This window comes from Candoia aspera, chromosome 4 (assembly GCF_035149785.1).
Source record: "Candoia aspera isolate rCanAsp1 chromosome 4, rCanAsp1.hap2, whole genome shotgun sequence".
NCBI lineage: Eukaryota > Metazoa > Chordata > Lepidosauria > Squamata > Boidae > Candoia > Candoia aspera.
Window position 1 is genome coordinate 53,703,608 of NC_086156.1, and position 1,070,583 is coordinate 54,774,190.

Genomic DNA, 1,070,583 nt, shown 5'->3' on the forward strand with positions numbered 1-1,070,583 from the left:
ATATATTTGAACCTGGCACAAAAGTACAAGTGGCATTCATAATGACTGTATCAAATAAGTGAAGGTTGGGGTTGCAAAGGTCACACCTTCAGATCAGATTTCAACCTGCCCTGGGAAAGAAGTCAAGTTTTTCCTCCTTTCTAACATCTGTCAGTAGCACTGGGAAATGGTATTTCTTGATGCTTCTGTCACCTGCCTTGGAGATTTGCATATACTGGAGGCAGGAAATGAAGAAAGCAAGTTCCTTCCCTATCTCCATCCCATTGTTGCCACTGAGTTTATACTCTTTTCTGGACCTTTCTAAAGCTCTTACTTAGGCAGGGTCTTCCAGAAGCCAGGCCAGGCACGATCACAGCAATTTAACTATGAACGATATCATGGTTCTGCTTTAGGAGTCTCTGTATAATTGACCAGCTTTGCTCTTTAATACATCTCATTCACTGCCCTTTTGTAGCTGGGAGCTGCACTTAATTTTGCGGGAGCACAAGACAGGGCAAGATATTGTGACATATCCTGTAGCAAATTGGTAGAAGTTCCTACACCCATATCATAGCACCAATAATCACATCAATAAAGTATCATCATGCAGTAGGAAAGGACTCCAGGAACTAAAAGAAGTGGAAGAGGAAAATTTGGGGACTGCCTGGGGCTACCAGTTGCCCACCCCTAGTTTATGCACTGCCTTAGATGTGAAGGTTTTGGGTTTTTTTTAATAGCAAGTACAGTGCAAATGGAACTACTGTGCAAGAAAAGAATTTAACCTGCTTTCCCTATGTGACAATCCTATTGAAAATGCCTCCAGCTACTATTGGTCCAATGAAAGAAGCTGTTGTAGATGTCAAAAGCAGCTTATCTGATGGAGCAAATACTTTGAGAAGCAATATACATTGCAGTAAGGGGCCAAGTTTGCATCTTTCTACTGGGACATAGTCTGTAATTGGATCACCCCCAAACAGTGCTATTTATATCATACAGATCAGTATTAGTATATCTGCAAATGTAACTAATATGGATATAACATAAAGTTTAATTAAGTTGCTAAACAATTGTGTTTTGATAGGCTTCACAATTTTATAAGGTGCTTTGGGAAAAATACTTCAGAAGTGAATTAGCCATACTGTATGAGTAATTATCGAAAATATTTCATCTGTATTCTTACTATATTCCTATTGATATTTGTAATGGTAGATTCCCAGAAAGATAAAGGTTCTGGAGACAGTGATGTAAACAGCCAGCTGCAAGTTTCTCTGTTAACACTGAAGAGACCCACCTCTTTGGCAGATTATGTGAAGGCTACTGCAAAGAAAATCAAAGTCTCCACCTCAACTTGCATGTGGATAAATGGTTTCTTAATGCAAAATAGATCAGTTCCTGGGATTCTTGTAAACTGATCCCATTCTTCTTAATAAATCTTGCTAAAGAGAACTTTATGAGAATCACAATTGGAGAGAATCACAGACATTTTAGGTAGCTGCCAAAGAGCTGGACAATATGACCAATTCACTTCCACTGGTTTCTGCTGAGCCTTGCTTGGATTCCATGGGAAATAAGTAAAAATAGGGAATGGCTAATATTTCCCAAAAGTTATTCATATAATTTTATTTGGCATCACTTAAGAAAGGCTAATAATGGATCCTTCTCTATGGCAGCCTAAAGGCTTTCAACTTTCTTCCCAGCAATCCATCCAACACTACCTTAAGAGCATAAATCCCTAATGTCTCAAGTCAGGTTTCACCTCTGGATTCCAGAAACAAAAAGTTCAGAAGAATATAAAGCAAGCTACAGTCCCACTTCAGGGGCTGCGTATGGAGTGTCATAAAACCTTTATCGCTGATTGCCTTTGTCAGCTCAAAGGAGATAACATTTTAAGCCATTTCAGGGAATAGAATGCTGCCATTTCTAGTACATTTGCAATAAGATTCCCCTCCTCCTGTACTCTCATCATTAATGTGGATAAATTCTGGAGATGTAAAATGCTGTTGACATTTCAGACACCCTCCTTCTAAGATTTCCAGATGACATACAATTTTGAGAACTCTGAAAATAAAGTTTTGGAGTATTGTGATTATTTCTTCTCAGTTGTATATGATTTCATATGTAATTGCTTTGATTTGCAAGCTGATCTTGATAAATAAATATATGAAAAGAGGATGGAAGGAATCCATGTTAGCTTACAATAGAAAGTTTAATAATAGCAGTCCCATTTGAGATTCTTATAATCCCGTTTGATAATAATCCCATTTGAGATTCTTATGTATTATTTCCCTGCTTTACAATGATTCACAATTTATTTCTCCTGCCTGTTTCTTGTTCTTTCACCAGTTACTAGGCCATAAAAATAGCTTAATTAAACTGGTGATCTCTAGATGTGTATTTTTTTTAAAAGAATTTTATTAAGTTTCAAGACAAGGATAAAAGCTACAAAAAACCCAAAAAACTACAAAAAAGAAAAAAAGGACTAAAATGGTGTGAAAACACAAGAGAATTTTTTTTTCAAAATTACAGAAAGATGTGACTTCCAACTTTTAACAGCAAGGATATACAAAGATTTCCATACTCAATCTCTTACTCTATATTAAACCAAAACCATATTATTTCTGTAAATCATTCCCCTTTAGCACATTATAAAAATCACTAAGTACAGTTACTCCCCCCCTTATATTAAAATAAACAAAAAAAATTCATATAGGCCTTCTAAACAACTCCCCCCGCAAAAGATAACAATTATTTAATTGCTCTCTTTCTACTACTATTCTATACATTTCTGTCTACTATAATAATAATAAAACTAAAAAGCACATAAATTGTCTGCCATTATACTTAATAGTCCAATAGTTTTAATAATCTTAATCTTAAGAAATAAAACAAAAACAATTCAAAACAGTAGCCTTAAATCAAATCCTTAAAACCATACAATAAACCTTTTTATACCCTAATAATCTTAATCCAAATTCTTACAAGCAAATAACATCAGTCCAGCCCTTAAAGCAATCCAAATAAACATTCTTTAACACTTATCCTACTTCAAAAGAAACATTTACATATCCCCACAATGAGCATTTACATATCCCCACAATGTGCACAAAGCTTTTCTCTTGAAAAAAATCAAACAGCCCCCTTCAAAAATTCCAGCTTCTCTTCAAAAAACCTCCCATGCATAATGACCCCTTCTTTTTCATGGCATTTCACCGAAAAGTCCATTTCACTTATTGCTTGCAGATCTCTCTCTGTCTCTTAAATTTCTCCAGCTCCACTGTCCGATCTTCATCCAGCATCTCAATAGAAATCCCAATCTCACTCTTAGAAGAAACATTTCTATCACTGTAATGATTGCCTATTCCAATAAAAGGAGTCTCATCAGTAGTTACTAGAGAAAACTAATTTATTGAATGAATAGTATGCAAAGTACGAAGAAAGCTGAGAATGAGCAAAAGCGCGCCAAATACAAACTAAATACCCTCGCTTCAAACCCAATCCCGCCCCTCACCCCACCATAGCAACCACCCCCTCCCAGGTGTTGGCAACCGTCACACATCGGCCTGGGAAAGTAACCTTGAAGACATGTCATAACCCAAACATACATTCCTGCAGAACAGCAAGGAGATTACAGCCTGGCACGGCTGAAATTCCCCTCCCCGCAAATGACAGACACGGAACAGGAGAGTGACATGTGAAACGTTACGATGTATTCAAACCATTGGAACGATGAACATGACATATCGCCCCCCTTAAAGAAACTAAACTAAGCAGCAAGTTCATGCAGCTAGGCAGAATAAAGACGGGCGAAGTGATTTTACAGTGTGGGACATGCATCAGCACCTATACATAGGAAGACACGCATCAAAGAATCCACATGTGAAACGCTCCCATTCATCTCTACACAAGATCTAAGCATTGGCATGAAAATATTAGCGATGCAGATATTAGCATTGAACATTGCGATCATGACAAAACGCAAGGAACAGGTTACAGTGGTTAAACAGCATATAAATGCAAAAGGCTAAACAGCATGATAATGCTAAAGCAAACCACAGAGCCCCGCCCCTCCACTCAGTCCGGAGGGACATGCTTCCAGCAAACAAAGCCCTGAAACCCACCCCTATCTCACCCGAAATCCAGGATTTCTCACTGATCGCCAGCCTCGCTCAGTGGGTCCACCTCCTCCGCCCTCAGTGCGATGAATGCGTCGCCTTCTTCCTCGGGCCCCAAGGCGGGCTGTCTCACCTCGGCCTCTCCGCTGCATCCCGCCCGGCCGCCGCCGCTCTCCACGCAGCCCAGGCCCCTCGAGGCCACACCCTTCTTGGCGCTGACGCAGGCAGGAACGATGGCTCTCTCTCGCCACGCTTGCATCCCGTGGAGCAGCGCCATCTCCAGCCACAGGAAGTTCCTCATCCAGTCCCGCTGCGCCTCCGAGCGCTCGCACCGCAGCTCAGCTTCGGTCAGCAGGAACACCCACCACTCCAACGAAAATGCCGACGTGCCGCCCTCCTTCGCCGGAACCATGCAGCCACGCCGCGTCCCAGCCCGGGCCATCAAGGATGCCAGCCACTCCGGGGACCACACCGGGGCGCCGCTCTCCACCTCCAAACCCATCCCCGACTCCGGAACATCGCTACCGGCCACCGCGCTGAGGTCACTTCCCCGCGACTCTGCCCGTTGCGGCCTGACCCGCCGATCAGCGAATTCCACCTCCGGAAACGTGGGGTATTGGGGTCTCCAGGTGGCATGAGCTAGCCCTGACCGAGCTTCCGCCACGCCGTCCCCGCTGGAGCGCTGTTGGGCCCCGATTCCTCCATCCATTGTTAAAGTCATCGCTAGCTCTCCCCTTCACCAAAGGCTTGGATGGGGGCTAGCGGAAAATTTCATTATGATTCTCAGCTTTATGTAATGATTGCCTATTCCAATAAAAGGAGTCTCATCAGTAGTTACTAGAGAAAACTAATTTATTGAATGAATAGTATGCAAAGTACGAAGAAAGCTGAGAATGAGCAAAAGCGCGCCAAATACAAACTAAATACCCTCGCTTCAAACCCAATCCCGCCCCTCGCCCCACCATAGCAACCACCCCCTCCCAGGTGTTAGCAACCGTCACACATCGGCCTGGGAAAGTAACCTTGAAGACATGTCATAACCCAAACATACATTCCTGCAGAACAGCAAGGAGATTACAGCCTGGCACGGCTGAAATTCCCCTCCCCGCAAATGACAGACACGGAACAGGAGAGTGACATGTGAAACGTTACAATGTATTCAAACCATTGGAACGATGAACATGACAATCACTGTTGAATTCCTCAGTTTCATCCACCACATCCCCAAACTGAAGGCACATTTTAGGCCTTATATTTTCCATGATGTCCTGAATATCTTACATGAAAGCTTGGTAGAAGTCAGAAAAAAATCTGTTTAAAACCTTCCACGTCTCACACAGTAGATTATAACACCCCCTAGGAGCTTAACCAGCGGAAGTCAAAGATATGGGAAAGTTCTGGAATGTATTTACACAAGCAAGAGTGAGATAGGCAGACAGTTCTCAAGGGAAAACAGAAACAGAAAGCTGAAGGTTCAAATCAGCCAATTCAATGTGTAGGAAAATGCTTATATCTTCACATTTAATGCAAAAATACTAACAAGCAAACAATTGTTTACTCTCAATCCTCCTTTATATTTGGAAAGAAAATGAAGTCCAAAACTTTAAAAAGATTTTTTTAAAAAAGTAAGCCCAAACATAAAATAAGCACCAAGAGAGCCAGCTTCTCCTTGCTGTAGAAAGCTTCTCTTAGGTTATGTGTACTTAAAAAAACTCCATATATTTGGTGATTTAGAAATGGGGTGGCTGGTCTTGGTGTCCCTTTAAGGCTACAGTGTGGCTTGGAAAATGATAGCCCCACCTCCCAGCTAGCTCTTACCAGTCGAATGTCCTGTTCAGACTATGCAACCAGGCAGAGTAATATCAAAATACTCTTTATTAATTAACTATTTACAATAAATAAGTCCTTGATATATGAAGACTTGGTTTCAACAAGCCCAACTGGGCCACAACAAGGCAGTGGAACAGGACTTTTAACTGGAACTGTAGGCTGGATGAGACTGGGATGCAATGTGCTGATGAAGCTGAAGGCAACAGGTCTCGAACTGGAACATTGAAGCAGGACTAGGAACTGGGAACAAGGCTGGACTTGACTGGAAACTCTAGACTGGGTCAAAGACTTGAAGCAAGACTGGAACTCAGAGCAAGGCTAGATTCAGTTGAGAGCTCTGGACTAGGCTGGATCCTCTGGACTAGAGACTTGGAGCAAGGCTGGAAACTGGGAACAAGACTGGATTCTGCTGAAAGCCCCAGACTGGGCTGGAACTCAGATCCTGAACAAGATAGGTGTGAAATTCCCAAATGCAGCTGAGCATACAAAGCGCGGTTGCACAGGACCAAGGACAAATGGTGGCACTGGAGTTTCAAGGCACGGCTACACTGCTGGGAAGATTGCAGAGTTTCAAGGCTGGATGCAATACAGAGGCTACTGGGCGCGGCTGACACAGATTCCTCGGTGGCAGCAGAAGCAGATTTCAATCCCTGCTCGGAGTGGAGCAAAGGTACTGATTCCTCTTCGGTAACAGATGCTGTCTCTGATGCAGGTAAGCATTCTTCTTCTGAAGCTTCAGGCTTGGCAGATCGGTTGTCTCTGGCAGCTTGCCCTTTGCACGGCTGCCTTTTATTCTGATCTTTGGCGCACTTGGACTCTTCTGTAGCCAATTGGGCTGCCTTCTCCTTCACATGCTTTTCAGCTCGTTGTTGGCGCACACCGATTGGGGGATTCAAATCCTCCTCCAAATATTGGCCAATCAGCGCCTGGGGTTCTTCCCGCACTGCTGACTCATCTTGGAGTTTCGTTTTCCCAGTTTCAGACTGGTAAGTTTCCAATTCCTCCTCTGACTCAAAAAGAGCTTTACTTTCCAAGTCAGAGGCAGGCTTGGTTCTAACATCGAACACGAAATGCTGTTTGCAATCTTCTGGCTGCAAGCAGCCATCTGGATGACAGATGGGATAGTTCCAGGTGTTCTCCTTTATCTGCAGAACATTCTGGGCTTCAGGAAAACCTGCCTGAGCTCAAAAAAAAATTGCCGCATTCTCAGCTCTGCCCGCTAAGCCCACAGGCACAGCTGCTCAGTCTGCCACTTCCCCACTGGAAGTCTTCATCTCTAGATGTGTATTGAAATTATAGCTGCTAGAAATTTTAGTCATGCAGTGGCCATGATGGTTTGGATTTCTGAGACTTGTCATCTCTGGGCTACATATCTAGAAGATAAAAGCTTAAAGAAGACATCCTCTTATCCTTTGATTACCAAGTTTACTAAGGGACATTAGGTGAAGGATATTTTTCCAGAATGATTTGAAATTTTGAGTCCCTGTCTCCTGGGTCATTCAAACTTGTTGACACTTTCAAGGTATCCCAAGGTGTTGATGAGATCATGGCAGCTTTTCCTTAATAGCATGACAGAGAAAGCATGGCCATATTCGCTAAAAATGGTATCCAAATACTGGCCATGCCTTCAATGTGAAAAATAGCCTGGAGATAAAATAGGTTAAGCCAACCTGTAAAAGAAGTCTGGCTTCCAATTCCAATTACTATAAAAATGCAGAATGGTGGCTACTCAAGGTCAGAGGATATGTGAGCCTAAGCCTGTGGTTAAAAAGTTGGTGGTAATGGGAAGGAAGGTGGAAAAAATGGCAGTGCATATACCCCCACAAACCAGGTTTTGTGGCTTGATATTCCTGCAAATATTTCCAGAGAATGATGCAGAAATCTGAAAAGACCATTAAAATTATCAAAAACGCTGCTTGTCTTCCTCCGACAGGGAAAAGTTAAGAGACCAGGGTTGTTTAGATTTTTTTTAAGGGCATCTTAAAATAATATCTTTTTGTTTATTTGTTTTGTATACTTTTACCATATTGAATATATATATACAGTATATGATATATATATATATACACACACACACATACTGTATACACTGTATATACTGTATATTCAATTTTTAAGGACAATAATAGAGGTTTAGAATGTTAACAATTAGAAATTTTTCTCCTTTTAATATTATTATAACTTGGTAATTTGGCAGTCTGTATAATTAATGCCTCTGTGCTTTGGATGGCCAGTGATTTAACATTTTCTAAGCAATTGTCTTCTTTCTTTGTAATAGCTTGTGGCTTTTCCTTTCTCTAGATATCCATCAGCAACAGGATGATGTAGCAGTTGAAGTATCATAATATTCAAAGACCTGCATTCAAATCTCCCCTCAGCTATGACACTATATGACCCTGGGCCAGTTATTGGCTATCACCCTCCCAAGCTCTCATGGATGGAGGTAGGGAGAAAACCTTACATGCTGCCTTCACTTTCTTGGTGAAAAGTCAAGATAAAGGAATGTAAGAAATTACCTGAAATAAGGATCGTGCTCTGTCAGGAAAATGCCCTTCTGTATAGGCTGGCATTTGATACCAATGGTTAATCAGTATTCTTTCATTCTAAAACTTCATGATTTCTAGGAAAGGGAATAATAATTGTGGGACTTCTGTCCTCAGATCCTGGCTGATGAATGCCTGGACTGAAGACTCCTCACTGCATTAGATGGCTGACCCAGGCAGACATTTCTTTGATGCACAGCTCTATTACCATTGTGTGCATTTTAACCATTTGAAATCCTTAGAAAACATCCATAATTTGACAGATCCTTTAAGATCAAAGAGAGTTGATTTGGAAATATCTTCAAAAAAGCAGAGCAACTTGTCTGATTTTACTTCCTTGACAACAAATGCCTGCTATTGTCTTTGATATGCTGGCAGCTGCAGAAGTTTGAAGTTTTCTATTAAGACAAGCACTGTTTACTTCTGTGGCACTTAAACATAATAGAGCACTTTTGACTTCTATAAAGTGTATGTTATTAAAGCACTTTGCTAATGTTCCCAGGCTCTTGCACAAAACGAGGCAAGATAGAAGCAATCCCTTTTCAAATGTCTTTGGGAAATGAAATGAAAATAGGGGGGAAGGGGGGAATTTAAGGGTGCAAAGCAGTTATTTAACAATAAGCTGTCTTAAAGTGCTGCAATGCATGATTAAAGCCATAACCTTTATACTTGGAAGTACTTTCATAAACATTTGTAACAATTTAAGCATACTCTGCTATTCTATACTTTCCATTCAAGGGTTCTTCATGTTAATGGCAGCATTTTGGATGAAGCTAAAGAGGAAGGATAGAGAAGAGTAAACTTACTCAGCAGCCTTTATGAGCTTTCTGACAGAAGAACAATGGTGTCATCAGAAAGATAGTAATGACATTGTTTTTGTTCCCAGGTAACTCTTATGGTTTGAAGATTGAGGGTTACAAATTGCATCACACTTCTGTTGCCTGTATATCCCTTTGAAATTAAATGTATTGGCACTGACAAGATAATTGCACAGAAACTGGAACTCTAGAATAAGGGTAGACAGGATCCACTGGCAGAATTCCGGGTAGATATGTTGAAACTATGAGATGGACTTTCATGGACCAGGATGCAGTCTTTTCCCAGCCTTGAGCCACTGAGCTATGGAGCTTCTCCACACATCCAGTTCAGGTGCCTCCCATTTTTGGGGGGCCTGACCTGGTTTTAAGCTCTAATGTGTGCTATCTTCTACAGAAGGCAAACTCACATGGAAAGACAATATGAAGATAAATCAAGTTGTTTCTGTGATTCACACTGTTGCCATTGAAAGAAAAAAGAAATGTGCGGAGTCTTTCTGCTGTAGAAATTTGTGCATCTCATGGCATGTGCTCTTGTCTGTTATTACTTATCCTACAATAGAAGTGTTAGTCTTTAAGGCAATTCAGGGTTCTTACTTATTTTTATTAGTTGCTTTTGTAACAATCAGCTTCATATAGCTGTCTTTCTGGAGTTGGACTCAAGCAATTTCCAGCATGGAAGTAGTCAGGTATTCAAGTAATCAGATCACAGGAGTTGTCCTCTTTTGTCCTTCTCTCGCAACTAACTTTGCTACCCTCAGGACATCCAAGCTTATAGTTCAGACATCTGCTGGCAGAGAATCTTCACTTGCACCATGGTAAGCAATCAATTGCTTATACATGATAAAGACTTTGTATTATCAGAGCACAATTGTACCAAGAAAGGATTTCTCCTCCAGGCATCATTGTGCTAAGTCCAGGAGGAGGCTCATTTGAGTGAGAAGATCTGATCTGAAAAAGAGATCTTCCTTCTCTTCTTGAATGCCTTGAGGAAAAAAGACAACTACCTCTGAATCATTAAGCAGTCAAAAACTTCATTAAAAGGCACATCTTGGCAGGACAACTAAACTAAAGGCCTCTATTAAGAGAGGTCAGACAACATCTTTCTATCTCTGAAAAATAAACATTCTTTTTATAGAAAAGAAGCTCTCTACTCCACTTCACTGCTTTTCTTTTCTACCCTGCACTGAAAGCTGCTGTTTTGAATGAGCTCTGTAATGCAGCATAGGCCTTTGCAGGTTTATTCAGTGGTCTCACTGAGCTTGACAGAACTTACTTCTAGTTAAGTATGCGTATGACTAGAGAGCAGGGTTCAAATGGTCTTCAGTCATGATGCTCATACCCTTGGTCACACAGGATGGTAGTAGGATAAAAATACTGTAGGCAAATTCCTACACAAGTTGCTCAGTTTACTACATGAAATAAATCCCTGATGGGTGCTCTTCAAGGTCTCAGGATGGCCCCATTATATGAAATCGTTTGTCTAGAGATCTATAACCACTTATATCTGCTTCATTACCGAGTTGCCCTTCTCCTTATGACTAGAAGGTTTTTCTTTTTTCCTTTTGGCTATAAATAAAAAACATTCTTCTTTAAAATGCCCTCCACAGTGAAGTAGGCTTGCCATAAGGGCTTCACCGATTCACAGGACTTGCTCCAATTCACAGCAACAGCATGCCTTTTTGTATTTTTTTTCTCTTTTTGTTACCAAAGCAAGGCAAGTTTTTAATTTCACTTTCCTGTATGAAAGCATATTGGGCAATATTTAATTACAGCAGCTAATGAATACCTGATTAAGCCAGATTCTCTCATTTTCTTGCCTTCGTCATCTGCCTTTCTGATAAGCAGTAGTAAAGCAATCAGTGAAAGACTTGATTTATGGGCAGCTGGTCAAACATTTTAAATTTAACTATCTCTCAACAGGGTATGTCTGAGCCTACAGCCTAAATGTGTCTATTCATACTTGTAGCTTCCTTAGAATAAAGTAAGAGGTAATTATGTATGGCTGGCATTCTCTCTTTCGGGCTGATAGAACATAGTCTCCACCTCCTCTTTTCTTTAGCTTCCCATAGGGGCTGTCTGTGATAAGTAGAACTGTCCCATGTTGCCTCCTCTTCTTCCTTCAGTGGGTCTCCTCTGGACCCCCACCCAGCTCTGCTTGTCTTGGCCTGGGGGTTCTCTTGGAACCAACAAACCTTCAACGGCTAATGCTGTCTAGGATCTATTTTTGGTTTGCATTCCCCCTTCCTCTTCCCAGAAGTCTCTCTCCAGTTCTCTCCTCCTCTTGCCAGTGCAGCAAGACATACCCCCTTCTTTTTTCCTATGGGAACGTTACTGTCTATGAGAAATTATGCCATCTTTCCTATTCTCCATTCTGCTATCAGGTAAAAAGAATAGGCAGTATGTTTGCAAACTCACATGACAGGATGGCAGATAGCCCTGGGCTACTCCATGCTGTCACAATGCTGAACTTCATCTCTCTTTTTAGTTGGCAAGGAAGAACATTTATTTTCAATCATGCTTCTGGGTGGTTAGTGTCTATCAGATGCTATGTTTCTTAAATTTAATTTTGACATGTTGGCTGTATTATTGCTATTTAGATTTTATATATTTTCAGTATTATTAATGGTTCCATGAATGCTGCCTTGGCATTGGAACAATGTAGTTTCAATAAACTATCTGTGTAAAATAGGCGTATTTGTCTCTTCTGCAAATCCAAGATGGATTTTAAAGGCCAAAATGTTGATTATTGTACGGGCTTCTGTTGGCAAGAGCTTCCTTCATCTGTGACAGATACATTTGGAAGTAGTTTTTATTAGGACAGAAATGTTGATTATGTCAACAACCTGCTGCTACCTAGCACCTTGTGTAGAGAGTAAGAAAGATGACCTTGATGGAGATATGCAAGATCTGTTACCAAAGTGATAAAGGGTGAAACATCTTAAGTGTCATGTTCGCCGTTTCAATGTCTTTGATGCATCGTAACGTTTCGCATGTCATTAATTGGATGCGTGTTTCATCTCTCTGGGGAGGATGGGAACAGTTATCTTTTGGCTTTGCTTTGGAATGTATTTGTATTATCTACTGCGCTCAAGGTTACTTTCCCAGGCTAGCAACTCTGACGATTGCTAGCACCTGTGCCGGGCGGGGCTGTTACGAGGGAGGCGGGATACGTTTGCACCAAGGGTTTAAGTTTGTATTTGGCGCGCTTTTGCTCATTCTCAGCTTTCTCTGTATTTGTCTTTAGTTCCCTAATAAATCAGATTTCATTTAGCAGCCTCTTGTGAGTCTGAGTATTTGGGCTAGGGCAATCATTACATAAAGCTGAGAATCTAAGATCCTAACTCCGCTGGCCCCTGTCCAGGAAAGACAAGTGTCTAACCCTGTGAGGGAGAGAGCCCGCGATGACCGAACCCGACATCATGATGATGGACGAAGGGGAACCGGACTCGACCGTGAGGCAGTCCGGCCGACCGTCCCAAGGTGGGGAGCTGTCAGCCATCCGAGAAGAGGCGAGCTCCGAGTCGGAGAGTGAAGCCGGGAGGCTGAAAACCGCCCCGGAGACCACCGTAACTTCTCCGGGCGAGCTGCTCACCTGGGATGAGACCCAAGGAGATGCCACGGTAGCGGGGGGCCCATCCTGGAGGCAGAGATACCCATTATCCCCCAACGTGGTGCAGGTGCAGCCAACGGAGGGCTCCCCCACTCCGGATCGGATCCGAGTGCTGGAGTCCAAAATGGATTCGTTGGAGGCTATACTGAAACAGCTGAGCTTGGATGTGACCTCGTTGCGAGAGGTCCGGGAAGAATCAAGCCAGCGGCATTCAACCCCTTCTTCCCAAGGGCTGTCCCCGGAACGGCGACGGGCGGTGCGGAGGCGCGAAGGGGACCAGTCGGTCCAGATGGAAATCGCAGCATCGCCAGGGCGATCGCCCCGGGGCCCCGTGCCGCCCCGAGCCAGGGAAGCACAAGCCGCGGCAGCACCGGTGGTGGGGCGCAGCCCGGCGGGAGGCGGCATGCGAGACTTCCCTGTCAAGTTTGATGGGGACCCGACCAAACTCTCGTTCTTCCTGACGAATGCGAAAGCTTACATGGAAGAATGGGGGGCATTTTTCCAATCGGAAAAGGCAAGGATCATCACCATTGCCACCAAACTGAAGGGGAAGGCGGCAGACTGGTATGTCCAGATGTGCCAGTCGGAAGCGCCTGAACTGGAAAGTTTCGATGAGTTCCTCTGGGCGTTGAAACAACACTTCGAGGACCCCTTAGCAAAAGAGAGAGCAAAGCGAGCCTGAAGGAACTCAAGCAGGGGTTCCGATCAGTGGCAGATTATGCTTTGGAGTTCAAAGCGCTAGCTGGGAAGGTGGATGACTGGTCCCAAGCAACCATTATCGAGCTATTCAAGGATGGCTTGAATACAGAGGTGCTGCGCTGGTCCCTGGGGAGGGACGACCCATATACGCTGTACGAATGGATCCTGCTGGCGGGGAGGGCTGAACATGCCCATGAGATCTTTGCCCAGCGGAAGACCGCCAAATCGGGGCGGGAGGTGAAACCCAGCCGCCCATCAAGCACCGGGGGGAAACCGGGACAACGACCCTGGGACGAGGAGCGGGAGAAGCGGTACGCAAAAGGCTTGTGTTTGAGATGTGGTAAGGAGGGGCATCGAGTGGCAGCATGCCCGAAGGCAAAGGGAGAGGAACGGCCCGGAAAACCGTCGGCGAAGTCCCCTGCATTGCCGAGGAAGCAGAAAGCCGCGGTGGCTGAAACCGAGGGAGACGATGTGATGTTCTACGACATGGAAGGGGAGACCGAAATCCTGCAGCCGGCGGGAAATGCCAGCCACCTGCTCTAAAGGGCGCCGCTGGGCAGGTGGTAGAGGAAGGGCGCGAGCCTTCATCGGTGAGTGGCAGTTACCGCATTCTCACGGTGAAATTGAAATTGGGCTCCCAATCCAAGACTGTAGAAGTATGGGCCATGATTGATTCGGGGTGTTCCCGGTGTCTTATGCACCCCGACGTGGTAGCGGCTTTGGAGCTACCCACTTTCCCTTTACAACGACCCATCGCTTTTACACAGCTGGATGGGTCCATGGCAGGGGGCAAACCGGTCACCCATTTTACAGGGCGCGTAGCCTTGCAACTGGGCAGCCACCAGGAAGGATTGTCTTTTGTCGTGGCTCCTGTGGGGGGACCCTTGGTGGTGTTGGGGGTGCCCTGGTTGGTGCAGCAAAACCCCCAAATAAATTGGGTTTACCGAACTATCACGTTTAGGGATGGGTTCTATCAAGCGGCCGAGGGGAAGGGTGCCCCAGAGGAGATGGTGGGGGTTGCGGCAGCTGCGACTCCGCCTTACCCGGCCCCTCCTCTGGAAGGCTTGCCGGCCGAGTACAGGATGTTTGCTGATGTATTCGGTGAAAAGGAAGCCGACCAGTTGCCCCCCCATCGAAAGACGGACTGTGCCATAGAACTCCTGCCCAACACCCAATTGCCCAAGCCAAAGATCTATTCCATGACACAAAAGGAACTGACTCTGTTGAGAGACTTTGTGGACAAAAATCTGGCGCGCGGATTCATTGAGCCGGCGAATTCACCGGTGGGGGCGCCGGTTCTTTTTCGCCCAAAAAAGGATGGGACATTGAGACTTTGTACCGATTTCCGCGGATTAAATGCCGTCTCAATTTCCAACAAATATCCCTTGCCATTGATCAAGGACATGTTGTCACATCTGGCCAAGGGAAAGATCTTCTCTAAGCTTGATTTAAGAGAAGCCTACTATCGTGTACGAATCAAGGAGGGGGATGAGTGGAAAACTGCATTCAATTGCCCGTTGGGAGCTTTCCAGTATAAGGTGTTACCGTTTGGTTTGGCTGGGGCCCCTGGGGTATTTATGCAATTAATCAATGAGGTACTGCATGAACATCTGTTTAAAGGGGTACTGGTGTATTTGGATGATGTATTGATTTATACTGAAACCATGGAAGAGCATGTGGCTCTGGTAAGGAAAGTATTGTGTAAACTCAGATCAGCTGAATTGTATGCCAAACTGTCTAAATGTGCCTTTCATCAGACCCAAATTGACTACTTGGGGTATAGAATTTCAGATAAAGGCATAGAAATGGACCCTGCCAAGGTGCAGGCTATCATGGACTGGGAGAGTCCCCGCACCCGCAGGCAACTTCAAAGTTTCCTGGGGTTCAGCAACTACTACAGATTATTCATAAGGGGATTCGCTGAGATTGCCTTGCCACTAACTGAACTGCTTCGAACAAAAGGGGTGGGAGATACTCGGAGAGTCAGGAATCCCGGGGCGCTGTTGCGGTGGACGCCTGCTTGTCAAACGGCGTTTGAGCGGCTAAAAGCAGCTTTTGTCAAAGAGCCCATTTTACAGCATCCTGATCCCTCAAAGCCTTTTGTAGTACAGGCAGATGCCTCCGATTATTCCATTGGGGCATTGTTGATGCAACAAGACGGGACAGGATGCCTCAAGCCCTGTGCCTACTTGTCCCGCAAATTCTCCGAGACTGAGAGACGTTGGCATGTCTGGGAGAAGGAGGCATTTGCAGTAAAAGCCGCATTAGAAGCTTGGCGGCATCTGTTAGAGGGGGCAAATCATCCCTTTGAAGTATGGACTGATCATAAAAACTTGGAGGCTCTTAGTACCCCTCGAAAACTGAGCCCCAAACAGGTCCGTTGGGCTCAATTTTTCAATCGATTCAATTTTCAATTGAAATTTATTCCGGGGAAAAAGAACTTGGCTGATGCCTTGTCAAGGCAACCTCAGGACTCCGGGGCAGCGCCAGAAGTGGTTAGCACCCTATGGACGGCGCCCCAATTGGGCATGCAGGCTGTGACGCGAAGCCAGACACGCGCGCAGCAGCCGCCCACCACGGACGCTGCCCAGCCAAGCGCTTTGTCAATTCCCTCCCAGTTGCAACAAAAGTTTCTAAAAGAACTGAAAACGGATACTTGGTTGCTGGCGAATAAAGACAGTGTTACTTTTGACAGAGGCTTCGCTTGGAAATCCAACCGCCTCTATGTTCCTGAAAGCCTCAGAAAAGATGTGTTACTACGTTCACACGATGACAAACTCGCAGGTCACTTCGGGTTTGTAAAAACCTTGCACCTGGTTCGGAGGCAGTTCTGGTGGCCCACATTACGTAAAGATGTCAAAGACTACATTGCCTCCTGCACTGTTTGTGCAATGTCTAAACGCAAGATGGGCAAGCCCCAGGGCCTTCTGCAGCCGGTGGCCGCCCCTTCTTCCCCTTGGGAGGAAATCTCCATGGACTTTATTGTAGAGCTACCACCCAGCCAACGCAAAACGGTCATTTGGGTGGTCAAAGACTATTTCTCCAAGCAGGCTCACTTCATCCCTTGCGTGTCCATTCCGTCGGCACGTCAATTGGCTCACCTATTTCTTGTACACGTGTACAGGCTACACGGATGTCCCTCCCGCTTGATTTCGGACAGAGGTACACAATTTACCTCACAATTTTGGCGGGCGTTCCTCAAACTGTTAGGCACGAAGCAAGCCCTGTCCACGGCTTGGCATCCTCAGACGGACGGGGCCACTGAGGCTGTAAATTCTACTCTGGAGCAGTACCTTCGAGCTTTTGTGAATTATCAGCAGGACAATTGGGTAGACCTCCTACCGTTTGCTGAAGTGGCTTACAACAATGCAGTGCATCAAAGCACTGGCCAAACCCCATTTCGGGTCGCCCAGGGTAAAGACTTTGTACCTATCCCTGATCTACCGCAACCTCCTACAGGCTCAGCCACTCCAGATGATTGGACAACACAACTGGCAGACTCCTGGCCAATGATTCAACAGGCATTAGCTGATGCACAATCGGATTATAAACTGTATGCTGATCGGAAGCGGGCCCCCCAGCCTGCATTCCAAGTCGGGGACTCGGTTTACCTTTCCACCAAGTTTCTCAAGTCCTCACAACCTTCAAAGAAACTTGCGCCTAAATTTGTGGGTCCTTTCCCGATTACCGCTCAGATTAACCCTGTGACTTTTAAACTTGACTTGCCTCATAACCTCAAATGCTTACACCCTGTTTTTCATTGCAGTTTGCTCAAACCGACTATTCCTTCTGACCGCTGGCATCGCCAACCTCCACCTCTAACCCCCATCATGATTGACGGTCAGCAACACTTTGAAGTTAAAGAAATTTTGGACTCTAGACGCCTTCGCAATACTTTACAATATTTAGTTCGTTGGAAACATTTCCCTCATCCAGAGTGGGTCGCTGCACCAGATGTGGCTTCCCCTGTCCTGGTGGCCCGTTTCCACTCTGCTTATCCCACTAAGCCGGGTCCCTAGGTGTGTTTTTAGGGAGGCGGTATGTCATGTTCGCCGTTTCAATGTCTTTGATGCATCATAACGTTTCGCATGTCATTAATTGGATGCGTGTTTCATCTCTCTGGGGAGGATGGGAACAGTTATCTTTTGGCTTTGCTTTGGAATGTATTTGTATTATCTACTGCGCTCAAGGTTACTTTCCCAGGCTAGCAACTCTGACGATTGCTAGCACCTGTGCCGGGCGGGGCTGTTACGAGGGAGGCGGGATACGTTTGCACCAAGGGTTTAAGTTTGTATTTGGCGCGCTTTTGCTCATTCTCAGCTTTCTCTGTATTTGTCTTTAGTTCCCTAATAAATCAGATTTCATTTAGCAGCCTCTTGTGAGTCTGAGTATTTGGGCTAGGGCAATCATTACATTAAGTGCACAACAGACAGAAAATATGCAGAAGAGGCTCAGATAGACACCTTCCTAATTCACAGAAGTACAAGAAGGGGGAGGAGATAGATCACAATCAGATTTCCAAGATTCTCTTACAATACTCCACGGGAAAGTCTTAGCTTTCCTGTGGAGTTGATTTCCTGGTTGAGTCTACCTGGTGGGGCTGACACCATGATTGATAAATGCAAGTTTATGTTAAGCCATGACAAAGTTGGGAAAAAAAACCTTTGGATTTAAACTACAGAGAGTAGAAGAAGGGATTGCACCCTCATGATGCAGAAGGCAATCAATTTCTTTAAGTAGCTGTATTATACTATGCAATGATGATTCTCATATACTGTAGCTATGCTGTGTCAAGTGTCCAGTAGTTTCTACTCAGTCCAGGTTGGGAAGACTAATTTCATCAATACTATATGAAAAACAATCTTTTTGGAATTGCTGTACAAAGCAGTATAGGGGTGGGTGGTGGGGATATGGATTATTCTTGAAGTTATATGATGTTTGAATCAATATAAATATTTGAATTAATACCAAGTATAATAAATAAAAAAGAAAGAATATTAGTTTGCACCAACTGAGATGTCTCAATTAAACCTTCATTTTATTTATTTATTTATTTATTGTTTTATTTTTATCCTGCCTTTGTTATTTTTATAAATAACTCAAGGCGGCGAACATACCTAGTACTCCTTCCTCCTGCTATTTTCCCCACAACAACAACCTTGTGAGGTGAGTTGGGCTGAGAGAGAGTGACTGGCCCAAGGTCACCCAGCTGGCTTTCATGCCTAAAGCGGGACTAGAATTTATAATAATTACTTTGTTCCTCTAAATATATGCTGCATTTAATGTTATTCTTGGGGTGGGAATATGGTGGGATGTAAACCATAACAGGAAAGTACTGTGCCTCAGGACACTATATGCTTACTCAACAGGTATATTTAATTCTTTAAGTTTCAGATATTCATACTCACTTAATCTTCCCTCTATTTTTTTATGCCTGCCTTCTTGGAGGTTATATCTTAGTGAAGAATAAGAGAGACATCATTCTACCTATTAGTATTGTTAGTCGAGTATTTTTGACACTTTCTTCCATGTTGGATTATAATCAAACTACATGGAGCAGAATCTTGCTTAGTATACAGTATTTATCCTGACATCTCTGGCAGTTTATCTAGGAGAATCTATCTGAACCAACCAGTTCTAATATTGATGAAAATATTGATGAAAAAATGATGAAACACAATGCAGATACTATCTGTTGCAGCTACCTGTTAGGTACCATTATCTGTATGACTTCCTTGCCTTTCTAAGGTACCAGGGAGCCTTCCAACACTCACAGAGGAAAGATTGGGGCAGGCACTCCACAAGTGAAGACTATAGCAGCAGCAATAATCCTGGGAAATCAGCTAAGCTATATTGGAAAAGCTGAGTTTTCTTTTGGGGGCTCCTGATGTCTTTCAAAGTTCGTAATAGACTGAAAGAAAATGTAGTCATGATGGAAACAGCTCCTGCTTCCCATGCAGCTTTCAGGAAAACAGACTACCTTCAGGAACAACAAAGTTAGTAGCTCCATTTACCAGCAGCATCTGCAGGGGGGTCAAACAGGCAAGATAGAGGTTGTGGCACTTACTTTTTTCTATGTACATGCAGTGTTGACACATACACAGACAGGATGGGCTTGATTATGGTTGCCACAGCTGCCATCTTGCCCATTTTGAGACACACAGATACACACCATGCAGATGCCACTCCCACTTATATGTGATTCTGCCAGAATCCATTTGCAACTGACACTGTGCTTCTGTTCTTAACCATCACTTCAGTAGGTATTATGGAGGAAAAGATGACCATATGCAATACATTCCTAAGCACTTCCATTCAAAATTAAATCTAGGTAATTTTTCAGTAAGCATGTTCAGAGGGACAGCTTTAATCTCACATATCTGCATGTTCCACCTGCACTTATTCCAGTTGAAATCTCATATTGTTTGTGCTCAGTGCATAAACATAGTCTTAAGTCAAAGTTCACTGATTTAATGTATATATTGTTACCTCTTCAAGGTAAGCCACATCAGGAAACATATATCACAAGAAATACCAGAACTCTACCTTAGTGATACCTGACAATGTTTCCCCTTCCCTCAATGCGAGACAATCTTTAGTTTCTTTCTAATTCTTTCCTGTTTTCCCAAGTTGAGCTCATGTTTTACTGATGTTTTCTCCAAGGTCATCCATGTACTCCGCTACATATATTGATACAATAACCCAGCCTTTCTCAACCTTCTGACCCTGGAGGAACCCCTGAAATATTTTTCAGGCCTCGGGGAACCCCTGCACATTCAGGCTCAAATGTAGGCCAGAAGTTACAAAATTATTATATTTGTTTCATGTGTAGGCCTGTATATATGCATTAACAGTGTTCTTAAACTAAAAATAAGGAATGAAACTTACCTCTTTAATGTGAAGCTGCCCGAACTTGAAATATTTTTTTTCAATAAATTGTGATCTCCCAGAGAACCCCTAGATTAAAAGAGTGAGAACACTATCAACTGGAATTCATAATAATCATGCAGCTTTGCAAATATAGAGCTAGTGTCTGTGTGTGTGTGTATACACAATCAGTCAATTCCTTGCACAAGAATACATGCGAATGGACTCTGTTGGCGTATTCACACAAGCAGGCAAGGCACCCATTTGGAGCAACAGCCCTGAAAAGACAGATATGTGAACCAGGTGTCTCGTCGTTCTGCTTTAATCAGCAACAGTGGGAGGAAATGGCAAAATGCTTCCCCCACCTTGTGAGCAACGACACTGTTTAGATAGTTTCTTTCTATTGTTTTCCCCCTCCCTCCCAAGTTAAAAACAGAACAGACCGTAAAAGTTCCTTCTGTGAGTTGCCAAGGTGCTCCCAGACCATTGTGCAGAATCATTGTCAGGTTAAATTAGAGAGTACAGACTCTATGAGTGTAAAAAAATCAATACTTGATGGAAGATTGCTCCCTGGAAAATCTGTTTTGATTTCAGGATTAATTCGCAACCAAAGGCTTCTGCAAAATGACATGCCATTAGTCAGAAAATGAACACATTCTACTTTTGAAATTGGATGGAAATATGTCAGGTGATTGACCCATTCATTCTGTTTGCTCCCCGGGCAGAAAAAGTAGGTGTGGTAACCAAAAATTAGGCTGGTGCACCAGGTCCATTTTCCAAGCAGTAATTAATATATATTAAAAATAACTGCAATGTGAAGTGCAAGTATTCTCTAGGCCATTGTCATAAAACAACTGCAGATGCATTCAGTCAAGGTAAATGCATTTGTCTGGAAGGCCTGATTCTCTTGTGTTTTCTGAATCTCAGAAAAAAGCATATGGGGGGAAAAATCTTAAAACCAGAGGGAGGGCATTGGCAGAGTTGGGGGGGAAAATGTAAGAGGGCTTGCAATATTAATGATCTAAAGTAACACTATACCTGCCAGCCTATACCTGGGCATACTAGTGTGTGAGTGTGAATGTGTGTATATATCCTTCACAAATGCTTTTAAGGGGAAAACACAAGTATTTCAGCTTTTTTGAACGATGACACAATTGTGGCAGTATTTTCAGGAACAGCTTCACCTACATAAGTGATGTTTGTATTGGATTTTTTCCCCCAGAACTGTCTTTGCACCCATGTTTTTCAGCTAAGGTGCTGATCTCTTGGGACAAACAGGGGCATTTTAATTTCCATCTTTCTATATCCTGGGAATGAATTCTGGCTGCTCAGAGTATAGGAACATGCCAAATATGCAGAACAGGAGGGTCATGACATTAGATATTTGTCCACAGAGAATTACCAAGGTAAATCTAATCTCTTGGTGGTTAGGCTTTTTCAAGAAATCCAGAGGGAAAGAGAGAGAGAGAGGGAGGGGGAGAGAGAGAGATTTTAGGCCAGATTCCAGGAGATTGAAGCAGACTGCAACAAGACTCCAAGTAAGCTGGTCTTGCTCCATTTTCTGCTGTTCCCATTGGTGTTGCCAGGCAGGTAACATGATCCTGGAAGAAGGATTCCAATCTTAAAAGGCAAGAAGGCTCCCATCATAAAAGTTCAGACATTACACGCCAGCCTCTGTTCACAACATAGTTTGGATACATATGCTTATGTTTAATACTTCGATGATTGATTCTTTTTCCCCCCTCTTTCCAGATAATTAGTCCTCAGCATTATACCAATGGAAATGAATCTGAGTAAGCCATACAACGTATCTTTTGTTTCAGCTTAATGCACTGTATGAACCCAGCCATTGTAATTTGGAAAACTATGGTTTATTCAACAAATCATGGCAAGTCAAACCATGGTTTATCTGCTAAGGGCAATGTGTAGAGCTAATGTGTTTTTCCCCCCAACAGCCTGCTACCGAATTTTAGTTAAAAATGTTATTTATCTGAAACTAATGCAAATTATGTAATGGATGGACCTCCCAGATTTACCCTAAACGATCATTTGTTTAGATTAGTTGACTTTGTTGATCATGCGTATAGTACAAGCTTCCTTCTATCTGGCCTTAAGCTCTATTTCTAGGGCCAGATCCCAGTGTTCTTTTTTCACTTATTTTCTTGCCTTGCTATCCAGAAAGAACATTGAAGCTTAAAGAATGCTTTCAAATGTGCTGAATTTATTGGCATGACTTGGCTGACAGACTCCTTTGTCCCTTTTTGGTGTCAGGGAGAAAGCACAGTATGAATGTCTGACTTTGCAATCAGTGATTAGGTAAGCAACCTCTAACTGATGACATACTACTTGCTAAGATCTAAGACAAATTATACTATTGTCTATATTCAATCTGTTTTTAAAACTCCATTGTTGTTGGGGTTGGTCCTTGCTGACATTTTTAATCCCATTTGATGTTTGATCATCTTGGCAATATTACTTTTGTTATAATCCATGTTCATCTGTACAAGTGTCAACCTTGACCACCACTTTTTTCATATCAAGTTTCTTCTGTTACTTGAAATTGTTTTTTTTCTTTTCAAATTGTTTAACTCTACATTACTTTTCCATCAGTATCTTCTATTATTTTCTCCTGTCTATAACTTTACGGGGTGGAACATTTTCTGAACAAAGTTAAATTAGGCAGCCAGAAGAAATACAATATTAATCGGATCTAAAATCAAACATCAAAACAATTTTTTCAGTTAAACATTTTCAGGTGATTTATGGGCAAAGGAGATATTTTAAGATTTTTAATATCAAGTTTTTTTAACATTTTCATGTATTTTTCCTTTAAGCAGCTATTCTAAATACATAATTCTGGTTCACACAATATGCTAAGAAGTGGCAAAGTTTTTGTATTGAAATCCAAAGAATATTCTTAAAAAGCTAGTATTGGAATGTGAAGAAAGTAGAAGAAAGAAGAAAGAAAAACAAGATGATACAAAAAAGGACTACTGCATTTAAATTAAAAAAGAATACTATAGTGAAAAAAAGAAAAAGTGGATTACATCCTCCTCTCCCCTTTTGTTTGTATCCCAAATCATGGGCCATAGTTAAGTTATTTGAATTTTACATCAAACCTTAGTAATTGTTGTTAGTTTCTGTTTAAAAACTATATTTCAGATATCTAAATCTGCTTTGTTCTGTGATACACTGTATGTAAAGGAGCAAAACTCCATTGTCCCTATTCATAGGTTTTAAAAAACAAATTATAATGGTGCCAATTCAATTATTCAATTATTATCCCTTGTAATAACTTTGTGGTCTATATAACACATTTTATATATGATATTTTACTCTTTTTATCACTCCTTTTAATATTTTATATATATTTTTATAGACACTTATACCTGATAGAATATTAGTCATGATAATGCAAATTAATAAGATGGTTTTTAAACTTGATTAAGGGGCTCACTTACATTGTGATCCAAATGTATTTTAACACCTAATTGGAACTTGTAAACTAAAATTTAAAATTATTTTAATTTAGATGGCTCATATTTTATGGCTAATGGCTAATGTGCATATTTTTATAGAATTGTATCTTGTACTGGTCAGTGACCGTAATAAAATCAATTGAACTGGTGCCAAGGTGACATGCTTGTCCCCTGAAAAAGTGAGGTTTGGGGAAAGGAGTGGAGGATTGCTTGGGCTTGTTGTGGGGCATTTAGATGGAGTATTTTCAGTGATATTTTGCTTTTTTAAACAATTCAAGCTTTCTTAAATTTTCAAGATAAAAAGATAAAAACTAACAAAAAATTGAGAAAGAAGGATAGAAGAACAGAACGGAAAGGAAGAAAATGAAAAGTGGAGAAAAAGAAAAAGAAAAAAGAAGGTACAAAAAAGAATGACTCCCGACTATCTTTGCCACAGATACATTTACATTAAATTCTTATTCTAAGTTTGCAACATAACTTGCATTATTTCTCTTGTCCATTATTATTTCTAATCATCAAATCCAAATATCATGACTTCATTTTTTACTGTTTCACACAAAAAGTCCAAAAGGGGGTTGTTCAGTGTTGTTTTGCAATGATGAGGGTCAAAGTGGTAAGAAGTGTCTCTGTGGAGGTTGGAGGGATGCTGCCTGGTTGGGTACCAAATGTGGCAAAGGATGAGAGTTGCAACAGGAAGTCATGGGTTGGGAAGAAGCAATAGCAGCTGTGTGATTTTGGATGGACAGATAGACTGGGAAGAAACAGAAACAGTAGACAGGTATGAGGCTTGGAAAGATGAAACTGGGGTGAAGTCAGCAGTACAGATATAGCTGGAAGGAAGTATTTGGAAAAGAAAGTGCTTAGAGAAGTGAGAAATTGTTGCCAGTAAGATCTGGTCTGGTTATGTGGCAGGTTCTGGACATAAAGTAGAAGACATCAAAGATCTGGCTGACTCAGATGTATCAGACTTTCTCCTTTATAGCTAAGCAAGAAGCAATTGAAAAACAAGAAACAAGCTTCTATGAAGCCTCATAGGGATGCATTAATTCCATGAGAAGCTAGGGCTTATCTCATATAGGCAGTCACACATTAGAGCTCATTTTTCATTGGAGCAGTTGGCTTGGTATCTGAAGACAGAAGACATTGTTATTAATTCTTTTCCATGGTTGGATTACTTCCTGATTCAGCTGAGACTCATCACCTCTAATGACCTACCCAAGGCAGGGCGACCAATTAAGGTCACAGGCACCTGATGGATTTGGATGACTTCTGGTGATCTAGAAGGCACTTTCACTGAATGCTTGGTCAAATCCTGGAATGTGGAGGTGGCCAAAGTACTGGATGTGAGTAACTCCAAGCAGCCTATTTCTGCTTGCTTATCCTGAGAAGTGACTTGGTTATTGAGGTGGTCTGGGAAATGAAGTGATGGAAGTAATGCCTGGAATGCCAGTGAAGGAACAGTGGAAGTGGATCTGAGTGAACACAGGTGACAGCTCAGGCTCAAGCTATGGTGGTGAATCAAACTTCACTGCAACTGCCATTTCAAGCCAGCAAAATGTAGGGGGAGGTGAGGGAGAGGTGCGTTATTTCTAATCAATGGATTATGTTCACACAAGCTCTTTTTCCTAGAATGGGTTCCATGGCTCTATGCACATATTGGCCTTAAATTCAAGAGTATTCAGAAGTCTTTTCAACTTGCTGTGAACAAATTGGAAATGAAGTTTCTTCCATTCCTTCTTCTCTGGGCAGATAATTATTAATCCTGCACTATATTGTCAATTTCTAATTTTTATCAATTTTTTCTGCTCATTTTCTGTTTTCTCCAACAATGGAGCTTCCCTTTGCCCATTCAGTTATCCAGCCCATGATATTCCTTTAGTGACATTTGCCCATCCACACTTGGTTAACAGTTTTCTTTCTTCTGTCTTTAGATTAGTACCTCTAACATGCCCAATATACTAAAGATTGGGCTCCCCAAACAAACCATATTCTCTACTACAGAAGTTAATAATTGTTTTACCTCCTCTGCATATGTAAAATAAATGGTTAGTCAGTCTGAATGTTAAAATTTACCTGAACTAATTCTTAAATATAATATGAGAATGCCAGTGACTATTCAGCTGTTTGTTTTTCCATTGTTTGTCGCTTCTAAGTGCAAATTAAGTTCATTTTTTTCTGAATTAGTGATTCAGAAATAGCCAGTTTTACAAATAACAAATGTGTGCACACCCTGCTTTAGCCAAGAGTTTCTTTAGACTGGTTCCTATCTGTATGGATATACAACTTTGTTAATCCAACAACACACACATTTTTGTACACATGGGAAACCAATAATTAATGCTCTGGATCAAGTATATAATCTAAACTCAAACTCACGTTATCCAGGAAAAAAACCAAAAGGCATGTGATTCTGGGTTTTATTTCAGTGCGGTTTGAAAATACTTACCTTTCCCTGGCTTAGTATTTAAATGATGTTGAAGGAGGTCAAGTACTGTAGATCTTATCTACCCAGATGCTCAGCAAGTTTCATGCTACAAAACTGGTCTTATCATATCAAAACAGGCCCCAAAGCCAACAATCAGTAAAAGACTACAAATCTCACAGCAAGTGATTGTAGCTTTTCGGCACAATTAACTAGGTGTGTACACCATTCAAACAGGTTTCTCTTACAGGGCTTAATTTTTGACAGCTTTTTCTTTAAACAGAAGTGAAATTTCTGTGGCTCTCTCCACCATGGTTTGTAGCTAGTTCCTAAGTTGGTTGATATTTTTCTTCTCTCCAGTTTCACGCAAAAGGACATGCTCAAAGAATTTATCCATAGCATGATGTCTCTGGTCAATACCTCTCTGTTTGCTCTGTCAATGCCATCAAAATATTGTTTAATAATTTAGAAGCAACCATGTCATTTTCCTTCCAAGCAGTAGCAAATTAGGCACTTACTAAATAATTGAAAAAAATACTTAATTCTAGGGATGTCTTGAAGAATGTGCTATTATTAGCTGATGGTTTTTTAAAAAAAACTTTTCTTTGGATGTATATTTTATTTTCCAATTTTTTTTTTAATCAAACAGGACTCAGGACATCTCATGTCATGTTCACTGTTTCAATGTGCACTGTACATCGTAACGTTTCACATGCCATGGTGCTGATGCGCGTTTCTGTTTGGGAGGGAGCTGCTGTGAAACCTTGTACCAAGCTCTGTATCTATGTTCATTACAATGGAATGTGTTTGGGTTATGTGCTCTGCTCAAGGACTTTTCCCGTGGACCATCAGAAGCTGTTAGGAGCACCTGGGATTGTGAGCTTGGGAAGATTCTACGGGGGGAGGGATCTCATTTGCACTGAGGGTTTTTAGTTTGCATTTGGCGCGCTTTTATCATTCTCAGCTTTGTGATCCTGCATACTATTCTTTAATAAATCAGATATCTTTGAATTCCTGCTCATGAGTCTGAGAGTGTTTTAGAATAGGCAATCCTTACATCTCATAGCTCAGAATCCTTACTTTTTAATTACTTTTCTCCATCTGTAACACAAAATTTGTTAATATCTATACTTGCTCACTGTAATAGCTAAGCTATTTAAGCCTAGAGATTATAAAAATCTGCAAAATGAAAAATTATAACATAGTATTGATATCTATTAATTGACAATTAGGTATTTAGTAGGTGAGAAAGCATGACCTGGGCTCTCAGATGCTTCCAGAAATGCAAGATATATCCAACTATGGATTATATCTCCAAAGCTCAGAAAATGTAACTCACTTTTCTGGACATCTTTATATGATTCTAATCATATTATTCTCATTGTCTGATACCTTACTATATTCTTAATGGAAAATAACAGTTGGAAAGAGGGCAAAATGATCATGGAAGGTTAACACACTGTCCTGTATTTCATTCAATTTTCACACTTATTTTCACCTGTTGTCCCTGGGCCCCATTCTAAAAAGGAAGCTTTGCTGCCTTAAAAGCTTCCTTTTAAATTTTATATATTTCTTTCAATTCATTTCAGCCAATCATGGACCTGATTATGCTTCCATCCAATGAGATTTGGAGGTTTGCTAACATTATTGTACGCAAATTAAGCTTTCCTCTAGCTTTCATTTTGACTGCAAGATGGGCTAGGGGTTAGGTTCCTATTACCAAGTAAGAGTTGGATACATTGTGCCTTGCTGTGTTCTGCTGGTAGTTTCTTTCACTTTTTTCGGATTTTTATGCCTATTTGGCTATAATTGTACATAATTGTGCATAGTTAGGCTAGACCAGATGGGACAGACATTTGTATCCCATTGAAAATGCATGAATAACATCTGAAATAAAATGCACATCTAGACAGAAATCATCCATCCACATGACATGTTTTTACAGCAGGTACATTTTGCCTCGGCTGGTCAGCTACCTGCTCCTGGGTCAGAGCATCTTAGCAGCTGTTTGAGGGCCATCAGAAAAGTGGTATAAAGATGCTTCCTTGACCCAATTCTAAAATCTTTCACTAACAAGGATGGCAAATTAGGAGGGGTGAAATATTGGTGTGCACACCCTTACTTAGGTCCAGCAGTAATTGTTTCTTCTGTTTGTGAAAACAATCCCTAAGAATACTTTTGGAGTTCCAGGAGATCAATGGTGAATGTCTGCAAGGACAGTCCAGGAGCAGATTCCTCAGGAATACTTGCACATAAACAGAGTTTTGGTCTTCCTGCTAATAAATGTTTGGAGCAGTACATGCAAAAGGAGGACAGACATATGAAAAGCACAGTTTAACAAGCCTGAATGGCCAATGGAATGATCAAAAGCCACTTTGGTATTTTCTTAGAAGGGGCTCTTCAGTGATCCAGGAAAAGTGCAACTGCAGACACACAAAAGATCAAAATATGGATAAGGAGATGTGACTTAAGAGAAAGAGGGATTTGAGGGCAGGGAGGAGGAAAAAAAACCCCAAACACTGCAGAAATAGCACAGTTGCTTTGTTGGAAATTATTCATCCAATTTAACTCCTAATACACAGTCCATATATGCAGCAATCATAACAACCACAACACAACACTATTCATGCAATGGGAAGGACAAAGCTCATATTTTGTTTCCTTGAAAAATAGAACATTAAAGTGTAACTGGGATTTGAGAACAAAATGGCAGGCTTCTGGAAAGATTCAAGTCCCAGTGGCTAATATCTGAATTCCAAAGAGAATCTTTCAATTCTTGCTTTATTCTCACCATTACAGCATGGAATTTATGAATATCTGAACCAGACTATTGTTGTAACATGGGAAAAAATAAATTCTGAGACTGCTCTTTGCAAGCAGCTTGTGAGATCTTCACAGCATGATCATCCACATTGGATTCTCCCTTTACCCCCTACAACACATATTCCTTGTTCTAGCAATCATTTTGTAGTGAAATTCCAGGCAGAACAACTAATAGAGTCACAGCAGTCTACCTGTATTATAACAGGAGGGAGCAAAGGACACCAGAGGTGAAGTTAAACAACTCAAGATTAACTGATACACTGACTATTCCAGTGTGTGCCAAAAGATCTCTGTGGATCTCAGCATTCTGGGTTTGAAACAATTTGCAATCAGATGAGTCCCTCTATTGCTCTTTCTTGGTAAAAGAGCAATGAGTGGAGCTTACTTGAAAAAATATGCACAGCACAGCACACCCCACTTAACAGATTCAGCATATTGCAATACCAACTCACTGCTTTGTAGAACCATAGCAGTATCGGCATGACTTTGGTTATATTGTTGTTGACTGCATGAGGCAGAATAAGCAATTGAAAAATCAGGTGGATAGCAGCAGCACCCAGTGATTCTAGTTACTTCATAAGATGTTAGTTTATTCCACTACCACATCAGTGATCTTTCTTTGCCTATCAGCATCCCAAATCAAGGACAGTGTTTTATGTTTAATGTAGAATTGCCTCTTATATTTAGCTTTATTGGGTTCAATAATTTGTAAATGCAATTCAGGCAATGGCACAGAATTATATTATCCAAAGCTCTGGAATGCAATCTAGAAGTTAGATGCACCTAAGCCTTACTGAATTCAGTGATACTCTGCTTATTTACTTATGCTGCATACATGCAGTGTAACCAACCAAGCAAAATAGAGACATGTACTCAATAATACAATTTTTTTTTCAGTCCCAGGCAGGCATCAAAATCATGAAGCTGACAAGGCCTCCAGTGGGTTGCCATACTGTATGTGACTGGTATGGCTGGTACGTGGCTCTATTTTACTTTATAGGCCACAAGTCATGCAAATTTCATTTATGAATTTGAGTTGACTTCATTTGGATTTGGATCTCCTTAATTCAGCTCACTATGCTGTGCTAACGTATACAAGGTTCAACCCCCGCATCCCCTACTGCTAGCGTGATACTGAAAGTTAAGGGATCCTGCTAATAGAAAATTGTCCAATGGAGAAAGGAGGCTCACTAATGTTTGGATGGAAGCATCTTATCACAATTTACCCCCATTCAGCTGGGCTTCCTGGCTGTTAGTGTCACGTTCTCAGGAGGGGACTCAGCAGGGAAGTCTGCTTACACCAAGGCTGGCTTGATCCAAATCAATAAAATCAATTGTACAGTTATCCATGCTAAGGCATTATTCATTTGAATGAAAGTAAAACATGATTTATTCTAGATAAAACTATTGATTGCAATGAAACTAAGCACAGTGTTCTTTGGCTGAAATTAGAGGGACTGTATTGTTAAAATGCATGTTTACCTGGGAGTTCTGAGTACATATGCAAATATTACAAAGTGGTTAGTTTGACTGGATATTGGAAATGCCCTTTATTAGTCATTATCCATAATGGCTTTCCATACTATATCTTTCAAACTGACTTCCAGCTGTAACAAAATCACCAATTTATAGTTAGAAAAGGAAGTAAGAATGACATTGGTGAAAGTCAACAGTAGCCTAAAATTGTATGATCATAGAAACACTATATATATATCAACACAACACACAGTAGATCATGAATGTGAGTGGTTTATACGTCAACAAACATTTAAGCTCACCTACAAATGAGTAACTTCTAAAATGGCTTTATTAGGATTGTTATATCTTTTTGTCTCATAAACCCAAACCATGGAGCAGACATGTAAAACCATACATAACCTATGTTTGTGCAAGGCCCTCTTTTCAGGCTAAATGAAATCAATTTGGAACTGAAGATATAAATTGTCCCCAACTGGTTGGTTTTTAGATCTATGGGACTCCAATTCCCATAATCTCATTACTCTAATGGCTACAGATTATGGAAACTGAAGTCCAGCACATTTGGAAACATCAATTTCGGGAAGGTTGGATTAGAAATTAATCCATAAATACAGAGTTTTAATTTAATTTATTAAATTTGGATACTGCCCAACTCTAAAATGCCTCTGGGTGGTTTACAATAAACCCAAACAAAATACAGAGGATAAAATATAGAAAAAGTATGGAAATAAAGAACAAGAACAGATAGTGAGAATCTCTTTATTATAGATGTTTGATGTTTCTTAGGAAGAGGGTGAAGCTTGAATGACAATTGATGCCCAGCAATGATGCCATTACCATAGTTGCCTCCACTTGCTTTGTCTCAGAAAAACCTCAGTGTTACCAGGTTTGATTAATTTCCAAAGCTACTTTGTGCTGGCACATGCCGGCTGAAAGAAGACACAGCAACCACAGGCCCAGACCTCTGAATATTACAGATCCTGGTATAGCTAACTCCAAAGTAGAAGGAAAGGTGAAAATGGAATTAGAGAGAGAAAGTCTGTTGCACAAATAGATATTGATTTGTGCCTTTGCCTGGTCAAAGGATTATGCAACTAGTGTTTTTCTCTTATCCTATGAAAGCAGGATTCGGAGGGAGGCAGAGAAAATTTATGCCCATTTACTCCAGCCATTTGCAAAAACGACCTGGAAAAGCAGAACTAGAGCTGACTGCACCAGAGTGCACATATTAATAAGAATATTTACGCATGTGTCCTTGGGACAAAGGAAGACATGAAGATTTATTGAGATACCAATCTGACAGCAATTTTTAACCAGTCAGTAAGAAGACATGCAGTCTGCCTATTCTGGAAAGGATTGCAGGCTTCTCATCTGTCCAATGATATAAGTTACCAATTCTACTGTGATGATTAGGTCAGTGGCCATCTTTTTGTTCTCTTCACAGCTCAGCAAAAGAACAAGAGGCAGACAATTTTGACCTGATCACTTGAAAAAAAAAAATGGTATCGATTCTCTTTCTTAGGACTTTTTGCTTAGAGTGTACTATTGTGAACATATTGCCAAGTGTGTGTTTTGTTCATGAGTGTAACCATTTTGCATTTTAATTGTTTTGGATTAAGGCGGTGGAGGGAGGAATGCCAAGATGTAAAATAGGCAAGTGTCTGGTCAGCAAGTAGTTTCGGTGGGGAGGGAGCAACCTTTGAAGAGAAGAGCGTGAGCTGCCACCTTATGGCAGAATATGTCTAATATTTCTTCTCAGGCAGAGAAAAACCAGGCGGCAGTGGCCGTAGCTTCTAAGTGAGTGGGTGACAGTCACTGCTCCATACTGCTGTTACCACCCACCAGCAACCACTAACACTCAGAAGGAGCAGCACCCACTGCTTCCTTGCCTGCCTGGTTTCTATTGGCAGCTGCTGTTCCATTGTTACCTGGAGTACAGGCCTCTGAGCAATGCTGCCCACCAGTTCTTCTCCAGATGTCTCTTTTCCTGCTGTCTCTCCATGTGGAGAAGAACTGGTGGGCAGCATTGCTCAGAGGCCTGTACTAGAGCAAGGTTCAAACCCTCGCTTTGTGATAAAGCTGGCTGGGTGATCTTAGGATGAGTGCTTTGTCTCAGACAAATTGGGTGGATTTGCTGCCAGGATAAAAAGACAGATATATCATTCTTGTTGGAAGAATGATATACAGGTAGTCCTCGTTTAGGAACCACAATTGGGACCAGCAACTGGGTCATTAAGTGAAGCAATCGCTAAGTGAAACTGTGACTGTGCTTTCAATCTTACTTCAGCTTTCCTTTGCTTTACAGACCTGCAACAGTTGTAAATGTGACGATTGGTCACAAAGGTACTTTTTCCTTAGTGTTGTAACAGCCAATGGTTGCTAAATGAGGCAGTCACTAAATGAAGACTACTGTACCTGTAATTGAAATGTAAGACCTATATGTATTGCAAGGAAACAAAAAAAGAGCAGGCAGGCATGTGTGGGTCCAGGTAGAGAGCTGGAACTCCAACACCATGTAAGGATAACAGTTCTGCTTTTATTTATTCACAGTCTTAATATTTGGCATAAGACTTTTACAGTGGCACTGCAGCTTTAAGCTTCAGCAGCAATGTTAGGGTTGCAGGACCAATAAGTGAAGAGGAACTGGAAAGCAACACAAGACTTTTCTTCTTCATGTCTAACAAGTTCTCAAGTGTCTGTTGTGTATATAATTGTTGAGACTGCCTCTGAATTAAATAGAAGAAATAGGGTTACAGTGATGCTCTCTCTGTATAATGTTGCTTCCCACTGTTAACTTAATTCTTCCAATATTAAAACTGATTGCTACAAGTGATAGTAATCATATGTAAGCTGTATGACAATTCATTAATAAAGCTGATTATTTGTTCTTTGGAAAACGAGCTGACTGTCAAACATCTGGCTGACAATAATATATAGCTGGGCCTCATGATGGGCCATTAGTTGCATAGGACACCAGTTGTAGGTCACAAAATTAATTAATCAGTTTTCTGCATTCATACAATATAATGGACCATAAAGCAACCAAATGATTGGGTTTGTTCAACATCTACCAAAAAAAAATTCCTGGGGAATTCTGGAATTGGAGTCCACACATCTTAAAATGGCCAAGGTTGAGAAACCCTGGGCTAGGGGACTACGTCTGGGGAAGTACCCGAGAGCACTACTATGCCAGGTGCTCCGGGCTGTGTGGGAAATTGAAAATGGCAACTTCCAAGCTGCTAACCCTGCTGCCTGACAAGCCCAAGGCCAAGCAACACCAAAACATAAAGAAGCAGGCCAACTCTGGAGCCAGCCCTGTGCTTCACATGTCATTTTGATCAGAACTTACTTTATAATAAAGGAGAACAAGCCATTGTTTGGGGCATTTTCTTAACTTTATCTAACATGATTTAATATTTTATTCCATTTTTTGTAGAAATAGCTTCAATTTTTTAAAAAAGCAGTTGAAGGCAATACACAGGATTGTACTCTTCCCCAGCGACCTTGGTGATGATGATCAAGCCCAGTTGTCACTGATGAAACCCAAGAACATGCTCCTACATTGATTCTCTCATGGAATCTCAGACTAAGTTGAGTGACTTAATGAAAATACCCACCACAGGGATTGACACCTTTTTGGTGTCTGCAGGCTGTACTTAACCATTTACAGGGAGACAATGGCTGCAACAGATGGAACTGATGAGCCATCTTCCCACTCCAACCTTTTCCCCCCAGGTCTTGGATGGATTTAGGGCCGTTTTTTTTCCAATGGCACCAAAGTGGTGGAGATGAAGGGAACTTCAGGGCTAAAAACAGAGTTTGAATCCAGATGGAGCCTTCAAGTCATGGAGTACTATCCTACATTTCCCCCACCCAGCAAACTGCATAAAACAATGACTACCTGCCAATTCTTACAAATCAAAGAGTTGTTACATACACTGCTACAAGAGGCTGTCAAAAGCAGAAACCCTTAATTAAAACCACTGCACATCTGGACATTTTCTACAATGGCCTTCCTCTAATAATGACTACAAGAACCTTCTTCATTGGGGTATCCACAGGGTGTGTCAAAATCTGCCTGACGGGAAGCACAGTGCTATGATCCCCCATACTTTTTGTACGTGCATAAAAAGGGCTTTGATTGCAACACAGTGTCTGCCATTTTGACACCCCCCTCCCTGCACCAGTGGATGTCCCTGCCCAGGTAATAACATTATAGTAAACTCTGAAATTCAGATACTACTTACACCTTGAGTTCAAACCTGCCAGATTTGCATCTGTATGTTGCATCTGCAAAAGAAACTGTCTTACTACGTTGAGAGCATTTCTTCCTGATTGATGATAGGAGTTCATTAAAATAAAGCAAAACAGATCAGATTCAAAATTCTTCCAATAACTGAAACAAAGTTTATAAATTTTCTGTAATTGAAAAGAACATACTGATAGGGTTGTGGACTCAGTAAAATATTCAAGGTCCTGCAGCACCATCTGGTGTTCACAGCCATGATCTTTTCTCAGCTGGAATCTTGGTCTACAAAGTTAAAAGTCAGGAGGAAAGTTTTTGGATCATGCCATGCAGCATACAGACATGCATGCTTTTTTGTGCATGTTCAGAGCACAGACTGACATCGTGAATTGTGGAGGAAGGAGGAAGTTGGATGTGGGACCCATGCCAATTTCTGAACAAAACTATGAAACTATATTTCACAATCATGTTTCAGTGCTCTACATATTTTTTTTCTGAAATAAGTCCTAGTGATTTTGACAAGGTTCTAAAAAGCATGTTTGGGATATAATGAACTTATTTTAAATGTCCAGGATATTATTCATTATAATTTGTGTGTGCAAAGTGGCTTTTGGTAAAATAACTACAGAAACCCAGCAAATGAGAAAGATAGGAAGAACTACCTGCTAGGGGGGCTTATTTCCTGAGCCCTATCCCTTTCTGGCTCTCTAGATGACCAGTCTAGGTTCATATGCATCTTTTAGACTGGATTCCAAATTCCAAGTACAAAAATGTCTTCCATCTCTGCTTAAAATACAGCCCAAAATACCTTCAGGAAATGAACTCTTGACTCCACCCAGCTTTTCCTCAATGTTAGCCAAAGTTTATCACCCTCACAAATGTATTAAAACAGGAACTCCCAAGGTTAGGGGAGCTAGGCGCATCCCTGGAATTCAAGCTCCAGTTGCAAAAGTTCCACTTCCGGTGAAAAAGTAGAGAAATATACAGTTAAGCTAACCAGCTGGAAGGTTGGCTACCTCTGTTTCGGTCAGTCGGTGAGGCATTGTCTGAGTTCCCATGCAATGTTAAGTTTAGGATTTGGCATAGTATGAACCCAGTCATTGTGGTTTTGTAAACCATGGCTTAGTGCAATATATGAATATTACGCGTGAATAGAGCATATTGGAAAGTACCCAGGGACTCTAAAAACATGAAATATTTTTACGGAAAATTCAGCTTTCCACTAGAATTTCAAGGGTTTCCAGCCATTGGAAAGCTTTTCTTAGTAAAGCCTATACTGGAAAATATTTCTACAGGTAATCCCTTCTCTTTTTTTCTTCTGTCAGCACCAGCAGGCAGAAACGGCAGTGCTTCTGCTTGCCTAGAGAAAGATAAGAAACCCAGATTTGAACCAATCTCTGCGATATGCAGCTGGCTGTTCTTGCAGCAGCTTTGTCTCGTTGACAGTTGCTATTGCTAGCATTAATTATTTAAAGTCACAAATACCATAACCACCTGAATAATTTAAAATATGATCTTCCCCATCTGCCTTTAGTGCTAAAACTCAACTGGGCTCCCAATTTCTCCAGTACACCAATATTTGCCACAAGGAATTTCTGTTTGGGCAAAAGGACAAGCACAAACTCTCCAGAGTTCCCTCACCCAAGACCTGATAAGAAGAAAATAACAAATAGAGATGTGGTTGAAGTCGTGGTGTTGTCTTCCTAACTAACCAATGAAATGTGAGATTCTCAAGTCCACCAAAATACAATGCCTGAGAACCATGGGGTTGGAATTCTGTCCAAATAAATATTCTGTAGAAGAATGGAGACATCATTAAGCTGAGGAAAATTTTTAAATAAATAACTATTTGTGAGAAGATCTTGAGAAACCCTTTCCTCCTAAAACAAGTGTGTGTTGGTATGGATATTTCTATATCAATCAAATTCTATGCATATAAATAATGCATAATAACTAAGCTACAAGGCTTAGTTATAAGAATTTCATGAAGTTTAATCTCTTAAAAATCTTCTAAATAATCTTGTGGGTATCTTATGGGCTTTCTTCCTTAAAGCTTTCCATACAGAATTGGCTAGATTATTAGGAATGTGAAGCTGTGCTGATTGAAATGCCAATAGTTTATCTCTCTGTGCCTTTGAAATTTATGATTACAATGAAATGGAAATGTTCTCCTTGAATACAGAATTGGTTGTGGAGATCATCCATTGAGAACTAATGCCCAAAGAGTACCAGATTTATCAGCTCCTATGCTGGTAATACTTGCAATCCTTTTCAGCTGTCTGGGGGCAAGAACAGGCTTTCAGGTGTTGTTCTCAGTACCCCTCACCATGGGCTCTGCTTACTGGAGATGTTTGATATTGTAATTCAGTGAAAGCCTGTGTCATATAAATAAATCCTTTAAAAATGGTTAGCAGGAAATATTTCTGTCCCAGTCAGTGGGATGTGAGGATGAGCCCTAAGTCACACAAAGAGCCATCTTACCCCAAGAGATCTTATAATCAAGTTTGGAGGCATACCTGAAGCAATATGGATTGTGTGAATCCAGAGTAGCCACATAGATCAGTTTATCTCCATGCTGGAAACATTTCCAAAAGTTTTGTATGTTTTAAGCCCCTGGATTGCAGCCTATAAAATGTGATACCCCTAGAATATTGGCAAAGTTCTTCTCACACCACACTAAGTCAACATGGTCTTTTTGATTTAGCTTAGCATGTTGTATGGATCAAGCCAATTGTGTTTTATTCCAAGTTCCTGTATCTTTAAATTTCTTGCACTTAAGAGCAACTCATTTGGGGCACTGAAAGCTTGTTAGGCAATTGTGAAAAAATCTGCACTTAATATTCTTTTCCTAATTAAGTATAGGTCTTGTTAGCAATTGTCTATTGATCTGGCAGATAAACTATAACGAATAAAATACAACACAGCAGAAAAAGAGCGGGCTTTTCCTAAATTCAGTTAATTTGCAGAAATAGAATTTGCACACAGTCAAGAGAGAAAGGAAATATATGGATCAGCTCTGTGAATGAAAGAATGTATTATCTGGCTTAATTTCTATGGGACAGTTTGCAATTAGAGAAACGGAGCAGGGCCACTGTTTTAAAAGACAGCAGCAATGCCAGACATAAAATACTGCCCCATTGTAACCCTTGATGTCTTTAAGAATCCTGTACGTTCAAGAACGGGATATCTGTCTCAGATGTTGTCCCTGTTATCCTTAGATAGTGAGAGGAAATGAGAAAATAGTGATGTCAGTACTTCATCATTTAAAAGAAGAGGTTATTAAAGTGCTTCTAGTTGTATACTAGCTTCTGATAGTTGTATAGCTATTTCTTAAAAAAAATATGGGTAATCAAGTTGTTAACTGGAAGGGGGCTGTTCCAAGGATATCTGCTATTTAGGTCCTTATGGAGTAATTTGAAAGGCCTGAGTGGGTTAATTGGGGTGTGGGCAGTGTAGAACAATCACACATTTTTGTTCAGTGTTGTTTCCATAAAGAAAATGTCATTAAAACTATTAATAGGAGAATAATTCCTGGGGGATATTCTAGAGATTGAGAAATTAGGGGTTGGTAACCTAGGACCAACATATTGTGGGGAAAGATTGCTGCCAAATTCTGAAATCTAGCTGTATGTTTTTCTTCTCCGTAGTTGTTATTAGTCTGTATATATTTTACAAGTAAAGAAGAAAATAATTTCAGTATTTCTCTCCCCCCCCCCACCTTTAATAAACCTCCTTCATATTGAACTTGGTTGTTGGTAACTATAAGGGCACATCTATATTTTCCTGCCAACAGTATGGAAACTATTTATTGCTGTCTTCTTCTAAGATATTTTTTGGACTTTACTGTTTAACTTTCAGCTCTAGGATTTCTTAGTAGTCTCCCATCCAAGGCCAATTCTGCTGATTTTTTTTAAGATCATCCAAAGCTGGCTAAGTGTAGAATTTATCAATTGGAACCAGAGAGAGAAGGAAATGAATGAGTGCTATTAATAGCATGGGAAAGGAGGAAAAATGCTGGCATTACCTGTAGGCTGCATCAGATAAATGTTTTTTGATGTCCTGAGATGGCAGCAAAGATTACTTAATTTATTACTGTTGTTGTTCTTGCTGTATATTTATTGCTAGAGGAAGAAACAAAAGTTTCTATTTCAAATGCCAAAATAACTTGTCTGACAAGGGGTGCCCCATAATTTGACTTGGGCAGAAAGAGACGTTTGATGTTCTGCCTCAGGCAGGAAGAGGACCCACTAACAGTAGTTTACATTAAGTGTTTCATGCAAATATCTAGAACTGACACTGTTGGGAGTTTCTCTAAAGAAATGAGAATATTAGCTTCTAAGCCCAATGAAAGCAGTAGTTTACCATTTCTTGGCTTTGTGTGTCGACTTCAGATTTCTAGGGCTAATTCTATTTTTTTTTAATAAGCTTAAGTTCCATCAGGAAGAGTCAAGTGCAAAATTGTTGCTAAAGTTATAAACCAATTTTGACAGCAAGCTGCCTCTGAAATGTATGGTTACTGCAAGAATATGCTTTCACATAGGAGAAATCCATCCTAGTTTCTTTCCCTCATCAGTGGTTTATTTAATTTTTTTAAACCACCCAACTCCCATGATATGTGGATGGTCAAGTCAAAGTTGGATGGAAAGAGAATCAGAAATTTTTGCCAGGTTATTACAGATTGCTTGGAAATCTACCAGTACCTCCCAATTTGTCTTCTGCTCCCCCCATTCTCCACTGAACATCATCTTGGATGGATTTGGTTTCCCTACCTAAACTAAGTGTGTAATTTCTATGTAAAGCTTGAGTGATATGTAAAGCAGACAGTACTGATGTAGTACAGAACATCAAATGCCCTACAGGTTTTAGCTGTGCATATCAATTTTGCTTTGGACCCTGCCTTTTCTATCTATAGGGCATTTAAGGTAGGTGAGAGTCTAAAAATATAAATAATTAAAAACCAGTAAAAACAACTACAATTATCTTTAAGCCCTCAAACATGCTTCTGAAACATATTGGCTTTAAGTTTTACATTCAACTAGATTTGTACCTGATTAAGGATATTTAACATATAATAAATTGAAATATAAATACCAAAGGTGCTTATCGGAAACAAATAAGATCCTTAAATACTACTGGGCTCCAGTTTATAAACTAGAAAATAGAATTGCAGATTTTAAGCCAATTAATATGCATATTGTAGCCTAGTTCATGGGTTACTTTATCTGAAATGCCCCCATTTGGTACTACTGTAAGTGGATCAATTAGAACTACTTTGTTGCTATAGTTTGGGATGTGCTGAAGTCATGAGATAACTGGATTCATACATTGTACTAGGCTCTAATGTGGTTTGTCTCAATGCAATCTATGAGTCCAGTCTTATAAACCATTATTTGATTTAACCATTATTTATCAGACCTAAACCAGGCTTGTTTGACAAGCCATGGTTAAAAGAAGTTATGACAGAATGTAATATGTGAACCCATCTGTTACTTAGCTTTAACAACGTTTCATAACTCTTCCAGATCATCTGAATCGTAATTCTGCAAATGTGATAATGGAAAAATTGAATCAAAAATTCTCAGAGACCCTGGAATGAAACAATGAAATGTGTTTGTTTTTGCATGGTAAGGAAGCCTGTTCTATTCAGGATTAGTAGTGAGGAAAAATTAAGTTTAAGAAAAGTTGTGAGTTTGTCCACTCATACATGCACACACACACATGTGGGGAAGGAGAGGAAGAGTGAGTGAGCACACACAGATCTGTCAACAAAGATTTCTAAAAAAAAAAAAAGAATATTGACTAAATATTTTAAAAATTTATAATGTGGTCTAACTTTAATTTAAAGCTTTGAACAATAGCTGAGATAATGTATTTTCTGCTCAACTAAATCTCTCTCTCTCTCTCTCTTTTCAGGACAAACTGCATCAGATTACTTTTGCCAGATCATCACATACTCCTGTGTCTGTCTGCCTTAAAAAAATGCAAAGAACCTTAAATGGTAAGCCATTCAAATATTTCCCAAGATTCATACATGTGCGTTCTATACCGTATATTTCTGCTTAAGGTGATTATGCAAGGCAGACAGCTAACAATTTTAAAAAATTGAAATTAAATGCTTCAAGAAAGAGAGATATATTGACAAATTCTCTAAGTGCCTAGAGCAGAGTTTCTCAACCTTGCCAACTTTGAGATGTGTGGACTTCAAGTCTCAGAATTCCTCAGCCAGCATTGGTGCAAAGTGGGAGTATATTACATACCTTGGAAGCAGTGCAGGAGAAGGCCTCTCACACACTGACAACAAAGGTCTGCATAGTTAAAGCAATGGTGTTCCCCGTAGTAACATATGGCTGTGAGAGATGGACCATAAGGAAGGCTGAGAGAAGGAAGATAGATGCTTTGAAACTGTGGTGTTGGAGGAAAATCCTGAGAGTGCCTTGGACTGCAAGAAGATCAAACCAGTCCATACTCCAGGAAATAAAGCCAGACTGCTCACTTGAGGGAATGATATTAAAGGCAAAACTGAAATACTTTGGCCACATCATGAGAAGACAGGACACCCTGGAGAAGATGCTGATGCTAGGGAGAGTGGAAGGCAAAAGGAAGAGGGGCTGACCAAGGGCAAGATGGATGGATGATATTCTAGAGGTGACAGACTCATCCCTGGGGGAGCTGGGGGTGTTGACGACTGACAGGAAGCTCTGGCGTGGGCTGGTCCATGAAGTCACGAAGAGTCGGAAGCGACTAAACGAATAAACAACAACAAGCCTCTGACTGCATGTTCAGAAAGGTGTTTTCTTCAGCTCTTAATGCCCAGCTAAGTTTGTAATAAGAGGAACGTCTTTGGAGCATCCAGATCCAAAGGCAGTTAAGGCTTTAAATGTAACAAGAACATGCTAACTTGATCCAGAAAGCAATTGGCAACCAATGCAGATCTTTCAATGCAGTCATGAGGTGACCCATAGATCTTGAACTGGTCAGCAGCAGTGTAAGCCTGGCAGTGATGTAATTTCAATATACTTTTAAGAGTAACCCCACAGAGATACTTTGCATTTCAACTATGTTTGATTTATGGAAGAGATTTAGCTTCTGTCCAAGGGTTATTGTTTTATATAGTGAATACATAAGGATTTGCTGCTTTTAAAAGTATGGTGAATAGACATGGTTGTTTTGTCTGAATTTATTTAATACAATGTTTTTTTAAATCTTGTATATATAGGAGCTTTGAATATCGTGATGAACAGACTCAAAATTTTATCTAATCAAAAGGGGTAAGTAGGCTATGCCTAATGATGAGGCTGTGTGAACCACATTACCCTTTGAAATCCTTGATGCTCAGTGCATCAAGGCACCCCATTGTCTCAAAGGTCCCCCACAGCATCTTGGTATTCCACTGTGATTGCCACTCAAGCAAATGTGTTGAACAGCCTTACTTTACAGTCATTCCATGTTATATGTTCTCCACTTTGCAAGAGTGGGATGTTCCTAAGACTTTTCTTAATTAGCCTGAATTCTTCTGGAAGGTAGATCAGATAGATCAAGACAGTGGAGGTCTAGGATGCCTCTTACACATTTCTGTCAGCCCCTTCCCTCAGCTAAGAGGAAGACAAATTGATTTAAAATGGAAGCTGTTCTATTGCCTAAACGGATAGAGGCTTTCCAGATGTTCAAGAAGGAGTATGTCTAGCTCTTCTTGGAGAATACCAAAGATTTGAGCCCACAATGCTCAATCCCTACACCTCTGACTTACATCCTGTCAGCTGCAGAAAGTTTATATGTAACTGAACCATAGCTGTTTGGACAAGTTAATAATAGTATCAGAGATCCTCTAGGTGAAGCAAGCTAAAGAAACAGTCAGCTATCTGTGCAAATTTGTAACTTTTAAATAATCAAAGAATACATTTTTCCCTTTGTTATTCTCCAGGCTTAACTATCATATTAGCCCCAGTGGGGCAGTTTGCTATATAATATCTGAATCATTCTACATAGAGATTCATCTGGAGATAGATGGGGCAGTAATGGATGTAAAGCTGGCTCATCCTGTAAAATTTTATCTGGTAATGTTTCTAAGTCTTTAAATGTATGAGAATAACTATCATAGATCATTTTGAATAAGGAAAAAAAAATCTGATCTTGATAGCAAAGGGGCTGCAAAGGCTACCTTCAATCTAGCAACAACTTCTTAATTCAAGCTTTATGGTGGGATATACTAGGTGTCTGAAATAAAAGATTACTAATAGTACTCAATACATGTTCAGTGGCACTCCGTTCTTAAAATATTCCAGGGCTCTATTTGAGGGAATGGTCAAAATTCTGAGCACTGATAAAAAGCAGCCACAGTAACAAGCAGGTTACATCTTAGCAGCTATGTTGTCAAGTTTTTCTTCCAATTACTATATGGTAGTGGGAAAACTGTCCTATGACATATTTTAAAAAACCCACAAAACTTGGCCATGTTGACCCACAAAAGAAAAATCCAAAAGGCCCAATGGAGTAGTACCTTTATTAAGATGAACAAAAATGAGCAAGCTTTCAAGTGCTTGAGAACACTTCATCAATCAGTTATAAAAGGTAAGAAAGAAGAAAATCCAAAAATTACTCCAGGTATTACAGCCATGAGTTCTGCAGTTTGCAATCAGTCTTGAGATGGGAGTTGCTTGAATCACAAACCTCTTAGCTGTAACACCTGAACTTTATTGAGTCTTTACCACTTCTCCATCCCCTATTTTTTATTATTTTATCTTGCCTGATGGGTTCTGGAAAGTCCTAATTAAAGATAGTACTCATACTAGATTTTCAATTTAGATCAAAGCTCTGATTGATATGGAGAGTAATGTAGTCAGTTGCCTAATCACACGCTTAGTTCTGCCTTTTCATATGCTTCATTTCTACACAGTACATGCATGTAGTAAAGGTTGTGGGTCTCCCATGAATGTTTCTTTGCCAATGCTTGGAGACTTATAGTAGATTCAAAAGAGATTCTCACCATAACAAAATGAGAGGCAATCAGTCTCATGGTGGTCAGTTCTCCATGTCAGCACTGAAATTAGGGTGTTTTTTTTCCATTATGTAATCATTATTGCACAAAGAAGCCATACATTTGATGAAATATAATACCTACGCTATAAAAATGCTTTTAGGAGGTATTGCTGTGCATGTAGAATTTAAAACTTTCTGATTATACTTACAAGGAAAGTCAAAGTGTAAAGCAGGCATTCTCAAACTGTGGGTCAGAATCCCTCCCATGGGTCATAATTTTTAAAATGGTCTGGAATGAGGTAATCTACAAATTCAATAAATAAACCTGATCAGGTTTGTGTGGGCAAAGTGTGAATGCTGTCAAAACTCACTCTAGCTTTGCTCCTCATTTTGCCTGTGGACGCATGTAACTGCTGTACCACAAAATTTGAGAACCCTTGTGATAGACAGATTAACATTAATAATTAAAATGGTATATTTTTATATTAGCTTTATTCCTGTGGGGGTCACACAAATTCATCATTTTTAGAGTATTGCAGTGCTGCAGAGTTTGAGAACTACTGGTGTAAGGGCTTCTTTGCATGACTGCCTATCCCAAGATAGCAGAAGTCACACAGGCATGAGGTAAAGCAGAAGCTAGCTCCAGCAGGAAAAGTCCCTAATTCTCCAGCCAACCAAAAAAATTTAGTTAGTGGGATTTCCTCCAATGGAAAGAAGGAAAAGATCGGTCTGTATAGTCACAGGGCAGTAAAACCCAGGTATACTGTACCTGTGCTATAAAGAAGTGGTTGTGTGATGGGTACCTTCAGGAGAATTATGTCAATCAGCCCAGTCACTTTTTGCATCATCCAAGCAGTGTCCTTAGCTGAGCTGACCTGAATTAATGAACTTTGCTGAGGCTAGAGCTTTCAGCTGAAGTAAAATAAATCTTATTTATTTATTGAATAAATAAGACTCCTGGCTCCTAAATGACTCTGGATGGCTTACAACTAAAAAGCCAACATAAAACACACACAGTTGACCAGAAGAGCAAAATTCCAAAGCAAAACCAAAACAAATCAGACCAAAATAAAACAAAGCAGAACAAGAAGGAACTCCACAATCACTATGTACCCAGGGCCTGGAAGGATAATGGGGTCTTCAATAATTTCCTGGGCAACATAAGGGTGGGAGTCACACAAATCCCTGGGAGGAGATCATTCTGGAGGGCAGGAACAACAGAGTAGGCACATTTCCAGGGTCCTGCAAGATGGCATTCTTTAATTAATGGGACTAGACCACACCTGCCCTGCAGGATCAAATTGGATGGGCACAGAAACTGGAGATAAGCAGCCCCTCAGGCAGCAAGGCCCCATGCCCTGAAGGGCTTTAAAGGTGATAACACCTTGTATTGCACTTGGAAGCCAACTGGCAACCAGGGCAGCTTGCAGAGCAGCGGGGTCACATGCACATAATGCAGTGGGTTCATCACTGCCCACACCATCACGTTCTGGATCAGCTTTACCTTCTGGATTGTTTTTAAGGGCATTACTGTGTTATCAAATCGTAAGGTGATTAGGTCATGAGTGACTGACTGAAGGGCATCCCAGGAAACGTTGCAACTGGCACATGCTAAACTTAGACAACGGCCCCCTTGGTCACAGCTTCCACCAGCTCTACAAGCAGGTACAGCAATGCTGTCATGGTTAGAGTAACTTCACTGGATAAATCTCATGCCAACAATAACTCTTGGTCATTTTATCAAGCAAGTAACAGGTGGGATCCATCACAGAATGCCCGGTGTGTGGGAAACATGGCTCCAGACTAAGTCTTTATATTGCAGAATTTTTCTGACACTTGGTTTTTATTTGGGTGGCATGGTTTCCAAACTATATCTCCAAGCTAAAATTGGCAAAATTTAGGTAATGGGCATTGAGAGTGGCTAATCTTTTATGCCTTCTTCTCTTTCAGACAACAGGAACTTTGCTTGGGGAGGGGAGAAGATCTCTTGGGTAACTCACTCAAGTTTTAGCTAACTTGCTCTTCTTTGAGGCAGTTACTAGCTGTCCATTGGTGTCCTTTAGCATACCAATTTGATATTGGTACATCCTTCCAAGTTCAGAGATTTTTAGGAGAGTTTTCCTTGTTTTTCCATGTCTGTTTGCCTCCTTGATGTCTTTACAATCTTGTTATAATAGTGCTTCTTGTCTGTTCTAATAGCTCTCTGAAATCCTTTGTTAAGGTCCTTCCTGAAATCTTTGTCTTTCTTGGCTTTGGCCTCTTTTCTCTTTTTGTAAATTTCCACTGTTTGTTCTGACATCCAGTTTGCTGTTTCTTTATCTTTGGCAGTCTCCTTAACAACTTCAAGTTCATTCCACAGTTCCTCTGATTTTCTATCAATAAGGTTTATTTGTTTTATTTAAATAATTTATATGGCAACCTATCTCACAACAGTGACTCGGGGCAGTGCACAAACAATAACTCGGGATGCCTGGGGTAAACAATACATCCCAATCATGAAACCACAACCACAGCAGAAGTTGCCTGACTTCCTGGCCCAAACGCCTGGAGAAACAGCCAGGTCTTCAAAGCTTCATAAAAGGCTAACAGGGTTGAGGCCATCTGGATCACCAGTGGGATGCTGTTCCATAAGGCAGGCACTGCCAAAGAGAAGGATGGATTCCTGGTCCAACAAGATGACATTGTCTAATAGAGGGGACCCAAAGGGCATACTCTTTCTACTAGATCTGGTGGGGCAGATGGAACCACCCCCTCCCATAGGAAAGCATTTCTGGACCCAACTGTCTGTCACATCTCAGGAGACCTTAATCAGCCAGGTGGGACATGGATCTAAAGCACAGGTGGCTGAACTCACAGTACCAAACACCCTTTCCACCAAGGACCCTGTTCCATCAGGGCTGACAGGCTCGAACTCTTCCCAGATAACTTGGCCAGACTGAGCCTCAGGCAACCTCAAAGGACTTGTATGGCCAGATTCCAATTTGAGTGAATTTGAGCAACTTTATCTGGCAGTTGCCTAGAATAGTCCTACAGCAGCCCTGCAAATATTCCTGTAGCCCCTCCTTACCCTGGGTTACCCTGAACAGGGTCACCAGTTGACAGTCCACAAATACAATCAAGGGGCAACCAAGGCCCCAGTCAAACTGCATACCAGAGCTCCAGGAACAACCCCAGGCAATTTGCAAATGCATCAACTTTGATAGATTTATATTTTACGCTATTGAACTTCATTCAGGAATGTCCTTAATCCCACCCACTTTAAAGTCAATGGAAGTAACGTGTTTAAATTTAATCCTGGATTATGGCACAGTTTTATACTGGAGTTAACACATGTAATAGGCCAGCTATGGTTAGTTGACTATATAGAGACTAGTAACAGCTCTCCTGAATATATATTTTAATGAGTTATTTCATACAGTATATGTCAGCAAAGGAACAAGCAGGTTTGGAACAATGTATTAGAATATGACTTCAGAGTGGAAATTTAGACAGCTCTATTTTGCAATGATAGTAAATTTGCCTTGAATGTCCTCTCCTTTTATTTTGGCAATGAAGAAGCATGTTGTGCTGAATGCTATTCCAAGGGCACTTGTCATTGGAAAGTGTCTGCTGCACTTGCAGGTTTAAGGGAGGTGGGAGATGTCTATGATCTTTATTACCAAGCTGTGGCAGAACCAGATATTGATGTCGCTGCTGCTACTGAATGCAGACCCCTTGTAGTGCGAGCACTTCAGAAACCTTAGGGGACCTTGAGGGATTCATCACGCACTCAGTGGGCAAATAGTGGGCACCAACCACATTTTGCTTCAGAAAAATTCTGTGGCCCTTCAGAATTAAGCATAGGTTTTTAAGAAGCTTGAATTCTCTAATCACTATGTATTCTTTAAAAAAAAAAAAGAAGACCAAACATGAACAGAGTCACTGAAATACTTTGTGGAAAAATAGGCTATCTGAAACCAAGTACTGGCGGTAAAATTTTCTTTCTCCTTCAAATTAAGTAGATGTTTGTGAGAACATTGACTATCACAATCAGAATTTGAGATAAAATGGGTGTGTGTGTGTTTGGGTTATGTTTCCTAACCAGCAATGCTGCAAACAGATGTGTACTATGGTCATCTTTGACCAAAGATAACTTTGGGCAAAATAAGCATATACAGTTTTTCTCTCTCTCTCCCCCACTCCCTCCCTCTCCCCCTTCTCGTTAGCTTTGAAAATGAAAGAGAAATAAGAACTTTAGGTCTTTAGGGAAATCTAAGTAGCAGCTTTGACTGGTAGATTGGGATAGATGACATCCCTCACTCAGAGCACTTGAAGGTGCCCAGCTCTTTTAACTGGGATGCTGCCTGTAGCAACAGCTATAAGATAATTGGCCAGTGGGTGAGTGATGGTTTAGGAGAAATTTCATAAATTTTCTCAGGGGTTCATTTAAAACAGGCAACAGTTATACCATTCTATTGAAGCATAAATTGTTTATTGTGATACCAGAAGCAGCCAAAACAAACCTTAAAAGGGGCAGAGATGCAACCTGTATATACAGTTATGAAAATAAGAGTATAAATATTACTGACCAATATGCTTGGTTAAATATACAGTACATGTAATTGGTGCATTGGTTGGTGTAGTCAGTTGAACAGTAGAATCTATGAGGTAATGGGGTGGAACCACAAAAACAATGGTATATTGAGAGAACAAAGGGATACCCATGAACTTGGTGGTGGAATTGCCAGTGCGCCTGGCTGTAGAGTGCTGCTGGTAAACACCAGATTATCTACAATAAGACCATTGTGATTTGGTAGTGGATAAACAGTTGGACCTGGCATGTATTACCAAGACTTGGCTAGGTGAGGGTGGCAATGCTGCTCTCTCTGAAGCTGGCTCAGCCCAGTTTGGGTCCTGTATCAGCCACGAGGCCAGGGCTGGGAAAGGTTGTAGCAGTGTTCTATCAGGAGACCTCATCTATGATCAGGGTTCCTGAATCTAAAAGTGGCAGGGTATGAATGTTTATGTTCCAGGTTTGCCAATAGAAAAAATTAGGGACCATCTTGGTGTACCAGCCATTCTCCTGCCCAGCAGGGTCCCTTCTTGGGTTTCTGTATCAGGTTGCTGGACTGATGGTGAGGACTTTGCCTTTTGGGGGTTGAGGGATTTTATTCTCCATGTTAAGGGCACCACGTTGAGTTGGGCTTAGATTTTCATGGCCCACATGGCAACCATGGGCTTGTCTCAGGTGATCTCTTGCCTGACACACATGGATGGTCACACTTAGGACCTTGCCTTTGTTTCAGAGCAGTTGCTATATGACCTGGATGTGGAGAGTATGGCTTTCACCCTTTGAAATGATCACATCACTTTCTGGTCCAGACAAGTGACTGCTACCTAGGATCTCCATAGGGCCAGACATATTTGAATGGTCTGCCCCATGTATCTCACGGATCCACATGGCTTCCAGTGGGCACTTGGGGGAGTTTCCTGACAATGTGGCATGTGAATCTGTTGAGGGCCTGGTTCACTATTAGCATTATAAAGTGATCTGGGTCCTTAAAATAATCTGTAAGTGGCCTCTCTCTTTGTGGGCAAATCTCACCAAGAGCCTTAGTGATGGAAGCAACACCTAGACTTCCAATGGAGAAAATCATGATCATTTTTCTCTTTTTTCAGTAAAAAGTCCATAAGAGGTTTCCAGTCACTGATAAATGTAGTTGTTGATCTTTCTCTAATCAAACAAATTACTTTTGCCATCTCTCCTAGTTCTGTCATCTTCACCAATCATTCCTCTGTTGTGGGTATTTCAGAGTCTTTCCATTTTTGCACATGTAATAGCATGTATTTTTATTATATATTGTTTCTTATATATTTTATCTTGTAAATCACCAACAGTCCTTATGGATTCAGCAATCTACAAATCATATTAATAACTAATATTCTTGTCCAATGCACATAAATATTTGTAAGATATACTGTATAAGTAGATTCTCATAATGTGCTACTCCATAGCTAGTTTACCTCTGATTATTGCCTATCCTGGTTGGAGCATAAACATGGATTATAAATTACAAGGGCGGAGTTCATACAGCAGCTGAGGTCAAAACCCACATTATGGCTTGGTGCAATGTGTGAACCCAGCCTAGTAAAAGATTTCAAGAAAAAAATAATTAATGAAGAGACTTTGAGAATTGGTCCAATATCAACATAATGTTCTAAAGAAGATTTTTGGACAAAGATTAAAATCAATCTTTCTTGCTACTTACCAGACTTGTCTATGTTCACTGGTCCTAAATGACCCTTTGGTGGCATATTGGTGCTCCCTGCTCTGTTTGTTTAATTCCTTTGAATACCTTATTTTCAGGACATTTGTAGCCCATTTCACAATTAAACTGTAGCTGTGTAATGCAGTTGTAATTCTGTGATGCATCCCACTATCTATCAAATGGGGAAAATGCAAACTAGAGTATATAAATCTGAATGTATAGATGCCTGTTGTGTGGATGATTAGCCCACGATAATTGCCTAGGGCTGCAGTTCCCAAACTGTGCATCACAGCACCCTAGGGTGCTGCTGGAAACTCACAGGGGCACTGTGGGATATTTTAAATTTTTTACACTGCACAAACTACTAGCTGAAAATAGTTCATAGTTCTAAGGGTGCCATGAAAAAAGTGAGACACTAAGGGTGCTATGATTGGGAACCTCTGATCTAGGAGCTTGTGTGCTACATCTAGATCTAATTTTTAGAGTCATTTTATCACCTTTTTTAGTTCTCCTAACACAAACAACATATACCCTCTTGTCAAATCAGTATGAATTATACAGCATTTAATTGTTACCCTCATCTTTTACAGGTGTCCCTATGAGTATTGAATTTTATGTCTCCCAGTATCAAATTTTGGAAGAACAACTCAACCCAGGTAATAGCAAGTAATTCTAACAGAAAACCATTTATTTTTGCTGAAAAACAGATGAATGATGACATGAAAGTGGGAATTAAAAATCAACTAGAAAACACTGATATTGTTATACTACCTACAGCAAATAGTGTTCTGCTTCAAGTGAATACATTAGACTTGCAACATTATGAGCTCACCTTTGTGTTGTGTAACTGCTTTTCCATGGAACTGCGTGGGACAAATTCCTGATAGCAACTTCTTCACTGCAGCTTCCAGTGAGGAATGCATATTCCTTTTTTTTTTTTGGTAAATCAACACTAAATTAATTTTGCACTGTAGTTTTCTGTGTATTCTCAGCATCTGACCTTTAGGAGTTTAAGTTCCAGTGCATAGCAGAAATCAGCTTGCATGACATTTCATTCCACCGACTGTGCTTGTGATTTTATTAGTGACAATAAAATGTGTATATTTCCGAAGTAGCAACATATTAAAAATGAGCACAAAATTCTCCATCTACATTCTGTTAAAAATAAAAGACATGTGATTTTAAAATCAGCCATGTAATGATGTTTTATACTTGAAGCACTCAAATATGTGTAAAAATCAATCTGTGCATTTTCATAAAATTGTTGTGTGGGGAGGGAGTGAACAAAGGCAGGTGGAGATGGGAAGACATATATATTAGACCCCACCCCCCAGTACATCCTGTTAAAGTTTGCCTACTTATGCAGACAGAATACTTTGAAATAATATGCAGAATGCTTTTCCTAGTGATATACTTCTTATTGGTACTCAGTAGCCAGCAAAGACATTTTTATTTGATCAGGCTTTTATGTATATTAAGATGTTAATTTAAAATGAATATGATACTTTTCAATATCTTGCTGCTTTTGTTTATTTTATGGTGTACTTTAATTATTAGTTAGAATGTTATCTTGTCACATGAATGCCTTGGAATCTGCCCTGTGAAAACTTGGTTTTGAATGATGACATACAACTGGTAGGGATAAATGCAATGTAATCAAACTGAGTTGCATGGACAACACATCCTAGTTCCAAAAGCTGCAACAGCAACAAAGGTAAAAGCAGGAGGGGATTGCAAAAGAAGACTGTTGCCTGTAGGCAATCCTAGAGTCATTTAATTGGGTATTTTTTTTAAAGAAAAGAATAAGGCTCAGATTCAAAACATTCAGGATTACTGCTTCAACCTAGGCACAAGTCTGCCATTCCTCTTTGTTTTGCTGGGTTTTTTTTCCTCTATCAGGCCTGCAAATAGATGACTGGAAGGTCTCTGTGACAATGCAGATGACTGATACAAATCACAGGCTTCCTCTCAGCCCCTTAATTGTGGATCCCTTTATTGGTGAAGATGAGTAAGACACACAGGCATTATTACCACAATAAATTTAACTCACAATAAAATTAAAGCTGGCAAGGTCCTGTTGGAGAGATTAGACTGGAAGGGAAATCAGTGGTGGAAAGAAGAGGGCTAGAAAAAATAGAAAAAAGGAGGAAGTGACTGAAAGGAATGCAGATTTGACCGTGATGTTCAGATGGAGGAAAAAAATGGAATTAGGGCTAAGTTACATGGGGAAGACAAAATCTGGAAAAAGGGGGGGGGGGAGAGGAGGAGGGAAGTGGAGATGGAGGAAGGATGGTTTTTCTCTATTCCAATTTTGAGGCCACCTGACTCCTTGGTGACTCTGAGCAGTTTACAAATAAAAGAAAAACAAACAATACATATAGCCTTTCCATTTTCTGCCACATTGTGTTCCTTTTCTTTCCTATTGTCTAGGAAAGTACACATATGTATATACAACCAGGAGTCAAACACAACTCATAGTTGCCTTCACCTTTTTATTGCTTTATTTCCCATGCTTTTTTTTAAAAAAAAAAAATGGTTTTCTGAATATTCTTTAGAAGTTTAGAAGATTGCATAACCATATCAAGCCAGCTTCCTTTTTACTGATGTTAACTTTAAAATCTGTTCTCCAGCACCCCTAACTTCTTACCTCTGACAGAAGAGGTATCTGCAACTTTATCAGCATGCTCTTTCCTAATGTTTCCTCAGCCTTTTCCTGTATCATCATCCAATATCCATGAATTACAGAAACTTACAGGCATGTTTATCTTTAACAAGAGGTTGTTGAATATTTAAAATAATTTTCTACCTGTCCTACTTATATGTTACTTTTGTAATACACTCTAAGGTATTTGGTTCAATGGTTCTACATGAACTTACCAGCTTTGGGCAGCAGACCTAAGTAAAGGTGATGAACATCCCAGTTATGTTCAGATTTAGATGTACTAAGTCTACCTTGGATTGGATTTAAAATGTGTCTTATGATAATAAGTAGCCCAAGAACATGTGGACATTATTCCAGCCAGTAAAATGAAAGCCTTTTTCCATGCTATGTGTAGAGTTTGAAGTCATGGTTATGCACACGATCTTAAAACCAGCCTTGGAAAATGAGCAAGATGTCTCAAAGCACAACTTCATCACTTTCAGCCTAAACCTAATTGTGCTTTTATATATATGTATAAATAAGATCCTATCATTTCTATGTTCTTTGCTGCAGTCTCAAGCATTGGAAGCAAGTCCCCACAGGAAAATTCTCCCAGATAAATGTTCTTAGCATTAGAATTGGACAGTACTTTCCCAAGTAATGTTCATATATATGGGTATAGGACATCTAAGTCCTCTTGATTTTGTGAGCTATACCTCCAAATAGTGTACATGAGACTGCAGCCTAGCCTCCAAGAAGTATCTTTTCCACAGACAGAAGTGAGAATCATTTGCACATTCTGTTCACTGGCTTTTTATTTCCTGATCCGAATAAGGTTAAAATGCAGTATTTGATGTCATTTTGGATAAAACATTTAGATTCATGATGGAAGAAACAAAAGTTTAAATACATTTAATTTTTAAATGTTAAAGAAGCTACCTACTCTTTTTTACATTTGAAACAATGGACAATTAATATTGGATTGCAAAGTATACGTTGATATGATGTCTCAGATTTTCTGGTCTGCTCTTTTGCTTGGTGATGCTTAAAATATTTCTTGAGTATGTCAGGTTATAGCACTGGCAGGTGCACTTTTCTTATCATGTCCTGGGCCCTTAGGAAATAATTTACTACTTGGGTTGGAAAAGGCCAGATAAGATATAGGTAGTCTTCCATGGCCTTCCTTCCATGGCCTTTGAATAGAGCTATTGCAGTTCTACCTGCAAATATACGGCCAGACTTCGTCCCGATCCCGGAGTTGCCACAACCAGAGGCCCCGCCTTGTTCTCCAGATGACTGGGCGGCTCAGCTAGCTAACGTTTGGCCAATCATTCAGCTGGCTCTATCCGAAGCCCAAGAAACATACAAGAGGTATGCAGACAACCACAGGGCTGCGCAGCCAGACTTCAAAGTGGGAGATAAGGTCTACCTCTCCACTAAATTCATTAAGTCCCCGCAGCCCTCAAAGAAATTAGCCCCCAAGTTCATTGGACCATTTCCAATAGTGGAAATAATCAACCCGGTAACTTTCAAGTTAGAATTGCCACACAACTTGAAACGCATACACCCGGTGTTCCATTGTGCTTTACTGAAGCCGGTTACCTCATCAAGGTGGCATAACGACCCCCCCCGCCTCCTCCCATCATGATCGATGGACAACAGCATTTTGAAGTAAAGGAGGTTCTAGATTCCCGAAGGCTATGGGGCACCCTCCAGTACCTGGTCCGCTGGAGACATTTCCCCCACCCGGAGTGGGTGCAGGCTCAGGATGTCTCAGCGCAGCGGCTTGTCAAACGCTTCCATGAAGCGTATCCTGCCAAACCGGCGCCTTGAAGTTTTTTGGGGGGAGGCAGTATGTCATGTCCCCCGTTGCAATGCAATCATGCATCACAATGGGGAACATGCCTTTCCAGAAAAGGGGAGGAAGGAGGAAGGAATAATACTAATCCTTTAAACAGTCAGATGCAAAACCAAATAAAGGACAAAGGAGACATATCTTTGCCCTGACCAGAGAAGCCATCATCATATCTCCTGGACATCTCTGCCTTACCCCGGGGGACATGGGAAGAAGACAGGTGATCAGCGCTAATCCTCCTGATCGCCCATCAAGACTCTGGATCCAGACTGTGGGACAATGGGGGGTGGAGAAGGGCCAGGTCCGCACCGCGGGTATTTACGGGCTACCCCGCACGCCATGTGCTCATTCCCGTCTTTCTTTGTGTATGCATTCTATTCCCAATAAACCAGAAATCCTTAGCCTGGCTAGTGAGTCCGTGTCTTATTGGAATAAGGGCAACCATCACAACTCCTTTGTCCAGTATGTTAGCTTGATTAAAAACCTTCATTAAACAACTTGTTATATGGTACAAAGGTACCCAGAATTGGAATTTGAAACAAAATATTAAAACATGGATTACTCCAGAATAAATCATTGCATTATTGTTTCTGATTTCCCATTGTCTCACCACCAATAAGGTCATCATGTCACAGCCACTTAGCTTGTTCCATCATCACTGACTATCCCTGAGTTTTCTCCATTTAGGGTTGCCCCGCTTCCCTATGAAACCTTCTATTGCATTTCTACTAAACTTGGGGTTCCTTTAAACTTTCTGATACCTCCCTCTTGGGCAGATTGTGCCGGATGACCTACATTAGGACAAACACTCAGAACCGAAATTGTTCTTAATAGACATGGTGGTGGAATAAATTCTCTTCTCCAAGTTAGCCTTTCTCAACCATTGTACCCTAGAGGTACCCTGGAGGAACCCTTGAAATAGTTTTCAGGTCTCAGGGTTTCAGGGAACCCTTGTATAAAAACTATACAATGTATAATTACAAATGTGTAAAAAGTTCCCACCACTGCAAGACTAACATTGCATGGCACATGAATTTTAAAAAATGCTAGTTTTTTTTTCAATCATGCTGTCTTGAGGAACTTCTGGTGATTTCTCATGTAACCACAGGGCTTCATGGAACCCCAATTGAGAAAAGCTGCTTTAAGTATACTTTAAATTAGAATATCATGTTCTTTGTACAATATGCTTTGTTCCTGAAAGGACAGTCTCTTTTTAATATTTCCACAGGTTAGTTCAACATTTTTCAAAGATTGTGTTTATTTTGGTGGAGAGGGGGGGATGGCTGATTTTAAATTTAGGAAGAACTTACTGCTTTATGGCTTTTCCATTATCAAAACATGTACTTTCTATTCAGTCTCTTCCAGATTGCCCAAAACACAGCTATCTCATAAATAAAGATACAGAAAATCCTGATTTTACTGGGGCAATGGTTGGGGAAATCGCATTCACACATCCAAAATATGTTCCTGATATGATTGAAATTCTCCGGCATCAAGCAGCATATAACACCCTCATTAGCAGTTATGTATCTGAGAACACAAAATGTGAAGTAATGTTTTTGCAGCCTTTTCACTTGTCTCCTTTTGAATAGGATAATCTTCAGCTGTGTTTCTATTAATGCTTATGGCAGAAAAGCTTATCTTTATCCATTTACTGTAAAGTTTGTAGATAATAATTGGGGCCATGTTTATGTTCAAAATATACTTCCATTATCTACTCTTTCACATCACTTTGTAGATAATAATTGGGGCCATGTTTATGTTCAAAATATACTTCCATTATCTACTCTTTCACATCACTTTGTAGGCAAAACTAGATCTCTCAATGCCTGAAGATTGAAATTATTTTATTTTCTAGCTCCCTGGTATTATAACTATTTCAGCCGTGTATCTTAACTTGATATCAAGTTTCTTTTCTGAGGTGACAGATATTAATAGCTATATAGCATATTAGTATATTGTGGTTGTTACAGTTTTTTTCAAACAGAATTAGAAGGGGGATCAAGTCCAAATCCTGCTCCTTGCAGTAAACCAAAATTAAAACATCCCTGATAGATGCTGTAGCATCCACTAGAATATATCTAGTGAAGGGAAGCCCATCACCTCTCTGAAATGATCTTACTGTTAGGACTTCTTTTTTCTAACATTAAGTTGGAATCTGCTTTCCCATAATGTAAGTCTGTTATTCCATATATAGCACTCCTGGATGACAGACAAGATTTTGACTGCATGATACCCTTTAAGATATTTGAAGAATGCTACCATTATTCCCCCACCCCTCCTCAGTCTTCTCAAAGCTAAGCATTCTTAGTGCCTTTGAACATCTTTTCACAGACTTTCCTGCAATAAACTATACTGTATCTTGGAAGAATAACAACTTTCATGCATAAGACTAAACTATTACCAAATATCTTTTTATACCTGGACTTGACAAACCTTGTACTTTAACAAAGTGCAGAAGGGTAAAGCTATTTTTTAAAATTTGAATTATATTCTTGATATAATATTCTGCTTGCACTCTTTCATTACTTATATGGATCAGACAGAACTTAAGTACTTGAAAGGCTGCTTGGGCAGACAAGGACTCTTCAGAACCTTTTTTACCACAGCATTCCTCATGTCCCCAGAAAGCCAATAGTGGTAAACCATCTGATAGAACAAGGAAGAAAATAGATGAAGTCCCATGTCTATAGAGGTAGACATTGAATTCCAGCTGATGCTAGTGCTTAAATTTCCACCTTGGAGAAAGAGGGAAAATGGAAATGCCATTTCAGGAAATCATCTGCAGTTCCATTAAACACACAATTAAAAAACATGCTTACTGAGCAAAGATTCTTGATACTTACTTGGTTTAACTGTCCTCTGCTTCAAACCCTTGCCCTTCAGGTGTTTCAAACACCTTATGGTCGTACCTTGGACTTATCCTATCCTATCCTATCTTATCTTATAGGGATTATGAAGTTACATGTTAGAATACTCTTGCTACATTATCCATTTAGCAATACATATAGCATAAACAATTTCAATCAGTACAGAAGTATAGATTTATAACAGATGATCTGAATCTAATCATAAAATAATTCATTCCTTCCAGATTCATCTGATCTGCTTTATTTTGAAAATTCTCAGCAAAAAGCTGCTAGCTTTTCTGTAACATTCCAGCATCCTTTAGATTAAAATTTAGTCTGTGGTATGTCTTGAAAACAAAGGGGTGCATTGGAAAATGTAAATAGACTAATAATGCACTACGGAATTCTGTGTGAATATTGTGCTATATAATAGTGTTCAAGTTCATGTATATTTTTGGGGAGTGCAAATAGGTTGAGTTCTCAGGAGAATGTGAGCCCAACTTATTTCTCTTCTATTCCTAGTTGCCATATAATCTGAATATATTGTGTGGTTGAAATTCTTTCTTAGCACAGAAAGGGCAGTTACTTATTTAGGATGCTATTTATATTCAATAGGCAATCTTCTCATTGAACTCAGCCGTGGGAGGACTTCTTATGAAAAGGTGACCATAACGCATATTGACATAAGAACTGTTTAGTTTTTTTTAAAAAACCCACCCCATTTTTCTTTCTTATAGCAGGATACTGCCCAGCTCCAATAGTTCTTATAATCCTTCTGTGAGGCTATAGAAATAGTGAAGAGCCCCACTAATATGCCAGTCCCATCTACTAGAGCTATTGCAGTCAATCTGCATAGACTTTATCTATAGCCTCAGTTTCACAATGCCACATGGCTGTAGTAGAGAAAAGCTGGATAAGACGTGCATCCAATATCAACATATACATATTACTTGATCTGAAAAACAGATTTTTCAGGGTTCCTGATCCACTGTATATGAAAGGAGACTTAATGCACATTAACAATATTAACAAATTAGATGTTGTCCACATTCTGTCTTAAACATGTGTTGTCAATTGTTAAGAAACATTCTCTCTTAAAACTGCACCATATCTATTTAGCTTTTATGGACATTCCTCAGCCTGGTGCATTGAGCTTTGGCTTCCTAATTATTAGCTAGTAGAGCATAAAGTCATTACTTGCAATCTTACTTCTTTTTTCTTCCAAAGTTTCATGCTCAAATATATTGGAATTTGATCATCAGCCTTTTATATTGTCTCAAATAGATTCAATGGTGTGAGGATTTTGCTGTATAATAAGATTGTAACAAGTTGTTGAAGATTGGTTGCTTGATGTGCATCACAAAACATACTGATATGTTTATGTATGTTCTTTGTCCCACACATTTTGTGCATTTTTGGACTGAACTGATAATGATACAGCTTGGGGTCAATTCACAACAGGCATTTTGTGCTTGTGTATGAAAATTGATTCTTTTTGAAAGACACATTTAAACTGCATCAGGTGACATAGAACTTTGGTCTGTAGTAATTTGAAGTAGTTCACTTAAACAGTCATATGAATAATGAGGTTATTTTTTTTTTCTTCAGTGAGCATCAATGTCTTGAACTCAAAGGAAATTCAATGTACACTTTGTTCAACTTCTGAAGCTGTGCCTTTAACCTTCAACAGTGATTATCTTACAAGAGTTGTGAAGCGGTAGGTGTGCTTGTAATTAATACCAGTATTTTTCCTATTCCCATCTTTTTTTTCATGCTGTATTATTCCATTATAAGTCTGCAGGCAAAAACTGTCTTTTTCTATCTATTTATTTAATAAACTATTTCTAAAGCCCCTATAAACAGTTAAGAGGTTAATAATGATTACAAACAGATTTCCTATTCAACAGCATATTTTCTTCAAATCTGAATAATGGGGGAAAACTCCATGCCTTGAACTTTGTAAATGGGAATGAAACATCCTTCAGTAATTTTAAACAAAGGCTACCATAAATTTCAGAAGGAACATGCATTTGGCCTATTATATTATATTCAGTGTAGAAATTTAACTGTTTTCATAATTCTGAATAAAAATTGCCAGTTGCGATACAATATTTTAATTGGTAGGTTAAAACAGCTGTAGCACTACAGATTAATTTATTTTAGAAGTACTTAAATATTAAGTAAGAAATATTTCAACAATCACATCATTTTCACAAGGCATATTGCCATTTCACATATGTCATGAATATTCTAGAATACTATCAGACCAAAGCAAGTTACTTCAGAGCAAGGGACAAAGTTAGACTGCTCCTTAGGTTTTGAATCTATTTCAGAAAGTTAGTGGATAGAGATAGTTGGACAGCCTGATTTTAAAAATTAGTTAGATTTCCACTTCAGGCTGCACATAACAAGGAACAGGGAGCAGGGGGGAAAGGACAGGGGACAGTCTTGAGATCAGTACTGATCAACTAAAAAATTTACAAAGCTTTTTTTTTTTTTAGTCAGAATGCTTTTGAGGTTAGTGCAGAAGGAATTTATTAACTGCCATCAATGGAACCAGAACCCCAAAAGTACAAACTCTTTTCTGACTGTAACTCCCTCAAATTGTAACCTCTTCATTGGAAATTGGTTTATTAAATTAGAAACACCTAGCCAATTTCTTGAGCAACTTATAAAAACTATTTTGTGGTGCTGCCATAACAGGTTATATGATCTCTAAAATGTGCCTACTAGGCAAAAAAATCCCAACTTTGAAAAATATTAGTCTGGAATAAACAATCCAAAAGGATATAGATATCCTTTTACAATTCTTCTCTTTCCTTATGTTTCTCTGGGTAGCAAAAAGATGTAGGAACTACCAAGCAGAATGAAAGAATGATATTGGGGCAGGACCTTAATCGTTCAAGCCGATCTTCACTCCTTTTCACTAGAAAACGTAAAATAAGAAAGTGTTACAGGAATTGCAATTTTGCTTTCATCTACCAGAGAATCTTGAGGATTTCTTGAATATCATAAACATATGTAGACATTTTGAATATGTTTAGTTTATTTGAAATTGATAGTAAATGCTGGAAATCATAAGGGCATTTTATTAGTGAATTATAAATTATTCAGAATTTTACTTCTAATCCCTCTCTCCACAGATGCATGTCTGTCCCAGTTCTCATGAGAGCAATTTTCAAGAAAGCAGCAAAAAAAAGCTAATGGAGCAATGGAGAACACAGAATCTGTGAAGAACACTAAAGACATACAAGCTGAGAAAAGCCTACAGCATTAAAATTGGATTTATAAAATGTTGGGAGTTTTGTTGAGGGACGCGGTGGCGCTGCGGGTTAAACCGCTGAGCTGTTGATCGGAAGGTCGGCGGTTCGAAACCGCGCGGCGGGGTGAGCTCCCGTTGTTAATCCCAGCTCCTGCTCACCTAGCAGTTCGAAAACATGCAAATGTGAGTAGATCAATAGGTACCGCTTCGGCGGGAAGGTAACAGCGTTCCGAGTCGTCATGCTGGCCACATGACCCGGAAGTGTCTATGACAACGCCGGCTCCAAGGCTTAGAAACGGAGATGAGCACCGCCCCCTAGAGTCGGATTCGACTGGACTTTACGTCAAGGGAAACCTTTACCTTTACCTTGGGAGTTTTGTTAGAAACCTTTTGAGTAATGCAGAATATTCTTTCATTTGCTTTATTAGAAGAAAAAGTCACAGAATAGACTGGTCACAGAATAGACTGTAGCTAATCTTAAAATGTAGATGACATAAAAGAAGTTACAGTTATAGAGTAATGGGATGCAGATCTCAGTGAAGTAAGATAGCTGACAATTAGATACTGCTTTTGCAAAATATATAATGGATTCCTTGTAATAATGAAAATAATTTGTCCCTCATTGCATGGATGTATAGACGGTATTCATTAATCTTTTAATCCTATGCTGTGATAATCAGTTGTTCTAGCCATATACTGGTCAAGGTAATGAAGTCTATTTTTATTGTTTTTCTCTGAATTTTGTTATTTTTTTTATGTATGGAGAAACTTGCTCATTTTCATTGGAGCAGTAGACTAAAAAAAAGTTAGCATTGATTTGTTTTTGAAATTAGTGGCTTTCCAAGATGTATCTTAGCTCCTAAAAGATAGACAGAGAATTTTGAGCTTCTATCTATAATATGTGTATCTCGGCAAGTTTCTCCTTACAAACCAGTACTCTTGAAAGTGACCTATAGGTTAAATATTCATAGCAAAACAGACAGTTTTTTGTAAGAATAAGGTTTTAAAATTTCCTAACTTAACAGGCTATTGAAGTCTTCAATATATTTTAAAATTGAATTATGCTTGTGGACTCATTAAATGTGAGAATTATACTAACACTTCCTATGCTGTCAACTCAGCTATCAAGACAGAACATGCAGGGGGGGGCAGTTTGAGAGAACTGCCCATGCTGTATTTTCAATATTGAGTATTCCACTTTTCTTCCCACAGGCACAAATAAAATAAATATGCCATCTCCATGGCTGGCATATTTAACCTTTCAAGAGATATATCAGAAAGATGTGAGGGGCTCTAAATGCAGTAAATCTAAGTCTTCCCATCCTGTACCCTCTTCTGCTGAAACAATACATACAGCTAGTCCTTGCCTACCAACTACCTAGTGCAGCGACCATTTGAAATTATGACGGTGAAAAAAAAATCAACTTTATGACCAATCCTTTCATTTATGACCATCACAGAGTCCTGCGGTCACATGATTACCATTTACATGCTTCACAACTGGCTTGTGACAAGCAAAGTTAATAGAGAAGGTGGAAGCAGAATTGTAAGTCATGATCACGTGATGTTTCACTTACTGACTGGTGCTTCACTTAACAACTGAAAGGGAAGTAAGGCCTATTGTGATCACATGATTTTCTGCTTAGCAACCACGGTGCTTAGCAATGGAGTCCCAATTGTGGTCGCTAAGCAAGGACTACTTGTAGTAGATTTTTCCATCCACAGTGCAGTATTTCTGTAAAGTCATACACCTTTGGCCAATTATTACTTTTCTATGAAGAAAAATGGGAGTAGAGGTGAGAAAGTGGCATTTCCACGAAGCTGAAGTAATATTAAATATGCCAGTAAGACCTATGCCAAATAGATCCTGTTTAGTAACAAGCAAAGTTGCTTGCATGCTTGTCTAGAAAACAATTCAGGTTTAACTTATCAACAGTATGACAAAATGGAGCACACTTCTCTAGCTATTAAGAAACGGGAGGGATATTCAAAATTATTCTAAGAATGAACATGGGGAGTTCACAAAATATAATTCAGTTTCTCTGGGCACCCTTCAGATTAACTTTCAAATAATGTTGCATACTTGTTCTCATCAGTCAGTATCTCCTCCATTTGGGGTAAGTATTCCACAAAGCTTATTTTTAACATGAGGTCAGTAACAATGTTAAAATGCATCTTATTTTCAATTTGACTAATACACTTGCTGTGATAATTCAATCATCCTTAAAGGCTACATCAAAGGTATGTAATTGGACTCTGCCAACTACATACAGAAAAAACATTCTTGGAAGAAAAGATACAGGAAAAGGATATTACAAATAAATACAATTTGAAGTAACACATTTATTTTGCAAGAACTATGTATGTTCAACTATGTCTCGAGACAAACCAAATTGTTCCATCATATTGGCAGTTTTTTCTTTTAGCCAAGAAAGGGTTGTCCTTTCAGAATCTTTGTGACCTCCTGTCCTTCCACAACATTCACCATGAAATGAATCTGTTCCATTATCTCTGCAACAGTTTGTACTAAATTCAGCACAGGTTCCATTACGTTGTTCAACAGGAAAGCATTCATGACCAAGATCCATGTCATTAAGAGTATCTAGCAAGTCTCCAACATGGGTTTGATGATTTACACAATTTAAATTCTTAAGCACATATTCTTCATATTTTCTTAATTGATTCAGCAGATCAGTCATCTCACTCAGCACTTCAGGGCTGTGTTTATTCTGATGACACCAAGACAGAAGAGCACTACAATGTGGATATTTGAAACAACAAAACAAAATGTTCACTTTTAAAATGCAAAAATAGAGTGTGAATCTAAAAATCACCATTGTATCAAACATTTCAGAATGGAATCTGCTTTCTAGAAAATGAGTGAACAATTTAGGCTATAGTGAACAAAAGCCCTAGTATCCATCATGGTAAGGAAACCCTTAATATGATCTAATGGTTCCGATTTACTACATTTTCCACCTCCCACCCTGCAAACTAGAGAGGCATGTCTTAGAGTGACCTTGCCAAAGATTGGTTCCAAGTTATTCAGGCCATGAAAAGATAATTAGTTGTGCATTTAATGAAATCCATTGTGAAGCAGGTGTTCTATGGGGGCTTATCTTTATTTTTACAACATACCTTATAGTTCCTTTGAGTTGGCCACACTCAAACATCATCCTTACTGCTTCTTTATAACCCTGATTGAAGCCTTGTTGAAGTTTTAGCACTTTCCCAGCTTCAACACCTTCCCTATAACCCTCCTTTAAGCAGAAAAGATAAAATACAATTTATTAGCATTTGTCTGTATTACTTAAATACTGCACCAACCAAAATATAAATAGCTAAACAAAAATGTATACTTCCAAATGATTACAAAAAAAGGAGAGAGAAAATGAATCTTAACTTCAGGGTCTGATTCACAGCACTTCATTTTTAAAACGGCTCAACCATGTGGTAATGGCTATGTAACTATTCTTGCTGATTACAAGATCAGTTTTGTTCTATACAGGCATTACCAGCATGATCACAGAATACATCTCCAAAATTCAATTCTACCAAGGTAAAGTAAATCTTAGCCACCAAGCAGCTAATTTTTTTAAAGAAGAACCTCTCTAAAGAGAGAACAAAGAACTGCAAGTCAGGACTCTCCCAGTTCCCACCAGGAATTACCACCAGCACTCTATTTGCATCCAAGTTAATACCAGAGATTCAGAGAAGTTGCAAATCACGTCAGCCAATACTAAAAAGGCACCCTGCCTACAATTACCTTGACTCGTTTCTCCATTGCACTCTTCCATTCTTTCTGGGCTATCTCCATCTCATCGGCATTTTCATCAAATACATCTTCATTGCACTGGCTGATTACAGACTGTAGCCATGACATTTTGTTTGTGCTACTGACACAAAAGGGGCTACGGATCAAAGCAGCTGAAATCTAGCATGGCAGGAACGCCGAACAAACGGACTAAACCCTGCAGGGAAGCAAGAATGATTTGAGAGGCACTGGAAACGTTAAGTTCTGCTGACAAGTTAGGTCGAATCAGAAAGAAAACAGTATCAAATTCACTCCTGGCAACTAGCGAACGAGGAAGGCAAAGCAACAAATCGGGGCTGAGTCTGTTCTACAAAACAAATAAGGACGAGCTTCTTTCTAGTGAGATAACTTATTTTTCCCTCCTACACTTCAACCGCGGACAGGACCAAGGCATGGCAACCGCCACCCCTTAAACGCTCTTTGTCCCTCTGACAAGACGGGGAAGCAGCCCAACAACAATCCGAAGATCTTACTGTTTCCGGGGTCGCAGAGGAAGTAGTGAAACGCGAGAAAGCGACTTCCGGGGCAGAAACGAGGGTAAGAGTTGCGCCTGCGAGTTGATCCAATCCCCCTCCTTGTGTTCGAGGGTCGGGAATATGATACCGGTGGGTTTGTAGATGTTGTGAGCGGGAGAAGAGAAAACGTGCCCCCCGCCCCGAAATAGCTTGTAGGCAAAACTCCGTATCAGGTTAGCAAACGTTCAGCTGTTGAATGGTCATATCGCCAAAAGAGAAGGTCGAAGTTGCCATCAATATGTGATGGCAAAATATAAGGGCTCCGTGGGATCGAGTTCGATTTCCGCTGATTATGCGTATGTCCGTTTACCTTTCTGGTAAACGGTAGAGGAGTCCTGTGATATTTGCCGCCGCCTATTTTCAACAGTTAAAGTTGACAGTAGTTACTCCAAAGAGTAACGAAGTCCGAATTTCGTTAGGTTTTTTAAAATCGGCCGGGTGTTCGCACCCTTAACCGGCTACTGGGTAAAGATTTTTGCAGAATAAATGCTGTGTCTTCCTCAATTGACAGCGGGTTACCGGGGAGGGGGGGAATGGACTCATGAAATGTGTTGTTTTTATCATTTTAGCCCCATTGTTTATGTCCCTCCACCCTATACCCCACTCTGTGTGGGATAAATGCAGCTCATTCATTATTCTCTCATCCAGGAAAACATATGCTTCAATAAAATTGTTATTCCCTAAAAAAGTGTCACTTGCAGTATGTATAGCCCTGAAATTGTCCCCAAATGTATGTAGGAAAGACTTCTTTACATTTTCAAAATGTTATCCTTTGTTCCTTTCTCATACATATCTAGACAGGTCCGGTGGGATGGAAATGGTGTTGCTTTGGAATAGAAATGGTGTTGCTTAACAGGAAATCCAGTCACAAATGTCACTGGTTGACTGCCAGTCATTCTCTTTCAGCCCAATCTATCTTTCAGGATTGTTGCTGTTGGAAAAACAGGAGGGAATGCTATCTCTGCTGTCTTGAAGTCCTAAATGAAAGGTGACATATAAAGATGAAGAGAATCTACAAATACTTGAGCAAAATAAATTTGGTGATTCAAAATCTCTTGCCAACCAGAGCTTAAATTTTAAAGTTAGGAATGAAAGAGTTCAGGAACTTTCAGACCAACCATATACATGTTTAATAAATCATAATTAAATTTAATGAACTTTCTATGTATATATCCACAAAAAGCAACCCTTTAATAAAAAATATAGGACTGAGCTAGAATTCCACCAACAGGATTAGAATTCTTGCTTTCTAGCTAGACCATTAACTTCATAAATAGGCACAAATCAGAGGACTTTAGAGATCACAAAGTCATCAGTCCGAAGCAGTAGTTACTAAGGGGTGTATATGGTATGTTCTAAATTACTATTTTTTAAAACTGGTTTGCTGGCCAGAGCACAATGGGCTAGATTCATACACGTGTTCATTCCCAAACGGCCTCTCTAGTTAAAGCTCTAGTTTTCAGATAATAAATGGGAAGTGTCCTTTGCAAGATCCAGCAAGTTATGGCCATATAATGTTGACAAGACTAAGATTTTCTGACTGGTTTCTTGAATATAATGTAATTGGCTGGATTCAAATATTACACTAAGCCATAAATCAGATTTTACAATACAGTGTGGTTAATTTACACATTGTGCTAAACCAGAGCCATCTGTATCACATTTTGGCTTGTTACAATGTAAGAATTCATAATGGGATCATTCCTTATACTCTTATATGGGATTTGAGTCCATTAAATAAGAGTTTAGTACTTAAATTAGAATCAAATCACACTATTAAATAATTCTTTTTTATTATATGCTTGAATATACTAGCTGTAATACAGTTCTGTGAAAAAGTACTCACCGCCTTTTGGATTTTCTGAACATTTTCATATCTTTGCCACTGAATATTATCAGAGTTTTATGGAGGTCCTACTGATATATAAAGAAAGGCTGAATGACCACGTAACACCAAAAGTTGGTGCTTGTTTATTTAGGTAATTGGCAGCTGCATGCTGGATGACTCTGTTGATGAAATACCAAGAGGTTAGTGTTTCCTGGGAATAAGTTAAAGCAGCTGTATTGGTACTGATTTTTTGGTGACAATTACATAATCTTAATTATTTATCTTAAAAAAAATCTATGCTGAAGTATACAAAGGGCTGAAAACAGTAATCAACTGCTAAAAAGCCTGTTGCTTCTATAGTTTTATCTGTCAATGAATTCATAGAGTCTTGTACATATCTGTGCAAAAGTAAGGTACACTGGGCATATCCATGTAACATATTATGAAAGGTTATTTAAAGATCTAATACGTCATTCAAACCAGGCCTTAGGACAAAATATTATCAAGGTGGAGCACTTTAATTACACTTTGTGTTCAGAGTTGGTCCTAAGGTAATTTACCTGAATCAAGTTTTCCACTTCCTGGAAGACAGGGCTTCTTTGAAAATAATCCTCTTTTTGGGCATCCAGGCAAAGAGATGGGAGATTAAAACATCTACAAAATGGTGCTACTTGAGATGCACCACCCTTTCCCATCTTTTTCTTTCAAAGCTCAGATATAGTGACTCAGTTATTTTTCTCCCTGTTTTTTTTTCTAAAGAAAATGGTTGCAAAGGTGGCTGGAATATCAGTGAAGATAGCTGCTTCTGTGGCAGAGAGAGTTCCTTTCAGTTTCTTTGACTGCTCTACAGCAGATTACTGGATGAATCAATTGTATGAATAACATGAGACTAAGCTAGACTAAAGAGATTAGGGAAGACCCACAGATCAGCTAGATATGAGCTCACTAATATTCCTAAGGAATATGCAGTAGAGGTGAAGAATAGATTTAAGGGACTGGACTTAGTAGATAGGGTCCCGGAAGAACTATGGACAGAAGTTCGCAGCATTGTTCAGGAGGCGGCAACAAAATACATCCCAAAGAAAAGGAAGACCAAGAAGGCAAAATGGCTGTCTGCTGAGACACTAGAAGTAGCCCAAGAAAGAAGGCAAGCAAAAGGCAACAGTGATAGGGGGAGATATGCCCAATTAAATGCAAAATTCCAGAGGTTAGCCAGAAGAGATAAGGAATTATTTTTAAACAAGCAATGCGTGGAAGTGGAAGAAGACAATAGAACAGGAAGGACAAGAGACCTCTTCCAGAAAATTAGAAACATCGGAGGTAAATTCCAGGCCAAAATGGGTATGATCAAAAACAAAGATGGCAAGGACCTAACAGAAGAAGAAGAGATCAAGAAAAGGTGGCAAGAATATACAGAAGATCTGTATAGGAAAGATAATATCAGGGATAGCTTTGATGGTGTGGTCAGTGAGCTAGAGCCAGACATCCTGAAGAGTGAGGTTGAATGGGCCTTAAGAAGCATTGCTAATAACAAGGCAGCAGGAGACGACGGTATCCCAGCTGAGCTGTTTAATCTTGCAAGATGATGCTGTCAAGGTGATGCATGCCATATGCCAGCAAATTTGAAAAACATAAGAATGGCCATCAGATTGGAAAAAATCAACTTATATCCCCATACCAAAAAAGGGAAACACTAAAGAATGCTCAAACTATCAAACTGGCACTTATTTCACATGCCAGTAAGGTGATGCTCAAGATCCTGCAAGGTAGACTCCAGCAATTCATGGAGCGAGAATTGCAAGATGTACAAGCTGGGTTTAGAAAAGGCAGAGGAGCTAGGGACCAAATTGCCAATATCCGCTGGATAATGGAAAAAGCCAGGGAGTTTCAGAAAAAACATCTATTTCTGTTTTATTGACTATTCTAAAGCCTTTGTCTGTGTGGACCGTAACAAATTGTGGCAAGTTCTTAGTGGTATGGGGATACCAAGTCATCTTGTCCGCCTCCTGAGGAATCTGTATGATGACCAAGTAGCAATGGTAAGAACAGACCACGGAACAACGGACTGGTTTAAGATTGGGAAAGGAGTACGGCAGGGCTGTATACTCTCACCCTACCTATTCAACTGTATGCAGAACACATCATGTGACGTGCTGGGCTTGAGGAATCCAAGGCTGGAGTTAAGATAGCTGGAAGAAACAATAACAATCTCAGATATGCAGATGACACCACTTTGATGGCTGAAAGCAAAGAGGAACTGAGGAGCCTCATGAAGAAGGTGAAAGAAGAATGTGCAAAAGCTGGGTTGCAGTTAAACCTCAAAGAAACCAAGATTATGGCAACCAGCTTGATTGATAACTGGCAAATGGAGGGAGAAAACGTAGAGGCAGTGACGGACTTTGTATTTCTAGGCGCAAAGATTACTGCAGATGCTGACTGCAGTCAGGAAATCAGAAGATGTTTAATTCTTGGGAGGAGAGCAATGACAAATCTTCATAAAATAGTTAAGAGTAGAGACGTCACACTGACAACAAAGGTCCGCATAGTTAAAGCAGTGGTGTTCCCCGTAGTAACATATGGCTGCAAGAGCTGGACCATAAGGAAAGCTAAGCAAAATAAGGTAGATGCTTTTGAACTGTGGTGTTGGAGGAAAATTCTGAGACTGCCTTGGACTGCAAGAAGATCAAACCAGTTGATACTCCAGGAAATAAAGCCAGACTGCTCACTTGAGGGAATGATATTAAAGGCAAAACTGAAATACTTTGGCCACATCATGAGAAGACAGGACACCCTGGAGAAGATGCTGATGCTAGGGAGAGTGGAAGGCAAAAGGAAGAGGGGCCAACCAAGGGCAGGGTGGATGGATGATATTCTAGAGGTGACTGACTTGTCCTTGGGGGAGCTCGGGGTGCTGACGACCGACAGGAAGCTCTGGCGTGGGCTGGTCCATGAAGTCACAAAGAGTTGGAAGCGACTGAATGAATAAACAACAACACAGCTAGACATGTCATGAATATATGTCCACTGTAATTTGGAGGGCATATATCCAAAAAATATTACTGTTCTGATATGATACATTTTCAAACTGGGCTCTTCCTGTAAACTTGCCAGGAGCAGCTTCATGGGACTGGAGCTTTTTCTACTTCTCTTGGCATCTCTTTCAGTCTTATCAGATGATCTTCAGGGGGTGGGTTAACAAGAGAGATGGAAGGGCTACTTTTAAACATGGATTTTAAACATGGATTTAGTTTAAGAAGAGCATGAATAACAGCTGATAGAATTGGGGTTGGGTGGGAATGGAAAAGATCCTGCTTCACCACAGGTTCCCATCCCCCAAGCCTGTCAGTTCTTTTTTGGCAACTTTTAAACACAGGTTTGGTGCACTTTCATACAAGCACTAAACCTGTATTTCAAAATAACTCCAAAAACAACTCCCCCTAGCAGATTCAGAGGAGTGAGGGTTTCAATTGGAATAGAGCTTCCACACTGCATAAAGCAACTGCATTCTCCTCCCAATGTCAAATATCTTTGGAGACTTTCTAAACATAGAAGGAATGTCAAATAGATGTTTAGAAGTAATCCCTCTCCCCCTTGCAGGCCCTGGAAGGACATGAGCTGAAGTCAGATTTTCTGTCTGTCAGCTCCTGTTTGAGTTGGCTGACAGGGACTGAGCAGCCTCAGCAACCCCATGGTTCATCTGTGAGATGGATGGAGGTTCTGTTGTAAAGAAGCAGAGGAGAACCTCCCTTCCATTACCAGAAAACCCCCAACCATCCCATGGATCAATTGTATTGGCTCCAGGCCAAGGTAGGGAGGTCAACTGGAATATGTTTTCCCCCTGTCGCAGGTAATGCTTGAACCAGGGAAATCCACTAATTGTTTTCCTTAACTTATCCTAATTAAATCTGTGAAGACAGCAACAGTTGCCAACCTCATCACCAAGGCAGAATAGGGTTCAAAGCCAGGGCAGATCAGCTTCTGCTGATAAAAGGACTGCAGGAATGCTTATCTAGCTTGAATAAGACTTTTATCTAAAAAGCCTACTCACATATGTATCAGTCTTGCAAGGGTTGGTAATTGTGATGATTCTGGTGATGATGACTTCATTCTGATGCTTGCAGATGTCATGATGCCAACACCTGCCATATGGAGGTTGTATAGGGCTCTGCTTTGAAGGCTTTCAGGCTTTCTGAAATTAGGATCTAACAGCATAGCCTGCCCAACTAAGCTTCTCCTCTACCATTTCTTCTGACTTCTTTCCCCCAACCTGACCTTTTTTCCTTTGGTCAATTCTAAAGTGCAATGAAACGAAATTCTACTCTTTCTAACTTCAGCCACTGTGTCCAAACTCAGGACATTTTCATCCAGACAGTTTCTAAAGCTAAGAGCTATAGAGAAAAGCTACAACTGGAGGGGTAAATCAATTCATTTCACATATATAATTTTATAAATTCTTTTAATTTTCTGGGGGGTGGGAGAGAAAAACCAATTTATTGTAAGTGGAAGAATCAACTTTTAAAATAAGAAATTATTAAGTCATTTTAACTGTGGAGAAGGTGAGTTGGGGTCAGAACCGGTTTATTTTTTACTCAAGTATCTTTTAATTCTTCAACTCAGACTCATTTCTCTTTACCTCATCCAAAAAATAATTGTGGAAAATCTGAATCTGAGGAGTGTTATCCCCAACATCTGCAGACTCAGCATATTTTTTGAGTTATATTTCCACAATCTAGCAGCATGTGCACATAATCATACAAATGCCACCATTATGTACTTAAATTCTGTTGTGTGGCACAAGTATGTAGGTTGCAGCATTTTGTCAATATTCTATCATTTGCTTCCCTACTTTCTCAACCCATAGATACTCAGGGCACAAAGCTTCCCCAGTTTCTCAAGTGTAACAAATAAATGTATTACATATACATATGCATATTAATATGGCAATATTAACATATTGGATCCTGGAAAAAATCTATGTCATTGCTAAGAGTTGACACCCATTTGATGGCATATAACCAACATATTAGAAGGATAGGTTTCACAAGGAAAGGCGACCCTTACAGCTGACCCTGATCCTTGTATCACCTGAGAAAGTGGTACAATTGTGATACAACTGCATCAAGTTCCTTTTGGAACTTCCCCAGGGAAGCTAGATGTGCTTGAAATCCTGTGCTGCAGCAGAGAAATGGGCAATTAACTGACCAAGCTGAATCTGTATTCTGCAGCTGCCTTGGTGGAATTAATATATCCGCATGGGATGCTCTGAAGCAACACTGTTCTACTTTGAACAATAGTTTCCAGATTAGAGGAAGCAATCTATCCATATATTCTTGCATTGGTCAGAGCCTATGCTGCATATTGTGTTCAGTGCCAAGCATCTTTTTTCTTCCATTTCAAATCACAGTATTTAAAATCTGAAGCTTCCCAAGGTCACATTTCCTTAGAAAATGTTCTCCTTCACATAAACTATAATATTTATCCAGTGAGCTATAATTTCATTTCAGCATTTTGATCATGCAAATGAAAGACAACTGGAAAAAAAAATTATCTGTGCAGGAACTTCTCCCATTTATTCCCTATTTCCTCTTTTTGTCGTAGATAGTGGCAATGTAAGCACACACTTGTTCTAAAAGGAAGTGAATAAGACATATGCTTTCTGTAGTACACAGGAAAACAAAACATTAAGGGATGAAAATAGATGGAATAACAGTCATGGACATTTTGGTAGGCTCCATTTGACACTGGAGGAGGAGCTCTGATCTCAGATTAGAAAATTTGATGTTTGATTCCCTTTCCCTGATGCCCTTGAAAAGCCCCATTTCCTGACAAGCAGACTTTCAGGGTCAGAAAGCCTAAAAAATGTGGAAGGGGGAAGTTTGTAAAGTCATGCTAATTGGGAATACTGAGAACTATAGCTAAACATATCCAGAAAGCATCAAGGTGTGACTTGCAAGGCCTACTTAAATAGGGATGAATATGCCAAGAGTAGCAGGGACTATCAAAAAAGTGAAGAAAGAAAGGAAACCCAAGGAAACAAGTATCAATAGTCCCCCATGTGGACATTCCTTTAGATACTGATTCTGTTATCCCAGATTTCTAATTACTGGGACACTTTGCAGAGCATCTGAGAAGGCAGCAATTCAAAAGGCAGTCTGGATTGAAGATGCTAGAAGTCACATGATGTCAGCACCTGATCATTCGAGCATTCACACAATCACAGTCAAGAGGCTGGGATTCCTTTCACTATTTTAATGAAGCATAATGAACGGTACAGAAGGCAAGCTGCGAATAAAGATTTCCCGCTCAAATCTAACGTAAAAACTACATTCTCTTAGTTAGTCCCCTTTCCCACGAAACCATGTCACCCCCCCCCATCCAGATGGTATTCCTGGCATATCTGAACCCCGTGTCGTTGATGTCCTCCATAGCCATAATAAACCACTTCACACTCCAACTTCACACCCCCTCCTGTCTGGCGACACGGAGTCCATTCCTTGGAGAAGGAAATGATGGTAGATGCTCCGATAAGGGTTTCTGTGAAACCTTTGCTTGGGAGGATCTGATACATGAGGTAAGAATTGCATACGTGATTCTAGTTTTTCACATTCTCTACCTTTATATGACCATATCTATACTTTCTATGAAAAAAATTCCCATAATTCTCTGGATACATCTCCCAGCATTTAATTGCAATGAATGATCTTGGGTGCTAGAGAGGAAGATATTAGAGTTGACCTTAGCCAAGAGACTGAGAAGCAAGAGAGGAAGAAAACTTGCCATCCACTTTTGGTACACCATAAAGTTGTATATCTCTATTGTTTCTTTTTTATTTACTTCAAGGTGCTAAACTATGGTTTATTTAATCCATGGCTTGTTGAAAAGCCACAATGGCCTGATTCACAAACAAAACCAGGGCATAATGATACAAACTGTTCTCGTTGATGACACAATGATGCTAAGCCATAATCAAACAAACAGTATTAGGATTTAGCATGACATGTGAAGTCAGAGATAACAGTTTGTATCATTATGGCCCAATTTGTTTTGTGAATGTATGAATCGGTAATTTTTTTTAATCAAGTGATTTGCTCTAGCCGTTAGTTAATTTTGGCTTTCTTTTCCTGCACCTTTTCTAAATCTATAATACCCTTTTCTGAAAGGCAGCTGTACACAGATTCTAGACTGTAAATAGGATTCTAAGTGTGGCCACATCATAGATTTGTATAAGGAATTTACTATATTGCAATTATATATTATTTTTATTTATTACCACCATTTATGTGTCACCTACTCAAAGGACTTTCAGTCCTCTTTCTATTGATCAAGTCTTTTTTATTGCAGCTGCATACTGAGTAAACTTCTTTCACTAAGTTATCTATGACTTCTCTAATAACCTTTCCCTGCTATTTAGTTAAGTGATGTAATTAAACTGGCATCAAATGGCAAGTTTAATGCACTCTTCCCCTGAGTTTTGCAGGAAACTGGCATTCAATTGTTTGCACACATTTCTTCATTTATTACAGAACAAAAGAAGGTGGATACTGAGCAAAGTCCAAGAAATGAATAAAGCATCCTGCAGTTGATGGGACACAACAGGAAATATTTGTGGTATCGCCTGCTGCCTTTAATCCAGCAGTCTTGATCTCATCATAGTGGGTCTGGTGCTAGAGAGAGAAGTGGACCCAGGCTGTGTAGCTGCCATCTTCTTTCTCCCATTGTAAGTGGGCCTCACCCATTCTCAGCAGGTGAGTGTTCCCTTCCCTTCAATCTTGCTCCAGTGAGTTTTAAGCTGGTTGGGTGTGAACTGTGAGACAAGAGGCTTGCCAGCCAGGGTATCTCAGCAAGATACGATGGGAATAAAGGAACCTAAATGGTCACCTATTTGGTATGTTTTGCTTCTGAGGAGGCCAAAGAAGGTCTTCCCGCTTTCTTCTTTCCAGCTGTCTCCCTCTCTTTGTTCTCTTGTCCTTGCTCTTTCTCCTCTGAATGGGCTGCTCTGATACTCCCTCTTCTTGTGTCTGGAATGTGATGGCAGGGGACTGTGATGCTTGTGTAAGTGGCTGGTTAGGGCAAGTGTGTAAACAGAAAAGCCAGTTCACTAGATCAGACTATAGATCTGTTTACAAGTAGCACGATCCAATGATTCTGGTCTACTAACTGCCAGAGTGTTTTGTTTTTCTGCGAAGAAAGTCTTACCTAGGTAATTTGTAGGAAAACAATCCTCTTGCTTCAGTCGTCATTTGTAGTATGGCTGAAACCCAGCTGGTACACTATTTTCAAAATAATTGGGTGTTAGGCACAGGATAGTAGCAATACTTTATGATGGCCTCCTCTGCAAATATACATTCTCTGTACATGTTCCCTCTGGATATAAGACTAGTGTGTGTGTGTGTGTGTGTATACATACATACATATGCACATGCACACATACATACACACAGACACACACACACACACATATATATATAGAGAGAGAGTTTACTGGTTGACTTAAGATATGCAATTTATCAGAGTAGCAATTTGTCTCCAGGAAGGCAATTTTGTATTCTTTATAGATATTGGAATCTAGGAAGTTAGTGTACTTTGATTAATTATGCAAAGGCTTTTGACCTTTTTATCATAAGAAGCTGCCTAACTCCTTCAGTACACTCTGCCTGATTTCTCTCTCATTTTGTTAAATTCTTTATTTGCATGTGTGTGTGTGTGTGTGTGTGTGTGTCTGGCTGTATATGACAGCCATAATGCCAACGATGTACTCTCAACTTCTAATTCTGTGCCTGAGTTAGTTCGAGTTGTTAACCAGGAAACATTTTTGTCTGAGGAACTGCTATCTCAACAGGAAAGTCAATTTTCCTGATATTCAGAATGTAGGTTGGTTTGGAGCTGTGTGATATCAGAAGGTCAGATTCTAATACTAAACTAATGCTTCCTGTTTTAACAGTTAGTGGTTTGATAATAAGATGTTTGAAGTGCTCAAGTGAGAGGAGAACAGGAATGGAAGAGAGTGTATCTGTATTCTTAAATGACTGTGTATAAAAATATTACTTCTAGAGCACTGTTTGCTTCATTACTAACACCGTGTGGTGGCATTTGCTGCTTTAGTGTTATGCTTAGAGAGATTTATCTTGCCACCATCAGCCTGGTCAGTGATAACTTATCCTCTTCTGTCATTGCTAATACTTTGGGATAGTGTTGTGTTGCAGTTTAGGAACTGAACTCAAGAAGTTTCTGATTGAAAGCTTATCTTTCCAAGAAACCTTCAAGGTGTCATTTGTTAAATCGCTGACTCAAACTCCATTTCATAAGATTGTTGTAAGGATTACAACAAGGAAAGATAGTCATAGTTATTGATGCAGTCATGGAGACTTTCTGTGGTTGAATAAAACTATAAATAGAGCATAACTTTAAAAAAATGTATTACTGACTGGATGAAACTGTTTGTGATAATTCTACAGTACAGAACTGTATTCTAGGATTATTTACCAAATTTGTAACCAACATATGCAATGCTTTCTCTGTTAGCCTCAATTATCTTTTATGTAAAAGATATGGAGCTTATTATAAACTACTTATGATAGGGATTTGGGAATTTATTACATGGATGTCGTGTGAAGTGTTCTGGACCGGAAATTTGAAGATTATGTGGTGTAAGTATGCAGTTTATTGTTGTCTGGTAAGGTTCATATGGAGAGCCAGTTTGGTGCAGGAGTTAAGGCACCAAGCTAGGAAACAGAAGACTGTGAGTTTTAGTCCTGCCTGCTAGGTGACCTTTGGCCAGACACTCTTTCTCAATCCTAGGAAGAAGGCAATGGCAAACCCCTTCTGAAAATCTTGCCAAGAAAACTGCAAGGACTAGTCTAGGTAATTGCCAGGAGTCAACACAGACTCAAAGCTATTCCCCTCCCCGCAAAATATATAATTCTAGAGCTGATTCTATCTTACAATATTATGGTACAGTAGAAATACAAATGTACACTTTTGGCTAATGGAAAATGCAAACACAAAATCTTTACCTTCCTTATTCTAATGTGTTAAATAAGATTTAGATAGTGGAAACTTTGATCTTAAATTTGATTTATTCTAAAAATGGGTATTTCAGCTCTTTCTGGAAGGTGTAAATTTTTTCTTTAGTGCTGCAGCAGTTAGTCTACTGTACCCAGATTGCATTTCTCCCCACCTCTGAACTGATTTTGTATACTTATGAGTCATACAACATGATATCACCTCTTGTGCAAGGATTGCTCTGTTCTTATCTAATTTGTTTTATTTATGGGCAGAGTAGAAAGGAGATTGAGATTTCCTGTTAGATCACCTGGTGTGTTGTAACAAATTTGCAAAAGTCCAACTATAAAAAGTCTCCTCACTTCTAAACTTGACTGATGATATGAATAACCTGGAGTGCACTATTATCAGAAAGACCTGTGAAATCAGTCCAGCTGTTGAAATCAAGATACTGTTTTAAGTCACATGTTCAGAAGAACTCTGTTTCATATAGCTACCAGTTGTAGCTTAAGGCATCTCCTTGCACTTGAGCCCAATTAATTTTCTAGTTTTTTTTTAAAGTGTAACTCAAAGGATTGAAGTCTGTCCACCATCTTGCACAGTGCCATTTCAAACTTCAAAATGCCTCCAATTGCAGATCCAGAAGTTACTTTGTTTATTTCATTTGGAGTCCATGAGGTTGTTGCTGTGATTTATTGTAGATTGGTTTTTACCTTGGCTGGCATTACAGGATCTCTCTCTCTCTCTTTCCCCCCGCAACTCTGAGTTTCTACAATGAGGTGGGTAGCCGTACAGAGTTCATATCTATTTGCCAAACACCACTGAGAGCAGCCCCCTCCTTTTTCTAAGCATGTAGAGTTGTGTACCTCTGTGTGTGTGCTTTCTGCAACCCTGCCCACTCCATTTTATGGCTGATTTTTCTGTCTAGCTAATTACTCCCCCATTTCTTTGAACCCTTTCTCCCTTAAACTGCTCATCACACTGGCTTTCCCAATCCATTGCTGCTGCCCTTTCTACTTAACCCAAATGATTAAGTTCCTGGTGTGGAAACGTTTTTGTTGTTTTTTCTCCAGTTGTAAACTACAGGTATAGCAAATGTGGTTTAGATAGCATTGGATTAAAATCTCTTTCTCCCCAGAGATGGAACAACACAATGTCACGTTATTTGGTTTTTGCAAGCTAATGGTACATATCTGTGAGGGATCTTGTGGTACAAATATAATTAACCTGTTGTGACAGTCAGTTATTAACCTGTTGTGACAGTCAGTTATCTAATGGTCACAGGTCTGTGTGATCAGGGGTTACAAAATATTGCTTAACTTTACAGTACTATCATATTATCAGCAGAAAACTGCACCAGCGTTTCACAAGATAAATCCAAATCATCATACTAGAATTCAGTATCAGGCATCATGGAATTAACCTACAGTACAAAATCATCATCATCATCATCATCATCATCATCATCTGTCCGAGGATGGGGAAAAAAGGACGGAAACTTTCCAGGCATGCTCACACAGTTCTTCTCCATTTACCTTGATCTTTAATATTAATAATAACATAAATGTATAGGCCACCTGACTCACAGCCCATAGCTTAATAAACCATACATACATAGTTCTATTCTATTCTGTTTCGTTCCCTCTCTACAGAAGGCATAGGGCCTTGAAGGACAGGAGGAAGAGCCATTACAAGGGCAACAGTCAGATAAGCAGGGCTTGAGCCCCAGCCAAGAAACTGATTTGGGAAAACATTTCAGATGAGCCCTTCTGTCATGAGTACTGATGGTGAGCAGGAAGGGGCACTTATCCAGGGGGGAAAACGCATGCGTAGTTTAGAGACTTTGAACTGTCATTCAAAGAAACCCAGAACAGACCCTCCTTGACTTTTGAGGTTTATCTGTCTGGGTTTTCCCATGCTTCTTAGTTTGGTAGGATTTTCTGTCTACAATAGCAGTAATAAAACATTAGAGACTTTCTCCTCGTCTCGGCATGGTCTTTGCTTAGTCAGGACAAAATCCTACCAAACTGAAGAAGTGTGGGAAAAACCAGACAGATAAACCCCAAAACTCAAGGCGGGTCTGTTCTGGGTTTCTTTGAATGACAGCTCAAAGTCTCTAAACTACGCATGCATTTTTCCCCCTGGATAGGGCCCCCTCCTGCTCACCATCAGTACTCATGACACCTTCCCTTGTTCACACAAAGACTGACGGAGGGAGGGAGGGGGAAGCACATTCAGCCTGGCAAGATTCTTTTACTACACGTGACCGCACTGCTTAGTGATGGCAATTGCAGCAGTCCCGGTTGTCCTCGTTAAGCAAATCACCAGGGGTCATTAAGCGCAACATCACATGGTTGCCATTTGTGACTTCCTGCTGGCTTCCGCATTGGCTTTGCTTTTTGGAAACCAGGAAAGAAGGTTTCAAATCCTGGCTTTCTTAGCACCCCTTCAGGAGCCAAATACAATTCATAGGTACACAGACTGTTAAGGGGGAGACTTGTTTCTGCTGCCTTGCTGCTGGAACTTGCGTAAAGTGACAAAGAGGCAAAAGCAGGGAAGCCTCAATTAACCACAGATAAGAACTTAGCTGGGCAAAGACGAAATTCCAGTTCAAGCAGTCCAAAGTCAAGCCGAAGATTTATGAAGCCACACCGAGGGGGACATGAGGTCTTAGGCAATTAACAAGCTGGAGTCGTAAATAACTGGATTCCAAACAAGAGTGCCAGTACATGAAGCCAGATGCCTAAGTTGCTTCCAGCAAGAGAAGGCTGTTTCTGAGAAGTTAAATCCTGCCCCCCCCCAAAGTGTGCACAGCCAATCTTTAAGTTTTGCTGGTTAGTTCAGCATCTTGCTGCTTGCTTGTAAATTGCACACTTTGATGGGGTGCAGAGATTCCCAGAGGAATTGCCACAGGGTCCAAATAAGTGCCTGAAGCAGTCTGCGCTGTGCTGAATCTGACCTTGAGGGCATGACAGAAGGTCACAAACGGCAATCATGTGACCGTGGGGACTCTGCAACAGCTGGAACTCTGAAGACCGGTCATAAGTGCCACTTGCTCAGCGCCCTCACAAGTTTGAAAGGTCGCTGAATGAGCGGTTGCATAGCTGTTACAATAAAAGTAGTCCTGGTTTCTTAGTTTGGTCTACCTTGTAGGGCTGACCTTCCCTCCCTTCCTCCCATGCAGCTTCTTTCTGGGCTTTCACTTCTGGGCTGCTTGTATTCCAGCACCTTTGTCAAGCTGTTCTTGTTGAGACCTGGTCTGTTCTCTGAAAAGTGCCAGGCTTTCCACCAGCACATCTCTCTCTCTCGGGTCCTGCAAGCTCCTGCTGGGTCTCCAAATACAGATTCCTCCTCCTTGGCACACACTATCATCAGTTCAAGCCATACAGAAATAACCTTAGGAGTGCCCAACAACCTTTTCATCCATTAATTAATGCTTGGGTCTTTTTACAGCTATAAGGCAGGTGTTTTACTGAGGTCAAAACTTCTCAATTGTGTCAGTCTTGCGGAGTAGTCCAGACAAGAAGTACAACCAGGAGTACTAGCTCTATCTTTATTGTAAGATTGTGTTAACAGAATCTTGCAAGTCTGAAAGTACCCCTCCCTTCGTTCCACTTTTACTCTTCTGAAAACTAGCGAGGGTCCTTTCTGAGACAATTTCAGCACCTCTCCTCCTTTAGACTCAAATTTCATTTATCAGACCATTGTCTAGGCTGCGGCTCTTCCTCCTTTTTCCCAAGGTCCTTCTCACATGACACTCAGGCTGATTTTGGTCCACAAGGAGGGGAAAAAACAACCCTTTAACCTCAAGGTCATTGCATCATCCCAAGGCCATCAGGGTAACTCATCCTAATGGACTTGGACTCACATGTCCAAAAAATGATGTAGGGGTCTAGGATCAAAAGCTATCACAGATATTATTTAAATTTATTGATATGCAGCACTATGTTCTTAAAAGGACAAAGAATCAATCTGCCCTATTGCACTGAAAGCATCCTCAATCTTGAGAGTTGTATCAGTTTTTTTGCCATGGCATTTACAGACCTGAGAATGTTTGTAATTAGCAAGGGTCAGGCTTCATGTCTGCACTGAGGTTCTTTCTGGTAAATCTTACTGAATTTCATGATTCAGCACACCAGCTATGATAAGTGAATATTCTTCTCCTAAACAGAAATAATTCCTGCCATGAAACATGTTTCTCTTTGCAAATTCAGCATTTTATTTTTGTATTAATTAACTGGGAAAGTACAAGGAATGGAGCAAGGTGTATATGTGTTTTTTGCCCCATCATTGGCTGTCTAGTTATTTGAGTTATTGCATTGAAATGAACTTGTTATGAATATGTTAAGCCCTTATTAATGCAAGAAATCATTCTTGTTCTAGGTTCTTCCTTTGTGTGAAATACCTGCACTTCAAAAATGGATGTAGATAATCTAAACTATCTCAATGGTGAAAATTCTTTGTCTCTGCATAAAGTGATTATGGTAGGCATTGGAGGAGTAGGGAAATCTGCATTGACTTTACAATTCATATATGATGAGGTAAGAATTCATAATATTTTCTCTTTAAATTTTATGTTCGTTCTCAAGGTATATGAGAGCAGACAATTGAAGCACTATTTCTTTGCTGAAAATGTATTCAGTTATGTCACTGACTAAAATGACTTAGATACAGTTCAGGAAAGACTAACTTGGTAAATAATTGAGCATACATGAGCAAATGAAATTCATTATTTCAGTTAGGTAAAATAAATTGTTTCTGATACATTCTTTGTCTTTGAATGCTACATATAAATGAAAAGCCCTGGTGATAAAGAATTATTTCAGGAGACACTTGTACTCCTGTTGAGAACAAAAGACTGAAATACAATTATAGTAAATTTTGCCCTGATAGTTATTAAATATGTTTAAGTCCTGTAAGAGACTTATCATACTTATTTCTCAGTGAACAAGGCTGTCAGTATATTTTTATTCACAAGAGTTTTAATTTACACAACTTGGGTACAATTATACACACACATACAAACACACTTCTGTTAGCTGGTACAATTTCTTCTATTGAAACATAATGGAGCAATTTCCCTGCCTCTCTCCCCCCTCCCACCCCCAAATCTTTCCAGACACCTTTATAATTTACTTTGGTGGTTGCTTGGGGAAGAAGCTGAAGAATAAGAATTTCAGGTTAAGTGTTTACATGGTAATTTTTACACCATTTACCCTTGTGAACAAGGGACGCGGTGGCGCTGCGGGTTAAACCGCTGAGCTGCCGATCGGAAGGTCGGCAGTTCGAAACCGCGCGGCGGGGTGAGCTCCCATTGCTCGTCCCAGCTCCTGCACACCAAGCAGTTCGAAAACATGCAAATGTGAGTAGATTAATTGGTACCGCTTCGGCGGGAAGGTAACGGCATTCCGTGAGTCATGCCAGCCACATGACCACGGACGGGTCCTTAGGGACAACGCCGGCTCCAAGGCTTAGAAACGGAGATGAGCACCGCCCCCTAGAGTCGGACACGACTGGACTTTACGTCAAGGGAAACCTTTACCTTTACCTACCCTTGTGAACACAGTAAACACACCCTTACTCATTTTCTGAAAACTGTAAACTGAGAGCAAGGCCCACTCCCCTCTTCGCACTGAAGATGTTGCCTATTCTGGCAATGAAATGTCTGCAAGAAAACAACAAGGCTCAGAGAGCACCAAGGACTCCACAGTTCAACCCTGAGCTACAAATATTCGCTTCGGTTGGGAAATCCTACAAGTGGCTGGAAAGGGCTGGATTAAAAGACAGTGCTGGGGCACTGATCATAGCAGCACAAGAACAGGCACTAAGCACCCGATCCATAGAAGCAGGGGTCTACCACACTAGACAGGACCCAAGGTGCAGACTGTGCAGAGATGCCTCAGAGACAATCCAACACATAGTGACAGGGTATAAAATGCGGCAGGAACAGCATACACAACGGCATTGTGTACAGGAACATCTGCACAGTGTATGGGCTTGACCCTCCCAAGTCCAGATGGGAGATTCTGCAGAAGGTTGTGGAGAATGACAGGGCTAAGATCCTGTGGGTCTTCCAGATCCAGACAAACAGGCAGGTACTGGCCAATCAACCAGACATCGTGGTAGTAGACAAGGACCAGAAGACAGTGGTGGTGATAGATGTAGCAATGCTGAGTGACAGCAACATCAGGAAGGAGTATGAGAAGCTGGAGAAGTACCAGAGTCTGAAGGAGGAACTAGAGAGGATGTGGAAAGTGAAGGCCAAAGTGGTCCCAGTGGTGGTAGGAGCACTTGGGGCTGTGACCCCCAAGGTGGGAGAGTGGCTCCAACAGATCCCAGGAACAACATCAGAGCTTTCTGTCCAGAAGAGTGCAGTGCTAGGAACAGCTAAGATACTGTACAGAACCCTCAAACTCCCAGGCCTCTAGTAGAGGACCCGAGGTTGAGGAAGACACATACCACCCATAGGGGTGAGAAGGGAATTTTATGTGTGTGTGTGTGTGTGTGTATAATACAATTATAAAACCAGCGTGCATTTCCCTAAACTACTATATTTATTCAAAGTGAGTCCCATATTTCATTATACTTATCCACACAAAGTCCACATCTATAGGCAATCCTCTTATAGATAGCAAGTATAATCAGGTCTTCAATCCATTGAGTAAATGTCTTAACAGTTATTGGAAGATTTACGGTGACATAATCCATGCCCAATATTTTGAATTTATGAAAGCAGTACAAAAGTACTATTGCTGGTTCATTATAATTATATAATAATGTTTGAAATACTAATGAAAGTTTGTTGTTCAAGATGGGATTGATTATTTCATTTTGTAATAGTTCGTAGAAGATTATGAACCTAACAAAGCAGATCACTACAGAACAAGAGTGGTCCTGGATGGAGAAAATGTTGAGATCAATGTATTGGATACAGTAGGACAGCAAGACTATGGTGCAATTCAAGACTACTACATTCAAAATTCAGAAGGCTTTCTCTGTGTATTTTCAATTACAGATCTTGAATCTTTTGAAGCTACAGCTGATTATAGGTAATTGAATGAGTGGGAGAGTCCATTTTCTTTAATCATTTTTAAATGGTTTTTGTTGTTGTCATTTTGAATTATTGTACTTTTTGTTTTACACTTTTCATGCCTTTAATTCTACCTTGAATGACTTGGAGATGGATTACAACTGAAGGAGATAAGTGAAGGTAGATGAACAACTCTAAGACAAAATGTCATTCTTTAAATTTAGCCTTTTATGAGGAATAGGCAAATCAACCTTAATCTGAAAGTGACAAGATAGACCTGAATTTGTGATTCAATTGGAACCACCAATTAGAAGCTTCATGTAGCCTTACTTCGTACTGCTTCACTTTCTCATTTTTATAAGAGTACATCTACAAACTTGCAATTAAACTGATAAAATCGTTCAAGAAAGAGCAATTACACATAAATGAAGCATCTGATTAATGCTCCAGATAACCATGTTTTTTTATTTTTATTATTCTAAAAAATTTATACGCATACAATTAACAAAACCATCTTCAAACTAAAAAAAAACCTTTAAAACAATTATAAAAAAAGAAAACCCAAACAAACTAAAAATATAAGAAGAAAAGAACAAGAGAAAAGAAAATCTACCTTATATTTATACTTATTAAAAGTCACTGGTTTAGTAATAAATACAGTACTATAATACAATCTGTATAAAATATTATTTTTAAATATCATAAAATCTCTGCCAAAGGAACACATATTGTTGCATCCTTTGATCAGTAGAAAATATTGCTTTTTCCAAAACAGATAGATTACACATTTGTGAACTATTCCTTGACATCTGGAACCCTAATATCACATTTCCAATTTCTCAATATGATTCTTCTAGCCAGCCAAGGTTGACATAACAACTGTGACCAAAACAAAAAATCCCCATGGAGATACCTTTCTGGAAACTTTGGGGAAATGAAACTTTAAGTATGTTAAGTTGAAAAAATGCTGCTGCAGCTGCCAAATTTCCTCATTTGCTTGGTGACTAGATACAGTAGTTGAACTAGAACCAAGCAAACCAGACTGAAAAGTTGTTTTCTTGTTTTTGTTTCTTTTTACTGTTGGGGGAGAGGTGCTAAATAGCATATGATGATTCCCCTATATAAAATACCATATGATGGCCACACTTAGTATGAACTGTTTCCTCAGTGATTAAATGTTTGGTAGTGGAAGTATCAGTATTTTTTGTATCTCCAAACTTCTCACTTCACATACCCTTAATGCAAATCATAAATGGCAGACTATTTCCTATCAAAGAGAAAGGGTTCTTAGTTGACTTTATAGCATAGGAAGTCAGGTGACAGTTCCTGGCTTAGGTATGTAAAGATTTAACTGAATTAAGTAAGACATTGTAATCTTTGGTAAAATAATGGACAAGGTTTTAGAGATTAGAGAAATAGGGTAACTGTGTAGAGTTAGATATTTTACCATTAATCTGATTAAATGTGAAGCCTTTCCATACAATAGTGGAAAAACCTGCCTTGACACCACTTTATAAATAGTCTAGTTTTTCTATTTGAAAAAAAATGTCAGGATACTGTATTAGTTTTATTTATTTATTCTGAATATAACTATCTCCACTATATTTTCTATCTAGCACTGTTCTAACATTTTCTGTATCAGTGACAAAAATTACATTTAATTCCTCTTTCATTATTACCTTGTCTCCAATTTTCTCCAGTTTTCTCCATAAGCTCTTAGTAGGCTGTTTATAAATTTTTCCCATCTTGTCTGATGTTATTTTCATGCCAGATTTGTATCTATTATACTTGACTTCCTTTTTACAGTACCCTATTCTGCTATTCCTTGATCATAATATTCTTCTCAGTTATAACTAATTTTTCATAATTTTACATAATTTACCAGTTTTTTTTCCAGTGCTGTTATTTATGTTGGTTTCACAATTGTTTTAGCTAATTACCATGGAACTTATTTATTCTGTATGTTTAGTTCCAAATGCTGTCACAGATAAGTAGCAGTAAAAACATATTTTTAGTAGTTAACAAATCATCTAATTTTTGGATTGATTAGAATATTCAGTTGCATGCTTTTAAAATGTCTATGATTTTTTCTTCTCCAGAGAGCAAATTTTAAGAGTAAAGGAAAATGAAAATGTGCCGTTTCTACTTGTTGGCAACAAATTGGATTTAGAAGATGAAAGACAGGTTTCTGTAGAAGCAGCCAAAAACAGAGCCTATCAGTGGAATGTTAACTATGTGGAAACATCTGCTAAAACAAAAGCTCATGTTGACAAGGTAAAAACTATTTCCTGTTTCATTTTTATAGTTGATCTTTGCTTTTCATATATGATTTGCCAATACAATACATAGAAAAAATACTTTTATGTATTGTACAGTATAATAGATAAAAGGTGCTACTGCTTCAGTGGTATAGCAATAGTAAAGGAAAGGGCTCCTGGCTATCTCTTTTTCTATTTGTTTTGCTTATGCTTTCTCTGGAATTCTATTGTAGAATTCTATTTAAAAATTTTAAAAATAGTTTCAAACTTCTGTAATTTTTGTTCAAAGTGGAAATGGAATTGAGGAGGCTCCTTAGCTTCATAACTAAATAAACAATATGAATCAGAATTGAATCCATGTCATATTAAGTATTCATTCATATTCCTTCTAGGTATTTCTTGATTTATTGAGAGAAATCAAAGCAAGAAAGATGGAAGACAAAATTGAATTGTTCGAGTAGATGGTGTTAGCCCCACTAGGTAGACCAGACCAGGAAATCAACTCCACGGGAAAGTTAACACTACTTTTATTGAAATCAAGTAGAATAACAGAATCCTGCAAGTTTGATTAATTCAGTGAATTAAGGAGGCATCTGAATGGGCGGCTTCTGAATGTTATCTGGACATTCTGGACTTAAAAAAATGTTTTACCCCTTGTTATCTTGACAACAGAGCTTGCATATCTCTGCCATGGTCATCTTCCTTACTCTCTGCACATGGTGAATTCAGTCTTCATCTATGTCTGGGGGGGAGGGGAGTTTTTTTGTCCTTGATGTTTTTAATTCCCAAATTGTTTTTCAATTTTGAATCAGTTATAACAAAGGAAGACAACACTATTCTACTTGAACAAAAAAAGCTACTGCAAATAAATGTAGGATTAATAGCTCAGTTATCTCTCAAACTCAATCAGTAAGTGATTACTCAATCAGCAGATTTTAATCAGTACATGTATCTTAATCAGTAAATGTATTTCTTGAATACTATAATTTACAGTAGTTGGTGTTAAAGAAGGTTGATTGCTGGATGCCCATGTCACAGCACGTCTTCTTCAACAATCCAGGATTGGCCCTGGTACTTAGCATTGGAAATATTGACAAAATAAACTGAAGAGAATAAACTGTTCGTTTGTTAGTGCCAATAGTTTCACATTGTCATTGCCATGTCCCTTTTGAACAGATCCAAGTCTTTACATCGTTTTTACCCTCTTCTCCTGAAACAGTACATTGTAGGGTTCCTCTTCTCTGCCAATGGCATATTTCTATTCAACTTTGTCCAATTGTTTTCTATGAAGAATGGGGATAAAAATAAGAAAGTGCAACTGACACCAGTTTAAAGCATCAACAACTCCTATGATGAATGGATTCTGTTTAGTGATAATAATTAAGCTGAAAAACTTTAAAGCGCTGGGATAGTAGGAGACTGTGGTGCAGAAATTTCTACTTCCTAATCCCTGCCAAATCAGCTAGCAAGAAAGAACATGGGCGGGGGAAATACCTTTTGTGCTGTATATGCCATACTGTTTCATTTTCCTTCTCACTGACATAAACAGAATAAAAATGTATGCCAACTCCAAGGCTAGCATAACTCTTTAGCCTTTTTACAGACACAGCAGAGAGATACAAGGGGCTCTTGATGCAACAGATCCAAGTCATGACATCTTTTTTACCCAATTCTGTTAAACATATAGTTGGGCATTTCTTCAGCAGCAGCACAGCATTTCTATAAAGCCACACAGTTTTGGCAAGTTATTTCTTTCTATAAGAAAAATGGTACAGATGAAGTGAAACTGCCACCCAAATTAAAGCAGTGTTAAATAAAACCTGTGCTGAATAGTGACAAACATACATGCTAATCCTAACAAACTTCTTGCATGCTTGGTCAGAAAATACGAGAAGTCAAACTTATCATGAATCATATGCTGAAACTGAGCACACTGCTCCAGGTATCCAAGAATTGGGAAATACTCTATATTACGCTAGGAATGAATGTGTATAGTTCACTGTATAATTCAGTCACTCTGGGCACCCTTTTGCCTAATCTTCAACAATAGTATACTTTGGTTTCCATTGTCAGTGCCAACTACATTCAAGGTGTGGTTTGGAATGTACACTAAGGCAAATTATTTTGAACAGAGCTTTAGGGCCAAGATGTTAAAATGCAGCTTTTTATCACACTTGTATACACTTAGGTGATAATTTTATTATCTTTGAAGTTGTATATCCACTGCCCTGGAACTGTATTGGGTGACTTTGGGCCCATCACTCTCAGCTCAATCCATCTCATAAGATGGTTGTTGTGAAGAAATTGGGAAGATGAAACATCACATATACTGCCTTGAGTTCCTGCATGAACCGCAGGATACACATGTGAAATTTAAAGTAAGTAAATAAAGTCAGATGGGCCAACGTTGAACAGAATGTATGTCCATAGTACTGTGCCAACCACATCCAGGAAAACAGAATTTTAGTCTGGGAAAATATCCTGTATTGTTCCTACAGAAGAATGTTGTCTACAAATACAGTATAATTTCATTCAAAGCATTTATTTTTTAAGAACTGTGTATGTTGTTTTGCCTGGATACAAGCCACGTTGCTTCATCAGACAGGTAGTTCCTTCTTTTAGACAAGTAAGAGGTCTGCAACCTTCTGTCCTTCCACAGCATTCACCTTGACATGAATTGGCTGTTATAATCTCTGTAAATTTGTACTAAATTCACTATTTCCAGGATGTCCTCCAGAGCTGGATTCAACGGGTGAGAATTCATGAGCAGGATCGGGACCAAGATGCAGAGTATCTAGCAAGTCTCCAACGTGAGACTGGATTTGCACAATTAAGATTTTCAACCACCTGTTCTTCCTATTTCTTGAGTCAGCACTTTCAGCCCTGCAAAACTGTTTTGTGATGATACCAAGTCAGGAAAACACTGCAGTGTGAGTGTTTGAAAACGTTATTCACATTTAAAGTGCTAGAACAGAGTATGAATCTAGAAATCATCACCGTGTCAATAGATATGATTTTAGAATGGTATCTAAATGGAATAAAGACTGCAGGGAAGCAAGAACGGTTTGAGAGCACGTATGCACTGAAAAATCTTATAAAGAAGCTCTGCCCAAAAGTTTGGCTAAATCGGAGGGAAACCCCCAGAAAATTAACTCCTGACACTTGTGAGCGAGGCTGGCTGGGTCTATTCCATAGTTTAAAAAAAGAAAAAATCGAGCCTCCTTCTCAGTGAGAATGAACGCTGCCGCTAACTTATATTTCCCTCCTTCCGTTCAGCCGCTCACAGATTCACAGCAAACTCGCCAGCATCTTCAAAACGTTCTCTCGCTACGCGGGCAGAAAGAAAAGCAATTAGGGAGGAGCGTTCTGCGTTGCAGCGGAAGTAGAGGAACCCGAGAAAGTTACTTCCGGGGCAGTTCGGAGGGCGTGGGAATTGCGCCTGGGCATTGACTCCATCACCCCTCCCAGTTTTGGGTTCGGGGGCTGGAAATACCGTACGATGGTACGTTTGTACGTTTTGTGGGTGGGATCGAAGAGGAGTGTTGCAGTTTGTTTTTTCCATGGAAGTACAGTTGCTCGTAGGTAGGAGTCCGGGTGTGTCAGCATCATGTTAGCAACTTTCTTCAGCTGTTTTGCTTTCAGCCATTGTCGACCAGGTGTTTCCACCCTTATCTGGCTTTTGTGGCCCTCATTTTCACAGGGTTGTACAAAGAAAGCTTGGTGCTTGATTCACTCATTTCGTAAACTAAGTCAACGAACATGCAGTGTTCAAGCATTCGGTGTTGATGTTATTTGTTCACTTAAACTCCCTTTACAGGCACTAGGATCAGATGAAGTTCTGATAACATTCAACAGCAGTAAAAAAAAAAACAAACTTCCAAGAGGGGGAATTACTTTTTCACAAAGTTGTATATACTTTGTTTTTTAATGTAGAATACATTTTTGCTTCCATGCAAATGGATTTTTCTATCTGTGCATGTCTGTATATGGTGCAACTCTGAATATATTTTCTTAAAAGGAAGCTGTACAGAATTCAGTGGGCTTTATTTTCAGGCGCACACATTTAGAAGTGGAATGTGGGATTCACAAAACCCTTAAATAACAATCAACATCACATGAAGTAAGGAATACTGAGAGGGGTGTAGTTTATTCAGTGCAAAATTCCAAACAGCAGTAATAGATTCATGTGTGTACAGGTAGTCTTCAGTTAACTACCGTAATTGGGACTGGGAACTCCGTTACTAAGCAATGCAGTGGTAAAGTGAAAAGTCATGTGACCATACCGACTTATGACGACGGTTCCAGTTGCGGTCATTAAGTGAATTGTGCATGGTCATTAAGCATGACATCACATGACCACAACTTGTGACTTCCTGCCAGCTTCTGCACTGACTTTGCTTGTTAGAAGCTGGCAGTGAAGGTTGTGAATAGCAATCATGTGGCTGCAAGGATGCTGCAGCTTTGAGGACCAGCCGTAAGTCTCTTCGTTCAGCACCATTGTAACTTTGAATGGTTGCTGAATGAGTAGTTGCTAAACAAGGACTACCTGTATTCACCTTAATCCTTTCCTAATAAATGCATCCTAACAGAACAATGATTTTCAACAGCTGTGAGATCTATGACTAACCTTGAAAGCATTTCCATAAAAGGTGTTCATAAAATATATTATTAGAAAGCATATACATAGTGCTTAGCGTTGTGCAGTGCTTTGAATCCAAAGGTGATTTGGTGTAGGCATACATGCTGCCTTCTTTTTTTTAGTCGTTTTTTAATTTATTACAGTTTTAAAATACAAAGATAAAACACTAATATGAACTACAAGAAATATAAAAAGTAAAGAAAAAGAAATAAAAAGAGATAGACAAAGTGAAAAAAAAAGACCAATATATAAAAGATGACTCCCCCCTCCCTCCAGACGTGTATAGACAAGCACCATACCTTCTCTAGTAATTCAATACAAAAAGCAAAAAAAAAACTCTTCTTCCTATATCTCATCTTTTAACAATAATCAAATTATAAAAACTCATCTTTCAATCTTAATCAGCAAAAGTCTCTTAAGAGCTATCATATTTTTAGCTTAAACAAAAAAAATCATTTGCCTAAACCAACTTATCACTTACTCAAAAAAGTAAAACAAAAGACATCTCTCCCCAATATTCAAATCCTTAAGACCTCATCATTCAGTCCTGATCAAAGAAAAGTCCCATTAATGACTAGCAGAAACCACAACATATATATTTTAAGCCTGGTCAAATAAGTTCACTTTATAAATCTGTTTACTTTTAAAAAGCTTGTTCTTTAATCCTGTCAAGGAAGGACCCACAGATTGATTTCCTGTCATGCTCTCTATTTCCTTTCAGGAACAACTCCAATACTTTCTCTTTATCTCCTCTCAGAAACATCTTCATTGATTTAAGATAGTCCTTTTGTAAATCCAAAATAGAGAGGCTTTCCAAGTCAGTCTTCAGGTTTATTATTTGCATGTCCTTTTGATTATTAAGATATCAGCTGGTATCTTTTATAAGTCCATTTTGGCATCTTTTTCCAACTCATTCTGGGATTCTAGCATTTTTAACTCAATTTTCAGATCAACAACGTTCAAATCAGGTTCAGGTTGCAAATCCAAGTTAGCATCCTTTCTAGTATCTCACTTGTCACCTGGTATCTTTAAATCCACTTTCAAATCCACAGCGTCGTCCTCTGTTTTATTCAATAAAAACTCTCCCCAGACAATCTTAAAAGTAAATCCTGTGTACACTTTTCCCAGACAGCTTTGAGTTCTTCTATAGTCCCTCTTAGTGCCTTCTTGAAGAAGCTGCATCTTTTCCTGGGCTCACATGGTGTAGAGAGTAAAGAAGATGACCTTGATGGAGATAAGCCAGCTCTGTTCCCAGAGCAACAAGGTAAAAAGTGCAGCTCAAGCCCAAAACAGTCTGAGGGGAGGGGGGAATGACTCAGACAGACACCTCCTTAGTTTCACAGGAATATAAGAAGGTGGGGAGAAGTAAAGCACAAACAAACTTGCAAGATTCTCTTACGATAGTCATCTTAAAAAAAGTAGTTTTAGATTCTCCTGGAGACTGTTTCCTGGTTTGATCCACATTGTGGGGCTAACACATGGCAGCTGTGCAATCCAAGCAAAATACAATAGCATGCCTGTGCCTGCTTGGAAACACCTTGTTGCATCCTGTGGTACCTCCTTAATTAAAACACACATTTTCCTGGGATTGCATAGCTGCTGCGCAAGTCCAGGAAACAGTGCAACTTCTTTAATTAGGTGCTGACAAGTGTGGCCTGCACATCCATGCCCATTTCAGAGCATCTTTTTCATTCTGGATTCAAATCCAAAGCACCATACTGTATATCCTTAACAGAGTTATTAATATATTAGATGATAATAAGATATATATTCTGGCTTTGTACACAAATGGGTATGCATGCTTCTTATTACGCAGCAACTTCTTTGTGCTGCTGTGAGTGGCTTAACTACCACGCAAGATGTAACTAATGAAAGTAGTGAAGGAACCAACAGTTGCCAGGCAAGACAGAACCATTATGTTAGCATTAAGCAGATTCTTCTCAGCTTCACAGTGGTGAAGAGTATGGCTACATATGTGCAGACTCAAAAGGATGGGACAGAACAGCCTGAAATTTAAATATTGGAGAAGAGATATGAATATAGATTGATTTCTTTGTGCTGCAGTAGGCAGATCTTCTGCTGTAAGCAAATCCTTGAGTGTCTGAGAGTCATGTCTTTTATTCCTTATAGTAAATGATTTAAAATAAATGAATTCTGATTTGAAACAAATACACAAAGACTTGCAACCAGAAAAAGAGCCACAAGCAAACATGACCAAATCATGTGAGTCAGAGAGTCCTCAAATTACTTGCTATGCCAATATATTTCTTATGGTGGCATTAGGGATACGTCTAAGTAATATAGCACAAGAGTAGTAAGAACATTGCTGGATGTGATATAACTCTTGCAGATTTCCTTAAAGAGAACGGTGCCAGCCTGTAAGGTGTTACACATCAACTGATAAGTTTTAATCTACAATTTTTTACTTAAAAATGGAACTTGCTTCCTTCCTTTTGTAGCCCAATATTTCTCTTGTGCTTTAGGTATCTATGTAATTAGTGCAACAGAGCTCTAAGGTGATCTAGAATGCAATTTTATACAAACTTATTTGGGAATAAGTCCCTCTGGGTTTAGTGAGATTTGTTTCTGAATATAATACTGTACACATTCAAGCCTCATTAAAATGTTAATGGTCTTCTTGCTTCTGAGTCCTAAAGGGCCCTTCAGTTGTGGGGGTGGGGATGTTGCCATTAAAAATTCATCATTTGTTTAAAATTAGAATATGCTAATTAAAATCTATGTGTATTACAATAAGGAAAATAGCAGTCATCTGGTACCTAGCTTTCTGTTTGTGGTTACAGAAAGTGAAGTAAAAAAACATCTTAGAAAAATCCAAACCAAACAAATATATAATAGGAACAGTATATTGAAAAAAGCGGTGGGAACAGTTTTAGTAGAAATATGAAAACTGGTGGGAGAAAGTTACAATTCAGTGTTCGGCTGCAATCTTATATGCTTCAAAATTACTTGGAAATAAGGCCCATTAAACTCAGTGGATCTGAGTAGTAAGATTGTATTATAAATGAGTGTCCCACATATCTAATAATCTTTATAAAGTTATACTACTTTACCTGTCTAGTTCATAATTTTTGTCAGAAGTCAGTCCTTTATTGAAGAATTAAGTCTGTTTTTCTTTTCTGATTTGTATTTATATATTAACATAAGGTTTTGTTTAGCTTTGTGTTATTAAAAATGCCAAACCCATTAAGCTTCCTTATGATAAATCAGTATGAATTGGAAGTTAAGTAGGCCTGGAGAAAATCACTGACATCACTAATTAATATAATTGGGGTAGTCCTTAAGGTGACTTCCTCTTGGTTCAGTATTATTGTTATAGATGAAACAGTCTCTTATACTCAGCTAAGCACAGCAGAGTGGAAAAATAGTGCTCTCTTCAATATGTTGTAGTTGCACCAATTTATTAAGATCTTTTCCCTTCAATAACAAGAGATTACAGGAGCATCCAAAACCCTGAGTCTACCAAGTACATTAGTGTTTCCTAGCAACAAGTTAAGGACATCTATATTGGTATCAATCTTTTGAGGACAATTACATTTTTGATATTTCTTTTCTTCAAATACTGTCTTGGGGTATTTTTTTCCCCTCAACCATTAAAAAAAAGGATTTCTGAATCTATAGCTACTGCCTTCTCTGCAGTAGCTCCCACCCTTTGGAACATCCTTCTCCCAGAGGTGAGACAGGCCACCTTGGAAAAAGATTAAAGACCTGGTTTTGCCAGCAGGCTTGGAACAGGAAGAGGAATAGCCACTCCTGGGGATGGCTAGTGCCCTAGAGTGACTTCTGATGGACCTACTATACTCACAGTCTGATAAAGAACTCTTGCTCATCTAGATTCCATCTCATTCTTACTTTTATTGTATTTACTGTGTTTATAACTGTTTTGGTTTTAATTCCATTTTATTGTAAACCGCCCAGAGTCCCTTCTTGGGAGGAAGATGGGCGGTGATAAAGTTTGATAAATAAATAAATAAAATAAATAAAAGGTAGCTTGGATACTAGCCAAGATGACCGCTCTTAATCCTGTGGGAGGTTAATTGATTAGTTAACTAATACCCTGCCTTTATTTTTGTCCAAGTGACATATATAATGCTCCCACCTCTTATTTTCCCCATAATAACAACCCTGTGAAGTTGGTTGGGCTGCCTTCAGTTTCTTTGGTTATCCTGTACCAGATTGTCTACAGGTAACATAAGATTATGATAGCCATGTCATGCAGAGATGCCCACTGTATTCAGGAGGGTTTGGTCCCAAGAAACTATCATAGTTCTAGTGTGATAAATGCAGAGGACAAAATTGGCTAAAATTTCTTACTACCTTAGGATCAAGAAATTCAATGCAGTTTGATATGCTGAAGGGACCACTAAGGTACCAAAGAAAATTCTGGGTATATATTGTTTTTTAATAGGCATCAAAAGCAACAGAAAATTCTAGGCTTCTACACTGCAGTTTCCATGGTGAAGGACCACTTGTTTAATTGTGCTAACTCCAAGATGTGTGTGTATGTATGTTTGTGTGTGTATGTATGTCTGTGTGTATGTATGTGTGTGTGTGTGTATACATACATACATACATACATACATACTGTTAAACCAATTCTATTAATGCCAAATACATCTGACTCTTAACCACACTGCTATGTGTCTAAGCAGCCATTTCTTCTTTCTAGATAAGAAAAAGATTCTGATCAGTTTCCTTACTCATCTTACTGAGGGGAATTTTGCACAGAACAGAGATTGGTTTTTGGTTTTGTTTTTCTATAATGCAATTACAGAAATTTTAGGCTGTTAAGACACATTCTGTAGGACTTCAGTCTTAAATGGTCTGTTCAGATGTTCTTTTCCCACCCTGCTTTTGGAAGAATATGTTGGTTGGTTTTCTGCAGCAATTTCATTACTTGCAATTAAATGTTTTAAAATATTTCAAGTCAGTAAAGGTGAAGAGGGTAGACAACCTCCTAATGAAACTTAAAGATGCCTCTGTAATTGTTTTGAAAGGACATAGCCTCACGATACTGCTTTCATCTAATCACAATATTGCTTTCATCTAATTCCCAGATCACTGCAAATGCAGTGCATGATTCATATTTAACCATCTCGTTTTAAAGTAGAGTTTTCCCTTTTCTCCTGATATAAGTCTTGCTGTGGACATGATCTATGGATATTGCTGGTGATGATACAGCTAGAGGCTGGTATCTGCCTGTCTCTAACAGGCTACTTTAGGTTGCTCTGAGCATATCTCCTTCACCATAGTCCCTGGCAACTGTTTTTCAGGGCCATTCTGCTTTTGGCACCAGGAGCGTCTCATTTTTTCAAACTGGTCTCTCCCCTTGCACTGTGACGGTTCCTATCTGGTGGCAAAAGAGCTCTCTCCACTTATCTGGCCACTGCTCCAACCTTTTCCATGTGACCCTTAGGCTTATAGGGCTGGGAGGAGTGGCAAGAGAGGTATGTGTCTAGGGGTGCTGACCCTCTTCTTCTAGGTCTCTAATTGCACAACGCTCATCCATGAGGCCAGAGACCTGGCAGCAAAGGTGTCATCTCTCTGCAGATCTCCTGAAACCAGTTCTAGTTGGCAGATGATCCACAAGCTGGCATGACTGGGATGGGTGGCAAGAGAACTGAGAGAGCTATTTTTAAATATGGGGTTAGTAGTCTTGTTTAAAAGCAGCCTGAATAACAACTGATAGGATTGGGAGGCTAGTGAGATGAGGCAGGAGAGATCCTACTTCAGCACACAACCCCTGTTTGGGGAGCTGCTTTTAAACACAGGCTTAATACTCTTTCAGACATGCATTAAACCTGTGTTTAAAACAACTTGAAGTGGAATGGAGGATACAAGGTAAAACGGGATGTGCCCCCTCTCCCCATTGAAGGTTTTCACATATGGCTAAACTCATGAGGTCTAGCCATCTGTCAAAACTCATCTCCTCCTTTAACCCCAGTCCAAGTTAGAGATACTGGTACATATTTTTCCCACCAGCAGGTAAAGCTTAAGCCAGAGAACTTCACCAGTTGCTTTCCTTAACATGTCCAAATTAATCCTGTTGCCAACTCCATCACTGACATAGAGAGTTCACAGCCGGGGCAGAGCAAGTTGTGCCAGCTCAAAGACTGCACAAATGCTTGTTAATCTGGCTACTGGGTTGAGGTTTATCTGAGACACCTACTCCTGTACAAATCAGTATGCAGAGCTTTCTAAGTCTGAATACAGGCCCCTTTGCTTCCAAACTCAGAAAACTCATTCTTCATCCAGATAGTTTCTGAAGACTAAAACTATAGAGAGAAGCTACAGCTGGGGTAGTAAATCAATTCATTTCATATGTGGTATAGAAAATAATCTTATTTTATAGGGGGAAGAAGAATTCAATTTATTTTAAGAGGGAGAATAAACTTTATAAATAAATAATTATTAATTTCTTTTACCCTTGGAGAAAGTGGTGGAAAATAATATGTTTATTAGCAAGCAAGCATCTTTTAATTGTCAGAATGGTAGTTTAATATTTCAGAAGGTTAGAAGGGGAAATAAATAATTCATGAAATTAATCAACTGAATTCTGTATTCAAGTTATTATTTATGGAACGTTACCTCTGGCCCATAAAACAGCATATCCATGGGCTTGGTCAGTATTGTTTGTCATGGTTTCCCTGCTGTCTTCGTTTCTCCTTTGTGGAAAACACTGCGATTCAGATTTAGAATACAGTTTCTCCTTCCAGGACAAATCATTCATGGCACCAATTGAAAGCTGCCCCAATCTCTCACATTTTGCAAGCTTATTAGAAATGTAGGCATATTAGAAACTTAAGTCTCACAAGGAAAGATTGATTTTACAGCGGAACTTGGCCCTTGTATCATTTGAGAAGGTGGCAAACAGTGGTATACTGGTGCATATTATGGGCATTTCTCTAGGGACGCTAGATGTGCTTTGAGACCTGTGCTGTAGCAGAGAAGTGGACAGTTAATTGACCCAAGACTGAGTTTGTATTCTACAGCTACCTTGGTGGAATTAATATGTCAACATGAGATGCTCTGAAGCAACACTGTTCTCTCTCTCTCTCAGTACTGTTTCCAGATCATGGGATGCAATCTTGCAATTGTATTCTTGCATTAGTCATATACTTCATTGACTATTTATTATGCTCAGTTCTGGGCACCCTTTTCTTCTATTTCAAATCACAATGTTTAACATCTGAATTCTTGCAAGGCATGTCTCTTTTGAAAAAATTCTCCTTCCTAAACTACAACATTTATCCAATGAGTATGTAATTCCACTTCAGCATTCTGACTGTGTAAATGAAGAACAAGTGGAAAAATTTATCTGAGCAGGAACTGCTCCCATTTATTCACCATTTCCTCTTTTTGATGAAGAGCATGGCAGCACATAGATGTACGTGTTCTAAAAGAGTGTGAATAAATGTAGACGTCAGCTGCTTTCTGTAGGGGGAAGAGGCATTTCCATTTAATAGTGCAACTAAAATGCTTGGAATGGCAGCATTTTGTTGAGCTACGATTCCTTTTTTAAGAATAGCACACAACTCTGTATAAACAAAAATGTGAACCTTCTAGAAGCCATCCAAATAACTGCACAGTTTTTAAGGTAAACATAAAGACATCTCATGGCTGTCAAAACATTGGTGATGAAAATAGATTAAATAATAATCATGGCACCTAGGCAATGCTTCTAAGAATGGAAAGTGGCCACTGATCTCAGAATAGGAAAAGTAATGTCTGATTCCCTTTCCCTGCTGCCCTTAAAAATTCCATTTCTTAAAACCAATCTTTCAGGGTCAGGAAAGCCTAAAAAAGGATTGGGAATTATGGGAACTGTAGCAAAAACATCAAGAGTTTAGTAGCACCTTTTCCAACAAAATATATTAAAAAGCGTAAGCTTTCATCAGTTGCAGTTGTAGCTAAACATACCTAGAAAGTATCAAGTTGTGACTTGCTATGCTTACTTAAAACATGGACTAGTATGCCAACAGTAGCAGGGATTATAAAAAAAAAGTGAAGGAAGAAAAAAACCCCAAGGAAATCATTAGTCATTGGTCCCCCATATGGACATTCCTTTAGATCTCAATCCTATTATTCCAGATTTCTGCTTACTGGGTCACTTCCCAAAGCAGCTGAAATAGAATTTAGACAGTGATTTAGATGGCTGTCTGGATCGAAAAAGCTGGAGAAGGAATGACACATGAGTTAGGAATTATGTATTTTGATGCCAGCCTACATTCACAAAACCGATGACTGGGAATACATTTTCCTTTTTCAGGCAGAATAAACATTGGGAAAGGCATGATCTCTGCCACATAAAGCAAAACCATGTACCCCCAATTCCCTGCACCCCTTTGCTGTATTTAGGAGATTTGAAACATTTTAAAGATAGAATTCCAAAGAAAGAAAACAAGAAGCTGCTATATTTGAGCTGGAAAAATAAGGGGGTGTACTATCTCCCCAGCAGCTCTAATAAGCAGCTGGAATTACCCAAGAAACTAGGGATGTTTGGGGGAAATAAATAGAGGACTTTGCCTCAAGATTCAGGTTGTTTCTGTAGAAACAGGTAAATGTTTTAGCCAAGAATCTGTTTTAAACCTTTATTTTTTATGGTGTGTGCTAGTGTTCTGTCTCTGGTGCTTGTACCCTGTATCATCTGAGACTGACTGATCGCTACTGTAACTGAGTCTATCCACCTTGCTGCTGATTGTTTTTTTCCTCTCTTTCCTTCCACCTTTCCCAGCATTAGGGCCTTCTCCAGAGAGCTAGGCCTTCACTTAATATGTCCAAAGTAGGATAATTTCAGCCTTTCATTTGTGCCTTGAGTGGGAACTTTGGGTTGATTTGTTTGCTTTTTTGACTGTCCATGGTATTCTCAGGAGTCTTCTCCAACATCAAAGTTCAATTGATGCTTGTCAATACTCTTCCTAACCTGCTTCTTCAATTCCAACTTTTTCTTCCATAGACTGTCACAGGGAATACCATGGCTTCCACGATTCTTATTCTGATCACCTGAGAACTGTATATAATTTTCATATTTATATTTTGGGTTATGTTCATGAGTATATCTTTACAGTCTTTAAGTCATTGTTTTTCTTAATAAGCTTGGAGGTTGGTAAGGTCATGAAACAAGTAGTAAATGTACAATTGGTTTTACTGCCATTGTAGAGAGTTGAATTAGATGTTTTTTGTGGTCCCTTCCAAATGTACAGTTCTGGTATTCTATGAATTTGTAGTGGACCTTCATCTTTGGACAGCATAGTATACTGCTTTGTATGACTGGAATGTAGCATCTTTCAGACTTTATTTTTTACTCATTTGGAATTAATTTTTTTGAGGAAGCTCTGCTTTTCTCTCCTTTAATAGAGAATAATTTTTTAGTAGTATGGAGAGAATTGACTGCACTTCACAATTTCATTTTATAGCTTATAGTGTGCTGATCATAGTTCCTCATATTTATGCTTTACTTAGAGCTTAATATATTCAGTTATTCGTAATCAATTAGTGATATACTGGCAAATTATAATCTCTATGACATTTGTAAATCCCTTGTTTACTCATTTGTATCCTACTCTTTTGTTCTTTTCTAATGTTCTTTTTCCTTATTTATATCTAATATATTTAAAAATTATTGTAAGTTAATATGCAGAGTTAAAAAGGGAGTTATATATTTGATCTTTTGTCATTTTAATGAAGTTTGATTTTGTTTATCTTTTCTGATTCCCCCAAAATGGAGAAAGAAAAATTGCCTCCCCAAACTAATACCTCAGCACAATAACAGCTAGGTGGTGGTGCTATGGAAATTCCATTTTTTTTTCCATTTTTATCTCTTATTCACAGAAGGGCATGCAGATTGTAGGAGCCCTCTCTCTTACAGTTCAGAGGTAGCCAGAGGATGCCAGATGAGGCACCTTCTGAAAGATAGGTGGTGGCAGCAGTAAGTTCCAAGCAACTACACCAAGATAGGAAGATGGGGCCAGGATGCATAAACCCAAATAGCTTCTGGCAAAGGTTTGAGACCTCTAGGCTCCACTATATCACCACAATATGATAGCTAATGTTCTATATTTTCTGGTATTCTGTGACCATAATTATGTTTTTGTAAGTAAGTTTTCCATCATTCAGGTGCAATGGTTTATCTCAAGTGTAATATTTTGAGATTAAAAAAAAACTTGCTATTCACTTCTACACCGCATATAAATGTACATACAGTATCTTTGTCATGTTCCTCTCATACTTTTTGGTGCTAAAATATGATTTGTTTCAAACATAGTTTGTTGAAAAGCCATAGTGAGCTGATTTGTAAACAAATCTAGGCCTTAGTAATACAGTCCATACTCACTGACATCCCAATTTACACTGGGGTAACTAACCAAAATGTTAACCAAACAAATAACTATGGTTTAGTATAGTGTGTGAATCTTGGTAATTCTTCTAATGGAGTGATTTGCTCTATTCTCTAGATAATTTTGGCTTCCCTTTTCTGTACCTTTTCCAGATCTATAATACCATTTCTGAGGTGTAGCAATTTGACTATACATTCTAATTCTAAGTGTGGATACTGTTGGAATTATCAGGGGTCAACTCAGCATTGTCTCACAAGCATAGTAAGGGGGTTTCTCTGGTGGACATATCTCTGTTGTGCTTGTATGATGTTACGTGGGTCACCTGACTTCCTCCTCCTCCTCCTTGGGCTTGGGGATTAACAGTCTCCATTACCTCATGGGCAGACATGCAAGCAGGAGGTGCTGCAGGAATGCAGCCCTCCCCCAACCATCCTCTGCTACCAAGAACCAGTGATGATTAAGTGCTTTCTACTGTGAATGTACTTGTATCCAGATCTACTGAATAAAAGTAAGCTATCTCTATTTTTCTTCATCTAACTACTATGTGAAGACTGACTTTATTTCTGAACATAATTAAGCTTAATGTGCAAGTTCCTTTTTTGGTTCACACTTCTAGTCTGCAAGATTGCTGTTAGCTGCTTGGAGTTCTTTTATTAACCTTTAAAAACTCCATCAGATACATCATAGATTGATACACAATAAAACCTTTATGACATTGTAGTTGTTTTTTGTTGTTGCCTATGTAATGACTTTTCTTAATGATCAAAGAGCTTATGTTTTTCATAGCAGCTGTATCCCGAGTCAGTGTTTCCACTGAGTTATCTGTGATTTCTCTATCTTTTTTTCTGATACTTAACTAGGTGGAGTTACATAGAAATAAATGCACATAAAGTAGCAAATTTAATGCACTCCTCCCTTGGGTTTGGCAGAAAACTGGTATTTGTTATTCCTGTTTTATTGTGTCCGGGTATGTGTTTACAGAACAAAGTCTGTACAAAGAAAATAGGGTGAGAGGAAAGTCTTAGGCCAAATCCACCCAGCAGCAGTCATATGGTGCTGGTGCCTGATGGAGCAGAAGACATCTGATTTTCACATGTCTATACAGTATATTTACGCTTGATACGAACAGAGCATGAGCTCAGTGTCCCTGTCCAACACACCATTCCTCAAATCAGGCTGCCAGGCACTGTCCATTGTGTGATAGTCCCATTCAGAAGATTACCGGATAGTTACCACTGTGGCCTCCTGTGTAGGATCGTAATGTGTAGGGTTCTACCACATGATGTAGTGGTGTCAGTGTGACAGTATTCACTCCAAAACACAGCATGACCTCTCAGACCTGCATATGCTGGTGACTGGATGAGGTGGGTGTGGTTCATCTTCCTTCCTCTTCAGTGTGTTGTTGTGTTGTCTAGAGAGGAAGGGCTATGAGCACCCTGGCCTGTAGGTGCAAACTAAATTCAGGAGGGTCAGGGGTGATTTCTATAGGCTCTGCCTTGCCCAACAGGCCCCCTGATCCCCAAACATGAGAAGGTTATGGCTTATGTGGGTGACTATTGACTGGCCATGCTGAGCAGACTACTAGGCTGCAGCTATGTATGCCTGCACATGGCACTGAGTTGCAGCTCAATGGGACAGTGGTGCCACCTTGCATGTATAGTCTTAGTGCTGCATACCACAAGCTATGTAAGCCTCTGTTCCCCAATTGTAGTATCCTGTGCAAATTCTCCAGAGGCTGTTTCTATGTAAGTTGATACTGTTTGTGTTATTCCTTAATCTGTGGAATTTATCTGGCTATTCTACAGGACCAGGATGGTAAGCATGCATAGAGACAGAGGACTCTGAAGATTTTTGAGCTGGGGATGCTGCTCACTTCCATCTTTCCCCTCTCAGGGTACATGGAGGATGCTGGCCTGCATTTACTGACACTGGAGGAAGAGCGAGCTGTTTAGCAGACAGCAGATTTGTGCGGGAGGACTGTTTTGTTAGTTTAGTGGTCCTCTATGTTGCCCTATTTGCCAACATATTGATTGCCCACTTGCATCTTTTTTCCCCTGCATGCTCCCCGCCCTTACCTGTATGCTTCCCTTCTGTGCAGTTTTGGCCATACCATCAGCAGAGAGTAACACTACCTTGCATTAGGAACAGACAAGTTGATGCCAGAACACAGTCTGTAGCTGAGGCTCAACTCTCACTGGCACACCCAGGTTCACATTTTGCTTATGCACCTGAGTCAGTGGGGAGGCTTGCAAAACACCACACTGGGCCCATGATGAGTCACAGGCATATCCAATGACCTTGCAGCAAACCTCCAAGGTGCATCATGGGGGGAGGAGCTAATTGCTTGACTGCTTGTGCTTTCCTTCCACATGCCATAGGTGAAGCAGAGTTGCTTACTGTAACCACAATGAGGCTTGAGCTCTATGGGAAAATGTAAGCCATAACCAAGCAGGTCATACCTCTGGGTAAGAGGCTGCTACTCTTACTCTTGCCATACCAAATGCCCAGCACAAATGGTTGCTGCCATGGATTGGTACATCACCAAGACTACAGTTTCCAATTTTCCACAGCAAATGAACTTCCCTGGGCTGCAGGTCCTGGTGACAAGAATAATTGCCCTCTAAGTCATAACAGCCCACATTTATGCCATGGAGGAGCATGTTGAAGTGTGGAGGGGGAACATCAACACGAAATTAGAGGATTGCCCCTGACCAGACCCATCTTTCTGTTGCCTTCCCGTTCATATTCTACCCTTTTCCTAGTATTGTTTCACTGTGTTGACTCTTAATTAAGTAGGCAGTATGCTACACTGTGGCTAGTTTGAGGGTCTGGGTTTGGGCTGTTCAAGAGGGAGAAACAGAATTATGCACTGAACTTCAGAACGGGGAAGGACCATTTGGACATTTCCTGCTGGAGTTGGCATATGTGAAAGGAGACTGCCTCTGATCATGTGATTTTTCTCTTTAAAGCTTCCTCCATTGGTTCTTGTCCTATCTTTTGGCACTACAGAGAAAAAAATCCATATCATTTTCCCTGTGACATCCTTTCAAGTTTGGAAGACTGCTATCATGCCTCCCTTTAGCCTTCTCTTGTTTAGGCTAAACGTACCCAGTTCTTTTAACCAGATTTTAGCCTTCAAGCCCCTTACTATCTTGGCTATTTAATTTATTAAACTTATATGCTGCTGGACTGTGAATGACTCTGATTGCTCTTCTTTACACTCTTTACAGTTCTTCAGCATGATTTCTGTATTGTGGTAACCAAAACTGGACACAGTATTTCAGGTGCACTCTGACCAGTGTGGCATATAATGGAAATATCACTTCCCATGATCTTGACATTGTATCTCTGTTGGGGCAGCCTAAGATTGCATTGGCTGTTTTAGCAGCTGCAGCACACTGCTGGTTCATGCCTAATCAGTAGTCCTCCAGCACACCCAGATGCTTCTTACAAGTACTACTGTTGAGTCAAGTACTACCTGTGTTAGATCTGACATTTGATTGTTTCCTACTTAAGTGCAGAATCCTACATTTCTCAACAACTACATTTTGTTGGAAAGCCCCCCCCCCATTTTTTTCAGTTTATATGGCCCCCCCATCTCAAATACATAACCCTGGGCAGCTTACAATTAAAAAAAAAAACCTACAGGTACTCCTCAACTTATGACCATTTGTTTAGTGACTGTTCAAAGTTATGACGGCACTGGAAAAAGTGACTTGCGACTGGTCCTTGCACTTATGACCCTCACAGCATCCCTGTGGTTACATGATCAAAATTCAGGCACTTGGCAACCGGCTTGCACTTACGACAGCTGCAGCATTCTGGGGTCACATGATCACCATTTGCAATCTTCCCCACCGGCTTCCAACAAGCAAAGTCAAGGGGGAGCCAGATTCACTTAATGACCATGGTGATTTGCTTAACAACCACAGCAAAAAAGGTTGTAAAATCAAGTGTGACTCGCTTAACAACTGCCTCACTTAGCAATGGAAGTTCCAGTCTTAATTGTAGTCATAAGTCAAGGACTACCTGTATATAAAAGAACAGAGAACAATATAAAAACCATACAACAGAATCAGCAGCCATGGTACAGTGTTCAACTCTATCAAAGTCCTTTTGAATTTTGAGCTTGTCTTTTGAAGTTTTAGTGATTCCTCCAGCTTTGTGTTTTTTGCAAATTTACTGAGCATCTCTTCTAGCCCTTTGTCAAATTCATTTATAATAATGTTGACGAACACCAGGCCCAGGACAGAACCCTGAGGTGCCTCACTACATACCTTTTTCCATGTAGACATAGGTTCATTAAGGACCACACTCTGGGTATGGTGGTTCAACCATCTGTGCCTCCATCTGGTAGTGGGACCATCCATCCCCACATAATTTGGTTTTATCAAGGAGAAGACTATGGTCAATTTTATCAAATGCCTTACTAAAGTCTAGGTCTTGATCTAGATCATACTGAAGTCTAGGTCTTACTGAAACCTAAGTTTATAGTCACAACATTCTCTTGATCTACACTGTCAGAAAAAGCAATAAAATATGTCTAGCACAACCTATTTTGAACAAAAACCCATGCTAGCTTCTAGTAATCACCTTGTTCCTTGCTTGCAAACCCACTGCTTGATTATCTTTTCTAAGATTTTTCCAGGTATTAATGTCAAGCTGATTGGTCTGTAGGTTCCTGGGGCCACTTTCCCCCCTTTTTAAAAGATTGGAACAACATTAGCTCTTCTCCAATCTTCTGGCATATTCCTCTTCCAGGAGTTCTCAAAGATTACAGTTAGTGGTTCTGAGAGCACATCCGCCAGTTATTTTAGCATCCTGGAATGTAACCATCCAGCCCCTACAACTCGAATTCATTCAGAGCAGCTAGTTGTTCTCTCCCTACTTCTTTGCTTATATTGCCCTGCATTTCTCTTCTGTCCCCCATGGTGCAGTTTCCAATGGGTTGGACTACTTCTTTGTATTAGACTATTTTTGAAAAATAATAATTCAGCTTTCTCCCTGCTTTCTGTCACCATTTTGCCAACTTCTCCAACCAGCTGGCCAACCATTTCCTTAACTTGCTTCTTGTTTCACACATACTCAAAGAACCTTTTTGTGTTGTTTTTGGCATTTACTGCAAGCCTCAGTTCATTCTGAACCTTAGCCTTTCTGATCCCTTGCCATTCTGACAGATTCAGGCAATTTCCTGAATTGTTTTTCCTTCAGGAGTTTTATCCAGAGAAGTCTCCCTACTTCTTCCACTACCTTGTATTATCATTCTTGACACCATCACTTGAACCAACAGTTCACTTCCAGAGTCCTTTGTTCCTGCCTCAGGCCATGACCTTCAGTTGGAAGTACGGAGAAAAGCACCGCCTGTGTTCCAAACTTATTTGCCTTCCTGCCTAGCTCATTGTAGCTGCCAATTTGAAATGACAGTCGCGATTGTACTCTGTGTTCTTTGCATTATTTACAAATACAGTTATTCCTGTTCTATTCACATGTGTTTGTGCATGGGCCGGGGAGGGTTGGGTAGGTTGGGGAACAAGGATGTTCAAAATATACCATGCAAACTGACTACATCTTCTAATAGCACAATCTCTGATTGTGAGTTTACTGAGAGGTAAACCTTGCAAAGTTCAGTGGGATTTATCCTAGGCAGGTGTAAATATTGCGGCATGCTAAACCTAACAGTTTCTCTGTAATGGGAATGTGCTTTTAATGTTCACTTATAAAAGACCAGAATTTAAAAGACAAACACTGGGGTAATCCAACAACACAATCTTATAATAAGGCTTTTAAGGTAAATCAGTTGTTAAGCCTTATTGCCTTGATAGCATCTCTAAAATTCCAGATTGTAGGAAGTGTGGAAATGCATGTCTGTCCTGAAAGGGCAAAATGTCAATATTCTGCATTTCATCATGTGCCTTGTAGTTCAAGTTGTTCCCACGCAGGATTTTGAATGGTTATCATGGACAATGATCTAACTGGGAAATTAGGAGCTATGGGGTATGCCTTGTGGTTGGGGATATCTAACAGTCCAAATTTTATCTCAGTAAGTGCTATCTTTCCTGTTTATATAAATGTGGTATGCCTAATTCTTCTAACTCATAAGCACACTACTGTTGTATTTCTCAACTGGTTATTAGGGAACACGTGCAAGTGGAATTAGTTCCACCCCTCTGCCAAGTAGATGGCAGGCCTTGTGCTGAAAGGACTTTTTTTGTTGTTTATTCATTCAGTCGCTTCTGATTCTTCGTGACTTCAAGGAGCAGCCCATGTCAGAGCTTCCTGTCGGTCGTCAACACCCCCAGCTCCCCCAGGGATGAGTCTGTCACCTCTAGAATGTCATCTATCCATCTTGCCCTTGGTCGGCCCCTCTTCCTTTTGCCTTCCACTCTCCCTAGCATCAGCATCTTCTCCAGGGTGTCCTGTCTTCTAATTATGTGGCCAAAGTATTTCAGTTTTGCCTTTAATATCATTCCCTCAAGTGAGCAGTCTGGCTTTATTTCCTGGAGTATGGGCGGGTTTGATCTTCTTGCAGTCCAAGTCACTCTCAGAATTTCCCTCCAACACCACAGTTCCAAGCTGAAAGGACTACCAGGGCACAAAACTGCATTGTCTTATGAGGCCATCACTCACCCACCCAGACATAACCAGCAAGAGGTCTCCTGTAGGTACGTAGCCAGTTGTTTCCAACTCACAGACTATTGCATTGATGATGATGCACCTGGCTTCCATTGCCACTCTATAGTTGCCCTGCCCCTAGAATAGAACAGATTGCAACATGGGGCATCTGCCGTGGCTTCAGGGAGAGAAAACCATGTGAACATTGCTTGTGGCCACCAAGTGTGGTTTGTGGGCCTTTTTTATGGGAGGCTTAGTGGGGCATGCTGTGGTCAAAACTTTTACAGTGCCTTGGCTTGATGTGAGCCAGGACACAGCATATCCACTGAGTAGTTTGCAAGGAAGGTTGAGTTGTGCGTGGATGACTGTGAGCACAAGTGTGGCAGTGTCATGGAGAGCTGTATGCAGGTGCATGCAAAGCACATTTTGGGCATCATGTGCGAGGTCAGTTCTTATGCCATGGTTGATTGGGGCCCAGAACCCACTGTGAAGACACTTTATGAGTATAACAGACCATATGTTGCATTTTGACAGATGGATATTTATTGGAAACAGGATTGCATTTCCCTGGTGCAGTAGACAACTTTGCATGCTGCATGTAAAGACAGTTACAGCATGAAACTGTCAAAGATCTAAGCTAAAGGGCATCCTTGGCTCTGATGTTCCTCTGTGGCCTGGCTTGCACTCTGAAAGTCTTCTGGGAGCAGTGCTGCTCTTATGAATATAGTAATATAAATCAGAGCAGGTGCTGGATAAGTCCTACAGAGTAGAAGCAGAGGCCCCTTTCTAGAAACAACTCCTCAGTGATGATACCTGGCTGTTCATACAAGTGGTTCTGTAGCTGTAGCAGCTATTTCCAGGATATGACTCCGTAGTAATGAAGGTATAATCTCCACTTACAATAACTGTAGAAGGAGCCATTTTTTTGCACAGCAAAGGTTATGCTACTCCCAACTGGGCCAAGTCAAAAGTTCCTGCACAAGGTTCCTTTGTGAGTGCAGTGGAGTTGATGTGGCTATGAGGTCATCCTTTGATGATGGAAGGGAATGTGTGATGGAGATGGATTTTGATGGCCTTGGATGCCCAGAATTAGGTCTGCATGTGGACTGTAGTCCACCAGAATAAGAGGATGATTGGGGGGTTGCCATCCCACAAGTTTATGTCACTCATAATCTTGATGGCCTCTATGTGTGCAGGGGGATTGTTCGTTCCCCTCCCCCGCCAAAATAAATAATGCAATAGGTACTGTAGAGTCCTTGGTGCTCTCTGAGCCTTGTTGTTTTCATGCAGATGTTTCATTGCCAGACTAGGCAACATCTTCAGTGTGAACAGGGAGAGGGCCTTGCTCTCTGTTTATATATGTTTATACACTGTGGCTTGCCCTGCTTGTGTTGGTGGGGGTGTTGTTCTCTCCTTGGGAGTTCTTTGATTGGGCTGTAGTTTGCTGCTTGGTTGATTGCATGAGTTAATAGTTCCTTGATTTCGGTGTATTGTGCTGTTTGGTTGTTCATCTGGTGTTAATCCTAGTGTTGATTTTTGCATGGTGTTGATTGCTGGTGAGGAGGTATACTGGTCTTCTGACTTTTCTATTGTCTCTTCTGAATGGTATGTAAATGTTGTTTACCTCTATGTGTCTGTTGATGGCTGCTTTGTCTGAGTGGGACAAAGGACTCCACAGTTCAACCCTGAGCTACGAATATTCGCTTCGATTGGCAATAGGTACTGTTTGGTAGGTTGTGTGTCTAATCCCAGTTGGTAGCTGCTTGATTACAATAATATGCAGCAAGTTCCTAGTGACAGCTTGTGAGCTGGGACTGTATTGAAGGCATCTGGGGTAACATTATGGCTACATTTCCTGAAGGAGCGGGAGTTGATTCTTGAGGATCTCAGCACTCCTTATATTTTGCTGGTGCTTCCTAAAGTTCTGTGGTGACCCTGCTGAGCCTTTACACAAATATTTCCATCTTTGTGGTACAGCATAGTTTAAAGCAGGGGTCAGCAACCTTCAATGTGAGAATCAGAGACCATGCAGCTGCCATTTCCAGGGGACTTGTTTCTCTGCCCGTGCTGAGGTGGCTGGTGAAGCCATCACCAAAATGGCTGCCTGAGGAGACAGCAAGCAGCTTTTTCCCCCTCTTTGTGGGCTGAGTGAATATATTTCTTTTTGGGACCATAGGCCAGGTGATTTTGGATAGCGGCCCACATCAGGCCCATGGGCTGTAGGTTGCTGACCCATGGTTTAGAGCTTGGTACCATCTCATTAATTTCTGGCTAAAGTTTTTTTTCCCAGTTGGTCTCACCCCGTTAGTCTCAGACACCAATTTAAATCAACTTAACTAAAAAGAGCTACTAGCAAACTCCAGTCTTGCTGCCTGCCTTGTCCCACAGCTGCTGAATGAAACGTGCAGTGTTTCTTCGCTCAGTGGCAATCTCTTATGGGAGGTCAGCCATCATCTGCTCTGACCAGTGCAGAAGGGCCTCAACAAGACATTTTGTCCATGGCAGGCACCTCTTCCCTAAATGAAGCAGAACAAGCTGGGATCTCTACCTTCTATTCCTCAGGGTCCAGGTTCTGCTCAGTGGCCATCAGCAACTGATCATAGCTTTAATGCAAGCCATATTCTGTTAGGATGTGGGCGCTGGTACATGGGGCAAAGAGATGCTGCCTAGGGAATGGTCAGATAAGAGACAGCATAGCCTGCAGTTGGAAAAATGTGTGGGGCAAGAGGCTCAGAGGGCCCCCCCAGCGCTCATTTTGGCACCCCACCAGTGCAGCGCCCGGGGCACATGCCCCGGTTGCCCCGCCCTAGTTGCAGCCCTGAGCCCAATGACAGACCAGTTGGAGGCACCAGCACTGGTACCTAGCAACCAGCCCACCATGCTGCACAAGGAACACAAGCTATAACTAGTTTCAGTGGAAGTCACAGTATGACAGAAAACTTTGGCAGAAGAGTAAATTCCTAGAACTCCCAAGGAGAGGGTGGCTGTAGGATATGAGTGGTGGCATTTGGCTGTGCATTGTGGTACTGGTTGTCGGTGTGTCCCCACACCTGGGGCAGTGGAGCATGGGTAGCTGTGAGGATGAGCCTTTAGTGCAGTCTTTATGGGTATTAAATGGAATTGGTTGCTAGTAATTCTGATCTTAAGATCGTGTCTGTGTGTTACTTGCTGCCTTGATTTAGAGACTATTTTGAACATCTCAGGGGCATTTTGCTCGTCTCAGGTGGGAACACACAAATGAATCCTCATCCGACTAACCCCCGAAACTCCTCTTGCGCCGCTCCTCTGTAGAGCGTAGGGCTTTCACCATAGAGTTGACGGAGATAGAATGACATCACCGTGTCCTCTGGATGTATAACCAATGGAGGCTCCAGAGCTTCAAACCATTCGGCGTAGCCTCCTAAGTCCGCTCGTTCGGTGGAGGAGCGTGGCCTGCCTTCGCGCAGCACCACGCCCTTCCACATTCGCTCCCTGGATCCTCCTCCCTCTTTCTCCTCTCCCGAGGCTCCCTTCGGGAGACATGTGAGGCACATTGCAGGCCCCGCCCCGTCCACCTCCCTTCCCCCTCATCTTCTTTCTCCTCGGGGAGGAGGAGCCGACTGGCTGATGAGACGCGTCTGCCCGCCAGCGGTTGTGGTGTCGCCGTCGCCCTTAATCCAGCCGTCCCGGTCTCGCCCTAGCGGGTCTGGAGCTAGAGAGAGAAGCGGATACAGGCTGTGCAAGCCCCGCGCTTCCTTCTCCCACCCTAAGTGGGCCTGACCCATCCCCAGCAGGCAAGTAAGTGCTCCCTTCCTCGCCACGGTCAGTTGGAAGCTGATCGGAGCTGGGCGGGTGTGACCTGATGAGCCTTTCAGCATCTGAGTGGGAACGGGGACTTTCAAGCCCAGGGCAGCTGTGAGGGGCTGTGAGGGGAAGAAGGGGGCCTAGTGGAAGTGTGGCGGGGATGTGCCTTGCGCCTTGGGAGGCCGCCGGCGGAGCCCTCGCCGCTTTAGGAAGGCAGTTTTCCTTTTTCCGGATCGCCTGCCTTTCCTTGCTGCTCACTTGTCCTTGCTCTTTCCCTCCTGAACGGGCCGCTGTGGCACTCCCTTTCCCCATGCCCTGAACGCAATTGGGCGCGACCACGCTGCATGTGTGGGTGGCTGGATAAGGAGACTTCAGGGCTGCTTTGCTCTTCGTTATACCGAGGCGTATCATAGACAAAGGTGCTGGAAGATTTTCCGTTTGCAAGGCACTCGTTTTCTCCCTGCATTGCTGAACTTCTTAAACGAGGGAGGTGCTGGGCCTACCTGGGACTCCATCATACTGCTTGAGTCCAGACAGACTTGTGGTGGGCCCTAACTGGGAAGGGGTGGCAGTTCCCACAAAGAGAAAAGGAAGCTTGTTTGGTCATACCATGGCTCTGTTGAGGTGAAGCACTAGCTGATCATTCTGGGACACTGACCTCCAGGTTTATGAAGTCAACAGCTTTCTTCTGTTGTTCTCTGTTAGATGTGCTGCCTCTAAATGAGGTGCTGTTATAATACATATTGCTAGACCTATTCTCCACTCAACAACCAGTTTGATATAGAGGTAAGGCACCAGGCTAGAAACTGGGAGACCCTGAGTTTTTGTCCTGCCTTAAGCTCAAAACCAGCTAGGTGACTGGACCAGTCCTCCTCTGTTTAGAAAGAAGACAGTAGCAAATAACTTACGAAATTTTGCCAAGAAAACTGCAGGGACTAGTTCTGGCAATCACCAGGAGTGAAAGACTGACTTGAAGGTGCACATACCCGCACAAAATTCTCCACTTAATTATTTTAAGGGTTAGTTATGTTATTTACACATTATATTCAGGAGTTAAAATCCAGTAACAGAAAGTTACAAGACAGCTTCTGTTTTTCTAACTGAGAATAAGTCTGACCTATCTAATTCATGAAAAAAAGTTCCTTTTGTTTCAGTTTACACTTTTGGTATTGCTGAAACTCAGGCTTTTACTCTGTTTTTTTCAATAACTGGCTAATTGACTATTAAACATAGGGTGGTGGCAGTACTTTATGATGGCCTCCTCTGTGAATATGTGTTCTTTGTGTTCTTTCTAGATATAACATTTCTGAAGAATCTCAGTTTATTGTTCTGTTTGTTTTAGACTGCTTTTTCAAACCAAAGGTATTACAAGAACAAAATGACTGAGAACTAACTACAACTATTTCCAGGTTTATAGAGTTCATTCATACACGCACTATAGTCTACTGGTTGACTTAAGACATGTAATTCATCAGAGAGTACCAGTTTATCTTCAGGAAGGTTGTCTTGTGTTCCTTATAGACTCTGGAATCCAGAAAGTTAGTGTACTTTGTTTTACTAACCATGTAACAGCTTTCAATGTTTTTATTTTAAGAAGCTGCCCTTCTGCTAACTTGATTTTTCTTTTTATGCTTCATATGAATTTCTTGTTTGATAATTGAACGTGTCACTGTGGCAGTCAAATTGATGAACTGCCAACTCTCCCCCTTTCCAGATGACAGCCACAATGCCATCAATGTACTCTCAAAATTCAAATTTCTCTAATGTCCAGAAAAAATGTTTTTTGTCTCATGAAAGCCAGCTGGGTGACTTTGGGCCAAGCCACTCTTTCTCAGGCCAACCCACCTCACAGGATTGTTGTGGGGAAAATAGGAGGCAGGAGTATTAGGTATGTTTGCTGCCTTGATTTGACCATACATAAGGCGGGATAATATAATAATAATAATCCTTCTAAGGTAGTTCAGACAGCCTCCCTGATATGTAAAAAAGTGGTAGAAAGAAGCCCTACGTGATGTTCATACAAGTTAGTAGAATTCCTCCATGCAAAAAGACCAACCACAAGTCTCTTGAGGAAGAGCATGGATGTGCATGGAGCTCCTTCTCATGGTTGTTAAATTTATGGTGGAGTTGGGTCCACAGCCCTCTTAAGCAAACTATTATTGTGTGAAGGCATTTATCTGCACATTCACCTTGGTGTAAGTTACTTCCTTGACAACTGCAGTGGATACTAACTTTTTACTACTGGGTTTTGTATGTGTGCTGTTTGAAAAAAGTGAAAACATGTTTATTTTGTTGAATTGGAGAAGCATTAGGAAATGTGGTTTCTTAAATGTTTTGATTCCATAGCTTCTTTAGTTTATAATGCTTTTTGGTTCATTACCAATGGGAATTCTCTGTAACCCAGTTAATGTGAAATACAGTATTGTAAAGGAGGGAGCTTTGATGCAGAAGTATGGAAAGCTGCATTTCTAAAGAAATCAGATAGAACAAGGGTGCTTGATGCAGACCAGTAGTTGTCTAAATCATTGTGATTCTAAGTTGTTAATTCTGACTTCACAATTAAGGCCCTATCAACAAACTGTTCATGAGTCTTATTTGTGTAGTTCCTATCCATCTTTCTTTATATAGGCAGAGTGGTTCCTGAAACAGAGTAACTCTGTGAAATTGATATTTAAAAGTGTTTTAATGTAGCTGGGAGAAACTTCAAAGGACAGTTTAAAATATTATGGACTTTAGAGTAAGGTTGTAAACATAATCTCAAAAGGAAGTTATATCTAGAATAAGGGATAAGTTGGCAATAAATTATCTCTGCCACAAAATATCTTTAGTATTAAAAATATTTTATGGATTTTTTTGTAAACTACAAGTAGTTAGCTATAGTTTTTAAACTTACACCAACTGTGGTATTAAAAGTAAATCAGAAGATACACTATTTCTTTATGGAATAGACCAAAATTTACATTATCAAGCTAGTAATAGTAAATATTCAGTGCGAACTTTTTTTAAAAAAATATGATTTCTTATAATCCATTTGCAGTTTATCAACATGCAGCTAAGCCTTGGGTGTATATTCCTTTCAGATTAAAATATTATAAGTTTGCCATAATTTTTACATGGCAGCAATAACTTAAAGAAATTGTGTAAGTTTTTAGCAATTTTACTGCATATTCTAAACTTGGACTTCAAGTATAGTAAACATGTGAAGACCAAGAAACACAGTACATAGTCTGCTTAAATATGCACTATTCAAAATTATTTTGTGCAAAATAAAGGTTTCTTTTTAAATTGCATTTGATAAATGGAATGTTATTTTCTTCTATCAAAGTTTGTCAACTTTCCTTAAACAGCAGGAATATTTTTAATATTGTGAAAACATTCTAATAGCAAATACAAACTAACAGGATAAAAAACTGTAGACTTAATAGCTGCTTAGGCTTTAACCTAGAGACATCAGGTTACTGTAACAAAATGCATAGTGTAAAATGGGAGTGGGTGATCTGAGTGTGGCCCTAAATCAAAACATCTCCAAAATTTTGTGGCAAAACTGCCAATTTTTTTTATTTTTTTTTGTTGCAAAATTAAGGAGCAAGATAAATTAAGCCACATAAGGCTTAATATATTTATTATGCAACATGTGATCACCTAATATGTAGATATTAACCCCCCCAAAAGCTGTATTTTGACCCTACCCACAGTGACATTATTACTGTGCCCTACATAACCATCAAAGGCCAAAATAATTTTAAAAAGGAAAATGCTGTTTCTGATTGGCAGAAATGTTGCTCACATTGTTCATTAAAAAAAACAACAAAAAAAAAGATGACATTTATTAGGAGCTGGAGGTACCTGGTTAGAGGTGCAAGGATGATTTGATAATCCAAATGAGATATATCAATTCCCCTTACATTCATTTAAAAATTATTTCATTTGAAGCAACTTTTAGATCTAATAGAGGCAAGCAATATAATATTCTCCCTGTGATTGAATTTTAACTCCCATTAAACCCTGCTAGCATGGCTGGCTATCAAGAATTATGGGTATGGTAATACAAAATAGGAAAAGAATGAATGGTTGTCTACACTTGAATATAGATTTTGAAAGTCATAATGAACTGATGTTAAGGTATACTAATATTTTATACAAATTTGAGGATACCCAGTTCAGACCACAAATCAGTTTGAAGCTACATGACATGAAGACAGTGTTCTACTCCTAAACAAATGCTTCCTGTAGTTTTTAACCTAACATTTATTACCAAACCACTAAGATGGTTGAAGTGCTGAAGCAAGAGGAGAGCAGGAATGTAAGAAAACATATCTGTATTCCTAAATAACTATACATGAGAATACTATTTTTAGAGTAGAGTTTGCTTCATTATTGGCCAGCATGGTGGCATTTGCTACTTTAGTGTTCTGCTTAAAGAGTTTATCTTGCCACCATCTATGTGGTCAGTTATTTTAGTCAATGAGGAATTCCCCATTCACTCAAAAATCAGCTGTGCATAGGTCAGGCAGGCAAGTCACCCACCACGTTCCCTCATCTCAAATGGCTAAGACACAAATCAGACAGAGAATCAACTCCTTTGCTTCCCCCAAAAGGCATGTAAATAGGGGAATGGTTTTTTTTTTAATCTTCCCTTTTGGCTCCTCCAAAAGTTTTGTTTTGGAATTCTAGCCTCACAGAAGGAGGAGGAAAAGTGAGGCTTACCTGGACAAGCCCAAAGGAAGTTTCCCCTATCTCCAGCCTTTCTGTTTAAAATGCCTTGTCATGTGATATGAAGAGAGAGATTGATTGCTGGAAGAGAGCATGGAGAATGGAGGTGAGGGAGGGAGCTCTAGATCAGGACCACAGAAAGCCTTTAGGAAATAATTAGAGAAAGACACAGCTTTGAAAAGTGAAGAGCAGTTCCTCCTTTCTTTCATTTTTCATCCGTTTGGATAGTATTAGTGTTTTGGTTTAGATACCAAACTACTGCTCAAAATGTTTTAATTGTAATCTCACCTTTCCTATAAATTTTCAGGGTGTCCTTTGTAAAAGCACTGATTCCAATTCCATTTTATAAATAGAGTACAAGAGAGAACAGTAGTTATAATTATTGATGCTGTATTCTTAACATCTGAAGAAATGGGCATTTTCTATTCTTGCATACAGCTCTCACTGAATCATAGCATTAAAAAAAATCTTGTTAAACTGGAGTAACTGATAATTCTACCACGTAGGACTATATTTTAATACTATTGACAAAATTTGTAATAAGTTTTCTCCTGTACATGTGAAGCAACATATGTGATGCTTTCTTTGTTTGCTTTAACTATCTTTTAGGTGAGAGATAAAGATGAAGTTTTTTTGAGTGGAAATTTGAACTGGGATTTCCTATGTCAAATATCAACTTACTGCATAATGGTGATGCGTATATGCAGTATATTGTTGCCATGCATCACTACCTCTAGTATTGGACCCAATAAAGTTCACATATAATTCTTGATACGATTCTAATTTGGATAATGGAAAGCTTTGTGTTTCTTAGGTTTAATCTATTTATAGAAATGAATATGCTAGCTTTTTCAAGAGGATGTAAATGTCTTCTTTAATACTACAGCAGTTAGTCTGCTTTTCCTAGATTGTATTTCTCCCCATCTCTGAACTGGTCTTGTATACTTATGAGTCATATAGCATGATATCACCTCTTGTGCAAGGATGACTCTATTCTTATCTAGTTCTTATTTATGGGCAGAAAAGAAAGGGGACTGAAATTTTCTTTTAGATCACCTGGAAATTCTCCCCACTTATAAATTAGACTACTGATATGATAATAGTATTAAGAGGTGGTTAGAAGTGCACTGATTTGAAAGATCCTGAGCTTAGTTCAGTTACTGAAATCAAGTTATGTCCTGAATCATATTTTCAGAAGAACTTTGTTTTGCAGATCTACAACTTTTATGTTTAAAACATGGTTTTTAAAAAGTCCTTAACCTTGCTTTTCTAGGTCATACGAGATCTTAAACTTTTTCCAGACTGGTTAAGATATCTGGACAGTGGTAGTGTGTTAACCCTAATTTACCTGCATAAGGTGAGTAGAGTTTACTAATATTCTAAATGGCAAGCTTATTCTTTGAGAAGTTTGTCAGCTGTTTTAACTGTGATCTAAATGTTTACTTATTTGAGTTACTGTTTTGTGGAATTGCTCATAATTGTATTTGATTTTGAAATCTGTGGGTAAAGTGTGGCTCATTAGAAATATTCTCTAAAGACAGTTTTCTGGAAAAAAAGTGTTGCTGTGGTAACAGGTTATACAGAATGCAGAATTTATTTCTTTTTTAATAGTAATTTTATTAAAGATTACAATTTACAATAATAAAAACTAACACAAACTAAAAAAATAAAAGAATAAAAAGAAGAGAAGGAGCATAAAAAATAGAAAGAAAAATAGAAAAGAAAGAAAAAATAAGAATATAGTGAAGAAAAAGAAAATAAAGAAGTGACTTCCCCCTCCATCACAAGTATAAACAATTTTAGTAACTTATTATTTTCACTTAAAATACAACAAATGATATCTTCTTCCCATATCCCATCCCTTATTTATAAACAAATCCATAAAACCTTGACATTTCGGTCCTGATGTCAGCAAAAGTCCATTAAGGGTTACCAGAGATAACAACATACCTATTTTAACCTTGATCAAATAAACCAACTTTATATTCCTTCCTTTTACTTCTAACAATCTTGATCTTTAGTCCTTTCAAATAATGTCCTAGAACTTGATTTCTTTTCATTTTTTCTTTGTCCCTTCTCACAAAATTCTTCAAAGCTTTAACAAGCCTCCTTTGTAAATCCAGTATAGGAAGATTGTCCAGGTCACTCTTTTGGTTTGTTATTTGTATATCCCTTTTAGTTATTAAGACATCAGCCGGCTTCTTTTGTATGTCCAGTGTAGGATCTTTTTCCATATCATTCTTGTAGCCTGTCATTTTTAAATCCACTTTCAAATCAGTCTCAATCTTGTCAGGTAAAACTTGTTCCTCTTCCATAACGTTTTTTAAATCAGTCTATCTATAGAGGCAGACACTCTTAAAATTAACTTCTGGGTCCATTGGACTTATTGAAGGATATTTTTGAACAACGTAAAATAATTTGCTTCATTCTGTATTTGTAAGTCAATTTTTTTTAGATTTTTAAATTCCACCTTTATTGTTTTTTAAAAATAACTCAAGGTGGGGAACATACCTAATACTCCTTCTTCCTCCTATTTTCCCCACAACAGCAACCCTGTGCGGTGAGTTGGGCTGAGTGAGAGGGACTGGCCCAAGGTCACCCAGCTGGTTTTCATGCCTAAGGCAGGACTAGAGCTCACTGGTTTCTAGCCTGGAGCCTTAACGACTAGACCAAACTGGCTCTCTTTTAATTTAAGTTTTTAAGTGTTCTTCTCCCTTAACTGTAATCTTTAGTTCCTTCTAGTTCCCTCTAATGTCCAACCTTCAAAGTCCTATCCTATCATGTTTTTTTTTAAATAATTCGAAACAAAAGCATTTCCACATGGGAAGGATTCTTATAATTAATTTCAAAAGTCTTATTTCAAATCCATCTGGTCCCTTAGTCCATTTGTAACTTTCCAAAATCCAAGTTTTAATCACCCTTTTGCTGTTTATTCCAGATTTTTTTTAAGTCCTTAAAATTGAATTGAAAACTTCTTTTGCTAAGGATTGAAGGAAACTCGTCCAGTGTTTTCAGACTTGTTGATCTAAAGGTTCCTAATAGCTGAAAAGCAGTTAACAAGCAATTTCTGAAAGTGATTAGAAAAGGAAGTATGCAAACCCAGTGCCCCTTTAAAGGCGCCAACCGCGGTTTGAGCAAGATGGCTATTCCCTTGTCTCCCAGAGCTCTAAACCTGCTGGAGACTGCTGTCTTGTGGATTCCTCCCAGGAAGCAGCTGTCTGGAGCATGTATAGGTGATCTCAAGTCCTCTCCTTGTCTTTGGCTCTGCTTTACACAGAGCCATCTTCAGTTCACTATTTCTTTTCTGCAAGTCCCAGAATTTGTCTATTTCAAAGGATATTCAGTTCTTATACAATGTGAAATCAAGTTCTATCCCCAAAATAGTGAAATTCTACTCATCACCGTCTGACTTATATCTCACACGCATTGTACATTCATGACTTCTGAACCAGTTTATCATAACAGCTAGAAATCTGCCCTCTGATTCTCAGTTTGCTGAACCATGTGCCCAGAAATCACTTGTCCCAAAAGTGTGCCACTTCTTAATTTTGTGCTGCTATCTATTTAATGTTGTGTTTGGTTCTCCAAATCCATGTTGCTAATTTTCGTTTACAATTTTTGTTTTTTGGGAGTGGAGAGCTTCTGATGGTTTTAAAAACATCTTGGTACATGAATGCCTGCATTCTGAAAATATACATAAGTGCATGTTTACTCTTCATAGTGACACTTCAGTTCTGTCAATCTGTTAGTCATTTGGCAACCATCTGGGCAAACTCAAGGGCCTCTTATTTCAAATGATCAAGAAGCACATGGAAGCAGCTAAGTGGAGAAAAGCATGGTATTGGTTATATTCTTTCCTGCACAATCCTTTTCAAGCAGTAAGGAATGAGCTAATTTAGATGTTGATGTTGAATATTAGATGTACGGTATTTTTTATTTGATTACATGCTTCTGTTCCATGATGGTATGAGCCATGCATAATTCACTATTTAAAATGTTACTGTTTCTTTGCAGTTCTTCTTTCAGTCACCTGAATCCTCTTTATTCTAGATGGAGAACTTCATTCATTTGTTATGTGTTTACTTTATTCCAGTGGATAAGGATATGATACACAGTAACATTTTAAATATATGTGGCTCATACCATAATGGAACAGAAGCATCTAATTGAATTAAAAAAACCTGTACATCTAGTATTCAACATCTAGGATCACAAAGAAACCCTTTAACTGCATCTCATAGAAACTGCAGTAAAATCTTAAATAGTATTAAGTTATAATGTTCAGGTCAAAGATAAACATAATCTAAAATAGATGGTATGCAGAAGATATATAATTGGATCTCTGAAGCATATTTTCAGTAAACTAAACTAAGAGTTTATAACCCCCTTTTTTTAACTAGAACTAGTTCTGAGCTTTGAACTCTTTGGGACTATAAATACATGAACAGTTTTGAAGAGGCAAGCTGCTGAAAGTGAGGTTCATATTCAGTCAGCAAACACTGAGAGTAACCCTTTCCATGTACATTTGTAGACTTATGTGTGTGCTTTCTGTCCCATCCCCTAGCTTTAGGCTAATTTTTCTCTCTGATTATTACTCCATCTCTTTGAACTCTTTCTTGCTTAACATGCCTATCATGCTAGCTTTCTCAGTCCCTTGGGGCTGCCCTTCCTACTTATGCCTTTTTTTTTTTGCCTTTCAGTTTGACTAGTTATCAAGCAGCAGTGGCCAGCAGATGCTTTGCCATATTTTCCTTAGAGCTGGAAATTTGCATCCCTCCATATGTTATTAAATTAAACTCCCAGCAGACCCAGCCAGCATGACCAGTGGTAAGAAATGCTGGGAGTAGTAGTTCAGAAACAACTGAAGTGTAACCTGTGTCCATATCCCTGCCTTTGATAAATGATCTGGAACACTACTTGCTAGAGCTTTCCTGCTTGGAAGCCAAGCAAGATTTTTGAGGGGAGGTTTAAGAAAATTTAAGAAAAAGAATTTGGACAGCGTAAGTCCATCAATTCTTCCTAAGCCAGCTAGGACCACCAGGCATGAAGGTCCTCCCTTCAGGTGAAGTTCACTGCCAGTATCTTTTTTTCTTCTCTTCATCTAGGCTTATAGAAGCAAAGCTAAAATAAGGAAAATTCAGTTAAGTAAGAAATTCAAGGGCACTTTAATCTGTAGTCAGTTGGAAGAGATTTAGGCTATCTGATACACATTATCAGATTAGAAGCCCCTAAGAACAAACTGGCAATAAAAATATCTTTTAAAATAGTATTTAAGGTTTATTAGAAAGCATAAGTTTATTTGGAATTTAGAGAAAAGGATTAGATATCAGGAGAGACACAAGGGACAAAGGGTAGGCCCACTGAAGATGGAGATTAGCCTGCATCAAAAAATAGCTTTGAAGGAAGACTGAAGGAAACCCTTAGTTTGCCTTGAGTACATGCAATATAATCTTAACTAACCCTACTCTTAAGAATCGCTGGGAATCTGGTGAAATATAAATTTAATAAATGAGTATGATGATATATTCACTGCACATAGTGTGACTTTTTTTCCTTAATTGATAAAATCTGATAGCATTTGTTCTTCAAACCAGAGATTCTGATTCTAGTTTGAAAGGAATAGTCAGGTTGCTACTGAACAAGATAGAGAAAAGAAGACCAACTGCATATGTGACTAGAACAAGGAAATATCAGAATCCATTGCAACCCTCCTAAAGAGAGGATTGTCTGAAATGAGTCTTTAAAATAGAGGAGGTTGTCCTAAATGTATTCACTCACTGATCCATATACAATATTTCTAATTGTTCATTCTGTTGAATAATCTAATAAATAAATTTAAACTACCTTGCTTTAATGAACTTTGGTTACAAGTTTTAATGAGGCGTCTTGTTTCATAAGCTTTATATAGAAAACTTGCAGCCAAATTACTGATTATGTACTGCATTGTTCTGCTATTCAATGAATTTGTTAATTCACCATTTGCTAGTTTTGGGGGCTCAATCTGGAATTGAGATCCTGGTATGCAGACCGGAAGACTTTACCTTTTTACTTAAGCTTTGATTCTGATATCAGTTGAAACTCCCCTGGCTTCACCAGCTTGTATAGTAAAAGAAAGCTATGTTTTTATATTTATATTCTGAATTTCCTTTAAAATGTAAACAATATTTTTAAACACTTCATTTGGGACTGTAGCAGGTGCAGTGATCCATCCATTGCATCCAAAGATTGGATTATTTAAGTAAGCCTTTGCATGCTAATGGTAGATGTTGATGAGAGATCTTGTGGTACATCATATTTTAACCTGGTACGGCAGTTATCTTGTTTAATGGTCTCAGTGCTGCATGATTTGGTGTTATGAAATATTGGTTAACTTCCCTATCCTTTTTATACTATAAATCCAAATCAGCATATTCAAGAATAACATATCCAGCATGGAATGAATTTATGGTACATAATAGAAAAGAAATATCCAATATATGTTCTAAATGTAAACCATTATTTTTAATAGGTTTCTGGGAGCAAAGGCTATCACAGATGTTATTTAGATTTATTGTTACTAGGTTTTATCAAAGAGGACAAAAACCCAATCTGTCCTATTGCTTTAAAAAGCATCCTTGACTTTGAGTTGTATCACATTTTTTTCCTGTCTTATCTACAGATAAGAGAATATTTGTGACTTCTAAGAGTCAAGCTTCATATCTGTACTGTATTGAGATTATTTCTAAGTCTCACTGATTAATGATTCATCCAGAGAATATTACTTCATGCACTAGCTATAATGGATATTTTTCTTCCAAACAAAATTATTCTTGTTCAGAAAAGTGTTTTAATTTGTTTGTGTATACAACATTTACCATTTTACTAACTAGGAAGTTGATATAAGAAATGGAGTGGGGTATGTGGTTCTTTTGTGTCTGTCTATTCTGTTTGAGTCATTGAACAGAAATAAACTCTCTGTGAATATTTTAAATCCTTATTAATACAAACAACTGTTCTTGTTCTAGGTCTTACCTTTGTGTGAAATATCTGCACATAAAAATGGCAGCAAATAAGCTCAAAAGTCAAAATTCTTTGGCTCTGCATAAAGTAATTATGGTAGGCAGTGGGGGAGTAGGAAAATCTGCATTGACTTTACAATTCATGTATGATGAGGTAAGAATTCAAAATGTTTTTCTTTAAATTTCTATGTATATTTTCAAGATGTATGTGAGGAGGCAATTGAAGCAGTATTTCAGTACATTACATTCAGATATGTCAGTGGCTGAAACAGTATTCAGTACAATACATTACATCCAGCATTCAGTACATTACATTCAGTACATTATGGCAGTGGCTGAAACAGTTCAGATACAGTCTGAGGAAAACATGACTTGCTAAGTGATTAAAGGTAGCTAAGAGGGTTGTTTCAGTTATAATTTTGTTTGGAAAAGTCAGAATTTAAAACAAAGCTTCTGATACTTTCCTTGTTTCTGGTTGATGGATTTAAACAGAAAGCAGTGTGATTAAAATTGTTTTCCTGCATAAGGCAATTGTATACTTGGTGGGAGCTGAAGACTTAAGTTGAAGTAAAATGATAAGATGTTTACTGTTATTAAATGTGTTAAAGAACTATAAGAGACTTATAACGATCACTTGTTTCTCAGGGGACAAGGCTTTCAGTATATATTTGTATATATTTATTCACAACAGTTATAATTCACACAGTTACAATCTATCTATATATTTCTGTTGGCTTTTTCCCCAGATGTCTGGGCCAGGAGGTTAAGTAAGTTCTGTTGTGGATTGGATTATTAGGATTGCAGCATATTACTTACCTCTAGTGTCATAGGTTACTGTTTTTAACTGTTGGGTTTTTAATACTTGTACACCACCCAGAGTCACTTCTATGAGATAAGTGGCCATGTAAATTGTATTTATTTATATACATACGCTTAACAAATACCCATGTAATCTCCTGCCAGTGTTAGGATAGGGATGAGCAAGAAATAAATAATAGTGCTTGAAATCACAACTAAAATCTTGTTTAGTATAGGAATGACTATTTTGTTTCTTAACAGTTTGTAGAAGATTATGAACCTACCAAAGCAGATAGCTACAGAAAAAGAGTGGTCCTGGATGGAGAAGAAGTTCAGATTGATATATTGGATACAGCAGGACAGGAAGACTATGCTGCAATTCGTGACAACTATTTTCGAAGTGGAGAAGGTTTTCTCTGTGTATTTTCAATTACAGAGCTTGAATCTTTTGCTGCTACAGCTGACTTTAGGTAATTGGATGAATGTGAGAAACCATTTTGTTTAATTATTTTAGTATTTTAAATGGTGTTATTTTTTGTTTCATAAGTTCCTTGACTTTTTTAAAATTCTCCCTTGAATGGCTTGGAGATAGGTTACAGCTTGTCATTTCTGCTACCCAAATGTACTCTGTATTCTTTGTTTCTTTTGCTGAAATATTTTCTGTCTGGAAAAATACCCTGGATTGCTATGAGTAGAAAAACAATATTACTGTGTGCAAGAGGGTTTTGGCAGAATCCTTGCTAAAAAAAAAAATCAAAGATTTCCTGGAACCTATGTTGTGAAACATCTAGTCATACTATGAATAGGCACACTGCCATACTTATGAATTGGCATGTGTGCAAAAATTTTTCTTGAGACAGTGTGCGTAGATTATATTATATATCCTTCCCTTTATCCAGTAAGTTTATGATAGCATATATGGCTTTTTCAACATTTGGCTTCATTAGAGAAAAAGCAACTGATCTGGGATCGTCCAATAACATTAAGAATCTGAACTTGGGTGTTACTGATCAAGAGACATATCTACTATCTTGTTTTAAAGTACAATAATTGTGCATCAGAAATCCTGAGCTTTACTTGTTTGATACCCAAAAATGCTGAAGGTGTTTTCTTCTATATTAATGTTATAAATTAATCTTTAATACAGCTGGAAGGTGTGGGTGAGTGGAGAATGAGCAACTCTAAGCAAAACATTATCCCTCAAATTTAGTCTCTTACTAGGAGGTGGGAGTCAGCCATGACCTGAGTAAAAGTGGGAAGATTAAACTTGAATTTGTGATTCAGTTGAAACCACCAATTTAAAGTTCCATGTAGTCTTACTTACTACTGCCTTCACTTTCTCATCTTTATAACAGTGATTCTACAAACATCCACTTAAGCTGATAAAATGGTACAAGAAAGAGATACACATAACTGAAGCATCTGGTTAATGCTCCAGATAACCATGTGTTACATACCTTCTATATCACTTCACAGGTCTGGGGAGGAAAGGTAACATCAGAAACAGAAGGGAACGATGGGGGGCATTATGATTTTGGAAACCAAATGAGGAATCCAAAAGGAGTTCTTCCCTAAGCAGATTTTGTCCCATTAAGTTCATGTTTCTGTATCATATTATAGAAAGCAAACACTGGCTCCCATATATCTCCAATTACAGTTTCTGCAGTTTCAACATTATGTTCACTTAATACCTTCTCTCTTGTAAGTTTAGGCTGGTTCCATATTTAATTTTCAGCCTCTTTTTAGTTTATTATTGTATTATTTTGCTAATCATGGGTATTTTTTCTTCCTTGAAGATGAGATCAAGCTTGAAATGTACTAATCCAGTTATTGGGGAGTCTGAAATATAAAATGAATATTTTGTGCTTTGTTCCAAATGGTAATGTTCACTATGTGGAATTAATTCTGAAACGAAGTCATAAGTTCAAACCTTGCATTGTGTAGTTTGTTTGGATTATGATGGATCTTCTCACTGTGAACTGAAGTTTTTAGATTAATTGCAAAGTACACAAATTTAGCTAAATGTTACTAAATTATTGAAACAGATTATTATTTTCAGTTTATTTGTGACTTAAGACTGAGTATCTCATGATGACAAAGCTTGCCCCACTTGGAAATTCCACAGAGCTAGAGAAGAGCAGAAGAATGCCTCAAATGCTGTAATATAAACAAGCCCATTGCATGGAGAGAGTGACAGTTGTGATATTGCAGCCAGCAGACCATTCAGCTTCTTCTCTCTTTTTAGCATGTTTAGACAAGGTTACATCGGGACGCGGTGGCGCTGCGGGTTAAACCGCTGAGCTGTCGATCGGAAGGTCGGCGGTTCGAAACCGCGCGGCGGGGTGAGCTCCCGTTGTTAATCCCAGCTCCTGCACACCAAGCAGTTCGAAAACATGCAAATGTGAGTAGATTAATTGGTACCGCTTCGGCGGGAAGGTAACGGCGTTCCGTGAGTCATGCTGGCCACATGACCCGGAAGTGTCCTATGGACAACGCTGGCTCCAAGGCTTAGAAACGGAGATGAGCACCGCCCCCTAGAGTCGGACTCGACTGGACTTTACGTCAAGGGAAACCTTTACCTTTACCTTTAGACAAGGTTAACCTATTTTATAGTTATCAGTTGTATGGGGAATTTTTAAAGAAGAAAACAAATAGAATTCTGAATGAGTTTATGTAGATAAGAACTCATTCTATTGGGGCTATAAGAATGGGATCAAGGCACAGGCCTGAATAAGGGTGTATATTATATACCAGCTTGCGGGCAGTACTATAAAGAAATAAGAGAGGACAGAAAGCAAGGAAAAAGCGGGTTTTATTTATACCCGTTCAAATAATGAGATTCTCACTGCTTTACAGTAATTAAAAGCAAGCTAAGCATTGAAATAAAACATCCATGGCCAGAGCCAAAATATATAAAAACAGTAAAAAAGCTGTCCAATAATTCACTATAGGCCCTCTGAAACAACTCAGTTTCTAGAAGGCCAGGGGCATACTGCTGACTTAATTTCGGGGGGTGGGGGGCGGGCTTGAAAAGCAGCACCTATGAGCTTCCACTTGAGGGAATGGTACAATTTCTCCTAGATGTATGAGTTAGGTAGGTCGATTCTGTTTGGAGAAGGTGGTTCTGCAAGTATCTTGGTGCCAAGACATGTAGGGCTTTATAGATGTGGACAAGAATTTAAAATTGGACCTGGAAGCTAATAGGAAGACAATATAGAGCCTGGAGCACAAATGTATGTTCACAGTGATAAATGCCAGATGATAGCTGGACTATTACATTCTTGATTAATTGAAGTTTTCAAGCTGTCTTTAGAGGCAGCCCCACATACTATATAGCATATTGCAGTAATCCAAGCAACTGGTGATGAAGTCTTAAATGAGGACTTCGTTCCATTCAGTGTGACACAATCTATCCAGTTTTTTATGGCTATAATTTATAAAGTTTTTTATTAGCTGATGAATTTCTTGGGTCATAAAATTTCTTGAAATTCAATAGTTATTGCCCTTGCATGAACCTGAAATCTAGCAGCAATACTATTGTTTTTGTTTCTCATGACCACTGTGCAGCAGTTGCCTGACAAATGTCGATATCCTTCCTAAAATTCTAAATGGCAACCTGAGGATGTCACTGCCCAGGAATCCATTGGTGACTGACTTTGGTCTACTACCAATCTCCATAGTCTGGGACAGAGAGTACAAGGAGTCACATAGGATGAGGGTTCAAACTGAGGCAGAGGTCAAGAGTTCTTTGTAGAAGAAAGCTGAGTGAATGGTTCTGAGTGCAGAGAAGTAGAGAAGATGAAGAGAGAGAGTACATGTTGATAGGACAGAAGTGTAGAAAGAAGACTGGGAGTGGAAGCCAAAGAAATAAGGGAAATCAAATGAAGAACATTAGAAACAAGGATAGAGTGAAAGCATGCAGCAGAGAAATTGTGAGAATGTCTGAGGAGAGAGATGAAGATTCAAATGGACGATTGCTTTGTGTGAGACTAAAGGACACAATGGAGAGTGCATGAACTGGATGAGTGGAATAACGAAATTAGTGGAAAGCGGCAACCTCTTGAATTATTGTCGGTCCAGGGCAAGGAAGGCCTAGAATTAGAGAAGAAGGAAAGAAGACTTGACATAATTAATGAAGAGGCATTTTGGATTCATTAGCATGATAGCTTGAGAGATGCTGCTACTGCTGCCACCACTATTGCCAGCAATTTACTGTGCAGCAGCTGCTAAATGTCAACGCTATATTGGTGAGAGATTGTAGAACCTGGCATGAGTGATCACTTCTGGCAGCCCCCTGGTTCCTTCCAGAAACATATTTAACAAAGAAAGTTAATGAAGGAATTAGATTGAGGGCTCCCTGTTTTCCAGAATTGGAGGCAATAACTGAGTAGTGAATTAGAACTGGCTTTAGAGTTTGCTTATGATCTGAAGAAATTGTTTTGGGGAGGAAAAAGTGAAAAATTGAGGAGCTTGAACTAGCTAGACTGGAGGGATTAGTGGAGGGAAGTTGGGGAAATGCTGGTGTTATGAGCCTCCCCTTGGCTAAAAAAGCTGTCTTTAGAGTAGTAAAGTGTTTTCCCTCACAGTGATAGTCCTGAGGGAATCTACCCTTATTTGACTTGGATGGGGAAGGTTAGAGGATTGTGAGAGGTAGAAATTGAATGGTAGCTGTTTGATGACCTTGTCAAGCAGCCATTGGGTGAGAGTGTAGTGGGATTACCACACCAATTACCTTTGATTGGGGGGGGTGGAGACGGAAGGCGGTGAAATGTGGAAGCGTGGGGGTGGTTATTCTTCAGACTACCAGTTTGTGACAAAGTTCTGCTCTCTGTGAGAATGGGTCCTGCCTGGTAGCTAGGTGCATAGGTTGGAAATGGAAGTGAATGTTTGGATTGCCTGCAGGAACTGGATGTAGTTTCTGAATACTGGTCAGAAACAGCTTCCTCAGTGCACCTGTGAGCTGGAAGGTAGGTTGTGCGGAGTTGACAGAAATATCTGGGTATGTTGTGGTCCAAGGCCTGGTGTGGGCTTTCAGGAATTGGGGGATTGAGGCTAATAGAAGCAGGTGGATGGGCAGATAGGAACATTGTAGTGATGGGCATTGGGCGATATGGCAGGATAGACTGTTCTCAGGGAAGGCCAATTCTATATATTATATTAGTTTGGCTTTCTACCTCCCCCACCCCCTGGACTTATCCCAAATCTCAGGTCATCAGAGCCGCAGAGTCTCCATCCCATAAATTGAATGAATGGATGGGTGAGTGGATGATAGATAAATAAACCTGATCATTTTTAAGGGTAAATGGTTAGATGTATAAATAAACCAGATCCTTTTTAGGGGTAAAAACCTAATATGAACAGTCCATGTGACCAGAGACTCTAAGGCTACAGAATTTTCATTGACAGTTTTGAATGGGAGGTGGATGCACAGGATGCACACTCCCTTAGATCTAAGGGAGAATTTAAACTTCTTGCCAGTGAACTATTCCCTCTTCATTCAGAGTGAATCTGAATAAAATAAATGGTGTGGTTTGGGATGAAAGGTTGATGGAACAAATGTCAACAGAGCAAAAGATCACTGAGAAGATATCTTTCTGGAAACTTTTATTTAAGTGCAAAAGATTTTAAGTGCAAAAGATGCTCTAGCAGCTGCAATTCCTTTGTGATGTTTGTCAAATGTGTTCACTGGACTGGAAACAAGCAAATCAAAGTGAAAAGGTGTTGCTTTTTTGTAATATTGAGGGAGAGGTTGCTAAATAGCCTATGATGGTCACACTGGTCTAAACTGCTTCTTCAGTGATTTAATGTTTGGTGGGCATGGAAACCGGCTGGCTCTCAGCCCAACCCACATCCCAAGGTGGTTGTTATGGGTAAAATAGCAGGAGGGAGAATTATGTATGCCAGCTTGAGTTGTAAAAAATAAAAGGATATAAAATCAAATCAATAACAGTAAATTTTTTAGGTCCCAACTTTTCATACTTTTTGGGGGAAATGGGTGGTGATGGAAATTGAAAATATAAATAAATACTTCTCTCTCTCTTAATGCAAACCGTAAGTTGCAGGCTGCATTTCCTAGTAAGTAGAGAGATTCTTCGTTGACTGTATGGCATAGGAGGTTAGGTAAAAGTTCCTAGCTTAGGTATATAAGGGTCCAATGGACAGGACTGGTAGATTAGAGAAACAGGGTAGTGTGGATAGTGTATCATTATTCTGATTAAGTTAAACTTGAAGGCTAAAATGAAAACCCTATCTTAGTGCCATTATTAAATAGTCTACTTTTTTCCAATTGAAGAATAAGGTACAAGGTCTTTTCACTTAGTTATTCTGAAAAATAAGTATCTCTGCTGTGTTTCTTGTTTAGCACTGTTAGACATTTTCTCTATCAAGGGCAACATTTGCATTTAGTTCCTCTTTCATTATTACCTTGTTTCTAGTCATCCCAATAAGCTCATAGTATCTGTAAATTCTTCCCATCCTATCTCGTGTTGTCTATTATGTCACATTTTTATCTTAACTTATTTTCTTTTTAGAGTGCCTACCCTGTTGTTCTTGGATCACCATATCCTTTTCTTATAACTAATTGTTCATAATTTAAACTATACAGATTACCAGCTTTTGTTCAGTACTATTATTTCTGTTGATCTTATAATTACTTTGGCTATTATATCTCTTATAATATTTTACCATGGAACTTAAATATTCTGTATATTTAATTCCAAATGCTATCACAGATAAGTAGTAATAAAATGTATTTTACATTACTGCATAGGTCTAAAGTGTGTGTGATTTTTTTTTGTTCTCCAGAGAGCAGATTTTAAGAGTAAAAGAAGATGAAAATGTGCCATTTTTGCTTGTTGGCAATAAATCGGATTTAGAAGATAAAAGACAGGTTTCTGTAGAAGAAGCAAAAAATAGAGCTGATCAGTGGAATGTTAACTATGTGGAGACATCTGCTAAAACACGAGCTAATGTTGACAAGGTAAAAGCTATTTCCATATAATCCTGCTTTTCATATAGGATTTGCCACCGTAATTATGTCTATTTAAGTAATTGCATCCACATGCTATCGCTGGAGAAACTCCTTGTACTGTTTAGAAAACTTAAAATCTGAAAAGATATGTCAAAAAAAGAGAAGTGGGTAGAGATAATGAAAATAAGTGTACTATGATTTCAGTTTTCAATACTACATTCTGTTTTATTTTCTGCTGCAACTGCTTCCTTCCCGAGCATCCACAAGCAGAGTTCAGGAAATAAAAAGCAACTTTGACATGGAGGAAAATAAAACCAAGTGGTGCAGGCAGCCCATTCTCCTCCTCGTGCTTGGATCACCATTTTTTTTCCACATCTGACTTCCCGAGTTACTGTGTTCCTCATCGTCCTGTGCTCTGCAATCAGTTGCAAAGCAGCTTCTCTCCTATGCTTTCATGAAAGAGAAGGGAAGATTGGAAGTGAGAGATGGAAGGATACAGCCCTTTCTCTTCCTGGCAGCATGAGGCAGAAGCCCATCCTTTTTTTCTTTCTTTTTTTTTTTTTTTGGTTATCAGCTTTTTAATGCAAGGAGAACAGAAAAAGAAATCCAGGAGAGGAGCAGCAAAAGAAGGAAGGGGCAAAGCCTTCCTATAAGCAAGGGAGAGTGTGGCTTACATAGAAACTTGACTGCATAACGAAGAATTCCATTTAAAAAAACCTCGGGTATTAGAAGCAAATGTAATTTGGTTTGTTTGCTCTAAAAAGTGCAGTACTGAACACTTGTGTATGTGATGGCCAAGGAGTTCCTTGAAAGTTTATTGACTCCTAAACTGAAAGACTAGTTCTGTAGCCTTCAGTGGTATTTCTCATGTGTTAAGTTTTAACGTAACTTGCGACAGACCCATTGTCAATTTTGCAAGAGGATCTTTGTTTGCTGCAGTTGAGATGCAGCAAAACAGAATTTTCTAGGTTTGGACATGTAATTTTCCTGCCTCGTATGACTTAATACATGCTTTACATTTTTAGTTACTGTGCTTTCTGTACCTATTGTGTTTTTAACATCACCTCTGAAGAAATGCACCTACACTAAGCTAATAACAGAGGAGCCCTTGGACTACAGTAGGTTCAAAGAAGAGTTCCAACAAGAGCTGCTGTTTCAGTAATACGGCAAAAATGAAGAAAGGGGGATCTGGATGTTTGTTTGTTTCGCTTACGGCTTCTTTGGAATTCTGTTACAGAGGAATCTTAAAAATAGTTTCAAGCTTCTGTAATTTCTGCTCAGGGTGGAGGTGAAATTGAAGATACCTCTTGGCTTAACAACTAAATGAAATAGTATGCATGTTATATTTAAGTATGCAATCAAATGTATTAATACTAATATTTCCCCTAGGTATTTTTTGACTTAATGAGAGAAATCAGAGCAAGAAAGATGGAAGAGAGCAAAGAAAAGAATGGAAAAAAGAAAAGGAAAAGTCTAGCCAAGAGGATCAGAGAAAGATGTTGCATTTTATAATCAAAGTTTCAAACTCTTTTCATACTTTGACCACAATAAAATCCATTAACATAGAGCATGCCATTTGGAGGCTGTTACGACTGAAATCACTCTTAATAGTTTGGGAATTCTAATATACCACTTAAAACATGAATTGGGACAACACTGAAGTCTTTCACCGGAAAAAAAAATCTAATGTAGCTTCAAGAGAAGCAGAATTCAATCCATGTTGTAACTCGCCTCCTTTTACCATGGTTCTTCTGAATGTAGAAGGTTTTTTCCCCCCGTGGGCAGTTTCTTGAACTGTGAACGAAAAAGCATTACTTTCTATGTTTCTCTTAAAAGCATATACTTTTATATCATCAAATTTTCACTTTATCTCTTACTGCCTTGAAAACTATAGTGGTGGTGAAAACTAAACAAAGGTAGTATATAAGCTTTTCTTTTTGCTGTTTAAAAATTATGCAAATTAGAGAAGAGAAACTAGCTATGTTCTCTGCTTCTATTGGGAGTCATTTATACATGGACTTAGCTTAGATTAATGGTATAAACTTATGAGAATATTTGAATATGCCTTAATTTAAAGAAAAAACTGAGGAGTTAATGTAGTTAAGGGTATATCTTCCTTGCAACACACTAAAGTATATGTGTGCATCATTGTGAAATGATATCTTGTAGTGTGAAGTGCAGTTTTTGTGAGCAGTTTTGCTAGCTAACTAGCAGTACATTTGATCAGAAAAGTGTGCCATACGCTGGATCTTGAATTATCCAGAATATATTGTTTCCTTGCTTTAGTGAAAATTGCTTTAGTGAAAAAGCGAATTGATACATCTGAGATTAAATTTAAAAATGAAGAGGGTGCAGCACATTTCAATTAGAAGTGTTCACTTACTCCTTAATTCACAGATACTGACATTTACTTCTGTAAGTACTTCATGTCTATATATTTGTGAAGGATATTTTCCTCAGGTAGGGGAGCACTATGGATTTCAAAAGCACAAATAAGGTCCCACTCTGAAGGCTATCTAAAAATACATAAAAGTTGTCTGGTTTTTTTTTCCTCCATTCTAACTTTAGGAACATTTACTGTATATTGTTTAAAGGAAACATCTTCTGGTTTATATCAGTCAACTGACTACCTTCCTTTGCAATATCAAAATACTGATGGTATGCTTCCAAAATCCTCATTAATGTATTAAAAATGGATTGTCTTCAGTTCTTCATTGTAAGGAATACTACCACAATGTTAATATGTGGAACTGAGCTAAAGATAAACCACCATCTCTGAGGCTTTTAAGAATCTTGAGTTTCAGTATAAAAGTTAGATGACTTCCAAAATGCTCTTTTAATATATCTGTGTAAGCCTATGTCTGAGCAAAATAGACAACACATGTATCTAACATGCTAACTGATAGACCTTAGTGATGTGGCTGTTTAGAGAACATTTGTTCATCAAGAAATGTTGTGTGTACATCCTGCAGTAGATGTTATCATGTGCAGAATTAGTTCTTGATGTGGCTGACAAAGCAGATTGGTCCTCATTGTGTATTTGTTTTCAGTCTGACTAACCAAGGGAGTTCAACCACTAGCATTATGATGTTTGTGTAATGGGAACCAAGGTGTTATGAAGCCAATGGACACATATAATAACAATTGTCATAGGCTGATGCCTTACCAAACTCTTTTTATTTGCTATTTGAGCCATTGACTATGAATAAAGTTCCATTTTTTTAAAAAAATGTTGTAGAATGTTAATTATAAAACACATTCTTGCAGAGTAATGATCATTATTAAACTTTCCATAGACATGTCTGGATACTGTACAAAGATTTCCTGATATATCCCTGGGTGATTTGTAGTAAGGGTTTTAATTCCCAATTATTTAGTGAAAACAGTTAATGAAAGCTCCCCTCCCCAAACAGGATGCTGTAGAGAAATCTTGTAGGAAGCTTACAAATGGAATTGATGTAAAAGTGCTCTGAATGCTGATATTGAAACAAAAATGTTATTTTGAAATGGACACTCAGATATTCTGAGCTCTTACTGTGTACCCAACTCCAATTTATTCATTTCAGATTCTAAATCCATCTTCTAATTCTGACAATTTTCGACCTTTCCCATAAAATCAACTGTTTTTGCGTACTTATAATATATGATGCAATCCCAGACACTTTTACAAATGGAAGCTTTCAATCTATTGCAAAATATGTAGGTAATGTTTGTATGAAAATGGCCTTTACTAATAACATTTCTGATTAATAACATTGGCATCATGCCTGCATAACTCGCTATTTGCCCATTCATGCCTCAAACTTGACCTCTTTCCATCGATCCATCCCTCATAGCCCTTGCCAAAATTGCATCTAGGTAAGTAGAGTAGGAAAAAAAGAGCAAATTAATAAACACATGAATGAACTAATCAACCATTTTAAAAGGACAATTCAGTATTGCTATAATCATTTATGGTTAAACACAGTGTTTAATTTAGTCTTGGATTATGTTCTTAGTAGCTGAGTCAGGCCATTCATAATTCCTGTGTTTTCCTCTTTAGCCATGCTCCATACTGTAGAGTTGTTATTGCCCCGACAGAGTAAAGCTTCTACAAATATTTTTCTCCATAATAACCTAAGTATTCTATACAGTATAGCATTCATTGCCTGAATATTCCTGTGAGAACTGATTTGGTTAAGTTAAAATCTGGAGAGGTTCAAGTCCAATCTCAGCAAAGAAAAGTCACTGGATTATTCTGGCCAGTTATACCCTCTCAATCTTACACTTGCTCTGGATAAAATAGATTCCCACGTAGGAAGTGTTGAAAGATATAAATTCAACAAATAATTACACTTTTTTTTTTTTTACTAAGATCCTGATATGTCTACATCTACAAAGATACAAGGAGTGAGTGAGTAAAGTGCTAAAACAAATACATGGAGAATCCCTTGATGTTAAAAGTAAAAAAAAAAAAAACCTTCAGGGAAGTTATTACAAATGGAAGAGATTTTACAGTTCTTTCTGTGATAGCCCCCACTTGATGAAATACTCTGCCAGAAGATTATGCAGTCCCCATTTTGCTGCAATTCTGTAAATGGGTTAATACTGTTAGAGTATTACAACTTGTTTTTGATCCCGGTTGACTGTAGCTAATCTTGGATTTATTTAGGCTTTTATCTTTGCTTCCTGTGGTTATTTTTTGTTTTTAATATTCCGATTATGTCTGGTTTTGTTTGATGATGTACACTGCCCAGAGTCTTTGGGGCTGGGGCGGCTTATTATGTACAATAAATGAATAGATAAAAATAATATGGACTAGGTGCATTCCTATAAAAGGACATGGTATGTGGGGAAACTATATATCTCAACATTATATGCACATTTTAACATGTAACCTTGTCATGAGCGGGCCATTTTTCTAGTTCTGCTAATATATTCGTGTGTTCCAGTTACTGTAGATATGGAAAGGAGATACTTCTTTGATGCAAATAAAGATGCCTAAACAGCTTGTTTATGGGATACTGTTCAACCTATTCTGGTTAGGGGCAATAGTTTGGGTCCACTCATTAAATCCTTTTGTCAGCTTTCTGATTTTGGAATTTGCTAAAAATAGGGGAAAAAAAGCATTTGAGTAAGAACAAAAACACTAAAGAAACTTCTTTAAAAACTTCATTTTGCATTTTCACTGCCTTTATTGCATCTAATCTAAACCCTCTTCTTTCACTCTACCTGATGTAACGCATTTCTATCATTTCTTTAAATTTGAACTTAAATAATAATGCTTTTGTTGGTAATACATATTATACCCAAATAGTGGCAAATAACAGTACAGGAAAAAATAAAGAAAATATACTTTAAAGTCTGATCTAGTTTCAGCAGCTGGAAGCAGAAAAGAGAATATTTTATAAAACATCACTGGTTCACACTTGAGCTGATCAGGAGACATACACTTCATGTGGAAGGCATATTTGCAGTTGTGGCTATGCCAATTGCATGACAAGCGTATTTGGACTTTGAGAAGATTTAATATGGAGTGCAACTCTGATGTGCAAAGAAAAAAAAAGCAACCCTGAAAAATGCTGTTTGAATCAGCTTTTCAATCTGTGTAACATGGAAGAGCCAATGAAGTGAAAGGCGATAGATTTCAAACCTTTCCCAGAATACCACTGGATCAACTCATCCTGGCCCTCCTGTGTTGGTGTAGCTATTTGGTAGTTACTGGTGCTATTATTAACTTCTTGGAGGTGCCTCACCTAGTGTTCTCCCCTTAACCCCACTGTGTAAAATAGAATTACAGTTTAAAAGCTATAAAGAGGGATTCATAAACATATCCCATAGTATATAATAACACTGGGGATTATACACTTCTCCCCAATTTGTACAGAGTCATAAGTGCAAGAGATAACAGGAAAACAGGAAATTTCAGTAGAGAAAATAGTATTTAGTGAAGCAAAAACTCCCCAAACACTCAGAAATCAGCGATTAATATTGAATAATCCTATAACGGAATTGGAAATTTTAGAAGCTATAAAGAAACTTAAGATAGGAAAAACACCAGGACCAGATGAATTCTCTGCAAAGTATTATGTTTCAGTGAACAGATTATTGGACCCTTTAAGGAACTAATGAATTCAATTCTTTCGGGATGGTCTATACCAGATACATGGAAAGAAGCAAATACTAGTCTTATACTAAAAGAAGGACAGGACCCTCTTCGATTAAGAATTATAGACTAATATCATTGTTAAATAGTGATTACAAGATATTTGCATCGGTACTAGCAGAAAGGTTGAAAATAATTTTGCAGGACGTTATTCACCAGGACCAATGTGGATTTCTACCCGAAAGACAAATAAAAGACAATGTAAGAATCGTATTGGACACTATAGAATACCTACAATATCATAATGAGTGCCAAATGGCCCTTATATTTTTAGATGCTGAGAAAGCATTTGATAATTTAAATTGTATCTTTATGTTTAAAGTTTTGGAGAATATGGAATTCGGAGCATCTTTTATTAAGGGAATTAGATCAATCTATATGACACAAAGGGCAACTATAATTGTGAATGAGGAAATGGCAGAAGCCTGTAAAACTGAAAAAAGAAACCAGACAAGGATGTCCATTATCACCTCTACTCTTTTAGTTTTGGAGGTTTTTAATAGGGATATCAGAGGCGATGAGCAAATAAAAGGGTTGAAAATTAAAAAGGAGGTGTTTAAGCTAAAGGCCTTTGCTGACGATTTAGTTTTATTAATACAGGATCCAGTGGAATATTTAATGAGAAAATTAAAAGAGTATGGATCTTTAGCAGGATTTAAAGTGAACAAAAAATGAAAATGTTGACCAAGAATATGACACTTAATAATCAAGATTTACTGATGAGAAAAACTGGGTGTAAAATTGAGAAAAAAATAAAATATTTGGGTGTAGTTCTGACTACTAAAAATATCAAATTGTTTCAAAATAACTATAATAGGATCTGGAATGAAGTGAAAAGACTTATAAGATGGAAGAACTTAAATTTATCCCTTTTGGGAAGGATTTCTGTAATTAAAATGAATGTACTACTTATTTCTTTTTCAAACAATACCAATTATTACTGCAGATGTGATATTTAAACAATGGCAAAAGGATATCTCAAATTTTACTTGGCAAGGTAAAAAGCATAGAATTAAATTTAAACTACTACAGGATGCAAAGGAGGCTTAGGGCTACCTGGCCTTGTGTTATACTTTGAAGCATGTTGTTTTATGTGGATCAGAGATTGGATATCGTTGGAAAAAAAAAAAATGTTACAATTGGAGGGACATGAGTTAAGACTTGGATGGCATGCATATCTATGCTACGATAAAGCCAAGATAAATAAGGATTTTAAGAATCATTATATTAGAAAGGCATTATTAAGGGTCTGGGATAAATATAAGCTTCGGTTGGAACCCAACGTTCCCATGTGGTTATCACCTCAAGTGGCATTTGCAAGAGGAGATAGTACGAGCGAAGGAAAGTGGCTAAGGTATAAAGACCTAGTAATTTTTGAGGAAGGAAAACCAGTACTGAAAACAAGAGAGAAACTGGAGACAGAGGGATATATATGTCACTGGTTCAGTTATAGCCAATTGTTTGAACGTTTGAAACTAGACAAAAAGAATTTTAGATTTTTAAATGAAATATCAATTCTGGAAAAAACAATTATGTACGAATAATCAACACATGATCACTAAAATGTATAAGTTGTTATTACAAATGAACCAGGAAGATGAACAAGTTAAGGAATGCATGGTAAAATGGGCCAGAAATTTTGGTTATATTAAGTTGAATCAATGGGAAAGAATGTGGTCAAAAGGATTAAAATTTACGTTAAGTTATAATTTAAAAGAAAATTTCTATAAAATGATGTTCCGCTGGTACTTAACACCCGATAAATTGTCAAAATTTTTCAAAAATGTACCAAATCTTTGCTGGAAATGCTCTCAAGGGGTGGGAACATTTTACCACCTTTGGTGGATGTGTGGGAAGGCGAAAAAAAAATTGGAATCAGATTCATATTATAATCCAGAAAATATTAAAAATTAGAATAATAAAGAAACCAGAACTGTTTCTACTAGGTATTATGAAGAATTGGAAAAAAATCATGGAAATCTGCTTCTATACATGACTATGGCCGCTAGAATGCTATATGCTCAATATTGGAAAGATCCACGAATACCATCAGAAGAGGAATGGATAATTAAACTGTTGGACTTAGCCCAAATGGCAAAATTAATGGACTTGATGAGAGACAAGAACACTGTCAGTTTTATGGAATCATGGCAACCATTTGTGGACAATTTGCTAGACTGAAAAAGATTAATGATTATGGGATTTTCATAATAAGGATGTTATGGAATAGAAATAATGGAGATCTCTCTCTCTATATACAGTCAGTAGCAAGAGAATAAGGTATTATAATCTAGATGTTTCTATAACTCGGTTAGGCGGATGTCACTTTTCTTTTTTTTTTTTACTTCTGGTTTGTATGTATCAATGTGTAAGTTGTATGTACATGTGTTGTTATTCTTTTCTTTTTCTTTTCTTTTTTTTAGCGTTTCCTTAAGTTTGGGGTATTTGTTATTAATGTTGGTTATTATTGTGTTGACTGGTCTGTATTTAGAAATTTGTGGCCATTACTTTTTGTTTTAGTTTTTGAAAACAATAAAGTTTATAAAAAAATAAGTGCAAGAGATAATAAAGGTTAACTAGCACCACATAGCAAACTAAATAAAAAATCTAACATTCCTGGCTAAAGCATCTATTTCTACAGAACTAAAGAGTTTTGAAACAGGTGCTCCCCTTGCTTTCCCTTACCTGGATTCTCATTTGTCCTAGTAAAGAGGAAGGAGCACAAAATATCCTGTTCTGTATGTGACCCAGAACATACATCTGCCTCTCATGAAGAAGGAAGTTCTGCATCTGATATATTAAATGTGTATCCTGAATTTGGCCTTAGGGGCTGGTATCCTGTAATATTGGTGAATGCTAGCTGGCCAACAGTTCGGTTTATTTATTTCAGTTTGTACAGTGCCTGACTACCAAGAACTCTGGGCAGTTCACAAGAAACTATAAAACTAGAATTATGTATGACAAAAAAGAATTTATTCTAAATAAACTGACACAATCTGTGCTACCAGTTAGCAGGGAAAGAAATGTTTTAACTACAGGCACTTCCTCTTTTTCTTATAGCACATGGCTTAAAAAGTTTTTGAATATTACATTAAGCTTCTATATGTTTAATATGGCACTTCCGATATAATAGTAATATAGCAACCCAGTCCATCAAAAATGAGTACTGAAGAACAGAAACCGACTACCATCGAATTTCCTTACTCAGTGATCATATATGCAGTAGGTATTGTAATATGTGATATTAACAATTCAAAACTTACCAATTTTAGAATAAGAAAGTTTTTTTCTCTTAAAATAATTAATGGTAAATCAGTGCAGCATACAAACTGCTGTATACATAAATAAATGTACTCCACCTGCTGGCCAGGAACATTTATATTAGTGGAGTTCTATCTTTACGGAATGTTAGGATTATAAAATCTGAACAGTGCTGAACCATTGTCTGGATGCAATAAAGGGCTGATGAGTTCTAATAAACTCTGGCTAAATTGTTACAAATGGAACAACTGCAGTCAAGTGGTTCTCAAGTCCAGAATACTAATATTCAACCAATTCTTGCTGGGGTTGTACTTTATAAAAAAAAACATGTATACAACTTCATTCTTGATGAAGAATTGTTACTAATTGGTACTTAAGATAGGTATATGAATGACCAAATGAATAAACTTTTTTTTAAAAATAAGGTATGATATGTGTATGAAGTATTTTCTGCAGTTTGGGCTAACTTGCCAACTATACCTATTCCTGGTTTGTGATAGCTTGGCTTAGGTGATTTCCATTGAATCAGTGTAATGCACCTCAGGTAGAGCTATCCTTGAAGATAAGCTTAGAATTCAGCAGTTATAATTTTGATTGGCTTAGCTAAATGGAGCCATATTACAATTCTGAGATAATTGTATTAAATATCTATTAGCCCAATGAAGATGCTTTTACCTTTAAAGCAATAAATAGCTTAGGAAACATCTCAAGAAGCACCTCTTGCCCTGCCATCCTGCATGTGCATCAGCAACTTCAGCTTCTCAGGGTATCATCAGTTGTAGGCTATATATTAGGCTACTGCCTGGTGCAGTGGTTCTTGAGCTGGGGGTAATTTGGGCATATCCTGGGGGCATTAGGCAGTTTGTAACTGCTTATGAGTTGAAGATCCAGTTTGGGAATACTGCTGCTGAGCTGCTTTTTTCTGCTGTATTGGGAACACTCCACCTAAAGATAATCTAATATTTTTAATGCTAAATTACAGCAATGTATTTGTCCAGGCATTTCAAGTATTGTTTCGGTCTTTCTTAATAACTTTAATTTTTTTTAAAAAAAATTGATTACATTTCAGAAAAAGATAAAAGATACAGAAAAACAAAAAACTACAAAAAAAGAACTAAAAAAGTGAGAAAACACAAGAGAAAAATTTTAAATAGATTACAAAAAGAAGTGACTTCCGACTTTAAACATTAAGGATATAGAGCAATTTCCCATAATCAATCCCTTACTCTATATTAAACCAAAATCACATTATTTCTACACGTCAACCCCTTAGCACGTTATAAAAATCACTAAATACCATTGCTCCCTCCCCTTATATTAAAAGAAAAGAAAAAGTATAAATCACCTAATCAACTCCCCCCCAAATAACAATTACTTAATTATTCCCTTTCTACTACTATTCTATACATTCCTGTCTACTATAATAAAAATCAAAAATAATGAAGCATGTAAATTGTCTGCCATTATAATTAATAATATAATCAACATGAATTAATGTTAATTAAAAAAACCCTTAATAATCCCAATCCCAATAATTAACGTTAAGTAAAAGCATCCAAAGCCAAAAGACCATCCAGATAAATGTTTTGGTCCCTTAACCCACTTCAAAATAAACCAAAACATTTACATATCCCCATAATAAACACAGAGCTATTTTCTTAAAGAAATCAAACAGCCCAACTGCTCCCCTCACAAACACAGACTTCTCTTCAGAAAACCTCCCATACATAATAACCCCTTCTTTTCCATAACATTCCATCAGAAAGTCAAATTCACTCATGTCTTGCAGCTCAATTTCTCCCTTTAAGTTCTTCAATTCAGCATTGTCAATTTCATGCAGGATTTCAAGAGAAGCTGGAATCTCTTGGGAGAGACATTTCCATTGCTGTTAGATTCTTCAGATTCATCCACAACATCCCCAAACAGATGGCACATTTTAGACCACATATTTTCCACAATGGACTGAATGTCTTGCATAATAACTTGGCAGGAATCAGAAAAAATCTGCTTAATATCTGCTTTGATATCCTGGTGAAAGTCAGAGAAAGCCTGGTTAAGATCCTCCATGTCTGAGGCAGTAAGTTATGGCACCCCCTAGGTATTTAACCAGCAGAAGTGAAAGGTAATGGAAAATTTCCGAACTGCGTTAAGGTCACAGATAGTTCCCAGAGAAAGTAGCGGCAGGAAAGTAAAAGTTCAGAACGCAGATTCAATGTGTAGGAAAAATGCTAAAACTTCAAAATTATCACAAAAAATAATAACAGGGAGACAATAACATACTCTCAACCCTCCTTAGTATTGGATGGAAAGCAAAATCCAAAGCTTAATTTTTTTTAATCACAAAAATAACGATAAGCACCAAGAGATATTGTTTCTCAATGTAGAAAGCCTCTCTCAGGGTAAAAATACTTTAAATAAAATAAATCGGGTGCTTTAGAAATGGGGTGGCTGGAATAAATGTCCCTTTAAGGCTGCAGCGTGGCTTGGAAATGCTGACATCCCAGACTCCCAGCAAAGTCTTACCCATCGATTGTGAACACTGTTTACGATCTCATGGCTGCAACTCGCTGTCCAGAGAACAAATGGGTCATTTCCAAGTGTTTTCCTTGGTCTGGAAAATTGCTCCTGGGCTTCAGGAGAAACCAGCCTGAGCCCGAAAAATCTGCCACAATGCCAGTTCTGCCCGCGGAGCTGTTCAGTCCATATTCCCACCAGAAGTCTGCTTAATAACTTTAATTTTGTTGAGTTCTGTTATTGTTATTTAAAGTTTGACATGCTCTATTATTTGCACTATTGTACTTACAGTATGTTACCTTGGTAATCAGGATGAAGGCATATTAGATATTTTTGAAATAAATAGACAATAGCTACTGTATTTTTAGAAAACAGATTTGCAAATAGTTATTCATTTAGTCACTAAGACAACTAAATCTTAGTGCCAAAAAAAGACAAAGGATTTGCATATTAAGCCATAATGTAGTTTGCTTAGTTTTGGATTAGCTTGTTTTATGAACTTAGCCACTGCAGTATTTTATTGTAGTACAATATAATATATAAAATATATATAAAATCAAACATCTACGTTTAATTAAAGTGAACCTAGGTCAGATAAAGCAGTAATCTGCCCTTTTTTCACTATGACGTTTCATTCCAATAACAGAGTAATTTTTGTCTTTTGTTTTTTTTTTTAGCGGGAGGGAGATTTTCAATAGGAAACTGGATTTTAGTAATGAGTATAAAGAGGTAAGACTTTCAGTCTGGTTGAAACAGTTTGCCTTTCCAAAGATGCAGTTATCTTGGGATTTGATCATTAACTGCAGAAATTAAACTGGCAGTTTACAGAAGCATATTGTCCCTATAATTTGCTTTATATCACAGGATTTTATATTTTTCATTGTATGCAACTTTCTGTATTTTAACTTTGTTATCAAAGCCAACAACCATCTCCCTTACATGCACTTCAAAGAGCAATACATTTGTAAATGATTAAGTTATCTTTAACCTACAGCATTCTAAGTACAACCCACAAGATTGGGCAAGACAAAAGGTGTTCCTATTGTGAAACGTTATTCACACAACAGTAGCAGCAGTAACGATGGTAATAGTTACTATTTGCCAGTCTCATAATCTAGGAGTCTTCAGGCACCTTCTTGAACATTATTGGCTTCATGACAAAGAGACTCCTGCAGCAAGTTACAGCATGGATATGCTGCCACTACAGATTTTAGTTAGTTAGTTCAGTCTTTGTTAAGCAAAACAGCAGTTTTATTGGATTACTGACTCTGTTTTCACTGTTTCCTCTGGACTAAGAAGGACCTGGCGCATGCACAGTCAGAGAGAGTCCATGCTAGGGCTACAAGATCTGGGCAGCAAAACTCCAGAGGCCCAGGTGATGTGGCTGCAAAGAGATACAGAAAAATCTGTTATTTTGTGGTTATCCAGTTGCAGCGTAGATATGGCAGACCTAATCTAGGGTATATGACAAGGCTCAACTTTGGGCAAGCCTTTTAAAATTATTCATGTGTGTGTGCAAAACGTCTCTAAATGATGTACATTTTTAATCTCTGACAAAAAATCCAGATTGAATAGTGAGCAATGGTGTGGACATGGAGCACACACTCTGAGCAGAAGCACAGTGAACAGATAGCAGACAAACAAAAAGCTTGGTATGAGTAACAAGGGTTTTAGCTTGTCCTTCTCAGAGCGTAAGTTATATCTGAAAGAAAGCTAGGCAACAGTGCATTCCTTATCCAGAGTCTGGAGGAGCAGTTAGTATGATTTGGGGAATGTCAAATGGAGCAGGATGCAAAGGAGTTGGGAGGGAGGAAATGTATGTGTCCAGTACCCAGCCACTATCTAATTTTAATGCAGAAAGTATTAAAAAGCATTCCTTCATTATAATGTATATGTCCCCCTTGTTCTTCCTTTTTTACCCTTTTGCTGTTCAAATGGTCACTGTTGGATAAATATGAACCTAAAGGAATGGGGGATTTTGATCCAAACTCTGACTTCCCTATTTCTGCTTGCTTTTGTGGAAGAAGAATCTTTGCTTTAGCCTCCCTTCACCTTTAATCTTTGAGGCATGGGTGCTGCAAGAAACCATTATGAATTGCTTCTGTATTCCACTAAGCGATATGTGTCCTTTAGTATGACAATGCATACTATAATGCCTTTATATTTTCCCATATCCAACAGCCCACTGACATCCTCAATTTCCCTCGCTACTTTTGAACTAGAAATTTGTGCAGTCCTGTATGTCTTATGGAGAGGCAAGTCCCATTGCACTGGATTACAACTTGCAATGCTAGCTGGAATAACAACATTGAAAAAATATCAGGATCTGTGGGTTCTATTTTCTATTTGTTGTACTCTTTTAAGTATTCTTTAAAGAGTTTTTTTTAGACAGGATTTCACTCCTGAAGAATTCTAAAAACAGTTGATGCTGAACTGAAAAAAATGTGGATGGCTAAAAAAAATGTGGTAAAAAGAAATGTTCTATGAAGTGTTTATATTGGTAGATATGCAGTAAAGGATGTCTGTCCATCCATCCATCCATCCATCCTGTCAGACTCCCCGCTCAGATATTCACAGAACACCTTATTGGATCGCATCCATCTTCACTGCATCTGTGTCAGCAGACTGAGAGTCGCCAGCAGGGAGGGGGAGCCAGACTGGAGTGTGAACCATGTTGTTTAGGCTAAACCTTTATTGTACAAGGTCATCCGGCCATATACCATCCAAACTATCTGCTGGAGCAGGGAGGGGTACATACCTTTGAGGGTGAAAAGGGGTTTTTTGAGTTTAAACTGTAGAAGGCGCAGGAAAAAGCTCCTTCGCAACTTTGAATGTAGATCGGATGCTTCGCTTCATTTAAAGAGTTAAAAGAGCCCAAGCCTCTAGACTGTCACTGTGTATATGCTTGAGCGCCTACGTCCTTACACAGGCTACATATTTAGTATCTGGAACTTCTATTATGGGGTAAATTTCAGATAATTATTCCAATGAGATGTTAGCAATAATACAATCCCCTTTCGTGAGTTATTGACATGAATGGATACCTGTTATACAGGGGCATCACGGGTTGAACTGTTCAACATTTTCCAGTCATGCAAGTAATCTTCACTTATTATATACATTTGTGTAGTGAAGGTATATTTATACAATATACTAATATTGAGTATTATAAGCAGGATGGTAGACTATCTAGTTGCTAAACAAGCAACTGGATTTACTGAATTAAATTAACTGTCTAGATTTGACCAACACATTGAGCACAAACTAGCCAAGTATTGCTCAAACTAAGCCTATCTGGTTAGGTCTCTGTGCATGCAGGTTTCACTAATATCTATAATTCTGTGCTATTAACCACAGTGGAAATTTCATCTACACAATTGTCCAGATGGATAATTAATCTGTAGACCTTGGGGGGTGATGAGATCTGTGATATGAACCTGTATGACTGTATGGAAGCTCTTCATATGTAACCAATAAACAAGTTAGTAGCTTCATGTGGAAAATAAAGAAATTATACATATTAATGAATCTGCAACTTTTAAAAAGTGGTTAAACTACAATGGCAAAAAGAATGAAATATGCTAAAATAAGAGAAACATGTATGTATCCAGTCTTTTTCAAATGATAAAGTCATTCAATTTTCTCAAAGAAATATGCTCATACAGACTTTGAACTATATATATAATGTAATGGTGGATTTTTTATCTAAAATCCAACGTTTGTTTTGTTACTAGATGCATATCAGAAATAAAGAATAAACAAATTAATGAAAAGATTGAATAGGCATTATTAAACTTCAGAAACGTATATGCAACTGCTTTTCCAATGTCCACACCCCCCTGCCTGAAATAGGGCCTACTATTATATTTTGCATTTTCCTACAATACTGTATTTAAAACTTGAAATGGTAATAAGACATGTTGATATGGTAGTCAAAAACTGAAAGATGGATTTGGGCTCTCAATGTATACATAGCCCATTTCATGTAGTGGTAAGATGTTAGACCGGAAGCTAGGAGATTATGAGTTCTTGTCCTCCCACAAGAACTGGATGGTGTGAAAACTGGATGGGTGACTTTGAGCCAGTCATACTCTCTCTCAGGCCTGATAAGCTCATAAGGTGGTGGTTGTGGGGAAAGTGGGAAGCATTATATATGCTGTTTTGAGTTCTACAAAATATAGGTGGGATATAAATGCAGTAAGTAAAAATGAACTGTGTACTTCCTTCTCAGATTTGTAATCTGCCTTGAAACTCTAGATTAAAATTGGTATTTAACATTTCAAAATACAGTAACATTTAATTCTCATATATAATCCTGAAAAAGTTTTAATTCTGATAGCTCAGCCTCAGGATGGTTGCTGTATTATCATCAAGCTTATGTTAAGAGAAGCATTTGCTCATTTTACTACTTAAGCATTAGAAGTAACAGTTAAAGAAGTGCACACTTGGCCACGCAATGAGAAAGAGGCCTTTTCAAGTTTTTAAAAGACAGGCGGATGGATACTGTCCTGTCAGAAGCCTACAAAGGTCCAGTAGGGCCTATGATAAAATATATTTGATATTGCAGGTATTTTTCTGTACCTTTTAGAGTTTAAAACTTTGCCAAACAAGCAGAAATTATACAAGTGGGGCCTTCCTAGCTTCCTGTAACAGCGAAGGGTTATATTTTTAACTCGGTAATTTTCCACTTCTGGGTTGGAGGAGGGCTGGTATTTAAAGCAAGCTGAAACTCTTCGCCGCCGTCTCCAAATTACTACGCATCCGTACGCTAATTCTTCCCATCTAAGTAGTAGCTTTCTCGCGAGCAAGCAAGGTCACCTGAGCTTCTGCTTAATGCAGCAAAGAATAACAAAGGTCCGCCCCATTCAGCATCCTTTATAACTTGAAATGACTGCATTTTATCTGACTGGCTCTTCAGTCCTACTTAATACCGACACTCTTCCCCCGCACATGGAGGATTCGACTGACATCAATGCAAAACCGGAAGACTCACGAGATTACCACTTAGGACTGTTGTAGCTCTGAGCTCGAGAAGCAAGGATACTTTCCGAAGTTGCCTGCCAAATGTTCCGGTACTGATGGGCGGGAGAAGAGAGAGACGGAAAGTCTCGCGAGCTCTTGTTGACTGGGTTTGGAAAAGGAACAAACCGAACACTCCAGCTTAGAGATAGGCTCATTGCTTCTTACTTCAGAGCAGTCGCGCACGCGCAGTTGTGCTGGCTGCGCCGGCCGTCTCCCTTCTGTCTCTTTCTGTGTGCGCGCGAGTGGGAGAGAAGCGAACAGAGAGGACGACGGAGACTATTGGGCAATTGCTCCTTCTCTTCCCTCCCTCGCCCTCCCGGGGACGGAGCGAGCCGACGAGCCGTGGGCAGCAGAAGGAGCGGCAGGACACGAAGCGTTCGGGGAAAGACTTGAGCCGTTTGCGGCATAAGCACCGAAGGAAGAGGCGCGCAGGCCTCACTCGGGGCCCAGCCGGGAAATGGGGCCGGTTTGTGTCAGGCGAAGCGGAGGCCGCCAGCGCTGGTTTTAGGAGCTCGTGGAAGCGACAGCTGACGGCCCAGCGGGCGACTCGTAAGGAATTGGCCTTCCATGTGAGGAGGCGGAGGCCGGCAGGAGAGACTCGTCCTACGGAGCCGAACCTGGCAAGGGGGCCCAATGGCGGCTGCTTCTTTCTCCTCCTCGTGGGCGTCTTGACGGATTCTTGTTTGCCGGAGTGATCCCGATGCCGAGTACCTCGGAGGCGGCGACGTCCGGAGGCGGGAGCGGTGTCCGGGCCTGGGCCGGCGGCGGCGGCTCTGAATCGCCCGTGGCAGAAAAAAAGCGTTTGCATCACCGGCGGCGGAAGCGCTACGCTTCGGCGCAGCAGCCGCCCCCGTTGCCTCCGTCACCTGTGGCGGGTCCGCCGGCCCCTTCGCTGCTGTTCCCGCTGCTGCAGCCCTCGCTCCTGCAGCCACCGCTGCCGCCGCAGTCCCTGCTGTTCCTGGCGGCCACTGGCGGCGCCGCCTCCTCCTGCTGTGGGGAAGGGGGGGAGCGGAAGCGGCCGCGAGGCAAGCGGCGCTCGGGGTCTCGGCACAAACGGCGGCGCGGCAGGTTAGGGGGCGCTGGTGGAGGTGGCGCAGGGGCGGGCCTCGCAGCCTCGGAGCGGCGCGGGAGTGGGGCGGGCTTGGGGCCGCTGGTGGAGGCGGCGGCCGAAGAATACGACGACGTAAGCTCCCAGTCGGAGGGGCCGGTGGGAGGCGGGACGGCCGGGGCAGGGAGCGGCGGGGGGAGTCCGGCGTCCTCCGGTGGCGGCGGGGGCAACCAACAACGCTTGAGCCGCGCTGAGGCCGATCGGAGCAGCCGGCGACCGCGCAGGGAGCACCGAAGCAGCAGCGGGCGTCGCTCTCGGGAGCGGCACCGGGAGCACCGCAGGCGGGGGGAGGACAAGGACAAGGCGCCGTTGCAGCAGGAGGGGGCGGCCGCGGCTGCGGCTGCCAGGGGGGGAGCCGAGGCTTCCTCTTCCTCCTCCAAGTCCCGCAGCCGCCACAACCACAGCGGTGGCCAGGACCGAGAGGGCTCCCGGAGCGGCGGCGGCGGCGGCAGCGACGGCCGCAGGAAGGGCTCAGCTACGTCGCCTAGCAGCAGTCGGAAAGACCGGGAAAGTAAAAGCCACCGGAGCCGGACGAAAGCAGGCAAAGAGCCTCCTTCAGCTTACAAGGAACCGCCTAAAGCCTACCGGGAGGATAAGGCAGAACCCAGGGCCTACAGGCGACAACGATCGTCTCCCAGTCCTTACCGAGATGACAGCCCAACTAGCCACAGAGCTTCACAAAGCCAACGGAACCGCAAATCCCCCAGTCCCCGTTCTTCTCTTAGCCCTTACTGGCGTCGGTCACCCAGCTACAGCCGGCACAGTTCTTTCGAGTGCGGTGGAGATGTATCACCGAGTCCTTACAGACGCCGCTCACGCAGCCCTTATAGTCCCGCCGTCAGGTAATAAATGGGTTGAAGAGTCTTAAAAAACGCGGTATTTCAGGCTATTCTTTCAAAATATTAGGATAACACAATAATAGTAAGTGTATGTCCTCCAGCTGATTAATCAAAGATAACTCTGGTTGAAATACTGAGGGTGAGATGGGCTAAAGATAAAATGATGTATCTTTGGGAGCTGGGCAACTTTTAAAACTTTAGGGGAAAAAGCCTGAGTTTAGCATAGACAAATACAACTGCCCAAATGTTTTAAACATATGAAGCATCAACTACAAAGATACTAGAAATGGGTATTTTTTAAAAAATAGTTCTTATACTTGCATTAGCTACTGCAGCTAGAAATGGAAAATCTACTTTGGCATTAGACAGTATTTGAGGAAATACTGCTGTTAAGGGAGATGATCTGGTGTAAAACTCTTTTTTGCACTTAAATCTCTTCTTGACCCAATTACTGGTTAATGACATAAATATACGTATGTGGAAGCAAAATTTTCAGGTAAACTGAGTTCTGAATAATCAGGCTTGTTTGTTAGATTTGACTGAGGAATATTCACAATCTGTCAGTTGATTTTACTTCATGATGTACCTGATAATACAGGTTTGAGAATTGTTTCCTAACTGCTGGATATTTCTGTGTTTGTGTGTGTGAGAGAGAAAGAGACAGAGGGAGGGAGGGCCAACCACACATGCAGATATACACACACACAAATACTCTGACGTAAACCTCATTAGGCTCAATGGGATTTCTAGATAAAACAGTGGATCTCCTAACATGTCTTTGTATGCAACTCTCCAAGTTGGCTTTCATCAAATGAACAAATGATACAGCAGTTACTGTATCACTAGATAAACAGGCAGTTAATGAAACATTGAATGAAAATAAGCTGACCTCAACCAACAGTTTAGCTGTAAAAAGAAAGGAGGGAAAAGCTTAAGATAAAATGGAAAATAATTATTTACAAGGAGAACTAGACCTCCATTTCTCAAAGGTAATATGGGTTTGTCCGTAATTAGCCTACAAAATAGTTTTTCCCTAGTTCTTTATGTTGATGAAAGGCAGCTCTTTTTCTCCTTTCTCATGTGGGATACTAAGATAGTTGGTCTTTTCCCAAGCTTCAGACAGTAACAATCCTCTGTTATATAAAGTTTTATAGTCTGTATGTTTTAGTTCTGTTTAAGGCTGTCATCTTTTAGGGTGGTGGGTAGAAGTGAAATAGGTGAAAATACTTAGTTTCTTTAAGGTATTTTTTTCTATGCTGATTAGAGTTTTGGTCTTTATTATATATTCTTTTCATAACTAGTACTGTATTTGAAAATTGTATAAAGGGAATGTTTGTGAGTGAGTGAGATCACTTTTGAAACAATATACACACTTTTTATCCTTAGGTTACATGCACCTGCTCCATTGAATTTCATACATATAACTTCATCCTCTCAACTACTGACTGGATGAAATCTTCATACATGCTGAAGATCTTTTTGCCTTATGGGTAGGAGGAATGTATTATAAACTATAGCCACAACCTTTTCCAGTGTTGTTTATGACATGGTGTCTGATCCACACTGATTAAACAGATAGGTCTTGTTAGAAAGCAACTTCATGGTTGGTAATGTTCACATTTTGTTGCGTATCTCTCTACTATTTTAACCATGTGCCTCTTCTCTATTATGTCAGAGAAGTTAGTGATTAAAAGCATATATAAAACATAAATTATTCTGAAACAGTGTTTCTCTTGAAACTGTGTTTCTCTCGCAACAATAATTCTGTTGGAATGAACAACTTCAGTTTTAAATCTTATTTTTCTTTACAAATGTACTCATGATACAGTTGTTTGTTTAATTTCTCAAAGTCTGTCTCTAAGTCTAAACTTAATCGTATTTAGAGTGAATACATATATAACCACAACAATTGTTCCATTTCTAAAAAAATGCAGTTGATTTTAGGGACTCTATTAAATATGGTAATGTAGACCCTAGCAAATAATGGGCACTACTAAGTAGTTTACATTCTGTCTTCCTTCTGCCTTTGAAATGTGTAAATCAGTTCGCTAAAGCTTTTCTTTGGTCAGATTTTGTCACTGGATTTTAAGGAGTGGAATATTCTAGCTTCAATTTTGATTTTATTTATGTGATCTTTGCTTTGTGTAATTATTTTTATAGAAATGTGTTGGAAGCTGAAGTAGGCAAAAACAAGATAGAAAAAAATTATCCATAATAATCTGTAATTGCATATTAAATACCAAAATTTTTGTTTGAGTATCTGTGTAAGATGCTAATGAAAACAGATTAAAAGGTGATCTTTTTCTTGTTATTGACCTGATTATCCTTAAAATGCCGTGGGAATGATTTAATACCAGATTTGACCATTCTTTGCTAAGAAGGTCAAGTGATTTTGTGTTGTTCTTGAACTGTGCCTTGGGAATATTTCTGGGCTTTACATTTTATTTTGCTGAATAGGGACTTGATTGCTTTTGATACTGTTCTCTAAGGGATAGTTCAGAAGACTTTCTGTGAAGAATGTAGTATCAAGGCAACAGTAACTTTGGTATGAATGAGCATATACTGATAGAAATTTTGGGTTGTAGTGTTTTGTATTTATGCTCAAAATATGGTTTGATTAGTTCTGTCTCGTTCTGGTGAATGCTGTCACCGTTAAGTAATATGGCGGTAATATATCTCAGTGTATGCTGCACCTAGCTAACCCTGTCCGAGTGTGGAAATTCAGCAGGTCAGGCGTCGTTAGTACTTGGATAGGAGACCACCAGGGAATTCAAGATTGTTTGTTAGTTACCAGAAGTTGCTTGACTTGTGGGCAGCTTTACCTTTATAATGTAGTATACTCTATTCAGTGTTATTGAAGAATTGAACGAAGTATATTGTTTTGTCTCTTAACAGATATGTTAGATACGTTTTTCTAGCAAGGTGAGGAATGATAGATATTCCTGATTTGTCAGTTTGGTTTTCTGCAGTGCTGAGAGTTGAAAGGTATAATTAGATGTTTAGAGATTTATTTTAAACTCTTTAACCTCTTAAGTTTAGCTTCCCATTGAAGGAATAGGTGAAAATGGGTTATAAATGTGTTACACCATTGATAATTTCTTAAAGCTCGGGATGCCCAGTTACCATTCCTTCTAATATTTAGGATTCTAGCTACTTCTGTATGGTCACATAAGTAGCCCCAAAATACAGGCATTCTTGAACAACATAATTTAAATAGTAGTGGATTTATAGTTAAATCTATAAAATTAAAGTCTCCATAGACATTTCATATAATTTTTGATTAGGGGCATATGTTTTACTCTGTCAAAATGAGTTTAGTATATTGGTATTTGTTTTCAGGACAGGCATTTAGGGGAATTTTAATTTTGTTTTGGTGTAAAGTTGGGATGGTCTATGTGTTGTTGAAATGGGAAGAAACAAATAGGGGAAAAAAACCACAAGAAAATGCAAGTTATGCGACTTTTTCCTGATGATTTTTTATATCTGTTTTTGACTGTTACCTTTCAAGAGATTTTCTGAGGTTCGTAACAGGAGTCCTCAGTGGGTAGGAATAGGCAAAAAATTCCCCCCGAGAATATCCTCTACTCTTGTAGACTCAGAGTCTAAACTTACCTACATGCATAAAGTTGAAGTTATTTTCTTCAGAGATTCAGTACAATTAGTTTTTGGAACCATTGTAGTTTTGTATCTTCTAACTTTCCATTTGTGCTATTTCCCCCCCCCCCCCATAATTAGGGCAGTTTAGCATTTTAAGTTTACAATTGTTTTGAGAAAGCAAGTTAGAATTGCCTCTGAGTCTTTGAGATGTGCTATATAGCAATTTAGAACTGTTCAGGAATTTTCACTTTGGGCATTCATGCAATTGATATGTTTCCATGCATAATCACTGTTTTAATTCACATGCTTTACTGTAAATATTTCATACCTGAATTGAATAGGTAGTACAATTTCAAATTGTATACTGGGGTATTTGATTGTAATACTGACTGTGGAAAAATTAGAATATATAAACTGTACAGTATAAGATTAAAAAACACAATAACAAGAAAAAGCAGCAACTGAAGATTAAAAAATCGCAGTGGTGTTATTATTAGAAAAACTTGGGAGAATAAAAATGTGACTGGTGCCAAAAATAAAATAAAGATATGTGCAAGTGCATCTCATTGAGGAGGACATTCCATAGTTGGAAGGCAGCTGAAAGTTCCTGCTGCCATATAGCAACCTGTCATATCGCTCCATGGGAGGACATCTGGAACATCTGATGATTAGACTGGGATTCAGATAGGAATATAGGAAGAAGCCCACATTGTGAACGCTTTATAAGTTAAAATCAGCAACTTGAATTGAGACCAGAAATTAATGGCTGGTCACTGAAGATTGTATGCTTAGTTCTAGACAGTACTCTTGCTGCAGCATTTGTTACTAACTGAATCTTCTGAATTATCTAACTGAATCTTCAAACAAAGCCCCACATATAAAATACTGCAATAATCTAAGTGAGAAGTTGCCAGGGCATGGATTATCAATGCAAGACCATTGCTGTCTAAGGAGGGCCATAGTTCAAGATGATGAGAAGTGTCTTGCTTGACAGAGGCCTCTTGTGCCTCTAATGCCAAAGCTGGATTCAAAAGTACCCCTAAACTTAATGAGGGATGCCACACCATCTAGAATAGGTTAAATCCAATGGTGTCAAGGAAAAATGTCTCCGCATGGATAGATCTGGTCACCAAGATATGAATGTAACAGCTTTAAAGTTGTTCCACCATACCTAGCAGGACACCTTCTCTAGAAGAATATTATGCTGATGATATTGCTGCGAAAGCCAGGAGAATTGACAAGGTTGCATTCCCGATGTCTCTTGCAGGAAAGATAATCCGAATTGGCAATTCCATGCCAAATCCAGCCCTAATCCCTGCTTGAGGCACATCTACAATAGGGGTTGCAAACATATTTTTTTGTGCAGTCCAGGATGGCTTACCTATCAGGTCCTGCTGTCTCATCTTTTCTGTCCTCACTGTGCATTTGTTCTAGATTTTTGAGCCCTGGGTAATCTCTTCCTACGTCCTTCACCTCTGCTGAGCTGTCTTCTCTCCTGTGGCACCAGCTTGCGCAATGCTGGCTTTACTTCTCCCCACAGCACTGGCTTATGCAGTGCTGCTGTGGAGGAGATGCTAGCACTAGGTGGGAGAAACAACACCTGTGCTGTTCAAGTTGTAATATGGGGAAGAAGGTGGTAGCTGTCCAGGGACTTCACAATGGAGGTAATAGGAAAGAGTGCCTGATGCTGCCTTTACTTCTCCCCTGCAATGCTAGCTTGCACCCTTTCTGCTTCATCTGAGTCAGCTAGTTCATCCATCTGCCAATGATGTGAAGAACCAAAGCAAGAACTGCCAGAGGTGCTACAGGGATAGGAGGTGAGGTCAGGGGCAAACAAGAGGAGAAAATATACATACATACACACAGACTATGATGTTATGGTATAAGCATTTTAGAATCCCCTATCACTCTCAAAAGTATCTCAGTTTGGACAATAAATTATATAGTCATCGACCACATGGAATCATAGCTGACTGCAGCAGCAGAAACATGATGTTGAATACACAAATGCGACGTTTGGTGGGCCACAGATGCAAAATGCAAGAAATACTGAAAATGAGTTGAAACCAATTTATTTATTTGGAATACATTGGTTGATAGGTTATATATTATATTTTATATCATATCATATCAACCAATGTATTCCAGATAAATTGGTTTCAACTCATTTTCAATATTAGTTGCATTTTGTGTCTGTATGAATGTGGCCCACTGGTTGTTGCACTTGTGTATGCATTGGTGCATTTGTGTGTGTAATGTGGCCTCCATATTCATTTGAGATTGAGACTACTGATCTAGAAAATCTGTTTCATCCAAGATTGCCTGGATCTCATCAGTACCACATTCTTGGGCCCCTTGGCCAGGAGGTAGATGTTGGCCACTGGCCTATAATTATTTATATCTTCTGGTTCCAGTAATCTTTTTCTTTCTTTTCCTTTCCTTTCCCTTCCCTTGAGAACTTTTATTATAGCCTCTTTAAATAAGGATGGGACCAGTCCTTGTTAAGTTTTGATAATGTATGCTAATTTGAGTATCCTACTAGATGTAATAAGCATTAAGGGTAAAGATTCAAGAAGATCCAGTAATGCAGTTCGCTGAATTCACCCAAGCACCAGACATCATCAGGCCTTAAAACCTGAAACTCATCCAAAGAAGTCTGACCTGATGGAGCCATGAATGTTTTACAGGTTGAATTGCTGAAACTGTAGTGTTGGTCATGATGAATTTGATTGATTTTGAGGTGGTCAGCTGTTTAACAATATAAAATGAAATAGTAATTTAAAAAGGTAATGAACACAAAAAACATAAGCTTTATAAAACCATATTCAAAATAAAAAGGGGATGGCCTGGTTCAAAGAAGAAAGAAAAATAGCACCGGTTAAGCATTTTAAATCCAAGATAGTTCAGTGGAAAAGTTACTTTTATTGTTGGTAGTAGTTTATCTTGTTGAAGTGAACCAGATGCATGGAAAAAGGCCTTAGAAAATGATGACAGTGTATGTCAGGTTCATTTGGGGAGATGTTTCTTCATATAGTTATGCTTTAAGCTGTATGCAGTTTTACTTTAAATGTATCAGCACTTTGAATTGTGTTCAGGTAAACCAGGAGCCAGGAATCAGGTAAACCAGGAGCCAGGGAAACTGTTAGGTGATCTTAGTAGCAGAGTAATAGTTTTTAAAGGTGAAACTAGGGTAGTTGAACCTGGATTTCATTACAGGATAGGTGAAAGGTATTCTGCTGCAGATGTTATGTGGGCCTCCAATGATAAATCTGAATCTACGAAGTATTATAATAATCTCTAATTCACTTGAATCACTAATTCTGAAAATTATTCAGATAGGATTATTTCTGCTTAACGAAAGAGCATTACTGATCTTAAGTAAAGTGGACTTGACTTAAATTACTAGTCAAAAAGATTCTATAATTTCTATTTTTGGCATACAATATTTTTTATGTTTAATCTGAACCCATATTTTTCAGCACTTGGATATTTTCATTTTTAGATGGTACCTGTGATGTAAAGCAATTTATTACTCTGTTTTTTTCCAGATTAATTTTTAATTTAAAAAATGGATGTATTAATAACTATCATCAGTTCAGTTAACTGATAACGGACATTTTGAGAACATTTTGCGATGTCCATCACCACCTTTTAAACTGAACTAATGAACTTATTTAAGGAAATTATCCCAAACAAATAAAATAGTTTATTAACAGAACATATGCACATGATAATTTGTTTCTTAAAAATAGCCAAGTTAACCCATAAAACTTAATTTTTGTTATAGCTAGTGAATTAAATCTTTGTCTATGCCTTTTTTCAGAGCCTTTTCTGCTTTTTCAATTCCCAAATTGTTTTTTCAGTTTTGAACTAGTCATACCAAATGAGGAAAACATTCTTTTTCTACATCAACAGAAGAAACTGCTGCTGTTAATAGTTAGATTAGTATTTCAATGAACCTCAGCTGAAATTAGTGACTTCTACCAATTCACTTCCTTTAATGTTAACAAATGTATATTGTTTGAATAGATTCACTCTTTGTGCTGCAGTTTATGAAGTTGGTATTATGGAAGGATGATCACTGGATGCCCATGTCACAGTAAGCCCTCTTTAACAATCCAGCAATGACCCTGCTACTCAATATTGACAAGGAAATAAGCTGGAGCGGGTTTCTATTAGTTTTTAGTGCATATAATTTAATTGTCATTGTCTATTTCTTTTCAAGGTTATATTCAGCTCCTCCCAAACTTGAACAGAAGCAGAAAGAAAATGGTTACTTCTTTGAGCTTTTTTGAAGGCCATAGAAATAGATATTGGAATAATTACAAAATACTCGTATTTAATTTTTTTTTGATCCTGTACTGAGAATTTTGGCCCTGACATTTTCATTTATTTCTTCATGATTTTGTTCACAAATTGCCATCAGAGTAGTCCAGTTTTTGATACAGCGGTCCAAATTGACCACTAATACATTCTATCAGTCATCTTCTGGAAGAGTTAATAAGTTCCCACTGCTTTTGTCAGAGCAAAACAGTTACTACAGAAATACTTTGCATTATCTCCTATATCTCCTATATATCGTTTTGGATTACCAAAGACTTTTGTTAGGGTGCACATTACATGAGCATTCTAAGTAACTATTAGTTTAGGACTTTGTTTTTTTCTTCAAAATTTCTCCTAATCTTGGATAAATTTCTGCATTAGCCACAGTGAAGCTGAGTGCTAGGCATTTGAAGTTCTTTTGGCAGTTTGTTACAGCTTTTACTGTTGCTACTTTTAAATATTTAGCAATATGAGCATTTCCCGATATGTCAGTTGGTTCAGTAAAGAATTAACATGCAAACATGTATGATAGAATCACTGTGAACATTATTATAACTATCAAGATAATTTTGCTTTTCTTCTAAATGATTGATACAGTTCTTCTCCCCCCCCCTTTCAATGCACATTACATGCACATTTTCCATTTGGTAGACTGTTGGGTAAACTTCGAAATGACTGAATCATACTGATGAAGTATGAATTCTCCACCATACAGAAAGGATAGTTTATTTCATAAGTGGAAAAAAAGAGTTTTCCATACATTGCTTATTGCTATAATCTATTCCTTTTTATTATAAATTTACCTATGAGTTTTTCTGCATGATGGGATTTCTGTTTGTTTTTTTTTCTTTTGCTACTTGTGATATACTAGATCTTTGAAGCATTTATGATGTTGCTGGAATACTACAGTGATGTATCATAGACAGTGATGATGCCATTAAGATGGTACAAATGACATCCTTCACAAATGTGTAGTACAGATACTACTAACACATTTTGATAAATGTGAAACAGTAAAAGGAGTATATACCTATTTTATTCAACTGCATTACATGGCTGTAATATTATAACAACTACATATTTCTTGATTGTGAAAAGTCCACTATAACTTCAGAAACCCATCCATAAATTGTATATGGGTTTGGGAACGTTAAATCATATGTGGAATCCTTGGTGCTCTCTGAGCTTGGTTGTTCACTTGCAGACATTTCATTACCTGACTAGGTAACATCATCAGTGCTACTGAGTGTGGGGTTTGCTTCCTCTTTATATACAGTAGCTTGCCCTGCCAGTGTTGGTGGGGGTGTGGTTTTCTCCTTGGTAGTTCCTTGATCAGGTTATTGTGTTATGCTTGATTGTTTGTCTGGTATTCATCAGACAAACAATCACCACTCCTGTTTTTTCTTCTTGGGCTACTGTGTCTTTTGGTTTACTTAAGATGTTTTTGAAGGCTTTAGTTGGTTTGTGTGCTGTGGTGATGCCTTGTGGTTGTAATAGTCTGTTGGTTGTTTCTGAGATGTTTTTGATGTATGGCAGTGTTATCCTTTTCATAGCTTGTGTTGGTTGTGTTGTAGTGGGTTCAGCGGTCAGGCACTTTGATTAAATTGTGTGGGTATCCATTTTGTAGGAAGCTGTTATATAGATTTCCTTTTTTTGGTGTTCTGGGTTGCTGCAGTGCATTTGTACCTGTCTGAATAATGTTCTTATACAGTTCTTCTTGTGGGAGGTTGGATTGTTACTTTGGTAATGGAGCACTTGGTTAGTGTGGGTTGTTTTTTGATAGACTTGCATTTCTAATTTGCTGTCCTTTCCTCTGCTGATGAGGATATCCAGGAAGGGTAGTGTGTTATTGTTTTCTTTCTCCCTTGTGAATTTTATTCCTTTGAAGATGTTGTTAATTGTTTCATGTGTTTTCTCTAGTTCATTTTTTATTATGACGAAGGTATCATCTACATACTGGATCCATACTTTTGGTTGTGTGTATGGGAGTGCTATAGTTTCTAGGCACTGCATTATGTCTCTGCTGTGAGTCCTGAGAGTGATGATGCCATTGATGCTCTTCTGATTTGTTGGTATATTTGTCCATCAAACTGAAAGTAGATAGTGAGGCAGAGGTTGATGAGGTCCACAATTCTAGGTATTTTGATCTTAGCATATTTGGTTACATCGGGTTTGTTGTGTGGTACTGCTGCCATGGATTCTTTTGCTAGTTCTTGGTCTATGGACGTAAAGGGTACTGTGACATCGAATGAAACCAAAGTGTATTTGGCTAGATCGGGTGTGTTGTGTAGTACTGCTGTCATGGATTCTTTCGCTAGTTCTGGATCTATAGACATAAAGAGTGCTGTGACATCAAACGAAACCATAATTTCATCTTCTATTTTTAGGCTTTTGATTTTCTGCAGACACTGTAGTGGGGAGCCGCTATGTAGGATGGACAGGCAGAAGACTAGCAGAGCACATCCACGAACACCAACTAGCAGTCAGAATACATGACAAAAACTCCTTAATCTCACAACACATGGACAGACTCAACCATAGTTTCAACTGGGAAATTGTGAGCGTCCTAGACCAAGCTAAATCCAAAAAAGCTAGGGAATTCCTGGAAGCTTGGCATTCAGACAAATCAGCCATCAATAGACACATAGAGATAAACCACATTTACAGACCATTCAAAAGAGACAATAAAAAGCTAAGAATGAAACAAAAAGACCAGAACACATCCTCTCCAGCAGCCAACACCCTGATAAGCAGGGATTAACATCAGTCAAACAAACAGAAAACAAAACCCTAATCAAGGAACTACCAAGGAGAAAACCACACCGCCACCAACATGGCAGGGCAAACTACTGTATATAAAGAGGGAGCAAATCCCACACTCACTAGCACTGATGATGTTACCTAGTCAGGCAATGAAATGTCTCGAAGCAAACAAGCTCAGAGAGCACCAAGGATTCCACAGTTCAACCCTGAGCTACATATATTTTCTTCTATTGGAACATTAAATCATAGTTATCCATAAGATATATGCAGCCTAATTTTATACATCTTCTCAAATCCATTAAATTATTATGTAATCTATGTTGTTTTATTTGCACATTTATTACCTCAGTGATTGAAGCATGAAATTAATAAAATGATAAAATGATACAAATTTTCATTTCTAAACTATCATGTGCCTTCCCCAGTTGGTATCAGGTTGGGCTAGTTTGATAAAACACATGTAGAAGAGTTATAAAGGTGATCTGAGCAGAAACATTCTGCTGTAGTACTGACTTCAGACATTCAAGGCATTTGCTCAGTAATACTGTGCATAAACTTATTTCAGAGAATAAAAACACTTGTGGGGAAGAATGTAAACAAGTAGGAGAATCCATACATCCTAAAAATCAGTATGTCTTTGATTTTGTTCTTTCAATTAGACTTTTATCCCAAGCAAGGATAATGCTGACAAATTGTGTGTGTGTGTTGTAGCTGAATGTAATGATAATTTCAGTTGCTCATACTGGTTAGATACAGAGAACATTGTGTAACACTGTAGATGCTGTTGGATGTGCACTTCCTTGTATTTTGGAGATCTACCTGAAGTTTCTGGAATCTTCTACCTTAACTCCCAAGACTCCACAGCCCATCTAATTTCTTGTCCTTTAAGGAAGCCTTTTTTGGAAGAAAAGTGGTGCAAATGTGTTTTGAAATTCTTGTAAGATATAGAATATTGTAGTTAATCCTCTATTTAGAAATCTATAATTCTAGAATTGTTAGATAGGTATAATACCATTCTATTTGTGTATGGCCAAATCCTCACTGCATAATAAGTATATTTAGAAGATGAACAATTAAATTATAATGGATTGATACAATGAATTAATGACAGATTATTTTGAACCTAATTCTGTGTTCTAAATATTTTTTTTTTATTATGAATTTTATTAAGAGCCTAGTGTGTCGCAGAGTGGTAGGCGGCAGTATTGCAACCAAAACTCTTCCCACGACCCAAGTTCAATTCCAGCGGAAGCTGGATTCTTGGGTAGCCGGCTCAGGTTGACTCAGTCGTCCATCCTTCTGAGCTTGATAAAATGAGTAGCCAACTTGCTGGGGAAGATGATGACTGGGGAAGGCAATGGCAAACCACCCCGCTATAGTCTGCCAAGAAAATATCACGAAAGCGGCATCCCCCCAAAGGGTCAGACATGACCCAGTGCTTGCACAGGGGACCTTTCACTTTCACATGAATTTTATTAAGTTTCAAGAGAAAGATAAAAGCTATGAAAAAACAAAAAACTACAAAAAAGAAGAAAAACTTAAAAGGTGTGAGAACACAAGAGATTTTTTTTTTGTCAACATGATAGAAGGATGTAACTTCCGACTTTTAACAGCAAGGATATACAAAAATTTTCCATAATCAATATCTTACTCTATATTAAACAAAAGCCACATTATTTCTATAAATCATTCCCCTTTAGCACATTATAAAAATCACTAAGTACACTTACTCCCTCCCCTTATATTAAAATAAAAAAAAAATCATATAAGCCTCCTAAACAACTCACCCCCAAAATAACACTTATTTAATTATTCCCCTCCTACTACTACTTTATACATTTCTGTCTACTATAATAAAAATCAAACTAAAAAGCATATAAATTGTCTGCCATTATACTAAATAATACAACAGTTTTAATAATCTTAATAAACCCAAAAAAGAAAATTCAAAACAATGACCTTAAATCAAATTCTTAAAACCATCCAAATAAACATGTTTATACCCTAATAATCTTATTCCATATCCTTAAAAACAAATAACATCAATCAAAACCTAAGAGCAATCCAGATAAATATTCTTTAACCCTTATCCCATTTCAGAATAAACCTAAGCATTTACATATCCCCACAATGTGCACAGAGCTTTTCTCTTGAAAAAAATCAAACAGCCCAACTGCCCCCCTCAAAAATTCCAACTTCTCTTCAGAAAACCTCCCATACATAATGACCCCTTCTGTTTCATGGCATTTCACCAAAAAGTCAATTTTACTTACTGTTTGCTGTTCCCTCTGTCCGTTAAATTTCTCCAGCTCCACTGTCAGATCTTCATCCAGCATCTCAACAGAAATCCCAATCTCATTCTTAGAAGAAACATTTCTATCACTGTTGAATTCCTCAGTTTCATCCACTACATCCCCAACCAGATGACATATTTTACAGCTCATATTTTCCACAATGTCATGAATGTCTTGTATAAAAACTTGATGAAGAGTCAGAAAAGATATGTTTAAAATCTTGATGGAAGTCGGAAAAAATCTGTTTAAAATCCTCCATGCCTCACACAGTAGATTATGGTGCCCCCTAGGAGCTTAACCAGCAAAAGTTGAAGAAATGGAAAAACATATCTGAAATATGTTTACACAAAGTGAAAGTGAGATAAGCGGACAGTTCCCAAGGGAAAGTGGAAACAGAAAGTTGAAAGTTTAAATCAGCTGATACAATGTGTAGGAAAATGCTAATATCTTCAAATTTAATACTAAAATAGTAACAGGAAGACAATTGTTGGCTCTCAATCCTCCTTTATATTTGGAAGGAAAACAAATTCCAAAACTTAAAAAAGAATTTTTTTAAAAAATAGTCCCAAAAATAATGATAAGCACCAAGACAGCCAGCTTCTCCTTGCTGTAAAAGCATCTTAGGGTATGCATACTTAAAAGAAAAATATAAATTTGGTGATTTAGAGATGGGGTGGCTGGTCTTAGTGTCCCTTTAAGGCTACAGTGTGGCTTGGAAAATGATGACATCCCAGCCAGCTAGCTCTTACCAGTCGAACACGAAACACTGTTTGCAATCTTCTGGCTGCAGGCAGCTGTCTGGAGGACAGATGGGGTGATTCCTGGTGTTTTCCTTTATCCAGAGAACACTTCTGGGCTTTAGGAAAACCTGCCTGAGCCTGAAAAAAATTGCCACGTTGTCAGTTCTGCCCGCTAAGCCCGCGGGCCCAGCTCCTCAGTCTGCGATGTCCCCACCGGAAGTCCTGTTTTAAATATTTTCTAAAGAAAACCTTTGTATTCAAACTGGTTGAAAGTTGATAACTAAGTAGAGCTTTAAGTTGGTTACAGTGATTCAATTAAACACATTAGAATATGACACATGATCTTGAATCTCTTTCAACTCTACTCCAATTATGCTTTGCCAGTCCTGTTTTTACAGTATTATATGTAATATAATAACAAGGTTATGATTGAGTTCAGATAGTTTACTTGTATGTTTGTTTATTTGTCCTGTGTGCGTGTGTGTGTATAGGTAGGCTTTAGTCAATATTAATCATATTTGGGATTATGAATTGGTCTAAGATCTTTGTTTTAAATGTTCTATCAGATGCAGATTTAATTTTAAAACATTATTTTTAAATTACTATATTTTTGCAATTTTAATAGAGGACTCAAAATGATTTTTAAAAATCTGATATCACAGAATGTTTCTATGGATCTATCAAAAGGTTTACAGCTGTTATTATAGAAGGCTTTGTATGTTTTAATGATTAGGCTGAGGTTTTCAGATGCATTTCTTTAAAAGCTTGCTTTTTAAATTAGAAGTGAAATCTTTAAACTGTAAGTCATTCCAAAGCTCATTTTAATTTGGGGGATGAAATCTTAACCTTGCGGGATATTGTAATTAATAACTATTTAGATCTACACAAAATTCAGTTGGAAGTATTCTTAAATACAAACAGTTGAGATTTAAACATTTAAATTTTTTTAGGTAACATAGCAACCTCTTGTCACTGAAGATTTTTGACAAAAAAAGCTAGCTATTCAGCAAACATGTTAACGGGATGGCTATAAAAGTTGTTCATTATAGTACAAAAATATAACAATAGTTACTCACTAAAACTTTACTTTTGTAAGCAGAAAATCAGCAAAATCCAGAAGCAGAAGTCCTTACTCATCAAGACACTCAAGATCTCGTAGTAGGCACAGATTGTCAAGATCCAGAAGTCGGCAGTCGAGTATTTCACCTAGTACTCTGACTCTAAAAAGTAGCCTGGGGGCAGAGCTGAACAAGAACAAAAAAGCAAGAGCAGCAGAGGCAGCCAAAGCCAATGCAAAAGTTTCAAACACCTCTACCCCTACTAAGGGAAACACTGACACAGGAGTCACTGTACAACAAGTGAACAATGTAAAGGAAGTAAAAAAGATAAAAACAGAAAGTATTTCTTCCCCTTCAAGTAGTTCAACCTTGAAAAATGACAAGACAAAGACAAAAGTTTCTGTCCAGGAAACTAAAGTGGAAAACAATGTGATTGTAGAGAAAGTGGCTAAGCAAAAAGTTTTAGTGGTGAAAGAGAATAAATCAGCCCTTGTGAAGCCATCACCACAACCTGTTACAGTAAAAGAGAAGAGTAAGCCTCATGTCCCAACTGCAGTATTTAAGGAGAAGGACTGTAGTATTACGCTAATCACTTCCACTCTGCCACCCCTGCCTCTTCCTCCTATGCTGCCTGAAGATAAAGATACAGATTGGTGAGTTGAGATTTTTTTTAAAGGTATAATTTTAAACTGCAAATGCCAGATGGGTTTTATTGAACTGTAAATACTTCTTGCTATACTAGCTTCTTGCTATACATTAACTTCTATAGTTAAATCTCACATATGCTTAAAAAAAGTGTTCAACACATTTTTGCGGGCAAAATGTTCACCAGTCCATTTTGATATTACTTAACTAAGGTATATAAACTACATGGACTAGTACTGAGGTTTACTGCCTCGTTTGTATATTAAACCAAACTCTTGAGTTTAACTCTTGTCCCTTCTGTTTATATTAGTCTGGTTTTGGAACGGCGTATTAGAACCTGATGCCATTGTTTTGTTTAGAAATTTGCCTTTTATGACCTAAAAAGTCTTTTTATTTCACTACAGTTTGCAAGGTAGCATTTCAGTAAAAGCAGTGAAAAAAGAAGTGGAGAAGAAATTACGCCATTTGCTTGCAGACTTGCCATTGCCACCTGAGTTGCCTGGAGGAGATGATATATCCCAAAGCCCTGAAGAGAAAACGATGGTAGTGCAGTCACATCATAAAAAGAGACCGAAGTATGTATATGTCTTTTTTTATATATAGTTCATAATAAATACGAAATGCAAACATCATTTTAAAATCCCTGTTTCAATCATTGGGTATTGGAGGAATTGTAACTGACACACTGTAGAATTCTATTAAGATTGCCTTTAGTATTTTGTGTATGAACAAATAGAGGAATTAGATTTTAAATACTCAGTGGAATTGTACTTCAGTAGATAAGTCCTTTGTACTCTATTTGTCTTTGTCTTGCATCTAGAATTATAGTCTCGGGGCAGAAATATCCCTCTCCATAGACAAATCAGCTGTTTTGAGTGCTGTGGCTAAATAAATAAATATTTACATATATGAGTGCTGTGGTAAATTTTATTTATTTATTATTCTCTATCCTGCCTTTATTATTTTTATAAATAACTCAAGGCAGTGAACATACCTAATGCTCCTTCCTCCTATTTTCCCTACAACAGCAACCCTGTGAGGTGAGTTGGGTTGAGAGAGTGACTGGCCCAGGGTCACCCAGCTGGCTTTCATGCCGAAGGCGGGACTAGAATTCTCAGTCTCCTGGTTTCTAGCCTACATATATTTATATGCTAAAGGCAGGTTGTAAAATAGAGTAGTTTAAGAACAGTATTTGGATTCAGAAAACTAGGTATATCTATACGTTTCTGGTTGGTATTACATACCATCCTACTTCTCTGTTTTGTTCTACCCATTAAAAAAAGACCACGTACAGTCTTCATTTAGTTTGTGCTGTGGGAACAGACAATTCTCACAGTATATTATAATCCATTTTTTAAAAAACCCATGCATTAAAAAAAAACAAAAGAAAAAGCGATTGATGGAGATTGATAACATGAACCCAGAGTCACCAAATATGTATGGAAATGGTTGCATAAGATTTCTAGCATAGCACATAACAGAAGGAAGATATAAAAGTAATAATTCACTGAATGAGTGACTGATATGTTAAAAATAATTTAATATGTAATAGCATATTTACAGAGAAGTATATTTTTAGACAGAAATATAAACATATTCTTGTGGAACAAAATCTTACTAATTGTTTGGTTAGGATATGTGGACCACGTCATGGTGAAACAAAGCAGAAAGAAATTGACTGGGGGAAACGGTGTGTGGATAAGTTTGATATCATTGGCATTATTGGAGAAGGCACATACGGGCAAGTTTACAAAGCAAGAGATAAAGATACAGGTAAGTTTAAAATTATGATTCACAACAAAAATGCTAATGCTATTCCCGATTGCTTGCAGTTTCTGCTGGCGCCTTTGTCAGAACACATACTTACTATGAGTTATGCTACAGATCTTCAATAAGTAAATGTTTGGGAATCTAGTAATAGAGATTTTATGGTTTCTTCATGTGTTCCATTTTCTGTTGGGAAGAGTAATCTGCATGTACAGTAGGAGGTATTAAACTGAGTATTTGTGCTATCAAAAAGCTGAGACAATTGATACGACAATGCATATATAAATGATTATATTCTGGAATTACAGTTCCAGCTATATATGGAGGCATGAAAGAGGAATTGAAAGCTGGCTTAAGATGCCTTCAAGTCAGTGCTGACTCCTGGCATCTGCCTGGACTAGTCCCTGCAACTTTCTTGGCAAGATTTTGGAAGTGGTTTGCCATTGCCTCCTTCCTAGGGCTGAGAGAGAGTGACTGGCCCAAGATCACCCAGTTGGCTTTATGTTTAAGGTGGGACTAAAACTCACAGTCCCCCAATTCCTAGCCTGTTGCCTTAACTGGTATACCAAGCTAGCTTTCCAGTCTTTAAAGTTAACTCAATCCTGATTGAGATCATTGACAAAATACTTGATTTGCTGGATCAAATGAAAGCCCTTGGTGAACTTTACATTTTTAATATACAAATATAAATCTTGCAGAGATTTTTAATTCAAAATAATCTATTACATAACCGCAAAGCAATTTTTTCTACTTGCTAGGCAAATTTCAGAATTCTATTTATGTGGCGAGTTGTTTATGGATCATCTTTTTCTCTGTTATGTTCTAGACAGTGATTTTGAGATTAATTTATAAACTAATGTGTATGTAATTGTAATACTGAAATTGTTTTCTGGATATGCCAATAAATCAGTTGTATCTTTTCATTTTTAAAAATTATGTGTTAACTTAATAACATGCAATCTAATAAAAGTTTGACTATTTTTTTTCCTAGGGGAAATGGTGGCATTAAAGAAAGTACGGTTGGATAATGAGAAAGAAGGTTTTCCTATTACAGCTATTAGGGAAATAAAGATTCTTCGACAACTAAATCACCAAAGTATAATCAATATGAAAGAGATAGTGACAGATAAGGAAGATGCTTTAGATTTCAAGAAAGATAAAGGTATGTTCATAAACACTGTTTTGTCAGTAAATAATTTTAAAGTAATTTAATTGTTTCCAGAAAAAGATGACTGAATTTAAACATGCATGTATTGAATTGTAATGTGTCCATTCCTTGTATATAAAAGTAATATGTTAAAAGAAATGCTATTAGCCCTTGCCTGCATTAATTCTGTTTTTACTGTAATACTTTATATCTATTACCTAGTTACATTTCATTCTTTTGGCCCTATTTGTTATACATTTTATTGAAATATTTTTATCCCACTTTTCTGTCTGGTAAAGGTATTTTAAGAAAAGAAAAAGAATCACAGATACAACAAAGCTCCAAAAAATACAAGTTATAATAATAACTCATAGCATAAAAAAATAACAGAAGAATTTCAGGACAGAGCATAATGGTAAAAAGTAGATGTATGAAGAAAAATCGATTAACTCATAGTTCATAAGGTATTTTTGCTGCAGTAAAAATGTGTTTTAATATTTAAAGGAAGAATTACTAATAACATTCACACCAATACTGGATTTGGGACAATCCTTTCTAATTGTTTGTTTTTTCTTTTTACATGAAGTTATGAATGGCAAGATCTTGCGCTGCTATGCTGTCATTCAATAACTGCAAGTGGAGGTTTAGGTACAAGTGTAGTGATAGAACCTTTTGTTCTTTATCTTACATACAGCTGCCATAGGATGGTGGGACAGTCAGACAAATGGATATATACTTAAATTGACATTAAAATCTTTATGGACTTCCTCATAACATGCAAAGAGGCTGTAGAGTTACACAAATGTCATGACTCTGTCCTTGTTTGGTGTTTATCATTACTATAATTCTGCTTAACTGCGGTTCACCCTAGAAGTATAGAAATGCAGTAATGATGATATGGAAACAAATTCTAGCTTGTGAATGCCATTTATGCTGTTATTTCAGTGCTAGGACTTTTATTCTTAATTCTCTGGATTGGAAAATGGCTAGTTTAGATTGCAAGAGTAATAAATGGCTGTGTAAGAATTAACCATAACTGAAGATATAATGGTATGCTTAATGGATCTCGTTTCTTGCATTGTTACTTTTTACCATATACATTTGTCTTTCTGATGTAATCCAGAAGTAGGTTAAACAGATTTTTATCTTAGGTCTATAAACTAGGCTGGGTTTAGATTTAGCAGGGCTAAGTTGAAAACACATCTCAGAAGAAAATGGCAAACCACTTCTGTACTGTTGTCAGAAAAAACCTATGTGGAGTATCCATGTAATAATATTTAATGGAGAATTCCCCTTTATCTTTCACAATATATTCCCAAAAGGAAAATAAGACTGAATTTTAAATAATCTCCCCAGAGAAAAAGTAGAAATGAAAAAAATTAATATAGGTATCAAATAGATTTACAACCTTACCTTGATTTTGGAGAAAAACCTAACCTTCCTTTTGAGGTGGAAAATGTTATACAAGTTCTGTGAACAGCTCAAGAAAGAGCAGATTGAAAATGGCTTAAGTATTTCAGTGGTTGAATTGGAATTATTTGATCAGTGCTAATAAATAAGGAGCTTTGAAAGCTTTGAAAGTCTCAAAAGTTATGCCTTCAAAAACCATTGTCAGTTTCCTATTAATAGCTCTGTGGATGTGGAAAAGTGGAATCCCCTCGCTATTATGGCCAATATATAAATACAAGCTTCGAGTCCTCAATGGAAGTTTGTTCTGTTTTTTTGTAAATTGTTGGAGATAAGGTGCTCTCTGTTAATCTTTCTCCAGTCTTTCTTGTTAGATATGTAGTGCATGTAGTTGTCCATCTATGTTTAGTACATAACCCGAATGGTCTGTCGGAGGAATGATGGATCAATTTATCCCTGCTTTGCCTATCACAGGATTCCTGCTTGCTTGTGACAGTGAAATATTTAAATATGTATATTTCATTAAACATGAGATAATTAACTATTGCAATAAAAAAATTCCCCTGAAAAATATTGGCATGCACATTTGTGTGATACCATTATGTCAGTGTTTTCCCCTTGCAACCATGGCTAATGATTTTTTTTTAGCTTTTCATATTCTCCCTTACCACAAAAAGGTTTAAATGCTTTAAAATAATTCAAGGAAAATAACAAAACTGACAAAAACTAAGGCTCTTTTTTAAAAAAAATAAAGTAATAAATTGTGATAGAAACCCATGTATTTAGTAACCCTTGTTATAGTCTCTGAAATCATATGGAGAAATTAAGAGTTAATCAAACTGTGGTGGTTCGGTTTATTTTTGTTCAAAGCAGTGAAATTAAGCATTCGGTAAGTTTAATATGTCCAGCTTGCATAAAACAAAAAATCTATACCCCAAACTGCTTCCAAAATGGAAAATGTGAGAGAAAATTTCAGCCATGCCTCTGTTAGTGACACTTCTGCTGTGCACCTAACCAACCCCCAACTGAAGATATAAAAACATAATCAAGTGCTGTCCGTGGCCACAAAAAGGTTTTCCAGCTCTGCAATAAATGGATCCATTAATATACAGTATATGCTGTTAAAAGTGCACTCCAGATTCTGTCAAGCTAATAGATACAAATTCCAGCGGCTTAAGTTTCTAAACAGTTTCAAGGTACGTAGAGTGCAGCAGTCCATACAAGAGATAATATTCAAGCAATACCTAAGGAAGGAATATATGCAGCACATACACGGAAGAAAGGCAAAAGCACTCCTGGCCACAGGAACAGTATTAGATCCAAGAACACCCTGTTCTGTGAACCTCTTTCTTCAGTTAGAGCACTGATCCATTCACAATATTTGCTTGTCTTCTGAACCACAGTCTCTCTAGATGGCACCCTAGTTGGTTTACTCATATCTGGTCCATCACTTATCTAGGTTTTTAATATTCAGTGCTATCGTTTTCTTGTATTCATATAAAAGAATCATTTGGCTGAAATGAAGCAAAAATGTAACAGTAAACTTCTTTATTTCACTTTAAAAAAATCTTCCTTTTCTACTATGAAAGCATAAACATAGTATTTATTTACTTGAACAAGCTAATACTATTTTTTTAGAAATTACAGATTAAGATTGGAATAATATGTGCTTAGCCGTCGGAACCCAAACCAAAAAATAGTATCAGTGGTTTTGCTCTTGGAAGGGTTTTGAGCCTTTGCTATGTCAATTAAACTGAAATGTCATTCTGGTAATTCTTACTGCTTTTAGTAGTAACTGTCAGACTTCTCTCCTTGAAGTCTTGACTGGAAACAATGAATCAAAGAAATGAGGATCTAAGAGGTCTGATTAATAGTATTGATTAGAATGGAGATTAAGGTTACAATACAAAAATCCAGCAAGTACTCTAATTTCAAATGAGACACATATATATTAGCAGTTGAGCGTGGCAAAACTGTTGTCCATTTCCTTGGCCTTTTTCAGTGTAAGAGATGGGAGACTTGCCTTTTTTGGTCTGCATCTGTTTCCTGTTTTGATAACTTCCAGACCTTTTATTAGTGTGTGAAGAAACTCACAGTAATTTGAAGATACTCTATGATATTGCTGCAATCTTGCAGTTTGGAATTTTCACTGACAGTAGTCAATTAACCATCAGAGAAAGTTTTGCTGTGATGTTATTTTTCTGTTTTCATCCTATATGAATTCTTTTATACAATCCTCTCAGAACTAATAGGTTAAGAATGGGTAAATCTGTTGAAACTGATGATTGGCTATTCATTATCCAAGATGACTGCTTTTATTTCACTAGTTCTTTTTATACTTAAGTGGATGGAATTAGAGAAAAAACAGTTATCATGAAACTGCATTTATTTAGATTTTTCCTAGCTTCTGTTAAAGAAATTGTGAATTATCAATTACATAGATATAAAATTATGACAACCTTTTGCCTGTGACATTTTAATAATGTATTTCAGTAGGTCATATTTAATTTCTTTGTCATTCCAAACTCTTAATTGATTGGATCTTGAATATTTTTAGCATGAGAAAACACTCATAAATTTATGACTTTCCTTACTTTTCCATTACTTCTGATTGCATTTCCAATATCCTGGAATTGTCTTTTTTTTCTTTTCCTAATTAAGGACACTCAGTAAGCTATGAAATTAAAAGGTATGTTAAAAATTGGAAAGGAGTTGGAAACCAAAGGTACTCTTTGTTAAAAAAAATACTTTTTATTAGAGGTGTTAATAATAGAAAAGATAAAACAAGTGAAAAGTGCATAAAGAAAAAGAAAAAGAAAACAAAAAAATATTTATAGAAGTGACTTCCGATCTTTACAACTATAAGCAAACTTATATTTCTCTACCCCCTTTGATAGTATATTACATAAACCACTTCTTCCCATATCCCAACCCTTATCCATCCACAAATCCAAAAATCATTAAATGTTTCTGCCCAGCCAAAAGCCCATAAAGGGCACCCAGAACTTTATAAAAGTATTTATTTTAACCCTGAACAAAAAGGTTAACTTTATATTCCTTTCTTTTGCTTCTAACAATCTTATCTTTACTTCATTAAGAAACTGTCATAGGATTTAATCTCCATCCAAATTTTCTTTCTGCCATCTCCAGAGTTTCTTCATGGCCTTAACAGCCCTCTTTTGTAAATCCAATAATGAGTCATTACCCAGGTCATTTTTCATCTCTTGGCTTATCGTTTGTATTTCCACTTTAGTTTTCATTTCTGTCTTATAGTCCACGACTTCTATTCTATTTTCCAGTATTTCTGCATGGGTTAGAATTTGTTTTACCTCTTCATCCTGTCAGTCTGTAAATTCTTCCAAATTATTATCCTTTGCATCTTTTATTTCTTCTTTAAAACCTTTTTTGAATAACACATTCAGATATTCAGATATTGTTGCTGTCATTGTAGCTGAGAGCTTCTTTTCCATTTCTTCAAAAATCCTTTGAAGTGTCTCCAATGTAATATCTTTATCTGTCATTTTTACAAGTGTCACTGCTAATCATTGCTCTGTATGTGTCTGTGTGTATAGACACACACAAAAACTTCATCCTATTTGATATTAACCTACAGTACTTTACCTGTTACTTTAACTCATTTTTCTTTTTTTAATCCATCTCACAAATACACATTTCCCTTTTTTTAAATTTGATCATTTTACTGTGATTTTTAAACCCTCAAATTAATATATTTTGGATTTTTTCCCTTAGTATTTGAAGATGATAGTTGAGATAAAGATATTTAAACTTGAAATGTCCTACCTACAAAGTGTTCAGGGGAATTACGTTGTGTATATATTAAACACATGTAACAATATGTGTATGAACTTTGTTAACTAAGCAAGATTTACTGCTATAAGCAATGACATTCTTTAAAATGAAGCTAGATATAAAGTTATCTTAATTTCCTCCAGGTGCTTTCTATCTTGTATTTGAATATATGGATCATGATCTAATGGGGCTTCTGGAGTCTGGCTTGGTTCATTTTGATGAAAATCATATTAAATCTTTCATGAGGCAGTTGATGGAAGGCTTAGATTACTGCCATAAGAAGAATTTCTTACATCGAGATATTAAATGTTCTAACATCTTACTAAACAACAGGTATGTATCCAGTTTTATAGACATTATATTTGCAAAATTTAGAAATAGAAACAATATTTGATAAAGTCATTTCTAAATTCATCTTCAGATGATAACATTTTTATTGACACAGGTAGTGCACTTTGTTAAACCTGCCGGAGATAATGAAAATTATTTTTTCAAGACTGGCCTCAATATTTCATTTATTTGAATGCATAGCTAATACAAATCTAGAGTTTGTTCCAGGCTTACTTATGTTTGGAATAGACATACTGAAAGCAACAGGACTTAAGTATGTCATGACTAAAGTTCCAGTTATTTTAATCAGAGTACTTTTAGGCTAAATGTAACCCTTAAGTCTTCTGTGGAGATCCTATGCTATAATTTTAAGATTAGAGATGTATGTATCTCCCATAGAATTAATAAATTACGACAAAAAATAAGGCTTCTCCTCCATGTCCTGGATCTATGCATTTGAGTAGTAGGACTGTGTTTTCCATTCCCCAAAGAGCCTTTTTTTCAGCTGTACATAATGGTACATACACACACAGCTAGATTAATGACATACTATATGGTTGTGTTTATTGAGAACAACTTGCAGTCCCCCAGTGCTGATACTAGGAGTGAGGAACATAGGCTAAAAGTACCATTCCTGGTATTGCTCACCAACACCTATCATGGTTGAGGCTGCTGGGTGTTGGTTTGATTAGTCCACCATCTATGATTTATACAATAAGACTTTTACAGTAATTCATGGAAAATTAACTCTTTTCCTGCTCTACTGCAATTATTTATTTTATTTGTATTTGTATATATGCTTTTAAAATATTGTTTTAGTTACATAGCAGTTTGAGAATCAAGTTGAAATGTGGCATGTAGGTGTTAGAAATATTGGCAACTGCAGCATTATGTTGTAGAAGTCAGTAATCTCATTTGTTATGTTAATTAATCTTATAACAGTAAAATGTTTATAAGGATTAAAATGATTCGTTACTAGGTTTTTTTAATGCTTGGTTTATTTTTCTGATTTCTTTTTTTTAAAGAACTTTATTAATTTTCAGAGTATAGTAAAATACAAAATGTAGAATATTGGAAAGATAGAGTAGAAAAAAGAGAAACTATAAAAGTGCAAAGTTAGGAAGAAAACAGAAACAGAAAGTGACTTCTGACCTTCTCCAATACAGATATAAATGCATTTACAAATATAATATCTTACCATTAGTTAAACCTTAGTAACATTATTTCTTTCAAATCAAACCATCAAAACCCAAAATGGAAACTTCATTTTTTTCTGACACAAGCGAATAGTCTAAATGTGGTTGCCAAATAGAGACAAATCCAGACATGGTATTTTCTCTTAACAACGCTGTTAACTTGGCCATTTGGGCCAGTTCCATCAGTTTAATCATTCATTCCTCCACTATAGGAGTTTGTGGATCTTTCCATTATTTTGCATATAAAAGTCTTTCTGATGTAATCATATATAAAAGCAAGTCCCATGTTGTTTCTCGAGCTGCTTCTCCATCAGTCCCAAGAGAAACAGTTCTGGTTTTTTTTGTCAGTCCACTTAAGGATCTTTTGAATATTAACACATATTTGATCCCAGAATTTTTTGGCCGTCTCACAAGTCCACCACAGATGATTTTTTTCTGATTTCTTGACTGCATGTTTGCAACATTTAAATAATGAGTACACAACTTTTTATGGAGGAAGAATAAAACTTAGGCTTTGAACTTTATGCATGAAGACTGCACTACCAAGAGTTTTGGGTGGGTCTAAGGCAAAAAAAGTTTAAAATTAAAATTGAATTAAACATAGTTGTTATGAATATTCTTCAATTGTACATTGAGTCAAAATTTACTGTTTCCACTAGAGGGCAGATCAAGCTTGCAGATTTTGGACTTGCTCGTCTCTACAGCTCTGAAGAGAGGTAAGTTTAATATTAATCTAAAACTATGTGTCTCTTTCTTGGAAGTATTCTGAAAATACCTCATTAACAAAACTTTAAAATGTAATAAAAGACACTGAATTTTTTAAAAGATTTCTTCTGTGACTTTAAAGGCTTTGGTTGTACTTGTTATTTTAAAGTTTTATAGTCTGAATTAAAGTTGAAAGCATTTTTTTATTCTAAGTTGATTTACACTAGGTTAGCTTCAGACTTAGTTATACTTAAGGTAGCTGATTGAAATCAATGGGGTTTAAATTAGCTAAGATTAATCCATAGACTTAGTCCTTTTTTTTTACATGAATATATATATATAATATAACACCTTTACTTATTCAATCGTATTTAAAGTGTGTTGTACAATCTTGTTTAATTTATTATAATGGACTTTGGACTATAAGTTAAAAATATATCATTTTTTGTAACGGTACTTCAGGTGCAGCATAAAAGTCTGAATACAACTGGAAGCATTAATTGTTGTAAAATCTTTGATTCCTGTAGAATATAAATGGAGATACACTGTAATTATTTTGTAGTACCAGTGCATTAACTCAGTGGCCTACTTCTCATGAAGATACAGGTAGTCCTTGTTTAGTGACTGCCTTGGACAGTGACCATTCGCAGTTACAACGGTGATGAAAAAGTAACTTTGTGAACAGTGTCTGCATTTACGACCTTCTCAGGGTCTTTCTCAATCACGCTTGCCATTACAGCCAGTTAGTACATGTTGTCCTATGCCTGACCCATTTTTTTTCTTTTTCCTACCCTCCCAAAGTGGGGAGATTACCTAAACAAGCTATCTCTTCCTGGGCTGCTTTTCTCTGCAGTGAGTGCGTCCCTAAAAGTGCTAATGGCAAGTTAACAAGTTCAATTCTGTGACCTCAATTGGTGGATTAGAACCTTCTGGCTGGCAGGCAGCTGCTGTCTGAAATTGACAAGACCATAATCAGTTTCACACCAAAGGCTTTTTTAAATAAGAACTTTATTAATTTTCAAAGTATAGCTAAAATACAAAATAGAGAATATAGAAAAGCTGGAAAAAAGAACTAAAGAAAAAAAAAACTATAAAAGTACAAAAAGACAGAAAACAGAAACAAAGTGACTTCTGACTTTCTCCATTACAGATATAGATAAGTTTACAAATATAATCTCTTACCATGAATTAAACCTTAGTAACATTTCTATCAAAACAAAACATTTAATTACTAAAACCCAAAATCAAAACTTCATATTTTTCTAACACAAGCAAGTAATCTAAAAGTGGTTGCTAAGTAGAAATAAATCCAGAAAGAGTATTTTCTCTTATTAATGCTGTTAACTTAGCCATTTGGGCCAAATCCATTAATTTAATAATCCAATCTTCCACTGTAGGTATTTGTGAATCTTTCCATCACTGTACATATAAAAGCCTTATTGCTGTAATCATATATAGAAGCAAAGTTCCATATTGTTTCTCAAGTTCCTTCTCCATCAGACCCAAGAGTCCTGGTTTTTTTTTTATAAATCCACTTTAAGGATCTTTTGAATAATAATATATATTTGGACCCAATTTTTTTTGCCTTCTCACAAGTCCACCGAAGATGATAGAAAGTTCCTTCACCCTGGAAACATTTCCAACAAACATTTGTTACACCATTATACATTTTTGACAACTTATCAGGGGTTAGATACCAACAATACATCATTCTATAAAAATTCTCTTTTAGATTATAATTCAAAGTAAATTTCAAACCTTCGTTTCACATGTTTTCCCATTGCTCCAACATAATATTACATCCAAAATTCTTAGCCCATTTAATCATACATTCTCTAACATGTTCATCTTCTAAATTCATATGTAACAGCAATTTATACATCCTTGTAATAACATGTTCATCATTTATACAGAGTTCCATTTCAAATTGAGTTATTTCATTAACAAATTTAAAATTCTTATTATCCACTTTAAAACATTCTGACAATTGCACATATGTAAACCAATGACAGGTAAAACCTTCCAACTCTAACAGTTCCCTTGTTTTAAGCCCTCTTCGAAATTCAACAGATCTTTATAATTTAACCAATGTATTCCTTCCACATTTTCCCTTCTAACAAATGCTTCATGAGGTGACAGCCATAATGGTACATTAGGAGACAATCTTGCTTTATATTTGTTCCAAACCCTCAATATGGCACTCCTAACAAAGTGATTTTTAAAATCCTTGTTAACTCTAACATTATCATACCACAAATAGGAGTGTCACCCAAATCTCAATTTGTGTCCTTCAAGTTGTAACAGTTTCTTGTTCTTCAGAGTTATCCATTCCTTCCACCAAAGGAAATAACAAGCATCAAAATACAATTTTAGATCAGGCAAACCCAAACCTCCTCGTTCTTTGGCATCTTGTAACAATTTATATTTAATTCTTGGTTTCTTGCCTTGCAAAATGAACTTTGAAATATCTCTCTGCCATTGTTTAAATGGTAAATCTGTTGTCAAGCTTGGTATAGTCTGAAAGAGAAACATCCTAGGCAAAACATCCATCTAAATCACAGATTCTCCCCATAAGAGATAGTTGCGATTTTTCCCATCTTAACAAGTCCTTTTTCACATCAGTCCAAACGTTAACATAATTATTCTGATACAACATACTGTTCTTAGTTGATAAAATCACCCCCAAATATAACTGTTTTTTCAATCTTAAAGCCAGTCTTACCCATCAACAATTCTTGATTGGACAAGGTCATATTTTTAGTTAACATTTTTGTTTTTTGTTTATTCACTTTAAGACCTGCCAGTAAAGTAACCCAAATTCATTCAATTTCTTCATCAGCTGCTCTGCCCTATCCAAAGGATCCTGTAAAATCAAAACTAAGTCATCAGCAAAAATCCTCAGTTTAAAAACTTCCTTTTAAATCTTTAATCCCTTTATTTGTTCATCTCTTCTAATATCTCTATTAAAAACTTCCAACACCAGAATGAAGAGCAAAGGTGACAGGGGGCAGCCTTGCCTTGTTCCTTTTTTGTATATGACACGGTTCAGTTGACTCATTATTCACAGTGATATTTGCCTTTTGTGGTATATAGATTGACTTAATCCCTTGGATAATATATTCTCCAAAGTTCATAATTTTCAAGACTTTAAATGTAAAATTCCAGTTCAAATTATCAAAGGCTTTCTCTGCATCTAAGAAGATTAGAGCCGCCTGACACTCATTATGATATTGTAGATATTCTAAAATGTCCAAAACAACTTTTACATTATCTTTTAATTGTCATTTGGGTAAGAACCCACATTGGTCATGATGAATAAATTCCTGTAAAAAAATTTTCAGTCTTTTGGCCAGTATTGAAGCAAATATTTTATAATCATTGTTCAACAATGAAATTGGTCTATAATTCTTAATTAAAGAAGGGTCTTGTCCTTCCTTTGGTAAAAGTGCCTTCTAAGGCAAACAACCCGCATTAGTGCATTCCTTTCAGTGTGTATTCCCCATTGAGTGTCTGCGTACTCTCTTGTAGTCCCTTTCTTTCCACTGAATGTAAATAACAAACATTTTTAGGTTTAAATTAGGTTTAAATCTGCTTAGCTTTATCAAAAGAGAATCCCTCTTTTGGGGGAGATGGGCGGTAATTAAATTTGAATAATAAACAAAGAAACATTAATTTTCTTCTTGCTAATTATCCCAGTGCCGGGGTGAGCATTCCAAAGGGTGGGGGAGTGGGGAAAAAGGTCTATATGATTTGCCCTTTTACCCAGCTTCTTTGTGAGTCAAGTTCCAGAAACCTTCCCTGCCATTTGGGCTCACCTGGCTGTTTGGGTTTGTATCCTTCTGACTCTGTAAAGCAAAGGAAAGCTGAAGTAAAATCATAAGCACAGTCATGTGATTTTTCACTTAGCAGCTGCTTTGCTTAATGACCGAGTTGTGGGTCCCAATTGTGGTTGCTAAACGAGGACTACCAGTAGTAAAAATCTTTCTGTACTGTAGCACTGTACTGCATGGGGAGATCTGTGCGATAGAATATTTTTCTACAGATTGTAACAGAAAGCTATTCAGGCTGCAAGCCTCTACATAAAACACCATGTGCTAAGAGAGGAACAGTGGTGAACCTTGGAGAATAGGGGCTGAGTATAGTACAGTGCAGCCCCCTCTGTATTTCCTAAACTAGGCTGTTCATCTCAGTGGTGACAGGCTATCCTAGAGCCAGTGTTGAAGTAAGATTTGACTACCAGTCTGACTGATTTTGTACATAGCATTTGAATAGGCAGGGATGCCACATTGAGATTTACTCTGAGCAGCAAAAGATGGATTCAGCCCTGATCTTGGTTTGAAAGGAAACCTGCCCAAGAGCAGTGGCATCCAGTGACATACTAGACATTATTTTCTGAGATTAAAATTACTCTTCCATAGAAACTGATTCAGGAAGTAATGCCAGAACTAGCAGTCACAGAGCAATTACTTTGTGTAAAAACGTGTAACTGCATTTGAAGAACAGCACTTCTCTTATAACTTGGTTATCAATCTAGTATTATCTGTATGATGACTGGCAGACTTTGGCTTAGATGTTAATGTGCCATATATGAGTGGGCCAGAGTGATTAAGTGAGTTTGGATGTTAAATTTGGGTTTTCCCAGCAGTACAGCACTTCAACTGTAAGTCTTTTCTAGAACTTATGGAAGGATATTTATTTGTTTAATCATTTCTTTAAACTACCCCAGTCCTAAAGGGTAGTATATAAGCATAAAAACTAAACTATAAAACAAAAATAGAAATGTTATAGTAAATCCACAATATAGGGGCCACTGCTCAATCAACAGGGGCCAAAACCATACTCTTATTGAAACACTTAAGCTTTTAAGTTGGTTCTGCAAGGCTAATAGAGTAGAGGTTGCACATACTTCCAGGGATATCTAGCCACTGAAATTAGGTTCAAATCTGCTTAGCTTTATCAAAAATGTTGCATTATATGCTCTGGGATATTTAGGATTATAAGTCAATTTGGACTCTTGAAAAAAAGAATTCTTTGGCATCTCTAGATAGGGTAATCGGCCGGAAATCCTGGTGGATTATTTCCAGTCTTTGTTGACAATGCAGAGCTAGAACGACCAGGATCTGACTCAGTTTAAGGCATATTCCATGTTTTCATTGGTTATGATGGTTTAGAGCAGAGGGGGCAACTTCTCTTCTATTTTAATGTTATTTGCCTATGTTGGCTGGGATGAAAAGACATAATGGGAACTCAGAGGCAAAAGTGAGTTGAACATCTTTCCTTCCCCAAGTAATGGGGGTTAAGATTGATTGCTTTTGCAAGAGTTCTGAATTGTTTTCTTGCAGCAGGTGGCCCACCCTTGTATCAATACAATAAATTTTATTATGGTCACTGACCAATATAAAAAGAAGAAAGAAGACATTCTGAGACAGCAGATAAAATAATAATAATAAAACTGAATAAATATAAAATTGAAGTGCTAGAAATGCTTAATTTTTCTAACTCATCAAATAGCATAAAGTCTTGCTGTGGTTCTACTATAAATGTTAGCAATAGTTGTGTCCAGCAGTATGTTTATATCAGTTGCCAGTTAAAATATACATTGTTTCAATTTAATTGGTGTGTTTATACCATTAATAATGAATTGTAGAATATTATTTTCTTTCCAAGAAAAAGGGATCTTATAGGGCTTGTTTACGTTAGAATGCTCGGGGTTATGTAAGAGGAGGTAACAGGCAGAAAAATATAATTGTGATGATGATGATGTCAATTTATTAATTTATTAAATTTCATGTTACGATTTTATATAAATTTTACTACATTTATTAAATGTATATGCCACCCACCTCCCAGCAAGTCAGTAGCAATTCAGGAAGACAAATTATGGGAAAGAAATCTGTGATTGCATTGAAAAGTGCAGAAGACCTATGGGATGGTTTAATTCATTTTGATAATATGACAAAGACACAAAAATATTCTTTTTTTTTTCCAGTCGACCATACACCAACAAGGTTATCACTTTATGGTACCGTCCCCCTGAACTTCTGCTAGGAGAGGAGCGATATACACCTGCCATTGATGTCTGGAGCTGTGGGTAAGGCATTTTTTTGCTAACAAACGTTATGCAACTTAGTAATTTTAGAAAAGGTACTGATTATGCGGTAGAATATTTTAAGGGTACATTTGAACTGAGATCAGGACACGTTACACTGAAGCACACGTTGGTTTGTTGACAGCATTGGAGGCAAAGACAGCCTAAAGAGGGGTGCAGTTACAGTCCCTCTTTAAACTTACGTGAATTAGAATATACATGTGATTGGATATAACAGCCAGGCATTTCATTGGATATAACATATCATGGACCTAATGGTGTTAGTGAGGCCATTAGAGTGTACTTATGAGGTAATGGGACAGGACTACAAAGACAGTTGGGTTTTCAAAGATTTCGAAGTATTTTGTGGACATAGTTTTTTTCTAGGGAGTTGCTTTTTCCTGTTTTTCCAGAGCTTTTCAGCATTCCTTGGCCTTCTAAATGTTTTAAGCTGAGAGTGTAGTTTTTCTGGGAAACTGTTTTTTAATGGGGAAGTTGCACAATTTGATACCATAAAGCTGAGCCAATGCTTTGTTTTCCCTGGGAAATTGTATTTGGGTTAGAGACTTTTAGTTTGGCCCCCAAAGTCTCTTATAATTGTTTGCTCTCTTTTTGTAGATGTATCCTGGGTGAACTTTTTACTAAAAAGCCAATATTTCAAGCAAATCAGGAACTTGCTCAGCTGGAACTGATAAGGTCAGTATATCCTGGGTCTCTGAAAAATTTACTTTTCAGCAAATGGTCACCAATTATTTCTCCTCATCCTAAGTAAAGCATATTACTTGCCAATATTTGAAACTATGAGACTGAAGATTTAATCTGTTAAAGGAAATTTGCCATATAATGAACCCATTTAGCATTAACCTTTTACAGTGCAAGAAAGCCGGCTGGCTGACCTTGGGTCAGTCACACACTCTCAGCCCAACCCACCTCACAGGATGGTTGTTATGGGGAAAAATAGGAGGCAGCAGTATTAGATATGTTCATTGCCTCAAGTTATATATATATAAAAAAAAGGGAAATAATAATAATAATAATAATAATAATAATAATAATAATATGAAAATCAGCAGACAGGAAGCTTGAATTCCACATTACAGGGAGAATCTCTAATTTCAGTTGAATCAGAAACATTTCTACCAATCATTCAATGGAGAGACTGCGATGAACCAGCCAGCACCTGACAAAGAAGAAACAGTGCAGTTCTGCATGCAGCTCTGGGACAACCCAAAGAAAAACAACAAGAATTCAGCTTGGATAAAAGAGGTAGAGAAGGAAAAAAGAAGAAGCTGAAATGAAAGAACTTGTAATAGCAGCAGAACTGGTGGAGAAAAGGGCAAGGAAGATAAAAAATTGGTCAGCACGAACTGCATGGTTTTTGGTTGAAACATCTGACTGGTCTGCACCCACTCATCACCAAGCAGTTTAACAACATACTGCAAGGAGGTGAAATTGAAGATAGGTTAACATCTGGCAAAACCTACCTGATAATGAACGATCCAACACAAGAGACAGCACCAGGCAACTACAGGCCAATTACCTGCTTACCAACAACTTTCAAATTCCTAATTAGTGCAGTAGCTGATGCAGTCCAACAGCATATAGTTGAAAACAAGCTCTTTCCATCTGAGCAGAAAGGAAACTCCCCAAGCAGCAGAAGGACAAAAGAACAGCTCCTGACAAGATGATTTTGGAAAATTGTAAAAGAAAGAAGACCAACTTGAATTTAGCTTGGATTGATTACAAGAAGGCATTTGACTCCCTGCCACATGACTAGATAATCAAGTGCCTAGAAATAACAGGAGTCAGCAGAAACATCAGAAGCTTTGTGCAAAGATCAATGGCACAATGGAAGACACAGTCAATGGTGATAGACTGGGAGAGGTTAACATCAAGAGAGGAATCTTTCAAGGAGATTCGCTATCACCACTACTGTTTGTCATTGCATTGATTCCTCTGTCAACAATACTGAACAAGTCAGGCCATGGCTATCAAACATCAAAAACATCTACCAAGCTATCCCACCTCCTTTACGTGGACAATCTGAAGCTGTATGGAGAAACACCATCTCAATTGGAATTGCTGCTCAGCACTGTCCAAATACATAGCCAAAATATTGCAGTGGAGTTTGGACTGGACAAATGTGGCACCCTTACCATCAACAGGGGAAAAATAGAGAAAAATGAAGGAATCAAGATGCACTATGGAAATGACATCAATAATCTAGATGAAGATCACTACAAACACCTGGGCATCCTTCAGGCTGACAACATCAAGCACACTGAAGTCAAGAAGAAGGTTAGTAGTGAATACATCAGAAAAGCGAAGAAGATCTTAAAGTCCAAACTTAGTGGCAGAAATATCATCAAGGCGATTAACACCTGGGCAGTCATTAGATATACAGCTGGAATAACGGACTGGACTCAAGCTGAATTAGAAGCCCTGGATAGGAAGACCAGAAAAATAATGATAATGAATCATGTCCTTCATCCATGCAGTGATGTTGACAGACTCTGTTTACTAAGGAGCATAGGTGGGTGTATAATGTTGCAAGTACACCAGACAGTTGAAGAAGAAGAAAAGGCATTGGAAAAATATCTGAAGGACAGAAGATGCACTGAAGCTAGTATACTATGAAGGCTTACTGAATACCAACGAGACCAAACTGGCCTATAAGAAAGACCAGACGAATAGAAAAGAGACATGGCAAGGCAAAGTATTACATGGCCAGTACATTAAAAAAAAAAATCTAGCGAGCAAAGCAGATAACAACAAGACCTGGCAATGGCCAAGAGCAGGAAAGTTGAAGAAAGAGACAGAGGGGCTAATTCTGGCTGCACAAGACCAAGCCTTAAGAACAAATGCTTATAAAGCCAGAATTGAGAAGACAGTAACAGACAGCAAATGCCATCTCTGCAAAGAAGCTGCAAGAAGACTGCACAGACTGATTACAAACAATGGCATGGCAACATAGCAACAACGGTGCATTGGAATATCTGCAAGAAATACCACTTGCCTGCAAGCAAAAACTGGTGGGACCACAAAATGGACAAAGTAATAGAAAATGAAGAAGCTGAAGTGCTCTGGGACTTTAGAATTCAAACAGACAAGCATCTGCCACACAACACCCCAGACTTAACATGTTGTTAGAAAGACAAAAAAGTTTGGAGAGTGAACAATGCAATAGCTGGAAACTGCAGAATAGAAGAGAAAGAACTGAAGAAAATCACAAAATATAAAGACCTGCAAATAGAAGTAAAATGACTGTGGCAAAAGAAACCAAAGATAGTGCCAAGAGTAATAGGAACCTTGGGTGCAGTTCCAAAACATCTGGAGCACCACTTGAACACGTTTGGCATTGACAAAATCACCTTCAGTCAGTTGCAAAAAGCAGCTTTACTTGGAACACCTTACATCCTGCAACGATACCTTTAATATTATTAAACAACAGCATCTGCCTATTCCAGGTCCTTGGGAAGAACTCGATAGGTGGACAAAAATGCCAAATCCAGTCTAAACATCTGGCTGACTATGCGATCAACAACAACAACAATAACAAATAGTTTTAGAAATCTTTTGGCTTAGAAGAAACTTTTAATTTGACTACAACCAGGCACTTTTCTCCCTTCAATGGAGAGGGGAAGACAGTAATTTTCCCCTATCATATACTAATACATATTTTGGAAGTAGCATAATTTATTTATTTTTTACTCACATTTCTATATACTGCAGCTTCTGAATTATTTTACTATTTTTTAGTAGCAATAAAATGAATTCCAATTATAAAATTCCATCCATTAGAAACTTTCCTAGGCTTCCCAGCTCATAAGAAACTGAGTAAAATGTTCTGTGACAAGAGATGAAATTAGTCTTTTTGTGCAATAATGATTTTTTTCTATTGTCACTTTACAGTATTAAAATGAAGTTCTCATAGAATGTTTTAACTAGATGGCAGTAAAACAAGTCCTAGAATTGGGGCAGAACAGACTTGTCTCTTGTCTATTTCAAAAACAAAAACAAAAACAGTTGTGTCTGCTCTGATTTGATTCACATGACTGTGAATGTGACAGCTTGCTGTGGTCACATTTAGAAGTCCTCTAGTATTAAAAAATCCAAAAGAAATACAAAAATTGGCCTTTTCCTTCTGTAGTATAGATCTGCCTATTGCTCATTAGGCTTGCCTTGTCAAAATATTTCTTTTTGTATTCTGTTCCTAAACATATATCTTTGAAGTAAACTTGACTAGTGTGGTGGATTTCGGCAGAGCCGCTGGTTCTCAGGAAGGAGGGAGCACCTTCCAAGGAGGTGGAGGAGATAAGAGGAGGCACAGTCTGGGAGGCAATAGTGGGAAAACAAAGAGGTTCGGGATAGCCCCGCCCTAGAGTCTCCCAGGTTATTTCCCCTTAGGTTAGGTAGGGTAGCTTTAGTCTGGCAAGATTCTGTCTATATGGTGTGAACAAATAAAGAACTGGAGTTTGAATGGACTGACTCTTTGTTGTTCTTGGGCTGAGCCTGACAACTGGCATGTTTTCAGTTACAGAAAAGGAAGATAGTATATACAAGTAAGCTTGTGTATGAAATGAAAACTCTGTTTAGTTTTAAATTCAGAACAAAACAGCCTCATGAAAAATGTTCTGTTGGAACAATTTGAGATGGCTGAATTCCAGTGGAGCAAGACTTAAAATGGCTCATGTATTCAGATGTAACGACACTGAATTTTTTTTAGTGATCTTGCCATTGGAAACAATGGAAACCAAAAATAAGTCCTTTGTTTCTTTGTTTTCTTCTCTACTGCTATAAAAATAATTGGGATTGGCAGACAGTACTTTTATGTATTGTCAACACACAAATAATTGTCCCAAAAATGATTTCTAGTATTTTTGAAAAATCCTCAGTGGAAACAAAATTAAAGAATAATCTCTGTGGCCAATTATTTGCAGTTTGGATAGTGTATAACAACCAGTATAGACCAGAGTTCCCAAATATTCTTGGTTCACAGTTCGTGGTACCCTTAGGGTCTCAGTAACGTTTTCATGGCGCCCCTTGGCCAAAGCAGTGAAATACAATCCTGCAGGGCCCCTGGGAGTTTGCTGTAGTGCCTTGAGGTGCTGTGGCACAGTTTAGGTATTACAGATATAGATTGTCAGTCCAACAAAACAGGATATTTGAGTAACAATTTGGGATACTTCATTTTGTAGCTTGCCTACCTAAGAAACACAAATCCAGCAAATTTTAGTTGCAATCCCACTGGACTTGAGTTGAAAAAAAGACTGCTTCTTACTAACTCTTCCACACGTAATATTAACATCTCAGCATATAGATGTTACTACCAGTAGAACTACTACATTTGCAGTTTCTAGGTTTTACAAACTTGCATTTAAACCCACAATGTAAACTCAGCATGAGCAAGACTCACAGGGATATATTGAACTCATCCAAACAGCCAAACCAATATAAAGTTGCTTCATTTTTAAATGCATTCTGAAGCTTAACATTAGTAAGGTGCCAGTATGCAGATGGTGCATGCTACGCCAAAGCTCAACAACCAACCAAACCAACACAGTATAAGTAGTTTTTGCATTTACAATTTACATAATCCTAACAGCATTAGCAACACTTGTGTGTGCATGCATATAGCCCTTTTCATTTATTTTTTTAACCTACCTATAAATGAAGCACAATGAAGAACGTACATGCGGCCCTCTCAGATGAACTCTTAACTTCCTCCTAGCAAAGGATTTTTTGAAAATTAAGAACTTCTTAACACGTATGTTTTGGATTATATTTTTATTTAAAAATATTGTTTCATTGCATTTTAATGATTATTTCTTGTTTTATTATAAACCTCCCAGAGTCACTCTTTGAGTGAGATGGGCGGTGACTAAATTTGAAATATAAATAAAGAATAAAGAAACAAATAGCAGTAACTTACTAAGATTGAGACAAGACCAGAGCCCAGAATGACTCTTTAGGTCTGAGCTATGGGCTTTCCCCATCAATCATCTGCTCCGATCACCTTATCTAATCTAAGATAACGGTAGCAGGGACATTCCTGCCCCTGGGTGCTATGCTGGAATGTTTGTGAATACAAAAATAATCACAACTGCAAAAAAAAAAGTCTAATCACAGTGCTCAGAACAGCCTTGAATATGCAGAACAGCACTTTTGAAAACAATCACATTGTATTCCAAGTACAAAACAAATGGATATGCTTTGTTTTCAAACTCGGGGGGGTGGGGAACCTTTCAGGATGCAGAAGTTTTATTTTGACGTCAGACTCTTTTGCTAACTCCTGTATATAAAGGTAATACGTTATTTAAACAAATAGAAAAACTTAGATGTTTTTTTTTCTCCTCTCCAAAACTCAGATACTTTTATTTATCCATTTTCAAACAGACATACATAAAATAATGCAAAATAAAAATAACCGATTTTTACAAAAACAAAAGGAAAGTTTACACAAGAAAATACATAAGAACATTTTTTTCTTTTTATGTTTATTTTTTCTTTTTTGTCCGTTTAAAAAGTGAGTAACTAGTGTTGCAATAAACTCTAATTACAGATTCCAACTCAGATGATTTGATGCTGCTGTTTAAATACTTCTTATAATTTTTGTCTTCCTTATGTAGTATTTTTTAATGAAGAGAAAATATTGTAGCCAACAAGCTGCAGCCTTATTAGGGAAAACAGTAGAGTCTTCTACTTATGGGAAATTCTTGTAATTTAAGTTTAGTTTTTTTTTTAAGTATCTCTAATTAGGTAGATTTGAGTAGCATTGTTTTAATCAAATCCATGTTGATTCATAACCTTTGTGGTACTTGTTAATTTTAAGATATGTATTAATTAATTGTTTTTATATAGCCGCATATGTGGGAGTCCTTGTCCTGCAGTATGGCCTGATGTTATAAAATTGGCATATTTCAACACCATGAAACCAAAGAAGCAATATCGTCGAAGACTGAGGGAAGAGTTTGCTTTGTAAGAATTGAGCTATTTAAATATATTATCTCCCCCATTCATGAATTTATTCTATTCTTCTTTATGATCTTCATATTCTGTATCTATGTAACAGTTTTGGAGAGAAGCAGAATTTATAGCTAACGAAAGGTACTCCTGTCCCTTATTGTAAGCCCTACAAGGTAGACCAGATCAGGAAACCGACTACAGAAAGAGTAGAACTAAATTTTATTGCGCTCAGCTGTAGTAATAGAATCTTGCAAGTCTGCTTGTCTTGTACATTCCCTTCCTCTTATACCCCATTGAGTCAGTGAGAAGCCAGCCTGAGTTTGTTCCTAATACTGTCGCCTTTCCTAGGGCTTAAGGAATACTTCTGCCCTTACTTATGTAGGCTTCTGAATATTCACTGCAAGCTATCTCCATGACTGTCTAAACATAGCTTTCTTTGTATGATTCAAACTTGCAGCAGTTTTCAGCAGTTTTAAACAGTGGTCTTTATTTAGTTACGTTGATATTCTCTATATATTAAGAGAAAGAAATAATGCACATGAAAGCACTTTTCAGGGTTGAATTAAAAATAATGCCTCCACTTCCATAACTTTAGTTCAGGTAAGGTCCTTTCAATAAATGTAACAGGAAACTAATCCTTGAAATGAGCTCTTTTGTTATCTATTTACTTTTCCACATAATCACTGTCATTTCTGCCAATGATGGATGAGCTTCTTAAAGCCATCACAAAAGAACTTCACACCTCTCTCCAACTACGTCCAGATAGTCCTTTCTACCTCTTCAAATAAAAAGATGCTCATAAACGTATTCCTTCAATATTGAGAAAAAATGGAATTTGCAGTTGCTTCTTGGGTGGCTCATGAGGTGGGAGGCAAAATATTGCACCAAAATTTCGTTCTTGTGCCTCTGAACTCTGTTTAATTGTTGTTTTGGGTGTTGCATAGTAGTGCTCTAAGTTGATGGTGGTGCCAAGTTCCAAGAAATCCATGTGAATAATACCATCTACATCCCCAAAACTGTAACCATGAATTTTCTGGTCCAAGCCTGGGTTTTGAATTTTTTTCCTGTGGTTAAGTTCTGTAATTATATTGCTTTGACTGACACCTTGTTTCTGGGTTGTAATTATGAACCCATGTTTTGTCAGCTGTTACAGTGCTGTAAAGAAATTCCTTACCTTCATTCTCATAGTGTGGTAACAATTGGTGGCAAATTTCAGTTCTTAACAGCATTCATCTCTACCACCAAACATGCAAGGAATCTATCTTGCACAACTTTCTGATACTGAAGAAATCAATAACATGACCCACGTGTTCCTGTGAAATGTCCAGTTTGACAGCAATATCTCTTTGAGTGATTTGCTGATTGTCCTTTATTGGTTGATCAACATTTCTCATATGAAATTCATTAGCTGTTGTAATCAAGTTGTGCTACTGATCACGCAAATCAGCTTTGCCTCGTTTACCATATTTACATTTTTTTGGTCCAGCAATGCACAGAACTCAAGCCACCACTGTCACCACCATAAGCAACCTGCATTTGGAATTGAATTTCAGTTGGAGGAACTTCTTTAATAGTCAAACATTCAATAAAGGCATGTTGCTTGAAATACTCTGACAAATGCTCACTTGCAGGCTTCCACTTCACAAACAATAACAACATAACCTTTTTTCATAGCAATTTCCACCAACTGAAGGGAAAGAACAGATGCTAAAGAATTTGTCAGAGTTTCTAGTGTGTCAGTACTGCCCTCTGTTGGCACCTTACAACATTGGAGGCATTACTTTTTATTCAACCCTCAGATAGTTTTACATTTGACATATATACAATATTATCTTTAGCATATTGACATTGTATAGGCAATCTGTGTGGTAGATTTAAATTGAATATTAGTTTATGTGAAAAAGAAGTCAATCATCTGAGCAATCACCTCTAGTTCAGGAGGTACATTTGTTTTTCAAGTATTAATGAAAATCAAGTATAAATCTCTTTAAATGCTATGTCTAAAAGGGAAGAAAGATTTTGAATTTATTACAGGCTGTGAAGTCTTTGAATGAACATTACTTTGTTTTCTTGATTTCATTTTATCTATTTTCTTACAGTATTCCTGCAGCTGCACTAGATCTCTTTGATTATATGCTTGCTCTCGATCCCAGCAAACGTTGCACAGCAGAACAGGCGCTTCAATGTGAATTTCTGAGAGATGTGGACCCTTCAAAGATGCCTCCACCAGAGTAAGTGTCTCTTAGTTGAGTTTATTTGCTACAAAACAAAACTGTAGTACTCTGATTCTATCAGCAGAAGCCAGATGCTACATTTGTATTCATTTTTGTTGCATATGGGATCTGGTTAAATACATAATATACGGTAAATATGTTATATGAGCATACTGTTGAAATTGCATTCAGGTATTTCATAAAGACGTACAGTACCAACAACCATAGAACTGAGCCTGGTGAAGAAGCAAGCAACTCAATAGATTCACCTCAACGTATCACATGAACATGGCAGCAAAAATATACTTTTTGTTTTTGCGCACATATTTTACTTAACTGAAAATGATGGAACCAAGATCAGCTCCACTTGTCTCCAAATTTGGTTTTGAGTGGTGGAATTTGTTTCCTGCGTTTTGTTGCTGTCAAGTATTACACAACTAGACCTATGGTTTTAGGAGTCCCTCTTATAGGCAAGCACTTTCCTTTTTCTCTAAATTTTGAGGATGCACTGCAGCTTCTCCCATTTACTTTGATCAACTGCTTAGTGACAGTGACTGGGTCTTGTAGGAACTAATTTTGCACAGTTGAGCTAAAGAAGATGGGATTTTATGATGAGATAACATGCACACACAATTCAGTAAAACTCCTTTCCCTACATTCCCAAAGGCAGTAGGTAGAAGAGCAGCTAGAATCTTTCAGCAAGTTAGGAGCACATGGTGTCTTGTAGGTTACCACACCTTATTGAAAAAGAACATCCTTTGCCCTCACTATCACACACACATCATTCCTCCTTTCACTCACCTAGCTCTTGCAGCTCAGATTTCGCCAAACACAAGATAGAGAAGCTCCAATGAAATCTTTTGTTGCAGGTTCCTTATAGTCTTGCCAGTAGCTGGGCGAATTGCCTTGCACCACTTGATTTATATGCTGTCCCTTTAAATGTTTACCTGTCCATCCAACATCCTCATTCTGCTTCTTTAATCCCCAGTTTGTTTTCCTGTATCTAGGATTTTGGTCTGGCAACTACCTGATATGTTGACATGCCTCTCTTGCTTCAAAATAATGGCTTCTTGAGCTCTCTTTCATAGATACTAGCTCTAGCTCTTTTGTGGCCTTTTTAAATTTTGTCACACAAGACCCTTGTGGTAAGCATTTTGTGCTGAATAACTGTATTCTCTTTCCTACAGCCTTCCTTTATGGCAGGATTGCCATGAACTGTGGAGTAAGAAACGTAGAAGGCAAAAGCAAATGGGCATGACTGATGATGCAACTAAAATTCCAAGAAAGGATTTATCTTTGGGGATGGATGATAGTAGAGCCAACACCCCTCAGGGCCTGCAGACTTCTTCACACCTGAAAATGCAGGGCAACTCTAACATAGCACTTGGTAATTTTTCATTTCTTCTTTACGAAATACAACTTCAGGGTGCCCATTATTTTTTCCAGGAGAGGTCATTCAGACCAAAAGAAGCACTGGAAAAGAAATTAATTAGCATAAAGTACAAAATGACCCAAAGATCTGGCTTTCAAAACTGGAAGGTGTTTAACGATTAGCCTAAAGATTCGTTGATGTATGCTATAATAGATTTGCCGGGTTAATTTAATGTTTTTTGTAATAGGAATCCTATTTTCTGTAAAACCCCTAAACTGGATTTTTTTTCTTTTCTTTCTTTTCCTGCTATTTTATAGCAGAGGAAGGGGGAGGAGTATGTGTGTTTTGTGGGTAACAGTGGGAGAGAAAGATTGGTTGATATGATAGGATGAATTGTTTAAATGGGTATTTTATTTTAGAAGCAAGTAATATTAAACACTAGTTACTAATTCAGTTACTTTACCTTTTTTTTTGTCCTTGCTCCTTTGCTGGCATAACTCAACCAGTCCGCCCATTCCTTCCTTGGTCTTTCTAGTGTCTTTCTTCCCTTTTTATTAATATTATAGTATTTTTTCCACTTTGTTTTATTTATATTTTTTTTCAAATGAAATTTGCAAAATTATTTCACCTTGTTGCCTCTGAATGCTGGAAAATATAGTCTGCCTGATAGATATATAAAATCACTTTATTTGTATTTTAGTTGATTGTGAACAAGGACAATGAACTTTCATGTGAAGGGGAGGATAGTGAAAGCTGGTCTCATTTTAAAATAAACTTTAGTTCCCAGTCTTACCTTGGAAAACAAAACTGTGGTTCTAAAGTGAAAGCAAAATGTTCATTCTTCCATGCTAAGGAAAAGGCAAGAAATTTCTTCCTATCTAACCACTGTTTAGGTAGTCATCAGAAGTGGGACATAGTCAAATAAATTTTGCTTTGGACCTTCAATATGAACATACTAAGTCCCTCCTTTCTGTTTTTCTTGCTATTTTCAGTGAAAGCAGGTAGTGGTCAGCCGCTAAACCAAAATGAAGTGGCAATTCTCCTAAACCTGCTCCAGTCTAAAACTAGTATTAATATGGCACAATTTGCTCAAGTGCTGAACATTAAAATGAATCCTGAGACTGAGCAACAGCTGAATAAAATAAACCTTCCAGCAGGCATTTTGGATGCAGCAGAAAAACAGCCTGAACAACAGCAGCAGCTGCAGCAGCCACAGCCGCAACAGCAGCCGCCACCGCCACCACCACCTAAGCCACCACTGCCTCCCTCACCAGACCAGGAGCCTTTAAAACAAACAGCAACACCACAGCTTTCTGTGCAAGCCGCTCCATTGACCCAAACTAAAGTTGACACAGAAGTTACCCAAGCAGCTGTGCAGAGCGCATTTACAGTTTTGTTATCTCAGTTATTAAAGGCTCAACAAGTGAAGCAGAAAGAAAACTTCCTAGAAGAAAAGGAGAATGGGTCAGGAAATGACATGTCATTACAGCCCAGGCAGCCTCCAGAGCCCAGTACACCTGCATCTGGCAATTGGGAAGACGCAGAATCACCAGCATCTATTTATCCCCACCTTATTAAATCATTATATGCATGTGCAGGTATGAGTTTTGGTATTGGGAAAATTATATCTAGACAGGTGGGGGATATATATGATTGAGAATGTCAGGCTTACTATTGCTTCTATCAAACAATTAGAGGTAGATATTACTTATTGGGTGATTTACTTAAGCTTACAGGCTGCTTCAGTTGCTAATGACTAAGTGGCATACTAAAGTATCATATTCGGTAATGAAGATTAACTTACATTTCAATAACTCCTGAGATAACAAATGAAAAATACGTTAAGAATTTATAGAATTCCCTTATTTTTGCTTCATTGATAATATATACTATCCTACTAGTTATAGTTGTTTGTGATCATCTTACAGATATGTTTTCTAGATACTGTGGATAGAAGATTGATGCATTTCTGTGATCAGACTTCTGTAATTGGCTGTAGAGAAAATTGAGCAGAATGGTATTCATACACCTCAACTTTCCTGATTCCTCCCCTCAACTCCCATGTGTCTTTCCAGCTGCTTGTGAAGTCTAGAGTCTCATGAAGAATGTGAGATAGGGTAGAAAGGGCTGCGAAACAGAAAGTTGGAGGAATTTGGCAGGGGTGTTTCCTATGTATATTTATTTATTAAATTTATAAGGCTGCCAGCCTCCATTGAGACTCTGGGCAGAATACAATATTAAAACAATTTAAAAATGCAAATTAAAGAACCACAGGCATCTGGAAACATTCCCAGCCTCCCTTTCTTCAACTCTAAAAATAGCCATATAATAGCCACTTTAGTCCAAGGCCAGGGGATAGAGCCAGATTTTTTTTTTTAAACAAGGTCAGGGTGGTACCAAACAAAGCCTTGGGAGGATGTTGTTTTGGAAGGCAGGTGCTGTGACAGAGAAGCACACTTCTAGAAGTAATTTTGCTTACACAAGACCTCTCTGGATCCAAACCTTTAACATTTAATAAATATTCTATATTGTTAGAGTAATTAATTCTAGTTGCAGATTTCATTCTAAATTATTTCAAAATTAATTTAGGGCAAGATGACTTGGCGAGACCACCTGAAATGAGACCTCAAACACCAGAAGAACGACCTCGTATCTTGCCTCCAGATCAACGACCCCCTGAACCACCAGAACCACCACCAGTTACTGAAGAAGACCTTGATTATCGGACAGCGAACCAACACTTACCTTCAGTTAGTAGCTCTTCAGGGATGGATCCTCATGCTGGAGTGAAAGCAGCTCTTTTACAACTGCTTGCTCATCACCAGGCCCAAACATCTGAGAAACCAGCAACATCTAATGTGGAGTTTCAGTCAAGAGACTCCTTTGTAGCAGGTCCAGACTATAAAGATAGTTTTGGATCGTCTACATTCTCTTCTGCCCATTACAGTAGTAGTGATGGAATAGGAAGTGTATCAGCTGGGACATTAGAAAGGGCAAATTTTGTTGGAAATTCAGATGTTCAACCCTTGGAGAACTATAATACTGCTTCATCTCATTCAAGTGGTGCCCTTCCACCTCCTGCCTTTTCAGAACCATTTCATAGCTCAGTAACTGGTTATGGAGACATTTACCTCAACACTGGTCCCATGCTATTTAGTGGTGATAAGGATCATAGATTTGAATATAGCCATGGTCCCATCACAGTACTGGGAAACAGTGGTGATACAGTTGGAAGGTCTGGGTCTGAAAGTACTCATTCTCATTCTTTGTCTTCGAAGATGCAGAACTATAGCTATGGAAGTAATTTACAAGAACCTCCTGCCAGTGCAAGCCACATGCATGGACAAACTTGGACTTCTCCTGCCCAAGGACCTGGATATTCACAAGGATACAGGGGACATATTAGTACATCAGCAGTCAGAGGTCGAGGCAGAGGATTGCCATATTGAGCATCTGTCCCCCCTCCCCCCGCCTCAGGCACATCATTTTTATCTGGAAGAACTTTGTAGCTGTGATTTCAAACAGCAATCCAACAGACTTGAATAATGTTAATTCAACAGCTTTATTTTTATGCAGAAAAGGGTCTTGCATACAATAGGAAATTGCTTACAATTCATGCTGTTCTGAAAATCCAGATAATTGATTGTACATCTTTCAAATTCTAGCTATAAATTTTATATTTTGGCAGTTTTAAGTCAATGCTAAATTTAGGGACATCAGCTTTTTAAGGCACACTACTAAGATCTGAACTATGCACACACTTTGTGCTTTTTTTTGTAAGTTTGGACCAACTTTTATGTAAAAATTTTACAAAAATCAAAGCAGGGCACTGATTTATTTGGTATTTCTTTTTACAAAACTACCTTTAGTCAAGAAGTCTCTATCAGTCTTTGCACTGCTTTCAGTGTTATCTGTGGAAGGTGTTTGTGCTCATTTCAGACAATAAAATACAGTCTCTTGATACTGTTTTATAGATATTTTGACATTGATTTGATTCACGTTCAGAGTTGTTTGTCTAGTAAAATATCCAGTCCATCTTCCCGGCATTTGTATAAATATCTGTTTTACTTGAATGGTAAGTGCCTTAACGATGTAATCTTAAGGTCTGAAGAACATTTCATTAAATTCATAAGCCTGTTTGAAGGTAATTTGTAGTTTGATACAAAGCGTTAATATTTACAGTACATTGATGCTAATTTAAGGACAAATGGGATAGATGGTGTCTTAGGAATTTACATATCCTATTAGGTGAAACACTTACCTTTTGTTTTTCCGAAATTACAACCATCCCCATCTTGAATTAAATGAAGTTACATGAGAATGTATGAGCAGTAATGAAGAAAGGTAGGTTTCCTTCAATTTTCTGTAAGACCTTTTATTTTAACTACTTTACCAAATAAAACTTAGTGTCCTGTTTTATTCAAAACAGTCTTTTTATTAAAAATAGATAGCATTTTGTTACTGTCTTATAATGAGTACTTTTGTGCTGCTTTTTAAACGTAGCTGCTGTAGAATGTAACTTTGATTACATAAACAGCAATTAATGCAACTGAAGCTTAAAACAGTTTAAATTTATAGAAATTGGAATGGTGTCAACCAATTCTGTATTAAATTATTCTAGTAGCCTATTCATTTAATTTGAATAGGTTTCAAATCCATTATATGTTGAATTGCAAAGGAGGGGAAAACAAGGTTCCCAGAAAATCTCATTCTGGCTTCCAAAGATGCTTTCTGGCATTATATATTTGTTCCTTGAGAAGGAGACAAGCCTCTCCCTGAAAAGACAGGCCACTGGCTATGTTTTCTCTGTATTAAAATGTTTTTAAATGACCATATTGGAAAAAAAAACTTTCCAACTGATTATCCAGTTGACAGGCTAGTGCATATATGTAGCTATTTTCTAAAAATGTAATTACATGTACATTTACATGTATTGTCAGCTGTGACTTGAATCTATTAGAAGCAATTCTACCATTGCTTCAATTTTTTTTTATTTGAGTATTGCATTTGTACAGTGTCAAATATGTCCAAACTCCCCTGTAAATACAACAGTGGTCATCCTCAGTAGAGACTCCTGATTGAAAATAAAAACAGCTAAACTGGAATAAAATATTTTGTAATCTTAGCAGTTAATGTTGACATTTCAGATAAAAGAATGCTGGCCTGGAATGGATGTTCCTGAGTAAACTTGTTTAGTAAAGGCCAACATCAACATCAACATCTCTTTGATAAACATCTCTTTGGTTTTCAGATTTCTGATTGAATTCCTAAAGTTCCTTTTGATTGTTTATTGGTTCTCACATAACTATCCTTAATTACAAGGGCTGTGTTAAGAAAATACTTCAGAGATTCCAATCTAGATGAAATCTGCTTGTTTTGTTGTTTATACAGTATTGATCCTTCATGATACTGCAATGGTAACGGGAAATTTAGAAGTTCTAATATATCTGCAAGTACACTTTTTAAAATCCAGCAAACTTGACTACGACCAATTTTTCTGACAAAGCATTAAATGGACTACTTCCATTCTTTAGTGCCCTGTTATATACTCGTTGGAAACAAGGTCAGCTCCCTACTCATCTATTTATACAACAATTAAGTTGAGTGAACAAATACACTATTTTATACAAGGAAATACAAAGAAAATAGTTTTTACCTCTTACTGATCAGATCACTTGGCTTCCTATTTCAGTATCTTTTAAAAGTTTCAAAATCTGAAGAAAGGTAAGTGCAAAAGAATGCAAGGGAAAAAGTGCTAAATGCCTCTAATAAAGCTGTTTTCTGTGTTCAAGATGAAGTGTTTAAGATATCCATGATCATGTAGACAATTGGAACCATTAGGGAACAGCCTGCCAGTAACTTGTGATTTTCCAGTGTTGTGTTTTAGTCACTTCTCTTACTAGAATCTGTTTCACATAGTTGGTCAGTCAAATTCCGAACCTAATTTCCATTATATTCAATGGGTCCATTCTAAATAACACTGTAAGATTAAATATGCAAGTTAGAATTTAAGAACTTCCTCTAGCAGACAACCACCTTATAGAAAAGTGTTCCAAAATCATTTCCTCCTCCTCCTGCAAACATCAGGGCTCTCTGAAAAACTTTTAAGACCCTTTAGAAAACCAAGGGGCCTAGTTTTGTAAACAATAACTCCTTCCTTCTGCAAAGTCCTAGGCTTGGCACATATATCCACTGCTAGGTGAAAAGCTAGATCTGTCCTATAATCTTTGGGATTCATTATTTTAACTTGATGGGAAAGCAGCTGTTTGCAATATACTGTTTTTAAGTCGAAAAATACAAAATGACAAAATACTGCTTTATCTGGTTTTTTTAAACAGATCTTTATGCTTATTTCACTAAAGGCTCACATATTTAGTAGAAAACACTCTTGGCAATCATTCTATTTTACTGAAGAAAATTACTGTATTTTGTTTAATGGGACTGGAGATTAAGGACTGAATCTCATATTTTGTCTACAAAGGTCATGTACCATGCAATCATACGCATTTATTTAGAAGAATTAATGCATTAAATAGACTGCTAAATAGGAAAGTCTTAAAGGCCCCAGCCTTCTGTGTTCTCTTATCTTTTACACGTATCTAGCGCTGGACTTTCCCATATAGTGATTGTGGTTACAGAGACCTAACTTAGCTGCTCTTAACCTCCCTTTTTTTTTTTAAACGAGCAGTTGGCATGTTGTAATTGCAAACCACTCGTTTTCATTTTTATTCCCAAAAACGCTTCTGAGTCTTAAAAAATTGACTACAGTATAGCCAGCTGTGTTACTTTTAAGTAAATACAGCAGACTATAGGGAGAAAAAACCTAGGTGATGATAAGAGAATATATAGAACTTGGATCCTCGAAGACACATCCCTTGGTGTAACCAGATTCCATTTTTGGGCTTTTTCAGTGAAAAGAAGGAAGCTAGTATTTTTATTTCCAGGAATATTTCTAGGGCCTCATACACTGCAAAAGTTTTAGGAAAAAAAATGATGGCAGCTATAATCCAGTGCTTTGCTTGGTACTGTGCTTGACTAACAGAAAAAAAGACTAAGGTCAGCTGAGATACAACAATCATAATGAGGTAAGATTGGATGAAAGTGATTTGCCACAATAATAGTCTTAAAATACTTTTCTTGTAAGCTTGGCACTAAATCCCATTATCCTCAGAACTAGTCCAGTGGAAACTATAGGCTTTGATAAGTTTATTTTTAAACCTAGCTACACAAACAGCTATAATTTTGGATCCACTAACCACAGGATGGCACTAGTGACTGGATGTGCTACAAGCTGCTATGTGATTGGCTTTTCTGTGATCTCTCTGAGATTTTTTTTTTTAATAGAAGAAACAAATGCAACTGCTGAAATATAGGAAAGTGGTACAGGTCGACACAGAGACTGTTCAAAACTTCAGTATCTTAAGTTTATTTTATTTATTTATTTAATATCATCTATAGGCTGCCTGACTCTGGGTGACTTACAACTCAAAACCAACATCTAAAAGAATGCAAATGATAGATACCAAAATACCAAAACAAAACCAAGGCAGACCAAACCAAACCAGAAGAAAAAACATGAAGATGCCTACAACTTCAGATAATACATGCACCTGTCACCCAAAGCTGCCATTGATCTATAGTTTTTAATGTTACAACATAAAAAATAACAAAATACATGGAGTAATATTAACAATTTAATTTGAATTAAAACAATTGTACCTCTGTTACGCCTGTGCCCACTGTTTATAGTTCAACCCTTGGCATGAAAAAGGTTGCTGGCTGAACATTTGTCAGGCATGATACTACAGCTTTCCAATATTAACTGCAGGTTTGAAAGTAGGTTTAGTTCCAGCTATGAATAAAGATAAATATATTTGCAAGAGTGTGTGTTGTCCAACATTGCCACATAATGTGAAAAGCAAGTTTCAATTCCAAGAGTATGTTTATTAGAAAACTATTTGAAATACTAAGAAATCAGTTGCTCCTAAACTGGTTTTTATACTAAAGATTTAGATGATCTGAAGAGAAACCAGAATACTGATTTTCAGAGACTTTCAAAAGAGTAACTTTGAGAGTCATAGTTTTAATTTTGGGAGAGAAATATGGGCTGTGGAGTATTTTCAACAACATATTCTCAAAATTATTTGAGAATCTGTATCTGAACCAGACAAAAACATTCCTGGATGTATGCATCCACAGCTGGATAATAACCTTGTAGTTTTTTTTTAGATTTCTAGTCGATACATTCAATTCCTTCATTAGGAATAAATCAGCAAAACACAAAATGCCTGCTTTACATTACTGTCACAGATATATCTAGCGCTTAAAATAAAATAACAAAAGAATAAGCCAAATCGTTGACAAATTCATTATGATGTCTTTTTTAGTAAGCTGAGATTTGAACAGAAAGAGTAAAAGTCATTTTATATGCCCAAACAATACTTAATGCTGTAAATATTTTTAAACAGAAAAATTGAGTGAGAAACTTAGTTTGTATTTCTCATTAAGAACTTGGTTCACATTTTGAAATGAACAAAACCATACTGATAGTTCATCATTAATCCCTTAAACAGTTTTAACTGATGTTTCTATCCAATATGAACGCGCATGTACTACTATTGAGCAGCCACCAGTTTTATACTTCATTTTTAAAATTCAGTTTTTTCTATGCAGTTTCAACCTGAGTACTTTATATAAGGTATTTTGCTATAAAATTAGCATTTTTTTCAATATCAATATGGATCATATTCTTGCTAACATTGTTAGAATTGTTTAACTGTACAATGCTATACCTTACTACAAGTATTTCAAAAAATCCCCATGGTATTTTAGATCAATTTCCTAATAGGTTTTAGCATAAACAGTAAAATACTTGTAAATAATATAAAATATTATTTCAAAGCAGGTAGGAAAACCTTTGATGTTTGAAGATGTGTGGAAATTGTGGTTAAGAACTAGAACAGCGGTTCTCAGTGTTTTGGGGACCCCTGAGCTCCCCAATACCTTTTCAGGGGGTCGTGAAGCCAAATATTTTAATGTTTCTCGGGTTTAATTTCTAATACAGCAAATGTCAACAGAATACATATAAACGAAAGCTATTTGGGATCCTCAATCATTTTTAGGAATGTAAAGGGGTCATGGGACCAAAACATTTGAGAACTACTGAACTACAACATTGCCTATCATTGTTGAAATAAGTGAAGCGAAATGGGCATGGGGACTCTGTTGGGATTCTTGTTTTGTAGAAGTTATCAGAGCTGTATTTTATTAAAACTGTAGATTATGAATGAGGGTGGGTAGTTGGGGGTGTGTTTATTTGATTTGGTTGTTGAGATGGTTGGATAGGTTGAAAATAGTTTTATCTGGCGGATTTTTCAGTTTCTCTCAGTGTTTACAGAGGAATGGTCACCTGACTGACAGCTCCTGTAGTATGGAGAAGTTCAATAGGTCTGATGCTCTCTGTCTGGCCCAGTCATCAGCAAAGGGGAGCTGGGGAGGCTGATTAGCAAGCCTCTTATTTCTTCTCTTTTCCTAATCAATGCCTGCTGCTGCTAAGATGCACCTCCTAGGTTACTTGATCCAGGCCAGTGAGTTGAACTGGTTTGTGTGACTGAGACCTGACTGGGGGAATTGGGTGAAGTCTTCTGAGCTAAACTCTCCTACCAGGTTTCTGTGGGAAAGAATAAAATCATATAAAGTTTTGGAGTGTGGTTATCAGGACTTGGAGGGTCAGACAGGATGGGGTATCTGCTGGTATACCCGAACCTGTCTGACCCTCATGTCCAAAAGTGTATCTGCCTGAGTTGGCAAAATTGGTCTTGGAAGTGGTGTGGAGTGTTCCAAAACTTGTCATTTATGCTGAGGCTGGTCTTTCATGACTATTATGGGTCTGTCTCATAGTATCTGCCTTTACTCATCAGGCAGGACATACTGTCAACCTGGCCTTTTTGTATCAAAAATGATTGTAAGCGATTAGAGGAGCCAGAATTGAGTGTTTTGTCAATGGCAGATGACTACTTGGTCACATTCCCGTGGTTGGCTTGCCCTTGCCTGCAAAGGGACTGAGCCAGGTCAGATGATCCATCCTTACTTATCATTCTTTGTATCTGATAGAATTCTAGAACTCACTTGGACGGAGGTTTACTGATAGCCCTAATCTTTCAATCCAAGTCTTGGTAACTGGAATGATTGCTGGCTAGGCTTTCTATTGTTAGACTTCTATACAAAGCGAAGGTTTCCTTCGTTTACTGGAGATCTGCAGATGATGATACATGCAGGGAGACAGATTGTTGATGGCCTAAGTCTAAAGTGTATTTATTCAATTTCTATAGCCAAAATATGGCTGATTACAGCTTACAATTCATTGGAAAGCCTACTTGTTGGCAGTCAAGTGTTTACGCTTTATCTGATCATCGCTGAAGGGACCCATTCTGAGTGGAGTGGGGGCTGTCACAATCTGATTAGGCTCTGAAAGGTCACCTAGTACCTTCGGCAGTGAACTCTGAAAGCTTCATGGATTCTTTTCAGGTAATGTTGCTCGTGTCCACTGCTGAATTGACATTCCTTTCAGCGATAATGCCAAGAATGATGGTAGCACACTTGCTTATCCTGTGCTGTTGGATCAGTTTCAATCTGTGTGCCTTCAGTATGTGGATAAGATGCTTGGACAAGTTTGGGCTCAGCTCTCTCTTGACTGACACTGGCTAGGAAGGATGTGTTAAGCTTGATCAACAATGCCTCCCTCAATAGGTGGGAAATGCCATCTGCATTAAGGGAGGCAGGGGATATATCTCCTCCTGAAAAAAACAGTAGATTCCCCCACCCCAAAAAATTAAAACAGCTTTAGGCTAGTAGTGAAGGGACGCGGTGGCGCTGCGGGTTAAACCGCTGAGCTGTCGATCGGAAGGTCGGCGGTTCGAAACCGCGTGGCGGGGTGAGCTCCCGTTGCTCGTCCCAGCTCCTGCACACCAAGCAGTTCGAAAACATGCAAATGTGAGTAGATTGGTACCGCTTCGGCGGGAAGGTAACGGCGTTCCGTGAGTCATGCTGGCCACATGACCCGGAAGTGTCTATGACAACGCCGGCTCCAAGGCTTAGAAACGGAGATGAGCACCGCCCCCTAGAGTCGGATTCGACTGGACTTTACGTCAAGGGAAACCTTTACCTTTACCTTTTAGGCTAGTAGTGAATTGTGAATTTATCATTCCTCATCAAGATGGTCTAAAGAATGGCGGCAGATCAACCCCAAGTGTTCCTGAATGTAACTAATTTTCTAAAGCTGTTCAATCTGATTTCAGGCCAGGTCATGGTATGGAGATGGCTTTGATTGCCAGTACTGAGGGAACAGGATAGAGTCTTTGCTTAAAGTCCTTGATCTCAGCTTTTGACTGAGACCACCAACTATAGAATTCCCTAGATCATCCTAAGGAGCTAGCTGGGAGGCAGGACCACAGCCCTGTTGTGGCTTTGGTCCTACCTTGAAGATAGGTTCCAAAAGGAGAGAGGGATTACTTTTCCATCTTGCAGCCCAAGCTGGGGGATGCCATAGAATTCTGTTCTATTCCCCCCGATACTCAACATCTATGTTTTGAGGGAAGGGACATCAGTGATTGTAGGGCTAGGTGCTACATTTATATGGATGACACTCAAGACTACCATTATTTTTTATCAGTGTCAAAATCCTTGACTGATTCCTGCTTGGACCAGATTGCATACTAGATGAGGTAAAGATGAAACTGAATCCAGACAAGTCAAAGGGATTGATGACTAGGGATGCCTCAACCAACTGGAAGGGGATTTTCCTGCCCTGAATGGGGCCTTTTTTCCAAAAGGATTAGGTGCCTAGTTTGGGGGTGTATTTTGATCCTCTGTTGTCCTTGATTGCTTAGGGCAGCACACTGGCAATTGAACATGATTTATCAGTTGTATCTCTTCTTTGGGCCTTTCTATTTGAAGGGACAGATTTCTCCATATATACCAGGAGTTGTATTCACCAGAATACCTTTTGCATATATCACCCCAAAACAGATTTATGTACAGTCTACTAAGACCAAGGTGTTTTGGTGGTGGTTCCAATGCTGTGGAATTCTCTCCATTAACAATTTGATTCGACTGTTCTGTGGGGTCTTGGAAAAATTTAAAAACCTGCCTCTTTTTATAGTTCATGCTGTTTGTTTTAATCTGCTGTCCTGAACTTTTAATATTAACGCTTTTTTTTCCTTCTGATTGTATTATGTTACTATGCTTTATGACACTTGCTATAGTGTATTTTCAGATCTATTATTAGTGGGTGGTGTTATAGACCACTATGGGCTGGCTTTGTTGGGAGAATGCAGTGTACAAATATGTTAAATAAATAATTCATAACCTACAATATCTGCAAAAAAACCAAACCAAACCAAAGGATTTTAATTACATTGGCTGAAGTATGATTTAACAAAAAGTACTAAAATATTTGTGATACAAAATATCTACTTTATTTTAAAACTCTCCTTGTTCTGAAAGTATTCAAATGTAAAAGGATGTCATTTCCTCAAGAAGCTTATAATCATGAACAATATGCCAAGGAAGAATCTTGGAAACAGTCTCAGATGAATTCAGTGATGGCTAAAGAGTGTGTTCTTAGTATTTCTCTTCTATACATCCAGAAGTTTAAAGAATTTTGTAACTTCTTTCTTCCAGTATAAAAATATTCAATTTGTCAAAATGGCAGAATAAAAGTATGGGAAATTAAAAACATACCCAAGTACTTGCATAATGGTCATCTTAAGGAAGGTGATTCTATTTCAGTTCCTCACAAACATGTTATTTAACTGGTAGGTTCTTTAACTGAAATATCTCCCTTTTTTACCACAATGTGTTGTTTGTTCAATGCTGAATTGCTGGTTAACATCAGTAACAGACACTGGTTCTAGGCCTGCCCATGGGTCCTCAAGCATTGAAGGTTTATAATAGTTCTCCACATTATCATTAGATGGTGTTTTCTCTTTGCCATGTGATGTACCAAATGGAGTCGATATCCTGGGTGATCCCTTTGAGAAAAGCCATGAGGCAAAAGAAGAGTAAAGAATCTAGTTAAAATGTACATTTTTACTTTCTGCATTTAGGATCTGCTATATTTTAAGTTCTTCAATACCTCTACCCACCCTAAAAGAATGTAATTTGTGCACTTTAGTTACTAGCTGATTCTCTGTATTCTCACTTGAAAGTTATAAGCAAAGAAAAATGCTGGGATGATGAAGGTCTAAAGAACTATATTGAAACAAGTACAGAAAGTTGTAAATAGCTGTATTTTCAAAATCTCAAAACAAATTAGTTGATACAAAAATGTATAGATCTTTCTGGTTCCTTTTTCCCAGTGCAGCATGTGACACACTCAGGGCCAGTGAGGTATAATTATTAAGACTTTGGGTGAATGCCTATGGGATTATTGTTTTGTGGATAAAATGTTGTGAGATCCTTATGTAAGGTCCTTGAGCTCCTAGAGCAGTGTTCCTCAAAGTGTGGCTTGAGGATCTCCAGGGGTCCCCCAAGACCCTCTCAGGGAAAGCAAAATCAAAATTATTTGCCAGCCTATGTTGAAAAATAATGCAATATTAAATCCCATCAAAAAATTGTGACAAGTGGTAGTGGCAGTGAATGTGTCAATTTTAATTTTTAATAAGGTAAATATTGATAAATATAACCCATACAAACAAAAGGTCTTTTGGGTCCTCCATAATTTTTAAAAGTGGGAAAGGATCATGACAGAAATTTTTTTTAAGAAACTCTGTACTAAAGGAAATGTAGAATTCAAGTCTTAAAAAAAAGACTGCTCCAAGAGTACTCTTAACTTTTGGGGGAGACACAAGGATCTGCAAAAAGAAGGCAGATGTGGAAATCACTGAGTTATGGGAATGTTAAAGGCATCCTTATGGATCCTGATCACTTATGGTAGACCTTAAGAAATATATTTAGTAATCCAGGCTTCTAAGAACCACCTGCATAGTCAACTTCAGTAAGAACTGTCTCCATATAACCTAAAGTTCCTTCATCAAGGTTAGATTCTATTTCTGAAATGGGTAACAAAAACAGCTCTGCATTTCAACTATACATTAAAAATGGCAACATTTGGTCTCCGACCTTTTGCCCTTTCAAGCTGAGGATTATGGTGGAACACTGTAAAGTAATTTTTATTCACTCCTCTTCTGATGACTGGAAAATGAGAACAATAGCAGCTGCGAGGCACTGGCACCAGAGTAGTATCCTTGCTTTCCTTTTCTTTCCTAACCCTTTCTGTCTGTGTGTGTCTGTGTATGTACGTATACAAATTAAACTTAAACATTTAAGCATGAGAACTGAGCATGCATACCTGCAAGCTAGCCTCTGACCCTTTCAGGCTAAAGAGAGGATTTTAAATAAAATGGACTGTACTGTATACTCTGCAGCTTTTCTCCTAGGAAGGGCTAACTTTCAGACAACAGTGCTGGTTTGAGCAACACAATACTTCAGAGAACATGCAGAAAGTAGGTATTAACTAGCAATGTCACAATGGAAAAAAATATTTAATTTTTATCCCGCCTTTATTATTTTTATAAATAACTCAAGGCGGCAAACATACCTAAGACTCCTTCCTCCTATTTTCCCCACAACAACAACCCTGTGAAGTGAGTTGGGCTGAGAGTGTGTGACTGGCCCAGGGTCACCCAGCCGGCTTTCATGCCTAAGTCGGGACTAGAACTCACAGCCTCCTGGTTTCTAGCCCGTTGCCTTAACCACTAGATAAAACTTGCTCCTTTGCAATCCTGCAAATTGCTACATTTCTGTAGAAAATGTCCCAATTTGTATTGTTGCATAAAGTTAATACATCTGGAATAGCTATAATGCCATTTTTTTTTAATTTGACAACCTGTTCACAGACTTCAGCCATATTAAAATTAGGGACCTAAGAATTCTCAGTGCATTTCTTTTCTTAAATCCTAACTAACAGAAGGGAAATTTCTATTATTTGTCTCTGAAACCCCTGTCAAAAATGATTTCTTCTTTTCCCACCAGCCTACTTGAATGGGAACCTCACAGGGTTGCTGTAGTGGGGAAAATAGGAGGAGGAAGGAGTATTAGGTATGTTTGCCGCCTTGAGTTATTTATAAAAATAATAAAGACACGATAAAAATTAAATAAATAAATAAAAGACGGGAGAGGAAAAAGAGTGGTTCTACCCATTTTTGGCTCTGGCGCTGTCCAGCTATTGACAAATTATCACCCAAGGAAATGCAGCCCTTGACAGAATTTTTTTCCCATTATACAACATTAATCTCAAAAATATGGAGTCAAACAGACAGAATCACTGTTACTTTGCTCTCTCCAGCCCTCCGGTGACTAGAACACAAAGCTAGAGCTGTGTGAAATGCTGTGGCAGGTTAGCCACACTTTCTCCATCCTCAACAATACTTGTGGTGGTAGGAACAGAATCAGACATATGGTAGGGAAGCTGATCAGAAAATTAATCATCTCCTACATTTTAATTTTTTTGCTGTGGTATTCATCTATAGAAAAAAAGTAAATGCTGACTGGATTCATATAGCATTCTAAACTATGCAGTCACTCCTCCTTTAGCAGCTACCTTGTTTAGTGACTGTTCGCAAATAAAGCGGTAATTACAAAAAATCTGACCAATGCATGCATTTACGAAAAAAAACTATGCGCCTCACACTGGAGAGAGAGTAACCCTGGCTTAGCTGTATGAGAGAACTTTATCTAAATGGGACAGCAGCAACCAGTGATCTTCACAGCAACTCTCTCTGTCACATGTTCGCTTAGCGACCATTTTGCTTCTGATTTAAGGAATTGTCACTAAATGAGAGGGTGTAATTCAGTCTGTATGGTTTTAGTTTAGTGTGTTCTGTGAATCCAGTCATTAGTTGGAATAACACACCACTTTTTTGGCTGTAGACAATGTTTCAGCTCAGACATGTTTATAAGTCATAGTTTATGGCTAATAATGACATGGTAACCTAGTCACTAAATAACAGAAGAGGTACTAAGTTTAATTCAAGAAATTATGGTAACACTGGCACACAGTCCATATGATTTCTTCACTCAAAATTACAAGACAAACTAGATCTATGACTAGTTTCTAGTCTATGATTTATGTAGTTTAAGATTAAATGAGTACAAAGGTACCATAGTTCAAAGATACCTACTCTGCATGCAAAGACCTATATTCAGCCCTTGCTAGATACAGCACAAAATACTTTTATGAGATCTTGGGTGCTGTCATACAATACAGAGCTAAGTATACTTATGTATGAGTTGATGTAAAATTATTTCCTGTATTTCTCCTCTAAATCTGCATTCTTACAAAATTTAAGCAAAACAATCACTTTTCTAGGCAGAGGACTCAGTCTTTGTTGCCTTTCAAGGACAATGATCCTATTCACAATTACAGAGAATAAAGTTTTAAATAAATCAGTGGAAAAATGGCTTTGGCTTAAAGTTTATTTTTATTAATCATTAAAAGATGTGTGCACTAAAATATGAGACGTATGTCTTGTGCATACGTACTAGATTCACAATTCTAGATTTCAAGTATCAACAACCTAATAAGAAGTACCTTATTTGCTTTGCATTCTGTTGTGTAATACCACTGCCAAGGCATTTGAGATCTGGTTATGAAATGAACAGTGGTGGAATGAAGTTTTTGAACCCTTTAGAGTTATTACAGTCCTGCAGTACTGTGACCTAGAACGTGATGAGAGCTTCATAGAAGTCTTATCTGCACTGTATCTAAACTTGGGGCACACTTCACAAGACTGATGACCAATGAATTAAAATGTAATCTTACATCACGAAGTAATGATTAAACACCCTTTCAGGTAAATATTCTTAAAATAACTTGGGTAAGCCACATATTATATTCTAGTATAGAAGGTCTCTCTCTATATTCTGTATGTCTCTCAAACAACCTTTTTGTATTTAAAAAAATAACAACTTTAAGGAAGTAATGGGCGTATAAAATTTAGAATGTAAATAAAAACCTGGAAGGTTTTTTTTTAAATCACTCTAAGAGGAAATATGTTATAAAGTAATTACTAAATTAAGATACGGTATGTCATAAAAATCACCATATAGATAATCTAATTTATTTTCAAGTTGAAACACAGGTTTACTGCCAACCTGCCTTTGTACTGGTTGTTATACTGAGTTAGAAAAACTTTTTGTAACTTTAATATACTGCAAGAAAAATAATGGCAAGCAAATATATCAATCTCTGTTAATTTTTAGACTGGTGAACAATGTGTAATTAATTAAATCATCTCTACCAATAGGACAGACAAAAAGGAGAAGGACTCCTGTGGTTCTCTCAATGTAGTTTTCCTCATTATTGGTCACTGTAGTACTAGCAACGTATGCTTTAAAATGACCTAAGGTAGAGAAGCAATAATGGGTTGATTTCAGTAACATCTGATTCAAGTAAACATGTGGTTTCTGGGAACAGTTAATGAGAGGGAGCTGTCACTACAGTATTCTATAATAAAGTATTATGGCCTTACTGTCAACTGATTCTTCTGTCTTATTTTCGTTAACAGCTGCCTGAGTCATTTTAACAATATAGATAAATAGTCATAATAAAAGAGTATCTGTAGTTCCGGGTTGAACTGTGTAATGCTTGGTGTTCTCTGAGCTTGGTTGTTTGCTTGCAGATGTTTCATTACCCAAATGAAATGTCTGCAAGCAAACAACCGAGCTCAGAGAGCACCAAGAACTCCATGGATAAAAAATAGTTACTATAATGGGACTCTAACTTTTAGTTTAAACTATAATCATCCCTTACATATTCTTTTTCTTTATACAGTACATCACCATATCTTTTCTGGATAAATTAAATGCATTTTTTCCCATGGATTTTTAGCATTAGAATTGTTCTATACTTTAGGTAAGTAATTTTACTATTCTATTGTTCTAAATTATGAGCCTTGTGTGGTGCAGAGTGGTAGGTGGCAGTATTGCAACCGAAAACTCTCCCCACGACCCAAGTTCGATCCCAGCGGAAGCTGGATTCTCGGGTAGCCGGCTCAAGTCGACTCGGCCTTCCATCCTTTCGAGGTCAGTAAAATGAGCACCCACCTTGCTGGGGAAGGTGACGACTGGGGAAGGCAATGGCAAACCACCCTGCTATAGTCTGCTAAGAAAACGTCATGAAAGTGGCATCCCCCCAAAGGGTCAGACATGACTTGGTGCTTGCACAGGGGACCTTTCACCTTCATTATTCTAAATAATCATTTAATTGCCTTATCCAAATTGCATAATGTCTCACTATATTTTTATGCCCAAAAATCTTAAACTTATAATTTTAGATGTATTGCTATATGTTTTATAGTTTGTTTTATTCTAGTCAATTTCTGAGGTGTCTAGGCTACACTGTTACTTGGTGAGGTAAATGTGACTGTTTTTTAAAAGATCTCTTCTGCTGGTCAATGACCAAAATAAAATGACAGACTTAATGAGAGGGATAAGTTTTACACATAATTTTAAGCTGTTCTATGGCAATCAGCTACTGTACCGGTATGTGGGAATGACCTTGGGAGAGGAAGGGAGAAATACTTTTAATCTTGCAAGTTTCTGTTAATATAACGTTATAATAAACTAGGATTAGTTCAAATCCCTCTTTTTAGTCTCTGGAAACTAGGGAGGGTCCCTTCTGAAACACTCCCCATGCTATTCCCCCACCTATGGACTGAGCTGCCTCTTATCAGACCATTGCCTAGGCTGCAGATCTTCCTCCTGTCTCCCAAGGTCATTTCCACATACCATTACAGGTATTTACTATGGATTTGCAAAACTGGTCCAACATCTTATTTTTCTGCTAGCAATACAGTGGAGTGTAAATTTAGAGCTGAAATCTTTAAACTAATTACGTACAAGTTTATTCATAAGTTAGAGGCTTCCATGTCCAATAGGGCTCATTCTTATATGAGTATAAAAATAACTGAACTTTAATAAATCAATATTGTACATATTGATGCTGAAATCCCATTAAACCCAAAGAATTCACAAGTTTGTATAAATTGCAGCCTAAATTTCCAATTCCAGACCAAACTTCTTAAATTTCAGAGTGTGAAAGGCATATGCCTCAATTTAAATATACGAAGTCTGAAGATTTTAAATAGAGACAAATGAAGAAAAAAAAAACCCTCTGCTGTTATGTTGAAAGATAGGAGGTGAATATTCCCTTCACTTTCAAAAAGGGATTCTTTTCTGATTTTCTCAAAGGAATTAGCTATTCCAAGAACTGTGTCAAAGATACTGTATGGTATATCTTAACAAATCTGGCTGTTAGGATTTCATGGAATAGAAATTGCCCAGGTTTGTTCTACATATCTAGTGGTCGGATTCTCCAAGTTTTGGGAGATCAATAACAGCACCAAGGTCCTTATCAGCTTTTTTGCAGATGTTTCCCTGAGAGCCTAACAAAAACCTGTTTATTCGTAAAGAAGGCTCACTAAGTTTCAGATTTACTCCGAAGTAAAGGTACTTAGAATATCAGCAGGTGGGGCAAGTGTGAACCCATGTTAAGGAGCGTCACTGAATGTAACGTGTCTGCTGACTGGCTACCAAACGGGCGTGCAAAAAGGGCACACTTAATTCTATGCGCACTTAACTATACTTCGGATGGGCAGGCCCCGGCGCGCAGAGGCCTGTATTACTGCACCGTGAACGGCCCCGATTACGGCTAACCCTACCCGCGCAAATACCTGGCTGTATCTCTGGTAACCCCCCGAAGGCGGCTGCTTGAAGGCTTGCTGCTGGTGAAACGCTCCTCCGGGGGACCTGCCGCCACTGTAGGGAGTCAAATACCTGGGGCTGGCACTGTGGGGCCTACCCGGCGTGTGCGCAGCCGCCGGGCCTCCAAACCAGCCCCGACCATCCCCACACGGCTGGAAGCGGGGAGAGCGCGGGGAAATGTCGTAAGGCCGCGAGCTGTATCCGTAAGGCGGCGTCTGAGTCGGGCTTCGGTAGCCTTGTGGAGAGGCTCCTCCAGAGGCAGGGCTCAGAAACCCGGAGCCGCCCGAAGACGGCGGGGTGGGAGGCCGGAAGCTCTGCCGATACATGGCGACTTTCGGAAGGCGGCGGCGAGCGGCGGTTCCCCACACCTAGTAACCCCCGGAGGAGGAGGAGCTCCGGGGTCAGTTGGTTTGCAGCCCTCCTTCGAAACTGCTCCGCCGAGCGCCTTCCGTTCCGCAGCCTGGCTGCAGGCGTGGCGTCTGGCCCGTTCCGCGTGAACTGGAGAGCGGTTCCAGACAATCCGAGACCTTTGTCTTGCACGTTCTTACGATTCTGTAATATGTAGGGTGCATTATTCGAATCTAGATGGGTTTGAGTTTATCCAGTTGAAATCCTCAGTACGGGGGTGCGATAGAAATCTAAGGCTCCAATACAGTTGGAATGCCAGTTGCAAACTCCACCTGGTATTTATTCTACTATATTTGGGGTTTCTCTTCCAGCGTATTTGGAAGTTCGGTATTGGCTTCTTGCTACGTTTGTAAGTAGTATCTCACTTGCTAGGGTGTGTTCTCGCGTGGAATTTCCCTTTAAATAAAGTGCGCAATATTTGCACCTCGGACAATCAACCTGCGAACCCGGCTTCGGAGCGAAAGTGTGGCTGATTTTGGAAGGACGAGCTTCCGAGTTGCCGTGCGTGGGTGGGCTGCCAGGCTAAACTAGTAAGGTCCGATGTTGTGTTTCCATTGAAAACTCCACTTCCATGTTTTGCAGAATCTGGGGAGAAGGGGGCTGCAAAACTGCAGCCTTATTTTTCTATATTTCCTCTTCTCTCCTTCCAAGTTCCCCGTTATGCGTCGCCGTGGGTGATGGGGGTTAGGAGCCGATTTTTCCCGGTCATGGGGAAAGTTGATGGAGGAAGCTCACCTGTTTTGCTTTATTATTCTGCTTTGGCATGCAGTTGCCTCTAGGAAAAAGCGGCATTCTTACTCACGCTGGCAGGCCATCCCATCCTAACGACACCTAGAACGGATAGATCTTTAGCGATCCTCTGAAAAAGGAGAGAGGCGGCACCTACTTCTTAACTGACAGCCTCGAGGACATAGTCTCAAAGCTTGCGCTTGCGTATTCTCTCACTCCCCCCCCCCGCGTGGCGCGCTTAGCCCAGCGGAGGCAGAACTAAGGTGTTCACCGCGTCTGCGCAGTGCACGTCTCTGAAGACTTGGTCGAAGAGTCCAAAGTTTCCTAAAGCGACTGATGTCCGCTGCCCAGTAGCTTTGCTGGTCGGCTTCAGCTGTGACCACTGTCAGCAGCAGGCATGCTGGGGGCTGAGGTGGGAAGAAGCAGCCGCAGCATGTACCGTCTGAGGAAGGGTCTGTGCCTGGCTCTGGCCAGCGGCGTCGGCTCCTCTCTCGGTCCCCTGGGCTGCCCTCAGCTCATTCGACTACCCTCCTGCCCTGGCAGCTTCAGGGGGCTGCAGCAGGGAAACTGCGCCCTTCCAGGTAGCCGCTTTTAACATTCTTCATTCAGCCAGGCCGCTGCCGAAGGTTGTAAGTTGGGAGACGCGATCGTGCGGAGCTGTACACCGCAGCAGAGGAGAGCTTAGGGAGGGCGTTCAGGAGAAATTTCATTTCGGAACCTTTCAGTTGCAACAGAGTATAAATAGAAGCGATTCATGGAGAAAATCTGTGGTCGCCAGCAGTCGAAAACGACTTGATGGCGCATAACCAATCAATCTAATGGAAGCGATATCACAATTGTTGCAGATTTGGGGGAAGTTCTGCCAATCTTGCATTTAAAAAAAAACCCGACTGAATCAAAGTTTCCAAAGAGACGGCCGGGCTAGTCTTCTGTCAGCACAAGAAACCGCAAGGCATCTTGAAGAAAAGCCAGGGTTCTTGTTGCTTACTGTGTCACCTCTGTTTCCATCCATGAGATGGTTTTATCAAATGAAAAGTGTGTTAAGTGTAACTAGATATATTCCATAGAAAATACGCTCACAGTTGCTACCTAATAAATAACCTGCTTCCACTGGAGAATTATTTCCAAGTAAACTACAGTGTTTTTACAAATTACATTAAATGGTGTTTAGAGTGACTTAAATATTCATTGCAAGAAAATAATTAATTGGTTGTTTTAACACAAATTTATTGCCCAGTTAAATCTTGGCTAATTTCAAAAAGCTAAGCAGAATTCAGACCTGGCTATACTTGGCTGGAAGACCATCATGAGATCTCAAGGCTGTATACTAGACTGGGAAGTTGAAAAAAAAAAATCCGGAAAGAAGGCAGTGGCAAACCACTTTTGTACTTTTGCAGGATGTGTCCATGGATTTATGTGTCCATGAAGTCATCAGGAGCTGAATTTGGCTTGTGGGAGTCTTTATAGTACCTCATAATGCAGATTGACATTTTCAACATATCTTGTTTATTAATTTTATTATTTATTTATTTAATTAATTTCGACCCCCACTTTTCCTCCAGGAGTTCAAGCAGTTTACCCATGGCTCTCCATTTTAACTCTCCCCCCAACAACTGAGGCTGAGGCTTTAGCCCTTCTCTTTTGGAGAAGCAGGGGATGCTTGATATGAATTTAAGTGGTTATCAATGCTATCGTTAGATGATTTCTTCATGATTTCCCGCAGGTGCAGGGTCCACTCTTTGGATCAGTGGGCACCATTATATGTGGCTGTTGATCCATTTGTTGCAACAGTAATTGACCAACAGGCTTGTCTCCCAAGCCTGACATCGGTTGGTCTATGTTCAGCTCAGCACCACCCTTGTGGGAGGGCAGTTTCCACTGGCACCAATGAGGAGGAATGGACCTCACTGCCAATGCTATGATTAGATTGATTCGTTTAAATTAATCAGAATACATGAAGTTGCCTTGTTGAGTCAGACTACTAGTTTATCTAAACTGGTATTCTCAAGGTGAATCAGAAAGGCTGTGCAAGGCCTATGGCAGAGGTCTTTACTAGCTCTCCTACATACTATCCTTTTCACATAAAACTGCATAGTCTAAGGCCTCCAGGCTGCATGTAGCCCCAAGAAGTGTTAGGTCTTTCCCTGGAGTTTCCTTCAAGAGTTTCACTGAATTGAGATTTTCCAAATGGAGTAAGATGTGGAGACTTATGAAATACAGGGAGAATAATCATATTAACTATATTTAACTTTAATTACATTTAAATGAAAATCAAATTAAATCACAATTGATTCTTTTTCTTGCCCCAGTCAGTTGTTTGCTGTGGTCTTGCTCCCTTAGATTATAGGGCCAAGCATATAACTCAAAAGCTAAATGTATCTCTTGGCTTCAAAAGAGTGGCTGATCCATATTTTAACAGTGGATACAGATTGAACCATTCCTCTGTAAGGCCCATTCTCCCAATTTCCAGTGCAAGGACAGACCACTTACCATTTTGGAAAGGCAGGAATGGATGATATTTTCCTTAGCCTTAGCCTGCCCTTACGCTGCAGGGAAGGTGACCACCACTGGAACTTGCTTGCTCACCCTCAAAAGTGTTTCAACTCTTTCCACTGTACAGATGCCTCCAATTGCCCACCCTACCCCTGTCCCTGCTCTGTGCCCTGAGTAGCCATTTTGTACTGAGCTGTTGGCTTGCCTACCATGAAAGGCTGGACTTTTTTTTTTTTAAGTTGTTTGGTTTGGTGAAATGCTGGTCATTTCTTTGTATATTTATTTTTTTAAGAAGTACAGTGGAACTTTGAAATGCCAGCTGTTTTCTTTTGGTTTAAGCTGGTGAAATCAACAAGAGTTCTGCCAAGTTTGGACTATTGTCCTTTTCTTTTTCACCAGTCCTCCAAAGATCTGTCCAAAAAAGGGAAAGCAGTTGGCACTTGCTTTCTTGGCGTGGGAGGGAGAAAAAGTAGGAGAGTCCATCACATGGGGCTGTGTTAACCGTGGTCTAGACACACCACCTTGCCACCACTAAGGCCCAAGTGAAGGAAGGAGTTGCAATCCAGAAAGGGATTTCTTAAGCTGTTTCATTTCCAGCTGTTTTCTGCATGGAAGACTAGCAGTTCAAAGCTAGTGTGGAAAAGCTTTAAGGCTGCTAATGGAACTATAAAGGATGAAGTCAAGAAAGTAGTCTACAGTCAGCTGATTCTATGCCTCTTCATTCTTCTTTGTCATTTTTTTTTTTTGCCTTCATTTCCTTTCTGTGTCTTGGCCTTGTCAGTTCAAGGCTTTGCTGAATCTGTTTTTCTGTTTTTTCTTCTGTTTTTCTTCAGGTTGAGAGAATGGTTCAGCTTCACTTAATAAGAAGCCTGGAAAATATCTTGCAGTTTTCAAAACTGTTTTTTTTCTAACTTGGAGGAAAATTAGTTTGAAGAAAACCATGTTAAAAAGCTAAGGCAGTCATGAGTTTAAGAAAAATCTATATGAGAGCAGTATCTATAGATCAGCTCAAGGTCACAAAAATGTGCAAGCTTTCAAGGCTTTCAGATTTCTTCATCAGACAGAATGTTACAAAAAGCAGGTGGGGAAGCAGAGGAAAGGGGAAAAGATAAATGTGGCCATGATGTTTGCAGGGTTTGGATTTCACAATGGAAATTATGTGAATTGGAGTTAAGGGGAAAATGCAGATTTTTCCAATGGGCTGTATGATAGAATAATTGAACTAAAGTTAAGTTGTACCTCATTCTGTAAGGATTTCAGGTAGCATCTAGAACTGCCTCTGGATTACTAAAATGAGCAAGTATCCTTGGGTTTTATCAAAGTTAGGGAAAAGAACTGTGCAGTGGTTCAGTTTCCAGGAGAAAAATGTGCTTTGCAGCTGCAACACAATTTCCCCAAAATACATGTTTGGTTTAAGAAGTTGTTGATATGCATGCTCATAACACATTCCAAAGCATCTTTTTTCCTTGAGATTTACAACCCTGCAAAGCCCTGTTCCCTAACTTAGATCAAATCCACTTGTATTTGAACTCATCTCCATCCTTAGGTGAAAGACATGGTTTTAGATCATATGCTAGGTTACAAAAATAAATTAAAAGCCTATACTTCTACCCCCAAATAAGGCTACCCCATTGCAGCTACTCTTGGTTTTCTTCTGCCTACCAAAAAATCTCTCACTTTCGTCTAACAATGGATGTGGGTCTGAGCACAGTTAGATGTTTACTCACTGATACACAAATGCTTAAATGTAATTTAAGAAAATTCTGATTCCTAAATCATAAAGTCTCATTGTCTCTTTCCAGAGGCAATGTTATTTCCAGAGAATGTTATCAAGTATTATCTTTCTCTTAAAAGTCTTTGACGGAGTAGCAGACTTACAGACTTACACTCTTGTGGCAGGAAAACAGTTTTGTCTCCCCTCATAAAATTTGGGAGGTGCTCAAAATATTTAAACAAAGGAAAGCCTGACTGTAGAGTTAATGTAAGCATGTGTAACAAAAGCATCTTTCCAAAGGATGGCAGGATTGGATTAAAAAACAAGATCTTTCTCCAAAAGAAGAAAGGAAGTTTTTCAGTACAAGAGACAATTGTGGTCAAGATTTTTAATACTAATCATCGCTAGAAGTTATCTCCGCTTCTGGTCTTGTACCCGCTGAGGAAATTTGACCTTTATGATCTGTGTTTAGGAGTTCTAAATCATGTTAATTAAGGTGAACAGTAAAATTTTCTAAAATGTGACATCAGCCTGATAATGAACTGTTGATTATAATAACATTTCTCTACCAGGTGCTGATACAGTGAAGCCACTCAACGGTGTGAGAATTCTTGATCTAACAAGGTTTGTGCTTCTTTTTGCTGTAGTTCAGAGAATTATTTAAAATTCCTCATGGAAAGTCTTTGACAAAAATGATGATAATTTTGGAGGAGGGACAATAAGATTGTAATTATCTGTTGAAAAGAAGGTTGGAAGTCATGTTTTTCTTTTTTGTTTCTTGCTCTTTTTGTTTCTTTCCTTTTTTTCCCTCTAGATTGGTCTTTTATTGTATGAGAACATTCTTAATAAATATACATGAATAAATAAATAAAATTGATAATATTTTTGTTACTTATGGGACTGCCTCTCCCTGAGGGTATCTCCCCATCCCACTAGGTTACATAGGGTGGACATGCTCCAGGTCCCCTCCCTTAAATGTTGCTTCCTGATGGGACCTTGGAGTTGTGCCTTCTTGGTGGCCACCCCAAGCCTTTGGAACAAACTCCCCCCTGAGATCCAAGGGATCCCTACCGCTTTAGCCTTCCAGAGGGCTGCGAAGACCTGACTCTTCCCCCAAGCATTGGGCTAAGATGTGCTGGGAGGATGTTTGGTCTGGCACCTGGAGGGAAGGGTACTTTTGTTTTTAGCTCTGTTTTACGGATTGTTTTATGCTGCCTAGAATCATTATATGATCTGGGTGGACATATAAGTCCTGCAAACAAACAAACAAACAAACAAATAAATTTTATTATTAAATGTTGCAGAGTACTTGCAGGACCTTTTGCCACTATGAACCTGGGAGATCTTGGAGCTGAAGTAATTAAAGTGGAAAAACCAGGTAAAAGAGATTTATTTTTAATATGAAAGACACATTTATTATGGGATGACATTTTTTTTTAGTCTCTAGGCTACTTTAGTTTCTCAAGAGAAGCATATTAAAAATGCACTGATGGTTAGAGGAGGAAGGAAAAGTAAAAGTAAAATTATGATGATAATATGTTATGAAAATAAGGTAAGTGATGCGGTGGCTGCCCTTTCTCAGTGCCTGGGGGCTGTGGGGGTCTGGATGGGGAACAACAGGCTTCAGCTGAACCCTGATAAGACAGAGTGGCTGTGGGTTGATGGCTTCTCGGTATCCAGGAAGTTGTCATCTTTAGTTCTGGATGGGTGGCACTGCCCCACTCAGAAACGGTGCGGAACTTGGGGGTCCTCCTGGACTCATAACACCTGCTCGAAGAGCAGATGGCAGTTGTTGCCAGGAGGATCTTTGCACAACTTCATATTGTGTGCCAGTTATGCCCTTTCCTGGATCGAGATGTCCTCTGGACAGTCATGCCCTGGCAGTGATGAGTGCCCGAAGATCAGCACATGTGACACCACTGCTGTGCGAGCTGCACTGGGTGTCAGTTTGCTTTCACATCCAATTTAAGGTGTTGGTTATGACCTTTAAAGCCCTTCATGGCATCGGGCCAGGTTACCTGTGGGACCATCTCATTTCCATAACATCGACCCGTCCCACCCAGTCATGCAGAGAGGGCATGCTATGGACTCCTTGGCAAGGGAGTTTCACTTGGTGGGGTCCAGGAGTCGAGGCTTCTCTGCAGTGGCGCCCACCCTTTGGAACATTCTGCCCCCCAAGGTGAGGCAGGCCCCTTTGCTCCTGACCTTCCGGAAGGGTTTGAAGACCTGGTTCTGCTGCTTTGCCTGGGATGGGAAGGGGAACAGCTCTTCCTAGGGGTGGCTGGTGGCGTAGAGGTCTCCCTACCAAATGTAAATTCTCCCAGCTGGATTTTATATTTATTTCTTATTTTAGTATTACGGATGTTGACTTTATATCCTGAGGTTTTAAGGGATAATTTTATTGTAAACTGCCCGTAGTCCCCCTTTTTTGGGGGAGATGGGCGGTAATAGAAATTTGAATAATAAACAAACAAACAAAAAATATGAATAGAGGTTTTTCTTCCTGTCTCAAAGTATGAAAACATGGGATTATCCACTAAAATTAAATTCAGGTAATAATTTAAGTGTGGGATTTGTTGCCATTGGATGTGGCTACTTGTTGTGATGGATGTTTGCTACTTTTTGAAGCACAGGTTGCATACCTTAAATCATAGTTGTTTGGGAAATCAACACTGAACGAGGGCTATTGTTTTGATCTTTTGGGTTGCATTTGGGCTGGCTGTTCTTAATAAATTTCTGCTCACTGTTTTTGCAGTAAAATCAGTATTTATAATTTCTTGGTTTATTATTGGCCACACTGAGGCCAGTGCTAGAGTATTCCAAGAAGGGAATATTTCCGTACTGATTTTTTAACTTTACTATTTTTTTACTTGTGTCCATTTATTTGTTCCTTATTTTTCCTTTGGGCAGTTGAGCACAAATTGTGGCATTTATCACAGTGGAAGACAAGCAGAAATATGAAACTCTGATGTCCTGAGTGATATTATTAGACCCTTAGTAGTCAGGATAAATATGGGGTAAATTGCCATCTGTTTCCAATTAAGTGCATTTTATGCCAAGTCTTTTTGGCTTTGTAAGATCAGTCTAAAAGCAGAAATTTATCTCATACAGTGGCCACAATCCCACATAGAGTAAAAACATATTTAAGACATTTTATCTCAAGGGCTTTAACTATGCTTGGCTATGCCAATAGTTTTTTCACAAGAGTGTGTACTTTGGTGTAGCCTGCTGTACAATAACTAGATATACAAAACATTGATAATTGAAATGAAACCAAATAAAGAGAAAAAATAAACACATCTATCTTCAGTTTCTTAAAATACAGAGCATTCCTTTTAGAATACTAAAGCATTTTTATTTTGCCCTCCTAATTCAAGACAGCTTAAAATATCTGCTTCAAGTAGGAATTAAATTTTGGTAATAATTTAAAAATTGAACTATCATTTTTTTTTGTATAAGAGTTTTTATTAGATTTAAAACAAAGATAAAAACTACAAAAAAGCAAAAAACTAAAATAGTGAAAACACAAAAAGAGAAATTTTTTTTTAAAGGACACATAAAGAGGTGACTTCTGACTTTTAACAGCAAGAATATACAATTTTCCATAATCAATCCCTTACTCTATATTAAAGCAAAATCACATTATTTCTATAAATCATTCTATTAGCACATTATAAAAATCACTAAATACATTTGCTCCTTCCCCTTATATTAAAAGAGAAGAAAGAATATAAACCTCCTAATCAACTCCCCCCCCATAACATTTATTTAATTATTTCCTTCCTACTACTATTCTATACCTTTCTGTCTGCTCTAATAGAGATCAAACTAAAAAGCATATAAATTGTCTGCGATTATAGTTAATAATACAACAGTTATAATAACCTTAATCATATTAAGCCTAAAACCAAGCATTTATTATTATATCTTATTAAACTTAATCTAGATCAGTAAAGAGAAATGAAGTCAAACAAGCCTTAAAAGCAACCCAGGTAATTATTCTTAAATTCTTACCCCACTTCAAAATAAACCAGAGCATTTACATATCTCCACAATACACCAAAGCACTTTTCATAGAAATCAAACAGCCCAACTGCCCCCTTTAAAGACTCTGACTTCTCAGCAAAAAACCTTCCATAGATAATAATCCCTCCTTTTCCATATTGTTCCATCAGAAAGTCAATCTCACTTATGACTTGCAAATCTTCTGTCCCTTTAATTTCTTCAAGTTGACTACCCAGTGGTCGTCTGGCATTTCAACAGAAGCCTCAGTCTCGCTGTTAGTAGAAACATTTCTATTGTTGTTAAGCGCTTCAATTTCTTCCACGACATCCCCAACCAGATAACACATTTTAGAACTGATGTTCTCTACAATGTCCCAAGTATCGTGCATAATAACTTGACAGGAATCGAAAAGAATCTGTTTAAGCTCACAATGGAAATCTGAGAAAGTCTGCTTGAAGTCCTCCATGTCTCAGGCAGTAGATTATGGCGCCCCCTAAGTACTTAACTAGCGAAAGTAGGAGTTAATGGAAAATTTCTGAAAAATGTTTACACAAGTGAAAGTACAATAATAGGCAGTTCCCCGGAGAAAATAGCAGCAGAGAGCTAAAAGTTCAGAACAGCAGATTCAACGTGTAGGAAAATAGTAAAATCTTCAAATTTAATGCAAAAATAATAACAGGGAGATGATTACATGTTCTCAGCCCTCCTCCTGTCCTGACTAAGCAAGGACCACACCGAGACGAGGAAGAAGTCTCTAGTGTTTTATTACTGCTATTATAGACAGAAAATCCTACCAAACTGAAGAAGCGTGGGAAAACCCAGACAGATAAACCCGAAAAGTCAAGGCGGGTCTCTTCTAGGTTTCTTTGAATGACAGCTCAAAGTCTCTAAACTACGCATGTGTTTTCCCCTGTGGATAGGGGCCCCCTCCTGCTCACCATCAGTACTCATGACACCTCAATATTTGGATGGAAAGCAAAATCCAAAACTTAATTTAAAACAAAATTAATCCCAAGTATAACAATAAGCACCAAGCAAGCTTGCTTCTCCTTGCTGTAAAAAGCCTCTCTTAGGGTACATAAACTTAAAAAGAAATAAGTTGGGTGATTTAGAAATGGGGTGGCTGGTCTTAGTGTCTCTTTAAGGCTACAGTGAGGCTTGGAAATGGTGATGTCCCAGCCTCCCAGCGGCTCTTACCAGATTAATGTGAACCCTGTTTGCGATCCTCTGGCTGCAAGTCGCTGTTCAGGAGGACAGATGGGATGATTCTAAGCATTTTCTTTGTCCATGAAAATGTTCCTGGGCTCAGGAAAAATCTGCCTGAGCCCAAACAAACTGCCGCATTGTCAGTTCTGTCCACAGAGCCCACGGATACAGCTGTTCAAGTCCACTACATCCCCACCGGAAGTCCGAACTATCATTATTAACACCTCTATAATCATGCTTTTCATCTGAAGTGACTGCTGAAAATAAATGTGATCTATTGGTTGGAGTACCTGATAAAGATCTACAAGTGACCCAGTTGTCGCTCAGCATGATCTCAGTTATTGTGAGGTTATGAAAAGCAATGAGGAGAAGGATGTGGACAGTATGTGCTTCTTCTGGTGTTATTGGTTATCATGGATCATATTGAAAAGAGTTGATGGGAATTGGCATTTAGTAACATCTGGAAAGCCATATGTTGCTCATCATGGTGAAGGTGAAATGAAATATACCCTTATCTACAGATTTCATAGATGCTGTTTGTAGAATTGATTATAAACTTTCCCCTGATTCTGTTTGCTGAACTCTGTATGCATCGTCCTACTTTTCAAAAAATGGTTGAATACAAGTAACATCTAATTTGGTTTTCTTTAAAATAGATTATAAATATATGCACTTTCAACATGTTATATATTTATCTGTAAGCTATAATCTACATAGTGTGCTAAAAATTATTACAAATAACTTTAGATAGTTGTCAGCATTGTTCTGCAAATTTGCCTGAAGTAACTACAGATATAAAATTAGTTACAAATGTTAGGTTAGAAAAACATAACAGAACCAATGATGTCACTGATAAAGGATGTTATTGTTGCTGTTAAGTCTTATGAGTTGATAGCCCTTAATTTGTGCTCTCTTGTACCAAAAACATTTCTATGCACTGTTTCCTAGTCTTGCTTCCCAGGCAATAGATGACTGTACAAACACTCATCTAACCTCTGGAAAGGGAACACAGCACCTGTTTTTAGTTTTTGCATCTGTCTTTGATGTAATGAAGACTCTTGCTCTGGCATGATAACTATGCACATGTTGCTTATCGAAGCTCCAGATGTTGAAGTAGTTGCTATAGGTGTTTATATCATGTATATCTGTTATTGCAAGAGATTCTTCGCAATATATATTATAGTATGTTATGTTATATTATATTATATTAGCAGCTGGATAGCGCAGTGGTTAGAGCACCGCCCTTTGACATGAGAGACTGGGGTTCAAATCCTGGCTGGTACCTACCTTACCAGTAGGGGTCCTTGGGCAAAGACCCCCTAACACTTTACCTGCCTACCTCAGACATGAGAATGACATGGACTAAGAAAGTCATGCCAGCTTGGATGTTGCCCAGATTAACAAGGTCCACATCAGATGTTGGGGAACCGGGACAATCTGACGATAAGTGGGCTACTGGATCAAACCATACACATATGAGACAAGAGAACTTGGAATTGATGGAATGCTACTACAACAGTAGACCTAATGAGAGGGGATATATGAAATGTATGAGGGAACTATGGATGGACTGAAGACCTGCACCCACACTAACTGAGAAACAGCTAGCTACCCATCGCTTCAACGTAGTGAAGAGGAAGCTGCTCTCACAACTTGAGATAGACCAACTACACATTATATCCCAGACTTAAGAAGACCCAGAAGAACAACTGGAGGTCCAGCCAACACCTGAAGCTGGAATGTCACTGCCACCCCCTCCATTACAGAGCACAGCAGCTGAGATGAGGCACAAGATCATGAATAAATTAGCTACAGTCAGCCCTTGAGACCAATTACCAAGGCTCAGTGGAGAAGTACCATCAGATCATATGCTAGAAGATGCCAGTAGAGCTCTCATGACAATCCCTGCTACCACCATAACTCAAACCAATGAACTTGTATATGCTATAGCTGCTGTAATCCTGGAGATGCTTGGCTACATGATCAAGAAGAACAGTACATTATCCCCCTGGAAAATGAGGTTGGAGACTAAGATCAAGGTAACTTGGAGAGAAGTTAGTCAGCTGGTGGAACTACAGAAGGGTGTGGAGATTAAGGATAAAACTCAGCTATTGAAAAAATACAGGGGCCTGACTCCATCTGAAGCCCTAGAGACTGCTAAACAAAGGTTCACATCACTGGCTACCAGGCTAAGGAGATACACTGGACACACAGAGGCCAAGAAGATAAATGTCCTGTTCTCCAAAGAACCATCCAAGGTGTACTCCCAACTACAGTGCAACAACACAGTAACAGCAGAGCCACCAACAGCAGAAACTGAACAGGACTGGAAGAACATATGGGAGAAAGAGAAGATATATAACATCAGTGCAAAGTGGCTGCAGGACCCAAGAGCAGACCACAACAATCTCCCAGAACAGGAACCAGTCACCATCATAGTAGCAGACATCCAACAGTGGGTCAAGAACATGAAGAGCTTGATGGCACCTGGCCTGGACATAATCCACACCTACTGGCTAAAGAAACTCACAGCAGTGCATGAGTGCCTAGCAGCACAGATGAACCAGCTGCTAGCAGCAGGCTCCCATCCAGACTGGCTAAGACAAGGAAGGGCAGTGCTGATTGTGAATGACTGCCGCAAGGGAACAGCACTGTCCAACTACTAGCCAATAACCTGCCTCCCCACAACATGGAAAATCCTATCAGGCATCATAGCCACCAAGCTACAGGACTATATGCACCAGTACATGAATACTGCTCAGAATGGCATTGGGAACAACCCCAGAGGCTCAAATCACCAGTTGCTCATAGATAGCAGTCACCCAATGAGCACAGCCTGGATTGACTACAGGAAAGCCGATGCCTCAGTGCCACACACATGGATCTGTGAATGCCTGGCATTACACAAAGTCAACAGGACACTAAGGACCTTCCTCAAGAACTCAATGGAACTGTGGAATACAACACTGGAAGTCAACACAAGACAGCTCACAAAAGTGGTCATCATGTGTGGCATATACCAAGGTGATGCACTGTCCCCACTGCTGTTCTGCATAGGCTTGAACCCCCTCAGCCAGAAAATCACAAGAACTGGATATGGATACAAGTTCAAGAATGGAACTACCATCAGCCACCTCCTCTACATGGATGACATCAAGCTGTATGCTAAGAGTGAATGAGACATCAACTCACTGATCCACCTGACACGGATCTACAGTGAGGACATTGGGATGTTATTCGGACTGGAGAAGTGTGGTCAGATGGTAAAGTGTAAATGGAGGGAAGGTAGTTAAGACTGATGGGTTGGAACTACCAGCAGATGTACAGACCAGCTACAGTGTCCCACAGTCAAATGGGAACCACAATGGGGAGGCAAGGAAGACAGCAACATCCACGTACCACCAAAGGATAAGACAGGCCCTGAAGAGCTAGCTTGATGGGAAGAGGAGGATCCACACCATCAACATGTGTGCCCTGACAGTCATCAGATACCTTGCTGGTATAGTGAGCTGGCCAAAGGAGAATATTGAGGCTGCTGATGTTGAGATGTGGAAGCTCCTCACAACGTACGGCGGCTTCCACCCCAAGTCCAACTTCTAGAGACTGTACACCAGTTGGAAAAAGGTTGGGTGGGGTCTGGTGAGTGTCAAAGCCACTGTCCTGGATAAAACCCAGAATATCCAGGAGTACATCAGTAAGATGGCACCCAAAGATGAGCTGCTGAAAGAATGCCTGAGGCAGCAGCAGAGATGGATGGAAGATCAAGCAGCAGAATGCCATGGCAAGACAAGACCCTGCATGGGATGTACCATCAACAGATAGCTGAGGTGGCTGACCTTGGGAAATACTACCAGTGGCTGGAAAGGGCTGGACTAAAAGACAGCACTGAGGCACTGATCATAGCAGCACTAGAACAGGCACTAAGCACCAGATCCATAGAAGCAGGGGTCTACCACACTAGACAGGACCCGAGGTGCAGACTGTGCAGAGGCCTCAGAGACAATCCAATACATAGTGGCAGGGTGTAAGATGCAGTCAGGAACAGCATACACTGAACGGCACAACCAAGTCGCTGTCATTGTGTACAGGAACATCTGCACAGTGTATGGGCTAGATCCTCTCAAGTCCAGATGGGAGATTCCACAGAAGGTTGTGGAGGATAACAGGGCTAAGATCCTGTAGAACTTCCAGATCCAGATGAACAGGCAGGTACTGGCGAATCAACCAGACATTGTGGTAATAGACAAGGACCAGAAGACAGTGGTGGTGATAGATGTAGCAGTAACAAGTGACAGCAACATCAGGAAGATGGAGTATAAGAAGCTGGGGAAGTACCAGGGCCTGAAGGAGGTACTAGAGAGGATGTGGAAAGTGAAGGCCAAAGTGGTCGCAGTGGTGATAGGAGCACTCAGGTCTGTGACTCCTAAGCTGAAAGAGTGGTTCCAACAGATCCTGGGAGCAACATCAGAGCTCTCTGTCCAGAAGAGTGCATGCTAGGAAAAGCTAAGATACTGCACAGAACCCCAGTAGAGGACCCAAGAGGACTGAGGAAGACACATACCACCCATAGGGGTGAGAAGGGAGGGAGGGAGGGAGGGGGAGAGAGAGAGAGAGAGAGACAGAGATTGTGTGTGTGTGTTGTCTGTATGTGTGGTTCTCTGTGTATATATGTGTTTCTGCATAGCACATCATTTCCCAGGTACAAATTGTTAATGTTTTCTACTACAGATTAAAGTTACTATGGTAACTAATCATTTTGGCAGGGTGAAGAGGTTGAATTCAACTGTCCCCTTTTCGAATGTTAATTTTTGCACCTGGAAAAAAAAAACTTGCCTGGACTTGTTTTAGTTTCTGTTTCCCTTCTGTGTAGGCATGTAGAGAATTTTTAGCAGCTCTCACTGAGAGCCTGTAGAATGCAGAAGCTTTTAAATATGTTTTGCTTTCTGTAAATAAAATTATTTTTATAGAAATGCCTGGTGTGTGACTTTTCTGATCTCTCCTGGGCCAAAGGCTTTCCTAGCAATCTGCCAACACAAATCTAAGGATTCTCCTATGTATCTTTGGGAATAAGGAATATAATAGGGACCTTTTAAAACTTAGCATTTCAGAAACATGAATGATTTCCTACATCAGAACTTCATGGTTACTAGAAAGTTAGCATATCAGAGAAGGTATTTTATCAAGTTTGATTTTTGTATTGCACAGAGGAATTTTGTGTGGGCCTGGAGAACTTGGAAATGTGTAGTCATGAGCTGTGTTTTGAAGTGTAATCCTTGGGGACTTGAATCATAAGATAGTGTGAATGCAGAAATCCTTTCTTACCTAGTTACATGCTTTCCTAGAGAGGTTGACAGAGGTTACACTACTTTTGGTATTATAGTAGTAATATATCTTCATCCATGTATCAAATTAATTGGATTGAATCTTATCCAGCCATAGTCTTCAGTGCTAAAACTTTGGACATTTGAAAATGAAAAGATAATTTTTGTAGGCAATTAAAGTGTTTGAAGGCTATAATTCAATTTGGAACTTGGGATAGGAATGTGATCTGTGATCACACAAGTGTACGGGATATTGCTGAAAACTTATTAATGTTAGTCATTGTTACTTTTAGGATCTGGGGATGATACACGATCTTGGGGACCACCATTCGTTGGAACTGAAAGTGTTTATTTTCTCAGTGTAAACAGAAATAAAAAGGTAACAAAAATGTCCTCCTTGTAATGCTAAATATTTTGAGCAAAATCATTTTTTCTACTAAGGTCGTTCCTGTTGCATATGCATATATACAGTATTGTCAAAAGGAGAAACAGCTATTAGATGCAACTGACTCATTCTTTAAGTAAAGTTCAAAGTAGATTTTTTCAATAATGTTCAAAGTGGATAACTGAATGTAGTAATGTTATTAAGAGAATTACGTTTTTCCTCTTTTACTAGAGTATAGCTGTTAATATGAAGAAGCCCAAGGGAGCAAAGATAATTAAAGAGGTGAGTTTAAACTGAAAAATAAATTGTTTATAAAATAAATCCTTGTTACGAGGAAATGGCATTCATGTTGCAAAATATGCAATAGATATTTTGAGGGACAGGTCGTCATTTAATAGCAGAACATAGAGTTTGCTAATTAATGGTCATCATTCAATCTGTGTCAACTCCAGGGTCTAAAGTGCTGAAGTGCTTCTGCCAGTCACTGTAGATATTCTTAAACTAGATAGATTAATGGTTTGTCTGGATTTAAGCTGTTTCCTAATATTTTATATCAGGGGTGGATAATCTGTACTCTTTTGTGCTCAGAAATAAGTTCCACTGCGTTGAATTGGGCTTACTCCCAGGTAAAAATATCTAGCACTGTGGCCTAATATTAGGAAGGTGATTCCTCCTCAGTCTTCAAGAAAGATCTCTAGTTACTGCTGTTTTCTCAGTCAATTATAATAATAGGCAGTCATGGTTGAACAGCAAGAAAGCTTTTGTTTTGTTGTTCTAACCACTGATATCTGCACGCTAATCTACATATTTATCAGAATAATGGAGTGCTATTTTTTGTATTTGTTTAATTGCCTGATGTAATAAAGACTCTCTTGGATTGAGCTCAGTACTCGAAGATTCCATGGACATGTACAGTAATTCTATTAAAAATAATATGGAAGTGGTTTACCATTGTCTTTTCTGACATTTTTATGTTTACTTCCTGATCTAGCCCTGTGGTTTCCTGGTGGTTTCCCATCTAACTAACCAGGTCTAACCCTGCTTAGCTTTTTTGAGATCAGCCAGAGTTAGCCAATGGTTAGAGCTGGTTCAAATCCAATTTTACTTTGTTTGCTAAATAAAAATGAAAAATGGTTTCAGAGAATTTGAGCCCTGGTGAGAAGAACTAAAACTAGAAAAGAAGGAAGCAGAAGGGATAGTTTAATTTTGGTTTCACACCCATAGGGATTAAAGAATGCTTAGGGCATCCATCTACCAGAAAAGAATAGGTCAAGAGCCACAAATATATTTACTTTTTTGAAGTTAGCTTCCTATTTATCTGCCAAGCTCTTTACTCTTCAACTAATGGGAAATGTCCTGCTTTGAATGAAACTAGTAGGAGCTTCCAGAACTTGTCAAATACAGCATATGACTAATTCTCTTGTTGATTATTCCTGGCTACTTATGATGTAGCATAAATGTATATAGAGAAAGCCCTCAGCCAAATATTTTCCACTGTATCAAAAGGTATAGTTCAGTATATATACAACTATATCCATCTAATGTCTTAGAGGTTGACTTATTAAATACAGATTTCCCAAAATGAAGAAAGCTATAGCTTCTTAGAAAGTAGTCAAATATTAATTTACACCTCATACTTGCTTTCTATGAGTCTATCCACCTTTTTCTCCTTAACATCTTAGCCTTTCAGTAAGTTTGGCATGTAGAAATGAGTGAATTAAGTACAATTTTCAAAATGATGTTTTGGAGTTTTCTACCACAGTGGTAGCAATAGGAGTAACAGTAAACTATCATTATTTAATGTCTTCATATGTCATTTTTCCATCAAGTGTAAATTGAATCATTAAACTGTTCTCTGGCTCCATTTAGCACTTGCTGGATGTAGTATACTGTATATCTCTTAGTGATTAGATTATTCATAAAGTGCATGCATCTGTTGTTTTGAGTTTTTGCTGACCTGAGATTTTTTTTGTGTAAGTGTGTTTTAGACTTAAGTATAATAAATAATCCACAAAAGCAGTAATGCTTGTTATTGCTGATATGATGACACCAGTTTATTAAACCCATTCCAGTGTTTTCTTACTAATCAGCTAAATATATGTTTCAGAAAATGATTTCTTGGCCAATTTAAAGTATTTTTAAACAGGTCACTTCTAAACAAAATCTCATTGGAACATAGGTACATACATTTGTACATTCCCATCTGTATATATGTGGTGTGAAAAGGAAGAATTATTTGGGAATAAGGAAACATAAAATAACCCTACAGTGATGAAATAGTTGAGTATTTGGGGGGAATATGAGTTGTGTTCCCAGAGTAATGAGAAATTGTATCTTGCTCTTGCTTGATCCAGATAAATGGAGAAACATTCATTATTGCAGAATGGCCGCATACTTGACTATTTAAGATCTTACAAACACTAAATCTGAATGGGATGCAGTATTAGCTCTCTCATCCTCCCATCTGAGGCTGACATAATTCTTTTGCCTGTTGCAGCTCCTGATGACCAGCAATACAACTATATAACTTTATTGTATATTGAGAGGAGGGGAAGCAAAGCAAAACTATATATTTTTCTTGAATTTCTAAATATACTGTATATTTTACTATCACTGGGATAGGGCCATACATGTCCCTCCTGAATTAACAATTGGGTTCTGCTTTTTTTTTTTTTTATCGTATGGCATAGCAGTTCAGTGTTCATGCTGCTTTTTCTTGCTGGGAAATCCTTGTGAGGTCCAGCAGCCAGATGTGTAGACTATTTAGCCATGATAAGTCCCATTGCCCAGGGTGCACCACAAGGAGGCTAGTCTACCTTGCACCGAACCTAAACAACACAGTACAGTATAAGAAGCAGCTTTTCATGGAACAGGACTTCTTGGTTGATGTTTCAGTATAATTGTATGTAAATTTGTATAAAGTACTTCTCTGTAGTTCATCCTCATTTATTGATGAGGTATAGAGATCTTACATATTGGGTATGCTTTTGGTAAATGAAGAGAGCCACAGTTGCATGGAATGATAAATGAAGGCATGCAGTGTTTACTACCCTCATGAATCTAGTTCCCTCTAGATGGAATATTACAGCTTTCTTCATTTTGGAGCCATCAATACATGTTGAGAAATAGGCTCAGTGTGTATGGAACTATCAAAACCAGCTGTGATTGTGGGGTACCCAAGGAGGACCAAGCATGCTAAAACACACAAAAAAAACAACACACCAGCTCCTCCATACTAACAGACCACCCTCCTGGATGCCATCTTGGATTTCAGTTGGATTTAACAACTGACTTGCAAAATTCCTGAAAATTTATCAATTGGCTCTTGCAAGCTGGTACGAGCCAACTCCAGCACACTACCAGTTATAAAAACTGAGATCCTATAACATCTGTGGGAGGATCCTAGGATAGGGAAGACTACCATAGAAGATAGGTATAATATTTTGATGCTACAAGTTTAGAACTTCAGATACAATCCAGAAAAAGTTTTGAAAATCTGTGAACTGTGGATTATTGATATGTAAATGCTATTATGTTTATTTTAGTGCTGTGCATATTTACTTGGAAATAAGTTTCCAGAATTCCATGAATTCTATACATATTTTCTTGGGAATACAGTTCGTGGCACTCATTCCAAGTATACATGCTTAGGATTGATTAGCCTGATGCTAGAGTTACTTTTGGAGGAAGTAAGACTACAGTATGCACTGAAAGCTGCTGCTTTAATTTTGTATCTGAGCACAATAAATAAAACTTAAGCAGGATTACTTTCCTCCATCAGTGCTCAAATTAATTCTGAAGGACTGTGTATAGGTTTTTATTTCAGAAGTTGTGAATGTTTACTCTGATAGTTCTGTTGTATAAAAGATTACATTTACTTCAATGAGCTGACTCCTTAAACAGCCCCAATCTTTTCTTATGCTTGCATAGAACCTTGAGAAAAAGTGGGCTGCTTTAGTGAATGGCAGAGAGATCCTGTGCTTGCATGAATCTGAGGCATTCTTCAGAATCATTTTTAAAAGCATGCTCAGCCATAAGAAGGTTACAATGAGCAATTTGATGCTTTGCCTGAAGTGCTGCTGGTGGGCAGGTTTCAAATTACAGTGAAATCTCAGTTTAATGGACCAATTGAGGGGGCAGGGTTAATGTCTTTTAAATTGCAAATAATGTTCATGTCAATGGATGTTATTTGCATAAATGATGTCATCATACAAATTCACAATTGCTGTGAATGATATAAAATTAATGTAAATTTTACTGTCTTAACCTGAATACTTCAGACTTCCCTCTTGGGGGCGGGGAATCCAGATAGCAATTTGGTCCATTGTATCTGGGATCCATTAAATTGTATTCCTTTTGCTTTTTGTAATTATCCCTGTAAGATTGGAGAAATAAAGGTTATGGGCCATGTTCTTCTGTGAACCCCCTTTACAAGAATATTTATTGTAACTTTGTAGTACTCATTTTATTGAACAAGGTAGGTAAGGTGGTTGAATTTTATATACTTTACCTTTTACCACATCAGTATCCAGTCATTCTTAGTAGAGTAGCCAATTTTTGTGCCATTGTCTGTGTTGTTGTTAGTTGCCGTCGAGTCGTTTACGACTCATGACGACCCTAAGTATAAAAGAACAAAATGCTGTTTGGTCTTGTGCCATATGCCTGACTGTTCCAATGTTTGCATCCATTGTTGCTGTAATTGTATCAATCCATCGCATTGAAGGTCTCCCTCTTTTCTGCTGGCCCTCGACTTTACCAAAAATGATGTCCTTTTCAAGCGATCCGTCTTTCCTGATGATGTGCCCAAAGTATGAGAGTCTAAGCCTAGTTATCTTCGCCTCTAGGGAACATTCTGGTTGTATTTCTTCTAAAACTGATTTGTTTGTTCTGGCAGTCCATGGTATTTTCAATAATCTTCATCAACACCACAATTCGAATGCATCAATTCTTCTTCTATCTTCCTTTTTAATGTCCAACTTTCACAGGCATATGTGGCAATTGAGAAGACCATGGCGTGCGTCAGACACACCCTTGTTTTTAAACTGACATCTGATTGTCTGTGTTACAAGATAGCAATTAATTAAATCTGAAGAGTCAGTTCTCTAAGTTGCTATGGTAAATGATAAATATCAAGAAATTTGCATATAACACATATTACTGGAAGGATATGTTCTTGTTTTAGGTATTATCTTTGAACGTTCTGTATTAGTCTAACTGACTACAATAATCTAGTGTAAAAATGAAGAAGGTATTTGTAAAACAAACAGGTTTGTGCCTAATGAGAAAGTTAAGACATGTCTGGATATAACAGAGAGAAAATCAAGTATTTTTTAGCTCATTGCTATATAAAGGTCTAACTCAGCAGTGGGAAGTTAGTTATGGAAAGCAGTCGATCACTAAGTATATTGTGCCTGTCCAAAACTTTGTGAAGTTCTCATGCTGCTATTCAGACATTGAAGGAAAAACAAAGGTTGTCTGTCTGTCTGTCTGTCTGTCTGTCTGTCTGTCTGTCTATCTATCTATCTATCTATCTATCTATCTATCTATCTATCTATCTATCTATCAAATTTATAACCGCCCATCTCCCCCTGAGGAGGGACTCTGGGCGGTTTACAATAAAAACGGAATTAAAACAGTACAATATAGAACTATACAATAAATATAGATACACAATAAAATATAAATATGATAAAAACCAAATGGCTAAAGGTTCTCCATTAATCCGCAAATAGAACAGGGTCCTTCTAGGGAGCTAGCCATCCCCAAGAGTGACTGTTCTTCTTCCTGCCCCAGGCAAGATGGCAAAACCAGGTTTTCAATTGCTTGTGGAAGTCCAGGAATGAAGGGGCCTGTCTCAACTCTGGGGGAAAAATATTCCAAAGGTCAGGCACTACTGCAGAGAAGGCACACTTCCAGGACCCCAGCAGATGGAATTCTCTGGGGTCTGTAGCATGCCCTTTTTGCCTGCCCGGGTGGGATGGGTTGATATAATGGGGATGAGACGGTCCCTCAGGTAACCTGGTCCTATGCCATGTAGGGCTTTAAAGGTCATAACCAACACCTTGAATTGGACCTGGAAACAAACTGGAAACCAGTGCAGCTCGCGCAGCAAAGGTGTCACATGTGCCACCCTTGGGGCACCAAAGAATGCTCGCGCGGCCTCATTCTGGGCCAGCTGTACCTTCCGGGTACTCTTCAAGGGTAGCCCCATGTAAAGCACATTGCAGTAGTCTATATGGGAGATAACCAGGGCATGAGTGACCATTTGAAGGGCCTCTCATTCCAGGAAGGGGCATAACTGGTGCACAACACAAAGTTGAGCAAAGGCCACGACTGCCACCTCCTCTTCGAGCAGGAATTGTGAGTCCAAGAGGAGCCCCAAGTTACGCAACTGTTCTGTACAGGGCAATGCAACTCCATCCAGAACTAAAGTTGATAATTTCCCAGATACCGAGGAGCCATTAATCAACAGCCACTCTGTCTTACCAGGGTTCAGTCAAAGCCTGATGTTCCCTGTCCAAGCCCCAACAGCCCTCAGAAACTTGGAAAGGGTGGTCACGGCAACACTTACTTTACTTGGGATGGAGATGTGTATTTGAGTATCATCAGCATATTGATGATACCTCATCCCACGGTGATGGATGATCTCGCCTAGTGGTTTCATGTAAATGTTAAAAGGAGTGGAGAGGTTGCCGAGCCCTGCGGCACCCCACAAAGTAGGGGCTGCAGGCTGGATCTCTCACTCCCTATCACCACTGTCTGGACCAGCCCTGAAGAAAGGAGGTGAACCAGTGCAGAACCACGCTGCCCACCCCCATTTCCCTGAGTTGGTCCAGAAGGATACCATGGTTGATGGTATTGAAAGCCGCTGAGAGGTCAAGAAGAGCAAGGATGGATGCACTGCCTCCATCCCACTCCCACCAGAGATCATCCATAAGTGCGACCAGTGCCGTTTTCATCCCATGACTGGGCCTGAAACCTGACTGAAAGGGGTCTAGATAATCTGTTTCATCCAGAATCCTCTGGAGCTGCAATGCCACCACTTTCTCAACCACCTTCCTCAAAAAGGAGAGGTGGGAGACTGGATGAAAATTGTCCAATATGGTAGGGTCCAGTGATGGTTTCTTGAGGAGAGGGCACACCAGTGCTTCCTTGAAAGCTACTGGAAACACCCCTCTCTTAAAGATGTATTTACCATTGCCTGGACTCAGCTACGTGTTGCCTCCTGAGCTGTTTTCACCAGCAGGAGGGACATGGGTCTAATTGGCAAGTGGTGGCATTTACAGTCCAGAGGATCCTGTCCACTTCCTTGGGTTCAACAGTGTCAAACTGTTCCCAGATAACATGGTAAATTCATTCTCTGGGTATCCCACCAGACTCTGTCTCATGCTCGGAGTCCAAATGGAAAAGGATCAGAGCGATTTTATCCTGCAGATGCTCAGAAAATTCCTCAGCATGGCCCTGTAGATGGATTTCTGAATTCCGTTTCCCCAAAAGGGATTGGGTAATTCAGTTCAATTTTATTACAGTCACAGATTGGGTAATTTTAAACAGGGCTGCCGGGCAGCATTCTGCAGATGCAGTAAGAATGGAGAAATACTGATGTTTCTCCGCTCTTACCACCACAAGCTAGGCCTTAATAGCAGCTCTAGCTTGTGTTTGGTTGGACTTGGTCTTTGTCTTCCTCCAGAGGCACCCGAGGCTTCTCTTAACCCTCTTCAAGATTCTCAACCCCTCCATGAGCCACGGGGAGTGTTGGGTTTGAGCGGGCAAGAGAGGCTGCACAGGTGCGATCCTGTCCAAGGCCCCAGCCACCGCTGCATTCCAGGTGGCAGCTAGAGCCTCCGCTGGACCCAGCAGCAGATCCTCAGGTATACCCCCCAGCTCCCTCTGGAACCCTACTGGGTCCATCAGTCTCCAAGGGTGGACCAATCAAATGGGTCCTGCCTCCCTGCGGATGGGGGTGGCATAGGAGATCTCAAGTTCACCAGGGCATGATCTGACCTTGACAAAGGGGAAAGATGTAACTCTTCCCTCAGATTACATTGCCACTGCTCTGACAAGAAATTTAAATCTGGAGTGAGGCCACTGTCTCGAGTCGGGTCCTGAATAATCTGAGACAGGCCCATGGCCACCATGGTGGCCATGAGCTCCCAAGCTTCTTCCGAGGCCCGTCCCAGGGAAGGCAAGTTAAAGTCTCCCAGAACCATAAGTCTGGGGAACTCCACCACCAAACCTGAGATGGCCTCCATCAGCTCAGGCAGGGAGGTTGCTATGCTGCAGGGAGGCTGGTACAATAGCAACACTCGAAACTTGAAGAAAGGGTCTCACAGCCAGCCACTTGTGGAGCAGAGGCCCTGACAGCCACTAGGGATTCTCGGATACCAACAACCACCCCTCCTCCCCTGCCCTGAGGTCTCAGCTGGTGTCAGACTTGAAACCCGGCCAGGCATATCTCCAAAAGAGCAACACTTCATTCTGGGCCCAGCCAGATCTCGGTAATACACACCAGGTCTGCCCCCTCCTCTGTGATCAAATCACATATGAGGGGGGCCTTGTTAATTGACCTGACATTACAAAGCAGCAGCCAAAAGTCAGGGCCACCACAAGTCTGCTGTCCAGGACCTGGGTTTGAGCATGGAGGGCTGGAACACGCCAAAGGTAACAAACACCGGGGGCGTCTTCCTCTAAGATGACCCATCCTCCGACTCCTGTCATATTGTCCCCTGTCCATCACCACCCCAATAGCCTGCCCCACCCTACAACCTCCAGAGTCTCGAAATCCATTAGTCTCCACTCCTGGACCTCCCAAGATCACTGGTTAAAAATAGGGATCCTTCCATTCATACATACAACCTCACTCCCTCTCACTCAATTACAAGGTGATGGTGCCCCCCCCCCCAGTGCACCAGCTCACACTCTCAGCACTGACAGCCCAACCACTGCCCATGCATGCACTCACTGTGCCCCCCCTTGACTTCTCTCACTGGTCGGCGGGGGGGCAACCCATCCGCTACTCCCCACCTCCTGTCTCTCACTCAGGAGGTGGGTGTTCTCACACTCACCATCCAAACCTGCGATGCCTCTCATGCCTCTCACACCTGGGAGGGAACACACCATTCACGAGAAAGGAACCCCCAATTGTCATGTTCACTAATTCAATGTAGTTTATACATCGTAACGTTTCACATGCCATGGCGCTGATGCACGTTTCTGTTTGGGAGGGAGCTGCTGTGAGACCTTGTACCAAGCTCTGTATGTGAAATCAGTACAATGGAATGTGTTTGGGTTATTTTCTCTTCTCAAGGACTTTTCCCGCAGACCATCAGAAACCATTAGGAGTACCTGGGATTGTGAACTTAAGAAGATTCTATGGGGGGAGGAATTTCATTTGCACCGAGGGTTTTTAGTTTGAATTTGGCGCGCTTTCATCATTCTCAGCTTTCTCTGTGATCCTGCATACTATTCTTTAATAAATCAGATATCTTTGAATTCCTACTCATGAGTCTGATGGTGTTTTTGAATAGGCAACCATTACATAAAGCTGAGAATCCCCAAAGTTGTATCATTAGCTCCTCCCAAGATCACTCTCTTGTGAGGGAAAATAGTTAACAATGGCTGAGTCAAAATCCATGACCGGGGGACTCGAGGAGACGGCTAGCTTGATGCCTGAGTTGACGGTCAAGAGCGGAGAACTGAATCTCACCACAGAACCTTCAGAATCCCGAGACTTGTCAAGGGATGAATCGAATTCCAATCCTGATTCAGAGGAATCTGACAATGGGGAAGAGCAAAAGCAACCGGCACCCAGCGAATTGCTCGCAGAGTTGATCATCTTGGATGAAGTGGGGGAACCCCAACCAGGGATGTCGGGGACGTCCTGGAAGTATCGGTTCCTGCTAACCTCAGAAAAAGAATCTACTATGGTGTCAACTGAGAGGAAACCGGGCACGCGAAGGAGAGGGGACTCTCGAACCCCTGAGAGACTAAGAGTGGTGGAAGCCAAAATAGAATCAATGGAGTACATGTTGAAAAACCTGTCTTTGTCACTGGAGGGGCAGGGGAGACGCGGAGGAGATCCCAGCTTCCTGCAACCATCCCCCATCCTCCCATCCAGACTTCCGGTGGAGCGGGGCCGGAGACGGCTCTGGGATGAATCTCCACCCTGCAGAGCCCAGCCATCAGTAACCCCACCCTGTAAAGGGAAAGCTACTGTAACCTGGGGCCAAACCACTCAAGCACCTGCTGGTTCCACTCCAACCGGAGGCGGAGTGAGAGACTTTTCTGTCAAATTTGACGGGGATCCAACAAAGTTAACTTTCTTTTTAACTAATGCTAAAAGTTATATGAGGCAGTTTGGGGCATGCTTCCCTTCCAAAGAGGCTAAAATAACTGCCATTGCCACCAAGTTGAAGGGTTGAGCGGCTGACTGGTATGTTCAATTAAGTGATGCTGACTCCCCTGCACTTGATTATTTCGATGATTTCATGTGGGTGTTAAAGCTGCATTTTGAGGATCCTCTGGCCAAGGCAAGAGCTAAGAAGGCACTGAAGGATCTTACCCAGGGCCAAATGTCAGTAGCTGATTACGCCCTAGAGTTTAAAGTTCTGGCTGGGAAAATCACTGACTGGTCTGAGTCAATTCTAATAGAGCGTTTTAAAGAGGGACTCAACTGGGACGTCCTGCGTTGGGCATTGTGTAGAGATGACCCCAAGTCATTGTACGACTGGATCTGTCTGGCAAGAAAGGCTGAGCATGCTCAGCATACCTTCATGCAAACTAGAAAATCTGAAAAACCACCCGCCACCATGAGAGGACCCCGAAGTGCTGCGACTGCTGCCTGGCCAAGCTATAGACCTTGGGATGAGGAGAGAGATCGGTGCTACGCGAGGGGTCAGTGTCTCCGATGCAGAAAGGAGGGCCATCGAGCAGCTGATTGCCCCAAAGCCAAGGCTGGAGATCGAGCGGGGAAGCTGCCGGCCAAATCGCACCCCCCCCTCGCTGCGAATGACAGCAGCCAAAGGGACAGCCGACGCTGAAGAAGTAAACTACTTCTCAGGAGAGGCTGAAGACGACTCTAAGGAGCCGGCGGGAAACGCCAGCCACCTGCCATGAAGGGCGCCAGCGGGCAGGTGGAAGAGGATGGGCGCGAAGATGCTATAGTGAGTGCTGACTGTCCCACTTTAGCAGTAAAAGTGAAATTGGGTTCCCGCACAAAAACTACAGAGGTATGGGCTTTAGTTGACTCTGGGTGTTCCAGGTGTTTAATTCACCCTGATCTGGTTGCTGCTTTGGAACTGCCTAGTTTCCCCCTCCAGCATCCTTTGATCTTCACACAGTTGGATGGTTCAACAGTGGGGGGGGGGGCAGCAACCCATTTCACTGGAACTGTGGCAATGCAAATGGGCAGCCACCGTGAGACTTTGAAATTCGTTGTAGCACCTGTTGGCAATCCCTTGGTAATCCTGGGGATCCCCTGGTTGACCTATCGAAGCCCCTATATAAACTGGGAGCACAGAACTGTGACTTTTAAAGATGGATTTTACCAAGCTCCTACAGCGGAGATAGTTGCACGTGTGGGGGTTGGAAGGGCAGCGATCGCCATGCCGCGCCCTGACTTTCTACATTTAGAAGGCTTGTGTCCTAACAGCCAGGAACCACGCTGAGACAAGGAACTGGTCTCTAATGTTTTATTGCTTGTACATAACAGGAATCCTAACAAACTGAAGAAGCGTGGGAAAAACCCAGACATATAAACCCCAAAGGTTAAGGCGGTCCCGATCTGTGTCTGTTTGAATGGCTGCCCAATTCCTCAGTGCTACGCATGCGCTTAACAGTCTGGATGGGAGCCCCCTGCTCACCATCCTTACTCATGACAGCTTGCCTGCTCAATACCAAGAATTTGCAGACGTCTTTGGGGAGATGGAAGCAGATCAGTTACCCCCCCACTGGAAAACTGACTGTGCAATAGAGTTGGTCCCCAATGCTCAATTGCCCAAGCCAAAAATTTATCCGATGACTCAGAAGGAGCTCGAGGCATTACGGGACTTCATTGACAAAAATCTGTCAAGAGGGTTTATTGAACCTGCTAATTCCCCAGTTGGGGCTCCTGTGTTATTCCGGGAAAAGAAAGATGGCACGCTTCGACTCTGTACGGACTATCGAGGGTTAAATTCCATCTCTATTGTCAACAAGTACCCTCTGTCCCTCATGAAGGACATGTTAGCTCATTTGTCAAAGGGCAAGATGTTCTCCAAGCTTGATCTTCGCAAAGCCTACTTCTGCATTCGCATAAAAGCTGGGGATGAGTGGAAGACTGCTTTTAATTGCCCACTAGGATTGTTTCAATACAAAGTCCTCCCTTTTGGGTTGACAGGGGCGCCCGGAATCTTCATGCAATTGATTAATGAAGTATTACATGATCATTTGTTTAAAGGGGTCCTGGTTTATTTAGATGAAGTTCTCATTTACACTGAAACCGAGGAGGAACACGAACGCCTTCCCAGACAGGTGTTACGCAAACTTAGAGATGCCAAACTCTATGCCAAACTTTCCAAATGTGAGTTTCATGAAACCCAACTTGATTATCTGGGCTATCGAGTGTCTGACCGGTGTATAGAAATGGACCCTGCAAAAATTCAGGCGATTCTAAGTGGGGAATGTCCCCGCACCCGGAGGCAATTACAAAATTTCCTAGGGTTCAGTAATTTCTATCGGCAATTTATCTAGGGGTTCGCTGAGATTGCTCTGCCCCTCACTGATTTACTCCATACCAAGGGCTTGGGGGAGACATGCAAAGTAAAAAACCCTGGGGCAGTGCTGAATTGGACGCCTGAATGCCAGGCATCATTTGAGAAATTAAAAACTCTTTTCACTGCTGAGCCTATTCTACAGCACCCTGATCCTGAGCGCCCCTTTGTGGTCCAAGTTGATGCTTCTGACTCCTCAGTTGGGGCTATATTGTTACAGAGAGATTCTGAAAATCACTTAAAACCCTGCGCTTATCTGTCCCGGAAATTTTCTGAAACAGAACGCTGTTGGCATGTTTGGGAAAAGGAGGCGTTTGCTGTAAAAGCAGCTTTAGAAACCTGGCGCCATCTCCTTGAAAGCGCTAAATGCCCTTTCGAGGTTTGGACCAATCACAGGAATTTGGAAGCCCTCCACACCCCACAACATCTCAGCCCTAAACAAATTCGCTGGGCTTAGTTTTTCAGTCGCTTTAACTTCCAGTTAAAATTTATTCCGGGAAAGAAAAACTTTCTGGCTGATGCTTTGTCACAGTTACCTCAGGATCTTGACCAGGTGGCAGATGTGGTTGGGACTGTTCTCACTGAACCACAACTGGGCTTGGTTGCTGTCACTCGGAGCCAGACCCGTGCGCAGGCAACCCCGCCCCCAGCACAGCTTGGGAAGTGGAAAGTGCAAGTTCCTTGTTACAGAAGGACTTTCTCCAGGCACTGAAATCTGACACTTGGCTGCTAGCTAATAGAGACAATGTTTCTTTTGAAAACGGTCTGGCGTGGGTGGAACACCGCCTTTATGTGCTTGAAACTTTAAGAGCTGATGTTTTGCAGCATTCCCATGATGATAAACTTGCTGGACACGTTGGTTTTGTCAAAACCTTGCATTTGGTTCGCCGTCAATTTTGGTGGCCAACCTTAAGATGTGACGTAAAAGACTATGTTGCTTCCTGTCCTGTTTGTGCCATGTCAAAACGAAAAAGGGGGAAACCACTGGGGCTTCTACAGCCAGTGGCCAGCCCATCCTGCCCCTGGGACGTGATTTCTATGGATTTCATTGTGGACCTACCTCCCAGTCAGAAGAAAACTGTCATTTGGGTTGTAAAGGATTTTTTCTCTAAACAAGCTCATTTCATTCCATGTGCGTCCATCCGGTCAGCCCCACAATTCGCGTGCCTATTTCTCCACATCTACTGCCTCCACGGTAGCCCCTCCCATTTAATTTTTGACCGCGGCACATAGTTTACTTCCCAATTTTGGAAATCATTTTTAAAATTGGCACTAAACAAGCACTGTCCACATTGTCCCATCCACAGACTGACGATTCTACTGAGATTTTAAATGCCACTCTTGAACAGTTTCTTAGAGCATACATTAACTACCATCAGGACGATTGGGTGGAGTTGTTACCTTTTGCTGAAGTTGCTTACAACAATGCTGTCCATCAAAGTACCGGACAAACCCCTTTTCGCGTAATTTCTGGTCACAACTTTGTTTCCATCCCTGAACTGCCACAGCCCCCTTCCCAAACATGTTCTGCGTCTGACTGGGCTGTTAAACTGTCTGATTCCTGGCCAGTAATCCAACAAGCTTTGGCTGATGCCCAGGCTGCTTACACGTCTCAAGCTGATAAGCATCGTTCTTTCCAACACGACTTCAAAGTTGGGGATCAGGTGTATCTATCTACTAAATTTATCAGATCACCTCAGCCCTCTAAAAAACTTGCTCCCAAATTCATTGGTCCTTTTCCTGCTGTTCATCGTGTCAACCCAGTTACTGTTAAATTGGAACTGCCTCACAATTTGAAACGCTTGCACCCTGTTTTCCATTGCAGCTTGCTTAAGCCTGTGCACCACTTACCTCGTTGGCACCCTCAACCTCCTCCTCCTGCTCCAATTATGATTGATGGCCAACAACACTTTGAAGTCCAGGACATCGTTGATTCTCGCAAGCTTCGAGGCACCCTGCGGTATCTCGTCCGATGGAAACACTTTCCTCATCCTGAATGGGTGTCTGCCCACCATGTTAACGCTCCTGATTTAGTTAACCGTTTCCACCTTGCTTATCCTTTGAAGCCTGCTGCTTAATGTATTCTTCATTTTGGGGGGGCAGTATGTCATGTTCACTGATTCAATGTAGTTTATACATCGTAACGTTTCACATGCCATAGCGCTGACGTGCGTTTCTGTTTGGGAGGGAGCTGCTGTGAGACCTTGTACCAAGCTCTGTATGTGAAATCAGTACAATGGAATGTGTTTGGGTTATGTTCTCTGTTCAAGGACTTTTCCCGCAGACCATCAGAAACTGTTAGGAGCATCTGGGATTATGAACTTGAGAAGATTCTATGGGGGGAGGGATTTCATTTGCACCGAGGATTTTTAGTTTGAATTTGGTGCGCTTTAATCATTCTCGGCTTTCTCTGTGATCCTGCACAGTATTCTTTAATAAATCAGATATCTTTGAATTCCTACTCATGAGTCTGATGGTGTTTTAGAATAGGCAACATTACACAATAGCCCGATAGTATTTTGGGACAGTTAGGGAGGGATGACCAGTTTAGATTTTGCTGCGGTCTCTGTCCAACTGTTCTAAAGTCAATCAGATGGAGGTAACAAGACCCTCGGGGGGTACCTGGGTCGGGGGTCCCCAAAGAGTCCCCAAGAGTTCGTTCCACCACTCAGGTTGCCACTCCATTGAGGTCACATTCTTAAATCTCTCCCAAGTCCAAGATATCATCCAAATCCATTGCCTTTAGTACATCCTGGGTGGCTAGCCAACTAACTACAACATTCACAATAATGTCTATATAGGTTTTCTTTTCCACCCTTAAATATACCAGGAAAAATAATAGCCATCATAATTGTGGGTATAGTCGATTCTTTAAAACGTGGGATGAGGATAATATAAGACACTTTTTGAAATCACTGAACATTTCTCTCTATTACATTCTTTAAGCATCTCCTCCAACATTGTCCTTTTTGGGGAAAGAAAATATTTGTTTTTGTGGCAAACAAAAATGCTTCTTTATTACTGGCTGGACAGAAAACCACAACTAAATTTGAAACTGAAAAGAAGAGCAGATATTTTTTGGCCCAATAACTGATTGACTTGGAGGAAGAATATTTGTGTACATGGCCACAACCAGTAGTGAGCAGAACATCCTAATTTTGAGATGCAATCCCCGATACATTTTCCCATTGCTGCACAACACACATTATTCATTCCTCTCCTCTCCCCTAATCTCCCACATGCAAAGAAAAATAATAGTTAGAAACAGATTCAGTTCATGTTAATAGACTGATTTTAGCTGGTGTGTGTGTGTGTGTACACATATGTGATATTTTTCTGCAATATTGTGAAATAAAAGATTAGCTCTCCTCCTTTTCCCAATAGCAAACTGTTCTTGAAGATGCCTTGCACTGACATCAATGGAGGCTATTTTCAGGCACCATGGAATTAGAGAAATGTTCTTAACTCTGATCAACTGCTGCATACTCCTTGATCTATGGACTAAAAGTTCTATATGCATTGATTCAGTAATCATAAATTAAATGTGATTATGAAAAAGCAAAGAATATTTTGAATGAGCAAAAAAGACATATTTGTTAGGCTCTTCCTGTTCATGAGTTTCAGTTTCAGAACTGATATTTTAAGAATTGGTTGCTGTGTTTTATCCCTTCCCTTCCGTTCCCTCCCCTCCCCTCCCCTTCCCCTGTCATGTTATCTTTGTCATCTTTTTTTTTCTTATTCTTTTCTTTGTTATGTTTTAAATTGTGGGCAGGGATTATGTTTTAAAATCAAATGTGCGAAAGATCCTTTGGGAATATTTGTGACTAGTGGGAAAAATGTTTTTGAATAAATAATAAATAAAAATCAATTCTCAAAGAGAGATTTTTCATTTTTGCTAGCGTTGAAATTCAGATACTTTCTGATCTACCTAAATCACTCTGGTTTATCCAGATCTATTTTCTACTGCTGAAAAGTGGCTACTACTGTCATTTCACTGTGAGTAATGAACAAGTGACCAATTGGAGACTTTACCAGATAATCCATCTCTAAAGCACTTGCCATATCTGCTATATAATTGGACTCTATGGAATATAATTTTTAATTAAGCAAGACACATTTGTTCTATTACCTATAGACCACAGCAATGCCAAAACTGTCTTGTTTACTGAGATTTTAAATCACATTTATGGAGTGGTAGTGTTGAACTCTTGGAAATTCATTAAGAGTCTGACTCATCTCCACTTATGATTTCAGCTTGCAGCTGTCTGTGATGTCCTTGTGGAAAACTATGTCCCTGGAAAACTAGCTGGAATGGGCCTGGGTTATGAAGACGTTAACAAAGTTGCACCTCACATTGTTTACTGCTCAATAACAGGTATTTTAACTTCAGTGGTACAGTATTCTGTCACTTGCTTCATTTTCTTTGGTATTTCATATGCTTCTTTTATTTTTCATTGTTATTCTGAAACTGAGATGATATTCTGTTCCCCACTCCCAGAATGTCGAATGCAGGGAAGGGTGGGGAAATATAGATAAGTTTTAAACTATGATTTTAGGCCATGGTTCAAAGCCTAATCATATTGTTGTAATGCTAGTTTTAGATACTTAGCATCCTGCTTCCTGCAAGCCTTGAAGGCTATCTGGTACACAGTTACTATATGTTACTGTTTCAGTCTGTAGGACTGATGCTATAATGGAAGAATCCTTGTTCATACAAACCACATCTCTCACACATGGCTCAGGAGAGTCTTACAGCCTCAGTTTGGCTTGCAACCTGACAGCATTCATGCTAAGGCATTATTGGGGTGACAAATGGCCTCCATGTGAGGCCTACAGTGCTTCACTTTGTGTGACTTGGACTTGAACTGTTGTTCTGCTTAACATTTTTCATGTAAATGATTATTCTCTTGTTTGTGGAAGGAATTCTTAAAATTCCAAAGAAATAAAACACATGTTGCAAAGGAATTTACTTGTTTATAAAGAAAGAGGAATCATTTTAAACTGCAAATATACTAATTCATGAACAATTTTGATTACCATTTTTTTCCTTTTTGGCCCAGACACTTAAGTATTTGTGTAAACTTAGTTTGTGAATCTATGCATTTCCACTGACCCTGGGGAATCTAAAGGAGCTAAAATTAAACCCATCTGTAAGTTTTACTGCTTGTCGCTTCTCTAGTTTTTGGGCTCAGTGTCTCCTTAAGGACCTCGGCTTTGCTGATCTCTGGGGGGAAATGGGCAGTGGCAAAATTTGATAAACAAACAAACAAATATAACATCATGACATCAGAGCCCTGTGGTGACTGAACAAAGCTAGGATATTGCTCACTGTTGTTGTTTTTTTACTTGCCCCCATTAACTTTGATTTCTTATGTGTTTTATGTTAAATTCCCGTGTTTTTCATGTGGACTGCTTTGGTGCTTTATAAAGCTTGGTGCCAGCCAAAAGAACTCATCTTTATCTGAAAATGTATTTGTTTTTTTGTCTTAACACAAATGTATAATTTCTGACACATATATTATGGTCTGGCTGCTTGTATTTACTGTTTCAGCTACAAAGACTGCTTGTCTTGAGCAGTCTGTTTGAGAAAAAAATGGGTACCAAAAAGTCTAGCCTAGCTGCTGCATACATGTCTCAAATATTGTGGTTATTCCAGGAGCTTATGCCAGCCTGAATGATTTTTCTATTTGAAAAACAGGATTCATTGCATAAGTGCAAGAAGATCTGAGCAATTTTACAACAGGAAAAAATGCAACACACATGCCCACATATAATAAATCACATTGCCACACATTTATCTGTAGCCTGTTTACATGTCCGAAGAAGGTATCCCTTTGGATTTTTTTTTTTAATCTGTTCAGTCATGTCTGATTCTCAGAGGCTGCCTAGACAAGACCCTGCAGTTTTCTTGGCAAGGGGTTTCGGAAGTGGTATGCTATTGGCTTCTCCCTAGGGCTGAGAGAAAGCAACTGGCCCAAGGTCACCCAGCTAGCTTTGTGCCTAAGGCAGGACTAAACTCACAGTCTCTCAGTTTCTAGCCCAGCGCCTTAATGACTACACCAAACCGGTTCTCATCTTTTTGGATAATCTACACTATACCGTATTCCAATAGAAGAGAATATCTGTAGTTCAGGGTTAAACTGTGGAGTCCTTGGTGCTCTCTTCCCTGCTTATCTTCTGGGAAACTGTGAACATCCTAGACCAAGCTAAATCTAAAAATGCTAGGAAATTCCTGGACAAATCAGCCATAGAGATAAACCACATTTGCACAGTATTCAAAAGAGACAATAAAAAAAGCTAAGAAGGAAACGAAAACACCAGAACACCTTGTCTTGAGCAGCCAACCCAGATAAGCAGGGTTTAACATCAGACAAGCAATCAAGCAGAACACAATATCCTAATCAAGGAACTACCAAGGAGGAAACCATACCCCCACCAACACTGGCAGGGCAAACTACAGTATATAAAGAAGGTGCAAACCCCACACTCACTTGCACTGATGATGTTACCTAGTCAGGTAATGAAATGTCTGCAAGCAACCAACCAAGCTCAGTGAGCACCAAGGACTCCACAGTATGGCATATTATTGGGAAAAATACTTATTTCTAATTTAGGAAAAGGTACATTACTCTTTTAAAGGAACACAGAGAAGTATTTTGTGTCTATATTAGTTGAATGCCTATGACAGCTAATAGTTTATTGTGATAAAAAGAGGATTTCAGGATATATGGATGTGAAGGCAATCTGGCTGTGACATCTGTCACCCCACCCCAGGGTTGATTTGGCTGATCTGGCTGGCTGGGCAGGTGTCCCCTTCCTCCCTTACTGCTCCATGTGCATCCCTCCTGAAGCTGTGCGCTCGGTGAAAGAGGATGACTGTTCCGGATAGAAGGAGTGTACCAATCTTTGGTCAAGGATATATGATAGCTGCGCTCCTCTGCTAGAACCTCCAAACAAGCTCAAGGCTATATAGTGAACAGCAAATGGAACAGGAAAGAAAGAACAGGGGAAGGGATTCAGTACCAAGACAAAATGAGACCTTGAAATAAGAGAAATAAAAGTTTACAGGGATAGTTTAAAATGTCATGATGAAAGAGCTGGGCAGGTATTTGTGACTTGGGCACATAATTGATAAAGGAAGGAATGGAGAGGGAAATGTAAGATTTCTCACTGCACCAGAATAGAGCTGGGCAGCCTGGGGCTGCATACAACCCCAGTCCCATTTTTTCAATAATCTGCTGGGATCCAATAGATTTCTTAGGATTCAGAGGCAAGAGGCTCAAACCACACTGAAATGCCCAAAAAAGTTTTTATTGAATAAATACTAAGAAAATTACGGGGAAAAAGAAAAGTTATACCAGTCAACATGCCTTCAGCTTGCCCAGAACCTGAAAGAAATGACAATGGATGGACCCCCTGGAGGAGCCGTTTGCATAGCACCCTTTCTTTTTCTTTAGGTCTATGCTGAGATTTAAAATGCCTGGGAGTTTTGGCACCTTTTTATACATTTTTCTTAAGGGGCAGAGTATAAACAATAACACTTGTAGATGGCTTGGTAGCACATCTTATCAGGGACTAGGTCACAACTTCAGATAGTAGACCCTCTGCCAGAGATATTTTAAATAAGATATCAACTCTAACAGTCAACACCTTGAGTGATCTGATGCTATATTGTGTCCATAAGTAGGGCAGTCAGACTGTTGGCCTTGCTGACTCTGTGCTAAGAATATTTTTATGGGAAACATTTCTAGTATGCAGCCTCTTGCCCCCTCTCTTCCTGGCAAGTGCTAGATTAGGGAACTCATGTGTCCTCTTTATCTTAATTGATACAAGTAAGAATACAGATAAAAGGCTCAAAGGTGAGAGTGATTTACAATACAGTGATGAATGTTCCTCATTAAGTATAATTAATAATAATAATTGATAATTAATCTAAGTAAGAATAATTGCACACAAATTGCCTCAGCTGGCTAAGTAACCCTTTTAACATAGGTATATTTTATATGTGGAAAGAGAAAAAATGGACCATACTTCTGTCCTTGCCAGTTTTCTGTAGTGCCACTATATGCTCCAAAAATGCTTTGTTGAAGATTAGTGGCAAATCACTAATTTCCAGTAATGGAATTTCAAGAATTTAAAAATATAAAATATAACATGAAATCAATGTCTTAAGGCTCCACTACTCCTGCTGAACTGGAGCAGCATATATAAGCCCCAGTAAATTAAAAAGAAGGAAGAAAGAACATGGTTGTTTTGCTTTTTAAAACATAGCTCTCCTTTCAGATGATGTAAACAGAGGTCAAATATTTGGGCTCTGTAACCCGCCCCCTTCCTTGTTGGCATCTTTGCATTGTCACTAACCATCACCACCCTGTGACTCTCAGAGGGTATTTAAAGATAGTTTTTTTGAAGAAAGCCTTTCTCTGCTGTAGAAAAATAACACTGAGGACAAAAATTAAGAAAAAAATGAGAGATGATTCTTTTCAAATCCTGGTTTATATTGTTGTTCATATTGACTTCCACAACCCATTTCTGCTTTATAACATCTGGGAAAAGGATGAGGAGCATTACAGTGGCATTGGCTATAAATCTAGGAAGCCAATTTGAGGTACCAGGGCTGGACGTGTTCCCCAAATCCCTGTTTTGCAACTCCGGCAATCTACCTCAATCACAGTGGTTGAAAATCAGATGTGTCCTTTCTTGCAGTTTTGAAATGGGAAAGAGATAAAAATTGTAACGGAAGAAGCTTTAAGAAAAAGGCGAAGGTGCCCTTGAATTGAGCGCAGCTCCTAGTGACTACATGGACATGGACACATCCATGCAATTTCCTTGGCAATAGTACTGAAGCGTCTTGCCATTGCCATCTTACGAGATGTTTGCTAAACATAATTTTAAAAAACTGAGTTCCCATCTCCCAGATCCCATTGAAAAGCAATGAAAAACAAAATTCTGAACTTGCCCATGTATGTGACATGGTCCAGCCTGTTTTGCATCATTGACTAAACCTTTGTGATACTCCAAAGATATTGTACAGCCCCCAAAATATTGTGCATCACATAGATTAGGGAAGGTGAAATGCTGAAGAAATGCAATACTTAAATTAGTAGTAAAAACGGCAGTCTTTGTCAAGATTCAGGCAATTATTATATGTAAAATAGTTATCCAAATATGAACCAGTTACATTAATTTCAGTAATTTCTTTCCAAGTATTTGGGACCAGAGTCAAAGCAGAGATATTCTTTTTTCATTTATTCCAGTAGGGTTAAGGTGTTAATTGTTGACAACCATATGGTAAGTGACATTTCAGAAAGTCATGTATGTGAAAATAATTAATGCATGTTTAACCAATTATGAATTCCCCTGGGAAAATTTAATTACTCAGCTTGGATTCTTTTTCGAGACAAATCAGATTCAATCTACATAGCTCTTTTCACTGGTGATTACTCTTGATGCTCAAATTGCCTAGATCCAATGTAACATTCTTGCTGTTTTGTGAATGGTTTCAATGCTCTGTCTTCCTGTTTTTGCTCACAAGTTGGCTCAGGAAATGAAGAGTGTAAACTTAGAAGTAGTATTACTATAATCTTTTTTATGTTTATTATGTTCAGTTTAAGAAAAACACAGATGGTCACTGAGAAATGAACTTTTATTGATGCCTGATTTGATCTGGTTTAATTAGAGAGTGAACAAAGAAAATGGGTCTGCCTACTTTAAGGAGCAGCCTTTGTATGAACAACAGCTGATAATGTTCCCAGTGATCCAGTATTCTGAAGAAAATGGAGATGACATCTGCTCAGATTTTACAGAGTTGAGGAAGCTCTAGAGGTTTTGTGGTATCACATGGTGAGGACCAACACAAGGGGATAACTTTAGATGTTTTATGATTCCTAGCTCATAGTGCTAGCACAAATAGGGGAACAAGATAAACTGCAGTCCGAAAACACTAAATCTAAAGGCCTTTACAGAAACAAATTAGCTTTAAGCAAACTAGTCTCTTAGTTTTGCAAAAAGGTGAAAGACATACATATCGAGCTACTCATAACAGCTTTCTAAGTAATTAAGTAACTAGAATTTACTAACTAGGATATATGTGATGGTGCTTAACCCTTGTAGCTGGGTGACACACTGCACCTTAGAGTTTAACTCATAGCTTGCAGACTTAGTATGAATTGATATCCCCCCCCCCCCCGCTGTTCACCCTTAGAGCAGGAGTAAACAACCAGGAGCTCTTCAAGAGTTTTGTGTTAAGAGTTTTTAATCCCAAAGTCAGAAAATTCTATACTGATGGTACTTAACCCCATGCTGATGGATGACCTCACTCAGCAGTTTCATGCAGATGTTAAATAGGAGTGGGGAGAGAGTTAATCCCTGCAGTACCCCACATAGCAGGCACCTATGGCTGGACTTCTCTCCCCCTACCAACACCTACTGGAACCTACTGGAACTAACTTTGACGGAAGAAGGAGAACCACAGGAAAACAGTGCCTCCCACTTGCAACCCCCTCAGCCAGCCCTGGTATCAGAAGGATACCATGATTGATGGTATTGAAAATTGCTGAGAAATCAAGTAGGGTCAGAATGGATACATTACCATCCTAGGCCTATCAGAGGTTATCGAAAAGCACAATCAATGCTATCTCAGTGACTGTAATCTGCTTCCTCAAGAGCCCTTTGAAGCTGTAGGCCTAGCATCTTCTCAGCAACCTTCCCCAGAAGAGATGATAGCCTCTTGATGAGGGGATGGACCACTACCTCCTTCACAAGGCAGGTAGAACTGTCCCTTCCCACAGAGAAGCATTCACCGCTCCCTGGATCCAGCTAGATGTCTTCTCTGGGAGGCCGTGACCAGCTGGGAGGGGCAAAGGACTAACACACAGATGACAGAACTCAACAATCCAAGCATCCTGTCCACTTCCTTGCGAGTAATCAGATAAAATTATGACCAGATAAGTAGACAAAACCCAGCCCCATTCACCTCCACAGGATCAGCACAGCTAGATTTAAAGTCTGAGCAGATCTGAGCGACTTTATCCAACTAATGCTTTGCATAATCCTCACAGCAGCCTGCCAAGGGTTCCTCTGATCCCTCCTTACCAAGAAGATACTGAGTCACTCAAAACAGGGTCGCTGGGTTGCTATCTACAGATGCAATAAAGGCAGAGAAATAAGTACACTTTACCATCCTTATCGCCACAGGGTAGTCCTTAATACAGGCTTGTACCCTGCTTGGTTAGACTTGTTCTTTATCTTTCTCCAGCAGCAGAATTATTAGGTTATATTGTAGGAAGCAATCTAATTTTCAATTAATTAAATATTTTTATTTATTTAAAGAGATTTCCCAGAACTGCAGGTATCTGTACTGTGGAATTAAACTTCCATATCTGTGGGCTCAGTTAGACAGATTATATGATACTTTTCAGCCTGCAGTGAAGTTATAATGGAATAATGTATTTGAATGGAAAGATGCAAAAAAATTAGCTACCTTGAAGAATTCTGGGGCATTTTACTTTAAATAAACAATGTGCAGTTTGTTTTCATTGCAAGCAAATAGGACAGCATGGGAATTGAGTTGAATGCACTTTATTATTCATATTCAACTGCTTTTGTTCCTTGTATTGATTTGCTCCTTTTCATTGTTAAATGAAAGAGTACATCTGGTAATGTATATTGGCAGAGGGAGATAAACAACATTCCTGTGCTGCTGAAGAGCCAACTTTCTTGACATGCAGCAGTGGATTTCGGTATAGTTGTTCTTTCTTAGGATTACTAGAAACCAAATGTGCTTTGATATTTCTGATAATAAGCAGAATCAGTTTCTGATGCATGTGTATCAGGGCTGATCTGAGAAGCAGCTGAGAATCATACTTTCAATTTTTATTACGCTTTCAGGAGTTGTACTGATACATTTTCAATTCTAACCAAAAGTTGCAAACAGTGTTGATTAAAGAACTCAGTTGAAATCACAAAGCTATTATTTGACTTATGTCCACACAAAATGGGTGTCCTTTGTGAGAGTGAAGAAGCCAGTTTCTGAATCCTATTTTATTTATTTCTGAAGACCTTTACATTAAAAACTTCATATGCATTTTTTGACAGAAAAATACAAAACTATGTAAATCTTCTCCCACTGAACCACCGCCGCTGTACGCTCAACTTACTGTATTCTGCTAGGAATAAATGGAGGAAAGAATCTTCATCTTTTCTGTTTAATTTTTAATAAAGGTACATGAACGAATGAGGGATGTGGTGGCACTGTGGGTTAAACCGCTGAGCTGCTGGTCTTGCCGATCGGAAGGTTGGCGGTTTGAATCCGCGTGACAGGGTGAGCTCCCATTACTAGTCCCAGCTCCTGCCAACCTAGCAGTTCGAAAACATGCAAATGTGAGTAGATCAATAGGTACTGCTTCGGCGGGCAGGTAACGGCGTTCCGTTCAGTCATGCCGGCCACGTGACCACGGGAGTGTCTACGGACAAATGCCGGCTCTTCGGCTTTGAAAAGGAGATGAGCGCCATCCCCTAGAGTCAGACACGACTGGACTTAATGTCAAGGGGAACCTTTACTTTACATGAATGAAAAACTTTCTTTCCAAAATATTGGGTGTCCAGAATTATTCCAAATACATATTAAAATTATGATGTAATTTTAATTATATGTAGCAATTTAATAGCTCACATTGTGTTTTTGAGTGTCCTTTTTTAAAGATGAAAAATGGAATGCAAATATTTTAAGTAAAGAACTTGATACTGCAATTAAGATATGGTAATTTTTCAATACTAATTTTTTCTGTGCGTTTCAAGGATGTACACATTTACCAAAATTCATGGCTAAAGCAGTGGCATATTATGAGACCTCATGGAAAATGAAACAGAAGAGCTGTGTCATGAGTCCTTTGGATAAGGCAAAGCCTCAGGAGTTTGATAAACCAGCCTTGCCTGGAGTCATTCCTTGCATCAGGAGAAGTGACATCTGACTCCAGCCAAGAAGCAGAAGCTTTGATAAGTCACTAGAAACCCAACAACATAGAATTGTAGACTCAAAAATTGGCAGATGTAGCAGTGGTCACTTGCAGGGGAGGCTTATGTAAAGTGACAGGTCTAGTCCAGAGTAGGTTTTCGTTCCCAAATAACCTATTTTGCTGGCTAATGCTTGATAGCCACAGTTGGGGCTGGAGCTGGTTGTGGAAGAAGGAACATAAACATTCTCAGATCATTGCAAGAACAACATCTAGTATCAACCCTGCCACTCTGCAATCACTGAATAACTCAGATTCTGCCTGTTGAACTTCATATTTAAACTCCTGGATCTCTCGAGTTATATTTTTGCCATCAGCCTAGTATAGATTGCCTGTTTACTATCCTCTTTTGATTGCTGATCCTTGGACTCTCGCGCGTGCTATTCCACTGCCTCAGACCGATTTATTATACACTTTACCTAACAGGCTCTGGATTGTGGCAGGCTGTTTGCCCATCCAAAAGATTTTAGAACGGGACAGGGCCTATTTAGATAGAAACAGAATTTCTTGTCATGGTATAGAAAGGTAATCGCTTCAGAAGAGGGGTGGGAAGTAAAAAGCAATAGATGGCTAGGCCAAAGTTCAAGGCCAAGGTTGGGAGAGGGGAAAGAGGGAATGTTCTTGTAGATTGTGTGGAATGCACAAGGCAATTCATGAGAAAAAGGAATGGTCTGATTATATGCAGATCATTGGTTGGAAGGTAAGATGGAATTCATGTTACAAAGAATGCAACAAGTCTCTGAATGAGGCCTGGCATTGAAAATATATTCAGCACAAATTCAAACTAAGTTCAAACCGATTATATAAATTTTGCGACAGTCCATTTAGATTTCTGCCTATCCAGGGCTTACTGTTATACAAAGAACAGTAAGCCCTGGATAGGCAGAAATCTAAATGGACTGTCGCAAAATTTATATAATCGGTCTGAATGTAAAAGATTTTCTAGAGGAAGTTTTTCACCTTAGCATATTTGGCAGCTCTTTTCCTACAGTGCCCTACTTTACATTCGGTTTTTTTGATCATCAACTATTAGTCATTTTTCTTTGCTTATTCCATTAATCTTTATTTTCAAAAGATGTTGCTTATTCATAACGGATAAATATGATATTTGGCAGAACAACGAGACTAAAAGTGTTTTTTATTAGTCTGTCATTATGGGTGATTTCCAGTTTTCTGAATTCAATCTGTGATGATACCCAGCCCTATATAGAAATATCTTCACCAGTTATTCTTATATGCACTCTGTTGGACATTTTACAGAATAAGGATGGTTCCTTACACAATGTCTTGGGCTTGATAGATATTCTGCACTGCACTTCAGTTGTGAAGGATGTCTTTGTTATTTGCTATTTTTACCTTTTAAATGTATAGAAGCAGCAACTTGGGAGTGGGCAAACTGAATTCTTAGGTTTGTGTATTTCCAAACACGTAAAGAATACATGCTTGCACTATTGATTAGTTTTTTACTTATATCTAAGAAGAGAAATATTTTAGGAGGAAAAAAACACCCAAAATCCAACTAAGATATGATAAAGCTTGCAGAAAACAGCTTACACTGATGCATTGTGTCTTTAGAGACTAAGTTCTAGTAATATAAGGAACATTTCTGTTCCTTGCTGTAAATGTTGGTGGAGGACTCACTCATCCCCTGTCCCATGTGTATATGAAATGGAAGATCTGATAGCAAAGTGAATTGACAGTACAAAAAAACATGTGGCATGCTGAGGGATAATGACATCTGGATCTCTTTTTCAGTTGATTGAGCAGTCATTTGACATTTTGTGGAGCAAGGAATAGTGCTTATGTACAGTATACTTCCTATTCTTTATCAATAAAAGATATGCTATATTTTCACTTCTCAGGGTGGGGTTGCAGAGTGATCACATTTGTCTAGGAAAACAGACATAATTGTTTTATGATCTTGTGTATATACAGCTCTGTGCATTCATTCAGTGGCCATGAAATAATTAAAAGGCAGCTGTTGGGATGTAGTGGTGAAATTCACATGATTTTCAGATGTTTCCTATTTATCCCAGACCTTACCTATGGCCCATCGTTCCTCTATTTTGCTGTATTCACTGAATGCTTTACAGATGAAATGATGTACAGATCTAGTGTACATTCTGCTTAGGTCAATACAGAAGAAAAAAAGCATGTGGTTTATATAGCCTAAGGATTTATAATACTTTGAGATAGCATAATGGTTCTATTTAGTTGCAGAAAAGTTGGCTGCTATGAGTCTTTACATTCTATCTCAGTTAGTTTTCTTTCATTTTTAAGGCTATGGTCAGACTGGTCCAAAATTTCAACGAGCGGGTTATGACTCAGTTGCAGCTGCTGTTTCTGGACTCTTGCATATCACAGGGCCTGAGGTATGTTACTGCAAATTTATTTATTTGTTTGTTTGTTTGTTTGTTTGTTTAATTTGTCCCCGCCCATCTCCTCCCATCGGGGGACTCTGGGTAGTTTACAATAATTAATTAAAACAACAACCATACAATAAATAAAATATACAAATATAAAATTACTCTAATAGATATAAATAAGAGTAAAAAAGTAAATAAAGTAAAATCCTGTTGTTGAAATTGAAAACTTCACTGGTACATATGATAAGTCATATAGTAATGAACAGAATTAATGAAGTTTAGGAAATAAAAATCAGTGGAAATAACATATGGTAAATCTGTAAGTACAAATGATCTTAGCATGTTTCAATTATATGAGAAATTGTAAATGTTGCACTGCTTTCCGATTATCAACAATCTGTAAGATTTTGATGCTAGGGAAAAGTGCTCTCTCAGCCATGAGAATTATTGCCAACTTGTACCTGTAATCATTTGATTCCTGTATTTGCTCACATATACAGAGCAAACTATATTTGATAACCAGTTTGATATATATTTACAGTATGTCACTACATCTTCACTACCCTATTTCAAACAGAAGAAAAAATTGTCAGAGAATAAGAACATGAGACAGTAAAAACAATACACTTATAAATGCTTCCCAGGTTCATCATCTGCTCCAAAAGCCTATTGGAATAGGATGATCTTAGCTGCCAAATGCAAGCAAGGTGGGAGCTTCTAATACATCTAGGGGCAAAATATTTCATAATATAGGGCTTCCACAGAAAAAAGTGCACCTCTGAGCTCCCTCAAATTTTATTTCACATGAGGTGGAGACATGAAACAGTCTGTCTTGGGACAGACTCACAGGGTGGGTTGATTCTGGTCAAGAGGGATGATCTTGCAAGGAGATAGATGTCATGCTCCTTAGGAATTTAAGATTAAAATCAGTACCTTGAATTGAGCCTATCAGCTTATTGGCCACCAATGTAATGATTTCAGCATAACATTATGATGCCTACTTCCTCCTGTTAGTAGTAGAGTGCTATATTTTTAGCTAAATAATTCCATCTTTCTTATCTTCAAGTGTAGCTCCCATTGTAAAGCATGTTGCAGTAGTCTAACAAGGAGTAATGAGGACATGAATCTGTTTTTTCCTTTTCTTTCAATTACTGTGAATAATTACTGTCACTAAAATGGGATGGATCAGAGGCTGCTGCAGGCACCAGCATAAATATTTGGGAGCACCAGAGTGCCTGTAGGTCCTGTATTGGAGCTCCAAAAGCCAGAGGATAGTTGTGACTAATTATATAAGCTAAATTTGTATTTCTCTTTACCCGGAAGTTCATTCTTAAGTAAGCCGTACCTCTCAGTCTCAGTTTTCCATTTGCAGGATAATCTCATCAGCTGATCTTTATTTTTAAAAAGGAAGATACTTGTAAGAAGCTGCTTTTATATGTCATGATCAGATATTCTGATTATTCTAATTTTGTCTTTTTCTTTCTCTGATTTGGTTGCAAATAGCTTGATAAATATTTTTTCAAAGCTACTTATTTCTGTTTTGGGGATAATTTGAGCTTTGGAGTGTGATACAGAATGCCAGACAAGAGAAAACGTTAACTTTCTGTTTTCAGGAAAACATATGAAAATCCATTCAGTGTTTTATAAATTGGAAAATATTAAGAAGAGCAAAGAAAAGCATGATAAAATATTGTCTAGTATCAGAATGGAGACCTAGAATTCTCAGATATTTTTGAACTCTCTCATTGTTGGCCTTACTGATTGGAGCTTCCAGAACATGTAATTCAGCAACAACTGAAGGACCACGTATTCATTATACCTAGACTAACAAAAAAATATCATTAAAAACCATATGTGAAAACAACATATAAGACAACACTATGTTTCTTTTAATTTCTAAGTATATTATGCATTGAAATTATAAACTTTCCAGTATGGGGATTTTTTTCCAAATGATTAATAATCTTTGGCCACTATGAAAATGTTTCAATCCATATTCAGCTAGATCATTCTCCAAGGTGAAGTTATGGGCAACAATATGTTGACTTACAGTTCAGTCTCTCAACTAGAGATGCTAGTTTACATAGTACAGAATAGCACAAGCATACATAGGTCAAAACTCATTGTATTTGTGGCATACTGGCCAAAATGTACAAAATGTCCTTACCATTATTAGGGAATTCTGCCTGTGGCAGAGGTATGACCAAGGCTGTACCTTAGCCCATAACTTCCCTAACCTAATAAAAAGTCTTACTGGCCAAATCCTTGATAGCTAGTGGAGATCACTATTTGTGAGTCTGCTGATGACTGTGGCGTAAGGGAGGTTGCAACTTACAGTGTAAATGAGTAAATTGTAAAAAGTATGAATGAATGAAATGAAAGTAAAATAGATAATGTGTATCTATGAAAGTAAAGGAAGTAATAGATCTGAATGAAGATGTCTTGATCTTGCAGATTGGAGTTGATGAATTCATGTGGGGAACTGAAGGTGAGATTCAGATATGAGTAAAAGGGCTAAAACACATGTCAGAAGGTATGAATTAGTGGCAACTAGGTTATCTTGGGGATGCATGAAAGTAGGAATTCATAGGTTGGTTACAGTTGCATGGAAATAATGGAAGAACCAGATATTAGTTTGGGGGAAAATTAAGCTATGTTTTGAACAATATGATCCACAGGAAAAATATATATGAGGTAGTCCTCATGCAACGACCACAGTTGGGACCAGCAACTCTGTTCTTAAGCGATGTAGTCATTAATGAAACATCATGTGAATGTGCCTGACATAGGTCAGTTCCACTGCATTAAATGAATCACCTGCACTTGTTGAGTGTGATGTCACATGACCATGACTTGTGACTTAAAACTTACTGCCGGCTTCCCCATTAACTTTGCTCATTGGAAGCCAGCTGTGAAGGTTTCAAATGATGATAATGTGACTGCGGGATGCTGTGACCATCATAAATGAACATTGGTTGCCAAGCGCCTGAATTGTGATCACGTGACTATGGGGACGCTGCAATGGCTGGAAGTTCAAAAAAACAGTTGTAAATCTACTTTTTCAGCACTGTTGTAAGTTTGAATGGTAGCTGAATGAAGCAGTCATTAACTGAGGACTACCTGTAGTCAATTAGGTGACATGAATGGATGGGTGGGAAAGAGCTGAGATTATTAAATAAATGACTGGACCATTCAGACTTTCAAGAATAAATGAGAATAATGACGTGTTTATAAAGAAGTCTATTTGTTTCACATAAGCAGTTAAAGGATAAGCCTATCTACAGCTGGTAGAAGAATGAGTACAAATCTAAATGCATGATAGATTTGATTGTTTACGATTAAAGTTTGAGAGAAATATTGACGAATACCAGAGTGATGAGTCTTCTCAATGTAGGAATATCAGGTTTTGGTAATGCAAAGATTGGATCTTGGGAAAAAATGGAAGAAAAGAAAAGAAGGGAAATAAGTTAGGGAGAAAGTAGAGTAAGTACAGGAAGAGAAAGTATGAGTCCTATATGAAAAATAGTATGACTAGAAAGTGAATATAAAGAAAAGTGGTTGTGGAAACTGCTTGGAACAGAGTGAAAACAATTATGTTACAGAATGCTGCAGAAATATGTGGAATTATGCTAATGAAAAATATAATAAAAAGGATGCTTGGTAGAATGATGAATGATGAAGTAAAATAGGTGGTAGGAGAGCAAGATGTGTACTTTTGTACTCAGATGACACTGTTTTGAGTTGTGACCCAAGGATTAGGAGCAAATGTTAGTTAGATTGTATGATGCTGTGAGGAGAATAGACACGTATCGAAGATCAAGATAATTCTATTTGATAAGGAAAATAGAGTGAACACTTGTGAGCAAATAAATGAATGTGTGTAAGAATCTGACACTTTGGATCCCAATAATAGTCCGACTCATGCACAAGTAAAATATGCAGAATTCAGTTTTATTGAGAATGTGTACAGATCAAGGAAAAAGCTGTGATTGAAGATTCCTGCCTAAACCACCTGATTAAAAGCAAGCTATTACCTTACTCCCCCACTTTCTACTGTTCCCACCTAATCCAGCGGCCATGCATGCCAAGCACAGATGTCTTCTGATGGTACAACCTTGATTTTCCCAATTAGCCCAAACAGCATAGTTTCACACTCCTTGATGTTTCCCCCTCCCCACTGGTTCTCAACACGCGTTGACTCATCATGGCAGATGAACACAGTCAAATGATTCATCAATGATTTGTTCGTGGATTCTGACAATGTGTATATTTTAGTAGAATGTTTAATGCGGTAGGGTGTAGTAAAATAGAATGAGAAATTTTAAGGTGTGTAAATGCTGATAGAAAGATAGATAGTATCTGGCCTATTGTGGGAATGAATGTTTGTCAAGAGAGTTGAAAATGGCTGCATATAAGAGTGGACTTTTGCCCACTTAATTATATGGAAGTGAGCATTAGTTATGTTAGGAAAAACATAAAAGTAAGTTGAATTCAGTGGAAATGAAGTAAAGTATGTGCAGTAAAGGAAGGGATGGGGTCAAGTGTTATTGGGTGCTGAATGAATGTTAACTGAAAACAAAAATGAGCAACCAGTACAAAAAAGTATATTGAGGTTGTTTGATCAGATAGAATAAATGAGGATTGCAAAACAAATATATCAAATAACAGTGTTGAGAAGAAGGGCAAAATGAAGAAGGTTGTGGTTGGATGGAGCTTATAAGATCTTTGAAAAGAAAGGTGAGAAGTTTACAAAAGAAAAGGAAGTGTATTAAGCAGTAGATGGATGTGAACAGTAAATCCTGGCACAATCCTGGAGTGTGGAAATAGGACATTCTCTTTCAGATGCAGTAGAGACATAGAAGAGAATGCAGGCTTAATCTTTCCTGATCCTTCCTCATTCATGTCCTGAAATGACTAAAAATATGGATGGTTTTCTTTCCTGCAAATATCCAGCCAGAGAAGGAATACTGTGTAACACTGAAGGTTGCTTTTGGAATCTTAAAACATGAATAAGATAATGCATGCATTTCTTTGCCTAAAATGATTTACTGATGTTGTTGTTTATCTGAAGAAAGATACCATCTCAACAGCTGGTGCAAGCATACTGAGAATTACCTTTCATAATACAATGGCTTATTCAGGATGTTACATCACAGAGCAAGTGGATTGCTTCATCTTCTTTCTACTGAAGCAGTTCTTCTGGAATGCTTAAACAGCTAGCTTATTTTATTTTTTTGTTTATTTAGCAAATTTATATAGCCGCTATCTCACTGAATGTGCAACTTGCTTCTGAAGAAGTTTCATAGTTGTATGTGTAAGCAGTGTTGTCTGTTTTGTAGCTTAAAGAAGAAAATATTTTGGGAAATATTTTGGCCCAGGTATGATACGTCAACTCTGTCTTTGTGATACTTTCTTTCTAGGACGGTGAGCCAGTTAGGCCAGGAGTAGCTATGACTGACCTGGCCACAGGACTATATGCATATGGAGCAATTATGGCTGCACTTCTTCAACGACATAAAACAGGGAAAGGAATGCACTTGGACTGCAATCTGCTTTCCTCTCAGGTAAAGATTTACTTAATGATTTGGATAATAATAAACATATTTTGAATAGTTTTTGTTGTGAATTTCACTCAAGCTTAAAGCTTATTGTATGTATAGTACTTATTCCAAAGAAGAAGAATGCTGCCTCCACAGGAATGAAAGCTTTATGGGGTTAATAGCTCTAAATGTTCGTAAACTCATCAAAATGACCGTATATGAGAATTTGGGTCCTAATGATTATCAGTCTGTTCTTCAAAATAATAGCGTTTAGGTATCTTCATCTCTGTGGTAAGGAGTCTAATTGAGTTCTGATAAATAGAACCCAAAAAGAACCTTTAAGATTAAGGAAGGTTGAGAATAGGAGGACAGAGAACTGGGACTTGTAAAATCTTTGGATGAAGGATTGGTGTACCCTCCACCCAGCTCCCTATATCTTTTTTACTCTTATGAGTTCATGATAAAAGTCTGAAAAGAGCTGGCTTAATCCTGTGCTTTCGCAAAAGTAAGTTCTATTGAGTTCATTGGAGCTTTCTTCCAGAATCTAACAAGTGCCTCCATTTATGAATACTGTAAATAATTGTGTACCTGTCCTTTCTCTGCTTACAAACTCATGCATTTTAAAGATGTCATGTCCATTTTGATACTTTTTCCAAACCTATAAGGGTAGACAACATTGTGGTCATAGAGCTATAGTATTTATCCTCCAAAATGAAGATTAAAGTAACTTTTTAAAAATTGCATGAGATTTGGGTTCTAACATGAGAACTTGGGGTGAGATCACCAAAATCTTGCAACATTTTTTTTTTAATTTTGTGAAGTTAAAAGTAATTTACAGGGAGAGCATTTTGGATCTGAAAAGGTTATTAATCCATGAGTTATGATTTTTGTTTTTTAAAAATCTCAGATAAAGCAAGCAAATAAAAACAAAGTCTTACATTTTAATATGTTCTTCTGGGCTTTGCATCTGAAGCTGTAATAACAATTTGAATTTAATGTTTCTTGTTTTAAAGCCAATAGACAACATACACATGTAAAATCTCCAGCATTTTTAATTTTCTCAGAGCACCCTGTTCGATACTTTCAAAAGAGAAGCAACATTGCACAATTTTCATAGCAGGTTCACACACTGCATTGAGTGATAAAGTGGTTTGTTTCATTTTGGCTTCACATAAAGTATGAATCCAAGCTCTGTGGTTTAACATTATGTATGAAACCAGGCCACTAAGGCTTGTAAAACAAACTACAACTTTGCACAAAGCACAAATGTTGCTTATATCTCTTAATACTAAAATATAAACAGAATAAAGTATTATAGAAGTAGAATCCAAAATGTTACAATTCAGACTGCTACGATTGAGGGTTTGAAACACTCTGTTCCAGACATTACTCAGCTTTTCATGACTATTAACTAAGCTCAGATATCCTTGGACTGTTTGGTTCCTTCCTGTCCTTTGTTATTCCCCCAACTCTGCTGATATTTTCAGGGAGCTGAAGTGTGTGATAATATAGCTTCAATTTTTATAGTTGTTTAAAAATATCAGTCCATGGTGACCTGGATTCTTTAGCTTTGGTAAATCAGTCAGCAACATAATAATTAGTAGTCACTAGCTAAAGGCAGTGCCTTATCTGCAAGAAAATGAAATCAAGATCTCTCCTGAAGATGGATCTAAGTTAATGGATGCTGGAATCCAGCGTGAACTTGCATCCGATTGTTCTTTGTCTATGAACTTTTTACCCTTGATATAAAATGTCTTTGAACCTTTTCCTCATTTACATGATTTATAATTGTCAATTCCAGTCTTTTTAGCATCAACATCTAAACAATAGTTTTGGATGATAGTAAATAAAAAGGAAGTGGTTTCTGGACTTGTTTCCAATTATGAAACTGATCTGTGTCTTCTGTTGTGGCTTGAAAATATTTCTTGGAAGTTTTTAATATCATTCCCGCCTCTAATTGTAGCCAGTTGAGAACAAACAAACAACAAGAAACTCAGACCATTCCAAATTCTGCAGGCTGACATTAAGCAAGAAACCTTACACTTCAGCAATTTTTATTACACATTTTTCTCTTTCCCCAAACAAAGATTTTTGCTTTGATCAAGAGATTTACGTGAGTAATCTTTGAAAGCCCATTCTTTCTTATTCTACTGCTACTCTGCTGGGGGAGCTGCTTATGAACTGAGAGAAGAACTTCAGGTTTGCTTTGTAATATGGGACCCTGCCATAAATATATACACACATATGCACATATACAGCCTTCCTGAATACACATCTGCATTCTGTGTGTCTAAAGAAAGTCTTGGATTGTGTGCTGTGCTCAGCATTCTTTATATTGCATGCTTGGTGGTAAGTTTGTTCTCTGCTTTTGATTATCTAATTTACAGTTTGTAATATCCAGCATTTCAAACAAAGCAGCAACTATGGTAAAGAGTTTATACCACTCTGTATATGCAAATATCATGGCTGCAACCTTGAAGCTAGTGGTATAAATATAGTCAAGGTAGAGTGGCAGCCACCTATAGGTCTGCTGGCACAGGGGGCCCAAGCCAGGCCTTCAAACTTGTAAAAAACATGAAACCTGATTGTGTCCTGCTGTAGGGCTAATAGATACCCATTAAGGAAGAAAGGCATTTACCGTGATGAGTCGGGGTGGAGTAGCCAGCAGATGCAGGCTGTTGGTAAGCACAGCAAACGTCAGTGTGTATTGACTATGGTGACCACTAGATGGCAGCGGAGAGATGGAGAAAAATGCTGTCTCATTGTCTGTATTTTGCTGACTATCCTTGAAGTCTAGTATTAATGCAAATGCTGTTGCTCTTGCTTCCATTGCTTCCCAAGAGAGGGTTGTGTTGGCAGGTCTGCTCCCTCAAATGTCAGAAGTGTCCCTCAACTGATAGGATTTGGGGCTCTATCTAAAAGCATTGTCTTGGGCCCCAAGAGTTCCACGTAGGCCCCTATTTGTGGCCCCTAGATCTTGGAGGAAATCTGGTGTTAGAAAACTCAAGTTTTCCTCAACTGTGAATTGAAACCCCACTTCTTTGTATGTGCATAAAACCCTAGCTTAGGTTCAGTACTGTTTCAAAGCTTTAGCAAGTGGCTCTAGGCAAGACTGAGAAGTTGAAAAAGCATTCCAGAAGAAAGCAATGGGAAAGCAGTTTTGGGCTGTTGCCAGGAAAACTGTGTGGATATGCAATGAAGTGAGCAAGAACTGAATGTGATTGGAAGAGGCATTTTGAAAAAGAGAAAGAAAAATATCCAAATACCTCTCAGACTGAGACAAAAAGGAGAAACGTTCATTCCCACCCAATAACTCAGTGCTTCCCAGACCTGGGTAAATTACCCCAAAGTGGGTAAAAGCTTTTCTTTGGGTAACGATACACGGACCCATTACCCAATCACAACATTGAGAAAGTGTTTTACCTACATTGGGTAAAAAGTACTTTCTGATAAGCAGTTTGGGGTAATGAAGGAAAACATTTGGGAAGCACTGCAATAACTGAAAGGGCATTGACCACATCCCATTCCCCAGCTTACTGTGGCCCAAAAACATAATGTGTATCCCGGGTCCAAAATGTTGCACCTTCTGCTGTTAACCAGTAAGGTTGTTTCCATGCAACCCATTCTCAGCTATTTCACTGTAAATCATTGTCTATGTACAATGGCATATAAATCTATTTTCTATGCCTATACTGTATTCAACTGTGTACATCCACAGCATTACTTTAGATTTGGCTGAGCATATTTAGGATGACCAGATTTTTAGCTGAGTAGAAGAGGGAATGTTTACAAATGAAAGCTAGTCATGTGAGATGAGAAAGAAAGAAGAGTTGTTGAAATATCCTCTTTGAAGCAGCTGCTAAATGAATTGAAGTTTTTATCAGCCATTAAGTTTTGCAGATATTGTGAAAACCAAAACAAGCCATGAAATTGCCATCAAACGAGTTAAGATAGGGTGAAAAGACAGACAATTTTACACGCGTTTCTCTTTTAAAAGGGTTCTTTGCTCTGTTAGTTTATTCATATCACTATTAATTCCATCCCATTAGTAAGGGGAAAAAAAGATGGAGATATGTTTCTCCAAGTTCTACACTGGATTCTGATTGTAGGTAAATCTGGATACAAGACTATGTTTAACGTTTTGTTCATTTTGTTCATCTGCATTAGCAGTTCCTAGCAGGCATAACACAGATATGTTTTATTTGTGCTTGAGAGTTCCTGAAGTTTGTTGATAATACTGACTTAGGTAAGATTGATATGGAGCTTCCCCACCCCATCCGCATTTTAAAAAGATAACGAGCAGAATCTTAATATATAATAATATTTGTTCAAACAGCCTTGAAAATACATAGCATAGCAACTGAGGAGGCCACTGATTTGCATAATGGCCCTGGAGTTATTTCCTCCCCTCCAACAAATGTGCAGAATACTGAGCTTTATTCTGGAATGTATGTCATAAAACTTGCGTGCAAAAATTCATTAGGTAAAAAGATGACAAATTTGATGATATGTTGTCTTGCTACTTGTTTCACACTGTAGACACAATTGAGAGCTCTTGTTTGAGCACCAGTGTATGTTGAAAGGTCTGTGTTCAATTATTTACTAAGCATGAGGGAAAATGTATAATTCACCCAGTACAACAGTGTGTAGAAAGCATTGCTATGTGTGCATATCTTTGTGCCAATAGTTATGATCGACAGTTTGGAAGAAAAGACTATTTGGAATGAATCAAATTTTTAAAAGACATTTGGAGATTCCATTTGTACTCCTGTGCACAAGTAATTATGAAAAAGAAAGTGGTGTGAATGAAATCATTTCCCCATCTTCCCATGGATCTTTTACAACACATGTCTCTCTGGAAGCTTACACCTACATTATATTGACAAAGTTAGTCAAGTTACAGTAATAATACTTAAAAGTTTAAAAAGCCCCTTGAAACACTGCTCCATCTTTGCTGTCTGGTCTTCCCCTCTGGCATTCAATATAGGGTTTCAGCCAAGCAGAAGTTTAACAACACTGTATGGAATTTAATTTATTTCATATGTAAAACTGAATATGTGACCTGACCATACTTTATGATTTAAACACAGAAGAATTCAAGTTGTGTGTTCTCTTCTGTTATTTGAGAAAAAGTGTTAGGGAAATGTAGACAGACATAATGATGTATATTTACAGTAGGTAGATTTTCTGTGCAAGTGAATGAATGCTGAGATTGTATTTTTGGAACATCTGCTTTAATGCCTAAAGGCCATTAGTATTGATTTCTTTCTTAACCTGGAAAGAAAATATTCCCAGTAAACTTAAAGATCTGAATAGTGTTTGATAGTGAGTTGTATTATTTTGTCTTCCTGCTTGAAAGGTTGCAAAATATTTGGAAGTCCTGGTGCATTGGGGGTGTTTCAGTGTGCTGCTTCCAAAAGGGTAAGAGGCAGCTGCTCCAGCACTGGATTCTCTCATTTAGTCCCAAAGAAAACATTTGTTAAAACAAATTGCAAATTTTACTTCCACATATAAATTTGTCATAGAAAATACCATACAAGTAATTAGTTTGGGAACAATATGAAATAGGGAAGCACTTGAAGAGAGTTCTGGAATTTTAGTTTCCCACAACTGAATTCAAAAAATGTTTTCTATATGGGTCTACATTCTAGAAAATGCTCACATTAAAGAATATTCAGGCTTAATTTAATTTATACTCGCAAACCTAAATGTTGGCTCATGTCAGATGGGAGCATATTCAAGCATTTTTCCAACTCTCCTTTGTGACTATACTGCAGAGAGAATTTTGATAATCACAGACAACCTGTTTTTTCAAAGCTTAGCTGTCATTGTCAGTTCTTTTCATGGAGAAATACTGAAAACTTCTCATGAACTGTGTAAAATCAGTAATTAAAAGTAACAGTGATTAAAAGTATAATTATACTTTAATATGAATAAACAGATACACAGGTTTTCTTCACTTAATTAACAAACCAAGATTTGATTTTGCAGCCATGGGTCATGGTTACTCATAGATTTCCTCAGTTCCTAGCTCAAGCAAATTGCTATTATATTGTAGTTAGACAAATGATACCTCCCCCCCCCCTTTTTTTTAATGGTCCTGGTACATGCATTACCCAAAATCATGTTTGCTTAGCCATAGTTCAGTAAATACAGCACAAATCAGCTGGTTTCATATAATTGTTCTACATCATAATTTACAAACCAGACTGATTGGTTTGCATAACATGCTAAACCACAAATGAGTGAATCACATTTTGGCTTATTGTGATGTGTGAACTCAGACATGGAAATCCGAGTTTGGTGGAACATCAGTTAATCATGTCTTAGTGCTAAAAATAGTTTAGATCTTTTGAATATTTATGTAATGGACACCAGAAAATAGAGCAGATTTATACAACAACAGTTCAGTTAAGGTTTCTAGATTTGACTTGCTGCAGCCACTTACGAATGTCACAGAATTACCTATAACTGTTTTGATAATTCTTAGACTTTGGGCAACAGAAAATAAGGGCAAAGAGGTTGCTTCTCTTACTGGAGTTGATAACAACAGAATACTATACTTAGGCATCACCCTTCATAAGTCCCTTACGTGGAAAACACTCTTAACTACCACTTTAGCAACTGCCCAATGTACAGTGAGTGCTATTCTGAAGTTTTTTTCAGGGTAGCTTGTAGCCTCTGCATTTAAAATATTCCAAGGCAAGTTGATAGCCCAGATACTATATGGGGCTGAGATCTGGGGATGGGATAAGAAATTTATTGCCCAATTGGACAATAAAATTCTAACTTCATAAGGAAGATTTTGAGACTATCACAGGGCACCCCTGCTGCTCTAAGGATGGAGGTAGGATTATCTTCCATCACCATTAAAGTACATCTTGCATTGTTGGGTCACTATAAGAAACTGGAAAACTTTCAAGAATCCCTCCTTGCCAAACTTTATTTTCTTCATTACATAGCTGGAAATCAATGGACCAAACACTTGTTGCCTGTCGTACAAATGTATTCCTTACCCCTCTGGGGGAACTTGCCTCTTGAAACAGAGAAAATACTAGAGATAAGCTTTTTGAAAGTGATGCCAATAAAGATGCAACTGCAATAGTCATCCAAATTTTCATCTTGGTTGAAAACAGAGAAGCCTCTCCTAGTATCTAGTTAATATTACCAGTGTCCCACTGAGAAAGACTTTTACATCCCTTTACTTGCAGACCATGCCTTTGGTATACCTTGAAGGAAGATTCTGTAAGTGCCCTGCTGAACAGCATCTCTGTCCTTGTGTCAGTCAAGTGGAGGACATTATTCACTATGTCTTCCCCATTTACGATGAGATCAGATCACCAAACTATTGATGATAGGCGAATTCAAGGGCTTGGACAATAGAATTGTTTTCTATGCTCTGGGTCCAGTCAGCAAGAGAGTATCATCTGTTGGGACCCAGGAGGAGAGCCTTTTCTGCCATGGTGCCTGCCCTCTGGAACATCATCCCCCCAGAAATTAGACTTGCCCTGACCCTGCTGGCATTTTGCAAGGCATGAAAAACCTAGCTTTGCCATTGAGCCTGGGGCCCTGATGCCATGGTTGAGCCCATATCATGGCTTGTTTGAACATTTATGAGTCTTCTTATTTGTATGTCAATTTTGTTGTTTTAACTCTCTTTTTTAACTTTTTTATTGTTTTAATTGTAGCCACCCAGAGTCATGTATATGAGATGGGTGGCCTATAAATTTACTAAATAAATAAAATGTTTTAAAATACCAATATTTCAGTATCTTTCTTACGGGTAATCTATTTTTTTGTACTGTTCTTTAGCACAATAAACTTACCTGGTAATGAATTAAGCAAATCTTGAGGACTGTTGCTAGATGAGATTAGATTTTGTTTGCATTATTTTGCCATTGTCTACCTACATACCTGCCAAATATGAAAGTTCTGATTTACAATATAGATAGCTAAATTCCTGCTGAAAAGCCCAGAATGCCAAACATATAGAACTGGATTAGCAGTAAAATAGAGAGTGGGACAGATCCAGACTTGGTCTCTGGTTCTGGAGGATCCTCAGTCACAAATTGCTTTGGACATCAGACTGAAGCCTGGGCCTGATTCCTTCACCATATCAGCAAGAAAAAGAGCATGAGAGTGGGCAGGGATGGTAGATCACATGTTCTCTCCTGCTCTTGAAAGCATTGGAGAATTGGTCTCCAGGCCAAGACACAAGCAATGGCCAGATCAAAGCCTGATTTAAGAAAGAAATCAAAGAGACTTGAGGAAACACCGAAGGAATAACAGAGAAGCAAGGGAAAGGAGAAGTAATTAATCTGGGTGGCTAAATGGAAAACAAGCCAAGAAGAAAGAAAAATGCACAGTAGTATCGGTGTTGTCCTGTTAAAGTGATAGGGTTTGACTTAATGGTATTTATAGCAGGCAACATCAGGAGCAACAAAACGATTTCCTGGGGAGAGGAGCCATGTTGAGGCCTAGAAGAACAACGATTCCCCTTTCCCCTCTCTTTGCAACTTCCATGGTTTGGTTTTGTTGTCTGGGTTCTAGCTGATCCTCTGAATACAAATGGGAATTCTGGTTGGGACTTTGGTGAAAGCATATTGACTGACTGTTATGAAAGGTTTGGGCAAGGATCTAATTTTACTTTGATTGTATGATGGATCATTAAGCTACCAGCTGTATATGTTTTTCCTTTTATTCTGTAAAAGAGAAGGAATGTTTTGATGCAATGCTTTTTTATTTGAAACATCAATGCACACATACAAATTTATTCAATCAATGATAGAACAGTAAAACTGGACAGCAAAATTACCTTACAATAATATAGCATAATAAAAACTTACTTAAAACCATATGTAGAATTCCAATGAATAGCATATAACATAACTAATCCTAGGCCTAATATTTTTTCTTTGTTACAGCAGATCTAATTCTGTAGTAATTTGTGTAATAGCTGTGACACAAAATTTAGCTACATTATATGTAATGTTAGGCTTATTGTCTGAAAAGAGAAAAGCAAGGTAAAACTATCTGATCATCCTGGCATATGTTCTAACAAAAAAAAAAGATGGCAGATTGATGGCTACCTTGATAATACTGTATGAGTAGTACAACAAAACATGTTGGGTGGTTTTGAATTTGAATCACAGGGGCAAGTGCTTCTGGAAAAAGGAATTTTGGCTAATCTACAACAGGTAAAAACATGATGTCAGACTCTTAAAAATGCTCGCTGCTAACTAGGGGATATCAGCATGGTTAAATATTTCCTTGAGAGCCAGTTTGGTGTAAGGGTCAGGGACAGGAGTGATTGCCTACAGAAATTGCTTGGTTTTTTTTTCTCCCCCCCTCCTCGCAGAGCAGAGAGATTGAAGAGGGAGGGATTATAAGAGAGTAAGCAGGCACACAATGGGGGATATACCAGGCTGTTTGTTCAGCATGCTTGGGGCTGCCAGCACCAGCGCTTTGCTTTCAATGTGTCTTCCCCATTGTGTGCCTGCTTACTCTCTTATAACCCCTTCCTCTCCAATGAATGTAAATACAAACATTAATTCCCGTTTTGCTAATTATCCCGGTGCCGGGGTGAGCATTCCAAAGGGCGGAGGAGTGGGGAAAAGGAAAGCACAGTCGCATTCATGTGATTTCCACTTAGCGACTGCTTCACTTAACACCAGAGCTGCTGGTCCTGACTGTGGTTGCTAAATGAGGACTACCTGTATTTGGGCCATAACCTTTGCCTCAAATAACTTCAATGCTGCAGAAATTCATTCCTTGTCTTGGGCATGAAAAAAACTTAATATTACTTTGAATTCTTTAGTGCTAATTGTTCCATGTAATCTATATGAGTTTTCCAAGAGCCAGTAGCATGGAGGACTATCCCCACATATTTGAAGCTCTTAACTTACTCAATTTCATTCCCTGCAATGGTCCACCTATGTTTTTTATGCTTTTTAGCAAAGACCATCACTTTAGTTTTCTGGTAATTAATTCCTATTGTACTTTACAATAGCCAGCCAAGATTCTAAGAGACTGTTTAAGGCCAACTGAGGTTTGTGAGATAATAGATGCAGTTTTGAATTAATAATGCTAAGTAGGCTGAATATACTGTATATTTAGATATCTGTAATCTCAGAATGTGACATTTGTGCTGCTTCTAATCTTTTCAGGTTGCCTGCCTTACCTATATAGCAAGCAATTTCCTAAACTGCAGAACAGAATCCAGACGATGGGGCACTGCGCATGGAAGTATTGTGCCGTATCAGGTGAGCTAATGGTTGAATAAGTGGATTTTTCTCATTCTGTCTTTATGTTACACTTTGAAATCAGTTTCAGTCACCTCTGATTCTCTGAGATTGTCCCTCATCTAGTTCTACATATTGTAGTTTATGCATGTAAGCATACGCACACACTCTAGTAGTAAGTTATTAAGAAGAACATGAATTTGAATGGCTTGAAATGGTTAGCTGTGGTGAGATGAGGTTTATAGTCTTTGAGATTTGATGCTTTTATGCCTGTGTAAAATAGCCATGTTTTATATCTTATTTCAGTAGTGATTTCCATTCCATAGACTTAACAAATAGAAAAGTTAGCTTTATTCATAAAGATTTTGAGTCTTATCAAGGGTTTGTATTGAACCATTTAAGGGTGCTGACTGTGTATTGTAAAATGTTTTTGGGAGGGGACCAAAATGAATGGCATCTTACTTAAAAACCACATTTTAAAGGAACAAAACTGCAAGATTTATATCTTTATATAAAAAATATCAGTAGTCTTCAAAGAATCTTATTCTAATTAATATATCATATTAACGACCGATGTTGACGACCGACAGGAAGCTCTGGCGTGGGCTGGTCCATGAAGTCACGAAGAGTCGGAAGCGACTAAACGAATAAACAACAACAACAATTTCTGATAAAACTATATTCCCATCTCTATAACGTTCTGCATTCATTATTTCCCCTCTCTTTTTCTCTCTCTCTCTGCGTCATACCCTTTCCCTCCCACTCCTGTGAGGAAAGTGCATGACAAAAAATAAATCTAAATTGTCCCCTGATGATATACAGATGAAAATCCTGCATTTAATTAAATTGCTTTTAATTGTAATTTCAATTTAATTGTAAACACACCAGGGAATAGACAATTGGGTGTCATCCAGAAACTTCCACAGTCCCTTGTCATTGACCTTGATGGCTGGAGCTGGTTGAGCTGAAGTCCCAAAGTTTTGGAAGACATCAACTTGACCTATTCCTGAAATACTTTGACCTAAGAATGTGGCGTGTAAATAGTTAGAAGTATTATGAGGTACAGGCATAATGATGCAAATGCTTAAAAGAAAGACTTACCTGATGGTTATTGAGTTAGCTGATTTATAACTAAATATATGCTTAAGTTTACCTCCACCTATTCCTGTGGAGGTAAACTCAGTCACAGCAGGTGGCAGCACTTAGCACCTTGGTTCATCTTGAAAACTTAAGCAGGATTGTATCTGATTAGTATTTGAATGGGGAACTCTAGGAAATCCTAAGGATGTAAATTAGACTGGAAAGTTGAAAAAAGTTCATGGGAGGAGGCATTGGCAAACCACTTTAGTATCATTGTCAAAAAACCCAACATGGATATGTTCATAAAGTCATCAAACGTTGAACTCATAGCTTTAAGGTGATAGTTGCGATTTTAAGTTAACTTGCTAGAACTGGCAGTTAGTTCTCCATAAAATACCTTATTTGTTTTGAAAGTTTTTGCTTAATTCCTCTACTTTTTAAAAAAAATCTGTTCAGTCATGTCTGACTCTCAGAGACTGCCTGGACAAGTCCCTGCAGTTTTCTTGGCAAGGTTTTTCAGAAGTGGTTTGCCATTGCCTCCTTCCTAGGACTGAGAGAAAGTGACTGGCTGAAAGTCATCCAGCTGACTTTGTATCTAAGGCGGAACTAGAACTCACTATCTCCCAGTTTCTAGACCAAACTGGCTCTCTCCTGTAATTTAACTTAAATACAAAATTTATTGGTAGGAAATTGAAATAGGACATAATAGGTACAACGTTTTGAGTTTTCCACCATTCTTCATCAGATGTGATGATCAAAAAGGAAGGACATAGAAAGGGGAGGGAAATTTTTAAAAATCAGGCCAAATGAGGTTTCATTTGGTCATGAAGTTTGTAAATCTCTGTGGTCTCTTTATTTTTGGAACTGTGGAAATGAGGACCAACCATTATTCTCTGTCTCTTAGTGCTATCTATAATCTGGTTCCTATACTGCCAGTAGCATTCATCCTACAATCTCCATCTTGAGATTGATTCCAGAATAAAATACAGGAATTGAAATGCATTTTTTGAACCAAGAGAGACATCTGAAATCTGAAGGATGACTGTTTTCTGATTTACACCTTAATTGGGGGAGGTGCAGATTGGGTCAGTATGCACTGGAATTGGTAAAGGTAAAACCTCACTGCATTATTTCAACAGATGGTTTATCCAAGGTTGAGTGAGTTTGTGACCAGGCAAAGTACAAGCGAATCTGATGTCTTTTGGAGTATAATCCAAATATGCTTGAGCTATAATCCCCAAAGATATAATTCATTACCTTTTTGCTTCTTGAAATATGATATAATGAGAAAATAGTTTATTCTCCTTTGTTGTTGTTGTTTATTCGTTTAGTCGCTTCCGACTCTTCGTGACTTCATGGACCACCCCACGCCAGAGCTTCCTGTCGGTCGTCAACACCCCCAGCTCCCTCAGGGACGAGTCCGTCACCTCTAGAATATCATCCATCCACCTTGCCCTTGGTCGGCCCCTCTTCCTTTTGCCCTCCACTCTCCCGAGCATCAGCATCTTCTCCAGGGTGTCCTGTCTTCTCATTATGTGGCCAAAGTATTTCAGTTTGGCCTTTAATATCATTCCCTCAAGTGAGCAGTCTGGCTTTATTTCCTGGAGGATGGACTGGTTTGATCTTCGTGCAGTCCAAGGCACTCTCAGAATTTTCCTCCAACACCACAGTTCAAAAGCATCGATCTTCCTTCACTCAGCCTTCCTTATGGTCCAGCTCTCGCAGCCATATGTTACTACGGGGAACACCATTGCTTTAACTATGCGGGCCTTTGTTGTCAGTGTGATGTCTCTGCTCTTAACTATTTTATCGAGATTTGTCATTGCTCTTCTTCCAAGGATTAAGCGTCTTCTGATTTCCTGACTGCAGTCAGCATCTGCAGTAATCTTTGCACCTAGGAATACAAAGTCTTTCACTGCTTCTACATTTTCTCCCTCTATTTGCCAGTTATCAATCAAGCTGGTTGCCATAATCTTGGTTTTTTTGAGGTTTAGCTGCAAACCAGCTTTTGCACTTTCTTCTTTCACCTTCATCATAAGGCTCCTCAGTTCCTCTTCGCTTTCAGCCATCAAAGTGGTATCATCTGCATATCTGAGATTGTTAATGTTTCTTCCAGAGATTTTAACTCCAGCCTTGGATTCCTCAAGGCCAGCTTGTCGCATGATGTGTTCTGCATACAAGTTGAATAGGTAGGGTGAGAGTATACAGCCCTGCCGTACTCCTTTCCCAATCGTAAACCAGTCTGTTGTTCCGTGATCTGTTTTTACTGTTGCTACTTGGTCGTTATACAGATTCTTCAGGAGGCATACAAGATGACTTGGTATCCCCATACCATTAAGAACTTGCCACAATTTGTTATGGTCCACACAGTCAAAGGCTTTAGAATAGTCAATAAAACAGAAATAGATGTTTTTCTGAAACTCCCTGGCTTTTTCCATTATCCAGCGGATATTGGCAATTTGGTCTCTAGTTCCTCTGCCTTTTCTAAACCCAGCTTGTACATCTGGCAATTCTCGCTCCATGAACTGCTGAAGTCTACCTTGCAGGATCTTGAGCATTACCTTACTGGCATGTGAAATGAGTGCCACTGTTCGATAGTTTGAACATTCTTTAGTGTTTCCCTTTTTTGGTATGGGGATATAAGTTGATTTTTTCCAGTCTGATGGCCATTCTTGTGTTTTCCAAATTTACTGGCATATAGCATGCATTACTTTGACAGCATCATCTTGCAAGATTTTGAACAGTTCAGCTGGGATGCCGTCGTCTCCTGTTGCCTTGTTATTAGCAATGCTTCTTAAGGCCCACTCAACCTCACTCTTCAGGATGTCTGGCTCTAGCTCACTGACCACACCGTCAAAGCTATCCCCGATATTGTTATCCTTCCTATACAGGTCTTCTGTATATTCTTGCCACCTTTTCTTGATCTCTTCTTCTTCTGTTAGGTCCTTGCCATCTTTGTTTTTGATCATACCCATTTTTGCTTGGAATTTACCTCCAATGTTTCTAATTTTCTGGAAGAGGTCTCTTGTCCTTCCTATTCTATTGTCTTCTTCCACTTCCGCGCATTGCTTGTTTAAAAATAATTCCTTATCTCTTCTGGCTAACCTCTGGAATTTTGCATTTAATTGGGCATATCTCCCCCTATCACTGTTGCCTTTTGCTTTCCTTCTTTCTTGGGCTACTTCTAGTGTCTCAGCAGACAGCCATTTTGGCTTCTTGGTTTTCTCTTTCTTTGGGATGTATTTTGTTGCTGCCTCCTGAACAATGCTGCCAACTTCTGTCCAGAGTTCTTCCGGGACCCTATCTACTAAGTCCAGTCCCTTAAATCTATTCTTCACCTCCACTGCATATTCCTTAGGAATATTAGTGAGCTCATATCTAGCTGATCTGTGGGTCTTCCCTAATCTCTTTAGTCTGATCCTAAATTGTGCAAGAAGAAGTTCATGATCTGAACTACAGTCAGCTCCAGGCCTTGTTTTTACCGACTGTACAGATGTCCGCCACCTTTGGCTGCAAAGGATGTAATCAATCTGATTTCGGTGTTGTCCATCTGGTGAAGTCCATGTATAAAGCCGTCTCTTAGGTTGTTGGAAGAGAGTGTTTGTTATGCAGAGTGAATTGTCTTGGCAAAATTCTATCAGCCTATGTCCTGCTTCATTTTGTTCTCCCAGGCCATACTTACCTGTAATTCGAGGTGTCATTTGACTGCCCACCTTAGCATTCCAGTCTCCTGTGATGAAAATAACATCTCTTTTAGGCGTGTTGTCCAGTAGGTGCTGCAGATCCTCATAGAACTGCTCTACTTCAGCTTCTTCAGCATTTGTGGTTGGGGCGTATATTTGGATCACTGTGATGTTAGATGGCTTGCCCTGAATTCGAATTGAGATCATTCTGTCGTTTTTTGGGTTGTACCCAAGCACTGCTTTAGCCACTTTACTATTAATTATGAAGGCTACTCCATTTCTTCTGTGGTCCTCTTGTCCACAGTAGTAGATCTGGTGGTCATTTGATGTGAAGTGGCCCATTCCAGTCCATTTCAGTTCACTGACGTTATTCTCCTTTACAGTCATTTATTTCCCAACATTTTGCAGTGCTTCAGTATAGCTTAAAATAAAATTATTTAAATCACTTCATATCAAAATTCCTTTTGGATCTTAGAAATGCAGAAGAGAATTAAACTATTGTTTTTGTCTGGATTTATAATAACAATTGGCAAGATGTGCATTCTGAGAAGCTTTAAATATCCATTATGAAAGTTACAGATTTTGCAATGATACTTCAAGAATGTCAGAATATCATTAAATCACAGAGGACTAAGAAACCTTTGGGAATTTTTTAAACAGATGTTGGGAGTAGTAAGAAAACCAATATTTACAACATCTATGCATGGCAGTGCTCAAAAGTGTCATACAAGAAAAGTGACCAATATGGTCTCCCTTTGTCTCCTTTTTAAGATATGTTTCCAGTTGACAAATGTGTTTTTTTCTAATTATTCTTAATCTTACTGGATACATTTGTTTTATCCAGAAAATGTTCTCTTAAATCCAGTTTCACTGAAATGGAAAAAGTTTACTGGAAAACTATATGGTTTTGTTGCTGGTGAGTTGCTTTTTTACCTAGGATTTACAGTGCCATCCTATACATTTGTATATTATTTTAATAGTGTTTCCTCCCTAAGGTAACTTTGTGCGGTACTGCAGCCATAGTTATTCAGTGGTGCAGTTGTAGATATTCTGAACCATTCTTTGGACTCATCGATTTTCTAATTAGGAGGCTGAAATTAATTAAATCTAAACAAAACTCTCTTGATGAAAGGCAAGGTTCTCCCATATTTGGCTGTTCCTCGGCATTGGATGGAACTGTATTCCTCTAAATGTGTGAATGTGCCACTCAGCTGTCTTTCTTACTGTGGCTGCAATGCATCTGGGACATTCCTTCATTTTCAACTGCTGCACCAGTGGCTAGAATATTCTTTGTTTCATCTTGTTTAGATTGTGGGACACTGTCTGCATTGTGATGCCTTGGAATCAATGCCTTCAGACATTGTGGTTGGTTCAGAATATGTTAGCTAGGTTTTGACTGGCTCTAAAAGGTCACAGCATAAAACAACACTTATATTCCAGCTATATTTATAGCATTGTATTTATTAGACTTATATCCCACTCCTCCTTCAAAAGCAGAAGACAGCATACATAGTGCTCCCTTTCCCCACAATAGTGCTATGAGGTACGTTGGGCTGAGAGACAGTCACCCAATGAGTTTTCATGGCTGAGGGTGAATTAGAACCTGGCCCAATGCCTTAACCTCTACATAGTGGCTACCAGTTTACTTCCATGTATGATTCAAAGTTTGGTCTTTAAAGCCCCAAATTGTTTGTGACTAAAATATCTACAACCACCTGCTCCCACATTAACCATCCTGATCTAAGGGTAAGAATAGCTGGAAACTCTCCCTCTGCAGCAGACTTGCATCCATATAAAAGTAGCCTTTTCCAAAGCTGCTGCCATTTTGTGGAGTTCCTTGCTGTCCACCGCTGAACTCTCTCTTTTCAGGGATAAAGAGGATACCTGGCTGCTCCCACATGCTTCTGGTTTCAGTTGATTTTCTGATTGGCTATCATCTTTCTGCATGGATGTTTTAAGTGGGTGTTTGTGTTATATAGACACATACCCCGTGATGATTTTTTAGTCTTGATTTTAATGCATTTTTAAACAATCTTTATTTTCTTCTGTTCATCCACCTAATTAACCATGTTAATGTTGCACTACCTCTCCTGTAGAACTACATTTTTTGGCTGGCCCACTTTGCACAGTACTCTATGTGCAATGCAACCGATATTAAAAGTTAAAGGATTCTCTGGAATATGCCTAAACTTATCTCACCGGCAGTCTCACTCTGAAGAGAACTGGGGATTTCCATTGGAAGGTCTCAGTTACAAGTGCTTGCCCTGTTTTGTCAGGAGATAATCTCACTCCACGTATTTCTGTAATTAGCTTTTCAAATATTCCCTGGAGAATAGACCCCTCTATCCTTTTTCCACTTTAGACCCAAAGTACTGCATGCTCCTTTTATTACAGAAACTAGGAAGAAGGTCTTGGGATAGCTGATATGAATGTGAGTCAGGTAGAGACTTGGGTTGCCAGATATGGTGAAAAGTACAGCTGGTTTTAATTTATCTGACAGTTAGGTCTTCCTGAACCATTGTTCAAGAGTCAACCCAACTTCACTTGCCTTTTACAAGAGAGAAACTTTTCCCTTGTTACATAAGAACCCATTCATAAGCAAGTTTTTTCCTTTTTTGCCATATGATTTGTTCCTCCTCTACACATTTGTAGGGGGAAGATGATACTTGCAATCCTACATTCCTTCATCATTATTAGCAATGAATTAATCTTTTATGATACTGGATTCTTTTTTTGTGGTCAAGTAGTTGGATAAACAGCAAGGAGAATAGTAAATAAAACTGGACACCACATAGTTATCCTTATGTGGAGAAGTGGAAGGATGCAAAAAATAATAACACGTGTCATGAGCACTGATGGTGAGCAGGAGGGGGCCCCTATCCAGGGGGGAAAATGCATGCGTAGTAGAGAGAGTTTGAGCTGTCATTCAAAGAGACACAGAACAGACCTGCCTTGACTTTTGGGGTTTATCTGTCTGGGTTTTCCCACGCTTCTTCAGTTTGGTAGGATTTTCTGTCTACTGTTGTCATGAGTGAGGATGGCGAGCAGGGGGCTCCCATCCAGGCTGTAAAGTGCATGCATAGTACTGAGGAATTAGGTGGCCATTCAAAGAGACACAGATCGGGCCCACCTTAGTCTTTGGGGTTTATATGTCTGGGTTTTTCCCACGCTTCTTCAGTTTGTTAGGATTCTCTGTTATGTAGCAGTAATAAAACACTAGAGACCTACTCCTTGTCTCAGCGTGGTTCCTGGCTGCTAGGACAACTGTAGCAGTAATAAAGCACTATAGACCTATTCCTCATCTCAGCGTGGTTCCTGCTTGTCAGGACATCAATCCTACCAAACTCCTACTTCCATTGTAAGAGGGAGGAAAGAAAAGAATTTTTTTTTTTTGGCAAAATGTCTTTGGAAAACCAGGGACTACGACAAGCGATACAACAACTGGCAGCAGCCTTGCAGCAACACAAGCAGCAAGTAGATCTCCAGGTCAACACATTACAGGCGGCTATGCTTCAACAGTTACAACAACCAGCTCCGATCATCCCACAGCCGGTGCCAGCAGCAGCAGCAGTTCTGCCAGTAGTCTTGAGATCCCAGGGCAGCTTATCGGAGAAATTTGGGGGAGAAGCAGGACAGTTGAGAGCCTTTCTTACCCAGTGCACAATGTTTTTCGACAGCAGACCGGCCAAATTCCCAACAGACCGAACCAGAGTCACCTTTATTTTAAGTCTGCTAAAGGGTCCAGCAGCCAAATGGGCTATTCCCATGGTAGAGAACAACGACCCAATTCTTGATAACTACCAGAATTTTCTGGCAAGGTTCTGAGCACACTTTAACCACCCGATCAGAGAGGTCACTGCCAGCTGGGAAATTCGGAAGCTCAAGCAAGGCAACAAGAGAGTGGGAATTTACATTACTGATTTCAAGCTGTTAGCAGGGGATCTGCACTGGAATGAGAGTGCTTTGAAAGACCAATTCAAACAGGGACTGGATGAGGAGATAAAAAATGAATTGGTGCACCAGGGAACACCAGCTACTTTAGAAGATTTATATTAGCTGTCTGTGGTCATGGACGCCAGACTAGAAGAGCTCAGGCAGCTGCAGCCAGGGAGAGGCAGGGGCTTCAGAGTGCTTCCAGGATTTCCAGCTCTCTCTGCAGCATCTCTCTACTCAGGACCAGAGGAGCCGATGCAGATCGGGGCGAGCAGGAGGCTTACTTCCGAGGCTGAGAGACAGAGAAGGAGAGAGACAGTGCTCTGTTTCTACTGCAGAGCCCCAGGGTATATGGTGAGAGCTTGCCAGCGAGAAACCAAGCAAATTCTGTAAGAGCCCCAGGGCAAGCAGCAGAACCAAGATCCATCCCCGCCTCTACTTCCAACCAGGGAAACTCCGTTGGTTTCCCTCCACAGAGCTCAGCAGGGAGACCATCAATCAGTTAAGGAGGGCTCATTCCGAGGATTCCAGGCAATCCTTTTTCTACTTACCAGTCACAATGCATGTAAACCCAGAGCACCAGATCAAGTTAGAGGCTCTCGTTGATTCCGGAGCTTCCACCAGTTTTATTTATGTACAGACAGTACAAGACCTGAACATACCTACTAGGGAATTGCCATGTCCCATAGAAGTCGAGACCATTGACAGCCAGCCCCTCAAGGCCGGGCCAATTCGAAGATCCACAGAACCTTTACAGCTAACAATGGGAGACCACACTGAGTGGATTCAACTTTATGTTACTGCATCACTTAATGTACCTATAATCCTGGGCATGCCTTGGCTGAAGCTCCACAATCCATTGTTGGATTAGGCTACGGGAGCGATCTCCTTCCCAGCTAAGGAATGCCGGCACCATAAGATTCAAGCCACCCTTCTCTCTCCAGCAACCAACACAGTCATCGAAGCGGTGGGGTGCAGCTGCCAGCCAAGTATGCAGATTTCACAGACGTTTTCAGCGAACAAGAGGCCACAGTACTACCCCCCCCAATAGGGACTGTGATTGTTCTATTGAGTTGATACCAGGAGCTAAGATTCCAGCAAAAAAAACAATATCCCATGTCACCCAAGGAACTAGTCACATTGAAAGATTACTTGGATACTAATCTCCAAAAGGGGTTCATCTGACCTTCTACTTCCCCAGCATCTACTTCTACATTCTTCGTACCAAAGAAGCCTGACCTGTTGGCACCAGCAGCTCAGGAGGCACCCTTGGGAGTTGTTCATGATTTCAGCTCCCTCAATAAAATCATGGTCAAAGAAAGTTACCCGCTTCCCTTATCTGACCTGCTGGATCGTTTACAGAAAGCATGCATTTTTACTAGGCTGGACCTCAGGAATGCGTACAATCTGATCCGGATGAAAGAGGGGCATGAATATCTGACTGCCTTCGATACCAGGTATGGAAAATTTGAGTATCTTGTGGTCCCTTTTGGATTAGCTAATGCTGCAGCCATATTTATGAATCAAATTTTGTCTGATTTACTAGATAAGTATCTGGTCATTTATCTAGATGACATTAATATTCTCTGAGGATGCTACAACTCATGTAACCCATGTACGTAATGTCTTACAAAGACAGAGAGAACAAGCTGTTCACCAAACTAGAGAAGTGTGCCTTCGATTTAACGGAATTACATTTCCTGGGCTATAAAATATCAACAGAAGGCATATCCATGGATCCTTCAAAGGTCCAGGCAATTCTCTCTTGGCAACCCCCCCGCAATGTGAAAGATATACAAAAATGCCTAGGATTCGCCAATTTTTATAGAAAATTTATACATAAATTTAGTGACAGGGCCAAGCCTCTCACACAGCTTTTGAAGAAAGGATCCAAATTCCTTTGGGGGGAGAGGGAGCAAGCAGCCTTCCAAGAATTTAAGCAACTCTTTGCATCCCAGCCACTTTTAAAGCATCCTGATACCACAAAGCAATTCATAATACATTCAGATGCTTCAGATTTTGCTATTGCTGCTGTTTTATTGCAATATACTGACAAAGTAGGGAAGACATTGCTTCCTTGTGCCTTTTTCTCTTGCACGCTCTCGCCGGCAGAGAGAAACTATGATGTTTTTAACAAGGAGTTGCTGGCAATTAAAGCAGCATTTCAAGAGTGGAGGCATTGGCTAGAAGGTGCAACCTTTCCTGTGAAAGTTTGCACTGATCACAAGAATTTACAGCTTCTATAAAACACCAGATTGCTCACCCCACGCCAAATCAGATGGAGCCAGTTTTTCTCCTGTTTCAATTTTGTTATCTCTTATGTTCCCGGGGCGCAGAACTGTTTGGCAGATGCCTTGTCTCGATCCATTCAGGCAATCCCCGCTACTCACCAGGAGGTCCAGGCTACTATATTACAACCTCACAACTTTGATCAGTCTATGGGGGGAACCAGTCAGAGATTTTAGCAGCAGGTCGACAAGCAGAGGACCTCTTTGCAAGGGTCAAAGCTCAGCAGCAACAGGACCTGTATGCCAGGGCCAGGATGGATGACCTCCAGAGGGGTCTACAAGACACCGCATCCCCATTCAATGTGGAAGCAGGAATCCTCTGGCATAGTGGGAAATTATACATTCCCCCCTCATTGAGGGAAGAAGTACTGAGACTTTGCCATGACCATAAAACGGCCGGGCACGGAGGTGTTTTCAAAACTCTCCATAGTGCTCTGAGAGACTACTGGTGGCCGAAGATGACTGCAGACATTAAGGGTTACGTTGCTTCTTGTCATACCTGTAGACGAGCCAAGCCTCTCCCAGGGAAGCCCGCAGGACTGTTGCAGCCCCTCCCCACCCCCAGTGGGCTTTGGGATACAGTTTCCATGGACTTCATCACTGATTTACCCCCGGTCCAGGGACTGCCTTCCATGCTAGTGGTGGTGGACCTTTTCACTAAAATGGCTCATTTTATTCCTTGCGCCACAGCACAGTTGTTTATAGACCATGTTTTTAGATATAGAGGCATGATAAATCACTTGGTGAGTGACAGAAGCCCTCAGTTAACTTCCAGGTTCTGGAGGGCCCTTTTCCGGTCATTAGGGTCCAGATCCACCTATCCTCATTGCATCCTCCTCCTTGTAACGGAGAAGCTGAGAAAATTAACCAATAGTTGCAACAGTATCTCAGGTGTTACACCACTTATTGGCAAGACAATTGGCCAGCCCTGCTCCCCGTGGCAGAATTTACTTACAACAACTCTGTGCAATCCTCTACCAAGATGTCTCCTTTCCAAGCACTCTACGGGGTTAGCCCTCCGGTGTTGCCCACCTCCTCCCAGCAGGGAACTGTTCCAGCAGCGGCTGATTTTCTTAAAGAGCTACAAGTTGCACAGAAGTTGTTAAAGGTTCAGCTGAACAGGGCAAAGAGTGCTTACAAGAGAGCTGCAGTTGCACACAGACAAGAAGGGCCAGCGATTGCTGTAGGAGACAAGGTGTGGCTCTCTACCATGTTTTTGACTTCTACCAGGCCTTCCAAGAAGTTGGACTCTAAGTTTGTGGGCCTTTCACTGTGGTGCAGCAGATAAATCCAGTGGCTTATCATTTACAGCTGTCAGCATCCATGAAAGTCCATCCTGTGTTTCACAGATCCTTGCTAGCCAAAAACCCTCCCCCAAGTACCGGAGAGTTGGAAAAATGCTTGAATATGCCCCCCCGCACCTCCAGTAATTGTGGATGGGGAGGAGGAATATGAAGTTGAGGAGATTCTGGACTCTAGGAGGAGGGGAAGGGGCATCCAATATTTAATACACTAGAAAGTGTACCCTGAGGAAGAGCGCACATGGGAAAATGCCAGAGATGTGCATGCACCAGCACTGGTTCAATGATTCCATCAGCTTTTCCCTCACAAACCCAAGCCTCACACTCTCCCAGAGATTCCTCACCTGGCCGAGCAAGCAGAGGAATCCCAAGCAGAGGAGTTCGTAAGTTGGCAACCTCCACCCCCTCCAGAGGCTTGGAGACCAGAGCGAGAGGAGGAGGGGGAGCCGCAGCCCTCTACCTCAGGCTTCATTTCCCAAGGGGGGAGGGGGAGGAATCTTCTAATCATCTAGCTATTTTCCAGAAGCAGCCACCTGGGCCAGAAGTGTTATGAGAACTGGAGAGCAGCAGTGATTCGTCCTTGGAGGAGTTTTCCTTTGAAGAATTTCCATTGTTGCCAAGTTCCCATGGGACCTTGGAGGAGGAGGAGATGGACTCTCATGAGACTTTGGAGGGAGGAGGGAACTCTGGAAAGCAGGGGGCTGAAATGGAATGTGAATCTGGAGGGGAGGGTGATGTCATGAGTACTGATGGTGAGCAGGAGGGGGCCCCTATCCAGGGGGGAAAACGCATGCGTATAGAGAGAGTTTGAGCTGTCATTCAAAGAGAACCCTTGACTTTTGGGGTTTATCTGTCTGGGTTTTCCCACGCTTCTTCAGTTTGGTAGGATTTTCTGTCTACTGTAGCAGTAACAAACACTAGAGACTCATTCCTCATCTCGGTGTGGTTCCTGCTTGTCAGGACAACACGTTTAAAATTGTGAATGTAAGAAAATACTTTTTGCACCAGATCAAAGGTGTTTCTGGACCAGATCAGAAGTCCTTCTGGTCCAGCATCCTGTTTCAACGATAACCAGTCAGATTCAAAGAAGCCCAGGAGTTTGCCATGCAGAAAATAGCTCTCTCATTTGGTTGTTTCTCTCTCCCCCCCCCCCACCATCTTATTAAAAGATAAGCTTTCCAGTTAATTGATATCTCTGGCAAATAGAGGTTGTTTTAATATCTAGAATATAGAAGTGAGATTTGATGGCATTGGGATTCTAGCACAAGTTAAACCTTCAATGTTAATATCTCTACTGTATATTAGGTACAGGTATTAATTCCCTACTGCTGTAGAATATATGATAAAACTGGTAAAATTATTAATCAGAGTCTACAAAAAAGAGAAGGTGAGGATATTTTGGTATTATAACATCACTGAAATGAACAAGTCCAGAATCTTTACTAATGCTGGAATAGTCAAAAATAAATGCTTAAAGTACACCCTGAATATTCCGCCTTTGGGATGAGAAAGTAAAATACAATTTTGTTATGAGAGGTGATAAAAGTGATGCAGAATAAGGTGAAAGAAACTACTTTCAAATAAAAATCCACCCCTTATAATTAAAACCTGAAAATCTTTTTAAAGCAAATTTTCTGAAATAAAGTGGTATCTTTATTCTGTCTGTAAGCAGTTAATCCACTAAAAACAATGTAAAATTGCTGGTTTGAAATTAAGTTAACTGAGACTGAGACAGATTGTGCTGATAAATTGTAATTGATAACATTATTTGAATTATAATCAGGTTTCAAGAGACTCTTATTTCAGTCACTGCAAAGACAGGTTATTGAAAGATGTTCCAAAGTATTTTCAGATAGCATTGTTCTCTTTACTGGAGTTAGATCCAACCATGTGTAACATCACAGTAGAATCTCTTTTCCTATTTGCACTCAAATTTATTTCCATCTATATCTCAGTTATCAATGGAATGGCAATAATATCTTTCCATATCGACTAGTTTATTTATGTCAGTTATTTTGAAGAGAAATATCCGGAACCTAAATTCTAAATCAATTTTTGGTTTTCGAACTCAAGCTCATGTGTTCTGAAACAGTATCTTGTCAATAAATTAGTTTATTTCCATTTATTTGTTAAGACCTTTAGAACATTTAAACTCAATAGAGTTATATGAGAGATTGCAATTCCTTAGTTTGTTTGCAATTAATCCTGAATTAGATCTCACTGATTGCTATTATTACCAAAAATTGGTAATACTGTTTATTTTTCCCCAAGGCAGATTCAACAAAGAGCAGAAAATAACAGAGTAATTCTTTATTCCTATTTGGTCAGTTACTTTTCTCCAAAAGGATAAATCTTATTCATGATGCCTTATTATTGGTTATAAGAAGTTGTCCATTCTATTGGGGGGTTTTCGGGCCGGTAGAGGGGAGAGGGTTAACAACCTATACCTCATCTGCTGCATGATAATAGCTACAATGCCCTGTTTGTCACATGTGCATATATAACTCAGATTTTTTTCTCCATTTTTTTTTCTGATGATGGTATTAATTCAGGGAGTGGGGAGAGATGGGATTGTGGTGTTAACAATAAAGACCAGATGCATAAGTGAAATCTCTTACCCAGGATACCAGTAGCTTTACAAGATTACAGTTTATGCCTAAACTGCTGCTGTTTCCTCTTAATTATACCTCTTTTTGCAAATATCTTAACCAGAAACAGATTGTCATGTCAGCATATTTTGAAGGCAAGAGAGAATTTACCAGGTGCTGTAAAGGAGGCAGTTCTCTCAAAGGGACTGGCATTTCTGGCTTTATATTTTCCCTTCCTTTTCATTGGATTGTTTTCTCAGTCTACTCTCCTATTTCTGGCTGCTTACTCTGCTTACTTCAGATGCTGGATGAAATACCTTCAAAGCTGGGAGAAAGAATTGCTCATGAAATCACACTGATCCATCACAGGTGACAAATTATATAGCTCAAAACAAGAGTGTATGCTTGTATTTATTTAAAGCATATCTGCCCTACCCTTCAATCTGAAAAATTTCCAGAGCATCTTGTATAATAATAATGATAAGTTGATGATGATGATAATGATGATGATGGTAATAATAATAATAATAATACCAGACAGTCCTTGCACTCAGACTTGCAGCCTAAAAAAGCATGGCACAGAGGAAACTGGGATGAGAAGGGAAGGGAAAAACAGTAAGGCAAACATCTATGTGATTGCTAAGAGTTGGCAACGACTTGATGGCACATAATCAGTCATGTCTGTATTGGCATAGAGACATAAGGCCAGAACAACCCCCCTAGCACCCCCCCCCCCAGCTGCTGGTTCTCCCCGCCCCCCTCTCTGCCCCCATGGAGCAGTTTGTCCTGATGGCCTTTGTAAGAAGGAAAGATGAGTTGGGGACAGTAGTAGTGAAGGAAGATTGCAGTTCCATAAGGTTCATTGTCATCACTAATTGAGGATTAAGGAGGCACCTTTCCTGTTCAAGGGGAAATGAATAGGAGGAACTCTGCACCATTTAATTGGATTTTCAATGTAATCTGTAAACAGTTTGTCATTGTGAATGGAAACATTATTGAAGGACTGGGGTGTCATGAAACAATGTGCCCACTGGATGTCACTCTTGTAATCTAGTAATGTTAACACCATTCAAAATCATTCGAAGTTGATTTTCCCTAAAAAAAAAAAAGTGAGGGCAAAGTCAGCTTGATTTTCTAAACAACACACAAACATATATTTACGGTTTGAAATGGTATATCTTCAGCAAATATAGTTCTTTCCCATTTTCTTAATATCAGTGCTAGGATGTTGAGTATCTGTACTTGTTCTGTAAGTGAACTATAGTAGTTTTAATAGTGCTGAAATTTTACCCATAGGGTAACTATTAAGATTTGAGTTTGAAGATTTCACTTTTGATGCTTACAGGAAGGACTCAGTAGCTTAAACAGTGGAAGATGGATGCAGAATCAACTTAAAATGACTACTTCAGTGATTTAGTAAACAAGCTGTTTAGCTTAAAGACAGAAGTACTGTGTGGTTAATCAAAACCTCACTAACAACTAAATGCAGTGAAATTCTTTTAAACATAAGGCACTGTATTTTGATCCCAACATTGTGGGTGCCAGCAAAATCAGTGTCTTGATATGGAAAGTATTAAGCTAAAAATACCCCACAGATACATTCTGGAATCATTGGAAACTTTATTGGATTGTCAGTCTTGAGTAAAGCTGCTCTTTAGAAATGTTGGGGATAACAGTTACCACTTCTTATGTTAATTCTCAAGGTTGGAGTCTGGAAATCCAATGTAAAGAAATAAATGCAAGTCCACTGAACCTAATATAAAGGAACTCGCAAGAATAGGTGCTTTTTTTGTGGGGGGGTGTGCTTTGGACTACTGAACAGCAGATTGTAGACTCTCACAAAAAGCTAGTTTTTGTTTTTGTGTTTTTTAGCTTAACTGTCAAAATTGTGAGGGAATTTATGAATGAGTAATTCTGGTACAGTAGGAACAAGCTGGATACAAATTGGCCTATACATCTCTAGAAATTACTCCGTGCTCTGTCTCATGGTCTGTTAACATGGCTGCCATCGTTCAGTTCCCCTCATTTTCTTTTTAGTAAGCAGTGAGATTGATTGCCTTTTTCTTTTAACTGTATCAGTGAGAATTAAAGATTACTCTGGTCAATTTTTTTTTAATGGAAAACCCGTTTCTGTCCAGTATTGTAGGAGGATGGAAAGGAATACAGTAGATGATTTGGGATTAGTGAGTTAGAGCTTCTTGAAAAAGCTGTGAGCCCAGGTCTAGCCTCTTTGAACTAGAATAGCTTCTCCTTCTGATCCTACTTTTTAACTATGGCACCAGTGTAAAAGTTCGTACCAGGTTACAAAAGTCATTTGCTACAAGGATATACAAGAGATCCTGCTCTCTTTGTATCTCCTTTCACCATGTTTTATTAAGTACTTAGAAATTGGCCAAAGGATGTTTCAGCTGAAACATAGGTTAGAACATGTGTAAGGAGCCTGTATTTGATCTACATCTTCCATCATCCCTCACCATTACTTGCCCTGGCTGAGGCTGCTAGAAACCATTCAGCTGCATTGATTCCTCCTCCCTTCCACTTTTTTTTTTTTGACAAATCTGGGAGGAAATGTTGGTTGCATTTTCTGATGGTAATTTTTAAAGTGTATTTAAAACAGAGAGTTGATTTCCACCTTGAGCATCCCTTTATTTCTGCAGAATATATCAGTTCACTCCAGTCATGCCATCTTTACTTCCATTCCTTTAAAGCATCAGTCTTGAAATTTTAAAGATAGAAAGACCTTCCTGTTTTGCAAAAGCTGGTAAAACTCAGGTGGCACCATGGGTTTGTGTTGCGGGGGTGCACTACATGGCACAGTTTACCGTAGAATAGCTGTTAATTGTGCTTAGAAGCTGTCTGTGTGAGAACCATAGGGAGCTTGTGTGTACTTTCACTCACATTAGCCGCAGGGAATTATTTAACATATCCTGCAAAAGTCTCTATTATGTTCACGATTTTTAAAAAAATGCTTTAGTGGGCAATGGTTGTGAAGGGCTAGCCTAGAATGGGCTCTCCAAATAGAATGTATTCCAACATCACTTTCTTGCTGAAATTGTAGTAAATGAAAAGAAAAAAAAAGCAGGAAGGGCTGAGCTTTACTGAGAAGCTCATTTTTGATTAAAATCTTAACATCTGATAATCCTAAACCAAGCAGATGGTATTTTAAAAATTAACACCACTACTCCCAGAGCTGCATTGATTGCCAGTTTGCTTCTGGGTGCAGTTCAAAGTGCTGGCTGTCACCTTTAAAGCTCTTCATGGTTTAGGACCAGGTTACTTGATGGAGTGTCTCTCCCCAGTTGTTTCTACCTGTCTGATCCAGTCAGGCAGAATGGGCATGGTTCAGGTCCTGTTGGCTAAAGAATGCCTGTTGATGGGGCCTAGAATATATGCCTTTTCTGCTATAGCACCCACCTTATGGGATGTTTTCCCTCCAGAGATCAGGATGGCCCTCTTTGACATCTCAGCCTAGCCTGCTGGCCCTGATATTTGGTGGCAGTCTCCTGTCCAGGTACAAAGCAGGTCTAATCCTGTTTAGCTTCTGAGCCCAGTCAAGTTCAGCTAAGTGCTGCCACTTGCTGAAGTGCTTGAAGTTGAATTTAGGAGACTGAATTCTATATATGTAATGGTATGTGGGAAAGACCTTGGGAGACAGGGCGAAGAGATGCTGCTTAGGGAATGGTCAGATAATAGCAGAGACTGCAGCAAGAGGCTCAGAAGGGACCCTGTTCTAACAGTCAGGAACCATGCTGAGACGAGGAATAAGTCTCTAGTGTTTTATTACTGCTACGTTAGACAGAAAATCCTAACAAACTGAAGAAGTGTGAGAAAACCCATACAGATAAACCCCAAAAGTCAAGGCAGGTTTGTTGTGTCTCTTTGAATGACTGCTCAACTCCTCACTACTACGCATGCGTTTTCCCCCCTGGATAGGGGTCCCCTCCTGCTCACCATCAGTGCTCATGACAGACCCTCCCTAGCTCCTTGGGCTGTAAAGGAGATGGCAAGAGATTTCTACTTTCAGACTTGCAAGATTCTGTTAACGTAGTCTTACAATAAAGTAGAATTAGCTCACCTGGTCGTGTTTCCTGTTTGGTCTATCTGGGAAGGCTGACAATATATTCTGCCAAGGGATTTTAACTTTGTGAACCCAAAGTGTAGAGAGATAGTTTAAATGTCCTAAAGTTAAGTGGTGTCCAAAGTTCACCCAGAGTCTGCCTCATGGGCTTTTCATTGTGGGAAAAAAAATAGAGACTAAAATGGAGCATGTACTATAGGTAGTTGCTGCTTTGAGCTCCTGGAAGAAAGGTGGGTAATGATCATCATGTTATAATTTAAACATGAAAATATAATTTGATATTTTTAAAAGTATTATGTGACTTTTGTGATAAAATAATAAGCTGGTGCAATCCACAAAACATTTTGATGATCTGTGTTAGCCACATGTGGGTTAATGTTTTACTATTTTCAGGGACTTAACACTGTTTTAAAAATATTTTGAAGTTGAAGGGTAGGACCACATGTCAAAACATATTGTGGACAGCTGCATTCAGATCCTTCCTTTGCTAAGAATCATCACAGCAGAAATTATAGGATCATAAATTAAGTATGACTTTTTAAAACTTTGATGAGCAGTATTTGTTGATCACTGAATAGAAAAATGGAAAACCCAGGTGTGTTTACAGTATTTGCTCGAGTTTTATAAGAGTTCCTAGAATCATTTTAGATGGTTTAATTTTTGTTGTTGTTCCTGTTGTTATTTGCTTAGTTATGAAGTTCTGACAATTCTGTTACACACCGAAGTTTAGAAGCAGATTTTATATGTATATGTACTGTATATACTGAACATTGAAAATGCATAGTTGAAGCATCATCTATTTCCTTTAATGAGGCATGTTGATGAATAATATTTGACAAAGGAATTGGGAAGAAGGAATTGTGCTTTTCTGAAACCCTAGGCTCAGTAAGAGATTAACAGCTGATACAGAGGCATTAAATACTCTGCCACTTCTTTTCTGCAGACTTTAATTCTACTATTATTATTATTATTATTATTATTATTATTATTATTATTATTATTATATCAAGCAATGTTCCCATGCAGTTATAGTACAGTTTAGCACTAGCAAGTGTTAGAACTACAGAATACTGCCGTGGAATCATTATGTAATCAGAGAGTCATGGAAAGTTTTTCAGGATCTCAAACTGAGAAGAGGATCTGCCTAACTGCACATAGTTGCTTGAAGCAATGAGAACTGCTTTTGATTCTCCAAATGTTTGTGAATGGCTATAAGTTAAATATCCTGATTTCATTTGTTATATTTGGTAGTACAGAGTTTAGGGCTCTGTCGTGTTTTCACTGACTTCTGTTATAGGGACAGAAGCATGAGCATGTAGCTGAGTGAAGGCGTGCATAGTAAAAAACAGATAAAATGGGATCCCGGGTATGTAAATCATATCCAGTGGCAGGATAGTACTGCGATTCCAAGGCCCTTGTAGTGGGGTGGAGACAACCAGATAAATCTGATGTCACACTCACAACCAAAGGCAAAACCATGAAACTCTGTACTTCCTGTGCTGGCATTGTGAGATCAACAAAATAGTTGGAAAGACTATGCTTACTTATAAGCTCTGGGGAAAATTGCATTATCTTGAGATACACTGATAAGGCTGTAGGCCGTAGGTTGAAAGGTTATATATTCACATCCATTTGAAGCAGGACCTTTTCCTGGGTGATTCTATCTCTGTTGGATTCTTGGTGGTTCTCTGAGCTTGGCTTTCTTCTTGCAGATGTTTCATTTCCAATCTAAGTAACATCATGACTGCTCTGACCTGACAAAGTGAGATTTATTGGCTGTTTATATATAGTTTGTCCTATTAGCCTTGTGTGATTGGGTGTATTGTTTCTTTGATTGGCATGCTATTGTGTGATGCTTATTGTGGTGATTAGGTGCTGATTCTTGCTCATCTGAATGTTGGTTAATAAATATGCAGTAAGGAAGGATGTGCTCAAGGCTGTTTGCCACTTTTTTTGACTGTTGGTTGTTCTTGAATGATTCATAAATTATTATTATTATTATCCCATCTTTATAAATAAACTCTACATAAAAGGGGTTTATTTCTATATGTTTTGGTTTCTTCCGTTCATATCATGATGGACTCCAGGCAGTGAATCAGGATTCCATAGCATCTCTGTCTCAACGTGGGGTAGCAATATATTATTGGATATCATCAGCATATTGGTGATACCTTACCTTAAACCAGCAGATAACCTCTCCCAGTGGCTGCATGTGAACATTAACATAGCGGACACCACTGAGACCAGGGGAATCCCACCGTGCAGCTCCCAAGAGCTTGATTGCTGCTCCCCCAGCATCACTAGTTGGACCTGTCTGCTGAGGTAGGAATAGAACCACTGAAGAACAACACCCCCAACTTCCAACCATTGTAGGCAGTCCAGAGCAGTACCATAGTCAGTTGTGTCAAATGCTGCTGAAAGGTTTATAAGAACCTAGATGGATGCATTCTCCCCGTTCTGGTCCTGATGAAAAGAGAAGCCAATGCTGTTTCTGCTCTTTGACTGCACCTGAAATCTGACTGGAAAAGATCAAGAAAAGTTGAACCACTGCCACCACATTTTCTACTACCTTCCCCAAAAAAGGGATGGGTGAAAATTGTCAAAAATGTCTGGGTTCAAGAGAGGGTACACTACTGTCTCCTTCAAGGCAGGCAGCATCACACCATCCCTCAAAAAGGGATTAACAGTCCCCCAGATTCAGCCGCACAGATTCTGCTGGATGTCCAGAAGAGCTTACAGGAAAGGCTTGGATCAGGCCTACAGGTGGTAGCATTCAAACCACAGAGTACCTTGTCCACTTTCTCAGTTTGTACAACCTCAAAAGAATCCCAGATAATTCTACAGATTTTGCCCTGCTCACCACTGTAGATTTTGTCCATTGGCATCCAAGCCAGAGCAGACACAAGTGACTTTTATCTGCTAAGAAACCTGCAACTAAATCCAGTGTGCCCTTGGAGCTGTGATTCTCCCATTCTTTCCCAGAAGGGTCCAATTTAAATAAAATAAGGCTGCTGGTTGGGAGTCTGCAGATGCAATAAGCATGGATAAGAACTGACAATTTGCCACTCTTACCATCACTGTGTAGGCTTGAATTTTTGCTCTCACGAGTCCTCAATCATGCTCACTTTTAGCTTTACACCAATGGCTCCTCATTAAACCAAGGAGCTGGCTGAGATTGGAGGACCATTAACAAAGTTTTCATTGCTTTTGAATATTTTGGTACTAGCTGGTTGCTGCACAGTGAATTGGTATTTTCAATAGCAATGCTTTATTGCTATTATCTAATTCTGATCTAATCTGAAGCCTTCCTGGTTTAGAAGCTCAATTCCTCACTTGCTGAATTGTACTTTTGGAGCCAGGAATGAGTGATTAGATCATATGTTCACTTTTCATCATTCACCTTGGCTTTCATAGCCTGGTTCAATTAAACAGCTGTTAAATGTTTTGTCCATTATGGGGACTACAATTTACAAGTTAATTTAAGATCCTGCTTAATAAATTTACTCTAGCCAGTTTCCTCTTTTGGACTTAATGATTATTATAGTATAAGTACCAAGAAGATGAAAGATGTGAACGGAGTACCCTCTCCCATTGCTCATTATTGGCTGCATAACACCAGGGTTTGAATTAGGCAAATGTGTCTGTAAAGTGAGGTGTATGTATAGTTATATTTTTCTACCTCATGTAAGGTAGCCCTACTCAGCAGGGTAGTAAAAACCAATGTGCTTGGATGATGGTGCATAGAAGTAGAAGGACGTCTTGTGCTCTCAAGTCATAATTATATCTGTACCACCTGAGATATCAGCCTTTTAATCTATAAAACTGAGAATACCAGTTTACAATTCAGGATTTTTTTTTCCCCCTGAAGGCTACTGGCCTGATATCTAAATCTCTGTAGTCAGAAGCTACAAGGGGAACTAAAAACAAGACTGAATGTCAAACTAGAATGTGGTTTTAAATCAAGGCTGCCTTGGGCTGCCCAAGGTCCTTGAATACTGTATGTCCATAATCTGTAACTTGATGTTTTAATATAAACTCTGGTGTAATTCACCTCTCTCCTGGGCACCTTATTGTATGTAAGAAATAGGCTGAGAAGGGACACTAAAATATTATACTTTCAGGCTCTAAAGCTTAACTCCATTTTCTCTTCCCCCCTGCTTTCTCTCTCTACCTCCTCTTTTCCCTTCCATTTTATACACTGGTCAAAACATAGAAGTTAATTGGTTAGATCAGGTAAAGGCATCTAGGGAGAGAACCCAAAATCCATGTAACATTTAACATAATGTTAACATAGACAAAAGTCTATATACTTTACATTTGATAAAACAAATAATAATAGTTTATATTATTATATATCAGTACTTAAATTTTGGGGATGTTGTCAGAATATTGCAGATTGCTTGACAACATTTTGGAGAAATCCCAGACAAAGCCTTGAGAACCATTACCTGCAAATTTTCTAAATATACTTTCAACTGTTTAGGTCTTCTATGAGCATTGTCCTCCTCCCCTTCAGTCCCCCTTCCAGTTTCCTAATTGTCTGAATGAAGATAAGAACTCCCAAAATTTTATCATTATGTAAAATGATTTAACAACCAAATCTACCATATTTCCTGTGCTAAAGGAAATGGAGAATCTTCAGATCACTTTGTTCTTTCTTTGAAAATTACATTTTCAGAGAAACAGTCATAATTGTTTTAAGTAAACAGGAAAGTGATTATTTGCTTGGGGGTGCATGTTTATAGCAATACAAGCTAAGGGAATAGATGTGTGTTCATAAAAGGGGATCCTGCAGTTATGAAAAATATGGTTTGAATAAAAATGTCTGTGTCTGTGTATGATGGTCTTACTACTTTGGGGTTTTATTGTAATTTAAATTTAAGTACTTTTAGAAATCTTTTAGCATTTTTTCTCCAAGTATATTAAATGAACACATCCACCTTGGCAGTGATTATCATTCTAAAGAGAGGGTGAAGAGTAAGATAGAGAGCTAGCCTTAGGGGCTGATCATGAGAACGAAACTGAGAGATGGCAATTGTCAAAGATAATATGATACCATCCTTGAATAAGCTACTCTGTTTTGACTTTTCCTATAAACCTTGAGTCTTTATTCTTCGTTCCTCACTCATGTAAGAAAATTTATTAGAAACATGTATTTCTTTCCACATTTTCCCTGTGCTGAAAATAGCTACTATATATTTGACATACTTCAGTTTTAAGTAAAGACACCTACTAGTGTAAAATGTTCATCTGCCTCCTGATGGATATAGAGAAGGCATGAAATATTTGAGCAGGACTTTTCAAAAGAAGAGATTTCAGGAGAATTTGTGTAATGGACAAAGAAGCATCTTTTAAGAATGGAGTACCACAGAGCTCCATAACAAGAAAAGGAAATGGATGACTAGTATTAAAATAGTATAAAGCAAAAAGTCTGGGTAATTTTCTTCATTTTTATATTAGATAAAGAAACTTGGAAAAGGTGCCAGTAAAATGAGAACAGCAAAATGTCAGTAATATATTAACTTAGAACATTGTTTCAAATGGGTTCCATGCAGCGGTGTGCTGGTAAATTTTTAACAATTGGCTCTCCCAAAAGAAATTAACACATACATATACGTGCATAAATTTATTATAAATTGTATTCATATAAAGGAAGTATAGAATACAAGTTAAAAATAACAATAAAATATACAATTCTCTTTATTGTAAATTCCATATAGCCAATTGATTTAATTTCATTTGACTTACCTACAATTACGATTGTAATCCTTGGCACACAAACCTGAATGTGCAGTATTTGTAAATCTCCACATGCTGATTTCAGTATTTAGTTTTAGTCAAGCACATATGTGATTATACGCTCAAAATTGTAGACAAGAAAATATGCCAAGTTAGGAAGCTAAACAAAGTTCTCAAAAACTGGCAGTCAGACAAAAGCCACCCACATCTGTTGAGCTGCCCTCAGCCTTCCAGATGGCATTGGAGGTCCCAGGTGACAAGAAGACCCAATGCCCTCCAGCCCATACTGACTGACACCACCCCAACCCCCACTTTCCCTCCAAAGCAGTCTCCTGGGCCCTTCAAGCAAGCCCAGAGCTAGCTAGGAAAAAAACTTGGCCAGCCTGCCCACCACAGTCCCATGTCCAGGAGAGCTGCATATAGTAAAAAAAGAACAGGCAGAAAAGGGAGACCTGTGTAATCTCACACTACATCAGCCACATCCTAGTCAGTTCCAGACACCAGTGACTTCTGGGTTGCTTTTCTACTGCCAACTCCAATGGCACCATCAACATTGTCCATATCATGAGTAAGGATGGTGAGCAGGGGGCTCCCATCCAGGCTGTAAAGCGTATGCGTAGTACTGAGGAATTAGGTAGCCATTCAAAGAGACACAGATCGGGCCCGCCTTAGCCTTTGGGGTTTATATGTCTGGGTTTTTCCCACGCTTCTTCAGTTTGTTAGGATTTTCTGTTATGTAGCAGTAATAAAACACTAGAGACCTATTCCTTGTCTCAGCGTGGTTCCTGGCTGTTAGGACAGTCCACCTCACCTCCAGCTGCCTCACCTCCAATCTCTGTCCTCCCAAAACTGGCACCTAAGCTCTTGGGCCTCCACGAGCTCCATGATCAATGGCACCTGCAACCACAGTAGAGCTACCATCAGGGTCTCTGCCAATCTCTGCAGGCCCCATGGTCTCCATTTAGGCTCTGTAACTTCCACAGCCTCTGTGGCCTCCATAGCCTCTTAACGTGAGCCACATGGCCATCAATAGTGCAGGTATCATCAGGGCTTCATGGAAGATCAGGGCTCCAGAATGTTAAGTCCAACCTCCCCCCCTTAATGTCAGAGGGGTAACTGCCCAACCACTGTGGTTGTGGGGCACCCAAGGAGGACCAAGCATGCAAAAAACAAACAAACCCTAAACAAGCTCCTCTGCACTAACAGACCACCCTCCCAGATGCCATCTTGGATTTCAATTGGATTTAACAACTGGTTTGCAAATTTAACAATCAGCTTTTGCGAGCCAGTATGAGCCAGCTCCACCACACCACTGGTTGGATCCATAGTTGGATCCATCCAGCTGTTTTGGCAAGCAGTTGAATTGCCAAAACTGGATTGGCATTTCTTCTCAGTGGCAGTGCCTCCAGCATTCAAAAGATGTACTGTACATTGATGGTTAGGAGGCTTTGTTGAATGTGGTAAGTCATAGATCAGGGAGTACATTCTGAACTAGATGAGAGTTACCTACTAATGGTGCTTCATTCATAAAAAGTCATCTTCCTGACTTGCAGAGATGCCTTAAGCCTGTGCACTACGATCAGTTCTCTCCTGCATTCAGCAGAATTTCTGGAAAATGTTAAATAGCAGGAAAAAAAATGCCATGAAAGGAAACAAAATATTATTTTTCTATCCTTGCAGTATATCCTGATTTTGCTGGTTTAGACTGGCTAACTAGTTTAGCTGTTGGTGTTAAATCACAGCATAAATAGAATATCTTTGAAAGTAGGTTAGAAACATACCTGCCTTTTACTAAAATTATCATTTGGTAAGGGTGTTGAGATCTGTGTACCTCATAGATCTGTAATTCCTGTACATTGTACAAAAATGTGTCTAAATGAAGCAGTTGTATAATATTCCAGTACACACACACACACACACATCCCACCCCACATACTTTGCTGGTTGGTTGAATGGTGCTTGTTTCTGAATATAGAAGTGACACATAACTTATTTCTGTATTTCTGGATAAGTTTTTTTTTATCAAAACTTCAGCTACTTTTCCCTTTTTCTTTTCTGTTCTTCCCTCTTTGCCAGGGTCAAAATCAGGAGTATTAATTGCCACTTCTCTTGCTGGCAAATAACTTCTGATTTTCTTTCTCACAGAATATTATTTTAATTAAATCAGTGTAGTATAAATGTTGATGCACAAAATGATAGGGGTATGATATAGCTGAAAGACAATAATCAGCAATCCAGTTACAGTCCTAAAAGCCCCAAGTGGGGGTCACCTGGGAAAAGAGAAGAGAGGAGGCAGTCTGTTTTTCCACAGCCTACCAAAATGGAAGCAACAATCTCACCCTGTTTTTGCTACAAATACATCTAGAAGTACTAAAGCATGTGCAGTTTTCCCATCTTGTTGCTCTGAAGGACGATCTGTACTGCCTATTATTTTGGTGGACTGTACTGAGGTGCTGTTGTTGGCTTGGGTGTGACTATTCCCTCTTTCCAAATAAATAATGTGTAAATAAAACACAACTACTTTAATTTTTTTGTGAGTAGCAACCAGGGCATTTTCCCTACAATAAGGGGCAAGAGCCCTGACACCTGAAGCTTCCTTGTTAGGAGAGGAAATAGCTGTGAAGTTTGTATATGGTAGAAATGAAATAGGTCTATTGACTAATGATGGTACGCTGATGGCACTGTGCTCTTGATAAGACTTGCGCCAGTGAATTTATATAGTTGTTGAAAAGAGGAAGTGCCAAAATACACCTATACCTTTATGGGTAGATATAGGGGTGATGTGTAGAGGGTATCTTTGAGAGCTGCCTTTGAGAACCACAGATTCTAAAAAGTAGTTCATTGTGTTATTTTAATGAGGCTTCATAATTTGAGCAAGAAGATGTTGGTCAGTGGGAGAGGCAAATAATTTTTCCATAGCTTGTTTCTGGGTATCAACTCACTACCTTCAGGTTTATGAAGGCAACATACAGTAGTAGTCTTTTGATATTTTCCTCTTGTCATGCACTGGAGTGTTCGCACTTATAATACAGCCCTTATCTAACTCTTGTTCCCAAATACAAGATTAAGGTATAAACATGCATAGTTACCTTCCAAGCTTGATTAATACAGATTTGGTGAAACTTAAAAGAAATACAGGCTCATTAATATTAATGCCATTTTTCTTCTAAAACCTTTATTTATTTATTTATCCAATTTGTCCCCGCCCATCTCCTCCCATATAAATTGTTTATATATTTGATAGCAATTAGACATAATAAAATTTGCTGCTTCCTGTTGTAGCATTTAAATCTTAATTGATTCATTGCTGTGACCCACCAAACATTTATCTTTCTAAACTGCTATCCTTTAAAAATTTACCAGGTTAATTTTTCATACGTAGCTGTAAGTTAAGCATTCTTTGCTCTTTGTTGCTAATTGTGAATGCACTTGTGTGTTATAGAACAGCAGAAATGCCCTTGGATTAATAAACATTTTCCAGTGTATTTTTTAAAAAAATGATTCAAATTCTTCTCCCAACACACAGTGATATAGTAAAAACCAGAGATAACGATGCTATAGTAAGATGTCTGTTTCTTGTCAGCCTCATATAATTTCCTTATGTTTTCTATAATAATTCCCTTTTTTCCCTCCACATAAAGTAAGACCTTGTGTAACATTCTAGCATGAGCATGAGAATGCACAGCAACTGGAGGTTTTGTCAGATGACTCTTTCAAAGTCACAATGAGAGGTCTGCCCCTTATATAAATTTCTGCGACCTCATGATGCAGGTACAAAAGAGGCGGAGTTTATGATGCACATTTTGTCATTAGTCTCCCCTTGCCTTCCTGCCAATGTCTACAAGCATGAGATTTAATGGAAGAACTTTCTAACAAAAGTAGCCTTTCCCTCGACAGCTGGGCACTGTTACCTTTTCTCCTCCCAAATCTATTCTGGGGGACAGGCATTTTTGCGGAGGACATTTCTTTACCAAACCCAAGAAAGATTTGCAATCTAGAGGAAACCCCATCCCTGTTCAAATTCCAATGCCATCTACTACCATCAAGTCAAACATCTAAAGGAAGAATTTTGTAAGAGCAGAGGCTTTTTTTCCCCCTTCCCTTCCCTTCCCTTCCCTTCCCTTCCCTTAGCATTTAGTGTTATTGGCAGAAAAAGTGTCCTAACAGCCAGGAACCACGCTGAGACAAGGAATAGGTCTCTAGTGTTTTATTACTGCTACATAACAGAGAATCCTAACAAACTGAAGAAGCGTGGGAAAACCCAGACATATAAACCCCAAAGACTAAGGCGGGCCCGATCTGTGTCTCTTTGAATGGCCACCTAATTCCTCAGTACTACGCATGCGCTTTACAGCCTGGATGGGAGCCCATGCTCGCCATCCTCACTCATGACAAAAAGAATAGCAAACGTTGATACTCTTTCATATTTATTAAAAAATTAGGGATGTTTAATATGGCAACATTTTTTTTTCTCTTTGGAAAGTGAAAATAATCAGCCTTCTTGAGACATTGCTATTATTGTTCTCATATGCATACAGTTGTTTCATTGCAAAGAAAGCAAAACATTGAAAGAGAATATATAAAGATTTGATTGATATATTGTGCAATGTGAAGTTGTAGCTTTCAGTTTGAAACTCATTTTACCTAGACCTGTAAACATAGGTTCCTTTTGATCTTCAATAGAAGCTGGAAATTTTGCTAACTCCGATTTTTTCTTTGGAAAATGTGAACATTTATGTGAACATTTGACTTTTCAAATCCTGTCTGCTAGCATTGTTCCCCAATGTTATGTTGCTTTAGTAGGATTTCCCAGCCTTCCTCTGCTGCTGCTTCTGCTTCCTACCTCCTGGATGATCACATGGATGGCTCAGTCAGTTAGGGCTGTGAAAAGAGAATGAATGTAAATGATCAGATTTGACGATATGATGACATCCTTGAGAGCCAAATTAGGGCAACCAGATGATCACAGCAGTTAAACCTTACCTAAGAACCTTTAAAGGAAGGAATGTTGTCTAGTTGCTGAGCCAAATTGGTCATGCAGATTAAGAGTGTTAGTAAGTGAATCTCAAGTGGTTTAATAATAAATGAGACAGCTAGCCTGTTGTCCTGAAAAATAATCCAAAATAATTTTCCACCCAACCGTAGTTGTAGTTTTAGCTGAGCCCTATGTTTTATTCCTTGGTATTAAGGCATGAATCCATTTGTTCTTCCAGGAACGGCTCCCACTGAACTCAATGGGATTTATTTTGGAGTAAAAATGTTTAGGATTTCATCATTTCAAAGTAATCCTCAGTTGGTGACTTCAAACTTTGTATGCCAGAACTGTTAGAATATATTATTCTTAGAAGTAAACATAACAAATATGGAACATAATGGATGGGTGGGAAAAGAAGAAAATAACTTATTTCCTTGTAATATATTCATTTATGCTTATTGATGCACAAAAATTATATTCATGCAGGAAAATATTTACAAATTATTTATAAAAGAAGTGCTCACAGTATGGGAAATACAAATGGTACTACAACTATTTTATCATGAACAGCTGCACGTCTTTGTGTCTTAACATCTATTTATCTTTCCCTGTTGATTAGCAATATCAATTAAACAGTGAAACATGCTGACTAATTTTCATTCAAAGTTTAAAAAATAATTATTTGGCTACATCAGAATCTTCTATCTAATGCCAAATTATTCTTGCATGTGGTAGTCCCCTTGGCTTGCAGCAATGGAATATGTATCTGAGAAGAGAACAAAACATTATTTAAGTAAGGAACATGAAACTGCAGAATTTGGAACCCAAAATGATTAATGTAAGATGAACTAGTTATTATAATATGTGGCATTTTAAAAATTATTAGATTCGGCTGACCTTGGAAACAGGTGCTTATGCAAGTTCTATTGGCTAAAAAAGAAGAGGTAAAAGATACTGAAATCAGTAATTATTTGTGAATGAATAGATTGTGTGCTTTCTATGCTAATTTTTGGCAAATAGGGTAAATGTGTTCCAGGTTGTCTCGTGTCATAGATTTAATTATTTGTCTCTGTAAAATGTGGCAAATGCATTGTGCAGTACTGGATCTAATAAATCACAAGTAGGTAATTTGTTTCTCGTGGACACTTCCTTTTGAACCTATTAGTCTCCCTACCCCACCTAACAATCTCTGTCATCTTAATTTTCTGTAAAGTATTGAACAAGAAGCTGGGATGGTATAAAGCAAAGTACCAGTCTCAACATCTTTCATACAAGAATGCTTCTGGGGTCTGCATAGGCCTACTGGTATTCTTACAAAATAAACATGGAGGAAAACAAACAAACAAACCCACAGCCCAGTCATTTGTTGGAAATATTTCCACAAGCCTATAAAAAGACAAGGTATGCTTGAAGGGGAGTATCCTAGGAGACTAAAGAGGGAACAGGGAAAATCCTCACTGGTTAAAATTTGCTCCTTAGAGCAGCTTGTAGCATGCTCTCAAAATTTCATATTTGTTGTTATTTCATCCCATGAATATATTAATGTTTTGTTTTTTATTTGCCTTATAGTCTATGGATTGGTTCACCAATGGCTTTGATTGCATGAAGTTATTTAGTTTGTGCTCTTTTTATAGCATTTGTGCTTTATATACCCGGCAGTTGTCGATAGCAAGACTTGTCTGATACAAACGCCATAAAAGAGTCTTGGTTTCCATTACTGAAATATTAATCAGATATATAAGCATTGTAAACAAGTAAATAGAACAGTGCCTGAAGGAGAATGTGAAAAAAACAGGTTCATATAGGAGGTCCATTGGACAGTATAGAACCGGGCCATGAGATTTTGAGATATGCATCTGTTTAGATATCAAGCTAGGGAGACACAGCGATTGGGTATAAAGAAAAACATGACTTTGTAGGATGCAAATAGGGCCTAGCTTCACCATAACATGTGATAAACCACTTCTTTCTATATATATCACATGGAAGTGGCTTTAGCAGGGGTAGGGAAAAAAACTGTCAGAGATATGGTACAGTTCAGTACAGACTATATTGTGCTTGAAGGACAAATGGTGAAGTCTGGTTTTCTGGTCCAGTTCTCTTTCTTTTGGTCCACAGTACTTTTCATCTACTTGGACTTACAGAAATGTTAAGAGGCAACCCCATGTGCTTTGTGTTTTGTTTGAAAAAGAAGCAAACATATTGCTGTATTACGTAACAAATGTAGAATCTTACCAAGACATAGAATCTTACCAACACGTTCCAGCACATAAGAAATTGAGTTTGTTGGTAAGAAAGCTTACCAACAAACTCAATTTCTTACGTTCCCAGAAAAGATTCAATAGCGTGAGGGCAATTTTCTCATACAAGTTCAAAAATGTTTGAACAGATAGTAAACCAAAGATACCAGGGTTCAAAGAAAAAAAAATCTCATAATAGGCCAAGGCATAAATTATAATTAATTTTGTTTAGCCAATTAGTTAAAAGAACTTCGATTTCAAGGGTTCTTCAATGAGATGGTTGTAGAGAACAGATCAATTTTCCCAAAGCTGCTATCCCACTATAGCTTATTTCCTTTGAAGCCAGAGTAAAATACTATTTGTATTCTAGCACGCACTTGCATTTTACTGGAGGTACAAGTGAGTCTAACCCCAGTTAATATCTCAGAACATGTGTGAGTTATTTTAACAGAAAAGATGTGAATTTATTATAGAAAAGTGGAATGTTTAAAAACTCTTTTGTCATGCAGCATTGTAATCCTCTAGCTCCCCCCCTCCAAGATTTATTTCCCATGTTATAACTTCTAAAAAAATCGAATTAAAGCCAAATATATGTTTGTTTTGAAAGGAGCCTATAGTGGATGATGATGATGGTGATGGTGATGATGATTTTTGTGGCTGACCTGTGGATTTCTGAAAAGTATGGTCAGTGATAAATAATTGTCTTCTACAAAATGATTGTGATAGAATCTTTAAAAAGTATGCCATCTGTTTGTGTATCTAATTAACAATATATAACATATTTCTGTGGGATTGGCCATTACTAACTAATAGTGAGGAACACAGCAGTTGTGGTAGTAGTACTGGTATGGTCAATATCAGAAGAATGTCAATTAATAATTCATATCAAGCATAATATTATTAGATTTGTGGTTATTAAAATATGACTGCAGGCTTTGACTGTCACGTTTCCCCACAAGCCAGATTTGGAAAATTTAGGATATATGCTTATAAAATACCCTTCTCTTTCCCACAGATACAATACTTTGTGCCTGCTGTGGAAAAGGAGGTCTTAGCAGGGCACTCATATGCAAAGCAGTCAGGTTATCCACAATATAATATACATAGGTCTAGTTTAAAATGCTGCTGCATTTTCTTCTCAAGTAGTGGAGTGCTGCTAAATCCTAACTTCATGAGATCCACTTGTAAAGTCTCTGGTGGAGGGGGTAAGGAGGGAATGAAGATGAATAGTGGCACCTTCCATTCCCAGCTGAACTCTGCCTCAATCTTGAACAAGGCAGGTTGTACATGTCCCTGGACTGCCATCATATTTGTCAAACAAGAGGTAATTATTTGGTATTGGAGTGCTGTGGCTGCTGGAGCTGCTCTGGCAATGGCTTGCAGTTTCTTAAGCTGGGACTGGTACAGGGGCTGCCAGTTGTGGTAGATTTTGTTCTGTCTGCTGGGCTTGCTGGTTCATTGTCTAGGCTAATTGGCCTATTTGGTTCACAGTATGATTCCAATATTGGAGCACTGTATCGGCGACTTTATTGATGGTGAATAGGGTTACAAGAAGGCTTGTATTCGGTATTTAATCTTTGTCTTGAATGCAGACTTACCTGTCATAGGGTTAGAAAAAAGGGGAAGTCTGTCCTGCCTGTCATACTTTACATCAGATATGGAAATAAATCTCAACTCTTCAGACCATCTGCAGGAATTTGCTCATAGCAAAAGCTTACAGATGTGACCTGGGTTTATTTCAGAGAAGAATGAAGCCATGATACCGAGAAGAGCTGTCTACTGAAGTACACAGAAAATCAGAGGCATGTATCTGTCTGTGCTCTAGGGCTGGAAATCTAAATCTTTTCTACATCTTTTTCTCCCAAATTTTCAAGTCATTCTGTACTCTTCATGGCCTTGATAATAGGAAGCATCTGTTAAATGTTGACATAATTGTTTTGTCTGGTTTGGGAACTGCTATATCCTGTCCTGCCAGTTTTATTCCTTACACCACTAATGAAAAGGAAGAAACCTGGAAGAAGGCAGTAGCATACTACTTCTGTACTGTCACCAATGCCCCCCTATATGGACATTTTATCCTTTAAAAGAGTTTGGGTGTCAAGTGATGGTACCTGTAGATCAGAAGGCAATCTTTAATTTTATTGGGGAAAAACATCCAATTTTCAAAAGTAGATCTGGAGGTAATGATATTGATTTGTTTGTTTGTTTGTTTGCCACCTCATTGAGATAACTCTCAGTAGCTCATGTACTAGGGTTAGAACAATCATAAAAGAGTAAAGGTAACAAAAACAGGTAATAAATAATACATATAGGGAGGATAGCCAACTCAAGCTGGCTATCAAAACAAACTACTAGGAGGATAACTCAGTATATCTTACCCCAGCTCTGCTGGAACAGCTAAGTTTTCAGTCTTTTAAAAGCCTAACAGGGTCAGAGACAAGTTAACAAAACTGAATTTGGAGAAAAAGAATGGTTTAGAATTGGGCTGGGAATGATACAGTAATGAATATTGTCCCTCTATTTATCTAACTTATACTTCAGATATAAGAATGACAAGATTGGAGGAAATGATAGCTGGAATCAAAGTAGTAAATATGCAGATGATACCACTTTGTAAGCTGAAAGGATTTCATTTTGAAAGTAAAGCATGGAAAGTGATAAATCTGAGTTAATGTTGAATGTGAAGAAAACAATGGTAATGGCAACCTATATGCCTAGAGAACTCATAGTTGATAAGCAAAATAATGAAGGTAGTATAATTTTGTTTTTTTAAGTTCAAGAATAGATATAGATCAACAGTGTGTTGAAAAGAAAAAGATTAATCCAAGGGAGTTGAGCAATCACAAACTGATGACAAGATGATGAAGTATAAAGATATTTCTGTGGCAACGAGGATTAGGAAAGTGCTATTTTTTCCAGAGGTAATCTAACAGCTGTGAAAGCTGAACAGAGAAAGAGGAACAGGATAGATGCCTTCGAATTGTGAATTTGGAGTTAGTTACTAAGAGTTTTATGGATTGCAAGAAGAATCAATCAGTTGGCCCTGGACCAAATAAAGATTGGCTACTCCCCTGAGGCAGTGATCACTAAATTAAAGCTCAAGTAAATTGGAGATATAATGCAAGCAGATGATAGGCTAGATAAAGATTCAGCTTGGAAAGATAGGAAGTACAAGAAAAGGAAGACAATAAGGTGGGTGGGTAAGAGTAGGAAAGACATTGGAACGTCCTTGTAAGGCCTTGTAGCTACTGATCATTGCCAAGGATAGATCAAGATGATGGGTACTGGTCTATACAATCATCAGATTTTGTGTCAGACTTACATGGAACTGACAAACTATTTTCATTTTAGCCTGGCATAAATGGAAAACAGCTATGCAGTTATTAACATTTACAAAATTAAATTACAAGTTTAGTTCAGACTGAAGTATTATCCATATAGACAGAAAATTAACTGGGTTTACCTTATTTTATGTTGTTTCCATAAGATATTACAACCACATGCTAAAATCATATGCTCCAATCCCCAATAGCTTCTTATTGTGCCTAGAGATCATGGGGTAACTCCTTCCTTCCTTCCTTCCTTCCTTCCTTCCATCCATCCATCCATCCATCCATCCATCCATATCAGTTCTTAGTTCTTGTAATGTTACAGTAGAGTTAACAGGATGCTTTCTGTTTGTCTAGTGCTATTGATAATTTGGTTCCTCCTCTATTTTCCACTTGGATATCTCTGAAATAGTTAGTAATTGATGGAGTGGTATACATGAATAAGGAGATAAAATAATGAAATAAGGGTTTCAGTGAAATATGTAAGTAAATAAGGAATATTTCACTGAATTTATTTATGGTTATAGACTGAAGTTTCATACCATTCAGATACAGCAAAACATGTTAATAAAGCTATAATATTAAAATTGAAAAATCATAGCTAATAGCCTTCTAGCATGAAAGTGATCAATCAAATTCTCTTTAAACACAGAGTTTTCTTACAGCCATTAGGATTGAACAACATTTTGCAATCTTTTTAGAACTTTCTGAGAAATTAACCCAATAGCCTCTTCTTGTGCCTAGAGATCATAGGGTAACCCCTTCCTTCCTTCCTTCCTTCCATCCGTCCTTCCTTCTCTCTTTTTCATATGCTGGAGATAAACTTCAGATCTATTTAAGAAAAACTGGGAATTTCTATTTGCCTATAATTTGGATATAGGCAAATAGAAATTCCCAGTTGTTGTTGTTGTTGATATATATATATATATATATATATATACACACAAACAGATAATTGGATATAGAGCCTCGTGTGGTGCAGAGTGGTAGGTGGCAGTATTGCAGCCGAAACTCTCCCCACGACCCAAGTTCGATTCCAGTGGAAGCTGGATTCTTGGGTAGCCGGCTCAGGTCGACTCAGCCTTCCATCCTTCCAAGCTCAGTAAAATGAGTACCCAGCTTGCTGGGGAAGGTGATGACTGGGGAAGGCAATGGCAAACCACCCCACCATAGTCTGCCAAGAAAACATCACGAAAGTGGCGTCCCCCCCAAAGGGTCAGACATGACTCAGTGCTTGCACAGGGGAACTTTCACCTTCATTATTCTAAATAATCATTTCACATAATTGGATATAATGATATCTAACCATTCCATATCAATAAGAGTGGCCAATAGCATCAAGGGAAAAGCAGACAAATTCATTGCTTCAGTAATAGGAAGTGCTTGGACCATGGATTTCCCTAGGAGGAAGAAGACCCAGCTGGCTGCTTCTTGAAATGAGTCAGTTCCAGGAGGCCAGAACTGTTACATTCTATCTCCCTTTTCCAGACTTGTAACAGATGGAGTAGAAGTTGGCAGAAGTATCTGCTGCATTAAATCCTGAGTGTCACCTTCAGCAGTATGAAAAGCAAAATGTTGAACACAATGGAAAAAGGAAAAAAATAACATCAAGGCAATCCTTTGTTAAACCAATGACTTATTTTAGGTAGAGAATGGTATTAGGTTGTTCTTAATATGCTCTCTGTACTTTCTCGGGTACCAAGTCATCTTGTCTGCCTCCTGAAGAATCTGTATAACGACCAAGTAGCAACAGTAAGAACACACCACGGAACAACGGACTGGTTTAAGATTGGGAAAGGAGTATGGCAGGGCTGTATACTCTCACCCTACCTATTCAACTTGTACGCAGAACACATCATGCGACATGCTGGGCTTGAGGAATCCAAGGCTGGAGTTAAAATCGCTGGAAGAAACATTAACAATCTCAGATATGCAGATGATACCACTTTGATGGCTGAAAGTGAAGAGGAACTGAGGAGCCTTATGATGAAGGTGAAAGAAGAAAGTGCAAAAGCTGGCTTGCAGCTAAACCTCAAAAAAACCAAGATTATGGCAACCAGCTTGATTGATAACTGGCAAATAGAGGGAGAAAATGTAGAAACAGTGAAAGACTTGGTATTTCTAGGTGTGAAGATTACTGCAGATGCTGACTGCAGTCAGGAAATCAGAAGACGCTTAATCCTTGAGAGAAGAGCAATGACAAATCTCGATAAAATAGTTAAGAGCAGAGACATCACACTGACAACAAAGGCCCGCATAGTTAAAGCAATGGTGTTCCTCGTAGTAACATATGGCTGCGATAGCTGGACCATAAGGAAGGCTGAGAGAAGGAAGATAGATGCTTTTGAACTGTGGTGTTGGAGGAAAGTTCTGAGAGTGCCTTGGACTGCCAGAAGATCCAACCAGTCCATCCTCCAGGAAATAAAGCCAGACTGCTCACTTGAGGGAATGATATTAAAGGCAAAACTGAAATACTTTGGCCACATAATGAGAAAACAGGACACCCTGGAGAAGATGCTGATGCTAGGGCGAGTGGAAGGCAAAAGGAAGAGGGGCTGACCAAGGGCAAGGTGGATGGATGATATTCTAGAGGTGACGGATTCGTCCCTGGGGGAGCTGGGGGTGTTGACGACCGACAGGAAGCTCTGGCGTGGGCTGGTCCATGAAGTCACAAAGAGTCGGAAGCGACTAAATGAATAAACAACAAACTTTCTCGGGAGATGGAAGCAAGCAAATATTGAAGCTGTTGAGTGAGAAAGAGTTTCCTGTGCCATTGCTGAAGTAAATTATCTGACGATTTGAAAAGAGGACAAAATTTGGCTCCTTCTCAGGTCACCATCTTATCTCTCAGAAATAGCAATAATACTGTCTTAAGGGATACTGTAGTGATGTGGTCATTTACTTCTGTATCATTTACAGTTTTTCATGTTACAAGAGCATTGAACAGAGCATATGTAAAGATAACATCCAACATGGCTATTATAGTTACAGTTCTACGATCTTGGTCCACAGTGAAGTTCAATGTGTGAAGTATACCCTTTAACTTTTATATTTTAACACTCTGGATCTTTTTCAGGGTGTTAATGTTTTTATACTCTCTACACAAAACATGTTGGGAAACATGATGCTTTGTTTTGAATAAATTGCATCTGTTTGCAACATTTAAAAGGGGCTGGAATAACCTATCATTTTGATTTGCAATTTTTGCTTTGTATTTGTTATCCATTTAATAACAAACACTTTCACATTATGGTTTTCATTACTTAGACTAAGCACATTCTGTACATTTTGCTTGCCAATAGGAATTAACTTCCTTTGATGCTGTTTTTATGGCTAATATTTGGAATAATAGAACACATCATTTTAAGAATAATTTCTGTGGGTTGTTTTTTTTTTAATTTGAGGGGGGGGGGTTGCATTTCATAGGCCAAACCTCAAGAAAGCAACCTTAATATGTTGAGAGACTTCTATAGATTAAACATAATTTGATTTACATTACTGTATGGGAAAGTTATATATGTAAAAGTTCTTTTGCTTTAAAGAAGTTGCTTTTTTGTGAAATAATAGTAATAAAAAAATAACCATAAGGCTTAATTCCAAAGGTGAGAGATACTGATACATTGATTGATTTATTATTATTGATAATAATTTTTATTGATTGTTGAACGTTCTTAATAATTTTTCATTTGTTCATGACACTTTGAATTGAATAAATTTATATAAAAACATGTTTTATTGCCCAGTAGAAAGTATGTAAGAATATTTGGAAACTAAGCTTTATCTGTTTTCCCTTAGGCTTTGTTGATAACAATTGCTGAAAAGATACAAAATTCAGATTGCACAATATTTTAATATGTTAATATTTTGTTCCAACCAATATTTGCATAGTAGCCTTCAAGCAACCTGGTAAGCATAAATAGGCAATGAAATTCTATTACATTATACATAATCACGACAAGTTTAAAACTCTATCAGAGACTCTAAATGCAATTATTAGTGCCAGCCACCAGTATGATCTATCAAAAATGCAATGTTCCTCAATCAAAAGGTCTTCACCATTCAAAAGCTGGCATCGGCTGGCCTCATGTTTCTTTGTGGAAAGCAGCACTACTTCTGAAAAGTCTTTAACCTTGAGCTTGTTTGCTAGACCCGTAACTTCAGAGAAAGATGGAACCAGGCCTTTTGGGAAGCTCTTAAAGGACTTGGAGCAATAGCATTAATAACTTAAACTAGACACCTTCCAAGTTGTTTAGCACTTAATTTGGCTGGACATTTATCAAGTGAAAGCTAGAATTTTATCACAATCTAGAGAATTCTATGGGCTTTCTATAGTCCCGTGGATTTTATTATTCTTTGAATAGCCATGTGCTATGATATGTACATTCTTTTTTAATACTTCCGAATTATGCTTTGAGGTGTTTTTCTCCCAAATTCCAATTTCTCATTAAATTATGAAGAGCATCAATTGACAGCATTGAAGGCCATCTGGAAGTCATAACTGGTCTGTTGCTAAATGGCTCAGGTGACCTTTTAGCACATAGATGCTTAATCCAGATTGGCAAAATATGGATAATGAATTGAAAACTAGTTCCAAAAGGTACAGAAGTGTGAATAAGCATTGAAAGCTTTTTCATATGTGAAACTATCATTGCTGGTAAATGTCTCACTTACTGTTCATTGGAAAGCTGCAGAACAAGAGGGTTTTTGCAATGTAAACAAGTACTGCAGCTAAGTGTTAATAACACTTTACAAAGCAAATGAGACTGAAGCTTACTCCTGTAACTACAGTTGTGCTGTGTACCAAAACTCAAGATACCATCAATTTGTAAAAGCTAAAAAGATAAAAAATTTCATTTGAACGTGACCATGGCTCAATAACAAATGATTAACTAATTATTATTAACAGTAATAATAGAACAAGTAACTAATAGTTTTAATATATAAACAATAATAATTAAGTTATACTATTAAGCCCTGAGTCGTTTAGAGTGGGTGGCTATGGAAATAAAATAACTCATGGAGTAAATAAGATACAGTTATCATATGCTCTGTTCTTCATGAATGGTAAAAAGTTCCAGAGATAGCTTTACTACTTAAAAATTCCTTCTTCACCCAGCACAAATTATGGAATTTAGTACAATAAGTAGGTTGTCAGCTTGTAGGGCTTTGGAAGAAGATTAGATAAATTTGTGGAGAATTGGGATATCTAATATAGCTAATAGGCTTCTAGCATGAAAGTGATCAATCAAATTCTATTTAAACACAGAATTTTCTTACAGCCATTAGGACTGAACAACATTTTGCAATCTTTTTAGAACTTTCTGAGAAATTAACTGCTAACAAAAAAGAGCACATTGTCTTCCACAGAGCAGCCTGAGTGATTAACAAGAAGGGGGATATTAATACATAGTGAAATGTATGGTATAATGGGCAGCTCAACAAATATGTGGTATATATTCCATTACGCCACATGCATAGGCAGATTCCATATGCAAAGGCAGAAATGATCTGAAAGGGGATGTTGTCATGCTTTTCTTCCAGAACCACCAATAGTAAAGCATTAAGGCTAGTGAGTATAAATGGTCTTCTGTGGGGAACAGAGAAGATGTTGTGTAAGTAATCAGGGATAGAAAAAGGTATATTCCAAAGGCTACTGTTACAGCGATGAGGGATCCTTCTCTAGTCCTTCTCACACAGACACCATTGGGTTATGATTAACTGAAGGTCTGCCTGCATTCTTACAAGCCTGCTATCAGACCAATCATTAAGGGGGTCTTAAATTAAGATAGTAGAGGTCCTACATTTATGCACTTCGTTTTCCCAGTCCTCCAAAATCCATGATGAGCAGGGTTTATTCTGAATAATTCTGAAATGTTTTATGTGTTGCTGTTCTTGGATTTTAGTATTGATTAAATTGGGATAAATAGGCAGTTCATACAGTATAATTAGTACAAATAGGTCTAACCTTTTCCATTTACCCAACTCCCACTAGCAACCTGTACAGCACATTAAAATGCAAGGTCAGCTTTCTCCCCATGGAATTCCAGTTTGTGAATCAGCTAAAGCTGACAAAGAGTTCTACTGGCACCTCTATCAGGAGACCATTTTATTTAAAATAAATGTGAGGGTGTTGAGTATTCTTCCATTCTACCATCTGACGCATAGAAATATTAATACAATTCCTCCTGTCCCTAACAAACTGAAAAGAAAACATCATTTTTCTTCTTCTAAGTCAGCTATCTGGTTTGATTTTGTGGTAGGAAGCATTAGTTTACTGACTTTGGCAGCAATATAAGGATACTATTGTTCATGCAGACCTCCTCTCCCCAAATTCAAAGCCCCTCCTTAGATAGCAGGGATGGGCAACTTTTCCTAGACCAAGAGTCACACTTGGCTGTTGAGTGGTATCCCAAGGGCCTCACTCCAAAAAGTAGTGACTGGGCCAAGATAAAAATGAAATGTTATTTTATTTATATATAATTGAAACTAAATCTAGGTAATATTCTTAATCTTCACTCATTTTTCCTTTTTATCACGCTGTTATGTAAAGAGGATTGCATTTGTTTATGCAGAGTAATGAAGCATGGAAAAAGTATGGGTTTATATATTGTAAGCCTAGTAATAGTTTCTCTTCCATTAGGAATTGTGTTTTCATGTTCCAGATTCTTGACCCTTATGAATAGGCAGACATCACACACACACACACACACACACACACACACATGCACACGCACGCGCACACACACACACCTAAGTAGGAAAAACATATGTGGTTTATTAATTACTGCTTAAATGGATGTGGAAATTAGAGTAGCAGAGCTGGAAATAAAAGTCTATTAAAAATGCCTGTAAAATTCTTCACATTGAGTCAGCCTTATTCAACAGGATGCACCCTCTTCAGGGTGAAAGGAAGTTCAATTTCTATATAGCTTAAATGCTGTCTCTTTTGAGCAACAACTGCCAACTTTGTAAATTATGTGTGGTTTTAGTGACAATGTCTACCGTTTTTTAATGACTGAGGTGCAAATATCAATGTTTGCACCAGAGACTTCAGATTAACTCCAACCATTACCCCATAACTCAGAGGAAACTATATTGCAAAAGCTGTCACACAACCAATAAATGAGTTCACAAAACTCATTTTTTCCATATATCTATGTAACTCAGAATTATTATTTTTTCCAATGTGCTTTTTTACTCTTTCAATGACTGCATTTTTATACCTAGATTTCCATTTCCCTTTGGGCTATGCTACATTCACAGAGTATATTTTTCAGGCATTAATTTTCTCTTTGCTGTCATTTTCCAATCTTTATTATATTTTGAAAAAATAAGTGTAAGTTGCTGTAGCCATTAGCCTGGCAGAAAATAGAAGATGAAGATAAGCCAACAGTGTTAAACCTTTCTTGTCCAAAACTAAAGAACCCCCTACAAGTTTTATTCAGTAATAAATAAAGTCATGTCATGTTAGTTTGAATGAAGTCTATGTGTAAACCTTTATCTGGCACAGGTTTGTGGTTAAAAATTTATGAGTGATGCTCACTTATCATCTTATACTGTTGAGGAAGTAAAACATGCAAAGGACGGAGATAATGGGGATAATCTGAATTATCAGATTAACATTTAGAATGGACTGCTGTATTACTCTAATGAATTAAATAGTCTGCTTCTTAACCTGAAGAGGTATTTTGATTAAGGTCCTGGGACTTAGACTTAAAGGTAAGTATTCTGGAAAGATATCTGGAAACAAACACTGTTGATTTAATACTTTGATACTTAACCCGGCTGGGTGGGGCATCTGTTTATCAGATCTTTTTCTTGAGAATCAGTCTGCAAAAGGAACATGAGAGGAGAAATAAACTACACCCTGATTTTCTGATCAACTGCCAAATTGTTTTACATACTGAATTATTCTTCCACCCACTTTGTGGTATAAAACTGTTTATGCATAGGTTTATTTATTATCTTGTATATGCAGCCTGGAAATGGAAAGGGAACAGAAAAGACACTTAAAATGGAATTAACTAAAATTCAAAGTGACTCTTCTCTATAGAGTTTCTCCTTGTTCTTTATAAACTCTGCTGTAATCTAACCTCTCATTTGTGTCTATAGAAAATAATGAAAAGATGGATTTTGGTGGGAAGTGATATGACCAATCAGAAACAAAAAGGTTTCATGGAGTTGAACTTACTTTAAAAGGTTGATAGTTTGGTGTTTAAAAATTATTTTAAAAATATCCTTGCAATGCAAATTGCAATATAAAACTGTTCTTATTCCTGTATAGCAGGTTAGAGGAACATAAAAAGTTGGTAAACAAGCAAATGCAAGGAGTGGCTGCATCAAAAATATTTTTGGGAAAATTGCATATAAAATTACATATGTTACGAAAAGTTGCCTAAAGTTTTGTGGGAAATTGTATGTTGAGGAAGTTATACATGGAAGCAAATGTGGATTTTTTAATGTTTTAACAAAAACAAAGTGCAGAAAATTTGACAGAAAAGAATGCAAAGTGAATGAAATGAATAATGACATTAGCATACTTCAGATTTAAATTGTTCTGCATATGTAAAAAGAATTCCTCTGTAGTTCTTTCCAGGAGCAATTTTGGGAATTTTGCTGCAGCTGATCTGTTATAAAGTATGGAGTTTTAATTTAAAATATGAATGAAAATTTGATGGATTGAACTCTGTTTCTACAAATGGGCAAACCACCAATATCTGGTCAAGACGTGACGTAAGCTGAGGAAGAGGAAGGCGGCTTGACGTGAAACATTCACTTAGCCCTCCCCTGCATTAAAATGTGTATGAATGGACACAAAGTCATGCTGTGCAACCACCCCCCAAATTGGTTCCACATTCAAGCCTATGAAGAGGCTTGAAAAATAAGAAATAAGAAATATTACTTTCAGTCAAGCTCAATTCCTGGTGATATCAGGGACTTATTCCATTCTCCTGGGATGTTTGTTCAACTTTCTGGGTGAAAAAAAGACAGTCCTTGTAGTTCCTCGCCATTTGTATATCCACTCAGATTCTGTGTGTGAAGGGGAATCCTGATTGGCTGTCAGGTGTTTGTATACATAATTTGCATGCCTATCAGACAGCTTCACCTGTGAAGCTTTGAGATTTTCCCCAATCACATTTTTAAAACAGTTTTCTATGTTGTTAGAGAGCTGTCGTTAAAAAGACAACATCACCTGTATTATCAAACTGAACTTTAGCAAGATGTGATTTTTAAATATATATATATATATATTTCTAGAATCTCTCTCATGGCTTGATGATTCTTAGTTTATTCTACAGCTTGCATTCCAATTCTGAGTTTTTCTGCTAAAGTTGTTTATTGCCAGTCATCGACCCTAAGCACTTCTAACATGATACCAGGAAGAATTGTGAAGGGTTCCATGGCTTTGAGCTGATTAACTATGAAAAAGAAAATAAATAGAAATGGTTTCTTTTCTTAATCTTTTTTCTGTCACGTAAAAGGGCAAAGGAGGAGGATGGGGGGAAATACCTATTGCTGAACATTTTTTAAAATAATCTCTGGTTGAGCACTACTCCTTTCCTTGACCTGCTTTGCTTTACAGAATTCTGTCAAACACTGCTACATCTATCCTTCCCTACCCATATTCTTAATTTTGGACAGTGTGTCTATACACGTGGCTTTACCCTAGTTACACCCTCCACTGTGGAGCTGCTTATTTGGTAACTCCAAAAAGTTTCTTCAGAAAATAGAACTGAAGCACAAAAAACATTGCTAAGTCAGACCAAGTGTCTCCGAAATTGAATGTTTTATTTCCAACATTGACTGGCCACAAACCTCAAGAAAGGCCACAAGCAGTGTATAAAGTGCTTAACCCAGACTACTGTTCTGCCTCTGACTGTTTGCTTGACTGCTGTTCCATTTCAATATCCTTCCCCAAGAGTATGGGACAAAGCAGTACAAATAAAAGTAAATGAACGCTGATGCTTATGTTGCAAGGAATATTCTTTGCTCAGTTATAATTCTGTTGCCTTAAGAAGTAAAACACAATAATGTTGTATAATTTCAGTCTCTCTCAACATCATCTCAATTGCAACTCAGCATCATAAACTGATCATACTTAGTGTGGGCTCAGTGTCATACATTTGAAAGCAAGGAATCATATGGAAAGTAAAGAAGAAACAATTAGCTTCAAGCCATCAGCAGAGAAGATATGAGGAATAGGATAAGAAATAATTTCCTTCCTCATTCCCCTTAAAAAATTGGTATTGGGGATAGGACAGGGACACACTCCCTAACCTTCATGTCTTCCCTTAATCCAGAATATTAGTAAAAGCTCTGCTCTATTTGTAAATGGTATGCGTTTACAGTCACTATAGGAAAGACTCATTAGGAACAGAGCAAAAGAGGAAACATTCCTTCTGACTTTTGTAAACCTCACCTGTAGGATTCTCTTGGCTGTAATGGGATAAAAGCCTGCAGCTTCATGGACTAAGAAGTGGGAACATAACACTGTTAATTTAGAGGCAGGATTTTTTGATGTATATATACATTCAATCATGTCCAGTTCTCAGAGACTGCCTGGACAAGTCCCTGCAGTTTTCTTGGCAAGGTTTTTCAGAAGTGGTTTGCCATTGCCTTCTTCCTAGGGCTGAGAGAGAGTGACTGGCCCAAGGTTACCCAGCTGAGCTTTATGCCTAAGGCAGGACTAGAACTCACAGTCTCCAGTTTCTAGCCTGATGCCTTAACCACTACACCAAACTGGCTCTCTAGAGGCAGGATTAGCAACTGTTTATTATTTAGGATATGTTTTTCCCAACCCATTTTTCATTTTACTCCTTTCCCAACTGATATTTGTCTTTAATATTCCATGCCTTCTGAAGAGTACTGAACATGTTCAAACCTAATCATGACTTATTTTTATTGTGCAAGCTAATGAATAGAGAGAGAAAAAGAGAGGATAAATAAAAGGTAGCATGTTTGAATGAGACCTTGGATTTAATGGTATTTAATCTCTCTACTGTTTAAAAATGTAGCTATTCTTTTATTGGAGTTTGTTTCATTTTCCCAGAAAAATGATTATTGAAAAATAATCCTTTTCCCAGCCACCACAATGTGATTTAGCCACCACATTATTGGAAATAATGTCTTAGAAAAAAGTGTGCAGGAAGCTAATAGGAATAATTGCAGGAAAGATCTACATAGAGAGATCAAGTTTGAATGTATTATAAACTGGTTTGGAGCAGCTGTGGTCAGTTTATTTTACTTTTAGGTTGAGCAATTATGATTCCTTTTAATATCCAACTGTCCAGCACACATTCAAAGAGGGATAAGAAAAGTGAGCAAGAGCTTGCACATTTTTTTCCCCAAGCTAATGTGTAAATCAGGGAAGGCCTCAAACTCTGTACACTTGTGTAATGAACAAAGAGTACGAAACACTCAGCTGGGCTTACCACACCCTAAGAAAATCATTTAAAAATTGAGGGGGGACAAAAAAAACCTGACTAAAGGCAATTATTACATAGGAACAATTGACATACAACTGGATGAAACACAGATTCCATTTCTTAATTAGATCAGAACTTCCTCCATGTGAAACACATACTGTGTTTTTGAATCGGGAGATTAGCAACTGCTGCCGCCAGGAACAACTGACTCAGTGTTTTTCATAATTAATACAACTAAAGGCACAAATCTGTTTGATTCAGTACTTGTCCTTTAGGCAGCATAAACAGGTCCCTATGATGGAGTGGACCTCTGCTGTGTTTTCTTCACTATGGCCATATAAGTTGAAAAAATGCTGCTGTGATGACTGTATTACTCGGCTTGCCATTAAATTCGATTCATACGTAGTTAGAATAGAAATCTCTTTAATGGAGTGTAGTGTGCAGTACAGTGAAAAAGTTGCGAATAAAGGTTCTCGCGTTTTCTCCAAATTAAACAGCCCAATGAACTCAACCCCCTTCCCCCTTTTTCGGTATGCAGCCCCCCTTTTCATGCCAGTCCATTCAGTTCTGTGCAGATGTCTCCCACAGCCTGGCAGCTTGACCTTGGATGTCAGAGATAGTCCAAACAAGATGCTTACACACACCTGGCGTGGCCCCCTCCCACTTTTACTGACCCACAAGTCCCGACACGTTGACTTCATTCATGCATGCGAATCCGACCAGATGTTCTGGGAACGTTTGATCTGGGAGTGTGACAGCTGCACAGGATGAAGTTGGATTCCATGAATCTCAGGCAGGGTATATAAAACAGCGATTGCACATTTTTGTCTAGAGGTTCAGTGCAGCTTGCTCCACTGCCTAGTTCTTACAGCTAGGACTTTTTTTCCAATAACATGTATTCCCCAAATATAATAACTTGTCTCCATGGAGGATAAAGTTATCAGTAGCTACTATTCATGATGGCTGTATATTTTTCCAGCATTGGAGGCAATATGCTTGTCAATGCTAGTTACTTAAATATATGATCAGGAGGTTCCCAGAAGTATCCGGTTCCCCAGCATGAATACAAGAATGCTAAACTAGAAAGGTCTTGAGTAGCAGGGCAATCTTTTCTTATTTTTATTCTGAATTTTTAAGAGGTATACATTGGACATTACTAATTCCCAGCATTTATTATATTTCATGAACCAATTGCTAATATGAGTCCTGTGAGGCTTAAAAATTAAGAGAACTAAAATGGATTCTGACTTTGATACTTATGCTGTGTTTAAGGGACTCTGACATCTCAGCAGATGCAAACTAGTATTGTACATCTAAGACCAATGAAATAATACCAGTTTTTAATGTAACTGACATTTTGTCCTATTGCCAGATATTAAAGAGATTGGCTTCCAAAGGAGTATTTAGGCATCTCCAGTATTCATGAATATTGGACATGCTAAAAGCATGTGCATTTTTCTAAAAGGGTAGTTTGAATGGTTATCTGGGTGTGGAAAGCATATCTTTGTCATTTTTTAAAAAAAAGCATAAATAAAACAAAATGGAAATGACTTCTTTCCTTAGGTATTTTCCCTTCATCCTGACCACCGATCTATTCATTCAATAGAATGAATTTCAGGCGTCCCTGCCAGTTCTTTTTTAACTACCACATGTAACATTGGTCATGCCTGTTAGGAATAATGACTGAACAAAGCTTTTTCCTGAAGTGGCTTTTAGGAAGAGAGGCTGTGTTAGATTAGAAATGATTGGCAAGATGTTGATCACGCTTTTACAGAAATCTTTTCTTTGTTTAATTTGTTTTGAAAGGGTGTGTGGGAAAACAGCCGTATCAAATTACAGCATTTTGGGGCATGGCATGGGTAGGATTTGATACAAATGTTTATATAAAATTTGATTGTGCTAAATACAAAACCAAGAGAGTGTGGTGAGATGTTTTAGGGCTTCAACACTAAACCTAGGTCACATTATAGCTTCTCTGAAATCTGATTAACATCTGATGTATATATAAATATTTGAATGACCCAGGGTGGATAATGCCTTCTAATTGCTTTAACAATATCTTTAAAGGGAATTCGGTTGGGTTAGGAAATATGGAAAAGTAAGTGTTGTTCTTTGATGCTTCTTTGGATGTATAAGACCCTTAAGAATGCTCCATTTCTACAAGTCTACTTACTGGCATGTATGCTCTTAGAGTCTGAAGATAATCCAAAACTATTAATTTGCAGGTATATTCCAAGTTAAGTCTTTTGTGCCATTTACTCTAAAATATTAAAATGCTATCAGAAATATACATCATGGAAATTATGAACCAGTATGATATGGTGGATAGATTTCTGTGTTTGGATGTAAGAATCTTTGGTTCGTGTCCCATCATTTTTTCTTTTATCATATGTCAGCCTTTGAGTTTATGCTGAAGAATATCTGATATATTTATGAATATATTAGGAAGAATCACTAAGTGTCCTAAGGGCCAAACATTGCCTCTGAACCAAGTCCAGAAGCAGAATGATTATTGGATAAAAATGCCCTGCTTACTTCTTGGAAAAGTTAAGCAATAAATAATGAGAGCATTTTTATTATAATTCTATCTTCTATTCATTTAAATATTCATACATTCCTATATGTTTACATATAGGAATGTGCAATGCCTGTGTGTGGCAACTATGGCAAACACCTTATTTTTATTGAGAAAGGAATATTACTAGCATAATCATGGAAGAATTTAAATACTAGAACATGATTTGAAGAATTTTAATCAATCATCTGTAGATTGTTAAATAAGACCTGTCCAGTAGCACTATTTGTGAACGTACTATAAAATCAAGGTATGAAACTGTGGTGCATGAACCAAATGGCTCAGCTACAAAGATGGCTCAATCCAGCTTACTTCCACAGCCTTGTAGAACCAGAATTAAAATGGGTTTTCCCTGTTATAGTCCTATATAAGCAATTTACTAATCTCTATTAATTGAACAGTCTTGTTTAGCAAAGATTCATTTCTTTTTTGGCTTTTCACATTTTTGTTCAAACATTTTTTGTAATTAGGTGTGTTTAAAGCAGCACCTGTATGTGAAATAGCTAAATAAAAAGCAAATACTAAAATAATATGGTGCATCATATAATAGCTAATTAAAAGGCCACTAGCAAGAAAAATAATAGCAGCTCTTTTAAGTTTGAAAAAAATCACAGTAAATGAGTTTTGAGTAATCAGTAATCTGCACTGTCGGTATATATTGTGTATACTGGTATATTATTGTGTTCTCTTTTTTTACAAGCTTATATTGTGTGCAGCCCTTTGGTAGGTGGCCATGGTAAATTAGGTGCAAATCGATATACCCATCAAACCTGTGCAACTGATTCAAAATAGATGTGTCACAATATGAAGAAATACATATGGAGCAGCTCTCTTTGAATCAATGAAGCAGTTGCATCTTTTTTTAGACTCTCATGGTTGCTTCACAAACTGTTCCCAGACATACTGTATCTCCATATGTCATGTACATGCACACCTACCTTGCTTTGCATTTTTCCTGGATGCATATTGTGAAGTACCTCTTTTGAAGAAGTTGTATGGCTGCAATACCCATAAAGTTAGAATTCAGCATTAAGAGCAGTTATGTATTATCTTATGCTCTTCAGTTTCTAAATAAATATCTTTATATTTCCCTTCCAGCCTTGAATGAAGTTAACAGAGTCAGAAATCACAGTGCACTTAGAAAACTAGCAAATGTTAATTCAAAACAGTAAAACCATAGGAATTCCAATAAAATATATTAACATGTTACATCTTCAGTGGTAGTAAAATACGAACAAAACCCAAAACCTGCTAGTTCTAAACTTCTAAACTTTGTACAGAATAAATTCACTTAGTAATGCCTTTGGAAAATAAGTTCAAATGGGTGTTAATGCACTTTAAACTCAGCATGTGCAAAATTTATTTCTGTTAAGTAAGAGTTTGGTGTTCCCAAATCAAATTAACTTGGTAAACATAGAAGAACTGACCACTATACTGTCCAGTATCCAAAGCCAATGTGATGGTGGTGGGAGCCCTGATTAGGACTCTATTCATTGTTGTAAATAACTTTGCTTAGCTTTCCATTGTTGAGTCATTTCTTTGTTCCAAGTAGATGCATTTCTTGTTCATTAATCTGGTTTTAGCTTCATAGGAAGAAGGGACATTGACAAGAATAAGGAACTTGATCCCTCATCCATCATATTTGCTTTGGAAATAATATAGATATTACATTTAATACTATGTAAGGAATACAGTATAAGAAAGACAAACTTTATACTGCTATACAGTATCTACCATTCAGTTAATGATGTGCTAGCATTCACCTCATTAAATTTTATTTTCAGGAGCCTACAATTTGGCGGCAAATGTGAAACTAGGTATGCCTCAAGGAAAAAGTCATTCTGTGCTCACATTCCACCTGCCAGAGTTATTGAAAGAAAAGTTGTTATATTTTACTGTTAGTTTTAGCCTCTTCATTAATGTTTAATATATTCTTTTCAGCTCCAATTTGCAGGGGGGTGGATTTCTTACCTATTTAATTTTGTGTCCTAGCACATCTCCAAATGGCAGTTCTATTACTGTGGTTACATTACATTCTGCATTCTGCATTACATTCCACATGAACACAGCTTTTTTGGGGGGTGGGCAGGGGGAGAAGCAAAAGGGGAAAAGCCTTAATAGGTGCAATGAGACATTATGAGTTATATGAGAATGCCATTAAAAAACAGTGAGGCTGCATATGATGTACAACATGTTCTACACATTTAGGAATACTCAGGATATGACATGGTGTTGCTGCAAACTGAGTTCTTTTGCCATTCACAGAAATGCTATTCTTTCAAGCAACAAGATCTAAATTATTCAAAGGCAAAGAAGAAAAAGAACTTTAAAGTGTGATACATCTATTTCTATAACCTTGGCAGGAAAGAAATGGACCTAGATGTCTGCCTCATTGAGCCCTCCCCAGTTTCATATTCATATCCAAATACAGAGCTTAGAAAATAAAATTTAATGAGGTAAATGTTAACAAACCATTAACTATATGACTGATTTCATGGCTACCACAATAATATTTCTCCTTTTAGGTATATCATGCATTAAATAAAAATAAAACTCTGATACCACATGTTGGGAGTGTCCTTAAATGTTATGCCAGAAAGAAGCATGGAGCTACCATTTGCAATATGATCTCCATTTCTGCTGTGATGTGATTAATTCTGTTAATCCTGTCCATTGTCCTGGCAGTAGATGTATAATTTATAAATTATTGTTAAGAAGCCTGGACACTGGAACTAGCTTGAAAAAACCACAACTATGCCATTATATTTTTACTGTCTTGTCCAATAATCTGAAGATTTAAATGTAGGTCAGTGTTGATGTTATTTTAATATAGCCAGTTGTTCCTATATCTGCAGTCATAATCAAAACAATGATAATGCCAAGTAAGATCTATTCATTTTGTTTGGTTGCTTGATTTATAGTATATCCCACCTTTCTTCCAGGAGTTCAGTACAGTTTACATGGGGTGGTGGTGGTGGTGTCTCCCTTCATTTTACCCACCAACACCAACACCCAGTTACTGTAAGTTTTTAAAGTTAAACACTCCACCAACAGAACCATATTTATTTAAATTTGCTATAGTTGCCCAGAGTCTATTGAAGTGGGTGGCTATAACAAATTTAAAATAACAAAAACAAAAACAGAAAAGGAGCACATTTCCCAATAAGTAGGAGAAACTATAGCATTATAAAACTAATGTGCCAGCCTGTCATTTAAGTCATGTGGGCAGTTGAAACAGAAACAGAAGTTGCCACTTGAGACTTTCAGCTATTCTTGCTCATTTATCCTCCTAAGTAGTTCTGTCCTCCTCCTGAGAGCTGACCATGTTGTTCCCTGAAGAGATCTTCTCTGCTATGCTTGGTATGGTAGCAGCCATAATGAGTTAGGAAGCTGTGAAAGGGCAAAATAAGTGGATAGCTGTTCTATGGCCATTTATTCTCAATATCCAATAGTTGAAGGAGCAGCAGTGGTGTTCAAAGTGTTGCCAGATGAGATGAAACAACTGGGGACTGGAGGAAGTACCTGGGGTTTGGAAGAAACTACCAGGGGATCTGGTCATTGGGAGGGGACTGTAGCTGCACCAGGAGCCCTTCTATATATTTGTCCTTGGACTTAGGGTAAGGGGTGAACCGCCCAGAGTCCCTCCTTTTGGGGGAGATGGGTGGTAATAAATTTGATAAATAAATAAAAATAAAGGGGTGAAAATGGAGGCAGTGGTAGCCAGGTGGAGGCTCAAGCATCAAGGGAACCCATCCTGAATAAAGTTCTTCTTGCTGATGCCACAATAGAAGACAGTACAGGCACTAACAAAAGGCAACAGCAAATTTGGAGAGGGCTCTGAAAGGGCTCTGATTTTGTCTGTCCTGTTGTTTATAATCTTTGTTGCATGCGACTCAGAACTGGAATAGAGTGGCACAGAAATGTTAGAAACAACAAGTAAATATTCATTATTAACAGGAAAAAGTCTCTAGCTGAGAATGTGGAATGAACTGGAATCTGGAGTGAACTGAGGAGCTGTGTACTACATGTCAATGAATGCATCTTGAGACATGCTACATCCTATCCATGATCAATGTCAAACTAGATTATGTTAAGTCTAAGTTTCTATTGCCATTTTAAAAAAAATGTCTGTGTGTCAGGCTAAACGAGACATTAATTTTTTTCTGTGAATTTTCTAAGGGAGCCTCCCCCCCCAATTTGTGTCAATATCAGTTTTGGAAAGGTAGTTGTAAATTTAAAACTATACATATAATTAATTAGAGATATAAGTGGCTTTATTTGGATAATATAGCAATATTTGAATAATATAGCAATATTATTGACCACATCATCTGCTTTGCTGAGCAACTGATGTATTAGCATGCACCAACAGTACATAATCTCAATTTATTCAATCACATAGGCAGCAACCATTTATGAATCCTCTCAGCCACTACAAAGGAGGCAGAGAGATTGTTACCTCTTTTTTTTCCTCCTCATTAGAATGATTAATCCCACAGCAGCATCATTGGAGTCCTTACCAGCCCCATTTTATTCCCCTTTCATCTTGCTCATGAGGGATAAAAAGAAGATGGATAGGCTCCATTTTCACATGGCTACTCTAGGACTTCCTTTTTATCTTGGAAGTGAGAAGGGAGAGTTAGCCCTCTTTCCACCCAATAATCAATTTTCATGACATGGTTGATAGTGATGGTTAGTTTAGTTTAGTCTCTAATGGTCCTGTATTAGGATGTTCATGCTATAACTCTCCTTTGACCCTGATATTCAATCAGCCATTGACAAAGGGGCGGCACCCAGAACAATGACTGAATATCTTTACACTGACATTTTAATAAAAAGGTTAAGAGGAAAAGTTATTTACTTGAAACAAGGACTGGAAATAAAAATGGTATCATTGCATAAGTGTATTTTTGTAATACCTGTTCAGTCATGAACTACAAATAGAGCAAGAATTTCCTAAGTCCAGCACAGTGTTATCTTAATTGCAGAAATTTACCTTAGAAGCCCCATTGTCATCTTCAGATTCTAACATTCTTGTTCAGTTTAGATTGTTAAGCTTAAACAATCACAGGATGAAACATTCCTGATGAATAGCCCATTGGATCTGGGGACCTGTGGCCCCCAGATATTGCTGACTACAAATCTCAGCCTGGGTATCTGCATGAAGGGGATAGGGGGGTGCAAAGAACAAAAATATATGAAGACAACATCTTGCAAATGCAGTGCCTTGTGTTTTTGTGTAAGACTTGCAAGTATGTTATGGTCCCATTTGTGTGATGATGTTGCCATGTGCATGTTTGTCATTATTGTGGTTTGCTGTAATTGCCACTGACTCTGAGGGATGCTGTGAGTGGTGGTTCAATAATATCCAGGAAGGCCACATATTTCCCACTTGTGCTAAAATGCTTCTACTCAAGAAGAGTTTACCTCTTGAAGCAAGTACTTAATCCTTAGAAGGTTTCTCCTGCCATTTAGCCAATATTTGTTTCCGTTCAATTTCCATCCATTTCTTCTAATCCTGCCTTCTAGAGCAGTGTAGGGTAATTTTATTTCTACCTGAGATTTCTATAGGTTTTGAAACTCCCTGGAATTTGATAGTTCTCTTTAGTATTCCTAAGGGAATACCTATTATTAACCTAGGTCAATGTGCTAAAAAAAGTCTTAAGAGACCTTCCTTTTTTTGATGCGGTCAATGTAAGAATAACAGAACAATATACACAAAGCTTTTATGCAGCATCTTGTGATATAGCCGGTTGACAGCAGCATAAGACATATTTTAAAAAGGAGGAGGTAGGAAGAACTCTTTCTTACTGTGGAGTTTTGTGTTGCCATTCCATATAAAACTTTGATTATTCAGCTTAGAATGATATCATAGCATGTGTGTTAAGCAGATGGAATTAGTTGATGACTTGTTATTTAGTCCCATCACTCGGTGCTGCACAGTGCTGTGTAAACAGTTAAAGAAAAGCCCAAAGAAATTCACTGAAGGCAAGATTAAAACAATTGTTCTCTGGCTTAAGATCATAAAGGAAAGAAAATTCAAAGCAAAAAATAAATAAATAAACAAACCCAAACCTCAAATATCTAAATACTTTCTCATGCCAACCTTAATTTTATACAACTGCACCCTATTGTGAGTTGATATTGGAGCTCTAATTCTGAAATTTGGAATTTTATTGCTTTTAACGCTTGAGCCAGAACAGTAATTCTATTCAATGATCAGTTTGCTTGGTTAATGAGTGCTTTCAGAATTATTTTAATTGTTCCTTTTTACTTATAATGAAGTCTATTCCTATTAAATGACACAGCATGATTTTGCCATACTGCTAGTGGGAAATTTGTGGAGACTAGCCATGGTAAAAATTGTTTAGAAGTTTAATGTACAAACAAGTTTGGTGCTCCAAAAGATCAGTGGTTGGCAAATTGAGACATTTGAACTCCTTCAAATGTAAGTTAATAGAAACGTCACAAGTGTTTCACAAAAATAATTATTCTGTTGACATCTTACCCAATTCTTACTTAAACTGCTGAGACTGAAAAATGGAATGACAACAGTGGAAGCAATACATCTATCACTGTGTTAGCTTCGAGAACCAAAGTGCTGGTTACTTAACATGTATTGAAGACTGTATCCTGAGGTCGTTGAAGCAAAGATTCTCAAACAAAGAGTTGGCAGCAATTTCACTACAGCCAAGTCCCAGGGCAAATTAGAGAAGGATGTCTGCTCCTTGATGCTGACCTGTAGATCCTGTTTACAGAAATATGGGATAATACAACAGTGTCTCAACTGCCCCATAAAAGTCAGGATTTTGAAGTCTTTGATGTTAAGGTAACTTTTCTTGGTATTATTTGCATATGAGAGTGGCATAAGAAGTATTTTTTTTAATTGTGTCTTGGATCAACATTTTATTTTTCATTTGCTTCTTTTCACTCAATTTAATTTAAAAATCAAAAGAAATAATTAACATTAACAACTTCAAAGAAATATTTGCATAGTCACACTGTTCCTTAAACAGGGAGACTGATAAATCTCATCTGGCAGGAAGGTTAACCATGTGCTTGGTAATCGTCAATTTTCTAGATTTATCTCTGAATGACATCTGTTGGGAAATGTAATCTCTGGGAAAGCAATGTTACGGAGGGGCTAAGCAAGCAGTGAGAAGTCCAGACATCTTGCATTCTTTCATACTTTGCCCACTTTCCATGTATAATTTGGGGGGAGATGAGCAGTGATAAAATTTGATAAATAATTTTCTGAAGACGTAGTTTTATTCTCCTCCTCTCCCTTATAGACACTTGCATATGGCATAGATGCCCAAAAGAGTTTCTTAACTCCTGTTTTTTTTTTTTTTTTAATCATATGGCATAGCAGTTTGGTGTTCATGCTGCCTTTTCTTGCTGGGAAATCCTTGTGAGGTCCAACAGCCAGATGTGTAGACTATTTAGCCGTGACAAGTCACGTTGCCCAGGGTGCACCACAAGGAGACTAGTCTACATCGCATCAAGTTGGGCTGAGAGAGAGTGACTGGCCCAAGGTCACCCAGCCGGCTTTCATGCCTAAGGTGGGACTAGAACTCACAGACGCCTGGTTTCTAGCCCAGAACCTTAACCACTAGACCAAACTGGCTCTCTTTACTCCTGTTTATCTATCTTAGAAAGTAGAGAATCCAAACATGCTTTGGTGACTTCTGAGTATGCTGGGCGGTGATACTTACTTTGTTCTGAAGATGGATAGGATTCTTTAGCTGGCGAAGAGTCAGATTTACAAGTTCAGCTTTACTGTTTAGGAGAATATTGAGTGCTGTGAATCTGTATGGAAAAAGACTATAAGATTTTAACCTGAAGTAGTCTTCTAATATGACTGCACTGAAGGCACATAATTTATTTACATACTTTATATTCTAATTGACAGCCTTGAGATAGGGTCATTATTTTTAAATAATTTAAATTGTTTTTCCCCCAAAATAATGTTATCTAAAACTGACCTTCAGCAGGGTGAACTTATAACCTGGAGGGAAAGAGGAACAATTAAAACCTATCAGGGGAAACAAAAACCCCTTACTTATCAAGCTTCAGCATGTGGTATGAGCATGGGTAGGAAAGAATGAAACATTTTCTATAGCCTTCTCATCACTATGGACCAATAACAACATCTCTTATAGGAAAGAAATAACTGAGAGGCAAAGTGGAGGGATTCTAACCTTCAATTATATTATTTCTAGAATCTGGATATTACATATCCCAAACAGATATTCATTCATTCATTCATTCATTCATTCATTCATTCATTCATTCATTCATTCATTCATTCAATTTATAAAGCTGCCCATCTCAAACCAGTGACTCTGGGCAGCTAACAATAATAAAAACAATCAACAATAAAAACAATACAAAAAATTAAATATAAATACAGCGGAGAGATCTTAAAAACCATTGGTGTTAGCACAACCATGAAACGGGGCTCTTCGCACACTCGGGTCCCCAGGCTCAGGCACAAAGCCATGTCTTCAAGGCCTTCCAAAAAGCCAAAAGGGTCAGGGCCATCCTAATCTCAGCAGGGAGGATGTTCCAGAGGGCAGGCGCCACAGCAGAAAAGGCACATCTCCTGGTCCCTGCCAGCCAACATTCCTTGGCTAACGGGACCCAGAGATGCCCATCCTGCTGGACTGGATTGGATGGGTAGAAACAACTTGGAAAAGACAGTCCCTAAGATAACCTGGTCCCAAGCCATGAAGGGCTTTAAAGCTGACAGTCAGCACCTTGAATTGCACCTGGAAACATGCTGGCAACCAATGCAGCTCCTGAAGCAGTGGTGTTACATCTGCTGAGTAGCTGACACTATTTACAACCTGGGCAGCTGGATTCTGTATCAGCTGCAGCTTCTGAATGCTCTTCAAGGGCAGCCCCATGTAGAGTGTGTTGCAATAGTTCAAACAGGAGGTCACGAGGACATGAGTGAAAGTAAGTAGTGCCTCCTGGTCCAGGAATGGGCACAACTGGCGCACAATCCAAAGGTGTGCAAAGGCCCTCTTAGCCATGGCTGCTACCTGCTCTTCCAGCAGGAGCCGTGAACCCAAGAGGACCCCCAAATTGCGCACTGGGTCGGTCTGGGGCAGTGCCACCCCATCCAGGACCAAAGATGGAAAAACCTTGGTACTGGGAGGGCCAAGCACCCAAAACCACTCAGTCTTGCTTGGGTTGAGCCAGAGCCCATTGCGCCCCATCCAGGCCCCTGAAGCCTCCAGGCACTGAGATGGGATATCCATGGCACTCAGACAGCCTGGGGAGGAGTTGTAAAGCCCGTAGCCCCTACTGGCCTTGCATCAAGGCTGGAGTTCAGCATACTGATGATACCTCACCCCAAACCATCAGATCACCTCACCCAGCGGCCTCATATAGATGTTAAATAAGAGGGGCGAGATTACCGAGCCCTGTTGCACCCCACACAGTAGGGGCCATGGACTGGACCTCTCCCCTCCCACCAACACTGACTGGAACCGGCCCCGGAGGAAGGAGGAGAACCAGTGCAACACAGTGCTGCCCACCCCGAACTCCCGAAGCCGGTCCAGAAGGATACCATGATTGATGGTATCGAAGGCCACGAGAGGTCAAGAGCAAGGATGGTTGCACTGCCCCCATCCCACTCCCGCCAGAGGTCATCCAAGAGTGCGATCAATGCCATCTCAGTCCCATATCCCGGCCTAAATCCTGACTGAAAGGGGTCCAGATAATCTGCTTCATCCAGAGCCCTTTGAAGCTGCCATGCGTCCACTTTCTCAACAACCTTCCCTAGAAAGGAGAGGTTGGAGACTGGACGGAAACTATCCAGATCGGTTGGGTCAAGCGATGGACCCTTCAGGAGGGGGTGCACCACCTCCTCCTTAAGAGCCGGTGGAACCACCCCCTCCCTCAAAGAGGAATTAACCACTGCCGAGACCCAATCACGTGTCCTCTGCCAGGCAGCCTTGACTAGCCAGGAGGAGCACGGATCTAACACAGAAGTGGCCAGACTAACAGCTACAAGAACCCTGTCCACTTCCTCAGGTTCAACGGGCTCGAACTCCTCCCGGATAACCATGCAAGACTCAGTCCCTGTAGCCCCTACTGGCCTTGCATCAAGGCTGGAGTTCAACACATAGTGGATGAGAGCGACTTTACCTGCCAGATGCTCAGCATATTCCTCACAACGGCCCTGAAGGTAGACCCACAAATTACTCCCTCCAAGGAGAGTCCAGGTCACCCGAAACAGGGTGCTTTTATGTGATGGCACATAATCAATCAATAGTTTGCTAAAAATATGAGAATCAGAAATTTGCAGTATAATAGCCTCTTGAGTGCTGCATTACTATAGAAAAATCTCTGACCCAGTACTCTGAAATTAAGTCATAGAAAAAGAGAAAAGATATGTTTAGTGATAAATCTTTTACACTACAGCCTGACCAAAGGTGTCAGTAAAATATTTATTCCTAGTATTTTAAAGTCAGGATTTGTTTAAATATTTTTGATATGCCTATGGGTACATGAAAACTGAAAGAAGGTTGTGGTAGGACAAAAGTACATTTTCCAGAAGATCTGCTTTCTCTAGATTGAGACCTGGCCATATTAGATAGTTTCCTAACTGAAGAGAGTATTTGCAGCTCAGGGTTGAACTGTGGAGCCCTTGGTGCTCTCTGAGCCTTGTTGTTTTCTTGCAAACGTTTCATTGCCAGACTAGGCAACATCTTCAGTCCCATGAAAATAACAAGGCTCAGAGAGCACCAAGGACTCCACAATTTCCTAAATTTTTGTAACTTTTGTTGTTGTTTCAAATGCTGTTATTTGAAGCAGTCTATTCTATGAAGCATAATTCCAGGTGGCAATTCCAGTGTCATGGAATTACTATTACTATAATAGCAAAGCCCACAAAGCCAGTTCTGCTGTGAAACAGGATGAGGTAGGTTATGGCAAGAGGCAGATTTTTCTGAGCAATAAGTCCTTGTGGATAGTCAGAAAGTACATTTGATTTTTTTTTTTAACAAAGTAGTGTAGCAGCATTGGTGGGGGCAGGGACTGGAATAGAGAAAATTAAATCTGCCGCCTTTCAGTTTCAGTCCCACAACAATTGTAGATCTGTATTACCTATTACATATAATGTAAGATTTTAAAAGCTGTATTTTGTTAGTTATTAGAAATGACTAGTTCCTATGCTGATACCTTCATAAGAATCAACCTCCTCAACCCACATCATCCTGAGAGCGGAAGTAAGATGAAGCATGCAGCGCAGGTGTGGTTATGGTATATAAGTCAGTCCTGTCCCCCACTATAAGGTAATTGCCCTAATCTGCACAAAACTACATAAATGCATGGTAAAAACCATTAGAATCAGGTGATTTACATTTATAGAGTTTCTCAGGGCAGAAAAAAAATATTTGCCCTTGAGAGAAAGTATGCATTTGTGTCCAAGTTTTTTCAGCTATTTTCACTAGCCAAACCACAAACAAACCACTTCTTAAACTTCCTCAAGTATAGAAAGAAATTTGGCAAGGAGAGTTGCTGAAGGAAACACATTCACACACATACACCCCAGAAAATGAAATAAGGAGAAAGTCCAGGTGCTTCCATCCACATACACCACTTGGGGATTGTGGCCATTGTGCATGTCAACACACAAAATTAATTGCAATGACCAAGTAACCCAAACTTAATAATGCATGATGTAAGTCCAAATATATAGGATAAGAGGCCCTGATATACCATAGTTACAGAAGAGCACTGTTTCAGGGCCAAAAGCCTTGTTTGTTTTTTATAAAATTATTTCCTAAGTCTATTATATTCTGCCCTGATTAATTTAAAATAAGCAAATGAATCATCTCAACCAGCCAGCAATAAAACATCAATAAATAACAGCAAAATCACTAAATCAGCAATGCAGAAAAGAAAGCACATCATAGGAGTTCCCACTACATTATGTTATAATGACCCAACTGCTACTCAAATGCTGGAATATTAATTACCTTGACAATTATGATTTCTTCTTTCATGTGGACCATCCTGGAGATGGTCCATAATTCATGGGATCCTGCTTTCTCTAATTCATTACTTTCATCATAGAAAATCAAAACACTGTTCTCATTCTCTCACCAAGTCAGCCATAGATGGACACCAGGGATGTAACCAAGCAGAAGTTCCTATAGAACACTTTTGTTGACAGTGATTTAAATAGGCTATAAGGCAGTAGCAGGGGACTCTGATCTGTCAGCTGAAAGAATACCACATTCACTTTCTCTTAAAGCTTTGAGTTAATCTAAAAACAAAAAACAGAAAAGGACAGCTCAGCCTTATAGGAAGAATTACTTTTAACTGTACCCAGATTCACGGGCATTAATATTTGAACATCCTTCAGATTTCAGTAGTGATATTTATAATGGAAAATAGACAGTAGGAGCATTTTGAAAGAGGTAAAGAGAAAATCATAGTGCAGTGACAAGGCAAGAGATTCAGTCAAAAGGATGATGGCAAGGAAACACATTGATTTTTAGCAGAGGGAGTTTCATAGATTCTGTTACCACATTTTCATATAACAAACTCCTTATAGCCAAAGTTAAAGAATTCCTTTTTATGCAAAAGATTAGAATTTAGAAAATACATAATTCAGAAATAGTGATGGGATGTTGTAGATCTCAGTTTTAGTATGATTTCTCCAGAATACTTAAGTGAGGAACATGACCAAGCAATAATTACTAAGTGTTTCCACCTGAGCCATTAAAAAAAAGGCAAGAGAAATTAGAATTATAAACAAAACCTTACGATCTCACTATTGAATCTCACATCTTATCAAGATATGTTACCTCCATGATCAAGGAAATAATAAAGTATGGATTCAAGGAAAGCTAATAACAAAAATTATATAGATTGCACTGCATATATTTCACATAAATTTGCTTAAAAAGTATTTGCTGGTGAGGGAACCCAGTGGATAAGGTAGAATTCTTATGGGTTATGGACATTAACATAGCCCTGATTACCTTTGCTGTGGTGTCCCTGGACCAAACTTCTAGACAGGAACAATTATTCCAGCAGAGAATTTAGTTCCTGGCACAGTTAGATTCTAGTAATTAGAGTAAAAAGAGTAATTAAATCCTCTTGTATTTGTTGTCTTCAAGAAGCCTATAAGATGCAAGTTTTTAAGATCCTATTCCTTTTGGGTAGTTCTTTAAAGTAGCGATACTTTTGTCTGAATTTGAACAGAATCTTGAAGTTCACTGGAATTACTACGATGTTAGGATGTCATTTATTCTTCTGAAATTGTATTCATACTGACTCTTTAGAATAGATGGTTGGCAATGATTTCAGTGGTAAACAAAAAACCTATGACCCAAGAAAAATACAAGGAATATAAAGATTCATCAAATATGAATTCATATGAATGTAAAAATTCATGTCAATGTGCCTTGAGACAGAATGTCCTGTGGTACTAAAGTGTGACCAGCCAAATTAAACTATAAATGTCAGCAAAGCTCAATAATTTTTTAGGATTTTTATGGCATGTATCCTCTGGCTCACAAGACTGGGGACTTATTTCCTAGTAAGACTATTCCACAGCTGTTTGCTTTTTTTTTTTTTTTTTTAGTTCTTTCAAAGTAACATGAACATAATGCCAGCAGTCTCAAACCACAAGACGTGTTACATTAATACAGTGTCTACTGTGTAGAGATAAAAGGATAATGAAACACTGTTTGGTTTCATACTTTCAGTGCATACTTATGAATATTGAGGGGTGGTGGAATGCTTTAAAATAGTTTAGTGGTACCCTTTAAAACCCATAAACTTTTACTGTTGCCTCCTCTATAAGTAACAAATTGTTGATTTATATGCATATGCTTTTCTTCTGAAAAATTGCATACTGTTTGCTTCATTTTTCAGTGGAACTGAATTCTTATGATCTGTTCATAAACTTCCTGAGCACAGTGACCTACATGGAAACACTGACATAACCTTAATTACATTGGCTCCAGCAAAATATTGTGATTAAAGCTTGTTTATTTTGCACAGGAGTACGTATGTGTCTCTGCAAGTAATTTTATTGTTGAGAAAACTAATGGAAAAGCGATGTGGCAATGGATAATATGCTTCTGTGTGTATGCTTTACTTTCTTGCTGCACCACTCTGGATAGAGGTTTTCAGTGTCAAAAAACTTCTTTTTTCCACATGAAGGAAAAACATACATTAATACATAAATGCATCCATCCCACCATTTCCTTTAGGGGTAAGCAACACAATGCATAGTAAGCCAAACTATTAAAAGTTTGAGATAAGAAAAAGAAACAGCTGAAACTAGTTTACACCACTACTTCTCCATACCTTTCTCTCCATATAAACCATCATTGTTTCCATCTTATCGATGTACCATTTCATTTTGTTCCGTAGGCTTTGTACCTGTTTTTAGGATCTTATCAACTCCATTCAGCCACACTTTCTTGGTCTACCCTTCCTCTAAACCTATTCACTCTTCCTTGTAGAGTATTGGTTTTACTATTTGATCTTCACTTCTATATGAACAAACTACCTCATGTATTTTTTTGTGTACTTTTTTGGTATTTCAATCCACATTAATTCATTATCCATTCATTCTTGACCATATCCCTTCCATGCACACACTTAAGTACCTCATTACAACTGCATTCAACATTTATTAATTTGTATCTTCTGACATCTCCAATTCTCACTTCTATATTACACAGTAATCAGAAGCACATTCTTATTCACTTATTTCCACTTATATTAATTCCTTCCAAAAGACCACATACTGTTCACTACTTTTCTACCAGCATTTCTCCTTCTATTTTCCCATCTTTAGATATACAACTTCATCTAATTGCTCTAAGGTTGGATTTTTTTTTTTGCTATTTAAGTATAACTGTAAATGTATATATACAATTTGCAACTTACATATAACTTTCAATAGTTCACTCCATTTTCCCTGTAAATGCAATTATCTTAGTCTTTGATATATTTATTTTCAGATCCACTTTCCTTATACAATCTGTCTAACATCCTTCAGCTTTTCAGCCAACAAAACAACATCATTTGCATACAAAAGTACATGCACATTTATATCCCCGATCAAGATACCTCTAATATCACAGCAAGCATTCCTTGTACATTTTTCCATAAATACATTGAACAATTGTGTAGTTTTTGTTTATCTTAGTCTTAATTCCAGCTCAGTGTTCAACCATTTGCTAAGCAGTCTATTTCTTCTCATGCATGCCTTACTTCCATCATATACTGCCTTATCACACCAAACAACCAACCATCAACTAAATAGTTGCTCAAAAAGTCTGTAATTCATGTTATGCTACACTTTTTCTAAATCAATACATTCCTTTCTCACATTCCAACATTTCCCAGTAACAACCTGAAAAGCAAAAATCTGGTCCATGCTTGGCATAGAGGTACATTGTGCTTCCCAAATTTTGTTCATTTTTACCTGTCATATCCTTTTAATCAGAATTCCGCCAAACACCTTTCCAGGTACACTTAACAAACCAAATTTCCCCTATTTTTCCTGCAGTCATACTTGTTACCTTTCCTTTTGTCTAGAGGAAGAATAATGGTGTTCTTCCAGTCAGGCACAGAAGCAATCTTCACATACTGTAAATGCTAAACAAGTAACAAAACACTTTATAACAGTGTTTCCTCCCTTGGGGAGGTACAGACAGATTCCAGGGGAGGTGTAAAGAACCTTTTAGTTACATTGTTACAATAAATCCACCTTTCCCAAAGTTTCATTGTATTGTTTTAACCGTTCATTTGTGTTCATTTTGGTATTTGGATTTTTAGGGGAGGTGTGTACATTAAAATTACACTAAATGGAGGTGTGATGGCAAAAAGTTAGAAACCCCTGATCAATGAGCAGTCCACATCCAGATTTTAGCATTTCTCCAGTTATACCGTCTACACCTGCAGCCTTACCATTTTTCAACCTTTTCATCACTTTTTCTTGTACATGTTTATGATAGTCATTTTACTCACTGTCAGTCCCGCACTAATTTCTAAAAACTTTACAGCATTTCCTCACTTCTGGTTCATCCCAAATCATTTATTTTTCATTCCATTCAGAGCAGTATACTTGTATGAAAGTGTTTATAATTTATATGAAATTGTGATAGATGTCTGTGGCTGTATCATGTCATATTAAAGTCTGTGGGATAATTTTGACATCATTGGACTATTTACTCATTATGTACAGTATGTTCGTCTTCGTATGCTTATCCAATCATAGGATATAGGTGATATAAATAAAAACAGAAAAGATTAAATTAAAGAACCAATGTAAAATAGCCTTTAACATAATAAACAATGGTCACCCACACAACAATTATACTATGAACTGTTGGAATAAAATGAATCTTCAAGGCCTTACTAAATCAAAGGAGAGTAGCAGCTACCTGCACTTCTGGTGGTGAAGAATTACTGATTGTGGAGGCTGTTACTGAAAAGGCCTTTAATCCTGACTCAGCTAGGATCTCTCAGGGATTCTCTATGGGCTCCTCTTGTGTGGATGGCAAAATCATATTTGGTAAGGGATTCCCTGATACGTACTGGCACACTCCATTAAAGGGCTTCTAGAAATAATGATCATCACTCTGACTGAACTGGGCCATAGTCTATTAATACTCAGTACAGGCAATGTAACAGAGGTTAAGCCTGCATACTGTGCTAGTCTGACAATACTGTGGTCTTCTGTCTTAGCTAAGACTAGAATGTGCCTCTGCAGTCCTTGACAATGTGGTTCTGAGTCACTGTTAAGTGCATCTGTGTAGACTGTGCTTGCAGTAGCATGTGGTGATCAGTGCATGAGGTTACTGAATGCCAAGTCAGTAGAGGCTAAAAGGGGTCTGAGGCACAGAGAAGAGGGACAGGAAGGAGCTGGAGAAGACGTCAGACAAGCCTTCTGAGTTCAAAGAGTAAGGAGGAGAAGGGAAGCTCCTGAGTGCTAGCAGATTCAGGTTAGGAGAAGGAGAAGCATTACTACTGCAAGATTCTGTTACTAAGCTGTTATTCTACAGTCATTATGTATCTGGTCTAGTTTGTAAGGCTTAGTTTGTAAGGCTGACAGCCCACAAGCCAGACCTGGGCAAAGACCTCTGGCCATGGCTTCATTAGTCGGAAGGACTCCTAAGTCACAGACCAGCTCCTTCAAAAAAGAGTGCCATGCCAATGCATCAGATATGCCACTGGGCTAATATTCCTGGACACTTACTAATGAACAACACTCTTTAATCTGGGCTTTTTCTTTCCATCAGACCTTGCAGCTTTCAGACAGAGATACAAGATATATCAGAATACCAGCTCCACAGTCCATTTGTCCAGAGTTCACAGGGACTATTAAGCTCAGAGAGGTATTGACAGCTGCTCTTATCACTACTTAATAGGCTCATACCAGCGTTCAGTTGCATTCATTTTTGGTTTTTGCCAGCATTACTCTAGGCATCTTTTCAGACATTTTGTTTTCATTTCCTGCAATTCCTTGAGAAACCAGGGAGCTTCTTGGGATCAGTGGCTGTAGAGATGTGCCACCAGGGAATCTTATTCAGTATGCTGGTTGTTTGCATATTCAAGAGATCAACCAACTGTGACACAAAGTTGCCTGTGAATTTTTCAGGAAAATTCCCAAGTGACCTCTGGAGGATTCTCAGGTTCCTGAAGTAGGTCATTGTAATGGGTCCTCTGTCCTTGCAGGCACAAGCAACAGTTTGAGTAGGAAGTACTCTGACCATGGCAAAGGACAGGTGTAAATGTCTTTCTTGGTGTTCTTCCAGGGTTTTTTTTAATTCAGTTTCATCTGTAGCTCTGTTCAGGAGGGTCCACTGGGTATAGCCAAAAGAGTCAAGGTGATGGCCACAATGGTGTAATCAAAGTTTATAGGAAAAGTTCTAGAAAGGTTTGTCAATCCAGCATTCTTGAGTGAACCAAAAGCATGTAAGAGATCTGCATGCAGACTATAATGGCAATAGCTCTGTTGCTGCCTCTGATGCTTGAAGAAATATCACAAGTAGTTATGGTTAGCATTCTCCACCTTCTTCATGATTATTTTTCTCTTTTACAATCATCTAAACTGGGGCCACTGTGTGCTGTGGGAAAGATTTCCTTATATGGGTCCCAAATCTTCTCTTAGCTTCTGCAGTCATGAGGAGGGGAAAATGTTGTTAGCCAGTTTTTCATATCATTCACAATTTTTTTTAGACTTTTTTATCCCGCCTTAATTATTTTTCATAAATAACTCAAGATGGCGAGCATACCTAATACTCCTTCCTCCTCCTGTTTTCCTCACAACAACAACCCTGTGAGGTGAGTTGGGCTGAGAGAGTGTGACTGGTCCAAGGTCACCCAGCCCGCTTTCATGCCTGAGGCGGGACTAGAACCCTCAGTCTCCTGGTTTCTAGCCACTAGACCAAACTGGCATCTCATTTCACATCCCATTTCTTATAATTTTGTGTTCTGTCCTCATAGGGAATTAGTGTTACCCCTTGATCAATTGCCAATTACTTTTCTTATTTTTCTATCATTTCTGAAGTGTAGTAACCAGTAGTTAATATTTAAAATGTGCCTGCACAATGTGCTTGTTTAAAAGTATTATAATTCCTTTTCCTAATGCCTCCCCATCTCTGCCTCTCTTTCTCTCTCTCTCTCTCTCTCACAAACACACACACCACACATTTTAGGTACATGGTAGTATGTTGTTGTTTACTCATTCAGTCACTTACGACTCTTCGTGACTTCATGGACCAGCCCACGCCAGAACTTCCTGTCGGTCGTCAGCACCCCCAGCTCCCCCAAGGACGGGTCCGTCACCTCTAGAATATCATCCATCCACCTTGCCCTTGGTCGGCCCCTCTTCCTTTTGCCTTCCACTCTCCCTAACATCAACATCTTCTCCAGGGTGTCCTGTCTTCTCATTATGTGGCCCAAGTATTTCAGTTTTGCCTTTAATATCGTTCCCTCAAGTGAGCAGTCTGGCTTTATTTCCTGGAGTATGGACTGGTTTGATCTTCTTGCAGTCCAAGGCACTCTCAGAATTCTCCTCCAACACCACAGTTCCAAAGCATCTATCTTCCTTCTCTCAGCCTTCCTTATGGTCCAGCTCTCGCAGCCATATGTTACTACAGGGAACACAATTGCTTTAACTGTGCAGCCCTTTGTTGTCGGTGTGATGTCTCTGCTCTTAACTATTTTATTGAGATTTGTCATTGCTCTTCTCCCAAGGATTAAGCGTCTTCTGATTTCCTGACTGCAGCCAGCATCCGCAGTAATCTTTGTGCCTAGAAATACAAAGTCTGTCACTGCCTCTACGTTTTCTCCCTCTGTTTGCCAGTGATCAGTCAAGCTGGTTTCCATCATCTTGGGTTTTTTTTATGCATACTACTATTTCTGGCAACAGTTTTCTTCTGTGGCATCACTTCCTGTAATATAATATAAATCTAAGCACTATAAAAAGTTATGGTTTGTTTAATTACAAGGTGGGCATTCATTTTTATTAAAGAAATTGAAACTTAAGCACTGCAATTGCTCAAAGGAATAACATTCCACAGGTCTTTTAAAAGAGTTGTATTGGATAGACAGTGATAAAAGATGTATTTCTTTCCTTCAGTAATTCAGAATAATATTCTGCAATTCTCTATAAATTGAAAGAGTATGACAGAGGGCTGTATCCAGAGAAAAACCTGCGGAAATGAGTGGAAGAAAGGTGATTGTGTCCTGTCTTCTGTCTGGTGGCCCATTCCCTTCCCAATAGTCCCCTAAAAAGTGGGATCATGGCAAATGAACTAAGCTATGGTAAAAGAGGAAAGAAGCTTTTTCCCAAGCTGAAAGAATAGTAGAAAAATGGACTTGATAAGCCAATTACAACATTAAAAATAATGTAGTATATCTTACAGCAAGAATCTCTATCTGTGTGCTATCATCCAGACTGTAAAACACAAGCTGATGTTGGAGCATATGTTACCAAACTCAGTGGGATTGTTTCATTTCCCACCTCTGCTTTTTCTTGGCAGCAGTTTGTCTCGATGGCACCACATTTCATCTCTCTCACTGCTGAAGATATATTTCAGTTCAAAATCCCAAGACAAAAAATCTTCAGCCTTTGGGATTGTCCAGATGTGATTCAGGTCCAGCTGTGAAATTAACATGCAGAACAAGCACTGGTAGTATGATCGTTTTAATGCAGTGGCTGAACTGCACCTCTAGTGTGTTGTGTTTGCATTAGTTGTATTTGCAAATTTTACTTCTATTGAAAGTGCTGTGGTTAGGAGAATCTGCTAATTGTGGACTTGCTGAAATATTACAGTGTTAGTTTTCTGTGCTTGGAATTGTCTGTTTTACATTGTTAGAAACAGTGAAGTCTCAGAGAAGACTTCACTGTGGGAAGACAGCCAAGGTTTTATATAGTACTTCTTTTTTTAAAATACTTTGATTCTGTCTTAAATTTTTAATTTTTTAAAACCCCATATTTATTATTGCGTAAGCACCTATGTAGGTAAAACTGCATAGGTGTAAGCACCTACATAGGTAAAACAGGAAATGCTGTTGGAAGGTCTTTAAAGTTACAGTGCTGTAATCCTGGTTCCGTGGATACCATTCATGGCCTCAGGATTTACTATAGACGTTTGTTGTCACTGACCTTAAATAAAAGACATTTTACATTCAGCACCTGCTCCTTGACTGTTTTAAACATTTCCTTCATAATACATGTTGGATAGATATTGTTTTCAGAGTACTTTTACATTTTATAGTATGTACTTTCTCAAGATGGGAATCTTGAAGTCTAGACTCAAAACAATTTACGGTGAATTTTCCTCTAAAGGAAAACAGAGGAGTTCTCTGTTGTTTTGGCTAATTGCCAGGTGCAAGAGTCTGTGCTTTGGAAATCAAGATAGGGCTGAAATAGACAGGTAAATATCCCAAAGATCTGGTGCTATGTAATTATATCTGAAAGATAGATCATTGGAAGTCTCCAAATAAGAAGTCATGCGCTATGTGGTCTTTTTGAAGTGATAATAGTAGGAAGGAGTTGGACATCTCATCTTGTGAAAAACCCCATCATTGCATTCTGTATGCCAAGCAAATAGAACATAAATACATTTCCTAGTTTGAATAAGTTGGTAGATGAGAGGAAAGTTTTAATCCATCCTAGTGGTACTACTTTGACTTCAACTGTCTAAGGCAAAAGTTGTTCAGATACATTGTTACTTTTAATATTCCTGAAGTTGGACAGGCTTAGTCTCAGTGCTGCTTTTAATTTCAAAATCCTCCACCTCCAGCAGTGAGTTTACCATAAGACACACATACAAAAGACACGTTTAATGGTGCTATTGAGCAATAATGATGTTGAAGTAGGCAATGGTTTCCCTCCATAAAATGATTCATATTTGGAGTAGAAAGGCATTTCAGTGGAAAGGAAGCATAGGCATCTCACATCAGCTTTATCTTTCAGGTGGTATGTGGTACAGATACTATCTGAAAACATAGTTGGAGGATAAAACTGTATTGGATGTAGAGTAACTTAGCTAAACTCAGTGGGACAAGTTAATCATGACAATTTGCATCTTGTTGAGATAAATGGAAACTAATTTCAGCAAACTTCATTGGTTTAATCCAATAAATGTGAGGCATTATTGTATTAAATGGGACTTCTGTACTAATCATGAACAGGGTTTTAAAATGAAAACTACACAAAAAAGGACTTCTTGGCTTATATGAAGAAATATCAGTGCATTAAGTTAAAATGCTTCATTGTGATTGGTAGCAATTTATTGAATTCATTAAAATCCACTGGCACATTGTCCTCATTTCCTTTATACAATGAGGTTTCTGTAACCAGAGGATCATCTGTGTGGCCTGCAGGCTGTGTGTACATCCATAGGCCATGAATGAAAGTATTGGTGATGGCTCTAAATATTACCAGCGCTATGCCAGTAAAGTTTGCAAATTTCTGCTTTATTAGCAACAATAATTGGCAAATAGCCATCTTGTTGTTGTTTTAATTTGTTAACTTGTTTTGTGCTGGGTAGCCCAGAATGGCTTTTTGGTGCAGAAGACACCTGCTTATCTACTTCTTCTGATAGTCTTGCTGACTACAGCTCACACAGCAGTTGCATCTATCACAGTTTAGAATTTAGCCATTTAAACCTGTACTTGTCCCAAAATCACCAAAGCAGGAAAACCCTTAAATATTAATGACAACAGCACTGGTAGCATAAAAATCTAATCATAAGCTGAATGCTGCTGTTTTGTCTGCCCAGTAATTACAAAGTAATTGCCATAAGTAAACAATTGTACATTTGCTTTAATGAGATAGTAGAGGTTGTGCATAAAGAATGTCAGCAATACATGTTTTCAGTACGTCTCATTCAGGAAACAGGTTTTGGAAAAACAAGATATTTGAAGGTGATGTGAAAGAAGGGTTGCTCCTCCAATGTGTCCACTCATCACCACTTACTATCTATTTTATTAAGCAGGTATTTGTATTTGTTTTAAACTTCTCAAAACACCTGCGTGATCACTAGTGACAGTACAACGAAAGAAATCTGTGTAGATAAAGTGAGATCACTTATATTGTCTGATAGCTGTTCAGCCCTATTATGTGTCTTAAGTTCAAAGACTCTTCCAATTTAAAGATCTCGCTTAAAAGATCTCATGACACAGTACTGAATGACTTGCATGAACAGAACCACTTAAATTCATTATATTTAATGCAGTATTAAGTGATATGAAAACTCTTCCTGATTGTGATGGCTCATTCATAGACAAACAAATTATCACAGTTTCATCACAGTGGTCTGGTTATCAAGTGATGCATGTGCGTATGTGGACCATCTTCTAGTTGCTTTCTGCCTTACGACTTCATCAATCTAAATTTCAGTATATTCACATATCTGCATAATTTGTAGTTCTGATGAAAATCTCTAAAACCCAAGTTGCATAATCTTATTGGCATATAAAATAATAAATTTGTTTAATTTTTTGTTTGTTTGTAGGAGCTAAATCAAAAAAGTTGTTTAAACAATTGAGATGTATTTGAAGGAATGCTTTAGTAATGATTTCACAAAACAGTAAACCAGGACATAAAATTTCATTTACACTTTGTATTCAGACTATTGGATTTGGAAAATGTTGATGTATCTGCAGCAATGTGAGTTTTGAATGAAAGTGGTATGCCTGATGGTGCAGGAAAAGGAAAAATAAAAGATTATTAATGTAATGCTTGTGTTGATTACAGTTTGATCTGCCTTCCCATTTTCTAGGCTTTCAGAACAAAAGATGGATATATCGTGGTGGGAGCAGGAAATGATCAACAGTTTGCCACTGTTTGCAAGGTATGGTATTCAGAGAACAAATAAAATAACTGGCTTTTAAATAAGCGGTTTCTCTGACTTGATAGCAAGTTGTTCAAAAAGAGACAACAGGTCAAATGCAGTGGTTTGAAAGGTACTGTGCTATGAAGTTCTCTGGAAGAAATCACATGAAAATCTGCTAGTGATTGTAATTGCATTATTTTATATTAAAAGTTCACCTGGAAGTCTACCTAAATCCCATCATTTGAAGGAGAAAGTGGCTGATTTCAGGTTGATTGGGAACAAGTGATTAACATCTGCAGTACAAAGAATGATTGGCAATCACAAAATCTGCATAGGTTAGACAGTTAATCATGTATTGTAAATAGTGACGAGACTATTTACAGTATGAACAGGAAACATTGTTTTGGGTCATGTACACTTAGTTTGATAAACCTATAAAATCCTACCCACGTGTATGGTACTTGAGGACTTACTCATGGGCTTCATTGCAGTGTGCCAGGCTCATTGAGTGCTATGCTGTCTAGAGGGTTTCCCTTCCTTGGCTTAATACTGGTATATTTTCAGTTTTTTGTAGCAACCTTATTTAGACAAAATGATCAGCCAGGATTTTGAGGAATCCTTGGTTATGGTGAACTTGTTTGTGTCCTGACAGTTCCTGCTAGCTCCTGCAAATGTTACATTAATCAGGAGCAGTTTATTTAGCAATCTGTCATTTTAAGTAGAGCTCTCAGGTTGCTGCTTTCAACCTAAGATTTTCATTTCTTTTTCCCATTACAAATTCTGCTTTATCTGGAAGCAAGAAAGCAGAATCTGCTGTTTGGTTCATTTAGCAGCTGTCTGAATGGCTATCCAAGTGGCAAATTGGCTTCATGCACCAATAACGTTTTTCATTTCTTCAGAAACATGGCCTTTTGTTCCATGAAACACTTCTAATGTAGGCTGAAGTGGTATCACTTAAAACCCTTACTAGAATAAAAACATAGTAATTCAAAATTATCAGCACAGTAGCATATATAATTAATATTGTTATATACACATTTTTCTTCAGCAAAGGAAAATCGTTACCTTGTCGTGGTGCTGGAGCTTGAGCACCTCAATGATACCATGAGCTAAACCGTGAAGGGCCACCCAAGACGGGAAGGTCATGACAGAGAGGTCAGACTAAATGCGATCCCTGGGGAAGGTAATGGCAACCCACCCCAGTATTCTTGCCGTGAAAACTAAATGGATCAGTACAACCAGAGATATGTCGGTATACCATCAGAAGATGAGACCCCCAGGTCAGAAGATGGTCAAAATGCTACTGGGGAGGAACAGAGGATGAGTTCAACTAGCCCCAGACGTGATGACGCAGCTAGCTCAAAGCCGAAAGGACGGCTAGCAGCCGACAGTGCTGGTGGTGAACGGCGAATCCGATGTTCTAAGGATCAACACACCATTGGAACCTGGAATGTAAGATCTATGAGCCAGGGCAAATTGGATGTGGTTATTGGTGAGATGTCAAGATTAAAGATAGACATTTTGGGTGTCAGTGAACTGCAATGGACTGGAATGGGCCACTTCACATCAAATGACCACCAGATCTACTACTGTGGACAAGAGGACCACAGAAGAAATGGAGTAGCCTTCCTAATTAATAGTCAAGTGGCTAAAGCAGTGCTTGGATACAATCCAAAAAACGACAGAATGATCTCAATTTGAATTCAGGGCAAGCCATCTAACATCACAGTGATCCAAATATATGCCCCAACCACAGATGCTGAAGAAGCTGAAGTAGAGCAGTTCTATGAGGATCTGCAGCACCTACTGGACAACACGCCTAAAAGAGATGTTATTTTCATCACGGGAGACTGGAATGCTAAGGTGGGCAGTCAAATGACACCTGGAATTACAGGTAAGTATGGCCTGGGAGAACAAAACGAAGCAGGACACAGGCTGATAGAATTTTGCCAAGACAACTCAGTCTGCATAACAAACACTCTCTTCCAACAACCTAAGAGATGGCTTTATACATGGACTTCACCAGATGGACAACACCGAAATCAGATTGACTACATCCTTTGCCTTCAGCAAAGGATCGTTACCTTGTCATGGTGCTGGAGCTTGAGCACCTCAATGATGCCATGAGCTAAACCGTGAAGGGCCACCCAAGACGGGAAGGTCATGACAGAGAGGTCAGACTAAATGCGATCCCTGGGGAAGGTAATGGCAACCCACCCCAGTATTCTTGCCATGAAAACTAAATGGATCAGTACAACCAGAGATATGTCGGTATACCATCGGAAGATGAGACCCCCAGGTCGGAAGATGGTCAAAATGCTACTGGGGAGGAACAGAGGATGAGCTCAACTAGCCCCAGACGTGATGACGCAGCTAGCTCAAAGCCGAAAGGACGGCTAGCGGCCGACAGTGCTGGTGGTGAACGGCGAATCCGATGTTCTAAGGATCAACACACCATTGGAATCTGGAATGTAAGATCTATGAGCCAGGGCAAATTGAATGTGGTTATTGGTGAGATGTCAAGATTAAAGATAGACATTCTGGGCATCAGTGAACTGAAATGGACTGGAATGGGCCACTTCACATCAAATGACCACCAGATCTACTACTGTGGACAAGAGGACCACAGAAGAAATGGAGTAGCCTTCATAATTAATAGTAAAGTGGCTAAAGCAGTGCTTGGATACAACCCCAAAAATGACAGAATGATCTCAATTCGAATTCAGGGCAAGCCATCTAACATCACAGTGATCCAAATATACGCCCCAACCACAGATGCTGAAGAAGCTGAAGTAGAGCAGTTCTATGAGGATCTGCAGCACCTACTGGACAACACGCCTAAAAGAGATGTTATTTTCATCACAGGAAACTGGAATGCTAAGGTGGGCAGTCAAATGACACCTGGAATTACAGGTAAGTATGGCCTGGGAGAACAAAACGAAGCAGGACATAGGCTGATAGAATTTTGCCAAGACAATTCACTCTGCATAACAAACACTCTCTTCCAACAACCTAAGAGACAGCTTTATACATGGACTTCACCAGATGGACAACACCAAAATCAGATTGATTACATCCTTTGCAGCCAAAGGTGGTGGACATCTGTACAGTCGGTAAAAACAAGGCCTGGAGCTGACTGTAGTTCAGATCACGAACTTCTTCTTGCACAATTTAGGATCAGACTAAAGAGATTAGGGAAGACCCAAAGATCAGCTAGATATGAGCTCACTAATATTCCTAAGGAATATGCAGTGGAGGTGAAGAATAGATTTAAGGGACTGGACTTGGTAGATAGGGTCCCGGAAGAACTCTGGACAGAAGTTGGCAGCATTGTTCAGGAGGCGGCAACAAAATACATCCCAAAGAATGAGAAAACCAAGAAGGCAAAATGGCTGTCTGCTGAGACACTAGAAGTAGCCCAAGAAAGAAGGAAAGCAAAAGGCAACAGTGATAGGGGGAGATATGCCCAATTAAATGCAAAATTCCAGAGGTTAGCCAGAAGAGATAAGGGATTATTTTTAAACAAGCAATGCGTGGAAGTGGAAGAAGACAATAGAATAGGAAGGACAAGAGACCTCTTCCAGAAAATTAGAAACATTGGAGGTAAATTCCAGGCAAAAATGGGCATGATCAAAAACAAAGATGGCAAGGACCTAACAGAAGAAGAAGAGATCAAGAAAAGGTGGCAAGAATATACAGAAGACCTGTATAGGAAAGATAACAATATTGGGGATAGCTTTGACGGTGTGGTCAGTGAGCTAGAGCCAGACATCCTGAAGAGTGAGGTTGAGTGGGCCTTAAGAAGCATTGCTAATAACAAGGCAGCAGGAGACGACGGCATGCCAGCTGAACTGTTCAAAATCTTGCAAGATGATGCTGTCATGGCATGCTATATGCCAGCAAATTTGGAAAACACAAGAATGGCCATCAGATTGGAAAAAATCAACTTATATCCCCATACCAAAAAAGGGAAACGCTAAAGAATGTTCAAACTATCGAACAGTGGCACTCATTTCACATGCCAGTAAGGTAATGCTCAAGATCCTGCAAGGTAGACTTCAGCAGTTCATGGAGCGAGAGTTGCCAGATGTACAAGCTGGGTTTAGAAAAGGCAGAGGAACTAGGGACCAAATTGCCAATATCTGCTGGATAATGGAAAAAGCCAGGGAGTTTCAGAAAAACATCTATTTCTGTTTTATTGACTATTCTAAAGCCTTTGACTGTGTGGACCATAACAAATTGTGGCAAGTTCTTAGTGGTATGGGGATACCAAGTCATCTTGTATGCCTCCTGAAGAATCTGTATAACGACCAAGTAGCAACAGTAAGAACAGACCACGGAACAACGGACTGGTTTAAGATTGGGAAAGGAGTACGGCAGGGCTGTATACTCTCACCCTACCTATTCAACTTATACGCAGAACACATCATGCGACAAGCTGGGCTTGAGGAATCCAAGGCTGGAGTTAAAATCTCTGGAAGAAACATTAACAATCTCAGATATGCAGATGATACCACTTTGATGGCTGAAAGTGAAGAGGAACTGAGGAGCCTTATGATGAAGGTGAAAGAAGAAAGTGCAAAAGCTGGTTTGCAGCTAAACCTCAAAAAAACCAAGATTATGGCAACCAGCTTGATTGATAACTGGCAAATAGAGGGAGAAAATGTAGAAGCAGTGAAAGACTTTGTATTCCTAGGTGCAAAGATTACTGCAGATGCTGACTGCAGTCAGGAAATCAGAAGACGCTTAATTCTTGGGAGAAGAGCAATGACAAATCTCGATAAAATAGTTAAGAGCAGAGACATCACACTGACAACAAAGGCCCGCATAGTTAAAGCAATGGTGTTCCCTGTAGTAACATATGGCTGCGAGAGCTGGACCATAAGGAAGGCTGAGCGAAGGAAGATAGATGCTTTTGAACTGTGGTGTTGGGGGAAAATTCTGAGAGTGCCTTGGACTGCAAGAAGATCCAACCAGTCCATCCTCCAGGAAATAAAGCCAGACTGCTCACTTGAGGGAACGATATTAAAGGCAAAACTGAAATACTTTGGCCACATAATGAGAAGACAGGACAGCCTGGAGAAGATGCTGATGCTAGGGAGAGTGGACGGCAAAAGGAAGAGGGGCCGACCAAGGGCAAGATGGATGGATGATATTCTAGAGGTGACGGACTTGTCCCTGGGGGAGCTGGGGGTGTTGACGACCGACAGGAAGCTCTGGCGTGGGCTGGTCCATGAAGTCACGAAGAGTCGGAAGCGACTAAATGAATAAACAACAACGCATTTTTAGGATTATTTTGTCGGATTTGTAGAAACGGCTTTGTAAATGCAGAGTGAAAAGTCATGGTAGAAATATTTGAAATAAATAAATGAATGAAATAAAGCTGTGATATTTGGAATAACCATACATACAGTATAAACGTTTTATACAGCGTGTTGTTTTATTTATTAAAACAAAATTATGTTCAAGGCATGAATAATCCTCTTACCTTAAAGACTAATGCATAGAACTTTCTCTGGCATTATGTGCCTGAATGTATTTTGTCTCATTTGATTTAGATCCTCGGTTTGCCTGAAATCATTCATGACCCTAAATACAAAAACAACCAGCAGCGAGTGGTAAATAGGAAGGAACTTATTGGAATTTTGTCAGCCAGGTATGTCCTCAACATTCAATACTGAAATGTTTATTTTGCAAATTTATTTCCCAGCTTAATCATTCTGGGATTTCTGCATGTATGTATACACGTGTAGTTGAATGATGTCATGTAAAGAATGTTTAAGCTTTTTTGACATGAGCTAGTATTAATGGCAGGGCAATGTATACTTAATAAAAGCATCAGATATCAAATGTTTCTTCAAAGCAATGTCACTAAATTAATCTTGTCTTGGGCAAGACTGCATATAGGCATAATAGTAAAAAAATTAAAATGATAAAAATAGAAAGGGGAAGAAAAGAAAGAACATAAACAACAAACCAACAACAAACCTGGGAGCGCTTACACACACACATACATACACAGCTTAAAGAAGAAATATGAATTCCACTATACTACCCCAAAGGTGGATAAATAGAGATACTCTGTGAGAATTTTTTTTGTTAAAATGGCTAAGAAATAAACATGTAAATAAAACTATCCTTAATTATAAGCTTCTTATAAATCTCTTCTATAAGTGACTTAGTTTCATTTTTCAGCCAGTGCAACTTTCCATCCATTTAAATTACATTAATCCAAAGGAAGATGTAATTTAACCTTGTAATTTTTGCAATCATATATCTAACAGATAACTTTAAAAACATGGATTAATTTCTTAGGATTGCTCCAATTTGGGGAAGTATGAGCAGTAATCAGTGGTTGGATTAATTACTAAAAATTGCTAATTTTTCCAAGTTCATCTAAAAAAAAATTAACCAAAATGAGTAACTAAATGAACATTGCCAGTAAAGATGGCAATATGTACAAGTTTGATTACAACCTTTCCAAATGAAGCTGAACAGAGCTGTTCACAACTACAGCAGCTATAACTCCAGAAAATAAATAAATCTAGAAAGTTCACAGTTAGTGTAATTGTAAATATAGAGGAGTGTAGTGCCATTTATCATTATGGTCAATTAATGATGATTTTCTGAAATAGATGTAAAAGGAACTCAATTACCTCAGGGCACCCCAGTTAATTTGAGTTCAGATCCAAATCGTTCCAACCTTTTTAATATTTTTGTTTGATACAAAAGTTTTATATTTTAAGATTCTCTGCATTTGGCTCTAACAATAGTAGAAGAAACCCATCTATTTCTCATCAGTTTCACATTTCCATGTTTTCCTGTACGTAATTCCATTCAGTTTCTGTATTTCTTACAAATAGAGAATCTCTCTCTCTCCCTCTCTCTCTGTATGTGTGTACATATTTTGAAATAGTTAAGAACAGTGTTTCAGATATTCCATGGAAAACTAAGTCCAGTTTCCCATGTTCCATATTCATCTGAAAGCTATCAGCCATCCAGTTTAGAAATTAGTAAGCTTGGACTCCTCAAAGTTCATTCAGTGTAGTTGCCAAAAAGCAATAATTCTGGCTTTTCATGATGTGCAAACTGGCCCCTCTGATCCTAAAATACTACTGGAAAAGACTGCTTTACAGTGTAACCTTATATGAGTATATTCCTTTAAATTCAGTGGCATTGACTTGCAGGACTGCAGCCGTAATATTTCTTTATATTTGTGTTTGTTCAGAACGGTGCATGAATTGCTACTACCAGTAACTGTCTTGCAAGGATGAAGTCACATTGTACTAAGAAAAACAGGATATGTGTATTTACCAATGTGAATATGATAATAAAGTATAATTATGTAAGTGGTCCTGAGAAGGCAATCCAATAAAACAGTGGAATTTTGGTTCACATTTGGATAAGGATAATGTATCTGATCCACAACCGGATGACCTTGGGACAAATATTACAGTCATACAACTTATAAACATGTAATCAATATTGTTATCTGACCAACAATTGTGGTTCTTAATTGGGACATGTGTTTCAGATGTAGCAGAGGAGAAGACTTTGTGAGACTTTGAATTGGATCATTGTGTTTAAAAATAGAACAGTTTTTCATGTATGTGGCTCTTAACCACATCACATCTATCTCTTTTTGTTGTTGTTGTGAAAAACTAAAAACATGAAATAAAAATGTGAAGCTCATTACTGTAATTAAGAATGGGAGGAAATATACTGGCTTATATTTGAAACTTCTGATAATTTTGGTTTGCATCACTGCTGGCTTGCATCAGAAAATCAGATAGGATTGTAAGTCAGTCTAACCATGATTTTTGCCTCAAGGCTTGGTTTTCTCCATTTCTGAGGAACATGTGCAGAACATTTTTACTGCATTATTGACTGCTTGGGTAGTAGCTATTTTTTTTTTTTTTAAAAAACCAACAACTGCATTTTCCCTTTTTTTTTCCTATTTATTCCTAGGTTCTTGGAAGAAGAGACCTCCAAATGGCTAGACCTCTTTGAAGGCAGTGGAGTTCCATATGGTCCAATCAACAGCATGAAGCAGGTGTTCTCAGATCCTCAGGTCAGTTACCTTGGAAACACCTTTACATACATTATTTAAAATGTGCAATTTACCCAATGTTATTTCAATTACTATCACTGCTACTATTAATTATGTAATCACTTTCATATATATCCCATCGTTTCTCTGAGAACTCAACCTACTTTTACTCCCTCAACAACCCTTTGAGATAGGTTGGGCTGAAAGCAAGTGACTATTCTAAAGTCACCAAATCATCTTTGTGGTTGAGCAGAGACATGAATTGTGGTCTCCCCAGTCCAAATCCAACATCACTTTAGTGTTAAGGACAGTAAATAAATAACTTATTATAGGCATTGTGAATGCTGACTTTTATTTTGTATCATAGTCTGTTAGATCTTAAACCACATTCTGATGTTTTATTTAGGTCTATGCATTATAAACATTAGGTTGAATGGTCTTTTTCAAGTGTAGGCTTGCTATTCTAAATCCAATAATGCAGTCCAGAGTGTTCAAATTTGCTGGTTGTTGGCTCCTATGATTCATAATGCTAAACATGTAAAATGTAGTTGCTTTTGCAGTTAACTCTATCTGAAAAGCTCAAGTTTAAATATATTAATGTATTTATAATGGACAAAAGTAAGATCTTTATCCATGGAGATCTCACAAATAGGAGTAATGAAACAGTGATTCTCTTTAATACTTTCATTTTATCTAAAATTCTATTGATAAATATACTTTCATACTTGAAAAGCTCAGTCTTTTTTCTTGATGAGTTTCATTTGATGTTGCTGTTAATTTTTAATTTTTAATGATATCTTTAAATATTAAATGGACAAAAATCTATCTTTTTCTGTTATTCCATCCCTCAGTTGTTAACATTGTTTCATATTAATAAGGCATTGATACAATATTTTCTCTTCTATATCTTGAGAAGTAAGCCATACTACTAAGAATATCCCACAAAACCTGTTGGATGTGTTGTTCAGAAACCAGGAACTTTGTTAACTATGTTGTCCTGAAATTACTCAGATCTATATTTAGTAGCAGATTGATTCTTAATGTGACTATTTTATTGATAACTTACCAGCCACAGTAAATAGTGAGAACTAAAGCAAAAAATAGAAGTGTTTTTAAGCCAAATAAAAACTCCTCTGTCTGCATTCAGAACAAAACAAAGAAATGCATAATGGAACTATAGAAAAAAGCCAGTCAGTAATACATTAGAACTGTTGTGGAAGAAGGATTCCACAGCCAATAAATAGAAGATGCTAATAATTAAAGAGAAAAAAAGATTATTAGCTACTGTATTGTAGAGCTTGCCACACAAGACAGGTGGCAGTGATTAAAAGTTACAGTGTTTGTAACTTCAAAGACAAGCATAACTTGATGCTTCTCTTTAATTGGCTACATGTATGCTATTGCCTTATATGGCAAAGCATTACCTTGTTGCAACCCTTACACTCCCCAAATAGTCATGAAGAAACTGAATTCTTGTAGTAAAAATGCTGAATTGTCATTCCCCCCCCCCCCAATTTTGAAGCCTCCTGGAAATGTGTACTGAATTTGTAGCAGTTGTTTTTGTGTATGTGACTTCCTTGTCTGGAGGTAATGGTGGAGGGCCTTCAATGGTTATAATTTATTTCTATAGAATGGAAGTATTGATAGATACTGCATCATCATTTATGGGAAGAGAGAGTACAGTGGGAACATTGCCTACGTCAATAAGAAAGCCAATTTTCCCACACTATAACTTCCCAGATATTTAAGCCTCAGGTTTTGAATGCTGATATGCAGGTAATTTTACAAATGTTTATATCTACAGTTATGCTAAGGCAGTGATTAATTATGTGTGCAACATGCTGAAAAGGTGAATATTTGTAACTTTGTGAAAGGTGAAATTTAAAAATTATACTGGGAGTAAGGCAGCTTCTTTCAGGGACTCTTATACTGTAACAGTAACATACTTTCTGTACTGGCTTTACACGGTTATTACTCACTCAACTTCTATATTTATGTTAGCCCTGAATTCCTTCCATATTTCCAATCTACCCTCTCTCTTCCTTTCCACCACTTGATCTCCCCATCATTAGGCCTTTTTCACATCCTAATATATTCTGGGATTCATCATATGATAACAGATTCATCATCTGTTCACTGAGAGAAGAAAACATGTGCCCACCAGATTGTCTAAATGAAATAACCACATTTGTATGGATTGTAATTTGAAGTAAAATTGTCTCTTTATGTCATATAACAGACACATTGTAACGGTTGCCTAATCCCAAATACTCAGTCTCACAAGCTCGGGCTTAAAGATAACTGATTTATTAAAGGAATAGTATGCAAATACAGAGAAAGCTGAGAATGAGCAAAAGCGCGCCAAATACAAACTAAATACCCTCGCTTCAAACCCAATCCCGCCCCTCGCCCCACCATAGCAACCACCCCCTCCCAGGTGTTGGCAACCGTCACACATCGGCCTGGGAAAGTAACCTTGAAGACATGTCATAACCCAAACATACATTCCTGCAGAACAGCAAGGAGATTACAGCCTGGCACGGCTGAAATTCCCCTCCCCGCAAATGACAGACACGGAACAGGAGAGTGACATGTGAAACGTTACGATGTATTCAAACCATTGGAACGATGAACATGACACACATACACACATATGCCTGCCCAGTGGGAAAACTGTCCTATGGTAATTAAACTGTATAACATGAAATACAACAAAAATAAAATTAAAAATCCACAAATAAACATAGTTAACGATTTAAGCAGTCATAGAAAAAGAGAAACCAAATTACTGACAGTGAGTTTCCAGAAGATGGAAAAGACAGGACTAAATTTTTCTACCATGGGAGAGTGGAGTAATGTGTGGTTACTACCTGACATAAGTAACCATCTACAATAACCACTTCAGGTAGCAGGACAGAGACAAAATGCTTTAGTCACGGAGAGATGGGTGGTGTTAAAAAATATGAATGAATGAATGAATGAATGAATGAATGAATGAATTCTGTGGGGTGCATCCAGATTGAGTTAGCTATGCTTTGGTGAGAAAGAAGTAAAATTTAGTAGAGTAGGCTTTCTTCCAATCCATTTTTTTAAATTAAGAAGTGTCATATAGAAGTTGCTATAGGTTTCTGTTGAGATCACATACTCAAAAAGCATTGATCTTGCTTTCAGATGAGCTTAGGAATTCAAAGTGAAGCTGCCACATTTTAATGGCAAATTTGATTAAGCAGAAAGTAATTGATTATATTTAAATATTTAAAGTACTTGGTTTTCTGACAGATGTTTAGGTTTCTTGATTGACAATAGCAAAACAATGAAAAAATGAATGGATCTGGAACATATGCAAAATGTGATTCCATTGCATGCTATTAACTGATACATCTACATATACTTGATTTATTGGTATAAGGCATGATTTCCTAGCCCATTTGATTTCTCACCATTTAAAAGAGAAATCTCCCTTGAGTTGAGTTGCATTCCTGATATTTATGTCATTACTGGGTTTAATTTTGGAAGGGATTTGGGAAATGATTGCAAGTCTTAAAGAGGTAGAATAATGACACTTACTGTTTCTTAGTTCAGTTCTTAGTTACTAGGACTCTCCCTTGAGTCTGCTTGAATGTTTCCCTTTTTGCTCCATTTCTGTCTTTTGTCTCTGCAACTAAGTTTACTATCAGAAGGTAGCACACTTAAATCCAAGAACAATATTTTGTTTATTGTTTATGCTTGTTTTAGAGCTCTGTGTTAGCCCAGGTTTTAATTTTTCTTTTTTGAAGCTTGGAGAGAAGCAAAATTCTCAGTGTTTATTTTAAAAAAAGCAATACTTTCTGTTTTATCATCTCGGAATGTGACAGAGATAGAGAAACAACTAGTGAGAGAATCACAAAGGGCATAATGTTGCTTACATCATCATGACATTACTTCTTTCCTGTTGAACTTTTACGGGAAAAAAGGACTTTGTGGTTGTGAAAATGTCAGCTATAAATTGTCTTTTTGTATATGCAAGAGATAATTGAAAACTCAAGAAAAACTAAAGAACCAGAGAACTGGCTCTGATCATTCTTGCACATGAAAGCAAAAAAGAAAAAAAATCCAAATATCAGTTTATCCTTACAGATGGAAAGCTGAATGAAAAGGAGGTAGATTTATGCTTTTCTCCTTGAAGCACTGGAATTTCATGTAATGGTATTTTCCATGTAGTGATGATCCATATATACAGTACCCAACCTCCATCCTAAAGTAGTGCAGTACTACACACACACACACACACACACACATTATATTCAGAGTATTTACTTTTAGTGTGGATATTCAGGATTTTATCAATTGTGTCTGGTTATCATGGCATAGACATTGTTGGTGGATTGGATTCTTTCTTTCTATTAAATGCTATGCATTTTCAAAATCTGTTCCATGATTTTAGGAGACTCTTTCAAACAGTTTTGGAAGTTGTACAAAAGTGAAAGGAGGAGCACAAGAAAAAAAAAAGGGAATGATAGCTCTGAATATTTTAATGTGGGGTTGAATGTAGTCCTCAGTTGCGGAAAGAAATTATGAACATATTAAACAAAGGCAATTTAACAATTTTATATGTTTGGTTAATATATAAGACAGATATTATGTAGAACATTTTTCAATTAAGTAAATTACAATGATGCTGGCTCTTTTCATGCAGTTTTTTATAGCCAGGCATTTCAGTTTTTTAAACATCCCTTTAATCAGCCCAAGATTTGTGCATAGCATTAAAGGAATTCCCAACAATCTTTAAATCAGATTTTCTCAATCTGGAGCTTTCCAGATGTGTAGGGACTACAACTGCCAGAATCCCCTGCCAGCATGACTTTGCTGGCTAGAAGTAGTTGTAGTCCTAACACATCTGGAGGGTATTGGGTAGGAAAATGCTGGTTTAAACATTCACTTGCTGATCTCAGTGTGGTCTACCTATTCATGGGAACTTGTGCTGGAATTCAGGATTTGGGTACATAAACTGTGATGTATTTTTTTTTTTTAATTTGGTTTAAAGTAGACCCTATTCTTCTTTCTATCTTCCCTCCCCTCCCCTCCCTCCCCTCCCCTCCTGTCCCCTCCCCCCCATAAGAAGACAAGCAAGCAAGGCAGTCATTAGTTCAATGCTGCAGCATCAAAATGATTTCTTTTAATATCCATGGAATTGCAGGCAGATACCGTAAACTTCACAAACATGGCTTTTTTTACATACCAATTTATAATCACAAGTATTTTGGAAGAGCCCATGGAAAATTAATTTAGAAAGCAACCCATGGTAGATTGACAGGATCTAGTTCTTGATGCAGCTATCACAACAGTTTAGACTGCATGTTTTTAGACAGCCATTGCCAGCTGACTATTGCAAGTGCCTTTTATTTCCCCCTTTTTTAGCATAAAATGGGAAGACTTTCTGTAACTATGTAGTTAGACATGCCACACAAGTAGAGGATATCAGGTGTAAGACATCATCACACTGCATCACTTCTGAGAAATATTGGGAGGGGAATAGCAGATCTGAACTATCACAGCTGTCCTTGTTTCCCTGCATGTGCCAAACACCTGCAGACTCTAAAAGGATACCAAAACAAAACCCCACCCTGTGGCAGGCAGCCAGATTTAATAACACTTCTCCAACTTTACTTTGCCATAAAAATTAATTCTACCGTTTTTTACAATACAGGAACCTTTTCTTCCTCTCCCAGAAGCCCAGTTCAGTTCCTCCTATCTTTTCTTCCAAACTACGCTGCAGAAAGAAGCACACAGCTGAAATAGTGAAATGTTTGGTTGGAAAAAAAAAGTATGTCCTTTGGATTTGGATTATTCCTGGGAAGTTATGAAGTTAGCTGGCTTTGCTAATGTCCCTGACTCACCTGTTCCTTTGTCAGGGCACATCTGTATGGCAGCTGCCCATACAGATGTGAAACGTGGGATGTAGCTATGGAAAAAGAATGCCGCTTCTCTCCCTCTTTTTGTCCCCATCTTGCCATGGGAAAGCTTGTACAACCTTTGCTGATCCAACAATTGCTTTCACTGGCTGTGTGAATGAGCTGGCTCATGTGGAGTGCACATGTTGACTGTAGTTGCACAGGCATTGGCAGCCATAGACATGGTTGCCCTGCAGACCAAAATCAAAATCTCTCTCATGGACACATGGATATTGCCCAGACTAACTAGGTTATTTTTCCTCAAGATAAAAAGGCTCAAATATCTGCCCAAGTCCAGCAGCTGCTTTGCATGTTGTAGAAAGTCCAAAATGTAACTGGATGTTTCCAACCAAAATGAACTTGGGAAGCAAGATTGGAAGAGATCCTTGCCAGTCTTGGCTAGGTCAGAAGTGCAGCTGGAAGGCCACACCAAGTTTTGCATAACGTGTTGAGCACTGCCCTGTAAAAGTAGCAGGGCCAAGATCTGCTTTTGAGGGTGGTTCCATGGTTCCAAGATATGAAATGAGTGTTTTAAGGCTGTTCAGCACTTGGAGTACCCATTTTGCCTTTTAAGCCCCTTCCAAAATGCCAATACCTGCAAAAAGAAAAGGACCAATGTTTTTTTATCCCATCAACTTTGGTGATTGCAGATGGGATGCTGGCAAGCCCCAAATGGCTCCTGGGCTGCACTTTCTGTAGCAATGGACCAGATGGATGAAGATTCTGTCTGCATATATATGAGTTGTTGATGTTTGTAAGTGCATTTGCTTCTGTATTATGTAGGTCTGTTCAGTATCATTTACTTTGAACAAATCCAGGTTAACTAGTCTCGGCACCATATTTTAACTTATGTTTGAAACAGACAAAACGATGATCCAGTTACTCTCATACTTTTTACAAACTACGCTTCATTCTGATTAGTAATCTTATCTAAGTCTATTGAAGTTATCTTATGCTCTTAAACCTTGCCAGGAATCTTTGGCATGTAATGTTTCCAAAAATGGAAAGACACAGGTTGTAATAATTTCCAATTCAGTTTATTTAGTCTGGATGTAAAATTAAGGGGAAAATAATAAAAACAGAGAAATAAGAACATAAAAATAGTCTTACAGGATCAAGCCAATGCCCATCTTAGTCCAGACTGTCACCAGACAGTTTCTCATAGTGACCAGACAAGATGGAGACATATCCTCTTCCACCCTTGTTCCCCTGCAACTGATGTTTGAAGGCACATTAACAACCAAATAAATGAGCACTACCACATTTCGTGACAGTGAATTCCACTGATTATATCCTGTGTGAAGTACTTTTCTCTGTTCTAAATATTCCTTCAATCAATTTTATTGGGTGACCTCTGACTTAGTGTTTTGAGGGAGGGAGAAAAACTTCTCTTTGTCTATTTTCTCTTTGTCTTACATGATTTTAAATATTTCTGTCACCTTTTTTTTCCAAGCTAGAAAGTTAAACATTTGAACCTTCTCTCAAACAGAAGTTGTCTAAATCCCTTGATTATTCTGGTTGCCTTGTCCAGTACTTTTCCCAGCTGCTTCAGAGAGAGAATTTGCCTTTTTTTACAATTGCCACACAGTGAGTTGAGACCTACCCCTATGACCCAAGAACTTTGTCCCAAGGTTCAATTCTCCCAGTACCTGTCTGATAGCACTCAGAGAGATAACAATAAAACCATTACAGGGCAGGACGTTGGGCTCTCATCTCCCTCAAAAGCTTTAATGGTCTATTTTGTCAAAACCAGTGAGAGATCCAGGAGTATCAGCATGATCACATTTCCCCTATTTGTGTACAGATCATACACCAGTGCTGTCTGTGTGCCATAGCCATGTCTGGCCCAGGCAGCAAGGGGTCTAAGTAATTTGTTTCCTCTAAGAGTTTCTGAAGCTGCTCTTCTACTGTCTTCTTCATCAGCTTAGCTAAATATGGAATATTGGACACTGGCCTATGGTTACTGAATTGACCTTACAGGCATCTTTTGGATGTGTCAGTATAACTAAAGACACATACCATGTCTTTAGAGAATTATGTTACAGATAACATAACAGTTATGATAATGAGAAGTATGAAAAAAATGTTTGGTGGAATGATCAAAAGAAAGAGGATATGGATAAAAAACAAAATGCATTGAGAGCACGTTGCAAAAATGAGGATGAAAGAAACGTATTGAATAATGCGCATATAGAGAAAAAGACAGTTGCAAAGAATGCAATCAAGACAAGAAGACTAAAAGAGGGAGAGAAAATACTGGCTGGTTCTGATGGAAATATATATATATATATATTGGAATGGATGAAGAAAGCTAAACAAGGACCCTCCAGCAGTGGGGAATCACATTAAAATTTATTTATTTTATTTTTGTAATTTTTCTCTTGCCTCAGTTCAAGTGAAATCTGTGCAGTGTATAGATATTCATGATAAAAGCAGTGATATAAAGATAATCAATACAATACAATAATGACAAAATTAATGAAAGTGATGGAATGATTTGAGATGAAACTGAAGTGAGAGGAGGCTGAAGAATATTTTTGTATTTTAAAACTTTGAATGATAGTAATATGTTGAAGAGTGTTGTCCCAAGTGCTATAAATGTTGGTATCAAAGAAAAAAAAATGAAACAGAACTCATAAATGCCTTGAGAATGTTGAAACGTGGTGGAATGATTTATATGAGGCAGGGACTGTACAGACCAGTTTTTAACTTTTTAGGAAGTCACTGAGAATTGTATGAATGTGAAGAAGAAAGTTCATTGTATATTTGTTAATTGATTAAGTGAATAAGTTTCAATTATAGAATGTTTTGCACCAATATGGGCTTGAATGTTGGTTTCTGAATTAGGTAAAAGCAATATACAATGGTAATAAAGCAAGCGTGAGAATGAATTTGGTGCTTAACATACAGTTCATCACTGAGCAGGGATTAAATCAAATTTGTGTCAAGTCTCCTTTGACTGTTTAATGTATTTAGGGATAAATGTATAAGAAATCCTTGTAATAACTTTAGAGGAATGTTGATTGTGCATGTAAAGGTATGTGTACTTTTGTATGCACATACTGCTAAGTTTTTGCACGACGACCCAAATGATTTGCAGCAAATGTTGGATAGTTTATAGATGCAGTGAAAAGTATGGATCTGAAAACTGATCAAAGACCAAAATATGTTTGACAGGGAATGGAATGAACAGTAGCATGTTATACATAAATGAAAAATTAGTAGATGAGTTTGTGAACCTTGGTATAGTGTTCACTAAAGAAGCATAAATGGATATATATATATATATATGTATGTATGTATGTATGTATGTATGTATGTATATATATATATATAAATATAAAAGATATTCAAATGATGATACAATGTAGGAGGTAATGTTTGGGCAGTTTGAAGGAATGAAAGTCAAAAGTAGTAAAAATTACTTTGCATAAGGACTTGCTTCTCGTCATTTTTTAAATATAGAATTGAAAGTTAAGGATATCAGAAAAACATAAAAATAAATCGACCGCAATTGAAATGTGCTTTGTGAGATTGTGTGGGATAAATCAAAAAGAGATAATACCAAGAATGAATGGGTGCTGAATAACTGTGCACCGAATTAAAAAAAAAGTATTGTTTGCTATACAGAAAGAATTAATGAGGATCAAACTGCAAAACAAATATATGAAGGGATGAGTGACTGGGTTAAAATGGTGGGGAAGACCTAGAAAGTCATGGTTGGATAGAATTGATCAGATTCTGAAAAAGAGAGTTGTGAGAAGTTTAAAGAACAAAAGGTAATGTATAAAGCAGCATTTTAGTATGGTGGAAGCAAGGTATGGCGAAGTGTAGTGAATGGTGTAGAGGTAAACTAGATTTTATTGTGTTTACTTTCTTTCTCTTATCTTACACTTTTAATTTGTTTGGCTTACTATTCCTCATTCTTTTCTGTGCTCTGCATAACATGATGGGTATTTATGTATGTAATCAGATCCAGGGATGACTCTGATTCCTTTAATGTGGCAGAGTCCTCTACGTGCTATAGAGAAGTGTTAATAATTTCACTACCAATTTGCAGAACAGAATCCTTAGGGACCATTATAAACTGAGCAGGGAAGGAATCTAAGAGACAAGCAGTTGCAAATAACTGCAACTATATGCTCCATTTCCTCGGAAGATAAACGAATTGATCTAGGCAGATGATACGCTGAACCTCAGTGGTAAGGTATTGCTCAGCATGGCATCAAGCCCAGCAGAAATCTGAGTGATTCACTCACTCACCCCAAACTGCTCATAAAGCAGGACCAGCAGGAATCAGCAAGGTCCATGTCATCAGCTGACAACTCTTGAAGCTCCATTGGTTGGTTCTCTGCCAAAAATAATAGAAAGGAAAAACATTGTTTTCCTCCCTGATTACCATGACATAGGCCTCATGATGTTGGCTATACTGTGTCCAATCAGATTCCCCACAGCAAGTCTTGGTGGTCTTTTTGAAAGATCAGGCCAAGTACATAGTAGATTTCTCACTAAGTATATGCTGAATGAGGCCCTGTGCATTACAAAATAGTTTTTTGTTGCTTCCTTTTTCTTTTCATTGTTTTTCTCCTCCGTTTTCTTATGTGTATATATGTTGTCCAGACCCATTTCTAGCATATTCATACTAGCTTTTCATGAGACATTACTGGAAATTTGGCTAGTTTGCACATGCTGGTTAATGTTTGTTTTTTGATTGTGCTTGTGTTTTGTATATACAGGCAACTATCCTCAAGTATTTTATTGTGGGGTTTGAACAGAAGACTAAATGTTATTGATAGAGTGAGTATGAGGAGGTGGTCTTGTCTCATTTCAAAGGTTTTTCCTTTGGTCTCATTACCCACCAAAGAGGCAGTTGCCATGGAATTGAATAAGGGGATGATTATTTATATTGTTTATTTAGAGTCCAGAAATCATCACATTTTCCCAAATAGCGCTTCTGCAAATATGCCACTACTGATTTTACAACTGCCTGTAAAATCAGTAACAAGCAGAATCTTCTCCAATAAAATATATAATAAGGAAAGTTGCTTCAGAGAAGAAACCAAGGATGAGGCATGTATAGTGGTATCATCAATGGTGAAAATACCTACGGAATCAATCCTCTTCTCTATTTGGGGGATAGTGGGGTGGTATGATTATGGAGGAACTAACACCATATCCAAGAACTTGCTGGGTTTCTGCTGTCTGGGTAGGATATCAAGGTTGACTGTTCCATGTGGAAGAACAAGAACACTGCTACTAAAGCTACTAAAAAACATTAAAATACCAAAATTGCTTGCAATGGGACTGCAGCCTTAATTTCCTTATTTTTCCGTACTTTATTTTGTTGATGCCAACATTGATGAGTTTGTATGTTTATGGCATAGGTGGACGTGGATGCTTTCTCCAAGGTCAGAATGACATACCTGCGGTTTGCTCGTTTTGTCCTCACAAAGCCCTGTACAATACATTAGTTTGCCATTTAACTCTGGGTCAACTAATCTGTTTCAGGCTGAACAACTATTTCAACCAAAGATTCCTAGTCCTCATATGGCGTTATTATTTATAAACATCTCTTGCATCTTTTTCCTGTATACATTGATGTAACTCACAAAGACATTTCTGATGAGTGGGCTGTAAAAATATTAATTGGCTCTTTCAAAAATACATATTATATGAATTGAAAGGCCACAAAGGTTTATGCTTGTATGACTATTGTATAAGCATGCAAATGCACGAACACACAGATGGTTACACAAAATAATATCTATGGCATTATCTGTACTTCACTGCTATCAGGTCAGTTGTCTAAGTCCACAATCTAGTGTCCTATTTCAATATTTCCTAATATGCTGCCCTTTAAATTTGCTATCCTTAAAGTCAGGTTTGATATCGTGGGACTTGAAGTCCAGGGATTTGGAGGACGTGTGGTTGGGGAAGGAGGTCTTGCTCTGAACTCTTCGTTGAATTCAGTAGGATTTAGATGCTGGGTTGCTAGTTACATTTTAAAACATTCATGTTTGTGTTTTCAATTATATTACTACTTGTCATAGCTCACAAAATGAAAGCTGAAGTTGGGAAGTAACATCCTTTGAAGTGAATGGATAGTTAATAAACAGCATTGCATAACATACCTCTCTTTAAAAATGGCTTTTAAATGTTTTTAAAATAACATTTGAAATATTTATCCCACTTCTCTGAGGGGATACCAAAGACATTTTGGATTAGCAGCATTTGAAAGGAAAAATGTTATCTGCCAGGAAGCTTTCAAAAGTTTGCATGACAAGTCTATCTCTCTTGGATGAGAGTGAACAGCTTCTAAATGATCTTTTAAAAAATCTTGTTATTATTTCATTTGGGCCATTGGGGGTAGAAAGTTGAACACAGTTTTTCAGAGCTGGTAGAAACATGCTTTGGATATATGTCTGTATCTTTTATTCTCTACTGTTGAGAAATCACAGTTTTAATTTCGGCCTAGAATATATTGAAAAAAACTGGTGGATTTGGATTTTGAAGACTTGTGTTCAATTCAAGCTGGATTTGAAATTTCATGTCTTGCATTATGGAGATACCATGTAATCCTAAATTCTTTGGAAGATTGTTAATGGAACTGAAGATGCAGTAAATAATACTGGTGAAATTAATTGAGGTTAAACATATTTAAGAAATTAAATTTTAAGAAGTTCTCAGAGATGAGGAACCTACAGTTCTCCCAACAAGTCCTAGCCAGCATTGCCAAGGAAACAGGGACACAATTTCTCCATTATTATTCATAGCCAAGAGACAGCCTTCCCTTCCCTTCCCTTCCCTTCCCAGACAATTCATTCAACAAAATAAGCTGGGAAAGCAGTTTGTGCCAGTTGCTTTGAAGGAGGCAGTGGTATGATTGCTCTTGGTCCAGCCATATTAAATAACTTTTGTCAAGTCTCCAACCTTCTGCTTAATGGAAGCCATCAGTTGCAGGAGATCATAAATGAGGTGGATTATCTGGACTTTTTTCTGTCAGGTTTCAGGCCTGCCTGTGGAGTTGAAATTATATTAGTTGCTTGGCTGGATGACTTGAGATGGGACCTGGACTGAGGAGTGACTCCCGTCTGGCCATGTTCGATCTCGCAGCAGCATCCAATACTATCAATATGTTATTTTTCTCCATTATGAACAAGATTGTAGGAAAGCAGGGGACAAAGAGGTTTACTGAGAAGAGGAAACACAGTTCAGATGTGAGAGACATGGGAAGAAAATTTATATAGCTCACTATAAGTTCTCAAGATTCTGTTTTTACTCCTGGCTTCATTAAAGTTATTTTTCTGAAATCTGTCTTGTTCCTGCTTCCTTGGTTTTGCCAGCTACCTGGGGCTTGCAGACTCTCTTCAAGGGTTGAGAGCAGCTGGTACTTTTTGCAGTGTTTCTACTCCTTCCTGAAGTGGTGGTTTCAGTCAGGAGTGTATGGGGATGAAGTTCTTCAAGTTGAATCTACCAACTGAGTATGCTCATCACAGGAAGAGGAGCTTCAGGCTCCCTCTTTCTCCAAGAGATGGCTGAAGGAAGAATCAAGGCAGACTTTCTCAATTGTGACCCACAGTTGATAATTGTGACCAATTATTGTGATAATTGTGATCAATTATTGTGAAATAATTACGTTTCGCCACCCTTACTGCCGCAAGGTAGGCTCTAATAGCAGCTCTAGCTCATGTTTGTCTTTACAGTTTGTCATTTGCCAGTGGCGCTCTGCATCTTTTCACCCTCTTCATCTCCCTCAACTCATCCATAAATCATGGAGAGTATTGAGATCCATTGATCCGGCAAGGCCACTTAGGCACAATCTGGTCCAAAGCAGCAGCTGCTCTCCCATTCCAAGTAGCTATGAAGGCTTTGGCCAGACTGTATAGCAGATCTTCTGGAACAACTCCAAGCTCCCTCTGGAACCCAATTGGGTCCATCAGTCGTCTGCGGCAGACTGATCTACTGGCCCACTAATAGATATTAGGATAAGTTCTTCTCTAAAAGCCTGTGACTAAGACAGAAAGCCAGAGGCTTTGCTAAGTTATGTTGCAAAAAACAAAGAGACTTCTACCCTCTTGTAGCCTTCTATATGAAGAATAATTTTTAGTCTGAAAATTGAAAAGAGATTTGATTCCTATGTTTTAAGAATTCTTCAGTGATTAATGAGACCTTTGAGATAGCCCAGATTAATTTCACATATTTAGAGATGACACAGGAGATGGAAAAGGAGGAGGACATTGGCCAGGTGTTGTGGTTTTCTATATGTATTTGCACTGCTTGCAGTGATCATACAAGGGAATGAGCATGAACCACAACCTACTCAAGATAAAAATGTAACAGCCCATGCAGTCATTAGAGAGAATATAAAATAACCATCTCCAGCTTGGCACTTTCTTGATATCTCCATTTTGCAACTCCCAGAATTCCTAACTACAGTGGGAACACTTTCCAGTTGTTTCAGGCTTTACACCTCCAACCTGAAAACACCAGGTTGGAGAAGGCTGGGCTAAAGAATAGCATTCAGCTTTATAATTACAAATTTATGGGGTTAGTAATTTCTCATCTAGGCATATTCTAGTATTGCTTCCAAACTTGCAGCTAATTAAAGATAAAAGGCTGGTAGAACTTTGCTCACTTGATTGAAGAGAAAATGATAGTTCAATAATAGAGCGTATGCTTTGCATTAAAAAAACAGTTTGGCCCTTGACATCTCCAAATGCCTACCTGCCTGCCTGCCATTATCAGATTTCACACACCGACCATAGAATAAATCACTACTCTCCAGATATTCAGTCTCACATTTAGTTCTTAATAGCTGAAGCTTCACAAACTCAACATACTACATAACCTACTTTATTTTAGATAAGAAACTATCAATGTTAAAGATCTGCCTACAGCAAAACATAGGAATCAAGCCCTATTTATATGTCAGCCCCGGGGTTTAAATCCTAGGTTTTTTTCTCCTCCCCTTTTGGGGCAACAGATGTTTGGCCATTCTTTCCCAACCTTAAAAGTTGGAGACAACAGCTGAATGTTTATATAATTATTCCATACAACATACTAGACTAAGCTAAGATGCATTTGGGCAGTTTGTGGTTTAGCATGTTATGGGAACCCACCATTGTCTTAGCCTATTGTGGGAAACACATATTAAGCTATAAAATGATTTCTTTGGGTGTAGCATGTTATGTGAACACATCAATTGTGCTTTATTAAATTGGGTTTAGGGTTTAGAACATTGTGTGAAGCTAGGCAATATAAGGAGTTTGTAACAGTTGCCTGTGGGTGTGGACTCTGGTCAGGCAGCATTTTTTTTTTGACAAATAAACATCTAAGCTAGGTAGTCACATGTATATGCTACAGGCAGAGAGCAATAGGAGTGAAATTTTGGAACAATTCAGCAGTGCTGGTTGGTTTTTATAGGTGAAGCTGGTGGGGAGGACAGCCCTAGAAGAGACATTTCCCTCTTTGCTTGTGGACATAAATGGCATGCGTCAACTCAAGTTATAACCATGAATGTGCTCTAATATAACCTCAGAAACAACTGGCCATACCACCATGTGCAAAAGTATGTGTGTCTTTAAAATCTCACCTTTGGGCCCTTGCTCATGCAATGCTTTGGTGGGGTGAGTAGAGGAAGAGGGAAAATATATGATTTGGGGATAAGAAGGCCCATCCTCAAATTAAAGATACTTTTGCAGTCACTTACACCAATCACAGTTTTTTGGATGGGTGATGACAAAGGTTAATATACATTCATCTGTCACTGCAGACACACTAATTGTTGCCAAGACCTCTGAGGCAGTGTTCTTTTTTTGTCCTCAGTTCCACTGTTAAAAAACTTCTTCATTCCGATTCTTGTTTGATCTTCTTTCCATTTATTGGTTTAACCAACTGTCTATTCCTACCCTTCCAATCCCATCCATTCTCTTCCTTCCTTTTTTCACAATGTATTTTGATCCTTTATTTTGTTTAAAGACTATAGTTTTCACTTGTACTATTTGGGGGGACTCATTTAGTCCTCTACAAACCATTTATTATTAGCTTCTATTCCTTTTCGTTGCATGAATAATTGCAAACAATATATTGTTTTGTGTATGTGCCTTCTTCCCCTTTACTGTCTTTGCAAATAGTATTTTCCAGATCCCATTTCGACTCTACTGATGTATGTGTTCGTGTGTGTGTTAGTCTATTAAATACTGTCACTGGAGAAAATGAGAGTGGTTGTTTGCATGTCTGGTAGTGAGCTGGCAAAGAATAACTGCAAATACTGTGAAAGTGGTCAAAGCAAACAATCACTAAGATCAAAGACTAAACAATTTGAAAACTCTGCAGTTTTATACAAAATTTAGCATGCTTGATCCTTTCCTATGTTTTGTATATGCATCATTCTGTTCTGCTAAAAGTAAAAATTTAATGGACGCTTTGATAATCAAAACTAAAAAGGAGCAGTTTGAAAATCAGTTTTCGTAAAATGGCAGAGTCATTCCCTGGTAATGGTTTACCTTTCTTGCAACTTCTTTTTTGATAACAGAACAAGCATAGGTCCATTTATGTGGGAATGTTTTCCCATGTCAGTAAATGGGAGGGGTGAGTTCTGTTTTTCTTCATGCTTGAGCATTGGAAATGAGCCAGGATGAGCTGCTCCCTGGACTGAAGAAGGCATTTCAAGCAGATTTTCAAACTGATGATTTAGGTAAGGTGGTGCTTACGTATAGCTCTACTGAAAACTGCATCAAAAAATTTAGAGAAGACTATTTTGATTCAAATGCTCCTGCAACAGGTGCCAGTCAGGTCAAAATTAATAGTTCCCTAAGCAACCCAGCCCCCAGGAACTAGACTGAAGATGCAGCTTATTAGAAAACTATGAAGAAAAGAATGGAGGCTGGTGGTGTTGACAAGGATTATTGGAATTGAAGTTAAATATCTGGAGCCATTGGGTTGAAGAGGCTGTCCTAATGATTGCACAAAAAACAAAGACAAAAAAACCCCAAAACCCCTCCAAGAGACCAAAGAGTGTTTGGTGCTACTTTGGGATGGCAGTTTGAAACCAACAATTAAATAACAAAAAAGAGAAAGTTGTGGGCATATTTTGGAATCTGCTTGGGAAATACTCTCTTTATTGTGATAATGCAGTGGGATATGCATAGGTGCTCTGTTTTGATGTACATAACAGATGGTACACTTAAGCCCATTGGCTCCTTCAACTACCTGTTCTTCACACAGTCTTTCAAATACCTAGTAATTAATCTAAGCTAAAATGGTGTCACTTATACAAACACCTGAAATGAATTAAAGAGCCATAACACTCAGCTGCCATGCTGTGCAAGTCTAAAATACTTGGTTCATAGTATAATAATCACTCATTCCTTTGGCTCATAAATAAACTCTCTTCAAGGTATGAAAAGGGAAGGAAAGCTCCCTGTGTGATCAAGTAAATTGAGATCCTCTAATTGTGAGTCAAAGGCCGGCAATAACAAGCAACTTGTAATGAAGAAAATGTGTTGCTCTGTCACTTGGGCATTTTAAAAAAAGAGGGGCAAATTGCTGATTCTTTGAGAAGGAGCTTCCCATCACCATGCTCTTCATCTTTGCAGTAGAGTCAGTTGTGTTGTTGTACTGCAGCTAAACACAGACACTCTTACTTTCATTGTGCAGAGATTGCCTACCTCTCATTATAGGCAGCTGATGGAAAAACAAACACTGACTAGAGCATATGGGGATGGTTTATTTCTTTACAAGTTTACTAGGAGACAATGTTGGGTGGATTTCACCAAACCAGATACTGCTGTCATTTCACAATCCAGGAAATTTGGAAAAAGCATTGCAGCTGTTTTAAATAACATTTAGTTCTTACAATGGCAGTTGTGGGTAAAATCCTCTGACAAAATGGGAGGAAAGCAGCTCATTGTAGCTAAAGTTAATTGAACTTCATTGAACACTTTGGATCTGTGTGAATAGTATATGTTCCATCTTGTCATATTTCTTTTTTGCCAGTCTATGCAAATATATAAATTACTTCATTATAATCTAGCTCAGATGAATATTTTGGGGTACCCAGTATTGCCATAACACAGTCATCTACCCTATTCTCTTGTCTGCCTTGGGAGTTTGCATGACGGTGAAAGCCAGTGCCAGGAAGTGGCATGTGTTCCATTTCAGGTAACATAATCTCATGGATGGCATTAAATCTCAGAATGGCAGGTTGCTTTTTCAGAGCAGTATGGGTCATTCCCCCAGTGTTCAGAGAGATGGTGAAAATATGTATGTTTTAACTGTTTGTTATGCTTGGTTTTAATTTCATTTTAATACACTGAGAAGGAGAGAGGGAAGAAAGGAAGTGTAAATGAATAAAGGATCTACAAATGGCATATAAACACATTTGGGGGGTCAGTATCATATTCATGGGAGGAAAAGATTAAGAAGTGTGTTTTTGCCATAGTGCTGTACAAATTCTGAGCATTTGTAGTGATAATCTAATTAAGGCTACTCATTTTACTATCAGCTTTTTATAACAGAGCAAACCTTAATTTGTCTCTAAAAAAGGCTAAACGAAGCACACCACATCAGGCTAGGCTAGAATATGGTTTGTTTGGATTTGACTTAGAATGTTGTGAGAACCCAGCCGTTGTAGCTTTGTAAACCATGGTGCTTAATTCCAAGGATGAACCCAGCCAAAGTCTTTCTTAAGAAAAAAGCTTATGTTGAATTTAGTTTTAAAAAAGACCCAGCTAGACTTACATTATCAGGATTACAGGACACATCAGATCTTAACAAATGATGGATAAAAAAAATAATTATAGATATAACCATAGAAAAGAGAAAGAAATATAAATAATTATTCTCGGCATCAAAAAGATATGGGAAACTTGCGCCTTACTGTAGTTTCACTGAAGAATTTTCTATTCAGGTATTCTTAAATTGTAGCTGCATTAGCTGTTGCCATCATTTATTTATTTTATTTATTTATTCTTTAAACTTCTATTACTGCCCATCTCCACCAAGAAAGGGGGTCTCTGGGCGGTTTACAATAAAACCAAGATTAAAATAGTAAAATATAAGTTAGAATAAATATACCAATAAATAAGAATAAGATAAATACCAAACCCAAGGGGCAACGTTCTTATTCAGTGGGAAAGATCTATGGTGCTAGCCACCCACAAGATGAGCTATTACCTCTCCCACCCCAAGTGAGGCAGCAGAACCAGGTTTTCAAGTTCTTCCAGAAGGCTGGGAGCACAGGGGTCTGCCTTACCTCCAGGGGCAGAATATTCCACAGGGAGGGTGGCACTGCAGAGAAGGCATGCCTCCTGGACCCCGCCAGGTGGAATTCTCTAACTGGCAGGATTCCCAGCTTGCCCTCTCTGCATGACCGGATAGGACGGGTCGATGTTAAGGGGATGAGATCATTCCAAACTGCATTGCCTGATAATGTGCTCATGATTTTATAATAACTTGAATTCTGAGATTTGAGTGAGCATTGCTGTCTCTCTCTCCATACCCACCATCTGTATTTTGTTCCTCAGGAAAACATATCACCTGGAGAATGAGAAGGGCCTCTTGGAACTAGTACCTCAATTTTGTAGTATCCCCAGAGGCAAAACTAATGCAGATATTGGTTCCATTGAGGTATCTTTGGGTCTTAATTATCATAGCTGGGTCTTAATTATCATTCCAGGTTGATTGTAGAGTCTAATGTAACTTTGCTTTTAGCATTTTATTTGTTGCTTCATTGAAAAGATCTTGCTCTGAGATCCACTCATAGAACCTAGAACCGTTGACAGCATAAAGAAGGGGAAGATTTCTGGAATCTGATGATTTCTATTATGAACCCCCAAAGCTGCAACAAAACAGTAGATATTGCTAGGGACATGGATGATGGCATTATGCCACATGAATGTAGGGAGCTTCTGTATGTACAGTATGTAGTGAAGTTGATTGCATCCTTGAATCCTTCAGAACTGAGAACATAGGAACTTTATCAATGGAGCTACAGCTTCAGTCACTCAAAACTGGTACTGTGATGCAGGACTTTAAAATCCAGCAGTGTCTGGGGAGTAGGAGAAGAGGGGCAGAGTGATGCAAGCAGTATTGTAGCATCACAATGTAAACCATACCCCTTTTCTATATACATTGTAATGTCACATGCTCCAAAAGGGCAGAGCTTGTGAAAGAACAACATGATGCTGCTTTTGTCATTCTGTTGAAAGCAATGACATCCTGCAGACACTGTCAGTGAAATCCACTTCTATTGTTTTGTGGAGCAAAAAGTTCTCTGATGAATTTTTAGTATATATCTTGAATAAAGACTTTTTTAAAAAAAAAAAAGTAAGCATAGAAAATAATTAATTTAAAGGGAGGATGCACATTTTTCCAAAGAGTTTTGGGTACAATGTAATAGTAAAAATGAATGTTCCTTTATTTTAATTTGGCAGCCAGGGATGCATTTGTACAATATCCTGAGGTTTCAAGTATTCAGTACACTCTGATTTCAATTCCAGAACTGAAAGCTTTCTGATAGAAGGATAAAAAGTTACATTATAATTTACAGACAGAAGGCTTCTCTGCTAGAAAACCTTATTTATTAATCACTTCATATTGCTTCTTGTATTAAGCATAATTGATATCCTCATTGTTAATATATTCTGTTGCAAGTATAATTTTATTATAGCTTATTATTACTATTTCATCAAACAGAAAAATTCCATGTGCGTAGGAAGCACACAAAAAGAAACCAAGTTGAAGAAGGAAGAGAAAATATTCAGGGACTAAGAGGAGAAATTCAGGCACTAATTCCTGATATTACAAATACATACTGCTTGGTTGGGGTAGGAACAATTCTCTACAGTTAAATGGATCTTGAAATCATCCAGCAACTGAGCCTTTCTAAAACTGGCTGTAATGTAGCTGAAAGTTGCTGGCATAATAGGGTGCGGTTCTGGCTCTCTAGTCTTCGGGCTGACATCATGGCATCCTGTGCAGATGGTTCTGCTGTTCTTCCTCACAAGGCCATTGGTTTCAAAGCTGGTCTAAATGGGAATTTTCTCTACCACCAGTAGTTTATGTAATTCCTCTTGGCCATAGTTAAAGGGATCAAAACACAAAAACAGGCCATGTATAGTTCCTTTGCCCCACTGAAGCAAAAGTGCCATAATATGCTCAGTATTTCAGATTTTGTTTATGATCCCTATGTCACATCAGCTGTATTTCAGTGCAACATGGCAAACTTCAGTTTATTTCAGTTTAGAAGAAAGGATTTGGAAGGCCATATTTTAATTTCTTTCTGTAAGCAATTAGAATAATATAAAAGGGCTTTGAAAAGCTGCTTGGTGCCAAATGGATGAATGTACTTTTGTTGGAAGATGAAAACCTCCCAGCACATGACACTTGAGCAAACAAATACAAAACAGGAATGTACTCAATCTTTTCTTCATGGAGAGTCTTGCACTCGCAAGCCCTTTTCCACTGGAGATGACGGTTCACAGATTTGGTTGGGGAAGAGAGAAGAGAATTCTAGTTCCATTCTCTTAAGGACCCTGGTGAACATTCCATTCTTTGCAGCCCTAATTGCATCTTTTCTTTTCATTAGTTCCATGTTCCACTGCATATTCCAGCAGTGGTGGCAATAACTGTGCTTTGAAGGTCTAAAATATAGCTGTAATTTTATAGGCTGTTCACGAAATGTATCTTCCAAACATTCTCATTGTGCTATGCTTAACCATGGGAAAGCATAATTAATGTCAACTTGTTCAAGATGCTGAATTGTTACTTCCCTCTGAAAAAAAGCTCTGGAATCTTCTCAAATATTTTGGAGAATCTGCCTATAAATTGAATGGAACAATGCATATGAGTAAAAGAATAATCTGTTGAGGGATTAGAGAACAGTTCTCAGAGGAACCAAAAGAAGACGATCCGACCAAAGATGATAACAGAACAAAAAGGGAGGAATCCACCCTGCACTGTGAAATCCATAGATTCTGAGTGATTTCTTTTACTGTTTTAATTCGGGTCTAGTCAAATCTGTCAGCTTTCTCACAGCAGTGTCCTCTAAGGTTGAATGCTCAAGTACAGCATTTCAAAAACCAGCAAATACTTTGCTGACTGCCATTAAAATGAGTGCCTTAATTTAAAGTCTGCAAAGTTTAAATGCAAGTTTCCATCTCCTGGCAATTTCCAGGGCAAAACGTAAGCATGACTTCAGTATGCATTGGATTCTTCAAATTCCTGTGGGGCTGTAACACAAGGGAAAAAGGTGAGTTCTCTGGTGCTGCAGATTTGATTAAGATTCAGAGGGAAATACATTAGAAACAAATGAGATGTACCAGAAGTTTGCGGTGTGAAGGTGTTCTGGATGGGATTCCATCTGCCTCCCTAAGACTGAGTGCTTATTGAACATGGACAGTCTTTATTGCTGGCTGTTTCCTCCCTTCCTCTCTCCCTTCCCAAAAAGTCATATCTCCCTGTTCTGCATAGGTAATGCTATTTTTGTTACATGAGAATATTCATTTGGAGAATAAGTTTTTAATGTCTGTGTTTATGTATTATTGATTGGTCTGTCTGTTGATCTATAAGCTCATTACCATGAGGTAACAATTATAGATCTAATTATTACAGCAATACAGTGGAATAGGATTATTAAAGTATCACAAAAATACTACATTTACAGTACAGAAAAGCAATCATCAATATGGATATAATTTCCAAAACTAAATCTATCTTGATTCTTTTTATCTGCCAGTTTTTAATTCACCAGATTTACTTTATTTGGCAACAGTGCTTAATTGCACAATGCGTCTAGTTTCTTCTTTTTCTTTTAATAAAAAGGAAACCTCAGATTTGCTTCAGTATTTAGAATTTAGGAATTAAAAATTATTCACTGTGTATTTTATATAAATTTAGGGCAACTGGCAGATAATAGAAAGTGGCACTAGCTCTACCACTGGTTGATCTCCAGCTCATCTCTGTTAGCTTGCTGTTCATTATGTTCATATACAGCCAGTATCTGGATATGCCTTCTATCTTGAAATTAAGATAACTAACATCAACGTGCTCATGGAAATGAATTGTTTTAAAGGTCTTAACTCTTTTTCTTTGCTGTTTAATATCAAAGCTATAATCATTTGTTGGTTTTTTTACAAACAAATTAAGGCAAAATTCAGTGTTTCTCCCGCTAAAGCTGAATTCCATTTAGTTTTGCTAATTTCTGTACTGTCATCTTCTTATTCTTTAACATATTCCCCTTGCATAGTTCTTTAATTATTAATGGTTGTTGAATTATTGTTTGCAATCCCTTGTTGTTTGTAAGATTTGTCAAATTCAAATTATAAGCACTAGATTCCAAGGAGAATCTTTACATTTAAAGGGAGAAAATATGTTGAAAAAACAATTTGCACTTTATCAAAAGGACTGGTTCAGGGTATTTAAAATTCACAAAGTCTCTAGTTTCCAAACTTAGCAAAATAAACATATGACAACAATATGCTCTGTTGTCTTACTAAAAGCTTTAGTATCCATTTGTACATTTTGAGTACATTCAGAATTCTTTTAACTTGAGCTAGGCAAAATTGATTGCTTCTCTGGTTAAAACTTTGTGATTGTTAAAAACAAGTGAGATTGTGGGGTCTATGTTTTATAAATAGAGAAAAGAAAGGCCATCTGGGTATCATTTACACTGCTTCTGAAATTCTCTGTGCAGGCTATGTTGAAGACTGTAAAAAAGGCATATCCGCCATTGCTCACCCTTTTTATTAGTCTCCCCTCTGTCTCTCTCTTCACTTATACAACAGTAAATAAACTTGCATGCTGAAATGCAGTTTGTAGCTTGATCTTTCTTTCACATGAGTTCCATTCTGAAAGATATTTTTCAATGTGCATTGTCTCAAGACATCTGATATGGTTAAAGCAAAGCTAATCTTTGGTTCCATGATAAAAAAAACCCCAGATAATTGGATAACTAATATGTCATCAAATTAATGCACAGTTAACATTTCAAATGCAGTAGTATTAAATATATTGTGAGATTCTTAGGGAGAAGTTGGTGGAAGTACAATTATTGGCAACCTGGAGCCTAAGCTACAGCATTATCATCTCACATATGGTTACCAGTTAGTTTTGAATAATCTTTTATGTAGTTGGAAATGTGCAAACTGCTGGCAGTTTTTTGAGATCTTTATGGACTGCATGGTCAGCAGCAAGAAGGTGTGTGAAAGGTTGTGTGTGTGTGTGTGTGTGTGTGTTTGAAGATTTCCTTTTAAGAAACACACGGAGACACAGACACACAAATACACACTGTGACCCAGACTAAAGAGGGATCTGCTTCGCACAATGCTGGCTGCAAGGGATTTTCCACATGTCTTTCATTATGGCAAAGATGCAAGTGGTGACAAGCTCCACATTTAAGTAGCTACCTCTTCAAAGCTGTTATATTTTTTTCTCCCTGTAAGAAAAGTGACATAATTCTGAGTTACTTGGATAAACAAACTCAGCCAACTGCATGATGCATTCTGATTGGAGATGATCCTCCCTGTGTCCATTTCAGATTCCTTCCAGACATATGGCTCTGTCATGATTTAGGGACAAGTGCATTCACATTAGCTAAATTAGTAGCAACCATTTTCACTAGGGAAACAAATCAAGTACTCTTCTAGAAATGTTGGGGGAGGGGAAAGGAAGTGTTGGAAGGTGTTCATGTTGTGGGGGAGAGAAAAACATAAATGTTCAGATGCATGAGATGGGGAAAAAACAGATGGACCTCATTATCTGTATAAGCAGGAGACATGGCTTATTTTCTCTTAGGAATGATGCTTACAACATACACAGCAAAAACAAAACCCCTATACTATAACTATGCCATGCTTTCTGGCTCTGCATGTATGTGAAGAGTATACACAAATGCATGTGGCTATAGTCCCTTGAGGTGTAAAATGTTGATTGCACTAACATCAGCTGTAAACAAGCCTGCAAGCTAACTTGGCTGGAGTTGGGAATGCACAGGAAGAATTACATGCTTCAGGAAACCCTTTTAAGTGATTTTAAATTGTTCTTCTTTTTCTTATCTTTCAATTGCCAGCACTCATAAATACAAAAATACAAAATAGTGACATGTCATTAGAATGAATAACATAACTGCATCTTTCTGTAATTATACTGATTATTCTTAAACAGAAGCTTTGTTCTGAGTAGTGTTTGCTTGTCCTAAACACGTGCAGCCTGCAAGGCTTTGAACAGAAAGAAATCTTGGCTGTCTTTTTGTTGTTTGCTATAGAATATATATTTTGTGTATATTTTTCAGTTCCACAGGCGAATCCTTAGTTTAAAGAGTATATATATGATGCCATCATGAAGTCCTTGATAATTTTCTTGTAGCTACCTTTTATTTTATTCACCCAAGCATTTCTAGTCAGTCTTCCATTCATGGATCTCAGGGTAGGATATAAACAATAAACTAACATTAAAAAGCTATATGTTAAACCACCAACTAAGTTAGGTTAATAGAACCTGGACAGAGTCCATAAGCCTAAAGACTAGCATGAATATGCAGCTCTTCACTGAGTGCTAGAATTAAGTTAAAGTGGATGTCAGCCACATCTCTAGGAAAGGACTTTCCATTATTAGGGCACCTTAGTTGAGAAAACCTTCTCTTCTGGTTTTTACAAAAAGCACCACTCCCGGTTCTGAAGTCCAAAATGTTTAAGACCCTATGCCTCATTATTGACACATTGAACTTCAACTGGGAGCATATTGGAAGCCAATGCAGTTCTGTAAAATCAAGTGATATGATTTGTATTGCTGTTATGGATAAGAACCTAGGTGGTGCATTCCATATTGGTCTGAATCTCCTTTTGAAAGACAGCCCCTTGAAAAGTCAAGACTAGTTTGTAATAGTCTAGATCTAAAGATAAGAGAGAATGAATGCATTCCAAGCCACTGAGGCTGCTGTAGTGACAAAATTTCTCCCAAGCTACTCATTACCTGCTTTTTCATGGGAACACAGTATCATCCACAGTGACTAACTTATTCAGTTCCAAGTCCTGGAAACAGATGATCTACAGAACCTTCTTCTTGTGATTCAATGTTAGTTTCTTGGGCCATAATGAGCCTGCTACTTCTCCATCTAGATTTTAGTCCAGTTCCTCCAAGGCCTTACCAAATTTTGATGACCCATACAGCCATTCTTTTTCTGCTATAACAAGCCAGTCAAGAATTAGACTGTAAGATCAACTCATTCAAGCATCTTCTCAACTTTTTCAAGTTGTACAACTAATACACGTACTCCTTTTTTAATTCCGCACTGCTCAAGAAAAATACCTGAAATATATCTTAATGTTTGTTTTCTACTTTGCAGTCTACATCATATTCTGCATGGCCTATCAGTCTTATCTGTTGCTTGAAGGTCACTTCTCTTCATAAAATCTTAGGATTATAAGAGTCAAGGGGTTGGAAGGAGTCGTTAATGCCATCAACTCCATCACCTCCCAGTGCAGGAATCCAATTTAAAACATCCTCCAAAGATGACTAGTCTCCATTTAAACACATTCAGTGAAAGGAAGTCCACCACTTCCTTGGGTAATTTGTTTCACTTCTGGTAACTTATATCCATTGTTCCACACCCTGGAATGATGGAGAATAGTTCTTGACCTTTTGTGTAACATCCTTTCAAATATTCGAACAGTCCTACCACATTCCCCTCTTTCCACCTCTATCTTCTCATATATGATGCCTTCCTGTAAGTAATGCTGTCAGGCTAAACATTCTCAATTCTTCCGTTTCTTTTTAGATGACTTAAGGGCTAGTTCCCTGACCTTTCTTGCCATTGAATAGTTTTCAGTTTGCCTGAATCCTTTTGAAAGTGTTGTGCCCAGTACAGAACATAGGGTCTGACCAATGCAGAATAAACTGGAAATGCTACTTCCTTAATTTAGAAACCATACTTCTACTGATATAACTTAAAATTGCAGCCACATCGTGCCGCTGACTCATACTCATTTTTTATCAGCCCTTCAGACAAGTAGACCTTAGAACAGCCTCTATCAGCAACAGTGGATGCAGTTTTAAAATCTGATTGCAGGAAGGGATTCTTGGGGGTTGCAGCATTGGGAAAGGGTTTGGGAAAATGATAGTTTTCATCTCCCGCAGCAGCAATTCTCCCCTTTCCCCCCATTTCTGCTGCATAACTAGGTTGTATAGCATCTTCCAATAACAACAATGGAAGCTGTTTTAAAGCCTACTTGCAGCTCCCCAGAAATTACTGTCCCCTATCTCTTTCCATAGCAATTTAAATAACCTCCACTGATTTCAAAGAAAACTTTAAAAAAAAAACTTTGAGGATGGGAGAAAACTCTCATTTCCATTCAATTGTTTTCCTCTATTTCCTTCAAGAGTGGGGGAAGGCCTGAGGAGAAGAGATGGGGCAGACGTTGGGTTTTGGAAGAAACTTTCAAAGGTGGAAAGCCTGTGGGCATATTTAAGCTGAGGCTAGTAGTTCCCCACTCCTTTGGAAACAAGTTTGTTTGAAAATCTGAGCCATCAGAGGGAGATGTGGCTCTTATGCTCTGTCACCCTTGCCTCTGTAGGGTTATGTAGGTAAAAATGCATTTGAATTAAGACTGGAGGTAGGCTGGTATCTACTGCAATTGTAGGAACACATGTCTTCTCTATTATTTCAGAAAGTGCCATGGATTGAACTATAATAAGCTACAACATTTTGTCTGTTGTTGTTTTTTTGCCCTGATGAATTGCTAACCAGTTGATAAATGTAATTCTTTTATCTCTTTTCTTTGAGCAGAGAATGTGGAAGGGAGGAGTAGCACTGGAAAAGCCAGCACTTGGTCTTTTGATAGCACATCATGCTACAGAGTGATGACACTCTTACCCAGATGGAAGTGTTCAGTTTGTTGGTAATTCATCATACTTAGAATTTTCATGGAGGCTTTTATGCTTGCTTAATTTATCCCTGTTGTCAGTATGCCTGAATGATTCAAACAGTGATAATATGCACAAAGAATCACCTAGAACTTAACCTTTACTTATTGGCCCAGGGTGAATTCCTGCTCTGCTGAAGCTTCAGAATGCCAAATAACATTCCTTGGGTAGAGTTTCAGTTGCTTTGCCTTTGCAGTATACCCTTCTTGGCTTCTCCCACTCGAATATTCTTCTAAAGAGATAAAAATTAGAAGTCTTTGCTTTGCTTTCAGACATTGTCTCACTGATAAAATTTATGCTGCTTAGCATGTCTCCCACATCTCTACCCCAGGACATCAAGATGATGTTATGTTCCTTTTGTAGCTTCATGTGTTAACTGTTTGCATCTGCCATAGTTCTTCCAAGCTTATTCTGCCAATGGTTTAATTCAAACTTTTCTAAGTGCCAGTCACTTGATGATTTATTTAACCAGTTTGATGAACTCCTATCTAATCCTGCATTCATTTTCCCATAGTGTCCACCCAGATAACTGGAAGGCTTTACAACAGGAGATAATATCCCCCTTCCCCTCTTCTTTCCCAGCAATTAATGTTCAAAATAGAACATAGTTATGTGATGAGTAGCTATAAGTAGTCTCATCCTCCAGAATATTTAGAGGAGTTGATACTTACATAAAGAACAAAACTTCAGTAAATCCAGCTGTTATGAGCTGAGAACTAGCTATAGGAAAAAGAGAGTAAGAAGGCAGAAAAAATATTTTAGAATGTATGATAAATGTACAAATGTGCTAGAGGAATACTAGTAAATGTGCAGCCCAGTGATCCATCTGGATCAACAGACTCTGCTCCAAAGGTTCTTCTCAATGTGGTTCATAAATCCGGTGGTCCCTGAGACAATCTTCAGAACTCTAGTTTGGCCTTCCTGGTGATCTCCAAATGTGTTGGACTCACAATTCCTGAATTCCCCTGGAACATCACCTATGTGAGATGGGCAGCTATAAAATTTTAATACATACATACATACATGCATACATATCCACGCTGGGTAAACACTAGTTTAAGCCATGCTGCATTTCAACTGTTGGAAAAGCTGTGATCTGTGGAGCTGTTGCAGCTGCTTCTGGGAGGAGAATAAGGATGTAGAAAGCTACTTTATAGTGGTAGACAACTAATCTGTCCATTTCAGAAGTGTGTATATTGGTAGAAGCTTTTTGGTCTTTCCCACTGTCCTAGGCACTGTCCTTTCCCACAACTTGCAGAGTGCCATACCACTGCATGCTTCAGGTAACATAGCATTATGGCACTTCATTAGGGGGAAATGCAATGACAATTGTTATAGCAGTGTTATTGATCGTTGAACTGGATGTGTGCTATGTGGTCTCCTGGTTCTTCGAGTATGGCTGGCTTGCTATGATTAAACTGACTGGACTGTGGAACATCAATGTATTGCCACACATACAGCTGAGTTGAATTTCCAATAATACCATACATATTTTGGAGGCTCAGACAGTCTGCTTTCTGTTATTCAAAAATTAAATAAAAGGCACAGTGACTCAATTGTTTGGATCGAGCACTCTTACTGGGCTTACAGCTCTAAGGTTGTCAGTCTCTTTGCCGCAACTGTCCTGGTTGAAGGAACATAACAGTTTGTTAAAACATTTGGGTGGAATGGATGTCTTTGTTCCCAGGTTCTGTTTGCTGTATCTCCACTTAAAAGATCTGAGGTTAGCATAAGCCTTGGAAACCTAAAGCCAGAGCTGAGCTATATATCTATCACTCATTTGATTTGGAATGTCAGCTTCCTATGTTATATTAAGTACAAAGAAAAATCTATCCACCACTGAATTAATAAGTTTTATATTAAGTCACCCAAAATGGTGGCATTTACTGCATTTGTCTATGTTTTAGGAAGTCTTTTGTTACCAACTGCTTCTGGGCAATTAAGGAGCAGCAAAGTGGTATTTGGAATGCTCTCTAATATCAAACCATAATCCAGTTAAAAGGAGAAGATAAACACATGTAAATAAGGAATTGATTAGAGTTTGTGGAAATTGTTTAGATTTTGGAGGAATCTGCTATAATCTGATAATGGCAACAAGTGATGTTGAATTTCTGATGCCAAAATGATGACTAGATAAGGGGAAAAAAGCAATTTACTTCATCTTCCTTGTATTATTTGTGATTTCTTCAAAGCACTCCTTATAGGTCCTCTTTGTCTGAATTTGCAGGCAGTTTGATTTGCTGCCAGATGCTCCATCTTCTTAAGCTCACACCTCTCTATTGAGCTCTAATGTTCTCCCCAAAGCATCTTTTCTCTTTCCACCTTTAAAAACACCAATTTAGATCTCACAGTTTGAATAATAATGCCAATTTAATGTTGGGAGAGTAAATAAGGCTTTAAAACATCAATTGTTTTGCCTTTCAGTTGCTGTATTATGCAGCTGCTTGAGCATTCTTAGACTATTGTAGTAGAAATCAGATTGGATTGCATCTGTTAAAGTTGCATGTGGGTTAGGTTGGTGTCATGAGTACTGATGGCGAGCAGGAAGGGGCCTCTATCCAGGGGGGAAAACGCATGCGTAGTACTGAGGAATTAAGCAGCCATTCAAAGAGACACAGATCAGACCCACCTTAACTTTTGGGGTTTATATGTCTGGGTTTTCCCACGCTTCTTCAGTTTGTTAGGATTTTCTGTCTTATGTAGCAGTAATAAACACTAGAGACCTATTCCTCATCTCAGCGTGATTCCTGACTATTAGGACAGTTGGGTTGGGTTGTTGTTCCTTTTTTTGTGGTGGAAAAATGGGAAGTTACTGTTTAGCCTGAAGAAGAATAATCCAACTTGATGACTTGTGAGACCAAAGCAACATTCTGTCTGTCAGGCCAGCTAAGATTGATCTATCTATCTATCTATCTATCTATCTATCTATCTATCTATCTATCTATCTATCTATCTAATTTTTATTTGGCCAGCTAAATTCTAACATTGTGAACTTAGACAGCTAGTTTGGACCAGGGTCTCAAGAAGAAAAACCTATGTGTTGTGGGAAAGCAAATTCAATATGCTAGAGATGACTGTTCTGTCTCCCACAGGCAATAAATGAGGTATCTATCTATCTATCTATCTATCTATCTATCTATCTATCTATCTATCTATCATATTTCTTCACCGCCCACCTTGTATTGTGATGACTCTGGGCAGTTAAAGTGAATAAAAGAATAAAGGAATAAAAGATTTATTATAAAATATAAATATACATAAATATAAGAATATAAATATAAAATATAAAGTATAAAATATAAAATAGAGAGTATAAAATCTAAGATGGTCTTAGTAAAAATTTTCCGGGGCCACATCAAGGTATAGGGCTTACATTTAAAAAAAACAAAACCCAATGTGCATTGAGTTGAATCCTTGCAATTAGAAATATCACAGCTGAACCTTAGACCTTCCACATACAAAACTGATACTCTACTAATGACCTCTGATTCCTCTTCAGTGTGCAAAACTACAATAAGAGTAATAATGTTGCTGATTTGTAAGTGGAAGCTTACATGTTCATAATTTTCAACTCTATAATAAACCCTGACTTGATATAAAGGTATTTTGTTGTGTCAGCCAGATATCTATGAGTGCTAGACTGGGGAAGATTAGAAGTAGAGGACCTGAGACTAAACTAGTTCATTAGAATAACAATGCACAAGGATCAACCACATTTGTCACCCAAAAATGAATGGCCTCAGCTGTTATGTGGCACGTGTGGAAGGAAGAAATGTAAGGTAGGATCAGATAGGTAAGTAGGTAGATGGGACTGGCAGATAGTAGGCAAATAGGCAGATAGATAGCTGCCTGAGTCTCACACTGTGCAGTTGCTGATTTTGTGCTAACAGCTTTCTAAGTCTCTGTGATAAAATTATAGATCGAAACTCAATATACTTTTCCCAATCAACACCATCAGTTCAGATCTCATCAATTTATACTGTATGCAAATTTATGTTCTCCCCACCAACATTATATTTTTTGTAGTTTATTCGTTTAGTCGCTTCCGACTATTCGTGACTTCATGGACCAGCCCACGGCAGAACTTCCTGTCGGTCGTCAACACCCCCAGCTCCCCCAGGGACGAGTCCGTCACCTCTAGAATATCATCCATCCATCTTGCCCTTGGTCGGCCCCTCTTCTTTTTGCCTTCCACTCTCTCTAGCATCAGCATCTTCTCCAGGGTGTCCTGTCTTCTCATTATGTGGTCAGAGTATTTCAGTTTTGCCTTTAATATCATTCCCTCAAGTGAGCAGTCTGGCTTTATTTCCTGGAGGATGGACTGGTTTGATCTTCTTGCAGTCCAAGGCACTCTCAGAACTTTCCTCCAACACCACAGTTCCAAAGCATCTATCTTCCTTCCCTCAGCCTTCCTTATGGTCCAGCTCTCACAGCCATATGTTACTACTGGGAACACCATTGCTTTAACTATGTGGGCCTTTGTTGTCAGTGTGATGTCTCTGCTCTTAACTATTTTATCGAGATTAAGCGTCTTCTGATTTCCTGACTGCAGTCAGCATCTGCAGTAATCTTTGCACCTAGAAATACAAAGTCTTTCAGTGCCTCTACGTTTTCTCCCTCTATTTGCCAGTTATCAATCAAGCTGGTTGCCATAATCTTGGTTTATTTGAGGTTTAGTTGCAAGCCAGCTTTTGCACTTCCTTCTTTCACCTTCATCATAAGGCTCCTCAGTTCCTCTTCGCTTTCAGCCATCAAAGTGGTATCATCTGCATATCTGAGATTGTTAATGTTTCTTCCAGTGATTTTAACTTCAGCCTTGGATTCTTCAAGCCCAGCATGTCGCATGATGTGTTCTGCATACAAGTTGAATAGGTAGGGTGAGAGTATACAGCCCTGCCGTACTCCTTTCCCAATCTTAAACCAGTCCATTGTTCCGTGGTGTGTTCTTACTGTTGCTACTTGGTCGTTATACAGATTCTTCAGGAGGCATACAAGATGACTTGGTATCCCCATACCACTAAGAACTTGCCACAATTTGTTATGATCCACACAGTCAAAGGCTTTAGAATAGTCAATAAAACAGAAATAGATGTTTTTCTGAAACTCCCTGGCTTTTTCCATTATCCAGCGGATATTGGCAATTTGGTCCCTAGTTCCTCTGCCTTTTCTAAACCCAGCTTGTACATCTGGCAATTCTCGCTCCATGAATTGCTGAAGTCTACCTTGCAGGATCTTGAGCATTACCTTACTGGCATGTGAAATGAGTGCCACTGTTTGATAGTTTGAACATTCTTTAGTGTTTCCCTTTTTTGGTATGGGGATATAAGTTGATTTTTTCCAGTGTGGTGGCCATTCTTGTGTTTTCCAAATTTGCTGGCATATAGCATGCATTACCTTGACAGCATCATCTCGCAAGATTTTGAACAGTTCATCTGGGATGCCGTCGTCTCCTGCTGCCTTGTTATTAGCAACGCTTCTTAAGGCCCATTCAACCTCACTCTTCAGGATGTCTGGCTCTAGCTCACTGACCACACCGTCAAAGCTATCCCCGATATTGTTATCCTTCCTATCCAGGTCTTCTGTATATTCTTTTCTTGATCTTTTCTTCTTCTGTTAGGTCCTTGCCATCTTTGTTTTTGATCATGCCCATTTTTGCCTGGAATTTACCTCCGAAGTTTCTAATTTTCTGGAAGAGGTCTCTTGTCCTTCCTATTCTATTGTCTTCTTCCACTTCCGCGCATTGCTTGTTTAAAAATAATTCCTTATCTCTTCTGGCTAACCTCTGGAATTTTGCATTTAATTGGGCATATCTCCCCCTATCACTGTTGCCTTTTGCTTTCCTTCTTTCTTGGGCTACTTCTAGCGTCTCAGCAGACAGCCATTTTGCCTTCTTGGTTTTCTCTTTCTTTGGGATGTATTTTGTAGCCGCCTCCTGAACAATGCTGCAAACCTCTGTCCATACTTCTTCCGGGACCCTATCTACTAAGTCCAGTCCCTTACATCGATTCTTCACCTCCACTGCATATTCCTTAGGAATATTAGTGAGCTCATATCTAGCTGATCTGTGGGTCTTCCCTAATCTCTTTAGTCTGATCCTAAATTGTGCAATAAACATTATATTTACTAACTCTTAATTATATTTTATGTTGCTATTGTTGTTGTTCCAGTTGTAGAGAATATTTTGGAGCTTTTTGCTATCATTTTTTGTTTTAACTACCGTAAATTCCAACCTTAAAACAAAACTTTTGGACTCTAGGCATTTTGTTTCAAGTTTGGAATACTCAAAATGGCTAATCTGAGCTCAAAACGTTTCACGGTCCAAATTTGTTCACGTCTCAAGGCAACATCAGGTTTAGGCTTAGAAGCCTGGCCTAAGAGTGTGATAGTCATGCTGACGTCTATTACCTTTAAAGTATACAAACATTACTACATTGTTGGTGTTTAGAAGTTGATGATTCACATAACCAGTGTAATATAGCTGTGTAGCTATGAATTCATCCTGATCTTCTGATACTAGAACCGTAGCCTTTTGATGAGTTATAATTCTCTGGAGCAAACATTCTGGCTTCAGACTGGGTGGGAGCTCTGTGATTTTGCAGTTGTTCCTTTGAGATCCTGCCTCTCTTGTTACATTGCTTCTGGTATGTAAGAATCAGCACCATGATAAGCAGAGGATTAAAGAGCCAGTGGTAAGAATAAATTGAAAGATGCAAGATTGTAGGTAGTTTGGAAATCTGCAGGAGAAGGCTATCATCATCATCTGCATTTTAGAAATCTCCAGCACATAAGAGATGTAACAGATGTAACATTAAACTATAACTAAGTTTTAGAGGAACAAACTTAGCTGTGTTCCCCCTGCCCTATCTGTCCCAGTGTGATTGCAAGGAGAAATTGAGAAGCGTTCATGTCTGAACTATATTGAAGCTTAACTATATTTGATGGAAGCCAACCAAATCACTCTTTATGAAACGTGTTAGTTTTATTAAGCACACCTAAAATTTACCACAGTTTAGTGTTTGACTAACCTAAAATGGAAACCTAAGTATCTGATCTCACAGAAAAGGAGCAACATGTGCATCAGAGGAAAAACTCGAAACTAATATTAAGCCATCGTTTGGCATTGGCATTAAATGTAGCTTTTATGGAGATCAATTGCTTGATCATCATATATATATCTGGGAAAGGAATTGGATCTTTTTGCAGACTTCTATCACAAACTTGTTTTTCTGTGTACACGTTGACAGGTGTCCCCAGTGAACCAGAGTAGTATTTGCTTGGCCATTGTAAGTTCCCATTTGCATTCCCTGTTTATGGATTTTTTAAGGTATGATGTGACTTTGCAGTTATTTGGATGGGCCTGTAGTTTCTCCAGCTAATGTGCTTATGTAACACCCTTCAGTCTAATCAAACAACATTTGTTAAATAAAATGTGCAACAACAAAAAAGTACATAATTTTTAAAAAACCCAGTTAGCCAGAGGGAACAAATTTGTGTATTATTAAACACATTCCAAAAGTGCCTTTGAAACTATTGTGTGCTTTGTGAAAATATTTGATAATGTGCTAAAGGCAAACAAGTAATAATTCTAGTTGATGATGTATTATTTACACAGAGTTGTTTGCCTGAATTTTCAGAATATCCAAGTTTGTTCTTTTGCCACACACCTTCCCTTTCTCTTTTCTCCCCTTTTTTTGAAAACTCAGTCAATAGTTATAAAAGTAGTCGTAACTATTTTATTTGGCTTTGAGCATCAAATATTTGTTCCTTTATATGTCTTACATTATATACAGTATATGCAAGGAATATCTATTAGAGCTTTTTCAGCATGCACCTTTATACACATGTGGAATATAAAGCCATTGATATTTAGGATGAAAAGTTCAGAATTCATTAGATTTCATCCTCTGCAGACTGTTGGTCATAGGATATCACATCCTGCATCCTCCATTCACTGCACTGAAGGTTTGATTCTGAAGCTTTGGAATTGTTATGATATCTCTTGATTCTGGTGGTACAGGCCTGAACCTAAAGTATAAGCACATGCATGAAATAGTACAGATCCACAATGGCGCACACTGGAGCATCTGCCAAGAAATATGAGTGTAACTACCACATTTTATCTTTTAAAGCATCTAAGCTTCCACTCCTTATTAGCAGGATTTTCATTGGAATAGAGAGGTTGTTCTTCTCTTTGCTGTAATACTTTGTAACCTAATCTTTCTGCTCTTTGACGCTAGTCAAAGGTACAAGGAAATTTGGAATGCTAATTCATACTTGAATTCCACTATGTTATATATTCTCCCATGACAGATATTTGTTAGTAAATTTCACAAGTATTGCAGCTTTCAACATTTGTGGTATCCCTACGTCTTTTTCCCCTCTCCAATCATGAAGGCAGACCTGCTCCTAAAGATCTCCTGATTCTCTCTGCTTCGTATTTCTCATAGTCTGCCTACCCTTAGCTCCCGAATATTCATTGCTTTGCCTTTGCAGATAGAGAAGGAAAAATGAAACAAGCACTTGCTCTCAAAACGATCAAGTAGCGGCACTGATTCATTCACATCAAGGTTTTATCGCTCCAGAAGACTTTTTGTTAGAACCTGTGGCTTAGCTTTTTTATACTCCATGAAAACTACAGGAGCCATAAAGAAAAGAAAGGTCTGCAGTACAGTATTTTATGTTGAAATCTCTCATTAAGGACTATGTATGTTGTACTGTTTCACTTTTCAGGTCTTCTCTTGGATCTTCCCCATCCTCTGGCAACAAAATGGATTTCACAAAAGTCTGGTCTGGGGTCATTTTCTCTTCCAAGTGATGTTACAAATCTTAAGGGCCTCTCGCTCTAAATAAGGAAGAGAGGTGGTGGTGGTGGGGGGGGGGGAGTGTTGAGATACTCCTCCTGTAAATTAACTCATTCCCTTAACCAAAGGCAGATGAAACCTGGGAAGGCCATTGGTAGTTCCCTTCCTAGCCTTTGGGAGGAGTCCTCTTTGGCTTATCTTAGAAAGGGGAGCAGGGATATGTCTTCTGGAGGAGACTACTGAGAGGAAATTAGCTGCAGAGCTCCTGTTTCAATAGGGAGATTTGCAGTTTACTCTATTTTTAGTCTGCTGATTTGTCCACATCTGGAAAAGCTTTGCACACATAAATAATCTCATCTGCTGCAATGAAACGTGACTAGCCAAAGGCTGCTGCAATTGTCTTTAGAATAAAATTAATTGATATATGAAGATTGGACAGTTGATCTGAATTGTGACCTCTGATGGGACACTCACGATTCAGAGTGCAGGCATGGCTATTGCCAAGAATATCAATGCCACTTGCAAGATGGCTTCTTTCAGTGGAGTCCAGAGGGAGGCCATCAAACCTGAGGTATGGACCACCACGAATCTTCAGTGAATATGAAGCAGCCTTTCAGTGTCAGACTCGCAGTGCTTCCCAGTCACTCAAACCTGTGCGACTGAATAAGCTATTGCAACACATAAATAATTGCTTTCTTTGCTTTTTTAAAAATTACTGGCTGTTTCAGCACTTCTGTATAAGATTTTTAAATGTTGAGGGCTTCTGAATTCCCTAAAGGTAGACCAGAAGAATTACTTCTGCAGGAAGGAATTATTTTTACTTCATGGTGCCCCTTGCAGGACCTTTGGCCAGTGCTTTTTTTTCTCCTAATCAGCCAATCCTCTAGCCAGACACTATAATAAATGCCAGTACTCTGGCCCAGACCCTGTTGAGTATTAGGCTGCCTTTGACTTGCACTTTCTTGCAGGATAGACATGTGCTGTCATCCAGATAACCAGTTAGCACTTGGTACTTATTTATATGGGAAGGATTTGTGTGTGTGTGTGTGTGTGTCTTTTTTATCAGAATGTTCTCAAGAGTGATATGTATAACAACACTGAGAAACCATATGAAAATATTTACAGGCTCTGCTAGGAGGCCATTTGTATTTGAGTCCTGTATACCTTCTAGTTTTCAGAACTCTCATTGGAGGAAGATTGTGATGGAGCTGAAAGGACCACAGTGCTAAAAAACCTTCCTAATACATGTACTTACATTGCCTCATGCAATTCATAGCCACAAAGGTGTCCTTCCAGGGGTTGGTTTAGAAGAGGGCAAACCGAGCAACTGCTGATGACCCTGTATTTGAGAGGATATTTGTGTAATATCAGTAAATCAAAAAAGGAAGCCTAACATGCAGAGTTCACTAGCTTCCTCCCCTTAGCCAGGTAGTTAACTGCTCCAATTTAGATGTGTGATGATATTTGATACAGCCAATTTTTAATAGATTAACCTTCAACACCCAGGTGGCAACATATCATTATCAGTGTGGGACAACAAATAGGAAAGTAGAATGCAAGAAAGTCAGAGGCAAACAAGTAGTAAGGTCTTTTAGAGAAAAAAAATATTAATATCATTGGTACTCAGAAGGGGAAAAAAATGAGTCTTATGTGTGGGTCCCCAATGATGCTTATGTCCAGGGCCCAAACACTCCAAGGCATGTCTTATTGTCCTAAATGTATATCACGAACAGTAGGTGGAAGTAATGCAGGACGCTACTATCCAAAGAGAGCATGGATCTCCCCTAACTTGGGTTAGGGGTAGGGCCAACTCCTAACTCTCTTGTTCCCATTTGCTTCCAGGAACACACCATTATTTTCCAGGTCTGGCTTTTAATATTCATCTCTTGCATCTATAGTGGCACATTAGGAAATCCCAAACAGCAGCTTCTCTCAGTATAATTGGCCTTTAGACTCTTCAGTCCCCAGCATCTCGTCAGAAGGGCTAGGCGGTAAATTTCTCCTCTTGAAAGACTAAAGAAAATCTGTCTGCGCTGTCCCCACAGCTCCGCAATTGGAACCTTATTGGTTAAGCCTGGCATTCAATTGTGGAAAACCAAATCTTTCAAAAGGGCATGAAAGCATCAGCCAGTGTTCTGCTTTCCTTCTTTTATGTTTCTCAGATTTGGACAAATAAGGCCTTAAATCTTTTATTAGCAAAGCATCAAAAGTGAAACACACTGTTAGTAATATCCCTCTTGCAGGTGACTTACCCTTTTCCACTGGCAGGCTCCGTTTGGCTTTGGGGGTGGGGAAGAATGTGATTGCTGCTCATAAAAGATAGCTTTAATTCATATTTATGTCATGAGAGGCCCTGGTGCTTGTGTCAAGCTGCATGCCTCCAAGTTATATGACTTTATGTTTTTTAGCACTCCCTGAACAACAGTATTGGGAAACTGCTAAAGATGTTTGCTGTTTTTTCTGGGTTTTAAAGATATATTGTTGTCATTTTGAAATGCTGGCACTGTTGAATAGGAACAAAAAGTTTTATAACATTATCCCTTCCTGCCAAACACCAACTCTACCCCTTTCCTCCAGATTTAAAAAAGCCACAGCTAAGAAAGATCACAAAGGGAAATACACAATTCAGATAATCGCTTTGCTATACCTAAGATTAACATGGACGCAGATGTTTCAGTTTATAGTTTGATCTCGCATAATATATACATTCAACAAAATCCTGTTTTGTATTGCTCCTATAAACATTGAAGTCTGATAAAAGCCTATTGGCTTTTCTGTCATCTCCTTAAATCGAAAGGGTTTGAATCAGTGTTCAGTGGGGAGAGTTATTTATTTATTTAGAACAGAAGATCTCAGTGAATTCCTTGTACTCTAGAACTTGTTACTTTTCCCCAGCAAATGTATAGGCAGTCTCCCGTTTTTAGTTTAAATTGACAGAGAAAGGAAATAATTATTGGACATTTTTATTTTATTTTATTTATTTTACAATATTTATAGCCTTCCCCATTCTTAACAGACCCTGGATGGGGTGCAAGTCTAAAAAAGTCTTTAAAATGCATTAAAGACATATATAAGAATCAGAAATTAACAGTGAAAAAACTACTATATTAAAGGCACCGTTCATTTACTGCCTGCTGGAAGAGTATTGTTTTGCCTTGTTTTCAGAATACTTGTAGAAGAGAAAGATCCATGGCTCGGAGAGGGGAGAGGCGTGTTCCATAAAATGGAATACTCCGTGAAATTTGTAAATGATCAAATGGACAGATTTGATTTTAGCAAGGTGTTGCCTGTTAAATCCTGGTGCTATGCTGTAAAAGGTTTTGAAAAGAGATAACCTGCATTTTGAACTGGGCCCAGAAACCTATAGGTAACCAGTACAGTGGCTTCAAATAGGTGTTTTTGAACACTATTCAAAACACCGTGGGCTGGTTGACCTATTGGGCTATAGCACCGCCTAAATGTAAAGTTGAAATTTTACAGTGTTGTTTGTTACTGCTCCTTTCCTGACTATGCTGAAATGATTAGACTTCCAAAATACTACCTATGAAAGCAGAAAAGTTTTAAATCCAAAGTATTTTTTCTTAAGTTGTAGCCCTCCAAATATTTCAGCATGGATTTTGATCCTTTTCAATTTGCCTGTCAATTGTAGTGGCTTAATAACTGTATAAAAACTGTATTTTTATATATTCTTTGAAATGAGGCCTTTAATAACAAATGGTCTGCACATTTAGGAACTGAGATTGGAGAAAACTCTGTGACTCACGTACAAGGTATTATTTCAGCGGATAGCCTGGTCCAGATATAATTCTAAACTGTAAAGTGTGTGCAAGTGGGTGGGGGGTGGCTTAGAATGATACCTAATTTAATCATTAGGTTCCAAAAGTCTCATTAACTTTAAGGAGTCTGAAGCACATGCAACTTTTCAGGCTTGTATGGAAGTCTAAGAAAAGACAAGCTGCTTTACTGAATAGCAGGGAAATATGCTTGCAATTATGGAAGATCCAAAGCATTTCTGCCTATTTCCATAAGTGTGCAGAGCCCTATTAATCACTATATCCAGACTAAGACTATGGCTTGTTCAATTAACCATGTTTAAAATCATTCTGGCTTAACATGTGTGAATTTAGCTATTCAGCCAAGGTTTTGTAAACCATAGTTTAATAACCCAGAAAAAATATAGCAGAACTGAGCACTTTTATCTTTCCCCCCTCCTTTTGATCCACACTGACAGACTTGTATCTAAGTTCTCTTGTTTAATGTTGATTTAAAAAATTAAAATAAGTTAGATCATGCTGAGTCTTGTTTATAACTAAATATCCCTTCAAATAGAACATTTGTGATTGAGCATGTAAACCATTTATTGTTTGGCTGTCAGTGAGTCCATGTTAACTTTTTAAATCCTCAACAAGTAACAACAACAAATCCCACACTGGTACCCATTGCTAAATTAACTGTAGCCTAAGACCAAACGGCGTTCCGTGAGTCATACTGGCCACATGACCCGGAAGTGTCCTATGGACAACGCCGGCTCCAAGGCTTTGAAACGGAGATGAGCACCGCCCCCTAGAGTCGGACATGACTGGACTTTACGTCAAGGGAAACCTTTACCTTTACTAAGACCAAACAATCTCTGCTTGTTAATTAATGTGGAGAAACTATATATCAGAATAGCACTTGCTAGTGTTGACCTAGACCATAGTTTTCATGAATTCTGGAAAATAGAATAGATTGTAAATGGTCTTCCTCAGTATGATATATTTATACCATCACTGTTAAAAATTGAGCCAGGTGCTCAATTTGTTTTCTTAAATAAGATTGAGTCCTGTTACTTGGGAACATTGTCCCAGGACTTAAGACAATGATTGCATGCCAGATCTGGCACCCTCAAGTTTCAAAGAAGTCCAGTTCCTGGGTACCTTCAGAGAACCAGGTGTTTTTGTTGTGGTTCTCCCTTATGTTTTCTTGCCGTGCTACCTTCTTCTGTCTTCTCATAGGTGTAGACCATATGGATCCATGCCATGAAGCTCTTTCTTTCCCTAAATGTTCTGAAAAGCCTCCAAGCACCAAAAATTAGTCCCACCACTCCTTCCAAAACAACCAATATTTTCATAGACCTGCTCAGAGAGAAATCACAGCACACTGTTAAATGCAGTTGGAGGGTATCATCCATTAACATAATGCAGCAGAAAAAGTGTTGGTTTTACAATGTCTTAGATGTTCCTCAAATTAATGGGTTGTGGATTGGCACAGCTCATTAACAGTACAATTAATGTAATCATGTCAATGAAGTATAGCACACTTCCATCTCCTGACATGCAATGGATACACTCATACTCAGTTATGTGAAACTAAACTCTACAAGATGTATGCTTTGTATCTGAGTTTCAAGACACAGGTTTTATTACAATATTACCTTAAACTTGTTTAACAGTGAAAACTCAGAACAAAACCTCTCCCTTTTAATGGCAAATAGTCTGCCATGTAGAGCCAGCTAAGCTCTCTCAAAGGAGGGACTAACTCCCATTCAATGCATAGGTCTGCTAAGTGCAAATATAGGAAAGTGTTTCATATATGACAAAATGGAAAGCAATGTGAGGAATGTTCAGTGGAAGGAGCATTTACTTGTAAAGTTATAAAGCCCTGATACAAGCAAGAATTCATAACCACCTCAAAATTGAACAGTAAGTGTTAGATAATATCCTTGGATGCTTCTGCATCTACTTCCTTTGTTGCTGAGATCCAAAGTCTGTTTCTTTTCTTGTTGTTGATATTAAATGCTCTAATTTTTAACAATCCCCTTAGTATTCCTTGTAATTGATAGAACAGTCACATTAGCTAAAATACACCTAGGGGCCTTTTTGAATTGTCATCATGCTGCAGCACTCAGGCAGCATTTTGAATAAAAGCCAAAAAGAGCTTTGAATAAGTTTGTGCTCGATAATGAGCTCTGCAGACATCTCAGATACTGTTTTCAGCCTATAAGCAGGTAGACCTGTTGTTTAGTATATTTTCCCCATAAGTAATTTGATCTTCAGTATAAAACTCAATATATTTTTAGACATTACATTTCCAAAAGGATTGGAAATTAGAATTTTGCAACAACAATATTTTTTGAATGATGGTGATTTCTGCCTAGTCTTCCATTAAAAACAGTTAGAATAAACCAGGAATCACTTTTGTTTCTATGTTCTTTGAGCTGTTTAATTCTTTCTCAATGAGGTGGAGGGATTATTACATGGATTATTCTCAAAAGTTGTATTTGGTAGGAACGAGAGGACAAATAATCTGTGCTTAATTTAGAGCAAAAATCTTTGATGCTGCACACAAAATATTTTATGGCAATTATATCCCTAACTCTTCCATACAGCAGCATTTCATAGATGTCTACTTAGGAATAAGTTCCATCCAGTTCTGTGGGACTTACTTAAAGGTCCATGGTTATAAGCTTCCCTTTCTCAGCAGAGATTTGGTCAGCTCCAAATTTGGTCAGCTTTTCATCATTCCAATTCAAGCAGTGAGATTCTGTAGATGTCACTGAATTCTATATAACTTTATAAAAGTCATAGTGATCCAGTGAATGATACCAATTTCCTAAGTTACTTAAGGTGTATATGTATGGATGTCTGTGTACTGTATTGTGCTGAATCGTTATATCGCTGTCTTGATGAAAGGTGAAACATGGATGAAGACAGATCTTTGAATTATTTCCCAATAAGTTTAATAGAAGATGTTGTCTATCTCAGAAGATACAATCTTTATATTTGGCATCATTAATACTCCTAGGACTCATATTATTCTGCTTTTCCATGTCCCTTACCAACTGAGATGTCCTGATCTCTAGGTTCTGCATTTGACATTTGTCCCTGGGATAAAGAACAGGAGATCAATCATAAAAGGAAGTGAGTCAAACAGAATTGAGGCTAGAGGGCTACCCATCAGGGTGGATCCCAGTTATCCCCCTGGGAAACAGAAGAACAAATGATATGCTTTCATAGTCCCTATTAATAGTCTATCCATAGATTATAGAAGTTCAGGAACATAAAACCATAATATGCACTACAAGATTTATGAGGGAAGGTTAAAAATATTTTACACAGCTGACTTGGTTTAATAAGAATAACAACGTTAAGTACTAAAGCTTTATAAGAATAATTTAATGGCCAACAGCAAATATTGTAACTGTTTGGGTTTTACCTCTCTCTCCTCTTTTAATAAGTAATTTATTAAAACAATCAAATATATTTCAAATACATTTAATTTATTCTCCTGTTTTAAAATAACTGTTTAAAATAGGATTCAACCTGTTCCAGTATGTTTTATGCTGAATAGCAAATGGTTTAATAGCCTAGTAGAGTCTGTCTGGAATGAATAAATTTACACCTCAAATAAATGTCTCAGGACAAAAACAAATCATCTCTAAAATTGTTATTTTTTTGTGTAATTCAGGTCAAATTGGGATGTTGTAGTCAAGTGCAGTTATGATTCTTCTCAACTCCCTAGTAAAATAATTTCTTCTCACTAATGTGAGAGTAATTTTTCTAATATTTATCACTGGCCAAACCAAATTTAAAAAGGTAAGATTTTGAAAAGTTGATCATGTAGTTGTGTATGGGTTTTGAAGTTGCTCCTTTATAACAACAATATACCTTACTGGCCTGTTTGACTTATGTTTTAAATGAGTTTAATTTATTGACAGTGAAATGGAGCAATTTCACCTCCCCACCTTTTTTTTTCTTTTACCATGGAAACATTATCTTGGTTTTATCTTAACTAAAGTACAAGTGGATTAAACTTCAATTCTTGCATTTATTGTTTCAGGAAAGACATTAAAAATCAACTGTTCCAGAAAAAATAATTCTCTTGAGTACAGCTGTCAACAAACCCAAAAACGTGTTTTGTTTCATGCATAGTAAAACAACAACAACAACAACAACACTTTGTGACTTACAGGTTTGTCTCAACCAGCTTGGGTGGGACCTGAACATTTTGGTTATTTTAGATTTCAGTCAAGACAAAATCCACAGGAGGTTTACAGGGGGAACAGCACAAAACTAGTGGGCCTTTCCCATCTAACCCTGCACTGCCTGTGCCCGAGCCCATCTACCAATCCTCCCAGTCTCTCCCTTCCTATTTACCACTGTTGTTACACTTGAATTCAAGGATGGCATCACCCACTCCTGGCTCACCCACTCCTTTCCCTGACCTTTCCTGCACTTTTATTTCCCTTAGCTAGCTCCCTTTAACCATCCCAGCTGTGCCCCACCACTGTAATAGCCCTGCTTTTCTCCTCTATCTCCCACCTCTGCCTGGAATATGCATGTTCTGGGCCTGGGCCTGGGCCAAACATTGATGTTCTGGATCTGTTCTCAGACCAGAACACAAAGCACAGACCACCCCACAGCAGTATTTTGGACATTCCTTTTCTCAGGCATATGGGATCTAGAAACTGATCCTGAATTCCTGTATATATATTTCATGTACTTGCCCACAACAATAAAAAAGCTCTTCTAGAACTTGTTTTATATGGCAAAATGGAGGAAGATTCTTAATGCAAAGTACCAATGTTCAAACTATGAAAAGCCCAGTGACTTCCTGAACAAGACTGAGATATTAGCCCAAAGGTGACTGAGAGCAAATCTCATTGCTACAGCTGATTTTTAAGAGGAAAATCCTCTCCTGATTCACTCCCTTTCTTACACACCTGGCTAGTTATACAATAGTGACCAATGAACAGCTGCTAACAATGAGAAAACTGCTTTGTAAAAAGTTCAGGATCTGTTTACTACTCTCTTGAGAGGCTTTGAAGTGGGAGGGACTTCTTTCTTGCCAGGATGTTTTTCTTTCACTTGAAATTACTGTCTTTCTGTTTAACTCCAACACTTCTGTCTCCTTCATTTTTTCCCTAAAGCTTTGAGGAGCTTTGGGTTTCATACATCTGGGAGCATTAAAACTTCTATAGCAGATTTCTCTGACCTGATGCCCTCTGGATGAGTTGGGCCACATCTGCCCATTATCCCTAGCAAGCATGATGGGAGTTCTGGTCCAATAAATGTCGAGGGCATCAGATCAAACTATTTGAGAATTTGGACACATAGTTGTATTTCTAGTAATTTGTCCATATTTAGGTGTCACGTGTGCATGAAAAAAATTGGTTCACATCTATTCTAGAAAGTTTGGTTACAAATGTTGTAAAAAGTGTATTTTAGAGGCACTTGCACTTACTGAATGCCCTTCTGCAAACATCTTGTAGTACTTTACAAAAAAATGTGAAAAATTAAACCAAACAGGATATGAAAATGCAATGCCAAAGGAATGAGTCCTTAGGCGTGATCAAAATTTAGCTAATAACATAAAGAGTTTAATCCATGAAAGGAACTAAGTTCCCCAGGTTAAAGGAAAATAAGCAGGAACTGCTAAACCGCAATCCACAAATCACTTAAAAATCAAGCTGTCCTGAAGTCTTCCCTTGGATTACACTGAAAATGTTTTCTAAAATGTAGCCTCTAATAAATTCAAGCACCATCTATTCGCCTTCTGCTTTATTCTCCTAAGAAATTTTCATCCTTGAATAAAAAAAAAACTATAAATACATGTAGGCAGGTCAGATTAAGCTAAATATTGAAAGTAATCTCACTGGTTGTTTCTAATAACAATAAACTGAAAGAAACATTCTCATAGGAACTTAAGTTCTCTAACCTGATAACTAGTTCAACAATGACAGTTTATTTGAAAAATCCTATGTTGCTGTTACTTAAATGAGTGCTTGAATGTCATCATTGCCAACGTTATCAAGATAGTATTTAAATGCCTAAGCTTTTGTTTCAAAGATTTACATTGTGAAATAGAGCAGAGAGGGAGTGAAGAGCATCTTTGCAACATACAGTACAATCCTAGGACTTGAAAGAAAAGTACTTGCATCTCATCTGCATTCCCAACATAAAAGATTGTATCTTTTGATGACCTCATGACACCTGCTATGAGTAGGAGTATTCCATCTGACCATTCATTTATACAGTTACCTTTGCATTACTACCCAGAAAGCTAACTCAGTTATAATGCCAACTACAACTTTTAAAAAATCCAGTCCTATGCAAACTGTAGTCTTACCTGTGTAACTTCTCCTTTGGTGTATTGAAATATAATTTAGATTAACTATCTAGACTGTTTTGACCTTCTGTGAAAGAGGAGAACATTTGTAACCTAGCTTTTTATTCCATATGATTCTCAGTGTATTCGAAAATCAAATGGCTAAACCCAGATGAGGTTTATGAGTTTTTTAATTGGTATTTTAAAGCTTCTAGTAGATGCATGGGACTGCACTGTCAGTTGATAATACGAGATCTGTAATAATCAAACTATGCTTTCTGTATGCAACTTATCCTCAGCATACAAATATTATAAATTCTAGCTTTCTTGTAACTCTTCTAACTCATTTTAAACACGAATATTTGGAGATAGTAATAAATAAAATAAAATGTATAAACTATCTTTATAGTTTCTAAATTTAATTCAAAAGTTAAATACTAAAACAGTTAATAGATTAATTTCCTGATTTTACATATTGCAGAATTCATAATATTTCTGAGCTTTTAGGATGGAAAACATACATAGACATACATGCACAAACTTGCAATCACCGATGTGTGTCCAAGACAACTTTATTGAAGAACAATTCAGCAGCAGAGACAGACCACTACCTGATCACATGGCAATATTGTTATGAAACTAAAATAACATTCTAAGGCACTATTAGTTTAACTAAAAACCATAAGAAAAAACCAAATTGCATTGGCCAAACTCTAAATGTTCAGTATGTCCAATACTGTTTGAATCCCATTCATTAAATCCCAAGTTTCATTTAATTCAAAATCAGAGTCTTTTCTGATAAAATTATAAATTCATATGATTTTAGTTTAACAAGCAGATGTGTTTTTCAAATAAGATATTTTTCCAAGTTTCATCAATCATATTCATATTAATCAAGGAAACCGACATGTCTGTGAATTACTTGCAGTATGTTGCATATAGGCCATCTTATTTTATCTATTTTTTAGATTTTTGAATTGCTTTTCTAAATGCTGGTCATAGGTTGAATTTTCTAAAAAACTTAGTAGTTTAAGAATATTTTCTTTAGATTACAATATTTTTATTGTATATCAAAATATATCAGTAAAAACAAATAGTTGTTGTATGCTGAACCTTACCAATAAAAAAGAGGTTTTTTAATCTCATGTATTTGCATCCCAAATATGCAAACCCATGTACAAACCAGTTATGTATTTTGGCTCATAAGAATCTTGTTCATGGTCATTGTTGATGGGCTGCATCTGGCATGGTTAGCTTGTAATGTATCACAATATATAGTCTTTACATCATTTTAAGAAGTAATCAGAGGAGAGGCTGGAAGAGCAGTTCAGTAACAATAGTTACTCATGCTATGGTTAGATCTAGATTTACATCCCACCTTTTCTCTTGGAATTCATGGCTGTGTAGAGCAGTAATCCCTCCCTAAATTTTTCCACAATAGTGAACCTTTGGGGCAGGTTGGACTGAGTAGGAATAAATTTCTGATTTCATTCTCCAGTATAGAGTCTTAATGTTTCTCTACGATTCAAAGAAAAAAAATTCTGGTTAGCAAACTTTATTAAAATTAAGGAAAGAATCCTCAGCACTTTATTCAATGCTTTATTCACTTTTTCCTTTCTGATGTGGAACAACAAAAGCCACAGATTCCTGCCACTACAAAATGTAAATATGTTCTCATGGAATCTATTTTATTTTTTAAACAGACACGCACACACACACACAAATGCACATATTTATGTGAACAACAGCTAAAGTAAAATAGGCATCTATACTTGAATAGAAAGTTACTGTATGTTTGAGGGAAACAAACTGAAATATCTGTTCTAATCCTCTGTAGTCTGTAAGAGTTTTATGTACTTCTTTTAAATGCTTTCATATAGCACTATTTGTAACCACGGGCTGAAAGTTAGAAAGGGGTTTTCAGTTCTGAAGTAACAGAGTGCTGGAATGAACTGCCAAGAGATACTTTAGATTCCCTTTCCTTAGAGGATTTTAAGAAAAGATTGGACATGGATCTGTGAAGGGATGTACTCTATATGGTATAGAATGTCTTCTCTCTCTCTGGCTAGGAGATTTGGAGAACACAGTTCTCTGTGTTCTTTCCAGCTCTGTTTTTTTTTTTGTTAATATAGTTTCAATAATTAGTCCACAACGTTTTCCCTTTCTCTTCTCACAGCAGAATTTAATATTTTCCTTTTCCTTTCTTCTTTGAACTATATAACTGTGACAATTCTCGTGAGAGGAAACACAGTACGTTAGCATTACAAATACTTTTTTTTTAACACTGGAAAACCCAGAATCCCAATGGAGAGGTTTCAGCTGTGTTCCTTTCCTAAGAGTGTGATACATATCTGGTCATCATCACTTCTATTATTGTACAAACTAAAGAAAGAAATGGTCAAAAGTTCCTGTGTGACCTCTTTGACAGCTTCCCGGGCTAGAAGCAAGTTTGGCAGGCTAAAACACATTCTGTTTTAAAATAATGGATTTTTTTAAAGGATATATAATGTTGATTACATATTAGTTCATTTTGGGTTATATCTGTCAACAGTGACTAATTTGGTGAAGGAGATATTTAAAATGTTTGGCTGCCCATCCTGTAGCAAGGAGGGAAAAAGTCATTCCTCTGAGCTGAATGAAGCACCAATTTGTTTGGATGAAATTTTATTTCAATTTTTTTTTCTAGCACCTAAAAAGTAATTTAGATGAAAATCTCAAATTCTGAAAATTCTGCAGTCTGATTTATGTAGAATTCTACAACTTACTTAGCTTCCATGTGAGGGGGAAAAAAACTGGGCCAATTAGCCGGCACATTTGAACCAATAATGCTGAATAAAGAGGCTATAAAATAAGATATAATATTAATAATAATAATAATAATATATTAAAATTGTATGGTGCCCGACTCTCTGGGCATATATTCATATATAAATGTATGTGCCTACATTTGCATAAACAATGATTTTTCTAAACTTTCTTTTGATCTCAGTGAGAACTGTTGGGCATCTGATTTTTTCCTGCATGTTTATGAATTTTCTAGAATACTATACGTTTATAATGCATCAAAACCACATCAGATGAAACATTCTGTTGTTTAAAATTGAACAGAAGTTATGTTCTTCCACTATATAGGAGATAGGTAAAGGTAAAGGTTTCCCTTGACATTAAGTCCACTCGTGTCTGACTCTAGGGGGCGGTGCTCATCTCCGTTTCAAAGCCGAAGAGCCAGCATTTGTCCGTAGACACTTCCATGGTCATGTGGCCAGCATGACTAAACGGAACGCTGTTACCTGCCCGCCGAAGCGGTACCTATTAATCTACTCACATTTGCATGTTTTCGAACTGCTAGGTTGGCAGGAGCTGGGACTAGCAACGGGAGCTCACCCCGTCACACAGATTTGAACCGCTGACCTTCTGATCGGCAGGCGCAGCAGCTCAGCGGTTTAACCCGCAGCGCCTCCTTATATAGGAGATAAGCACAACAAATTATTAAGGAAGAATTCTAGAACTGGTATCAGGAGGATATCCTGAATGAGAGATTTGTCTTGACTTTAATCTAGATCTATGCATAGATTCTTTACAACTTCAGGGTCATCCCGAACTTAGGTGTACATTGTTATCCATGTTATTGCCTTGATTTCTACCCTGCTTGACTTCTTAGGAGATCCCGTATTTTATTCTACCCTATTACACACACACATAAAACCTAAGTACAGTGACCGATACAAGGTCTCTGAGTGCATTTAATTAATTAACATTTAATTCTTGACAGCACCAGTCTAACATTTTTAAAGCACTCCATTTTTTCCTGGTTATTATTTTTAAAATTACTTTCTTGCATCTGTCTTTTCAGGTATTTATCTATGATGCTTTTCAAAATGCTAATTGGAAACAATACAGCAAAAACAACACAAATAGATTTGTATCAAAACTGTGCAATAAGATACAGTAATATATAAACAGCTCTGCAAAGAACACACATCTCTTTATAAAATTTGTTAATTAAGCATAGATAAAATTTGCTAGCCTTTTATTAAAGAAATGAATAAATAGTTCTCCTCTTACTTGCATTTGAAACTACCTGTTCAAATTCAAATCATAGTGCTGTCTTCCTGATAATAACAAATAAAATTATGCACATCCATTGCTTTATAGGAGGATATTTTTATAGAGTTCTACTTTGCAGCAGCGCTCTTGTTGCAATTAAAATATTAATAAAATATTAATTTGACTTGTGAGGACTTTCATACTATTCAATAAAACTGTTACTAGTGTTAAAACAATGGGCTGATTCAGAGTTAATCATCTTTAGAATCAACCCATTGACATTCAGTGGAGTATTCTAAGTGTGACAGAATTTGGAGCCAATCCACTAGGTATCCTATACTGTCTGCATCATTGTCTCTCAGGAAACAAAAACCCTTGTTCCTTGTTCAAGACTACTAAAAGTGGACAATTTGAAAAACCAACAGCTCATACCTGTTAGAGCTGCATTTTAAAAAATTCAGTCAGAAAGAAATGCCAGCAAAACAGATGTTTTAACGTTTGTTTTGTTTTTTAAGAGCTACATTCATAGATTTAGATGTTCTTAATACTTAACAAAGTATGTTACTCCTGGTTTAGTACATGGGGTGAGGGGAGAAAAATATTTTGGACAACTGTCTGAACCCAATAGGAAGGATAAACTTAACACTAAAACTGTTGGATGATGGGTACATCAGGGATAAAAAGCAGTGCATGATCTGGAAGGTGGGCCAACTGGCTAGCTCAGCCTGGTAGGAAGGTGGACTTGTGCTTCCCTGTGCTTTGTGCAACAATGTCCTTGCTATGAAGGGAACAAAAACTGTGCTGCCACCTGTCGTCTTTGAGTATAAAAGCACACTCACCCCAAAGGTCAATTGTTTCTTTTGTTCTTGCCAATCCGTAGGCAGTGTTGGTACCAGAGCTTGTATTGGCATAGTTAGGTGATGATTTTCCATGGATAATCCCCTAACACAGGATACTTCCAGGTAAATTAAACCTGCTGATAAGGATGCATTATTGACCCAACTGTATAATGCAGGTGTGTTCCAACTGCGTGCTTAGAAATGAAAGAACTAACCTATAAAGTGCATAAAATATTACTTCAGAACACTTTTTGGGGAAGCCTCTTGTAAGATCAGTTTAACCATATCATTAGGCACTGGATAGCCACACAGTTATACCCACAACTCTATCTTTCTCTTTTCCTCCCTTGGTCTTTATTTATTTATTGATCGATAGATAGCCAGCCAGCCAGCCAGCCAGCCAGCCAGCCTGGAGTGAAAGAAATGTTTTGCCACATACTGTTTTTGTGTCTCTTCACATCTATGATCACTCAGAAGTTTAATTGGGGCAATTAAACCCTTGCTTTATAGATAGATAGATCCTAAACATAACTGAATCAGCTTAGGATTCATCAGAAGCAAATCAGACCTTTGGTATTTTAAATGGTGTTCAGCTACCTCAAGAGACACAGCCATGCCAGAATTTGGGAATATACTGCCATATTTTTAAAAGCTGGCAAAAATGTAAAGTCTGCCAAGCTGAGTATCTACAAGATTCATATTTGATCATTCAGACTTGTAGTTACAGTTTCTGTAGCTTTCACACCGTAAAACTGGCCGATTGCTCATTGTCCGTTTGCTGCTATTTCGCCTCCAAAACTCCTTGATGCTGAAACTGCAATCTCTCATCATGTCATTGAGTCACTGCAGATGTGGAAAATTAAAACTTGAGCCAAGTTACAGGTAAGCTGAAATAACAGATTTGTTATCCTCTTCTTTTACTGTGGCTCAAAAAATTTAGAAAAATGCTTAGGAATATTAGGGCAAGAGAAGGTTGACTATGGCAAGGCACTGCGTTGCAGATAAAGCTGTGAAGCAAAATATTACAAGTGACAGATACCCTGCTAAGTATTTCTGATAAGAGGTTGGACATGGATATATTCTGCCCTTAATTCCCTTCCTTAATTTAAATAATTACAGAGGCACTAAAAATTATTTTTTACAAAGTGGAGAAGGCTGAGGCTGCTAAAGCTGGACACAAGGAGCCTGACACTAGACAGGTCCATTATCAAACACAGTCCAGGCGCTTCCACATTGAAGGCTGAGAAATGAACAGCAAGAAGTCCATTACTGTGTAAGAGCAGAAGAAAGAAAAAGATTTAAAGCCTACTCTGTTATATATAGGGGACTGGATAGCTAGATTCTTCAGTAGCTACGCTCCTTTGTAATTAGGTCTTTAATGACTACCATAAAAATAACTTAAGTACCCTAGCCTTATTCTTGACTCTTCCTCCTAAGAGTCAATCACTTTGAGAAGTGATTGAATTTCTAGAGAGAGGTCAACCCCTGGCCAAATATGTGACACACTGAACTTCGTACACTATGGTATTATGCTGCTTTTGCCTCTTTAGTTTTCAAGCAACACAAGCCTGCAAAAGTAAATATATCTCACCAAGTATCCCCTGTGCTACTATGCAGGGCTGCAACTGGGGGGGTGGGGGCAACCGGGGCATGTGCCCTGGGCACTGTGCTGGGGGGGCACCAAAATGAGCGCTGGGGGACACCAAAATGAGTGCGGGGGGTGCCAAAATGGGCACAGAATCCATATTTGCCCCAGGTGACACAGACCCTTGTTGCAGGCCTGCTACTATGGTCATTTAAAAGGTTTTGTTAGGTATGCTAGGAACCGATAGATTATCTTAAAAGAAGTGAATTAAGCTTCCAACCCCACCCTTCCATCATAGTAGCCACACACTCTTGCTGAACTGGAGGAAAATAATGTTCTAAAATTGACATGACAAACACTTGGAAGCCAACTAAAACCTTATTGAATACTGGAATCCCACAATAAAGGAAAAGTAGATTGGAAAACAGAAAGAAAGGCAGTACAATGCAATGTAGTGACCCAGATTAATTTATTGAACAAGTACAACAGGTCCAGCCAGGTTTTCTTACTCTGGAAAGACATGTGTGGTAGAGATCAGTGACCATACTCCTATTGTAAAGGATAGTGTCTAAGATTTTCTGCTGGGAGACAGTGACCTGATCTTTTGGCATTCAATAACTGCTCTATGACGTGGAAACAGAGTAATGGAACTTTCAGAACAGGCCTGATTCTGATGCTCTTTGTTTCTTATATCTTTGCTCCTATGAATATAATTATAAAATAAAGTTCCTACTGGTGAAAAGAGTGGAATAACAATCAAAATTTGGGGGAATTTTCCTGAAATCATTGGAATTTGGCAAGAAAGATTCTCCTTCTCCTAAAATCGGGTTCATAAAGTTTACAGGTAGATGAAAGAAAAACTTTCAATTGTTTTATAAGGATTTCCAGGTTTTCAGTAGCACAGTAGTCTCTTTCAAAAGTCTAATGTGGACATGTGTTTAGTGATGTAACTGCTCTTACATTTAAAAGACAAATTTAGAAGAGATTTTCTTGATATAGATGGAAAGTTTGACACCGTGCAGTAGAACAAGAAGCATCTATCTTCAGACATTTGTAAAATAATGTATTTCCTGGCAGGGACTGTACCGCTATATAACTGTTTAATCTTCAGTAATGCTGTTTGCAGTCACAGCAGTCTAGCCAATGGTAAAAATTCTATCACACAAATGCATTCAATGAACCATTTGCTGCTGATAAATAAGATTTCAGTTTATTGTTTATTGATTAGTCAAATGACCACATCAAATCATAACACTTCATAATGATAAATGAGCAAAGAAATAAGGGGATTGTATGTTTCAGTGTTGTGCCATGAGACAAATCAAGCCTTTCCTGTATTTGGAAAAATAACAATTCATATAGTCCAGTAAAATGTGACCATATGTGCAGCATAAACTGATCCTAAAAGGATACCAGGCTTTGTTGTCTTCAGTACTACTTCCTGCAAGATATTTATAACTTTTTATGCTTACTTATATCTACCTATTTGTCGCTTTGGAATATAATTCAAGTATTGATGGGCTAAACCGCTTCCAATAGATTTGATAATTCCACAGGTTTCTCATGCCAAATGTTATAAAGTAAGTCCCATCAGACTGTTAAAATGCCACTAATGAAGCAATCCCCAATAACTCCAATTAACTTTAACATTTAACATTGCTCCAATAACTGTCAAGCTGAAACGAATGACTTAAAATTTACATTAGTTTAATAATAACTACTTTTCCAGACTTAGAAAAGCTCAAAAAAAATATGCTATGTATTATAACCATTTATTTTAATCCTTATTTGAATATTACTGCAGACCTCTGTAAACATTCTGCTCTACACATCTTTTTAGGAATTCCGTAGATTGCAAGTAAAGTTTTATGAGTAGTGTATAATTAGGAATGCTCATGTTTTGAAACAAAATATTTTTTCTTCAAGGTTATGCAAACTAAGACTATTTTAAATGAATATCAGAAAATAGACTTTTTAGCTTTTTGTTCCAAGTTATAATGGGTTAATATTTCTTAGCAAATTCTGTTTTCTTTCAAGAGATTGTTTATATGCCTACATGGTGTTATAATGATAAGTTGTGTTATATTTGGGAATGGTATTGCAAGAATGCTGCTATCTTATATCTTTGACCCTGGGAAGAAAAGAAAAAAGCTTCAGAATGTACAGTATTCTCTGATTTATCATAAGCTACAAATATAACCAATTTCTGCAACAAAAAATATTTTTAAAAATTAGCATTGCTCCCATCTAGAAAAATCCCATCATGGCTTTCATACATTTATCTCATAATATCTGAATATGCAAGTGGAAAGAAATGATGCAAGGAAATCCAGAGATAGTAGAATTACCTTTGTTAAATATTGATTGTTTTATAGTTGATACTTTAAAATATTATTTATTACAAAGATTTGTGTACCAGCCCCACCCCCTAATTCTGTTGTTTAACCAGTTCAGTCTGGTTCATAAGAACCAGTTATGACATTTTCTCACACTGTAGTCTCATATTTTTCCTCCTTGTCCAGGCAGGGTGGGAAGAAGCCCCAGAGCACATCTGACAAAGACTGGGATGTGCATCCATAGGCAAACCCACAACCCTGACAGGAGTGTGCTCCAGACTTTCTGGGCAGCCATCTTGTTTAGACAAAGAAGGAAGAACTGAAGTTTTTGCCTCAGTTGTTCTAATTATATTGAAAGTATGGGGACTTAAGCACCTAATAAAATATTTAACTTCTGATGATTCCTTTTTTACAAAAAAAATGTGCATAATTATGCTTTATTGCTAAAAAAAATTCTCCTGGTGTTGGGGTATATGCATCCCTACATAGTTCAGTAGTATTTTGAACATATAATTGTATTTCATCAATTGAGTTTGAAGCAGAAATATGGCCATTGAGTTTAGGATTCATCTGATGCCCCTGAAATAGTACACACACACACACACACACACACACACATACACTTATTTATTTATTTATTTATTTACTATTCCGCCTTTATTATTTTTATAAATAACTCAAGGCGGGGAACATACTTATTACTCTGTCCTCTTCCTATTTTCCCCACAACAACAACCCTGTGAGGTGAGTTGGGCTGAGAGAGAGAGACTGGCCCAAGGTCACCCAGCTGGCTTTCATGCCCAAGGTGGGACTAGAACTCACAGTCTCCTGGTTTCTAGCCTGTTGCCTTAACCACTAGACCAAACTGGCTCGCTCTCAGATTATTATCTCTCAGATAATCAGATTATCTGTCTCAGATTATCTCTCTCAGATTACCAGATTATCTCTCTCAGATAATTATTTTAAATATGTGCAATATTAAAATGCAAAATAAGCAAAAGTTAAATTAGCACTCATTTTTAACCATCCACAACAAATTTTCTAACTTTTGTTATCAAGAAATGCGATCCAGTTCAAAAGAAATTCTTTATATGGAAGATATTTTTCTGTTAGTCTTACATTCAAAAACCTGCATTTCTCAAGGCTTGCAAATTTACTTTAGTTACATTGTATTATTTAGAGCAGATTCCTGAATTTCTGATATCAAGATGAAGAGAAAGGTCAATCCTATTTGAAATACTGAAAGAGAAAGGTCAATCCTATTTGAAATGTTAATGGTTCAAGTCACAGCAAAATTTGGAGGCCTGTGTCTTATTGACACTGTTGTGACTTGCAGTCGCAACTTTTTTTTAAACCTTTTCAGTAGGAGCCATCTCATTAGTAATAAAGGATCCAGCTTATTTCAGATCAGACTATTTATTTATTTATTTATCAAATTTATCACCGCCCATCTCCCCCACAAGGAGGGACTCTGGGCAGTTCACAATAAAAACACAATATAATATAAATAATATACAATAATATCAATAACATAAAATATAAATATATTAAAATATAATAAAATCCAGATGGCTAAGTCTCTCTGTCCACAAGCAAACAGGGCAATTCTATGGAGCTAACCATCCTCAAGAGGAACTATTCTCTTTCCCACCCCAGACATGTTGACAAAGCTAGGTTTTTAATTTTTTTCAGAAGTCCAGGAGTGAGGAGACCTGCCTCAACTCCAGGAGGAGAATGTTCCAAAGGGCAGGTGCTATTGCAGAGAAGGCACGTTTCCGCGATCCTGCCAGATGAAACTCCTTAACAGATGGAATCCATAGCATGCCTTCTCTGCATGCCTGGGTGGGACGGGTTGATGTAATAGGGATGAGACAGTCCCTCAGGTCGCCTGGCCCCATGCCATGTAGGGCTTTAAAGGCCATAACCAACACCTTGAATTGGACGCAGAAGCAAACTGGAACCCAGTGCAGCTCACCCAGTAAAGGTGTTACACATGCCACCCTAGGGGCACATAAACTTTCCCACGCTGCTGGATTCTGGACCAGCTGTAGCTTCCAGATACTTTTCAAGGGTAGCCCCATGTAGAACATATTACAGTAATCTATATGAGAGATAAGCAGGACATGAGTGACTGTTTGAAGGGCCTCTCGTTCCAGGAAGGGGCGTAACTGGTGCACAACACGAAGCTGTGCAAAGGCCCTCCTGGTCACAACTGCCACCTGCTCTTCAATCAGGAGTCATGAGTCCAGGAGGACCCCCAAGTTACGGATCTTTCTGGGGCAGTGCAACCCCATCCAGATCTAAAGATGACAAATTCCCAGAAGCTGAGGGACCATTAATCCACAGCCACTCCATCTTACCAGGGTTCAGTTGAAGCTTGTTGTTCCCCATCCAGGCCCCCACAGCCCCCAGACACTCAGAGAGGGTGAACACGGCATCACTTACTTCATCTGGGATGGAGATGTATAATTGAGTATCTTCCACATATTGATGATACCTCATCCCATGGTGACGGATGATCTCGCCCAGTGGTTTCATGTAAATGTTAAAGAGGAGTGGAGAGAGAACCAAGCCCTGCGGCACCCCACAAAGTAGGGGCCGCGGGGTGGATCTCTCGCTCCCTAGCAACACCGACTGAGACCAATCCTGGAGAAAGGCAAACCAGCATAAAACCACACCACCCGCCCCCAACTCCCTGAGTCAGTCCAGAAGGATACCACAGTTGATGGTATCGAGAGTCACTGAGAGGTCAAGGAGAGCGAGGATGGATGCACTGCCTCCATCCTGCTCCCACCACAGATCATCCATAAATGCAACTTATGTCGTTTCCATCCCATAACTGGGTCTGAAACCTGACTGGAAGGGGTCTAGATAATCTGTCTCATCCAGAATCCTCTGGAGCTGCAGTGCCACCACTTTCTCAACCACCTTCCCCAAAAAGGGGAGGTGGGAGACTGGACGAAAATTGTCCAGTACCAGGGTCCAGCAATGGTTTCTTAAGGATGGAGCACATCAGCGCTTCCTTGAAGGCTGCTGGGAACACCCCCTCTCTCAAGGATGAATTCACCATCGCCTGGACCCAGCCACATGTCACCACCTGGGCTGCTTTCACCAGCCAGGAGGGACATGGATCTAATTGGCAAGTGGTGGCATTTACAGACCAAAGGATCCTGTCCACTTCTTCAGGTTCAACAGGATCAAACTGTTCCCAGATTACACGGTAAGTATGTTCCCTGGGTATCTCGCCAGACTCTGTCTCACGCTTGGAGTCCAACTTGGAATGGATCCGAGCGATTTTATCCTGCAGATGCCCAGCAAATTCCTCAGCATGGCCCTGGAGATGGAGTTCTGAATCCCCTCTCCCCAGAAGGGATTGGGTAATCTTAAACAGGGCCGTCGGGCGGCATTCTGCAGATGCAATAAGAGCAGAGAAATATTGATGTTTTGCCACTCTTACCACCACAAAGTAGGCCTTAACCGCGGCTCTAGCTTGTGTTTGGTTGGATTCGGTCTTTGTATTTGTCTTCCTCCAGCGGCGCTCTAGGTGTCTCTTAACCCGCTTCAGAACCCTCAGCTCCTCTGTAAACCACGGGGAGTATCGGGTTCAAATGGACAAGAGAGCCATTTAGCTATTTAAGTATTTAGCCATTTAATTTGCTCTTGTCTTCTCCAGTTCCCCCCAACCTGGTGCTTCCTAGATGTGATAATTCCTGTAATTTCCAATGGTCTTTTCCATGCTTTTCCAAACTGATCCTTTTAACCGAATGTGCAAGGATTGAATTATTTTGGATATGCAATACCTGTGTTCTTAAACTGTGTTGCATGATTCCTCCCATAATTTTACCAAATCTTTTAATATCCCCCTTTATGTGAAAATGATGTATTTACCATTCCAAGGAAGGTGCTTACACTCATCCATCAGTGAACCTGCTAGAAATACAATTGACTTTTGTGAGTGGGCCACAGGGTTACCTAAATAAGACACAGGTACAGTATTTCTGAGAAATGGTCATGTTAGTCCTTGAAAAACAACCGCCCAGAGTCCCTCTTCTGGGGGAGATGGGCGGTGGCTAAATATGAGAAATAAATAAATAAATAAATAAATAAAAATGAGAGCTATCATTTGAGAATGGTTCAAAAATATGTTCTCTTTCTCTCTCTCTTTTTGGTAAAGATAATGCAAACTTCACTCCTTTCCCAAGAAATGGGGATTCTCTACAGCAAGAAGAGTTCAGAATCTGATCATGCTGATGCTGTTTTTACAAACAGTTGCCATATAGTAGGCAATAGGCATGTTTTGTTATGGCTGTCAGACCACTTCAGTACTCTTGGAATGGTTGAGGTGGGGGTAGCCCATTGGGATCTCCAGATCTGCAGAACTGTTTGCCGCCTCAAAGCACCGAGCATCTGTGGCCTTTGGAAGGTTATGTTGCTTTTATGTGGGTGCATGTATGCAACCAATAATTCTGTGAAAGCAGCTATGCCTAGACATACATATGGAATCAGTCTGGGATAGCCTTCCAAACAGCCATGCAGAGACTTCTGGAGAACCCAGCTGCCTCAGCATTTCAAGGAAAGCCACTGTGTTCGTGCAAAGCACTTCAGAACTTTTGCACAACCCTACTCTGTCGTAAGTCCCATTGAGTTTACTATCTTGTACTCCCATGTAAGTGTGCATAAGTTGTTGCTATACTGTTTAGGTCTGTTTACTCCATGCAAGTTGGGATAGTAACTGGGGAAAAAGATCTTAGGTGGATTGAATTATTTCTTTCTTCTCCATGCAAAAAGGAAACAGAAAAATGTTTTGTGCTAGGCTGCAAGTAAATCTATGCATGCTTAATCAGGAGTAAGTCCCATTGAATTCAGTGGTTCTTAGTTCACTTAAGTATGTGTTTAGGGGTTCTTCTATTAGTGAATATGGTATGGACTGGAATAGCAGTGAAACTGAAAAGGGAAAATGTTGATCCCCAAAGTGATGGAAGAAACGCATATTTAGTGAATAATATGAGCAGATATAACATAAGGACATCATTATTTCCTAGTAGTGGAATTGTGGAATATGAATACAGTGCATCTTCTAGGTGTATGGTAAAATATGTAGTCATGAAATAAGTGACTTTATGGGATTATTATATTTCATATGGAGATAATCTATTTTCAAATAGTTTGCATCTGTCAAGCTTTGATCACAAAACAAATAGACTTAGGTAACAGTATTCTAGGGAAACAGCATCATTCATTGAGGCAAGATCTGTGAGTGGCCAAATGTTCTCACATTGCATTTTTCATGAGATTTAGCAAGTACAAAAAGGAACATAGAAGCCAAATCTTGGTTAATATTTCTCAGTACGTTCCCTCTCTCAGTCATAAGCTATTAGGGCTGGAACTTTTTGTGAAGCCATACTTTTTTTATATATAAATTTCCCTAAAAGCTTTACAGAGAACATAAAAACTAACACAAACCACTAAAGAGTAGAAGAAGCAAAGAGAGAAATAAAAAAATGAAAGTGCAGAAAGAAAGAAAGAAAGAATAAAAAGAATTAGAAAGAACTCTTGGTGAAGCCATACTTAATGACTTCAGTACTGGATTTTTGGGGTGGGGGTACAACAGATTTTCTGTTTTCTTAGTAGAGTATTTATAAATGCAAAATGATAAAATAGTGGAAGGTTGGAGTTTGCCAATTTTAGCACTTTTTAAAACATTGTTTGATTTATATGCTGCCTTTTCTCTGGGAGTCCAAATAAGCGCACGCAGCACTCTTCCCTCCAGTTATTCCCACAACAACTTGCTTTGGTGGATTGGGCTTTAGAGACAGTGACTAGTCCAAAGCCACCCAGTGAATTTCCACTGCAGAAGAACTTCAGCCTGGGTCTACTCTTGCACCTCAACACTACAAACAGCTGGCTTTCTTTTGAAAGTTGCTTTGCATTGTTTTCTTAAGGATCTTATTACTCAACACAATTGCTAGATGAGGAAATCAGTACATTTGGGGGGAGGGAGGGAGGGGAAGGCCTTAGTATTTTCTCTTTTGCTGCATATTATGAGTGAATTTTTAACAGTTATGGAGAACAAGTGCCAAATACTGTAACCCTATGATTTATTTCTTTTCAGCCATCAATATTTCTGTTTAAAGTTTTTATAAAAGCTCGTGATTGGCTTTTCCATGTACTTATTTATTTATTTGTATTCAAAAGTGGTGCAGAGAAAGAACAGCTCCATTATTTTTCTTTTATCTCAATATGAGTGCTGGCCAAAATGAGCAAACAGTAATCTATACCAGGTTTTACGAGCTGGTCAGTATTTGATGGATTTAAGACTTCTTGAGAATGTACAGTATATAAATTGGGGGCAGTACTGCTATGCATAATAGAGAAGGCTGAATCCTGGTTCATGTTATCAGAACATATTCTTTAGCTAGATCCTTCCCAGCTCTGTTTGTGTTTTAGTGAAAAGTTAGGTATTGTGTCAAGAACTGTGAGGTTTCAGACTCCTTCCATTTTACTCCCAGATGCTGGTAACAGATTATTTATGGTCTGGGCCCTGTTCCAATGAGGATAGTAGTGTGTCCCATTGATCTCTCAAATTAGCCAGCAGTGTGAAATCTTCAGATTACCTTGATTTGATGTAAAAATACACAAAGGATCATTCTGACATTGCTTTGTCAGTCAATCAGTGTTCCCTGCATTTTGCATATTAGATTCATTGAAGCCCTAATGAACTCCATTGCAAGCCTAAAACTCTCTTGTGATGGTAACCACTGAGACCATGGAGGTATCTGTCTGTGCTTGAGCCATTTGATGATTTCACTGATGCTAGCCCAGAGAGGTCTGAGCTTGAAATGGAACTCATCTGGGCTTCATTGAATTTGATATGCATAGTTCAGGCATTTATCCTTATCCAGAGAGCAGCATTCTTATGCCCTATCATAAAAGGCTTTTAAAGTTCCTCTGGCTTCAGAAACAGCTTGCTTTATAGTGCTCGTATAGTGTCACTGCAGTGGTTTGCAACACAGTGTAGGTGTGTAGCTGCAGACTAGGTTTGCTTTCCCTATCACAGAATATACGTTTTTAATGGATTTTTATAAACAAAAATACTTTCACACACTAAGTCTGCTGAGGTAATAGCCAAAATATGCAGCCTTCTCTGGGAAATATATTTCACAGAGGCATCTTTGCATCAACCAGATAAGAAGTGCTATTGCTTTGTGGCCTTGTGAGATATGAGTAGTTAGGACAATATCACCAAAGCTTGATACTAACACAGCTGATTTTTTTTTTTTGTATGAAGAACATGTTGTTTCAGTAATGCTCTATATGTTTTAATATAACGTGCCATATTCTGCAGAGTTTCAAAGCTTATTCAAATAAAAGTTGCTTTCCAGTATATTGTCAAACCTAAAATATACCCCATATCAACAAGTGGGTGAGAAATGAGGTGAGTGGGGAGTTATTAAGAAAGTGACCAACTCTCTTAACATTGATAGGGATGGACTGAAACAAGAACTTGCCGAGCAGCAATGACTCCCTGTCCTTCATTCTCTATTGGAAAAAGACTGAAACCTCCTTTATTCCAATCAATTGAGAAGGGGAGAGAACCTGCAAAGAGCAAATACATAAGAACGCCTTCAAGGAAAAGGGAGTGGTGATGGTGAATGCAAACCAGAACAGAAGACTAGGTGGGAAGGGGATAAAAAGGGAACAATCATTTGAAGACAGCTAATTAGTTCATCCAGATGAATGCTAGCAAAGCTTTTTTGAACATTCCAGATAGTAACAAGTGCTAGAAACTGTATCATTCTTCAGAATTTAGCATGAGAGAGAGACTTTACAGAAGTTGTGCTATCATGGGCCTCTTCTCAGTTGTCTGGGAACAGAAGACAAACTTGAAGATAACAACCACAGCAGTTATTAAAATATGTTCCTGTAAAAGCTGCTGTCTAGTCATGTAATCCTGAGGACAGTGACATTGGAGGACATGGTTTTTGGATAAATTGTCAAACAGGTATTGGAAAATAAAACATTCTGCAGTGCAAGACACAGAATAATGGATTTAAGTTATAGCAATGAAAAAACATTCTTGTAGACTGTTAGGAAAAACTTCCTAGCAGTAACATTTCAAGAATGAAACCAATTACCTAGAGAGATTATAGGCTCCCTTTACTGTTCAGGCAAATGCTTAATAACCATCTGTTGTAGATGCTGGATTTGGATTCATGCACTGAGAAGGATGTGGGACTCAGTGGCCTAAATTGTTCCATCCAGCTCTAGGATTCTCTGATATACATGGCATGCTTCTTTGTACCAAGTAAACAGAATATATATATTTTTTTCCTATGTGAGAAAAATCTTTAACTCTAAAATTCTGCTTTAGATTTTCTTGAAACAGGTCGATTATATATGTTATGTCATCATCTAATGAATAGATTAAGAATGTATTACTAATTATCACCACAAGTGGCTATACCTGAATAATAGCAGGATAATATAAGTAAGGGTGATCAATAAGTAGGAAAGAAAAGATTGTTGAAGCTTTTGATGAACGTTTGCAGAGATCATCCATCAGATCCAAAACATGAATAATTTGCAAGAAATAGCTTTGTAATATGAACCATACCTCTGCAACCCCAACCTTTTTTTTGGTTTATAAAAAAAAAGTGGAGGGGAGGCGGTCAAACAAAAGATTCCTATAAATGTGACATTATGTAATTGGATTTGACCTAGTTTTGCACATATATGTCTGACAATAATTCTGGCATGTTTTGCACATACATGTCTGACAGATAATTCTGCTCATTTCCATTAAGATTGGAAATTTCTTAATGGCTGAAATCTCAGCTGAGCAGTTAAGTCAAATGACTGCAAATAAGCTATGTGTCCTGGTGAGAGGCAAATACATTTCACCTGAACTATTGAAAATAATCATTCTGTGGTTTAGCAGTGGGGTGACTATGTTCTCAACCCAGTACTCATAATCTGAGGTGCTTTCAAGAGTCTTCCAGTCATGGTGAGGAGTCACATTGTCAAACTGGGTATACATTCCTGGGATTGATATTGTCTCATGAAAGGAAGGTTTTGAGTTTATCCATCTTAGCATGCAGGCCATCTATCAGCCAAATCTATTATTTTCTTAAACAAAAGGTTTTGATTGGCTGCTGCATTGGTATATTGTGATTTTTAGTTTCAGCTGTCTTGAGAGGCCTTCTATAAAACTGCAGGTGTTCAGTTTTAGCAAATAGTTGTTATTATATAGCTCAACTCTTGGCATCTAGTAGTGATGTTTCCTGAAATTGAAAAATGATTTTCTACCTTAAGGAGTGGTTTTACATTACTAGAATGCTGAAAGGGGTGGGGGGAAGAGAGGAAGAAAGAGAATAAAACTGAAGTCCTCTCATCAAGACATGCTGGGTTTGTTTTTGTTCGTTGTATATATTTCCCACTTTTGTATATTTTATTGTACAGTGTATTCTTTTCTCTTGAGTGATGTGGTTAGGCATGAACTTTTTGCCAGAGCAGCTCAAACTATGGTGAATGAAAGAAGCATCAAGAATAGATTACCCTCTCCACCCCCCCACCCATCCTATTTTAACAGAGATCTGGTAATTGTGGTTTGCTCATTGCTGGTTTAAGCAGCACAGGCAATGCATATCTTGTACTATGTTTTGTAGCTTTAGGTTTTGCAGCATTCTTTCAGTGTCATAGACCTTATTGTGTTGCTTTTTTAAAAAACTGTATTTTTAAAAACTTTTCTGTATTGCTCTGAGAGATACAGATGACTAATTCATCAACTCAGATTACTATGATGCTGTTCAAATGATGGTGATGATTACTATTATTGTTATTCTGAATATGTTTTCGCAAAAAGCACATCCAGAGACATTCAGAAGTGTAATAAGCCCTTAACATGTTTTATATCACATGGAATGAAGATTCTGGTACCATGTTCTAAGTTGTATATAGGAGACAGTTCTTAAGAATGTAAGTTTTCCTAGATCAGACTAAAGGCTTATCTAGCATCTTATCTGAAAGGTGTATTCATAACGGTTTGCCTGTTAGATTTCCCTGACCATGACACGAGTGCAATAAACTTGTCTCACAAGTTTATTCACTATTTGTCATTATCATTTCTCATGTTTAAATATTCACATTTTTTGGCAGACATAAACATTGCAAACTTTTTTGAAACTTAACAGCAAACTTAAGCCCTGTGCAAGCATCTTTGTTTGAGGATGGGAAGAAGTTTCCCCTCCTGACATGACTGCAAGGTTCATAGTTGTCTTCATGTAGCGTTTTTCTCTAATTCAGTGTTTTTCAACCTCAGCAACTTTAAGCTGTGTGGACTTCAACTCCCAGAAATGCTGCTGGGGGAATTCTGGGAGTTGAGGTCCCACAGGTTAAAGTTGCTGAGGTTGAGAAACACTGCTCTAATAAATGGATACTGAGCATATAGAAATGTGTTGTGATTGTGACCCCAAGCAGCATCCTGTTAGGCTGAGGACACAATTATAATCTAAAAAGCAAATCCATAACTGGTAGATCTCACTGTGTAGATAAACTTTAGTTATATAATATACCTCTTACACACTAAAGCAGAACCATTTTGGTGCAAGACTAGGAGCAGGGAAATCTGAGTTCTAGTCCTGTCTTATGTGTGGAAGCCAGCTGGATGATTTTGGACCAGTCACTCTCTCTCAGCCCTAGGAAGAAGGCAGTGGCATGCATGCATGAATAAATAAATAAATCCTAATAATATCAGGTTTGAAATGATATGAAATACCATTGTACCCCAATTTGTCACTCAGTGAGCTCTCTTCTGTGACTCCCAACTGTAGCAACTGATGCCATTCAGTCATAAAGTGATAATATCTCTCCCAAATAATAAAAACAAATTAACACCACGGTGACACTCAATTTCATATTTTTAAAAGAGAAATTCAAGAAAGAACATCAACAATTAACAGTTAAAATGTTAACTGCTTTTTGTCTGGCAAATATGAGGGCATTTGGGGGAGCCAGCTTTTCCAGGAACAAGAAGAGACTAAGTGCTCCTAAAGATCACTATCAACTTATTTGATGTTAATTCTTGCTCTCTAAAAGATGCAAATTGCAGTTGATGGTACAGAAATATTCACTGCAGAAATTTCCTTTAATCTCCTCATCTAGCCATTTCTCACTCCCATTTGAAAAGAGCTTTCCAGGTTTGCTCCATCACTCAAATGTATCACTTTCAAAGAGTTAGCTTTTCACATTGATGTCAGTCTAACCGATTAAAATGTGACATGAAACCCAGGTTGCATAGTTCCTTTAAACCTGAGCCAGTAGCCCAGCAAAATGTTGGGGATTCCAGTCTTTCATCTTTCAGAACAAAACACTTTGTAGCAAAAAGTTTGATTAAGAAATTCTGTTTCCATTCTACACAGGTCACTTGTGACAAATGTACAAAACTATTTACTTTGTTGGGGGGGGGGGACCCAGAGGGGGAAGTATTTAATTTAATTTTAATCAATATATTGCTTTTTTTCCCTCTCAAATGCCAAGGATTTCCTATACTCTGAAAAAGGGATATAAAAGGACAGACATCAAACTATAGATTAATCAACATTTGCCTGTCTAGGAGCCCTACAATCCTACATCAGGTTTCATATTCTTAAAAGTGGGTATTTATTATAATGGAAATTGTACCACTCTGCTTTGGGAGGAATAGTTTTGCAGTCTGTTTCTTAAAAAACAGAAATGGTGATATAATAGAGCTTCTAGGTTGATAATAAATGGTGAGATTAATTGTGTTTTTATAAATTATTTGGGCAAGCAAACCTGTTAAATCCCAGGAACTCTCATGGGTCAATAATCTCACTGAGTTTAAAACACTGTGTTATCTTTGGCTGATAAACTATGAAGTCCCTTAGAACAGGGCTTAAGAATTTTCCCCCCTTCCAAATTGATTAGTTGCTTTAGAAAATCTCTTTCCACATGTGTACAATCCATTCCATTTTCTTCTTCTCTTTTTATTTTCTGTTATTTCTCCTTTTCCTACTCTCCTCTCTCTCCTTACCCATTTACATCCTTCTCCAGTCCTATTTCCTACTGCAATTAAGCATAAGAAAAAGTCTCCCTAAAGTTCAGCTTGATTCGTGGTCACTTCATGAGCATGTCCATGTCATTCTTTTGGCAACAATATGAAAGTGGCTTAATACTGCCTTTCCTAAAACTGTTCTTACATGTCACAATCTATAGCCCTGTGATTTCCTGGTGGTCTCCTATCCAACTATTCAACAGAGCAAACCTTGCTTGGCTTTTGAGATCAACTAAGATCATGTACTTGGGGCTACCTGCTGTGACTACTAAAAAAAAACCATCAATACCAGTAGTCATTTATACCTAAAAGAAACTGTATGGCTAATTTGGGGAGGAGTTCTTCTCTGGGAAGAGAAGGTTATCTTTTCACTGTCCTCCATAGCTGCCAACTCATGTAAATTTTTGTTCCACTCTGCCTTTAGTCTTGGGAACTAGGTACCAACAGAAGATTTTCTGCCTATGCCTAGTAGAAGGGGCAAGGCTGAAAAGTGTGGCTGTAGATGAGATCCAACAATACAAGAGGCCAGCCATAAATTCACTATGAACAACCATGTAAGTCTTATAAGTACATCAATACCAACTTGAAGTAGGCATATTTATTTTATTACTTTTATTAGTCCCTCTTTTGGGGGAGATGGGTGGTAATTAAATTTGAATAATAAATAAATAAATACCAACTTGAAGTAGACATATGTAAAGTATTTCAAGTATACTGATATATGCCTATTTGAAAAGATTGTTTAAAATTATTCATGTACTTCAAACATTTAAAACTAAACCCCTTCCTTACACAATTGGACCCTACCAGAATAAAAGGGCAAGTAAATTTTAGTTACCTAGAATCTCCCCAAATAAGATCACAACCAGCACTGACTGAACAGGATGATGTGCTATTATACTATACATATTTTCTGCAGATGGTTTTCTCCTTAGTTAATTTTTGTTGGAGCAGTAAAAGTCATTTCTTTTCTTATTTTTTCTATCTATAATGTGATCTGCTAAAGACAATGAAGCTTCTGTTAATTCCTTGATGAAAAGGCCAATAATACCAGAAAGGTTTTCTTGAAAGATAATTTGACCAATGATCTGATTATCAGTCTTCTCCTTCTAGGCATAGCTGCAAGACATTATAAGGGTGGAGCTCTTAGTTTCAGAGTTGCTAAACTAGATGCAATTGAAAAGGTTTCTCAGTAGTTGGTAGGTCCTTATGTAACTATTTAATATAGAAGGAATTTGTTGAACATAGGATGTGTAAAAACTCACGAATGTTGATATATTTATTGTTCACTATGCTAACTCTTAGTCAAAATGCTGAGAAGGCTTTTATTAGGATTAGGTTATTTAAGTAAGGTTAGTTTAACAAATGTCATTGTTTTTACAGATCTTAGATTTGTAGACTTGCCTATTTATAGTTCTTAGTTTTATAGATTTTAGCCTTGTAGTTATTTTATAGTGTCATATAAATTAAGAATTTATAGATTTTAGATTGGTAGATTTTTATTTACTTCTAGTTTTTAATTTATAGATCTTAATGTAATAGGAATTTTACAATAAATATATTTATAATAAATAAATAACTTTTATTTGCAGTAATCAGTTTGTAGATGGTAATCTCAAAGGATGCCTTTATTTTACAGAAATATTTTATAATGTGATTAATTCTGTGTTCTTTATTCTATACTTCATGCTGGTCAAAGACTGGAATAAAACTGATTGATAGAACCTAATTTTTTCCTTTAAATGTTAGTGAAAATGGAGCCCACCATCAGGTGGAAACCTGTAATGTTTCAAGTAGTATCCCTTTGTCAATGTCATTTGTACTCCAAGTTAGAACTGTATGGGGTGAGGGGGGGGCTTGAGGGAGTGTTGAATATACTATTTACCCATGATGAAGGTAAATATATCATGTACAGTAATCTGGCTCCAAATCAAAGTTAGGTTCTTTATTCTTGTGCTGTCTGCTAAATAAGTGTTTTTCTTTTCTCTTTGTCATTAATATAGAGTCATCTGCTTTGAACTTTTATTTGTTAAGATTCATCTGCTTCTTCTTTTATTCCTTTGTCTGAACTTCTAATCCTTCATCACTCATAATTAGTTGCTGTGGAAATATTCTCACAAACATAAACAGTTGGCACAACTGCCAACAAAACAAAGATTGTTTTCATGTAAGTGGACTAAAACACCCAACAATTAGAATAATACTTTCAGCAGTGCCTTTTCATCTTTCAAAGTGTGGCATCACAAATATTAATACATTTACTCTAGAACTGCTTTGAAAAGTAACTCTGTAATAGTAGTTTGTTTTCTAGTAGATTTGAGATGAAAATATATAAACACATACACACACTGCATCACATCACATCACATCACATCACAGTTATTGATAGAAATACAGATTATTCCTTGAACTTGTACTGTGCAGCCTGCTGCTTAGTCTGGATGAAAGAGTGGGTTCTGTGGAGAAATAAGAGGATCTTAGAATTAGAAGGGCATGATCTGAGGTTCGGATGGTACGGTTTTTTATAGTATGGTACAGTTAAGATTAATGTAGATTTTAAGAATCATTATGTTAGAAGTGCCATATTGAGAATATGGAACAGATATAAACCCAGACTGTGCCCAAAAATGCCTTTATGGGTCTTAGCACAAGAAGCAGTTTATAGGAAAGAAACAGCAGGTAAAGAGAAATGGTTAGCTTATCAAGATTTGTTAGAGCAGGAACATGGAGAATAGAATATGAAATCAGGAGAGCAATTGACTGCAGAGGAATTGAGTTTTCAATGGTTTTTGTATGCACAGTTAAGAGAAAGATTTAAGGTAGATAATAGGACATTTGAATTGAGCAGAAGAAGACAGAACTTGCACTATGTACAAATGATGAACATGTAATTGATCAAATGTATGAACTTTTATTGATTTTTGAAATAGAAGAAGAACAAGTGAAAGATTGTATGATAAAATGGGCTAATGTCATGTTCACCGTTCCGATGTTTCTGCATCGTAACGGTTTGCTTGCCATGGTGCTGATACGTGTCCTGGCTGGGAGGGTGCTGCTGCGAGCCTTGTACTGAAGACATGCTGATCTGTGCCAGGAGGAATGTGTTTAGACTATCTCTGAAATGTCAAGGTCTCTTTGCCCGTTGAGCAGCAGAGCTCGTTAGGAGCACCTGGGAACGTGGGGTGAACTGTATGTGAGGGAGGGGCTGGGCTGCTGTTTGTAAAGATGCTATTTAGTTTGAGTTTAGGCGCGCTTTTCTCATTCTCAGCTTTTTACCTGTTTGCACCCTTTTCTAAATAAACTCAGAACCTGAATTGTCATTTTGAGTCTGAGCGTTTTATTGGAATTAAGGCAACCATCACAGCTAAGAACTTTGGACACAATATACTGGCGGAACAGTGGGAAAATACATGATGAAAAGATTGAAATTTACATTATAACTTAAAAGAGATTTTTTATAAAATTATGTACCGTTGGAATGTGACTCCATAAAAATTGTCTAGAATGTATAAAGGTACTTCAAATTTATGCTGGAAATGTGGAGAACATGAAGGGTCATTTTATCAGGCTTGTAAAACAGCCAGAAGTTTCTGGGTTCAGGTACATGTCGTTTATTCGTTTAGTCGCTTCTGACTCTGTGACTTCATGGACCAGCCCACGCCAGAGCTTCCTGTCAGTCGTCAACACCCCCAGCTCCCCCAGGGACGAGTCCGTCACCTCTAGAATATCATCCATCCACCTTGCCCTTGGTCAGCCCCTCTTCCTTTTGCCTTCCACTTTCCCTAGCATCAGCATCTTCTCCAGGGTGTCCTGCCTTCTCATTATGTGGCCAAAGTATTTCAGTTTTGCCTTTAATGTCATTCCCTCAAGTGAGCAGTCTGGCTTTATTTCCTGGAGGATGGACTGGTTTGATCTTCTTGCAGTCCAAGGCACTCTCAGAATTTTCCTCCAACACCACAGTTCCAAAGCATCGATCTTCCTTCTCTCAGCCTTCCTTATGGTCCAGCTCTCGCAGCCATATGTTACTACGGGGAACACCATTGCTTTAACTATGCAGACCTTTGTTGTCAGTGTGATGTTCTGCTCTTAACTATTTTATCGAGATTTGTCATTGCTCTTCTCCCAAGGATTAAGCGTCTTCTGATTTCCTGACTGCAGTCAGCATCTGCAGTAATCTTCACACCTAGAAATACCAAGTCTTTCACTGCTTCTACATTTTCTCCCTCTATTTGCCAGTTATCAATCAAGCTGGTTGCCATAATCTTGGTTTTTTTGAGGTTTAGCTGCAAACCAGCTTTTGCACTTTCTTCTTTCACCTTCATCATAAGGCTCCTCAGTTCCTCTTCGCTTTCAGCCATCAAGGTGGTATCATCTGCATATCTGAGATTGTTAATGTTTCTTCCAGCGATTTTAACTCCAGCCTTGGATTCCTCAAGCCCAGCATGTTGCATGATATGTTCTGCGTACAGGTTGAATAGGTAGGGTGAGAGTATACAGCCCTGCCGTACTCCTTTCCCAATCTTAAACCAGTCTGTTGTTCCGTGGTCTGTTCTTACTGTTGCTACTTGGTCGTTATACAGATTCTTCAGGAGGCAGACAAGATGACTTGGTATCCCCATACCACTAAGAACTTGCCACAATTTGTTATGGTCCACACAGTCAAAGGCTTTAGAATAGTCAATAAAACAGAAATAGATGTTTTTCTGAAACTCCCTGGCTTTTTCCATTACCCAGCGGATATTGGCAATTTGGTCCCGAGTTCCTCTGCCTTTTCCAAACCCAGCTTGTACATCTGGCAATTCTCGCTCCATGAATTGCTGAAGTCTACCTTGCAGGATCTTGAGCATTGCCTTACTGGCAATGAGTGAATGAAATGAGTGCCACTGTTCGATAGTTTGAACATTCTTTAGTGTTTCCCTTTTTTGGTATGGGGATATAAGTTGATTTTTTCCAGTGTGGTGGCCATTCTTGTGTTTTCCAAATTTGCTGGCATATAGCATGCCTTACCTTGACAGCATCATCTTACAAGATTTTGAACAGTTCATCTGGGATGCCGTCATCTCCTGCTGCCTTGTTATTAGCAATGCTTCTTAAGGCCCACTCAACCTCACTCTTCAGGATGTCTGGCTCTAGCTCACTGACCACACTGTCAAAGCTATCCCCGATATTGTTATCCTTCCTATACAGGTCTTCTGTATATTCTTGCCACTTTTTCTTGATTTCGTCTTCTTCTGTTAGGTCCTTGCCATCTTTGTTTTTGATCATGCCCATTTTTGCCTGGAATTTACCTCCGAAGTTTCTAATTTTCTGGAAGAGGTCTCTTGTCCTTCCTATTCTATTGTCTTCTTCCACTTCCACGCATTGTTTGTTTAAAAATAATTCCTTATCTCTTCTGACTAACCTCTAGAATTTTGCATTTAATTGGGCATATCTCCCCCTATCGCTGTTGCCTTTTGCTTTCCTTCTTTCTTGGGCTACTTCTAGTGTCTCAGCAGACAGCCATTTTGCCTTCTTGGTTTTCTCTTTCTTTGGGATGTATTTTGTTGCCACCTCCTGAACAATGTTGCAAACTTCTGTCCAGAGTTCTTCCGGGACCCTATCTACTAAGTCCAGTCCCTTAAATCTATTCTTCACCTCCACTGCATATTCCTTAGGAATATTAGTGAGCTCATATCTAGCTGATCTCTTGGTCTTCCCTAATCTCTTTAGTCTGATCCTAAATTGTGCAAGAAGAAGTTTGTGATCGGAACTACAGTCAGCTCCAGGTCTTGTTTTTACCGACTGTATAGATGTGCACCACCTTTGGCTGCAAAGGATGTAGTCAGTCTGATTTTGGTGTTGTCCATCTGGAGAAGTCCATGTATAAAGCCGTCTCTTAGGTTGTTGGAAGAGAGTGTTTGTTATGCAGAGTGAGTTGTCTTGGCAAAATTCTATCAGCCTATGTCCTGCTTCGTTTTGTTCTCCCAGGCCATGCTTACCTGTAATTCCAGGTGTCAACTGACTGCCCACCTTAGCATTCCAGTCTCCTGTGATGAAAATAACATCTCTTTTAGGCGTGTTGTCCAGTAGGTGCTGCAGACCCTCATAGAACTGCTCTACTTCAGCTTCTTCAGCATCTGTGGTTGGGGTGTATATTTGGATCACTGTAATGTTAGATGGCTTGCCCTGAATTCGAATTGAGATCATTCTGTTGTTTTTTGGATTGTATCCAAGCACTGCTTTAGCCACTTTACTATTAATTATGAAGGCTACTCCATTTCTTCTGTGGTCCTCTTGTCCATAGTAGTAGATCTGGTGGTCATTTGATGTGAAGTGGCCCATTCCAGTCCATTGCAGTTCACTGACGCCCAAAATGTCTATCTTTAATCTTGACATCTCACCAATAACCACATCCAATTTGCCCTGGCTCATAGATCTTACATTCCAGGTTCCAATGGTGTGTTGATCCTTAGAACATCAAATTCGCCGTTCACCACCAGCACCGTCGGCTGCTAGCCGTCCTTTCGGCTTTGAGCTAGCTGCGTCATCACGTCTGGGCCTAGTTGAACTCATCCTCTGTTCCTCCTCAGTAGCATTTTGACCATCTTCCGACCTGGGGGTCTCATCTTCCGATATACCGACATATCTCTGGTTGTACTGATCCATTTAGTTTTCACAGCAAGAATACTGGGGTGGGTTGCCATTACCTTCCCCAGGGATCGCATTTAGTCTGACCTCTCTGTCATGACCTTCCCGTCTTGGGTGGCCCTTCACCGTTTAGCTCATGGCATCATTGAGGTGCTCAAGCTCCAGCACCACAACAAGGTAACGATCCTTTGCTGAAGGTACATATAATGATACAAAGAATTTTAAAGATCAACATTCAACTTAAACCAGAACTTTTCTTATTGGGATTAATGGACAGTCAATTAAAAAAGATCCATGGAAGATTATTTTTATATATGATTACTGCTGCAAGACTATTATATGCACAGAAATGGAGGAATGGGTGGTGAAGATGACAGAACTAGCAGAGATGGCAAAATTAACTTGTTTGATTAGAGAAAGATCAACAACTCCATTTATCAGTGACTGGAAACCCCTTATTGACTTTTTGCTGCAAAAAGAGAAAAATGAACTTGTGATTTATGGGTTTGAAGATTAGAAAGTGTAGCTTATGGAAAGAAGGAAATTATGATGTAACTTTAGAGAGAGAGGGTAAAGTATTTATAACTGCTGTCAAAAAGATTGGAAGCCGCTTCTTTATAATCTAATCTTTTCCTTTTCCTTTTTCCTTCTTTTTCCTTTTTCCTTTTTCCTTTTCCTTTTTTCCTTTTTCTTTCTTTTTCTACTTTCTTTCTTTCTTATATGCTTTGTTTCTTTTCTAATATTTGTATTGTTTTTATCCTGTTAAAAATTTCTTCAATAAAATTATATTAAAAAATATAACTGGTAGCATCCTACCAATCATATCTGAAACTTCTGAAAATAGAGTAGATGTTGCTTCTGTACGTGCAAAAAAAAAGGTTCTTTGAATGTGCACAATATTGAAGGAATAGTGGGATATCTTTCTGCTTTATTTGTTTATTGAACACCTTGTACCTTCCATATTTTTGCACAATATGTCATCGACTCGGTGCCTGAGGTAACCTTCTGCTGCTGGAATATCTAATTCAGAATGTGACATTTAGTGAATCCTGTGATAGACCAGAATCCACTCTGAATCAGAGCTTAAATATATAGTGAATGGTCAAATGGATAGGAGGAATCTTTTTTCCTTCTTCTCTCAAGTGAGCTGTCAAAGAGCACAGATTGTCCCATTGGAATATATTGCAATGTTAACATTTGGGGCAAAAATTCTGGTTTCTTTACTTACTAGCAATCATTGGCAAATGCCTATTCATAAAATCAGCTTCTTGATTGCCAAAACTACTTATATTTGTTTATTAGATTTGTAGCCTGCTTTTCCATCAGAAACGTGACCCCATATGTAGTGACTTCCCCTACACTAACAATTCTCCGAGTGAGGTAAGGCTGACAGACTGGCCCAAAGTCACCCAGTGAGCTTCCCTGGCTGAATATGGAGAAGGACTTTGGTCTCCCCACTCCTAGTTCAGCACCTTAATTACCAACCTTTGGAACGTCATCCCCCCCAGAGATCAGATTGGCCCCATCTCTACTGCTTTTCATAAGGCTTTAAAGACGTTGCTTTGCCACAAGGCTTGGGGATCTGAGCGTGTAGCAGAACCTGTTCAGGTGCTGTGTTGAGTCTTGCTAATTGTTTTGTCCCTCAGCTGCTGATTATATTGTTTGGTAATGGGTAGTTACGTATATGTTTGTTAGATCTGGTAACCTTTTTTTTCCTCAACTCAGTTGTGATTTCACGTGTGGTGATCTTTGTAATCAAGGTGGCAGCCTTGTTTTGTAATGAAAATCTGATACCTACTGTTATAAAGAAACATCCTTTTTTTAGTCTAGGCTAAATTGATGAATTCCCTAGTATCTTTCAAGTGTGACATCTTCAGCTGTTCACACCTGCCTTTGGAACTGTGCTATACAGTAGTATATTTTTCATTTTTTCATCAAGGTGCACCCATGACAAGCTTATAAAAGTTAGATGAGCACAAGGATACATTAAGCATAGCAAAAGCTTGTGCATAGTTTTTTTTTTTATTATTATTATTATTATTCACACAGCTGGAATGTTTATAGTCAGAACAGAGTGTAACAAGAGCAAATCCTGAACCACATCAAGCAGTTCCCATGTTGTGTGTGTCATTTAAGTATCAATTCTATAAGGGCGTTTGCTATGTTCTTCACACACAGAAAGACCACAACTAAGTGCCTAAAAATATCCCAAGAGTTTTTAAAAATGTGGACAAACAACCCTTTCCTTTTGATAATTGAACTGTATTGTTTTGCTTGAATGGCTCTGTAACATCTGGTGTCCCAGAAAGCATTTTAAAATGTCATCTCTCGTTTCTTTTGCTGTTCACCCTTTTGAGTGCACTTTTTTTGGTGATGCTTGAAATATGTCATGTGCTGAAGAAACATATTCAAAACACAGAATGAAGGACACATGAATAGCTTTTTTTTTCTGTGAATTTTATAAAGGAAGGAGTTGATGTCTGCAAAGAAGTGCAAGTGTGATACTAAAGCACTTTATAAAAACTACTGCTCAGTGTCTCAAGTATGAACTCCATTCATATTAGATCCTCAGCTAAAAATAACAAACTCCAAAAAACTACTTTTAATTTAAACATGGACTAATCAAATAAATAAATAAATAAACTAATCAAATAAAAATCTACTATATTTGTATGGCCACCAAATTCCAAAGTATTTTGAGATGCAGTGGTTCCTATTGCCTTCTCTCTCTTTTTTTTTAATGCTACTTTTCAGGCATGCCACCTATTAAAAGGTGATCCTGTTTGGAATTTATTAGGAATTTAGTTTTAAAAAGTAAGTCCTTGTGCCTTATGAAGTAGACTTTCACCTTTTCTTCTTCTGAGAGGGAAAAGGCAGAATGTGAGAATTTCTCCAAGTCACATTTCTAGAGAAGAACACACAGGTCTGTAATGCTTGCTTTGCATTTCAGGTCAGAAGTGCCTTAACCATTTGGGAAACAAGGATTCTTATTCTCATGCTTGAAATAGATTCCTTCTTTGATCCAAGCCTATATTCCAAAATGCCTTAACCTAATCACAGGCTTCTCCACCCCAGAACCTATAGTAGGAAAGAGAAGATTGAAGATCTGCCCATTTTTGTGGTTATATGCATGAAAGGAAAATGAAGATTAAATTCTTACCCAGACTATTATTATTATCATTATAATTATTCCCAGCTCTGACTATAGGTAGTCCTTGACTTATGACCACAATTGGGACCAAAATTTCCTTCACTAAACCAGGCAATCATTAAGTGAGTCACACCTGATTTTATGACCTTTTTTGCTGTTGTCGTTAAGTGAATCACCATGGTTATTAAGTGAATCACATGGTCATTAAGCAAATCCTGCTTACCCAATTGACTTTGCTTGTCAGAAGCTGGCTGGGAAGGTGTCATGGGGGGCTCAGGCTCGGAGTCAGAGTCAGATGAGGACAGGCGGCCAGCCTCTGGCGTAGAGTTGGAGGGCGAGCAGACAGCTCTAGTTAAATGGTCACCTGAGCAGTTGGAGGAGACGGGGCTGGTCAGCGAGCAGCAGGCACAGGTGCCGCTGATTAGTGAGGACAAAGACTTGGAGCTGCCGCCCCCTCCCAGTGCTCGGGAAAGGAGAGTGGAAGGGAGGGAGGAACAGCAGAGGCTGGCGAGGCTATGCACAAGAAAGTAGCCCTGCCCTCCTAAATAAGCTCCACCCGGGTCTGCCTCTATAAAAAGGGAGCTGCAAGCCCAGATCGATCGTTGGAGACAACCGTCTGCTTACCAGACTCCATGTGCCTTGCCTCCTGATCAGAAACCTCGTGACCTGACTCTTGACTCTTGGACTCGCTTGACTAATCTGGTTTTGAACATGAAACTCTCTTAAGGCAAGCTCGCAGGACTTTTGGGGCTTGTTTCTGTAGAGTGTGTGTATTTGTGCTTGTGAGGCCTGCTTCTGACTCCAAAAACGAAACTTATCCAGAGTCAGAAGCGGAAAACAAAACTTATCAGGAAGGACTTGGAGAATTAAAACCGAGAAGTGGCTCAGTAGAGCAGGAGAAATCGCAGACGCTGATTGGACAAACTCTGGAGGGAGATTGAAGCCTCCAATCAGTGCTTGAGAGAGGAGAGCAGAGAAGTGCATGAAAGAAAAAGAAATATGATTGGCTGCTAAAGGAAAATGGTGTGAAAAGGAGCGAATAAAAATGTGGAAGAGTCCTTACCAGCATCAGAAGCCTTGCCTGTAGCCAGCATGGAACCAGAGCCAGCGCCGTCTGCCATCACGGACCTGCTTTCTGCACAAGTGGCTCCAGTCAAGCCTCTCCTTGCCGTCCCTGCTGACCACAGCCTTGCGTCCAGCTCCAAGCCTTGCCGCGTCCCTTCATGTGATCCATGTGTGCCTCTAGATTCAAGCCTTGCCTAGATGCTCCAGTCCAGTCCAGCTTTGTCTCCAGATCCGAGCCTTGCCTAGACACTCCAGTCCAGTCCAGCCTTGTCTCCAGATCTGAGCCTTGCTTAGACATTCTAGCCCACTCGTCTTGTCTCCAGATCCAAGCCTCGCCTAGACATTCCAGCCAAGTCCAGTCTTGTCTCTAGATCCAAGCCTCGCCTAGTCATTCCAGCCAAGTCCAGTCTTGCCTACAGAACCAAACCTTGCCCAGATACTCCAGCCCAGCCTTGTCTAGCCTCTATGTACCAGCTTGGTCCAACCTGGGCGCAAATCTGATTGTCCAGCCTCTCCTTTGCCACGCACTCTAGCTCCTTCCAGTCTTGCAGCTTTAATTAGAGGATTGGCCGAGTTCTGCCTTGCTGTCTTGCCACGGTCTGACCCTCCAGTGTTGCCTGAGTGTCCTTTGCTACCTGGGTAGACTTGATTAATTTACACGGTCTAATCTATTGCAAAGACTTTTGCTATTGTAAATAGTTAATTCAATAAAGAATTTTATTAGTAATTCTGCCTGGCCATCTCATAGTCTGAACAGGCTCTCACTTCTTTGCCGCCTGTTCATTACCTCACAAGGCTACTTCACGAGTTTCTCAGTAAAGTTTTACAACTGCCTCCCTGGTGTATTGCGTGTGATTGGGCTGAGAAAGGACAGAAGGTCGCAAATGGTGATCACGTGACCCTGGGATGCTACAACCATTGTAAATATATGCCAGTTGCCAAGCACCTGAAGTCTGATCACATGACCGCAGGGACACTGCAGTGGTCTAAGTGTAGGTGGTAAGTCACTTTTTTCAGTGCCGTCATAACTTTGTATGGTTGCTAAATGAATGGTCGTAAGTCAAGGACTACCTGTATGCAATACTCACTGTTAGGAAGTTTATAAGGCCAAGCATAAAAACAAGTTGAAAGTGGGCTTAGCCATTCATATTCAACATCAGCAATGCCCACGTGTTTGGAGATGTCAAGAAAATGGTATGCAACAAAGCAAATGACATCTTCTAATCATACTTATAGACAACTTCTGTTTTCAAAAAAGTAAATTGAATGCAGAATAAAAGGGGGATGTTAGCATAAGTTAACACAGAACATTTTCATTTTTTCTCAGGTTTGGAGTCTAAGGAAAAAGAAAGGCAAGACCCAGCAAAATGTTACTGGGATTAGCTTGTCCAAAGGTTTAGTGAACTTTTGCTTGCTGTAATACAGGCTATGTGAAATGTTGACACTTGGAAAATCTTGGGTAATTTGTTCTTTTCAAAGGGTACCCAATTTCTGACTGTGTGTGTTCTCAACATCTTTTGAGTCCCAGGAGTTCCTTCTTGCATAGCAATTTCACTGTGAATTTTTCCAAGGTGTAGGTAATTAATACCTAAAGCTCAACTTTGCAAACTGGAAACCCTATTCATGTGCACTCCATGTTCTTTTAACAGACCATTTTGTAAGGATTGCCTACCCTAATAGACTCAGACTCACAGGCAGGAACTTAATGATATCTGATTTATTAAAGAATAGTATGCAAATACAGAGAAAGCTGAGAATGAGCAAAAGCGTGCCAAATACAAACTAAAAACCCTCGGCACAAACGTAATCCCTCCCCTCGCCCGGCCGTTGCAAACTCCCCCCCCCCCCCAGGTGCTGGTAACCGTTTCTGCTGATGTCCTGGGAAAGAAACCTTGAACACACGAGATAACCCAAACACATTCCAATCCAGCTGCCAACATTTAACAATCCCACGAGATAGAATCCTCCTCCCCTCCCAAACGAAACACGCATCAGCCAAATGACATGTGAAACGTTACGATGCAGCGGTAACATTGGAATGATGAACATGACATACCGCCCCCCCCCAAAAAAACAAAACATTAAGGAGCAGGTTTCAAAGGATAAGCCAGATGAAAGCGTCTAACTAAAACAGGGGATTGAACATCACGGGCAGACACCCACTCAGGGTGGGGGAAGTGCTTCCAACAAATTAGGTATTGCAGGGAGCCACGATGCCTGCGAGAATCAAGGACCTCCTTCACCTCAAAATGTTGCTGTCCGTCAATCATGATCGGAGCAGGAGGGGGAGGCTGCAGGTGCCTGTGATCGGAGTGGGTGACAGGCTTGAGCAAGCTGCAATGAAAAACAGGATGCAAACGTTTCAGGTTGTGAGGCAAATCCAGTTTAAACGTGACAGGGTTTACGATGCCCACAATGGGAAAAGGACCCACAAACTTAGGAGCCAACTTTTTGGAGGGCTGTGAACTTGGTGGAAAGGTAGACCTGATCCCCAACTTTATGAACTTGGTGGAAAGGTAGACCTGATCCCCAACTTTAAAATCAAGTTGAAGGGCACGCTGCTTATCGGCGTGCAGCTTATAAGCAGACTGGGCATCAGCCAAAGCCTGCTGAATTACTGGCCAAGGATCAGCTAGCTGAGCAGCCCAATCAGAAGGAGAGCAGGGCTGTGTGGGGGGTTGGGGCAACTCAGGGATGGGGACAAAATCCGGTCCAAAAATAACATGAAAAGGGGTGTGCCCTGTGCTCTGATGAACGGCATTGTTATAAGCCACCTCAGCAAAAGGTAGCAGATCAACCCAATTATCCTGTTGATAATTGACAAATCCCCTCAAAAACTGCTCCAGGGTTGAATTGAGAACCTCCGTAGATCCGTCAGTCTCCAGATGCGACGCAGTGGACAACGCCTGCTTGGTGCCCACCAGCTTCAAAAATGACTTCCAAAATTGGGAAGTGAACTGTGTCCCGTGGTCCGTGACCAAGCGAGAGGGGCTACCGTGGATCCGGTAGATATGGATTAGAAAAAGGCGGGCCAACTGCTGAGCAGACGGAATAGAAGCACATGGAATGAAATGGGCTTGCTTGGAAAAATAGTCCTTTACCACCCAAATGACAGTTTTTCTCTGACTAGGAGGCAAATCCACAATGAAATCCATAGAAACCTCCTCCCAAGGACGGGAGGGGCTGGCCACCGGCTGCAGCAGCCCATGCGGTTTCCCCCCTTTCCGTTTTGACATGGCACAGACAGGACAAGAAGCAACATAACTTTTTACATCACATCTTAAGGTGGGCCACCAAAACTGGCGCCGTACCAGATGCAACGTTTTGACATACCCAAAATGACCAGCCAGCTTATCATCATGACATCTATTTAAAATTTCCCTTCACAAATTGTCAGGTACATAGAGGCGGTTTTGCTTCCAAGCTAACCCTTTGTCAAATGTGACATTGTCTCTATTCGCCTGCAACCAAGTATCAGATTTCACCTCTTGCAGAAACTGTTGTTGCAATTGAGAGGGAACTGGAGTCCTCCCCCCAGCCGGTGAAACTGATGCAGGAGGCAGCTGCGCACGAGTTTGACTGCGTGTGACAGCCTGCAAACCCATTTGGGGTTCTGTCCACACCGTACCCACAATGTCAGGTATCTGGACTGCATCCTGGGGTAGGCGGGAAAGCACATCAGCCAGGAAGTTTTTCTTGCCCGGAATGAATTTCAATTTAAAGTCAAAGTGACTAAAAAATTGCGCCCAGCAGATCTGTTTAGGACTAAGCTTCCAGGGTGCGCTGAGCGCTTCCAAATTTTTATGGTCAGTCCAAACCTCAAAAGGACATTTAGCCCCCTCTAAAAGGTGGTGCCATGCCTCCAAAGCCGCCTTGACAGCAAAAGCTTCCTTTTCCCAAACATGCCACCGTCTTTCCGTCTTGGAAAATTTCCGGGACAGATATGCACACAGTTTCAGGTGGTTGTCAGCATCCGCTTGCAGCAAGAGCGCTCCAATTGAAAAATCAGAAGCATCCACTTGAACCACAAAGGGTTTAGTGGGATCAGGGTGTTGAAGAATGGGTTCAGCAGTGAACAGGCTTTTGAGTTTGTCAAAAGCCACCTGGCAGTCAGTTGTCCAATTTAGCAATGCCCCCGGGTTCTTTACCTTGCATGTGTCCCCCAACCCCTTGGTACGTAACAAGTCAGTAAGAGGCAATGCAATTTCTGTGAATCCCTGGATGAATTGGCAGTAATAGTTGGAAAATCCAAGGAAACTTTGGAGCTGCCTACAGGTATGCGGGCGCTCCCACCCCAAAATGGCTTGAATCTTCGCAGGATCCATCTCAATGCCCTTATCAGAGATCCTGTACCCCAGGTAGTCAAGCTGAGTCTTATGAAATTCACACTTAGAAAGCTTAGCATAGAGCTCAGCCTTTCTCAGTTTGCTAAGCACCTGTTTCACCAAGCGCTCATGTTCCTCTTCCGTTTCAGTATAAATCAAAACATCATCCAAATAGACCAGTACACCCTTGAACAAATGTTCATGTAACACTTCATTGATCAACTGCATGAACACCCCTGGTGCCCCCGCCAACCCAAAAGGCAGAACTTTATACTGAAAAGAACCCAGTGGACAATTAAAAGCAGTCTTCCATTCATCCCCCTCCCGTATGCGGATGCGGAAATAGGCTTCCCGCAAATCCAGCTTAGAGAAGATTCTCCCCTTAGCCAGATGTGCTAACATGTCTTTTATTAACGGCAGAGGATATTTATTTAATATCGAGACCACATTCAATCCGCGGTAATCTGTACAAAGTCTCAATGTCCCATCCTTCTTTCCCCGAAACAAGACGGGGGCACCTACTGACAAATTCGCTGGTTCAATAAAACCCCTGGCCAAGTTCTTGTCCACAAACTCCCTCAACACTGCCAGTTCCTTCTGAGTCATGGCATAAATTTTCGGCTTGGGCAATTGAGCGTCGGGGACCAACTCTATCGCACAGTCAGTTTTTCGATGGGGTGGGAGTTGGTCCGCTTCTTTCTCACCAAACACATCCGCAAAGCCTTGGTATTGCTCCGGCAAGCCCTCCAGTGGTGTGACAGCGAAATGCGGGGTTGCTGCCACCGCCCTCCCCACTGCAGCCTCCGGAGCGTCTTCCTCCCCAGGGGCTTGATAGAAAGTCCTGTGCACCCAATTTATATAGGGGTTTTGTTGGACCAACCAAGGAATCCCCAGAATGACTAGGGGGTGCCCCACAGGCGCCACCACAAACTGCAGCCCCTCACGGTGGCTGCCCAATTGTAACGCCACCATTCCCGTGAAATGGGTGACTGGTTTCCCTCCCGCAGTAGAACCATCCAGCTGGGTGAAAATCATGGGATGCTGCAGTGGAAAGCTGGGTAACTCCAGAGCAGCCATCACATCAGGGTGCATCAAGCAACGCAAACACCCCGAATCGATCAGTGCCCAAACTTCAACGGTCCTCGTGCGGGAGCCTAACTTCACTTTCACGTTCAGCGTGGGACAGTTGGCACTCACCGAAACATCTTCATGCCCGTCCTCCACCACCTGCCCACAGGTGCTCTTTAGAGCAGGTGGCTGGTGTTTCCCGCCGGCTGGTGTAGATAGAGCTCCCCCTCGCACCTGAAGTAAGGAACCTCCTCCACTTCAGTTTCTGCCTTGGCTGCCTTCATTTTCCTGGGTAGGGAGGTTGATTTCCCCCCCGGCTTCCCCGAACAATCATCGGTCTTGCCCTTCGGGCACGCCGCCACTCGGTGATCCTCCTTTCCACATCGGAGACACTGGCCTTTCGCATAATGGCGCTCCCTCTCCTCCTCCCAGGCACGTTGACTGGACTTTCCAGTAGGCGCAGCAAGTGAGAACCCTTGCTGAGCCTGGAATGTCTCATCAGCTTATTGTGAGCGAAGGTCTCATGGGCATGTTCAGCCTTCCCTGCCAACTGTATCCATTCATACAGGGTATCTGACTCGTCCCTATCCAGCGACCACCTCAGGGCCTCCGTGTTCAGACCGTCCTTAAATAGCTCTATTAAGGTAGATTGGGACCAATCCTCAACCTTCCCAGCCAGAGCCTTAAATTCTAGAGCATAGTCCGCTACAGATCATGGCCCCTGGCTAAGCTCCCTCAGCGCCCGTTTTGCCCTTTCTTTAGCTAACGGGTCTTCAAAGTGTAACTTTAATGCCCACAGGAATTCTTCAAACTCCTCCAGCTCAGGGCATCCAATTGACATAACTGCACAAACCAATCGGCAGCCCGCCCCTTCAGCTTAGTGGCAATGGCATTAATCTTGGCTCTTTCTGAACGAAAATACGGTCCCCATTCATCCATATAACTCCTTCCATTAGTACGGAAGAATGACAACTTAGTTGGATCTCCGTCAAATTTAACTGTAAAGTCCTTAACCCCCAATCCTGGTGGTCCCTTCACCACATCTGGGCAGTCGGACTTTCTTTTCGCTCCCAGGGATCTCCGCTCTCGAGGAGGGGACTTTGAAATTCGCACCCTCGGCGCCCTTGCCTCCTGTCTGTGCCGGGTCCTACTCCTTTCCTCCGAAGAAGGGGGGGCGAAGAAGGGGATGAATGCCTATTACTAGACTCCCCTCTCCTCTCCCGAGGACCCCAGTCCATTGATATTTCTGAAGCATGAATTCTATTGACTCCAATTTGGCCTCCACCAGTCTTATACGGTCAAGGGTTTGGGAATTCTTTCCCTCCTGCCTCACCACGGTTGGGGACATTGGGTATCGCTGCTTCCAAGACGTTTTGGATGTCCCTGGTAGGAGTCCCTGTGTTTCGTCCCAGGTGACCAGCTCGCCAGGCGACTCGCCGGTCGGTTCAGGGGCTCTTTTACCTCCAACCTCCTCTTCTCCCAGGCTGGAGCTCGACATCTCCTGAATTTCTGAGAGCTCCCGAGTAGGGACCCTCTCTGTTCTTATCACCGTGGAGTCGGGTTCCCCCTCGCTCGATTCCTCACTTTCCACGGTTTGGGGATTTGGTTTGCTCATCGCTAGCACTTCTCCCTCACAAAATAAATCTGGAAAGGGGCTAACGGTAAATTTTTTGGGATTCTCAGCTTTATGTAAGGATTGCCTACCCTAATAGACTCAGACTCACAAGCAGGAACTTAATGATATCTGATTTATTAAAGAATAGTATGCAAATACAGAGAAAGCTGAGAATGAGCAAAAGCGTGCCAAATATAAACTAAAAACCCTCGGCACAAACGTAATCCCTCCCCTCGCCCGGCCGTTGCAAACTCCCCCCCCCCCCAGGTGCTGGTAACCGTTTCTGCTGATGTCCTGGGAAAGAAACCTTGAACACACGAGATAACCCAAACACATTCCAATCCAGCTGCCAACATTTAACAATCCCACGAGATAGAATCCTCCTCCCCTCCCAAACGAAACACGCATCAGCCAAATGACATGCGAAACGTTACGATGCAGCAGTAACATTGGAACGATGAACATGACACATTTCTTTGGATAAAACAGAGCATTTCTTTGAGAACAAATAGCATGATCTCATAGACAACAAACACATTACTGCCTCTTTTTCCTGTCTCTTTGCATATTCTAGTCCCTCTTCTGTACCTAACTCTTGGTTAGGATTGTCTTGGCTAGTTCCCATTTTTTTCCTTGTCAGCTTTTTTACATACATCATTCTGCAAAGCACTTTTGACAGATATCCACTGCCTTTATCACAGAAGAACTGAGGCAAATATGCCTGCAGTTTAAAGATCTGAACTGGAGGAATATCCTAAAGAGAGAGGAATTATTCCATTGATGTATGTGATTGAACATGCTGCTAGTTTTGTATTACTTTCATTTCACATCCAAACACATAAGCACATACTCAAAACAGACACTTGGCATCTACCTCTAATATAAGGCCACAAGATGTTAAAAAGAATTCATATGAATTATGAGTGAAAGTCCACAAGTCTTGCCTGATGGTTACTTCAAATAATTGAAACTCACAGTCTTGAGCAGAAAGGGGAATGTTGATTCTTTTTACTCCTCAAACCCCTAAGAAAATTGCTGTTTTCCTTCTGCAAAACCAGCGACCTCTTTCCACAATACAGCTTATTGCATTGGAAAATCAGCAATCTTGAGCTGGAAGGGAGTGGGAAGGGGGATGATCCTGCTCAATATCATTTGATGTTAAGAAGAGGACTAGGATTCCCACCTACTCATGCTAACCTCAAGCTGCAAACAAAGTCACATGGGAAGAAAAATTCATTGTTGCCCCCAGCCTTCTGGCAACCCAGCTGAGGATCATGAGATGGGATTGAGATGAAGGTGTACATGATGTGCATGTGTGTCTGTAAAAGACTGAGTGAATAAATGCGCAGTCCTAGATCTGGCAATCTGCATGACTCTTGTAACCAAAAAGGTTGCCCAACTCTGAGCATTCTCTTCATCCAAACTTATCCCATACAAAATCTTACTAAATTAGTCTTACTAAATTTAAGCCTTACTAAATTAAACCTAGATGTTTATCCATTTATTGAAGTTGGGGGTGCTTAGGCCAACAGTGGCATTCCTAAGGGTACAGTTGGGAATGTATAGATGTTAGGTGTTTAGGTGTAACCAATATGTGCTACATGGCACTGTCAGTGACAATGTTTATCCTTAAGGCCAACATTATGGTACTGTGGCTCCTATGAAATGATTAATTGATTTATGAGACCATCTCCATGAATAAAACTGTCACAGTATGCTCTGTCAGGGCTCCTGGAAAAAACAACCATCAGCTTACCCATGCAGAGCAGAAGCAGACTTGCTGCCCCAAAGCTGGATTCTTGTCAGAACTTGTATACAAGACATCTGGGCTCCAGCTTTGGATGTGGTGGAGCCCTGTCAGACTGTTCTCCTGCTATAGTCAGCTTGTGCACCTGCTCTGCCTGGATAAGCCAGCTGCCAGCATGTCCAGGCAGAGTACAAATCCTTTCTGATATCAGGAGCCTTGTCAGAGTGCATTCTGACAGTTTTGTTAATAGAGGCAATCATATAATTCATTGTTATTTGGACTAGAGTGGCAAGGATGGACTCCCTCCTTTTCCTGTTTCTCAAATTAGTTTTTCAGCCCTTAGGATGCATTTGAATTGTGGTGTTGGCGAAGATTATTGAAAATACCATGGACTGCCAGAAGAACAAACAAATCAGTTTTAGAAGAAATACAACCAGAATGTTCCCTAGAGGCAAAGATAACTAGGCTTAGACTCTCATACTTCGGGCACATTGTCAGGAAAGACCGATCGCTTGAAAAGGACATATTTGGTAAAGTTGAGGGCCAGTGGAAAAGAGGAAGACCTTCAGTGTGATGGATTGATACAATTACAGCAACAATGGATGCAAACATTGGAACAGTCAGGCATATGATGCAAGACCGAACAGCATTTTGTTCTGTTATACTTAGGGTGGTCATGAGTCGTAAACAACTCAACGGCAACTAACAACAACAACAACAGGGTAGATTAAGCCAGTAAGAAACGTCATAATCAGGCCTAGTACCTGTCCCAAGTTCTGGTAAACTTTGCATAACTGAACCAGCTGACTGGGAGAGATGGCATTGAGCTCTCCCTGGCATAGGGCAGTTTTGCCCAGGCAGCCTCTGGTTCTGGCTTGGGCACTAGAGCAATGGGCATGTGAACCTCTCTAGATGGCGTTGTGCCCTCCTTTGCAGCAGGAGGAACTTTCCCTTCTTAGCCAAGCTTGGCTGAGGAACGCCATTGCCACGGCTTCCCTCTGCTGCCTTCCTTTCCCAAAGTGGCCATTTCCTTGCGTCCTGGCTGAGTAATAGAGTAAAAAGAGGCTTCAAACATTGCTGACCTCACCTTACTCTGCTATCTTACTCCTTTCTGGGTAAATTGAACAGAGGAAAGCTGCTGGGAGGGAATATAAAGGCATCGGGTGAAAGAAACTAGATGACAACAGGAACACCGGCAAGGGTGGATAGCAGCCAGGCAATAAAGAGCAAAATAGTCTCTTCAAAGCAGCGGTGCCCAAGTTTTTCCACTCCCAAATTCTGAGAGCTTTGGGTGTGCAAGCCTAGCTTGAAAAGCCCAACCAGCTCCCACCAGACTGTGCTATCCCTCAGCTTGAGCAAGCCAACCTCCACCAAATTTGCTTTGAGAAACCCCACCTTAACAAACTGCACATTTTTGAAAACAGAAGGTAATCTTCTGCATTCTTAGAACAAATCTTTCATGTAACTAATAGTGGATTTGGAAGAGTCAAGCTCTTTCTTCCTGGAAGAAAAAAATTTTTTTTTTCTGGTAATAGTATATATTTTGCATCAAGCAGATATAGGAAACAATTATCATATAGATATAGTGATACCTTTAAAGAAGAGTTGTCCTCAAAATGTGTGCCTGCAGGATTACTGTTGGATAAGCCCTTTGCAGTTACCTGCTATATTGTATTTCTGTTATGCTCTTCGCTATTTTAGGTATTGATTTTCTAATAGTTAATTGTGCATTAAGCAATTACCAATAATCTGTTGATTTGAAAAAGATAAAATGGTTGGCTATTTTGCCAAACTCAAAATAAAGTATTCCTGCCATAGGTTATAACGCATCATGCATTTTAAGAGATGTGTTTCTCCTCCTCCTCCTCCTCTTCCTCTTCCTTTTCCTCCTCCTCCTATAATATCTGCAGAGTAGGTAATTACAACCTCTTATTACAAACCTAACTATGAGTATCCACAGCATGTATCCTGCGATGAGAGGTCCTTTCTGACTAGTTGATCTTTTCAAACAATATATTTTTTCAAGGAACAAATGCCACTGAATTTTATTTGTATAATATTTAATTTAATTTAAAATGTAATTATTTTAATTATAATTGTAACTTAAAAATATTTTTTTTAAATTTTGATGGAATTTTAGTTTTAAAAAATTAGTTTTCAAAGTTTGATTGAAATCATAAGTCAGGCTTCCAAATTTGACTTTCGATTATCTACTCTATTTCTGGATATACTGTATGTATTTGTGTATGCACTAGTATAAGGCAGACAGAAATTCCAAAAATTTTACTCAAGAAGATCTGTGTCTAAAAATTAATCTTTTGGCCAAAGAGACTTACTCTAGTTAACAGTGAAAGTCAGATGGCTTTATAGTGTATCTACATCATGCATCTTTCTATGTCAGTAACTGATATTGTAGGCTGTCTGACAAGCATCATCCCCTTATGAGTCATATATATTTTTAAAAAAATACATTTCAAATTAAAATGTGCACATTTATTATGTGACACATGAGTGCAAATGACACCTGTGAATAAAATATTCATTGTATTTGCAAGCTGCACTTTACCCACAAATCCTTTAAGACAGTTATGCAATGTACACTTTGTATATATAATGTTTTCTAATGCCAAAAATCACAAAACACTTTGGCCCTGTGCTAAAGAAAATAGGACAGTTTTAAGGGACATAGCAGCACATGTGTGAGAGTGACATCCAACTGTGGAAGACACATGGAGCATGTGGAGAGGAGATATAGACAGGTAAGACAGAAGAAGTACTATGAAGCTACAGAGAAAGGGTGGAGTGTGTCCTTGGACTCTTTGGGAAAAGAAAGATAGCAAAGTAGGGTTGCTGTTCATTCTGTGGCAACAGTGTCTGGCTGTCTTGCCAAGAAAACTGCAGGGACTAGTCCAGGCAGATGGTCTGTCTGTCTGTCTGTCGAACAGAATGTAGTATCACCTCCATTGCTAAGCTAGAAGTAAAGGAAAGAGTATAAGTAGATACCTTCAGCAAACGCATAGCTTCTATGCCATAAAGCTTTTGTGGACTGGGACCCAGCTGCAGAAATGGATTTAAGTTATATTTCTATTTCAAATATTGTGAAATTCCATTTGTATTCATTTTTCACTGTGTTTCTTATATAGACCATTGTTGGGCAGCAAAGATTATACCAAGTACAAAAATTATGCCTCCCACAGAACGACCAATTCTTTAAAAAACAGATGTATTGAACGGAATTCTTCCTTTTACCAAATGAAATATAATCCATGTTTATATGTTGTAGAACAAAGACTTGATTTAATAGAATTAAGCATTACATTGGATTATTTGTGGAGAATTCAGTATTACAATTACATTTTTAAAATCCTGCAGGGTATTTTTTAGAATAAAAGTAGAAACTAACCAAAATGATATAAAGTGATAATTATAACAATTATTTTTGGCAAAGGAACTCATTAAAAAGGTAGTCTTAAAGGCAGATCTATTTTTCTCATGGAATCTGTTTTATGTGTTTGGCAACCAAGAAAGGGGGAAATTTCCTTTTTATTTTATATGCTGACATACAAATTCAGGTTTTATTTAAAGCTCATTGTGAGATTTTGTGAAGGCCATGAACTGTTTTAATACATATTCCATCAAGCTGTGATGCATTTTTGTCCTTGGTTGTATTCATGTTCAACATACAAAATGATTGAAAATCCAGTTCCAGGAATATAAGGTTCATTACTGGAAGTAGAAGTTCAGATGTTTATTTGAATAGCAAATAGTTGTTTCAAAAACATCCAGCTCTGCTGGTAGGTTGTGCAGGGCAAAATAACTAGATGAAATAATTATTTCTTATAACTGTTTTGTATGTCCATTTTAGCACAGAAACATAAATTTCATACAGTAGTAAATGGCATTTTTAGTACCCTTCTAAGACATAAAAAGAATAGCTTAGGTGGAAGGAAGGTCCAGGGACAGAATAGCATATTATGACAAAAATAATACTGGAGTGCCAGTAAATGAAAATCTGAGGGTTTTTTTCACCCACCTGGTCCCACATTACAATATTAACTATAAGATGACCAGTAGGTAAGATAACTTAAAACATAAAGCGATGAGTTAATGGCAAATAAGGTATTAGTGCCTGATAGTCTTAATGGCTCCATGGTGACTCTAGGTTCAGAAGCAGTATGCTTCTTTACCAATTCCCACAGAATAATTCTAAATGGAGGCTCTTCCTTCTATGTCTGATTTATGGGCTTCCTATTAGATTAATGAGTGGAGTAGGTAGAGAAGGATTTGGGCTAACCTAGAAGAACATGACTCTTCTTATGTTTGGCTAGCAGAGTAAAAAACATGGTGATACTAAGGAATAGAGAATTGTACTTTAAACCACAGAAGGTAGGTCTCATAAAGAATTTGCCATTTTCAGCAGTAGACCCATATTTCTTTTAATGTGTAGCTTTGCTACACAAAAATATTCATTGCTCCATGGAAAAGCATAATTCTCTTGACAGCATAAGTGGGGGGGAGGGTCACTTTTTCTCTAATTATCAGCTCTGTAAATCCTATTATTTCCCCCCTCCAATTATCCTTAGTTTTGATTTAAAGGGGGGGGGGACCAGAGTTCTTAAATGTTTAAAATTTGCTGTGCAGATCAGTTTTCTTAGGAATATAGCATTTGTGTGTGTTGTACGATACCACCCTCACTATTTATACTACAAATAGGTCCCATGGAAACATTGGGACTTACTTTTAGAGAAATAGGCATAGGATTGCAAAGTTTTCAAAGATCAGCAATAAAATGGAAAGTGTTCCAGCAGAAAAGGAAATGAATATTTTGTTCTCTGTTGGGAAAAGGAAAATGAGGCTGAAATAGAAATTGTGCATATAATCACTGTTCCTACCTATGTGTTTCTACTTTTTTCCTTTCTTTCTTTTTAAATAATGGGTCTACCAATTTGCTTGCTTAGGATAGGTTCTGAAAAGAGCAATAATATCTAATTCTTTACTTTTGAATATACTGAAAGACAGAAGTAAAAAAAAAAGAAAGCCTTCTACATCTTGGCACAGAATATTGGCTAACTAGTTCCATGGAATAGCTCCTTCTTGGCAATTCTTGCTATATTTTATTTTAATATCATCCTGCCTTTCCACACTGTATTCCCCTGTATACCATACTTTCTTCACTGTGGTCCCTGTGAATAATAAATATAGATATATGCACCTCTTCCTTTATAGAAAGGGATTATGAATATGATACGTCTTCATCCTTCAGTCAGAAAGACTGATCAGCAGTCACCAGATGCAAAAGTAATGATCAAGCACTGCCTTCACCAAAAAAAAAAAAGTGTTTTATATGGATCTGATAATATGCGTCTCTGGCCTCTGAGGCCAAGATAACTGAACAGCCATTCGAGGATCATGTGTTTAGTACTATTTGGGATACTGCCAATCTCAGTGATGCTAGCTGTCAGACTTCCTTTGACAAGCTAGGCAAGAAACTGCAAGAATAAGGTTTCAAGGACATAAACGTTCTGGATATATTATAGAAAACATGATGAAGGGACTGCAGAAAAATTCTAGAGATGCTGTGTATGAAAAGCAAGCTCTATTTATAATAAAATATAGGTTCAAATTCTTGTGCCTGTTTCTCTTATCTGTGCAGCTAAAGTCCTATTTAGAAAGAAACTGGAGGAAAAGTAAAAATTCAGAGCTGGACATGTAAGAATAAGAGGCTAAATGACCATTTCTTTTGGGCAGGATGGACAGTTTCCATCTGTTTCTTGCTTTGGTATAGACTAGTCTGGTGTTGGTTGTTTGTCCAGGTGGCTCTCATACTGGCATTCCTCAAAATAGCAACGGACTCATGGACTAAACCATCCTCCATGCAACCAAAGTCTCAGTGCAGTGAAACCCTTTTATGTGACCTTCTATTTTTAATGCATAATTGTGGAGACGTATCAGTCTTGAGAAAAGCCAGTTGTGGACAAGAAGGGATGAAAACTTGACATCATGGGATGAAGGCTAACTTCTCAATGATAACCCTCAAAATATCTAATGATCAGGCTCTTCCTGGTAGCAGCACTTCCTAGAAGTAGCTCCCCTCATAGTTTATATACTTGAGTACCTGCAGAAGATACCCTGTATCTATTTGGCTGATGAGCAAGTTAATTCTACCAAGCACAATGGAGAATATGGAATGAAAGCAGTGATTGTAACAGTTGCATTCTGAAAATATTAAAAGAAGTAGATGAAGCAGAATGGCCAAAATTTGACCCTAGAGAAGAATGCAGAAGCAAGTAAACTAAACTAGATAAGGAAATCAACTCTGAAATCAGGCAGGGACCAGCAACCAGAGGTAAGAATGTTAACAGTTAACTGCCATGCACCAAGGCATGTTTTACCTAACAACCTAACAGGTCAATGAAAGGACAGCTAAGGTGTGATAAAATGTTGACGGAATGCAGCTGTCAAAGGATTAAAAGACAAGCTGTCCAGGTCTTTGTTGGAAGGTTTTCATTTGGGCATGCTGTCATCAACATCTGTTAAGTGCTCCTGCTGTCCCCAACTCCCATGTATCATAGCATTGTAGCAGAGCAAATGAGTATGAATGAGTATGTCTACGTGTAACACTTAACAATTACAATTCTAACAAAACCTAAAACAAAAGCTATAAAGCTTTTGTAGGTTAACAGAAACTCTGTGGCCATGTGTTCCTTGAGCATTTCATTACTGCATGAGATTCCAAAGTTCAAATCTTTTACAGACTTGGCTCAGAAACTGGTTCCAAATCAGAAAGCTGGGTCCAACAGTGGACTTGCAGATCCCAGTTTTGAAATGGGACTCCAGGGCACATCATTCTTTTCCAAGATACCAGTGGGTATTTATACCATCTCAGACTCCAAGATGATCCCTTTCAGCAGTTCACAGACCTGATGCCAAACCCTGCAGCAACCATTCCCTACCCACAGTCCATATTTCCTGTTGTGAATCCAATACAGTAGCCCAATTTAAGGACTTCTTCACCCACTATTTAATGAACTGAGTTTTCATCACCAAAAAACTCATGGCTACTTTTTATTGTGAATCAGCATGAGAATTCCTTGAAATGTTGCACTTTCTGTCCACACAGATACTCAGTTCCAGCTTTTGCCTTGCTTCAAGAGGAAACTCCTTCCTCTCTATAGAACTAAGCCTATCTTTTGAGATCAATTCTAGGTTTTATTCTAATTATTCTAAAAATATCAGGGGGATTGGTCTGATAGAAATCAGTTCCTACCTTTCCCATTTTAGATTCATGATTGTCACTATTCAAGCTGTCCTATTATTGCTGTAGTTTGCACCCATAGATATACAGGATTGCATTTTCCCCCATATCACCTACAGTATTTACTCTTCCATATAGATTCTACCAACTTCCAATCCAAGTGTTATCCTCAACTTTCCAACAGTGCAAGAATTTTTACTAAATGTATGGTGGTCATTGTGGTGCACTGTTGTTAAGGAGATTACAGTTTATTCTTATCTGTATGATCACATCCAGGGATCACACTGAACATGGCATCACCTTCATTTTGTTAGCACTAAAATAGTCAGGTCTGCTCATTAACACTAAAAATACTATCTCCTTTAATCTGAGGTGATACCATTAATTAGCATTCATCTAAATATAACAGACTGATTGATTATGTCCCATCAGTTTGGTGTCATCTCTTAGCAACCACATAGCTAGACCTTCTCCAGGATAATTTGTCCCAACCTGACCCTTCAGGTGTTCTAATGGTTCACCCATTACCAATGTAATTGAGTTCATCCATCTTGCTGATGGTTGTCCCCTTTTCTTTCCTTCCATTATTCCCAGCATTCTGAGCTTCTCAAGGGAGATGGGTCTTTCCATAATTTGTCTAAAATATGATAATTTGAGACTGGTCATTTGTGACTCAAGTGAAAACTCTGGTGTAATTTGTTCTACGATTCATTTTTCCCCCTTGGCTCTTGATATTCTCAGGAGTTTTCTGCAATACCAAAGTTCAAAAGCATCAATACTTTTTCTAACCTGCTTCTTCAGAGTCCAACTCTTGCTTCCATAGTGAAAATCATTGCCTGGACGATTCTGATCTATGTAGGCATTGACACATCTTCAGCAAACAGCAAGTTATTTTTTTTTCTGAAGTCTCATTATTTTATATATTATGAATGACCAATACATTCTAATGTAATCTCAACATTTATCCAGATGAGCAATAATTTCAGTCAACCTAAACTATCAGATAATTAACTTTCCACCAACATAGAACATTTATAGGCCTTCCAAGGAGCTATCTCTATTTTGTCTCTGTACTTGGAAAAGTTCCATTGCAAGAACTGTGCAGAGTGGCAGCCTGGCCCAAGCATCCATCCACCTTCTTACAAGCTTGCTTCAGATGGGATGCTGCATTCATTAGAGCAGCATTGGCTATCTTGGCTTTGTGTGTACCTGAATTCATCTTTAAGGTTGTAAGTTTATTATTCACCGACATATGTTTCACGGATGATTTTAAGTATAGGTTACTTACTTGTAACTTTGGCCCTTCAAGTGTATAAATTCACACAACCCATCAAACTCTCCATGCAGGCAGGTTCTATTTACCTATTGGTTCCCTAGCCTGTTATGGTGATGGAAGGAACTGAGGGAAATGATGGCAGACATGCCATATGTGTGGGTGTTTGTATAAGTGTGTGCATTCTGTGTGTGTCACATTGGAATACGGATCCCACCAAAGTCTTGTAGCTTTTCATTGTTCTAAGGAGGATAGTGCACAGGTACAGGTAATATTACTGTATATATGAAGTCACAGATAATTATTTCTGATAAGGATCAATGTGAAGCTTTTGTTTATTTTTCCCTCCTTTGATTATACCAAGTGGGGAAGGATTATCATTTACTTCCGTTCATTTGCTAAAACCTCTTTCCTGTAATACATGTTGCCAGTGTTAAGCTTCATTGATGGGTTCTTCCTTCAGCTGGAAGAATTCAATCAGTCCCACTGTGACAGACCATAAATCACCTGGCTGCCAGGTAATAAATTAGGTCTTCAGAGCAGGGTAGTAGCCAGAAAAGGGGTGGGGGAAGGTGTTTGTGTAGAGGAGAGAAAATCCAGGTATGATGTCCCAGAGAGGGATAAATACAGGTTGACACTGCCGCTTTAGGAGATCAATTATTCTTATCCAGTCCTGGAAAGAAAGGCTGAAACTAAAAGCTTGGATTTATGGCCAAATTTGCAAGAGCTCAGTATGTGCTACTAACCTTGCCAGCACCATTTTGCCTGGCCTCATAATGACTACTTGAAAAAGCACAGTTAGAAATATATTATGAGATTTTTCCTCCTACAATGCACATATAAATAACAAGATGTTTTTTTTCACAATAAGAGAGAGATCTGATTGTTTGTGTACAGAAGTAGGAAGTAATTTTTAAGCATAGGAATTTGCTTTGCCATTGTTTTATTGTGCCCTACAAGTTATTGTCTTCCTCCCTAGATCATAATTTGCATGGGCCTTTTGTTTATTTAACTATCTTATTTTTATTGATGCTTTTATTTTTTAAATGTTTATAAATTACGTTAATAAATAATCTATCAATATCCCACCTTTTCTATGACTTAGTGATTCTTGTTTTGCTAAGGGTATTCTTGAATATTTATTTAAAATAATCATTCCCTTTCCAGTTCTATAGCAATAGCTTTGAATTCCTGGGAATTATTTTCTAAAGATTTGAGACATTTCAACATTGTTTCAACATTGTTAATAAGGTATACATTACATAATTAATAAATTCAGACTTTGTTAATCTATCATGGGTGATCTACTTTTGGTTATTAGGTCAGTGTTGAGAAATATCTTTTTTGCCTAATAGTTGGTTAAAATCTTTAATAAAATCTATTTATTGCATAACTACAATTAATGCTCCTAGTTTTCTTACAAGTGAATGATTGCCATATGATTACTCTTTAAGTAATTGATTTATTTTATTCCATTTATTTTTATGTTTTTTGCATCTCATATAAAACTCTCAGGCATATCCATGTTGTACAGCATGTGAGCATCAATAGACAGAAATAGACTTGGTTCAGGGCCTTTACTGATTAAAAATTGCCCATTGTATCTCTTCTGTGACGATAAAACAGGTGGCACTTTTGATCAAGAGGCACCCAAACACACTTGGCACATCAGCAGAAGCTGACAAATTTGAATTATACAAGATAGTAAAAAGCTGGTTTATTTCATGTGGAAAAATGGATAGCAATATTTCAGTAGTTTATTATTTATTTATTTATTTATTATTCAAATTTAATTCAGTTGTTCTTGATGCTATATTGGGTTGAAATTATTCATTTGACTCACTCATCCTACATACTGTATGTGTTGAGTGAGTCATTGACCCCACCCCTTTGCTCTATCAGAGAAAGTGTCTAATTAACATTGAGAGGAAGTCTTCTCTTTTCTTTTTGAAATTTGTCTTAATTAAAAATTCCACATTAAAAAAGAAACTTATGGAAACAGGCACAGCCAGAGTACCTGACTAATAATCTGTACCCTCTGTGCTGTTTCTGAAATTGCACAGTTGATCTTGCAACTGTTATAGAAAAAAATGTTTCCATTGGGGTAATAAGATTTTTATGTCAAAGAAATCACAGCACTACATTTTCAGTTCCTCTAAATAGCAGAATACAAATGAGGTACTTGAGGCTTTAAACTAATCACCTGGACCCTATGATCCAGCAAGCTTAACAAGATTGTCATTGTCTTCAAGTTCTTTGAGTATGGCTTTACAATCCTCCTAGAATTCAGAGTAACGTTTGATACTCAGCACTTGCTGGCATAAACAGTGCAGAGGAGGCTTGTTAGATGTGTATATACAGGGAGGGCTTGAACTTCCCTATCAGTTAATACTAAGGAAGCAGGGTTATAAAAATGAATATCTGGTCCAGTCTACAGTTATTTATTCATTTAATTTGACTCAGATGCTGCCCACCTCCTACTGACTCTTTTCAATCTGTTCTCTCTAACTTCCACATTGTTTGATTATTTGCCATCAAGGTGTTGTTGACTCTTATTTAAATCCACACACAGAGTAATACTTTATTTCATGTGCAACTTTACCAGCTAGGAGGAAAACCCCTCCTAGCCATTGTGACGAAGCTGTAGGGAACCTTTCTAGAAATTATATTCAAGTGTAACATATTGTGTCCACTCTCTGTTCCTGTTTTTGAAACCAGAAATTAGAATAAAGTCAGGGACTGTCATGTTTTGATTGTTCTATAAGCCTGGGTGTTTTTCACATTATAATTATAGTAGTATTAGTACTGTTATGAGCATCAATAGAGTAATACCATGTACTATATAATTTTAGACCCTTTTATTCTACACACGTGTGCCCAATATACAAGTTGGGACTGCTTTGTTAGGAGAAACAATTGTGTGAACCAGCCAGCCCTTTCTGATGCATAATGCTGTGCTTGGAATTATTTAATCATTATTTATGGAATTATATTGCATTATGAGCCATTATTCATTGGGGGAAGAGGAGAGGAGGAGATAGTGAAAGGATAAGATATAAAAACACATAAAACAAAGAAATAAATAATAAATGAAATGTATTCTCCAGGCAGGTTTTAGCTTTGATAATGCAGGAAAAAACACATTTAATTTGAAAGTGTTTACAAGTACTAATACCCATTCAGCATTCTGGAGATTTTCTGTTAATACAGTCACTCATTTTCTGTCTTCCTGTGTGTAGTGCATCCCTTCTCTTTAATTGCAAGAAAAATATTTAACATTTCAACCTTAATTTTTTAGCATGCCTCAAGGACTGTTTCTGAAAACTTATACTACAGGGGCTAGAGTACCATCTCTCACTCAAAACATAAAGAACTAAAAGTTTATTCATAATGTTTTCCATGATCTGTTTCCCAGACTCAGTTTTGCAAATAGTTTCCTTTAAACACACACACACACAAACACACACACACCCACACCCTACCTTGCTGTCTTGCATTTCAATTTCCTGTAGCGCCAGTTATATTGAAAATCACAGTTGCTGTATTATCTAAAAAATTCTGGATTGTATTGTGCACACTAAGCTGGAAGGGGTAAGGGAAAAAAAGGAGAAAGTTTCTTCCATTCTGAAAAGTAACCGTTGTGATGGATATTGCAGTTACCTGTCTAGGACTGGAAAACCTCTAGCTCCGGGAAGCCTACACTGTCAACACTTCATTTCTCTTTCCAATGACGGTAGGCTGAGCAACAGCTAAAATGAGAACTGATTAAATTCTGTCAGGTTGCAATATAAGTAGTTTGATTTCACAATAGTAAGACATTGTTGATTGACTTACTCCTGCTATTGCTCCAGTGCCCCAAGGGAGCTTTCATCAACCAGAGCTCTCCAGAGAAATTGTATTTCTCTCCCATAATACCCAGACAACATGGACAAAAATTGGGATTGTGTTAATTGAAGTCCACTTCTCGAGGGGGATCACTTGGGAAAGACATACCACCCAGTGTGTATTTTGGCTGGTTGGCCTTAGGCAATGGAATCATTGTGTAAATGGAGGCCAAGGGGTTTCGAACAATATTTTGTAAACCCAGAGTATGTCAATTAATGCTAATTAAATTGCTTTATTTTCTTGTAGGCCTGTTCTATGATCCAGTATAGCTTTTCTTGTGTTCTTATGATTGGCAATGGGTCTTCAGCATTTTAAGCACAGGTCTTTCTCAGCTCTACCAGTGAATGCCATGGATGGCATGCAAGTCACATGCTTTTCCCGGATGATAATAGCTAGTGTTTCCTTTGTCACCATGAATGTGAAATCTTACGTTTCACACCAGATCTGGAAGTTGTCAATTGTCAATAATTAGAAGGCCAATTCATATTATTTGAGTTTAGTGTGTATTTAATTATTAGATGAAAACACAGCCTTGGCCATGAGTGAAATACAATTTCAGAAATACAATTTCTCTGGAGAGCTCTGGTTGATGAAAGCTCCCTTGAGGCACTGGAGCAATAGCAGGAGTAAGTCAATCAACAATGTCTTACTATTGTGAAATCAAACTACTTATATTGCAACCTGACAGAATTTAATCAGTTCTCATTTTAGCTGTTGCTCAGCCTACCGTCATTGGAAAGAGAAATGAAGTGTTGACAGTGTAGGCTTCCCGGAGCTAGAGGTTTTCCAGTCCTAGACAGGTAACTGCAATATCCATCACAACGGTACATGCCTTCTGTTAGCATAAGATAACCTTCATGGAACTACTGATCTTCTGTTTTTCTCGAGAAAAAATGTTACGGAAAAAAGATGATAATTCTGAGAAGCTTGCTTTTCTAACATGGAAAAAGAAGAAAAAGTTTATCACATTTCACTAACAGCAAAGAAAAATAAACCTAAAATTACCCTGGTTGCCTGAAGCTTAGTAAGGAAGAATGAGCATATAATTATCAATTAGTTAAAAGGACTTAGGGATGATTAATTGAAAGATAGTTTCTGAATATATTTCTTGAAAAATGCGCCATGTTAAATGGTTTAGGACTGGAGTTTACAGATGGGTAAGAAATTGATCTGGAGTACTAATCAGTTTATGTTGTTGTTTATTCGTTTAGTCGCTTCCGACTCTTCGTGACTTCATGGACCAGCCCATGCCAGAGCTTCCTGTCGGTCGTCAACACCCCCAGCTCCCCCAGGGACAAGTCCATAACCTCCAGAATATCATCCATCCACCTTGCCCTTGGTCGGCCCCTCTTCCTTTTGCCCTCCACTCTCCCTAGCATCAGCATCTTCTCCAGGGTGTCCTGTCTTCTCATAATGTGGCCAAAGTATTTCAGTTTTGCCTTGAATATCATTCCCTCAAGTGAGCAGTCTGGCTTTATTTCCTGGAGGATGGACTGGTTTGATCTTCTTGCAGTCTGAGGCACTCTCAGAATTTTCCTCCAACACCACAGTTCCAAAGCATCTATCTTCCTTCTCTCAGCCTTCCTTATGGTCCAGCTCTCGCAGCCATATGTTACTACGGGGAACACCATTGCTTTAACAATACGGACCTTTGTTGTCAGTGTGATGTCTCTGCTCTTAACTATTTTATCGAGATTTGTCATTGCTCTTTTCCCAAGGATTAAGCGTCTTCTGATTTCCTGACTGCAGTCAGCATCTGCAGTAATCTTCGCACCTAGAAATACAAAGTCTTTCAGTGCTTCTACGTTTTCTCCCTCTATTTGCCAGTTATCAATCAAGCTGGTTGCCATAATCTTGGGTTTTTTTGAGGTTTAGCTGCAAGCCAGCTTTTGCACTTTCTTCTTTCACCTTCATCATAAGGCTCCTCAGTTCCTCTTCGCTTTCAGCCATCAAAGTGGTATCATTTGCATATCTGAGATTGTTAATGTTTCTTCCAGCGATTTTAACTCCAGCCTTGGATTCCTCAAGAACAGCATGTCGCATGATGTGTTCTGCATACAAGTTGAATAGGTAGGGTGAGAGTATACAGCCCTGCCGTACTCCTTTCCCAATCTTAAACCAGTCCGTTGTTCCGTGGTGTGTTCTTACTGTTGCTACTTGGTCGTTATACAGATTCTTCAGGAGGCAGACAAGATGACTTGGTATCCCCATACCACTAAGAACTTGCCACAATTTGTTATGGTCCACACAGTCAAAGGCTTTAGAATAGTCAATAAAACAGAAATAGATGTTTTTCTGAAACTCCCTGGCTTTTTCCATTATCCATCGGATATTGGCAATTTGGTCCCTAGTTCCTCTGCCTTTTCTAAACCCAGCTTGTACATCTGGCAATTCTCGCTCCATGAATTGCTGAAGTCTACCTTGCAGGATCTTGAGCATTACCTTACTGGCATGTGAAATGAGTTCCACTGTTTGATAGTTTGAACATTCTTTAATGTTTCCCTTTTTTGGTATGGGAATATAAGTTGATTTTTTCCAGTGTGGTGGCCATTCTTGTGTTTTCCAAATTTGCTGGCATATAGCATGCATTACCTTGACAGCATCATCTCGCAAGATTTTGAACAGTTCATCTGGGATGCCGTCGTCTCCTGCTGCCTTGTTATTAGCAATGCTTCTTAAGGCCCACTCAACCTCACTCTTCAGGATGTCTGGCTCTAGCTCACTGACCACACCATGAAAGCTATGCCCGATATTGTTATCCTTCCTATACAGGTCTTCTGTATATTCTTGGCACCTTTTCTTGATCTCTTCTTCTTCTGTTAGGTCCTTGCCATCTTTGTTTTTGATCATACCCATTTTTGCCTGGAATTTACCTCCAATGTTTCTAATTTTCTGGAAGAGGTCTCTTGTCCTTCCTATTCTATTGTCTTCTTCCACTTCCACGCATTGTTTGTTTAAAAATAATTCCTTATCTCTTCTGGCTAACCTCTGGAATTTTGCATTTAATTGGGCATATCTCCCCCTATCACTGTTGTCTTTTGCTTTCCTTCTTTCTTGGGCTACTTCTAGTGTCTCAGCAGACAGCCATTTTGCCTTCTTGGTTTTCTCTTTCTTTGGGATGTATTTTGTTGCCGCCTCCTGAACAATGTTGCGAACTTCTGTCCATAGTTCTTCCGGGTCCCTATCTACTAAGTCCAGTCCCTTAAATCGATTCTTCACCTCCACTGCATATTCCTTAGGAATATTAGTGAGCTCATATCTAGCTGATCTGTGGATCTTCCCTAATCTCTTTAGTCTGATCCTAAATTGTGCTATAAGAAGTTCGTGATCTGAACTACAGTCAGCTCCAGGTCTTGTTTTTACCGACTGTATAGATGTGCGCCACCTTTGGCTGCAAAGGATGTAGTCAATCTGATTTCGGTGTTGTCCATCTGGTGAAGTCCATGTATAAAGCCGTCTCTTAGGTTGTTGGAAGAGAGTGTTTGTTATGCAGAGTGAGTTGTCTTGGCAAAATTCTATCAGCCTATGTCCTGCTTTGTCTTGTTCTCCCAGGCCATGCTTACCTGTAATTCCAGGTGTCATTTGACTGCCCACCTTAGCATTCCAGTCTCCCGTGATGAAAATAACATCTCTTTTAGGCGTGTTGTCCAGTAGGTGCTGCAGATCCTCATAGAACTGCTCTACTTCAGCTTCTTCAGCATTTGTGGTTGGGGCGTATATTTGAATCACTGTGATGTTAGATGGCTTGCCCTGAATTCGAATGGAGATCATTCTATCATTTTTTGGATTGTATCCGAGCACTGCTTTAGCCACTTTACTATTAATTATGAAGGCTACTCCATTTCTTCTGTGGTCCTCTTGTCCACAGTAGTAGATCTGGTGGTCATTTGATGTGAAATGGCCCATTCCAGTCCATTTCAGTTCACTGACGCCCAAAATGTCTATCTTTAATCTTGACATCTCACCAATAACCACATCCAATTTGCCCTGGCTCATAGATCTTACATTCCAGGTTCCAATGGTGTGTTGATCCTTAGAACATCGGATTCGCCGTTCACCACCAGCACCGTCGGCCGCTAGCCGTCCTTTCGGCTTTGAGCTAGCTGCGTCATCACGTCTAGGGCTAGTTGAACTCATCCTCTGTTCCTCCCCAGTAGCATTTTGACCATCTTCCGACCTGGGGGTCTCATCTTCCGATGGTATACCAACATATCTCTGGTTGTACTGATCCATTTAGTTTTCACGGCAAGAATACTGGGGTGGGTGCCATTACCTTCCCCAGGGATCGCATTTAGTCTGACCTCTCTGTCATGACCTTCCTGTCTTGGGTGGCCCTTCACCGTTTAGCTCATGGCATCATTGAGGTGCTCAAGCTCCAGCACCACGACAAGGTAACGATCCTTTGCTGAAGAATCAGTTTATAGAATAGATTAAAATCTATTTCTGAACAGATATTTCTGAAAATTATTGAAGAAATTATTTGAGAGGAGTGAGAGATGTTCATATGATTAAAAAAGTATTAAAAATGGTTGAAAGTATATTACCTCCGCATAAAGTAGTCTCTCATCTCCAGTTGCTTTACATTTTTAAAAAGGTTATACTTTTTAAATACCTTCTCTTATTGTTTATTTGTAACCGGCCCTGATTTCATATATCTATGTTAGACACTGCAGAGTATGAACTCCCCTGTTGTTCCCTAAGATAAACTGCCTGGATTTGGGGCAGGGAAAGTGAAGGTGGTAGCAGATGCCCTCGAAGTTTTTGTGAGCATGCATCCTGAATATTTGTGAAAGGTTCAGCATTTTAGAGCATTCCACAGACTCTGAAAGGTAGAGCAGAAGATTTTGTAATCGGCGTATTATATGTGTGTAATGTGCATTAGCTTATATAGAATCTCTCAGAATGGTATATACAGTCCACCTTCCCTTAAACTCTCAGAGAGATATATAGATGTTATATTATGTCATGTCCCAAGTATATATAGTATATTGTATAATATACCATACAGTATAGAATACATACCACAGTATACAGCATGTACCAAAAGTCAGGCCCCATAGACCAATTGCAATTAATTTTATTAATTTTTTTTTTCATAGTAAATGTTACTGTGGAACTCAGGAGTGTTCAAAGGTCATGTGTCAAATGAGTAAGGAACTCATTAGAAGATGAGTAAGGAACTGTTTAAAAGAAAATGGCAACCAATTTGAACATTTAATGTAATTTGTATAATAAACTGTCTATAGGGCTTGACTTTTGGTACACTCTATATATGCCATATACAGCAGTACTGTATACCATATACTGTACTATATAGTACAGTATATAGTATACATTTTAATAACTTTCCCCAACTTGGTGCTTTCCAGACGATACACTGGATTTTAACCTCTAGAATGATCAGCCAGCATGTTGTGACAGTGCATTGTTCTGCACATGTAGATTGCATCGTATGCAAACGTTTTATCAGCATACCAGATTATGCGTGGAACCGGCAAGGGAGGGTGGAATTCCTTAGCCTACATTCGTATTCCTTTGTGTTTCTGGAAGAAATCTCGGCTAGAGATAATTATAGTGAGTATTGTCTACAGTAAGGGATCTCTTTTTATAATGAGACCTAATATTTATTCTTTTCTTGGAATAGGCTTTTTCTCTTCTAATCATGTTACAGTTACATCCCTCTAACTAGCAGTATAAAGGTACAGGAAGAAATGTTAGAGATTTCCAAAACTCTTGAACCCTCTAATAATATAATAGAAGAAAAATAAATGTTTCCAGGGTGGATGAGGGAAGAATCTTGTGGAAAATTTAACACTTAAGAATCTTAGAATAAAGGGTTCAGAGGGAACTTTATTCAGAGTTGCTAAGTACTTAGCAGACTTCAGAAACAGACTATTTAGAAGTCTAAATATAGAACTTATATTCCTTCTGCTCCAAACCTTGATTCAGCTGATTTAGAGCCACATTTAATTACCACTTAAGCCAATAAATCTGTTAATAGACTTTGTGAAGAATTGGGCCCAAGTCTTAATCAAAATGTAATAAGTTTTTGTCTCTCTAGGTAACAAAACTGCAGCCAGCATAGTCTTCTGTTCCTAATCAAAGTAAATTTGCTCTCTCTCTCTTTCTCCAAGCTTCGGTGTATAAGAAAAAGAAAATGCATACAATTGATTGCGTGGAATGCAGATTTTTTGAGGCTGCTTGCTCATCATTATGCTGAGATTCTTTTGTAATCTATATTTGAACAATGTACACAAACAAAATTAGAAAGCATATGGCAAGATATTTACAGTCATACAGAAAAATCAATTACTTGCAAGGAAGAATTTTAAGATGGTGTGCCAATAATAACATCAGGTACATTTTTTGTTGTTTTTATATAGGTCTTGGATACGATGCAGGCTTGACTTCAGGGCTCAGGATGGGGACTCTGTGGTTAGCCCGTGCCAACCACTTCAGCATATTTGCCCTTCTTTACAAGGAAATGGTGCCATTCTGTAGCTCGCCCCTTCATGTTTGCAAATCAGCTAAGGTGTTTACCAAGTACTCCAATAATATGAGAGTCAAGTAGCCCCCAGGCTCTAACTAGCAACTGGTGGTTGCTATATTTTGTCACCCACAAGGCTGTGGGAAATAAAACCATAAGCAGGCTCAGAGCAAAACAAAAATACCCCGTGGTCCTTGAGCCATTCCAATGGAACTCCTAAGTAGGTCTATAAATGGGACAGCAATATCACCATCACTAAGGCTGCAGGGGCAAACACGCTGGCCCATTGAACTATGTGTGGTCTGGTCATTATTCTAGTATGCCTAAGGCTGTTTTCAATAAAACATGCAGCTAACTCTAATGCCCATCAAAGAGCTTCATTTACATAGGAGCTACTCTGTTCATTTAGGGATGTGTACTATATGAAATGTTTTTAAGAAAGTCAGCAAATGTCCCTCCAAGCTATATGGTGCTTAAGATTAGATACCATGAATAAATATAATACTGATGGGAACGCATCACAGCAGTTTGTTAACAGAATAGAATGCCATAGAATATATGGTTAATTACTTCTAATATGGATGCCTCTAAAGGAATTACGGCCCTTGAATTCCTATTTCATAATTTTAGCATATGCTACTAAGCTCAGGAACCAGACACAGACTTCCACAACATATGGTGTCATGAGCTTACCCATGGTCCATCCTCTTCCTGACTTCCAACATTGGGACTATATAACGCCAATTTTGCAGGCTCTGCATTGGTTACTGATAGGTCTCGAAGTACAATTTACAATTTGGAATTGACCTATAAAACCATTCATGGCTTGGCACTTGGGTAACTTCTTCCAACTACATCACCCCAACCTATTAAATCTTGTAGGGAACATTTGCTAGTGGTTCCATAGTTCTGGGAGATGAAGGTAGCTGAGGCTAGATGGAGCTGCTTCTATATGGTGGCACCACAGCCACCATATGGAATGGCCTCCATTGGAGATCAGACATGTCTCCTTCTTACTAGCCTTTGGGAAACCGTTAGAAACCAAATTATTCTGGACAGCATTTTCATTATTTTGTTGACTTAATTTATTGCACCATTTTTAATTATTTCATTCTCTTTTATTTATTGTTGGTATTTTGCATAGATGTTTAAATTGTCCTTTTGTGGTATTCACTGTAAACCACCAAAAGTTGATTGATTACATCAGAGGAAGGAAGGAAGGAAGGAAGGAAGGAGGTAGGTAGGTAGGTAGGTAGGTAGGTTAATATATGCAAAATAGGAAGACATAGAAATAATTATTCTGTAATTTTCTTTACTTCCATGGCTGGAAGCTAAAAGAAATAGGAACTGTTTTGATTATCAGTGAGCCCTTCCACCATAGTCAGTAAAAGTTAAATGGAACAATATGAGGAAAATCCTCTAGATGTATAAAAGCAAGGCACATCATAAAACATACTTCTGTTGCTGATATTGTAAAACATGCTTCCATTGCTGACAGAATTTAATTAATCATTGTTATGTTGAAAGGTCTTCTCAGAGAATCTAGAAAGATGGCATTGCATTGCGTGAATTCTGCATTGTTGCCAAAGAAAACAACACTGATGTATTTCTATACTCACCTAGAGGAAAGGTGAACTCTTAAGGTGTCTTTGCCTTTTTGAGCACTATAAGGGCTTATTTTCCATAAAATTGTGATACTCCAAATCATACCTCTTCAGACAAAGATGTTTCAAAATATGAATTAAACATGTTGTCACAGTCACAAGTAGAATTTTCTGTGTGCCAAGTTTTAGCTATATTCAGAGAACTTTGAAGATGGTCTTCCTATGACAAATGGCATCCCTTGATTATTGGGATGTCATTCCTATGACAAATGAAATCCCTTTTGATTATTGTATTTGATTATTGTATGTTGAGAATCTGTCACCAGGGTATCAAGAGTGGCTGAACCATACTGCTGTTGGATGCTCAGAAGATGGCAGTATTTAACTATTGGAAAAGGTTGTAACGTTTTGTTTACTGGGTAATTCTTTCCTTTTAAAGAAATTCAGCATAGCTAAAACCTAGATTTTCTTGTGATAATATTCAAAATTGTATAAAAAGAATATAATATTTTTCTGTTGGCAGAAAATAGTTTATTTATTTATTTGTTCGTTTGTTTGTTTGTTAATCGGATTTATCACTGCCCATCTCCCAAAAGGGACTGTGGGCGGCTTACAATAAAACATAAATAAGAAAATATAAAACTGTAAAATACTATAATACATAATAAAATAAATATGATAAAAACCCCAATGGTTAGAAGTTCTCTGTGATGTGCAAGCAGAGCAGGGTCCTTCTAAGAAACTAACCTTCCCCAGGAATGACTACTCTCTCTTCCACCCCAGGCATGATAACAAAACCAGGTCTTTAGTTGTTTCCTAAAGTCCAGGAGGGAGGGAGCCAATCTCACCTCCGGGGGAAGGATATTCCAAAGGGCAGGGGCTGTTGCAGAGAAGACTCACCTCCTGGACCCCGCCAGATGGAATTCTCTTACAGACAGGGTCCGTAGCATGCCCTCTCTGCATGACTGGGAGGGACAGTTTGATATAATGGGGAGGAGATGGTCCCTTGGACCTGTGCCATGTAGGGCTTTAAAGGTGATAACCAACACCTTGAATTGGACCTGGAAGCATACTGGCAACCAATGCAGCTCATGGAGCAAAGGGGTGAAATGTGCTGATCTTGGGAAACCGAAGATCACCCGTGTGGCTGCATTTTGCACCAGCTGTAGCTTCCAGATACTCTTCAAGGGTAGCCCCATGTAGACCGCATTGCAGTAGACTATATGGGAGATAACCAGGGCATGAGTGACCGTTCGAAGGGCCTCTCGCTCCAGGAAGGGGCGTAACTGGCGCACAACACAAAGTTGCACAAAGGCCCTCCTAGCCATGGCTGCCACCTGCTCTTCGATCAGGAGCCATGAATCCAGGAGGACCCCCAAGTTACGCACAGGGTCTGTCTGGGGCAGTGCAACCCCATCCAGAACTAAAGATGACAATTTCCCAGAAATTGAGGAGCCATTAACCTACAGCCACTTGGACTTACCAGGGTTCAGTTGAAGCCTGTTGTTCCCCATCCAGGTCCCCACAGCCCCCAGGCACTCGGAAAGGGTGGCCATGGCATCACTTACTTCACCCAGGATGGAGATGTATAATTGGGTATCATCTGCATATTGATGACACCTCACCCCGTAGTGACAGATGATCTCACCCAGTGGTTTCATGTGGATGTTAAAAAGGAGCGGAGAGAGTACCGAACCCTGCGGCACCCCCACAAAGTAGGGGCCATGGGCTCAATCTCTCGCTCCCTATCAACACCGACTGGGACCGACCCTGGAGGAAGGAGGTAAACCAGCGCAGAACTACACCACCCACCCCCAACTCCCTAAGTCGGTCCAGAAGGATACCATGATCAATGGCATTGAAAGCCTCTGAGAGGTCAAGAAGAGCAAGGATGGATGCACTGCCTCCATCCCGCTCCCGCCAGAGGTCATCCATAAGTGCGACCAATGCCATTTCCATCCCATAACCAGGTCTGAAACCTGACTGAAAGTGGTCTAGATAATCCATTTCATCCAGAATCCTCTGGAGCTGCAAAGCCACCACTTTCTCAACCACCTTCTCCAAAAAGGGGAGATGGGAGACTGGGCGAAAATTGTCCAGTACCAGGGTCCAGCAATGGTTTCTTGAGGAGGGTGAACACCAGTGCTTCCTTAAAGTCTGCTGGGAATACCCCCTCTCTCAAGGACGTATTTACCATCGCCTGGACCCAGCCACATGTCACCTCCCGAGCTGCTTTCACCAGCCAGAGAGGGGCATCGGTCTAGTTGGCAAGTGGTAGCATTTACAGTCCAGAGGATCCTGTCCACTTCCTCAGGTGCAACAGGATCGAACTGGTCCAAGATAACCTGGTAAGTACATTCCCTGGGTACCTCCTCCAACAATGTCTCACACTGGGAGTCCAACTCGGTCCGGATCCAAGCGATTTTATCCTGCAGGTGCCCCGAAAATTCCTCAGCATGGCCCTGTAGATGGATTTCTGACTCTCCTTTCCCCAAAAGGGATCGGGTAATCTTAAACAGGGCTGCAGGGTGGCATTCTGCAGACACAATTAGAGCGGAGAAGTACTGGCACTTTGCTGCTCTAATCACCACAAGGTAGGCCTTAATCGTGGCTCTCGCTTGTGTTCGGTCGGGTTTGGTTTTTGTCTTCCTCCAATGGCGCTCTAGGTGTCTCTTAACCCTCTTCAAAACCCTCAGCTTCTCCATAAACCACGGGGAGTACCGGGTTTGGGTGAGCAAGAGAGGCCACACAGGTGCGATCCTGTCCAAGGCTCCAGCACTTCCCTATTCCAGGCAGCAGCCAGGGCCTCCACTGGACCATGCAGGAGAGACTCGGGTATAACCCCCAGCTCCCTCTGAAACCCAGCTGGGTGCATCAGTCACTGGGGGAGGACCAATCGAATGGGTCCTGCCTCCCTGTGGAGGGTAGCAGCACGAAAGAATCTCAAGGCCACCAGGGCATGATCTGACTATGACAAAGGGTCAGATCACCTTGCCACTGCTTCGACAAGAAAACTAGGTCCAGGGTGAGGCCACTGTCTTGAGTCAGGTGAATAAACTGGGACAGGTAGCCATGAACTCCTGGGCTGCTTCCAAGGCCCTCCCCAGGGATGGCAGATTGAAGTCCCCCAGGACCATAAGCCTGGGGAACTCCACTGCCAAACCTGAGACAGCCTCCATCAGCTCAGGCAGGGAGGTTGCTATGCAGCAGGGAGGCTGGCATAGCAGCAACACTCCCAACCGTTCTCAGGAACCCAGCTTGAAGACCCAGCTGGGTCTCACACCCAGCCACTTGTGGAGCAGGACCCCTGACGGCCACTAGAGATTCTCGGATGACAACAGCCACTCCTCTTCCCCTGCCCTGAGGTCGCGGCTGATGCCAGACTCGAAACCCAGCTGGACATATCTCCGAAAGAGCAACACCTCCTTCCACGCCCAGCCAGGTTGCAGTAATACACACCAGGTCTGCCCCCTTTCCTGTGATCAAGTCACATATGAGGGGGTCCTTGTTGTTTATCGACCTGGCGTTACAAAGCAGCAGCCAAAAGTCAGGGCCACCACGAGTCTGCTGTCCAGGACCCAGGTTCGAGCACAGAGGGCCAGAACACGCCAGGTAACAAGCACCAGGGGCCTCTTGCTCTATGATGACCCAGCCTCTGGCTCCCATCATAACATCCCCTACCCATCACTACCTCAATCACCTGTTCCACCCTACAACCCCCAGAATCTCGAGATACATTAGCCCCCACTCCTGGACTCCTGAGATCACTGGTTAAGAATAGGGACCCCTCCATTCGTTCACACAACCACACTTCAACTCAATCACAGGGTGATGGAGGGCCCCCCCAGTGCACCAGCTCACACTCTCGGCACTAGTAGAGCCCAACCACTGCCCACACTCACACACTCTGCCCCCCCTTGGCTTCTCTCATTAGTCAGCAGGGGGGCAACCCAACCACTACTCCTCACCTCTTGCCTCTCACTCAAGGAGGTGAGTGTTCTCACACTACCCATCCAAACCTGGGCACCCTCTCACATCTCTCACACCTGAGGGGGCCCACCATTCACCATTTAGGGATCCCTAATAGCCTAATTATATCTTGGGACGGTTAGGAAGGGATGGTCAGTTAATTTGCTATAGTCTCTATCCTGATGTTCTCAAATCCAGTTGTTCTCAAATCCAGTTGTTCTAAAATTGGGCAAAGCAATATTAGAAGCCTTAGGCTGCTCCCACATCTGAGTGCCCTAACAGAACTCCAGGGTCCGCTGTGCCACTCAGACTGCCACTCCCCTAAAGTCCTGTCTTTAAGTCTCCACCAAATCCACCTTCCAAGTCCTTGTGGCACTATACCAGTCCTCCTGCTCAGAGACTGCCTGGCTTGCTTGGTCGTGCTGCAGTTCATTGGTGCCTCAAACCCCCAGTCCGCCATGTTCTCACTTTCCAGTCTCTTGTCCATCATCTTGTGCCCCAAGCCACATTGCCAAGGCTGGCCCAATGCCCCCGGCCAACTGAGATGCTGAAGTTAGTCTACCGCTGCCAGATTCTTCCGGCCTCCAAGGTCTGCTGCACCGCCTGGTTCTGCTGCCCCGCCAAGGCCAGATTCGCAACCTGGGTTTGCTGCTTCGCCATAGTTCATTATTTTATGGCCTCTTTTTCTTTCTTTAGTTTCTTTATGTTTAATTTATTAGATTTCATGGCATACATTGATCTGCTATTTAATCAATTCAGGGAAAGCATTAAAGTTCTGTTCAAAGTTTGTGATACGTTATTTTTCAGGCTGAAGTTGTATATTATGCTGCATGTACCATTACAAAATAAAATAAAATTTTGTAATGGTAAAATATCGTATCTTGTGTTTGTCACATTTTTGCTAGTAAGCCTTATAACTATTTGCCATTGTTATGAAGGTGCTTTAAATTTGCTTTTGGTTTACTTTAAATTTAAAAAGAGAGGTTAAGTCTTTAATTATTTTCATAAGTAACAGTGGGTTTTGTTTTGTTTTACTTTGATGATGGGAAACTGTGTGGTATTTTTAGCAACTTTGTTGTAATTCTCATATACAAGATTTGTTGTATATGTGCTTTTTTGTTTTTAGGCTAAAGCTGTAGAAATTGATTTTTAGTAGAGGGTAGGAATCGGGTATAGGCATGGGGAAAAGGAAGGTAGCAAGAACAGAATTCTCTGAAAGATAACTTTTAAAAGAAAATTATCCTACTATGCTTTGGCTATACACGAGCATATATAGCAGTACAAATAACAGTATAGTCTGTATATATATATAAGAATAGTATTCTTATATATATAAGTATTCCTATATATATAAGAATTTTATTAAGTTTCAAGCAAAGGTAACAGCTACAGAAAAACAAAAAACTACAAAGAAAGAAAGAAAAAACTAAAGTGTAGAAACACAAGAGAAAAATTTTCAAAATTACAAAAAGAGGTGACTTTTAACAGCAAGGATATACAACAATGTTCCATAATCAATCCCTTACTCTATATTAAACCAAAATCACATTAGTTCTATAAATCATTCCATTGGCATATTATAAAAATCACTAAATACAGTTGCTCCCTCCCCTTATATTAAAAGAAAAGAAAAAATATAAACCTCCTAATCAAATCCCCCCCCCCAAATATAACCTTTATTTAATTATTTCCTTCCTACTATTCTGTACAAGTATTAGGTATGTTCCCCACCTTGAGTTATTTGTAAAATAATAAAGGCAGGATAATTAATCAATAAATAATAAAAAAATCTTAATCCAAATCATTAAAGATAAATGAAATCAGCCAAACCCTAAAAGCAATCCAGATAAATATTCTTTAACCCTTATCCCACTTCAAAATAAACCAGAGCATTTACATATCCCCACAATGCGTACATAGCTTTTTTCTTTAAAAAATCAAACAGCTCAACTGCCCCCCTCAAAAACTCCAACTACCTTCCCTACATAATAACCCCTTCTTTTCCATGGTGTTCCATCAGAAGATCAATTTCACTTATGACTTGCAACTCGATCTTTCCCTTTAATTTCTTCAACTCAACTATCCAATCTTCATCCAGCATTTCAACAGAAGTCCTGATCTCACTCTTAGAAGAGACATTTTTGTTACTGTTAAAATTCCTCAGTTTCATCCACGACATCAACAAACAAAAAGACTTTTCCCGTTGTGGTTAGGCAATGATAATTTGAACAGAGTTGGTCTTAATAAACTGAAAAATGAAGCAGCCTTGTGGTCCAGCATATAGTTCTTCCCATTGCATGGATACATTTATTAGTTGCTTAGTCCCAAACTGATTATATTTTCTGTTACTTGCAGACCTATCCATATAGGCAAGACATAAAGCCATGGTTAAAGTTGGCTTAATATCTTAGCTTATTTAGAGCTCATCTAATGTTCCAGTCTGGACAAAAAGGGAAACCTTAGTTAACTGACATTTTATGTCTTGTTTGCCAGCTCAAAAGAAAAGAAGTGAGGGCCTAAGCGTAATTCCTTTTTCTGATTATTAAGATGAGATATGATCATCTAAATGGGGTTTGTATTTGAGAATTTAGCTTCAGTAAGAATTGAAGACATGGTGGTTGTTTTGTAGTTATATTTTTAATAACTGAAATTAATGGATGAGCTGTACTGTGCTTTTTGATTCATGGGTTTTATTTATTTTGTGAAAGGTTTCTGCTTCCCCCTTAGTGAATTTTCTTGAATTGCTTGCTAAAGGCATTAATGTCAATTTCATTACACATTTTTTTAGATGCATGCTTCTTGTCTTCATTAGGCAAGGATTGTTAAATTGTTACGATGATTTGGGGGGACATTTTAAATTGTTATACAGCTAAAATGGGGAAAAGACAGAACAGGTACACACTGTAATTTTCCAGTAATAACATATGGTTTTATGTCTTCTTTTCAATTCATCTGAAAGTTTTGGCATTAATTAACATGAAGGAAAAAAAACATCCGTTGAAAGTCACTGCAAGCACAGAGGAGTAACATGAGACTGATGTATTAGTGTATGTTTTGTTTCCCTGTATAAACATATACATTTTCAAAATACAGTTATAGCATTTCTCCAAATTACAATCCATCAAAAATGATATGTTTTTTCCCCCTTCTGAGAAATGAACTGTTAACATTTCTGGCTTGCTTCCCGAGACTGAATTAAGGGAAGAGACTGGTGCTTCAGGTTATCTAGCTAGGTCTGAGCTGTTGTCACTTGTTTAAAAAATAGTCACAACACTCCTGTATATATATTACCTGAGCCTTGGAACTAAACCCATTTGACATCTTGATCAGGATCTTTCTTTTTCTTCCTAATCTCTCAAGATGCATTTGCTATTTACAGAGCTTGAAGGATGAATTTGTGCTAGCCATTACTTGGGGAGTCAAATGTATATCATATGATCATCAACATGCACTCATTTTCATTGATTACATTGCAGATGCTATATGATAGGTCTGCATTATGCTAAATCAGCAGCAGATAGATAGTACTTCTTTTCCCTGAAAAATTGTATCTCACTATTCCTCCTATACTGGACTTCCTAAGATTCCAAACATGTATATGAAGTTGCAGTATCAATGTAAACCCATTAAGCATTCTTTTGGAAGCAAGTATGCCATAGATTTGTCTGGAAGCCCATAGGTACTTCGGGACAAATGCCTTCTAGTACTCCTGTTCACAAGTCATTGTGCAATAGTCCATTTCTTTCCTTTCTTTTTAACGTAAGGAATAGTCAGTTGGAAAGTACCAGGCAGTTCTGAATGGTAGATGTTATTGGAGTAGGATGATTGTGAAGTAAAAACTATTTTTTAAAACTTTTTAACTAAAACCACTTAAATTTGTTATCAGTCATTTTCAGCCCAACCTTAACAATTATATTTTGTGTGTTCTGGGTTCCTTCGACTAAGTAGTGCCATCTATTGGGACCTAGGAGTATGTCTTTTCTGTCATGGCACCTACTTTCTGGAATGAGGTTCCCCTTGAAATCTGGGTGACTCTCACCCTGATGGTGTTCCAGAGGGTCTTAAAGACCTGGCTCTTCTCTCAAACTCCAGGCTTGGGTGGTTGGAGCCCCTTCTTGGGGGGGTGTTACATATTTTGTTGTTGTTGGCCAGATTCACCATCTTGTTTCACATTTAAGGTTTTTATTCCAATTGTGTGTGTGTGTGTGTGTGTGTGTGTGTGTGTGTATTTAATGTGGTGAGTCATGCAGAGTCAATTTGGAGGCAGGCAGTGATTAAAATGAATAAATCAAATTGAACTAAGTTGAATACATTTCACTTTCACATACCTGGAACAGTAAGCCCATCCTTGCCATCTTCACCTGTCCAATGCAAAACAGCTGCTAACCACAATAACACTACATACCACAGTAATACAGACACAGAAACAAACATTATGGTAGATCCAAATGCCAATTCTGTCCATATATACTCTTGACTACTATATTCTGGGCCCTAAAATCATTTCAATGACTTGAGTCTTCAAAACAGGTTTCCTCCACAGCTGAGGCCTAAATTTGCACCAATTGAAGAGAATATCCATAGCTCAGGGTTGAACTGTGGAGTCCTTGTGCTCCAGGGATTCCTGTATCCTTCTGGTCGACCAATTTTACAGAAAGTTGGATGCTGTCAAGAATGAGGGACAATGAAATGGGTCTGCCTATTATCCCATTTTGTATTATCCTGTAATATAAGGATCCTGCTCTTTATTATTATAGGTAGCGATAGCAAGTTCAAAAACTTCCATAAGTTAAGATTCCGTTCTAGCATCTCAAGAGCTTAATGTATCCGTAAACCTCTACCATGCCTGATAGTCTCTTATAACAGGATTTCCTGCAAAGAGTCTCATAATTTCTTTAAAATATGGTGCAGCCAACTGTTCAAATAAACTTGGGTACAGAAGAAATCCATGGAATGAATCCAACCCATTTTTTTCTAACTGTGTGAGGATTCTGAGCAGAATTTGGTTCTCCCTCATTTACATCTAAACACTAAATGCAAAAAAGGTTTTCAGAAATGTGCCCACAAGAGACTAATGTGCTATGCTTAATATATCATGGAAAAGGGAAGCATTTACTGATATTTCATTCTTTTTCCACTCCAACGTATTACCCTACCTCTTTCTTATACTCTCATGCATCAAACTAAATATTTCCTCTCTACCTGGTTGCTGACAGCTATTAAATATATCTAAACTGCAGTTTCTCTTATTCTTGCCACTTAACCAGAAATCTATATATAAAACATTCCCTTTTTTTTTCCTTTTTCCATAAATCTTTGAGTGTAATTTTACATGAGTGCCTGGAATTTTGTCTTTTCAATCAAGGCCATGAACATGAATTCTGTCTGTATAGGGAAAAAATGAAACAAAATATCAACTACATTTTACACCAAATCATTTATGCTCTTGCCAGGTTAAGTCCATTTTGCTTTGCTCCAATGTCTTTAAAAAATGCTTTGTGAGAACAGCATTTCCCAGTGTTGTATTAAATGTGTCAGTGAAGCTTTGTTTCTTAAAAGCTGGTTAAAAATCCAGGAAAAGTATCACATGTTAAGAGAAGAAATTTTACCTCATGCAAACACTTGACAGAAATGTACATGTATGTGTGTGTGTGTATGTGTGTGTGTGTGTGTGTGTGTATGGATATTATTTATATAGTATAACTGAGTTTAAAAATTAAAATGAAATTTGGCAATATCTGGAGAGGAAAAACCTGAATTATCAAGCTAATACTACAGTTCTTCCTGCCATCATCCATTAACAAGTTGACAGTGAGTGTTCTTAATTTTGTCTTCCTCTCTTCTGGAATAATTTTCATGTCTTCCTGATAATGTGAATTCTTGCTGACATTTTGTTGGCTATATCTCATGATAAATTAATTGGTATAAATAAAATAAACATGGTGAACCTATGCTAAATTCATTTGCTTTGTGACAAGTCAAATTCTTCGTGCAGGAATTTTTAAATATTTATTTCTTCCATAGCTGGGGTTTATTGTGGTCTAGTATAGCAACTGCAATGGGGCATGACAATTTTGGTCCTAATCTCACTGAAATTAGTGATATTGTCTCTATGTTAATATAACGTTGTTTTTTTAGCAAGAGTTAAGTATCTGGTGTGGTGATTGACCTTTGACAGAGATTTGTTGCAACAAAGTGCTTTTTTGGAACAGTGTGTAATGTTCACTTTTGGAAAGATTGTAACCAGCAAAATTCTGCATGAATCAACCTGTTATACCCTCAACATTTATGTCTATAGACAAATTTGTAGGTTGAGTGTAGCACTTCAGGCTTTACGACCTATACAGTTTTTTTTATTTCTACTGAGGAAAAAATGGATTGGAAGAGTAGTAAGAATTGTTTAGGACAGTTGAATAAAATATATGAGCTTTCAGATGTAAAATACATCATGCTGTGAGACATGAATATAGATCCCACAGTAATGTTCCTATAGAGTGGTCCCATATGGGAGACGAAATAGATTAAATCTCAGTTATTCAAGATCACATGTTTTCCAACTGTTGCAAGTTAAAAGCTTGTAAACTTAACTACCTATTTCTATATGTTTATATTATTCATTAAATAGAGAAAGGCATGTCTTTCTGCAAACATCTAACTACTACAAATGAATAATATTTATCAACTAGTAATTTCTTATGAAGATGGCCATAACCAAACTCTGATTTTCCAAACAAGAAAGGGAAGCAAGATTTTGGTGATGGCAGGGCATGATTTTTCTAAGTAGTCATAGAAGAATCCCAGACAAAGGTGAATGGGTAGTCTAATAAAATGAATGAATGAATGTCACAGTGTGACTGCGTTCTTTTAGAACTGGAAGTGTATTTTGGTTTGCAAAGATGGCAACTGACACAGAGAACCGAGATAGCAGAGGCTTTCACACTTTTTTACTGTATACAGTGAAACTATTTACAGCCAGTATTTACAACAGGTATATACCACACAATCCTGGCTTTTACCTGGTGTCAGGTTTACTCCTAAGTCTCTTTCTCAGAGACTGTTCCCCTCTCGCTTTCCTGCTAACTGCTTCACTCCTAACTCCTCACCTTTCATTCTGTCTCCCTCCCCCGTTTCTGGGTTTATCAAGTGAGAGTGAAAAGAAAGGAATGTGTGGGATTTATGGCTAGTGTGCTTGGTGCCGATGGCCTTCTTTTCCTGGATCTGCTCAGTCAAACCACCTGTGTCTCCTTCATTGGGGGCAGAACTTCTGTCAAGGACTTCTGCCCACCTTCCCCAGAGACCAGGGCTTCATCAAGGACAGCTGTTTTCCTCCTTCCCTTTTTGGGCCTTGGGTGAAAATGTCATCTCTCTTTGACTTCACTTCTCTTCTTCTAGGGAAGCTACCCATGGACTTTTCTTCTCCCTTTCTGATCTGAAACTGACTTTACTCTCCAGCCACTCTGTTTGAGACAGTCTTTTTCTCTCTTCTCCTTCTCTTCCTCTCCAAGTTTGGGTCAGACCGGCAGCATGTCCCCCAGCAACTGAGGAGGTGGGTGTCCCCACGGGCTGTAGTCCATAACACCTATATACCAGGCTGGGCCAATGGGGCTGGTCTCCCCACAACAGCCCTGGTACAGCTCCCCACAACAGCCCTGGCTAGCAGCCAGGCCAGCTCATCAGCCTGTGTGACAGCACAGCTACCCTTCAAGGCTAGAATTGAATTTCTTCTCCCCCTTTTCTCTCTCCATTTGCTGACTCTCACTAGCACAAAAGCAGCCATACCACACTAAAAACCGTATTCCAGAATGAATGAATGAATGAATGCTTAGTTACATACATACATACATACATACATACATACATAAATGTAGTTATTGACCATTTTATTCAGGGTTTTTTCTATTATATACTGTTTTGTTGCAACATTTTTCTGATTTCATGAACTGCTTTCAAAATGGCAAAGTATATGATTGAAGTTGGATCTAATTATATGTACGTAGTGATTTCATTCAGTTAAATTTAAGTATGAATTATTATAGCTACCATCATCATTGTCATCATCATATAAACATTTGTGAGCAAATAAAGGATCCTTCATAATTGCTGTACGTCCATGTCAATTCAAATTTTAAAAAACTTAAATTAATTAAATAGCTTCATCAATGGCATACATCTACAAGTGTTGAATTTGCAAAAACAGTTTAGTATTCACAGTATTTAGAAGTGAAGTATCCAGGATTCAAGTTCTACTTTTAAGACCGGATTTAATGCTTTCAAAATGAAATGACAATAATTTTCAATAAATTTAGCATGTTCAGTGATTATTAATAAAAATTCAAAAGATTCACCTTGAAAAGACTGTTATATATTTTCAAGCTAAAAAACATGTTAATAAAAGTGTGTTGTTTCTACCAGAGGGTAGTAAAATGAATAATTAGTTACATTCATAACAAACTAATATACTGAGACTTTGAGTCCAACTTCCTCTAGGTTTTTTAACTGATAATGTAAATTTCTCAAGAACCTTTTTTTAAAAATACAAATTATTCTGTATTTTATTCCTTGAGCAGATTTTGAGCTTTTTATTACAGTAGTATACTGCTGTTTTATTCTAAAATATAACTACCATTAGCATGCTGCTTTCAATAGTGTACTTTTTTTCTGATACTTTTTTCAGATGATTGATCTAGAAAGATGAATGCTATTCAAACTGCTAAATTCAATGTTTGTATCACTAATGAAGACTTAATACCCTTGAGTTCATCATTATAAAATATAAGTAGACAAAATGATATATTGCCATCTCCTAACAGGAATAATTATGTTTTATTATTTTTCAAATATGTTTATAGTTTGTAAGAATGTTACACTTCTGCTTTAGAAAAATGAAAACAAAATACAATATAAGTTGAAGAAGACAGGGCTTATCTGTTTACTCAAAGCACTGGGGCCAGAACAATAGAAAGAAGCAAGTAAGTATGAAGAACAGCTATGGTCAAAAGGCCCTTATTCCCATGAAGGTACCTAAGTGATTTAACTATGTATTATGGCCACATACAATTGAAGTAAAGGGAATCTCTTCAGTTGGTCTGAAGACTTTCTGCTGTGACTTTTCAGGTATATGACAGTTCATAAAATCTGATGTTGCCTGAAAGTTACAGCCTGTGATCACTGTATTCAGTGATACCTCCGTAGGTTTCTTTAGACTTCCCTTCTGCACCATGCATAATGGGTTTCTTAAAACTGATAAACAAGCTTCAGTGCAATTATAAATTATATAGACACAAACCACACTTACTTGGCAGGTAGAGATAGATGGAGTACTTAAAGAAGGTCTCATGGAAACATATTATGATATGCAGCATGATCATACACATTTTGCATGGCAAAATAAATGAAGGCTCTATCGACTGCAAGATTCAGTGAAATATGAATACTAATAATACCATCCTATTGCTTTTGGTCCTTTTATTTATTAGGTTAGGCATTAAGTTGATACATGTTCAGGAGACTATTGAGATTTGCATTACTTTGAAGGATGGTGTGTTTATTGAAAATGTACTTACAATATACATACACAACAGAAATTTATAATAGCAGATTTTCAGCCAGGCTTATTCTATGCAAAGGGAAAAGGCTTTAGACTTCTGTGTTGTAGCTTGGATGGATGTTTTTTTTCAGAGCATTAATATATTTAAATGAGAATAACATTCTTTGACCAAACCCATAAATGGACTAATTATAAAAAATGAACAAAAAACATCTAGGAGGGTAGCTACTACTGAAATGAAATTTCACCTGCTCATCTTTGAACAATAGTGGAAAATCTGTTGTAAACCCAATAACTTTACAATTATCAATGTGCATGGAGAATACAGACTATATATTTAGGAAGTCCTATATCCATTGTGTGGAATTTTCAGTTAAAAGAATCAATTAACTTTCGCTGAGCAAGACTTTTGCCCAAGGCCTTTGAACGCTATTGCCAAATAGAGTAGACAATATTGGATTAAATGGATCCAGTGGATTAACAGGATCACTGCCTGCATTCATTAGGGGTGCTTTTGAAATTCTCTTCATGCAGATTAAAGCAGCTGCATCATTTCTTATGATCCTGTAGCCTCCCTCTACACCCCCAGTGTTGAGCCCAGGAAAAGATGCTTTTGAGTTAAGGAGTTCCAGAGAGGTGCTATGTGAATATCCACACACTCCCCAAAGCAGTATCTTTTGGTTTTGGTTTTTGGTTTTGGTTTTTTTTTTCTTCAATCCAAAGCACTGCACAGCCCTATTAAACACTGCAACTTTGATCTCCCATGGTCATAGTATTACTTGAGTTAAGCTTTAGCAAAATCATTACATTTTTCCTATTTTAATTCATATAAAACCAGCTGTATATTAACAAATATAGCATTTGAAAATCTAGCTTTTAAAAATGAGCATCATGCCATGATTTCTTGAGAAACACACCTGGCTTCTCAAAAGCTTAACTATATAGAGTCAAACAGTCAAGCCTTACTCTTTTTGAACTCTGATTTGCTAGTCATGAATAAAGTACAACCTCTTAATCTGCATCCACTGTTATACACATAGCACATTCTCTATAAAGCATAATAAATTCATCCGGCAGAAAAAAATAAAAATGGGTTTCCTTGTATGTTAGGGTTGTTAAATATTTTTTAAAAAACATCAGACTACAATTAATCACTGATCCAAGTGTATCCTTAAGAGATATTATCATATTCCTGCATATGTCTGTACCAGAACTATAAAATGAACAATCCCAAGTGAAAGAACATTACCCAGTAATCATACACTAGTGTTAATACACAGATCAATTCTTTTCTGATAGTTGTTTTTGAAGAAAATTGATTTTGCAAAGACAAAGAAAATGACAACTTTAAACAATATGTTTCCTCCCTCTCTAAAGTGAGCTTCCTTTGGTCCTAATACCAAATGTAGTGCTCTTTTAACCATACAGTCCTTAACTTTGTCATGATGAAACAGTTGTTAACATGAATGGTAAAACATATAAATTTTCTCTTTGTACTTTACTTAAACAAAATGTAAGGCTGACAGAAATAATTATTGTATAGAGTAGATTGCCTATAAACATTAGGAAATGTATTACTTGCTATAAATTAATTACTGACCTCTTTGCTTGGGGAAAAAGACCAGAAACCAAGAAAGCATGCAATGTCACTTGGGAAGAGTCTTAAATATATTAGAATTTTTTTTTAGATTTGAAACATACTTGAATAGTCATTATGCATACAAAAATCAGGAAATGGGGTGGCAGCTAGCTCTGCACCCCTCAGAGTTCATTTGCGTGACTTACAGACTTTGACTGACAGGGCATCACATTGAGAACTCTGGCTTAATAGCACCTTTCCTCTCCTCTATGTCAGTCATCTGCAACTCTGGTGCAGTTTTGTATCTGAAATCCAAGAAGGTCCAGAATGCCTTACTTAATATATTAGGTGTCTGTGAATGTATAAAAAAAAAGTCATGAAAGATACAACAGATTCCTGCATTATTCAGATATATAGTGCCAATGTATTGCAGTCTCAAATGAACACTTCCTTTTGTTCAAATTAGTGTGGCATACAGTTGTAGCCTTGGCCATGGATAAAGAGGGACCAGACTCCCTCTCACTCATAGTGACTTCACCCAAATATGAATGCAAAAAGAGCCATGTGTACCACAGATACACCTTGGAAGAAAGGTGGTATAAAAAGCAGGAGGGCAAGTGACGTCATGCATCAGTTACTTATTTCTCTGTATATAGCCTCTCACCTACCAAAAGGGACCCTGGGTGGCAAACAACTATGACATCCACATAATAACATGACTGACACAAATTACACATGGGTATGTAATTCACATAAGGATTTGTATAGTGATTGTTTCTACTACCAGACGCTTGTGGCTGAAATGTTTAAATAAAAGTGTTTATTAAAAACTTCTATGTTTTATTACACAGCTGTTGTTTTATTTTCAGACATACTTTTTATCCTTGCTCATTTCCAAATATTGCTAGGGCACTATAGAAGTAGACTACATAAAAATGTTATTTCAAGACTGCTATGGAAGAAATACTTAAAAACTAAATTAAACGAACTTGACTGGAAAATGATTCCTTTTGGGAATAATTTATATAGACTGATAGATATGACTAACTGAAAAAGTCCTGCCAGCTCATCTAGAAGCAATTGCATCAAAGTAATGCATGATAATAAGTAGTCAAGTGCAGCAGTAAATGAGATGCTGTTTCACATTATTTCTTTTCATACTTAATTTATCTTTTGAGAAGGAGTAGGAGAAATATCACCCAATAGTTTGGCAAGAAATTCAGGCATCCAATGAGATGAGTTTATATTTAAATAGTTTGAAGTCCTAGGTGGAAAAAGAGTGATTTCATGAATGTAATGTTTAAAATAATTAATTGCTGGTATTTCTATACAGCTATAGTCAATGATCTATTAATTCTTGAAACTCCATATATTTTGGGCAAATAAAAGTAAAACATGCAATAGTAAACAAGAAGAGAAAAGTGTACTGTATATCAGTAAAAACAAACTGAATTCTTTATATAGATGCCAGACAAAGTTTTAGTTTAATAATAGTTTGAACAAAAATGGATTCCATTTAGAACATAGTAAAAGCAGTATTTCACGAAGAAAGGAGAACATTAATATCAGCAATGAAAATTTCAGAATAAAGTGAGAAAATATTTCATCTGAGTACAGAATAATGGGGAGCTGATTAGATTTTTTTAAATTCAGAAGTTGGCTTGATGAAAATCACAGTTTTTTCTCAGCTACAGGTAATAATAAACCAATGGAAACATATTTATCTAGCAATCATTAGAATATGTGTATGTTTGATGCAGTGGAACATCTGTCTGACAGCTGTTTAATATTTTAGTATGAAACTAGAGAGATTGCTGAAATGGTTCTTGAAGTGAAAAAGGAATGCATATGCAGGGTTCATTGTACTGTTATATGGTTTTATAGGGATGGGTAGTAATTCAGATCTGAAGTATTTGGAGCACATGAGCCTAAGAAAAGATACAAAGTCTTTAAAGAAATGGAAGCACATGCTCTGTATGCATCCAAGCAAGCTCTGAATTGCCTTTTCTCCTTCAGATCTGGATCACTGCACAGCCTGAATTTTTTCTAGTATGCTGTAGCAATGTTATTGAAGAGGCCAGTCATTGTCTCATCTCCTTTTGCTTGTAAATAAAAAAGATTTACATCTGTCCCATGCATATCTGGAACATATGCTAGTCAGTTGAATTACCTATAACATTATTTGCGATATGGACAGGATCTAAAGGGGGCAGTTGTTTCTCCATGGCACAAAAAAATGCCAATTTGTTATTTTATTAAAGGTCAGCCCCAGCCTAGTTTGGCATTCAATACAGGAATGCAAATCAGCTGTTCAGGGAAGTCATGAATTGGCAAAACACAGATATGTGGCTGTTTGAATCTTGGAATATGTGAGTTTTGGGGAAATAACAAATATCTTGTGGTCTGTCTTGTTAGAGTCACCCACTTTCTCTAAACTATACCCCTGCTAAGTCAATTTTATGTTCTTCGTAAAAATGTTTGAAATAACTGGTTGAGAAATTTGAAATGCTTTCCTTCCAGAATCCTGTAACCATTATATTTCACTGGAATATAATAATCCACCAATACAACAACAGTTCAAATATCTGTCGCTTTCTCTTTAGCCTGGTTATAATTTTTATAGATACTAATTTCTTGGGAATGTTTTCTTGCCCAGTAGAAGGCATTTAAAAGAAAGTTCTGTATAAACAATAAAAAAGAAATATAGCAATAGAAAACAGGTTTAGAGCTTTTTACTCAGGTATGTAAAACTAAATACAGGATTCATATTTGTTAAATATAATTAATGCTATACAAAACTAAGAGGAAAACTGCTTACACAATGCAAACACTTCAGAATTCTTCAGTTGTTTTGTGTGTGTGTGTGTGTGTGCGCGCACGCACACCTTTGAGTCAATCTTGAGTCCTGGCAACTGCTTGGACAAGTCCCTGCAGTTTTCTGGGCAAGATTTTGGAAGTGGTTTGACATTGCCTGCTTCCCAGGGTTGAGAGAGAGTGACTGGCCCAAAGTCACTCAGCTGGCTTTGTGCCCAAGGTAAGACTAGAACTCACAGTCTCCCACTTTCTAGTCTGATGCCTTAACCAATACACCAAACTGTTCCTCTACTGTTCAGTTGTTTAGAGCTACATTATTCATATTCTGGAAGTAAGGACATAGTAGATGAATCAAGTAATCCATCTTCAAAGTATTGGAAAACTAATTACTCCCCATAAGATGCATTCTTTCCTCTTTCTTTACTGATACTGAATTATTCTTCATCTTTGTAATTATGGTTTTCTATATCATTGGCTCTAAGATGTTTTTAAAATCATCCTCATTATGCTATTTTTATTTATTATGTTTTAGGTTCTGCACAATGGACTTATGATGGAGATGGAGCATCCAACAGTAGGGAAGATAACTGTTCCAGGTTGGCATATTTCCTTAAGATTCATCAGAGTAAAGCATTTTTGGAAGTACTTCATGCATGGGCTTCAATGAGAATTGTACATACACAAAACTCCATGGCTGAGTTTGCACAATATATTAAACTATGAATCAACAAATCTGATTGGGCTTGCAATACACTAAGTGACAACAAGTTTCACCAAGATTAAACTTAGCAAGTTTTGCATAGTGAGTGAATGAAGCTGCTGGGTCTTTAACATATATGATTAAGCACATTGCATGAGCCCAGTTTATGTATGTAATTTCCAAAGTTAAGTATCCAACCAGCACTCAGACTTCAAAACAGAGACATCATCAGCATCTGCTGGGGGTGGAGGTGTTGTTGTGTCAAAACAGGCAAGATAGAAGTCACAACAGTGCAATCAAAGCCCCATCCCTTCAAATGAGCTGCTGGACTGCCATCTTGTATGTGTTTACAAACACAGACAGTACAAACAATACTGAGTGGGATGTAAAATTGGATTCATTCCGTATTCTACAAAAAAATGAGTTTCCCATCCTAAATGCAGTTCTCTTTCAAAACAGTTAATTGATCTTGTCAAAGAACTCATGCTGACCAATGTAGGGGAGAGTGTTGAATCCCATGGCAGCCCACAAAATAAAGGCCTACATCTTTCCATAATATGATCACCAACTGGAACCAGCCCTGAAGGAGAACCACTGCAACACTGTGCCTCCCACTCCCAATCCCTTGACCTCTCCAGAAGGATATCATGAAAGACCAGGATGAAGGCACCCTCCCCATTCCTGTCCCATTGTAGGCCACCAAGAAGCATGAGCAATGCCATCTTAATACTGAAACCTGACTGAAAGGAGTGCAGATAATCTGCTTCCTCCACAACCCTGAAGCTTCTCTCCAGCCATGAAGTTGGAGACCAGACAAACATTGTCCAGAATGGTTGGGTCCAACAAGGGTTTCTTGAGGAGAGAACAGACCACCAGCAATAAAGGGCAGGTGTGACCACTTCCTTACTCAAAGATAACTTCACCACTACTTGGACCCAACCACATCCTAATACAAAGCCAGCCATGGCCACAGCTCAAATAATTATTTCCAGTTCCTCAGAAGCCACAGGCTTGAACTCTTCCCAGATAACCAAGCCAACCTCACCTCAGTCACCCCAACAGGATCTGCACAGCCAGAATTAGAGCAAATTCAAACAATTTTATCCATCAGAGGCCTAGAATAATCCTCACAGTGACTGTTAATTTGTCCCTCCAGCCCATCTGGCTCTAATAAGGGCTGGGTCACCCTAAACAGTGGCTAGCAATCCACAGATGAAATAAGAGCAGAACAATAGGTATCACCACAATATAGTCCTTAATACATGCTCTGTCAGCTATGCCGCTAGACTTCCTCCAATGTATTGTGCTTTTGACAATCTGGATTAGGTTCATTGTTGCCATGATGCTCCACACCCTATCTACGGTGTTGAATTGCATTCTGGCAGAGAGGCTGTACATGGGTGGGTGCATGATGGGTGCATGATGGTACAGCAGCAATGCTCCAATCTGCTCCCTAGATACCACCTCACAAATAACTTCTCACAGAGCAGTACCTCTGAAAGCAAAGTTCTTCCAAATGACAGGAGCCACTCCATCAGCTCTTTCCTGGGATGACAGCTGGTGCTACATTTGAAACCCAGGTGGGCACATCTCCAAAAGGGGCACACATTCCACAGTGCCCATCCAGATCTTGGTTATATTAGTCACCGTGGCAATTAGTGTTAAGGTCAGTTATCAATTATTTTTACCCAAAGATCACTTTAAAGAGAATGTAAGCTAAGGTATGCAGATAGTAACAGTGATCCCCATTAGAGTGTTCCTACTATTCAGGGCTTGGCTGTTTCTGAATGAGCAAAGCTCCAAGTAAAGGGACCTTCTGTATGCTTTGATTATCCTGGGTGACCCATGGTAACATGGACAGTTGTTGGTGATTTGAAAGGGGTCTGTGTTTGAAATGACTGGAACTCTGCATGGAAGGCTAATAAGCTTTGCACTCCCTGAAAGCATCAGGAGAATGCTGTATGTAAAGCATCAGAAGGACATTAAAGTAGTTGTATTACTTCCATAGCCTTCCTTTCATTTGAGTGCATGGTATTCTGTATCTACTGTCTCTGATTTCTGGGGACAAGAGTGAAGATGCCTTCACATCTGACTTCTTGGCTTGGATAAAGAATGGGCTCCCTTGGATAAAGAATGGGCACCCTTATCTTGAAAAAACAGTCTTAAGCATAGGTTTGATGAAAAGTTCATTTTTGTTTTTACAAATGTTTCTGTTAAACCATCTATGAATGGCAGTCCTCAAATCACGTATTCTACAGTAATCCCTTTGAAGTTAATTGCTTACCCTGCAGTCAGTTGGACTAATGGGGGGTGGGGGAGCAATGTAGATTTGGACATCTGTGTTTGTTTTAGGTTTACCTTGAGCCTTACATAAATTGTGGCCTTATGTGTTTGTATGAAACGGTAAAAAATGGCTGAATCAGAAGGACAATATTTTCCCCCTTCTATAGGAAGAAAGGAAGTCTCTTGAAAATAGTAGTTTTGTTTATGTATTGTAACTTTGTGAGATGATTTAGAGAGATACAGAAAGTTAATACGTAATGCAGAGCAGAAGTGAGGAAACAATGAACTCCTAAAGTGTCTCACCTTCTACTAGCTTTTGTTCTGTAATCAAGTTACATTACTAGTTTAAGCCCACTAAGGGAAGGAAAGCAGGAAGGGAAGAGAAGGAAAAGAAGATAGCACTGCTAAGAGGAATAGGTCTCTCCCAGGAAGATATATTAACAGGCAGAAGTTCTGTTTTAAATCTTTTGAGGGAGGTGGTGTACTATTCTTGTCCTTTAAGTAGAATCCAATTAATCAGAAATATGTTTGTAATCTTGTAATATCTAAGCTAGATGGCTACAGTATGTTATAAATGGCTGCAGTTGAAGACAATGCAAGCTTTAGTTACTTTAGAAGAAAGCCCCACTGATTCCTGTGGGACCTGGAACACAAAAGAGCCCTGCTGGATCAGCCCATGACCCTCTTGAACGCTGCATTCTGCATCACATGGTGGCCAGCCGTATGATCTCAGAGGGCTCTCTTCCAATATTGCTCAGCTTGCCACTGGGGTTAGAGCAGGCCAACTGAGTTTCAAAACAAAGGATTCTAGATGTAGACGGCCACTTGGATTACGCCTGTGATGTATTTATTAACAACCGGTTTCCAAATTTTAAATCAGCCGGTTACTTGGACAAGATCACTGAAATTTAGAAGAGCCATATCCTTGGCTGGTTTTAACACTCTCCCTACAGCAACATTGGAAGGGAAATATAGGAAAATCCCCTTTGCTAAACAACAGTGTCCCTGAGATGCAGGTATGATAGAAACTACAGCCCATGTTTTGTTAACCTGCCAGTTTTACAGGAACTCTTATTTGCAGTTGATTTTCCTTCTCCTTTCTAATTCCCAGAGCATTCTGATTCATTTTACTTACATTACTTATTAGACAACAATGACAATTCCGTGTCCTTAAGTGTTGGCTTGGTTTTGTTACACTGCGTGTAAACTCAGCCCTTCTATGAGCTGTAATTGTTAATGGTTATGTTACATTGGTGGGTTTTTCCTTTTGTTCTATGACTGTAATAAATTTCCCACTCTCCCCCAACCCCTCTCTGTAGCAGCAGATATTTAAGGCATTCTGGCTATGATTTAGGGAAGTGGATATAGAGCCATCAGGACAAGTAAGTCCTGACATCTAATCCTGTATGAATTTGCCCAGTTCCCCTTTAAAATCAATCTAAATTGGTGGCTGTCATCAGATCTGATGGGAACAATATGTGTAAGGAAGTTCTTTTATTGATTCTGAATCTCTCTAGAGTGGATAATCCCAGGTTTTAACATAGTAGGAATGGGGAGGAAAAAACCTTATCTCTATCTATATTGTCCAGACTGTGGAATTTTATATACTTCTTTTACGTCTTTCTTCACTAATCCTCACCTTAAGCAAAAAAACTCCAAACTTTATAGTTATTCCTTGTGGAGGAACACCTCCAGTCCTCTCATCATTTATTTCCCCCTTTGTCCCCTTTCAGTTCTACAATATACTTTTTGAGATGTGGTAATCAGAAATGTATACAGTATTCCAGGGGTTGTATATAAAAGCATTAGGATTGGCAGTTTTATTTTTAATTCCATTCCAGATAATTCCACATACAGATTTTCCCTTTTTATAGCACATTGTGTTGACATTTTTGTTTAACTGTACACCAGGGCTTCCAGTTTGGATCTTATTAATGTATAAGCAACATTTGGATTCTTAGAACAACACGTGTCACTTTGCATTTCGTTATGTTGAACTGCATTTGCCATCTCAGGGCCTATTTAGTTTTGTCTACCTCAAAGTCTTTTTTTTTTTTTTTTTTTGCTTCTTTTATTGAGTGCCTACATTTCTTTTGCCAAAGTTCCTTTTTCTTTTTTTACATTTGGGCAAGATTTCAGTTTTTAAAGAAAGACTTCTTGATTGTTATAGCTCCTCTGACTCTGCTGATTAACTATTCAGGAGTTCTCTTGGACTTGATGGCACCTTTTCTGATCTATGCATTCCAGCTAAGCTTCTATTATTTTAATTTTTATAAATGTCAAGCACTTGAGAGATTTTACCTACTAGATGCTCTCTTTCAATCTTCTTTTCATCAGTCTTCATTTGGGGGAAAATTTGCTCCTTTGAAGTCAAGCAGGTATAGAAGTACAGCATTAATGCAAAATTATTCACTGTAATGGGCTGTTTGAAACATATCTCACTAATGCTAAAATTTCTTTGCTGGCTTCTGGCATGTTCCCAGATAAAAATGTTGATGTTAACTTTGTAAAGTCTTAAACATTTGGCATTGGGGATTGTGAAGGATCAGCTGATTTGTATAGCTGTGTAAAGTTGTTCTCTGGCCAACCTTGATTTGTAGATCACTACTGGAAATAATGTGTATTTTGTGGTGGTATCCAAGTATGGCGGACTTTCCTTAATGGCATTAGTCTTATTTCTACTCTAGGAGAAATAACAAGTATTTTATATGTGGGTTTTAATGCTGTTTTAATCTTTTTTTCCCCATGCAGTCACATGTAAAACAGTTGTAAACTGGAGGCTACAATTCTATCCACACTTTTCTGGGAAAATAATCCTAATACGTTTTTAGAAAATTGCTTCTGAGTAAAAGTGCATAGGATTGTTTCTGTGCAATCTTTTATTGTCACCTTTTAAAGTTGCCATTTTAATTACATAAAAAGGAGAAGCAGACTAGAACATAAAGTTCAATTCTTTTTGACAAAAATATTGGACAGAAATAACTTGCAGATGGCAAAGGGAAAAATACATCAAGTTTTCAGGTTGTGTACAACTCACAGTCTATCTTCGTGAAAGAAAATACTCCTTCAGGGACAAGGTTAAACTGCAAAGAAAAGAAAGGGATAAAAAAAAAATTCTGATTGCTGTCAACAGAGGAGATCAGGCAACAAATGGAGTTTTTAACATAGGTAATGTCCATTCATGTCCAAACTTTAGCTGTTTAAACTTTATTAAAACTCAGAGTCTGTGAGAGTACAGTAAAACTAAAATAAATCATTTTATTCTCTGAAGATTTACATTTGAGATGGGCTTCTACAAAAGCCTTCTTGTACTGAAGTAGATAGCTGAAGGGTCCATTTGGAGAATGGAACAAGGAAAGTACAAACATTTTCTTTCCTGGCTGAGAATGGATGAATAAGCATGAATGCCATGTAAGCAGAGCCATATAAAATATATGTTTGTGTTATGAGTGGATGCTATATTTCATGTAGTGTTATCCATAATTCTTATGTGAAACTCATGTCCACAACCTGAATCAAGTATTCAGATTCAAAGTAGCTGATACTTTACATGGATATCTTTTGACACACTGCTAAATCTGGAAATACTTTTCATTATTATATCATTTGGACCAAGATTCACTTCATTAAAGAAAGTGTTTGGGTAGCCAAAAGAAGGCACATTATGTTTTTTTTTTTTGTCTATCTGAAATTAATTCATTGTTCTGCCATTAGCAACACTGCAGATTTACTGTTTTCTAAAGCAGGAATAGATAGGAGGAAGAGAATATTTTTTAACTCCAGTGACCAGTTTACAAAAGAAGGTAGAACCTGGAAGAGTAACGTACCAGAGTAACATGGTATGTTTTGAATCAAGCCAAACTAAACTAGAGCAGGCAAACTACTGTATTTTCAGTGAGCCTCGTTTGCTCACCTTTTCTGCCCAACAGACCTTTTGAAGTATAGATTGGTGTTCAGAGCTATAACAAGGTGACTCATGGCTGCAATAGAAATCTTGTTTATTGCAAATTGTTCTGTGGGAAGGACCCCTGAAGTGAAAAGCAGGAAGACTGGCAACAATAACCCCAGATGTTTGTTTTGTTCAATTCATTCTTGCCCTTGTGGATTATAACCAAAACATGGGAAGAACCCTAGAGATTTATTGGTAGGTATTTAATGAATTGTTATTTATAATAGTCTCTATTGATTGTAAGCTGCTTTGGGGGTGTTATTATCTTAAAAGGTGGAATATAATACTTAGACTAAAGAAATAATAAATAAAAGAGTAGAGAGCTCCAGGAGCTTAGAAACCATAGAAGCAAAGCAACTTCAGAAATATCCTTGGTATACCTTATTTATTCCAATGGAGTTTGTGTAGTAGATTCTCTTTCTAATTGGCACTTCTCATATGAATCTTCTGGTTGGGATTGATGGGATCCAAAAGGAATTTTGAAGGACAATGTGAAAGAAAGCAATTTCCTACAACTTTCTCCTGTGCTAAGTCTTACTGAGAATTCAAAAAATAATAAACTTTCAGGCCAGTTGGAATAGCAATGAAAATGTTTGTGGGGGAAAAAAGCAGAAAAAGGGGATCCTACTACAGTTGCTGTCACTTTGTGATGTGAACTATTCTTACCTCTTCTGAAGCACAGTATTCACTGCTACCATATTTTTTCTCAAGGTAGGAAATCTGTGTGTTGGAATTAAAGATGACACAATCAGAGACAGCCCTTAAATGGTTCAGGTAAATAACGTTATTGGTAAAGTGTGAGATGTGTGGCCATATAAATTGAATGAATGAATGAATGAATGAATGAATGAATGAATGAATAAATAAATAAATAAATAAATAAATAACAGAGAGGTAAAGAACCTGCTTAGTTATTGTTAAACATATTGCCGTTGGGAAAGAGAAGAGTAATTTGAGATGTGCCGTTCCCCACTTAAAATACAAGGAATATATGTATTTTTTCTCCCTCAGTCTCTCCAAAATCAACTTTTCTTAAAAGAAACGATTGTCTATTCCCCAACTTACATTCATCCAAGGGATAACATATGCAGATTTCTTGGTCCACTGATTCCTTCCTCTCAGGTATATGTCAGTTGTTGCCTCCCATCTCATTATTGCATCAGACACTCCTCTGCAATGGCTTATCAGAATTCTGAGCCAGCTCAGTGTTGTTCCCAAACCACATTGCTTCCCCCTTGCTGACTATTATTAAACATGCTTTGATAACTATTTTCCTTTTAGGATTGGTTCTTTTTGCTTATGAATTTGTTTTGTCTTCTACATATTCTGCTGGTGTGTTTTCAATTATCTCACTTGATTGTCTACCAGTTGTCTTAATTGATGCCCCTTTTATTTAGTGTTGGCTCAGTGTTCATTTTCTGGGATATCTCCCATTGTTTAAAAACTAGAATTTACATAAGATGTCAGCACAAACTCTTCGGCTAGTACATTCTCTTCTCAGCATCAGTTCATGGTGATTGATGTTAGAATCAGACACTGCATTATATGCCACGCTTCCTTAAGAAAGTAGGGGGAAATCCTTTCTGAAATTTCAACATGAACTTTACAAATGTCAGATGAAAGTACCACCATACTCTTTTGTTTTCTTCTCTTCGTTAACTCCTTTTGTTTGTTAATTGAAATGGATCCACGTTTTAAAAAATAATAGGGCAACAGTGCTGACCACACTGGTGGCATGCTCATCATGTACCTGAGTCTGAAAACTTTGTGCATGCAAATCTCCATGAAATCTGATAGTCATGCCAGTAACTTATAATTTATTTAAAGCAGGTATATTCTGCTTTTTAGCTGAAAAAGTTCCTGGAATGGCTTCCAGATCATTGAAAGCACACTAACCCCTGCCTTCAGGCTTGCAATAAAAAAAGACAGAGATGATGCAAAAGGAATGGCTGGGAAAACAAGGAAATGAAACATCACTTCTTCTTGTTGTATAGTTCTTATATATCCCTTAATGATGGAAACCAGCTTCTGACTGTTCAAATGTAGGGTTGTAGCATGCCTCCTGGAAAGAATCTGGTGGATTTCTCCAAGATGGCTATAACATAATTGGCAGTCCATACTCTTATATAGTGAGGCATTGCTGGAATCTACTAGCTTCATGTCACTCTAATTCTCACTACTGCGGGTAAGACTTCCCAGTCCTTAAATGGAGAATTTAAGAACTGTCAAATGATGTCATCATACAAAATATGGATTATGCAGGCCCATAGACGTATAATCAGATATTCATGTTCATCATATAGATGACAGAATGTAGCCTGGCTGGGGAGCTTTATTAGCTCAAAGAGATTGTTAGTGATGCATTGTCAATGGCCACTTTATTGAATCAACCACTGCATTTCTCTCTTGCAAGATGATGCTGTCAAGGTAATGCATGCTATATGCCAGCAAATTTGGAAAACACAAGAATGGCCATCAGATTGGAAAAAAATCAACTTATATCCCCATACCAAAAGAGGGAAACACTAAAGACTGTTCAAACTATCGAACAGTGGCACTCATTTCACATGCCAGTAAGGTAATGCTCAAGATCCTGCAAGGTAGATTTCAGCAGTTCATGGAGCGAGAATTGCCAGATGTACAAGCTGGGTTTAGAAAAGGCAGAGGAACTAGGGACCAAATTGCCAATATCCTCTGGATAATGGAAAAAGCCAGAGAGTTTCAGAAAAACATCTATTTCTGTTTGATTGACTATTCTAAAGCCTTTGACTGTGTGGACCATAACAAATTGTGGCAAGTTCTTAGTGGTATGGGGATACCAACTCATCTTGTCTGCCTCCTGAAGAATCTGTATAATGACCAAGTAGCAACAGTAAGAACAGACCACGGAACAACGGACTGGTTTAAGATTGGGAAAGGAGTACGGCAGGGCTGTATACTCTCACCCTACCTATCAACTTGTATGCAGAACACATCATGCGACAAGCTGGCCTTGAGGAATCCAAGGCTGGAGTTAAAATTGCTGGAAGAAACATTAACAATCTCAGATATGCAGATGATACCACTTTGATGGCTGAAAGCGAAGAGGAACTGAGGAGCCTTATGATGAAGGTGAAAGAAGAAAGTGCAAAAGCTGGCTTGCAGCTAAACCTAAAAAAAACCAAGATTATGGCAACCAGCTTGATTGATAACTGGCAAATAGAGGGAGAAAATGTAGAAGCAGTGAAAGACTTTGTATTCCTAGGTGCGAAGATTACTGCAGATGCTGACTGCAGTCAGGAAATCAGAAGACGCTTAATCCTTGGGAAAAGAGCAATGACAAATCTCGATAAAATAGTTAAGAGCAGAGACATCACACTGACAACAAAGGTCCGCATAGTTAAAGCAATGGTGTTCCCCGTAGTAACATATGGCTGCGAGAGCTGGACCATAAGGAAGGCTGAGAGAAGGAAGATCGATGCTTTGGAACTGTGGTGCTGGAGGAAAATTCTGAGAGTGCCTTGGACTGCAAGAAGATCAAACCAGTCCATCCTCCAGGAAATAAAGCCAGACTGCTCACTTGAGGGAATGGTATTAAAGGCAAAACTGAAATACTTTGGTCACATAATGAGAAGACAGGACACCCTGGAGAAGTTGCTGATGCTAGGGAGAGTGGAAGGCAAAAGGAAGAGGGGCCGACCAAGGGCAAGGTGGATGGATGATATTCTAGAGGTGACGGACTCGTCCCTGGGGGAGCTGGGGATGTTGACGACCGACAGGAAGCTCTGGCGTGGGCTGGTTCATGAAGTCACGAAGAGTCGGAAGCGACTAAACGAATAAACAACAACAACAACAACTGCATTTCTCTGAACAAATTCTGGAAGGTGATGTTTCCACAGATCAAGATAATGGTTGGTAAGCAACTTTTGCACAGAAAATTCTCATGTACAAGTCTTCTGTAAAGGAATGATCGTTTCATTTAATTCAAATAAAAACTGAGGAAGTTCAGGTTCATTAGGTGATTCATTTGTTTAGGTTGATTAGTTTTAAACTTGTTTTTATTCTAAATTATACTGAATTTTAATTTTTGTGTCATTTGCCCCAAGCACTTTTGTTTTCTGATAGAATGAAAATATAATAGACAAAATATTATTTTTAAACTGCTTGCATTCCCAATAGGGTTTAGCGTACTAACAGACATTTTATACTTATTCATCTGGATACAATGTTTGTGCAGAGTGAAGTTCTTACTATTCATTTAATCCAGGGGTATAAAGCAGGGCATATTGACCATATGCAACCCATATGCAACAATCTACACATGGAGAAACAGCAGATGGCTTTCACAGTGGTAGATATTTCATGGTCTCTTGCTTAAGTCTCTTGTTAATCCAGTGTCAGTTCTTCTGTAATCCTCTTCATAATTTAAATAGGACTGAGTGCTATTTAATTGTCAGTAATTTACTTTATATTTCTAATCCCATGAAAATTGTGTAACTGTGGAGTTTCTGGTTGATTCGAAGAGTGATTATATATTTATAGCCAAGGAAAAAGCTAAAATTATAAATAATTATGAAGTAGCTTGTAATTTACCTTCATCCTTACAATTTTATCCCAGAAGATTAATCTTTTCAGTTCTTGAATAGTAATATTTATTTTTCAGCCTTGTGTTTGCTTTTGTTTTAACATTTTGGTTAGGATTGCATTAACAACAGATTATGGATTGTAGAATAGAAAGAAGAGTTGTTTTTACTTCACCATGTTCTAAATTTTAATATAACCAAAGAACCAGAATTTATTTAACCAATCTCTGAGATATACTCTAACATGTTCTACAGAACTGTTTATCTTCAATTATCCAGTTCTTGTAGAAGTAAACATTTTTTAATAGGCCATCATCTTGATTCTAAAGATTTATGCTGGTATTGCTGTCAGTGATGTTAATTGCTGACACTTGGAATTTTATTGTGTGCTATTAAGGAAGGGCATTACCAACATTCCCAGCACAACTATATGGTACACCAACATAGATAGCCATTACATCTCCTCTGAGTTCCTAATTTGCTATGACTTTGTGTTTCTAAAACTTCATCAGACACTTTCCTTTTTTGTAACAAACTTAGCCAGGTGCTTGAACAATGCTTGGTCAGTTGTTGTAAAGCATGAATGTGGGTCTCATGTGCATTATAAAATAACCAAATTCTTTCAACACACATAGACTTCAAATATTGTTATGATCTTTCATAATTAGTGGATAGGAAAAACATTTCCACTGGCTACAAATGAAGCTCTGTTCTTCCATTAAAAGTAAGGACATGTTTTCAATATTTAGATAATTTCACTTAGGCATTAAAGACACTAGAGGTTGGGTACATGCATTCTTTCATGCATTCTTCACATTTCTTCCTAATAGAGCCCAACTCAGTCTCTTATTTTCCTAAGGAGAATCACCCACTGTAATTTACAATACATACATATTTATGCATCTGCAAAATTTTGCACTGGTTTCCAGTTGTATTCTCACCCTTTTTTTCTTTATTCATTTTCAAGATATAAGCAAAAGTGAAATATAGCCCAAATGTATGCTATTCAATGCCTTAAAATTAATCCTGAAGTCAACCTATTTCCCTTAAAGCAGTTCAGCCCCTCCAAAATTACACATCACATGAGCATACATACACACATACAGCAAAGAACAATGTCAACAAGAGCTGAGGCATTCAGTTTCACAGAACAGTTAAACAGCAGTCAAGCCATGTGTCTCATTTACTTCGTAGTTTCTATGCTGAAAAACATTGCCACTTACATACTATACAGAACATGAGAATATTTAAATCCTAATGTATGTTATTGTATACCACCCTGTAAAATAGGTCATCATTATTCATTATTGGTGGTCAGACTACAAAAGAATTAAAGCCACAGTGTGCAGCTGCAGTTACCGTAACGTTTGAAGCAAAGACCTCATAGCTTTCACTCTCCACAGCATTATGTGATGATCTGATTTGCCTAAGTCAATTAGCTGTAAATGTAAGGAATAACAGATTCAGTCATCCATATCCAGTTTATTAAGGCAGGAAGTATGTCAGTAGAAAGAAGAAAAAACTGGCACCTACCAGTTACTACTACACAGAGGAAGTCACCTCCATTGGGCTGTAATGTAATCAGTGAAACATTATGGCTCTAGGGTGGGTAACAGGAAACCCTGCAGATTATCTCTTCCTTGAGGTTAGAAGGTAGATCTGTCAGTTGTTTGAGTCCATTTTCTTCCTCTGTTCCTCTGGCAGAAAATTTGAAGCCATGTTGCTCTTCTTGAACATGTAGCCTCAAAAAGCTAGAATTGTTCCTAAAAGATCCAGGTTTGATTTTAATTATTTTCTAGGGGTTCCATTTTCTAGGAGTCATTCTGGATCACCTTGCTTCAACTCTGAATTTGGTGTTTGGCTGAATACGAGGCATGCTTCTAGTTTCAACACAGAAGTAGATGCTGGAGGAAGAAGTGGGAGGTGGGGTGCATAAGCCCACATAACTAGCTTTTATCTGCCCTTCCCCCACCATAAGTAGCAACTGCTGCCTGATGCTCAGCAAGGATCCACATCTCCTTTCCATGAGTCAGCCAACATTCCTTCAATCAGTGAGGAAATGTTAAAAACAGAAGCTACTGGGTGTCATGCCTCCTTCTAACATCACCTCATTTGCTTTTCAGAGGGAGGGAAAAATTGAAAGACCCAACACCGATTCTCTAAACCCAGGAATTGGGCAGGGAACTGAAAAACAGCCCCTCAGAGCAGCCACAAAGCCATAGGAAATGGCAGCCTGCTTCAGAAAGGGAGTGGGAATCCCTGAATCTAAGAGGCAGGATGACACAGGAGTTCCCATAAGTGGTAAAACACCTCTAGAGGAAATTTCACCAAACTGTCCTGTTCTTCTTCAACAAGAGCTCAGAAAAAGCTCAAAAGCCCTGTGACATGATGGAATATGTAGCAGTGCTGCTTGCCTGTGGAAAGGTTTCCATGCTGAGCATGACTTAGTATTGGAACCAGAATTATCCACCGGTAAAGTTAGTATGCTAATTCTTCCTCCAACTTAATCCATTTTCCCAGGCTACTGTGCAGATATCAACCTCATTATCAAACTGCTTTTGCTCAAAATATACAAAAGTACATTATTTTGAGAAAAATATGGTTGGAAAGATTAATTTTGAAGAAAGTACACATAGTGTTTTAAAATACTCATTTATTTTGGAGCAGATTATTTTTAAATGAAAAAGTAAGGTGGAAGTAGGACATAATGCACTGATGGTACATGTGAAAGCAATGTGGACTGCAATTTGTCCATCCCTACTCTGTATTCCATTTATAGACTAAATAAATACAGATATATCAGTGATCGTGACAGGAGATTGACTAGCATATTTTAGACTCTTAGTTTCTAAATGTGTGTGTAATCACACCCATTCCTGTCCCCTGGAAACATTTGGACTCAATAAGTTTGAAAATGAATAGATTCTGGCAAGCATTCAGATTTCTATGTTTGCGACCACTCCTGGGAAGCTAAGGATGAGACATCTGATGTACCAATGGTAATAGATTTACTTTTGTAATTTCCCAAGCTTGCTAGTCAAAGTTCAATGGCTTAATTCCTGAAAGAGAATTTCTAACCTCCTGGCTTTCATTTGCTTCACAAATTAAAGTCCATATAACAATCTGCTATAGGATCCATTTGCCATATTTTAAACAAGGAAAAATGTTTTTAATAGATAGCTGTTCAGGTTCTTCTTAGGATTCCCTGAAAGCAAATATGTGACTTTCCAAGAATTACTGTCTTTTTGGTTGCCTGAGTATGTCTATTGCTCAGGTTGACTTTACATTTTACACGTATCAAGAACCCTTGAAGAGAAATATTCTGTCCTAAATAGCTTGAGCAGTGTATTTGGCAATTAACAATGAACACTGTCTATTTTGCATTGAAATGATATTTTAAATTAACCTGTCACACTATCAGAGTCAGGTATTTATATTTAAAGCTATGGTTATTTCTGTAGAGACAAATATAATTAGTGTACTATTTAAACAGCCTTTGAAAGATGTATGAGTTCTAATTATGTGCTGGTTTATTCCACCAGTCTCAGGTTTCCTGCCTTTTCTAAATAAAGTAACTGTGAAATGGAATATGTTGGCATAAAACAGAGATTTTTCCTAACTTCCAGATACAGTGGTTATATGGTTTTTCTGCTGACAGTACTCTCACACTTGGCTACATTAGCTTTTAGCAGTACACATACATTCATGAAAGTTCATGAAAAAAGATTGCTGAACATACACACATTATACACACACATGTGAACATACTCTTAAACATACAGGTGTGCGTGTGCACACATGAACAAAGGCTTGTGTCATGGGGGGCTCGAGTCAGATGAGGACGGGCGGCCAGCCTCTGGCGTAGAGTTGGAGGATGAGCAGACAGCTCTAGATAAATGGTCGCCTGAGCAGTCAGAGGAGGCGGGGCTGGTCAGCTAGCAGCAGGCACAGGTGCCGCTGATTAGTGAGGACAAAGACTTGGAGCTGCCGCCCCCTCCCAGTGTTCAAGAAAGGAGAGTGGAAGGGAGGGAGGAACAGTGGAGGCTGGCGAGGCTATGCACGAGAAAGTAGCCCCGCCCTCCTAAATAAGCTCCACCCGGGTCTGCCTCTATAAAAAGGGAGCTGCAAGCCCTGACCAATCATTGGAGACAACCGTCTGCTTACCAGACTCCACGTGCCTTGCCTCCTGATCGGAAACCTCGTGACCTGACTCTTGACTCTTGGACTTGCTTGACTAATCTGGTTTTGAACAGGAAACTCCCTTAAGGCAAGCTCGCAGGACTTTTGGGGCTTGTTTCTGTAGTGTGTGTGTTTGCGCTCTCACTTCTTTGCAGCCTGTTCATTACCTCACAAGTTTACCTCACAAGTTTCTCAGTAAAGTTTTACAACTGCCTCCCTGGTGTATTGCATGTGATTGGGTTGGGACAGGACAGCTTGAGTAGTTCTTAATTGGTGAGAAAGATAAGTTAGCGGGGTCACCATCAAACTTTACCGGGAAGTCCCGGGGAGTTCCTCCAACATGTAAGACCCCCCGATTCACGACTTGGGGCCCCCACAACGGGAGTGGATCCCCGCAGACCTGATGGAAAGTCCCGTGGTTGGCTCCTTCTTTCTGCAGCCTGTGACAGGGAAGGCGGGAGGCTGGGCGGCCCCATCGCTTCGGGACCTCGGACTATTTTTACGAGGTCCCCAAAGGCAGCCGACATGGAGCGCAGCACGTGTTCCATAGACTCGAACTTGGATTCCAGGACCCTGATCCTGTCCGGGGTGGCAGAGTCCTCCAGCCCCGGTCCCTCAGGTAGCAGGCTCCCCGGCACGTCTGGGCGCACCTCCCTCGGAGTGTCTGGCCAGCACAGCTTCCACGTGGAGCGGGACGTGCCGGGCCGGGGGTCCGTCAGGGCATCCCACAAAAATTGTTCCTGCCCCATCATGTCGTCCGTCGGTGGTTTCTTTGATCCCGGGCTAGAGCTGGAGTCCCCCGACTGGGGTGTGGGGTGGGTTGGGACGGGGCTCGGGTCCCTGCTCGGGAACGTCGACTCTGGAGGTTGTCCCGTCTCCTCCTCGAACCCCGTAGGAACCTTCCCCCCTTCTGCCATCACTAGTTCCCCTTTCGCAAGAAAAATTTTCCGGTAAAGAGTAGCGAGATTCTCAGCTTTATGTAATGATTGCCTTAATCCAAATAAAACTCTCAGACTCAAAATCACAATTCAGGTTCTGGGTTTATTTAGAATAGTGTGCAAACAGGTAAAAAGCTGAGAATGAGAAAAGCAGGCCTAAACTCAAACTAAATAGCATTATTTCAAACATCAGCCCACCCCCTCCTTCCCATGCAGTACAACCCCACATTCCCAGGTGCTCCTAACGAGCTCTGCTGATCAACGGGTAAAAAGACCTTGACATTTAAGAGATAGCCGAAACACATTCCTCCCTGGCACAGTCCAGCACGTCTCCTGTACAAGGTCTCTCAGCAGCACCCTCCCAGCCAGCGACACGTATCAGCACTTTGGCAAGTGAACCGTTACGATGTAGAAACACCGCAACGGTGAACATGACAGACAAGATGTAGATGTTGTTGATCAGTAGGAATCCAGAGGCCATTTTATCATTTGGGGAATTGTAACGGTCCTATAGATTCCCAGCGTTAAACTATCTGTCAGACAGGATGGAGCCAATTAAAGCCAAGAAGAAAAGAGAAGCCAAAGTCAAGAAAGACAAAAATCTCAGAAAAGAACGAAGAGTTTCAGAGAGCTGAACTTCTGAGACAAAATCAGTATAACAACATCTATAAAGATACTGAGGATGGAAACAGACATGGAAAAACAAGAAAAGTCTTTGAAAAGATCTCTGAACTCAGAAGGAGGTTCCAACCTCTAATTGGTATGCTAAAGGACTCCAGTGGACAGACAGTAACTGATTCGAAGGAGATTTAATAAAGGAGGAGGGAATATACTGAAATACTGTATAGTAGAGATGTCAACATCCAAGATACCTTAGAAGATATTCTCTACTTACAAGTACCTCTATTACTAGAAGACGAAATTAGATCAGCACTTCAGTCATTACCAAGTTGGAAGGCTTTAAGAGCTACCATTGAAATATGGCCAGCAACAGAAGAAGAATCAGTAAAGGCTTTAAGGTCAGTCTACAGTCCAATAACAAAAAAAGGGGACTTAACAGAGTGTGTAAACTATCATACAATATCCTTAATTTCACATACTAGCAAAAAAATGCTAAGAATCATCCAGCACAGATTAGAGCCCTACATGGAAAAAGAGATGCCAGAGGTTCAACCTGGCTTTAGAAGAGGCTGAGAGACTTTATTGCTGATGCACACTGGATAATTGAGAAAGTCAAAGAATATCAAAAAGAAGTCACTATGTGCTTCATTGATTATAGAAAGGCCTTTGATTGTGTTGATCATGTCAAGCTGTGGAAAGTGCTCAGAAAAATGGGAATCCCAGAACATCTCATTGTCCTCGTGAGAAACATATATACCCGTCAGAAAGCCACAATACAGACAGAACATGGTGAAACAAAATGGCTCCAGGTTGGCAAAGGAGTGCAGCAAGGCTGTATACTCTTCCCTTATTTATTCAACCTGGGAAGCTGGATTAAAAGAAGATGAACATGGTTTTAAAATTGGAAGTAGAAACACCAATAACCTGTACTGTGCTGATAACACTACCCTGATAGCTGAAAATGCAAAGGAACTGCAAGGCCTAGTATTAAAGTGAAGGAGTACAGTGAAAAATTGGGACTAAAATTTAGTATAGAGAAGAACAAACTAATGACAACAGGCATAACAACCCAACTAAGAATTGACAGTAAACATATCAAAGTAGTAGATAGCTTCTGTCTAGGATCAGTCATCAATAGTAAAGGAACAAGCAGTCAAGAAATACGCCACAGACTAGCACTTGGTAGAGCAGCCATGAAGACCTTGGAAAAGATATTCAAATGTCATGATGTGTCTATACCTACAAAGATCAGAATTGTACAAGCCATGGGATTCCCTGTGACACTCTATGGAAGTGGAAGTTGGACTTTGAAGAGGCAAGATAGGAAGAGGATTCACACTTTCGAACTTAGGTGTTGAAGAAGAGTCCTGAGAATACCATGGACAGCCAAGAAAACAAACAAATGGATCATTGAACAAATCAACCCAGAGTTCTCAATCAAGGCTCAAATTATCCTACTTCAGACACATTATGCAAAGACTTAGCTCTCTGGAGAAGGCTCTGATGCTGGGAGAGGGAGAAGGAAAGAGAAGATGACCAGCAGCAAGGTGAATAGACTCAGTTATAGTAGTGATAGTTGCACCTTTGGAAGAGTTGAAGGACTAGCTTAGGGACAGATCATCATAGAGAAAATCTATCTATGTGGTTGGTAAGAGTCAACAACAACTTGATGGCACATCAATCAATCAATCAATCATCCAGTCTGAACAGTCAACCCAAAACGCAGGTAGGAAAGGAAAAGCATTGGAGAGAGAAATCAAAGTTTTTTTTCATTGAGTGCCTGCTCAGAGCTTAGAGGTAGTCTCCAAAGTCTTTTAGGAGAATCTCTCTCTCTCTACAAACAGCTTCATAGTCTTTATAGGTAATATCAAAGTCTGACCTCTTTGCTCCTCCTGTGAAATCAGGGGACAAAGGGAGATTTGGTTTGCTTGGATCAAAGCCATCTTCTCCCACACTTTTTATAGGGTGTGTCAAGGATGCCACTTGGTAGCTAAATGGTCTGTTGCAGCACAAAAACTATTGCCCATGTAGGACTAGTTTCAGAAAAGAAACCTCAGTGTATCATTATATCTAAACCCACTAACAAATTCAGAATGAACTTGCCTTTTCATAAAACAATTTACCCCCCACCCCATCCCCCCAAATCAGCAGATTATGAAACTCAACAAGACCAAGGCTATATAATATAGCTGTGAGTTGAGTAAATCACATACTGGTGCCAAGTAAACGTTGGAAATTATTCTCCTTTGCTGACAGTGCCCTCATTACTGATTGTGCAAAATAATTTATCAGACATTTCTTAAAATAAACTATTCATTTATGCTAATAGAACTTGGCAAAGAGGAAAAATTGGCTAGAAGTTCACAGTGTTCACAGTGTTTTGCTTTTAAAAACAAAAACTTTTAATAATTCTAAGCATCTTAAGGAAAATGCTCTCAAATGAAGCACCAACTAATTGTATAATTTAAAAATGGGAGGATGGGATATAATTTATCCAATAAATTTACAAAGCAAATAGCTTGCCAGAATATTTGAATAGATTCAAATATTGAATAAAGGATTTACTCAGCCTTTAAATATTAATAATTCAGACTTAACATCTGCATTGTGATATTTATCTCTTTCTGCATAGCATCTAATTTTATACATGCTTCATTCATGTGAGATTTTTCTCTATATTATCTGTTTCAGACTTGATCACGCAAATATTTACAGAGTAATGACCTGCAGAATAGTAGTGTCTGAAAACAAATTACATAAGTAAATTACAATTTTAACTGTGTAATTGTTCAGATATGTAATTTGAAAATGATCTGTTTAATAATCCCTAGATCCCTGAATATATTGTGCTGGATCTTGTAGACCATGAAAAATAATGCAACTAAAGTTACTCATGATTAACTTTAGTATCAGTGGGTCTATACTGAATCTGGACTTATATTTTTTTTTAAACCTCCACCCCTCCTCACCCAGTTCCAGTAAGATCAGGCAGGACATGTTTAGGTACTTTGGCTCTAACCCCTTCAGTCCCCCCAAAAGAACTAATGGCCACTATAGCTAACAGAATATTCGTGTCACACAATCATATTGACCAGTCCAAATTAGGAACCTAGCAGTTGTAATTTGGAGACCCCGAAATTTCCAGATCATCTTCAAAGGTACACCATGGAGAAAGAGGGAGGGAAGGAGAATATATTGCTGTGATTTATCCAGAGGATATATAAAGAATGTCAGGTTATTCCTGTCTGGATAAGTAGGCTGCTAGTATGCAAGCCTGAGCTGGCTGATATAGCTGAAATAGGAACACTGAGTTCAAGTATTGCATCCTTTACTGAATAAATATTTCTATTAAATTTTTGGAGGAAAAATAACTGTTAATTTGTGCCTATACTCTTAACAAACTACATGCAGTGGGATTTTTGTCATATTTCTTTTGAACTTAGAATTATTGGACTGGAGCTAATTAAACTACTCTGTGAAGGAATCCACAGTTAGAGCACCCCCAGAAAGTGGCTATTCAGCCTTTGGCTGAAGATTGTCCAGGGAGAGAGATCACGCCACCTCTTTAAGAGATTAAGTCACTTGTTTATGAAGTTGCTCCTAATGTGAAGAAGTTTATCCCAAAAGTCAGATTCTGTCCTCATATAAGGATCAAGGCAGTTTTGCTCTTTCCATGATGATTTGTCTGTTATCTCCAGCACTGAAACTGGAGTGAAACTTTCCTCTAGCACTATGCTAAATATTTCTCAGCTTCCATTTTTCTATTAGGTAAAAGCCAGTATTTCCTCCAAGTTGAGAGAACTTATCTTGTAGCTTTCTGGATCTATGCCATTCTTCATAAAATAGTCTAGGGAATAGAATTCCATAAAATAAATTTATTTCAGTAAGCTACTAGCTATGGCTTTTTAAGAAGGTAGGGAAAGGTGGTATATGATTGAAACACAAGCCCTTGCACAATCAGGTGCCAACCATAAAAACAGTTGATAATTGAGAAAGAGCCATATAAGCACATGCAGATGTGAGGTTTCAGCCAGCTTCTGACTCAGAAAACATAACTCTGAGTCAGAAGGGGAAATAGAAACTTACGAGGCAGAAACCAGGAAAGCAAAACCCAGAAGTGACTCAGCAGCATGGGAGAAGTTACAGATGCTGATTGGCCAGTCTTTAGAGGAGGATTTGAATCCTCCAATCAGCACAAGGCGTGCAGAAAAGCATGCGAAGGAGAAGGCAGCCCAGTTGGCTGCAGAGGGGAATAGGAGCGCAAGGGATTGGCATAAAAGGCAGATGCACAAAGAGCAAGCTGCCAGAAACAACCGATCCTTCGAGCTCACAGCCCCAGCAGAGGAGTCCTTACCTGCATCGGAAACCTCACCAGTAACCGGAGGGGAATCGGTGCCTGCGTTTTCTATTGTAGAGGGATACATATCCTGCACATGCTGCCACAGAAGATCTTCTCCCTGTCAAATCCAGCAACCTCAGCCTTGCGTCCAGCTTTGGGCCTTGCTGCCACCATTCAGTGCGTTCCAAGTGCACTTCCAGCCTTGTTCCTAGCTCTCAGCCTTGCCCAGGATCTCCAGTCCAGTTTCATCGTGCTCCAAGCTCCCAGCCCTGCCCAGGATCTCCAGTCCAGTTTCATTGTGCTTCCAGCTTCTAGCCTTGCCCAGAAACTCCAGTCCTGTTTCATCGTGCTTCTAGCTTTCAGCCTTGCCCAGGATCTCCAGTCCAGTCTAGCCAAGGTTTGATTGCCCAGCCTTGTTCAGGAACTTCAGACCAGTCTTGTTTTGCTCTGGGTTCTCAACCTTGTCCAGGATCTGCAGTCCAGTCCAGTTGTGGTCCAAGCTCCCAGCCTAGTCAAGAGTCTCCAGTCCAACCTAGTCATGTGCCAAACTCCCAGTCTAGCCCGGAATCTCCAGCCAAGTCCAGCCTTGTTTCAAGTTATCAGCCTTGTCCTAAGTCTTCAGTCCAGTGTACCCAGTCCAGCCTGGATTGTCCAGTTCAGTCCAGTCCTGCCTCCAGAGCCAAGCCTTGCCTGGTGGTTACAGTTTGGTCTCGCCTAGCTTCCAGGTGCCAGCCTAGTTCAGGTGGTGTTTCAGATCACGGACACTCGCCTCCAGTTCCAGTTTTGCTATGTACCTTATCCTCTTCCAGTTTCCCAGCTCTGGTCAGTGAATCCTGCCTAGCTGTTTTGTCGCAGTCTCCTCCTGCAACCTTGCCGGTTCTCCCATTGTTGCCTGGGTGGTCTTGATTGGAACCAGCCTACCTTATTGATGACAAGGACTTATTATTGTAAATAGTTGTATTAATAAAGAGTGGTTTTGATAATAACCCTGTCTGGCCGCCTCATAGTCTGAACAGAACAGCAGAATACATGAAAAATTTGTGAAGAGCAAACTCAACTATGATGAGCCCTGAGTACACAAAGGCTTAATCACCTTTGTTTGTATGAGAATCATCTAGATATTTATGTTTCTTGCTACACTCCTACTGACAGACAAACTCAGCCATCTCCAGGACCCAAGAGATTGGAGTGAAAAACAAGTCAAACCCATCATGCTAAAATAATCCAACTTTTTTTATTTCAGCTCCTCTACCCACTCTTTCCTCTTCTCTCAGAGCAGGGGCAGTGCTGTCCTGAAAAGGGAAAGGCAGCTTTGTTATTCTGGAAGCCCGGTAGGGAGACATATACTAGGAAGGCCCAGGGCCTAATACCATTGGGAAGATCATTTTACTTTAATATCAAGGTTTAAATTAAGAATTCAAGGACCCAGTAATGCTCTTTTTTTTGAGGGAACCACGACTAGCACTGGACCAAGGCTCAGAATTCTCACTGATATTTCAGTTAAACATCTGAAATGGCAACATGGGTCTGTGAGGGTTCTTTGCTTTCCAAGGACTGGACACACCACAGTGTAGCAAGTCTGCACGTGACGCTTTATTGTAGCACACACCTTCCCCAACAACAGACTATTGTTCTCCACCCTTCTAGGACTTGCATGGTGATGTTGCCACGTAAATATGTCTTTAATACTCAGTCCTTATTTAAGCAAAGGTCTCTAAATCTGTAAAGTGGCATACTGTACAACCTTCACCTCCCTCCAAACTTGCTTACTCTAGTTGGGATGGGGTGCTGCTTCAGTATGGTTCTTCTTCTTCTAGTTGCTACAGAGCTCCCAGCAAAGCTTTGAGCTTCAAGCAGGACTCCCACCAGGATATGCTGCTCACCATAACTTGTGTTCCTGACAGTTGACTGATAGTCCTCTTGCCTGATTGTAATAACTGCCAATCTCCAGACCTTGCCTCCCATTCCCTGTCCATATGCTGTTTGCTTATCACCTTTCCTCTTCCACACAGCTCCCCGTTTTATCTTAGCAATTGTTTTTGTAAGCTAATGGCCTGGGTGGGGTGAGCAGGTCCTTGAAAATGCCAGGGTGTGGCTCAATTATCACAGGCAGCTGGAACGCTGGTTTGGATGCTTGTGAGTAAAGTTGTGAGTTAATGAATGAACGTATGATGGAAATGGGGTGAGAAGCGTTTCTGCCTGGCTGCAGGTACTTTTCCCAACTTCATTCCTTCACAGGTTCACATTTTTATAGGTATAGCAACACAGATAGGGAAGGTCCTAAACTTCCCTATTTTATCTCCTGTACTGACTCATTTTCAGTATAAAAAATTGGGATAGGGAAAAAAATATTTGCAGAGACAAAAATATGGAGAGAAAGAGCAAGACAGTTTTCAACTTGCTTCATTGGCAGATCATTTAGAAGGTTTGGAACAGATATATTAGGAATATTCTTCATGAGATAACATTATTCAAGTATTTGCAAAGGAGAGTGTTTATGGCAGATCACAATTTCAAGCAGCTGTATTGAGACAGAGATGTTCCCCTGAATATCATGGATGAAGCAAGTGGACAACTGGTTGAATCAACCAGAAGAATATTGGCAGCCAAATGATTGTTTAAAATTCAGTGATAGATAGTTTCTAAAGGTTGTTCCTGAAGTACATTTCACCTACTGGAAAGGAACCACACTAAAAAAGGCCATACTTGAGCCATACAAAACTCAAAGCTGCATATGTAGATTTCCCATATTGGACTGGGAATCATATACATAGTCCAATTATTCACTGCTATAAATTTTTAAAACATTGTTCCTCTGAAAAAGTAGTCACCATAGAGTGTGGCAGTATGTGGGGATATCCATTTATATGTTTGGGCTGGAGCTTGTATTTTTCAGCAACTAAATGACCACAACGGTCCATGAGTATCCTGTTGATGGGCAGTATGGTTAATCCTCTTTGTCAACACATGCACAGTTTGAATTTCTTTATGTGAAAATCTAAATGCAGAGCAACAGTGGCTTTCAGGTTGGATACTAGCTTTAAATTGCTAAAAAAATAAGTCCATGTGTTGTAATTTTTTTTAATCAATAGCTAGAAATAGAAGTCAACCTAAACAATAACAACACATGGTTCCCTTTCCCTCCCTTCCATGGCATTCTGATATAGCATTCAAAAACTATTTTCCTCCTTTCTTACTGCAATTATTTTTAAAATCATATTCTGTTTATGATTTTGTGCAGTGGCACTGGTTTTTCTAAATTTTCTTCCTCCTCCAAATAATGTTTTGAATGGCCTTGACATCTAGAAAATTACTGTTCCTCATTTTCTCCCAGCTGTGAACAATATGAGTAAAATGCACACGTGCAACCATGCACACACACACACACACAGCCCTCTGTTATTTTGTGGTCAAATAGCATTAGAAATGATGAGAGGTACAGAGATACTTCATTCTCATGTGTTCTAGCTGAAACTTGACTGTTCACAAATGAGGGAGAGAGTACGCATTCAGAAGGCATAATATAAGTACTCTGTAAATCTTTTTGAAAGAAATATAGCATGGAGTCAGAGTTTATGCTCACTATGAATATCCAGTATAGAAAAGAATCTGGGCTAAATCAAAGGTGGTCAACTCTTTGGTGGCCAAAGGTTGCACATATCAGAGGACTTACAGTATCTTTTTCTTCTGCCCCCTAAAAACAAATGTCATAAAATTGTGCTGTTGGATCTCAGCAGTTATGGTTAGAGGAGCTCTGAGCATGGCAGAAAGACGACTTGAGGACTGCATGCAGCTCTGGGAATAAAATCTCAGTCCTGGCAGGGGTCAGTTCAAATTAGATGACTTGACTTGGGTTTCTGAAGCTATGCTGTTTTGTGGTCAACTGTGGTCATAAATGACTGTGGTCATCGCCTACTCACACTTCACTATTTGGTTCACATGTAGAATATAATTGTTTGTATCTGAGATTCAGTTACAAAACTGTATAATGGGAATATAAAGTTATTGGGTTGCCAGATAGGTATAAATACCATTAGATTGGCTTTCACCCTTGTCTGGTCAGCAAAGAAGTTCTTTCCACATGCAAGGCCACCTAGATATTTTACAGAGGCTTTCACTAAGTGATCCCCTTCAAATAATGTAGACAGCCCTTCTAATTTTGTTTCTTAGCAGGGCTTACTTGATGGTGATTATGGTAGCAAACATCTATTTAAGTTTCTCCGGTGGCTTCAGCAGACAGTGCTGTAGATATCATGGAAAAATTACAGTGGTTGCTCATCACTAACACTGAGAAAAATAAGTAGGAAAGTCCGTGATGGACATCAGCCAATGAATCCTGTTATAATACTGGGTCTTCAAGAGTTATTGAGAAAGTCCTGTTGTGGTACTGAAACTCCAAAAGTTGTGGAGTTCTTGGTGCTCTCTGAGCTTGGTTGTTTGCTTGAAGATGTTTTATTACCCAACTAGGTAACATCAGTACAAGTGAGTGTGGGGCTTGTTTATTTATTTATTTTATTTTCTATCCCGCCTTTATTATTTTTATCAATAACTCAAGGTGGCGAACATACCTAACAAGGGTGACAAGGGTGTTTTTTTTTTTTTTACACTGCACTATTTTGTTGCAGATCCTAGTTGGTATCCATTCTTAGACCTCGGGGCAATACTGAACATTCCTACTACTTAAATCAGAGCAGACATGATTTGCTTAAGGTGACAAAGAAATCTGCAGCAAAACTGGAAATAGGAAACAGATCTTGTCCCACTCAGCCTTTCCCTGACTCTGATTTCAAGTCAGTGTAATTAGAAGAGTGCCCAGTGAATATCTTGTAAACATTTGCTTTTTCCCTTCTTCGGTGGCATTAAAATGCATTTCCTCAAAAAAGGCAATTCTCTTCTGATATATGAAACTCTTCACTATTTGGGAGATATTTGGGATATTTGAGAAAAGAGGAAATGGCTTTTAAGTTTGGAACATTTGAATTTGTCTCTGAAACATTACGCTAGGAAGATTGTAAAGAAAAAGAAATGATAGATCTCCTGATAGATAAGACCCATACATGGGGTTATGGAATTCTGCATCCCATAGTTTGCGAACTAAAACAGTGAGTACTAGAATAATACCTTAATAATCATAGGATATCCTTCTGCGAAGCATCCCTCTCTGCTTTCATTTTAAAATGTGCAGTGGAAATATTTGGTAGGAAATGGAGACAGTATATCTACATTAAGAAGTCATCCGCTCAGAATGATTCCTCAAAATCATGTCACAAAAGCCATTGATGTTGCTTCCTTTACATTCAACAGTTACACTTGATGTCTCTTTGGATGAGGAGGGGATTCTCAGCCTGTATATTGAAACAGATGGAAGCAACTTCCCTTCAAGTGTTTCCATGGTACCAGCACATACTGTACCTAGCGTTGCTCACTTGATACCTGTACAAATGTAATACAGGAGGGGAAAGGTGCAATGCGGGAGAAAAGGTTTTTTACTAGTTGTAACCACTTCCTCATGTGAGTGAAAGGTTATATTTACAGAGCCAAACTGCAAGAGATGTTGGTCTAGACAATTCCATGCACTCCCAGATTTTCTAACCTTTATAAGAAATTAAACTAATTAAAAGTATTTATTTACATAACCGTATAATCTCTGATCATTGTTCTCTATTGGCTTCAATGGGAGAAATTTAAGGAAGGGACTTACTCTCCCATTAATGTAATGGGATTGATTGCTTTAGCTAGATCATGACCAGTGCTTCGTTCAAAAGCAGATTTCCTTTTTTATGGATTAATTTTACATGGATTTCAAATATTGGCCATATGCTTTATGATTCCATCTTTTTCTTGCAATTTCTTGACTTTGACCCTGAGCAAAAGAATAGCAAATCCTTAACATTAAACAGAAGTCCCTATTTATGGTATGTTATATTTTTCTTATTTAGACAGGAAGTTCTTAGATTCTTCAGAAGAAAACTATGAGGGATTTCAACAGGAGATCAGAACTTTCAAGTTTAGAACTACTTAAAATCTGGGTAACAATAGGTCTGTTCCTAGTAGTTACCATCTGAGAGTATATGACACACAGATCTGAATTATTTGCACAACTCTCCAAACAACTTGCCATTTTTTTTAAGTATCAAATGTCATAACTGAACTAAAAGCATAATTTTCATTTTCAGTGATGATGGGTAGTTTGGACACAGTATTAGTCCATGTTTTAATGATGTAGGAATAGCTTTTTCCTGTACTCCCTCAGTCCTTTCTTCTCTGGAGAAGCCTAAGAAATTTAGTTTTTATATCCGTTCCGATTAACCCTATTTTGTTCTGTTATTTTATTTCAGGACAGCCATCATTGAGCATTCAGAAAATATTTCCTCTTCAGAGTTGCCCCAGAAAAAGAGAGGAGAAGGGGCAGCCCAATGTCTGAGATGCTAGGCTTACTTCCATTACACTAAGCTGTTGTTTGGCATTGCATCCAAACTGGACCAGCATTCTTTTGGACTTTAGATGTCATATAGTAAACCTTAGTTACTATCAGTAGACTGAAAATTGTGTGAAATGTGAAATTCTGCCCCAACGTGACAATTCTCCCGTTAAATTGCAAATATAAGCCTGTATGTGCTATATCCGAGTACTTTTTTGGCTTCGTATGGAAGTGATTTGCCATTCTTTCTTGGATTTTTCTGCTTCCTAGTCTAGTCTATTGCACTGAATTTCCCAGATGGCCTTCCATCCAGGTACTAACTGGGCCTGACACTTTTTAGATCAGCCAAGGCTGGCTAAGTGCTACCACTGGTTGAGGGTTAATATTAGACTTCCATTTCCTTGTAGCCAAGTAAAAATAATGTACTTCCCTTCATTTGTATAAGACTACAGCAACTAGTTGCAAATAAATTCTATAGGTGTGAAAAAACTGGTCTCAATCATTATTAAAAATGTGAGTGTTTTCCATTTCTCAGTTCAGATTTGCTTTTACTTTTTTTGTGTGGTCAACCTGGAACATCTCTCCAGAAAAGCATGCTTTAGAATTTTAGCTGGCATAGTAACTTCTATCTTGAATTCAGATTCCTTTGACACTTTCATGGGTCACCAGTTTTTAACTGAATTTGTTCCTGCTTGTTTTTAAATATTTGGATTACCTCTTTGGCCTTTCTTTCCTAATGCAGGATCTGGTGTGAATACTAGGAACTCATCTTCCTTTCTGTTTATGATTAACCACAGTTTCCTATAGAAATTTCCACACCTATTGCTACCTAGTAGTGAAGTGAAGATCAGTTCTGTTCAGTATTGGTTATCTTTGGCCTTGGCATATAACTTTCAGGAAAAATGGACTATCTTTGGGGACAGTGCCCTGCTAGTCCATGCTTCTAGTCAAATGTTTTGAAAGAAATTGGGAAAATTAACTTACAGTCTTTCATGATGAATCCTGCAGTTAGTTTACTTTTGGTATTTCCTAATGTAGCATAAGAAATAGACTCAGCCTTATTGTTAACAGCTAGGTTTATTACTGCAAAGCACTGGAAAACTAAAGAGCACCTTTCATTATATCAGTGATATTTAAAAATGGTGCAAATTGTTTTGACTGAATAATTCATATAACAACACAAAACTGTGAAACATTCTAAGAAGGAGAAATGCAGTTGTTTTGGTCATCACATTGGCTATACTGATGTTTTTTTTCCTAACAGATTGTCCTCATCTGTACAAATGTTTGGAAAGAAATACAGAATGAGCATGTTTAAAATGTTTGTGTTTCTCCTCAAGTTCTGTTATGGAATGTGTCCCTGAAGAGGGGGTGATGTGGTGGATTTCGGCTCTGCCCCTGGAATGTGCTCCTGGAAGAAGGGGGCACATTCCAGGGAGATAAGAGGAGGCACAGTTCGGGAGGCAATGGTGGGAAAACGAAGCGGTTCGGGATAGCCCCACCCTAGAGTTTCCTAGGTTATTTCCCCTTAGGTTTGTTAGAGTAGCTGTAGTCTGGCAAGATTCTGTCTGTATGGTGAGAGCAAATAAAGAACTGGAATTCTGAATGCACTGACTTGTCAGTGTTCTTGGGCTGGGCCTGACAAAATCTCATTTTTATGTGTTGCATTAACATATATACATACACATACACATACAGACGTAGACATAGACAGACATAGACATACACATACACATACATATACATATACACATACACATACACAAGAGAGCCAGTTTGGTGTAGTGGTTAAGGCACCAGCTAGAAACTGGGAGACCGTGAGTTCTAGTCTTGCCTCAGGCATGAGGCCAGCTGGGTGACCTTGGGCCAGTCACTTTCTCTCAGCCCTAGGAAGAAGGCAACGGCAAGCAACTTCTGAAAAACCTTGCCAAGAAAACTGCAAGGACTTGTCCAGGCAATCTCCAAGAATCGGACACGATTGAACTGATTAAAAAAATAGCATTCCTTATTTTAATTTGTTCTTAGTTTTATTTTGCCTTACTTTTTTCTTTTCAATTCTGCATTAATTATTGTCATCAGCAATAACATATTTTAGCATATTTTTTTCATTTTGACAAAATCATAAAATTAAAAGAAAAACTAACAGTGAAACAGTATAGACAAGATTATATCCCCATAAATGACAAAATAATGTCATATAGTGTATTTTACCTCTGGAACTTGTTACCACATTTTCAGATGGTCCTTATAGTTAAGGAACACATTTTCTATTATACAAGCTTTACTATTATCATTTGTGGAACTTATAGTTCATTGGGTTTTATAATAACTATGTCTGCAAGAATGCATTTTGAGGAAATGTGCTTATAAATATGTGTATGTATAAAAGGGAACAACAGATAACAAGAGAGCTGTAATAAATATTTGAAGCTTTAAATATTTAGTAATGTTTAATTACTATAAATTTATATGTAATAAAGCTTTAGAATATTTAGTAAAAAACATCTATTTGGCAGCAGTTTCCATTTATTTATTTATTTATTCGTGTCAGAAGCATCACAATTAAAATAAGGCATACTGTAAAACATAGAATTTAAAATATAAAATATAGAAGTTAAAATATATAAAAGTTAAACAGATCTTGCCCAGGAACTGGCAACATTAATTGCATTCTGTCGCAATGTCATGAGGACCACCCAGGCAACAATGGAAGAACAGGCAAGGCTGCAGGATCACACTGCAGCAGAACCGCAGGGCAGGATTCGTTGACCGAAGCTGTGGGACTGGATGATTCTTGGAAGCGTGGCAAGACTGGAACTGAAGGCAAGAGTCCACAATCTGGAACACTGACTGAACTGGACTGGCACATGGAGGCTAGGCAAGACCGAACTGGAACCTCTTGACAAGGCTTAGTTCTGGAGGCTAGGCTGGGCTGAACTAGAGACTCAAGGCAAGGCTGGGAACCTGAAACCAGAATTGTGTGGGCTAGAGATTCTGAAGAAGATGGAGAACTAGGTGCAAGACTGGACTAGACTGGAAATTCTGGACTAGGCTGAGAGCTTGGAGCACAACCAGACTGGACTGGAGATCCTGGGCAAGGCTGAGAAGCCAGAGCATGACAAGACTGGACTGGAGTCCCTGGACAAGGCTGGATGCTTGGCGCACAACTAGACTGGACTGGAGATCCTGGGCAAGGCTGGAAACTTGGAGCATGAAACTTAGAGCAAGACGAAACTGGACTGGAGATCCTGGGCAAGGCTGGAAGCTTAGAGCATGACTAGACTGGACTGGAGATCCTGGATTAGGCTGAGAGCTAGGAACAAGGCTGGGAACGTTCTTGGAATGCACTGAATGGCAGCGGCGAGATCTGGAACTGGACGTGAGGCTGAGATTGCAAGGATCAGCAGGAAGAAGATCTTCTATGGCAGCTTGCACAGCAGGTAGGTCCTCAACGACAGGAAACGCAGGCTCTGATTCTCCTCTGGCTACAAACAAGGTTTCTGACACAGGTAGGGACTCTTCTGCTGGGGCTGCAACCTTGAAGGATCGGTTGTCTCTGGCAGCTTGCTCTTCACGTGTCTGCTTTTTATGCCAATCCTTCACGCACCTCTTTCCATCTGCAGCCAATTGGGCTGCCTTCTCCTTCGCCTACTTTTCTGCACATCTTTCCTGTGCGCTGATTGGAGGATTCAAATCCTCCGAAGACTGGCCAATCAGCTGCTGTAACTTCTCCTGCGCTGCTGAGTCACTTCAGGGTTTTACTTTCCTGGTTTCTGCCTGGTAAGTTTCTGTTTCCCCTTCTGACTCAGAATGAGTTTTGTTTTCTGAGTCAGAAGCCAGCTGAAACCTCACAATACCAAACTGGACAGGCGTATTTGCCTGCCAAGTAGCAAAGGGTTAATGCTGTTGTTTTAAGGACCTTTGGTTTGGCACCCCAAGTAGAACTCGTTAATTTCCTGAGAATGTTATTTCTTCCACTGACCTTCAATTTAGTATTGATACAGTGCTTTTTATATGTTAGGGCCCTATCTAAAGTAACCCCTAAGTATTTAGGGTTGTAACAATGCTCCAATAACACTCCTTTCCATGTAATTTGCAGCTTCCTAGCAGCCTGCTTATTGCGAACATGGAAGGCACATACCTCGGTTTTTGCTCGGTTTGGCCTTAGCTGGTTATCAAAATAGTATTGATCCAGCTCTTCCAGAGCTTCAGTTAGGCATTGTTCTATCTCCTCAAATGTTTTTCCCTGTATAGCCATTGCTTGATCATCAGAATATATATAGTTGTTAGTGCCTGCAGGAAGCAGCTGATCATTGGTATAAATATTGAAAAGGGTTGGGGCCAATACACTACCCTGTGGTAAGCCATTCCTCTGATTCCTCCACCTACTTCATCTTCCCTGGAACTCCACGAAAAACATATGGTTCTGAATATAAATAGTATGTATTAAAAATGCAAATAAATATGCAAATAAACTTTCAGATGTACAAGCTGCAAACTGATGTGAAAATTAGATAAAATAATTTAAGACTGGTGAAAATGGGAAACCAAAATTGACAGCCTGATCAAGCAGGGAATTATTAAACAATAAAAAATTCCCATAGGAGCAATAAACTTTCCAACTAAAACCGTAATAAATGGAAAGGCGTTTGCAAAATGTTCCATTTTCTAGTCAAACACCATCAAAATAGAGTTCTCAGAGGCTCCATTCTTATATAGAGTTTTACTGGGAGGCAAAAGATAGAGAGAATCAGAAAATAGATCTCCAGCTTCTGCATAATTTCTAGTCAACCATCTATTTCATGAACTGTGCACTGATTAACACTGGAAACAATCTGTCTCTCAGAAGAATTTGGTTTGTTTTTTTGCAAATTTTGATCCAAGTTGACATGCAATTTTGGAACCATTTGCAAATATTCTGCAAATTTTGCAATTCTCCACATTTTTGTACATGCTCAAAAATATACCAACATGTGTATAATAATACACATTTAAGGATAAAACAAGGAAATGATTGATTGATTGATTGATTGATTGATTGATGCAAGGATCGAGCATGTGAAAAAGACATGGGTCATCCGTTCTTAATTACTGAGAGAGAGAGAGATGATAGATTATTTCATTCCAATATGTTATTATTACTATTATTAACATTTTATGCTTCTTAGAGCCAGACTACATTGTATGTTTAAAATATGTTTGTTTTAATATTTTAACATTAATATGTTTTAGTAGTTTTAGAATTGAAAGGAGCCATATTGGTGCCTAGATCAGGTTCACAATGGGACTCTGACAAATAGCACTTTCTATCACTTAAAAAAAAATGGAGCAGATTGCAGAGTATGTGATTGGTCTTGTTGCATGTGACTCTAAACACATACATTAAATGCAACAAGCAGTCTGACACTGAAATCTCATAGAAAGGTTTTTAAATCCTTAAGGGCTTTTAAAGGTAGTTTTCTATCCCACTGCCACCTCCCCTTTTTGTGGATTGGATCCTGAATTTTTCATTTAACTTCAACATCTCCAAAGTGATAGGAATAATATAAAGCAACCTTTACAACATTTTAAATATATATTGTACAGATATAGAAGAATAGAACTATAGGTGTTAACTTTGCAGATAGATTTAAGTACTTCTCAGGCATAAGAACCAGTCTCTTTTTTAGCATTTTTTCTGAAACAAATACCCTTGTGGTTTTTACTAGGAAATAAAATAACAGCTGGTTTAAAAATTAATTTTCAAATGAATATATTTTACAATAGGTCCATATATTTGAAATGAAGTAATTCTTGGCATTACTTGATTGGTGCAGTATCTGAAAATCTAGGAGGTAATACATTTGAATTCAGGAACTCCATTCAGAATTTTTCATTTATATTTTCCCTGTTCAAGTGAATGAGCAAGTATTACTTGTGAGTAAGTATTACTTGTGAAAGTAATATCAAGGGAAAATATCCCAAGAGGATGTCGTACTCAGTATGCCCAGGCTCTGACTGATGATGCCAAGCCTCTGCTGGATAGGTATCAGGTGCTTTACAACCAGGACCCATTTTGGGAGGATACAGACGAAGCAGGGGAAAAGCTGATGCAAGCACTAGCTGAAAGTTGAAACTTGTGCTGGTGTGCATTAGTCGAGAATCCTTGACATGAAGCAGAACAGTAGATGAGCCTGGAAACTACTTAAAACCTTAGGCGATTGTGCATCTCAACTACAGAATAAGTATATTGGTGTAACAGCAGACCAAGTAGCCAGCCAGCTGCTGAAGAACAGGAAAACACAAAGAAAAAAGATAAGGGAACAAGTCATTCGAGCAGGGGAACAAAGAGAGGGATTGTTAAATACCCCATTTGTGATATCTGAATTGGAGCAAGCCATAAGGAATATGAAACTAAATAAAGCAGCAGGTATAGATGAAATAAGAACAGAGCAGATAAAACAGTTTGACCCTCGTAGACTGGAGTGGCTTTTACAATTGATGAATAATTGTATTGATGAGTTTAAGATCCCCAAACAGTGGAGGCGGGCTAGAGTTGCTGCTTTACTGAAACCTGGTAAAGACCCGGATGACCCGAAAAATTATTGACTGGTGTCACTCCTTTGCCATCTCTACAAGGTGTTGGAACGGATGATCCTTAACCGAATTGTGGATATTATTGATAGAAAAATCATGAAGGAACAAGCAGGTTTCAGACAGGGGAAGTCATGCTGCGGCCAAATACTTAATCTTATGCAATATATTGAAGACGGCAATGAGCAAAAGATGATTACTGGAGTGGCTTTTATTGACTTAACTGCAGCATATGATACCGTTAATCGTAGGATATTGCTACGCAAGATAAATAGTCTCACCGGAGATAGTAAACTCACTAGGGTTATTGGCAGTCTACTACAGAATTGGAGATTCTATGTGACTTTGAATGGAAAGAACAGTAGATGCAGGTTACAGAAGACTGGACTGCCATAAGGGAGCATACTATCCCTGATATTATATAATATATATACAAATGATCAACCAGTTCCTGACAATGCACAACTGTTTATCTACGCAGATGATACAGCAGTGGCTACACAAGGATCAAGTTTTGATGAGATAGCTGGAAGACTCACTGTAGCCCTTGAAAAATTAGGACAATATTACACTACTAATCATTTGAGGCCTAATCCAAGTAAGACCCAAGTGTGTGCTTTCCATCTTTGAAATCAAGATGCCAGGGCTCAACTGAATGTTATATGGCAAGGGAACTGATTACAGAATTCTCCTACACCAAAGTATCTCGGTGTGACACTTGATCGAACGCTTTCCTTTAAACAGCACTGCCTAAATATTAAGGCCAAGGTTAGTGCGAGGAATAACATTATTAGGAAATAATAATAAGCCCGGCCATCCACATTACAAACATCAGCTTTGGCCTTGAGTGTCGCTGCAGCAGAGTATGCCGCTCCAGTATGGAGTGCGTCTACAAATGCAAAACAAGTTGACATCGCTGTAAATGAAGCAGTACAAATAGTGACAGGATGTCTTAAACCTACACCAATTGAGAAAATATGCCCCCTTGTTGGTATTGCACCACCCAAGATCAGGAGACAAGTAGCAGCAGATGTTGAGAGAACAAAACAAGAGAATGATCCCCGGCACCCTCTGTATGGGTACGAGCCTCAAACTCATCAACTAAAATATAGGAAGAGTTTCATGGCAAAAACAAATACTCTTGAGGGCACACAAGAGCAAAACCAAAGTGGAATATGGAGGGGAGAAGTCACTGACCAAGGAAGAGTCCCAGAGGAGAACATGGCTGAGGGATTTGACCTCCCTTTGGAGGTTATTTGGAGGACTCTGAATAGGTTGAGGGTTGGAGTGCCTAAGTGTAAGACTGATATGCTCAAGTGGTGATTGCTGACAGATAATCAGCTGTGTGAATGTGGAGAGATGCAGAATCTGGCCCACCTGCTGACTTGCTGATTATTACCAATAGTATGCACTGAAAATGACTTGTTTTTGGCCAATGATAAAGCCAAGAAGGTGGTGTCATATTGGCAGCTTAAGGTTTGATCTGGATACGAAAGAAGAAGAAGTAAGTATTACAAACTTGCCTTCCACCTGTAAGATCCTGTTATATGACAGGTAACCAGGGAACAGTCAGTGCATTAAAATGAAAACTGCATATTAAATCTGGCAGAGAAGAGCTGATGCAGAAATCAGCATGAGAATCATTACAATCTGAGGAAGATATTCAAGCTCATATTAAATATTTTGTATGCTTGTTAGACAGAAGAGTGTTTCTGAACATGGCACATTTTAATATAGGTGAAAGTTCTCTCTCTCACACATGATGTGCATGATCACGCACAGAATACTTTCTGGAAGCAGTCATTCATATTCAAAGATACTAAGTGAAACAGTTAATAGAAGGACTAAATTTGTATACTAGGAGTGCTACTGTTTCAATTTCCACATTTGGTTAGACTGAAAGGGTGTGTATCCAATGCTGGCAAGGCTGATCCTGCACAGCTGATTGTGAAAGTAATTCTAGCAGAGATTAAGTGTCAATTGCAAGAGCAGATCAATGGGCAGGCTTTCCTTATCTATTCAAAGGTGAAGGAGGTGGAATTGGAAACTAGAGTGGTCAGAAACAGGTCCTTCAGAACCCTGGACAGGTCCCAGAGACCAGGCCACTTTTTCAGATTTGGGCTTGGTATTCATTGAGTCCTTTTATACTCCCTGGCCCCAATTATAGTTCCCAGATATGAGCAAGTACCAATCTTCAAGGAGTCCTTTTTGGGCCTAGAGCCTGACCATCCTCTGTTGTGTATGTATGTTTCCTGGGATGGTCAGGAGTCTCAAAGGAACATGGAGCTTTTGGCTTCTTGAGGTGTAGACAATGATCTGTAGACTCAGTTAAGGCAGGTCCTCTTTTGCTGGACTGTAATGGCCTTGCTGAGATTTATGTATAAGTGAGTGTCTTTTCTCTGAAGTGAGTACAGCCTTTTTAAATAAGACATTATATTAATTTCCTTGTGGTTTGCTTCAAATGTTCCCCAAAGCTGGCAGGGCTGGACTTGAGATTTTTTCAGGCACATCCCAGTAAGAAAAAAAAAAAACTATTTGTGTGTCCTTCAGACCAAGAAGGGAAAGGAGGATCGACTATGCAGAATGAAGTTGCAGATCATCTGCTGCTTGGATTCATGCAAGCCAGGTGGGAAAAACATTAGTTTGAAACTGTAAGTGAAAATGTGCCATTTATTTCTTGATGTCAGGCAGGATGTAGCAGGACTAATAAAGAGAAGCACAGCTGATGGGTCCAACTGCTCAGTAGAAACTTTCTGTAGTGAAAAACATGTGAAGATAGTGGTAAGTGGGACTAATCTAGAAGTGTTTAAGACCCATTATTGATCTTTGGTGTATGCTGGTCAGAGACATGTTAGTGCTAAGACACTTTCTGACATAACATAAGGAATAGACATTTGTTTCTTTAAATGAGGGAGCTTCTTGTACCTCTTCCCACTGATTTCAAATCAATGACATTTGCCCATTTTATGACCATTTTCAGTCAGTTGAATCCAGGAACATATTAATACAGAGAACGATACCATGTGTTGTAACACATCCATAGACATACTGTAGTTGCAGCTACCTGTACCAAATGTGATTGCATAAATTGAAAAATACCCTTCTCTGACTCCAGAAATCATTTTCAGATGTATGTGGCTAATTCTGGGTCATGCATTACTTCCTCCATTAGAAAGAAGTATCAAATTTTTGAAATCTCAGCTGATTTTCAGTTAAAAGATTTTGGGCCATTAGGAAAGACAAATATTATTTCTAAAACAAAGATGGGAAGATTTAAATCTTTTAATCTTTTGCTAGAATGCAGAACCTTTTGCTAGAATAAAGCAGCCAAAGCCTCTGCACCATGTATTTAGAACTGAAGAATTGTGAGCAAGGTACTTACTCTAAGAGCTAATAGTCCTTCCATACAACAGTCAACATGTAAATACTCCAAGCTTCAGATGCAACAGATTAATTTAGAAGGAGAGGTAATTTTACTGCTGTGATTTTTAAACAGCTGATAGTCAGAAATAATTGCTGAGATACCACTCAAGAGACCTCTCAGTAATGTGTGCGTGTGTATCATGACTATGCAGTTTACATGATTGCCACAACTAATCAATGTTGTTATCTTTCAGCATTGTTACTGTCATCTTTTTTATATAAAATCATTTTGCGTTATACCTTCAGTACTTTTTTATCTAAAGTTTAGATATGAAACTCTGTTGAAGTAGCAACAAATGCTGATTTTTGTTCTTCTCATTAGTATTTGATTTATTTATTTATTTATTTATTTATTTATTACTATGCATAACTTCTAAGTACTTTTGAGGGTTTTTTTATATGCCCACCACATGTGGTAGAATATTCCTTCTGTTTCATGGCATTTCCAACATTTATTACTATGTGATTTATCTATTTTGAAGATTATTGATGGAGTTGTGTAGCATCTGTAAAACATTTTGTACCAATTTTCTTTTAGACTGTAGCTTGAAGTAAATTTTATGGATTTGATTCATAATTCTTTCCACTGTTTCTTTAAAATTTGCATCCAGTTTATCATACAGTTTTTTATTTGTTCTATCTCTGTGTCATATCTAAGTAGGAGTTTGTATGTGCACCCTATTAGATGGTACTGGTTTTGTATAAGGGTTTCAAATTCTGTCATTTTTCTTAATGTTCCTCCCTTGTTCTTAAGATCAGATTTTATCCTTCAAACAATCTGTAAATTATTTTATTTATTTATTTATTTATTTTCTATCCCACCTTTATTATTTTTTATAAATAACTCAAGGCGGGGAACATACCTATTACTCCTTCCTCCTCCTATTTTCCCCACAACAACAACCCTGTGAGGTGAGTTGGGCTGGGAGAGAGTGACTGGCCGAAGGTCACCCAGCCGGCTTCCATACCTAAGGCAGGACTAGAACTCACAATCTCCTGGTTTCTAGCCCATTTCCTTAACCACTAGACCATGCTGGCTTATCTATGTGTTGTCTTTGAAATATATAAGAATACTGCATATAATTGTAGAGAGGCACAATACAGCATACACAGCCATACCCTCAAAAATAGTATTCCCCTGTCAAATGATTCCATTCTGTGTGGTATGACTTTGCCTGTGTTATCAATAGATCGTAGTTAGACTTCCTCAACTCTCAGTCCACATCACTGGCTACAGTGATGGCCTGAAGCAATTCAATCACAAGGTAAGCAGCATGCGACATTATGTGAAGGGCAGAAACCTGACACTGGAATGCTGTTTGGATCCTTTACATTGATGCACCATGAGGGTCTGTTATTTAAGCCAGCAAATATTTGTCATGTCCTTGAAGGTAATGGATTCCAACCATTTTTACTATGGTTAAGGTGCTGGGCTAGAAACCAGGAGACTGTGAGTTCTAGTCCCACCTTAGGCATGGAAGCCATCTGGGTGACCTTGGGCCAGTCACTCTCTCTCAGCCCAACTCACCTCACAGGGTTGTTGTTGTGGGGAAAATAGCAGGAGGAAGGAGTCTTAGGTATGTCCGCCACCTTGAGTTATTTATAAAAATAATAAAGGCAGAATAAAAATTAAATAAATAAATCTATAGAAGTAAAAGCCTAAATCCAGCCATCCTGGCAAAAGGAACATGCATTAGCTGACGGGTAGAAAGCAGTGCAGGGGAAAAAAGACATTATGGAAAGAAGAAAAAATAGATGCAAAAGCCACAAGTGCAAATGGCACAGGATCAGAGGTGATGGAATATGTGGGAGGAAGACAGTGTCGATCTCCCAGACAGTCATGATGGAAACATTGTATTTTCAAAAAAGCACCTGCTGCTTACGATTAGAACTTCAAAACTGCTAACCCAAGGAAGTTAAGGCATTTTCCTCCAGCAGTTAAAAGGAATAAAAAAGGAACTAGTCCAAAGCATCAGGAGGTGGAAAAAGTCAGGGACAGTGGGGAATTGCTTTAATGAAATTGATCTGTGCACATTTGCGATGGAATATTGCTTACGCATGGCTGGTTCCAATCTGATTCTAATTTATATCCTCAGGCTTTTTAGTTGTCTTCTTGGAATTGTCCCATCTCTCTCACACAACTCATAAGGGGGCAGGGAAAATAAGAAAAAGGGGGGTTGGAAAACTTCCTAGCCTTATACTTCATTCCTCTTCATGGGTGTGTCCAATTCTTCTATTTCACTTTCTCAGTGATTCCTGATCTGGTTTTGGGGGGTGGGACAGGAGTTGGCCTTCATGGAACAGAATGGAAATCTCTAATACAGACTACTGAAAATTACAACCACAATAGCTTAAGAAGCAGGCCACTCTACTTTGCTCACACAGGCACACCCAAGCAACATAAACTAAAGGCTGCCTGCCTGCTTTAAGAAATTCAGATGGTCCATATTGCTTTGATATTTCCCAGCTCAGTTGAGCTGAATATCACATGACAAGCATTGGCAACAGACAATGGAAAGCCAACACAATTGCTTGCCCTTCATACTGAGTTGGTATTGATCAAATTGTCAGTTTGTAAATTTGTCTGAATAGGGTCCAAATGTGGAATTTGCTCTTCCTTAACTCCTACTCAAATCCTAATGCTGAGTATTCTTCAAAGAATTTAAAATAAAACAGATGCTTGCTTGAAATGGGAGGCAGCAGGAGAAAGTACAGCAGTTTGACAGCTGGGCAGCCCAGTCCTGTGATGGCACTTCAGTTGTCCCATTTGCAAAGAGGTGCTTGCACTAGAGCGGCTACAGTTGCATTGGGTACAAAATAAATAAGGGCACAGCCATGCACCATTGCCCAGTTCAGCATATAAATGTCTGCTGAATTCCCATAGAAAGCTCCTGCACACAACTTCATAATAATTCAAAACAATGAGCATGTCCCAATATCAGCTAGATGAGTAGGGGACGTTCTTCAGTTATTTCCTTGAGCTGGAAACCCACTGTTATTTCTCCAGTATGTTTGCATGTCACAGAATCAACTCTGATCTCCAGAGACATTATCTACTGTGCAGGATGATTTTTGTGGTGCTGGCGATGGTGAGCATATTTGTGAAAGCATATTGCCAGAGCTCTTATGAATTTGTTTATTTCAGGTAGACAAAGCATTTCAGAAAAATAATACTGGCTGCTTATATTATATTCATTTCCTCAGAGTTTTATAATCATCTTTGAAAAAAATACCATGAAGTGGATTATTGTTAGGGGTCATTAAAACACCCTACCAACTGAGTAGAGCATAACATTATGGGGGTTCTGCCTCTGAACTTCTTGCAGTTCACCAAAATTTTCAGTTGACTCTGTTTTTTTTTCCTTTCTCCATATGTTCATTCTTAATCTGGTGTCCTTAATGTTTATGCCCTTGGTGATTTCATTTCATAAATGCAAGCACTTCCTCTCTCAGATTGGCATTTGGTACATGAAAAACAAGGAAGGAAGCAATCAACTTCCTTGCTTTTGATTTTCAGTCCAACTTCAGGACTGGTGCATATAAAAGAGAATATTTTAGTGGAGATCCATAAGACAGAGAAGCAGGAGTTCCTAGATGTCAAGCTCCATGTAGCTGACAAGACAAGGAGGTGAGAACAACACAGAAGGTACCTTTAACCATTGCTGATATTGATATGATTGTGTAAATACATAATCTTGAAAACTGTAAGAGGAATTTTTCAGTCTCAGTTATACTGAGTTAATTGAGGGGGCAGGGTCTCTGTGAAACACCTTTCTTCATGTCTCTCAGCAGTTGGACTGACGCCTTCTGAAATAAACATTCAAACCCCTTGTCCTTTGCTTTCCCACGGTCTCTCACAGTAGAGGACTGAGTTGTATCCTGTCAATCTCTCACAAACAGTGGTGTATTGAAAAGCTTTTGCAACTCTTTTTCAAGTATATATTTAGGAAGTATTTGGCTTCCTAAATATATACTTCTTCATCTCCCGGTTGAACTACCAGATACAGCTGAACTCCCAGTTGAACTACCAGGTACAGTGGTCTGACTCTCTGTAAGTTTTTTGAGCTCAGGCAAGGTCAGAGAGGTGCTAGTACTTTAACATCAATTAGAGGATTTCAGCCTTACAGTTGTCTCAGCAGGTGGCAGCACCTAGCCAAACTTGGCTGAACTTAGAAGCCAAGCTAGATCAGCCCTGATTAATATTTGGATATGGAACCACCTAGGAATTCCAGGGCTGCTGGCTAGATTGGAAAGCTGAATATACCAGAGGAAGCCAATGATACCCCCACCCTCCATTCTTAACCCTGCCAAGAAAACTTCACGGATACAATTACCAGGACTTGAACTCAGCTTAAGGGTATTTCTTTTTTACTACTGCTGGCACTATTATTTTAGCCTTACAGTCAAAAAACCTTACTATTATTATTACTTGTCCATGTTTAGGCAGAAGTTATCCCTTCTTGCTTAATAAGCTCTGAAAAACTCTTGAAAGTTTTTAGCTAACATATAGTACAATTCTAAACATGTCTGCTCAGAAATGATTCTTACTTAGTTCAGCAAGACTTGTAGGTAAATGAGGTAAATGTGCTTAGGACTACATTAATCTCACATTTTAACATAATTCCTTCTTGCTCTGATGGATTCTGGTGCAAGGCTTCCTTCTAGCACATTTTTCATATTTCTATATCCAAGTTTTCTCCGTGCTTGTAGGTAAATCCTTTGAGCCAATGGCATCCTGTCCTCTGCAGCTACTGAATCAAAACATAGATCTCCTTATAACAATAATTTCAGCCAGAAAAGAGTAGCAGACTGGATCTTAGGACAGGCACACATTATTCGTCTGTACATTTACTCTGTACATTACTGGAAAGATGAGAACAACAGAATTCTAAATGGTTAATGCAATTTATAGGAAACCATTGTCATTGGGAAAAATATAAAGAAACAGTGGCTCTTAAGAGATACATCTGAAAGGTTTACCCCTTAAGGATGGTAGGCTTGGATTCCAGTGAAGAAAGTACCCAGGAATTATTATAATGCATCTATGTATTTTTGAGAGGGATGTTGTCAGGAATTAGTAGAGTAGGATCAAATGGGTCTTTGGTGCCCCACCATTTAGTGAAAACTTTAGAGAACAGCAAGATGAGTTGGCTGAATTATATATTTCTCTTTTTCCCATCATGGCCAGCTCTCACTGGAAACACTGGGAAAAACAAAACAGTAGTGTATGTACCATATATCCCATCACTATTTTGTCAGAGCTTCATACTGATCAAAATGCAACACAAAAACACCTAAACAATGCCAGAGGAAGAAAGAAAGAAAAAAAACCCTGAATATTACTATCTACAGAGGCCAACACAATAGCCTTTTTACTTCATTTTTAAGACACTCCTCTGTTGTGTCTTCTAAACTGCCCACTCTCTAGTTGCTAGACTCATTAAAAAGTTAATGAATAAGTTGAATGATAAAGCTCAGAGTAACAGTAAAAATAATAAATCAGAGTTCTAATGAGTCTCCTATTCATCATTAGCCTTACCTGCCCCTCCTCCCTAAAATGGACTTAGTTATGTGAGTGTGCATGCATCTGCTCACATGAATACTCATGCAGACCTGGGTTCATTAGGTAGTCAAGGTAGCTCTTGGTGTTGAGTACATCTCCCTGTTTCTGTCTGTCACCTTTTCCATCTTAGAAATCCTGCATAAAAATTCCTAGACTCTGACACTTTAAGACAAAATAGCTGTTTCATCCTTTGAGGACCTTACATAACAAAATGTTGCTTCCACTGTTTTATCTGTTTATGTTGTTGTTTTAATATCTTATGTTTTAATGTGTCCTGCATCTTTTATATCTTTGGTGCTTGGAATATTATGGCAGACAGGCACAAAATAAACAAAATTTATGACGGCAATGTGGAGTTCGACTGTTACAGTGACAGTTTGGTATTATTAAGTGTAACTGATATAATGTTTATTTTATTCCCTTTGAGACCTTGATGAAGAAGCAGTATCTGGAGTATATATCTTAACAACTTGCACAATAAGTCATAATAGATACATTGGGGAATAATTCTTTAATTTTATTCTTATGACATGGGATTGTGTAGAAATCTTCCAGCATCCCTTTTTAGGGTTGGCTGTCCTAGGGTAGAACCATTGCAGAACATTTCCATCCACATCTGACTCAGACAATCTTTATAGAAGGATTTCATAGTTGATGATGTCAAAAATTGCTAAGAGATCCAGAAGACTCTGGAGAGTTGAATTCCCCTACCTTTGTCCTAGAAAAGATCATCCTAGAATGCAATCAAAACAGTTTCATTGCCAAAACTAGGCTGAAACTGGATTATTGTGACTCCACGGGGTCCTGAAAATGATCAAGAAGGTGCCAATTGTGCAGAACACAATCCTGATTTTTAAGTCAGTAGCTAAATGGGATAATATATTTTAATTATTGTATTTATTGTTTTAGAGGATTGTTGGTCTTCTTATGCTGGCTTTGTTTAAAACTCTGGGCTCTTCCCTGTGAAAGACTGGTGTAGAAATAAAATAAAAAATAAAACTTGAAAGTCAGTTTCATCTTCTGGGGAAAAAAATGTTTCAAATAGTAAATACAAAACTAGCTTCCAAGATATTGTCTGGTGAATAGATTAAGTGTTTTGGCCTTTTTGCCTCCTTATGTAATAGAGGCACAGATTCCATTCTTCTGAAGAGGATTAAGGGTGAGTTTATTATGCCATATTCCTGAGAGACCCCATATTCTGGAAAGTATCCTGGAACAGTTGGAAAAGATCAGCTCTGTGCCCTCAGGGTTGGAGTCCTCTATATGTTTTCTCCAAGCAAGAAAAAGCAGGTTTAGTAAAACCAAAGAATGCAGCTTATGTTCTGAACAGAAGAATTATTCAATTTCAGTGTAGTTTAATTGAAGAGGCAATGTGAAGCTAGAATGCAGGCAGATGCCATGCTTGGAAAGCATCTCATGTGACCTAAAACAGGTTTCTTAAATTGAAAGTGAAGATAGGATGAAGTCAAAGCACAGCTGATTTTTCATGAACCAGGAGCCACAGTTTGGCCTTTCCTATACTCTAAAATTCGCCTTTCTATCCATCATGCCTCTTCCTGTAATGTGTAATAATCATACTGTGCTTAATAGTCATACTAATGTGTATGAATAGGACTGAAAGAACTGGGCAGGTTGAACCTGCAAAAGTTTAAAAGTAGTATGAAGAACTATCATGGAAAATTGATTCTGACTGCTTCAGAGACAAGAGCTGACCCAATGAGTTTGCGTTGCAAAAAAAAAAAAGTATGTCTTCTGAATTTTAGGAATCACATCCTGACAATACAAGTTTTTCAACAATGGGATAGACAGCTTTGGAAAGTGGTGGGTTCTCATTTTTTAGATATACAGTCTTTGAAGCTTTTTTCGTGGATCAATAGAAAGTAGGAAATGCTGTGCGAGGTTTCTTCTTTTATAAAGGAGATTAAATATGCTGGTACTCTGTATAAATATATTTGTGCTTCATACTTTGATTTTCATTTCTACTGTATTCTGGAAAAGGCAGCAAAGCCCAGGCTTGAAAATAGCCAGGAAATTGTCTATTTCTTATATTAAGCAATAGTGTTTGTAACAACCACTTTCTATGGTTGGATATTGCATACAAAATTAATAATATATTTCATATTTCTCTTTCAACAGGACCGGCTGTAAGGTACAGCGAGTTTGAAGTATCAGATCCTAAACCACCACCTCTTGTTGGACAGCATACACTAGATGTGTTAAAGAATACATTGGGGTATAAGGATCATGCTATACAGGAACTGTTTGACGCTGGAGTAATAGCTCAGCATGAATTCAAGTGAATTGATTTGACTTCCATTGCTGATGTGGATGAAGGTTTTGTGAACCAGAATGGATATCTTCAGTTTTCACAGTCTATTAATTGAAGTGTGATTGAATTCTTCACATTATTTTTATAATCATCTGAAATTCATATAGCACCAAAACATCAACCTTGCACATTTTTTTAAAGAATCTGGTTTACCATCAGGAAATATGGGTATTTATTTTTGTAAAGTTCAGAGGCCATCTCAGTATGGCTCATCACTCCCCAGAGGTTTTCATTGTAGGTATTCTCAAGTTTACTATAATTATAATAATGATGAGTGATATCCACAAAGGGACATTAAAAAAAAATGTAACACTTGAATGTTGAGTTTCTTCTGAAAATATTTTAACATAAAATCACAATTTTGAGCAAATACAGTAGGTGGTTTCATTATTCATTTAAAACAGGAGCCTAAGCAGCTTGCCAATTTCTTACATGAGCCCTAATGAAAGAGGCTCTTACAAAGTTAAGTTAGCTATATTTAAATTAAATTTACCAGGTTTGCTCTGGTAACTATTTGCTTTCCATCACATTACTATTGAATAGCAGCTGCATTGCAACTTAAAAGTTACTCTGTTACATATCCCTTGGTCTGCAAAGACATATTTAAATCAGCTGAGTATTAAACAGTGAATGAATAATGCTAGTGATTTTGTTCTGGAGAGCTCTTACATTTTGCTAAATTTATTGGAGGTGAATTTCCAGAATAAGAGCAGCAGTCCTTTCCCAGAAACATTATTTCTGCAAGCATTTGAAATACTTTTTTGAGTTCTCTTAATAAGGAAATGAAAATTACAAGCTGACTTCTGCTGCAATCCTGAATTTCCAGTTGCAGGAATAAAAATTAACGGGAAATAGAAACTTTTTTTTTTTTTTTGCTTTCTAAATGTAAAAAACAGCCAAAAGATCTCTCTCATCCTCCTTTAACATTTAGAATGTCTGGCAAAGTTATAGCAGTGCTGGGTTCCTTCTAGTGCTTCCTGAAATGACCATATGATCATCCTTTAAGTTTTATTTCAATCATCTTTTGCATTTTAGGAAGTAAACCCAAGCCTTGTCCATTCTGGAGATTAGAGGAAGGGAAAGGATGATCCATCTCATTACGGATTTATAAAAAGTTAAATACTGAAATTCACTCAAAGCAAGATCTCTGGTGAAATTCTCTGTAATTACTATTACTGAGTTTTATATTAATTGAGCTAAATCAAGTTTGATTCAATTTGGTTAAAATTGATGTATTTAAATGTCATGATGTAATCAGGGGTAAGAACCAAATTCCTTATTTATTATGATCAGGATGCCTGGGGAATCACATTTCCAGAGCTTCCAAAATCAACAGATTGAATCAGGAGGCATATGGAGCTGCAAATCCAAGGGTGTTCAGCAACAGGAGAGGAATGTCCATGCCTTGCCTGAAGTTAGACATAAAGAAGTTCATTTCCCTTTCTTCATCCAAGAAAGCCTATCAACTGACTACCACAAAATGTATTTACAAAGCAAGTATAAGCCTTAAGCACATCATGGTTACTGATATTGCAAAATAAAATCCACAATCTTCCTGTCACCATGTTTTCAGTAGTGCCCTTCCCTGGGAATTCATTGATGAATTTAGAATATCTAGCTTCTATGCCAAGAGCAACTAATTGCATGAGTAAATCTAGTAGAATCTAGACCATAATTAACAGCACGCGATACATGAAAGCAAAACCACTTCTTGTATACAAAGCAATGTGGCATTTCTCCAAAAGCAAAGGGTGGGAGGAGGGCATCACTGTTCAATCTTGCAGGCATATAATTTAGATCAAACGTAAATCCTGAATAAGAAGATTCCATGGGTTTGTGTGTGTGTGTGTGTGTGTACTAAAATGAGCCATTGCCCTCTTTCCCCTAAAACTAAATAAAACTAACCCAAACTGACATTCAGCAAATAATGACCATATTTCATTCAAAGGATCGGAAACAGGCCTGCTTTTATAAGTGGCCTGTCAGTTTGTTTCTAGTTTAACAAGCAACATCCTCCGCGCTAGAGTTGAACTTCACAACTATATGTTGCTTTACAGAAAAAAATGAAAGCAAGAATATTATTATACAATTAAATGGAACTGCACTTATGTTTGAAGTTCTGTGGCAGGGGCTTCCTTTGTTTGCTTAAATTGTGTATCATTATCCTCTCTTATTTTTAGATTTCCTACTAATCTTTTTTCCTTTCTCCTTTGTGTGCATAAGCTTACTTGTGTTGTTGCAGTCTCAGTATCAGAGTAAATCATTTGTCCATATGCTAAATCCATTATGAGATTCTTGATGCAGAAATATTTGTAACTATCAAACATTTGGAGCAAGTGCCAGAGAGAGTGAGCAGGGTAAAAAGTAGGTTTCAGGGATGGAACTGGAATTACATAATTCACCTTTAATTCAAGAAGAACAGCCAAGGTTAATGAAAGAAAATGCCAGGAAGTCATTTTTAGATAAAATCATCTGTTCCTAAACTGGCAATTGTAGTAACTGATTCTTATATTTACAAATAGACACAATGATTTCACTTAGTGAAGGCCATCTCTTCTTCATTTCCAAGAATAAAATATTTAAATCAGAGTCAGCAGAACCATATTCAGCTTTGTTCAAGACATCTGAAAATAAACCATCTTTGGCTTAGGTCAAGGCTTCTGAAAGGAACTTTTCAGAAGTTTCTCCAGCCCTACTGACTTAATTTTCACTTGGCTCAGTGCAGTTATTAAAAACACGCATGCAAATACAATATCCACAATTTGCTTCTGAAAATATAGATGTAAGTCTACGGATAGGCTTGTTTGAACTGCAAGAACTTTCTATCTAGTTTCCTCAAAAGCAAGTCATAGCTTGATTAAAGTTGCAAGAATGACTTGGATTTTTTTTTTCTTCTGAATATTATCTGAATTCTGGACTTACTGTTTGCTTACAGATTCTGTTAATTTTGCCGTGTTCAAGCCTAGCAGTCTGGGATCTTCCATAGTAGCTGCCATTTTACTATTTCCATGTCATCAAGAGGTGATATTTCCATTCTTTGATAACATGGAAACAACCCAAATCAGCAACCATTGAGAGAGGTTGCTGGATTGCAAGGATTTAACTCTACTAATATTATACGACTATAATATGGACATATTATATGACTATAATATGGACATGGTTTTCCATGGCTTTCTTCTTTATATTATATAGGGAGATACTATATAATTAAGGCATCTGAAGATCAGATTCACATGCACTGTATTGAAATCTCTTAGTACTGGAGGCTTGACATATACAGAAGCAAAATAGTAATGAAGAGGAGAAAGTATATAATAAAAAGTAACTCAAAGCTGGGAGAAAGTTCATGTTCCATTCTATAAAACAATTTGGTTATTCATCAAACCCACTAGATAATCTGTAGAACATAATGTTGTAATGTATTTAAATGTAACGGGAGGAATAATATGCCATGGGCATCTGCCTTAAGTGCTATTGAATAGCCAGCAGAACATCTTATGTATGGGAGTTTTTCTTTTTAAGTGTACAGTGATATCAAATGTTTACTTCTATTTTACAGTCAACAAAAGAAGACCAAAGATTTGGCTTTTGAAAAAAAAAGTTGTTGTAAGTGCTGCTGTGATCCTTGGATGGTATAGAATAACACTGTAAAATTGACCTCAAAGAAAGCATTACATTATTTTAAAAAATTGGTATTGACACACAAAAGTGATGCATTCTCAGATTGCAGATTATTGTGTAACATGTGCCCAATCTAATTATCTAAGTCCCAAACGTCAGAAACCACATTTTCCAAACCCTCCATTTACTGAAGCTGAGCATAACCTTCTCAGTTGCCACATTGTGAAAGACTTCCAGAAATTGTATCCCAAAAGTATTACTAAAGGCACTTAAAATACTTCCCAGCTTTCTATTGCAATGCTACACCCAAATATCCAATCTTTGGAAGAAAATTAAACATACAGGATATTTCTGTTTATTTGTGTGTAAAATATATTTGTCAATTTTACACAGTACTTGTATTCCTGTTCTGATTACTCAAACCTGAAGCTGGCTTGGCGACCACCATAAAGTTATTGTGAAGTAGAAACAAGCTAGCCTAGTGTTGAAAGAAAGCCAGATTGCGTTGAGGCAAGATTATGATTGTCAACCAGACTAGAAACAGAATTTACTTAATTCCATAAGTAACTTAAGTGTGAATTATAATAGTTCCCAATTCATGAGTGATTCACAAACCAAAATTATTTGCTGATTCTACAAATAACCTAAGATAATGAATACAGTAGAGAAGTCTATGACCTGACCTAATGAGTTCTCAAGGATGAAGAGCCAAAAAGGTAAAACTGGCTGGATATATATGTTATTAATTGCTCACCTAGCTGTGCTGTATACTTGCAGGGCTCTTTTACAGATAATGTTTCAAAACAATTTACAATAAATTTATTTCAAAAATTTTACAGGACTGTGTCAGATGTTCAAAGAACAGTGGAAACACTGATTAAGATAGTTGATGTTGTTTATTCGTTTAGTCGCTTCCGACTTCGTGACTTCATGGACCAGCCCATGCCAGAGCTTCCTGTCGGTCGTCAACACCCCCAGCTCCCCCAGGGCGAGTCCGTCACCTCTAGAATATCCATCCATCTTGCCCTTGGTCGGCCCCTCTTCTTTTTGCCTTCCACTCTCCCTAGCATCAGCATCTTCTCCAGGGTGTCCTGTCTTCTCATGATGTGGCCAAAGTATTTCAGTTTTGCCTTTAATATCATTCCCTCAAGTGAGCAGTCTGGCTTTATTTCCTGGAGGATGGACTGGTTTGATCTTCTTGCAGTCCAAGGCACTCTCAGAATTTTCCTCCAACACCACAGTTCCAAAGCATCGATCTTCCTTTTCTCAGCCTTCCTTATGGTCCAGCTCTCGCAGCCATATGTTAGTACGGGGAACACCATTGCTTTAACTATGCGGGCCTTTGTTGTCAGTGTGATGTCTCTGCTCTTAACTATTTTATTGAGATTTGTCATTGCTCTTCTCCCAAGGATTAAGCGTCTTCTGATTTCCTGACTGCAGTCAGCATCTGCAGTAATCTTCGCACCTAGAAATACCAAGTCTTTCACTGCTTCTACATTTTCTCCCTCTATTTGCCAGTTATCAATCAAGCTGGTTGCCATAATCTTGGGTTTTTTTGAGGTTTAACTGCAAGCCAGCTTTTGCACTTTCTTCTTTCACCTTCATCATAAGGCTCCTCAGTTCCTCTTTGCTTTCAGCCATCAAAGTGGTATCATCTGCATATCTGAGATTGTTAATGTTTCTTCCAGCGATTTTAACTCCAGCCTTGGATTCCTCAAGAACCGCATGTCGCATGATGTGTTCTGCATACAAGTTGAATAGGTAGGGTGAGAGTATACAGCCCTGCCGTACTCCTTTCCCAATCTTAAACCAGTCCGTTGTTCCGTGGTCTGTTCTTACTGTTGCTACTTGGTCGTTATACAGATTCTTCAGGAGGCAGACAAGATGACTTGGTATCCCCATACCACTAAGAACTTGCCACAATTTGTTATGGTCCACACAGTCAAAGGCTTTAGAATAGTCAATCAAACAGAAATAGATGTTTTTCTGAAACTCCCTGGCTTTTTCCATTATCCATCGGATATTGGCAATTTGGTCCCTAGTTCCTCTGCCTTTTCTAAACTCAGCTTGTCCATCTGGCAATTCTCGCTCCATGAATTGCTGAAGTCTACCTTGCAGGATCTTGAGCATTACCTTACTGGCATGTGAAATGAGTGCCACTGTTCAATAGTTTGAACATTCTTTAGTGTTTCCCTTTTTTGGTATGGGGATATAAGTTGATTTTGTCCAGTGTAGTGGCCATTCTTGTGTTTTCCAAATTTGCTGGCATATAGCATTCATTACCTTGACAGCATCATCTTGCAAGAAAGATAATTAATAGTTATGATGAATTCAAACTTCCATAAACAAGATGGATTCAATATTACTTCTGAACCAGCTGTTACAGTTATACATTCTACTTTGACTTCTGCTGGCAAGGTAGATCAAGGATATAACATCTCACCTACCTTGTTCAATTAACCAGCAATGAAAAGACAGCACCTCAATTCATATGCATTGGTAGAAGAATGAGAGACACTTCTCTGTAATTTCTTTTCATGCCATTCTAATATGGTGGAAAGAATATTTTACCAGTTTCCAGCATTTGACTGTTTCACATGTTACAAGAGAAACCATGACATATTAATCAGCTGAATAAGAGGAGACAAGGTTAAGAAAGTGGGGGAAATGTTAATGTATCTCCTCTGGGTGTTATTTCTTTCATTCATTCATTCCTGGCAATGAGATGAAGGAAAAAGGATGTTAAGAGGGCCAATATGAATTACTTAAAATTACTTACTTGAACCAAGTAATCTAGATGAGTTTAGTGAGACTGAATTAACTTGATTTGTACTACTTTATGAAATAAACCATAGAAACTGTCTTAATCTCAGATATGTGAGAATGTAGCTATAGTATCTACATTGATAGAGCACTTTTCTAGGGTTACAGGTCCAAAGTGAAGATGTTACATTTGCTAAAACTTTTTGTTAAGGTGATTTCTCAACATTCCACATCCGTCTAAGAGTTCATGTTCTTACCCTAATTCATGTTCAGACTGTTCATGTATTCCTTTGTAGTGTTTGAGAAGGAACTTGTTACTTATCTATAGCTATAGTTCTTTGAGTGGCCTGTGCCCAGAACCCTATTTGGGATCTTCTAAAGCCTTACAGAAGTGTTTAGCAGAAGCCTTAAACATGTGATCCATGCAGCTAGATATGGCTGCCACTGACCACCTTCGGTTTCTTCGGATCAACACAATGGGATTAAAGGGCCAAGGGTTCAGCAGCAAAAAAGCGGAGTAAGAGAGTGGGTTATGTTAACTCACAGATGGCCACTTGGAAAATGTAATGTTACAAAGAAGTAATGAGTTTTCATTGTGGCCTTTGTAACCACAAAATGGGTGATTAACAAGCTTCTTACATGGAGGAGAACCTGGTTATCATATGACTGACAACAGGACAGCCTCTCAAAGGTTGCATCCTTATGGAGCAAAGGTCCAATGTTTAATGATAGGGAAAAGTAAAGGGCTAAGCAGCTGCTGCTGCTACTGCCATTGCTCTTGTGGAATGAACATGGATCAGAGGAGGAGATGACTCTTTGGCCAGTCTTCTAACAGAGTTTGATCGTTGTGACTACCCATTTGGAAAAATGATGAGGAAAATCCCTACAGCCTTTAGAGGGGCTTTCCTGTTAGAATGATGCCATACAGTCAAGTACTAACCAGCTCAGCCTCTGCTTTTTCAAGATCATCTGAGGTCAGCCAGATGCTGCTACTAAATATCCAGTAATTAGTGCACTGGTAAGAAAGAAACCCTCTTTTCAATCACTCCTCATCCTTTTACTGCTAACCGTTGCATAGTTTTTAGTGTATTTCTTTTGGCCAGCAGGATGGGTTGGTGGTGGTTCTAAGAATTCTATTGCAACAGTCTCTGCCACTATCAGTCACTAATTAAAGTCATAAGCTGCCTATTCCTGGTAATGTGAGCAGGGTTTTTTTTTTAATTCTTTGATGAGCAATTGAAATTTACTAAACAAACAGGTACGGAGTGCACTTTTCCTTAACAACTGGAAACTATTTTGAAACTTTCTGGCTCTCCCCTTCTGTGTTAGTAATTAGAACTACATAAGATTCTGATTTGCAGCAAGCAGTAACAAGGGAGTCAGGGGAGACTGAGAGGTTCAGGTCATTTCCCATTAGCAATTTACAGTGTCTTCTAGAGTCATCCAAGCATTGTCATGCCAAAATAACAGTGATGAGGAAAGGCTTTACATCACTGCAACACTGGTTGAGTGATACTGTGAAGTCACTGTAAGTCACCGGTCAGGAAATGGCTTGAGTTTCAGGGACATACGGTAAGTTTCAAGAAATTTAAAGTTCTCATGATGTATCCTTTGGGGCATCTTCCAACACTAGCAGTTTTAAAAAGAAGCTAATTGCCCAAGAGTTCTTTGCATTTTCTACATGACATTTATGAAAGGGACTGATAGCTGTTTCTTCAAGACAAGTGTGATTGTTCATTTGGAAGACTATGGAAATAAACAGCACATTGCCTCCAGACCCATGCTTCTTAAAAGGAAACACGCATGGAAATGGGCTAATTTTTCTCAAAACACATTTATTTTTCTACTTGGTTGGGGGTCTTTTCCCACCCCTACCTGCAAAGACAGAGATGAAATACAGAATGCCATTTATTACTGTGAATGCAGATCCACTGTGCATGCATTTACCAAAGGTCAGTAACAGGAGAGAGAGAGACACTGTTTGATCTTTTGATCAGAGGCCTTTGCAGGATCCACTGGATTCCTCAGAATGACAAAGTGAGCATCATGCCATTCTAGTGTAAGGCTTGCTGCTTTTCTATATGCATGCAACATCATGTTGCAAGCTGTTAAGGGGTAGAGCTCTGTTACAAGTCTGATGCTTTGTCATTTGACCCCCTTTAATCCTGGATGTGTCTGCTTCTAATGGAGGGCAAACTGTTTTTTTCTCACTAAAAATGAGGTCTAGATAAGCTAGTCATACTAATGCTGAACAAAAATATTTCTGCCATTAAAAGTTGGCATTGATTATCTTTCATGGTCCTGGTAACCTCCTTCATGCATTCATGGTGATTCTGTGCCAATTTGAGAGCTGCTCTAGGCTATGGTGGCCTCAGCATTGCTTTTATTGGGCAGTTGGGCCAATTTCTGGCTCAGCCGTGACATAAGAGGAGTTTTTCACTCATAGGAGCTTCTGTCTTGCCCTGCTTTCAGCCTTTTACACTAGGAACTCTCTGGTAGATTTCACAGATAAGCTTATCTGGCAACCAGATCTTAATCTCTCCAGTCTGTTTCTCAATTCCTAGAGAAAAAAGCTAGATTTCTCCAGTAACATACAGTAAGCAAACCCATCCTTAATCCTTCCATCTAGTTATAATTGCTCTAATAACATCCCCCCTTGATTTATTCTTTTTGTTTAAGGACCAAATTCTTGTGTATAATCCTGGTTCAACTGTTGGAAGAAGCACTTGGCTGCTAAACATCACTGTCAGTGCCATCAGTACTGTTTTAAACTGAAATTTACATGCAGAAGGAATTATGTCTTCATAGCAGATATAGCATGGAAAATAGCAATGGGAGAGATGGCATTCTTCTCTCTTCTGGATAAATAAAAGTGAGGGGATTTTTGTTACCTCAGGAGCTGCCATAGCTCAGACAGGTGGAACACTCATAACTTTTTGCAGTGTCCTATTGGTCAGCTTGAGGGAGCCCTGACTGGGTCATACTATATCCTGCCTCTTCTCTGTGTTTCAAGGAAACTGATTGCAGAGCCATCTTCAAAACATTTTGGAGAAACTGGAAAGCAAAAATAGCACCATGGGGAAGTACCTCACAAAGAGTTGTAATTACTTCCCCACATTCTCATCAGTAACAGGTATGTTGAAAGAGGAAGGGAGAAATGGTTAGAATACACATCCCTGCCACACATTTTTTTTTCTTGCACTCGAGGCAGACAGTTTAAGGTAACCATTTAGTATTTCTACAATTTTAAAACACCTTTTGCTAAATGAGGAAGCCCATGAAGAGGCCTTGTATTTGTCTTCGAGCTTGTGGTTTCAGCTCCTGAAAGGAACATCTGAGAGAAGGCTGCTTTATTTTGTGTTATGTTTGAATTTAATTTTTTTACAAGTAAACCAGTCAGAGTGCCTTGACATGAAGGAGTTCTATTATTACTAGATCAGTAATAATGATAATAATTAGGGTATATTTTATTTTTCAATCATATTTCTCATGGCTCACACCAGCTCTGAAAAATCAGATCAGACACAGTGTAGAATGGGGACCCTATAATCAGATCCATGGGAAAGTTGCAAAGGGATAGATGAAAAAAGAAGGATAAATTTGACGTCCTGGCCTGACAATTCAACTCCACCCAGATCTAAAAGAGATTCAAAGGAAGCTGTCATTTTATGTATCTTTTCCATTTCATATAACTATTTAAATACCTAAACTTATACTCAGGTTTACTTGCCCCACTTTTGCTTTAATAGAATTCCACCCTTCAAAGTTTTGTTGCTGGAGTAAATTTGATGATTTGAAAGGGTTTACAGTGGAGCATATTTTATGGTTATTGTTTTTGAGATGTATCCAACATAAACCACTTCAAAAAAGCTGTTTTCTGCAGCTTAAATTCACTTTTGCAGAATAGATGCTTTCCGACTGGCTGAGCTGGATTGTCTGTGAGGAATGTTGTTTAACTTAGTCTGTGTTGTATTTATTACAATTTTTCCTTCCCTCCTTTTAGAAGTACTTTGGAATGTACGTAGGTCCACCAATGCTACTTATTTTATCCCTACAACCATCCTGTGAGGTGTTGGTTAAGAGATCATGACCTATGCCATCAATAGAGTGAAGCTTCTCTTGAGAAAGGGAAAGATTCCAACCAGATCTTAACTGTGGGAACTTCTTGTGGTGCAGATAGGACTGGACTGCCCTCTAAGGTCCTTCAAACCATGCTCCTCTCAAATGATCTCCCAGTGATCAGGGGGTGATGGGGAGGGCAAGGGCAAAGAAACCAAGCCTGGGCCAGTGTGAGCAGGCCAGAACAAACAGGCTGGCTCTGCTTTAGCTTTTTTCCTTTAGGAGCATAAGGACAAAGTGAGTTTAAAATACAAAATGGCACCTTGTCAGAATATCTCTCTGCAGAAGTGTGAAAAGAAGCATTAGCTATGTAGCTCATAACAGAAGTAATGTACTTGGCCATTGAAAAATGCTTTTTCTGAATTCTTAAATTACCTAACTGTACTACTGACCTCATTGTCCAATTGCAGCCATAAAAAACTTCTCATTACAGCAGCTCAGACTTACATACAGAGAAGAAAATTACTGAAAGTAATCCTGAACCTGGGAATAGGTGCCAGGTGGTTTTTAAAAAACCACTAGTTTGTATGCTACAATGCTATAATCACACATTGATTATTCTTGATTCAAAAAATAGGCAACAAAATTGACATTAATTTTTTCCTGGTTATCGTATTCATTCTTTTTTTTAATGTACAATTTATCTTATGAAGTAATAATAATATATAATATAGATATCAAGAAATTCATAATAATATAGTCCTACCTTTTAAAATTACATAACCTTGTCTTTTAAAAATATTGTATATTTATGTATCTTGCTAATCACAAAAATTGGGATAAATATAAGCTATACAAAAATGCCACGGGGTAAATGTAATTAGGACTATCAAATCTGGGCTGAAAATATCCAGATAACCACTAGATGGCAGCAAAGAGATACTGAAAACTTTAACTATTACTGCCATCTAGTGGTCATCTGGATATAGTAGCTCTACTGTAATCAAGATTCAATTGTGTTGGCTTTTGAGAGCTGCTCAAGAGTGCCTAGATTTTCTATCATTTCACATTAGCTTGTATTTTCCTACTTCTATCACTAATTGGATCAGGGATGAAATAAACAGAAAGCAGGGCACCCCTGAGACACCATAAATCTCTTCTTTAAAATGTGGGAGAAATTGTGTGTTTCATTGAAGCAAGCAGCAGAACAGAATAACTAAGGGAAATCTCTCAAATGTGGGTAGGCTTGGATCATGACCCACATCTTAAAGTGATGCAAAAAGACATAAGGTAGTTGATTTCAATGAAGTGTTAATCCAGTTCCATCTGGCAGAAGCTTCCAGGTTGAGTTGTTCTCTTCTTGCCCAGGCAATCTTTGCCGAGACGGTTACTGCTGCCTTGCGCTGATGACATTACATTCCCACTGTTTGCTTCCCTATGGTGATCGCTGAAGAATGCTGAGCAACTACTGGGGTGTGTGCCAGCTTGACCATGCACAGTTACCCTTAACCTCTCCTCTTTTGTTTCCAGGCGTTCCTCTGGCAGCAGTCATCCTAGGAATTAACTTTTCATCCAAAAAGAGGGCATTTGTTTTCTGTAGCAATGCCGCAACCAAATCCAAGTGCAAGCAACTGGGAATTTAACCAGAAATACAGCTCCTCTGCATGAGAAATTAGGCCTCAAACACAACCCTGATTGTTCATTGACACTTGTTAAATGACCACAGGAAAGAGGCCAATATATGTGGGATCCATGACTCAGGATATTGCTGCAATCCTGGGGAGTTGTCATACTTTTACCATGCAGGAAGTTTAGGAAAGGAAGTTATTGCTAATAACCTAGAACCAGGGTAGGGCCAGTGGTGAAAGCCAGCTCTGAAAGCGACTGAATGGTTCAGTTCTCACAGGCTTTTCATTTGCTCCTTGAATAAATGTTGCAAATATTTCCTTTGCTGCTGTTCATCAGATGTATGGCCAGCATCTTTTATTCTTATCATTATGCCCTTACTGGTCCATTACTCTGTGACTTCAGAACATTTGAAAACAAGCATTGAAAGAAGCTGTAAAAGTAGGCAAAGAGGTCTAGTTCTTCATGTTTCAGAAAGTCTCCATTCATGATGAATGGAGCCTTAAAATGAATGCACATTTCTCCAATCAAAGTTCGAATGAGACAAACCTCTTGGTCAGTAACATAACCCTATGCCTTCCCCAGCTGCCCACTTTCAGTTCTATCAGACAAAACTCTAAAGATAGACTACAACATGGTGTATATTCATAATGTCCTTAGTTCACTCAGTGATTCATGTCATTTGTTTTGTATAGATTAAACACTATTTGCATAGTGTTAGTGTTAGTTGTAATTAACAGTGATTTGTCTAAAACAAAAGACAAGGTGTCTAAACTTTCATGGCTGTTCTGGCTGGGGCAGTTGGGGGGGGAATAAGTAATTTCACAATCTAATTATGAATTAGATTATGTGCAAATAAGCCAATCTAATTTTAAGAAAATTAACTCCCCCACCCCTGTCAGGTTATACAATTTTTAGTTTTAATGTATCATTATTAATTAAAGGCAGAAAAGGCCCTAGAACCTTTTAGTACACTCAGTTTTTCCAATTCCCTGAGGTGAGGCTGAGAAATGATTTACTGGAGAAAGGAGTGGGAACTCTCGTTTGCCCAAAAGGTGACTTCTGAATAGTTCATGAGATTGTCTACTGCCAGAATCAGTGATAAGGAGATTTGAATGGGATAGTGGCTGATTGGCTACACAAGTTGTGGAAATAGGACCTGTTGTAGTGTCCATGTAGCAGTCTTTTCCAATCTGATATCCTCCAAATATAATGTCCATAATTTCAATCTGAGCAGGCTTATTGCAGAGTTTCTTTAGTTTTCCTATCACAATATTGTTGATGACTCTACAACACACCCCTTATATAGCTAGCTCTTACTGTCATATTTGTCTGCAAAACATCCGTATACTCATGTCTTTTTTCCCCATATACAAATGACTGAGCTTTGTTAATGCCTAGCATGAGAATTAATGCTATACATTTGATGTAATCAAATAAATACTGGAATACAGCAGCCCTGGATTAACCATAAAGTAAAATTAGCATGTGTTTAGGACGCCAAGGGAAGGGGGGCACCACAGAGTTTTTTCTCCTAGCTGTCATGTCTTTAACTCTTTTACTTCCACACTCAAGTTTAGTTATCAGCACTTATTGTGTCTTAATGTCTTGTCAGTTAACCAATGGAAGAACCGAGGGCCACCATTGCTGGGTTGTGCTTAGGGAATCAGTTGGCCTTAATCTGGCTCTGGAATACAGTGCAAGGTTTAGCTGTTTCAGAAGATATAACTGATGTTTGAAACTTCCCCTTGCCTCTAGATAAATGGACATCCAGTTTTATCGTTCTGTCTCATTGTAGATAGAAATTTACTCTGTTAGTTATTACAGTTACTTAGTACATCTAGAAAATTCATACATCTGTCTTGAAAGGTCATGGCATTTTACATCTAACAACATCATAATGCAATACTTTACCTTTTTCTTCCTCTTTTCTTCCTCTTTCCTCTTCGGTGAAAGATGCAGCTTGTACAGTAGAACCTCTATCTATTCAGCTGCTTAAAGTATTAAATAGTTTAAACTGACTAACTCCTTCCTTTCAGCAAATGGCAGATCTGTTTTCAGTTGGATTTTGCAAGTTTTTTAAAAAAATGTAACTTAAAAGAAAGTGTTTGTTTTATATCCCTGTAAGTCTTTCTGGTGCCCTCATTCTGAAAATCTTTGGATGCTGCTACGCTCAGACATTGACATGCTATTGGCTTATCTACCCTCCACATGTTTCCTTCAAGGAGTTTAAGTGAAACACATGGTTTTCATACCCCTTTTTAACCTTCATAAGAACCCTGTGAAGTAGTGCGTATCATTAAAAGTGTTGTTTTTAACAGAGCAGAATTTTGATCCAATGGGGTATGGGTGGGGGAGGCTAAAAAGTCTTGTAAAATGTTCCATAACCATTTATGTACATATCACCTTCTAAGAAATGGAGACTTTGTAGACATCTTTATCTAAGTAATGAAGTTTTTAGCATAAGCAGATCAGGAAAATCAACAAATAATCTGGTTTTCATTCTTTGGCATGTCTATTGCCCCGATATAAGGTTCTTTAATGCATGTTTTTCTGATTTTTTTTTTTAATGTTACTATCACTATCGTAAATGGTCTTCTTTTCAGACCACATTTGTGGATTTTTAAAGAGGGAGAGTTTTTGTTTTTGTTTTGTTTTTATTCTAATACCTTTGCTGCTTTGAAGTCCATTAAAAACAGAATGCTCAAATTTATCCCAAGGGAATCTATGGTAAAAATCTTAGTGTGTGGCAGGCCCGGAGTTGTTAAGTCAGGATTTGAACCTAGAGGTTCATTCTTCTAATCCACCACTTTAATTCCTATAACATTCTGGATCCCTGTTATAGCATTTGGCATTCATTTCATTATTAAATGTGGGGATTTATAGCCCCTTTATTCTAAGATTTCAAGATAAATAACAAAATGATATTTATTCTAACCTGTTCCTCCCCCATTTTGATCTTTAAAAACATCTTTGCTTCCAGGACTCATGCAGACTCTGACTAGAATTCCTGGAAAGACTTACGAAGTTTCCCTTCTCAATTAAGCTACTTGCAGCTCATGGTATTCTTTTATTGCTGTTTGTTTATTTGTAGCTTCTGCTATTTCCTGCGTGTTTGCCTGTCCTCCTTTTCCTGCAAGATAAGAGCCTAAAAACATGTTATGAGAAGCATAATGGAAAGTATCTGCATGGAGAGATTATTTCTACAATGAAACGAAACCTTTCTCCTGGGTGGTTTCTAGATTTTCCACACAGAACCTTTACCATGATATTGTATCAGCTTGCCCAGGGTAAGTGGTTGTGCTGAAGATCTTTGCTCGGTGTGTACTGGACTGGGTGATGGCACAAGGTCATTTATTGGCTGGTATGTAATTTGAGGGTCCTCCTAGATTCACAACTCCTGCTTGAAGAGCAGGTGGCAGTCGTGGCCAGGAGAGCCTTTGCTCAACTTTGTGTTGTGCACCAGCTCCGCCTCTGCCTGGATCAGGAGTCCCTTCGAAGGTCACTCATGCCCTGGTCACCTCCCACATAGACTACTGTAATGCGCTCTACATGGGGCCACACTTGAAGAGTATCCAGAAGCTGAAGCTGGTCCAGAATATGGCTGCAAGGGCAGTTTTGGCAGGGTCCAGGAGGAGGCCTTCTCTGCTGTGGCACCTGCCCTGTGGAACTGCTTACCCCCAGAGATAAGGCAGGCCACTACTCTCTTGGCCTTCCAGAAGAGGGTGAAATCATGTCTATGCCACCTTGCTTAGGATGGGAAGGGGATATCCATTCTTGGGGGTGGCTGGTACAGTGATTGTGCCAAGTACAAAATCCAATTCCCATCTTGAATTTCACATTTTATATCTGATATTTTTATAGTTTTATTGCTATTTAGGTGTATTTACATGATATTGATTTTATATTAGATTGTTTTTTACTGACGTTATTTTATTTGTAAGCCGTCCAGAGTCGTCATGTACGAGATAGGCCGCAGAGAAATTTGGCAAATAAATAAATAAATAAATAACCCCCCCCCACACACACACACAAAAATCATATCTCACCACAGCACCACATCATCCCACCAACTCTACATCTGTTGGGCTTCCATCCCAACCCAATGCCTGGGTTAAAAGCATTCTTCAAGAGTAACTTCATGTAGAGTTCGTTATAGTAATCCAACTGAGAGGTGACAAAGGTGTGAGTGACTGTGAGCAAGGCCTCTCAGTCTAAGAAAAAGCGCAATTGGTGCACAAGATGAACTTGTGCAAAGATCCCATAGCCATGGCTGCCACCTGCTCTTTGGGTAAGATTCAGAAGTTCAGGAGGACCTCCAAATTGCGTACCAAATCTGGGAGAGTGCTATCCTATTGGGAATCAAAGATGATCTATGGGGCCAAACCCCTCAAGCCAACTCCATTTTGCTGGTGTTGAAGCCAGTTCTTCCCCAGACCCTTTTAGCCTCCAGGCACTGAATAAGTACTTGAATGACATCAACTCCCCAGCATGGGGCAGAGATGTATAAATGATGATACCACATCCCATGCTGTCAAATGACCTCACCCAGTGGTCTCATGTAGATGTTAAATAGGACAGGCAAGAGACCCAGAACACGGAGGCACCTCACATAAGAGAGGCCTAAAGATGAACTTTTCTCCCTCTACTAACCTGACTGGAACTGGTGTGGAAGAAGGAAGAGAAACAGTGCAAAGCAGTGCCTCCCACTCCCAGCCCCCAGAGCCAGTCCAGAAGGATACCATGGATGATGTTAATCCACCAAGAGGCCCAAGAGGTCCAGGATGGCCATACCACCCCATTCTGAGCCCTCCAAAGGTCATCCACAAGTGCAACTAATCAAATGCCCTAATCTAGTGCTTGGGGGAAAAATCACATTTTTAAAGCCTTATGGAAGGCCAGCAGGCTTGGGGCCATCCAATTCTGGGGGGATATGCTGTACCAAAGGGTAGGTCCCACAACAAAGAAGGCACACCATTGGTGCCACTGGGTGGCATTGTTTTCATGCAGGGAACCTTAAGCATGCCCATTCCATCAGACCTCTGGGATGATATAATTGGAGATAGGCAGTCCTGCAAATCATATCCTATTTCCTAAGCTATGGAGGGCTTTATAGGTGATAACCAGCACTTTGTGTTACATTCAGAAGTCTATAGGAAGCTAGTGCAGATCACTCATAACTACCTGCACTGCTGCATTCTGGACTAACTGTAGCTTCCAGATGGTCTTCCAGGGCAGCCCCATGTAGAAAGTGTTGCAATCGCCTATGCAGGAGGTGAGCAAGGCATGAGTGATGGTGAGCAGAGCCTCCAGTCCAGGAACAACTGCAATTGGTACACAAGATGGAGTTGTGTAAAGGCAGGAGCTGTGAGTCCAAGAAGACCTCCAAATTGCACATCAATTGTCTGGTGGAATACAATTCCATCAAGAGCTAAAGATTCAGTCAGTCACTCATACCCTAGTCATCTCCTGTATAGACTATTGCAATGTGCTCTACATGGGTCTACCCTTGAAGAGCATCCGGAAGCTACAGCTGGTCCAGAATGCGGCTGCATGAGCAGTTTTAGGAGCCCCAAAGACAGCCCATATAACACCTCTGCTGCATGAGCTGCATTGGATGCCAATCTGCTTCTGGGTTCAATTCAAGATATTGGTTATCACCTTTAAAGCCCTACATGGCATGGGTCCAGGTTACCTGAAGGACCACTTCATGCCCATCACATTGACCCATCACATCAGTCAGGCAGAGAGGGCATGTTACAGACCCTGTCCATGAGGGTTGCCAATTGGCAGGGTCCAGGAGGAGGGCTGGAACAGAGCTGCTGGCTAGCTATCTGTGGACAGAATAACAGCAGAGAAATAATAATATTTCATCACTCTTAAGTAATCCTTAATGAAGCCTCTTACTTATGCTCAATCAGAATTGCTCTTCGTTTTCCTCCAGCAGTGCTCTATCATCTTTTCTGCTACTTTATCTCCCAGAGTACCTCTGAAAACTAGAGAGCTTTCTAGGATTCATGAGAAGAGGCAGTCCACACAGTCACGATATGATTCAAGTGTAATGATTGCCCAGCCCAAATACTCAGACTCACAAGAGGCTGCTAAATGAAATCTGATTTATTAGGGAACTTATGGCAAATACAGAGAAAGCTGAGAATGAGCAAAAGCACGCCAAATACAAACTTAAAACCCTCGGTGCGAACGTATCCCGCCTCCCTGGCAACAGCCCCGCCCGTCCCAGGTGCTAGCAATCGTCAGACCTGCTAGCCTGGGAAAGTAACCTTGAACATAGCAGATAAAGCAAACACATTCCAAAGCACAGCCAAGAGATAACTACTCCCATCCTCCCGTGAAAGATGAAACACGTATCCAGCTAATGACATGCGAAACGTTACGATGTATCAAACACATTGAAACGGTGAACATGACATACCGCCTCCCCAAAAACACACTTAGGGACCTGGCTTAGCGGGATAAGCAGAGTGAAAACGGGCAACCAGGATAGGGGAAGCCACATCCGTTGCGGCGACCCATTCTGGATGAGGGAAATGCTTCCAACGGACTAAGTACTGCAGAGTATTGCGAAGGCGTCTAGAATCTAAAATTTCTTTAACTTCAAAGTGTTGTTGACCGTCAATCATGATGGGGGTTGGAGGTGGAGGTTGGTCATGCCAGCGGTCAGAACGAATAGTCGGTTTGAGCAAACTGCAATGAAAAACAGGGTGTAAGCGTTTTAGATTATGTGGCAGATCAAGTTTAAAAGTCACAGGGTTAATTTGAGCGATAATGGGGAAAGGACCCACAAACTTAGGTGCCAACTTCTTAGAAGGCTGTGATGACTTAATGAACTTAGTAGAGAGGTAAACCAAGTCACCAACTTGAAATGCAGGCTGAGGAGCACGTTTCTGATCAGCATAATGTTTGTAATCCAATTGGGCATCAGCCAATGCTTTTTGAATCATGGGCCAGGAATCTGCTAGTTGTGTCGCCCAATCGCCCGGTGAGGTCAGGCCGCCCGGAGGTTGTGGTAAATCTGGGATGGGTACAAAGTCTCTGCCTTGAGTAACACGGAATGGAGTTTGACCAATACTTTGATGGACCGCATTGTTGTAAGCAACTTCAGCAAAAGGGAGGAGGTCCACCCAGTCATCTTGCTGGTAATTCACAAAAGCCCGAAGGTACTGCTCCAGAGTAGAATTTAAAGCCTCTGTGGCCCCATCCATCTGTGGATGCCACGCGGTGGACAGGGCTTGCTTCGTGCCTAGCAGTTTGAGGAATGCCCGCCAAAATTGCGAGGTAAATTGTGTGCCCCTGTCCGAAATTAAATGAGAGGGACATCCGTGTAGCCTGTACACGTGTACTAGAAACAGGCGGGCCAATTGATGTGCCGAAGGGATTGACACGCAAGGGATGAAATGGGCTTGCTTCGAGAAATAGTCTTTGACCACCCAAATGACAGTTTTGCGTTGACTGGGTGGTAATTCAACAATGAAGTCCATGGAAATTTCATCCCAAGGGCAAGCTGGGGTGGCGACCGGCTGCAGCAGCCCCTGAGGTTTACCCACCTTGCGCTTAGACATCGCGCATACAGTGCAAGAGGCGACATACTTTTTGACATCTTTGCGTAAGGTGGGCCACCAAAATTGCCTCCGAACCAGGTGCAAAGTTTTCACAAACCCAAAATGTCCCGCTACTTTGTCATCGTGTGAACGGAGCAACACCTCTTTTCTTAACCTCTCCAGAATGTAGAGGCGGTTGGATTTCCAAGCAAAGCCTCGGTCAAAAGTAACATTGTCTTTGTTTGCAAGCAACCAAGTATCAGTTTTCAGCTCTTTCAGAAACTTTTGTTGCAACTGGGAGGGAATTGACAAAGCAGTCAGCTGCCCTGGGTCCGCAGAGGGTGGCTGCTGCGTGCGCGTTTGGCTGCACGTCACAGCCTGCATACCCAATTGGGGCGCCGTCCACAGGGTGCTAACCACCTCTGGCGCTGTACCAGAGTCCTGAGGTTGTTGTGACAATGCATCAGCCAGGAAATTCTTTTTCCCCGGAATAAACTTCAATTGGAAATTGAAACGATTGAAGAATTGAGCCCAACGGACTTGCTTTGGACTCAGTTTCCTCGGGGTGCTAAGAGCCTCCAAGTTTTTATGGTCTGTCCACACCTCAAAAGGGTGATTTGCCCCCTCCAGCAAATGCCGCCAAGCTTCTAACGCAGCTTTCACTGCAAATGCCTCTTTCTCCCATACATGCCATCGCCTCTCAGTCTCCGAGAATTTGCGGGACAAGTAGGCACACGGTTTGAGGCATCCTGCCCCGTCAGCTTGCATCAACAATGCCCCAATGGAATAATCGGAGGCATCAGCCTGCACCACAAAAGGCTTAGAGGGGTCAGGATGTTGCAAAATTGGTTCTTTGGTAAAAGCCGCTTTGAGCCGCTCGAACGCCGCTTGGCAGGCAGGCGTCCAGCGCAATAGTGCCCCTGGATTCTTTACTCTTTGAGTATCACCAAGTCCCTTGGTTCGAAGTAATTCCGTTAGTGGCAAAGCAATTTCAGCGAACCCTCTTATGAATAATCTGTAGTAATTACTGAACCCCAGGAAACTTTGAAGTTGCCTGCGGGTGCGAGGGCTTTCTCAGTCCACAATAGCTTGCACCTTAGCAGGGTCCATTTCAATGCCCTTATCTGAAATTCTATACCCCAAGTAGTCAATTTGCGTCTGGTGAAAGGCACATTTAGACAGTTTGGCATACAATTGTGCTGTTCTGAGTTTGCTAAGCACCCTTTTTACCAGAGAGACATGTTCTTCCATGGTTTCAGTATAAATCAGTACATCATCCAAATAGACCAATACCCCTTTAAACAGATGCTCATGAAGTACTTCATTGATCAATTGCATAAATACCCCAGGAGCCCCAGCCAAACCAAAAGGTAACACCTTATACTGGAAAGCACCCAACGGGCAATTAAATGCCGTTTTCCACTCATCGCCCTCTTTGATGCGTACACGGTAATATGCTTCTCTCAAATCGAGTTTAGAGAAGATTTTACCCTTCGCCAGATGTGACAACATGTCCTTGATCAATGGCAAAGGATATTTATTGGAAATTGAGACGGCATTTAACCCACGGAAATCGGTACAGAGTCTTAATGTCCCGTCCCTTTTTGGGCGGAAGAGGACTGGTGCCCCCACCAGTGAATTCGCTGGCTCAATGAATCCCCACGCCAAGTTTTTGTCCACAAAGTCCCTCAGCAAAGTTAGTTCCTTTTGCGTCATGGAATAAATCTTTGGCTTGGGCAATTGGGTATTGGGCACCAGCTCAATGGCACAATCCGTTTTCCGATGAGGGGGCAATTGATCCGCTTCCTTTTCGCCGAACACATCAGCAAACATCTGATACTCAAGCAGCAAGCCTTCCAGAGGAGGGGCCGGGCAAGGCGGAGTCGCAGCTGCCGCTACCCCCACCATCTCCTCTGGGGTACCCTTCCCGTCTGGTGCTTGGTAAAATCCATCCCTAAAAGTGACAGTCCGGTAAACCCAGTTTATTTGGGGATTCTGCTGAACCAACCAGGGCACCCCCAAAACCACCAAGGGACCTCCCACTGGAGCCACGACAAAGGACAAACCTTCGTGATGGCTGCCCAGCTGCAAGGCTACTCGCCCTGTGAAATGGGTGACTGGTTTGCCCCCTGCCATGGACCCATCCAGCTGTGTAAAGGCGATGGGTCGCTGCAAGGGGAACGTGGGTAGCTCCAGAGCCGCTACCACATCGGGGTGCATCAAACACCTGGAACACCCCGAATCGATCATGGCCCATACTTCTACAGTCTTGGATCGGGAGCCCAACTTCAATTTCACCGTGAGAATGCGGTAACTGCCACTCACCGATGAAGGCTCGCGCCCTTCTTCCACCACCTGCCCAGCGGCGCCCTTTAAAGCAGGTGGCTGCCGTTTCCCGCCGGCTGCACTAGTTCGGGCTCCCCCTCCCCCTCGTAGAATGGCACACCGTCTCCCTCGCTTTCAGCCACCGCCGCTTTCTGCTTCCTCAGCAGGGAAGGGGACTTCGTTGGTGGCTTCCCCAGCCGTTCTTCCCCCTTTGCCTTCGGGCACGCCGCTACTCGATGCCCCTCCTTACCACATCGCAGACATTGCCCTTTCGCATACCGCTTCTCTCGCTCCTCTTCCCAGGCTCTTTGTCCGGGTCATCCCCTGGTGCTCGGTGGGCGACTAGGCTTTAACTCTCGCCCCGACTTGGCAGCCCTCCGATGGGCGAACACCTCATGGGCATGCTCAGCCCTTCCCGCGAGCTGGATCCACTCGTACAACATATAGGGGTCGTCCCTCCCCAAGGACCAGCGCAGCACCTCTGTGTTCAGGCCATCCTTGAATAACTCGATGATGGTGGCTTGGGACCAGTCATCCACTTTCCCGGAAAGTGCTTTGAACTCCAGCGCGTAATCAGCCACGGATCTCGATCCCTGCTTGAGTTCCTTCAAAGCTCGCTTTGCCCTCTCTTTTGCCAGGGGATCCTCAAAGTGCTGCCTCAACGCCCAGAGGAACTCATTAAATTTCTCCAGTTCAGGCGCTTCCGACTGGCACATCTGGACATACCAGTCTGCCGCCCTCCCTTTCAGTTTGGTGGCAATGGTGATGATCTTTGCTTTTTCCGATCGAAAAAGCGACCCCCATTCCTCCATGTATGCTTTAGCATTTGTCAGGAAGAATGAGAGTTTTGTCGGATCCCCATCAAACTTGACAGGGAAGTCTCTCATCCCGCCCGCCGACGGGCTGCGCCCCACCCCCGGGGCTTCGGTGAGCTGCGTCTCTCCGGCCCGCGGTGGCGCGGGGGCTGGGGCTGGCCGCACGGGTGGTGATGCTACTTCCATCCGGACCGCTTGTTCCCCTTCCCTCGGATGCGCAGTCCGTCTCTGCTCTGGGGACTGCCCCTGGGACGAAGGGGTCGAATGCCGTTGGCTTGACCCGTCCCTGGTTTCCTTCAACGAACTCAGGTCTAGACTCAGCTGTTTCAGTATCGTCTCTAATGAGTCCATTTTCGACTCCAACACCCGGATACGGTCCGGGGTGGGGGAGCCCTCCTTGGGCTGCACCTGGATTACTGTAGGGGACAGTGGGTACCTCTGCCTCCAGGATGGACCACCCGCCACCAATACATCCCCTTGGGTCTCATCCCAGGTGACCAGCTCACCCGGGGTGGTTACGGTAGTCTCCGGGGCAGTTTTCATGCCCCCGGCTTCACCCTCCGACTCGGAGCTCGCCTCTTCCAGGATAGCTGACAGCTCCCCCACTTGGGACGGTCGGTCGGGGCATCTCACGGTCGAGTCCGGCTCCCCTTCTTCCATCAGCACGATATCGGGTTCGGTCATCGCTGGCGCTCTCCCTCACAGGGTTAGACAACTTGCCCTTTCCTGGAAAGGGGCCAGCGGAGTTGGGATCTTAGATTCTCAGCTTTATGTAATGATTGCCCAGCCCAAATACTCAGACTCACAAGAGGCTGCTAAATGAAATCTGATTTATTAGGGAACTTATGGCAAATACAGAGAAAGCTGAGAATGAGCAAAAGCGCGCCAAATACAAACTTAAAACCCTCGGTGCGAACGTATCCCGCCTCCCTGGCAACAGCCCCGCCCGTCCCAGGTGCTAGCAATCGTCAGACCTGCTAGCCTGGGAAAGTAACCTTGAACATAGCAGATAAAGCAAACACATTCCAAAGCACAGCCAAGAGATAACTACTCCCATCCTCTCATGAAAGATGAAACATGTATCCAGCTAATGACATGCGAAACGTTACGATGTATCAAAGACATTGAAACGGCGAACATGACATCAAGCCTGTCACCACCCTTCAGTCTGGCTATGACTAAGGCATAAATCAAACCATGCATCAGAGCCTCAGGGCAAACATCACTTGCTCCAGTTCCCCTGAGACCTGTTGGAACACAAAGGAGGTAAGATGGCCACTACCAATGTTGCAGGCCTTATGGTAGCTAATGTAGTCATTGCAACTATTGCAAAAATTGGGTGGATGAAATTTAATAAATGAAAGATAAATCAAGACAAAGTAAAAGTACAGTGTAAATAAATTTGGATTTAAACAATTCTGGATGGACTTACTGTATAGGTTGATTCTGCACTGTCATTGGAAACTCAAGTGACCCATCACCTATGCAATATTTTGAGCATCTTCATTTTCTCACCGAACTGCAACTCTTTGTCATCAGGATTAGATGGTTATGGTCATTGATACCCTGATTACAGTAATCAAACTGGGCAGTAATCAAATGTTGAATATAATTTGGAACTTCAGCTAGCTACTAAAATTCTGAATGGCTTAACTAGATGGAACCAAGAAATTCTTAAAGAATTACATGGATTGCATGTCTGCTTCTGCACCCAGTTCATAGTTTCTGGTACCATTAAAACCCTTAGTGGTTTGAGATCCATATATTTCAAGGAATGTTTTCTTTCCTTCTTATTCCTTCCCCATAAAAGTTCTTCTCTAAGTACATTACTAGGTGAGGCACATCATGTGTATAAAAAAGAGGCACAACCTTTTTACAGTGGCACTTGGGCTTTGGCACAACTTCCTAGGGAAGTGCAACAGGAGCTGATACTATTGTGTTTTCTGGTCCTAGATCAAGAAATTCTTCTTTCTCAAGGATTTTAAACAGATTTATTGCTTATATTATATAAGATAGATGAATGTTCTCAGAGACTTTTGTTATATGAAGGTTGACATATTATGTTATATTGTTTTTACTATATTGTACTTTGATCCTAGTACTCTCTGTCATAATAAATCAGGATTAAGGGAAGATTAGATGTTTTGGAATAAAAAATAAAACAATGTACAGTTGTTTTGCTACTGACTCTGCTGCTGAAATTGTAGTTTTGACTAAGTTAAGTTAGTAGAGCAAAATCAAAGCTCTGGCTCAGTTATGTTACATTTTGTCCTTTTGCGTGTGCACTGCTGACCGTGAGAAAATACCTTGTCAAATTCCTGCAAATTGATTTCACCATCATGGTCTGATTGGATCTTCTTTATGCTAGTCTATGACCATAATAAAGATTTGATTTGGACCTTCTCAATTTGCTTTTATTTTACTACAAAACTTCCTAGAATCCATGTGGCAAAATGTGACTATATTTTACCATAGATTATTTTTTGCATGCATATTTGAGGAGGCATTGAAAGTACATCTAGAGAGGTCTCCACTTCAGCTGGATTGTTACAGTTTTCAAGCTAAAATAATAAAAATTACATTCCATGAGATGAAGAAGTATATTTTAGAAAATACATCACTTCAGGCATTCTTAGTACTAACTTTGTGCTATTGTTCATTTGGGAAGAAAATCCACAGTTACTGAAAATTCTGTGTGCTCCTTTGCCCACTGCTGTTCTGGTAACATTCTGTTCATATACAGATTATCCAAATGATGTAGGATGTTTATATTACTGATTAAGATCAGAATAGTGCAAGGAATGGTATTCTCTGTGTCATTCTATGGACACAAAAGCTGGACTTTGAAGAAGCAGGATAGAAAGAGTATTGACACTTTTGAGCTTTGGTGTTGGAGAAGACTCCTGAAAATACCTTGGACAGCAAAAACAAACAAACAAACAGCAATTGGATTATCAAGCAAATCAACCCAGAGTTCTCACTTAAAGCAGCACAAATGACCAGACTCAAATTATCCTGCTTTGGACACATTATGTAAAACCTAGCTCCCTGGAGAAGGCGGTAATGCTGGAAAAGATAGAAGGAAAGAGGAGAAGAGGATGACCAACAGCCACTCAGTTATGGTGGTGATGGCTGCACCATAGGAAGGCCTGAAGGACCAGATTAGGACAGATCATCATGGATAAAATCTAGCTATATAGTTGCTAAGAGTTGACACTGAATTGATGGCACATAATTGATCAATCAATCAATCAATATTACTGATTTTAGAAATTATCTTTAAAATGTTTTAATAATTCACCTTGAAATCCTTATACAGTTTAACAATTTGCTTAATCTTTACTGGGTTGTTTTCCTTTTCTTTTAAAAAAAATGTTAAGTCCATCAGTATAGCACACCAGACATGGACTGCAAGCCAGCAGCGATCTTTTCAGAACTTCCTGGTTGCCTGGAATGATAAAAACCGATAGTAAATTTTTCATGTCAACATCTGACAAGCCACAGTGGCTGGCTGGTATACAATTCTCAGTTGAGTGGATTACAAGCAACCGAACTGTGGAAAGGAATAATAGGTCAGTGGTAGGGTTCATATTTTTCACGTATAGAGTCTTACATTCAGTCCCCGGCATTTCTACTTAAAAAGACCTCCAGGCAGGTAATGAGAATGGATCCCTGAAACCCTAAATTGGGATGATTTATTTTACAGACATCTCCAAACTTGATGTACTGTAGGAAAATCAAGACTTTAACATCTGATAATAACTGCTTATTATTACTATTTCCAAATCTCATTGCTTTCTTTAAACATCACAAAAACATAAGTTGGACATACAAGATCCTTTGGTGTCCTCCTATGCCCACCATCTTGTACAAAGTTTGATATCTGAACTTTGGTTATTTGGTAATTTGGGATGATGGATGCAGTGAGAGTAAGTTTAAATGAGCTTATCAGTAATGACAAAATTTCCAAATTTAGTATATCTCAATTATTTTATATATTTAAAAATTTCCACAACTATTGTTCACATGTCATTATTCTAGATACCAACGATTCTGGTTTTATCTTGCATTGCTACAATCAAGGACAGATTCTGCCAGGGATTTGCTTATCTTGAAGATGATGTTCCAGATGCTACAGGTTTAAACAGGGAAGGCTGACAGGGAATATTTCATTTCTATTTTGGCTGCTGATACGATTCAGGACTCAACTGGAACAGCTTCAAAGCTCTTGATGATCTGAGATCTGTGTACTTTCATGAATTCACTCCATGCTGTGTCATGGGCAGTAATCTTGATCTAAGCCGGAGCCAAGAACCAGAGGCCATTGAGCAAGCCAGAAGTCAGGGTCAAAGATAAGACAAAACTCAGGAACATTCTTGCTTGGATAAGACTTAGTTGAAACAGGAAGTTCCCTTATGCTACTTTCTTTTCAGAAAGGTCTTATTGCCATTTCAGGGCCTCAAGATACCTAATTTGCAATCTTCTTTCCAGTAGCTCATACACAGTTCCAGCAGCACCCGATGACTGATCAGTTTTATTACATAGACATAGACCTGTTAAAGAATACAAATATAGACAGGAAGTCCTTTATCAACTAGTATTAACATAATAGAGCATAAAAAGACCAGTAAATAGTAAAAGAGAAAACAAGAACCCCCAAAAATCGAGAAATGAAATAAGTCTAAAAGGTGGACAACAGCAACAGGAGAAAAGGTGATAAAACTATCCTGATGCTGGAGGCATCTGGAGGCAAAAAATCAACAGTAAAAACAGCACAAGTAAAATTAAAAGGACTAAGCCATTCCCACTGGGTCATCTTGCGAAATTTAGCCACCATACATAGTATTGCCATTATGGACTTTCAGCCAATATTTGAAGGTTCAACAGAAGGAAAACCAGTCTCCAGACATAAAGGAGCAGAGTCTCCAGACATAAAGCAACATTTCCTCATAGTATGTTAAGGCCAACATTCAAGCTTCATTTTGGAATTTCATATAACATTTGGGAAGCAGCATGGGAACCTATCATTCCATAATGAAAAAGAACCAAATGATAGGGCCTTGGCCCAATTGATGACAGACTGAGGTGTAAGTTCTCTATAAAACCCAACAAAGTAAAAATTGAAAAAAATAGCTAAGGATTGGACTTCCAGAGGAAGAAATAGCAGACTGACAATGACTCCATGAAATGCAGAGCCAATTAATGCATTGAAGAATGAAGAGCCATTGAGTAGACCAGCTCTTTGGAACCTCTCTGGACAAGGAGAGAACAGGGGATTGCCCACATGCACTCTAAACAGTTGCTCCTCATGAGGAGACCGCAAGACAGTGGTCCCAGACTGGTTTTGAGCACTGGGAGACAACGGGAATAGATGGTTATCTTTCTTGCAACCACATTTGGCACCTTTTAAAGGACTCAAACTTCCTTTTCTAATCACATTCAGAAATTGCTTCTTAACAACTTTTAAGCTGTTAGAGACCTTTGGATTGACAAGTCTGAAAATGCCAGGTGAGTTTGCCTTCAATCCTTAACAAAAGAAAATTTTAATCATAAGCTTAAGAATTAAAAAAATGTAATAAACATTAAAAAGCTAAATAAAGTTTTGATTTTAGAAAGTTATAAATAGATTAAGGGTCCAGATATATTTGGAATAAGATTTTGGAATTTATAAAGAATCCTTCCAGTGGGAAATATATTTGTTTGGACTTTTGCAAGACAAAATAAAGATAAGTAATTTTAAAAATTGGACACTAGAGGGAACTAAAGATTTTGGTTAAAGGAGAGTAACAGCAGAGCCACCAACAGCAGAAATGGAATAGTACTGGAAGAACATATGGGAGAAAGAGAACACACTTAATACCAGTGCAAAATGGCTGCAGGACCTGAAAGCAGACCACAGCAATCTCCCAGAACAGTAGTAGACATCCAACAGTGGATCAAGAACACAAAGAGCTGGACAGCACCTGGCCCACATGATCTACTGTATACCTACTGGTTAAAGAAACTAACAGCAGTGCATGAATGCCTAGAAGCACAGATGAACCAGCTGCTAGCAACAGGCTCCCACCCAGACCGGCTAATACAAGGAAAGACAGTGCTGATCATGAAAGACCCCCACAAGGAAACAGCACTGTCCAACTACCAGCTAATAACCTGCCTTTCCACAACATGGAAAATCCTGTCAGGCATCGGAGCTGCCAAGCTACAGGACCATATGATCCAGTACATGAGCACAGCTCATTGGGAACAACCAGAAGCTCAAAACACCAGTTGCTCATAGATAGAACAGCTGTCTGAGACTTGAGGTCTAGACAGATCAATCTGAGTGCAGCCTGGATTGACTACAGGAAATCCTATGACTTAATGCCACAAACATGGATCTTTGAATGCCTGGTGCTTTACAAAGTCAACAGGACACTCAGGACCTTCCTCAAGAACTCAATGGGACTGTGGAAGACAACACTGGAAGTCAACTCAAGACAGCTTGCACAAGTGGCCATCAAGTGTGGCATATACCAAGGTGATGGACTGCCCTGCTGCTGTGCTACATAGCTTGAACCCCCTCAGCCAGATAATCACAAGGAATGGATTGGATACAAGTTCAAGAGTAGAACTACCTTCAGCCACCTCCTCTACATGGATGACATCAAGCTGTATGCTAAGAGTGAATGAGACATTGACTCGCTGATCTACCTGACATGGATCTACAGCGAGGACATTAGGATGTCATTTGGACTAGAGATGTGTGGCCAGATGGTACTAAGGTGAGATGGAAGGTAGTTAAGACTGATGGCAGGCCACATAGCAGACATATAGACAAGCTACAAGTACCTTGGTATCCCACAGTCAAATGGGAACCATGATGAGGCAAGGAAGACAGCAATATCCAAGTAATACCAAAGGATAAGACAGGTCCTGAAGAGCCAGCTTGATGGGAAGAACAAGATTTATTTATTTATTTATTTATTTATCAAATTTTATCACCGCCCATCTCCACCTCAAAGGAGGGACTATGGGGGTTTACAACCAGACAAAGTTTAAAATTCAATGTCGCTATAAATACAATAAATACAAAATAAATAGACAATAAAAGTATAAAATATGGTAAAATCCAGATGGCTAAAGGTGGTATCTCAGTCCATGAGTGTAAAGAGCGCTAGCCATCCCCATGAATGACTGTTCCCCTTCCTGTTCCAGGTATGATGACAGAACCAGGTTTTTAGTTTCTTTATGGAAGTCTAGGAGAGAGGGGGCTTGTCTCACCTCTGGTGGAAGAATGTTCCAGAGGCGGGAGCTACTGCAGAGAAGGCCCGTTTCCTGGACCCCATCAGATGGAATTCTTTTTACAGATGGGATCCGTAACATGCCCTCTCTGCATGACCGGGTGGGATGGGCCGATGTGATGGGGATGAGATGGTTCCTCAGGTAACTTGGACCAATGCCATGTAGGGCTTTAAAGGTGATAACCAACACTTTGATTGGACCTGGAAGCAAACTGGGAGCCAATGCAGCTTGCGTAGCAAAGGTGTTATGTGTGCGACCTTGGGGCACCTAAGATTGCCTGCATGGCTGCATTCTGGACCAGTTGTAGCTTCGGGGTATTCTTCAAGGGTAGCCCCATGTAGAGTGCATTACAGTTGTCTGTATGGGAGATGACCAGGGCATGAGTGACCATTCAAAGGGCCTCTTGATCCAGGAAAGGGTGTAACTGGTGCACAACACGAAGTTGAGCAAAGGCTCTCCTGGCCACGACTGCCACCTGCTCTTCAAGCAGGAGTCGTGAGTCTAGGAGGACCCTCAAATTACATACCAGGTCTGTCTGGGGCAGTGTAACCCCATCCAGAACCAAAGAGGACAATTTCCCAGATACTAAGGAGCCATTAATCCACAGCCATTCAATCTTACCAGGGTTCATCTGAAGCCTGTTGTTCCCCATCCAGGCCCCCACAGCCCCCAGGAACCTGGAGAGGGCGGTCACGACATCACTTACTTCGCCCGGGATGGAGATATACAATTGAGTATCATCAGCATATTGATGATACCTCATCCCATGGTGACAGATGATCTTGCCCAGTGGTTTCATGTAGATGTTAAAAAGGAGTGGGGAGAATACCGAGCCCTTTGGCATCCCACAAAGAAGGGGCTGCAGGCTGGATCTCTCACTCCCTAGCAACACTGATTGGGACTGGCACTGGAGGAAGGAGGTGAACCAGTGCAGAACTACGCTGCCCACCCCCAACTCCCCAAGCCGGCTCAAAAGGATACCATGGTCGATGGTATTGAAAGCCGCTGAGAGGTCAAGAAGAGCCAGGACGGAGGCACTGCCTCCATCCCGCTCCCACCAAAGATCATCCATAAGTGCGACCAATGCTGTTTCCCCCCCATATCTGGGCCTGAAACCTGACTGAAAGGGGTCTAGATAATCCATTTCATCCAGAATACTCTGGAGCTGCAACACCACCACTTTCTCAACCACCTTCTCCAAAAAGTGGAGGTGGGAGACTGGATGAAAATTGTCCAGGATAGTAGGGTTCAGTGATGGTTTCTCGAGGAGGGGGCACACTAGTGCCTCCTTAAAGGCCGCTGGAAATGTCCCCTCTCTCAAAGATGTATTTACCATGGTCTGGACCCAACCACATGTCACCTCCCAAGCTGCCTTCACTAGCCAGGAGAGACATGGACCTAATTGGCAAGTGGTGGCATTTACAGTCCGGAGGATCCTGTTCGCTTCCTCCAACCCAACAGGATTAAACTGTTTCCAGATAATTGGTTAAGTATGTTCCCTGAGCATCTCCACAGACCCTGTCTCATACTTGGAGTCCAGTGTGGAATGGATCCAACCGATTTTATCCTGCAGATGCCCAGAAAACTCAGCATGGCCCTGTAAATGGATTTCTGACCCCCCTTTCCCCAGAAGGGATCAAGTGATCTTAAAAAGGGCCGCTGGGCAGCATTCTGCGGATGCAAAAAGAGCAGAGAAATACTGATGTTTCGCCGCTCTTCCTGCCACAATGTAAGCCTTAACAGCAGCTGTAGCTTGTTTTCAGTTGGATTCAGTCTTTGTCTTCCTCCAGTGGCACTCTAGACATCTCTTAATCCTCTTCAGAACCCTCAGCTCCTCCATGAACCACAGGGAGTGTCGGGTTCGATGGGATAAGAGAGGCCACATAGGCGCAATCCTGTGCAAGGCCCTGGCTGCCTCCCTATTCCAGGCGGCAGCCAGAGCCTCCACTGGACCGAGCAGCAGGCCCTCAGGTATAACCCCCAGCTCCCTCTGGAGCCCGACTGGGTCCAACAGTCGCCAGGGTGGACTATTAGAATGGGTCCTGCCTCCCTGCGGAGAGGGGTGGCATAGGAGAATCTCAAGGTCACCAGGGCATGGTCTGACCATGACAAGGGGGACAGGTGTAACTCTCCCCTCAGATCACATTGCCACTGCTCCGACAAGAAAACTAAGTCCGGAGTGAGGCCACTGTCTCGAGTTGGGTCCTGAATAATCTGAGACAGGCTCATGGCCTCCATGGTGGCCATGAACTCCAGAGCTGCCTCTGAGGCACATCCCAAGGATGGCAGATTGAAGTCCCCCAAAACCATAAGCCTGGGTAACTCCACCACCAACCCCGAGACGGACTCCAGCAGCTCAGGCAGGAAGGTTGCTATGCAGCAGGGAGGCTGGTACAGTAGCAACATTCCCAACTTTTCTCTGGAGCCCTGTCCTAACAGTGAGACACACACTGAGACAAGGAGTAGTACTCTAATGTTTATTACTGCTACATAAACAGAATCCGAACAAACTGAATAAGCGGGGGAAAAACCCAGACATATAAACCCCAAAGGCTAAGGCAGGCCTGATCTGTGTCTCTTTGAATGGTTGCTTAATTCCTCCGTACTACGCATGCGCTTTACAGCCTGGATGGGAGCCCCCTGCTCGTCATCCTTACTCATGACAAGCCCAACTTGAAAAACAAGGTCTCACAACTGGTCACTTGTGCAGCAGGGCCCCGGAAGGCCACTAGAGATTCCTGGATGACAATAGCCACACCTCCATGCCATCAACACATATGCCCTGCCAGTCATTAGATACCCTGATAGTATAGTGAGCTGGCCAAAGAAGGATATGGAAGCTGCTGATCTGAAGACCCAGAAGCTCCTCACAATGTATGAGGCTTCTACCCCAAGTCCAACACCCAGAGACTGTACACCAGCCAGTAAGAGGGTGGGCAGGATCTGGTGAGTGTCAAAGCACTGTCCTGGATGAGACCTAGAGCATCCAGGAGTACATCAGTAAGATGGCACCCAAAGATGAGGCAGCAGAAGACATGGGAGGAAGATCAAGCAGAGGAATGCCATGGCAAGACAAGACCCTGCATGGGATATACCATTGACAGATAGCTGAGGTGGCTGACCTTGGGAAATCCTACAAGTGGCTGGAAAGGGCTGGATTAAAAGATAGTGCTGGGGCACTGATCATAACAGCATAAGAACAGGCACTAAGCACCTGATCCATAGAAGCAGGGGTCTATCACACTAGACAAGACCCGAGGTGCAGACTGTGCAGAGAGGCCTCAGAGACAGTCCAACACATAGTGCCAGGGTATAAGACGTGGCAGGAACAGCATACACTGAATGGCACAACCAAGTAGTTGGCATTGTGTACAGGAACAACTGCACAGTGTATGGGCTAGACTGTCATGTGCGCCGTTTCAATGTATTTGATGCATCGTAACGTTTCGCATGTCATTAATTGGATGCGTGTTTCATCTTTCTGGGGAGGATGGGAACGATTATCTTTTGGCTTTGCTTTGGAATGTATTTGTGTTATCTACTGCGCTCAAGGTTACTTTCCCAGGCTAGCAACTCTGACGATTGCTAGCACCTGTGCCGTGCGGGGCTGTTACGAGGGAGGCGGGATACGTTTGAAGCAAGGGTTTAAGTTTGTATTTGGCGCGCTTTTGCTCATTCTCAGCTTTCTCTGTATTTGTCTTTAGTACTCTAATAAATCAGATTTCATTTAGTATCCTCTTGTGAGTCTGAGTATTTGGGGCTAGGGCAATCATTACATAAAGCTGAGAATCTCAGTTCCTAACTCCGCTGGCCCCTGTCCAGGAAAGACAAGCGTCTAACCTGTGAGGGAGAGAGCCCGCGATGACCGAACCCGACATCGTGATGATGGAGGAAGGGGAACCGGACTCGACCGTGAGGCCGTCCGGCCGACCGTCCCAAGGTGGGGAGCTGTCCGCCATCAGAGAGGAGGCGAGCTCCGAGTCGGAGAGCGAAGCCGGGGGGCTGAAAACGGCCCCGGAGACCACCGTGAATTCTCCGGGCGAGCTGCTCACCTGGGATGAGACCCGAGGAGATTCCACAGCAGCGGGGGGCCCATCCTGGAGGCAGAGATACCCCTTATCCCCCAACGTGGTGCAGGTGCAGCCAACGGAGGGCTCACCCACTCCGGATCGGATCCGAGTGCTGGAGTCGAAAATGGATTCGTTGGAGGCTATCCTGAAACAGCTGAGCTTGGATGTAACCTCGTTGCGAGAGGTCCGGGAAGAATCAAGCCAGAGGCATTCAACCCCTTCTTCCCAGGGGCTGACCCCGGAACGGCGACGGGTGGTGCGAAGGCGCGAAGGGGACCAGTCGGTCCAGATGGAAATCGCAGCATCGCCTGGGCGATCGCCCCGGGGCCCCGTGCCGCCCCGAGTCAGGGAAGCACCAGCCGCAGCAGCCCCGGTGGTGGGGCGCAGCCCGGCGGGAGGCGGCATGCGAGACTTCCCTGTCAAGTTTGATGGGGACCCGACCAAACTCTCGTTCTTCCTGACGAATGCGAAAGCCTATATGGAGGAATGGGGGGCGGTTTTCCAATCGGAGAAGGCAAGAATCATCACCATTGCCACCAAACTGAAGGGGAGGGCGGCAGACTGGTATGTCCAGATGTGCCAGTCGGAAGCGCCTGAACTGGACAATCTCGAGGAGTTCCTCTGGGCGTTGAAGCAACACTTCGAGGACCCCTTAGCAAAGGAGAGAGCAAAGCGAGCCCTGAAGGAACTCAAGCAGGGGTCCCGATCAGTGGCCGATTATGCTTTGGAGTTTAAAGCGCTAGCTGGAAAGGTGGATGACTGGTCCCAAGCAACCATTATCGAGCTCTTCAAAGATGGCTTGAATACAGAGGTGCTGCGCTGGTCCCTGGGGAGGGACGACCCATACACGCTGTATGAGTGGATCCTGCTGGCAGGAAGGGCTGAACATGCCCAGGAGATCTTTGCCCAGCGGAAGACCGCCAAGTCGGGGCGGGAGGTGAAGCCCAGCCGCCCATCGACCACCGGGGGGAAACCGGGACAACGACCCTGGGACGAGGAGCGGGAGAAGCGGTACGCAAAAGGCTTGTGTCTGAGATGTGGTAAGGAGGGGCATCGAGTGGCAGCATGCCCGAAGGCAAAGGTAGAGGAACGGCCCGGAAAACCGCCGGCGAAGTCCCCTGCGTTGCCGAGGAAACAGAAAGCTGCGGTGGCTGAGACCGAGGGAGACGATGTGATGTTCTACGAAATTGAAGGGGAGACCGAAATCCCGCAGCCGGCGGGAAATGCCAGCCACCTGCTCTAAAGGGCGCCGCTGGGCAGGTGGTAGAGGACGGGCGCGAGCCTCCATCGGTGAGTGGCACTTACCGCATACTCATGGTGAAATTGAAATTGGGTTCCCAAGTCAAGACGGTGGAAGTATGGGCCATGATTGATTCGGGGTGTTCCCGGTGTCTGATGCACCCCGACGTGGTGGCAGCTTTGGAGCTCCCCACTTTCCCTCTACAACGACCCATCGCATTTACTCAATTGGATGGGTCCATGGCAGGGGGCAAACCGGTCACCCATTTTACAGGGCGGGTAGCCTTGCAACTGGGCAGTCACCAGGAAGGGTTGTCTTTTGTCGTGGCTCCCGTAGGGGGGCCATTGGTGGTGTTGGGGGTACCATGGTTGGTGCAGCAAAACCCCCAAATAAACTGGGTTTACCGGACCATCACATTTAGGGATGGGTTTTATCAAGCGGCAGAGGGGAAGGGTGCCCCAGAGGAGATGGTGGGGGTTGCGGCAGCTGCGACTCCGCCTTACCCGGCCTCTACCCTGGAAGGCTTGCCGGCCGAGTACAGGATGTTTGCTGATGTATTCGGTGAAAAGGAAGCTGACCAGTTGCCCCCCCATCGAAAGACGGACTGTGCCATAGAACTGCTGCCCAACACTCAATTGCCTAAACCAAAAATTTATTCCATGACGCAAAAGGAATTGACTCTGTTGAGGGAATTTGTGGACAAAAATTTGGCGCGCGGATTCATTGAGCCGGCTAATTCACCCGTGGGGGCGCCGGTTCTTTGTCGCCCAAAAAAGGATGGGACATTGAGACTTTGTACGGATTTCCGCGGATTAAATGCCGTCTCAATTTCCAACAAATATCCCTTGCCATTGATAAAGGACATGTTGTCACATCTGGCCAAAGGCAAGATCTTCTCTAAACTGGATTTAAGAGAAGCCTACTATCGTGTACGAATCAAGGAGGGTGATGAGTGGAAAACTGCATTCAATTGCCCGTTGGGAGCCTTCCAGTATAAGGTGTTGCCGTTTGGGTTGGCTGGGGCCCCTGGGGTATTATGTCATTAATTGGATGCGTGTTTCATTTGTCTAAGGAGGATGGGAACGATTATCTTTTGGCTTTGCTTTGGAATGTATTTGTGTTATCTACTGCGCTCAAGGTTACTTTCCCAGGCTAGCAACTCTGACGATTGCTAGCACCTGTGCCGGGCGGGGCTGTTACGAGGGAGGCGGGATACGTTTGAAGCAAGGGTTTAAGTTTGTATTTGGCGCGCTTTTGCTCATTCTCAGCTTTCTCTGTATTTGTCTTTAGTACTCTAATAAATCAGATTTCATTTAGTATCCTCTTGTGAGTCTGAGTATTTGGGGCTAGGGCAATCATTACATAGACCCTCCCAAGTCCAGATGGGAGATTCCACAGAAGGTCATGGAGAATAACAGGGTTAAGATCCTGTAGGACTTCCAGATCTAGACAGACAGGCAGGTACTGGCCGGTCAACCAGACATTGTGGTAGTAGACAAGGACCAGAAGACAGCGGTGGTGATAGATGTAGTGGTGCCAAGTGACAGCAACATCAGGAAGAAGGACTATGAGAAGCTGGAGAAGTACCAGGGCCTGAAGGAGGAATTAGAGAGGATGTGGAAAGTGAAGGCCAAAGTGGTCCCAGTGGTGGTAGGAGCACTTGGGGCTGTGATTCCTAAGCTGGGAGAGTGGCTCCAACAGATCCCAGGAACAACATCAGAGCTCTCTGTCCAGAAGAGTGCATGCTAGGAACAGCCAAGATACTGCGCAGAACCCTCAAATTCTCAGGGTAGAGGACCCAAGATTGAGGAAGACACATACCACCCACAGGGGTGAGAAGGGAATTATTATTATTTATTTAATCTTTAGTTTGTTAGTCTTATTGTCAGAAGCAGCAATTCTGTCACATCTTACTTAAACTGATAATGATATGAATCATTGAAAAATAGCAGTTGGACTTATTAATATAAGCTTTCAGAAGCTGGGGGAGGGGATGTCATGAAATATTAGCTTTCAAAAGTTTGACTCATATAGGCTTAGGTCCTGGGTCTTTTCTGGGTTCAGTCATGAGACCAATGAGTTCATTTCAGATGATATAACCCAGAAACATTGATTTTAGAGATGAGAACTGAAGAAAAATAAAATTCACATACAGTTGGGGGAATATTACAAGTCATAAAGCCAGAAAGACACCTCCCCACCCCCCACCCCCCATCCCAAGGTCCAGGAATAGTTGGACACAATAACTGATGCTGTATCTGTATTTAAGAATGAATTTATTATTGTCTAAACTGTATATTTGTTTCTGAACTGCCAAGGATTTGTAGTAAAGTATCAGTTGATTGTACATAGAGGGTAGGACATAAGACTTTTTCCTACTTCTGTTGACACTGCACAGATTTGAACTACTTTTAGGGTAGGTTGCATTCTTTATTGAAAAAACTATGGATTTGTTTCATGGTGAGGCTATTTTTCAAGGACTCAGTCAGAATGCTGTGCAAGCCTATTATAATTAGATAAAGGCAATTGTATCTTATATCCCAACTATTGCTCTCCTGAGCATCCATCTATCAAAGGAGCCAAGGAGGCACTGATTTTAAAGTATTGCACTTCTTTCCAATACCATCTCTTACTTCTAAGTTATAGGTTTTATTGGTAAATTGATGATTAGCAGGAAGATGGATTTTTAAAGGGAGAATAAAATCAAGAATAAGTGGAATTATTAAAAGAAGCACTCAAACCATAGGATATAAATTTTATGAGTTAAATAAATGATTACTTTCAGGCCATAGAGACACTGTTAATAAGATTAAAGTCATATTGAAAGCCTGAACATCCTTAATTGTTTTGCTTTGCCCTCTGGATAAATATTTATATCCTCCATATTTTGCAACTGGTTCTATTAAGAACGATTAGAGCCGAATGCCCCATTAGCTGATACAATCAGGCATCTGCAAAATTTATTTTATAGTTCTTTGATCTTCTGTCATGTTGGAAGATATAATCCCCTATATACTGGTGTAAGCTTTCATGGCCAGTGTCAATCAAGCAGTGATGAGCTTTCAGGCTGAATGGCCATGGTCTAGTTTTGTGATGAAAACACCTCAGGCAAGCCCCTCTGCTCCAATTCTCATAAGGATACAAGAGCGGGGGAAGAGAAGCATAGTCAGACTTGCAAGATTCTGTTATGAGAGTTGTTCTAATAAAAGTAATTTTAGGTCAGCCCAGTGTCTGTTTCATAATCTAGTCTACCTTATAGGGCTGACAAATGCTCGTGATTAGTCACCTATGATAATCAGATGGGCAGTAGGAGATTGAAGCTCTAGATCAACTATCAAAGTCTTTCAGAGTTTCTCATTATCTCTTTGTTTGATCCCTGGTAAGAGGAGGGATGTACACATTTATCTGTAATAGACTGATCCAAATATAATGATCCCTGGCATCAATTCGGATAGAGATAGAGATTAAGGGAATAAGACTTGGATCTTCCATTGTATTTATATTTTTATTGTATTTTGTAATCGTAATGGTTTTATATTTTAATCTTGTTTTATTGTAAGCCGCCCAGAGTCCCCCATAGGGGAGAGATGGGCAGTGAATAAATTTATAAAATAAATAAATAAGTAAAAAATCTTAGGGTTGCCTTGTGGTACTTGTAAGGGTCTCAGAAATGAGATCAGATTACCAGAAGTAGTACTTACAACAATTAATGGCATCTGTTTTCTTCCAAGCTTCTTTTCTATCAGTTTCTTTTAAGGAAACCAATCATTTGAATAATATATTGCTTTTCTGATTATAATAAAGCACTTCCTTTTTCTAGCGTGTCTCTAAATTCAGCCCAGTTGGATTCTAAAGTAATCAAATGCAAATGCCTAAATGTCTAGAAATAAATAGACAGCTGTGATAAACCAATGGCATTTAGTGAGGTCTCCAGATGATTACTCACTCCCTGGTCATTTCACAATTGGACAATTGCAATACGTTCTACGTGGGGCTGCCCTTGAGGACCAACCAGAAATTACGGCTGGTTCAAAATGCAGTGGCGTGAGCAGTAATGGACATTTTTCATTATGGCCATGTGTCACTGCTGCTGTGTGAGCTGTGTTGGTTGACAGTCACCTTCCCAATGCAATTCAAGGTGCTGGCTGTCACCTTTAATGCCTTTCATGCCATAGGACCTAGTTATCTGAGGGACTGCCTCTTTCCCATTGCTTCTGTCTGCCCAGTATGTTTGCTCCATGTGCCCTCAATTAAACATCATCATCTAATGGGATTGAGGAAGTGTGCCTCCCATCGATATGTATGGTGCCCACTCTCCTTGGCTTCTGGAAATCCCTTAAGACCTGGCTTTGGTCCCAGGCCTGGGATTAATTGTTTGTGGGGCCCCTGTCATGTTTTATTGTTACTGTTATAGCTGTTTTCAGTCTGGGTTGTGTTGTCTTACGTTTTTAACTGTGTGTGTTGTTTTTTAAAAAAAAATATTATTTTGAAGCTGCCCAGAGTCTTTTGGAGTGAGAGGCCATAACAAATTTAAAATAATAATAATAATAATAATAATAATAATAATAATAATAATAATAATAAACAATAAACAACTCAGGCCAACACTGTCCCAGGTCCACACTGGGAGCGGCCATCTGATTTTGTTTGAACTAACATTCAAGACAAACATAGAGGATTGCTTTGTGCCAAGCCTGATGAAGCTGCTGCTAGAAAAATAATACATTTTTTCGTAAGATAAAAATCATTTCTGAGTGCCATTGTTGATTGCAACCTCTAGTTGGGTGGAATTCTACCTTCAGGTTTCAAAATGAACAAGGCAGCCTGAATCCCAGTGGCATCTCTGGCCTTCTGGGAATGGCTGGAGGGATGTGGAAATTGGCCCAGGGAGCAACATATTTCCACTCCAGCCAAGGAATATGAAGAACCCTACTGTAGACTCACTGTAAGGGAGTGTTTGAAGAGAGGTGGTGGTACCCAGTCAGCGCTGAATGCCTCAGTCTGTGTGAGTGATGCTATTCCTGCCTGCTCTGGCCGCATACAGGCTGTCACAGCTGATTAGAGTGAGACAAACAGTGTTCTACCCACCACTGCCTTGTTCTATTTCATTTAACTGATATTATTTGGGCACCCTCCATATAAGTAACGCAGAGGCAGAGCAAAAATTATGTGGAAATCTTTGAAGTTACAATGCGGCACCCGGAGGAATCTTCTATCTCACCACAGCCTTGGTACAACAATCTGTAAGGCTTGCATGATGAAACCAAATCAACTGATGATAATCATTCTCAAGGGATTTAATATGCTTCAATTGAGTCCTTTCTGTGGGAAATACACGTAAGCCTGCTTTGGAAATTGTTTCTCAAACCATGCTTCTGAGTCACAGCAGCATTTATGGAGGCCTTCTACTCCCCCCCCCCAGTAGTTAAAATAATAAACTTGAGTTGTTACAAATGTTGAGTGTATTAGTACTGTATATAATTGCATGTGAAGTAGTTAATATGTTCCCTCGTTCATGTAACTAATATAGTGTAATTGTTAGGGTGTTTTACTTGAACCAGGATTCAAGTTCCCAGTAGATTATCGAGGTCACTAGGTGATCTTGGATCCAGTCAATTTTATAGGGTTCTTGTGGGGACAAAATTCGGGGACACCCTCAGGTGTCACTTTGAACTCTCAGAGAAAAGGCAGGGTATAAATAAATAATTAGCATAATTGTTGTTTTGTCACTCTGCACTATAATTAGGATACTATGGATTGATTCTGGAGCAGGAAACAGATATGAAGAATATTCCTCCTTCTGCCTGGGTGTGCTGTAATGTTCCTAAAACTAAATTATACAGTTTGACATGCAAGTGTATAAAACTTACTATGCTGCAAAGGATGATGATGATGATGATGATGATGATGATGATGGTGATGATGATGATTTATGCTGATGTTGGGAACTCTGCAGGATCTGCCAAATGCAACATGAAACAGACAGTGTAGTTTTAAACTTACTCTAGATAGGGTCTCAGAAAACAACATGGTGTCATCTGCATACAAGAGTAAATGTGCATTCACACCTCCAATCAATCCACCTCTGCCATCACCACAAACATTCCCTGTACATTTATCCATAAAGATATTAAGCCAATGAGACACTGCAGGTCCTTATCTTACTTCCAGTGTTGAACCATTTACTGAGCACTTCATTCATCTTCTCTCATGCTTTATTTCCCAAGTAGACTACTCTTATCGTATTCGGCACCCAACCCTCAGTCCTGATTTGTTTAAAATATTCTATAGTTCACGCCTAGGCACTTTATCATATACTTTATCTGAATCAACAAACGTAGACTTTCTTCTCACCTTCGTACATTTCTGAATGACTGGCTGGAGAGCACATATCTGTTCTGCATATCCTGTACTTTATTCTTATTGTGTCAGTGGGCCTGCTAGGAGTAGGCGAAGAGGGTTAAAACAAGGAGCCTCCAGCAGAGCAAATGGAATCACTCACATCAGGCCACTTTTGCCTAGATCTATTACATTCTTCCTTTTGTTTTAATTGCACTGATTAACTTAACTATTTTCTTTGTTTCACCTCATTTAATAACTCATACCCTTACTGTTTACCTTTTTTCCTAGTTGCTATCTTCCATACGCCAGGTCGGTATGGAGATACTGGCCTCTACCATCTAGCTTGGCTTAGACCAACTGATACATATTCCAGATTTTCTTCAGGAATAGAGAGAGGTTGTAGGTGAGGTGGCCTGTCTGAGTCTTACCCTTGCCAAATGCAGCATTCCTTTCTAATGAGAAGGACAGTACAGGTCACTTGATCACTGATAGAATTCATGGCATATAAAAACTATACGTTACTGCCGTAACACTATGGGAAGGACAAGTGAAGCATGGATTTCAAATGACAATGAATTCCACTGATGGAATTCTATGCAAGTGGAGGAGAGATGTGTCTATATGTATTTGTATATGTCTATATACAGACACTTTAATATATGGGTTAAATATATATTTAAATATCTTTTTTTTTGCATGATTGCCATAGCTAATTTCTGCATGCAACTTCGTAGCTGATAAATATTTTCTTCCTTTTCTAATCCCTTATGGTTTTTCCTTTAGTATTCCTTAACTTTCTCATCTTTTAAAAACATTTCCTCTTTTGCATAATTTCAGATCATAGGCCTACAGCCATATTAATGTCTCTGTTTACCTACTGAATAGCAACACATTCACAGTTTTTAAGGGTTTTATTTATAAATCAAGAGAATAAGAGTAAGTCTTAAAATAATAATTATTATGGCACATTCTGGTATGATATGGAACATCTTCTCATAGAGAAGGAATTTGGACTGGCTAATCTTCATGTCTTGCTCAGACATATTATGGCTCTTAGCTCAGGTTATGGCTCAAATATCCCATTAGTAAATCTGGCTTAGTAAAGGTAAAGGTTTCCCTTGACATTAAGTCCACTCGTGTCCGACTCTAGGGGGCGGTGCTCATTTCCGTTTCAAAGCCAAAGAGCCGGCGTTTGTCCGTAGACACTTCCGTGGTCATGACTAAACGGACGCCGTTACCTGCCCGCCGAAGCAGTACCTATTAATCTACTCACATTTGCATGTTTTCGAACTGCTAGGTGGCAGGAGCTTGGACTAGCAACGGGAGCTCACCCCGTCACGCGGATTCGAACCGCCGACCTTCTGATCGGCAAGCTCAGCAGCCCAGCGGTTTAACCCGCAGCGCCACCGCATCCCCAAGAAATCTGGCTTACATTTCATTTTATTATACATAATTTTATGTACAATTATTTATCTTGCTTTTTTACTTTAAGGTGTTTAGAGTGGCTTGTAGACAAAATAATGCCTGTTATTTATGATTGGAAGAAATAGATGCCTTGCCTTGGAGTTATTTGGGTATTATACAGTCTTATTACTGACATTACAGCTTTATGAGTGCATGGAATTATCTCAACCACAGATCTGGCCTGAATGTTCAGTTCCTACCCATGCTGTACCTGTTCTGTGGGAAAGTTAGAAGACTTTCTGCATCCAAGTCTATGACTCTAACACATTTTAGAAACAGAAACAACATGGACATTCACTTTCTAAAAACCCTGCTCCTATGTGGTCATCACAAGATTTTCTATAAATGGGCCTTAAGTATATGATTGTACAATAAACCCAAACAATTCCAAAAGAGTTGCTCTGGGCTATTATGTAAGCAATAATCTTTTGAGAAATGTATAAATACATGTAATTCAGTACATAATACACATGTTTAAAAAAAACCTGCGTCATTACGTAGTCTCCCAGGAGGCTGCAAAGGTTCCAATAGAACTCTTCCAGTCTCTGCATACGCTATGTCCATTTATAACCTTCTTAGGATCTCTCCCCTTTTCTTTTCCTTTCCTGGGGGTGGGGATGGGGGGAGGATAGCAACGAAATTGCCCGAGAAAGACCTACTGTAGCTTTAATTTAAAGGATAATGCGGAATGCTGATGTCATTATAACCTCCTGAGGAAAGAAAGCAAACCAGGTTGAGGTATAAGAGCTAAGTACTGACTTCTGGTGGGGATATGATGGACTGAACAGCTGTGCCCATGGGCTCTGCGGGCAGAACTGACATCACAACAATTTTGGGGGGGCTCAGGCAGGTTTTCCTAAAGCTCAAGAGCATTCTTCCAGAGAAAGGAAAATGCTCGGAATTACTCCATCTGTCCTCTGGACGGCTGTTTGCAGCCAGAAGATCGTAAACAGAGTTCATGTTCAACTGGTAACAGCTGGGAGGCTGGGGCGTCCAAGCCGTGCTGTAGCCTTAAAGGGACATTAAGACTGGCCACCCCATTTCTAAATCACTCATTTTATTATTTTTTAAGGATGTGTACCCTAAGAGAGGCTTTCTACAGCAAGGAGAAATGGCTCTCTTGGTGCTTATCGTTATTTTTGTGATTTTTTAAAAACATCTTTTAAAGTTTTATTTTAATTTTATTTTAATTGTTATCCTCCTATTTTATCCTATGCTGTAATCATTTTAAGAAAGACTATGTATATTTTACAGAACACTATCTTTGTACTGGTCTAAGACCATAATAAATTATGTAATAGGAACAGTATTGATGCCCTTTAACTTTTGGTATTGGAGAAGTCTCTGGAGAATACCATGGTAGCCAAGAAAACAAACAATGGATCATTGAACAAATGAACCACTTCAGGCAGAAATGACCAGGCTCAAATTATCCTACTTCAGACACATTATTGGAAGACCCAGCTCTCTGGAAAAGGCTCTAATGATGGGAAAGGTAGAAAGAAAGAGAAGAGGATGACCAGCAGCAGGATGGATGGACTCAGTTGCAATGAGTGCACCTTTGGGAGACTTGAAAGAACAGGCTAGGGATTGATCATCATGGAGAAAACCTATCTATGTGGTGGCTAGGGCTTGAAAATAACTTGATGGTACATAATCAATTGATCAATCACATTGGTGCCATCACTTCTGGTTATAAATTCCTTAATTTAACTATATCCTCTGTTTAAAAACATACTTTTATCTGTTATCTACTGTATATCCCACCATTCTGCTTCATTAGATGGCCTAGATTCTAGTATTATGAGACAAGGAGAAAATCTTCATATTTACTTTCTTTGTCTCTCTCACACATCACTTTGGTTGCATAAATAGTAGACACTAGGGTTTTACCCCTCCCAAAAAGTTGCTTACTAAGACTGCAATCTTATACTCCCTTTCCTAGAAATAATGCCTTTTGACTACAGTGAGCCTCATTTTTGAGTAAGTGTGATTAACCACAATGAAATATGCCACACACACACACACACAGGCACACAAACACTAAACTAAAACTCTTCCTATTGCATTTATCCAAAAGATGCTGTTTCACATCTGATTGGATTTACCAGTGTTGATACCAAGAAAATGGACAGTGATAGAAAATTGCAGCAAATTTTGTTTCATGGAAACGTCTTGCAATTTTGAGATGTGATAATTCTTTATAGGCTGTTTGAATACTATGTGTTAATGGAAACAGCATTTGTTGTTGCTGCCCTTACAGTAAACTCACAATTTATTGTTATTGCACTGTTATGCTTCCATAATGGTTATATTCTTGTATGTATAAATGTTGCTAGCACAATATGTTCTTTAACAAGCAATGTGGTCAGTTAAACCTCACACACTGCTCTTGTAAAGTGTTATGTACTTTCTGTTGTGTGGTGTGACTGACCCCAATTTATATTAATCCCAAAATAAAAGTTCTCAGTGAAGGCTTTGTTGGTTTCAGTGGTGTTACTTGAGATGGTCTTAGGCTTTCCAGCATTTATTAAAAATATTTATGGTTATCTTAGGGAACATACAATCCTAAAACTGGACTGATACAGACAATGTATCTGTTGATGGACGGTTACTTGCCTGGGATCTTCTATTTCATTAAATGTCTCAGCCTATTTTCTCTTGCTGCCCCTTTGCTTGCCAGTTCCTGCTACCTTCAAACTCCCCTGCAACCTACTTTTTTGTGGATCAACTCTCAGCTCTTATCAACAGCAATAAACATTTTAAAGCATATATTATCTTGCTGCATCTATCATATCTATCTCTCTGTCTCTCCATCATTTTATTTATCTATAGCACTCTTCCCCTCATCTTAATCTCCAAGTGGGATACAGGAAAGCAAAGCAGTAAATACAAATTTCCAAAGTTAAAACAATGCACATTTTAAAAAATGAAAACTATACAGAATTATACAAATTAAAAATCATAAATCAGGGTCATGGAACAATAATGGAACTATAATAAATGTTCAGCACCGTTTTGCTGAAAATTAGACTTTCTGCTAGTTATGACTAAACGAGGGAAGTCCATAAACCAAATACGTTGGTGTCACCGCATAACTAATAGTAATAGCATGATGCTTTCATCAAATTGTTTTTGCTTTGCATTGATGTATGCAAACCCCCAACATCTGAAAATGTCTGTTCGCTGTCTTGTGCTACTGTGAGCTGCTTACATTTAAAATGAAATATCGATGAGAACAATACTGCTTATACTGTAGCTGGTGATACTCATATTTTTTATACCTATCAGACCCATATAAGTGGGACTTACAAGAAATGCAGTGTGAAATATGCTTATTTAGGATTTGCGAAAAGGTGTGCCTTACCCAGGAGATTTTATTCTGCCTTGGGGATAATTCATTACCTCAAAAGTCAATCAGCATTCTCTGCTCACCAACCATGCTCAGTTTTCACTATATTGAGCTCCTTTTTCCCTAATCTGAGGTTCCCCCTCTTCATGCAGATGTTTCGGGTCCTCCTGCAAATCTTGCAATTCCTTCCATCAAGCTTGCTGACACCCGCCCCCACCCCTCTGTGACTAGTTGACATTCTTCTGGTACATTGAAGATCAATATTCAGGAAGAAAAAAAAAATTGTATAGCATGCCATATTGCTATTGCTGAAAAGAAAAGAAAAGAAAAGAAAAGAAAAAAGAAAAACCCTCACCTTTCAGCACAGAGTTGCTTGGAGCTAGGAAAAAGTCTTGCATTATCAGACTGAGAGAGGGTGACTGGCAGAAAGGCACCTTGTTTTTTAGGGCTAAGCAAGGACTTAAGAGTTCCCTAGCTACTGCCTTGCTTTCAATCACTGTCTAAAGACAAGTCTCTAAGCCAGCCTTTCTCAACCTTTTGACCCTGGAGGAACCCTTGAAATATTTTTCAGGCCTCGGGGAATCCTGCACATTCAGGCTCAAATATAGGCCAGAAGGTACAAAATTATATTTGTTTCATGTGTAGGCCTGTATATATATGCATTAACAGTGTTCTTAAACTAAAAATAAAGAATGAAACTTACCTCTTTAATGTGAAGTTGCCCAAATTTGAAATATATATATTTTAAATAAATCATGATCTCTCAAGGAACCCCTACGGACCTCTCACAGAACCCCAGGGTGCCACAGAACCCTGGTTGAGAAGCCCTGATTTAGAGAGATGCAGAGCCCAAACTCTTAAAGCAAGGCTTTGCATACATTATGCCATCAGGTGTACCTTTCCATTGCAGTTCAATGAATTATTTTGTGGAGCCCTGGTTGAGAAACCATGCTCTAAACTATCATTTCCCATTTTTCAGAAAGTTGTTACAGGACCCAAAAAGTTGCTATGCCAATTACATTTTTCTCTTTATTATGGATCAGAGAGTGATTGCAAGTAAATAACACTTTATCATGAAGAAATATATATTCATAAACATCTTTTTTTTAATATGAAAGTATTTGTGTGCACATCTTTAAAGTGATGTGCTTTCTCCTGTTCCTACTTGGTTCTTTTATTCTGGGGAAGGGAAGCTACTAAATACAAATATTTTTAAAACACTGCAGCTTATTGTCAGAAAAAAGAAGAGACATTGCATCCTCTCCCTTCCTTGGTTTCTCATTGGGTGGCTTTATTTGTGCTAGCCATTTCCAGATTTTCAGGTTCAAGGAATGTTGGCACACATTTAGTTTAGGCAATCCTACTTGAGCAAGGTCACCCAAATATGTTTAATTCTGAAGCAGGAAGTTAACACATTGCTTGAATATTTGCCTAATGCACTGAGTGAGCGCCCAAGCTGTCCATTAAAGATGGAATGCTTTGTACAGGAATAAAATTGACAAAAGAAAGTATGCATAAATAAAACAATTTAAGTCCTGGAAATACTTTTTTCATTTCTTTCTTTTTCCTTTCCTTTCCTTTCCTTTCCTTTCCTTTCCTTTCCTTTCCTTTCCTTTCCTTTCCTTTCCTTTCCTTTCCTTTCCTTTCCTTTCCTTTCCTTTCCTTTCCTTCAGTTTTGTCCTTTTCCATCCTCTTCTTCTCTTTCCCCAACATCTCTTTAACCTTTCTCATTCCAAATCTAACAGCATTCTTAACAGAATATCTTTTCTTCATTCTGAAGTTTCAGCAATGGCACATATCATTCAACTTTCCAATGTAATGAATAAATGTCTTCATGTAAAAGACCATCTCTGGCCTTTTCAAGGCAGGAGTGAAACATGTACTTTGTTCGTCATTTTTTATGGCATCTCAAACTGTCACCACGTGGAATCCATCTCTGTGTCCATTTAGCTTAAACAAATGTGTGACATTGACCTTGGAATCATACTGAAGCAGGATTTCATGTTAATTCCAAAAATATATCTGGCAGCCTTGCCACTGAATGTGGTACAGATGGCTTCTGAATTCTCTATTCATCTTTTTAAGTTTCAGCTGAATATGCTATTAGGTTGGGATTCAGAACATAAATCTTGAATTACATTAAAATTTATTGATTCCCCCCCCCCTGTTGAAGACAGCATCGTATTTAGTTTAAACTTTAAAAAAAAACGGATTTCCAGGCAGTTAAAACTGTAGTTGATTAACTGTCTGATTTTTTAACCCATTAATAGCATGGTTTTCAACCAACTCCATCCATAGTTCACCATGGCTGAGCCTTCTAGAAGAGAGGTGGGGGTTTTGTTGTTTTTTAAAAAATCAACTACACAACTTTCTATTTTTGAAAAATGGTAAAGGCAATCAGCTTATCCTTTTGTTTAAAAACTCTGCTTCATTTTGGAGGCCATGTAGAATAGTAGAGATCATCATCATCATCATCATCTGCTCTCAGTAAGTGAGAAAGAGGGAGGAAGCATATTTTATATCAATGCTGGAGAATCTATAATCTAGACTATATTGCCAGACTATAGCTTCCATCATCCTATACCACTGACCAAGTTAGTTGGGCTGCTGGGAATTGTGGTTCAACAACATCTGGAAGGACATACAGTATTTCTATACTGCTGTTATATACTAATAATGAAGTTTATTTATTAATTTTTATTTATTTATCAAATTTGTCACTGCCCATCTCCTCCGACTGGAGGGACTCTGGGTGGTTTACAATATAAAACAATAAATATATAATAAAATTCTAATATAAAACACACTATAAAACAGAGCTACCAAATATAATAAAATCCAGATGGCTGTGGTCTCATTCAGCCATTGCGTAGGAGGGGAACTTCAAGGCACTAGCCAATCCCAAGTATAACTCTTCCCTTCCCCGCCCCAGGCCAGATGGCAGATCCAGGTCTTCACATTTCTCCGAAAGGCCAGGAGCGATGGGGCTAATCTCACCTCCAGGGGCAAGATGTTCCAAAGGGCAGGCGCCACTGCAGAGAAGACCCGCCTCCTGGACCCTGCCAGATGGAATTCTCTTATTGACAGGGTCCGTAGCATGATCGGGTGGGATGGGCTGATGAAGCGGGGAAGAGGCGGTCCCTCAGGTAACCCGTTGTTTTCTGAGTAGCCTACTACCTACTTCCATTTGTCTAGGTGGAAAGGTTGGTGGTGAGCTGGACAGAGCACTTCTGTAGTGTGGAAAATGCAGCATGGTACGAGGTTGTCAATGTCAGGTGATAGCACTGAAGGCACCTTGTGTATCACTGCTTTATACAGTTCCAGGGAGCACCATAGGAGCTGCAGCAGCCCAAGCAAGCTAAGGATATTCAGGCAAACACTGAAAAGCAGAGGAAGAGGATGGATTAGCTAATATTTGCTGGCTGGAATCCTGGATGGGGCTTTCTATGATACCTTTTATTGCTGGTCTCAGGTTAGTTTGTTTGTTTTGAAAATATTGGGTTAAAATGAAATGTTTTTGAAAAGACAAGCTAAGCCTTTCCATATTTATGTGCTACTTTTTTCATGCACAGAGACTAGAAACCTAGCCTCTTGGTCTACTATTTTATTCTAATGTGTCAACAAGGATCTTAGCTGCTAGGGGACTTCAGTTAAAAATAAATTTTAATTTTATTTATTTATTTATTTTCTATCCTGCCTTTATTATTTTTATAAATAACTCAAGGCGGTAAACATACCTAGTACTCCTTCCTCCTCCTATTTTCCCCACAACAACCACCCTGTAAGGTATGTTGGGCTGAGAGAGAGCAACTGGCCCAAGGTCACCCAAATGGCTTCCATGCCTAAGGCAGGACTAGAACTCATGGTCTCCTGGTTTCTAGCCCAGCACCTTAACCACTAGACCAAACTGGCTCTAAATTACTTTTAAAATGCCTTTTCAAGCAAGTCATTTGGGGAAGAGTGAGTCAAAATGTACAAAATAACTCAAGGAGTTTTGCACTATTTCTGAATTGTTTATTTATTTTTTATTATTTAAAATCAGATTACTGGAAATATGAGAAGTACAGAAGCATTCATAGAATTGGGCTGAAATTGACTTCACAGGTCTGTTACACAATCCAACCATTAGCGTGGGCTCTCATGAAAAAATAAAAAACTTAATTCAGAACAATATTAGGGTATCACAGAACATCACACTAAGGGTTTTGGGTTAAAAAAAAAGCAGTCATCAGCTGGAAAGCCCCATTTGAAATGAAGTTTTGAGATGAGAGCTTTTACTTCAGCACTAGTTCAAGGCCACATAATTGTTTTTCAAACTAAGCATACTTTGGCCCCTCCATCCAAATATAGTTTATACTTTTCCTCTGGTCAGTTAGACCAATAAAGGAAACAGAAGAATCTGACTGGAAGGAACTGGAAGTTCATGTCCAATTTTTTACTCAAACACTGAATTCCTACTCATAAACCCTCTTTTTCTCCCCTCCATCTCTTGCTCCACCCTGAAACCACAAAACCCACATAAATGCAAGTAAATAAAGCAGAAAGCATGCTCAGGAACAATTCACTCTAGATACTTCAAGTGAATGATGATCAACAACTTATGCATAAATAAATCATTCCTTCAAGGAAGCAATACAAGTGGATTTTCTCAAAAATATTATTTCATCACTAGCTTCTGCTTTTTGTTAAAAAAGCTTTCAAAGTGCAGATGAATGGGTTTGCTTGCCTGCACACCTATTGCATTGGTAACACAGAGAGGCCCATGTTACAGAAGCTTTTCACCTGCATATACAGATGCTTTTGTATGAACTTAGCTTCATTTTCAAACAAAACAGTAGGCATAACTATCTTGGCTAATGTACAGTTGCAAAGGCCTTAGCTTGAAAAAAGCTATATAGGGATGGATCAGAGAGCCAGTTTGGTGTAGTGGTTAAGGCACCAGGCTAGAAATTGGGAAACTGTGAGTTCTAGTCCCACCTTAGGCACAAAGCCAGCTGGGTGACCTTGGGCCAGTCACTGTCTCTCAGCCCTGGGAAGGAGGCAATGGCAAACCACTTCCAAAGAAAACTGCAGGGACTAGTCCAGGCAGTTGCTGAGGTCAACACTGACTCAAAGACACACACACAGAAAAGGTTGGATCAGCTCAGTACTTGGACAAGAATCTGTCACAACTCTCCCATGGCTCTAGCCTAGAATGGTGTGTTTAAAAAGCTTCCTGGAAGAATGCAATGGGAAACCATTTCCACATTGTTGCCAAGAAAATCCCAGTGAAGTCTTCATGTGATCACCAGGATTTGAGCTCGATTTAAGGTAGGTAGTCTTTAGCTTTTACAGGTGCTGGATGTTTTTGAAACATGATTTTGAAGGTTATCTCTAGGTAAGATGAAAATACAGGGCTAAGACGGGAGATTAATTTAGTCACCACCCTACCCACTTTCAAGTGAGCTCTAAAAAACATGGAGTTTTTAGCCCATGAGCATAAATAAGTAACTTTGAATCACATCTGCCACACAATATTCTCTACAAACCATTCAAAAACAAAGGATGCATGGCAAATATGGTGAGGGTTCCACGAGAGGTCATTAGGGGTTCCTTGGGAGATCATTATTTATTTTTAAAAAAAATTCAAATTCTGGCAACATTAAAGAGGTAAGTTTCATTCTTTATTTTTAGTTTACAAACACCGTTAATACATATATACAGGCTTGCACATGAAACAAACATAATTTTGTGACTTCTGACCTATATTTGAGCCTGAATGTGCAGGAGTTCCCCAAGGCCTGAACAATATTTCAAGGGTTTCTCCAGGGTCAATAGGTTGAGAAATTCTGCTCTAAATAGAAAAGGAAGAAAACCAAAATATTTGACTTACATACTTGCCCACTATTCCACCCACCCAAATTATGGAATTGTATCAGGGTTGTCATCATTATGAGATTTGCCATTTGTTATAGACATGAATTTTTTTCTTTATGAAAGACAGCATGGTTGACCATTGGACTGCATTGTTATTTCAGATTTCATTCCAAAATTGCTGGGAGATGTCTTGCTTTAATGATGATCAAATGGTTTCTTTCTTGGTTGTCCATTGATCTGCACCTCCTTTATTACTGGAATGTAACCAACAGATTTCTTCTTTAAAGTTTTGTTAACTTACTTTCAGAGAGATTTACATGTCACACTGGCCAGTGTACTTTAATAGGATTATGTTTATGAGGTGAGAAATGCTACAGGGGTAAGCCAAACTTCTTCATTCTTGGTTCAGAAGTTGCTTCTTAGGAGAATGTTGACATGCCAGCTGATGCATAATTTATTGAGACTCTCATGGCTGTGACATACTTTACTGTATTTCTTGCCAATGCTTGTTCTCTGCCTTGGTTTCCCTTTAGTCTTGTGGGACAATCACCCCAGACTGATAATATCCTCTGAGAAGCACATCAGAAATAATTATCCTTCTCTTTCTCTTCAGCTGAAATCCATGGCATGTTTGAAACTGGAGAGGATCTTATAAACACAGAAATATCTCAGCTATTGTAAACATTTTCCAACTGTTCAACTGTGTCTAAGAAATGCCTGGGCCACTGCCTCTCATTCTCTCTAAACTCCACAGACATTGGTTGAATCCAGAGAAAGTTCAGTAGACTTAAATTCCTTGAAAATCAGGAAGACTTAACACACTTACTGTGGGATGTGAGATGCTGGAACATACTTTTAATCTTTTCTTATATACTTCTTTAATCTTCTTTTACTCTTCTCATTTCTTATTTTCAGTTGTTTACTTGCAGATTATCGTTTTACAATTTTTCTTCTTCAGTAATTTGCTGCAATACAAATGGATTTCAAAACCCTAACATCCAAGTAAGAATCTTGGCTGATGTTGGCTGAAATTAAAGAGACATGTATTCTCACTCCTATAAACATTTAAATATGTTTAAACCCATTGATATTGAAGGAATGAAACTTGCTTACCTTTGCACTGAACTTTGCCCTCTCATTGAGGATGCTTCCAGAGAAGCCTCTTTTTTTAATGCAGTCAGCCTGCCTGGTACATGATATTTTCATCATTGTCTTCTATTTGTAACACAGTCTTGAAATAACACTATATTCTTTTCCCCATTGGTAGTACAGGTGGGGTCCTCTTGGAAGCACCTCTAATACTTCCTACTGAAAAGAATACACAGCATTTTTAGATCAGAGACCATATTTGACCACTGAACCTCCTTCTTCTGATCCATAATGATAACATAATAACATTGTTCCACATTGATATCTCCACTGCATCTGGGATTCTTTTCAGCTTATGGATTCTGATGAAATGAAGGGGGTACTCTCTAGTATGACCTTTGCCACCTTTGGGCAGGGGGATAGGACTTAGATTGGCTTGGTTGTGTCTGAGGGGGAGTTTGGGGTCTTCCCTGAGGTCTAATGGGCAGTTTGGTTGAGGCCCTAGTCTCAGCCTGGAATGGGCATGTGTGGTGAGGCCCATAGACAGAATTTATTTATTTTATTTATTTATCAGATTTGTCACTGCCCATCTCCTCTGACCAGAAGGACTCTGGGCGGTTTACAATACGAATAAATATACAGTAAAATTCGAATAAATATACAGTAAAATTTGAATAAAATCCCATTAAAACTAAAACACATAGGATTGCTCCTATGTGGCCTCTCTACTTGCACTGATCCTGGGGTGCACCTTGTTTTTCTGAGGAGCCCCAGGTGATGAGGTTTACTATGGAAATGGCATGGGTTGTGCTCCCCAAAGACCACTGGAATGATTTGGTTTTACCATAGTCTGGAAAGCTGTTACTAGCGAAGACAGTCTCACCACCAGGTGAGAGGACTGGGGCTATCCTGGAGAAAAAAGTCCTGTTGATGAGCACCATCAACAACTTCTAGAAGAGGTGACTCAGACAAGCTGAATTTGTTTGGAGGAGGCACTCCTGAGATTACCTAGGTGCCAAGCCATTGATGGGAGTATGGAGGATTGGGGGGAGCGCATGCCTTCTATTCTTTTAGACCTTTCAGGAGCATTTAATACCACCAACAATGGCATACTCCTGGACCACAGGAACTGGAGATAATGTGCTCTAGTGTTTCTACTCCATCTTGAATGGGCAGTTCCAGCTAGGGGGAGGGGGGGGAGAGATGCCATCCTGGTGGGTGCTCATTTGTGGTTTCCTCAAGACTCAGTCTTCCTTCTCCTATTGTTTAATTGTTTATATGAAACCATTGGGAGAATTCATCCTTTGGTCTAGCACACAGCTTTACATCTCCTTCCATCCTCTGGGGGCAATCTGGACAGTGCTTGGAGGCTGTCAAGAGTGGGATGGATCAAAATAAGCTGAAGCTGAATCCCAGCAGGAATGGGATTACTTGCAAGATTCTGTTATTATAGTCAATCTCAATAAAAATGGGTTTCACCTTCCTGTGGAATTGGGGGCTGACATCAGTCTTACAAGTCTCACTATGTCATATCACCTCCTTCTCCTACTTATAATTCAGTGAATTAGGGAGGTGGCTGAAAAGAAGTCACCAGCTATATGTAGATTTTATAATTTATATATTTATATATATATATTCTATCCTTGGTTATTTCCAAATGTATTTTTATGTTTTTATGGCTGTAAAGTGCTCAGAGTCCATGCATATTATGGAGATATATAAATATCTCCATAAATAAATATTTTTAAGCCTTGCAACAATAACTCAGTGAGGTGGGCTTAGGTGAAAGCTAAAAATTTGCTCAAAGTCACTTGTATGCTCCATTGTCAAGAGAGGATTTGGACCAATCCTAGTGTAACACCTTAGCCACTGGACCACACCAGTTCACACCAGTACTCCACGAAGTAGGTGGAGCCTAAGCAAGAACGAAATAAACTTACATTTTATTTAAATTTTATTTTAATTAATTACTGTTAATATGATTACCCTTGAAGATTCCCCGCTTCTGCCACATTTTGGCCTTTTACTTCAGTTTTACCATCTTCTCATGAGGTTATTTGCTTTCACAAATAACACAAGAATCTTTCCTCATTTCCTTCATACACTGATCATTCTAGAGAAAATCAACTTCCCAAAAACACTTGGAAAATCTTGGGAAATACCTCATGGAAACCTGATAACTTTTCAGTCATTTTATCACTCTAAATGATTAATAGCAACATTTACATTAATCAGAAAAGGTGATGATACTGTTGCATTTGTATGAGGGCCTTTAATGAGTTTTCAAGGCAGTCAAACAAAACTGAATTCTTTGGATTAGTTCTGTCAAATAATAAAATGATTTGACATTGGATAATTAAAAGCATATGTGGAAATACAGAATATTGAGCAGCAAGTCTATTCTATGCTCTCCTGGTAGTGCCAAAAATATTTTTATTTTCTTGTTTCTTCATTCCTTTCCACAGTATATAACCTTTTGGAGGAACAGGGAACACTGTGCAGCTAGCTTATGAGCTTTCCTTTCCTACGGGAATTTGGATGCTTTTGAAATGGATGGGGAGAGGAAACATGGAAAAATTACTCTTTCTACCACTTCTCTCTGGATGATGCATAATTCAAAACCATCTCCAAAGGAAACCTGATAACTGTGCAGAGCTGCGCCTTCATTATAGACTGATGTCAGACACCAAATCCTCTGAGTGCAAGTGCCTGAGTTGTAGTTTTACTTTCCCTTTTGGATGCCTTTGATGGAAGAATTCATAAAGGTGCAACCCTCTCCAAGTGCTTATCTGTACACACAGACAAACAGAAAGAGTCTCAGAGTTAATGGCTTCTCCCACTCCTGGAATGTTCGATTACAATTCAGTTCTAGATGTTGGAAGACAATAGAACAATAGAAAGAATCATCCATGACTTAACATTTCAGTGTTGAAAGAGGATTTTTTTTGTGTGTGTGTGAAATGTGTGTGTGTTTGTTGGATTCCTCAGAAGAAATGTTATGCCAAGGATTAAAAGTTCCACTGGCTCTGAACATTTGGACAGCCAATTGATCCTATTAGGAACTGGTACTCTAAAAGAGTACCTCTAAACATATAATATTTGAAGAAATGCCTTCACTTCCTTGGAGGGCCATCTGTAGCATTTATATATGTATATTAGAATTTCCATCAGAAAGGTGGTTGTACAACTTAGTTATACACTTTCTTCCCCTGGAATCCTGAAATATTGTGAGTGGTTTACTTGCCAAAAACATGGTTACATAATACGCATTATGGATTATGGAGATTCTCAAAATATTGTACAGTAATTCCATAGGATAGGTGCCACCACAAGGAAGGGTTGAGTTTGTTTCCTGCCACAAGGCAATTCCATAGCCCATACCCAGAAAGTGGGACCTCCTGTGATGATTGTAGATACCTGGGAGGCTGACACAGTTGAAGGTGTTTTTAACATCTGGCCCTGTGTTTGTTAGGGTTTGAATACTAAGCCCTACAGTATATTCTTGTAGCAGACCAATAGCCAGTACAGATATTTTGTACATGTGCAATATGTGAATAGTCAATAGACTAGACTATTGCACTAATTGTAGCCCACAGAACAGTCCTAAGGGTAGTCTCATAAAATGCCCAGCCATAATCCATTCTTTTTTTTCTTTTTCCCCTTTTTTATTAATTAGTAATTGTTCAAGATATAATTAAGACACATAATGTAGAATATAAGACCAACAGAATACAAGTCTAAAAAAGAAACCAGAAAAACTAAAACAGTGCAATAACAGACAGAAAAACATAAGAGACAGATGACTTCTGGCCTTCTCCAACATAGATATAAAAGCACTTAAAAGTTAATCTCTTGCTATTAATTAAACATTTAGTAACATAAGTTCTCTAAAATCAAACCATTCAATCATCAAAACCCAAAAACAGAACTTCATTTTTTTCCATTACAAACAAATAGTCCAAAAGCAGCTTCCAGATAGAAGCGAATCCAGTTACAGTATTTTCTCTTATCAATGCGGTCAGTTTAGCCATTTGCACCAGTTTCATTAACTTAATCATCCAATCCTCCATTGAGGGAATTTGTGCATCCTACCATCTTTGAGCATATAAGAGTCTTGCTGCTGTTATCATATATAAGAACAGAGTTCCATGTTGCTTCTCAAGCTGTTGGTCCATCAAACCCAAGAGCAACAGCTCCAGTTTCAATTGTAAGTCCACTTTGAGAATCTTTTGAATAGTACTACATATTTGGTTCCAGAATTTCTTAGCTTTTCCACAAGTCCACCATAAATGATAGAAGGTTTCTTCCCCCTGTGCACATTTCCAACAGACATTTGATACCCCATTATACATTTTAGACAGCTCAGGAGTTAAGTACCAATGGTATATCATTTTATAAAAGTTCTCTTTCAAATTATAGTTCAAAGTAAATTTCGGACCTTCGTTCCACATATTCTTCCACTGTTTGATCATAATATTGTACCCAAAATTCTTAGCCCATTTAGTCATATAGTCTTTAACATATTGATCTTCTAAGTTCAATTGCAACTACATTCTATACATTTTCTTAATAAGATACTCAACATTTGTACAAAGTTCCATTTCGAGTTGTGTTTTTTCATGAACAAAATTAATGTGCTTTCTTATCCAGATTGAACCGTTCTGACAATTGTGCATAATTAAACCAGTGACAAGTGTAACCCTCCAATTCTAGCTGTTCCCTTGTTTTAAATTTAGGTATCCTTTCTTCAAAGTTCAGCAGATCTTCATATCTCAACCAGCATGGTTTACCTGTCATCTCTCTTCTGAAAAAAGCTTCTTGAGGTGACAGCCACATAGGTGCATTAGGGGACAATATTGGTTTATATTTATTCCAAACACTCAGTATGGCACGCCTAATAGGATGATTTTTAAAATCTTTATTGGCTTTAACTTTGTCATACCACAAGTAGGCATGCCATCCAAGTCAGAGATCGTGTCCTTCTAATTCCAATAATTTCATGTCCTTCAAGGTCACCCAATCCTTCATCCATAGCATAATCCATTCTTGAGGTTACCGGTGTGAATCAACATGGGCAAACTATCCCTGCACAGGAATGAATAAAGCTACTATACCAACCTAAGCTGCTCACTAGAGGTGACCTGAGCTCCAGCAACAATCCAGGGTTACCCCAAAACCAGGAACTCACTCCTTCCTTCCTTCCTTCCTTCCTTCCTTCCTTCCTTCCTTCCTTCCTTTCCTTCAGCTAACTGCCCCCCATCCATCCCAAGACTGTGTTCAAAAAGTTGTTTAGATCATATATATCTTCTCCTGATTTAGATATGTAATACAGAACTGGACAACAACAGCATAACAGCAACACCTCATCACAAGTCTCCTTGTAACTGCATTCATGGCTTCATGTAGACATTAAATAACACTGAAGAGAAGATAATAAGAACATAAGGAGATAACTACTGGATCTAGTCCAGCCTTTTGTGTTACAATTGCAGTGTTAAATGGGATGCATTTAGGAAATTCACAGGCCTGTAGTAAAGAGTGAAAGTCCCCCTACTTTGTTCTTTCCCAGCAAACCTAGTCAAATTTAAGACCTATTGCCTATGATTCAGGAGGTAGTAAACAACCATCAGTATTAGTAGTCATTGATAATCTTATTGTCCATGTACTTGTGCAGTCTTTTTTTAAACCATCCAAATTGGCTGTCATTATCACAACTGCTGAAAGTGAGTTCTAGAACGGTGAAAAAAATTCCTTGCATTTAGTTTCAGTGAATAATTTAAGTTCTATCATTATGACAGAGAAAGAAAAACTCTCTATTTTATTTATGTCATGCATGACATTACTGTATATATCTCCATCAAGTCTTTCCTTAAAGAGCTAAAGAGTCCAGCTGTCTATTCTCATAGGGGACCTGCATCAGTGCCTTAATAATTTTGGCTCCCTTCTCTTCTACCTTTTCTAGCTATATAATATCCTTTTTAAGGTGCAATGATCACAACACTTGGTGTAGTTTTACCATAGATTTTTATATGGAGATTATCATATTGACAGTTTATTATCAATATAGTCATGCAGCTGTCTGCCAAGCTTTCTTTGCTACTCAGTCAATGTATAAATGAAGTTTAATTTCTTTTCCTTTTTATATTGTTTTATTGTATTATTATAAACACAAATAGTACCTTATATTATTTGGGTACAGTGGTATTTGTACAATATTGACTGGAGATTATTAACACTCTGATGTTTAGATAAGTTAAACCTTTAAAGATAAAGAAAAAAAGAAAGCTTATGTCAATATTGACTATGATTTCTAAAATGTTAATGTTGATAAACAAAAGATTGCTTAAATTTTACATCTAAAGCTGGATGTGGCATTGATAAACAGCTACAAAATACATACAATTATTTATTACGGAAAAAAAGTTTTTATCTTAAGCTTAATACTAAGATCTCCACTGCATTGTTATTTATTGTTTATGCATATTTTTAAAAAAGAAAACAAAAAAGGAAAACAAAAACAAAAATAAACAACAAAAAAATTAAAAAGCTATTTGGTTTCTAACTTACCCCTTCTTGCACCTATACCAATTTGCAGTGTTTATAAGCATTTAGGCCCCCTTAGATACCACACTGTAAGTGTTAATATTTGCCATGCTGTGTAGTATATTGTGTATATGGGAACCATTCTTGTTTGAATTTGGTTAAACTTCTGTTGTGAATGTATCCTGTTAATTTTGCCACTGCTGCATATTCCCCAAGTTTAAGTTCCCAATCAGATATCATCAAAATTGTATCTTTCTTCCAAAGTCTCATTGCCCTGAGACTCAGTCTCAGTAAATTATATTTCTTTTTCATATAGTCTGGAACTATACCTAGCAAAAAAAGTTCTGATTTCATTTCAAATTTCATTTCCAAATTTTTCTGCATTGTACTATGTACAACTTTTAAGTACTTTTGAGTTGCTTTACATGCCCACCACATGTGGTAGAATATTCCTTCTGTTTCATGGCATTTCCAACATTTATTACTACGTAATTTATCTATCTTGGAGATTATTGATGGAGTTGTGTAGCATCTGTAAAACATTTTGTACCAATTTTCTTTTAGACTGTAGCTTGAAGTAAATTTTATGGATTTGATTCATAATTCTTTCTGCTGTTTCTTTAAAATTTGCATCCAGTTTATCATACAGTTTTTTATTCGTTCTGTCTCTGTGTCATATCTAAGCAGCAGTCTGTATGTGCACCCTATCAGATGGTACTGGTTTTGTGTAACTGTTTCAAATCCTGTCATTTTCTTAATATTCCTCCCCTGTTCTTAAGATCAGATTTTACCCTTCAAGCAATCTGTAAATTATTTTATTTATTTATTTATTTTCTATCCCACCTTTATTATTTTTTATAAATAACTCAAGGCAGGGAACATCCATCCTCCTCCTATTTTCCCCACAACAACAACCCTGTGAGGTGAGTTGGACTGATAGAGAGTGACTGGCCCAAGGTCACCCAGCTGGTTTTCATACCTAAGGCAGGACTAGAACTCACAGCCTCCTGGTTTCTAGCCTGGTGCCTTAACCACTAGACCAAACTGGCATCAACCATGGTGTCTTCTGGCCTTCACTTAATCATTCTTGCTGTGTCTTTAATCTATTCATTGAGTCTGAGTGGACCATGTCTGCATATGTGATTATATTTTTCCTACTGTAATTGTCTCCAACATGGAAGGCATTTGAAGGAGAGGCCAATGGTGAAATTGTTGGGCTTATTCTTTTCCTCATAGAATTCCTTGCTTTTAAGTTTGTTTGTTTTTACCAATATTCATTAGTTTACAGGTGTTTACACTGAACTGCATTTGCATTTTTAAAGCCATACTGTACATCTTCACTTAGTTTGGAGAGAACTTTCTAGAGCTTTCCACAAGACCTTGTTCATTTTATCATCCTAGATAGTTTGGGATCATAAGCAAATATCACCACTTCACTGCTCAGCGTTAATTCCAGATCATTTCTGTACAAGTTAAAAAATCACTAATCCCAATGCTAATCACTGGGGAAATCTCACTTTGCATACTTTGCTAACGTGCTATTTATTCCCCCCCTCCCCCTCCCCTCCCCTCCCCCTCTCCCTCCCCTTCAAATAGGGCTGGCTATTTTCCTGTCCTTGGGAACAGATGCAGATACTAAGAGTAGCTTCATATTTTTGTGAAAGGATCATATTTAAGTTCTTCAAGGACTCTTACATGGATACCCTCTGGACACAAGGATTTATTTATTTTTAGTTTGTCAGTTCTGCTGATAACTTCACCTCCAGTTACTTTTATTTGTCTCAGTTTATCTGATGTTCTTTCTGGGGTGGGGGGACATTTAGATGCAATCATGTGTCCCACTCTCTCCTACTGGTTATTTCCATTTCACCAGGTTTCTGTAAAATATATTTCTATATTTTCTTCTAACATGAAGCACACCACGTCTTCCATTTCAGCTCAGAGACTTCTGGTATTTGCATACAAGCATCAATATAAAAACTTACGCTTCCATTTTCTGTTGCATGTATGTTTATTTGTGTGGCCTTGTACTTTTTTGTTTTGACTGTAATAATTTCGTAGATCTAACTGAATGATTGGTTCCCAAACTGATAAAAGTTCAGGAGATCATTATATAAACAGCTGCAAATGTTTCCTTTATTGGTGAAGTGACCAATCTCCTCCACAGATCACAGGAAGAAAGTGAAAAAGCCTCCTGTGTCCTAATGTACATAGGAATATATTGTTTCTAAATGGGAAATGTAGGCTGATGTTTCCCAAATGGGATGCTCCAGGGTCAGTTTAAAAGCTGTTCTACCACATTTTTGTTACTATATGAAAGTAGTCAGCTGCCCTTCCAATTCAACGCAACCCCTCCTTTTTATATAGACATGGCCTGCCTCCAAGGTAACCTAATCCCTCACAAACATAAACCTCTCCTCCTGGCATCTTCAGCTCATCTATACAGTACATTGAAACTACTCAGCTCTGCCTAATTGGTCCAATGCATTTCCACCCCCCACCCCAAAAGCTATTTTGATTATTTTGGATTTTAACATTCTACTGAAAATCTAAATTCGGCTTCCAAAACTACTTGTCTATGTTTTTTCAAATCATTAGTGCCAATATACACCGTAACCACTGAATTTTTTCCAACCCTACCTACCAAACTGTCTACATAACCCGTGACATCTGCAACTTTTGTTCTAGACAGGCAAGTCATTTGTGGTCCGCACATCTGTCACACACACATCTGTCTTTGCCCCTAAAAATAGCATCCTTCACTATAAGGAATTTCCCTATTAGATGCTTTTTTAGTAGAAGAGGATATGTATCTGCCCTTCATTTGTCCTTGGAGTGACATAAAACATTACAGTTATGATCACCAGACATAATTATTAATTTTTAATAGATATGTCATAGCATTAACTCAGATCGGTCCAGTATTTCTTGTGTTACTGAAATAGGAAGATAAAGTGTTTCCCCCATTTATTAGAGCTATAGGACTATTAAGCGAAATGCTTATTGATTATGGTAGAAAATATAATGTGCCTATGTCTCCATTCCAGAGTGCTGAAAGATCCTCACAGATATTTTTTCTTGATGCAGAAGTTGCTGGTGATTCAAGGATTAGATAAATTTATTGTAGTGGGAGATATAGTGGAAAGGATCAGCCCTATTACTAAGGAAATATTTCTGAATTGACAAAACAGCTAATTCCCAAATTGTTTTATATGTTTTTGGATATAAATGAAGAAGACCTTCATTCTTATAAAGTTCATAATGAGCTCAAACTTTATACAGCCATAGTATATTTGGAACCAAAGTACGTTGAGAAGTCATAAGTTCTAGAGCTGAATGAATTTTTTTCAGAGAGGTTCCATTAGCTAGAGATCTCCAACTGATTTGATCCAGTGAATATATTTGGAATCTTTTACAACTTGTTATGGGTATTCACAAAATGGATGCAAGTATGGGCTTGTTCCATCATTAAATCTGTACTATGGTGGGTAAGACCTGTCACATAAAGCTAATATATCAGAAAGAAACTGGTGAAATTGGTGCCCACCTCCTGTAATTGCATAGGATGTCTTCCACTACACCAGCTTATTTTGTCTTTTCTTCAGGACAGTTTGGCTCACTTCCAAATCAAGCACTGTAAGATCAGAGAAGGGGTAGTGCAAAACAGACATTTGTTCTTTAGCAGGTAATTGACAAAGGTATGGATGTGAGAAGAAAGGCTGTAAGTAGGGCTATTGAATGTTTGTTGATTTAGAGGAAAATGTATGACAAAGTGATCAGACTTGAACTATAGAATACTTTGCATGGATATGTATAGAATTGAAGGTAGGTAGCTGAAAGGTATGAAGGTGTTATATGAGGGGAGTAAAGCATGTGTAAGAATAAGTGGAATGCACTGAGCAGTGAGTAAGATAAGGTCTCAATGTATAAGGTCTGCTTGTGGTGATGGTTGAGACATTTTTGGTTAGGGATGTATACATATATTTTTTGTCTGCAGATGATGCCAATCTGTTGCTGAGCACCTGAACAATTCACAATTAATGTTAAGTCAATTATATGTTGCAATGAGGAATATGGATCTGAAAATAAATGTATCAAAGATCAAGGTAGCTGTGTTTAACAACAACAACATCATCATCAACAACAACATTGAGGATGTGACAGAAGTAAGGAGTTTCTATTTCAAAAATAGAAAGTTATGGAAAGGTACAGTAAACAACGTGATGCAAACTAGATTTATCTGTATTTCCTTTTTTCTCATTTCATGCCTTTACTGTCCTTTGCTTTCTATTTGTTACTCTTTTTCTGTGCTTTGCATAAGTTTCTTATATCATGAGTACCATAATGAAAATGTACTGTATGTAATGAGCTAAGAAGATCCTCACCCAAAATCTCAACTTGGCTACAGAAATTTCTGAGATACTTTGACACATCAGTCCAGGAAAGGTACCTTTCAGAACAGAAGCAGACTGTTGTGTTCAGTCCCTTTAATGGGTAGTAACTGGGAGCAATCTGAAGCTTAGAAAATTCAGAAGCACCATTTATCTGAAGATTGGACCGTGGGCTTTGCCCTGAGCACTATGAAACGGACTTCAGTTTTTAAAAATGCTGATGGTTGGGGAGCTTTGTTCAATAATTGTATGACAACTTGTTTTGTTTTTACTGCTTAGAAAAATATTCTCCCTATAGCCACTAATAATTTATAGAGATATGTTGTCATAGATAATCCTATTGAAGGGTATTTTAAGGAAAGCATATTTAGAGAGGCAGTGGATGGCAGTGTTGGATTATAATTATAATGCAATAAAGAATGTGAACCTTAGAAGAAAATATTTCATTCTATTACTATTTCTGGACACATTACAAAAGACAGCACTTAAAAGTAGGGTCAAATGTGAATTTTCTGCAAGAAAAGATACTACCAGAATATGGTTATTCCAGCTTTATTCAAATCACAATATATTATTGTGCTGTATGAGGTAAGATTTTATATGAAATTTTCAAAACACGTAAGGCAATTTGTATTGTTGATCACTTCTCAAATGAGGCAAGAAAGGAATTTTGCTATTCACATGATCCCTTCTTTTTTCCAGAAAAGTTTGTTTAATTAGGCTACCTGATCTGGCTGAAAAAATCCAGATGACTACTAGATGGTAGCATTTCTTGAACGTTTCACAACCATTCTCATCAGCCACTGGGCTCACTGACCTGGCTTAAGCAATTTTTATACCATTGGTCCTGCTCCAGAGCCACAAACAGATGAGGAAATGCAAAGATATGTCATTTGCTGCTGTATATACCCATCTGCTGCCAGTGGTGCCTGATCTATGTGGAGCTTCATCCTGGAATGTTGAAGGAGGTAGAGAGAGACCAACAGCCCAAATATCTTCCTTTCATATACAATTTGTGTGTGTCTGCAACATACATCTATTGCTGTTTTGTTCTTTATAACTTTGTGCTATTTTTATTCATCTGTTTACTGTTAGATAACCCAGAAACGGTAACGCTAAATGGTGGCTTGTCTCATTCATACATACATATCTTGGCAGCCAGAATGGCTTGTCCTTCCTTTCTTTGAAGATAGCATTTTTTAAAACTTTCCATACTTCAGCCCTAGGATGTTATGTGGTCTCGTATCTAAAGATTAAACAGATCTGACCCTGCTTTAACTTTTAAATTAGCCAAATCTGGCTAGATGTTGCTATCTCCTGTAAACATATCCACATGTACACATGCACGTATGCAGAAGAGAGCCAGTCTGGTGTAGTGGTTAAGGCCCCAGACTAGAAACTGGGAGACCGTGAGTTCTAGTCCTGCCTTAGGCACAAAGCCAGCTGGGTGACCTTGAGCCAGTCACTTTCTTTCAGCCCTAGGAAGCAGGCAATGAGAAACTATTTCTGAAATCTTGCCAAGATTTGTCCAGGCAGTCACCAAGAGTTAACACTACTTGAAGGCACAAACAACCACCACAACCAACAAACCCATATGTAGAGACTTCTGAAGTCCTGCAACCAGTGTGTGACTAGCTGCCCATTGTTCAAGGTCTTTCCTTCCCTCCTCCCATCTCAAGATATATATAAAAAATTCCCTTCTCACCCCTATGGGTGATATGTGTCTTCCTCAATCTTTGGTCCTCTACCAGAGGCCTGGGAGTCTGAGGGTTCTGCGCAGTATCTTGGCTGTTCCTAGCTCTGCACTCTTCTGGACAGACAGCTCTGATGTTGTTCCTGGGATCTGTTGGAGCCACTCTCCCAGCTTAGGAGTCACAGCCCCGAGTGCTCCTACCACCACTGGGGACCACTTTGGCCTTCACTTTCCACATCCTCTCTAATTCCTCCTTCAGGCCCTGGTACTTCTCCAGCTTCTCATACTCCTTCTTCCTGATGTTGCTGTCACTTGGCACTGCTAATTTATCACCACTGCTGTCTTCTGGTCCTTGTCTATTACTATGTTATCCGGTTGATTTGCCAGCACCTGCCTGTCTGGATCTGGAAGTCCCACAGGATCTTAGCCCTGTCATTCTCCACAACCTTCTGTGGAGTTTCCCATCTGGACTTGGGAGGGTCTGGCCAATACACTGTGCAGATGTTCCTGTACACAATGCCAGCTACTTGGTTGTGCTGTTCAATGTATTCTGTTCCTGCCTGTATCTTACATCCTGCCACTATGTGTTGGACTGTCTCTGGGGCCTCTCTGCACAGTCTGCACCTCGGGTCCTGTCTAGTGTGGTAGAACGCTGCTTCTATGGATCGGGTGCTTAGTGCCTCTTCTTGTGCTGCTATGATCAGTGCCCCAGCACTGTCTTTTAATCCAGCCCTTTCCAGCCACTGGTAGGATTTCCCAAGGTCAGCCACCTCAGCTATCTGTCAATGGTACATCCCATGCAGGGTCTTGTCTTGCCATGGCAGATGGATGATGATAGATAGATAGATAGATAGATAGATAGATAGATAGGTGATAGATAGATAGATAGATAGATAGATAGATAGATAGATAGATAATAGATAAATTGTTACCTGTTGTGGCATGTAAATCATCATGGTATATCCCCCTTCCATCAGCTGCAGCCAACAATCTTCAGGAGGTACCCCTTTGAATCACCAGGGTCACTAGATGTATGAAGTAGTGTCTACTTATCTGAACTACTTATCTTATTTTAATACAGCAAATATTTAATTTATTCTGATTTTTGGCATAATCTTGGTTAAGGCACCAGGCTAGAAACCAGGAGACCATTAGTTCTAATCCTGCCATAGGCATGAAAGCTGTCTGGGTGACCTTGGGCCAGTTACTCTCACCTCACCTCACCTCACCTCACAGGGTTGTTGTTGTTGCTGTGGGGAAAATAAGAGGAGGAAGGAGTATTAGGTATGTTCCCTGCCTTGAGTTATTTATAAAAAAAATAATACAGGCAGGATAAAAAAATCTAAAAATTTTTTTTTTACAGTTGTTCTAGTCAGTGATGGACAATGAATTACACTGGGTTCTGAAATTCCACCCCTGGCCAGAAGAAAACAGCCACCTCTTTGGCTTCTGAGGGTCACTAGATGTTAACTGCCTATTTTTTACTTCAATAAATTCCCTAAATGTTGCTTTTTATAACAGGAAAATCGCATTTCTCTGTTCATCAACCTAAATCCTGAACCTGAGCAGTTTCTGTAAACCAAGAACCACAAATTTTTAACTGCTCCCCAAAGCCAGATTTTGAAGAAGATGGTCTCTGAACACTTCTTGCATTCTGTGAATAGAGCTGAAGTTTTCTTTGTTTTTGAATCATCTATTGAGAAGTTATCCATGCAGAGCAAAGTGAAAAGTGAAAATGCAAGAAAAAGGTCAATGGAAGGATCAAAATTAGACTTTTGTTAATTCTAAAAATTAACAAAATAAGACTATAAAAGATTCTGGCACAGCTTCTAAAAGAATGGCTTAGAATGGCTTCTTAAGCATTGTTTGTTAAAGATGGGAAATGGTGAAATGCCTGGCCCACACTTGGAGGACACAGAAATAAGTAGAGCCCCAAGTAAACAGCTTTCTTCATGGAATTCTCTTCAAAGGATGATACGTTTGTTTGCACACAGTAGAAATGAGTACGTGATTGGAATATGCACACAGTCTAACTGGCTGAAATCATACCTACATTTTTAAAAGTGTATTTATCTCCATTTAAAAATTGTGCTCTTCTGATTTTAAATGTCACCATGTCTTCTTTAGTTGCTGCACAAGACATTCTTTATTTCAGATGTGGTTCCATATTACCCTGCAAGTAGATTCAAATGCAGTGCAAGGCTACTATATACCCATTCCAAATCTCGGTCATTTCCTCATCCTCAGCCTTCTGGTGAAACTGACATAATTTAGAAATAGCTTCAACAGTTTCACAGATGATTTATTTGGGGGAGCAGCAGCAAAGTGATGGACGGTTGATGCTATCTACATATCTGGCACCAGCTTGAAGGCATAGTTGAAATGAAGAGAAGGAGGATACAGAAAGGAAGATGGAAAAAAAAAACTGAGGCAGGAATGACAGTAATGGAGGAAGGCGGGAGTGTTTTCCCCCTAGTATACCTCCCCGCAAAGGAGATTTCATGGGAAATATTCAGTATAAAATGAAGCAGACCCAAATGTGGCAGGCATCCTGCAGAAGACACTTAAAATAAGTAATGAAAGAAAGCTATGTCACTGCCAACACTACCTTGAGTTGTAGCTGTGTGAGTGAGGACATAACTCATTATATCCAAGAATACTTCCCCATCTGTTCTTGGCAGCAAATGAAATGAAAGAAGGGGCTTGCTGGGTCAATCTAGCCATAGATGTTTCCTGCTGCTGGGTCATAATAACTAGCAAGTGCCCAGGCTTACAAACACATGTAATGTAATAGAGGGATTTTTAAAACAGACACAGCTTTTGAAGATGCCCTGGGTTGCTATACTTGGGAACAGAGTCTTTAATTTCCCTCAGATGGCACATTCAGCGGGAGACTGGAAGCTGGAAAATTCTGCTCCTTTTGGAATCTGCTGAATAAGGCATTATTCCAAGATGTTTTCCGGGAGGCTAGATCTGCACAAAGAATTTGATAAATAAGGACAAGAAGTGTGAAGCTGCATTGCTTCACTGAAATTTAATTGAGAGGAAACCATATTTTATTGTAGGAGAGCAACCACTTTTTTGGGTAACACAATGGAGAATTAAAGTCCTATCCTTCCACCTCTTTCTAATCTTGCAAAACTTTGCAACTGTTCTGTTGTTTTCATGGAACTTATTTTCATTATAAGCTTATGCTATATGTATTTCCCAGGTCAGACAGACAGACAGACACTGTATATATTTATATTGAATACATACACACACACACACACAAACACACATACATACACACTCACAAAAATAAATATATATAGTGAAAAGATTTGCAAAGTCCAGGTCCCAAAGTCCATATTGTTAGTGATGGAGTTTTTAAAGTCCCCTTTTCGGGGGAGATGGACGGTGATGGAAATTTGAAATAGAAATAAATAAATAAATAAATAAATAAATAAAGGTTAATAAAAAAATCCAAGCAAAACTCTTGCAGACTAGAAGCATGAACCAAAAAAAAGGAACTTGCACATTAAGCTTAATTACATTCAGAAATAAATTCAGTCTTCACATGGTAGTTAGATGAAGAAAAATAGAGATAGCTTACCTTTATTCAGTAGATCTGGATACAGGTAGGTTCATAGTAGAAAGCACTTAATCATCATTGTTTTTTTGTAGACACTTTCTATGGAAATAGAAGGTCTGCGTGCAGGCAAGATGGTATGGGGAGGAGTTGCATGCAGCACCTCTTGCTTGCAGGTCTGCCAGAAGGGTAATGGAGATTGTTAATCCCCAAGCCCAAGAAGAAGGAGGAAGTGGAAATCAGGTGACCTATGTGATGTCCCACAAGCACAATAGAGATGCGTTTACTAGAAAGACCCCTTATGCTTATGAGACAATGCTGGGTTGATCCCTGATAATTCCAACTATTAGTAATGGCCTTAGTAGTTGCTTTGACTTGCTACACATTATATTGTGCTGTTTGTTTGCAAAAACGCATTAAGTGTGCTTCTGTTTGCTATACTTCCTTCTTTATTCATCTTAATCTTGCTTGAGCCAAACCACTCCCAGATGAAGAAACAAGTCAAAACCACCTACCTCATTTGTATTTCAGTCTCCAGCATAAACAGGTTTATGCAGCTTACAATTAGAGAGAAACCATATATTGATCAATTTACTTGTTCCTGTAAAAAATGTCTACAAATGAGATTGCAATCCAACATTTAGTCTCTAACTTAATGGGATGTACTCCTCAGTACACTGATAGGATTCCACTGTTATAGCCAGCATGTTTTCCTGGAAATCTATCTTTGTTTCAGTGAGAAAACAGCATTAGAATGAAAATGACTTTATTATGTAAGATCTAAGTTTAAAATGTTAATGCATAGCATTAAAGTCTTCAGCTCAATCCCTGGTGAATTCATGGACCTATCCATGTAGTTTTCTGAGCAGCATTATGGAAATGATTTGCCATCGTTTATTTCAGGGATTTTTTTAAACTGCTCAATCTAGTTTACAGCCCTAGGATTTCCTAGAGTCCTCAAACACAAGTTTTAACGAGGCTTAACCCTGCTTAACTTCCAAGGTCAGCCTAGTTCTGCTGTCTGTTGAGACTCCTTTACATCAATTGCATTTTAGTTAATCATGAAATTTCATTGACTTCAATAGATTATGCAGAACTTTATTTATTCCTCCTTCTTGTATATCAGCTCTCCACACAAGGAGAGAGGACAGATATACTAACCATCTCCTTACTATTCTCAATGTCATTTATACATGGGAGCGCCTCTTCTAACTGTGGAGATTCTCCTTAATACTTTAGACTGCTAATTTTCTAGACTTCTAACACCTTGGGAAGAAAGCCCACCACCAATAACCCTCCACATGTAGCAAATGACTGTGAGGTGGAACTGTTGTCCCTCCTCATGTGCAGAACTAGTTCTCACATGATCAAAAGAAAACAGCCTAATATCAGATCTGGCCATTACCAAAATAAGGAATATGTGGAAACTCCCTCCTGCCCAAGAGAGAATCACTTCTACCCATTTACATAAAGTGGCCAGGAGAAAGAAGCATGGGGATTTGAACACTGATTGCACTATAAATAGAACTCACTGTTGCAGGAATTCCTTTGTAATGGCTTCTTAGCTTTTTCCACAATAAATCAGAAGTCCTCGTGTGCCTGTTTATTTGTTCTACTTCAGCTTTCTGGAGAGAAGTCTGACACTATCTAGAGGTGTGTGTGTGCCTTGGTTGTCATGTGTATTATATTGTGAACCCCTGATTTAAATGTTTCACAACACAAGGAAATGCATATAATAAATCATGATAACAATAGATTTCAGTAACATTCATTTGTCATCACATATGGGCTTTCTATTGGACAGTTGTTTGGGATAGCTCCCCTTGAGAAAATTGTTACAGGCAGAAGGCAATGGTTAATGTGAAACCATTTTTCGATTTCCACTTCACATATTGTGGAGAATACAGAATATTATTTGAGGCTGTAATTCTATAGACATCTACTGAGCAATAATTTCCATTGAACAAAATTAGAGTATTTATGGACATAAAATTGAGCTGCAGTATAGCTGTTGAAAACTTCTTGTAGTCTCTGTTGTATGTGTGTGTGTTCTTATGATTCCACTGGAGACAACTGGTTTATATTCCCGTATGAACAAAGTGGAAGTTCATTAATGAAAATGTCATCACTGCAAGCATTTGTAATTCTTCCAAAACCACAGAGAGCAGCACGTAAAAAATGTACTGACAAGCTTTTTGCACACTTGAACCTTTCTCAGAAAGATTCCCAGTTGCACTCAGCAGCACTATCAGTATGACGCCTCATATTCCCACTGTCCTGTAGGTTTTGTTTTTCATCATTCTTTTGAAATGTGGTAATCCACATTTGCTGTAATGCTTTAAAGTGCAGAGTATACCTAAACTACATGAATGCAACCAGGGCCACATTGTGTAGACAAGGGACAAGGGACCTCTATTAGGAATCCAGTAAAAATGTGCAATTTAATCTATGGCTGTATTCCAGACATCTTACACCTTGAGTTATAAAAGAAACAGAAACATGTACTGTAAATAATCTTGGGACTCCCCTGTAGATGTAAAAGTGGGAGAATAGAATAAACTGAGAGTTAGAGTAGATTAATTGGACAAAAAGAGAATGAAACTATGGTGGCCAAAACAGAAAGAAGTGGCATCTTAAACATCAAGATAGGGATCTTGGAATTGATACTGATAAAATGATGTGCTCCTTAGAGATGAGAACTAATAACAAATGTAGAAGTGAGAGTTCATTTATATTTTATCTTGGTCTGATCCATATAAGTCTTAGAATTTAAGGAATAAGAATAACAGCAACATAACTATCTAGGCAGCTTCAATTTCCACAATAGGCAAGAGAAATCCAACCCAAGATGCCTTTGTTTTTAGCTGAAATAGAAAACTTTTTTTCTGGTGCTTGGTGTATATGTGTTTTAATGGTAGCTGTTTCAAGCCACCCAAGGACTGGAATGTTAGAAAGAATGCTTGGAGATGTAGTGGAATGGACAGAGGTCAAATAAGGAGCTGAAATGAGCAAGCTAAATATAGCCTATCGCATAGTTCTGCAGTGGCTCCCATGTGTCCATGATGCCTCTATAACTGGTTGATGGCACTGGGAAACTGAGTCTCAGAAAAAAATGCAAAACAAGTTCTAAGAAATAGAAAAATGATTTCCTAGATTACTTTGCAGTTTTAAACTGCCAATGTTAGATTAGCCCAAGTAAGCAAGGTTCTTTGGATGCTTCCACATTACCTATTCATTCTAGAGCCTTTGCTCTTCGTTTACTCATGTTTTACAGATGTTCCATGCTTGTCCATTGTTATCCTGTGCTTTCCTTGTTATTCTTCCCATACTTTTATGAGAATTCATGTATTCCAAACTGTATCAGGCCGAAACAAAGTCTCTCTTTCTGAAGTATCCTCACTGATCCTGGGAGTAAGGGTACTTCAGGGAAGGGAACCGGCCTTTGTGCTACTTTTTTTGTGCAATCAGGTGATATGACCAGATTAATGATGAAAATTTTGAGGCTACATTAGCTCAGTGTTTCTCAACCTTGGCAACTTTAACAGTGTGGACTTGCTAGCTGGGGAATTCTGGGAGTTGAAGTCCACACGGCTTAAATTTTGCCAAGGTTGAGAAACACTGCATTAGCTTGTTAGCCTTGGTCCTGGATTTTATGCCTTTCCTTTATTTGCCCTGATGTGATTGGATCTGGATATGTCAGAACCATATACTGAGAAGAGAAATGAGTGGGAACTCTCTTTCCTCCCCTCCATGTTTCCAACAATGTTGAAGGCAAAGTAATGGGATCTAGCAGCTCTGACCTTGGCATACGTTCTTCCATAATATTGTCCACTGAAAAAAGTATCCCTGATAACATGGAAATACTGCCTCTGCAGATATATCCTGGGCCTAAAGGTAAAGGTAAAGGTTTCCCTTGACGTAAAGTCCAGTCATGTCTGACTCTAGGGGGTGGTGCTCATCTCCGTTTCTAAGCCTTAGAGCCGGTGTTGTCATAGACACTTCCGGGTCATGTGGCCAGCATGACGACTCGGAACGCCGTTACCTTCCCGCCGAAGCGGTACCTATTGATCTACTCACATTTGCATGTTTTCGAACTGCTAGGTGAGCAGGAGCTGGGACGAGCAACGGGAGCTCACCCCGCCGTGCGGTTTCGAACCGCCAACCTTCCGATCGGCAGCTCAGCGGTTTAACCCGCAGCGCCACCACGTCCCATCCTGGGCCTATCAGTCTCAAAACTGGCAAGATTTATCTACAAAGAAAAAGCAATTATATCCCCACTTTTTTGTTAAATGACAATATTTATGGAAAAACATTTTAGTTCTGAAATCTCTGTATTTATTTCACTGCAACAACATGAACTGGCTTCATACCTTTAGAAGGGACCCCTGTACCTGCAAAGTTAAAAATTTAAAGCCATTTCTTGGTTTCCTGGGTAGTTCAGTATGAACAGGGATTTCCCTTTTCAGGACCTTGCTTCAGACTGAAGATACAAGTAGAATTGCAAAGCCACTGATTTTATGCATGCAGCCCTTTCCTGGTCCCCAGAGTACCCAAGACCACAGTGGTGAAATTCAGTGGCAAACTACCAACCAACAGAAGCACAATTTCCTGCTGAAATTTGGCAGGAAACAGAAGGAAGTAGTATATTCTCTCTGAATGTTGACATAACATTCTCCTCCTTCTCTTATATGGGCCTTTTTTATTTTATTTTATTTTATTTTATTTTATTTTATTTTATTTTATTTTATTTTATTTTATTTTATTTTATTTTATTTTATATTTCATTTCATTTCATTTCATTTCATGTATGTGTGTGTGTTAATTAGGATTTTGCCTTTGTTCTCTTTAGTTAAAGAAATACAATGATTAAAGAAATAATGGTTGGTGTTGCTCTGAGACTTTTCATTTAACACTTTGGCGGGTGTTTATTTTTGAGTGCCTTTTGTTATTAGACAACATCTCTTTAGTTTTTATATGGCTACTTTACTGCTTTATAACTTTCCTATAATTTATTATTTTTTTAAGAATTGTATTGCTCAGTTGGCTCAAGTGTAGATCAGGTGGAAAATGCATACAGCTAACTTGAATGTAAGGGACGTGGTGGCGCTGCGGGTTAAACCGCTGAGCTGTCGATCGGAAGGTTGGCGGTTCGAAACCGCGCGGCGGGGTGAGCTCCCGTTGCTCGTCCCAGCTCCTGCACACCAAGCAGTTCGAAAACATGCAAATGTGAGTAGATTAATTGGTACCGCTTCGGCGGGAAGGTAACGGCGTTCCGTGAGTCATGCTGGCCACATGACCCGGAAGTGTCCTATGGACAACGCCGGCTCCAAGGCTTTGAAACGGAGATGAGCACCATCCCCTAGAGTCGGACACGACTGGACTTTACGTCAAGGGAAACCTTTACCTTTACTTAACTTGAATGTAATGCTAAATTATGATTTACACAATGTGTGTGAGCTAAAATGGATAGGAGTAAGGCCATTTTGTACCTTTGTTGGGAAAAAAAATATTAGTATTTACTCATATTCAAAGCATCTTGATTATTATTAAATATTAACAAGACATCAAGATTTAAAACACCCTCTTTCCCAAGTTGCAGCTGTTACCACACATATTATTGAGGAAAAAATGGCAGATGGTCTTTTCCAATGGAGGTTTAGTTAATTAAGCTACATACATTTACCTATTTTAAGGCACATTTTATATTTGGTTTCTCCCCATTCTCTTAAGTATTAACACATTCTATAGACCATTTTGCCTTTTTTCCCCTCTATTGTGGAAAAATACTGATTCTAATACTTATGGTTTTAATTGCTTACCTTGCCCTAGGAATTACTTTGGCAGACCTGGAGAATGTGTCTTAAGTTTTTTCTCTTTTCCAGAAATGTACTTCCCATATACATTTGTGCAGAGATTTGTCTGACTATAGGGCTGTGGTAGGCCCCATACAAAGAATGTAAAAGTATTGTTAGAAAACACAAGGGAAGAAAAGCAAAGAGGCAACTGATTCTTCCTCTCTTAGAAATGAGATATACATGCGCCACACAGCCTGCCATACAGCCTCTGAGCTAATGTGGTGCTTTCAGGCCAAATTAAAATCCACCTGCTGATCCAGTTCTATTTTTGCCATTGAAATACCAGTTCAGACAGCATCTTCTCTTTTGCCTCAGGTGGCCAATCTTCTTGGACTGCCCCTTTCTGCAGGGAGCAATGGGAAAGAATATCAAGCAGATAATGTGAGAAATTTTTCTACTACAAATGGGACAAATGTGTTTCTCATTCTCAGAACTGCTTGAATGTCTTCATTCCACCCCCCCCACCCCCACCAGCATTTATAATACAGAGTTTAGACTGGTTCAGATTTCAGAGCAAAGAATGCTATGCAAAACAACAAATAAAGGAATTTCAAATTAAAATGAAGACAAAAGAGAAGTAGGAAAGAATAATAACTTAATTCATAATTAGTCAGTTCAAACTAATTTTAATGCATCTTTATTCAATCTAAATAACGCTTGACTGAGGTTCATCTGTATTTAGATTAAATGAATGGGTAATACCAGTTGGCTTTTTTCCTTGACTTTTCATTATATTTCAAGCTCTATCCATGCCTCTTGTGCTGATATTCAGCAAGGTTTTGCCCACTGAGCCATAATCCCATGAGATCATCCCTTCCAGGGGACCTGCCAGTGTGTCACAATAACTGTCAAGAAAAACAGTTAATTCTTTCTTGATCCTTAACCCCTAGCTTGCAGTGGACCACCCAATAAAGGCTGAAATCAAAGACCTGAGCTCTGTAACAAATCCTGTATCAAAACAGTTCCATGAGCTGTTCTGGCAGGATGATATTGTCAAGATAGCGTTCATCTGTATACCTTCTGCTATCACTTGTACCGTCACCACCTCCTAGCAATGCCTCCATGTAGTTTATATAAGCTAAACAGAGACAGGAGAAAAGGCCTGGAGAGAAATCCCTTGGGGCTTGCCCTGGAATCTAAGAAACTCTGGCATTATTATAGTAGGAACTTAAGGAAAAGAAAGGAATGTGTTTCTGGTAAGTACATTTTCATACCTGACTATATAGAATATGAGAAAATAGGAACTGGACAATGTCTACAGTAGATGAATGGTGGAACAAGTGGCAGTCTGAGATAAAAAAAAAATAATAATCTGGCAAATTTCCATTCATGTTTTATGTAGACCAACTTTTCAGTAGGCCTGAAATATACTAGAATTAGGCAAGAATGTTTGTATGTATAAGAGTTGTGTAGTCTTTCTATGACTAAAGAAACAGTTAATAGCAATGAAGCGTCTGCTACTTTCCGTTTGCTTGAGGGGTAACATTATTTTTCAGAAATTCCAGACTTTCTCAGATTCCTTGATTGCCTGTGCTTTAATATCCAATAAATGGAATTTTAAGTCTACATAATTTTAGTTAAATATTCTAAGCACCCAAGTCTTGAAAATACTTTCATGACTGAGGTTATGCATTGTTATACTAGAATCAGCAGAGAAGCAGATAAACCATCATTCAAATGTCATAAAAAATGCCAAAAATAGTTTTTATCTGTCAACTAAAATTATAAAGAGGTGTAGCCTAGCCTCACAGGTTTCCTTGCATCCTACAGGGCATATGTATGCAGGTAATATGCTTTGCAGGAATTTAAGTATCTATCCTGTTTTATCTGTTGTTTATGTATCCATTACACGATTGGTTTATATATCCATTATATATATTCTCTTGTCCATATTTTATTAAAGGCAGAAATTTAAAATTATACATTTATGCATTGGTAGGGCGGATTATATATTGGGGAAAATGAGCAGTACCTTTGGATTCAGTATGTCATTCCTCTCACCCTAACGCAAAAGGACTCTTCACTGTATCTTTCTACAGTTGCATTTCCCTTTCCCTGTTTCTGTTTCTATTTCTGTCGTGTTGGTTTGTCAGCTGATCCTTGCAGGTGAGTCCTGGTGGATTCAGTTATTCCTCTGCAAGCGGAAGTAAGATTTCATATTCAAAAAGTTATATTACCTCTATTTATTTGGTGTGGTCCACTGAAAATTGGACTTCCAAAGGCCCTCATAATAGAAGACTAGTTATCATACAAACTTCTGCTTTGTTCCTGGGGATTTATTTAATTTTAAATTTTTCAGTTATTTTCATCACTTTAGTTTTAAGGAACTCCATTTGTCACAGTTCATTAGAGACAAAATTCTTTCAGTTGTTCCTGCATATCATCCATGATCCTGTTGTCAGATAACCCGATGGTCTCCTGGATCAATTTCTTGCTTCAGATATACTGTTGAATTCATTATTGTTTGTATTACTATTTATCTCCTTGAATTTCCTGGCATCTTTCCTGGTTCTAGTGGAACCGCTATACCACACTGATCTGAGGTAACTGTTTTTCTGTTAAGGAAATATCAAGCCATAACTTAAAGGTTCCGTACTTGCATCATGGCTGGTACTGCCTTATCTTTTTCCACTGTCAGCTGGCTACTTGGCTGAATCAACTAATATTACTGTACCAACTATTATAATTACTATATTATCTTGGCAACACTTAAAATAAAACCCCAAGAATGAGTCATTAATATGAAATGCAGGAAGGATTAAATCAATGGATTATCTCTCGTATGTGTTTTCTAGAATGTGGTCAGTTGTTCCAAATGAACCAGGCTGAAATAGTGTACAGACATGCAAGTTCCAGTGGATGCTTATAATATTATCTGGCAAAAATGGGGAAGAATGCAAAAGAGAGCAAAACAAAACGAAATATTAAGCAAAGAGAGCTGAGAATGAGGGAGGGGCTAAATTATTTATGCAGAGACTTGATTCTAGGGAAGGAAAAATGAATTTGATCTGTAAAGTAAAGGAGAAGCCGGATGAAAGTTCTGAAGCAACAATATCAGTCTGGAGCTGAATGACTGAAATGATTTTAGCAGTAGAAATCAGAAAGAGAAGAGAAAACTAGCCACCAGGATTGCTAATTTAAAGACAGTTCAGCCAGGCAATCCTGTAAACCCCATTCAGAAGTCCACTGAATACAATGGGCTTAGTCTCTTCCCGTTAACCTAATACAATCTTAAAGCCATTCTGGTATTTCAGTGTGTTCTCAAGAAGGTGAATCAGCACCAATTTAGGGAATGAAGCCCACAATGTTACACTCAAATAAGTAGAAGCAAAATGAGAAGAGAATTCAGTCCAGTTGGGCTTGTTCTTCCTGAAGTTAGCCAAGTGATCTAGCTGGACACAGGATTCTAGACTTGTTGGACCTGTAAAACTTCAGTACAAATAATTCAGATATAAGCCTATTGACATGAACAGTTGCTGCACATCCAATGAGGGATTTCAGAATGTATCCAGATTCACCCCTCTCTATATAACATCAAAGAATAGGGAAGCCATTAGAGTTCTCTGTCAGCCTGCTTACCTGATAGGATTGCTGTGAGGATAAGAGTTATATAGATGTAATGTGTTGTAAGCCACCCCATAAAAGGTTGATTTTGAAGAATGAACACAAATGTTTAAAATACTTGTGCAATGTGCAATGTCTTAGGCTAAATGGAAAGCTGAAGTGCTTTACCAAACAGTCCTAATAATAATATTTGCACTTTGATCCTAATAATAATATTTGCACTTTTAAAGGTATTTGAATTTTACCTTCACACACAATCCTGTGAGGTGGGTTAGAGAAAGAAAGAAAGAAAGAAAGAAAGAAAGAAAGAAAGAAAGAAAGAAAGAAAGAAAGAAAGAAAGAAAGAACCTTCTTTGTTGAAAGGGGATCTGAGCTTGCAGTTCCTCAGCTTGCTACCTCCACTTTAACTACTGCATCTGTAAACTGTTTTCGTTGCCGAGATTCAGAAAAGGCTATGGCTGAGATTAAGGAGAAGGGGCTCATCAAAGTCCACCCAGTGAGATCCAAGCTGAAATGCAGATGTGAACTGGAGTTTTCCTAGCTCACTCTGCAGTCTCTATGTTACTTCAGCAGTCATGATGACTGTGCCAATTGAAAGTACTCACCTGCTCTTCATGTGTGGCTCCTGTTATAAGCAGTCAGGACACAGTGTAGATGCAACCCAACTGCAATGGAAAAAGCAGCCACCAAACTGGGGTGTGACGCAACTTGTAAAGGAATTCCCCCAGCTGTTGTCACTTGGCCAGGCAATACATTTTGAGATTCTAGGATGTCTGGAGGAGGTGATGGAGGCAGTAGAGTTGTGTGAGTCAGCCTGGCAGCACTTTTGTCTTATTAAAAAGACACCTCATGAGGCAGATATACTGTACATACATTGGTATTTACATTCTTCAGCTGCATGAAAGAATGTACATGGGTAACTACATGTACATTTGCTAAGTGGGATTTCATTCCAAATTTCAGTGGGAAAAGTAAAAAAGGCAGGCATATTCTCCATGTACACATGCATAACTTGTAAATAAAGAAAACAGGAAAACAAACCTGCTGTATAGTTCTGGAAATATTATTTGATAAGATTTTTTTAAAAGGAAGTATTTATCCTTGGAAATAAAGCCTTGCTCATGCTTTCCTCTGAGAAACCAGCATGAGACAGACTAATACTTGAGAGAGGTTTGAGAAATACAGCGCTTCCCAGATTTTTTTTTGCTTTTAGAGTTTTGTTCAGGCAATTAATATTGGTGGAGGAAGGAAATGAAGCTATCTAAGGTGGTGGCTGGAAGATGGAGCATAATAGTTATAGAATATATCTACTCTCATAGTTATAACTTCTCATAGTAAGAGAACATTGCAATGTGTACCTCAAACTACAAGAAAGTCTTGATGGCATGGACAACTTTATGTACATACTTTATGCAGTTTGGAAGTCAGTCAGTTCTCATATCTGTTGGCTGTGGAAAACTCTGCCCAAGACAGTCAGATCTCTTTCAGCACGGTCCATCTATATTCACCCATCTTAGTCTTTAGGGCTACACTGTCTCTTTTGAAAGAGTTTTTGTAGAGTTTTGAGGTAACACCAATTCCTATAAAACCTGTTTACCTTACAGCAACTTCCAAACTGCCTTGATCCTCCAAAGACAACCATTGTCAGTCTATAGTCTACTGGTGTTCACTTCCTGCCCCTTGCTTCTTTTCTTTTTCTTCCTGGTGTCCTTCCCACTGCTAGAATTTATATTGGGCAATCTATTCACATATTCGGCCAATCAGCAAGGCGGCATCCTCTTTTAATGACACAGCACCCAGGAACGTAATTTCTAACCATGGCTCTGAACATGTGCACTAGAGAGCAGAGAGACAGATGACTTCAGCCAAAAGGTTCGGTCTGATCAGAGAACAGCTGCCTTTTTCCAGGATCTGCCTGCATCATTCCTGAGAACCGGAAAAGTCTTTTTGAGCCCTGGGCTGATATACTGTACCATCTTTTGTGCAGCTGTAATTTTGACAGGGAGAGCCAGCTTAAACTTCTGTAGTCTTCAGCCCCAGACACCTCCAACGCCTATGTTTTTTATAAAGGTTTTTCAGCTGTGCTGTTGAGAAACTGCTTTCAAAGGGAGGGGGGCTAGGGAAAAAAGGGGAAAAACATCTGTCTGACTTGGTCCAGCAGTTTGTTTCTATAGCTGTAACACTTCGAAAAACACAGAATAATATTATTTTTTCCAAGACAGTCAACTTGGACTTTTTGATTTCCTTTAACTGATGGACAATATTTCCTGCCCAGCCCTTTTTATTAACCAAAAAGTAATTTTTGTGGACATTAAAGATGAAAAAAAGACAGAGATTGACTAGGAAATCTTTGGGAAAAAAAGGCTGGAAATTGCAGAATGCTCTTATGAGTTCCCAAGGCATTATATTTGAGGAGGGAGTTGTTTTTTATGAATGGGTACAGCTGACACATGAAACGCGTGGGATCTGTCTGAGAGCCTTGTCTGGGTCAGTTGGGACATCTGGTTGTTATGATCTTGGCATAATGTGACTCATTAACACACAAATAGCAAGCCTTGATAGTATCCACTTATGATTCCTTGCTGGTGTTGTCACAAATGTGAAATGCCAGTGAACTGCTTTTGAGCTGAGCTGCCTGCAACCTTTCCAGACTCTAGGTTCCCCTTTGCACAAACTATTTTTGTGTCATCAGGATGATGTACTTTGATTAACCAGTCATGCCACGTAGCATGATGCAGAATCTTGTTTATGTTTGGTGCAAGCCAGGAAGACAGAGTCTCTCTCTCTCTCTCTCTCTCTCATATGACAGGACATCAAATCAGATGACATACTATAGTAGAGGGACAATCCACTCCTCTAAAAATTCCTATTTTGCAAAAGCTGACTAGCATAGCCTCAGAAATAATTTGTTCTGATTATCAGGATTAAAAAAAAAGGCTTTTTCCCTTTAGTTGAGCAATGAAGTCTTATTCCAATATTGCTGAATTAGAAACCAGCTTCTGGACAAATTAAGGCTAAATTACAATTTTCATACTCTCACCCAACAAGTGAGTATTTGGGGGGAATAGTGGGTCTTGTAGAGAGCTACTCAAACCTGCACACAGGTAAGACAGGTTGATTACGCGGGATGAAATTGCTGCGACAACCTCCTTGTGTGAGATGGCCCTTGTTGAAAGCTCTGAGCATCCAAATCTTAGCAGACAAAAGGTCAACAGTTAAGAAAATGTCCTTTGATGAAGACAGGCCTGCTCTTACAACTCAGCAGCTGTAATGATGAAAGGTTGATTAATTTCTTAGAAAGCCCTGATGTATGCACTGACAGTGCTATTGAATTTTGAAAAAAAATATTTAGAAATATAAAAATATCACTTAAAAAGAAAGACAGAAGACCTCCTATGCGATTTTAAGCTGTTGTTCAAATTCATATCTGACTCATGCAGTGACCTTCAGTCTTTTCATCATGTACTCTCGGGAAACTGGTTGCTTTTATTTAAACCCTGTGTCCGGACTTGAAAGCTGCAGAGCCAACCTGCACATCAGGTAAAATTCTGCTAGTCATAACCTGGAATGTGACTGCTTTCCTGATTAATTGGGGACTTGTAGAAGAAGGGGAGGAAACTTTCACTGAACAAAATAGTGAAGCTTTAAGACCATTAAAAGGAGATATTTTGTGCCATACTACACAGTGAAACTCGGAGAGGTTTAAGGCTAAGGAGATCTCAGGTGATGTCTTAAGTCTTTTTGTAGGGGACACCATCAGATGGAAGCCATTTTTGGTGATCCTCATGAGAGATGAATTAAGTAAGAATTGAACATAGCAACAGGCATAGTCATGATGTAACTGGGAGATATTTTCTCAGCCTGCCTACTTGTAGCTATCCTACCTTCAGATTAGAAAAAAAAGACAATGCATCAAATATTCACAGAGCAACAACACTTCTCTTGAAAGAGATGCATCACCTGGCACTCACCATGATTGTCTACTGTGGCCACTAACACACATTAGGAAACCTCTCAAACTCCTACATTTATTTTCAAAACTCATTAGATACACAGCATACTAGCTCTTTTGTAAGCCTTGTGTCCTCCTTCCACCCAAATATAATCCATTATTTGGGCTAGCATGCTAGCTCCAATTTCTTTTTGCCTGAGTTATAGTTGGAGGAATCTACTTGAAACTCTGGCTTTTCTCTTATAGGATTCATCTCAGCAGTACTGTATATAGCTTCACTTCACTTCACTGAATAATAATAATAATAATAATAATAATAATAATAATAATAATAATAATCTTCTCCTCCCTCCCTCCATTCCTTGGAAAGAGGAGGAGACAAGAAAGGAGATGAGTTTGAATGAGCCAAGAAACCCTATTTGCAAAAAATGTTTAGGCATCGGTGGTAGAAAACTGCTTTGGTAAGTCACAAAGTAGCTTCTGGAAAGCTTAATAGTATGAAATCACAGGTGCCTGAGCAGCTAGCCATGTTATATCTCATAAGCTTGGGCTACTTTCCTTGTACAAATCTGCCCTTTGAAGAGATCTGATTTTGCAAATCAGAAATGTCCAGAATGCAAGAACATTTGAAAAACCTTGTAGAAAAGAAGATTCCCTATATCTTGCCCTTTTATCCTCACACAGGAGCATTAAAGAACTAAACATTCTTCATTTCAACTTCCTCCCAACCCAGAATCTTTGGCTGATGGATTTTGTTTTTGGAATAACAGCTGTTTTTTCAGCTGACATTTAAACTTTGCTCACATCCTTGCAGTGGATTTTCTAATGTCCCTTGGAAAAAGAAGAGAAAAGAATCAACCCTCTTTACTGCCCTGACTTGAATCCCAGTATTTTAACAGATACTGACAATCTCTGACTTAGAAACACAACTGGAATTACTGCTCATATTTACATTAAGCATGTTGTTTCTGCAGGGTCTGGTAATAGAATATATACCTTTCGGTTTCTAAGATGGTGGTTGAAATGCAGTTCAAAGCTGTAGTGGCTAAGCTTAGTCCAACAAACAGATGTCCAGATCAAATATGGGAAAGGAGGGAGTTGTGGTTATCAGAAATGTACTGTATAACTGGACCTCAACCTGATTGGTTCTGTTCCCATTTCTGTTTCAGAATTGTGTCATTTTTGGCAAGGAGCTTGCAAATAGGGTAATAATACTTTACTACCCCCTTGGGGTGTTTGTAAGATGAACTTGCTACTGTTGTAAAAAAAATCACATTCTCTGGTAACTGGCCCAGACAACACCCACCTCTCTCTCTCTCCCCATTTTCAGGAGAACACCATGAACAGATGTTAATCTTTAATTTCAAAATTGTATATTATAGGGCTATACAAATATTTTCTCCACTTTGATTTTTCTATTCTCCCAAGCTTAAACCAGCCTTCTTCAACCTGCTGCCCTTCAAATGTGTTGAATCATCTGAAACCAGCCAAATGGCCTGATAGGATTATAATATGTACGCAGTTAGGGAAAATGGTATTACATTACTGACATATTCACAGGGGAGGTGAAGAAAATCCAGTTAAACATAATTTATAGATATGGTTGAACCCACTAACTCAGGGATTAAATAATGAATGGTCACACCCATACTTCAGATTTGGCTCTGATGAATAAATTTTGAGTAAAATAATAATTGTCTAAAGATAGGTATTTTTCATGAGCATTCTAGTTTGGGTGGAAAGTTGCATTGGTTCTATATAGGATTTCTGACATGAAGTGGTACATTTAAAATTCACATGGCAAACGGTAATACTTCTTATCTTCTAGACATTTTTCATTCTTTGACAAGATTGTCGTACTCTCAGGATACCATAAATCTGCCATTCTGAAGAATTGTCTCCCAAATAGGGGAATCATGCTTAGAATCACCACTAGGGGTTAGAACTGGATTATAGAAAGTCCTGGTGTTCAGCAAGGCTTACTGTGGAATTTGGGAGAAGTCTCTAGAAGCATGCTATGGAATCATTGGCATCTGGAATTGTCCCTCATTATACCAAATTCTTCAAAGTCTATTCATAGGTATCATAACCCTGATACATTCTGGCATTGCACAGTGGCTACCAGACTGAACTACAAATCATGAAGTCACCAGTAAACTCTACAGTGAACTCACTAGGTTTCAAGTGCCATTGAGTTACAGATCTTTTAAACTATTTTCAAAGGAGGATGAGGAACAGCATCATTTATACATCTGTGCACCCACTGAATCCTTGGCCTGTACTATGCCTGCCTGTATCATAGAAGTGCAACACTTGCTCATCAGTATATATTTGCCTCTGGGCCAAAAGTGCATATGATAGATCACTGCCATTTCAATTTCCTGCTTAGAGTACTGCAGTATGATTTATGTAGAGGGGATGCTCTTGAAAAAACATTTGGAGTGATGGACAATGTTTTCCAGGTCAGGGGAAGCTCAGCATCCCATCTATCTTACTGGCTCCACAAGTCTTCTGGTAATGTCTCCAGATGGGGCAGGTTTGCTTTGGAAGGGTGGGCTTCTGGGTGGAATAGCTTTGCACTCCTATTTCCAGACTTCTTTCTACAGGTTTAGGCTAAAATTGCATGGAAAATATTCAGCTATTTTGCCATCAAATTTTGGTGGGGTGACTTCAGTGTGGTACAGGATTACAGATAGTTTGCTGGTGAAGCTATCTGCATCCTGTAGACCATAAATTGCCCTTGCCTGCTTTAGGGGTCCAGAATACAGCTGCCAGATCATTCATCCAATATAGAACCTTGTGCAATTATTCTACAGTACATCAGAAGTGACAGTTCATGGTAATTTTTCCTTTCTCTACTCACTATAGTCCTGATCTGGCTTATTACTGCTTTCTAAAATACATGTTCAGCATTATAATGTATTTAATATCACAACTAGTTTGGCCTTCTGAGCAAAACAGTTTTCTTTCAGCCTGAGCTCCTTCATCTTTAACACGGAGAATAATAATTTATATTGCAAACACTTCGTAAAGTTTACAATCTGATAATACAAATTTAAGACCTGAAAATGCTATGTTATTGTTACTACTAGTACTACTACTACTGAAACCTTGGACCTCTACCTTCGTGTGGCCTGCATAATTAAATCAAGCCATTTAGATGACCTTACAGAATCATCAGGAAAGAGGAAACAGGCCTGATTTCTACCAGGGATATACAAAGAAAGATAGCAGAAGGCATGGAAGTTGGAACATTATGAATCCTATCTTAGCCTCAAGGTGCTTCAAAGTCTGATATGAGCTAACTCAACTTGCATTTCCTAGATCAAATCTGATTTGACCCTTCTAGAAGAATATGCATGTCAAAACTTAATCATCCACAGGATTTCCCCTATTTTAAATGTTCCCTTGTTTCATTTTGGATTAAAAAAAATTCTTAGCTTTGCAAGGGGTATAAAAAAATAGAAATTAAATAATATATAAAATAGAAATTAAAAAAGTAAAATACCCCACAACCCTTTAAAATGTGTATTTTCAGAAAAAAATATATTGAAAATGCTATTTACATATTTAAATGTAGTTTCATGATCACTATGATGATGATCAGATTAATGTGAAAAAGTGATGGAGTGGATCTGTTAGTAAGCATATCTGAAAGTGACAAGATCTAGAAACAAAATGATTGAGTAGCTCTGCTACAAAAACATCATTTTGCATTCTAGAGGCATTTAGAGGGAGTGACTTTGTATGTACATGCTTAGGCCTCTCTGTAATCTGAAACCTTGATTATATAGGATTATATTGGATTCTTTGATGTATACAACTCAGCATGATAAGCTACTGTGGTATAGTGATTAAAGTGTTGAAACCAGGACTTGGGAGATTCAGGTTCAAGTCTTACCTTCAGCTAGACAATTTCAGAGGTGACTGAGTACTAGGCATTCTTGCATCCCAACCTACCTCCCAAGACTGTTGTGGGAAAAAATGAGAGGAGAAAATCTTACATACATTATCAACCTTCCCCTCATCTCCTCTCTTGGACTTAAAGTGTCCTCAAGACAGGTATGTTGTCACGATCCAAGCACTTCCCCCTTCTACATTTGTGCTATGTTGTCACATGCACAAAAGGAGGGGACTTGAATCACAGGGCTGCACCTGCCATCTTGCAGATTTTGATCCCTTCAGTGGACATTGTTGATCATGATGATTACAGGTATGCATTGTTACAACTTCCAGTAACTGCATCTCAAGATAACAATAGAGGCAAAGAACTGAATATATATCAATAATCACAATATAATTGTATCACTCAACCTCCTAAGTAAATCTGAAGCAGGTTCATTCTTTTGAATCCCAATTTCTATATTAGGATGTACTGTGTTTCAGTCAAAATTTCTATCAAGAGTAATATGTGTGCATAAAGTGTTTCCTGAGGACAGCATCCATTACTTTTTATGGGAACTTCCTTGGATCCTTAGTCACTCTTAAACTTCTTGGGGTTCTCTTTGCTCTCCAATAATCCCTTTGTGTATCTATGTGGACCTCTAATGCTGCAACTTGTATGGTACCTATTTTAAGATTTTACCAGTTCTCAATTTGTATTGGTTAAAATATGAAGATGTATACACACACACACACACACACACACTTCTTAGCCATGGTATTCAAATAACAGCAATAACAACACAGTACAGTTCCCTGATCCAATAAACCAATATCAAGTGAAGGTTAACACTCATACCATGTACACATTTATAAAGTTAATGTTACCCTTAGATAAGGATCCAGGCAAATTCCCAAAGGAAGACATGGGAGGCTACCTCAGTAAATGTTCTATGACCCTTGTGTTACTTTTAATAGAGATTTTAACTAATGAGATAAAGCATCCTAATGTGGACAGTGATAAATTATTGGGTGATCACAATTAATAGGAGACAGACTTTGAAAAGATGAGTGCCTTTTAATCCAATAAGAAAGTTGAGTCGTCTAATATGTTGTGATTATTGATATGTATCTGTTTTCATTTTTGTACTTCTACCTTGAGACACATTTCTGTAAGTTGTAACAATATACATCTCACAGCCCTTCTGTCTGGGAAATGACTGTATAAATTGGGGAGGAAGGGTTTTCTCAGAAGTCAAAATGTCATTTGCATGATCAAATCCCCATCCTGCAGCTGCCATATTGATTTTTTTGATTTTTTTACCTTCCCTGGGTCATCCCTGGTAGAAACTGTTTTTGCCTGAAGATCCAGCCAGTAAATTGTGATTTATTTTGGTTTGCTTTGTTTTGAAACTACATTATCAAATGTGCATAAAGGTATTCATCTTTGACTGTGAAGCCTTGTGTTGAATAAGCCATGGAATAAGTAAATTAAATGCTCCTGGCTTGACTGGAGTTCCTTTGAGTCTTTTGCTTTAGTGCTGGCATTCTATTCTGTCTGAACTCATTTACTCTGGATGAGATGTTTATGGACTGTCATGTTCCCCGTTTCAATGTTTTGGGTACATCGCAACAGTTCGCATGTCATGTTTCCTGATACGTGTTTGGTCTCAGCTGGGAGGGGGAGTTCATTGTGCGGAGGTGTTATCTATTCGCTGCTGGTAGAGAATGTGTTTGGGTTATCTCGTGTGTTCAAGGCTGCTTTCCCAGGACACTAGCTAACGGTTCCCAGCACCTGGGAGGGGGTGGTTACTACGGCCGGGTGAGGGGCGGGATCGTGTTTCGAGCTGAGGGATTTTAGTTTGTATTTGGCATGCTTTTGCTCATTCTCAGCTTTCTCTGTATTTGCATACTATTCCTTTAATAAATCAGATTTCCTTAAGCACCTGCTTGTGAGTCTGAGTGCATTAGGATAGGCAATCATTACATGGACTTGATCTCATCATGTTCATGGATATGGTCTTGAAGAAATACTTTGAGAAAGACATAAGAGAATGCTGTAATAGCATTATTATTGTATTTGAATATTCTTTCTGTAACTAAGGGTTTTAACCGTCTCCTCTTTGTACACTTCTAGAGGTACAGTAATGATTCTGTAGGCAGTGGCTTATCTGAAAGTCAAAGTAATACACGCTTAGAAACGGCTATGCAGTATTACGAGATAGTGGCTTACTCTGAGCGTTTTCTTTGAGAGTAGTTTGTTGGATCAAGGATGCATGTTTTCCTTCTGTTGTTCTATTATTTAAGTCTATCCAGCAAAACTGTAAAATAAAAATGAACAAACTCATTTGTAAAATATTCCTGCCTGTCCAAAGGCTCCCGAATAACAAAATTTCTATTATAATTTCTATGAAAGAGGATCAGTGAATAAAACAAGAATGACAACAATAGCTAACCTGCACAATGCAGTTTTTTTCTTTTGGGTGTGATCATATACCCAAGCTTAACCAGGCAGAGTTAAAATCTAGAAGGAGTTTCATGGCAAGAACAAACACTCTTGAGGGCACGCAAGAGCAAAACCGAATTGGAAGATGGAGGAGAGAAGTCACTGACCAAGGAATAGTCCCAGAGGAGAACATGGCTGAGGGATTTGACCTACCTTATGTTATTTGGAGGACTCTGAATAGGTTGAGGGTTGGAGTGCCTATGTGTAAGACTGATATGCTCAAGTGGGGATTGCTGATGGATAATAACATGCTGTGTGAATGTGGAGAGATACAGAATCCGGCCCACCTGCCGATTATTACCAATAGTATGCACTGAAAATGACTTGTTTTTGGCCAATGACAAAGCCAAGAAGGTGGCGTCATATTGGCAGTTTAAGGTTTGATCTGGATACAAAAGAAGAAGACCACCAGGCAGAGCTTCATTCTTAGTACTACTAATTTTTTGAAATAAATTTTATTAATCAGTGGGTGACAATTATATAGTGATGCCAATAAAACTCCCAATGCTGGGGAGCCTACCATTTGGTTGCATCTTCATTGTTTCACTCTTTATTTATTTATTTATTTATTTATTTATTCTCATATTCTGCCCAGGTTGTGAGTCCTTGCCCATCGACCCACCAGTGACCTCAAACCAAGGCCAAGATGGGGTGGAAAATCAAACCATGGCCTTGCTCTTTCACTATTTATTTTGCTTCACAACTTAATGAATTTTCGGGTTCCATCCATACCCAAAATATCAAGTGTGATCTATGCCAAAAATATAACAAATAAATGTATGCCAAAAAGTCATCCAAGAAGCATTACTAGACATAACAAAAATTTGCTGGCTCTTAAACTGGCTGTGGCTGTGCAGGAAATCTTTCTGTCCAGGATGGGAAAAAAAGTACAAAGGTAGGTATTCAGCCTGCAGCAGGTTTGTTTAGCATATTCACAGGTGACATTATTGAGAGGCATTTTTGTGTCCCATGTAGTAATTGTGTGATGGTCAAATTTTTGTTAAAGCAAAACCATGATAAAGTACTTTGTGCATTCTCTGATAAGTTAGCAGTTATTGCTGTATTTTACACTTGTCTAGAAGTCAAGTGCTTCAACGTCTTCCCCAGTTGCTTATTTAATAGCTTATGGAAATGACTGGAGGTAGGAAATTCCACAGCTAAGTTGCTTTAACACTTGGTGGACAGTGGAGTTCTGTTCTATTTTGATCTTATCTTCAAAAGCAAAAGGTAAATTTAAAGCTTGTACATTGCTTTTCTGCTACAGAGTATTTGAGGCAACTGTAGAATGTGGTAATTAAACCTCTTTGATCAATTATCTGATAGAACTAGAAGCATAGATTGAAAATACCAATCACATTTATTAAAGGGAAGGCTTTTTGAAAGAATAATGCCATTATCTGGTAGCTTTCAAAGAGCTTCATGGAGTGTTGGGATTGTGTTTGATATCTGTCTGTGTCTGAAAAGTCCCTTTTTACCATCCAATCAGGAATCACATGCAAAACATAATGACATAATACTGCATAGCTAGTCAGGTTGCGTAATAGGCTGATATCACTGAGGATAAACAAAGGCTCTCTGGAGCTACGGTAGTGCTTCATGGATTACTCTCTTGAATAATTTGATGATTCATCTGCAAAGACAGCTCCACATAAAAAGGCATTACAATAATTCAGACTAGAGTTTATGAAATAGATGATGGTAGCAATAACCATACTAGACAGTAAGGGTCTCAGCTCAGTAACTCACCATTTATTTCTACTCTTACATTAATTATATACCATCCACGGACAGAAAATATTTATCTGAGTGACTGACAGTAAAACTTTTCATCCTGAAGTGGGAAAGATATACCTGAAAGATATACATTAAAACGGCATGTGAATAAAACCACAGACGCCCATTAGAGGATCAAAAGTGATGGATTTGAAAAGCACTTGGATTAAAACAAAACAAAACAAAACTGGACACAGCCATTGTCTGGATTTTCAGGCACAAAGTGGACCCAATTAGCATCCCAATAAAGCCAAGCAACAATATCATGTACTAACGTCTAATATTAATACATCAGTGTTTTAAACATGCCAAAAGTACAGTATTGTATACAATTTTATGGTTCCAGGTATCCAAATATGCTTTTATTTTACTAACAAAATGCATGTCAATTGACTTAAGAGTAGCCAATTGAAAAAGTAAACAAATAAAAGAAGAATAATTGAAGATTTTTTTTCATAATGAACTTCTGATATGGATAGTTGTAATAGGCAATGCTTCTGCAATTATAACTATTTAGCATTTATTATACTCTGTGCATGTGCTAAATACCAAAAACTGAGACCTCCATGTTCTTATTTAGACCAACTCTAAACAATCGTGTGACAGTTTGGCTTTCATTAATGTAAAATATATAGATGCATTTTATATACTGTATAACAGTACTGAATATATTCTTTTGTATACAACTTTTCAAAACATCTGCACTAAAGCTGTATGAAAAGTACTGTATGCCAGAATGGATAAGGACTAAGCCAGTATGATTGCTTGAGAAGCTCTTTCAAATCAAGCCAGTGGAAAGGTTGCCATTCAAAAGCACCCGGCAGAAGAGGGGGCTTTTACTCACAGAGCTGTGAGGAAGATTGTAAGGTTTTCTTGAATGAAGTGGAAATACATATCTGTCTGGTCTCTCCAATGACTCGTCATGGTGTGGTACACTTAATCATAAGGGGTCTTACCCTGAGCATTTAGTCAACTCTTACTTGCCTCAGTAAGGTTGAGTAAATATGACTAAGGGTTCAGGACCTTTTATTACTGACATTCAGCCATATATGGCCAGATTAGCTCTACCATCCCTCATCTCTGTGGGTACGGTGTTCAGAGGCCTATTTCAGATGCACATTTCACTCCTCCACACATATACTTAAAAAAATACAAAAAAACAGTTTTTCCGTTTTGTTCTGGTGGTGCTACATCTGCTCACCTGCAAATATAGCCAGTGGGGAAAAAAATGTTAATCAAGAAGATCCTAGAGAAATTCTATTGGTAAACAGATAAAAATTGGAAGAATCACAAGAATGAAAAATATTAGGCTTGGCCCAATTCTAGGAGGTCATTCTCACTTCTTTGTTCTTCCTAAACATTTTTTCCCTTTAAATAATTGATGCTGTACTTATAAATATGTTTCTTTAGATGTAACTCATGGTTTCATATGATGGTATTTTGGATTTCAACATAATAGTAAATGTTATTTCTCATTCCCAGAATAACATTTTAAAGTGCGCTGTATCACATGCTTACATTCTAGTTCACTCCTTGGCATAGCACTGTATTTTCTAAAGTTATAGCCATCACAGCAGATATTGTTGCATGGCTTCTATTTGTCTACATCCTAATGCTGCTTATTCCAAAAGTGAAAAGTGAAAACTGAATAGAAAATCTATCCTGCCAAATGGATAGATTTTAGGAATTTAAGAAACTGTTTCTTACCATGTCAGGTTTTTGTCTATCTGCCACTAGCAATCTATCCAAGGTCTCTGTAGGCAGAATTATTTTCCATTACTTCCTAGTTTTTTAAAAATCTTGAGCATCCAAAATCTGAGCCTGAGATTTTTTATTTTCTACAAAGAAACCAGATATTGTACATTTCCTTATCTTCCAGTCCTTGCTGGGTTCATGCATTGACCATATCACTGAGATATTTGCCTGTTTAAGTAATTCCGTTTGGGTTCTAATTAAAATTAGTGACTGGATTCATATATCACTCTCATGGTTTGCTTAACCATGGTCAACCAAGGTATAGTGTCTTGGTTTATCCGTAATGCTAAACCATGAACCATGGGTTACAAATTACAATGGCTGGTTGTACTCAATTCTTTAAGCTAAAAGCAAATTTAACCCATTTGCCTTAGCATAATGTAAGAACCCAGACAAATGTATCAATGCTTGCTCAAGAGTGAATCTTCTGTTTTTTGTCTCAGTTACGTCATCACAGTCTTAGGGATCAGCTAAAAGTATACTGCTGTTGACCACAAACTCAACAATTGTTGCTTTGGCTACCAGTATATTTAGTAAACAAATAATCTTTTGAAGAAACAATGGGCTAGATCTGGCCTTAGAGTAGACCCATTGATTTTAACCATGATAAACTTAAATCCTATTAATTTCACTGGAGTTTATCCTAAGCATGACTAAGTCTGGATCTAACCCAAAGTATTCAAAATGAATACTGATACTATTGTTTCAATACTAGTAATTTAAAAGAAATTAAAGAATAAATAAAGCACATTGTCTCTACCCCTGTGGTGCATTTAAGGTCATGAACTAGTTCATCTTAGCAGGAAGCTGGGACTGTGCCCATTTCTTCATAAGTCTGGAGAGCAAAATCTTGTGATTAGGCAGTAGTTTATCAGCACTAGAAATGTCTAGGAAGACTAGCTTTATTCGGTTTTCTCTGTGGATATTGGAGAAGGCAGAGGGGGAAAAACCCACCAGTATGCTACTGTAAAATATGACTAGGAAAGAGAATAAATAAATATAGTACTAATTTTCAGTTTTAATCAGAACTGGCAAGGTCCTGTCTTGTGAAATTGGTATAAATTAAACAAATAAAATTCTGAGGAATTTCCATTAAAACAGCAGCAACAACAGCCGATGGTTAAGTTGCTTGAAGGACTCACTATAGTTGTCAGATAAGTCACTGAGCCTAAAAGTTAAAATTATATCTGTAAATTTAACAACCCCTCCTCCAACAAAAACAAATAGAAAGCCTATGTACCAGACAGGGCTGGGTTAGACTGTGGGGGTGAATGGGGAAATCCAGAGGAAGGAAGGAATTTTTCTGAGAATAAATGAAAGGCTCAGTCTTTACAGCTTGGGTGTGCCATTTTGCTTGGAACACTTTTTTTATATGAAAAAAGAACTAAGGATTATAATCAGCTTCATAGAAGCCTCTTCATTCCTGTTTTGGCATTGTGTTCCTTTATTGTTCTATGAGTTTGCTTCTTAAGCCTCTGTAAAGCTAAGTTTCAAATCTACACTTTATCTCAAGAAAACATGCTATTAAACTACTGTAAAAGATCAAGTTGTTAATCTTTACTTACCAAGAATAGTCATCATAGAAGGTTAAGCCTATTAGCCTTCAAACTCAGTATCTAGTACAAAGGTTTCCCTTGACATAAAGTCCAGTCATGTCCGACTCTAGGGGGCGGTGCTCATCTCCATTTCAAAGCCGAAGAGCTGGCATTTGTCCGTAGACACTTCCGTGGTCATGTGGCTGGCATGACTACACGGAATGCCGTTACCTGCCCGCCGAAGCGGTACCTATTAATCTACTCACATTTGCATGTTTTCAAACTGCTAGGTTGGCAGGAGCTAGGACTAGCAATGGGAGCTCACCCCGTCATGCGGATTCGAACCACCAACCTTCCGATTGGCAAGCTCAGCAGCTCAGCGGTTTAACCCGCAGTGCCACCGCGTCCCTTAAATCTACTACAAACTCAGTACAATATTTAGATCTGAAGTGGGAAAGGTGCTTTGGATTCAATGGGGATAGACTTGGTGGCTTTTTACCAATCTCTTGATGTGCACCAGCAGGATAGAAAGTAGTGCCCTAAACTTTTCCCTCATCTTTTACTCTTTCTTGTCTTCTTTATGCTCCATTTAGGTTTCTTGGGATGGAATGGATACCATAAAATACCTTTTCTTTGTGTTTGGGAACCAACTGTGCCTTGGATCCTCTAGATATTAAGCCTCTCTCCATCTACCCATCACATAGATTGGAGACACTGCTGTTGTCAAAGCTCTGGTACTGGGGTGGAGCTGGGCAAGGATCAGTTTGTGGAATGAACAGCTGACTATGTCCATTAGGACTGGCTGCATTATGATAATGAGAGACCTGCTGTTACAGGGACTCTCTAGCCTGGATGTTCAAGTTCCTTCTTTAAGAACTATGCTTTGTGATAGAAAGAAATGCTAGGCTGCTTTACAGCTCTTGCAGATATTTTTATGGGACTGTGGGATTTGTGATTAACTGAATGTACAGGTTCTTTTGGTATTTATTTATTTCATTCACTTATATTCCCAGCCACAAAGCCACCCTGTGGCATTGTATGATAGAACATAATAACAACAAAACCAGAAATAGAATCACATTGAAAAAACAAATCCCATCCTAACACTATCTAAAATCATAAACAAAAACAGTAATTATAACATCAGGGCAGTAAATTATAAGCAATAAAATACTCATAATTAACATACACAAAGCCACAAGTCATTAGTGGTTAAAAGTAGATAGCAAAATAGGCATAACTACTACAAGGGGAAAGCTTAGAAATGAAAATAGTTTTACAACATAACAAAGAAGAAACTGGCTGAACTGACTGATGGAAAGAATTTCAGAACATTGGTGCCACCACTGAAATGGCCTGTTCTCTGGTTAATTCGAAATAGGCTTATTTCTGGGCAGCGACTGTAAAGGTCCCTTATCTGTAGAATGTAGATCCTAAGTAACAATATGTGGAGGAAGCCATTTCTCCAAGTAGGAGGAGACTAACCAAATTGGGATTTATATGCAATGATGGATTAATTGAATTTGGCAGGGGCAACTACTGGAAGCCAATGCATCTTAGCCAAAATAGGTATTATATGGTCCCACCAGAATACCCCCAATGGTTTCTGTAATTCCTTCATTAGCATCTCCACGTAGATCCTGTTGCAATAGTCTAAGTGGAAGGTAACCAGCTGGTCCTCATTTAAGAAAGTGATCAATGAGTGACAATAATGAATACTAAAGTGATTGTAAATAATCCACAGATGGTATAACACTCATAATCACTGCATTAACCTGAGTGCTCAGGGATAGTGCAGGGTCTAAGATTACCCACATGGCAGTGTTGATCCCTCAAATTGATTGGAAGTACATGTAGCCATTAAAACCCCCAGACTTCTCTGGATTCAATTCAATATTACTCCTTATCCAGATCATAATCTGATCTCAACAGGAACCAGTCATGTTGCTCAGCACACCTCATTAGGATGGAAAAATAAAATAAATCTTGATAGTATCTGCATAAAGGTGATTCACAGTCCCTGATGATCACACCTACCAGCTAGATAAATAGCCTTGCTTCACCATATATTGGTCTTGCAGCATAATCCACGAGAAGATGCAAACATAGAGGCCACATCTTCCTGCCCAAAGAAGACTTCTGTCTTCATTGGATATCCAGGCTGCTCTGTACCCTGGAAAACTGTCCTAAGTACCATAGGAAAGCAGCTTTGTTGTATTAAAAAAAATATGATTACGAACATTTTATAAATGTCAGTTCACTTTAAAGTTTTTTTTCATAACTCTTTCATTTCAGCATAATGAAAATTGACTTCTACATAGTAAATTTTTCCTGTGTATGATTATACTAGAAATATGGTTGCTTTATTATTATAATCAAAGGGACGCGGTGGCGCTGTGGGTTAAACCGCTGAGCTGCTGAGCTTGCTGATCAGAAGGCTGGCGGTTCGAATCCATGTGACGGGGTGAGCTCCCGTTGCTAGTCCCAGCTCCTGCCACCTAGCAGTTTGAAAACATGCAAATGTGAGTAGATTAATAGGTACTGCTTCGGCGGGCAGGTGGGCAGGTAACGGCGTTCCATGTAGTCATGCCGGCCACGTGACCACGGAAGTGTCTACGGACAAACGCCGGCTCTTCAGCTTTGAAGTGGAGATGAGCACCGCCCCCTAGAGTTGGACATGACTGGACTTAATGTCAAGGGAAACCTTTACCTTTTTATTATTATAGTCAATGAGGAAAGCTGAGTACAATTTAAGATAAGATGACATATTTAAAATATATACAAACATTAAAAATTAAAATATAGAAGACAACAGAACTACATACCTGAGTTACTAAACCTATGGAAGAAATTACCAGTTACTAAAAACAAGACCAGCTTAACTTAACAGCAGCTTAACTGTGACTAAGTTTTTAAGCTACTGATGTAATACCTCTAGGAAGACTTTTTTGCAATCCTGATCTAGTAGCACTCACTCAGGATTCTAGCTAGGCTAAATAGGAGCTCTTCTTGGAGTCCTAGTATGGCCTTGCCCAGATTTTTGCCGGCCAGATATGGTGATAGCCCTACTTTAGATTTGTTATCATCACTCTACTAATCACTTTCTTGAAGATGAACAACTGTGATGCTGACTTAGATTAGTCGTTCAGCTGTAGGAATTCAAATTCTATAGGCTTAGAACCAGTTTCATAGATGTGTAGAAATAGATATAGGACCCTGAAATTTACCCCAAATAAAATACATTTTATTTATTTCAGGTGCTTCTATCACTATGCCTCAACATAGCTTGCAAAAAATTAATATGAAATATAATATGAAAACAATCAATTTAAAGTCATAATAATTAAACATCAACATATAAATAGTTCATCCATAATAATCTGTAATCTTCTACCGTCAAACACTTAGCACTGTATCTTATCAGTGACTCATCATCTACCCCAGATACTTGCCATTGCTCACATCTTAGTCCCCAAACGCTATTTGAAAGAGCCATGTTTTCACATGTTTTCTAAATATTAGACATGAGGGGGCACATCTTATGTCTGATGGAACAGTATTGCATAATATAGGAGCTCCTGCGGAGAAGGACTCCTGCAGGTAAGAAATGTCTCTGCCAAGTAATTAACTTTTATTTTTATTTTTAGGTAGTGGATTAATTATTTGAATAAATGTGACATTTAAGGAATGGGGAAGGGAAATTGGGAAAACTCAGGCACCAGTTCTTAATGTTAAAATATGCCCAGCTGCAGTGCAGATGTACTGTAGTTCTTTAAAGGCTGTAATGCAGTCAAGCATTAATGATCTTCTTATCAAGACCAGCTGGAACTGAAGCTTCTCAAAGAATAGAAGAGCCCATAATTGCTGGGGTTTTTGGTGGAGCCGATGGGTGGCCCAGTGGAAAGGCTGTTGGAGGACAGTTGGAGAGGGGCAAACCCTGATGAAGCTGACTTCACAGCAAGGCAGATGGCAGACCTTCATTCCTTCTCTGTTAAGCATTTTGTGACTAAGTAACACCGACAATTTAGTGTTAGGAAACCCATCTTACATGTACTTGTATTGAGAAATTTTCATATATTGTTTCAACAGCAATGCTGAAAGTAACAGAATGATTTCAATGTGTTCCTGTATTTTTTTCAGTGTACAGCTACATTCTCAATAAACTCATGTGACCAAGTATTTTGTCCTTTACAAACACTCTCCTTCTTTCAGCAACAGTAAGATAATATTGTAATTGCTCCCTTAAATTGTTCACAGATGGCAGTCAGAAGTTCATGCTCAACTTAAAACAAAACAAAACAAAACAAAAACCCTATGGACAGATGTCAGGATAACAGGCAGGGATACACCCAGGTGTGGCTTTGGAGAAAAAGATCTAGGATGGATCTGGGAGTGTTCAAAATGGAATATATCTATTTATTTGGAACATATGTAGCTGTATGTAGAGGAACATTCTTCCTGTAAAGAACTCAGAAAAGTTTACTTATTACCCTGGTTATTTAAACCAGAATTCTCAGTTAGGGCTGTAATATGGAACTGTTATTTAGAACAAGCTTGGAATTTCATACTGAAACTGGAACATGAGGAGGGAGGCAAGGAAGGAGTCGCAGACTCATTATTTGTTCCTGGCTACAGATAATAATTTCTGAAACTTAATCAGAATATCCAGGTCTAAAAATAAGTGTTTCTAAGCTAGGGAAAATTATTTCCAAACCTTCTGCATAAAATTTGGCTTTGGACCACAGTCATAGAAAATAAGGCTTGGAAAAACTCTTGGAGTTTCACTGCCCAGCCTTCTGCCTGGTGCAAATATTCAGTCCTACAGCATCCCTGAGAGATGGCCATCCAGCCTCTGTTTGAATACCACCAGTGAAAAAGAGTCCACCACCTCTCAAGGCCCTGTTAAACTGCCCTTACTGCTAGGCAGTTGTTCATGATATTCAACTGCAATCTACTTCCTCTTCATTTAGATGCATTTTGATCCTTTTTTCCCTGGAATACATAGCTCTGAATGATTCTGCCATACCTTTTATATGGTTGTTCTTCAGATACCTGAAGTCGATCATTGTGTCTCCCTGCGGTCCCTTTTCCAGTGCTTTCATGAGGAGTTTCTCATGTTGTTTTTCCATCCAGGCCCCCTACCCTAGATGCACTCCAGTTTGTTAATGGCCTTCCTAAAATGCAGTGTCCCAAACTGGAAGCAGTATTCTAGGTGTAGTCTGGCCAAAACAGAACAGGTAAGAACAATGACTTCTATCTATTCCAGCGTTTCTCAAACTTGCCAGCTTGAAAATGTGTGGACTTCAACTCCCAGAATTCCCCAGCCAGCCTTGCTGGCTGATGAATTCTGGGAGTTGAAGTCCACACATCTTCAAGTTGGCAAGGTTGAGAAAAACTGCTCCATTCTTTGAGTGAAATTCTCTCACTGAAGTGTTAATGGCTCTATGGGCTTGTCTCACCTGTATCTTGCACTGTCTTTGGGGGTGTTTTTTCAAATCAACCAGCATCTTTAGCCTCTGCCCTCTGAAATCCATGTGGCACTTTGCCCTGAAACTGTGAAAGGTTTTGCCCGAGGAAAGTATTTCCTAAGAATATGTCTCACAAAAAAAGATTCTAGCAGTTCACTGATACCACCGCAGTTTGTTTCCCTTCCTGCTTGTTGCCTGCCCCTCTCCGATTACCAAACCAGGGGGGCTGAACCTTCCTTTGCTGTATTTCCCTGACCTGTCACTGGAGGGAGGACTGAGGGCTATCCCATTACCTTACTGCTCAGAACTCTGACAGTATCACTGCCCATATATGGCCAATGATGAGGGATATGTGCTGATCCTGGTGCTAGTCCCCTCTACTTACACACCTAATCGCCCTCTGAGCCAGTCACTCACTCACTGGAACAAGACATCCTGGATCATATGTAATTGCATGAGGGTCATGTGGCTCACCCGATGCCTGTCTCTCTCAGTCCATGAGCAACATCACTGAGCAAGAATAATGCTGGAAGAGACTCTCTAGCCCCCTGTGTAATCTGAATTACAGTAGGAGTCATACACCATCTCTTCTATAGCTACAAACCTCCTTCAGTCCTATGGCCATGGTTCACCTACCTTCACCCATCACCAGAGATGTTTAAAACATTGGTTTCAGTTCTTAAAAGAACCTGTAATGATTTCCCAAAACAAGGCATTCAAACATTAGCCCCAAAATAATGCAAATAATAATTATTAACCAATTAATACAAATCAGTTTCATATATTTCCTTCAACTTCATTGGTTTAGCTAGCCATAAACACGGGGATAGATTTTTTTTTCAATAGATTTTAGGAACCGTTTGTCAAATTGGTTAGGCACATCTGAAATTTAGTAGGTTGCCCTTTTTAAAATACAAATTACTGAAGAAAAGTCATTGGCATATTTGGTATGTACAAGATCAGTGTAGGGTGCATTATGCCTTTTTGCTGTCATCCCATCATATGGCCAATATGAGGTATTTTGCTGCAGGGTAAACCTTCTTCCTGCTACATTTTGTTTTGATATACTATGACTAGGCTTGATTTATTAAACAAGGGCAGATAGATTTAACTAATTAAATTTGATTTGATTTAATATAGCCTCCCCCCCTCCAGAAGACTCTGGGCAGCTTACAAAATCCATGAAAAAGTAAACAATTAAAGCAAGTAAAACCCACAAATACAGGCAGCCTAAAACAACAACAACAAAATACAAAAAATAATATTGCATAAGCTCAACCAATGAATCATACCCACATTAACTCCAGCCTGGGAACAAAGCCAGATCTTAAGGGCTTTCCAAAATCCCAGTAGAGAGGGTGCCATCTGAATCTCTGTGGGGATGCTATTCCAGAGTGTGGGAGCTGCAATAGAGAAGGCATGCTGTCTTAGTTCCACAAGATGGCAACATTTAATTGAAGGGGCTTGGAGTGCACCCACTCTGCCCAAGTGTACCAGGCAGGCAGAAACAATTGGAGATAAATGGTCCCTCAGATCAGCAGGTCCTATGCCATGGTTTTAGATATACTTCACATGGAGATATCAAGATAACTAAAGGAACAGGGACAGTACAGGCTCATTGAGTTCTTGTCTCTTAAGATTTTGTTGATGCTACCGCCAAGGTGCATTTGTGGCCTCAGGAAGCAACTCCACAATATTGGTAGAATCAGTCCTCCAATAAACTGCCTACTTACTTGTCTTGTTTAATGTGAAATCCTTTCTTAAACTAAAATAAAGGTATTGCCAGAACCATTGTTCCCATCTGTTTGTACTCATCCAAAAAGACTTTTCAAGGAGCACATACACCATCTCAACTTCTATTTAATGTCTTTGATAGGTTGAAGTCATGCTCAACACACTTAATCTTGCCTTATTTATTTTTTAAGAAAATCCACTTTATAAACCAGAGCTTTCCCAAAGCCTTTTGACTTTATAATTATTTTGAGTTATATTATTCCATTCAATCCAGCTAGTGCACTTGTGCATAATTACCAGTGAGTTGAGTTGTTTGTATCTTAGGGTGCATAGAGTAGATGAGCTCGCAAACCCAAAATAGTGAAAATAACAGCACAGTTCCATGAAAGCAGAATGATTAAAGAAATTTGGAGCTTTGAAAAATTAATAAAACTGTTAGCATTTTTTATTTTATTATTTTATTTATTTTTCTGAAACCTAACCCTTTTTTAAAGACATTAAGACTTGGTAGTTAATAATGTAATGCATGTCAACATTATCCAGGATCTCAATCCTTATGTCTTAGTAAGGCAGTATGTTGAATTACCACAACCTTTCTACAAGCAATACAATAATGATGTATACTTTACATATGTAAAACTTGATCAATAAAATGAAATTCACCTCACCCCTTGGCAAATTAATTTTTCAACATAAACTTTCTTCTGGTGTGAATTACTGTTCAGAGACTTCACAGTTGCTGATATATTTTCTCTCAGGAAAGAAAGAACAGCTATTAATGGACCATGCAATCTTGCATTTTGGGCAAGCAACCCAGAGAGGTAAACATAGGCACTGATAGTAATACGTTTCAATCAACAGACATCCCAGTGCATGGTTATGGTATCTTCACTGGTGTCCATATATATACCAATTGATCACAGTGTGCTGCATTTTAAGCAATTGCCTCTTTGGTATGAGTGGGTGGGTGGGTAGGCTGGGGAGAATGAACATAGCATGAAGTTATCTGGAACAACAATGTATCTGATATACTCCATGGGCTTCCATCCAAAGTCATAAATAAGAAAGACAGACAGAGAAAGAAAACAACAACAACTGGGCAATAAAGAATCAAATACATCTTTATAATCTGTGTTCAGTCTATATTCTTGGTTGATGTGTGCTCGCTTCCTGATCCCAATGATCACCATACACTGTCTTTCCAGAAAGGCAACTGATATAAAGCAGGATAAAGCAAAGGTTTTCAAGGAAACAGTTGTGGAAAAAAGATAAACATATAACAAAAACTTCCATAGCATCATAGCTCTGGTTTGAGGCTACAGTTGCCCCATAGCAGTGCTCTGAGGGTTTTTACAACTGTTGCATAATTTGGAATGCATTTGCTATGTGTGACTCATATCCTAGAAAATTATCAGAAGCAGTAATGTATACTTGTTGGGATGTACAAGCGTTTTTTTCAGAATAAACTCAGAAATTTCTTGACTTAAAAGACAGCTAGCAGTCTTCCATGTAACTGCAATCTTACATACAAATAACAAACTGATTATCTGAACATGGGTCTTTATATAGCCCAAATGGCACTGCTGATGCCCCCAAAATGTGGTTGAATCTAGTGGATCTGCAGGAATATTTTTAAAATTTTAGGGAGGGAAGACTCTTTCCCCAGTCTAAGAATGGAGCATGCTTAATGTTCATGGCGTATTAGCTGTCTTCTTGAAGGGGAAAATAAGTGAAAGACCTGTGATGAGTGAAAAAGAGTACCTTGGAAAAACCAATAGCCAATATCTGGAATGCTGTTCAGGATATTTCACATGCTAAGTCAGTGTTTCTCAACCTTGGCAAATTTAAGAGGTGTAGACTTCAACTCCCAGAATTCTGCAGCCAGCAAGCTGGCTGGGGAATTCTAGGAGTTGAAGTCCACGCATCTTAAAATTGCTAAGATTGAGAAACACTGCCCTAAGTCATTGTTGCAGATCCCAAGATGGTCTTGTTGCATAAAATGTTGTCAAATATGCAAATTCTCAGATACAAATTAAGATTACTTTAGTAATAGTCAAACCTGAAATATACATACCTGTGCACTCATCACTCTGTGTGTGTGTGCACACATGGGTATACACCTCACAAGTTTTACAAATTGAGTGTGGTAGAAGACTTGTATTGGGTTATGTAATACAACCATTTCAAAAAATTACACCAGAATATTGAAATCAGAGGGTTGATCTCTCTTAAGAAAAAACAAACTGTATGAAAATAAAACATTTAATCCCAAGGAAGCAATTTTGCACAGGGTAATTCATTTCCTAACCGTTGGAATAAACTTCTTAGAATAGAAGTATGCCATTTTTACATTTCCTGTAGGAAATGGAACACTGGAGATTTGTGCCCCATTTGCAGAACTAGTCCAAGTGGAGAAGTCTAGATTTTGTCCACGACATCTCTTGAAAATGGAGTATATGCCTGTGCATAGTTAAATATATGAGCTTATTGCAAGGGTTGAATAGTTAAAGTCTCCTTTTAGCTGAGCTCAACTTCTGGTGACTTAATGGATACATCCATGTAATTTTTTTTGGCAAGAATTGTCTTGGTATTCCCTGGAGGTTCTCCACTGAAGTATTATCCAGGTCTGATCTTGCTTAGCTTCCAAGCCCAGCAAGGTCAGCCATGAGATCAACAGCAAGTACAAAACTGCTTTTTTTGGCTGCCCTAAACTTCACAGCAAATCCAATCCCAATTTCAACTCACCAAAATCCAAATCTCTTATTTCAAACATGCACACACTTGCCAACCAGGCAAACCCACTTCTAGACAGACAAGTGTGAATTAAACAGAGTGACCAAATTAGGAATACAGAAAACTGTGTTACACCAGTTCAGTTCATTAGTCAATTTACTTCTGAGTTGCCTCCGGTGAGTAGTAGTGTAGTGACTCTGGAATTTTGGACAGAAAATTCATAACCCTCCTTGAACATTTCAGGAATTGAACTTGACATCTTTGGTATGCAATTGATGTGCTATATAATTCAGTTATAAATCAGCATCAATTGGTCCACCATAAGTTCCCCAGCTAAACAGGAACCTGGAGAGAGGAACTGCTTCTTCATTTTGCAGTACATTTTGCAAAGCTGTAAGAATGATTTAAAAAAACCCATACTCTGTTTTAATAGCATTAGCTTGGTACTAGATAAGAGAAGATGACCCTGGTTTTATCTGATCCTTAATGATTTATGCAGTATCTAATTTGGGGCATGGTCTACAGCATCCCAAACAATTCATTGAGTCTATTGCTCTGGTTTCCAGAAAAGGCAATTCTAGTTCTTGAAGGAATGACTCACAAGTACAGAACCTCACAGCAACTTTCTTTCATTGTTCCTGATAATCTTTTCCAGGACATCTCTGTCCTGGCTTAAAACTCTTTGATGATTTATTTCTAGTGAATTTACCAGATTTCTTTTGAACGCTGGAATAACTGAGAATGCATATGTTTTGAGGAAATGCTTAATAATGGAAAGAACAGCAGAGAGCTGATAATTTATCTTTATGCAAAATATGTACTAGGTATACCCTGGTAACCTGCATACCTACCATGCTATTATTTTCTCTGAACTGCAATGTTCATGCCTACAATGGATGTTCTGCCCTCTCACATTCACTTGATGAAAAGTAAGCCACACAGTAAAAGATTATTGGTCTCAACCTGGGCCTTCGGTCTTCCAATGGTGCACCCATCACCACTATAACATCCATCCACCTTCCTCTCTTTCCTTTCACATTTCCTAACATTATAGGTTTCTCTAGAAAGCGATGTCTTTGCATAAGGTGCCCAAAATATAATTTGAACTTGGTCATTTGTGCCTCAAGTGAGAACTCTTAATTGATTTGTTCTATGACCCATTTGCTTGTTTTCTTCCAGTCCAAGGTGTTCTCAAGAGTCTTCTCCAACACCTCAGTGAATCTGTCTCACATGTAGCCTGCGTCTGCATAACCATCCGCTCTTCCCTTCCTTCCCCCCATCTTATCTAATTTCAATCCTACATCAGTCTAGCCACTCCATTGCATCTGATGAAGTGAGATGTAGCTTATGAAAACTTGTGCCTTTTAATACAATTTGTTAATAAAATTAAATAGTTATTAGAACATTTGATAAAAGGTCTTGGGAAAGGTTCTACGAGACTCACTGATTTTTGCTTAAAACCCAGTGACAGCATAAATAAGAAAAATACAGAAATTACAAAATTCCATCCAATAAAATTAATTCACAACTTAACAGCTGGACCAGTAAACAAATATTAACACTAAAACAAAACAAACACAGCAACCACACCAATTTAAAACAATGGCCCATGATATGACTGACAGCATATACATAATCAAAATAAAACAGGCAATCACCTAGGAACTGTCAAGATTAATGAGACTATGAGCGGGATAACTAAAACCTAAGTTAACCCACTATGAAATAAAAAGGCCTTTAAACAATAAAGGAGAAAACTGATTTCAAATTCATGGGGCCAGGTCACTGAATGCCTGGAACTGGGATACTGGAATCTTCGAGTGAAGAACACAAGGAAGGCCCTGCTCACGTTTGTAGAAAGAAATGTAAGATTCTTCAACAGGACTGCAGAAAGAAATAAGTGCAGAGACATCAGAAGCAGGAAAGGGGTGGAGAGGTGATGGGAGTAGCTTAAACTGGACTCTGGCTTGAATAAGGATGCAGGTATGAGCCCTTTGGTACTACAGAGTGTAAGAAAATATCCTTGACAGAGATAAACCAGATCTATTCTTGGAGCTACGAGGTGAGAAGGACAACAATCTGATGAGAATAGGTAATAACTCAGGTAGACACTCCCTTAGTTTCACAGGGGTATAAGGGGTGTGGGGAGTAAAGCACAATCAGACTTGCAATGTTGATTTCATCCCCACTATGTATACCAGACCAAGTGGTAAAAATGGTCAGGCGAGAGAGAGAGACAGTCTGGGACATGGAGAAGGTTTAGCTTTTTCCCTGGTCCTAATCAGAGCCCCCCCATCCCCAACCATTTATTTATTTATTAGAGCTATTTACTACTTTTCATTCAGGAGCTCAACATAGGACTTCCTCATATTTTTCCCCACAGCTCTGCAAGGCCAGTTGATATTACCCAATGTTATCCACAACTGAAGGTGGACTTGATCTCGGGTCTCTCAACTCCTAGCTCCAGACTTAATCAATACAGCACTGGCTGTCACATCTTCCCTTCCATTGTGAAGAGCAGAGAGGGTGGTGCTGGTGGGATCATAGTGAAGTGGAAAGATTAAAGCTGTGGCAGCCTGCCCCCATGTCATATGCTTCTACCAATTCAACCTTTCCCTTTCATGAGTGTTACTTAACGAAAAGTCAGTCCAAAGGATAAACTAGATAGCACATGCTTTTGCTGGTTCTTTTTAATGAATTGTCTTTCTTACCTTGATGCCTTTCTCTACTTGAAAAAAAAATAATGGAAAAAATTATGTTTGCCTTATATATTAACAGAATCTTGAAAACCTGACAGAGATGGTTTTCCCTCCCTCTTATACCAAAGAGAATCAAGGTGGGGCAAACTTCAGATTCTTTCTCCCTCCCTCCTCCTTCCTGGGTAAAGCTGGTGTTTGCCCAATACCTGTTGAATTCCTTGTATAAAGCCATCGCCATACTCCTCTAGAACACCCTTCCTACGAAGTAATCAGAGCATTCTTGTTTTCAATTTTTTTTTGACTGAAAAGAAAATATACTTTTTCTTGATTAAGTAGTCAATAGTTAAATTTCAATAAATTTAATAATTTTAATAATTAAATTTAATTCTGTTATAGTATTTGGATGAAGAAGGCATTCATACATAACACATTTCTTTCTCTGAAAAATATTTATTATATATTTTGTTGGGGACTTAGGTATTTCTACATTGCCTTTTGCACAGTTTAAAAGTCAAAGACTTTGGCTTGGCAGTTTCTGGATTATCTTGACCAGCACTTGACAAACACTTGTCAAGTGGTATGTTTAAATATATGTTTAAATATATGAATGATAACCAGAGCAGAACACATATCATTTAGTCTTTTTCAATCATTTATGAAACATCAAGATGAACAACCACAGAGATTTACCCAATGTTTGAAATCATTTCCTGCAGAACAAAAAAAATTTTTTTATAGGGCCTTCAGAAAACAGAAGCCTATCCATATTTTGCTTATGGTTTATTTTCTTAAAGAAAACAGCTATTGTTATGGTTTTAGTAGATTGGCTTATTGGGCATTTCTTACAAACATATTATGTTCTTCTTAGGGTAAACATATCAGACTCAGACTTTTAAAATTTTAGTTGGAAAATTGCATAAACAAAAAAGTAGCTTTGTCTCAGGTACCAATTAATGTATTTTGTGTACTTTCCAGGAAAAGCTTTTTACAAAGTATTTATCCTGCAGCTTAACCGAAGTATCTTTCCAAACAAAGCTAGAAGAAAACAAATAACATAAATTGTATATGAGAACCATATAATTACCTTAATATTCAATTGAAGCCAGAACTTTTCCTTTTAGGACTAATGGATAAACAGTTAGAAAAAAAGCCATGGAAGATTATTTCAGTATATGATTACTGAGGCGAGATTATTGTAGGTGCAGAGATGGAAAGATTTGACACTACCCGCTATGGAGGAATGGTTGGTGAAATTGACAGATCTTGCCGAGATGGATAAATTAACTTCTTTGGTTAGAGAAAAGACACTATCTACATTTTTTTTGGTGACTGGAAACTCTTATGGACTTTTTGCATAAAAATGAAAAAAAAATGAACTTGTGATTTATAGCTTTGATGATTAGACAGGATAGATTATAGAAAGAAGAGTATTATGATGTAACTTTAGACAGAGAGGTTAAAATATAATTGTACTTATAACTGCTCTGAAGAATATCGGAAGCTACCTCTTTGTATCTTTAAAAAAAAGTTTCACTAAAAATCATATTAAAAAAAGAAGGAACCATATAATTACTGTAGATTAAATAGAAATATATCCTGCCATAGTAAGGAAGATTGTGATCAGGAGATCTCAGGGGCTAAACCCTGAAAAGCAAGAATTTTCACTTCTACAGACCTTTACCAGAGCTGAGCAGTGCTTTGGGTTCAGTCTCCAAAAGGTGCTCTAGAACTTGAAGGAGAGTAAAGTGCTCCTGATGTGCTGAAGCTCCTTTTGGAGAACAAATATAAAATGCTGTACAACTGTATGCTTTAAAATAGGCCCATGCTTTGGAAGTGAGCTCCAAACAAAGGCAGACCAGAGCAGTCTATAGCTAAATGTTGTTTCTCCAAGGTGGAAGTGATGGGTCTAGTCAACACTGTTCCTGTTCAGAAGCTTATATGGTTGCTGCACCACAGCATCTCCCAAGCCATCTCCCAAGCGGTGAAAACAGCTTCCATTATTTACGGAGAGGGAAAAGGGGTGAATGCTGGATTCAACGGATGACAGTCTGTCCTCCAATCTGAATGATCATTGGAATCAGACTGCCATCAGTTGCCCCATCCAAAGTGTCTTGAGAGCAGTGGATTGATGCGGTGAGAGATCCTTAGTTTAATACTTTTCTGCATCATGGTATTTCCTACTTTCCTCATCAGTAGTACCTATAAGACAATATTTTCAGTAAGCTGTGTAAAAATGGTTTTCTTTTATAGAAAAGCACAGTGAGTTCATCTCTGATACCTTGCTTTGATTCAGCAAAGTGGAGGATGTGAAATAGATTATTTGCTTGTGTAATTTATAGGCCATTTGTCTCCATCATGAATCTGGGTAGTATACAATAAAACAATGCAATATCAAACAAAAGGAAAACAATTGTCTGGAAAAAATAATGCTACCAAGCAAATCATCCCACAAAGGATCTGCTGTGTACTCTAGTCTAAATCTTGGGGGGAAGAGCCAGGTTTTAAGGGCTTTTTAAAAATGCGATCCCTGTAACAAATACTATCAGCTATTTCAGTACCCCCAAAGTAAGTATGAGGTTGGTTTTAGAAAAGCACCATTTTCAGCTCTTGGCTTCTGGCCATATTCTTGGTGTTCCCTCTGCCATGCCCCACCATAAAGGCTGCTAGATACAATAATTATCTGAGAATAGCCCTTCCCTGTGGAAAATCTAAATAATCTGTTGTCCTGTGACTCAAAGTCTGCCAACTATTCTTTTCTAAATATTCTATTGGACTAAGAAGACACAAACAAACATAAAGTTGTGGTTTGGGCTGAGTATGCCAAGTTTTGGTAGACAGTAATATGAATTTACAACATAAAGACTTGTTTGTAATAGGAACAATAAGACACATTTCTGTACAGCAGTATTACTAAATGCGACTAAAATATAGTTCATAAAACTTGATTGAAGAAAACCAGGAGCTATTTTTCCACTCTCTATAATTACGAAAGCTTAGTTGTAAAGGCTGCCTTTCCAGTTTGTAACATAAGGGTGAATCTATGTTTACTGTCAGATAAGCTGAAAGTAGTGTTTTCACTAAGACTACATATATATTCACACATACACATACACATAGATACAGTGAGCAGCTCTTATCTTGCCATATTATTTCCTTCAGCCTGCTGCTCTTTGTTTTCTGTTCCCCAGGACCTCTCGCTATTGATCGTTCATCTTGTCCTCCTCTTCCTAATCCCATTCCTAAGTCTTAAAAGCAATATTTACCAGACCCTGCATAGTTACCTTACCAGTTCAGCAGAGTATCACAATTCATTTAGCAAGAGGCAAGAGCTCAATATTAAGATTTAAATTCAATTGACTGTTGCTAAGTAAGCAGGATTGGGGAAGGGAGGTTGCATAATATAGCAAGTAATGTGAATTTACTTCTTAACCATCTCTAGGCTTTGGATCCACAATCTGGATACCTGGAGGAAAAAAGAAGTTTATTCATGGTAGGCTTCACCAGCTCATGCATATTCTGTGGCCCAGCAGGTCATTCTGCTGGTACTTGATGTGTCCTACTGTAAATAAATCTTCCAATCCAGAGTTTTAAATGGTGCTATGTAAACTGCTGTACCTGCAACATTAATTTCCCAGATGTAGCATTGCTCTTGAGCCTTAAAAATGTGGTGAGACCCAGCAACTTAGGGTGTCTCCTACTGTGTCCATTGCTGCAGGAGTGTAGAAGGAGGGAAATAGCACTGTCAGATTTGCCCAAGGCTCCTTTAAGACTGAAACTATTCGTAGAGTTGGAAGGGGGTATTTAAACCACTTAGTCCTGCTTAGCATGGAAATCCAAATTAACTCTACCTAAATATATCCAGTGGAGGACAGTCCACCACCTCTGTGGCTAATTAGTTCCACAGTAGAGCTGCTCTTACTGCATGGCACTTTATGTGTAGTTACAGGAATCTGCCTTTCTGTAATTTAAATCCATTATTCCATGTAAGTAATCTGGAATGATGGTCTTGACTTCCAGGTGTTTGAAGAATACTATCGATTTCCCTCTTAGTCTTTTCATGGCCAAACATGTTTACCTCCTTCCATTTCTCTACATATGAATTAACTGCTAAGCCATGATAATCTTCATTGCCCTTCTCTGAACCTGCCTGATGTTCTCTCAATTCTTCTTAAAATGAGATGCCCCAGATGGGACAAATTACTCAAGGTGGGGGTTTGATCAAAGCAGAATAAAGTTGAATGTCCTGTTATTTGGTAACAATATTTTCTTGATGTACCCTGAAACCAAATTTGTCTATTTTGCAACCATATCACACTGCTGATTCTTTTGATTTGCAATCAACGATCATTTCATGATGTCTTCATAGGTACTATTACCAAACAGGTAACTCCCATCCTATACTTGTGCATTTGATTTTTATTTTCTCACTGAAGAACTTTTGTTTCTATTAAATACCATCTTGTTACTTTCAGACAATTTCTTTAACCTTGCAAGACTGTGGTATTATTTATCTCACCCAATTTTGTGTCATCTGCAAATTGGATATATATTCCTTCCCTCCAAGTCAGCAATAAAAATATTGTTTATTTAAATAGTATTCAGATAGTTATTTATTTACTGTTCCTGTCACATTTTTTTTAAAAACAAACATCTCAGTGGCTCACAGTGTAAACATCCAAAAATAAAACACCCACAATACAATAAATTACAGAAGCAATTAAAAAACAACCTTTCTATGAAAAAAAACACCCAATGGCATCACTTCAACCTCCGAAGTCTCTCTGAAACAGTTCAGTTTTAAAAAACTTAGAGAAATCCAGTGATATTGGGGCTGAATTTCTGAGGGGAAGTTCTTCCATAGGGCAGGCACACCCATGAACAAAATGTGGAACAAACAGCATTTTCCTTCAGGATTTGCAAATTTGCAAAGTGTGTGTGTCTGTGTGTTTCTTATAATGAACTGGGCCACCCTGTGCTGTACCAGCTGAAGTTTTCAGAGAGAGTTCAAGGGCCATCTCATGTAAGAACATTGCAAAGTCAAGTCACAAGGTGACAAGGGCAAGGGTGACTGTGAGTAAAGCCTCCTGATTCAGGAAGGACCACAACTTGTACGAAGGTCCTCCTAGCCATGGCCTCCATCTGCTATCTAAACTGGAGCTGTGAGTCCAGGAAGACACCCAGATCGTGAACTAGCTTTGCCCTTTCGAGGCTCCACCATCCTGTCTCCTATTCCATACTAATCCCTATTCTTCCCCTAAAGGCTCAGAGCCTGTTTTTCCTGTGAGGGCCTGAACATGGTTTCTGAGTTCCAGAATATCTTATATATCCCTTTCTCCTCTTTTGCTCTTTTAATTGTCTTCTTTGTTCCCTTAAATATGAAGTAATATACTTTTCAAAAGAAGTAGAATGCCTGTTTTAGTATTTAGTTCAGAATTTATAATGTGGTCATATGTGATACGGAGGTACAGGTTGCTCATGAAAGACAGAAAAGGTCTCTGTAAAATATAAATCAAGGATATTTTTAACTACAGTGACATAGTTTAAAACTGTTAAGGTAAATATCTATCATAATTTATTCTAATATCTACATAAATAACATGAGCAATTACTCCAGTGAAATTGAGATAATGGAAGATATGGTTCTCCTATTCACTGGATAAGAATGTATCTTAACAATATTTCACCAAAAAAGCTAGAGTGAGAAAGCAAATTTTCACAGCATAGGAAAATGTTAAGGAACACTGTTATATATGTTTGATTAATGAAAGATAAGAATGTGTTTTCATTTTTTTTTTTTTAAATATTTGTTCATACTAGCATGGCTCTTCAAAATAGGGATGGTGTTGATAGTTAAAGGTACTTAACTGACTGCCTAGATGTAGCATTTGTGGCTAAGTGCATGACTTGTGTCTCTTTTAATTGATATCAGCTGCTGCTGATTTAATAAATCAAGCCTAAGTATTAAAATATAATTGTTACAATGATGTCATTACAATGATATTATGATTACAGTAAATGCATCTTATCAATCAATTATAGTTTTGGATTTTTATCATACTATAACATTTTGCATTATGCTGCAAATATGAATGGGTGGAATATACATTAATAATATTATTAAAATATAAATGCATTATACAGTACTTTTGCACCATATAGACTTTGTTTTGCAGAGGTTTTTCTCCAGTTTTAAAGAATATGGGATGTTCCAGGTATCTTCGTATCATAAATACTTCATTTGGGGAATTTATTGTATTAATCATTTAACTTCCTCATAAATCTTTCTGACTGTATCATTTTGTTTTCCTGACCCTCTGGGCAGGTATTTTTGTTTCTACTAAAATATCTAGGCAACACGTACAAACAAAGAGGCTGATCAAGAATGGGAATATCTCTTGAGAAAAAATGACTTGGAACAAGTGAGGTGGGAGAAGCATATTTTTATTCTGAAGTGGCAAAATTCATTTCCTAGATTACAAACAGAAGAGCTATCTGGACAACTGATCAAATGATGAATAAAAAGTTTGATCTCATTATGTTGGAGCAGAACAGAGCAGCTGCCAAAGGGCAGCTCAAGTTGAGCAGATTGTAGAAGAAGGAAAGTTTTAGGTGGAGTCAAAATTACTGTGTAGTTAATATAGTGGTCATTTACAATTATGTCTGAGGTGAATCAGTTATTTCACCATCCCAAAGCAAGGCACACAATGCCTAATAAATTGGCTGGATGGACCTAATCTTATCAGACTGGAGATCTCTAAAAATGTATATGTAAGTAGGATATACTTAAATAGCTATTAATTATGGGGGGCAAGATTGTAACTTTTGACAGCACTTTTGGAAGGCAAAGTAGAAGAAGAAAGAGGAGGAGGAAGAGGTGGAGGAGAAGGGGGAGGAGGGGGATCTCTTTTTCAAAACAAATGTTAGGGCAAAGTGTCTACTTTTTTTTCAGAATATAGTGGATCTTTTAACCAGAGTTACTTAGAACTTCCCTGGGGGAAAACCAGAAATGTAAAAAGAGTTGAGAAGAACTGTTAGACCTACATTAATTATCAGAGTAGGTGTGTTTCTTGGAACATCATAGGCTGTCATTCATAACATCAATAATAATCAAATGCATAATTTACAGGTCCCTGTTGATTTGGGCAGATGGCAAAAGCAATATTTCATCAATCATTCAGTTTTAATCAATTTCAGGAAAAGCATCACTGTCAGCCAAACCAACCTTGCTGGGAAGATGGCCTCAGAATAATGTCATTGTAGTGAGCCATGCATCAGACTTTACCTTCAGCACTTTTCCCTGCTCGTTGGCTATTACTCATGTTTTGTTTAAAATTAAAGCCTTTGGAATAATAAATGTGGCACCTCACGCAAACAAGGCATATGTTCCAACAAAATGTTATGTTATGATCATTTAAAAATGAGATTTTTTTAATGAAGCCATGTGGACGAGAGGATGAGTCAGACAGTGATTATTGTGTGCGAAGTTATTTTGAATTGTGTCAAAGTTAAAAATACATTAAAAGATAATCCTGTAGCTGATTTATTACTTTATTCTTGTTACTATATGCTTCAGTTTTATTTTTATTCTGAGTTGACATTTAGGAGAAAACAAAATTCAAAACTTTTATTGTCCAGCAAAATCAGGTGATTAAATATAATGGAATTATTTGTTTGAAATATTTTTGAATGGAGATTAGACCAGAAATATGCTTTCTATCCTTTTGCCCAATTTATACTGTATATCACAATGTTACAATTTTATGCCTATTACTCAGAAATAAGCTTCGTTAAACTGGATAGCTGTCAAGTATGCATGCAAATGGAGGGCTACCATGAACTCTTGTGTACATGTGTTCTAAGAAGTATCTCTAGTATCGCAGCATTAGATGTAAAGTTTTTTTTAGATATGACACCTTTTGCATCTGAAAATATAATTTGAAGTAACTCCCCTTTACCATCCATTTGTAATTTGTTTTATTATATTGTTTTATTTTCTCTAATTTTGAGACTGCCTGATTCCTTGACAACTCTGGGCAGCTTATATATAAAAAAGAAAAACAATATATATAACTATGAGTAAAAAACATCCTGGCCAACTGGAAGAATAATACACACCAGCCATAGGCAAACATAACTAGATATAACTAAAAGGGGCTCCACAACCAGCCGGTTCTAAGACCTGGGAGAACAACTAGGTTTTCCAGAGTTTCCTAAATGTCATGAGGGTAGGAGCAGCACAACAATTTGGGGGAATATCCAGAATGCAGGTGCTGCAAGACAGAAGGCACTATACCTGGAACCTGCAAGATGACATTGTTTGATCAACAGGATCCAGAGCACCCCCTACTTGATCTTACTGGAGGGGCATAAAAAATTGGAGATATGATGTTTGGAATTGCCCAAGAAGCCTTCACACTTCAGGTTCCCCTTACATTTCTATTGGAAGGACTGTCAACCTTGGCCACTGAAGTTCAACTCATGTAGGAATTGGCAGGCTCCTAAATAAACATACAGCTATTCACACACACAGGTGTACAAGGCTTTGTTGTGTGCCTACATTTGAAGAATTTTCTCTAACTACTGCTCCTCTTTGAGACAGAAAACAAGCATTTGAGGAATGAGTATGATTTCATTTGTGGTATTAGTTGTATTGTGAGATTTTTCCAGTTCTCTGACATTCAAGAATATCTGCATCTAGTAAGAGAATGACTTATGGGAACATGCATAGAACAATTTTTTTAAAAAAATAGTAAGGATTGTCAGAATAACGTTCAACGTAGAATCACAGCTTTCACATCTGTGCTGCACGTGTGGGTCTGGGTGCCTTTTCATATACATCTATAATTAAAGAGATTTCCTTGGTAGCAGAAATGTTAAATGAGAACTTCTGCAAAAAAGAAGAAAAGTATTCATATAAATTCTTCCTAAACAGAGTAATGCCTTCTAAAACTAATATGCTGATGACACTGTCAGTATGGAGGCCTAACAATCAAGGGCTGGCCTTCATACCATAGCTGAAAACCTTCCTTTAACAAAAGATTTAAATAAGGAAAATCTCTAGGAAGAATTTTCACAATTTTCTGTTTCCATTTTGATGTAGTGTGCCAAACAGTCCAAAATTTTCCAACTGAATGGGGAAAAGGGGCTGTCACAGCCTACCAGAGAAGATAATGTGGTCTTCTGAGGTCTAGGAAGCAGACAGCAGTCTCACATGTTCAATTAAACATGCAACATATCCTGCTCTGCTTTTTTTTATTACAAATACTTTCACATAGAGACTGAATTTGGAGCTATATTGAAAATGGGTCATTTTCTCTTCTGTTAAGTACTGTAGATGTGCAGATTATCAGGGTATACCTAGCAAGTATTTTACAGGAAGGCAGAGGTACAGTAAATATCAATTCACTGCTGTTGCTTCAGTTATAAAATATTTGATGATGACATAGGGATTCTCAGTTATTCCAGGGTTCAAAAGGATCAGGCAAATTCACTAGAAATATGTTATCAAAGAGTTCCAAGAAATGTGGCAGAAAAGATTATCAGGAACAATGAAAGAGAGCTAATGTGAGATTCTGGTCATGTGGATCTTTATTCCATGAACTAGAATGCCTTTCCTAGAAGCTACAGCAGCAGGATAAAGAAATTACTTGGCCATTGTATAGACCATGACAAAAATTATTTTCTTATTAATATTGCCATCAAACTAGGAGACCGAGAGTTCTAGTCCCACCTTAGACATGAAAGCTGGCTGGGTGATCTTGGGCCAGTTGCTCTCTCTCAGCCCAACTCAACTGACAGGGTTGTTTTTCTGGGGAAAATAGGAGGAGGAAGGAGTATGAGGTATGTTTGCTGCCTTGAGTTTATTTATTTATTTATATTTATTTATTTATTTTTCAAATTTCTATCACCACCCATCTCTCCCAAAAAGGGGGCTCTGGGCTTGAGAAAGAGGAGAGAAAGGGGAAATGATAGTCCAGCCATAGGAAACCAGAGAGTGTGAGAAAGAGACTGAACAGCCCACCTTGGCTTTGTTGTACTGTACTTGAAAAGGAGCAGGGAAGATTTTGGACAGATTTTCATGATTCTGTTGTTCTACCTTATTACAATAAGAAGCATTCCTGGAATCCCTGCTGTGTCTGTTTCTTGACCTTGCTTACCTTGAAGGGCTGACTTTAGTACTTCTCTTTTACCAGTCTATTCTTATTAGTAATGGAGTGCAGAGAATTATATAGAGTAAAATGGACATCTTGCCTTAAACTGGTACCCAACCATTTCATATATAAGAATTAAAGAGAATTTTTTAGAAGAGGGAAAGACTGTTCAGCTTCTCCATAGTAGATCATAATAATTCCATAGAAATGCATGTCATTTAATTAAAAGGAAAATAGAAATATTTGATGCAACAATCATCTGTATTTCAGGCCAGACATATTGAAATATGTAGAAATTGGGCTAGAAATATCATGAGAACAGACTTTCTCTTTAGATGTTCCAGTTCCTGGCCAAGCCATAAATATCATAAATACCACACTAAAAATACATCTATTATGTCATTCTGAATTTAGCATTCAGTCTTCCAAACTGAGTTTGAACCAACCAATACCAAACATTTAAATAAGAAGGCAACTCTTCCAGAAAAACCTTGTGGATACTTCGGTAACTTAAGAAACGTTTCATAGTTCTGTTGTGAAAAAAATGGTGGGTGGTATGTACGCTGTTGCCAGTAGATCTAAATTAACGTTCACATAGTAAGAGTGTTACTGAAAAACAGTTAATGATTCATTTTTTAAAAAATCTTTCTGTATTATTTGACTGTCAACATCCCTCACCCCAAACATCAGTAGGTAAGTGGGTGTTCATGTCATGTGAAAAAAGCAGTAGGAGGCTGAGTGTTGGGATGGATCTGTAATTCGTGTGTGTGTGTGAGAGAGAGGGAGAAAGAGAGAGAGAGAGAGAGAGAGCGCGCTCATTTTAGGGGGGTATGTGTTGTGTGTGTGTGTGTGTGTGTGTGTGTGTCTGAACCAGGATATTCTTCTGAGGCCTGTGAAGTCTGCATGCTGTTTTTATTCATTAGCACCTCCAAAGGACTAATTGCCATCAGGCATGTAGGTGGCATTTCTGGCAGAGAGCAAAAAATGGAATTGGTTTGATGACAACCCATGATCTGCCAAAGACTTGTCAGAAAAAAAAAACCTTGATCTTGCTTTACTCCCCCATCCATTTAAATTCAGACACAGATGCTCCAGGAGGTGTGCATCATCTCTCCCAGTTGGCATTTGAAATACAGCACATCCTATGCTGTAGCTGCAGGGTGCTGCCACTGATGCTATGGTGGCAGTCGTGGCTGCTAAATCGCTGGAACAAAATGAACATCTGCAGTTACAGATGGAGTTTAGCAGAGCACAATGTACGACAGATTTTTTTCAAGTGACAAATTGGGAGACCTGCTTGATATAACAAGCATATGGCGTATTTTCAGGGGCTTCTCAGAACTGGCCATTGACTGTTTAATATTCTGAGCTAATAGGAATTACAACCAATATCAGTCCAAACATTTGGACTTTGGGTGGCAAAATTGAAGCAAATATGGGGTAGTGTGTAGGGCCTGTGGATGTGTTTATACTGTCACCATCTAATGGAGGAGTATGCATTTGGTGGAGAACACTTCTATTGAAAGTTTGAGTAAAAATACATATTTCATGGGTTTGAATGGGGTCTTTGCTTCCAATTAATTGGCCCATTCAACATACGATGCAGGTTTTCTGCCCCGCTGCTTTGTTCTTCCATCCTGAATTGGATTACATAATTAAAATAAATGCACAGTTCTTTCCATTTATTGTTTTCCTAGTACAGGGTTGTAGCTTCTGCGAGGATGGTATGCCATTATAGATGCGTGGTAGAGCAAGATGAATGTGAAGGGTGATGTCTTTTAGACAATTTATCTTTATTACAATGTGACGTGTGCTAATAAAAAAATGGAGGCCCTCTGATTTATAGAATTGATATAAGATAACTGCATCTGCATTTACACTGCCAAGGATTAAGTTACAATTTCTATTAATCTTTATGCCTCAGGGCATAAGCTGATTACCAGCTGGGGTCAGGAAGAACTTTCTCCCTATGGTATAATATGTTACAATTAGGTGCATTATGCGAGTTTTATGTCTTCCTATGAAGAATGCAACTCTTTCTGCAATATTCAGTGAGGAATATTTGGAAGAGAAGCTGTGGCATAGCTTCTGCACTTTTGTAAAAATTTCTTTCTCAACATGGTTTCTGTCAGACTATATAGTGCCTCCGTTATTTCTCAGGTTGCAAGTTCCAGGTATTTAATTTACTACTGTACTTTAAATATTTGGTGCAGGAACCAAGGGATTTGATTTTTATTTAAAGCCCTGGTTATTGCTACTTGTTATTTCAGAATGGATTTGGAGGTTTTTGCTCAAGCAAAGCTTCTGAGGAATTCTGAAGGAAGGAAAAATGAGTTTCAGTAAGACTAAAAATTTCTCAAGGGGAGAGGCAAAATTGCATAATCCTACTACAGAAAAGATTCCCATGCTTGGGATATATATATTTTTTTCTCGGCCTTGCTGGGTGTATGAAAGAATTGCATATCATGTAATCCTAAAATATATGTTAAGGCTATCCCAGATAGTACATATGTGTTTGTGGAAGGTGGGGGGAGAGAAAAAGTTTTGTATCCTGTTAGGAAGCTTGAATAAGGGAATTATAGGGTGTAATGTATAGCTGCAAGCAGTATATTTTGATAGGTGTAAAAGAATTAATTGCACTTAGGATCTGTAATAAAATATTCTGCACACACCTTGCAAATATTAACTCAAGTTGAGACGTGGAAAGGAAGAAAACCTACTTCTGAAATTAATCTTTATGAGCTGCCCTGGGCATGAACACCAGAGTTTACTTAAGTGAAGTATCAAGTGTTTTCTCAGAAGGGCTAAATAGCCCTTCTGCTCCCACTCATCGTGTCTGTGTGTGCGCATGCGTGCACGTGGATGGGGAAGGGAACCCTTGACCACTTGATAACTCAGTAGCCTAAACTGCTGAAAGGCCGTTTATCCATTAGCAAGAACATCTGAATTTTGAGGCAGGTGAAGGAGAAGTGTTGTCCCTTCACCAAAAAACAAAAGGAGGTTGTGTGGCCTGGAAATTGGAAGCAAATAGAGATCTCTGTAGCAAACCTGATCAGGCCCAAAGTGATTGCTGTCTTCAGGCTAAGAGGTAGAACAATTGCCCCTTCCTGGCAATTATTGCACAGACCTGACATGACGTCAGGCCCAGCCCAAGAACAACGACGAGTCAGTGCATTCAAAACTACAGTTCTTTATTGCTCTCACCATACAGACAGAAGCCTGCCAGACTAAAGCTACCCTCACTAACCTAAGGGGAAATAACCAGGGAGACTCTAGGGTGGGGCCACCTCAGACTTCTTCACTTTCCCACCAATGCTGTCCAGACTGCGAGTCCTCTTATCTCCTTGGAATGCACTCCCTCCTTCCTGAGAATCAGTGGCAGTGCTGAAATCCACCACACATGCTGCAGTGAATATGCTTATTCTTGTATGCCCGTCTTTGAATTTGCTCAGAATTATATGAAATCTTAGTTTCTAATATTATGTACTCTAACTGGTAGTATTCCCAGAAATACAAGGAGTGGTAGGAGTAACTCCCCAAAACACATACCTGGGGGTTTCAAAGGACTGTCAGTGTGAGAATCCAGCCAGCCTCTGACTCAGAAAACAAAACTCTGTCTGAGTCAGAGGAGGAAATAGAAACTTACCAGGCTGAAACCAGGAAAGCAAAACCCAGAGATGAGTCAGCAGCGCAGGAAGAGTCACAGGCGCTGATTGGCCAATCTTCAAAGGAGGATTTGAATCCTCCAATCAGTGCGCACCAACGACAGGCAGAAAAGTGCGCAAAAGAGAAAGCAGCCCAATTGGCTGCAGAAGGGAACAGGTGTGCGAAGGATTGGCATAAAAGGCAGAGCGCAAAGAGCAAGCTGCCGGAGACAACCAATCCTACCAGCCTGCAGCTTCCGCAGAAGAGTCCTTACCAGCATCGGAGACAGCGTCTGTTATCTTAGAGGGATCAGCGCCAGTGTTCTCCACTGAAGAGGACTTGAACCTTGTGTCTGTTGCTACCGAGGATCTTCTCCTCACCAAGACCAGCAATCTCAGTCTCGCATCCAGCCTCGGACCTTCGCAGTCACCTAGTACATGTTCCAGGAGCACTTCCTGTCCCATTTCGAGGTTCCAGCTATGTCCAAAGTCTCCAGTTCAGTCTTGTCATGCCTCACATCCGCAGCCTCGCCCTGAGCTTTCAGTGCAGCCTGGCAATGCTTCTAGCTCACAGCTTAGTTCCAGGTCTCCAGTATAGATTCAGTGTGCCCTTGACCTCCAGTCTCGCTGTGGATCTCCAGTCCAGTTCAGCTGCTCTTTGGGTGCTCGACATTGTTCAGGAGTTTCACAACTATCTTGTTGTGCATCAGATTTGCAACCTTGTCTGGAATCTGTGGTCCAGTCCTGCCGTGCCTCAAATTTCTTGTCCAGTCCAGAGCCTACAGCCAAGTCCAGCCTTGGTCCAAGCTCTCAGTCTTGCTCCGCATTCCTAGTCCTGAGTATCCAGTCTAGTCAAGAGTCTTCAGCTGAGTCTAGCCTTGCTCCGAGTCCTCAGCCTTGCTCCAAGTTCTTAGTTCAGCGTATTCAACCTAGTCCAGTGCCTCCAGCCAAGCCTAGCCTTGCCTTGAGTTTTCAGTTCTGAGTATCCAGTCCAGCACAAGTCATTGAGTCCAGTCCAGTTTGGTCACTAGAACCCAGACATATCCAGGGGGTTCCACCCCACCTCGCCCAGCGTTCCAGTGCCAGCTTAGTTCGAGTGTTGTTCCCTTTCGAGGTCAACTGATCCCAGTACCAGTAGCACCACCTGCTCCAGCTTCTCTCAGCCTTCCAGCCTCCCTCAGAGAATCCTGCTCTGCTGCCTTGCTGCCAACTTCTTCTGCAATCTTGCTGGTTTGCTTGTTGCTGCCTAGTTGGTCCTGATTGAAACTGGTTCCTTCTTGAATCTAAGGACTTATTTATTGTAAATAGTTATTTAATAAAGAGTATTTTTGATATTTAATCTGCCTGGCCACCTCTAAGTCTGATCATGACAGTCAGAGACAATTAATATGGTGGCAAGGGGTGATTATTCTGTAGTAAAGTGGATGCAGGAAATATTTTAGGAGAACCACCTAAATTATGTGATTCTCAGTCATCCTTGAGGTCCTGTGGTATGTCTTAACATGAAAGCAATGGAGCCTGAACCTAAGTTTCCTGCAAATACAGCGTAGCACTGGCCTTGGACAAGCTTCTTTAGCTAATCCAGTAGATTAAACTGAAAATGAAATAAGCTTGGAGAGAGCCATCTAACGGCTTCTCCATGAACCTGCCTGGTTGGGAGTTCTATGATGAGTAGTGCAAAGAAATGACTAATATTTGTACTGTTGAAGTGTGAGCATCTCATTTTCAAATTAAGTTCTGTAGCAGATGCAAACACCCCATCCCGTGCATTTTGTGGTGCTCTTGGTACAGATGTTCATGGGGCTTCCTGGCTCACCACCACTTTCCATTTCAGTGTATTCCAGCCCAGTGGCTGGGTTGGGACTGGATGAAAGAGGTACATACTTCACAGCAGAAGCAGGATGCTGGCTTCTTACCATGCTGGCTGGTAGCCAAGTAACAACTGACTGAGATATCCCAGTATGTTTCTATTAGCTACTAATATTCCACAAGTGCTGTAGACTCACATACACACTTGCCGTAAATACTGCAAAGAGCCTTCTTAGGCTCCATTTCATTTCAATAATGAAATCAGAAGACTTGAGCAACCTGGGAAGTTTTTAGGATTCATTGCATGAGTTGCAGCCATCATGCAATGAGTTTTTTCATTCCATTGTTGTTTATTCGTTTAGTCACTTCCGACTCTTCGTGACTTCATGGACCAGCCCACGCCAGAGCTTCCTGTCGGTCGTCAACACCCCCAGCTCCCCCAGGGACGAATCCATCACCTCTAGAGTATCATCCATCCACCTTGCCCTTGGTCGGCCCCTCTTCCTTTTGCCCTCCACTCTCCCTAGCATCAGCATCTTCTCCAGGGTGTCCTGTCTTCTCATTATGTGGCCAAAGTATTTCAGTTTTGCCTTTAATATCATTCCCTCAAGTGAGCAGTCTGGCTTAATTTCCTGGAGGATGGACTGGTTTGATCTTCTTGCAGTCCAAGGCACTCTCAGAATTTTCCTCCAACACCACAGTTCAAAAGCATCGATCTTCCTTCACTCAGCCTTCCTTATGGTCCAGCTCTCGCAGCCATATGTTACTACGGGGAACACCATTGCTTTAACTATGCAGGCCTTTGTTGCCAGTGTGATGTCTCTGCTCTTAACTATTTTATTGAGATTTCATTCCATAGCACAGTGGTTTTTCATATAAAGAACTTTCCATGCATAGAAAAAGCTTCCATGTCATGCCACCAGTCCCATAGCGATCTCGTGTGTTTGGTATGCATTGGCTTCCCCAATTCATATGGGGAATTCATATTATGTTTCTGCATAATACATGGATAGCAGGAACAGGCTTAGAAAGTTTTAGTATAATAAGGACTGGCTCTGTTGCCCTATCTCTGTATGGCATCTCCTTCTCATGGCTAACATATAAAAAGGGGTTACATGATTATTTCAATTAATGTAATTAATTGCTAGATATGATGCAACTGGCTGAAGAAACAGGGCACTGGCCATAGTTAGTAGTTAATATAAGAATCCAGTTTATAAACTTTTAGCAAATGAACAGTGGGTTTTTTATTATTTGATGGTCCATATTATGATGCAAATGGATTCATGCAGAAAGGAATTTTTTTTAGGTTAACTTCTATGAGATTTATTTATATTTAAATTTGTCACTATCAAATTTACAAGTGGTGGCTGAACTGTGAAGTATACCTGCATATGTAAAACTAATTCCTTCTTAAAGCTCATGGGTTTTGTGGGAATAATAATGTAGGTATTGGCACGGCACTCATTTATTTAGTGCTTGGGTACCCCTATCCAATCCTATTCAAGTTCAAAAAGTTATTAACTGGTCCTTGTTTGTGTACATTTTACTGATTCCAGGTATGCAAGGAGAGTAGTGTTCATATATAAATAATGTTTAAGAGACGTTTTGTTGACATGGTTTGATTTCTGGTACAGAAATATAGGTACAGGATGGGCTTTAATAGTCAGTTATCCATTTGGGAAGCATTATAAACTGAGCAATCAATCTTTAAACAGGCAAGAAGAGAACCAAGGCAGAAATGTCCTTAAATAATGTTGACACAATTTGTGTCTACTGGAAAGGATGTTACGATGAATTGTATTTTTCTGAAGGGTCTGTCCCAACTACTGTTTCTTTTAACCTGAGAATGAATATTACTCAGTTCCTGACAGAGCTAACTGTGGGTGTGGACAGGTGGAGGCAGGTACCCGATAGATTTAGGTGCAGTTTCAGCATATCTTTCTAGCAGAATGTGGTTTTCCTTCCTCATCCTAAGAGTAGATTGATTATGTGCAGACTGGGTGGGAATTATCATCCAGACACCAAGTTACCACATGACTCAAACAACCTCTCAACCACAGTAGACAACTAGCTTCATATAAGGCAATGCACGTTCTTGTGAGGTGAGTCACCCAGATGCAATCTTAGGCACTCAGGATGTTTTTTCAATCCTTTTTCTTTTAAATCTGAAAGTAAAAATTAACCTGTGTTTATATGAGAACACAAATGAATGGGATGCTGAGGTGCAAAAGTGAAGGGAAACATTTGTTTTCACTCAACAAAAATCAGGGGGTTTTGATCACCTTGAAGATAGATTATTAGAATCTCATGTTAGCAGATCCTGGCTTTTTAAACTGTGGAGGATGTTTTTCTTCAAAGATCAGATTTTAGTTAAACTGTGTCTTGTTTTACTCGTGCAGTGGCCATAAAGTTACAGTATGTATGATATTACAGATATCTGTCATCTGCATCCCTTATTTTTAATTATAAAGGAATTTTACAACATGTAAAACACGGTGATGGTTGCATCTCAGTACTTGCATAGTGAAATTTGTTTTTCTTTATAGCCATTTTTACAGCAGTAAATAAAAGTCAAAATCTAGAAATCAGTTATGATAATTCCCTATTATCAATAAGAAAAAGAAGAAGAGTTCAGCTTTGAATGCAAGATGGCTATATGGGGCGACAGCCAGCCTTTCTCCATTCCAAATGTGAACTGGAAACAAATGCAACAGGAACATCAGAACTTCTTTAGAAGACAAATTTCTTTGTCTTCTAAAGGAAGGAAAGATGGTGACTGTGAGCAGACACCACCTGCTGCTCTGGGGAGTGAGTCCCAAATTACCTCAAACCCTACCCCAGCCTTGGCTTGTTGGTTGAGGTTTTTTTTGGGGGGTGAATGGGATAATCTGAGCCCAAGCTTGTTGGGGGTTGGACGAAAATCCCCCTGGATAGAGTGGTAGGAGGTGGCAGGCCTCGATGGGCTCGGACAACGCAGTGGCCTCCTACTGGAGTGGGAGCGGTTCCTCTGTCCTCCAAAGCCCCTGCCTTCGCCTTTTACGGAGACCCCCAGATGAAGTGGGGTGTGTGTGACAGCATATTCCATTGGTGGCAAGGCCCTGCAGTCTTTGGCAGAGTGGTAAATTCCGGAATATTAATCCGGCCTCAGCAGTGCAGCAGATCCTGGTGGCGCGGCCCTGGCGGCAGGAGGAGCCTGGTAGTGGTGGACCGGCCTCAACGTCTTGGATGGCCTGGGTGATGAACGGGCCTTGGCAGCGTGGCTTGGGGCATGAGGGGGTGGACAGGCAACCCGGTTGCGGGGACGCAGCGGACCGCAGCACGATGGAGAGATCTGGGCATTATCTGGTCTGGTGTATTGGTGCAGTGCCACAAGGGATTTGGACAGTGCAGTGGACTTGGGGGAGATTTAAGGATGTGACCTCAGTGGAGTGGTGGCCTGAGCTGTGTAACAAACTTTGGAGGACTGTTTGGGGCCCCTGGACTCGGGCACCCCCTGAGGCTTTTAACACTTGCGTCTGGTGGATAGAGACCACAGCAGAATTTAATTGTCGGAGCAGTGGCAATGTGATCTGAGTGGAGAGTTAAATCTGCCCCCTTTGTCATGGTCAGATCACGCCCTGGTGACCTTGAGATTCTCTTGCGCCACCCCCCTCTGCAGGGAGATGGGACCCATTTGATTGGTCTGCCCCTGGCAACTGATGGACCCGAGTTTCAGAGGGAGCTGGGGTTTATACCTGAGGATCTGCTGCTCGGTCCAGCGGAGGCTCTAGCTACTGCCTGGAATGCAGCGGTGGCCAAGGCCTTGGACAGGATTGCACCTATGTGGCTCTCTTGCCCGCCCAAACCCGACATTCCCCATGGTTTACAGAGAAGCTGAGGGTTTTGAAGAGGGTTAAGAGCCACCTAGAGCACTGCTGGAGGAAGACAAAGACTGAATCTGACCAAACACAAGCTAGAGCCTCTATTAAGGCCTACCTTGTGGCGATAAGAGCAGCAAAGCATCAATATTTCTTTGCTCTTATTGTGTCTGCAGAATGCTGCCTGGCGGCCCTCTTTAAGATTACCCAATCCCTCTTGGGGAAAGGGGAGTCAGAAATCCATCTACAGGACCATGCTGAGGAATTTTCTGGGCATCTGCCATCAGGAATTTTCTGGGCAACTTCCGGTCTGAGTTGGACTCTGAGTGTGAGACAGAGTCTGATGAGATACCCAGGCAACGTACTTACCATGTTATCTGGGAACAGTTTGATCCTGCTGAACCCGAGGAAGTGGACAGGATTTCCGGACTGTAAATGCTATCACCTGCCAATTATATCCATGTCCCTCCTGGCTGGTGAAAGCAGCTCAGGAGGTGACATGTGGCTGGGTCCAGGCGATGGTAAATACATCCTTGAGAGAACGGGTGCTCCCAGCAGCCTTTAAGGAAGCACTGCTGTGCACCCTCCTCAAGAAAGCATAGCTGGACCCTACTATATTGGACAATTTTTGCCTAGTGTCCCACCTCCCCTTTTTGGGGAAGGTGGTTGATAAAGTGGTGGCGTTGCAGCTCCAGAGGATTCTGGATGAAACGGATTACCTACAACCCTTGCAGTCAGGTTTCAGGCGCAGTTATGGGACGGAAATGGCATTGGTCACACTTATGGATGATCTCTGGTGGGAGCGGGATGGAGGCCGTGCATCCATCCTTGCTCTTCTTGACCTCTCAGTGGCTTTCGATACCATTGAGCATGGTATCCTTCTGGACTGACTTAAGGAGTTTGAGGTGGGTGGCGTAGTTCTGCGCTGGTTCACCTCCTTCCTCCAGGGTTGGTCCCAGTCCTGGAGGAAGGTCCCAGCAAGAGATCTAGACCACGACCCCTACTCTATGCGGTGCCACAGGGCTTGGTATTCTCTCTGCTCCTTTTTAACACTTATGTGAAACCACTGGGCAAGATCATCTGTCACCATGGGATGAGGTATCATCAATATGCTGATGATACTCAATTATACATCCCCATCCCAGGTGAAGTAAATGATGCTGTGACCACCCTTTCTGAGTGCCTGAGGGCTGTGGACACCTGGATGGGGGACAACAGGCTGCAGCTGAACCCTGGTGAGATGGGGTGGTTGTGGATTAATGGCTCCTCGGTATCTGGGAAATTTTCATCTTTAGTTCTGGATGGGGTCGCACTGCCCCAGACAGACCCGGTGCATAACTTGGGGGTCCTCCTGGACTCATGACTCCTGCTCGAAGAGCAGGTGGTAGTCATGGCCAGGAGCGCCTTTGCGCAACTTCTTGTTGTGTGCCACTTACGACCCTTCCTGGAATGAGAGGCCCTTCGAACAGTCACTCATGCCCTGGTTACCTCCCATATAGACTACTGTAATGCGCTGTATATGGGGCTACCCTTGAAGAATATCCGGAAGCTACAGCTGGTCCAGAATGCAGCTGCGTGGGCAATCTTAGGTGCCCCAAGGGCAGCACATGTAACACCTTTGCTGCGTGAGCTGCACTGGGCTCCAGTTTGCTTCTGGGTCCAATTCAAGTTGTTGGTGGGACCAAGATACCTGAGGGACCATTTCATCCCCATCACATCGACCCATCCCACCTGGGCATCCAGAGAGGGCATACTATGGATCACTTCTGTTAAAGAGTTCCATCTGACAGGGTCATGGAAGCGTGCCTTCTCCGCAGTAGCCCCTGTCCTTTGGAACATTCTTCCCCCAGAGGTGAGACAGACCCCTTCACTCCTGGACTTCCACAAACAATTAAAGACCTGGTTTTGTCACCATGCCTGGGGCGGGAGGGAGAATAGTCACTCCTGGGGATGGCTAGCTCCCTAGAATGGCCCTGTTTTGCTTGCGGGTTTATAGAGAACTTTTAGCCATCTGGTTTCCATCATATTTATATTTTATTATGTATTATATTTATTCTATAGTTTTATATTGCATTGTGTCTTATTATAAACTGTGCAGAGTCCCTCCTTGGGGGGAGATGGGCAGTGATAAACTTGATTAATAAATAAATAAATAAATTTCTTCACTTGCCACAGAGATTAGAAATGGCCTTTCCAGCTTCCCTTTCCCACATAAATAAAGCAGCAGCTCAAATAAAACAGCAATGGAAGTCAGTGGTATTGTCTAGCTTTCTAGATTTTCCTCATAGCAAACCATTTAGCCCCTCCCGCCAGCCTTTTTCTCCTCATCTTTTCCAGCTGTAATATCTTTTTTGTGTTGAGGTGACCTGAACAATATAAAGTGCTCCAAGTGCCATTGCGACATAAATGTACATAAAGCATCACAATATTGGCTGGTTTTGTTTCAATTCTTTGTCTTTTTTTTAAATAGCAGTAACACATAACACCTATTCATGGAAATAGCAGGTATGACTCCCTAACCCTCTAGTGCAAACAATATTTGCTCCTAATCTATTTCCTGTTTTTTTACTCAGTTGCCAGTTGATAAGAGCATCATTTCTCTTAATTCATGGCTGTTGAGTTGCAAAAGAGCCCTAGGCAAGGGACTCAAAGAAGTCTAGAGGGGTAATGAGACAAAACTAAACCCGGCGACTCCTTTTCAGCAAGCCTCATTCTATGTTTATATTTTCTCTTTAGTGATATTTCCACCCTGTTATCCATCATGAGGATGCTAAACTAATCAGCCTATAATGCTTAACTGTTGGAAACAAAGAAGGTTCGTAATTTTGTCCGAGATCAACTATTTCACATTTTAGTTCATTTATAACCCATAGGTTATTTCATGTTTTAAAATCTGATTATATCTGCCTTTTACACATTACAGATTAAGGGTTTGGGTTTAACATGCCATGTACTGTATACAGGTGTGAATGTTCAATTCACATTTCAAGAGTTGATTTTATGGGTTGATTGTTACTTTTTTTTATTCTTCAGAAATAGGACAGAGGAAGAAAGTGTTATGTCTCTGGACCAGCTCTCCCCTTTATTGCTCAAACTGATGCATTGGGCTCAGTGGTGCGAGCTGTTCTCTTGCAAGCTTTGGCAGAGGGAGAGAAGGATCTCTTGCTTTGCACCTTTGACTCCAGCCCTCTTCTCTTGGCTGAAAGCAGCTATGATATTTTCAATAAAAAGTTGCTGGCTATAGAAGAGGTGTTCCAACAAGGGAGGCATTTCGTGGAGGAAGTAACCAATCCTGTACAGGTATGGACAGATCCCAAGAATTTGGAGCACCTGCAGAAGGCATAGATCACATCAGATCAGGTGGGCTAAACTTTTCTCCGATTTACTTTTTTATATCATCTATGTTTACTGAAGAATTCACTGGCTCACAGAAGAAGTTACTAAATACACTCTCACACAGTATGATATTCCCTGACTATCTCTCCCTACCACAATTTTGAAACAGAACACCCTCCAGAAGGGACATCCTTGGCTGGCAGTAGATCTAAAGTACTGGATTTGCTTGCAATAACAACAAGGCCATATATCAGGCTCATATGGATGACTTACAGGGAGTACCACAGACCAGTTCTTCTCTTTTCTCTGTGATTGAAGGAGACTTCAAATTGTGTCTTGTGTTCAGAGAGTTTTGATGGCTAAGGATGAGAGCTGATGTGAAGGACTATCTTTCATTCGGTCATGTCTATCTCTGGGCTAAGATTGTCATGAGTGGTTTACTCCAGCCCCTCCCCTCCCTTCCTGGATCATGGGACACAGTTGCCCTGGATTTTATTACCAATCTTCCAGCTGTAAAAAGTTATATGAACAATTCGGTCATCCAAGTGGTGGAAGGCATTTTTCCACTTACTGGACATTCATAGTCATTTGTTATGCTTTCATCATCTGCAATCAGATGTGAAATTGCGGAAGACAAATACATTACTTGAATAGTATCAGTGCTACTATGTCTCTTATCAGCAGGACAATTAAACTGAATTATTGCTTCTTGTAGAATTTGTCTATTACAACTTGCTGTATTCCTTTCAAGCAGTCTATGATTACTATCCCAACGTCTTGTCCTCCAGAGCATCTCCATTCACTATTCCCTGAGCATTTGACTTTCTCCAGGAGAGGCAGGCTGTTAAGTTCCTCTTAAAGGAAGTTAGATTTGGTCACAACTATGAACAAATATTCAGCAGATATGCATAGGTGAAACAATGCCAAGATTGTGGTGGGGGGCTGGGTTGGTTTTCCACTTAGTTTTTGCTTTCCTCCTGCCAGGTTGTGAAGCTGCACTCGAAGTTAATTGGCCCTTCCCTGTTACACATCAAACTCCAGTGGCTTTCCATCTGAATTACCTGCTTCAATGAAGAGTCACTCATTCAAGAGTAGATGGGGAAGAAGAATATGAGGTGGGATATATTCTGGATTCTAGACACAAGAGGGGATGTTTAGAATATCTTATTCACTGGAAAGGCTATCTGGGATTGGAGAGGTTATGGTAGACACAAAGGATGTTCACACACTTCACCCTGCCAATTCCATCTGAAATTTCCCCCAAGGTCTGTCCCTGTGAACTGCCACCAATATCAATATCAATGGACAAGGAGCTCAGGATGAAGCCGACTTTTTGCTTTCTGCCACTTTGGACTTTCCATGGCAGTTGCTATGCAACAGGAGGGGACAAGGCACTTTTTGGCTCCATCAATCTCTTTTCTGCTAGACTTGGCCATGGATCCTGGTGAGGCCCATCTGCAAGTGAGGGGGGCAGGAGTGATTCTGTCTCCATTGCCCATGCTGAATTCCCTGGCTTGTGTTTGTGTGCAGGAGGAAGGAGTGATTCTGATAGGGGAGGAATGATAGGGGAGGAATAGACTGGTCTTGGGAATGGGGAAGGAATGAGTGAACTGTTTGGGGGGGGGGGCTTTCAGAAAAGATTTCTCAAAGAGAAATCATGAGAAGAAAACATGAGAAAAAAATTCAAAATAACCCTGCCTTGACTTTGTTTGGTGTTACATGGGGCAGAGAGAAACTTTGACATTCTGTTATTTTACCGTACAGTAATAAAAAGCATTCCTGGAATCCATGTGTACCTTGAAGGGCCATCAGAGACAAAGGGAAAGGAGAGAAGGACTAAGGAGGACCAGGTCACTTGAAGGAACAGAAGCCCATCCTTTGATTTGGGGTGTGTTCTTTTCAAGGACTGATTTATCCATTTGCAAAAATGGAAAACCACCGACAATGTTTGCATCTGTCTCTGATTAAATACTGAACAAGTTAAAGTTTGGAGGTACATTTCAGAAATAGATTGAGATATGGAAGTGCTTTTGGACATGTTTTAGAGTAAAAAGTCTTGCAAATTGTTCTAGCTGTTGCCAAAGAAAAATTACTCACATTTTTTTATTTCCATTTTTTGGCCAGATCAACCAGTCTGTAAAGCACAGTAGAGGAAATGTGTTATATAAAAGTAAACTATAATTTATTACTTTGTCTAATCATCAAAAACTAGTTTGAAAGGCCATTTGGAGGCCATATGGTCTAATGGAAGTACAGAGAGCTTATAGATGGTCTATTCATGTCAGATATCTAATATTACTTTGTTTCTCCAGCAAAAGCTTAATCAACTGGCAGCACCTGGCCTTTATTGGTTCAGAGCAAAACTGAATGGATTTGTTGTATTTATATGATGTTATATTCCAATTCCAAGCCTAATATTTTAGAATGTATACTAGGGTGAGTTCTGGAGTTTTTTCCCCAATAAATGTTTTAGTAATAAAATTAATACCTTATGATAATTAATAATAAATTAATACCTCAGTTATATGAGGCATCATATTTTCTAAGATCAGAATAAAAAGACTTAATTTTGTTATAGGACAAACATTAACTTAACTTGCCAGTCCATGCTTTCCACTTTCCTCTTCCTTTTCATGTGACCTTTTATATTCTCCAGTTCTCACAACATGTGGAAATATTTGTGCTGAAGGCTCTGCACTGGCTGAGCTACTAAGCCATTTTCAAGATATTATTGTTGATTGATAAGACCCTCAGTTACCCAGGACCAAGCTTTCTGAGGAATTGCCTGCTTCCTTACAGGCTTGTCTGGATTCTACATTTTGATGAGCATGCCCTGGTGGTCAGACTAAGCCCTACAGAGGTCCATCTGGCTGCACTGCCAAGGCAGACAATCTCTGTGGTAGCATCTACCACATACAACAAACTTCTGATAGCAATCAAACAGTACCTCATTGTGAAGGTGTTGTTGTTTTTTAAATTAACGATATGATAACCCTGTGCAGATTCTTTGACTGGGTGAAAGAATTTGTCAAAATTCAAAGGAATTTAAATGGTAACTAAACCCATTACTATAAATATAATAAAAAAGGGAAGGCCAGTAAAAATGAAGAAGACTACACTGGTACAACATAAAATACTAAAAACAACAATTAATAAATAAGTGCAATTTGGACAGCTAATATAAAAGGAAATGTGCAGATCAAGGGAAGGCCTAAGCAAAAGAACCATGTAGCTCTTTGGAGAAGCGAAGTGCCCCTTTGGATCTGCCCTGCAGACATGAAGCGGCCACAACTGCTGGAAGATATAAGGGGCTGTTCTGACAGAAGTATCTGTAGGGGTAAGCATCCACAAATGTGCATACCTAGAAGATGTTGGGAGGGTCACAAAGCCACCGTGCTGTTCTTGAGCAGCTGTTTTGCACCTTCCACATGTGGATCCAGAGGATGGTACAAAAGGGGCTATGGAAAAGGGTGCTTAATTAAATCTTAAACTTTTACATGAAGACATTTTAGTTCCATAATATTTTACTTTTAGTATTTTTACTAGTGGTTGGGAGTGGAGTGGGAATACTGATTTATGAAATATTACTAAAGCGGTGTCCTTATTTTCAGAGTTCATCACATGGTAGATGGAGAAAAATGTTTTCTCCTCACGATCTCTTAAATTCAGCAGCTGCCAATTATAGCCCACCTCTTCCTGCATAGTCATAATGTGAGCTGTTGTAGCATGAAAGTTCAGCCTTCTCTCTCTCTCTCGTTTTCTCCTCCCCAGCAGAATCTCTCTGTGAGCTGTCTTGTTGCAGTCATCCTCAATAGATGACTTCCTGTCTGCATGCCTCCAGAAGCTGCCAAATAGGTAAACTTTTATTTAAGGCTTGACAGCATGGTGTTCAGATGCAGACTGCCACAACCAGGATTTCACGGGAAAAGCTAAAATCCTTGAAAAGTACACAGTCATTGTTATTTACATGACAGATAATGAGCTAATATATAGGGGTAGATTTATTTTATACATGATATGGCACTCAAACAGGATGAAGCATATCTTCTATGGCAAGGACATACTGCACACATAATTCCCACCCATCATGAGGACTTGGATCCCAATCTGACAGGTGTGAAAGTTGGGTTTTGTGTTTATCATAGTGATACATCTAGATGCAACACTTTATTTCCAGAAACAAACAGGGTGTACAGAGAATACAAAGGAGTGTACAAGCTCCTCTGTGGCTGTAACGGTTTAGCTTCCCCATTCAATATCCTTTTCGTAGTGAAGGCAAAATCTGCTTTCTAATCCTGTCATGGATTAGCTGAGGAGATAGGGATCTAGAGCTTTACTCTTAAATCCATACAAATCTTTTCTATATTAGCCTCAATATTATATTGTGTTTTATTGTCAGAGACACAGAACTGCTATGATCTATCTCAGGATGAAGCAGATATTTAGCTAAGTAAAAGTTCCTAACATGCACACATCACAGTGCTTCTCTAAAAGACTGTATCCGCTGGTATTGAAGTAGCCTATTTAGGAGCAGTGTTCTCTGGCTGTAGCTGTAAAAGAAAATGGAGAACACCAGCAGTCACTTCAAAGCAGAGATAATGGCTGTAGAGTTATTTGCCTCTCAAGTTCCTGCTTATGAATACATGGGCTGCTATCACTGGTAAGATAGGAAAGGAGACACAAGGCCAACCGAATTTTTTTTAGGCAGTAGGCCCAACTCGTTTAATTTATGAAACACTTCAGAATTGCAACGGGTTACATGATAGTGATCAGATGAACATCTAGGAGGACATTAAGGTAGCATTTTATGACATTACTTCACCTGGGTAATTTTGGAAGTAGCACATCCAACCACCTCCCCTCTCCTTTGCATCTTGGGGAACCTACAGTTTGGAAGATCAAAACAGCAGCAGTCATTAACCACCTGTTGATTTAACTTGCAGTTTGCCTGGTTTTATCTAATCTCTGCAAATGACTGCCCTACCCTGAAAACTTGCACTCTAAGATGTGTAATCATCCTTTGTGTGGTCATATTCTTACTTGCTGCTTTTCTGCATACCAGGCCAACTTGACGTGACATTAAACACATCTTGTTTGTCCTTTAAAATATCTTTTTTAAGTACCAGCAAAACTCATAACAAAACTTCCTGATTTGGGCTTCAGCACAAGAGGAAGAAATGTCAAGAGTCATCCTGTGCTGTTTTCTAACCAAAAATGTCCCCTCTAGTAAGTGGAGAACATGGTCTGCTGGAAACACAAATTTGGGAGCAAGGTAGATAACTTCCCTTCTCTGAGTCTACAACTGAAGTGAGGTGTGACGGAATGAGAGTTAATGCCATGTTTAGTAACAGTTCTATTTTGGCCTCTCAGTAACCCTTTTTGGTACAATAAGGAATACGTTGAACACTTTGATCAGAGTTTTTAAAAGTAGCTGACTAGCTGAGGCCACCTCTTTGGACCAGTAGGTATGAAACTGGATCTGGACATGGGAGAACAATGGGTACCTTCAAACCCTCATTCCATGAAGCAGAGCTTTTTAAACAAACTTCTTCCCAAATGATAACAACAATGACTGACAAGTATGGCTTCAGAATTATTCCTTGCAGATATGGAAGGTCTCATGAACTTATCTATTGAAAAGTGGGAGGTCAGAGGATTTGAATCAACCCCTATATGGCTGTTTTCCAGGAGTTGTATGAAGGTGGCTATAGACAGTGGCATTTGGGAGTAGGGTGGGCAGAATGATGAAAGTAGCCTCATGATGCAAGCCCTGCCCCTTTTGTATGTACATCGAGACACCCATGACACCCATCAGCTTGCCCCATAGCTTCGTCCGACTTTATGTCATTTCCAGGATTGAGAAGTTTAATGGAATTTTGTGACCCTGTTTGTGCACTTTCATGACAGAGTTCTATTAAATATAAAAATGGCAAAATGAACCTGGTAGGTGTGCAAATGTTGCAGAAGAGTTACAGTCATAGTCTTTATAGATGATCTAATACCATCAGACCACAAAAAGGCATATCTCAACACTTCCCTCTTCCCAGACTTATTAGATTCACTCAACACAGTAAATGCTAAACCTGGATTAGCAAAACACAATTGTTATGTTCACATTACATGCAATCCACAGCAAATGAACCATGTTATTGCTTAATGTCATGGACTCACACAAGTTGTAAAGACAACTTGTTTCCACAACACATTATACCACAAACTACCAAGCCCCATTTTAGATTAGTCTAGCAACAGCATGGCTCAGTCACTATATAGTTTAGCAGAGTTTGGATGCAAAAGACAAAATTTGTCCATACATTGTATGCTTCTTGTATATGTAGAATCCTTTGCCAGTTTACATGACATCTATACCCAGTAAATAATGGTTAAGCTTAACCAAATAAAACAACTTCAAGCTGTAGTTTAAGAAACGCGATGTGTTTCTGCAAACCGTAACTCAAATTAAGCAAAGATTAGGTTCAGATGTACCACTAAGCTGGAGTTATTTGAAATTGCCAGTGATATTTATTTAATATCCCACCTTTATTATTTGTACAAACAACTCAAGGTGGAGAACATACCTAATACTCCTTCCTCCTCCTCTTTTCCCCACAACAACAACCGTGTGAGGTGAGTTGGGCTGAGAGAGAGGGACTGGCCCAAGGTCACCCAGCTGGCTTTCATGCCTAAGGCAGGACTAGAACCTTCAGTCTCCTGGTTTCTAGCCGGTTGCCTGAACCACTAGGCCAAACTGTCCCTTCAATCTATAGGTAGATAGGGCTATAGTAAGTACAGGATGAGCATAGAAAGAAGGCTGCACATGATTATTTTTTCTTAATATTTTTGATACCTTTTTAAAACTCTGTTTTGTTTTGGGTTTTTTGCACACACTAGATTTCCAAGGAAGGAATAGCTAGCTGTATTAATCCCTTACTAAACTTTTGTAATTAGACTGAGAGCTACGTGAAATTAGGTTGAGGGCCACACATGGCCGTAACTTAGCCATCCCTGCAAAAAGTCACATTTTAGTATTGCATGTGAACCAAGACCCTGACTCATTATTTGCCTAAACTTGTAAAACTTGAAAAATTTTTGAGAGGTGCTACTTAGAAGGCAAAAGTATATTTTGCATGGGAATGAATAGGAATTGTTTTTTTCCTCAGTTGGGAGCACAAATTTTGCATTAATTACTGAAGCACAAAAGGAAACCTGGACTCTTAAAAGCTTTCATTAAAAAATGTTTTTCTGTTTTTAATGCTTCCTGAATTCTCAGGGGTTTGGTCATGTTTTGGATCATAAAATACACCCACAAACACACACATACGCACTCATGCATGTATGCATGCAAAGAAACAAACATTTCCTTCATTATTATTTTTAATTTAATGAAGCTTCCAAGAAGATATACATTTTACAGCCATTTATTTATTTTTAGACTTATATCCTACTTTACCTTTAGGAACTCAAGCTAACATTCCCTCCTCCAATTTCCCCCACCACAACCCTGTGATATAGGTTGGTTCAGAATGAGTGACTGGTCCAAAGTCACCCAGAAAGTTTCCATGGCTGAGGATAACCTCCCCACTCCTAGTCCAACACACTAACCACTATACCACATTGGCACTGAAATATGTCCTAGTTAAGGAAATATGTAAAGCTGTTAAAATATTTCACTGAGTCATGCTTTTGTTTTGGATACTGTGTGAAATGCTAGATTAATCTTGTCTCAGGACATTAATTAAGCCAGTGGTTAATTGCAAGTTTTAACAAATTTGTCAAGGGTCATTTAACTACCTTTATTTTCAGAGGGATATGCCTGAAAGAGAATGCTGCTCTGTTACAGCCATTTCTCTCTTTCTAGAAAAGAAACAATGTCTCCATAAATGATGGAAAAGTCCAGTCCTCTTCATTATCTTGCGGTCTGGGAGGTTCTGAAATAATCAAAGGGTTTTTTGCATCAGAAAAGTGGGTGTTGAGGCATCACTAGAACTGCTTTTTAGAAAAGCTGCCTTCTTTTTTTGGCATGCCTCTGACATTGGAAAAGCACCTTGCTTAAAATAGCTTTGAGAAAGAATGATTTCATTCTTGAAGTTTGGAGTACATTGTGGCTTTGTATGTGCGAGCTTCTTAGTCATAATCAGTGGAACAGAGACATGTTAAACCCAATATGGCCAGACCAGCACAACACACATGGGAAGAATGACATTGGAAACAGAAGTTGCATTCCAGACCCTAGAGAAAATACCATTATTTGTTTAGCTTGATATATAACATTCTAGGTATTAGGATAAGCAATGACCCTTTCTTGAAACCGTGAAGCAGGAGGAATCTTTTCTATTTGGTACCAAATATGGTCAAATTAGTTCTCCAAGGTGTGTGAGCTGTGGAAGATGCAGTGAGGGTTGTGAGTAAACAGAAGGAAACCAACAGTTCCTAATATCCGAATATGATCAGTTTATTCTGTGCACTCTTTTAATGATAAAAAAAAAATATCCCAAAGAACTTTTAACACAACCATTCGGTGCAGGCCTCAGTGTGATGGCAGCTGGTGAGATGATTTGCTGGAAGTGAAAAAGCTTTTACTACAGAGCTTTTACTACAGATTGAGGAAGAATGTGGAAAGCCAGATTATCTTGCTAAATGGTGAGGCAAGTGAGGAAGCTGGGTTGTAAGTTTACAAATAGGTGGCTGCTGGCAAGTAACAGTAGTTGGCATGGGACACTGATGTCAAGAGGCACATCCCTATCTGGTCTTGTAAACTGAAGAGTGGCTATGCATTGTTCAGGTCCTAAGCAACTAGCACTAATTTCTCTGCTACTGCTAGCTGTGCCTCTTGGTGAAGGCCTTGTGTCCTTCTCACTGGCTGTCCATGACTAGAGCCCCTTCCCTGGTTCTCTGTGGCCTTATAAGAGCCTCCAGAACTGGAGCAGAATGCTTATCCTGACTGGGCAGAATGCTTATCTTTGCTGCCCACACAGGACACAGAATGAACAAAATGTCAGCCAGAATAACAACTTCTTCCTCTACAATGGAGCCATAAGCAATGACAGGGAGGCAGATTCTGTTATTTTGCAATAAACTACTCTTCTATCTTCTCTATATCTGCCAGAATGTCTGGATGTCTTGGTCAGGGATCACAGGGATACGTTTGCAGAGCAGTCTCAGAGCTCTTAAGTGCATCACACAGAGGAATACAGGGATGACCTTGAAGAAGGTATCCAGTGGCCATTAGGGCAACAACACTTGGCCTTGAAAGGGAGGAGGGAGTGAGGAACAAACTCAAAACTGTCCTGCAAGGATTCTTTGGGTATAAGATGCGAAGGGAAAATCTCTGACAGGCTTTCAAAATTCTGCTATTATACCCTCCAACAAGAAAGTAGAGTTACAGTATGCCTTTGGAGTTCTTTTCTCAAAGCCATATAGGGAACCAAGGGGGAGAGGCAGAAGAAAGAGAAAGCAAACTCCATAAGCAGTTTCTTGTGTCCCCAAGAACAATTTAACTCAAGCTAATTGATGAGAAGGAAAGCTATGTGAATTGCTCTCTTTCTGAGGTGGCTCTATTTTTTCTGCTCATTCCCTCCACAGGCTGATTATCCTTCTCTTTTTATAATCTCTGCTATTATGCAAGCAGGATTCTAGCTATGGCAAGAGAAGGAAGGAAACAACTAGTTAACAGGATTGTGGCAAAACCAGCCAGGATTAACCATGTATACCTTTCTTCCTCCTTCAGTCAGAGCTTTAAAGAAAAATAAGAGTAAAAGAAGCTGTGGAAATCAGGTGATATAGGCTTCCTTCATTCCATGAAGGAAGGTAGATATGCTATGAGGGAGCATATCTAAAAGGGAATGGGGAACCTCCTAAGTATATTAAAAACTACTAACAAAATGTTCACAGATAGTGCATAATTATTACATTCTATTGTTAAATGTTATGGCCACAGAGCAGTGCCAACATTTAATTACCTTGATTCAGATATAACGTAAAAATAGACAAAGTACATAAAATTTAATAAAACCAGTATTTAAAAAATGCAAGGGATGAGCACTAATTTATACCTTCCTATACTTTCTCTCCTACTATACAGTAGCTAGCAAACTGACAAAAAGGATTCTGCTATTTGCTATGAGATTTTGAAGTCTTTAGCTACAAACAGTGTACGTAAAAGTTGTCCATAGCAACTGCAAACATTTGTATTAGGAGGTCGGTCTATCATGGTGCCACGGATGTCCTTATAGAAGGGCAGAACAGAAAAAACATGGGCCATTTTCTCTATCACATCTTTCCCACATGGGCCCAGTTAAAATGTGCAAGGATAAATGTTCTGCTCTACTTCAGAAGAATACGTTGTTTAAGATATTGCAATGCCTGTGAATGACATAACCAGATCCTGGCTATTGCATTTGCAGTTTCTCCCTTGATCTTCCTGTGTGTTCCTATCTGTCTCTTTCTGAGTTAGCATTTCTCCTACTTAATTGTGGCCCATTTCCACCAAATTCTTGGGAAAATGTGCACTGTAGCATTTTCCACTCTACCTTCAGTTCCCAGATGCATGGAAAGGATCTACCAGTATTAAAGGGCCAGGCTGTGTCATCTTTAATCAGATGTTAAATATCCTCTTTCAGGCCCTTGGTTCCTAGTTTCAACCAACAGTAGGCCTGCCTTAGAGTGCTGCATTTGAAACAACATGCCATTTGGAGCCCTCTCTTAGAAACCTGGATAGAATGGTCTCAAGCAGAGCTGTCCTGCATCCTAAACGTTATTTCACTCCATAGAGAAGTTGTGCTGGTTCGCGCCTTGAATTCCTGAATGAGAGGTGGGATATAACTTTCAGTTTCCAGATGAGTGAAAATCATCCCTCAGTCATTTAAACAAACCACTTGCTCAAACTTTTGTCTATAGCAATTATTACAGTAGTATGAAGGTTAACCAAACTGCACTCTCTCTCTCTTCTCTCTCTCTCTCTCTCTCTCTCATCTACGTACCACTGGCTAAAAGTACACCTAGAGGATTGCATTTGGATTGATCATAAAAGAAAGGTATTTTATCATGCAAGTTGGGTTATTTTCAAATTAACAAATGTATCATTCGTTACGTATTATGCTTCAAATTCGAATAATAATCTAACAGCAAAAGAAGTAGGATAGTTAAGATATCTCAATATTGTTGACTGTTCAGTGGTGCTGTAAAATGATTTGAAACTTAGCAATACTTCTGCTAGGGATATATCTCTAGGATTTGGACAGTGTGATGGGATTAGGGCATCCAGATTCAAATCCTCTTTTGAGGTTAACTATCAGTGCACCTCTATCTGCATAATCTCATAGATTGTTGTAAAGCTAAAGAAAGGCTCTGAAAGAGAGTTGAGGCTCTGTTGAGGAAGGAAGGATGTAAATGTAATAAACAAGATGGCAATATAATTCAGTATAGAAATGCTTACATAGAATCCACTGTTTCTATTTCTTCTTGTCCATTGTTGCTTTTGGATTTATTCGTACTTTTTGGCTATTTTAGTATCCTTGGGAGTTAAAGACAGCATGTTATATCTGCAAAAAGAAACAGCATAAAATATTTCTGACCACATTTTTCCCATGCCTCAGTATATTAACTTTTGCTTACATAACAAAGTATCTAAACTTTAACATGAAAATGTGCAATGCGTGTAGGATGACTGATGAGACAAATTCAAATTGTATTCTAGGTTTCCCATCAGTGTGTTTGCAGAATATTACTTTCTGCCAAAATAAAGACTGGAACAGTATTTTTTTAGTCAAAATTTCTCACCAGATACATTAGCACATGCAGCTGGGAGAAATTGGGATAGAATCTCAGACTGGGGATAGCCTGGGGCAGGATTTTAGAAGCCGCACAGGTTGGGAGGGCTGATCTCTGCTCAGAACTGGGTATAAGAAGGGGTGTGAAGAACATGTTGACTTGATGAAAATTTGGGAGGTGAATAATATGAAAGTGATTAGACCAGCAAGCTGTGATGTCTCTAACAGTGACTAATTGAAGCAGAACTTATAAAGCTGGTAGAAGAGAGAAGGACATTTTTTAGGTTTTATAGTGCCAGATTGAAGGGAAGCAGGAGTTATACTGAGATTTATTTGATATATTAGATGATTTGCAGTAGATTATTAAAGATTTCTGATTTCCATTATCAACTCCAGCAGTGTTACAAGAATTGATGGGGCTCTTTACACAGGACAGGACCAGACTCCAATGGTCCATTCCTCAGTGTCTTAATTGTGTCCTATCACTTTCTCTGCCTCTGTGCATGTGCTTTCCCTCCCTCTCCTTTTTGTCTGCCTCTTATCAGACAACAGCCTTCCTGCTCATTTTTTAAAATACATGACATCAAATGTATGGGTCATCAAGGATATGGGCCTCTCAATCTGCTCCCAGAGTTCAGCACCTTTGTCAATGGCTTACTCCCAGAGGCATCATGGAGACAGCCAAAATGGAAGGGAGGGGGAATATGACAAAAAAGAGCATCATACTGTCATGTCATAAACTCTGCTCCTTAGGTATGTGCATCAGGGCATCATATGTGTGAACCAGAAGGGTGGAGCTTGCATCATGATGGTGCAACATAGCTTTAATTATTTTAACAAATGCCTTGAATCCTGCAGACACCCCTGTTTTTCCCTTTTCTAAATTGAGCTGTTAAAATTGGAGAAATTGGGGGTGGGGTACAGTTTTATAACGGAAAATAAATTTGGGGGCCAAACATATGCTCAAATGTACTACTGCTGCTACTGTATTTTTTTTTTAAAAAGTATATTTATATCTACTCCTCTCCCCAAATTTCTGTACCACAATTTTTTATCTGCTTCTAACTGGTAAACCTTGCAGATGGCAGATGGAGGTAAGACAAATTCTGCCAGCCTAAAAACTTGCCTCACTCTGTCTAATGGTAGGGTTGCGCTTTTCTGGCTTCCAAAGCATCTTATAGTTAGACCTGGAATCAGATTATCAGCTGATTGCTGGAGGTGGTCTTACATTTATGAAATATTGAAGCATCCTAATTTAAATTACACTAAAAAGTCAATACTTATTTCTTGATAATAAAGTGCACAACTATCTGGAAATTGGTATGTTTTCATTCCATCCTGAATGAGTGCTCTTAAGTAGAGCCCAGCTAAGTGACAGCTTTTAAAGGATTTTTGTTGATTGTAAAAAACCAAGTGAAGTTGGACCTGGAGACTACTAGAGAATCCCAGGGGTAAAAAACTAAACAAACCCACCCACCCCAGAAGACACCATTGACAAACCAATGTAGGAAAATAGGATTAAAATATTTTTAATTAATTAATTAATTAATTAATTAATTAATTAATTAATTGCCTTCCCATTCTTTTCCTTCTTTTTTCTTGTTTCTTTCTATCCTGTAAGCATATGGAAAGAATCAAAGGTAAATATATAACTAGATGCTTGAGGGAACTTTCTCTGGATTTGTTCTGAGCCTTCATGAAGTTCTAGCTCTTATTTGTTTTTCCAGAATTTTAGTGTGCTGCAAAAAACAGAGGCATATTGAAAAGAATAATCTACGATTAAGTGCCCTGATCAGATGTTGGGTATTGAGAAATTCCTTAATTTTACAATTTGTTTCACATTATTGTCCCTCAATCTCTTGCCCTTTTTTTTAAACTAATTTTTATTATAAGATTTTACATAAATTTAAAAAACTACAGAAGCATAAAAGAAAAGGTAGGAAAAGAAAGTAAAAGAAAAAGTGAAAGATAACAGAAGAGAAAGAAAAAGAAAAGATATCTAAAGAAGCAATTTCCAATCTTTGCAGCAATTCCAAATATCTCCACCCTCCCAAATTACATATCATTGTTCCCTTCCTGCCATAAACAGACTTTAATAAATCCTGAAATCACCAGAAAGGGTTTCCAGTCTTTTATAAAAGTAACTGTAGTTCCCTCTTTAATTAAGCAAGTCAATTTAGCCATTTCTGCAAACTCGGCCATCTTCATGATCCATTCATCCATTATGGACCTCAGTCTCTTGTCCTGGGTGGTTATTTGGAAATAATTTTTGAGCATTAGTTAGCTGACCCAGCGTGGAAATTTAACAGATGAGCAATTTTTAGAATCCCCTTTACTTTTCCTGAACCTTCAATAGTTATCTCCAACACATTCAAGAAGGGTTGCTATAATTCCTTAAAAATGCATCTTCCCTTGCACAATCCCTTCTTAGCCTCTCTATCTGAAAGTTGATACTGATATCCCTGTTCCCTGCCCCACTCCAGATTTGCTGTCATTACAAATTTAATCACATTCTGGTTAAACTCAATTAAGTTATAGGCAATTAAATAAAAAATATTTTAAAGAGTGAAATTCAACCCCCCTAATTGATTTCTATGAAATTTGACGTGCTTATTCCCTTATAATTGTCTAGATTTCCTACAAACCTTTCCCATTCTGACTAAAAAAAAAAAGTTACGTCCCTTGTATTTTTCCACTGCTAGACTATGTAAAATTCAAGTCATTTTTTTCCAAATGTTGTTCCACATTCAGGCATTACATTGGATTAAGAATGAACCTGACCTGATTAGGCTGTTTCTTGAGCGAATTTCAACATATGGAGGACAACAAGGGTGGACAAATTTAGCACACTAATTTTGGTATTCCTGCTTATCGTTAGAACATCCTCACTTTTATAATACCCAAAAAGGGCTTGAGAATGGAGAGGTTCAAACAGCTTGCTCCATATTGGGCATCTGGGTGTAAATATTATCCCAAAATAAACAGCTAGGAATGAACAGAAGGCAATCTGAAGTGCAGACTTCCACCAGGCTCTGGAGACTGCTGAAGCATATGAAACTTCTGAAAGATGGGGCTACATATTTTTTAGTGCAGCCAAAATTGAAACAAAGTAGGAATGTCAGTATCCATTATTATATCTACTTTCTTCACTTTTACGATCGTTTTAGGAACCAGAGACTAAGTATATCAGAGGTTAACAGGCTAAGCTCACTGGGCGACTTTGGCCCAGTCACGCTCTCTCAGCCCAACTTAACTACTAGAGTTATTATTGTGGGGAATAGGAGGAGGAAGCACTCTGCATCCCACCTTGATTCCTGGAGGAAAGGTAGGATATAAATCCTATCTCTCAATTGGCAAGGAAGAAGTCAAGCAAGCAGTATAGAAATGAAGAGCCAGGAGGACAAAAAGGTCAGTAGAACGTTTTCAGCTGGTTCTCAAAGTCTTTCAAGCTTGCTTCAATTATTTGCAGGTTTCTTGGGCTGAAAGTATAAACAGAATGCAGAGAAATCTGAAACCATCCAACAGTTTTCAACTAAAGATTTCTTTCAAACTTGTTATAGGATGTTGAACTTAGTATGGTTCCAGCATTATATTCAGTTCAGAATTTTCCAGGAATGGGTTTTATGACAAGGATTTTGATGACCCATCTGTTAAATATGCTAAATGCTTCAAACATTTAAGTCCTTTTACACTCTTCCCATCCTAAGTCTCTCCCTGTGTGTTTGTCAATTAGTTCTTTCCATTCTATTTCATTAAATAGTTGTGCTTCTTTGATATTATAAAAGCTGTGAGCACAATGATGTTTATGTTGCATTTGCTTTAGTCTTAAGTATATCTTTTAATGAACTGAATATATGCCATAATGTTTTCATACTTTAGCAGAAAGTATTAGTTCAATCCAAGTCTACAAAATCTGTGTCATTATAGATTTAGAATGAATTCAGATCACAGGGCAATGCAAAGCTGACTTTGGATGATCCCCAAAATTCAAAGTATAGGGTCAGACTGGGTTAATATTTAGATAGAAGATCACTGCAACAACTTGGGCTGTAGCCTAGACTGACAAGTTGAAAATAATCCTGGTAGAAAGCACTGCATGGACATGGACATGTGGTTACCAGGAATCAAATCCACCGTGAGTGAGCCTTTACTTTCTACTTCATTATAAAATGATTTCTTTTCCCTCACCTACTTTTCTCATTGAAAGCCACGTCATACATCTCCAGGTGTGCAATGCCACTGCTAAAAAGCTTCTCCTACTTGGTTGGAATATGAATTGTACTGATAACATATATGACATACTTATAGTTTTCCATACCGGTACTAGTGAATCTAATAACGGGAAAGAGAGCGCAAGTTTCTGAGCACTGTGGATGGTAAGGAGAGGATCTGTGATTTGCATTCATTCTACACTGACTGGGACTTTTCAAATGGCCTACTGATGCAAGAACAGTGGCACTGCTGTAACACCAAGGTGGTCAGAATAATGAAGCAGCCACTTCTGTGAGGAGGTGCTGACTGTGATGGGGAGGCTTGTTATGCCTCTGATCCTCTTGGTTCTAATGGCTGAAGACAAGATATGGAGATGCTTTATATAAAATATGGTGTGGAATAAGGTAAAGGTAAAGGTAAAGGTTTCCCTTGACGTAAAGTCCAGTCGTGTCCGACTCTAGGGGGCGGTGCTCATCTCCGTTTCAAAGCCTTGGAGCCGGCGTTGTCCATAGGACACTTCCGGGTCATGTGGCCAGCATGACTCACGGAACGCCGTTACCTTCCCGCCGAAGCGGTACCTATTGATCTACTCACATTTGCATGTTTTCGAACTGCTTGGTGTGCAGAAGCTGGGACGAGCAACGGGAGCTCACCCCGCCGCGCGGTTTCGAACCGCCGACCTTCCGATCGACAGCTCAGCGGTTTAACCCGCAGCGCCACCGCGTCCCACCGTGGAATAAGGGCTTGTAAATAATTCTGTGGAGTTTGGAGAATTCTTAGCAGTAACCCATGGCAATCATACCATGGGGTCTAGCTGACATATTATCATTCAGTTTATTTATATGTTGCAATCTTTTTCCATAACAATGCTCAACGTAGCTCACAGAAACAATAAACAAACAAAATGCAGGTTTTTACTTGCAGCGAAAACAGTCACAAGTGTATCAAGTGCAAATGGATAGATTAAATACATTAACACACCTAGATTAGTTAGCTCACAAAATGTTCTGACTTAAACATTCTGTAGATACATACAGGGGGAAAAATCATTCTGATCACTCTACTGTGACAGTGTAATATTATGCTTGATGTATGCCCATGTCCCAAAGTGAGATAGCAAATAACTGAAAAGGTCTGTATTGTAATGTACTAGTCACAAGCAAAGACCCTTCTTCCTTTATGAGGGATCTTCTGGTGCTTGTACCTTTGCATTAAAATAATGAGAACAACATATTGAAATAACATACTTTTAATTAAAGGAAGCATGTCTGTGCAATGATTTAAAGTCAAACTGGTTACTTTAGATATTAGAAGGAATGGCTGGACAGTTGCAAGATAACATTCCTCATGTCAGCCTGTGGTGCTATTTTTCTTATCGTTTAGCCAGCCATTAAAATGTTGTCATCCAGACCACCAGATTGCTGTCCCAGTGGGTGGGAGTCTATTTATAGACCTTAGCTTTAATGAACAAGTACTCCAAACTCCCATTCCCAGAAATTCCACTGAAGGGAAAAAAATGGCTATGTTCAAAAAAGGACTTACTAACTAACTGAAAAAGAAATATTAGTCACAGGAAGTGATGAACATCAAACCAAATGATTTACGCCTACACAGTGGGGCAAAAAAAAAAAAAACCCATAAAGGGATGATGTGGTTGTGGTAGGTAGCTTGATGAAATCATCTAGCCTACATAACTGTAAAAAGGGAAATTCCACATTGAGATTATTAGGAATTTTTTTTTAATTAATGCTGTTCCTGGAAGATCAGCTGTTGTTGCCGGAAGTGCCTACTTTGGTTATTGTGTAGGTTGCATGCTTCCTATAGATCAGTGTTTCTCAAACATGGCAACTTTAAGATGTGTGGACTTCAACTCCCAGAATTCCCCAGCCAGCCATGTTAAAGTCCACACATCTTAAAGTTGCCAAGTTTGAGAACACTGCTATAGATACTAGAAGTGGCTTCAGGGATGTCTTTCTTAACCACCTCCCATAAAGATTACTGCAATATGTGTTGCATGAGTTTACCTAAAACGTTTGGAAACTGTACCTGATGCAGATTATTTTCTGGCTAGCTTCATCTTCATTTAGTTCTTTGGAGAGCAAATACTTTTGTCCCTCATGACCTCACATAATTCTGGTCATACTAATTCTGTTCCCTGGTTTTAAATTCCCCATTTCTTTTCCTATGATCATTAAAGCATTATTTTTAATAGCAGGTCACCTCTGAGGGAGGAGTCTCAAAAAGTCAAGATGACATTTGTGAGAGTGTGATTGAAGCCCATTTAAAAGGGGCAGGGCCTGCCATCTTTTTTTTGTTGTTGTTGTTTACCCTACTTCATATGCCCCTGCTTTGGCACCAACCAATTCAATTCCAAAAAGATCCTTCAGGGCATTCAGGTGTGCAAATCTAGGAGAAAAGGCTTCATGGGACCTCAGACAAACTGTAGTGCAGACCCCTTCAGTGTTTATGGTTGCCAGTCTATTCCACTGTAATATTAACCGTTTGGGATTCAAATTCTCTGTGGATTTTGACTCTTTCCAGGAAAACCTCACGAGTTATTGGATACAGTCATAAATGAGGCTGTAGAGATGGGTGTGTTACTAGCTTGGGTAACCACACTCCTTGGTATCTGCTCCTTAATGTTGTGAAGCAGCTAAAGGCTGCAAAAATTTGGTGGCTGTGGCAAGGCTGTCCCTGTAGTCTTCAATATATTTTGGCTAGGATGGTGGATGATAAGAAGAGGCATCAAATAATTTACAAATGCCTAATGCCTAATGTTTTATGTCTTGCTGCAGATAGGACACTATGTAAATGTAGTTCTTTTTCAAGTAGTACACTTCTTTCCTAACTACATAGAAAATACAACTGCTAATATTAAACTCATGTAGTTTTTAGGATGTATAATGTCTTGACTTTTAGCTTCTAAGCATGATTAGTGGGAGATGGCACATCTGAAAAATAAGTCATTTTCTTTTAAAGAAGTATTCAAAATGAGTTGAGTAATAAATAAATTGACTATATTAGGCTGTGTGTGTGTCTGCGTGTGTCTGGGTCTGCTGACTTGCTTTCTTGCTTTAGCTGATTAACATATTACATATCTCATGATTTAAATATGAATGTAAGTTTTTAAAAGGAGGATAAATTATCCAAGTAACATTGCAAGATACAATGTGAGCCCAGCAAGATGTGTTTTGTAAATCCACAGTTGATATAGCTGAAATATTTAGTTCTTGTTAAAATTCATTTAATCTGTGTCTTATTCCACTTAGTGCATCAATAACTATAGGGATCACTTTGCAAGATCTTTTCTGTAATTTACACATTTCGATTGTTAGATCTCTATATTTGTAATTTTTTCCAGTTCTTTTACCTTAATTTCCTTGGTATTGCTACAGCTACAAAAATACTCTTTTCATTCAATTATTGTTAAATCTAATGTGTTGTTTTCTAAATGGTGATCAGTTTGTATTCAAAAATCCAATAACATTTTAGCAAAGATTTTCAACAATTTTTTTCAATTTTATGATTATGTCACACTTAGGTAACTTGGAAATTATTATTTTGCACAGATGCCTATGCATCATAGCAGCTACTCTGTCATGGTGCTGTTTATAATTGGTCTGAACAATTTTGCAGTATTACATGATACACAGTTTCATGTTTTCCTTTAGAACATCTGCATTTAGTGTTGTTTCATACAAACTGAATCTTCGATTTCATCATCTCTGTAATACTTGTTCTTGTTTGTAATGCTTGTTTGTAACACAAAAGTTAATTCTTCTTGATAGTGTCAGCTTGCAACAATAGCAAATTGCTGGTCTTGTCCTCTTTATTTTCATTTTCCTTTATGTAATGGCTAGGTAATGGTTTACTTCTCCAGTTTTCTAAATGGTTTTCTAGCAAATCAATTTTATAATAATTTTTAGATTTGTTGTTTTCAGGATGTTTTCTTTGCAGACGCTTTCACTTTTCTTGCCCGTATATAACAATTCAATCATTTTTTCCCTTCCACTGTCTGTTTTACCTGTATTAAACCACGACCTCCAATTCTTCATGCTAAGTATGGTCCACCAACATCATTTCATGGATGCAGTGCATGATGCATTGTCATTGGTTTTGGGAACTCAGCCATCCAACTGAAGCTGTGTTGGGTTTATTGTACCAGCAGGACATCTGATAACTGGCATCCCACGTGTCTCTATGGCTTTGATTGTATGTTCACTATTTTAAATTTAGATTTTTTTTTTACACTGGTTCTAAATATTCAAAACGGGTTTTCTTTTTACTTTGACTGTGCAATATGTTAACTAATTTGAGTATTCCTAGAAATTTACAGCTTTCTTCTGTGGGCAAAAATTTTATGAGAACTTCATTTTTTAATTGTATACTTTCATTTTGTTCAATTTTTGCTTTCTTTCTTTATGTTGAGCATCACACATGAGTCAAATACAAATTCCATATTGATATCATCACTATGTATCCTGACAGTATTAAATAAGGATTCAATTTCAGGGTTTGATTTTCTATATAGCTTCAAATCATCCATTAGTAACAGGTGGTATATTTTTCCTCTTTGTTTTGACAATTCATATCCAGCTTTTGTTTTATCCAGGATGTGAGTGAGGCTATCACTGAGACAGTAAAAAGCAATAGAGACAATGAATCCCCTTGGAAAAAAATCCTCTTCTGATGTTTCTTTTCCAATTTCTTTGACATTTACCATCAAAGTTGTTTTCCATTTTTGCAGAGCTTCTTTTACAAAATTCTGGATGTTTGCATTAATGCCAAATATTTCTAAACATTCCTGTATTCAGTTATTTGGAAGAGAATCAAATGCTTTTTTATAATCAATCCCAGCCATTTGTAAGCTGAGTTTTTTTTTTACTTGGAGTTTTTTAATATCATTTTATCAATCAGCAATTGATCTTTTGTTTCTTGTGAATTTTGGCAGTTATCTTTTTTGTTCAAGATATCTTTTTTGAACATTTTAATATGTAACTCAGAATTGCAGTTGTTAGTATACCAATTAGCATCTTGAACATAGTTGGCAAGTAATTGATCAGAGTTCCTTGCAACTACACCCTTGTCTTTGCCTTTTATTATTAAAAATATTCTACCAGTTGTCATCCACTCTTTGATTTTTCCAGTTTGTAATACTTCATTAAATTAAGTAGCCAATCTTTCATGAAGAGTTATCAGATGTTTAAGCCCAAATCCATGTACTCCATCTTTTCATGGTATACTTCTTTACCTTCTTTACTTACTTTTTGATCATTTCTGATGTAATGACTGTATCATCAATTTTGACTAAGCCAATGATCTTCCCAATCTCTTTTATCCAATTTTTATTTTTATTATGTTCTTTTGGATTATACTAGATGTTATCCCAAAAATTTAATGCTTCATCTTTATCAAAATAAGCATCTGTGTTGGTAGTATTTTCCAGTAATGCTTTGTAAAACCAATGCTAGTTGTTCAAAACTGCTGATTTTGTCAGAACTGATTTATTCTATCTTCATATAATTAGATGTTCTTTGAAATAGCCATAACTTGTTTTAATTCTTCTGAGAATTCTTTAATTGTCTTAATGCCAAGACTATATATTTTTTGTAAACTTTCCTTGATCTTACTAATTTTTAATTTTGTTGCCTTCAAATTCTACAGTTTCCTGGTATCAGCTCATAATTTATCAATCTTTCCAAATGAATTTTCCAATTTGGTAATTGATTTTATTCCTTTTGATTTACACTATTATATCCAAACTCTGATGTTATCCCTGATACTGTACTATACATTAGTTGATTAGTTTCAACCACTGTGTTTGTTTCAATATATTCTGCTACCAATAGTTTTTCAGAATTTTTGATAGTTCTTTCCTAGTCATGTTTGTCAAAGGTGGAAGCCTTTCCCCATAATTTAGTTATTTCATATGGTCAATAATTTTTAGTTTCAGTTCCATTTCTCTGCCAAAGAACATTTCTTTCCTTAGTGCTTTCATGTCTTTAATCATCATTTTTATTTGTCTCAGAAGTTAATAAAATTTGAAGCTGCTCTTCAAAAAATTCATTGTTTGATTATCTTGAGTTTCCTTTGTGTTGTTGTTATCAATATTATTAGGATTTTTCATTGAGTTTTTTCTACTTCCAATTTGATATCCATTGAAGTTTTTGTTCTAAAGATAAATATTCACTGATCCATCATTTTCTGCTCATCATTTCTGAGTCTGGGTTTTTATGTTTCTTAATACCAAACATTCTCTTTTGAAATTCCCTAGTTTTAGGGTTAGATTTGAAATAGCATTTCATGAGTCCTCTATTTATTTCCAATGACCATTTCTTTTGTTTTGCAGGGTCTACCATTCACTTTACAGCTGGCCTCCCTGGTTGCCAGCAGCACCAGTTGAGCTCTGTGGCCCATTGATTGATTGAGGCCCAGGAGCCATAGCACTAGACACAGTCGTTGACCTGGGTGACAATTGATCCATTATGAATACTTTTGTGTATGTGTTCACCATTGAGAATGGGTTGTTGTTGTTGTTATCCTCATTAGTATTAGTATTATTTCAAAGTATCTCACCTGCCTTCAAAATGCTTAGAATTTTTACATGAGTACACCTTACTATTATCAGCTTTGCTTTGGATTTCACTTTAAGTGAAATTGGGGGAGGGGGGGCACCTGTAGGTTCACCAGTGGGAAGTGGTTGAAAGGACAGGAATGAACCACCAGTAAGTCAGTATTGGTTCAACAAATCATCATAGTATTATACTCAAATCAAAGACCTGCACCCTTTGGTCCTCATATTTTTTAATACAACTATAGTATTTCATGAATGAATAGAATTAGAATAGCTGCTCTCATTTAAGATTGTGCATAACTAGGTGTGGTGGTACTAGTGTCTTCATGCTAGCCAACAAATGTCTAAAGAATTTGGTCCACATAAGTGTGTCTGATATTACAATTAGCTAGTAGAGACACAGTGCATTTTTATCAAGGCTGAGCATTTTTTGTACAGTTGCTAACTATATCACCTTTATCGAAACAGTTGTAAGCTTGCAGACTTTGACTGTTTTCTGAAAGGTATGGGAAGAAGTACAGAAGCTGCAATAGTCATATAGATATTTTCAAGAGAGTAAAATGCCTTAGGAGAGCTTTATCTGCCAGACTGTCACTGCTCATCAAAAGGTTATAGTTCTTTGACTAATAGCTGGTGTCACAACACATATTAAAATACAGAGTAGGAATACCTGACTAATAGAAGATACTTACTTGTCATGAGTAAGGGTGGCGAGCAGGAGGGGGCCCCTATCCAGGGGGGAAAACGCATGCGTAGCACTGAGAAGTAGAGCAGCCATTCAAAGAGACCCAGATCAGACCCGCCTTAGCCTTTGGAGTTTATATGTCTGGGTTTTTCCCACGCTTCTTCAGTTTGTTAGGATTCTGTTTATGTAGCAGTAATAAACATTAGAGTACTACTCCTCATCTCAGCGTGTGTCTCACTGTTAGGACATTACTATGTTCTATAGAGCAGAGATATCTCCACCCTTGCCATTAAAATATGCTACTTTAAAGAAAACTCTCTCACCTGCCTTCAAAATGCTTAGAATTTTTACATGAGTACACCTTACTATTATCAGCTTTGCTTTGGATTTCACTTTAAGTGAAATTGGGGGAGGGGGGGCACCTGTAGGTTCACCAGTGGGAAGTGGTTGAAAGGACAGGAATGAACCACCAGTAAGTCAGTATTGGCTCAACAAATCATCATCATAAAAAAAATCTAAAATCCAGAGTAAGAATTTAGAAATACCAATCTATACCCTCCCTCCCTCCCCCCCTCCCTCCCTCCCCCCCCATCAAAATTTATTCCCACAGTAGTTATAGCTGCTGTGCTCTAAAAATTTAGTCATTTTTACAAGTTGGTCTTCACGTTGATGTCAGTCTGACTAAATCGGTTATTAAAATCAACATAAAAAAATAGGTTTTCTTGTTTCTCTTTGTCATTATTTTCCAGTTGGGGTGATACTTTATTTATACATAGGAACAGGCTTTTAAAGAAACATGCTAAATATAGCTAGAACACTAACAGATTTTCCTCACAACAATGTTGACAGCATTGGCAATAACTATTTTCTTAAACAAAACAGAAGGTTGGAGAAAGATGGGTAATTTCTCTTTTTATGGTTCAGTTCCTCTATTAGGGACATGCGATATTTTTAGAGGAGGGGGATTCCACTGTTTGATATAAAGAGAATTATGATAATATCAGAAAGTTTATTCATATCATAAAACATTATGAATATACATACTGTAGCTCTGTTGAGGGTCTGCTATAGTATCAGCGAGCTGTTTAGGAGGAAGAGAAAAGTCATCGTATTCTCCACTTTGCACATGCCCAGAAATAGTGTTATTTGTGAAAAACCTGAGTGAATCTGGCTTACAAGTTAAAAAGATGAGGTGACAATATGATAAGCCTCTCTAGCGAGTGGCTTTTCACTTCTCTTACCTAATTTCCCCCCCCCCCCTTTTTCCCCCAGAACTCTAATGTGGGATCAAATTCACCCTCCAGAAAAGCCTACAACTCATTTTATATTCTTCTTTCTTGGTGTTCTCAGCATGCCTAGGAACTGTGCTTCCTATATATTACTGCCTCATTAGCATTATTGCTGCTTTTGCACATTCTGCTGTTACATGTAGAGAAATCTGATTTTTCATGTGGATTATAGTGTCTGAATCAAACACTTTTCATGTATTTGTGATGTGGAACGCTCCTGCTGGCACCAGTTAAACATGGCTGGAGATACACAATGGTTAACTTCTGAATCCAAGATAAAGTGCTTTTTTAAAATAATCAAATTAGCATAAATAATCAGGTTGGTTGTGTGGCTGCAACAAATATTGCATAACTTAGTGTTTCACTTATACTGTACATTCTCACTGTAAGCAGACATCCTCAAATGAACAGATGCAAACTGATGACCATTTGCATGAAATTGTTGAAATTACAGATCATACAGTTCCCACTTTAAGCTAGACAGAATTATTGCCAATTAATGTCTTTGTGCCACGAATCCCCAAAAAGGAAACAACTTCCATTTGGAATGGTCAAAAGATTGCTCAAAGGTTCCTAATTAGCAAAAGCTGCTGAAAGAATTTGTGCCGATGTTGCTTTAGAACTGGCATTTTCTTTCTTGGTTTGGTTTCTCTGTACCCACATCTCAGTTGTAAATACTTGTAGATAAACAAAATATTCCAATTACATTTCCTCCAAAACCAAACTAATCTTGTAAACCCATTTGGAATTCCTCATTATTTGGAGAAGAAAGGTTTGCAAAATATTTTCTACCTATGGTTTTTATTCCCCCTGCAATATTACATATAAAACTGTAATGGCTTTGGCATAGACCTCTGATGGTTGTTGAGGCCTCTATTATATAGATATCTCATGTATTTATTACAAGCATTTGCATGCATTTATACAATTTATGGTTATGCATATGGTTATATGCTCATTTATGGTTTATGGTTATGCATACAGTTATATGCATATGGTTATGCATGCATTTGTATCCTTTGATTTGCAAGCATGGTTGATGGTATCTATGAAGACAAGGAGGGCACATCACCCCCAGGTCCTACCACAGGTAATATATAAAAATGACCAAAACATGTTATATTCCATGCTCATGCCTTTCTGACCAGAAAGGACTCATATGATCTGCTTTATCTAGTACCCTCTGTAGTTGTTGCACTACCATCCTCTCTAGAAAAGGAAGATTGGAGATTGGGTTAACCTGTATTTCTCAGTGATTAAATTTTACCAAGTGTAAAGTGGTTATTACCCAACATGGTTAGCTCAGAGATACATAGCTTCTTAAGGAGAGATGCACCACTGCCTCTTTCAAGGCTGGCAGCATCGCCTTCTTTATCAAGAATGTATTTACCACCTACCCAAACCAGCTCCTCATCCCCTTCTGACAGCAGCATATACCAGCCAGGAGGGTCAAGGCCTTTCTGGCTTTCCTTCCACTCCTTAGGGGCATGAATAACCCCATTGTGCTCTGGCTTCTGAACCTTCTGCCTCATATTTCCTGAAGCCAGAGGTCTAGAGTTCCCTACAGTTCTCATCCAGGTGGGGGAATTCTCCAAAAGAGGTAGAGAACTTTTCCCTCCCTTTCTTCCTCCCTTCCTTTGATTGTCTTCCACCCCACATGCCACAGCAACCTTTGGCCCAGTCTTTCAAGAGTGGCCACTGCTTCTTTGATGTCAAAGAATATATAAGAATTATGCATGTATACGGCAACAGCCATGGCTTCAACAACATACCATTCTCTAATTTCTACATTCTCTATAGCCTTGACAGCTACCAAGCTACTTCCTCTTCTTTCACCTCTACCATTTCCTCCATCTCCAACAATGGTGATTGTACAGGAAGTCCTTCAACTCTTCCTCCTCTTTCCTCCAACTGAACCTCTTCCAACTCTTACACTGTTGTAGTCTGCAATCAGGAGAACCACTCTTCCTCATTTCTTAGTCCGTCTCATTATTCTGAGTTCTTCAAAGTTCCCACCTCATTTTCCAGAATCCTGCTCTCAAATGTCCAACTCTTTACTCTCAGCAACCACTTCTGTTCCTTCATTTTCAGTCTCTTCTATCACCTCACAATTCTTCCACTACTTTATGCTCTTCATCGTAAATCCTCCAGCAACTCATGCTCCAGACTCTGTAATGGTTGCCTAATCCCAAATACTCAGTCTCACAAGCCAGGGCTTAAGGATAACTGATTTATTAAAGGAATAGTATGCAAATACAGAGAAAGCTGAGAATGAGCAAAAGCGCGCCAAATACAAACTTAAAAGCCTTGCCTCCACCCCAGTCCCGCCCCGAGCACTCGTTAGCAACCACCCCCTCCCAGGTGCTAGCAACCGTTACATCTGCCTGGGAAAGTAACCTTGAACAGAGTTGCAAACCCAAACATACATTCCAAAGTAGTAAAACAAAGAGCACAGCAATAATGGAAAATACCAGAAACGTTCAAGCATGTAAGACACGGAAGAACGGTTTGACATGTGAAACGTTACGATGTTAACAATACATTGCAATGGTGAACATGACAGACTCTCAATTTAACCACTCTCAGACTCTCCAATCCCAATAAAGCTCTTTCCTGCATCTTTGAGTGCTTATCCCTCTGTGTCCCATCAGATACCAGCCAGTCTTTATAGCCAACAATGGACTGTAGGATCCCCAAATCATCAGAGCTTCACTGCTGAGCCTCCCCATTCAGACTGTTTCATCAAAATTATTAGATAGAACTAGGGGAATCCTATAGGTCACTTGTTAGAGGTGTTCCTAGCTGGTTCTGTGCTCAGCCACTGTGATATAAGTAACAATTATTACCAGATGTTGTCCACTAGATGGATAAACTTGTTTTCCTTCAAGATAGAGTACTGAAGATTTCAGATCTAAAATGCTGCAGAGTCCACGGAGTTGGGTGGTCAATAAATTTAAATAAACAAATAAATAACATTCTCATAGTAGATAATTTATTTAAGAACTTTTTGTGTGCTTTAATTAAACAGTTATTAAAGAAACAAGCTTTATACTGAAGGTTCAGACAGTATAATGAGAATTACAGTATTAATTATGAGAAATACAGTATGAATCACACTTTTTCAGATCTTCTTATTCTGATAGTCCCAACATGAATATAAAGGAACTTGCCTTTTAGGGGGAGATGGGTGGTGATAGAAATGTGAATAATACATAAATAAATAAACTTCTCTGCAGTTTCAAAGAAGACTCTGTGGTTAACAGAAACAAGAATCTAGAGATTCCACTGTATTAGTATTGGAAGAGATGTAGATTTGTATGCGACCTCATCCCAATAGCCTGACATCTCTTTGCCACCAGGCACTCAGCTTAGATGACTGGGAAAGAAGCTAAATTTCAGTGACAAATGCTGTCAAATTTGCAATGGAGAAGATTTGAATGAGTAAAGTATAATTAAGCCATCTGAATCAATTCTTAGGTCCTAATAGCTATATCTCTGCATTGGGCATCAGCCAAGACATTGCTGAAAAGTAGTACCTTAGACTGCAAGTGCAAGTATTAAAGATCTGAATGCCTCCTCTACAAATAGTCTCTGTCATACAAACTTGACTGAAAAGATTGAAAGCTTTGTGGAGTTAGTTTTGCATGGGGATATGTCCTAACATATAAAATTTCAGCCACCTGGGATTAAACCCACTGAACTTAATAGTGTTATGAGTTAACAAGTGTAAGGACTGCATTGTCATTTATCTGAAATCCAATAATATCTGTCATCTGAAATTATTATGTCTATCACAGGATATTTTTCATCAAAGTATTTATTGAAACATATCTATTCTACTTTTTCCACTAAAAATAATTGATTCACAATAAAGTATAAAACTCTTACTAGTTTGGGCTGGATGTATTCAGAGGATTTACCACAATACATTTTTGAAATCTTCTTGCCCCTCTTTTTTGGCAAAGATAGCTGGGATGTGGAAAAAGCAGTACAGTAACCTTCAGATTGTTCAGCAAAGAGCCCATTGGGTTTAAGCAATGTAGAAGGTGTCCTATCTCAACATAAAAATAAAACACTAATAAACTATTTAAAAGATAAGCCCTTGTTTTTCAGCTATGCCAGGTGTAGCATGGCATTGATGAATAACCATTGACTTGCCCTTATAAGTTGATAGCTCTGATAGTTGTGCTTTCTGGGGTGACAAGCAGATTGGCATTGATCTGCAGCACTTCAAAAACCACTTGTTTTGATTTCTTGCTTTGAAGCAGATTTCTTTGAAGCTTTGCCTGCTCTCATTAATAGTATTAGTTAGAATTGGTAAATTCAATTACAAATTCTTAACAGAGCCATAAGAGAGATGCAGAAGATCAGTAGCTTTGGCTCATCACCTCTATGACAATAGGGACAAAGAGTGAGAGATTAGATGTTGTTGAATCTATTGTACTTGGTTTGGAGCAGAAGAGCCAAGCCTAGTGTCTTCTAAATCAGGGTTAGGATGACACTGAACTAGAATTATCAACTAGCATGACTAATTACCTTGCTGGATGGGAAATTCGAGGAGTCATAGTCCTAATTCCTCTTTGAGAGAGGGGGTGCTCCCACCGGCTCTTAAGGAGGTGGTGGTGCATCCTCTCCTCAAGGGGCCATTGCTCAACCCAACCAGTCTGGACAGTTTTTGTCCAGTCTCCAACCTCCCCTTTTTGAGGAAGGTTGTGGAGAGAGTGGTCACATGCAGCTGCAGAGGACCCTGGATGAAGCTGATTGTCTGGACCCTTTTTAGTCAGGATTTAGGCCAGGATATGGGACTGAGATGGCATTGATCGCACTCTTGGATGACCTCTGGCGGGAGTGGGATGGGGGCAGTGCGACCATTCTCACTCTTCTTGACCTCTCAGCAGCCTTCGATACCATCGATCATGGTATCCTTCTGGACCTGCTTCGGGAGTTGGGGGTGGGTGGCACAATGTTGTGCTGGTTCTCCTCCTTCCTCCAGGGTCGGTTCCAGTCGGTGTTGATGGGGGGGAAAGCCCAGCCCACGTCCCCTACTCTGTGGGATGCCTCAGGGCTCGGTTCTCTCCCCTCTCCTATTTAACATCTACATGAGACAGTTGGGGGAGGTGATCTGATGGTTTGGGGTAAGATACCATCAATATGCTGATGATACTCAGCTTTGTATCTCTACTGCAGGCCACCTGAGTGATGCCATGGATGTCCTGACCCAGTGCCTGGAGGCTGTAAAGGCCTGGATGGAGTGCAATGGGCTTTGACTCAACCCAAGCAAGACTGAGTGGCTTTGGGTTTGTGGGCCTCCCGGTGCTAAGGTTTTTCCACCTTTGGTCCTGGATGGGATTGCACTGCCCCAGACAGACCTGGTGCGCAATCTGGGGGTCCTCGTAGACTCACGGCTCCTGCTTGAAGAGCAAGTGGCAGCCATGGCTAGGAGGGCTTTTGCACACCTTCGGGTTGTGTGCCAGCTGTGCCCATTCCTAGACCAAGAGGCTTTGCACACAGTTACTCATGCCCCCGTGACCTCCCATCTGGACTACTGTAATGTGCTCTGCATGGGGCTGCCCTTGAAGAACATTCAGAAGCTTCAACTGGTACAGAATGCAGCTGCACGGATAGTAAATAGTGTCGGGTACTCGACACATGTAACACCACTGCTATGTGAGCTGCATTGGTTGCCAGTGTGCTTCCAGGTGCAATTCAAGGTGCTGGTTGTCATCTTCATGGCTTGGGGCTGGGTTACCTAAGGGACCTCCTTCTCCCAGTTGTTTCTGTCCGTCCAATTCAATCTAGTAGGTTGGGTATGCTGCGGGTCCCATCAGCCAGGGAGTGTCAGTTGGCGGGAACTACAAGGCATGCCTTCTCTTCCGTAGCGCCTGCCCTCTGGAACATCCTCCTTCCAGAAATTAGGATGTCCCCAACCCTGTTGGCCTTTTGTAAGGCCGTGAAAACCTGGCTTTGTGCCTGGGCCTGGGGCCTCGAGCCTGTGGATGGTCCCGTCTCTTGGCTGTATTAACATCCATACATTGCTCACTTGGCAGCCATGTATATTTATTTTGTATTTATTTTATATTTTAACTGTTTTAATTGTAACTGTTTTAATTGTTTTATAGTTTTATTGTTGTAAGCCACCCAGAGTCACTTGCTGAGATGGGCAGCTATCAATCAAACAAACAAACAAATAAATAAAACCTCTGGAGGCCATCAGCTTGCGGCAGACTGCTAGGAGACCTCTCCCGCCCTCCCGCCCTCTTGTTTTAAAATAAGAGATAACACAACAATGTGTGCCATTCTACTCAACTCACTACTTTGTAAGAGATGATCTCACTTTTCCCTGTCAGGATGTTTAGTCAAGTAATAAAGTCACAGCTGTGACAAACTTTTGGGAAAAACTGAAATAAACTATAAAGTATCACACCATCCTCTTTCTACAGTTGAGATGTCTTGGTTTTAAAGCCTTTTCTTTTCTGCTCCAATAGAGAAGTATTTGATGCCTTGTGGAAAACAATTGCACAAGCCAAGATTAGTGTAACCATGACGGGACAGTAGCATGAATTCACCCAAGCAAAAGGCACATGTTCAGGCTCTAATTCAGTCTTCTTACTTTTTTAAATACAAACAGAACTCATTGTTAATATAGCTACATTTGGTATGAGAAGATACTGTATAAAGGCAGAGGTTGGGGATCCCTGGTCAATATGCCCTTATGGGGTGTTTTAAACCTCCACCGCCTCTTCCCCACTGCATAAACTGGTCACTTCCCTTATTTAAGAAGAAATAAAAACTCTTTGGTTTCTTCCTCATTTCATAAAAGAAATAATAGATCTCCTTTCCCCTTACATGAGCCCCCTTTTTAAATTCCCCAGCTGTTATATCAGGTGGGTAAACCAGCAACTGTAGCATCTTTCATATTTACATTTTCTGGGATAGGAGTGTGGTAGAGCACATTCTACAAGAAGTACTCATTTCTTTATTTCTTTACGTACGTATATTGGATTCTACTCCAATGACCAATTATTCATAAAATTGGCTTCTTTTCTGTATCATTGGTCTTGATGTTTTCGAGTTTTTGTCCCAGGCTTTGTTTTCCTCATCGTTTCACGGGTTGTACATGAGACATGCATTCCACAAGGGTAAAAGTAACGATAGGTCTGTGGAAATAAATGGCAAAATACCTACCAGATCAGTGGTGAACTTAACAGGGCCTGCACTAAATTATTAAGGCTGCCTTCCCCTCTGGGATATAACTGAGGTATTTTCTTTTTTCCTCATTTCCCTATTTTTTTTTTCTTTCCTCCAGTGCACTAATGTTACCACAGCCAAAGACTGGGCCCAAATAATTTTTCTAATATGGAAAATCCACACGGCACTCTTTGCCTACCCATGAACATGGGGCACAATCCCTCAAAAGGAAGCTCTCTTGTTCTAGCCTCAATACCCATTTCTCCCCACCACCCCACCCACCCCATTCCACCTGACCTGAGAAATAGTAATTTGCTCCAAATTACAAAGAAAATTTTATGGAAAATAAAACTTCTGTTAAGTTTCAATGTTTAGCTTTCAAATATGTAGACGTAGAACATGTTAGAATCTGCAATCTGGACATATTAGTAAATGGTTCAATACTAACAATACTTAGGATATTTAATGATTTGGTGGCTTTTGCTCCTTAAGCAGATTTTTTTTTCTTTTAAGCAGACGTTTATGTGAAAATTCTGATCCATCTCAGTGACTGAGAGTTGTTGATAACTCATCCTTTGATTTATTCATCTCGAATAAAATAGTTTAGTGTTCAGAACTTTGGTATCATCAGGTTTCATTTCATGTTGCTTTCACTTGTTTCAAGGCTAAGTGCAATAAAGGGAGATTTCATGGGTGGAATATCTAAAGCAGGAGTGAAAAATTGAAGGATCCAAGGTGGTGTGCCCCCCTCATCTAGTTGGTTGTGACTCAGAGAAGTCCCCAAAAGTTGACACTGATTTTTTAAAATCCATTATTAAACACATGGGGAGTAATCATATTAACACTATTATAGTAGTTAATTTAAATTTAAAGAAAATAGATTAAAATTTAATTTTTATCTTGCCACATCTACTTTATTGTCTTGGCCCTGCCTTTTTTTTGAAATATGATCCCTGACATACCACTCAAGATCAAATATGTCATATAGAGCCAGTTTGGTGTAGTGGTGAAGGTTCTGGCCTAGAAACCAGGAGATCATGAGTTCTAGTCCCACCTTAGGCATGAAAGCATGCTGGGTGACGTTGGGTCACTCACTCTCTCTCAGCCCAGCCTACCTCACAGGGCTGTTGTTGTGAGGAATATAGGAGGCAGGAATATTATGTTTACCACCTTGAGTTATATAGTTTTGTATAAAACAGGGAGAAAAAAATATATAATAATAATAATAATAATAATAATGTCCCAGCTGAACTGTTTAAAATCTTGCAAGGTGATGCTTGCCATATGCCAGCAGATTTGGAAAATACAAGAATGACCATCAGACTGGAAAAAAATCAACTTAGATTCCCATACCAAAAAAGGGAGACACTAAAGAATGCTCAAACTATTGAACAGTGGCACTAATTTCACAGGCCAGTAAGGTAATGCTCAAGATCCTGCAAGGTAGACTTCAGCAGTTCATGGAGCGAGAATTGCCAGATGTACAAGCTGGGTTTAGAAAAGGCAGAGGAACTAGGGACCAAATTGCCAATATCCGATGGATAATGGAAAAAGCCAGGGAGTTTCAGAAAAACATCTATTTCTGCTTTATTGACTATTCTAAAGCCTTTGACTGTGTGGATCATAACAAACTGTGGCACGTTTCTGGTGGTATGGGGATACCAAGTCATCTTGTCTGCCTCCTGAGGAATCTGTATAACAACCAAGTAGCAACAGTAAGAACAGACCACGGAACAACGGACTGGTTTAAGATTGGGAAAGGAGTACGGCAGGGCTGTATACTCTCACCCTACCTATTCAACTTGTATGCAGAACACATCATGCGACGTGCTGGGCTGGATGAATCCAAGGCTGGGGTTAAGATCACTGGAAGAAACATTAACAATCTCAGATATGCAGATGATACCACTTTGATGGCTGAAAGCGAAGAGGAACTGAGGAGCCTTATGATGAAGGTGAAAGAAGAAAGTGCAAAAGCTGCCTTGCAGCTAAACCTCAAAAAAACCAAGATTATGGCAACCAGCTTGATTGTAACTGGCAAATAGAGGGAGAAAATGTAGAGGCAGTGACAGACTTTGTATTTCTAGGCACAAAGATTACTGCAGACACTGACTGAAGCCAGGAAATCAGAAGATGTTTAATTTTGGGGAGGAGAGCAATGACAAATCTTGATAAAGTAGTTAAGAGCAGAGACATCATACCCACAACAAAGGGCCGCATAGTTAAAGCAATGGTGTTCCCCATAGTAACATATGGCTGCGAGAGCTGGACCATAAGGAAGGCTGAGAGAAGGAAGATCGATGCTTTGGAACTGTGGTGTTGGAGGAAAATTCTGAGAGTGCCTTGGACTGCAAGAAGATCAAACCAGTCCATCCTCCAGGAAATCAAGCCAGACTGCTCACTTGAGGGAATGATATTAAAGGCCAAACTGAAATACTTTGGCCACATAATGAGAAGACAGGACACCCTGGAGAAGATGCTGATGCTAGGGAGAGTGGACGGCAAAAGGAAGAGGGGCCGACCAAGGGCAAGGTGGATGGATGATATTCTAGAGGTGATATTCTAGAGGTGACAGATTCGACCTTGGGGGAGCTGGGGGTGGTGACAACCAACAGGAAGCTCTGGCGTGGGCTGATCCATGAAGTCATGAAGAGTCGGAAGCAACTGCACGAATAAACAAACAAAAACCCTCCACCTCTGACTTAGAGGAGCTGCATTCAGTAAGTGATGTGAAGGCAACTCACATGAAATTGTAATAACAGAACCCTCTCTTACAAAATCACACACACAATCCAGTGCTCTTTAGATTTCTGGTAAAGGGAGCATGCTTCCCGTTGCTTCTACAGTCCCAGAGACACTGGAACAGATTATTTTTTTTAGACCTTGAATACCTGCTATTCCAGACAGTAAAAATTAACAGATGTAGATTTACTGTAGGTGTCAGAACCAGGTTGCCAAGTGTTCTCTGTAAAATAGGAGCAGCAAGGAAATTTAGTAAAAGTCCACTGATTACAAGAAGGCTTCTCCCTGGAAGAAGGACTGATGGCTTCACCTTTAAATGAGGCAGGAAGGAGGAGAAATGTTTTCTAGGGAGAGCGATAATGTCCAGCTGGAAGGTTCAGCTATCTAGAAACTGGCAGTGAATGCTTCCATTATGGGAATAGTATTTATATTCTCAGTATCTATAAAACAGGAGCATTCAGTGTGTCATTTAGCTTTGAATAGATTACCATAAATTATTCCTCAAGAGCAGCATTTGCCAAGGGTCAGAGTTCCATTTTTTGATGTGATGTCATATTCTTTTTCTGATTAAAAATGGCATCATCTCACTCCAATTTTGGCTTAGCTGCTTTAAATACTTTCAATAGGCTCGCACTGTCACCGAAGCTGCAATAAGAAAATGATTCAAACTACAGGGCAATGTGCACGTTTCTGCGGGTATGGTGGGGGTAGGTGGGAGAGGAGTGATTTTCCAGATCAAGACTGAAAATGCCAAGAAAATATCTAAATCCTCTGGCACAGGGGATCTACAAAGGGCAGTTCTCTCTTCCTACAATTAAAAGATTTGAGCTTTCAGGTTAAGTAATATCAAAATGAACAGCTGGCTTGAGAGAAACTATGCAAAGCATGACATCTTTCTGGGCCCTGTTCTGCTTTTTATCATGCAACAGCAGTTTCTCTACTTGGTGGCCCTTTGAGCGGGATCTTTAACAAAGAAACTTTCCTTTGCTGTTATTGCAACCCATGCCAGTTTTAGACTGAACAGTAGAACTGAACTTTTCTTGAGAACAGCAGATGAAATCAATGAATAGCTTAGTCAGCAACCACAGTTGCCTGTTCCACAAAAAAGGGTCATGTACAATCCAAGCAAGCAAACCACAGTTTTGGATAGCTGATCGTATGGAGTCAGGGAAATGTAAAATTCAGTGTTCCAAAACAGACGGATCAACCTGGGATCAGTGAAGCAATGTTCAAGCTTTGGCTCACATCTACTCAAAGACGCCTATCTTTAAAACCATTTCCATTTGACCTTAAGAAACTTGAAGATAGACAGTTAGAGACAGTCCAAATACATTTTTCCTTCTTAAAATATATATTTAACAGCATAAGGGAAACTTGATCTGCAACAGCTTTCTGAAATGTCAGACTGGAAAAAAGTGTTTGTGGAGAGGATCTAAACTCTCGATTATAGTAAAATTAGAACATATAATCTCAACATTGAAATTCTTCAGGATTTAGTACTGGGGTTATGGTCTCACTTTATTTTTCAGTTCTAATTGCTTTATGGTAAAATGGCTTAGAGGTCTGTATGTAGTGGCTGATAGCTGAGACATAAAGTAGACTGGACGATTTCTTAATAGGCTTCAGATGTGATATGGCATAAGATTTACTCAGCTATTCATTCACTTCAATGATTTTCAAAATTGTGTAGTAGGAAACTATGAGATTTCTTGGAAGCATATCATGGATTCACTAAAAAAAACAGCTGCAATAATAGGTACAATTTCTCAAAGGACATTGTGGCTTCAATCTTTCCTTGAAAAGTACGACTGTAAAAGCGAAGGGGTGGGTCAAATGCTTTTTAGGTAGCATCCTCATTATATATGAGGTAATGATGTCTCTGGCTTATTCAGGATTTCATGTGTTCAGGTCCACAAGGACTTCTTTAGGATGTTTGTTGGTTTCTTTGCACATGGGCAGTTCTCCAGAATATTCTGAGTAGTCTACTACACCTACTACACCTACTACACTACTATACATGCAACCTTAACTGAAAGGTAAGTATTTTAAGTAGGTAAAAGTATATACTAGACCATTTATAGTTACAGGAGGAGAGGCACCTTCTATCTGTCAAGTTCAGTGAAGGGGAATTTGATGGTCTGTTTTACTTGAAGCATAATATATCTAGGGATGCTGTGAAGAAGTTAATGACACACAAGGCTAGAAAGGGAATCATAATCTCTCACGGTAAAGGCTGAGCAAGGATGGGCTTGCCGTACAGCTGGCAAGCTGAAGCAATATGCACCAGGGAGTGTTATGCTCTGCAGCATGTGTAATTATGGTTAGTGCCATTTATCCTTAATTTCCATGGATCTATCATTTCAAAATTAGCAGGCAGTGGTGAAAATGGGCAGGAACAGACAGGCACAGAGTGCTGGAAAATGCTTCAGAATCCCTCCTCCACCCCTTTTCAACCATGTTGAGTATATCAGTTCCAGCAAAAGATGTACTTTCTGCTATCAGCATTGCTGGCATGTTCCTGTCAATATTAAATTGTTTCAGTGAGATAAGTTGATCTTTTAAAGTTACTTAACCTTGGTTGGATGTCCTGATGTGTTGATGTTACTAGGGGGCTGGGACAAAAAGTTCAGCCTGTTTTAAGAAGTTTCAAGGAGTGTTGGATTAAAGTATGCCTAGCTTTGCAGACACTGTAACAGAATTTATCCATGTTTGTTTGTTTAGCAACAAAATGTGACTCTGGGTGACTTATAAACATAATAACGATTAAAACCATATGACAATTCAAGAATCACTCAAACATAAATAAAAATAAAAACATGAAAACCTCCAAGCTTGTGAGAGGACAACAATCAATTAACCTCATACAGCCACCTTGCAGGCTTGCCATGGGATCCCCAAGGTTGATGGAAGAACCAGGTTTTAAGAGCTTTCTGCAAGGCTAGCAGGGATGGGGCTAGCCTTACTCAGGGGAAATGATGTTCCAGAGGGCAAGGGCCACAGCAGAAAAGGCATGTTGCCTGGGTCCTGCCAGATGGAACTCCTTCAGAGACAGGACCTGGAGCATACCCCTCCTGCTTGACCTGATGGGACAGGTAGATGTAGCCAGGAAGAGATGGTCCCTCAAATAACCTGGTCATAGAAATGAAATCATATTGGTCTGATAATAACAACTGTACATCAAATAAACAGTTGTTGGGTACTGTATTAATTGGGGAGTGATAAATGGTCCCTTGCATCCTTATAAAAAGTAGAGCATAGCAGGACAGGAACTATAATTTCAATGGACCCTGCTTCACAGGGGCACAACCTTAGCTCAATGCCAATATGGAACTCTAAAAAAGAAACAAATAAAAGAAGGAATAGCTCTAAAGGACAGGTAGTCCAGCAGCCAAGTACAAAATAGCCATTGAAACCAGAGAGACTTGAGGTGGTGGGGAGTATGCATTCCAGATCACACAGGACTCTTGTGGCATTTTTATCCACCAGGAACCATATTTTGAACTGAACAAAGATGATGGGCCACTAACCTTGAGTCTAGCTGTTCCTGCATGTCCAGGTGAGTAGTCGTAACATGAGAGGTTTGACGTAGCTGTTTACAGGAAGGCACTGTTGTCTAGAGGCCAAATTACACATGCGTTATTAATATTTAAGTTAATTAAACAAACAGAAACCCGGAATGATTTCCAATGCTATTTTTAAAATAGCTTTACAATACAAATAGCTGTTAATTAAAAAGCAATGGAAACCTAATTAGAATAACATTTGATGTTATTCTAATGTCAGAACATAACAGTGATAACAGCATAATAACATTAAGAAAAATGGATTTATTACAATGACACCAATAGCAAATGAAGCTTCCTGCAGAAAGCTTTATATATAACAGGAACATGTTTTTACCATGGGTAATCACCTAGTGAAAGGCAGTTTGGTGTAGTACTTAAGGCATCGGGCTAGAAACTGAGAGACTAAGCCAGCTGGATGACAATGGGCCAGTAACTCTCTCTCATCCCCAGGATGAAGGCAATGGCAAATCACTTCCAAAAATGTTGCCAAGAAAACTGCATGGTCCTGTCTAGACAGTTGCGAGGAGTCAAGACTGACTTGAAAGCTCACACGCACACACACACACACGTCAACTAGTGCAGAGGAACCCATAGAAGGAATCTGAAAACCACAGTGCACTGTAGTTAGACACATGTGGAGACATGATGTTGACAGACCCATGTCTTTAAACTTTGGATGTACAATGTTTTGGGAGAAAAAGGCCACATGTAAGATTTGACTGACATCTGGGGACTACTATTCCAAAGGTATAGTGGGGGCTGCGGGGGCCTGGATGGGGAACAACAGGCTGCAGCTGAACCCTGGTAAGACGGAGTGGCTGTAGATTAATGGCTCCTTGGTATCTGGGAAATTGTCATCCTTGGTTCTGGATGGGGTTGCGCTGCCCCAGACAGACCCAGTGTGTAACCTGGGGGTCCTCCTGGATTCACAACTCCTTCTCAAAGAGCAGGTGACAGTTGTGGCCAGGAGGGCCTTTGCTCAACTTCATGTTGTGCGCCAGTTACACCCTTTCCTGGATCGAGAGGCCCTTTGAATGGTCACTCATGCCCTGGTCATCTCCCACATAGACTACTGTAATGCACTCTACATGGGGCTACCCTTAAAGAATATCTGGAAGCTACAACTGGTCCAGAATGCAGCCATGTGGGCAATCTTAGGTGCCCCAAGGTCGGCACATGTAACACCTTTGCTAGGTGAGCTGCACTGGCTCCCAGTTTGCTTCTGGGTCCAATTCAAGGTGTTGGTTATCACTTTTAAAGCCCTACAAGACATGGGGCCAGGTTACCTGAGGGGACTGTCTCATCCCCATTACATCAACCCATCCTACCCGGTCATGCAGAGAGGGCACATTATGGACCCTATCCATAAAGGAATTCCATCTGGCGGGGTCCAGGAACTGGGCCTTCTCTGCAGTAGCTCCTGCCCTCTGGAACGTTCTTCCCTCAGAGGTGAGACAAGCCCCCACGCTCCTGGACTTTCACAAAAAGTTAAAAACCTGGTTTTGCCATCATGCCTGGAACAGGATAGGGAACAGCTATTCGTGGGATTGGCTAGTGTCCTAGGACGATCTTTCATACTCACAGACTGAAACACAACTTTTAGCCATCTGGATTTTATTATATTTTATTATATTTTATATCTTTATTGTTGATTCCTTCAGCAAAGGATCGTTACCTTGTCATGGTGCTGGAGCTTGAGCACCTCAATGATGCCATGAGCTAAACCATGAAGGACCACCCAAGATGGGAAGGTCATGACAGAGAGGTCAGACTAAATGTGATCCCTGGGGGAGGTAATGGCAACCCACCCCAGTATTCTTGCCGTGAAAACTAAATGGATCAGTACAACCAGAGATATGTCGGTATACCATTGGAAGATGAGACCCCCAGGTCGGAAGATGGTCAAAATGCTACTGAGGAGGAACAGAGGATGAGTTCAACTAGCCCCAGACATGATGACGCAGCTAGCTCAAAGCGGAAAGGACGGCTAGCGGCCGACGGTGCTGGTGGTGAACGGCAAATCCGATGTTCTAAGGATCAACACACCATTGGAACCTGGAATGTAAGATCTATGAGCCAGGGCAAATTGGATGTGGTTATTGGTGAGATGTCAAGATTAAAGATAGACATTTTGGGCATCAGTGAACTGAAATGGACTGGAATGGGCCACTTCACATCAAATGACCACCAGATCTACTACTGTGGACAAGAGGACCACAGAAGAAATGGAGTAGCCTTCATAATTAATAGTAAAGTGGCTAAAGCAGTGCTTGGATACAATCCAAAAAATGATAGAATGATCTCAATTCGAATTCAGGGCAAGCCATCTAACATCACAGTGATCCAAATATACGCCCCAACCACAAATGCTGAAGAAGCTGAAGTAGAGCAGTTCTATGAGGATCTGCAGCACCTACTGGATAACACACCTAAAAGAGATGCTATGTTCATCAGAGGAGACTGGAATGCTAAGGTGGGCAGTCAAATGACACCTGGAATTACAGGTAAGCATGGCCTGGGAGAAAAAACGAAGCAGGACATAGGCTGATAGAATTTTGCCAAGACAACTCACTCTGCATAACAATCACTCTCTTCCAACAACCTAAGAGACGGCTTTATACATGGACTTCACCAGATGGACAACACCGAAATCAGATTGACTACATCCTTTGCAGCCAAAGGTAGCGGACATCTATATAGTCAGTAAAAACAAGACCTGGAGCTGACTGTAGTCCAGATCACGAACGTCTTATAGCACAATTTAGGATCAGACTAAAGAGATTAGGGAAGACCCACAGATCAGCTAGATATGAGCTCACTAATATTCCTAAGGAATATGCAGTGGAGGTGAAGAATAGATTTAAGGGACTGGACTTAGTAGACAGGGTCCCGGAAGAACTCTGGACAGAAGTTGGCAGCATTGTTCAGGAGGCGGCAACAAAATACATCCCAAAGAAAGAGAAAACCAAGAAGGCAAAATGGCTGTCTGCTGAGACACTAGAAGTAGCCCAAGAAAGAAGGAAAGCAAAAGGCAACAGTGATAGGGGGAGATATGCCCAATTAAATGCAAAATTCCAGAGGTTAGCCAGAAGAGATAAGGAATTATTTTTAAACAAGCAATGCATGGAAGTGGAAGAAGACAATAGGATAGGAAGGACAAGAGACCTCTTCCAGAAAATTAGAAACTTCGGAGGTAAATTCCAGGCAAAAATGGGCATGATCAAAAACAAAGATGGCAAGGACCTAACAGAAGAAGAAGAGATCAAGAAAAGGTGGCAAGAATATATGGAAGACCTGTATAGGAAGGATAACAATATCGGGGATAGCTTTGATGGTGTGGTCAGTGAGCTAGAGCCAGACATCCTGAAGAGTGAGGTTGAATGGGCCTTAAGAAGCATTGCTAATAACAAGGCAGCAGGAGACAACGGCATCCCAGCTGAACTGTTCAAAATCTTGCAAGATGATGCTGTCAAGGTAATGCATGCTATATGCCAGTAAATTTGGAAAACACAAGAATGGCCATCAGACTGGAAAAAAATCCACTTATATCCCCATACCAAAAAAGGGAAACACTAAAGAATGTTCAAACTATCGAACAGTGGCACTCATTTCACATGCCAGTATGGTAATGCTCAAGATCCTGCAAGGTAGACTTCAGCAATTCATGGAGCGAGAATTGCCAGATGTACAAGCTGGGTTTAGAAAAGGCAGAGGAACTAGGGACCAAATTGCCAATATCCGATGGATAATGGAAAAAGCCAGGGAGTTTCAGAAAAACATCTATTTCTGTTTTATTGACTATTCTAAAGCCTTTGACTGTGTGGACCATAACAAATTGTGGCAAGTTCTTAGCGCTATGGGGATACCAAGTCATCTTGTATGCCTCCTGAAGAATCTGTATAACAACCAAGTAGCAACAGTAAGAACAGACCACGGAGTATGGCAGGGCTGTATACTCTCACCCTACCTATTCAACTTGTACACAGAAGACATCATGTGACATGCTGGGCTTGAGGAATCCAAGGCTGGAGTTAAAATCGCTGGAAGAAACATTAACAATCTCAGATATGCAGATGATACCACTTTGATGGCTGAAAGTGAAGAGGAACTGAGGAGCCTTATGATGAAGGTGAAAGAAGAAAGTGCAAAAGCTGCCTTGCAGCTAAACCTCAAAAAAACCAAGATTATGGCAACTAGCTTGATTGATAACTGGCAAATAGAGGGAGAAAACGTAGAGGCACTGAAAGACTTTGTATTTCTAAGTGCGAAGATTACTGCAGATGCTGACTGCAGTCAGGAAATCAGAAGACCCTTAATCCTTGGGAGAAGAGCAATGACAAATCTCGATAAAATAGTTAAGAGCAGAGACATCACACTGACAACAAAGGTCCGCATAGTTAAAGCAATGGTGTTCCCAGTAGTAACATATGGCTGCGAGAGCTGGACCATAAGGAAGGCTGAGAGAAGGAAGATCGATGCTTTTGAACTGTGGTGTTGGAGGAAAATTCTGAGAGTGCCTTGGACTGCAAGAAGATCAAACCAGTCCATCCTCCAGGAAATAAAGCCAGACTGCTCACCTGAGGAATGATATTAAAGGCAAAACTGAAATACTTTGGCCACATCATGAGAAGACAGGACACCCTGGAGAAGATGATGATGCTAGGGAGAGTGGAGGGCAAAAGGAAGAGGGGCCGACCAAGGGCATGGTGGATGGATGATATTCTAGAGGTGACGGACTCGTCCCTGGGGGAGCTGGGGGTGTTGACGACCGACAGGAAGGTCTGGCATGGGCTGGTCCATGAAGTCACAAAGGGTCGGAAGCAACTAAATGAATAAACAACGACATTGTTTATTTTTTATTGTATTCATATTGATACTGAATTTTAAATTTTGTTTCTGTAAACTGCCCAGAGTCCCTCCTTTGGGGGAGGGGGATAGGGAGTAACAAAATTCAACAAATAAATAAATAAAAGTAGGCAAACACAGAAAAAATGTGGAGCCACAAGAAAAGTTAAGTATAATTTATTAAATACAGCCGCTCTGATTACTCCCCAGGTTCGGTATTCAAAAATTACAATTCAGTGTCAAGTTTTTGCAAGATCTCTGGAAGACTTTTAAAGGCATGTCATTCTTTCCTATTCCACTTGTTGAAATGAAGGCAGTTGTATGTATGAAGAATGCCAGGGAATTAGTCCTGCTGAAAAGAGAAGACTCTGCCCTCCTCAAATACTTCCTCCTTCCCTTAGCTTCACACTTTTCTGTTCAGCCAGCTCTGCAGCTCAGAGTTAATTCTTTTTTCATCATCAAAAACTGGCCAATTCAGAATGGTTGCTAGGTCTGCAGAACATCCAAAGGATTCTGACAGAGAAGGTGACAGAGAGACAGTGACTCAGACCCGGCTGTGTTTTGTTTTCTCTGGGTTTCTCCTTTTTTACACTTGAAATAAAGGAAAATGACTTTCTCTGTTAGCTGCCAGCCCCACAGCCATTGGTTTTACAATCATTCTGTTATTCACTCTATAACTATTTCAAGACATTGATTCTTTTTGCGACATTGTTATTTCTCCTGATTTTTATGCAAGTTATTAGAGCTTAACTTCTTTTTTCTCTCAAATAAGCAAGGTGGAAGATTGAGAGGATTAAGTATTGGCTTTTAATAAGAACAATAAATAATGTACATGTAAAATTCAAGTTTTGGTTGGGTGGCAAGCAAAATAATAAAACCAGTTTGGGTCCAGAAGCCACTGGTGGTGCTGATTTTCTTAGGCTATAATTCACACCTGGAGAAGAGAGGAACATTGAGTCTTTCTTTCTTTCTTTCTTTCTTTCTTTCTTTCTTTCTTTCTTTTTCTTTCTTTCTTTCTTTCTTTCTTTCTTTCTTTCTTTCTTTCTTTCTTTCTTTCTCAGTTCTATATGGGGAGGAAAATGAAACACAATTTTTTAAAATGATTTTGTTATTCATATAATATATCTGAAGTGTTTAGATCATTTGAAATGTTTAACATAATTGTTATTGGAATCTGAAATTTCTATGATATAATGTTACAGGTCTATAAAATGGTTTCTATGTTCACAGTGATTGACTTTTTTCAGGATGCTATACCTCATGAACTTTTGAATAGGTATGCCTTAGAATTAGTGCCCTATTATAGAGCAGTATAACTAGTACCTTCCAAACAATATGTGGCATCATGTATCAAACTTCATTCCATGTATGCATGATTTAAATAAACGAACATGCCAATATTTTGACATGCATATGTAGTGAGTAAAAGGAAGAGACAATCTTAATTCTCCTTTGCTCTTCATTATGACAAACAAAATACTGATAATAATGCAGGCAGCACAAAACTAAAACTTACTTTACTGTAAAATTCTGTTGCTCTAGCCCATATCTGAACCAAAAATGTTTTACATTTTATGATCTTAGGTGGATGGAATTATCAGTATTAATTTCTTTAACAAGATCATTTTACAAAGTAATACATATGATTTTATGTATGTTTATTTAGAAGTTGATTAGCTCAGTATGACAAACTAGTAGAATAGGTATGTAAATGTCTCTAGTCTGGATGAAAATTATATCTTTTTAAAAAATTCAATGCATAATAAAAAGCTGGCAGAAAAGAAATCTGAGTCCCCAGAAGAGGAACAAAAGTGGAATACAAAAAGACATTGGAGCAGCTCTGGCACACCAAAGAGGAATTAATCTGAAAGGCCTGTTTTCACAAGCCAGATCTGATCTGAAAGCTTTTGTAGCTCTCTCAAATTAGGAGAAATCAAAAGGTTCCCCAGCAGGTGAAGTTTCCTTGAGTCAAGTAGACCTCAGAACCAAGAATCTTTATTTCACAACTTCCAAGTAGCTAGAGCAAGATTTGAAGATTCTCAGTTCTAGCTTATGTGGTTCCTGGCCATTCATGCCAAAAATTCTCCATATGTATGGATTTTTTAAAAATTTATTTCAGAATCCATAAGTGATGGGAAGAGGGAACACCAAACAGCAACTACAGTTGTCCCTCCTCAGCATATCAAATTTCTATGAGTTAAAAAAGATGCAAATGGTGAGTAGAATAGAACACCTCTTGCTACCCTCCGTTAACATTACCTAATTCAATTATTTCTGGCCTTCATCTGATTTAATTCAGTTCTACAGGGGAGAAAACTAACTATTAAACACCAATGAACCATTTATTCACATAGAGAAAAATAAGTCAAGTGGTAAATTATGCTGGACTATGAAGATTGATTTGAAGTGGTTATTAGTTAATGATGGGCAGGTGTCTGATGTCTATTCTTTGACAAAAAAATTTGAGGGTAGTGGTACCTTGATTAAATCCTTAGTTCTGGCAAATTAAGATGTCTTCAGCACACAAAAATAATGTGTGTCCTACAGTGGATTAAACACATGTGATTGTACTTCATTAAAGATATTGTATTTCCATGGACTATTTTGAGACATAGGGAATTTCCACAAATAAATTGTCTGTGTGTGTGTGTGTGTGCATGTATGTGTATGATTCATTGGTAAATAATATTTATAATTATAAAAATGGAATGATTTGCTACTAAATGTGAATAGAATTAGATTAGGAAAATTCAGGTTTACTAATATTAATAAAACCTACATTGTTGAGTATAGCACATCGTATTTGGAATGGGAAAATAAAATGTAACAGAACAGCCATTAAAGCTCATCTAGGCAATTAATCACCTTTCCAACTAGATTGCTTTCTAAGAAATTCCTGATGGGAATTACATAAAATATTTTTGTTTCATTCAATAACAATAGGGGAAAATATACTGAAATATGCTTTTATGGCAATTTATAATTTGATTGTTCAAAGTTTCTTTGCATAGTCAGAAATTTGGTTAATTACCAGAACTCGAGGAGAATCCAGGGAGTAGACATTAAATTTGTAATGAAGCCAAGACTATCTTTGGATCACATTGTTTCAACTGATTTTGGAACAATTGATCTAAGCAAATAATTTTTCCATGAAAAGAGTCAACTTTGATTTGGGGCATCTATCGGATGACAACAATGAGAAGGATTTAAAAGGCTAATGTCAGTAGAGTTTTGTATCGTGGACAGTCATGGTGTAATCTTATATAACCCACTACTGTAGGGTGAAAGTTCCATAGAATTCAGTGGGGCTTATTCCCTAATGTGTAGGAAGAGGATTATGTTATATACAAACATGTTGAAATGAAGGGCAAAATACATGTTTAATGTAGGTAAAGGTAAAGGTAAAGGTTTCCCTTGATGTAAAGTCCAGTCGTGTCCGACTCTAGGGGGCGGTGCTCATCTCCGTTTCTAAGCCTTAGAGCCGGCGTTGTCATAGACACTTCCGGGTCATGTGGCCAGCATGACTCACGGAACGCTGTTACCTTCCCGCCAAAGCGGTACCAATTAATCTACTCACATTTGTATGTTTTCGAACTGCTTGGTGTGCAGGATTATGTTATATACAAACATGTTGAAATGAAGGGCAAAATACATGTTTAATGTAGACAAGCCTTTATTTCTTAAATACTGAAGTATATTTGTTAGTTTTACACAGTTATTATGAACGAGTATTGTACTCTTATTTTGGGATGCAGGTGGTCATCTCGTTTGCATATTAGGGTTTCATGATGATTTTTCCTTCTTGTTGGATGGTAGTTCTAGCAGGGTCTTTCACTTTTGTAATATATGCTCCATAACAACTTCTAGGAAAAAAAAGTGGAAAATTTTTAAATAGATAATTTTAGAATGTAAAATCCAAATTTGCGGAGTTGAACAGTGAATGAATTAGTGATTTTGTGGTTTGACCTTCATATGGTACATTATTCATGGCAAAATTCTGTCTCCCTCTGTCCAAGGAAAACCACTGCTTTCCACACAATATATCATTACCATCATAATAGGATCTTCTCAGACATGACATTTGGAATAGATTTTTAACTTTAAAGCACTGTTTGAAATCAAATCTTTCTTCCTACTACAACAACATTAAAACAGATCTGTGTTCCTTTGGCACATATTTACACCTTTTATTCTCTGCATTTTAGTTTCTGATTGTTTTGCCCTAGCATCCAAAATGGACATTGTATATTGTTCATGTTATTAATATAGAAAGATTATTTTCTTTTAACACAATTCTGGTTATGTTAAAAGTACAATTACATGCTTTTAAAATCTTCAAATGGCATGCAGTAATTTGTGATCCCCATATTCATGCCTGTTCATTAAAACCATCCCACAAACTCACTTGTCTTTTGAATCCAAACTTCCAAGTCAAATTATAGTAAAGTTTGAGCAAAGTAATAAAATTCAATTTTTGCAGGTGGTAGGAACTACCCAATGTCCTTGACTCAAAAACGGTAAGGAGATTTGAACTTGGTTAATACCTGAATGGGAGACTATCAGGAAGTTTCAGAGGCAAATTATGAAGCCAAATTTCCTAAGTTAAATTAGAATTAAAAAAAAAAAATCTCCCAGGATGCATGGCAAACAAGTACATCAGTGTGTTCAGGTAGTCACCAGGAGTAGAATCAGACCTGAGGGAATCTTTACCTTTTACTGTACATCAAAATTAAAGAAATTAAGTAAAAAATGAAAATAATTATTTGCACCAAACTAGTATTACTTTCTGCATACTATATCCCTATTTTTTTTCCCTTCAAGGCAACAACAAAAACTCTGCTGCAGCAGTGAAGAATCTGTGGTCCTGCAGGTATTGCTGAACCACAGTTTTCGTAATCACCTGCCAAGTTGGCGAATAATGAAGGATGTTGGGAATTGTAGTTTAGCAAAACATGACAGTTACCATTACCACAACTTTGCTCCACTGGAATATTTTTCAGATATTCTATATTATTCTGCCTTAGAAATTAATGGAGAAATCTATGCCTGCTCATTCAGTCAGGTTTTCCATAAAAGTCTCCAAATAGGCTGCTGCCATCATAGGTATCTGCAGTTACCCATAAAGCAGTGATTCATTATGTACCAGGAGTTTGGTGTTGACTCTTAGCAATCTCATAGATAGTTAATCTCCAGGAAAATCTGTTCCCCAACCTGGTCCTTCAGGTCTTCCAATGGTGCACCCATCACCATTGTAACTGTGTCCATCCACCTTGTTGCTGATCATCCTCTTCTTTTTTCCTTCCACTTTTCCCAGCATTAGAGCTTTCTCTAGAGAGCTAGATCTTTGATAATGTGTTCCAAATATGGTACTTTGAGCCTAGTCATTTGTGCCTCAAGTGAGAACTCTAGGTTGATTTGTTCAATGATCCATTTTTTTGGTTTTTTGGCTGTCTAGGGTATTCTCAGGAGTCTTCTTCAACAACAAAGTTCAAAAGTGCCAATACTCTTCCTATAGTGCTTCTTCAAAGGCCAATTTTTGCTTCCATAGAGTGTCAGAAGGAATACCATGCCTTGCACAATTCTGATCATTCTAGGCATAGACTCATCATGGCATCTGAATATCTTTTCCAAGAGCTATGTAAGTACAGTGCATTAAAAAATATTTTGGGTTTCCAGGGTCCATTAGATACTTTGATGCTAACTGGGAAACAAACACTGAAGTCTAATAGGGGAGAAATTCATATCCCGCCCCCACCCCTGAGTTCTTTTTAATCTAAGTATTAAATAGGAGGATATGGCTGGCTGATTGAAAGAGATGTTTCTTTAAAGATATAGGTCAGTTGTCTCAAACTGGCATAGTAAAAATGCTTAGGCAAAAAGTAGAATCTCTTGCTTTGGAATTGAATTTTATTGTGCAGGATGTTTTTGCCCAAATTATGTGAGTGTTCACTGAAAACAAGTTATAGTTGTTAATATGTTTTCTACTACAGATTAAGGTTACTATGGTAACTAATCATTTTGGCCCGGTGAAGAGGTTGAATTTAATTGTCCCCTTTTCACGTGTTAATGGTTGCATTGCCTAAGGGAGGAACTTGCCTGAACTTGTTTTAGTTTCAGTTTCCCTTCTGTGTAGGCTTGCAGAGAATATGCAACTGAGAGAAATCTCTCCTCTCAGCAAACAACCTTTAAATATGTTCGTTTTCTGTAAATAAAATTATTTTTATAGAAATGCCTGGTGTGTGACTTTTCTGATCTCTCCTGGGCCAAATGCTTTCTAGCACTCTGCCAACAATAGTTGTCATTGAAGAATTACTTTCATTGATGTCTTCCTACAGTGAACTGTATAGTGCAAATATGTATTAAATTATATGAAGTTTGAATTGGCTTTGAATCCGAATGATATCCAGTATAAATGATGAGAGGTTAAGACATAGCCCGGAGCTGAACTCTCTATTAAAAAATGGAAAAATGGCATAGTTCATACAGTACAGTCAGACTGATTCATTCACTGTCATATTTTACAAAAGGATTCAGTATTATAAAGTCCTTGTAATGATTGCCTGAACCCAAATAAAATGCTCAGACTCCAAATCAAAGTTTAGGTTCTGATTTTATTTAGAATAGAGCGCAAACAGAAAGAAAGCTGAGAATGAGAAAAGCGTGCCTAAAGTCAAACTAAATAGCCCCTCTTCAAACAACGTCCCACCCCCCCCTTCATTCATTACAATCCCACATTCCCAGGTGCTCCTAACGAGCTCTGCTGATCAATGGGCAGAAAGACCTTGACATTAAAGAGATAACCCAAACACATTCCTCCACGGCTGAGGCAAACAGAACTTTCTATACAAGGTTTATCAGCAGCACCCTCCCAGCCAGGAACGCACGTCAACACTCTGGCATGTGAACCGTTATGATGTTCAGCAACATTGAAACAGGGAACATGACATATCGCCCCCCCCCCCAAAAAATCAAACAGTCGGTTTGGAAGGATAGGCAACATGAAAATTGCGAATTAAATCAGGAGCCATCACGTCGCGAGCAGCAACCCACTCAGGACGGGGAAAATGCTTCCAGTGAACTAAGTATGGCAGAGTGCCTCGAAGCTTGTGAGAGTCAAGAAACTCCTTAACCTCAAAGTGCTGCTGTCCATCAATCATGACAGGCGCAGGGTGGGGAGGTTGTGGATGCCAACGAGATGAGTCATGGGCAGGCTTAAGCAAACTGCAATGAAAAACAGGGTGCAAACGCTTCAAATTATGAGGCAGATCCAAACATACAGTGACAGGATTAATAATCTCCGTAACAGGAAAGGGGCCAATGAACTTAGAAGCAAGCTTCTTGGACGGTTGAGGAGACTTGATAAATTTGGTAGATAGACCAAGTCTCCGACCTGAAAAACAGGCTGCTTTCTTCGGTGCCTGCCAGCGTGAAGCTTATAGGAAGCTTGCGCCTCAGTGAGAGCCTTCCTAATGACTGGCCAGGAATCAGCGAGTTGAGATCCCCAATCACAGGCAGCCACAACAGGGGTAGGAGGCTGGGGAAACTTGGGAATGGGAACAAAATCCCATCCTGAAACGACCTGAAAAGGGGTCTGACCAGTGCTCTGGTGCACAGCATTGTTGTAAGCGACCTCCTCAAAAGGGAGCAAATCAACCCAGTCATCCTGGTGGTAATTGATATAAGACCAGAGAAATTGCTCCAGCGTGGCATTAAGGACCTCAGTAGATCCGTCAGTCTGGGGATGCGAAGAGGTTGAAAGTGCCTGTTCAGTGCCAATCAGTTTCAAAAAAGCCCGCCAAAATCGTGAGGTAAATTGTGTGCCCCTATCAGTCACCAAATGCGAGGGGCATCCATGTGGGCGGTAGACATGCACCAAAAAAAGCTTGGCTAGCTGCTGTGCAGAAGGAATAGATGCACAGGGAACAAAGTGAGCCTGCTTAGAAAAATAGTCCTTGACCACCCAAATGACAGTTTTCTTTTGACTGGGGGGTAAATCCACAATAAAATCCATAGAAATCTCATCCCAAGGGCGAGAAGGGTCAGCCACCAGCTGCAAAAGCCCCTGGGGCTTACCTGACTACCACTTAGACGTAGCGCAGACAGGGCATGAAGCAACATAATCCTTCACGTCCCTCCACAAGGAGGGCCACCAAAACTGCTGCCAGACTAAATGGAGGGACTTGAGAAAACCAAAATGACCAGCTTGCTTACTGTCATGGGAATGGGCTAATATTGCAGACCGTTGAGATTCAGGGACGTACAAATGCCCACCCACCCAAGCCAGGTCTTGCTCAACAGAAACCTTGTCAGGGTTAGCAAGGAGCCAGGGATCAGATTTCAAAGCAGAGACAAAATCAGCACGCAACCGACCAGGCATTTGAGGTTGCTTGCGGCTCCGAGAGTGTTGTGCCGGAACTGTTTGTGAGGGGGAAGGAGGGCTCCCCCGAGCGCGGCTCCAGGTGACTGCCACCAATCCCAATTGAGGCTCTGTGAGCATGGTCCCAATGACATCAGAGATTGGCTCCGCGTCTTGCGGCAAACGAGAAAGGGCATCAGCCAAAAAGTTTTTCTTCCCTGGGATAAATTTAAGTTGGAAATTAAATTGGCTAAAGAATTGAGCCCAGCGGATCTGCTTTGGGCTGAGTCGTCTGGGCATTTGGAGTGCCTCAAGGTTGCGGTGATCCATCCCAACCTCGAAAGGGCAGGTCGCCCCCTCCAAAAGGTGACGCCAAGCCTCCAATGCAGCCTTAACCGCAAAAGCCTCCTTCTCCCAAACATGCCAGCGCTGTTCCATTTCAGAAAACTTACAGGAGAGATAGGCGCAAGGCTTTAAGAGCCCAGCAGAATCCTTTTGCAACAAAATAGCCCCAGTAGAAAAATCAGAGGCATCCACCTGAACCATGAAAGGCCGTTCAGGGTCAGGGTGGGATAAAATGGGTTCAGCTGTGAAAAGAACCTTCAACTGATCAATGGCAGCCTGAGAGGCAGGAGTCCAATTGAGCACAGCCCTGGGGTTCTTTACCTTGCATGTTTCCCCGACGCCCTTGGTGCGCAACAAATCAGTCAGGGGCAGAGCAATCTCTGCGAACCCCTGGACAAAGGATCTGTAAAAATTGGCGAACCCCAGAAAACTTTGAAGTTGACGCAGGGTTCGTGGGCGCTCCCAGTTGAGAACTGTCTGAACCTTTGCAGGATCCATTTCAATACCCTTATCAGAAACTCTGTACCCCAAGTAATCTAAGCGAGACTTATGGAATTCACATTTAGAAAGCTTAGCATAAAGCTTAGCTTTTCTGAGCTTAGTGAGAACCTGTTTGACAAGCTTCTTGTGTTCTTTCTCAGTCTTAGTGTAGATGAGAACATCATCCAAATAAACCAAGACCTCCTTAAATAAATGGTCATGTAAAACCTCATTGATCAATTGCATGAAAACCCCTGGTGCCCCCGCCAGACCAAAAGGAAGGACCTTATATTGAAAGGAACCCAAGGGGCAGTTAAATGCTGTTTTCCACTCATCCCCCTCCCGAATTCGAATGTGATAGTATGCCTCGCAGAGGTCAAGCTTGGAAAAGACTTTACCGGTACACAAATGAGCCAACATATCTTTTACGAGAGGCAAAGGGTATTTGTTCGACAGTGAGGCTGAATTTAATCCACGATAGTCTGTGCACAGTCTAAGGGTGCCATCCTTCTTTTCGCGGAACAAAACGGGAGCCCCTACCGGCAAGTTTGCCAGTTCAATGAAACCTCTAGCAAGGTTTTTGTCAATGAACTCCCGTAATGAGCCCAGTTCCTTCTTAGTCATAGCACAGATCTTTGGCTTGGGTAAGGGGATGTCTGGAAGAAGCTCAATGGCACAGTCAGTTTTGCGATGGTGGGGTAATTGGTCTGCCTCCTCTTCCCCGAAGACATCAGCAAAGTCACAGTACTTGGCCGGCAGCCCTTCCATGGGTAGATCTGGAGTATGAGGGTCGACAAGTTCAGCCCTCTCCGCCACTACAGTGATAGACTTCCCCACAACAGGAGCCTGGTAGAAACCATCATCAAACGTAATAGTATGGGTCTTCCAGTTGATGTATGGATTATGGCTAGTTAGCTAGGGAATCCCCAGGACCACCAGAGGGTCTCCCACTGGAGTAACAATGAATTTGATCAGCTCAACATGAGTCCCCATCTGCAATGTCACGTTCCCGGTAAACTGGGTGGCCGGACCCTCCCCTGCCGTGGAACCATCTAATTGCTGAAAAATTAGTGGTTTTGGAAGGGGAAAGCAAGGCAGCTCCAACGCAGCGACTAAGTCGGGGTGGATCAAACATCTGGAATGCCCCGAGTCTACCAAAGCCCAGACTTCGACTGTCCTGGAGCGGGAGCCCAATTTGATCTTTACAGCTAGGATGGGGCAGTCAGCACTCACCATGTTGGTATCATGCCTATTCTCCACCACCTGTCCAGCGGCGTTGTTTAAGACAGGTGGAAGTCATTTCCCGCCGGCAGTTCAAGGGCAGCAAAGGCATCTCCCACGAGGTAGACATCGTCCTCCTCCTCCGCGGCTGCCTTTGCCCCCGCTAGCCGACGGGGAGGGTTAGGTGTCTTCTGCAGAGGTTTAGACGGGCAATCCGTAGTTTTAGTCTTGTGACAGTCCGCAGTGCAGTGACCTGGTTTGCCACACTTGATGCATTGCCCTCGGGCAAAACGTCGTTTCTCATCGTCCCACCCTGTAGCAGATGACTGTCTCGGGCCCTTTCCACTGGAGTGAGGCTTATCTCCTTTAGTGGTTTGCATATAGGTACGCTGGGCATGTTCAGCCTTACCAGCGAGACAGATCCAATCATGAAGCGAGTCCGGATCATCCCTGCACAGCGCCCATTTCAATACCTCTCAATTGAGCTCATCCTTAAATCTGTCTATCAGGGTAGCTTCAGACCATTCAGGAACTTTACCTGCCAATACCTTGAATTCCAGGGCATAAACAGCAACCAACTTCTGCCCCTGCAGAAGTTCCTTTAGAGCTTCCTTAGCCCTCGCCTTAGCCAGGGGATCCTCAAAGTACCGTCTCAAAGCGGCTAAAAATGTGTCAAAGGCACCAAGTGCTGGGGCTTTCACCTCAGATAACTGTACATACCAGTCAGCAGCTCCGCCTTTCAGCTTTGTGGCAACCGCTGTGATTTTTGCCCCTTCTGAGGTGAAGCAGTGTCCATATTGCTGCATATAATTTGCCGCGTTGGTAAGGAAAAATGACAAATTTGTGGGGTCGCCATCAAACTTCACGGGAAAGTCCTTAGCGACCCTGCCAACTGGTGCAGCCCCAACCGGTGGATGAGCTGGGGTCCCTGACACCGGAATGGGACCACGGAGACCTGGGGAAGAGTCCCGTGGCCGGCCCCTCCCTCTCGGTGCTGGCAATGGAAGAGGGGGGATGGTGGGTCCCATCACGGCACCTGGACTACCAACAATCCTCACCAGGTCCCCCACTGCAGTCGAAATGGATTGTAGCATATACTCCATAGACTCGATCTTGGATTCAATGACTCTGATCCTGTCAGGCGTGACAGAGTCCTCCAGCCCTGGTGCCTCAGGTTGCTGACTCGCCGACACTTTGGTGGACTCCCTCTTGGGAGTCAGGGGGCAACACAGCCTCCATGAGGTGTGAGACGTCCCCGGGGGGTCTCCCATGGTATCCCACATCATCTCTGGGGGAAGGGTACCAGTTGTTACAGGCTGTTCTATCACCCCCCCTTCCATCGGGTCCCCCAACTCCGGGCTGGAGCTGGATTCTCTGGAATAGGGTCCGAGGTGGGATGGGAGGGGGCTTGGGTCCCTGCTCGGAAATGCCAACTCCAGGAACTGTCTGGTCACTTCCCCAAACCCCGTGGACTCTTTCCTCGATTCTGCCATCGCTAACTTCTTCTTTCGCAAGAAAATTTCTTGGTAGAGACTAGCGAGGTTTTTCCGTGAAATGATTCTCAGCTTTATGTAATGATTGCCTGAACCCAAATAAAATGCTCAGACTCCAAATCAAAGTTTAGGTTCTGATTTTATTTAGAATAGAGTGCAAACAGAAAGAAAGCTGAGAATGAGAAAAGCGCACCTAAAGTCTAACTAAATAGCCCCGCTTCAAACAACGTCCCACCCCCCCTTCATTCATTACAATCCCACATTCCCAGGTGCTCCTAACAAGCTCTGCTGATCAATGGGCAGAAAGACCTTGACATTAAAGAGATAACCCAAACACATTCCTCCATGGCTGAGGCAAACAGAACTTTCTATACAAGGTTTATCAGCAGCACCCTCCCAGCCAGGAACGCGCGTCAACACTCTGGCATGCGAACCGTTACGATGTTCAGCAACATTGAAACAGGGAACATGACAGTCCTAGCCTGCCTTTATTTGTTAGATCAAGTATTTACTACCATGAGCAAACATTAAAGGATCTGCCAAGCTCTTTATCATGTAGCTAGCTAAATTTGGGACTATCAACTAAATATTCAAGGTTGAAGTAAGCAGTTGGCCATTGGTTAATACATTTTCATTAATCAGCAAATTATAGTTTTACTAATTACCAGTAGTAGGATTTTTTTTTAATACAAAGAATGTATAGCATGAAACTACTGTTTCTGATTTGCAGATAAATTAACAATTGTATCCAAAAATTTCTACTGTTTACCCAGCAGCCTACAAATAATCTTTAAAATAATTTGGTGTATTACTGTTTACACTGCCCAGGGAAGATTAAACCTGAGTTCCTGTCTTCTCTTAGGAAGCCCAGCCCTATAACCTGCATAAGTGGCTATCCCTGAACATTTTATCATAAGCTGACGAATTATTCCAATTGATTAGTTAAAGCTGGTAGGTCTAATGTTGTGATAGAGAATCTATTGAAGGTTGCATTCTCTCAGGGATAATTTCCTGGGGCCATAAGATAAATTCTAAAGTTAGAACTAAAAAGAAAAGTAAGCCCTTAAGCATGTAAAAATAATACAATTGATGTATTCCTGTAATATTCTCAAACATACAAACTATATTGCAGTTTAATGGTACACCTAACATACTAAGTCAACTGTAAAGGAACAACCAGTCAAGAAATATGCTGCAGACTAGCACTTGGTAGCGCAGCCATGAAGGCCTTGGACAAGATATTAAAATGCCATGATGTGTCTATACCTACAAAGATCAGAATCGTGCAAGCCATGGGATTCCCTGTGACAGTCTATGGAAGCAAAAGTTGGACTTTAAAGAAGAAGGATAGGAAGAGTATTGACACCTTTGAACTCTGGTGGTGTTCTCCTGAGTATACCATGGATAGCCAAGAAAACAAACCAATGGGTCATCAAACAAAGCAATCCAGAGTTCTCACTTGATGCACAAATGACCAGGCTCAAATTATTCTACTTTGGACATATTATGCGAAGACCAATTGAAGCAATATTTGTAGCTCAGGGTTGAACTATGGAGTCCTTGGTGCTCTCTGAGCCTTGTCGTTTTCTTGTGGACGTTTCATTGCCAGACTAGGCAACATCTTCAGTGCGAAGAGGGAGTGGGCCTTGCTCTCTGTTTATATACCATGGTTTGTCCAGTTTCTGTTGGTGGAAGTGTTGTTCTCTTCTTGGGAATTCCTTGATTGGGCTGTTGTTTGCTGCTTGGTTGATTAGGGTATATTGTGCTGTTTGATTGTTCATCTGGTGTTAATCCTAGTGCTAATCTTGCATATCTGGGTGTTGATTGCTGGCAAGGGAGTGTACTGGTCTTTTGGCTTTTCTATTGTCCCTTTTGAATGGTAAGTAAATATTGTTTACCTTGATGTGTCTGTTGATGGCTGTGACTTTGGATACATTATGCGAAGACTCAGCTCTCTGGAAAAGTTTTTAATGCTGGGAAAGGTGGCCAGCAGCAAAGTAGATGAACCCAATTACAGTGGCAGTGAGTGCACCATTGGAAGACTTGAAAGAACAGGTTGGGATAGATCATCATGCAGAAAATCTATGTGATTGCTAGGAGTCGAAAATGACTTGATAGCACATAATCAATCAATCAATCACATGCTAAGACAATAGTTAGGTTCCCACAATGCTCAGCCACAAACTACCAAATTCCATTTCAGTTCAGTCTAGCATGTTTATGAGCCCAACCATTGCCTTGGTACGAAACAATGAGATTGCTTGAATGCTCAACTACATATAAACAACAAGCTCCTTTCCATTAAATAAATTAGACTGCAATTCTCTGCTCATTTTTCTGACCGAATGGGGCTTCTTAATTAGAAGACATGTATAGAATTTCATTGTCAACAATTTTATGTTTGATAGTAAGGGTTTCTTTGTTAATCGACCAATAATGAGAAGGATAGTGTTGCTAGTGAGAATTAGAATGAATTCAAATACATTTTTTTAAAAGTAAAGCTTCAGGAAAATTGCAAACATGCTTAAGAAGAAAAGAAGGTTGAAATTGCATATGTTCTTACTGACTACTGCTGCTTGCAGTCAGAAAAAAAGGATTCTTTTTTTCTGACTGCAAGCAGCAGTTGTCATGAGTAAGGATGGAGAGCAGGGGGCTCCCACCCAGACTGTCAAGCGCATGCGTAGCACTGAGGAACTGTTCAGCCATTCAAAGAGACACAGATCGGGACCGCCTTAACCTTTGGGGTTTATATGGCGGGGTTTTCCCACGCTTCCTCAGTTTGTTAGGATTCTTGTTAAGTACTACTAATAAATATTAGAGACCAAGTCATTGTCTCAGTGTATTTCCTGGTAATCAGGACAGCAGTAGTCAGTAAGAACATATGCAATTTCAACTGCTTGCTGAGAGGGGATTCAGAAAGATAAATAATTGTTATGTTTTATATTGAAGACAGTCCTGCAAACCATGAAATTAATTTCCTGCTTAGCCAAAACCTGACCCACTTGTAGCTAAACCATTTCCTTATGCTAAGTGAGGAAACCCCCATTGTCTCTAGGACTTCAGAGTAATGGTAAGGAGGATAGTGGGTGAGATTACCAGCAGGAATATTTACCATGTTTAGTCAGGTACAAGCTCTTATCCACATTCTTGAAACCATTGTAGAACCAATTTCTGTGTCTCAGAGAATAAAAGGTAGTGGATAACACACAAAGTTCATAATCTGAAATATGAGGTTCAGTGAGTAGTTAACAGGAGAAGCAGGAGCCAAATTTTACCTTTTTAACAGTATTTCTCTTTCAATGGCAGGTGAGGGACACTGCATTTAATTAATTAATTTACTTGGTTTGTGTTGGCAGATTGCTGGGAAAGCCTTTGGCCCAGGAGAGATCAGAAAAGTCACACACACTAGGCATTTCTATAAAAATAATTTATTTACAGAAAGCAAAATGAAAGCAAAACGTATTTAAAGGACTTGGCTCTCAATGAGAGCAGCCTGACTCTACATGTCTGCACAGAAGAGAAAGAGAAACTGAAACAAGTCCAGGCAGGTTCCTCCCCCCAGGTGCAATAATTAACATTCAAAAAAGGGGCAGTTGAATTCAACCTCTGTACCCAGCCAAAATGATTAGATACAATAGCAACCTTAATCTGTAGGAGGAAACATTAACACTCCCCTTTTTATACTACAGATTAAGATGCAAACCAATTTGCTTTGTCAACTCTTTGTGTCTTGGTACAGGAAGAGGTTTGGTTACAATATCAGCTATCATGTCTTTTGATTCACAATATTTTAACATTATTTCTCCTTTGCTTATCATATCTTTGATATATTGATATCTAATATCGATACGTTTTGTTCTATTTCTGCAGGCTTCAGATTTTGCCATAGCAATGCAAGCTTGATTATCCTCATAAACAGTTCTAGGCTGCTTCACTTCCATGCCTATGTCTTTTAACAAATGTTTAAACCATGTAACCTCATTACAGGTTTGTGTTAGAGAATAAAACTCTGCTTCTGCAGTGGAAAGAGCAACAAGTGCTTGTTTTCTAGAATGCCAGCCTAAGCTAGATCCAGCAAATTGAATTAAAATCCCAGAAGTGGATTTTCTGTCACTGACATCTGCTCCCCAGTCAGAATCGGCAAAAGCCTGCAATTTCTCTGTTCCAGAGGCATTTAGCTTCAGGCAATAATTCTTTGTTCCTTGCAAATACCTCATTAACCTCTTCAATGCTGCTTTTCCATTAGATGTAGGCTTCTCTACCTGTCTACTTAAAATGGCCACAGAATTTGAGATATCTGGGCGAGAATGATTTGCAATGTACAGTAAACTTCCAACTGCAGATCTATATTTCTCTGCCTCAGTTAATTGAGTTTCTCCTATATCTTTCTGAAAATCTATTATCATCGGAGTAGAGACTGGTTTACAAACTTGCATGTTAAAATCTTCTAGGAGCTTTTGAATTTTACTACATTGGTTTAACAGAAAGCTACCATCCTTCTCCCTGTGTACTTCCAAACCTAGGTAATTTGTCACAACTGCAAGGCTTTTTAATATGAAATGGCTTTTCATGCAGGCTTCAAAATCAAGCCTTTGTTTTTCTGTTGATATGAACAGCAGCAAATAATCAACATAAATGCACAGATACATACAGCCTTGTTTGTCTTTCTTCATATATACACATGGACCTGCTTTTCCTTTTTCAAAACCAAAATTCTGCAGTTTTTCATCTACTTTTTGGTTCCAGGATCTAGCAGCTTGTTTTAACCCATAGATTGACTTCTGCAGTTCACAGACTAGGTTCTCCCCTTTTTCATAGCCAGGGGGTTGCTGCATGTATAATTTGTGGTCTAAATCACCATAGAGAAATGCAGTTTGAATGTCATAGTGGTGAACTGACATTCCTTTCAGTGCAGCAACTTTTAACAGTAATCTAATTGATTCACCTTTAGTAACTGGTGCAAAAGTCTTGTCAAAGTCTAAATCTTTCCTTTGAGTGAACCCTTTTGCAACTAACCTTGCTTTATATTTTTGGATTTTGCCATCAGCATCCCTTTTCAGTTTGAAAACCCACCTACAACCCAGACAGCGTTCATTGGGAGGTAGATTTACCAGTTTCCATGTTTTATTGTCTTTCAAGGATGCTAATTCCTGTTGCATGGCAGAATGCCAATTTTGTGCAATCTCAGGTGGTAAAGCATTCACTTGTTCTAAAGACTCAGGTTCTGTGAATATGTGAAAGGCCTTTACTGTTTCAGCCTGAAAACGTGATGGAGGAACGCCTTTATTACTTCTCTGAGATCTGTGAGGTAATACAGGGCTTAAATTTTGACTCCTATCACTTTCCTGAGAAGCATCTGTCTCATCAGACAGATCTTCAGTTTGCTTTTCTGGTTTAATGTCCTCATCAGGCAAAAGATCACCATCAGCAAGTCCTTGCTGTTCTCTTGTGGTGGTCAGATCAACTGGAGAGCTAGAGTTTATTCTCCCCCAGTTTTGTTCAGCAAAAGAAGCGCTTTTGCTAATTATTAATTTCTCTCCCATTATGAACCTGTAGCTCCTTTGGCTTTGTTCATAGCCAACAAAGATAGCTTTCTTTGTTGTGGGGCCTCCTTTCCTTCTCTGTTGTTTTGGAATATGAACCCATGCAGTGCTACCAAAAACTCTAAGATGGTTTACCTTTGGTTTCACACCATAAAACAAATGGAATGGAGTGTCCTGAATCACAGAGTTATACAATCTGTTTTGTACATAACAAGCAGTAGATATGGCCTCTCCCCAATACTTAAAAGATAAATGTGAATCTTTTAGCATGCATTCCATTGCATTTTGCAAGGTTCTGCCCTTTTTTTCAGCAACACCATTTTGCTGAGGGGTGTAAGGGTTAGAAAGAATTTGTTCTATCCCCTTTTCCACTAGGAACCTTCTGAATTTGTGAGAAAGGTATTCTCCTCCTCTATCACATTGGAGTGCAGATACAGGCCTAGGGAATTTTCCATTTGCCCATGTCACAAAACTTTTAAATTTCTCAAATGCCTCATCTTTATGTTTTAAGATGTAGATAAATGTGTATCTTGACAAATCATGGTCATTGCATACCTTGCTCGTCCAAGACTTGGAGCAAAGGGACCAATAATGTCAGAGTGTACAATTTCCAAAGGTCTAGTTGTAGCTCCGTCACTGTGCTTACTCACAGGAGCTTTTAGTGTTTTGCATTCTTTGCAAACTACACAATCTAAGTATTTGTCACAGGGTTTTATCTTTAGGTCAGCACACAGCTGTGGCATTTGTGCTATATATTTGAAATTAGCATGACCAAATCTCCTGTGCATCAGGTGTACACATTGGTCATGATATGGAGTGTTGCCAACTGCAGCCTTGCAGCTTGGCTTCCTTGCATTTTGCACAATGTACAAGGAGCCTTTTAATATACCAGTAGCACACAATTTCCCATTTTTGCGTATCTCACAACCATTTTTCTTAAATGTTATGACATACCCTGTTGCAGCCAATTGTGCCACAGATAAAAGGTTTGATTGTAAATTTGGCACATACAACACACCTTTTACAGTTTCTCCCAAGCAGGATAAATACAAGTCACCTTGTCCCATAATTTTGGTCACAGACCCATCAGCCAAAGATATACTTTGGGCTTCATACATCATGGCCCAGGCTATCACATTTTGTACCAGCTGTGGCTTCCAAATATTTTTGAAAGGCATACCCATATAGAGAAGTAATCCAATTTGGATGTGACTTGGGCATGGGTGTCTGTGAGCAGTGCCTTCTGACCCAGGAATGTCCACAAAATGTAGCAGTGCAACAATCCTCCTGGCAACTGCTGCCATATCTTTCCTCAAGCAGAAGGACCTCCAAAATGGAGCAACCTCAGAGCAAATACAACTCAATGATGTAATGCTTGCCAGATGGAACCACAACGCCCAGCATTTCCAGCCCATATAATATTTGGGGGAATTTTCAGAATTGTAATCTTAGCCCATCTAGGGAACATCAGGTTAGGAAGACTGCTGTAAGACATCACATGCATGCTGCAGTCTACGGAATTCCTATATTAATTATGTAGTTTGGATTAAGTTATTGTTTATATCTTCTTCATCAATATAAGTCAAAAACTTACATAACAGGGTGGAAAACAAATTACCTGAAGAATATAATTTGATCCTCAGGGAGGTTTTCTGTGCTCCCCACTACATTTTCTAGGTTCTTTCAAGAGTAAGAACATATGTAATACAAACAAACAATAAACCTCATGGTCAACCTCCTTTTCTGTGACCCCTGAAGCATAATTTTTCAAGTTGGAGAGAAAACAGAAGACAGAAGAATTGAGTCTATTGTCTTTAACTCCCACAACCCACTGCTCCTATTGAGATGGACTGAACAGTCCATCTTCTCTGATGGGATGCATGTGAATGTTGCCTGCAGCCCTTGGACATGGGAGAAACTAATAAATATAGTCTCTGACTACAATAAAATTTGCATACTGCTAAGTTCAAGTGACCTACAAGATCTGGATGCAATGCAGTTGTATGGACAAATGTCCTGCACATGCATTATATGGCTATGTTTTAGTCAGGGGCAAGGCACAAATTTAGATGAATAGTATCAAAAAGAGAAAAGGTGTTAGGGGTCTTGGACTAGAGAAAACTATGTTGTTGCTAACCTTATCTGAGGATTCAAAGAAACTATCAACCAACTGATTTGCCATTCTGAAGGTCTTTGGTATACAGCTACCAACCTGAGCTTTTAGACATGAATTTGTTTGTGAGCTACAACTGATACCTAAAGTTTGTACCTGTGGCTATCTTTAATATTTTGAGTCTGTACATTGTGATCTTTCCCCATAGAAAATGTTGGAATTCTATAGTTGTGTAATAAATAGTTGTTTTCTGTGACTAGTTGTCCTAATTAATAATTCTTTTTGAAAATGGAAGCATTTGTCTATATTATTATCCATTTTCTGAGTCGAATCCAATGACATTTCAATTTCCTCCAGCAATTAACTTCTGAATGATCATCAGAAGGCTAACTTAATTGACCCTAAAGCTGTAACAGATGTTTATACATCTGTTTACATGGGAAAAAGGCCCATAAGAATATACTATCCAGAAGAAAAATCACACTCAAGTTGTGTCAGGTAAGGGGCCTTAACCCACTGTAGTCATGGTCAATATATGTGAAGAAAAATGGAACGTTTGTATATGAGTATGTATATGTACATATTTACCTCATGTGGAACCTATGGGATAATTGCTTGGTTTAATTGTTTGCTTGTTAGCTGTATCTTCTGTAGGGATAGAAAAGAAATTATTTCCATTTTTAATTTAGTGCAACCAATACATGAACCTAAACTTAATTATCCTTTGAAATTTGCACTTTTCCAAAGTTTGTGATATATTTTCCCCATAAATAAATGCCCATAATATGAAAAAGTATGTTTAATAAAATGTATGTATTCATTTTCAGTGTATTAAACATACTTTTAATGTCTAAAATTTCTACTCTTTTCCATTCTTTTCTGTTAAATATTATATAGACAATTGCTTGCAGAAAATACATACAAAGGCATGTATGTTGAGAAACATGCACATGAGAATAAACTTTTGTGCAAACCTTTTTTTTTTAAAAGTCACATGTGGAAATAGGATGTGTTGAACTTAAAATAAGAATTTGACTATCAGAATTGTATGGGGAGACTGCAAGATGGTTATATTGTGTGTAGGATGCTGGTCCATTCTCTTGTGGTCTCATTTATATTTGAGTTTAATTGTTTTTAATTGTTTTTATTTGCATCAAGTGGTGGTTTTATTGTATGCCACCCAGAGTCACATTTGTGAGATGGGCAGCTATATAAATTTGATACATAAATAAATGAGAGAGAAAGAGAGAGAGAGATGGAATACTGAAATATATGGGGATTTGAACTTGATCCATATTGAAAGCTGATATTTTCTGACCAGATGGTAAGGTGCATTTGATATTCTGATCATATTTCAAGGAGAAGGAGGAGAAGGAGAAGGAGGAGGAGATGATGGTGGTGGTGGTGATGATGATGATGATGTTGATATATCGGCAGAATAAAAAGGAAAATTCTAACCTTGCTCACCATACTGCTGAAGTGATGGTGGAACTGGTTGAAAATAGGATGTCAGTACATGTTGAAAACAAGGTATTAAGTGACTGGTGTAAGCATGTAATGAATTATATATGGTCTGGTAAAAGATCAAGATTTTGCAGGATTCAAAAATGAAGTGGACTGGTGGTTACAAATTTTAAATTGTATTATCATGGTGGCTGCTTAACATGGTTTGTAGCAGAGGGGATTGTGTCTCTTTACAATCTGGCTACCTCTAGAGAAGGGGAAAGACTTTCAGGCAATCTGCATAAATACATCTGGGTTGAAACAAGCAGAAACAAACAATTTATAAGAGATCATGCAATAATAAGTAATGTATTGAATGTCTGTGATAAATGAAGAAAAAGAATAAGCCCAGATATTTCCCTTCTTGCTTCACTATTAAATGTTTATTTCTATGAAGAGGAAAGCACTTAGAAATTTTCTCTGTGGAGAGTTAATAATGTAGGTAGATTGCAATATTTAATTTAGTAAGGCAAAGTTAAAATATTTTGAGATTTACTTTATAATGGTGTAGTCTAGTTGACTGATCTCAGTATTTTCAAATAGGCAGTATAGTACTAAAAAAAATTGCAGAAATGGGAACACTGAGAGACTGAAATGAATTTGAACCTGATAATACAAAGTTCAGAGCATTTGGTGAGCCATAACTATAAGTTTTTGGTGAATCTGAGCAAGTCAAAGATTGCATGATTGTAATGAGCATGTTGGATTTTTCCACATATTTGGTGGCAATGCTGTAAAATTCAAGTTCTAGAAAATGATCTATTCTAGAATGAAACAAATCTTAAAAGCTAAACTCCCATTTCAATCTACAATATTCTTACTAAAATTTGCTAAACCGCATATGCCTTCATAGCACACTAAATTAGCTTTGTGTACGCTGCGGGTTAAACTGCTGAGCTGCTGAGCTTGCGGATCGCAAGGTCAGCGGTTCGAATCCGCGTGACAGGGTGAGCTCCTGTTGCTAGTCCCAGCTCCTGCCAACCTAGCAGTTCGAAAACATGCAAATGTGAGTAGATTAATAGGTACCACTTCGGCAGGCAGGTAACGGCATTCCGTGTAGTCATGCCAGCCACATGACCACGGAAGTGTCTACGGACAAACGCCGGCTCTTGGCTTTGAAACGGAGATGAGCACCACCCCCTAGAGTCGGACACGACTGGACTTAATGTCAAGGGAAACCTTTACCTTTACCTTATGTTAACTGCTGCAAGGGTATTACATGCTTCTTACTGGAAAGTATGTTTGATTTCCTCAATGGAAGCACTACTACAATTTTGGCAGTATGCTTCAATGTCTAGAATAACTTCATATCTTAAAAGTTAATCTGACACAGAATTCCAGTTCAAAGTGGAAACCATTCTTGGGCTACAAGTTAATACATGGATTTGTACCATACCCCAAATTTGGTTTTCCCTATATAAAGAGCCTCAGGGCCAGTTTGCTGTAGTGGTTAAGGCACCAGGCTAGAAACCAGGAGACCGGGAGTTCTAGTCCCGCCCTAGGCACAAAGCTAGCTGGGTGACCTTGGGCCAGTCCCTCTCTCTCAGCCCTAGGAACGAGCCAATGGCAAATCACTTGCCAAGAAAATTGCAGGGACTTTTGTCTAGGCTGTTGCCAGGAGTCAAGTGCTGACTTGGAGGCACACATTCAATACATATAAAGAGTCTATATTTTAATTTCACAGAATATCAGAAACAGAAGGGATTTTTACAAATATGGATTGAATTTATTATAGCCTATAATTTTACTCAGTGATTTTTACTGTGTTAACCATAGTTCTTGATATTCATTCTTGGTTTAAAGTTTTAATATTGATTTTAGTCTGTTAAAGTGATATAACACTTTCAGTTATTCACAGCTATGTTATACTGAAAAATTATAACCTCTATGACTTTTCTAAATCCCTTGTTCATTCGTTTGTATCTGTATTTCACTTTTTATTCCTTCTTTTTCTTGTCTTTTTCAATGTTTGTTTATATATCTTCTTTAATGTTTGATAAAAGTGCAAGAGAGAGAGAAAGAGAGAAAGAAACATGAACTCTGAGTAGAAATCTTCATTTGAAATCCCAGGTGTGCAATATCTGGATAGAAAGTTGTAAAAATTCATTGGATTTGGTGTAGATGCACTCACTTGAATTCCTTTATTAGCAATTCCTTGAAGAAGCTATGATCACAACCTGTCACCACTTCATGCTTCCTCACCTCACATGCATATTTTTCTGGGATTATATGGCCAACCTGTAAGTCCAAGAAAAGGCATAGTTTCTTTCAGGAGACAATGGCAGATACTATGCGTTTGATACTATGAGTGTGAAGGTTCTGAAGCACTTTTCCTGATTTGGATTTGTAGTTTACACTGGTTAAGCCATAAATATGCAATGTTTAAATATATCATAAATATTAAATAAATATGCAGTGAGTTCCATAGGTCTCATCTCAACATTTTAATTCTGGAGTGCCTTGCAAGAAATCACTATAAAATTTATAGAAAGAAGGTATATGAAATACCAAATCCAGTGTCCATGGATTTATATTCACTCAGGCTGAATGATGTGTTTTCCATCTTGGAAACATACATTACTTTTTACATTCTGAAGGGGATATTTTGTGACTCTTCAAGTACAGTCAATTTATTATAACATGGAGGAGACCCACTGGAAAACTTTGTGGGCGCAGAAGATGTGAAATAACGAGATTGTAATATCTCTGTGTAACATAGGATTAATTACATTGTTTCCATTATTTTAGCATGGCACTAAATTATGATGCTTTGGGCTCCAGTACAAATGAATTTTTTTCTCCTTTTCCACTTTAAGCATGTGGGCTTTTCCATCTTTTTCTCCCCAGCTACAGCAGGAGAACACTGAGGTGAAAATATCAATTTTTGTACATAAAAAATATCTTCCATATTTAGATCATGGCAAATGGTGTGTGTGGGATTAGTTTAGTGCAGCCAATGCATTTGCCTTAAAATTTGGGCAGCTATAGTTACAAATTGATAGTGCTACTATTTTTTTAAATAAATATTTTATTTTCAGTAAAAATATAGGAAAATCCACTAAATGCACAAAACTGCATTAAGTTGTCTGTTGTCCTAGTGTGCTAATCTGGAGCTCATAAGAAAAGATCATTGATTTGCATTCCCCCACTGTCATTTTATAAGTGACAGCTGCACACTAACATTATTTGGCACTCATATTGTCTAGGTTGCATTGCAAGTATTTAGCATGTTAGAAGATATCATATAAGATTTTTAGAATAAAAGCATTTGTTGAACATATAAAGAGTGTTGTAGTTTTTCAATAGCTAATTCATTCTAGCGTGTTGTCCTTTTCCAAGCCGTCCAGTTTAGTGTGCAGTTTCAGTGAAAGCTGTAAAGAAGAGGCCTGACTTTGTGGATGTTAGGTTGCATATTGTCAAGAAGGAATATTGTTGCTTTTATGTGTTTCAGGATCCAAGTGCCTTCCTTGAACACTTCAAGAGCTTTAAAGTGCCTTGTAAATTTTCCTTACATTTTGCAACAGAGGTTTTTGAGAGTGACTTTAGTATTCATATAGAATTCCAATGTAGGAGATGGCTTTTCTCCAGTCATGCCCCCACATTGCTGATCCTCAGCTCTTTGATGATACATGATGTGTTTCCAGAATTACAACCTCACTCACATGGTCAAATTGTCCTTTGTAGTTTTCTGCTTATGTCTGCTCAAGCTTGGCATAAGCTACCCAGACACTTGACCTGGCACATTTAGATCTTGAGATTTTACCCCATACTAGAATGAACACACTTTACACAGTTGATTATCCTGTGCTAGAGGACAGCGCAGTTCCTTCTTATACCCGCTGCTGTATAAAGCCAAAGCATCTATTTTCTGTCTTTCCCACAGCTCAACAGACACCATACTTTGTGTTTCTGTGGCATATGTTGACATAATAGTATTCTTGTCTGGAAAATTCTAGCTCTCAGTAATTCCCATACTGATGGTGTGAATGTTTCTACGTTACTTGAATTGAAATGTATTTTTGTATGTGTCCTTTTTCCTTGCATTTGCTACAATATACATCTTTTCACTTGTATTGAGCTGGTGAATGGAATCCTTTCCCACACTGAAAACATGGCATTCTCAACAAGTTATATTGTTCTTCACACACCTTTTCCATTTCTGCTTCTTCTTTAGCTCAACTTCAAAATCAAGTTGAATTTTGCATTCTTTGCTGGAGTCTCCATTTATATTTGATTTCTACAAGTGAGTTTTCTTCTACTGAAAGTCACTAAGAAAAACCTTCTCACTAGGGCCCACAATTTTTTCTCTTTCAGCATCGTTATGTCCTTCCTTAAAATCATCATGTACAGTATTTGGTACATTCATTTCATAAATGGGATGAAAATGACACAAGAACTAAAAAGTTCAAATAAAAGAAAGCATAACTGTTAGATTTGTACATCCCTTGTGAGAACCATGAACCAGGAGTCATCTGGAGTTCAGCTCTCTTCTTTTTTAAAATGTAGAATGGAAAAGACTAAGATAAATCTTAATGCAAAGAATAATAACATAAAAGAGCAGGAAGAGATTTATCTAGTCCAACCCTGTGTTCAGTGCAGGATCTATTACAACATCTCTAACAGATGACCATCCAGTAATCCAGCCCATGTTTGAAGACCTCCATAGAACAAGAATTCGTCACTGCTTATTGCAGCCTGTTCCACTGGCTGACTGCTCATATAGTGAAGAAATTCCTCCTGTGTGTAGTTTTAATCCATTAGTTCTGGTTCTTCCTTCTAGAACTACATGTCACCTTCAGATTTTTGAAGAGTGCTATCACATCTCCCCTCCCTTTTGTTCTCTATACCCAGATTCTTTCAATGTTCCTCATAGGGTAGGTTTCCAGACTCCTTAACAACTTGAACTTAATCCAATTTGTCACAGTTCTTTTTGAACAACAGTTCCTAGAAATAGGCACAATATTCCAAGTGGGGCCTGATCAGGGCAGAGTAAAGAGGAACAATACTTCCTATGATCTGGACTATACTTGCCTGTTAATGTATCCCAAGATGGCATTTGTCTTTTTAGCAACTGCCTCATTTTGCTGGCTCATGTTTAATTTGTGCTGAAAAGGACATCCAGTCCTTTTCTCTTGTACTACAACCAAGCCAGGTCTCCCACATCCCATACTTCTGCCTTTCACTTTTCTTCTCCAGATGCAGGACTTTAAATTTCTCCATGTTAAATTCTGCCCTATTCATTTCAGCCCACTGCTCAAGCCTGTCATACAGGCAGAGGAGGACCACCTTATTATTACAGTTCACATTTATCCAAAGGGAACATAAAGTACCAAATCAAAAAAGGACACAAACACCCCAAAGTGTTTTTTAAAAGAATTGTATAGTCTTATTTTAAGAAATGGCATGTTGTTGTTTATTCGTTTAGTCGCTTCCGACTCTTCGTGACTTCATGGACCAGCCCACGCCAGAGCTTCCTGTCGGTCGTCAACACCCCCAGCTCCCCCAGGGACGAGTCCGTCACCTCTAGAATATCATCCATCCATCTTGCCCTTGGTCGGCCCCTCTTCCTTTTGCCTTCCACTCTCCCCAGCATCAGCATCTTCTCCAGGGTGTCCTGTCTTCTCATTATGTGGCCAAAGTATTTCGGTTTTGCCTTTAATATCATTCCCTCAAGTGAGCAGTCTGGCTTTATTTCCTGGAGGATGGACTGGTTTGATCTTCTTGCAGTCCAAGGCACTCTCAGAATTTTCCTCCAACACCACAGTTCAAAAGCATCGATCTTCCTTCTCTCAGCCTTCCTTATGGTCCAGCTCTCGCAGCCATATGTTACTACGGGGAACACCATTGCTTTAACTATGCGGACCTTTGTTGTCAGTGTGATGTCTCTGCTCTTAACTATTTTATCGAGATTTGTCATTGCTCTTCTCCCAAGGATTAAGTGTCTTCTGATTTCCTGACTGCAGTCAGTATCTGCAGTAATCTTTGCACCTAGAAATACAAAGTCTTTCACTGCTTCTACATTTTCTCCCTCTATTTGCCAGTTATCAATCAAGCTGGTTGCCATAATCTTGGTTTTTTTGAGGTTTAGCTGCAAACCAGCTTTTGCACTTTCTTCTTTCACCTTCATCATAAGGTTCCTCAGTTCCTCTTCGCTTTCAGCCATCAAAGTGGTATCATCTGCATATCTGAGATTGTTAATGTTTCTTCCAGCGATTTTAACTCCAGCCTTGGATTCCTCAAGCCCAGCTTGTCGCATGATGTGTTCTGCATACAAGTTGAATAGGTAGGGTGAGAGTATACAGCCCTGCCGTACTCCTTTCCCAATCCTAAACCAGTCAGTTGTTCCGTGGTCTGTTCTTACTGTTGCTACTTGGTCATTATACAGATTCTTCAGGAGGCAGACAAGATGACTTGGTATCCCCATACCGCTAAGAACTTGCCACAATTTGTTATGGTCCACACAGTCAAAGGCTTTAGAATAGTCAATAAAACAGAAATAGATGTTTTTCTGAAACTCCCTGGCTTTTTCCATTATCCAGCGGATATTGGCAATTTGGTCTCTAGTTCCTCTGCCTTTTCTAAACCCAGCTTGTACATCTGGCAATTCTCGCTCCATGAACTGCTGAAGTCTACCTTGCAGGATCTTGAGCATTACCTTACTGGCATGCGAAATGAGTGCCACTGTTCGATAGTTTGAACATTCTTTAGTGTTTCCCTTTTTTGGTATGGGGATATAAGTTGATTTTTTCCAATCTGATGGCCATTCTTGTGTTTTCCAAATTTGCTGGCATATAGCATGCATTACCTTGACAGCATCATCTTGCAATATTTTGAACAGTTCCGCTGGGATGCCGTCGTCTCCTGCTGCCTTGTTATTAGCAATGCTTCTTAAGGCCCACTCAACCTCACTCTTCAGGATGTCTGGCTCTAGCTCACTGACCACACCGTCAAAGCTATCCCCGTTATTGTTATCCTTCCTATACAGGTCTTCTGTATATTCTTGCCACCTTTTCTTGATCTCTTCTTCTTCTGTTAGGTCCTTGCCATCTTTGTTTTTGATCATACCCAGTTTTGCCTGGAATTTACCTCCAATGTTTCTAATTTTCTGGAAGAGGTCTCTTTTCCTTCCTATTCTGTTGTCTTCTTCCACTTCCGCACATTGCTTGTTTAAAAATAATTCCTTATCTCTTCTGGCTAACCTCTGGAATTTTGCATTTAATTGGGCATATCTCCCCCTATCACTGTTGCCTTTTGCTTTCCTTCTTTCTTGGGCTACTTCTAGTGTCTCAGCAGACAGCCATTTTGCCTTCTTGGTTTTTTCTTTCTTTGGGATGTATTTTGTTGCCGCCTCCTGAACAATGCTGCCAACTTCTGTCCAGAGTTCTTCCGGGACCCTATCTACTAAGTCCAGTCCCTTAAATCGATTCTTCACCTCCACTGCATATTCCTTAGGAATATTAGTGAGCTCATATCTAGCTGATCTGTGGGTCTTCCCTAATCTCTTTAGTCTGATCCTAAATTGTGCAAGAAGAAGTTCGTGATCGGAACTACAGTCGGCTCCAGGCCTTGTTTTTACCGACTGTACAGATGTCCGCCACCTTTGGCTGCAAAGGATGTAATCAATCTGATTTCGGTGTTGTCCATCTGGTGAAGTCCATGTATAAAGCCGTCTCTTAGGTTGTTGGAAGAGAGTGTTTGTTATGCAGAGTGAATTGTCTTGGCAAAATTCTATCAGCCTATGTCCTGCTTCATTTTGTTCTCCCAGGCCATACTTACCTGTAATTCGAGGTGTCATTTGACTGCCCACCTTAGCATTCCAGTCTCCTGTGATGAAAATAACATCTCTTTTAGGTGTGTTGTCCAGTAGGTGCTGCAGATCCTCATAGAACTGCTCTACTTCAGCTTCTTCAGCATTTGTGGTTGGGGCGTATATTTGGATCACTGTGATGTTAGATGGCTTGCCCTGAATTCGAATTGAGATCATTCTGTCGTTTTTTGGGTTGTATCCAAGCACTGCTTTAGCCACTTTACTATTAATTATGAAGGCTACTCCATTTCTTCTGTGGTCCTCTTGTCCACAATAGTAGATCTGGTGGTCATTTGATGTGAAGTGGCCCATTCCAGTCCATTTCAGTTCACTGACGCCCAGAATGTCTATCTTTAATCTTGACATCTCACCAATAACCACATCCAATTTGCCCTGGCTCATAGATCTTACATTCCAGGTTCCAATGGTGTGTTGATCCTTAGAACATCGGATTCGCCGTTCACCACGTCGGCTGCTAGCCGTCCTTTCCGCTTTGAGCTAGCTGCGTCATCACGTCTGGGGCTAGTTGAACTCATCCTCTGTTCCTCCCCAGTAGCATTTTGACCATCTTCCGACCTGGAGGTCTCATCTTCCGATGGCATACCGACATATCTCTGGTTGTACTGATCCATTTAGTTTTCACGGCAAGAATACTGGGGTGGGTTGCCATTACCTTCCCCAGGGATCGCATTTAGTCTGACCTCTCTGTCATGACCTTCCCGTCTTGGGTGGCCCTTCACGGTTTAGCTCATGGCATCATTGAGGTGCTCAAGCTCCAGCACCACGACAAGGTAACGATCCTTTGCTGAAGAGAAATGGCATGGTTATAAACTAACTATAGTCTAATTCTCTGGCAAACTGAATGTATGTTAAATCACTATATATAAACCAAGACAGTAAATGAGAATAAAAGCTGATAGTCATTGTTCTGTACATGTTGAGGTATAGCAACATGAATACAAAAATCTTGGCCTGTTTTTCAGATTGACTCGAGTACCTACCCCCTCCCCTTTCCCCCCAGTTTATTACACTGGATTGAACACGAGCAGAATAATTGTATCTCTGATAGGAACCTCCAAAGCAGCAAGGTCCCTCCCTGCAATCCTGATAGGTTTGTCTAGGAAAGTAGGAAAAAAGAGGAGTGAAATTCTTCCTCATTCCTTTCTGCTCAGGTGGTTGGGATTTTCTTTTGTTCCATTGAAAGAAATGAGAATTAGGGCGGTTTTGTTTTTTTTCACTGCCAGCTCTGGGAGATGCATAGGAAGTATGATGGGAGAGTAAGACACCTTCAGATCCTGTGGATTTGAAGCATATTTCCCTAATCAAGTGATGCCATATCTCCAAGTATTTCCCCTTTTCTTTCTTGCACTGTTAAAATTTCAGTATCAAGTAAGAAAAAATGTGAATGTTTCTAGGAGGTAGGAGTAGGAAATTTTAAAAACCCTACAATCTTGAGAGGACTTTCAAGTAACATAAAATTACAGGTAATAAATTTATTAAAGGTAATAAATTTATTAAAACTAGTTTAAATTAGTTGTGATTTAAACTCTACTCTGAATATACTGTAGCTAAGTTTGAACCAATTTATTTTTCCATCCAGAGACTTAAGGCTTCTTATCTGTGTCTATAACCAAAAAAACAAAAACAAAAAAAAAACAGATAATCAGTAAAAGTCAAGATGAAGTCAAATATATTATGATGTCATGGCCTATTATGCAATTTGCATAATTTGTGCATGACACCATGATGCATGTATTATCATTGGCCCCTTTTTTCCCCGTGGATATCCCTGATTTTGGCTACTTCCTTTACATGCATGCAACAATTATTTTGATTGACAATAACATGATGCATCAAATGATGGAATACACCAGTATTCTGTAGTGCAAATATTCAGTGGAATGACAAATATTCTAGGATTATGGTCTTTTAATTATCCTAATTCATGAAAGTTTTCACTTCTACAAAGAAGAGAGTCTTTGCATTCTGAAATTCCGAAAGTGTCTGAATAATTACTAAAATGTCACATGTGCTAAAGTTATTTTAGGATAATGAGACATTTTAATCTTACTTATTAAAAGCTTTTTGAGGGGCATTTTCACAGTTATGCTTGTAAGTAGTCTTACTAAATCAATCTCCCCCTACACACTTTGGCATTTGTTCAAGGGTATGCAAATCCCTCAAACCATTATAAAAGTCATAATGGCCATAACTATGAATTTAATTAACTAGGAATTTTTTTAAAAAAAGAATAACTGAGTAAAAGGAAATAAAACTGTATTTCTTGTCTCTTCTTTGTGCTGATTTGAAACAGGACTGACAATGAATGTGTTGAATTTATCATAGGTTTTACAGGCAATGGATAAAGGCCAACTTTCATTTGTCTCCAATTTGGACCTATTTAAGTTTTGCTCTCTATCTAACAATAAAAGTGGTTTGGCATAAAGTATTCCTTTAATTTTGGTTGGTGTTCCTCTTGAAAGCAAAGAGGAATTGGAAACTGTTAGCAAAACAGATGCAACAAAAGCAAACTTTAAAGCAAAAAAAAAAAAAGGCTGAGCATTATAACAAATTGACTGTAAAGTTCAGAAAGAAATGTGCAATTATCAAGTAACGATTTCAGTTCCGTTCAGACTTCTGGAAATATTTCCATTCTATTCCGTGGGAGAAGGAGCAACTAACCACAGTGAAAAGAGACCTTGAAAAGCAGATATTGTATTTGTCTCAGTGAGAGGCTGATCATGATCTGAAGGTTGTCCCAATCAACTATTTAGAGACCTGCAGTTATATTACAAATTATTACTCTCTTCATTCCATTTCTGGTGTCATATTCTAAAGGTATGCCAACTTCCCTTCTGAGAAGAGTAGCCATATTTGTTTTTGTTTAATGATTAGCACAATAATAATCATGATATGGATTTGTTTGACAAATCCTCCAAGCAATTCTTACAAAGCCTCTCTTCTTGGAGGATGAAATGGCCTAGAAAGAGTGATGGGTCTGACTAAGGATACAGCAGCCCAAAATGGGAATATCTACATAGAAGAAGGAACAGCAAACTTTCAAAAAAAACCCCTAAGAAATAATAACCAACAACCTTCAGAGGACAACACCTCAGAAAGGATAATTATTAAAACAGCCCAGTGGAAATTGAATATGGCCAGCTAAGTATTGGATGGATGAACACAAGATGGGGAGATAAAAGGGAATATATTGGTATGGTTGCCTGGGACCCTGAACAAGAAAATCTCAGGCTAAACTATTTTGTCACAGGTACTGTTGAATATATTAACATTAAACTCACTATTGCTAGTTGGGTAAGATCTTTGGAGTGGATTGCATGCTTGTGAAACAGTTGTAACACATTATGGGCATTATTAGCACTACATTCAAGTCTCCTCTTCTCTACATATAAGAAGGGTGAGAAAATTGTTTAAGTATGTTGATGTACATAATTAAGTTTTCTCAAGTCTTTTAACAAGATCTGTTACACTTTAATTGGAAAATTAATGGCCAGTTCTAAGATAATGTTCTCCATATTTTCCCACCATTGGGAAGCATTACTTTGAAATCTTTAGGCACTTGTGTGTTTTTCATCAATTTCCAATGTAGGCCCCATGAATATGTCTTTGAATAGTATCACCGTAAATCCAGATAGATGTGGATATCCCACTTGATTTCCAGACGTCATTGTTTGTTTATCTAATTTATCCCCGCCCATCTCCTCAGGCAGAATACTGTCTGATTCCAGGGCATTATTTGAAATGGTGACACTTAAGCCTAAGGATGGGCAAGGGATGACAGAAGAACTGGCTCTGAGTGTGAGAAGTGGAGTGGCACTAATTAAAATCTCCAAAGTAGAAAATATTTGATTTGGAATCAAATGATCGCATAAGATGCATGTGTGTGGGCAACATGATGAAAGTGTCATTATTTGTTGACTAACGAAAGAGGAATCCATGTTAATGAAAATAATCAGAATGTCTCAGAATGCCTTTCTGGTGAAAAGGCAGTGTTTTCATACTTCGCCTTTGGGAATCATTGTAGAGACTGAAGTCAACTGACATCATACACACATACATTATGCTATTCCTCTTGGGATAAGTGACATTATTTAAACTGCAGAAAAAGAGTAAGAAGTAGAAACCAAAGGACATTAAGAACAGGAAATAAGAGAGGGCTTCTGGGTGAGGTACAATGACAACCTAGAGGTCCCTGAAGGAATGGCAAAACAGAAAAAAAGGGGGGAAGCCTGCATTTTCTTTTTTCCATTGCAACTGAGACACTTTCATTTTTGCATTATAATATTAGAATGGAAACCACCAGAAAAAGTAGTAAAAAATGGAGAAGGGATGAGAGGATCATTAGAGCAACCTACAGAAAGGGAGGTCACCCCAGATGTGTTACAGAAAATGTTTGAGGAATTGGGCAAGAAGGTATCTGAATCAGTTAATGCTAATTTGGCAGCTTTTGAAGAGAGAATGGAAGAAAGACTTGTAAAGATGAAAGAGGAAATAAAAGAAGAAATCAAGAAGATTGAAGAATCTGTAGGACAACTGACTTGAGATGTAAACCAAATTAATAATAAAGCAGAAATTTCGGAAAGCAAGATAGAAGTTATAAATAGAGAGATTGGGGAAAAAATAGGTAATTTGGCACTATTAGAATTGAGAGAGAAAGAATTATGATTGAGATTCAGAGAGATTCCAGAGGATTTTGGTGAAGATATCAGAGAAAAGGTTGTTAAAGCCATATCATTTTTTTTTTCTTTTTTGGAATGGGAAGAAGATGCAGAATACAGAAGAAGAAATTGACAAAGTTTGTAGGATCGATACACAATCTGCAAAATTAAGAAATGTTCCAAGGGAAATCGTTGTGTACTCTGTCAGGAAGAAGGCTAGAGGACAAGTTCTGCTGCGACATTTTAATACTAGATTGAAGATTGATAACATAGATGTAATTGTGCTTAAAGAAATTCCAATTAGAATACTGCACAAAAGAAAAGAGTATTCTTTTCTGACTGATAAAGAGAAAAAGATTCCATTGTGATGGGACAAATTGGAAGGAATGACTTTTATTTTTAAACAGCAGAGGTTTCGACTGAATTCTGTGCAGAAAGTGAGATAATTCTTGGAAAAATACAAAGAAGAAATGGAGGAAATATAAATGGCTAAACTGAACTGTTTGATTAGAGAAAAGACAATATCTATGTTTATCAGTGACTGGAAATCTCTTATGGACTTTTTACATAAAAAGAAAAAAATGAATTTGTGATTTATATAAATTCCTTGCAGTTTGGTAAAACATCATCTTTCTTATTTGGTTTGCATCTTAAATGATAAGTTTAATTCTCTGCAAAGAGCAGAAGGAGATGAAATAAAGAAATAAGAAAGTTGAGGACCAGAATATGTATTATGTGAACAAAGAAATGGACTTTGGGCATTTCAACACCACACTGTTTCTAATCTGCAAAGCTTCTTTATCCATCCTGAAGCTAATGCAGCTACACTGTAAAATAGACAGGGCTTCAGTCACACTGCTGCAACTGCTCTCTTGCCTTCTTTGGCCCCTCCTGCAAACACCACTTCTATCCACTCTGAAGTCAACCTACAGTCAGTGCTACTTCTATCAGTTTCAAAATCCAGAGAAGAGGAAGGGAACACAATAAGTCAACAGGTGCTCTCCTCCCAGCTGATCTTCTAACTGATCAGGTCAATTTCTTTTTTGCATTTCATTAATAAAGTTGTTAGGGAGCCAGTTTGGTGTAGTGCTTAAAGGCATCAGGCTAGAAACCAGGTATCTGGGAATTCTATTCCCGCCTTAGGCACAAAGCCTTGGGCCAGTCACTTTCTCTCAGCCCTAGGAAGGAGGCAATGGCAAACCACTTCTGAAAAACCTTGCCAAGAAAACTGCAGGGACATATCCAGGCAGTCTCCAAGAATCAGACACAATTGAATGGATTAAAAAAAAATAAAGATGTTTAAGGATTTTAGTAAACTTTTAATAAGAACGAACTGAATGAACCTCTCACAACTTCTACACCAGATGAATGCTGCAACATGTAACTGTTCTGCAGGAAGACCTTTCTTGAGCTTCGTGATAGAAGAACAGCTATACTTTATGGTATGTGTTATGGCCCTGAGACCGAGACAAAATTTTCTCGTACTGATTTTTTTCTTGCTTCAGAATGAAAAACTCACATCACTTTCTGATTCTAGAAATCACTTCTGTTCTTATATTTTTCCATTAAAACACTGCCATGTCTTTTTAATGCCTTAGGGGAAAGTAAGACATGACAGAAACTTTTTCACCTTATTTTTTTAACAGATAAAATGATATGGTAGGAAGAATCATCTCATACTGGTTCTGGAACTTTTTTATAATTTGCTTTTTAAATATCTTCTTTTTTCTTTTGTTTCTTAAAAAAGTAGAAACATAGTCTTTTATGAGTAGTTTGTCATCCTTCCCTATAGAATTTTAGTGTGAATTCCAAACATTGACTAGATGTGCTCTGTGTAAATCAGATACAGCTGTTTCCTAAATCTGATTATCCTTTCATTTTTAATATTTTCCAGTAATTAGCTTGTCTGCAAGGAATACCATACCTTCATATAGCACTCTTGAGTATAGTGAGAGAATGATTGCCTGTCCGTGATCTACAAATTCTTACATCTTCCTTACATTCCAAGTAATTACTCTAGAAACTCTATTGACCTATTCCAAGATCATCAATATTACCTCTGTTCAAGAAAACGAAAAGCCTGACATTTATATCCTGCCTAAAGGTGCTCCAGTCGTGCTGTCTGCTATCTGAATTCAGAACGAGATCTGCCTTGGACTCAAGAGTCCTGTCAGCTCCACTTTTAGACACTGTAATTTCTTGATCACCTGTTCTGCAGGGATCATAATTTCCTTCTGTCAGGTCTTTCCTCCCTAGAGAAACAGATGTCTGTTTCTGTCATTTAATACGGAATCTCTTTCTTTCTCTCTTTCTCTTTCCCTCTCCTCTCCTCTCCTCTCCTCTTCTGGAAACACTGGCAAAAACTATTAAACTTTTGTAGCTGGGTCTTCCTGTTTTAAATGAATCATCTCAGGCTTATTGAGTCGAAAGATAATAAACAGGTAGAAAAGCTGCTGTTAACTTCTATTGTAGGTTTATAATATAATACTTAGCATTTATATAGCATTTCACAGTGTTCAAGCTTTACTGATTCTACTCATAAAGTGGAGGACAGATGAGAAATTGTGATTTGTGTGTCTAGTCTGTTGTAGAGTCAAACTTCAGACAGGCTTACAGGACTATATGAGGGCCCCCAGCATTCTGCTTCCAAAAACTACTACCTTGGAATTGTACAAATTGACCATTTCTCTTCTGTTGTTTATCGAAAATGCCTTTTTTTAGAGCAGCCTTCCACAACACTGTGTCTACAATCTGCAATAATCCTAGCTACCTTGCCTGTAAGAAATATTGGATGAGAATTGTGGACTTGAGTTCCAAAACATTTGGAGGTACCAAATCGGGAAAAAAACATTCTATTAATATGGAGGACAAGAAGATAAGGTCACTTGGATTTCCTCAGACCTGGGCTCTGATAAGACAACTGCAAACAAGGTGCCTGAGGTACTACTTTATAGGGTTATCTGGAGTGAGATTGACTCTGACTCCTGACAAAGTAGGCAGGATCTTCCAGACCTGTCTTCCAGACAGGAGCTGGGCCACCTGTTTGTTAGATCCAGTCCTCTTCTGGATAGTAAAGGCTTCCCAGAAGGAGACCTTCAGTTGGGCCATGCAGTGGTGTCTGCTTTTGTGCAGGAACAGATAGTCCCCTCAACTTTGAAAGAGGCTGTGGTGCACCCCTTCCTTAAGAAGTTTGATCCAACCATGCTGAACCATTTCCTTCCAGTCCCCAACTCCCCTTTCTGGGGAACGTAGTGGAGAAAGTGGTTGGGCTTCAACTCCAGAGGACCCTAAAGGAAATGGATTATCTAGACCCATTTCAGCAGGGTTTCAGGCTGAGTTTCAATATGGAGATAACACTGGTCACACTTCTTGATGAACTGTGGTAGAGCTGAGATGGGGGTGGTGCTTCCATCCTTGTGCTCCTTGATCTCTTAGCAGCCTTTGATACTGTCAAGAATAATATACTATTGGGCTGGCTTTGGGGACTAGGAGTGGGAGGCACTGTTTTGTGGTGTTGTGCTATTGTTCAATTATTCATCATTTTGTGCTATCATGAATCCCTACACATATTTATACATTTTCATGTTGATGGAGTTCCTTTTTGTTTATTTTGAAAATCTTGGTATAAGAGCAATTGGTAGGGCCGTGAATCCTACATTCTGAGCTGTGATTTTTAAAATATTTTCCTGCTATTTTTAATTTAAAAGAATGTACCCTTTCATTTGAAGAAAGGAAGAAAGAAAGAAAGAAAGAAAGAAAGAAAGAAAGAAAGAAAGAAAGAAACTCAGTTATAACAGACCTGATTTAGAAAGTTCTGAGTTATACTTCATGGAAAAACTTAAACAGTAAATACAATTTTATGATGACCCTAGTGATTTTAGTGTGGTCTGGCTCCAGTTTTAGAATGTGAATGGAATAAGATGAGCCAAACTTTCTAGAAATCTATTTTAGTGCTTGATCTGTCATTCTCCTCCTGGTTGTCTCTCTCTCTGTTTTCCTTTCTGTGCCATAGAAACCTAATTCTCTTGTGGGACTTTGTATAAAACTAGAGCACTCTCTAAAGCCTTCCTTGCCTAAAGCCCCCCGCACACACACTAGTATAGAGGCTCTTAGCATCATCTGGTATTTCCCTCAAGGTGAGCCAGAAGCTGATGTTACATTTGCATGTAGTTTTCTTATGTCCAGCCAACTTCTCTGCTTCTTTATTCACAGACCACTGTTTCCTGGCATCCTCCTCTTGAATGCCTTTATCTGGAGGAAAATTCAACTAATTTTCATAAAGCTTATCATTAAGGAGAGATGGGGAAACTTCCTCTGGTAAGCTCAGAGTGGGCTCAGAAGAAATGAAGTATTTTGTCAAAAGGAAAAATAGCTTCATTAAGCCTGATTTTGGCCTTGTAACTGGCAATCTGAGGAAGGTCAGTTGTCATCTCCGATTTCCCTCCCATTGAACTTCCAAAACTTTCATCCGTTCCCGTGAAAACCTATGCACTTCCCATTCCTCTGCATCCAACCCCCTTTCTTTCCATCCACTAAGATTTCCCTTTGGCTTTGTTGTCACTCTGAAAGCTAAAGGACATTCATTCAGTTTCTAATTCTAAGTTTGGTCATAGACCAAACACTAGCATAAGATTAAAAAGGCTATATGGAATGTAGTGTCGTATTGTTATGGCAAAAAGCTAGAAATTAACTATTTTTTAAAAAGGTGATTATATTCTGCATGTGCCACCAACTGTTTCCACAACTAAACAATCAAGAACAGTAAAATTGAGCAGGTTAATGTCTTTAAAAATTTACATATCTATTTCCAAGCCTCCATCTCCTGGAAACACTAAACTTGCAATCTTACAGCATTGGCATAACACACTACCATTGTGGTAATCATATTTGCATGTTATAAGGGCAATAACTGTTCTTTCAGGAGTTAAATTATTGAAGCTAAGGTGTAGAGCCTTAGAAGATATAGATATAAAGTTATATCAGTATAACCGCTAAAGTTATAAAGATATAACTGCTAAAAAACAAATCAGTCAAAATACTATGTTCTGTGTTCCCTACTCAGTTGCAAATGCATTTCTTCAACTATAGCTAGTCTGGCCAGTGTGAAACTCCATCATTTGAATTATTGGTTGAACGTTCCTCCTTTATTTTGATTGGTTTAGTAGCTTCCAGATTAATTAATTTGTCACTTATTCCTAAACGCACAAGTCCTTATGAGTTCTTATTTCTGGGTTTCTGTCTCCAACTTTCCTAATTTGGTACTTTCGAAATGTATCTGAGTAAAATTCTGATTTGATGTGGAAGTAGTTTGACTTTTTGAAATATTTGTTTAACAGAGCAGCTGATTTTGATTAAAATAGTAGTGTGTTTGTATTTGTGTATGCATACATGGTATTTGCCATGATGTCTGAGGGTGAATGGGGAAGGTTCCCATAAAAATATTATTGCTAGGCAGGAATAAATTTTGTTTTGTTTCATTTTCCTTTCAAAATATAACAGGAAACTGGGAATGATGCACAAGAATAGACTTGCATCCTGAAATGAGTGACAAAACAAATGTGATGTGAGAGGATTTATGGACTTTTTTCGCTTAAATACAGCTGTGGAGTAGTGCCAGTTTTCAACAAACCACTGTTCCTCAGATTTAAGCTATATTTCCCTTCCCAAAGATGTGATTTTCAGCCTGTGGCGTGAGGTTTGGGGACTAAAAATTGTTGCTGGCATATTCATATCAAATTGTACCTCAGTGGCAGTAAAGATGGATGCAAATGGCCATAGGTTATGATTTGCTGTATACAACCCATGTTCAAGCATAATTGCTAGATTACTGCAAACCTGCTTCCTGAGCTTAAGAAGACATAAACAATAAGAAAGCACCTTTGTGTCTTCTCTGCACACCTTCTTTTGCTTGACCAGTTTCCATAAACTGGCAGGAATATGTGGAATTGCTGAAAATTGTTTTGGGTCTTCACTGGGGAATAATACCTGGAAAGGCTCTCATTTAGAACCACTTCCACATTGAATCAAAACCATCTGTGGCCTTATTTTAACAATATTATTTAAAGCTGGTTAGGGAAATATATTTAATACTACTTCATGGTTTTGTTTTTTCCAAAGGAAGTTGGAGTTCTACTGTGCAGTTCAACTGGGTGGATGGAATAGCATTTTCCAGCATATGTAAAACATGTTTTATTTTATAAACTTGTAGCACCTCAGAAAATGTAGCCCCACAGGTTTCACTTGTGGAACCTATTTCAAGTTTGACATCACTGTTTACAAGATGGCTATTATGATCAGGTACTCACCAAATACAACGTATCTAAACTAAGATCTAAGGAGGTCATATTGTAATTTGGTAGTATCTAGGTATTAATGTCATCAAGAGGTGTTTGAAAATGCATACATTTCTCTGAGTTGGGATTGGCTGTCATTCTTCATATTAATACTGGACTGACCTAAAATTCAGGACTCGTAGAAAAAGATTTGGTCTATATTTTGATAAGAATTTAATAAAATCACACATTTCTTCAGAAGTGAGGTAGAAACAGGATTTTTGTTTTAACAGAAAGATAGGAGAAATCAAAATTAACAGATTCATCTAGCCAGTCTGGGAAAAAATATTTTTTTCCTCCTTTGCTTACAGATTCTTCAGTTTCAATAGCCATGTGGCAGGTAGGAACAATGTGGTTCTAACCATACTGAGTGCACCTACCTTACTGAATTTGTCCAGTGTTGGCAGATGAGTATGCTAGTTGGTTTGCTTTTTGATAAGAATTTGTTTACATTCACACACATTTCTTCAGAAATGAAAAATAGAAACAGTAGTAGGCAGAGATGGAGATGATGGGAGTTATGGTCCAGCTGATTTGGATATCCTAATTTGGGGGCCCTGTTGCTGCCTTTCTGCAAGGGCTGTAGAAGTTTTTGTTTTGAATAAAAAGCTAATTAATATGTATATTTCATTTATGGTCCACTTTCTTCCAAGATACTGGAGGCAACAGCCATCAGTCCATTATATCACAGCAATATAGAAGGGAGAGATTGATTGGCTTAAATTCATAGTGAGCATTATGGGTAAGTGATTTTAATGAATCTCCTTGTCCAATTTATAAGGATGTCTGCATGAATCTGTTGCAGCAAAAACAACAAAAGTCTTGGCAAAATCTTTCATAGGTCAAGTTTACTTCATCAGGTGCATGGAGTATCCTTTCAAGTTGGAGAATATAGAATCATGGGAGGGACAGAATGGAGGAGGGGGACAGTCAACACTAAATGAAAGGGAAATGAAATATAGAAGGTACAAACAATGACAGCATTTCATTTCCCTCTGATAGTACTGTTCATTATCTTCTTTTCTCCCCCCATTAGTGTTGCATACATATTCCCACTGCAGGATGATTCGTACTTGAACGTGCCATAATAACTTAAGAAGAAACTTGTGGGGTTTGATTTTAACCTGAATTCTAGCCCAATTTTGATATTATAAGAGAATAACCTAGTGCCCTCCAGATGTATTGGTTTATTGGATTAATTCCCATAAATCAGGGAAAGCTGGAATGCCTGTAGACAAATTTTTATTAGTACATGGATAAACTGGCAATTACCATCAAATTATAAAGTGGGCGGCTGAAATATTCAGGGAATTTTCCCCCACAAAATTATCTGTGTGGACTGTCTGGCATATTTGTGTACTCTGCAGGACAGCATGTCATCAACCTACACTACATGTTCACTACATATCACGGTGCTTGGAAATCTATCAAGTTTGCTAGTTGTAGATCACGACTAGAAACCTTCCAGATTGATTCATGTGCATTTTCAAAATTTGGAGCTATATTGTGTCACTTGCAGTGATTAAAAAAAATGCCAACTGTATTTGGTTTCTGTGGGCTGTTAGGCTCTGAGTAATGTCATGTTGTGTATTCTGCATTTTGATTCCCAGATCTCCATTTTGCATTTATTTCTGTAAGCTATGGATTTGTGTATACCCAGTAAATGTCCCTCCCTCCCTCCCTCCCTCCCTCCCTTCCTTCTCTCCCACTCAATTAAGAGAATGAGAAATTATTTTAAAATTAGTTAGATGTTGAAAAAAGTCCTAACATGACATAGCTTTCTTGCTGCCTTCTTTAATGAAAGGCTGATCTAGTCGATACGGTATCATTACTGCCTTTCATGAAAATGCATTGGCTTAATACGTTAACTAACCTAATGTTAAAACTCAATGTTAAAAATTGTTAAAAGAGACACAGTCTGGGCCTGAAAGGAAAAGCTACTTGAAGGAATCTGAAGGAAAACACCTTCTCTTAGAAGGTTTGCCCACTCTAAGGCCAGTTTGTAAGACAGAAGGTATCTGTTTGAGGTATCTTTTTCTTACAGTAGGGGATTGCCACCTTGGCGTGGTGGGATTAAGGCCCACTGATACCCTAAGCACAGCCCAACAATGGTGCCCTGTGCCCTTCCATTGTTTAGCTGACAAGACATTAAGACTCAGTAAGTGCTGAAAACTAAAGTCAAGGGTGACAATGAAAGAGGTAAGGGCATGATATCTAGTGGAAAAACTCTGTGGTGCCTCTCTTCCCTTGGTGTCCTAAGCACCAGCTAATTTTGCTTTATGGTCAATCCAGGGCTGCCTGAGACTGATGGTATTTGGTCATTCTTACCAGTAAGGTAAGCGGGAGGCATGAAGGTAAGGATAATCCACAGTAGGGGTGAGAGCAGGTAGGGCTCTGCAGATATGAAAGAAGCCAACACACCTAGGAAAAGAATGATATGGACATAGCTCAAGCATTCAGACATGTTTGAGTGCCAAATGATGAGGTACCCAGATAGGAAATCACCCTTCTAGTTACTGGAGATCTATACTGAACTTCCACAAATAGATCAAGAGTGACAATGGCCAAATCAAAGTTGCAAGTAAGTCTGCTCATTAGTGGTAACAATATTGAACGAGTAATTCCTCATTTTACTAAGGTGTATATAATTGGAACATGGAATATGGGGAGCATGAATCAAAGAAAACTTGAAATTTAAAAATGGAAATGAAGCATACTGTACCAGATATAACCTTAAGTGGACTGTAATGAGCCATTTATGATTTCATGATTTAGGTCATGAGAACATGTGAAAGGACATGTGCTCAAAAAGCTAACTGTTTGCTTGACCATAACTCAATAAACTATATGATAATGTTTATTAGAATTAGTGGATATTATGAATATGAATGTTGAACAAATGTGTACCATATTACAGATGCAACAGTGAAAAACCTTGAAGAATTCTCTGGAAAATTGGAACTGGTGCTGAACTCAAAACCTAGAAAGGACATCATATTATTAACAGGTGATCTGAATTTTTTTTTTTAAAAAAAAGGAAAAATGGAGGAACCAAACAAATGGATTATAGAACAAATCAGTCCACAGTTCTTATTCCAGACACAAATGACCAGGTTCATATTATTATATTTTGGACACATTATGCAAAGACCAAGCTCTCTTGAGAAGTCTTTAATGCTGTGAAAGGTGGAAGAAAAGAGAAGGGGATGGTTAGCAGCAAGGTGGATGGACTGGATTTCAGTGGCAATGGGTACACTGTTGGAAGAGTTGAAGGGCCAAGTTGGGGACAAATGATTCCTGGAGAAGGTCTATCTACCTGGTTGCTAAGAATCAACACTGATCTGATTGCATGCAATCAATCTGGAATTACATGAAGATTTGGATTGTGTAAACAAAGTAACACAGGAGAGAGGTTAATATATTTCTGTGAAGAGAATTCTTGTTTATTGCTATTTCCTGCTCCAAGCAACATAAACAGACTTTATACATGAAATTATTAGGTGCACAACTTTGGAATCAAATTTACAATGTAATAGGAAACAGAAGTGCAGGAATAGGAAACAGGAGAAGTGCAATCAAGTCAGTCAGGATATTTCCTGGTGCAGGTGGTGGAACAGACCATGAATTATTGGTGTCAAATTTTTGGTTTAAACTTTGAAAATTAAAGAGTAGGCATGTAGACATGTCAGCAAGATCCAACCTGGAAGACATATAGTCAGAATATAGGATCAATAAAAGGAACAGATTCATTATTCTTAACTTACATGGAAGAGAACCTGAGGATCTGTAGGAAGAGATATCAAGTATTGTAAAAAGTAAAGCAGGAAGAAAAAGTGCCAAAATTTCAAAAAGGAAAAGATCTAAGTGGTTATGGAACAGGTTATTATGATAGCAAGGGAAAGAAGGAAAATGAAAGAATGCAACAAGGACATGCAATAAATGAACACAGACTTAATTAAGCAAGAAGACAAGGAAACGTTTATCAATCATAATGGAAGAAAAGGAAAATGGGAATTTTTTAAAGATCAGAGACAATTTACTCTTGAGTATTTTTATCTTGGCTGGAATCATGAAAAAGCTCTAACAGAGGCATATGAGGTTAAAAGAAGATGAAAAACTATTGAAACCTTTTACAAGTGAGATTATAAAATGAGAATTTGTAGAGAGAGTACTCTACTAGAAAGAAAATCACATAAAACTGTCAAATAAGAAAATGCAAGGTACATATGGAACTACCCATTGAATGGTATAAAGCTGCAGTAGAAGAGGTAATTGTAATGTTAACTGCTATGTATAAGTCCACAGTAAGGAGCAAGGCTTCATGGCTCAGAGATTGGAAAAGGTTGCTGTATATCCTTGTACTCAGCAAGGGAGCTGCTAATGAATATGCAAATTATATGCAATGCACTGACTCCTTGTGCCAGAAAAGTTTTACTTAGGATCTTACAAAGAAAAGTAGAGCCATAACAGAGAGAAAAATGCCAAATGGAAGCAAGTACCATAAAATACAGCTGCCTTTTAAAATGTACTTACGGCTTTCCTTGCCTGCATCTTTTTCTGAAATTGGCCTGCATTTATACATAGATCTTAAATATAAAATTGAAGGAGACAAATCAGGCAAGTGACTTGGTGACAGTTATAGGAACTTAGAGTGCAAAAGTCACACACATGCACAAAACAAAAACAAAACAAAACAATACCCCCACAGAAAACTAATGTAAGATAGATTGTGAAGAAAGCAAGAGAATTTAAGGAGGAAGTTTACATTTGCTTCATTGTCTACAGCAAGGCCTTTGATTGCATAGATCAAACCAGAATGTAGAATGTATTAGGCTGTTGGGACTGCCAAAGTACTTGATTACACTTCTGAGGATTTTTTATAATGAACAAGAAGTGACTGGCAGAACTGAATGTGGAGAACAGAGTGGTTCAGTAGAGGAAAAAATGTGAGACAAGGATGCACATTGTTCCCTTACCTGTTCACTTACATAGAGAATGTATTATAAGTATGGCAGTATTGGTAAAGATGTCAGCTGGAATCAAAATTGGATATCAAAACACTAATCATTTTAGTTATGTACACATCACCAAGGTGAAAATAAAGAAGAGCCAGAGGAGGTATTATGAAACTAAAAATGGAAAATAAACTTCTGGGTGAATGTAAAATAGAAAGAAGACAAAGGTAGGGTCAACATACATTCTTAGTGAACTTACTGTCGGCAGCAAAAAAGAAAGGGTGGTAGATAGCTTTGTTTTCTTGGGCTCAAGAACAAATAAAGATGGTCAAGGTGCTAGAGAGGTAAAAAGACCAGGAAGACAGGCAATAACATAATATATAAGTAGTGATGGGGTAGAAAAAATATGATTGTGTTTGACAAAGTTGCGGGAAATGGAAAAATGGGATAACAAATGAAATGGAGGGGTAGGATCAGGGAGATCAAAGGAATACTAGTAGATAACAATAGACTATGATCAGGACAGATTGACTTTATGAGCATTTGTCCATATATACTAGTTGTCACTGGCACTTAACTAACTAACCTGGAGCCATTTTTGGCCTTACGTTATTTCCTATGAGGCCTACTTTATCCATTAATTCAACAGTGGAATGGACGTTAAGCTCAGTGAAAATTGCACACATCTAGAATCAACCTTGTGTCTAGATATCTCTGGCAGCAAATTGCTGTCATGTTAATATATTGTAAGCATACTGGATATTGTTACAAATTTATTCAGTGCTCTAGTATGAATAAATCTGGATCTAATTTATTGAAAGCCATCTTGAGAATTTTAGATAGCAAGTATATAAGTCAGACTGTCTATTCCTGAGAAATAACCTGTCTCTATGAAATAAATAACCCAAACTGAATTATGAGTCAACTTTCTGGAATTTTTCACTTATGGAGAACGTGTTTCTCTTCGTTCTTTTCAAGGGTGCCTTAGGATTCCTTACAGTTCCACATGTAAAAATTGTTTCTGCATTATGGAATAGATCATTGAAATAGCCCAGACTTAAAAGCACTTTTTACACAGCAGCATTATAATAATATAAAGGTTATGTGGGTAGTTACCCATGACATTTGATTTTTTTCTTCAAGTAATCATACAGGAAGTTCTACTTGCATTCAAGCTAACAAAATAGAACTTCTGCTTAATGGGGGGAGATCACTGTCTGAAAGAGTGAGGGCTAATGCACAGATGGGCTTTGTAGGGGTAAGGCCAACATACCCAGCCCCATCTTCCTACACATTTTAAAGCATGATGCATTCTTCTGAATGTGTTAATAGGCCTTTTGTCTAGGTCCAATCCATAATGCTGACCTGGAGGCAGTTATTAAATATTTCTTAGTATAGATTTGTTAAGTTGTTTGGAACCAATCCAGTTACTCTAAAATTATGCATAGCACCTTCTTCCAATTAATATATCATCTATCATCTATCAATCTATCTTTCTCCCTCCCTCCCTCCCAGCATGGCTTTTCCATTGTTTCTTTTCTAGCCCAGGATATAAGGCCAGAGCTTCTTAAGACAGTGAGAACTCATGATGTTATCTGCCCTCTAACCAAAGCTCTTTCTGTCTATCAAGTGGCAGAGAAGACAAAAGAGCTTTGATCACTTTCAGCCTCTTTTAATAAGATGACTTGCTTTAATTATAGAATACCTAAGCTACACATTCGCTTGGCACAGTTGGCATATGACATCATTGCACAAAAGCTTGGGGGGGGGGGTTGTGGCATTCCAGCCACAGGCTGTTCTTAAAATTAGAAAAGCAGCCTTATTTGCAGCCGAATGAGAAAGATGTCTTTCAAAATCAGAGCCAAGAAAAATATGATAGCAATCTGGAATCACTCCCCAGAAATGACCATACAGACAACTACCACCTAATGAAGACGTGTTCCAATTCACTGCTGTAAGCATTGATTTCCAGAAAATTTGTAGCAATGCTGCAGATTTCCCTGCTGCCTCTTCAGCATAAGAAATCAATTGAATGACCAAAAATCCCAAGGCCAATATTAATTTTACAAACAAATATTGTTCTCTACAAAGGAAAAAAGAAGAATATATTTCTTTTCTTTCTGAGATGTTGTGACAATCTATATTGCAAATACAGTGCAGATTAAGTCCCAGATGAGGCCCTTGTAACATGAAAAGGACGCTGCTAGAATCTTATATTTGTGACTTTCAATTTCATAGAGCTGCAACATAATACTCTGTAAAATAGTGTACAGAACTGTATTTGTAATTAACCTGGGTAATTTATGCCAATTTCTTTAATTCCATACAAGAAAGAGCCTTGTGTATTTCTTTGTCATGTCAAACATTACCATGGATTTTTGCAAGAAGAATTATTAATTGTACCATAAAAATAGGACTTGTGCCTTTTTAAAAGGTTTTTTTTTACACCATTAGCAGTGTATACCATTCCATTTTTCTATTGCCTACCTTTATACTAATACGGTCAAATGAAGGTAAAGTATTTTTATATTTACACCCATTACAATTTCCATGATGTAGTGGTAGCAAAACCTTAGCCATTTCACTAGTTTCATTCTTTTGTCTCAGCCCAATCATTTTTCTGTGCTCTTCCATCCTTTTTCTACACATCTATTCATGTAAACTAAGAAAATGATCAAATACCTTTAGAATAGTAGAAAATTTTCCCCCAAACTCATATCTCATACTTCCATTATCATCCTTTCCTGGAACATAACATACAACTCTCATCAACCATTGGAACCCCACTTTTCATATACTCCCAACAGTATAAATGATACATATGCATACTTTCTGACATACATTTTAGCCATTTCATTCATAATTAAACTTCAGCATATATGATATACTTGTACCATCTAATAAGTGGGATGTGGGCAACAGTTTATTGACTTAAAAGGTAACATTTAGATTACAGATACTAGCTTGAATGGAATGGTTAAGCCTGCTTCCGGCAAAACACTTTTTGTGGCACACTGGTCAATATATATATATATATATATTTCCCATTCACTCACTCACTCACTCACTCATTCATTCATCAACTCCACTTACGTACAGAAACATAAAATATCTATTTTTATTAAGTTAAAGTTAATTCATGATCTTTACCATATAATTCTCTTACATTCCGATTTTAATCTTTTCCCATTACCTATTATGGTTTGGTCAACAGGACATAAGTCTTTGTAGAAAAAAAAAGAAAAATCCATAGATTAAATTGCTGGTGTTAGCTATACCTATACACATCAACAATAAGGCCACAATGCTGCTCAGTTTTGGCAAATTTTGACCAGTGTGCCACAAAAAGTTTTTTACCGGAAGCAGGCTTAACCATTCTATTCAAGCTAGTATCTGTAATCTAAATGTTACCTTTTAAGTCAATAAACTGTTGCCCACATCCCACTTATTAGATGGTACAAGTAATATACAGAAATATTCAGGGTACATTTCTAAAAACATAATATATTTTCCATAAACACTTGTGATGGGGATATGCTTTGCTGGTACCCACTGAAGCCAAGCACTGTGGAATATTGCATTACACTCCACTGTATGCATGGATTTCTAAAGATGTAGATTTTATTTATTTATTTATTTAATTTTATATCCTGCCTTTATTATTTTTATAAATAACTCAAGGTGGCGAACATACCAAATACTCCTTCCTCCTCCTATTTTCCCCTGCAACAACCCTGTGAGGTGAGTTGGGCTGAGAGAGAGTGACTGGCCTAAGGTTACCCAGCTGGCTTTCATGCCTAAGGCAGGACTAGAACTCACAGCCTCCTGGTTTCTAACCTATTGCCTTAACCACTAGACCAATTTCAGAATCCTAGGTGCTCTTCCTGTAGATTTCCCAACATGCTGTTCTCCAGATGGGTCATTGGCCTTTCAAAATAGGACTTTAGGAATTGAAAGTCAACTCTCTGAAAGGCAATATGTTAGAGGAACTGCTTCATGCTGTTGAGTTTCTAATTGTGTTAATGTGAAAAAAATTATTGGCTTTATGAATAAGAATTTTGTAGAAAGAGGCTCTTGGGCCAAGTAGAGACTTCACTTAGTATAAGTTGGCCACAGCAGTTTCAGCATTTTAACATAGCCTTCCCTTGAGCTCCTCCATGAATTGAACTGGGAGGTGACATCACTGATTTATAATTGGCTATGAACTTTAATTGCTTTTTAAATCTACAAGGTTTTGTAATCAAAGCTTCACTTTTGCTTTATTCATTGAGTTGTCATATATTTTTAGGCCATTACGTCATTTTGCTTTCTTACACTTTTTTTTCCCCTTTGGCTCTGTTTACCAAAGCATAAATGGAAACTTTTTGGCTGCTCCACAAATGCTTGCCATGAACTGCTTCTATCTCTAGTTATATGGGCTGTCATATGATGGTGAGCCAATGACGTAAGGTAAAGTCCTCAGCCCCCACCTTTGAAGGCCCACATTCCATGTGATCATGAAGTAATGCTTTGTACCCAAATAGCCACACTGATCTCATGGTACAGGAAGGAGGGAGGGTTATAATTACTTCACGTGCAAGATAAAGGAGTTGGGAGAAGGAAATTCCCCCATTGCATGTTCCCTGAGACAAGTTGATGTACACCCAATAATTTGGTCCATAACCCTTATAAGAGACTTATATCAGTATAAGAGATATAAGGACTTTCTAAGAAGGGGTTGATTCATCCAACTCAAGGGTGTCCTTCCACCTGATGATCATGTACATAAACATTTTTGTCATACAGAGATCCTTTGTCCAATGTTCATGATGATTGCAGTATTATAAATTGAATTATGTCTACAGCAGCCTATATATTGTTCTTCTCAAAAGCATATCGAAATGGAATAATACACTTTAATAAAATATAACAAATACCCTTGTTTTGTGCCTTATACCCAACAGACAGCAAACATAAATTTATTTGTTTGTTTGTTGATGAGATTTATATCAATCCTTTTGTTCTAGAACTCAAAGTGGTATACACCTAGATCTATCTCTTGATACTGGACACTCTCTGCTAAGGATCACAATTGGTGGGCACAATAGGAATGGATAAATAAAAATATGCTACAAAGGGAATCTTAGGGTTCTTCAGAATCTCAGCAGATATTTTTTTTTCTGTGAGAAGCTTGATAATGCTGCACAAAGTTCCCTTAAAAATAGAACGCCCTCAATTACCTTCTTCAGTTGAGAAAGAACATTGTGTATGCTCTGTGTCATGTTCAGTTCAGGCAGGACAACTATGAGCTCCAACAGGCTTGACTCCCAGCCCATTGAACTGTATGTGCACTCTAAGAATATGCAAGGGTTCTGCGGTTCCTTTTGGAAAGGGTTCCAGCATTTGAAAAATATCACTTTAGTCCTTATTCAAATGAACACTTTATTTTTTACAACAAAGCAAAAATACTTGCTTGTCTCAATAATTTGAATGGGGATTGGTTCCAGACTTAGGCAAAATGGACAGTAGACTCATTGAAATTAGTAGACTGAGGTTCATAACTAATTCCAATAGATATATTTTAAGTCTGATTAAATACAAATTCAACTCAGGGTCTCTGTGTTAAAGAATTGAGGAAAATGTTAATTCCACACACTATAAAAAGAACCCAGATGCCAACTCCATCTTGATATCTACTCTAGCTACACTATTAGAAAACTCAGAAGGTCAATTGTATCTGCAGTCTGCATAGAGAAAGAAGACAAGTCTCCACATCAAAGGCCAATGTAACACAGAATATGAGGACAGAAACTACAACAGTAAATTATCACTGTATAAACATTTCAGCCTCCTAGGTCATGTTGTAACTGACCATGTTTAAGCTGAAGAACCTCAGGGAGAGTCTAAAACATGAAAATGTGGAATTTTTTAAGAGCGTCAGTTATATCTTCTGTAATCTGAATTAAGACAGTTCATTAAAAAAAAAAACAACTACCTGTGCTTACTAGCTTCTCAGTGCCAGGATATATACAGTATGCACCATCAATAGCTGTTTTGTAAATGCATTTTGTTTCCATATGATCTTGCTGATCTTTCTTCCCCAGTCATTTGTAAAGTCTGCTGTTCAAGAGAACACTTCTAACATCAGTTGAAGTTGTTCTAGTCCACAAAATATTATGCCACCACAATGAATTAGTATTAAAGGCATATGTCTACTGTTTTTGTCAGTACAGTCTAACACAATTATCCCTTTGACAACAGTTTTTCTTGTTATCCACACCTGAACTGCTGCTTCTCCTTTCATCCCAAATGATAGCTTGCCTACATTATTATGTCTGTGAATGTATGGTTCATTTTGGTCAATGCAATTTCATGATGTCACAGAAAGTCAGAATTATCTGATTTAAAAAAGAATTGTGCCCAACAAATAACGCTCAAATGAATATCTGAGCATTATTTTCTGAGTCAGAATCTGTATTCTGTATATATGCAATTAATGTTCAGACTGTGGTATAGGTGCTTTCCTTTCTAAAGTATATGATATAAAATATAATGTAGAAACTATTCTGTGAACCTAATCCTAGTCAGTTGCTTTTATGGATTCATAATCATGCCTGAAGAGCCAACCTACTTTTCAATGTAAAAATTGTACTCTTCACATACTATGGAATCATTGGATTTTCAGAATGTTTCATTGTGAAATTGGGGACATTTTGAAAGAGCACTAAGAATCATTGAGACACTTTTGATCAGAGATTCAGACTCTGTGTGGGACTAGATATTATTGTTTCTGAAGTTCATGACCCACATCCATTTATCTGTAGTTGTCAGCGACATATTATAGGCGTTCTTCTGATAGACATGACATGCTTGGCCTTCTCCAGTTGTACCCAGGGCATTAGATCTGGATTTAAGAATTCATAACTCATTAACTTGGGTAAGATTGGTGGAAATATGATAGCATGTTAAATTTGAGACTTTTAGCCCTCTGTTTTCATAAGCATAGAGGGAAGCTTGCTTTCCTAAGCTATGGATTTGAATGCCTTGAATAAATTCCACCCTAATCTCTGAGGAGAAACAAGTATAATAAAGATGACTGGAAAGTTCTGCCATTTCATTTTGTCCTGCAGATGAGCTATATAAAATAATCTTTTTCTAAAAGAGAATCATTCTTTTATATAGCTCATCTGCAGGACAAAATGAAATGGCAGAACTTTCCAGTCATCTTTATTATACTTGTTTCTCCTCAGAGATTAGGGTGGAATTTATTTCAGCATCTGATATGTTGCAGGATGTTTAACACATGGAGCTGAAGCTGACACAAGGACCTTATTTTTTCTGGTACAATTAGGACAGAGTGCAACCACATTTGGTTGCGGTTATACTTCTTTTATCCTTTTGAGAGCTTATTTCCACAAATATCTCTCAGCCAACCTAGGCAACTAATTCTAACTTTTTAATATGTCCTTCCTAAAGTGATTTAATTGAATTTGTGTTGAAGCTTTGCTTGCTGCAGGCAGAATCAAACTTTTTATCGCACCCTCCATTCCAGAATACTCAGGACCAATTTTCTGCTTTTTTTCCAGCTTGCCCTTCTTCTGAGCATTTTTCCCTCCTCATGATTTAAAAAGGTCCATAGGATTACCAACATTTGGAGGGTTCTTTTTCCAATCCAACTGATTAGCAAAGGTCTCACGATATCCCAAGAATCACACCAAGTTAGGAATCCTCCCTCAGTCTTATGACTTTGAAAATACTAATCCTAGTCCTGATGGCACAGAAATGGTGGCAATCACAGTCAAATGTGATACAGCCAGGAGATGATGAACAGGTAGTTGGGCTAAACCACTTTAGGAACTAAAAAGCTAAGGGTATATAAATAGTGTAAATGAACTATACTCATTTACATGAGTATAATTCATGTAAATAAATAAAAATAAAAGCAATGTTGATTCTTTGTGCAAATCTTAAGATTTATATAGCATCTTCTTCAGCTTCTTGATGTCAGCTGCCAATCACACTTTCTGCATTTTTGGCAGCAGCCACTATGTTTCATTGGTTAATAATTGTCCAAAAAGCAACTGAAGTACATTTTGTGTGTTTGGTGAACTTAGTGCCTTGTCTTTTACATAACATCCTGAAAACATCAATGGACAGATTGTGAAATCCTTAGTCATGCTTGTTTGTTACTACTTAACTTACTCCATGAACAGTCTCTTGTTTCCCGCACTTGCAGTTCAAGTAAAACTGTTTTTTCTTGATCCCATTCTGGCCCTAACTCACTATGAATAGCCTTCTCATCTGAACTTTCTCTCTTCACACAGTTAGGTGGTATGGCAATTATAGATATGGGGCAGCAGATTTTAATTAACTTGAGGCTTAGATTGGATCTATGTTTTCAGACTGAGTTATTACAAAGGCTCCAGTTCAATTTAAACTGACATCAGCTTTGTAAAAATGTCCAGATGAATTAAGAGTAAAGGCTAAGTAAGGATGGGTTTTCTTTGTCAGTTCTAGTCTGCAAATATTTTGATGAAGTCACAGAAGAATGGATGTTGCAGATCAACAATGTCATCAATCATATTATTGGCTCATTTCAGTGTACCAACCCACCTCGTCCATGGAGATTTTCTGGATACTTTCTAAAAAGTAGTCTTTACAACCAGAATTTTCCCCCTCAGAAGAAACAATCCACTGGTAGTTTTAAAGAATAGTTGTACCAATTAGCAGTAAATCTCTGTGTGAGGCATTCCCTCTTTCAAGATTTCTAATATCAGCGTAGTATATTTTCTCCAGTTCTCTGCTTTTCATACAATTGTTTGAAAGCCTAGCTTTGAGAAGTGAATTTAGGATATAATTTAGGGTATTCCTTGTTCCTAAGGAAACCAATTCCAGAAATAGCCTATAGTAACAGCGAAGGTGGTAGGAAGTTTCCAAGAGAGTACCAAATATACATCTCAGACATTTCTAAACTCTGCTGTCAAAGATCCTAGTAAGTGCAGGAAGATACACATCTATACATTATTTTCAAGCAGTTGTATATCCCAGATTTCGACCTAGTTATTTTTTCAGAACAGTGTACACTCAATAGTGTCATAATATACAGATTAGAAAAAATGCAAATCAGTGATGCCATTAAAAAAAAAAACTCCACTCTGCACAGCAATGTTAGAAAACTTCAATAAAAAAAGCATATTCTGCTTAGTACAGAACAAGTAAAAGGCAGACAAACTGATTTGGAGAGAACTGCTGAGAAACTTCCAGGATTGCGGTTGAATAAAGAACATGTCTAAAGGTCTAAAGGTCTTATTCTAGGCACTTCTTCAGATGTCTCTCAGCAAGTATCTTTGGAACCAAGGAGATGGTATAAGAAAATGTCCAGGTCTTGAGAGCTGTTGTCCTGCTGACTACCTTCCCAGGAGATAAAGCTTCCTGGAAACCAAACAAAGGGGAAATGGGGGGAAACCTCTGGACTGAGATGGGGTGGTAATATGGCCAGAAACACCAAAGAGGTAACATTTTGATCTTTCTTAGACCTATACCAGGTTTTCAGTTGTACTGGGATTCTCCATGGGGCCTCTCATCTCCTCAAAGAAAGTCTGATAAATAAACCAATTCATTTATACATAAAAACCAATGAATAGGCAAAGGCTTATCTTGAAAGTTCATAGATGTGCTAATTTCTAAAAAAAAAGTTCCTATTTCCTTAAAGGCTCCTGGATATACAAGCAATGATTAATAATATATTTTGCAACCAGCAGTGCTGCTTTTCTTTTCTAGAGTTCCAAAAAGTACAATATGTTTTCACTACCTCAAAATGTTTACAAAGTAAGTGCAGCTTCCTGCTGCCCCTAGAGCAGATGTGATGAAGTCTTCTCCAGATTTTGAATTAAAACTCAAAACATTGAGTTGTCAGAAATTGGACCCCAAAAGTGGTCAGTGGAATGGAATCGCTCTTTGGGATTATTTTTAGAAGTAAATAATACATATCTTCAAAGTCCCCCTTTGCTTATATTTTCTGAGGGGTGCAACAGAATAATTACAATTGTTATATTAAGTGTATTTGAGGTTTAATAGTTTGTTGATCCATGACAAATTATATTGCCTTGAGTTTTAAATTAAATGAAATTATTTAACTGATTTATTATTTAACTTTAAGTGATTAATTACAAAAATTCCCTTAGAGCTTGAAACTTTCACATAAACAGGAATTTACAGCAGTCTTAGTTAAACTCTGCCCCACAAAGCAACAGCACTTCTCAAATAATTTGAAGATTTCCTGTGACATAACTCCAAAGTCCAACCAAAGGCTATGTTTGGATGCATCCAGTTTCACTAGAAATTAATGAGGAAATGTTGGCAGATCTTTCCTAAGATGTCACACTGAAGCAGCTGAAGAAGGAACTGAAGAAGGAAACAAATGACTAATATACTTTTTCATGAAAGTTCATGAAGAATATGATCTTTAAATGTAAAGGCATTTACATTTTTTTGGATTGTGGATTTTCTGCTCTGATTATGACCAAGACCAAATATTGAGAAATGATCTAAGACTTTCTTTAAAAACGTCATTCTGGACATTGATGAAATAAGCATCATATGCAAGCTTTTACATTCCCATAAAGTTTTATAATTGATATTGTCATGAGTAAGGATGGCGAGCAGGGGGCTCCCACCCAGACTGTCAAGCGCATGCGTAGCACTGAGGAACTGTTCAGCCATTCAAAGAGACACAGATCGGGACCGCCTTAACCCTTGGGGTTTATATGGCTGGGTTTTTCCCACGCTTCCTCAGTTTGTTAGGATTCTTGTTAAGTACTACTAATAAATATTAGAGACCAAGTCATTGTCTCAGTGTGTTTCCTGGTAATCAGGACAGATATATTTAATGAAAGAAAAATATGGAATACTATTAAAATGCAGTTTATTTCAATATTTCTTTTTATATTTTTGAAGGTAAAATAGTTAAAGAAAGAGGCACTCCTAATTAAAAATGTTTTAAGTTCCCTGGTATTGAAAATTTTAAGAAACCCTGTATAGTCTAGGGTATCTGTGCACAGGGATATTTTAAAAAAAAATCAAGATAGCTGCTACAACCACAACCACACAATAGAAGCCCTGCATTTTTACATTCTCCTGTGTGCAGTGTAAGCATCTGGACAATTGAAAATACAAAGAGCCAATGTTTGTACCCTCAAAACATCAGTGTCTGTTCCAAAATGAATATTAAAAACATTGCCTTAAATTTATATCAATACTTATTAGTTATCTCCAAATCCTTAATAAATTGCTTTAGATATTACTGATTTATCTGCCCTACTGATGGGTTCAAAATATCATCTATTCAAGGCAGCAACTAGTATAAAATTTGAGTTTGCAACTTTAAACATCCAAATTCAAATGCTGTCATACATGAGTTCATAATTGCTGACCAAATGCTGCATTTGAAGATGTCAACAACTTTTCAAAGAGGTGAATTAGGATGCCACAAATACTATCTGCTGTATTTATATCTGAGAGCTAATTACAGTGGATTTTAAAAGATCTGGTTTATGGACCAGCTAAAGCTGTTCTGTGTACATACTAAAGTGATGAACTGTTTCCAGATTGCTTTTTATGTGGCTGCAGGGCAGAAACTTATTAAGCTTTTTCTCAAAACAGCCAAAATCATTTGTAGAAAGCCTTAACTGAGATTCATGATGCTGGTATCCCAATAGAAAGTGATACCATTTTAACTTTTGTACAATTACAACCTGACAATGAAAAAATCGAAGGGGTAGGTACCTTCTGCTTTTTCAGATTGACTATCAACAGTAATGCAACCAACAGTCAAGAAATATGCCACAGTCTAGGGAGAGTAGGTAGAATATCAATGAAAAGATATTCAGATGCTAAGGAATCTGCCTATACCTACAGATCAGAATTGTGCAGGCAATGGTTTTCCCTGTGATACTCTATGGAAATGAAAGTTGGACTTTGAAGAAGTAGGACAGAAAAGGTGTTGATGTTTTTGAACTTTGGAGTTGGAGAAAACTTCTGAGAATACCATTGATAGCCAAGAAAAGAAACAAATGAATAATCAAAGAAATCAATGCAGATAATCATCAGGCTCAAATTATCCTACTTCAGACACATTATGCAAAGACCTAGCTCTCAAGAGAAGTCTATAATGCTGGGAAAGTTGGAAGGAAAGAGAAGGACAACCAGCAGCAAAGTGGATGGACTCTGTTACAGTGGCAATGGGTGCACCATTGGAAGACCTGAAGGACCAGGTTAGGTAAAGATTGTCCTGGAGAAAATCTATCTATGTGGTTGCTAAGAGTCAGCAACAACTTGATGGCACATTCTCTCTCTCTCTCTCTCTCTCTCTCTCTCATCTATTAATCACAGTTATGACAAAGTTATGAATTAATTCTGAACTCTTTGAATGAATATGAAAACAATCTATTGCAAACAAGAAAGCTACATGTTACTGTAGAAAAGAAAATACTGATAAAAATGTCCTGGTGTGTGTAAATCACTGGTTTAGTGTCCCTTTAGTTTGCATTTCTTGAAACTTACCAAAAAATGAGTGAGCAAAATAAAAAGAAGTGGAAGAACAACCAAAATCTAAGCATAATTTGGGGGAGAGAGCAATACAATTCTGTAGCACAGTTCCATTAACACATGCATAACACAAACTGTGTGAATCATGAAGAAAAAATCATACTTTAGTTTTTAAATAATAATTTCAACATAGTTTCAACATACTTGTTTGCCATTTTTGTCTGACAAATTGCACAGTCTGAAGAAGAATCTATAAATATTTGTGACTATTTTGTAACTTTTCAATTAGTCAGGTATTATCCTGTCAATATGTTCATTTTTAAAAAAATCCAGTGAACCAACACAGCTGCAAACACAGCTGCAAGCATTTTATAAATAATTTTTATAAATAGAACCAAGTTTTATTTTCTGATTTTCTTCCAGTGAAAAATTTTAAATTATTTCCCCATCTTGCAGATAGGTACTTAGAAGATAATCTAGCTGGTTTAACTATTCTTGCCCTAGTGAGTAAAAGCAAAGCTGTATGACTTTGTATATGGAAATCAATTGATGTCATTTTTGTAAAACTTGTTTATAAGATAAATGGACGCATTTCATACTTCTTTTCTAAAAATAGATAACTTTATTTTCTTCTAAAAACTATGTTTCACTGGAAAATGTTTCAGAAACATTTGAAGGATAGACACTTTGAATTTGGTAGGTACATTTTTGATGCTCTCACAAAATGGCTAACATGAGAGGACTTCTCTCATTCTACACAGACCTTTAACCCTGGTCCATGATTTCTGTAAATCTAAGCATGTCATCCAAATCTTATTAATGAATTTACAAAAATGACATCAACTGCTTTCAGTATACAATCATTAGGGCAAGAATAGCTAAACCAGACAGGATATCTTCTGGTTTAATGATGCACCTCTATAGAAATTCTTTGACCCTGCCTGCTGATAGAAGTCAAAACAATCACCCACTTTCTCCTGTATTGTTCTTTGTTACTTTCTATGGCACTTCCCTCTCTTGCCACTCTACCATGAAAACTTTGAAGACAAATAAAGTAGCAATTGTACAATTATACAATCTGCTTCTGGACTCTGCAGATATGCTAGATATAAATTTTCACAATTTGCAAGCTAAATGATTCATCTTTTCATACTTTCCCAGTGATGGAGCTGGCTACTGAGAACAGACTCTTTGTAAATAAAGAGTAAGAAACCTGACCATCTTGTTGGCCTGAGTGATTGGCCAGGCATGGACACAATATAAAGTAACATTAGGCCACTGTTTTGTAAATGTCAAATAGGGACGGTGGGCTGAAAGCAAGTCAGATATGTCAAAACCCATGATAAATTGGAAAATGCTTTCCTTTTTGGTGCTTTTTTGAAGAGGTTTTGTGAGTTAAATTGGGTGTTGAGTGAAAAGACCATCTGTTGCAGGGGTTTATATCAGGATTACACAGAAAACTCAGGTTTTGTGCCAAAAGTAGCAGACTTCAAATGGTAATTCCCCTCCCACCCCCATGAAGGTAGTTATGGTCACACATGCATATATAAGAAAACAGGAGTGTAGCTGTCTGAAAGCAAAGTGTTATTAAAAGAATGTCACGTCTAAATGTGGTAGGGTCCTCTTAGATTTACCCTTGTCTCACTGTCTTTCCTGATCTTGTTCCTCTGTTTCTTGTTCACTAGCCAAAGGTCAGCGACTGAGTTGCTCGCGATAAGTTTAGCAAAGCTTGATAAATATTATTATATCTGCATCGACTGGAGCTAGAAATGGCATTTGGGGGGGTCAAAGGTCGCTTGTTAAACAAATAGTTATGCCCCTTCACATAGCTTATTTAGATTGTCCCTAGACAAGTGCTGAATTGTTCGGATTCAGAGAAATCTATTCATAAATAGGACAAGGAGTTGGATAGGAAACTAATCTAGATTTCTAACAAATGGTGTCTGCTGAAACTCAGTACAGATTATGGGAATTTTCTCTCTTTCTCCAGCAAAAGTGCAGGGCCAAATGAGAATTCTTTTCTGTAGAATCTGATGACTTAATATTTATGGGCACTGTTATATCAGGTCAGAATATTTGTCTATCAAGACCAGGGGTTCCACTTCGGCAATAGATCTCCATGGCCTCAGAATAAGAAACAGCGTTCACAGCATTTGCTACCCAATTCTTTTATTTGGGAAAAGCAGGGATTTCTGCAGGCAAATTCTTTACCAATGAGCTGTGGTGCTTCCACTGGAAAACCCAGATTCTTCTAAGCCTGCTATGAATGATATAAGCACATGCTACTCGTGATAAACTAGTTCAGAATGGTGGGGAATAATGGCTCAGATTTATTTCAGTCCCAGGTTTCAATCCCATCTTTAAACATGGATGCCCTAAACTGTATTGCCTTTGGGTTGGGCCAGTAATACAGCTCTTTGCCACTTCAGCTTTTTCTATATCCTGTGTAGCCAGAAAAAAGTAAAAGAAGGTGAAGAAAAAATATAATTCAAGGAACTGAACAGGTCATATCAGTTGAGGTTCCAAGCTATAATCAGGGCTAGCAATATAGCAGAAAAGATTGGCAAGTCCAGATGCTGTCTCTGATATACTTTCCAACATTGCCCATGCCACACATGGGGTGAGGGATGAACCTCTACCACTCTAACCTATATGTCTCCTTAGCCTGGCAGTTACTTAACTATCTTGTGCCTAATAACCAGTTACAGACTAATCAAACGTTTCTGTAATCCCCTTTCCAGACTATCTAACCCAGAGAATGTCACAATCACTTATGGCAGTTTGTTCCATAAATTAACAAAGAACCTTCTGGAGAAGTATTTATTTTGGTCTATCCTGAAAATCTCTTCCTTACAGCCTTATTGGAGGATCTTGAGTTCTAGTATTTTCAAAAGAAGTCAGGGGGAGTGATTTGTATAGTACAGACATTATTGCACTCATTGATTGGAGTTTCACTAAAAGCAGAATACATACTTAAAACACACCACATAAAATGAACATATAAAACAGAAATAGCTCTATGTTCAATGTGATTAGAAATAGAATTTTAAAAATAGTAAAACAGAGCTTACAAAGAAATTGAGATATTGGTCAACTAATGGCAAATATATTACATGCAGTAGATCTGAATATCCTGAAATTTTATTAAAATATGGCCATGTATCTTTATAAAACGGCACAGCAAACTATGAGCCATATTCCAAGTTGTTCCTTCATCACAAGGACAGAGTTTTAATATATAAGAACTGCTTTCAAGATTATCCCTGGGAGCAAGGGTAATCATCTAAGTATTCTCCTTCCTTCCATATATAAGATTTTTCATTGACAGTGAAGGTGTTGGTCTCAGGGTCATATACTGGTATTCAGGCACAATTCAGCTGTCACATAGAGCTTACCTAACCCATGACAACTTCTCCATTAGTTTTGGCATTCTGATATGAATACACTCAAAAACAGATATATAAATGCTAAAAATTATTGCCACTTTTGTTATCGTGCCATATACTTTCTACTGAAAATGACTCTTGGAATCCTTGATGAAGAAGGAAAAATCAGTTGTACCAATGTATGTCAGGTTTCTAGAAGGATGATAGGGATTAAGAAGCTAATGATATAGCCTAACTTGAATGAGGAAAAGCACATAGAAATGTTTTTGTAGTCTTATGAAGATTATTAGACAACCTAGAAAAGCCCCAAAGCATCCTTTAATCTCAGGAAAAAAATGCTCTAAAAAGTTACCATGGGAACAACCAATTAAATGATCCAATTAAAAAAAGTCAACTATCTACACCTAACTATCAGAACAAATAAACAATAAAAATGGAACCATAAATAAGCTGGAGTCCAAAATTAACCACAAAGTGGTGGTAGGAAGCGAAGGAACAACAACAACAAAAAATAACATTCTAGCTTTCAAAAAACCTCAGAGAAATGAAGTAAAAACACCAGGGTCAAAAGATATCCTTTGAAAATAAACATATCACATAAGGCAGACAGTCAAAACCCTCTGTGGTCATTTGGAAAGCACGTGAGCACCACATGCCAGAGGAGCAGCAGCTTTCCAGCACTAAATCTATAGATGAAAAGGGCACCCACTGTCTCTATGAATCTGCTGTATGATAAATTCAGAGAAGAGAGTATATTGTTAGCTATTCAACAGAATTTTCAGGTTAGAATGCATGGAAGTGCTAGTTGTAGGAGACTAACCTCAAGAAGAGAAGGTTACTGTATTTATTCCCTGCTTATGGACTTCCCAAAAACTTTGTGTGAACCACTGTTGGAAAAAGAAAGGTGGAATGGAAGATAGGAGCATCCAGAAGGAATCTTCTAATATTTATTACCTGCCATTCTGCGGCATATTCTATGGCATATGATATTTCAGCATTTGATATGACTTCATACATTCACCTAACCAATATTGATTTAACAACAAACTGGATTGCAGTTTTCAAGGACTCATTCTATGATGGGAAAATATCACGATAATAATAATTAATATTCAATCCCTTAGGCTAACTCCCATTCCATAACAATATATTAGCATGATAGGTTAAAAAATTTGGACTGAATTTTAATTTGGAAACAGGTAACCATTTTTTCAGACAAGCGATATTGGTGAGTAAAAAAAAACTAAAGTAAACGTTTCCAGCAAAAATAAAAGTATTCATTTCAAAGGCTGATATACACAGCAGCATGCAGATATGCAAAAGGTCAACTGAACAGAGCATAGTCCTTTGATTGATCTGAAGGAGTTCTGGAGTATGTCCTTTCACCATTATAGCACAGATAATGTACCTATATCCACTGTGAATTGGTGAGAGATATAGCATATGTCTCCCAGGTATATATTTGGGATGGTGGTAAACAAACTCTAGAGGAGTTTTATGATATGCCCTCTAGCTGTTGCTCATAATGCTGTCCAGATCTTCTTTCTTTTCTGTTTAGCTTCATGCTGGGATATCATATTCTATGCTATCAGGTGTCCTGTATTTTGTCTACCTTTATATCATGTTACTGTTTCCATTTTGGTACATTCTTATAACATCCAAAATTTCAGATCAAGATTTTCCCAGAGCTATAATGTCATGGACAGCTTCCTATTTATGTGAAATCATGCAGGCCTCCTCATCACCTCTTCTCATTCACATAGTATCACGGTGAGACCTTCAGGAACTGTACCTATAGAAAACTCATTGGAAAAAAAAACCAAATGATTTCTTAATGGTGCATTTTATTGTTGTGTGCCTTCTGTTTTTTCTCTGAAAGGTTTTCACGGGAGAATACAGAACTGAAGGATACAGTCCAACATATGGCTTGTTTTGATTTTATTTATTTGTGTTCTTTATTCAGTGGAGAAGCAAGGGCAGCAGAGAATTGGGAAGGAAGAGCTTCTCTGTTTGTAAGAGACAATTACTGTTGCTGTGTTCTGTGGTCCCTATTATGCTCTTCCAGGGGCAACGTACAATACAAAATGATTTTAACAATATTGTTGAAAATATTGTTAAAATCGTTTTGAACACCTATAAAAGAAATCACAGTTTTGCCAAACAAATCAACCTAAATATAAATGTATATAACACAGAGAGAGAGAGAAAGAGAGATTTTACATATATGAGTGACTCTGCTGTTTTCCTAAAAAGCAAAAATATTAGTAGTATAACATCAAATCTAAGGCCCTAAGTTAAGGGCCTCCTTCCCTCCTTCCTTCTCCCTGTTATATGCTTAATGGTATATACCATCCATAACAAGGAACATGTTTCTATTTGCTTTTGGCATGTGTAAAATGTTCGGCATTCTTACAATTTGATTTCCTTGTATTTATGGCTTTTGTAAATAGTGATGTAATAGACAAACCTGTTCTTGTCTCTTGGCAACCACAATTCAGCATTGATTTTTTGAAAAAAAGTTGATTCTCTGTGTGACAGCATCAAAGAATACTATGTGTATACATACCGCTAGCTTTTGTGCCACACATTTCTATAGCAGTTTTAACATGTAGTTAAGATTACTGTTATTTCTATGTGAGAGATTAGAAACTGTGTCCATTTACCCATAGAACATTTGAGCTTGATTTCCTTTCATTAAAGTGGTTTCAGCCTAACCATCCCAGAGGATCCATGCTTGTGCTTTTAATTAAATCTACCTGGATGTATCCCAGAGGTATCATACCACTTTCAGTTTTTGTATGAGATAGTTACAAAGAAATTGGCTACAGTTCAACTAAAATTAGTCACAATTAAGTCCCCTTGAAATCACTGGGAAAAATTAGCCATGACTTATTTAAGACTAGAATTTTAATGAATGGGATCCAGATCTTATTCTACCTAGACTAAACAGATTGAAACTAATGGTCCCATAGATATCAGTGGGTTTAGTCTGTTTGAGTACACTGTATTCTCAGTTGTATTGTATTCAATTAATGAAGTTTAAGAAACTTCTCTTGAAGCAGTTCCTGTGTTTCTCAAAGTCAAGAAGTATGTTTCACCCAACAACCAAAGGGATCTGATGAGAAGACTGTGACTTATTATTTTCATTCACATCTTCTGAACTTTGTATCTGGTGCCATGTTAAGCAGAAAGCTCTTCATGCTAAATATTGCAGATTTGAATTGATAGGCATCTGATGGGACCACAACCAAGTAAAAGCCACCTGCCTCCCAAACTGTCTAGCCTTGCTACAATCAACGAATGACTCAACCAATCAAAATTTATTTACTGTCCAAGACCAAACACAATAAAAGACCAGCATACAGTACAATATCTATAAAAGAAAAATGTTAAAATTGTAAGAAAATCCTAAAACATTCAGCAGCTAACAGTTAATAGCACTGAGGAGGAACAGGGTGGTTTCTAACAGCTATAGCTATTGATAAAAAGTTTGCAACCTTCTTAGAGGTTTCTGAAGAATGGTCACCCAGGAGAAGAGTAATAGCCTCTTGGTCACAATAGCAATTAGAGGTATTAACAATTGGAAGTCTTAAACTTGATCACCATTGGGTGTACAATGGACATTTTAATAGCACATCTGAGACAGATTCTACCTCTGAATCTGAAGAGAAACAAGTTCGGCTTTCATATGGGATGCTTATATATCTACTTGTTGTTGCCCTAATAGGTAGTTCGGGCTAAAGTAAATAGCCTCCTACGTGGAGCATATAAGATATTATTTAGGGACAGATCAGAGAGGAGGAGTGATTGTGCTATAGAAGGGATGGGAGATTTTGGCTCGGTCATTTTGGATATCTAGATCCCAAATCCTCTGCTTTAGTTCAACCAGGGTTTTATGAAGTCCCAAAGCAGGTAGTGCCGACAAGGTAGGACCACAATATGCCAAATTGTTTCTCCCCCCCACACCCCCCCAAGATGATGTGACACAGCCATGAGTCTTCTCATCTCCTACTCCAACATTTAAAATACACATTTCTTTTATCTTTCCTAACTTTTAACTCTTTTTTTAAAAAAAAACTTTCAGTTTTAACTCCAAACTTTTATTTGTTGACTGGCTTTGTTTTCTTTTATCTGAGTTTTTTTAAATCTTAATGGGGAGGAAAAAGAATAGGACTTGCACAAGCTCTGGGCATATAAGCCCAAGAAAATCCTTGAAGCAGCTATGAATTGATGATCTGGTGCCCAAACCTGACAATCTTGCTACTTTTCCTTTTTGTCATTACTGCCTTTTACCTTGGCCAATTAAAGCAACCCTAAGCATGTTAAATGTTGCTGACCTATGGAGTGAATAGTCACAGAGCATTTCAAGCACTCTGTCAGGATGGCGAAACATATGGAAGTGTTGGGAAGATCCCAGCTAAATGTTAGTTTGAGAGGGAAGGCACACAAAACTAACCTTTTGCTTAACACAAGCAGAGATAACATATTAACAGACTTGGAATACTCAGATGATTCTTTTATTTTAGCCAGACAACAGGGGATAATCAGGAAAAGCATGGGAACTTTAGAGGAGAGTTGATCTAGATTGATAGAAGAGGGTACAATAGGATGTAGCAAGGCAAACTAAATAACTGTATAATAAAGATGCCTGGAAAGGATCCATCCCTGAAAAATTAGTGTTTGCAACCTTGATCCAGCACTGTCACATATCAACCATGTAAGCTGGTTGGAAGACAAATGGAAGACAAGTAAAACAGATTATTATATGGAAATAATATTCAGAATTATATAACATATGAAATTTCAGAGCTGATGCAGAATAGTTGTCATAGTTTACCATTTTGTATACTATTTCACAGACTGTAGTCTCTGGTTGAAGAGTGATCCAAGATATTCCTCTAATATCCTCTATTTTTAAAGTATTTCTTCTCTGTCCAGTCCACATCTGGTTTTAAAAAAAAATTAAGTACAGAAAGAGGGCCTTCAAGTTGCCCATCAAGATTTAGAACCTGGATAGCAGACTGAACAGGCTCACCAATTTATTTCCAATTTTGCATGTATGTATATACATTCCCTCAGATTTGATTGTATATAATCACTGAATTAATAACAAGTAAAAAATGTAAATAGCCTGAATAAAACAGTTTCAAAATTTTTAGCAGTGAATGGAAAATATGTTATCAGATACAAATCACAGAGACATTGACCACAGAACAGAAATATCCTGCTATACTTTATTTGACTCTAATTTCAGAAAATCTGTTTGAGGCATGTGTAAAATAGACAGACAAGTGAGAGTGCACAAGATTTTTGATGTTACCATATCCATACATATGATGTGGGCGTATCCATACATATGATGTGGGCGTATCCATACTCTGATACTGGTGTTTCCAGCTGACAGCCACACTCTACCCCATGATAAGGTACACAGAAGGTCTTCAGCAAACACTCCTAAAGTTGTACAGCCTGGAAATACTTAGACCATCGCTGTTTACCTCCCTCCCTCCCAAGTGGTTGGGCATAAGCTTTGGAGTCCCCTCATATGGGCGAAAAACTTCAGGTAAGCCAACTTCCTTTGGAGCCATGAGATTCCCTAGGTCCTAGAGTCACCTGAAGTGCTACAGGAGAAGTGCCTCTTGACTTTTTCCTACATTTCTCACCAAAGAATTAATCCCCATTCCCCACAAGGGGCTCAGTAGGAAAAGGTTTCAGTCCAAAGCAGACTGAAGTGAAGCAACATAGTTGCTTTACTTTGCTGTCAGTAGTGAGGGGATCAGGTTTGTTTTGCAAATCAGCTTCAAACGAGTGTTTCATTCAAAGCTTCATCAAATCAAAGCACTCCTTCAAAGTTCCACATAGCTGTACTAATACTTTGCACCAGCGCTTATGAAATTTGGCTTAACATGTTAATGACTTTCTATTTCTCTTGTAATCTCAGCCTATTGTGCAGAAAAGAAAAAAGTAACAATTCTGGATACTTAAAGACAACAACAACCCACCAGTAATATACTTTGGAAGCCCCATACCAATGTCTATTAAATTGGCAAGTTTTTCTCTTCTCTAATCTTCCTATAAATAAGTTAAACCCATTTAGTTAACTTCGGGCCATGCTAGGTAATGGGAGAATTGGGTTCCACTTTTCCTGATATATATCCTAGAATCTAGTCCCCCACTTTTTGACCCAAAGCAGTTGAGTTACTTTCAAAGCTGAGAATGACTTGAGTTATCCTTGAGCCACATTTTCAGCACCAAAGTGACATCAAGAGAAGTGTAAATAACGTGGGAGAAAGTATTTTAATCCTCAATGCCACTAACAAAGATTTAAAATGTAAAGGAAACCACTTGGTTTAAATTTAACACAGAGGGCACCTTCATGTCCAATCATTTCATTATCAAACCACAGAAGTGATTAAACCACAAAAGTTTCTGGCCAATGTTTCAGGCAGCCAACTTGGGCCCAAGTTGTCCCTGTTTTAAAGATCAAACATACACACACACACACACACACACACAAACCTATGGAGGCAACAAAAATGTAAAAGCAGGCTTTCTTTAAAGCCTGCCTGTTTTTCACATAAAATAGTTTTAAAACTCCCCAAGATGCACTTTATTAAGAAAATACCTTGTGTACAATTTTTAAGCCAAATCATGAAGGCTGATAGGTTCATAGCTCTTGGATATCTGAAAAAGCCCCTTTTTAAAGAAGAGTACTATTATCTTGTAATAGCAACCTGAAAGAAAAGATCTGTCAGAGTTATAATTATAATTTATATCCTACTTTTTTAACCTAGTAGGCACTTAAAAGCCTAGCAAAGATTGGAGCCTACCAACTGTGGCCTACCATGTCGATTTCATCAGGATTATCCAGTGTCCTGCCCTCTATCCAGTCCCTCCACCCCCCATACTGTTTGTACCTTTCTGCACTGATTTTCTCTGTTAGGAGTTAGGGGTAGAAAATTGGAGTAGTTCTGATCCCATAGGCCAAGTTCCTAGGATAGCATTCTTGGCTTCTGACAGTTAAACAACGGGTTTCCACAACGTCTTTCATTTCATCAGAGCTGTCAGGTTATTGGGAAGGGAGGTTGCTCAGGTCAAGGATAATGCTTTGTCTACTTGGGGAAAGAATGTGGAGAATGCAGAGATTTTCTTGGGTGATAAACTTAAAGCTAGATTTGGATTGGCTACAGGAAAATGTGGTTAATATGCAAGAGAGTTCTCTATTGTCAGTTGCAATAAAATAGACCTTAATGGTGTTGGGCAATTAAAACAATTGATTGACTTTTGACAGTGAAGAATTCTCAAAATATACACAGATTCAACTGTTTTATGTGAGAGTGCTGTTCAAGATAGATGTGAAACTACTGGGACAGATTATTAGAACATTCGGAGTCAAGTTTCCTTCTCACACTGATAAAGCCTCACTCGACTTTCCTGTATATCAGCAGATGCTGTGCAGGTTCTGAATCCATATCTTGTTGCAGCAGTGGGCTTGATGAAGGTCAGTAACCTGGATTTCAGTCCTAGTAAGACTGATGATTTGGGCTTTCGACTGGATTGTCTCCCCACTGAAGGAGCAGGTGCATTATCTGAGGGTGCTCATTGAGCCATCACTATCCATGGAGACAGAAGTGATCTCCTTAGCAAAAAACCAGCTGTGGCTGGTTTGCCAGTTACAGCAGTATGAAGACAGGGGTTGACTGATCACAGTGGTCACTGTGTAACTTCAGGACTGAAGTTATTATTATACACTCCATGGGAGGTTACTTTTAAGCTTGGCTTGGAAACTTTAGCTAGTGAAAACTACTACAGACAGGTTCTAAAGAAAGCAATTTACTAGGAACATATTGCCCCTCTTCTAAAAGAATAATACTCAATCCAGAGAGGCTGGGTGAATTATATATTTATCTGGTCACTAATATCTAATGGGAATGGCCTCCTGAGGCGCCAACTTTGCTAGGGATGTTGACCTAATAGAAGGCATTCTCAGTATAAACATCTAGATTGTCGACTTCTCTCCTTGTTCAACTGTGGTAGCACCAAGTCTTGTAAACTTCTGGCTCCTGATTAAGATTTATCTATTCACCCAGGTTGTTTAATTTGTGCTTTTTTGTTTTTGTTGCTGATGTTTTTGATGTACCATCCTGTGTATGGGATCTTAAGCTATTTTACTGTTTTAGAGATGTGGGTATTAGAAGCATTTTATGATGTAAAATAGTTATTACTGCAAGCCTTTTTTATATGTTAAATCCCAACAAAGCAAATACATAAAATGTCATTGGATTACAGACTTCCTTTATTTTTGGACCCATTCATATGACAAGAAGTAGTATAGTACATTCATCACTGTCACTATAGGCCCAGCTGTCCTCAATATGTAAGGGAGTAGCATTGGCAGCAAACCATGATGCTGCCAAAATGAAGATGTGAGAGCAATAGTCATGCAAATTCTACAATTTGTGCACTTGTCACAGGATGCAAATAGGTAAACTGTGGTATTTGTGGGATTATATTGTTCAATATGTGTTTCCATTTGCACACATACATACAAATCTCACACATAGACACTTGTGGCTGGGAACCATTACTATGGTTAGGGACAGATCTGTCCCTGTTCCAATGAAAGAAATGGCCATTGAGGTTCAGACATTGGTAACCTCAAGAATGGATTTTGTAATGCACTATATGTGGGTTGCTTTTGGAATTGGCATGGGAACTACAACTAATGTAGCCAACAGCCAAATTACCAACTGGGAAATATAATAGAGCTAAATGAATTGCATTGGTTTTCAGATTATTAACTGAGTCAGGTTTAATGTGGTAATCATAGTGTACAACTCCCAAGTGTAAAGAATCTCACACTTAGACACAGAAGGTTTAAAAGTAAGTGAAAGAATCTTACTCATTTTTATTCTTGGTCCAGTTACATCCATGTTTGGTGAAAAGGATGACATCTGTGTTCTTCTTTTGTCCCTATACATAATTCACCCTTAGCCCTACAGCTGTTAAGAGCTGCATGGAAGAAAGGGGGTATTCCAGGCACACCACATGGTGCCCAGAGATGGAGCAACACACAGCCATGTGCTTCACTCCCGGTGGAGAAGGAGGAAGAAGAGGGAGAGAGAGGAAGTGGGAGTGGCAACAAACAGCTTCCTCAGAGTTGCATCTTGGGATGAACTCAATTTACATGCTAATGCACATGCTAATGAGGCATGCTGGATTTGCTAACACTTCCAACATAAATGACTTGGGACCATTTCCCTTTCCAGTTACACTAGCCCTCCAGGAATAAATGATTTTGACTCATTCCTTAGCAACAGGTCAGAGATGGACATTCTAATACTTTCAGAGAAGACATTTCTACTGTCCAAAAACCTCCTTCTGCAGAACCCACATCCCAATATCAATGGGTTTTGGTGTCTTTTAAAAATATATATTTTTTACATTCAGTTTCCCCAGCCACACCATGCTCAGTATTTGTCATTTTAATTAATTATTTTTAGCATGCAATATTATTTCTGTACTGTTCTGATCCATGTCAGAACTTTTGCAATGAGAAGAAGCAGGGCTGCAATCTGTGAACTATCTCACAGTTCACTTTCCTTATCCCTACTTTCAAAGAAATTGTTTGCACAAATCTATATAATTTTGTGTCCTATATTCTCTCTCTCTCTCCCCTGATTCATTTCCTCTTTTTATGGCCATCCCACACATCTTGACATTTTACTCAGGGAGATGGAACTGATTAAGACCAGAGAGGCAGGCTAGCAAATCAATATTTATAGGTAAGGAAAAATAATTTGGGACACTGAGGAAGAATAATGAAGAAAGAACACTTTAATCTAAAGTTGAACATTACAATGTATTAAATGACCTGACATCTTTTTGATGCCATAGGAAGACCTGGCTTTTGAACAAGCATTTCCTGATAACTGGAGGTTGAGTTTATTTCATGTTTGTTTTCTTTGTGTTTTCACTGAATGTTATCTTGGCTGCTGATTTTGTCTACGTTTTAATGATAGTTTTAATTATTGTAACTCTGTTGATTTTATGTTGCCGTATTTTGGGTTGGAGATGCAGACATACATTGTGAGACAGTGGTGTATATAAATAAAAGCAACCCATTTGAAACAAGAATATTCAGTCTCTATAAAATACAACATTCCTGCAGACCTGATTACAGCAGCAGGAGAGGGTCCAATAACTAAATAATAATACTGACATAAGAACTGCTCAGTCCAGCAGATTTAATCCAGTAGATTTGAATTAAGAGAAGACAGGTCCAAACCAAGTCTTTAAAACCAAGCTTGAAAACTTGTAATATCAGAACCCAAGACTGAAGTGGTGACAACTATAGGAAATTTCACAACATTGAAGGCCATCAATGATTTTCTAAAAAGAGCAAAATCAATCCTGCAAAAATCACATGAACTGAAAACTTATTAAAAGATAGGAAATGGTTCCTTGTACTTTGATATACAGTATGTGCTCTTTCTCTGCTTTTGATCTATTTCCTCCCTCCCTCCCTCCCTCCCTCCCTCCCTCCCTCTCTCTCTGTTGTTTCACCTCTATGTATGTGTATGTCAATGTTAGCTGCTGTTTCTTTCAGTCTCTTTTTCAGTAATACATAGGATTGATGTTTCTAAATTGTTGAAACTGAATGAATCTTTAAAATGACATTCTTGGCATTTAATACTTAGTTTCCCAATACTAGAATATGTGAGACCTCTGCTGAAACCCTTTTTTGATGCAGAAGCTAAAGGAGACACAACAGCAGTATAACGATAAATTATTATGCAATTTTCTCAAATTTTATCAGTGACACTGGTTTTGTGGCCAAAATTCAGATGCTCTTAAGGTAAATAAAAGCCAGTTTTATCTCTGGCACTTCTTGATCAATCTCCTCTGTGATTGTTTATTAATCTCAAGCCCTGTTGTGTCTAACATGTCTTGATGCAGGGACATGATGGTGAACTTCACTGTGAAAGAAAGTGCATGTCAATGGAGCAACTGAACATGAGTTGTCACAGTTGTCGGAGTGCCTCCTTGATGGCAATCAGAGCATTTTTCCTTGCAGTCCTGCTTATTTAGTCTAGTAGAATGCTAAAGCACATGCACAGACTAACTGGCGTCCTATTGCATTCCTCCAGGGTAAATAGTTTATCAGGACTGAAGCTGATTAAGTGTATATGAGAGATGTGTCAGGAGTCCAGGTAGCACAGTGGTGCGCACTGCCTTTTCACCTCCAAAGCCTGGGGGTCGCATGCCAGTCCTCAAGCTCTCTTTTGCAGAATACTTAATGGACTTCCTTGTTTGGGAACATAGCTCTTTTTAAGGGATTTTTTTAAAAAAACCCACAGGCTTCTTCTTTTGCTGTGTCACTATGCAGAGAATTGCAACATGTGCTCTCATTAGAAGATAATTACAGCAATTGAAAGCTCCAGAGACAGCAAAGATCACTTAATCTGTGAAAACCAAATAATGAATCAGGGCGTATCCTCCCCATGAATGTTTATGTAGACTTTAATGTGCAGTCAACCTATGAGAGCTCCACTATAGCATAAGTCAGCTTCACACTAGTGTTATGCCAGAGAAATCTCTGGCAAAAGATTTTCACTGCTAAGTGCTAAATTGCTACCTGCAAGGAACGGTAGGTCCATGTCAGTTCTGGATCATCAGATGCCACTTTCTCCTTTGTTTTGCTGTGAATGTTCTGTCCTATATCCATTCCATGTTCTTCCAATCCACTTTATCCGCTGCTATAATTATTCCAATAAAAGGTGTAAACACAACCTGATGATGACCTATCACTTTACAACATATAGCTGATTAAATTGCCGTATAAGGTGAGGCGGGCCCCCACTCTCCCAGTCTTCCAGAAAGGGTTGAAGACCTGGCTCTGCCATCTCACGTGGGGTGTGAGGAGGAGTAACCAACCCTGGGGGTTGTTAGCACCCTGAAGATGCTCCCGTGAATTAAGGACTTTTTAACATCTACACCTTGGACTATATTATTTATTTAAGAATATTGTTTTATTGTATTTTAACTAGTATTTATTTATTCTTGTTTTTATTGTAAACCACCCAGTTGTTTTTTGAGTGAGATGGGCAGTGACTAAATTTGAAATATAAATAAATAAATAAATAAATAAATATTATTTCATTAGTTCTAATCAGTGTGTGCATGGATTATTTTTGCATGGTTTGCCAAAATATTCACTTTTAACTTACCTTAAGCTGCATAAAGCTACAGTATCATGATGCTATCTTCTTGACTAAAGATTATTAAGTAATCTTTGATTATGTAGGACAATCCATGTGATTGATCTTAAAGGGAAGAAAACACCAAGAAAAACAATAGCATACCACCCAAAAGAAAATGGAAGAATATTCATATAGTCTAAGTCAATTTGTCCTTACCTGCTATCTTCCAGTTGGTTTAGGCAAACTTTCATAATCCCTCTGTCAGCCTGATACTTGGCCAGACTGGAATGATTTACAAATTTGTGGGAACAGATTTCTATTGCACTCTGATTACTACAGGTAGTCCTTGCTTAACAATCATTTGTTTAGTGACAGTTCATACTTACGATAGTGCTGAAAAAACGACTTGTGACCAGTCCTCACACTTATGGATGTCACAGCGTCCCCTGTGGTCACATGATCACAATTTGGGCACTTGGCAACTGCTTTGCATTTATGACCATCACAGCTTCCCATGGTCACATGATCACCATTTTCAACCTTCCCTGCTGGCTTCTGGCAAGCAAAATCAATGGGGAACCATGTGACTCACTTAATGACTACATAGTTCACTTAATGCCCATGGTGATTTACTTAATGGCCACACAAAAAAGGTCATAAAATTGGGTCAGATTCACTTAATGACTGCTTTGCTTAGTAACCAAAATTCCAGTCCCAATTGTGGTTGTTAAGCAAGGACTACCTGTACTTTCAACCTGATAAATGTAGTGGAGAATGTTAAATATATATCAGTTTTACTGGGAGTTTTGGGGAGAGGTGAAGAAATCTTGGGGGTTGAGGGAGACCTCTAGTAACACCCTTTTTGTCCAGTACTTCTTCCTGAGTAGTTACGTATGTTTTATGAGACATTAAATAGTTAATCAGTTCTCATGCCTAACATATTGAGGAAAAGAACAGCAAATCTATCCCCCATGCTTAGATCTCAATCCCCAAATATCAATTCTATCACATTCAGGAAGGACAATCATTATTCCTTGTTAACACCCTTTCCCTTTCCTCAATCCTTCCTTAACTTCAACCTGCCTATCTGAAATTTGATATGAGTGTTTCCCACCTGAGGTAAAAAATTATTTCTGGAAATTTAACTCCGTTCTGTCCCAGCACAAACAATTGGAAGGGTTTTTTTTTTAAAAAAAACCTTTTGTACAGATTTCTGTGAAATTGACATGCTTCATTCCCTGAAAAAGATCTAGTTTTCCAACAAATTTCATACAATTCTAGTGAAAGACAAAAAGTTACCGTCATGCTAGACTAACAGTTTTTGTATACTGTTATAACAGTTTGGAAGAACATGGAAGGATACAAGCAACAGCATAAATTCTACAGTGAAATCTATTTTTAATGTCACAGGTAAGATGAATGTGCAAATTATTCAATAGTAATTCAACAGTTATTTCCATCTTGCTAAAAAGTAGCACTGGGTGCTCAGATTTATTTTCAAATGGGATAGTTTTAGAAATGCAAGCGTTTCCAAATAGGTTGTATATTCATTCATAGTTTGGTATAAATGCCCATCAATTTCAAAGTACTGATAAACTTGTTTTTGTGGATGTAGTCGGGCTTTGGGTTATCATGTATTAGAGTTCTGTTTCTTAATGTTTCTCATGGCTACCTTGCTGTGGTTACTCCCTGCCTGAACGCAATGAGCTGGCTATTCTTCATGATGACAGAGAGTTATCACAAGTCAAGTTATTACAGAGCCATTCCTATCCTATTTTGTGCATGTTAAAGATCCACAGTACATATTTAGAAGGCTATTGCTTTATTTGAGGCACAGATTTAGGTGGCTTTCACATAAAACCTAATAGCTGGTAGGGAACATACTCTTTGAATAGGAACAAATATTCCATGAATCTAGGTGAGAGGGGGGGAAAGAAAAAAGGTAAGATAATAAACTCCTCATGTATCTTAAAATTTCAAAAGGCAACTGATTCCTCAGTTTGGATATACCTGGCCCATATGTGAATAGCTTGTAGAGATAAAACAGTGTTTTGCATGGTAGGCTGCTAGGCTTAAAAATTCGATTGTGTCTGGAAATCAATAAACTTCTTAACCAGAGTGTTGCTTATAAAATATATTAACTCAAGCTGTCCTGCTTAGATGGAGCATTGTCCAAAATATAAAATAAAAATAGATCCAAGGCCTACTTCATCCTCCTGGAATCTGTCTTAAATGGCAACATGTTGCATCTGTTTATTCCTATGTGTGATATGCAGCGTTGACAAGTCCAACAGCACAGGGAGTGGTTTTCTTCAGAAGGCCCAGAGTCAGAACTGTTTTGAGGTCTGGCCTTTGGCTGTGCTCGAATGTGGTAGTCTGCTGATATATCAATAGAATTGGCAAAGCAGCTAGCTGTTCTCAAACTGCCCAAGACCCTTGAGGGAAACTTAATCACCGGACTGTGTCTCTTCATTTTGTTTGCTTGTTTGTTCAAAAAGCTGCCTTGAAAGATGGAGATTTTCAGTAAACATGGAGATTGTCGTAATAACAATAACACAGAGGGCTAGAAGTTGGCACAGGATTTGTCTCAAAAGACAAAGAATGCATATCATGAGAATGCAAACTACCTGCCACTATGTTCTTGAAATTGCAAACATTTTTCTGTATGACTGAATGGAAAATTTGAAAAAGAAAAGAAAAGAAATGGGGATTTGGCAAGAGAATGTGCAATTTTGTACCAGTGCTGCAGTTAAGAAAATACAGTAGTCACTAGGGCAAGGGCCACTTTCATTCATGATTAATTGTCTAGCCATTCACTTGTATATGACTTCCAATTTAATCCTTTGATTTGCTGCAGTCTTTACAGATGAAGACATTGGCTCAGAGATAGGAGAAACTATAAATGAATTATGGTTTGGGGAAAACTGGCTAAGGATTATTTGTTGCATCCTGCCTGCTAAGGCTGTGCATGGTTTTGAAGGAGTGCTTCAGCTTGACTAAGCTTTGACTGAAGCATCCTCTGCAATTGCTTTGCAAAGCAAATGTTATCTTCCTGGATTGCCTTCTCAGGCAGGTTCTTTGCTTAGGCCAAAGAAATCACATCACATCACCTCCAGGGCCTGAACTGCTCCATCAGAGTGAAACTTTGTCACTTTGCACACCCTACAAATGGGTAATAGTGTGCTCATTTCACATTCACCTGCAGTGTCCCTTACCAGAGATGGATCTACTACTACTTCCTTGGATGTTATTTTAGTGGTGAAGAAAGAAAATATACAGATCAGTTGCACTGCCAACTTCCCTGTAATATCAGAAGTCATTTTGGGGGGTGGGGGAGACATTGTAAAAATCTTGTGAAGTTATTTTACCTCCAATAGAACAAAACTTAAATTTTTGCTTTGCAAATGTAAGTTTTCTAGGAATATGTACATCTCTTCTGGCAATTTTGGTTATCTATCAAAGTTGTTTCATTTGAGGGCAAAATTCTGATGGCAATTCTATGTCAAACAGAAATGCTATCTGAGCATTAACATATATAATCCTCATTCCAGCCATCTCTAGCCCCACCAGGAAGTATACTGCTCATATTTGTTCCTTTTATTGTTTGTTTTTCCTTTTCCTTTTTTTTTTTTTATTTGACTAAAAGTTATTCCATTGAAATTTAGATGACAACTTGAGGAAAAAGTCTGGTTCTTTTTCTTTTGTGCTCCCTTGTAATGTTATATCACTAGTTAGATTCTAATCCAAAATTTTAATCCCACTTTTCTTTCAGGGACTGCAGAATAATGCAAAATGTCCCTCCCCTTTATTTCATTCTCACAACAACCCTGCGAGGTATTTTTACAATGATGAGCGGGGCCGGTTTGAACCTCGATGGGAATATAAACTCAAGCATCCCTGCTTATACAAGGCCATTGCTTCCAGAAAGCTGAGTGGAAAACATCTTAGAACTTCCAAACCACAAAATCCTATTTTGATTTAAAACTCAACTTTCTGCAAACTTCTGCTTTCTTTCTCCTGCTACTTTCCATGAAAAATTTAGAATAAAATCTACTTTTTTTAATGCAGCGTAAATAGATGCTATTTTTAATTCTGGCATTTTATTATTTCAGGCTACAAGTGGTCTCTCCCATTGTAATACTGTCTAATGCTAAGTTAAGCCATTGGAGTTAAAAAATTCTGTCTGTTGCTAAATAAATACTGGAAGTCTAGGCAGGAGGAGAATTCTTAGTTTGTTCCCCCCAGCCTCCAGTGTTCAGCTAACCTAGCTTACACTATAGTAACATGATGTGCTAACTTCTGGCATGCCATATCGTGGAGAGGAGGGCGAGGAAATCCAGATCAAGTGTCTTCCTGCTGACATGAGTCAAAGAATGGCACTGTACATGAACTCTGAAGAGAGTGTGAAACCCACTTGGACATAATACAAAGAAATGCCACAGGCTGCACAGTAGTCAGTTGTCTTTGGAAGCATCTCAGCCGGATTAAGTCAGTGACCATGTGGGGTATACAAAATATCAACAGCTTTTCAGAACAAAAGCTTTTTGGAGTGTGTCTTTGTCTAGACAGAGGGCATGCCATTACCAGGGGCAGTTTTAAATGCATGTGGTATATTTTAAATACCCTTCCTTCCCTAGCCTTTTATATTAGTGCTGTGCATTGTTGATACTCCAGCCTTGACCAGATTGCACATCACTATAGCACGATTAAGGATTTCTCTGTGACTACACTGACATCCCATATCTTCCAGACTGCTTGTTTCATTGCAGAATTTACACAAATTAAGCATATAATGTTGTCAGGCTAGAACTAAAATGGGCCACATTTTTAACCCAAGCCTGCTGGAATCTTAGGGGTTGTAGATGCAGTTGCAGAGGCCCCACCACCTTAGACACCTGTATGCACAGACACCATTCACACACACCAAGTTGGGTACCATCTCAATCGAATGATTAGAAATCAAAGAAAAAATAACAACTGGGAGAATATCCTCCATTGCAATGAAGTCCACTCTTTCTCTGTTGCTGTAGAAGAAAGGGAAACAGTGATCTTCTGTCTGTCTATTTCCCCAATTGCTATTACTGCTACATGGGCAGAGAAAATGTTGCATCTTATAGAGCTACTCAGGTTGTGAGACTGGTGCTGCAACTCCAAGAAGATTCATGGTCAATCATAGTCATGGTCGGACAATCAATTCATGGTCAAACAGATTCCTCTTAAGATTCCCGGTTAGCAACCCAGCAGTTTGGCAGGCACATTGCAGTTTCCAGAAGCAAGATAGGAAGGGTCAGGAGAGAAGTGAATCATTAAGCCTATGTTGGCTTGTAAAACTGGATTTTGAGAATCACATACATTTCCATGGCTATGGATTGCCCACCATGTTTTGTGACATTATTACTTGCATAGTAGAAAACAATAGAGGTTTTGTTTTTGTTTTCTTGCCATTTGGGTTCTCTCTCTCTCTCTCTCTCTCTCTCTCTCTCTCTCTCTCTCTCTCTCTCTCTCTCTCTGTCTTTCTCAAAATATTGAAAATTATTGTGATTTTAAGAAGTCCCAAAGGAACATTAATTTTCTCTGCACACTCACAGGCTTTAAGGGGAAAAAAAAAACTATTTCATGGAAGAACTGGAATAATACCCATGACTGAAACTTGCAAGTTGTCATTCTGATTACAAGCTAGAAATCTAAACAAAGACTCCAGGGAAGAAAGAATGGCATATTCTAGGAATCAAATAAGCAGAAGCAAGAAATTGGTAGCTGCCATGCCCACCATAATTGTGCCATTAATAGTATTTGGCTTAAGTTTGGAACCTTGACACAAAGTTTGGACAAATGTATTAGTTATGTTATTTATATAATCTCATGTTTAGGATTAACTGTTAATTGTGCTTTAATTGCTTTCAGTAAATCTTCCCCTTATAAAAACCATTATAACTACTTGTTGCTTTTTTAAAATTGCTCATTTTTAGAAATGTAAATACTAAATTTACATTAGTCTTATGCACTGATTTTTCATTCTACATCAAGTTATTTTGCTTTCCCTCTTGACGAAGTGCAGAAAGTTAGCTGAGCCAATAACAGTCTATAGGAGACACTGAAGTCACCAAGTATAAAGAACAGCCAAGAAAAAAAGACTTAATGGTAGCCAAGACTTCACATGATGGTATAAATGGAGGGAAATGGCAAAGAAGAAGCTAAATTAGTTGGGTTGCTTGCATCACTTCTCATGTTGTGAATTACAGCCCATGCTGAGATGAAAGTCTTAATTGCTCAGTCTATTAAAAATTAGTTCAGAACATTAAAAACAGGTGTAGACAATTTTTTGTCTTATTGCTGAGTGGTGCCTCTGTCCTTCTTTCATCCTCCATCCCTTTCCATTTCCATCAAAAGATGTCTGTTCTCAGTTCAATAAGATCCAAATGAGTTCATTTGAAGAAATGCCCTAGTGATGTTACCCAGGCACTCTCTGGCCTATATTAAGATATTTGCAGGTACCTAGGCTTTTTCAAGCCTGGCAAGATTTTTGGGATTCTTTCCCCTGAGAACTTTGTCTGCCTCACTTCAGAATTTTAAATGAGTCCAAAATATGTGTCTTTCTCTCTCTCTCTCTCTCTTTCTTTTTCTTTTTTTTGAGCCAGGTCCTTGACTGATTTGTTGTTAGGTTTACTGGTTTTTATTTTACTGCTGTTCTCATGATTGTATTGTATTATTATGGAATGATATGCCCTGCAAAATAGGTTTTAAAACTGCAAATACATAATCTCAGTTTTGGGGTTAAGGTCAAATGTAGTACATAAATACATAACCATAGGGGTGGCTCTCTGCAGCCAGATTAGCAATGTCTGCTCACTAGTGTCAATCACATTGGTTGGATTTTTTTTAAAAAAAAATCAGTATTTGATACTGCACCTCCCAAACAGAACAAAGCATGCATGTGGCTGGAAGAAACAGATCAAGTTGTAAGGATGCCTCTCTATTGCATCTCTAGGTCCTTCCCCTGACATAAATCAAATGCCTGGTTGTGTTCTGGACCTTGGAGAGTTCTGGTTGTGGGGGCTGCTATTGCTAAATATGGCCAGATGATTATGAAACTCTTTTCCCAATGCCAAGACAATTCATGAGTTGTATTCTTGGAATTGAAAAAAAGAGGATGATCTCTCGGGGGTGGTATAACTTCCATTTAGGTTTTCATAACATCTGTATTTGTTACTTAAGTTGACTCTCACCATGTCTGGGAAGGCTCATAGTAAACAGAAGTGACAACCAGAGGGACGGCAAATGAGATATTTTGAAGCCTGGTGTAAGCATTCCTGGCTTCTAGAGGTTGCTGGTGACATAATGGCAGTCACTACACTCTCTCTTTAGAGAGGAAAGTTAGAATAGTGCTGAGACCTTCAATGACTAGAGTGGAAGATGCATATATTTCAGTTGTCCTCCAGAGCAATAAGATTCATGCAGTCCCGCCCCAATAGATCATATATAATATATGCTTCCATAAAACATGACAAACTGATTTGAAATGCATTAAAATAGTATTATAATATTTCAGTCATGGAACAAAACTTTATGTTAATTTTTGGCTGGCTGTTGATTCATACAGAAAGGTGTCATATTGCTATTAGAGTTCAGCATGATTTTAGGGAGTTGTTGGCTGCTGTTTGTCAGCCATTCACAGTTAAGTTCATGGGATCTTCTACAGTATGATCATTGAAACTTTCAATCCATATAGAGTCAGAATGTGAGGATGTGAATTTTTTGAAAAATTATTAGAATCAGGGTTGGGCAATAGGAAGACTGAGGAAGGAGGCTGGATATGTACTTTTATGCATGAGGGAAATGGTGGATGGATCTAACAGGCATTTGGTTGAGGAGGCATAAGGGTATCAGAAAGATCATGTGATGTTTACAAATTTGGGAATCCTACTTTAACAACTAGATGTTAGCAGAAATGTGATCTGTCTAGATTTCTGTCTGTCAAGACTTTTTTATCAGTATAGGAACCAAGACAAAAGTGAGAGCTTTAATTCTAATTATAATAAAGTTATGTCTACTGTCAGACTGAAAGTCCTCTCCATATAACTGACCAGTACATACCAAACAGGAAAGTGTATGTATGTACTATATAAAAGATTCAATGGTGTACTAAGGGTGGGGCTGGGAGGGCAGTCTTCCCTGGGTGTAGGCAATTGTCCTGAGTGTAGGCAATAAGGGGGTACATTGTCTGGTGACCTGGAGATGATGAAGAGACTATCTGGAAGGTCAATAGCAGGTGTGGAATTGGATTGCTGCTGCCATTGCACCAATCACCTGTTTAGTGGTTGGTGGCATGGTTTGATTCTGCAGCAATGGAGGAGGAGATGTTAAAAAAGTGATCTGTTCTAGGTGTCAAAAATGCTAGGTATGCCATTGAAGAGATTACAATAATTAACAATCCAGTCTGAGTTTTTCATTTGCTACTTGAGGTCTATTGCTGGTTTGAATTATCCTTGTAAGAGTACTTTGTCAAGGAAGAAAAAAACATATTCCTATAAGTGTTTTTAATGCTTCTCTGTGGAATAAAATGCTCTACCTTTCAACAGAAGTCTTGATAGAGAGACAAAATAGACCTGACACAAGTGATCATAAGTCACATAAGTGGATTTGGAAAATCTGCATCTGAGTCTATAAACAGGGTAAGATCAAATTTTCAGATGTAAGTCTATGGCAACATTTTGCTTCTATGCAGCATAATTAGGCTATTTAAGATCAGAGAGTTAAGAGCCAATCTAGTCCCTGGAAGTTCAGAATTCTAGCAAATATGTGCATGTGGGTATACATCACATTTAACAAATCTAAACTGTCTGTACATTAAAGCTTTTAAAGAAAAGACAAGACAAAACCATTAGTGCTTTTTATTATCTTCCATGAATGAAATGTAGCCCTGTGATAAGCATCAAAGTAAGGGGTGGTTTCAAGTAAAGCCTCTAAATTTCACTGGCAAACTTAAACATATACTGCACAGATTTGAATAAACCTTTCTCTTAAATATGGGGCAGAAACAACAGTTGACTTCTTTTTTTAAATAATCAAAAGTAGCCTGCCAAGATGAAAGCACATTTCCTCACAACTGTCTCTAGATAGATGGCTTGTCTGGAGAAGTCTGCTGGTGTACCGTTGATACTTGCCTACTCATGATCTGTGAGCACAGCAGCTTCAGGAACATCCCTGCCAATATGGGGGTTATAGCAAAAACATCCAAATTATGATACCTTGGTCCATATTATTTCTATGGTTGACTAAATTGGGAAGAGTTATTCCTGAACCTCAAGCATGAAGATAGAATTGTACCATCTCCTCCAGTATATCAGCTGCTGATTATGATGAATTCTAACTACTGATGCCAAAGTATGAAGACAGTTACCTAAAGGACATATAGAATGTTATGTACATTGATTTTCTTAACTCCTCTGTAGCTTCTTGAGCCTGCTTCCAAGCCCTGAACTGGCCAAGGATGCTGACATCTTGCTTGTTATACCATTAACAAGAATATTTTGATTATAATATATCCAAAAGGTGCTTCGGGGGTGGGAGGGGGTTCCTTCAAGTCAGTCTTGATTCCTGGCAACTGCCTGGATAAGTCCCTGCAGTTTTCTTGGCAAGATTTTTTGGAAGTGGTTTGCCATTGCCTCCTTCCTAGGGATGGGGGACAGTGACTGGCCCAAGGTTACCCAGCTGGCTTCATGCCTAAGGATGGACTAGAACTCATGGTCTCCTGGTTTCTAGCCTGGTACCTCAACCACTACACCACACTGGCTCTCCCTGGAGGTGCTAGAGTCTCTCTAAATGAATGGCCAAAGGCATGATTTACTGTCATTCAGACTTGCATATGTTTCTTGCAATCTGATTGGCAAGATCAAATGTATGGCCCCCATGACCTGATCTAACTAAGGAGCATCATATTTGAAAATGAAAAGGTACTGAACTATTTATACATCTAAGGCACTGATGGGTGGGGCAGCGGCGTAGCGCTTAATCTTTGCATGATTCATAGATACTTGCGTATCTAGAGATATTGTGATACTTAGTGAAACGTCAAAAACCAGGAGATGAGGAAAAAGCTAAAACAAACAACCACAAAAAGTAAACATTAGGCTAGCCATGTGTGCTGTTGCTCAAATGCAATCTTAAGTGGCATTTGCAAATTAAATGCATTTGCCAGGGGCAGTTTGTATTGAATTTTACCTAACCTTCTGAGGGGGGAGGAAACCAAATCCACAGAAACCAAATCCATTACCCCCCCCCCCCCACATCTGTTTCTTACCATTACCAACCTTTTCAGGCTACTCACTAACTTTGTAGCAGAAGAATTAGACCATATTTGAGGTGTTTCTTTATTTCTTCCCCATCCTTTGCTTTTTGTAAGTTCTAGCCTGATGGAAGATTCTGGAGAACCTGTGTCATTTTAACAGATTTTATGAAAAGCAGAATAACTGGTTTTGGATTTGTTTTTTTTTTCCCTGATGGAAAAACATAGCTAGTTTGGTTTTTCCATAGAATTAAAACACTTGTTAATGGATAGGATAATAACATTTACAAACTTGCTTAGAATACCAATAAACAACAGGAAAAAAATGCTACTTTTGTACTGGGAACAGAAAGGGACAAATTCATCCATTTCAGTTTTTCTTAGATTTTCACCAGCTTACAGAAATCTAGTACTTTTTCTCTGTAATGCACCCCCCCGCCCAGTCATTCTATGCACTTTTCTGAGGACAGGTACAGTGTTTGCCTCCTAAGATAGGAAGAATGGTCCTACAGCATAGTGAAAATTATCTCTATCATTGTGCATAATTTTTAATTTTTGAGAAACATAATGCATTTCTGAAAAGCATAGATTTTAATGAAGAAGCGCAATGTGTGTCATATATATTGTTTCGGAGTCATGGTTCATATAAAATTTTTTGACCAAATGTATCAATCACAGAGATTTGCCAGGTTGTTACCATCCATAAATGAATGCCTGTCACTCAGTGAAAATAACTTTGTTTAATAATTTGCCTTTGGGCACATGCACTTGTACTTCAAGTGATAAGAAATATGCTATTATTATCTTACAAAAGGACTTCTCCCTTAAGCAAAGTTTTATTTGACTATTGTTTATTTTATTTTGGACACTATAATTGCATGTAAGGGTCTGAAAATTGCATATGGTAGATCTAGGCAGCCTATTTCATTTTATGGTTTGTCTAAGAAAGATGCATGTGACTGAATTTTTCATTTGTGATATACTGTCCTAGTAATTTCTCAGTAATGAGACAGATAGGAAATCACAGTTGTGAAATATAGTCCCCTCGGGGAACATTTAACTTCATGTGAAATGTGAGACATTATTGCTGGCTTATGGCAGTTTTGTCTCCCTGCTTTACATCTATATAGATAGATAACAAGAATTTTAAAGGAAGTGTACCTAAATGTTATCCACAAAAGTAAAGCAGTTTGCATGGTTATGTATGTACATATGTTTGTCCATATGTATTGCCCCAGACCAGTGAAACACAAATACAATACTTAAACGTGCAAGAATATCAAACTTGAAACGTTTAGTAATGAAATGGAGGTACTGAGTGCCTTCTGCAAACCATAGCTATTGTTAGAACTTGTCAACCTTTCAGTGGCTGCCCAAGTTTGATCTTGTAGAAGGCAATGGGTAACCTCTTGATCACTAAGCTTTCTGACAATTGAATTTATGAGTGCCAGACACCATGACTGGAGTAGTACAATGGACAATTTAGCAATACATTGGTCACTTTCTTGACCTCTGTGTCTGAACACACACAAGTGCATTTATAGTGTAGAAGATTAGTATATTTACTGATTTTCCATAAGAGGTACTATGCCAATTTGAGCCATGGTGAAAAATCTTCAATGAGTAACCTCTAAGATGTTATTACAATTCCTAGAGTTTGTCCATGGGAAACCTGCAATTGCACTTTAGTGAAAGTGAGGAACCTTGGCCCTATCAATCTGAAGATCTAAATTCCAAATCCGCTGTTTAAGTTCAGCTAAGGCCTTACCTGGGTCAAGTGATGATATAGCCAGTACTGAGAAATCACAATAGGTCAGATCACAATCAGTTTGCCTCCACAGGATGAGATAAACCCATCTAATCGGGTAGACTAACTGAGATGGCAAAGTCTCAGGCAGGCCTGAGAGAGATGCAGCCAAGCTCTAACCAAGTAAAGGATTTGAAACTGAATGAGAAGCACAGAGTACAGCCTTTAGAAACTTGGGTCAGATAGCTTCCAAAGGAGAAGTATCCTTACATTCACATAGCTGGGCATCACATAGCAGTAAGCCCAGAACCTTAGTTTTATATAGTTTATTTGCTGCAGGAACATGTTTACTGCCATGGAGGATTTTGGAGCTGTAATGGAAAGCTCACTCAATTGATTATTCCAGTGGGTAGAATGTTGAAATTGGATGCCTAGAGATTTAAATCCATCACCTGATCAACTCATCTTGTATTAATTGTCCATTTAATAAGGGACTTAAAATGCTTTCTAGAGCATTTTTAAAAAGTTAATTTCAAGAAATTCCCTATAATGATAGGATGCTAGTGCAGCAAGGCATCTGTGAAGGGTCACTTAAGTTACAGATAGGATGGCCACACCATCTGTACTACTTAGAGTAGAGCTGGCTTGATGAGCAAAAACTAAAGGCTTTCCTTGTGAAGGAATACATGTACTACTTCTGTACAATCAAATCAAAGTAGTATTGTAGCCAGCATGCCTGTATGAGGTGGTTTTAATTCACCTCAGTGAAGAACTTTGTACCACAAAGATGATGTGATTCTCTTCCTCAAGGCAAAGAGGCAAGGCAATTTGCCTCAGTGAAATACTTTGTCTCATCTTGAAGGATAACTTATGTCTTTTACTTCTGTCCATCAGAAAAACAAGATGAGACGTCTGCCCAGAAGACACTTCTGGTTTTTGCATGTGACAAAGGACATTGAGGAGGGCCTGAAAAGCAAAGTAAAGTGAAGCACCATGACCACTTCTCTTTGCTCTTAGAAGAAAAGCAGCCATAAAATGATCTGAGTAACTATAATAGCCAGAAAGAAGGCAAATAAGATTAATTCAAAACTAACTGGCCTACCTCTTGAGGAATATGGGTTAATATATATGTGCTATGAAGCAATATTATTTTTGGTGTACAGCGGGACCAATTCTATGGAATGTCAAAGTAAAACAACATGATCCATAAACTCAGACGGGATCAAAACTAAGTAGTAGAGGGTCACAGAATTTAGCAGGTAGGACATAGTTTGCAGGACCTCGGATAGCTCCAAAATTGCCTCATCCCAACAATTGTGATCAAACTGAGTTCCTTGTAAAACTCTACAGCAGAGGTATGAATCAACAAAGGTGAAGACCTAGGGTTTCATTCACACCAGGAAAGAATGTTAGGAACACATGATAAACATTCATCCCTGTATATTAAGAAAATATTCGCACACCATTTTGTGATTGTCCTTGTGATGTGCTCCTCAGCTGGGGGGGAAAAAAACTCCACCTCAAGACACTCTCAGCACTTGCATCTTTCTCATTAAGCATGGCAAGGACTGAATAAATCCTGGGAAACTGTCATCTGAAGGTTTTCTATCTCCTGTCAAGACACCACCCCTGTCCCTGCTCAGAATTGGTAAGGTCTTTTAGGAAGGGGCTTTATAGGGATATAAAGAGATATTTACAGGGATCATCCTCTTCCACCAAGCATTCAGCTTCAGAAAAACATACAAAGCATGGTAAGGGATTAAGAAGACAACTCTCTAGCCAGCCAGATCAGCTGATTCAATCCTGCTGATCAATGGGATGAAGATTTCAGAGCTGGATCACTGTTCCTTGTTGGTAAGTGTTGTGCATTTTAACATGCTTTTCACATAGTTGCTGTCTCAGATGGAAGTAGTTCAGAAGATTCTGGAACTCTTGTCTCCTGGATCTAGAGTAGCACTAAGCAACTCTGCAGTTGGTGTCACTGAACTCCAGAATCTCCTAGGAATTTCTGAGCCCATGGGGCTCCAAACTTCTTACACAATTATTGTTGTGTATGTACCTCAGTTCTGATATTTATTTTCTTTTTTCTCAATAAAGTTTTCAAGTTCACTTATGCTTCACAGAATGCTATCACCATTCTACAAGCTTGGTCAGTTCATGCTGGCAGTCTTCATTCCCTTGGTTTTTTTTCTTTTTCTTGCACAACCCCCCCTCCCCAATTTTGTGCAGTCTTCAGCTGATTCATCTGTTAACTTCTCTGTCTCTTCTGCTCCCATCTTGGCTTACAAATCAATTAAATGTAGGGTACCATTTGCATTTTAAATGTAGCCAGGCACTAATGTCTGCCAACTTGCTCCACTAATTCAACAGAAATTATCATGTCAAATTCACTTGTAGCTGTGTAAATGTTGCTCATGATTGCTAATTGCTAATTACCTTGCTGAACGTCAATCTTTGCTGAGTAAGATCTTATGAACCTCTTTAAAATTTTAGAAAACAACCTTTTCAATTACATTGAGCATTGGAGACTCCTTTTCCCCCTCAGGTTCAAAACATTTTTGTATCATATACTTGAACTTCTGCATGTCAGAACAAGTAACCAGAAGGAGGTTTATTTTTCCAAATATTACATACCTATAATAACAAGTAATTTTCTCCCCAAAGAAAAATTAAATGATAGGTAATTGAATTAGAAAAGACCTATAAGGGATTTTCTCATTTTTCCTGCTGATTTAGCCTTCTGCCTTACCCTGACTACAAAACTATATAGCTATGGAGAAAGCAAATGGAACATTTTGATGGAACAGAATGATTATAATTCTAGGGAGAGACAGCTTATTTATTTAAGCTACAAATAAAAGCAATTAAGACAGATGAATTATATAGCACAACATTCTAAAGTACATTATGTGCAGTCTCTAATTTTGGACTGGTTGGCACATTTGGAATTTTGGAACAAAATGTCTTTCATGGGGAGCTTGCCTAGTGGCAAAATGGCTACCGGGTTGGTCATGGCCAATCACAACATACCCAAGCAAATGGTGAGGGTACTGTCCTGTCACCCTGTAACTCCCCAGCTTGCTATATTGTCTCCCAAATCTTCTTTGCCATTTTGTTTCTGGGCTCTGAGCATTCTTTCTTTCTCCAAGTGCCTAAGTGCCCAGAGGCATTCTTGGAAATAGATAATATTAGAAGCTGGTGTCTTACTTGTCTAGCACATCAGGTTCCAATTTAATTTTATTTTTAATTTAAGAAATCAAAACAAAATTAAAGTAAATCACCTGGAGAGCAGGTTAGGTATGCACAAACAGGCATCGTCAGATCTGCCAGCGGCCATGGGCACCATATTATCTACTCCTATTTTAAAGGCCTCTTAGCACCCATATGAATAACCGAAATAATAAACACCATTTTTATGTTGCTTACAGATTCCTGTTTCAGATATTCTAATTGCTATTTATTTTTAAATGCTTATTTGGAGGAGACATCCATGATATACGTCTCCATGCCTATCATAAAATCATTCCTAGCATGCATGGGAGAATGATTGAACATAATACAATCTAAGAGCACAAAATTCTGGATGCAATGCCTCTGTGAATGCTGGCCAAGAATTACAATGCAAGAGAGACATTTTACATATGGGAAATATGAAATGGACAAATATGTTTCACTAGAATCAAAATGGCTAGTGGGGTTGGTTGGCTATTATAAAAAAAATATTTTATAATAAGCTGTTTCCTGGAGGTAGGTGGGTGTACCCTGAACTGTATGTGACTGCCTATCCCATGCTTTAGTGCCACAGGCTTGTCCAATCCATCTTGAAACACTGTGGTGTCAAAGAAGGATTGATTATAGAGGTTCTGGAAACTTTATGAAGAAGTTTTTGAAGGCTGGGGTTCCCTCTTCTTCAGAAGAACCAATGGACCACAGTATTTCAGTCTAAATGGCATAATTGTTCTGAGTTTAGGAAAAGGGAAAACATAAGCTGCTTTGTATTTTGGAAGAGTTTTTCAACGTCAAGAAAATGCTCAGTTGGGACCAAAATGTTTGGTCCTGTGAGTCTTCATTGCAGCAGGTTGTTTAGCCTGCAAAGTGCTTAGTAAGCAAAATAGCCTAACTGGCATTATTCACCTAGTTATGCTTGGTGCCTCTGGTCCTTCAAATCTTCCTTTACAAGGATATTTGAAGATTGCCGAGGGAATGATTGTAAAGTATTTTGAAAATTTCAAATCCAATATGCTATTTTCAATATTTCTGTAAAAAAATGATAGGTTTCTCATGTATTTCATTCAGATTTACAATTCCATTATATATTTTATTATCTACAAAGAAAAGGTAGACAAATGTCACATATTTGAATGAAATAGAAAAAGAAATAAAAAGAGCTAAAGAGGAAGTGGAACTTAGTCACTTCAATTGCTTTTGCCTACAGGAAACAGTACAGAAGTGTAGACTATATATACATACATACATGTTATCTGCTTACAAACAATGTAATTCCAAATTGGTCAAGAATTCCAGATTGGTCAACTGCCCAATTCTTCTGATAAATTACAATTTTTAAAGACACATTTTGGGTATGGAATGTTCACAAAGCTGAGGGAAAAAAAGTTCACAGACATTTAAAGTTGGAATCCCAAGTACACAACTCATATCCAGTCAAATCAATGACAGTTTTTACAGTGACTTTCAGGGGGTTGGAAATTTCCCCGACTTTGCATTTAGAAGTTTATAAGCTATCTTCTTTTTAAAGAAAATTAAAAATGCATTTTTTAAAAAATTTAAGAATGCTTTAATCCTTTGCCCAAATTCCGATGGGGGGGGGGATGAGAATTCTGCATCTCTAAACGTTGGTTTTGTTCAAACTTTCATTTTTCTAACAATAGTTCAGCCTCTTGCTACATCTGCTTGCAAATTCATTTCCTTGTGCATTTCTCCATGAATTTTTGTATGCACTTTTCATAATGTGAGTATTTCTGAAAGTTTTTAAAAATACTTTGAATATATTTCTAATCCTTTTCCAATATACTTATTTGTGTGCATATTATGTGTTTCTAAGCATAACTAGAATTGTGAGCTGCATCACCAAATTCTGAAAATACTGGATTTTGGTGCCCCAATGCATTCCACTTCATGAATAGATTCAAGGGGAGCATTCTGTATAAGTCTGTATAAACATCTGTCTAAATAAATTCCTCTTCCAGCTAAGAATGCATAGGAGACAGATGTCCATATTCAGCTTATACTTCGAATGACCACAGGTACAAAGGCTCCTCAACTCTTCTTCATGCTTTCCATGTAAAGGCCTAAAAATGGTTTCTGATTCTAATTGTGCAGTGTCGGTGGAAAGGAGTATAAATGCTACAGCTATCACTCCATCTCTTCTTGTTCCCTAACAAGGCATTCAGAATTTCTGATGCTGTTTCTGAAACTGGAATTGGTAGATAGCCATCATAATCAATAGTCATTGACAGTTGCTACAAATTTATCTGACTCCCATTATGATTATTTACATTAGGTACTATCAAAATATCTTGTGATAGCAAATTCTATGATATGGCAACTCTACTGAGTATTGTATGAGAGCTGATGCAATGGTCTTGGTGCCTGAACCCCAATATTTTAGGATTGTAATCTGCTCAGACCCTGGCATCTCCTTTGTCTCAGCAGACTTTCCAGTATGGACCTCAACATTTATGCTCTTTCTCACTTTTGAGTAATCAAGCAATGTAAACATTTGATGCAGTAATGCATATAAAATAATGTGTGTGTCAACTAATTACAGATGAAATAGACTGCAATATAACAATACCTCACATACTGGAGTAGCTTTTCTGGGACCCTGAATATAGAACCATCAGAGTAGAGGATTTGATCTAAGACTGTTAAGTGTAAGGGAAAGACATAATCAGGTTGGCAAGTTTAAAACAAAAACAGTGCCAGCAATCAGTATTAGTAAGTTGTATTGACAGCCATAAATGAAATATAATTAATGCAGAGAACTTCAGAAATGATTCTACATCAGTAGAAATAATTACATACAGAAGCCATTAGATTTTAATTACCTGTTCAGTTTTTAGTTGCAAAAACTACAAGAGAAAAAGCTTTTTAGACTTTGCTCTAATAGATTCCTTTCAGTGATAGTGGGCCAGTTTGGGTGAAGAAAAGGAAAGATATTTCCAGTGTAATCAGTGGCATTTCTGGTTCAAATGTACCTTAGTCATGTACTGATTAGATAGCCATGGTTGAGTTGCTACCTTTTTGGTGGTGACTTCTTTCATAGCCTATGACACTGAAACATCAACTTATACCTATTTAGCAACCATTCATATAAGAATTATAGAAAGAATCACATTAAATACCTTTCCTTTCAGTGGGAAACATGAGCACAGTTTCCCTCCTTTTCAACCCAGAACCTATATGCAAGTTTCATAAATATTCCAAACAATAAAAATAAGATTACAATTAAATATTATTTTTCCCTCCTACCCATTTTAGAATTCCACCCTTCCTTTTTTCCTTGATTTGATTTTTTTTGCCCTTTCACCACTATTATTTCTTAGCAATTTAGGGCTTACCGTGTTATCGTATCTCAGGGCCTTTTCAGATCAAACTGTGTTGAAGATTTTCTTGACACTTGGCTGCAGAGATCTTCCCAGTATGACAAGGCCGGCCAAAAAGCCCTGAAACAGATTGTTGAGGATGCAAAAGAATTTCAGAAGATAAATTCTTAAGCCCTGTCCTTTTTGCTTTAGTTTTTAGTTTTTCAAGGCAAGACACTTGGCTTCTTTCACTAAATGTGCAAGCAAAACTAGCCTGGGTTTTGTGAGCTGTCTTAAATTTAGGCTGCTTGAGATCTCAGCAAGGCAATGAATTGGGAGACAAAAAGGGTGCCATTGCAAATGACAGCTTCAAAAAAGAGCCTTTATTCTCCTTAAAATAGCTCTTTGTCCCTCTCCTGAATTTGGTTAGGTTATCCAGTTTACGTACACTAATAGCAGGCACCTGACTTTTCCAAGGACACAATGCTGCAAGACCCAAAGGTGTGCTCTAAGTGTGGGTGTGATGTATCACAGTTTGCTACAATTGCCACTCTTAGCTAATCTAGTAAAATACTCCCTTGTAGTAATCAGGGTTTGTTTTTTTTCCAATTCACCTGCCCTCCCAGTCTCACTGAAATAACTACACTCTATTAGGAATATATTGTCAAAATCTACTTTGATGATAGCAATGAGGTTGGCTTTGTTCAGCAAATATATGAAAACACTAATTGTATTTCTAGAAGAGGGTGCAGTGTTTGTGCTAGAGTTCTATAGTGATTGTAGAAGACTGTGTGTTGTGTGTGTTTAAAAGGCTGACATCACTCCTCATTCAGCTTTGTTTACATTTTAACAGTGAATCAGCAGCAATGGACATGCAAACTATTTGTGTTTTCTAAAATACTAACATGGACTGAACATGAGTATAGGATTTCTTTTGCTACATATTTTTAACAGAGTCTTTTCCTGCACATCTTCTTTTTTGCCTGCAGAACAGTGATTTACTATTTGGAAAAAATGTGATTTTGTTTAACTATTTGTAAAATAGATCTTTTAGACTGAAGAAAAGAAAAGAAAATTATGTGACAGTCTAAGAAAAAAGGTTAAAGAGACAAAAACAGTATCTTATAGTTTCAGAATACTGAAATGGCAATTTCCAAAAGGCCCTGGATTGGTGTCCTGGATCTGGAAACAGCTCACACTGTCGTTTCATTTTGTACTTCTGTCACTGAGGGCTAATGTATAGACCATAACAGCACATGATAAAGCATTGGTTCATACTAAGGTGAATCATGAGACTTGAGTCATCATTTCATAACTTCGTATGTAGCATTTGAATAGCCCAGAGAAAATCTGCATCAAGCACAGAAATCTGCACCCATCCCCAAGATACTAACATTTCCTGATATCTATTGGAGACTTGGGGAGAAAACAATCTTTGCACGTGTCTGTTAGTAAGACTCATGCAGGTTTTCAACAACAACTCTCCAACAACTCTTTCTACACTGAGCCTTTGAATGATGTGGAAGAAGCCATATTCCAGAAAACAGTGGTTTGGATCCAGGACAAAAACCTAGTTTGATTTCATTTCCTTACATTTAAATATAGCTAATATGATTACTAGGGCTGTAGGTGCTTTGAAAATAATTCAGAAGAAGCATTTCATACCTTCCATGAGCACAAGCACAGGACTCTGCTATTCACCCACACAAAAGTCTGAGAAAAGTTGGGCTGCTTGCATGAAGAGCAAGAGAGGTGCTGTGCTTGTATAAGATCTGAAGCACTTCCTCCAAATCATTTTCGAAGTGTGCACAGCTCTAACAATTATTCTCTTGTCATGTATTTAATAACTTCCTTCTTGGTCACATTCAGCATTCCAACCTAGTAACATGTTTTGGAGGTTTCTAGAAACCACAACCAAGGCTTTTAGGAGGTACTTGTAGCTCTGGAACTTCAAGATGCACACTTCTGTTTTTGAAGTTCTTGCCTCAAGATTCAGAAGAAACAATGAAAGCATGGAGGTTGGCTGAACCAAGACCACAACTTTATGTAACACTTTCCAAGATTGCATCAGACACAACAAACTGTGGAGGGCATTCTAATGAAACAGATCTGGCTTGCAACCACAACATGTCATAGGCAAACCAAATCCTGCTCCAATTTAATATGTCCAATATTACACCTTTCAGTCAAGAAAAAAGTTCCAAATCTATCCCCTCCTAACCAATAGTCTGTGTGAATTCTGAGTGTATGCTACTTTCTTTCTTGCCCTGCTGTTGCAACCAACCTATTTACAGCAATGTTAACCATTCCAGCCTTCCATCAGCCCCAAAGCCTACAAGAGCTGTAGATAAAAATTCCTCCACTGCTCCAATGGGCAACCAGTTTCATTTAAGCTAGCACTGATGTTAGTTGTTGTTGAATTATTATTAATAATATTGCACTTAGAGACTAAGTGCAGAACGTAAATGAAGAAACTTCAGTTAATTAAAATATGTAGACGTATTAGAAACCTACATCAAAGGTTTGTGTAAAAGGTTAATTTGTGCAAAGGTTATTTGGCCAGGCTTCTTAAAGTGTTCGGCTAGTTTGAGGTTACCCTGGTCTGTTTATCCTTGGCCAGATTTGATTTTATTGCAACACGTTTAAAATGTTTTGTTGTATTCATGGCTATTTGGAAATTATGTTTTACCCCAATATCCTAGGAGAGATGATAAGTTAAAAACTAGACAGAGAGCAGACAAACAGGGTATCAGTAGAGATCATCTAGTGCTGTAAACTACTTATGGTGATTTCCTTTCCATGGCAATACTGCCTGTTGTAGAAAAAATGAAGTACTGTGGTAAATTACTGTGTCATCCTTCAGACCCTTGCAAGAAGCAGTACATTTATACATTTCAGCACCTGTTTCTGCTCATATGCTTACAGTAAAGTCCTAGGCATATATCCTCAGAGATAAGATCCATTGAGATCAGTGGGATTTATTGTTTGCTGTGTGTGGGCCTACAGTTTTAAAGTATACAGTTTTATACTACAGTTTTAGTATATGATTGGCTTCCCTCAGAAGAGAATATATGTAGCTCAGGGGTGAACTGTGGTGTCCTTGGTGCTCTCTGAGCTTGGTGGTTTGCTTGCAGACGTTTCATTACCTGACTAGGTATCATCATCAGTGCAAGTGAGTGTGGGCTTTGCTCCCTGTCTATATACAGTAGCTTGCCCTGCCAGTGTTGGTGGGGGTGCGGTTTTTTTCCTTGGTAGTGCCTTGATTAGGGTATTGTTTTCTGCTTGATTGTTTCTCTGGTGTTAATCCCTGTTTATCTGGGTGTAGGCTGCTGGAGAGGATGTGTTCTGGTCTTTTTGTTTCATTCTTAGCTTTTTATTGTCTCTTTTGAATGGTTTGTAAATGCGGTTTATCTCTATGTGTCTATCGATGGCTGATTTGTCTGAATGCCAAGCTTCCAGGAATTCCCTAGTGTTTTTGGATTTAGCTTGGTCTAGGATGCTCACAATTTCCCAGATGAAACAATGGTTGAGTCTGTCCATGTGTTGTGAGATTAAGGAGTTCTCATCAGGTCTTCTGACTGCTAGTTGGTGTTCGTGGATGCGTTCTGCTAGTCTTCTGCCTGTCTGTCCTACATAGTGGCTGTTACAGTCTTTGCACTGTATGTTGTAGATGACTCCTGTTTTTTCTTCTTGGGCTACTGGGTCTTTTGGGTTACTTAAGATGTTTTGGAGGGCTTGATTTGGTTTGTGTGCTACGGTGATGCCGTGTGGTTGTAATAGTCCGTTGGTTGTTTCTGAGATGCTTTTGATGTATGGTAGTGTTACCCTTTTCATAGCTCATGTTGGTTGTGCTGTAGTTGGTTGAGTGGTCAGGCACTTTTTGATAAAGTTGCATAGGTATCCATTTTGTTGGAAGATGTTGTATACTGTAGGTGGTCTGTTTCCTTTTTCTGGTGTTCTGGGTTGCTGCAGTGTGTTTGTACTCATCTGAATATTTGTCTGAATACAAAAAGACCAGAACACCTCCTCTCCAACAGCCTACACCCAGATAAGCAGGGATTAACACCAGACAAACAATCAAGTGGAAAACAATTCCCTAATCAAGGATAAAACCACACCCCCACCAGCACTGGCAGGGCAAGCTACTGTATATAAAGAGGGAGCAAACCCCATACTCACTAGCACCAATGATGTTATTTAGTTGGGTAATAAAATGTCTGCAAGCAAACAACCAAGCTCAGAGAGCACCAAGGATTCCACATATATAGATAAACATGTTCCATGAAATTTATGTTCTTTTTAATTTGATGCACATCACTGTTATCTAACTGGAACATACCAGTGAAACAGTATTGAAAGAAGGAAGAAATCAAATGGGGAGACAATGATTGGAAGTCTTTCCAGGAATGGGTGAGTTCTCCTACTCTAGCATTACTTTAATGAGTTAGAGAAGGAATCAACCCCTTCACTTCCAGGTATTATTTTCTTGTCTACATCCTTCTGATCTGTAGTGCTGTTTTCAGAAAGGATGGGAGACAAAGCTATGCCATGAAATGGAAAGGTAGCTAGGGGTTTGGATAGAAGCACTTGCTCCCTGCTCCCTGCTCCCTGTGCTCTGTTTTCTTGAAATTTCCTTTATGTCATTAAGGCAGGAGCTGTAGTAAATTGTACAATCCTCAAGCCACTTCAGAGAATTGGTTTGCACCACACTGGGGGGCAGGAGGAGCTATAAGCATGGAAGAAGGAGTGAATGTATATTCAGGAAATAGTATGCTGATAAACAAGAGTCTTCAAGTCTGCTGGATGTTGCTTGGAGTTTTCTTAACAAAGGAATATGAGTTGCTCCTTCAAATAAATATGTTTTTTGAGCTCATATAACTGAGGCTGACAGTTCCAGTATGAAAAGGGATCCCATTTGCTGTGTATTTGTGACTATTTTTAATAACAGGTTATAATTAGAATGGGATGTCCTTAGCATACCCCTCCCATCATGTTGACCCCCACTTTATTAAAGACTTTCTAAGTTTCCAAGATGTTAAGTTACTGAACACAGGGGGGAATCAAAGAATGGCTCTGCATTATAATTCCTTCTTCCCAGGAAATTACTCTCAGCATCCACTTAGTTCAAGGTCTGAGTGTGATGAAATTTATCTGTTGAGTTGCTTTGTTGCCAAAGCCTTTGCTAGTGATATGATTTACTGTACAATTTTAAATATTTCAAGTCAGCAAAAGAAATGCTATTACACTATTAGACATCATGAAATACTACAGGGTTTGAATTTACAGTGCCCAAAGACCCAAACTGAGGAATGAGGGGGGAAGAAAAGAAACAACAGCAGCAATAGCAGAATAAGTGAAACACACTTACACACATTGCCCTTTATTTCTTTGGTCTTTTGCCTTTCTCCAAGGACCAAAGAGAGTAACCATTAGAATATCTGACAATGCAGACTGGAGCATCAAGTTTTTGTTCTTCTGCATCTATCATGTTTTGTGGGAGTCAAAGAAAATCAGACCGCTTAGATTTTTATTCACCCATCTAACATTAGGTCAAATATACAGACTCAAATTTATTTAGTTATTTAGTTATATGCCCTAACAATTGCCAAGGGAATTGTAGGCAGCATACATCTGAGGCTGAAAGCAATCACAAAAACTTGAGTTAAAATGGTCATAACTAGCTGCACACAGATGTCCAACCTCCTCATCCATTCCTGTGCATGAATGACTTGTAAGTTGGTCCACGAGTACTCAGAAAGATTCCTCCATCCTTGCAAATAGGTGCAAGGGTGTCCTCAGGCATGTGTTCAACCATGAAAGGGTTTTACATCCTGCATGAGACAACTAACATTTTTTTTCCCATATATCTCAAACATCAAGGAAGATATTACATTAGATAATTAGATATCTTTTGTTAAATGAGTGATAGTGTCAACTTGATGTTCAACCTGCAAATGGAGAATCATGAATGTATAGGAAATTTCATTCTGGCAACTCATTGCTCAAAATATTTTATACTCACTTTATTCTAATACTTCTGGGTTAAGAAGAAAGTACTATTTTTATGTCAAAAGATTTGAATTGTGGAGCCCCTGGATATATGCTTCCATTGCTGACCACTCATATAGATAATGCATATCCTCATATGGATAATGTATATCCAGCAAAAATTGTGGGTGCAAAGCCAGGCTAGTAAAAAAAGAAATGCAGTTGAAATTTCTACTCAACATGTATAAATTCTGAAAAAAAAATGTAATTTTTTACATGCATGCACACAGAAAAATAACTTGGTTTCATTTTCAGTCCCTTGCGGTTTTGAAATGTTCATGTGGCCTGCTAAAGCTAAACCAGGATGAATTTAATGAAAAAAAAAGATGAAATAGAGCCATGTTAAATATAGATTTTGGGGAAGTATGATGTCTTCTAAGTCAGTGAAAAAAACACAGCAAATCAAAATAACATTAGGTCAAATGTGAGGCACATGAGTTTAGTGTGAGTGTTTATTAACACATTGGTTCTCAGCCACTTTCTGGGTGGGATTATTATTTAAAGTACTTTCTCTTTTTCAGGGAGATATCAAGTATTAGATGGTGGGCAATGATCTGTTCTGTTTAGTCATAGCTAAATTTAGTTTTCTTTCACCAAAGATATATCAAAAATAATTTTTCAGCGTAGCTATTGCTTTTCTCTAAAAGCCTCAAGAATATGGTTCCTATATGCTTTACAGAATTTTAGATACATGGAAAAGTGGAAGAGGAGGGGGAGACTCTAAAGACCCAAGCCCTTTCATGTAAGATTAACAGTTTAAAATATTTTGTCAGTAGGTGAATCATAGGGAAGGTGTGCAGCACAAGGCTCATGGACCAGCCATGAACTCATCTCCCCTCACGTATTCAAACCAGCCATGCTGGCACAGGTGCTCTCTGTGCAATTTGGGACATGCTGTTTGTTCACCATTTATACAAGAAGGACCTGAGTATATGTTGCTGTTACTGTGAAACAGCAAAGGATTATAATGATGGTGGTGTGCTGCTGCTGCTGCTGATAATAATGAATTTTTATTTACATACCACCACCTCCCTCTCAGAGAATCAAGACAGGGCACAGTAAAATAAACACATAGCATAGCAAATAAAATTAAAAGAGACTAAATCACATAACAATTGTAATCTCAAAAATATAAAGATCCAGGACCAGTTTACATCCTCAAAAACAGGTGAACAGGCATACTAGCTGAAGTTTAACAGCATGGACCAACTACTTTGAAGGAAACTCCATAGCATGCTAAACGTCTGGTACATGGATATTGATGGTAAATCAAAGTAAGAAGGCTCTGGAGTAGAAAAAGGATATCTGCAGTTGGTTGTGGGGCATCCCACGGGGACGACTGAGGCGCCCGGTCTTGTTTCGGTTTTATAGTTTTATGTTTTATGATTTTATAGTTCTGTCTTTTATTGTTGTGGGGAGCCACCCAGAGTTGGGCTTGAAGATGGGCAGCCATAGAAATCTTTTAAATAAATAAATAAAATAAATAAGTAGGTGGTGCTTTGATGCAGATTCTACCTGGAAATATTTATTATAAGTGCGGATCAGCTAATCAATATAGCAAAGAGCTGACTTCATACCTTCCCCAACATCTACATAATAATGTGTGATCCAGGCCAACATGTATGTGACAGGTGATCACATCACTAACTCTGGGCTGTGAAAGGCATAACCATCATTGACTATTCTTTGACTCCTGGAAATCTAAAATCTAGAGCTGCAACTATGTATATATATCGATGTCCATCATCCTAAAGAATTAAAGAAGCTAATCATAGGCTTTTCCCTATTTATGTCCCACACATTCATCCCATGGTATTACTATGTGCTTCCACTTTTTTCAGTAAAAAGAACTAGGGATATGGGATGTGTGTTTTGCAGTGCTGGATGAATATTCTAAGAGTTATAGTCCGTAATATCTGGAAGGCAACAAGCTGTGGAAGGCTGCTGTAAAAGAATGCAGAATGAATTCATACATTCTTAATTCTACAAAGAAAGGGAAAGCATAATAAAATAATTAAAGAGTGTCAGGGCTGCAGATTTCCCTTCAGGACTCACCAATCAAGGTCATAGAATCAGACAATAATAATTTAATAGGCATAATCTTTTCATAACATCCAACAACCAGTAGTTTTGCTGGAAAAGCACCATACAGTAATTATGTTACAGTTACAGAAACCCTATAATTTTCAATCATTATAATTATAAATAGATTGCTTCAGATGTATAAACCCTATTATTACTCATTATACTTAGAAATGTTTTTTTTTAAATCACGTGACTTAGTGAAAACACTAAGTTCATATTATACACTTCGTTCATACAATCCAGATATTGCAATAAATAATGGATTCTGTATGTAGAGGAAATCAGTGATAAATCATTTTAAATTCCTCAGTGGCAGGGGACAATGAATGGCAGGACAGAGTATCGTATTTTTAGAGACAAAAAAAGAAGCCAAGAAAAGCCAAGATTTTATTTTTATATAGTGTTGCACATCCAGATTTATGTTTGGGAGGAGTTGCCACATTAAATTTTATCTTCTGCATGGATTACATTGACTAAAATGAGACAGCAAGTGAGAGTTAAGCAAAGCCTTGAACAAATACATTTAGCTTTGCCACTATGTTACTTTTAGACAGCTTACAATAGAGCAGGATATGTGCATGTGTATGTAGAGAATATGACTACTGTCATAGAAGCAAATCAAAGTTCTCTTGCAGAAGAGCAGAGGATGGTTTCTGGAAGAAATCAGGCTATGGGAATATCAGCTGAGAGATTTCAGAAGTTGCGGTGTGGGGCTCCTCATTTCCCTGGTGTGGGTATCAGGAATAAATGGATTATCACCAAGTTTCCTAGATAGTAGAATTTAGGAGGAGGTTTGCTGAAGGATAGTAAGATACCAGAATAAATCAGAAGAGGATCTCACAGAGAGGGCCTTATTGAAATTGCAAAGTGAAGGATGGCCCTGTGCCCATGATTTGGACTGCAGACTTTTCCCAGAACTTCAATATTCTATCCACACAAAAAATACTTGGTTAGAAAAACCAAACAACAGATCAGTTTGGAAAACCCTACCATTTAAGAGTTAGTATGTGACTACAGGGGCCAAATCAAGTCCACTTCCCTGCTGTGCTTCCTGGGCTTTTCCATATTAACTCTGCTGTTATGGATGGTAATGGAGCTCTGTGAAGGCCAAAGGACAAAGAAGCAAAACATGTGCTTTTGGGAACTTACTATAGAGAGTGAGGGAGATAACCTTGAGGGAAGTAGGCAAGCATCATTACATAAGCGAAGAAGGCTGAAATATTCCTTAAGTCTTGGAAAGCAAGATAGTATTCAAATGAGACTTAGGCAGACTCTTTCCTGATTCATTGTGGTATAAGAGGGAGGGAAGGTAAAGCACAATCAGGCTTGCAAGATTCTGTTACTATAGCCTATCTCAATAAAGTATAGTTCTAATTTTTCTGCACAGTCACTTTCCTGATCTGGTCTACCCTATAAGGCTGACACTTGTATAGGTAAGTCTCTAAAGCATTCTCTTACCCTGGAGTGTGAAAACACTCCTATGGGTAGATGAACCAACTTGAATTGGTCCATGGCATAGAATATGGAAGAGATAGGAGCCTTGGGCAATGTCTAAATTTAAATTTATTAAATTAAATGGATTAAATTAAATGTCTATCCCATAGACATTTGGGATCTTCCCCACAGTGGAGACTCATAGTCATTAACCCCCTGAAAGTAAAAGAAGATAATGGAATAGAATGGAATGGGACAAAACCTATCCAGACTTTAGACTCTTACAAGATTTGTTAAAAAAACATTTTGAAGGGATCTCAGTGTAGAATTTGGGAACAAAATTTACTGCCAGAGTAGACCTACTTAGGGCACATTTTGAATTTTGGATACTCTCACAAAATAGTGGCAATGGGGAATGGTGCTTGCCTATTTTCAGACTGTCTGCCAGTGTAAGTGTGGCCATAGATGTCTGATACAATCTACAAGAACTTGATTCATCATGTAAGTAACATAAATTATGAAATTTATAGCATTGCATGATGACACGTTGAGGCACATGACATCACGCACACACGTACATGGTGAGATTTCTTTTAATCTCACAATGTCTTCCCACTTTCTACTGTTGGTTTAAAAGTTTGCTGCTTTGAATATTCCCAATGCAAAGTATGACTTTACAGTGTCTGGAACTTACATGTACAGTACACGGATATGTTTAAATTTTTCAGTGAATCTATGTTTGTCATCCAACAGCAGAATTGTCCTATACCTTCCTTCCTCTCTTTTGATTCCTCTGTGGGTTGTTTGAAGCAGCATCTGTGAATGGGGAGCCATATACATTGAATAAATAGATAAATAAATATAGATTTCTGTACTCAACACAGTGGCTTGTCACAGTAGCTTAATATAGGCATATTTGTATACCATCCAGTTTTCTGCCTAACAATATCACCATTGAATGCCACTTCTAGGGATGATATTGAGAAGCCTGACATTTAACATTCAAATTTATTGGGAACTTTAATATCAACACCAGCATTGCCTTATTTGGAGTGACTCAGGTCTTTATGATCACTATGTGTCAGTTTCAAATTACAAGCAGGCCATACATACATACATACATACGTAATGTTATCCCTGATGTTCAAGTCTTAATACTAATGCTAGGCACTCTAATGGTCTGACTAACCTGACTGCCTTCTATCCCCCACATAGGAAGTCATTTTTATTTTTATTTTTTTTTGGAAGAACACTTCTTCCTCAGTATGTTATTGCACATTCCTGTCTGGCCCACCCCTAGCCCGCACAGTGCTCCCTTACTAAGTAGCCAAGATGGGCTGCTCCTTTTACATGGCACACTTGTTATATTGGTGTTAAATGAGACAGCTGAAGCCAGATTATGGACTTGGCATCTCGTCAAGCTTGTATGAGATTGGTACTCAGGTTTTTTCATTCTTTAAGAAGACTTACCTGCCAAGTTTGTTTCACTGGTCACTGTTCTGCATGCAAATTTTGTAACTGGTGGGTCCAGTGTACAGTAAGATGCTGAATTACAATTGCTGATACTGAACAGTATAATAGTAGTTAGTAGTTTTACTCATTATGCACTTACAACTAAGCACAGTAGTCATAGAACAAAATGTAATATATAAATTGTGATAATGATATTAAATATTGCAATCAATGCATGAGATATTATTACAATTATTGTTTGCAATAATTGTAAGACCATAAAATAAAATTAGACATTTGGGTATCCTGGGATTCCTTCATCATTCTGATATCCATCACAATGCATATACTGCTATCATTTAGGTCATGATCCAACTAAAGAATTGCAACATTAATTTTATTCCTTCAATGCATTCAGCAAAATGCAAGAAAGGGCAGATACGGTCTCCATAGGGATTTTGCCTTTTTTTTTTTTTTTTTACAGTTTACAGCTGTTTGGTACTTCGTCCCTGAATGGACTATAATATGAAAGAGAGGAATTCAGAAACACATAGCATCACAGCAAATGTGAAGTTTTCTCACTTTGCAGTTTGAACCTAGCAAATCATAGACAGATTCCTTGGTTGCCACTAGTATCCACTATGGGCAAAATTAACCGTAGACCCCAAACGTGCAGCTGTTTGTTGATAATTGATCATTTCACGTCTCCAGTTTCAACATACTTAAAAGAGAAGCTGGGACTTATTTTTGGCTAAAAGAAACCATCTTGCTAATTTCATTAATCTGCCCCATGCTGGTTTATTGTGTGGTTATTGATGATCTATGTATGTTGTTACAACATTTCGTGTTGGATGATATTCCTCTTAAAATGAATTATTGCCACTTGAATAGGTTCTTCCTTGCAAAGCTCCTTTTTCCTGAAAAAATGCTTCCTTGCAAATACTGGCTAGACAAATAAGACTCATGAAGCAGCCAAATGTTCAGAATAGCATTCCTTTCCCAGTTCCCATCATGTTCAGATATCCCTAAAGCTCCATTAATCACGCAACTGTTGATCTTGCACTATGGGACTGTGACACTTGCTTAGGGATGCTGCGAGACACCATGATTGGAATTCAAGAAAACTTGCCAGCAAATTGATTTCTTTGGCAGCTCTGTTAATTCTCTTAGATCTCTGAGGTATTTTAGATAAGATTTATTGTGGCACCTTTCTGGATAGATCCAGGGGAACAATTCCAAAAGGTGCTGCAGGTAAAGAACAGCCCTGTCAGAAGGATCTTAATGAGTTCTTGTGTTCCAGTATTGTTTTACTGGGATTTTATCACTGTATTTTGATTTTATTTGTAAGCTGCCTTGGTAAAATCTGCCCCCTTAAGGATGGGAACCACTGCAGTGGTTAAACTGGCTAACAGATGTAGGAGAGACCTGGGTTTGAGTTCTTGCTTGGCCATGAAGTTCTGGATGACAGTCACTGTCTTTTAGCCTAATGTACCTCACAGTATGTTGCAAGTAGATGGAAGAACACTGTGAACCTACTCTTGGGTTCCAGAAAGAAATATGGAAGATAAATGTAATAAATAACTGATAAGGAAACCAAATACTTCTTAGTTCCATAGCTACTATGCTTTGGAGTTCTGCAGGCTTCAGTTTTGGGGGCAATTTTTAAAACATGTAGGAGTGAAATTATCAGACAGTTGCAAAAGGGTGTTCGTGATACCCAGTTTTATTTATTTCACCTTGCTTCCAGCTTCAGGTGATTCAGGAGTTCTGAATACTGAATACTGATTAATTAACATGGTCAGCAGAATGAAGATAACCCTAGCACATGGTTTGTGTAACTGTAACTGTGGAGTAGTATTTTACTTTTCTAGATGGATTGTTCCTACTAACTACATCATTACCCTCCAGGTGTATGAAAACTGTATTTCCAGAGTCCATCCCTTTGTCAGCCAGGCTTCATCTCAGAACATTTGCTGCTAAGGTATGTACCCAAAATTGCATGCCACTATGTTTCAGATGGTGACTACCCAAGATACAGTGCACAACATATACACTCACAGATGGCCCTTTGCAAATGACTAGGTGGCAGATGAGAGGAGTTGCCAAATGTGTAGCCATGGGGATGACCTTAGAGAAGCTATTCGGTAGCTTCTGTAAGGTCATCCAGTAGCAACAGGTAGAGAAGCATTTGTTAAGCCCTGGGAGATGGGAAAGTATTAGAAAAAGATTCAGACTAGCTTCCGCTGATTCCTTACATTATAAAAGGAAGGAAAGGGGAAATAGGCAAACTTGCAAGATTTTGTTACTATAGCTTATCCCAATAAAACATATTGTAGTTCTAGTCTTCTGGTGGAGTTAGTTTCCTGGTCTAGTCTACCTCGCAGGGCTGACTAGATGATTGCAAGAAGAATTGCAGCCCCCCAAAATTTAAAAAAAAACAAATCTTGAAATTCCTGAAAACAAGTGCTCTAAGAAATTCCTTGATCGGTACTGTAGAGCCTTTTCTCATCACGCTAGTGTTATCTGCCATCCCACAAAATAGTGACCTAACATGCAAGTTGTGGTTCTTCTTAGTGTTTGTCCCACTCGGGATGGCCTGTTCATGCAGTATCCTTTTACAATTTGTATTCATGGGGTACATCAGTGCCAGAAAGACATTTATAGTAGGGCTTGCAACTGTGGTTTATTCAAAAGGGAAAGGTGATTCAGAGGCTTCATGAACATGCACATAAGAGAGGTCAGCAACTCCTTAAGCTAAATGCATCTTTTCCCAGACTGCAGCTATAAACCACAGCTGTGCAACCCAGGTAAAAGTCATAATGCTGCTTTATGGACTTGTAAACCGGTGCTATGTGAATGGCCCTACATGCTGTGAAGCACCTTTTTCCTTTTGAATCTGAAGCTCTACAAAACCCTAATTCATAATACTTGTAGTCCAGCTGAATACAAAAGGAACAATTCCAGCAGTCTCAAGGATCCCTTTCATTCCTCTCTGAATTTATCTGAAAAATAAACAAAGTTTGCTGCTATTGGTGATTTATGTATCTGGCATATAGTTAAGCAAACCTGATCCATCTTTCCTTAAATCCGTGATTCTGAAGTAACTCCTTTTTCCTCTATTCTCATCCAAAGAAGGGCGACTCTATAAATCTCCTTAAGTTGATCTAAGAAGTATTGATAATTGGTGGAATTCATAAAAATATCTAAAAACTGGAACAAAGTTTTTAAAAGAAATAATTCAAATATGAGAGAGCTATTTGAATTATGGAAATGGCTGCTATCTAACCCCATGCAGATGACATTATTCTGATTTGCCTAGACTTCATGGCTACAAATTTAAGGATGTTTCATGTCAGGATTGACCATAGTCTGAGTTCCATAAAGAAAATTAACATTCTTTATCCAAAGGATATAAAAATATTTGTCAGACACTAAAATTTATTTTGAGCTAAAAAGCTTGAATGTGATATAGTAGCTTCATTACCAATCAAAAGACAGAAAAGGTTTGAAGTTCAGATGATTTGGAACAGTGGCCTAAAAGAATGATGTTGGGCAGATTTCAGGTTTGTGGGATCTTCTTCAACTGTGTGACCAATAAATTACAGATTCAAGCACAAAATGGAGACTCAGTGGATTGAGCCAAATGCAACTTGATGAGTCATCAGGTGAACACACTTATCTACGGAACCATACAGTGGATTGGCCTGCGTAAGAAATGGAAATATTTCCTTGAGATCCTATAGTTCAAGTGCCAGCAGGCAAACAGGACAAGCAGTCTTTTGATAGTTGCTGATTTCATCCACATCATCCAGAATACTACAAGATGGCATCAAAAAGAGGGTATTTTATTCCTTATCTGGATTTTTCCAGCCCCCAAATGTAGCCCTTCAGTAGATCCTGATCTATTAACTGTCCATTTTAAAGGCATCTATCTACAGTTTCCAGGTAAGTCTTAGAGATGTGTGATTCATTCACAGCCAGGATCTCTCTGGAGAGCCATGAATATGGCCAACCTACTAATAACTCATCCAGCAATGTCAATGAAGGAAAAGGCTGAGGGAGTACTCATTCTATGCACCTTGGCTTCATGGAGACTTAGGGTGCTATGTCAAGCACCTTGCTATAAAGAAGTCATTTTCATACAGGCTGTAGAGGAATAAATATGGTCTTCCCTTCCTTACCATCAATGTTTTTGCACAGACTTTTTTTTGGCAGGCTGAATTTGTTTAGAGATTATGTGTCCTGTTTTAAAAATACAGTGATTCTTCAGAAGTAACGTGAGATCTAGAGAAAACTGGGTACCTATGCATAATACCCAAAAACAATGTGACAGCTGGTTCTTAGCCTCTTAAAATTATGTTTATTCAGAGGTGGGTGAAAAGAACACTCAGGAGTTCTTTAAATGAAGAAGATAAATAGAGAAGACAGAGACATTCATTTGGACTAAGCATATCTTCTTCTGAATGTTGCATTTCATACGGACTAGACTACATATAATAGAGTATATACGCTATGTATGGGACAGAAATGCATATGAAATGCATCTACCAGAAGAAATACAGATGAGCATGGTTTGGAGAAAATATACATAAGCATACTTAGAAGACGGGGAGTCTATTATAAGTCTCATGGGTAGCCTAATCAGCGGGGCTGGTTGGACAATATTAGCAAATGGAAGTTCAGGGGCCAGAGCACAGTAGCCATGTAACCAAATCTCTCTACCCACTGCTCCTGCTGCCTACTGGGTTTTTTCATCCCTTTCTCTCTGTCCTCACCTACCAGGCAGCAGACAGCATGTGACACCTTCTTTCTATCGTTTAGATGCAGGGATAAATTTTTAATTCCATTCACAAAAAAGTTGCACCTGCAATTACAGTTGCAGATGAAACCTGGATGGCTAAAGTACCCCTGGGGGTGAACAGAAGGCATTTTGCCCAAGATCTTCTCAGCTCTGGCAGCACCACTAAACAGAATGTAATATTACTTAGGTGTGGTATTGAAATTTCTAGGAACATAGATTTCAATGCATGGAAAACCCAATGAAAAATGCTAGTTTACACTATCATGGACTTCCTGAAACCTCTTTGACTTGGCCTTATTTCTTCCTAGATAGGTGCAGACGATTTTCAAATTTGGGTTTCCTACTGTGGCATATGACTGGTTTATTAATTATAATTATTTTATATAATTATAATATATATATAATTATTAATAATTAATTATAATTATAAAAGAGTCCCCCTTTTGGGGGAGACGGGTGGTGATAGAAATTTGGCAAATAAATAAATAAAATTTTATATGTGGAAAAAAAGAAATGGGGAAAACTAACAATTTTGATATATATCATGCACTTCCATTGGCTTTAGGAATTTCTACTTTTTGGTTTCTGCTGCTCTTTTCTATCATATTTCAATTGCACTTATTCTGTGTCCTTCCTATGATCTATGTTCCAATGGAAGATACTATTTACTTCCAATGGAAGATACTCATGTAAATAATATACACATGGCAACTTGTATTTTGTGTGTTTATTAATCCCTGTGGAGCTTAGAACTTTCTGCTTGGTCTTAATGCAAAGCCATACACATATTCCTGCACTGGGAAAACAATGTTCTTTTTGGCCCAAACACATCTCTTACAAAAACTGTACAAGAACACGCACGAATGATCTATTTATTTATATATTTTTTCTGTCCTGCCCTTATTATTTTTATAAATCACTCAAGACAGGGAACATACCTAATACTCCTTCCTCTTCCTATTTCCCCCACAACAACCACCCTGTGAGGTGAGTTGGGCTGAGAGAGAGTGACTGGCCCAAGGTCACCCAGCCAGCTTCCATGCCTAAGGTGGGACTAGAACTCACAGTATCCTGGTTTCTAGCCCAGCACCTTAACCACTAGACCAAACTGGCTCTTTAAACTATTTTCTGCCACAGGAAACCATACGTGTGATTGAAGAGGGAGTATATAAGTTGAGATGAGGTCTAAGCCAGGGCTCGATATTTATGGTTGGTACTCTCCAGTGACCTTACAAGCAAGGTGGAATTTTCTGTTCTTTCTCCTTTTTCTTTGTTTCTAATTGGCTTGGTGAGCACACCACAGAAAATGTTTATTTCAGAAGCAAAGCCTGACTTATGCCTAATAGGAACACAGAGGACAAGACCATATTTCTAAGCAGTGATGCATTAGAAACTCCTAACCAGAGATGAGGTTCTGAAGCTCTCTAGATGGATGTCTGTATTCCAACTGATTCCTGCATAGTATCCTACACTGATGAAAGGGATGCTTCCCTAAAAAACTCAATAATCATACATATATATGCACAAAAGGCCTTGACATGAGTGCATCTGAGGCACTGACATGCCTCAGCTCTAGACAGATCTCCAAATAATTGTTTTACCAGAGATAATCTCTCCTAATAAACATGACGTTATTTAGCTACACCCTGATCAATATTCCTGTCCTAAAATTCAAGCATGAAAATTAAAACATTAGATGATGACAGATGTAGAGTACATTGTCTTCTTTCAAAGGAATGGTTATATCCAACATTTGGAGTTACCTCAAAATGCAAGGATTTTAGTAAAATAAGGGAATGCTTGGGATGATGTTGGAAGTGTGGTGGTTGAGGTCATTGAGAGTATGCGTACTATTGTTTGTAAGCAGATAATGCCATGCTGTTGGCTGCGAAGGATTTGCAGTAAAGGTTAGATAGATGGTATGATGCAATGCATAGAAACATTAATTATTGCAACTCTCTTGAAAGCCAAATACTGTTACCTGCATTCCACCAGCTAAGTGGTATCTACACTTGGGACTGATTTATACTGTAAACAGTATTGAGTAAAAAACTTACAAAGAAGGGAGGGAGGGAGGGAGGAAATGGTTGGGGAGGCAAGAGTCATGGTTATATAGATATAGACATAGATACAGAGATATAGAGATATATAGTGTGCCTTCGAGGCACTGTTGATTCCTGGTGACTGCCTGGACTAGGCCCTGCAGTTTTCTTGGCAAGATTGCAGAAGTGGTTTGCAATTGCCTCCTTCTCAGGCCTGAGAGAGAGTGACCGGCCCACGATCATCCAGTGGCTTTGTACCTAATGCGAGACTAGAACTCATGACCTCCCACATTCTAGCCCAGTGCCATAACCACTATACCAAACTGGTTCTCTCATGGTTGGATGGAGATCCTCAAAAAGTAAAAAAAAAAAATAAAGAAAAAAAGCAATGTATGAGTTGGTGTAAGAATGTGATGGAAAGAGGGATGGTTTGCAAGGACAGAAAGATACGGAGAGGATAGTGAACAGTCTTGGTGTAAATTAGACTTAGCTATATTTCCTTTATTTTTCTTACTTCATGCCTTTATTTTGCTTACTATTTCTTACTTCTTTGTATAATCTAAATTTATTAATGTTGGATTAGATTGTTTCTAAGGCACCTTAAGAAGTCTATGATCTTGAACACTAAGAAATTTATGAGAGAGGATACACCTGACAATTAATATTTTCTTACAGCAGCATGTTCCCATGGAAGATCAGGCACATTTTCCAGGATTGTCTGTTTACCATTCCTGGCCTTCCCACTGAGAAATCCTATAATGCTCTTTTGAAATTATTAAAAATAATAACAAAAATAATAAAAACACAACAAAAAGGGGATCCATAATATGTATGTAATTAAATCTATCATTCAACTTTTCATTAAATCTGTACCATATAGCAACATAATGTGTCATCTTCTTGAGTCTGAAAAGACTTTTCAACAATATTTCTGTTACTTAAAAGTAGGAGTGTGCCTTTCTTTCCAGTTATGTAAGATTATTCTCTCTGTTGTAGCCCAAGCTCAATAAAGCCAAAAGTCTTAAAAAGATGACAATTTCCATATTTTAGGTGCATAATTCAACATCACACAGAGATCCTTAAATATTTCTTCCCAAAATTGTGTTAACATGCTTATGAATTTGAAACAGAGTTGTAACAGAGCAAGACCAAGTCATATTAGTTAAAGAACCTTGGGTCAGTGACAAAGTTATAATTTGAAAACATGGTTTGTTGTTGGTTTTCTGAATTCACCTGTGGTTTGATGTGTTATAAGTATTGAAGTGCATGGTTTGTGGCTTTGTAACCTGAATTTATGGAGAGCTATCAGCACTGGCATACAAAAGTCTGGATGACCATTAAATGGCAGCAAACAATTAGCATTCCCTATAACTTTTTGCTGTCTCCAGTGGTCATCTGTAGTGAAATAAACTTCCTTTATTTCAGAACTGCAACCTTTGGCCACATATTGAAGGGGAGCATGGTCAGCCAGCAGAGTTTGGATGGAGAGCCTGAAATTGGGAAGGAGTGACTGGATCAAAAAAAAATGAATGGCCTTTTTATGACATGCAAGGATTCATTTCATTTTCATTGAAGGTATCTTCAGTGAAATCACTGACATCTTTATTTTATTTGCATTTGAAACCAAAAGGTAAGAAACATCAGAAAAAAAATTAAAGATGGAAGATAAAAGAAAATCTAAGGGAATGGTGTTTAAGGAATACTATAGTTCTTCAGACCTTTCTACCCTTGCAAACCATCTTGCTTTCACCACATCTATACATGAATTCACATATTAAAGAACATGCCTCTTTGATGATCTCATCAACTCCATCCATCTATAACTTTCTTAGTCTTCCCCTTCTTCGACCCATTCACTTTCCATTCATCTATCTGCTATGCGATTTGCTCTTCATATTGCCATTCTCCTTTGTATTTAGTCATTGCACACTCATTCATTCTTGTCCTCTCTCTTCTTGTTTTACCCCTCTCCCTTTCTCAAGTCCCACTGCATCGACTTACTTCAAGGTTTCCCCTTAAATATTCTACTTCTGGCTGCAACAGTCTAGTTTAAGCAAAGCAAACTCATGGCTCAAAGGACAAACTATAGTCTTGCTATACAGTGCTATTCCATTTTCTCTACGGATTCCTGGAAATTTTGCCTTGTTAATTAGATCATGTATTCATAGCTTATATATAGCACAGAAGGCCAAAGTGAGGTGAGTGTTTGTACATGATGCTTATATAAGCAAAGAAAATCAAGCCCATGTTTTTTTATAGGGATTGAGAAACTGGCTAGTAGAATTATTACGGGGTTCACTGGTAAGTTAGCCTGTGAAATCTACCAGAAGACTATGAGTTCAGGAGATGGCAGTGGGGTGAGACAAGAATTGCTATAGATATGCAAACAATGCATGCCTAAACCCTGTGGGGCTCTAGCTTTGCAAAGTTTTGCAATCTGAGCCATACCTTAGCAGAGCTGGAAGAAAATTGGTTTGCTGCTCAAGGAGGAAAATATTGTGGAAACACAATGGTATGGCTCCAATGCTGTATCAGTACAAAGGTCCTTATGTGAAGGAGCCTTAAGTCTCTGTCTACATATTAGTTCATACTAATATGTATTACTGAAATTTACAGAGCAAAGTAACACAGTGGCCACCCATTTTGTCTTATTCTTGATATCCCAAAGATATTGTGCCACATCTACTTTGCTTTATTATTAATCCAGGATTCCATGTCTCTGATATTTTACTGACTGCTTGATCATGAAAATTGGAGTGGGACATATTCAGCTCCAGCCTAATCTATTACATCACTCAAAGGAACTATAATCAACATATGGGTACTGAGTCTCTTTGCAGGAAGCATCTGTGTCTCATTTCAAAATATATTCACTTTGAGAATTAGGCTTATTATCTTTTATATTGGGCATGTAATAAACACATAAATCTCTGAAAAATATGTCAGTAAGCACTGCTCTGTCCTGGATCAAGGCGTGACTCTCAATAACAATCTAACACTTGTAAGAAACTGAAAGGGGAAAAAGAGTTTAGAATAATGCCTAGGGGATAGTTGTACATATTAAAAAAAATATGAAAAGCAATCTTTTGTCACATTAATGATAAAGACTAGTATCCAATCTGATGATACAAGAAAAAAAGTATAAGTAATTTCCTATAGACATACCCTCATCAATTTTGCAGGCTTCCTTTAATGCAGTAAAATAGAACTTTTCCTTGTGAACAATACCATACCATAGTGTTTATTTAAGCTTTGTGCATTCACAAGTCTGACATTAATCAGTGGTAGTGGAATAATTACAAATCTGTGCAGGGAAATAACAATCCCAAATGCTCTTCCATTTCAGCCTTCACTCCTGGAGTATGTAGCCTTTCACAATCCCATCAGGTTTTGGCAAATTCCCAAAATAGATTAGTCACAAACTCATTAAAAATATAGCAGACAAGACACTACAGAAAACACTGTGCTTCCCCCAGAATTCCTAAATAATAACTTCTGGAATGCTTAACCTAAATTAAATCTCATTATTGCTGTGGTATATTTAGTGGACTCAACAACAAATAAGCAGAAACTACTTATGTCACTTATGTCCCTAGAATGTTATTGTTGGGAAGTTAAACAAACAGAACAAGAATCCAGTGTTTAGATGATAGACAGACAGGAATATTCTTTGGTGCCTCTGCCTTTCACATTCTCCATTCCTCTGCTTCCCACTCTTTCTTCTACATCATTTGTGGTTCATACTCAGTGGGTGCCTTATGGAGTCAATAGTCAAGAATCCTTGGCATATGCCACATCTTCACATTTCCTCTCTTTGTTTTAGCTGAAAATAGCCATTCGCTTAACCGGTAGTAAAGGCAGATGCTGCTTTGTGTATTTTACAAAGTTTTACATCCTTATGATATTCTTCTCAGATTATAGGGAGTTAATACTGACATTCAAAATAAAATATCTTTAAATTAAGACATTTTGTATAAACACCATAAAAAGGAGATCCTGACTTCAGCATTGGAGAACATGCTGTCTTCTTCTATCACCACACACATTAGAAGCAAATATTTTTAATTAGTAATGTTTGATAGACATCTGAGAAGAATGGGGAAGAGCTGTGTAGACATTGTGGTCATTCATATAGAGACAGAGTCAAAAGCCTCCTACCAGACATACCTGCCAAGTATGGTCAAAAGGTCAAGATGGTGGTCATGATGATATAGTTGAAACTCTGCCCATTTTTATATGCACTGCACATGTGACACACCTAAAAATGGAGCTTTGATGTAGCCACTATTTTGCCTTTTTTGATCACACCTTGTAGACACTCCTGCCTTCCACTATTGATTCTCTGCATTCTGGCATGGATTTCACATTTCAGCATTACACCCAACTCAATGGGGTGTAGATACCATTTAAGAGGCATCTCTGTTTTCATTTTTCCAGCCTTATGCATCAATATGCATATGTATAAAACATATTTAAACAGATAGGAACAATGGCATTCCCCAACAGATTGTTGATGTTGGACAGCCCAAAGGACAGAATAGGAATGGGCAGAAGATAAGACTGAAGAGGGGCATGTTTATGGTGTCTCTTTCTAGTCATTTTCCAGTTTTTCCATTCTATTGGCTTTCAGTTTTTCTCCTAACAAATTTTGTCAGCTTGTTTGTAGTTCAGCAAACTAGTTGGTGGCTACAAAGTATAGCTGTTGCTAAATTGATATGTTAGTATATTGAGAACTGAATTGGAATTACTAGATTGAAAAAAATTGCACAGGCAGGCATTGAAGCCTTCATAAGTAGATCCACAGTTTGGGAAGGGGGAGGAGAAGAGAAAGAGAAATCTGGATAAAAAGAGCTCCTCCCTTTTTTCCCCTTTTGAAAGCCTGGGGGAAAATGATGACAAGGAAAAGACTCCCCCCAAAGGGGAGATGAGAATTCTTTCTTACATTTCTCTCAAGACTTTGTATCACTCATCAACTAATTCAGTGATGTATTGGTTATACTGCATTACTGCATACCAGTTTAGTCTCAATCTGCTTGAAAACCCCGCTTCTCCTTGATCATCTTTTGCTCAGGGCTTCCAATTTATGCACCCCGCCATCCTGACCCTTTAGTAACACAACAAAGTATTTGCAAAGAATCCTGCTTCCTGCAAGACATACTGGCTTAAATGAGCAGATGCACAAATAAGTAAGCTTATCTCTATCATGATTTAATTTTAAAGAGTAGCAATTTGCATAATTATTAGGGAATGTTGGCTGTTCCTTTCCTGGGATCCCCAAGTCCAGTTCTCTTTCTGGCATTTTCTTCTTCATGGGACAGCATCAGCAAAATAGCATCCCCCAAAAGCCCTTAAAAAAACCAAAAACTGTTTTTAATAACAGCAATTCTATAATGACAAATAGATGGGAGACAGAGGATTTTGGATGATTCATTAAAACCTATCTGTGTCTTTTTCTAAATGCTTAATAACCAATGATGGCTGCACAATAGGCAAATAGAAGTATGAGTAACCCATGTTGTTCGTCATCAGGTTTTGATGACTCTGGAGATACCCACGTTGATGCTGAATACATCTTGTTTCTGTGGTGTGTGTTAATTAAAATGCTGTATGATTCACTGACTCCTGCTGTTTCCCTGCAAATGTGGGCACGATACACATTTCCAAGCAATTTAAAAAAAAATGCTTCAGCTATTGCCCACCCTCTGTTTTTATCAACATGTTAAGCTAACACACCATAATCTCATAAAATTAGTTAAATGTTAGTTCGTTGTAATTCAAATGTGCTTTTTCAGGGTTTAAATATACTATGGATTATCAATATTATGATATATATGGATTTTATATTAAGAAAGGCAGCCTTATGTGACATGGGAAGCACCCTAGCCAAAGTACACATATGCATAATCTACGCTTGATCACAGCACGGTTCATCTAGTCCAGCTTTTCCCAAACTGGTGGCCTAAAAAAAATCAGCCCATTAGATTTATGCATGTGTTCAACTATGTTTATTCCAATACATGTCCATTACATAACATTTAATATTGTTGCAGAAAAATGCTTGGTCATCATACAGAATTCCTTTGTCACAATAATTGGACTTACGATATACAATCACTTACTGGCTCTGGATTCCATCTCCACAATCTCCCTTCATCTAACTATGGCACATCACTATCCCTTCTGTTTGCAAATAATTCCCAGTACAATCCCCCCACTTTCTCCCCAATGCCCCCCGCCAGCCTCAAAGTTATTTAGTATGATACCGAGTTATACAGAGTATTTTCAGCCAATCATTGTTCAACTCAACCTAACCAATACCTAAGCTCTGAGGATGCCTGTCAACCAATCAATGCTCACTGTTTCTGCTTCAGGCTTCTCAATTAGAATTTGCTTTCTTGCCTCCAGTAGAGCTTTTTTGCTCCAAGAAATAACCCCCCTCCTCCCCAAAATGCCCTTTAGTTTACCATGCTGCTATTTTAGCGAGCCCTATGTAGTATGTCAGATAACATAAAACTGTACAACTGTGTTTGAGTGCTTCTCCCCGAGGTGGGCTGACTGAAATGGAATAAAGAGTGGAGTGAATAGCAGGTAGTCGGTCTTCTGAGGAAGAGAACACACACAAACATAGGATAACATCTCTGCAGTGCAAGTTTCATAGCTGTAGGGGGAAAAAAACTGGTTCTCAAAGGCTGGCAAGAAAGTGGAGGTTTTAGGTATTTGTGGTGCATTACTGTTGACTTGTCATTGACAGCACATGATATACAGGAATGTTTACAAGAGCAGAAGTTGTGCAATAGGTTTCCTTGTAGTAAATGTGTTGTTATATCACAAATGTACTTTTGTTAGTCTCGTGTATTACGTATGAGAAAAAATATAATTAGAATGCAAACATTTGTTTCTCCTTATGATTTGCTCTGTTTTGTACAGCTTATCTCACAGGCCAAAACTGGAACTGATTTCTAAGCCCCTGGGGTCACTCTGCTACTGGAAAGACAAATTCCTTACGGCTGAGAGGAGCACCACAGTTTAAAAATACATGTCTGTGCCTGTTTGAGCCTTACTCTTCCTTCTCCAATGTGGTTGTGAGGAAGGGATTAGAAACATCCATGTTCTGCCTTAGACTAACCACTGTTTGCTGTCACATATGAGCAGGCCAAACTGTGATTAATTTGAAGTATTGAAATATATGAAAAACAAACTATGGCTTATCTCTCTGGTTGGTTTAAATAAACCACAACAAACTACAGTTCCAACTTGTACTGTAGTTAATTTAAACAAGGAAGGAGATGCTACCAGTTTCTTTGTGGTTATCCTGGAGGAGGAAAGGGGAGATTGTTGTTGTTGTTTATTCGTTTAGTCGCTTCCGACTCTTCGTGACTTCATGGACCAGCCCACGCCAGAGCTTCCTGTCGGTCGTCAACACCCCCAGCTCCCCCAGGGACGAGTCCGTCACCTCTAGAATATCATCCATCCATCTTGCCCTTGGTCGGCCCCTCTTCCTTTTGCCTTCCACTCTCCCTAGCATCAGCATCTTCTCCAGGGTGTCCTGTTCTTTAGAATTTGTTTTCTAAATTTTTTGTAACTATCTTCTGGGGAAATTTTTTTTGTGACTAGCTTCTGGGGAAATCCATATGCTAATGCTTTGCATTTTTATCTACGCCTTCAAATTTCTATGCCTGCAAAATCCATCACAATAGATCATATAAATTACGCTTAAGTGCTATGGATTTGCTTTCTTGCTTAGAAGCATTAAATAGATGTCTGGACTACATTTTAGATAACTTGGGGTCAAAAGGTGAACAATGCTTCTTTGAGAAAGGGCGAAGTGCCATCAGCCTTGAAAGAGACTACATGTGTCCTCACTTGAAGAAGCCATCTTTTGATCCAGCCATACTTGACAACTTTGGTCCAGTCTCCAACCTTCTTTTTCTTGAGAAAGGGTTGGAGATAATGCTTGGAATCAACTACAAGGAATTCTATATTCAGGACTAGACATGGGACAAAAACAAAACTGATCTGTGTCAGCGGAGTGGAATTGAAATCTTTCTGGTCCTTTTAGACTTCTCAGTGGCTTTTTAATACGATTAACCTTGGTATCTTATTGGATTGCCTGCAGAGTTTAGGACTTAGGGCTTTGGTCTACCCCCATCTCAGTGAGCAGTTTCAGTCAAATCCAAGGTTGCTTTATTGTGGGGTGCTTCCACTATCTCTCTATTGCTATTTAACATCTATATAAAGTTACTGGAAGAAATCACCATCAGTAACCCAGTGTTTCTCAATTATACATCATCACCCTCAGCTGTGCCATAAGGAAGGTTGTGGAAATTGTGACCTGGTGTCTGGAGGTTGTGAGGGTCTGGATGAAGGAAAAAAACAACAACCTTAGACTAATTCTCAGCAAAAGGCAGTTTGTCCAGATATATCTGGCCCCAATGATTGCTCTGGTTACCCTCCCTGCTTCAAAGAAGTGGGTCTGCAATGTGGTGACCATCTTGAACTCACAGCTTCTGTCAGAACAGCCAATGGCCAGGGTGTCCTTGTCCAACTTTTTTAAAATTATTTTTTATTGCTTTTTTAGATACTAACAGAAAAAAACAACAACACAAAGGTACATACATTATCAAAAAAAATGCACAACAGGTGCTTAAAAAAGTGAGAAAAGTATAAAACAAAGAGTAAAATAAAAAATATGAAATATAATCTATCATTACAACAATAAACAGTTACAATTCTATATATATATTTATCTAATATAAATATAGTGCAAATATATATCTATATTAATTTCTAATACAATTAAATAACCATTATGCATTCCATACTACTATTTTGTATAAATGAGTCCCATATTTCATTATATTTATCCATACAAAGTCCATGTCTATAGGCTGTTCTCTCAGAGGTAGCAAGTGTAACCAGGTCTTCAATCCATTTAGTAAATGGGACCATACATTTATCTTTCCAATGCTGCAATATCAGTCTTTTGGCCATAGTAAGGGCACAGAGAATCCATTTACATTGTCCAGTTGTCAAATTCCATCTACCAGGTATGTAATTCAAGATAATATTGTCCTCTGAAAATTTTAGCTTTTGTCACACAGTCACATTTATATAATCTGCTACTTTCTCTACAAACTTAGCACAGGACATTGTAAGAACATATATATTTTACAGAGACATTGTCCTTATTACATCTCCAACACAATGCTGTCTTAGACAGTTCTTTTCTATACAAATGTAATGGAGTCCCAAAAATTCTGAAGATTATTTTTTGTTGTATAAGTCATAATGTAAGGTCCATTGACACTCTTGCTATAGAAGTTAAGACACTCTCCCATTGTCTAGGCAATATAGAAACTTCTAATTCTTTATGCCACTCATTTCTTAGCGTCTGCATGTCAAATTGATTTATTGATAAAAAAATATCTATAAAAGCTAATAGTAGGTTTTTCTAATTTTATAGGATTTAACAAGTTGTTCTAGTATCTCAGGTGTCTAAGAAGCTGAAAATGCTGTTGGTCCAGAAAATGTTGTTAACAAATGTTGTAACTGTAAATATTGCCATTGGGATGCATCCGGTAGTTGATATTTATCTCTTAACACAGCATATGTTAAAAATTCATCTTCATCATCTATTAATTGGGCCAATATCCCTGCTTCCATCCAATTTTTCCATATCACAATTTCCCCCCCAATTTTTAATATTAGGGTGCCCTTGTCCAACTTAAGGTGGTGCCCCAGTTGTGCACCTACTTGGACCATGAAGCCCTGGCAACAGTTACTTCTGCATTCATCACTGCATGCTTAGACTATTGTAATGTGTGCTGCACAGAGCTGCTTCTGAAGATAACATAGAAACAGGAGCTGGTATAAATTCTTCAGCCAGATGTTGGTGGATGATTGCTACTACTGCAGTTGAACATCAAATTTCAGGTCTTTGCAATGGTTAAAAATCAGTTTCCAAGTGCAAATCAAAGTATTGTTTTCAGCCTATAAAGAGGCTGTCTCCTCCAAGTGGAATCTGTCCAGGCCACGTGTGCAAGCAGAGAGGGGGTATTCAGGTTCTTATCTCCATGCAAAATCAAAAGGTTATAGACCCAAAGGCAATCTTTTGCTGTAGTATCCTCTTTACTGTGAAGAAGTGATAATGGGCTGCCATTTTTATCAGGCTAATACCTGATTTAAAAACTTGGTCAGTTAAGGCTATTGGGTAAGAAGCCAGACAGTTGTTTTCTCCAGAAAAAAAGTTGTACATTTTAGGTAGACAGACAACTGTTATACTGAGCTTTGTCATTTACCCCAACATCCCAAAGCAACTGGACTCTGCTGCACTAATTTTCCATGGTTCTTAGATCCAGTCCAAATATTAAAATGTTTTGTTGATTGTCAATTCTACCTTTTTAAAAAGCAAACATAAAGCATAATTGACATTTGTATCTAGGAATTAATGGAATACATGTCTGTAAACTATAGAAACAAAAATGTATTCAACAGCAACTTAAATTTGTTGTTGTTCAGTCATTAAGTTGTGGATCCTTCGTGACCCAATGGACCATAGCATGCCAGGCCTTCCTGTCCTCCACTGTCTCCCGGAGTTTACTCAGATTCATGTTCATTGCATCAGTGATGCTATCTAACCATCTCATCCTCTACCGTCCCCTTCTCGTTTTGCCTTCAGTCTTTCCCAGCATCAGTGTCATGAGTACTGATGGCGAGCAGGAGGTGGCCTCTATCCAGGGGGAAAACGCATGCGTAGTACTGAGGAATTAAGCAGCCATTCAAAGAGACACAGATCAGACCCGCCTTAACTTTGGGGTTTATCTGTCTGGGTTTTCCCATGCTTCTTCAGTTTGTTAGGATTCTGTCTTATGTAGCAGTAATAAACACTAGAGACCTACTCCTCATCTCAGCATGATTCCTGACTGTTAGGACATCAATCCTAACAAACTGCTACTCCCATTGAAAGAGGGAGGAACAAAGAAAAATAAAGGAGAGACATTTGGAAAATGTCTTCGGAAAACCAGGAAATTCGGCAAGCCATCCAACAATTGGCAGCAGCCCTGCAACAACACCACCAACAAGTAGATCTCCAGATCAACACATTACAAGCAGCTGTGCTACAGCAGTTACAACAACCAGCTCCGATTAACCCACAACCGGTGCCAGCAGCAGCAGCAACAGCAGCAGCTCCACCAGTAGTCTTGAGATCCCAGGGCAGTCTACCAGAGAAGTTTGGAGGAGAAGCAGGACAGTTGAGAACCTTTCTCACACAATGCACAATGTTTTTTGACAGCAGACCGGCAGAGTTTCCCACAGACAGAACCAGAGTCACCTTCATTTTAAGTCTGCTAAAGGCCCAGCAGCCAAATGGGCTATTCCCATGGTGGAGAACAACGACCCAATTCTCAACAACTACCAGAATTTTCTGGCAGGGTTCCGAGCACACTTTGACGACCCAATCAGAGAGGTCACTGCCAGCCGGGAAATTCGGAAGCTCAAGCAAGGCAACAAGAGAGTGGGAATTTACATTGCTGATTTCAAGCTGTTAGCAGGAGATCTGGACTGGAATGAGAGTGCCTTGAAAGACTAATTCAAACAGGGGCTGGATGAGGAAATTAAAAATGCATTAGTGTGCCAGGGAACACCAGCTACCCTAGAAGGTTATATCAGTTGTCTGTGGTCATAGATGCCAGGCTAGAAGAGTTCGGACAGATGCAGCCGGGGAGAGGCAGGGGCCTCAGGGCGCTTCCAGGATTTCCAGCTCTCTCCACAGCATCTCCTTACTCAGGACCAGAGGAGCCGATGCAGATCGGGGCAAGCAGGAAGCTTATTTCCGAGGCTGAGAGACAGAGAAGGAGAGAGAGAGCCCTCTGTTTCTACTGCGGAGTCCAGGGGCACATGGTGAGAGCTTGCCCAGTGAGAAGCCAAGCAAATTTCATAAGAGCCCCAGGGCAAGCAGCTGAACCAAGAGCCACCTCCGCCTCTGCTTCCAACCAGGGAAACTCCATCGGTCTCCCTCCACAGAGCTCAGCAGGGAGAACATCAATCAGTTAAGAAGGGCTCATTCCGAGGATTCCAGGCAAGCCTTTTACTACTTACCAGTCATAATGCACGTAAACCCAGAGCACCAGGTCAAGCTAGAGGCCCTCATGGATTCCGGAGCATCCACCAATTTTATTGATGTACAGACTGTACAAGACTTCAACATCAAACAACAAATAGAATTGCCACGTCCCATAGAAGTGGAGACCATTGACGGCCAGCCCCTCAAGGCAGGGCCGATTAGAAGTTTCACAGAACCTTTGCAACTAACAATGGGAGACCACACTGAGTGGATCCAACTTTATGTTACGGCATCACTTAATGTGCCTATAGTCCTGGGCACATCTTGGCTGAAGATCCACAACCCATTGTTGAACTGGACTATGGGAGCAATCTCCTTCCCAGCTAAGGAATGCCAGCACCACAAGATTCAAGCCGCTCTCCCCTCTCCAGCAACCAACAAAGCCACGGAAGCAGGGGGGTCCAGTTGCCAGCCAAGTATGCAGATTTTGCAGACATTTTCAGTGAACAAGAGGTCACAGCACTACCCCCCCCCCCAATAGGGACTGTGATTGCACCATTGAGTTGATACCAGGAGCCAAGATTCCAGCAAGGAAACAATATCCCATGTCCCCCAAGGAACTAGCCACCTTAAAGGATTACTTGGATTCTAATCTCCAAAAGGATTTCATCCAACCATCTACTTCCCCAGCGTCTGCTCCTACCTTCTTCGTACCAAAGAAGCCTGACCCGTTGGCACCGGCAAACCAGGAGGCACCCATGAGAGTGGTACACGATTTCAGTTCCCTCAATAAACTCACGATAAAAGAAAATTATCCCCTCCCACTGATCTGCTGAATCACTTACAGAAAGCACACATTTTTACTAGGTTGGGCCTCAGGAATGCGTACAATCTGATCCGGATGAAAGAGGGGCATGAATATCTGACTGCCTTTGATACCAGGTTTGGTAAATTTGAGTACCTTGTTTTGCCCTTTGGCTTGTCTAATGCAGGAGCCATATTTTCCCAATTTATGAATAAAATTTTCTCTGATTTACTAGATAAGTATCTGGTCATTTATCTAGATGACATATTAATATTTTCTGAGGATGCTACAACTCATATAACCCATGTACGTAATGCCTTACAAAGACTGAGAGAGAACAAGCTGTTCGCCAAGCTAGAGAAGTGTGCCTTCGATTGAACTGAATTACATTTCCTGGGCTATAAAATATCAACAGAAGGCATATCCATGGATCCTTCTAAGGTCCAGGCAATTCTCTCTTGGCAACCCCCCCGAAATGTGAAAGAGGTACAAAGATTTCTAAGGTTTTGCAATTTTTACAGGAGATTCATAAATAAATTTAGTGACAGGGCTAAACCCCTCACACAACTTTTGAAGAAAGGATCAAAATTCATTTGGGGGGAGAGAGAGCAAGCAGCCTTCCAAGAATTTAAGCACCTCTTTGCATCCCAGCCGCTTTTAAAGCACCCTGATCCCACAAAGCAATTCATAATGCATTCAGATGCTTCTGATATTGCCATTGGGGCAGTGTTATTGCAATATACAAACAAAACCGAGAATACATTGCTTCCTTGTGCCTTTTTTTCACGCATGCTCTCACCAGCAGAGAAAAACTATGATGTTTTTAACAAGGAGTTGCTAGCAATTAAAGCAGCATTCCAAGAGTGGAGGCACTGGCTAGAAGGTGCAGCCTTTCCTGTGAAAGTTTGCACTGATCACAAGAATTTACAGCTTCTACAAAACGCTAGATCCCTCACCCCACGCCAAATCAGATGGAGCCAGTTTTTCTCCCGGTTCAATTGTGTTATTTCTTATGTTCCCAGGGCGCAGAACTGTTTGGCAGATGCCTGTCTCGATCCATTCAGGCAACCCCCGCTACTCACCAGGAGGTACAGGCTACTATATTACAACCTCACAACTTTGATCAGTCTATGAGGGGGAACCAGACAGAGATTTTAGCAGCAGGCAGACAAGCAGAGGACCTATTTACAAGGATCAGAGCTCAGCAGCAACAGGACCCATATGACAGGGCCCGGATGGATGACCTCCAGAGGGACCTACAAGACACTGCCTCACCATTCAGTGTGGAGGCAGAAATCCTCTGGCATAGTGGGCGATTATACATTCCCCCCTCATCGAGGGAAGAAGTACTGAGACTTTGCCATGACCATCAAACGGCAGGCCATGGAGGTGTTTTCAAAACTCTCCATAGAGCTCTGAGAGACTACTGGTGGCCTAAGATGACTGCAGACATAAAGGGTTATGTTGCTTCTTGTCATACCTGTAGATGAGCCAAGACTCTCCCAGGGAAGCCCACAGGACTCTTGCAACCCCTACCCATCCCCAGTAGGCCTTGGGATACAATCTCCATGGATTTCATCACTGATTTACCCCCGGTCCAGGGGCTGACTTCCATCCTAGTGGTGGTGGACCTTTTCACTAAAATGGCGCATTTTATTCCTTGCAAGGGCCTCCCATCTGCGCAAGCCACAGTGCAGTTGTTCATGGACCATGTTTTTTGGTATAGAGGCATGGTAAATCACTTGGTGAGTGACAGAAGCCCTCAGTTCACTTCCAGGTTCTGGAGGGTGCTTTTCCAGTCATTAGGGGTCCAGATCCACCTATCATCATCATATCATCCAGCTAGTAATGGGCAAGCTGAGAAAATTAACCAATGGTTACAGCAGTATCTCAGGTGTTACACCACTTATCAGCAAGACAATTGGCCAGCCCTGCTACCCATGGCAGAATTTCCTTATAACAACTCTGTGCAATCCTCTACCAAGATGTCTCCTTTCCAAGCACTCTATGGGGTTAACCCTCGGGTGTTGCCCACCTCCTCCCAGCAGGGAGCTGTTCCAGCCCCAGCTGATTTTCTTAAAGAGCAACAAGCCGCACAGGAGTTGTTAAAGGAGCAGCTGAGCAGGGCAAAGAGTGCTTACAGGGCAAAGAGTGCTTACAAGCTGCAGATGCTCACAGTCAAGAGGGGCCAGCGATTGCAGTAGGAGACAAAGTATGGCTCTCTACCAAGTTTTTGACCTCTACCAGGCCCTCCAAGAAGTTGGACTCTAAGTTTGTGGGCCCTTTCACTGTGGTACAGCAGATAAATCCAGTGGCTTATCGCTTAAAGCTGCCAGCATCCATGAAAATCCATCCAGTCTTTCACAGAGCCTTGCTAGCCAAGGACCCTCCCCCAAGTGCCTTACGATCGCAACTGCCCCCCCACCTCCAGTAATTGTGGAGGGGGAGGAGGAATACAAAGTCGAGGAAATTCTGGACTCTAGGAGGAGGGGAAGGGGCATCCAATATTTCATACACTGGAAAGGGTACCCTGAGGAAGAACGCACATGGGAGAATGCCAGAGATGTACATGCACCAATGCTGGTTCATCAATTCCATCAGCTGTTCCCTCACAAACCCAAGCCTCACACTCTACGAGAGATTCCTCACTTGGCTGAGCAAGCAGAGGAACCCCAAGCATAGGAGTTCATAAGTTTGCACCCTCCACCCCCACCTGAAGCCTTGAGACCAGAAACAGAGGAGGAGGGAGAGCCACAGCCCTCCACCTTGGGCTTGCATTTCCCAAGGGGGAGGAGGGAAGAATCTTCTAATTATCTAGCTATTTTCCAGCAGCAGCCACCTGGGCCAGAAGCATTATCAGACCTGGAGAGCAGCACTGATTTGTCCTTGGAGGAGTTTTCCTTTGAAGAATTTCCATCGTTGCCCAGTTCCCATGGGAGCTTGGAGGGAGAGATGGACTCTTATGAGACCTCTGGAAGGGAGGGGGCTGAAATGGAATGTGGATCTGGAGGGGAGGGAGATGTCATGAGTACTGATGGCGAGCAGGAGGGGGCCTCTATCCAGGGGGGAAAACGCATGCGTAGTACTGAGGAATTAAGCAGCCATTCAAAGAGACACAAATCAGACCCGCCTTAACTTTTGGGGTTTATCTGTCTGGGTTTTTCCCACACTTCTTCAGTTTGTTAGGATTTTCTGTCTTATGTAGCAGTAATAAACACTAGAGACCTATTCCTTGTCTCAGCGTGATTCCTGACTGTTAGGACAATCAAGGTCTTTTCCAGTGAGTCCTCTCTTCACATTAGGTGGCCAAAGTATTTGAGCTTCAGCTTCAGTATCTGTCCTTCCAATGAACAGTCAGGGTAAGTTAACTTTAAATCTATTCTTTGGTATCATATTAATTACATGTTGCTTCATATACAGTACATTTGATTCATATACAAGTTGATTTTTTTTTTTATATCTGTAACTTTTCAAAACAATCCCAGAAAAAACGTAGGTAACAATAAGTGTTTATAGTATTACTATAATAGTAAAGTAGTAGTTTTTGGAAAAAGTAATATTAAACATAGATGGACAATTCATGACCAACTAATAGAGCAATGTCCTTCCTTTAAATACCTGGGCATCACCTTTCATAAGTCCCTTTTGTGGAAAGTACAGTTATCTAATGTCTTGGCAACTGCTCATTGTACAGTAGCTGCCATTCTGACATTTTTCTATTCTAAAGGAGGGCAACTGGTAGCCCCTGTACTTAAAATATTCCAAGGCAAGGTGGTAGAATAGATGCTGTATGGGCCTGAGATTTGGGAGTGGGATGAAAAGGTCATTGCCCAATTGGAAGTAGTCCAAAACAACTTTAAAAGGAAGATCTTGGGCCTCCCCCAGGGCACCCCTGCTGCCTATTTAAGGATGGAGGTAGGATTACCTTCCATTGCTGTTAGAATACACCTTGCATTGTTGGGCCACTATAAGAAATTAGAAAGCCTTCAAGAATCCCACCTTGCCAAACTCTGTTTTCTCCATTACACACCTGAAAACCAGTGGACTAAACTTTTGTCACCCATTTTACAAATGTATTCCCTACCATCTTTGGGAAAACTCAGAACCTGGAATTGAGAAAATATTAGAGATTGGCTTTTTGAAAGGGATGCTAATAAAGATGCAATTGCAGTACAATCATCCAAATTTTCATCCTGGTACCATCATTATAAAAAACATAGAAGCCTCTCCCAGTACCTGGTTAACATAATCAGTGCATCACTGAGAAGGGCTTTAACATCCCTTCGCCTGCGGACCATGGCCTCTGCATATCCTGAAAGGAGATTTTGTAAGCTCCCTGTGGAACAACACCTCTGTCCTTGTGCTGTTGGTCAAGTGAAGGATGTTATCCATATGTCCTCCACTGCCCCATTTACAATGAGATCAGGGCCAAATTGTTAATGGCAGATGAACTCCAGGGCTCTGATGTTGAAAAAACGATTTATCGTTTTGCAGAAGTGTTTCCAACTGTTAGCAACCAAGTTGCTACTTTGCTCTGCTCTCATTTAAACTTAGGAAGAAATATTTAAGTTCTTAGTTGTAGCTCTGGCTTTATTTTGTTGTAACCTTTTTTATATTTAATGCTTCCTTTATTATTTTATTTCATAATTTCATAATTTTATTGTTTTAATGTTATTATATTTTATTTTATTGTATTTTATTGCATTCTTATGTTATGACCTGTGGTTACAACAATAAACTTCACTACTATTACTATAATAATTGGATTTTTATATTTTTTCTAAATACTGCTCCTTCCTTCCTTCCTTCCTTCCTTCCTTCCTTCCTTCCTTCCTTCCTTCCTTCCTTTCCTTTCCTTTCCTTTCCTTTCCTTTCCTTTCCTTTCCCACTGGTGCACCATTTAATCATTTTTAAACAGTGCCCAGTAGAAAAGTAAATATTTCCAAGAAAGAGCATAGCAGCACAGCAATTAGCAACAATATTCCTGCTTTTTCCAAAGAACATTCATGTATCAGGCAGGTGTTATAACCATTACACTGAGTGCTGTAACAACCACTGCAGCAAACTTTATTCAAGAAAATGAGGTGAGGGGGCATTCCTTTCCTTGCAGGGTAGCCAATGAAAATGCAGGGTTGGCTTAGAAAAAAGGAAAGGCTCAGCAGGTGTATGGGACAGGAGTGCTGGAGCCAAGAGGAGCAGGAAAATGTGACCAGAGTTATATGTGTGGTTATATTTGTGGTGGACAGTAGGTGAGGACAGGGAGATGTCATCTTTTGGCCCATCCTGGTGACACGGAATATGGCACAGAAAATCCACAGCCCACAAAAGACCAGGTATTGTGTTGTCAAAAATTAAGATAAATGCCAGAGTATAGGAACGGAGAAGGAAAGGGGACGCCGTGTGATTTAGTGGCTGAAAGTTGTAACTGCCATTAGGAATAATTCTACCAGAGCTCTTCTTTCTTGCTGCTGGTCATGGTGCTTTTACTGAGAAGTTCTGCTTCCTCTTCCAATAACATGAGGCAAGTTCCCTAGCCTTTTCTTCCTGGTTGCTAGTTCAGAGAAGGCAGAATTCCAGCTCCCCACTTCCTGCCTGCATCATGTAAGGAACTAAACACAAACAGCAAGCACCAATGGAAAGTAGTCTTCCCAACCCTGTTGCCTCTTCCTCTGCTGCTTATAGTCCAGCCCAGTGAAGTAGTTTCTACTCTCGACCAAAGTGAGAAAAGCATCTCTTCTATCTACAGGAAGAGGGCTTTATAGGTAAATATGTTTTTTATGATTTCAGCAAGTTATATACTCTTTGAGTTATTATACTCTTTGAGTTATAGACATTTTAGAAAAATGATGTTGCCAATTTTTTAAGAGAAGGAGAAGGAGGGCTACTTGAACCAAAATGTATGGATTGTATGAATCATGGCAGGCTTTATCCACTGAGAAGTAGCTATTGGACCTGCAGATATCATACAGCTGTGTTGTAAACAACGTAAAAGTATCAGCTATAGTGATTTGTTCATTTTTTAATTATAATTAATGAGGAGTCATGAAATTTATAATTTCTCACAAAGGGATTCTGATTCAAATGGAAGTCAAATCAGCAAGACTCCAAAGTGGTCCAAACCAAGCCAGATTGTTTTTCCAAATTTCAGAAAAGGATCCAAAATACATCAAAGTTCTGTGGCTAAATGAGCAACATTTACTGAGTGGTGATTGTTAAGTGCGGGCTAAATTTTCTGCACCCACTAATAGCATTAGAAGATGCTGGTCAGGATCACTGGTTTTAACCGTAAGATTCCTAAGTGAAGGTGTTGACTTTGGTCTATATTGACTTTATGATAAACACCACTAAAAGATCTCTGGAGCTAAATCAGAATGAGCATTATGTTTCCTATCCTTTTCTTGGAGGCCTGCAGGTAAAGGTAGACCTGCCAGCAGCCAAGAATGAATCATTACCACTGCCAGGGCCATTAAAACATGGTGGCAGCCATATAAAACATAAGTGGGAAGATCTTTTCAAGAAGACTTTTTCTCAGGGTCTTCACTTGTGAGCTATAAGAGGTTCCAAAAAAGAGTAGTAAAAAGAAAGTATAAACTTCAATCAATATAAACCAATTTGAGAAATCTGTGGATAGGATGTATAGCACAAAATGTCTGAAGAGGTTTGGTTTTCACTGTGCCTTGAATGTGAAAATATATCCTCCACACTAATTTTTGTCTGGAGTGGGAACTTATTTTGCCTACATATTGTTTTAAGCCATATAAAAAAATGATAATAACATAGTCCAGCCAATGTTGTAATTAGATTCTTCTGTAAATCTTATTGGTTTACATGTTTGACCTCAAGTAAATTCTGCCAAAAATATAAAAATTGGAGGCCAAGTACAACCTAAATCTTGCAACACAATATGTGTAAATGGTAGTGTCTTCTCTCCTTTACTAGATTTGGGTAGAAAAGTGGTTTGTAGAGGAGCTATGGCAATGGTTAACAAATGGAATTTAAGGCCATTTTTTTTTTCCTGGATGACCAACTGCAGGCTTAAAAGATGGTTTAACTCCCATCTTTAATTTAAGAAGTATTGATCTCAAAAGCATAAAATCTTTATATAATAATGCACTGTGTATGTATAAAGATACATACATTTTTGATAGAGTTCTGATAACTACTACAGGCACCCATGTAGGATTCTCTATTTTGGGCCTTCTTTGCTCAGTGCTGTGACCTTGCTAATTGACCACAGTATTTTTGTGTAATCCTGGAGGTATTTTGTTTCAGTGGCAGCCTAGTTACTTCCTCCCTTGTTCGTCCTGGAAATATTCTTGTTGGTTCTGCTGCTTTCTCACCTGGAAGAATAGCTTAATTCTGAAACTAAAGAATAAAAACAGGAACAAGGTTATTCAATGATGGCTGCAGGTGTTGATAAATGCTTCTAGCTGCAAGACTGTGGTGTCATGCCAACCCCACAGCTTTCAGTGGGACTTCCTATATAGAAAAAATGATGTCTTGACAGCTGGGCAGCTTCCCTCTCAAACCAATATTGAGATATTTTTTGCAAAACGTTCAGACAAATGCAAACATGTATTGAAAACATCACTAGGATGGCAACTAATTTTTCTTCTTTCTGTGTGGAGCAGAGGGAATTCTCATAATTCCCCAACTGAATATTTTTCCATATGCAGTTGATCAGAGCGCTGGTTGACTCAGGTGTTCCCTCCATGATTTCTTCCTTTTAGGAAGAAATATTATTGTTAAAGACTTTGATGTCAGGTTAAACTATATTCCTAAAATACGAAATTTGTCATCTCATGAATTGCCTTGGCTCTATTAAGCATGGGACACAGCAAAGAGGATAACTCTGTAAATGGAAAGAAACTTTTTCTCCTGACTTTAAGGAATGGATTCAGGATATAAGCTTTTGACAAGCCTTTGTCTTCTAACAATGAGAAGATGAAGCAGTATATTTCTGTTGTATATGGTCTTTGTTGTTGTTTATTCGTTCAGTCGCTTCCGACTGTTCATGACTTCAAGGACCAACCCCCGTCAGAGCTTCCTGTCGGTCATCAACACCCCCAGTTCCCCCGAGGATGAGTCCGTCACCTCTAGAATATCATCCATCCATCTTGCCCTTGGTCGGCCCCTCTTCCTTTTGCCCCCCACTCTCCCTAGCATCAGCATCTTCTGTACATTTAATGGAAAGCTTAAAGATTGAATTAATGTTATATTGCTGTCAACAGATATTACACTGATCTTTTCTCTTCTTTTTTCGTTTTATTTTTTGTCATATTTTTGTATTTTGATCACCATAATATATCTACTTGTTTTTCTTTACTGTATAATCATCATTTATCTGTTTTGTTTTCCCTGTGGTGCTGTAAAGTTTTGTATTTTACAATTTTTTTAAAAAATCCATAAAGAACATCAAAACACTTTGAAGCAAATGGGAAAAGAGCAATTTGGAAGTAAAAATGGGGCTTTTTGGGTTCTTCCTAACATAGCAATAGAGGCATATATAAAAATGAATGGGTTTGCTCTTTTATTGCTGCTTTTTAAAAATGAAACTGTCATCACTAGAGATATTATCCTGCTTTACAATTTCTTGGCTCACAAATGTACACATCTGAATCTTAATGCGCAGTGTAAAAACATGAACTTTGGAACCCCTGAGTTCTTTTCTGATTTGCATTTTAAGTTAGGTGGGAACCCCACTTCCCAGGATTTTCCCACCTACCTAGCTGATACTGTCTCAGTGAGAGTTGCTGCAATAGCCAGTCCTGATAAATGGAGACAGAGAGAAAAAGAGACAAGGAAGGAAGGCATTCAGAGTCTTTTTCTCCATCTTCTATTCTTTTCTGATTCCTTCTGTCTCCCTTTCCCTGTCCCTGGTATGGGAAGGCTGGTAGGTGTAATTTTCCCATAGTTCTTGAAGATGTCAACTAGCCTTGGAAAAAAATGTGTTTCTTGGTGCCAGAGAATGGGAAACGCAAACGAAAGACAAAGAGGACACATGGGAAAGAGACATGGATACCACTTACTCCTGAAAAAGAGTAACTAGATTAAGGATTAGCCAGGGAATCAAAAGCAAGGTATCAATTTTGAGCAAATGTAGTTTTTTTTTTTTCTGAATATTTTTCAGTTCTGTTATACTTGGTGATTCTAATGCAAACTAAGCATGTGGGGAGTTAATGCTAGTTTTCATCATGTAAAACATTATTTACTGAAAAGTTTGGGGAAAACATTATCAAATATTTCATATTTTAGGAAATCACAATGAATCTTGAAAATGCCCTGATTCTCACTGTGCAATGGTCTAGAGAATTCACAGCAGACAAGCTAAACTCTTCAGGTGCTCAGCACTTTTATTATTAACAATCCTAATCTACACATACAAATAATTCGCAAGCACAGAATAATTTGGACTGTACAATTTAGAAATGCACATGGACAATATTCCTTCATGCACAAGGTCTCCTTCAGTATAGAAAAGAGCATGTCACAGGGAAAGGATTTTAGCCTTGATGTGCTAGTTTTCCATGGGAAGAGAGATTTGGAGGGAATAAAGACATGGACTCACTCTCCACCTGGAGTTGTGTCCCCCACCTGGATTCTGAAATGGTGCAGTCCAGATAGGCTGTACCACACATAATCTTTCTGCAAGTGCAGAGTGGCAATAAGAATAAAATGTATGTCAAGTATTTCCTTAGGAAGGAATGTTACTTCTAATCTAAAGCTATTTCTATCCACTGCCTATACCACAATACTTGGAACATATCAGATTATTTTTTTTTGCTGATTACTACATGGACCAAGTACTGGCCATTTTCACCAAAGTGAATATACACAAATGAGTCCAGCTTCTTTTCCTCCTTTGCAAAAAACAACAACCTCAAAGCAAAATAGGCATTTGTTCCTTAGTTTCTCCCTGTTTCACACTACATCCTTTTAAAATAACTATCCTGTGCAGGGTTCACAGAGTTTTGGACATACAAGTGTAGACCAGCTGTGGCTAATTCTGCATGGATAAAATTGCCAAAATCTTTACATTTTTATTATCCCTTCCTCTCACATTCCTTGCCCCGAAGGTGAGGTGGAGGAGAGGAGAGGAAAGCATTATCTTAAAAGCCAGTGGTTTCACAATCCATAAACAGTGTGGTGTAAAGGTGTAGATGACATGTCTGATACAGAAGGCAATATAGTATCATTTCACTCAATGTTGGTTGGTTGAACAAACTTCATTTTCCCTATACCAATATAGGCAAGGCTCCTTAAAGCTGCAAACCCAATACCAGAGGCCAAAAGGCACTTGAAGTCTCACACAGCCTTTTATTGTCACTCTTGTTTCTTTAACTGCCTTTGTATTTCTTCTTCCTCCTCCTTCCAAGAGGTCTCTTCTTTCCCATTCGTTTTTCATTTCAGTCCACGAAGTGCTGCTTTAAACTTCCAAAGATGACTTACTGCTCACAGAAATTCATTCTTCTCCCAGATTCCCTTGATACCAACAAAACTATACAAAGAAAGCAGACAATAAGTGTGATTCTATTCTATAGTTTAGGTTTTGTTAAAGGGATAGTTGTATATAAAATGATGGGAGCAACTTAGGTTTTCTAAAAATATGACAACAGATATACTGAGTTGTTTACTAAGTTGCTTTGAAATCAAGAGGGCTGTCACATGCTGTGAAGATTTTCCTTACTTTCTGTAGAGAGTAAGGAAGATGATGCCATAATGGTACAACCAATGTACTAGACTGATTTGGAAATCAATATCCAAGATATGCTGCTTAAGATAACTCCTGGCATTTTCAAACCCTAATGGGTACCACTATTTACTCAAAGCACTACATTGCAAAACTCAAAACTTTGAAACAACAGTTAAACAGAATTCAGAAGCACAAGCAGGAAATTTTGATGCAATGTGTCAATGCTAGGCCTCATACCTCACAAGCCACTCAAGAGGCAATTGTAAAGTTGGATTTTACTGCCTTACGCCATCCATCATATAGTCCAAACTTGGTGCCACGTGACTCCCACCTTTTCTCAAAATTGAAGGAACACCTTCCTCAGCATGTTTGATTCAAATGAATAGGTGGAAAGGACTGTCAAAAGACAAAGTGTGAAGTTCTTTATAAAGGCTTAATATTGTCCATTCTTGTTAGAGGTGTGTAGCAAATGGTGGTGATTATGAAGCGAAATAAATACAGGTAACAAAAGAGCTCATTTGAAGTATTATTTTCCTGTATCTTTTATTAAAATATCCTTATTTAAACTAAAGTTATGGAGGTGGAGGCATTACTTGTAATTCAACCCTTGTAATTCTACTCTTCATTCTTTCATGACTTTTAGGAAATAGTAATTGTATATATACACAGGCCCGCAACTAGGGTCTCTGTCACCTGGGGCAAACATGGATTCCGTGCCCATTTTGGCGCCCCCCCCCAGCACTCATTTTGGCGCCTCCCCCAATGCTCATTTTGGGGCCTCCCCAGCGTGGCGCCCGGGGCACATGCCCCACTTGCCCCTCCCTAGTTGCGGCCCTGTATATACACATCACCATTTCCTAAGAAAGAGAGAGATTCCTGATACACACACTCACACATGACATACAGTATATAAATCCCAAGTGAATAAATAAGCAGATGCATCCTAAAATGAAATAGTAACAATAAAATGACAGAGGAGGCAAGAATCATAAAGCAGCAAAACCAGATTGTTTGATCAATCGATTATGTGCCATCAGAGAAGTCACTAGCACCCATGTTCCAGTTGCTTCTTAAAAATAAATTTGATCCTGTATTATTCTGTCCTAAGAGTCCTAAGCTTCCTGAAAATATGTGTATTATCTGGTAGATATTCTTAGTATCCAAAGTTCTGTAGGAGCTGCATGGGGATTTTAATTTCATATTACTTTCTCCTGTTAAATGCTCACTGCTGGACTCCCAGAGTGTCATTTGAATGTTAAAAAGATTAAATCTGCCTTTCAAAATCCATTTAAAGAACCCTATTAATTTCAGCATCTTATCTCCTGATGTGCAATCAGTGAATCAATATGGTTAACTAAATACATTTTGATTGCACAAGTGGTATTTTCCCACCCCTGTCCCACGCACAATGTAGTTTTCATAAGAATATTTTTAAACCTTTTTATCTGAGTCATCATTAATTAGTTATAATATACTGTAGATGTGACACCAGAAGTCATAAAAAAGAAAGGTGGAAGGAGGAAGAAGCTGTTGAGATTGCCATATTTAATAAGGAATATTTTTAGCCTCAGTAGGAAGGTAATACCTGTTGTTATCATTGCTCTTTTAAAAATAATCTTTATGATGATTCATTTAGAGTGCCTCAGTGAATTCTTCCAGAGTTCACTTCAGATTCTGGATGTGTGTAAATATTCTCTCTAATCTAAGATAGAAAGTGAAGTGTTTTAAAAATCAATTAAAAAATGAGGGTGCCATTTATGTCCCACAGAAGTCATTGGCCAAATTCCTGTTGTTATTTACAATTAGAATTACACTCAGTATTTCAAAAAACACCTTTTCTCTGTTTGTAATATATAAGGTTTTCATTAATCACCCTGTCCACATATTTAGTATTTAGCACTTTAAGTGCAATCTTATCAACCCCTGTCCCTACCCATGCACCACACAAATAATATTTGTGGCTGACAGGGATTAGAATCTGGCAGAGGCAGCCTACCTTTTCAAAAGGTAGGGCTCTTAATGAATGGGCATGATTCTATCATGGGGGAGGATCCTACAGAAAGTGTCTAGTTACAACAGGGATGCAAGCATCAACCCCTCAAACCAGCTGTTCTGATGGTGTCTGGAGAGGCATAATTCTTCATAATGTTGAATATCTGAAACCTGAAGAGATGTATTTAGTCCTTCTGTATTAAAAGCTGGGGGGGGGGGAGCACGATTGGCTGGATTTAAGAGGTACCCAGTGCCTCTTTGAGGATGGAAGAGATACTGTCAGCCTTGAAGGAGGTGATGGAATACCTTTCTTGAAGAAGCCATCTCTTAATCCAGCCATATTGGACAGCCTTCACTTAGTTTCCAACCTCCCCTTTTTAGGTAAGGTTGTGGAGAGGATGATGGGGAACACCTACAGAATATCCTAGAAAAGAAACTTATGAGTTGGATTCCTTTGACTCAGAATTTATGCCCAGACAAGGAACAAAAACACTATGGGTTGCTCTGATGGATAACATTCAAGACTTAGTTGGGAAAAGTGTCCCCCTCCTGATCCTTAGCATCATTCAGCATTGACCTAGTTCCCTTCTGGACCACATTGTGAGGCTTGGGAGTTGAAGGTACCATTTTATAGTACTTCAGTTGATAGTCATGGAGGAAGCTGTCAGGGAGTGGATGGGGAAAAACAAGCTCAGAGAAAAGTTTGACTAGATGGAGCTCCTGTTCATCCAGTGACATTTTGGCCTCCCCGAAATATCAGTTCCAGTTGTGGATCTAGGCTCCATTTCTGCTTGCCCTGAATGGGAAGGTTTGTGAATTAACAATCTTCTTGGACTCACTGCTCCTGAAGCAGCAGTGGGCTTTTGCTCAGCTTCAGCTGGTGCACCAGTTACAGCCTATGGACCAGTAGGCATTAGTGATAGTGACTCAAACTCTTATCACACAGTTAGACTACTACAAGAATATCTGTGTGGGGTTGTCTTAAAAGATTACTCAGAAGCTACAGATAGTATACCACACAGCAGCCAAATTACTTATGGTAGATCCTGCCACTGCAGAATAATACCTATTTTAGGGTTGCTAAGCTGGCTACTATTAGGCTTCGGCACCCAATTCAAAGGGTTGGTTATTACCTTTAAATCTCTATATGGAATAGGAAGCTTTTTAAACCTTCCTTTTTAATCAATCCTTTATGCTTTTGAAGCCCAGTGGAGAAGAAGGATGCCCATGCTTTTATTTATTTCTCTATTCATTGTTTGATGCTGTTTATTGTATTTTAATATTGCTGTTCAGATTCTTGAATAGTGCCCAGCTCTGTCAAATTGGGCAGTATAATAATTATGTTAATAAATAATGTTGGACTCTATGGCAGTCTGAACCTAATGGAGGAAAATGCCCTCTGCTTAATTTAAAGAAAACCAAAAACCTGTTCTAGAATGAAAGTATCTATATTCTACTTTCATCTGACTTTTTGGCCAGTGCAGACAGCAGGGCTATGGATGACATTCAGCCTGTTGCTTTCCTATAGCCTAAATTAGCTGTTCTACTACAGCTACTAATTTGTAAAATGGCAACTCAACAGAGTGTGATGACTGGAATACTCAACTTCCCGTTAAATCCGACTCATAAGTAATTACTTAGAATTCTCTTTAATGGTGTGTAGCATTCAGTACAGAAGAAAAAGTTGCGAATGGAAAAACCCACACTTTTCCCCATTAAACATCTTCAGTGACTTCAAATTCCCCCCCACTCCCCATCTCAGGTATGCACCACTCCCTCTCTTGCCAGTTAGTGTAAGCATATACAGCTGTCTCCAATGCCCCTTGCAAATGACCTTGGCAGTCCAAGATAGTCCAAACAAAATGATTTCACACTCCAACGATGTTCCCCCCTCCCTTTCCTTCAAATTGCAAGAAGACACGTGTTGACTGAAAAATGCATGCGAGTCCAATCAAGTGTTCTGAGAACATTTGATCTGGGAGCATGACACAGAGTTCAATCTTCCTGTCCATCAACTATCTACTAAAAGCCCAGTTTTTGGAACTGCAATTGTGCATTTCTTGGGTAAGGCTACATTAACAGAATCTTGCAAGTCTGGAAGTATAATTCTCCCACTGTCTCTTTTACAGCCTGAGAACTTAGGAAGGGTCGCTTCTGAGTCCCTTGTCCCTCCCACTATCAGCTGTGATATATGCTCCCTCTTACCTGCCATTCCCTAGGCAGCATCTCTGGGCCCAGTCTCCCAAGGTCATTCCCACATATCATTACAATAAAAGACACATGTAAGTTAAGCACCCCTTTTTTCTCACTCACTAAAACTATCCTTTGCATCTGAAAGTAGCTTTCATCTAATAAAAATTGTTTGTTTGTCACATTAGGTCCTTCCTGAAAAGGGATATTAAACATACAATAGAGAATCAGCCATCTAACTGTCAATGCTTTTAACAATTTATATACATATACATTATTAAAAAAAATGAGTATACTTTAATATCCCTAACATACAATAGAGAATCAGCCATCTAATTGTCAATGCTTTTAACAATTTATATACATATACATTATTAAAAAATGAGTATACTTTTATTAAAACCCATATATTTCTATATGTAAATTTGGCAAGTTTGTAAAATACATTAATTTAATTTAAAGTGTAGGCATAAGCAAATATGTTCCCAATCACTGGCCATAGGCCCCCGAAATACAAAAATAAATTCTCCTATCAGTCCTGTCACCACATTCTAATTCAGCCAATTTGCCTCTGTAAAATTAACCAGATTAATGTATAACAATGATAAATGTTTTAATACTATAGCATGATATCAAACAAAGTTTCTCAGAGATAGTTGTGATATATTGTTAAGGAAACAAACATACAAGACAATAGAAAGGCATTTTTCATGGTTTGCAGCTGATCAAAAATAAGATATTATCAGAGATGAGTGAGAATTTCCTTTGGTTTGTGTTTTAATCCAAATTACCTAATTCACATTTCCTATTGGCAAAACAAAATGCAGCTATACATCTTCAGCACTGGTTGTGCTGACATGTCTTAGTTACATCCTATTTGAACTACTCTAATGCACTCCACATGGACTATTGTAATGCAGTTCAAAAGGCAGTTGGAAGCTTCTCTTAGTCCAGAATTGAATGGGCAAACAAATGACCCGGTCACTTCCTTGGAGCATTTAACTCAGTTATTGGAGCATTTAACTCAGTTTAAAACAGCTCCGCCTGCTACAGGCTGTTCCTGAGCACAGTTCAGAAGTTCTGGTTATGACATTTTCTCATGCAAAAGGAGATTTCTTTGTTTTTCTTTTTCACACTGTGGGTGTTTGATATATTTTTTAGTTCTTTTGGTGACATTTTTGAATTTCCTTTTTTTAATGGGGTAGATATGAAGAAAGCCAGTTTGGTGAAGTGGTTAAGGCACCAGGCTAGAAACTGGGAGACTATGAATTATAGTCCCTCCTTAGGCACAAAGCCAACCAGGCGATCTTAGGCCAGTCACTGTCTCTCAGCCCTAGGCAGGAGGCAAGGGCGAAACAGTTCTCAAAAACCTTGCCAAGAAAACTGGAGGGACTAGTCCAGACAGTTGCCAGGAGTCAAAAACTGACTAAAGGCACACACACAAACACACAAACGTTGGTTTTCTGTTACATATGCTTTCATTCCGAAGCCTTCCTGGACTTACAATCTGAGAAACTTCCATGGGAGGAATTTTCTTCTGATGGCTTTCTTTGAGATTGAATTGACTTGTAGGAAGTCAGGAAGGCTGCAAACCATTGTAGAGGTGATAGCACAATGAAAGACAGGACATTCACACCTGCTTTTTGGCTGCTTTATAACTAAGTGTGAGAACACCATACTCTACTTCTGAGCATTTTCCTTCTTCTTTGAGAGACAGTTGGAAAAAAAAAATCTTTCTCACCAATTGATTAAGAACTGGCAGAAAAAAAAATGCAGGATAAAGTTTCTGTACAACTTAATTATAGTCCTCCATACAAGTAAGTCTGGGCTTTGAAATGCATCACCACTGGAAATGATGGGAGCGCAAGGAAAGGTCTTCTTGATTGATGAACTGGGCTCTGAGTAATTAGATGCAGTCTTCTTTATCGAGTAAAAATACATTGCTATCAACTTTGAGTATCATTCTTTAATAAAACACTGGATAGTGTATAAATGCCATTGTTGCAATAAATAATCAGTCCAGATGTCATTTTGTCATCTTTTTTGGCAGGGATATGATGTTTAGTGCCTGGTTAGGATGCCACAGGTCATCCTGTTATACTAAGAGGAATATTTCTTTGCAGGAGGATGTTTTTCAATCTCATGCGACACTCTGGACACTCTGGAAGACAGGAACTTCCAAGTCAAATTTCAGGAGTACAGGTAACCTGCTGGTTACCTCAAGAGGTTTAGGCCCATCCCCAGCAGTCTTAAAAGGACAATATTTTTTTCCCATTTTTAAAATGCATACAGCCAGTTCAAGATTCTCTCTTTTATCAACCAAGAATTAGTTGGTGACTGAATATAAAGTACGAAGTAATTATAGCAAGAGTTGCTTAGAATCCAGTCTGCACTGCCCTTCCCAACCTCCATGGTTCTTTGTCCATTCCCACTGACAGTAGGAGATGCAGGCAGGCCAAGAACAGAGAGGTAAGGGGAATGAAAAATGCTATTACCCGCTCTTCTACTAGGTTGGGAAATAAATGTTACAGTACGTAATAGATCTTTTGGTTACAAACACAAAGAAAGGGGACAATTCTAGCCTTGTATGGTTCTAAAGTTGTGGCAGTTCAGTGCTCTGTTTTTATAACTTGGCATTTCAGCTGAACTGCTTTTTTAAAATTGTTGTTAAATGCTCTGCTGGATTTTTTCTTTGTTTGATTTGATTTGATTTCCTGATATTATTTTAGTAGTACAAGATATGATGATTGTGGTGGTGGCTGAATGGCTGAATGGCTTTAAGTGAAATATGGAGCTATTACCAGATAAGGAATATTTAAGAAGCTAAGGAGATCCTTCTTATGCAGAAGTATTATGCTTCTGCATATTGCATGCTTGCAACAAATAAAAAATATTTCACTTTGATGTCCTGCTTCCAGAGATACCTGGGTAACTTCCATTAGAGTTTAGAATACCAGCCTACTGTATATGAAGCTTAATTTAATCCAACAAGATTGATTTATTCCATAATATGTCTTTTTATTTTTACATTTATTATACAGATTCTTTAGTTAGCAGCTGATAGGATACCATACGTTCTTGAAATTAAGTGTAAGGACATTCCTTATTTCTGCTATTCAGAAATAAGGGCCATCACTTATGCATCCAAAGAGAAAACTCAGGGAAGATCAGGAAACATCCAATATTTGCATAATTATTAAAATCATCAGGGAAATAATTGAGTGGGGGAAAACTCCTAATAAATTCCGCATGAGAACCGAATGTGCTCAGTGCCTCTAAAATGTTGGGAAAGTTCTGCAGGAAGTGTGTTTGATCCATTTTAATCTACAATAGTTCATCATGTCAAGCTTTATACATTATATATATATATACACACACACACACATTAAATTCGAGTATAAGTTTGGATGGTTTGAATGCTATTGATAGTTTGGAAAAAAAAAACAACAGTTCTATGACCAACATGGCTGTTCTTGTGCTAGAGCTTCAACAAGTAGACCATTTTCTGGTCAGCCATATTTGGACTAATACTTCCTACAAATACGACACAGCAGTTCTTGTGATACTTGCATGATAATCCTCTCACTGTTTTTGGTTATCTTTGTAAGGCAGACAGCTGCCAAATACTGCTAACATTTCCAGACTTTGGGGAAAAAATGCATCCTCACTCCAGATTTCATATGCATTGAATCCTTTCATGTGATCAACTCTTCTGATGTTCTCAAGCTCTTGTGACATCTGTTGGGTGACTGCAGCTTTTTGCTAGTGACTCCCACCCATTAATCATCATGAACTAAATGTACCATTCTATAAATTAAAATCAGGCCTCCTGAGTTGAAGCATCAGTAAAATTTCTTTTAAAACTTCGGATTGTGAACCAAGATTTTGACAATGCTAAGAGGAGACTGAAACTACAAAATCTGAATACACGGTATAATTCAGTTTGCCTTGTATAGTGCTTTTCCCTCTCTTTAGGTAAAAAGTGTAGTTAATAGAAAACTAACCACGCAAAACTAATCATTTTAAGTAATAAAACATAATTAAAACGGGAATGACTGGTCACTTTCACTATATTATGTTTTCCTCTGTAGAACTATGATGTTCAAACCAATGGAGACTCACTGCATATCATTGCATAATATCAGGACCAGTGGAGTATAATTACAATATAATAAAAATTACAACAGATCTTTGTTACGTATGCAATATTGTTTCAGGCTGCAGGTGGGAATTCACATGATCATATGCTGTTCTAGAGTTCTAGTTCAGTCAGCTTGATGACAACCCAGTTTGCTGCCTTTTTGATGGAAAAACATTAGTTTATATGAAACTGTACTTAGAGTGTTTTCCGTCACAGATACAGGTGGCTTATGAAAATTAGACCTCTATACAATTTGAAGCACATGCATACACTTTTCAATCAAATCCTTCCTTTGCTTTTTCAGTGCTCAATGTGTAATTTGAGTATTCTACACAAAGGTTTGTTCATGGCCTGGTTAAATAATTCCTCTATCACTCTCACACACAAAAGCCAGCCCCTTTCAAAAAGAAGCAGCACTTAGCAGCTAGGCCTTTTTATGGTTGAATGTTCACATACAGTTTGAATGTTCAATGTGACACACTTGGTTCATATTACCATCTGGCACTTACTTCAAACTTATAAAGCAGCTCATGGACTGAGAATAAACCCTATATTTCTTGGAAAAATCTACAGTTAATGTATGATTTTTTCTGACCAGACACACACACACACACACATTAACATATTCTCAATTAATTAAGAAGAACCATTTCAAAGGTAACTTATTTGGGAAAAGAAAAATCCATTTTCCTTTTAGATAAATGTATAAAATCTTTAACTTTACTTGAAAGAACAAACTCCCAGGTACAATATATAAAGACGTAGTTTTGAGAAGCACTATGAAGGCTTTTAAGAAAAGGATTTCCATGAAGAGCTTTTCCTTCTTAGATTAGAGCATCCCCACTTTTAGAAGCTGTTCTGAAAGCCAAACTCTGTGTCCCTCACTCAACTTCAAATGCCCTTGTTCAGCTGGAGCTTGGCTGCATTTCTCTTGGGGCCCACCTGAGACTATGCAGTCTCAGGCTTTGACTGAAACAAATCCCTTGTGTTGAATCTCTGTTTCATCTCACCCTGAGGAAGCAAAGAGTCTGGTCTGGCATATTATGGCCCCTCACTCCAGGCTATATCATCTTTCGGCCTAGATAAAGCCTCAATGAAACTTAAACAGAGGATTTGAGATTTAGATCTACAAAATAACAGGGCTCAAATCAGTCATCCCTATTATGGTGCAATTGCAGGTTCTCCATTGACAATTCCTAGTTGCTTCTGTAACATCATATATGTTTCAAATAGAAGACTTTTACCCTTTGTTCAGTTTGGCACTCTTATCTATTATGGAAACTATAGGCAAATATGCTAGTCTCCTATACAACTCTTATATGTGTTTCTGCTCAGATAACAGAGATCAAATCAGTAATCCACATATTGCTACGCTGCCTGTTGTACAATCCATGTTACCTGGCACTCATAAACCTGATTATCAGAAATTGTACTCATCTTTCTGATGAAGAAATTACAGTCTTCCTTCTGAAAGACCTAGCTTGGACAACCACTATAAAGCTTGCCAGGTTTCTAGCAATAGCTATGGCTTGCAGAAGCCTGGTGATACCCTGTTCTTGTTATTATTTCAGGTTTTTTTGTTTGTTTCCTGTATTTTAAATTTTGTATTTGTATTTTATTGAGGTGTTTGTATTTTAATTTTTTATTTGTGTTTTGTTGGTCTGGAACAATAAATAAAATGAATGAAATGAATGATTAGAGTATTTTTTCATTATTATATGTTGGGACAGCAATTTTCACAGTATTTACAGTTTTGATTCAGTCAAAATCATATCACAGCAGTTCTAATTTACACCCGTGTGAAGGGAAAAAACCCTCAGCCATTAGTTCTATGTGCCCAAACTTAAAGAAACAATCCCTCCATATTGCAAAAGAAATTACTTTTGAAACTGAGGTGAACCTTTAAAGTTGTTTGTGATACAGGAGGATCAGAAGAGACGGAGGGCTGAATCACACTGGGCTATAGTTTCTGACTACTGAATTCAATCAAAACCTTGATTTTTTTTGTTTTAATTCTTGGCAAATGCCATTTGTTTCTAAACATGTTTGTGTTGCTTGCCTTCCTCAGTGCAATGCTTCCTTTATAAACCTATTTGTCCCTTCTTGACCATTTATGTGAAAGAGGAAGCAAGACATGCAGAAGTGGTTAATGCAACGCTGCAAAGATAGACAGATACAAATATTCTTCTGTTTCTGCTGGAAATGGCAGCAACGTTAATTAATAAAAGAGGGGAAGTCACTGCTGCTTTGCATGAAAATTTGTGGGATGAATGCCCATTGTTAAATTAAGATCATTCCCATTCCCTTTTGAGCATTTTTTTTCCGCTGGAGTTCTTGCTTCAGCTTTTGCGGATGGATGTCAGCCAGCTTCAAGATTTACAATCTTCAAAAGCTGCTTCTGCCAACATGTGGATCTTGTCAAGGTGTTCAGTGGTGTTTAAGGAGCTTTAGAAATAAATCCTGTCTTCTACACAAGTTCATTTCCCTCTATTCCCTCCCTCCCAGTCTTAATTTGGCTATGGCCTTGGCTTCTTTGTTCTTTCATGACTAATATTGCCATCTGTGACCATTACATATTGACACAGCAATGTAACATATGAAGCACAGGAAAACCCAGAGAGCTTTTACTCATCTTAGCATTTGTTGCTTAAAGCTATAGTCCTTTTTGCAGTCACCTGAAGCCCTCCCAGGCTTCTTCAGTTCTCTAACATGCTACCATCAATCAACGCCTTTTGTTGTTGCTGTGAATTTGAAACCGAAGGCCCTTTTTGCAGAGGTAAACAATTCCACTGGCACTGTATGAATAGCTGCAGTCCTATTCTTTACCTCTTATTCTTCAAACAAAGAAGAAAAAAAGAAAGAGTTTGACATTTAACTTAGCTGCTGTTAGTAGCAGATATATCTGTGATCAGCCCAAATCTATTTTTGAGATGAAATCTCACAGAGGACACTAGCTGAACCACTCCCAAAACTGAACTATGACAGCTGCCTTCAGGAACTGGATTCTAGTCCAGCAGCAGTTCAACAGCCAGAGAGGATTATAAACAAGTCTCAGTTTGAGTCCATTTCTGTGCTTAAGGAATATGTAGGGTGGAGGAAGGGCTAGAGCAGGTGCAAGAAAAACATGTTCTGACTAAATATATTTTGAAGCTGATGTGATGCAAGGTGGAGGTTTGAAATCTCTGTGGAGATCTTGCATGTTTCCATTTTACACCACAGCATAGACAAAGACAAACTGTTTCGACATGACAATCAAGAGTTGCAGCCCTTGATACTCCATATTGTATCAATTTGTGGGGTCAACTGAATCCTTTATTCGTTTAAAACCCAAGTAGCAGAAATTAGACTATAACAGGATGGTCAACTGATTGATGGGGGTGGAGGAATATTGCTCTGATACCCTGAACTCACTATAATATAAATGGTAGTCTGAAGAGAAAAGGAACAATTCTTACACTCTATGTTACCTCCATGTTGCCCGGAATGATTAAAAGCCAGCTGAAGGCTACATTACATAAAAGCAGCCTTCTCCAATATTGGTACCTTTGGATTACCCAGAATTCCCCAGAATTCTACCTGACTGTTGCTGAGAATTATGGGAATTGAAAGCCACATATCCAGTTGAGTGTCCTGTATTCCACCCTGGCAGATGAAAACTGAAGGGAAACTTGCCAACTGTCAGCAGTGACACAAGTGGGAATATTTGTGGGAAATGTTTGACACTCATTCCTGTTTGTACTCTTAGGGCAAGCATTAAGCAAGCCTCTTTCCCAACTAACTGGGGCGGGCTTTGCACCAAGCACTTGGGTCCCAACAACAGAGTACTAGCTCCATGCACTGACAACCCCAAAGTAGTTGCTGGACAGCACAGGAAGTAATAGGCCTGGTTAGCAGGATTAGGAGCAGATGAAATAGCAATTGGTGGTCTTCACTGATGATCAGAGAAGAATGCCACTGCTACACTAAAAATCCACTGAGTAAATTATTAAATAAGTATCCATCACTGTACATGCACTGGTATATGCATGGTGCTTTTAACAACGCATATCTAGCCTTCGTATTTTGTTTGAAGAAACACCAGGATACACCCAATTACCTTCATTAAATGGTCATAGTTAATTATTTTGCTTGATTAGATGATGAGATTATTTTATTTTTTTCAAACCACCTCTTAACTTTATTTCTAAAAATAATGTCTATGAAGAAAGAAGGGGAAGAAGGCGGGGGTGCCACAAGTGAACCAGTAATGGCATGGCAAAAGCAAAAGAAAAGATGGATTTAATTGCAATTGAATCCAGCATTCTAAACAGGATGCTGAATAAACCTTTGCCTTGAGATCTGGCTTAAATCTATGCACAGTGGTGAGGTTGCTAGTATCATATCCTAGCTATGTGATACTGAATTATTTGGAAGTAACTACAGTTGACTGAAAATTGAAGTAACACTTGTTGGGGCAGTTAAGTTACCCTACTAGGAGCTGTTGTAGTTAGTGGTTAGTTAATAGGACAGGTCTCCTGTCCAGCCAGTAATTGAAAGAGCTTTTCTTACTCCTCTGGAGTAGTGCAGGAGTGGGGGACTTGTGGATCTCCCAGTATTCTCACTATTGACCATGCTGGCTGAGACTGCCAAGAATTCTAACTGAGCAACATCTGGAGGTACACAAGTTCTCCAACCCCTGCAACCCTGGCTCGAAGAATTTGAGCTTTCTGTATTATAAATCAAAGTCACTGAATTGCAGCTCCCCAATCAATAATCTACAGGCTGTTCTGTTTGCTGAATGTTTTAACAGTTCTTGTTTCATAACGGTTATCAGAATATATTAAAGGAGAGATCTTTTTAAATGCAGATTACTGGGGCAAAAAATATGGAATGGATTTATGCAAGCAGTAGATTTACACAAGCACAATAGATGATCCAGAACTAGAATAATTAGTATGGCATAATAACTTCCTTCAAAATGTACTCTCCTGTAGAACACTATTGCTCTTAATGTTAACTTTTGTACATACAAAATTCATTTTTCATAACAGTTCTGGTTGATATGAACATTGCTGGTATATAAAACTTTATAATTAGATCTCAAAGCTGAAAACATTGAGGAGTTATGAAATTTTAGGTTCATGACTAACATGAATAGCCTTATGAGGAGCCATGGGAGCATCTGCAGGGTCTCTGTGAAGATTACTGTAGGCACCAGTCAGATAAAGTTGCTTAAATTTGCTCGGAGTTGGAATCCAGCTGTACAGGCCCTGTGGAATAGACTGAGGCATAGTCTTGCCTAGTTATCTCGGATGAGTTCGAACCTGTTGGCCCCATTGAAGTGGACAGGATTCTCAGAGCTGTGACCTCAGCCACCTGTGTTTTAGATCCCTGACCCTCCTGGTTGATTAAGGTCTCTTGGGAGGTGGCTGGTGGTTGGGTCCATGCAGTGGTGAATGCTTCTCTGCAGGAGGGGGTGGTTCCATCTACCTTGAAATAATCATTTATCTGCCCACTCCTTAAGAGACCATCACTGGATCCAACAGATCTGGAAAATCTTCCTTGATGAGAAGGTGGTTGGCTTATAACTCCAGAAGAAGCAGATTATCTGCATCCTTTTCAATCAGGATTCAGGCCTGGTTATAGAACTGAGACAGCACTGATTGTGCCTGATGATCTCTGGCAGGCTTGAGGTGAGGATACTGCATCCACCCTGGCCCTACTTGATCTCTCAGTGGCTTTCAGTGCCATTAATCATGGCATTTTTCTGGGCCAGCTGAGGATATTGGGAGTCAGAGGCACAGTATTATGGTGATTCTTCTTTTTTTTCCAGGGCCGCTTCCAGTCGGTGTTGGTAGAGGGGGAGAGGTCAAGCCTGAGGCCACTGCTTTGTGGAGTGCTTCAGGGTTCTACCCTTTTCCCACTCCTAATTAACATCTACATGAAGCCATTGGGTGAGGCCACCTGATGGCATGGGGTGCGGTATCATCAGTATAACAATGCTGTCAAGGTCCTTTGCCAGTGCCTGGAAGATGTGAGGGTGTGGGTGGGGGAGAACAGGCTTCGGCTCACCCCGGCAAGGCTGAGTTACTGTGGGTTTTAAGCCCCCCTCCCCCATTCTAGAGATTCTCCATCTTTAACTCTGTATGGGGGTATACTTCCCCAGTCAGAACTTTGGGGTCCTCTTGCACTCTCAGCTCCTGCTGAAGGAGCAGGTGGCAGCTGTGGCCAGGAGGGCTTTTGCATAGGTTAATCTTATGCATCACTTGTGCCCATTCATGGACTAGGAGGCCTTGCTCAGGGTGACTCATGCCTTAGTCATTTCCCATTTGGATTACTGTAAAGGGCTCTACATGGGCTGCCTTTGAAGAGCACTCAGAAGCTGCAGCTGGTCCAGAATGCAGCAGCACAGGCAGTTTTTGGAGTTTGGTGTTATGTCCATGTGACATCGCTACTCCATAAACTGCACTGGAGGCTACTTGCAGGACAGCCTTTTCCTATTTTTTTCTGCTCACCACACCAGATCCAACAGAGAGGGCTTGCTCCAGATCTCTTCTGTTAAACAGTGTCATCTTGTTGGATCTTCTCAGCAGCAACACCTACCCTGGGGAACAGCATCCCTCTAAAGTTGGCCCTAACCTTGTTAGCGTTTCGCAAAGCACTGAAGGCCTGGCTGTTTCCCCAGGCATTTGGATCAGGTGGCTAGATGAGCTCTGTTGTTATCAAAGTGTTATTTTTTTAGTGTGAGTGAGATTATTGTTTATCCTTGGGTGTGGTGGTGGGTGGTTATGTGTGGTAGGTTTTGTGTTTAATCTTGTAAGCCACCCAGGGTCCCATGTGTGAGATGGGTGGCTTTATAAGTTATACAACTAAAGGATCTATGAGTTTTTTAGATGAATGAAGGAACTATGGAAGTGCTAACCTATCCTTCCGTACTTCAGTTGTATTCATTCAGGCTGGTTCACTGCCTAAAACAATGATACCAACAGTTGTTTGTATTGCATATGGTACAGTACAGTGCTACAGTGTTCCAGCTAAGGCCAAGGTTTTTCCATATTTCATCTCCCTGTTTCATAGATTGCCAACTTTATGAGCATTGAAAGTTTTGGGAGCAACTGTATGTTGTCTTCCTGGCCCATTTGTTGCCTTGCATGCACATGACACAACCTGCCCATTTGTATTTTGGATTTTGTGCCACTTTGGAGACATTTTTAAAGTTGGTTCTGCAACTAATTTATGCATTTGGGACTTGGTCTCTAAGTGAGATCTTTAGTACTTGCTTTTCAGTTGCATACTGTGTTACTCAAAGCTTCTCTGCTTCTGATTTTGTTAGGTTCTACACTTTGCAATGTCTCAATAGTTCACCAAAAAAATCTGAGGTTTGCTTTATTATTTTTATGATAAACAAGTTTGTTAATCTGAAAACCAGCAGGGTTTGTTTTATCAGGAGAAGCTTCTCACTATAATAAAATAACAACAGCTACAGTAAATTTCCTAGACTGTATCATCTATAATACCAAATGAATAGATAATGTTTTACACATGTATATGTTTAAATGTTTTGCATTCCATTTCCTCTTTTAATTAAAACAATAAACCACAAATGAGGACATATGGACTGCTCTCTGAAAGTATTGTTTTTTCTCCTAGATCAGCCTAAAAAAAATAAGATACACATATAAGAATGAATTATCCCAAAACCTATGCCAAAATATTCAATATCTGGGAAGAACAACTAACCAAGTAAGTTGATTCTAAATCATATAAGCAGGTACATACATACATTAATTCTTATGTCTCTCAAGTATAAGAAGAAAGAACTGATCAAATATTTCTGGAACTTCAGAATCCCTGTCAGACAACACAAATCATCATTTGGAATTATGAAGCTCATAACAGCAGTGAGACAAAGAGGATGGAACATCAGTAGCTGCATTCCAGAGCTGGTCATATTATCTGGCAGACCGAGGCCGTTGCACCTGATGGCAGATAAAGGGTGAGGTAGAAGGGACAACAGCAGTAACCTCTTGGTCATTCCCCACTGTGAGACTACAGAACTATATATTCCATCAAGTATATTAATCAGAACACACAGAATGTAAAACTTCAGGGAATTAAATAAAAAAGCCATTGCTTTTACCTCTTAAAACTTGCCCTACTTTATAATAGGCAAGTAAGACATGGGTGTTGTAGGTAATTCAAGCATCTATACTCTCTTTTTCTTCCCTTTTGGTAGAAGGTGAAGATTGGGATTCGGGGAGCAAACTAGCTAACTTGAGGTTAACTTATAGTTCCATTTTTCCTACAAGATCAACACATTGATATGACCTGCTTTAGGATACTTGAGAAGAGGTAACAATGTGCAGAGTTGGGGACATGCAGTGCAGCTTGATGTCAGGGAACATGTTTGAAATTTAGATTTTTGCCCTTCTTTAAGGAGGTAATTGAGAAATATATGAGTGTGAAAAAGAAAGTATGTTTATTTATTTAGAGAAAGTGTATGATGAAGTGCAGAGGCCTGAATTCGAGAACAAATATGGAGATGAATGTTGATTGCTGAATGTGTTAAGACCAGTATATGATGAAATAAGGCTTAGGTGGAAAAAAAAATGCTTAGTGAATGGTTTGTCACTGAGCAGTGAGTAAGCAAGACCTGTGTGATGTCCCTTTAGTTGTTCAGCATATTTGTGGATAAATGTATGAGGAATGCTTATGGTATATTAGAGATGTATTGGCCAAGTATGTGAATTTATTTGTGGTTTCATATTCAGATAACACAATATTTTTGACCGAATCCATATGACTTGCCCAGAATGTTCTATGATGCAACAAGGAGTATGGAACTGAAAATCGATATACTGTATATCCAAGACATATCTGCATTTTACAAGGAAAATGGAAATTGTAACTTATGCCCTAAATGATGAAAAAAAATGATCAAATAGACGAATTTGTATATTTTGGTATAACATTTACTGAAGATGGGAAATGGGGAAATTTTACAATATGCAGTTGCTGGTATAAAGGTAATAGTTATTATGTTGTGAGGCAGGAATTTTTGTTGAGAGAAGCAAAAATGGCTGCATATAAAAATGTGCTTCTACTCACCTTGTTATGTGGAAGTGAGAACTTTGTCAGGAAAAACAAAAATATTGGACTGTGATATTAAAGAACTGTGTAAAACAAAAAGAGCATCAAGGATGAAGAGTGCTTACTATTTCTTACTCCTTTTCTGCACTTTGCATAATGTTGCTTATCTTGAAAAGGAACAGTATGTTGGGTAAGAATATGGTTATATTTGTCATCTCATGCAATGTCAAATTATTTAGCTAGGAACAAATTTCTTTAACTACAGTTCTAACTCTTAGTTATGAATATGTATAGAAAAGTACATTCTATTGGAATCCGTACGATTTGTATCTTTTTTTCTTTTTCTTTAATCTTACTCTATGTTATTTTACATTTTCTTTTGTGAAAAACTTTAATAAAAATTTTATACATACAGTACATACATACATGTGTGAAATCAGTAAGATTTAATGTACAGTGTGGGATAGGGGCAATAAGTACAAGAGTTTGAAAGTTCTAAGGGGAGACCTGAATAAGTTACAACTCACACAACCGAGCAAGGCTAACAGGCCCTTTGTTCCTGTCAGCTGCTTGGAATGCAGAACCATGGAAAGGCAGAATGACTCATATGGCACGGTTTAATGAAGGCTTAATATGATGTTGTTAGTCCTGAAGGTGAGGGACTCCCATTGCTAACTGCATGAGGTAAGACCTGGCTTTCCCATAGTTAAAAACAGGCTGTGTGCAGTGTCCCAACCTGCTGGGTTATGTTTCTCATATTCCTACCTATTCAAAAATAATCTACTCAGGCTCAAATTGAGAAGATGTGTACACTGCCTTGAGCTGACCAAAAATAAAGGCAGGGTAAAGTTCAAAGAAATAAATAATCAAAGAACATACTTTTTTAATGAGCTCCCCCAAATCTTTTTCCAGCATTGCTTCAAGAAGAATATGGACTATATTTGTCTACATAGTCCTAGCTATGGAATCAGTGAACCCAAAGCTGTGGGGGAGGGGGAGCAGGACAGAAGAATTCGAATTAACCTGACATTTCTGAGGAAAGGCCAAAAGTGAAACAAATATAGCCAGGTCTCGTGAGCTTTCAGACAGTGGTCTATCTTGAGAAGTTGGCATATAGTTGGACTAGTTTCTTGGAATCACTTCATAGCTGCTGACCAAGAAAATTAGGCAGTATTCTAAACTATACATAACTAAACTCAGAGAAAAATACCCCTGACAAGTTCTGTGATACTACAGTTTATTCAAGCTAAAACAATATTAAACAATTACTTTAAACTATAATGAAACAATTACCGATGAACTGAGAAATTACAAACACGAACACAGTTTAGTATCAAGGGATTATGCAAGACATTAGCATATGTACCCTGTAGCTTGCTTAGGGAATAACTTTGACTCTGCATTGAAATATCTCAGAAAGATACATTTTTATGGCATGTACATACGTAAATAGCAAAATTGCCATTTTTAGGATAGGGCTTAAATCTCCTAGGATCATGAAGGATTGCGTAAATAATGTGGGCTCCCTTGATTGTTACCACACAAAAGAGCTACTCCAGTCATTCCAAATGTGTGGATCCAGAGGGCTTGACTAGCTGCCACAAACGTGTTGAGGGTTAACTAACAGGCACAACCCCATGCATATGCTGAACACATGGGATGATTTATATAAACACTCAAACTTCATTAACTGTTTCTGGGTTATCAGTTGCTATGTTTTCTTTAGACTAGTAAATTCTTCATTCTTACATTTGGTGTGATATAACACAAATAATTTTGGTCATAAGCCTTGGCATAAGATTATGCCTCAAGGGATGCTGGAGAATTTTATTGTCTAAATTGTTAAGCAAACAAACCTTTTGCTCATACACTTCTCCACATTTTCCATGCAGTTCTTGGCTAAAAAAGAAAAGCATACAAAATGTTTTGGGGAAAATAATGCCAAAATGCATATTTTAAGGGAAATGGAAATGAAATAAATTGGAAGGAATTATTGAACACATGTAAAACTGACATGGGCCAGAACGTGTGTGTGTGTGTGTGTGTGTATTTCAAAAGCAACATTTAAAAATAGATACAGGGAAATGCATAATGTGTTTATGTGTAGATACATACGTATATTTGTATATACACTTCCCAGTATCTATTTTAAATGTTGCTTTTGATTTTATTTTATCTTCAGTTTTTCTTTTGAATTCTTTATTGATGTGTGGACTTCAACTCCCAGAATTCCTCTGCCAACATATGCTGGGTTAGACCAACAAAGGGAAATGGCCAAATTGGTGTGGGGGGGGGGGGGCAGCTTATTAGTTTCACACCTTGTTGTATTCAGAATGTGTTTACTCCTGGTGCAAAATGCAATAAACTCTGAATTTTCCAAGTCTGATAAGCAAGCCCACCACACAACGAAATGAGTGTTTGTCTACTGTAGTAAAGCAAACCACAGAGATGTGTAGTTATTAAATAGGAATTCTACAAATGATCAAAATTCTCCACAGGATTTTAGTTTGACATTACAAAAATTTTCTTTTATTACAGAGCCATTCTTGCTTTTAGTTGTGACCTTCTTGGAGCTGTGCTATGTTTTGCTTTGGTATCAGAAATAATGTCATTTGAATTATTCATTTATTTTTGTTTGTGTTAATTGACTAAAAAGGTAATTGCTTCCCCATAACCATCCTTTTGTATTGCTAAGATACTGGGAAAATATAAATAGGTTAGATTTTCCCACTTTTTCAGCCACAGAAGGGACCATTTAGGGCATTAGGTCCAATCGTCTGCTCAGTGCAGGAATCTGAATTAAAGCATTCTTGACATATGGCTATCTGGCCTCTGTTTGAACACACCTAATGAAGAGGAGCTCACTATTTCCCTAACTAATGCATGGTGATTATTCTGGAAAAACTGAAAGTGTACAATCTTATGAAGAAAGGGGAAATGAGATGCTTGTTATGGGGTAGTTATAGGCAAGTTCATCTCTTCAGTACATGACTGAAGCGTCAGCCTAGCCAGGTAGTCCAGACAGGAAGCACAACCAGATGGACTAATTCTACTGTATTGTAAGGTTACATTAACAGGATCTTGCAAGTCTGAAAGTACATTTCCCCCCATTGCTCTTGCAGCCCAAGAAACTAGGGAGGGTTCCTTCTGAGACATTTGTCATGCCTACATTCCCTTTGTGGGCTAAGCTGCCTCTTGTCTGACCCTTCCCCTCGCTGTGGCTCTTCCCCCTGTCTCCCGAGGTCATTCCCACATACCATTAGAGGGGCTTTAAAATAAGGTAGGGTTCCTTTATTAATCTTTTAAGTACAAAAAAAATCTCATAGTTTTACTGATAAAATAAATATGTGTCCCTCTTTGTATGGGCTGTTCTGTATAACTAAAGGTGGACTAGATGCGTACAAAGCCTTGTTTCCAAGAAAGCAGGTTAGCTCAGCTGAATACACAACACCAGAGCTTTCTTGTGTGTATATTATGGCTACATTCTTCACATTTTACTGAAGTGCTGTTTGGTTTGGGTTAGCAGGATGTTTAGTACTCCTTGTGTTGAAAGATGAATTGCTTTATTGGCCAGGAAACATAATAAATCTGTGGGTTTGTTGCACCCAAGCTCTCCTTTTCACTTCTCATGGCCAGAATACATCCCCAAAGTGCTGCTACCAAGTAAAGAAAAAACAGAAGATTCAGCATCTGTAGAAAATGATGTAGAGCTAGTGGTTCAGGGCTACTACAATTAAGAAAACTGAACTGGGAGGGTCAGCAAGCAAGTAATCATGAAATAGAAGAATATGTGAAACATTTCAAGTAGCAATCAACTACTCCCAGGGTATCCACTGATCTAAACTACAAGTAATTGGTGGTGATAGTTGTGGGCATTCATATTTGCCACAGCTGCTTATTTTGAAATGACGGAGGAAGCAACTGAGTCTCCTCATGCTTTGACTGCAATGATCCTCCTCATCAAATTCACTGGAGATGCAGCCACTGGAGATAAAACAATGACTAACACTTGAAAGCTGCTCCATTATTGTTATTTATATACTGATGAACTGAGCAACCCTACCAAGTAATGTAGAAAGAAAATGAACTAAATACCAGTTTTTCATTTTATGACACAAGACCTTTGCCATATCATTCTACAAAAATCGGGGTGCCTGAATGTCTCCCTCATTCATCCAGAATGCTGAGGATGCTTCTACAACACAAGAACACCTCACCATTTTTAAATTCAGATGTAAAGCATGCTAGAATTGTCCAACCAAGTTGGATTCCCTGGGGGAGAGAAAATGTCCATGAGTATCACACTATTTTTCCATGGATATCCAGTCAACAGGAACTGCAACTTGGTCATGATGACCTTCTATAAACTTTATTTCTACAATCTTATCCTGAATCTATACTGCTAAGAAAAATAATGATCCCTCCCTCCCTCCCTCTCTCCCTCCCTCTCTCTCTCTTCACTGTAAACTTTCTTCTAGGGAAAGGAACAGTGCTCCGGCTGCTGTATCGTTTTGGTTACTCATTTTCATTGCCACTTTTTCCTAATCTACACTATGCTTTTTTCAGATGGAATATTCAAAGCTATAAATCATGGTCTAAATGTATCCAAGACATTGCTTTATAATTCTAAACCCTTTTCTTAATAATCCTATTACGGAATGTGCATTTTGCATTGCAGCCATATAATGATTTGGTGTTTTAATTCAACTAACAATAAAGTGGGATAAATGAAAGAAGAGAGAGGCCCAGGGGGAAAGTTAGCATCACACAGAACTATTGGAACACATAGTTTTAAAACTGTTCCCAGTATCATTTGCCATTTCACGCCTTCTTTCTTATAGATGTATTCTATATTGCTATTCCCACTGAATTGCTTAACCTTGGCTGGATCAAACCAAACGAATTCATTGTGTGAATATTATTGCAGCAATTGTATAATCTGCAAGTTTTGAAAGAGAATTAAAACAAAATGTTAGTTGTGCTGCCACAACTCTAACAGAGAAAAAAAATACTAACGAAAGGTTTACAACAGATCCGTTTAATTTGCATCAAATACTAACTAACTCTGTGAACTTAAGCAACAGTATTCCCTTCTCACCTTTGTCTTCATCGTATTTTACTTCCTAAATTATCATACTATATTAGTAATGGTGATTTATGGACTTTAGGCCTACTGGTGGCTGCTAGGATTATCACAGTCCCTTTTTGGACTTTCACAGAAAATCAAATATCTATATCTTGGGGTTGTTTTTTTTTCTTTTTTTAGGAGAGCCAGATTGGCTAGTGGTTAAGGCACCAAGCTAGAAATCAGGAGAACATGAATTATAGTTCCACCTTAGGCACAAAGCCAGCTGGGTGACCTTGGGCCAGTCACTCTCTATCTGCCCTAGGAAGGAGACAGTGGCAAACCACTTCCAAAAATCCTGCCAAGGGATGAGTCCAGGTGGTCACCAGGAGTCAAAAACTGATCTGAAGGCAATATATTGATGAGAGAGAGAGAGAGACTAATTGGTGTAGCGGTAAACGGTACCAGGCTCGCAATCAGGAGGTGAGTTCCAGTCCTGCCTTAGGCCCGAAGCCATCTAGGTGACTTTGGGCTAGTCACTTTTTCTCAGTCCTAGGAAGAAGATAATGGCAAACTACTTCTGAAAAATGCTGCAAAGAAAACTGCATGGATTTTTCCAGGCAGTTGCCAGGAGTCAAGATTGACTTAAAGGCACAAAAATAAATGATATACACATATTCCAGGGCTGGGAAACAACAGGCAACCTTGTGAAATACTCATCACTCCCTACATTTTTAATTTTGAGATTCTAAATTGTTTATTATCTGAATTGCTTCTATACTTTGTTCCCTCTTTCCTCTCATTAAATATATTGATTATGACTGTGCCATTTCAAAAATGACTCAGAAGAAGTGATTTGTGCAAGGACAATACCTCTCTGCCACTCATTAAAATAGCCAGACTTTTTTCAGGCTTCTGAGCTAGTCTGAGAAAATGATGTCACTGCTCTAAGAAAGTCACTAATTAAAGTAAATGCACTCAAAGAGTGTACAGAACTAATATTTACATCATGATTTTAATAATCATTAGCATCTATATTCAGTTTTTCAAATTTAACAGTTCAGATTGTCCTTGTTTAGTGACCACAATTGGGACTGGCAACTTGGTCATTAAGCAGTCGCTAAGTGAAATGCAACTGTGCTTATAATCTTACTTCAGCTTTCCTTTGCTTTGCAGACCTCAGAAAGTCATAAATGCAAAGATTGGTCATAAAGTTGCTTTTTCATCACTGTCGTAACTGTGAATGGTTGCTAAATGAGGCAGTCACTAAATGAGGACTACCTGTCTTTGATGGAGAGTTCCATATTAGCGGAATAAGTGGCTTTTCCAGATCTTAAAATCTTAAAATCCATTCAAGTGCATTGGCTTTTATTTTTATGAAGTGACAACAGTACTTTTTATTTATTTTATTTTTATTTTATTTATTTTCTATCCTGCCTTTATTATTTTTATAAATAACTCAAGGCAGCGAACATACCTACTACTCCTTCCTCCTCCTATTTTCCCCACAACAACAACCCTGTGAGGTGAGTTGGGCTGAGAGGGAGGGACTGGCCCAAAGTCACCCAGCCGGCTTTCATGCCTAAGGTGGGACTAGAACTCACAGCCTCCACATTTCTAGTCCTGTTGCCTTAACCACTAGATCAAACTGGCTCTTTTTTTTTTCTCAATTGCTTACTTTTTTAAAGATAGTCTTTTTGTTCTTTTTATTCATTATTCAAAAATTCTTTATTTCAGCCATTTGTTAATTAGGAAGCTTGACTATAGCAGAAGAAAACACCATTCTGTTATATGATTCTCCAGGTAAAGGGGAGAAAGAACTATCAATCCAGAAGACCAAGCATGAATTTATGTATATGTCATTACATGTAACTGTGAACATCAATTATACATCCAGTGATTATCATGTGTGACTGTCCCTCATTATAAACCTCAGTATATAACTGGAAGATGCATTAAAATGTTGGCACATAGATTTTATTTAGTTATATATTTCTTAGTTTGTAGGCTGTCCATGGAGACTGAAGGACAGTCTTCTTGTTCCTTTCCTTCTTTTCTGTTTGTTTGGAATGGCTGTACACCAAGCAGAGATCAAAGCAGACCAAGGCAGACAGCTGCACGTCCCCAAATCTACATACTTTTTAGAATGCTCCAAGTTTCATAAACCAAAATACCATGCAAAATGGAAGACAACCCTGGGATTATGAAGAGCTGTGGTCAGTTTTCCACTTGGTTGTCTCCTTTTATCTTTATTCAAAAGCAAAACGAAGTCTGTTATATTATCGCCAAGGTTACTTTAGCAAAAAAATAAGTTGATCCATTCACTATCTTATACTGACAGCACATTTTTGCTTGGGCATTCATTTAACAGACAGTTATTAAGTCCTTGCCCATATCAAACATTTTCTACATGTCTTGTACAATATCACCATGTTTTAATATGCTTTATTTCTTATATATTTTACAGTGAAGGCGCTGATGCAAATCTAAATGCTAAATCCAGAAGGACTCAGTTGCAGTTCTCAGTTCTGAGCCAAAATCCTTGAAACAATTTGAATTTAGCAGGTCCTACAGGCTCTCAGAAAAGTCCAGGCTGGTCCAGGATTTTAAAGTCCCCAAGCATGGGCAAATGGTAGGGTAGGGGGAAAACAATGTCAAAATCAAGTTAATTGTCTGGCTTTTCTGGGCTTTAGACAACCCAACTCTTGCTTCCTGCTTCTGCTCACACTTGGGTAACCAGATGTCCTGATTCTGTTAAGGTAGTCCCAGTTTTGGTCTAAGTGTCCTGAAGGCCATGCACACCTCCCCAGACTCTGAAAATGTCCTGGTTTCTAGAAGCCTACTCCAGCAGGAGTCTCCCATCGAGCAGCAGGAATCTCCCCTTTACAAGAAGCAGACGCTGATGAAGTGCAGATTGGGGATCAACTCTGCCTTCCTGTTCCTGATGCCAACGCAAAAAAATTTAAGATATAGCAGGCAGTTTTAGCATGGAAAGCAGAAGAAATGCCATCAGTTAATCAGTCTGCTTTCTTTACCATGTTTTGAAGCCATGCAAAGACACTGCATCCTTTTTCACCTTGTTGACCCTTTTGTGCTGTCTTCATAATTTTGTACCTTTTTGTTTTTTTTAATTTTTTAACATTTTTTCCCTTTGTATTTACAAGATCATTGCTTATTTCTTGTTATAAACAATTGCCAAAATATGTCTGAGGGTGTTGCACAAATATCTGAAATAAATAAAAGATGTTAGCCATAGCTGGGATGTAGAGAAGCCAAAATGTTTGAAAATATTAGATACAACCTTTTTATAGTTAGCTGTTGTTATACAGTGTTGACACAGAGATTCACACTGTATAACTTTAGGAGTAAATTACTATAAGTTGGGCTTATTTGAAAAATGCTCAACTGATAAGTTTAGCTGTATTGTGGTATGTACAGTACATTTAATAATTTTGGGATGTCATTTAAACTGTCTTGAATACTGAGAGCATGGCTAATTACAGTTTAAAAAGAAGTATATTGGGTTGGATCCAGATTAATCATATACAGAGTTCAAGATGTCTAACTTGATCTAACACTGGTAGATTAGTTGCTGAACTACTTAAGATAATCTCATATTTTTCTAAGATTATTTTTCTCATATTTTTCTTGGTTACCTCATAAAATGTACAGTCTTACAGTCTCTTATTTACAGTCTTATAGCCTCATATTTTTTCAGATAACTTGGTTAGCTACCCATCAAGGCTGTAATCTGTCATGGAACTAACTCAGTTAATAACTCAACCTTCTTCTTTTAAATGAATACAAATATGATAGAGTTGGCATGCAGTGAATTCATTTTTTTTTCCATTCTGAGAATAATAGCATATACAACTAGAAAAATCCACCTCATTCTGATTAGGAAATCTTCCTTCTCTATTCTGGAGTTGCATTTTGTTTTTTTTTTAAATTATGGGAAATGCTTTGTTGGGAAATGCAAATGTTTTCTCTTTGTTGGGTTCATTACCTGGAAACCAGACTTGAACGAAATAGGCAAGAAGCAAAAGCATCTTCAGATGAATTCACATCTCTGGAGTAGCTCACTTGGCAAACATACCTGAGTCTAGCACTTGTGTTTTTATCAGTATGACTCGCACATCATTTAAGAGCCTTCCTCTGGTCTGTAGTTTTCTCTCTGTATAAGCCAAAAATAACATGCGAAAGGAACTTATGTCTGCTTCTGTTAAATTCATGGCACAGAGTCAAATTATTTATTTATAGCTTGTGGAGTTAAACTATACAAAATGGTGATCCCCCCCAAATGAAATCAGTGTAGCAGTACTAAGGCATTATGACCTATCAAGTATCTTACACCTATCTTTACTTCTGAGACAAAGCTACATATTTTACAGATGTTCATGTGCTTTGGGTTGGTGTTGCAAAAGTGAAGGTATCTGGAATATATGTATCACTATTATTGCGTGCTGTTGTTTTTTTAAGAAACCTCTGTCCTTGTTCATCTGGGCAGGATGGGACCTTAGCAGGCAGAATGCCATCAAACATGGAACATGGAAGTCTGTGGCTCCTGCTGTTGGTACGACAACAAAAGGCAAGAGTGTAATCTGAAGAATGAAGTTCTACAGTTGCAGAAAGCAACATTAAAGAATACTGTGTTTGAACAATGGCAATCATAGAAGTAGCACACCATTTCCCAGTCCCAGATATCTAGTAGCCATAATACAGCCAGCACACAAAAGAAGGGGACACAAATATCCAAGAACTCCATGTTATGGTGCTTGAGCAGGCAGGATGAAAGAGAAAGCAACACCTGCCAATAGACAAAATAAGCAAGCTAAACCCCTTCTGCCCCCTCACCACTGCTACTGTTGCAAAGTGCCAAGCGGTTTTCTTGTGAGCCAAGAAATGCAGCACTTCTATCTGGGTTTCTTTTTTGTCTGCAGATTGAAAAGTATCCGTGCCCAACTTTTGAGAAGAATTCCAAAGTACCTGTGAGCTTTTCCATTCTAAACAGCACTTCCATATCAGAGTAAGGAGGAACAAGTTCTATCCATTCATCACCACATGTCTGTAACTGGTGCATGTGCTGAGCTGAGGACTTCTGGATAAGCTATCCACCCATCAGTGAGCAGGGAAATAGCAGGTACACAAATACACAAGTGTCTGAGAAACAAAAGCTCACACACTTTGAAATCTCATGAGTGCAAGTATTGTCATACATCCAACATCTCAGCTTCTGTGAGACAAGGAGCAGGTAATTAATTGGGCAGCAGGGATGGGGAGATATAACATGTAACTATGAGAAAATGGGTAGGAAAACACTGGGTATTGTTTCAGATTGCCAAGCTTTTCTGAGGTCTAGAAAAACATGTTCAGGGAACTGATGCTGGCTCAAGACAAGCTGTCCTGTTGCTGCAATTAAGACCAGTCATACTTCTACTAGAATGATCATGGTTTCGGCACCAGGCAAAACGCTTGCCATTTTCACAGGCTTTTTTAAAGTTGTGGAAGTTGTGGTTTTATCTGCTCTGTTTCATGTATTACATTGCACTGTATATTAATTTATTATGCTTGTGGGCTATTGCTTTTATTGTTACTGCAAGCCATCCTGAAAGGACAGACCAGCAGAAGGTTCAAAAGAAGCCTTTGAAGGGGGAAGAGTAAAGTTTGTATTCAATCCTAGGGTCCTCAAGAATTTTGCCATCATCATTTTTCACACCAGCCACTAATAAGGGGACCAGAGTCCTTTGCATTTTGCATTTAACATGATTAAAATGTAAATAGACATGGAACTGGGACAATTTTTTCATTCATATGAACAAATAAGTGTGAAATTGTCCAGGACTGGAAAATAGACTGATTTACGTAGCTCTGGGGTTTATTAGGAATATTTATTTAAAATATTAGGAAATAAGGATGAGATAGTTCAGTGAAAACTTGGAAAGCTATTTTCAGTCATAGTAGAGAAATAATCATGAGGTACAGATGGATCGGGGAGTCTTGTTAAATTTGTATAGTACTGGCCTTATTTATAGTTCTGTTTGGACAGGATTTTAATCACATCGGGAGCCTGGCATATGTAGAGGGGCTTTTCATTTCAGGATTTCCACACACAGAGACACACCCATACATACATAATCTGGGCAAGAGGGACTTTATAGAAGGGGCAGATTAACAAGTGCAGTTGTACTTTTTCTGCTCTTTTCCCACAGTATAAAAATCACATGGAAAAAAAATGTCCAAGGATGGTCCCTTACTTGGTCTAACAACATATTTAAAATTATGTAAATTATAAAATACATTTACAGTTATGAATGGGGGAGCCCACAACCCTGCTTTATGTTGCTCAACTACAATTTATAACAATCCCAGCCAGGCTAAAAGGAATACTGGAAACAGAATTTCAGCAATATCTGAGATTCCACCTTCCTTAGATTCATGCGAGAACTTTCCGATAAACCCACAGGCCATTAGAAATACATATATGTACAGGGGTTACAATAATTTAAATAAGAATTCACAGATATCTTAATAAATAGGATGATCAGAAGCTGAAATGTTTAAACCATGAATATGGGAGAAGGTGAAACAGAAAGGTGGATCCATTTGGAAAAATCCACAGGTGCTTACAGTAGTTCTCAGAAGTCTGGAGCTGAATCCATATGCATTCAGTGATGTTTGCAGTACTGAATTAGGCTACTCTCTAATAGCGACATGTCAGAGAAACAGAACCTGGTCACATCTGTATTTGAAATAGCCATACCTATGGAACTTTGCCAGTGCAGATGTTCAGATTCTTGTTAACTTCATTTTTAAAATGATTTATGAAACTAAAATGTGGAGGAAAGTGAAGCTGAGGTCTGCTCTGCCATCCCAAAAAGTGCAGAGAGATGGAAATGACTGCATATTTTTCAGATGAACATCTAAATTAGTGAATAAATGAAAAGGAAATCAGTCAGATGTTCCAAATATTTCCCCTCCTTTTAAATATTCAAGTATTTCCTCAATCTTTCTGTTAGAATTATATATTATGGGACAATTCATGCCAAATGAAATTCCCTTTATTTATTCCACTTGTTGATTTGCTAACAATATAAAAAAGAAAAAGAAATTAAAAGAGCAAGATAAATTTCTGTTGACCTAAACATCTTAAATATGCCAGCATTACCATAGTTTGATCATTTACATCACAGGGGAATATAATTCATTTTCAGACATTTTTAGCCTTTTTCATTGTACCACAAGAATTTTCAGTGAAGCAAACTCAGCCTTGATCTAGCTTTGCTTGAAGGATATCTGATTTGGACCAAAAAGAGATTTTTGTTCTTCTTCTCATACAAGAAAATGGAAATTTATTGGTCTGACAATAAGTGCATAGATTATTCCAGTCAAACCAATAAAAAACAAATATTATTTTTTTTCCAAAGATATCTTTTATTTATTTTAGGAAACTACTGGGAGTTGATGAAAATTTCTTGCTAACTGTACAAAGTATAGATTGCATGCCTCCAGGTATAAAATATCAGACAGAATGCTATGAAATAAATAAATCCTAACACAAATAAGAACATATCAAACTGTTACTTCTTAAAACATACTGCAAATAATAAAAATACCAGTTCATCTACACAATAAATATTAAGAAAACAATGACATGGTTGAAATGTACTCATATAAATTAACAACTTTAATTACATTAGCCGAATGGACATTGGTTAAAGCACTGCATGTAGTATGCCAAAAAAGTAACCCAATAATAACAATGAAACATTAACAAATCCAACAAAATATCATAATCTTGTGTGTATACATGTGTTTGTTGATGTGTGTGTGTGTGTGTGTGTATACACACATACATACTATGTATACTATATATATATATATATATACACACACACACACACACATATATATATAATTTTACACAGACACATAAACAGGCATGCACATACACACACACTCAGACATAATATCCTCAGTTCAGAACTTGTCCTGTGTAGAATTCCCTGTTTGGCTCCATGCTAGCTGATATGAGAGGATCTTTCTAGCATCAAAAGAGAGAACATTAAGTGCTCTAAGTCTACTCCTTGGAGAAAGAGATTAAAGGGGAAATATTGAAGGGTCAGTCTCTACACAGGTTATGAGAGCTGACAGTGCTACCAAACGGTTAAAATGGATATATTTTGAGATTAGGTGCATTTTTGTTTTCTGATCAGCACTCTGTGCATGCAGAACCAATTCCAAAAAGACAACTTTCACACAGATACTAGATCCCACACGCTGATAATTCTTGTTGGATCAGGATGTCTGTGTATTCATCATCAAAAAAATCTACTTTCAACAAGTTTAAATACAAAACTAAATGGTTGCAAATTAACAATGAAAACCACTGAATTAAAAAAAATAATAAATAGTGAGATATATAGAAATGTAGATTGTATTTGCTTGTGGAAATATGTCATTCGCAAGGGTTTTACATTGACCAGTTATAAGTTACGGAAGTTCAGTATTAGTATAGAATATCAAAACTGGCTTTATGACTTATACTAGGCATATAAAAGTAAAACTTAAATTGATTTTAAATAGACCAAGTACCAATATAAATTTATGGCTAATGGGGTTAAGAATCCCTGCTTGATAATTTTTTCATTTTCTACAATGGTTTTGCAAGTATCACCAGCAAAAACAGGTAGCTGCTAAGTTTCTATTAAATTTGAAATGGCATATTTGAATGAGCTCTGTCATTGAAATTTAAACAACGCTAGTATTTCAGTTTCAATGCAATTAATAGTGTGTTTAATACTGTAATGAAAGAGCTGCCTTAGCATGGCTCCTGTCAAAGTCAAGACTCAGGCGCTCTCCCCTTTTCTTCTTCTGAAAACATATACAAAGAGGTATTTCCTCTCAATGTTTAATATTAAACCTGAACTTTAGCTGGCCAAAACCACAATTTGCATATTCAGTTCCAAAAATGAAAGCAAGAGAATGCCCAGACAAGATGGAAGAAGGAACGTGTGGTAAATACTACACCTTACATAAGTCACAGGCCAATGCTTTATCCCTTCTTAACCCCTAAGGTATTGTTGCACACTATCAAGTTCTTCACCAGTGTTAGCATCTGGCATTTCTTTTTTTCTAATAAGGGTAGCAAAAGGAAATGAGCAAGTGCTGTTAAAAAAAAATCTTACTCCATATTTTTACTTTTAAAAAGCTATTTTGGCAAGGCTGTTGGGTCTTAGGAAACTATTCAAATATGATAGCAATTTAAAACTCTATTTTGAGGATGAATAAGTTTAATTTAATCCACTTTTCCACCTCTTTCTGCTTTAAATAACTATAAATTAAAAGGCTATGACTGTAGAAAATGAAGAACAAGAGAATTGGAAACAAGGTATACATATGTATGGATGCTATTGGAATGGGCTAAGACATACTTGCTTATTAATTTATATACCTTTCCACTCTTTCCAGTGTGTTTTTTATAAGCCACTTTTGTTCTCTTCTGTTTTTTTCCCCTCATACATTTGAAAATTGTAGATAAATAGCTTAGAATTGATTGAAAGATCACAGAGGCATATCTCTGGATGTCAAACCCAACTAAGATTTTAGGAAGGATGGATGGAGCTGTTGCATTCAATAAAAAAAGAACTGGATTTCTGAAAATATCTTGTCAACAGGATTAATATAAATTTGTTTTCTGCTAGCATGAAACGGTCAATGCTGTTGTCCATGACAATAATGATAAGCATATGATTAACTAGTAGAGGAGCTGTTTATTAGTACTGGATGTGGTCCTATGGATGTTACTATAATTATTCCTTTAAAAACAATTTCATTTCTGATTTCATTTATTTCACAACCACCCTGTGCTACAGATTTGTCTGAAAGTGACTTGCTCAGGACAAGATGGGTACAAACCTATTACACTTCGTTTCATATTTGCTAACATCCTCATCTTCCCTGTCCAATTTTTCTTCATGTGAGAGCCCTTATTACTCAATTATACAGTAAAGCTATAACTTTGTATCTTTTTATCTTAAGGTAAGTTGGATTGAACTTAATCAGAACTTACTTTTGAGTAGACATTTATAAGATTGTGCTTCAGCCCTAGCTGCTTACATGAGTTAAACATCCTAGGATTTATTAAGAAAAACTTGGTTTAGTCTGTGAGAGAACTTGGAGTTGTTTCAGAGAAAGGAGATATTCAAATAAACAAGGCTGCTTCATTTATTTGCTGAATTTCACCTTTATACAGCTGGAATTTCCGATAACCTTGGACACTCCACATGCAACTAATAGGGCAGGGGTAAAAATACCTTCCACAGTCAATGGAGTGTTTCCAATTACATCACTTCAATCACTTCCCTTTTAAGATTTCTTTGCCTTCCAAAATCACTAGTGAATGTTCTCTTTTCTGCAAAGTATTACATTAACAAATAATTTCCTTGCACTTTCTTTTTGTATTCGTATTTGAAAAAACACCTTCTGTGCACACTTTAAATATGAAATCTATTCTCTTTCCATAAAATGGATAAAGTTTAAAAACCTACATAAATGTATACCTCACTAGTTACATTAGGGGGCTAAATATTGTGAAGAAAATTTGACTCATCAGCAAGCAAATGCTTTGATATTTACTGAATGATGTAAAACACATTTTTCCCTTTATTTTGTATCCTGTTGATACATACATGCACACGCTGGTGCTCAGACAAATTAATAAACTTGGCACACTATGACCCTGCGTGAAGCAACCATCAATGCAACATAAAGCTTCATACTTAATGTTTCATCCACGGACCCCTCCTTATCATCAAGGGTGACCATTTTGATGCCTTACTAGAATGTATGAGAGATAGGGATTCATTGCTCTGTCCCATATCCTACCATCTAAGAGATGATTCATGAAGTCTAGCTAGACCACATCTTGGGCCTAACTTGACTTCATGATGTCACAGAAGTGCAATTCCCAACTACATCCTTTACTGAGTTGTAGGGCAATCAATTCTCCACCAATGTCACAAACTATTACTACTATCTGATTTTTACCTGAGGAATGAAGGATTGCAACATCATCTTTTTCTAATTATCATCAGGTTTTTACATTGGCAATGTAGCCAATTTATCTGCAGATAGAAAGTTCCATACATTGGATTACAGTGGCTGAGATTTGGCCGACAAAAAAATGAAAGGCAGCACTGCTGTCTTATCCGACTTGCCCTCAAAGTACCAGGATACTAGGCCTGTCAGTACAAATGGATTCTATCTCTGCCATAAAAGGAATGAATTTAAGTAGTGCCAGAAAGAGGGGAAATATGTTGAAATTTCTAAGCAGATTCCACCCCAAACTGGTAACAGGAAACATTATTTTTAACAGGATTATTTTACATTCTCTTATACCAGGTTTGAGACCCAGTTTGGTGTAATGGTTAAGGCATGGAGCTAGAAACCAGGAGACCATGAGTTCTAGTCCCGCCCTAGGCAGAAAGCCAGCTGGGTGACCTTGGGCCGGTCACTCTCTCTCAGCCCTAGGAAGGAAGCAATGGCAAACCACTTCTGAAAAACTTTTCCAAGAACACTGCAGGAACTTGTCCAGGCAGTCTCTGAGAATTGGACCTGATTGAACTGATTAAAAAAAAATACCAGGTTTAATGCAAGTTTCCTGATGAATATGCATCAACATCAATTATTCTCTGCATTCATGTAGAAAATGTGCAACTCCACTGCAGTCTGGAATTTTCACCCATTCTCTATTCAACCCTTCCCTATCTGGGTGCTTTTAATCATGCTGGCTGGAATTTCTGGGATTTGCGGTTGCTAGATATCTAGAGAAATACTCTGCATTGATCAAAATAGGTAGTCCACAATGGATGTTAATGGTGACAGATTGATCAGAGGCATTTTATAAATGGCTGAATTAATACTCTTAGCTGCCGTGTAAATCTTGTATATTGGCAGGGCAGTGGAATAGTCTCTATGTGGAGAATAATACGTTGGCAGGACAATGAGCACATTACTTGTCTGATGTTGTCCATTCAAATACTTTCTCCAAAATAGCTTGGAAACTATGCAAGATGACCAGGCAATACACAAGATTTCTTGTTCATTTGCCACTCTCTGCATGTCTTCCACACCTTCAAATGAATGTGAGTAATCACCAGTGTCCATACACATTGTCCATTAATTACAACATACATTTAAACTACTCAAGGGTTACTGGATCCTGCTGTCTTGAAGCTGCAATTTAGGGATGAAGAAGGATTCAAGATCAGATTGTTCTACGTTTACACTGGAGGTTTTATATAGAGTGGTATAGTTTTAAATAGGGGAAAATAATATACTGTGCTTGGCACACAAACATTATTTTTAAGAACGTTAAAAGTGTAGCCTGAAGTGCTTAAACTGTATATACACATACATATACAAATATAGATTCCACCTTTCTATTACGTAGTTTTCCAACAATGTACAGCTGCTGTACATATGAAGGATTCACAACTGCGGTATTTGAAGATTCAACATTTTTAATTCAAAGCACCCTGGATAATTTAAGTGCTTTATAAATCAATAGCCAAATCTACCCTTCAATTTTGGTGGTCAGATTCATCCAGAAATCATCTACATTATTTTAAACACAACCAGCCTCACTAATGACCCTTAAATCAGATCCTAACCGATGGATAACATTAGTTAAAAACAGATTGTTTAGAGGCTCACACAAATGTCTTTGGTGTACACTTCTTTTTTTTAAGGTATAAAATATTATAATAAAAATAACTATTTTGTGTGCTGTAGCAGTTCTTATATAGCTCACAATAAGTGCAGCTTTCAACTCCCTTCCAACCCAACCACATCCCTCCCCCGAATACTTGTTAAATAAAGATTAGAAGACAGGTTGAACATGGTTTGTAGTGCAAATAGTAAACATTTTTTTAAAAAAATCTTTTTTTCTCATTTTTACAAAATATAGAAATGTTGGCCCAGTAACTGGACAAACATATTCCTTTCAAGTATCTTTCACTGAAGAAAAAAATTAAACATGGTACTTCCATTATTTTTTTAAGTCTGGGTATTTTTTCTTTCTTTCTTTCAGGTAAACAGTTTCAAACCAACTTGGTTGCATAGTTCTAATGTCATAAGCACCTTTACGAAATGTAACTTTGTGTTTTCTTTTTCTTTCTTTCTTTCTTTTCTTTCTTTCTTTCTACTTTTTAAAAACTTTTTTGCAAAAATAGTGCAGAAAATAAAGGTGAGTACACCTGCGCATTAATTGTCCCCTTTACCATAATATATTCACAAGTGTGCTCTTTGTATGCGTTTGCCATAAGAAACCTGCACAATCACATATGTGCACACTCATTGTGTCCTAGGTAAATTCATGGGAATAAAAGTGCCAGTGAATGTAGTGTTCATACACATGGCTTTTTTAGAATTTTAATACCATTTTGGATTTAACAGCCAAATTGCTGTATTTCAGGTATGCTGTTATCTGGGCTTGAATGCATAGGTAACATTAGGGAGAAAAAGGTATCTCCCCTTGTTGATAAGTGTGAAATACCATGCGATAAAATATAGAGCATATATGATAAGAATTGCCCTTGCCCACACCATTTGAGTGTTACTCATCCAAGCCCTAGGAACGTTGTTCTTCTTTCTTCTGTTTGTCTCTAATTTGAACATCAGATGCTATTATGTTGAAAATGTGACCGTTTTGTTTGGTATTTGGTCTTTCCTGTTACATTTTATTTCAAATTGTCTTCTTGAAATTGATAAAAAGGCTGTCCCGAAGTGTAGATATGCAAAATGCATACACACCTATGAGCACCCACATTCTTCTACTATCATATTCTGGATGTCCTTTTTTATTATATTTTGCCCATCATCATAATAGAGCATAGACATCGGTCGTAGCTTGGTAGGCACGCAGCATGACTTGAGGTTGGAGAAAGGACTGTGGCCTCTCATGCGGTAATGGTTGATAACAGTGGAGTGGAAAGAGAGGGTAGAACCCGATGTGCCTGCAATATGGCTGGGGCAATCGCCTTCGCAGTAATTGGCATGGTAGCCCTGTGGGGCAATGATCCAGTCATTCCAACCAATGTCTTTGAAGCTAACAAAGAAGTGCTTCTTGCAGCAAATGTTGACTTTGCCATCACACTCAAGGCCTCGCCTCCGCCGCCTGTGCTGCCGATCCTCTGAATGCCTGGCCAGCATCATCAGGAAGGGCCTATGTGATTGCTCTTTCTCCTCTTCTCCTGTGCTTTCATTACCTTCTGCATCTTCTTCCTTTTTCTTCCTCTTTCCTAGCAACACCAGACTGGCTCCTGTTTCTTGACACTGGTCACAAGTAACCCGCACATCCAGAGAATTCTTTCCCTGATCCAGGAGACGCTGAACACTACTGGAGACTGGGAAAATGTGCCAGGTACTTTTACGAGTGTCAACTGCCTTTTCAGAGATGAGAATTTCACTTTTCCCTCCCTTCAGTCCACCGTTCTCTTCCGCAAGTTGAGAGCTGCGCTTTGGCAGTTTCTGCTGCTGATAGAGTCGAATGGTCACTTTCGTTCTGGTCCGGTTAGCTTTAGACACTTTGAGGAAAAGCCACACATCAGCTTGACCCACAACTGACAGTTCACTGCCTTCCTTAGAGATTTCAAAATGCAGCATTTTCCTGCCAGGACCTATAATACAAAAACAATAATAATTACAACAACAACAACAACCACAACAACGTAGAAAAAAATCACTTAGTAAGGACAGAACCCTTTTTTTAAAAAAATTGGGAGAAAGTGATATTGTGACACTGGCTTTTTAAACCATAGGTTTTATTTTCTGCTGAGCCTTTTTAACACTGGCAACAGATGAAAATATAAGATCTTCTCCGTTGTGGCCCAGAACAGAATTCTTTGCCCCAGAAGGTTTGTGCAGCATCCTCCCTCACCCACCTGCCCTCCCCACCCCCTTGGGCCTTTCTCAAAGTTGCCAAAACAGCCCTGTTCCACCATGCTTTTAACCAAAATTGAATGTTTATCATGGTGGTCATCTTGGGGAGAGGGATTATTGTATTATTTTTTTCCTTCATGGTTCTACTCTGTTGTAAAGGGGCTCAGTCTGCAGATTAGGAAGGGAGGGAGGGAGGGAGGAAGGAGGAGATAGACACTGAGCATGGGAAAAGCATTAAGAATTATTTCTGCCATCTTGACAACGGATTCTATCTCTATCTATCTATCTATCTATCTATCTATCTATCTATCATCTATCTATCTGGAATGTCAGCCCTCCCTCATGTTTGGAGGTGCCTTGTAAGCAAAAACATGTGCAAAGACACAGGAACATGTTTTTTTTTTCATATCTAGTAAACTGAGCATAAACCATTACGTTCTGACCCAGCATTATTGGAATAGCTTCAAATGACATCCACACCAGATAGTTGCAGATTATGGAAATATTTCTGTAAGAGCCCAAGAGGCAAATCATAATCCAAGTACAACACACATGCATACACCGCATTTCTTTTTAATATATTTTTGCAAAACCTTTGCATTTACTTCTATTTGAATTATTAAGCTTCAGGATATGTTAGTTAGTTTTTTCATACCCACCTTGTAGGCAGTTAACAATTTAGTAGGTAAGACTTTAATCTCACTTAGTTCAAACCTGTACTCAACCCTCTTTAGTTTTTTAGAAGACCAATGCCTTCTAGTAACGCTAGTAAAAAATGGGTGCTTTGGTGGTTATAATTTTTTTTCAATATGAAATGTTATTTAATACACAACTGCACGTCATTGTCTCCAACTCACAGTAAAGCTTTGACATTTAGACTTGAAGTAGCTTTTATAACTTTATAACAGAGCTACAACACTGACATCCTTAAAATAGGACTGTGGTGGAAAAGCTTTTTGAATCTTTAAGGAAATACAGGGTGGTGGTTTGGTCCATTAAGTGCCCATTTCTGTGCAACTGCCCCATTATCTTGAAGCAGAAGTTCTAGCTATTTTTATTTAACCTGTTAAAAATATCTGTATTAAAACAAGTATTTAACTTGAAGAAACACTCTCTAGTGTTGCTTTTGGTGTTGTATCATTTAGGTTGTAAGCCTGCAGACAGCACCTACTTTTTCTGATCATTCTTAAGAAGATACTTAAGATCCCACCTTACTAAAAAGTGGGATAAGAGCTTGTTAAAAAAGATAAAACACAGTAAATGGCATTGCTTTCTACAGGCAATGCAATTACATCCTGTCCTGAAAGTCAAGCTGTCATCAGATATATTGATTGCATAAGACCATTTTTATCACCTTTAAGGAATACAGTAGAGGTAAAGCTGAAGCCAGATTCAAAAAATTATTTAGGCACAGCAGTCTTTGAATGTGAAGTGGATTTATTCCTACCATTTCAGTGAAAGAAATGTATATGCAAATGTTGATGTCCAGCTTCTATTAGAAAAGAGGGCAAAACCTGCAAATCTGGCATCCATATAACTGGGCATCTCTAATTATATGGCTGAGTGGCCCTACTTACCACATTGACATATAAATAAAACTGGACTGAATTTTCACTATATGTTCTGCAAATCAAAACCATAATGCATAGAAGATGGGGGGGGGGAAGGGGGGAGAATGAAGAAATGAGCGCCATATCAATTTCATTGTGACACCAACACCTCCCTTTTTGCCTTTGTGTTCTGATATATATAAGGGGAAAAACTTTCAATGCAACATTGCAATACTTTCATTCTTTTGACAAAACAGTCAGATACTACAGACATCGCTGGATGGAACTGCTTCATCTGAAACAAAATAAATTGCTCCTTTAATTCAGGATGTTGTGCTCCTTGTTAATTCTGCAACAGTAGCCTTGCTATGAAAAATGATATATTAAAACAGGAGGGTTTTCTTTTTTAACCTGAGTTTATAAACTTCAATCAAAGATTATAAATTTCTTTTTATATACTTCAACCTAGCAGGAATTGTGAATTATTTTGTAATGGAAATTAATACAATATTTTTTTATTAAAAACACAATGAAAATATGTATATGTATATGTATGCAGTTAGATTATGACATGAAGTTTGCTGGAATGTCAACATTTTCCTTTAGAATGACATAATTAAATAAGAAGAAATCCTTCCCATTTCAATCTGAAGCTGACTGGCTAAAGGAGGAAGATAGATTTAACATCCTGAGTGATTGGAATACACATAGCAGCTTCACAATGAAAACAAAAAGAAATGTAGACTAAGAACTGAATTGGCATCTGATTTTCTCTTATTTGCATTACTATCTTCCTAATTCTAATAGAGTACAACAATTGCATTATTATGTTAAACCTGCTTATTACATATCACTTTCACCAGAAACATACTAGTAACCATTCTAAGGTGGCTATGCAAGACACACAATTGTAAAACTTTATGTTCAGTATTCATGATGGCAAATGCATTGCATATTTATGTACTTTTGACATGAAGAAAATTCCAAAGAAAAATTGAATTCTCATCTGAATGATCTTGAGCTTCCAAATCATTCAGGTAATAATGAAGATGTCTGTTGAGACAAATCTTCTTATGTAAAAACTGACAATATTTTACATAAGAGAGATCACTGAACAAATTAATCCTTATTACACCTTAAACTCCAAGTCTACAAGGCTACAGAAATTGATAGGATAACTACAGAAATAAGTTTAAGCGACATAGAAAAAAACTTCTAAAGGTTCTACCTAAACTATGCCAGCAAATCCGGAGAATAACACAGTGGCCAACAGATTGTAGAGGTCAGTCTACATAAAATACTGAAGAAATGAGACTTACAGAGTGTGCAAACCATCATACAATATCTTTAATTTCACGTGCTAGGAAAATAATGCTTAGGATCATCCAACACTGATTAGAGCCCTACATGGAAAAGGAGATGTCAGGTGTTCAAGATGGCTTTAGAAAAGGAACATGAGACCTTATTGCTGATACAAGCTGGATAATTGAGAAAGCCAAAGAATAAAAAGTATTCAATATATACTTAGAAATAGCTTTTATTGTGTTGATCGTGTTAGGCTGTGGAATGTATTTTTAAGAATGGGTATCCCAGAACAACACATTGTCCTTATACAAAACCTATATACAAATCAGGAAGCCACAATCCGGGTGGAACATGGCAAAACAGACTGGTTCCAGGATAGCCAAGCAAAGGAGTGAGACAAAGCAGTATACTATAATATTTATTGAACCTATATGCTGAATATATATTGAGGGAAGCTGGACTGGAAGAATATTAGCATGGTTTTAAAGCTGGAGGAAGAAACATCAATAATTTTCATTATGCTGATGACACTACTCTAATAGCTGAAAATGCAAATAATCTGCAAGTTCTAGTAATGAAAGTAAAGCAGCATAGTGAATAAATCAGACTAAGATTAAATATAAATAAGGCCAAATTAATGACAGCAGATATAGGAACAAGCCTTAGAATTGACAGTGAAGTTATTGAAGTAATGGATAGCTTCTGCCTTTTAGAATCAACTATCAACAGTAAAGGAACCAACAGTCAAGAAGCACACCACAGAAAAGCACTTAGTAGAGTAGCCATTAATTCCTTGGAAAAGATACTAAGAGGCTGGGATGTACCTACACTTATAAAGATCAGAATTGAGCAGGTACTGGTTTTCCCTGTGATGATCTAGGAAAGCAAAAGTTGGATTTTGAAGCAGGATAGAAAGAATATTGATACTGTTGAATTCTGGTGTTGGAGAAGATTCCAGAGACTACCATGGAAAGCCAGGAAAACAAACAAATTGATCACTGAACAAATAAATCCAGGGTTCTTATTGCCAGGCTCAAATGATCGAACTTCAGACACATTATGCAAAGACACAGCTGTCTGGAGAAGTCTATAAGGCTGGGAAATTTTTAAGGAAAGAGAAGAGGATGACCAAAAGCAAAGTGGATGGATTCACTTACAGCAGAATGGGTACACTGTTGGAAGATCAGGTGGGGGACAGATTGTCATGGAGAAAAATCTATCTATACAGTTGCTAAGAGTCAACACCAATGTGACAGCACATAATCACTCCTTAAACTGGAAATGTATAAAAATTATTATCTAAGGGCTAAGTTAAGCTGCCGCACTAGAAGTGAAGAGACCCAGATTCTAGTTTACCTTTAAGTATGGAAGGGTAACCATGGGTGACCTTGGATCAGTCACTTTCTCTCAGCCTTAAATTAGCATCAGGCTTTGCGACAAGCTGGCTGATAAACAAACAAAACTCATAGCTTCACTGTAAGAACTAGGTGAACACAGTGCCAAAACAAGCACACACGGCAACCATGTAGAGCAAACACTGTGAAACACAACAACAACAACAACAACAACATTGTCTAAGAGCTGAGTTTTATTCTTATGGATCACTGCAAGTGTCAGAAACTACACTGAAACTCTGGCCATTATTTTCCTCCTTAAATACCTAGACCAAATTATATTCTAGAGTAAGGCACTCTGTATGTCAAGTGGGTAGGTGATAGAAACTGTCAGCTGCCATAGAAAACTTTTCTTGAAAGTTATGCAGAGTAGCTTTTGAAGGAGCTTAGTGGGAAAAAGGACATTTCACAAATGTATTGAGAAATTTCAGCTCACTTTCTATTAAAACTTTCTATGGAAATCATTAATGTTCCCTTTGGTAATGTTCTGGCAACACTTTATGGACTTTTTGCTGACACCAGAATTGAAAAGTTGATGTTTTGTGGATTTGCTTATAGATAAGGGATGGGATATGGGATGAAGAGATATCTGTTTAATCTTATAGGGAGTGAAATGTTATTAAATTTGTTTATACTGTATTTGTTATGATGAAGGTTGGAAGTCATTTCTTTATATATTCATTTTCTTTTTCTTTATTATATTCTTTCTTTCCTTCTTTCCTGCACTTTTTATTCTTTCTTTCCATTCTCTTCTCTTAATTTAAGTTTAGTTTGTATTAGTTTTTACTATTGTAATTAAAATTCTTAACAAAAATTATATTTTTTTAAAAAAAGGAAATCATGAATGGTCCCAAGCATGAGTTCTGGCTTTTTTGCTTAAGAAAAAAAATCCTGAAATTACTGTAACATGCAAATTACTGAAATAATGCAGTCTATCTAATATGTTTCAAAATATTCCACGAATTAACAAGTTATCAAATTTATTTTCCAGGAAACATATTCTATTTCCTGCAATGATGGTAGAAATTATACTTGATGTTGGGTATGATCCTTAACTGAGGGTACACTTTGAACCCACTGGAACTTAATTGTAAGTAGACATGTTTCTACTGTATGTATATTAAATCTATCAAAGTAACCATTTAGTATAAAAGAGATCCATTACTTATTTTTTCCACTATTCACTGCTGCTTAATTTTAAGTTGTTCTGTTTTGTATTGTAAGTGAATGATTTTATTCTCTATAAAGCAAACTTTTGACTTTACACTAGCATACATTGTGGGGTATGTTTAGATAAGCATATAGCTCTGTAATTAATGCAAGTGCTATCAAAAGGTCCTTGTTTTTAAAGCCTCTTTCCACTTTCTATGAGAAAATGAAAAATGTGTTATTAATTTCTTTTAGTGTACAAGTAGATATTGATCATTTAGAATATCTCCCACCTCCAGTATTGGCCTTTAGGGATTGCAGTGTGTAATCTATTCTATAAAATAAACTTTCACGATGGATCCTTTGCAGAGATCCCAGATACACCCATATTTCTCTCAATTCTTTTTTTAATCATATGGCATAGCAGTTCATTGTTCATGCTGCTTGTTCTTGCTGGGAAATCCTTGTGAGGTCCAGCAGCCAGATGTGTAGATTATTTAGCCGTGACAGGCCACGTTGCCCAGGATGCACCATGAGGATGCTAGTCAACATTGCACCGAGCTGGGCTGAGAGAGAGTGACTGGCCCAAGGTCACCCAGCCAGCTTTCATGCCTAAGGCGGGACTAGAACTCACAGACTCCTGGTTTCTAGCCCAGAACCTTAACCACTAGACCAAACTTTCTCTCAATGGAAAATATACACTATCCAGTGTCAGGAACAGTTTTGTTCCTGCCTTGCTTGTGTCCCCAAATGTACATCTAAATATTTTTTTCTAAACCTTGGGGCCTGAGGGATAATTAGTCATTCACTCATGTAGGAAAAGGCAAGTGTGTTTCCATGCACTTGGTTTGATAAGAGACTCACTCCTTTATTAATATAATTGTGCCCTGAATTCCAAGGCCATCCCAATATTCCTATAAAGTATCATTTATCACGATGCACAATTCATATGGATGCACAATTACTGTTACATCTTCCACCTGCCACATTCATTGTTTTGAATAGCTCTGTAATGCAAAGTGCTAATATTTTACTAATATTTTTGAGCACCCATAGTCTTGTGATCTCCTTACAAGAAGAAGAAACTTACGGTAATTTGGTCAATGACCAGCAAAGTTCTATCCGCATGCATTTTTCTAAGGAAACAGCCAGTAAAGGAAATATATATGTGGATTCAGACAGTTTATAGGACATTAACATACCACTTGTAATTTCATGCAGGCTTGTGGGAAATACATTGTGCCAGAAGCATGAGATGTCCAATTGGCACTTAAATATCTCACTTCTCCCTACTATGGCTTAAAACGTTCAGCTCACAAATAAGAAAGCAAATAGGAAGCACAATTGTAAATCAGCAGACATAGATACTCAGCTTGAAACCTATTTAGTGACCCCAGTTGCTATTCTTGAAAAGTGATTGCATAATACTCTTCTTCTTTACCTTCCTCATTTTCTCAAATCCTGAAATATTTGGCAAGACATAAGCATTTTTTAACCTTCCTAGTCAGGCTGCCTAACATTCTAAGAGTTGTCCTCATTTCTTCCTTGCCTTGTAAAGGAGAAGCAAACCCTAAGGTGTTTGTTGCAATACATTAAAACACACACACACACACAGCACAGAAGTTAATATTTAGGCTCTTCATACTGGAAACACTGCATAATATAATTATCTTACAGCAAAACTATTGACAGTGCCAGTCTTTGATTATTTACAAAAGAGATTGGTTAAGCCACTAGACAGTTCCTTCTTTGGCAAGGAACCATATTTAAATCCCATTGGCATGAGTGCAGAAAGTCCTACTAATGCATGGAAATGTTATTTCCATTTGTAAAGAGCTGGCGATTTCAAGGAGGCTCTTGATTTTCGCAAATTTCCCTTTTCCCTTGAAAGTCACCCAACTTCTTGAGTGGATTATGTACAAGGATACTTCAAGCAGCAAGGGAATTAATGAAAATTCTTTCAGAATGATACAATTCAGTGTATAGGACCTTGGGTCCAAAGCATTGAATTAATAAGGAAAATATCTGTATGCCTTCTTGGGAGTAAATCCCACTGAGTTCAACATCATTCTCTAGCAAGCCTGTTTAGGACTACGGTCTTAAATTAGTTGTAATTAGCTTTCCAATTAATTTCAGTAGGATGGGTATGAGTAACTCCATCTGGACCAGTGATTCTGTGTCTTGATTACTGCACTGTATATTTGTCACACTGAATTCAACAATTTGAATTCAGAGTTAAATAACAATGCAAACATTGTTTCCAGTAAATAGGCAACTTATTTGAGTTACAGTAGATTGAAAGAGTTAACATTCCTGCAACTATTGGGTTTGCCTTCCTAACAATTAAAAAAATAGCATTGTGTGCATCATTTTGGTTGCATGGCTATCTGGCTGGATGATAAATTTACAGATCTATTTCTTCTAACAAGTGATGTGTTGACTCCTCCCATGTAACCTCCTCTTTCCCATTTTCCTATATTATATAACAGTGACTGTTACTGTCTCACTCTTGACTTCCATGCTGCTCTGCACAATTAGGTTCCAATGATATTCTTCTTTCTGAGCCAAGGAAAGGAATCTCCTCAAAGGCTAGATGGGAGGCCCAAGGGAATATAGTAGCTAATGTGGATGTCTCATTCCATCTGAATGTTCCAACCAATTTGGAAAGTTGATCCAAACTGATTGAATCATTCAGGCCCAAACAATGGAACAATAACTGATCTGTGTTATAAACTAGTAAATAATATAAACGGAATGTCCCATGAACTTGATAACTCAAGACCTAGTCACTTTTTTAAAAGGATAAAAGTCCTTCTGAGATGCAAAGCAAATTCACCTGAGGGTAAAACCTTTCCAGCTGGCAAGTAGTAAAAAAAAAAAAAAAAGATGGAAAAACTGAAGCAGAACTTAACAGGAGACCCTCCCCAAGGTAAAATGTTCTTACACAATTCCAAGTACTCATTATTTCAGCCATTAATCTGCAACAACATATTCATATAGGAACATAGAAACATGTTCATATATATCCTCAGCTGCCATGGATACTCCTTTATAGTACTTACAATTACTCTCCCTTAGTTTCCTCATCAATATCTTTCTTTGCTTGTATCATTCTTTCCCAGACTTTCAAAGCAGCTTGTTTCAGATTAAAAGAAGCTAATTCCAACCATATTTAGCTTATTAATGGGTCCATGAAGCAGTTCTGCCCACGGCCCTACCACTTGTAGCTTAACTATCATAAACAGGGCATCTTTTTTCAAAAGAGATTGGGCAAAAAGCAAACACCCAATTTGCAAAAAGAAGGAAAAAAATCAAGGTTTATAAACCAGCCTTCCTCAGAGGGTACCCACTTTTGGCCATGTTGGCTGAGGATTTAAACTCATAGAAGAAAGCCAGATTGGGAAAAGTGATTCTAAATGTACATAGACACATTCCCAATGCCTTTAAAAAGAAAAGGATGCCACCAATTTGACCCTAACAATGTCTAGCCTTTTAACCTCCGGGTCTATCCACTTTATCGTCTCTCTCTCTCCCCATTCTGTCTTTGCTTTGTTTCTGTATATCACCTTCTTTTAGCAGTTCATCACTGATGAAATTCACCAGTTATGCTAGATTAAAGATACAAGGCAAAGAGGCAGGAGAGGCAGATAAGCACCGCAATATTTGTCTTGCAGAGCCAATTGGGTAAAAAAGAAACTTGAAGCAAGGTTAATTTGAATTAAGTGGAAGGGGAAAGCCTTGAAGGAGGCCCTCTTGTGGTTACTTGCTTCTCTGTGTTCAGCATAGAAAGATGAAACTTTTTGGAAACTTTTTTTTTATGAATGAATCTGAAAACTTAATAAATTGTCCCCTTCGGTACTTTATTGCAAATTTAATTAAAATATAATTACATTTTCTTTCATGGAGATTTGCTGTCCAGTGTCAAGGAAGTAGAAAAGATAAGTAATACAAACTCTGAAAACACTGAGACATTTATTCTTAGTAAACCTGCTCAGGTTCGGGCTAAGCTTGATATAAGCTTGGTTACAGTTTCCATTCATTCCTGATGAACTGCTGATCATTATCACTGGAATGTCAACATTATCTCCTCCTTACTCATAACTGTCATTTGCAACTTTTTAAAAAATTGCTTGCTGAATTACCAATAGCATATTATAAATCCAACAGTGTGTAACACAGTCTAACGGCTCTTTGACTGGAAAATTTAGGGTGTTAACTGGATTGAATTTACCACTCGTTATTGCAACAATATTCATTTTTGTGATATTCTTGATAAGTACGGTAATATTCATTCTTGCTTCCCAAAAGGCAACTCAAAAGTACAAGCATTTTAGATGACTGCAAATCTGATCTCACTAGTGAAAAGCTATATGTAATTTTCAAATACCTTTTGTTAATTGCATTATAATAAATGTGGTAATTGTGATGCCATGTTAAATTACCATTTCCCTGCTATTTAAAGTTATTAGTTTCACAAAAGTCTGTCTGGAATGTCAGCAGCACCTGCCAAGAATTTGCCTGGTCTCTTGGGTCAGAGAACACCTGTAGTTTGGTATGAGTTAGTATATTAGCTTTTGGAAGTTCGTTTCCACTGTCCATTCCTTATATCATCTAGAAAGCTGCCACTGAGCCTTTTATTTTCTCTTTTAAACTGTCTTAATCCAAACTCAGAAAGGATATGTGCATACTCATGAGAGCTCTATAAACTGTAACTTAGAAAATGTCTCAGAATAGAGAGAATAGTTCTTTTAATTTTACTGACCAGGCTAGGTGCATAACTTCTGAGAGCAGTGAAATTATTTCATTAAATTAACATGCTGTCAATTTTTTTTTTAAAAAAGAAGCCACACTGCTTTTAGTTTCATAATTTAAGGTTGACAAAACTGAAGATATGTTTCCATTCATTTTCATTTATTCTCTACTGCCTCCCTTGAAAAAGATGGTTGCTTTCAGGAACAACAACGCAGACTACTGAAAAAGAATATTTCTCATGTTTTGTTCCATTGTAGTTGGAATATATCTTAAAGTAGGTTTTGACATCTACTCGTGCACTTCAATGGCTCTTTATTTCCTCAATGACCATATGCAAAGTGCAGTTTCTTGTCACTTCAGAATAAGTTCTAAAAAGATACCTGATGACCACAAGAGGGCTATAATCAGCATATAAGTTGAATATTATGCAATGTTGTTTTGTGCAATAAAACTTTCCTTGACCTTCACATTTCAGCATGGAATAAACTGGCAGGGAGAGAGAATGAGAGAAGGTCTTCATATTTGAGATAAGCTATGATATATAGTCTGAGACGGAGAATATATATCCCAGGAGAGTTAAGGGTTCTTTGTTTTCCTTCCCTTGATATACTGAACTCTACTGTGTCCTACTGATAGCAGAGCCAGTATAAAATTGATGTAACTATAATCAGGACTGTTTCTACAAAAGACAAATAGCAGTAGTTTGGACATTTGGCAAGTTCTGGTTGAAAGAAATAATGAGTTGCTGGACTATTGGCCACTTTCTGGGCAATGGCATGGCAAATATTAATCATGTGACTCTGTAAGCCAATTGGGCTGCGCATTACAGTGGAAGCGTGTCACAGTTGCCTTTGGAGCCTGTTTTAAGCAGAAACAGTACAAACTTCTGGAACTCACACAGTGTCGAGAAACCACAGCTCATTCCATCTGTCTTAGAGAGAGTTCTGTGGTAAACTGGATGCAGTGTCTGCCCATCAGATGGTCTACCAAGTTCCCTGCTTCTGACTGCTTACTGCTTCATAGAGTAAAACCACAGGTACTTTTGAGGACTGTGGGCACTTAGAGCTTTCATCCCCTTTTAAAAGGAGAGAATGTGTCATTCTTCCTTCAGAGCAAACCCTTTTCCCACCAGAGGTGGGGGCGGGTTGCTATTTGATAAGTGCTACAGTGACACAGATACCAAGGCTACCCATACAGGCGGAATTCATGCAGTTAGCAGCAGGAATGTCTGCTGTTAAACCATACACGCTTCCCTGCATGTCTTTTTCTGCAAACAGAACATCTGAGTCAACAGGTTTTCAGGACTGGAAACTCTGAGAGTTGTCTTAATTGTTTATATTGCTGCAGCAAACTTTTAAACAAAAATGCTCAGTGAGCCTATGCATATTTTTACTACCATATGTTGAACTGAACAAAACAATGAGATTCCTTGCAAGCTGCCTTGGCAACAGTGAAAAATGCTTTCACTAGGAAACAGCATTAATTTCTAGAAAGTTTTAAGTCATGATTATTTAATCTGTTCTTATTGGTGAGCCTGAATGTATGGCTGTCTAGGCACAGACACACATGTGTGTGCATGTGTATGTGCGCATGCCAGGACTAAACATTGAAGATAATACATACATTGAATGATGAACTCTATATTTATTATTTAATAGCAACTGAAATAATTACCTGTTTGCAGGAGTTGAAAATGAGTTGAGTGCTATAGGACAGTGTTCTTCATTTTAAATCAAATAACCAAGTAGTGGAAAATGCACTCCCTCAAAGTTGCACTCTTTGGCAGACAACTCTTGGGAGCACCATCTTTCTTTGCTTTGCTTTTTTTCCAGTATGCAAAAGTCAGCATTACAATTTGGATTGCCTACAACTATTTGTCCCACTTACTACTAAGGTTTTCTGACAGTAGCTGTTAACACTTCTACTGCCCTGAACATTTGCTGTGAATTGAGTAACAAATACATATCCTCGTCTTGACAGGGTTTTACAGAGAGTGGATTCAGAAACTGATTCTAGCTGTTTTGCTTTGCCGACAGTATTTCAAAGAGCGCTCCTTATTTGCCCGTTTCTGTGTCTCAGTCTGGTCTTGAACTGACCGGTTCTTTTCTCAAAGAGAGAAGGAAGTGCCCACCTATTTAACACCCAGCCCAAGATGTTAGATGCTAGTACTCCACTTGTTGGCTAGTTTGGTAAGTATAAGTCAGGCATCTGCCTCTAAGACTAAACTGTAGAGATCCACATCCCTTCACACTTTCACTCTCTACTTTCCCACCACCTCATCTGGAGTAGAGCTGCTACACAGAAAAGTTAACTGCAATTCTGACAGCATTGTGCGCCCCTCCCCACCCCACCCCACCCCACTCCCAGTAGCACCCACCTGATTCTGCAAACGTTATGATCTCAGATGTTTGCTCCACCAGTTCATTCATTTCTGTTCTTCTTCCAATGTCATCCTCTATTTCCACATTGCCATCCTCTCTCACTTTTCCGACGTGGAGTTTCTTGATAGCATTCAAAAGTGCAGCCTTGGGCACTGGCTGAGTGATGTTAGGTCTGTCCCTCAAGTGCAACATGTTCAGGATATGCTTCTTTACTGCTTCCACCATCTCAGGCTGGGAGCTGGGCACATCCTTGGAGAGGGTGCCAAGGGCACAGGATGGGCAATCAGTGACTAAACTGTGCCCCTCCGATCCTGGGGTTGGGGAACTTCGCACTATAATCCAGCAAAATAACAACGCCAGTCCTCTAGTCAGAAGCAAAGGCATCCTGGCAGCAAAAGTTGTTGAGATTCCTTTTTAAAAGGCACGGCTTTTCTCCCCTCACGACCACTTCTTCACCCAGTTGGATTTTCCCCTTTTCTGCTTCCTTTTTCCTCTTCAGGAAGAACAAAAAGTTTTCTGTGAAGTTTGCTTTGGAAGGTCCCTCTCTGAATTCACTAAGTGCTATAGATGTCTTTGACTGTCAGTGAGAGGAATCTGACTCCGTCGCGCTGTAGGCAAAGCACACGCTGAGAAAAAGACAGAGAGAAGCGAGGCAGGAGGACGGCCTAAGTGAGTTGAATGAGAGAGGGAGGGAGTTTTGTCTATGAGTAAAGCTCTGATTGAGAAGGCGGAGGAACAGCCTAAGCCTTCCTAATGCTCACTGCACTCTGGCACATACTTCTTATTTATATCGGCACTCCGGTTTATGCTTTGGCCACTTTTGCCTTTGAAATCTCTTTTCTTGCCTAGTTGCCCGGTGTTTTCCTGCCTCCCCTGCCTCCCCCCCCTTCCCTCCCCCCCCCCAACTTAAACATCGCTGGTTTTTTTCCTGTCCCTATCTTCTTTACTAAGTCCGTCAGGCTAAATTAACAGGGTGAAACTGAAATGAGAAGATTATTTATAGCCTCGGAGTACATCTGAACGGCAGACAACGGAGGTGCTCAGAAAAGTCCAAATGGATCCTGGTTCAAGTTCTGTCCACAGTGAGGATTAGGCAGCCTTGCCAAATCTGTGGACTCCTGCCAAACTTTGAAGTCCTTTCTCATCCGTTGTAACAGTTTTAAGACTAAGCCATGATTATGGCTCAGAGAGAACTGAGTTAAAAATGACTAAAGTCGCAAATTTCAACTGGTTGGCAAAGCCATATTAGTTGAAAACGTACCCCGATTTAATGGAAAGTTGTTGGGAGGTTTTGGGGGGAGGGGGAACTGCTTTGTTATGAGGCAGATCTTTGTTTATTGTAAATGGATTGCCATTAATTTCTGTGGTTGTAAATTTATATTGAGGCTAGGACTGTATTCCAAAACCTTTGTTACACTTTGGTCAGGTAACAAACCATGTTTGAGACCTGAGCTGTTCTTTTTTCCCTTGCATTTAATTCATATCATCTTAATTTAAGTTTTTAATTACTTCGATCATAAATCGTATAGTTCTACCCATGACTTTACCACTTTATATATTTTTCTTATATTGTAACCTAGGATTCAGTCCTGTGGATATACAGCAAATAATAAAATAGACCATGTGATATCCAAGACTGGTAGAGAATCTGATGGACAATAATAGCAGAAATATATTGTTAAAGAAATAATTAGAATAAGCGAAAGGTTGTACTTTTCATTAACTGTTTGTAAACGAACACTTTTTGACAGTGAAGGCAAAGATACAAGCATTCATTTCTTTGCATATGCTGCTTAAATCTCATTTGATATCACCATGTTTGATTACTCTGTATATAAATACTATCACTTGAGAAGCTATATTTCTTTTTTAAAATTCTGTTGTGCCTCCACTTCAGTGATTATATTTACAACATCACCTTCATTTTGAACAGCTTGACTTTTGTTAATGGGCTAAAAGCTTACATTTGAATGTCAACTTTAACAGTAGACATTTAATAGAACATTTCACATAATCATAAGGAAGGGACATACTAAGTATGATATTTCTGAATAAAACTTTAACCCTGTCATTGAAGGAATATAACAATTATATTTTGCCTTTCTGAGCCTGAGTCTCCTAGTGGTCTCTGTCATAGAAACTTGACAAGATCTCAAAGCTCTCTGTATTGATAGTCAGATCACAGAGTTTTGTACTGTATTGTTTTGTTTTTTTAAGTACTGTACATTTACCTAAAAATTACACTTAATGCTGTGGGATGGAGTTGGCACTGGATTGGCCAATGCCGTGTTACACCAGCATTTCAGTGGTTTTCCTGTATGAGACATACCTTGTGACAGTTATCTAATGGAAAGTCCTATTTGCTTGGTGTGACAAAAGGCTGCCTATATTCTGTATCTTCATTTTAAAAACTCCACCTTTTACTAGCAATGTTTCATTTGATATTATTTTGTTTCCAGTTGCATCAGCTCAGTTACTAAGTCATTTAAAAGAAAATGAATTTTGGTTTCTGATGTGCCCCTAATGTATTTTGGACTTACTTTCTCTTTTCTCTGCTACTTAAATATTTTTTTAAACGTTGGAGACTGTAGTGCTGAAAAGAATGTTAACTGTAACTATAGAAGAATGATAGGATGTATGGCAACTTAGCAGCTAGCCCCCAGTATGTGTAAGTATTGTAAGCACATACAGTGTATGTGCTTGCTTACTTAATAACATCACTAACTTTGCAATATTATTCACTTCTACTTGGGAATAAGTTTCCACTGAACTTATTTTAGAGAGTTTATTGCTGCCTGTCACTATTGTTATTAGTACTGTTACTAACATTGTAAGCCATCTTAAAAAACAGGAGAGATGTAACAGAAATTGATACAGCCAGAGGAAACCCTCAAAGTAAAATGAATTATTAATTTGAACTGGGAATTTGGGCCAGCTATATTTTTTTTAAAAAATAAAATCACTGTCTTCCATTTTAATATGCAATACTCACTGACTTCCAGGAGAGGAGAGAGACTATGGTTGTCTGACTTCAAGCCTAAACTCTGTCAGGGCATCCTTGACTCCTGGTGACTACATGGACGTGCAGTGCTGTAGGAAGTGGTCTGTCCTGGGATTTATTTATTTAGACTTTCTGGTTTAGCTGCAGTGCTGGGATTCTCTGAAGAGCTAAATATGAATATGCCTAGCTTTTCTGGAATCAGCCAAGATCAGCTACTGTAGGTGCTGTCACCTGCTATGGACAGGATTTGTAATTCACCCATTTTTATTGTGGAGTATTATTATTGCAAAAGACATATTTTTAAAACTATGGGAAGGGACATTGTCATATTGCTTTAATGCAAAGAAACGTGTTCGGAGCATCATGATTCCTGTCTGAAGAAGAAAGCAATAGAAGGGAAGGTTTGTGAGGGGAATGGAGTGAAGTGGCGTTGAATAACAAACCAGAGTCTTAAGACAAGTTTGGAACGCTGACTCCAATTTAGAAGCAAACAGAGCAGTTACCTTGTTTCCAGATCCAGTATGCACAGAACAAGTTCCTCAGAAATACACACTTTAAGGAAGCAAATTAAGTATGTTGAAGTAAGATTCAAAAGAGTCTTTGTATCATTTAAAGCAACAGTTTAGAAGAGAAAAAATGTATTTTCATTTAAAGAAGAAATCTTTACCTCAAGATAATCTCATAAACCCTTTAAAAATTTTCCATCTCATTGCAGATTGTTTTTTTTTATTCTTCCAGTGAATACATGGATTTTCAAGTCATGCATTACTGCTTGAAGCAGTGATCTTTAAACTTTTTACACTTAGAGATCTTTTTTTAAGTCAAGTTGTCCGACAGCTGTTTCAGAAGATTGTGAGAAAGTGTTCTAGACCATACCAAGTTCACACATAACCTGAGCTTTACAGTTGCTCTGCACAAACTAAGACTACATCTAATAGCAAAAAAAAGACAGTATTTTTATGGCTCAATATCCATTTTCAGCCATTTTTTAATAAGGGTCTTGGGGTAGGTTATTCAAAATAAGTGCACTCCAGGTTTGTTGGTTTGTTTTTAAGACTTACTTTGGTGTAAGCATGTTCTGCCAACAATGTGTGATTTACTGCTGAATTCTTGATCTGCACAATCTTGGGGTTAACGGGTGCTACAAAAATGGGCTGGGAATTACCTGGGATCTATGAGTCATAGAGTGTCCATCCCAACCTTCTGTTATCCAACCACACTCCCTCTTCTCTGTGACATGGAGGGAAACAGATGGAAAACAAGTGGTGCCTCTAGAAAGTTTGTTTTCTGTGTCAGGGTTTTCAATGAGAAATATCAAATACATTTTGAAGAAATGAAACAATTTCTTGAAACATAGCCTTGAAAGCGTTGACCAAAGATATTATTATCAAAGTTTATTGCAATAAGTTAATTCACTCTGAGCACAATAACTGAGTAATTCTACCCTGTAGCACTGTCATATTGATAGGCATTGCATTTGCTCACGTTAAAAGAATCAAAATGTGTGGTTTCATTTCTTCATCGCTACTTACAAGTATTAATTAATGCATATTATATTCATATCCTCAAGGCAGCATATATGCCCTTCCATTTTATTCTCATAACAACCTTTAAATCATATTAGGTTGAGAAACACTGTAGGAGGAGAGGAGTCTGTTATAGCCAAAACTGAGCAGGAGTCTAGTAACACTTTTTCAGACTAACAAATTTTATTTACAGGCATAAATTTTTGTGAGCTACAACCTTGTGACTTTTGGCAACATTTGTTAGTCTGAAAAGGTGCTACCAGACTCTTGATTTTAGGCTGAGGGACACTGATTCATTCAAAGTGTCTCAAGAGTATGGATGTAACATGGATCCCAAGTTAGTACTTTAACCAATATACCATACTGGTTGTCACATAAGAATCCTTTCAGCTATAATGTTCAGCTAGTAAAAATGCAAAAGTGAGTTATGATTCAGGATATATTTTGTTTGTTTGTTTGTTTGTTTCCTACAGCTGAGTGTGCAACATGGAATAGTTAACTTACATGAGCTTTACCAAGGAATGGCTGTTCCTTCATCATTTATAATTTGTACTATTGTACCTTTCAATGACATTGTAAGGATTGCCAAAGATTAATTATAGACACATGACATGGAAGTTCCATTTGAAATAGTGGGACTTCCTTTACTGTGAACATGCCTTGAAAAATACTTTAAAAGCAATGCTGGATGGGTTTCACTTTCCTGTGGCCCACTCATCAAGACCATACATTGATATCTTGACATCTTAGCTTCAAAGGCTTATATTGTATTAAAATATATATTTAATTTGAAAGATATTTAAATTTCCTTTGAAAATTAGTTTGGGGATATCAAGTTTGTATTTAAACTGATAATCCTATTGTAAACATACCATATTATGTTTCCAGTAACCTGCCTTTTGAAAAGAGAGACACTGCATTTTCTGATGTATCTTTTTATCCCCTGCAAAAAAGGGTGAAGAATCAAAATAGAATTCAGACCCACATTCCCATTTTTAAGATGTTAAGTAGCTTTTTCGCTACCTGCTTACTTTAAAAATTATTTAGGAGTCAGTGTAGTACTATAACCTGAAAAACAGCATCATACTCAAAACATCTTTCAAATTTCATTTTGCAATAGCCATGTTCATAGTGGTGACCCAATGGACAAATAGATACCTGCAGAACTGCATTAAGCCAAAGATGTCATTTTGATACAAACCCTTATGTGGGCTTTCTCACAGCTTATGAAATTCTGTGACTTGACTGCCTCGGTCAGTATAGAACGTGGAATAGATGTACAAGCCTGCCTTACATCATAACGTTAGATCCATAGGCTTATGATATACAGTTCTATAATTTGATGATTCTAATGCAGCTGTAGGAGCAAGAAAGGTATTGGGGTTGGAGGGAGATAAATTGTGAAGAGCATTGTGGTTCAGTTCAGAACACGTTCCTTATTCCCTCAGGGAGATGGATTACGGCTTTTCCAAATGCCTAATGAGTGCTACATCTGATGACTAATTTTTTTCACATTCATTTCTCTCTCTCTCTCTCCCCCCCCCCCGAGTTTTTTCTTTCCCTTCCACCCCCTTCCATCCTTCATCATTTTTCCCTCAAGGATTTCATTGTCTTCTTCTCCTGTACCTACAGCAGCACCTGCTGGCAGTGAGCCGGAAAGACCCATTTAAACAGTCTCCAAATCAGCTGCCATTAAGCTCTGCCAAGTCATACTAATGAACTGCCTTGAATTTTACCTCTTCCTGCCAGAAAAAAGTGACCTGATTGATTATGGGTATTTCTCTGCAAGCCAGCAATCCAGAGAATCATTGCTAATTAAATCCACTTGAGATCTAATAATTAAAACATTGTAATCCAAACATAAAAGCTGCACAGATATAGCTGGGTGGATTTCCCCTCCCAGAAAACCCCTAAAGGTCTCCTCCTCAGGCATATTCCTGTTTTTTACTAGATATGCTTGCCAAACAAAAATGTTAATGTGTCAACAGATTAACTGCCATTTACAGATACTGCATTTAATTCATGTCAAGAGTAGTATAATGCTCTGCTGTTGCACAAATGAACCAGCAGGGGTTGCTCAGTTTGCTGATGTTTTAAACTTCGACTCAGAAAGGACAAAGTCATATGTGTTAGTCTCTTTGTTTCTGCTTTGAAAGCAGGCATCCGAAAATTCCCCCAGCAGAGATCATTGTGTAAAGTTCTTGGAGTGCTGTGCCCCTGTAAATTATACCAATTGAAAAGTCTGCATTTCCTTTCCGATCCTGTGGCAAATAAAGCTTACATGATGGAACATTTTTTCAGCCATAAATAGCAAATTGCTAGACATAAAGCTAATCTTGGGAAAATGCATTTCAGGGGTTAGATAGAATTCTCGTTCTCACCTTTGTTTTGTAAAACCCATGCATTCTTAACATGGGAATAAAGCTGAATATCCCTTAACTCAAAAGACAGCAGTAATTTTTCCACTAAACCAATATCAAATAACATGATCAGAGCAAGATACTAGCCTGTGCTATACATGAATTTATATATAGTCATCTTACAAATGGACTACTGTAATGCATTCTACATGGGCCGCCCTTGAAGACCACTCAGAAGCTACCACTGGTCTAGAATGCAGTGGCATGGCAATGGGGGGTATGCTTTTTGTCATCACAACTTTGCGAGCTGCACTGGAGGCCAGGGGCTTCCAGGGACAATTCAGGTTGCTTGTTCTCACCTATAAAACCCTTTGTGGCATGGGCCCTGGTTCTTTGAGGAGCCACCTATCCTGCCCACCCATTAAATTCAGCAGCATGGGCAGACTCCATCATACAGTGTCATCTATTGGGAACTGAGAAGCATGCCTCTGGGCATGCTTCTCAGGACAGTCACTGCGCCTGTCCTCTGGGACAGCATTTCCCCAGAGAGCCAGATGGCTCCCACTCTGCACTTGTTCCAAAAGTTTTTGAAAACCTGGCTTGGCTCCCAGGCCTGAGGTTAGGATGATCGTTGAGGCTTTGCTGGGCTTTTTTTCTACAGTGTTGGGTTTGTTTGTTTTTTCCAGACATAGATGTTCTTTTTTCTCTTCATTTTATTGTTTCATGCTTTTAAAATGTAAGCTACCTGGAGTCATCTAGGAGTCATCTAGGAGTCATCCTATAAATCCAAATAAATAAATAAAATGAGTATAATTGCTTAGTAAGCTACACCTGAACACACACATCCACACACACATACAGATATACATACATGTGTATTCAAAGAAGGGGAAGAGGTTAAAACTCTTTAATAACCCATGGAAGATAATACAAATGCAATGATAATTCTGCTGGAGTTTTCTGTTATGCCTTTCTTATGTGCTTTTTCATAAGTCCTGTAGTCCTCAAAGTATACACTCATGAACATACTGTAAGTCTATAAACATAATTCCATGATAATGGATACTTTAAAAACTTAAATTAACTATTTTATTCTCATTTTTTAAAAATACTGTTTTTCTTCTTTTCTTCTGAAAATAGAAAATGCCCAGAAACTATGATTAAACTGAATCAGTGAAATTTGTTTATTATTTGCCTATTTCCTGGGAGGCGGCCATCTTTTTGTAACTGTATAATTAAAAATGGAAAAGTCTGTATGTTTTGTATATCATACACACACTTGGTTGAGAATGGCTTATTTCTAGGTAATGAGTTACAAGTGAACACTGTTTGTTTAAAACTTTGGGATTCGGGGAGGGTCTTTTCAAGAGAGATTGAAACACTTTCTCTTTTAAAGCAGTGTGTGGAATTCCCGCATTTAGGGAATTACTGTCTTTCTGGATCTTCCTGGCTAGACCTCACTAGCCACAATGGCCAAAAGTCTAAAGTGTAGGTGGTTAGCCTAATCCCCCAAAATGTCTTTTTCACTCCCTTAAGTTGTAGTAAGTGAATCTGACTTCATGAGCAATAATACAAAAAAAGTCATTATACCACGTACAGTGCAGAGGCAGCCAGACTCTCTTAGGACTGAGTGCTCCAACACTTCTCCAACCAGCAGTTTCTTTGCTACCAGTTCAGGAAAGCCCTCTTTTATATTTCCTGTACAACCCAAATCTTGTTTCGTTATCTTTTTCCTAACAAGTTAAAACAAGAGAAAAACAAATACATTAAGCAAGTCCATGAAATGCCGATGAATTTTTAACACTGTTATCCATGTTAGGAGCAGAAGGGTGCCAACAAATAGAATGTAGGCAGCCCTATCAAGATGACAAACTAAGATCTCAACTCCAGGCTGGCCAAATGAGAGCCCAGTGTCCTGTCCCAATATCTGGAGGCTGTGCAGGTCTGAAGGGATGGAAACAGAACAAGTGGCTGTGGATTTTTGGGCCCAGTACATCTGGAGACATCCTATCTTTAGTCTTAGATGGGCTGGAATCTCTCATTTGAAGCTGGTGTGCAATTTGACAATCATCTTGGATTTATGGGGTGGCCAATAAATCTTGCTGAAAGAGCAGGTGGTAACTGTGGCCAAGAGGATCTTGTCACAGCTTCATCTGGTGCTCTGGTTGTGCCTGTTCCTGGATTGGGAGGCCGTTAAGACAGTCACTCATGTTTTAGCCATCTAACAGCTGGACTATTGCAATGCACTCTACATGAGGCTGCCCTTGAGGGCCACTTGGAAGCTACAGCTGGTCTGGAATGCAGTGGAGCAGGCAGTGTTTGGGCATGCCTTGGATGTCCCTGTGATGCCACTGCTCTGCAGTCTGCACTAGTTTCAGTAAGCTTCCAGGTACAATTCAAGGTGCCAGGTTATTATCTGCCATGGTTTCTGCCAGGATATAGGAAGGGTGCCTTCTCTGTCATGGTGCCTGACCTCTGGAATGACATCCCCCAGAAATCCATGTAGCTCCCACCTTGATAACGTTCCAGAAGTCTTTAGAAATCTGGCTGTTCTCCCATGCCTTTGGTAGGGTGTGTTAATGTTTCCTACTACAGATTAAGGTTGCTATAGTAACTAATCATTTTGGCCGGGTGAAGAGGTTGAATTTAATTGTCTCCTTTTCATGTGTTAAATGGTCGCATCACCTGGGGGGAAGGAACTTCCTTGGACTTCTTTCTGTTTCTGTTCCTCTTTCCTTTTGTGCAGACATGTAGAAAGTCAGGCTGCTCTCACTGAGAGCCAAGTCCTTTAAATATGTTTTGCTTTAGTTTTGCTTTCTGTAAATAAATTATTTTTATAGAAATGCCTGGTGTGTGACTTTTCTGATCTCTCCTGGGCCAAAGGCTTTCCCAGCAATCTGCCAACAGGTTATGGGCCCAGTAAACAGCCCAGTAAAACCCAGAGAGAAAAGAGAGATCAGCTCCACACCTCATGCACAATTTAAAGGCAGGTAGCAAAGACCTGTGAAGATTTTCTTTGGAGCCGCCTGGAGATTTTCCAGCAACTGCCAGTCTACAGGACAAAGAAGCCAGCTGAGGTGACTTGCAAAAGAAGGAAGAAGCCATGGCTACCTCCCAGCCCTCAGCGATGTCTCTGGAGCACCTATCAGAGACCAACTATTTGAATTGGGCCCTGAAGAGGAAGATGTATCTTCACAGAGAGAATCTTTGGCTGCCAATTGGTGAACAAACCCCCCAAAATCCCTGTGCTGAATGGCTGAGACAGGATGAGTGGGCTAGAGCCACCATTATCTTGGGAGTTGAGGACAATCAGCTAGTCCACGTGCGAGGCATGCAGTCTGCAAAGCAACTTTGGGACGCTTTGAGAGACTTATATGTAAAGGCAACAGCAGGGAGTAAAGTTACCCTGACAAAAAAGCTGTACAAAGCCTGCCTTGCAGAAGGAGATAGCCTTCCTGAGCACCTGCATTATATTCAGCAGCTGTTTGTTGAGTTGCAGGAGAGAGGAAAGGAATTTACACCTCTCACAAAATCATATATCCTCCTGTCCTCACTAAATGAAACGTGGGACACACTGATTTGTACCCTGGAGGCTATGCCTGAAACAGACCTCACCCCATCGTATGTTACACAGCGCTTACTCGCTGAATGGGAGAAAAGAGAGGAAAGATCCCCCCCCCATCTCTTCTGGAAAGCTGCAATACCAGAAAAGGGAAAAGAAGGGAAAGGAAGCTGAGGCCACAGTGCTAGCCAGCCAGCGATGCTTCACTTGTGGTTCAGCTGGACATTTGCAAAGAGACTGTGCCATGAGACCCAAGAGTAGAAAGACAGAGAAGAAGAACACAAGGGCAACACAGAAGAAGGCTCTTCAGACAACCCAAATTGCACAGGTTGCTGAGAAGGGTAATTCTGATGTATGGGTGTTAGATTCTGGGGCCAACTGTCATTTATGTAATTGTAAAAGCTCTTTTGTGTCACTGTCTAAAACTGAAAGACAAAGTGTATCTTTGGCTGATGGGTCTGTGACCAAAATTATGGGACAAGGTGACTTGTATTTATCCTGCTTAGGAGAAACTGTAAAAGGTGTGTTGTATGTGCCAAATTTACAATCAAACCTTTTATCTGTGGCACAATTGGCTGCAACAGGGTATGTCATAACATTTAAGAAAAATGGTTGTGAGATACGTAAAAATGGGAAATTGTGTGCTACTGGTATGTTAAAAGACTCCTTGTACATTGTGCAAAATGCAAGGAAGCCAAGCTGCAAGGCTGCAGTTGGCAACACTCCATATCATGACCAATGTGTACACCTGATGCACAGGAGATTTGGTCATGCTAATTTCAAGTACATAGCACAAATGCCACAGCTGTGTGCTGACCTAAAGATAAAACCCTGTGATAAATACTTAGACTGTGTAGTTTGCAAAGAATGCAAAACACTAAAAGCTCCTGTGAGTAAGCACAGTGACAGAGTTACAACTAGACCTTTGGAAATTGTACACTCTGACATTATTGGTCCTTTTGCTCCAAGTCTTGGATGAGCAAGGTATGCAATGACCATCATTGATGATTTCTCAAGATACACATTTATCTACATCTTAAAACATAAAGATGAGGCATTTGAGAAATTTAAAAGTTTTGTGACATGGGCAAATGGAAAATTCCCTAGGCCTGTATCTGCACTCCAATGTGATAGAGGAGGAGAATACCTTTCTCACAAATTCAAAAGGTTCCTAGTGGAAAAAGGGATAGAACAAATTCTTTCTAACCCTTACACCCCTCAGCAAAATGGTGTTGCTGAAAGAAAGGGCAGAACCTTGCAAAATGCGATGGAATGCATGCTTAAAGATTCACATTTATCTTTTAAGTATTGGGGAGAGGCCATATCTACTGCCTGTTATGTACAAAACAGATTGTATAACTCTGTGATTCAGGACACTCCATTCCATTTGTTTTATGGTGTGAAACCAAAGGTAAACCATCTTAGAGTGTTTGGTAGCACTGCATGGGTTCATATTCCAAAACAACAGAGAAGGAAAGGAGGCCCCACAACAAAGAAAGCCATCTTTGTTAGCTATGAACAAAGCCAAAGGAGCTACAGGTTCATAATGGGAGAGAAATTAATAATTAGCAAAAGCGCTTCTTTTGCTGAACAAAACTGGGGGAGATTAAACTCTAGCTCTCCAGTTGATCTGACCACCACAAGAGAACAGCAAGGACTTGCTGATGGTGGTCTTTTGCCTGATGAGGACATTAAACCAGAAAACTGGTAAATCTACCTCCCAATGAACACTGTCTGGGTTGTAGGTGGGTTTTCAAACTGAAAAGGGATGCTGATGGCAAAATCCAAAAATATAAAGCAAGGTTGGTTGCAAAAGGGTTCACTCAGAGGAAAGATTTAGACTTTGACAAGACTTTTGCACCAGTTACTAAAGGTGAATCAATTAGATTACTATTAAAAGTTGCTGCACTGAAAGGAATGTCAGTTCACCACTATGACATTCAGACTGCATTTCTCTATGGTGATTTAGACCACAAATTATACATGCAGCAACCCCCTGGCTATGAAAAAGGGGAGAATCAAGTCTGTGAACTGCAGAAGTCAATCTATGGGTTAAAACAAGCTGCTAGATCCTGGAACCAAAAATTAGATGAAAAACTGAAGAATTTTGGTTTTGAAAAAGGAAAGGCAGGTCCATGTATATATATGAAGACAGACAAACAAGGCTGTATGTATCTGCGCATTTATGTTGATGATTTGCTGCTGTTCACATCAACAGAAAAACAAAGGCTTGATTTTGAAGCCTGCATGAAAAGCCATTTCACATTAAAAAGCCTTGGAAATAGAACAAATAACCTAGGTTTGGAAAAATACAGGGAGGAGTATGGTAGCTTTCTGTTAAACCAAAAGGGAAATAATGTTAAAATAATGTGAATGGAAAGACATACAGAGTTGTCAAAGAAGATTGGTTGGCATCTTAATTTGTAGTATAAAAAGGGGAGTGTTAATGTTTCCTACTACAGTTTAAGGTTGCTATAGTAACTAATCATTTTGGCCAGGTGAAGAGGTTGAATTTAATTGTCTCCTTTTCACATGTTAAATGGTTGCATCACCTGGGGGGAAGGAACTTCCTTGGACTTCTTTCTGTTTCTGTTCCTCTTTCCTTTTGTGCAGATATGTAGAAAGTCAGGCGGCTCTCACTGAGAGCCAAGTCCTTTAAATATGTTTTGCTTTCGTTTTGCTTTCTGTAAATAAATTATTTTTATAGAAATGCCTGGTGTGTGACTTTTCTGATCTCTCCTGGGCCAAAGGCTTTCCCAGCAGTCTGCCAACGGGGTGCTTGTGAAGCCCCAGTTGATTCTTGATGAGTGTTTTTTTCTGGATGCTTAGGTTCCTTTTTTTTGTTGTTTCCATTTTTAATTATAAGCTACCCAGAGTGTTCTGAAGTGGGTGGCCTAATCTAACAAACTTATTAGGCTTTATTCTGGAGACTTTTCAGGCTAGGAGAACATAATAGTTTTCTCAGTGTATCTCACTTTAGTGTCAGACAACTTAACTTCTACGTGGTTATTTGATTATAATTTTCATTTTGCACACTACATCCTGAGGCAGAGTTATTCATCTTTTAGGGCAGAGAGAGCAGTGTATATGGGAATTGCCCTGGCTACCAATACTCAAGTTTACAATAAAGTGGAAAAAGCAAAGGGTGCAGCTATCAGTCTCCATTGTTGCTTTAAAAAAAAAAAGTTTTAATTTCCAGATCCTTTCTTGTGGTGCTTCCATATGAGAGTATGGTGGAATCATAAGACTTGGAAAGATGTCTCTTTGTTATCTTGCTCTTGGTCTCCACAACATTGACTTCAGCTTTGGAGCCTATGCCTATGAAAGACTTGATCACGGCTGAATTTGAATCAGTGTTAGCTTTAGACTATCAGCAAGTAAATTCTGATATAACTTTTCCTTAAAAGGTTAATGGTATTATATGATAACAAAGGAGCATTTTTCACTTGATGGGTAATCAGGATTACATTCAGTTGATGGTCTGATTAGAGCATGTGCACAACCAAAGTGCCTATACATATGTTATAATATATTATCCCCATAGATTGAGAGCCTGAAAAAATTACCTTCATGGAACTGAGAATGTGTACAGCTCATCTATGCATTTTAAACTCCTTTCAGATGTTAGATGAATGTCTGAGAATGGGAGAGGAAATAGCAAATGTAGTTCAGTTTCCCCTGATTGCCCATTTATGTGTTCACTGAAAAGAACTAAGTTTTTATTCCCATGAAAATGAAATTAATCCTAGACTTTGTTTCTAATAATCACCTACAGCAAACTAAAGAAAAAGGGATAGGAGTTATATTTCCAAAGAGTCAGTTATCTCTAGGCCTTCCCGTTGGTACTGTAAGAGTCTGGGTGCTGAGTAGCTTTATCAAGCCCACTAGATTTACTGAACACAGTAACAGAGCTTAGCATCTGGCTCTGGAAGTCTCATTTTGGCCCAATCAAGCCAATTGTGCTTAATGCGCACAATGGAATTTGTTCAGTATAGCAAGGAACACTAAGAGGATTCTAGGAAAGATTCTAAAAATGTCAGTTAAAATGCGTTTCAGGGCTGTGTCCCTGAAGCCTCATTAGAAAGAGCTAGAGAGGACTTTTGAGCGGAGGATCTGAACATAGGCCCACATTCTTAGAGAGTTCAGGAATGTTTAGACCCAGGTGTTTTGCACTGCCCATTACAAGTAAAGGGGACAGCTGCAAAGTTAATATCCAGATCTACAGTACATATAAACTTTCTCAAAGTCCAGAGATATTTGGCTATGAGATTTGGCATGTATCCATCTCTGCTACAATTTTCTGAAGGAAGCCCATATTTTGCGAGGGTCATTTTACTCCTATTTATCATTATTAATGAAAATGCCTCTTGAGTAGAAATAAAATGCTTGTTAAGAATAGTCAGATATGCCTTTGGCTTCAGGGCACTGTTCTGGATTGGATAGGCCTACCAGCCCTTCAAAGAGTGAATCATTTGCTTCATTTGTTTTGCTTTGCTTTTTAAAGTAAAATATATACAGTATATATAAGTAAAGCTTTTTTTTCTGGTGGAATGATACATGTAGCAAATTGGGAGGCATATGAAACTTTAAATGTATTGGCTTTAACACTTTCCTATGTAAATTGATGGCTTGCATATCAGTTCCATTTCAAAAACATTTGTCCAGGCATGAAGTTACAAACTACTATTCTTTTTTCATTTCTGCTTATTCATGTCAGGCTTTCATGATGAATTCTATGATGGCCTGTTAAAAGGAGATATAAGATACTTGCCATGAAGTTTTTGTGTGCAAACTAGACTCATTGCTGGGTCAATGCACATATGTTTTAATTGTTCCTTTGCAATTTTCATCTAAGGCCAGTGGCCAAGAACTGAAGGAGTATAATATTTCTTGCATAGAATACTATCAATAATGCTGTGTTTGAAAATTCTACCAGAGCAGATTTTATCTAGATTAATTTTAATTTAGTTTTCTATTTCCCTTGGGTATCCATGGGGGCAGGCTCGTAACATCATGCGTGATGCCATCAGATGTGTTTGATGTCATTGCACTGTTACCAGCATTTTCTTTTCACCAGAAAAGTGATTAACTTTTTTTCCAAGACTTGTTTTTTTTTTAAACAACTGCTTTGAGTGTCAGTTATGGCTTATAATCTGGAAGTGTGCTCATTGCAAGATGAACAGTGAATCAGTTAAATAAAGAGTCATCAATACATTCTCAAGGATTCATCATTTTAGCTACTCTTGACCCTAGTTGGATTTGAACTACTGATGTAGATGTGGCAAAGATTCATAAGACAGTAGCTCATTACTAATCTCTTCAGACAGTCAGTCATTCTTGGTGCTTTGAAGATTAAAGGGCTTTGTAAGAGCTGAGTATTAATATTGTTATTATTGGTTAGCTTTGATCACAGACAACTGAAGTCATTTCCTTTACCATTATTTTTTTTTAAATTGAACATCAAACTCTGGTTAAGATGAAACATACAGAAGGCATTTTTCTTTTATATGATGTTGTCATTATTTATAGGAGGAATTGGCTCATTCTGTAAAGCAGTTTCAAATTTCTGAAGTTCAGATATTGAGAGAACAGAAGTATTCCTTTTCTGGATATGGCTAGAATTTGGATTTTGGTATTAGAGCTGTGCAAAGTTTCAAGTGGATGATTGGATTCCTTGAAGCTTTAATCACTATAACTCCATCACAACAGACTGGCAAAAAAGTGGGGACCCTCCATGTAGCTAGGTAAATGTGACAGGTTGGTTCCATGACTCTATCAATGTATCATTTCAAGAGGAGGGCATCCTTGAAAGAAACTGTGGTACCTCTCTCCCTAAGAGGCTCTTAAGTTGTCCTTGCTAATTAGGTTCTTATCTCTAATCTAGCATTTTTGGAAAGTTATCAAGACAGTGATCACTGAGCAACTGTGGAACATCCTAGGGGAAACAGCTTATGTGTCAGGCTCAGCCCAAGAACAACGAAGAGCCAGTCCATTCAAACTCCAGTTCTTTATATGCTCACACCACATAGGCAGAATCTTGCCAGACTAAAGCTACTCTAACCGAAGGGGAAATAACCTGGGAGACTATAGGGCAGGACTATCCTAAACCTCTTCGTTTTCCCACCATTGCCTCCCGGACTGTGCCTCTGCTTATCTCCTACGCCTCCTTGGAATGTGCTCCCTCCTTCCTGAGAACCAGGGGCACCACCAAAACCCACCACATCATGTGGACTTTTTTCAGTCAGGTTTCAGGCGTAGGCATGGAACAAAAAGGGAATTGGTTGCTTGTGGATGAAATTGGTCAGGACTTGGATAGAGGTAGTACAGCCCTGCTAATCCTTTAATTCTCCCAGCAACCTTTGACACCACTGACCATGGTATCCTTCTAAATTTATATTTTTATGTTGGGGTAGACCCTTAATGCATTGACTTAGCCAACTTCTCTATTAGAAAGCTGTTTTGTTTCTGTCTATCCTTGAAGGCACCCAACTTGAGACTTGCTAGATTGAAATGCTCCAAAAGATCTACCTTATTTTCTATCCTATTGTGCCAAAAAGTGAAGCAGCTTAGATGATTTAAGTTTCCCCATTATAGCCTCTGGATCATCTTTTTTTTCCAAATGAAATCTGGACTCTCACAATGGCTAGAATTGAATCAGATTGCCACTGATTACCAAATCACAGATTAAAATTGAATTATGCCCTTTTTGAAACTTGAATCTCCACTTTGAATCAAATCAGAGCAATTAATGAGACTTTTAATATTAAACTGCATTTATTTCAATGGATATACTCAGTGTCAAAATCTAGAACATACCCTCTGAGCATTAGAACTAGACAACACTTAATGTAGGCATTTAGCTCCATTCTTAAATGCAATCAATTCACATATAGTATAGACCAGGGTTTCTCAACCAGGATTCTGTGGAACCCTAAGTTTCCATGAGGGGTCACTAGGGGTTCCCTGGGAGATCATGATTTATTTAAGAAATCATTTCAAATTCAGGCAACTTCACATTAAAGAGGTAAGTTTCATTCTTTATTTTTAGTTTAAGAACACTGTTAATGCATATATATACAGGCCTACACATGAAACAAATATAATTTTGTAACTTCTGGCCTATATTTGAGCCTGAATGTCCAGGGATTCCCTGAGGCCTGAAAAATATTTCAAGGGTTCCTCCAGGGTCAAAAAGTTGAGAAAGGCTGGTATAGACAATACAATTTGGATAACGGTCCTTACATCAACAATTGTGTGTGTGCGTGGGGATTAAAGTTAAAAATGTTGCTACTTGTTCTCCATGAACCTCCACTGGGGGAGGGCAAAAGTATAGAAATATTAAATATATCATGGCACAAATGTTGCAACTTCATAAATCAGATTTGTGGTTAGCCAAATGAAAACTTCGGCAAACACATGCACACACACACACACACATACCAGAACTGCCCATCTATAGCTGGAGCTGAAAGAAATCAGCAAAAAAGAGTAGCTGTAGTCTACTGTAGTGATTAAGAATATAATCTAGAACCGCAAAAACTCATATAATATCATATAGTATACACACTGTACTATAAAATGTTCATATGCATGCTATTAAGTCTATACCACACCGCCATTTTACAGTGTGGAAATAATAATTCTAGCTTCCTTTACGGAATTATAGAAGACTTATGAAATAATGGATTTACTCCAGATGCAATCATAAGTTAGTCTTGATTAACTCAGGTCTCACTCATAATTAAGTCTGAATCCTACCCAACTAACATTCCTATATAACCTATCCTGTGTTATTTATAGACTGTGTGTTGGTTTGGACTGGTAGAAAACTAATGTTTCTTTCTACCGGTGGTGTCATGCTAAGTGAGAAAACATTGCTTTCCAGGAAGCTTTAAAATTCTCAGCTCATTCACTTACTTGGTTTTTGATCTGTAAAACATTTTCACCATTTCCTATAAATGGAAAACCTGCAAATAAAAAATTGCAGAGGAAAAGAAGCAGCATTCTGGGCACATTTTCCATACATCCACGTCTATCCAATAGAAGAGAAGAGAAGAGAAGAGAAGAGAAGAGAAGAGAAGAGAAGGCAGGCAGGCAGGCAGGCAGGCAGGCAGGCAGGCTGGCAGGGAGGGAGGGAGGGAGGGAGCCAGTTTGGTGTAGTGGGTAGTGGTTAAAGCATCAGGCTAGAAACAGGGAGACTGTGAGTTCTAGTCCCATCTTAGGCACAAAGCCAGCTGGGTGACCTTGAGCCAGTCACTCTCTCTCAGCCCTAGGAAAGAGGCAAGGGCAAAGCAGTTCCAAAATCATGCTAGGGAAACTGCAGGGACTGGTCCAGGCAGTCACCAGGAGTCAACACTGACTCGAAGACACAAAAAACAAAACTATCTATCTATCCTTTTTCCTTCTACAGGAATTTTTAATGAACAATTTACCTAATATAACATTTTTTGCACAATTTCTCTACAGTAATACAGTCATAATGTCTTTAAAAGTAGGGATTGTTGCATTTGATCAGCATGGTATAGTACAGTATTGAATCGGATTATCCATTCAGTTGTATCCGACCCTTGGTGATTCCACAAGCCAGCTCTCTCCATGATTTCCTATCTTGTACAGTATAGTATGGTATAAAACAATTCAGGGTGTTCACTTGTGTAAACAGTATGAATTTGTCATCCTACTACTTTCATGAATATAAAGTGTGGCTTGAAAGACCATCAGTACAAATGAAAAGCAGTCAGTACAAATAAAGTCAGATTTAAAAATCCAGAAAAATATATAGGCTTTTTCCCTTGCACTTAAATGATACCAAACTAAGTTACCATCCTTGGAAAGAGCTTTCCTCAGCTGAACCACCAACATTTTAAATAATCCTTCCTCACCCATCAAACTTCATATGACCTTTTATGAAGGCTTTCCATCAAAAATAATACTGGTCTCAATCTATGAAGGATTTTCATAATCAAAACTGACATTGGGAATTGGGTGGGCTTGGAAACAAACAGGTAGAGTTGCTAGTGCACAGGACTTAAATGGTCAGAATGTCTGATCCTGGTTAACAGCCTCACAGCTGTAGTACTTTCTAAACTATTTTTAAAAGGATCCTTGTGTATAACACATAATCTAATCTGGAATTCATTAAAGCATAAATAATTGAGACCAAGCTATCTCTGTCTAGATAAAGGAGAAAAGGGCACAAAGATCCCTCCAGATGTTTCTGAACAACTCCCAGCAGCCCCAGAGTCAGCACTAAAAATGCTGTGGGATAGAAGGATGTATTTGTTCAGTAACAGCCAATGGAGTGCCCTACTACAATAGAATTGCAGCTTTCATGCCAACCTAAATGAGTAAAAGGTGTTCTGGCATATGGCAATCTATACTTCCAAAGACTCAGATAAAATACTGAAGTGGCTTGAGAGTACACTTCCTTTTTAGGAGAAGAGGAGAAACCCATCTGGCTAGAATGATCAATGGAAATCTGGGATTACAAACCATCACCAACAGAACTTTATCTTGTCTGGAGTGAGTTTCAAGCAAGGTTGTAGTGGTAGTCCAGGACCTAGAAAACAGGAGGCGGCAAGAGTTTCTGCCAATGAGAAAATGACTTGACCAAAAGCCCCACTGGGCTGCAGCATTGGAAAGGGGAAAATATGCTTTGCTCTAATTTCAAATAACTCAGGTCCACAAACTAGCTGACATGATGAGACTAGATAGTTCCTGAGCTACTTCTGAATTGCTTCAGAACCTACCTATTTGAACTTTCAAACAGTCTTTGAAAAAGTCCCAGCAGAAAAATAACACAGTAAGTCATGGCCCTGACTTTGAAATCTCTTTCATTTGAAAGAGTATAAAGTAAGGGCTCACTCAAGCCAAACCTTTATACATATAAAATATTTACTCAGGAGCAAATCAGACTAACTTCCAATTAAGTATATGCTAGACCAATGTTTCTCAACCTTGGCAGTTTTCAGATGTGTGGACTCCAACTTCCAGAATTCCCCAGCCATCATGGCTGGCTGGGGAATTCTTGGAGTTGAAGTCTACACAACTGAAAGCTGCCAAGGTTGAGAAACACTGTGCTAGACTGTAGCCTACAAATATGAAAATTCAAAATGTAACTCACCACAGAGAAAGGAGGATTTATTATTACTACAGATTTTCTCAGCTAGGTTAGCATACATCTTTTGCAAGGATAACCTTTCCAGAATGTTGCTTATCATGTCCATCCATATCAGAAAGGGATTAAAAAATGTTGTGCCCAGTATTGGATATATAAAGTTGACTTAACTGTGTAGTAACCAGCTCAATGAAACATAGATCTGCAGGTAGGTCCTCCTCTACTACACAACATACTGAAATGATCACCTGTAATAAAGAATCTCTGAAATGATCACCATGGCCTATAAAATGGAATGACTTTAAAGAAATGCAATTTTCATACTTTATACTGTAGATTTTCCTCCTCAAGCATCAAAATGTTTTGTGACCCTGTAGTTCAAAGACCACTTTTGTATATTTCTGGCAGAGAGTGCACACAAACAGGCTTCTAGTAGTGATCCAGCAAAGGAATGTAGGATACTTTCTGAAGGCCAATTAATTACTCCATCATCCCAGTTAAAAAGGAGATGATAGGGAATTAAAAGGGAGATGATAGATATGGAAAAAAACTTAAATTCTACCTATGTAACTATGAAACAGTTATGGTACTTAGGTTGCTGATTCTAAAAGCACACAGATAAATAAAATCAGGAATATAATGGGCCAAGAACTGTAGGATTATTTGTTTTGCAATATGATAAATATAAAGGTCATCTAGTGCAGCCTTTCTCAACCTTTTGACCTTGGAGGAACCCTTGAAATATTTTTCAGGCATTGGGGAACCCTGCACATTCAGGCTCAAATATAGGCCAGAAGTTACAAAATTATTATATTTGTTTCATGTGTAAGCCTGTATATATGCATTAACAGTGTTCTTAATCTAAAAATAAAAAATGAAACTTATTTATTTATTTATCTATCATATTTCTTCACCCATCTCATGTTGCAACGACTCTGCACAGTTTACAAGTGAAGAAAAGAATAAAAAAATCATTATAAAATATAAATGTACATAAATATAAAAATATGAAATATAAAATATATACTTACCTTTTTAATGTGAGGTTGCCCAAATTTGAAATATTTTTTAAATAAATCATGATCTCCAAGGGAACCCCTAGTGACCTCTCACGGAACCCTGGTTGAGAAACCCTGCCTTATATCCTTTGCCCCTGTAGAACATTTTACTCCTGGAAAATTAGATGCTACCCACTGTGAACGAAATAGTTACGAAGTGCCTTTGGCAATTGATGTCACAGAGCTGAACAAGGGGCTGTTGTGGTTTTATTTTTTTTAAAAAAATATGTAAACCACTGGGAATCCATATGGAGTTGATGGTATACAGAGAGAAAGACCAGCTTAGTGAAAGTGCCCCTTCCCCTCAAAAATATCACTAGTGATTTGGCATTCTTTGAATGACAATTGAAACCTTCGTTGGAAGTTTAACATTGCTACTGGCACAATCATTGTCCTTTTTACTTTTATTCTCTCTCTTTTGTACATATTTTTGGTGAGTTTATGCATCCACAAGTGGGAGGCCTGGGAGACTCCACTGCACAGGGAAAATTATACGGTTCTAGAACTCTCAAATCTTTTGAGGAATTGTCACCCGCTCCATTTCAGTGATCCTTAGATCAAATCCCTCCTGCAACTGACCTGAAAGTCCTTGGTAGAACTTTTGGAACAGTTTTATTTTAAAATCCTGGTGTAGAAATGCTGCTGGCATTTGAAAAAATATGGAATAAAAATAGCTTCAACTTTCAATGAGCTGGGGATTGTTTGGAAGGAAACGGTAGAGAAAAAACTGCAACAGTCAGTGTTCCTCAAATTAATATGGCTGAATGAATTTCAAAGAGCCAAGTCGTGTTAAATGTTTCTTTTAACATGACTTATTGGTTAAAATAAGTGACTTATTGGTTAGGGCTGGCATATACTTTACCTGAAATACTATTGATTATTAGTTTTGTTTTCAGAAATGTACAGAATGTAATAAGCTATTATATTTATATAATAACTGCCCAGAGTCCCCTTTTGGGAGAGATGGGCGGTGATAGAAATTTGAAGAATAAATAAAAATAAATAAATAAATTTATGCAAGTAATTTATGCATTATATTTATGTAAGTAATCAAAATAAGAAGTGCCTTGTTTAGTTCCTTATGCTACTGAGAAGAAACTGCTGTAAAACTGAGTTTGGCATGGAAGTGACTTTCTAATTTGTTATCACATTCTCACATCTGCCTGGCAGAATTATACCTGACTGCTTGACAGCAAAATGGAAATACGGAGATTTTCAGTGGAAGCAGTTCTCTGTGTCTTCATTACAGCCATAGTTGCTGCATGTCTCCTGTAGAAGCTTAACACGATAGCAAGAAGTCCTGTCAGACACCTCTACACTACATTCAGCGCTACAATGGAAATCGTTTTTCTCAGCTGGGCTAAAACCTCATTTTATTCATTCATGCTGGCAGTATTTCCATAAGTGCATTTTACTTCAGTTGACAAATATTTCTTGGTGGCCAGATCTCATTTTGGGGAGGCCAAGTTTCCAAAGGTTAAATAGCAAGCAGGATTTTTATAAGACACTATCAATCTGGAAATGGTATTAAAACCAGCTTTCGTTTGGAGATTAGAGTCATTCCGCATTCCTGGATTTAACTTTTATTTAGGCTTGTTATAATTGCCCATTCTCTGAAGATGCATTTGGTTTCTCTAGTAAAGACAATTGGGAATTAGCAAGAAGAAAGGGAAAATATAAACAAATGAAAAGGAATTCATAGCCGATCCAGTAATATGTCAGAAGAGGATGCAGGCTACCTGGAAGTCAAACAAAACATCATTTGCTTGGAAAATTAAGCAGAAGAATTAGAATGGTGGTCTCTTTTTTTAAAAAAAGTTCAAACTCTAAGAGCCTTTTGTTCCATCAAATACTCTTACTGTCTTGAGGGGGGAGGGAGGAATACATATATATGCACATCCAGACTCAGCCAGTTTGCTCAGCTGTTGTTGATGTCACTCTGGCCTACTTGGGATAAGTTCCTGAAATAATCCCCTATTTTATTAATAATGATTAAAAGGAAGCAGAATGGGTGAAATCATTCTCAAAAGGATTGGGTAACTGGCTTTAGTCAGCTTTGTGAAAGTATTTTTCTTATGACACATGGACATGTTTACTAGTTCTGAAGTATCCTTTCTGACCAAACATAGACATTCAGTTTCATGCTGGTCTGTCAAGTCAGGACTGAAGGAATATTGTATAGAGTTCTTACAGTCAAAATACTTATTTTCAAGGAAACATTAGTGGAAAATCAGATTCTACACTAGATTATAGCCAAACTACTTATTAAGGAAGTATCCTCAGTTCCTTTAAGTGCATTCAAAGTGGGTCTTCAGAATGCTTATTGCCACATCCCTGCTGAATTTTCTAAGGGAAAGGGAGCAAATGAACAGCAAAAAATGTCATCAAGATAGAAGAATGTGGGTAGCATTAATGAAGTTAGTGCCTGTTCCATCTTCAGTGGGAAAGGATGCCACACCATCCTTTACTACTGTCAATTCTTTTTCTATAGGCCGTTTGGAGACGCAAGAATGGTGAGTCCACAGTGAATAATTACTGTGTAGCTGGAGTATATTCTGCTCATAGCCTGATCACTGAAGGATATGAGCACAGTCTTGCTCATACTGTATATTCCTGACTAAACTTACTTTTATAAGTGCTCCTATTCCTCTGCTTGTAACATTCCCAGTTCTAATTTCACTGTCATATATGTATTTTCTATTCTTTTTCACTGTGCCTGTATATGTATTTTCTGCTAAAAGTTTTCTCTAGAGCAGTTCCTTCAAGAGATTGGGAAAATAGCTTTGAAAGCCAGTGGGATAGGAGTAAAAATTGATATGACTTTCCATTCTATAAAATGAAAGTTCTGTCTCCAACCATCAAGGATGGGATGTGAAGGATTCTGTGACCCAACAGAATGGTGTTACATGAATTATGTGGTTAAAATAATAAAACAATGCCAGAATTTAGTTTTGTGTTATTCAGGCACAGCACAAATTGAGACTTCTCAAACTAAGCATTGTGTTTTGCTAAGCATTCAACATGTACATCCTACCACTAAAATTTCTGTAGCCTTGAGAAGGTGGAGAAAAGCAGGACACCTTTGTCAGTATCTTTATAATTGAGTTTCACTGGTCCTTGAACCTTGTAATTCTAGTATCAGTCTGCAAAATGAGGGAGGAGTGGAAGAACTCATCCCATTTTATTGCCTTTCAGTGACATAAATTTAGTCTGGGAAGTTCCTATCATGAGTCTATCCAGATATGTTTTTCATACAAACGAAAAGTTCTGTGACTGCAATCCATCACATATTTTGACCATTTAAATCTTACTGATCTCAATGAGTTCTCAGCAGCCTAGCTCTTTACAGCAGTGAAACCAGAGTATGCTGGCAATATTTTTAGATTTACCTCTAGGAATAAGAATAAACTACATTTAAACTTTTCAAAACATAACATGTAGCTTCAATATTTTCAATTGCTAATAGTTTGAGTACTCTAATGATGCCTTTTAGGATAGACAGAAGCAAACACAGGTCTTTGTTTGCAATAAGTTTACTGGGAAAAAACACAATTTTCAGAACAGAAGCTCTAAAAAGATGAGATATTAAGGAAGTGATTCATCTGCAATGAGAAAAAGAGAAAGTTGAGAGGCTGTCAAGTAGGCAGGATGTCACAGATGACCAACACACAGGGAACACATCATAAAAAACCCCTTAAGAATACTCAAGTAGATTAGTGCGGTTGGAGTAACTGAAATGGCCAATTTAGGAAATGAAAGCAGTTCCTCCTTAGAAGAAAGGGGTTCACTTGCAATTAACAGTAAGGAATTATTTGAATTCCATTCTTCTTTCAAGATGCCCCCTATGGCTTGAACTCAGGCTAAACCTTAATGTCTTGCCTGAATCCAATGTGAGCTCTACAGTTGAATGGATAATTAAACCTTAGCTTTTCACATTTAAAACAAGACTCCTTACTATTCTAGCTTGGCCTATACCAGCTCAAGCCATTCTTCTGCCAGAGGCAGAGTAGCCAGTGCACACAGCCACAAAGTAAAGAACCAGAGTGTTTAAAACTGGCCATGTCATTTTGCACCTTTTCCCATTGCAGGCTGTAAAAAATACAACAGTAAATTAAAATGACAAATAACTTGCTGCCTTTTCATGACAGCTGCTTCACTTTGATCACTGTCAGGGCCAGCCCTAATCCTGGCTGATAAATCTGGTCTATTAAGAAGACAGACTCAGACAGATAGAAGGTTCAGATTCAATAGTCAAATCCCTCCCAGGAACTCATATGTGAGACAAAGGAGACGAATGATAATAAAATGCATGTCTTTACAGGCCTAGCAGTATCACGTACCATTAGTACTGTTCTATTTCTCATTTTCCTTGGCAAGGATAGCTGATCATAATGACAAAAAGCATAGCAAATATGGAGAAAATTGGGCCACAGCAGGCTTTGCATTTGAGTGATGCCATTCTGTCTGCTAGGTAATTACTTGGGCTAAGGATTGTACTAGCAGACAATTATCAGTTGGCTCCATCTTGCTTGCAGAGGTGATCTTCTTTTAGCTGCTGTAGCAAAAACTACTATTTATATTACTGCAACTCATGTAAGGTTATTTTATAGGAAACATCTGGGAATTTGTAATGAATAAACACATACACATATACAGTTAGTCAAATGGCAAAAGATTCCTGGAAAAACCCGCACTGAAGATGCAGAACAATTTGCCAAGTAGCAAAAGAATATGGGGATTGTGGACTGAACTTGCACTAAAAGCATGTATGTTCTTTGTGTGTGTGCCTGTACACACACATGAGAAGGAAGGGAGGGAGAGAGGAAGGAAATCATAGCTGTTACCAAAATGTTGCCAACCAACAATCATACTCTTTGCTATAGTCCCAAAAAAAAAGAAAACCTACCGAACATTCTTCCAGGTTACTTGGCCAACAAAGAAGGAATAAATCAATGTCTCATCTCCATATAAAAATAATCAGAAGGAAAGAAAGCATGGATTGGATATTCAGTGGCAACTCTCCCATAAGGACAGAGTCAATTTGCAACTAGGGTTCTCTTTGAGCCAACAGAAGAGAGTTAAATCTGGCTCTAGATAAGGAAAAACAAAGTTAGGAATAGTCACCCCTAAATACCTAACTCAGCCTCTCCTAAAACTGAAAGGCAAACTGAGTGAGCACATTATGACATCACATTAACTGGGTCTAATGGATGAGATTGGAACTTTTAAACTCAATGGCTTAGACGGAGCAGTCCAATATATTTAGGTAAAGTTTCTGGTTTTGTCCATGAGAAAAACAAGCGTTGATATCTCACTTATAATAGATAGTTATGAAAAGAAAATTTAAAACAATGGCTACACATACAGGGACCATTAACAACCATTTTCCTGTACTATTATTGGAAACATACCAAGAAATAGAAAAAAAAGACAATGGAAACATGAGCATTCTAAAAGATGCAAGGAAGAACTGTCCATTGGCTAGCTGTGAAAAAAGAAAATATATAGCTGTAGAATAAACTGGCCAGGTGTGTTTCTCCTCCCACTAAAGAATAGAAAAGTTTTTTTTTCAATGTAAACAATGTATATTGTATATTATCTTGCCTTTAATTGTTCCAGATACTCAGACCCTTCTTTCCATTGTTCCTGATCTACTGTTTAATACATTACATTAGAGCAGTGTTTCCCAACCTTGGCAAGTTTAAGATGGGTGGACTTCAACTCCCAGAATTCCCCATCTTAAACTTTAAGATGGGATGAAGTCCACCCATCTTAAACTTGCCAAGGTTGAGAAACACTGCATTAGAGTATTAAATGGAAAAGTTTCTCTCAGGAAGTATAGGAATATTTGGGATTATATATCTCATCTTTTTCCAAGTGACGAATTCATATTATTGGTATGAGGTTTTAAATGAGAATTTTAGACTGATCAAAGGAGTTTACCAATCATATGAAGTTAAAAGAGCTGACTTGGTCCACTGAGCCTACTTTTGCAAATATATTAAAGGGATGACAGAATTGCTTAAATCTTCATTTAAAGAACATGGGTACAAAACCACATGAATATAATTGCATTCATAAATTTAGATTAATGATCAGAACCAGGTTTTCTTCTGTCTCAGAGTGACATTTTGGAATAACCTCCCTATAGAAGAATAAGACAGCTACTTTATGTATAATCTGAACTGAAAAGAAGTTGGGAAGAATACTAATATGGTACCTCATTAAATATACCAACATTTTCCACTATCTTTCAGAGTTGGCCAAAATAAATAAAATACATCATATTATTTTAGATGGCCCAATCATAGCAGAACTCTGTCTTTAGGACATACATTTATCTCTGTAATTTACTGGTTGTAAATGGAAATGTAAGGTCTGATTGTCATTATTTTAATGTAAACTGCTTTTAATTGATTCACAGCTATCTGTAACTGAAGTGTTTTAGAGGTTTCTGCAATTTTATTTTTTTCAGGGATGGAGGTTTTATTAGTAATATTTTATATTTGCAATTGTTTAAATGGGTGTTAATTTTTTTATTTTTAGTTTTGTGACTTTCATCAAGAGGCATTCCTGCTCAGACAGACTACATTTTAAAAAAGTAATGATCCAAGTAATAGAGATATGGAAATATCCTAACTTTCCTTCTGTTATTTTGAGGATGATCACCCTGCAGCATGCTAGGGCAAGAGAAATTGATCATGGGAAAAGGTATAAATATGTTTTTGTGTATGTGCATGTGTGGGTAGGGGGATGAATTCTTGATCTTTTGTTAAAAGTTGCCTCCAAGGAAGATTTTTAATCAAACACAAAATCAAACAGCAAACAGCTTATAGAAACATGACAAGACTATACCTAAATTGGTCAAATATTTAGGTATATTTACCTAATATTAGGTAAATATACCTAAATATTTGACCAATTTAGGTACAGTCTTGCCATGTTTCTATAAGCTGTTTCTCAGTCCAGTTGATTTGGGACTACGACAGGATTCTCATCTGTCAAAGCTGTCATTCACAGTCATCACTGTTCTATCCTAGCTGACTACCCAGATTTGAAGCCTTTGCCTGTTTACTTTCTCTTCTTGTCCTGCAGGAACAACATTTCTCTGTTCAATTTCTACTTTCACCCTGCAAAGGCAATGCTTATGTGAAGCTTCAATTGACAATTAAAACGTTCATGTTTTATTGCGGGTAACATAACTATTCATGTCTTAACATTGTACAGAAGCACAGGGCTAAGTATTCAGTGTACTTAAACTCACTAATTGTATATTGTTTATACAGAACAGATATATAAATCAAAGCATCCCACCCAAACCTACTGGGAAATAATCTCCTGTCCTATAATGTTGGGAAGAAATGCACATTAGCTGCTTCCGGATTTCAGCCTTAATGATCCAGCCCACACTGCAGTAGCTGTTTGCCCTTGCCTGGTTTCTCAGGTAAGCAATTCTTGATCTTCTTCTCAGATATTAACCAGGTATTTGAAAATGACCAAACCAGCTTTTAGAATAATACTTCCAGGATATCCTTCTCTCACATCAATAGTTTTCAGAGTACAATATCTTAAAGCATCATAGGAGACTAATTCTTTTCAAAGGAATTTCAGATTAAAGTGGCAATATCTGCTGTTACTTTTCACACTTTGATAATGATGATGCTTATGAGCCATCAAGTCTTTGTTGATCCTTAGGAACCACACAGGTAGATTTTCTCCATGATTTCTCAGGGTCAAAACCAGTTTCCCATTCACTGTACCATGACTGGAAGTTTTATGACTATAAAATGTGCAACAGAACATTTTTAGATGAACTGTTTGGGGAGGCACAAGCATTTGAATGTTCAAGTGCAAGAGGAAGGTAAAAAGCATCTGACTTGCCTCAGTTTTCCAGCTCTTCAAGGACCTAGTGATCTTGGAAAGGCAGAAGGGTAGTGGGGGAAGGTTGGTGGGAGAATCGCATACTCTCAAAGCTTTGGGACAGTGTCTTTTTTCTTCTGAGAATCTTCTTCCCTACGAAGAGATGTGAATAACTGCAATTTTCTGCCACCTCACTGTGCCAGTTCTTAGGAAGAGATATTCACTAGGGTCTGGAAAGCACTTCTCCACTGTTATCCTTCTTTTCCTAAGGTCAATTATTACAACCTTCTACCAGAAGGAAGTACATTTTGTTAATGCCTCCTGAGCCTTTTCTAAGGGTCTGAATTGATGTTTGCAACCTAAGGCCCTACAATCAGGCCATGAAATCAATAACACCCTAGGATAGTTATTCTATTAGGCAACAAACAGTAATTCAGAAATAAGAAATAGTTTTCAACAAAGGTAAAAACCATGGCCAGTTACAAGGTAAAGGTAAAGGTTTCCCTTGACGTAAAGTCCAGTCGAATCCGACTCTAGGGGGCGGTGCTCATCTCCGTTTCTAAGCCTTGGAGCCGGCGTTGTCATAGACACTTCCGGGTCATGTGGCCAGCATGACGACTCGGAACGCCGTTACCTTCCCGCCGAAGCGGTACCTATTGATCTACTCACATTTGCATGTTTTCGAACTGCTAGGTGAGCAGGAGCTGGGACGAGCAACGGGAGCTCACCCCGCCGCGCGGTTTCGAACCGCCGACCTTCCGATCGACAGCTCAGCGGTTTAACCCGCAGCGCCACCACGGCCAGTTACAAAGATATTAATAAAATCAGGATTCTCAAATTTAGTGGTGCTGTGACCCAAAATTTCAAATAATATTAATCTTTTTCACCACCTTGATATCACTATTTCAGGATCTGCTCTAAATTATACAATAAACTAAAGCTAAATTGAAGTTTAGTAGTAAATTAACTGTTAGTCAAATGTACTAATGCTTAATTGAAACCCTTGAGAAATGGATTTGAAATGTAAGACTGACAGAAAAAAAATCTTCATCAAAGAATTCCCTTTGAGCTGAATGGCATTTCTTTATAATTTGTTGTTGTTTATTCGTTTAGTCGCTTCCGACTCTTCGTGACTTCATGGACCAGCCCACGCCAGAGCTTCCTGTCGGTCGTCAACACCCCCAGCTCCCCCAGGGACGAGTCCGTCACCTCTAGAATATCATCCATCCATCTTGCCCTTGGTCGGCCCATCTTCCTTTTGCCTTCCACTCTCCCTAGCATCAGCATCTTCTCCAGGGTGTCCTGTCTTCTCATGATGTGGCCAAAGTATTTCAGTTTTGCCTTTAATATCATTCCCTCAAGTGAGCAGTCTGGCTTTATTTCCTGGAGGATGGACTGGTTGGATCTTCTTGCAGTCCAAGGCACTCTCAGAATTTTCCTCCAACACCACAGTTCAAAAGCATCGATCTTCCTTCGCTCAGCCTTCCTTATGGTCCAGCTCTCGCAGCCATATGTTACTACAGGGAACACCATTGCTTTAACTATGCGGGCCTTTGTTGTCAGTGTGATGTCTCTGCTCTTAACTATTTTATCAAGATTGGTCATTGCTCTTCTTCCAAGGATTAAGCGTCTTCTGATTTCCTGACTGCAGTCAGCATCTGCAGTAATCTTTGCACCTAGGAATACAAAGTCTTTCACTGCTTCTACATTTTCTCCCTCTATTTGCCAGTTATCAATCAAGCTGGTTGCCATAATCTTGGTTTTTTTGAGGTTTAGCTGCAAGCCAGCTTTTGCACTTTCTTCTTTCACCTTCATCATAAGGCTCCTCAGTTCCTCTTCACTTTCAGCCATCAAAGTGGTATCATCTGCATATCTGAGATTGTTAATGTTTCTTCCAGCGATTTTAACTCCAGCCTTGGATTCAAGGCCAGCTTGTCGCATGATGTGTTCTGCATACAAGTTGAATAGGTAGGGTGAGAGTATACAGCCCTGCCGTACTCCTTTCCCAATCTTAAACCAGTCTGTTGTTCCGTGGTCTGTTCTTACTGTTGCTACTTGGTCGTTATACAGATTCTTCAGGAGGCATACAAGATGACTTGGTATCCCCATACCACTAAGAACTTGCCACAATTTGTTATGGTCCACACAGTCAAAGGCTTTAGAATAGTCAATAAAACAGAAATAGATGTTTTTCTGAAACTCCCTGGCTTTTTCCATTATCCAGTGGATATTGGCAATTTGGTCTCTAGTTCCTCTGCCTTTTCTAAACCCAGCTTGTACGTCTGGCAATTCTCGCTCCATGAACTGCTGAAGTCTACCTTGCAGGATCTTTATTCTTTATAATAAAAGGTTAGAAATGTTGGTCCTGGTTGCTTTACTCAGAAGATAAGAAGAAACAGTTCAATGTCCATCTTGAGTGAAGATGGTAAAATCTGAGTGCTTAGAGAGATTTATTTCCTTTATTTATTCCTCCTCTTTTTAATATTGCTCATTTGATACACTGGAGCTAATTAAAGCAATTTTAAAGGTTTTACTAGTTAAGCTGCAATTCTAAAATCACTGGCCAAACGTCTGCTTAGAACTGGGTTGGTGAATACAGTTTTGTATTCAGAGTCCTGTTGACCTAAGTAACAATATACAGAGAGAAAGAAATTCAAAATGTAGAAGGGAAATGGATAATATTATGATTTTTCAGACTGGATTTGGGGGAAAAAAACAGTTGCTTCAATTTACACCCCAAATGATAACAAATTAAAATTCTATGAAATACTTTTTCCCAATCATTTCTTAAAATTGCAGAAGGAGATATTTTGATTTCTTGAGATATGATTTTTTTCCCCTCCAAATATGGGCACAGTTCCTTCTGCAAAAGAACGGCTAATTAAATTATGGGAGTATGCCTTGATGTCCAAAATAACTTCATATTTCAGAAGTAAATCTGACACAGAATTTAATTTGATTTGGACACCATGGTTGAATTATAATTCTATATATGGGTTTGTACCAGATCCAAAATTTAGATTTCTCATAACAAAAATCTCAACTAAATTTCAATGATCTATTAAACAAGGATAGATCTCTCACTATTCTGACATAAATTACTATAATTCCTAATCTTATTATATACTTCATACTGTGTTAATTATTGCTGTTGATATTTATACATTACTTGAATTTTAACAATGACCTGCAGTTTTAAAATCATATATTTAGTTACAAACAACTAATTAATGAAATATTGAAAACTCTTACCTAATAAATTTAATACTGTTTAATTTTATGGTACTTGCAAATTCCCTGTTTATTCATTTTGTGTTTTATTTTTCTCATTTTTTTCTTTTTGCCTCTCTTTCTTCTCTTTTGTCTTTTTCTTTCTCAAAAATGTTAAATAAAATATAATTAAAAATAGAAATTTTCACTCAAAATTATACACATTAAATTCTATTAAAAATGAATCAACGGAAGCAAAATACTTCATTACATGCTTACATCAACAATTAGGGCTAAGAATAGAGACCAGCTTGATAATATGTAACCTGTCAATCAGAGCTAAGCCAAAAACTCACATGCAAACCTCACCTCTGTCAAATAGTATTCCATTCTTTCTCTCCCTCTTTGGAGGGGAAGGGGAAAGTCCAGAGCTGAGTCTTATCATGGTTCCAGTTTCCAGTTTCCAGTTCATAGTCAGAACGTGCTTTCCCCTTATCTGCCTGGACAAGCCAGCTTGTCCATGCAGAGCACAAAAACTGCATGAAAAATTAACTGCTGATTCTCACTCACTGGACCATACCAATTAGATAGCAACCCTGAACAAGCTCTGCTATTGCCAATTCAATGGAAGACAGAGCTTCCATGGCTAATAGGAAGCAAAATTTGCAAAATTTGCTAAAAGTTTAGCGCTACTTAAACCAGCAGCCATATGCTTTTGTCTGGGTAAGAGCTATTTATGGTACGTGTAGCACCAAACATTTGCATAATAGCTTTATTATGTTAGGCCTTTTACTTTCAATATATTTCGCTAACTGCTCAGAGTCCCTCCTTGCGGGGGGGATCGGTGATAGTACAAATTTGAGACATAAATAAATAAATATTTCCTAATAATCACTAGTATAGAATCTGCCTTGTTCACAATTGTCACTCAATGGCTCAATCGTTTTCATTGAATCTACCCATTATGATCCCCAAAACTCCCCATCTACAGTCCTTGAGATGGACTTCAACCAAGCCAAACAAAAGCTGAAACAAAAGATAAAGGATACAGAGAGGCAAGCAGATATAAGGAAGGCCCTATTCTTCCTGTCTCCAGTGCACAACAAATATATTGCTTCTGCAGCTAGTTATCTCACACAGCTTGAAATACCCAGCCATCGGAGATCCTTTTCTTTAGCTCCTCATGTTCTCCTCTCTGCAGTATTGGAGGGTAAATATAAAAAAATACTACTGGCTGCGAGGCTTTGTCCTTGTGCCTCTGGAGAGGTAGAAACTATAGACCATGTTCTTCTGCATTGCGGTTTTTATAAAGACATTCGTACTAAACTCATCATACCCCTGATTAGTAAATACCCCAGTCATACAGATTCTGACTACACTCAGTTGCTGCTTATAGATGAAAACTCTATCGTCACAGTGCAGGTAGCAAAGTTCTGTGCTGTGGCAATGAAGATCTGTCAGACCTGATGGGCTAATTTCTCTAACGTATTGCATGTAATAGTAAATCATTTAATTTATATATATATATATATATATAAAACATAGCGGTAATTTTAGATATTCATGTTTTACATTATACACTTAATATATACTTAATGTCTATATTTTTATTTAGTATAGGCTGTATCTTAGATTGCACTTATAGAGTTTATTTAGATAGTCTATAAATGTATTTTAATTTTATTTTAATTTTTATTCTCCTATTTTATCCTACGTTGTTATCATTTTAAGAAAGACTATGTATATTTTACAGAACACTATCTTTGTACTGGTCTAAGACCATACTAAATTATGAATGAAACAAGGGTCCCAAAAACTCTTTCTTGGTTAGTCATTTCAGAACCAGACCCCATATAGAAATCAAACAAACAAACAAACAAGCAAATAAATAAAGATTTGTCACACTTGCTTTACCACGTACCATGAACTTCATATACCAATCTTCATTATTGCAATGTGTGCTTTTTCAATTTAATTAAATGCCATTGGTATATTCCACCATTGATTCATTGATTCATTGATTCATTTTTCAACCAAATGTTCCCAAAAGAATGCCTAGTGCAGTTAACAAAGCTAAAAACAAGATTAGGAACCAACCTCATTCCTGAGGGTGAGGTCCCAGGTCCAAGAAACTGGAAGTTTGTCCATCCTAAATAGGATCAGAAAAGTGGCTTGGGGTTGCTCATAGAACCAACATTACAATTACATGCTCAAGTGATATAGTGACAAAGAGCATCCTTTACCATAGTTAACTGAATGTCTGTCTCTGAATAGGGGCAGTTTTTATTTTTATAAATATAAATTTTATAAATGTTTTAATTTATATACCACTTTTCCATTCTAGCATGCACTTATTGTCACTAATAGGTCAGGCACTGTGACATATGCTTATTATAATTTGCTTTGGGGACAAGGGTGGCCATGTGCATATCCAGACGCTACAGCTAATGTATATGAAATGCAGAAGCAAAAATGCTGGCTGGACATCTAGTCAGAACCATGAAAACTATTGCTGAAAGAACTGCACTGATTTGCAACTAGGCCATATTTAACATTTTGATATTAACCTATAAAGCCGAAACAATTGGGGATAAAAGATATGAAGGAATGCCTTTTTTTCAAATGGATTTGCCCAGTCATTGTAATCCTTCTCAGAAGGCCTTCTGGTTGTGCCATGTCCTATGATAGTCACTTGCCACTGATCAGGAAGAGGTCTTTCCAGGTGAACAGCTTCTTCCCAGAAATAAAGCATGTGCTGATTTCATTGCCATGTATGCATACACAGATTTTGTTTAATTCACTGTCGCATTTGGGCACTTAAGTGTTGTTGTATTACTATTATGTCAGGTATTTTATTACTTACACCTTCTTCAGTGTATTTTGGAATTCTGAAGACTTCCTAGGAAAGCCTGTCATATTTCAGATCAATAATGCAAAAATGCAGCAATATATTAATAATAAACAGGGAAAAAACACAGAGATAACAACAACATTAACTTAGGGAAGGAACATATGTGATTAAGGCTGCTGGAATAGAGTGGACAGAAATCTCACAAAGGAGGAGAAAACTTAAATACATAGTATCCAGGGTCAGTTCAGACAGACATCTAACCAGATTTGCCTTCACTTTGCCTAACAACTCACTGGAGCAACAACTATTTTGTGTATAGTATGTTACTTTCAAACTTATTTTCTTCTGCCTAGAAGTCATAAAGGGCTCTATTTATTACTTAAAATTTATGGATCAAGCAGCAGCATCCAGCCAACTTTGCCTGATCTTAAAAATGCTAAGCAGGTTCAGACCTGGTTGGTACTTGGATGGGAGGCCACTAGCAAATCCCAGGGCTGTAATCTAGGCCAAAGAACTGGAAAAATACATGCACCATATTCCTGGCAAACCCATCCCCCAAAACTACATGGGTATGTCCATGCAATAAGGTGTCAATTCAACTTCGAGGGGGTATTTACTTATTAAAAATTCTGCACAAAGTGAAAGATTCTAAGTTCTCAACTAAGAGGATTGTCTGCTGAGTCACAGATTCTGTGCTAATTAATATAGCATGGCCATGTGCCAAACTTCACACAGAGTGACCTATTTCCAAGATAAAGGAGCATAAAGAAAAAGTGAATGGGTGCCTTGACACTGCTCAATACTACATGAACAGTGGAGTCAACAGACACTTACTAGCTCACAGAACTCCTTACAATAATGAAATGCTGTGTTTTTCCTGTTTCCAATTTATTTACTTTTTTAAAGCCATCTATGCATTCCCATTCTCACATGTCAATTTTAACACATCTAATTTTGTATTTGGCAATGTATTTCCTTTCAATCTATATTTTATTTCCAGGGACAGGTACTGTTGGGATTTCCTACAACAGCCGCCAAAATAATTTGACTGAGCTTGACTGCTTTCTGCGTAGAAAGTCAGGATGTTATTGCTATTATCATCATCCCCACTCGCATCCATGCTACATACTTTGATAAACTTGATTTTGTGGGGAATTATTTGCTGCTCAGTCTGAGAAACCAAACTGCCTTGAACTAGGGATATCTAGTTTTTTTTTTCCTCTACTGTAGTGGTTTCATTCTGCAATGCCTAAGAAAAGTCACAAGCCCCATGAGAACAAATAAATCCCTTCCAAACAAAGACAGATCAGATGATAATCCTTTATATTATTTGCCAGAGAATGCCTTTCTGCCAACAAACTCTCTCCCTCTCTCCCTGCTGGGTTTTTTTTTTAAAGGCCATACTGTAAATTAAATAAACTGATGACTTAACCTTCCCCTGAACACTTGTTGAAATTCAAATTCTTAGATAAGTGGATGGCCTTAAAAAAATAATCTGTAAAAGCCTTCATGTGTATGTCCCTGTCAGGTTTGATAAATGGCTCACTCCAGATGGGTATTTATGGAATACATGCTACTTGCAATGGTGGCCTTTGTTTTGCTTTATTTTGGTCTGCCAACTAACCCATCAGGATCAGAGAAAACGGTATGTGATTCTTTCCCACTTTACACCTATACCTCTTCGATGATTAGTGATTGCTGAAGTTAAAGCTGGAAAAAATGCTTTACAGCCCACGTCCTGCAAAACCTTATTGACATTCTGCATACATTTTCCATCAATGATGTGTCTTCTGATCCTAGTTTCAAATTCTTTCACTGTTCCAAGTGTCTCTTTGAATGTCTGAGATCAGTTAACTGGAAACCAGGGATGGCATGAACATTTAAATAGATCCACTGCTAACAGCTCATGAGGCAAGCAGAACACTGGCTATCATTCACCTTGAGCAATATCACAACCTCTGCCTCTCTTTGTCCCAAGGACAGAGATCCTTATTTTGATTCTTGAGAGAAAATAGAGAGCAGCTGTCATTGGTATTCCCAAAGCCGTGCTATAGCATCTTTCCCCGCTGGGACTGGCACTATCAAAGTGATGCCAAATAGTGTAAAACGGTGTCATTTTCACACAAGGATTTGGGATCTTGAATTTATAGTCCCAACACTGGACAGATGTGAAGCGAGAGCGATGTTCTGCCATACAGAATGCTGAGGGCTGGGTGGCAGGAGCAGGTCTAAATGAGGTCAGAGAGCCCAGCTGTAAAGAAGACCTTTAAAGAACAGCATATAGCTAGCTCAAAAGCCTGTTCCCAGTGTTTCTTTTAGATATTCAACTATATCAAGTGCTTAAGTGTCCACAGACACGAAGTCCGGTATGTGATGTTGGGTGCCCAGGATAAGTTATAGGTGTGATCAGTGTATCAATTATTTATTTATTTACTTACTTACTTATTCTACTTGCATACCGCTGAATCAATACAGACAGCATTTTACAGAATAGTCAATAAAAAATGGTTAGAAAGCTAGAATGGTTCTATCTTAAATTAATCATAATGACAGTGAAAGTTAAATCAAAGAGAATAACAAAAGCAAATCTGAAAATAAAACATGGGCAAATAAATGTAAGTATACTCAAACTAAAGTAAACATGACAAGGACAAACTATTGACCAACATGCTTCAGAATGGTTCTATCTTAAGCAGCTTCCAGAATGTTAGAGCCATCCTTCCTCTTAACTTTATTGCTGGGCTAGTTGTTAATACCTTGGAGTTGGGAATGGCTCAGAATTTACATGACATCCACAGGCTCATCCTAACAAATCATAGATTCAACACTCACAGACAGAACTGCTTGAACTAGGTTTTGCTTCAGATCACTTAAAATGTGATCTGAGGGTGGGCAACATTTCCATCAGTCCATTGTCATGAACAAAGTATTTTCTGGACAACATGAGGTTAACTAGCACTACTGGTCCCTGCAAGAGGAATGTACTTATTTAAGATATTCAACCATATGGACATGGCAGGGTTCTAGCAGACATATTGAGTTTCCTAACGATCAGGTCAGCAGCTCACTGGGGTAACTTACCAATTCCTCGAATATGGAGACAACAAAAGCTCTTGACAAGTTTGCACCCAGACAATTTTTTGCTCTGTCTCCAACTTTTCCTTTCTGAGGAAGGTTGTTGAGAAGGTAATCAGGCAGCAATTGCAGATCCCTTAATGACGTAAATTATCTGGATCCTTTCCAGTCTGGGTTCAGGCCAGAGCATGGGACAGCAACAATATTGGCCATTCTTATGAATGATTTGTGATGGGACTTAGTTGTACGCCTTCTTGTCCCACTTGTCCCTCTCAACAGCATTGGATACCATCAACAATGGTATCCTTTGGGGTCACCTGCAAGGGTGGGGTATTGGAGGCACTGTGTTATACTGATTTCACTCCTTCCTGAGGGGGTGTTGGTGAGGACAGGGGGTGGGGGGGGACAAACCTTGGAACTTCAGTGTAAAGTGTTCCAGAGCACAGTCCTCTTCTCCATTCTCTTTAAGAGTTAAGTGAAATGGATGGTAGAAGTCTTCTATTGGTTTGGAGTGAAATGTCATAAGTATGCTGATGATACCCAATTTCAGTCCTCTACACTGAGCCATACAAGAGATGTCTTTTGTCTTAATTTGGTGCCTGCAGGCTGTAAAGAGAATATTGCTTAAGATGTTGCTGTATGTGAAGAAGCCTTCAAGATCCAGGGCAATTAGCTCTGGATGGGGTGCTACAATATACCTCCCCCCAAAAGATAAGGATGCAACCAATCTCTTGGCTTTTAAAAAGGTCTTGAAAACATTCTTGTTCTGATGAGTGTTTCATCACTGATGATCCTTGGGCCACCTCATCAGTTCAGGTTAGATTGTTGGTTGTTTTATTTATTTGTTTGTTTTGCTTATTGAAAACCTCCTTGAGTCCTTGTAAAGTAGAAAAGTATAAAGTATTATATAGATAAATAAAATCAATATCCTTTAAGTAGCATGTACAAAAACCAGGGATCTCTCTGGACTTGTAGCTCCTGGTAGATTGACAGTTGGAGGCATTGGCCGGAAGAGCCTTTGCCCAGCTGGGCAAGTGCAGCCTTTTCCGGATCAGCAGGCACTGGCAGTGGCACTTCATGTCTTTAGCTGTTTCTATGTTTTTTCCTACTTTTGTATGCCACCCATAGTCCATTGCAGTTGGGTGGCCAATAAATTTAAATAAATAAATAAAAATAATGGCCTTCTCTCACTTGGAGTTTTGCAATGTTATGTAATAGGGCTGACTGTAGAGGTAATTCACAAGCTACAACTGTCGCTAAATGCAGCAGTTTGCCTGCAGAATGGGAAGAACCAACATAGTAGAGTACAGATAGTCCTTGTTTAGCAACCAAAATTGGGACCAGCAACTCAGTTACTATGTGAAACTGTGACTGTGCTTACTTCATCTTTCCTTTGCTTTACAGACCTGCAAAGGTTGTAAATGCGAAGATTGGTCACAAAGTTACTTTTTCATCACTGTTGCAACTGCAAACTGTCACTAAATGAGGCAGTTGCTAAACAAGGACTACCTGTAATATCAATTTTGCAGGAGTTGCATTAGTTGTAAGGAGGCTTTTGGATCCAATTAAAGGTGCTGGTTATTACCTAGACAGCCCTTTTTGGCTTGGGTTATCATTACTTAGGAATTGTCTACCCATCCAATATATTCTGACTTGGAGAGCATGCTATGGATCCCCACCCCTTCTTCAGCAGGTGAAGAAGCAGGCCTTCTTAGCCATAGTCAGCTCACTCTGGAACAGCTTGCCCTCCAGATCAGGTTGGCCTCTTCTTTACTGTCTGTCACCCTGGAAGAGTGTTAAAATAGTGTTGAAAACAGTCAAAATAAAATACCCAAAGACCCTTCAGTGGAGCGGAAGTCACTTGACTGGAAGTAGATCCAAGCATTTGTTGGTTATTTAGGGCTAAGGAGATCCTTTAACCTAGCAGTGACAATTGTTAGTTTGTATTTTATTGTGCAGCCATGTAGAATCTCTAAGGAACTGATCAGCATACAAGCTTCTGTTTATTATTATGTTGTAATAAATAAAGGTCCCCCACTGTTAAGCTGCTTATGTTTATAATAGTATTATGTAGTGTTAAATCATTTGGTAGTAATTTTTTTATGATGAGCTGGAAACATTAAAAGAAACATAAACATTATTAATATTAATATTAATATTTTTACCACTGCAAAGGAAAACAAAGCTACGTGAGGCTTCAAAGCCATAACAGGATTGTGCGTAAAGGTCTGGAAGCTGGAAGCCATACCTCTGCCCAGAAAATGATTTCATCTCATGAAATCAAGAGATTTTTGGCAATCTCATTCCCAAGAAAATGAGCCAACAAGGAAATCTTGTGATCTCACACTAGATGTTTGCCTTCTTGCACAAGCTCTCATGGGCTCTGAGCAATTTCATCATCAAAATCTTGAGACTCATTTCCCTCTACTGTAAGTAATTAATTTTTTTTTTTTAAAATGCTGCATTCCCTGGGAATCAAATTCTGACTCAAAAGTGCATATATTTAGCCTTTAACCTTGATTTTGCCAGAATAAGTAGGTATTGTTTTCATCACTGGTACTCTCTGTATCAGAAAACCTAAGTAAATAGATAATGTTTATTTTTATGCTGCTTTTAAGCATGAAGTCTTGAAAGTATTACAATACATATGTAGAAAATAAACCAAACCAAAGTGCAATTGGAAGCTCTGGACAGTTAAAATATCACTGTTGAAAAACACAGTAGAAGAAAGCAGACATCAGAAACGGGAATAAAATCATAAAATGCAGTGGCTACAAGAAGAAGGAAGAGGTCCCACATCTAGGCTTCAAAAATCCAGACAACCTTTGTGTTCCTGATACAGGAATATCAGTGTTTTCTACTTTTGTGTTCTTGATACAGGAATAAAGTGATGGGGAAAGCTTCATCGGCTTAATTTTGGTACAACTCACCACTGTTTAAAAGGTCCAGGCACAGATTAATGCAGGTCAAGCTGTGTCCCTGGTAGATTGAGATACCTTTCAGTCTGAGGATTCATGGTCAGTGTGGCACTGAAGAACATGACTTTTGGCTTGCCATATTCACAGCATAGCGATATCTAGCCAGTGCTAGAGTTAACCTTTATCAAGCATAGCTACAGATCAGCATTTGGAAGTAAAAGAAGAGAAACATGGTAAATAAGAGGACAGTCACCATCTCATACTTCAAGACAGCAGAAGCAGTGGTATTCTCTAGATAAATACAACTTTTCTCCTAAAAGGAGTAACAAATATAAGTCATCATTCTCAGGAAGCTTAAAAAGCTCCAAAAACAGAGGGAATGTTTCTGTCAGCTCTGTATAATACTTGTTTTTCTTCCTCTATCAGGGTTTGGGACTTCAAAGCTTTTTATTACAGATAAATCAAGGTATCATTTCACTGGCCTCTGAAGGATAGCTGGAGGAATTTGGCTTCTTACAGTCTCCTTTTGTATGTGGTTGCACATATTTTCTTTCCTTGGCATAATTCTTATCCTCACAGAGCTAAATGGTTAAAGTGACCTTGGCAAATGTGCTTTTATGCCCCCCCCCCCACCTTTCCTTTACTTGGCTCATTTCAATGGGAGGATAATCATAATGATTTCAGGCCCTCATGGTGGCTTGTTTGCATTTTTATAAAATATTCTGGCTCCTACTGTATTTGAATAGGAGCATTGTAAATTGGAACTCAAATCAGGATAAAAAGGAATGCATGGTCAACTACCAAATGTTGCTAAATGCCACCATCGGAAAACGATAGATGTACTGAGATGCTTTTAAAAGACAGTAGATAAACGTGTGGAGGAGGATATAAATTGTGACTGTGTTTCATGTTTAGGTAGAATGCCTCTGAATACCAGCTTCAGGGATACTGAAAGGGGCACCCTGCCATTGTCAGAGCTTTTTTAGTTTACTATACAACATAACTTCTGAGAATTTTCCAAAGGCCTCTAGAGAGATGGCTGTTGAAAACAAAAATAAGATTCACTAGACCAGGGATTTTCAACCAGGGTTCCATGGAACCCTAGGGTTCCACAAGAGGTCCCTAGGGGTTCCTTGGGAGATCACGATTTATTTTTAAAAAATTATTTCAAATTTGGGCAACTTCACATTAAAGAGGAAAGTTTCTTTATTTTTAGTTTAAGAACACAGTTAATGCATATATACAGGCCTACACATGAAACAAATATAATAATTGTGTAACTTCTGGCCTATATTAGAGCCTGTATGTGCAGGGGTCCTTGAGGCCTGGAAAATATTTCAAGGGTTCCTCCAGGGTCAAAAGGTTGAAAAAGGCTGCATTAGGTGGTCTTTATATTTATCATATTTCAAAACAAGTAATCTCACAGTTCTTGGCCTATTATACTCCTGATTTTATTTATCTGTGTGCTTTTAAAATCAGTGATAGATAGATAGATAGATAGATAGATAGATAGATAGATAGATAGATAGATCCTTTATTGATTTAGTCATCTGACCATATCAAGAGTATAAAACCAATACAAGTATACAGGTAAAACAGTAAAACAAATCCATAGTAAATGTCACCCCAACAGTTAACCCCAATTTGATCTAAATAAACTGTCCTCTTCGAAATGGCCTTTGATATAAAGAGAGCGGTCTTACTAATAATATGCAGGTTCCCTGCAAAAAATGAGACAGTTTCTCCTGGCTGCCCCAGTATTTTTTAGTTTTTAAATAAGAATTTAAGTGAGCAATCCTTTCTGCAGAATATAATTTGCAGTCGAATAGAATATGTGCAGTATCTTCAACAGCTGGCGCACCACAGATACAGAGTCTTTCTTCAAATGGAAGTCCATGAAACCTCCCATATCTTACCATAGAATCTAGTTGTTCAAAACGTGCTCTAGTAAAAGCTCTTCTACGATGTTGGGGCATAAAAGTTGTTAAATATTTTCTAGATGGGAGACTGATTTGTGGTGAGCCAGCCACTTCAAGGATTTGACATGTTTAAGGGATGCAATATCATCTTGGGCAGCCACATCCATGACCCTTTGTTTAAAGCTTTTCTTGGCCTTCAGATCTGATTGGACTGGAAAATTGATGGAAAATCCATGTTGCAAGATGGCATTTTGAAAATTGGGCAGCCCAAGCACGAGGAGCCTTATTATGCATCTGCTCTTCAAAACAAAGCTTGGGTAATCTATCTGAGTCCATAGATAGGATCTTCAGCCAATAGTTAAATACTTTAATTACCAAATGGCTTTGTATAGAAGTATCATAACTGCTTCATAGTTACATAGGTAGAATTTAAGTTTTTTTCCATATCTATCATCTCCTTTTTAATTGATCTATCATCTCCTTCTTAACTGGGATGATGGAGTAATTAACTGGCCTTCAGAAAGTATCCTAGATTCCTTTGCTGGATCACTACTAGAAGCCTGTTTGTGTGCACTCTCTGCCAGAAATATACAAAAGTGGTCTTTGAACCACAAAACATTTTGATGCTTGAGGAGGGAAATCTATAAAGTATGAAAATTGCATTTCTTTAAAGTCATTCCATTTTATAGGCCATGGTGATCATTTCAGAGATTCTTTATTACAGGTGATCATTTCAGTATGTTGTGTAGTAGAGGAGGACCTACCTGCAGATCTATGTTTCATTGAGCTGGTTACTACACAGTTAAGTCAACTTTATATATCCAATACTGGGCACAACATTTTTTAATCCCTTTCTGATATGGATGAACATGATAAGCAACATTCTGGAAAGGTTATCCTTGCAAAAGATGTATGCTAACCTAGCTGAGAAAATCTATAGTAATAATAAATCCTCCTTTCTCTGTGGTGGGTTGCATTTTGAATTTTCATATTTGTAGGCTACAGTCTAGCACAGTGTTTCTCAACCTTGGCAGCTTTCAGTTGTGTAGACTTCAACTCCAAGAATTCCCCAGCCAGCCATGATACCTGGGGAATTCTGGAAGTTGAAGTCCACAACAGGTTGAGAAACACTGGTCTAGCATATACTTAATTGGAAGTAAGTCTGATATAATTTAATAGGACTTGCTCCTGAGTAAACATTTTATATGAGTGAGCGCTTACCTTATGAACTTTCAAATGAAAAAGGTTTCAAAGACTTATTGTAGTATTTTTCTGCTGGGAATGGACAGTTCCAACTATTTCTGCTCTCTTTCAAATGCACTCTAAAATCTTTCCTTGAGTGTTGTTTTTTGGGGAAAATATAAGAGGTGTTTGGATGATAAAATTCATTCAGCTCCATTTTTTACTGCTGATGTCTGGTGAAGGATAGTTAACCTCCATCGTGAGTTAACTGTGTATCCAAAACAGTAAGTTTAATATAAATGCTGATTAACAAAACAGGTAATTCAATTTAATGTTTGAGCTCCCTCTACTGGACAAAATAAAAATATCCAGTGGCTGCAAGCAAAGTTCATCATTTCCCCCTTGCCTGTAATTTTTGTTCTATCTTGAAGTCGATGGGAGTTAGTGAAGCAAACCTTTTATTTGGGACTAAAGCAATAGCCACCACTGATTCGTGAATTTAACTTTTGTTACAGAAAGACGTATTTTAAAATGTATTCTATGGAAGATGGAAATTGCATCACAGAGTGACCTTATATTCAGCTGTGCCTTTCATAATGAAAATGAACCTAATGTGTACAGGCTTGCCTGGACCTGTTTTTTAGACATTTGTTCTCCAGACCTTACTGAGCTGGCAGCTGCTGTTATGAGAATTACAGTGTTTAGTCAAGTGGCATTGAAGCAATTTGAGATGCTTACCTATGGTTAATATAAATAACACTCCCACCTGAGGCCACTCTAAGTGTAGGGATGCCTGCACCCCGAGCTAAAATGCTCTCCTTCAGAAAACTGTAGATGTTATACCAAAGCAAATCTAGAAGTCATTATGGGATGGGGAAAGTGGTAATTTAAACCTAGCCTGTGAGCTGTGGCATTATTCTACAATGGAAGGATGCAACATGAAGCCCAGAACGTGGCCTTCAGAGGTCTCCAAAGTTGTTATCAGTCTGTCATTTCAATTATTTAACAGAAGAAATTATTAAATATGTGATGAGAGTAACCAAATTATTGATATTTAATTTTAATTAAATGTAAATGTGAATGAAATTAAATGTATGGGTTTTTCCTGGCTCCTAACATACCACGCAAAAGCCAAGTTCAACCTCAGCTGGGCGGGGGTGGGGAGTGCATTCTTGTTTGGCAATATTTTCAGGGCAGGAAAATGTGGAAGGTATTTTGGAATTTCATAGAAGAACTCTGGGGAATCTTCTGATGGATCTCAGAATGCTTACCTGAAGAAAACCTTCAAGCATGTCTGGTTCTGTACTACTGAATCATAGCAAGCAAGAAAAAGCATTATTCCTATTAAATTTGGTTGCTGGAATGCTTGGGAAAAAACCATAATATGAAAGGACAAATCTTGGTTCCAGTGCTGATCACAAACTGCTAAACTAAGCATCTGCTAGTAAGAAACCTATTGCTTAACGTTTGTTAAAACATCTACCTGCCCAAGCAATTATTTTGCATTTGGCTCTTGTGAGTGGATCTCAGGTTTCTAGCTAGCTAGCAGCAGCAGCAGATTAGAAACCACAGAGAGGAACTCTGCCACCTCTTGCTTTTAGATTTATAGTAATATAAAATATGGAACATTTTAAAATTTTAAGAAATCCTTTATAACAAGTTGTTGAAAAATATTTTTCTCCTTTGCAGTTTCACAACCCAAATGTAAAACATTAGTAATGTCTGATTCTCATATATTGATTTTATCTTTTAACAGTCATCTGTAATATGTGCCACTTACAGTTCATGCAACTTTTATGTAAGTTTACTCAAAAATGAGTCTCAGTGAGTAGATTAAGATTAGTCCTTAGTAAGTGTGCAGTCCTATGCTCATGACTCAATGGATTTATTAAAAGGTTGGATGGCTTGGTGGCTTTGCTCCTGGTTACTCATCCTGTAATCACCTCCTGGGTGGACTATTGCAATGTACTGTACATGGGGCTGCCCTTGAGACCACCTGGAAGCTGCAGCTGGTTCAAAATGCAGTGGTGTGGGCAGTTTTGAGTGCTGCTTGATCTGTGCATGTTATACCTCTGCTCTGCAAGCTGAATTGGCTGCCAGTATGCTTACCTGTTCAATTCAAGGTGCTGGTGATCACCTATAAAACCCTTAATGGCATGGGGCCAGGTTATTTGTGAGACCACTTCTCCCTGATTGTGTCCACCCATTCCATCAAATCTGGCAAGATAAACATACTAAAGTTCTCATCCATTAAAGAGTCATCTGGCAGGACCCAGGAGAGACCTTTTATGTCATGGTGCCTGACCCATGGAACATTTTCTCACAGGACCCAGACTGTTGGCCTTTCTCAAGGCCCTGAAGACATGACTGTATATCCAGGCATGGAGGTGGGAGTGTCAGTTATAGCCCATAAAGTGGTTGTGTTGATGGTTGTCTGCAGCTTCAGCTGCTGGATATTTGTGTTTTTTGTGGGGTTTAGTTGTTGTTAGCTGCCCAGAGCCACTTTGATGAGATGGGCAGCCATATAGATTGAGACAAACAAACAAAAGCTAGAACTCCCAAACCTGGAAAATGACTCAAGATCTTCTCACATTCCAGATAAAGTGCTTCTGAAATTGAGATTTTAACCATTCTTTTGAAGATTGGGCAAGAGCTGTTCTGAGGTATCTGACAATGTTCTAAATTGAGTGAATCAGTGAGTACATCCTTATATTTTGACCTTTGAAAGCAAGGATCAACATACCAGAACCTCTTCAACTGATCTTAAATACAGTGGTATCTACAGCAGAAAAGATGTCTTCAGGATATTGCTCAAGGCTTCCCAACAAAAATAGGTTTGGACGATTTACATTGCACCCAGTCCTGGATATGGGTGGGATGCACAAGAATGTATGAACACATATGCTACCCAAGGGTAGAGCCTCTAGTGCCGTGTAAGCTTGGACCATTCCTAGCTGCTCCCCTTCAGAAGCAGCCATGATGCCTAGTCATTGAGTCATAGTGTAGAAGTTGTAGGTTGCATATGGTTCAACTAAATAATTTGTCTATCAATCAGACTGAGTATAAGAATACATTTTCTCACTTCCTGTAGGTGTTGCAAGGGAAGCAGCACTGATGAGTATGGAACAAGTAAAACTATTGGTGTGGTTACAAGTTGGAATTGTGAGGAAAATAGATACACCTAAAAATATCTACTAAGATGTTGAAAAATCATTATTGAGACCCATGTCTCATCACTTTGGGATACAGAATTTGAGTTTAAGACTTTGTGTTTAAGACTCACATAGACTAGTGCTACCAGAAATCCAGACTACTACAAGATGGCCACAGTGAAATAATTAAAAAAGAAAACCTCCTTGCTGCTGTATGATGATTGTTAAATGTTTCCCTCCCCATATACACAACCCCTAATCTAGCATAGAAGTATTGAATTGTGGAGTTCGGGAATAGTTCAGTGGTGTTTTGGATTGGAGATCAATTAAATATGCCACTGAGGAAATATTTGAGACCATACTGGCACTTTCTCTTCCTAACACTGGGATGGTAAACCCAACCCTTTGTCCCTGTATATGTGATGTTCTGAGCTTTCACAGCTGAAACTTGGTGGCAAAACACTGCAATCTGGTGGCACCCAGTTCCACCATTAGAGAGAGAGGAGGTAGAAGCAAAATAAGCTTGTTAAACCTCTGTTGACCTTGAGGCACTTATTTTACTTTTCAAAAAAGGATCCTGTCTCCTCAAAAGCAAACAAACAAGATGTCAAGCCAGCAATTTCAGCCCTGTCTCCCTCTGGTGACATCATTCATCCCTGATTTCAGATTCAGAGTTTTCCATGCTTGTTGAGCATATATAGAACAGTCCATTTTCTCTGTGTATAAATTCAGGGCAGTTTAAAATCAGCCACATAGCAACTCCAGATGCTTTGACTGAGAAGGTTCCTTGAGGGAGATAGGACATTCTCTACTGTACTCTTCCATTGTGAGACTGTCAAATAAAAAGGAACAAGAGACTGGGATTTGTAGGACATTTGTTCCAAAGTGGCTGCTATTGTCTTGAAATTTGAGAATTGCCTGGAGCTGTGTGGTGAATGTGCTAATAGGCATGTTACATACTTACACTTTCCCTCCCCAAACATCTTTGTCTTATTATGTCCTAACAAGAAAATTTAGTGACTAGTCTTGCTGGCACAGCTATGCTAGCATAATGATAATAGACTGGGTCTTAAGCACTTGGCTATTAGCCACCATTTCATTCTGCATATCTTCTGACATCAAAGGCATTAATAAAGTACAAAAGGAAGATAAGGAATGACAAGGAAATGGGACATCCTCTTTGCTCTTACTATGAGCAGCTTCACAGGGTTCCTCTGCATGTGGTTAGACACAAAGTGAGATCCAGTGTCAGTGAATCCCATAACTATAGGCTGTGCAGATTTACTTAAAGTATTCACTTATTGTTGTATTAACCGCCTTTTTACTTAAAAAGGCACTCCAGTGATGGAAAAAGCCTTCCAAGTAAGACAGTGAAACAATGTTGAACTTTTTATCCTGTTAAAAATACTAGTTTCGCTCTTGATTTGAACTTCAACACCAGGGCAGCATCCTAGACCTCTTCTGAATTACTCATACAAAAGACTGCAGGTTATTTCTGCAAGAATTCTGTTCAGAGCCTTTCTTGAGAATGGAGGGTTCAGGTGAGAGTGGTTTCAAGTTGGTTACCAGTCATTTCAGTATGTCTGTAATGTTGTATCATGTGGAGAGAGATACCCAGCTAAGTTTCAAGAAAAAGCAAAAACTTGGCCTCCTGAGTGTGTGTCAGCGTACACACTCAGTAGAGAATAGTATACAAATGCCTGGGGTAAAATTGGACTTTGCTTTTCCTTTTGACATGTTTCCAAACACAGTAGCATTGTCAGGGAATATTGCATTGGTATAGTATGACTAATCCATTAGGGACCCAGTGAAAGAGGATCTTTGGAAAAGGGGATGAGCAATTTAATGCAGGTCCCCACTTCTGACTCAGTTCTTGCCTGGGGGTCACTGATTCTCTTGGTCTGCTGCATAGACCTGCAAATGTCAGGTCTATCTGGAATAAGTTCCACACACTGCGTTGTTGGGTCTGTCCACTACTAACATTTTGGTAATGTCCAGTTGGGCTGCTTCATTAGTATGAGTGAGTATGAGTGCTTTTATGTGCCTCTGGGCTGCAGGGCCAAGGGAGAATGAGTGGCTAGATTCCAGCGATGGGAAATGATTATTCAAGAGAGGATAGATGCTGCCAGTCAAGACATGATGGTGCACCCTTTTCTAAAGAAGCCAACTCTCCATTCAGTTGGGCTGGACAACTGGTGCCTTTCTCCAACCTTCCCTTTTGGGGAAAGGTTGTCAAGCAGATTGTAGTAGCTTACTTTCAGAGGATCCTAGATTAAGCATATTATTTGGATCTCTTTCAGTTTACACACTATACAGGCATGGTACAAAAACAGAATTCATTGTTCTGGTGGATGACTTTCATCTGGATCTAGAGGGTAAGAGTGTGTCCCTATTAATCCTTTTAGGCATCTTAGTGGTTTTTGACACCATCAACCATGATAGCTTAGTAGACTACCAGTGGAGTTGAGAATTGGAGGCATTGTTTTGCAATGGTTCTTTTACTACCCTAGTGGGCAATTCTAGTCAGTAGTATTGCAGAAGGTTTCTCCAGTATGATGTGTCACAGGGCTCAGCTCTCTCTCCCCATAGCTTTTTAAGATCTATATGAAACAGTGGCAGTATGGGAGAGATGCTGGTTTTGACCTGTAAAACTACATATGGCTTGGCTCCAGGGCACCAGGGATCATTTCCCCCAGGTGGAATATGCCTGGCTGATGTGTATGTGAAGGGGATGCCCAGAATCCCATCCCAGTGAGGAATGTGGATCTGAAAGCAACCCTTCTCTCTGCTTATTGAAGGATTAGTTGTTTCACACATATGCATGGCAAAGGACTGAATACTAATTTAAAAGTAAGATTGATTTGGTTGTTTATGATGAATGTTTGACAGAATTAGTTAAGGATATAGAATAAAGTTAATGAAGGATTCGGAATGTGGGACATGTTAATTGACTTCTTTGATCAAGGAAAAGACAATATCTACATTTATTGCTGACTGGAAATCCCTTACAGAACTCTTTGCATGAAACAGAAAAAAAAATGAACTTATGATTTATGGTTTTGATGATTAAACAGAATAGATTATAGAAAGAAGAGAGGTATGTTGTAACCTTAGAGTAAGAGGCAAAGTTATAATTGTACTTATAACTGCTGTAAAAAAAAATAGGAAGCTACTTCTTCCTTTCTGTTTTTTCTTTACTTTTTTCCTTTCTTGTACTTCTCTTTGATTTCTTTCTTTTCTTTTTCTTACTTTCTCACTATATTAGTTTGTGTAGTTTTTATATTCTTTTAAAAATTTCTAATAAAATTATACATATATGTATATGTATTTGTATGTGTGTGTGTGTGTGTGTGTGTGGGACATGTTTATTAGTGTCAAGAATGAATCCTTGGTATTCAGAACAAATCCTTGTCAACAGAACAAATGGGAAGTAGACATCAGGAAAAAAGATGTGGAAGTTTTTTTGGGAAAAAGTGAAAAGAATTATGTTACGAAGTGCCACTAGAAGCATGTAGAGTTATACAAATGGAAACTATGAAAAAGGAGGCTAGGTGGAATGATGAAATAAAAAGCTCTGGATGAGAAAATACATAATAATCTCAACAAGTATTGTTGTAATAAAATAAGGATGAGAGAAAGATATTATATTATATTATATTATATTATATTATATTATATTATATTATATTATATTTATAATATATAATATTACATATATTGAGAAAGAGTTATAAAAAGCATTCGAGAACGAGGAACAATTAAGAATAAAAGATGCAGAAATATGTAGATCTCTTTGGTGGAAATGAACAATAGTTTTGGATATGGGTGAAACAGGCTAAACAAGGAGTATCTAGCAGAGTGGATGGAATTAAAAATAAACGATAAAATGATGTGAGATGAAACTTATGTGTGGGAATACTGGAAGGATATTGCTGAGATTTGTATGATAATGATAGTTATATGTTGAAGAGTGGAACTGAAACAAATGCTATAAATGTTAGTGTCTAAAAAATGGACAAGGAAGCAATAGGAGTGGTATATGGTCAAAGTAAAGCATGTGTGAGGATAAATTACATGCTTAATGTATAATTCAACACTTAGAAAAACAAGATAAGGATGTGTGATGTCCCTTTGGCTGTTTAATGTTTTGATGGATAAATATATAAGGAATGTTTATGGTGATGTTAGAGCCATGTTGATTAGGATGTGAATGTATGTCTATTTTTATATGCAGCTAGTACCTTGTTGCTGGCTGAGAATCTTAATGGTATGCAGTGAATGTTAGATTGCATGATGGATCAAGGAGTATGGATCTGATATTAATATATCAAAATTCAAGGGAGTTGTGTTTGATAGGGAAAATGGGGTAAATGATTCCAAATCATACATAAACGATGAAATGCTGGAACAAGTAAACGCCTTCTTATATCTGGTAGAATCTTCACTAAACATAATAAAATCCTTTAAGAAGTGCAAATGCTAATTGAAAAGTATAGAGAGGCATTTGTCCTGTTGTGAAGAATAAACATTTGTCAAAAGAAGCAAAAATGGCTGTAAATAACAGCATGTTCCAGTCCAATTTGTTATATTGAAGTAAGAGTGGAATATGTCAGCAGAAGCATAAAAATCAGTTGAGTGCGCTGGGAATGGTATACTTGAGTATGCAGTTAAACAAGAGGAGGCAGGGTCAAAAATGTATGAGTGCTGAATGCATATGCATTAAACACAAAAGCAACTAACCAGTATGAAAGAAATACATCGAGGTAATTTGGTCTTATAGAGAGAATGAATGAGGATCAAACAGCAAAACAGTTAGAGAAAGGAAGAGTGAATAGGTGGAGAAAAAGGAGAAAATCAAGGAAGTCATGGTTGGATGATGGTGATGAAAGCTTCAAAAAGAAAGAGGGGAGAAGTTTCAAGAACAAAAGGCAATGTATGAATCAGCGTATGGCTATAAATAAAAGGGTATGGATGTAAAGCAAAAGGTATACAGGGATAGAAAGGTATGGAGACATATGGTTTCAGCATTTGATATATTTAAGTTACAGCCACTTCTTGTTTAGCAACTGTTCACAAATAACAATATTTGAGAGTAATGAAAAATTAATTTTCCAATCAATGCATGCACTTTTTGTGATCCTGACAACAACGCACACCGGAGTGACAGTAATGTGACATTGCTGCATAAGACAACTTTATCTAAATGAGATATCAGCAACCAGTGACCTTCGCAGTCTCTCTCTCTCTCTCTCTCTCTCTCTCTCTGTCATGTGTTTGCTTAGTGACCATTTCGTTTCTGATTTAAGGAATGGAATGTGGTCACTAAATGAGGAGAGGATGCACTTTTTTTCCTCTTTTCTTTTCCTTTTCTTTTTATGCATGTTGGCTTACTATGTTCTGTTCTGAGTATGAATCGATCAGGAGGAGGTAGAATAATATTCTTTATTTACAATTCACAATTATTTTCACAAGTTAGAACTTAGTTCAAATGGCAACAGCAATAGTCATCTCTTAATCCCATCCCTGCAAGGAGGTAGAAAGATCTGGGCTGTAGAGTTCTGGAACCTCGTTGAGTAAAGTTCTGGTGTAGCACACGGCAAGGCGACAAGGTGAGGCTTGGCTGTGGAACGTGGCAAGGCAACAAGGCAAGACTCAGCAATGGAACGTGGCAAGGCAATGAGGCAAGACTCAGCTGTGGATCACGGCAAGGTGGCAAGGCTAGACTCAGCTGTGGATTGCGACAAGGTTAGGCTAGACTTGGCTGAAGAACGCAACTAAGCAGCAGAACAAGACTTGGCTGAAGAGCACAGCAAGGCGGCAGGGCAAGACTTGACTGGGGAGCACAGCAAAGCGGCAGGACAAAGTTGGGCTGGAGAATGCAGTGAAGCAGAAGGACAAAGCTTGGCTGGAGAACGCAGCAAAACGGCAAGGCAAGGCTTGGCTGGAGAACACAGCGAAGCAGCAGGATGAAGCTTGGCTGGAGAACACAGCAAAGCGGTGCTAAGCACGTGGTCCAGGTGCGGAAGGCAGGACTCAGTTGCAGCCTCTGAGTCTTTGTAGGTGCGGACCGGCTTGGAGTTCATGGACTTGGCAGTTGAAGATGCAGGATCAAGCTGGAGATTGACGAATGCAGGCTTCAATGGAGGCTTTAGCGAACTGTTGCCTCCGGCAACCTGTTCCTGGTGCTGGCATCCTTTTATTCTGTTACCTTCCCGCTGTTTCTCATCCATGACCAATTGGGCTTCTTTCTGCTTGGCGCACTTCTCAGCTCACCTTTCTCGTGCACTCATAGGCAGTAGCAAATCCACCTCCTGCCTCTCATCAATCCGAAACTCCAAACTTTCCCACCTTGCTGAATCATGCTCTATTTCAAATTTCCCACCTTTGTCCTTATTACCAACGTTCAACTCTAACTCCCCCTCCTCCAACTCCAATCAGACTCCATTCTGACATACTATTTCTCAACCCCTTTCCATCCTTTGCATAATAGTGCTTACTCTGAAAAGGAATAGTGTGATGTATAAATATGTATGTATTAGCAAAAGCTAATATTAATCAGAAACTTATATCTCTAAGAACCAGTAAGTTTTTGATAGATAGACAGACAGACAGGTAGAAGATAGGTAGGTAGGTAGATAGATAGATCCATCTATCCTTAGGCATGTGAAAAATGAAGAATTGATATAAAATATGTTTGCTTCTTAAACATGAGAAATGGCATTTTAGAGTCAGTAAGCTAATCTTGCAATGGACTTTTCTGAAAAGGCTCTTTTTAGGGAACTAAATAAACATCTGGGAGTTATTATCTTTGTAACAATGGTAAGACAAAACAGAAATAAAAACTTTTAAAACAGACAGATCTTGCCCCGATTTTTCCCTCTTTAATGACTTCTCTGGAAACAGTAATGTATATGTCATATCCATACAAATTCTAAAGCTTTTGTACAGCCGAATCTTTTAAGATACTTGGGATTGTCTGTGTCCTCATGTCCCAAGCACAAATTCATTTTGATCAATTTCCAACAGACATGTCTGTTCAGAAGTAAGTCTTAAAAGTTTAAGACTGGGTCTTCCAAGTAGGCACACACAGAACTGCAGTCCTTTTAATTACAACCATCAGATCTAGGCTGCAAAAATATGAACCACCCCTGGACAGTAGCAAAGGATTCCTGCTTAAATCTTTTTATTCTTCCTCTCACGATCATCCAGAATTTCACAACCCAGATGTGGTACACCTATTTTATTTTTTGGTTTTTTTGTAGACATACACAAGGTGGCTGTTTGCTTTGGACTCTCAATTTTGTTTTTGGTTTGTTTTTTCTAACTTCTGCTTCCTGTTTTACTAATTAAACATGTATTATAATTTATACCAGAGACAAATTTTAATTAAAACCTGATGGCATTTAGGAAAGCCCCTGGTATTCTGGAAAGGCTTTGGGATTGATAGTATGATGGTATCCCTCCTTGCAGCTGGTGATTGGAATTAACTGTGCTTAGGTTTTTTTGTTCCTTGATGTGATGACAAACAGGAAGATAGTATGGCCATTACTAATTAGTGGATTTTTGTTACAATTTCTTATGCTCCTGGTTCTATTTTAAGGTTTGCATGATTTGCATACTATTTAGAGCCTTTTTAGGATTGAGCAGTATATAAACTGCAGAGAGAGAGAGATTAAATGTGGAATTCCTACCTTTTCTGTGCTGCAACAGACTTTGGTGAAATATCTTTTGTACCCAGCAGGAGTTGACATAACTCAAGTCTGCACAGTATCTTTGTTTGTATACTTGCAGATCTGGTTTTATTTTATTTATTTATTTATTTCTCATTATAACCTGAAACATCCTTTCCCCTCCCTCTTATTTTGGCTTTGTTCTGTTTTGTTTTACAGCCCATTTACAGATTTTGTTAGGGTACATGGCCATTTTCCAAAAAAGACTTCTCAATTCAAAGGCTCTGACATAAGAGCAGCTCTACAATACTGCAGTCCTCATCAATTGAGTTTGGAATAGGTTTTTCTTTTTTCACAAAAGATGCATGTTACGTTTGTCTTTCCCACATTGTTCAAAAGACAGAATAGGAAAGATTATAAGAAAAATGAATGGTACAACTGGTACGTGTGTGAGAGATAAATCTTTATATTACATGAGATGGGGAAAGGGTGTGATTTGGCAAACAATTCCTGTGGCACCAGGATTTGAAATGAAATACTGTATTCATTGTCTGTAATTATTCTGCTATACAGCACTGCTGCTTTGATTAGATCTACGTTATTCTAGTGGCTACATATTTGTACAAACTTAAATTCAAACTTGTGCATAATGTAACCCACATTTACTTGTTCCTTAGTAGTAGAGTCAATGAAAATGCTTTTCGATGAGTGCTACTAAAATCCAAGAGGGCTAGATAAAGAGTTTAATCAAAATTTAGTGTAACATATAATTAGATCACCCAGACCACAAAGCATCATGCTGCATCTTGTTGCATGAGTTTTGTTACATTCTAAATTAAATAGTAGAGAAAAGAGACAAAACCCATTGCCTCACTTGAACAGCTGTGAGTAGTTATGTGAAGCATAGATTTCATGATTCAGCAGTATTTTTCAAGTCATTCTCACGAAGAGTAATGAAACAAGGGAAGGCTATGCTAGTTTTCTTACTCAGTATTCCAAGAGCTTAAGATGGGATACACGGGAATACATGTAGGCACAGTAAATTCTGGGGCTTAGTGTTGGAACTGGATTGGAAGAAGACAGAGCTCAGCTTCAGTTTCTTTTCTGCCATGAAGCTCATTAGATTATTGTAGATCACCCGCTATTTCCTAACCTACCCTATGTCACAGGTTTATCATGGGGATAAAATGGAAAATATAACACCTAATCCTGAGAGATCCGAACTTGAACTAAGGAGAAATTTCCTGACTGTGAGAACTATTAAGCAATGGAATAGCCTGCCTCCTGAAGTTGTGGTGCTCCAACCCTGGAGGTTTTCAATAAAAGACTGGACAGCCATTTGTCGAGAATGGTATGAGGATTCCTGCACTGGGCAGGGGTTGGAAGAAAGTGGAAAACTGGGCTGGACTAGAAGACCTCCAAGGTCCCTTACAACCGTATGATTCTATGAGTCCTTGGAGAAGAAAAGGGGCAAACATCCATGTTTCCCTTCCACCTACTAGCCTTTGTGCTCCCCTATACCCATCTAATGCTCCTACCCCTTCTTTTAGATTCTTTTAGACTCTTGTTTTTATATGCATTTCGTTTTAATACATGCATTTTTATATCTTCTAGCTTTTCATAGCTTTTTTAGACTCTGTTGTATCTTCTATGCTTTTTAATTGACTGAACCCCATCCGCCTTATGCTGGTCTATGACTGTAATGAAGATGTGGTTTGATCCATGTTTCTTTTCCAATCAGTAACTCTATTAGGCTGAGAGAAGGGAGTTCCTCAAGATCACCTAATACAGAATTTCATTGCTGAAAGGGAATTCCCACTACATATTCTGGAAAACAAAGCAAAATCTGGTAGAGCTACATTGCTCCCTTACTTTTAATTATCTTACATGATACTGATGTAAAGAGATCGGTAAATCAGCTTCTATAGATGTAATTTATGTCACTGACAATGAGATGTTGGAAATAATGATATACTAATACCGTGATAGAAGAATAGGACAGCAGAAGGGCCATATATCTGAGTTGTTATGTTATTGTTCTTATTGCCTGTTTGAAGAGCTATTATCAACTTCTGAAAAGTTTGTCGCGTACTGTATGTACTATGCAGAACGAATACCAAAACTCCATCACATTCAAACTGCTTTCTGGGAAGATTTGGGCATTTCACAGTATGGGATTCTTTAATAAAAAGACCAGTAATGGGCAACACAGAATATGAACTCTTTTCATTATTTTTTCCAGCTTTTAAATTGGTAATTTTGCCAATTATAGGTGCCCTCTTAAGCCAACCATATTCCAAGCCCAAAACTACATGTGGTCATCCTTAATCCAGTCCTTAAACTATTTTAACCCAGTCTGTATTTGTTCTATAGGAAAACATTCAAAGATGCCATTTTTGGAAGTGCTGCAGACCAGTAAGAACTATACATACTATGTTGGCATTGCAAAAAGTATACAGTCTTACAGAACAGGATTGTAACGAATGCAATAAACTAGATATTTTAAAAAATTGAACTTTGTTCCAGGCACAACTATTAGGAATATTGAAATTTGCATATGCCAAATATAAACTCTTGTTTCAAAACAAACAAACAAAAAACAAATGCATGGCCAAGAGTAGAGGTGTCTGAGAATATTGGAAGCTTCTTAACGTATTCAAAATTCCCCAACTTCTGGCAAAATTAGACTACAGTTGCAATTTTGAGTTTCTTCCCTGTGATATCCTTTCAGTTTTCAAAAAGTGCTAACGTATTTTTTGTTTGTCTTCTCTTCTCAAGGCTAAATATATGCATTAGCCTCTTTTCCTTTTTTTTCCCCTCTCTTTCAGTCCCTGATTAGCCTCACTGAGTTCTTCTGAGATCACTCCAGTTTAAGACCATTGCTCAGGATGCAGGTTTTAGGGAGAGGGGGATGGAATCTGACCAGTGGATACTTTCACTGAATACTTTCATTGATGCAACCTAAAAATTGCCTGCCTGCCTGCCTGCCACTCTTGCAAAGCCAAATGCCAGACACCCTATACTTGTGCAACGAATTTTCTTCTTTTATGGAAAACTTCACATTTGTTTCCATTAAATTTAATTCCATTCTTTTCACCTGATTTTTCAGATCTATCAAGATAATTTTGAATTTCATTTTTGTTTTTTACACTATTCGTCATTCTACCCAGTTTAGTGACATCTGCTAATCTGCTAAGCATTCCCTTCATTTCTTTATTCAAATCATTCATAAAAGAAATGAAAAATACCGGCTTGCTCCAATCCTTATGGTAACCTCTTGATATCTTCTTCCAGTCTGATGAGGAACTCTTGATGAGCCATTTTTTGGAATGATTTTCAAGAAATTCCATTTCTTTACGTTCAAGTTTTGTGTTTGATTACACTTCACATTAGTTACCTTCCAAATCAGGAACTCTGGTGTTGTGCAGTCATTTTTCCCCATGTTTTAGCGATTTTCACTTCATCTCCCTTCTAGCATTAAGGAAACAGAGGAAACTGTTAATATAATTCCCCCAGGAATGTGGAGACCATTGCCAGGCCAATGCTGACTTTGGCAGCAACAACTGTCAAAGGAACTATCTGATATTCGCCTTCGCATTATATATCAAAGGTTGAAGAGGAGAACTAGGGCAAGACAAGTTGAGTTAGGATTCGGGCAAGACAAGTGAAAGAAGTGGCCATATCTCACCCGTTCAGCTATTCGCTGCATTCTTTGGCCCTCCAAACAAAATGAATGCAGTTGGCTCAGTTTTAATTTCTCCTTTTCTTTTTTCAACTGCTTCAATATAATGAAACAGTGAATGTTATTGTTTTCCTTGCACATCATCTTCATCACTACCATTATCTTCTCTCTCTCCTTTTCTTTTAATATATATATACCTGCTGGAACAAATAAACAGTTGTATCTGCTGTCCACATACAATTCACAGGAAGCCTGACCTCCAACATGCGGCTTTCGCTAAACAGCACAATGAAATAAACATCTTGATATCCTATAAAATGACTACGCTTTATGAAACATCATTGTAATGGGAAACAAGATAAATGTTCCATTGGATAAAGGTAATCTATTGAACCTCATAATGTAATGAATGCCTATTCTAAAACACTCTCAGACTCATGAGCAAGAATTCAAAGATATCTGATTTATGAAAGGATAGTATGCAGGATCACAAAGCTGAGAATGATAAAAGCATGCCAAATGCAAACTAAAAACCCTCGGTGCAAATGAGATCCCTCCCCCTGTAGAATCTTCCCAAGTTCACAATCCCAGGTGCTCCTAACGGCTTCTGATGGTCTGCGGGAAAAGTCCTTGAAGAGAGCACATAACCCAAACACATTCCATTGAAATGAACATAGATACAGAGCTTGGTACAAGGTTTCACAGCAGCTCCCTCCCAAACAGAAATGCACGTCAGCGCCATGGCATGTGAAATGTTACGATGTACAGTGCACATTGAAACAGTGAACATGACACATAACTATGTAAAAACATTTACATATTTTATTAAATCTCATGGATTAAGAAAGCAAAACTTTTATACTAAAACATGCAGGGTTTTCAAACTGTTATAAACACATGATGTAAATAGTAATAGAAGTATTGATAATGCACAGTCTTTAGTAAACACAACTCACAAGAAGCACTACATGCATCCTTCATTTTGTTATCAATTGAAATATATATTTCTGACAAACCAATAAGCAGGATATTATTTTTCCACATGCATGTATTGATGTATTCATATAAATGCATACATTTCAATATATTCCATCAAACTACTTAACTTTTAAAACTTAAAGTAAGTATGATTACTTTAAGTAAGTTTAAAAAACATAAGTATGGCTTAAAATATCATTGGAAAATGACTTTCCTTGATTTAAAATATGCAATTTAAAACATAAATAATAATAATAATAATAGAGGTAGCAGGTATTACCTGGAAATTTTAGAGAACCAATACAGTACTATAATCCCTTTTAAAGTCAACTCCCCATATCAGTACTAATAGGTATTTCCCAGACACATCTAGTATTATTTATATGAATGCAATATAAATTCAGATAAATTAGTAATATTATAATGGAAGAAGCAGCAGCCATTTTTAGACAATATGACAAGTCAATAGAGTAAAGAATAATTTTCCTTTATTCCATTCCACAGTTATTATTATCTACTTTTTAAAATAAAGCTAGCAATAAAAGGTTAGAAGCCCTTTGGGTTTTTAAAAGGACTTGGTTACATGCTTGCTTGACATCATGCAGAGATTGTATCTCTTTCCACAAGATGTCTGGCTGTCTCCAACCTACCTGTGAATATAAAACCTCACTAGCAGATCTGGACTCTGGTCAAAGAAGGACCTACAGTTTTCTTCCCATGTTCTTGAACTGAAATCACATATGGCCAGGCTAAACCCCGACAGTCCAAGTGTTTTTTCCTATTTACACATGTAACTAAGAAACATCAGCTAAGGATATGTTATTACAAGTTTGGAAATGACCCCATTCTTGGCATGATCCCAAGGCAAATATTTTATTTCATTTAAAAAAGCAAAATGTGATATAGTTGGTAGTTGTAATTATGATTGGCAAGTAGATGAAGCAAAAGTGCTACTATTCAGTCTATGGCAGAAAAAAATCAGACATAAATTAATAAAATAATGGTTTGGTGATTCATAATTTCACCTGTGGAAGGGTAGGAAAATACACTCTTCTCAGGAGTTGATCAGGACAAGCAGATAAGGAGTGAAAAGGTTTTTGAAAGAGAAATGTTGTGGCTTTTATTTTGTCAGATAAGTATGTTAGCATCCATTTGCAGTGCCCCAAAATCACAGATGACAGAACATTTCCACACAGCTTGACTGCTAAGAAATGGGAAATTTCACAGTTTAATCAATAAGTAAATTGCTAGGATGTCCCCATGGAATTGCAGCCAATTTGGCTTCTATATGTAAGAACAGGCAATATCCTCAATTTCAGATAAAGAAGCATTCTGCTTATTAGTGACATCCATGAATGCAATAAAAAAGTCTGTCTTGAAGACTGTGCTCAACCTATTATTTTCTCTTGGGTACATCTTCACTGACAGTCTGTACTACCCACAAAAGCTACCCTGGCTTGCAGATGGCTTATGACAAAGGCAGTTATTCAAAAGTGACCACTTTCTTCTCTATCCAGTGGGCCTGGTGTGGCTCTGCCCTTACCTAGCACAGTAGGATCAGATTAATTTCTGGCACTCCTGTTCATAACAGTCTTCTTTTAAGCACTGTCAAAGTTTCAAGCACAAACTGCTTTATGTCAAAATTTATAACTCAGCTATAAAAATTCCCTGCTGGCTAAAATGTGCACTTCTTTCAAGTTTTAGAAGTTTGACTTTTCATGGAGTATATTTCATTGTAAAAAGTGAAGAGATAGAGATTTATGGTCACAACCCCCATGACTGCTGGAGAGTATTAAATGTCCAGCTCTATCTATGGAGAGATAAATGGAAATATAGAGCATCAGGTGGTAACAGTTATTATCCCAGAACCAAAATGTTCAGCAGCAGTTTAGTGATAAAGGAGATACAATACTAAATCATGCATACTAAATCAAAAGGAATTACAATGTCCTTAGACATAGATTTCTTCAGTCATACCAGTATTCCGTGCTGAAAGTATTAGTAGGAAGGTCTTCTGAGATAACTTTTCTATACAGGACAATTATAAAATGGACAAATTGAAGAGCAATGTGATCAGGGATTTGAACTACTATAGCAGCAGGAGGAACTGCCAGCATGTAGGATAATATTTCCTGTTCAGTAGTATGAACATCTTGGAAATAACCTGCCGTCCTATAGATTAATGTCAGAAAGAGTCATGAAGTATTATAACAAGATGATATGCAGGTACAACAGTTTAAATCTTTAAAAGCAAGAAGAGGAAACATTGGGGTATTCCAAGCATAGGAGTTGATAATTTATTCCTTAATATCACTACCATTCTAGAAATGAACGCTTGCCATTTTTTCCAATGGCAACGGTAAAACACAGTTCTTCAAAACAAGAGCAAGGGCTTTTTGTGTTTTGGTTTGGTTTTTTAACAAGACTATGTAATAATTGAAGGGACGCGGTGGCGCTGTGGGTTAAACCGCTGAGCTGTCGATCGGAAGGTCGGCGGTTCGAAACCGCGCGGCGGGGTGAGCTCCCGTTGCTAGTCCCAGCTCCTGCTCACCTAGCAGTTCGAAAACATGCAAATGTGAGTAGATCAATAGGTACCGCTTCGGCGAGAAGGTAACGGCGTTCCGAGTCGTCATGCTGGCCACATGACCCGGAAGTGTCTATGACAACGCCGGCTCCAAGGCTTAGAAACGGAGATGAGCACCGCCCCCTAGAGTCGGATTCGACTGGACTTTACGTCAAGGGAAACCTTTACCTTTACCTATGTAATAATTAAAGTAAAACATCATTTTCCAAACTGGTCTTCAATAAGAATGAGCTTATGTGTATGTGGCTATGTGTGGACAAGTGTGCATGTTTTGTCCCTGTGCAGAGAGGAAATGGAAACAGTGCAGCCCTTCGGTGTCTTTGCAAAATTTTAGTCTTCACTTCATACATGCATGCATGCAGATATACATACTCCATCACCAGAATGACAGGCATTTGGCTAGTACATTTGATAAAAAACATATTTCACATTTAAGTTATTGTAAACTGTGTGGTCTTATGATGCCTATTCATACTGTTACTCTCCTCTAACTTGTCTGTGGTCTAATTAATTATTTTACAGTCTGTAATTAATTTTCTTATAGTCACATCTTTGAAATTAATAATTCCAAGACTCCCGGTTAATTGTGTGAAATATTTTCACTGTAGTCACAAACCACTAGAATATGTCTTGGTTTTAATGTCAATAGTGCATACCCAACACAGATTAACTCCAATGGGCTGTTTAAGAAGGGTGTTGTTTTCATGAATAATGTGACAGTTCCTGCCTCCCTGCCCCACTTTCTTATTCTTCCAGTTAGCCTCCCCAGCTCTGAAATGAAATTTCCTTTCATCTTATGAGCAAATAAGAAATGAAGGCAGCAATTGGTATCATTTGGGGAGGCCAACACATCCTTCTTTCTGGAGAGGTGCAATGGGGCTATTGAGTTCTTTACTTGAAATGGTCTGATGCATTTCATTCAAGGGACTAAAACCATCAGTGAAAATATCACATATCTCAGGATACTAGAGATCTTCACATGCTTCCATTTATTGCACCATTGATTTCTATAGATTTTTTTTTAAATGAAGAAAAATAATTACATTGACATAAGATGGCATGTGAATAAGGGGAGGGGCCAAATGAAGATCTGCAATTTGAGGCTAACATCCACTACTACATTTGTCCTTCATGTTGCAGATGTACATGAATATGTCCAAGGACTGCTTCTATGACATTTGGAAACAAGATAGTTGTACCAGACCATGACAGAAGAGGGAAGTATCCAGAAAAGCTACAGAAATTTTATCTTTGGTCAAGTGAATTGAGTTTTGCAGCTTTTCTGAATATTATATTCCCCCTGCAATGCTTTCCAGAAAATTATTTTTAAAAATATTCTCAAGCAACAAGCCCATGAAATGTTAGACATGTCACCTTCTTTATTTCTCCCAGTATGACTCCCATGTCCTTAGAAACTGCAAGACCTTGTACCTTTCCCATCACTGCATGCTCTTACTCAAAAAGAAATAAACTATCTTTCTGACCATCATGCAGTTTTTAAAGATATGGGAACCTTGCTGCAGGGGGAAATTGCAGGAACACTATAAAATTCACACCCCCTTTTTGACTTGTTTCTTTTGATTTGTGAATAAATCTTGACTATATCTAACAACAGATCTTTCAGCTTTGCTGTGAATCTGCCTCCCACTTATTGAAAATTGAACTTGTATCTCTGGAAGGAGCAATGATCATGAAGGAAGCATATGTGCTACAGGTTTGTATGTGGGAATCAGAGAAAATATATTTATGGGAAGGAGCTATTTATGTGCATTTTGCTCATGTGGGGGAAGCTGAAACTCATACTCAAAGATAAAAGGGTGGGGAGGCACATGGCAAAACTGAAGCAGACCCACCAGAACACAAAATTTCTAAGCAACAATGAAAAAAAATGATTGGGGATGGAAAAGTTTTAAGGTCATGTGTAGGCCAAGGTAGAAGACCATCTCCCCTGTACTCATTGCATAGAAGATATTAGTTGACAAAAGCAGGATGTTCTGATAGAGCATGGCCTTCTTCAGGGAATGGCCTTCTTCAGAGAACAGGCATGTTCTGCAATTTTATTCTGTGCTTTTAGATTTATTTAATTCTGCATTTAATACACAAAAAGGAAGCTTCTAAGCATTTCTTTTCACAGCCATTAACCATAGCCCATGTAAGATTAGACAGGACTGAGCTCCAAAAAATCTGGGCAACCATTACATGGCAGCAACAAATTAAGGCTTTCTATATCTTTGGGCTACCATTTAGTAGTCATCTGGATTTTTGCCACCCAGATCAGGTAGCCTTAGATTAGAGAGGAAGGCTTCCAGCAGACTGAAGCTACAGCAAATCTGCTTTTAAAAAGCATGCTCTGCCCTGCTAGCCTTTTGCCCTTTCACTGTGTGCACATATATCAGTATGTTTCTGCATCTTGACATTGGCTTTTGGAGGGGGCTATTCAAAGATCTTTACATTTAATATGCTCCAGTCACCACACTGGGCTCTACTGCTGTTGCCTTTTCCTTTATGAATTGTGCCTTAGTGTGGTGGGTAAATTTAGCCATCAGGCTTTGTGGATTAGCAAGATGTGTGAACTCAGCCACTTATGGCTTATTCAACAAACAGTGGTTAGGTAAAGCATGGCTAATGGCAGTGGGTGATCAAGCAAAAGAGAGGCCATGCTAACAATCTGGTTCAAATGTGATATTCATACTCTTAGCATATGAAAGGAGTCACTTCTAATTATAAAAGTATTTGGAGGGGTGGGAGGGGGCTAGATATATACCTTGTTATATTCTGGGTGGTATCTTTCTGACTTAGGGAAAATTTGGCAGCTCAACCTTACATGTGGCTTAGATCAAGAAGAGCAGAGTCTCACTCCAGAAGAGTATATATTTAGCCATTCGGCCTGCCTTTGAAGTTTCTCTGGCTCAAAGAGACATTTTTAAAGCTTTTTAGATACTGGTAATCTCCTTACAACAGTATGTGGCAACATTTTCCTGGAATGTTGGCACTCCATTAATTACATGATTTATGCGACAGTACTAGGAGTACATTATATATACCATCTCTTTAGTAGCCTGATACAAGCTAAAAATCTTCCTTTCTTTTCCTTTCTCACCAGGAATGCTGTAACAGAAGACCATGCAAATGTAAATCCAGAAGAACTCCTACCCATGTGGAAGCCTAATTTTACATTGTAGATTTAGCAGACCAGCTGTTTTTTTTTAAAAAAAAAAAAATTATTTATTTATTTATTTTGTCAAATTTTATCACCGCCCATCTCCCCCCAATGGAGGGACTCTGGGTGGTTTACAATAAAAACAAAGTTAAAATTCAATACATAAATACAATAAATATAATAAAAATGTAATACAATCAAGATGGCAGAGTTCTCTATCAGTCCATGAGTATGATGGGCCCTTCTAAGGTCATTCTAGGGTGCTAGCCATCCCCAGGAGTGGCTATTCCCCTTCCTGTTCCAGGCCTGCTGGCAAAACCAGGTTTTTAGTTTTTTACTGAAGTCCAGGAGCAAGGGGGCCTGTCTCACCTCTGGGGAAGAATGTTCCTAAGGGCAGAAGCTACTGCAGAGAAGGCATGCTTCCGAGACCCCGCCAGATGGAATTCTTTTACAGATGGGTCATGCCTCTCTGCATGACCAGGGGGGACAGGTCAATGTGATGGAGATGAGACGGTCCCTCAGGTAACTTGGCCCCATGCCATGTAGGGCTTTAAAGGTAATAACCAACACCTTGAATTGGACCTGGAAGCAAACTGGAACCCAGTGCAACTCACGCAGCAAAAGTGTTACATGTGCACACCTTGGAGCACTCAAGATTGCCCATGCAGCCACATTCTGGACCAGTTGTAGCTTCCAGATATTCTTCAAGGGTAGCCCCATGTAGAGTGCATTACAGTAGTCTATATGTGAGATGACCAGGGCATGAGTGACCATTTGAAGGGCCTCTCAGTCCTTGAAAGGACATAACTGGTGCACAACACGAAGTTGAGAAAAGGCCCTCCTGGCCACGACTGCCACCTGCTCTTCGAGCAGGAGTCGTGAGTCCAAGAGAACCCCCAAGTTATGCACCAGATCTGTCTGGGGTAGTGCAGCTCCATCAAGAACTAAAGATGACAATTTCCCGGATCCTGAGGTACCATTAATCCACAGCCACTCCATCTTACCAGGGTTTAGCTGAAGCCTGTTGTTCCCCATCCAGGCCCCACAGCCTCCAGGCATGAGAAAGAGCAGCTACTGCATCTCTTACCTCACCTGGGATAGAGATATATAACTGTGTATCATCAGCATATTGATGATACCTCATCCCGTGGTGACGGATGATCTCGCCCAGAGGTTTCATGTGGATGTTAAAAAGGAGCGGAGAGAGTACCAAGCCCTGTGGCACCCCACAAAGAAGGGGCCATGGGCTGGATCTCTCACTACCTATCAACACCAATTGGGACTGCCCCTGGAGGAAGGAGGTGAACCAGCGCAAAACCACACCACCCATCCCCAGCTCCCTGAGCCGCCCCAAAAGGATACCATGGCCGATGGTATCGAAAGCCGCTGAGAGGTCAAGAAGAGCCAGGATGGATGCGCTGCCTCCATCCCATTCCTGGCAGAGGTCATCCATAACTGCGGCCCATGCCATTTCCTTCCCATAACTGGGTCTGAAACCTGACTGAAAGGGGTCTAGGTAATCCATTTCATCCAGGATCCTCTGGAGCTGCAACGCCACCACTTTCTCAACCACCTTCCCCAAAAAGGGAGGTGGGAGACTGCACAAAAATTGTCCAGTACACTAGGGTCCAGCAATCCTATAAAGATATCAACGATCAATATGTATATAAAGATACAGTTTAGCTACTTAACAGAACCCAGCAAACCAGAAGAAAACACTAGAACAGGCCTTGAATGTCTTATGACAATATTGGTGGTGAGTTTGGACTGCTAATATCTTAAGACATTGTTGGTTTGCAAGTTTGATTTAACATGATTGTGTAAATCCTAGTTACAGGCAATAACTTAAAAAGAATGATTTATTTGCAGTGGAAATCCATACATACCCAAATGTAACCTTTCAAATTTCTATTTATTTGCATGTCCAGAACAGATAGCAATGAGCATTAAATGGCTTAAGGCTGTTAAAATACTTTCTTCACAATCATGTCCCTGTTATTTCATATATATGAGGGAAATAATCATTGTCTTCAAGAGGTTTAAAACAGCCCTGGAAAATGCTCTATATCAAAAAATCACAAGGATCCCCTTTTTAAAATAGAACTCTAGATTAGAGTATTCTAACAGAAGGTGTAAATAAATATATTTACCCTCAAGGAAGAGGTCTTTGTTTTGAGCCCATACGTTTTTCAGGATTGCAGCCTTCTTTCGGCACTTACTTTGTGAATATTTTGGTATGCAATCTTCCAATGAAAGACTGAAACATTTTCTGCCCCTTTTAATCAGAAACAAATCAAAGACCCAAGGAAGGAAGCATCATCAGTACACATTACAAAGAGGTCCTTTTTGGTTTCTTGACTTTCAGCACTAGGCTTCCATGGTAAATCCAATTTAGCAGAAACCATTTTCCACAGGTTTCTTTAAAAAAGAAACCAGCACTGCTTCTTAAAACTGAAATCCTTCTTAAAACTGAAATCACAGTACAGGCAAAGACAGATTTGAAAACTTTATAGCAATTTATTCTGGCAAATCCAAGTAAAATTAGTAACTTCCGAAATTGTGTATTAATGAAATAATTTATGCATCGCTTTCATTCATTTGTTCTGAAGGGTTTATTTTATTTGTTGGGCTTTAGTTACTGATTGTGTCTGAAATGTAATTCTCCTATTAGGAATATTATTCAAATAAATGTTATTGAAAGAAATTCATTAGGAAGTTCTGAGTTATGTATTTTCATTTAAGATTTTATCCTTCTAAAGATTTTTAAAATAGAGAATCCTCTATTTTAAGATTGTCCAGTTCAAATCTCATAAGAAGATCCTCAAGAAGGGAGTTCAGGAGGCAACCAACTGGGATCCCGTTCAGCCTTCCCTGCTCTGGTGTGATGTATTATCTCTGGATTAAAATTATAATGATTTCTACATTTGCAGGTATACATATAATATAGCATATATACACTTATATCAATCTGTGCTAAATTTGTCTGTCTTCTCCACATAAAGTTAGGCAATGGACATTCAGATCCTCATGAATCTAGAAAACAAAAAGTTAGAAAATAGTCTACTTTTATGTCTAGTTTTGGCCAAAAAAATTGTAGTTCTAACTCAGGGTGGTTCTTACCAGTTGGACAGCCACCTGTCTTTCCCAATAGGAGAAAATGCATATTGGTAAACTGCTCTCCTTTATGAACAGTGAACTTCATCCCAAGATATTATCCTGGAAGAAATTCTCCTACCTGAGGAAAATGCTTTTTCTCTTCTACCCTTGGAGAAAAAGCTGCTCTTAAGTTTTTGCCTTCAAGAAAAAGCAGACCCTTTAGAGGTCATTTCCACTCTGCTCTGCCTTAGACCCCAGTTAGATTCAGAGAGAAGAAAACACAACTGCACTGTGAAAGTTCTGGAGAAGTATACATATGATTGGCTAATAAGAGTATATATGAGATTGATAAGAGATTGATGAGTATACAAGCCATTAAAAAAATAGATATACTGTAATTCTTTAGTTTGTAAAATTAGTACTAAATTTGGATCAAAATGTAATTTCTAACCCTCTTTATAATTATAAACTAGAATGTATTAGACCATAACAAGAGAAATATTAACTACCAACTGTCAAGCCAGTTATCCATTCAGAAGCTCTACATTGACTTTACAGGTTCCATTGACCTATTACTTGAATATTCCTCCTTCAAGAATTGTGGTTACTATTAGCAACTCTGAAAAAAAAAGTAAGAGTAGAATCCAAATCAAAATTTAAGGTCTACAAATCTCTTGGATGTATTTATCTAGATAGACTCTTTGACATTATATGAACCTTTGAAATACCTTCAAGATGTTTAAGCAGCCTGCAAAACCTCAAATAACTACCACATTTGCTTACCCATAATAATTATCACTTAATATGTGGTTTGGCTCTAGGTACTCCTTACAGAGATATATTGATTTATTTGACTGATACTCTTCTAATAAGAGTCAACCATAGGTGGAATAAATAAATACATCTGTATAAGACTTGGAAAATATACAAGATAATACAATTTGTTTTTTCTGGAAAGTGGTATATGGACTCCTTAAGTGATTCCTGAAGCCAAATGTAACATATGTTCAATGTTATCAAATATTTTGCCCAAACATGTGGTTCTTGAGCTTCAAAAGAAATCAAAGAAGAATGAACCTACATAAAGGATAGGCATGGCTAGACAGACCTGATAAGCCATGAGATCATGACTCTCTTAAAACAAGGTTCTCATTGATTTCAGAGGGATTTAGGAATTAATAGCAAAAAAAAAAAAACCTTTCATATTCCCTTGTCTCTGGCATTCTTTGGCAAAGTAAACCTTCAAAAAATAGCAAAGGATAAGTGCGGTTCACAGAACCAGTTTCTTACTCTATATGAAGTTAAATTTTATGCATGAGTTTATGAGCAGTGCATTGCTTTGGTGCAAATATAAACCTAACCTTTGTAGGAGGACAGCCATGTTAGTCTATGGTGGCAACAAATCAGGAGTCTAGTAGCACTCTGGTGTCATGTTCACTGTTTCAATGTGCACTGTACATTGTAACGTTTCACATGTCATGGCGCTGACATGCATTTCTCTTTGAGAGGGAGCTGCTGTGAAACCTTGTACCAAGCTCTGTATCTATGTTCATTTCAATGGAATGTGTTTGGGTTATGTGCTCTGTTCAAAGACTTTTCCTGCAGACCATCAGAAGCCATTAGGAGCACCTGGGATTGTGAGCTTGGGAAGATTCTACAGGGGGAGGGATCTCATTTGCACTGAGGGTTCTTAGTTTGCATTTGGCGTGCTTTTATCATTCTCAGCTTTCTTTGTGATCCTGCATACTATTCTTTAATAAATCAGATATCTTTGCATTCCTGCTCATGAGTCTGAGAGTGTTTTAGAATAGGCATTCATTACATAAAGCTGAGAATCACCAAAGTTGTACCATTAGCTCCTACCAAGATCAGTTTCTTGTGAGGGAAAATAGTTAACGATGGCCGAGTCCAAGCTCACAACCAGGGGACTTGAGGAGCAGGCTAGCTTGATGCCCGAGTCGACAGTCAAGAGCGGAGAACTGAGCCTCATCCCAGAACCTTCAGATTTCTGGCAGGATTCGAGTTCCAGCCCTGAGGTGGAGGAATCTAATGATGGGGGAGAACCAGAGCAATGGCACCCAGTGAATCGCCCACAGAGTTGATCACCTGGGATGCAATGGGAGAACCCCAGCCAGGGACATCCCAGGCATCCTGGAAGCATCGGTTCCCGCTGACCCCAGACGTAGAATCTACCATGGTATCAACAGAGAGACAACCTAACACACGAGGGAGGGAGGAATCTCAAACCCCTGAAAGGCTAAGAGTGGTGGAGGCCAAAATAGAATCGATGGAGTTAAGAAACCTGTCTCTATCATTGGGGGGGCAGGGGAGGCACGACAGAGGTCCCAGCTTCATGCAACCATCCCCCATCCTCCCACCCGGACCGCCTGTGGAGTGGGGCTGGAGATGGCTCCAGGATGGATCTCCACCCCGCAGAGCTCGACCACCAGCGTCCCCACCTGGAGGAGGGAGAACTACTGTAACCTGGGGCCCAACCACTCAAGCAACCACTGATTCCACTCCAACAGGAGTGGGGGTGAGAGACTTTTCTGTCAAGTTTGATGGGGATCCAACCAAGTTATCTTTCTTTCTAACCAATGCTAAAAGTTACATGAGGCAGTTTGGAGCATACTTCCCTTCTGAAGAGGCTAAGATAACTGCCATTGCCACCAAGTTGAAGGGTTGAGCAGCTGACTGGTATGTTCAATTAAGTGAGGCTGACTCCCCTGAACTTGAGTATTTCAAGGACTTCATGGGGGTGTTAAAGCTGCATTTTGAGGATCCTCTGGCCAAGACAAGAGCTAAGAAGGTGCTGAAGGATCTTACCCAGGGCCAGCTGTCTGTGGCTGATTATGCCCTGGAGTTTAAGGCTTTAGCTGGGAAAATCCCTGACTGCTCTCAGTCAACCTTAATAGAATGGTTTAAAGAGGGACTCAACCGGGACGTCCTACAGTGGGCGTTGTGTAGAGACGACCCAGAGTCATTGTACAAATGGATCTGGCTGGCTGGCAAGGCTGAGCATGCCCAGCATACCTTCTTGCAAACCAGATGACCTGAAAAACCACCAGCCACCATGAGGAGACCCTGAAGTGCTTCAACTGCTGCCTGGCCAGGCTATAGAGCCTGGGAAGAGGAGAGAGATTGGCGCTATGTGAGGGGTCAGTGTCTCCGATGCAGAAAGGAAGGGCATTGAGCAGCTGATTGCCCAGAAGCCAAGGCTGGAGATCGAGTGGGCAAGCTGCCAGCCAAATCACCCCCCCCTCACGGCGGATGACAGCAGCCAAGGGGGCAGCCAACACTGAGAAAGTATTCTACTTCTTGGGAGAGGCTGAAGATGACTCTAAGGAGCCGGTGGGAAACGCCAGCCACCTGCCATGAAGAGCGCCTGCAGGCAGGTGGAGGAGGATGGGCGCAAGGATAATATGGTGAGTGCTGACTGTCCCACTTTAGCAGTAAAAGTGAAATTGGGCTCCCACACAAAGACTACAGAGGCCTGGGCTTTAGTTGACTCTGGGTGTTCCAGGTGTCTAATTCACCCTGATCTGGTTGCTGCTTTGGACCTGCCTAGCTTCCCCCTCCAGCAACCTTTGATCTTTACACAGTTGGATGGTTCAACAGTGGTGGGGGGGCAGCGGCAACCCATTTCACTGCAACTGTTGCAATGCAAATGGGCAGCCACCGTGAGACTTTAAAATTTGTAGTGGCACCTGTTGGCAACCCCTTGGTAATTCTAGGAATCCCCTGGTTGACCTATCAAAGCCCATATATAAACTGGGAACACAGAACTGTGACTTTTAAGGATGGGTTTTACCAAGCTCCTACAGCGGAGAGAGCTTCACATGCGGGGGTTGGAAGGGCTGCAATTGCCATGCCACGCCGTAGTTTGGCACATTTAGAAGGCTTGCCCGATCGATACCAAGACTTTGCAGACGTCTTTGGGGAAATGGAAGCAGATCAGCTACCCCCCCCCCCATCAGAAAACTGACTGTGCAATAGAGTTGGTTCCCAACACTCAATTGCCCAAGCCAAAAATTTATCCAATGACTCAGAAGGAGCTTGAGGCATTACGGGACTTTATTGACAAAGATCTGTCAAGGGGGTTTATTGAACCTGCAAATTCCCCAGTTGGGGCCCCTGTGCTATTCCGGGAAAAGAAAGATAGCACGCTTTGACTCTGTATGGACTATCTAGGGTTAAAGTCCATCTCAATTTGCAACATGTACCCTCTTCTGCTCATAAAGGACACGTTAGCTCACTTGTCTAAGGGCAAGATTTTCTCCAAGCTCGATCTTCGTGAAGCCTATTTCCGCATCCGCATACGAGCTGGAGATGAGTGGAAAACCACTTTTAATTATCCACTGGGTTCATTTCAGTACAAAGTCCTCCCTTTTGGGTTGGCAGGGGTGCCCGGAGTCTTCATGCAATTGATTAATAAAGTATTACATGATCATTTGTTTAAAGGGGTCCTGGTTTATTTAGATGATGTTCTCATTTACACCGAAACTGAGGAGGAACATGAACGCCTCCTCAAACAGGTGTTAAGCAAGCTTAGAGATGCCAAACTTTATGCCAAACTTTCCAAATGTGAGTTTCACAAAACCAACTTCACTATCTGGGCTATAGGGTGTCTGACAAGGGCATTGAAATAGACCCTGCAAAAATTCAGGCAATTTTAAGTTGGGGACATCCCTGCACCCGGAGGCAATTGCAAAGTTTCCTCAGGTTCAGTAATTACTATCACCAATTTATCCAGGGGTTCACTGAGATTGCTTTGCCCCTCACTGATTTACTCTGTACCAAGGGCTTGGGGGAGACACGCAAAGTGAAAAACCCTGAGGCAGTGCTGAATTGGATGCCTGAATGCCAGGCAGCATTTGAGAAGTTGAAAACCCTCTTCACTGCTGAGCCTATTCTACAGCACCCCGATCCTGAACGCCCCTTTGTGGTCCAAGTTGATGCTTCTGACTCCTCAGTTGGGGCTATATTGTTACAGAGAGATTCTGAAAATCACTTAAAACCCTGTGCTTATTTGTCCAGAAAATTTTCTGAAAGTGAACACCGGTGGCATGTTTGGGAAAAGGAGGCTTTTGCTGTCAAAGCTGCTTTGGAAGCCTGGCATCACCTCCTGGAAGGCACTAAATGCCCTTTCGAGGTTTGGACCGATCACAGAAATTTGGAAGCCCTCCGCACCCCCCGGCCTCTCAGTCCTAAACAAATTCGCTGGGCTCAATTTTTCAGTCGCTTTAACTTCCAGTTAAAATTTATTCTGGGAAAGAAAAACTTTCTGGCTAATGCTTTGTCACGTTTACCTCAGGACCTTGACCACATGGCAGATGTGGTTGGGACTGTTCTCACTGAACCACAACTGGGCTTAGTTGCTGTCACCCGGAGCCAGACCCATGCGCAGGCATCCCCGCCTCCAACCCAGTCTGGGAAGCGGAAAGTGCAAGTTCCTTGCCAATTATAGAAAGACTTTCTCCAGGCACTGAAATTATTATAAATTGTATTATGTAAATTATTATGCCTTAACTGTTGAAGGATTTTAAATATGTGGCTGCTTTGTAAATTTAAATACATTGATGTACTACAGGACTCCCAGTATAAAAAGGAGATACAACCCTGAAATAAGAAAGGAAGGAATGAAGGAAAGAAAAGAAAATGCTACATACAGAGATTTAAACTACAGTCCTCAAATCACTAACGTGATCTGCTTAATACAATTATTTCACCTAAAAAGTGAAATTGCACAAAATTGCAGGGTTAGGTTTAACAAATGTTATTAAAAGGGATAGGTGTTTGTGAGCTGCAGAGGTTTTAGATTACAGCTCACATCAGGCCAATAATGTGTGCTGTAATCTAACATGGTCAATGATGAGAGGTGAGTTGTCGTCCAAAACATTGCGATGGACCCAAATTGGCAAAACCTTTCCTAGGTGGCCATCAGAATTTTTTTAGGAGCCACTTAATGAAGCATTTGACTGTCCTTCTACTTCTTGTTCCTGAATGTTCAGCAATGTGATAAGGACTGAAAAATGTATATGCTGATTCTATTGAACACAACGGCATGGCATTTCAAGAGGAGCATGCAGTGAAATTAGACTATCAAATGTTTTGTGTAATTAAACTTTTTATTTTATAAAATGTTACTATAATACACAAATTAGAAAAAAATGCAAATATATACTGTATATACTATACTATACTATACACACACACATATAGTGTGTGTGTGCATACACACACACACACACACAGTATATACATACATACACCCACAGACACACATATATATATCTTCTCAAGATTAAAAGCTTTGGGATGTCTAGTTGCCTATTTTTCCATACAGAAAAAGAAAATATGAATCTGCAAAGATAGAATTATAGTAGGAACCGGGAACATAAGAAGCATGAACATGGAAAAGTTCCACCCAGTAAAAAATGAAATAAATTGATTACACTTTAACACCTTAGGCATCACTGAAACTTGGTGGGATGATATTCATGATTGATATAAAGCACGGAAGGCTACAATGTATTAAAAAGAATAGATGCAATAGATAGGGTGGAGTGTTACACTGTATGCAAAGAAAACATGCACTTGTGCAGAAATTCAGAAATCAAAGCATAAAAATCCTGTTAAAGTATTGGGGTAGAAAAAAATAGAGAGAGAAACAAAAGTAATATTGTTGTGAGAGGTCCCTATAGAGCACTTGGGGAGACTAAGATATAGATGAGGTTTCTATATGTCAGATGACCAGTCTTTCAAAGAAGAGGGTGATACTGGTAATAGATGATTATCCTGCCATCTGCTGGGAATCTATCTCTGCCAAGAGTCAAAGGTCCAACAAATTCTTGCCTGTTGCTGACATACTCATTTGTCAGAAGGTGGAAGAAAGTACAAGGCAGTCTAGTATCTTGGACCTAATCTACACCAACAGAGAGGTTGGTTTAAAAAGTGAACACAGCTGGAACTTGGGAGAAAATGATTATTTGGATACTTGCAGAGCTCTCTAAAACGCTGAAGAGAAAGAGAGGACATACAGGAAATAGAAGGAAGGGGACATAACTGAAGAACACAAGTTAGTCTCCAAAAAATGTAGGCACTCTGTCAAAAAGACTGAAGCTTGCAAGAGATACTAAAAACAACAATAAAGAGTTGTTTGGGTATTTCAGGAATAAAAAGAGAGCCAAAGAAAGCAATTGCAAGGAGAAAATAGTGAATTGGTAATGGGAGATGGTGAAAAGGCAGAACTGCTTAACTCCCGTTTTGTATCTGTCTTCTCTCAGAATAGAAATCCCTAGCTGATCATTGTTAGGCCACGGGGCAACAAAGGAACTGCAGCTTAGAACAGACAATGAGGGGGCAAGAGAGAATGGAAGCTAATTTTCCAGACCCAGATAGATTTCATCTGAAGTCACTGAAGGAAGGAGTGAAGGTAGCAGAACCATTCTCAGCAGTCTCTGGGAACTTCTGGAGTATTGGTGAAGTCACAGAAGACTGAAGGAAAGTCCATGTTATCCCCCATCTTCAGGAAGGGGAAGAAGGTGTACCCAGGAAAATACAGATCTGTCAACTTGCCCATCTATACTGGGCAAGATCCTTGATCAGTTTATCAAGCAGCAAGTTTGTGCACATTTGGATAGGCATGCTACAATTAACAGCATAGATTAGTCACAAACAAATTGTACCAGACTAACCTTATCTTCTTCTTTGATCAAGTTACTAGCTTAATATATTGGAGAATGCTGTACATAAACCTTCAACAGAGTTTCTTACGATATTCTTAATAAAATGATACAACATGGGCTAGATAATCCCATGCTGTTCAACAATTTTATCAATAACTGTAAAGTTTGCAGATCACACAAAGCTGGAAGGAGTATTTCTGAACCTCAGCAGCTTCAAGATGTGTGTGTCCTAACAGCCAGGAAACACACTGAGACAAGGAACTGGTCTCTAATATTTATTGCTAGTATTTAACAGGAATCCTAACAAACTAAAGAAGCGTGGGAAAACCCAGACATATAAACCCCAAGGGTTAAGGCGGTCCCGATCTGTGTCTCTTTGAATGGCTGACCAATTCCTCAGTGCTACGCATGCGCTTGACAGTCTGGATGGGAGCCCACTGCTCGCCATCCTTACTCATGACAGTGTGGACTTCAACTCCCAGAATTCTCCAGCCAGCATGCTGGATGAATTCTGGGAGTTGAAGTCCACACATGTTGAAGCTGCTGAGGTTCAGAAACACTGCTTTAGATAAAAGACAGAACATTCAAAAAGGCTTAAATAGTGGACTGAAATTAATAAGATGGAATTAAGCAGGGAGATTTGTAACATTTTACATCTGGGTATAAAAATGTACTTCAGCAAAGGACCGTTACCTTGTCGTGGTGCTGGAGCTTGAGCACCTCAATGATGCCATGAGCTAAATCGTGAAGGACCACCCAAGACGGGAAGGTCATGACAGAGATGTCAGACTAAATGTGATCCCTGGGGAAGATAATGGCAAGCCACCCCAGTATTCTTGCCGTGAAAACTAAATGGATCAGTACAACCAGAGATATGTCGGTATACCATCGGAAGATGAGACCCCCAGGTCAGAAGATGGTCAAACTGCTACTGGGGAGGAACAGAGGATGAGTTCAACTAGCCCCAGACGTGATGACACAGCTAGCTGAAAGCCGAAAGGACGGCTAGCGGCCGACGGTGCTGGTGGTGAACGGCGAATCCGATGTTCTAAGGATCAACACACCATTGGAACCTGGAATGTAAGATCTATGAGCCAGGGCAAATTGGATGTGGTTATTGGGGAGATGTCAAGATTAAAGATAGACATTTTGGGCGTCAGTGAACTGAAATGGACTGGAATGGGCCACTTCATATCAAATGACCACCAGATCTACTACTGTGGACAAGAGGACCACAGAAGAAATGGAGTAGCCTTCATAATTCATAGTAAAGTGGCTAAAGCAGTGCTTGGATACAACCCAAAAAACGACAGAATGATCTCAATTCGAATTCAGGGCAAGCCATCTAACATCACAGTGATCCAAATATACGCCCCAACCACAAATGCTGAAGAAGCTGAAGTAGAGCAGTTCTATGAGGATCTGCAGCACCTACTGGACAACACGACTAAAAGAGATGTTATTTTCATCACAGGAGACTGGAATGCTAAGGTGGGCAGTCAAATGACACCTCGAATTACAGGTAAGTATGGCCTGGGAGAACAAAACGAAGCAGGACATAGGCTGATAGAATTTTGCCAAGACAACTCAATGTGCATAACAAACACTCTCTTCCAGCAACCTAAGAGATGGCTTTATACATGGACTTCACCAGATGGACAACACCGAAATCAGATTGACTACATCCTTTGCAGCCAAAGGTGGCGGACTTCTGTACAGTCGGTAAAAACAAGACCTGGAGCTGACTGTAGTTCCAATCACGAACTTCTTATTGCACAATTTAGGATCAGACTAAAGAGATTAGGGAAGACCCACAGATCAGCTAGATATGAGCTCACTAATATTCCTAAGGAATATGCAGTGGAGGTGAAGAATAGATTTCAGGGACTGGACTTAGTAGATAGGGTCCCAGAAGAACTACGGACAGACGTCCGCAACATTGTTCAAGAGGCGGCAACAAAATATATCTCAAAGAAAGAGAAAACCAAGAAGGCAAAATGGCTGTCTGCTGAGACACTAGAAGTAGCCCAAGAAAGAAGGAAAGCAAAAGGCAACAGTGATAGGGGGAGATATGCCCAATTAAATGCAAAATTCCAGAGGTTAGCCAGAAGAGATAAGGAATTATTTTTAAACAAGCAATGTGCGGAAGTGGAAGAAGACAATAGAATAGGAAGGACAAGAGACCTCTTCCAGAAAATTAGAAACATTGGAGGTAAATTCCAGGCCAAAATGGGTATGATCAAAAACAAAGATGGCAAGGACCTAACAGAAGAAGAAGAGATCAAGAAAAGGTGGCAAGAATATACGGAAGACCTGTATAGGAAGGACAACAATATTGGGGATAGTTTTGACGGTGTGGTCAGTGAGCTAGAGCCAGACATCCTGAAGAGTGAGGTTGAATGGGCCTTAAGAAGCATTGTTAATAGCAAGGCAGGAGGAGAAGACGGCATCCCAGCTGAACTGTTCAAAATCTTGCAAGATGATGCTGTCAAGGTAATGCATGCTATATGCCAGCAAATTTGGAAAACACAAGAATGGCCACCACACTGGAAAAAATCAACTTATATCCCCATACCAAAAAAGGGAAACACTAAAGAATGTTCAAACTATCGAACAGTGGCACTCATTTCACATGCCAGTAAGGTAATGCTCAAGATCCTGCAAGGTAGACTTCAGCAATTCATGGAGTGAGAATTGCCAGATGTACAAGCTGGGTTTAGAAAAGGCAGAGGAACTAGGGACCAAATTGCCAATATCTGATGGATAATGGAAAAAGCCAGGGAGTTTCAGAAAAACATCTATTTCTGTTTTATTGACTATTCTAAAGCTGTGTGTCTTTGACTGTGTGGACCATAACAAATTGTGGCAAGTTCTTAGCGGTATGGGGATACCAAGTCATCTTTTCTGCCTCCTGAAGAATCTGTATAACGACCAAGTAGCAACAGTAAGAACAGACCACGGAACAACGGACTGGTTTAAGATTGGGAAAGGAGTACGGCAGGGCTGTATACTCTCACCCTACCTATTCAACTTGTACACAGAACACATCATGCGACATGCTGGGCTTGAGGAACCCAAGGCTGGAGTTAAAATCGCTGGAAGAAACATTAACAATCTCAGATATGCAGATGATACCACTTTGATGGCTGAAAGTGAAGAGGAACTGAGGAGCCTTATGATGAAAGTGAAAGAAGAAAGTGCAAAAGCTGGCTTGCAGCTAAACCTCAGAAAAACCAAGATTATGGCAACCAGCTTGATTGATAACTGGCAAATAGAGGGAGAAAATGTAGAAGCAGTGAAAGACTTTGTATTTCTAGGTCCGAAGATTATTGCGGATGCTGACTGCAGTCAGGAAATCAGAAGACGCTTAATCCTTGGGAGAAGAGCAATGACAAATCTCGATAAAATAGTTAAGAGCAGAGACATCACACTGATAACAAAGGTCCGCATAGTTAAAGCAATGGTGTTCCCCGTAGTAACATATGGCTGCAAGAGCTGGACCATAAGGAAGGCTGAGAGAAGGAAGATCAATGCTTTTGAACTGTGGTGTTGGAGGAAAATCCTGAGAGTGCCTTGGACTGTAAGAAGATCAAACCAGTCCATCCTCCAGGAAATAAAGCCAGACTGCTCCCTTGAGGGAATGGTATTAAAGGCAAAACTGAAATACTTTGGCCACATAATGAGAAGACAGGACACCCTGGAAAAGATGCTGATGCTAGGGAGAGTGGAAGGCAAAAGGAAGAGGGCCCGACCAAGGGCAAGGTAGATGGATCATATATTCTAGAAGCGACGGACCCGTCCCTGGGGAAACTGGGGGTGTTGACGACTGACAGGAAGCTCTGGCGTGGGCTGGTCCATGAAGTCACGAAGAGTCAGAAGCGACTAAACGAATAAACAACAAACAAACATAAAAATGTAAGGCACAGGTATAGATAGACCTGGCTTGGCAGTAGTATATGTGAAAAAGATGTCCTTGTTGACCACAAGTTAACATGAGCCACAACTGTAATGCAGCTGCTAAAAAAGGCAACTGCTATCTTGTGGGGCATTAACAGTAGATGGAAGAAGTCTACAACATTTAAATCAACAAATGAGGTTTTCCTATGAGAATTCAAAGTCATTTAAGAGTATTTATGTAATAAGCAATGCCCAATTTATTGCAGATTTGCACAGACTCTAGATCCAATTAGTGGTATATTTAACTAATTCCAGGTGATTGTGCAACCTGATAATTTATCAAACTGCTGAATAATATCCACAAATTTAGATGAAGAGCTCTGATAATTGTTAATTGCCCCTAGTATCATCAGCATATGGCCTAGCTCACTTTTTCTGCTAAATTTATTTTAACCTGGAAGATTATTACCAGAAATTTGTTCTTCCATGGTTTGGCTACTTCATTCCTAACAACCCTTGGAACTGATAAAGCCATCTGAACAGTTAAACAGAGTGCTTGATCTAGATATATAAAATGATAGATCTAAAATTCCATCTTATTGTTTCTCAAGCACCATGTTTATAGTTATTCTGTTATCCCTAACTACTTTTACAAAATTGATCTTTGGTACACATAGAAAAGCACTCAGGCTAGCAAGGTTTAACACCTTACCTTCAGTATTATGGAAGAGAGACACAATTATCCCTTATGCAGAATAACCAAAATTATTTGGCTTCCTGATTTTGAACTTGAAATCTAAATCTAGGAATATAGCAAAGTTCTGCTCAATTACAGTCACTATTATAAATCTCTAGGCCTGATTTCTATGCTGGTTGAGAAATGGGAGTTTCTTTTTTTGCTGTGGTGTTTGAATATTATTGATTTTTTTTTTCTGAATTTGTTTTTGTTTTTCATGTACTGGAAAGGCAGATGTTGGTCTCTGATGGCAAATCAATAAAATAAATGTCAGCATATAATGGCAGTTTGTTTCAATCCAGCCATGTAAATATTTAGAATCTTAGAAAATCTTTAAAAATCCATTTTATTCAGGAAATTCTCACTCTGTTTATTGGAAGCTGTTCAAGTAACACTGTATACAGTAGCCAAGTATATGGGGGGAAATTTTGATTTCTCAATTTAGAGTAATTATATGCCTTACTTTGAAAGCATTTAATAGTAGAAATAATATTATGTTGCTGTTGTTTCAATCTAGATCTGATCAACCTGATCTTTCACCTCATTTTTAATAATTCTGCTTCATACAATATAATGACTATTCCACATTAAGTACATACTATGACTAAGCAGAAGCAAAGGCATTTTATGCTTCCAAATTAGGATGTCTCAAATAGATTTTTAAAAAATGCCTTAACTTTGTTTTCTAGATTAATTTAAAGGGAGATGCATAGGCTTCATTTCAGCTCTGTCAATGCTTTAAGTGAAAAGGCTGTTTCTAAATGTATGCACCATTGTCCAACTCAGTAGTATGTTTCATGTCATTATAACCCATAGGCCTACTTTTCAGTTAACATTTGTAATCCAGAGTGATTGAGGAGAATTTCAGCACATTCACCAATTACAATGATAATCAACATAGCAGGATTTTGTCTCTTGCACATGGTATGTTGTTTTCATTCTAGCAAGCAACAGTTTCATTCAGCTGCTCACTTATGTGGAAAAACCATCTTCAAAAGGCCAGTTGGGAGTGACCCAGTTTTTCCATATTGTTTCCTATTGCTACCAGGGTGTGTGCGCAGGACATATAATACACTGTGGAAAATTGCTTTAGTCTCTGGAACATCTGTGTTGGACTCCTGTAGAAAAGGGTGGATTTTTTCTGGTTAAGTTGTTGTTGGAAGGACACTGATGATTAAATTGGCTGAATAGGTTGAATAGAGGAATTTAAGGTAATTTTTAAAATGTAGAACTTAACACAGGAATGCTGTCATTAATTCAGAAGCACCCCAACTTCTTTTGCTGAAAGTGTTCACAGCTGCAGAAAAGTTGCTAAAAGGATATAGAAGTTATAAGCTATGAACCTTTAAGCACTGAGATGAAATTTCAGGTTAGCCATGAATTCATCATGTGATGCTAGACCAATTAATCTCTTTCAGCCTTACCTCCCATTTAAATATAGTAATTTTTAGTTTCAATCTGCCTCATACAGTAAGAATTGCCTTAGTTATACTAATGGTTATTTGAGATAGCTCGCCTTTATGTATCTTGTATACCTCATTATTTTAAATAAGTTTACCATGAGTGTTTTCACAATAACACAAAACATAGGAGATAACAAGACTGGTCCCAATGTGGATGCTTCACAAATGAAAAATTTACATGAATTATAAATCTGCATTAAACTCCACACATCTGTAATTTAATTAAACAATGCTCCAGGAAAACTTGACCTGCTTGGCAACGATGGAAGTTTCTTCAATAAAGGAGCACTGTAGTTGGCACAAGAGTACTTATCCATATACCCACTATAGTTGGCATATATTAAATCATATTATATATTTAATTGCTGCATGAAGAATAGGGCTTTTCAGCCACCTTTGAATGAAAGGTACCCATTAGATCTATAGTATAAGTATATACCGCTTATGTCTGGAATAAGGCTGGCTCACCCTTATAAAGAAGATATTTCAAAATGATTCAATTGATTCCCACACTGATCAGCAGTCTTACTGCAGATCTTCTATTATGTTAAAGTTACAGCCTTATTGTGCTGAATATTCATGCCTCATCTTTTCTTCCCAGATGGGACAGAATGTCTCATTAACATTTGTGTATTACTTCCCTAAAACTATTTTCTTATCATTTGTTATGGAAGCAATCTTAGTAGTCGCCAATTATTGGAAGAACTGGCCAACCCAGACAATAAATGTGATTGTTTCTTTAATCCTGCAAATGTGCAAATGGATATGATTCACATCTGTGTTATTGCATGTTAGTACTGGCAAAATGTTGCATTAAATAATGTGTATCAGCTCAGTATGAACATTCTAATATAGCCTGCTGATGTGTCTTGAAAAGCTGATTCATATACATTATCATTCAAAGTGGAGAGACATAAACAGCTTTAAAAACTCCTTATCTTCAAGGAATTTCAAGGATGGCCCAAAACATAAGTGAGGGCCTATCTTTTATAATCTTACTCCTGTGGTTATAATAATACATAAGCTTCCAAATTATCTCAGTTGCTCGGCAGAATGGAAAAGCAGAGAATAAAGAATAGAGACACACTTAAAGCAATAGGGAGAAGTTCTTGATGAATGCACATATATTTAGCTAAATTATATCATGCAGGGAACAAAATAAGCTTCAAATTTCTTATGTGCTCACTCAGTTAAAGTGACTTGTAGTTATTTAAGAATATTTTTGTACTCTTCGATGTGACTTTTCAGGACATGTTTTGCTGAGATCTGCCCCTAACCTTTATGCTTTGTGCATACAGTTTGTAAGTTATACCACTTCTAAATAACTCAGAGCTGTCATATTACTTTAACTGCTGCACTACTTCTTATAAATCATGACTGAAGTTTCCCTTAATTTAAATGCACTATTCATGTTCCCCATTTTACATTGAAGCTGGTGTTTTGAACTGCTTATATATACATGAAGTCTAGACCATATAATTGGTTTATTAATTCTAAAAATTATTTAGAATTAAGGGAAATTTTCCATAGTATTGTTTTCTAGACCCAGTTTGGTGTAGTGGTTAAAGGCACCAGGCTAGAAACTGGGAGTCTGTGAGTTCTTGTCCCACCTTAGACACAAAGCCAGCTGGGTGACTTTGGGCCAGTCACACACTCTCAGCCCTGGGAAGAAGAAGGCCAGGGCAAACCACTTCTGAAAACTTTGCCAAGGAAACTGCAGGGACATGTCAAGGCAGTCACCAGGAATCAACACTGACTCGAAGGCATGCACACAAAAGCTTCTTAACAAAAATGTATAGTCTTTGACTCTACTACTTACCTCAAAAACCAATCAAGCATTTTGTTCCTCAGATTCTTCCGTAGGTCAAACAGAGGCAGGCTGGAAAAGTAATTTCTCTCATCTGCCTACCAACCACCTCCAAAACAATGTAGTTATTCACTTGCCTTTCTTTCTGCTCTGGCAGCAATGAGGAGAAGAAAGAAGAGATGCCTTTTTCTTCAGTCTTCTCCCTCTGGTGTTTGCCATATTGCTGCAGCTGTAGAGCAACATAAGGAGCCCTGGGAAATGTAATTTTCCTAACACTATTGATAAATATCACCTGCTAGTAGTTCTGGGAAAACTATATTTCCCATTCCTCCTGACTTTGGCTACAATCATTCTTTTCTCTGTGCCAATTCTGCTAGAGAAACCAGCAAGCCATCTAAAGTAATAAGGAAGTGGACAGGTACATGGGAAGTTCAGCCAACAGAGGTAAAGACTTTGGTGCTATTTGAAAATGTAATTTGGTTAGAAGTTACATTCTGAATTTAAGAGAACTAGTTTTTCCATAACTTACTAGAGGAATTTGCTATATCAATACCTATATTGTTATAGCAAAATGGAAGGCTAAAAAGCAGATTTAGGTTGCTGTTTTCTAGGAACTTTTATTGTTGGTTGGTCAGCAATTTGAAGGTAGTTTAGATTTAAAATGACAATGTCTAATTAAAATATTAAAATAAGTTATGGGGAAAAGCCCACTGCTCTCCTTAAAGTATTGCTTACCCTTATGTTGAATGTGTATATTGCATTTCAGATTAGCATTTTTCCAAGTAGTGGGTCAAAAATAGATGACATATGTTAAGAATATTTCAGATTCCAATTCCAATGTCATCTAGGTGATAGTAAACAATTATATTATATTTATAAGTTATATTTTAGATATTAGAATTCCATCTGGGTTAGAGACTGAATTAGGTGCTTTCAACTTGTTGCCAACATGTAATTATATGCTTCATGAGAAGCAAGGAGACAGGATGGTTGTTGTCTTTGCCACAACTCTACCACCCATTTGAGTCTTAATGGAGTTTTGAGAGGTGGCATCTAAAAATGTTCTGCTCTGTTACACTTATTTATTTGCTTCTTTCCTTCTCCAGATCCTTAAAGGGGGAGCCACAGAGTAGGCTTATTTGTACACCATCCAAACCCATCTAGGTTATAAGCAAAGGCACTGTGAATTTTTTTTGGGGGGTGCCTTTGAGTCAGTGTTGACTCCGAGCAACTGCTTGGACATGTCCCTGCAGTTTTCTTGGCAAGGATTTTCAGAAGTGGTTTGCCATTGCCTCCTTCCAAGGGCTGAGAGAGAATAAATGGCCAAAGGTCACCCAGCTGGCTTTGTGAATAAGGCAAGACTAGAACTCACGGTTTCCTGCTTTCTAGTCTGATGCCTTCACCATTACACCAAACTGGCTTTCACAATGAACTACAATTAATAAAAATAGAAATGTACAGCAGCCCAAGCACCAACAACTAACATCACAATGATCTACAAATTTGCACCTCCTTGTAAAATAAAAAATTGAAGAGAAACCCTACCACATGCTAAGAAAGCTGAAATCTGTTGGGACCTAGTAGTTCCTTCCAAACCCAGCATCTCTGTAATTTTTTCCATCCTTTCCTTCTGTACAGAAACAAAGCCAAATCCTAGCACACCCACAATAAATGGAGCACTACTCTGCTCAGCAGTGATTCATGAAGGCATGCAGTTTAATATGTGTACTTCCAGTTTTACTTCTGCAATACTGTTACTTTAAAAAATCAAAGTGTAATGATTAGTTTATCAAATGATATTCAAAAAGTGTTTCTTCAGAGCAAGTACATGGTGTTTCCATAAACAAGAAAGAAAGTATTAACTATAATGCCAGAAATTAGGTGTTACATGATTTTCATTTTATCACAATTTGTTTCAAGTGTATATGCAGAGTATGAAGCTTTTGAGCAGATTTCTGAGTGTATCCAAAGTTGTTTCTTAAAATATTGGTTATGGTTATTGCAGATAGGTGTTTTGTGATCCAAGAACTAATACATTTATATGAACTTCAAAAGGAAATATACTGCTAACACTTTCACTTTTGCTACGTGTTAGTGTTTCATAATACATTGACTGCCAGAAATCTCTCTAAAATGTTCTGAATATTAAAAGGAAAGGAGGGAAGAAATTGGAGGAGCAAATTAGGAAGGATTCAAAATTTCACATACATAACTTGTTTCTCACACTCCTTTCTAATGGAATACTTTTCTTGTCATTGTATAAGAAAGAATAAACACAAATCAAATTTAACTCCTTGTTATAAGTTTGGTTATCAATATTCATTTTTAGAAGGGATTTGCTATTTTCCTTCTTCCAGTCTCATTTACAATCCTGTGACTTCTCAATGATCCCCCATCCAAGTAATAACCATGTCTGACTCTCTATAGATTTAAGTAAGAATAGCAAATGAAATAAAATGAAGCAAACTAGTCATTGAAAGGGCATAGCACTCTGTATCATACTGATATTCCCACCCAGATGGCATATTACTTTCTCATAGCATTGGATGTAATTTTCACATAGATGATTAGGAGGTATCTGACTGCAACTTCATGATGGATCTTAGTTTATTCATTCAGGCAAAGCTTTTATATCCCATCATCTCACTTGGCATCACATGCTAAGATTCAGCAGGAATAATCCTCACATTCTGCTAAAATCAAGCAGTCAGCCATGGAAGTTACATGGAGGATCAACAAGTTTTCAAGTTTGTTGGATTGCAGGTCAGAATCAAGACTACTGTTTTTTTTTTTTCTCCAAAGTTTGTTATTTTATGGTCACCACAAGAGAACCCATTTAAAAGATTTCATAAATTAAAAATCGCCCCAGAGTACAATGATGTAGGTATACTGTGTAACACTGTTGTGCCTTTTCATTGGTCCTGAGCAGCATCGTGTATATATCACTGAATTTGTCATGCTCACTTACTTTGCTCATTCACTTGAGTTTGAGCTCAAGTCATCCCTTCTTTGCTTTAGGAAAGTCCTGAATTTTCATCTGTTTCCACTCTGATTGCCAGATAATTAGACAGTTTCATCTTGAACATTGTCTGAAGGATGTACAAACAGTACATATGTGAATCAATTTTAGTGAGATGCCTCAGTGACATCAGAGATCTAAGGAATTCCCTTACAGATTTTCTAATCCTGTTGTGTTTATCATTGTTTTTGGTTTCATTGTGGTTTGCTGTGGGTGCCACTGACTTAAAATTGCAGAAGCTTTGAATGAATTACTGGAAGCACTGAAAGCATCTACATAGTTTTGTTTTGCTTTGTTTCTTCATAGACTTGCTGCAAGATGCAGTGAGCTGCTTCACTGAGGCAGTAGTAACTCAGTGAAGTAATTCCATTGCTCTTGCAGTGCAAAGCACTCCATGTAAGCAAATCAAAGCCATTTTCCACAAGTATATTTCATGTTGTTATTTAAGGAATAAAAGATCTAAGATAAAGTTTCCCTTGCTGGGTGCCATTCCAGGGCCATCATATATTCTTGGCAACAATATGGAAGTGGTTTGTCTTTGCCATCTTCTAGATAGCTTAAATCAAAGTGAAGATGTCTTGAATCTTTGCTTCTCACACGTTAAATTTTCAGGGAAAGTCAAACTGGATGTCACATGGAAATGCTATATTTGGCTCAGGCAGTGGTCCAGGAAGAAAGGGGCTTTATCCCTGAACATAGTGAGTGTTCAATGACACTGGAAGTGTTGGAAACTGAACCAATTTATTTGTGAAAATCACAGTGAAGCTATAATAATTTGGCACTTTGGTATCTTCAGAACCATCTTCTCCAAGTAGAGTTGACTCACAGAAGATGCTTACCCTGTGCTATATCCCATTTAGGGGAGGTGAAGAAGGCTGAAGCTTGTTAGCGATGGTGACATTTCTTTGGATCAGCCTCACCCTGGAGGTGAGACTGCTCCCATCTGTAGTACACTTCCAGAAATTTGTCAGAAATTAATCAAAACTAGAGAGCTTTGGGATTGAATTGAGATGTCACCAATAATGATTGTTGATGTGGAGTTGTTTATTTATCCCATGGATGTTAGAGTTGATGTAATTATGTTCCAATTTTATAAACTGCCAAAAGCCACTGAGATAAGGTGGTTTATATATTTAATAAACTAAAAAATGAAAATATATTTTTCTTGTGCAACTCTTTGAAATGCTGGGCTTGTAGGCAGTCATTTCTCACCTGGCAAGAACTTAACTCATTTCAGGGCTCAAGATGTTTCTCTCTCTCTCCCTCCCATCCCCCAATCTCTGAATGAGATGCTTGAGTTTAGCAGGTGAGATAGTGGTTATTGTAAAGAACCTCAGACAGCAGGTGGGTATTTTGTAACTCTTCCCTGCTGAAGGAAGACAAAATAAATTTCATCCTTTCTCATTTTGCCTAGTCTACTACACTGTAAGAATCTACCACAGTCAAAGCAGTTTGGATCAATCCTGGCTGTGCCTTCCCACTCCTGCTACCACAGCAACAAACAAATACGCTTAGATCTGTTGTGCAAAACACATGTAGCTTTTGGTTTTACTGCTTTTTAGTGGCTTTAACTAGAAACAGAAGGAAAGGTACTTTTGTAACAGGTAGGTTCCCTCTTAGCAACAATTCTGTTTTGGAGGAATGAGGGGATTGCAATGAGTCAGCCAAAGCACAAAATGAGTACTGAAAATGTAGATTAGCAGAAGGGAAAAATAGCAATTTCTTCTCTTTTTTCCCCCTGTTTTCATTAGAGAGAGGCCAGAAGATTTTTGTTGGTCCAAGTGCTGTGGCAGCTCAGGAAGCAGGGTCCTGAATGATTGTCAGTTTTCTGCTGATCATTGGGAGGGGACCATTGATTAACTTATGGTATTCTCTTCCAGTTCTCAAGATTTTTGAGGTTGGCAGAAGTGAAGCTAACTGGAGGATGATATCAAATTACTTTCAAGGGATTGGAGAGCAAAAATGGAAATGGTAGGGGAGTGCCCTCAATTTAACCACCAAAAAGCGACAAAGAGGACAATTTGCGAATGTATCTACTTAAATCTGTAGTTTCTCCTCTAATGGCTAATTTGGATTCAGTGATAAATGAGTGCACAGGATTCAGGATAGAACTGTGGGATCATAATCTCTACAGCCCACTCTAAATTAGGTACCCATTCATCTGCTTTTTGTTTCCTTGCTTTAAGGAAAAAGAGAATGCTCTCGTGTCATGTCCACTTTGACCCTTACCAGAAGAAAGACCTTTTCATTTTGGTTACTCATGAACTAATTTCCAAACAGCTTTTTCCCATGAAAATTACATCAGCAAGACTTTGATCCTCACTGTATCTTCTAACATCTTTTGTAATATTTTCATTTATTTTTCAATAACAAATAACAATAAAGCAGAATAGGAAAATGTTGAAACAGTGGCGTGTACTGTATTAGCCAAAAACTAGAGATTAAATACCAATAGGAAATTAGACTTAAATAGACACCTCAGTTAACCTACAAAAGCAAGAAAAAAAATCCATACCATTCTTTCCTTCTAGTCATTTGATATGAAATAACATGATTATATCAAATGTGGAGAACAAAGTCCCAAAGTGATTATAGGTAAAGGTAAAGGTTTCCCTTGACATTAAGTCCAGTCGTGTCCGACTCTAGGGGGCGGTGCTCATTTCCATTTCAAAGCCGAAGAGCCGGCGTTTGTCTGTAGACACTTCTGTGGTCATGTGGCCGGCATGACTAAACGGAACGCCGTTACCTGCCCGCCAAAGCGGTACCTATTAATCTACTCACATTTGCATGTTTTCGAACTGCTAGGTTGGCAGGAGCTGGGACTAGCAACGGGAGCTCACCCCATCACGTGGATTTGAACCACCGACCTTCCGGTTGGCAAGCTCAGCAGCTCAGCGGTTTAACCCGCAGCGGCACCACGTCCCATATATTGATTATACTTCCCAATAAACATAAAATGAACAATATTTGGTTTGACTTACAACAGACTACCATTTCCAACAATAGACTACTCCTTCCAGATGCCTCCCCAGATTCCCACCCAGCACGGCTCAGAGTTGTGATCAGTATCCACTGATTATCAACATATTCTCTACATGAAACAGATACACTCTCTTTCTGGATTTTGTCCTTCGTCTTTTCTTGAGGAATGGGTAGTCCAGATGGAGAAGTCTGAGCATCTGGCATCACTGACAAGAGGGGAAATCCTTTTTATTGCAAAATGCCCTTTGTGGTCACCAAGTGCTGTCGTCAAGGAGGTTTCCAGCAGCTAAGAAGGAAGTGGGGCAGGCTGCAGCTATTTAGCTTGTGCAATCCAAACTGGGAAGATGAATTTCTTGTGTAAACAATGAACTGTCTAAAAAAGAGGAAAGCATGTATAGTGACAAGAACAGGAGAAGGAAACATCACTGAATTGAAAATATATTTGCTGAGGTTAATTCAAGGAATAGGGGGTTGACTTCTGTTTGCTTGGCTTTCCTGGAAAAGAGAGTGTAAACAAGGAATAATGTATGTGTTGGCGTGCTACAGTGTTGGAATTGCTGTATTCTTAGGAGGAAAGTGATTTCTAGCTAACTTCATTGAAAATCCCCATTATTAATGTGCACTCTATCCCATGTGATTTAGGAAAACATCCGTAGTGAAGCAAAATTCTTTTTAATTTAACTATTAAGGTTATTTACAGGTAAAGGTAGTTAGGTGATTATCTCTGTGCCGGTTTGTCTATTAGAGTTATATCTCTCCAAGAGCAAAAGGAGGCCCTTCATTTTATCTCCACAATAGCAACCCTTTGAGGTAGGTTGAGCTAAGAGGGAGGGACTAGCTTAGAGTCATCCAGTGAGTTGCTGTGGCAAAAGGTGGCCTCTAACCTGGGCCTCCAGAATCCAAGTCAAACACCTGCTTTATTTGTGCCATGGATGTTAGAGCTGATGTAGTTATGTTCTAATTTTATAAACTGTCAAGAGTTTATAAACTTCAAATCACTAAACCACACTGGCTCTAAAATTCTCCTACAAGACAATTCTGAGGTGCATTTGGAGCTGTGGGGGGAAAGAGTAACATTTCTCAGGAGTTTGGTAAAGAATGTATATTTTCATATTATCCTCAAAACAAATCTATGAGATCAATTTAGTTGTAATCTAACCCCCACCAAAGTGGTAAATCTCTATCAAAGTTACTATTAAGCAAGTTATATTATGTATGTGTGAAAGGCAGTCAATAAATTTAGACTTAGAAGATATTGGCCCAGATAAAAGTATACGGCATAGCAGTTGGGTGGGAGGCAGGAATCACCTGCAAAACTATGTAGTTCATTTGATTTCTTTTTTATTTTCATTTGACTGGTCCGATGCTCTGGAAGAATAGAAAACAGTAAAATTCATGTCACTTGGTTAGAGCACATCAACGTTCAAATAATAAGAAACTGGCTAAGAAAATGACATTGAGATTAAAGGAATTTCCCACTGTTTTTAAATTGCCTCAAAAAAAGAAAAAGAATAGTTTATCCAATCTATATGAAAGTTGGCAGATCCGATTCCTGATTGAGTCACAGAAATGAGAATAGAGGACAGGATGGCCTCCCTTAAAAAAAATAACACTATTTAAGTGACAGGGTGGAGACTATTGAAGATCTATGTTCATCAGACAAAATGGAGTGCAATTAAACAGAAATAAACACCTATTATAGTTGTTTCCAGTGCTGAATTGGCTTTAGCTAATAACGTGTTAAAATTTTTATTTATTCAAAGGGGGAAAAAACCCAAACACTAAAAAATATGGAATTAAAAGATAAAATAAACCAGTGACAAAAGCAAGAAAACTTGCCTAAAATGTGCATGGGTGTCCCTGAATACAAATATTAATTAATGCATATATGGTCTTAAGGAGAAATACAAACATTTTAAACACCCATTTTTAGAATTCATGCCCAGAATGACATTAGGAAAACCATTGTTAATATAATTAATAAGTGGTTATCACTTCTAAGTAAATCAATCATTTATTCTAGGAGCTTTTGATGTTTTGTCAATTTTTCAGCCAGAACAATTTCCCAAACTTTTAAATACCACTTCTCTAATGAAAGATATAGTTTAATTTTCTATTGTTTTGTGGTACTGGTTAACCTGGAATTTAGCAACTCAGTGTCTGATTTATAAGGCTTTAGAACATAATGACAGTAAATTAATAGCAAGACTTATTTTAAACATTTGTTAGGTGAATTTACCCATTTAAAAAAAAAAATCAAGCAAACAACTGGTAAATGGGCATTGCCTCTAAATAAGACAATTTGCCTACAACTTATCAATACCATCCAGAAAGATAATCATTTATATGGTACAAATTTAGTGGATTACTTTATTTAAACAAAAAGTACTTCCATTTACACAACCTTTGGTTTTGCACAAGTACATTAAATGTTATTCCTGAAGAATCCCCCAACCATCAAGAGAGATTTCCAGTAAGAGCTTAATTCAGATCCCTATACTGCATCAACTTCATGTGATTTGTACTAAAGCAAAAACTGGATTGGATCCCAATTAAATCTGTACAGTGTCCAGAGCCATAAGATAATGTGAATATCTCATAGAGGAAAATGTAATGTCTGAAAACCCTTCCTGTTCCTCCAGTATATAATAAGGAGCTCTTCCCAACATCACAAATTCTTTCCTGAAAGAAGAACTAGTTAGGAGATTCCTAGCATTCTCAGGAGGACAATTTCTTAGTCATACTAGAGTCTTATTGGAAACAGTGGGACAAATTAGTCATGAAAAATGAAGCCTCATTAATGGGCTAAATTGTGACTAACTTAATCTAGGTCCAACCCACTCTTTTGTTATAGCCCTGTCTAAACAACTTGCTGTTGGATTATTCTTGCACGTAGCAACAGTATGCTGGCGTTTCAATAAAAGCAAATTATAGCTTAAGAATATAGAAGACATTCTGAAAAAGTCATTGTTTTTGTAGCCAAATGAAAGAACTTCTATCCAGAAAACCAGGTCAAGACACACTTTCCCACCACAACTTTCTTTTCATTATTAGGAACTAATACCAATTTCTATTTGGTTTGGTGTTTGGCCAGATAAAGTTCTGGCCAAACTATGGTACAGTAATTGACAGAAAACATAACATAGGGAGAACATTCATTCATTCATTCGTTCTACTCATTCCCCCATTTCCCCATCAGTAAATCATATACACATGCTCCATTTTTTACTCTAGTTATGTATATGCTTTAAATCTGGGCAACAGAGGAAAGTCCATAATGAGCCCACTTTCAGGTTTTGCTTTTTCAAAATTGTTATAAAAGAGGCAGATAAAGTTAGGTATCTGTACTGACTTGCTCAATGTGACTTTGGCTTAACCAGTACATTAGTAATGATTGGTTTTGATAGCACTATTAAGGTACGCATAGCACTATAGAATAGTACCTAAAAAGCTGTTTTTCTTGAAGAAGGAAGGTTATAAAGTCAACACAGATTTTCAGGAAACAAAAGAAGGGGTATAAGATGAACTAACAGGATGTACATGTATCAGTTGGTTAAAAGTAATTTCCTCTCTCAGTATTTATTTGCTTGCTTCTTTAGATGATCCCCAATCAATCCCTCTGTTTGGGGAAACAAAAGGCACTGAGATTGTGAGCTCACATTTCTTCTAGTATTTATTATTATTTTCTGGACAGCTCTCTGAAGCAAACCCTGTTGAAATAAACATGCAATTGCATACATCATACAAATGTGCACACCTTGCTGAAATGAAGACAGCCTCTATGCCTTTCAAGCATTTTACATAGTGTGCAAAAGCATGAGGATAACTCAGGACTTATCTCAGATTATAAATCAGTCTTCTTGTTGGATCATTTGATCATTCTTCTGGTGATCAGGCACTTCTAGAGAACTGTTAACATAAACAAGCAGCCTGCTTCGAGCTACAGCAGGAATTAATTTTGCTGCCGGTGTCAAAGGAAAGAGCAAAATCCTATTATTATTTTTTTATTTGCAAAATGATAATTATGGCAGAAAGGGAGGAAATAGATCAGGAGTAATGCATAAATAGCAAAACTCAAACACTGAAGGCGCAACTGATTCAGCTGTCCTGAAGAGAAGATGAAACACCTAGAGGTGAATCTGTCTACCCCTCCAGTTTATCAGGGAAAATGAGGAATTCTTGGACTGGACTGAGAAAGAAGTTGGATAACAGTCCCAAGATGTCTCTCAGATGGTAGAAGAAAGTCAAGTGGAGGGGAAAGAGATTTGGAGGAATGTAACACAAAGGATCAAGCCTTTTAAGAAGAGTTCTTTATCCCTGGAGCTTCAGAAGAGTTTCCAGAACCTCCCCATTGTCACTGTTGATGGTTCTGGATGCCTTGAGGAAGAGAAACTACCCAAAGTCTCAGGAATGGAAGAAGAGGCCTTTGGAGGCCCAGCAAAGAGAAAGATGGCTGCCTTTGCTATGAAGAGGAGGAAGGGTGTTCTGTAATCTTAAACAGAAAAGGCCATACTAGTTTTTCAGCATTTGCTGTAGTTCCAAAAAGAATCTTCCTACTCCATCTCAGTGAATGATCTGCAAACCAACCAACACATACATACATATCCATGGGGAAAATTAGGGGATTTTGTGTGCAGTGGTAGTGGGGAATGCTTGAAACATTTATTTAATTGTGCATAGGGCTATGCAGAGCTTCAAAGGAGTGCTTCAGTTCACTGAAGCTTCAATCAAATCACCCTGTTGAAGCAGATTTGCAATTCAAAACAGGGATCCACTTTGAAGCAGCTAATTAAATCAGGTGGCTCTGAAACATTTCATCATCTTTACATCTTTGTTTTTTTTTTGTTTTTTTTGCTCCTTCTGGGTTATTACAGAAATTATAAAAGTTGAAACTTTACCTCTGGAGAAAGCTGAGTGGGGTTGAGTGATATGATGAGTTCTCTCATATTGGGGAGCTGACTAACAATTTTTGGTCACCTCAATAAAGTTCCTATGGATGGCAAGATTAGCATCACTTTTAGCTTTGTTCAATTTCTTGTCTCCCAGCTTGTTTAGTGTGGCCGACCACAAGGGTTAACTCTGTTCTTCCTTGCCTAAATGGAATGCTACGCTTCTGTGTTGGTCCTGTGAACATATATGGCAGCTCAACCTTGCCCCAGGCTAACCAGTCTGGAATGCATATTTGGATTAAAATTTATTTTTATATTCTGCATGATTGGAGCAGATTCATTCAGCACTGAGTAATGGATGCCAAGCACTAGCCTAAATGAATATGGGTAGCGAAGCTATGGATGCTTCCTGTTCTGTACCAACCTCTTTCTGCTAACTGTCCAACAAACCATAGTTTTGACACAACCAAGATATTCTACCGATGAAGAGGAGACAAGCTTGTTAACCAGCTATGCAACCTTTCTGGTAAATTTCAGAAAATTCAGCGATCAAAGGCAATAAACATTCCATGGGAAAGGTCAATCGTCATTCTTAAATTCATGACCAGCCTGACATCCCAGAAAAGCAAGTAAAAAAAGTAGCATACTTTTTAAACAGTTTTCAAAAGTTTTGATTGTAGAGCAGGATCTTTGCTAGACAATTTGGAAACTGCTACATTATCCTTTCCACATTCCTGTTATCTCTGCCTTAAAATATAGAATATTTCAAAAATGTGTTGCAGTGAAACTTTGAAGATATCCATCTGCAACTTGGTAGGGTTAATGTCCTCTAAGGAATTGATCATCTCTGCTATTTTCATTCCATTCTGTCAAAAATAAACCAGGTGTAGAGATTTTGATCTTTCCCCATGATAGTTGATGGATGAATACTTTTCAAATTGAATTTTCACACAGCTTGAATTGAATCAGCCTGACCTCAGATCACAGCCTTGAATCAAATCATACCCTCTTTGAATCTCAGATTTTCAATTTGAACCAAATAGGGACTGATCACACAAGCAACAACCTAATTATTATTTGGGGGAATTGAATAGTGTGGGGGTGGGGAAAGAGATATTAAATTTACATTAAGGGCTACAAATCCATTCTGAATTAATTTTGGGAGTTAGTGATATTACTATAAAATTAGTTACATCATTGAAATAGCCAGCACATCTCACTTTGCTTTATATATCAACTCTTTCTTAGAGATAGTGACTGCTTTTTTGAATCAGGTTTCACATAGTCTGGCTACAGCAATAGTCACAATAAATTCTGTCAATGTGTAATCTGCCTGTCCTTCTCTTGATGGCTATTTTAGCAATCTTAGGTAAAAGTTTAAAGGACATGAGAGATAGGTGGGTCAAAGGTATGACTGTGGCCAATACTAAAGACAGATTTTGGTATCAGCATGAATTGGCTGCATAAAGCATTATTAAATATTTTCTTCTTACTGCTCATCAGAGTTTCCAAAAATGTTAAAAACTATTTTAGTCATGTTTTATTCTTTTGGTAAATGTGGAACTTCTCCCTACAGTATATTTTATCTAATTTTAACATACCAGTGGAGCTTCCACCTCCCCACTAAAATAAAACCATTTCATAAATGTTATTATTATTACTTGCAATTATTCCCTCTGATCACATCTTCACTTGATCTTCCTTCCCTAGGATCACTTCAAAGTATTCCTTTTGTTTTAGGTGTCCATAACTATCTAAAATGCTCCAAGAATATTTCCATATCCTACATTTTGCTTTCCAAGCCAAGCAATATGTAATCCATTCTCTCTATTTTCCTTCATCCCTTTACCAGTCCTTTAATCATTACAGTTGTCTGAAGTCACTCCAACTTGCTGTCAGTTTGAACCACATACAATGAAATGGTAAGTATCACAGCAATAGTTTTACATTTAGAATTCCAGAGCCTCATCAATTCTTGGAGTGGTTCTGCCTCAGCCTATCTTTCACAGGCAAAAAATAGAGACTGGGCAGAGCAGCAGAAAGCTCAGTTGGCTTTGAGCATGAAACAGGGCAGAAAGGACAAAAAAGAATAGTTTAGAAGACACTATGGGATGAAGGGACATCTGAGACATCTGTTTAACCTGATATATTGTGAAGTACCAAAATCTCTCAATGGTTTATGAAAAAAAAATAAAATGAGATATTAAAAACAGTTAAATGGCAAGTTTGGGCTAGTGGTTAAGGCAATGGGCTAGAAACCAGGAGACTGAGAATTCTAGTTCTGCCTTGGGCATGAAAGACAGCTGAGTGACCTTGGGCCAGTCCTCTCTCTCAGCCCAACTCACCTCACAGAGTTCTTGTTGTGGGGAAAATAGGAGGAGGAAGGAGTATTTGGTATGTTCGGCGCCTTGAGTTATTTATAAAAATAATAAAGGTGAGATAGAAAATAAATAAATTAAAACTGACAAGTAACAGGAATAGTTAAAACCAACAGTTAAAAGAGACATTGTAAAGGCGAATAAAGATATTAGACCTTTCCCCTCTGTAGGGAGTGCATTCCAAAGAGCTGGAGCGAGAAGGTTCAGTCCCAAGTCACTGTCAGGTGATCTCAATAATAATGGAGGTTCATACAGAAAAATATATTCTCTCCAATAGCCTGGACCTAAGTTCTGTACGACTTTAAAGATAATGACCAACATTTTGTATTTTACCCAGAAACAAACTTGTCAGCCAATGAAATGCTTTCAGTACAAGTTTAATTGTTGGAATTCAACTCCGTATGTACAACAGTATTTTTCAAACTTGGCAACTTTAAGATGTGTGGATTTCAACTCCCAGAATTCCCCATCCAGCATGCTGGCTGGGGAATTCTGGGAGTTTAAGTCCACACATCTTTGAAGTTGCCAAGTTTGAAAAATACTGACGTACAGCTTCCTGCACCTCTAAACCTATTGGCCACTAGGGGCAATAGGTACAGAGACAGTTAATAGAAAGACTCTGCACTTTTATGATCGTTTCTTGTCTAAAAGATTTCCTTTGTGTGCCATATGAAACATGTCTGCTATTGATTAGACTGATATTTTTAGGGCTTTTTTCACTTCGTTTCTCTCTCAGATCAGCTCTGTTTCTCTTCTGTCTCTGACTTGTGCATTCAAGTATCTACCTGACATGCTCACTCTCCATAATCTCCTCTTAGCTATAGGTAGCTTTCAATCAGTTATTAATTATGATTTTAGCCAGCAAAGTAGGTAGAAGTAAGTAACTTATACTTTCCTATCACCAATGTATTTCTTAAATAAAGTTTACTTTTATTTTCTTTCACACAAGTACCAGGCTCAAGTATATGCTCTTATAAAAGTCCAGTTTTCCAACTGCTGGTCCGGCGGAAGCAGCACTTCAGCCAACAGTCCAGCCAGCAGCCACCCAACCAAGGAGGTGAGCCCCCAGTGCTGCATGTAATTCCATTCCAAACTGTGGCCCAGCTTAATGAGGGGAACAAATCGCATGGGCTGGGTAAAAAGCAGCATCCACCAGGTCCAGTGGGGGAGAAGCCCAAATCCACAGAAACTCTACCACCTCTTCATCCAACTCTCCAAACTACTAACCTGCTGCAACATATGAAAAACAAACTACCATCGAGACTTGCTTTGCAACACACCCGGCCTCAGCACCGTTTAAAAAAAAAATAGTGCAATAACAGCCATAAGCTATAAGTGTATATTTATTTTATTTTTATTTATTTTTATCCCACCTTTATTATTTTTATAAATAACTCAAAGCGGTGAACAGACCTAATACTCCTTCCTCCTGCTATTTTCCCCACAACAGCAACCCTGTGAGGTGAGTTGGGCAGAGAGAGAGTGACTGGCCCAGGGTCACCCAGCCGGCTTTCATGCCTAAGGTGGGACTAGAATTCCCAGTCTCCTGGTTTCTAGCCTGATGCCTTAACCACTAGACCAAACTGACCAAATTTATTTTTAAAGAAAATTATTGCTTCTTTTATCAAGACAATTGATCATGAAAAGAATTTTGGGACAGGATTTACCATTTGCATCATGTAACCACAGTTAAACATGGTAAAAGAAAGTTTGCATAAAGATTTATGTACCTCTAGCATAAGAGATTTGGGCACTGAAATAATGTATTTCAGAATTAATGAAAGGAAACCTGACTAAGGAACTGAAAATAAGTCTAAAGAAAATTGTTCTGGGTTAAAAGTGAATGAGACCCTACTGGAATTTTAACACCTTCTTCTGCCAGTGCTGGACTGGCAAAACAGGAATGGCTATAGATGCAACAGTATTTGAACTGTAGAATGAGACCAAACCTAATGTAAATATGTTAAAATTCTTGACTCAAGCCTTAATAATAATTTCTTATGAAACTTATATTCTTAACTTTATTGTTGTTTCACTACTTCTTTCTACCTATATAAAACTAGAGGCTTTCAGAATAATATGAATGCAGTGAATCTTTGCGCTCTTCCCAAGTCTGACTTGGCTATCTAGTTTTGTATGAAGATACACCTAGATGCAAAGACAGCCTCATGTAGATCAGATCACCTGAAACAACTCTGGAGTTGATATATCAACTAAAGCTGATAAAATGTGCTTCTAGCCATTGTCTCAATCTGAAAGGAATCTCAAAGGAAGATTCTTGTCCAGAAGCATCTCCAAGTAGATCTGTCTATTCTGGATGGGAGAATGCAGTCCCTTTAAGAACAGGCAATTCATAACCTTTCTGGAATTATGCCCCCTCACAACAAGCATCTTATTCTGATCTAGACTCAGCTTCAATTTATTATCCTTCATCCAGCCCATGAGTGCAGGCAAGTATTCAGGGAGCCATACAATTTCTTGAAGATACCACCCAGAAATAGACCTGGATATTATCAGTGTATTGATAGGATCCAGCCCCAAATCCCCTTATGATCTCCCCCATCAGTTTCATGTAGATATTGAAAAGCATTGCAGATATAATGAAATCCTGAAGGACATTATAAAATAGCTCCCATTCTGAGGAGCACTGTCTCCAAGTGATACCAAGTACTGCCAGATGAAATCTGTCTGAGATATAGGAAGGGAACCACTGCCAAACTTTGACTACTATTCTCAAATCTCTCTGAATATCCAGAAAGAAAGAAAACAAGAAGACCTAACAGAATCACGGTACTTCTGTTGACCCACAGAAATCATCCATCAGGTCAACCAAGGCAATCTCAGCCCCACAGCCTGTCCTGAAGTGAGTTTGAAATGGGTCAAGAAAATGATGTCAAGAATAATATGGGAGCGTCCAACACAATAAAAGCTTTAGATAGATTTTTTATGGATGGTTTTTACATGCCCAGTTGTTCTACAATTACTCCATTGGAGGTATTTTGCTCAGCGCAGATTTGCTTTGAACATATCTTGCTGAGCTATTTATTTATTTAAGCTCAGGATCATATTTCAACCTCTGTGAGGATTCTGTTTATATACGCAGAAAGGCAGGATATAATAAATCAGTCAATCAATAAATAAATACCTGAATTCTAGAAATCATATATTAACATACCAGGTTCTTGGTGCTCTCTGAGCTTAGTTGTTTTCCTGTAGATGTTTCATTATCAGGCTAGAAGGTAATATCATCGGTCTGAGGGAAAGCGGGGTGTGCTGGCTATTTACTGTATATAGAGTAGCTGGCCCTGACAGTCTTGTCTGGGGTGGTGGGAGGGTGGCTCCCTCTTTGATGGCTCCTTGATTAGGCTATTGTTTCTTCCCTGATTGTTTATTTGGTGCTGTTCCCTACTTTCCTGGGTGTTGGCTCCTGGTGGGAATTTGTTCTAGACTGTTTCTTTCCTAGGCTTTTGGTTGTATCTTTTTAAATGATATGTAAATGGGGTTTATCTTTGTGTCTCTTGATGGCCGATTTGTCTGAATTCCAAGCTTCTGGGAATTTCCTAGCACTTCTGGATTTGTCTTAAAATGTTAACAGTTTCCCAGTTGAAACTGTTTGAGTCTGTCCTTGTATTGTGAGATTACAGGTTCTTGTTTTCATCATGTCTTCTAACTACCAGTTGGTGTTTGTGGATACAATATGCCAGTATTCTACCTGCCTGTCCTACACAGTGGCTGTTATCATCCTTACATGGTGTGTTGTAGATGACTCCTGTTTTTCCTTCTTTGTTATTGGTAATGGAGCACATGTTAGTGTGAGTTGGTTTTCAATAAACCTGGGTCTCTAATTATTTAATTTCCTCTGCTGATGAGGATATCCAAGAAGAATAATGTGGTGTTGTTTTCATATTCTCTTATAAATTTTATTCCTTTAAAAATGTTGTTGATTGTCTCATGTGTCTTCTCTAATTGTTCCTTTTTTATTATGGCAAAGATATCATCTGTATATCTTTGGTTATATGTGTGGAAGTGCTATGGCTTCTAGATGTTGCATCACACTGTCAGCTATGAATCCTGAGAGAGGTGATCCCATGGGAGTTCCTCTGATTTGTTGGTATGTTTGTCCATTGAACTTAAGATAGGTGGTAAGGGAGAGGTTAATGAGTCTGGATGTTTCAATCTTAGTGTAATCTATTAGGTTGGGTGTGTTATATAATGATGCTGCAATGGATTCTTTTGCTGGTTCTGGGTTGCATGAAGATTGCTGTGACATCAAATGAAACCACAATTTCATCCTCTGCTATTCTTAGAGTATTTGTTCTCATCTATGAGAGATCCACATTTTTGGTGAGTTCTTTGACCATGTTGTATGTTGGGGTCCCTGGTGTGATATAATTGGATGAAGTAGTATGTTGGGCTTGTGTATTTTTGGGCATCCATAGAAGTGTGGGTGAGAGCCAGTTTGGTGTAGTAGTTAAGGAATCAGGCTAGAAACTGGGAAACTGTGAGTTCTAATCCTGCCTCAGGCACAAAGCCAACTGGGTGACTTTGGGCCAGTCACTCTCTTTCAGCCCTAGGAAGGAAGCAATGGCAAACCATTTCTGAAAAACCTTGCCAAGAAAACTGCAGAGACTTGTCCAGGCAGTCTCCGAGAATCAGACACAACTGAACATATTGAAAAAGAAGAAGAAGCGTGGGAGGACTGGTCCATCTGCCACTGTTCTTCTTTTGTGATTTGTCCTTTCTTGGTTAGATCATTGAGGGTTTTCTTGATCTGGTTGTTCAGTTTCCATATTGGGTTGGTATTTATGGAGGCATTCTTTGGCTTCCTATATGGATTGTATTTTGTCTATGATAACAGTGGTTCAGCCTTTGTCTGCTGGAAGGATAGTGATAGTTTGGCTGTTTTTTTAGAGTTTTCAGGACTGCTCTTTCTTCTGCTTTGAGAAGGTTCTGTTTCTGTATCCTTCTGGTTTGTGGTATAATTGTCTGTCTTATGTTTCCTTGAGTCTCAGTGAACAGTCCTGTTGTTCTGAATTCTGCCTCCAAGACTGCAAAAAATTCAAATTGGTTGACATTCTCTGTGTTGTAGTTGAGTCCTTTCTGGAGGATGCTGAATTCTGGGGTAGATGGTGAGTGGAGATATGTACCACCCATTCAGGTTCAGTTACATCTTTACCTGTAGATTTTAGTTTGAGCAGTTTGATATGCAGTTTGGTTTTTATTTTTTTCAGCCTGTTTTAGAGATGTGTTCTTGATAGTGGTTGTCAGCATCTTTATGTGTTCCGGGATCATGGTTGGTACTAAATGAATCTGGTGTGCTGGTATTTATGTAGTCTAAAGTGAGCAGTATCATCTGACATACAATTTTTTGGCTGCTTTGTTGTGCTATATTCCATCCAGCTGCCCATCACAAAACACTTGCTGTTTTTCTCACCCCAGGTTTTATTATTAATAGAAATGAGGGTTCCAAGTGTCCCAAATTGGCTTGATGCTTCTGTGCTCTCTCTTTGTGCAGGGCAACATATGTTTAACAGTATTCTGCAAAATGGTCTGACATTCTTCATGGAAGGGGAAACCGGGACCACCATATGTTTTGCAGCTGTAAAAGGTCATCTCTTTTTACAGATCTTTTTTCCTTATGGCAGTAAAATCTGCATTGTATCATACTCTCCAGTGATTGCCTTGGAAGCTCAGCTTCTGGACATCCAGAAGACTGTCATTTTTCCTCAGGAGGCAAAACAGATTTAGTTGCAGCAGAAAAGATTACAACATAATCCAAGTCACAGGGAGGGAATAGTAATTTCTGAAGGATGCTCTTTTCTCATTTGTAGCAAAAAATAAATGGTATAAAGGTAAAATAATGTGTTTTTTTTTAGAAAAATGATAGTGGAGAGAGGATAAGGCTCATTTTTATATCAATGTGTGCTGAAAAAGAGGTGAAGTTGAGTTTTGATGCCTAAGTCACCCAGACTTTCATCCTCCTAAATTAAGGGACCAAAGTATTGCCCTGCTGCTTTATGCAGACAATGTGGCCATACTTTCTAGGACTCCTATAGGTCTCAAAATTGCTTTGACATCCTTGGCCCAATATTGTATTAATAATCAGTTAGAAATAAATTATCAGAAAACAAAGATAATGACCTTCGCTAAAGGCCAAAATTTCACTCCTGGAATATAAATGGGCACAGAATAGAGCAAGTATATATTCCAGCAGCTCTTAAGCTCTTCCAAGCGAAGACATTAGCCCAGCTCCTTTACGGGTCCTGTGTTGGTGCTCCGACTTCAAGCATTACACCTCTGGAAAGAGTGCAGTCAAAATTTATTAGAGCAGTACTCCAAATGCCCAAATGTGTGTCAAATGCTCATCTTCGATTGGAAGTTGGCATGATAAAAGTTGAGGCAAGAGTGCGTCTAGCTTCCCTGAACCTTTGGCTAAAACTCAAGCATTATCTCCAAGGTTTAGCGCCACTCATTTTTCAAGATTACTTCCAATCTTCTTGGTTAAAGGATATTGAATTTAGTCTCGCAAAGCTAGGATTTTCCACGGATTTAATTCTTAGGATGGATTATGAACAGGCAAAATTGACCCTGAAGCAAAGGATAAAGGACATAGAGAGACAAACGGACTTACAGAAGGCTCCTCATTTCCTATCTTCAGAGCATAATAAATATATTGTCAATACTGCTAACTACTTTTCTCAATTCAAAATTCCTAGCCAGCGGAAAGCTTTCTCCTTAGCTCGAAGCCATGTACTCCCTTCTGCAGTCCTGGAAGGCAGATACAAAAAAATCCCAATAGCTGCAAGGCGGTGTCCTTGTAACAAGGGAGAGATAGAAACCACAGACCAGGTACTTCTCTATTGTCCTTTTTATAAAGAGCTCAGGAGTAAATTAATATTACCTTTGATCAACAAATACCCTAGACGGAAAGATATAGATTATATGCAAATGTTACTTATAGACGAACATCCAACTGTCACGGCGCAAGTAGCCAGATTCTGCGCAGCTGCTATCAAGTTACATCAGATTATGATTGGAAAAATGTAGTAATGTACCCCTTGCAATAACTTTGTGGTCTATATATCACATTTTATATATGATATTTTACTCTTTTTATTATCTTTTTAATATTTTACATATCATATTTTTATAGACACTTATATTTGATAGAATATTAGTCATGATAATGCAAATTAATAAGATTGTTTTTAAATTTGATTAAGGGGCTCATTTACATTGTGATCTAAATGTATTTTAACATTTAATTGGAACTTGTAAATTCAAATTTAAAATTCTTTTAAACCAGATGGCTCATATTTTAAGGCTAAGGCTAATGTGTGTATGTTCATAGACTGTATCTTGTACTGGTCAGTGGCCGTAATAAAATTGAACTGAATTGATGCATGAGTGTTATCTAGCCTAGATTCCAAATGTAGCTTTATTTTTTCATTCATCAAAAAGCTTGAAGTTGCAAGCATCAAACATTTAATGAGAAAAATATGGGTTTTTAGTTTTAATAATGGGCCTGAAATCATGCACTTTCAATATAATTTAAAAGACGTGTTATGTATTAATGATAAAATATAATATACAAATATATATATTAAATCAAAAGGTATCCCAAGTTGTACTGCATGAATACAAGTTCATTCATTAATATTATCATGTATAGCTAAATTTTTAATGGTTTGGATCATTCATCTGATTCATGGTATAGGGACAGAGAATGAAAACACTATTCCCATGGTAACAAAAAACTGCACCATTCACTCCAATCTACAATGTAAAAGAAAATTGGTACAAAATATTTTACAGATGGTACACAACTCTGTCAATAATCTCCAAGATAGATAAGTTATACAGCAATAAATGTTAGAAATACCATGAAATAGAAAGAACATTTTACCATATGTGGTAGACATGTAAAAAAGTACTGGGAATATATAAAGTACTATTCAGACATTTTGGAATTTAAATTTGAAATGAAATCACAACTTTTTTACTAGGTATAATCCCAAAATATACTGTATCAAGAATATCATAATTTACTGAGATACAGTATATTTTGGGATTATACCTAGTAAAAAAGTTGTGATTTCATTTCAAATTTAAGGAAGATCGATGCTTTGGAACTGTGGTGTTGGAGGAAAATTCTGAGAGTGCCTTGGACTGCAAGAAGATCAAACCAGTCCATCCTCCAGGAAATAAAGCCAGACTGCTCACTTGAGGGAATGGTATTAAAGGCAAAACTGAAATACTTTGGCCACATAATGAGAAGACAGGACAGCCTGGAGAAGATGTTGATGCTAGGGAGAGTGGAAGGCAAAAGGAAGAGGGGCCGACCAAGGGCAAGGTGGATGGATGATATTCTACAGGTGACGGACCCGTCCCTGGGGGAGCTGGGGGTGTTGACGACCGACAGGAAGCTCTGGCGTGGGCTGGTCCATGAAGTCACAAAGAGTCGGAAGCGACTAAACGAATAAACAACAACAACTGAGATACATGCTCACAGCAATGAGAATAAATTTTGCCCAACATTGAAAGAAAGACACAACTTGATGGTATCTTACTAAGAACTTAAATCTGGAGAATATGCAGCAATGGCAAAATTAACAGCCAATTCATAAAAAAAGTTTAACCAAATTCAAGCAAGACTGTTTACCATATATACAATATATGCATATATACAGTATATAGAGAGCCAGTTTGGTCTAGTGGTTAAGGCAACGGGCTAGAAACCAGGAGACTGTGATTTCTAGTCCCTCCTTAGGCATGAAAGATGGCTGGGTGTCCTTGGGCCAGTCTCTCTCTCTCAGCCCGTCTCACCTAACAGGGTGGTTGTTGTGCGGAAAATAGGAGAAGGAAGGAGTAATAGGGATGTTCCCCATCTTGAGTTATTTATAAAAATAATAAAGGTGGGATAATAAATAAATAAATAAATAAAGACAGACAGACAGACAGACAGACTATATTACACAGCCAGGAAAATGTATACACAGTATGGTTTTTGAGGGTGCCTAAATGTTCATAAACACCACAAACTGGCTGAGGTATAAAGAAAAGGGAAGTTAGAAACCAAATAGCTTTTAAAACTTTTTTTCTTTTTCTTTCTTTTTTCTAATATAAATAAACAACAAGTAACAATGTGTGAAAAACTAAGTATACCCTTACTGCTTCCATAGGTGTTAAGAGGCTAAGTAGCAGCCAGGTGCTGCTAATCAAATACCCTTGATAAATTGATCATCAGCAACTGTGACCACCTCTATAAAAGCTGAAGTTTTAGGAGTTTGCTGGTCTTGAGCATTTGGGTGTGTGTTAACACAAAACCAAAGAGTAAAGACATCAACAATGATCTTACAGAAGCAACTGTTGCTGCCCATCAATCTGGGAAGGGTTATGAGGCCATTTCCAAACAATTTAAAGTCCATCATTCTACAGTGAGGAAGATTATTCACAAGTGGAAAACATTCAAGACAGTTGCCAGTCTTCCCAGGAGTGGACATCCCAGCAAATTCACCACAAGGTCAGACTGTGCAATGCTCAGAGAAATTGCAAACAATCCAGGAGTTACATCTCAGACTTTACAGGCCTCAGTTAGCATGTTAAATGTTAAAGTTCATGACAGTACAATTAGAAAAAGACTGTACAAGTATGGTTGTTTGGAAGGGTGGCCAGGAAAAAGCCTCTTCTCTCTAAAAAGAACATGGCAACACAGCTTCGGTTTGCAAAGTTGCATCTGAACAAATCACAAGACTTCTGGAACAATGTCCTTTGGACAGACGAGACCAGAGTGGAGATGTTTGGCCATAATGCACAGTGCCACGTTTGGTGAAAACCAAACACAGCATATCAGCACAAACATCTCATACCAACTGTCATGTTTACTGCTTCAATGTGCACTGTACATCATAACGTTTCACATGCCATGGCGCTGACGTGCGTTTCTGTTTGGGAGGGAGCTGCTGTGAAACCTTGTACCAAGCTCTGTATCTGTGTTCATTACAATGGAATGTGTTTGGGTTATGTTCTCTGTTCAAGGACTTTTCCTGCAGACCATCAGAAACCATTCGGAGCACCTGGGATTGTGAGTTTGGGAAGATTCTACAGGGGGAGGGATCTCATTTGCACTGAGGGTTTTTAGTTTGCATTTGGCGCACTTTTATCATTCTCAGCTTTCTTTGTGATCCTGCATACTATCCTTTAATATATCAGATATCTTTGCATTCCTGCTCATGAGTCTGAAAGTGTTTTAGAATAGGCATTCCTTACACTGTCAAGCATAGTGGTGGAGGGGTGATGATTTGGGCTTGTTTTGCAGCCACAGGACCTGCGCACCTTGCAGTCACTGAGTCAACCATGAACTCCTCTGTATAGTAAAGTATTCTAGAGTCAAATGTGAGGCCATCTGTCTGACAGCTAAAGCTTGACTGAAATTGGGTCATGCAACAGGACATGATACCTGGCACACCAGCAAATCTACAATGGAATGGCTAAAAAAGAAAAGAATCAAGGTGTTGCTATGGCCCAGTCAAAGTCCAGATCTCAACCCAATTGAAATGCTGTGGTGGGACCTTAAGAGAGCTGTCCATAAACAAATGCCCGCAAATCTCAATGAACTGAAGCAATGTTGTAAAGAAGAGTGGGCCAAAATTCCTCCACAAGGATGTGAGAGACTGATAAAGTCATACAGAAAACAATTACTTCAAGTTATTGCTGCTAAAGGTGGTTCTACAAGCTATTGAATCATAAGGTGTACTTAGTTTTCACACATGGCTTCTCCATTTTGGCTTTATTTTTGTAAAACAAATAATGACCTGCTGAGGACCAGATGATTTTTATTATGTCCTGATACTAAAACCATAGAACTCAAAGAGGGTGTACTTTCTTTTTCGTACCACTGTTGTCATGAGTACTGATGGCGAGCAGGAGGGAGCCTCTATCCAGGGGGAAAACGCATGTGTAGTACTGAGGAATTAAGCAGCCATTCAAAGAGACACAGATCAGACCCGCCTTAACTTTGGGGTTTATCTGTCTGGGTTTTCCCACACTTCTTCAGTTTGTTAGGATTCTGTCTTATGTAGCAGTAATAAACACTAGAGACCTACTCCTCGTCTCAGCGTGATTCCTGACTGTTAGGACATCAATCCTAACAAAACTGCTACTCCCATTGAAAGAGGGAGGAACAAAGAAAAATAAAGGAGAGACATTTGTAAAATTCGGCAGGCCATCCAACAACTGGCAGCAGCACTGCAACAACATCAACAAGTAGATCTCCAGATCAACACATTACAAGCAGCCATGCTACAGCAGTTACAACAACCAGCTCTGATTAACCCACAACCGGTGCCAGCAGCAGCAGCAGCAGCTCCGCCAGTAGTCTTGAGATCCCAGGGCAGTCTACCGGAGAAGTTTGGAGGAGAAGCAGGACAATTAAGAACCTTTCTCACACAGTGCACAATGTTTTTCGACAGCAGACCGGCAGAGTTCCCCACAGACAGAACCAGAGTCACCTTCATCCTAAGTCTGCTAAAGGGATCAGCAGCCAAATGGGCTATTCCCATGGTGGAAAACAATGACCCAATTCTCAATGACTACCAGAATTTTCTGGCAGGGTTCCAAGCACACTTTGACGACCCGATCAGGGAGGTCGCTGCCAGCTGGACAATTCAGAAGCTCAAGCAAGGCAACAAAAGAGTGGGAATCTACATTGCTGATTTCAAGCTGTTAGCAGGAGATCTGGACTGGAATGAGAGTGCCTTGAAAGACCAATTCAAACAGGGGCTGGATGAAGAAATTAAGAATGAATTAGTGCGCCAGGGAACACCAGCTACCCTAGAAGGTTTATATCAGTTGTCTGTGGTCATAGATGCCAGGCTAGAAGAGCTCAGACAGATGCAGCTGGGGAGAGGCAGGGGCCTCAGGATGCTTCCAGGATTTCCAGCTCTCTCTGCAGCATCTTCTTACTCAGGACCAGAGGAGCCGATGCGGATCGGGGCGAGCAGGATGCTTATTTCCGAGGCTGAGAGACAGAGAAGGAGAGAGAGAGCCCTCTGTTTCTGCTGCGGAGCCCAGGGGCACATGGTAAGAGTTTGCCCAGCGAGAAGCCAAGCAAATTCCATAAGAGCCCCAGGGCAAGCAGCAGAACCAAGAGCCACCTCCACCTCGACTTCCAACCAGGGAAACTCTGTTGGTCTCCCTTCACAGAGCTCAGCAGGGAGACCATCAATCAATTAAGAAGGGCTCATTCCGAGAATTCCAGGCAATCCTTTTACTACTTACCAGTAATAATGCACATAAACTCAGAGCACCAGGTCAAGCTAGAGGCCGTCTTCAATTCCAGAGCTTCCACCAATTTTATTGATGTACAGACCGTACAAGACTTCAACATCCCAACCATAGAATTGCCACATCCCATAGAAGTGGAGACCATTGACAGCCAGCCCCTCAAGGCAGGGCCAACTAGAAGGTTCACAGAACCTTTGCAACTAACAACAGGAGACCACACTGAGTGGATCCAACTTTATGTTACGGCATCACTTAATGTGCCTATAGTCCTGGGCACACCTTGGCTGAAGATCCACAACCCATTGTTGAACTGGACTACGGGACCAATCTCCGTCCCAGCTAAGGAATGCCAGCGCCACAAGATTCAAGCCGCTCTCCTCTCTCCAGCAACCAACGCAGTCACAGAAGCAGGGGGGGTCCAGTTGCCAGCCAAGTATGCAGTTTTCGCAGACGTTTTCAGCAAACAAGAGGCCACAGCACTACCCCCCCCCCTAGGGACTGTGATTGCACCATTGAGTTGATACCAGGAGCCAAGATTCCAGCAAGGAAACAATATCCCATGTCCCCCAAGGAACTAGCCACCTTAAAGAATTACTTGGATTCTAATCTCCAAAAGGGTTTCATCCGACCATCTACTTCCCCAGCATCTGCTCCTACCTTCTTCGTACCAAAGAAGCCTGACCTGTTGGCACTGGCAAACCAGGAGGCACCCATGAGAGTGGTCCACGATTTCAGTTCCCTCAATAAACTCACGATAAAAGAAAATTATCCCATGCCACTAATATCTGATCTGCTGGATTGCTTACAGAAAGCACGCATTATACTAGGTTGGACCTCAGGAATGCATACAATCTGATCCGGATGAAAGAGGGGCATGAATATCTGACTGCCTTTGATACCAGGTTTGGTAAATTTGAGTACCTTGTTTTGTCCTTTGGCTTGTCTAATGCAGGAGCCATATTTTCCCGATTTATGAATCAAATTTTCTCTGATTTACTAGATAAGTATCTGGTCATTTATCTAGATGACATTAATATTCTCTGAGGATGCTACAACTCATGTAACCCATGTATGTAATGTCTTACAAAGACAGAGAGAGAACAAGCTGTTCGCCAAGCTAGAGAAGTGTGCCTTCGATTGAACTGAATTACATTTCCTGGGCTATAAAATATCAACAGAAGGCATATCCATGGATCCTTCTAAGGTCCAGGCAATTCTCTCTTGGCAACCCCCCCGAAATATGAAAGATGTACAAAGGTTCCTAGGGTTCTGCAATTTTTACAGGAGGTCCATAAAAAATTTTAGTGACAGGGCTAAACCCCTCACACAGCTTTTGAAGAAAGGATCAAAATTCATTTGGGGGGAGAGGGAGCAAGTAGCATTCCGAGAATTCAAGCAACTCTTTGCATCCCAGCCGCTGTTAAAACACCCTGATCCCACAAAGCAATTCATAATGCATTCAGATGCTTCCGATATTGCCACTGGGGGGGTGGTATTGCAATATACAAACAAAACCAAGAATACATTGCTTCCTTGTGCCTTTTTTTCATGCATGCTCTCACCAGCAGAGAGAAACTATGATGTGTTTAACAAGGAGTTGCTAGCAATTAAAGCAGCATTCCAAGAGTGGAGGCACTGGCTAGAAGGTGCAGCCTTTCCTGTGAAAGTTTGTACCGATCACAAGAATTTACAGCTTCTATAAAATGCCAGATCCCTCACCCCATGCCAAATCAGATGGAGCCAGTTTTTCTCCTGTTTCAATTTTGTTATTTCTTATGTTCCTGGGGCGCAGAACTGTTTGGCAGATGCCTTGTCTCGATCCATTCAGGCAACCCCCGCTACTCACCAGGAGGTACAGGCTACTATATTACAACGTCACAACTTTGATCAGTCTATGAGGGGGAACCAGACAGAGATTTTAGCAGCAGGCAGACAAGCAGAGGACCTATTTACAAGGGTCAGAGCTCAGCAGCAACAGGACCCATATGCCAGGGCCAGGATGGATGACCTCCAGAGGGACCTACAAGACACTGCCTCACCATTCAATGTGGAGGCAGGAATCCTCTGGCATAGTGGGCGATTATACATTCCCCCCTCATTGAGGGAAGAAGTACTGAGACTTTGCCATGACCATCAAACGGCAGGCCATGGAGGTGTTTTCAAAACTCTCCATAGAGCTCTGAGAGACTACTGGTGGCCTAGGATGACTGCAGACATAAAGGGCTATGTGGCTTCTTGTCATACCTGTAGACGAGCCAAGACTCTCCCAGGGAAGCCCACAGGACTCTTGCAATCCCAATTTCATCACTGATTTACCCCTGGTCCAGGGACTGACTTCTATACTAGTGGTGGTGGACCTTTTCACTAAAATGGCACATTTTATTCCTTGCAAGGGCTTCCCATCTGCGCAAGCCACAGTGCAGTTATTCATGGACCATGCTTTTCGGTATAGAGGCATGGTAAATCACTTGGTGAGTGACAGAGGCCCTCAGTTCACTTCCAGGTTCTGGAGGGCCCTTTTCCAGTCATTAGGGGTCCAGATCCAGCTATCATCATCGCATCATCTGGCTAGTAACGGGCAAGCTGAGAAAATTAACCAATGGTTACAGCAGTATCTCAGGTGTTACACCACTTATCAGCAAGACAATTGGCCAGCCCTGCTCCCCATGGCAGAATTTACATATAACAACTCTGTGCAATCCTCTACCAAGATGTCTCCTTTCCAAGCACTCTACGGGGTTAACCCTCGGGTGTTGCCCACCTCCTCCCAGCAGGGAGCTGTTCCAGCCACGGCTGATTTTCTTAAAGAGCAACAAGCCGCACAGGAGTTGTTAAAGGAGCAGCTGAACAGGGCAAAGAGTGCTTACAAGAGAGCTGCAGATGCTCACAGACAAGAGGGGCCAGCGATTGCGGTAGGAGACAAAGTGTGGCTCTCTACCAAGTTTTTGACCTCTACCAGGCCCTCCAAGAAGTTGGACTCTAAGTTTGTGGGCCCTTTCACTGTGGTACAGCAGATAAATCCAGTGGCTTATCGCTTAAAGCTGCCAGCATCCATGAAAATCCATCCAGTCTTTCACAGAGCCTTGCTAGCCAAAGACCCTCCCCCAAGTACCTTGCGATCGCAAATGTCCCTCCCACTTCCAGTAATTGTGGAGGGGGAGGAGGAATACAAAGTTGAGGAAATTCTGGACTCAGGGAGGAGGGGAAGGGGCATCCAATATTTCATACACTGGAAAGGGTACCCTGAGGAAGAGCGCACATGGGAGAATGCCAAAGATGTGCATGCACCAACGCTGGTTCATCGATTCCATCAGCTTTTCCCTCACAAACCCAAGCCTCACACTCTACCAGAGATTCCTCACTTGGCTGAGCAAGCAGAGGAATCCCAAGCAGAGGAGTTCGTAAGTTTGCAGTTTCCACCCCCGCCTGAAGCCTTGACACCAGTAACAGAGGAGGGGGGAGGAACCGCAGCCCTCCACCTTGGGCTTGCATTTCCCAGGCAGGAGGGGGGACGACTCTTCTAATTATCTAGCTATTTTCCAGCAGCAGCCACCTGGGCCAGAAGAGTTATCAGACCTGGAGAGCAGCACTGATTTGTCCTTGGAGGAGTTTTCCTTTGAAGACTTTCCATCGTTGCCCAGTTCCCATGGGAGCTTAGAAGGAGACATAGACTCTTATCAAACTTATGGAAGGGAGGGGGCTGAAATGGAATGTGAATCTGGAGGAGAGGGTGATGTCATGAGTACTGATGGCGAGCAGGAGGGGGCCTCTATCCAGGGGGAAAACGCATGCGTAGTACTGAGGAATTAAGCAGCCATTCAATGAGACACAGATCAGACCCACCTTAACTTTTCGGGTTTATCTGTCTGGGTTTTCCCACACTTCTTCGGTTTGTTAGGATTCTGTCTTCTGTAGCAGTAATAAACACTAGAGACCTACTCCTCGTCTCAGCGTGATTCCTGACTGTTAGGACAACTGTAGATGCTTTAATATATATGTGTGTTGTTGTTTATTCGTTGAGTCACTTCTGACTGTTTGTGACTTCATGGACCAGCCCACGCCAGAGCTTCCTGTTGGTCGTCACCACCCCCAGCTCCCCCAGGGATGAGTCCATCTTCTCTAGAATATCATCCATCCACCTTGCCCTTGGTCGGCCCCTCTTCCTTTTGCCCTCCACTCTCCCTAGCATAAGCATCTTCTCCAGGGTGTCCTGTCTTCTCATTATGTGGCCAAAGTATTTCAGTTTTGCCTTTAATATCATTCCCTCAAGTGAGCAGTCTGGCTTGATTTCCTGGAGGATGGACCAGTTTGATCTTCTTGCAGTCCAAGGCACTCTCAGAATTTTCCTCCAACAGCACAGTTCAAAAGCATCTATCTTCCTTCTCTCAGCCTTCCTTATGGTCCAGCTCTCGCAGCCATATGTTACTACTGAGAATACCATTGTTTTAACTATGCAGACCTTTGTTGTCAGTGTGATGTCTCTGCTCCTAACTATTTTATTGAGATTTGTCATTGCTCTTCTCCCAAGCATTAAGGGTCTTCTGATTTCCTGACTGCAGTCAGCATCTGCAGTAATCTTCGCACCTAGGAATACAAAGTCTTTCACTGCTTCTACATTTTCTCCCTCTATTTGCCAGTTATCAATCAAGCTGGTTGCCATAATCTTGGTTTTTTTGAGAATTAGCTGCAAGCCAGCTTTTGCGCTTTCTTCTTTCACCTTCATCATAAGGCTCCTCAGTTCCTCTTCACTTTCAGCCATCAAAGTGGTATCATCTGCATATCTGAGATTATTAATGTTTCTTCCAGCAATTTTAACTCCAGCCTTGGATTCCTCAAGCCCAGCATGTCTCATGATGTGTTCTGTGTACAAGTTGAATAGGTGAGAGTATACAGCCCTGCCGTACTCCTTTCCCAATCTTAAACCAGTCCGTTGTTCCGTGGTCTGTTCTTACTGTTGCTACTTGGTTGTTATACAGATTCTTCAGGAGGCAGACAAGATGACTTGGTATCCCCATACCACTAAGAACTTGCCACAATTTGTTATGGTCCACACAGTCAAAGGCTTTAGAATAGTCAATCAAACAGAAATAGATGTTTTTCTGAAACTCCCTGGCTTTTTCCATTATCCAGCGGATATTGGCAATTTGGTTCCTAGTTCCTCTGCCTTTTCTAAACCAAGCTTGTACATCTGGCAATTCTCACTCCATGAATTGCTGAAGTCTACCTTGCAGGATCTTGAGCATTACCGTACTGGCATGTGAAATGAGTGCCACTGTTCGATAGTTTGAACATTCTTTAGTGTTTCCCTTTTTTGGTATGGGGATATAAGTTGATTTTTTCCAGTGTGGTGGCCATTCTTGTGTTTTCCAAATTTGCTGGCATATAGCATGCATTACCTTGACAGCATCATCTTGCAAGGTTTTGAACAGTTCAGCTGGGATGCCATTGTCTCCTGCTGCCTTGTTATTAGCGATGCTTCTTAAGGCCCATTCAACCTCACTCTTCAGGATGTCTGGCTCTAGCTCACTGACCACACCATCAAAGCTATCCGCGATATTGTTATCCTTCCTATACAGGTCTTCTGTATATTCTTGCCACCTTTTCTTGATCTCTTCTTCTTCTGTTAGGTCCTTGCCATCTTTGTTTTTGATCATACCCATTTTTGCCTGGAATTTACCTCCAATGTTTCTAATTTTCTGGAAGAGGTCTCTTGTCCTTCCTATTCTGTTGTCTTCTTCCACTTCCGCGCATTGCTTGTTTAAAAATAATTCCTTATCTCATCTGGCTAACCTCTGGAATTTTGCATTTAATTGGGCATAACTCCCCCTGTCACTGTTGCCTTTTGCTTTCCTTCTTTCTTGGGCTACTTCTAGTGTCTCAGCAGACAGCCATTTTGCCTTCTTGGTTTTCTCTTTCTTTGGGATGTATTTTGTTGCCGCCTCCTGAACAATTTTGCAAACTTCTGTCCATAGTTCTTCTGGGATCCTATCTACTAAGTCCAGTCCCTGAAATCTATTCTTCACCTCCACTGCATATTCCTTAGGAATATTAGTGAGCTCATATCTAGCTGATCTGTGGGTCTTCCCTAATCTCTTGAGTCTGATCCTAAATTGTGCAATAAGAAGTTCATGATCTGAACTACAGTCAGCTCCAGGTCTTGTTTTTACTGACTGTATAGATGTCCGCCACCTTTGGCTGCAAAGGATGTAGTCAATCTGATTTCAGTGTTGTCCATCTGGTGAAGTCCATGTATAAAGCCATCTCTTAGGTTGCTGGAAGAGACTGTTTGTTAGGCAGAGTGAGTTGTCTTGGCAAAATTCTATCAGCCTATGTCCTGCTTCATTTTGTTCTACCAGGCCATGCTTACCTGTAATTCCAGGTGTCATTTGACTGCCCACCTTAGCATTCCAGTCTCCTGTGATGAAAATAACATCTCTTTTAGGTGTGTTGTCCAGTAGGTGCTGCAGATCCTCATAGAACTGCTCTACTTCAGTTTCTTCAGCATCTGTGGTTGGGGCGTATATTTGGATCACTGTGATGTTAGATGGCTTGCCCTGAATTCAAATTGAGATCATTCTATCATTTTTTTGGATTGTATCCAAGCACTGCTTTAGCCATTTTACTATGAATTTTGAAGGCTACTCCGTTTCTTCTGTGGTCCTCTTGTCCACAGTAGTAGATCTGGTGGTCATTTGATGTGAAGTGGCCCATTCCAATCCATTGCAGTTCACTGATGCCCAAAATGTCTATCTTTAATCTTGACATCTCACCAATAACCACATCCAATTTGCCCTGGCTCATAGATCTTACATTCCAGGTTCCAATGGTGTATTGATCCTTCGAACATGAGATTCGCCGTTTGCCACCAGCACCGTCGGCCACTAGCCGTCCTTTCGGCTTTGAGCTAGCTGCATCATCACATCTGGGGCTAGTTGAACTCATCCTCTGTTCCTCCCCAGTAGCATTTTGACCATCTTCCGACCTGGGGGTCTCATCTTCTGATGGTATACCGACATATCTCTGGTTGTACTGATCCATTTAGTTTTCACGGCAAGAATACTGGGGTGGCTTGCCATTACCTTCCCCAGGGATCACATTTAGTCTGACCTCTCTGTCATGACCTTCCCATCTTGGGTGGCCCTTCACGGTTTAGCTCATGGCATCATTGAGGTGCTCAAGCTCCAGCACCACAACAAGGTAACAATCCTTTGCTGAAGAATATATATGTGTATATATTAAATAAATGCCTTTGCACTGTTTTACAAAAGTAAAACAGAATAGATGCAGAGTAGAGATGAAAGCCTATAGTAGTACACAGTATATGTATGCAGCAAAAATTTCCCAGTTTCAATTGGAAAAATGATGTTTAGGTGGAGTTGTTGTTTCTTCAGCAGACAACCAAAGCTTAAACCTTTTGTGACCTTCACGTGCTCCATGTAATTATCATGATTAAAGGCCAGCTTGATTTCAGCAGTGAAAATCAAAACCACAAATTGCCAAGGATTACATAGTTTGCAAAATAATATCATTCAAATGATTATTTGTGTTGCTTTAATTATTTTTGAACTATTATCCTATGACTTGGATTTGGGTCACTGCTCATAATAGATTACTAGGTCATATGGTAACAGTAAATCATTGCAGAGGTTTTCAGTAAAAGATAATGATAAAAGATAAAGCTCATTTTGAATATGTAATGCTTTCATGGCAGTTTTTTCAGAATGATCTTACTTTGTAATACTGGTTTACATTAAAATGCAGTAGTAGTCAGCATTAGTTCAACATTTCTAGTTCATCTAGAAAAGATGCAAGGCTATCCATCATCAGATGTGTACCCAAACTTTTTCTTAACGTAGTTTGGGATGGATGAGGATATTAGATTGAGTTAATCATTGCACTGGAAGAAGAGATCAAAGAATTTCCTATCTTCCATGTTCCTGGTCTATCTTGATCCTTCTAAATCTATAGGTAAAGGTAAAGGTTTCCCTTGACATTAAGTCCAGACTCTAGGGGGCGGTGCTCATCTCCGTTTCAAGCCGAAGAGCCGGCATTTGTCCGTAGACACTTCCGTGGTCATGTGGCCGGCATGACTACACGGAACGCCGTTACCTGCCCGCCGAAGCGGTACCTATTAATCTACTCACATTTGCATGTTTTCGAACTGCTAGGTTTGGCAGTTCGAAAAGTCTAAATCTATATTTGACTTTTAAAATAAAATAAAATACAAAAATACCTACATGCTTATAGCCAAAGACAAACAGTAACTAGAAGGGCTAGGTTGCAACCCTTGCCATTGACAAATTTATTCCTGATTAGACAGGCATACGTTTCTGCTGTTAAATAAAAAACAGCACAAAGGAAAAACAAAAGTAATATTTTAACAAACAAAACTAAATATTTTAAATTAAAATATTTTAAAAATTAAGTCTCCTTATGAAGCACTACTTCTATTATTATTAAATTTGCATGCCTTTAATTTATTTATTTTTATTATTTTCAGCAGCTTGATTTGAGTTTAAAGGAAGTAGATTAAAAATTCAATAAATCATCATTATCTGTATTCAAACACATAAAAATGGGTATCCAAAGAAGCATAATTTAATGCCATAATTGTGATCTCAGCACCTTTAATTACTGTTTCTTTCAAAAGCAGTCTCTCCTTCCCTGGGATGGTACTTGATTACTCAATTAAAGTAGCAATTTTATTTGAATATTAGGCTCACGGAATCCTGTGGGACTTTGGATAATCATGCACTATTTTAGTCAGCATGTGTTATACTCCAGTGAAAATGCATTATTTTCATTTGCTTTTTGTTTAACATGTTTCTGAGCCAGAAGACATAATATAGGTTAAGACAGAAAAAAAAAGTCACAAGATAGATTGAGAGGAAGGTTAGTAAAGGTAAAGGTTTCCCTTGACCTAAAGTCCAGTCGTGTCCAACTCTAGGGGGCGGTGCTCATCTCCGTTTCTAAGCCTTGGAGCCGGCGTTGTCCATAGGACACTTCCGGGTCATGTGGCCAGCATGACGACTCAGAACGCCGTTACCTTCCCGCCAAAGCGGTACCTATTGATCTACTCACATTTGCATGTTTTCGAACTGCTAGGTAAGCAGGAGCTGGGATTAACAACGGGAGCTCACCCCGCCGCGTGGTTTCGAACCGCCAACCTTCCGATCGACAGCTCAGCGGTTTAACCCGCAGCGCCACCGCGTCCCCTGAGAGGAAGGTTAAATTACATGAATTTAAATAAAAACTTCAGAAAACTCCATGTCAGCAAATCAGGCAATGACTAGGCAACCAACAGACCTTGTAATAGAAATACATACTTAGTCATCTTCCCCATCATTATATTAAGTATTTTTATTTGTATGTAAAAAGATGTGTATATTGCTACCTATCCCAATGGAGCATTTATCTAAACATCAGGGACTGAAACATTGACTATCACACTGAAGTTATCTGAAACAACACACTGAATGTTAGGGATGATAACATGAGTCACATATAACTGTATCATCCCCAAAAGGTTAGATTGTCATATTACTTGGTCACAACTAGTAGGATGTTGCTGCCCCAGGTATTAAAGAAGGTATTCTTTTCTCATTGTGTGAAGGTCGCTTACTGATGGCATATTGTCATGAGTGCCGTTGAGCTAAAGTAATCAGCGCAATGGCACTCATGACAATGACAAGGAAATAGGTGAAGGGGTACAAGTTAAGTAGCCATCAACCCACAACGACTAACGGCTAACAAACAATAGATAAACGGATCACGGAGCCACCCAAGCCATCAGCAGCAATACCACGGGGATCGCCCAGCTGAAAGCAATCAGCAGAAGAATGAAAACCTGAGGATGGGCGATCCTAGAAACCCTCAACCAATGGCAGGGCAACGCATGGGACAAAGGGGGGTGACGTGACCGAGAGCGAGGGGGCGCTGACCGGCGCGGGGTATTTAAACCCCGCACCGGCGCGCTCCTGTCACTCTCAGCTTTTTCTAACAACGTTGTACCTATCCTGAAATAAACCAGAGCCTGCTTTGCAACCCAGTGTCTGAACGTTATTCAGAGGTAGGCAGCGCATGACATAAAGCTGAGAGTCATAAACTCAGCCTCGCCGAGCCCCACCGGACGACAACGAGCCGCGGGAGGAGTAGACGGCGAGAAGACCAGCAAGATGAGGCCGGAACGGCGCGGGCAAGGAGGGCGAGCCGCGCGGCAAGAGACAGAGGAGGACCGACCGAGGCCAGAGGCACCGCGGACTCCCGGAGCCATGGACGCCCGCCCCACCCGACCCGAGCCTCAGCTCCAACCCCAAGGGGAGATGGCGACGGAGGCAACCCGACCGCGGGAGGGAGCAGCACGACTTCCGAAACCAGCGGAGGACCCCGCGCCCCACATCGCACCCCAGCAACGGGCGTGGAGCGACAGCCCCACGGTGCTCGACACGGAGGAGGACGACGGAGACACCCATCAGACGGAGGAGGAAGCGGACCCGCGGCGGAGGGACGATGAACCCCCCCCCCCCCGAGGACGCGCCAACGGAACCGGCCCCAGCGGCGGTGCGGGCTGTGGACGAGGAGGCACGAGCTGAACTCGCGGCCATGCGGGCTCAGCTGACGGAACTCCGGACCATGCTCCAGGCGCTTATGCCCCCCGCGCCACCCAATGACGTCCCCGCACAAGCCCACACCCCGAGCGAAGCACCGAACCCACACGAGCCAGCGGAAAGCCAGCAGACGGCACAGGCGGCCGACACCACATCCCGGGAAGCGAGAGGCGGGGCCGCGCAAAACGCCCGGGCCCCAAAGGACTTCCCCATCTTCTTCGATGGGACCCCCTCAAAACTCTCGTTTTTCGTCACCAACGCTAGGGAGTTCATGGGGAGGCACGGACACTCCTATGACTCCGAGGCCGACAAGATCGGCGCCGTGGCAATCAAACTCCAAGACAGGGCGGCGGACTGGTACGTCCAACTGTACGAGTCCAGCTCCCCCGCCCTCGCCACCTTCCCTGCTTTCATCAACGAGATGAAAAACTATTTCGAAGACCCCCTAGCCAAAGTACGGGCGAAAAGCGCACTCCAGAGACTTAAACAGGGCGCACGCACGGTCCCTGACTACGCCCTGGAGTTCAAAGCCCTCGCGGGAAAGGTCTGCGACTGGTCTGAGACCACCCTGCTGGAAATCTTCAAAAAGGGGCTCAACCGCGACGTTCTCCAATGGGCCCTCTACCGCGACGACCCAGAAACGTTACACGGGTGGATCCACCTCGCGGGGAAAGCCGAACACGCGCACCGCACCTTCCTTATGACAACCACGGAAGACACAAACTACGTCGGGAAAAAGGTACCCGCACCACACGGGGGGATGGCCGGCCCCATATACCCTAAAAAGAAGTTCAACCGGGAGCCCTGCGGGAGGTGTGGCAAATTAGGGCACAAGACGGCGGACTGCTTCGCCAACCGACCGCCGACCAGCGCGCCCAAGCCCGCCCCGAAAATTAGCCCCAAACCACCCAACCCGGGGCCGCCCCCTCACCGCCGAATGACCGTGGCCACAGCGACACCGGAAGAGGGCTGGGACGCTTACTGGGGAGAAGAGGACAATACCGACCCCGACCAGCCGGCGGGAAATGCTCCCCGCTTGCCCTGAAACGCGTGGCGAGGCAGGCGGCGGGACAGCAACGCGAACCACCTCAACGAAACGACAAAAGCTCCGTAATATTGGCAGCAATTCAACTCTCTGCCGGCAACGGAGCCACCACGGCCGCGGCACTAGTGGACTCGGGGTGCTCAAAAAACCTTATCCACCCCGACCTAGTCGCCAAACTCGAACTCCGCTGCTTCCCCCTCCCCACGCCGCTGGCATTCCACCAGCTGGACGGCTCCACAGCGGGGGGGAAACCAGCCACGCTACAAACCGAGCCGGTCACCCTGCAAATGGGCACTCACACCGAGCGCACATCGTTCGTAGTCACGCCCATCGGACGGCCCATTGCAGTCCTGGGGATGCCATGGCTCGCGAAAAACAACCCGCGGATCAACTGGGCGACCCGCACCTTCACATTCGGCGACGGCGAGTATCGAGCACCAGTACCAGCTGGCAAAAGCAACCCCACGGTAGGACGAGCGGAGGCGACCACACAAGACAACGCCGCTACCACTGCAGACCTACCGGAACAATACGCCGACTTCTCCGAGGTCTTCGGAGAAGCAGAGGCAGACCAACTACCCCCCCACCGCAAGACGGATTGCCGAATCGACCTACTGCCCGACGTCCCCCTACCTAGACCAAAGATCTATTCGATGACCCCGAAGGAGATGGCAACCCTCCGGGAGTTCATCGATAAAAACCTAGACAGGGGATTTATAGAGCCAGCATGCTCACCGGTCGGAGCCCCCGTCCTATTCCGGGAGAAGAAAGACGGGACCCTACGGCTCTGTACCGACTACCGGGGCCTAAACGCGGCTTCCCTGTCCAACAAATACCCCTTACCCCTGGTGAAGGACATGCTCGCCCACCTGTCCACGGGCAAAGTCTTTTCCAAATTGGACCTGCGCGAGGCGTACTATCGCATCCGAATCAGGGAGGGGGACGAATGGAAGACGGCGTTCAACTGCCCCCTAGGCGCTTTCCAGTACAAGGTACTGCCCTTCGGACTCGCGGGGGCCCCTGGGGTGTTCATGCAGCTCATCAATGAGGTACTGCACGAACATCTGTTTAAAGGGGTCCTGGTCTACATCGACGACGTCCTTATTTACACAAAAACATACGAGGAACACGTAACCTTAGTCAGGCAAGTCCTCGACAAGCTCAGAAGGGCGCAGCTCTATGCAAAGCCCACAAAGTGCGAGTTTCACAAAGACCGCCTAGACTATTTGGGGTATCGAATCTCCGGGGACGGCATCGAGATGGACCCCGCAAAAGTCGAAGCGGTACTAAACTGGGAGCGGCCCCGCAACAGACGGCAACTACAGAGCTTCCTGGGATTCGCGAATTTCTACAGGTCCTTCGCCCGGGGGTTCGCTGAGATAGCCCTACCCTTAACGGACCTCCTCAAAACCAAAGGGGTGGGGGACACCAGACGCGCCAAGAACCCAGGCACAGTGCTGAATTGGACTCCCGCGTGCCAGACCGCATTCGACAAGCTGAAAGCGCTGTTCACGACGGAGCCAATCCTCGCGCACCCGGACCCAGAACGGCCGTTCGTGGTCCAAGCCGACGCCTCAGACTTCTCCCTGGGAGCCATCCTCCTACAAAAAGACTCCACGGGGCTCCTGAAACCATGCGCCTACCTGTCAAGGAAGTTCTCCGAGACAGAGAGGCGATGGCACGTCTGGGAGAAAGAAGCCTTTGCGGTGAAATCGGCACTAGAAACATGGCGTCACCTACTCGAGGGAGCCACCCAACCATTCGAGGTCTGGACGGACCACCGGAACCTCGAGGCCCTACGAACGCCTAGACGCCTTAGCCCAAAACAGGTCCGATGGGCACAATTCTTCAGCCGCTTTGATTTCCAGTTGAAGTTCATGCCGGGCAAGAAGAACTTCCTGGCCGACGCCCTCTCCCGGCTGCCCCAAGACGAAGAGCCCGCCCCAGACACCATTGGGACGGTCCTATCCGCCTCGCAACTGGGGATGGCCGTGACCACCCGAAGCGGCGCACGGAGGCAGCTCGACGCTACGGCGCAGCCGACGGCGGGACAACCGGCGACGGAAAGAAGGCAACCGCAACTACCAGGGGGAATGCGCACGGACCTCGCCGCCGCCCTCAAAACCGACCCCTGGTTCCTGGCAAACCCCGACAAGGTAACGATGGCGCAAGACCTAGCATGGGGGGAAGGCAGAATCTACGTCCCGGACTCGCAACGCCAGGCGATCTTGCATAGGTCACACGACGCCAAGCAAGCGGGACACTTTGGGTTCCTCAAGACCCTACACCTAACACGGCGGCAATTCTGGTGGCCCGCGCTCAGGCGAGACGTAAAAACCTACGTGGCGTCCTGCCCAACGTGCGCTCGGGCCAAACGGGCACCAGGCAAACCCGCGGGGCTATTGCAACGGGTGGCAGAACCCTCCCGCCCATGGGAGGAAATCTCTATGGATTTTATAGTGGACCTCCCACCCAGCCAGAAGAAAACGGCCATTTGGGTGGTGAAGGACTACTTCTCAAAGCAGGCCCACTTCATCCCCTGCACGTCAGTCCCATCCTCACAACAACTAGCCAAACTCTTCCTCATCCACGTGTACAGGCTACACGGATGTCCCGCACGTGTGGTGACCGACAGGGGCACACAGTTCACCTCCAAATTCTGGCGGGCCTTCTTGAAGCTGACGGGGACCCAACAGGCCCTGTCTACGGCTTGGCATCCGCAGACGGACGGAGCCACTGAGGTTCTTAATGCCACCTTAGAGCAATTTATACGATCCTATACGAACTACCACCAGGACGACTGGGCTGAACTGCTCCCGTTCGCCGAAGTCGCATACAACAACGCCGTCCACACGAGCACGGGAAAAACCCCGTTCGAAGTAGTCTCGGGGCGCGACTTCGTCCCCATACCGGAGCTACCTCAACCCCCGGAACCCCAGGTGGACGCCAGCGACTGGGGACGGAAGATCGCGGAAGCATGGCCAGTAATCACGGCGGCGCTGAAGGAGGCACAGGCTGCTTACAAAGAGCAGGCCGACAAGCACCGGCGCCAACAACCGACGTTCCAGGCGGGGGACATGGCCTATCTCTCCACCAAGTTCCTAAAGTCAACCCAACCCTCGAAAAAACTGGGGCCTAAGTACATCGGGCCGTTCCGAGTCACGCAAATAGTGAACCCGGTAGCAATACGCCTGGACCTGCCACACAACCTCCGGAGGCTCCACCCGGTGTTCCACACCAGCCTCCTAAAACCGGCAACCACCTCCCGATGGCACCCAAGCACGCCTCAGCCCGCACCGCTTATGATCGACGGGCAACACCACTTCGAGATAAGGGACATCCTCGACTCACGCAAGCAACGAGGAACCCTACACTATCTGGTCAGGTGGAAACACTTCCCCCACCCGGAATGGGTGGCGGCGCACAACGTTAAAGCGCCTGACCTGACCAGAGCATTCCACCGGGCATACCCCGACAAACCGCAATCAAGGTCAGCAAAACCAACCCCCCCCCCCCGCAGGCCTCCCCCCGCCTCCCGTGCCCCAAGGGAAGGGGCCCCCCCCAAGCCCGCGACTTGGGTGGACCTTCCCCCCCCCGGGACTCACTCCCCCCGCCCCGGGCCCACGGGGTGGTGACAAACGATCGCCAGCACCCTCCCCCCGCCCCCTGGCCGCGGGGGAGTGGCAAGCAAGTCAACAGGGCAACCTGGGGGCAACGCCCAGGAGACACAACAAAGGCGACGCACTCCAAATAAGCAAAAAAGGGCCCTACCTGGAGCTGAGCAGCACCCGACCAGCCACGCCTCTCGCCTCGCCGAACTGAGCCAAACAAACAGGGTGTGGTTGGAGCATGCGCACGCCAGGTCAGAACCCGAGCATGCGCACCATGGACACACCCTGGGAAGGCACGTGGTAGAGGGAGGAGCAAAGGGAGGGGCGACAACTACTCCGGCGGGAACTTTGAAAAAAAAAAAAAAAAAAAAAAAAAAAAATGGCGTTTTGACAGCTCCATGGGGGAAACCCAGAAACCCGGGGGAGAACACTATTCGGAAAGGGGGCAGTATGTCATGAGTGCCGTTGAGCTAAAGTAATCAGCGCAATGGCACTCATGACAATGACAAGGAAATAGGTGAAGGGGTACAAGTTAAGTAGCCATCAACCCACAACGACTAACGGCTAACAAACAATAGATAAACGGATCACGGAGCCACCCAAGCCATCAGCAGCAATACCACGGGGATCGCCCAGCTGAAAGCAATCAGCAGAAGAATGAAAACCTGAGGATGGGCGATCCTAGAAACCCTCAACCAATGGCAGGGCAACGCATGGGACAAAGGGGGGTGACGTGACCGAGAGCGAGGGGGCGCTGACCGGCGCGGGGTATTTAAACCCCGCACCGGCGCGCTCCTGTCACTCTCAGCTTTTTCTAACAACGTTGTACCTATCCTGAAATAAACCAGAGCCTGCTTTGCAACCCAGTGTCTGAACGTTATTCAGAGGTAGGCAGCGCATGACACATATCTAGTTAAGTGCCTCTCCATCTTTAGATTCCTGAAATTTCTTTTTGCTGTTTCAGATGATATCACTGAAACCAAATAGGAGTGTGGCTTGTAAACTAATATTAGACCTCGTTAATGTTTGGATAGACCATCACAAAATCACTGGGATCTACAGTAGGCTAGAGTATTTTTTTTTAATCTCCAAAGAAAGTTTTTTAAATAATTGCCAAGAAAATAACACGAACATCTCCTTGTAGCCATCAGAAGTCAGCTTTGATCGAGGGAGCCTTAACTTTTCATAGTTTTACTCAGTTCTAGGCAGAATATCTCAGAATTATGGTTTCACACTTAATAGTTGAACCACAGGATTTTAAGTTTCCATTCACTTTTTTCACTGGGACAAACTTTTCTCAGTGAATGATGATATATCTGGCACTGTAGAACTAACATAATTTCCTGAAGGGTATGCAAGCTCTGAGCTTAAGATTTATTGAAATAAATCAGGAATGTTGCAAAACTGTTCGTATAGCAGTAACAGTGGGTGATGGTAATAAAACCAACATTATCTAATCAAATAGCACATCTGGGATGATTTTGAGAAGGAGCTGCTGAATATCATGAAAAATTACTTTTTATAATGCAGTTTACATCAGGAGTTTATAGAGAAGACTCAGGCTTATATAAAAGGGCAAGATCAAATATATACAGTGTGAACACAGAGGCTTCTCTTGGCAACTAAAAGGTGACATATTCTTAAACAGATAGGAATAAATATAGCCCACCAAGAAGCTCTTTTGTGTAGGTATGACTGAATGAATGGGAGCTGTATCTTTTGTCACTGTATCTTTTATCTGGAGAGGTTGGTAAATTACTGATCAGTTCGTATACTTAACTCTGAAAATCTGTGAGTTGAAGCTTAAATAGAAAGCAAAACAATAAATAAGAATTTTTCAGGAAGTTTTAATAAAGGGAAAAAGACAGAGCTTGCCTCTCTCCTGAGTTTCAGAAGTATTGGATATGCTATGAAATGTTTAATGTGTTTACAGTAGAACAGTGGGTAGCAGATCATCAGAATATAAGAGTATTCTGATAATATAAGTCAATTATGACTTACCCCAGAAGGATTTTGTATGTTTTATTAATTTTTAAAAGGCATTTCCATTTTAAAACAATGAAAACATATTACATTTTTAAAAGTTGGAGGATTTTTCAGCCTCTGCCACATGGAGAAAACATAAAGGGAGGGCCCAACGGAATACTGAAGATGATCCAGGTCTCTGAATACAGTATAATGTGAAGAGCAAAACATGTCATGTACCAGTCTTTAGAATCTGCACAACAGCCCTGCATTGTTATTTAAGGATTATTTCCAAGGCAGGGACACTTCTGTTGTACAGAACCACAACTATGCAATTTGTTGCTACAAAGAACCTAGAAATCAAATGTCTAATTATATTTACTCTGCAAGGCCATGTATATACCTGGGAGGAAATACAGAGTTTATTGTTTCAGTAGACAGGCACAGAATTGTGCTAGTAAAAAAAATTAGCCTCTGCCTTCTGCCAAGCTTTACCAGCAATTTATTAAGATTCCACAAATTCAATTTAATGGACTGCTCTTTGATTTTTTGCTGCTTCCTTAGTTATTAACCCATCTATCTATCTGTTTTGTTCTGTCTGTCTATCATCCACCCCATGTCTACATACACAATTGATTTTCAATCAGAAAAGTCACTTATACATATTATAATCAGATGAAGAGTTGGTGTAAAATCAAGAAAAAAAATGGGAATATATATTTCAGCATTCATTAAGTTGAAGAATTCCAGCTGTCCAGCTTCAAAGGCAATTTTAAAAGTAAATTAAGAGACCAACCTTGGTTAGGGTTGAAATCTTGAAAGAGGAAGTTGAAAGAGCAATTTGAGAAATTCACATCCAGTGAATCACTCTTGCAGAGAGCTTCCATTGTAGGGATGTGAGGAGAATTAAGTGTGAAGTAGCTGAGGAATATACAAAGAACATATTATATATCCTTAAATATAGCTGTTATTCCTGGAGATTTGCAAGTTTGCACACCATGCTTATTTTTAATAAGGCATCTAAGATACATCCTGGCAGTCCTTACTTCAAACCAGGAAATCTCCTTTCAGTACCAAGTCAAAAATACCGTGAATCAAGTTAATGCTAAACTACTACAACATCTGCAAACTGTACAGCTATAAAGCCAAACCCACAAAAGCTCTATATGGAAAAACCATGCCTTTCCGTACTATTAAAAATATTTGAGATGCATAGTTGTTATGCTAGATATTGGTGCCTCTTTTAACTACATAAGCATTCATTTGGATTGCCACTCTGTGTGTTTAGAATATATGTTTTAGCACTTAACATGCTATATAAAGCAGTTTAAAGAAATGTTAACAGAAAGGATGTGAGCTAGTACAAGAATCACGCAGATTTCAGTGATCAGCGCATAGGATGAGCAGATAAGCTGTCATTTCATCTTAAATATGCTTCCTGGAGAATATGCCCCACTGAACTCTGCAGAAATTATTTGTGAGGTTAAACCATAGGTACACCGAATATGCTGGGGACAGCTGCCTTTTCATTGTGGCTTTGGGGTTAGTTTGTCTTTGCTATGATAAGCTCTGGGATCTTGTTCCAAATCTCCATGGATGAAGAAGGGAGGCATAGCCTTCGCTCTTCAGCTACTTGTTTTGTGTAGTTTCTTCCTCCTCTAAAAAAGTAGTGGCAATAGCTATATATTTGCTTGCTTCCTGTCTTTTCTTGCTTATTAATCATGCTATTTTGATTGGCAAACAGTATCTGAGGACTGCTTGAAGTTTTCTGAGTTCGAAGAAAAATAATAGATAATAGAAAACAGAATTATTAAAATATTGCTTTTGTAGTATGGACAGGGAGATTGAAAGATGGTCCTAAGGGAAAACAAGCAGGGTGACCTTATAATGTTTGTGACCTTAAGGCAGCATGTTGTTGTTGTTGTTGTTAGTTGCCGTCGAGTCGTTTACAACTCATGGCGACCCTAAATATAACAGAACGAAATGCTGTTTGGTCTTGCGCCACATGCCTGACTGTCCCAATGTCTGCATCCATTGTTGCTGTAACTGCATCAATCCATCATTGCATTGAAGGTCTCCCTCTTTCCCGCTGGCCCTCGACTTTACCAAACATGATGTCATTTTCAAGCGATCGGTCTTTCCTGACGATGTGCCCGAAGTATGAGAGTCTAGGCCTAGTTATCTTCGCCTCTAGGGAACATTCTCCACAAATCAAGGAGACAGATGACCTTACATTTTGATGAAGATAACAAGGGGTATAGAGGAGAACTGTGCAGAGATTGTCTGACTCACTTCAAGTGAGTAACTTTCTTTCCAATGCTTTGGGAATAGCTCCAGCTTGGTTGAAGAATAGTTCCTCCTAACTCTTTTTCCTGGGTCTGGATGATGATTTGAGAAAAAAAATAGTGCATCCTTTTACTATTAAAGAAAAGAAAAGAAAAGAAATCCCTCCAGGAATGTTTCTCCATTCATTAAATGAGAAATGAGATGGGACTCAGCCCCTACAGGAAATTCTTTCCTACAGGCTACCAAACTGCATAGAATTTCTCTAGATGACCTCTGTCTAGACATGCTGAGCCCAAGACTAGAAAAGTTTTCTGCACCGTATGGTTGTGGAAGAATCTAATCCACGTCTCTGGAGTAAGGTGGAACAGATTAGCTGTTGTGGAGGAAGAGAAAGAAAAATGGATGGTATGCCTTTCCCAAAACCCCATCTTGATGCTTTCCTAGTCACTCTTTCAGGCAACTCAGGTGATTCTCACCGAATCACAAACCTCTGGCATGACATGGCACAAGCACTTTGTACTGAATTTTTCCTTTTTGTCTTTGACCATGTTAACTGTTGGAGCCGCCAAACCTGATTTAATCCTTGTTTTAATTACAAGAGTTTAAAACAAATAAGGTCATGTGAGATGGGGTGCCTAGTAGGTCCCAGTGAAAGAATCCATAAGCCCATTACTGCTTATGGAGGGAAGCTTGCCTATAGTTCTATTTCCTTCCCATTCAATATTAATTGGCTTTGATGATGTCAAAGGGATTCAGAGCAGAACTGATGGAACAGTGAACAATGCATGGGGATGACAACCTAAGCAAATGTCCTAAGACCTCTCTCATTCCAAAGCATTTTATATATCTGATGGACTAAATCTGGACTTTTCATTTGGTCACCTCACTGATGTGATGCTTTGCCTTGCACTGCACAAAGTGCACCTCAGACCTTGATAGCTGATAGTTTGAGAGGTTTCAAAGATGGGAGATATAAAACACAGCATGACAAATTTGAAACTTTCAGAATCTTAAAGTCTGTGCTCCAAAATGCCAGCATAACTACAGTGATCAACAAAATAGTTGACCGATGACTATCCAAAAAGTCTTTGAATACATTCAGTGAAAGAAAACTTAGGGACTGCACTAAACATTTTGCCTGCTATTTAAAATATTCATAAAATCATATGATTCTCCTAATATCTTATAATAAAGGCTGAGGCACTAGCAAGCAGTACTCCCCCCCCCCATTTTTATTTGAAAACAGGTGCTGAAATAGGAAATATGGGACTGATTTTATATTTACTGACTCCTGATGAAACGTGCATAACCTCATATGGGAAATAAACTATATGTTTCTGTCATATAAGATTGATATCATTTAGTATCTTGGTATTTCAAAAGTTGGGAAACTACAATGATAATACATAACACTATGGTAGAAGACAAGTTGGCCATAAAATCATGGAAATATTTCCTTATTTGTTGGGTCTTAGATTGAGCTATTCCAAAATAACATTGTTAGATTTGTTTTTAAAGTTGCCATAAAGTTTCTGAATGTATGTTTGACATTTTACTGATGTGTAGGACATTTTGTTAGAACCTTTAAAGAATCCTAATATTTAACCACCCAACTACATGGCTCTTGTTAACAACAATGTAGCAAGCCAAGGAACAATTTCTTTTTCCTTTTTTGAGTCAGTCTTTCCCATCCAAACTGTTCTTTTACTGCTGCTACCATCTCTGAGAGCCAGCTGTGTTCATTTACAGCATTGTCTGTTGGTTGTTTCTTCATTCTGGTAGTGAGGGGAATAGGTGTCACCTTAAACAAAATCCTTTATGAATTTCCCAGCTCAAACAGACTTTATTAACCATAGAACAGAGATTAAGACAAATCAGATGAGAATAACTTTCTTCTTGAAGTATATGGTTACAAAATCTTAGTTTTCATTATGGGTCAGAAGTGGGTCCTTCTGGAGGAATAAAAAATTGACTGAGGAGATCTCCTTACAAGAATGGTTCCATTATATGATCCCCATGAGTAGCTGAACGGGTGTCACAAAGAAGAAAGTCAAGATCTGTTCTCCATGATTCTAGAATGCAGGACATAAAATAATGGATTCAAATTGGAGGAAGGAGATTCTAACTAAATGTTAGTAAAAAAAATAATAATCCTAACAATAAGAGCAGTTTGCCAGTGGAACCAATTACCTAGGCAAGTGGTGAACTCTGCTTTACTAGATAGGTCCAAGGGGAGGATCAACAGCCAACTGTGGAGGATTCTTTAAAGAGGATTCCTGCATTGAGAAGAAGGTTGGACTCAACAGCCTTAATGGCCTCTTCTCATATTCTGTGAAAAATGTTGGAAAACAGGGAGGCCTTTATCCCCTTTACTGGATCCAACTTTTGTAAAGGAAGGAGAATGAAAGTTAAATATGGTGGTTTCTTCTGGGATAAAAAAGAAGAGGGTAAGGATATGCAGTTGAGATGGAGCTTTTGTAAAACAAAGTTACTTTGCAATGCCAATCTGTTTGCCACTTCAAGTGTTTTAACCCCTCAAAGAGCCGTTGACAACAGTTATTAGCAACAGACAGTTGAACATGCACTACAAAAAATAGTTGTGGTTAGATATTTGAAAGAGCTTTGTCTCCTATGCTGACCTCAAAATTAGCAGCCAGGTTTTCAAAAGACTTCAGCATGTTGCATTCTGAAAGGCTGCCCACGAGGTCCACAAAACAGGAGCCGTCTTGTTATGTTCTCTTAAAAATGTGGCCACATTTGCGGCATTCTGGTGCAAAAAGATACGATTCTAAAGCCATTCAACAATATAATTCTGTTGATTCCAGTAACATGGCACCCCACACAAGATATCCAGAATAAGCAAGTATTTGTCGTCATTTTTAAATCTGCAAGTAATTAAAAATATATTTCTGAAATACCCTGTCGCACGAATTCGTGTTGCTCCTGACTAGCTGCCAAGTCCCAGATTAAGTGTAAGTCATTACCAAATGTTTTCCTCACATGGGAACAACTGGAATTGTTTGGTGTTAGTTTTGCCCTCCAACATTAATTCTAATTACCTCAAAATGCAAACATGCTTGAGTTTCCAGCAGATGACATTATTTTCTCTTTAACATCAGACATCAAAGCAAGAAAAACAAACATGGGACAGTGACAGCATTAGCCGTTAGTCATTATTCAGACCTTTTTTTTTTCGTTCATATTTTAGTCCAGACGAGTTCCTCTTGAAGTCTTCTACAGGAGATTAGGGTGGGAGGATTGAAGTGTTTCAGTCTGATGAAAGCTTTTTCCTTTCCAATTCTCTTAAAATAAGTACACGAGCAAGAGAAAAATAGAGCAAAAGGGAGAGAGAAGAGGAGGAAAAGTCTGGTTTAGATCAGAGTTGGAGTCTTGGTTTTTTAGGGGTACTCATACTGAGACTTGTTTATTTTTAGATATCTTCTGCATGCTTGTGGATGATACATTCATGGTTTCAAACTGAACTAATTCAAAGAGTAACTTGGCAATCACAGCAAATTGTGTGGTGTGCCTAATGAACACAAATTAAGATCAGAAACTGAAAAAGTTGAGTGCAGATTTCTGGAGCAAGGATATTCAATGAATTGCTATATTTGCCCTGCAGTATCATTGTTGCCTGGCTGTTTGTGACTTCAGCATGGGGAACTTCAACTTCATCTTGAGGAACATTCCTCTGACCCTTGACTTATGGGCCTGTCCCATAGGCAGAAGTTAGATCTATATGTGCATATAGTGGCATAGGGCTGTAGACTTCAGTTAGACACACTTTTTGAGTTAGAGTTAGCTAGAAGTCCGTATTTCTCAACTTATTTGACTGTGCTTCTCCCTTCTTAAAGCTCTTTCTTTGAGCACTAAATGTTTATGTCATGGATGAATATGGGAAGTTTATCTTCTTCAGTTTTATGACCCCTGTTGCTAAACATGAGGATTTATTTATCATATTTTTATCACCCCCCATCTCCCCTACATGGGGGACCCTGGGCAGTTCACAATAAAACAATTTAAAATTCAATAAAATAATAAATAACAGTAATCAATAAATATATAAAATGTATTTATTTAAATATACAAAATTTGTGATCGTAACACTAATACAACATAGATATTAGAGGAGGACCCTCTGATGTCCTTCTAAACTACTTGATGAAATGTTTTAAATACAATAATATTAGAATAAATGTGTGTACCTTTCCAAACCAACATCTAGTAGAACCATAATAGTTCTTTGTCCCTTGCTAGTCAAAACCATCCACATTGCTAAGAAATACATGGATCATTCCTATGCCTCTCAGAATCCCTGAAAAAGGGCCAACCCACAAATTAAGTATAAGTGAATGCTTAAAGCACTTGCCATATTCCATAACTTAGCAACAGAGCATATGCTTTCCATGTATGACATTCAGATGCAAACCTGGTATCTATAATTAAAACTGTCAAGAAGTTAAGCTGGGATAAAGTCTTTTCCTGGCATCCCTTTCATACTTCTTGTAATGCTGGTGTTCAGTAACTGCTCAAGATGTTCTGCCGCCTGAAGCAAAATGGGAAGTCCTCTCTGCCGAGTCAAGGTTGGCCAAGTTATTGTGCTATCTGAAGTAGAAAATCCCACAAGTGTTTCTCTTTAGGTGGAAAACAATAAGGAAATTAACAGAACAAAAAGGAATTAACTAGCACTATGCTGCCTTTCCATAAGGTCTCCAAAATCAGAGACCACCTCGTTCTAGTGAATGGTAGAAGCAGTCTTCCTCTTGATATTCAGGAGTGAGTTATGAAAAGAAAGAGGGTCATATAGCAGAAGGAAGTGAGGAAGGTATAGATTGGCAAAAGGGAGGCAGTGAGAGGAAAAGACCTAGAGTTGGCTTACTTCAAGGGAGTAGGTACTGTCTTTTGGAACCTACAAGTAGTCATTTGCCAGTTTTAAAGAAAGCAAATTTTATTTTTTTTCTTGTTAAACTTTGGCATAGCCCATAGATGTGACTCAGCATTTGCATTTCATGTAATGCCATTTGCTGCATTTGAGAATTTAGTTTTAATTCACGTCCAGTTGGTTTATTCCCCCATTTCTGTTATTTCATAATTTCCTTTGCCTAACTTTTATGAGATACTTACAGAATGAAGCAAACTTGGAAGACAGTTTTAATACTGAGTAGTTCAGAAATTATTAATTATTAAATGGCAGGCAAGTTTACTGGTAACATTGGTAGGAGAATTTGTAGGAGCTATAGAATGTTCTACTATAGAAATTTCACATCTGCTAAAATCCCATACATCTCCATGCTTGTCTCTGTCCCAACAAATGTTGGGTTTGCAAAATTTTCATGCCCATCAAGCATAATAAAGGTGATGTTGAAAATGAGGTTGTCAAATTCATATTTTGAATGAAAGTTTTTAACATAGATTTCCTAAAGAAATACAGGGAGCTGCAGTAATCTTGCCGTTGCTCCTTCCAAGAAGAAGAGGACTGGGAGATTGAAGACTGCTATTCCTCCACCTTATTCCTGCCATTGCTCATTCATTCATTCAGAGAAGAATGGTCAACAGTTATATCAAGGAGCAGGAGGAGGAGTAGCAAAGTTGGTGGGGACCTCAGCAGATGCCAACTATGCGGCTTCTGGTGCCATAGCTGTGGAACACCTACTGAGAGTAGCTTATCCTACCTAGACCCCTTCTGTGTCTTTCCAGTTCTGAACAAACACCTTTCCTAGTTGGCAGGCTTATAGACTACTAATTTCTTAGATTTATTTCACATATATTATATTGGATGTTTCCATTCAGATAACATATAGTCCTTATTCCACCAGGCAAAAGGCACTGTGCAACTATTACATCTTTTCCTCTTTACCAAATCTTTTAATGATAAGACAGAAGAAACAGTATGAAATGCAGGATAGATTTAAATAAAAGATAATTTTGTCTGGAGCCTGAATAAAATTCTGTGTTGGAGGTAAAGCAATTGCATAGTATTAAAATCTCTATTCTTTGTTATTATGGACTGAAGTGATTGTATCAGCTGTCTTAATTGTATGACCTTGCATGTACTTGGAAAGATAGGATAGAAATCCTTCAAAGATAATTTACTACTTAGAAGTAAAACCCACTGAATTCACTGTGGCTTATGCTAAGGAAAGTGGAAGTGCATAAGATTGCCTTTTAGGCATCCCTGTGTAATCATTTGTAGGAATATGTGAGTCTATTTTTCCATAGAAAATTTGTCAGATTGACCCAGTAATTTTATCTTCCTAATACCCATAGCGAGAGCCAGTTTGGTCTAGTGGTTAAGGCATCAAGCTAGAAACTGGGAGTCTGTGAGTTCTAGTCTCTCCTTAGGCACAAAGCAAGATGGGTGACTATGGGCCAGTCACTTTCTCTCAGCCCTAGGAAAGAGGCAATGGCAAACCAATTCTGAAAACTGCAGGGACTTCTCCAGGCAGTCTGTGAGAATCAGAAACGATTGAACAGATTAAAAAAAAACTGTAAAATATGTAACATTTACCTGCCTAGTGTGTGCAATATAATCCATATGCTATTTCATTCTCCTGATATGTCCACTGAAGCTAAGAGTGCAAAGCATATACAATTCTATTTCTAAATGAAAATAAAAATGAGAACATGAATCCCAGCAACAGAAACAGCTGGATTACAGCAGGCTATTGCTGAGCTGTATTGGTGGGGAGACATGAAAATTGTGGCATTACCCTGAAATTCCTCACCTTCCCAAGCGAGAAATTACATCACAGTTTTTAAGAGACCAAGCTGGTGAGATAATCAAATTTGTCCAAACTGAAGGATGATAATAGTTCTGCCTTTCATGAAAGTACCCTATAACATGCTGTACATTTTTTGCTGCTCTTAATTTCTTTCATTTCTTATGGCATGAGATCTTTGCTTTGTATAAGCACATCAAGAATGTTTGACTGACCTTATTAAAACAAAATAGTGCAGTGTTCCTTGGTTGAGTCCTCCCTTTTGAACTTTCATGAAGCATTCTCCACCATTCAATATGGCCTTTTAGGGGAGACTTTTACTCCTTACCTTCCAATTTAGGACAGATTTGAGTGACAAAAGAGTAATCTATACCATTGTTTTTCAAACTTGGCAACTTTAAGATGTGTGGACTTCAACTCCCAGAATTCCCCAGCTATCATGTGGCTGGGGAATTCTGGGAGTTGAAGTCTGCACTTTTAAAGTTGCCAAGTTTGAAAAATACTCATCTATACCAAGGGGTTTCCTATAAAGAGAGGTGTGGTCTTGCACAAAAAGAGAGGAAATAAAGAGTTCCTAACAACGTATCTGCCTCCTTAAAGCTGCTCTAATCTAGATCAAGTCTCAAGAGAAGAGAAAAACTCCCCAGTCAAGGAAAGTTACAAAATTCAGAGATTTCTAGCTTAGAAACAATGGGGGAATATGTGGCAGGAGCATCCGTTGGGGAGAGGGTGTTTCACCATCACGATGGTGTCCACAGCCACATGGTCAAAGCCTGACCCCTTTTTACATGTATCATTCATGTGTCTTCTTACACTCTCTCCCCAGGCCACCCCAACAATGTACATGGCGAGATATGACAGGGTTGTTTAAAACTATTAAAGATTACACAAATTCTACCCCCTGGATTTGCAATCTTCTTCAATCCCTGAACGGTTTTCCCTACCTCTTTTATAGGGATTAAATGACTTTCTTTTAAACATTTCTGGGGGTGAGAGGAGAAAGGAAGATCACCATACGGCAGCTTTTTCCTCTTCCTACACAATGTATAATCTAATAATGAACCTACAAACAATCAAGTGGCAACTCCAGTGTTGTTTTTGTTTTTGTTTTTGTTTTGTTTTTTAGAAAAAGGGAAAAAGATATGGCCAGTAAATTAGGATGTCCTTCTCTCCTTCTCACCCTGCATGTTCCGAAAGGAATTCACACAGCCCATTTCTATTCTTAACTCCTCCAAATCTTCATAAGTTAGCATGGCATGGTGAAAGTTAGGAGGTAGATTGTTATGATAGCAGAGCCTGAGGTTATCCAGCAAAGCTGAGGGGTCATATAATATATACAGTACATGTGTAGAAGGAAGTATTTCTTCATACTGAAGGTTAAGAATAGAAATGTACATTATTTATTTTATATTTTATATCATTTTTATAATATAATTCTAATAACAGTATAATTCAATAAAATATTTAATTTAATATTAAATATTAAAATCATTAAAATTTACTGTTAAATATTAAATACATTTTATATATAATATTAATTTAATAATATAATTTATAATAATGTGATTGTATATTATTTATAAAATATAAGTGAATAATGTCAGATTTCACACCTGACACAGTTCGGAACTCAATCCCGCATTCAGTGACCATCTAATCTCTGATGCTTCTATGACTGATATGGTTTAGAGACGTTGCTTTATTTGCAGACAAGAAAGAATTCATATACATGTGGATGAACAGCCTATGGCAGAACATAGAATGTGTGTTTGTGTGTGTGTGTGTGTGTATGCCAACCCCAGGGTTTAAATGATAAGCCTTTTCATCTTGCTTTGTCAACAGACTCCTTTTAGCCATTATTTCCCAGCCTTGCGATTGGAAGGTACCTGCTTAATGTTTACACAACCATCAGTCTTACACACTGTTGGTTCCTGTCTCACTAGCTTAGACATTACAGTAAACCTTGGATTGCACTGAGAGCTGTATTTGCATTCAAGTAACTGTGATACAGTTGCCCTTCAGATCTCTTAGGTGATTGCATGGATCTCAAATTAGGGTTACAATCAATATGTGCACCCTATCCTCTATTGTCAAGCCTTCATACATCCAGTCAAACAGCTGGATGTATGAAGGCTTGAAATTTTGCTAGTTCAAATGCAAGGGAACAGCATGAATGTTTAAAATATGCATGCTATCGTCTCCTTCCTCCCACTTTTCTTTTCTTTTCTTTTTTTTAAAGATAAGCTGCAATTTTCAGTTGAAGCAAGTCACAAATTTGGATCTAGATCTGAATGTTTTCAAAGTTCAGACTCAGAGGCTGCTGATCTTTGTAATTTGGTTGGATTCATCATTAACTTTGATCCATTATTAACTTCCTCCTTCTTAAAGATTTTTTTCACCAACAGCAAGTATTATACAGCTGTTCAGATAAGAATAATTAAAAACAATGTAGTTCCTTGTAAAACTCCTTCAAGGATAACTCAAAATGACTAAGCATCAAAACCAGGCCACACACAAAAGATGGGTAATATTTAGTAACTTTTAAAAAGGCAAGATAAACTAATTTTGCTTTAAAACAGAGGGTGGTCTTTGGATCAAGCATTTGTCAAAAGAACATGAGCTTTTTATCTGGAGTACATATTTTTTTTACTACTCAAAAAGGACAAGAGGACAAAAACACGTTAGTAGCCTATTTATGTCAGAACAGAAGACAGTTCTTTCTGGAAGAGTGGCAAAATTACAAAAGTTACAAGTCAGTCAAAAATAAATTTAGAATACAAGTTTGCAGAGTAAGCATACTTGTATGATGGTACTTTGGATATAATGTGATTTAATTCCAGTGAAAAATACCTAGTAGCTACAGATATGAAGCCTAAAACTAACAAGCCAAAATTGGCATATTCAAGATGATTTTATTTAATTCTTGTTATGTCCACTATTGACTGAAAGCAAAATTAATAATATGAAAGGGTACAACTGTATTTAGATTATCTTCAACTGGGTTACATTTCAATGGATAATTGATTCCATATATCACAGAATCATAGATGTGTTGCATTGATGAAGAGCCAATCAGTCTTGTAGTGTAATCTACAGTATGTATATTGGACTGGAACTCCCATGATTCTAAGCTAGCATGATAAATGGAAGTTGGAGTCTAATATATCTGGAGGTTGGAGAACAGTGCAGAGCTCCAAGTCATGTGGCTGCCTTAAATTGACATCACTTGGCTTGTACTATCCAATCGCCTCCAATGTTAACTCAGGTTACTGCAAGAACAATCCAGAAATACTAAACAGTGCCTTTCTTTCTTGAAGGACAAGCTATGGAAAACTTTAAAAATATAGCTATCAACTTTCTTTTCTTTTTTGCTGTGTAGTAAGGATTTGAGTTAGATTATGATCTGAACATTAGTGAGGAGTTTTCACCTTTTGTTCCTGTCACACTGCAGTATTATGAAAACTCAAAATATGAGCAATTGTCCAAAACTGATCCATCTATTTAGTCCTTTGAAGTGAGTGAAATATTGCAGTGTCAGATAGAGCTAGCTCAAATTCTGATGACATTGTTACTAGTTTAAATCAGAAAATGAGAAGGAGAATTAGAGTGCTTCCATTTTTGTCCTTATGCCTGCCAATATGTCTGTGTACAATTAGCAAGCTGATAAGAGTTAGCAGCCAAGGGCAATATGAGTTTGCTTGCCAAGTCCAGGACCTATCCTCCACTGAAATGGAGATGGGGATACTGAAAGCAGAGATAATAAAATAATCTCCCTACAGCCAAATGCAGTCAGAACATCCTGCCACTCATTAATAGACAATACAAAGAGCCCTGAATGACCTCTAATGCTTTTTACAATTAATGTTGAGCTTAATAACTTTTCACCCTTCAAATGCCTGTTCCCTTCTTTTCAGAAATCAGCTCACTTTTTGTCAGGAAACCTTTTGAAGGTTTTTTCCCCCCTATAATTTCTTTGCTTCCTTTAGTATGCTTCTGAGAATTTTTTTTTCAAAAACTTACAACCCCATGATGCACTTGCATTATTTAACTAAAATGAATAAGATTTAATATTATGTATTTGCTGGTTGTTGGAATTATATCTTCATTTTCTCCAGGAGCAAAAGGCAGTTGATATGGGAGTCCCCCCTTCATATTAACCCAACAACCCTGCAAGTTAGGTTGGGCTGAGAGGGAGTGAGCTTCCATGGCTGAGGGGGGACTTCAACCTGGGCCTCCCTAGCCTCGCCCAACACCTTAATTTTCATAATTCTCTGCTATCCTGTGATTTAAATGGTCATCACAGAAGCTAAATCTTGTCTGTCAGACATTTTGTTTCAATATATTGATTGGAATCCAAAAAGCTACTTTAGCCGCATCCAAGGGTTTGTGACTATCCTTTTGAATTTTGATATCTAGGTGTTTAGTAATAGAATTCTATGTTGTATCACTTTATTTAAAAAAAAAAATACATTGTAGATTGCTATCTCTGCCTCTCCACAAATGAGGATCTCTTTGCACATGAATAAATTTAAGGATCTGATCATCAGGGCCTTGCTACTTACTTACTTACTTACTTGAATGTATTAGCTGCCCAACTCTAACGGACTCTGCTCTTGCTATATTTAGTCATAAAGTCAGTTGCAATTAAAAAGGTAAAGTTGCCTCTAAGTTGATTTACATGTCATTTCATAGCAATAGGAACCTTCTGAGATAGACAAAGGACTCATCAGGAATCATTCAAGGAGCTTTGAAGTTCATTGAGGTCCTGAATCCTGGTCCGAGTCAACACTTTTTACTATCCTGGCTCTCAATATGTTTTTTGAGTGAACCTAATTTTTTTTCTTTATATTTGGATTATTAGATGTAGCTTTTCTTCACCACAGGTATAAATGGGTATTTGACATGGGGCAACTAAGAAAGTGATTGATAGATTTGATTTATATCCTGCCTTTCTGCTCTGGTAAATACTCAAGGCAGATAATGAAAGTTAGAAACAAATGGAAAATATTAAAAACATAGATTAAATAAAAACACCACCACTAAAATAGGCAGTAGAATTGTTAAATTAAAAAAAGGCCTAAAGAAAGAGATGCATCTTTCAGACTTTCTAAATACTGAAGAGTGGGGACTGACCACAACTCCTAAAGGAATGCATTCTATAGCCTGAAACAATATAGAAGACCCTTTTATGTGCCAGAAAGAGGGGCCTCTGATTGTAGGCACATTCCAAAGGGGCCTGTTCTGCAGATCTTAACTGCCAGATAGGCTCATAACAGGAACCCTTAGTCAGATCTTAAATCCTAAATTAATGGGGCACAGAAGGGTCTGCTCTTTTCTGCAGTGTTTTACTGGCTTAGGTAATATGACTAAGGTCAATCTCCAGAATTATAATTATTCTCCAAATAATACTGGTGGTCCAAGCTCTTGTGGTCTTGATCCTTCTTTTTCCACTAGTTGTAAATCACAAGCCACTCTAGTGAAATCGGTGGTGTTGACAATATTGTAAAATTGGAACGAGTAGGCGGCCAAAGCCCAGCATGTGGTATAAAGTGAATAGCTCAACATGGAAGATAATTAATGTGATGTGGTTTAGTGCAACTGTATTACAGGAAATCCAGCCCTTCAGTAGATAGGATGTCATATTAGGCTAAACCATTAAAATAGTTGGGGTGTAATTCAATAATTCAGTGACAGGGATCAGCACAATCTGGGCACCAAATGTTAAGGCTGAAAAGAAACCTTTCAAGTGTTGGTCTTGTGATGACATATTCATTGCCTGTGATGTCTTGTAGATCTGAATTTTACATATTTCTGGAGGTTAAATCTTATTAAAAGATGTTTATTCACCTTTTAATCCTAAAAATATCATTGTAAATTACTCTGATTATAATTATAGAGCTTGCCACTTCTCCAAAATCATTTAGGGTCTAATGTATGTAATATCAAAAATGTGTATCTTTTCTTAAACAGTTGCATAATTAAATCTACTTTACTGCATACTGAATTCACATTGTCTGATGAATAAAAGAGGTTTGCCTAAAATAAGCCTTTTATCACTGCTCCATGTTCTTTTTTTTAAAAAAATGATTGTTTTTCCAATTTCAATTAATTATGTTCTGATTGTGTATTAATTCTATGATCTCCTTGATTAGTTTTTCTGTAATGCACATTGTAAGGTTTGGATTTAGGTATTCACAGTGCCAGATTTTGATACCAATCTTCCTTTTTGCTTTCTGTTGATAAATTTGGCTTTGATTGTACACTTTTTTCTTTCATTTCTAAGAGTTGCCTAGCCCAGGAGTCACAGCCAGTATGGCCTACTGAAGAGGAAGAAAATATTGTTTAGCAATGTCAGGATCACAGGTTTCCCTAGCACCTCATGGAGGCCAAAGCTGGGCTGAATTGCAGAAGACAAATCAAAAGGTTGTCTATTTGACTGTAGATAAAAAAGAAAGAAAATAAAGAAGTAGCTTCTGATCTTCTTTACAGCAGTTATAAGTACAATTATAAATTAATTTCTCTTTCTAAAGTTACATTGTGACTCTCTTCTTTTTATAATCTATCTTATCTAATAATCAAAACCATAAATCATAAGCTCATTTTTTTTCTTTTTTATGCAAAAAGTCCATAAGGGGTTTCCAGTCACCAATAAATGTAGATACTGTCTAATCAGACAAGTCAATTTGGCTGTTTCAGTGAGTTCTATCATCTTCACCAACCATTCCTCTGTCACAGATATTGCCAAATCTTTCTATATTTCTGTGCACAATAATCTTGCTGCAGTTATATATAAAAACAATGTTCCACGACTTTTTTCCAACTGTTTATCCATCAGTCCAAGAGGAAAAGTTCTTGTTTCAATTGAATTTTAATCTTTAAAATCTTCTGAATGTATGTATTTTAACCCAAAATTTTCTAGCTTTTTTGCACATCCACCAAGCATGATAAAATGACCCTTCTTGTTGTTCAAATTTCCAACATAAATTTGAAGTACCTTTATACATTCTAGATAATTTTTATGGTGTCATAAACCAATGGTACATCATTTTATAAAAATTCTCTATCAAATTATAACAATGTAAATTTCAGTCCTTTAAACTACATATTTTCCCATTGTGCCATCTGTATATTATAACCAAAAAATTTAGCCCACTTGATCATTCTTTCCTTAACTTGTTCTTCTGTTTCAAATTTCAATAAAAGTTTATACATTTTAGCAATCACATGTTCATCCTTTGTACACAATTCTGTTTCAAAATCAGCCTTAAATGTTCAATACCATGAATTCTTTTATCTACGTTATATCTTTCTGATAACTGTAAATAAGAAAACCATTGACAACTATGTCCCTCTGCCATCAGTTATTCTCTTGATTTTATTTTGTATTCCCCTCAGCAGAATTCTAGTATCTTATGATATGTTAACCATTTGTGTTTGCTTATTATTTCTCGTCTATAGAATACTTCTTGTACTGAGAACCACAAAGGTGTTTTTGGGCACAGCCTGGATTTGTATCTATTCCATATTCTCAATATGGCACATCTAACATAATAATTTTTAAAATCTACATCATTTACATTAACCTTGACTTTATCATACCACAAATATCCATGCCACCCAAATCTCAGGTCATGTCCTTCTAACTCAAAAAGTTTTCTATTTCTCAGCAGCACCCACCCTTTCATCCAAACCAAACAGTAAGCTGCGAAATACAATTTCAAATCAGGTAAACCCTATCCTCCTCTATGACAGTCTCAATTGACACTTCGTATTTACAGTCACAGTCACAGTCTGTCTCCTAGTACCTTTATCTTCTTTGTTTTATAAAATCCACCAATTGTCTACATTCTTTAATATTAAACAAACAACATTCCCACAAAAGTCCAGTCCATTTGTCTATTTTGTTCCATATTTTCAAAAGCACTTTCACCAAAAATTAATCTTTCAAAAGTACTGCCCATTTATCCATTTAAACTTCCTTGTATCCAATCCATGTTAAGCTTTTTGCTGCAGATTGAAATCTTTTAAAACTTTTTTTCCTCCTTCTCTAATCTAGAAAGAATGTTAACTCACCAAGTGGTGCTCTCTTATCCTGCCGATCAGAAGATCTCTCTTGTATTGTAAATTGATAACATCCAAGAGTGATTAAGAAAGTGAAGCTTTTGCAAACCTTTATGTCCATTACAGGCTGCATTGCCATTGTGAACCTGATTGAAATCCCTTGACTCCCAGCCACTCAACTCACAAGTTGACCACAAAAACCTTAGTTCCTGCAGTCTCCTCATGAGGAGCAACTGTCCAAAGTACAGGTGGTTTTCTCACAATCTCTCCTTATCCAGAGAGACTCTGCTGACCAGAATTTGCCATCTGGCTGCTGATCTCTACTGCAATGCCATCCCTGCTCCTTCAGGGACATCTAGTTTGCCATGAGACCTCACCCAGAAGCCAATTATTCAACTTCCATAATAACCAGTGACTATAATATCTCCTTTTCTCTGGAGATTGAAAGCAAAATTGATTATGTTTTGAAGGATGTTTTGAATCATTTAATGAGCAGAGATTTACATTACAGCCCTCCCACCTAGTGACAACTATGAAGTTATAATCCCACTCCATTTTCATAATCCAGGGGCTAAAATGCTGTCTTTAGAAGTTCTTTCTCATTGCCATGAATCAGATTTCATCTTTTTCTTTAGTCTTTCTGGGTGATTTATTGGAATGTTGATTCAATATCAGGAAAGCCAACAGCCAGAGAATACCAAAAACCTAAAGATGTTTGGATAAATTAGAATGCTAGCTATCTGGGAGTTACTTAATATTGAAATTACATAGTAGGACCAAGACTGATTCTCATAATAGTGAAGGTTTAGAAAAACAAAGTTCATAGTAATATTCTACATTTTAACACATAATATATTCTGAATGAAGAACCCCTGTCATTCCCCCAAGAAATTTAATTCCACGTTATATTTAACTCAGGTTTATTATTTCTTGTGCTACAAAATATCTTATAAATAAGGTTTTGGCTTATTTACAGCCCAATTTTTTTTTTCCTGTGGTTGGAGAAGACAAGTGATCTTAATTCTGACACTCCAGAGCTTAATTATAGCAAGAGGTTCTGCAAATGCAGAATGGGTTATAAAGGTGGGAGGTAGATCACAACTGTGACAGGCAGGAGGAGATATGATGGTAAGTGTTTCAGGGCAAAGGGGATCAACAATTTCATGCAAGATTTTTCTAGGCCAATGACTACCTTCCTAGGTCCTGGATGCTATGTTGCTAAGTGTCTTGGCCTCAGGCTGTCATGGGCAGAAGGAATAACCTTGATGAACAGGAGCTGCAACGAAGACAATCAGATAAAACAAATTTGAGTCTGGCCCAGAATTGTAACATGAGTAAATGTGTCAGACGAACCTCTCCCTAATTCTCATGAAGATAAAGGGAGGGAGGGGAAAACGCATTTAGACTTGCAAGATTCTAATACTATAACCTTATAACAAAAGTATCATTAGCATGCATGACTTTGGTTTCCTAGTCTGTTCTACTATGAAGGGTTGGTATAGGTTGCTGTTAGTGTATGCCAGAACTTTTGTAGTAAGACTCTATTCCTTCTTGACTTGTCTGGGGAGAGATTTGGGGTGTATCATAAGACCTGGCTGGATGAAGATGGAGATCTGCTTATAAGGTTATAGATTATTTCAGTAACTGGGACTCCAAGGTGGGATAGGGGGAGGTAATGATCTTGCATGAGAATGTGGCTGTTCCTAGAGGCCCTACTCTGCAACAAAGTGAATGCTGCACTTGAAGTTCAAAGCTAAGGATTCTGCTGGTGTACCACCTAGCTAGCTGCCCACCAGGCTGCAGATTAGGCTCTAGGGTCTGATCGGCTTTCTGAATTTCACTGCAGGGCTGGTGTTGGATTCCCACAGGCTATTAGTGCTGACAGATTTCAATCTGGAAGGGGGGTCTAGACTAGTTCAAGAATTCATTACCTCCATGTATCTGCCCCAGCACTTGTTTGATCTAGTCTTCATCCCAGTTCAGATAACATTTGATTACAAGCAGAGGGCATTGCTATTAGTCCTTGTCATGATCAGATCATCCTGGTCTGCTAGCGCTAGTTACTAGTACAAAGGATGGGTGATTGATTAAGATGGTCCTTCCTATTTGCATAATGGATTGAGTTTATTTCCAGTGATATGTGTACAATTCTGCACAAGTCTTGTCAACCTCTGGATTGTGGAAGCAAGGAGGGCATTGGATGAAATTGTTCTGAACAACCTTTCTCTTAATGAAATCCTGGGGACTCCATGGGTTTACCAAGGATATCTGGGAGTTGAATCAGGGAAAGTCACATCTGGCAGGAGATGAAGAACAAACATGACCAACATAGGTTGAGTATTTGGGTTTACACTGTATTGGTAAGGATGGTAAAATATCAGTACTTCATCACCTTTACCGCATCAACAGAATGTCATCCAGCAACACTGAGCTTTTACTCAATCAGCAGATAGCCTGATATCCAGGGAAGACTTAGTCCAGCTGGGTTGCTAGTTGTGGCTTTTTTAGAACTGGGAGACCCTAGCAACAGTAACTCATGCTCTCATTACTTCAAAACTGGATTTCTGAAGTGTGCTTGGCTGCCTTTGAATAGTACTCAGAAGCTGCAGTTGGTACAGAATATAGCAGCCTGCATATTGGCAAGTGAGATCCACTTGAAAAGGCTGACTCCTATCTTAATCTTTAGTTCATTCAAATATTGTCGTAGTTTTGATTTCTCTTCATTTCTTCTTTGTCCCATCACACAGAGTTCTTCAAGGCTTTAACAAGCCTCTTTTGTAAATCCAGTAGGAAAAAATTATCCAGGTCACTGTCTTGGTTTGTCATTTGTATTTCTCTTTTAAATTTTAAAACCTTAGGACTTCTGGAGGAAGAATGGTGGACTGAAGACGACTTCATGAAAAGCAGAGCCAACGACTGTGGTAAACAATGAAGAGGCAGTGAGTAGACTGGATCTTTGAACCTCTCTGGACAAAGAAGAGGACAAGAGATCACCCACCAATGCTCCAGACAATTGCTCCTCATGAGGAGACCAAAAGACAGCAGTCTCCAACAGGCTTTGGGAACTGAGAGTCGAAGGAATAGTCAGCTTGCTCAAACCACGTTCGGTGCCTTTGAAAGGACACTAAGTTTGCATATTTCCTTTTCTAATCACTTTTGCAAATTGCTTGTTAACTACTTTTCAACTATTAGAACCCCTGGATCAACAAGTTTGAAAGCACCAGGTAAGTTTGCCTTCAATCCTTAATGAAAGAAAATTTTAACTACACGCTTAAGAACTTTTAAAAAATTGAAATAAAACTAGATTAAAACTTTGATTTTAGAATGCTACAAATAAACTAAGGATCCAGATAAATTTGAAATAAGGTTTTGGAATTAATTATAAAGAATCCTTCCCATGGGAAAATGCTTTGTTTTGATTTTTTAAAAAAAGCATAATAAAAGATTTTAAAAATTGGACACTAGAGAAAACTAAAGATTTCAATTAAAGGAGAAGAACACATAAACTTGACTAATAGTTACAGAATGGCATAAAATATTCTAACCCTGGAAATATTGAAGGACACTTCTGAAAAATGGCATCAGAAGTTAATAGTAACAATGTCAACAGCAATATCTGCCTCTATGGATAGACTGTGTCTAAAAGAAGTTATGGAAGAGGAACAAATTTTACATGACAAAACAGATTAAATAGAAAGTGCATTTAAAAATGACAGGCTACAAGAATTACATGGAAAAAGATGTTAGACTGGACATACAAAGAAGGCAGCTGATGTTTTAATAATTAAAAGGGACATAAATAATAAACCAAGAGAGTGACCTGGATAATTTTTCTATACTGGACTTACAAAAGAGACTTGTTAAAGCTTTGAAGAATCTCATGAGAAGGGACGAAGAAATAAAAAGAAATCAAATTCTATGACATTATTTGAATGGACTAAAGATTAAGATTGTTAGAAGTAAAAGGAAAGAATATACAGTTGGTTTATTTGATTAAGATTAACATAGATATATTGTTATTTCTGGTAACCCTTAATGGACTTTTGCTGACATCAGGACTGAAATGATGATGCTTTATGGATTTGTTTATAGATAAGAGATGGGATATTAGAAGAAGAGATAATTTGTTGTAATTTAAGAGGAGGTAAAAAGTTACTAAAATTGTTCATACTTGTTGTGATGAAGGTTGGAAGCCACTTCTTTATATATTTTTTATCTTTTTCTTTACTATATTCTTATTTTTCTTTCTTTTCTGTCCTTTACATCTTTCCTTTTTTCCCCTTTGCATCTTTTACTCTTTCTTTTTCTTTCTTTTACTTCATATTAGTTTTTACTATTGTAATTTTAATAATTTTAATAATTACAATTATTATTGTAATCTTTAGTAAAATTACTTGAAAAAAATTTAAAACTTCAGCCAGTTTCTTTTGTAGATCCAATGAAACATCCTTTTCTAAGTCATTCTCTTGGCCTGTAGGTTGTAAATCCACTTTCAATACCAAAATTCTGCATATGAACACATACATTAATCTAGCACATTTCACCTCCTTTCTCCATCCCTAAGTCCAAAGCTGCTTCTGGATGGATGGAGCTACAAAACTATTCATCACAAGGAGTTCAAAATTGCACTGATTTTAACGTAGTGCAAATTTCTCAGACTAGCTTTATATTTACAATATAACACCTGTCTGAGGAGGGGAAAAACTGATCCAGTTTCTAACTTAAGGGGAAAGCTCTCCCAATCAGAAGAGAGTTGTGGTTCCAAATACATTCAAGTGAAGAGAGTCCCATTAAAGTTAATACACCTTTACTAATGAGTGGCAGGACCAAATCAATGCAATCACTGACATTCTGACTGGGGCAGTCATATGAATGCAGTTGGGTACCCTGTATATAGTCTCCTGAACATAGAGCTTCATCCAGTAAATACAGAAGGGTGGTCTATGAAGAGTATGCCCTCCAACTAGACAGAGACAAATGTCCATAAGAATAGGAGTGAGTGTGCTGAAGCAAAGAACACCACGTAGTCATGCTTCTAATGGTTAGTTTGATAGGAAAAGAGGCTAAAGTTATTTCATACTTGTTAATGTTAATAGAAGTCTGAAGATCTGGGGGGTCCAATAGGTTTGGCTAGCTGCCCACAGCAGCTGTTTGGAATTAAGCCCAATGAACTGAATAAAGGAGAGAATGGAGAACAGAGACATGAGATGAGCAAGTGAGTTCAGTTTGCAAAGGAAACAAGAAAAAGAAAAAGAAAAAGAGCCATGCATGAGAAGTCATGACATTTGAAAGCATTGGAGAAGAGGAGAAACTCTGAATACAGTGAGTTGTTTTGCTGTGGATGAGATGGACAGTCCTCAGCTATCCCCTATGATGAACTGAGTTCCTAGGATGACGAACAAAGATCTAGAGTAGTGCAAGAACTAGTGTAAACTGGGGCTAAACATATTCTGAAAGATTATAATCTTGTTGAATGCCCTCCAGAAGTCTTGGCAGAGTCCATGTCTACATCACCCATTTTCACTTCCCTAACACTCAGAAACAGTTTCATACTTATTTACAATCACTGTTGCTATCTCCAAACTCAAACTGCAGAGAAATCTCAATGCACCTTCCAATTGACCAATCTCTGTTTAATTTATTAAAAAGCAGTGAAATAATAGCAAGAAGCTGCAGTAATTTAACTTTCATGGAGAGGGGGAAAGGCAGGGTGAGGCAAGGGTGGCTACTGTGGGAAAATGCTCTATGAAGTGTTTCTATTGGGAAACCAGATTCAGCGGCTTTCCTTTTGAACCACAGCTGAGCCCAAAGTAAAACAGCTCAGTGGCCAGAGATGATGATGTGGAATCACACAGGAGCAGGACTGATTCAGGAGTGGTGCATATACTCAGCATGAAGCTGCCAGGAATTTTAGTATTTCCAATATATTTCATTATCATATACAGGAAGTTTTATGCATACAAATGTTAAAAACTAAATCACAAAATCACACTTTGATGATGAGTTTATTTAGATGTAGATTCAGATGTCCCCAGCATTATCTTTGCATTTTTATTTGCACTATTGCCCTCTGATGGATTGAAGTCAACATGTTCATATGTTTGCAATTTACTTTCCAAACCAATGGCATGCTTACAAAGAGATCTGCATTGTTTCTTAAACGTTACCAGAAATCCCTTTAGGGTTGAAGCAGTGATATTTTCAAGTGATGAGCAGTTGCCTATTTTTTAGCTGTATGGATAAGCAGCAGGTTGTGGTGGCTACATATATGCAGCTACAAATTTGTTCTTTCTGTAGGCATGCAACTCCCAAGCCATCTGGAGCAAATCCCACCTTGTCCCCCTGCAAGACAACAAGTCTACCGCATCATTGCGCAACATGTGGCTACAGTTAGGCATCATCAGAAGCAGACAGGAAAAGTAAAATTTACACAGGATTCATACAGATTGTGTCTAGGCAGGAAAAACATTTTCCATAATCAATCAGGAATTAGATTACTCCCTGCATTTGGGCTGTTCCTCTTTATTGGTTGGTTCCCCTTTACATTCATTATCTACTGCACAATAATGTGATCTATAAGAGAAATGCACTGAGCATCTTGCTGGACAGATGGGAGTGACAAAAGAAGCAGAAGCTCCTCATACTTCCTACACTGGGTGAAAAAACATACAGCTTATTTAATTGGAAGTCTTATTGTCATTGAGCCTCTTGTAGAAATAAAATGGTTGGTACACTGAGACATGCTTTCCAAATCCAACCATCCAATTATAAAACTGACATTCATAAGAAAGAAAAGGCACAAATAAAAATACATTAAAGCTGCTATTATTAATCACTTTTCCAATGTAAGTAATCCCTTTTACTAGAACTGTCTCTGCATACAAGAATGCCTTGTGCTTATGAAACAGGGGCCAAAACACCCTGAATCATACAGTCAATCATTGTGTCTTAGAGGAATGAAGAGAATCCCATAAAGGTAATTCATGGAAATGCTGAAGAGAAACCACACTTTTCAAGGTCAGCCAGAGGGTAATGAGGACCTTTAATACTGTGAATGGATTGTCCCAATTTCTGCCAATCCAAGTAAGTCAGGCTGCTTTATTTCTGAAGTACTGCAACTAAAAGACTCTCTCTTGATGGGTAACCCTGCTAGAGTTCTACAGAGCATTCAGAATAATATGAATCATTTTAAGCTAGGAACATAATGCAAACTTAAGACCATTGTGTGATTCCCATGGGGAACACTTCATCTGGCCACAAGGGAATGAATACTGGTGTTTCATAAGTGGGATTTTCAGCAAATGATGAGTTTGCATGTTCTCCAGTTTTTCCTAGACTAAGATGCAACCCATTATTTCATTAGGAAAGTGCCAGCCCTGTGGCTACTGTATCGGGGTGGACTTTTTTCCATTCTCTTCTGGTTCTTTAAAAACTTACTGTAGCACTCAAATTAGTCTTGGGCTGACAGTTTGGCAACAGCCACTGAAGTGTGTCATTATTCCCAAATGACATTTACAAATATTCCTAAGAAATCATGTATATCAGATATCATGCACACATGAGCAGCATGAAGAAAAGAAATAGGTATTCTCAGTACATTTGCATGTTTGGAAGACCTGATAAGACATTACATTTCTAATTCATATAAAAAGTAGCAAAAATTATATCTAGGACTATGGGAAGGACCCCACACTGTTTTTAAAGTGTGTTAGAGCAGTGTTTCCCAGCCCCAGCAACTTTAAGATGTGTGGACTCCAACTCCCAGAAATCCCCAGCCAGCATTCTGGAAGTTGAAGTCCACACATCTTAAAAGTTGCTGAGTTTGAGAAACACCATGTTCGAGCATCCCTCCTTAAAGCTTTAACATAGCCACAGCCTTTCCCAGGGAGCTATGCCACTTGTATGTGCATATGTGTGCATGCAAATGACAGTTCTGCTGGGACTGCCAGAGAAGCAAAGTGCTTGTGCATACAAACAAATGCACAGACAACCAGGAACAGCCTTTGAAGCAGTTGTGCAAACCTTCCAGAGGATGTGGCTGCTTTAACCCTTTAACCCTTTAAGGAGAGATGCCTTGTTTGTGCTAATGAACTTTATTATTCTCCCTTTCTCCACTTCTAATGGTTTTGTGCAGATGGAAGAGATCCCATGCATTCTGTCTTCTTTTCCATTCTATGCTAACTCCTTCAGAGGATGTTTGTATCTGCATCTCTCTGTGTTCATGGATGGTTGTGTGTAATGGGAAGCCTATCTGATCCCTGTTTGTTTTTCTGGATATTATTTGCAGTTTAAAAAGTCTTTTCAAGCAGAGTTTAACTCCTGGTGACTTGCTCATGGCATGTAGTTTACTGGGCAGTAATATGGAAGTGGGTTGCCATCCTGGAAAATTTTTATAAATTCCTAGTCTAGTCTAGAGCACTGTGGGATTCCCTGGAGATCTTCCATCTTAAGTATTAACCAGGCTTGTCACAGTTTAGCTTCTGAGCCCAGACAAGGTCAGCCTGATGCTGCCATCTGCTGAAACAATATATACATGAACAAGCCCTTTAACTGATCTTCAGAAGATCTTAATACAGATGCATCACTGCAATTTATTTCTTTTTCTCATTCATTAAAAGTATTTGATGTGGATGCGGGGCAGGGATGGTGGCTGTATGCGCAGAAGATTTGGCTTGTTTATCTCACTTCTATTTCTTTCAAGATGGCAATAGAAAGGTAATGAACATTTGGTTAGTACTTGAATGGCAGAACCACCAAGAAATCCTAAGGCTTAAGCTAGACTGGGAAGGCCCAAAAAATTGCTGAAAAGAGGCAGTAGCAAATCCCTTTTATATTATTGTGAAGAAGACTACATAGACATGTTGTCATCATCACCACCTTACTATTTGTTTAGGAATATTGTGGAAAATGACATCTTTGTATATGAAAAGAAAGTCATGCCTGGATCAATAGTCATTGAGTAGTCTTCCCTAATGTTTCTCAATGACTTGTTTGCTTCTCCCACCCACTTCTTCAAGTACATGAAAAAAGTGACACCTTTAAATTATTAATCAGCAAGAATGGCTTTAAAGAACCGAAAAGTCATTCATTGATAAATGTGTCCACTATCCAAAAGTATAGTGCAGAAGTACATGTGTTAGGCTTTAAGGTGCCTTACTGGGTGTTAATCATTATTTCATTACTACAAGAGTGCCTACTTCAGTATGCACCCACATCTTTGGAGTATCAAAATGGGGACATGAAGCCTTGAGCTTCTAGAATACAGGTTGCACCAAAAGTCAGGTCCCATAGACAATTTCTTATATAAATTACATCAAATGTTGAATTGGTTGCCATTTTCTTCTAAACATTTCCTTACTCATTTGATGCATGACTTTTGAATATTACAGTACAGTAACAATTTCTCTGAAAAAAATATAAATTAATAAAACATATTGTGATTGGCTTATGAGATCTGACTTTTGGTATACAATATATTCATATTCTAATGGGCCATCAGTAAAGGAACCAACCATCAAGAAATATGCCACAGACTAGCACTTGGTAGAACAGCCATGAAGGCCTTGGAAAATATATTCAAATGCCATGATGTGTCTATACCTACAAAGATCGGAATTGTGCAAGTCATGGTATTCCCTGTGACACTCTGGAAGCATAAGATGGACTTTAAAGAAGCAGGATAGGAAGAGTATTGATGCCTTTGAATTTTCATGTTGGAAAAGACTCCTGATAATACTGTGGACAGCCAAGAAAACAAACTGATGGATCACCAAACAAATAAACCCAGAGTTCTCACTCAAGGCAGAAATGACCAGGCTCAATTTTTCCTACTTTGGACATATTATGTGAAGACCCAGCTCTCTGGAAAAGGCTCTAATGCTGGGAAAGGTGGAAGGAAAGAAAAGAAGAGGATGACCAGCAGTAAGGTGGATGGACGCAGTTACGGTGGCGATGAGTGCACCATTGGGAGACTTGAAAGAACAGGTTAGGGACAGATCATCATGGAGAAAACCTATCTATGTGGTTGCTAGGAGTCAAAAATGACTTGGTGGCACATAAGCAATCAATAATCAATAGACCAATATCTTAGAACTTAACTTTGCATGGACAAGCTATCTGTACCTATAAACCTTTTAACCACTACAGGTTGCCAGTACAGTCAGCTGATGAACCCTGCACTTTTATCTCCTTTATTTAAAATTTTTACTTTGCATGTCTCTAGAAAACATGCCTTCTATTGGTTAGACCAGTGTTTTTCAAACTTGGTGACTTTAAGATGTGTGGAACTTCAACTCCCAGAAACATGCTGGCTGAGTTGTTCTGGGAGTTGAAGTCCACACATCTTAAAGTTGCCGAGTTTGAAAAACTCTGAGTCAGGCTGATATTCTCCAGGCTTTCATCATTTCTTTTCTTTTGCAGTTTGGCTCTCTTTCTGGTCTGACTCTGACCTGTGCAGTTTAAGTATTTGCATGACTTGCTTTCTCTCCATAATGAAAGAGAACACAATCTAGCCTCTCAGCTATAGATAGCTTCCTATCCCCTGTTCTTCCCTAAAGCTTCACTTTATTTTCTTTCACATAAGAATCAGCTTCAAGAATATTTTCTTATCAAAGTTATACAGCTGATTTCAGTGTTTCTCTCTCCACACATGCTTTCCACTGTGTGAAGCTATCGGTTGTCCAATACAACATGCCTGCAAATACCTAATAAATTATAAATTGAAAGCTTTCTGGCATTTTTCAGTCCCAGTTTATGAACTGAGTATTTATTTAAACATTCATATACTGCTCTTGATTTAATAGATATCAAGGTTATGACAATTAGAACATATCTTAGCAAAAAGTGAAACAGTAACACATGCAAAATGAAACAGCAACAAAAATATAGAACAGACCAAGTTGTTTCTAAATCAGATATGCCTGGGAAAATAAACACTCTTTAATCTGAAATTGTTAAGGATGCGCCTTTCTTGGATAGATGTTTCAAACTTGTGATTTTTTTTCAATAAAGACCCTCAAAACTTAGTTTCAATTATTTTCTTCATCCTACTAGTTTCAAGCTTGAGCTTGACTTCTCTGAATTTCTAGGCCCTTGTAAACAGAATCCCCTCATGTTACCAGTCTGCTGTAAATTATTTTTACAATTTATTCACAGAGAGAGATAGAAAAAAAGACACTAGCATATTTTCTTTTAGAAGCCCTGCTATTAAAGAATGCTCTTTGCTCAAAATTTCACAAGCATTAGCATGAAATCTCTGCTATTATATATACTTTATATATTTGCAGCATCAGTTTGCTTAAACTATATTTTAAAGAGATAATGCATGGTGTATTCTGGGCTTTTCAATATACAGTTTTGCACTGGCTTTCAAAACAACTTTGTCCCTGAAATAAAACTATTATCTGGACTGACCATCAGTAGTTCTGTTCCATCCGGCTTTAACTGATACACTTAATATGCTTCCAGGACTGAACCTGGGCCAGGACATCTTTATTTTTTGACAAAATAGCAGGAAAACAGTATAGGGAATTTGGTATGCTCACATTTCTGCTCCATGCAGGAAGTTATTGATCATTGGGCTGGAGGCAATATGCACAGAAACAATATGTCAGTATGTAAGTGTATGGCCTGGCCCAATGACCTTTAAAAAATGGTATGAAAGCCTTCTCAACTTTACCCAGAAAATAGAAGGATGGTGCAAGGAAGCAAGCAGTCAATGCATACACTAAGGCTAAAGACATAATGTGACTCAGAGGTTGTTTTTTTAGAAGATTTTTTTTCATAAAGGAGAAAGTGTCCATCTATGTTGGTTGTGATAAACATGTCTGTTTTTTTAAAAAACTATCATTAAAAAAATGCACAGCATGTGTGCATATATTAATACTTTTTTATGCATATTTGGAGAGAAGGATTAGCTTTTCTTTCCTAATAACAAATTCCTTTCACCACCACAAGTACAGTCATCAGAATTAAAACCAGTCTCCATTTCCACTGGGAAAAGTTATTTGCTGTCGTATGTGACTTTTTCAGGTCTGTGGGCAAGGGAAGAGATGTTTGGGAAAAAAGGAGAGAGAAATGCATCTGTGGGTTGCATTCAGCCTGGAGGTCAAAGTCACAATAGCCCCCCATCCTCCCATCAGAAGAAGAATGAGCAGATTTCTTGAGTGAGAAACTCCTTTTGCACTTTACAAAAAGCTTTTCACTACATAGCTTTCTCTTATTTAAACAAATTAACACTCTTCAAATGGTGGTTGTTACTGTCATGGCAAAAATTAAAAAGCCAGGATGAGCAGGGCCGAAGTGTGAGGGGAATTTAAGTTAATACCCAACTGTTGGTCAAAGCCTGCCAACTATTCAGAAAGGAATACTTTTCCTCAATGGCTATATTTTTCTCATAAACCAGGCAGCATTTGGGGCTTAGCCTTTGATTAAATGAGCGACATTTGCAGTTTCTATAGAGCCGAGAGCCAAACATTTGGAGTTTCAGTTGTATCTTGTCACAGGGCAAGCAAGCTCTACAAAAAGGTAACCAATGAGTTATGAATCTTTCCCAATTGAATATTATATAATGACCCATTTAGAGAACAAACCTATACTCACATATACAGCTTGCTGTCTTGGCTGAGGCCAAGTCTAGAGAGAATTATAAATTGCTAAGGAAACCTTGAATTAAAGATACACTGTTAATACAGAGCACCTTTCAAAGTACAAGGTATTGTTTTTTGACCAGGAGATTAAGTTTCTGGAGCAGCCCTCAAGTAATCAGCATACTCATTAGCTGAAGTGGTACAAGGAAGAAACTTGGGTCAGATAAAAAAGACAGCAATTTCAGTGTAGAAACAATTACAATTTTATTTATTTATCAAATTTGTCACAGGCACTCTGGGCAGTTTACAACAATAATCAATAAAACAATAAATATACAATAAAATTACAATATATAATAATACAATATATGAAAATACATTTACAAGTAAACAATAATTATAGATAAAAATAGAATCCAAACAGCAGATAATAACTCAGTCCTTGTATGCAATGAGCACTCTAGGGCACTAGCCATCCCCAAACATGATGACCCACTCCCCGCCCCAAGCCAGGTGGCAGAGCCAGGTCTTCAAATTCCTCTGGAAGGCCAGGAGCAATGGGACTAGTGTCACCTCTGGGGGCAAGATGTTCCAGAGGGTGGGAGCTACTACAGAGAAGGCCTGCCTCTTGGACCCTGCCAGATGGAATTCCCTTACTGATGGGGTCCACAACATGCCCTCTCTGCATGATCAGGTGGGATGTGTTAATGTAATGGGGAAGAGGTGGTCCCTCAGGTAGCCTGGCCCCATGCCATGTAGGGCTTTAAAGGTGATAACCAACACCCTGAATTGGACCTGGAAGCAAACTGGTACCCAGTGCAGCTCATGCAGCAAAGGTGTTACATGTGCCTTTCTAGGGGCACCAAAGAGAGCCCACATGGCTGCATTCTGGACCAGCTGTAGCTTCCAGATACTCTTCAAGGGTAGAACCATGTAGAGTGCATTGCAATAGTCTATATGGGAGATAACAAGGGCATGAGTGACCATTCAAATGGCTTCCTGATCCAGGAAAGGGCGTAATTGGTGCACAACACAAAGTTGGGCAAAGGCCCTCCTGGTCACGGCTGCCACCTGCTGTTGGAGCAGGAGCCATGAGTCCAGGAGGACCCCCAGATTATGCACTGGGTCTGTCTGGGGCAGTGCAACCCCATCCAGAATCAAAGATGACAAAGTCCCAGATACGGAAGAGTCATTAACCCACAGCCACTCCATCTTACCAGGGTTCAGCTGAAGCCTGTTGTTCCCCATCCAGACCCCTACAATTACTTCCTCTGTGCCCTCAAATGTCCTTTCTATAAAGTGTGTCACAGTCTGGTTTCCAAAGAAGAAGCCACAAAGTATACTCATCTTGGTTTCACCAGTGGGTATGAGAAACAGGCTTCTGGGTTTCATCAGGGAGCTTGTCTTCTCTATGGCTCCAATGGGACTATACAAATTTTGTAAAATCATTTTTTTTTACTCATTGACTAAAATCTAGGAAGGTTTCATGGCAAGAACAAATACTCTTGAGGGCACGCAAGAGCAAAACTGAATTGGAAGATGGAGGAGAGAAGTCACTGACCAAGGAATAGTCCCAGAGGAGAATATGGCTGAGGGATTTGACCTTCCTTTGGAGGTTATTTGGAGGACTCTGAATAGGTTGAAGGTTGGAGTGCCTAAGTGTAAGACTAATATGCTCAAGTGGGGATTGCTGACGGATAATAACACACTGTGTGAATGTGGAGAGATACAGAATTGCTAACCTGCCGATTATTACCAATAGTATGCACTGAAAATGACTTGTTTTTGGCCAATGACAAAGCCAAGAAGGTGGCGTCATATTGGCAACTTAAGGTTTGATCTGAATATGAAAGAAGAAGAAGATGGGACTACAGAGAGTCCTCATAGTTGGAGATCTCTCTATCCTCCATCAAGAAAGCTCTGTTGACTTCACAGCTACATCAGCATGTGCTGCCTATCTTAAGGACACATGTAAGCCAGGCATAGACCTGAAACTCACATTGCAAAGACTTGCCTACTCTTCATTCAGCTAATGCTCTTACCTTGTGAGATAAGACCTCTAGCTTCTTATGAAATTTCTGATTCTTTCCTTTAAATCTTCCTTTAAGAGTTTAATAGATATTAACCATTATAAGGCTCTTTACAATTCTTATTAATCAACAGTTTGAGTGCATACTTTTTTGTTGTTGTTTATTCGTTTAGTCGCTTCCGACTCTTCGTGACTTCATGGACCAGCCCACGCCAGAGCTTCCTGTCGGTCGTCATCATCCCCAGCTCCCCCAGGGACGAGTCCGCATACTTTTTTATCTACTCCTAAATCAGCTGATTAAATTACAGTGGCAGTGTTCATACATGAAAATGACTAAAAGACCTTGAAAATTCAAGGGCAGAGAAATTTTGAATATTTTAATCTCTGTTCAGGAATTCTTTCTTTTTATAAGTCAATCAACTGAAAACTAAGATCTTGAACTTTAGTGCAGAATACAATTTTTAAATAGTTTCACATTCTATTTCCTTATATGGTAGAATTATTTATTGAATACTTAAGCCAACATTTGACTTCTTAAATGTTTGTATATCTATATCTGTATCTCTATCTGCATCTATATCCTGTTTACTCATGCTTCCAGTGCCCTATTGATTTCTGTGACAAACATTTATGATTACTGAAATAATTGAAAATTAAGTAAGTTTTTTTACTTTGGGTCATTCTCAGAGTTCAAAGCCACCAAGAAAGCTTATAACAATCCATGGATTTCAGAATGTCTGTTCACAATCTACAGTACAGTATAATTACATTGGTTATTTTCCTATTACCTTTGTGATTTATGGTAAACTTTTTTGATTTGTAAACAACCCCCATTTCGTCACATGCAAAGGAGAAAGGAAATGTCTAGGTTTATCTGAGTTAATGTGTGCATTTAACTTAAGTCATTGTACAGAGTCTGGATGTTCCCCCATGTACAGTCTTGCAAAGTTAAGTAGAAACTAAGAAAGAACAGTAAATTATTAGCCAGTTTTTGCCTTGGGTGAATTATTACTACAGTTATATCACGTCTTAAGCAGGTGCAAGGAAATTTCTCCTAAAAATGGATACTCAAGGGGGCAGGAATCAGAGACCTAAGCAGGAAACAGAAACGAAGGAAAGGAAGCCATGGGCAAGCTGGGAAGCAAGGGAGGATGTGTCTTTGTTCTGGGATGTGGCCAATGAACTAGCTACCCTTAGAGTTCTGTGAACCTCGAGAAGAACATATGTTTGTCATGGCTAACCTAGGATATATTTCCAAGAAGTCTGTTAATCATTTAATAGCCCAACTTTGTGATTTTCCCCACTACAGTGACAAACATACCAGTTTTTACAAAACAATGAATTCATTTCTTTTTGGGGTATATTAAGAAATGGGAAATGTTAGGCTGAGGATTTGCTTCATATTATGACATCTACTATTTGCTTTGGGGGGTGGGGGACATGCCTGACTATAGCCTGACACCTCTGGCCTGTGTCTGCTGTGCCAACAGCTGCTGTTGGGATTTAAGAGGAGAAGATTGTCCATCAAATAGAGTGACATGATTTTTTAGTTGGCTTTGTCTTTTATAGGATAGTTGAGTAACAGTGTGCTGGAGCTATAAGGCTAGCTTTCTTTTTCACTTAGTTACTTGTCTTACTCATTTTTTTAAAAGAACTTTATTAATTTTCAGAGTATAGTTAAAATACACAATATAGAATATAGAATATAGAAAAGCTAGAGTACAGGACTAAAGGAAAAAAAACTATAAAAGTGCAAAATAGAGAGAAAACAGAAACAGAAAGTGACTTTCGACCTTCTCCAATACAGATATAAATGCATTTACAAATATAATCTCTTACCATTAGTTATTAGTTGTCTTATTCATTTTTTGATTCCCCCCTCTTTTTTTTTTTCTTGAGATGTAGAAATACAATTGGGCACATTCTAAGCACACTGACTATTGACAATGCTGTCACAATCTTCTTTGCTCCAATACAGTATGAAAACTGTTTACCTATAGAGGCAATGACAGCAGGGACAACAACGACAACAACAACAACATGTTGATTAACCATTAGGCCTTATCACAATACAAAAACCAGAATAGTAATAATAACAATAACAGTAACAAGTTGTTGATTAACAAGCCATATCAGAATGCAAAATACAGAACAATAATAAGACTGTGGGTTAAACATAGAATAAAAGCAGTCAAGTAAAGCTTTAACTTTGGTTCCACGCAAGTAACGAAGTAAAGATGTTTGTTAGTTCATAACTAGAAGTTGGTCTTGGGTTTTATTGGATCTAGAGAGGGGTGAAACATCCCCCACACAAACAAACTGGTTGGAAAGTTGGCAGCTGTTTGATTAAAGGATTTGGATAGGAATTAGAAAAGAAACTGAAAAGAATTCTTAGAGTAGGAGTTTCCCTTTGAGGAAGGGCTACCAAAAGAGCTATGAAATGGAAAGTGAAATGAAAAGGTAACAGTAGTTTTATGTGTAAATTGAAGACAGATGGAAATGATATATTACCTCAGCAAATGCATTTGAAAACTCTTCATGTTTCTAAACTCGGGTAATGTGGGCTCAGGAAACATTTGTGAGAGGGGGAAAAAAAAAGACAAATGGTCAAACTGTTGCCAGTTGGTTTTATTTCCCATTGTAGAAATGTGGGCATAAAAGGGGATGGGAAAATTGCTTAGGGTCCCTCTACCTGATCAAATTATATTGTAAATAAATAAATAAATAAATAAATAAATAACTCGGCCTTCCTTTCCCAAGCTACTTTCTGTAGGAGAGGATTTCACGTAATTCTCAGCCCCAGCCTTCCAGAAGTATTAGACCTGATCTCTCATCAGCCTGGCTCAGCACAAGGTAGAGAAAGGTGATAATAATGTCAGATATATAGTGACATAATTTAACCCATGCTCCCTGTCTTCAAATGTCATCTTTCCATTCCTTAATTAGTCTTCTCTTTGAATGTCATCATTCCATTACTTAATTATTTCCAATAGTGAGTGAAATCTCAGAAAGTGCAAGAGCAAGTCCTAAAGGTCTGCATTCCTGTAGCGTAATTTACTATTACTCACAAGACCTCTAGGAAAGGGAAACCAGTTCTATGATTAGAAATTGAGCTGTAGATCAGCGGTGCCTGAGAGCTGTTGTTATTATTGGCAACCTGGTTGGTGTAAATCAGTTATTAAGCAGTTACTTATCTATGGTTCCCTGGCAAGAAAAGGAATAATCAAACATTTGCTTGGTCTTTGCTGGCACATAAAAATGCCATACCTTTGTTCAAACAAAACTATAGTCTTCATAATGCTAGTAATGGTCTTTGTTAAATGTGTTGGCAGGATAAAAGTGAATGCTTGGTGAAAAACTGAAATTCAGAAAAAATGCCTTTTTTCCTGTTTTCTTGGCCTGTTTGTTTTGTTTTTCTGAAAAATTAGAAAAATGTTGGAAGGAATAAAAATATTGGAAAGAGTAAGGGGTTTTTTTATACTATAAGAAGATATTTATATATTGCTGTCCCCCAAACTGTCTACTATTGACTTGTAAAGTGAAGACTTTTCTCCAGAGTATCATGGCATTGATTGATTGTGCCATCAAGTCAGTGTCAACTCTTAGTAACACGCTGATTTTCTCCATGATGATCTGTCCCTAGCCCAGTCCTTAAGGACTTCCAATGGTGCATCTATCATCAGTGTAACTGAGTCCATCAACCTTGCTGTTAGTTGTTCTCTTCTTTCCTTTCCTTCCATCTTTCCAAGAATTAGACTTTTATCCAGAGAGCTAAATAGTATGCATAATGTTTCCAAAGTATGATCATTTGAGCTTACTCATTTGTTTCTCAAGGGAGTGGGTTGATTTGTTTGATGATCCATTTCTTTGTTTTCTTGGCTGTCCATAGTGGCCTCAGGAATTTTCTCCCACACCAAATTTCAAAAATGTTAATACTTTTCCTGTCCTGCTTCTTCAAAGTCCAACTTTCACTTCCATAGAGTGTCACAGGGAATACCATGGCTTGCATTAGTCTGATCATTTTAAGTATAGACACATCCTGGTATCTGAATACCTTTTCCAAGGCCTTCATGGTTGCTCTACCAAGTGCTAATTTGCTGCATATTTCTTGACTGCTTGTTCCTTTACTGTTACTGGTTGATCCGAAAAGGCAGAAGCTATTTGCCACATCAATATCTTCATTGCCAATTCTAAGGCTGGTTGTTCTACCTGTTGTCATTAGTTTGGTCTTCTTTATATTTAATTTTAGTCCCATTTCTTAGTGTGCTCCTTGACCTTTATTATTAGAACTTGTGGATCTTTTGCATTTTTGGCTATCATGGTAGTGTCATCAGCATCGTGCAAGTTACTGAAGTTTCTTCGTCCAGTTTTAAAACCATTCTAATCTTCCAAACCAACTTCCCTTAATTCAACATACAGGTTGAATAAGGGGAGAGTATACAGCCTTGTCTCACTCTTTTGCCAACCTAGAGCCAGTATTTTGCCACCCTAGATCCAGTCTGTTTCATCATGTTCTGCCTGAACTATGGCTTCCTGACCTACAGTAGGTATAGGTTTTGCATGAGGACAATAAAATGTTCTGGGATTTCCATTTTTCTAAGTGCATTGCACAGCTTGACATAATCAATGCAATCAAAGGCCTTTCTATAATTAGTGAAGCACCTAGTGACTTCTGTTTGGTACTCTTTGACTTTCTCAATATCCAGCATGCATCAGCAATAATGTCTTGTGTTTCTTAGCCTTTTCTGAAGCCAGCTTGAATATCTGTTTTTCCATGTAGGGTTCTAATCTGTGTTGGATGATTCTAAGCATAATTTTTCTAGCATGTGAAATTAAGGACACTGTACAATAGTTTCCACATTCTCTTAAGTCTTCTTTTTTGGTACTGAAATGCAGATTGACCTCTTCCAATCTGTTGGTCACTGTGTAGTTCTCTGGATTTGCTGGCATAGCTTGGTTAGAACCTTGACTGATTTTTCTTCTTTTGCTTGCCATATTTCTGTGGGTATTCTATCCCTTTCTGCAGCTTTCCAACTTGGTAATGACCAGACTGCTGACTTCATCTTTGAGCACTAGACATTCTTATAAGTAGGGAATATCTTCCTAGGTCATTTGGGTGTTGACCTCTCTACTGTACAGTATTTCAATCTACTCCTTCCTTCTTTGATGTTCTTTGAATCAGCTGCTATCTGTCCATTGGTGTCCTTTAGCATACCAATTTGAGGTTGGAGCGTCCTTCTGAGTTTAGAGATCTTTTGGAATTTCATTGTTTTTCCTTGTCTGTTTACATCTTCAATGTCTTTACAAATGTTGTTGTAATACTGCTTCTTGCCTCTTCTAACAGCTCTCTGAAACTCTTCGTTAAGTTCCTACCTGAAATTGTTGTCTCTTGGTTTTGGTTTCTCTCCTCTCCTTGGCAATTTCCATGGCTTGTTCTGACATCCATTTTACTTTCTTCTGTTTCTTCATCTTTGGCAATCTCTTTTCACATTCAACCTTAATGACTTATTTAAGTTCATTCCACAGTTCCTCTAGTTCTCTATTAATGAGGTTCAAGACTTCAAAGTGACTCCTGATGTTCTTGAAAATTATATTATGAAAACTGTTTGTCTTTCTTCTTCTTCTTCTTCTTCTTCTTCTTCTTCTTCTTCTTCTTCTTCTTCTTCTTCTTCTTCTTCTTCTTCTTCATCATCATCATCATCTTCATCATCACTTGGAACTTGCACATGGGCAGTTTGTGATCTGTTCCAATCAGCACTTGGCCATGTCTTTCATGCTATTAGCTGAGCTCCTCCATCTCCTATTAGCAATGGTATAGTCAGTTTGATTTCTATGTACTCTATCCGGTGATGGATACAGGTGTAGTTATAACAGTGTTAGCTATGAAGAAATCAATGGAGTGGCAGAAAATGATGGCGGTCTCCTGCTTCATTTTGGTTCCCTAAGCCATATAATCCAACTACATTTTCTTCTTTCATGTTTCCAACTTTGGCACTCCAGTTTCCAATCACAAGCAGCACATGTTGCTTTCATATTGTGTCAATTTCAAAATGAACTTGAGCATAAAAGTCATCAACCTCCACTTCTTCTGCATCAGTGGTTGGAGCATACATTTGGATGATCATCAAAGGGTTGTCCCTGATGTTTAACTGATATTGTTCTATCATTGAACAGTAGCCAAGTACTATTCTCACAATACCTTTCCTAACTATAAAAGTAATGCTATTCCTTCTTTGTCTTTCATGTCCTGAGTAAACAGTGTGATCCTCTTGTTGATCCCTAAGATGTTAGTTTATAGTTGTTTCATTTCTCACGTGTTGAGCTTTTCCATGTTCATGCTTCTTATATTCCATGTTTCCACTGTAAATCTGTCTTTGCAGGTCCAGATTTTCTTTTCCTGTATGGCAACATCAGCAACTAAACATCCTGAGCTTTCATCTAGCCACCATAAACACAATTCATACTCAAAATATCCTCAGTAGCATGTTGAGTGCCATATGACCTGAGAAGCCCATCATCTGGCACTACATTGGTTTCTATAAACAGGACAAGTATGCAGTGCAACAGTCAAATTCAAGAGCAAGATGCCTTCCATCTTCACTAAAGAAGGAAGAAATATTCAGTGCCATATCTGCTTGTAGGTTTCTCTGTTGCTGATCTTCCACTAAAGGTAGATGGATCTACTCCAAGGCTGAGGCCTCTAAGGACAAATAAGCCAAAAGATTACTCTCCTCAAAAAAAAAAAGGTAAATTCAACAAGTAAATGTAATTATTGTCTGACTAAATTGAAATTTTACATTTAATAAATATACCAGACATAATTGCACAAGGGCGAGTTTGGTGTAGTGGTTTAAGGTATCACATTAGAAACAGGGAGACTGTGAGTTCTAGTCCTGCCTTAGGCATGAAGCCAACTGGGTGATTTTGGGCTGGTCACTCTTTCTCTAGCCCTAGGAAGGAAGCAGTGACAAACTATGTCTGAAAATCTTGCCAAGAAAACTGTAGACTTGCCCAGGTAATTGCCAGGAGTCAAGCATTGATTTGAAGGCACCAAATAAGTTTTTTTTTTTAAATTGCATGAGTAAACCAAGTTAAACATATTGCATTGCGTGTTCTTAAAATAAAAAAGAGAAATAAACAGTCCATCTTGTGAGTGGTCGACTATCAAGCATCTGGATTTATCTGTACTATTTAAAATGCTAATCTTAATGACAGAGTAAAACAAATGCCAAACAGGGAGATACCTGCTTTATTCCAAATCCCCTTGAAGCTCTCTCACATTTTGACCTGGTTAATTATTATGTAGTCCATCTTTCCAAGCCTTGATGATTCCCAGCTGTGCTGGACTGCTGTTCTCATCATCTCCAAATTGGATGTCTATTGGTTGGGGGGTAATATTCAGTAATTTGGAAAGCACCAAGATGTACCCCCACCCCCACAGACATCCCCAGCAACATAAGTTACTGCCTGGGAGGCAGGCCCAGTGGTTTTCTGACTCAGAGCCTGAGCAGATTTATTAAAATATGCCACCATCATTCATTGCAAGTTGTGTAACTCTGCATGGTGACATATTTTGAAATAAAGCAGCTTTCCTCTCATTCAGAAGGAAGACAAGTTCAACAGTTTAGCAGAGTTGCTAAGGACACTAAAGCAGTTTGTTATCTAGTGGAAAAGGAAAAGATTAACTGAGGCAAAATTGCAGTTTGTGCAAAAAGGCAAGCCGTCTATCAAAGAACGTAACTTACATGATTCAAAAGACATCTTGTATGCTCTTGTCTGCAAAACATGAGTAAGAAGAAGCAATGGTTTCCTGAAAAGCCAATCACTGTTTATTTATATTTCCTCAAGAGATATAATTCCTTTGACTCATATAACAGGAGTGAAGCCGTCTCCTTTTAGGGAGCTTACCTTATACTGGCTGTTTACTAGTATAGTGAACCCTATAGATGTTCAGTATGTACCAACATCAAAACCTGCCCTTAGCCTGTAACTACTTCCACAGATATACAGACAGGCTAGCCCAACCTGCTGAGTTGGAGCAGCAAATAATGCTGACCGTTAATCAAGTTATTTTGGAACCTGAGTCAGAAAATCACTCATATGCTTTTCCTGTTCCAGGCAGTAAAATACAACAAAATTGAAAAACAACAACTAACCATTTGAGCCTAGCCCTCATCATTCTGAAAGTCAACTGTCTGACATAGTCACCTCACTTTGTCTAATAGTACATCTGGTTATATCATGCACACTTGAGTGCACGCACACACACACACACACTTTAGCCTATGCTCTTACAGAATTAGTAATTCCACTGATTCAACCTATCACTTACTGCTTGTTTACCTCAGGGAGGTCCCTTATTTAAAACAGTTACACTCAGCCCTCCTGGTATGAAGAAGGCATCCTCATCTATACGTTATCAGGGCAGGAATTTCTCTTTCCCCTTCGTTTGGGAAGGTTTGGTACCTTCGCCCCAAACAGATTTTCTCAATTCCTCACCTTAGCTGCTTTTTTCTCAATTCTCTTCTTCAAAATATTGACAAGGTTTTTCTCTCTCTGTTCTTTGCAATCTAGTCTTTTAAAGATGAAGGTTCAGCAAGGTTTAAGGGCAGAAATATTCATTGCATGGAAACATGAAAATGCCCTTTGCATTGCATGCTATGGCAACTTAAGTTTTCTCCTTTCTTAAGAATTGATCAAAGTCTGTGATATTGAATACTATGATATTCCACACATTTATATTTTAAATGGCGAGTTTTGGGTGAAGCCTTTTCCATAGATGGGACTTGGGGCAATAGCCTCCTCTAAAAAACCCGGTAACTTTCTTTCCTGCCTCTCACCTGGATAATCCTTAACTCTAAAATTCCCTTGGCTGTTCAGTTCCACCACCACCACCACCACCGCCACCACCACCACCAAAAAACCCCAGTTATAGTTAATGCATGCTGATGGCCCAGGGGTATAGTCCAGGCCTTCTAAAAGCCCTGTGAAAATTGCCTCCAACCAATTCCTTTCCCAGAGGGGTAGAGTCCTGCTATCTGCCCATCTGGTAAGAAATAATTTAAAACCTAATGCCTTCCAGATATTTTGGGCCGAAGTTCTCATGATCTCCAGATAATATGGCAATAATCATTATTTCTAATGTTGCCTGTTCCCCTGGTAAAGGAGTGTGAAATAGCAACAGTGGGGTGAGAGGGCAAAAAAGAGTTCATGCATTCCCTTGAAACAGGGAAAGGACAAAGAAGAGCAGTTTACTTTTTAAATAGCAAGCACAATTAATGCTCCTTAGTGGAAGAGGCCGTGATGGTCTGGGGAGACCCCTTAAGCCTGGTGGTACCTTTATTTGCTATACGGCTTCCTCACTCATGGCTCTCATTGTCTCCAACCTGTTCCTCACAAATAATCCCGGGCTGAAATATTATTTCTCTTCTTTTCTTCTATTCCTACCTTTATAGTTAGCTGCACAGTCCTTTCAGTGAATTCCGTTGCACCACCATTTTAAATGAGTGGTATCTTTGTTTGTCCCCCACCCTCCTCAAGTCCTTCTATTCTGTCTCTTTGTGAAGTAGGGGTGTTCCTGAGAGGGATGAGTAAAGAATGCCCAGAGTGTACTCTTAGAATATGTACTTCCAGGAGGATCACCCAGGTACAGCAAGCAGCACCTTTATCAAGCTGCAGTCATGTTAGTAAGATATTGGAGGTGGATGATCACTTTAGTGACAAAAGCAAAGACAAAATTTCACATTGGACAGGAGAAGATAATTGTAAACTATGCCTGTATTTTATTAAGAAAAACATTAAAGGGCCAGGTTAGGGACAGATCATCCTGGAGAAGGTCTGTCTATGTGGTCACTAATCCTGACTTGGTTGTCCATCATGTTCTGACCTGAATACACATTAGTTCTTCATGAGTAAACAAGGAATCACTACAAGACTTCTCTGTAGTTTCCAAGTCCTTTAGCTCTGCAAGCAATGGGTTTACATTTACACAGTGATCTGCATATCCATAAATGAGGAGACATCTAATACAGATTAAAATAATTACAGATGTAACAAGAGGAGTATTTATTATTAGTTCTGACTTATGAATTTTGACTTAAATGAGTCAAAAATGAAGAGTGTCATGAAGCATCATCATGTCAAACCTAAATTTATTCAGTAAAACCTGTACTGCAAAACAAAGCTGCTTTTTTGCAAGAAACAAAAGTGATTGATGCCACAGAGATGCTTGAGTAATAACAGTAAAGCACTTACTGAAGCTGGGGTGTTGTGTGGAGAGCAGCTAGAAACAAGGAAGCCATTGACTCTGTGAAAAACAGAGGTACCTCCCCCTATTCCTACCTGAGCTGGGCCTGGACTGTTGCCCTGCACTGGCTTCTAGATCCTGCTACTGCTTCACTATTTTGGGCTTCCCATCTGCCTGAGGTGCTAGGAAGGCTAGGTAGCAAGGCCATCACAAACAGGACCAGGGTCTTCTATTTGCCACTTGCCAGCTACCCCTGCCTTCACCACTACCACAGCTCTTCTTTGCTATGGCTTGCTGAGAACAAATGGCTCTGTGCCTGGGCAGAACAGGCTAAGGAGTGGCTACACTCCTAGCACCACATCAAGGTTCCCTCACAGCAAGGGCTTGTCTCAGTCTTTCCTATCTTGACTATTCTCACTGTCACTGTTGCAGCTCTTCCCACCATTGGTAATTATGAGCTTTGGTGGAAGTGGTGGTTGGAACAAATGAAGAAGACCAGACTCTGGCTGTTGCTGGGACAACAGCTTATTGTGGGACCAGGGGTACAGCTTCTGTTTAGTCCTGCCTGCCTGGGTGCAGAGCAGATTCTTCTCAGCCTCAGGGAGGACTCTAGTGGCTGACTGGGACCATCAAGCTGCTCAGCTATTCTGCTCCCGTACTGAACATAGTATGATTGCATTGCTTGTTCTGTTTAGCTGAGCAAAAAGAATAGTGTCCTGCCCTCCCTGCTTTAAGTTCATCAAAGAGACAATTATTCCAGTTATCTCTATGGATTCCTGGGGGAGAAAGTTCTGGAGGCTGAGGAAGCTGTCAAATCATCAAGCTGTCATTCAAACATATTTACAGAGGTGTGATGGAGCCAGCTCATACTGGCTCGCAAGAACCAATTGTTAAATTTTTAGGAATTTTGCAAGCTGGTTGAGAGCTGAGCTATGACACGTAGCATGTCAACCAGCTGTTCTGCAGCTAGAAGCATCCTGGGCTTGTGTCAGTACACTGCCTATACTCATTGATGCAGGCAACAGAAAGTTGGTTTGTAAAATAATCCCTAGATTAGAAATCCTAGTTTGCATAGTATGTTTGACATACAACTGGACTTTGGTTAAGCTTGTGGTATACTGGCCAAAATGCACAAAACTGAGTGGTATGTTTTTAGTGTTAGCAGGGAATGCTACATGTGGCAGAGGTAAGACTAAAGCTGGTAATCAAGCTTTAGAACTAAATCTTCTACTTTACTCAGAAGCATTATGTGGAAGCCTTGATTGAACAAAGCCATGTGTGTTATAGCAGTATGCTCTCTGCATAGAAATAACACTCCCAGTCTACTTTTGCTCACTTCCCTAGACAAAATCCTGCAGCTCTCCATGGTCTTACATTATTTGAGATAACCCCTTTAGGGTTATCCTTTCTGAACATGGATTATTCTGTTATCTGTCCACTTTGTCAGTCTTCTAACATTGCGTACATATACATCCATCACGCTCTTTCTTTTGGGGGTAAACATTAGTATGCAAAATGCAGAAAGAAAGGACAATAACCTAAAGAAATTAACGTATGCGGTAAGAAAAGGAGATAAACATAAATTAACTGCACAACAACATCATCCACTCTCCATATATTTCTATCCTTGCAAAATCTCATTGCTTCCACCATTTTCATACATCAATTCATACAATGCCTTTTATTTATCTACTGTATTTATTTATTTTTCCTTTTGTATGTTGCTCACTTCATCTGACTGTGGGTGGCTCATGCAATAATTCACCAAATCTCCCAACTATAAAATCCACAAATAATTATGAAAACACATAGTTACCAAAGACCTAAAAGCATAAACACTATAAGCACTCAGGGAGGGGATAGCAGCCACCATTGCTATTGCCTGTCCCCCAAAGGCTCAGTGAAAAAGTATGGTCTTCACATGTTTCCAGAATACCAGTACAGGGGGAGCTATTCTAACCTTATAGAATTTGAAAGATCAGAGCAGTTGTGGGTTTATGATTCCTTTCTGGGTGGAGAGGCTCACCAAACCATAGCAAACCGTCCTGCATAGGACACATTCGGAATGGGACCATTCTTACCAAAGAAGTGGTCCTGTAAATCCAAGGTCCTAAGCCACAAAGAGCATTATGGGTTATAGCCAGCACTAAGAACTACACCAAGAAACCTACTGTCATGTTCACCGTTCCGGTGTTTCTACATCGTAACGGTTTGCTTGCCATGGTGCTGATACGTGTCCTGGCTGGGAGGGTGCTGCTGGGAACCTTGTACGGGAGACGTGCTGGATTGTGCCAGTGTCATGAGTGCCGTTGAGTTGAAGTCATCAGCGCAATGGCACACATGACAATAGCAAGGAAACAGGAGAAGGGGCTCAAGATAAGTAGCCATCAACTCACAATGACTAACGGCCAATAAACAATAGCTAAACGGATCACGGAGCACACCCAAGCCATCAGCGCTAATACAACGGAGATCGCCCAGCTGACAGCAATCACCGGATGAATAGAAAACCCGATGATGGGCGATCCCGGAACGCCAGCGGGGCCTCGCAACCCCTCACCCACCGGCAGGGCAACGTATTGGACAAAGGGGGGTGACGTGACCGCGAGTGAGGGGGCGCTGACCGGCGCGGGGTATTTAAACCCCGCACTGGCGCGCTCCTGTCACTCTCAGCTTTTTTCCCGACGCTGTACCTGCGCTGTGAATAAACCAGAGCCTGTTCCACCGAACCAGTGTCTGAGCATCATTCAGAGGTAGGCAGCGCATGACATAAAGCTGAGAGTCATAAACTCAGCCTCGCCGAGCCCCACCGGACGACAACGAGCCGCGGGAGGAATAGACGGTGAGAAGACCAGAAAGATGAAGCCGGAGCGACACGGACAAGGAGGGCGAGCCGCACGGCAAGAAACAGAGGAGGACCGACCGAGGCCAGAGGCACCGCGGACTCCCGGAGCCATGGACGCCCACCCGACCCGACCCGAGCCTCAGCTCCAACCCCAAGGGAAGATGGCGACGGTTATAGTAGACCTCCCACCCAGCCAGAAGAAAACGGCCATTTGGGTGGTGAAGGATTACTTCTCAAAGCAGGCCCACTTCATCCCCTGCACGTCGGTCCCGTCCGCACAACAACTAGCCAAACTCTTCCTCATCCACGTGTACAGGCTACACGGATGTCCCGCACGTGTGGTGACCGACAGGGGTACACAGTTCACCTCCAAATTCTGGCGGGCCTTCCTAAAGCTGACGGGGACCCAACAGGCCCTATCCACTGCCTGGCACCCCCAGACGGACGGAGCCACAGAGGTCCTCAATGCCACCCTAGAGCAATTCATACGCTCATATACCAACTATCACCAAGACGACTGGGCTGAACTGCTCCCGTTCGCCGAAGTCGCATACAACAACGCCGTCCACACGAGCATGGGGAAAACTCCGTTCGAGGTAGTCTCGGGGCGCGACTTCGTCCCCATACCGGAGCTACCTCAACCCCCGGAACCCCAGGTGGACGCTAGCGACTGGGGACGGAAGATCGCGGAATCCTGGCCAATAATCACGGCGGCGCTGAAGGATGCGCAGGCAGCCTACAAAGAGCAGGCCGACAAGCACCGGCGCCAACAACCGACGTTCCAGGCGGGGGATATGGTCTACCTATCCACCAAATTCCTAAAGTCACCCCAACCCTCGAAAAAACTGGGGCCTAAGTACATCGGGCCGTTCCGAGTCACGCAAATAGTGAACCCGGTAGCAATATGCTTGGACCTGCCACACAACCTACGGAGACTCCACCCGGTGTTCCACACCAGCCTCCTGAAACCGGCAACCACCTCTCGATGGCACCCAAGCATGCCACAGCCCTCACCAGTGATGATCGACGGGCAACATCACTTTGAGATAAGGGACATACTCGACTCCCGCAAGCAACGAGGAACTCTACACTATTTGGTCAGGTGGAAACACTTCCCCCACCCGGAATGGGTGGCGGCGCACAACGTTAACGCGCCTGACCTGACCCAGGCATTTCACCGGGCATACCCTGACAAGCCAAAACCAAGGTTAGCAAGCCGTCCCCTGCAAAACCCCCCCCCCGTGGGCCCCCCCCGCCTACCGTGCCCCAAGGGAAAGGGCCCCCCCAAGCCCACGACTTGGGTGGACCTCCCCCCCCAGGACTCACTCCCCCCGCCCTGGGCCCACGAGGCAGTAACAAGCGTTCGCCAGCACCCTCCCCCCGCCCCCGGCCCACGGGGGAGTGGCAAACAAGTCAACAGGGCAACCTGGGGGCAACGCCCAGGAGCACAAATAACAAAGGCGACGCACTTTAAATAAAAAAGAAGGGCCCTACCTGGAGCTGATAAGCACCCGACCAGCCACGCCTCTCTCCTCGCCGATCTGAGCCAAACAAACAGGGTGTGGCTGGAGCATGCGCACGCCAGGGCGTGACCCGGGCATGCGCACTAAGGACACACCCTGGGAAGGCATGTGGTAGAGGGAGGAGCAAAGGGAGGGGCGACAACTACTCCGGCGGGAATTTCAAAAAAAAAAAAAAAAAGTGCCGTTTGACAGCTCCACCGAGAAAAAGAAAAAAAAAACAAAAAACCCCCAGAAAACCGGGGGGGAGCACCATTCGGACAGGGGGCAGTATGTCATGAGTGCCGTTGAGCTGAAGTCATCAGCGCAATGGCACACATGACAATAGCAAGGAAACAGGAGAAGGGGCTCAAGATAAGTAGCCATCAACTCACAACGACTAACGGCCAATAAACAATAGCTAAACGGATCACGGAGCACACCCAAGCCATCAGCGCTAATACAATGGAGATCGCCCAGCTGACAGCAATCACCGGATGAATAGAAAACCCGATGATGGGCGATCCCGGAACGCCAGCGGGGCCTCGCAACCCCTCACCCACCGGCAGGGCAACGTATTGGACAAAGGGGGGTGACGTGACCGCGAGTGAGGGGGCGCTGACCGGCGCGGGGTATTTAAACCCCGCACCGGCGCGCTCCTGTCACTCTCAGCTTTTTTCCCGACGCTGTACCTGCGCTGTGAATAAACCAGAGCCTGTTCCACCGAACCAGTGTCTGAGCATCATTCAGAGGTAGGCAGCGCATGACAGCCAGGGAGGAATGTGTTTCGGCTATCTCTTAAATGTCAAGGTCTTTTAGCCCGTTGATCAGTAGAGCTCGTTAGGAGCACCTGGGAATGTGGGGAGGGCTGCCTGTGAGGGAGGGGGTGGGGTGAAGTTTGCAAAGACGCTATTTAGTTTGAGTTTAGGCACGCTTTCCTCATCCTCAGCTTTTTACCTGTTTGCACTCTTTTCTAAATAAACCAAGAACCCGAATCAAGATTCTGAGTCTGGGAGTTTTATTTGAATTAAGGCAATCATCACATAAAGCTGAGAATCATTGTAATAACCAACCTCGCTACTCTTTACCGGAAAATTTTCTTGCGAAAGAGGAATTAGCGATGGCTGAAGGCGGAAAGGATCCTGCGGAGTTTGAGGAGGACACGGAACAGTTGCAAGAATCAATGTTCCCAAGCCGGGACCCAAGCCCTGTCTCTGCCCAAACTACACCTCCGTTGGGCGATTCTTCTTCGACCGCAGGATCTAAAAAGCAGCTTCCCCCTCCCCCGGACGACGATGCGACGGGTCAAGAACAATTCCTGTGGGATGCCTTGGTAGATCCCCAGGCCGGCACGTCCCGTACCACATGGAAGTTCTGCTGGCCGGACACCCCATCGGAGGTGCACCCCAGGGTGTTGAGAAGCCCGCAGCCAGAGGGGGCGGCGCTGGAGGATTCTGCTACACCGGACAGAATCAGGGTCCTGGAATCCAAGATTGAATCCATGGAACACGTTCTCCGTTCCATGTCTGCTGCCTTTGGGGACTTCGTGAAAATCGTCCGTGGTCCTGCAGCAATTAGGCAGCCTAGCCTCCCGCCTTCCCCATCACAGGGGGCTGACGGTCGGACTCCACCTCGGGACTTTCCATCAGGTCCCCGGGGTTCCACTCCTATAGGGGTCGCACCTAGTCGGCCGTCTCTTGGAGTTCCTCCGGCTGGGGGTCTTCCCCGGGACTTCCCAGTGAAGTTTGATGGTGACCCTGCTAACCTGTCCTTCTTCATCACCAATGCTGCCAGTTTCATGAGACGCCATGGGCACCTCTTCCCTTCAGAAGAAGAGAAGATAGCTGCTGTGGCGACGAAGCTAAAGGGCCGGGCTGCTGACTGGTATGTGCAGCTCTTGGAGATCGGGGCACCAGCGCTAGCCACTTTTGATACCTTTTTAGCTGCGCTTAAGCGCTATTTTGAGGATCCCTTGGCCAAAGAAAGGGCTAAGGATGCTTTGAAGCAACTGGTGCAAGGGCAGCAGACTGTCGCTGATTATGCCCTTGAGTTTAAAGTTTTGGCAGGTAAAGTTCCTGAATGGTCGGAGGCCACCCTGATTGATCGCTTTAAGGATGGCCTCAATCGCGAAGTCTTGCACTGGGCGCTTGGGTGCAATGATCCAAATTCTTTGCATGACTGGATTTGCCTCGCTGGTAAAGCAGAACATGCTCAGCGCACTTTCATGATGGCAACCAAAGAAGACAAGCCGGTCCCCGCCACCCGTGCCCCGGCGCTCCGCCGACCGTGCGATGGGATGCGGAACGGCGCCGGCGTTTTGCACAGGGGCAATGCATCACCTGTGGGAAACCTGGTCACCGCGCCATTGACTGCCCCAAAGCCAAGGTTCCGGATCGCCCCAGTAAGGCACCACAAAAGCCTCCAAGAAAAGCTACCAACCCCCCGAGGCAGCTGATGGGAACGTTGGCGACTGCTGAGGAGGAGGACATCTACACTCCGGGTGATGTATTGGGAGAGTTCGAACAGCCGGTGGGAAACGACTTCCACCTGTCTTAACCGGTGCCGCTGGGCAGGTGGTAGAATCCGGGCGCAACTCTAACATGGTGAGTGCTGATTTCCCTATCCTAGCTGTCAAAATCAACTTGGGATTTCAATCCAGATCCGTCGAAGTTTGGGCTTTACTGGACTCTGGCTGTTCCAGATGTTTAATCCATCCTGACTTGGTCAAGGAGTTGGATTTACCGTGCTTTCCCCTCCCCAAGCCGCTAATCTTTCAGCGGCTTGACGGCTCCACTGCGGGGGGTGGCGGCGGCAACCCAATTTACTGGAGAAGTGGCTTTGCATATGGGATCCCACTTCGAACTCATTCAGTTCATCGTTACCCCGGTAGGGAACCCTTTGGTTGTCTTGGGTATTCCCTGGTTCGCTTCGCATAATCCCTACATCAACTGGCGGTCCCGCTCCATTACTTTTGAGGATGGCTTCTATCAAGCGCCTCTTCTGAGTCAGGCCATGCCTCCGACCTCCGGGAGGGCTGAAGTGGTTCCCTCTCTGGCTTCCCCACCCCCTTTGGAGGGTCTTCCTGCCATCTACTCCGAGTTTGCTGATGTTTTTGGGGAGGAGGAGGCCAACCAGTTACCTCCCCATTGCAAGACGGACTGTTCCATTGAACTTCTACTAGACGTCCCCTTGCCCAAGCCTAAGAACTACCCCATGACTAAGAAGGAACTTTCCGCTTTGAGGGAGTTCATTGACAAGAACCTGGCTCATGGCTTCATTGAACCGGCTAATTCGCTGGTCGGGGCTCCCGTCTTATTTCGGGAGAAGAAGGATGGCAGCCTGAGACTTTGCACAGACTACCGTGGGTTAAATTCCACCTCACTTTCCAACAAATACCCTCTGCCCCTCGTCAAGGACATGCTCGCACATTTGTCCACGGGCAGAGTGTTTTCCAAATTGGATCTCCGCGAAGCCTACTATCGCATTCGCATTAGGGAGGGGGATGAATGGAAAACAGCTTTTAATTGCCCATTGGTGTCTTTTCAATATAAGGTGCTGCCATTTGGTCTGGCAGGTGCTCCAGGGGTTTTCATGCAACTGATTAATGAGGTTTTACATGAACACTTGTTCAAGGGGGTATTGGTGTATTTGGATGACGTTCTCATTTATACTAAATCACTGGAGGAACATAAACAGCTTCTTAAGCAGGTTCTCACGAAACTTTGCCATGCCAAACTTTATGCGAAGCTTCCTAAGTGTGAGTTCCACAAATTCATCCCTGGAAAAAAGAATTTTTTGGCTGATGCCTTGTCCAGATTGCCACAGGACGAGGGCCTGGTCTCTGATGTTATTGGCACCGTTTTATCGGGACTGCAATTAGGGTTGGTGGCTCTTACCCGGAGTCGTGCGCAGGGCCATGCATCGCCTCCCTCCCCTCCTGTTCAAAAGCTGCCTCCGCTGTCCACAGTGCTCCGCTCTGGTTTTGTGGCTGTGCTGAAGTCCGATCCCTGGCTTCTTGCTCATCCTGAAAAGGTGTCCATTGAGCACAATCTCGCTTGGGTTAAGGGCCGTCTGTATGTACCTGACTCTCAACGTTCTGCTATACTGGCTCGGTCTCATGACAGTAAGCAGGCGGGCCACTCTGGCTTTTTGAAGTCCCTCCATTTGGTTCGTAGGCAGTTCTGGTGGCCCACCCTGCATAAGGATGTCAAAGCCTATGTGGCTTCTTGTCCTGTCTGTGCTATGTCTAAGAGGGCAGTGGGTAAGCCGCAAGGGCTACTGTAGCCAGTGGCTGACCCTGCACATCCTTGGGATGTGATTTCTATGGATTTCATTGTTGACCTACCCCCAAGTCAGAAGAAAACTGTCATTTGAGTGGTCAAGGACTACTTTTCTAAGCAGGCTCATTTTGTACCCTGCATTTCTATTCCTTCGGCGCAACAGCTGGCTAAACTTTTTTTGGTACACGTGTACAGGCCACACGGCTGCCCCTCGTGTTTGGTGACCGATAGGGACACACAATTTACCTCAAAGTTTTGGCGGGCTTTTTTGAAGCTCATTGGCACTCAGCAGGCGCTGTCTACTGCTTGGCATCCCCAGACAGATGGATCCACTGAGGTCCTTAATGCCACTTTGGAGCAATTTCTTCGCTCTTACATAAATTATCATCAGGATGATTGGGTTGATTTGCTACCTTTTGCTGAAGTGGCTTACAATAATGCCGTTCACCAAAGCACTAGGCAGACCCCCTTCCGCATTGTGTCAGGTCGGAATTAGGTTCCCATTCCGGAATTTCCTCAGCCGGCTGCACCCGCTGTTGCCGCCTGTGATTGGGGCTCTAAGCTTGCTGCTTCATGGCCTGTCATTTGGACCACTCTTCGGGATGCTCAAGCTGCCTATAAACGGCATGCTGATCGCCACCAGAGCCAACAGCCCGCTTTTCGGGTGGGGGATTTGGTCTATCTCTCAACAAAGTTTATAAAGTCCCCTCAGCCCTCGAAGAAGCTGGCTCCTAAGTTTATTGGACCCTTTCCTATTACTGCTGTAATTAACCCTGTGACTGTTCGTTTGGATTTGCCTCATAATTTGAAGCGTTTGCACCCTGTTTTTCACTGCAGCTTGCTCAAGCCCACTCTGGATGCATCGCGTTGGCATCCCCGCCCACCTCCCCCTCCTCCGATCATGATTGATGGACAGCAGCATTTCGAGGTTAAGGAAGTGCTCGACTCTCGGCGGCTGCGGGTTTCTCTCCAATACCTCGTTCGGTGGAAGCATTTTCCCCATCCTGAATGAGTTGCTGCGCGCGATGTGCTTGCCCCTGATTTGCTTAGGACTTTTCATTCTGCTTACCCTTCCAAGCCCTCTGCTTGACTTTCTTTTGGGGGGGGCGGTATGTCATGTTCACCGTTCCGGTGTTTCTACATTGTAACGGTTCGCTTGCCATGGTGCTGATACGTGTACTGGCTGGGAGGGTGCTGCTGGGAACCTTGTACAGGAGATGTGCTGGATTGTGCCAGGGAGGAATGATAGCTGGATTCGGCTATCTCTTAAATGTCAAGGTCTTTTAGCCCGTTGATCAGCAGAGCTCGTTAGGAGCACCTGGGGATGTGGGGTGGGTTGTCTGTGAGGGAGGGGGTGGGGTGAGGTTTGCAAAGACGCTATTTAGTTTGAGTTTAGGCACGCTTTCCTCATCCTCAGCTTTTTACCTGTTTGCACTCTTTTCTAAATAAACCAAGAACCCGAATCAAGATTCTGAGTCTGGGAGTTTTATTTGAATTAAGGCAATCATCACACCTACTGGTAGCCAATGCAGCTCCCCCAAATGGTTGGAATATCCTAAATGAGGATTTATCTAGAAGCCGATGGACAGCTGCATTTTGAACTTGCACTGTCTGAGTGGTCTTCAAAGGCAGCCACTGATAAAGCACATTATTGTAATTCTTTGGGGTTTTTTTTAGAATTGTGTGTTCGTTTTTGTGCTGATTGATTGATACTATTTCCAACTCATACATATTCATCGTTAAAAATAATCCCAAAGCAGAGGACAATTACGAAAATATCTGCAAGAAGTTAAAAGCAATTTTAAAAAGGGTTAGAACAAACCCCTCTGAGGGAATATTTAAAACCACAAAAGAGTTAAAAGCATGACTGTATAGCACATTATTACACAAATGAAACAAAGGCATGCCATGATGAGAATCTGTCTTTCAAAATTTGGTCAGTCAGAGCAAATGGGAAAAGTAATGAAGTAAACAAAAATAAATGCTACACATACTCGCTATGGGGAAGACCAGACCTTCAGCTTGGGATTTGTATAGCTGGGGACAGTGTGTGTCAGACCTGAGCAGAAATGTACTTTAGATCCACATTGGATATTTCAAATTTCATGTTCCTGTTAGTAAAAAAAATGTCCAAACACTTAATAGATTAATTTTGCCACCCTGTCAGGAGATCCTCCTAAGACACTTGGTGAGGAAAATACAATCAATACCAACTTAGTCTCCATCTGGACACACAAAAACTGTAAAAACTGCTTCTAAAAAGCAATAGCTACTTCCATACCTATTTAGGACCATTAGATGGCACCACAAAACAATTTTTCATGTTTCCATGTTTGAAAATTCCTCTTCAAGATTTTTTTTGTGAATGTTTAAGAGGTGGCCCTAACGCTACAAGAAAGTCCTGTTCCTTTGAATCCATCTACATGGCCTAAAAGGGATGAATATCCTATTCATTACAGTATGTTAGGGAAATGCTGAACATCAGCATGCATCACCAAGGCGAAGTTTACAACAGTGGACAAAATTTCTATCTCAGGGGAAGACTGTTAAACTTAGACACGAAGCTCATTCAGTAACCTGAAGTCAATTGTGATGTCTCCTGAGAAATGAGGAGAGGCAGTTCTATATGTCATTTTGTTCTCTTTGGGGAAAACGGACAGGATATAAATAGCAGCATCCAAAACAAGCAGCAAAGGTATCAAAATCACCACACATGGATCAAGACACCATTGCCTTAATGATGCATCTTAGTACTTGAGTCCAGGGCCACAACTAGCAGGGGGCGCCAAAATGGGCGTGGAATCCATGTTTGCCCCGGGTGACACAGACCCTAGTTGCAGCCCTGCTTGAGTCATGACGTCTGACACAAGGATGCCAGTTTTGTCATTTGCATGATGGTATTATCATGCACATGTTATCATTCCCCCCACTTCCCATAGCACTTCCCACTATCCATGGACCCTCAGGTGTATAAATGTTAATAATTAATACACTTCTTGAAGTATACCTTGGGAATATAAACTCCTTTGCTGCTTGTTTAAAACAAAACATGTAGGACAACATTCCAAGCTGTATTACATCAAGGGCTCTTAGCACTCCATTTATGATCCCTCAGGTCCTCCAAAATTAGAAGACCCACATTTTGGGCCTGCAGATTTACAGGGGTGAAATGAGGACTTGTTTCTGATTAATTAAATGTAATTGTAATTAATTTGGATAATTGATTTGCAATCAAATAGGCTTTAAGTCTAAATACAAAGGCAGAAGCCCCCCAGAACCTTATGGGGCAAAATGGGTGATTTAAGCCTCCAATTTACAAAGCTCCTATGTCTAATGCTAGGTATAGGACTTTCCCATCTTGTACCCACATGCTTAATCAGACCAAAGGCCCACCTTGTCCAGGACTCTGTTCCCACAGCAGCCAGTCAGATGTGCCTAGAATGCTCACAAGCAGGAAGTAAATGTAGTTGCTTCTTCTTATTTGGAAAATCCAAAGACTAGTAGTAAAGCTGCCAAAACGGTTGAGGATCCTCTAATACTGACTGAAATAGAAAGAAAACTAATCTGGGTCAAAAGGTTAAATGTTGAAAGTCCATATGTCATCTCCAGACCCTAGAAAAATAATATCCAGTTCTACTAAGATGTTCAACCAATCAGGCAATGACTCTTTTTTTTTTTTTTAAGAACTTCTCCCCTTATTTTCACCTGCCCTTTTCCCCTCTCTCTTGGAGGATAAACAAAGAAGTTGAAATCCGAAATTGTACTCCTTACTTTTCCATATCTAGTCTGCCTCTCATCTGGAGCATTGCTATAGGAATGTGAGTGATGCATGATTAGGAGGGCCCTCACTCCATTTTGCCCGTGATCTGCTACTATGAAAGAGGCCTTGGGGAAACCAAAAGTCCTCAATCTGCTATCATCATATCCAAAAGGAAGATAATTATCTATGGATTGGGAAAAGGAGCTCATTTTAGATTTCCTGGGAAAATGGTAATAGATTATGCTGTTGAAAGTTCTGATTACCATTATGCTTCCAGACCCAATTCCAAGTATTGCTTATTACCTTTAAAGCATATATGGATCAGCAACATTTTGCCAGAACAGAATCTGCCTCTCTGGTCTGGACATCCAGAGGGGGCCTGCTCATAAGGTATGGACCAAGCAAAAGAACTTTCAGTGGTGGCCCTTGCTCTTTGGAATACTCTTTCTCCATAAGTACATAGGGCCCCAAGCCTGCTTATCTTTTGCTAAAGGGGGAAAAAAGGCTATTCTGTTAAATATGCTTATTGTAGAGGGAGATGATAGGTAGATGATAGGTAGGTAGATAGGTAGATATAGAATTAATGGACAAGAGGTCCTAATAATGAGAGGAAGTGTCTAAAAGGGAGATGAAGGAGAGAGAAGCTGCTGACATTTCAAGAGGAACAAGACCCTATTCCTGTCCTTTTCTTGTTGTTGACAATAAGGTAGGACACTGTTGGAAACAAAACAGTGGGCCAGGGGGACAGATAACGAAAGCAAGTGGCTGAAGCAGAGACAAGAAGGGAGAGGTACAGTCGTTGTGTCCTTCATTGTAGAAAATGAGCAACTGCTATGGACAGTCTGGGTTGTCAGTAAAGAATCACCATAAAAATGAAGCCTCTCCATTGCAGACACTCCCTTTCTACAAGTGAAGGGAAGGAGAATGAGCTAGCATGCTGACTGGACAGGACTAAAAGGCTTATGTGGGAGTAAGAGCCCCTGAGCTCAGTGGGGCTTACTATAGAATAAGCACACATAATTTACAATCCAGCCAAAAAACACACCACCTTTTGCCCCATTTTTAAATCTGTCTTCTAGAAAAGGCCAGAGAGGATTAATATCACCAAAACACAGTGATAAGAGGTAATCTGCTGTCCTAGTAATAGGTAGATTTTTAAGCAGAGTTGGTGGAATTAGTAGAACTCCCTGCTGCAGGCGTCACAATCTGAAAAGGTAGGAAAAGTTTTATTTACACTGATCAGTGTAAATAAAACATGGTGAAAGTATATCTCAAAGAGCTGAAGGCTTAATTTGAAACATCCATTCTGTAAAGGCCTTCTTTAATGAAAGAATGGTAGACTGGATGGATATACTGTATCATGCTTAGTTAAAATATGCAATACCAGTTGGAGAAATGGGAGGGATTAATTCCTTCTCCAGTTGATTCTTGGACGTTGTGGAGCTTAGCAAAGCAGATGCATTAAGAAGATATTCTGAGCCAAGTCCAGTATTATTATGCCAAATGTCAAGCCCAATACAGGTAGTCCTTGCTTAATGACTGCCCTTTTAGTGATGTTCAAAGTTACGACAGTGCTGAAAAAGTGACTGTATGACCGGTCCTCACACTTACAGCCTTTGCAGTATCCCTGTGGTCACATGATTGCCATTCAGGTACTTCAGAACTGGTATGCATTTGCAACTGTCGCAGTGTCCTGTGGTCATGTGATCACCATTTGCGAGCTTCACAGCTGGCTTCCAACAAAGTCAATGGAGAAGCCAGCAGTAAAACCGCAGGTTGTGGTCATGTGATGTCTCGCTTAACGACCACAGGCAATTCCTTAATGACCGCAGTGGGAATGAGGTCATAAGTATGGGGCAGTCACATATGATGTTTCTTTTAATGACTGCTTTGCTTAGCGATGGAGTTGCTGATCCCAGTTGTGGTTGTTAAGTGAGAACTACCTGTAAGGAAAAAGTATGTCTTCCAAATGACAACTAAGTTCTGTCTTGTCTTCACACTACAGCTTTATAGCATTCTTTGGCATCTCCCTTTGAAAAACTAGAACTTCTCTTGAAGTTATCTTTATTCCAATTTCCATCTTCAGTGAATTTTCTATACAATACTTTTAGTAATTAAGGCAAGTCATCTAGAGAAGCTTTTCCTCATAAAATTATTCCTGAGATGGAGTTAGATTTTGTTTATTTAATGCAACAAACAACTCTTTTTACAGAAGAGTAATAGCATTCCCCCCTACCCCCAACCCGACTGACATTTCTGGCTTGAACTGAGAAAGAAGATGGCAGCTTTGTTTAGCATGCTCACTCTTGACTTTTCCTTCTCCAATTGCATTGCTGCCAGATTGTGGCATACAATTTTGTGGCCTGGCCTGGCCTGGCCTGGCCTGGCCTGGCTGCTGTGGACATGAGTCAGCAGATGGACTGAGAACAGGGAACTCAGCTCTGGCCTTGAAGGACAGCTGTGCTGTCACGCAGGCTGATGAGCTGACCTGGCTGCTAGCCAGGGCTGGTGTGGGGAGGTGCAGAGACAGCAGCCCCATTCGCCCAGCCTGGTATATAGGTGTTGGGGACTAGAGCCCAGTGGGGACACCCACCTCCTCAGTTGCTGGGGGACATGCTGCCTGTCTGACCCAAAATGAGAGAGAGAGAGGAGAGAAGGAGAGGAGAGAAAAAGATTTCAAAATGGAATGGATGGAGAGAAAAGTTGGAGAGTGAAGTTACGTGAGTGTGCAGAGCAGTTGGCAGTTCCTGGCTGGGGAGGGAGAAGGTCCCTGGGTGGCTCCCCTGGAAGACGGGAAGTGGAGACCTAGAGAGAGGACATCTTCACCCAAGACAGAAAGAAGGGACCCAGCTGCCTGCAGGCAGCATCCAGACAGGAAGGAGAGGATTGTTGGTAGTTGGTGAAACCCTGGTTTCTGGGGGAGTACTGGGCAGAAGGCCCTGAGAGTGTTCGGCTGACCAGGTCCAGGAGTGTTCTGAGCACGCTACAGTAAATCCAGCCCATTCCTTTCTCCCCACTCTCTCTTGATAAGTCCAGGGGAGGGGGAGGGAGGGAAAGGGAGGGAGCAGGAGAGCTAGAGGGGGATAGTCTCTGGGAGGGAGACTTAGGAGGAAACCTGACACCACGTGAACATCGGAATTGTGTTGTATATACCTGTTGTAAATACTTGTTGTAAATAGCTTCATTGTAAATAGTAAAAACCATAAAAACCTTCACTGTCTTGTTTTTCTGTGTCAATTGCCACCCTTGCAAAGCAAAATATACCTCCAGTTCAAAACCCCGCCATCACACTGTGACACAGACATAATTAGATATTCCTTCCTACAACTTATATGGGAAAGTGTATTTTGAGAGATCTAATCCAGTTGTGTCACCTTCTCCAGACAAAGCCAATTACCTTCTGTCTTGCCATTTTTCTCAACAGTAGTGGTTGGGTAGTTAGTGCAGGTCAGAAGAAGGAAGACAACCTTAAAAAATATTATTGTAGAAATATTTTAAAGTTATGATATGCTAAGGCAGCAATTAGTATAACTCATTTATTTTTATTCCTTTCATATACAAAAAAGAACAAAACTAAAATAACTGCAAAGCACAAGGCTAAGCAAACAAACAAAATGAAAGGAACAAGAACATATTAATTTAGATATAGAGAAAGTCATTCAGCTCAACTTTTAATCTTTTATTAAGCCTTGGCCACATGGAATAATGTTGATCAGTCTATTATATTGGTGGTCAGTTCATATGGAGAAAGTAAATAGATATCATCCATCCAAGATTGTAATCCCAGGGTCTCACTGCCTTTTAATTATCAAGAGTAATCTTTTTAGTTGTATTACATTCTCAATAAATGTTCATAAAGTTCTTCATAAAGTGATAAATTCCAAAATTTTGGTAAATAGTTCAAAGGTACATTCACATCTTTTCATCCTATTAACAAACTTAGGAATGTTATACCAAAATGGGCAATAATGAAATAAATCCATGACCTATGGCTGTATATCCCTTTGTTCCCTATGTTCACTTCAAGCATAATGAAGTTGACAGCCAACCTTTTTAAAACAGTCTCTGAGATGTCTAATAAATGTGCAAGAAAATATTTTGTTGAACTAATTTCATTTTATCATAACATACCTTATATTCTTCTTATAGTGTAGTATGAGGTATTCCAACTCTTTTTTCTACAGTTCTTGCAAATAATGAATATCTATCTTAACTATATCATTTAGTTGTTTCAAAAAAAAATCAATGTTCATCCAAGAAATGCACCAATATTGACAATAATCCAGGGCTTTTTGGTCCCTGTAATGCATCTGCATCAAACTATGAAATCAAGAGATGTCTTAATTGAATGTACCGCATTTTTCAATTTTGGGCGATCCAAATTCCTCTTGCAGTAACTCATATGGTTTAAAAACTTGTTTGGAGAAGTCTATATGACCTTGGTTGACTCCCCCACCCCTAAAAACCCAATCCCCACCCTATAATTTTAAATCTGGGCATTTAGCAGATCTAATTTATCCTTCTTCATAAATGGAGGAGGATCTTTAGCCCATATTTTTATCATTTGTGACTGAGATAAACAATTTGATAAATGACATCCACAAATGAAGGAAGTTTCCTTACAATAGCTATGGTTACTGGTTCCAATTTTTCTGAATAAATTGCTAGTCATTTAATATTGCCATATATGTACTTCTTAAACTGTTATACAATCAGATTGTGTAGGATGGGAGTGGGTATCCTCTGTAATATACATACCAATGCCAGTATTTTCCATCCAAACAAGGAAATTGAATAACTTGCACAGATAATAGGATATGAGTTATTTGGGCCTTACTAAAGGAGGTCAGAAAACTTCATTCAAAAAGTATCATTAAAATCAATTGGAGCAAAAAAACCCCACCAATATATGTCTAAATCATTCAAGCGATAATCATCAAGGAGCTTTATCTTTATATTCATAGGTTTCATGCCTTATTATATTATTATTATTATTATTATTATTATTATTATTATTATTATTATAAAGATAAAGGTGCATCACTGAATATTCGTGAAAGAGGAGATTACATTTCTCTTTAGACTTCAAAATTCTAATGAAGGTCAACTTGCATTATATACTCAAGGTAAACTTCCTTAACTTTCCCGTCCAATTTTTCTAATTTAAATGTGTGATCTTTTCCCCCATGAAGTACAAACAATAAAACATCCACAATTGATCATATATTTGCAAATAAAGCATATATTCCTTAAATTCATCACAAACAATTTATGGTGTTATACTTCTTCACTTCACCTTATATAATTTGCTGATATACTTGCTCCTTCCCTCATTTACTGTAGTGGGACAAGCAGAAATTGATAAAGCTGGATGATTACATCAGACAAAATAGATTAAGAAATGTATTTGTTCAGGCAAACAGTCAAGGCTGACCTAGACATATATGATATATATTTCCAATCTGCCATTTCTTTAAACTATTTGCTAATTAGTTGTGTATGGCAAATGCTTGCTGGTCAATTTGGTAGGGCAGGAATGCTTTATGACTCAACCACTTTCAAGTATTTGTCTCATTTTTAATCTCTGGATCTATTGCTCTGGTGATGATAATGATGAAGTGTCCTTTCCATCACAATATTAGATGTAGCCTGCAAATGGAGGCGTAGTGAATTCACTCACTCCCCGCATATTGTCAGATGGCCAATACACATATACCAGACTTCAGCAGGCAGACCAGAGACTACACACAGACTGCAAAATCCAAGCCTCAAGAGAAGAAAGCAGAAATTTGCCCAGGCTTGCCTGACAGGTTCTCTTCAATCCTGCCCTTGTTGGCAAAAAGACATTTATCTCGAGAAAAAGGAAAAGGAGATAGCTGGGAGATACAAATTGAAGCATATTGTCAAGGAGGACAAAGAAGGAAGAACACTGGAAAGAGAGATTGCTGAAAAATGTAGAATGGAAACTGGAAACAGCCACCTGGTTTTGGTGAGCTATTCCCAGGAGAAGCAGATAGTCATGCTCAAAAGCTGTAGTAGGAATAAAGCTGCACTACCTTGGGATAAGAAGTGAGGAAGGGTGCTAAATCAGAAACAAGTGTCTCTAGGCTGAAGGTGAGATAATGTATTGAACCATAGGTCAGAAACCTCCAGAGCCAACAGGAGCTAAGAGGAAGTGTTCTTAGGGGACTCAGGGAACAGTCAGGATCAGCTACTGTTTTAATGTGTCTGCTAATTGTTTCAAGGAATTTGCCTCTGATTTTGGTAACAGTATTAGTTGTCTTTGTGTTGACTGAAATTTTGTAAATTTTGTACAATCCTAAACTATTTAAGCCAGGTCCTGTCTATTGGAGCTGTGGTCCTGTCTTCTCATAGCAATCTATGGGAGACTGAAGTTTGAGATACTGTTTGTATTTTTATAAGCACTAAATATCTTATTTCACCCCATTGTAATTGTGTTGGCATTTGGCCACATATTCTTAAAGAACATTTTACTTTTCTTTTTTCTTTTTTAATAAAAATGCTTTTTAAATCTTAACATTGATGCTTTTGATCTCCGCTGCTGTTCTCTGACCACGTAAGTCAAAGCTACTAAGGCTAGAATGGGTTTTCCTTCATTGTCACTATTATTTTCCCAGTTTATGGCTCAGGCTGTAAGATCACCTCTGTCATAAGCTGGTGTTAAGGAGGAGAAGACTGATCAAGGCATTTCCTTCCTTCAGGAAATGTAACTCGTAATAAAGCTAAGACTTAGCCCTAGTTTCTGAAATAAACATTCAGGCTGAAATCTTAAGTACAAATGTTTTATTGACATTGTAAGAAACATTTTATCCCTCATTACAAAAGAGCTAAATGGTTTTGAAAGCCTAAGTACAGTTTATATGTACACAGCGCTATGACTGTTTAGGCTGATCTAAGGCTCCAAGAACATTAGATCATAAATGCAAATTTATCAAATGAAGACCACTAAGGTCTTCTACATTTAATACTATTCCTACTATATGTAAATGTATTTACACATTGTTTTTTTTAAAAAAAGAATACGCTTCTTATAAAAGTAAAAAGAAAAATACCACCCCCCAACAGACATTTCTATCTTACACATCTGCAGATTGACAAGTTAACTTTTCCAAAGAAGATATTCAATTCCTACACAGATAATGACATGTGAATGCCCAAGACTCACAAGACAATATTTAGACAGTCTTCTTAAGAGCGGTAAAGCTATTATGGAAAGCAAAGCTTTACAGTTAAAATTTGGCACTATTTTTTGTTCCCCCAACTTTTTGAAAAATCAGATTAATTATGAATAAGGCACATCTATTACAGGAAGAGAAACACAGCTTTTTAAGGAACATAAAAAGAGGACTTGCAAAAGATTGCAGGATGACTAGTCTATAATTTATCCGATATTGTCTTCAAAAATCACATCCAAAACAGAAATAACCAAAGCCAAAAACCAGCATTTTTAAACATAGTACCATATCACAATTTCCTTTTAGTAAGAATAAGAGTCTAATCTGCTGTCTTGATATATAAGTGCATAGTGTTGGGTTCTGTTCCATTCCAGAAAGCTCCTTCGTGTCTGAGCCAAGCCATATTTCCTTAAAACTCCAATGATCTCACAGGCTGATTTCTTGAGTACTGCTCTAGACTGACAAGTTAGGTTTATCCTAACATATATTTTGTTAATTCAAGCATACCTACTTGTATGTAAATGACAACACTATGTCATAGAAGGAAAGGAAAAGTTCCATTGAAGAAAAGCTAAACTTCTGTATCCAGGAACATTTCATGTAAAACTCAACAGTTAGTTTCTGGTGACAGAAATTAAACACATATAATACCCTTCCCAAATCTGATTCTTTCCAGATGTTTCTGAATACCATCTCAGACATTTGGAGGAGGATATTGTAATCGGCAACTAACAACATTGTAGTCAGATACATCTGAAGGGCACAACGTTTGGGAAGACAGATTTATAATAATGTTTAAATTACGCAGTTAAAGTTGCTGCTGTTAAAATTCCTACCAAATTCACAAATGGAACACACTTTCATAACTAGCTGAGCAACTGGTAGTTATTATTTAGGCAAACTGCAGGTGGTGTACCACTAGATTATTAGGTGATGAATAGAATGAGGTATACAACTACATATTTCTGTTTTACATTTGTAGTCTAAACCATTCTAAAGAATTAGGTCACAGAGAGATTACAAAAAATAAAACACATTACTAATAAAACACTGGTTCTTGAGAATCAGCCTAAGTTCTAATGGACTTAGGAATTTTGTGAAAGAGTCTCAGATTTAATATCTTAACAAGTATTTGGGAAGATAAAATTCCCATGACTGTTGAGCTGTTGTGGTGTCCTAGCTGGTCCAGCAGATTTGCAGTAAGCTCCAACCACTCACCAACTAAAGCCCTTCACTTCAATATTTCCCAGGGCCAGCTTAGAGGAACTGAGACATTGGCCACTGTGTGAGGAGTTGCAATTAAGGAAATATAAAGAAAAACAAAGCAACACAACATCAACTATCAAAGAATACTGAGAAGCTTACACCTGCTCTCATCTTGATGGATACGTAAGAAAGCATGATGTGACTTAGAATGTATTTTACAAAACTGAATTATTGGAGTGATAGTAATTCAATAATCTGTCCTTCCCTTTTGTTATTTCAGTGTACCATAATGAGCAATATTTTTAATGGAAATGAAGGCATAAAATAAATATATGTCTTCCATGTGGATCTTAAGAAAGAACATTTGAAAAGTAGGAAAAATAGCTTCTCCAGTCATTTAGATGAGTTACTATAGATCAGTTCCTATAACTTAATACTTAAAGTACTT

At 39.1% G+C, this 1,070,583-nt stretch overlaps 7 protein-coding genes across 10 annotated transcripts; 4 read left to right on the forward strand and 3 right to left on the reverse strand.

The window, feature by feature from the left end:
• Positions 1 to 63,061: 63,061 nt before the first annotated feature.
• Positions 63,062 to 64,946, reverse strand: YAE1 (YAE1 maturation factor of ABCE1). Its single transcript, XM_063304158.1, has 4 exons — positions 64,919 to 64,946; positions 64,505 to 64,709; positions 63,877 to 63,998; positions 63,062 to 63,492 (listed from the first exon to the last, which is right to left on the reverse strand). The coding sequence occupies exons 2-4, from the start codon at positions 64,619 to 64,621 to the stop codon at positions 63,096 to 63,098; spliced, it is 636 nt and encodes a 211-aa protein (XP_063160228.1). The 5' UTR covers positions 64,622 to 64,709; positions 64,919 to 64,946; the 3' UTR covers positions 63,062 to 63,095.
• Positions 64,947 to 74,472: 9,526 nt separating this feature from the next.
• On the forward strand, positions 74,473 to 87,302 carry RALA (RAS like proto-oncogene A). The gene is made up of 5 exons (XM_063304161.1): positions 74,473 to 74,640; positions 81,281 to 81,438; positions 83,738 to 83,946; positions 86,027 to 86,201; positions 86,578 to 87,302. The coding sequence occupies exons 2-5, from the start codon at positions 81,316 to 81,318 to the stop codon at positions 86,644 to 86,646; spliced, it is 576 nt and encodes a 191-aa protein (XP_063160231.1). The 5' UTR covers positions 74,473 to 74,640; positions 81,281 to 81,315; the 3' UTR covers positions 86,647 to 87,302.
• Positions 87,303 to 89,530: 2,228 nt separating this feature from the next.
• LOC134498038 (ras-related protein Ral-A) lies at positions 89,531 to 134,811 on the forward strand. 2 transcript variants are annotated; one of them, XM_063304159.1, is made up of 6 exons: positions 89,531 to 89,687; positions 117,561 to 117,644; positions 123,292 to 123,439; positions 124,345 to 124,553; positions 130,888 to 131,062; positions 132,443 to 134,811. In XM_063304159.1, the coding sequence occupies exons 3-6, from the start codon at positions 123,326 to 123,328 to the stop codon at positions 132,563 to 132,565; spliced, it is 621 nt and encodes a 206-aa protein (XP_063160229.1). In that variant the 5' UTR covers positions 89,531 to 89,687; positions 117,561 to 117,644; positions 123,292 to 123,325; the 3' UTR covers positions 132,566 to 134,811. The 2 variants fall into 2 exon arrangements, with proteins under 2 accessions (XP_063160229.1, XP_063160230.1); XM_063304160.1 differs by lacking the exon at positions 89,531 to 89,687 and adding an exon at positions 111,362 to 111,568.
• Positions 134,812 to 148,136: 13,325 nt separating this feature from the next.
• On the forward strand, positions 148,137 to 197,488 carry CDK13 (cyclin dependent kinase 13). The gene is made up of 14 exons (XM_063304163.1): positions 148,137 to 149,945; positions 164,759 to 165,370; positions 165,767 to 165,937; positions 166,996 to 167,135; positions 168,121 to 168,291; positions 173,637 to 173,826; positions 175,679 to 175,735; positions 181,714 to 181,815; positions 182,431 to 182,508; positions 188,674 to 188,790; positions 190,878 to 191,009; positions 192,179 to 192,378; positions 193,356 to 193,961; positions 194,953 to 197,488. Exons 1-14 carry the CDS (start codon positions 148,696 to 148,698, stop codon positions 195,810 to 195,812), a joined length of 4,686 nt encoding a protein of 1,561 aa, XP_063160233.1. The 5' UTR covers positions 148,137 to 148,695; the 3' UTR covers positions 195,813 to 197,488.
• Positions 197,489 to 204,744: 7,256 nt separating this feature from the next.
• MPLKIP (M-phase specific PLK1 interacting protein) lies at positions 204,745 to 212,534 on the reverse strand. The gene is made up of 2 exons (XM_063304164.1): positions 212,097 to 212,534; positions 204,745 to 205,394 (listed from the first exon to the last, which is right to left on the reverse strand). Exons 1-2 carry the CDS (start codon positions 212,451 to 212,453, stop codon positions 205,188 to 205,190), a joined length of 564 nt encoding a protein of 187 aa, XP_063160234.1. The 5' UTR covers positions 212,454 to 212,534; the 3' UTR covers positions 204,745 to 205,187.
• A 1,025-nt stretch (positions 212,535 to 213,559) lies between these two features.
• SUGCT (succinyl-CoA:glutarate-CoA transferase) lies at positions 213,560 to 848,211 on the forward strand. Of its 3 annotated transcripts, XR_010067980.1 has the most exons (15): positions 213,561 to 213,845; positions 218,044 to 218,095; positions 218,776 to 218,849; positions 228,297 to 228,382; positions 228,620 to 228,670; positions 245,392 to 245,512; positions 256,431 to 256,522; positions 261,937 to 262,080; positions 272,223 to 272,318; positions 344,818 to 344,889; positions 350,430 to 350,527; positions 352,840 to 352,942; positions 479,080 to 479,143; positions 524,235 to 524,751; positions 848,199 to 848,211. XR_010067980.1 is itself a non-coding variant. In XM_063304166.1 (14 exons), the coding sequence occupies exons 1-14, from the start codon at positions 213,662 to 213,664 to the stop codon at positions 524,396 to 524,398; spliced, it is 1,401 nt and encodes a 466-aa protein (XP_063160236.1). In that variant the 5' UTR covers positions 213,561 to 213,661; the 3' UTR covers positions 524,399 to 526,341. The 3 variants fall into 3 exon arrangements, 2 of the variants coding, with proteins under 2 accessions (XP_063160237.1, XP_063160236.1); XM_063304166.1 differs by lacking the exon at positions 848,199 to 848,211 and having other exon boundaries at positions 524,235 to 526,341; XM_063304167.1 differs by lacking the exons at positions 479,080 to 479,143; positions 524,235 to 524,751; positions 848,199 to 848,211 and adding an exon at positions 428,137 to 428,792 and having other exon boundaries at positions 213,560 to 213,845.
• Positions 848,212 to 865,794: 17,583 nt separating this feature from the next.
• On the reverse strand, positions 865,795 to 880,706 carry INHBA (inhibin subunit beta A). Its single transcript, XM_063301957.1, has 2 exons — positions 880,085 to 880,706; positions 865,795 to 867,295 (listed from the first exon to the last, which is right to left on the reverse strand). The coding sequence occupies exons 1-2, from the start codon at positions 880,470 to 880,472 to the stop codon at positions 866,430 to 866,432; spliced, it is 1,254 nt and encodes a 417-aa protein (XP_063158027.1). The 5' UTR covers positions 880,473 to 880,706; the 3' UTR covers positions 865,795 to 866,429.
• Between the last annotated feature and the right edge of the window lie 189,877 nt (positions 880,707 to 1,070,583).

Excerpts from the sequence above, each read along its gene's own strand:
- INHBA (XM_063301957.1), bottom strand. The coding sequence starts at position 880,472 with ATGCCTTTGCTTCTGACTAGAGGACTGGCGTTGTTATTTTGCTGGATT. Across the intron at positions 867,296-880,084 it reads CATAACGTTTGCAGAATCAG|GTCCTGGCAGGAAAATGCTG; the intron begins GTGGGTGCTACT and ends TTTGTATTATAG.
- MPLKIP (XM_063304164.1), bottom strand. The coding sequence starts at position 212,453 with ATGTATCGGCAGAGCTTCCGGCCTCCCACCCCGCCGTCTTCGGGCGGC. Across the intron at positions 205,395-212,096 it reads GTTACCAGAGATACAGCCAG|GGATCACCCAGGATATCGAC; the intron begins GTATTTGCGCGG and ends CTTTTCTCAAAG.
- RALA (XM_063304161.1), top strand. The coding sequence starts at position 81,316 with ATGGATGTAGATAATCTAAACTATCTCAATGGTGAAAATTCTTTGTCT. Across the intron at positions 81,439-83,737 it reads TACAATTCATATATGATGAG|TTCGTAGAAGATTATGAACC; the intron begins GTAAGAATTCAT and ends ATTTTGTAATAG. Across the intron at positions 83,947-86,026 it reads GAAGCTACAGCTGATTATAG|AGAGCAAATTTTAAGAGTAA; the intron begins GTAATTGAATGA and ends TTTCTTCTCCAG.
- LOC134498038 (XM_063304159.1), top strand. The coding sequence starts at position 123,326 with ATGGCAGCAAATAAGCTCAAAAGTCAAAATTCTTTGGCTCTGCATAAA. Across the intron at positions 124,554-130,887 it reads GCTGCTACAGCTGACTTTAG|AGAGCAGATTTTAAGAGTAA; the intron begins GTAATTGGATGA and ends TTTGTTCTCCAG. Across the intron at positions 131,063-132,442 it reads CACGAGCTAATGTTGACAAG|GTATTTTTTGACTTAATGAG; the intron begins GTAAAAGCTATT and ends TATTTCCCCTAG.
- SUGCT (XM_063304166.1), top strand. The coding sequence starts at position 213,662 with ATGCTGGGGGCTGAGGTGGGAAGAAGCAGCCGCAGCATGTACCGTCTG. Across the intron at positions 344,890-350,429 it reads AGTTTGCCACTGTTTGCAAG|ATCCTCGGTTTGCCTGAAAT; the intron begins GTATGGTATTCA and ends CATTTGATTTAG. Across the intron at positions 352,943-479,079 it reads AGGTGTTCTCAGATCCTCAG|GTTCTGCACAATGGACTTAT; the intron begins GTCAGTTACCTT and ends ATTATGTTTTAG.
- YAE1 (XM_063304158.1), bottom strand. The coding sequence starts at position 64,621 with ATGTCATGGCTACAGTCTGTAATCAGCCAGTGCAATGAAGATGTATTT. Across the intron at positions 63,999-64,504 it reads CAATGGAGAAACGAGTCAAG|GAGGGTTATAGGGAAGGTGT; the intron begins GTAATTGTAGGC and ends TTCTGCTTAAAG. Across the intron at positions 63,493-63,876 it reads CAACTCAAAGGAACTATAAG|TGCTCTTCTGTCTTGGTGTC; the intron begins GTATGTTGTAAA and ends TCCACATTGTAG.
- CDK13 (XM_063304163.1), top strand. The coding sequence starts at position 148,696 with ATGCCGAGTACCTCGGAGGCGGCGACGTCCGGAGGCGGGAGCGGTGTC. Across the intron at positions 168,292-173,636 it reads AGATTTCAAGAAAGATAAAG|GTGCTTTCTATCTTGTATTT; the intron begins GTATGTTCATAA and ends AATTTCCTCCAG. Across the intron at positions 182,509-188,673 it reads GCTCAGCTGGAACTGATAAG|CCGCATATGTGGGAGTCCTT; the intron begins GTCAGTATATCC and ends GTTTTTATATAG.